This window comes from Ambystoma mexicanum, chromosome 2q (genome assembly GCF_040938575.1).
Source record: "Ambystoma mexicanum isolate Mex_15411 chromosome 2q, UKY_AmexF1_1, whole genome shotgun sequence".
Lineage (NCBI taxonomy): Eukaryota > Metazoa > Chordata > Amphibia > Caudata > Ambystomatidae > Ambystoma > Ambystoma mexicanum.
In genome coordinates this window covers 1217483476-1218636908 of record NC_090924.1, presented here as the reverse complement: position 1 = coordinate 1218636908, position 1153433 = coordinate 1217483476, and positions in this window count along the sequence as shown.

The window sequence follows — 1153433 nt, the reverse complement described above, 5'->3', positions numbered from 1 at the left end:
ATTTGTTATGTTTATTGTACTCTCGGGATAGTTTCCTCATGTTATAGGAATTTATGGGTTGGGCCAAAAATGTTACACATGATTTTGCTAAGTCTTCTGTTCTTAAAGCATATTCTGTGCTTCTTTGTGGCCTGGATCTGGATAACCTGGCTACATCTGCTGTCTCTAAGAGGAACACTCCCGGGAACAGTAGACCCAAATAACATGTGCCTCCCCAGTTTCTGGGTAACCAGGGATACGCTTTTTCTCCACATATAAAATAAACAGGATCACCTACATACACTGGTTCTACTTCTCTTTTGGGAACCGCTGTATTCATACATTTAGTGAATGTTCCTACTGAATAGGAACCCTTCTTTTTAGACAAAAGGGGACAGTTTGTGGGCTATAATTCACTGTATAGGAAGGGGGCATTGCATCTTTATTTTCTTCTGTTCTTACACGGAACGTGATTACTGATGTTTTGGATGGTGGAGACAATCTATCTCGTCGTGCAGGTTTTGGCGTAGAGTTTTGGATTATCATTTGTGCTTTATGGAATATAGAACAACCTACGGGTCTCATAATCATTTCCTCAAATTCATTCATGTTTGTTTTATCTAGTTGACCCGTATCACTCTTATTCCATTTCCCATAAAATAGTGCACTTAGTGATAGTGATGTATTGCATGCAGAACTTAATGGTAATGGCTGCACATACCAACCTATTCCCTTCCCAGCGTGCTGCGGTACATGGGCGCATACCCAGCAATTATTTTTCTTTAAAATTGCATGTTCGTTATGAGCAATAAGGTATTATTCCCATATACTTCTCTGTGCCTCTCTTCCATTGGGGACAAGGTGTAAGTAATTACATGAACCGGGCTTTCAGTAGTGGAGATGTTAATTACTGGCAAGAGCATATTTAATGGGTGCGTTACGTCTACGTACCATAGTATAAATGCTGTTATTATTGGTGCTAACATACTCATGACACACATTACTATCGTTAGGATCAGCATACAGTTTTTTTTGACAATGTGTTTTCTCTAACTTTTCAGTCTTTATACCTAATTTGTTATCAGCAGCGGTGCAGGAGGAGGCTAAAGCTGGTTCTGGCATTCTCTCTCTCACAGTCCTTCTTCTTCCGCAGTGGTCGTCGTGAATATCTCTCCTTGTGGCACTCGTCCGAATGTCAATGAGTTTGATAAATGTCAACAGTTAATTCTGCCAGTTCTTAGAAGCCTGGATTGCTTACTCGTTAGGCAAGATCATTATGCATTTGCATGTTTGCTCAAAAGAACTCCAGAGCAGTTATCAATTGCCTTTGTACCATGTGCACCCCGCTTGTTCGTTCGGGTTCCAGACACATGGATTTTTATGATCGCACCGAGAAGCCGCGAGTCTTGAGTTGCCCGACTTGCACAACTCTCACGCTTCTCTCCTCTAGACCCCAGTTCCTTCTCCTTCCATGACGGGAACCAGAGGCAATGATGGAAAAAACCAATGAAATGCAGCTTCGATTACCCCTTTTTTCGAAGCCGTAGATTGTACCATTTGGCTCCTGGTACAGTATGTTCAATGAATAGTGCCAGTGCACTCCCAGACTCAAACTCGGAGTCCTGTGGCGCAGGGACAGGTGGCTGTGAACGCCGCAGTGGTGATGCAAATTTTGTTTCAGACTGTGGCACAATGGCAGATGCTGGTGGGCGCCAAAGTAGTACACGCTTTGTGTTGGCCCGCAGTGATGCAGATTCAGCTGGCCAACGTTGGGGCACCCTTTCTCCTTTATAGCAATCCTTCCAGGCTTCACTTCAAGCTTCACTTCAGGTTTAGGCAGATCCTGTAGTAAGGGACTGGCAACAGCTTCTTTCGATTCTGGAGCTGCTGTTTCTTTCTGGTTGTCTCGGTCAGGCAAGTCTTTGAGCAGCGGTGGGATCTTTTTGGCGTGCGTGGCATGAATCCACGCCTTCCTCCCATCCCCACGGATCGCTGTTTGTGTTGCCAGCAGTACTTGAAAGGGGCCACGCCATCTGGGTGCTAACGATGATTTTTGTTCGAAGTTTTAAAGTAGCACCCAGTCTCCTGGCTCCAGCCCGTGCCCCGGACCAGTATACCTCACGGGTAAAGCCTCCTGCACCTGCTGATGAATCAAACGCAGTTTTTGTATTAAAAGGCCACAATAAGTACTAAGCAGAAACTTCGCAAAGCCGCTTAGGCTGAGGTGCGCACCAAACATTTGCCGGCCTCCCCATGACAATTTCATACGGGGAGAGCCCAGTCCTTGCCTGTACTGACGTGCGCATACACAATAGCGCTAATGGTAATGCGTCCAACCAACTCAACTTACTTCCTGCACATATCTTACTAATCTTAGATTTTAAGATTCCGTTGTGACACTCAATAAGACATGCCGACAACGGATGTCTGGAACAATGGAATCGCTTATCGATCTGGAGACCTGCGCAAATCTGTAATATCACTGCACCCACAAAGTGTGGAAGGTTATCTGACCATATGACACGGGGCAGGCCAAAATGGGAAAAGTATGTCTTTAACATAACTTTTGCCGTGCTCATTGCAGTGCAGTCTTTTAACGGATATGCTTCCACGCATTTGCTGAATGCACATATTACCAATAGGACATATTTCAAGTTTTGGCATCTCTCCATCTCTATGAAATCAAAATGGATTACCTCAAAAGACATAGAGGGAGGGCCAAAACTGCCTGTTGGAGTGACTGTTCCCTTCCCTACATTGGCCCTCATTACGACCCTGGCGGAAAGCGACTGACCGGAGCGCCACAGCGTAAATAGCGTTTCCGCCATTGCACGAAGGAGCAAAGTGCGGCCCATTCCGACCCATCGGGCACGAGCACCACGGCATGGCGGAAGTGCAAAGTCCGCGATGGCGGAAATGACCCCAAAACGGCCCACACCGCCGCCGTACGGCGCCCCAGGTGCAATACCGCCACCCCTCTTAGCGGTCACCGCAGTGTGCGCCTACCGGAAAGTACGGTGGCCGGAAATATACGGAAACGGAAGTTAAAACATGGGCCCGGAACGGGAAACAACCCGGCGTACACCTATAAATACACTAAAACCACACAACCACTAAAATCACTACCCTGAAACACACCCCAACCCGTCAACCACCCTAGCGAAACCAAGAATAATGGGAAAAGCAGCGAAGAAAGCGTGCGACCGCAAGCGGCAGGTCCACTTCTCCCGTGAGGAACTCACCGTGCTAACAGAGACCCTCCAGGAGAATGCTGCCGTCGTCTTCTGCACGCAAATGACCAGGACGGCACTTGCAAACAAGAAGGCCATATGGGCTCTGGTGGCACAGCGGGTAAGTGCGGTGGGGACCGCACCCCGCACCCCACAGCAATGCCGCAAGCGATGGGACGACCTGCGGATACGCGTCCGCAGCATACTCTCTGCCAACCGCAACATTGCCACAGCCACCGGGGGAGGTCCTGAATCACCCATCAAGTTGACCCCCTGAGAAGAAATCTGTGCCTCCACCATCGGAATGGAGAGCATAGAGGGAGTCGGAGGGATGGAGAAAGGAGTGCAGACATCCGAAGATACAGGTAGGTGGGCCAGGAAAAACAATGCCAAATCCACACAGTCCATCCATGTGAAGTACCATGCGTCCACATAGTGCAACAGAAACACATGTCCAGGAGAACGTCCACACACATCGGCCTGATAGCGCACGTTAAAACCCACAATAAATACATAAATAATTAAAAACCCCTAATACACGCACTACACGTGCAGCAGGCACACCCTAACTGCAGGCTGCCAAACAACTGCACCCTCACTCCACACACAAATCAAAGCACCTCCAAGGGCCCGGCCCAAATCACCCTCAGGTACCACTTCAATGCATGTGATACAATGCCATTCCGATTCCCACAGACCCACCAATAACCCTCGCCCTCCTCTACTCCACCACAGGGTCCGATCCAAACGACGAGCTACAGGACACCCCTACCAGCACACCTGCAAAGAGGGCCAAGACCAACGGCCAGAGACCCTCCACCTCAGCTGCACGCATCAAGACACGGCAGCAGCACAAATCAGGTGGCAGCACAGAGGAGGGAACATCAACAGGCACCCCAGCAGCCAGCATGCCCACAACACCACCACCACAGGTCCCCCCAATGGATGCCACAGAAGGCACTGCCTCCGGTGGCAGCAGCACCATAGGTGACACCCCATTGATGGCAGCATACTCCGACACAGAAAACGGGGATGCCGAAGTCAGATCCATCCATGACCTGTCCCAATCCCCCTGTCTGTCCCATCCCGTACAACATGAGGATACCACGCAGGGGCACCCACAAGACGACGACTGGCCATCCCCCACAAGCCCTGTGGCAATGCAACATGAGGACAACAGCCCCTCTGTGACACCCCCGCAAATGGCCTTGGCCCAGCAGAGGCAACAGTCCCTCGACCAGTTGATCGAACAACAGCAGCAACTGGCCACGCTCCTCAAGGACCATGCTGATGAATGTGGGGGCACTAAGGCTGACATAGAAACATCAACTGAGACACTTAGGGCACAAATCGAGAGTAGCACCGAGAGCCTGAGAGTCCAAATGGAGAGTAGCACCGAGAGCCTGAGAGTCCAAATGGAGAGAAGCACCGAGAGCCTCAGGGGGGAACTGCATGCGACGGCCAAGGACGTATGTGCCGAACTTGCCGCAGTGCGCCGTGTGCTCACTGAGCTCTCGCAAACCCTTAGGGACATGCATGGACGTGAGCAGGCAGACACATCATCCGTTGCAAGCTCCGTCCAGGGCAGCCCCCAACGTAGATCTGGAAGGAACCTGCGCTCCACAGGCAGGGGTGCCCCTGATACCCGCAGAGGGGGCATGCAATAGCGACAGCCCACTGACAATGAGCATCTTTGGACACTGGTGTTCGGGGGGGAGGTAGGAGGGTGGAGGGGGTGTGTTGGGCTCACTTGGGTGGCGGGTCGATAGGGTGTTCAACATGACATCACATATGCCATAAAAAGTGCACGATCAACCAATGAGATGTGTGGACATTGATCTTTGTGTACTAGGCCATCATAGGCGTACAGTCCATGTTGTGCATGTCCCAGACACACGCAGTGCCACGAGTCCCGTGTCCATGTATCAGCCACCAGGCGTGAGTGCTAGAAGCATACATCAATGAGATGCTGACGAATGTCACGGGCCTCCGGTGCCTCGCAGACTCCATGAGGTGCTGCCACATCCCCACCCTCATCATGACCATCTTCAGGTGCTTGCAGTTCTGCGTCAGGGGGCATGGGCACATTTCTACGTACGCACATGTTGTGGAGCATGACACATGCCATCACCATCTTTGCAACCTTCTCATGGCGGTACAGGAGTGCCCCGCCAGACCTGCTGAGGCAGCGGAAACGGCCCTTCAGTAGGCCGAATGCCTGTTCTATGACTACACGGGTACGTGAGTGGGCATGGTTGTAGTCCTCCTCATGCTGGTCCCGTGGGTTCCGGACTGGTGTGAGGAGCCATCTCTTCAGTGGATATCCAGCATCACCTGTATGTGGACGAGAAACGTATGATGTGGAATGCCATTGATGCGTACGCACACCCCCCCCCTTCCTGCCAGGTCATTGCCAATTCACATACCCCACATCATCATGCATGTAATGAGACTCACCGAGTAGCCAGGATCTGTTCCCTGCGTGTCGCTCCATGTAGCGTGGTATTGTAGAGTTCCTCAAGACCATAGAATCATGGGTTGATCCAGGGAATCGGGCGCAACAATGTGTAATGATCCTGTTGGAGTCACACACCATTTGTACATTCAGGGAATGGAATTGTTTTCGGTTGCGGTACTGGGCCTCCATGGCATGTGGGACGACCAATTCCACATGGGTGCAGTCGATGGCACCAATGCAACCCGGTATGCCGGCAAGTGCATGGAATCCCACTTTCGTGTTTGTGATTTGCTGCTCCGAGCGTGGTAGGGAGATGTAGTCGTCTGCGTGCTGCAGGAGGGCATCGAGCACTTGCAATAGTGTCCGTGAGAACAGTGGCTGAGAAATGCCATGCAACTGTCCGACTGTGTGCTGGTAGGTGCCTGTGGCCAGGAAGTGGAGTACAGACACCACCTTCAGTAGGGGTGGGATGGCGGTTGGGCTATCTATCATGCTGACAAGGTCAGCCTGTGTCATGTCCACAATGGCGGCTATGGTGTCCCGGTCCAAACGGTAGAGGGTGTGGATCTGCTCATCAGTGAGGTTGAACGGATGTGCTCGGAGGCGTGGGATTGCGGGCTGCCTGCGTGGTGGTAGTGGCTGTGCTGGTGGGCCTTGCTGGCCCTGCCTTGCCCTCCTCCTCCTCCTGCGTCTCCTCCGTGCGGCCGGTTGTAGTTGGTGTTCGTCTTCCTCTTGGAGTTGGAGCACTTGCAGTGCTATCAGGTCCCCCAGGGCCAACATCGCGAGTCCTGCCGGTAGCATTTCGGTGTGGTTGTGGGAGGAGACTAGCTGTGCAATTCATGTGTTTTCAGGCTGTATGGCCTCCACCTGTGGTGATTCATTCCACCTGTGCAAACTGCCCTCCCCTTTGGCCGAGCACGTCACGCGCACAACGCTGCAAATCGGGAAATGGTATCTTGCTATTGCTATCATGTATTTGTACCCGATGGCCGTGTTGGATTGGTTGTTATGTTCATTCGGCTATGGTCCCATTGTTTCCCATTCTATCTGTGCAGTCGCGAACAGACTTGTGAAGGGTCAGTGGAACGTAGTACTCGAGTAACGGTGGGCCCTCATGCATCACTGTACCGAGTTGCAACGACGGGCGGGGTGTCCCATTCGTGGGTGAAGGCAGTTTCCATTTTCACACACAGCCGCACTCGATGGAATAATTAGTGATTTCAAACGGCCACAGATGCCTTTCCGACGTGGTGTTGCAAATGAGGAATTCGAAGGGCGGCGCTTTCGGTCTTCAGCTGGCGGCGAGGAGATGCCCACAGGTCTGACTGCAAATATAACGTTCTATTGTTCAATGTCCTTGAGACAGGGCCCATGGCGAGGGAGCAATGATTGATATGAATAGTTTGGGATGCGCATTAGCTACGTGGGCGATGAGGCCGGCCGTTCCCAAATACATGTTACTTCACAACACTGGAATTACGGGCTGGGGCACTGTGGATTTTGCAGGCTGCATAACGCACAGACTCAATGGATGTTTCTAATGTCATGTGAGTAATTATTCAGGCGTTTTGATCCCGGGATGAGGGAATGATGAATGGATGCATGGGCAGGTGATTTGATACAGAGTTTGCCATGTACAGGGCTTCTTGGGATCTATCCGCCTCCCCTACGCTATGTGATGCAGGGCTGCCATAGTGGGACCATCGTCTATCTGGCCTTGTTGAGCCCTCCCTGTCTCGAGGCGCCCTCAGACACTTGTGTCCATGCACGTTGACATTCCCATCTGATGGATTCTGTTTTGACAGACGCATGCACAGGTACACTCGTTTGTGATGGTGTTTGCACCTCGATATAGATGGTTATGAGTCGTAAGTGGTTTTGGGGTGGTGATGATCCTTTGGAGTGGGCTAGCATGCATATGGCTGTGGATTTCGTGTGATCATTGAAGTGAGTTGTTCGAATGTAGTTCTGATGGCCATTCTGTTCTTTTTCTTTTCTTTTGGTTGACAGGTATCTCCTCCCCTTTTGCCACTGCCATCTGTATGCCACTCCTGCAGATGGATTTTACTCCCGACACCTGCTGCTTCGTGTTAATCGGTGGAGCAGCATTACGATCTTATGGGACGATCGCCAATGGCCCACATGCCCTTACGCAGTACTGGTGTCTCGGAGCAACATTTCGGCCTTTCAGCTGGACTAGTGCCTCCCCATTGGGACAGCCCTGCGGTTCTGTGCGCTTCCATGTTGCCTTTTCGTACGTGAATGTGGCTCTGTGTACCATGGGGGTACAGGGCGACACACAAGTAGTGGCTGGTCATTTCTTGCGGATGCAGCCCACAATGGTGATTTGTGTTTTGGAGTTCATGGCCTGATGGCTGTATGGGCTTGGTGTCTTTGATGTGCATAAATTGCTATTCTGATTTGGCCCGTGTAGCGTTTTTCTTTGCAAGTGATGTGGCAAATGCCTATTTGGGGGGCGATGTATTGTGAGGTGATCTGCATTGGGTTCCAGCTTCGGGGTTTAGTTGTGTGGTACTGTACTGGGCGCGTTTGCCTACTAAGCCCGTGAGGTCAGGGATGGGGGCTGCCTATATGACAGTTTGAATGTTGTCATGCTCAGGGGCGGGGGATTGGGTTTTGTGTAACAGATGCCGGTCAGCCAGGTGGACTGGTGGAATGATGTGATTTTCGGAATGTTGCTGGGCACAGGTGCCTGTGTTTGCGTGCGTTTCTTGGTGGGGGACTGTGGTCATGTCCATTGGGATGGCTTCTGTATTCGTGCCATCTGTGACCTGCAGCTCCCATTGGCCCCTCTTGTGTTGCTTTTGTTCGTTGGCATGCATGGGTGCTTTGTACATTTCAATGGTTGCATTGTGACTTCATTGCACCTACCGGGAGTTGTACTTTGTGGCCAGGGAGCGGTGTACAGGCACTCAGTGGGGCCGTTTACGGTTGATTCGCGATGCCGTACTTCTCGCCATGGCGGAATGGTACATTCCGCCATGCCTGATGGCGTTAGGTACATGTCCGCTAGGGTCGGAATTGGCGTACCGTTGCACCATGGTGGTGTTTGCGGTTTGGCATGGCGCGCGCGCGCGTGCTTGGTGCAGTTAGCGTTGGCGTTCACTACGGTGTCGCTAATGGCTTCGTACTTTGCGGTGACGGGTCATAGTCGCACCGAGCGCTATTCGATGGCGGTATTGCATTTCCGCCATCGTTTTTCGATTTCCGCCAGGGTCGTAATGAGGGCCATTGAGTTTTAAGCACGTGATGCAGTTCTGGACCAACCTCTCTGCATTCTTTTTTATGTTTACATTCTCCCATACTGTAGCTAGGTGCTGGATCATCTTCTTGGCACAAATGTGGGTAGGGCTGTGGGCCATTGTGACCATTGCAATTACATAGGAATTTGGCAACATCCAGTTTTTAGTTACCTTGTCCACCCAACAACCTTCCAAATCTAATTCAGCAGAGCCCTCAGCCCACCCTTGCATCTCATCAGCAGTAGCTTTGGCCTGCATTTCTTTGACAGTGGCAATCCCATCTTCTATCATGCAAGGCACTTCCTCAGACTGTACTGTCATCATTTTGGTATTTAAATCAGTGGCATTTTGTTTCGCAATCCTGTCTGCAAATGTGTTTCCCTCTCCCACTTTACATGTCACTGTTTTATGCGCCTCGCATTTCACTATTGCCAGGTGCTTTGGAAACGTGAGTGCAGACAGCAATCGTACAATCAAAGGGCCATGTTGAATTCTAGCCCCATGTGATGTCAAGAAACCCCTCTCAGCCCAGAGTTGGCCAAAGTTATGAACCACGCCAAAGGCGTACTGGCTATCAGTATATATGTTCACATTCAAATTCTCAGAAATCTCACAGGCTCTGGTCAAGGCTATTATTTCTGCGGCTTGCGCTGAGTTGTAGGGGACTCTTTTGCTTTCTACAATGCTCTCTAGAGTAGTGATAGCGAAGGCGGCAGTTGATGTGCCATCAGGTAATTTAAAACAAGAGCCGTCACAAAATAAATCTCTATCTGGCTCTTTCTGTGGGGTGTCACTTAAATCAACTCTGCCCTTTGTTTCTTCCTCAGTAACCATTAAACAATCATGGGGAGGTGATTCGTTGTTCTTCCATGGGTAGTGGCATTAATTCTGCAGGATTCAAGGTGCTACACCTCATAATTTGGATATGGGGCACGAATAGGATGATTTCATATCTAGTCAGTCTAGCAGAGGTGAGGTGTTGCGTCTGTGTTCTATTTAATAGAACATCTATGGCATGTGGCACCATCAAAATTAAAATGTGCCCCAGTACCATCCCTTCCGTTTGTTTCACTGACGCAGCAGCCGCTGTAACAGCTCGCAAACATTGTGGCAGTGCGCGCGCTACAGGGTCCAGCGCGGAAGAAAAATAGCCGCCTGGCCTATTTCTTCCACCTTGTTCCTGTATCAAAACAGCCAATGCACATCCTTCACTTTCGCATACAAACAGTCTAAAAATCTTCTCATAATTTGGTGTGCCCAAAACTGGGGCAGAACATAATGCAGTTTTCAAAATGCTCTCTGACATTCTTCATTCCACTGCAAAGGCCTCACAGCATCCTTTTTCATCAATGCCACCATTGGCTTCACAATTAACGCAAAGTTGCCAATCCACTGCCGGCAATAAGAAGCCATGCCTATTATGGCTCTGACTCCTTTCCGTGTTTTTGGAATAGGCATACCAGAAATGCTCTCTATTCGCTCTGGCGTTAGTCTTCTGCCTTCTTTCAAAAATAAGTAACCCAAATAAGCCACTTCCTTTCGACAATACTGAAATCTTTTCAAGCTGGCTTTGTGGCCATGCGCTGCTAAGTGTGTTAATAGTAAAATGGTACTTTCTTTACAAATCTCCTCTGTGTCTGCAGCAACCAACAGATCGTCTATATATTGTAGCAATACACAACCTGTTGGTAGCTCTAGCATATCTAGTTGTTCCTTTAATTCCCTACTGTAAAAATTAGGACTTTCCGTGTATCCTTGTGGAATGCGCGTGAATGTGAATGACCGTCCTCCTTAAGTGAACGCGAACAAGTATCTACTGTCCTTGTTCACTTTAATGCTAAAGAAAGCATTCTTTAAGTCAATCACGCTAAAGTATTCTGCCGATGCAGGTATCATTCTCAAAATCGTAGTGACGTCTGGCACTAAGGGAAATTGAGGGTCAACTACCTTGTTTAACGCGCGCAGATCAATTATGAAACGATAGGGTACCTCATTATCTCCTTTCTTATATACCGGAAGATGTACTACCTGTAATTTCCTCAATTACTCCAAATCTTACCAAATCTGAAACAATACTTTTCAATCCTTTCTCTCCCTCAGCTGAAATTTTATACTGTGTAATACGCGGCACGTTACCCCTTCTTTCAAAATTACTTTTACTGGCTCTATCTTTAAACACCCCACATCATTGTCATTCATTGCCCATATACAGGTTGGTACCTTACTCAACTCTCCAGGCAAGGGTTTAGACAAGAATTCAGATACCGGTGCATTCTGTGGCCAAATTGTCAAATACACACCATCGGGAGTGCAATGAATAACTGCACCTAGTTTTTTCAATAAATTCAATCCCATGAGGTTTTCCCCACAATTTTCTGTTAAGAGAAACGGACAATGCTCAGTGAATGGACCTATCGTTACTGGGACTGGTTGGGACACTGGATAAATTACTGGTGTACCTGCAGAACCTACAGAAATATTCTTTTGCCCTAACAGTGGTATATCTGGAACCAAGTGATGGTCTATTGAACACTTTTGCGCTCCTGTATCTACAAGAAAACGGTGCTCTTTATCCCCGACTCTCATCTCTACATAGGGTCCTTTCTGATTCACGGGAATAGACACTGGTTCCGACCCCTGTCTTGGGCTGTCCTATTTAGGGAATGACACATCGTCCGATGTATAAATCACTGCTATTACTGTAATACGCATTTTGTTGCGTATCAAAAATGTTCCCATTCCTTCCTCTAGCTCCCCCATTCTGGGTACTCCCATGTTGTTGGTTACCCTGGCCCTGATTCTGGTTGGTAGTGTTCTGATGGTAAGCTTGATTCTGACCTCCTTGGTTACTTTGGTGTTGCTGCATATTATTCCTATTCGGTCCATTTGCTCCTGGGTGCCCCCGGTGCTGTCTTCTCTGACCACACCCATTTCTATTTTGCAAATGTGGGCATTGCAATCTCCAGTGTCCTTCCTCTTTGCAATATGCACACTGATTCTGCCCCAACGGCCCTACATGCATATTTGAATTACTCCTTCCTTGTGCGTTCCCTCTCCCTCTATTGTGTCCCGCTACTTGCTGAAGTAGCACTCTTGTCTTCAAATTTACTCTATCTTTTGCCTCTCTTTCTTTCTCTGTATTTACTCTGTTCTCATAATACTGAGCCATATGTAATACTTCACCCAACGTTTTTGCTTGCCACGCACTTTCGGATGTCATTATCAGATTTTGAATTGGAAGTATTAACCCCCTCACATACTTGTCAACAAATAATCTTTTTCCCGCTTCTGAGCTCACATCCTGCCCGCTAAAGTCTGTAAATACTTCCTCAAACCTATTAAAATAATCTGTAGCTAACTCATCCTTGCCCTGCACACAGGCGGTTAACTTGTCCCATTGGATTCTTTTTTCCGGAACAATTTCTTTTAATTTCTGTATTATTCGTGCTGGTAATGCTACCATATTAGTCCTCGGCTTTCCCCCTATCTCCTATCTTTATTCCTATCCTCCACTATTAAATCCTCGTTCTAGTGCCCTCTTATATATTGCCATTATTTTAGGGGGGCTGGCCTTCTCGTCCTTTATATCTTTGTCTATTAAATGTTCAGCCATCGCCTCCAGTGCTTTTCTTTTCATGGGCATGGAAATTCATCGAATATGTCATGTATTTCCATTGCAGGAATACTAGGATCCAACATCCATTTTAGCGCCTCCCATACACATACTTTTAATTTATCGCCAATCTGTATTGATGATGATGAATGTTGCTGCTGTATGTAAAGCTCTGCCGCTTCCTTCCTATTTCTCCTGATATCCCTGCTCCTATACCCAGGTGTGGTGAACATTTCAGCATATTCATTATCAAGTTCATTTTTAAGCGCAAAAAGTCCATATACATGTTCCCTTATTTCTTCATCTCTTTCTCTACAACATGCTAATGCATTTAAATCTAACAATCAATGTGACGGTATTTTCCCAATTAACTGTTTCCATCTTCCCACTAAATATTCACCCATGCATTCCAACACTACCTGTCTTTCATTGCTTCTTTGGAAATCATACATCGAGTCCAATGCTGCCGTCCCATCGTTCCCATCTATATACATCTTTGCTTGTACTTGCAACTCCCTCTTTCTCTCCTTGCTGATCGCACAACGGGTCACTCTTGTGCATCCACTTTGTGCAGTCCCATCTCTCACCTCTGTAGTTTCGAGTTCAATCACGGGTGGGACCGACAGGACTGTGTCCGTTTCTAGGGCGGGAGGTGCAGATGGGATAACAGGAACGGGAAGTGACTGTTGCGATACTGGCTGGCTAATAGGAGGTGCTAAGTGTGCAGTCTGCGGCTGTGCTAGGATTTGAACAATTGGGAGGGGCGCGAGGGTTTGAGCAACAGGAGGGGGCTGAACAGTGGTTCCTGATGCGCTTGTTTTACTTTCTGGTCTTGGTCCCCGCTTTGTATCGCTGAACATTTTTTCTATTAAATCATCTGCTATATGCAATTATCGTTGTGGGTATATTCTTTCTATATTCTTTCTATGTTCAACACGTCTCCCTGTCCTTCTCAGACTCTCAGTCCACTCCTCCTCCTCCATTTCTTCCGCTATTTCAGTTTTTGATGTTTCTTTCTACTTCTCCAACGAAGCATAGCTTCCCTTCTCCAGTCCCTAAGGATATCAAATGCTGCGGGACATGCTTTCTTTCTTATCAATACCTTTTCCAAGTTATCTATTCTCTCAATCTCAAAACTCCCATTGATCAGCCACTGAAAATCTTCTTGGTTTCTGGTTTGCTTATGCCAAATCTCACAGAACATTATCGCACCGACACCATACTTCACATACATCTCATATGCCGGCGTTCCCCCAGGTGGCGCAACTTGGCCAATTTCCAAAGATTGTCTACCACAGCAGAAAAACCCAGCTAGGGTGGACAATACCCCAGGCATGTGTTAACCTTACCCTCGGCTAATCAACCTTACACTGGGCATTTGATTTTGCAAAGTCAACTCTCAACCAATATCAGGGCTATTTCGAATCGGGGTACGACTCACCTGATAAGTCAAATTGTCTTTCAAGACACAATTCGTCCATATACTGACGCAACCAATGACATTGTGTCTGTGTATTTTGGCTCTGCCTCATTTCGGGACCCTCGCATCCTTGTTCTCTGGCTGGGCACGTCGATCAGGGATCAGATGTGTGCAGATCTGAAAAGTCTCTTATCACTTATACAGGGTGCCCTGGACACCTTTTGATCCCGGCTCGATCGTCCCGTCCTCGCCGTTCTCTCCGCCTTTCTTATTTTGCAATGTACACGATGGAACAAGTGGGGGAGGGTCCCTATTCAGGCGCCATCTTGAAGGGGCCCCTAGGTGACCCTCGCATAGTGGAAACAAGGCAAATCACCACACACGAACTGATACTCCAGACACAAGGTTGTATTCCCAAAAGCTAGGGTTTATTGCAAAGCAAATAGTCTCAGTTGGCCAACTCGGTCTCACGCCCCGCAACGTGTGTCTCCAGACCTTGAGGGACGCAAGAGAGCAAATAACGTACATCAGTTGCATATATACAAAATGGACATCCTACAATCAGTCATGACATGTTCATTACGCCCATTGTACAGTTTCTTTGAACTGGGTCTGATGATTGACAATTTTGACGAATATGACATCTTCGAACTTCTATTTTATCAACAATATGCAACATTGCGAGTCGGGAGACATATTTCTTTGTTGAACAGAACACAGCGCTTCTGTTTTCTGTTCTTGCGAGCAAGCTGCTTACGGGGGAAGAGTTGCATTCGAGGCCTTGCTATCTCCTATTTGCTAATCGTGTCCTGGGAGTCAGTACGCTCTGCTGGGCTTAGGAAAGGGGGGTGGTAAGAAAAGCATAATTCAAGCCTGTAGCTGTTCCTTTCTAGCATTTCTATCATATTAACGAGATTAGCTGGCATCAGTGAAATGATTAAATGCTGTAGTACTCTTCTCCAAGGCTATATGCCGGAGGGGATTGGGCATTCCTCTCTGGGGCTGCCTATGTTATGTTTCAACGAATAACTCCCGGCCTCGCAGCCTTGCTCTTTCGCTTTGAACAACAAAGTAACAGTGAAGCAGAATAAGCAGAATACGCTTTCGGCTAAGCAGTTTTGAACAAAAAGCAATGAGCGAATGTTAGAGAACAAAATGGCGATTCTAGTTACATCAAAATGGCCGCGCATTGGTCAAACTTGTATTTCTGACATTCAGTACATGAGACGGTTGGTCTTCGGCCAATATGATACATTGCCATTAATCGTGTGGTATCTATTTTCCTAGACTGACACTGCCCTCCTCGGGAAGGTGAGGAGGGAAGTTTCCTGCATTGGCAGCTGCCTAGTTGGATCCCCCGCTTGGGCTTGAGGAGTCCACACATAGCCCAGGATGGGTCTCTTGCCATTGTAACGGGGGCTGATATAGTCCGGGAAGTTAGGGGTCCAATTTGTGGGGTTACCTCCCTGACTCCCCGTTTGGGATTGGCCCGAGGGCCTTCTGGGTCTTGGGTTAGTAGGATTCAGCACAGGAAGGTTTTTAGGCCCCCACATCTCCAGATCTAAAATGGGAGCAACCTTCACCTCTGCCACTTTAGCAGCAGCAGGGGTGTTGGTTGGTTTTGGGCTTTTGTTAGCACTTTTACTCTCTACTGGTTTCTGTACTTCGTAAATGCGCGTTGCTTGTTCAATGACCCAGTCTAGTGATCTTTTCTCATGAAAGTCCCTCACCAGCTGGGTCATAATGTATTTAGGGAGGGCATGAAAGAAGGTATTGTCAAACTACCTGCTGTCTGTGCACACCCTCCTGGTCGTCTGTGCAAAGGCACGTTTCAGCTATGGGACAAATTCTTGTGGGGCCTGGTCTTCCCCACATTGCAGGTTGTAGGCTGCCTTACGGGCCTCTTGAGGGTTTCTATGGATTGAAAAATGCTTTAAGATGGCCGCCCTATATGTGGACCATTTTATGTGGTTCTGATCCTCCAGCCCCGCAAAGAAGCTGGAGTACTCAGATGAAAATGTCCACTTAACATACTGAATACAGCTTTGGCTGTTCTTCAGGTGGAAAGTCTCCATCATTTGTTCAAACAATTCGAGGTGCTACCAAACTGAATATATGGCATTTTTGAGGTAGGGCGTTATGACGCTCCTAATAGCCTTGATTTGCTTCAGGGGATCTTTCTGTAAGGCCCTCTTAACTTTGATGGCCTTTTTGTTTTGGTCACCCTGGTCCACTCATCCTCTGACTCAGAGGCACTGCTACCTGAGGTGGCTGTCTGATCCACTAGGCTCTCCCTGATTCTGCTAGCTTGGGAATGGCTGGCAGAATGTGGGGGCCTAGTCTTTTGAGACCTGTGGCACTCAGAAGAATCTTCTCACTCTCCCTTGCTTCCAGGATTGGCTAAATACCCTCCCACACTGTTCTAGCCGGGAAGAGGTTTTTAGAATGCTCTTTGTGGGCCTATTTTCATGGAATCGCCCACCAAATTTGACCGACTGATCTTTTGGTAGGTGATCTTTATGAATACCCTGTCTCTGATTCTCCCCTCACTGGAGTCTTCCTGATCAGAGAAGCTGGCCCTAACATTTGGGAACCTGTACATAGATGCCCGCCCATCCATTTCTGGGAAGCGCTGATCTTTCAGTCCCATACTTCCCATTGTGTTGAAGTCTGCCATCCCCGTGGCCTTTGGCCCATGTGAGCCAGTGGACATGAGGGTGGCAGAGTCCATGGAACTGAAGGGATTAAATTCCCTGATGCCAGGGTTCCTGAGGTTATGTTCATGGGTTTCTCTCTCCCATCTTACCTCATCTCTTTCATCCCCTGTATCCTGATCACATGCCAAAATCTGACCTTTGTGCTCTCTATTAACGCCTTACTGGTCTCTATGAGTTGTTCTTGCATGGCTATTTATTTGTGGAGCCTGTCATTCTTCTCACAGAGAGCCTCATTGTCTCTCTGTGCGTCATGCCTGAATTGGGAGAACTGGGCCAATCTCTGCTGCAGGAGATTCGCCTCCTGAGTTCTGGCATCTTTGGCATGATTGCTCTCTCCCAAGGCATCTTCCACCCTCCTGGTATGCTCTACTAGCTTCTCATATTCGTTTTTGACTCCACTAAGCTCCTGGAGGGCCAACTTTCTTTCTTCTAACCTGGTTTTTAACTGGCTCACTTCCTGGCCTAAGGCATCCCTTTCTTGACATAGAGTTCCCCTCTGCTCAGCCAGGTTGTCCCTTTGTTTTCTAATGGCATATAATTTCTAGCGCTCCTCATCAAAATCTGTTTGAGTGTGGAGATCCTTCACTATTAATTTATTATTTTCCTCCTTTAGTTCATCAATCTGACTTTCTAGGGCAATTATCTGCCCTGCGCAGGCTCTATTATAATTTAGTTGTTGTGCCAGCTTGTGTTGATTCTATTGCAGAGTGTCAACACTTTCCTTACACTCCTTTTGCAGTGTCTGTAATTTGGTATCTTGCTCTGCCTTCTCTTGCCGCAGGAGATGCAGATCTTCCTTTAATTTTGTCAGGTACTGTTTGGTTTCTATCTCTGATTCTTGGCTCTTTTGTAGCCTTTGCTCTGCAGAGCCCAGATCAGTTCGGGTTTTCTCTAGGGATTGTACCTGCTTCTTTGCCAGATCTAGGCTTTCGGCATGTTTTTCCTGTATTACTCCAATGTGGAGGTACAGGTAAGCCGCTATTTTGGCAATTTTACATTGCCCTTCTTTTGCTTTTGGGGCCATATATAGTTCACTAAGTGCTGGTGTAATGGACCCTGGTCCTGCCATATATAAGTCTATGGCAGTGATTTGTTGTTTGATTTCCTGCAGCCAGACTTTCTCATCCTGCTCTGACCACTCGCCCCTGACAAACAGTTTGTGCAGGGGGTGTTCCCTAGGAACTGTGATTTCCACTGGGGTTGTCATTTTGGAAATATCAATTTCCCAGATGAATTATTTCAGGGTGAATGTACTTTTTCAAACAGGCCTCATTTCTAGAGTATTTAATTTAGGGGCGCTTATACAGTGTGGCACAGTACTCACACCACACAGAGTCTTATTACTCTGCCGGTTAGACTGCTGTGTTAGACTGTCACGGGTGGCAATCAATCAAACCCCGGACTCGAGCCCCCAGATTTGTTAAGGATTTCAATCAGGCGATACACTCTGCTCTCGGCCTAGGGTACGGCACAATGGAAAAACTTCTTTGATTTATAGATTCAATTATTTGAAAGATGTACCACTCGTATCACACCCCTTACTTAAAAATACCCCGGTTCATGCTGGACCAGGAATCAGGCTGGTTTGTAAAAGGTATTATATATTTATTTAGATCAAAATCACTATATATATATTAATAGATACAATAATCACCAATGGGGGGACAGAACACAAAGTAATCTCTTTAATACACTAGGAATGAGAAATGAGCAAAACAAATGCAGCACAGAAAATAATACTTTTGTGTTGGTTTGAACCAGATTGCACTGTGGTTAGCAATTCCCCCTGCAACACACCTCCACCCATAATAAGCAAATTTAAATAGATGTGAGGAGATAGCAGGTATTCTGAAATTGTCATGATGCCTACCCCCGGGGAACCAGACCAGGTCCAGCAACCCCGGAAGCAGGCATCAAGTTATTTTGAGCAAGCCCAAAAACCCCTGCTAGGGGCTGTTTGGGTGCTGTCCTGGCGCTTATGGCACCAGGCTCATATGGAGAGTCAGTCCTGGCGCCATAGGCACCAGGTTCATAGAGTTGAACTTACCTGAGGCAGACCATGCTGCAAGCTTACCTGATGCAGACCATGCTGCAGAGCTCCAAGCCAAATGAGGCTTGGAAGGGACTATTTTACCTAGGGACTATTTTTTACTCGGGTGGGGCTGGGGAGGAATACTTACCTGGGACTACTTTGGAGGCTATTTAAACCACGCCGGAAGAGCAGCACACGCTCTGCGTTATTCTGCATCCAACAGCGTAACGCTCACCGTCCAGTCTTCTGCCACGCTTGCCTCGAGTCTGCAGCTCCTAGAAAAAGGGAGGAACAGAAGGAGAAGAGGTTAGAATAAGAGCAAAACCTTCGATCCTTACCTGAATTCCAGATCCACTGCGCCTTCGAGCTGGAAGAAAGAAGCATTTTACGTGCGCCGCCTCGCCTGCTGCAGCGCCGCGCTGAACTCACCGGCCTTCGCAGCATTCTCATGATCCACCACATCCTTCTGCACGTTCCCGCCGTACTCTGGCACATAAGGGGAACACAAGAACAGCAAAGGTGAGCCAAGGGAATAAACAGAGGCAATAGTAACTACCCCCATAGAATTACCTGATTACCGTCGGGGGTACTATTCCTCTTCACAGGTCGGCGCAGTCTCCTTTGCATCCTCGCCATACCCCGGCCCCTAAGGGGAACAAAAGGACAATAAGGTGAGACGAAGGTACAAACAAGGGGAACTCTTCTCACCACAATAGACTTACCTAATTTTACCGCCGGAAGCATTATTCCCTGAACATCATATTTTCTCTCCACACCTGAATAAGGGAACAAGCCACAGGTTACATTCTGGCCTTATTTCATTGAACTGTGTAGGATAAGCCAAATCCTTACCTGAACTTCATCAGCTACCACGAGGAACTCTTCGCTGGGGTCAAGCTGCAAACTGCAAGGAATCGGACAAGAGTGAAAGTCAGACATGTGAACTCTTACGAACTACATACTTTTCGGAGTCAATATTGTTCTGGAACTCACCAATTCCTTTGAGCCAGTGAAGCAACTGGTTTTCAACGCGCCCCTGCGCTCAATGCAGGATGGAGAGCTCATCCTTTCAAACCATCAGAAGAATATTCCTATGGGCTGTTAGGCAGAAACCTGTGCAGTTCCCTCTGGGACCACTGCAAAAAGTTTAAGACTACAGGATTTAGCAGTAAACCCAATTGGTAGCAGTCTGCACCACCCAGATTTACCTGGTAGCTGTGGCTGAGCAGTCAGACTTCTCTCAAGACGAGTTAGGCAGTATCTAGAGTATACAAAATAGGGCAATTTACACAGTAGAACAAGCAGACACTGATCAGAGCTTGGGTGTAAAGATATATAATTATTTATTTAAAAACACATCTATGAAAAACACACTGGCACTAATATGGCAAACAACTTCAATCACAGTTACTATAAGTATATATCAATCCCATAACAATATGTCAACAAGTCTAGGTTCAAAGGCACCACTTATTTGCAGACAGAGGTGAGTGCTTTAACCCAGATGGCACTCTAATATTCGTTAGAAAGGGAGAGAAAAAGGCAGGGTTTGAAACCAACTCAGCACCAACACCTTTACGAAGCAAATGCAAGGCAAGCAAGGCAGGGTCTACTGTAGATCACAAAGTTCAGAGGCCAGGCCCACTCGGAGAGAGGCAAGGCGGTATGTCCCAAAAGTACCATAGTGGAAATGCACTTCAAGTCTTTGTAGCAAAATGTCACAGAAAGGTTGGACCAGTTTTAGAACGAAAGTTAAGAAGGTCTGGAGGCGACCCAGTGGAAAGGTAAGGATTTAAGACACCTCACCCTATCCGTTTCAAGGAAAGCCAAGCGGACACAGTACCTTGGGAGTGGAGAGTCAGCTCCGGTGGGGGCAGTTGTTCCTGGTGGTGGATGCAAGTCGGGACTTTTCCAGAAGAAGAGATGATCTCGTCGTAGAGGAAAGTTGAAGATCGTTGCACCACCAGGGAAGAGACTAGCCGCGGAGTGCTCCGTCACAAGGCACCACCTTTTGGTCACAGTACAGTGGTTAGCGGCTATCCGGTTGCCGGGGTGCTCAGCACGGGCAATTCGACCACTAGACGTCCTGGAAGCGAAGAAAAGCAAATGACTGGTTGTTCCCACCAGTCTAAGGGAAGAAGACTCTCCGGCAGGGAGATCTCCTCTGTCGTTGGGAAGTGGGAGTCGGTTCAGCAGGGCTCCACCGGTGGTGTCGTCGTTGCAGGTCGGCTCAGCTTCTCCCTCATCGGATTATTAGGTCTTGTGGCGACTTCTGAAGTTCCAGTCCCCAAAGCCCTGCTTTTATGCAGAAAACCCCCATTCATTCAGCCTAGCTGTCAATCAAACATGCTAAGTGGTGAGCGGGGCGGGGCGGCTCACCACTTGGGCCAATCACACCAGAGTGCGACTTGAGTTGGCAAAGCAACTCAGTCCAGGATGCCTAAACCCCCTCCCACACCCCCTGTGGTACCCAGACAGAATGGCCCCACTCTGGAGGGCTACTGTGCAGAAGCCCGCCAAAAGTGGAACAAAGGGCTCAACCTTTGGTTTGGAGTTACAGAGGCGAACACATATGCCATTTTAAAAAACCGAGTTCTGGCAGAAATTACCAAACCGGTGGATTTATTTAAAACAAATAAACCGGCGGTATGTTAGAGACTAATGTGAAAAAGTATTAGCCTCGAACAATGGGAAAATCCCATAGAGAAATATTCGCGGTTGAATAAAAAAAAGTAGTATCCACTGCCACCAGTCAAAACTCGACGAGGGGGTTGGGACAGTGCCCCCTCGAACAACAGACCCAGGGGTAATCGAATTACCCCTACCAGTACGTCCACAATAGGATGGTTTGTACTGGTTCTGTTAGTAAATTTAGGTCTACTAAAGCCAATGGTGACTTTACATGCCCTGGGAGACAGTAGTCAGTCCCAGGGTATGGAGTCTATGGTGGGGTCACCTAGGACACCCCAGTGTTACGGCACGGAGGGTGCTGTGTAACACACATAGCAAAACACATGAGACCCTATGGAGTAAAAGACCCCATAGCCCATCGAACACATTAACCTTCAAAGAAATACCACAAATCATGTCCAAGAGTGGGAGAAAAAAGAGTCTCACTCTTGGCAGGATGAAAAAAAAACTCCAGAAATCCAGCAAAGCTGCTGGGGGACTCACTAGGTTAGGAAATTCAGCCTAAACAGAGAATTCTCCCTAACATGGGCCAAGCAAACGAAGCTAGTTGTGCCTGTCCAGTCCGTCATCTCGGCCCTACGCGTCACATTGGTGGAGACGGCAGCTGTCCAGTTCCGATCGACGCCTCTGTGGGAGCCAGGTGAGCGTAACAGAAATAGTACAGATCAACAGTGTCTCACTTCCCCCTTCCCCCCTTAAACAGAAAGAGAAAAACGAAGTGGGTTTTTCAACTGTCAGATTGACTTTTAAAGTGGCTGAGCAAGAACTCTAAATGTGTGGAAAAATGCTTAAATTATTATAAATTCCTACGGGAGCCGCTTTGAACAGTTGCACACAATCACAAGAGATGGTTTAATCAGAAGAAAACATTTGAAATCTTAAAGTCCAAGTCAGAAACAATTTCAAGCTATTTCAAATTTCAAAATCGCGGCAAACTTTTCCTTGTGCGATTTTGGTTATAACTGGGGGAATCACAAATGGATTTAAGATTTTGGACCATTGAATCAGATCTATCAGGGACTGACAGCAGGGCACATCGGACTGGACAGGGTCAGCAAGGCTCTCTGGTCACTTGGTTCTGAGGATATTTCAATTCAGCAGGCAAGCATTAACAGCACACCCGGCTGTATTATGGTGCTTCCCCAAGGCTTTTGGGGTTCTTTTCTAGAATTTGAGGCCTATCTGAAAGTGGTTCAGCTATGCATAGGCCCTTGTTTTGCCAAGTTTCTGGAGTCTGGAACAAGGAAGATGTACATTTAAGCAGCAGAGCGCTCCGCCAGCAGTAAGGAGATAGAAAAGTTGCAGAAGTCCCTATGTGTTTTGGTAGCTGTCCCTATATATTAACCCAGATGACATCACAAAATGGGAGTATTGGGCCGGATTAGCTAAGCTGGCCCCTGTGAAAGGTGATTGGGTCAGAATCTACTCTCTGCCTTGATAGGAGGAGAGAAACAGAGTGTCATCTTTATGGTATAATTGTGTGATGCTGAGAATCCACCCCTAGCCACTGGAACACAAAGTCTAATTTTGGCAAAATACACATTTACACATGTGCAACGTCTATAAAAATCACATACACAGATTGCATATTTTATGGAGTATCTGCTCCTCAAAATCCCACAGCTCTGAGACTTAGTTTCGACTTTCTGCAGAATTTCATCAATTTTGTAATGAGAACATGTTCTAATATTTCTGTAAATTTCTGCAAATATGCACGTTTTACCCTGGGAATGTATGTATAAAGTTTCCCAATTATAGCAGAAATACAGTCCCCATAAACCCACATTTATTGCCATTCCTGTTCAGAGTAAGCTACACGGTTGTACCAAGTTTTCAAAGGTAGTGCTAAAAATTAGGTTAATTAATCTGCCATTTTCCAATTTTGCACCCCGTCTGATAATGATAATAAGTTATACACCGTCTAAACATGTCCATTACATATCCTGTTAACACCAAATGGCCAGTATTTGTCACTCCTTGAAGCATGTGGTAGCCCCCTTCTTTGGAATTTTCTTCTGTCAGCCAAGAGTTTCCCGGACTGCAGCAGATTTACGGCCTTTCACACCTTCAATATTCTGGAGGATGTCCATTGTTTAGTCCTGGGCTGGAGACAAGAGTCTGGCCACGCCAGTAATTAGCACAGTTCAGCGAGCATCTGCTGAGAGGAATGCCCTCCCCCTGGCTAGAACCTGTTTGGCAGCCCTTTGGCACAATTACATCCCCGGCCAGGTTTAATTTAATTATTAAATTCTTTTGGCTTTACTTTAGCACAAAAAAACTTGTTTCATCAAATAAAGGATAGAATTTGCATTCACGATTATAAACCTATGGGAACAAAAACAACGACAATATGGATTACTATCAGTAACAGGCCTCTTATATTGCAAACCTTTGACTTTCAGTTTATAACATTTTAGAGTTTAATCAGGAAGGCCCCTGACAGCTGTCATCACAGGTAGCCCTCTGCTGCACAGAAATTTTTGACAGCTCCACAGGCAGGCCACTTTTGCTGTGGAACTCTTGTTTTGCTCTTCGCCTTTCAGGACCTTGTAAGTTCACAGTGATTCCTGAAACTAAGTGAATTGTAGAACCCAGCGAGAATTTTGAATATTTGGAAGGTGTTATGTACCGGCATTCTGAAGTTTCAGCAGCAAAGAAAAGGTAATTTAAAGCAATATTTGGAGTTTCATTTAGCAAAGCACTGCTTTTTCCTTCTGTACTCCATTTTCAATTGTTGTGGTGCCCAGTGGCACATTTCAGTAGTGAGAGCTCTGTTCCACCACTGACAACATGCATGGCGATTGGGCAACCATCTTTTTGCGTGTTGAAAAGCACGATTTTCAGGGGTTTTGGCGCACACAAGGGTTCTGCTGCCATTTTGCTCTTTCTGGCACCACCATAACAGAATGATGCAGCATAGCAGAGCAAAAGTGGGTCAATACATCCCACAGAGTCCATAAGTGCAAGGGTTGCCAGGAGGCAGTGTGGGTGTGTGTCAGGGCGAGCAGGTACCTGGGCCCGAAATCAGAAGGTAAATAGGTGCACAATGCCTAAGCATAACAGATCAGCAGGGGAGAGGAGGAGAGAAGGCAGAAGCAAAGAGGATGGTTTTGAGGTGCTTCTGGAACCAGAGATGGTTCTCCTCAAGTTTCAGAATGACAGGGAGGCTATTCCAGAGGGAGGCCCCAACTAAAGAAAGAGATCTACCCCCAACATGTTTCTTTGAGAAACGGCTGACCCTGAGGGAGTTGGAGGCTGAGGAGCGAAGAGCTCCAGAGGGAAGGTATACGTGGATGGAGAGTTGAAGGTATTTTGGACTAGGCCCCAGAAATACCTGTGGACAAGGCAAAGTGTCTTAAATTTAATTCTTGCAGCCGCTGGGAGCCAATGAAGCGATGTCAGGGCTAGAGAGATATGGTCCCAGGGTGTGAGGCCCAGGACAAGTCCCTCAGTCCTTTTCTGGATGAGTTGCAAACGGCAGAGAGTAGAAGCAGGAAAATTTATAAAGAGGCTGTTGCAGTAATCCAGCCTAGACAGAACCAGGGCTCGAGATACGGTGAGCTTCTGGGGGAAGGAGAGGAAAGGCAGAATACCTCTGAGGAGGTGCAGTTGGAAGTTTAACTTTTTAGAGACATCAGAGATGTGGGCAGAAAAGGAAAGTGTGGAGTCTAAGATGACCCCGAGATTCTTAGGCTCACAGGTGGGGGTAGAAGGAGGGCCAAGGGAGGCAGTCCAAAGGGTGACAGGAAAGGAGGTTGAAGGTGTGCCAATGAGGAGGATCACCATCTTACTAGCATTGAGGCAGAGATCATTGGTGGTACACCACTCTGAATAGCAGACAGGCAATCAGAGATGAGAGAAGGAGAAGAGGTGGCCGAGGGAAGCCTGGAAATGAGTTGAATGTCATCTGCATAGCACTGAAAATTGGAGCAGAAAAAGGCAATGCGATGGGGAAGAGTAGCCAGGTATTGGTTGAAAAGCCAGGGGGAAATGTTAGACCCCTGGAGAACACCACAGGTAGAGATGTAGACAGAGGAAAGGAAGGACCCAAATTGGGCCTGGGAGGGACGATCAGAAAGGAAATAAATCAGCCAGGCCAGAGCCAGATCAGTGATATCCAGGTTGTCACGAAGGTTGAGGCAGGATGGTATGGTTGACCATGTCGAAGGAAGAGGAGAGATCAAGAAGGATGAGGACAGAAGGGATGTTAGAGTCCAGGTTGGAGAGAAGGTCTTCACGGATATTCGGAAGAGTAGTTTCCGTGCTTCTGGCAGCTCTAAAACCAGATTGATGGTCATGGAGACAACCAACAGAATCAAAGTGGAGGTTAAGCTGCGAGATGGCCAGCTTTTCCAACAGTTTGCCCACAAAAGGTGTGATGGAGATTGGGAGATAGTTAGCCAGGCAAGAAGGGTCCGCTGTGGGTTTCTTGAGTAGAAGGTGCATAAGAGAGTGCTTCAGAGGGGAGGGGAAGACTCCTAAGGCAAAGGAGAGGTTGCAGAAATTAGCCAGGGCAGAAGCAAGGGTGTCAATGTGGTCCTTGATGGTTTTGGAGGAACAGCAAAGAACCTGTTTTGACAAGACTTTCATAGATCAGACTTGTTTGGAAACCTCGTCAGGGGAGAAAGGAGGAAAGGAAGAGAAAGAGGGTGGGGAGGTGGCTGCGGGGGGTCAGAGCTCACAGAAGGAGAAGGGAGAAGAGGGCGAGGGTACGAGTGGGTGGACAGGATGTCCTGGGTTTTAGAGATGAAGGGAGAAACAAGGGCCATGCAAAGGGCCTGGGAGGCAACATCAGAGGTAGAGACTGCAGCAGGGTTGGCCAGCTCTGTGCATATTTTGAAGAGTTTGGCCGAGTTGTTAGATGCCGCAGAGACATGGGTTTGGATGTGGGCTCTCTTCTTAGTATGGACAGCGAGTCAGTATTGCCTTTGGAGCAAGCGGCAGGCCAGTTTGTCAGAGGATGAACAAGAAGCCCTTCCATTTAATCTCAGCCCCCCTACACTTACGTTTAAGGGTAGCTAGGTCAGAATCGTACCAAGAATTGCACATGGCTTTGGGCTTCAAATAGATTCTTGAGGAGAACCACCTCCGGTTCCGGAAGCACCTCAAAACCTTCCTCTTTGCCTCCGCTTTCTCTCCCCCTCTCCCCTGCTAATACTACTGAAACTGCACTGAATCTGCAACTGGGCCATTCACCGTTCTCGGCCCAGCCACTCTCCCCTGCACTGCCTCCACGGCAACCCCTGCACTATGGGACTGTGTCTGTATCCATACAGCCCCCCTTCCCAGCACTTGTCTGCACTTACCTCGCACTTGCCACCAGCTGGCCCTTGTTATTTATCCTGTATGCTGTATGCTAATAACCCTGTACTGCACTTTCCCCTCTCCCTTTCCCCCATGCACTTTTCCCTTCCCCTCTACCCTTGCACTTGCGCGATCTGAATGACACCTGGCCTAGTAAGATCGTTGTCTGTCTCCCCTTGTTCCCCCCCCCCTGCCTCGTCGTGCCTTGAAACACTTGTGTATAGGCGTGTTACAAATGCCTTATCATATCATATCATATCATATCATATCATATAATTCTCATGACAGGGGCAAGAGCATTAAGAGTATCAGAGATAGAGGAGTAGATCTTGAAAAGGGCTGCGTCAGGATGAGAGTCAGCCGGAGGAGGAGGGGAGAGAAAGAGGCGGCGAAAGCCTCAACTGACACACGCTTCATGGGATGGATGTCCGAGAAGGTAGGTGGCAGTGTAGGGGTTGGCTTGGCCTGGGGAGTAGAGAGGGTGAGATGGGAAGAGAGGAGGGAGTGATCGCTCCAGGAGAGAGGATTGGTCAGAGGGATGGAGAGGGGGAGGTCAGAGGAGATCAAAGCATCAAGTGTTTGCCCTTCAGAGTGAGTCGGGCCAGAAGGGAGGATAGAAAGGGCGAGGGAAACACAGAGGTCATGAAAGAGTACAGACTAGGAACAGTGAGAATCAAGATGGATGTTAAGGTCATCCAGTAGGAGGAATTGAGTGGCTGAAACCAAGAGGGAGGAGGAGAGGTCCGCCCACTCAGAGAGTGAAGAGGTGATCTGACCAGGAGGCTGATAGATAGTGGCCATGGTAAGATAAGAAAGTGGCCAGGAGAGAGAGAAAGCCTGCAGACAAGGCATTCAAAAGAGGAGTAGGTCTGCGTGGAAATGATAGAGGTAGGAATCCACTCAGGGAAGATCAGGGCTATGCCCCCTCCGGACCGGGTGGATATGGGTGCGGAGAGGATCTTGTAGCCTTCGGGGAGGAGAGTGTCAAAGCTCATGACAGGGCATACCGTGAACCAAGTCTCCTCAGTGAGACCGGGGACATCAAGGTCGAATTCTTCAAGGAGGCGGCAGATGTCAGAGGAGTGTTTGACAGCAGAGCGAGAGTCGAGAGTGGCAAGGTCAAGAAGATTGACAGCCTTAAAGGCCTTCCGGGAGGAGTATAAATCAGAGGAACACCCTGCAAAGGCAAAAGAAACAGAGGGGGGCAGTGAGGGGAAGAGAGGGAAAAGTAGCCAGGGGCACACAGGGGGGAGACAGGGAAGCAGGAGAAGGGAAAGAGGGAAATGCAGGAGATGAAAGAAAATTGATGAGGCGAGGGAAGCGCCTATCAAAGAGTAGGCGATTGGCCTGAGGGTCTTGGACCATGATGGTGCCATTTAGGTAGACATTAATGATGACCTTAGAGGAGTCGAAGGGGGTCATGAGGGCTTCCCAGTGGGTGCCACCATTAGTGGGAGAGGAGGAGAGAGGACAGAGCACAGAGATCATATGAAGAGTCCATAGATCTGGTGAGGGAACGAAAGAGAGCATGTCAGTAAGGGACTGTCAGGAGGAAGTGCTGGAATAGGTGTTGGCGATATGGAAACCGGGGTTGGAGGCCAAGATATCCTTTATGAACATCTTCCTACCAGAATTAGTCACAAGGGAAGGATAGTCAATGGAGAAATCATTGGAGAAGATAGGAGAAACAGAAAGCACCATGGGAGAGGTAGAGAGAAGGGGGTGGTTGGACAGCAGGTAAGAGTAGAACAAGCAGAATGGTCAAGTTCTGGGCCAGTAGATTAAAGTAAAAAGCAAGTAATACAAGCAAATGGCACAGCAAATTGGCAAAACACAGCAATATTTGAAATGTAGCTAAATGCAAAACACAGCTAGATTTGAAATGAAGCCAAATGCAAAAACACAAGCCTAATGCAAAACACAGCTAGATTTGAAATTAAGCTAAATGCAAAAACACAAGCCAAATGCAAAACACAGCTAAATCTGGAATAGCAACTAGATTAGATGGTGGCAGTGGGTGCAAAACACAATGCAATCAAGAGTGTAAGCATGGGAGACAGCAAATATGGTGAGTTAAAGTCAAAGGCGAGTAGGAGTGTGTCCAGAAGGAGGGAAATAACCCATAGGTAAGGCGGTCTGAACGTTATGGTAGTCCGATTTCATTTAAGAGTGTGGAAGCAGCACCATGGAAGTTCAACTGTAGGGGTGCAAGAAAACCCCATGCACCATCCTGGCAGCAGACAGGGAGCAGACAGGGGCCTTAGAAGTGCGACTTTTTTAACACTGGGCTGGCTCCAACCTCCCGGTTCCACCGATTGGCTAATGTAGTGCAGGTAGCCAATGGTGGAGGGTAGGCTCAAGGCAGAACCCGTAGCATCAGAGGGGAGCAGTCATCTTGGAAGAGGGTGAGGGCTGCATTAAACAATGAACAAGGCTCGAATTCAGCAGTTTCAGGCCACACGCAGCACAGAGAAAACAAAAAGACGTGCTTCAACAAAAGTGCTTCTTTAAGTATGTGGCTGCCTTTACAGGCGGTGATCAAGAAAGAAATGCCAACATTTGACTAACATGATTTCCACTGCTCATTAGATGCTAGGGGACTGTGGCATTGGATGGGGTCCACAAGGCTTACCAAAAAAGTGATTGGTGGAGTTTTTGTTTAATACATCTGAACCACTGGCGCTGCCACTGCTCTGGGCAACCTTCCACACCACTGTTTTATAATTCATGAAATGAAAGGGTTTTATACACTGATGCGTCATTTGAAAACACATGACAATATTTTGGTTTGTGAACATACAGTTGAATACATTAAACTCTCTCTTAGAAATGTAACCATTTTTCTGTGTAATGTAAGAACTAGTGCTGGTACATTCACTTTCCCACACTATGCACTATGTGTAGGTACTGGTATGATTATTATTATTCACTAGATGAAATATTTCTTTGCTTTTCACAGACTCCACATTTCTTATTTGTAGAGTTCTATGCAGTACATTATTGCAATGTGGTATGGTAGTATTTTTCAAATGACAATTGAAAGGTTTGTTTTGTGCATTTCCTGCAGTGATTTTATTCTTCCACAGTATCCATTCCATGGGCTATTCCATGGGCTATCATGCTGTGTGTTATTGAAACCTAACTGTATTTAAATAAAATAAAACAAAGATGGCCCTCTGACTGTATACAGAGGAAGTCACCACAATAAAATACATACACATTAATAGTTTGTTTACACAAATACAGTAGGGCTGCCCGTGACAATCTCATTAGGAGGTGGCACAAACATTCAGTCACACCATGTAACAATGAAATATATTTTGAATATTTCTAATCCTAAATACAATGCCACCATCCCTAAGCAGCATGCTCAACTGTACGGCAAACCTGCTGCTTGTTGGTCAGTATATTAACATACCTATACATCACATAATCAAGCCAGGCCAAAGTAAATGTGGGGCTGAGAGTTACTAATATGTCTATGCACTTTGAACGTATCCTTTTATGAGTTGCACCTTATTCTTCAGGTTTGGGTTTGGTAAGCAGTGCTATCAATTTAGAATGCACAGGATATTGGTTGACCCATTCAATAAAGGAAAATAGCTTCATGATATCCCAATACACGGATGAGTAACTGACGCACTTCACTTTGTGAATCGGGTCTTGCAGGGACCTCCCGCTACTGTGTGATGTCATGGATGAGTGAAGATAACATTTAAATTGGTTTAATTTTCCATTCGAATGGAATTAACATAGTGTAAGGGAGCAGAAGAAGGCGGCTGACACAAAGGTGAGATGTTTGGGAATTAAAGTTTTTTATTGAATAGGAAAGAAAAAATGTAAACCTATCTATCCCTATTCCTAAGAAGATGTCTGTCAACTCAAACGTGTCCACGGTCCTGTGTGAAAGAATAAGGCAATATTCTTCTGGTCCCAGTAGAATGACTCCCTTCTCCTGGGTTACGGTTCCTGATTTGTTGAAACAGTTCCCAAATCTTAGAGCAGTCTCATGTCTCATATGTTCTCAGGGGGAATGGCTCCCTTCCCCTGATAGTAAATTCCCAAATAATATTTTCTCACACATTATCAGGGGGAATGGCTCCCTGCCCCTGATGGATAAATTCCAAACAATCCTTTCTTGGTAGGCCAGGAGAATCTCTCCCTTCTCCTGATGTCTGGTCTCAGATACCCTGAGGGAATTACTCTCTTCCCCAGGCCTTTTTAGACATTACTGCCAGTCCGAGTAAAAGTTCCTTACAACCAAGTGGATTTGTGAAAATATATTTAGTTTCAGTGTCTTACAGATATGCATATTGGCCTAAGCACATTCACATCAACATACTGCCACACTAATGGTGGCCACTCTGCCATTTTGTTTTATTTGCCATCTTGGATGCAATGTTCAGTTCAATTCTCTGCTTATCCTGCCCTCCTCACTCTGAACGCGGTGGAATGCCGCGGCATGAACTCTCTGATAATTGCGAGACAGGAATGCACATTCTGCTGAGCTTTTTGTTTTTCTCACACTGTGGAACCTTTTAGTCTCTGTGTAAGCATTGCTAATCTATAAGTTAGGTGCCCACCTGTCTCAACCATGTTTTCTCCACTGAACTATAAATTGTAATAATGTGCAGCTGCTACGTGCTACGCTAGAAGAAAAACCAGGCTTTAGAGCAGACTGACCTTAGGCTCCAGGAGCAATACAGATAAACTGTACAGCAAATGTTACCTTGTACCAGGGAACACGATATGCCCCTGCACTGTTTTACCCTGCTCCCAGACAGTAAACTGTCAATAGGAGGACGGGGAAAAAATCCAAACTTGTTGCTTTAGTAACATTTCCTACGTGGAAAGCTCATGAACCTATGGACCCTATCACATGAGGGGGTTGGTCAAGTTTTTCAAATGTGATTCTGTTTAGTATATATGTATGTGACTTTGGTTGTTCGGGGCTCTCTCCCGCCATGGCGTCTGTACGCATGCATCGTGGGGCGCTGAGACCCCAGCCGGGCTGTAATAAATTAAATTGTAAAACCTTGTGACTGGCTATTTCCACTTCTATGTAGTAAGCCTCATTTTGTGGTCTTTCACAATGACTCCCTTCCCCATGTCTGATTTTAATTAGGCTTCATACCTACAACACCCAATTCTAAGTGTTAGAAGGGTCCATGACCCTGGCCTCTCTTCTTCTTTGATCTGGCTCACTTGGTTCAGTTCCCTGCCAAGTACTGCCACGAGGTGTCATGGTCATGGGACCAAAGTCACAAAAATCACACAGGGGGCCCGGATGGACACAGTCCTGGCACCTTTGGCGCCAGGCTCATGAACATCAATGAACAAGAACACTTCATTTTGGCACAAGAGTGCTTTTATTATTGGACCTTTCCATGTACTTTACTTAGGAGCAGCCCCACGTGTACAATATTGGGTGTGGCTGCTTCTCTGGGTTGCAATGTAAGTGCTGTCTCAGGGAGTGGCAGGGTGTGGCAGGCAAGCCAGGCCTGGTGGGTGTGTCCGACGAGCTCAGCTATATAAGCTGCTCCAATCCTAGAGGCCGGCGCTTCACGTTATTCTGCATGCACTCGCATGTAGCGTAACTCTCACTGCCGCCTGGGTGCAGACTTGCCTCTTGGAATCCAGCTTCCTGCCTTCGCGCTTACCTTTGGGGACCTGCTCTCTCCTGCATGCATCTTCTGCTGAACCTGGCACCATTTTTCCATCTTCATACCTTGCGGAATGCAGAATCTTGACCTTGACACTGCAGCACGGCGCACTCCTCATCTATGAAGACAACTCCTGCAAGGAACACAAAAGACAAGGTTAGACATTTTAAAAAAACATTCAGTTTAAGGTTGCGCTACCATCGGACCACGGGCTCATCCTTAAACCACCACTTACCTGTTGTCAGATCATCGCGGATTCCTTTCTCTTCCATCCGGCTTCATCTCGGGGACCGAAGCTGCCGCTTGACCGCAACTTCTCCTATTTGGAAGAAAGCAGAAGAAAGACATTATTTAAGGAGCAGAAGACAGTTTTGAAAGCCAGATTGGAACGAACAATACAAACACTTTAAGAAACAACAGGCAAGAAGCGACAAGAGAAAGAACAAAGATACTTACCAACACGAAGTGGCATAGTTGCAGTTGGACTGGACTACCACGTGCAAGGAGCCAGTGAAGGAACTTAGTCCCGTAGTACAGGTGCCCCTGCCAGAAGAACCAGGTGAGCTTCTATGGGTCGGCGCATGCTCACAGAAACCACGCTTTGGGAAGAAGGGTTCTAGTGGGGAAGCAGTCACAGCATGGCAAACTCACCTCCTCTCATATTTCTGCGGGAGCAGTGCTTCCACTTACCACAACACACAGAGCACTCGCAGGGGTAGAAGCCGGTCAGGAGAGATCACATTCCAGGGATGGCTGCAACGGTGCCCTAACATCCCCGCAGAGACATGGTGAGCGTAACAGAATGCAAAGCCACTACGAATCTCTGCCTGGGTGTTGTGGAAACTTCAGAGGCAGGCTAGTTGGCCCAATATTGGGAGAGCTACGGGCTGAAGTTCATGCCTCAAGACAGGACACCAATGCCTTAAGAAGGGATCTTATTTTGACTCAAGAGAAAACTGACGACTTGTCAAGACAGATGCTCCAGGCACAAGCTGGCCAGGTTCCATTGCCCAGGTTTACCCATCCTCGCACACCAAAAAATTGTTTGCACGATATACTCAAGCTCTGGACAACAAATTATTGTCACTCAGACAGGGAAATCAGGATCTATTAACCTCCATCACATCCTTCAATCATCTCATAGCCCAGACAAACTGGCCACAAGAAAAGAGGACTACTCTGTTTTATCGAGGGTTGCGTGGAGAACTTAAAGATGTTTTAGCGCAAGTGGTGAATCCCCCTGAGGGATGTGTGGAATACATCAACCTGACAGTGCAGCTCGATCACAGGTTGCAGGATCGCACAATGGACAAAAGAAAATCCGAAGGACGATCGGTCTATGTGCGACCCCATGAAAATCAAACCAAATCACACGAACCGTCTGAAGCAATGCAAATCTGTGGGTTACAGAGCCTTCTCACTAAGGCAGAAAGGGAGAAAAGAGTACAGGAACAACTCTGCTTATACTGTGGTAAAGCAGGTCACTTCCTCCGAGAATGCCCGGTGAAATCCCCCAGGAAATTAGTTGGAGCAACAGACAAAAATGAAGAATAAGAACAGAACTCAGGAAACTCCAACGCCGGCAAGCATAGGGGTCCACTTGTCGAGCGATAAAAAGGAATTTGTGCAGACCTCACATCTAGTCATCCAGGTGCTCTTGGTGAAACAAAAACAACTGTCAAAAATACATGCCTTGGAGGCATACATTGACAGTGGAGATGTGGGAAATTACATCGACCAATATCTGAATAGGCCTTCCTCTCCGGCAAAAGCAGAAATCGGAGAACATCACAGCAGTGGATGGATCTCAGCTATCATCCGGCCCAGTGACGCAGTATACCAAAAAAGTCATGCTTCTGTGTCAAGACGGTCATCAAGTAGACATTACCTTCGATCTCATCGGTCCTCCTCAGTTCCAGATGATATTGGGAATGCATTGGCTAGAGACCCACAACCCTAGGATCGACTGGCAAAAACAAGTTCTGACCTTTCCTCATGACTGTGCTGACACATGTTACAATAAAGACGTCATCAACCTGAAATCCAAGAAAGGAATCCCACTGGATCTCACTGGTTCCTTACCCCCTGAGTATCTGGACTACCGGGATGTCTTTCAAAAAGAGCAGGCCAACGTCCTGCCTCCACACAGGCCTTATAAATGCCAAATTGATCTTGTATCCGGAGCCCAAATACCCTGTAGTCGGATTTACGCTTTAACAGAGCAGTAAAATCAACATCTAAAAATCTACCTGGATCAGTATCTGAAAATGGCTTCATCCGTCCGTCCAAGTCCCCTGCCTCCTCACCCCTCTTTTTTGTGCCTAAAAAAAGAGGTCGATTTAAGAACCTGTATTGACTATAGAGCACTTAACCAGATCACAGTAAAAAACAGATATCCATTACCACTCATTCCTGAACTCTTGGATCAGGTAAAAAAACGCTCAGATTTACACAAAACTGGATTTACAAGGAGCCTACCATCTTGTGAGAGTAAAGAAAGGAGATGAGTGGAAGATAGCCTTCCGCACAAAATATGGCCTCTTTGAATACCAGGTTATGCACTTTGGGTTATGTAATGCCACCACGGTATTCCAATTTTTCATGAATAACGTGTTCTGTGAATTATTGGACGTTTGCGCACTTGTTTACATTGACGACATCCTCATTTACTCAACTTCCAAAAAGGATCATGACGGTCATGTCCTGGCAGTTTTAGAGAAGCTTCGACACCATCAGCTGTATGCCAAGTTGGAAAAATGTTCCTTCCATGTGTCAGAGGTCGAATTTCTTGGCTTTATGCTCACACCACGAGGCGTACACATGGACACACGCAAGGTGGACGCTATCCTCCAATGGCCCTCACCAACATCCACGTAAGGAGTACAAAGTGTGCTCGGATTCGCCAACTTCTGTCATCGATTTATTCCCAGGTTTTCTCAGATCGTACATCCAATTACCTGCCTGTTGAGAAAAAACAAGAAATTCCATTGGTCTATGGAATCAGAGGAAGGCTTCCAGAAGCTTAAACAAGCATTCACTACAGCACCAGTTCTTCGACACCCTCGACCAGATCTACCATACGTTGTCGAAACAGATGCCTCCAATGTAGCAATGGGAGAGGTATTGTCGCAACGAGCCCCTGGAACAGGACACTTACATCCCGTGGCATTCTGGTCCCGTAATTTTCTGCTCCCAAATTGAACTATGCAATCACGGATAAAGAATTGCTGTCGATTAAAGCAGCGTTTAAAGCATGGAGACACTATCTCCTTGGAGCTAGACATCGAGTTATCATCATCACGGATCACCGCAACCTACAAAACTTAAAGACCGCTGAAGCACAATCATCACGCCAACTTCGCTGGGCTCTCTTCTTTGCGGAATCCGACTTTATCATCACCTACAGACCTGGAGTACGCAATGGAAAGGCAGACACCCTATCAAGCATGAGAGAGAGAAAAGAAGCTTTTACCACATCAGATCCCTTGGCCATCATTCCTGAAGAACGAATCCAAAATAAAATTGCTGCAACCACCTGTTTGGACGACTTAAAATCTGACCTGCAATCCCAGATGAACCAATCAGGCAACAGGAATGGCTGTTAAAGGGAGACCAGTATACCATTGAAAATAATCTACCTTACTTTCAAGGGCGACTGTACATCCCGGACAAAACATTGCAAAAACAAATCATAGCAGATTCGTTAGTGGATGAACATCCAACAATAGCCAAAACTCAGGCTAAGATAAAGAAAAACTACTGATGGCCAACTTGGAGAAAGTATATAACCCAGTTTATCGCCACTTGTGGTGTCTGCGCATAACACAAGTCTCAAAAGCAAAACCCTGTGGGTTTACTGCATCCATTGATGGTACCACCAGCGCCTTGGCATACGCTGTCAATGGATTTCATTACAGATCTTCCTCCCTTTAACGGGTACAACACCATCTTGGTTATTGTGGATTTGTTCTCCAAAATGGCCCATTTCATCCCTTTGAAAGGACTCCCAACTGCTTCTGCTCTCGCTACCGTATTTCTGGAACAGATTGTTTGGCTGCACGTGTTTCCATCAACAATAATATCAGATCGTAGAACTCAATTTGTATCTGCCTTTTGGAGACGATGTTGTAAAATTGCCAAAATCGACCTTCGACTGTCCAAAAGCCATCACGCTCAGACCGATGGACAAACCAAACTTTAGAGCAATATTTAAGATGTATGTTGCAGCAATCTGAAGACTCATGGAAAAATATACTTTGGTTAGCCGCGTACAACAACTCCATTCACACCAGTACAGGACAACGTCCCTTCTACACTGTGTACGGACGACATCCATGGACATCCGTTTTCGATCCACTCGATATATTGGAAATGCCAGTGATAAGAACCTTACACAAAACTATCATTCAGGTCTTTAAAGAAGCAACAGAATATATGACCAAAGACAAGGAAAGACAGAAGCAGTTTGCAGATCGACACCGAAAGGAAGCTCCCAATTACCAGATTGGAGACAAGGTTTGGCTAGCCTCCAGAAACATCTCTCTGAAAGGACCATGGGCCTTCCACCCCAGATACTAGGGACCCTACACTATCAAGGCGGTAATCAATCCTGCCGCCATGAAATTGGAGCTGCAAATCCACCCGGTATTTCATTTCTCTCTCCTCAAACCAATGAAACAAGGTACAGGGATCAATACTCCACCAGAGCCCGAGACAATAGAAGGAGTACCGGAATATGAAGTCAAGGCTATACTAGATTCTACAGTAAGTAAAAAAGAAAAGGTCAGGCGCGCACTCTAGTTCCCAGTCTTTTTAATCCCTAAACTAGTAATAACAGGTACCCCAATTTGGAGTAAGATGTGTGTGTTTGGAGGGGAGTTAGTTCCTGGTCTCCTGAACAAAACATTGTGCCATCACTACAAAGACCAGAAATCCTTGAGACTGTAATTAAAAAAGCAATTGGCAACAGCTGAAAAGAAACACAGCCTCCCTGAAGAGAGTTGGAGAATCGAAAGTACTTGGAGGAGCAGAACTACAGTGCATTTGAACTGGCAGTTGGGATTTAACCCTGGTATATTTTTTGAACATTTTGTAGCAGTTGGGATTTAACCCTGGTATATTTTTTGAACATTTTGTGGGATCCAACCCTGTTACCACTTACATTTGGGATTTAACCCTGTCATGTTTTAACATTGCTGGGATCAAACCCTGTTATTACTAGTTTAAGGATTAAAAAGACTGTGAACTAGAGTGCGCGTATGACCTTTTCTTTTTTACTTAATGTTGCAGGAAGCCTGGGTCCTGGAGGCAGCAGCACCGGGGGTTGTGATGCCCTCACTTTGGAGACCCATAATCATGGTTTTTCCCCCTCTCCCAATTTTGGGTAAGATGTGTGTGTTTGGAGGGGAGTTAGTTCCTGGTCCCCTGAATAAAAGATTGTGCCATCACTAAAAAGACCAGAATTCCTTGAGACTGTAATTAAAAAAGCAATTGGCAACAGCTGAAAAGAAACACAGCCTCCCTGAAGAGAGTTGGAGACTCAAAAGTACTTGGAGGAGCAGAACTACTGTGCATTTGAACTAGCAGTTGGGATTTAACCCTGGTATATTTTTTGAACATTTTGTGGCAGTTGGGATTTAACCCTAGTATATTTTTTGAACATTTTGTGGGATCCAACCCTGTTACCACTTACATTTGGGATTTAACCCTGTTATTTTTTAACATTGCTGGGATCAAACCCTGTTATTACTAGTTTAAGGATTAAAAAGACTCGGAATTAGAGTGTGCGCCTGACCTTTTCTTTTTTAGATTCTACAGTAGCTTGGTCCAAATTATATTACCTCGTAGACTGGAAAGGCTATGGATCTCAAGACCGGACATGGGAACCTAGTGAACATGTCCACGCACCACGACTAGTCCGACAGTTCCATCGCAATAACCCCACCAAACCAGGACCAGGAGGAGTACCACCCGTGAAAGGGGCCTTGAGTGGGAGTGCTGTCATGGTCACGGGACCAAAGTCACAAAAACCACACAGGGGGCCTGGATGGACACAGTCCTGGCACCTTTAGCACCAGGCTCATGAACAACAATGAACAAGAACCCTTAATTTTGGCACACGAGTGCTTTTATTATTGGAACTTTCCATGTACTTTACTTAGGATCAGTCCCACGTGTACAATATTGGGTGTGGCTGCTTCTCTGGGTTACCTTGTACATGCTTACTCAGGGAGTGGCAGGGTATGGCAGGCAAGCCAGGCCTGGTGGGCGTGTCCCACGAGCTCAGATATATAAGCTGCTCCAATCTTAGAAGCCAGCGCTTCACGTTATTCTGCACTTGCATGCAGCGTAACGCTCACCGCCGCCTGGGTGCAGAGTTACCTCTTGGAATCCAGCTTCCTGCCTTCTAGCTTACCTTTGGGGACCTGCTCTCTCCCGCACGCATCTTCCGCTGAACCCGGCACCATTATTTCAAACCTTCCGGAACACAAAGTCTTGACCTTGACAACGCAGTATGGCGCACTCCTCATCTATGAAGACAACGAACACGAAAGACAAGGTTAGACGTTTTAAAAAACATTCAGTTTAAGGTTACACTACCATCGGACCACATGCTTATCCTTAAACCACCACTTACCTGTTGTCAGATCATTGCAGATTCATTTCTCATCCATCCGGCTTCATCTCGGGCCCAAAAGCTACCGCTTGACCACAACTTCTCCTATTCGGAAGAAAGCAGAAGAAAGACATTATTTAAGGAGCGGGTGACAGTTTTGAAAGCCAGATTGGAATGAACAATACAAAAACTTTAAGAAACAACAGGCAAGAAGCGACAAGAGAAAGAACAAAGATACTTACCAACACGAAATGGCATAGTCACAGCTGGACTGGACTACCACATGCAAGGGGCCAGCGAAGGAACTTGGTCCCATAGTACAAGCGCCCCTGCCAGAAGAAGCAGGACGGAGAGCTCATCAATACTTACCAGGTAAGCTTCCAAGAGTCGGGGCATGCTCACAGAAACAATGGAAATCAGGATCTATTAACATCCTTCAATCGTCTCATAGACCAGACAAACTGGCCAGAAGAAAAGAGGACTACTCTCTTTTTTTCGAGGGTTGCGTGCAGAACTTAAAGATGTTTTAGTGCAGTCAGTCAGTCAGCTATTACTGAGAGGAACTAATATCCAGTCCTGTTTTGATTTATCATAGCCAATTGGTTGTATCTCGAGTTATTATAATTACCACAGAATTTGAGATCATCCAATTGGTAGAGATTAGGGACAGTTTTCTCTTCTGCTATCCCTCTTAGATAGCCTGTGCACCATCCACTACCTAGGGCCAGGCACTCCTGTCAGGGACAGGGTGTTATTCCAGTAGGGAAAGCTAGGACATTGTTCACACCAAGCCTCTGTCAACTTTGTGACATTTCAAGTCAGTGTCAATGTAGTCTTCATCCCGAAGAACCATCATTGTGTGTTAAAAGACTGTTTGATTAACGGTTAGGGAATGCCATTTTGTAATTATGTTTGTTCTCAACTTCACTCTGAATGACAGAGGTTTCCAAGCAGATGAACAACAGCTGAGCAGAGGGCAGGCGATAGATGCAGGAGCAGTTATCCTGGCCTAGAGTTCGCATTATCCCTGTGGGCTGGAGGTTGTGACTGCATTTGCTGCCAAGCTGACACAGAGAGAGAATCTTCTGTGTGCGAGATGAGCATGTCAGAAAGACGTGAGGGCATGACTAAATGAGTGGATTTTTTACTTAGTCAGCCAGAAGTTTTCAATCCGTAATTGCTCATTGTCACATGCAAATGTATTTCTAAAAGGTACAAGCGTTTGTTATTAAGCATGGCTTCTTCCAAATCCCACGATCCAAGATCGGGCAAACTGCCATTATTATTGAATGGTGTTTATTATTAACTGCTCTTCCCCATTCACACTACCAAATATTATTATGTAATGATTGAGTGGTAAGTTATCTGCCAAGATAAACACGCATCACAAAAATCATTTTGTGTCTGAACATTTTTTTTAAATGACATTTGAATCACTGTAAGGGTAAGTGTGAAGGTTGTTAAGAAAATGATGCATTGTGGGCTGTAGTTAGACAGAGTGTGAGTGTGCAGTATGTCAGCTGTGCATGTTGACAGCTGAACAGATCTGCCACCAATGCAGTAGCCCAGCCTCGTAGATAAGTTGCTGGGGTGACAGTTAGCATTGTCAAATTTACAAGTGTACTAAGCCTGATAATCTGTATTCAGAGTTGACCCTAAATAGAATACAGGTATTAGAGGAGAGTTTTGTCACACCAAGGAGGGCATTACCGTAATAACACCATACCACTTTATCACCATAAGAGAATGCCACGAGATTAGGTATAGGCCTCTGACAAAATCTCGAACATATTTTGGTGGGTTGGCCTGTGGGAAGGAACTTTAAAGCAGTTACTGGGCGTGGCAAGTACATTAGGCACCGCCATGTGGTGCACTTAAAAAGGGAACTCATTCTGTGTGGTGATAGTGTGGATTGCACACAGTATCATTATGTCCCAAATTGAAGCACATTTTTCAGAGCTGGTTAACTACCTGGAGGCAAAGCTATTTGCCCATGGGGTGTGGTCAGTTTTGTCACACCAAGGAGGGCATTACCGTAATAACACCATACCACTTTATCACCATAAGAGAATGCTACGAGATTAGGTATAGGCCTCTGACAAAATCTCGAACATATTTTGGTATGTTGGCCTGTGGGAAGGAACTTTAAAGCAGTTACTGGGCGTGGCAAGTACAAAGCTATTTGCCCATGGGGTGTGGTCATCAGAAAATGCAGTTTTATTGAGGAACCGCATATGTGGAGAGGTGCAGAAGGAGTCATTGCAAGACATCTTTGAAGAAGGCAGTACTGTACAGGTCTGGCTGCTACGAATTTTCAGGCCTTCAGACAAGAATGCAGAAAAAGATAGCATAATAAGATTATGTGCAAAGCTTTGGTTTCTCTTAAATCGGTCTTTAAGACTGCAGGGGCATGATTCTGAAGTAATTAATACATTACGGACCAGCTTGGATGATGCAAGTGAGCAAATAAAGTATCTAAAATCAGAATTAGAACAATCTAGCACAGAGATGCAGTACAAATCTAGCGAAATGGATAAGCAGCTATCTCAGAAAAAAGGCAGTTTGAGGAGAGTGAACAGGAACTGATGCAACTAAAAGGGGTCATATACGCAATAAGACAAGACAAGATTGACACCATTTTGGGGATGCAAACGCTTCAAACGAACAACATAGTGAGAGAAAAAGAATTTCATTCTATAGAACAGGAAATGGTTGAAATGTTAGAGGAGAATGACAAGAAGGACAGAGAGTTTAATCACTGCCAATTGCAAATAAATGACATGCAAGCCGTGATTGATAAGATTAGAGATGAGAACTCTAACATTTGTCAGGAGGCAGACCGACTTCATAAAAGATGCAAAGATTTGGAACAGCAAATATTTAGTTTTAAATCTCAAGAAAAAAAAAGCCACTATATTTAATGGAATTGAGATCAGTCCCAGCTCCACCCGAGGGAACAATGTACCAATGGCTATACCTGTGGCTATGCCTGATTGTAGCCCATTGGGGGGGGTTTGATTCACCCAGCAGTGGTTATCAGCAGTCCTGTCCACCTGAGAAAATAAATGAGCGACCGAATAATATGCCTCATAATGCGCCAAGTAGCCACATCAAAATAATGAAATCCATCAAGACTTTGATTAAATCATTCAAAAAGGGAGGTGACTGTTGCATAGAAGACCATCTAGAAACAGTACACAATATATTTAAGGCACTTCAGATGACTAGGGAACAGTATAGGAAATACTTTCACCTAAAACTTGATTCTGCAACTGCTAGTGTCATTCAGGATCTTAATGAACAAGAAAACCCATCATAATTTCTTACCTTACCAGTTGATGCAAGACGCTAAGAAAGCAGCGTATACCATGAACGCAAAGGCAGATATGTCACCTTGCCAGTTCCTCCAAGAATTAAAAAGAGCATTTTCCCGTTTTGATGTGTCTTTTAGCCCTTATTCTGCAGAATTTAAGACTGCATACTTTTATGGTCTCCAAAAAGATATTATATCAGTTAATTCGCAAATTTGACCGCGAAAAATTGCTAGAATGGATTGTAGAACAAGGGACAAAACTATATGAGGTAATATCGCGCTATAAAACACTTGTGTATTGAGTGCGACATAAATAAAATATCATATCATATCTATTGTTAGGGGGAGAAAGGGTCGAGAAATAGAGAGTTAAAATCAAAATCTAAAGAGTCCACCCCAGCAATAATGGAGGTAAAATCTGCAAAAACGCCACTTCAAGCAGCCCAAACTCAGGCAAGGAACAATATGACATCTGATCAGAGGGGCACGCCACCACAGAGGATGCCACCCCAAAACCCTGTGTTCCTATCAAATGACCCGAATTACACTGCTAGATATTTGGGTGACAGACCTAGGGTAGGATTCCGACCCAAAATGTCAGGCATGAAAAACAATCAAAATCAAATGTACAATAGCCCATACCAAACACTGGGGGGCGCACATCAGATTTGATCCTAACACAATGATATATGGCCACCAAGACAGGCCACGGTATGTGGATAGATTCATTGAAAATGGAACTCAGCATAAGGGACAGTTCCTACCAAATGAAGACAAAAAATGAGTTATGTCCCACGCCATTATAACCAGTCGCCACCACCAGTTAACCACAGTCAAAGAATGTTCACACTGCACTCTCCATCTTCTATAGCCCATGAGTTCCGAAACAACCCAAATAGGAATCAATCTCCTGAGAAGTACCAGAATAGGACCAATCAGGGTGAATTTAAGCAATATTAGCCCAATTCACAGAGAGAGGAATTCAGGAACATGGACAGATTTCAATGTCTTGAGGCCGAAGTTAAAATGTTGTCTGAGCAAATAGGAAAACTCTGTGCAGTCCAAAAACAGCAGCCAAATGAAGTTGCTGAATGCAATAGGAGTGATCTTGTGTGTTCTGACAGCAAGTGACTATATAATAGCCCCTGCAATGATGGAAATACAGAAGCCTTAAACCATTTTTGTGTAACGGTACTGAATTGTTTGCTGATCTAAAAAGAAAAATACAATCCAATGAAAGTGAAACAAAAGATACGCACACACACAAAAAGGAGGTAGGGTTCAACTTAGAGTTGAAACAGACTATTGAAATGTGTTCAGATGAAGAACAAGAAGAGGGGAATTAACAAAAGAAACCTAAAGAACAGAGAGACAGACGTAAAAAGAAAATGTTATGTGAAGATAAAACATCTGATGAAGAGGTAGGGTTGACTGTTAAAATATCCTCCCTTGATGTTTAGAATACTGATGAAGTTCAGACAGGAAAAGTGGTAGCTCAAAAGGAAGGTGCAGGCCAGTCACCTCAGGAGTTTTTTGAGTCACAAATATTTCAAGAGACCGAAAGGACAGGCATTGTGCAAAACTCAGATAGGTGTCATGTGCCAGAGAATGACAGGCAGCCATGTGGCACTTGTGAAAGTGTTCAGTCACAAAGCTGTGGTGAGAAAATGGATAGCCCCAGAAGAGAGGGACAGTTAGTTGCCACAGTTCAAATGGGTACTGAGCACATAAACATAGGCCAAGGAGTCCAAAGTGAAGTGGACAAAATGGAGGGAAAAATATCGTTTCACATGCCCATGTGTTTAGCCAGAAGTGAAAAGGGACTAAAAAATGTGAGTCCTGAAATCAGCAAGAATTCACACTTTTTGTGTGTGCTAGAGGAAGTTGAGGATATGCTCCTATCACTTTGGGAGAACAATGCAATGCATTTGCAATGATTGACACAAGTGAACAGGCCACGATAATGTCCAAAGAGTTGATAAAAAGTATCAATGAAGGGAGATCCCCACAACATTACATAAAAGTGAGAAAAAAATGAAGGCCCGGTGCACAATTTTAATGGTGAGGAAATACCTATCAAAGGTGTCATTGAAGTTGACATAAAGTTCGGGAAACAGAGGATGAGACATCAAGTATTAATTACACCTAATAGGGAAATACTGTTTCTGATGGGGACACCCTAATTGATGGGGTAAATGGGGTTTTATGGTCTTTAGCCAAAATAAACATTGAGGCCTAAGGAGATGATGTCACAAGACAACAGTATAAAAGAATGCCATACAGTGGCTAAATCAGGTGATGCAGTGGAAGTGTATTTTCAGAATGGCTGTGTGCCTAATGTCACAGTCATTCTAAAGTGTCAGGGTGAAATGCGAGGTAAAAAGAGAGACAGTCTAGGGAGATTTGTTTAGACCCCAAGAAAAAATGGCAAACAGAAATAGATGAAAACACATTGGGGCCAAATCATGGAACAAACGTACGCCGAAAATCCACGCGTGCGATTCAAGGAAGGCACTGTGCTACTTTCTCACTGGTTGTGCGCCAAATCCGTGCATGGCGCACGCTGGCGCACACATCTCCAAACAGCGTGCGCTAAGCGCACAGCGAAAGTGCACATAGCGGGGTGCACACAACAAAAGTGGGCGGAACAGTGGGCGTAACACACGGAATGGGGAATAACACGTGAAAAAGAAGGCGTTACTGGGGAATTACTGCAGGGAACTACACGGAATGACCACACGCACGCGAACAACCCGTATTCATGGATTCGAATACGGGAAACCCGCGCACGGCAAAAGACGCACAGAGGCGTCAACGTGTCCGCCACACGAAGGCAGGCGGAAGCGTCCCCGCGCACAGCATAAAAGTGCGCGCAAACAACAAACACGTACATACAGCTACGATGAATGCCCCATTTGTCGCAGCACTGATCGTGGGACAACGCAGGAGGAGGAGAATAGCCAGGGCACACATTTATTCACCACGGACAAGCCTTTTTGGGATGCCTAACAACCAGGTCTATGGCAGGTATAGGTTTCCACCCCATATCATCCTAGACCTGGTCAGGGAGTGGGAAGATGACTTAACATCCCCCACCCTCTGCTCCCAAGCATTGAGCCCCTTGGAGAAGGTGCTAAATGTCCTACATTTTTTGGCCACTTGGTCTTTTCAGCGGACTACTGCCATAGTGGGGAGGGTCTCACAGGCCACGCAGCCACGCTGCCTACACCAGGTATTGGCAATCATGACAGTGCGCCCCTCCATCTGCAGGCACATATACATGCCCAGAACACCCGCAGAAAGGCAGGCTGTTGTCCAGGACCTTTACAGGGTGTCACACTTCCCCAAAGTGCTTGGTGCCATAGGGCACCTAGGGCCACTGAGCACATCTACCGAAACCGCAAGCACTGGCATTCCATTAATGTACAGGTGGTATGCGATGCAAAGGGAATCATCACTTCTGTCTGTGCAAACTACCCTGGCTCCACCCATGACAGTTTCATATACAGAATGTCCGCCCTGAGCCGGGCCCTGGAAGCTGGGCAGCATAGCGACACATGGCTCCTAGGTGAGTACAAATGCCCATGCACATGCATGCATGTCACACACACACACACACACACACACACAAATGCACAAACCCCAATAATCACAACCATTATCACCTCTCCCGGGAACAGTGCCTACCCTCTGAGCAACCACATGATGACGCCAATCCGGAACCCCACCACACCACCCCAGGTAAGATACAATGCGGCCCACATTGCAACCAGGGCCATAGTGGAGCGCACATTCGGAGTGCTCAAGTCACGCTTCCGCTCCCTTGCCCGCTCTGGCGGGCAGCTACTCTATGCACCCCCAGTAGTGTGCAGAATCATTGTGGCAGCATGTGTCCTGCACAATGTTGCAACATGGCAGGGCGTACCGGTGGACATGGTGGTGCCCCCACATCCCCAACCACAGGCACAGGCGCTGCCCATGGAAGGGGATAGGGCACGTGGCGAGGAAGCCCGGACACAGCTTTTGGCCAGATTTTTCACCTAAACTCCCAATCCTGCGGAGTGCACACAGGCCTGGCACATACCAGGTGACAATCGATGATGACAAAGAGACAGTCAACTGTCACAACCTTACCACCCTGAGAATGTTGCCACGGAAGTGCTATATTGTGTGCATCCCTAGCTACTTAAACACAAGCAATCCTGTGTGACAAAAAGGCACACATGCAAGGTGTGAATCACACAGACCTGCAAAACAGGACATGACTATCACTGGTATGTCACTCAAACCCACCCAAACCACAACATGACATGGCAAGCAATAGCCATACACCAACACAGTACCAAAAGGGTACACATTGCCATGTGAAAAATGTAAATGGGCATCAGACAATGATGCCTGACATGGAATCAGATGAAATGACTGACCAACAACCTCCCACCAGAAATAAGTCATACCCAAATGCTTTCCAAAAGTTGTATTTTAAACATAACAATGAATGCCTGTCCACATGCACAATGTGCATTGCAAAATCAGCACTGCAGCTACTGTGTGCCGTGTCCACCCCCTGCAATACACTGCTCAGTGCACAGCACAGTGAACATCCTTGTGTGTGATGCACACCCTGAGAATCACATCTAAGCAACAAACTACATAAAAAACCAAAATAGGCATGTACAGGATCCACAAATGGTCATAGAACATGTGCTGTAGGGACCCAGTGGGCACCAGTAGGCAAACAGAGTGTACACGTGGACATGTAAGGGTGGTTGTACATGTAGTGGATCATAGTGCGAGTGTGTGGGTCAGTAGGGACATGCACTCAACATATGCATGTGAAATCAAGTGACCATCAGTGTCCTCTACACATCACATGTGAACATTCACCATGTGTATACCCCAGCATGTAAAATCACAACTATCCCCTCACACCTGAAAGGTAAACACAACACAAGAACAGGCATTGATCAGCAGAATACATCATGTAAATAGGAAAGCACAATTACAATTTCAGGGTGCCCATCACACTGCAGGGCAATGCAACTATCAACAACAAAACACCCCCCTCCCTCACAAATCACCATGAACCACTGAACAACTGCATCTGGGTTATTCATCCAACATCCTTGAATTCCACCTGGCCACAGGATCACCCTTCCCCTTTGTCACCATCTCCCACCTTGTGTGTAAAAAGCTGCCAGCACCCTCAGAGTCCATCTAGATTTGCTAAAACACAAAATCCAACAGAACTCAAAGCAGGAAAATACAGAAGCCAAGCAAATAGCCTGCAGGCAGTAAAACAAACCAGAACAGCCTCCAGTAGATGACTTGAAGTAGCAGTACGCCACAAAGGTCAAGTACTACCACAATGATGTTAACAACCAAGGTAGCACAGTAAAACAATGTCACAACAGGATCTGAACCATGTGTGGCACATAACATAGAATGATGCACCACAAACGGATGTCTACTGTCACAGCTCCCATGTACAGGTGCAGGGGTGGCACGAAACAACCACCCCCACTGTGGTCTGGGTGCCTGCAAGGTCTAACTCACACAGACCTCTGAGACCCTGGTGGGAAAGGAGGGTCAGGGATATGCAGTCGGGACAGGCATTTGCATACTGGATAACTGGAATGTGGGGCAGAAGAGGGGAGTAGGATTGACACAGGAAAGTAGGGAATGCACCAAAATGTAGTACACACATTAACACATAAACAATTAGATCAAAGTTGTTCACATGCACATAGCACCAAATTACTCAAATGTAAGTCAAAGAGAAACTTATCTCTGGGGTGAGTGCTGGCCTCCTGCCTGTGCACTCTCAGGTCCGGTAACAGGAGCATTTCAATGCTGCAAAGAGAGCCACAGGTAATAATCTGTGCTTGCCCAAAACACACAAACACACCACCAAATATGCCCCAAAGTAACAAAATACACTACAAACAGACAAACTTGTGTGGATGTTTTATACCCATACGTAACATTACCCCTCTGATGGTTCATACACAGTCAATGCAGTAAGTCAAGCACCGGTGGGTGCGTGGCACATGGAACACCAATGTGTCACGATTCACACAACATGCAATGTTCCCTGTGTAAGCAGACATACACATATAGCAAGGTCTGACTTCTGAACAAGTCCTGTACCACCATGACCAAAATAAAGTAGCCAGTGCATGAATCAATTTCTACTTGGAAATGAAATGCACTGCACCCGAGTCTGTCCCTTGCTGTCTGTCCCTGTGAGCTACTTCATTCCATGTCTCGGAACGCTACATGGCTAATACAAGTACCTCAATGGACCATGGTGGACCGGAGGGTATGTGCCACTGCCCCTGCAGGTCCCCCAGACAACTTTCAAATCAACTAGCCGTCAGTCCACTACCACATCTAAGCTGTATTGTGCGCTTCTACAACAATATTTGTCCAAGTTCACCGTCAGTGCTGCTACTAAGCATGCATGTTCAACTGGCCAGGTGGAAGGTTTGCTGTGTTGTGACCCCCCTGTGCTGCTCACCTTGCCTGGAGTCCCTTGAAACACATCATCGATTTTTGGATGTATGATCGCAATCCCTGTGCCTCTGCTTGCGCACACATGCGCATGTCGGCAGCACCAAACGTGTCCTGATTCCAGACGTCCAATGGCCCATGTCTGCTGGCAAAGGTGGTCTTGAGGCTCACCCCCCTGCAGAAAGTGCATGAAACACATGATTAATGCTTAATATTCATCTGTGTGTGTCTCTTCAGGCATTACATGACTGGACCATGTCAGAGACGTACATCAGAAATCACACCATCAGTCCGTCTTTCACAGCAACAGTGTGGAACACACTATCTACGGCATGATTTGCAACAAGCACATGTTCATTAAAGATAAGAAACATACTACACAATTCATAGCAATGAATGTACACAAGAATCATTAAACACCCCATCTAGCAAAAGAAGAACCGTGGACAATTACACCCCAATCATCCCCACTAGGGGTGTTAACACAAGTTCCACAGCAGCAAACATGCCACAGATATGACAGTCCATTGCCCTTGTGTAATAGGCTGTTACACCGAACCATCCTTGCGAGCCCATGGATAAGGGAAGCAGGAGTGGCATATGTGAGTCAAGGACCCCAAGCAGCAAACACATACACAAGACAAGCTTGAAGGGCCCAGCTGGAACAGACAGTGGATGTTTTAAAAAGCCACAAAGCACCAGACCGTCACATGAAAGCACAATAGACTAGCAATTTTAAACTATATTAACTAATTACACTAACTATGAAAAACCTATTTTACCTATTTAAACTAACTATCAAACAGAAACTTAACTAACTAAACTAAAAGAAAAATCAAAAATGGCCACATACGACCCGGGGGGGCACCCAGGAGGGGGGAGGTACAGGGTGCTGCTCAACACCCACATGCGATGATGCTGAGGAAAAAAAAAACCTCCATGGGCTCAACGCCTGCACAGCCCGACCTATGTGGGAGATAGATTATCGTCCGAGTCTGGCTCTTCCTGGAAAGGAGGACGTGGCACAGGAGCATGACCATGCCTAGCCGCAGCTTACCCCTCGCCGGCAGCAGGTCTGCCGGACCGGTGAGCCTGGTTCTGTGTGGTGATGACATGTAGGTCTGCATGCATAACCTCCCGTGATACATGTGCTTCCTATTGCAAGGTAGCACGTGCAACACAGAGTTCCTCCTGTAAGGCCTGGCTTGACAACCGCTGCACCTCCCGGCAAGCATGTAGATCAGGCGAGATGGTACGATCAAGCTGTGCAAACCTCTCCTCTGCCCGCTCCCTCTGGGACATCAGAAGGACACCCGGAGTGGATCTGAGGGAAGCATACTCCTCCCTCAGGGCCTCCATGTGTGCCTCTGCGTGAGTAGCAATTGCTTCACGCAGAGGCAACATTTCAGCTGGCGTGCCCTGTCTGAGGCGGCCATGCCCAGCCTGACCGAGCGGGCCGTGGACCGTGCTGTCTGCTGCTGGAGAAGCACTTGCCTAGCAGGGGGGAGCACAGATTGTGCCACACGCTCCATGCTCTCAGCGATGTTCTCCATTGCTGCCCCCTGGCATTCAGAATTGGCAGTCATGTCTTGCTCCCACTCAGTATACAGCGGTTGTGCGTGTCGACCGTGTTGCTTGGCTTGACCCCTGCGGGACCCAAGGACTGGGTGTCCTCATTGTGTTGGCACCGCCCCCGGCTGCACGACTACATGCCCCCGTCGACGTGATGTCCCAGGCACATCAGTGACTGGTGTGGAGGGTGACCCTGAGTCCCGATCCACCCCGGGCCGAGGTTCCAAGGCTGTCTGACCCCTCAGTGCAGGTGTCGCAGACAGAGGAGTGTCCACATCAGAATCACTCACCCCTGACATATGGACCTGATGCTCATCCAACTCGACATGGTCGTCAGAGTGTTCATCATGGCTGGACTCATAGGCAGCCAGAGACAAGATGGACTGTATCACTTGGTGGTTTTCATGGCCTACCACCACCCCACAACCCCCACTTGTGCTGGGTTGATGTAGTGATAGCAACCCTGTGCCTGGCATGACAACACCATCCTCCGGCTCCATTGCATCATCACCTGAAAAATAGAGAGGACAAAGGTCACTACACATGTTAGAAGCACACTACACACACACACACCGACACCAAACACATCAGGCAGACGTGTGACACACAAAATAGAACCTGGCATGCATGCTGGGTAAACTTGAAATTGCTTCTGTGATTAGACCTGTGGAAAGGTGGCAGTTTGCACTGAAGTGGGTCGATGCAGTGCAGCAAATATGAATGTTACTCACTATCTACATGTACAAGGACTTCATGGTGTGTGTCAGAAAATGTGAAGGCAGTGCAAGGTCAACTTCAGGCATCACGTGCAATGTGCATTCAATGGGTAGCATATCTACAAGCAAACCCCTCCCCCCCCCCCCAAGTGCAAAATCAGGGATGCCTAGCATGGTATCAAAAGGCTGACCATAGACCTATGTATTGACAGACAGTGTTGACCAGCATCAACAGCATCATGTGAGTCAAGTGACAACACAGGAAATGATGATGGGACAGTAAGCAGGACACATGATGAAACCTCTGGAGTACACCCACGTGTGAAGAAGACACTACACCAGTTGGACAGAGTCATTGGCCATTAAACAGGCTGAGGCCTGTGACCCACACAGATTGTCAGACCCTAAATATGTGTGCAACGCAGTACTGAGTCACAGTTGACATGGGAAGGCAGATGAAATGCCATGCAATTTGGGTCATCATGGACTTGTTTAACAGTGATCATCCAGTCATGGACACATATGGGCATGCGTGAAATGCACATGGAGCATGAATGGGCACTCATGTCACTGCGGGGCATCTGACCTCTGCACAGTCCAAGTGAGACACCCTGCATCAAGTACTAAGGATGTACCTCAATGGATATGTCTGGCATATTGGCCACTGGATGTTAGAATGTACACAGGAGGCATGACCAGGGAAGTAACCAAGGGCAATATTGTAGCAGACCAGTGCTAAGATGGAATTGGGGTGCAGAGCAGGGGGTTGAGGGGCAAGGGAGCATGCCTACATTGGCTACCCCCTTGCAGGCAGAGGACACATGCACGTCAGTCATGCTATGCATAGTTCCTGGGCTGAGAGGAAGGTCACCCCACGCTACATGCAGAAGTGCCAGTGAGCTGGAACATGGACCGCAGGGGCATACTGGTAACCAGCATGTGACTAGGGTGCAAAAGTGGTGATGTGGACAGTCCCCGTCTGCTCCACATGTCCACCATCCGGCAGAGTAGACATGCATCAGGGAACCATTGCATTACTTGCACATCATAACCATGTACACGTGACATGTAGTGGCAGTCATGCACAAGACATCACACAAGTAAAACACACACGTGTTCGACAAACACGCATCAAAACTCACTGGACTGGGCATCAAAGTCCGGCATCTCTCCCACTCCTTCGACCAATTCAGATGGTATGAACTCTGCAACGAGTGACTCATGCAGAGTGAGGTCTAACTCGTCCGGTGCAGGGCCACCGCCAGTCACCAGAGTCAAGTTGTAATTTGAGGCTCGCTTAGCCTTAGCGCTGCGTTTGAGGTCATTCCAAACGCTATTTGCACACTTGCGCCGTGCACACCTCATGGCCGAATGCACTCACATGTTCCGCAACTTGCTTCCAGTGGGTATCACGGTGGGCAGCTGTAGTCTGACAATTAACACCCACTAGCATGTCACAGAAGCGTTTCCGCACGTAGCCCACAAGGAAGTCCAGTTCCTATTTGCAGAAAGGCTTCTTCCTCGACATGCAGGAGGTTGTGGCTGTGTGTGGGGTCCCAGCCTGTGCTGCAGGTGCAACCTTCCTCCTCTTGGATTGTGGCGCAGACCCTGGCTGGCTGATGCCGCCCTGATCAGTATGGCCAGTGGGTTTGGTGGATTGAGCCAAGGGAGTGGCAGGTGGAGGGACGACCAAAGGCCTGACTTGTGTCAGTGGAAGCTGGGAGCCCTCTAATGGACCCTGTGCAGCAACATCCGCTGTGACCGCAACTGTCCTGGTTGGCAGACTCACAACCAGGGTGCTGTTGGGTGCATCTGCCCCTGCACTTGCCAACACCCGGTTGTTCGGGGCAGCAGATGACATAACTGCCCCAGGGACACGTGTCTTGGTCAGGGCAGCCCTGTGTGCCCCTATGGTTTCCCTCCTGGCCTGTTGGAAATCTTCCAAGGGCTCTTCAATTGCCAATGCAGCCTGCACTGGCAGACCCTGAGCCTGGGTGGTGGTGTCCACAGCTGCACCTGCAGCTACCACTACCCTTGGGCCCGTGGCAGTCAATGAAACAGACTGCCGGGTCACACGGGCGCCAGTGCCAGATGCAGAAGCTGCATCTCCCGGAACCATAGGGGGTGGTGGCATGACTGCACCAACACATGGCACAACATCGTGCTCAAGTGGCGCACCCCTGCCTCTTCCCCCTCTGTGGCCACCCTGGACACCCTGGAGTCCCCCGACTCCCTGGTCACCCCGGTCACGTCCCTGACCATGCCCGCCATGAGGAGTATGCCCAGCTGAGGTGCCCCTCACCTTTGGTTGCCTCCCAACCATGGCACAGATGGAGTAGTGCCGGCACAGGTGGAGTAGTGCCAATGGGAGGTGTACACCACAATTGACCTGGGAAATTGGGGTGAAGGGGGTGGGATGCAAGATGTTAACAGCCCCCCTGCACCTGCAAGGCTGTATGTGACCCTGGTGATGTAGTGACGGGTCACGCTACGCTCAGGCACCCCGAAAGTGCAGTAAAACCGTGCACGCAACCCTGTAGCCTACGTGCGTGGAATCAACCTCCCACAGTACGCGGTGGCTCCCAGTAACACGAAAAACACATACGCGTGGGACACGCAGGCTAATATGACCTTGAAAACGGGTGCAATACACAGGGGCACCCGCAGTGGGAAAAATAGCGTGCGCAACTCACCTTCTGACTAGCGCAATGCAGAAAAACACGCGTAGCCAATACCCCCGCCAAAAGAAGAGATACGTCCTTGATCGCTGTGAAGATGTGATGGCGCGCGAAACAACACGAAGCAGCTACACGCATCAGTCTCCACGAAAGGCACGTACAGTGAACTGCTGGCCCCGCTCACCTTTAACCCGTGCTGAGGGAAACGCCCGCGGGCGTCACGTCACTTACGCGCATATGCCCTTTCCTCGGATTACACACATTCACACGCGGACATGCACTTTTTAACGTCAGAGAAGGGCTTACGCGCTAAGGGCCTTTGGTCCAATGAAAACACGTACGTGTGCTGAGGCGCTTACGCGCTAAGGAACTTTCCTCCAATTACACGCTGATGTGCAATTTTTTTCACGTACCAAATCACTCCGTATCAAGCTGGCCACGCGAAAACACACGGAAGACCAGCTCCTGCCCAGAAGGCCGAATTACTGCCCCCCAGAGCCCCAAGCATGCTCCCACCTGCAATCTGCTGCTGCCTGACTGCCTGCTGCCCACGTGCCCTGCCATTTGCTGCCTGCCCCTCAGCCAGGGGTGCAGTTGCTGTGACCACCCCTGCTGGAACCGAAGACTCCCGACTGGGATTCCATCGCTCCACAGCCCAGCCCCAGGACCCAGTTGCCCACCCATTCCTGCCTCTGGGGTTGCCATGTCCAGCACAACACCATCTGGCAGCACTGGCAACCCCCAGCCAGAGAGGCAGAGTGCCACCAGCTTCAGTGCCAGGGAAGTTGGTGTCCTGGTGGAGCAAGTCCTGGGGCAGTATGATGCCCTCTTTGGAAGTTTGCTCACCGACAATGAAGGACAGACCAGGATCTGGATGGACATCGTTACTGCCATCAACGCGGAGGGGGTGGCAGTCCGCGACTTACATCATGTAGGGATGTGTATGAACATGGGCGTGAGGCTGCCACATGTGTGTCCTCTCATGTGTGAGACACATTGATGGTGTATGTGTTGGTAAGCATGCTGGACAAATGCAGGTGTGGGAGCACACATTGAATTTCAGTGTATGTACATTGGCATGGTTGTGGCATGGATGGTGGTTCCTATGCATGTATCTGCACTGTGTACATGTGCATGTGTGTGTATTTGACAAGTGTGCAACTGTGATGCAACATGGATGCATGTGACACTGATATGTAGAAGGCTGAATGGCAGATCTGACATGTATGGCGATCTCATCACTGCAACATTTGGAGAAGATGAAGACATGCATGTAAGTGTGGTGGCGTGTGTGCATGTCTATTGCACTCCCAGTGTTTCATGTGATGTCTGGCTCACCTTTGGATGCTCATGCTGTTGTATGTGTATGGATGGTGCTGGCTGTTGTGATATGGCTGTGGAATTGCTCATGTGTGTGAGTGGAAATGACATGTGTGTTGGGGATTTTGATGCCATGTCTGAAGTTTGACACTGCCACTCATGTGCAACTGTCATGTGTGTATCAGTCCATTGTACAGTGCCCTGATGCCTGTGTCCTATCTTTCCCTGTCTGCAGCATCAACTGATGAAGAGGGCGGAGAGGGTGCTGTGGAGCACAGCGGCAGGGATCGCCCCGCCAGCCGGAGACGCAAGGCCCGGCTCCCCTCCCGGGTTGTCATCTCATCAGGGAGTGAGGAGTCCAGTGCCGCGTCCCGGACTGCAGCTGCCAAGGGTAGGTCCAAGAGGCGGAGGTCGGAGTTGGACTCCTCTGCAGCAGAAGGGGCAGTTGAGACCCCACAGGGTCCGACGGAGAAAGATGGCATGGAGTCATCCAGGTTGGTGGGGTGTTTGGTGGAAGAGGAGGCCGTGCAAGGGACAGACACAGGGTCTGGAGGTGGGGATTCCACTGTTGCTAGTGGTACAGTGCAGGGGCAGGGACAGGAGGCAGCACAGGCCACCGCGGAGGTGCCTGTGTGTAATCCTGTCCTCGATCCTGTGACTGCATCATCCTGCACCAGCAGGGATGCCTACGTCCAGACCCGTTTACAACAACTGGCCTTCCTCTCCCTGTGAATGTGGCTATCCGGGACCGGGTTGAGCCTGTCCTGAGTGGGATGGCGTTGCGTCAACGGGGCATGTGAGGTGACCTGCAGTGTTTTCGTGAGGACACTGCACGTCATCTCAAATGCCTCATTGACCGTGTTGACCTACTGGGACGGGTCACCAGGGCCGGATTCCTCCGATTGCTGGACCTTGTTCTGACCCCCTCCTCACCTGAACCCCCTATGTGCCAGTCGTCCTCCATGCCATCTTAACACCCATGTATCACCTGGGTACCCTGTGGAGCTGCCTCTGACCCTGCACTCCAGCCAGAGGAGGATGTGCAGGCACCTCAACAACTGCACCCCAGCCGGAGGAGGATGTGCAGGCAGCAAGAGCCAGGGCACAGGCAGAGGCACAGCAGCAGCAGCAACAAGGTGGGAGCCATGATCGGGGGCCTTCAACATCAGAGTGGCAGGCATCGGCCAGAGGGCAGGAGGACCCAGGACTGGAAGTGTCTTCCGTGTGGCAGCGGTTAGGCCATGCTATAGATGCAGAGCGGCAGCGGGCAGAAGAGGCACGGCTCACAATGGTCAGGGCGGAGAACTCCATGCGTATGGCTCTGGGGCGGCCCGAATGCCTCGAGGCAATTCGCAGGGACCTGGAGGTCCACATGTCATCGTCCCTGCGAACCCTCGGGCCATGGAAGAGGACCGCCTCCGGGACATCGAGCAGGAGTTCGATGATGCCCTGGCCCGGGAAATCAGGAAGTGAGCCTTCAGACTAGCCCACTGCCATTGTAAATAGTTTTTAGAGTTTGGTTTCCCTTTCCTTTTCCTTTTATTTGTGGTTAATGGACAATGCCACACACATTTGTATATAGTTTTATTTTTATGTAGTTTCTTAAGTAGGTTTAATTTGTTTGGTTGGGCTCATGGACCCTGTACATAGTTGGACAATGGATTGATTTGATTTATTTTTTTGATTTTGCACATGGATTCATGGATTTTTCTTTTGGACAATGGATTGTGAATAGTATGATCATGGATTAATTAGAATTTTTTTTTTCATCATGGACATGGAGTAATTAATTTTTTCTTGGAACAATGTATTGTAAATAGTTGGACTATGGAATAATTAGATTTTTTTTTTTTCATTATGAACATGAAGCAATGGATTTTTTTTTTTTACTTTTCCTTTGGATTTGCGTTGGTGGAGGGAGAGTTTGGACTGTTTTTCTTTCAATTTTTTTGGATTGGTTATAATTTTCATTTTCTCATCTTTTGCACATGCTTTTCATTTCATGTTTGCTATTTGTGCATGATTTCATTTCATTTATTTATTTTGTACATAATACATATTCATATTTTATTTCCATGTGTGGGATTCGCTCATTGGGTTGATGCATGTAAAAATGTGTGTTTACAAAATCAATGCCAACCAGTGTATCTGTGTGACGGACATGTGTTGATGTACATAGTTGACTTTTGGTTTGTATCTTGAGATAGGCATGTCAGTGTGGGGTGGATTGGGAAATCATTGCGTCTCAAGAATGGGGTGGCGTGATGTGGTTTTAGTTTAGTTTAGTTTTGGTGTAGAAGTGGCCCATGATTGTGCTTCTTTATTTTGTGTAGGGGGGACATGAGTGGGGGCCTGCTGGCAGGTGCCCCTTACTGCTGGGGGGTGGGGGTGCAGGGGGACATGAGTGGTGGCCTGCTGGCAGGTGCCCCTCACTGCTAGGGGGTGGGGCTGCAGAGGGACATGAGTGGGACATGAGTGGGGGCCTGCTGGCAGGTGCCCCTCACTGCTGGGGGGTGGGGGTGCAGAGGGACATGAGTGGGACATGAGTGGGGGCCTGCTGGCAGGTGCCCCTCACTGCTGGGGGGTGGAGGTGCAGGGGGACATGAGTGGGGGCCTGCTGGCAGGTGCCTGTCACTGCTGGGGGGTGGGGGTACAGGGGGACATGAGTGGGACATGAGTGGGGGCCTGCTGGCAGGTGCCCCTCACTGCTGGGGGGTGGGAGTGCAGGGAGACATGAGAGGGACATGAGTGGGGGCCTGCTGGCAGGTGCCCTTCACTTCTGGGGGGGGGGTGCATGGGGACATGTGTGGGACATGAGTGGGGGCCTGCTGGCAGGTACCCCTCACTGCCGGGGGGTGGGGGTACAGGGGGACATGAGTGGGACATGAGTGGGGGCCTGCTGGCAGGTGCCCCTCACTGCTGGGGGGTGGAAGTGCAGGGAGACATGAGTGGGACATGAGTGGGGGCCTGCTGGCAGGTGCCCTTCACTTCTGGGGGGGTGCAGGGGGACATGTGTGGGACATGAGTGGGGGCCTGCTGGCAGGTGCCCCTCTCTGCTGGGGGGTGGGGGTGCAGGGGGACATGAATGGGGGCCTGCTGGCAGGTGTCTGCCATGCTGGAGGTTGGGGGTGCAGGGGGACATGAGTGGGACATGAGTGGGGGCCTGCTGGCAGGTGCCTGTCACTGCTGGGGGGTGGGGGTTCAGGGGGACATGAGTTGGTGATCACTAGTGGAAGGTGACATGTGTGCTGGCTGGGGGGCATGCCCAGGGGTGCAGGGTAGTCCCCTGTGTTGCGGGTTGCCTGCAGGGGCCATGGATGGGGTGGAGGGCACACCTGGGAGGACCCACACTGCCAATTCATGTGTGGGACTCCCCGTGCACCCCACTAGATACACGTACCCGCTCTGACAGCGAAATCGCGTGTGAAACTTCCCGCGAACCCCAGTAATACACGTACCCCACTCGCACAGGGCCAATCGCGTGTGAAACTTCCAGTGAACCCCAGTAATACACATACCCCACTCACACAGGGCCAATCGCGTTTGAAACTTCCCACGAACCCCAGTAATACACGTACCCCACTCGCACAGGGCCAATCGCGTGTTAAACTTCCCGCGAACCCCGGTAATACACATATCCCACTCGCACAGGCCCTTTCGCGTGTGAAACTTCCCACGAACCACAGTAATACACGTACTCCACTCGCACAGGTCCAATCGTGTGTGAAACTTCTCGCGAACCCCAGTAATACACGTACCCCACTCGCACAAGGTCAATCGCGTGTGAAACCTCCCGCGAACCCCAGTAATACAAATACCCGACTCGCACAGGCCCTTTTGCGTGTGAAACTTCCCGTGAACCCCAGTAATACACGTACCCCACTCGCACAGGGCCAATCGCGTGTGAAACTTCCCGCGAACCTCAGTAATACACGTACCCCACTCGCACAGGGCCAATCATGTGTGAAACTTCCCGCGAACCCCAGTAATACAAGTACCCCACTCGCACAGGCCCTTTCGCATGTGAAACTTCCCGCAAACCCAAGTAATACACATACCCCACTCGCACAGGGCCAATCGCGTGTGAAACTTCCCTCGAACCCTAGTAATACACATACCCCACTCGCACAGGCCCTTTCGCGTGTGAAACTTCCCGCAAACCCCAACAATACACGTACCCCACTCGCACAGGCCCTTTCGTGTGTGAAACTTCCCGTGAGCCCCAGTAATACACGTACCCCACTCACACAGGGCCAATCGCGTGTGAAACTTCCCACGAACCCCAGTAATACACGTACCCCACTCGCACAGGGCCAATCGCATGTGAAACTTCCTGCGAACCCCAGTAACACACGTACCCCACTTGCACAGAGCCAATCGCGTGTGAAACTTCCCACGAACCCCAGTGATACACGTACCCCACTCGCACAGGCCCTTTCGCGTGTGCAACTTCCCACGAACCCCAGTAATACACGTACCCCACTCGCACAGGGCCAATCGCGTGTTAAACTTCCCACGAACCCCAGTGATACACGTAACCCACTCGCACAGGCCCTTTCGCGTGTGCAACTTCCCACGAACCCCAGTAATACACGTACCCCGCTTGCTGTGTGCTGTGTGGCGGCCATGTATACTGGTACAGGGTTAGCGCAGCCCTTTGCGCTGGATTGGGGATTGTGATGGCTTTCTTGGGGGCGTAACTGGCGCTGCTGCAGGGTCGCTGCGCGACTGTGCACCACGGCTGTATTTGGTAGCTAAAATCCATGAATACGCTGTGCGCGGAAATGGATTTTAGTGCACGCGGCTGGCGCAGAGATTCACACACGCACACTGTGCGCCAGCCGCGTGCGCCACTTGTGTGCTAAATTCTATGAATTACCCCCATTGTGTTTTTATTCAAAGGAAGAGAAGTGCAAGCAGAATGTCACTTTGGAGATAAGCAGAGGAAAAGCAGCACTTTCCGAAATACGCATGGAAAATGGACAGCCATGGATCCCTATCCGGGTAAATGGGCATCCTGAAGTGATAGAGACTACATTAGCGCTTGAGCAGAAAAGGAGTTTCATTAATGAGAAAATATTTCAGCAAATAATCGACAGGGAGAAGATCCTAAAGTTCAGAATAAAGAACCAACACATTTTTGGGTTGGATAATCCGGTGTCAGGGAATAGAGTCATAGAATGATGCATGCTAAGAATCAAAATTGGTCCTAAAACTGTTCATCACAATGTGTGGATAGTGAGTGGTGCACAAAATAAATGTTATCTGGGAAATTGCATTATGCACAGAATGTTTATGGTGCTAGACTTCTTTAATCACAGAGTGTGATCCAGGTTAGGGGGACCTGCACCTGAATTTGAAGGCAAGAGACAAGCTTATCATTGTGCACAGATGGTACGATATGCGATTGAACTACAGGTGAGAAAGGACATTACCATCCCTGCATTTACCAGACAAGCTACAATAGCGCTAAAACACAGAAAGGGACAACAGATGAAAGATTCTGATGTATTTGTGCGCTTAAATGAGTTCATGAGTCAGCAAGGGATAGAATGTGAATACACACCCCTGGTAGAGATTGGGGATGGACCCATTAAAATCTTGGTGGACAACAAAGGCTGCCAGGACATTCATCTGGAGGAGAATTCGGTATTAGGAATGGCAATACAAAAATCTCATTATACTGCATATTTCAGTAATGCAGTGATTGGGAATATCCCTGAAAGATATGTGAATGTGCAGGGTGAGTTTGCAGAGTCTTTGGATTCTCAACCTAAAGGAATATTTAAAATTCAGTCTGTGTATCCTTATGAATCAAGTGAGACAGTGTGCTGTCACCAATAAAATTGCATCCTATTTGATATAAATGAAAATGAAACAGAAAAGCAGCAGATTGAGATGGAGGTCAATATTCCAAAATATTTCAATGTGTCAACTCTACAAAGAGATACACCCACACGGTTAGAGGAGAACACAGAAGTTCCTCCATTGGAGGACTTCCCAGAATTTTCTAAAATGGTAGAAGATGCAGATTCAGGCTGCATTTGCATGCACAAATAAAGAAGAAAAGGATCAGTCGAGAAAAATATTCATGGAGTTTAAGGAGGTTTTTGCCAAAGACGCACATGATTGTGACCTAACCAATCTGCATGTTGCCACATTGCCAGAAGGACATAGTAGGGAACCAGTATTTCTGCATCAATATCGCTGTCACTGGCATGTTTGGAATCATTAGCCAAGATAATGAAAAATCTAGAATCCAGAGGAATCATTAGGCCCATTCATAGCACATTAAACACTCCCATTTTGTGTGTGTTAAAACCTAATGGCCAATGGCGTTGGAGTGCAGACCTACGAGAGTTAAAAAAAAGAGTACCTGTTTCCAGGTGGCCACTTCCATTTATTGATCAGGGTTTCACACAGGTCCACGGGTCAAAGGTATTTACCACATTAGATCTTACAGCTGAATACTGGTGTGCACCGCTAGCTGAAAATACACAAAACTTGTTTGCATTTTCTTTTGACAAATCCCAATATGCATGGTCCCGGACACCTTTTGGATAGGACAATAGTGGGAGTGAATTCTGAATATTTTTGAGGAAGGCCCTCCCAGATGCAGGAGAGAGGGGAACAATAGTTTATGTAGATAATGTGCTGATTAAAAATGAGAATCTGAAAAGTAATTTCGATGAGATTAGCCATGTGCTTGGACAGTTACAGAAGGTAGGAGCTAAGGTGTCTTTGCAAAATGGGTTGAATCCACAAAAGAAAAAGGTGGAGGCAATACAGAAGTTGAAATAACCTACTAATTTGAAAGGATTGAAGAGTGTACTAGGGATGACAGGCTATAACAGGATATTTATTGAAAACTATGCAGAGATTACACAACCTTTAACCAGATTATTAAAACAGGGTGTACCCTGGAAGTGGGAAAAGGAGCAGTGTGAATCAGTGTCCAGGCTAAAAGAATTTCTCATGAATATGCCATGTTTGGCATATCCCATAAGGAACCAGGATTTCGTTGTAGAAATAGTGTTCACTGATCAGTGTAGGTCAGCAGTGTTATCTCAAAGGCATGATGTGAACTACAAAACTATTGCATATGCTGCATATGCTAGCAAGGCCTTATCCCAGGTGGAAAATAAGTTCAGTTAATGTGAAAACACACTCCTAACCACTGTTTGGGCATTGCAGCAATTCTGTCCCATCATTCAAGGGGAAAGAGTGATTATTGAAACCAATCACCAACCCCTACAGTTTCTGCAAAGTAAACGACTTAGGTCAGAAAACTTGGCACAGTCGAGAATTACTTCCTGGACATTGGCACTTCAGGGATTCCCTGTGGAAGTAAAATATGGACAAAGGCTAGGGCTAGCGGACATGAATGTGCAGCTGAATGTGCACCCAATGAAGCAGAATTAGAATCCAATTTGGGTGAATTTGAACAATATCCACACAAAGCATTCAATGAGGATGTATCTAGGGATTTTTCAACAGTGTATGTAGATGGGTGTGCACAACATGTGGAAAAATAACACAGAAAAAGAGCTTGTGACAGGAATCAGAAATATCTGTGACAACATCCAAAGGGTAAACTTGAGGATTGGGCCTAGAAGTAGTCAGGTGGCAGAATTGACCGCTATCTACAAAGCAATCGCTAGTGCAGTTGAAAATGAATTCAAAGAGTTAGTCTTAGTGACTGATTCTGATTATGCGCAAAAAGGTTTCATGGATTTTTTGACCTGGTTGGAAGGCAAAAGGTATGCTCACATATAACAAAAAACCTCTTAAACACGGGAAGATGATTCAAGCCATCAATAAACTTGTGTCAGAAAATGATTTAATAATACATTGGAAAAAAATCTGAGGCCATTTAAAGATACCAGGTGAGGACAAGGAGGGGAATGACAAAGCAGATCAATTAGCCAAAATTGGAGCTGTAATGGGAGAGCTATTTCCCATTGAACATCTACTTGATGAAATACGGGTAGGTGCACTAACATTCTCCAAATCTCCAAACCAGGTTGAACAGCCTGTAGTGGAATGGAGTTGGGATACTCCAGATCAGGACCTGATCAAATCGCAAAGAGAAGACCCAATTTTAGGCATATTTTATGATCACTGAGTAGATGCAGAACAAACTCCTCTGAATGGAAATCATTGTAAAGGGAAAGAAGAATTGAGAGTATTGTTGAAAAACAAAACTAAAAATTAGGTTACATGATGGATTACTGAATAGAGAATCTATATCAGGTCAAATCCAATGGGTGGTGCCTTTGTCATTTCGGGGCCTAATGTTACATCATGCACATGATGCAATAACTGTGAGACACAGGGGTTCACAAAAAACTTTGGACATTTTAAAAGAGTATGCCTATTGGCCACATATGTCTCAAGATGGTGAACTATACACAAGAGGGTGTCTAGTATGTGCACAATTTCAACCAGCTTCACCTACGCATAGAGCTCCATTAATGAAAATAGGCTTGACCCTTCCATGGTCTGATTTGCAAATCAACTATGTTGGGCCTGTAAAAAGATCAGCCAGATTAAATAAAGATTTATTAACAGTGGTTTGTCTAATGCCCAAATGAATGGAATGCTTTCCCGCACCGGATTGCAGTGCACAAACAGCAGCCACATTACTGTTGAATCATATTTTTTCAAGATTTGGGTTACCCCAAACAATAGAGTCAGACCAGGGAAGTCATTTCACTAGTGCATTAATTACCAAAATTTGGCAAATATTGGGTGTGGAAAGGAAACTACAGATCTAATATCGGCCTTCTACTTCAGGTGGTGTGGAAAGGAACAATAGGTCAATTGTTGACATATTAAAGACATTTGTAGCGGAGGCAGGTTCTAATTGGCACCTTCAGCTGCCCTTAGTATTGATGGCCATCCGATGGACTCCCGCTAGGTTTACAAATCTCAGCCCTCATGAAATACTGACAGGAAGAAAGATGGTGTTGCCATGAGCAAACACTTATAAATGCCTCCAGAATTCACAAATATGTGGAAGAGTTGAGGAAGCACTTACAACACGCATTTGCATTTGTGAAGTGGAATCTGGAGAAGGCTGCTGATAGTGCAAAAACATATTATAATAGGAAGACATCTGTAAGGGAATACAAGGTGGTATATTAAGTGTATAAGTTCAACTTTGGAAGGGCAAACATAAAAACTCTCAGTTTCTTGCAGCATGGCAAGGGCCCTTTAGAATAATAGACAAGGTCTCCGCCGTGGTGTATCGAATAGTTAAGAAGGAGGGTGAAATGACAGTGGAACAGTTTGTCCATGTAAATCAAAACAAGCCTTTCCACGCGAAACATGAAGTGAGAAGGCTTGAGCAAGTTGAGGCTAGTTGAAAGAGAATAATGAGGATAGAGTGAAAATTGAGTTGATCGGAGAATCAAGGTAGACATTGGAATACATGGAAAATGATAAGGGGTTCTGATATAAAGACCTATGATCTGTATAATGTATGTTTCTGAAAGTGTTTTGGTTGTACAATGTGAGATGTATGTTTTGATTTGTATAATAATAAACTTATTTTCAAGTGTTCCAACATGGCAGAATAATATCCATGGAGTCACCATAATAATAATGACAATCAAATCTTATTTTCAGATATTGCAGCAGAAGAGGGATGAAAAATGTATTGTGCGGGTACTTCATTTGTTTGTTTCTTTTTATCCTAGATAATTAATTGATTGCCCCGGCAGCTCCGGATCCTTGGAGCACCGGACCCCTGGAGGATGCCACGGGATCAGAGGCCCCTGGAAAGCCCCCCGACTGAGAGAAAGGAGTGAAGATAAGGAGCCTGAGATGCCATAAAGATGAGGCCTTTGGAGGAGATCTCATGGAGTGCCCAACTAGAGGAGTTCTGCTGGTGACAGCGTTATGTGCATTTGTAATGCAGAGGTTGATGGACAGGACATTCCAGAAGCGTGGTCCAGTATATTCTGGTTGCCAGGAATAAAAATACATTTTCTTCATTTTGTTTTTATTTTTCATTTGTTGTTTTGCATTTGGTTGTATGTTGTCTGGAAATGGTACTAAGACATTATAAAAAAAAAATATATATATTATGTCATTGGATCACTACATTCAAAGATAGTGATCAGATAAAAAAAAGATAAAGATCTCCAAGAAAAAAAGATGAAGATCTCTTTAAAAGAAAGGTGGTCTTAAAAGAAATATATCATTAAAAAAATGGAGATTGGACCACTGTTAAAAGATGATGAGATCTGATCAAAAAATAAGAAATATTCCTGAAAAATATATGCTATTTATTGGTCTGTTAAAACATAATTAATATATCTATGATTGGAAATGTCACTTTTCGCATGAATTTGGAGTAGGTACATGATTAATGATGCCTGGCGTTAAATGTGCATGGTGTTTATTTCAAATATGGACATTTCAATTGGGAGTACTCACGTTTATTTTTGTTGAAAGATTGTTGTAGTTTCTCTTGCAGTGATATGCCAGGGGATCCCAGCAATAGAAAAAGGAGGGATATGTAGGGATACCGTATCTGGAAGCAGTAAGTGAGCCATGACATTACATTCAGAGGGGCAGGTGTTCAGAGATGAACAGCAGACTGACAGAGGTTTCCAGGCAGATGAACCACAGCTGAGAAGAGGGCAGGCGATAGACGGGGGAGCGGTTATCCTCGCATAGAGTTTGCATTATCCCTGTGGGCTGGAGGCCGTGACTGCATTTGCTGCCAAGCTGACACAGACAGAGAATCTTCTGTGTGCGAGGTGAGCATGTCAGTAAAACGTGAGGGCTTGACTGAATAAGTGGATTTATTACTTAGTCAGACAGAAGTTTTCAATCCGTAATTGCTCATTGTCACATGCAAATGTATTTCTAAAGGGTACAACAGTTTTTTATTAAGTGTGGCTTCTTCCAAGTCACACGATCCAAGGTCAGGGAGACTGCCATTATTATTGAATGGTGTTTATTTTTTAAACTGTTTTTTATTTAATATTGTTATGTAATGATTGATATGTACAAGTGGTAAGTTATCTGCCAAGATAAACACGCATCACAAAAATCATTTTGTGTCTGAAACATTTTTTAATGACATTTGGGTGACTGTATTTAATATGCTTATGAAGGCAAGAGGGTAAGGGTGAAGGATTTTAGGAAAATGATGCATTGTGGGGTGTAGTTAGACAGAGTGTGAGTGTGCAGTATGTCGGCTGGGCATGTTGACAGCTGAACGCATCTGCCACCAAGGCAGTAGCCCAGCCTCATAGAAAAGTTGCTGGGGTGACAGTTAGCACTGTCAATTTTCCAAGTGTACTAAGCCTGATAATCTGTGTTTAGGGTTGACCCTAAATAGAAAACAGGTATTAGAGGAGAGTTTTGTCACACCATAGAGGGCATTACCATAATACTGCCATATGACTTTAACACCATAAGCGAATACCACAAGATTGGGTATAGCCCTCTGACAAAATCAGCTCCAAGGCCCAACACTCCTGTTAAAAACCAAGAATGGCTTTGCTCTTATCATTGTGGTTTTCACCATCGACACAACACTTAGACTTGTGTTGGCTATGTGTTGTACATTTGTATGTGTTCATGGACTGTGGAGCCTCACCTACTCCATAGGCATCATCTTTTTCAGTGCAGTGACACAGGGTTGTCTTTTTCAGTCTTCCCACTTTAAATTCCATTTTCTGGGACTGACTACTGTCTCCCAGAACCTGTAAAGTTGCCATTGACTTTATTAGTCTTTTAAAATTCACAGACCAAGTACAAACTATCTTCCAGAGAGTACTGGAAAGGGTTAATAGTTATCCTTTTGTGTCTCTCTCTCATGGACTATTATTTAATTCCCCTTTCATTAAGATTTGGCTGGTGGCAGTGGTATCTACTCTATTTTTAATAGCCTTGGTACTGTTTTAGGCTAAGTTAGTAGCCTCAAACTTCAATCCGCTGGACCCCATTTACTTTTATTTGGTTCTGGCTGGGTTTATTTGCCATTTCTTTTTGTAAAGGTTTTTCTCGTGTTTTACTCTGCGCACCAAACCAGGTTTGGTTCCTTTGTTCACCGTTCTTTGGCGGGCTTCTGCACAGAAGCCCTCCTTAGGCGCCTGAATGTCTGAGGTTGACAGGATGTGAGGGAGGGTTCTGAGAGTCCCTGCACAGGGTCTCCTTGGAGACCCATGTCGCACTCTGTATGATTGGCTGTGTGGACTGTCCCGCCAGGACAGCCACCCTGCTGAGTGATTGACAGCCAGGCTGTGTGAATGGGGGAAAACTGTATAAAAAGCAGGTCTCTGGGGTTTGGAAGGCAAAGTCGCCACTGGATCGAGAGAACCGAAGAGAAACTGAAAGAAGAGGACCACTACCACAACTGAACCTACCGGTGAAGGCCTGCTCCGGGTCCGAATCACTAAACTTCGACGACAGAGAAAATCTGCAAGGAATATTCTTCCCTTGAGCTGGTGGGACCAACCAGTTTGCCAAACACCAAGCAAGGCCTCCCTCCCCTGGTCGAATTTGCTGTGCACAGCTACAGTGAACCGGATAGCAAGGAGGACAGGACCCTGTTTGGGTTCTAAGGAGCGTACCTTTTATTTGTTGCTTTCCTCTGCAGCTTGTGTCTTCCCTGGGTAGTGCAGGACCCTCCAATCTTCCTACTTCGTGTCAGTCTGACAGTCATTTCAGGAACAGTGAGCCTGCAGGATATGCCAGGAACGTCTGCCTCAGCTACAGCCTTCTTCTTCATTTAAGGTACTGTGCTAACCCGGTCGTTCGTTCCGTATGACCGCAGTGAAAGTGTTTGAAATCTTTCGCCAATCGAGGGCTTGTCCTTCTCTACTCTTTTAAGTAACTTTTCTTCCGACCAACTTCGTTTCGAACTCTTGGCAAACACTTAACCGCAAACTTCTCTGAACTGTGTGATTCTCTGCAAAGACTCTGTACCATTAACATTGGCCCATGACTATTGATTTGAATCCTCATTGTAGCAAGCCTTTTCTAGATTGCCCTGCCTACTTACTTGTCGGTGCTGCTTAATTTTGTATAACCTTGTCTTTCACTCCCTTTTAAATTACTGGAGTGCCATTTTGCTCACACTTCAGTTTGAGCTTAAGTTGTCCAGAATTCATCAGGTGTTGTGTAGTATATTAAGAGTCTGATTTTTCTGCTGCTTCACTTAGTGAATTGCTTTACAAGTGATGCGTTAATAAATGTATATTCTTTTACTCAGAAACCTTGAGTCAGTGTTTGTTTGAACCATAGTAATTGCAGTCCTTTGTGTAACTATTGATATTGCTCACTTTACGCTTGAGATACGTCTAGCTGCTCAGCCATCACTACCACTTTACTGTGTAGTACAGGCTTGTACCAAAGGTGAATTTGTGCTGTCACTTGTAGTGTTTATTTTGTGTGGTGTTCCCAAAGGCTACTGCATATGATTCTGCCTAACAATGTCACACTTACCGGGGACATTCCAAGTGAATAATCTTGCTATACGACAATACTAATGTACGCATTTCCTAAATACGTTCCTCATTTGATTTGACATTGTATCAACATGAAAATAAAATACACGCATACCACAATCACCTTGATAAGTGTAGTACGTAGCAAACAAGTTTCATGACATGGTAGATGTTTAGGAAATTAGTAGTATTTATTGTTTTGTAAATAGACATTACATAAGAGATGCACCATGACTATAATCTGAAAATTAACAAAACAAGGAAAGAAACATTGTTACATGCCGAACAAAAGCCAGTGTTGTGCATGGCGCTTGCCATCATCCCTGCTCCGCCCAGGTCAACTGGCAGGTTGCACCATTTGTGTGGTAGGATCTGTTGGTATGGCCAAGGCAAGCTAATCCATAGATGGTGAGGTGGAATTGCTGCTACTACTGGATCCAGTCATCATGACAGCCACATAACCATGTGAGGGTGTGTGAAAATCATGTGCTCAGCGGCAATGGCTTGCAACAGAATTGTTAAGTACAGATAGCTATGTGCTGTGCACTATATACCATTCGTTAGCTCACTGGGCTCCACCTGGATTACTGTTTCCTCCATTGATAGGCCCAGGAGGCACCCGTTTCTCCAATTGGACTGTGCTCCTGGAAACCATGAAATTTTAATTTGGGTTTGTTATAATTTCTAGTTGCATGGCGTTCCTACCTTAGGATACCCTTTCGAACATGGCTCCATTGATATCTGCTCCTTTATTTGATTATGATTATGATGTGGCATTTATAATGCGCATGACCACAATTGTTTCTAGGCACCACAAAGCAAAGGGGGGGAGGACAGAGTGAAGCCAAGACATACAATCCTACTAGGCCTTGTGTCATTCGGATCATGCAAGTGCCACAACGAGGAGTGCAGGATGGAGGGAGAGGGGGAAAGTGCAAGGGAGAGGGTAGGGGGAAGTGCAATCAGGGCTGCATGGCTCTCTGTAAGTGCAGCCAGGGCAGCGCGGCTCTGGGAAGTGCAAGGAGACAGTGGCTGTAGGGGTTACAGTTACAGCCACTAAGTGTGTGGCAGGTCAGGAGGCTGTGCAAGGAAAATGGTCAAGGAAGAGTACCGAGCAACCAGTCGGCGCAGCCGATAGGTAAGTTAGCAAGGACGCAAGAGAGAGAATGCAGAGGAGAAAAGGAGGGTCTTGATCTGCTTCCGGAACTTCAGGTGGTTCGGATCAAGTCTTAGAGGGACAAGGAGGCGGTTGCAGAGGGAGGCACGTGCTGCAGAGAGAGATCTACCCCCACTCTCTACCTGGAAAAGCATCTGACGCTCAGAGAGTTGGAGGTAGCTGAGCGAACGGCTCTAGAATAAGGTATTTCGGAAGAGAGAGAGTTGGATGTAGTGCAGGCTTGATTAATATCTGTGTTTACCTGTGTGGCTTAGGACACAAACGGGCATACTCTTTTGTGCCCACTATGGATGCCCAGACCACTGCAGATTTCCGATGCACAATACATATCTAGACACACACTTGTAGGTACATTGGATTTTTTATAGTTTCTCATTGGTGCAGATTGTTATATATCACCATCACCTTTTGATTTCCTTTGCATCGCGTCGTTGAAGCATGGACGGCATTGACATCAGCTGTGAGTTAAGCCCATCAGGCATTTCCTGCTGCTGTACTGGCTCTCAGAGGCCCGTAGGATGAGGAAGTGAAGCAGCGAGGGTGATGATGGGAAATATCAAAAGAGAGGAGAAGGGCTGGGGACATCAGTCAGTCTGCTTAGACCATGAGGACGAAACACAACTCACTGCACCCCAACATGCTACCACACCTCGGGAAGCCAAAGCACTGCCCTATCAGCACAAGATCACCTCTTCCTTGATGCTTCTAATAACAACTCCATCAATGGAGTGGTTTTTGTCCACATAAAATATAAAATCAGATAAGTAATGTCCAGAGTGCAACATGTTCCTTCGTAACTATTGACCAATCACTTGAAAATGACTGAATCACTTTTCACCCCTAAAAATTCTCACATGTGATCTGGGTTACAACTAACTTACATGATAAATCTACAGGTAAGTAATGTTCATTTACATCATGGGTGCACAACATACGGCCCGCGGGCCAGTTGCGGCCCGCCATGCTCTTTTGTCCGGCCCGCGAGGCACAAAGACTTTCCTAATGGAGGGCGGCCCGCGTCCGCCCTCCATTAGGAAAGTCTTTGTTGTCTTCCGGGCCGGACAAAACACTGGCCGTCATTGGCTCAGCACACATGCACCACGTTGCTCCTACGAGCCACGTAGTGTGTGTGTGCTGACCCAATGGAGGGCCAGCACTACGGCTGGCGTGGTCCATAAGGCTTGATGCCGGAAGGCATTTCAGCCTTGGACCACGCCAGCCGTAGTACGATTCCAGCGTTCCTGCTTACCTGCCGCTTACCTGCCTTCTAGCACGTCTCCGGTAAGTGGTCTGTTTGCGTTTGTGTGTCGGGTCTGTTTTACTTTATGTTTGTGTGTGTATGTTGCGATGGGGGGGATGGGGGGTGTCGGATGTGTATGAATGTTGGAATTTGAATGCATTTTATGTGTATGTTGAGATGCGGGGGTGGGGTGGGTGTCGGATGTGTATGAATGTTGGAATTTGAATGCATTTTATGTGTATGCTGAGATGCGGGGGTGGGTGTCGGATGTGTATGAATGTTGGAATTTGAATGCATTTTGTGTGTGTGTTGAGATGCGGGGGTGGGGGGGTGTCGGATGTGTATGAATGTTGGAATTTGAATGCATTTTATGTGTATGTTGAGATGCGGGGGTGGGTGTCGGATGTGTATGAATGTTGGAATTTGAATGCATTTTATGTGTTTGTTGAGATGCGGGGGTGGGTGTCGGATGTGTATGAATGTTGGAATTTGAATGCATTTTATGTGTATGTTGAGATGCGGGGGTGGGGGGGTGTCGGATGTGTATGAATGTTGGAATTTGAATGTATTTTGTGTGTGTGTTGAGATGCGGGGGTGAGTGTCGGATGTGTATGAATGTTGGAATTTGAATGCATTTTGTGTGTGTGTTGAGATGCGGGGGTGGGGGGGTGTCGGATGTGTATGAATGTTGGAATTTGAATGCATTTTATGTGTATGTTGAGATGCGGGGGTGGGTGTCGGATGTGTATGAATGTTGGAATTTGAATGTATTTTGTGTGTGTGTTGAGATGCGGGGGTGGGTGTCGGATGTGTATGAATGTTGGAATTTGAATGTATTTTGTGTGTGTGTTGAGATGCGGGGGTGGGTGTCGGATGTGTATGAATGTTGGAATTTGAATGCATTTTATGTGTATGTTGAGATGCGGGGGTGGGGGGTGTGTCTGATGTGTGTGAATGTTTGTATTTGAATGTATTTTGTGTGTATGTTGAGATGCGGGGGTGGGGGTGGGTGTCGGATGTGTATGAATGTTTTGATTTGAATGTTTTTTGTGTGCTGAGTTGGGGGGGTGGGGGTTCGGGTCTGTATGGGTGCATGTTTGTGTGTGTGCTGAGTTGGGGTTGGGGGGGTTCGGGTCTGTGTGTGTGCTGATTTGGGGGGTGGGGGTTCAGGTCTGTATGGGTGCATGTGTGTGTGCTGAGTTGGGGGGTGGGGGGTTCGGTTCTGTATGGGTGCATGTGTGTGTGCTGAGTTGGGGGGTGGGGGTTCGGGTCTGTAAGGGTACATGTGTGTGCGCTGTGTTGGGGGGTGGGGGGTTCGGGTCTGTAAGGGTGCATGTGTGTGTGCTGAGTTGGGGGGTGGGGGGTTCAGGTCTGTATGGGTGCATGTGTGTGTGCTGAGTTGGGGGGTGGGGGGTTCGGGTCTGTATGGGTGCATGTGTGTGTGCTGAGTTGGGGGGTGGGGGGTTCGGGTCTGTATGGGTGCATGTGTGTGTGCTGAGTTGGGGGGTGGGGGTTCGGGTCTGTAAGGGTGCATGTGTGTGTGCTGAGTTGGGGGGTGGGGGGTTCGGGTCTGTAAGGGTGCATGTGTGTGTGCTGAGTTGGGGGGTGGGGGGTTCGGGTCTCTATGGGTGCATGCTTGAGAATGTGTGTGCTGCGTTGGGGGCGGGGGGTTCGGGTCTGTATGGGTTCATGCTTGAGAATGTGTGTGCTGCGTTGGGGGCGGGGGTTCGGGTCTGTATGGGTGCATGCTTGAGAGTGTGTTTGGGGTATAGTGTTTGGTTGGGGGTGAGGGGCCATGGGGCATAGTGTTTGGTTGGGGGTGAGGGACAGGGGGCATAGTGTTTGGTTGGGGGTGGGGGCCATGGGGCATAGTGTTTGGTTGGGGTGGGGGCCATGGGGCATAGTGTTTGGTTGGGGGTGAGGGGCCCATGGGGCATAGTGTTTGGTTTGGGTGAGGGGGCCATGGGGCATAGTGTTTGGTTGGGGGTGAGGCATAGGGGGCATAGTGTTTGGTTGGGGGGTGAGGGACAGGGGGCATAGTGTTTGGTTGGGGGTGAGGGGGCCATGGGGCATAGTGTTTGGTTGGGGGTGAGGGACAGGGGGCATAGTGTTTGGTTGGGGGTGGGGGCCATGGGGCATAGTGTTTGGTTGGGGTGGGGGCCATGGGGCATAGTGTTTGGTTGGGGGTGAGGGGCCCATGGGGCATAGTGTTTGGTTGGGGGTTGGGGGGGTGAGGGGGCCATGGGGCATAGTGTTTGGTTGGGGGTGAGGGATAGGGGGCATAGTGTTTGGTTGGGAGGTGAGGGACAGGGGGCATAGTGTTTGGTTGGGGGTGAGGGACAGGGGGCATAGTGTTTGCTTGGTGGGTGAGGGACAGGGGGCATAGTGTTTGCTTGGTGGGTGAGGGACAGGGGGCATAGTGTTTGCTTGGTGGGTGAGGGACAGGGGGCATAGTGTTAAGTTGGGGGTGGGAGCCATGGGGCATAGTGTTTGGTTGGGGGTGAGGGGGCCATGGGGCATAGTGTTTGGTTGGGGGTGAGGGGGCCATGGGGCATAGTGTTTGGTTGGGGGTGAGGGACAGGGGGCATAGTGTTTGGTTGGGGGTGGGGGCCATGGGGCATAGTGTTTGGTTGGGGGTGAGGGGCCCATGGGGCATAGTGTTTGGTTGGGGATTAGGGGGGTGAGGGGGCCATGGGGCATAGTGTTTGGTTGGGGGTGAGGGACAGGGGGCATAGTGTTTGCTTGGGGGGTGAGGGGCAGGGGGCATAGTGTTTGGTTGGGGGTGGGGGCCATGGGGCATAGTGTTTGGTTGGGGGTGAGGGGCCCATGGGGCATAGTGTTTGGTTGGGGGTGAGGGGGCCCATGGGGCATAGTGTTTGGTTGGGGGTGAGGGGGCCCATGGGGCATAGTGTTTGGTTGGGGGTGAGGGGGCCCATGGGGCATAGTGTTTGGTTGGGGGTGAGGGGGCCATGGGGCATAGTGTTTGGTTGGGGATGGGAGCCATGGGGCATAGTGTTTGGTTGGGGGTGAGGGGACCATGGGGCATAGTGTTTGGTTGGGGATGGGAGCCATGGGGCATAGTGTTGCACTCCAAGAGTGAACTCAATAATAAAGCTAAAACAGGCACAGTTAGGAGATGTACATCCTTTGCTTTTTTGAGGAAACCTGACTCAAGAAGGCCATACTCCTCTTGGGTAACCCAAACAGCAAACTATAGCAGTCCAAAATAACGGAATGTCCAATCAAGGGTCAATAAAATATATATAATTTAATTAAACAGACGATATACAATAACTAAATCGAAATAAATGATAGCAATGGAAAATGTGTAGTACAAAATGTAAGTTTGAAATGCAATAAAAATCGTTACCCCTCAAAAACATCTTTTTCCATGTCTTTAATACAAATTGGGGGTTGAAAAAGCCTCCTGACATGTCCCGCCTACCGCCCCGCCCACTTTTACTTTTCGGCCCACTATAGCCCTCATGTAAGGTACTTTCGGCCCTCTGTCAAAATCAGTTGTGCACCCCTGATTTACATTAATATAATGCATGTTAATTTACAGCGACACAACACAGAAACTGGAATTTGTGAACAATTGTCTGGGTGTCAAAAAGGCTATCATATATTTAGAAATCACTTGAATGAATAGTGGAGCTCATTCCGTGTATGCCGGTATCCTGGCAGTAGAGCCTCCAGGATACCACAATTTGGTACTTAGAATTGAAGCCAGATGACGAGTGCCGGCGGGGCGGTGTAAATCTCCATTCTATAGGACTCCATGAGTGGATTTTCCATCATTACCGCCACTGGTAATGAGGGATTTTGTGGCCGATAGGTTGCCTGGCTTACTGCGAGCATTTAGCTGGAGGTAACCCAGGTGCCCCACTGGCAAACCTGTAGTCGGGTGGTCCGGTAAAGTGCCGGTATCAACGGATACTGCCATATTTTTACCGAGGTTCAACTCGGAATGAGACCAAACTTCTTTTACTGCAATGCACTGCAGTTCACTGTGCAGCACAACCACAGTCCAGTGGTTTAACACTTTACAAACAACTAAATTAACGTGTTTACCAAAGAAAAAAATAATCGACCTAGCGTAAGCTAAGAGCAAAAACAGAGGTGCGTATGACTATGAACGTGACTGTTAGCTGGACCGAGGCAATCAGCATACGGTACAAAGGCCCAATGGAGCAGTTCGATTATTAAGGCTAGAATCTGTTTGCTCAGAAATGCCATAAAGCACGTCTATTTACACACATCCTCTGTGGTGCTCTTTCAGGAAGTTGAAATGAAAATATCAGCTTCAGTTTGCATATCACTGGACATGATCAGTGAGAACCAGCGAGATCTCTTTCTGAGCACAATTAACACAACACTAAAGTTATCCCCTTGGCGCTGTCGAGAAAAGTGAAAGGAACAACTTTGAAAGCAATGTTAAAGCTGAACAAATAAATGCCTCTGTCTTTGTGGACAAGGCGCCAGCCTGAATGCGACTGGAACCGGGTTAGTAAGCTAGAGGTTTGACAGTTACAAAATGCAGAGATGGGATATGAAGTCTGCTTTCCATAAAACATGCATATGTGCTTGTTGTAGGTAAGTGCAAAGTACAGATGTGTTTCAAGCCCTGCGTCATTAAACTGTCTGGCAAAGCAAAACGCGTGGACGTGCCAATGGGAAGCAGGCTTCCAAGAGCGCCGTTCTGAAGTCAACAGGAGAAGTCTACGAACAGCATGACAGTTAGAAATATTAATGTGATACAAATGTGTTGTTTTTTCATTTCAAGAAAGTTCGAATGAAAGGGATGCATATTTATTTTCAAGGAAAGACGGTTTCTTTTTACTGGACTGTGCTTTTATTTTGTGGAACAACACATATTACATGAATTGTATTCGTTTTATAAAACAAAACATATTTGGTTAAATAACAAAAGTTCCCCTCACACCTCTTGCCTCCTTTCAAGGCCTTATATCACGGTGTATGTTTACTCGTCCTAAGCTTGACACCGTTTCTGGACTAACACAGCCAGGCGACCATTCCCAGACTGGCTTTGTACTACTGACGGCCACTCAAGGGCCAGGCAATTGCTACATTGACGCAGAACTTCCTTGTGTCACCAAAACAGGAAGTCCCACAGTTGTGCCCTGTGGAAACCACCAGGTTGCTGCCTAACGCACACGTTGCATCATTTCAAAGCCCACTACTACAGTGTGTGCTTACTCTTCGTGAGCTTGAGACTCGAGTTCGGGCAAATTCAGCAATGCTAACATTTTCCTATTTGACTTTGTATATCTGATGGCCATAGAAGGATGAGGCAAGACTTCAAAGCAATTGTTGTCACTTATGGTCCTTTACTTTAATTGTCTTGTACATTGAATTTTGATCACCTATGACCTTTATCACTTCCCCACGACTACTCCATCCTTGCCTCTACCCTCTCCAGCTACTCTTAGACTTGTGTTCTGGAATGCCCAGTCCCTCTGTAATAAAACTGTCTTCATCAGTGACCATTGGGATGCTAGCCCCACCCCTAAGCAGCCATCGATATCACGGAGATCTGGATTACCCACCTCAAATCTGCTACATCTGCTGCTTTACACACTGATTTTCCTAGCTTTGTTCACACCCCTAAACTTCCAAATGTGATTAGAGTTTCTCCAAGTAGCCACCAAGACTCATTACATTGCCCTTGAATTCCCATTGCATTGTTTTTAATTCATGACCACACAACTCTGTCCACCAACCCCTATAACAATCCCCATTAATGTATTTGCCCACGAGCACTCCTTCTTCTCCAATATTGACATCCTCCTGGAATCCACTAATGCCCATCAAAGCTCCTAGAGCATTCATGTTTGACTTCAACCTCCATAAAATCTCTCCCACCCACCAACAAGAACTTGATTCTCTGCTCTCTGATCATTCAATTACCTCACTTCACAATGTGCCCATTCAATCCCCTAATGGAAATCTCATTGCATTGTTTTCCTCTTTCGCCTTATCTAATAGCACTATTGCACCCTCCCCCTTTGACCGCTCCATTCTATAGTTGACCATCACTGTTCCCTGACTCCTCCCCCTGCCACCTCCACCATCTCTAAATGTATATTCACACCTACATGACTCGTTGTCTTCTACCTAGCTGTAATCAAGTGCTCCCTTACTGTATCTCCAGAGGCCTCCTCAATCACCAACACTATATGACCAACACTATCCCTATTATACATTCACCCCTTTGACCCCTTGATTCCAGCCCTGGATCACTGCTCAGATCTGACTCCTCAAAACTGACATGAAATGCCATCATTGCAAGCAGCATTAGCACATCCCCCGTCTTCTATGTGCCTACAGGAATGCCCTTATCTCTTTCACGCATGCGCCATATTCTGCCAAGTGATCCTACATGAGGTTCTTCACACTAAGCTTGGCTACCATCACCTAAAATGTTCCTATTCACTCCAGCCCATACTTACTCCTTTTAACCCTCATTCCTTCTCCTCTTCGCTATCAGTCAATTACTTGCTCCCCCCAAAATCTATCTCCATTAGCTCATTCCTATCCTCCTTGTTTCTAACTCCTCTTGACGTCGCAGCCCCCATATTAAGGACTGCTAACTCCTCAGGCACCCCACTGACCCATATGAATATCAAACAATGACTTGCTCTCTCCTATCTCGTTCTTTAATATATCTCACTTCCTTGGAATCGTATCATCCTGCTTCTTCCAATGTCCTACCCACCCTAAAGAGGACCTCTGCTCAATCCAACTGTTTTGTAAACTATCTGCTAGACTCACCTTCCCCACTCTTCAAAATCCGTCGCTCCTCCTACATTAACACGTAACAACCTTTGAGACCATCTCTTATTTTGATTTATGAAATGGGATGTGTGACCTCTTCTTGTTATTGTATACTATCCTGTATCCTAATTCCACTGGACCTCTTAGTCATCTCCGCCATCTTTGTTATGATAGACCACTCCTTTCTTCACCTAGCCCTGGCTGCCCTTGGACACAAGGAACTGCTCTTGGTTAGGGTTCCTCCTACCTCTGTCAGTAATCATTCTCTGTACCATTGAACATGGGTACCTTTGATCTAAATGCCCTTCAACCTGGCATACCCCAGTTTTCCAGAATGGGTCCTCTACTATGCACCCAATACATCTCCTCCCTTGGTCAACTGATCTCTTCCTTTGGGCTGTCTGGTTAGCTCTTTGCAGACTACATGCAAACCTCATTCCCCGCATTTACCTCTGACCTCTTGGTTAGCATATCTGCTGGTCTCTCGTAGATCTATCACTGGATGTCAGTACACTGTCTTATGCTAACTCTTTCAAGGCTGAAGTAATCAACATTCCTGATACCAAGGCCCCCCTCTATGTCCCTCACTCATCTAATTTCTGCATGACTTACCCTCACTCTGCTCTAAGCCGCCCAGATTTTGGATGCTTTGCAATAGCAACCTTAACCTTTTCCAATTCCTTAATTCCATCTCTCAAGGCCGGATGTGATTGACTTACCTAAAATCAGGATAATCCACAATCACCTTCAAATCTATCAAAGTGCTCATAATGACATTGGCACTCAGCTACCTTAACTACTGTGCCAGGTATCCCCTCCTACCCTTACCTCTTGCTTGACAAAGTACTCAACTTCAACATCCATACCCCATGCAATTACCCCATCTCACACCTACAATCACTGCCTTTATGCCAGAGGTCTTTCCATGAAAAATTGTTCCTTCTTTAAATTCCCAAACTCCTAGTGTTCAAATCCCTGCAGGAGCTTGCACCCACCTACCTAGCTATCACTATCTCACACTACTCTCCCCATAGCATCACCCATTCAAGGAGTCTTAATAATCTCTCCATACTTCTCCACCCCTTGCCTACTCTTGATCATGTTCCTTCACACTTTTGTTCTGTATGCCTTTGCTTTCTGTATAATGTATTCCCCTTCACCATCTTGTCATTTTCTCATTACTCTTGACCCAATATACGGTGCCTGGCTCAGAATTGACCTGTTTCCTGTTGAGGTTCTTTGATAAAGTGTTTCTTGTCATAACACTGTGGGCATCATTACGAGAATGGCAGTAATTCAAACACTGTGTACATGTGTGTTATAAATGACTTATCATATCATATCAATTATGCACAAAATTCAGCTGAATTACCACCAAACTCAATTACCATTACCACCACTTGGTTCTGTGGTGTTTCCACCGGATTACAAGTGGTGGTAACTCCCAATTTTTTGAGAACATATGATGAAATGGGGACTTTTAGTGGATTTAACACTGGTTGTATTACTATGCAGTATCTCCACTGATTTGTGGTGGCATATTTACCACACAGTAATTCTGCTCTGGTAAATCAGCCAAAAAGTGGTGTGGAAACAATTGTGGTAATTGATGCCACTTTTTTCCTGCGCCGCCAAACTTGTAACTAGGTCCAGTGTACCCTCCCAATAAATACATTAATACAATACAAATAAGTACAAGTGTATTTTTGGCTGCTGAAAATATTTTTTACATTGAAATCCTGCAATAACCTTTTTGGGACTAATCATTGTAGTGTGTGGATGGTCACGGGTTTGCTTGCTTTTTTGGCACACAACTTGTAGAATAGAAGAACAAATGTGTGTATCCCTAACTCTGTAAGGTCTGTTCTGAACCAAAATTACCTTTCGGATTGCAATGCGAAAAACGTTTTGTTGCCATTCAGAAGGGGTGACAGAGTTTTAATTCTTAGGGCACACAACTACAGACAAATCTCTCTGACATCCTCCCTCGCAGAAATTGGAATTACCTATTAAACAAATGATGATTTTAGCTTTCAGAAGTTATGCAAACAGAAATTATTACTTGAAATTCACTGTGGCTGAACCTTTCAGGATAAATAATCACTGTTTGCAAAACATTTGTATTAATAGACACCTTGGGTCTTTGCTCTTAAAATATCCTTTGGGGTGTGTGTGGCCAGTGGCTGGACAAGATGGCCACAAACAGTTGAGATCTGCAGCTGAAACGGCCTGCAATCCTGCTGTTCCATGGCCTCATACCACATCAGCACACCTCACATACCTTGACGTGGAGCATGAGTCATCCGGATGTCAACTGATGATGAGAAACAACAAATTAATGCCCAAAAAATGGACAATACCACTGAGGCCCAACAAAGGAAGTCACAGTGAGCCATCTGCTAGAGATGTAAAAGTGGGTAATGCTGCATAGCACTGGTGCTGTCTCTGGTGTGCCATGATGCAGCACAGCAACCAGGAGACACCACTGTGCCGACCTAATTGACTACTCAGGCAAAAAGGAGAACAGTGCCCACTGGAGCACAGAGATAACGGGTGAGGGTGCCGGCCACAGGGAAGGTGCTGGCAAGGCAATAGATGCACCACTGATGAAGCTGAATAGAGACAGTTCAACCATCGTGAACATAAACAACTTGGTTAATCTGATGCTGTGGGGCTCATAATACCAATTTACTTGATTACAAGTCAAGGGGACTTTTCCATAAATTAAGAAAGACAGAAAGGAGACTAGTGTAGAACAAGACCTATAACACAACAGGTGGCCATCTTAGAGTTGTGCCTCTACAAGATTTTTGGTAACACAAGAACTGTATTCTATCTAATGAAGCACATTTAACATATACACCACTCCACAAAAAAGAGGGAAATTAAGGAATGATACACGTATAACCAACTGCTTGTAGCATAACCCAATGGGGCCCAACAGCAACAATGGCCAATGAACACCAGTCCAGAAAATAGCTCTTCACATAACCAGATTGTAAGACCAAGAACACCCAAATAACACCAGCAACAACCTTGCTTTGCCTGATAGAGGAGTTACATACCCTGAGGATGACCACAATGTCTATTAACAGAAGAACATCGGAAATAAATAAAGACCTGTGGGAATTGAAAAAAGACATTAAACAAATGTGGAGATGTCTCAATGAAGCTGAAGAGCACATAAGACTAGTTAGTGACAGAGTCGAAGGTCTATAGGAATTTACAATACTTGAACTGTTAAACATTAACAACAGACCTGTAGGACTGAAATAGAAGAAACTATTTGCAATGGAATTGTGAAATGGAAGGAAGAAAAGGACCCAGTGAAATTCATGGAAAAGTTCACCCCAGACTTGACTGGCATCAACTTTCAACCAAGAATGGCATTTCAGTGGACACACAGGGTATATAGCCGTAACCCAAATGGCAGGAGTACACCCATTATGTGTGCACTAAGGTATAGCCACATGAACACAATCTTGCATCAGCCCAAAAAGCCAATAATTTCACATTCAAAGGCCAGAAGATATACATAGCACAGGAGTATTTAGGAAACACACTGGAGGAACGTAAACAGTTGTTGGCTCTAAGACTGCATTTAAAAAGATGGGACTTGAGATATGGGCTACTTGACCCAGTGAGAATGCTAATAACTAGAGATGGGAAAATAAGGAAATTTCAAACACGAAAGGATGATACCTACTGGACTCCATGATGAGGCAATGGACACCACAACACCACATTCTAATGTAATTAAAAATATTACCACACACTCAAATCTAGAAAAGACATGGAAAAAATTCAGATATAAACCAAAAAAATGTACGTAAACCTCAGAAGTAAGGCACCCTAACTCACCATCCCAACAGGACAATCCCCTAAGAGATACATGGAGATCACCAAAAAAATACACACAGCCAGGCAGACGCAGTGCAAGAAAGACAAACGCCCCTAAGCCAATGAACACAAGAAAAATACTCTACATGGAAATAACCCAGACATTTATGTTACCACTTGCCCTACCCTAACAAGATGGATTGATGGAGAGGAGTACACCCGGATCTATTCTACAAGCAGCCACAAACAATGAAATACATAAAAGTTAGAAACAAATAATCTATTGTAACAAAACAATGTCAACTCTTTGATTTGTTTTGTTATTAAAAATTCTGTTTATATATTAGCTGTTACTTGTGGTCTGATGTAGTTTCAGCAATGGCAGCAATTCATCAATTTTATGAAGATTATACTCTTTGTGAACTGAGCCATGGGGGATCAAAAATAGGTGAAGAGAGGAAAAACCACACAATGGATAGACAATAAGCACCTAATAAAGATACAAATGTCGACCAAAATACACACACTTTATCCATTATAATGTAGAACGTTAATAGGCTAAACTGTTACATCAAAAGGAAAAATAAATCCTATATTTTATTTATTATTTATTTGTTACAGTTGGTAAACCAACTTTTCAATTATTGAATCTTAAACATTGCAGTGTATCAACAAATAGCAAAAATTAATACAATGTATCCCAAGATGCCCACAATTACAGTACACATTTCAATACTCATCATATTCATAATAAATTAAACTTCATTTTTCATTGTTCTCACTTGCCCTCTTACGTTCACGGTAATATTATTTCTAAAAATTGCACAATGGCAATCTGAACAGTTACTCTTGAAATAGAGAACAGCATATTCCAAATTTGATCATAATCTACATGTTCTGTACAACAAGTTTCTTTCCAAAACATTCGGCCCTTGTAACCTCTAATGCAGTGCACTCGATTACAAGGGGCTGTAATGTTTCCCTCTGCTCCTTAACCAAACAGAATCGGCAATCATGTAGCTCTCTTGGTATTAGTCGCCTTCTAAACAGGATATCTCTTATTTCATGCTGATTCAATCTAAATTTTAGTAGTTTTCGACCATGCGAGTGTGATGGAGATTTTACCAAATAGTCAGCTATCACACCATACCTTTTGAGGCCGAAAGCGCTAGAATTGAAATCCCTCAATTTTGAACACAGTGCCAACTTGCCAACCCAGTCGTATTCATAGATCTTCCTTTTTGCACGATCTGGGTTGGTTAACAGCAGCTCAATTGTTACTGCGGCATCAGCTGCTGCATTTAGGGTATGGTGCCGCCACTTTCTCGATAAACCATCATTAGATGAGAGTATGGTTTGAGCTAAGATATTCAAGAGGGATGGTTTCACCAACCCTTCTAATAGTTTTCGCAACAGGGCACCCTGTTTCCATAATACTTGGGAATGCAGTGAGGCTAAACCTAATTCGAATCGCAGTAACACCAAGGGTGTCCCGGGTGACAAATCCTATAGTATCTCAAAACTAAGTGGACAATACTCTAATCTTTAAAAGACACCTATGGCCCTAAAACATAGCATGGGACTGGGTGGGCAAGGTAAACTACAACTTCTCACCAAATCGGAAAATGCGGGAGTAGCCATAGTACAAAACACAAATCTACATTGCAGAATAATTCAAACCTGGACAGATGAGGAAGGGAGAGTAAAGGGTGAAACGTAAAATGCAGAACTTCACCCTGGTAGAGGGATCTATATATGTTCCCATGGGAGCCAAAAATTGATTCATTGCATACCTTAATAGGATCCTCACAGAAATCAAGTTGCTACCACCCACACTAGGAGGAGACTGGATAGACTGCTACACTCAGATGTCGTACGTACATGGGACTAGGGCGAGGTTAGACTACTTCTTACATCAACTGGACTATTAGACTTGATACACAGCAATGACATGGTATCTCTGGTTTTCTCAGACCATGCACCAGTAATAATACAAACTACCCTGGACAGCAAACACCCAAAGGCATGAATGTAAACTACCCTGGACAGCAAACACCCAAAGGCATGAATGTAAACTACCCTGGACAGCAAACACCCAAAGGCATGAGTGTTAGCCTATTCAGGAACAAAGTTCAAACACCCAACCTACAGAACACAATCAGGGACTATTTAGAATTTAACAAACACTCTGTCTCCAACATGGCTGTCCTGTGGGCCTTAGTAAAGGCATATAGAAGAGGACTTATGATATCAAATCATCACATCATAAAAAGAGGTGTGTAAAGATACAGAGGGAAGTTCAGACAGACATTAAAAACCTAACACAGAAATATTTAGAACAATCTACACCAGATACTGTGCAAGAATGTACAAAAGCAAAATTCAGTTTAAATGAACTATTTGAAAAAAAGGCTGAATTTTACTTCTTCAGACCCAATCAGATACACTTCATGCAGGGGGAAAAGAGGAGCGGCTCCAATCATTCCAACAAATAATAATAAGAAGAAGCAAACGGGACAGAGAATTCCACTTTTAAGAACTAATGAGAACACTAACAGAAAACACTCAAATGCAATAACCCATTGAGAAATTCTATCCAACCCTACATAAATAAGTGGACAACAGTAACTCCCTTCATATACCCACATTAGATCCTGCTAACAGGCTATTTCTAGAAGCATCTACATTGGAAATAGAAATCAGATAAGCAATAGAAGCAATAGAAAATACATCTATGGGTCAAATGCCTGGGGAAGATGGCTTCCCTTTATAATTCTATAAGATTGTCATCAACTACATTGCCCCATTACCTGTGAATGCAATTAGGGAAGTGGAAGCGCATGTTTCTTACCCAGAGGAATGTATCAAATCCCGAACTACCTTAATTCCTGAACATGGAAGGGACCACACGACATGTGCCAACTTCCGCCCTATATCTCTGATCAACCTCGACATTCAAATCTAAGCAACATTTCTTGACAAGCACTTGCCATCGATAATACACCCATCAGAAGTAGGTTTTGTCCCTATTAGCACTGCTAGTGCTAACATGAGAAAACTCTTACATATATTATGGATAGAAAAAACGTCCACAGCCCTTAACATTGCCTTACAGCAGCTTGATGCACTAAAGGTGTTCGATAGGGTGGAGTTAAAATATATTTTTGACACACTGCAGAGGTTTGGACTGGGTCCCTCATGCATCCAGAAAGTTGTTCTCCTGTATCAATATCCATCAGCCAGGATACTTTGTAATGGATAAACTTCAAACTGCTTTCCAATCAGAAGAGGGGCCATAACGGGATGCTCCCTATCCCCCCTTCTGTTCCTACTATCACTTGAATGACTGTGCATAGCAATTCGCCCAAACCACGAAATAGAGGGCATACAAACACAGACTGGTGCCAACAAACTAATGCGATTCATCCTGCTCTCTCTATCCAATGCACAACAATCTCGTATTGCTATTGTGAGCTTGATAAACCACTTCTCCCATCTGCCAGGATAAAAGATCAACTGGTCCAAATGCAAAGCCGTTCCAATCTCCTCATATATGACAGTTGCAGATATACATGGATATGACTTTAAATGTTTAAGCGATTCGTATGGGGTGGCTCCAGGTCAAGATCGAACATGAACAAGGTAATTGAAAGGGCCTTTTCTGGTGGTACAAAATTACCACATGTGGAACAATATTATCTTTTGCATCGCCTGTCAGACATGGTGTATGCTCTCACAGACCAGGACCTAGAACCGGACTGGCTAGACCTCGAAATGAAAACCATGAAAACTGCCGCTAAACTGAAACTCCAATATGGGGATACGGAGCTAGGCAGCAGCACACAAATTGTTGCAGGCAGACCCATACGGACATTTAGAAGAAAACCTTTGGAACAATTGGAAATAAAACATAGACAGACTCATGTTTAGATCGAACAAGAATCAACATTAGGTATCAATGACATAGGTGATGATTGGTGTAAAAACAAAATGCCAACATGAGAATCCCTACAGCAGAAACATGCATCCCTCAACTATCCAAGATGGAAATATAGTCAACTGAACATAGGCATTGAAAAAGCTATGAAATCAAACAAACACACTGGCATCATCTCCCCGATAGCACAATGTTTACGGTCATGGAAAGGAGGCAGGGACATAGGATCCAAGCCCTGCTGCGTAAAGGGTGACGCAACTGTTTGATTTGTTTCAGCTGTGTGGAGGATATTGCCAAGCAGGTTAAGCATAAGACTGTACAATTGAATCCAGAAATGTGAGTACCCACATTGTTTCACTCGTCAATAGAGCCGGGATATCATAAAGCTGTTGTCCACATAGAGATTTAAAAATCCTGAGATATAAGAAGGAAGTGAAACGTGGGGGGAAAGCGTTGGTTTTTGGTGCCTGTGGGGGTGCTGGTGTAATAGTGAACTGACTTGACCGCGAGAAGTTGCTTAAAGGACCTTAATCATGAGAATACAAAACGCTGTCTTATGAGATATGGTGAGTGAAGCTGGAGGCACGCGTACAAAACTTCAGGTGAGACAGCGTTGCCACTCACTCCTGACAGATACATCGTCAGAGCAATCTAATCCATCCAGCCAAGCTGTAACTCCTATGAAAGCCCCCCTAAAACAGCTACCATTGCCATTTGGACCTAATGTTGGGAAAAATGCCATGACTAGCAGCTCAAGTATAAGGGCGAATTCTGATGTAATTAAAGAAAGTGGTTTGATCCCTAAGCCACTAATTGATTGTCAGGAAAATTTAAAGCAGAAAGTAAGGGCGGCAATGGGGGGAACCCTCCCGCTTGTAGATCCTCCCATAATGAATGAATGTGCCTGGGCAGATTCGGCCCAATTGGTATGTGAAGAATCAAGGAAATCAGATACTGAGGAGATAGGGGCCTCTCAAATCTTATTGGGCCCGATGGATTCTGTAATCCCCTTGGAACCTGTTGCAGTGAAGCCTAAAGGAAATAGCCTGGGACAAGTGGAACAGGAAATGGAACAAAAATTGGCTGTTAAAATCGGAGGGTATAATGTTGGTTCCTCCCTTGTTGTCTAAGGGGCTATAAATGAGGTGGATCTTGACGGAGCACACCACCTCAAAAGACAACTGGAAGAAGACAGTGTCGTAGAGGACGGAAATAGGCTTGCATCCCCAACTACGATGGATAAACGGTTGTCTATTCTGAATTTGAATCGACCAATGAGCGGAACATCGGTCTTAGCCAGACCAGACCCAGGACTACAAATATGGGAAGAAATGGAAAACTGGGATGTCTTTGAGGAACCCCCTGATAGGCGTGAAAGTGGGGAAGAGAAGGTCAATAAATCACCATTTCAGGAGGAAAGAAGGGAACAATCTCTAAATAATGAAGATGCAGTGGAGGTAGAAAAAGAAGGAGAAGTGATGGCTATGCCCATAAATCATGAAGGGAAAAATAGGAATCTAGAGGATTCAAATAACTTGTCCTTTGAACAATTGAGCAATTCAAAGCCAGCTGATAAATTGATGAACAATATTTCTGCCCCGACTGGAAAGACAGCCCAAGAAAAATTAAAAAGTATGGCCTTCATTAAAAATAAATTGCAGCCTTGTATACCATTTCATCAAAGGTGATTAACAAAGAAGAAATACCAACTATAAATATGTCTAATTCAGAAAAATTTCAAGATCTCTGGAAAATAATTGATTCAAGTTTGAATGATGCTCTATTCCCTTGATGGGAGGAGGTTTGTAGAAAGGAAAGAATGGACAATGCTTCGCATCTGCAAAATACAGTAATGGCGGCCTTTACAATAACTGTTTCGCCATTCCTAAAATTATACGAAACAATCAATGACTCAGTGCAAGAACTGATAACGGGCTATTTAAAATCAGTGGACCAGATGGCTAACCTGGAGAGGTTTACGAAAACGATGGAAAATAGATTGGAGAGCGAAGCAGAACAAACGAGGATATGGCAAAATCGTTTAGGGGATTTAGCCAGAAGTGAGGCAAATGATAAGACCCTGCTGATGGAAGTCATCCTTGAGGAATGTAAATGGATGAGGAGCCTCTGACAAAGTGATGAAGATCGTTTAAAGAATGCAGAAAAAAGTGTTACTTCAGTAGATGTGCCTAAAACGTGACCGGGAGAGAAGTCTCAAGTGAATAAGAAAAGGTGATCTACGATAAACAATCTCAATTCATCTGAATTTATAAGCAAGAAAGGTCCCCTTCAGCTATCTAAGATTTAAAAAATACAAATATCACAAGTGACTGATGAGATGAAAAAATCAAAAGTGTGGGAAGTGGAAAATGATGAGCAAACTCTTTCTAAATCCAACTTTTCGATCTTCCAGCGAGGATCTGATAAAGCAAAATCACAGTCAAACCAAATGGATTTAAAGGGGGGGAAAATCAAATGTGCAATCGGAAACAAAAAGGCTCAAGAGCCTTTCTAAGGAACTTAATATCTTCCCCTAAATTTGATGACACTCAGTGCACCAAAAGATCGAGGAAAGAATTAGTGTTACAAGATGACAATCCTTAGTCAGAAGATGTGATGGAAGATTCTCTGATGTCAGACATATGCCTAAGTGACCTTATTGAGGTCATGTAAGAACATAGAGAGCAAGAAGTCTGGGATAGCTTTAATTCAGCAGATTAGGAGCAAATTGAAGCTGAGATTCAACCACTGTCGGAAACAAGACAAAGAGATCGACAACCGATATCTATTGTCCCGGAATCAGCTACTAAAGAAAGGAAAAAACCAGAGATTAAAAAGTGCAAAGAGTTGTTGGAGACGAGTGCTGATGAAGATTTCCAGACATTGGAGGACAAAAGGAAAGTCCTCATCAGTGAAATAAGTTCAAAGGAGAAAATTGAAAGCAGTAAAATGCCTCATTACAAAAAGCAGGGAGGCAAAGAGGTTAAAAAGAAGACCTTCCATGATCACAAAGAAGTGAAACAAAATGGAAAAGAATTAATTAAATCGGTCAAAAAGATATATTCTGAATTGAGAGTCTGTTATGGGTATTCTGTGGCAGATTCCGACACTAAGATTTATCTTGTCAAATGATATTATCATAGTGGAATTCCCAAAAGAACAGAGACTAGACTTAGTAATTCTCTGTTTCTGCCAGTTTGCCTTCACCATACTATAGAGACCTACTCCTCTGATGCAGACTAAACATTCTGGCTTCTAAAGAACTGCTCTTGTTCAGGAAAAAGATATCTGCTGAGGAAGCAATATGTCGGTTTTGGAAGACTTGGAACTATTTGGTGACAACCAATTATGGGAGAGAATTCAAACTGCTACAAAGATTTGATTGACTTTGATGCGTTGACATTTTTGGAGGATTTATTGAAAATGGAAATCCCACTATAAAAATTGAATAAGGATGATGCGTTGTATAGTTGTTTTAAGGAATTGATTGAATTAAGTATGGATGCAATATGTTTATATGTTAAAGGTTGAAAGAAAAGCAACCAATAAAAAAAAACACAAAAAATAGGATCCAAAACATACAACAAACTGCTGACATCAATCTAATATGACAAATCACACCAGGGTGCAGACTTAAACCACAATTAGTCAATATACTGAGATCTCACATGACTGGCTTTAGACAAGCTAGAGCAAAGGTTTCATGATTTAAGATGCTCCATGAATGCCATTGGTCACTGAACAAACTATGCAGAGTGGGACTGCATTCAGAAGATGAGTGGTAACGATACAAGATCACAAACGCAAATATAGTACACATCCTATAGGCATGCCCAAATCAGCAGTGCTACTGGTCCCAAATATTGAACCATATCGACAAAGCAAGTGGGATGACATCAGAAAGGGTTGCACGGGTAATACTATTACTCAATTTACATAAACCTCCCATATACATTAGAATAGATAGAGAGTAATAGCACTATCAACGGAAATGACCTGCATCCTCAGAAATTTACCAGTCTTGGCTAGATATGATGACCAAGATAGCATCTTATAAACAAACCATATACAGACTGCAGGACGAAGCTCACACATTCTCAGACATTTGCGGTAATTTCTTGAAAGGTAGGAAACACAATGGAGGCGCATAATGAAAACACCCATCCCACTCATCGCACCATTATTAACTATGCTAAACCAATCTTGCACACAGATATCTCCTTTACCAACCTAGGACCCAGCAACAGTAGTGCCATTCATTTGTGATTTTCTCTTTGTTAAGTTATGTGTTAATGTTTGTTGTAAAATTACATTAGACATGCATATCAAATAATCTGATTCCCACAATGAAGAGAAAATATATGTTTTGACTGGAAACTCTTTAATGATTTTGAGAATGTAAAGCATTGTAATGCCACCGGCTGTTAAACGGCTGATCATATAATGTATGTATTCTTTTATTTATGGTTTGCTTGTTAGGCGCTTATACAATGAGAACATACTGTTTCAAAGCGCCCACAGGGCAGGGAGGGAGCGAGGGTGGAAAATACAAGACATCACAATATTTAAGAGAAGAGGGAGGAAGAGGGAGAGGCACAAACCTACTATGCCTTGTGAGTATTCAGAACGTGCAAGTGCAGGAGGGAAGAGGGCTAAGTGCTGGGCAGTTCGAGTTCGTGGGTGAGCCATAGACGAAGTGCTAGGAATTTTGAGTGCTACCCAGGCTGGGCCGCGGCAGGTGTAAGTGCGAGCCTCCACAGCAGAGGGTGTGCAGATGCAATTGCTGTTGAAAGACAAGAGCTGGGAAGAATTGGTGTGGGAGGTCAAGGCCCCCAGGATGCATACGGGCCAAGGACACCGATTCAGCAACTGTGGGATTAGCAACTGTGGCATTAGCAAAGGATAGAAGTAGGAAAGGGGGAAGAAAAGAAGAAAGGCTTAAGGAGCTTCCAGAATTTGAGAAGATCCTGCTCAAGGCGCAGGGGGAGACTGTTCCAAAGGAGGGAGCCCACAGATGAAAGTGAACTACCCCCTGCCCTCTGTTTAGCAAAACGCTTTACACACAAAGAGTTGGTGCCAGAGGAGTGAAGTGGTCTAGAGGGAGAGTAATTAGTGAGATAAAGTTGAAGATAGTGTGATCCCTGGGACCAGACAGCCTTGTGTATGATGCAGAGGGATTTGAATTTAATCCGTGCAGCAAACGGGAGCCAGTGAAGACTTTTTAGTGCAGGAGAGATGCCGTCCCTGGGCTTAAGGCCAAAGATAAGTCTTGCTGCCCTATTCTGGATAAGCTGGTGGGGTTGCAGAGTGGAAGAAGGAAGATTCAGGAGGAGACTGTTACTGTAGTCAAGTCTAGAGAGAATCCGCCATTGAGTCACATTGAGCTTCTGAGGGAAAGTGAGAAACGGTAAAATTGCTTTGAGAAGGGGGAGCTGATAGTTGCATTTCTTGGCAATGTCCTGAGTGTGAGGGAGGAAGGAGAGAGAGGAGTCAAAGATGAGTCCAAGGTTTCTGGTTTCAGTAGATTGTGCAGGGGGAGAGCCCAAAGAGGAAGGCCAGAGTGAGGGGAAGAAGGAAGGAGCCGGGGACCCAATGGGAAGGATCTCAGTATTTCAGGCGTTAAAGCAGAGATCATTGGAGGCGCACCAGGACTGGATGGCAGATAGGCAGTCAGGGATGATTGAGGGCGCAAGAGGATCGGCAGGGATTCTGAAGAAGAATTGTATGTGATTTGCGTAACACTGAAAGGTGGAGGAGAAAGAGGAGATGAGGCATGAAAGGAGAGCATGGCAAATGTTAAAGAGCCAGGGGTAGAGAATAGAGACCTGGGGGACACCACAGGTGGAGATGGAAGTAGGAGAGTAGAAGGCGCCCAGGATGACCTAGGAATAGGGGATAGTGAGGAAAGAGGACAACCAATCCAGTGCCCATTGCGAGATACCAAGTGTATTGTGGAGCCTTTGTATGAGGATGGAATGGTTAACTGTGTCAAATGCAGACGAGAGATTGAGAAGGATAAGGGCAGCTGGGGAGTTGGAGTCCAGAGATGCGAGCAGTTCTTCACAGGTTTTCAGAGGAGCACTTTCCGTGCCTCTGGATGCTCGGAATCCAGATTGATGGTCATGCAGACCACCAACAAGTTCAGTGGGAGAGTTGAGTTGGGGCAAGGCCAACTTCTCAAGCAGCTTCCCCAAAGCAGGGCAGGTAGCATCAGAGGTGGTTTTTTTTAGACAGACAAGGGAGTGTTTAAAGGGGAGGGGAAGATCCAGTGACAAAAGAGTGATCGCAGAAATCAGCGAGAGCAGGGGAAAGAGAGCCAATGTTATCCTTGATGGTCCTGAATGAGCAAGGAGGAACCTGTTTAGGTGAGACCTTCATGGAGCGGACACCTCTGGTAACTTCCTCAGTTGTGACAGGAGAGAAGGTGGAGAAGAAGGAAGGAGAAGAGGTGGTGGTGGGGGGATGGACTGTGTGGGAATGAAGAGAGGGTGGCACAATTTCCTGAGTTTTGGTGGCAAAGTGTGAGGCCAGTGCATTGCAGAGTGCGTGGGAAGGAGAAGGGGAGGAGGAGACTGCAGAGGGGTTGGATAGTTCTCTGCAGATTTTGAACAGTTCAGCTGAGTTATTGGATGCGCGGGAGACCCGTGCCTGAATGTGGGGTTTTCTTTGCACGGATGGCAAATCTGTATTACCTTTGGAGCAGTCGACAGGCTAGTTAGTCAGAGGATGAGCCTGAGGTCAGCCACTTCCGTTCTGCTGCCTTGCACTTTCGTTTTAGGGCTGCAAGTTCGGTGTTGTACCAAGTGTTATGCTTTGAGGCAGGTTTCAGACGGATCCTCATGACTGGGGCAAGAATGTCAAGGATGTTGGTGATGGAAAGTTGGAGGTTGCTGAGGGCAGAGTCAGAGGTAGAGTTAGAGGTGCAAGGGTTAGGGGGGAGAGGGTGGAGGCGAAGACACCCGCATTCACTCGTTTCATCGGGCGAATGTTAGTGAACAAGGTTGGTGGAACTTTTGGGGTGGGCGTTCAGGGGGCCAATGGGACACAGATGGGAGAAGAGGAGAGAGTGGTCTGACCAGGAGAGAGTGGTGACTAATGGGGGGAGAGAGAGAGGTCAGAGTGTATGAGGGCATCCAGAGTGTGTCCAGCTGTGTGGGTTGGCCCAGAAGGGAGAATGGAGAGGGAAAGCAAGGTGCAGAGGTCAGTGAATAGAGTGGAAGCAGAGGCAGGGGATTTCAGTTGAATGTTGAAATCACCCAGGAGGAGAAGGTTAGTAGTGGATGAAAGTAAAGAAGAGCAGAAGTCAGCCCATTCAGAGAGCAATAGGAGGTGCTGCCTGGGGGCCAGTTGTCACAAGTCTCTTTCCCTTCTCACCTGCTTTTGTTGTTTGCTTGTGACCTTCTGTGATGTCTTCTTTCTCACGGTCCGGGATTTGTACAAACCCGAGCGCTGGTCCTCGGATTCCAGCGTGAGGTTCGCTATCTAGCTTCCGGGAACGCTCTGAAGTCCAGGGTGAATACCAGGAAGGAAAAGAGGTTCGCACTCGAAGGCACAGAACACCGTGACCCGAGCGCGGAAGAAAATCCAGGAAGTTCAGAGGTAAGGTAGAGGAATGGGAGGAAGGAAGAGGGATTCAAGGAACCGATAACCAGGAATCAGAGGAAAGCCCAGAGCGAACTCCGGCAACACACGTCCGACTACAGCAAGCGGTAGTGTTGAGACGCACAGAGCCGCGGGGGGGTGTCTGTTTTGAAGAGCGTACAGCGTGGAGCGTAGAGACTGGCCATCAGCATTCCGTTTCAAGCGCCCATGTTGGAAGGATCACGGTATTCATTTCCCTATGGGTCAGGGACCAGGAAGTCTAGAAGGGGCGCAGATGACGGTTCATGACAGCATGCCTCCTCTGAATCCCAGCTCCTCCAGGCTTGCCCAGAGGGATAAGATGGTATCTTCGAACCAGCCTGGGGGCATTCATATTTGACATGGATTCCCAGGTGCGCTCACTGGGAGGGTATCCTTTCCATTCGACCAAGTACTGTAGTTGGCCACGTCGGTACCTAGAGTCACAGATTCTGGAAACCTCGCATTCGAGTTGGTCATTGAGAATCACTAGGGTAGATTTTGGAGCTGCTCGAGATGACTGAAGATATGGTTTTAACAGTGAGGTATGGAAGACTGGATGGATCCTTTTCCATGATTCTGGTAGTCAGAGTCGAAAGGCCACTGGATTGACGATTTCTTATACAGAAAAGGGCCCGTAATACCTGGGAGCCAATTTATTTGGGCGCAGATGTTGAGGAAGCAGCTTTGAGGATAACCAGACTTTATCGCCTACTCAGTAGGAAGGTCCAGGTCTTCTTTTGGAGTCAGCATAGTGTTTAACATCTCTTCGGGCCTTTTCTAAGTGTTCCTTTGCTTCCTTGTGTACGGTAATAAGGGTTTCAATCCAGGAATTTACCGCAGGAACTGGGTAGGGTGTGGGAGAACGGATGGTAGAACTGAAGGATGAAATCCTTCACTACAGAAGAAAGGACTGGTTTTGATAGCTGAATGATCCGAGTTGTTATAAGCGAATTCGCCCACAGGTATTAAGAGTGACCAATCATCTTGGACCTTGGTGGCGAAGCAACAAAGGTATTGTTCCAGAGTTTGGTTTACATATTCAGTGGCTCCATTGGTCTGTGGATGATAACCTGAAGACAAGGCATGTTGGATTCCCAGTATACATCATAATTGCTTCCAGAACTGAGATATGTACTGGGGTCCTCGGTCTGAAATGATCTTCGAGGGTAGCCCATGAAGCTGGAATATGTGTTCCAGGAAGATTCCGGCAAGTTCAGATGAGGATGGCAGTTTGTATAAAGGTGTAAAATGAGCCATATGAGTAAACAAATCAATAGTAACCATGATAGTTGTGTAGCCCCTGGAAGATGGTAGTTCCATGATAAAATCCATGGCAATGATTTCCCAGGGTCTTGTTGGTATTGCTGGTTGGAGCAGGAGACCTGCCCGACTCTTATTATCATGATTGTTCTGATTGCAGACTGCACATGTCTGGATATGGATCCTGATATCATCCTTCATCTTCGGCCACCAAAACTGTCTTTGTATTAGATGGAGGGTGTGGTGATGCCAAGGTGCCCTGAATGAAAAGTATCATGACATAGGCTTGTGATCTTTTGTCTCAGTCCAGGAGTGGGAATGACCAAGCGATTGTCCTTGAATAGATATCCATCCTTTGTTTTGAGATTCCATCGATTGTTTCTCTTAAACTCCTTCCAGGCTTCAGAGGATTGAGTTTGAATTTGAATATTCTCCATGAGGGTAAGTGCTTGGGCAACAAATATTGTGTGGGGAAACATCTTAGGAAAGGTCCGATATTCAAGGGGTTCGTAATCAGGACGTCTGGATAAGGCATCGGCTATTATGTTGTGTGTTCCAGGGACATGATGGATTTGAAACTGGTATTGAGCAAAAAAGAAGGCCCAACGGGCTTGACGACTGTTTCTACATTCTAGAGATTGTAGGACTTGAAGATTCCGATGGTCTGTGCAAACTTGCACTGGGTGTTTGGCTCCCAGCAGGAGATGATGCCAGTCAGTGAAGGCTTGACGGATGGCTAGTAATTCCTTTTCTAGAAAGGAGTAATGAGTCTCACTGGGAGTCAAGGTGCGAGAAAGATAGGCGATGGGGTGTTCTAACTTGTCACTCAATTCTTGTTTTAGGACTGCCCCAATTGCGTAGTTGGAAGCATCAGTTTCAACAAGAAAGGGTCGATCAATGTCGGGTTGAGCTAGGATGGGGGCTTGTGTGAACTCCGACTTCAACAGTTGGAATGCCGTATCCTGGGCCGAGGTCCACAGGAAGGGGGTGTCCTTCTTTAACAATATAACGATAGGATGTACAATCTCCGAAAAAGTTGCTATAAATTTCCGATAGAAATTAGCAAGCCCCAGGAAGGATTGAATTTGTTTTACAGTAGTTGGAACGGGCCAGGATAAAATGGAGTCTACCTTCGAGGAATCCATTCCAATTCCTTTTGGGCTGAGAACGAATCCGAGGTAGTGAACAGTTGATACATGGAAAAGGCACTTCTCGGGCTTGGCCAGGAGCTTATGTTCACCTAGACGTTGTAAGACTGCCTTCACATGCTCTTCATGTTTTAGATGGTCCTTGGAGTATATCAGTATGTCATCCAGATATACAATGACGAAGATGAACAGCATATCAGAAAACACTTGATCCATAAAATGTTGGAAGACCGCTGGGGCATTAGCAAGTCCAAAGCGCATACCCAGGTATTCAAAATGGCCAAGGGGAGTTCTAAAGGCTGTTTTCCATTCATCACCTTCCTTTATACGAATAAGATGGTAGGCACCCCTTAGGTCTAGTTTTGTGAAGATTACTGCACCTCTGACTGCTTCCAGGATATCCGAGATTAAAGGCAATGGGTAGCGGTCCTTGAGATTGCACTGATTAAGGCCACGGTAATCTAGACATGGTCTGAGCTCCTTGGTGTCTTTCTTGGGAAGGAAAAATAACAAAGCACCCACTGGGGATTTAGATGGTCGTATGGTGCAATTTTCCAGGTTAGTATCCAGGTATTCCCGGAGGGCCCTTTTTTCAGGTTCTGACAAAATAAACATCCTCCCGAAAGGAATCACTGCTGAAGGTTCAGTATCGATGGCGCAATCCTCTAGTCTGTGAAGAGGGAGAGCTTGAACTATAGCGGTCGAAAATATATCAGTGAAAGCCTGGTAGGCCCTGGGAATCCGAATGATGTTAGAGATGGTGACTGGATTTTGCTGATCCTCTTGCGAGTCTTCAGAAGACTTTGGTAAGGAATCTAGGGATAAGCAGTGAGACATACAGTGTTCAGAACCAAGGAACAAGGAGTCTGCTGCCCAATTGATGTAGGGGTTATGCTTTTGTAACCAGGGCATTCCCAGAACCATTGGATAATGGGCTGATTTTTATAATATCAAATGTGATCCTCTCTTGATGGTGGTTTATAGAGAGTAGGATCTCTTTAGTCTGAAGGGATATGGGTCCTGAAGACAGAGGTCTCCCATCAATAGCCTCTACAGGTTGCATAGTTCCTCGGGTTTCATGTGGAATGTTGTGAGTAGTGACCCAATCATGATCTATGAATATGCCCATGGCTCCGCAATCTACTAATGCCAGGAAGGGGTAAGTTTCTTTCTTGGAAGGCGATAAAAAGGCCTATAGAACCACAAGATTATTTTGTCCAGGAGAGTTCAAGGATGGAATGGATGTGAGCAAACATCTCTCTCCCGAAACTGTGCCCCTTCTATGATCGGGAGCTGGCATTTCCCGAACGCCGTGGAGGAGCAATAGGGCATTCTCTCACAAGGTGTTTATCAGAGGCGCAATACATGCACAGACAAAGTGTGAATCCGCCGCATCCTTTCTTGTGGGGTAATGGGTCCACGGAAGGCCCCCAGTTTCATGGGTTCTGGGTCTGTGGTCAGAGAAACTGTGGGCTCAGGTCTAGGCGGGTGTTCTGTGGTGGCCTTTTGGAAAGCCAATTTAGACTTCTTTTTCTCTGCTTTTCTTTCTTGGATTCTGAAGTCTGTTTGCAAGGAAAGGTCCATGAGAGCCTGGAAGGAGCTTGGGCAAGCTACCCTAGCTAGCTCGTCCTTTATTTCTTCATTCAGGCCTCTTTGGAAGAGGGTGAAGCTGGCTTCTTGAGACCAATCTGCTTCCTTCACGAGTTGTTTAAAACGGGTCACATAGGTAAGCATATCCTGGGATCCTTGTTGAAATTCGAGTAGTCTTCTTGAGTACTGTACACCTGTTCTGGGTGATCAAACATGGCCTTTAGAGCTTCCACAAACCCATCATAATCATCCAGGAGGACGTTGCCTGAATTGACTAGGGGGGTTGGCCAGGTCAAGGCATTTCCAGTGAGGTGTGAGATCATAAAGCCCACCTTTGCTCTAGGAGTGGAAAAGTAGTAGGGCTTGAAGGTGAAGTGCACTATCCATGAATCAAGGAAAGCACGGAGAGTCTTTGAAGAACCATCATATTTGTCCACTACTCCTCCCAATAACACGCTTTCCTTAGTTGCAGAGTCACGTGACAAAACTAGCTGTTTTAATGCAGCATTCTCAGCCTTAAGGTTCTGGACCTCCGTGGTTAGTTCCTGCATGCCTCGCATGAGGTCTTGAACAGCGGCTTCCATCTCTGTATCAGTATCGTTTTTTAGGCGTCTCAATCTGTCACAAGTCTCTCCCCTTCTCACCTGCTTTTGTTGTTTGCTTGTGACCTTCTGTGATGTCTTCTTTCTCACGGTCCGGGATTTGTACAAACCCGAGCGCTGGTCCTTGGATTCCAGCATGAGGTTCGCTATCTAGCTTCCGGGAATGTTCTGAAGTCCAGGGTGAATACCAGGAAGGAAAAGAGGTTCGCACTCGGAGGCATGGAACGCCGTGACCCGAGCGCGGAAGAAAATCCAGGAAGTTCGGAGGTGAGGTAGAGGAATGGGAGTTCGCTTGGGGCTTTCCTCTGATTCCTGGTTACCGGTTCCTTGAATCCCTATTCAAGGAACCGGTAACCAGGAATCAGAGGAAAGCCCCAAGCGAACTCCGGCAACACACGTCCGACAACAGCAAGCGGTAGCGTTGAGACGCTCAGAGTGCGGGGCATGTCTGTTTTGAAGAGCGTACAGCGTGGAGCGTAGAGACTGGCCAGCAGCATTCCGTTTCAAGCGGCCATGTTGGAAGGATCACCGTATTCAATAACCTATGGGTCAGGGGCCAGGAAGTCCAGAAGGGGCGCAGATGACGGTTCATGACACCGGTAGATGGTGGCAATGGTTAGGGTGACGCTGGCAGAGGTGAACAACTTCCAGACCAGGCTTTCAAAGGAGAAATAGAGCTGGGTAGGTAAGATGGTAGCAGAAACCCACTCAGGGGAAGATTAAGGCAACCCCCCACCAGTGCAGTGAGGTCGAGGTTTGGAGATGATCTTCAAGCTGTCAGGGAGTCAAAGGAATTGACAAATCTGGCATTGAACCATGTCTTGGTAAGAGCGAGAATGTCAAGGTCAATGTCTTCAAGAAGGAGACCGATGTCAGAGGAGTGTTTGTTGGCTGAGTGGGAGTAAGGGTCGCCAGGTGGAGGTGGTCAGTGCTTTTGATGGTTTTCTGAGGTGGGGTACAGGGGCATGGTACACCATTCAGAGGTGATAGAGTAGATGGGGGAGATGCAGGCGATGGAAGGAAGTTAATGAGAGAAGGCAGGATGCGGTTAAAGAGAAGGAGGTTGGGTTGTGGACCCTGAACGTGAATGGAGCCAGTGTGAAAGACTTTAACAAAGCAATGTGAGGAAGCGTAACCGGCCAAGAGGACTTCCCACTTGGTGTTATCATTTAATAGAGGAGTGTGTGGAAGGAGAGAGAGTGGAGATGAGATGGGGGGTCCAAAGATCAGGAGAGGAGACTGAGAAAAGGATATCAGTGAAAACCTCTCTAGAGGAAGCACTGACATAGGTATCTGCAATGGGAAGTCCAGGGTTTGCACTCAGGATGTCTTTTTTGTTTTTTTTCCTGCCAGACTTGGTGAGAGATGGGGGATAGGTGATAGTGTAGCAGTTTAGAGAAAATAGGAGTGATGGAGAGAGCCATAGGAAGCCAGAGGTTTAGCCAAGGAGTGAGGGAGAAGTAGCAGCACTGCACAGTTCTGGTTAAACTCACTAGGAGGCCTAGAAGATTGAGTAGGAGAGAATTAGTGAAACTCAGAAGGAATAGATTCACATTGGATAAGTGGAACAGAGATTTATAAACTAAATGCACCTAAATCGAGTGTAATGCAGATGGTGCACAGGTAATGCTAAAACACTGAAATTTGATTTTAAAATGGAGGCAACATATAATGCAATGCAGATGGTGCACAGTTAATGAAAAAACACCCAAATTCGATTTTAAAATAGAGGCAACAAACAATACAATGCAGATGGTGCACAGGTAATGAAAAAACACCCACATTCGATTTTAAAATGGAGGCAGCAAACAATGCAATGCAGATGTCGCACAGGTAATGCTAAACAACAATGAGAGTAACAAATGCAGTGAAAGGAATGAAGTTAGCTAAGGCGAGGATGGAGAAGGAGAGAAACATTGAAGACACCTCAGGAGAGTTAGATGAAGAGGCCAGCAAAACTCACTTTCATGACTGCAAGGATTGTGGATGGCCTTTGAAACAGTAGCAGCGAAGCAGTCAAGTAATTAGTCTGGGGGATGGATCATAGTTAGGGCTGTGAATATGTGGCTCTCCAGGCCCTCCTCCACCCGGACCGGCACATGCAGGGCCTTTGAATGTGGGCCTTATAGTCAAGGACTGGCTAAGGCCTTCCGGCTCCAGAATGGCCTTCAAATGCAGGGCCCTGACCAATCAGGATGTGGCTGCAGTCAGGCAGCCCAGCACTGGAGGAGGCAAGAGATCACGGCGGCCATGTTGGAATTTGCAGTTTGCAACGCACCTCGTGGCAGAGGCACAGTCAGCCGGCACAGCAGGCCCTCAGTTGAAACAAGAACAACGAAGATGCTGCAGCACAAAGCCCAACAGGGCAAGGATGAGTTATGGTGCGCACATCGCCACGCTCGTAATTCTTTTTTTTAAATGCGGGCTCAGCGGGGCTTACCTTTTCACACAAGCAGCATGTTTCAGGGCTGTGTAGGAGCCCTTGCAGCCTCGAGTGGGAGCATCACAGTGGTTAAACTGCTCAGAAGAAAGGAAGAGAGGAACTACTCTATAGTTTTCTCCCCCAATGTAACTATGTTACGAGTCAGGTATGCATCATTATATAGCACATTTTGTCATTATTATACACTGGCCCTGATTCATGGAATTTTTTGTGGGTAAAACCACGATTTGCTTGCCATTCTGCCTGCAAATCCCCATTCGTCAAACAGGGATTTGCGGGTTGAATGGCACGCAAATCCCCGTTTTACACGCAAATAATTCCATGAATCAGGATGCCAATAGGCCTTGCAGACTTAGATGTATGCGTAAGATCGTGAGTCTACACATGAACAAAGACGAGAAGCTCTCAGAAAACGATTCAACGTAAAAGAAAGAGCAGAAAATGAAAGACACTCACAACCCTCTACACAAAAAGCTTCCTCAAATTACATTTCACAAAACAAAACCCAAAGAACCTAGCTATTGGAAACCATCAGTGATGACACAAATGTATTAATATCATGGAATACCAGAGGCTTCCGACACTTGTTTCAGAACTTTGAGATCTCCCTGGAAAACAATTTTGCTGTCTATTTACAGGAGACGTGGCTGCGGGAGGTACCATTAAGAGATGGATACTCTATGTTGCTCAATCCCGCAGGGAAAAATCAACTCGGTCGCCCTTTCTCAGGTCTGCTGACCATGATAAACAATACAAATGGTTGGGAGATTTTGCTGTCTTTCTCCCCAAATCTATTTGTTGAAGGAACAATACTGCAAAACAAACTAGGCGTGGGTGTAAAATCAAATCACCTGCTCCTACTTAATACATATTGGAATACAACGATGATCTCTTCTCGTCGATTCATACAGTCAATAACAAAAATCATTGATGACAGCATGGAAAGCTACATCAACTTGAATGTGATCCTATGTGGAGACTTAAATTTCTCCTGGTTCGAAGATGGCAAGATCCTCACAAAGCATGAACACCAAACCAATGTAACTGGTAGAGGCTACCAATTCCAACAAGCACTGATCACCAGAAACTGTATGATGTTGAATGGTCAAACAAGAGGAGACATCCCTCCAAATCACACGTGGCACCGGGACGGGTGCAAAAAAATAATTGATTACATCTGGGCCTCTAAAACGATGTGTCATGATATCAAACATCTGAAGATTTTGGATTCGTCACTCAGCGACCATAATCCGCTACAATTAACTTGGAAAGCGCTACCAAAAACAGCGATGAGTAAATTTACTCAGTCGATGGAAGTAAATCAAAGAGGCAACAGACTCAAAATAAATAGTCGACAAATTGAGAGTCTAACTAAAAACATGTCTTCAACAACTGTTGCTGCGAAGGACAAATTAAATTATATGGCACTGCTGGCACAGTTCCAAACCAAGTACAATCATGGAACCAATTGTAACTATATAAAGAAATATGAATTTAGTACCTTAGTAGCTCAAAAAAAGAGACAATTACATCAAGATCTTCGAAAATTGAAAAAAGGACCAGATTTCAACAAGCTTGCGCTAATGAAACAACGCAAAATGAAATACCGTAATTGGTTGAAATGCTTCGCAATTATGAGAGACCAAGAGCGAGGTGAGAAAATTCTAAGGATGATTATCTGTCACAAAACTAAGGAATTATGGAGCATCATAAACAACAAAGATGTATTTCAGAATGCTAAAATGCATCATAGTATATCAAAAGTAATCTGGCAACAACACTTTGAAAAGGTTTTCACAATCAAGGAAAATACCAAGGTCAATGATATTCCAACAGCTGCTCAATTTTGGGACACAAACTAATCCAAAGAAGACATCATAACAGCTATTAAACACCTAAAAAATTCAAGAGCTGCTGGGCCAGATGGCCTCACAAATGTGATGCTAAAAGCAAAGAACGAGCTTTGGGCAACATTTATCGTACACTTGTTTCGGGTAATAGCCACGACGAAGACCTTGCCTCACTCGTGGAACTCTGCCATCATAGTTCCCATATTCGTCCCATTTCCCTCTTGGACATTGGGTGCAAGATTTTTGCAACCTTTCTACAGCAGAAGCTTTCGAAATGGGCCTCAGCCACTGGTCACTTTGACATACGTCAAACTGGCTTCACCAAGGGTGTTGGCACAGAATTAAATCTGACAATACTAAACGTGCTCAAACTAGAAGCCCTGAAAAATGGTAAAAACCTGTTTATTGCATTTATAGATATGAAACAAGCATTCGACTCATTAAATCGACATAAATTATGGACAAAATTAAAGAAATGGTCCTGTCCACCAGATTTATTGCAACCAATAATGGCTCTTCACAAAGACACTTCTATCAAAGTACGAATAAATGAGGTAGGGGACCTGTCTGAGGAGATAATAACTAACAAGGGAGTTAAGCAGGGATGCCCCTTGGCGGCCCTCCTCTTTAAACTATTTATATCTGATGTCTCTGAAGCTTTTCCATCGGTGCAATGATTTCCACCAAAAATAAACGATCAGAATATCAGTTGGACCATCTACGCTGATGACATTGTTCTAATAGACTCAACCCCCTTTGGCCTTCAAAGACTGTTAGTAGCTCTTAATAGCTACCTAATAGACAACGATCTAGAAATTAATGTAGAGAAGTCTAAGATCGTGTCGATCGGTGACTCATCCAAAAGACTAATCAGAAAATTTAGATGGAAACTCGCAGACGTGCAGATAAAACACGTCCCAGTGGTCCGCTATCTAGGCATCCAATTTAACACCTCAATTAGAGAAGTCGAATGGATGGAAGACCTAAAACAACGCATGATAACTTTTTCACTGCAAGGGGCAAAGTTACATGCCGAATACGGAAAATTTACATTGAACCCTGTATTAACCTTTTACTCCCAAAAAGTGATTCCATCTATCACATTTGGAGCTGAAGCTGCCTGGAATTTAAGTTACAAAATGTGGTCTTCCCTGGAGGGAACGTTTTGGAGACGTATTTTCAAACTGCCAACAAGTGTATCGATGATCTCCATAAGACACGAGCTGGGAATTGATTCCATGCACAATATTGTTGTATGGAAATCTATGGCCATGCTACGGAAGATGTCACTAGAAGATCCGGTTCCCGCGTATCAAATCTTATCCTTAGACCCCTCTAATTCATACCATGGCATTCTGTTAGAATGGATAACCAGATTAAAACGGATACTCGAATACGCAGACATAAAATGGGAAACATTACTAGCAACACCGCAAATTGCCAAAAAAAAACTGAGAGAATGGAACTGGATCCAAAATTTGGAATGAAGAAATGTTCTGAAAACCTCAATTGATCTAGGACTAGCAGTCAACAGCGTAGATGGATTACCAAAATATCTGCGAACATTTCCATCAAGGAAACATCGAAATCAATTCTTGAGAGTTCGATTAAATGCACTTAGAACCAAGGAGATCTTATGGTTTAGACGCGACACACACGTCTCCAATAATTTGTGTAGGTTTTGTGAACTTTCGACAGAATCATTGAAACATCTGATCACGAAATGCCCACATCTCACGCATTCGCGAACTAGGTATCTCGGGAGCTACGCGCCTGTTGATGGTGACACTGAAGGCTGGTGGTACAGGATACTATCGAGTAATAATGTACCACTTACATGTGCAGTATGTGACTTTCTAGAGCACAACCTGAACGATGATTTCCTCATTTCAGCAAATACCAGTGTTGTATGATAACCAACTTCTTGAAATCAATACATTGGATGCTGTGTTACGTTGGAAATAATTATACTGGAAACAACAATACTGTGAATTTATGATTCATGTGAACTATCTTGGTTTTCTTGATTGTAATTGAAGTTTGAAATGCAAACTAATTGTAACAAATAAAATAAAAAATAAAAAAATAAAAAATGTATGCGTAATCCAGTTATTTAATGTGGACGATGGCTTTGACTTCCAATGTGTTTGTTAACACCAAATTTGTAAATTAAAATCAAATAAAGCTACAACTGGGTACACATTCCTTCGAGAGAACATTGGTCAGTGCATACATTCAGGGTAACAATAACATGCAGAAGTGAAGTTAAAACAAATGAAATGTACAATATCTGGCAGTGTGCCAAATGTATTACACCTGCTGGTTTATTTTTTTGTTGCTGTTCTTTATTTGTGTAAAATGATGATAACACAGGACACTTACATGTAACATTCTACCTGGTTCCTGGCTTTCGGGAGCACAGTGGACTTCGATTCTAGCACTGGTAAGGTGCATGGGACCCTCCCACCTGGGACCCGCCATCTCCCAGCCACCTGATATGGGTATAGGCATGTGATTGTTCAATGAGAGTTGAGGGTTTTCTTTTTTTGTGTGATCTGGGACGATGGTGTGCTGTCTAGCTATTCCCTCTTCTCCCTATCCGAGCATTCTAGTAGTGTTCTGCAGAGACAAGTGGAAATGCTTTTTACCCTCCTTCTTTTCCACTGACTCTCCTCCTCCCCCTCCACAATCCTCCCCCCCCCACTGTTGAATGTGAATGTACCTGTTCTCTATAGTCAATAAGGGCTGGAGGGATTCACTCAACTGGGATCAACGAATGTCCCAACATGTTGAAGAAGTTCTTGGCACTCCTTCCTTGGATTAAACAGTGGCTAAATGTCACCCTGCTTTCCTTTTAATAGCAAAGTGCATAATGAAAGTGTTTCTCAATGCTCATGTTGTTTAACAATAACCAATGACTCAGGGTCTAAGGTTCTGTCTCTGTTTCTTTCCTTCCTTTAGGTCGTGTGCGATATCTGTCAGGCCTGAACCCCAAACAAACATGTAAGCACTAACAGTCCCTCAGCTCACTATAGTATAGGTCATGTTAGTAAACACGTGGAGCCAAGGGAGAACAGTACCACAATTCCCAGCACCCCTTGCACTCTCACCTGAATAGTTCGAGCTTGGTGGCCATGGAACTTGCAGGACAATATATATGCCTGCCATGTCCAAAAGCCAGTGTTTAGCAATTCTACTTTATGCACAGACTTACCTTTTGGAATAGCAATGCTCTCCATAGTGGTTTCCATAGTGGTCTCTGGCCATGCCATTGGCTCTCCGCATGCACTCCACCGCATATGAAAAAAAAGAGACGGATACAAGTTAGTGCCGACTTCGAACAGTGCCCCCTCAACTAACGTGCTTTGACGCTGGGCCTAATGCTTAACTCTGATATTTGCAGCAACCTGCACTCTAGTCATACTTTCAAGCTTACCTGAACTCGAAGTCGGTCCATCTGAATAGCCTGTAGCGTCTGCCGGAGCACTCTCTTCTTCCTCTGTGTTACAGCCTCGACCCAGTGCAATGCTTGCCTCAACACCTGGGATCTCTCAGGCAGTCGAGCTCTGTCTCTCCCGCAACACAAGCAGCCTGCCTTCACACAATTCTTGCTTTCCTCTGGAAAGAGGAGTACCTGATTACCACAGAAGAAGGCAATTGACTCTCAGTCACGTCACAACGTCGCAGAAAGACACTAAATAATGTGGATAGATGATTTCAACCAGCGAAGTAACTGGAGGACAGTTTTTATGAACAACAAGTGGCGTCTACTCTTAATCAACCTGTTTCAAATAGCAGAACTATTTTCAGTCTAACCAATGCTGTAACTGGATCAGTAGAAGCAGGAGGGGGTTCTCCCCTGTGCTACAGGTAGGACCCGGGGAAGAATAAGGAGGAGGTAACAAGAGGAGGGAGGAAGAAAGGAGAACACCGAGGTTCAGACTTGGTCCCTTCTTGCAGAATCCTGATGGGTAAAGTATATTCAAGGTGACACACTCAGCAAGCGACACACACCAGGTGACATGATCGTTGGTTCAAGTATAGAAAGGAGTACAAACACAACCCCATTCCCTTCATTGGGCCGCCTGGGCTATGTATCATTACAGTCACAAGAGATCTATTGAAGGAGGTGGTGGGTCTGCTGCACTGGCAAACTAAGGGAAGGTGTGGCGGTGTCCCTGATCCACGAGAGACCTGAATCCTCAACAGTTACGTCTGCTCATGAATGACTATAGGCTTCCAAAGGTGGGCAGCGATTCTGTCATACCCTAGCCTGCTTTCCTTTTCTTTTTCTTTCTCTAGGTGGCTGAGGCACTGGCAGGTCGTGGCTGGTGCATTACGTTTCTCTTCTCACCTCCTTCCTGCTAGCATTTATCGTTCTTCTGTTCCTCTTGTTCTCTGCAGTCTGTTTCCTTCTGTACTGTCTTCTGCTCTTTCTTCTTTCCTTGGCTGTTCTCTTCTTCTTGGGTATTGCTTTAGCGGACCGTGGATGCTTCCAGGCAGGCTACCTGGAGCGTCTCTTGCAGGATTTCATCCCTTGACCTTGACAAATCGTTTGTGTCCCTTGCTTTCAACCCCTGATGCACTCTCAGCACCAATTTTCATTTTATAGGTGCTGGTACAGAGGTGAGCAAAGTGATGCCTGACAAAGCCCCCATGACATTGCAGCACAGAACATAAAATGAGTAAGCCCCAAGAAGCTCACTGAAGTGATGATGTCTACACCGGAGATGCGGGTACAGAACATGAGTTTATTGGTAGCAACGGCCCTCGGCCACCCAGCCGCTCACACAGCTCCAACTGCTAAAGAATGTGGAACCTTGGATAGAAATCCATACACCAAGGTTCCATCAAACACTTCTTCCCCCCATACAGTTGAAAAATGAGGAAAGTGAACCGCGTACAACAAGAAGAGGAATGCATGAAAAACGGGGAAGAAGGGAAGGGGAAGAGGAATTTGTAAAGGAAAATGAAAACGATAAATGTCCAAACAGTAACTGAAATGCAATAAATAAGTTAACACATTCATTAAATCAGTCAACCCTCATGCACACTAGCTTACTTTCTCGCACCCCAAAGCACATAGTCTCTCATTTTAATGGGAGGCAACCTGATCCTTGAAGCGCAACAAAACCAACTTGTTCCTCACCAAAACCCTGTCTTACACTGTTGACCTGTCTTAACCCTGGCAGATGCACCACCTGCAGCCACCTGCTTCTCCGTGGCCCTCTTTCCCGCCCTGGCAGTAGCACCATCTGCAGTCAGCTCCTTCTCCCTGGCCCTCAGGCCCGCCCCATAATCAAACTCCATGGTGTGCTGTCTCAGTTACGTTTTGGCTCGCACCACTGCCTGCCTTCATGTACACCTTCTCCTGCACACATTCCCGCAATTTGACCCTCACTGGGTCCCCAAACACAATCACCCACCAAATTGGTAATACATCCCATGGTTGAACTACTCTCCAACACAAACCTTCTCTTGCTCCACCTCAAACCATCATCAAGAACCACATATCCTGCACCCACCTTCACCACCATGCACGGAGCCATGTACACACTGCCTCCTTTCGGTACAAATCTTGGGTTTCTCACCTGGACACAATCACCAACCAACACTTCAAGTGACTTCCTGTTCACTTGCTGTAACCTCACATTCTCCTGATGAGCATGTACTCTGTCCAAAACCTCAACCATATTCACTTCTGTGCAAACACCGCCACCAAGAGAAGCCATCCTCATATTCAAACCCCCATTCCTATCCCTCATAAGCTCAAATTGGGTGTGACCAGTGATAGAAGATGGCGTACGCCTATAAGCAGCCAAGGCTTCTGACAGGACATCGTTCCAAATCAATCCATTAGCAACAGCCAACTGAATCACACCCTTGACACATCTATTCATCCTCTCCACCAACCCGTTGGCTGATGGGTTGTACAAAGAGGCTGTGTGGTGCCTTACGCCCAACTTCCTCAAGTATTCCTGCAAACAAACGGACACAAATTGAACACCAATGTCCATGACAATTCCGTCCGGTACTCATTCCCTGTCAAATACCTTGTTTGGGAAATTTACAATTTTCTCTGCAGTTACCATCTCCAAAGCAGCGGCTTCCACCCATCGTGATGTGTAATTCACCAAAACTACTACGAATCTCAAATCTCTACCAAGGGCATCCATAGGGCCTACAATGTCCAGAGCCAACTTCGACAATACCTCCTTGGGAAACTCTACTGGATGAACCTTTATTGCACGCCCTCTGCCCGGGTTGTTCCCTTGCAATCCTTGATCACGTGTGCTCCACGCCCCTTCCATACTTGGCTACGCTTGCAAATGCACGTTCTCTGCCCGCATTGTTCCATCGCAATCCCTGAAAGTGAGTGCTCTGCGCCCCTTCCATCTTGGCTACGCTCACACCTGCACATCCTCTGCCCGCATTTGTTTGTTTGTTTGTTTGTTTAGTATTCATTGTGCACGCCAGACCCAAGGGTATCAGGGCGCAAGAAAGTAAGAAGTCGTACAGCTTAGTGCAAAGGTTACAAGGTATCAACAGAGACATGTGATTAACAATCCAACAATCTAACAATTAACAATATGGTAATAACAATTATATACAGGATCAGAATTTATATACAAGCAGGATCAGGTTTGTGCATTCATTTGTCATCCATCTCTATCAGCCATCTGATCAAGTTTTGCCTAAATTTGGTGAAGGATTGTTCCATTCTCAATGTGGTGGGTAGCTCGTTCCACAGTTTGGCTGCTTTGACTGGAAAGCTGGAGCCTCCAATAGTGGAGAATTTGAATCGGGTTACCTGGAGGCGATTGGTGTTTGCTAGTCTCGTCAGTCTGGTGGATGCTGTTCTAGAGACTCTATCTGCTAGATATTGTGGGGCTTTGTTGTTTAGACATTTGTAGGTGAGGGAAGCAGTCTTAAGTCTGATTTTCTCATAAGTAGACAGCCATTTATGCTTCCTTGTTGTCTCAGAGATATGTTCTCTCTTAGAGATGTTCAGTGCGGCTCTAAAAGCATTGTTTTGCTGTATCTGTATTTTGTTGATAGCAGATTTGGTGCATCCAATGTAAAAGGCATTGCAGTAATCTAGTTTGGATATGATCAGAGCTCTGTCTAATGTCATGCAACTATTAGGGGATAGGAATTGTTTGCCCGCTCTAATTAGTTTGCATGTATATGCTGTAGAGGAGGCTAGGGTGTTTACCTGTTTGGTAAATGATAGAGTGGAGTTAAGTAGAGACCTAATGTTTTTACTTCCTTGGCGACTTGAATAAGGTTCTCCTCAATAATGATGGATGAGTAGTTTGCGCCCAGTCTGTTAAAAAGGGGTGTAGTACCGAGGATGAGAAGCCCGGTTTTGTCATCGTTCAGGCAGAGGCCACGGGTGGCCATCCATGCCTGAACGATGCTATAGATTCTGTTCACCATTGCTAGGTCCTTGCTGTAGTCCCCGGTGAGTGGGAGGAGAATCTGGGTATCATCTGCATAATTAGTGTAGGTGATACCCAGATGGTCCAAGTTATGAAACAGAGGCTTGGTGAAGATAATATATAGTGTTGGTGAAACACAGGAGCCCTGGGGCACTCCGCAGGTGAAGGGGATGGGGTCAGCGGCTGCAGATGGTGAGAAGACCCTCATAGTGCAGTCACTAAGGAATAATTGTATCCATGCTATTGCCTCACTGGAGAAGTGGCCATCTGAATCCAAGTGGCTACATAAGACTTTGTGATCCACTAGGTTGAATGCCGCCGATAAGTCTAGTAGGAGAAGTAATGCAGGTCTTCCATTGTCTCTTAATTTATCTATTTGGGTTTTAAGATCAATAAGTGCGGTTTCGGTGCCATGTAAGGGACGGAAGCCGGATTTACGAGAGCCTAATAGCTGGTTAAGTTCTAGGAAATTCTGGATTTGGATATATGCCACCTTGTCTAGAATCTTCGGCAAAAATGGTACGGTTGTAATCGGTCTATAAATAGTAGGTATAGCCAGGTCTAAGGTTTTCTTCTTAAGGAGTGGGAGTACCCAGGATTCCTTAAGGTTACTAGGAATGGTGCCGGTAGTGAAGGAAGCATTGACCAGCCTAGTGATAAATGGTGCTAGATCCCTGGCGGCGTCTTTGATCAGTTGTGCTGGGCATAGATCACCTTTACAGTTAGAAGGTTTGAGTCCAAGAATGACTTTCTCAGCCCCTATTGTGGAAACTTTCGAAAAGTGAAATTTGGGTAAAGGGTTTAGTTTTAGTAGGTGCTGTAGTGTTGGGAAGTGTAGTGGTGGTTAGTAACTCTTTCTTTAATTCTATTTTCTTTTGGAGGTTTAGGACTTTGTTTGTTAGCACTTGCTGGATATCAGAACACCATGTTTTATCTTTAACACAGTTATCTTGAACTGTTATGGGGTTTTCAAGTTCTTTTAGTATGGAGAGCAGCTCTTTCATGCTAGAGTTCGCTTGTGTGATTCTATTGTTGTAAGTCTCTTGTTTGGCCGAAAGGATCTCTGTTATGCTCACCTGGCTCCCACAGGGGCGTCGGTCGGACCCGGACAGCTGCGGTCTCCACCCACTTGATGCGTAGTGCAGCGATGACTGACTGGATCTGCCCTCCTAATCTTGTCTGCTTAACCTTTAGAAATATTCTCCTGCAAGTGGAGAGATGGATTTAGCCACTTGTGGATTCAAGTGATGGCACCCCCACAGTCCTCCCCAACTAATCACCTCTGAAATGCCCTCACAGCAATCTCACCTTATATTCTTGAAAGATGAGCTCTCCATCCTGCGTGGATTTGCAGGGTCGTGTCGATTCCAGTTACTTCACTGGTTTGAAGGCTCAGGAGAGTTCCAGAGAGTATTGACTCTGAGGTTCCTGGTGAGGACCAGTAAGTATTAAGTTCATAGAGTTCAATAGGTCCGATGTTCACTCTTGTTCCCCCCTTCCTTTCTTGTCTTGCAGCTGGCTCATGAAAAGATGCTCTTGTGGCAGCTGGTGGCGCTCAGGTAAGAGTCTGTATTACCCGGCGCTGTCCGGTAAATGTTGCACGTGGAAAATGTGTTGTTTTGTCTCTCTTTACAGATTCGGCACGTGAAAATATAGAGAGTCACAAAAGGATGCCTCCGGTGATAAATCAGGTAAGTCTATGGTGGTAAGAATTATATTTGTTGGTTCCCTCGGCTCACCTTGTGGTTTTCTTTTGTCTCCTAGGTGCCGAAGTTCGGCGAAGAAATGATGGAGGCAGCGCCGACCCGAAGGATGCTGTGAAGACTGGTGAGTATGGCGCGGCGCTGCAGCTGGAGGTGCGGCGCGTGCAGAAATGATGTTCTTTACAGGTCCGGAGATGAGATGGATCCAGAATCAGGTGTGGAATAGAAATAAGTTAGTTTTCTAACCTTGTCCCTTTCTTTCCTCTTTGTTTTAGGAGCTGCAGATTCGAGGCGGGCGTGGCAGAAGACTGGATGCAGGCTGCAGGCACGGTGGCGTTACGCTGCTGGATGCAGAATAACGCGAAGCGTGTGTTGCTGGTCGGGCGTGGTTTAAATAGCCTCAAAAGTAGTCCCAGGTAAGAAGTCCCTAGAACCACACCCGAGTAAAAAATAGTCCCTGTAGAAAAATAGTCCCTTTCAGGCTTCATGTTGGATTGGAGTCATTTGCAGCATGGTCTGCCTGAGGTAAGTAATGACTATATGACTAGGACTGATTTCTACTATGAGCCTGGCACCTAAGGCGCCAGGACTGAACCCAGATAGCCCCTAGCCGGGGCTGCTGAGGTTTTACTACATGTCTAGATGCCTGCTCCCGGGGCTGATGGGCTTGGTCCGGATGCCTGGGGGTAGGCATCATGACAATCTCTTTCTTATTATTGAGATGAGGTGTTGATTAATTTCATTTTGTTTTCTGGAGTAGGGTGAAGTTTCCAAGTATTTTCACATTTTCTTTTTTCTAGTCGGAGTTTTTTTAGATGGGGGGTGAACCAATTGTTCAGATGGCTTTTAGGTTTACTATTTCTAAGTTTTAGTGGGGCAATGCTATCAAGGGTTTTATTCATGACTTTGTTGTATTCTTCAGCTATGAGGCTAGGATCCAAGTTATCAGGTAAGGCGTTGAGGGTAGGCAAGATACCGGGGAGTAGTTTGTCTACTGTCATGTTTTTTTTGCTTCTGGTGAGTATAGGTGGGGCAAAATATTGCTGTGAGGTGGGAATTTTGGTAGCTAATGTAAAGGATATCAGGTAGTGGTCTGTCCAAATTTGGGGTGAAATAATAGGGGTGGAGATATTGCAGTTATGATCGGCGACTCAATCTAAAATTCTCCCTTTGTTGTGAGTGGCTCATTCACTCTTTGGGTGAAGCCTAGTTCTGTCAGAATGTTGGTTGCTGCGGTGGCTTGTAGGTCATTGGTGTCAGTGAAACCTATATTGAAGTCACCAAGCAGTAGTGTTTGGGACGTATCTTTTAGGTTTTCTGAAAGAATTGTGGATAAGTCTTCTATGAAGTTCTTAATAGGACCAGGGGGTCTATATATAAGGTGGATGTTCAGCGTTTGGGAGTTGGCTGTGGGTATTGACATGATTTTGCATGATTCAACATCAGGTGTGGGAGATATTCTCATGGAGAGCTTAGTTTTGGCAATAATGGCTAGGCCTCCGCCTCGGGCTGCACATCTATCCACTCTGAAGATGGTATAGTTGTTCGGAACAGCTAAGGACAGTGCTGGGCCTCATGCCTCGTGGATCCAAGATCATGTGATAGCTAGGAAGTCGTAATCTTCAGTAGAGATGACTTCAGATATTTCTATGGCATGGGCGACTAACAATCTTGAATTTATTAGGGCACCTTTAAGTTTGGGTATAGGCTTAACTGGAAGAGGTGGGGTAGTGCTTATTGGAACTGCTGAACGGCTGAGAGTTCTACTTCTTTTTACCTGTGGGTTATTGTGGCTATTACAGTTATAGTAATTGGATTTAGGTGTAGGTTCGTAAGCAGTTTTGGCTTGGAAGGTATTGGTCTCATATCTGATAAGTGGATCAAATATTCCGGATAGTCTTGCCCATAGTCTAGCATTTCTGAATGCTGTGTTACAAGGTGTAGCTTGGTACGGTGAGTTATGCTGGTGGCTTAGTGGTTTAGGAGGCAGTATATAGTTATTGAAGATGTCTGTTATTCCGCATAATGAAGACATTGTATAGAATAACACTAGAGTGAGTAAGGTGCAAAGGTGTACTAAATTGGCCAATACCGAGTACATGATGTATAGGTGTGACGTGCAGTAGGTAAGTAAGAGGGAGGAGTGTAGGATCTAAGTGTGTTAGGTCAAATAGATGGGCAAACCACAAGGCGTGTTAACAGCAAGTTTAATTAAGCAGTTGCTTGAAGTTAGGCTGTAGGCGCACCTAGATTCGAAATTCAAAAATACAGCAAAATCCACAATTAATGTCCACTCATAGATATCACAGTTGTGTAGCAGAACCCTGAACAATTACCTAAGCTTAGGCTGTAAGCGCACCTAGATTCGAAATTCCAGAAATACCACAAAATTCACAATTAATGTCTAATCATAGTGATCGCCGTTGAGTAGCAGAGCCCCTGTGTTCAATGGTCCATATATACAGGCAAAATCTGAGAGTAAAGTCTATTGTCTGTGAGCTCGGAAGATATAAGGGCCTAGATTGCAATGCCGAGGTCTATGCTCCAGGGTTAACAGATTCAGCAGAGGATATGTGCCATGAGCAAGTTCCATAGGTGGCACATATAATGTGCAGTGTTAGAACCTTAGGCAAAGATATAAATTGATTTGGGCATGATACGGGCATTGGTAAGGATGCATATTTGCGGGTAGGAGATACAGGCTAATGGATTTAGCATTCAAACACAGTCGTTAAGTGGCGCTCCAGGTCTGATATGCTACAAGAATGTGGTACAGTGTGAACAGCGTAAATATTGTGCCGACAATAAATTGTAGGCAATAGTATGCAAAATTAATTTGTTAAAAGACAGCGTATAATTGTAAATGTGTATACATAGAAGCATACAGAAAATGGAGTCATTAGCGCGAAAACATTGGCAATGTGCGAGGTGCCACACGTGAAGGTGAAAGTTAGTCACTGGCTCGTTATGGAGAGGCTGTGATATGTAGAACGTGTTACCTCTAGTGGAGGACTGGCAAGGGGTCTGGCCCTGGGCTCTGGTCCGCTCTGCCAGGCTCGGACAGGTGTTGCGATTGGTGTAGGCCCTTTGAGTAGGAGGCCCGGCTATCGCCTTCCGGTCTCGCCTGTGTACGGAAATGGCATGCAGCAGCCAATCCGCTAGTGCGATTGTTGCTTAGCAACGGTAAATAAAAACAAATGCGTGCAGCGGCGTCATTTTGCTTAACGGGCTCCTCGTGGGTAATGGATATCAGATACACAAGCGTTGCTGGATCAGGTATGGAGTCAAATTTGGGCAGCTCCGGATTTGGAGGGGAGCAGCTGCGGTAGATTAAGGCTTACCCGCATGGATCAGGTGCTCGATGGTGGAAGCCTGCAGCGTGTGCGGATAGCTTGTCCCGTGGTCCTTGGGAGAGCCGGATGGCTGAGAGAGGCTCCTGCCTCTTCATGAGAGAACTGGACACCTTTGCATTCCTTGATCGCGTGTGCTCCGCGCCCCTTCTATCCCTGGCTACACTCATGCCTGAGCATCCTCTGTCTGCGTTGTTCCCTCGCAATCCTTGATCGCGTGTGCTCTGCGCCCCTTCCATCCTTGGTTCGCTTGCAACTACGTGTCACTGTGCATCCCCTGCTCCCCCTGCAGGCCCCTTCCTCTGCCCTTTTCCCCATTCCAGTACCTGTTGCTACTCTTTGCTCTGCTTTTCTACTTCTAGGCCTCTTTTTTGCTTGACTGCACTGTTCTTGGTCTTGGGTCCACTATCTGGACTGCTGTATACAACATGTAGTTGTAAAAACAAGTGTACTGGCTACTTCTGCATGTTTTTCACTCTTCTCTTTAGGTTCCCTTGATTATTGTTCTGTTACTTAGCCCTCGCTCTGCCTGGTTGTTTCCGGTTGTGTTCCTTTTTCTTTCAAATTCCATCATTCTCACTCTGTTAACTGGTTTATTCTTCACATCTACTTGACTGCTCTTCTTTTTTGTCTGATCAAGCCCATCATGTTTTTTTATACATTTCTCTTGTCTCGTTCTTGTCTCGTTTGCTTACACCCCTCCTCTTGTGTCCACCCCTAGTGTCTCCTTCCATCCTTATCTTTGTTCCCCCGCCCTTCACCTCCCCCTCCCCTTCCTTTCTCCCCTCTCCCACGCTCTGCATCCTCTATGGTGCTCTCTGCCTCTCCAATCTTCTCTAACTGCTTCTATATTGACTATCCTGTCCTTCTCACTATGTCTGGTAGGAAGAAGTTCAAAAGGGATATCCTGGTCTCCAACCAAGGCCTCCCTATCGCTGATACCTACACTATTGCCTCCTCCAGACAGACTCGCACCGACATCCTCTTTGGTGCTCCTTCGCCAGACCTATGGACTCCACATATGGTCTCTGTGCTCTCTCCTTTTTCTGCCTCTTCCATTAATGGTGGCACCCAGTGGGAGGTCCTTCTGGCCCCCTTCCACTCCGCTGAGACCATCATTAATGTTTACCTAAGTGGCACCGTCTTGGTCCAAGCCCTCAGGCCAACCTCCTCCTCTTTGATCGACACTTCCCGAGCCTCTTCAACTTCCTTTCTTCTCCTGCTGTCCCTTCTTTGGCTGCTTTGCCTCCACCCTGTGCCACCTCTCTAGCTTCCCCTTCTTCTTCTCCATCTGCCCTGTTGCCTCCCTCCTCTGCCACACCTCTCTGGTGCCTTCATCCTCCTGCTTGGCTCCTCGCCTTTGCCCTCTCCTCCTTCCTCTTCTTCCCACCCTCGGGCTCCTTCTACACTTCCACAGGGCGTACCTCTGACTTGAATCCGTACCCCTCCATGGAGGTCTTTCAAGGGTGGCAACCTTCTCCACATTGCCACTCTCAAATCTCGCTCAGTTGTCAAACACTCCTCCGACATCGGCCATCTCTGGAAGAACTCAACCTTGAAGTTCTCGGTCTTACCGAGACATTGTTCACGGCCAGATCTGGCACAAGTTTGACACTCTACTCCCTGATGGCTCCAAGATCCTCTCGGTGCTCAGATCCAACCATCCCGGTGGGGGCATAGAATTGATCTTCCTGGAGTGGATCCCTGCATCCATTATTCCTATCCAGGTCTACTCCTCCTTTGAATGCCTGGTCTGCAGGGTCTCTTTCTCTCCTGGCCGCTATCTCACTGTGGCTACTGTCCCAAGCCACCTGGTCAGGTAGCCTCCTTCCTCTGTGAGTGGGTGGACCTCTCCTCCTCCCTCCTGGCCTTGACCACTCAACTCCTCCTCAGAGACCTCAACATCCACCTGAATGCTTCCTGTCCCTCCTCTGGACTCTTTCACAACCTCTGCGATTCTCTTTCTCTCTCGTTTCTTCCCTCTGGTCCAACTCACTCTGCAGGGCACACCCTGGATGTTCTGATCTCCTCAGACCTCCCCCTCTCTAACCCTCTCACCACTCCTCTCTCCTGGAGTGACCACTTTCTCCTCTCCTCTCCTCTCATCTCTCTCTCGCTAGCCCTCAGGCACTGCCACCCACTTTCTTGATCATATGACCCATCATTAAGAGTGTGTGAGCTGAGGCTTTCGCTGCCACTTTCTCTCCCCCTCCTGATCCTCTGGCTGACTCACAGCCCTTTCCAACCTCCATTCTTCTATCTCTGACACTCTTCATGTACGTGCCCCTGTCATGAGGATTCATTTGAAGCCCAAAGCCAAGTGCAACTCTTGGTACGACTCAGACCTCGTCACCCTTAAACGCAAGTGTAGGGTGGCTGAGAGGAAATGGCTGGCATCTTGTGCACCCTCTGACAAACTGGCCTGCTGCCTTCTCCAAACGCAGTACCGACTCTCTTTCCACACTAAGAAGAGAGCTCACATCCAAGACTGTCTCTGCAGCATCTAACAACTCAGCCAAATTCTTTAAAATCTGCAAGAAGCGGACCAATCATGCTGCAGTATCTACCTCTCATGTCCCCTCCCAGGTCCTCTGCATGGCCTTGGCTTCACATTTTATCTAAAAATCCCAGGATCTCCTGTCCACCCTCTCTTGCTCTCCTCCTTCTCGCTCTACTTTTTCCTCTACCTATGTCCTTCCTGTGGCTGTCCCTCCTCCTCCCTTTTCCTCCTTTCCTTTGTTCACCCCTGACAAGGTTTCTAGACAAGTCTGATCTTTGAAAGTCTCTCAAAACAGGTTCTTCCCTGTTCATCCAAAACCATCAAGGACCACATTGACACCCTTGCTTCAGCCTTTGCCGACTTTTGCAACCGCTTTTTCGCCACTGGAACCTTCCCTTCCCCTCTCAAGCACTCTCTTGTGAACCTTCTTCTTAAGAAACCATCTGCCGACCCCTCCTGTCTGGCTAACTATCGCCCAATCTCCATTACTCCTTTTCTGGGCAAACTCTTGGAAAAGCTGGCCATCTCCCAGCTTGACCTTCACACAGAATCTGTTGGTTGTCTTCATGACCATCAGTCTGGCTCCAGAGCTGCCAGAAGCATGGAAACTGCTCTCCTGAACATCCCCGAAGACCTGCTCTCAAACCATGATACTAACCACCGTTCTTTACTCATCCAGCTTTTGATACTGTCAACCATGCCATCTTGCTCAACCGGCTCTGTGATAACCTGGGTATCAATGATCAGGCCTTGGCCTGGCTGACCTCCTTTCTCAATGACCGACCCTGTCCGGTTCAACTTGGGTCCTTCCTCTCCTCTATCTCTCTCTCTCTCTACCTGTGGTGTTTCCCAGGGGTCTCACCTTTCTCCCTGGCTCTTCAACCAATACCTGGCACCTCTCACCCACCGCATAGCTGCTCTCTTCTCCAACTTTCACTGCTATGTGGATGACACTGAGCTTGCTTACAGGATGACCTCAGCTGCCTCTTCTGCTTCTCTCATCCCCTAATGCCTGTCCGCAATCCAGGAGTGGTGTGCTGCCAATGATCTCTGCTTTAATGCCAGTAAGACAGAGATCCTCCGCATAGGCTCACCAGCACCTTCCTTCCACTCTCTGGCCACACACTCTGGGCCCTCTTCCTGCTTCCACTTGTGAGGCTAAGAGCCTCGACTCCACACTAACCTTCTCTCCTCACATCTCAGATGTCTCTAAGAAGTCACACTACCAGCTGCACCTCCTCAGAGGTATTCTTACTTTCTTCACGTTTCCCCAGAAGCTCACAGTCTCCAGAGCTCTGGTTCGCTCTAGGCTGGACTACTACAACATCCTCTTTCTAAATCTATCTGCCTCTACTCTCCGTCCTCTACAACTCATCCAGAACAGGACTGCAAGACTTGTCCTTGGCCTCAAGCCCAGGGATCGTATCTCTCCAGCTCTGAAATCTCTACATTGGCTCCCAGTCACAGCAAGGATCAAGTTCAAGACCCTCTGCATTGTCCACAAGGCTTTCTGTGGACTGGGACCCAAATGTCTCCAACTCTCTTTATGGAAATATCTTCCTACTCGAGCTCTTCGCTCCTCCACCTCCAACTCCTTTAGGGACAGTCACTTCTCCAAGCAACAAGCTGGGGTCAGATCTCTTTCTTCAGCTGCCTCCCTCTGGAACAGCCTCCCTGCTTCTCTGAAACTTGAGCAGTTCTATCTCTAGTTCTGGAAGCACCTCAAGACCTCCCTCTTTGCTTCTGCCTCTCTCTTCCTCTCCACTGCTGATCTCCTGCCTGATTCATACACTGGTCACCTGGCTACCCTCTGAATTCGGGCCCAGGTCCCTGCCTGTCCAGCTGCATACCCGCACTGTCTCCTGGCAGCCCCTGCACTTGTGGTCTGTGTCTGTCACACTACAGTCCCCTTTCCTGCACTTATTAGACACCTGTTGTCTGCACTTCTAACACTTGCACTTGCTCTACTTGTTATGTTGATTCCTTGTCCTGCACTTGTCCATCCTCCCTCCCTCCCTGCCCCGGCACTTCCCTCCTCCCCGCTCCCCTGCACTTGCGTGATCTCATTGTCACAAGCCCTAGTAAGATTGCTGTTTCTTGTCCTCCCTCTGTGTCCCCTCCCTTGCCTTGTCGCGCCTTGATACACTTGTGTATAGGTGCGTTATAAATGCCACATCATATCATATCATAACCTGCTGGGGGCACAGTATTTTTCTCTTATCTCTTACAGAACACACTACACACTCCTTCATAATGTGCACCATGTCCTCATCCATCCCTGTCCACCAATATGACTCCTGTAATCGCCTTTTAGTTAGGGATCTACCCAGATGTCCTTTGTGCACCAAATTCACAAGCTTGGACCTTAAACTGAGTGGGGGAAATAACCTGTACCCTCTCACAATACCCCACGGCCCACTCCTCCCACTCACCTTTATCTATGGCAGGAAGTACACACGCAACTTGGGTCCTGAAACTACACTTCTCCTGAACCTCATGAGAATCCCCCAGCAAACGGGACAAACAATCCAGCACCACATTCCTCGACTAAGGAATGTGTTCCACTCTACAATTAAACTCTTGCAAATCTGCCATCCACCTGGCTATCCTTGGCGAGACAGATCCAACCCCCTTGGTTGTCGAGACAAGCATGAGGGGTTTGTGATCCATTCTGATCACATAGTGAATACCCCATCGAAATATCCTAAAGTGCTTACATGCCCAAGTGGCTGCCAATGTTTCTCTTTCAATTACTGCATAACGCCTCTCTGGGTCCCTAAGTACTCTAGATGCAAATGTAATGAATGGGATGGAATTTGCCATTATGCCATTGCTCCAAAACTGCACCCAAACCAACATCACTAGCGGCCAGTGTAAGTGCTGTTTTGCTCCTAGGATTAAACATTCCCAGAGACATTGCACCATCGACATTCTCCTTCAATTTGACAAACTCCTGTTGGCAACACTCAGACCTTTCAACCTGATGTTCTTTTTGTAACAAAGTATGCATGCATACAATTTTTTCTCTGTAAAGTGGGATGAACTTTACGTAATATTCGGTTATACCCAGGAAAGACCTGAGTTGCTCTTTATTTACTGGAGAAGTTGCCTCTCTCATTACCTTCACCAACTCCACCTTTGCGTGCTACTTCACTCATGTATGCCACTACTCCATCCACGCCTCCATCACCATCCACTATTCTCACGGTTTGTTTTCCCTCACCATTGCTTCTGCTCATTCTGGCAAAATGTCCTCTCGCATTACAATTTCTACATTCTGCATTCCAGGCGGGGCACTCCTTGGCACAATCCACATCTTCTGCAAGACTGTATGTTCACAGGACCTGACAGTCCTCGATTGTTCTTGATGGCGTTATTCTCTCCTCTACCAACTCTCCCCCTTGTTTCTCCACTACTCCTCCTTGCTATGATGGCCTGTACTTGTTTGCTTAGACCAGTCTTGTCATTGTTCTCTGTTACGACCTGTACAGTTACTCAAGATTCTTCCATGGCTCTTGCAATTACTATTACCTTGTCCACGGGAGGGGGAGGATCCCTGTCAATCCCTGTCAATCCATAGTCTTTCCCTTACTTTGGCATTACTGGTTTTCATCATCATCTGGTCCTTTATGTACTCCTCTAGTACACCGGTGAACTTGCGTGTTGAAATAAGAGTGTGTAATGCTGTAACATACGAGTCAATTGACTTGCGCACTCAAAAAGAAAAGGTACCTCTTCAGTACCACATTAGGGCTTTGACCAAAACACCCTTCCAGCTTTTTCAACACCATCTCATACATGCTCACTACTGTCTCTCCTTCCCTCCACCGGGATACGCACATCTTCACCAGGCAGATGTCTAAATGCTCTGAGGCCCTCCCAAACAGTTCAAAGTATAGCTTCCTTCTCATCATCAGAATATTTAGTGCCACCAGCTGCCCTTAGCTACACTTTGAAAGCATTGATCCAGATGCCCCATTATGCTGGGGGTTCACCTGGATTTTTTCAGAAATGCGGGTTGGGTCCTGGCATTGCTCTGTTGCATGGTGGTGCCTCATCTAGGCTTCTCTTGAAATGTATGCTAAAATGTTGTGCTCTGCAACACCTCCTGTGTTGCTACCTGTCCCAAGATGAGTGCACCTTGGTGAGCTGCACTCATTAACTTGTTCACTTCCATGCAGGGCAGGGGCTGTGAATGCTCTCCTCCTTGGTTACAATTATTGTTACTTCTTTGATCCGCAAACACGGCCAGCAGTTGGCTTGCTGTGCAACCAGAATTGCTACCACGTAAACGACGTTGTAGGGTCCCTTACTCGAGGTGTGCTGGCTTGACTGTTAGCGCACTGGGGAGGACGCGCTCGTGTCTCTTTTCAACTGGTTCTCCCCGTGCCCTTCCTTAAAGCAAATAAGAGAACTCGTCTGCGGCTTGCCTGTGCCTCTGATCGGGTCCGGAAACGAGAACACAAGCACACCTCAGCGGCAGGGTCATGTGCAGGGGGCTCCCATCGTGTGGCATAGAAGGCTCGAAAAGAGTGTTTCAAGTGCACAAAATGCACACGTTAAGGTCCCGGGAAGGTCCGTTAACTGCAGATCATTGTCACCACTGATTGTCAACACAGGAGATGCAGGTGCAGAACATGAGTTTATTGGTAGGAATGGACCACGGCCACCCAACCTCCTCATTCAGCTCCAACTGCTAAAGAATGTCGAACCCTGGATGGAAATCAATACACCAGGGTTCGATTACGCCACACTCCCAATGGGGATAAGAGCGATGAAGAATGTATATTTGAATTAGTGGCCTGTGCTCCTAGCCAGCGAAATGACAATTCACATATCATGTCACAAGAAAGCACAAAGAAAACAATGCATGAAAAAGGTAACAGTACAAAACTTATTGTAGGAAGTATCAACATACTAACAAAATGCATATCAAATGGTTTAACAAACAGTGCAATGCATCCACATACAACATAGGAACTCCAAGCACTATTATTTTTACAGTGAGTAATTTTCAAGACAGTTTACAAATATAACACAGTGTATAGAACATCCATGAATGGCTACACATTTTTAATGCAGCACACATTACATTCTTCCCACTAAGGAGAATATTCAAGCTACTGTTTTTTTATTAAACAATTTGTTCTGAATGTCATGGGTAATATAGATAAGGCAAGAACTCTAGATCAGGTAAACGTATGACTGGGGCATCAGCAAAGCCGCAGGGTAAAGAGCACGCAAACCTGTGAGCAATCGCCTCTTAGTTCTAGTAGAACCTGGAATTAGCCCACAAATAAATTCAAAAATCCTTCCCAGGTCTTATCAAATTCTGATATTCTGCCCCTCATGCCGAAATGTTCTCGCCAATTATGCCTATCCGGTAAATTCAGGTACCCAACCTTCTGTATTAGCTTTGTATCTCCCTGTCCAGTTCTGACTGTGGGCAACCGCATCTCCAACCAGAGATACCAGTCTTCAGATCCAGTTTGCCATTTTTGAGGGATGGTCAAATATATTCTGTGAAAAATGTTCTGCTGCTCAAAACACAGGTACCTATCAGAACTAATCTCAGATAGGGCAAGACCAGTCTTTCCCAATCCTCCAACGATTGGTCAAAATGTTGATCTCTTTCCTAGCCCAACATTTGCTTTTGTTTTATTTTCTTGATGTGCTCTCTCTCTTCCAGGCTCCTCTAGATGGAGGATGCCTTAAGAATACATCCTTTCCTACTGGTGACACTCTACAGAACATAAGCTAAAGGATGCATGTTCCAGTCATCTTTGGCCATCATGTTAGTAGCCATCTCCTCACATAGTGTGTGTTACATTCCTTGTTCCGCTCCACTAAGCTAGAGTATGAGCACAAGTTATTGGGCCTCATTACGACCCGGGCGGTAAGTACTGGTCATTACCGGCATGGCGCAATTACCATGTCCATGCTGGCAATAGACCGCTAAAAGCGGCCCATTACGAGTTTGTGGGCACGAGCTTTGCGCCATGCCGGTAATGACCTCACCGCCATGCCGTAAAAGTCTGAAAAATCACCCTTTCTGTTACGTTTTCCACGACATGCCCTGTTCCTGCCAGACAACCCACAGGCACACGTGCTGGCCCCATACGTACCAACCCCTCTACACTTCAAAACAAGGGTATCCCACGCACACATTCTGGTTTACGGAGGTTGCGGCCTCTCACCCGTTATGCCAGGACATGGTCTTTTGGATCAGGTGTTTACCGGCCTTCGCATCACTGGCGTCTACAAGGGAAACATCTGCTGGCCCGCAACGCTACACGTTGTCAACGAAGATCTACACGTCACGTGATCGGGCAAAACGTCACGTGACGACAACATCTCACCTGACTGCATCACCTGACGCACGTCATATGATCATTCCAGCATCAGGTGACCTTCCCTATGGGCTTAAAAGGGCGTCCTGAAATCGATAGCGTTGCTTCACAGCTGTTTACCTTCAGGACCTTACGGCGTTTGTTCGCATGCTTGAATCTCGTTACTACAACCTCGGATATTGTCTACTGGATTGCCTTGTCTACCGGACTGCTTTGTCTATTTCTTGCTTCTTACACGTTACCAGACCTCGGACTCTGTTTACTGGATTGTTCTGTCAACCCCTGGCATTTGTAACCCGACCTTTGTTTTTTGGAATTGGACTGTCTTACGGATTTCGTTTTTTGGATTCAGTGACTTTGGCCATTGGCCTTCTGCTAGGCGGTTGCCTGACCTACATTACCACAAGCCACGTGTGTGCCGCCATCCAGGGTTTGGTTCCCACCCACATTCCTCACCGAGAAGCTCACCAAGCCCTTTATCCCGGGTTTCACTGCCTCTTCCATCAGGGTGTCACCTTCCGTATTTCTAGGTAAGAGGTGCTTTATCTCCTTGCTGGGTATACCTTGTAACAATCGCACATTATCTGATAACCACTCATTGCCTTACAGCGCTCAAGGGGTCCTTTTGGCAGTTCCCGGTTCCAGACCTGACGGCTCACAAACAAAACCTGTGGCCTCAAAGACTGCACAGACATTCTATACCAATTGTCTGTGTGGTACTTGGGGACGGAGGCATTATTAATCTGCACGACCATCAAGATCTTAACACTTTCCGGCACCGTCTGTAGTGGAAATAGCTCCTCTGGCATCCAAGCCATCGGCATTAGCGGTGACCACTAATAGCGGTCATCTAATAGCGGTAACCGCTATTAGCGGTGACCGTAAATAGCGGAACCGGAAGTAGCGTCATCGCACAGGAACGGGAAAGAGCAAAGTGGCCATCTTTAAAAACACAATCCATTGCCATCCACCACAACCAGGAGCCATCTGACCCCCAGAACTCTAAAATACCTCCACCACTACCTGTTGCATTTTACTATGCCAAAAGCAGTGAAAAAAACGGGAGATCGCCTGCGCAAGGAGCACTTCTCCAGAGAGGAGCTCACCATGTTAGCAGAGACACTGCAGGAACATGCAGATGTCCCGTCCAGCACTTCAGCGCAAAAAGCAGATTTGGGCAGAGGTCGCCCAGAGAGTCAGTGCCGTTGGTACCACACCCCGCACACCCAAACAATGCCGTAAGCGCTGGGATGACCTACGTCTACGTGTGCGGAGCATACTCTCCGCCAACCGCAACCTTGGGATGGCGACAGGCGGAGGTGCGGAGTCCCCCATCAAATTGCAACCATGGGAGGAGATATGCGCCACCACCATAGGCACCGAGGCAATAGAGGGAGTCGGGGACATGGAGCGAGGAGCCCCGTCATCAGCCGATGCAGGTAGGTGTCTCAAATGAAACAATACTAATACCACCACGATGATGTCCACCTGAACTGTGCAATGATGTAGAGCAGGGTCCACCAGACACATAAGTACAAGACTGCCTACAGGCAGTGCAGAGCATCACCTTGTCCACATGCATAATGCACCCCATATGTGTTGCAACCCAGATGCCTCCATGCATCACCCACCCAAGAGTGCGGCAACTCTTTCACTGTCTCCGGGGGCTGCCTCGTGGCCCCCTGAGCATGTCCGTGCTCCGTGCTCTCTGGAGCCTGCACCCGCTTCCCTTGCAGTGCCTAATGAGGACTCGAAGCGGGGCCGCTTTTCGAAGAGGAGCGCCGACGCACCTTGCCACTCGACCGCAGTCCTCTCTGGCACGGGCAGGTGTCGAACACCCCTCGTCGCCAGTTGTGAGGTTTTGCTCGGCCCCTCTAACCGACGTGACAATAGATCAAGCGGGCGCCGGGGTAACAAACAACTTCTTTATTGAAATACACGGCATCGACTGCCGGCCTCCCCTCAACCCCCTCCCAACCCGACGTCACTTCCCTGGCCCACGGGCAGACGAAGAACCGCAACGGCGGTCCACCCACATAACAAAGTGGGCGGGCAGCATGCCAGGAGAACAACCTGACAAACACGCACTACAACTATGCCTAGGAACAAGACAGAAACTTCACAGAGGCCATTTACAGAAACAGTGGGAAAGACCAAAGCCTCCTTTGGTCAAGAGGCACGAAAGAATAAAGTGCAGATTAGATAATTAGATAACACTTGCTTGCATTTGGCTACATGAGAACTTGAAAACCAACAACAAGTCCTTGTTGTGGAGGGTCTGGATAGGAAATATCGACTTACTCATAGACACAAGTGGTATCTGGCCATTCAATGGGCCTCATTACGACCCGGGTGGTAAGTGAACAACGATGCCGGTAAAGGATTACCGGCATCGCTTACCGCTCTGGCCGATGAGGACACAATTAGCCATAATTAACGGTACCTTTAATAGCGCCAGGAGCACGGGCACGCGACCATCCATACCGCAAATACCGGCATGGCGCAAACAGGGGAACATCACAAGTCAGGCGGACATGCAAACACCGCCCTACTGAAGCCCGAAAAGTACCTTACGGGCATGGAGCTAAGTCCGGCATCGCGGACCATCTGTAAACGGCCATGTGCAGTGTTCCCAACTGCCACAGGTGCACACAATCAGCACTTGTGGAGGCAATACAGACTGGGCCAGCACAAAAGGAGCACATCCCACCCCTTCCCACACTCAGTCACACTCCACAATGATTCCAATACTACTAGCAATGCTGGAGCTGGAGGACATGATTGCTGTGGAACTGCTGCAACAACAACAACAACTGGAAGCACAGAGGAGATGCAGGAGGAGAAGGAGGGCGAGGCAGGGCCAGCATGCCCCACCAGTGCAGCCAGTGCCACCAGCCAGGCAGCCCCCAATCCCTCGCATCAGAGCCAGTCCATTCAACCTAACCCCTGAGCAGATCCACACCCTGTACCGTCTGGACCGGGACACCATAACCACCATTGTGGATATGATACATGACGACATTGTCAGCCTGACTGAATCACGCACCGCCATTACACCCCTACTGAAGGTAGTGCCTGTGCTCCACTTCCTGGCCACAGGCACCTACCAGCACACAGTGGGGCACATGCATGGCATATCACAACCATTATTCTCACGTACGCTGAACCAAGTGCTTGATGCCCTCCTGAAGCACACAGGCGACCACATTTACTTACCACGGTCTGCCCAGGAGATCTCAAACACCAAAGTTGGTTTCCATTCACTGGCCAGCATCCCTGGTTGCATTGATGCCATCGACTGCACCCATGTGGAATTGGTGGTCCCACATGCCATGGAGGTAGCGTACCGCAACCGTAAGCTATACCACTCAATCAACGTGCAAATGGTATGTGACTCAAAGAAGATCATCACACATTGCTGTGCCCGATTCCCCGGATGAACCCATGATTCAATGGTCCCGCGTAACTCCACAATACCACGATACATGGAGCGACATGCAGGGCCGAGATCCTGGCTACTCGGTGAGTCTCAAGTCATGGCCATGGAAATGTGAAGTGGGTAGGTGATTGACGTACCAATGCATACTTCACCTGGTTGACATGGGGGAGGAGAGTTGCATACTTTACCTGGCTGACATGGGGGGGAGGGAAGATGCATACTTCACCTGGCTGACATGGGGGGGGAGATGCATACTTTACCTGGCTGACATGCGGGGGGCGAGATGCATACTTTACCTGGCTGACATGGGGGGGGGGAGATGCATACTTTACCTGGCTGACATGGGGGTGGGGGGAGAGAGATGCATAGTTCTCCTGGCTGCGAGTACCAGAGGTAATGGAGCCAGCTCATACCCTAAAGCAGCCCAGACACCTGACCACATAATGCCAGATGTAAGCAGCCCTACCATGTGAATGAAGATGTGTCCCAACCATGACACAACCATCTGCATGTGCACTGTACCAAATCAGACCGCATCCACCTCAACGAAATGAACCTACATGCAATGACTTCAGCCAATACACGGCACCAAACACCATCAACTGAAATGCCAGTCCCCCATAACTGTGCACAAAGGAGTCACATGACGGACATAAACATCAATACACCACTACACTGACACAGAGGCCCAAATAAATTGAATAACAACATTTGTAGTGCTCAGTGAGGTCATCATGAGGCTGACAGCAATGGTGCCATGATGAGAGCATTGAAATCACATGGACATCGGCCAGATCACCTTAACAACCGCCATGTACTAACACAGTGGATGGGCACTCATAAGGTACTGGACCCCCCTGCATACACTGGTAGATGGCATGCAAAACAGTCCAAAAGAGGAATACACATATAGCGGTCACATCGTGTGACTCCATTCGTGCATGGAAATGGGGTTCAAAGTAAGAGATGAATGCATGCCATGGTGTCACGACATGATTTGAAATCTGATGTCATGACTGACACATACATTGTTGCCCACATACAGGTGATGCAGGCTATCCCTTGAAGAGGTGGCTCCTTACCCCAGTCCAGAACCCACAGAACCCGCACGAAGAGGACTTTAATCGTGCACATACACGAACCCGTGTGGTGATTGAGCAGACATTTGGCCTCTTGATGGCACGGTTTCGCTGCCTCAGCAGGTCTGGTGGGGCAGTCCTGTACCACCATGAGAAGGTGGCAAAGATCGTCATGGCATGTGTAATGCTACACAATAGGTGCATCAGACGGAATTGGCCCCTGCCCCCTGACGCTGAACTACAACCACCTGACGATGAGAATGAGGAGGGTGGGGATGGGGCAGCACCTCAGGGAGGAAGCGATGCACAGGAGGGACATGCCATGCGTCAGACTCTCATTAACCAATGCTTCTAGCACACATGGATGGTGGGTGTTACATGGAGATGGCACTTGGGGCACTGTGTGTGTCTGGGACATGCACACTGTGGACTGTTCACCAATAAAGCACATGTACACAATGAGCAATGTCCACACATGTGATTTGTGCATAACCAAAAAGTGTATTGATTTTGTGATTTGAATGAACACACCCCATCCCCCCTCAACTCTCCAACACACCCCATCCCCCCTCCCCTCTCAACTCCCTAACTCACCCCATCCCCCCGCCCCCCTCAACTCCCCAACACACCCATCCCCCCACCCCCTTCAACTCCCCAACACACCCCATCCCCCCTCCCCCCTCAACTCCCCACAAAAGTGTGTGGATGCCTGTGGTCAAGTGCATCATGTGGAATTGTTCCACTGGGCGGACTCTATTGGCACCCCCTCTCCCTGCACCCGGGGCACCCCTGCCTGTACTCCGCAGGTTCCTGGCCAATCTGCGGACGGGGCTGGATGGGGCAGAACTGGCAGCCGAGGAGGTACTTGGCTGCTCGCAAGGACGCATGTCCCTCAAGGTCTGAACATGGTCCGAGAGCATGCACCGTGGCTAATTCTGCAAAGATATCCTTGGAGGTGGATACTATTGCTGCCTTCACAATTTCTGCACATTGTTGCATTTCCGCCCTTGCACTTCCACATTCGGCCACATGCTGATTCATGAGTGAGGACAGTTGTTGTTGGCGCGTGATGATTTGTTCCATCGACTCCTGGTGTTTCTGGACTAAGGATAATGCCAGTGGCGTGTCGAATGTGCTGCCCCCCTCCTGCAAATCTTCCACTGGGCATGGAGTGGCTGGCCAAGAGTCATCAGGGGATTGCCCCTGTATGCCTTCATCATGCTGGCTGCATGGGGAATGGTAGGGGGAATTAAGGTGTGGGGGGACCCACAACAACATCAGCATCCCCTGCGGTGGCAGCAGTCTTGCCTATTGTGCTGCTTCCGGCAGACCCAGTGCCTTCGGTGGGCACCACTTACTGGCTGTTTGTTGCTGGTGGTAACATGGTGCTTGGCTTGGTGCACATCTGTGCCCTGGCCTGTGTCGTGGTTATAGATTTCGGCTGCAGAGGGATTTTGCTTTTTCCAGCAGAGGTGGAGGTTTGGTGTGTGGGGACATCGGGCCTGGCCTTTTTGGAAGTTGTGGTGGCAGTGTCTTCCTTGTCACTGTCCGAATGAGAGCCTTTGGTGGAGCAAAGGGGGGAAAGGATTATTGATGGGTCTGCGGACATTGAGCAGGCATTGTGATGACTGCATTCATATTGATTGCTAGATGTTGCACATTGGAGTCAGTGACATACAGGTTGTCTCACTTTTAGGTGGTAGAAGCATGGAGGCATGTGGGTGCCTACAGAAAGAGTGTGCATACTGCATGTGTACAAGGTGGAGGTCAGAACTGCCTGTAGGCAGTCTTCTGCTGATGTGTTGTGTTAACCCTGTCAAGCATCATTGCACTTCCCATGAATCTGGACTTCAGTGAGTTTGGCATGGCTGGATTTAAAGCACCTACCTGCGTCACATGATGTCGGGGCTCATCGCTCCATGTCTCCGACCCCCTCTATGCACTCTGTGCCAATGAGTGCAGCACATATCTCCTCCCACGGCTACATTTTTATTGGTGACTGTGCTCCTCCACCAGTTGCCATGGCCAGGTTTCTGTTTGCAGAAAGTATACTCCTTACACGGAGGCGTAGGTCAGCCCACCGTTTCCTGCACTGTCTTGCATTGCGGGGTGTAGTGCCAACTGCACTTACCCTGTGTGCGACCATGGCCCATATGGCCTTCTTACGTGCTATTGCCGGTCTGGTCATCTTGGTCGAGAACACTACGTCGGCATGTTCTTGTAGTGTTTCTGCCAACATGTTAAGCTCCTCCCGAGAGAAGCGCTCCTGCCGCAGTTGATCGCAACTTTTTTTCACAACTTTAGGCATTGTGAGGATTGATGGATGTAGGTGAAGGTTTGTAGTGGTTGTGGGGGTCAGGTGTCCACTGGTTGGGGAGGATGGAAATGGATTGTGTTTTTGAAGATGGCCGCTGTGCTCTTTCCCGTTCCTGTGCGGTGACGCAACTTCCGGATCCGCTTATTTGCGGTCACCGCTAATAGCAGTTTCCGTTATTTGCGGTCACCGCTATTAGCGGTGATCGTTGATATCGATGGCTAGGGTGGCGGACGTGCTATTTGCATGGCATACGATGCCGGTAAGTGGCGTTTTTTGGACGTTACCACCATGGCGGTAATTACATTACGAGCATGGCGAAATGCTCGTGCCCGAGAGGTCGTAATGTGCCGCTTTTAGCGGTATCTGGCCAGCATGGACACGTTACTTGCACCATGCCGGTAATGGCCGCTACTTACCGCCAGGGTCGTAATGAGGGCCATTGTATAAACTCATGGCCCACAAGTACTTCGCCAGACCTGAAGCAATAGAACAAACATTCTCAAACCTGTTCAAAGGACTGGGAAAACTGAAACACAGGAAGGTACAGTTGCACATAAACCCAGACATACCACCAGTCGCCCAACATTATCGCGGGATACCCGTGAATATACAACACCAAGTCGAAGAAGAACTAGACAAGCTCATCAAACTCAACGTCATTGAACCGGTCTCAGGTCCCACCCCATGGGTATCCCCCATCGTTCCCGTCCCCAAAAAGTCACCGGACGGATCAATACGCCTGTGTGTAGACATGAGGAGGGCTAACGTAGCAATAGAAAGGGAGAGACATCAGGCGCCCAGGATCACTGACATTATCCACCTCCTCCATGGAGCACAAGTTTTCTCCAAACTAGACCTCACGAAAGGGTACCACCAGATCAAAATTGCACCCGAGTCCAGGTATATAACGACATTCATCACACACCTGGGTTTATTCCAATACAAGAGGCTCAGCTTTGGGATATCTTCTGCGGCCGACATTTTTCAGGAAGAAATACATAGAGTCATCAGACATGTACCAAACTGTCTAAACTATTCGGACGATGTTCTGGTCTTTGGGAAGACAAAAGAAGCGCATGAAACGGCTCTCCACAGAGTGTGTGAAGCACTGGAAGCGGCCGGATTAACACTGAACAAAGCCAAATGTGAGTTAGGGAAAGGCTTGTTACGATTCTTTGGCCACATATTCTCCAGTAAAGGAATGAGACCGGACCCGGATAAAGTGACCACTCTTAACTCGGCCGCACCCCCAACAACCGCGACGGAGCTCGGGTCGTTCCTAGGACTGGCCAGCTACTGTTCCAGGAAGGACTATGCCACGATTAGTAACCCCTTGCGCCTACTAACACAAAAAGATCAACCCTACACCTGGTCCACAGGCTGTCAGAAGGCATTCAAAGCGATACCTGATGCTATCATGAAAATTGAGGACATGGCCTACTTCGACACTGAGCGACACACGGAAGTAATCGTCGACGCCAGCCCCGTTGGCCTGGGCGCCATACTGACGCGAAGAGATCCGCAGGTACCCACAAATGCATACATAGTGGCATACGCCAGCAGGAGCCTAGCCCCCACGGAACAGGCGTACTCACAAGCGGAAAAGGAAAGTCTGGCGGTGGTATGGGCATGTGAGTACTTTCACCTATTCCTGTATGGTAAGGAGTTCACCATAATAAAGGATCACCAAGCCCTACTCACAATCAGGGGGATCCAAAGTGAGGAATGCCCCCAAGAATAGCCAGATGGGGTCTACGTCTCCAAGACTATATGTTTACCATCAAGCAACGCCCAGGAAAAGAAGATATATATATACTTTTTTTTTTGTTTATTAACTTGTTAGGGGTTTTTTTACAGGAAAAGAAGATATTCCGGCGGACTATCTATCACGCCACCCAACCGGCACCACCAATCCGCAACCATCCATAGCAGACGAATATCTCAACAATGTCGTCCATCACCTGCAACCCTTGCCAGTGGGCCTGGCAGAAATCATCATGCAGTCGGAGCGAGATTCGGCGCTACGAGTCATACGCCACTGCATACTAGAAGAAAGGAGAGCACACATGCGGCAACAAGCGAAACAGGAATCAGAAGAGGTACAAGAAGACGTCAAACACATAGACCAAGTCCGAGATGAACTCTCCATAGTGGATGAATATGTCATCTTAAAAGGATGTAAAGTACTCCTCCCAAAATCACTACGAACCAGGGTGATACAAGTAGCACATGAAAGTCACCGAGGGGTGGTTGCCACCAAAAGACTACTAAGGCAGAAGGTGTGGTTCCCCGGTCTGGACGCAATGGTAGAAGACATAGTTGGCAACTGCCCAACATGTGCACAAATAGCACCACCCCCACACCCAAACCCGCTACACATGTCACCTCTACCAGGACACGTGTGGGAGGAGCTAGCGGTGGACTTCTTTGGACCTCTGAGAGACGGCACGTATGTACTGGTGCTAATAGATGAACATTCAAGATTCCCGGAGGCACAAAAAGTCAACAGCACTGCTGCCGCTAGCGTCATCCCAGCACTAGACCGAATGCTGTCCACATATGGAATACCCCAGATCATAAAGTCTGACAACGGAGCGCCATTCATGGGTCAGGACTTTGAGAACTTCTCAAAATACATGGGATTCCAACACAGGAGGATATCACCTAGATGGCCTCAGGCGAATGGCATGGTCGAAAGATTCATGGCCAACATCAAAAGAACATTACAAATAGCGGCCATACTCAACAAACCTTTTGAGCAAGCATTGTATCAGTTCCTCAGGGACTATAGGCATACACCGCATAGCACGACGGGAGTGTGCCCGGCTGATTTGATGTTCAGAAGACCAATCCAAACAAGACTTCCGGAAGACACTCACTCAGCAGAGGCCACACCGCTAGAACAGGCGGCCAGGGCAAAAGATGATAGAGCAAAGGCCAAGATGAAAGTGACAGCTGACCATAAAAGGAGGGCACAAGAAGCAAACGTCGAGCCAGGGGATCAAGTATGAATGCGACAACCGAAAAAAAGAAAGGAGGACGCCACGTTCGCAAAAGACCCATTGATCATCACCCAGAGAAAAGGAACAATGATCACGGCACAAAGAATGGACCAGTCCTCAGTGACTCGGAACATAATGCACTTCAAACCCCGGACGACACACCAGCAAAACACGCAGGACCGAGCAGAAGACAGCAGCGACGACAGAAGTCGGGATGCCCCCTATCTGGGTGACAGCGAGGTTTCTGAAAGTGATGACAGCACGGTGCAACAGGAAGAGATGGGACGGACACCACAACACTCAGGCATACCTCAGAGAAGCCGCATAAAGCCTCACAGACTCATAGAGGAGATGGAGTGCGAAAGAGGCAAGGACCGTGCAAGTTAAAAAGGGAGGAGATGTCAGGTTGTTCTCCTGGCATGCTGCCTGCCCACATTGTTATGTGGGTGGACTGCCTTTGCTGTCCTTCGTCTGCCCGTTGGCCAGGGAAGTGACGTTGGGGTGGGTGGGGGTTGAGGGGAGGCCGGCAGTCGATGCTGTGTATTTCAATAAAGAAGTTGTTTGTTACCCCGGCTCCCGCGTGATCTATTGTCACGTCGGTTAGAGGGGCTGAGCAAAACATCACAGTGTTCAACCTTTAACCCTTTCAGATCTCAACATCACAGATATTGACCTCAGTCCCTGCACACATAGACACATTGATTAAGGATGAACGCTTCTTTTCAGTCTAGGTGCAGCGCATACCTGATTTTCAGTAGATGGACTCGCAATTGCACTAGTCCCTAAGCCCATTCACCTGCACCTGTTGTATGTAGCAAAAGGGGTGCAATGTAATGCAAACTGCTGCCATGAGTCTTTCCAGGTCACTCTCATCATTGGTCTGCGAGAAACAACATTTTAATATCTACGTTTTCACTGTCCAAACAGAACATGTAAAAAAGTGTATTAGAGGTGGTGGGCCCTCCAAGGTCGGGCATTGAGTATCTGTGCAGGACACGGATATGTTGAATATCAGTGGATAGGTCACGATTTCAGAGAGGATTTGAATTCACCGTGTTATTTCTGCATTGATTTGATCAACCTGTCCAATTTGGAGACATCTCCAACAGACAAAATAGTAGAAAATATATAAAAAGAGAAAGTTTTCATTCACATTTTGACGTTTCACTTTTTTCTTATAGGTTCGAAGTAGTGAGGCAAGCCATGCCTGTACACTTATAACTCCTAGCCCTGGCTCCTCAATAAAAACCTTCTTGTATCTAAAAAGCAAGCACGAATGAAGTGTAGGAACTGATAGCCCACATTGTGATGCTGGAGAGGTATGATTTATCCCAGGTGTGTTTTGATTCTTTTAACTTCTGAACTTAAAACATCAGGTTATTAGACATGAGCTTCTAGGGGGATACACATCTCTAGAAAATGTGTGCCATTACTCTAACACGACAAGTTAATTGATTGTTGCATTAAGAACAATGTTCTGAGCATATACAGTTCAGAAGGAAACATGCCTCCGTATGTCTGCAGGGAAGTGGGTGACTAACACAATCTTTGACCAAATTAAGTCTTAACTTCTTCATGGTTGCAGGCACAGGGTAATGACAGAGACAGAAGGCTTCACCCCGCTGAATACATTAAGTACATACAATCAATTATTTGTGGTCAATTACAGTGGCATGCACAGTAGTTGTAGAAAGAAACGTCAATTCTCACACCAGAAAAAATGCACCCCACTAGGGAAAAAGGCCCAGCACATCTCTTGCATGGAGAACAAGGTTTATTTCCCCAAAAGTAAACATGCGTCAGCAAAGAGCTCTGCTGCCACTTGCATGTGGGTGCCAAAAGGGTGCAGGGCCCCTATTATGTGCATGAAGGACCCATTCTCAGCATCGTTTGGAGGGATGTAGGTACAGCAAGAAAGATAGCTTGAGAAAGATAATTGGTTCTTGGGGTTCTGTCTAACATTTCTTCTTTATTCTTCTCTTGTAGGATACGAAATATAGGGGATGGCAATGTGTTAATTGTGGGGGGTTCTGTTGCTGGTGCTGTTGTAGGTGTACGCAAGTCTCTGGGTCCCACTATTAAATGATCTTTGGGGACAACAAGGAGAACTGAATGCAGCATGGCCAGTGAGCAAGTGCCCCTCCATATTGGCGGGAGGTGCAGGAATGCTTGCTGGCCACATATATAATAGTTGTCCATCACCGCTGCTGTGTCTTTCTTGATATCTTGGATGTTTATCGTCTTGTTGCATTTGCTGTTGGCCTTTACAAAAACCCAGCCTTCATTTTAAATACACAGTCTGTATTCTTCTTGTTTTTGCACTTTCACTGGCTTCTCCATTGCCGCAATCCACACGAGTTTTGCCACATACGCATTCCAGTAATTCACCTTTGGATAACTTTGTCACCAAATCCCACTAGTCCTCCTGCCATGCAACTCATTGTAGTCTCCTGGCACCTGTTTGCCACAAACTTTACACCTTCCAGTTGCATGTATGTCCTTTGTAGACAAAGCACGCTTCTAGCATTCCAACCTGGACCTCTGGCTGTGCAGCTCTTCATTTGATCTTTTGGTGAACAACACCCATGGGGTAGCCGTATGACAACCATCGGTGGAGGTACACCCTTGTACCCGTTTTTATTATTTTTGAGCACCTGTGTGTTGCTCACAGAGCAGGGTATGGGCTGGCGGCAGATACATGTTGACTTGGCAGTGGCTCTTATTGTCCACCATTTATTGGGATACCCAGGCCCTGCCGTAGGAATCAATGGATTCCTGATAGAAGTCAAGATGGCCCCAGTGTCCTCTTGCTTTCTATTGCCTTTTACCTTGTTTACCAAAGTCCTAGAAACCCCTAACTCTACCCTTTAATCCTGAATGGCAGTTGGGTGGAAACACCAAACATGTCTCTGTTGTTCCCTGTCTGGCTGTTGGGTGGAAATACCATATATGGCTCTGGGGATGCCTCCTGTCAGACTTACTGGAGCTTTCCCAGGTATTGTGTGATGTGGGTACACCCTAGGGGTGGGACCTGTGTGAATGGAGTAGGGAGTCAACTCACATTCTCTGTTGTTGGGTGTCTGCTTTCGGTGTGAGACGCTCCTTACTGAAACTGACATGGCTAGGTGCTTTCCCCAATCCACATTCTTTGTAATGGGTGTCTAGGTGGAGTGAATGACCTGAAAACCTATGATCCCGGCTGGCTGTCTGCCTGCCTTCTGTGTGATTGGCTGACTGAGCCTGGCTCAGCCAGATTGAATGGGGAACAGACATGTATATCTGGGGACCTCTTTCTTACCAATTTGTTCGGAAGTTGAAGTTGAAGTTGAAGCTGAAGCAAGAAGAAGCTGTTACTTGAAGCCCAGCTGGAAGAGAAGTCTGCTGCTGCATTTCTTCATTGCAATCCAAAAGCTGTCATGTCTCCCAAGGACTGATCCAGAGATGACCTGCAAAGGAAACCTCTCCCGAGCTACGAGGGCCCATTGTGCAAAATTGCTGCTCTTCATCAAAGTATCCTTTAAGCCAGTGCTGTGTGCCTGCTATCCGGAGAAGGGGTCTTCGAAGTTCAGAAGAGGAGTGCCTGACAACTCGAGCCAGAGAAGTCCATTGGTATCGCTCGAGGTGTATAGGTGTGTTTCGTGACTGCTGGAAGCCATTGCTGTCTACCGCCCAGAAAACCCTGGCATAGTGCTGCTGGACACCCCGAACTGTGAAAGTTCCAAACTACCTAAGAACATTTGAAAGGACATCCTTGCAGTCACCACTGAACACTTTTTCCGGCCAGAGAGAGCCCAGAGTTGTTGGGTGCAGTGGGAGGCCCGTTGGTGTGTTTGCCACCCTTAGAAGCTCACAAAGACATGTCCAGGGTCCAGACTGGTGAGGGTCTGAGGTCCACTCAAGTGGTCGAATCCAGATCACCAGAAGCCATCCAGAGGTCCGTGCTATGGCTGCAGCAATGAAGAACCGAAAGTCGGATAACCGTGTAAATCGTAAACCCGACACCAAAAGTGACCTATGCACCCGTCGCCACCAGAAGTCATTGAGGGCCCCAATGGCTTTATCTTCATCTGCCATGCCTTTAAGGAGACCGCAACAAGTTTCATCTTCACAGGACTTCTTCAGTCAGAGAAATCATCGGCCACAGGAGAGCACTGCAAAGAGCCAAATTGCTGCACTTCCGAAAGACTTGGTTTTTATTCTTGGACTCAACATCCCAGTGGCTCCTTCTTCCAAAGGGGGTCCATCCTTGGAGGGAAGCGTCGAGTGAAACCAAGAAACTCTCACCAAAGGTAATGTGACGAGGAAGAGCCTCTCTAGCCTCAGGAGTCGTCCAGAGGTCCCAGATTCATTTTTGATCCTGTTCTCCTGTGGCCTCTCAGGTACTTTGGGGTAGTAGAACTTTTCCATTAAATGTTGCCCAGGTGGGGGGATCCTCACTCAGAATTACATCTCTACTCCAAAGAAAGCATTCTGCCACTGTTTATAACTAACTTGCCTTTCTATCCTATTCTATGCTGTTACACCTAACTTAGGAATTCACCTGCCATTTAAAACTGTCTGCTGTTAGGGCATTTTCTACTGAATTTAAGTATTGTGTTGTCCACATAGAGTGTATATATTTGCCATTCTTTGAATAAGTATTCAAAGTACAAAGTGTTATATATATATATATATATATATATATATATATATATATATATATATATATATATATATATATATATATATATATATATATATATATTACACAGCCATGCTAGTTTGTGCTGCAAACTCTAATCTCAGAACAGGTTATCATGCCATGTTCTTTCTGGAGAGGAGCGCCTGCTACCTTTTTTGAAATATTTGAAAGGAACTTGGGGTTGGTCACCCTGAGTTACCTGGGGGAAACCAGACGTGGACTCCCTGCTCACTGTGCTCAGAGAGACAAAGCTACACCTCACTGATGAGGCCCAACAAGGCTGAAACACGTGTATGGGGTTGCTTTTGGTACTCTTGTTCAGAGAGGAATTGCCATAGCATTTCGGTGCTGGACTGCCCATGTGGGCGGGACAAAGACTGATATGCAAATAGATATTTCCCATCTGTGAAAGGTACAGTGAGCAAAAAGCGTGTGCTTCAAACTCTCATCTCAGAACAGGTTATCATGCCATGCTCTTTCTGGAGAGGAGCGCCTGCTACCTTTTTTGAAATATTTGAAAGGAACTTGGTGTTGGTCACTCTGAGTTACCTGGGGGCAACCAGATGTGGACTCCCTGCTCACTGTGCTCCGAGAGACAAAGCTTCACCTCACTGATGAGGCCCAACAAGGCTGGAACACGTGTATGGGTTGCTTTTGGTACTCTTGTTCAGAGAGGAATTGCCATAGCATTTCGGTGCTGGACTGCCCATGTGGGCGGGACAAAGACTGATATGCATCTGGGAAAGGTACAGTGAGCAAAAAGCGTGTACTGCAAACTCTCATCTCAGAACAGGTTATCATGCCATGTTCTTTCTGGAGAGGAGCGCCTGCTACCTTTTTTGAAATATTTGAAGTAGTTATGGTTAAGTTGCTGTTTCCATAAGAAGAACACTTTTTGAGCGGCTTATAACTTCGCTCTCCCTGGACGAATCCTCATCAAACTTTGCAAAAAGAGTATATGGTTTTTTTGAGGTTTGGTCCAGGGGGGGCAAAGTTATAGGGGGGGTCCCGAAATTTCTTTTTTTCCCCATAGAGTGAATAGGGAAAAATCATTGCGCACGCCTACAGCCCAAACCGTTGGACAGATTTTCATCAAATTTGCGGCAGGTGCAGCGGCTTGGTCCCGAAAGCGTGCTTTTGTAAATTTGGTGAAAATTCGTCCAGTAGTTTTTTTTTAAATGATCAAAAAGTAGGTCACACAAAATTTGTGATATCTATGTCCTCTCCGCGGGCGCACTTCCCTGTTCGCTCCGTGGAGACGACACCGATTGGCTGATCGGCTCGCATCATGCCCACGGACATGCGCCGTGTTCGCTGATTGGATGGTGAAGAGCGTGAAGTGCGCCAGATTGTTCCGATGCGCCGGCCATCTTTGATCCGCCGACAGCGCGGCAGCGAACAGAGGTGAAATGCAGTTTTGGGGAGTGTTTTGGTGTGCAAGAGTGCTTGGGGAGGTTTGGGGAGTAAGAGATGGGTCAAATACTGTATTTGTTTAGGTGGCAGGTGTGGCAGGTGCTCCTGATGTATTTGTCATGGCCGCGCTGTTCAGGATGTCTGTAATTAGTCAAAATTTGGGGTGTCCTAAGGATAGTATTTCCGTCTGTGCTGTCCGCCGGAAAGTTGAAACTGTTCTAAGGACACGCATGGTGTCCGCGGACAAAGAATTACCCATATGTCACAGTTAAAATGTTTGATTCTATGGGTTATAAGCACCAAAGTTATATGCCACCATGGGTGTGATATGCTGCGGTGGTTGTGGGCAGGGTTTAGAGTCTTGGGTGCATGGCCGAAGGTCATGCACCCAAGACTGAAGTTATAACCACTGAAGTTATATGCCACCTTGGGTGTGATATGCTCCGGTGGTTGTGGGCAGGGTTTAGAGTCTTGGGTGCATGGCCAAAGGTCATGCACCCAAGACCAAAGTTATATGCACCGAAGTTATAAGCTACCATTCGTGGCTTATAACTTCGTTCCCCCACTGATGAATCCACACTAAACTTTGCAAAAGTGTGATATGGGTGGGCCAATATAGACAGTTAAATTGTTTGATTCTATGGGTGTGATCTACGGGTGTGATATGCTGCGGTGGTTGTAGCCAGGGCCTGGAGTCTTGGGTGCATGGCCAAAGGCCATGCACCCAAGACCGAAGTTATAAGCACTGTAGTTATATGCCACCATGGGTGTGATATTTTGCGGTGGTTGTGGCCAGGCCTACAGGCTTGGGTGCATGGCCGAAGGTCATGCACCCAAGACCGAAGTTATAAGCACTGAAGTTATACGCCACCATGGGTGTGATATGCTGAGGTGGTTGTAGCCAGGGCCTAGAGTCTTGGGTGCATGGCCGAAAGCCATGCACCCAAGACCGAAGTTGTAAGCACCGAAGTTATATGCCACCATGGTTGTGATATGCTGCGGTGGTTGTGGCCAGGGCCTCAGGCTTGGGTGCATTGCCTGAAGGTCATGCACCCAAGACCGAAGATATAAGCACCAAACTTATACGCCACCATGGGTGTGATATGCTGCGGTGGTTGTGGCCAGGTGCTAGAGTCTTGGGTGCATGGCCGAAGGCCATAGGCCGTAAGCCATACACCCAAGACACTAGGCCCTGGCCACAACCACTGCAGCATATCACACCCATAGATCACACCCATAGAATTGAATATCTATCAAATATTTGCAAATCTACAGTTTGTGTACAGTTTGATTTCTATAGTTTGTATGCAAAGTTTTGGCTACATCATGTTATGAAGATTCTTGAGTTTGGTAACAAGCACTGCAGTATAACATATCCATGGAAGTAAAGATATTGTATTGCAGTGTATGGTTAGATGTTTGCTTCAATGTTTCTGTTATGCAGCAGTATTTATTCGTTCTATTACAATATACTTACTGTTTGATTTTTTGAGATTGCATATATTTTTTTCATGAGTTGGGTAACTGGAGCACATATTCTTTTTCAATTTCTGTGATAAAAGAAAAGAGCATGTTAGTGTATGTATTTTATAAAGACTTATTACATTGCATAATAGACATTTCAGCTTTTTTTCGACCCTCATATTTAGTAGTTTATAAACCAGTGTACTGTGCAATTTGCTCAGTTTCTGTGTTTGTTTTTCAAATCATTGGGTCTGTGGGAAAAAAATCCATGTCGGATTAAAAAAAACCTTTTTTTGTTATGCTACAGTCTATTTGTTTCAGTGTTTACTTGTTGTTTCTGGCTAATGTTCTATCTGTTGGCTTGTTGCAGATTTTTGGAGCAGTTAGATACCTGTTGGCGTATTCTAACTGTCTATTTTTTGTTATGATTTAGTGGTATTGATTTATCTATTTAGTTGTTGCAAAATCTTGGGGCAGTTAGATACCTGTTGGCGTATTCTAACTGTTTATTTCTTCTTATAATTTAGTGGTATTCATTTATCTGTTTGGTTGTTATAGAATCTTGGGGTGGTTAGATACCTGTTGGCGTATTCTAACAGTTTATTGTTTTTTAATTGAAGTTTTGTTAATGTTTAAGTACAGATTAGTTATTAAATTTTGGTTTTAAGAAGATTAAATAAGCATTTGTAAGATTTGCTGGTAATCTCTGATTTAGATTAATGGTAGTATCATTACATTTGAACCATCCACTTTTTTTTACATATGCAGAGTAGTGACCTGCATTGGTTGTGGCTCCTGCGCGGTAGATTATACCTATTGCTGTGAAGGTTTTCTTACCAAGTGATACATGACCATGTGTGAATCCAGTCAGCTTGCAGTTGTTTTTGGTACATGGTGCATTGTAACGTAAAAGCATTAGTATTACGTATTTACTATGTGTTTCTATTTGTAAGGTGGAACGATTATCTGAATTGCAGGTAGTAAATAATCTGCCATGGTTTGCATTTTGTACAAGTTGCTGATACGGAACGGATTCACAGTTAGGTGTGGATATATACACAAAGTGCTCATAAGGGATTTGTTCCTGTGCCACATTGTTGCAGAGAGTGCCTCTATGTTTTCACATGTATGAAATCTGGAAGATTTCATTTATAGGTATGTTTTTGTTTTCCAGTACTTGTAGTAAGTACATTAGAAATTCTTGTGGATCTTCTTGTGAGTTTATAGTGAATTTCACCATTCCAGCACAGTAGTCCAATTCTTGTCTTATTCCAAGAACACTGTACCTGTTGTCAGGATTGTTTGTTGCGTTTCTATGAAGGACTAACATTTGCAAACACAATTGGTCTGTACTGTGTAGGTAAATGTTGTCAACAATTGGTGGCAATTGAAATAGAATATTCTTTGCTACATTTGCGTACAACTTACACCAGTTATATTTTAAAATTTCTGTGTCCAAGTCATTTTTTCGGAGGGTGTGTTGCTTCTTTGAAGAAGTACCTGAATTACTTTGAGTTATAGGTTCTTCTTCTGTTGAGGTAATTGATGAAGTATTAGCTTCTTTTATTCTGTTTGGAGGTTTTGCAGTGAGATTCTGCTGCATTTCTGTTTGAATTAGTTTTCTTTTGCAACATTTTCCTTTTTGGATATGTTTTTAGATGGGGGGTGTATAGTGAACGTAGTCTATTGTATTCTTAAATGCAAGGAATATCAGCGTTTACTTTACTTGCATCAAGTTGATTAGAAATAGACCGCCAAGTGTAGGTAAGCATGCCTTCTTCCCAATATCTATCAATGCTTTGTCTAGGGTAAGACCTTGTGATTTGTGAATGGTGACTGCGCATGCTAGAGTTAGAGAAAATTGTTCTCTGCGTACATACATGTCTTTGAAGAGTAGGAGTCGAGCTGTTGAGTGCCCTATCCTTTTTACTTCTGAAAGTTTGTCAAAGAGAATATTGACAAACTGAAAATTGTCAATTGTTAAATGCAAATTGACAAACTGAATGCTGTTGTCACGTTGGTGTGTTTGAAAGCCAACAACTGTACCCAGTGCTCCATTAACTGGTCCTTGTTCCACGTCAAGGTTACGTTTGAGCATTACTCTACAGTTTAAGGATAGTTTTAATATTTTCTCCAAACCAGCTGTGTTGGAGATAGAATTTTCTAAGGTATTTAGTTTTGTTGTGGCTTGTTGACACATGGTTAGTGTCATGCCATGTACGTCCAGTTTGTCTGTGGAGAAAATTTCAATTATTGGTTGCATTTCTTTTTTCAACATTGTTTCATTGAATTTGGAACAGCTTGCAAGAGTTGGCATTAAGGACATACATTTTGTGTGCTAATTGTTCCATGACATCAGTAGCACATGAGTTATGGCCATAAAGTGCATGGATGTGCCAGGTTTTTGATATTGTTTATGCTTCTTGAGATAGTACACCAACTGTAATACTTTTTAAAATGTTGGCGCAAGGGAGTTCTGCAGATTGGCGCATGTTTTCTGTTAATTCTCTGTATTGAAAATGTTGCCAAAGGTTGACATTTCCTATGCTGCCAACAGTTTTATGGCAGAGTTTGTGTCCTAAGGTTTTAAAAATAGGTTCACCTTTCACTGGTGTCAATTGAAGAAGATCTCCGAAAATAATAATGTGTTTTCCTCCAAAGAGTTCTTCGTAGTTTGTTTTAAGTACTTCTTGCAATCTGAGGAGAATCAAAGCCAACATTAGGTTGGAGACCATGCTCACTTCATCTATTAGTAGCATTTTCATTTGTTTTAACACTCTGCGTAGTTCCATTGCAGCTTCTGTAGAAAGTTTGTAATATTCTAATTTGTTTTGGTGTTCTACTGGAAGGAGTAGTAATCGGTGTAAAGTGACATTGCCTATGTTGTAGGCAGCTAAACCTGTGGGGCAGTTACAATAGCTGACAGTTTGTTGTTTGTCAATTGTTGAAGGAACTTGCTGATGAGTTTGATAAGAATGTTTTGCCTGAACCAGCTTCACCACTGACGTATAGTAGTATAGGTTTGTAATTTCGGCAGGTACATTCTTTATTTTTATGTTGTATACCATGTGCAATTTCTTTGGTACTTCTTGAAAAATGGTACGCTGGTTTTTGTTCAGTTTTGATTGTCGTACAGTTAAGTCTTCTGTATCTTGTTCATAGTGACACACAGTGTTCTCTACTTCTGTAATAGCTAATTCTACCTCATTTGCTATTAGTGTCCCAGTGGTTCTTGACTTCCTGTTACAGAAGGTTGACTACTGTCAGGAGTGTCCTTATCTAGTTGGGCCTGGAGTTCTTCTTCATGTGGCTTTTCATTGTGCAACATTGTTTTGTACTGCGTAAAGTTTATATCATGATAGTGCTTTCCTTTGCTTTGAAAGCGTCTTCATAGGAGTCATAGTTTTCTAGTATTTATTCTTCTGTTCTCCATGGTGTAAAAAGTTGTAGCAGGGACATGTAATATAGTTCTTTATGTTGAGGAGTTTTTAATGACAATTTGATATGATTAATTAAACTTTGTTTGGTAAGTTTCACTAAGCTTCCTTCACAATCTGTCACTCTACATCTACCTTTTTTTTCATCGGGTTTTATATTATTTTTGTATGTGAGGTTTTGGGCTATGTGGTACAGACACATGGTTTCCAAAGTGGTATTCCTCTTTGGGTAGTATGTGTCTAGTAAATTGTTTTTCAAAATGTCTTGGTTGTTGGGATCATTTTTGGCTATTGTTTCTATGTCTTCGTATGATTTGAGAACTGTTTTTCTAGATTTAGCAGGACCAAGACTTAGCCATACTATATTTTCTGAATATCCATACAAAGCAGTACTGTTTAAACGATCTGCAGCTTCATAGGAGCTATATTCTCGAAGAGAGAGCATTTTTATGCCTAAGCTGTACAATTTCTGAGATGGTGTTTTGTCCGATGATGGGTCATTCAAGAGGTATTGAAGCTCTGTTTTTTCTGATTTTGTTAAGTAGGTTGCAACATATCATGCAACTGCAGTGGAATTTTCTGCAATGTACTGCACATCTATGTTTGCATTCCATAAGAGGGGAATGATTGGATTGTAATCATTGATATATTTTGCTTCTTCTGTTTTTTTTATGTAATACATGTTCTTACGTGATTTACCTTTAACACTATGTCTAACTGAAGACATGAAGTTGTTCAATTCACCTGTTTCTGTAACTGGTCTAGGGAAACCAAAGCGGCATTTGGTGTAGTATTTCCCTTTGTTTTTGTATTTGCGACAACAATATTTGCCACATTTGTGTCTTTGAAATTGTAGAATTTGTGCATGAAGATCACTATTTATTGTTTCTGATGGAATTTCACAAGTGACATATTTTTCGATAAACTGTAAAACAGTGGCATCACTGTCTTGACCAAATTTAGGAGCATCATTAACCATAAAAGCATGTGGATATGTGATACTCCTCTGGCTTGGTATTCTTTTCAGACGGGAGGAACAATTTTATTACAAATAAAGTGTAACATAGCAATGAAACGATGATGGAAATATCTTGAAACATTAACAGGATCTAGAGCGCAAAGCTGTCCAGGTGTTTATATCTATGTTTGGTTTGTTTTTGTTTGATATGCGTAGGAAATTATGTAAATCTTCCCATGCATATTCTGCACAACTTAATGTAACAAACCAAGTGGGTGGGCCAAGGTTTCTGATCATGCAACGTACATCTCAGTGATGTCGGAACAGTACTCTTTCGTACCACGCATGTTTACTAAGAGATTTGTAATGCTTGATTGTAAAACCTCATGTTTTTCTTGCACTTTTTGTATTAATTGCGTAGCTGACATATTTTTGAAAGTGGGTTCCTGATTCCAATGTGTGTGCAACTCCGTAACATAGAGTTGCTAGTTCACTTTCAAAGAGGAGGTGGAATATGTATTTGCCAGTAGGAAAGAGTAGAGGAAAAGCACGTGCTTCTATACTTTTTTCCCATATGTTGATTGGTGAGCCTTTGGTTTGTCACACTTGGTACGTTTCTAGTGCATCATCTACGGTGTCATTAGAGTGTAATGGATGAATTGTATAATGGTCTAAAATATTGGATACTGTAGCAGGATCTAGAAGTTCAAATTGACCAGTTCTGGTGACTCTTGAATTATTTCAGTTGTTTCCCTTATGTTTTCTTCAATATTTATTTCTTTGCAGTATTCATTATTGTCTTTTAGATATTGCAAGGCTTGTCTAACTTTATGTATGTCTATGAGTTGTTGCCAATTTTTTTTGTCTTTTGTAGGTACACCATTTACTAAGACAATTAAAGCTTGCTCTATTAGACGTTGCACTCCCAGAGTGTGCACATTTCCCTTCAGATCTAATGGTAAATAAACTACTTTGCCACGAATGCCTTTCACCAATTCAGAGGGAGGTAATTTTGCTGTTTTTGCTTGAAGGTGTATTATTGCTTGAAATGGCCACACTGTTTGAATTATGATGGTCTCATATAAATTGAGTTGTTACAGAGGTTTTGGTAGTGGGAATAATTTCAAGTTATTTGTGATGGCATGTGAAGAAGTTTGGTTGTTGTCAAATTTTGTAGTGCAGTAACTGCAAAGTATTAAGGTGTTAGTTAAATCGTATTTGTTTTCTGCTATAAGGTAGAGAACTAATTCAAACCATTTGGAATCTTCATTGTCTTCTATTTTGTATGTTACGTCTATAGTTTTTGTGTTACTTTTATAAAAAGTTATGCAGCAACACACACACACATGGTTTGGTACTTCAGCGGATGTACTTTTAAATTTTAGAATTTCTTTTTTGTATGTGTGTAGTAGAAGGTTGCCATGTCAAGAATTGTTGCTAGTCTGTTGTGAATCTATTGCATTTTGTAAGTGGCTTTCACTTCCATAATATTTTCTCTGGATATGGTCGATTTCTTCGAGTAGGTCTTTGGGTGTAGCATGTAGAAGAACATTATTTAAATTGGCTAGTGCTAAAGCAGGACATTTAGCAAAGTACAGTTTATAGACTGGATTTCTTATAGTTGAATGATGTGTTGATATCATTTTGATATGATGGAAGGTGCTTTTGCAAATAGGTCCTGAAATGCAGGCTAATGAATGTCCTTGTAGTCCTGTGTATTGGCGCATTGGGCAGGTATCCATATGATGCAGCACTTTCATTATGATTTTGTCTTTGCCTTTCACATACTGATTGAGGAACTGGCATAAAGATTTGAACGATTTTTTGGGAATGTTACACATTGATGTGCATGGCCATTTGTATACTGGGCGTTCTGGTTCAGTCAAATGGAGAGGTAATTCTGTGTTTTCTGGGGATTTTTTGTGAGCAGTATTTCTTGTTCCATTATGGTGTTATTATTTTTTCATAACCTCGTCCACTGCTATGGATGGCAATTGTTCTTGTTTGGTTTTGTTTGTATGCTTCCGAATTAAAATATGGTTCTGTGCTTGTGGTGTGACTCCATTCACCTCCACAGATAGTAAAGAAGTTATTTTTGTTGACATTCCATTTATTGAGAAGTTTTTTTGTAATTTAGAAGTTCGTTTTTTAGTACTTTCATTCTGTTTAACACTAAAATGAATAAGTTTCTTTTCAGAAGGATTTCACTGTCTATCAAAGCTTCTAAGATTAATTTTCTACGGTAGGTTTAAAGAGTTGTGCATGATTTGTGTCCTGTTTTCATAAGATTCTGAAGGACTTTGTGGCAGAACATTTTTGCTAAAATACTTTTTTTGGTATGGTTACTTGCTAGTATGTCAAGATTTATAGGACCAGTTTTAGCAGTAGTGGTAGCCAAAATTCTTGTTAATCATTTTCTGTTTCGTTTTACATTTTGATAGAGGAGTCAAAGTTTCTGTACTGGAAGCTTGTTTTGTTTCGCTAAATGACTCTATTAGCTGTTTTGTTTGAACATTTTGTACAAACTCTGGTAGAGATGGATGCTTATTTTGGATACTTTTATTTTCATTTGCTCTTTTTCTGCGTTGCTTTCTATGGACTTGCTTTTTGGTAGGCATTCTTTGGGGTCTGTTGGAAAAAAACAAGAAGGTATGGGTTGGGCCGTTCTGCAATGTATGTGTGCTTGTGAGCATGAGTGTCTGAGTACGATGGGAAAGATGTATGTGGTGGTGTGTTGTTGTGCATTGGGCAGCTACAATTAGTTGGGAAGGCTATTCTTATATTTGTGTGTTACTAAACTGCGGTTCAGATGAGAGTAGAAAGTGAGCTAGTGGTGAGGAGAAGCATTAATAGTAAACCTAATTGTATAAAATTAAAACAGTTATTTGTTTTGTAATACTAACATTTTAGGGTTCAGTATGTTATTTGTGTTCCAAAAAAAAACGGGATTTGTGTGCCATTCTGTCTGCTAATCCCTGGTTAATCAATGGGGATTTGTGGGCAGAATGGTTCAGAAATCTCAGTTTTTTTGGTGCGGAAATTACATGAATGAAACACACAGTGTGTTTGAGGAACAGTAAGAATATTACGGTAGTGTTGTACCTACTCTTTTTTGTGTGGAATGAGCAGGTTTCTTCGGATATGTTGTTTGTAGTTCAGATGCTGCTGATTTTCTGGAGAGTGGTCCACACTGCAATTGTAAAAGAAAGAAGTTAGTAATTTTGTGTGTGTATAGCCCTGATGTTAATTTAGACGTTGATTTTTATGTTTTTGTAGTAGTATTCTTGGTTGATATCTGAAAATAGTGTATGCATGAATTTCATTTGACTATGTGGAGCCTTTATATTTTATTTACAATATTTTAGTTCAACATGCTTTGGAAATGAGTAGAATTTTAACTGTATGAAATTCATTTGGTTTTTTAAAGCTGTGTTGTAGATAGCAGACAGATTTCGAAGTGACAGTTGATTACAGTAGATGGGAAATATGTCAATAAGTTCATTTTATAGGCAGACATGCCAACAATCGGGAACATTTCACCACAGCAATCGGGAACATTTATTTTTCCCATAGGATTGCATTGGGATTACTATTAATTTCGGCAGGAGACAGTAAATAATAGTGCAATTTTTCAATGAAAAATCGTGAGTCTCGCAAGTAAATCGGGAGGGTTGGCATGTATGATTAGCTTATGCAGGTTTAGTGGCATTACTCTATTTGTATGGATTCATAAGAGTTGTACATGTAATGTGAATAACATATGCATACCTCTAGTTTGTTTACATGCATGTGGGTATGCATGCAGCTGTAAGTAGAAATCTTGGAGACTTGTAGAGTAGTTTTTGTAGTAGGTGCTTTCCAATGATGTGTGACTTGTACTCAGAGTGATCAACAGTACATTTGAAGTGAGGAACTCTGATGATGAGTTAGATGTAGAGGTCTTGGATGTGAATGGGGATGGTTGTGTGACTGCTTAGCTGTATCAAATGAGGGATTGGCACCGAGAGTGATGTGGACAGGGAAGAAGGGCTGGCTAAGAGTTACGTGCCGCGTGAACACCGCGGCTGTCCGCGGATAGGGCGTGCCACATCTGGGGCTTTCCAGGAAATCCAGCATGGAAAGGGGACTGTACGGATCAGCCAATCAGATATTGACATTGTGGATTTGTGAACAAAGAGACTGTGTGTAGTGAGGATGGCAGCGGTGGAGAAAGTCAGGGTGTTGGTGCTTAGAGATATGTTTGTGCATGGTTTACAGCAGTATGCTCAATGCAGGCATCTGGCAAACAATTTCGATGTTAAAGGAGTGGAGGTGGTGTGGAGCGCTCTTCCTGAATGCAATGTACAGCGAATTTTACAAGTTTGTGAAGATGTGGGCAGGATGAACAATCCCCATCTGGTACTTTTGCACTATGGTGCTTTCCATTTGGGCCACGTCAGTGCCGCTACTTTGTTGGCAGATTTGGAACAGTTGGTTCAAGCAGTAATGAACATCCTCCCAAATGCCAAAGTAATTATTTCTGGATTACTACCTAGGGCAATATGGGACAATAGTTCTGTTTTTTGTCCTCAGCAAAACGTTGGTAGGTGTGCAATCAACCGAGGCATGTGTGCTCTCATGCCTAGAGCTGGTATGTTTTTCTGTAATAATGAGAATATTGATTCCAGGAATGCTCTTTATTTTGAAGAAGATGGCATTTACATATCTTTTTTGGGAAATGTAAGGGTTTCTTTGGAGAAGGTTATGTGAAGATTTTAGTAGTAAAGTAAGAAGAAAAAAAAAAACAAAAATAAAAAATAACAGTTGTCTGTCAAGCATCTGAAAAAAAAACAAAAAAAAACAGCTCTTTTCAGAGCCAACCTCAAAGGGGAAATGGGGCACACTATTTAAATTTACATTCACCACGCTCAGATATGTCCGCGGACATGCAGTAGTCCGCGGACAGCGCGTATTACATGCAGGAATTCTGGGGTGGAGAGGCATGCAAATGAGAATGAGCAAAGCAAGGGATTGGTCAGTAATGTTTAGTGGGTGTGTTGTGTAAGGAGAGCTTTTGTCAGAACGTGTTTTTCCTGAGAGAAGACCAGATAGCTATGGCTGTGTGTTTCCGAAAACAGATTATCTGGATTTAGGGGAACTCATGGATACATTGGTTGGAGGTGCATGCAGAACGCTGTGGAGTAGCTGCAGATCTTGGATTCCCTCATGTGGAAGTGCGCTGGCATGGAGTGCGTGTAATTAAGTGGTGGACTTGGTACCTCTCTGTGCTACTTTAGAGTCAGAGCATCATCCAGACATAATTATAATTCATTGTGGAGGGAACAGTTTAGGACGTGTCTGGAATTTCTTTGCAATTTGCAATGAAAGAAGGATTTGGGAAGGTCATGGACATGTTTCCAAATTCCCAAGTAATTTTGTCTCGTATTGCGCAAAGACAAATGTGGCTGCGTTCTTCTTCATTTGGTCCACAAATGAAGAAAGCGAGGCAAAATGTCAATAAGGTTTTTTGTGCCTTACTAAGAGATGTTGGCAAGTCCTCTTTTCACAATGAAAATATTATGTTTCGTAGCACATACATATTTCGCAGAGATGGAGTCCATCTTACTGATGCTGGCAATCCGATTTTTCTGAGAAATGTACAAAATGCATTGCAACCTTTTTTGGAAATACATTCATCCATTTTGCAGTAGGTGTTAACGATTTCAAGTTTTTCAAACACACAAAAACACCACCAAAAGGCTCTATTCAGAGCCACCACTTCCGCCCAGAGAAAAGTGCATTGGTTTTTCTAGGGTAGCACCCTATAAATGTCTGCGGACTTCAAAAACATGCACAGGGCCCTGCACTGTTCATTTGCCACTTCTATTTTTAAACAGTGAAAGACGGCTCTGTAAAGAGCCTTTTTTTTTTTGGTTTTTGTTGTTTTATATTTTTTGGGGTTTTTTACACACGGCACACTGGGAGAGGAGGAGAAAGGAGGGTAATGAAGGGACACCAACCACAGGGATAAAAAAGGGCAGGTGGAGAGAGGAAGATGTAGGGTCGGCCTTACATAGGTAGGTAGCAGGTCTTCTGGTGCTCTGTGACCGTAGCCTCGAAAGCACTTTGAAGACTCTCCCCCGTGCAGAGTACTGCATCGCAGTACATACACAATATTGTGACTCTCGAAAGGTAAGGGTCAACAGCATCGTGAATGGCCTATGAAGCAGCTGGAGGGATGCGCTCTCCCACAGTAGTGTCTCTTATGGTGAGCGGAGCGGAAACGGAGGATGCTGTAGAGGAACTCAACCTACTACGTTTATCACAAGGTACAACCTTGCGAATGTCCGCATTGTGGAACGACATTATGTGTCTCTTCATGGATGTCGTACCAAAGCTGTACGCACCACGTCTCCCACGACTCAGTACCATTTTGCACTGGTTGCAGGTGACCTTGTTCGCACATGCTTTTGGTACGTTACCATAAATGGTAACCAACCGCCACACCCAAGACTCCCGACAAGTGCTGGTAGTAGGGAGTTCCTCTACCTCATCCTCTTCATCCTCTTCATCCTCGGTCTCTACATCCTCACGCCTGTTCCCCTCTGCAGGCCCTTGGGGAGGTGGTGGTGGTGGAGGTTTTGGGGGTGGTGCTGAGGCAGATGTAGCAACAGCAGCCATGGATGCCATCAGGGTTAAATCGCTAATCTCAGCAAGAGCAGCAAAGGCAGCAAAAGTCAATCTGCAATAGCCAGAAGCACAATGAAGGTTAAAAAAGTTTCAAAAAGTATGTGGAAAGCCAGGGTCATTGTCTGGGACATGTGCAATGGTGAATTTTTACTGTAAAATAATTTGGATTGTTTGAAAAAGTTATTTTAAAATGTCGGGAAACCGGACAGTGTCTGCAAATTAGGACAGACGCTCAGCGTGGGTGCGGTCACATGATGAAGTCGGGAACACGTCTGCGAAGGGACACCAAATGCACGGGAACGGTCGTGCAAATGCGTGCAGATATTCTACGGACAGTGTTCAGGTCCTCAAAAGTGAGACAGACAGTTACGGACAGGCGCGATGTTCGCAGGACTAACGAGTGTAGTGCGCATGTGCGTAGATGTTCGGCAGACTGTACGGACAGGTATAGTGTCCTTAAGGCACCTCCATTTTGTTTGACTACGGACATCACGGACACCGCCCATGTTCTTAGGACAGTTTCAACTTGGCTGCGGATGGTACGGACAGGTATAGTGTCCTTAGGATTCCTCCATTTTGTCCAGTTACGGACATCCCAGACACCGGGTGTGTTCTAAGAACAGTTCACTCATGGTTGCAAACGGCACAGACAGGTATAGTGTCCTTAGGACACCTCCATTTTGTTAATTGACGGACATCCCAGACACCGGGTGTATTCTAAGAACAGTTCCATCTTGGTTGCGAACGACACGGACAGGTAAATGTCATCAATGACATTTGTGATGTCATCTTTGATGTCCTGTGTGTTAGTTTTAGCAGCGCACGGTGGTGGCGCGAGTTATGGTTGCTTAGCTTACCATAACTGGTGAATTTCAGGGGGTTTTCGGTTTTACTTCGAACCATACCATCCCTTTAAGAACGTTTTTTTACTGAATTTCATAGGTTTTTTGTAGCGCAACTTAACCATAACATCCCTTTAAGAAAGTTTTTTTATTGAATATATATATATATATATATGATAGTGGCAGCAAACCTTATTTTATATAAAGAAGCTATGTTTTCACCTAACATAGTACATGGACATTCCTATGTGGGAGCTTTGGGGAAACACTGCACTTAAGAACCTGCCTGCATCACCTGCTGACATCTTAAGCATGGCTTCTCGCCACATTCTACCAAATTGAGAGCCTTGCTGGGGTGTTCTGTGCCTTTACCCTACCATATAGACGGCAGAAGTAAAGATACCTGGCTCCAGTCTTTACAGTAATCTTAAAATCAAAAAATATGGCTCTGTTGGCCGTTTTTGTTAGTTGTGAATTTTTCAAACAGACTGATCAGATGAGAGGGTGAAGTGGGTTATAATCTCTTCTTTTTTAGATCTTAATCAACCTGAGCAGGGGGTGCAATAAGGGGTGCTCTGCGGACATCTGAAAGATGTATCCAATACCGCAGCTCCCAAACTTTCACCTCCAAGGGAGTGGCATAGGTGACCTTAAATGGACCATTATATCTAGGCTCACTCCACCGACAGACAACCATTTTTACATAGTTTAAATCGCCTGGAAATAGCTGTAAAGGAGTTGCTGTTGCAGGTGTATCCGATACAGCGCTGGTCATTTCTGCAGTCCGGGTGGCACTATCTGTTGAGAGATGCATTTCATGGCTATTGTTAAGGCAGGCAGATAACTTACAAACAAATCTCCCAGAACGGACGTAGCCCTGTGAGCATCAGATGATTTTCTTACTGAGGCATGTGCATTCGCTGCCCTGTTACCATCTCATGGGGTGATAAATGTTAATCCTTACAGGGCTGCGTGCGCATCCTGGAAAGTGCAAGAAGCAAGCAGTGCACCCACTTCTTCTTTTAAGTCGTGCAGAACTTGGACAATTAACTTTTTAATGCCAGTTGATCTTCTGTACAATACAACTCTGTTGGCCTGGGGTGGTAAATTGTGCACATTCGATGCTTGATGCCCAGTATTACTGTTACTTCCTTAAACAGCTCATTGAAAAAGGTTGTGCCGTTATCAGGTATTCGAACATCGCACACACCCCATCGAGGGAAAACCTCTCGGACCAAAAACAAGGTTGCACACTACGATCATATAGCGAGATCCACTAGACCAATCCCACATGTCTGTGTAGTCTATGTGTAACTCGCAAAATGGGCAGTCCGGAGAGGCAGTGTGCCTCGAACAGTTCTTAATGTGACACCAGTGTTGTAAGTCTGACATGTGGTGCAGTGAATAACCATTTTAGTTAAAATCTCTTGCAGATTAGGGACAAACCAGTCCTCCTGTATATCCGCAGCAATATGTTGTTTTGATACATGGGATTGGGTGGTGCAGCTGGTCGAAGGCGAGCAGCAGCAAGTCATGTGGCATAACAGATTTCCCTGTTGCCTCCTGCCGCCATAATAAGTCTGTGGGTGACTGTTTACACCCTCTCTTTAACCACAAGTCCTTCTCCTCCTGTCTGAAATGCCCCTGCAATTCAATTAGGTGGGCAATCAGTAGTGAATTATATGACATTTGCAATTGCCCATGACCCTGCGCTACCACTGGATATTCAGAAATGTGTGGTGCAGGGAAATATACAGCTTGCTTTGCAGCCGTGTCTGCAGTGGCGTTCCTGAGTGAAAACTTGTCTGTATCATTGGTATGGGCGGTGCAGTCATGACCACCGTTAGCGAGGTCTCGGATAGCGCCACAATCAATTTGTCCAGCAATGCTGCATGTTGTACTGGGGAACTGGCAGCCCTCCTAAACCCTCTCCTCCTCCACCAGGCAAGTCCTAAGTGCACTGTGGTGGTAACATATGCTCATTTGGAATAAATGGTCACGCTGCACCCGTGAGATGCTTGAAGCACCTCGATAAGCACTATACGTTCTGCTGCTTTGGCCGAATAGTCCATGGGCATCCTTTTTTGCACTAGAAGGTGAACAACTGCCGCACCAGTATGCCTCAAACTGGTCCCCTGGTCAATATTTGCTAACCGTCAACAAAGAGGACCTCCCCCCCTCGAGCGGGCTGTCTTTCACTTTTTGGATATCCTCTTCTTCCCCCTCAAATGTCACAGAGTTGTCTCTTGTTAGGTCCTCATGCATACTCAATTCTGTCAGGAAAGTGGCAGAATGTACTGTTTTGCTTCGTACTATATGAATGTTTGGTCTGGACAGGGTGACCTCATATGCAGATGCCTGCTGTGTTCTTGAAATGGATTTGGATCGCTCAAGTATGGCAAACACGGCATGTTTTACATACAGTGTGACGGAGCATCCCTTGACGATTGTGGAGCTCTTCTCAATTGCAAAGGTAGTAGCAGCAAGTGCCTGTTTGCATGGGAGCTGGCCCTGCATCACTGAGTCTAGCACTCTGCTGTAATAGGCCAATGGCCATGATATGATATGACATTTATGCTATGATATATCAGGTATAACGCGCCTTTACAAAAGGTTTCTAGGCACGATGGCTATTGGCCCATTGCGCTCTTCTGCGTAAGCACCGCAGTCTTCAGTTGACCATTGGGGCGAGAAAAAGATACAACTTTTGTGTGTAGTCAGGGGTTGCTAACACTTCCGAGCATGTCCTTCGTCATCATTATCTTTTTGTCTGCTTTTTGTGTTTCCTTGAGGCCCTGCAGCAAGGGCAGAGTGTAGGCCACATGATCTAGAATCCATGCCCAGCAATAGTTGTAGAGTCCAAGGAACATCTGCATTTCTTTGACAGTGTTGGGCTGGGGGGCATTGTGCACAGATGCAGTGGCATTGCCCAGCGCCCTGTACACTGCACAAGCACAGAACGAGGACCACAGCAGTAATTCAAACATGGCCGTGCCCATGGAATGCCGCGACATTGTTGGCCAGAGCTGGGAAAAGTGCCAGCAGGGGTAGAGATGCCAAAGCCCCACCTGGAGGCCCCTAAAGGTAAGTGAGTCAGGTGGGGGAGTGGTGTAATACTATGCCCCCTCCCAAGAAAGCCAGGAGCCCCAGGCTGCCACAGATGCCAAAGAAATATCTTCTGCACCTCAAACTCTGGGGAACCACGGAACAATACAGGAGCAGGGCGAGGATAGGCTCTCCCAAAAGAATTGGGCACAAAGGGTTTCAGAAGAGAGACATGGAAAATGGGATGCATGTGCCAAGAAGGAGGGAGCTGAAGCCAGTAAGCCACTGAGGACAGCAACCCGATGAGCTTGAAAAGACCCAAAAATGAGGAGTGAGCTTGGTGGGCAGATTTCAGAGAGGTAAATTCTAGGAGGACAACCACGATCTCCGGTTCAGTGGTATGATGCCTGTCAGCTCCAGGATTCCATTGGCAAGTCGATGTTGCGACTGTATCCTGGAGATCAAGCCATCTCCAGAAGGGAAAGGACTTGGTGGGATCGGTCAAAATAGCACCAATTTTGGATGAATCCCATAGTTACAATAGTAAGGGCTACAGCGGAAGGAAGAATGCAAGGAGTTGTTCTAGGCTATCTCCCCCATGTCCAAGTTTGAATACCAATTGTCCTGCAAAGCATTTGCATAACAACACAGATAATGTTCAAGGGTCTGATTAGCCCTCTCTGTCTGGCCGTTGGTTTGCGGATGGTATCCATATCTTAAGGCACAATGTACCCCCAAATGTTTACAGACCTGAGACCAGAAAAAAGAAAGGAATTGAGACCTGCAGTCCAAAATAATCTTCTCGGGAAGGCCATGTAAACGATAAATGTCATGGAGAAATGTCTGTGCCATCTGGACTAGAACACATGAGGGTCTGCCCCTACTCTGTCTGGGACTAGGATTATAAAGGCTAAATACAAAAATATTTTCCCGACAGGGAAAGCATGAGATTCTTGGCAGTGAGCTGAATCACCGTAAGTGTGGATTAATGTGGGCATTAGGTACTGTTACTTTATACGTCTTGCAAGTCCTGAAGCTTGTTCTGTATCTAATTGGAACAATACAAACAGCACTGTGTCTCCAGAATGTGTATCATATTCACATTAATTATGTAAAATTCAAATTAATCTAGCAGAGAGAAACTAGAACCCATTTTTGTAGACATATAATTATGCTAGGTGCATGTGACAAAAAAGAACATTGAAACAAATATTGAACGACAACAAAACTGTAGCGCTGTACATAAGTACATATGATATGATATGATAAGTTATTTATAACATGCTTACTACCCAGCGGTTTCTAAGGACGGACCTGGGAATCGAACCTGTGTTGCTCCATGTCGTCTTGCTTCCAAGGTGAGCACGTTGCCCCTGAGCTTTCCTCCCGAGACAAAAATTATTAACACTGTTACCATTCTCATATGTGACATATACAGAGATACCAATACAGTTTAGTGCAAAGAACACATTCTATTAACAGTCTATCCGGAGCATAGCACTTATATTATAGCATTCACTGCCCTTCTTTGAGTTTATCAGCTAGTTGTAGTATGTGTATTGGGTATTGGTCATTCTGTAGTTCAGGGGTCTGGACAGCTGTTGAAATCTTGGGAAACTAAAGAAAATGTGTCAATTTAGAAAAGCAGTTGATTACAACCATAATACACTTGTGGCCTTCTGAGGGTGGCAGTTCCACAATTAATTTGATGGCCACAGTATGTCAGGGAAAGGGAGGCAGTTTAGTGGGTCGTAACAACCCCAAGGGCTTCCTGCGTGGGGTCTTGGTTTGAGCACAGACATGGCACGTACCCACATAATCCTGAAGTTCACAAGCCAATCCTGGCCACCAAAACTGCTGTGCGACCGGTTCTTTGGTTGCCGTCACACAATGTTGTCTGCCGACTTTGGAATCATGAAGTCCTCGCATTATAGCCACACGAAGGTCAGAAGTGGAAATATATAGCTGTTCCAGGCAAAACAAGCGACTATCCCTCTCACTGATACCATTCCTCCCCAGTAGGCCTGTCCTAGTAGGATTGGACAAGGTCTCACGAAGAAGTGAACCCAAGTGAGGCCGTAATGCCATCAGGAAGTGTTTGACAGCGATGATCGGTATCTCCAAGATGTTGGGTGATTTGTCGTTATCCAGGGAGCGGGACAATTCATCTGCTTTCCGGTTCAGATCACCAAAGGCATAAGTGATGTACATTGTTGCTCTTTGGAGACTCCAATAATGTGCAGGAAATGCAGATCTTGGCTTTGGAACAACACTTCAGGATGCAATGACTAGAGGAGAAGATTAACGTCTGTGTTTCCCAGTTGATATGGGGATTGTGGACTAGCAACCAGGGGAGACCCAAAACCACTGGGAAAGATGGTGTCTTGACGATATCAAATGAGATCTGCTCCAAATGGTCATTCATTCGAAAGCCCAGACATCCAGTGTGTTGCCGGACCGGTCCTGAATCTAATGGTGTCCCGTTGATTACTTCCACTAGAAACACTCTCTCTTTGTACTGTATAGGAATCCGGTTTTCGGCAATGAAAGCTGCATCAATGTAGTTCCTGTAGGTCTGACAATTGAGTAAGGCAATGGTTTCTTCTTGCCTATTCCCCCAGGTGATTTGGACTTTTAGAACAAGGAGGGTCACTGGTTGCATGGGCGCCAATGATAGAAGGACTTAAAGTGTTTCAGGGCTTGTCATTACCTTCTTCTCTAACGCAAGCCTTCTAGTTATCTGAACGCCCGGGAGGGTGTAAAGGACAAGAACCCAAGTAGTGTCTGGCTGCTCCACAGTACAGGCAGAGACGGTTAGTACGCCATTGTTTCTTCTCAGATTCAGATAATGGACCTCAAACAGCTCCCAACTGCATGGGCTCCGGAGCTAGATCCGCAGGATTGGTTGGGACTTCTGGGTTAGTCACAAGTCCTGGATCCATTCGTCGGTCCTCCGTCTTTCACTTTTTCTTTCAGTGAGATGATGATCGATCTTTAATATTTGTTCTATCAATGACAACAGGTTTCCTGGTTCTGCTATGTGTAATAACTCATCCTTGGATTAGTCGCTCAATCCCAGACGAAACAAGGTCTTCTGGGTTATTTCTAGCCACTTTAAATTGGATGTCAATTGTTTGAACCAGCTCATATAGTTAATTATATCACTGCCACCTTGTCGGACCTCGATAAACTGGTTATGGGCAAACAAAGCTAAATTAGGTGACTGAAACACCTCCAAAAAGGTCAGTTCGAATACAGAAAAAGCATCCAAGATGGGGCTATTGGATATTGGAGCCACATACAGTGCTGCCCAGGCCAGATCACTAGCCGTTAGGTTCCCAAGGATGTATCCGATCTTGGCTTTCTCCTGTGTGAAATGGGATGGCCGAAACATAAAGTCGACTTTACAGTGGTTGCAAAATTCAGCCAGACGTCTGGGTTCACTGTCAAACTTCCTGGGAGTCATATGTGCCATGGCACTTTCAGCTTGAGGCATGAATGGAGTGACAACCAATTTTCGGAGGGTGACATTCTCTTATCTAAGGACTGATATTTCATGGCAGAGGGCTTGGAGCTCTTCCTGTATTTCCTGAGTAGAGACCATGTCGGAACCGGTGGATAGGTGTCTTAATCCACAAAGCAGGACATCTTGCTGTCACTGTGTACCTGATTTTCCGGATGCTTGTGCTGACGATGCCAGGCTGTCATATGCAGTGAAGATAATGCGACACGAGAAACCATCCCAAGACCTTCCAGGATGCAACTGGGGGATCCTGAATCAACTTCCCACGCCACGGGACAGAACCGCAACAAGAGGGCAAGGAGAAGGAAACTTTGAATACAGGATGCTGGAGCACAACACTGGCGAAAACCAGCGCGCTAAGATGTGAAGAGGAAAAGATCACCGGCTGTTATATGGAGCCAGACCAACAACAATGCTTGAACAGCAAGCTGACATTGCCCAGAACCCTCTACACCGGGCATGCACGGAACATGGGCCATGCCAGTCTGCACATGCACAGTTATTCCAGCATGGCCACACACACAGAATGCTGTGACTTTGCTGGCCAGGACCGAGGAAAGCACCAGCGGAGGTAGATGCTGAAGCCCAGCCCCAAGGCCCCTCGAGGTAAGTGAAGTCAGGGGGGGAGTGGTATAACAGATATGGGGCAGTGCTGTGGTGGGTGAAGCTGCATAGGTTGTATTGGTTTATCTTGTAGCAGTCCGGGCAGTGAGCGGGTACAGCCGTATTTGGGTAGGGTGACTGTGTTTCCTCAGGTGCAGTCTGGAGCTGGGCTACTAACATCTTGATGCCTACATTCCTCGCTGTCCTCAATGTCCTCAGCCATTTTCCACCGCTCTTATACCTCCTTTCTTTTTTGAAGTTTTTTGGCATTGTATTTGGCTGCTAAAATGTACTCATGTGTTCCAATACCCCTCTATTATTAGTGTACTGCTCAGGCCATGGGTGGGACACCCCCCCTCGTGTCTCTGCCTCACATTGTTTGTGGTACTGCTGTATTTTATCCTTGTACAATGGTAACGCACTATACATATACTCCAGATGAGTCATCACCCCCATATTAACAAGTACAATATTCAAAAAGATATTACTCCATATACCAGCAGCAATTTGTCATAAACAATCCTGCCCATCCGTTGCACCAATTCCCCAGGCTCCACTTACTCACACCCTACCCACACGCACACCTTCTCACTCAAAGCACTCCACACTCACACCTCTTCTTCCACAGGCCCTCCCTTGGCCCCCGTCTTCGACACAATAAAATATAAAACACTAAAACAACAAAGTCAAATAATTAACTAAAATAACGGACACTACTTCATCTCACTCCCCTGCCTGGCATATATTGGGCACAGGAATCCGAGCTGTCTAATTAAACAGAGCCCCAACTTTTTTATTCCATTTTCACAATTCAGAACATTGGACCATCGTCTCTCCTAGCTTGGAAAAGCTCCCAACTTCTCTGTTTCTCTTCTCATATCCTTACAACAATAATAATAATAAAAAATGGCCATCAAGCCTTCACACCCTCCTTCGCCAAAACATACACTACTCCACCATATACTCTCACTCTCCCCTTTTTCACACACGCAACCTAGACACTGGCACCCGTTCTCCCCCTTCCCACTTAGTGAACCCTAGTAGTTGTTGAGGCACGAGGTGTACTTAATCTGCGTGTTCACCCGAGCTCCTCCATCACAGGGCCCTAATAATGGCACGCACCCTCCTAGGAGCCGCGCTCCACTCCAAAGAGCAGACAGGAATTTATGAAAACGGCTCCTGTACAAGACTGAGGGTTGTGCTCTTGGGACTGGTCTCTGCAGGTGCACGCAGCCTCTCCAGAAGTGCTGCCGGGACCTCTGTCTTTGCATGGGTCACTGGGATCACATCAGGGTCAACAAACATTTTAAGGAAGCCCTCAATGCTCACACCAGAAAAAATGCACCCACTAGGGAAAAAGGCCCAGTACACCTCTTGCAAGGAGAACAAGGTTTATTTCCACAAAAAGTAATGATGTACCAACAAAGAGCTCTGCTGCCACGAAACATTCTGGCACAATCAGCACTAGCAGCACATTAAAAGGGTGCACATCATCATGAATGATGTAGGTTACATAGGTTACAAATTCAAATGGCTGGTTGGTGTGACCCTATACATAGGCTACCTGCACCATACAGGATGCAAGGCCATTGGTCCCAGCCCCTCATATCCATCTTTTTCTGCGCGGGCTCCATCTCGTACATCAACAGGCACGAAGCTTCATTTAATTACCAATTAGGAACAGAAAAACAATACATTCTCTGAATCTAACCTAGAGTGCACCTGGTACTGCAGGCATGGGCGCAGTGGATATTATCGAGGTCGCTATAAATTACAAACCCCAGCTCAATTCCAGCCACGTTGGTGCCTTTCCTAATCTCCCCACCCTCGTTTTTAGATTTGTTACTTTTCTCCTTATCACCTTGCAGCACAAATCACATGACCTAATGGTGGGGGAATCCTGCCCTGGCTTTCTGATCTTTTCTGATCGATTGATGTTTAACAGCTTTATGGTCGGTGGTCGGGGGCTGGCTGGGGAAAGTTGGAGGCTTGTGCCACCCTTCTCGTGGGATAACTCTTTGCGGGGAGCTCTCAGCCCCTCACAGCTTTGCAGTGCACATTGCTCCTGGGATATGAATGCTGGCAGTGTGGAACAATAGAAGGTTTAAGTATCTCTGTGGCTCTGGCATTTCTCACTGCTGCCCATGTGGCAACCTATTCTCGTATACACAAGTTTGTCTCCTCGTTCATGGCCTGGGGCTACTGCCCTGGTTGCATCGCAGCGTTAGGCATCGATTTCAATATGGTTGCTTATTTCTAAAATGGCGTTTCAGCACTAATATAATGTATACCCGCACATGCACTACTCACCCATAATACAGCTTCATTTTACTGCCCCCTCACCCCATATCTTCCCCAAGCGTATACAACATACTTTGAGGCCTCTGCTTCACCCTGAACCTCTTAGGAGCCTGAGACGATCGCCCCCACTTCCCAACATACATAGTCAAAGATATAAGATCAGCACTTAACCTTCTAATGCTGATGAGTAAAGAGCATGCTAAACCACCATGCTTTGGATGAAGAGTACTTTGAGGTAGGACAACATTACCAGCAAAAAGTAGATATTGTACAGATAATACAGAAACAATAATATTGCTAGACTCTGGACTATATGTTATTCCTCAATAATAATGAAGACATAAATAAATACATCTTGCTTCATATCTGTTTTGATACTGCACTTTGTGTGCCAGAAAAAAATGTATGTAGACCTGTGACAGAATGCCATCCAGTGCAGGTGTAGAATCCCTCGCTTTTTTATTTTTGTTATTAGAAAATGATGCATGTCATTCTGTTCCTGAAAAAGAAGTTGGCTAAAAAGACCACTTTTTCAGATAAGCCTCCAAGCCAAAATCATAATGCATCCATGTACCTTTGCTGCACGTGTCTCATGACATCTGCAGATCCTGCTCTTCAATGGCACAGGGTAGATTCAACTTTTACAAGTGCATTCTTGAAAGCTGCTGAACTACCAAGTTTCTGCCGACATTGGTAGAATATTAAATGTTGTGCCCCTGATCTAAAATATAGTAACTGTCTGCATATCTATCTGGTGGCAGTGTAATCTCTTATTATAAGCCATTCCTGGTTATGTTATGGTGACTGATGAAAACATGCCATTATCAGGGCCACGGAAATGCAATAGCATGCAAGTGCCACCCCTTTTATCCTTGGACAAGCTATATCAGGGCCATGTGGATTCATGGATATCTTGGATGTATCCACTAGAGCCAGTGAGGCAATAGCAGCATCTGCCTCTATTAATTCCCAATGTGCAACGGTAACACCTCTCCTCCAGGACCAGGACCTCTCATTAAAAGATCTCTTCGGAGTCATGCTGAAAACTGAATAATTACATTAAAAAACTAACCTGACAACAGGGTGATACTCATTCGAGGGACTTTGGGGTAATCTGGTATTGGAAAGGGACAGAGTTAGAGCAGCCAGATATGGAAGGTAGGCCTGAGAAAAGGTCCCATCATTCTAGTTTTCTTTCAGGGCTCTCTTCCTTCCTGCCCCTCCATATCCTGTAGTACAAGGGACTCCACTCCAGGTTTGATGTCAGAAAGCAGTTGTCAAATGGGGCATCAATAGGGATTGGACTCCTTACAGCAGGATTGCTTTTGACTAATTCCCTGTGACATTATGAGGAAGCGGTCTCCCACTCCTTTGTTCAATCTACTTTGGATAGCAGAATTAATATAGTACACCCTTGGACCTCTGCTGTAAGTGCAGTCCATTCCAGAACCCTCCACTGTAGAGGTTATGACAGGAGGTATTCAAGGCAGAGGACATCTCTGCTCTCTAACAATCCCCATGGCACACTGGGGTGTACTGCTGCTGGACAAAGGTCTCAACCACTGATGGCACTGCAACCGGGACACTGTGACTTAAGGTGAAGGAACCTGTGCAGGTGCCAGCCAGGTTTTCTAAATTGGGAGTGCATCAGGAGGACTCACCTTCTCCTGGAGCCCATGGATAGGGTCTGCCAGCATCCAGGAATCCGAAGAGCAGCTGGAATCCACTTTTGCCACTTTAAGTTGTCTTTGAGCTGCTTTGACCCCACTAACACCTTTAAACCACCAGATGACCCATGGTGCTGCTCTTGGCACCCTAAAACAACGTCAAACCACTTGCAATGTCTTGAGCAACATAGATGCTGGCTTGACTCATTTTGAACAACTCAAACAAGCTCGACATTCTATAGAGCCTCTGATATGAGCACCAAGACGGCGTGCTGGAAGACATCAAACTCATTGTCATGAATGCCAACTTGAACCAGCAGAAACCATCATCTTGCTGCTGACTCACCCCCTACCCAAACCATTAGCAAACATTGTTTTGCCATCTTAAATGTTAAATCGACCCCTAGGGAACTCGCACCAAATCACTGCTTTGATACCGATTGTTATTAAGATCGCATTGAACCAAAACATCCCAACATTGGGCCTCATTATGACCCAGGCAGAATGGGTTCAACGGCGTCGGTAAAGGTGCTGGTGCCGGTAAACCCATCCCGCCCTATTACGAGGTTCCCTAGTGGGACCCGCTCTGGACGTCTGGTCAGACCAGGCTCAAGGCTATTGAGCCTGCTAACCACAAGATGAATGTGATGTTAGGAGACCATGGGGGTAATTCCGAATCTGGTGGTAAGGGGTTAACGGCGCCGGTAAAGGTGCCGGAGCCGTCAACCCCTTACCGCCTCATTACGAGTTCTGCTTGTGGGACCCGCTAAGGACGCCTGGTAAAACCAGGCGACCTTAGCAGGTCCTGCGAGCAGACCAGGGTGCTAACAACGGGCCTGTAATTAACGTGCCCATTGTTAGCACCCTCCCCTTTCCCATTGAACCCTATGGGGGCTCGAAAGGGAACGGGGATGTACAAGACCGGGTTCCTTGAATGAGGAATTACCGGGCCCTCCAATGTCAGAATGGCCCGGTAATTCCTCATTCAAGGAACCCAGACCCGGTACCCGGTATGGTGATTGCCATGCCGCTAATAGCGGCATGGTTACCTCCATACTCGGAATGACCCCCCATGTCCACCTGGTCCACTTTCTGGGACCCTTGCAAGCTCCCTCTTCCATCTTGTTCTTCAAGTCTATTATTTATGAACTGTAACAATTGTTGAAATTCCCAGTTCTATTTCAAGGGGTGGGATTTTTCTTCTATTTTTAGTTAGTTGATTGCATATTTATTGAACCTTGATTGGACATTTGTTTATTTTGGATTATTTGTAGCATTGCTGTTTGTACTGCTACTGTTATCAACTAATACCCCTTCACAGAGAATAACCTGCCCACGGCATGTATTACCTCAAAAGGCAAAGCAGGTATACCTGCTGGTCTCTGCCTGTTTTTCCTTTATGATTGGGATCACCAAATTACTTTGCAGTAGTGTGGGACTGAGTCAGTGTTTAAGCCACTGCTCATCCCTGTACATCTACTGAGTAGTAGTTATTTATAAGAAGACATATCCTATCACAAATAGGAAATGCATTACCAGCAATGATGCACCTCTTCTTGAACAAACCACTATTTTATTTTCTAAAACTCCCACTGAATAACAAATATTTCTTTTTTACAAGATGCGTGAGAAAAATAATACCTAAATCTTCATCCTGGACATCGAAAAGAACATCAACTATATTCCATTCTGAAGCATTGATCTTAAAAATAAATTATTTTTAAAGTGCCATGATAATGCAAGTATTGTCCAGAAGTGAATATCTCCTTTAGGTCAGAAAGCCCTGATTGGATTGATCATCTTCTGAATATTGTCATGAGCATACTGCAAATAATTATTAAAACAGTATCTACAAATATTGGTAAATGCAGGGAAAACCTGTCATCTGAGGATAGTATGCAAGACCCCAGAACAAAACCTCAAGAGCTTTAGAAAGATCACCAAAAAGCAGAGTCAAACCATTGAGGCATTTATTCATCACTCCCTGAAATATCCGAATGGTTGCACCACTGGTAACAAAGTTGACACATTTACAGGCATTTTTAATCTGATTGCATCTGAGAGCATACTTAAACAATGTAAAATGGAGTTACACCAGCATCTAGTGGACAAGAATATCACAGACCCTAGGGAGCTTGCAAAGGCAGCTGACCGGTTTGTGGTCACAAACGTCCAGAAAAAGACATTGCCGGTTGCATCCAAGCAAGATGACAAAGGGGTTGAGAAAAGTAAATCTAAAGGGGATAAGGACAAAGGTCCACCCCCTCTTGCTAAGAAAATGACCCGATAACCAAAGGAGAAATTACAGTCGCCGGCATCTTCCTCTCAGAATGCACAGTAGTAAGACTAGACTCACTTACTTTGGTTGAAGCCTTCACAGATTTCTTTGCTTTGGTATTTCCTTTCCTTCCCTGCAGAGTTCTCCTTGTAGAGAACTGGAGTAGTACAACCCAGACACTTAGGCCCCAGGTAGGTAAGTCGTAAATTGGGGAAAAAACGAACGCTTAAAAAACCCCAAAAGAAGTATCGGTCGAGATGGAAGTAGCTGACGAAAGGTATCCGGATCTCAGTAGACTCTGTGATTTGGATGAGAACAAATAAGCAATCCCTCTGGGGGCCAGACACACCATTACAGTCATCACAGACCACCGAAACCTGCAATATCTCAAAACAGCCAAGGCCCAGTCCTCACGACAATTACGGTGGGCCCTTTTCTTCGCCGAATATGATTATGTAATTACATTTCGACCAGGAGTCAGAAACGGAAAGGCGGATGCCTTATCTCGCATGGGCATAGATGAAATAGTATACACAACTCCAGACCCAGTACCTATTATACCTGAAGACAAACTCTTGGGTATCACGACAGCCTTAACAAGCAGAACTACGAAAAGAAATCCAACGGACAATGAATCCTGATGCCTACCTCGCATGGCAAACTCAAGGAGAACAATATACCATCAAGGACCATCTACCCTTTTTTAGGGATCACCTATATGTACCCAAGAAGGAATTACAACAGCATATTATTTCAAACTATCATGATTCACTGATCGAAGGGTATCCTGGGATCGCCAAAACCCTAGCTAAGGTGAAAGAGAACTTTTGCTGGCCTACCTGGTGTAAGGACATCATTCAGTATATTCAGTACTGGGGTGTCTGCACACAAAATAAATCACAGAAACAAAAACCATCTGGTCTCCTACAACCATTGGACATTCCTCCAGTTCCATGGCACACTCTTTCCCTTGATTTCATCACTGATCTACCTCCAAGCCAATGGTTCAACACCATCCTTGTAGTTATGGACTTATTCTCAAAGATGGCCCATTTTATTCCTCTCAAAGGCCTCCCCGACGCAGCCACTTTAGCAAAAGTGTTCCTGGATGGCCTGGTTAAGCTACATTGCTTCCCTTTGGTTCTGGTCTCTGATCGAGGCAGCCAGTTTGTTTCAAACTTCTGAAAAAAATGATGTGCAATGGCGCAGATCGACGTTCGGCTATCTACCAGTCACCATCCCCAAACGGACGGCCAAACCGAGAGAACCAATCAGACACTTGAGCAATATTTTTTTTTTTTTTTTTTTTTTTTTTTTTATTTTGATTTAGCTGATATCAATCAACTTTTCAAAAAAGATTAAAAAGAGGAAAACACAGAAGTTCATAATGATGATAATACATTAAAATGATACATTAAAATTTGTACTGAACTTTGTCAGCATAACATGATATGAGGCAACATTAGGATAATAACAAGACAAAATGATAAAAGACGCAAGAGTTTCAAACTGGTGAACACACTATTTCAGATGGTAACATTTTTTCTAAATATTGTACTACAGCTTTGATGACGGCAAATCTGGGACTATTTATTAGAATACTCCAGATTTCTATTTCATTTTTTTCTGTGTACAAATTCAGTAGATTTGAAAAAAAGATATATCTAGCATCTTTCAAGTTAGGACATGTTACTACTACATGCTGCAAAGTTTCTCTGCACATAAAATTTTCACAATAACGACATTTATTTGTTTTACAAAAAGGATTTTTTCGCCTATATAGTTGGTCTCTAGAGGGCCATAGGTTTAATCTTATACGTAAAAATTGTTGCCTAATTCTTGATGATGGACATTTTACTAGGTAATTTGCAGCTTGACCCAATTTCTTAAAACAGTGAATTCTAGTATCAAAATCATTATATTTTGTACATGCTTCATAATTTTGAATCCAGGCCCATTGATAAAATTTCCTTTTAGCGCTCATTGGGGTATCCAATAACATCTGTAGGGGAATACTAGCCTCTGCAAGAAGTGTGTAAACAAAGCTGCACCAGGAGTTCGGGAAAGTCTGCTTAGCCATGATTAAATAGTGGGCTACTGTGTTCAAAATATTATTATTTGTAAGGCCTAAGATACATTTGCGGAAAAAGGCACACATTTTCCACTTCACTCTGCTTGCCAGAGAATTAAAACCTAGCTCATAACGTAGTATTGGCATTGGTACACAGTTTGGTAAATGTAAAACTCCTTTCCAGAAAATAGCTTCTAACTTGTCCCATGCTAGATCATTCGAATAGAGCTTTGATTCAATACCATATGATAGACTCGGTATCACTTTCTGTTCATAGAACATAAAGATGTGTTTCAAGGTGAATTTACCATATCTATAGACTAAAATTTTTGCTTGTGATAAAAGAGACATTAGTTTAGTCTGTAATATTATCATATGTTTGGAATCTCTAATGGTGTTCTGAATGAACACACCCAAGTACTTGTATTCCGAAACTATATTCAGCGATTCGTGATACAATTTCCAAGTAAGATTACGACTCGAAGCTTTCCCCTTCGGAGTGCATATCATGACTTGTGATTTTTCTAAATTTATCGCTAAGATGTTTTTTGCGGCATAGTGTGCAAGGGCTGATAACATGTTTTGAAGGCCTATCGGAGATTGTGATATTAGAACTAGGTCATCAGCATACAACAACCATGGTACACGCTGATGGCCTAATTCCGGGGCATCAGATAATGTTTGAAGAAACACGCTACCCAAGTCAAAAATAAACAGATTAAACAAGTAGGAGGCCAAAATGCAGCCCTGTTTCAAACCCAAGGTTGTAGCAAAAGATGCAGACAAAGCACCTTCAATCGAAAGTCTGACTCGCATAGTGGTTCCGGAATGTAAAAGAATGATTAAGGAGAGTAAAGTTGAAGGACAACCAAGTGCATATAACTTGTTAAATAATAAATTACGATTAATTGAGTCAAAAGCATGACGAAAATCAATAAATGCAAAATATAAACATTGGTTACGAGCTGCATATTGTGCTTTCAACATATTCAGCGAGATGATGTTTGGCAAAGTGCCCAGACCTGGAACAAAACCTGATTGCAGGGGGTCCATTTTAGCGCAGGTTGAAGACCAAATTTTTAAATCTCGTAATATTAAACGTGAGAAAATTTTTCCTGGAACATCCAAAAGTGAAATGGGCCGATAGCTAGAGGGATTTGCTCGATTTCCCTTTTTGTAAATGGGAATGATGATTGCTTGCTTCCAAGAAGAGGGAATAGTCTGGGAGACATTGATATGCTCAAACAAGAGAAAAAGAATGTCTGTCCAGATTTCCGGATACTGTTTGAGATGCGTGTTTGCAAGACCATCCGGGCCAGGGGCTCTGGAATTACTTGCTTGTTTGATATAATATAATATATCTTCTCTGTCAAAGATCAGATGAAAATTAGGCAAAAATTTTAAATGATCTGATCTTAAGACAGAGGAGGTATCCGTAAAGAGCGTTGAAAAGTGTTTAATCCAGGTGGTTTCTGTTGCATCATTTGCTTGCACAGCCACCTGTTGCCCCGCTGTCACATGATTAATGATGTTCCAGGATTGAGCTACATTTTTATCAGCTAGAGCTTTTAACATTGAGTAGCCATCAAATTGATATAGTTTCGCCCTTGCACCCCTAATCCAATTTCTATACCTGGTTCTAATTTGTTTGAGGATAGTGGTGCGTTCAACCAATGGTAGTTTGTTGGCCGCTTTCCTTTCTGCTCGCATGGCGGCCTTTTTAGCTCTAATTTCAAGATTTGGCAAGTGGAGATGGGGTTTTTGTTTCTGAGTATGAGAAACTGAATTGTGTTGAAACACTTGCATTAAGTCATGATAAGCTAAGTCATCCAGCATGGGTCTTCGTTTTTGTTTTTCCAAATTTGCCTGCAAATGATCTTTGAAGGCTGAGAGGGATTTTTGTGACCATATCATTCTGTTTCTGGCTGAATTTACATTTAGAACACCTATAGGATTTGCAGATTGTGGGTATTTCCTAAGAGTGTGTAAAATCCAAAACATGCTTAAAATGTTATGATCGCTGGCTTTAGTGTTAATTACTTCAAAAGCTGTTATCTTAGTTAGAAAGCATGCATTTACATAGATGAAATCAATTATTCCATTGCTTTGACCACGGTGCCAAGTTGCTTGAGGAGGTATATCTTGTGAAAAAGAACCATTTAGCATGAATAAATTACGAGACTGAATCAAGCTGTTCCATTTTTGCAAACGACAGCTTTCAGAGTTGCGTTGGGGTCCCAAGCAATGCAAATTTAAGTCACCGGCCAATAGAACATAATTGGTCATACCTTCAAGCGAAACTATGTCTAAAGCCTTAGTAACAGAGCAGAGGAAATCATTTTCGGAGATTCCTAAGGGATTCCAATATACATTAATCAAGGCACAGGAGAAATTAGAGGTTGAAACTTTTGACATTTGTAGAAATGTGTTTGGTATAAACCATGGTTCTAGTTGCAGCATTGAAGATTGCTTTACTGCGGTAAGGAGTCCAGATGTGGGGCGCCCTGAACAGTTCTTTTTTGCCGGATTTAATAGGACATCATAATTATTCCAGGAGGGGACTTTTATAAGCCACGTTTCTTGGAGCATTATGACATCACGACCCAATAATTGAGCATTATTATTATTCAGCAGATGTACATGACCTCTTGTATTCCAACTAATAAGAGATAGTGAGGCAGTTGTGACCTTACAAATCTAGCATTGAGTTCTCTGACAGTTACATGTGCATTTTTGAGAAATAGCAGGCTGGATTTTGTTTGCTAATTGTAGACCAGTGGATACTTCAGTCATGTTCGATGACTCAGGCAAGGAGTGTAGTACAAAGCCCAAGTCTGACAATTGATGTTTAACAGCCATTATTAAGTTCACCACAATACGTGAATTTATCCACAGATTTACAGATGAAACATTTTTCTGATCAATGAACTCAACAAGCTCAATATCTGTGGAGGCAATGTCATCTAATTCAGGGATTTCGCTAAAAATCGCCAAAATAGATGCTCGATTTAAAATATACTGTTTGGCTGGAGAAGGCTTGCAGGTGAGCATTAGAGCATGTAACGCCGGACGTTTGACTCGATTTTGTGCTATCTTGGGTTCATCTTTGTGAATATGTAAGCCAGGTTTATCGATTTGCGTTGTAGCACTAGCAGAGTTATTTCTTACAAAATCACCATTTTGATACATTTTATTCAAGGAGCTGTGAACTATTTCTTCAATATGCTTAGTAAGTTCACGCTTGCTCTCATCAATATTTACTACAAGCTGAGTAGACGATGAAGAGCTGCTTTGAATTTGTGAGGCAAAGTTATCTCTTTGGCAGGCCTCTTGTTGGGAATGTATTGGGCCTAACTGAGGTATGATCTGCAAGACAGAGGACTTTTCAGTTGTTTGTGAGGCTAACTGGGGATATTGTAACAAAGGAATGGAAGATTCAGGATGAGAGAAAGGCTGCAAAGGAGGAAAAACTAGTTTTTTGGAAGACGACTTTGCTGACATATAATTATCAATAGCCTGTCTTAAGTCCTTTAAGCGCGTGTCTTTCTCACATTGATGTTGCGAGCTGTCTATTTGAATAAGAGAGGCATCTGCCGTTTGAGATGTAGTGGGATTTTTAGATATACTTGTTGCCATATTGATTAGATTATTTAAAGGGCTGTGTTCTATCGGCTCAGGCCGAGGTTTTTCTTTGCGGTTTAAAGACTGCTTAGAGTATTTTTTTGCAACTTGTTTCGCAGCTGCAATCGTAGTGGCAGCAGGAATAGATAGTCTTTTCACAAAAGCTTTGGCTTGATTGTCATGTTTGGTGACAGTTTTGATGTTTTTAGATTTTTTTGTCATTGGAGCTTTTTTTGGGGCTTTTTTACCTATGTCGCTGAGATGTAATTTAGTATCAAATAAAGGATAAGTTGGTATTGATGTCTGTTTTGGTTGATCCATGAATGACACTTGTGCACCATTCATGGAATCTGTGATTGGATTTAAGAAGCATGGAAGCTGCTGATATTCTTTTGTGTTAATGGGCGCCAAGGTAGAAGTCTGCGAACCCGTCGTTTTCTTATTGCTGACTGGATGACACAAAGAATCAAGCTTTTTTAAACTGGTTGTAAAGATGAGGTGTTCTGCCAAAACCTGATTTAATTGGGTAGAATGTAAGTCAGCTTTTTTACTTAGAACTTCAAACAGTTTGGCTAGGGCCAAAATGGCTGTATTCATGGATGTAAGAGTTATTCCTAATTGAGCTTCTTGAGATGCTCTTTGACCAAAGTCACCCGTGCCAAGAGCCTTTATTTTTCGCGGAGTTGGAGCACTAAAAGATGGATTTGCTACAGAATCAGCAAAGCTATTGTTGGTAAATAAAACGGGGGATTTGGACAGATTATCAGATAAAGTGTGCGAGGAAAAAGCTGTGTCATTTGGATCCAAATCTATTATCGGCATGTCACTAGGGCCAGCAATGTTTAATTGTAAAAGGCTACTTGAAGTCGTATATTTAACTATAGATTCTGAGTCAGAGATGGCAACACCAGTTAAAACATTGTTCAACAAAATGCTATCAGTTAGTGAGACCTGTTCTTCAGCAAAGGAAATAACATCTGAATCCACTGGTTTTGATTTTGGTAAGATGTTGCTTTTTCCATCCAACACAGTGCTTCCATCAGATCGTCTGTTTTGTATTACTTTGCGCGAAGTATCAACAATTGTGTTAGGCTGGCTTGTTTGATGAGTTATATTTCCTGGTTCATTCCCCATCGTTTGAGGCACACTTTGATTTTTGCAGAAAGAGCGAATATCCATTCCCAAAGGCAGATTAAACTTTTTCTTATTGTCCAAGTGTATGCTTGCACCACTTGCTCGAGGTGTCGAGCTCCGTCGAAGTTTTCCCTTTGCGGGGGCTTTTCCATTATTATCATAGACATCTAGAGCAGTTTCAGGCATTCCTGCTCTCAGGGATGAGAAGCCACGTTTCATATTCTGAGGCCTACGTTCAATCACTATTAATAAAACTCAACTGTGACTAAATGACCAATAGTAAATGATTAGTAAAATTAAACAAATAAAAAAAAAAAAAAAAACAAACAAAACCGCCGCTTGCCGCGACAGTAGCGGCGAAGCGGCAAAGCGGGACTTCTACGGGGCTTTCACGGGTGCGCGCGCGCGGTGCGCGCGCGTGCTTGTTTATATAGCCCGCCTCCAAATGAAGTAAGGTCTAAATAAATAAAACAGAAAACGATGAGTATACGAGGTATATATAAAGTATATATATAAAATGACAATTGTCTTAAGCTCGTCTTGTGTCTGCTTCAAATGGTTCTTCACCTGCTGGTTAATGCAGTCCACAGCCACAAATCCAAAGCGAAGTAGCGAAGAACAAAGAGCGTTTCCCGGCAAAGCAAAGCGGGACTTCTACGGGGCTTTCACGGGTGCGCGCGCGCGGTGCGCGCGCGTGCTTGTTTATATAGCCCGCCTCCAAATGAAGTAAGGTCTGCTGGTTAATGCAGTCCACAGCCACAAATCCAAAGCGAAGTAGCGAAGAACAAAGAGCGTTTCCCGGCAAAGCAAAGCGGGACTTCTACGGGGCTTTCACGGGTGAGCAATATTTACGGTGCATGCTGCACCATGAAAGGTATTGGAAAGACCTACTATGGATAGCCAAATATGCATATAACAATTCTTTGCATTCAAGCACGGGACAAACGCCCTTCTATACCCTTTATGGCAGACATCCACGTACCTCTGAACTAGACCTTCCAGACAGCTTGGAAATGCCAGCGGTAAAGACTCTACACACAACCATTACTCAGGCTTTCAAAAGGGCAAAGGAACACATTATTCATGCCAAAGAAAAACAAAGGAGTTTTGCCGACCAACACCGGAAAAAGGCCCCTGATTATCAAGTAGGAGACAAAGTTTGGTTAGTCGCTAAATTCGTACCCATCAAGGGAACCCAGACCTTTCATCCTAGATTCTTAGGACCCTATACCATTAAGGCAATTATCAACCCAGCAGCTGTGAAACTGGATTTACCACCTAATCTACACATCCACTCGGTATTCCATGTCTCCCTCCTGAAACCAATGCACCCGGTACACGGATTGGGACACCACCTAAGCCCATACTTGTTGACGGCGAACCAGAATTCGAAGTCAAAGATATCTTGGACTCTAAATACTCTAGGACCAAGCTATATTATCTCGTCAATTGGAAAGGATTGGAAAGGATTTGGACCAGTGAGAATATCCACGCACTACGTCTAATCATGGAAATTCCATCGGAACTTCCCAACCAAACCTGGGCCGGACAGAAGGAACACCATGGGAGGGGCCTTAGGGGAGAGTGCTGTCATGACCCTCGCCCAAAACCCGCTCTGGCAAACCCATTGGCCAGGTGGAGTTAGGACTTGGGCCTCTAGAGCCTGGCATCCTCTTCAAATGCCCTCATGGGGCCAGTCCTGGCACCTATGGTGCCAGGCTCATACACCATGAAAAACAATGTGCTTGGGAACTACTTTAGTGTATTGTCAGCCAACATGGAGGCATCCATATAGCTTGGTTCCTAAGAACCAAGCTATGCGGTCTAGTGTTTTGGTGTGGTAGTCTAGGGACTACTTTACCTGGACTATTTTGTTGGGGCTATTTAAACCACACCCGAGCAAGACAACAGACTTTGCGTTACTTTGCATCTTGCAACATGACGTTCACCATGTCCAGCTATTCCCTCGAACCTCAGAGAAGCAGAACCTGCAAGGAGAGAAAAGGAACATCATTAGCAGCAGCATCTTATCTGCAGTCTTCATCTTTAAACACTCACAGCTACTGAGAACATCTTCCTCGAATCTGCACGCCTCCCGGACAGAACAACCTGAAAGAGGAAGATAGAGGCAACATTAAAGAAAGCAGAAGAGACATTTACAAATTGCGAACTGCTCAAAAGGCTTACCTGGCTGGTCGCCTCTCAGCTGGCACCACTCCGGACATTCCACTTGCGATGAAGAACACCGCGACTTAAAAGGAAGGAAAACACAGGTTAGCAAAGGCAAGACTTTGCAGCGCTGCACATAGCGCTTACTTACCGCATCATCGCGCTCTTAATGCGCCATCATTTACCAGTGGGGCTCAACCAAGCCAGTTCGCCGTGCTGAAGCTCCGCATACCTACGGGAGAAAAAAGAGACATTTTAAACAAAGAAAGGCATGCAGGATAGCAACAAAACTGAAGAACAGCAATAAGACCTACCTGAACAATATCAAACGGGCCAGCGTCAGTGAAGTAACTGGACCGCACTCGCCCATGAAAGACAACACGCCCCTGCAAAGAAGGCAGGACGGAGAGCACGCCTAATTCTACCACAAGGCAGAACCTTCCCCGCAGACCACAACAGGGCAAAGCTGAGAAGCAATACACCGAGTAACCCGGCTGGGTGGCGTCCCCGTGGATACCAGGTGAGCGTAACAGTAGCCAGGCCTGTGGCCAGTGTCCACCACAGTGGTGCGTTATATGTACCTAGCAGATTTGGTGGTGATTTGTTGTATGTGTTCTCAATCAGGAATTGGCTTCTTCAGTCAATTCTCACGGCTGCAATAAAATGGTCAACTACAGTGGCAGTCTATGCTTCAACTAATTGCAACTAGAGGAGCACACGCTATACTGACAGATCCTTCTTGGAGGATAGCATGATGAATCTACCCAGATATCATACGCTTACTGAACGTCTCAATTGTTACCCATCATATAGTTAATTCATGTGCGATACCCGCCCACCCCTCAAGTCCTTCCAGTGCAAGTTCTTGATTGCCTCCCCAGAGTAATGCACAAGAAACACCCACCTGGCCTTCTGGCATGAGATTGAAAGTCGCTATTAGGCTGAAGGGAGCCAGTGTAGTCAGAGGTGATATATTCGGTGGGCAAAAAAGGGGAAAGGAGCAGACTGGCTGCTGAATGTTGGATTTGTTGGAGTTTCCTGAACTGGCATACTAGGAGATGTTTGTGGCTAGTATTGCAGAGACTTATTGAGGATAGGAGAGATAGGGAATGATTTGCTTTAGGATGAGTAAGTGGAAGGGACATGTTCTGGATACAGAGTGGATGTGTTTGGAGAGAGGCAGGTCTGCGTCCATGGTGCATCCACGATTTTTAATGGAGGTGGAGGCGGCAGGTGGAAAACCCAGGCTTTTTGGCCATGGTAAACGTTGAGGAATCAGAGCAGTTTTGCCACATATTAGGATTTCTGATTTGCCTGGGTTGAGGATTAGGTGGTTGGCCATTATCCATAGGTCGATAGCCAAGAGGCAAGAGGTGAGGTCGAGAAGTGGGGAGGCTGGAGTCTTGGGAATTTTTCGAATGATGTGAGTATCATCAGCGTAATTGTAGTGGGGAAGGTTGTAAGAGGGGATGAGAGCTGGCAGTGGGCTTAAGTAGATGTTAAAGAGGGGGGCTGAAAGGGAGGCTTCTTGTTGCACCCCTTTTGTGATGGGGGAAGGGGCGGGGGAGAAAGATGGGAGGAGAATGATTTGTGAGCAATTCGAAATAAAATATGTGATCCAATTAAGGGCAGAATCTTTGATGCCTAGGGTGAGAAGCCTGTTCCTGAATATTGTTTGGTCGATGGTATCAAAGGCCCTGAATAGATCCAGGAGGATGACTGCAGCACACCCTACGGAATCTGCAGTTCTTTTTAGGAGATCCGAGACAGAGACCAGTGAGGTTTCTGTTCCACAAAGGGGTCGGAACCCCGATTGGGTTGGGTTGAGAAGACTATTGGAATCTCTGAGGAGGCCAAGTTGCTTGCATGCCACGTGGTCAGTTAGTTTCGCAATGAAGTGGGTGTTGGAGATTGGGCCGTAGCTTGATGGGTAGAGTGAGTCGAGGCTGTGCTTTTCGTGTAGAGATTTGACATGAGAGGTTTTGAAGGCCTCTGGGAAGGTGCCAAATGAGAGGGATTTATTGATGATGGAGCGGACTACGTTGCCTGCCCAGATGAAGGTAAGGATCCTTTTTAGGTGGGGGTTGTACAAGGATCTCCAGGTGAGCCTGATGGTTGGCTAAGTGCTAATAGGTTGCAGAAATCGGCCTGGGAACGAGGTGTGAAAGAAGAGAAAATTGGTAGAGAGGGAGGGCAGTATGTAGGGGGATCTGAGCTAGTTTTCTCGTGATGGTCCAATGAGCCTCATTGCGATACTGGCGGTAGCCGTGTTGGTAAAACAGGCATGGCTGCTGCAGTATCATTTTTTTTCCGGCACCCGCGAATGGGCAATTACCGGCCTTGCTGGACCCAGTAATTGCTCATTCGCGGCACCGGAAATAAATGCTCCCGATTCCCACTTGAGCCCCATAGGGCTCAATGGGAATGGAGAGGTCAAATGCACTGGCACCATTTGGTGAATGGTTCCGGTGCATACGACATGAGGTGCTTGCGGGTGCCGGTACGACCGCAGGTCAGGCCTGGCGGGCGGAAAGGCTCCCAGGGACAGAACATGTAGTTTTCTGGTCCGGTAACAATGGTACGGTAGCTTACCGGTACCGTTGTTACCAGACCGGTAAACTTATAATGAGGCCCAATGTCTTTCAAGTGCAACATTGAGAAAGTGGTTGGAAAGTTAATCGCAGAGAGCTTGTGAGTTAGGGGAAGGGGAGTTAGGCAACTAGGTGATTTTCCATAATGGTTTTTTGTGATTTCTTGATTTCTTGTAGATATGCCCTGTTCAGTCTTGCAAAGGCTTTTTTTGTGGGTTAAGGTTTGTCCTCCAAGTTCGCTCTAGGTGATGCTTGAGGGTTTTAAGACCTTTGAGGGAGGGGGTGTACCACTTTTGTGTGTGCTTGATTGTTTGGAAGGCCCCCAGGATGGTGTGAGGGGGGTCATAGCTTTGGATAGCCATGGTTGAGGAGATGTTTGCTGGAAGTGGTGGGGTGGGGGAGTGGTGTTGAAGTCAGAAGGGTATAGCATGGTGATCAGTTCAGATGAGGTTGTGAGGTGGGAGTGTGGAGACTAGGTCTGATGTGCAGAATAGTCTGTTGAGTTTGTGTTCTGCAATGTAGGTCATGTGAGAAATCAGTTGTGTTGGGCCGAGAGGTTCCAGATTGTCACTGAGTGAGCGGGTGATGGGGTTGTCAGGAACATCAAACCGGTCGTTGAAATCTCATATCAAAGTGAGCATGCGGTTATGGATCAGCGTGGTTGAGATGAGACACAGAGAGATTCTTGCTTCTGAAGTTCAAACAGGTGTCAACCGAAGTTCTAGCAAGACTCACCAGCTAAAGACGACGCACAGCACTCAGGCTAAAGGTTCCAGGGCACCGGCGGTCCGCATCCCAGGAAGGAAACAGCTTGTTGCGGGATGGCCCAAAGTGCAGGTCCCCCCAAGACCGACTGGGTTAGACCAGTGCAAGGGCCGGAGTCTTTGTCCTTGGGACTTGTTTGGCGCATGTAAGAAAGGGTCAGCACAGGCAGCGGCCACCCTGCAGGCATCTCTGCCCACCTGAAGAAGCCACATGTGTCCTCTCATCCTCCTTCTCATCAAATTTAGCTCCAGCGGTCGACCGTTCTCAGCTTCCAGATCCAGGCCACTCATCCAGGAACCCAGCCAATCACTGAGATAAATTTCCAATTCACTTCCTTTGCATTCTTGTTTGTTTAATAAACAATGTGCCTTCGTCCTCAGCAAAGCACTCATAAATGGGACTTTTCCATTGTAATAAGCCTTGTGTACAATGCTAATTGTTCTTCCAAAAAGAAATCAATACAGAATAATAGTATTTTGACCTGTATTAGGTATGCTGCATGGGTTAAATAATTCCTTTTAAGGGACCTAAATTGCAGTTCCTTTTGGGCAATACCTTTGCTGTGATCACATATATTACATATTGGTACACATAATGGCAGGCAAATCAGCCTGCAGAGTCTCCTTAGGGGCCCTGACCCACTATTTGAAAGTTGACTCATCTTTTGGCTGGTATTTGAACCTGTTTGGCTCTACAATAAACCAAATTTTCATGAGTTCTGATGAGAACCTGGTCTGCTCATTTCTTTGAAAGGACGTCTTCAATTGAAATATTGATCCGTGCATGATATCTGCTTACCTTTTCCATCTCACATTGTTTTCTTGAATTCTATAGGCAATTCCAAAGGAGAAAAGATGAATGATAACAGAAAGTAGTTTATATATTCCTATTGCCAATATCAAGGGGTTCATTACACATTTCAGAGATTTAACCCTTCTCAAAGGTGGTAAGAAAATAATTCTGTTGTAAAATATTGTAAGCCGTTGAAAATGTCTTACATTCAGCAGAGGTCAAGACCGGCTCTCCTGAGAGCCTTCAATAAGAGGGTGAGGGCTAAGCAATTTGAAAATGACTCCATGAGGGAAGCAACACCTATAACACTTGGTGAAGAACCATCCATTCAAGGAGCTATGTTGAAGTATACTCATTGGATGGATATGGAGTCACCCACAATACTTGCCAATGTAATCATGGAAAGGGCTTCTAGGGTTGGGGTGCATTAAAATTATCTACAAGATTCCTAAACAGTGGGAATAATAAGGCTACACCTGAGACTTTATGCCTGGAACGATCAACAGCAGGGACAAGCACATTGCTGCAAAGCATCAAGGGAATTCCCAATAGTCCACCCTTAGCAAGGTGTAGCTGCAGTGTTGGAGGTCTACCTTTGCCCTGCTGTCACCTTTTAAGAGTGAATTATATCACCAGTGTCCCAAAGTTACTCCATGGACCATTTGAAGGAGGAGACACCTTGACCATGAAGGTCACACACAGCTTTCTGAATGTGATGTTTTGCATCCCCAACATCTGCTTGGACATCATTGTTGTTAAAAGACTGGAATGATATATTTCCGCTTGCATGGCTGGCCCATTCCCTAAAACATGTCTTAATCTTTCAATCAGGATATGCCAACTATTACCTTTCCACATGATGCCCTCCGAGTAGAGTGGATTTACGGCTAAATGCATCTGTCACAATGTGGGATACAGATATCACATATCCTTAAATGCTTATCATTTTACTGCTGCTAATAATTGTCCAGTACAACTAATGAATGTATATAATAAAGCATATGTGAGGCTGCAAGAAAATCATCACATTGACATTTTGGAGACCATTTTGGAGACCTTTCTACCAAAAATGTGGAAATCATTTCCCTTGCCAACCGAAGCATAGGGAATACTTTTTGGCAACTGGAACGTAACATTTGAGCCATGATCATCCATGATAGGGATATCAGAGGAAGAAGAAAGCAATTGTGGGATTCCAGAGCATATCATTAGTCTCCCTTGCGTCCAACATCGCAATGCCATGGACATGGTATCAACTGTCCTTGGCTGGGGTAAGGGTTTGTAACACATGCCTGCAAGGTGCGATACCAAGTGCTACGAGATATAGAAATAGATATTACTCCAGGCACATTGACAATACTTGATAGAGGTAGATTGGTGGGAAACATGAAGTACTGAAGCTCTTCCCTAGTTTGGAAAGTTACCATGGCATGGTTAGGTTAACCTTAAGATTCTAGGATCTGATAACAAAAAAAACATACTGATGCCTCACTATAACTCAGACATTGACCTGACTAATAACCGCTGGGGCATCACATAATGGGTTTGTAGGTTAGGTAACAAAAGCATCCGAATGTATGCATGTTTACTTCCTTTCCTTAAGCCAGTCTTCTTTAAACAAACAGTTAATAGCATCAATTTTCAGACATGATATAAACCATCAGTTGATTTTGTTACATCTTTTTCCACAGCGCCTTGCACATTTATTATGAAAATTGAAATGGCACATAATTTCTGTTTTGATAAGTCATTCCATAATGACAGAGGTGAATAAGTAAGTGCCCTAAGGTCCATATAAGTAGGGTAATGAGGTGAGATCTGTTGATTAAGAGCCAGCTGCAAACCAATGCATAGATTTTAAGAAAGAGAGGCAGAGCAATGGGAGATTCTGTAGGAATTCGCTCAAAAGACCATCGAACAAGTTCTTGCCAGGTTTCATGTGATCCTAATGACTACTGAAATCTTCTCAAAAGTAAGACATACAGCATTTTTGATTGGTTTAAACATTTCAGTGAATTGTACACATCCTTTGGACCTTCTGCCTATTTCAGATATCAAGAAATTAGTTGTGTCAGGTTCAGTTTAGTTTTCAGAATCTAAGATTAAGCCAGCTGTGATGGCTCAAATGGAAAGCAAGTTACCAGGAATCAACACAATTCCAATTGATTATTTTAGAGTGGAGCTGTTGGAGTGGAGCCCCTTTTTAACAACATATGTTAGTGCAAGAGGTACCCTTCCATCTAGTTGGAGAGGGCCATAAATCATGCCTATCCACATATAAAAGTGAGGAAACACTGCCAAAGGGCTTCTGCCCCACTGCTTTAATAGCATGGGAGGTAATGTCTTTGCCAGAGCTTTACTCGAACAGCTAGAAAGTTGAATGCCAGACATCAATGTGATTTCAAATTGTCAAGCAATTTTTAGAAGTGGAATGCGAATGGTAGAACAAGCATTTCACTTGCACCTGATAATTCAAATGAGGTCTTGCAGCATTACGGTGGCGTTGTATAACATATTTTCTGACTTGAAAGAAGCCTTTGATTTTTTGTGGAGAGATGGTATGTGAGGCATTTTGGACTCGCCGGTTACGACAGATCTTCGAGTCTCCAATAAAGGGCCAGTGTAGTCATGGGCATCCAGACCAAAGTTAGCTGTCATCTGATAGAAACGGAGAGGTGCTTTGAAAACAAAGTTTTCATATGAGTGTGTGCATATAATGAAGAGCTTGAAAGAGTGTGTACTCATGGGTGAGTCTAGTTGCAAACGTGTGTGTGTGTGTGTGTGTGTGTGTGTGTGTGTGTGTGTGTGTGTGTGTGTGTGTGTGTGTGTGTGTGTGTGTGTGTGTGTGTGTGTGTGTGTGTGTGTGTGTGTGTGTGTGTGTGTGTGTGTGTGTGTGTGTGTGTGTGTGTGTGTGTGTGTGAGAGTATATGTGCTTTAAAGTAGTAGGCTGGCATGTATTGAAGACACAATTACAAAATAGGTCTACACTGGAAATAATGACACATTTTTGGGCACAGGCACCACTACAATGTATTCTGTAGGGCAATAGTAGAATATATAGATGGCATAGTCAACATAAACCTTAGGTTTATAGAAGCCATACTGAAATACAATGTTGGCATCGGCAGTGGTAGCAAATTCCCTAGGCAGTGGGCACCATCATACTGTAGTAATGCTGGCACATATTTTGGGCACGTGCAGCATGAAAAAAGTGTGCTACAGGACCAGTCTGGAATATATTGTGGACTGAGGCATCATGAACAATTGAGGTATATTTGTGGGATCTATTGTGAGAACAGACATCATGCAAATGTTGTACAATACTCCTGTGTACTGTTGCTCACCATGTATCCGTCTATTGGAATGTGTTGCCCCCTACTCGCCCTCCTTCTGTCATCCCGCATGTGATTGTTACAACAAGTCTGTCATTTCCCCATGCTGTCATTTCTCAAAAATGCTATAATTCATCCCTGTGCTCTCATTCCCCCATTCTCTTGTCCCTCTCCCACACATTTTCAATACTTTCTCATGTCATCCCTCCCCCTGGCTCTCCCCTACTCCCACAATGTCATTCACCCCGACAGAGCTGTAATTGCCCCCTCACTCTCATCCCACCCCGCATTCTGCATACTTTCCCCAGTTTGTATTTTCTTTCTTCATGATTTAGTTGACGTCCTTTTTCCTTTCATGTATTACTTTACACATTCCCACATTACTCCATCACATTAACGCATTCCATGCAAATGTGTGAGAGGATTTGGGTTGGAAGACCGTAGCTGAAATTTTGAGGGAGAAAAGACCCAAAGTAATTTTTCCGAAAATAACTTTCGGTCTTCTCTCACCGGAACATTTCAGACTTTGCCCTTGCCCCCACTGCACTACTTACCTATGGGCGGCAGATCTCCTTGTGTGCCGCCGTCTCCAAAATCTCGTTCCCTTCAATTACGTGATTGGGAACCGGCGTCGCAACCCTTCAATCCGAAAATGCCATACATGGGGAGTGGGGACACCCCCGCAACCCCTGCTCCTCATGGTCGGTATTTTCCCATTCGTACAAATGGTACAGACCTTTTTCGGTCTGTTGCACCATTTGTACGAATGGATACAGTCTGTTTGGACGTTTCCGCGTGAGACTGTTTGCGACCGTGAAAGTGCATGTGTGGGGTAAGAGTTTGCCTTTGGTAGTTTATGCCAAAAATCTCTGAAAGTTAGTATTTGCAGACACATACCATTAGTAAAAGACAGGGTGTACGCAAGCCTTTTTACTTTGTTGAACTACTAATGCTATGTGCCTAAAAACATTAACTTACACACACTTTAGCAGCGTTTAAAGTAAATTCTGTCTATATAGGATCCAGGTTTCCGTTGTATTCATACTAAATCATGTTAGCTTCAATAAACAATGCAAATCTCAAAACCATTTGCTTTTCCAATGCATGCTTTAATTAATGCTTTTTAACCAATCCACTTGCTTGTTTTCCGGTGTTCTTTTATTATAGTGTATGCTATGTTCTGTTGCTATGCATTAATTGGCCACTGTATAAAGCTGGCGCAGCCTTGTTGCAGTGTGGGCTTATCCAGAGGCTATCTCAGGGGGCTGAGTGAAACGATGCAAAGGAGCATATTTTAAATGTGAATCATTTAAGGAAAAGACGATAGGTGCATGACAGGATCATGCTTGGTCATTCCACTCAGATGGAACCTGCAACGTTGCTATAGTGTGAGGCGTGAGGAAGATGTGTGTCGTATGTGAAAGTAGCTGCTGTTGTGCTTGATGAACAGCATTTCACTCTGATTGTAGTATTCTAAGGATGTGGCTACCACCTGTGACTGACAGTAGATGTTCCTGCTTACCAGTAACTGGTTGTCATTAGATAGCACTGCATATGGCCATTTTCTATGCAGGCTGATACATTGGAAGGTATGGCCAATGATTGTATTAATTAGAGCAGATACAATGTGGTGATTAACTATTGTGTACAGTTTTTCATATGTAACTTAAATAATAATAATAATAATAATAATAATAATAATAATAATAATAATAATAATAATAATAATAATAATTATTATTATTATTATTATTATTATTATTATCATTATTATTATTATTATTATTATTATTATTATTATTAGTATTATTATTGTTCTTTTTATTATGGTATTTATTGGCTGCTGGCCTAGTTTTGGGAAACAATGGAGGTCTTTAAAATCCGAGGGGGAAGATCTCAGTGAGGGAAGCATAGAAACAAGGAAACAGGGAGCTTACAACAGGGGAGGGTTAGGGCACGCAATTTGGAATCAAGGTATCTACAAGCAACCAGGTGAGGAAACAGGGGGAAGTCGATCGACCAGTCTCAGTTAGGGTGGGGTGTAACCTTCATTAACAATTTTACCAATATACAATCACTTGAACCCAGTTTCTTTCCCAGTCGCACAAACCACTTACCTGCTTTCTTGTCAGCTGGTCAGAAGTGAGGAGGAGAATACCTGAAAAACCCCTGCCTCTCCAACATCAAAGGTTAGAGAAACAGGAGTCCCTCAGGGAAACCCTCTGGGGGATAAAACCCTGTCGCTGCAGAATGATTGTAGAATCCCTGGATTCCCTCTTAGAGTGGTTTCTGGCACGGGATCTCCTCTGTGATGGTCAACAAGGTGAACAGGCAGGGGACATCTCAAGCAGCAATTTTCAAATCCTCTAATATTTTCAGAAACAAAAGAGAAAAAGAGAAAAAGTCAGAAAGTATAGTTTTAATAGCCAGGGTAAAAGGAAACAAATCCTGTCCTAGAATTACCTTAAATTAGTAACTCAGATCATGGAAGGATCTCGAGTAATCTGGAATGGCTGAGTGGTAAGCTTTCTAAGAAAATGTAGCCACAGAATTAGGGAAAAGAATCAACCTCTTAGAATAACCTAACGTCATAAAAACCTCAGCAGAAAATACCTTGGATGACATAAAATAACTGCAACTGCAGGCAAGCAGGGGAGTGCAGAAAATGATCTCTTGAATGTGGAACTGGGAAAGCAGTTCTGTCTACCTAAGATGTCGGCATAGTAGAATGCACGTGTGTTGCGAGTCGTGTCGCAAGCAGCTGCTACAAAACACCCGGCAACACAAATCAGACCGGCTGCTGGATTCAAAGCTGTTTTCTCTATACAAGAGGACCGGACGAAGCGTTGGCTCGGAGGAGTAGCAACGCAGTGAAGCTTCCTTCTCGCGTCCTGAAAAGCTGCTCCTGGTATCCGGGGCAGGGCTTCCATTGCTACAGTATTCACTGCTGCTAGACTGCCACCTTGAGAAACAGCTGCCATCTTGGAAGGAAAGATGGCTTCCCAAGTTGAATGGATCGTGACATGGGGAGTGGAGGGAGTGTGGACCTAGGCCTTATGGAGGAACATTTCCTTGAGCAGGAAGGTCTTGATCTCCTTCCTGAACAAAATAAACTTAAAAGTAGACTTAACATTTATAATACTACAACCATTAAGGATTTGGAAATTGGTAGTTGTAAGTCTAGGGTGAAACAAAATGAAGGTCAACTGAAAATTATCAATCTTTAAGGATTTATTGTTGTATGTTTCACTTGTACAACCTGAAATAAACTCTCTGTTATTGTTTAAGAGGAAAAGGTTAAATCAGCGTAAAAAGGTGCAGACACCTGCGTTATTTTCTTCTTACAATTTCTTGACAGGTAATTTTACTTCAGGTGTGTCCGAATGTGGTATGTAAGGAAAGTCAGATCATATTGTATATATGATATGTGATGTTGTAGACCTCAGGGAGGAGAGTGTCAAAACTCTTGTGAACCATGTCTCAGTGAGAACGAGGACATCCAGGTCAAGGTCTTCTAGGAGGTGGCAGATGTCTGGTGAATATTTGACAGCACAGCGAGAGTTGAGAGTAGCTACGTAGAGCAGGTTGTCACATTTGAAAGACTTTTGGGGTGGGGTACAGTGGGGTGAGGCACACCCAGCAGAGGTGGTAGAAGGGCTGAGAGTGGGCAGAGGCAGTAGTCAGAGGTGGCATAGGGACTAGAGAGGAGATGGGGGTGGGTGCCAGAGAGGTGGCATAGGAGGAAGGAGGTGGCAGAGGGGCCAGAGAAATGTTTGAAGGAGTGGTAGGAGAAAGGAGGAAATTGATGAGATGCAGGAGACACCTATAAAGAAGAGATAGGGTTGAGAGCCCTGGACCATGGTGGTACTATTTAGATTGACATTGATGATGGTCTTGGAGGAGTGGAAGGGGGCCACAATGACCTCCCACTGGATGCCACCATTAATGGGAGAGGAGAAGAAGGGAGAGATAACAAAGACCATATGGGGGGGTCCATAGGTCTGGAACAGGAACGACAAAGAGCATGTTGGTATACTACCATTCCCAATTGTGATGTCAAGAATGTGATTCATGGAGTTCGATGCCCATCTAGCAAATTCTATGTGGGGATGACTACAAGTAAAGTAGCTGTACTGTACATTTCCGAGAGGACACACAATTACATTTTGTGATAATCGACCAGGTCAAAATACCAAAAAGTTGGGGTCAAGTACAACAGCTGATAGAGTGAAAGGAAATACAATGGATTAGGAGGATGGAGGCATTGACACCTTGGGTATTGAATATGGAGTGGGATCTGTCATGTTTTCTATAAACAATTTAATTCTACATTGTGAAGAGGATAGATTGTAGAGAGTGTTAACATTGCATAATAGTTAAACGTATATGTTGAGTGTGAGATTAAAACATGTAAAAGGGTGATTGTTAGCAACCAATATATTTCATTACCACACAGATATGTGATTGGGGTCTAGATATGCCAAAGGTTGTTGGGGTTGAACACATGGTTTGTATTGAGGGAGAGGGAAGAGAATTGTCTAATATGTGCTATGTTTACAACACATGGAGATACATAATGTGTTATGTCATACACCACGTAACCTCATGGCTGGGAAGTGACGCCATTTTGAATAAAATATAAGGAGGGCATTCAAGAGAGAAGAGGATTGCAAAACTTGAATCTGTGCTATTCTAAAGTAGAATTGGAGGAGGGAGAACCACAAAAGTAAGAGGAGCACTGAAGAGAATGAGATTTACCATTTAGGTATATGAAGAGTAGGGATTTTGGCCTTGTACCCTAATTTGAAATTATTATGTTTGAGAGATAACAGTTTATTGAAGGTGTGGGATTGTAGGAGAGAACCACATCAGACATTAATTGGATAGATGTGGAAATGGAAGAATGCTTTTGGAGTTCGGTAGGTTTAGTATTTACTCGGGATGTGGATACATGACTTACTTGTAACTGTAAGAGAAATAGGCATTTAGATAGATCATTGTTACAGATTTCTGTCCAAGGACGAGAGTTGATTGACTGAGAGGAATCATAAATAAAGGTTAGTGGTCGACTTACATTAAAAGATAAGCATAGTACATAAGGTAAAGAACTATTAGAACTGAATTTTCTGGCATTATTTTTATGGGAAGACAAATTGGATGTTCCTGATGTAGGATTGAACATCGAAAACACGTACAAAAGAGGGCAAAGAACATGACTGCCATCTGCACTTTGTTGACCAATATCTTAGGAATTGTATTTTCACAAAGGTAACACCTTCAAACATGTTTACATTTATGAAAACACTTTTTATGTTGATGAAACAATTGTGAAATTAGAAGGAATTGGAATTGATGCTATTATGAACATCTATGATGAATGTAAATGATATTTTTCAAGTTATGATTTATCATTGTTAAGAATATTTTGAATTGTGATTGACAAACCATATATTTTTAATTGTGATGGACAAAAAAAGAAATACATATACTTTTTTGGATAGAAAATAGTAAGTATTTTTTTAAAGCTTTGAGCTGAAAGGAGTGCATCTCATATCCCTATTACACATATGGGGAAGTTTAGTCTAAAAGGAAATATGCTTTCTCTCCCTCACTGATTACATTGTGCAATTTCCCCTCCACTGTTTAAGAAGCGTTTCTGCAAATGTGTAGGATTCCATGCAGTACTGCACTCTCTCCCACAAAGAGGATGCTGTATCCACGGTAGACTTGCAGTGTGTATTTAAAGAATATAAATGAAATACAACATGCATATCCTTGCTACCTAAGACTGGAGCGGGATGTCTACATTCGCCTTGGGCACTAAAGAGGAGTTTTGCTGATCAGTGTTCTCTGTCAAAGATCACCCAAATATTTGGCAAACATTGCACAATTAAATAAACAGACCACAAGTCTTCTTGTCCTCTAAAATAATGCAAATAAGTTTCAAACTGTTAAAAGGGAATACCAGTAAGGAAAACCACACAGAAAAAGCAAAACAAATAAAACAGGGTTAAAATATTATAAAGCCTGCAGTAAAACATTCAGATTTAAAACATTTTCGTCAATATAGGACCCATAATTATTGTAAAAAAGGAATTGTAAAAATTGACCAGGATATTTCACCAAACTCTATTAGCAATGGGAAATCATTAGTGTGCACCTAACAGCCAATCAGGACGCTCAAAATGCAGTCAATATCTACTGACATGGGCTTAATTCCGAACATTCTGACTTCAGAATCAGATAGGGAAACTCCACTCACATTCATCCCATGTTTTCTATGACAATTCCCCCAGAAGACACCAACGGCGACAGCCAATAATCACTACACCATTGTTTCCTCACCTTGTTTACATTAAATATTCCAAAATAAAATCACATATAATGTACATGTTCTGTCTGTTTACTTTACACAGTATTAAGCTAACATGTTTACTTCACCACCACACATCCAAAACCCATATTGCTATTACTCCAGTATGCCAATAGCCTCATGTACCTTGAAAGAGGAAATGATTGCTTGTGATAATGGGCGTCCTTCAACTCTCTACCCATGAATACTTAGGGGTGGGTCATTATTCCATGATATTCACCCCCTCCCTCGGAATCCAAGAGTTTAGTGTTAACACCTGGAGAATCTGACAGATTTTAGGCAAACATGTAAGTCAGATTCAGTGTGTGACAGCAGAATAGAAGGGGGAGAATTGCCCTGCTACAAAACATTATTTTTCATATCCTGTTATGTAGGAGAGAGAAAGGTGTTTCACAGAAATTCCACTTGGTGTGGGCTTCATGAAAGACGGTATTCGAGTACTGAAACAGAAGCCTCCCGCATATTGAGGAAATGGAAGGTGGTCCCTCTAGAGCAGGTTGGATGTATCTGGAAACCTCTCAAATGTAACAATGTTCCCTACAATGCTTCGGCTGCAGCCACATGGAGTAATCAATTAACCCTAATGGTCCATATTAAAACCTCAAAGAGAATCAATAGCCACATCTCACAAAATACTTCATCCCTGACTTAAGTGTTCATCGGTCTGAGGGACAGGGGCAATACTTGTGTAATCCAATAGCTAAATTAACGTAACAATGGACCACTGCATCGGAGTATACAACTGTAAAATCTGTCTAACCAAGCAAAGATATTTTATGAACATAAGCTTTTCGGTTGCAAATATCTCCATATATGGTTTGTCAGTTCTCAGAAGAAACTCCTGCAGTAGTGCCATAATACACATCAGCTTTCCTTGTGCAGTTCAACTGGTGATACCTTGGATAAGGCATCTTTGTCCTGCTGGTTCTATTGGTGGCTTTCAGTGCTACTATCCAAATGCATCTGCTATGTGTGATATAACAAGCAGGGATTCAGGAACAAAGCAAGTTCTGATTTGTGCTGAACCCTCATGACTTGAGGGGCTGAAAGAGTATAGCTTTCCTGTGACAAAATGGATTTTGCTCCATAGGAGTACAATGATGAGTAGGGGTAAAATGGCTCTCCCAGCTCTGACACTTCCACAAACCAAAACATAACACAATCATAAATGTAAAACAGGGACACTTAAGAGGTATACCTCCTTTGCCTTTTGTGGTAACGTGGGCCGAGGGAAGGCTATGCTCTTAAGAGGGTTGAGAATGTGATCTACTAGTGACCCAAACACCACAGTAACATAGTCCAAAATAAAGTGATTGTCCAATCATAGTTCCTTAAAAATGCATATAATTTAATTAAACACACCATCTGCACTAGAATGGAATAGAAACACTGTACAAAAACCCACGCCTGTGAAAGACAGAGCGGAAGCAACCGGTTGGAAAAAGTAGCCCTCTGTATGCGGGTACACAGGTTATAGGCAATTACCAACCATGAAAGGATATGTTTTAGAAGAAAGAAGATGCTGAGGTGACCTAACCAGTCTCTAGTGTCCCAGTGGACCGAGGGGGCAGTTCTTGTTCAACAATACCTGATTTTGGTTCTTGGGAGGGTAGATGATGTTGGGCCCGGTGTCGAACGTTGATGTGAGTGGATCAAGCTCATTTCAGGTCCATTGGCCTAATGTGAGCACAAGCGGCAAGTGGGCTTTGAGTTGGGGTGAATGCAGTCACTCTGTGCGGCGAAAGGGAGGCTCTTAGAGATGCAGGTCAGGGCTGTCCAAGGATCTCTTTGCAGTTGGGTCAGGCTTTTGCCGCTGGGAGGGGACAATGTGTGGCACTCCAGCTGTTTGTGGCGGCAGAGGATGGGCATTGAAATGGTGACCTCGGGGGTGTCAATGTGCAGGTTGGTGAGGTGGCCATTAGAGGGATAGCCGGGACATGGTTTTAACACCTAGACAGAGTCGGTTTTTGACTCTTCAGCAGTTCAGGCCAGGTCCCTGCATCGAGCAGTTGAATTGGGCCTAGCAAGTGATGGGCTCAGCTAGGGTATGATGCACCGTCAAGCTGGTTGAAAGTGTAAGCAAGAGTTCAGTTTGGTGAAGAAGCATAAAAGCCAGTGCTGGCATCTTCCCTCGCATTCAAGGTGCAGTGAATCCAGAGAGACCGGTTCCGGTGTGACAGAACATGGAGCTTTGGCTGGTCTGGCCCTCCGGCTGCTGTAAGGCCCACTGAGAGGGATGGTTCCGTCCAGGGTCTGCTCTCCCAGGTTAAGGAGATTCTGGTGCAGAGTGACAGATCCTGGTCCACAGCAAAAGTCACCCTCAATGTGCCCTGGGAGTGGGTTGAGGCAGAGATGTACTCTTCCTTTACTACCCCTTCTTCATTTCAGGGGTGTAGGACTTCGGAAAGTACCACACTCCCAAAAAAGGTCCAATGAATCCTTCTCAAGTGTTGTTCCAGGGAGAATCAAAGAAGTGGTTGGAGCCTCCTTCTTTTAAAGGTAGATTTCCACAGGCGATTGTACTAAAACTAGCCTGTCAAAGTAGTTTGAACCCTGTCCTTGAAAAAAGTGAACTTTGCGCCCTTCTGACATCACACCCAAAGTTCTTTGCTGTACAGGAAGTGCTGGCTACAGGAAGGAGAGAAAGAGGCAGAAAGAAACACGATGGTGCAAGTCTTCCTCCACTTTACAGAGCCCTCTTGACTACTCAAACCCTGCCCTCTTCTTTTCTCACTAGGATCAAAGGCATTTATAAATGCAACACCCTGGTGTGAGACTACTCCCTTTGAAAGTGCGTGTTCCTTTGATGCACTCATTGGGCCTCATTCCGAGATTGGAGGTAGTCATGGCGCTATTTGCGCCATGACTGCCTCCAATAATGGTTCCGCCACCGGTGTGGTTCAATGGGGACTTACCGGTGTAGTCCGACCTTTGCAGGACCAGTAAGTCCCCATTGAAAAAGCCATTCCCCGTTCCCATTTGAGCCCCCATAGGGCAAATTGCGGTACAGTTATTAGCTCTGAAGTCCCTTAATGGATCCAGTCCATAACGCCTGGTCAGACCAGGCGTTAAAGTAGGGACCCGCTAAGGGACCTCGTAGTAGGGCAGTAAGGGATTACCAGCACCAGTCTCCTTACCGGTGCCCGGTATCCCTTACCACCCTACTCGGAATGAGGCCCTTTAAGTAATAGAAATACTTCAGTGTTATATTTAAATGTTAGTGATTGTCATTCTGTAGTTGAATCATGACTGTATATAGAGGAAAATGAAGGTAGGTAGGTATGTATCTAATGCAGTTTGTTGCCAGTGTGTTAGTAGCACTAGTGTTAGTTAGGATAGAGAGCACAGATGAGGCATTTACCATGACGATAGCTGAAACACGACATAGATTGATTTTCAGGCTTGAGTTACTGCTGATATTGACCCTGATGCTTGTGTGACTTGCGCTGAAAGCACCAATGAACAGTATGATCAGACATGTTGACTCAAGGAAGATGTTTTGTTGGCCGGTACTGGCTCAATGCCTGTGGGCAGCTCCAAGAAGCATGGCAGCAGCAACGCCATACACATTGCGGTTGTCTCTGCTTTGCAGTGAAACATCTTTTTTTAAAAAAAGAAATAGTGAATTCAAACAACCTCTACACCAAGCACAATGCAGTTCTATACATCCATTGATCACTCCTGGTAGGATGCTGTGCACGACCTAGTCCTCAAAACAAGAGGATCTAGTATCAGAACAAAATATTCATTACAGCCTCAAACAGTTTCAGGAATGTTTCCCCGAGCTGTAGACACGACAATGGGCATTGGTCCCCATTCAGACGCACGGAAGTCTTCAGTTCCACGTGCATACCTAGTGGCAGTGGCAATTAATAGGCTGCACCAGCTCTATGAAGTATAGTTAGGAAGTTAACGCAACAAGTTAACACAGAGAAAGGAAAGCTTTGGAAACGGTGGTGGAATTCTATTCTGACCTGAAGAAGTGCAAAAGGAAGCAAAGGTGCCTGTCCTCTTTGTCCAAACCTCGACAGAAACCTGGCTCAATGATGTTTCAGTCATAAACATTAAACAGATAGAAGTAATTAGCATGCCACTTTAATCTCTATTTGGGTACCATGGCCAAGGGCACACTATGCTCTCAAGTGATGATGAGCATCAACAGAAGCCTGCGAGCAACAACAATGCAGTAAGTACAACATTAAAACGTATGTGCAACCAAGGCTCTTTAAACATGAACGTTTGATATTAAATACACTATTTAGCAAAGACCCTAATCACCCTGTAGCTGACTCGAAAGTGGTTGCCAGACTCACTCGCTATGTGTACTCTACGCTATGCATCGCGTTCCTGTGTGCTGTGAGTGCAGAGTCCCTAGTGCTGTGGCGCCCAGAGGTCTTTGGTGAAACCCAGCTTCTCCAGCGCTCTGTGCGCCCCCATGTGCCTTGATGCCCTCTGGCACTGGTTGTCTGAAAGCCTGAGGTTTATAGTGATTGGCATTTCATGGCCTGTGCTGCTATGTGAGGAATGCAAGTGGATTCCGAATGGACTGCGAAGAGAACACCTGTGAAATTGGGTAACTTTTGTTGTATTGCTGATGGTGGATTTAACCAAGTGCAGAAGAGTGCCAGCTGTCAGCCAGCGCTATACTTATATTACTGCCATGTGGTAGTCATGTTTATGACCGAGTAACAGTAGCAGTAAAAAACACACTTATGGGGTAATTCATGGATTATTTGCGCCAAAAAAAAGGGATTTGCGCGCCATTCTGCACGCAAATCCCTGTTTAACAAATGGGGATTGGCGGGCAGAATGGCGCACAAATCCCATTTTTTTCGGCGCAAATAATTCATGAATTACCCCCTTAATGTGCTTATTTGTGTGTGGGAGACCGGCATACGAACGGTGTGCAGTGAGCGGAGAAAGAAGTGTGCTGCTTATCGTCCTCATTCATTCCTCTGCATGCCCGAGCTCCAGAATAGAATATATTGCTTCTTTCCTCCAACTTGGCTAGTAATGCAAACACTTTCACCTTGTTCAATAATTTTAGAAATAAGTGAGGCGTTTGAATGCAGTTGAAATAGTTATTTCTTAACTATTGTAAAGTGGATTAATCATGTTTCTGAGTGAACTGCATTACCCCCCTTACCTGTGCACTGTATTCAAATTTTTATGAGCTTCAGCATTTTAGAAATAAAGTGATCATTATCTAAGAAGCTACTGCACTTTTGAAGACATAACAGTTGCAATGCAGCTCGATATTTGTTATGTTTGTGGGTGTATAGATAAACCAATCTATTAAAATGATTTAAATGGAGCAGTGTCATATATTAAAGTTATTGGCGTTTGGCTGACATTTTTGTTGATTTGATGGAATTTTGAAATCTGATGTATTCTGCTGTTGATTTTACACCCCGCCTTCCCTGCATATTTTAAGTGCATATTTTTACAATAGCTTTATAAGGATTTTGGCAAGTGGGACGTGTAATGTGATCAATGCTAAATCACTAAACATTGCAACAGATACATTTTTGTACACAATAGTGTATTACAAACCTTTAAAGTGTTGGTAAAAAAATACAATTCATACGATCATGCATATTAAAAATCATTGAAAGTTAAACATTCATAAAAACATTTAATAAATGCAACTACATTCGAGTCCCGCTAAATCTTCAACAATTGATGAATTTCAAGAAGTTGACTACTTCCATCACCAAGGAGGAAGTAGAGCCTTGTAAAGTGTATCTGCAGAAGTTCACTGAGTTCAGTGAGTCTATAGAATAGACACATTTAGAGAATAGCTCTTCTCTTAACGTTTGGAGTGCTCCACAGTCAATCATTAGATGCTTAAGGGTTTCTATCGCTAGTTTTCTGGATTTCACAAATTCACATAATTTTTCCATTTAGGAGGATGTAAAGTTGGAACCTTATAAAAGGTATCTCTATACCAACTATCTGGAGACTGTGCCAACTATTTCTGTAGTGTTCCTTTCTTTTTACATTCAGAATGTATTTCCCTGCCCACAGGTCACAATCCAGTCTTTTTCCATCATTTTCCTTATGACCTGTCCTGGATTTCCACACAATAATAGATTACATTTTAATTGAGAAGAAAAGCCTCAATAATTTTAAACACAATCGCCATAGCAGTCAGATTGTTTCCAAAAGCTGTAGTAAGAGGGTAGGGTAGCCAAACAACAATTAAGAAATCGCATGGAAATTCAGAAGTCATGGGCAGTTTCTTCTTAACTTTTTATGGATGAATTATTATGATGCGATAAAGGTAAAACCTTGCATCAAATAGAAATAAACTGCTTTTACAACCCTGCCAAGGCTAATACCATATATTTTACCTCTAATTGGGATGCCAACTATATTAGAGCAATTGCTCCCCTGAAAAATAAGGAAATGAAAAAAACACCACAGACACATTGTACATTTCGAAGTTTGACTCAAGGCCGGGGAACCCTGAGAAAAGTTAGCTGCTAAATGATCTACAATATTTTGAAGCAATTATTAAAGAGTTTAGTTGAAGATTCAACTGTTTCTGCTAATATATATATAATTAATAAATACAATTAAAAGAACTATACAAAACAATTGTTATAAATAGATTCTTCTTGACACATACGTTCCTCTCTTAAAGATGATTGTTCTCAAAGGGATTTATGGTTTTGTGACAATCTGGAAAATGAGCAAACATTTGGCAATTAATGACCTGCAAGTCAAATGCAGGAATAGAACAGAGAGTAAGCCTCCCTATAACATATAAAATAGATACATTGAAACTTGAATACAACTGAAGCTTTCCTACAGACTGGGAAGGTCATATAAGAAATAACTGTACCACAGATCAGATTCCTAGGATTGTTGAACCAGAAGAACTAAGCAATATGCCCCGAGTGGCAGGGGCATTACCGACTCAGGTAATGCCCCATGGCCCATAGTTATAGGCCTGAGTGAACCGAGGTCCTTAACGAAGTCCCAGGGCATTACCAGAGTCAGTAATGCCCCGCCGCGAGGGGCTTATAGCTACGAGTACCCCGGCCTGCAAGATCTCCGTGACCGGGACACTGAAAGCATTTTTAGTGCCGAAACGCTGCAGCATTTCGTGACAGAAAAAAGGAAGAAAAAAACGACCAAGAAAATGGACGCCTGCAAAGGGAAAATGGAGTCTGTTTTCCCTTTCAATGGCGGCCATCAGGGGCGGACGCGTTAAGAACAGAAGCGTTCCCAGCGTGTCTGCTCCTGAAAAAAAAGAAGAAGGTAAGTGGGTTTGGGAGGGCGGAAGGGAGGTTGGGAAAACAAAAAGAAAAGAAAAAAAACTTATCTGAGTCCCCGGCGGGGGACAATGGAAGCCTCCAGCCGTGTGGAGACTCGGAGCGGGAATGGCCCCGCTCCGAGTCTCCACATGGCTGGAGGCTACCATCGTCCCCCACCAGGGACAAAGCAAGCTGAAGGTAAGTGGGGTGGGAGGGAAGGGAATACAAAAAAAAACATACCTGAGTCCCGACAGGGGGTGAAGGCAGCTTCTCGGGCGTGGGGAGGCTCGGAGCGGGAATGGCCCCGCTTCGAGCCCCTTCATTGGCTGAGGGGCTGTCACATGATGATGTTGATCTGAAAAAAAAGTCACCCTTTTTAAAAATAAAAATAAAAGATGTCCAAAGAGAGACCACTATCAAATAAATGTATTTATACCACAAATGAGGGGAAAAATACAATCAAAATATTCACCTTACAAATTCCTCAATGAAGCTAGTAGATAATCTTCATAAGGAAGTAATGTTATTATAAATAGTGGCCACCTAGGCAGATCAATCCCAAAGAAAGTTCCATTAAAAGGAAAAGAGAACAGCTGGAACGTGGACGTTGATGTCTTAAAAAGGGATCAGCCAGAAAGTATGAGCTTATGCTTCAGATTTGTAACTCACCAAAGGTTTCATTTATTGACAGAAATTATAACAAATGTTTCAGCAAATCATGTGTGTTATCATTTCAAAAAGTCGTGTTACTGTCATCTTTTCGTTGTGAAAATGGAAAATGTGTTTGCACAAGGCTATGCGGAAATTGTTCTCAGGTGAAATAGTTTAATTGATTCTGCAATCTAAAGACACATGTAGAATTATGGGATGGAAGCATCTGACATATTAACAAAGATCCAGGGTTCATCAGCCAAGAATGCATGAGTTGGCCATTCCTGATTGATTTTCTGATATTCGTTGGGGATTGGAATGCATGCATTAATCAAAATATAATCGATGAGGAAGATAACTTATTATATGGTATTCCTCCCTTTGGACTGTGGCTGGTTATTTTCTCATTTATAGAAAAAGCATGTTTTTAAACTGGGTTGCTTATTGGAACGTTTATTATATCATTTGTATACAGCTGATATGAAAACTATGTTCGATATGTTCATGGGTTTAAATAGTCCATTTATAGATAATACAATAATACATTATTTATCAAATGCAGACAACCCATGGTGAGCATATGTAACCAGGGTGAGCATGTGAAGGTGTGGGCAATCTTGAAGGTCTGTATTTAGCACATATTTAAAAGTAGATGTATGTAGATGCATTTACAAGGTGTCGAATGAACTTTTCAGGGGAATAATAATGAACATTGAGAACACTCCAAGCCTTCGATTCCAGGAATTGAAGCACTTATAAGCATTAATAACAAGGTCACTGTTTTTTCCGGGGTTCACCAGAAGCTTTTCAGATTTATGTGCTGTCTATATGCAGGTTTAGGTTTCTGCTTACCGGAGCATTTGTCTGTGGTTCGCCTGTGGTGCAAATATGGTCTTGCATCACCCGCTGCCTGAGCTGTCTGATTGTAAACAGATGGGCCAGGCAAAGAGAAGGGAAACCCCAAGGAAAAACTCCTATAGGAGTTAAAAAAACCTTGGTAAGAGGATAACTCTGTGTAGGTGAAGATCGAGAACAACTGTATCAGAAGGAGCAATGCAGGGTGGTGGAAAATAGAAAGCCCACGAATTACAGGTGTGAACAAGGCTGAGCAGGAGCAGCAATTCTGAAGCAGCAAGCAAGTACTGAGCGAGGAAGATCACAGAAGCAAGGAGAGAGCAAGTCCAAGGTTGGAGAGCAGGTTCAGGGAAGAAGGAGCCAGGAAATACTGGAGAGGAAGGAAAGGAAAGGCCAGGAGTGTTACCGGCAACAAGGAAGTCCCAATGTGAAGCGTTGACTGTGTCCGTAATACATAAAGCCCAGGAACAAGACTCCTCCCCCTTCAGAACAAGAATCTATTTGCGACATGTTGTGGTTGGCGTTTCCAGGACGTACTAGTGGCTGGTGCATGTTGGGGGGCGTCATGTCTCGGTTGGCGTAAACGGTTTCCTGTTGGCGTTGGCAGTACAGCAACCAGGGATGAATGCGGGTGCCCCCTGGAAAGCCAGATCATGCCTGGTTTCCAAGGATGAAGGCGGTGGAAATGGTGACATAAAACAGGTGCTTGGACATAGCAAGCTGGTTCTCATGTTCTTTCTGAAGGCAGATAGACTTTCCATTGGACCAGATATTGTAGAGTCTCACAATGCAAATGGGAGTTGCATATTTGTTCCACTTCAATTTCCGGGTGTTGATTGCGGAGAAGGAGCCACATGAAAAGAGGAAATGTCCGGATGAAGAGGTGTGAGTAAGGATAAATGGAACAAAGGTTGCATGCAATGCCAAGTTTGAAGAAGTTGGAGCTTAAAGGTTAGAAGATTGATTATTTTTGTGATTTTAAAAGGTCCAAAGTATCTGTGGGCAAATTTCCCTTTATATAGATGATCCAGTAGGTACTTACTGGACAGTCAGACTTGATCTCTAATCTGAAATGAGGGATCACGATAATGATGTTGGTCTGCATAGTTTTTAGCATTCCTACGTGCTGGCGCCAGAATGGATAGGGCTTGTCTTTGTATTTCATGCAGTAGGGATATGGTTTCTTCAGCTGCAGGAATGGAGGAACTGTGAGTGGGTAGAGCTGTAATCCATGTAGGGTTGAATCCATAATTGAAGTAGAAAGTTGTCATCTCAATGGAGGTGTGAAGAGAGTTATTGTATGAAAACTCAGCAGTGGGCATGAGATCAACTCAATCGTCTTGGATCACTGGCACAAAGCAATGGAGATATTGCTCCAATGTCTGGTTTGTACGCTCCGTGACCCCATTTGACTGGGGATGATAGTCCAATGGCATGCATGGCTGGATTCCCAAGCTTTTGCATATGAATTTCCAGAAATCTGAAGTGTATTAGGATCCACAATCAGAGATGATTTTTTTTGGTAACCTGTGGATCTTAAAGACTTCTTTGGCAATGAGTTGGCTCATTTCCAGAGTTGAAGGAATCTTAGAGCATGGATTAAAATGTGCCATTTTAGAAAAGGAATCTACGGTTACCATGATGACTGTGCAATTCCTGGAGGAGGGCAGTTTCACAATTAAGTTTGTTGCTATTATCTCCTAAGGGTGGAACGCCAGCAATGGTTGGAGAAGTTTGCCTGGAGGTTTCTGTCGAGGCATTTTGACCTGAGCACATACAAGGCAAGAACGGCAATACTGCTCTACTTGGCTATGCAAGTGCGCCACCAGAAATGCCTTTGGATCAGATGTAAGGTGGACTTGATTCCTCTATGTCCTGCAAGTTTAGAATGATGACACATGTCCAATACCTTTCTCTGTCGGTGTTCTGAAAGTATGTACAGGGCTGAGCCTAATGACCAGAAGCCTTAATTGAGGATCTGTTTTGAAATGGGCTTGATGGATCTTTTGGGGGAAGGTTGTATGAGACGTATAAAGGAGGTGCCAGGGAGCTTCTTCTCTAAGTGTTCTGTTTCCTTTAGAAATTGAGATTCCATGCGGGATAAGGCATCAGCAATGATATTCTCGGATCTGGGAACGAATCTTAATTGGAATTGGGAGAAAAAGTATGCCCCGCGAATTTGGCGGCTATTCCGGCATTCGAAGGACGGTAAAAGGACTATGTTTCTGTGATTGGCTCGTAATTCAATCTGCTGTTCGGCTCCCAACAAGTGATGTCACCACTCTTAACAAGCAAACTTCAAAGCTAACAGTTCTTTTTCAAGAACTGAATAGTTTTTTCTAAGGTTGACAACATTTATGAATAATAGGCCAAGGTCTGTTCCTCATTTGCAGAGGTTCTTTGTTTGAGGACTGCTCCAATTGCTCCATCAGGGGAATATGCCTCTATGATAAATATCAAATGTGGGTTAGGTTAAATCAACACAGGTGCTGAGGTCAACTTCTTTTTAAGTGTTATAAATTCTTTTTCTGCAGTTTGGTTCCATACAAAGGCAGTGTTTTTCTTCAGGAGGGAAGTGTTCGGAAACCCAATTGAGAGAAGGAAGGAATGAACTTCCTGTAGAAGTTCACTAGTCCTAGGAATCTTTGGGCTTCCATGGTCATCACATTGACTTTTCCATCAACATATGACAAAGACTTTATGAGGATCCATAGAAATGCCCTCCGATGATAAGATGTATCCCAAATACTGTACGGTATTGGAATCAAATATGAACTTCTCGGGTTTGACTTGGAGATGGTTGTCCTGCAGTTGGTAAAGGACCTTTTGTACGTGAGTGATGTGTTCAGAGAGCGGCTGTGAATAATAGATGATAACATTACAAAATAGAAAGTCAGAAAAAAGGTGATCCGTATACTGTTGTAAAACTGCAGGTGCGTTGGACAGACCTAGGGGCAGGACTGGTACTGGAAATGACCAAATGGAGTCCTGAATTCCATATTCCATTTGTCTCCTTCTTTTAAACTGATCAAATGGTATGCTTCTCTGAGGTTTATTCATAAAGACCTTGGCTGACTGTGTCGCGTCAATCATGTCCGGGATGAGAGGAAGTGGGTCTTTCACTGTTACTGTGTTAAGGTCTCTATAATCTAGGCATGGTGTTAATTCCATAGAGTTCCATTTGGGTATAAAGAAGAGTGATGCACCAGCAGGTGACACTGATTCTCTGATAAGGCTGTAAACCAGGTTTTGATGAAGTTACTCCCTCAGAGCTTCCTTCTCTGGGGGTGTCAAACAGACATCCTGTTAAATGGCACACAGGTATGAGTTAGCAGTGAGATAGCGCAATACTCTAGCCTGTGTAGGGGTAAGGATTGAACCATATCTTTGCAAAACGCCTTTTTGATGGGCTGATAGTGTTTTGGGACGGTGTTTTTCGCCTTCTGGGTGCTGTTAATAGGCAGCAACATGGGTAAGGCAACAATGGATACTGGTCTTGTTTCTTTAATAAATTGGCTCATACAATGCTCTGAGCCCAAAAAGACTGTGTGGGCTCGCCAGTCAATGTAAGGGTTATGTAACATGAGCCAGGGAATACCCCGAATCAAAGGAATGTGGACAGTTTGTATCATGTCAAATACAATGGTCTCCAATTGATGGTTTAACCAGATAAACGTGGGAGAAGTATTGTGTATGATAGGGCTGGTGACTAGTTCTCTGCATCCACTCCTTCGACAGGGGCAGGTGTAGTTTTGGTGGACAAAGGTATCTTGTTTTGTGATGCCCATGTAGCGTCGATAAACAATCCTACTGCTCACAAATCCAGAAGAACTGGAACCTGGATAGAACAGTCTTCTGGAAGACGCAGAGACACAGAGAGAACCAGTAATTTGTTATGATCCATATTGGCTGATAGTATTAAAAGGAATTCAGGCAGCTTGGGGCCTAATGATATCTCCGGAGTCTGAGTCCCATTCAGGGCAGGGAGATTTAGTTTTTCTTCTTGCGAGGAGGAGCTAATGGACAAGAACGGAGAAGATGGGAAGGTAAGCGACAGTACATACAAAGGCCTTGTGTACGACGTCTGAGTCTTTGCTCAGAACTCAGGCGTCCTCTTGCTGCAACTATCTGCAGGGGTTCAGTTTTATCCCAGTTCAGTTCTGGTGTTGGCTGTGGAGACTGAACAGGTCTATAATTCGAGGTTCTGTTTTTCTTCTGTTTAGCCTTACACTCCTGAATACAAAAGTCTATTTGAATAACCAGCTGGATCAAGGCGTCAAGTGCTTGTGTCCTCGGAACCCTAAAGTCTTTGTCCTTTAGCTCCTCAGAGAGTCCTCTACGATATAAGGTCATACAAGCTTCATTAGACCAATTCGCTTGAGTGGCCAATTGCTTAACCTTCGTGATGTGGGCCAGGATGTCCATATTTCCTTGTTGGAAACCAAGCAAATCCTAATGTATGGTGTATACAAAATTGGGTTGTTCAAACATCCCTTTGAATGCTTGTATGAATACATCACACGGGAATTCAAGACGAGATTGCTGTTTACTACAAGACTAGTAGCCAAGGCCAGGGGCTTCCTGACAGGTGGGTCACAACCAAGCCCATTTAGCCCTGTCTGTTCGAAAGGAAGCATGATGGAGCACAAAGTAGACTGTGTATGCTACAAAAATACTTTTAAGCACTTCGGATCCCCGTAGACCTTGTCCACTGAAATTGTGCTGCCCGTAACAGGAGGAACAATATCCCGTAACTGGAGTGCTTGTTTCAATACCAAGCTCCCATCCTTTAAGGACTGCACTTCCAATGAAAGACTCTGGGTGGCCACCACTAATTCCTGGAGCTGAGACGTGTTTGTGTTGGAAGACGGGTGTTACAAGCTTTTAGGTTTCTGCTTACCAGAGCCCTTGTCTGTGGTTCGCCTGTGGTGCAAATAAGGTCTCTCCTCACTCAATGTCAGGGCTGTCTGATTGTAAACAGACGGGCCATGCAAAGGGAAGGAAAAACCCAAGGAAAAACGCCATTAGGAGTTAAACAACTTTGTCAAGAGGATAACTCTGTGTGGGTGAAGATCGAGAACAACTGTATCAGAAGGACCAACGCAGGCTGGTGGAAGATAGAAAGCCCAGGAATTACAGGTGTGAAGAAATCTGAGCAGGAGCAGCAAATCAGAAGCAGCAAGTGAGTATAGAGTGAGAAATATCACAGAAGCAAGGAGAGAGCGAGACCAAGGTCAGAAACCCGATTCAGGGAAAGAGGAGCAAGGAAATACTGGAGAGGAAGTAAAGCTGTAGAACAGGGCCAGGAGCATTATCGGCAACAAGGAAGTTACAACGCAAAGCGTTCACTATGTCTGTAATACTTAAAGCCCGGGATCAAGACTCCTCGTCCTTCGGAACGCAAATCTTGTGGCGCCATGTTGTAGTTGTCGTTTCCAAGACGTACTAGTGGTTGGCTCATGTTGGGCGGAGCCATGTCTTGGTTGCCGAAAACGGTTTCCTGGTTGGCGGAACGCACGCCTTCTGTCACACAGCGACCAGGGACGAGTGTGGGTGTTGACAGACACCCAATACAGGATTAGCAGCACAACCACATTTTGTAGTATCATTACTTTACTTTACCTTTACTTTATTCATAAACTGAGACAGAGCACACAAGACAGACAAAAACGTGGAACATTCCTGGGGAGAGAGAGGTACACAGTCTAGATACACTGATCCTGGATATTAGGGTCATAGCAGTCATAAAAAAATAACAGGGTTTTAAGCCACTTTCTGAAAACTGCAGTTGAACCCATTTCTCTAAGGCGGTAGGCATTCCATGCCCTGGGTGCGGCTATAGCAAAAGCACAGTTCATAACCTTGCTGGATTTACAGGCTGGCATCTTGAGCTGAATGGTGTTGTTAGACCTGAGGAGCCTTACACTAGGATTCTCAGATAATACCTCACTCAAGTAAACTGGCATAGATCCGGCACAGCATTTGTGAGTGATTAAAAGTAGACGATAATGGATCCTGGCCTCCATTGGGAGCCCGTATTAACCACGTCTGGCGTCCGAGATGTGATATTTCTGTTTTGCGGGTGCCAACTAGCAGACTACTGCAGTAGTTTATCTTTGACCCCACAATAGCCCTTGCTATTATTTCAGAGTTCTTTTGCAAAATGAATGGCCGTAGGTGAGCCAGCAGCTTTGTATAGTAGGCTGATGAAGTAACTAGGCTGCTGACATGAGCTTTCATGTTCACGTTCTGGTCTAGTACGACACCTAGTGTTTTCACTTTCTTCTTTGTCATGATAACACACCCTGCGATGGAAAAACACTCGTAGTCAGGCCCTAACTTCCTCATTTAATTCTCAGTCCCTACTACCATCAGCTCAGTTCTTTCTTTGTTAAGTCCTGGCCCATTCTGTATCATCCAAGTCCGTATAAGGTCATAGACCTTGTTAATGTTACTTTCATCCTCCAGAAATATACCTGTTAGCGGGATGACACATTCATCTGCATAATTTCAAATCCACACCATTTTTCCTGAGAAGGTTAAAAAAAGGAACAGTAAAGACATTGGGTCTCATTACGAGTTTGGAGGTAGCCATGCCGTCATTACCGGCATGTCTACCTGTAAACTCGTGACCGGGTCCGGGTCCCAAAAAAAGGGAATTACCGGGCCATTCCGACTTTTGCGGGCCCGGTAATTCCCATTTTCGGGACCCAGACGCGGTACGTCCCCATTGAGCCCTACAGGGCTCAATGGGAATGGGGAGGATGCTAACAACGGACCCGTTAATGACAGGTCTGTTGTTAGCATTCTGGTATGATCATGGGTGCTGGTATGCACGTCTGGCTAGACCCGACGTGCATACCGCCACCCGCAAGCAAACTCGTAATGTGGTGGCCCGGTATGAACGGTGCCGCTACCTTACCAGCACCATTCATACGGCGGCCGCCAGGGTCGTAATGAGGCCCATTGTATAGAGAGGGTGACAAACAAGCACCCTGTGGTATACCGTATGCTAAAGGCACTGGTATAGCTTCAGTGTGCTTACTGCATACTCTACACCATCTATCACTCAGCAAAGAGGTGATCCAGAGAGCAGCGTTATCTGAGAACGGAGTCACTTCCTTCAACCTAGTGACCAATAAAGCATTCTCCACCAGGTCGAAAGCTTCGGACAGATCCAACAGCATGAGCAAGGTGGTTTGACCTTTATCCATGGCATCTAGTAACCTAGATTTAAGGTCCAGTAACGCTGTTTCCGTTCCATGACCCTGCCTAAAACCTGATTGCCATTCATTTAAATTAATGTGTTCATTCAAATGAGCGGATATCTGGATGTAAGCCACGCAATCTAATTTTTTTTTAAAGAAATGGAGTGTTGGTTATAGGTTGGTAATTGGCTGCCGTATTAGGACACAGTCCAGATTTCTTTAATAATGGGGTGAACCAGGCATTCTTAAGCCCCCGGCACATGATTTTCTGCAAAGGAGGAATTAACAAATTTACACAAGGCACTGATCAGGATAGGGTAGCAGGACTTTATAATTATTGCCATGCAGGGATTCCCTTTACAGCTAGTAGGTTTAAGGTGGTCAATAAATAATTTTTGCCAGTCCAGCTTCCGAGACAGACATGACTTTAAATTGACAATCTAACGGTTGAGTTCCTTGGACTCTGATTGGGACTGAATTATCCTCTTGTTGAACATATCTTTCTTAACTGCTATGACTGCTATTTTATAATCCTTTGCAGCTGTTTAATATGCCCTCTCGTTCGGAATGTCCTAAGATAATCTCCAGGAATAGAAATATTTTTTTTTTAGACGCTTTAATTTTTGTAGTTCTGGGGTAAACCAATCGTTACCTTTACTCTCAACTATCTGTTTGGTTTTGAGAGGTGCCAGAGTATTAGTGGCTTCCTGTAAATAGTGCGTATATAGATTAGAGATGTCTTCTGTCATCTCTAATTTAGTAATCTAATGAACCAAAGGTCAAAGCAATGGTGCCAGGCCTTCTGGTTTTAATTTCTTAAAATTCCTTACTAACACATTATTCTTTTATTTTACTCTGGTCCTTATAGGTTTATCGCCCACTATTGTAAAATGAACAGAAGAGTGATCTGACAAGGGGCAAGGCAGGACCGCTAGGTCTGTTGTTTTAATGTTGTGAGTAGCCACCCAGTCTGAAGTGCTCCCCTTACTATGAGTCGGGTCTCTGACAAGTTGCTCGAAACCCATATTATTCTAAGAGTCTTCCAGCATGGTGGTTGACATATCTGTATTGCAACCCAGCCAGTAGTCAAAGTCACCCAAAACCACAAAATTGGTATTCGGTTTGAGGTTAGGTAGTAAACGATTGCAGAATTGTGTGGGGAAGTCTACCCAGGGATTAGGAGGTCTGTATACCAGTAGCATACTGAGCGTGGTTTCCTGCATCAATAGTTATCTTTTTGTGTTTTAACTCAGTACCAATAATACCAGGAGAATCTACCTCCCATATTTGCAAACTTGATTTAAAGATCAAGGCAATCCCGCCATCTCTCCCTTCTGGTCTGTCCTGATGCAGCATATTGTACCCAGCTGGAATGGCTAGCCCCAAAGTGGAACCCTCAGCTTCGTAGCACCAGGTTTCAGTGAGTGCACAAATGTCAACATCACAATCAGTGATATATATGGCTACTTCTAGTGCATGTTTTAACAGTGACCTGGTATTCAGGAGCACTATCTTGAGAGCTGATATGTGACTCCTTCTCATATCCACAATATTACTGGTAGAGTGGGAGAGACTAAATAAATCCCTCAGTACCACTTTTGGCATTTTATCATTGGTACCATGGTCAGATACATCCTCCTTCTGGTCAGTTAACGTGACCTGTGAAGCCCCTCCATTCTCTCCACCTAGGCCCCTCCCCCATTTCGCATCTTCCTCCCCTGACATTAGAGCTGCAGATCCCTCTATTGTAGGCGTCAGCAGCTCTATTATAGTGGCATCCTTCTGAATGTCCACCTCTTCCCTCACAGATCCCTCAGCAGCTAATACACATCTCACTGGCAACATTGATGAGGCCTCGGTCATATAGCCTTGAGGACTAGTAGCCCTGCATGCTTCCATTGGATTGCTGCAGCTTTAATTGTGCATCACTTAGTCAGAGCAGGTGAACAATCTACCCCAAAACAAAATGTGCACAAATGTTTATTCAGAAATAGGCAACCCCCGGATAATAGCCTCAATAGGCACCAATCCAAACCAGCAAACAGCAAACAATATTAAAAAATAGAATTAGAAAACTCACTGATTATTTGCAATGAACAATGTAGTATGGGAAGTTAACATGAAATACTGTTTGTAAATCCAAAGTCAAACTAAAATAGAAAGAAAAGCAATCATACTGCCTGCTATCTCTCCCATTGTGGTGAACAATGTGAAAATCAAATGGACAGCATGTATTCTAAACACACGTCCACCTTTAAATCAATTCGATGACTATTCAGAATAACTCATTAGTTAATCATTAGTTGCTCATTAGTTAATTATTTCACTTGCCTTATCTGATGATTGGAATAAACCTAAAACTTTTCAAATATATTCACAATCATAACATAGGAAGGTCAACTGAATCTTATAAAATATCACAATTGTAAAGGAACTGTAATTTACCAACTGTTAAGTTGGCTTTATGACTTATGCTTCACTTCATTTTTATGAAGCGTTTAGTCATAAAGCAATTGAATGGTGTCACATTACACCTGTCTGTGCACCCAATTCCATCTGTACTGCGCGTCCCCATTTCTCCCGAGGTTCATATAAGATTTCACCTAAATTAAGGATTTTACAGGGCATCTGGATCATGTAAACCAACTGCTCATCTGTGAAGTCCACCGGCCGATAACGGTTGCATATTCAGTGAGATTTACTTGGCAGTGCAATCCCTTCAGGAATTTGTTTAATAAATGTCAAATCTTTTGCGGTATCTATGATCTGCAGTAGAGAAAATTCTATAAGGAAGTGCATTTTAAACACAGTAATTAGGCAATAAGCCCAGAGCTGGTGGTCCAATACCACGTATGATAGGGCCCCCGGGGCCCATAGTTAACAAAGGCCCCGGGAGCATTACCGAACGTGGTAATGTCCCGCCGGTGAGGGGTTTATTGCCATTAGTACCCCAGCCCGTTAGACAGGGGTACTAATGGTGTTTTTTTTTCGGTTGCGAGGTGCGTTGCATTTCATAGCCAACAAAAAAAAAGAAAAATAATGGCTGCTGCGGATTGGGAAATGTCTGTTTTCCCTTTCTGTGGTGGCCATATTAAACAAGGAAAATGGTCACCATGGAAGGGGAGTAGGGACTACATTTAGTCCCTTCTCCCCTTCCATGGCAGCCATTAAAGTAAATGAAAAAAAGTAAACAAAATAAAAATGGCCACCATGGAACAGGGAGAAGGGCCTATGCATTGTGCCTTCTCCTTTTCCATGCTGGCCTGAAAGAAAACAAAAATCAACTTTTTTTCTTTGTAGTTACCCAGATAGACACACCAGGCCCATGGCTTTTGCAAGAAAATTAGCATGGCTGCATAGACGAAAAAGAAACACATATTTACTAAATGCGTAGTACAAACCTGGCCAGTTTTTTTTTTTTCTGAGAACCACATCAACGCTGACAAATTATAAAAATGATTCAGGATAAAAATTACAATTATGTAAATTAAAAATCAAATTCCATTTTTGGAATTTGACGAGGTCCCCTAACTCAATCTGTGAACATCCATTGGGGTGACGAAGAGGGTGGGTGTTTCCCCCAGGATGATGGGCCTAGGTTTTGATTGGATAGAATTTCCTGGTCACACCCACGTCAGGGCAGGGGACAGTCACATTGCAATAAAAAGCCTGTCTGACCTTTTGTGAGAATTAGGGAAAGCTGGTCCAACAGAAATGGCAGATCTTGCATGCTCAGCTGCTTTTGCATGGTTACAAGAATCCCATAGAAATCTACATAGGGAAAAAATAAGTACCTTAATGAGGACTGGATACTAGAAAGCCAACCATCCAGCCATCAAGCAATTTTCTGCTCTCACACAGTAAAAAGCAGATATGTTAAGGTATCCCAGCGGGCAGCTAGGACTTAGAAATGATAACCAGAGAGAGGACCACCCTAGAGAAGGGACTAGCTACCCCCATGCAATATATCAGAGCTGGAAGCTAGCCAGAGGGGTGGGGCCCACCAACAAATGCCTATTTCAGCTGTCTTAAGAGACACAACTGAGTTAACCTACACAAGAGAGAGTCTGGAATGGAAGGAAAGAGTGTGGCAGGCTGAGAGAAGACTGCCCAAGTTGAGGAAATATCCAATAAAGTCCTACATCAGGGTGGTATGGTATATTTAGTGATGAAGCCCAACTGGCAGTTCCCATTTCAGCTAACACACCTATGTTTCATTTTACCAGAGAGAGACTGGAAGTTGGGGTCAAAGCCATATAAAAGCCCCCAGGTTCAGTCTGGTCATGAAAGTGTTTGAAGTAGTAGCCGGGGACCTGGGAGTATAGGCAGGAGTTGTTTTACATAAGATTAGAGGAGAGAGCAAGAGATCGAGTGAGACACAGAAATTTGGAGAAGAGCTTCAGGAGGCTGGGCAATTCTGGAACCTGGAAGTTGCAGAAAAGATGCAAAACACCAGATCAAGGAATGACGTGTGGTGGAATGGGCAAGGAGTGGGAAAATGGCGGTCAAAGTGTGTATTATTAGTGTGACAGAAGGTAATGCCACAAGGGATAAATAGGTTGCCCAAAGGTATGGAGAAGGTGGGGGAAATATAGTGGCCACTTATCTGTCCTGGCTGTTAGTGTTAGCAGTGCATGGTGGCGCGATTTATGATTGCTTATCTTACCATAACTGCCGAATTTCAGGGGTTTCTCGGTTTTACATTGAACCATAACGTCCCTTTAACAAAGTTTTTTTCACTGAATTTCATAAGTTTTTAGTAGCGCAACTTAACCATAAGGTCCCTTTAACAAAGTTTTTTCACTGAATTTCATAGGTTTTTAGTAGCGCAACTTAACCATAAAGTCCCTTTAACAGTTTTTTCACTGAATTTCATAGGTTTTTCATAGCGCAACTTAACCATGACCTCCCTTTAACAAAGTTTTTGCACTGAATCTCATAGGTTTATAGTAGCACAACTTAACCATAATATCCCTGACTTCATATACATGTAACATAGAACATACTGAACCCCCACGTAGTGATTTTGATGTCCGCGGACTACCGCCATGTCCGCGGACATATCGAGAATCTGAGCGTGGTGAATGTAAATTTAAATAGTGTGCCCCATTTCCCCTTAGAAGTTGGCTCTGAAAAGAGCCGTTTTTTTGTTTTTTTATAGATGCTTGACAGACACCTGTTATTTTGTATTTTTTTTCTTGTTTTTTTTTCTTACTTTACTCCTAAAATCTTCACATAACCTTCTCCAAAGCAACCCTTACATTCCAAAATAGAAAGCCATTTCCCGTAAAAGATAAAGAGATGCCATCTTCTTTAAAATTAACAATATTACTGGCATCAATATTCTCATTATTACAGAAGAACATACCAGCTCTAAGCATGAAGGTACACATGCCTCGGTTGATGACACACCTAGCAATGTTTTGCTGAGGACAAAAAACTGAACTATTGTCCCATATTGCCCTAGGTAGTGATCCAGAAAAAATTACTTTCGCATTTGGAAGGATCTTCATTACGGCTTGAACCAAGCGTTCCAAATCAGCCAACAAAGTAGGGGCACTGACGTTGCCCAAATGGAAAGCACCATAGTGCAAAACTACCACATGCGGACTGTTCATCGTGGCCATATCCTCACAAACTTGTACAATTCCCTGTACATTGCAATCAGGCACAGTGCTCCACACCACCTCCACTCCTTTCACATCAAAGTTCTTTTCAACATGCCTGCATCGAGCGTACTGTTGTAAACCATGCACAAACATATCTCCAAGCACCAACACCCTGACTTTCTCTACTTCTGCCATCTTCACCACACACAGTCTCTTTCAACACAAATCCACAACCTCAACATCAGATTGGCTAATCAGTACAGTCTTCTTTCCATGTTGGAATTGCTGGAAAACCCCGGATGTAGCACGCCCTGTCCACGGACAGCCGTGGTGTCTGCGAACCGAGTAACTCTTCGACACCCCTTCTACCATTTCCACTTTACTCTCTGTGCCATTCCCTCATTGCATACAGCTAAGCTGTCACACAATACGAAGAACGTCCTCAGAACACCCCCATTTTGTTTATTTTCGAACATTTCAGGACAATTATCATTTCATTATTCAACATATTAACATTGCAAATATTATACTTTCATTCCGTATGTATGTATGCTGCACACAATGCTATGTTTCTCCATTAGTAGCTCAGTATACTAGATAGAACCCCATAATACAATGCTAGTTATATCAATGCATCGTTCAAAGCACTAATTACGGTATGATATTTATTGCAATGATCCTTGACACTTTTTTTACAACATTATAATAAAAATCCCTAGTACACAAATTTCATGAAAAGTAAATGCACATGTGATGTCATCAGTGATGTCATCAATGACATTTACGATGTCATCTTTGATGTCCTGGGTGTTAGTCTTAGCAGTGCACGGTGGTGGTGCGAGTTATGGTTGCTTAGCTTACCATAACTGGCGAATTTCGGGGGTTTTCCGGCTTTACTTGGAACCATAACGTCCCTTAAACAAACTTTTTTTATTAGCACGCAAACAATATACAAAGATGTAGTGTAAACAGCAAGTTCTCACAGATGGCTTTACACAGAATGTTGCAAAGTAAGCATTTATGCTCGTTCACAGTGTAGGTCAGCTGCTTCCATTTTTTTCTCGTGGCCCGGAGAGGCCTACGACTCCCAGTATAAGGTTCTATTTTTTTTTTACCTTGACAGACAGAGATTGTGCTGAAAGACTTCTTTTGAAGAAGTGTAGCAAAAACATAAGACACGATAAAGATGAAATTTCTGAAACGAAACAACTTTTGTATATTATATCACTTTGAGAAAGATCGTTGGCACACGCAGAGTCGTATTTTGGGACTGCACTACACTTGGACAATGGAAAACCCAATTATAATGTAAGTAACCCTTTTGATTATTTTATACCGGAATATAATAACAATAGCGTGGCATTAAAGCCCGGTCAAGTTGTACTTGTTCGTTCAATGTGACATATTGTTTTCTACCGCGCACTATCACTGCCGAATTGATCCCCTGTCGTTTAGAGGGCTCTGAAAAAGGCAGACGACACAGGGTGGGTTAATAAAAATAATTTAACCGGTCTGTAGCCGGTCAAGCGCTCTACTCGCTGTGCCACTTCACTGTAGCCGGTCAAGTGGCACAGCGAGTAGAGCGCTCGCTTTGACATCTGTGCACATTTTGCTAACGCAGGATCGAATCCCGGCATGGCCAAACTCAGCCTTTCATCCTTCCGTGGTCGATAAATGAGCACCACACACCGTGGGTAATAATAAGCAGCGATGAGATACCTGACGGTTCTTAGCACTATATAAATGCGAAAATATTATTATTTTATTTTTAACATACTCCGTTGCACTATCTTCGCTAGCAAATAGTTTCACGCCCTAATGAATAAAATGAATATTTTTAATAAAGATCGGCTGGTGAGACTAATTTATGTTTTTTAAAACAGGTATGTTGCCCCATTTTGCCAATGTCACGATTTTCAGACTCCAGCGGATGGATTTTTCAACTGCCAGGTGCAGCTCCATATAAGCAACTTCATGACCCTCACCATTTTATGGGACAATCGCCAAGGACCAATATGCCCTTACGCAGTACTAGAGGCTAGAAGCAACATACCAACCATTATGGTGGTCTAATGCCTCGTTGTTGGAGCAACCTTCCAATTATCAGTGCGACCATTTACTGTTTTTATCATAAACCAACAGCCTATCTACCGCAAAGGAACAGCACGTGGCTCAAAATAAACTTTTGCTGATCGACAGCAGAGACAATTGCGAATCGCTGAATATTCACTAAACATTTCATGTGAAATAAATGTACTTTACCAAATGTACAATCCTGCTGTTTACTTTTAAACCACAGTTTCATATTCCGAATTGTGGCGCACTGTGTTCCAAGCTGATCTAACACTCTGTACCGCAAAGGAACATTGCGTGGCTCAACATGAACTTTTGCGGATCGACAACAAAGACAAATGCAAATCGCTGAATATTCTCTGAACATTTGTTGTCAAATAAATGTACTTTACAAAATTTATAATCTTGCTGTTTGCTTTTAAATCACAGTTTCATATTCCGAATTGTGGCGCGCTGTGTTGTGACATAATGTGTCTTGTCTTCCGGATTCTGTGTAAAGTCGCGTAGGACTGGAGACGACTGGGCGCGTTTGATGACGCACCCTGTAACGTCACGGAGAGAGGCGGAGAATGTGAATGCTTTCATAATGTCAGGCTTCGGGGCGGGAGATATGATTTAGTGTCGCGAAAGCAAGTTGAGCCAGGTCCATAGCGCCAGTCATAGGATTATCACATAATGTCGGCGCACACCAGCCTGATTTATCGTTTCTTTAGTGGACAAAAAGTCGGGTGAGGCCCAGAGGAAATTGTATCAGCGGACAAAATGAGGGTTCGTAGAACACTTTCAACCTGACAATGAACGATACAAACAACGTTCTCAGAACACCCCCAGTTTGTGTAATTGCAACCATTTCGGGACACCGCGAGTGTTCTTAGAACACATTCAACTTGACAGATTACAATACGGACAGTGTCCTCAGGACACCCCCAGTTTGTGTATTTACGAACATTTAAATACACCGCGAGTTTTTTTAGCTCAATTTTACCTTCCTTGCGAACAAAAAGGACACATACTCCGTCCTCTGAACACCCCACCATTTAGTTTATTTACAAAATGTCAGAACAGTCGTGTTCTCCGTGGACAAATCGAACACAACAAAAGTGTATAGCACATAAAAAAAACAAAACATTGAACCTATCTCATACTCCCCCACCCTCCCCAAACACTCTTACACACCAACACACTCCACTAAATGCAATTTTTAATCCAAGTTTCACCGCGCTGTATGCGGTCGACAGCGAATACAAGATGGTGGGCGCCACAGAAAATCTGACGCGCTCCACACCCCACGCCGTCCAATCAGCGAACACGTCGCATGTCTGTGGACATGACGCAAGCCCATGGGCCAATCGGGGTGCTGTCCACGGAGCGAACAGGGAAGTCCGTCCGCGAAGCGAACACAGATATTACTAATTATTTTGTCTTACATTTTGGTTATTTTAAAAAAAACTACTGGACGGATTTACACCAAATTTGCAAAAGCACGCTTTCGGGACCAAGCCGCTGCTCCTGCCACAAATTTGGTGTAAATCCGTCCAGCGGTTCGGGCTGTAGCCGTGCACAAAGTTTTTTCCCATTCAGTCTATAGGAAAACACAAAGGTTTTGGGACCCCCCTATAACTTTGCCTTCCCTGGACCAAACCTCTCCAAACTTTGCGAAAAAATTCAGACTGGGCCATATACTTATTTTGCAAAGTTTGGTGAGGATTCGTCCAGAGGGAGCGAAGTTATAAGCCACCCAAAAAGTGCTCTTCCTATGGAAACACCAACTTAACCATAACTACATGGACGCTACCGCGTCCATGTAGTATATATATATATATATGTATATATATATAGTTGAATTTACGCACACTTAGTACTAATCAGTGTTCTATGCTATATACATATCAGCAACTGAGCTGCCTTTACCGTTAGCAAAATGGAGTTGTAATGTCAAGATGATATTATTGACAAGATGGTGTAAGTATTAAATGTTTTTTTGGGGGGAGAATATATTGCTGTTGTATTTAGTTTTATTGGACATAAACCCAACTGGCGTGAATGGTTCAGGATGTTGAAATGTGTGTATATAATATTACTCACAAAATGTCAGATGGAAATCAGGCATCATTGTTATGCCATTACTTATATGTTCTCTTGTATGTCAGCTTTGTGTAAGGTTTTTCATTTTTTGTGTTTGTGTTATGTCACTCCATCACATTTCTGCAAATTTTACAGGGGATAGGAAGATTGTTCTGATTTGGATATGAAACCACTTAAATTAATATCATGGAATTTGAAGGGTTTAAACTATGCACGTAAAAGGAGGAAAGTAATAGCAATGATTTGGAGAAGTAGAGCAGGTGTAGTTTGACTCGCCTGCTCGAAAGCTCTCAACATTATTTATCAAATTCAAGATATACTCATACACAAAGAAAATCACTATTGGCTCTGTTTATGGTCCATGTTCCCCAAGTATCCCTTTCTTTAATGAGTTATGCATGCTGCTATATGGCGTACAGGGTGACAGCACAGTATTATGCAAAGATTTCAACTGTGTGCTAGATTACAGATTATATAGATCCACACAATGTAGATTCACAGACAAGGGAGCTAGTAGAAAGTTGAATCATTTTCTTCAAAATATAGCCTGGTTGACATTTGAAGGTTGATGCATCCGACTGAGAGGGAATTTATATTCTAGTCACTTCTTTATAGCTCATATTCACATTTAGATTATTTGCTGATCTCTGATAGGTTGATTAACCAGACTACATACTCAGACATAAGCAAAATGGTGTTTTCAGATCACACAATGCTGAAGTTGCAACTGCTCCCATCAGATATAGGGCCTCATTACGACCCAGGCGGTAAGTTACCGCCTGGGCCGTGACTTTACCACCATGGCGTAAACTACGTTTACGCCATGGTGGTTGGCGGACTTACCGCCCCATTCCGAGGTTGGCGGGGGCGGTAAGTCCCCAATCCCCATTTACCCTTCCCCATTCCCATTTTTGCCCCATAGGGCATAATGGGAGTGGGGAAGGCGTTAATTACGCCACCGTAAATTATGGTGGCGTAATTAACTCCATGGTCCCTTAGCGCCATGGATTTTAACACCTGCTAAAAGCAGGTGTTAAAAGCGCCATGGCGCTAAGGGACCTCGTAATTGGCGGTAAGGGGTCGGCGCAGCTAACGCTGGCGTAAACCCCTTACCGCCAGGGTCGTAATGAGGCCCATAGTACCTGCATCAAGGAAATGAATATTACACACAGTAATACTTAATGATTGAACAGTATTACTGGCATGGACACCTTTATTGAAGTTTACATTAGTGAAACTAAGGAGATCGCTAATATAATGATGATCTGGGATTGATTTAAAACAGTAGTGTGAGGTTAATTAATGAGTAGATCTTCTTATACTAAGAAAAGAGGACTGACATATTTTGAATTAATGGAAAATAAACTCAAATGGCTACAACAAAAATATGCTATTTCGAATTTGGAAAGAGAGATAGATTAGACCCAAAAAATTATAAAGGAAGAGTTAGAAAGTCAGGTAGAAACAATGGTAAATTAAAGGATTCTTTTTGCACAATAAACATTCAGGGAGAGTGGCGATAACATTGGCAAATGATTAGCTAATAAACTTAAAGCAATGGCAGAGAGAACTTGTTTTAAGTGTATAGAAACTCAAGATGGGGCAACTTTACTAAAGATTTCAGAGATTTTCAAATGGTTTTGAACTTTCTGTAGCCAGTTATATAGTGCGGTCACCTTTTTTCGAGTGAAGTGGATTTAGAGGATTTCTTTGGAGAAATTGAGCTCCCAGTTCTGTGTGCCTAGGGAAAGGACAAAAAAGCAAACATTAAAATCACTGAAATATTAAATGCCATTAAACTACTTAATACAGCGAAATCTCCTGGGCCTGATTGTCTGACGTCTGCATTTTACAAGTTCTTTGCAACCCAACTATCAGCACTTTATGTGACCTGTTTTACAATTTTTTATTAACAGGTCTACTATGTAAGACAATGAGAGAAGCCTTAGTCATCCTGATCCCCCCAAAACCAAGCAAAGATCACAGACAATGTAGTAATTATCTACCAATATCATTGCTTAATTTAGATCTGAAGATGTTCACTAAAATACTGGCCAGCGGACTGAATAAATATATTGGAGGCTTGATTGATGAGTCACAAGTGGGTTTTCTGTTGGGTAGATTTGGTTATGATAACATCAGGGTCCTTTTAGATGTGTTAGGAATACATGGTAATGAGGTGCCAGACTCAATGCTGGCTTTCCTTGATGCAGAGTAGGCATTTGTTAGAGTGAATGGGAGGTTCCTGGAATGCACACTGCAGAAAATTGTGTTTGGGCCAGTATTTATGAGGGCTGTTAGAGGGTTAAATTGGGATATAACAGCAAGGGTGCACGCTTGTTTACACTATCAAGTTGTACTAGACGAGGGTGCCTGTTATCGCCATACCTTTTAGCTTTAGAACCACTGACAGTTTGTATCAGACAGAACAGAAGAATATGTCGAGTTCAGGTAGGGGACAAGGAGTTAAAGAGTTAAGCATATGTTCATTGGAGTAAAACATAGATCTTTCCACTCTTGATTGTGTGATAGGAACATACTGCCATCATGGAATACTGTTTGGTCACCAAATGGAGTAAAATATTTAGGGATGCATATTATTCATAAATGAAGAAACATGCTTGCATTTAATGTGGATAAAATAGTAGAACATTTTTAAGTGATATTAGAAAATGGGATATACTGATTTTAAATTTATGGGCCACAATCAATGCAATACAAATGGTTCTTTTACCAAAAATATTATATATGATACCATCCCTTCCATTGACATTCTCCAAAGTAGTGTTAAAGAAAATTGATAAAGTTTTCCAAAATGTTTTGTGGGGAAGTGTTAAACGTACCAACATACCAAGAAGCAGCGTACATCAAGCAGGAAGTAATGCAATTTATTTAGGTCCAGAGCACAGCTGGGAACACACGGTTCAAACAGTCATGTGGAATGAACTGCGTGAAGTGAGTCGTGAATGCCGCCCAAAGCAGGCAAAATGTTTATACACAAACAATATTATTTGCATACAAACATTTGAAACATTTTTTTAAACACCTTACAAACGGTGATTGGTGGGACTATGTTAGTGCCCTATATTCAGGCATACATTGAATAATTGTAATTGGGTCATGCCAACCTGGCCCCATTGTCCAACACCACCCCTTGTGACATCACAAAAATGCCCACATCCCGCCACAATTACATTTTTAAAGCATTACGTGATTGTGCAGGCCACTGGAACTTTATATATCTGCTATTGGTCAGCCCCATTGGCAAAAGGGGAGACATTTACATGGCATTTACATGGCATCCGATCAATGAGATGCCCTACACACATCAGCAAGGACACAAAACACTGTTGCACCGTAAGGATTTTATTTGACTGCATTTCATTTCTAATTCCCTACAAATTCCCAGCGAGCATCCAGGTGCCTAGCTTGCCGGCCTCAAAAGTATCTACTGGTCCTATTCCCCTGGCTACATTCTCCTGGGTACTGCCTACTTGCAACATTTTTCCAGTACATTGCTCTAGCTGAGCGCTCGAGAAATTCATGGTTGCCCAGGACATAAGGCCTGTGGCTACAAAAAGACAAATGTTTTACTTACTTGTGGCTTATTCCCTAAAAATGGCTGTTGTGTTGTTCACACTGTGCTGCACTACCTTTTCTACCCACTAGCCCTGCCTCTGAATCCTATTCCTGCATGCCCCTCTCTCCTATGCCCCACTCTGTACCCCCAATCCCACTTTCCCCACAGACCTCTCCGGCTGCACCTGCGCATAGGCTATACCGTGCACTGGTCAATTCTGTCCTCTAGGGAGCGTTGAATTTGCACCTTTACCACAATATGATGACTTCCTGCTGACACCCCACACCACTCGGTACAAAGTACAGAACAACAATAATTTGGGGATTTAGCATATGATAGAAAAACATGTTATTACAGCAGGGTTAACAGGTTAAAAACAAAATAGCTACTCCCGTATGTCTAACTATAGTTCTAAACCTGATGCTATTTCTCAGCTCTGCAGTATCCATGACAATAAAAGCATCCAGAACCGAAAGTGGCAAAAGCAAGAAAAACCATACAACATGAATCATGACCAGCTGATACCAAAAGATCATCAAATGAAGCAATACAATATTCTGCAGATATTTTGCATGCTTCAGTCAAATGGCATTAAAACAACACATTGCAATTTCGCAAAAGTATCACTTTCTGTGCCTTGCTTAACACATTGTGTAATTTCCTCTTCACTGTTTTGGAAGATGCTCTGTGAATGTATATTATTCCCCTACTTCCTTTTATCTCCCACAAAGAGGAAGTGGAAGACTTGCAGTGTGTATTTAAAGAACGCAGATAAATTAAAGCGCAAATCACCTGATTACATGTTAATGGTTGGTCCCGGATTTCACATAAAATTACCTGGGACTCTGGAAGGAGGTTTTGCGTCTCCCTCGGCTGCACCATTGAGAATACTTAATTATTTGTAAAACATACATTTCAATATACAATTAACAGTGACTTGATTTGTCTTTTCCATTTTGGGAAATTCTATTGACAATTTATTAATTTCACATACATTGTTCAACTGTATATAAATGATATCAGTGAACAAAACTTTGTTCAAGGGACGTTATGGTTACAAGCAAAAACAAAAACTCTCGGAAATTCAGCAGTTATTTTAAGCTACCCAACCATAACTCGTACCACCAGGTGCACTGCTAAGAATAACACCCAGGACATAAAAGATGACATCACAAGTGTCATTGATGACATCACTGATGACACCAATTATTATCACATATGCAATTAATTTTTATGAAAAGTTCCTAAAAGAGATTGTGTTTACAATGTTGGTAGCACAATGTCAGGGGTCATATGGGAGACCTCTCATGAACTACTTCATATATTTAAAAATGTACTCATCTAAACAAAACATTATATTAGAGTGCGGTTTTTAATCCAGGAATTTAACAATTCATACGCATGGGCAATGGTTCCAGCATGTACCAAAGAAGTACACTATTTTAACTCGTAATATTGCCAATAAAATAATAAATGCAAACCTATCATAATGTTGACTAACATTAAACTTAAAATTAATAGCTAGCAATACAAGACTCACTACACACTTGTGTTAGTACAAACAATGCATATCCAAAGCCACAATGCATAGAGGAACATACAGGGAAACTCCAGTAGGAGGAATGAAACAAGATCACCAGAAAATGACAATAACATTATAGTTGATTATCATGTACAGAAATGAGTTGTGTGTTTGAGGCCTACTTATTGGACCATGTATGTGCACCATGAGCTGAGATCAAACTCTAAGGAAAGTACTTTAAAAACATATGAGAAAGTTAATGTCTAGATATATGGCACAATTTCAATTATTGAAATTCTCACTGTCAGCGATCAAAAACAACTAGTCTAGATATGTCAGTGAACAAACATAAGTGGGCCAGATATTTGATGTCATCAGTGATGTCATCAATATAATTTGTGATGTCATCTTTGATGTCCTGGGTGTTAGTCCTAGCAGTGCATGGTGGTGGTGCGAGTTATGGTTGCTTAGCTTGTCATAACTAGTGAATTTCTGGGGGTTTTCAATTTTACTTGTAACCATAATGCCCCTTTAACAACGTTTTCCCCCTGAATTTCCTAGGTTTTTACCAGTGCACCCTAATTTGCTACAACTTCCTAATATCATTCTCACCCCCAATATATGAGGATTTTCATTCAAACTAGAAAGTTCCAAACAAAAACTGTGCTACCATTTTTTGTTGCGGACGGTCACAAATGTCTGTTGTCACATGATCTTGTTCATCCCAAACAGCGTCACGTGACCATGCATGTGCACGCACTATGATGACCTATGATGACCTGTCACTATGATGACCTGTCACGTGACCATGCTTCGTGTACGGGTCCGTGCTTCGCAAACAGTTAAAAACTGCATTTTCTGCCAATCTAGGAAGTTTCTATCAGAAAATCTACTCTTGCACAACTCCTAGAGTTATTCTTACAGGTTTTCCATCTGCAATCCATGATAGAGTACATGCTTGGAATAATATTAGCAAAACTGCTAGGTAACTTCAAAAATGGCATCAGTCATAGGCACCCCTCCTCCCCATGGACCACCACCACCAACAACGCCACCACCGCCAGCTGTAGGGCCTGTACAATGGAAAAAGCGCTATCATGCAGAAAACAATCAAAAGGACCAGGAAGATGAGATAGAAGAAATTCCTGCCTCCAGCACCCAGAACGAATCATGAGTGTGGCAGTTCTTTACCACTGTTGGGAGTGTAACAAAGGCTAAGGCCACCAAAGTAAAATGCACTGATTGTAACGTTGTACTCACTCACGGACAACCTGGGCAGTACTCCTATGGGACCACCTCTATGCGCTGCCACAACAAATTCAATCAATGGGATGCTCTGAGAAAGGCTGTTGTTTTCTTAAGCAGCAGTAGGCTGTCTTCCTCTACCTCATTTTCATCAGCCAATACTGCAACCACACAGGCTACAACTGTGGGGCACACATTCCCACCAGCTACCTTGCAGTCCATAAAAGAGGCAGTTGATCCATATATTTCTAAGACAACAGTATTCTGTATATATTGCAACACAGCACTGTGCAGGGGGGAACAGTTTCAAATTGCTTTCAAGGCTGTAATCAAGGAGCATGAGACACATTGCCTCTACTTTACATTTGCAGCACACCCAACATCTTCCCCTGTCCACCTGCCCCTCTATATCTGTGGTTGGTGCTAATTCTCTCATTTCCCTCCTCCACCTTACTTCATGGCCTTTCCTGCAAAAAAAGAAAAAAACATACAAAATCAAAAAACACCAAAAAAGGTTCCTTTAGGAACCATTTTACACAGTAAAAAAATAGAACTAAAAAAATGATCTTAAAGACTTCATCTACTTTACATTGTTCGTAATGTAGTTAGACTCAATAAGATTCTCCAACATTTCCAATAGCATTTTGTACTACGCTAATGAAAATAATGGACAATTGAATACTAGAGAAAAAAATAAAAGGACAGAAACACTTTTCTGTCCCAAATTCTTTTGTCTACATACAATAAGGACCATAATCCATGGAACTTCATGACTATCAGTGTTCTCTGCAGTCGCCCTTTTCAGGACATCATTGAAACACCCGTATGGCACATGAACACCATCGCACAGGACATGCCTTCTATCCTTTTTTCTTTTATGTTTGTAACACTCCCTCATTGCCTGCTTTAGAACCGTCACACATCCATCCACCAATCACTTCCGGAAGCTCTACATATAACTTTATCAACATATTACATTTCCACACACCAACTGCTACTTCACAATATTCTACACATCTTTTGCATCTGCATTTCCCTTACTTATCCCCAAAACATTGTACACAGTGCTGCTACATATGCATTCTGCAGTAACAGAAGTGCATGAAGGAAAGGGGGAGTGAGGATGGGCAAGTGCTGATGGGAGCACAGGACAGAAGTGCCAAGGCATGCCAAGGTGAAAGGCCACTGACTAACTGCTGGGTGGAGGAGTCCCAAGGGTGCAGTGCGCAGCCGACAGACGGTAGACCTGCAAAGGCTGTGCTGAAGTTGGGAGGTACTGGTGTTGAATACATATAGGGCCTGGGACCTATGAGGCTTAGGAGGGACTAGGCCACCAGTCTCAGTGGAAGTGCTATTAGTTAGCAAGGATGGGATAGAGGGTAAGAGGAACAGAAAAGCACACTTGTCAGAAGTTTCTGAAACTTAAGGAATTCCAGCTCAACTCTCAGAGGGGGAAGGAAAGATGTTCCAAAGAGAGGCACCAGCTGAAGAGAGACCCTTGCCTCCCGCTTTCTGTTTGGAGAAGTGTTTGATAAGCAGAGAATTGGAGTTAAAGGAGAGGAGGACTCTAGCAGAGAACTATGTAGGCAGAGAAGGTTGGCGATAGCATTGTCCCAGGCTCCAAAAATCCTTCTTGATGATAAGGAGGATCTTGATCTTTCAGCCACCAGGAACCAATGTAGAGATTTTAGGGCTGCAGAGATACGATCCTTGGGCTTGAGTTGAAGGATAAGTCTTCCAGCCCTATTTTAGATTAGCTGAAGGGGACCTAGAGAACAAAGGGGGAGGTTGATAAAAAAAGGCTGTTGCAGTAGTCAAGCCTCGACTGGACCAGGGTCGAGAGATGTTGAGCTTCTAGAGAAGGTGTCACAAACTTTACCCCTGGCCTGGGAACTCAGGGCCTCTGGCCCTCACCACAGTATTCCTGCAAGGTACCAAGGGCCCAATCATGCCCTCTCGGCTGTCCTGGAGCCAGTCCTGGTGCCTTTGGCGCCAGGCTCATATGGCATGTGGAATTTCTATTGGGGAATGGACCAACATGGCTGCCCCCACAAGTATCGACGTGGAACTGCATCATGAAGTCTAGCTTCCAGGGCATGGTCCGCCCCGGAGGCACTTGGGATACCTGCTGGCTATTTAAGCCACGCCCAAGCTGAGGCACGGGCTTCGCGTTGTTCTGCACTTGCAGCGTGACGTTCACCATGACCTGCTCGTAGCATCCTTGGCCTGCATCGTCTGGGAGAAGAAGAACACCGTTATTCCGCCTTACCTGTTCTGCATCCAGCTCCTCGCTCACACCAGAATCATCTCTAGACCTCGTCTTCCTTCGTTAGCAAAATCCTAGAGAGGAGAGACCAGAAGGAGGTAATTAGTTAGCATCTGTCCTTCGACATCATCATCTTCAGACTTTGCTACTTACCGAAGCTCTCCTGGAAGTTCGACTGCCGCCCGGACATCCTCCATTCTACACTCCACTACCATCTGGCCGCATACCTTCCAGGACTTCGCAGCGACCGGTAAGGAAGGACAGCACAGGTTAGCCTTATTCAAAGACGCTCACAGCGCCACGCTTTGCGCATTCTCTTAAGCACTGCCCTCTTCATCAGCTTGACGTCTCCATCACCCCTTCTGGAACAATGAGAGAAGGAGAAGGTCAACAGGGCAATAACAATTGCGGACACTCATTCTTCAAAAACTCAAGACTTACCTCAAGAGGGGAGTCGCAGCCAGCCTGGACTCCCGGGCCCATGCAAGTAGCTCTGCGAGAGGTGCCCAATCACGACGCACCCCTGCACAGAATGGCAGGACAGAGAGTGCACCTTAACAAAATACAAGGTGAGAGAGGATCCGAGGGGGTCGGAAGGGAAGCAGTTGGGAGGCAGGCCCCAGAGGAGGTGATTGTAGTTAAAACTGAACTCCTGTCTTCCAGGATAAACCCACGGCAGCGCAAGTTCTCTGGGGAGGTGACCCAGCTCCAGAAGCGCTCCGGACCAGTCGGGTGGCGTCCCTGTGGATACAAGTTGAGCGTTACCGAATGCGAAGCCCAAACATAATAATCTACCCTGGCGCCTAGTATGAAGACCTCAGAAACCAACAAGTTGGCCCAGTTGTTGAGGCATTTACGTGTAGAGGTACATTCAGCCCGACAAGAAACCAACGCCCTGCGGAGAGAACTAATTGTGGCCAAAGAACAAACTTGGCCATCTAAGATTGATGATCTTGGCAGACAACTCCTTCAATCGCAGGCTGGACAAGCCCTGTTGCCCAGAATCATCCCATCAATGCACACTCCCACGAGTAATCCGTTCCAGATCAATCTACCTGGGACGTTACCACTAGCTCCACCTGAGTGTTTCTCGGGGATCCCCGAAGATACGCGACCTTCATGAATCAGTGTCAGCTCCACTTTTTGTGCAGGCCTGGGGCATTTCCCAATTACCAATCACGTGTGGCCATTGTCTTATCCTACTTGATTGGTAGTGCAGCAGACTGGTCAGTGCCGTTCATCAGCCGGGATGATCCACTGTTACATGATTTTGGGGGCTTTCAGCAGGAGCTGGAAAAGCCCTTTGCCCGTCGCTCCCATGGGCAGGCTTTGGATAACAAACTTTTGTCCCTTCGACAAGGAAACCAGGATCTGTTGGCATATGGCCACCTTTAGTAGGCTGGTGGTTGAAGCAGAATGGCCGGAGGACAAACGGACCACCTTGTTCCACTGGGGCTTACGAGGGGAGTTAAAAGACATATTGGCCCAAGTAGTGGACCCACCCAAAGACTGTGCTGAATTCATAAATCTTGTGGTGCAACTCAACCACTGGTTGCAAGACCGGAGAATAGACCGAAGCAAACCGGATGCACGCTCCAATTTTCGTGCGCCCTAAGGAGCATGCCCAGCGGGGATCTGAGAGCACCACGGAACCATTGCAACTAGGAGGGGTTAGGCCTCCTTTAACCAAAGCTGAACGGGATAAGAGAAGAGAAGAGCATTTACGCCTGAACTGTGGAAAGGAGGCCATTTCCTTAAGGAGTGTCCAGTTAAACCAACAAGAAGAACTGTAGGGGCTACAGACAAGGAGAAACCAAGTGAGGAGTCGGAAAACTACCAACCCCGGCAATTGTAGGGGTCCGATTGTTGAGCGAAGAAATCCAACTACAGACCTACCATTTTGCTTTGCCCGTGATCCTAATCACCCATCAACAGCCATCAAAAATGCATTCATTAGAAGCGTACATTGATAGCAGAGCAGTGGGGAATTACATAGACCAGGATCTTGCAGCAAAGATCGGGCTTCCACTCTGTTCTAAGCCCACCACCGAGACTGTAACCACTGTAGATGGCACTGAAATCACCTCCGGTCCTGTGTCCGAGTGTACCACAGAACTCACCCTCTTATGTGAAGATGGCCATAGGGAAACTATCACCTTTGACCTCATCAAAGCACTGCAGTTCCGGTTAATCCTAGGAATGCCGTGGCTGGTCGCGCACAATCCACGGATCAACTGGCGTGCCCGAGAATTGGTCTTCCCCCACGACTTCACACACACCTGCTATCCCAAAGGGAGAAAAGGGAAGCATGCCAGTTCACCTGTCCAGGAAGGTACGATAAGTGTCTGAGGCGCGGTTGCTACCTTATCAATTCAATACCAGGACTTTCAATACGTGTTTCAAAAGGAACAAGCAAACACCTTGCCACCCCACAGGCCCTATGATTGCCAGATTGACCTGATACCTGGAGCCCGAATTCTGTGTGGCCGTATCTACGCGCTCACCAAACCTGAGAACCAACATCTGAAAACATATCTGAAGCAATACCTGACCAACGGTTTCATCCGCCCTTCAAAGTCATTGGCAGCGTCTCCCTTATTCTTCGTACCGAAAAAGGAAGGAGAATTGAGGACTTGCATTGACTACCGTGCATTGAACCAAGTCACCGTCAAGAATTGCTACCCCCTACCTCTGATCCCGGAACTGCTAGACCAAGTCAAGGAAGCCCAAATCTACACGAAATTGGACCTTAGGGGGGCCTACCATCATGCACGCATTAAAGAAGGGGAGGAGTGGAAAGCAGCGTTCCAAATTAAATACGGCTTATACGAATACCAAGTGATGCCGTTCGGCCTGTGCAATGCTCCAGCCGCATTTCAATACTTCATGAGCAATGTCCTGAGGGAACTGATTGATGCCTGCGCCTTAGTCTACATCGATGACATCTTGGTGTATTCGGCTTCTGAACAAGATCATGTCAGACATGTACAGGCCGTTCTTACCAAACTCTGCCAATATCATTTCTACGCCAAGCTTGAGAAATTCTCATTCCACGTTACGGAAGTAGAATTCCTGGGTTTTATCCTCACTCCAAAAGGAATCCAAATGGATGTGCACAAGGTGGATGCCGTCCTCAATTGGCCAGCCCCAAGCTCATTCAAGGGAGTCCAGCGCATGCTAGGTTTTGCGAACTTTTACCAAAGTTTCATCCCAGGGTTCTCGGAAATAGTACACCCGAGCACTTCACTATTAAGGAAGTGCAAAAAAACGTTTTGATGGACAGAGGAGGCCGAAAAGGCCTTTCAGGAACTCATGGCAAAATTCACCAGTGGCCCCAATCTTACGACATCCACGCCCAGACCTTCCATATGTGGTGGAGACAGTATGGCAATGGGTGCGGTGTTATGACAAAGGGACCCACACACTGGCCAGCTACATCTGGTGGCATTCTGATCACGAAAATTCTCGCCGCCTAAGCTCAACTATGCCATCACAGATAAGGAGCTGCTGGCCATAAAGGCCACCTTCAAGGCCTGGTGCCACTATCTGTTGGGAGCCAGGCATACAATCACCGTGATAACGAACCACCGAAACCTACAATACCTGAAAGGTGCAAAGGCTCAATCTTCTCGAGAACTACAATGGGCCCTATTCTTCACGGAGTACGACTATGTAATCACGTATCGACCAGGAGTCAAAAATGGCAAGGCTGACGCCCTTTCACGCATGGGCACCGATGAGGTGGTGTATACACCGGACCCCGTGGCCATCATTCCAGGGGAAAGACTCTTGGGCATCACAACTACAATGATGCAAGACGAGTTGCTGTATGAAGTCCGGCAAGTTTTAACTCAGGAGCAGCTACGAGAGTGGGGTTCAAGAGGAGAACACTATACCATTAAGGACCAACTGACTTACTACAGAATTCGGCTATTCGTGCCTGTAAAAGAACTTCAAGAGCAGGTCATCTCAGAATATCACGACTCCCTCATGGAAGGCCACCCAGGAATTGCCAAGACCCTGGCCAAGGTGAAACGAAGTTACTGGTGGCTAACGTGGTGCAAAGATATAATTCAATTCATCACTTCCTTTGGTATCTGTGTTCAGAATAAGTCAACAAAGAAAAGACCCGCTGGACTTCTACAACCATTGGACATTCTGCCCGCTCTGTGGCACACATTATCACTTGATTTCATCACTGACCTACCCTCCTGTCAACTTATAACACTATCCTAGTGATGGTGGACCTGTTCTCCAAGATAGCTAATTTCTTCCCGTTCAAAGGCCTACCAAACGCATCAGGTCTCGCTAGAACCTTCCTGGAAAATGTGGGACAACTGCACGGGTTCCCATCAGTCTTGATTTCCAATCGAGGTATCCAATTCATGTTCAACTTCTGGAGGAAGTGTTGCTCAATGGCCCAAATAGACATCCGATTATCCACTAGCCATCACCCCAAACAGATGGTCAAACGGAGAGGATGAATCAGACGCTCGAGCAAGACTTGCGTTGCATGCTTCGCCAAGCAGAAGGGAGTTGGAAGGATCTATTGTGGATTGCTGAGTATGCCTATAACAACTCCCTACATAGCAGCACCAGGAAAACACTGTTCTTTACTGTATATGGCAGACACCCATGCACGTTCGAACTGGACATCCTGTCAGTCTGAAAAACCCAAACTCCTAACCGTCGTGTTGCCCCCTCCTTTGGGCAAGCACGCTCTCCGGTCTTCAGACAACCTTTAACAATCTGACAACCTCCTATTGGGGGTGTGGATCACTATACCCCCCCTTGACTGCATTCATATCAGGCCCCATGTGCACTGTGGTTACTTACTCCTAGATTACTGCTAATAACATACACCTATCTTACTACCGTGGGCAATAACAAATAACACTAGGACACAAAGAAAACACAAAGAATCAATTCAATTTATAACAATGGGATACATTTATTTATATACACACAGCTAAGCATAATGCATGACAATTCAGGCAGTTCTAATGCTATGTCTAATTTTCACCTTTTATACTTCTGGTGCAAAGCTACCATGCAGTATCTATAAGCCTTTCAGGTTCCTAATGTAAGCCTGTGCTGCAAATGTGTGGTTCTAATGCAATCTAATGCAAGCGCTGGTCATCCATCACCTTCATGGGCAAATCCACACCATCAATCCACACCATCCACGCTCTAGACAATCCCTGTCTAGTTTCCCCTTCACCCAAACCTTTGTCTGTGTGTGTCTGTTCTTATCAATCAATTTAAGCCTAGGCCAAACCCATACTTCCCATTCTCCATGTGCCAGGTCAGTCAGTGTCTGCCTCTCAAGATCTGGTCACTCGAACTCCCAAGCTCTCGATCTCATCAGAGTGTCATCAGGCTGCTGCACCAAGACACCTTCTCCAGCCAACTCTCTCTCTGTGGCTCTCCCGATCTCTCTGGCCAACTCTCGATCTCTCTGGCCAACTCTCGATCTCTCGTGCAGTCCCACAACTCTCGTGCAGACTCCCATAACTCTTCAGAACTCTCTGGCCAACTCCCTCTCTCCATTCTCTCCAGCCCTCCTGGTTATAGTCTCCCATGACGCACCATATTTCTATAATTACTTGCATTCTAAGAATGTCTCTTTTCGGCATATAGCAAAATGCCTGCCTGTCTGTGTTTGCGTGTTCCTTGCACGGCATGTCCTGTCACTTCATGTGCTGTCAGCGTGACCTCATATCTCTCCCTCTTGGCCTTCCGCGTATGTTGCGAAATACATCATCTATTCCATGTTTCTCCATTCTCTCCACTATAGGCATCACACTGCATTACAAAAGGCTCTTAGGCCCCGTCCCTCTCATACAAAAGGCATCTCTCCATCTCTCCATGTCACTCCCTTGGCGCAGCCCACACCCTTGGGTTGTATCCGCGAAGCACACCAGCCAAGCTGATAAGCTTCCTAGGCCATCTCTACTAGGACAAGGGTCCATGTTATCTGTACTCTCTGCCAATGTTTACGAAAAAATTCTCCGCACTGAGCCCAGTGCGTGCAGGCAGCTTCTGCTCTATCAGAATGGATCCAAATGCCAGCCTAATGCTTTCTAGCGTTTACCGCAAATCCAGGCACTAAAGCAACTCATTCTAAGTGACTCAACATACATACATACATACATACATACATACATACATACATGACAGTCTCTAAATGTGTCCCTACAAAGCATACATGTGTGCTATACTAAATGGATTTTCATGGCATTTCAAATATGCCAGTGTGTGCGTGGTGCAAGCAATGAATTTTCTCTCTCAGCCTAAGCGCTCTATCTAATGCAAACATAGATGAACAGCAAATCATGGTGAGTATATGTTGTGTCTCTAAAACGCAACATGGCACTTCAGATATATGGCAGTGCAAGTGTCATTCTATTACAAATGGCAACATGCAAAGTGACAGCATGTTTCTCATGGCAAGCAAAATATGCAAACATATCATTCTATAAGCAAATCTGCAAATGCATACAAAGGTGGCAGTCTAATATTGGATAGTGCCTACTTTAGCAATGTACTAATTAGAACTAAACAGAATGCAATAATGGAATAGGAATAATGGAATGATTCCATAGCAAAGTGTAACAATGTAGGCAATGGTAATTCTAATGATTCTCTAACAGTGAGTCTAATAATGGATAATGGTTTTTTACAGATAGTACCTATTCTTCTAATGGGTGTTATGATTTCTAATAATGATAACAATCCCAGGCTTCTCATTTTATCCAATTCCACAATCCTCCATTTTATCATAAGATAAATCATAACATAACAAAACATAGCATAGCAATCGTGGTATGCTAATACCAAGCAAAGTTACTGAAAGGAAAGAGCCTATATTATGATGCATAAAAAACCTTTCTAAAAATGCAAGCATTTCACTCTATCAGTGGCAAGCTAAAATATCAAATGCAAAGCTGCAAATGTGTCAGAAATCAGAATAACATAGCCAAATGTCAAAGGTCAAAAGTCGAGCAAAAATCAGAAGTCAAAGTGTCTACAAGCCAAAGGTGTGAAAGTGTCTCTACAAGCAGAAAACGAAAATGCAATGCATAGAATCAATACATAAGTACTGTGCATACAGGTGTTTCCAGTTCAATGTGTCAAGCACAAAATATGCCAATCACTTTCACAGGTGTCAAAGGTCAGTACAGATGTCAGTAGCCAAACATTTCATATATCAATGCATACATATCAGTGTATACATGCAGTGTATTCATCATATAGGCCATTTCAGTTATATTCCAGTCCAAGTTATTTCCAAGTTCTCATGAGGTATGTGTGTCCTCACAACCATGCACAGTACAAATTCAGTACAAATCAATTCTGATGCAAAAGGTTTCAGCCAAGGAATGTCAACAAAGATGCAATGTCAACAAAGCGAGTGTTCACAAACGGATCATGTGTTCACAACAAGCATATCAGAGTTCAGCAAAAAGGTCAAAGTTCAGGTTGCAAAGTGTTCCCCACAACAGCAAAGTGTGAACAAATGTGAAGCAGCAAAGTGTTCAAGCCAATAGTGTTCAGGCAATCAATGTTCAGGCAGCAGAAACGTGTACAAGCCAATTCAGGTTGGCCTGCTTGATAAATGGCAGCAAGCTAAATGAGATTTCTCGCACAGGGCTCCATCAAAGAGCAAGCAAGTGTCAGGTACCATATGTGCCCATTTGTCCCCATGGAGTGATCACACATGCCCTTCACTTCAGAGGTAGCACAGGGAAAAACCGTGTGTCAGAACTTTCAATTGATGCCAATCTATGCTTATGCTCCTTTTTTCCCTTCACATCATGAACAAAGGCGACAGGTGCACTCATTCAGAGTGTTTGCAAGACATTGCAGGTGGTTACTCTCCTCTGGACACAGTGTGGCCCTTCTCCATAGGCCCATCTCTAGCAAGTTAAAATTCTCTCCGCTCTTGCCAGGCCATGCTGTTGTCATGCTGTTGCCATGCCATTTCATTTCAGCCAGTCCCATGCTCTTCAAATGAGGGACAGCCAGCGTTAAATGCAAGTGCAAAATGCTTTCAAAGCACCATGCTCTGTCTCCTTCACTCAAGAGAACAAGAGCTTCACTGTGATCAAACGTGGATCAGGCAAGAAATGCTTTCAGAGCGTGTATTCCTGCTCATTGCTGCTCAGGCCAGGCACAAACTTGTCTGGTGCAAAAGGCATTCCAAATGGATTCTCTTCTCACTGCAGATTACAAAAGCTGCTCATGAAGCAATTCAAATTTCTTCTTCTGCTCTCCCTTCTTTCTGCTGCTGCTTCACTGCTGAACAATTTCTCACTGCTATTTCACTTCTGGCACAGATGCTGCAAGGTGTATTTATCTCTGCACAGTCGGTCACAATATTTTCACTCTCCATGGCAATAGGTGTCATGCCACAAAGTCTCTCTAGCAGCCGATTTTCTGGGTACATTCTCAGAGCACAGCCTTTGGACAAGGCTCCACCCTAAGGCCTCAAGTCGGTCGGTCGGCATTCCCCAAAAGTGCTGCTGCAAAGCATCAAATGTCAGATGCTAATGTCTCATAATTGCTGTAAACAAACAGCCATGATGCAAAGTCACATTGCACTGTGACAAAAGCCAGTCTCTTTCTGGTGCTGCTTCAAAACAGCCATGCAAAGTCACAAGGTGTCAGCCATCATGGATCCCAGACAGACGGTCAACAAGGTCTGGTCATTTCGTTCGGTCATCATGCCGGTCATCTGGACATAATGCTCTCAGGTGTCATCTGCTGTCTCATGGTCTGGTCATTTCATTGCAGCGATGCCATCTCGTCTCGTCATTAATGCAATCTCGGTCTGTGCGATCTCGGTCTAGTCAAGGTGTCTCTCCAGATTTCATGCAAAGAAACAAAAGTGCAAGAATCAGGCTTACTCAGTTTCAGGTGTTTCAAAACCAAAATAAAACAGCATTTCTCATTGTGTGTTGAAGTGCACATCTGTTAGTCCTACACTTTCCTATGTCTCTCAATGGCATCCATTCTATCTCCCTGTGTCTCATCAATGTGTCAGTGCATCTGTCTATTGTCTCACTAGGCCTGTCTCTCCCTGCATCATAATGCATGCATGCTTAATGCATGACTCCTGCCATTCCATCCCTATCCTTTTCAAAACAAAACAAAACAGCCAGTTTCACATACTCCAGACATTTCACATTCAAATGCTGCACATTCAAATATGTCACAACTGCATTCAATTTCACTCCTGCATTTCCTTCTGTATCACTTCCATGTCCTCTAGATGTCACAACACTCTCCCCATTTTTCTTCATTAAGAATTCACAAAGCTGAATGTTTACATGCTGAAAAATCACATCAGTTTCATTCAAAAAACCTCTCTTATATACAATGCAATTCACATTCAAACATGCACTGCTATCTCATGCTTCAAATTCACAGTCTGCCAGTCCCACGCGATCTATAATGTCAACAAACATGCTCTCCATGCACACATTCAAACTACGAAAATTCCAGGAATGCAAGCTTTTAAAACATCCAAATTTAGCACAATGCCTTTTATCAATCTTCCCTCTCAATTTTGTGAAAATATCTAGGTCATTGGACAATATTTTGTTTTCACTCGAAAACGTAGACAAAGTGCTGATGTTACCACTGAAAAAACTGTCTCTCTCTCTGTTCAAATCAAAGATCTGCACATAACTACCTTCATGCACATAACTCTGTTCATGCAGGCGTCTCTCTAATGACACAGTTTCACAATGCCTCAAGTTTTCATAGGAACCCCTTTTTTTCCCAGTTACTAATCATATCTCTGAGACGATATATTACTGAGTGCAAGTCAACGATATATGGGCTCCCTTCTCTAGCTACACTTTTCACTTTCAATACAGTTGATCCCTGGGATGCAACCCAGGAAGCAAGTGTATTTTTAAGCCGATTTCTTATTGCCTTCAGGTCACTAAGAAATGAACTCATTCTGCAGTTTCAATTATCCCAAGCGTCTTCAATACAATGTACATTTATTCATATATCATTGCCAGTCATGAAATACTGTTCTGGGTCAATGTTACCACCAATTCTGGCACCCAAAGTCAAACAATTACGCTCCCCTTCCTACGACGAACAAAATTGCAGACAGCATGCTCTAAATAACCAAGAAAGACAAAACATGAAACAAAAAAAACTCTATTCCCACAACGAACAAACAGAAAAACAAAAAACAATTACACAGTTGCACAAGATGTTCAAACTTTGATTCTTACTAAACCGATAAGTATGCCAGCAGACCAGCTGCTAAACATCTATCTCTATCAGTTAGCATTGAGTGAAAAATCTGGGTGTCCCCTCCATTTTGTCAGTCTGAAAAACCCAAACCCCTAACCGTCGTGTGCCCCCCCCCCCCCTTTGGGCCAGCACTCTCTCCAGTCTTCAGACAACCTTTGACAATCTGACAACCTCCTATTGGGGGTGTGGATCTCTATACCCCCCTTGACTGCATTCATATTAGGCCCCATGTGCACTGTGGCTACTTACTCCTAGATTACTGCTAATAACATACACCTATCTTACTACCGTGGGCAATAACAAATAACACTAAGACACACAGAAAACACAAAGAATCGATTCAATTTATAACAATGGGATACATTTATTTATATACACACAGCTAAGCATAATGCATGACAATGTAGGCAGTTCTAATGCTATGTCTAATTTGCACCTTTTATACTTCTGGTGCAAAGCTTCCATGCAGTATCTATAAGCCTTTCAGGTTCCTAATGTAAGCCTGTGTTGCAAATGTGTGGTTCTAATGCAATCTAATGCAAGCACTAGTCATCCATCACCTTCATGGGCAAATCCACACCATCAATCCACACCATCCACGCTCTAGACAATCCCTGTCTAGTTTCCCCTTCACCCAAACCTGTGTCTGTGTGTGTGTGTGTGTGTCTGTTCTTATCAATCAATTTAAGCCTAGGCCAAACCCATGCTTCCCATTCTGCATGTGCCAGGTCAGTCAGTGTCTGCCTCTCAAGATCTGGTCACTCGAACTCCCAAGCTCTCGATCTCATCAGAGCGTCATCAGGCTGCTGCACCAAGACACCTTCTCCAGCCAACTCTCTCTCTGTAGCTCTCCAGATCTCTCTGGCCAACTCTCGATCTCTCTGGCCAACTCTCGATCTCTCGTGCAGTCCCACAACTCTCGTGCAGACTCCCACAACTCTTCATAACTCTCTGGCCAACTCCCTCTCTGCTTTCTCTCCAGCCCTCCTGGTTATAGTCTCCCATGACGCACCATATTTCTATAATTACTTGCATTCTAAGAGTGTCTCTTTTCGGCGTATAGCAAAATGCCTGCCTGTCTGTGTTTGCGTGTTCCTTGCACGGCATGTCCTATCACTTCGTGTGCTGTCAGCGTGACCTCATATCTCTCCCTCTTGGCCTTCTGAGTATGTTGCGAAATACATCATCTATTCCATGTTTCTCCATTCTCTCCACTATAGGCATCACACTGCATTACAAAAGGCTCTTAGGCCCCGTCCCTCTCATACAAAAGGCACCTCTCCTACTCTCCATGTCACTCCCTTGGCGCAACCCATACCCTTGGGTTGTCTCCGTGAAGCACACCAGCCAAGCTGATAAGCTTCCTAGGCCGTCTCTACTAGAACAAGGGTCCATGTTATCGGTACTCTCTGCCAATGTTTACAAAACAATTATCCGCACTGAGCCCAGTGCGTGCAGGCTACTTCTGCTCTATCAGAATGGATCCAAATGCCAGCCTAATGCTTTCTAGTGTTTACCGCAAATCTAGGCACAATAAAGCAACTCATTCTAAGTGACTCAACATACATACATACATACATGACCGTCTCTAAATGTGTCTCTACAAAGCATACATGTGTGCTATACTAAATGGCTTTTCATGGCATTTCAAATATGCCAGTGTGTGTGTGGTGCAAGCAATGCATTTTCTCTCTCAGCCTAAGCGCTATATCTAATGCAAACATAGATGAACAGCAAATCATGATGAGTATATGTTGTGTCTCTAAAACACTACATGGCACTTCGGATATATGGCAGTGCAAGTGTCATTCTATTACAAATGGCAACATGCAAAGTGACAGCATGTTTGTCATGGCAAGCAAAATATGCAAACATATCATTCTATAAGCAAATCTGCAAATGCATACAAAGGTGGCAGTCTAATATTGGATAGTGTCTACTTGAGCAATGTACTAATTAGAACTAAACAGAATGCAATAATGGAATAGCAATAATGGAATGATTCCATAGCAAAGTGTAACAATGTAGGCAATGGTAATTATAATGATTCTCTAACAGTGAGTCTAATAATGGATAATGGTTTTCTACAGATAGTACCGATTCTTCTAATGGGTGTTATGATTTCTAATGATGATAACAATCCCAGGCTTCTCATTTTATCCAATTCCACAATCCCTATGACTCTGGAAATGCCAACCGTCACGAATCTGCACGCAACTATTTCACAGGCCTTAATGAGAGCCAAAGAACATCTGCTGCAAGCCAAAGCCCGCCAAAAGAAGCACGCGAACCAGCATCGCACAAAGGCCGCCAACTACCAAATAGAGGACATGGTATGGTTAGCCTCCAAACAAGTACTTCTAAAGGGAACCCGGACATTCCGCCCACGGTTTTTAGGACCGTTCCCAATCGAATCCATCATAAACCCAGTCGCGGTAAAGCTGATGTTGCCAACCCACATGCGGATACATCCAGTGTTTCACGTATCCCTCCTGAAACCACTTCAGCCTGGAACCCGAGTAACTACCCCGCCAGGGCCTGTGATAATTCCAGGAGAACCAGAATTTGAGGCAAATGACATCCTGGATTCCAAGTATGTTAGAACGAAACTCTACTATCTAGTGGACTGGAAGGGATATGGGCCGCAAGACAGAACATGGGAGCCCAGTGATTACATTCATGCTCCATGCCTAATTCGGCGTTTCCACCAAGAATACCCCACCAAGCCAGGACCAGACAGAAGGACCACCCTGAGAGGGGCTTTGGGTGGGAGTGCTGTCACAAACTTTACCTCTGGCCTGGGAACTCAGAGCCTCTGGCCCTCGCCACAGTATTCCTGCAAGGCCCCAAGGGCCCAATCATGCCCCTCTCAGAGTGCCTGGAGCCATTCCTGGCGCCTTTGGCGCCAGTCTCCTATGGCATGTGGAGTTTCTATTCGGGAATGGACCAACATGGCTGCCCCCACAAGGATTGAAGTGGAACTGCATCATGCAGTCTAGCATCCAGGGCGTGGTCCGCCCTGGAGGCACCTCAGATACCTGCTGACTATTTAAGCCACGCCCAAGCTGAGGCACGCGCATCGCGTTGTTCTGCACTTGCAGCGTGACATTCACCACTACCTGCTCTCAGCATCCTTGGCTTTCATCGTCTGGGAGAAGAAGAATACGTTATTCCGCCTTACCTGTTCTGCATCCAGCTCCTCGCTCACTCCGGAATCATCTGTAGACCTTGTCTTCCTTCGCTGGCAACATCCTAGAGAGGAGAGACCAGAAGGAGATAATTAGTAAGCATTCATCCTTCGACATCATCATCTCCAGACTTCGCTACTTACCGAAACTCTCCTGGAAGTTCGACTGCCACCCGGACCTCCTCCATTCTACGCTCCGCTGCCATCTGGCCGCATACCTTCCAGGACTTCTTGGCGACCTGTAAGGAAGGACAGCACAGGTTAGCCTTATTCAAAGATGCTCACAGCGCTGCGCTTTGCGCATTCTCGTACCTTCTCGACCACTGCCCTCTTCATCAGCTTGACGTCTCCATCACCCCTTCTGCATCAACGAGAGAAGGAGAAGGTCAACAGGGCAATAACAATTGCGGACACTCATTCTTCAAAAACTCAAGACTTACCTCAAGAGGGTAGTCGCAGCTGGCCTGGACTCCCGGGCCCACGCCAGTTAAGTAACTCGGCGAGCGGTGCCCAATCACAACGCGCCCCTGCAAAGAACGGCAGGACGGAGAGCGCACCTTAACGAAATACAAGGTGAGAGAGGCTCTGAGGGGTTCGTAAGGGAAGCACTTGGGAGGCGGGCCCCAGAGGAGGTGATTGTAGTTAAAACTGAACTCCTGTCTTCCAGGATAAACCCACGGCAGAGCAAGTTCTCGGGGGAGGTTAACCAGCTCCAGAAGCGCTCCGGACCAGTCGGGTGGCGTCTCAGTGGATACAAGGTGAGCGTTACAGAAGGTGACGAAAGGTAGAATGTCTGTATGGAGGTGATGCTGAAAGTGGGTCTTCTTGGCAAGGTCCAAACTGTAAGGAGAGAGAGGAATCAAAGATGACCCCAAGGTTTTTGGCCTCACAGAATGGTAACGTTAGAGGTCCCAAGGAGCGCGGCCAGAGGGTAGGAGGGAAATAGGGCACAGGTGTCCCAATAAGAAGGATCTCCATGTTACTGTCATTGAGACAGAGATTGTTAGCTGCACACAATGCCTGGATGGTGGTTAGACAATCAGGGATGAAAGACGCGGGTGAGGAATATAGTAAAGGGAAGTTTCAAGGAAAGCTCTGTGTCATCAGCATAACACTGGAAATGAGAAGAGAAGATCAGGTGAGCCAGAGTGACGAGATACATATACATGATATACATTCTCTTCTCCCTTGCTGGGATCCTGCAGCCTGGGTTTCGGCAGCCCTCTTACTGCCTATATCTTCACGGGAGTGAGTACGATGTTTGGGGGGGAAGCCCTGTATTTATTGCATGTGCATCACGCCTGTCGTGTTTTCGTCATCTCTGCTTCTAAAAGGAACTTCCACTGATGGCGGGCTGCCGATAGCATTTGAAGCATTCTATTTCACTTTTCACTGGCAAACAGAGGCTTTTCAAATGTTCAGCCTTTGTGTTTCATATTTGATCTCACTGTACTTGGCCCTTCCAAGATGGCCGTATCCTTTTGTGATTTGGAAAGGCTCCCTCCTGGCATGCACTCCCGCCCCTCATTGGCTGGCTGGCCCTTGATAGGCCAATCAGCACAACCTGGAGGCAGGAGCTGGCTTACCAACTAAGGGCCTTCTCATTCAATCTCTTTCTTCTCCCTTGCTGGGATCCTGCTGCCTAGGCTTCCGTAGCCCTCCTACTGCTTATATCTTCACTGGGGTGAGCACGCTGTTTGCGAGGGTAAGCCCTGCATTCATGGCATGTGCATCGCGCATGATGTGTTTTCATCATCTGTGCTTCTAAAATTAACTTCCACTGATGGCGGGCTGCCAATAGCTTTTGATGTATTCTATTTCACTTTTCACTGGCAAACAGCGGTTTTTGCATTTTCACCCTTTGTGTTTCATATTTAAACTCACTGTACATGGCACTTCCAAGAGGGCCATATCATTTCGTGATTTGGAAAGGATCCCTCCTGGCCTGCACTCCCTCCCCTCATTGGCTGGCTGGGCCTTGATAGGCCAATCAGCACAACCGGGAGGCAGGAGCTGGCTCACCTATGCTTCCCAACCCACTCTTGTCTCCCGTGTTGTCGCATTGTGTTCCCCATGTGCCCTCTAGTCCCCTGTGTTGTCGCACTGTGTCCCCCACCACCCTCTGGTCCCCCGTGTTTTCTCACTGTGTCCCCCACTCCCATCTGGTCCCCTGTGTTGCCACACTGTGTCCCCCACCCCCTCTGGTCCCCCGTGTTGTTGAACTGTGTGCCCCACCCTCTTCTGGTCATCCGTGATCTCGCACTGCCCCCCCAACGCCCTCTGGTCCCCCATGATGTTGCATAGTGTCCCCCTCCCCCTCTAGTCCCTGTGTTGTCGCACTGTGTCCCCCACCGCCTCTGATCCCCAAGATCTTGCACTGGGTCCCCCAGTCCCCTCTGGTCCCCTGTGATCTCATCCTGTGTCCCCCTCCCCCCATTGGTACCCTGTGATCTCTCACTGTGTCCCCCACCCCCCTCTGGTCTCCCGTGATCTTGCACTGTGTCCCCCACCGCCCTCTTGTCCCCTGTGATCTCACACTGTGTCCCCCTCCCCCTCTAGTCCCCTGTGTTGTCACATTGTGTCCCCCACCCCCCTCTGGTTCCCTGTGTTGTCGCACTGTGTCCCTCACCCTCCTCTGGTCTCCTGTGATCTGGAACTGTGTCCCCCCACACCCCTCTTGTCCCCCGTGATCTTGCACTGTATCCCCCACCCCGCTCTGGTCTCCCGTGTTGTCGCATTGTGTCCCCCAATCTCCACTGGTCCCCCATGTTGTCGCATTGTGTCCCCCACCCCCCTCTAGTCCCCAGTGATCTCGCACTGTATCCCAGACCGCATCTGGTCCCCTGTGTTGTCACATTGTGTCCCCCAACCCTCTCTGGTCCCCCATGATGTCGCACTTGTCCCCCAGCTCCCACTGGTTCCCCTGTGTTATCGCACTGTGTCTCCCACCACACTCTGGCCCCCGTGTTCTTGCAATGGGTCCCCCATCCCGCTTTGGTCCGCCGTGTTGTCACACTTGTCCCTCACCCCCCTCTGGTCCCTTGTGTTGTCGCATTGTGTCCCCCACCCTTTCTGGTTCCCCTGTGTTGTCACACTGTGTCCCCCACCCCCTCTGATCCCCCATGTTGTCGCACTGTGTCCCTCACGCCCCTCTGGTCCCCCGTGATCTTGAATTGTGTCCCCATCCCCCATCTGGTCCCCCGTGATGTTGCACTTGTCCCTCTCCCCCCTCTGGTCCCCTTTGTTGTTGCATTGTATCCCCCTATCCCTCTCTGGACCCCCTGTTGTTGCACTGTGTCCCCCAACCCCTCTGGTCCCCCATGTTGTCGCACTGTGTCCACCCACCCAGCTCTGGTCCCCCGTGTTGTCTTATTGTATCCCCCACACCGCTCTGGCCACCCTGATGTCGCACTTGTCCCCCACCCCCCTCTGGTCCCCAATGTTGTTGCATTGTGTGTCCCCCATGCCCCCTTTTGCCCCCTCCGTGTTGTCCTTCCTCCCCTCTCCCCATCTTCCTGGATCTCTTCTCCTTCCTCCCCCCCTTATCTTTTCTTCCTTCCCCCCCTCCCATTCATTGCAGGAGTTGTCTTGATTCACAAAGGGCTCACCATCAATGACTTTTGCCAAACGCTTGGATTTTGACTTTTGGACACATTGGGCCTCATTATAAATTTGGCAGTTGCCTTGCCGATAAAACCGGCAGGCTGCTGCCATACCTTCAAAAATGTCCACTGCTTGCTAATGGGCAATTACCGGGGCATTCCGGCCCCACCGGACCTGGTATTTGGCCGGAAAAAAAAGCTCCCCATTCCCATTTGAGCCCCACAGGGCACAATGGGAATGGGGAGGTCGGATGAATAGTGCCGGTGTATCCGACATGCTGTGCTCGCGGGTGCCGTTCTGCCCGCCAGTTCAGCATCAATGACTTTTGCCAAGCGCTTGGATTTTGACTTTTGGACACATTGGGCCTCATTACACGGTAGGCGGTAAACCATGGCGCTATTAGCGCCATGGTTCATGCCGGTAATTTACTGGTACCGCCTTGGAGGAAATGGGAATTACCGCCCTATTCCAAGGTTGGGAAGGCAGTAATTCCTCCTTCCTCCATTGCCCTTCACTATTCCCATTTTTGCCCCATAGGGCATAATGGGAATGGGGAAGGCGCTAATTACGGTACCGCAAATTGCAAAAAGCAGGCGTTAAATTCCCCAACCCGCAAAGGGACCTCGTAGTAAGGCGGTAAGGAATTACCGGTACCTGTAAAATACCAGTACAGGTAAACCCTTACTACCGTGTAATGAGGCCCATTGACTCTTGGTGCTTCACCCCCTCAACTCTCATGCTGGACCACACCAGGATTTCGCACTCAGGTTGGCCCTGAATCATCCTGTGCCCATTGTCATTGGGAATACTTGCCTGCCTTTCTGTTCCTTTGCAACATTATGAGGCCGATTCATGGAATAATTAGCGCGGCGCAAGTGGGCAAAAACGTGCGAATCGCAGTGGAATAGCGAAAATCGCAGTGAACGTGCGAAAATCGCACGAAAAGCAGCGCACGTCGATTCATGGAAGGCCGTGCGCGAGAAAACCAGCGGATGTGCGAAAAAAAAGTGCGCGGCGCACGTTGGCGCACGTTGGCGCACAGGCCATCTAACAGCGTGCGCCAGGTCACAGCGAAAATCGCACAGGCCACAGCGAAATTCGCACATAGCGCGGCGCACGCAATAAAAGTAGGCGGAACACGGGCGTAACACTCGGAATGGGGAACAACTTGCCAAAACGTGGGCGTCACGGGGGAAGTACAGGGCACAAGTGCGCGGAACGCCCACACGCTCGCCTACAACACGTATTCATGGAATAGAATAGGGCAAAAAAGCGCACGCTCAAACCAGCGCACAGGCACAAACACGACCGCCACAAGAAAGGAGGCGGTAGCGTCTCTGCGGCTGTAAGAAATGTGCGCCAAAAGGTGCGCCAACAAATAGCACCTATATACTGCCATGATGAATGTCCCATACTGTGGCCCTCCAGGAAAAATGACGTGCAAAGGGGTACCCACAAACACGGACACCCGCTGACAAAAAATACGTGTGCATGTATACCGGGGTGCGCGGGAAGTGTCACACGCGATTTGCAGGGTACGTGCATCACAGGGGTTCGCGTGAAGTTATTCACACGATCGGGCCTGGGGGAGCGGGCTACGTGTATTACAGGGGTTCGCGTGAAGTTCCTCACGCGATCGGGCCTGGGGGAGCGGGCTACGTGTATTACAGGGGTTCGCGTGAAGTTCCTCACGCGATCGGGCCTGGGGGAGCGGGCTACGTGTATTACAGGGGTTCGCGTGAAGTTCCTCACGCGATCGGGCCTGGGGGAGCGGGCTACGTGTATTTCAGGGGTTCGCGTGAAGTTCCACACGCGATCGGGCCTGGGGGAGCGGGCTACGTGTATTACAGGGGTTCGCGTGAAGTTCCACACGCGATCGGGCCTGGGGGAGTGGGCTACGTGTATTACAGGGGTTCGCGTGAAGTTCCTCACGCGATCGGGCCTGGGGGAGCGTGCTACGTGTATTTCAGGGGTTCGCGTGAAGTTTCACACGCGAATAGCCTGGGCGCGTGAATTTGAGGTGTGCGCGGGAAGTTCCACACGCGATCGGGCCTGGGGGAGCGGGCTACGTGTATTACAGGGGTTCGCGTGAAGTTCCTCACGCGATCGGGCCTGGGGGAGCGGGCTACGTGTATTTCAGGGGTTCGCGTGAAGTTTCACACGCGAATAGCCTGGGCGCGTGTATTTCAGGGGTTCGCAGGAAGTTCCACACGCGAATAGCCTGGGCGCGTGTATTTCAGGGGTGCGCGGGAAGTTCCACACGCGAATAGGCTGGGCGCGTGTATTTCAGGGGTTCGCGGGAAGTTCCACACGCGAATAGCCTGGGCGCGTGTATTTCAGGGGTGCGCGGGAAGTTCCACACGCGAATAGGCTGGGCGCGTGTATTTCAGGGGTGCGCGGGAAGTTCCACACGCGAATAGGCTGGGCGCGTGTATTTCAGGGGTGCGCGGGAAGTTTTACACGCGAATAGCCTGGGCGCGTGTATTTCAGGGGTGCGCGGGGAGTTCCACACGCGAATAGGTTGGGCCCGTGTATTTCAGGGGTGCGCGGGAAGTTCCACACGCGATTTCTGCACGGTACGTGTATTTCAGGGGTGCCGGGAAGTCCCACATGTGATTTGACAGTGTGGGTCCTCCCAGGTGTACCCTGTACACCCTCCACGGCCCCTGCAGGCAGCCCACACCACAGGGGACTACCCTGCATCCCTGGTCATGTCCCGCAGGCAGCCCACCCAACATGGGCATGCCCCCCAGCAAAGGCACATGTCTCCTTGAACACCAACACATGTCCCCTTGCACCCCCACCCCCCAGCACTGTGGGGCACCTGCCAGTAGGCCCCCACCCATGTCCAACTCATGTCTCCCACCACCCCCACCCCCCAGCACTGTGGGGCACCTGCCAGCAGGCCCCCACCCATTTCCAACTCATGTCTCCCACCACCCCCACCCCCCAGCCACCAGGGTCACCCTCCACCAGGGCCCCACTCATGTCTCCCACCACCCCCACCCCCCAGCACTGTGGGGCACCTGCCAGTAGGCCCCCACCCATGTCCAACTCATGTCTCCCACCACCCCCACCCCCCAGCACTGTGGGGCACCTGCCAGCAGGCCCCCACCCATGTCCAACTCATGTCTCCCACCACCCCCACACCCCAGCACTGTGGGGCACCTGCCAGCAGGCCCCCACCCATGTCCAACTCATGTCTCCCACCACCCCCACCCCCCAGCCACCAGGGTCACCCTCCACCAGGGCCCCACTCATGTCTCCCACAACCCCCACCCCCCAGCAGTGCAGGGTCACCCTCCACCAGGGCCCCACTCATGTCTCCCACCACCCCCACCCCGCAGCACTGTGGGGCACCTGCCAGCAGGCCCCCACTCATGTCTCCCACCACCCCCACCCCCCAGCAGTGCAGGGGCAGCCTCCACCAGGCCCCCACTCATGTCTCCCACCACCCCCACCCCCCAGCAGTGCAGGGTCACCCTCCACCAGGGCCCCACTCATGTCTCCCACCACCCCCACCCCCCAGCACTGTGGGGCACCTGCCAGCAGGCCCCCACCCATGTCCAACTCATGTCTCCCACCACCCCCACCCCCCAGCACTGTGGGGCACCTGCCAGTAGGCCCCCACCCATGTCCAACTCATGTCTCCCACCACCCCCACCCCCCAGCACTGTGGGGCACCTGCCAGCAGGCCCCCACCCATGTCCAACTCATGTCTCCCACCACCCCCACCCCCCAGCACTGTGGGGCACCTGCCAGCAGTCCCCCACCCATGTCCAACTCATGTCCCCCACCACCCCCACCCCCCAGCACTGTGGGGCACCTGCCAGTAGGCCCCCACCCATGTCCAACTCATGTCTCCCACCACCCCCACCCCCCAGCCACCAGGGTCACCCTCCACCAGGGCCCCACTCATGTCTCCCACCACCCCCACCCCCCAGCACTGTGGGGCACCTGCCAGTAGGCCCCCACCCATGTCCAACTCATGTCTCCCACCACCCCCACCCCCCAGCACTGTGGGGCACCTGCCAGCAGGCCCCCACCCATGTCCAACTCATGTCTCCCACCACCCCCACCCCCCAGCACTGTGGGGCACCTGCCAGCAGTCCCCCACCCATGTCCAACTCATGTCCCCCACCACCCCCACCCCCCAGCACTGTGGGGCACCTGCCAGTAGGCCCCCACCCATGTCCAACTCATGTCTCCCACCACCCCCACCCCCCAGCCACCAGGGTCACCCTCCACCAGGGCCCCACTCATGTCTCCCACCACCCCCACCCCCCAGCACTGTGGGGCACCTGCCAGTAGGCCCCCACCCATGTCCAACTCATGTCTCCCACCACCCCCACCCCCCAGCACTGTGGGGCACCTGCCAGCAGGCCCCCACCCATGTCCAACTCATGTCTCCCACCACCCCCACCCCCAGCCACCAGGGTCACCCTCCACCAGGGCCCCACTCATGTCTCCCACCACCCCCACCCCCCAGCACTGTGGGGCACCTGCCAGCAGGCCCCCACCCATGTCCAACTCATGTCTCCCACCACCCCCACCCCCCAGCACTGTGGGGCACCTGCCAGTAGGCCCCCACCCATGTCCAACTCATGTCTCCCACCACCCCCACCCCCCAGCACTGTGGGGCACCTGCCAGCAGGCCCCCACCCATGTCCAACTCATGTCTCCCACCACCCCCACCCCCCAGCCACCAGGGTCACCCTCCACCAGGGCCCCACTCATGTCTCCCACCACCCCCACCCCCCAGCACTGTGGGGCACCTGCCAGCAGGCCCCCACCCATGTCCAACTCATGACTCCCACCACCCCCACACCCCAGCAGTGCAGGGTCACCCTCCACCAGGCCCCCACTCATGTCTACCACCACCCCCACCCCCCAGCAGTGCAGGCTTAACCTCCACCAGGCCCCCACTCATGTCCCCCTGCACCCCCACCCCCCTGCCACCATGTGCAGCCCCCACCAGGTCCTCACAATCCCCAATCATGTGCGTAATGGTCATCCTCCACAGCCAAAAAGACCTACCAAGTAACCCATTCACCCACATGGAAATGGAAATCACATGTTACACCCCCAATGTACATGAAGCAAATGAACCCATGTCCGTCACACACATATTTTCAAATTGAATGGGAAAACACACAACATGACATGCATGAAACCAATGAGATGAAACCACACAGTGAACAATGGAAAAAAAAATGTATTGAAAAAAATACAAATGCCAAAGAAAGAAAACTAACTACAATGTAAATGTGAAAAAATAAGCTGCATGTCCGCATAAAAACACAAAACTAGAAAATCAAATCCAAAAAATTATGTCCAAAGTGAAATGTAAAAACTCTCCATGCAACAAAGAACTATGTACAAAAATAACAAGGGTCCATCATCACAACTGAACTAAGGAAACCTCCTAAAAAACCTACCTAAATATCTACTATATACAAAAAGTGGAGCAGTGTCCGTCGACTCCAAATAATAATAAGAACGAAAGGAAACCTAAAACTAAAGAACTATATACAAAGGCGGCGGGCAAGTCCAGCGGCTCACTCTGTGGTGTTCCGGGCCAGGGCATCATCGAACTCCTGTTCGATGTCCCGGAGGCGGTCCAGTTCCATGGCCCCGAGGGTCCGCAGGGACGACGCCGTGTCCTCCTCTAACCCCCTGCGGATTGCCTCGAGGCACTCGGCCCGCCTCAGGGCCCTCCGCATGGAGTTCTCCGCCCTGACCATTGTGAGCCGCGCCTCTTCCGCCCGCCGCCGCTCCGCACCTATGGCGTGGCACAACCGCTGCCACACGGAAGACACTCTCTGTCCTGGGTCCTCCTGCCCTCCGGCCGATGCCTGCCCCTCCGATGTCGAAGGCCCCGAGCCTTCATGGCTCCCACCATCTTGCTGCTGCTGCTGCTGCTCTGCCTCTGCCCGTGCACTGCCTCCTGCTGCCTGCACATCCTCCGCCGGCTGGGGTGCACCTGTTGATGTGGCCACCCCTGCTGGACGTCCGACTCCCGACTGTGGCAGGGATGCCTCCTCCACCAGCCTGGCCGCACTGTCAGAGGCAGCTCCACAGGGCACCCAGGTGACTGATGGGTGGGAAGATGGCACAGAGGACGACTGGCGCGTAGGGGGTCCAGTTGAGGAGGGGGTCGGAGCAAGCCCCATCAGACAGCGGAATCCGGCCTGGGTGACCTGTCCCAGCAGGCTGACGTGGTCAACGAGCCATTCGAGATGACGTGCAGTCTCTCCATGAAAAGACTGCAGGTCACCTCGCATGGCCCGTTGACGCAACGCCACGCCAGCCAGGACAGGCTCAACCCGGTCCTGGATGGCCACGTCCGCAGGCAGAGGAAGGCCAGTTGACGTCAGCTCATCCCCTGCCTGAAAACGGGTCTGGACGTAGGCATCCCTGCTGGTGCAAGATGATGCAGGGACAGGATCGGGGACAGGATTGCACACAGGCACCTCCGCGGCCGCCTGTGCTGCCTCCTGTCCCTGGTCCTGGACTGCACCACTAGCACCAGTGGGATCCCCACCTCCAGACCCCGTCTCTGGTGCTTGCGCGGCCCCCTCCTCCACCAAACCCCCCACCAACCTGGATGACTCTGTGCCATCTTCCCCTGTTGGGCCCTGTGGGGTCCCAGCTGCCCCTTCTGCTGCCGAGGAGTCCAACTGCAACCTCCGCCTCTTGGACCTCCCCCCGGCAGCTGCGGCCTGGGACGCGGCACCGGACTCCTCACTCCCCGAGGAGATGACAACACGGGAGGGGAGCCGGGCCTTGCGTCTCCGGCTGGCGGTCGGATCCCCGCCGCTGTGCTCCACAGCACCTTCTCCGCCCTCTTCATCAGTTGACGCTGCAGACAGGGAGAAACAAAACACAGGCATCAGGGCACTGTACAATGGACACATACACGCATGACAGTTGCACATGAGTGGCATTGGCAAACCTCAGACATGTCATCACAATCCCCAACACACATGTCATTGCAACTGGCACACATGAGCCATACCACAGCCATATCGCAACTGCCACCACCATCCCTACACATACAACAGCATCAGCAGCCAAAGGGGAGCCATACATCACATGCAACACAGGAAGTGCACCACACATGTACACACACCACCACACTTGCATGCATGTCTACACCTCTGCCAAGTGTCGCACTGTTCAGACGGGCATCCATGTCACATCTGCCAATCAGGCTTCCACATACCGCTGTCACATGCATCCATGTAGCATCACTGTTGCACCTTTGACAAATACACACACATGCACATGTACACAGTGCTCATACATGCAGCCGAAAACAACATACATGCCTGACATCACGGACATGTCTACTTACATACACATTCATCCAAACATGTGTGCACGCACAACTGCATTTGCCATGCAAGCCCACACACACAAGCACCATCCATGTCTCACACATTACAGCCCTCGCATGTGTCAGCCCCACGGCCCTGTACACCCCCACCCATACTCCACCCCATACAAACAGATGTGCAACCGGCACAATGGGGAATGATCACCACACGCCCTGCTCACAACCAGGATGCATGTACACTCACCGCTCGACTCCAGACGGCTCTGCTTCTCTAGGACCTGGACGTGGAGCGCTGGGGATATGCGTTCCAGGACCCCCATCTGTTCTTCCGACAAGTGGCCCCGGCGCCCCTTGGCATCCGCTGCCTTCAAGAGGCGCCGGGCCTTGTTCAGGGTCCTGGACCTGAAGTCCTCCCAGCGCTTCCTGACATGTTGTAAGTCCCGGACTGCCACCCCCTCCGCGTTGATGGCAGTCACGATGTCTGTCCAGATCCGAGTCCGTCCTTCCTTGTCGGCGCGGGAACTTCCAAAGAGGGCATCATACTGCCCCAGGACTTGCTCCACCAGGACACCAACTTCGGTGGCACTGAAGCTGGTGCCCCTCTGCCTCTCTGGCCGGGGGTTGTCAGTGGTCACAGATGGTGTTAGGCCCGACATGACAACCCCAGAGGCAGGAGTGGGTGGGCAACTGGGTCCTGGGGCTGGGCTGTGGAGCGATGGAATTCCAGTCGGGAGTCTTCTGTTCCAGCAGGGGTGGTCACAGCAACAGCACCCCTGGCTGATGTGCAGGCAGCAAATGGCAGTGCACGTGGGCAGCAGGCAGTCAGGCAGCAGCAGATAGCAGGTGGGAGCGTGCTCGGGGCTCTGGGGGGCAGTAATTCGGGCTTCTGGGCAGGAGCGTGGTCTCCAGTGTGCTCACGCGTGGCCAGCTTGGTACGGAGTGAATGGGCACGTGAAAATCCTGCACGTCAGCGTGAAAACCGAGGAAAGGCCCTTAGCGCGTAAGCGCGTCAGCACGCATACGCGATTCCATTGGACCAAAGGCCCTCAGCGCGTAAGCGCGTCTGTGACGTGACCCGCACGGGTGTTTCCCACACAGCACGTGATGACAGAGCACACGTGGAAAGACTGCACGTCAGAGTCTCATTGCGTGTGATTGGTGGAAATGGCCGTACACCGGGATACAGGTGCGCTGACGTACTTGCGTGTGTAAGTGTCCGCGCACACCTCATATACACGTACATAGGCCAATCGCGTGTACACGCACTTTTGTCCAATTACACGCGATGAGACTCTGACGTGCAGTCTTTCCACGTGTGCTCTGTCATCACGTGCTGTGTGGGAAACACCCGTGCGGGTCACGTCACAGACGCGCTTACGCGCTGAGGGCCTTTGGTCCAATGGAATCGCGTATGCGTGCTGACGCGCTTACGCGCTAAGGGCATTTCCTCGGTTTTCACGCTGACGTGCAGGATTTTCACGTGCCAATTCACTCCGTACCAAGCTGGCCACGCGTGAGCACACGGGAGACCACGCTCCTGTCCAGAAGGCCGAATTACTGCCCCCCAGAGCCCCGAGCACGCTCCCACCTGCTATCTGCTGCTGCCTGACTGCCTGCTGCCCACGTGCACTGCCATTTGCTGCCTGCACATCAGCCAGGGGTGCTGTTGCTGTGACCACCCCTGCTGGAACAGAAGACTCCCGACTGGAATTCCATCGCTCCACAGCCCAGCCCCAGGACCCAGTTGCCCACCCACTCCTGCCTCTGGGGTTGTCATGTCGGGCCTAACACCATCTGTGACCACTGACAACCCCCGGCCAGAGAGGCAGAGGGGCACCAGCTTCAGTGCCACCGAAGTTGGTGTCCTGGTGGAGCAAGTCCTGGGGCAGTATGATGCCCTCTTTGGAAGTTCCCGCGCCGACAAGGAAGGACGGACTCGGATCTGGACAGACATCGTGACTGCCATCAACGCGGAGGGGGTGGCAGTCCGGGACTTACAACATGTCAGGAAGCGCTGGGAGGACTTCAGGTCCAGGACCCTGAACAAGGCCCGGCGCCTCTTGAAGGCAGCGGATGCCAAGGGGCGCCGGGGCCACTTGTCGGAAGAACAGATGGGGGTCCTGGAACGCATATCCCCAGCGCTCCACGTCCAGGTCCTAGAGAAGCAGAGCCGTCTGGAGTCGAGCGGTGAGTGTACATGCATCCTAGTTGTGAGCAGGGCGTGTGGTGATCATTCCCCATTGTGCCGGTTGCACATCTGTTTGTATGGGGTGGAGTATGGGTGGGGGTGTACAGGGCCGTGGGGCTGACACATGCGAGGGCTGTAATGTGTGAGACATGGATGGTGCTTGTGTGTGTGGGCTTGCATGGCAAATGCAGTTGTGCGTGCACACATGTTTGGATGAATGTGTATGTAAGTAGACATGTCCGTGATGTCAGGCATGTATGTTGTTTTCGGCTGCATGTATGAGCACTGTGTACATGTGCATGTGTGTGTATTTGTCAAAGGTGCAACAGTGATGCTACATGGATGCATGTGACAGCGGTATGTGGAAGCCTGATTGGCAGATGTGACATGGATGCCCGTCTGAACAGTGCGACACTTGGCAGAGGTGTAGACATGCATGCAAGTGTGGTGGTGTGTGTACATGTGTGGTGCACTTCCTGTGTTGCATGTGATGTATGGCTCCCCTTTGGCTGCTGATGCTGTTGTATGTGTAGGGATGGTGGTGGCAGTTGCGATATGGCTGTGGTATGGCTCATGTGTGCCAGTTGCAATGACATGTGTGTTGGGGATTGTGATGACATGTCTGAGGTTTGCCAATGCCACTCATGTGCAACTGTCATGCGTGTATGTGTCCATTGTACAGTGCCCTGATGCCTGTGTTTTGTTTCTCCCTGTCTGCAGCGTCAACTGATGAAGAGGGCGGAGAAGGTGCTGTGGAGCACAGCGGCGGGGATCCGACCGCCAGCCGGAGACGCAAGGCCCGGCCCCCCTCCCGTGTTGTCATCTCGTCGGGGAGTGAGGAGTCCGGTGCCGCGTCCCAGGCCGCAGCTGCCGGGGGGAGGTCCAAGAGGCGGAGGTTGCAGTTGGACTCCTCGGCAGCAGAAGGGGCAGCTGGGACCCCACAGGGCCCTACAGGGGAAGATGGCACAGAGTCATCCAGGTTGGTGGGGGGTTTGGTGGAGGAGGGGGCCGCGCAAGCACCAGAGACGGGGTCTGGAGGTGGGGATCCCACTGGTGCTAGTGGTGCAGTCCAGGACCTGGGACAGGAGGCAGCACAGGCGGCCGCGGAGGTGCCTGTGTGCAATCCTGTCCCCGATCCTGTCCCTGCATCATCTTGCACCAGCAGGGATGCCTACGTCCAGACCCGTTTTCAGGCAGGGGATGAGCTGATGTCAACTGGCCTTCCTCTGCCTGCGGACGTGGCTATCCAGGTCCGGGTTGAGCCTGTCCTGGCTGGTGTGGCGTTGCGTCAACGGGCCATGCGAGGTGACCTGCAGTCTTTTCATGGAGAGACTGCACGTCATCTCGAATGGCTCGTTGACCACGTCAGCCTGCTGGGACAGGTCACCCAGACCGGATTCCTCCGTCTGATGGGGCTTGTTCCGACCCCCTCCTCAACTGGACCCCCTACGCGCCAGTCGTCCTCTGTGCCATCTTCCCACCCATCAGTCACCTGGGTGCCCTGTGGAGCTGCCTCTGACAGTGCGGCCAGGCTGGTGGAGGAGGCATCCCTGCCACAGTCGGGAGTCGGACGTCCAGCAGGGGTGGCCACATCAACAGGTGCACCCCAGCCGGCGGAGGATGTGCAGGCAGCAGGAGGCAGTGCACGGGCAGAGGCAGAGCAGCAGCAGCAGCAGCAAGATGGTGGGAGCCATGAAGGCTCGGGGCCTTCGACATCGGAGGGGCAGGCATCGGCCGGAGGGCAGGAGGACCCAGGACAGAGAGTGTCTTCCGTGTGGCAGCGGTTGTGCCACGCCATAGGTGCGGAGCGGCGGCGGGCGGAAGAGGCGCGGCTCACAATGGTCAGGGCGGAGAACTCCATGCGGAGGGCCCTGAGGCGGGCCGAGTGCCTCGAGGCAATCCGCAGGGGGTTGGAGGAGGACACGGCGTCGTCCCTGCGGACCCTCGGGGCCATGGAACTGGACCGCCTCCGGGACATCGAACAGGAGTTCGATGATACCCTGGCCCGGAACACCACAGAGTGAGCCGCTGGACTTGCCCACCGCCTTTGTATATAGTTCTTTAGTTTTAGGTTTCCTTTCGTTCTTATTATTATTTGGAGTCGACGGACACTGCTCCACTTTTTGTATATAGTAGATATTTAGGTAGGATTTTTAGGAGGTTTCCTTAGTTCAGTTGTGATGATGGACCCTTGTTATTTTTGTACATAGTTCTTTGTTGCATGGAGAGTTTTTACATTTCACTTTGGACATAATTTTTTGGATTTGATTTTCTAGTTTTGTGTTTTTATGCGGACATGCAGCTTATTTTTTCACATTTACATTGTAGTTAGTTTTCTTTCTTTGGCATTTGTATTTTTTTCAATACATTTTTTTTTCCATTGTTCACTGTGTGGTTTCATCTCATTGGTTTCATGCATGTCATGTTGTGTGTTTTCCCATTCAATTTGAAAATATGTGTGTGACGGACATGGGTTCATTTGCTTCATGTACATTGGGGGTGTAACATGTGATTTCCATTTCCATGTGGGTGAATGGGTTACTTGGTAGGTCTTTTTGGCTGTGGAGGATGACCATTACGCACATGATTGGGGATTGTGAGGACCTGGTGGGGGCTGCACATGGTGGCAGGGGGGTGGGGGTGCAGGGGGACATGGGTGGGGGCCTGCTGGCAGGTGCCCCACAGTGCTGCGGGGTGGGGGTGGTGGGAGACATGAGTGGGGCCCTGGTGGAGGGTGACCCTGCACTGCTGGGGGGTGGGGGTGGTGGGAGACATGAGTGGGGCCCTGGTGGAGGGTGACCCTGGTGGCTGGGGGGTGGGGGTGGTGGGAGACATGAGTGGGGGCCTGGTGGAGGGTGCCCCTGGTGGCGGGGGGGTGGGGGTGATAGGGGACATGAGTGGGGGCCTGGTGGAGGCTGCCCCTGCACTGCTGGGGGGTGGGGGTGATGGGAGACATGAGTGGGGGCCTGGTGGAGGCTGCCCCTGCACTGCTGGGGGGTGGGGGTGGTGGGAGACATGAGTGGGGGCCTGGTGGAGGGTGCCCCTGGTGGCGGGGGGTGGGGGTGATAGGGGACATGAGTGGGGGCCTGGTGGAGGCTGCCCCTGCACTGCTGGGGGGTGGGGGTGGTGGGAGACATGAGTGGGGGCCTGGTGGAGGGTGCCCCTGGTGGCGGGGGGTGGGGGTGATAGGGGACATGAGTGGGGGCCTGGTGGAGGCTGCCCCTGCACTGCTGGGGGGTGGGGGTGGTGGGAGACATGAGTGGGGGCCTGGTGGAGGCTGCCCCTGCACTGCTGGGGGGTGGGGGTGGTGGGAGACATGAGTGGGGGCCTGGTGGACGGTGCCCCTGGTGGCGGGGGGGTGGGGGTGATAGGGGACATGAGTGGGGGCCTGGTGGAGGGTGACCCTGGTGGCTGGGGGGTGGGGGTGGTGGTAGACATGAGTGGGGGCCTGGTGGAGGGTGACCCTGCACTGCTGGGGTGTGGGGGTGGTGGGAGACATGAGTGGGGGCCTGGTGGAGGCTGCCCCTGCACTGCTGGGGGGTGGGGGTGGTGGGAGACATGAGTGGGGGCCTGGTGGAGGGTGACCCTGGTGGCTGGGGGGTGGGGGTGATAGGGGACATGAGTGGGGGCCTGGTGGAGGGTGACCCTGGTGGCTGGGGGGTGGGGGTGGTGGGAGACATGAGTTGGACATGGGTGGGGGCCTGCTGGCAGGTGCCCCACAGTGCTGGGGGGTGGGGGTGGTGGGAGACATGAGTTGGACATGGGTGGGGGCCTACTGGCAGGTGCCCCACAGTGCTGGGGGGTGGGGGTGGTGGGAGACATGAGTTGGACATGGTGGACATGGGTGGGGGCCTGCTGGCAGGTGCCCCACAGTGCTGGGGGGTGGGGGTGGTGGGAGACATGAGTGGGGCCCTGGTGGAGGGTGACCCTGGTGGCTGGGGGGTGGGGGTGGTGGGAGACATGAGTTGGACATGGGTGTGGGCCTACTGGCAGGTGCCCCACAGTGCTGGGGGGTGGGGGTGGTGGGGGACATGAGTTGGACATGGGTGGGGGACTGCTGGCAGGTGCCCCACAGTGCTGGGGGGTGGGGGTGGTGGGAGACATGAGTTGGACATGGGTGGGGGCCTGCTGGCAGGTGCCCCACAGTGCTGGGGGGTGGGGGTGGTGGGAGACATGAGTGGGGCCCTGGTGGAGGGTGACCCTGGTGGCTGGGGGGTGGGGGTGGTGGGAGACATGAGTTGGACATGAGTGGGGGCCTGGTGGAGGGTGCCCCTGGTGGCGGGGGGGTGGGGGTGATAGGGGACATGAGTGGGGGCCTGGTGGAGGCTGCCCCTGCACTGCTGGGGGGTGGGGGTGGAGGGAGACATGAGTGGGGGCCTGGTGGAGGCTGCCCCTGCACTGCTGGGGGGTGGGGGTGGTGGGAGACATGAGTGGGGGTCTGGTGGAGGCTGCCCCTGCACTGCTGGGGGGTGGGGGTGGTGGGACACATGAGTGGGGGCCTGGTGGAGGGTGACCCTGGTGGCGGGGGGGTGGGGGTGATAGGGGACATGAGTGGGGGCCTGGTGGAGGGTGACCCTGGTGGCTGGGGGGTGGGGGTGGTGGTAGACATGAGTGGGGGCCTGGTGGAGGGTGACCCTGCACTGCTGGGGTGTGGGGGTGGTGGGAGACATGAGTTGGACATGGGTGGGGGCCTGCTGGCAGGTGCCCCACAGTGCTGGGGGGTGGGGGTGGTGGGAGACATGAGTGGGGCCCTGGTGGAGGGTGACCCTGGTGGCTGGGGGGTGGGGGTGGTGGGAGACATGAGTTGGACATGGGTGGGGGCCTGCTGGCAGGTGCCCCACAGTGCTGGGGGGTGGGGGTGGTGGGAGACATGAGTTGGACATGGGTGGGGGCCTACTGGCAGGTGCCCCACAGTGCTGGGGGGTGGGGGTGGTGGGAGACATGAGTTGGACATGGGTGGGGGCCTGCTGGCAGGTGCCCCACAGTGCTGGGGGGTGGGGGTGGTGGGAGACATGAGTGGGGCCCTGGTGGAGGGTGACCCTGGTGGCTGGGGGGTGGGGGTGGTGGGAGACATGAGTTGGACATGGGTGTGGGCCTACTGGCAGGTGCCCCACAGTGCTGGGGGGTGGGGGTGGTGGGGGACATGAGTTGGACATGGGTGGGGGACTGCTGGCAGGTGCCCCACAGTGCTGGGGGGTGGGGGTGGTGGGAGACATGAGTTGGACATGGGTGGGGGCCTGCTGGCAGGTGCCCCACAGTGCTGGGGGGTGGGGGTGGTGGGAGACATGAGTGGGGCCCTGGTGGAGGGTGACCCTGGTGGCTGGGGGGTGGGGGTGATAGGGGACATGAGTGGGGGCCTGGTGGAGGGTGACCCTGGTGGCTGGGGGGTGGGGGTGGTGGTAGACATGAGTGGGGGCCTGGTGGAGGGTGACCCTGCACTGCTGGGGTGTGGGGGTGGTGGGAGACATGAGTTGGACATGGGTGGGGGCCTGCTGGCAGGTGCCCCACAGTGCTGGGGGGTGGGGGTGGTGGGAGACATGAGTGGGGCCCTGGTGGAGGGTGACCCTGGTGGCTGGGGGGTGGGGGTGGTGGGAGACATGAGTGGGGGCCTGGTGGAGGGTGACCCTGGTGGCTGGGGGGTGGGGGTGGTGGGAGACATGAGTGGGGGCCTGGTGGAGGGTGCCCCTGCACTGCTGGGGGGTGGGGATGCAGGGGGACATGAGCAGGTGTGCAGGGTAGTCCCCTGTTTTGTGGGCTGCCTGCAGGGGCTGTGCAGGGTGTACAGGGAACACCTGTGAGGACCCACCCAGCCTAATTGCGTGTGATAATTCCCGCACACCCCTGTAATACACGTACCAAGCCAAATCGCGTGTGATAATTCCCACGCACCCCTGTAATACACGTACCTGGCCAAATCGCATGTGAAACTTCCCGCGTACCCCTGTAATACACGTACCCTGGCCAGTCGCGTGTTGAACTTCCCGCGTACCCCTGTAATACACGTACCCTGGCCAATCGCGTGTTAAACTTCCCGCGTACCCCTGTAATACACGTACCCTGGCTAATCGCGTGTATAACTTCACGCGTACCCCTGTAATACACGTACCCTGGCCAATCGCGTGTTAAACTTCCCGCGTACCCCTGTAATACATGTACCCTGGCCAATCGCGTGTTGAACTTCCCGCGTACCCCTGTAATACACGTACCCTGGCTAATCGCGTGTTAAACTTCCCGCGTACCCCTGTAATACACTTACCCTGGCTAATCGCGTGTTAAACTTCCCGCGTACCCCTGTAATACACGTACCCTGGCTAATCGCGTGTATGACTTCACGTGTACCCCTGTAATACACTTACCCTGGCTAATCGCGTGTATGACTTCACGTGTACCCCTGATATGCACGTTACCCGCTTTGCGTTCCTTGTTTGGCTGCCCTGTAAACTGGTCCAGGGTTAGCGCAGCCCTTTGCGATGATTTAGCGATTTTGCTGGCTTTTCCTTGCGCGAGGGCGTTCTTGGGGGCGTTACTGGCGCTGCTGCAGGGTCGCTGCGATACTCTGCGCCACGGCTGGTTTGGGAGCATGAAATCCATGAATACGGTGTCCGCGGAAATCGGTTTTAGCGCACGTGCCTGGCGCAGTCAATCGCACGCGGACACTCTGCGCCAGCCGCTTGCGACACTTTTCTGCGAAATTCTATGAATTACCCTGTATGTGTTTTACTGACCTCTGCAACTGTTTTCGCTCTCCACTCTGCTTCTCGCACTTTTCACTTTTTCCACTTCACCCTTCTCTCTCTCTCCTTCCCCATCCCTTACGTTCTTCTATGCACTTAATCTATCAGAATTGTCCTTGGACCTAGTATGATAGTAAAAATAGTTTGTCCCCCCCCCTTAATTGTTATCCCCACCCTCTCGCTCCAGCACTATCTGAAATGTCTTCAGGCCTATTATGACAGTCATTTGTTTCATTTCTCTCCCTCCATTCTACACCCCTCTCACTCACCTTGTGTATTCCCCAGCTCTACCAGAAATGTTATCAGACCTAGTACTGTAGTCACCTGTCTGTGGCCCATCTACTTCCTATCTGTGTCTTAGCACTTGCCCTATCTTAAATGTTGCCAGACTGAATACAATAGTTAATGCAACATTCTTGTTATTCATGGCCTGTAAGAATGTTTTTGTATTTTCCCATGTCCCCTCCCTTGTCATGAAGCACTTTGATACAAACTGTGTATAGGCGCTATATAAATAAAACATCATATCATATCATATATTGAAGAGCCACAGCGATAGAATACCACCCTAGAGGATGCTGCAGTTAAACAGTGAGGTGGTGGAGGAGAAACGGCCCAATTGCATCTGGGAAGGGTGGTAAGTGAGGGAAACAATTCTACCAGTCCAGTGCCCAGTCTGTGGTGCAAGGTATCATGTAGCCATTTAATGAGGTTAGAGAGGTTGACTCTGTGTCAAAAGCGGAAAAAGATCGAGGAGCACTATCCTCAATTGCACGATTATAAATACCACATATAATTCAATTATATAATTCCACCATATTACCATATCACAAATACGGTATACTCACCCTACAGTACCTATAATTACTATACACATATTACTATAATGTGTTTTGCCAGCGGCCAGATTCTCTGGGGCTTGGCTTATGGCCATGCACCCAATAAACTGGTTGCTGTTCATAACCACTACAATATAATTAAACCAAATAACAAGTATGTACAATAAACCTTCAAATAAAAAGACTCACCCAGAACCCCCTGCCACCCAAATGATGTCTGCAGACACTAAATTGGCTGCGTACTCGGCGGCACCTGAAAACCCTTTTCCACATACAAAAACAGCTACATATAAACTCCACTCCTCCACCCTTTCCAGGCCCGCTTTCGGCCACCAAATAACCCCAAATGTGTTTTCCAGACTTTTTGCTTACATCGCATTGTGCAGTTGCGACGACTTAACACGGACTCAGCAGCACCTGCAAACCCCATTTTAACCTCTAAGAATAGCTCAATATCAACTTTATTCCACTCCTCCACCCTTTCCAGGCCTTCTTTCTTAAAAACCCCAAATGGGTTTCCCAGACTAATCGGAAGAGCACTTTTTTGGTGGCTTATAACTTGCCCCCCCGGACAAAACCACACCAGACTTCGCAGAATCATTTTGAGGGGGTCATATACTTATTTTGCAAAGTTTGGTGAGGATTTGTCCATGGGGGCAAGTTATAAGCCACCAAAAAACTACTCTTCCTATGAGTTGAGCACCTTAACCATAGCTACAGGACCACTACTACATGCCATGTACTATTAAAACGTGTCTAATCAGTGGTTGGGCCATATTGCAAACAGCACAACAAAGGGCCAAACGTATCACAAATCCTACAGGTAAGAATTCAGATTTAAAGCATAGAGAAACATTCAATAACACAGACTTATGATAATGAAACATGCTGTTCCACCAGTCTCTAGCGGTAACATCAGGAGAAACCAATTGTTGCCAAGATATAAAATGAAGCACTGAGAACCCTTGTGGGACACCAGTGCAGACGCAAATGGAATTTCTTACTGAAAAATGTTATAGCCTTACACACTGAGATATCACTGGATAATAACCCAGCCCAAAGTTATAGCCTGAGGCGCAACCGAGGGCCATACATTGGTGGATGGCCACTATACCAAACAATAATAACACCTGCTGTGATATGTATGGCTATTAGCACATAGTAGTAATGGCACTATAGGTTATGGAGTTGTATCAGTGAAGGAATCATCATTAGTTTAATAGTAATATAGTAAATAGTCATAATTGGGCATATTCTGAAAGAAGTGAATAGTATGTGCTCACTGGAGGAATGTGCAGGTTGCCTTATTCTCAAAGGTGACCTGTGCATTTCAGGGGGCTGAACAGTATTAATTTTCATTGTATTTATAGTTTTTTTAAATATCCGTGTACACAATGCGTTTCAAGGCACAAAGATGCACTAGTGAATACCCCTGAATGCATTTGTTTAGTGAGAACGCTCCAGACACTAATGCATGACCTTTGGGTGCTGGGAGTACTTACACAATGGCAGGCCCTACAAGGGCCTACTACTATGAAACACAATAAAGCATTTGTATCCTAGTTTGAAGGATAGCAAAGCAGAGGGGAGAGAAGTGGTTCGTACTGCTGCTCTCCCACTTCAGATTTGATGCTTGAAAGATTCAGGAATTAACCTCTCATGTATTAAGCCTTACCACTATGGCCAGCAAAGGTCGTTGATTTTAAAATCTGGATGAATAAACCATGGTTGTTTTTGGACCGTTCCCATCCTTTAAGTGTGGCACAAGTAAGGAAAGTTAGCAAGGGGCTAGAGAGACAGCAAATATGAGATTGCATCCTTATTTGAAATTCAATCATATCTCCACCTCCAAACCCCCTGTCTGTCACTGCTAACACATTCGGCACATGTCGCCCCCTATGCCCCTTTTTTAAGGCCACGGTGCGCAAATGTTTTAAGAATTGTTAGGCAGAATCACATGCAGTACCCTTTGGGAACACTACACACAGACTACAAGTGTAAGTACAATTTCACCTTTGGTACAAGCCTGTACTACACAGTTATGTGGTAGCAGTGGCTGAGCAGCCAGACGTATCTCAAGAGGGAAGTGAGCAGTACAAGATGTTGCACAAAGGTCTTGCAATTACAGTGGTTCAAACACACACTTACTCAAGGTTTCTTGGTAAAAGAATATAAATTGATTGACACAGTCAGTTGGAAAACTTTCCACTAGTAAGAAGCAGCTCAATATCACACAATAATACACTACAATACTGAACCAATACGTTTCTGAACAAGTTAGGTTCCCCTGAAGTGGGAGCAAAATGGCGCTTAGGAACTTTCAAAAGGGGCAAAAAGACAAAGGTTATGAATAAACCTCCCTCACATCCTGTCCACCCCAGACACTCAGGCGCCAGAGGAGGGATTCAGCACTGAAGCCTGCCAAAGGGCATTGAACAAAGGGACCCAACCTGGTTTGGTGCCTAGAGACAAACACAAGAAGGACCTTTCCTAAAAGAAACGGCAAAAAAAGTTGACCAGAGTCATAGCTCTTGGGCGCGATATTGGAAAACTTTACTGACACGATTTTTAGCTACTGGTGTTCGCAGTCAGGAAAAATCATGGTAGTTCATTCTAAAACCACTGCCACCAACCATTTCAACAGGAAAGGGTAACATTTGACTGTTACATGAGTGTTTAGACCTAGGTGATGCTAGGCAACCCCTGCAGCAAACTATACGAAGATAGTGTGAGCTGGGCCTGGACATTTAAAAAGACTGGTGAAGTCAATTTAACTTTACATGCTCTGGAGACACTAGTCAGTCCCAGAGAAGGTATTTAAACCTGGGGAGTCTGAAAGTCACCCCTGTGCCACTGCACTGAAGGCGCTGTGTGACACCCAGGAAAAAGATGATGCCTATGGAGTTGTTTATAACTCCATATCGAAAGAACACAAAAGTAAAACATATATCAAAATACATGAAAGAGTGGGAAAAAAGGCTCACACTCTTTCCAGGTAAAAATTAAAATCCTAGAAATCCAGCAACGTTGCTGGGGGTCTCAAAAGGTAAGGGAAATTAGCACATTCTTGAGAATTCTCCTTAACAAGAATCTACACTTCACCTTTCATCGTTTCTGCTCCTCGTTTCATCATGAAAAATCCCCTGGTGAGTTGTAGAATCACTCTGATACTCAACACCTGGTGCTGTATCAAAACCTCTTTGCGTTGTGACTATTGGTGTTGGTTGAGCAGAGTATTTCATTTCATTTTGGACTCTGTGAGAAGAGTTTGGGACTTGTGGGAGACAGCAGGGTAAACCTCTGGGTGAAATGAGCAGGGGTTCACGTCTTTGCCAGACCGATTCCTAGTGAATTGCAGACAAATGCCTTGCCCTGCCCTCGACAGGCAAAAGTCCCAGAAGGCCAGTGAGTACAGCACTTGAACACGTTAGAGTGAGGTTGAGGCATCTATCAACCTGCGAACCAGAATACTATGGATGGTGAAAAGGGTGATTGCGGTCATCAAATTTCAAGATGCCCTTCCACAGAACTTCAAATTCTTCCCTCCCTTAACCCTTAGCATGGTTTGGCCATGACTGAGTTTCCATCATCTGCCAACTCACAGATGCTTATTTTGTTCCTGATGGGGTACAATGTAGCGGGTCAAGGGTTGCAGATTGTTTTGCATTGAGAGGCCTACTTCCACATTTCCCTTACTAACTGACTCCCCCCGAGGATCTCTTAACAACTTATGCTGCACGCACACACCATGCACAGACAGCCATCACAGGCCCAGCCGTTAGCCCATCAACACTAAACGAGCCACAACTAAGCACTCCTCTTTAGCCCTATTGCACTCTCCCACATAAGAGGTTTACCAGACCCAAAACGTTGCAAAGTTTGGCACCTCCAAACGCGCCCCCATCAACAACCCAGTTTTCCTATCTTCCTTTCCCACTATCCCACTGATGAACAACACCCCTTTTTTTCTTTCAGAGCCAAGAGCAACTAGACCGCCAATGGTGGTACAAGGGAACTTATACAAGACCACTTACATTATATTTCGTTACATTTTCGTGCATTTCAAGGTGCATCCCATTTGCACATTTGGGAAGTGCATGGAAATGTGCAAACACGCCCCCTTATTTAAGCAAAAGGAGGGACAAAGAGTATCTGAATCTGTACATTTAACATGCACAGATTCAGATGCACTTCTTGGATTTGGGTCCACCTTTTTTTGGTGCAAGTGATGAGATGTGCTTGCATTGTTTTACGTTTTGAGACGCTGGTACAATGTATTAGTAAATTAAATGTGCTTATATTTTGCAGCATTTAAATACCAAGGTTATCATTGTGGAGGAAGAATTTGAATTTTTAGCTTGGTGGAACTGAAACGGTTTGACCAAGACCATGCAATAGGTGTAATGTAAAAGTAGATGGTTAACTGTGAGGAACTGCTATCTGGCAAGGGTGCAAAGCCCTGGCTTTTTTTTTATTGAAATGATAACATTATTTGAGTAGTTCCATCTCAGAAAGGGTAAGCTGTTGATTAGATTCCCCTTTCACCAATCCCATGCCAAATGCATAGTATGTATCTGTGGCCTGCTGCATCAGTACCCTAGGTCACAGAGCCTGCTTTACACATGGCAAATAGCAGGTCCAGAGGTCACAGATGCCCATGTGGCAGTAGCCCTTATACTGCACAGAGCACCCATCCTTGCCCCTACTTAACCCCTGCTTGCTGTTGGGGCTTCCACAATCCAAAATGCCCGAGCTGAGCTGGATCCACTCGCATCTACGTTCGACACCCAGTCTGACTGCGTCAGCCCAACAAGAACTAAATCCAAGTACTGTTGACTCTGAACTGCCCCCTCTGTACAATGGGACCCTAGAGACTGATTAGTACAGAATTGCTCCCGTTTTCATCGACGATATCCTTTTTCTGGCTAGAAATGTACCCACGACCCCTGGAACTACTCTCAGAGTACTACATCCTCCATTCTGTTGCATCTTCTCTGTTCTTCCTTTGGGGAGGGTGTTTGTACATTATTTTCTATTCATTCAACATGCAGATGGTGTGTCTGATTAAAGTATATATTTGTAAAGCGCCTTGATTTGGCATTCCCTTTATTTTGGGTCGATATACTATATTGTTTGGGTCACTGCTGGTTCACCTTCACACCCCTCTTAAGAGCATAGCCTTATCACAGCCCACGCTACGCCAAAAGGCAAAGGAGGTATATCTCTCAACTGTCCCTGTTTTACCTTTGTTATTGCGTTGTGTGTTGGTTTGTAGTAGTGTGAAGGCTGAATGGGTGATTCTACTCCTTCTCTTCCTTGTAACCCTGTGGAGCAGAATCCAATTAGTCACATTAATTTAAATGAATGTGAAAACATGTTTCTTTGTTTTAGCTTTGCCTTTGGTGTGTTAACTTGGATGACGCCGGTCACTGACAAAAAAATCCAGCCAGAGTGCTGTTGCAAGAAATCTTGCAAGGAAATTGCACTGCTGTTTTGTCGGCTAAGACATGCTTTCTGCTATTCCCTATTTGATTCTGAGGGCAGAATGTTTGAAAATAGGTCAATACCAGTAGATATTGACAACATTCCTAGCATTGCTATTGGCTGAGAGTTGGTCAACAATGGCATCCACACAAACTCGACTTCCTGCTGTGCGGGTTTTGTGAAAGGCATTAATATATTACAAAAACTAAAACTGGCCGGGCTTGGGGGCTATAGAAGTCGTCCAAACCACTGTAGATTGGAACAATCTGGGAACCCTTTTCCTGTAACTCATTGGCATGTGAGAGTTGTATTGCAGCCTCACAGCTGCACTCCATCAAGCTATCAGTTCCTTTCACTAAATGGCCCAATGAAAACCACAAGGCAACACAGTGGCTAGTCTCCCAGAAAGGTTGTATCCCTTAACTGAGAGGCTAAATGTTCTCCAGGCTGCGAGATGCAACAGGCAAACCTCCCCTTTCAATAGTGCACAGGAGTGCACAAGTACAGGATGTGTCTAGCCAAAACAAAATATCTCCCACCCATAATCTTCTCTGCTGCTTATACCTCCACATTGTTCCCTCAAGTTTCAGAGGAAAGTCAGGCACTGATGGGTGGTATCACAGAACTCTGGCTTTAGCTGTATGTTACATGATAATTAATGTTGGTGGATTGTGGAGGACAAGGTGCCTTTGTCCTCTTGCACCGATCAGTGGTTTTTAGTTCTATCATCCTTGGAAATCTTCTGGCTACTTTGAATTGTTCAGACATTCAAGACCAGTCTCTGTCCTGGAACAAATGCTTCCTGATTGGAATAATTATGGTGTTCCCCTTTCAAATTAACCGTTCCGGAGATACCTTACCATGCAGTGTACCGCAGAACTCCAGCTTTTGACCACTTTAGCTTTTTCTTCATAAGAGGCGTCCCACCAACCATATAAGAAGCTGCAGCTTATTGTTATGCATCAACACTGAAGCCACAATGGCCATCATGTATGTAGAATATGGCAAGGAAAGTGCTGCAGACTCACTCGGTCGCTGTATCAGATCTGTGGCAGCGTGGATGGCCAGCAATGGACCTCAACTCAATCCAACAAAATCACAAATTGTAAAATATAGTACACTGTATGCAAGTAAGAGTTCCCCATTCTGGCCCATATCCCTCTCTATACTTGCCCTAGCCCACGGGTGCACGTTAATGATCATGACTCACGATTGACAATACACTGTTCCTACCAAGCTGTTCCTGTCAATAACTGTTAATACATAAATATGACATGGCTTGGATCATGATAATTTGCTGTATGTGGGGTTGCCAAAAAAGAATGACCTCCATCCTTCCCCTCCCCCAATGAATATAAATATGTACAACTCATGGCTTACACAGACACTGATTTTAGGCCAAGAATCTCGTCTGAAGGTTCCCAGGATTTGATTGCCGCTTAGTGAAAGCTATGTGTTCTCACTTCTTTTTTTATAAAAGTTTATTAAATGATTTTGTTTTTGACGCATACGCATCTTTACAAAATTATTTTTCTCTTCTTTACAACATACATCGTTTCACATCCTAACATACAGAATTATTTTTTTTTTTTTGTTATTTGTGCATCATTGCATCATTTAAAAAAGAAAAACAAATATTTACAGGATTATATAATACTTTTTATATTCATCCTAGGATGTTTTTGTGTTTTTCCTCCACTTATGATTAAAAAGGACAAAGCGTATCCAGCATATCAATTGTATATACAAATACAATAAAGGTTCATCTTATAAATTCATAAAAGTTCCTCAAACTGGAAAAACAGTTACCAAATGAACAAGAAACAGCGCGTAACGTGCATAGGACTGCGAATCTATTCAGAAATAACATATTTCTACCATACCGATTAACATGTTTTACTTATAAAATGAAACAAAACATTAAAGAGAAAAAAGAGCAAAACCTCAACGCTTCACACATTCACTAGCTCTCCACCTGCCGAGTGATTGCTTCATCAATGATTTTCACTAATCGGACAGTTGCCAAAATTATCGCATTACAAGATCCCCACATACAACGAGTCCAAATTAATTCTCTTGCATTTAAAGTGTTGGTGGAATTAAATGAAGTAATCATTTTTAGTCTCTCAGCTTCGAAAGTTGGACATATGAGAAAAAGGTGTTTTAAAGTTTCATTGAATTCTGGCATTTTACAGAATCTACAAATGGTATCGTCTGAATTGATGCCCCTGTTAAACCAATGTTTGATTCTCATTTTAGTATGTAGCTAGTCTAAACGAAAATGCATATATAATGCGTGAGTTTCAGCGCTAGGGGAGAGCATAAGGTATTGCAAGCGGGGTACCTGAGCATGTCTATATGTCGCGTATTCCGTAGACAAGTGGCCGCCCAATCGTTCAAAAATAAGCGCCTGTGAGCAATATTGAGTTTGTTTTGTAAATCTTCTGCAGGAATATTGATGTTAGATAGAATAATCCGTATGCGCTGCTGAAAACATGAAATAGACCTAGGATGGGATTCTCTCAACATAGTGAAGAAGTCTTCATATAATGAGTTTTCCACAGGGAAACTCATATTGAGGTAAGTTTTCAGGAGTTGCCAGTTGTGGCGCGAAGCCAAAGAGTTTAAACCTAGTTCATGGCGTAAAATCGCATTAGGAAGATATGCCGGAAGGCATAGAGTTACTTTCCACAACTTGGCTTGTAATTTATTTAAGAACATTGATAGATCTAATAGATTCAAATCAAGTCCATATAAGATGATGGCTTCTACCTTTTTGGAATAGAATTCTAGCAGAGGTACTAGGGAGAATTTACAATATTTGCGGAAAATGATTCTCATTTGATTTTGCAAAGGAAAAACTTTTTCAGCAATGGCTTGTTGCCAAAAGACTGCAGAAGAGTTATTTGCGAGATTATACCCTAGATAGGTTGTCTGAGAGACAATTTGAAGGTATTTGGAATCGAAATGCCAACGAAACTTACGGACCTTTTTTTTTGGAAGAAAGTACAAGAATGTTTGATTTGGAAGAATTTATGGTAAGGTGGTTTCCTCTACAAAATGAATTGAATACTTCTAATTTATTTTGAAGACCCGAGTGAGTGCTGTCAAATAACAGCACATCGTCAGCATATGCAAGCCAAGACAGGTGAAGCTTACCCAGCTTAACTACATTAGATTTAGAGGGATCCCAAATACCTTCAATGTCAGAGAGGTATAAATTAAACAGAACGGCTGCAAGATTGCAGCCCTGTTTAACACCAGTTGCTGTCAGAATAGCTTGTGTCAAGAGGCCTTTGTTGTTAATGCGTACTCTGAAAGACGTGTTGTGATGTAAAAGCACAATCAGCGCCACCAAACCAGGGGAGAAATTGAGTTTTGACATTTTGTCCCAGGGTCTACTACGGATTACACAGTCAAATGCAGAAGATAGGTCCAGTGAGGCAATGAAGATCGGTCCATGTACTGGATTATGGGCTTCGGCAATTAAGTGCGCTAGTATGGTAGCATTCAGTTGCATCCCCATGTTTTTTCTAAAGCCTGTCTGGACTTTGTTCAGAATGTTCATCGCTTTGATATGTTTCTCCACCTCTTTAAGTAAAAGAAGAGCGAAGATATTGACAGCAACATCAATAAGGGCAATTGGCCTAAAATTGTGAGGATCGTTCAGGGGGCCTTTTTTATGAAGAGGAATGATAATCGAACTAACCCAAGAAGGGGGAAGTGATTTAGTTTTGAAAATCGAATGAAAAATCTTCAAAAATACATTAGCCCAAAATACCGGGTCATCTTTTAAAACGCACGGTGGTAGTCCATCAGGGCCTGCACATTTTGAATATTTTAACTTTGCTATTGCGACAAGAATATCTTCTACAACCCAAGGACATGTCTCTGGAATATGTGCCACTAGATCAGAGATGTTCACTTGATTAAATCTCTCCGGAAGTAGGTATTTTTGTTCAAAGAATCTAAACCAGGAGGTACCATCTTTTGCAGATTCCAAAAGAGGCTGAGAAGAATTATTAGACCCCCTCAGAATTTTCCAAATATCCCGAATGTTGCGCGTAGAAATTAAGCGGACCATATTCTGATTGCCAATAAGATGAAACGCTGAACGAGCCGCTTTTAACTTGTTTTTATATTTTCTTTGAATCGCCTTTTTGGCTATCATCCAACTGTTCCAATTCATGATACCAAAGTTCCTCCTCCCCATACGTAATTCAGAATTTTTTTCTTTTTTTAATTTAGCAAGAATAGTTGCTAAGATATTGGACGGTTGATAAGGCTTATGCTGGCTCAGCGAGGAGTCAGCTAAAGCCATAAGATGACGCTGTATCATGTGGATGTTCCAAGAGAGAATGACCTGAGAGTGTTTCACAGCCGTACAGGAATCAGGCCACCAGTCTCGATTGACTAAAAAGTCAGACGTCGACAAGTGTGCATATTCCAACAAATGGAAAGAAACGGTCTGTCAGAGTGGGCCAAGGCTAGCACTTGGACCCTATCGAAGGATTCGGGCTGTATCAGCAGAGTGCCCTCCAAGATGGCATGATCTCCAAATGGAGGAAAACAAGGCTTAATCATAGATAAAAGACCAGAGAGGTATTTTGAGGTAATTATGTAATCAATGGTCGAAAAAGCATTCACCCTATGCCAAGTGAAAGGAGACTGTGAACAAGGTGTTTTGCTTATACATAGATCCCAATTGGAAAATAAATTAATCCATTTTAGGCCATTTGCAGAACCAGTTTTAAAATAGTAGGAGGATTAAGTAGGTAGAGCAGCATTAGGAGATGCATATAAATATGCATTGAAATCACCACCAATCATTAGCTCTGCCGGTGGTTGTGTGTATAAAGTGTCCATTATAGAATTGTTTAATAAGTTCATGGCATCGACAATAGGCAGAGTATGAGAATGCCAATAGAGTGATATCAACACTACTCTCCTTGGCTCAACAATTTTTATGGTGACATCTAACAATAGAAACAGTTGAGTAGAAACACTGTGATTTATTACAAATCTAAGATCATTGTTAAGTAAAATACTAATTCCACCTATTGGGCGACCAACTAAAGGTTGTGAGGCTGCATTGTGAATGGCAGTAAAGCCATCTAATTGAAAGTTATGGACACACATGTTCTCTTGTAAAAAGAAAATCAATGGTAGGCTTGCTATGTCGATATTTGAGAACCATGTTAAAAGATTATTAAAGCCACAACAGTTCCAAGATTGGATGATGAGGTTTTTACATTACGACTTTGTAGGAGGAATAGAGACTGAAGCAGCTGCCTGAACAGGGAAATTTAATTTAGGCAGTACCCCCATTAAACCGTTCAGAGCTGAAGTTAGAGAAGCAAGTTGTGCTAACATTTTTACATTCTCTGATGGATCCGTTAAGGCATCCTTTGTGGTATTATTTTGTTTTATCAACGCAGGGGGTATAAATTCCCAAAATTGCATGGCCTTTTCAATGGAGGGGAAAGCTTGTAATTCCAGTCCCAGAAACAGCAAGTCGGTTTTATGCTCCCAAATAAGTTTTGCAATAATGGGCGATAATACTTTGCAGAGCATCCGATTGTTGTTGATCAAAGGCAACTTTATCCAATCCACATCTTGTGAGATTAAATTACGCAAGGATGGGATTGTGTAAAGAGTGGTCATCAGGAAAGTGCGATTGATGGATGCCATACCATTAATTTGAGGATTGCTGGACCATCCAATTAAGGTTTGAGTTTCCTCAGGGATGTCATTAAAGGAAGCACGACTGCTGTTAATTATTATTGAAGGAGATGCCGAAGAACGAATTGCAGCAGGCTGCACAAAGACATCCTGTCTTTCCCCCTGGGTTACTGTCACCAGCATTGAGCCAGAACTTTAGGGAGTTACTATGGTCCCAGCCTGAGCAAGAGGTACTTCGGGCTCCAGTCTAGGCAAATTAGGCCTTTGTTCAGATAAGTCAGACGTGGAAGCGCGCATTTCGCGGTTCTGCATGGGAGACCCCTGCACATCTAACAGTGCGGCGCCAGGCAAAGATTGATGAATTATTGCTTGAACTAAAGTTGAGTTCGAAGCATCAGTAGCAACAACAACTTTCTTAAGATTACTTTTGCCTGCGTGGCAAGTTGTTTTTTTGTTTGCCATGGGAAGAAAGAACGTATTCAAATTTGCCTGACACATGGCAGCAGGTGGCAGAGTGCCTGCATCACAAAAGGACGCACGCAATGCACCTTGATCTTCAAAAGTATTTTCCAAAATTGGTGAAAAAGGGAGGTACAAGAGCCTTTCTTCTTACCTTTTTGCGTTTTTTTGGAGGATTTCAGTTGCAGTGCAATTTGACTCTTTTCAGTTAATCGACTAGAGTTCAGCTGAAGATCTTCATTTCCAATATGCAAAGTGTTCAAAGAAGCATTTTTTGTTACACAATTTGAGGCCGACTTTTGGAAGGAGGAGGCTGCATTTGTGTTGGTAGCTAAGCAGTTCGTTTTCTGTTTTGCCTTGTTTTTGCGTTTTACATTTACATTTTATGCTTTTTTCATTTTACGACAAGGATGATACATGTGATTAGGCCCCTCAATATCTTGGGAGATCTCGTGTGAGTCAGCCAAGTCCAATAAGTTCGTGAGAACAGACGGACTATCAGGAGCGGAGTCAGCCGTGGTAATCAGCGGAGAAATACTCACAGATTCAAGAATTTCCAAATTAAATAATTTGGAGTTATACATGATTTGTTCGATTTGTAGAATTCTGTCATGTTGTAGTTTGGCTATTTCAGCCAGCTCTATCGGAGGAGAGATAGAGTGTGAGTGTGCCATTACTTCGGGTTTAACAACTGCATTTGCAAATGAAGTAGGCATGCCATTCAGCAATAGAGGGGCATCAATCGTTTGAGTGGTTTGAGATATAGAAGCTTGTATTGAGGTGGACACAGGCAGAGTCCTTCTTACAATTTCGGCCATCCGTCCAGGACAGGTTGCATGAAATTTGTGGCAGGCTTCTTGAGCCAACATAAATCCCTCGATCTTAGCAAGTTGAAGTGAATTGGAAAGCATCAAATCTTTCAGATCTTTTAAAAGTACATGTGTGAATTTGTGACCTTTATCTAATAGGTGGGAAAGAGTGAAGTTCCTGTTCCATGAAATGGGAAGAATTCCCATTAATTGGAATAGGAGAAATTGAAGGTTGCGGATAAAGTGGCACAGTATTAAATTCCTGTGGCAACTGTTTGAATGTAGAGTCATGAATGGAAGGTTCTTCAAATTGTAATTCCCTATGTAATAGGAGCTCACTTGTGGGAGAGCTACCTGAATTGCTAGGTGCACAATGAGTTTGAACATTTATGTGAGAGGTAATTGGATTAGGAAGAGGAATGGTATGAAAATGAACCTGTTCGCACGTACCACATGAGGCTCCAGCTGGGGTGGAAGGCCCCAAAGAGAGACTAACACGTCTTTCTAGGGCAGCAATTATACCAGGAGCAAGCATTGAGGTATCCGAAATGGGAAGCGGAGCTTTACCAATCTCTCCTGAAAAGACCTCTGCATCGAGGTTTTCATCATTAGCTGTTTTCAAAGAAATTAGAGTATTTACTTTTTCAGCCAACGCTAGCTCAGGCAATTGTAAACTATTGGGCAGAGGCTCAAGGATCTGTGAATCAGGGTTCATTATAGAATTTTGAAGGACAGCAACATGTGTGGAACTTGAAGGAGGGGCTTGTTGGCTAACTTCTGAGGGAGGAATAACCACCGTTTTTGGTTTAAATGGCTTCATAATCATAGGTGTTTTTACTGACTCTTTCTGGCATTTTCCATTCCTAAGGGTGGCAGAGGTGGAATCCATCCGGAACTAAGCCTAAATCAAGTGGACTCAGAAAAATAAGGCAACAACCAGAATAAGCAGCAGGCAAAAATACCCTGTAAACCCTCCAATAGCCTTGAATGTCAAGGAATCACACCTCAACCCAAGCTAGACACACATTGTCTACAGAAACGCATGGATATCCAGACACCACGCGCCGCGCACCGCGAACAGCAATCAGTCCTTTGCAGTGCTTCGCGGTGCGCAGCGCGGGTGCGCTGGAGGGCCGCGTCTAAATAGTGGCAGAAATATGGGCGTCGAGAGTCAGGCAAGGAGCGGTGTCACTCGTAAAGATTTCCTCCAGGCACGAAAAGCAGCCCAAGTATAACAGGAGTTGAAAACGGAAAGCTGAACGGCGAAGTCCAGGCGTGTAGACAGCGAGCAGCACAGCAACAGCAAACAGTCCTTTGCAGTGCAGGTGCGCTGGAGGGCCGCGTCTAAATAGGGGCAGAAAAATGGGCATCGCACGGCCAGTGGGCGGAGAGCAGAGTCCACAGGTCACCTGATTCTGCTGAGAGTCAGGCAAGGAGCGGTGTCACTCGTAAAGACTTCCTCCAGGCACGAAAAGCAGCCCAAGGCGTGTAGACAGCGAGCAGCACAGCAACAGCAAACAGTCCTTTGCAATGCTTCGCTTCAGTCTGCTTCTTTATGTATTACTTTGCCCAGCAAAACGTGTAGCATAGAGAACCATTATCAGTTTTAGAGACATTTGAGTTGTTCCAGATCTGAAGAAGAGTTAACCAATTGATATCCAGTTTTGGATGGAAAATATGTAGGCAGTGATATTTGCCACTTTTCTTCCAGTGCTGGAGTCACGATGAAGTTCAAGCTGGGTGTCATCAGCATAAATGGTAAAGCTGATGTGTAAGTGGTTTAATGTCAGGGCTGAAGGGAAAGTGTAAACAGTGAACAACCAGAGCGTGAGTGATGAGCCCTGCAGGATTCCACATATAGGGAAGATGGTATTAGAATTAAATTACCACCTTTAACCCTCACTGACTGGTCTTTGTGGGAGGACTCTCTCGCAACCGCTCCAGGCCCCTCAGCGGTCGTATTTCCTCTTCCTTTCTCCTCCTTCTCCCTGTTCAAAAGAGTGGGATGCTAACCAGACCCTCCTTTCATCAAGCTACATGTCAAAAGCATAGGGTACACCTGTGGCCTGCTGCATCAGTCTCCTGTTTTGCAGTGCCTACTTTTCAGTTTCAAAGAGAAGAGTCAGAGGTCACAGGTTCCCTCTGGTCAGTAGGGGTGACAGCAAAGTCACTTCAGCGCAGAGGCGGCATTTAAAACATTCACCTCTGCTCCAAAATTACATAATCAGAATTAATTACCATTGTGGTGTTAGTTTAATCTTTAAACATTAGCCATACATGCATTCGAGATATGGTAGCTGGTATTCAATATAATTATTAAAGCCACACTTGATATGCATGATACTTGTTTCAAGGCCAGCCTTAGACTGACTGTGTGTATCCCACATAGACTGCCTGTATTTGCCACCCAACACATACATAGTCATTGGGGGCTACCTCTGTGTTGATCCTTTGCAAGGTCAGGTGTTACCACTCTACAGCAAGATAACCCCTCAACAGGAGCATCAAAGGGCACATTGCACACAAAGGGACTAGCCTCACACCAAGGTGTTGCATACCAAAGCCCTGTTGATGCTATGGGCCTGAGTATAGACAGGGTGGGTCAGCACATTTGGGAAGGGTGCCACTATATTGTTTCTGCCTGTACCTCTCATTCCCTCCCGTCTCCTTAAATTACTGTAGCACACAGCACTTTGGGTATGATGCAAGAAGGCAAAGACCACTTTTCACAAGGACAGGGATTGAACCCCTTAAAGGCTTCCTTTTGGATGATACCCTTTGGACATTTGCCTACAAATGAGGGAGTGGAATACTCCCACTCCTTCAATGATTCACTTAAGTACCATCAAGAACTTAAAGAAGAATTCTTTTGGATCTCTTTTGGGAGAGTTGACCTTTGAAAGAGTGCTGCAAGGCAGAGTGGAACTCTGCTCCCTACCCAGTCCCAGGGCACATTGGAGGTGACTCTTGATGAGGATGAGGATAAACCATTCTGTTTGAAAACCTCCCATGACTGGAAGAGCAGAACCTGAAAGGGCTGCCTCTGGCCTAGAGCCCCTGCAAATGGGCTCTCAGCATCATTAGAGCCAGAACAGCCAGGATCTCTGTTTTCTCCATGAGCTACCTTCAAACACGTTTGATGCTGTTGAGCCAACAGGAACCGCCTGTGCAGCCTTTAGCACTAACTCCACTTTGAACCACCCTGTTTACATCGTCAAACCTACTCAAACCTGACTAACTGCAGCAAAGCCTAGACACCAGTCTGACTTGAGCACCAGTGCACTGTGCACTTGAGTTCTACTTGCTGCTTCGAACCAAGCATTGAACCAGCAGGAATTCACATTGCAGGTTGACTGGAACCCCTGGTTCACCGTGTTACTCAACAACCTGAACTCAACATCTCGAAACAGGCTCCATCATCAAACTGCTCCTGGTGAACCATTTGACCTGCATTGCTCAACACCTCCTCGAAGCCACATGGAGCACATGCTTGACACATTTTTAAGCTAACACACCACTTGGATGAATGCAACTTGGCACCTCTAACACTGATTTGACCCACAAAAACAAACTTTTGAAGACCAGTTCAATGCTGTCGAACTGCCCAAGATTAGAATAAGGTATTTTGAGCTACATTGTAGGGCCCTAGGGAATGACCAATTCTCTTTTGAAGTATGTTTCTAAAAGACAATATAATTTTTGAATTCCTTGTTACATCTCTTACCTGTTGTTCTTCCATGCTAAATATGCATTACATTATGCATTTCTCTGTCTTCTTTTACAGAGGGGGGGAGGTTGATAGATTTTTTGACAGTTTAGTGTACAATCGATTTGTGTAATTAAAGTATATATTTGTATAGAACCTTTGTTGAACATTCTTGTATTTTGGAACTGTTATACTTGGCTGTTTGGGTAGCAGCTGGCTCACACTCACACCCCTTCTGAGTATACCATTCCCTCGCCCCATGTAACCACAAAAGGTAAAGGAAGTATATCTCTTGGCTGAGACTCTTATAGAGGAGATCCCTCTTGGTTTGGCTCATCCTTACACTCCAGGAGAACAGAAAACATTTTGTCAGTGAGCTGTTGAAGGGTGAAGTTAAGAAGTGTGAGCAAATATTTGCTGTTTATTTGTCGAGCAGCACTAATTTGTGTTGGGATTCAGGACTAAGCCTGGAAGGGTTTTTGGATATGGGGGTGATACGATAGACTAGATAGCATTCAGTCTGTACAGCAAGCAAGGCGATCTATCGAGCCTATGAACATGTTGGCAAAATGTTTAATGCTAGCTGATTTAGCTTGTAAACTTAACACACCCTTATCATAACACCTCGTGGTGTAATCTGCAGAGATTGTGTCCACCATTGATAATGCAAGGTTTTATGATGGAACATACTGTTTTAAGGAAGTTAAGCCAATTTTTAATATTTATTGAGGGTAAAGAATAACAGGCAAGGGGGTTCATGCTTGCTTCTGGGCACATACATTAGTCTGCAAACACTTTCTTCAGATGCACTTGTATCGTGAGAGATGTAAAACTATTTTGCGATTTTTTAATGCACATCGAATCAGGGAGCATTCTCCTCTGCCAGCTATTGATATTCACTGGTGATCTGGCAGCAGTACTGATCCAGCTAGAAACAGAGGAGACAGGAGGCGGTCAGAAAACACATTAATTGGTTTCAAACTGTGTGATTGAACATAAACGTTGTGCAGTGTGCAATATGGTTTTTCATAATGACCAATTTAGAATGCTTTCTGGCATTGGAAAACATAGAACTTCCAATATGGATGACGTCAAAACAGAGGCGGTACATATTATATGTGCTCATTCATGATTTATTTGTGGATTCAATCATTTCCTAATGTATTTATGTCTATGGATTCTAAGATGTATAAAGAGCAAACCATGCCATAGGTGTCAGACTGCTACACTTGCAAAAAAGTGAGCAACAAGATATAGTGGCAGCATGTTAATCAGCGAACTATTAAAATACATCAATTTCATTTGGAGACTATAGACATGAGGCATGCATTCATCCAGCAGATGTGCAGCACAGGCATGCATGTATTCCAGAAGAAGAAAGAGAGTTATTAGGAAGATTTCCGAAGAGGAAGAGTGGGTACCGAAGAGGCAACGTGGAATGTGGACTGTCTTCAATGTCCCTTGAGAGTGAGGGTAGAAACTACCTGGACGTTCATGTTGAGCTTGGCGTACCGGAAACAAAATGCCCTGCATAAGTGTTTTACGAATTTAACTTGTGGATCAACCCATTTTCATTGATTTGCGTGGCGGAGAGGAGGGAGGGGACATAACTTAGGTTCCTGCCGCTCCGTTCCTCTCTGCCATATAAATATTCCAGCCTTTGAGCTGGCATGGATTTTCATGCCCACGGAAATGCTTTGGGATTCCTATGGAGTCCATCATCTTTTTGCACCAGTAAAAAGAAGGACTCCATAGAAGTCCATTGTAAATGCTGCCTGCCATGAGTACATGGCAGGCAGAGTTTACTCAATTTGCCCCGGCTGAGTACAAAAGGGAGGTCAAAAGGTGGCGTACAAGCATGTATGCCGCATTTTGCCCTCCCTTTTTTCACTCTGCCATGCAAATAATGTATAATTGGCGGCTGGAACACGACATTGAGTTCCATGGGGTGCTTGCGTTTAGGAGCGTGAAAGGGTTTTGGAGTGTAAGTGGGGTTGTGGGTGAGGGGATCTACGAATAAGGAATCAGCACAGCCAAATTTGTTATAGTAAACAGCAAGACAGGCCAGGACATAGGACAGGACACAGGACAGGAGGACATATCCAGAACAAACTTTGGAAACAATAAATTGAATGTTTGCATGGAGGGCAAGCAAGGCTGGAAGTCAGTCAATGTGGGAAAAGTAACCAGGCATACATAGCTATAGAATGTGATACATGGAAAAGCATGCACAAGAAGCATTTCATTGTGGGAGGCAGTGCTTCATATCCGGCAGCACAGGAGTAAGCACACATATGAGGTGAGAGGCCATATCCATGTTATTATAAGGGAATATGGCTACATGCATATGAGGGAGGGCAAGGGATACATGGTGGAAGTACTATCCAAAATGAACCATGCAACCTAAGGGGCGGGGAGCCAGTGAACCCGGCCAGAGTGATAGCTAGTGCTCTGGACTCTGAAAGGGGTCAAGGTTGATCAACTGAACATGTACCGTGAGGGAGAGCAGGAGGCGATAGAGAGAAATGTGATCTCGCTACCACAACGTGGCCTTTCACCATCAGAACTCTGACCCTCCAGAAAAGAAAGCTGCTTTCATGCCTTCTTTTCTTATTGTGAACGTGTAAGTCTACTGCCATTATTTCTCTGAGGTACACGAACCGATTAATATTGCTCCAGTGAACATTAGTGAGGCTGCATCAGATGGACATGTTTTCTAGGGTAATGTTATCCTCTAGCAACCGGCGCACACGTGTCTGCAGGACACATGCGCCCCCCTTCCCTTAGAAAGAAGGTTCTAAGGTTGCAATGAAAACATCTGTGACACATTTGCCTGGGGGCACTTTCATAATGTGGTAGCATTCGATGGCTGTGCCTTTCCTTACGTTTCTTAATCTGCAATGCAGCATTTACAGTTAAGACAACATCCCCAGGGACCAATCGAATAGCAAAGTAATATCGCATAGGTTCAATATTTGTTGAGAACATATTTTCCGTGAATCTATTTTGGACTATCATATTTTAGATAACGCACACTATAAAACGACTGCAGACTTAATTGCTTTAAATAATAAAACGAATACTACTAATACTTCTTCTAATAATAATAACTTTACATGTCAAATCATAAACACTGGCAACTGTACAACATATATAATGCTTTCGGAATAAGCCTTTTTGAAAAGTATTATTTGAATGATATGCATTTTTCTTTCCACAAATCTCCAATGTATTACCATCGCATATGGATTACTTAAATATTTGCCTAGTGAAGAGGACCCAAAATCAATTCTAAAGTAAATGAAGCATTAGATGTTTTGTGTGTATATACATATATATATATATTAAAACAAGAAGAGGAAACAGCGACCGCACTCCCGCGGGCCAAGGCACTAATTCCATATTCCAAAGTCCGGGCAAAACACGAAGGACACAATGTAAAAATTACTAGTGTCTTTAATGTTAGAAAAACAAAAGATGCATAGTACAAGGCAATGCACAACACATAAGCAGCAACAACATAGAAACAAACAAAAGCAGGACGCCGTGGTGTAGCAGCCTGCAGACAACGCGTTTCGCGCTACACTGAGCGCTTGATCACGTGGGGGGAAGAAAGTTTAACAGATACAAATACACATGTAGAAAGCAGTCCTCTGACTATGTCAGTGACATCAACAAACTAAGGCTACATGAGGAAACAAGAGTGGCCATATTGGAAGGGAGTGGGAATGCATAAAAACTCATAGTGCCAATAATAAAAGCACTAAGCCAACCCCTCATGAAAATAACAATATAGGGGAAAGGCTAAAAACTAAGTGCACAGTGCACAGATAGTTTATATGCGTGTTATAGTAGTACGGCCAATTATAGATGGCCAGTAACATGACAAAGTAAAATATGCACTCCCAAACCTGACATTACATTACGCCTTCATTAAAAATAGGTATACATGGTTATTAAATCGGCTAGATCTATCGTCCGATATGACACATAATCAATAAAGGCAGTAAATATGCACATAAAAAGCAGTTCAAACCCCATATTAGCAGATCACTAATATAAAATGCAATCAATCATCCAATATTAAAATCATGAACACCTATGGGGAATGTTACCATAGCCAGAACATACACAGTATACTAATAAACCTCATAATATAAACCAATGAATCATGTTGTGCCCATAGATCAAACAAAAACAAGCCAGCCAAAATATTAGGTAAGATGGTCAGTGAATACGGCTATTCTAACATTATGTGTCCAATAAAGTGCCAGTGCAGGAAACATTATTTTTCTGTGCAAAGAGCAAACTAGCAGCAAGACAACAATGTGTCTATCCAGCCTCAAAAAATGAGGATGTATTAAAGTGCAAATGCATAAGCAGCAAAAACATGCGCAAAGGTAAATACCATAATGGGGATGATAATAGGCACATAATATTAAAAGCCCAAAATCACATGACCAAACATAATTAAATTAACGGCTGAACAGGCAAGATCAATGAAAAAACTTTGTTAAGGGGACGTTATGGTTAAGTTGCACTAATAAAAACCTTTGAAATTCACTGAAAAAACTTTGTTAAAGGATTGTTATGGTTTTGTAGGACTAATAAAAACCTATGAAATTCAAAGAAAAAACTTTGTTAAAGGGACGTTATGGTTTCAAGTAAAATCGAAAACCCCCAGAAATTCACCAGTTATGGTAAGCTAAACAACCATAACTAGCTCCACCACCATGCACTGCTAAGACTAACACCCAGGACATCAAAGATGACATCACAACTTAACCATAACGTCCCTTTAACAACGTTTTTTCATTGAATTTCATAGGTTTTTATTAGTCCAACTTAACCATAACGCCCCTTTAACAAAGTTTTTTCAGTGAATTTCATAGGTTTTTACCAGTGCATGCTATTTTCCTACAATTTACTAATATCATACTTACCCAATATAGAAATGTTTGTGTCCAATTTACAAAGTGTCACCTTAAACCTCTGCCATTTCCCACCTTCTGGAATACATTTTAACACTTCTATACACTTTTTGCAACTATTTCAACTAGTTTTGCATCCGTAGACGTCTACAACCATCTGACTTCATAGCGGACCCTCCAGACAGTGCAACATGATCATACACTGGCGCGCAGCATGATGACGTGTCAGAGAACCCATCCGCACTTCACAATAAGATCTCTGCTTCACAGACAGTTCAGAACTGCAGTTTCTACTGATCTAGGAACTTTCAACTTCAAAATTTCCCTTGCATAGCTTCAACACCTATTCCTATTCATTATTCATTAACAATCTAGTACACAGTACATACTTTTAGCGAACTTCTATTTATCATAAAATGGCATCAGCTAAAGCCATCCCTCCTCCCCAAGAGCCACCACCACTGCTGTAATCAAGGAGCATGAGAAACACTGCCCCCTACCTTAGAAATAACACACGCTCAACATTTTCCCTTGTCCACCTACCCCTCCATATTAGTGTTTGGTTCTTCTTCCCTCATTTCCCTCCCCACCTTTCGTTCTTAGCTCTCCTGGCAAAAAAATACATCCATAAACAACACAAAACATATTCCTTTAGGAACCACCTTTCACAGTTAAAAAATAGAACTAAAAAAAAATATATAGACTCCATCTACTTTATATTTCTCAGTAAAGTACATAGACTCAATAAGATTTTCCAACATTTCCATTTGCATTTTGTGTTATGCTAATGGGAATATTGTGGCGTTCATCCTCCGTTCCAGGGACTGGAATGGTGGATACCGACCCAGCAGCCCAAGTTATCAGCCCAAGCGAAGTGAGGATGGAACACAAGGTCTCTGGACCATTATCCGCCCATTCCAGCCCCTGAAATGGGGGATGAAGGCCATTAGCACCCTAGGTTCCCAAAGCGAGAACCCGCAGTGCTAAAAAAGAGGATTTTTCTTCCTACACCTGCGGCGTCCCGGTGTAGGAAGGAAAATTCTTTTCCAAAATGGCCACCATGAAAAGGGAAGGCGAGGGTTCCATACAGGGCCCCTCTTTGCTTTCCATGGCAGCCTGCAGAAGGCAAAAAGAGAACCCTATGACCATATTACCACAAGCACATTTTTCTTCTCTTTCAGATCTATCCTAATTTTGAATAACTTTACCACAAAGCCAGTCTCAGGTGGACATGGCCACTTTAATCCTATGTTTTGTCCCTTGTGGTCATGGGCAGCAGCCAGATTGTCTGGATCATGACCTTATTCCATGACCCGGACAATCTGGCCACTGCCCATTGCCACAGGCTACCCCTCAGTCACTAAAGGTATACCGCAATTTTTTGTTGCTACATTATGACACTTGTCAAATAATAAAACCCTGGCACATTTGCAAAACCATGCTTGTAGGTCCTTGCCAATGCTCCTTACGCAAGGTGGCTGGAAGTCCAACCATGTTTTATTTTTTCAAAAGTGTCAAATGTATGCACATACAATCATATAACCTAGCCCCCACTTGACAAAATCTATTTAGACTTTACGAAAACATCTATATGTAGATCTATAATCTTTTTGCAAACCTTTGTGTAGATTTTTCAAATGGCACCACATTATAAGCCTTTACAATATTTTGCGACCCCCCTCTAATTTTGCTCCCTCTTGACAGAATCCCACCAAACTTTGCAAAAACATTTATATCTAAATGTATTATCAGTTTCCCAAATTAAGTGTAGATTCGTCAAATGGCACCTCATTTATAAGCCTTTGCATTATTTTGGGACCCCCTCTAATTTTGCCCCGTCTTGACAAAATCCCACCAAACTTAGCAAAAACATTTATATCTAAATGTATTATCAGTTTCCCAAATTAAGTGTAGATTTGTCAAATGGCACCTCATTTATAAGCCTTTACATTATTTTGGGACCCCCCCTCTAATTTTGCCCCCTCATGACAGAATTCCACCAAACTTTGCAAACTCACTCGGAATCAGGTCAGAAATATACATGCAAAATTTCATGCAGTTCCATTGAGTGGCGCCAAAGTTAAAAGCCATCCAAAACTGCATTTCACCAACCCTGTAATGCTGAGGTGTTTGCAAACTTTACAGGACTGTTTGCGGACTTTCATGGCAAAAACACCCCTTTTTTTGCTTCTTGCAGCCATAACCCATCCCATCCTCATCACCCCTCACCTCACCAGAGATTATTTGCTAAGTTTGACAAGTGCAATGTTGTATTTTTTAATATGTCTTTACCGCGATGTCCGCGGACACCGGCCGCTGTCCGCAAATCGAAGATGGTGGGCTTTTCCAAAAATCTGACGCACTTCACACTCTTCACCATCCAATCAGCGGACAGGTCGCATGTCCGCAGACATGACGCAAGCCGATTAACCAATCGGTGTCCTGTCCGCGGACCGAACAGGGAAGTGTGTCCGCGGAGTGGAGATAGATTTCACACATTTTTTGTGACCTACTTTTTGGTCATTTTAAACAAAACTACTTGATGGATGTTTACCAAATTTACAAAAGCACGCTTTCGGGACCAGGCTGCTGCTCCTGCTAAAAGATTTTGGTGAAAATCCGTCTAGCGGTTTGGGCTGTAGGCGTGAGCAAAGTTTTTTCCCCATTCAGTCTGTGGGGAAAAAACTAAATTTTGGGACCCGCCCCTATAACTTTGCCCCCCCTGGACCAAACCTCACCAAACTTTGGAATGAAATTCAGAGTGGGCCATATACTTTTTTTTGTAAAGTTTGGTGAGGATTCGTCCATGGGGAGCGAAGTTATGAGCCGCCCAAAAAGTGCTCTTCCTATGAGATGAGCAACTTAACCATAACTACATGGCCGCTACTGCAGGCCATGTAATATATATATATCAGTGAAAACATTTTGTTAAAATGATGTTATGGCTAAGTTGCGCTACTAAAGACCTATCAAATTCAGAGAAAACAGGTTGTTTAAGGGACGTTATGGTTTAGTTGCCGTACTAAAAAGCTATCAAAATCAGTTCAAAATCTTTTTCCACGGTACATTATACTTACTTTGCACTAATAACAACCTATTCATATTATAGTTACTAGTAAAACCGAAAAACCCCAGATATTCGCCAGTCATGGTAGGCTAAGCAACCATAACTCGTGCCACCACCGTGCACTGCAAGGACTAACACCCATGACATAAAAGATGACATCAATATTCAATATAAAATCCCATTATGACTCAGTGGCGCACAATACTGGTGGAAATTACTGCAATTAAGCAAAAGGGAGGTGTCCCATGCACACCGTACCTGCCCGGCCTATTCGCATTCACAAATGAGGCATCCGTACGACACCACTGCAAACCGCTTGTCTGCATCTTGTGAACCACCTATAATTAGTTGTGGGAGCAGAGGTTTGTCCGTTGCACAAGTACGCACATGCATATCTCTTCCTCTGTCTCCTGGTAACACCGCCCCTGTCCAGCATATGCAAAGAAACTTGTGATGAACTTTAAGTAGTTTGAGGCACCCACTCAAATCCTACAGGTAGCTGGACACATACACATCCCACCTGCTATACTCTACAAACACCCAGCTTGTCCCAAAATGGTTGGCGCACATGTGTCACACTATTAATCAGTCCATAGATCCCAACAGTGTGCATAGTACAGCTATACACATGCACAAAAAGTATTCAACCCAAAACGCATCCTGCGGACAGCCATCCCAATCGAGAACATTTGCGACGTCACCATGACACTGCACTCACGCACGTTGGCCCTTATTTCGCCGACACGATCCGGACCCTTGGACAGCGGAAAAATACAATGTTCTGCAATCTACGGAGTGTTATTGGGAAAGTACACGCTTCCAAACACCCCACAATGTACCATTGCACATGTATGTATTTGGTTGAACGAAGTAGACCTCTTAGCCGGTTGCAAGATCTCCACAGTAGCCCTACAAAAAGCCATATGCCAGAGCTGCTCCGCATTCAGTTTGTAGCTTTTCAGAACAGTGTAGCGTGCCACATAGTTTTGAGCTGTAATTGATTTCGGACAAATTCTGCTATGCTACATTACCTTTGCAAGTACTGGCAACCATGTCAGCGCAGCTCACTATGCCCACTAATGGAGCTATGTAGTTAGGCCCCTTCCTGTGAACCACACCCTCAGTACTGATAAGCCCCATGGGCAGCATGCTGAAAACGGTAGTTTGTGGCATCTGCGCTTCCCCAAGTATGGCGAAAGCCATGCCCCAGTAAAGCAGGAGCCGTCCTTCTTCCCTTTCCACTATCTTCTTTCCAGCACCCCATCATTGGGTACTGTTAAATATTCACTCACGCGTCCACCAATAACATTAAAGAGCTCTCCATGTAACACTATCAGCTCTGTAGAACATTCCTCTGCGTAGGCACCACACCCAGACATGTTATTGCACACGCCCTTAGCCTCCACAGTCCTATTTCCATGCCCCCCATTCTCAAAAGCCCCGGATGTGGTTTTGTGCTTTGTGCGGGCATGGTGGAATACATTGCAACCAGGGTAGTGGATTTCATCTCTAGTGGTGGCCTTTTTTCAGTTTTTATAGGGTTTCGTGTTTTCTTTTCCTCCTCGCAATCTTACAGTAAACTCTTCAATGCATCCTGTAGATGGCAAACAACAGAGCATCACCAATGCTCGACAAATAAATGCCATTTGCATGGAAAATCTCAGCTTTTCCCGAGTTAATTATGTCATTTTTACAGAAGAACATCCCACCAGCGCACAAAAAAACAGACATGCTTTTGTTGATGACACCTTCCAGCCTCTGGGAACAACATACATTAGGATAGTACCATACTCTTCTTGGTGGTATGGCTGAGAAAACCACCTGTGCAGTGGGAAAAAGCCTCTTCACTTCATCAACCTCTTCAGTTGATGGAACAAACGTGAACAAACCATGTAACCCAAATGAATGCCACCATAGTGCACAAAGACAACATGAACAGTAGTGAAACTGGCTACTTCTCTGCAAAGTGCAAGCATAGCACCGATACTGCGGACATCGACAGCGCACCACAATGCCTCCACTCCTTGAAAACTGAAATCGCCATCAAAGTCTCTTTCCTGGGCATACCTGTGCAGATCTACCACAAAGGCATCACCCAAATCAATACAATGCATCTCTCCATGTCAGCCTGCTTCACTACGCAGAGTAATGAAAAACAGTATTACCGGATCCTCAGTACCTGATTGGATAATCCCCAAAGTCCCGTTCCCATTGGCCAGCATGCTGACAAGCACAGAATGTGGCACGTGTGCTTCCCCAAGTACCGCGAGGGCGGTGCCCCAGTAAAGCAGGAGCAGTCCTTCTTCCCTTTCCACTAGCTTCTTTGCAGCACTCCCTCATTGGTTACTATTAAACAGTCACACACGCATCCAACAATCACATTAAAGACCTTTCCATGTAACACTATGACTTCTGTACAAAACTCCATATATGGCCTTACACATTCAGAGTGCAAGTCTCGGGCAATCCCAGCACACAGTTCTGTGAAACTATCCAAGATTTGTGCATCCAGATTCATCCACATCGACACCCAGCAATGGTGTATTGTAAATTCAACTAAGTGTTTAAAGCATGTATTGAAACGGCTCACACCAGTTGTGTTTCCAAACAATAGGGCTGGAATTGGAGTACTGTGCTGCAATAGAAAATGCACCTTAAATAGACAAGTAAATCCCCAGGAAGTCATAATGTACTTACTGCAGATATTGGAGAGCAAAAACATACCCATAAATAGAATCTTTCCGATTTCCTACATGTGGAAACATACATGCACTCTCTGCAAGCATGTCACTCTGGAAGAAGTCCCTAACTAATGATTTCTCTATGTATCCCAATTCCGATAATCATTCCACCTTAGATATACAATACCACAGGCAACACATAACATGAATGCTTTCCACGTACAATGCGGATGTAAAAAAAAGTAAGTGCACCCTTCCTACCTTCACACATGTACACGTGCCATGTGGCAACAAAACGATCATATCAATGGCCGTAATGTACCACACAGGAGACACAACCAGGTCAGGTCAGGTCACTACACTTCGTACATTAGAAAGCACCTACAATCTTTCAAACAGTTCTAAAATAATTTGTTTCCTTTCATGAAGCACAGGCCCAAAAATCTCCTTCCCCAAAGGCACTAAAGTCCTTAAGATGGCCCTGACACCCACGTATGTGCACCCATTGCACGCAGAGTCTGCCAACATACACGGTTGATTCGTAACTCACTACACATATAAATAGTAGATAGGAGCCATAAATGTACATGTATATATTGTGTCAGCTGTACATGCAGTGCACCATGTACAATGTACCAACATGTCTCCATGTACGTAAAGAGACATTGTACGTACGTGGAGTACTTATCATTGGTAATGCACAATCAAATAGTAATATGTTGCCGCCTTAATTTTGTCTTTATAACTGCATGGTAGCCGGAAATGGAAACCTGTCATTCCTCTCTATCAACAGGGGAAAAGCTTGGTGTAAAATAGGCTTTGGTGCTAAGCATGAATTGTGCAAAATAAAATCCAGATACCAGTATCACATTTCTGGCATGCCTAGCTGCATAACGTTGTGGTGGGTTTGGCCAAGGCCTACCGTCTTTGTTGCATGGCCTACGGCCTTTGATCATGCACCCAAGAGCCTAGGCCTTGCGCACACACACCACAACATTATTCAGCCATGCATGCGAACATGTGGCCAGGTACCAGAATCCACAAACGGAATGCAGCCTCCGGCACCTCTCCCCACTTCCACTGACATAGTGTTTTTGTACTGCCAACCAAACCACAAAATCTCCAGACCATTGGCCCTGCGTGCAGCAGTCTATTAAGTACACACACCAAATACAGCAAAGTACCATGCAGTACTCTGTAATCTACACAATAGCCATAACTAAACCAAATAAAACATCACTGGAACCCTACGCACTTTTATAAACACAATATTCCAACACATCACCCAGTGGACACACTGCAGCACTGTGGACTCCAACATTTCCAGCCATGGACGCAAAACTGCAGGAAGGAACAAAAATCACCACACCTGTTCAACCAACAATATGTACAATGATAACACACCACACATACAAGGCAACAATGTGAAACCTACTTGCAACTAGTGCACGAGGAAGGTGTATGTAACTGCCGTACTTTGCAGAAGAAATGCACAATGACATGGTAACATGTTGCCGCCAGACTTTGTTTTTTGTAGCTGCATGGTGGCAGGAAATGCAACCCTGCCATACCTCTATATCAACAGGGGTAAAGCTCATTGTAAAATAGGCTTCAGTGGAATGTATGATTTGTGCCAAATGTAGACCTACTAGGCAATTTGAAGAGAAAATCCATATAGCAGTATCAGACGGTTGCCATGCAGGGCTGCCTAACATTGCAGTGGGTGTGGCCAAGGCCTAGGCTCTTGGGTGCATGGCCTTTGGCCTTTGGCCATGCACCCAAGAGCCTAAGCCTTGGCTACACCCACTGCAACATTATGCAGCCATGCATGTCAACATGTGGCTAGGTACCAGCAACCACAAATGTTACACAACCACAGCACTGCTTCGGCCTACTGCCTTTGGCCATACACCTAAGCGCCTATGCCTTGGCCACACCCATGGCAATGTTATGCAGCCATGCATGAGAACATGTGGCCAGGTACCACAACCCACAAACGTAACACAGCCACCGGCAGTGCTACCCAACCCCTGCACCATAATACTGCCATGCATCGAAACATGTAGGTAGTTAGCAAAATCCACAAACATAACACAGCCGCCAGCACCTCTACCTACTTCCACTCACATAGTATGTTTCTACTGCCACCATAACCACAATATCTTCAGAAAATTGCCCCTGCTCCCAGCAGTCTATTAAGTACACAGAACCAATACATCATAGTACAATGCAGTAATTAGTAATATGTGCAACGGCCACAATATCGGAAATGCACAATTACATGTCCAGCCATACATCGCAGCTGCTAGGTGCTTACCACACACAAGCCTAGTACACCCTCTGTCAAAATGCTCATGTCATGTGCAATCCATGCCTTATCCATGCCTTATCTTCGATGGAGGCAGCCAGCACTCACCACACAAACAGGTTGCATCAGGACATACTGTGACGTAACGAAGGCTGCCTCCCCCTCCCCCTCCCTTTCCATCCCATCTTCCCACCACCATCTGCCAGAATGCTCATTTTCCAGCCCCTTTTACCTGCTTTTAAAAGAAGTAAAGGACTAATTATCACCAAATTCACAAAAGCACGCTTTCTAGACCAAGGCGCCGCTCCTGCTGCAAATTTGATGAAAATCCATCCAGCCTGGACTGTAGGCCTGCGCAAAGTTTTGTACCGTTCAGTGTATAACTTTTGCCCCCCTCCACGAAACATCACCCAACTTAAATAATTCAGAGTGCGCCATATAGTTTTTTTCCAAACCTTTATACAATTTCGTCCAGGGAGAGCGAAGTTATAGGCCCCCCAAAAAGTGGTCTTCCTATTTGATTAGCAAGTTAACCATAAGTACATGGCCACTACCGTGGGCCGTGTAATGTGGAGGAAATCAATAAAAACATATAAAATTCCTCTCACGGGCCCTTGTCCACTTTCAACCCAGAAAGTTGTCCAGCCCTAAATAGCTATCCAGGTTTGAACACTAATGGAACCTCAAAGCGCCCGAAATTTGACAGTTACAGTACCGACACAATGCACTGCTCTGCCAAAGCACATCACCTAGCTGCTTCTGATGTGCAGAACCCCCCGGTAGTTGAGCGTCACATTTGAACTGGGCCATAAAATTGTCTCAGGCACCAATGAAAAAGTGGGCCACAGTTGCAATGACACTTTCATCTTTTTTTGCCAGATTTTTTTCAATATCACGCAAGTGCCAGTTTTTGATAAAATGTGATGCAGCTTGTGCAGTTTGCACAGTATTTACAAAAAAAACTATGGGCAACTACTAGCTACACGGCTACAGAAAAATGGTCCTACTTTTTTGTATTGGTTTGCAAAGGAATTGAAAAAACTGTAAGTTTCCAAACCAATGGCAGAAAGTATCTACATTAGTCGGTAGCCGCTTTTACAGTGCAACTCTAGGGGCCGTGATTTCCCTTAAATGCAGTGAGAACGTCGCCAAGTTTGCAACACTGCCCACCACACCCAGATACCTGACTGACCAATCTGTTAGCCTCCACGGTCCCATTGCCATGCCTACCATCCTGAAAAGCCCCGGATGAGGCATGTGCATTCCTGCAAATACAGTGCAATCCGCAGACATATTGTGCTTTATACGAGCGTGGGGGAACACATTTCAACCAGGGTAGAAGATTTTGTCTGTAGTGGTAGCTCTGAAAAAAACTTTTTTTATGTAGGTACTTGCAAGCAAACACCTTTGTTTTGCTGTTTTTTTGGGGATGTTCCTTTTCTTCTCCTCCTTACATTCACATTCTTACAGGAACCTCTTCAAAGATTCCTGTAGATTGTAAAACAAAATTCAATTTCCAATGGTGGTCAAGCAAATGCCAGTAGCATGGAAAAAGTACTCTATTATAGGATTAAGGATGTCGTTGTCACAGTAGAACATTGCAGCTGCACACAAATATTCAAACATGCTTCTGTTAATTAGATGCCTTCTGACCTCTGGCTGCAGACACATTACATTTGGATAATCCCATAATCTTCTTGGAGGTATACATGAAAAAAGGACTGTTGCAGTGGGGAAAATCTGCTTCACTGCTTTCAGCAACTTCTTGAGTTGATGCAGCAAACGTGCACCAGGCATATAACCCAAATGCAAGCCCCATAGTGCACAACGACAACGTGAACAGTAGCGACAGTGGCCACATTTCTGCAAACTGCAACCACAGTGCCGTAGCTGCACACACGCACACCCCACCACAAAGCCTCCACTCCTTCCATATCGAAATGTTCAGCAATGCCTCTTTCAAGGGCTTACCTGTACAGATCTTACACAAAGGCATCACCCAAGAGCAACACAGTGTGTCTCACATTCTCTGCCATCCTCACTACACAGAGCAATGAAAAAAAGTGTTACCACCCCTTCCAGTGAGGCACACCCTCACCACCTGATTGGATACTCCCCACAGTCCCATTTTCATGCCCAGCATGCTGACAAATGCAGGCTGTGGCACGTGCGCTTCCCCAACTACTGCGAGGACCGTGCCCTAGTGAAGCAGATTTAGTGCTTCTTCCCTTTCCACTACTCTTTTGTCAGAACTTCCTCATAGGGTACTGTTAAATAGTTACACAAGCATCCACCAGTAACATCCAAGACCTCGTCATCTAACAATATAATTTCTATGCAGCACGCCATATGTACCATAAACCACTCACAGTAAAAGTCTAGTGTGATTGTAAAGCACCTGCAGTAGAAACCTCTGTAAAAGTATGTAAAATGTATGCATCCAGATGAATGCACATCGCCACCTACCACCAGAAAGGACAGTTATCAATATATTGTGTACAGTACTTTTGCACATCTGGTGTAAGTGCCTCCAAGCTACTCAGGAAACATACGCTCATTGTTCTCATCACCTTCCATCAAATACCACTTGCAATGGTATGGGCTTTCAAATGTTTCAATTACCCATATCAACCATAGCAATATCCAAATAGTTAATCTCTTCTTTTCATCTGGCAATTGTGCAACTGGTGTCCGCTCTAACATATCTCATATACCATTTGTAAAATGGTTGCAGCAAAAAGCACCTAATGCACCCTACCGATCCAATCCAACTATATACATTGAATGCATGGGAACAGGGTGCCTGCCACTTACCTTGCACACTGCACAGAGTATGACATTACGTATAAAAGCAGAAAAAATTATCTGTGCTTCCACAACACTAGCAATCGTAAATGTGGATAAATGAAACCAACAAGTGAAATCATTGCTCCACTCATGTAGAAAGCATATATACACAGAAAAGGTAATGAAATTTCACACAAAAAAACATTTTCCTTTCTAAGCTGAACACCTTTCCGAAACTTTTTCTCACTCTACTACAAGTACAAGTAACCCATTTGCAAAGTAAATATTCATACAGCAATGCACACACTTGCTAAACTGCACATCGTTCAACACACTCATAAGTGAAGCTATTGCCCCCTCACCAAAAGTACTAATGCTGCCAAGTTCCCATTCATATACAAAGCCATCCCATTACACATACACACTAGCATGGTAATTCATAGAATTTGGCGCACAAGTGGTGCACGCAGCTGGCGCACAGTGTGCACGTGCGGCAGTCTGCACCAGCCGCGTGCACCAAAACCCATTTCAGCGCACAGCGTATTCATGGATTTCAACATCCATAAGCAGCCGTGGCGCAGAGTGGCGCAGCGACCCTGCAGCACCGCCAGTTACGCCCCCAACCCCGCCCCGTGCGCCATGACCAGCACACAAATCCAGTTCATGGCGCAAAGGCCAGTGGACCAGCATACAGCCCCCCAACCACGTAAACGTGTGTAAAACTCCCTGTGCACCCCTCAGAATACACATACCCCTCCCGTGGCAGCGAAAACATGTGTAAAACTCCCTGCACACCACTCTGAATACACGAACCCCGCTCATGGCAGGTAAATAGCATAGAAAAATCACCCCCCTGTGGCGTGGGCTGCCTGTGGGGCATGCCCAGGGTGGATGGGGTGCCTGCGTGTATTTGGGGGGTGCGCGTGAGGTATTACACGTGATAGGCCTTGTGCGAGCGGGGTATGTGTATTCTGAGGGTTGCACGGGGAGTTTCACACGTGTTTTCGCTGCCGCAGTAGAGGTACGTGTATTCTAGGGGTGCGCAATACGTTTTACAAGCGATAGGCCTTGTGCAAGCGGGGTACGTGTATTCTGAGGGGTGCGCGTGGAGTTTTACATGCGTTTTCATTGCCGCGGGAAGGGTATGTGTATTCTGGGGGTGCGCAGGATGTTTTACACGCGATAGTTCTAGTGCGAGCGGGGTATGTGTATTCTGGGGGTGCGCGGGACATTTTACACGTGATAGGCCTAGTGCGAGCAGGGTACGTGTATTCTGAGGGGTGCGCAGGGAGTATTACAGGCGTTTCCGCTGCTGCAGGAGGGGTACATATATTCTGGGCGTGCGCGGTATGTTTTAAATGCGATAGGCCTTGTGCGAGTGGAGTACGTGTATTCTGAGGGGTGCACGTGGAGTTTTACACGCATTTTCGCTGCCACGGGAGGGGTACGTGTATTCTGGGGGTGCGTGGGATGTTTTACATGCGATAGGCCTAGTATGAGTGGGGTACATATATTCTGGGGGTGCGCAGGATGTTTTACACGCGATAGGCCTAGTGCGAGCGGGATACGTGTATTCTGGGGGTGCGTGGGACGTTTTACATGCGATAAGCCTAGTGCGAGCGGGGTACGTGTATTCTGAGGGGTGCGCAGGGAGTATTACATGCATTTCCGCGGCCGCGGGAGGGGTACGTGTATTCTGGGGATGCGTGGTATGTTTTGCACGTGATAGGCCTTGTGCGCGCGGGGTATGTGTATTCTGGGGGTGCGCAGGACGTTTTACACGTGATAGGCCTAGTGCGAGCGGGGTACGTGTATTCTGGGGGTGTGCAGGACGTTTTACACGCGATAGGCCTAGTGCAAGCGGGGTACGTGTATTCTGAGGGGTGCATGGGGAGTATTACATGCGTTTCTGCTGCCGTGGGAGGGGTACGTGTATTCTGGGGGTGCGCGGTATGTTTTACACACGATAGGCCTTGTGCGAGCAGGGTACGTGTATTCTGAGGGGTGCACGTGGAGTTATACATGCGTTTTCACTGCCGCGGGAGGGGTAGGTGTATTCTGGGGGAGCGTGGGATGTTTTACACGCGATAGGCCTAGTGCAAGTGGGGTACGTGTATTCTGGGAGTGCGCAGGACATTTTACACGCAATAGGCTTAGTGCGAGCAGGGTACGTGTATTCTGAGGGGTGCACAGGGAGTATTACACGCGTTTCTGCTGCCGCGGGAGGGGTACATGTATTCTGGGGGTGTGTGGTACGTTTTACACGCGATAGGCCTTGTGCGAACGGGGTACGTGTATTCTGAGGGGTGCGTGTGAAGTTTTACAAGCGTTTTAGCTGCCGCAGGAGGGGTACGTGTATTCTGGGGTGCGCGGGACTTTTTACATGCGATAGGCCTAGTGCGAGTGGGATACATGCATTCTGGGGGTGCACAGGACGTGTTAAACGTGATAGGTCTAGTGCGAGCAGGGTACGTGTATTTCGGGTGTGCGCGTGAAGTATCACATGCGATAGGCATAGTGCAAGCGGGGTACGTGTATTCTGAGGGGTGCGCAGGGAGTTTTACTGGTGCCCCAACGCAAATTGGCAGTGTGTGTCCTCCCAGGTTTGCCCCCTCCCCCACCCCAGGCCCTGCAGGCAGCCCACAACACAAGGGACTACCCTGCACCCCTGGCCATGCCCCTCAGTTAGCCCATCCACCCTGGCCAAGCCCCCCCAGCCAGCCCACATGTCACCATGCACAAGTGAGCACCGACACATGTCCCCCTGCACCCCCACCCACCCAGCAGTGACAGGCACCTGCCAGCAGGCCCCGACTCATGTCCCCCCACCCACCCAGCAGTGACAGGCACCTGCCAGCAGGCCCCGACTCATGTCCCCCCACCCAAACACCCACCCACCCAGCAGTGACAGGCACCTGCCAGCAGGCCCTAACTCATGTCCCCCCATCCACCCACCCACCCAGCAGTGACAGGCACCTGCCAGCAGGCCCTAACACATGTCCCAACCCAGAAGTGACAGGCACCTGCCAGCAGGCCCCGACTCATGTCAGCCCACCCACCCACCCAGCAGTGACAGGCACCTGCCAGCAGGCCCCGACTCATGTCCCCCCAGCCACCCACCCAGCAGTGACCGGCACCTGCTAGCAGGCCCTGTCTCATGTCCCCCCAAAGCAGTGACAGGCACCTGCCAGCAGGCCTCGACTCATGTCCCAACACCCACCCACCCAGCAGTGACAGACACCTGCCAGCAGGCCCCTACTCATGTCCCCCCAATCACCTACCCTCCCAGCAGTGACAGCCACCTGTCAGCAGGCCCGACTCATGTCCCCCCTAAGGCAGTGGTAGGCACCTGCCATCAGACCCCGACTCATGTCCCCCCCAACACGTCATGACGATCCACAATCATGGGCCTCATGGCCACCAAAATTACACCCCACGCCACCTCAGTCCAAACACACAACCAGGTATTACATCCACCCCACATTGAAATCCCCATCACATGATACATCCCAAATGGCAAGTATGCACATCAACACATTTCCGTCACGCACACAATGGGTGCATGTGATAGAGAAAACACACATTGTGACATGCATTAAACCAAAGAGAGAATACCACACATTGAAGTATGAAATAAAAATGTATTAAACACAAAAGCAAGGGAATGAAATGAAACACACAATAATGGAAATAATGAAGAAAAAGCTGCATGTCCAAAATATAAAATCAAAATGTGTGAAAGTAGAATCCAAATCAATCCAAAAGCACATGGGTCCAAAGTGTCTGTCCGTCAAAACAAATCCAAAGTGAAAAAACAAGATAAAACCATTGATCCATGGAACAAAAAAAAAAGAAGTGGAATCCAGTGTAGAACTATATACAAATTACAAATCCAGGGTCCATGAGCCCAACCATTGAAAGGAAACCTACAAAAAAACACTACCTAATGAACAACTATATACAAAAAGGTGGGGCATTGTCCAAGCTCCCCAAAATAAATAAAAACAGAAAGGGAACCTAAAACTAACTAACTATATACAATGGCGGCGGGCAAGTCCTACGGCTCACTCTGTGATGTCCCGGGCCAGAGCATCATCGAACTCCATGTCGATGTCCCAGAGGCAGGCCCCTTCCCTGGCCCGAGGTCTCGCAGGGATGCAGTCATGGCCTGTTCCAACTCCCTGCGAGTTGCCTCGAGGCACTCAGTCTGCCTCAATGCCCTGCGCATGGAGAACTCCGCCCTGACCATGGTGAGCCGTGCCTCTTCTGCCTGCCGCCGCTCCGCATCTATCTGCTGGCCCAACCGCTGCCACACGGAAGACACTCCCATTCCAGGGTCCTCCTGCCCTCCGGCCGATGCCTGCCTCACTGATGTTGATGGCCCCGAGCCATCATCGCTCCCACCTTGAGCCTTCTGCTGCTGTCCATGTGCCCTGCCCGATGATGCCAGCACAGCCTCCATCTGCTGTTCTCCAGTTGGTGGGGTGTCCACCCCTGCTGGACCTCCAACTCCCGACTGTGGCAGGGATGTGATCTCCACCAAGCTGGCTGCATTGGTTGGGCCAGGTCCACAGGGGGCCCTGGTGGAATCTGGGACCGGAAGACGACAGGGAGAACGACTGGCGCATAGTCTCCACAGAGGAGGAGAGTGCCCGACACATGTAGGAACCCTCCAACCATGGCCCCTCCCAACTGTGCCATGTTGGCACGCAGCTCTTCGTGATGGCGTGCGTGGTCCCCCCAGGAAGCATGCACGTCATCACAAATGACACGCGTGCGCAACGCAACACCAATCAGGACGGACCCCATACGGTCATGGGTCTCCTCATCCACAGGTAGTGGAGTGCCAGATGAGGTGGGCCTCCCCCCTACCTGCGGGCGGGCCTGGGACGGGGCATCCCTGCTGGTGCATGGTGGTGCAATCACAGGGTCAGGGACAGCGACATGCACAGGCCCCTCCGCGGCGACCTGTGCTGCCTCCCGCCCCTGGACTGCACCACTTGCACCAGTGGCACCACCCCACCAGTCCCCATGTGCGGCTCAGTAGCGGCCTCCTCCTCCTCTGTGTAGACCACCAACCTGGATGGCTCTGCACCGTCTTCCGCCATCGCAAGCCCCTGTGGGGGCTCACCCGGCCCTTCCGCTGCAGCCGTAGTGGCAGACGCGGCACCAGTCCCTCGCTCCCGGATGATGGTAATTCCTGGGAGGGTGGCTGGGCCTTGTGCATCGCCGGCTGGTGGAGGCACCCCCCCACTTTGCTCCACAGTGCTGTCTACGCCCTCTTCTTCACTCAACACTGTGTAGAGGGAGACATAGAACACAAGCATCAGGGTACTGTACAATAGTCCCCTAGAGTGTCAAACGTCACTTCCATCCTGTCCCTCCACAACACATGGGTCAATGCAGGCAACACACATGCAGAAACAGGCACGGTGCATGCAATCAACATTAGCATCCATGTAAAAGGGCATGAATGTTGTCTTCAAACTCACATGCATCATGGGTCATACTGATCCCACGCACGCACATCAATAGAGGGGCATGCATCGTACACCACAGACACAGTGGATACAAGGATGACTAGACTGCATCAGTGAATCAACACATCATCATGGACATGTGTCATGCATCCATGGTGTTTAAAAGTCACACACACGCTACTCAGACACACAGACATGTACACCATACATGTCCATGACAGCAACACCCATCTCTCACACCCCATCCATGTCCAAGAACAGAGACAGGCATGCATTCATGTGTGCATTCCGCATGCTGCTCCCCATGTTGCATTGGAACACATACACCATCCATGTGTTTCACACATAACTGGTCTCACATGCAACATCATGAAGTCCCTGCACACACACATCCATATATGGCCTATATCACACATACGGGCACGTAGCTGACTACCAGCACACTGCAACATGCCCTGTTTCACACAGCAATGCATGGCCACTTACCGCTCGACTCCAGACGGGTCTGCCTCTGAAGGATCTGGACGTGGAGCGCTGGGCTAATGCGTTCCAGGACCCTCATCTGGATGTTGGTCAGGTTGACCCGGCACCCCTCTGCATCCTCTGCCTTCAAGAGGCGCCGGGCCTTGCTGAGCGTCCTGGACCTGAAGTCCACCCAGCGCTTCCGGACGTGTTTGATGTTGTGGATTGCCACCCCCCTCCGCGTTGATGGCAACCACTACGTCCTCCCAGATCCTCTTCCGTCCTTCCTTGTCCGCGCGAGATGGTGTGAAGAGGGCATCATAATGCCCAAGAACTTGCTCCACCAGGATACCAACTTCCTTATCGCTGAAGCTGGTAGCCCTCTGTCTCTCTGGCTGGGGGTCGCCAGTGGTCTCAGATGGTGTTTGCCCCGACATGCCGACCAGGTGTGGGTGGGCAACTGGGTCCTGGGGCTGGGCTGTGGAGCGATGGTATACCAGTCGGGAGTCTTCTGTTTCAGCAGGGGTGGACACAGCAACTGGACCCCTGCAGATGGCTGTCATGCAGGCACCAAATAGCAGGGCACGTGGGCAGCAGGCAGGCAGGCAGCAGCAGATGGCAGGTGGAAGCGTGCTCGGGCCTCTGGGGGGCAGGAAAATGGCCTTCTGGGCAGGAGTGTGGTCTTCCCTGTGTTGTCACATGGCCAGCTTGATACGCAGTGATTTGGCACATGAAAAAACTACACGTCAGCATGTAATTCAAGGAAAGGCCCTTAGCGCGTGTGTGGGAGCGAGGGGCCAATAGGCCCCTCTCTGCCATCACTTTTCAGTACAAAACTTGGACCAAGTGCCTCTAGTAGTGGGTACGCCCCTCGCCCTTATGCAATGTTAACTTTGGGTTACATACGCGTAGATGGGACCACTGAGCAGGACACAGGGCATCCATTTTTGTACCCCCTTTCGACTCCATCTTGGTGACCAGGCCTCACTGCGAGAGTACAAAACGTCTCTCTCCCTTTCCCCACCGCAGCAGCTTGGAGCACATGGCCCCCACCCTTGTTCCCACTCTGACTGTAAAACTCAGCAGCTCCATTCTCACGCTGAAGCCTGAGAGGCTTGCAACAAATAATAAATGTAACACATCTCTGTTCCTCTGAGATCACTGTCCTGCATGTGAACCAACATGAGCTAAGCACATAGCTCGTTCATCTCCACAAAAGTGTCCTTGCCCTCTTACCCTGGCCAGTTGAAACGCATTGCCATTCTAACCCTGTGTCCCTGCAAGATATTCCTTTCATGTGCCAGACCGCTGAGCATGCAATGAAGCCCACCCAACAGACCCCCAACTAACATTAGACCCCTGCTGCAGTATATTGTGCCTAATAATAACAAATGCCACATACCTTGTGAGACTAACCCCACAGTTCAATGAGAGTATTATGGCGGTCAAGACCCTTAAACCTGTGACCTGTATAACCCAAAGTTATATAGATAGATGATATAGATACCTGTGTGATTTGTATAGTGACATGATAAACTACTGAGGGTCTTTTTTTATCAACCATGATTTAGTGCATGCATTATTTAGAATGTATTCTTTAGCTTAGATAGATAGTGACCACCGTGTTTCACAACGACCTGTCCTTCACCCCTCCGGAGCACAGATGTCTGACGTCAACCCTCCTGCCAACCAAGCAACCAACCCGGAGGAAGAGATGATGCCCACAGCTAAAACACCACTCTGGCTGACCAATCCGGGTCCAACGTAGCATCATATGTTAGATATGTCAATGTGCTTATATAATGTGTTGTAACCTTGATGTGGTCAGAGCGTTCTCAGAGATCTAGATAAACTTTTCCTTGAACTCTTGCAGCCTGCTCTTTTGTGCCTTATTCCCTGTCCAGGGTGTGTCTGTTTTATTCATTTTACACGTGTAAGTCAGGGAGGGCACAAACACGAGAAAGCGCGTCTGCGACGTTACGCGCACGGGCGTTTCCCTCGTGACGGGTGCATAGTGATTCAGCACGTGAAAAAACAGCACGTCTGCATGCTAATGCATGTAATCCGAGGAAAGGGCCTAAGCGCGTAAGTGATGTGACGCGCACGGGCGTTTCCCTCAGCACGGGTTAAAGGTGAGCGGGGCCAGCAGTTCGCTGTACGTGCCTTTCGTGGAGACCGACGTGTGTGTTGCTACTTCGTGTTGTTTCGGCGGATCAAGGACGTATCTCTTCTTTTGGCGGGGGTATTGGCAAAGCGTGTTTTTCACTATCACGCTAGACTGACGGTGAGTCATGTATGCTATTTTTCCCACTGCGGGTGCCCCTGTGTATCGCGTACCCATTTTCGAGGTGATATTAGCCTGCATGTCCCACCCGTACGTGTTTTTTGTGTCCCTGGGTGCGAGAGGTTAATTCCACACACGCGGGCTACCGGGGGTTTCATGCACGGTTTTACTGCAGTTTTGGGGTGCCTGAGCGTTGTGTGACCCGTCACTTCATCACTGGGGTCACATACAGACTTGCAGGTGCAGGGGTGATTATAACATCTTGTATCCCACCACCTTCACCCCAATTGCCCAGGACAATTGTCGTGTACACCTCCCATTAGCACTACTCCATCTGTGCCGGCACTACTACATCTGTGCCATGGTTGGAAGGCCACAAAAGTTGGGCCTCAGCTGGGCGTACTCCTCGTGGCGGGCGTGGTCAGGGACGTGGCCGGGGTGACCAGGGAGTAGGGGGACTCCAGGGTGTCCAGGGTGGCTGCAGAGGGGAAAGAGGCAGGGGTGCGCCAGCTCGGGACGATGTTGTGCCACGTGTTGGTGCAGTCATGCCACCACCCCCTGTGGCTCTGAGAGATGCAGTTCATGCATCTGGCACTGGCACCCATGTGAACTGGCAGTCTGTTTCATCGACTGCCACGGGCCCAAGATAGTGGTAGCAGCAGGTGCAGCTGTGAACACCACCACCCAGGGTCAGGGTCTGCCAGCGCAGGCTGCATTGGCACTTGAAGAGTCCATGGAAGATTTCCAGCAAGTCAGGAGGAACTCCGTAGGACGGCCGGTCCTTGGGTCTTGCAGGTGTCAAGCCCAGCAACGCGGTGGTCGTGCGCCACCGAGGTATACTGAGTGGGAGCAAGACATGACTACCAATTCAGATCGGCAGGGGGCAGCACTTGATAACATCGCTGTGAGCATGGAACGTGTGGCCCAATCCGTGCTCCCCCCTGCTAGACAGGTGCTTCTCCAGCAGCAGGCGGCACGGTCTACCGCCCGCTCGCTCGGGCTGGGCATGGCGGCCTCAGACAGGGCACGCCAGGCTGAAATGGTGTCTTTGTGTCAAGCAATTGCTGCTCACGCAGAGGCACAGATGTAGGCCATGGAGGTTGAGTATGCTTCCCTCAGATCCACTCTGGGTGTGCTCATGATGACCCAGAGGGAGAGGGCAGAGGAGAGGTTTGCGCAGCTTGAGCATACCATCTCAGCTGAGCTACGTGCTTGCCGGGAGGTGCATCAGTTGTCCAGCCAAGCCTTGCAGGAAGAACTCTGTGTTACACGTGTTACCTTGCAAGAGGAAGCACGCGTATCACGGGAGGTTCTGCATGCAGACCTACGTGTCATCGCCGCACAGAACCAGGCTTACCCGTCCGGCAGACTTGCTGCCGATGAGTGGCAAGCTGCAGCTAGGCGTGATCAGGGTCTTGTGCCACGTCCTCCTTTTCAAAATGAGCCAGACTCGGACGACGAGATATCCCCCACATAGGTCGGGCTGTGCAGGCATTGAGCCCATGGAGGTTTTTTTTTGTCTCAACATCATCGCATGTGGATGTTGAGGTGCACCCTGTACCTCCCCCATCCTCGGTGCCCCCCCCCCCAGGGTCGTATGTGGCCATTTTTGATTTTTGATTTTAGTTTAGTTAGTTAATATTCACTATTTGATAGTTATTTTAATTAGGTTATGTAGGTTGTTCATTGTTAGTTTAATTAGTTATTATAGTTTAATATTGTTTGTCTATTGTGCATTCATGTTACGGTGTGTTGCTTTGTGGCTTTTGAAAGCATCCACTGTCTGTTCCAGCTGGGCCCTTCAAGCTTGTCTCGTGTATGTTTTTGCAGCTTGGGGTCCTGACTCATAAAGGCCACTCCTGCTTCCCTTATCCATGGGCTTGCTAGGATGGTTTGGTGTAACAACCATTAACAGAAGGGCTTTGGACTTTCGTCATAACTGTGGCCTGTCTGATGCTGTACTACTTGTGTTAACAACCCTAGTGGAGATGTGTAGCGTTTTATCCACCCCATTTCTGTAATCATTTTGGGTGAGTACGTGATTGATGTCTCCATTAATTGATGTGGATTGTGATGTACGTTATTTTCTTGCCTGTATATGTGCTTGATGCCCTTCATGCTGTAGACAGTAGCCTGCACCCTTGGCCTATCAAAGTCACACTGATGGTGGGAGGAGTTTGGATGTAGGTCTGTAACCGGGCCCAGTGACAACCAGCATGAAGACACACACACACAGGGAACTTGCAAGCCTTATTAATACCTTGTATGCCCTTTCTGCAGGGAAATGAGCCTCCACACTACCTTTGCCAGCAGACACAGGGATGAGTAATCCTGATGACTGGCCACGTTCGAGGTTGCAGACGTGTGCATGTGTGCACAAGCAGAAGCACAGGGCTTGTGCTCAGATGTCTGACAGAAGCAGACGTGTTTCCAGGAGCTCCAGGCAAGGTGAGCAGCACAAGGGCCCACACCGCAGCCAACCTTCCACCAGGCCACTTGCACATGCATGCTAAGTAGCACCAGTGCTGGGGAGCTTTGCCAGGCATTGTTGGAGAAGCACACAGTACAGCTGACATGCGTTGAGGGCCAAATGCAAAGTGGCTTTACAAGTTGTCAGGGGCACACGCAGGGGCCAGAGAACATATCCTTGAGTACCCCCTGCTCCATTGAAGCAGAGTTATTAGGGCAGTAGCGTTCCTAGCCAGAAACTGTTAAAGCGCACAGGGACACCCTGCGAGGCACAGGCTCGTGTACAGTGCATATCATTTGCATGTGCAAATTGTCACCTGCACTACCTATTGAAATCGACGGCTGCCAGAACACAAGTTGTACTGAAGTTGCACCTCACAATACACGTGTGGCAGCTCACCCAGGGACCATTGCATCATGTGTGATTCTTGACGCATTGGTCTTCCATTTCCCATGCGCCCACATGCGCCTGCCTTACTGCATTGACAGTGTATGAACCATGAGGGGGCCAAGCTAACGTATGGGTACAAAGCAGCAGACAGGAGTGTTTGTTTGTGGAGGAGTCACTTACTTTGGGGCATGGATGGTGTTGTGTGTTAACACACATTCAGATTAGTAACTCACGCTCTCTTTGCACCATTGAACTCCTCCTGTTACCAGACCTGAGAGTGTGCAGGCAGTAGGCCAGCACTCACCCCAGAGATAAGTCTCTCTTTGGCTTGCATTTGACTAATTTGGTACAATGTGCATGATGAACATGTTTTCTCAAATTGAGTATGTGTTATTGTGAATTGTAGTTTTTAGTACTTTGACTACTTTCCCTTGCCAATCCAACACCCCTCTCCTGCCCCTCTTTCCGGTTATCCTGCATACCAATGCCTGTCCAAACAACATATGCCTGACCCTCCTTCCCTCCTTCCCCGCCGGGGTCCCAGAGGCCTGTGTAAGTTTGACCTTGCAGGTGCCCAGACCACGGAGGTTGGTTCGTGCCACTCCTGTGCCTGGACACCAGAGCTGTGACACTACCCATCAGTTGTTGCATCCTCATTGTTTGTTATGTACCGAAAATGGTACCCATCCTGTAGGACCATTGTTCAACTGTGCTACCTTGGTTGTTCTATCATTGTGCTTGTACATGTGCTTTGACATTTCCTGCTACTTCAAGTCATCTACTGGAGACTCTTCCTGGATTTTTTGGTGCCTACAGGCTTTTTCCTTGGTTTGTGGGTTTGGCTCCTTGTTGTTCTCTGCGATTTGGTACCAGTCAAGGTGGCCTCTGAGGGGGCTGGACCCTATTTACACGCAAGCTGGAACATGGAGACCAAGGAGTAGGGTGATCCTGTAGCCAGGTAGACTTGAAGGAATAAGTCTACATACCCCAGACACAGTTGTTCAGAAGGTCACTGTGATGTGTAAATGAGGGAGGGCCTTTTGTTGTTGGACAGTTGGCTTGGGCTAGAGTGTTTTGGGCACTCTGACATTGTAATTGTGGGGTACTATGTACATGATGTGTTGTGCTGGTCAATGCCTGTTCCTCTGTTGTCTTTACTTTTCAGATGTCAGGGGATTGGTGTGGTTTGACATGCTGGGGTGTTCACATGGGCAATGTTCACATGTGATGTGTACAGGAGACTGAGGGTCACTTTATTTCACATGCATATATAGCGTGCATGTCCCTAATGACACACACAGTTGCACAATAATCCACCACACGTACAACCACCCTTCCATGGCCACAGGTGCACACAGATTGCATTTTCGGGCCTGCTGTGTCCCTGTAGCACATGATCTATTACCATTTGGGTATCCTGCACATGCGTCATTAGGTTATTGATTTGATTTGTCATTTTCATGTGATGCTCAAGGTGTATCTGCAACACAATGGCTGCTCAATGTGCTGTGTGCTGAGCAGTGTGTTGCAGGAGACAGACACAGCACACGGGTTTGGGAGTAGGGATTTTGCCCTGCCCAATGTGCATGTGAACAGGCATTCAGTGTTGTGTTCATGCTACAACTGGTGGAAAGCATTTGTGTCTGACTTTGTATGTGTGGGGGTTTGATGGTCAATCATTTCATCTCATTCCATGCCAGGCATCATTGTCTTGTGCCAGTTTTCATTTATGACATGTCACTTCTTATCTTACTGGTCAAGTGTTGGCCTTTTTCTATTGCATTCCATGTCATGGTGTGGCAGTCAAGGGCGATGTGGGTTGGGAGGGTTTGGGTGACATACCAGGGATTGTGATGGCCTGTTTTGTGGGGGGGGGGGTGATACACACCTTGCATGTGTTCCTTTCGGTCACACAGGATTGGTTATGTTTTAGTAGCTAGGGATGCACACAATGTAGCACTTCCGTGGCAACATTCTCAGGGTGGTAAGGTTGTGACAGTTGACTGTCTCTTTGTCATCATCGATTGTCACCTGGTGTGTGCCAGGCCTGTGTGCACTCCGCAGTGGTGGGAGTTTAGGTGAAAAATGTGGCCACAAGCTGGGTCTGGGCTGCCTCGCCACGTGCCCTTTCCCCTCCCATGGGCAGCACCTGTGCCTGTGGTTGGGGATGTGGGGGCACCACCATGTCCACCGGTATGTCCTGCCGTGATGCAACATTGTGCAGGACACCTGCTGCCACAATGATCCTGCACACTATGGGGATGCATATAGTAGCTGGCCACCAGAGCGGTCAAGGGAGCGGAAGCGTGACTTGAGCACTCCGAATGTGCACTCCACTATGCCACTGGTTGCAATATGGGCAGTGTTGTATCTTACCTGGGGTGGTGTGGTGGGGTTCCGGATTGGCGTCATCATGTGGTTGCTCAGAGGGTAGGCACTGTCCCCTGGGAAGGTGATATTGGTTGTGATTATTGGGGTTTGTGTATTTGGCTGTGTGTGACATGCATGCATATGCACAGGCATTTATACTCACCTAGGAGCCATGTGTCGCCATGCTGCCCAGCTTCCAGGGCCCGCCTCTAGCAGACATTCTATATATGAAACTGTCATGGGTAGAGCCAGGGTAGTTTGCAAAGACAGAGCTGATGATTCCCTTTGCATCGCATACGACCTGCACATTGATGGAATGCCAGTGCTTGTGGTTTCGATAGATGTTCACAGTGGCCCTAGGTGGACGTAGGGCCACATGGGTGCAATCTATGGCACTGAGCACTTTGGGAAAGTGTGCCACCCTGTAAAAGTCCTGGACCACGTCCTTGCTTTCTGCGGGTGTTCTGGGCATGTATATGTGCCTGCTGACTGAGGGGCACACAGTGATAATTGCCAACACCTGGTATAGGCAGCGTGACTGTGTGGCCTGTGAGACCCCCCCCACTATGGCAGTTGTCTGCTGAAATGACACAGTGACCAAAACATGCAGGACATTGACCACCTTCTTCAAGGGGCTCAACGCTTGGGAGCACAGGGTGGGTGATGTAAGGTCATCTTCCCACTCCCTGACCAGGTCTAGGATGATACGGGGTGGAAACCTATACCTGCCATAGACCTGGTCATCAGACATCCCAAAAAGGCTAGTCCGGGGGAAAAAAATACGGGCCCTGGCTATTCTCCTTCTCCTGCGGTGTCCCCCGATCAGTGCTGCGACAAATGGGGCATTCATCGTAACTGGATATACGTGTTTGTTGTTTGCATGCACCTTTATACTGTGCGCGGGGACGCTTCCACCTGCCTTCGTATGGTGGACGTGTTGACGTCTATGTGCGTCTTTTGGCATGCGCAGGTTTCCCGTATTCGATTCCATGAATACGTGTTGTTCGTGTGTGTGTGAGCGTTCCGTGTATTTCCCTGCAGTACTTCCCCAGTTACGCCTTCTTTTTCATGCGTTGTACCCCATTCCGCCTGTTACGCCCCGTGTCCCGCCACCTTTTTGGTGTGTGCACTAACGTTGTGTGCTTTACCTGTGTGCATCGCGCACGGCGTTCGGGATGTTACAATGACGTGTGCGACCGTGTGCGCCACGCACGGATTTGGCGCACATCCTGGGGAAAACACGCGCAGGCCCTTCCTTGAATCGCAGGCGTGCGCATGCGCCTGCTTTTTCACGCTTACGCCAGCTGTGCCAGCTTGCGCTGAGATTTCCGGCGCACATTTCTTCCATGAATCAGCCCCTAGGTCTTCCTGCCAACACATCCCCCGTCCCTTTTAAGTACTGTAGTCTGCAAATGCACTCAACAGGCCATTTTCGTACTATATTCTTTCACAGTTGCCGTAAGCACCCCTGTTCTGAAAGGCAGTGGCGTTTCACCTTAAAAATGCAACACAGAGTACACATCAATGTGTAACGGGTGGCACACCTCTATCAAGTCATTGCAGCAGTTCCTCGACCACCATATAAAAGGCAACAAGAAAGGACAAATTAATATACTACAAACTTTTAACTCCTGTCCAGTGCAGAAATACACAGGAGTACCAGGACACTTGGTAAGCTGCATTTCTGGACCAGCTTTCAAAAGTACCTTCCACCATATGAAATCATTAGCAACACACCATTGTAGTGTAAAGAAACTCGTTTATAAAGTTTACTAAGGAAACAGTACTCAAACACAAAACGACTTGGTCCATTCAAATTTTGCAATACAAGTGTTGTGCATTACTATGCAAATGTAGCAATCAATTATGTATTAGACATGCCAGCAATGTTTAAAAACAGTTCTGTAAATGGCTCTCACCACGTGTGTTTACAAATAGTACTCCTGCACAGAAGTGCTGCAAACAATCCTACAAACAATTGTAGATTCTCAGGATTAAGACAGGAATTGTACTACTGTGCTAGAATGGTAAGGCCACGTTAAACAGACAAGGGGATGCACAGAAAGTTTGCATGTAGTTAGTACAAATATAGGGAAACAGAAGCATACCCATACATGAAATCTTTGAGACTTCTTTCATGTGGCAACATACATGTACTCACTACAATCATGTCATTCCAGAACAAGTCCTGATCAAACGATTTCTCTATATATCTACGCCTAACTGAGATTCCATGGCATTTTAGAAAGTGGCACAAAATGCAAACCATACCATATTTTTTAGGCCTTGCAATTCCGGTATTCGTTCCACCCTACATATACAATCACATAGGCAATACGTAATACGAATGCTTTCAACATATTCTGTAGATGGAAACAAAAATAACTGCACACTGACAGGTACCACTTGCCAACAAAACCTTCTCACCAATGGCCATTATCTACCACACAGGCAACACAATCAGTTCAGTTCACTTTAAAGCAGACATTGGAAATCAAGCACCATCTGTAAAGGAGTTGTAAAGGAATGTGTTTCCTTTCGTGATGAAGAGGGCATGCAATGTCCTTGCCAAAAGGCAATACAGTGTGTAAGATGGCCATACCACCCAAGTATGCGCAGCCATCGTGCACACACAGTCTGACAACCAACACCATTCAGTAGTAAGACTCATAGAGATAGCAGATAGGGCCCGTAAATGTACATTGATATACTGTAGCAGCTGTACATTCATTGCATCATGTGGAAGGTAGTAGCTTCTCTCCATGTAGGTAAAAATAGTTTTTACGTAACCCCAACTATTTGTGGGTGGCTGTGTACATTTTGCATATTTTAAAAGTGTGATGCAGAGCAACTCCTTTCATGTTGCAATAGTTTACAGTACTGCCTAAACTAAGGGTCTCTTCAGGGGCTAACCACAGCAAACGCAAGTAGCGGCATATTGCTCCCTAATGTGGAACAAGTACTGTAACCTACACTTAACAGCTCACTTATATTGCTCCAGCAAGTCTAAAATGTCCTCCACAAGCATTATATAAAGGTTATCCCCTTCGGAGAGATGCACAGTTGCAACTGTGGACGAAGCAGCAACGTATCGTTATACAAGTTACCCAAAGGAGCGAAGGTGAAAAAAAATGACTCCATAAACATACTTGTGGCATCCATACACCAGTATAATATTGTTGGCATGCATGGCTGCATTAGGTTGAGGTGGGTGTGGCCAAGGCCCACTCTTGTGCGGGCATTGTCTACAGTCAATGGCCTTCAGCCATGCAACCAAGAGCCTAGGCCTTGACCACACCTAACGCTGCGTAATGCAGCTATGCATACCAGCATGTGACCAGGCACCACAACCCAAAAAGCATAACACAGGCACCAGCAGTCCTACCAAACCCGCACAACATAATGCAGCCATGCATGCAAACATGTAACCAGGTACCATAATCCACAAACATAACACAGCCTCTGGCACCCCTACCAACTTCCATGCACATAGCATTTTACTACTTCCAACCTAACCACACAATCTTCATAACATTGCCTCTGGCCCCAACACTCTACTGGCTACAAAGAACCACAACAGCATAATACAGTTCAGTACTGAGTAATCTGCACAATGGCGACAACCCAACCACATACACCATCCACCGAAACCCTATACACTTCTATACACATAGTATTTCAACACTTCACCCAGTGGACAGACTGCAGGACTGTTCACTACACCATCTCCAGCCATGTAGCCAAAACTGGAGATTGTGATAACAATCACCACAGCCATGCAACCATCAATGTGTACAATGCTGACAAACCACACACCATGGCAACAATGTGAAACATACTTGCAACCAATGGACATACTTTTTGATGAAGGGCCTGCAGCCATGCATCCAAGGCCCGTAGCCATGCATCCAAGACCTGCAGCCATGCATCCAAGGCACTATCAGCATACCGCACACAACAAAGCATACTACACCCTATGTAAAAATGCTCATGTCATGTGCTATGCACTCACCACCTGCAATTGAGTCTGCCAGTACCAACCAACAATGTGTACAATGCTGCCAAACCACACACCCAAGGCAACAATGTGAAACCTACTTGCTACCAATGCACATACTTTTTGATGCAAGGCATGTAGCAATGCATCCAAAGGCTGCTGCCATGCATCCAAGGCACTTGGAGCGTACCACACACAACAAAGCATACTACATCCTATGTAACAATGCTCATGTCATGTGCTATGCACTCACCATCTGCACTGGAGCCTGCCAGTAGTAACAACAGAAAGAGGTTGCCTATGCAGCCGTAACCAACCAAAGGCTACCCACATACACTGCACAAGGTACTCGCCTAAGAACATACCCGTGAATTGCCGCAGTATGCACTGATACTGCTGCCACACTACCGTCTTCTCCAACTTAATGAAATATATCAGATGATCCACTTCTCACTCCCCCACCCTTTCCATTCCCTCTTCCCACCACCAGATGCTGCAAAGCATGTATTGATGCCCCTTTCGGCGCCGCACTGTCCTTGGATACAACATGGCAGAATTACTGAAAATTATGACGCACATCACGCTTCCCTCCAGCCAACCACCGGGCCCAATCAGACTTGTGGCCGTGGAGCGAACAGGGAAATAGGACCACGGAGTGGAGCCAGATATCACTAATTTTTGAGAGGTACATTTCACATAATTTTTTTAAAAGTACAGGACTGATTATCACAACATGTACAAAAGCATGCTGTTGGGACCAAGCCGCCACTCCTGCTGCAAATTTCATGAAAATCCATCCAACGGTTTGACCTGTGCGCGTGCGCAAAGTTTTTGTCCATTCAGTCTATGGAAAAAAAAATGTTTTTGGACCCCCTCATATAACTTTGGCCACCCCGAACGAAACCTCGCCAAACTTCCCAAAAGAAATCAGAGCACCCGATATACTTTTTCTGCGAAGTTTGGTGAGAATTTGTCCATGGGGAGCGAAGTAATAAGTCGCACAATGGGCCTCATTACACGGTAGGCGGTAAGGGTTTACCGGTACTGGTATTTTGCCGGTACCGGTAAACCCTTACCGCCTCACTACGAGGTCCCTTTGCGGGTTGGAGACTTTAACGCCTGCTTTTTGCAGGCGTTAAAAACCAACCCGCAAAGGGACCAAGGTGCTAATTACAGTACCGCAATTTGCGGTACCGTTATTAGCGCCTTCCCCATTCCCATAGACCCCTATTGGGCAAAATGGGAATGGGGAGGGGCAATGAAAGAAGGCGGAATTACCGCCTTCACAACCTCGGAATTAGGCGGTAATTCCCCTTTCTTCAAAGGCGGTGCCGGTAATTTACCGGCATGGACCAAGGTGCTAGTAGCACCTTGGTCCACCGCCTAACGTGTAATGAGGCCCAATAAGTGCTCTTCCAATGAGTTGAGCAATTTAACCATAGCTACACTGCTGCTACCGCAGGCCATGTAATAAATATTTATATATATTTATATACATATATATTAAAATATATGTATATATATATTATAGAGCTGCGATAGCCGCCCTATGGTTAAGGTGTGTCCGACTCCCATAAAAACCCCTCAAAATTCTATTGTTAATTACTTTTGATTCGAGGAATGGTTTTGGCCGAAATTTCAAAAGTGTTTAAACACCCAGGGGTCCGTCTGACTGCCAAGTTTCGTAAAGATGGTACATTTTTGGCAATATGCACTGCCCAAACTGCTGGACCAATTTGGGCCAGGTCCAAAACAACTTGGGCACAAAGCATTAACCCATGATGCATGCGTTGTTTGGGGTTATTCCATGCAGTAGTTATTTCAATATTTGATGAAGAAGGGGTGCCCCTTCTCAAAAATAGGGGATTTCCCTGAAACCGTTTTTTTTTAGAAATGAAACAAACGGCATCTTGTTTTTCTCTCGATGCAAGAGATATCCATGCCTATATGCGAGGATGTGGGTAGATGAAATTCAGGAAGAAAGCTATTTGCCGGTAGAAAAACATGCAAATGCCATCAGGCTAGAGGAGGGGATGGCTACAGGGCACAAAGTGGCGTTGGAGGGGGTCTAGAGACTAGGTTTGCAACACAAAGCTATCTGTATCCTCTGCTATTGCTTCGAATAGCCGACATCTCAAAGCAAACTGCGTGACAAAAACGGTGTGTGTTGTGGGGGGAAAGGAGAGAGCAGGGAGGTGAGGAGACCATGGGGGGAGCAGGCGCATATGAAGGGTGCACATGGTGAGGGCCTGGAAAGCATTTTTCTTTTGCCTGTTTTGATGATATTCACAGCTATGTTCAAGGCTATAAAGAACTATGGATAGCCGAGGGTACGTGTAGTTCAGTATGCATGGTTACATTTTTTCTTTACAGATATGTTTACAGCTATAGTGACGTTGGGGGAAAAAAATTACTGGCCATGGACGATTGGCATCTAGGTGTCCCATTCATGCAGTAACCAGAACCAGAACAGACCCTGCTCAGCTTCAAAGTGAGCAAGGGGCCAGCCTCCTCAGGCTATGTTTCCCGATAAATGAGCCAAACTTACAAGATTGCTTAGAGAAACGCACCGGCCCTTTCCCCGCTTTTGAAGTTCAGCCTTTCAGTCCTAGTTACTGCATGAAAGGGCAGCCAAAATATTTTATTTTTAAAACCGTTCTACTGTCAGTCCTTAGGCCTCATTCTGAGTATGGTGGTAGTATGGTAGTTTGCGCCATGACTACCTCCCATATCGGTTCCGACTCCGGTTTGGTGAAAGGGGAACATAGGGCTCAATGGGAATGGGGAATGGGAATGGGGAAGTAGCAAATAATGGTACCGCAAATTGCGGTACCGTTGTTAGCTCTGAAGTCCCTTAACGGGTGCTGTCCACAACGCCTGGTAAGACCAGGCTTTAAGGGAGGGACCCGCTAAGGGACCTCGGAATAGGGCGCAAAGTGTTTACCGGCACCTTTGCGCCTAACTCGGAATGAGGCCCTATGTTTGCTTTTTGCTGAATTGCATTCCGTTATTTGTAGTCTCCGTCAATAATAAAAAACAATATTTTGACAGCAAAGTTGGGTTTCCCATCTCAACCGTAACTGAGCTTCAAAGCAAGGAAGGGCTCAGCCCCCTAAGGCCATGTTGCCTAGTAAATGAGCCCAAATTACAAGACCACATAGAGAAACATGGCCTAACGTGGCTGGACCCTTGCTTGCATTGAAACTAAGCAGGGTCGGTCCTGGTTACTGCATGGATGAGAGGCAGTCAAGTTTTAAATATCTCAACACACACAGCATCCGCATTCATTTTTTTTAAACAATGCTATTCTTATATCTTACAAGTCTAGCACTCAGAAACTATTTTTTTTGCCTTTTGATGAATTGCATTCTGGTAGTTGTAGTCTCACAGTCAAGATGGGGGAAATCATGCCACAATTGTACACTTTCTGCCTAACATAAATCTATAAGGATTTATATATTTGATTAACACTATGGTATGTGTACTTTTCAAGTTCGCTTTATAAAGCAGAGTATTGTTGAAAGCTAGACATGAGCGTGAGGAGAGGAAATGATAAGAAGGCAAGTAAATCATGAGTGCTTGCCCACAATGTGCCAAGAAAATTTGCAATCCTGGACACTGGTGCAGGTCACAGATTTGGCTACCTGGATTTTACTCAGCATGTCATGTTTCCAGTGCAGACACTTACTTACAAGACCACAAGCACTTGTTTCGTATTGGGATTTAGTTTTCCAGGGAATATTTCACGACAGATTGCAGGGTTTAAAAGGTAAGCAACTTTTATACTTTGTCAGCATATTTATTGGAACATTTCCTTTTTCAGGTACATTCTCTGTTGTTCATTACTTTTTTCAAATGTCCAATGCTATTTTGTCTTGTGCACTTTCGTCCAAGGAGTAGGTCTATTGAACTACATTTGCATATTTCACTTTAAGATATATGTTCACTTGCTGTGCATATATTCATGGGTGCCGCTTTTGATTTCTGCTATTGATTGATTGATTGATTGTTTATTTGTTAAGCACTTATGCACAATTGTTTCAAAGCTCAACCATGCATGGCAGTGGGAGATATAAGGAAGACAAGTCAAACAATCTTACTCGGCATAGTACATTCAGATCATGCAGGTGCACAGAACAGGAGTGCGTGGGGGGTATAGGGATCAAGTGCCCCCCGTCCTGTCAGAACATGGTTAAGTGCAGAGACATATCACTCTCATGGGTCGTAACGTAAGTGCAGTAGTGCTGTGATATGATATGATAGTTTATTTATATAGCGCCTATACACAATGTGTTTCAAAGCGCTTCAAGGCAAGGGAGGGAACAAGGGAAAATACAACCACATTCTTACAGGCCATGAACAGTAAGGATGTGAAATTAACTATCGTACTCGACCTGACGACATTTCAGATAGCGCAAGAGCTAAGACATAGATAAGGAAGGGAGGGGGAGTGGGAAGGAAATGGAAACAGACAGGAGACTACCGTACTAGGCCTGACGACATTTCTGGTACAGCCGGAGAAAAACAAAAGGTGAGGGAGATGGGTGCAGAAAGGGAGGGGAGGAACAAAACAAGCGACTATCATACTAGGCCCGATGACATTTCAGATAGTGCTGGAAGGGCTGTGGGGAGGAAAAAAACAGTAATGGGAGGGTGGAGGAAACAGCGAAGTTGCAATCAGATTAGGTCCAGGGACAATTCTGATAGAGTAAGTGCATAGAAGAAAGTAAGGGGAGGAGATAGGAAAAGGGAGAAGGGAAAGGAGGAGAGAAAAGAGAGTAAGCAGTCAAAAAGAGTGGAGAAGCAAGAGTGGAGAGCGAATACAATTGCAGAAGTCAGTAGTAACACATAATGTTGCAAGCCAGGATACAAGATGAAGATGGGAACAGCATGATTCAGGGCCACCATGAGTACAAGATGCAAAGGAAGTCCTGCATGAGAGTTGAGAAAGAGTGACGCACCGTGAATGAATGAAGTCCATAAAAGTCAAATCCAGCATTGGCCACAAGACAGTGATGGTGAAGGAAGGCACCAGGTCGGCGGGGCTTGCTAATTGGTGAAAAATAGCAGTAGGCAGCAAGGTACCAGGTGGGCGGGGCTTAGGCTAGGTGACCTAGATCCACTTGCACCTGCTCCCCATCTGCAAAGGAAAAGAAGCTGGACGGCTCCTTAAGTAGGGAAACAGAGCGGCAAGCAGGAAGGAACCAGGTACCAGGTGGGCGTGGCTTGCTAAGTGGTGAAAAAGAGTGGGAAGCAGGAAGGCACCGGGTGGGCGGGGCTTGCTAAGTGGTGAAAAAGAGCGGCAAGCAGGAAGGCACTAGTTGGGCGGGGCTTCCTAAGTGGTGAAAAAGAGTGGCAGGCAGGAAGGAACCAGGTGGGCGGGGCTTAGGCCAGGTGACCTAGATCCACTTGCACCTACTCCCCATCTGTGGCAAGAGCAAGGCCTGGGGGCAAGTGCAGGATACTGGCGAGGAAGCTTGGGACCTGTGAGACTCTGAAGGTACACCAAGCAGCCAGTCAGTGGAACTAAGAAGAGGTAGAGGAGAGAGAGCGAGAGAGCGGAGCGAGGTGGTTAGCAGGTGAGAGGGGGAGAGAAGGAGGAGGCGAAGAGGAAAGTTTTGAGGAATTTCTGGAACTTAAGCAGATCAGACTTAAGACGAAGAGAGGCAGGGAGGCTGTTCCAGAGGGAAGTACCTGCAGTGGATAAAGATCTCCCCCCAAGTTTCTGCATGGAGAAGTGGCTCATCCACAGAGAGTTGGAGGAAGATGAGCGGAGGGTTCGAGAAGGAGAGTATTTATGAAGAGAGCATTGCATAGGGTTGCCCTGGGGGAAAAGTACCTTGGCATATGTTTTTTTTGCAGCTGGTCAATTTTTCCCGCTTTTACATGATGCTTAAATGCGGTTAGTTGGGGTTGTGCAATGTATGACAACAGTCTCCAAGAGAACAGCCATAAAACATGGGGCTTCTAGCACCCTGCTTAACCAAAGTTTGTGCTCCGCAGAATTTTTTTTTATCGCACAGGGAATGAACTTCAAACATTGGGAGTTCTCAAAGCCTGCAATCCTTTTATACATAACACAGTAAATAGACATTTTTAATGCTACAGTAAATTCGAGGGTGACGAATCACTGGTGACCCGGGTCCCCATCCATGCAATAATCAGGACCGACGCTGCTTAGCTTCAAAGTGAGGAAAAGGCTACCCCCGCAGGCCATTGTGCCTAATAAGTGAGACAAAGTTACAAGAACACTTGGAACAACATGGCCTGAGGCTGCCGGACCCTTACTCACTCTGTGGCAAAACAGTACTGTGCATATATTAATGGATGCTAGCTTTTGATTTTTGCTATGGGTGCAAAAGTACCTGGGCATATGTTATTCTTGCAGCAGGTCATTTATTTCTTGTTTCCGTGCTGCTTAAATGTGGTTAGTTGAGGTTGGCTGATGTATCACAACAGTCAACAAGAGACCAGCCATAAAACAAGGGGCTTAGAGCATGGGACGGGACATTTTGGTGCGGCCACTTAGGCGCACAATGTTATAGCGCAACCCTTTCACCACATATCCCGTTTGGGTGAACCTAGTTAGGCTCAGCCAGTTGGGCACAGGGACCTCGTGTCGCAAGATTGTTTTGGCGCTAGAGGTCCCAATTGGCATGGCATGAACCTGTAGGCACTTTGCATTTTGTACCTCTCGGGACAAGGACTTTTTGATGTGAGGGGTCGCAATTGGTATGAACCTGTAGGTAATTTTCATTTTGTAATATGGATTAAACGTGAAAAACATGTATTTATTGCAACATTACAAAACAGGACGGGACATGTATTATACCATTGTTTGCAGAATTGAAAATCTATTAAACATGAAACACATTTATTTACTGCAACAGTATAAAAAAATAATGGCACATGTATTAGACCATCTCTGTGCAACATTATAAAACACATTTCTGCTGAACGTTGCCTTTGTAACACTTAACCATTATGCTTCAATGATATTATTGTTTGGATTCTCACAAGTTTCATATTTAGCCTTTTACAATTGGACATATTACATTGTAGGCTAACTATGAAATGTATGCACCATGAAGCACTAAGCCATTGTGGCGTAGTGGTTGAATGCTGGTCCTTGAACTCTGGCAGACCTAGGTTCAAGACTTTAAAAAAATAATTTAAAACATTATATTTAGGAAAACACTCTGCATTGTGGGCTATGCAGTCTTAACAGGCATGCCTTTGATCCATGTTGCTACCTTCATGGAAATGTTCACCCAATCACTGCATGATATTAAGAAGGTCTTTTGAGCTGCACTACCAATAGGCTAATGATAGTTGTGCGTCTTCCATTTCACATGAGCCAGCGCAAACAAGACTTTCTTTGCAGCTCAAGGGAGGGGGTTTCCACACAGTCCCATTATTCCCTTAATATATTGGGCTACTTTTAAAACGGTGGAGGCCAGTAAAAACCACTGCTCTCCAGCCCCTTATTCTCACTTTACCCAGCTGAAAAAACATATTGAACATTGTTCCCCCTCCTCTGATTCTACACTACGTACCTCCTCCTTCAACAACTTACAGATCCCCTACTGCCATTCAACCCAAACAAATAGAGGTGCAGGAGAAATCATGAATATAGCCAAGTTACATGTCTTGTATTTATTATTGGTTTATATTGCGACGAAAGCCCACAGGCATCGGGGCGCACTCATGAAGACAAAGGACATACATGTAAAAACAAGACAATGAACTGCCTAATAAGAGAGGCTGACTAGCTGGCTAAGCGGCTTCACTTAAATAAGTGTGTTTTCAATGTTTTTCTAAATGTTGTGTATTTCAATTTGTGTCTTAGCTGTATTGGTAGGCTATTCCATTTTTGGGTGGCTTTCTCAGGAAATGTGATCCGACCCTGTGCTTCTGATTTTAGTGGTAGCCTGGGTACATGCGGTGTGATCCATTCTTTTAGGTACGCCGGTACCCAGCTGCAGAGGCATCTATGCCCTATTGTCATGGTCTTAAAGTTGATCCCATCTTCAACCATTAGCAAGTGGGGAGCCATTCTGTCGGCAGTGATGTGTTCTCTCCTAGTTTTTCTTTTTACTATTCTGACTACATTGTTTTGAATGGCCTTGCACTTGGCTAAACAACCCTTGCTTGCACCTAGCAGCAGTGCGTTGCCATAATATAGCTGAGATATTGTAGCTCTGGCGATAATTGCGCAGCTTTCCTCACTCAGGTAGGGTCGGGTGGATTTCAGGAGACAAAGGTAGTACTAGCAGTTCTTGGTTAAGTACATATCCTGTGATTCAGCGCCCATAGACACTTCTAAAAAGAGTCACTTTCTCACTCACAGGGATAAGGGAGTCTTTGATGGTAAAAGACTTCTACTCTGGGCTTAACTTTGCGCAAGCTTGCAGAGAGCCAAAAATCATCATCTCTGTTTTGCTTCCGTTTAAACACATCCAGGTGCTTTGCATCCAGGCTTCGATGGCGTTGTATATGGCCACTACTCAGGTACTGTCACTGGTGTATTAACAACTTAATTCCACCACTAACTGGGTGTCATCTGCATAGTTCGTGAAATAAGCTGCGATGTTTTCAAGAACTATCCAGAGACACCTCAGTTAGAGATTGCATAAGAGCGGGGATAGACTGACACCCTGCGGAATGCCACAACTAATGGGCGTTTTGCTTGAAAAATGTTCCCCCCAATGGATTTTAAATTTCCTCTCTGACAAGAAAGAGACTACCCAACTAGTGGCTTCTCTGGAGCAGTTGGCCACGTTTTCCAGAACCCACTCGAGCTGTTGCCGTTATCCATGATGCTCAGGTACTTAAAACAGACTGAAGCAGACTTGGGCAAACTAGTACATTTACATTTACCCAGTATCCATTGCCCTGTAAGATACATCTTAGGCGAACATTGATAGCAGGAACCTGTGTAAACTCAGGCAGTACAATCACACCAAATGCAGACTTTCAATTTTTCAGTCTCCTCGAGATGACAAATGCCCTTTTCTCTTTCTACCAGCTTCTATACAGTAACTCCACCACACAGACTTCTCCAACAACATGATTACTTTTTTCCATGGTTCACTCAACTCCTGCAGTTTGCTGAAGTAAAAGATTCTCTGACCCAAGTACGTCAATGGATTGGGCTTTGATTCTGCAACCAAATACATTGTGTGCCCTGAAGTCATGGGGCCTTTGAATGCAATGCATTAAGTAAACACTGTCCCTAAACGTTCATCTGTCTACCCACTGGCACTGTCACTTGCATTTCAAGGGGAGGAGAATACTTCAACAGCACACAGTTGCCTCAGCACAAGTTACAGTTTGTCATCCATATCTATGTTTATTTAATGTTATAAATGTTATGTTAACCAAATTGTGTACTGCACACTTCACCACCATAGTGGTCTTATGGCATCTAAGCCTTGCCTGAAAATTAGCTGCATTGAGACCCCGCCCAGTTGTTGTTAGGCCTTGACATTTCAGAACAGTTGAAATGGAGTTAGAGATGGAGCAGATAGTAATATAATAGGCAAGGACTAGGGAGAATGAGGAGAAAAGAGGGAAGTGATGATAGGAATCATGTACAGAATGGCAGTACACAAAGGGAAGAGGGTGGGTGTACATGGTTGAAGATTTTATGGGTATGTGTGCTATCACTGAAGGTTATTATAGGAGGAACGTGAGAAGGTTATGTATAGTTTTATTTATGGTGATGACATGCTCTAGGTCAGTTAAATCTCGACGCTAAATTGAGTTAGTGATTGGTTGTGTCATAGACTTGAGAGGTGCTTAAGAAGAAACTAGTATTTTGGGGGCTTTCATTAGGTCATTGGGTATTAACCGGCCGAATACAGATAGACCACTGGTTTTGCCAAGCTTAATAAATAAAAAATCACCAAAGGCCTCATTATGAGTTTGGCAGTGTGGCCAAATACGGTGGTAAGGCAGTGGTAATGAAGTTAAAACTGAATTATTGCTGCATTACCAAACAATTCCTCCACCTTACCACCCAAACATGGACTCCAATAAATGGGGACTAACACCATCACCACCGCCATAATCCAGCGGTCCAAGTAGCAGTAACTGCATTGGTATTTCAGTGGATTTACTGCCAAAATACCACCAAATTTGTAATGAAGCCACACGTGTTGGGTGTGTTAGAGATTAATGCGTTTCGAAAACAGAAGGAGAATGGGAGAGTTGAAGAGGTTATAAGATAGAGTTCTGCCATAAGGTTTCCAGTTATCTCTGAGTTAAGGATTTGAAAAGCACTGGTGCATTGCGAATGTGCTTAATCTTAAAGAAAATGTTGGGTATTGGGATCATGAGGGAATAATTGGGAGGTTGGGATGCAGGGAGCCGCATCTCATTCTGCTAATTGTAGCTTTCAGTCTGTGCTGGGAATTAGTATAGGTTATGTGTGTTAGTGCTTGTGATTCAGAGGTGCCAGTCAGTAGAGACGTAGTGTTGTAATTTATGGGTCAAGAAGAGACAATTATCAGAAGAAAAGTACAAGTTGAAAGTAACTATGTTTTTTTGTTTGTTTGTTTATTTATATAGCGCACCTGACCCAGAGGTATCTGGGCGCTTTAGGAGAGGATGTGGTTACATGATACAATTATACAGTGGTTACATGTTACAGTTGTAAAAGGCAGAGTACAGATAATAATACAGAAACATAATACAGAGTGGTGTCAGGTGCAAAATCAGTTAGTTGTTGTTCAGTATCCATACGTGACTTCTGAATTTTTCAAAGGTTTGAATGGTTTTGAAAGAGTATTCCATAACTGGGCGGCTAGAACCTGGGAACTTGTACCGCCTGCTATTTTTCGGTTGTTTATTTATTTTATTTATTTATTTTTGTATAGCACCGGGCGGACCTTGGGCATCATAGTGCTTGTTACAGAGTGCTTAGACGCTTTCATACTTAGATTGCATACAAAGTTGCATGCGTGAGGGCAAGCTTACAAGTTCCTTACAAGGTTACAGTGGAACAGTGGCTTGGTTTGGCAAGAGTAGTGCAGAGTATTAGTTAAACAGTTTAGTTTTGAGTTTTTTTCTGAATACAGTGCATGATTTTTCATTTCTCAGGGAAGTGGGGAGGGCGTTCCAGTTTTTTGGTGCTAAGTGGTGGAAGCTGGTGCCACCAGCTTTGGCACTTTTGAAAGAGGGTATGTAGATCTGGTTGGTGAGGTGAGATCTGGTGGGTCTGGAGGATGTGCAGGGTATAATCCTTTCCGAGAGGTAGGGAGGAGCATTGAGTGAAAGACACTTGTGTGTAATGGCCAGTGTTTTGAAGAGAATGCGCTCTTTAACTGGGAGCCAGTGTGCGTCTTTTCTTGCTTGGGATATGTGTTCCCTTTTGGGGATACTTAGTGCAGCTCTCAGGGCGTTGTTCTGTATCACTTGTAATTTGTGTACGTTTTTTGAAGAGGTGCCCAGGAAGAGGGCGTTGCAGTAATCAAGTTTGGTACCGACAGTGGCTCTAGCAATGGATAGGCAGTTTTGCGTAGATAAGAAAAGTCTGACTGTGTTGATGATTTTTGTGGTGAGTGCTGTGGAGGAGGCTATGGCATTAACCTGTCGGGTCATAGAGAGTGAGGAGTCGAGGTATACCCCTAGTGTTTTTACTGCTGAGGATACTGTAATTGTGGTGTTATCGATATTAAAGGTGTTGTATTGTGGATAGAGTTTGTTTAGTATTTCTTTGGTGCCTACAACAAGGATCTCAGTTTTATCTCCGTTGAGACAAAGTCCGTTTGCTGCCATCCATGTTTCGATTGCAGTGTAGATGTTTGTAAGGGTTGCTGCATCTTGTTTGTAGATGCCAGTGAGAGGGATTAGGACTTGTGTGACGTCAGCATAGTTGGTGTAGGCTATGTTGTGACTATCCAAATCATTAAACAGTAGAAGAGTGAAAATGTTATAAAGAGTGGGGGCCATGCAGGAGCCTTGAGGCACTCCGCAGTGTGTGGTGGTAGGTGGGGCAGAGGCAGAGTCAGAGAACACTGTCATGAGTCTACCATGAAGGAACGAGTCAATCCAGGCTGTGGCTTCTGGTGAGAAGTGGGCAGCGTTTTTTCGTTGCTTGCCTAGAATATCGTGGGCGACGAGGTCTAAGGCAGCGGACAGGTTTAATAGAAGGAGAAGTGCTGGTTTGCCTTTGTCCATGGTATCTCTAAGTTGTATTTTTAAATCTAGTAAAGCGGATTCTGTTCCATGGCCGGGCTGGAATCCAGATTGCCTTTTGCCTAGTATTTTATTTTCTTCTAGGAATTGCTGTATTTGTGTGTAAGCCACCTTATTCAGAATCTTTAGCAGAAACGGTACAGTGGTGATGGGCCTGTAGTTGGTAGCTAATTCAGGATCTAGTGTGGGTTATTTCAGTAGCGGACGTACCCAGGCTTCTTTTAGGCAGTCTGGGACTGTGTTTGAGTTGAAGGAGGCATTGATGAAGGTTTTGAGAAATGTGGCTAGTGTTTCGGAGCATTCTTTGACTAGTTTAGCCGGACAGGCATCGCCTTTGAAGTTGGAAGGTTTGATTCTTTTGACTATTTCTATTAATTTTGGTAAAGTGACTTCCCTGAAGGAAAATTGTTTTATTTTGTTTTTCTGGTTGATCTTGCTTTCCGGGCAGGATGTGAGATTGATGTGTTTGGAGAGGTTTTTAGGATGTTCCATGATCTTACCCTGCAGGAGCTCGATTTTGCGTATTAATGCTGTTTGCACACTGGTGCACCATGCAGCATCTTTGGTGATTTCTAAGGATTTGGTGGCTGTGCTGGAAAGATCTCTATAGATGGCGAAGAGTTATTTGGCTTCAGATGTGGCGTTGGAAATTCTGTTGTTGTAGGAGGAGGATTTGGCGGTTAATATAGCTTTTTTATACCTAGCGGCAATGGCTTTGAAGGATAATAGCGTGGTGTCTTGTGGGGATGCTTGCTAAGTCTTTAGAGCTCTCCGTTTTAAGGTTCGGAGTTCCTTGAGTTCAGTGGTGAACCAGGTGTTGTTGTGTTTTATTTTTTTATCTTTTTTGTTCTGGAGGGATGCAATGGCTTCAATGGCAGATTCCATAATGGAGTTGTATGTAGCTGCGAGTACAGTGGGGTCTGCGGAGGTGGGGCGATGGATGGACGGTATGTCTAGGAAAGGGAGGATGTTCTCTTTAGTTAGGCTTCGGGCACTTCTAGCTAGTGCCTGTGGTATGATTGAAGAATTTTTGGGTGTGTTAGTGCAAATGGGGATGAAGAAATGGATGAGGTGGTGGTCAGACCAGGGGATAGGAGTGTTGGAGCTCAGCTACCCAATCAAGGGTGTGACCTTTGCAGTGTGTAGGTATGATGTTTCTTTGCAGGAACCCAAGCTCAAGGAGAGCTTGGGCTAAGGCTTTGGCTGGTTTGTCCTTGAAATCGTTGAGGCCCAGGTTGAGGTCACCTAGGAGGAGTGTTTTGGAGGATGTTTTGAGGTTGTCACTTAGGAGATGCATGAGGTTGTCATGAAAGTCGGCTACGGGGCCTGTAGGCCGGTAGACTAGGTGGATGGTGATGGTAGTGTTGGCTGAGGTGGCGATCTTTACAGTGAGACAGTCAGTGTTCTCTCCGAGGTGTGATACGGTTTCTCTTATGGATAGGTGGTCTTTAACTATGAGGGCTACGCCTCTACCTTTGGTTAGGGCTCTATCTTGTCTATATATTGAGTGTCCTAGCGGGAGTGCTATAGAAATGGCTGGTCCGGCGGCTTGGTGGAGCCAAGACTCAGTGATGGCCATGATATCTAGGTCGAGATTGGTTATGAGATCATATATTTCGGTGGCGTGAGATGGAAGGGATCTGGCATTGATGAGTGCACATTGTAGGTGGGGGGTTCCACAGGTATAGGAGTTTTATTTGTCGGTGGTGGTTATTGTTAGCAGTAGTAGTGGTGTAGGTAGAGTTTTGATAATAGCAGGTGTGGCTGTGGTCCTAATGGTGGGCTGTGAGTGGTGAGTGGTAGTGTCGGACGATGCAGATGAGGCTGAGAGAAGAGAGATGCCTGTGGGCTTGAGTAAGGTGGTCGGGTGGGCAGAGCGTGAGCCAGGCCCAAGGAGCTTGTTTCTAGTGTTAACAGGTCTGGGACGTGTGGTGGATATGGTGGTGCTGTGGGGGAGGGTTTGTAGGTTGTTTTTGGTCCCCGTGGGTCTGGGGGGTGAGGTAGTGATTATGTCGAGGGCCTTACATTGAGGGTGGGCTGAAGTGAAAAGGGGTGGGAGGAAAGGTGTTGGAGGGATGTATAGGAGATTGGTGGGTGTGGTGGTCTCCATGTTGTGTGGCCTTCTAGTGTGTAGGGGCGATTGTGGAATGTTGTACCTGGGCACTACCAGGCTGGATGTGTTAGTGGATCTTGTGATTCTGGTAGACATTTTCAAGGTGAATTTGGCTGAAAGATATGGTGAGGCATGGTGATTCAAAGCTTTGAAAGTAAGGCAGATGGTTTTTAAGTCCATTTTTTCTTGTATAGAGAGCCATTTGTAGGACTTTCTGGTTGCTGAAATGTGCACTCTTCTATGGATCCCCCAGCTGAGTAATGGATATAGCGTTATGCCCAAGTAGATCAAATCCCAACATTTGTTTAGAAGAGTTGTCATTTTTTATTACAAAATGTGGGTGGCACACATCATGCAAAATAAGGCATTGTTAAAGATGGCAAAAACTGCTGATCCAAACTTGTTGTGGAGTAAGACCATGTAATGATTTATGTTTGTGAGAGTAATTGGAAGGTTAAGGTATTACTATAAACAATTTGTGGTCAGGAATTAACAGTTAAAGATAGTTGTCCTGGAAAGGTTTGTAAAGTGGCATGTTTTAGGCAAGATCCCTGTGTGTCCCCTTAGTAAGCAAAAAGCCAAGTTTGGATTTCTTTTCTTAATCTTTTGTATGTAGATATGGCCCTGATGCTGGGAGGGCTAGAATTCCACAGTTTGTGGGCCAGGGCAGAAAACGATAATCTTCATCATTTCTTTTCGGAGAAACAGTGAATCACAAATGAGAGTTGTTATGATGATCTAAGGTTGTGTCTTGAGTTTTTTTTCTCAGAAATTCAGGTTCCAGTTTTGCCTTGAAGACAATACAAAGAGTTTTGAATTAAATTCTTCTTCCAAGTGGAAGCCAGTGAAGTAAGATACGGACTGGTGATGTGTGGTCTCTGAATCTGATGCGTAGAATCATTTATGTGGCTGCATTTCGGACTCATTGAAGCATGGCTAGGAGGAAACCTGGATCACCCAAATACAGATTGTTAGCATAGTCCAGCCTTGAAATGATGATTTCAAGGATGGCAGTATATTTCTGCAGTATATTTCTGGGAAGAATTTCTCCAAGATGTCTAGATGCCCAAATGCTTGTCTAGCTACTGCAGGTATTTGTTTGCCTAAAGTGAGAGCTGATTCCATTATGATGATTATGCCTATGTTCTTGACATGAGGAGATGGGGAAAGTGTGATGGCTGAATTTAGAAGGTTTGCTCTAAGATTCGAGAATAATGCTGCATTGCCTGAGTGTACGATTTCCATTTAGTAGCTGATTCTGAGCCATCCAGTCATGAATCTTTTTAATTCAATTTACAATGCCAATGGAGGTAGGTGCATTATTTGGGAGTGTTAGGATTACCTGGATGTTGTCTGTGTAGTTGTGAACTAGCAGATTGAGTTTTCTTATGAAGGCCAGAAGAGGAGAAAGATAAAGGTTAAAGACAGGGGATCTGCCAGTGAGGAAGGACATTATCCAGTCAAGGGTGCTGTCCTTCAGCCCAAGGCTGAGTAAGTTCGTTTTCAGGATGTTGTTGTCTACCAGGGTGAATACTGCCAATAGGTCTAGAAGGATCAAGGCCCCTGTACCTTCTTGGTCTGCTATCAATTTGAGCTTGACCCATATTGATAACAGAACGGATTATGTGCTGTTTCCTGGTCTGAGACCCAGCTTGCGCTATTCTAAACGTTTATTGTGAAATGCATGAGCTGGGAATATGCTGCTTTGTCTGCTAGTTTACTGTTTGAGACAGCCCCGAAGTTGTTTGGCATAAGACTGATTTTTACAGACGGGTTTTGCAAAAGGCTTCTTTGAAATCCAGTGGAATCACTCCTGATCTGAATGAAGCATTGATTATGATTCTGAACACCTCAGCAACAATCAGGAGGCCCAAAGCAATTTGAAAAAGGCCAGAGGACAGGGATCGGAGTGTGTGCCTGCTAAATAACCATACTTGATCAATGAATGAAGTTCCTCCTGCGAAAGAGGGGAGAAAGAGAGGAGGAGGTTTTCTGAATCCAAGTGATTTGCCCGTGGCTGAAAGTACCGCGGGCAAAACTTTGCATGAGAAAGGTGCGAACTACCAAAAGTTTGCACCTTTCTCATGCGAACACACATACATTCTCACACCCACACACACAACACACCCATAACACCTCCCCCACCCAAACCCTCAGCACACCCCTACCCACACCCCCAACATAAACAAACCCCACTTACCTTCATCTTCACGCTTGGTTCCTGCAGCGCCAGTTCCCTTTCACTTCTGTGATCGGGAACCGGCACTGCAGGGTCCTTTTCTTTTCTTTTTTTGTTTTAACGGAAGGCTGCAGGGTTGTCCCCCGCAGCCCCCGCTCACTATACCATAAAGTATAGTGAGCGGGGCAATGCGGGGGACACCTCCGCAGCCCTGTTTATTTTTTAATGGAAGGCTGCAGGGGTTTCCCCCGCAGCCCCCGCTCACTATAACATAAAGTATAGAGAGAGGGGTGATGCAGGGAACACCCTGCAGCCCCCGTTTTTTTTTGTTGCAATGCTACCCCCAAAGGTTTGAACTTTTGGTGTTCGAAATTTTGGTGGTAGAATTTTTAGAACTTTTGGTCGTTGCAACAATTTCTTTTTGGGAAAATCGTCCTAAACCAATTTTCTTGGGAGAACTTTTCAGATGTATCAGAAAACTTGCTTGGAACATATGAAGTGCTGTACATAGGGTTAAGGTGGGTTCCTCAAATCATTATTACAGAAAAAGACCTATACAGCAAGAGACCATTATCCAAGATGCAATGTAAAAAAAATATCATTCAATTGTATTGTACATTTCACACACATATAATACTGTCTTAGCACTTGCCTGCCCCCAACCTTGGGGGTGCCCCACTTTGGAACTTCTCTCTCTAACCACTCCCCCTGCACTTACCACCTTGTTCATGCACTTGTATGGCAGGATTGTCACAAGGCCAAAATAACCATTTTTGTTGTTCTACTTTTTTGATTACCCTGCTCCCCCGCCCCTCCATCTTGTCTTGTGGCGCATGGAAACACCTGTGTATAGGTGCCACACAAATGTCCAATAAAAACAAAAATGTAAAAACATTTGCAGGACAGCTATCATTTAAAATTGCCTGCACATGTCCTACACTTAAAACAAATAATAATAATATAAACCGTTGTAAAAAACATTTTCAGACTGGAAATAAAAACTGCTACGTCCTATATCCCTGGAACAAGTTGCCAGATCCGATAAGACTGCACCCTTCAAGATACACTTCAGAACGGTACTGAATACCGTAATCATCAAAGAACATTTCACCTTTCACCATTCACTTCATTGACTGATCACTCCATTCAGCTCTAGTGTACCCACCCCCCCATGAGGAGTGACCAGTTTGCCCGGACAGCCGTACATGTTTCATCTAGCTCTGCTATCCCTGTACCATCCCTGTAACCACTCACATATGTCCTCTATATACAGCACTAATCTCACAACAGCTAACCCCACGGAGGGGGATTCACAGCCTCCGTACCTTGTGGATACTCAACATTAGTTATACAAAAGGAAGGGTATAAGGTGTGTACCTCAAATAATTATTACAGAAAAAAAACATATACAGCAATAGACCATTACGCAAAATTCACTGTAAAAAAAATATGATTCACGAAGGGAGAGCATACGCTCATCCAGGCAGCAGCTGCAAGTGCATGCATTTTTCTTGGACCTTCATTAACGTATTTTCGACCAATCAGGATTTCTGTCACATGTCTGTGTGACTTGCAACACTAGAGCGCGGAGTGATCGCTCTGCTAGACGGAGATGACGCTGCCAATCAGGCCTCCCCCATCGCCCTGCCTCCTCTCTACTGCAGCCATTGCTGCTTTCCTTGCCAACAAGTCAGGGCAAATCAGAAGTGTATTGCCTCAGTGTGTCGTATGTGGAGAGCAGTGTGAGACCCCGGGTTGGCCTATATACAGCGTGAATCTCAGGCTGCCTAGTCTATTATTCATTTTTTTATAACTCTATTTATTGGTTTCTTTACAGTACAGGGTATGCAAACAAGACATTATGTGATCTTGTAGGAAAAACAGGCCAAACATATATACATACAAACAAGACAGGTTGCGATACGAGATTTGTTTTGTTACATCTGTATAGTAGCGGAGAGAGTGAAGTGGTACCGTTGGGAGGACTGAGTGCTGAGGGTTACAGAGTTCCCAGCCCCCGCCACCGTCTGCGCCCTTCCAGCACAGAACTTGGGGTGTAGCCAGTCACATGGGTACCGCCCACTTCCCCCAGACCTTCATAAACTTCCCCGGGCAACCCTTGGCATTATAGATGCACCTCTCGAGGGAGGGCCTAGCCTATTATTCAGAGTGAATTCCAGGTGCGGCGGGTATCTTCCAGCTTAAGTCCCAAGTGTGGCCTATTACGCTTGTGAGTCCCAGGTGCGGCTGCACTACAGAGTGAGACCCAGGTGCGGGTGCAAATCCGAGGGAGCTGCAGGGTTCCATTATCGTTGTGTCCCTGTGCCGCAGTCACTCACTATGAGGTGGGCCGTGATCATGGTGAGGGCAGTGCTCCTGTGCTTGGAGGCTGAATCCTTGTTAGGGAGAATTCTCTGTTTAGGCTGAAATTCCTAACCTAGTGAGTCCCCCAGCAGCTTTGCTGGATTTCTGGAGTTTGTTTTTTCCATCCTGCCAAGAGTGAGACACTTTTTCTCCCACTCTTGGACATGAATGTGTGTAATTCCTTTGAATGTCAATGTGTTCTATGGGCTATGGGGTCTTTTACTCCATAGGGTCTCATATGTTTTTCTATGTGTGTTACACCGCACCCTACGTGCCGTAACACTGGGGAGTCCTAGTGGACCTCCGTCATAGACTCCATACCCGGGGACTGACTACTGTCTCCCCGGGCATGTAAAGTCACCATTGGCTTGGCTAGACCTAAATTTACTAACGGAACTAGTACAAACCACCCTATTGTGGACGTACTAGTAGGGGTAATTCGATTACTCCTGGGTCTGTTATTTGAGGGGGCACTGTCCCGTCCCCCCTCGTCGAGTTTTGGCTGGTGGCAGTGGAAACTACTTGTTATGTTCGACCCTGAATATAACCCTATGGGATTCTTCCCATTGTTGGAGATTGATACTTTTTTCTCGTTAGTCTCTAACATACCACCGTTCTACTTATCTTAAATAAGTCTATCGGATGGTATTTTCAGCCAGAACTCGGTTTTTAAAATGGCGTCTGTGTTCGTCTCTGTGACTCCTAAACCAAAGGTCGAGCCCTTTGTTCCACTTCTGGCGGGCTTCTGTACAGAGACCCTCCAAAGTGGTGCCATTCTGTCTGGGTTACCACAGGGGTGTGGGAGGGGGTTTAGGCACCCTGGACCGAGTTGCCTTGCCAACTCCGGTCGCACTCTGGTGTGATTGGCCCAAGTGGTGAGCCTCCCCGCTCACCACTTAGCGTGTGTTGATTGACAGCTAGGATGAATGAATGGGGGTTTTCTGCATAAAAGCAGGGCTTTTGGGACTGGATCTTCAGAAGTCGCCACAGGACCTAAGAATCCGACGAGGGTAAAGCTGAGCTGACCTGCAACGACGACACCTCCGGTGGAGCCCTGCTGAACCGACTCACCACTTCCCGACGACAGAGGAGATCTTTCTGCCGGAGAGTCTCTTCCCCTGACTGGTGGGAACAACCAGTCCCTTTTGCTTTTTCTTCGCCTCAGGACGCAGTGGTCGAATTGCCCGTGCAGAGCACCTCGGCAACCGGATAGCCACTACCCCTGTACCGCGACCAAAAGGTGGTGCCTTGTGACGGAGCACTCCGCGGCTGGTCTCTTCCCTGGTGGTGCAACGATCTTCAACTTTCCTTCGACGACGAGATCCTCTCTTCTCTTGGCAAAGACCGGACGTGCACCCACCACCAGGAACAACTGCCCCCGCCGGAGCTGTCTCTCCACAATCAAGGTACTGTGTCTGCCTGGCTTCCCTTGTTGCCGGATAGAGTGAGGTGTCTTAATCCTCGCCTCTCCATAGGGTCGCCTCCAAGCTTTCTCTAGCGTGTTGTTCTAAACTGGTCCAATCTGCCGATAACAATTTGCTACAAAGACTCGAATGCATTTTCACTAAGATACTTTTTGGGACATATCGCCTCGCCTCTCTCCGAGTGGGCCTGGCCTCTGAACTTGATGATCTACTGTGGTTTTTGTCTTCTTGCCTTGCATTTGCCCGTTAAGTATTGGAACCGTGTTGATTTCGTAACCTGCTTATTTTTCTCTCCCGTCCTAACGAATACTAGAGTGCCATCTAGGCTGAAGCATACACCTCTGTCTGCAAATAAGTGATGCTGGTAAAACCTAGACTTGTCGAACTATTGTTAGGGGGATTGATCGTTTTTTTTCTTCATAGAGTAATTGTAATTGAAGTGTTTGCCGTAATAGTGCCAGAGTGTTTTCTATAGATGTGTCGTTATAAATAAATACCTTTATATCTTTACACTGAAGCCTTGTTGCGTGTTTGCTTGTCTTACTGTGAAGAATTGCCCTATGTTGTATACTCCACAAACTGTCTAACTCTTCTTGAGGGAAGTCTGACTGCTCAGCCACAGCTACCAAGTGAATCTGTGTGGTACAACTGCTACCAAGTGGGTTTACTGCCAAACACCTGTAGTCCTAAATCTTTTGCAGTGGTCCCAGAGGGAACTGCACAGGTTTCCGCCTAACAATCCTTGGTGGGATTCCTCTTCTCGGACAGCCTCCTCCTCACCGGTTGCCTGGGGAGTCGGGCTTCTGCCCCAGGAACCTTCCTGACAGGTGCCTGGAGCCAAGCTGAAAGCATGGCCTTGCCCACCATGAGCCTGGCGGCTGTGCAGTGCCAGGGGGCTGCCATTGTGGTTACCGTTCAGAGTTACCTCTTTGGGATGGGCAAGCTGGTGCAGGCTACTGACCTGAGGCTGGAGGCGGCTTTCTGCAGCGACACGTCCGCCAATGTGGATAAAACGGTGACCTTCAAGGCCAGAGACGTTTTTAAGGGAGGGCAAAAGGGGCACTTGCCCAGGGCCCCCACCTTGGAGGGGGACCTACACAAGGGAACCTGATCTAAAGTAAGATTCCATTGTTCACCAGACTTAAATAGCACATGTCAGGATATTTTATGGGGTGCTCCTGAGGCGCTAAACCCATTGCCTGTCTGTTTTGATCAATTACTCATGTAAAGCTTTCTGAGTTCACTGTGGAATACATAGTTTGTGTGGCACAACTTTTGTTGCTTTCTTTCTTTCCTGTGGGAATTATGTTGATCATTGCAATAGCCAAAGTTGAAATCCATATTGATAAATTGAGTGTGACAATGGTTTAGAAGTTAGCTCAGTGTGTTAAGCACTCATTGCAGAGCTATGTGTTCATGTGAACGATTAGAAGAGCACATTCCAGCAAGGCTGGCTGAACTTTCCTATGTCTGAAGTTTATAAACCTACCTGCATATGTACTTGGTTTTGCAGCATAAGAGGTGCTATTATCAGCAATGTTCCTGCACCAGATAGGGGATGCTATAAAAACTAACATGTCATTCGAATGGTGAAGGTCTAGAATTTGGTTTGTTCAGATGGGGCGTTCTAAAACCTAGGCAATCCCCTCCAAAGATTAGCATAAACTATTTGTACAAGAGGTGAATAAGTATGAAAATTCAAGCCTGTGGAACCAAAGGTTTTATGCTTGTATCCTAGCTTTGCCAGCAGACGATACAGTGATCCTGGTCAAATCATATAATATCTCTTGCATTACTGTGATGTCTTCTGTGAGGTTTTCCTTCTTGCATGCTTGGTGGCATCAGGTAGCTCATAACTTGATCTTTCTTCTTATGTAGGCCATTTGGGTGGAATGAGTGGTGGACAGGAGAGAGTGGACCAGATGCTGTAGGCCTTGGGCAAACATATTTTAAGGTCTGCTCATTTGACACAAAAAAATGTTGCTTTTTGTATACAAGCCAAAGGTTTTTCTGCATGTTTATGAATGACAATTTCGCAAGCCATTGTTTTGGAAGCATTTAAAGCTTGAAAGTACAAAAGACATACCTAGATTAAATCAAGTCACATCGTTTGGTATGCTGGTACTTATATACTTCCCTTGATGATGGAGAGAATGAAGCTAGAATCATTCCCATTTTGCGTAACACCCTTCTGTAATATTTTGGTTTTAAAAATGGTCAGGTTTTGAAATGTGATTTGTGTACTTTGCAAGTCAGTTTTATAAAATGAGACTGTTTGACAGTACATGGTAAGAGCTGGAAAAGAAAGTGTTCAAATGCAGAAATTGCAGAGTTGGCACAAATCCAAGCATCACCCCTTAAGCAATGTGTGATCATGGGCATCTCATTTAATCTTGTATTGCCTAACCTCTCAGAATTGCCAGTCCCTAATCCTTTCAAAATTGTCAGACCTTCAGAGTGATTTCCTTCTCAGGGTATGATCTTCATAAAAGCCTCACTCATGGTTTCACTGGCTATAGGGTTGCTTCCACTATAATAGTGAGCATTGATATACTGTACACCACAGGCACTTGTTCCCTTGATCTTCAATGGCAACACTATTTGAAAACCATGTCCCACTTCTAATCTCAGTCTGCCTGGATAAAGACAACTTCCTAGTACCTTCTAATATGCATTCACTATCCATGCTATACTATGTGTAGCTTTATCCTCCCTTACAATTGGTCTACTCTATCCATCCCTGAGCACTTCTGCATTCTCTGGGGCAGCTAATGTGAGTTCTCTGCCTATTCTGGGTAAATGCACCTTTTACTTACAGTCATGCGATAATACTACAGGCTGCATACCTTCCTGAATGCTATTGATAAAAAGTGTCCTGTTTCTATACTAGAAGAGAAGTAACCTCTTCGAAGATTGCTAATGTTGTCCTTCAAATGCTACTTGTTTATCATTCTGATTACAGCAAGTATGGAGAGGGTAAGGGGACGAAAAGGGAGTGAACATGCTTAATTTGAATGCTGCGAGGCAGCATATCAACCAATAGGTTATGATCATGGTGGGGGGCACCAGATATTCTTGATCACTTAATTCCTTTGGTTTGGTGGAGCGGGGCCCCAAAGATGTCCATGCCCAGGGCCCCAAAAATGCTTAAGATGGCCCTGTTCAAGGCTGCCCTGCAGGACTGTGGCAACACCTGCAGGAGAGGCCTTCTCCAAGGACTGTTTCTGAGGGCTGCATTCACAAGGTGCTTCAATTTGGCAGAAACGGAGTGGTGGGTCTTTTTGGTGCAGTCTCTTTAACTAAGGTTACCAGGTGATTCCAAGTTATAGGGACACTATCAATTCTGGCATTTCACGGTTTCCCGAATTGCATTCTGGGTAATTTTGTTTTGGGTCAGTTGAATAACTGATGAAGCAAAGCCAAACATTAATATGGCTTGTCGATTATCCGGGCTGGTAATCCACGGGTTACCTTAATCATTGCACCCAGTAGAGCTGCCTTTGCACGTCCTCCTTGCACCCTGGCTCCTATAAATACAAGATGCAAAGAACAGCAGTAAACGCCAAAACCTTTGGCATTGCCAATGCGTGTTTGAATAATGTTGGTCTACCATCAGCCTAAGAGTTTTAATGAATCATAAATCCTTTACGACGTGGCAATAGAAGTGTTATAAATTGCTAATTTTCCAAATATAGACATTGGCCAATGATAAATGGACATTTAGATTAAGTGATAAAGAGAAAAATTGTCTAGCACTTACAGTTTTTCCTGTGCAGCTGCCCTCTGGCAGTGACTTCCTTTGCACAGCATTATCTGCGAGAAAGCACTGAACATCTGTTCGCTGAAACTTCCTGCCTAAATGCGGCCAAAGTCTTGGATAATTAAAAAGGACAGATTGTGCAAGTCTCACCATGACCGTGTCTCGCGCCTTATTTACTGAATATATTTTGCAGGACAGGTTTTGTGATTAATGTTGTTTTTTCGTTAATGCTTGCATCATCTCGTGAACAAATGATGTGCTCAGTGATACGGAGTGATACAGGGAACAAAAGTGCCAGTCCAGATAAGCCAAACACAAATCACTGTGGAGCCACACGAAATGGCGTTATCAGCCATGTTTTTAATCTTCATGATGCTCACACAAAGTGCTCATCAGGGTGGGACCGGCCATGAAATCGAACCGGCACCAATGAAAATGCGGCCCACAATCTCAAATTGAAATGTGTTACTTTGCGGAGCACACAGTTTCAGTTCTACCCAAGGGACAGTGTTTGCTCAAATGTGTTGCAAATAGTTGCTTTGAGAGCATATTTGCTTCATAACGTTGTTTAAAACTAATATAGAAACTCATGAAACTGGTCCACTCTGGTTTAAAAATTACAGTCCCACACTAAAATCATGAGCTTGCATTACACGCATTGGCCTAAAGGCCAATCTGAGCCTCCCATTCATATGGCTGAACATCGCATTGCAGCTGCCTTCTAACCATGTGCATTTGTAATTCCTAATTGTAGTCCAGTCGTTGTCAGTCCTGAGGTTTTAACATTTCAGACAAATAGATAATGGGATTGCCACACATCATGTTGTAGTTAATGTTGTAATCCCCCCCACCCATGTTTTGTCAAATATATTATTGGCTGCATAGAGTGTGTTAAGATGGATTTAAAAAATCCACCCTAGTGGACAGATTTCAGGAGGCCACCATAGTTATAGTGAACAGGGAGACTCCAAGAGTTTAGCCAAAGTCAATAGTGGAGAGCGGTCAAGGCTTAGGGGGCCATTACGTGTTGAGCAGTATTACGGCAGTAAATCAGCTGGAATACTGCCCAATGGAATTACTGTTACCACCACTTACTGCCAAAGTGGCGGTGGCGGTTTAAGTCCCCATTTATTTTCAGTCCATAGGACTCAATGGGGCATTTTCAGTGGAATTATTGCAGCAGTAATCGCTCTGTGGTAATTGTGCCAACAATGGGCATAAAGTCAGCAGATTTATCTCCAGCACACTGCTGGGGGTGAATCCTCCATCTTTCCACCCAACTCATAGTTGGGCTTTGCGGTAATATGACAGTATATGGTAATAGCACTGCATTTAACCTACACCGGCCAATTCGCAGGAGATTGTGAGTGTGGTCAGGGCCCCTCAATGAGTCCTAATATAATAACACACACTAATTCCCCCTTGTCTCCCCTCTCCTTCTGTGAACTCTGGCCCTCCTACAGCTACCCTCCCCACCCGCTTTCTCATCCTTTCCCTCTTTTCTCCTCTGATGAGGTTGCTAAACAAGTCACATCTATGAAAGTCTCACGAGAACAGGATACTCCTTGTTCTTCCAAAACCATCAAGGAACACATTGATACCCTCGCTCCTGCCCTGGCTGATTTCTGCAACCTCTCCTTCACCTCAGGAGCCTTCCCCTACCCTCTGATGCATTCTCTTGTGCACGCTCTTCTCAAGAAACCCACAGTTGACCCTTCTTGATAGATTGATTGATATTTTATTTCTATCGCGCTCGTACACAAGTGTTTCAGAGCGCGACAAGGCAAGGGAGGGGAACAGGGGAGAATAAAACGGCGATCTTACTAGGCCCAGTGACATTGAGAACGTGCAAGTGCATGGGAGAGGGGGAGGGGAAAAGTGCATGGAAGGAGGGAGAAGTGGAAAGTGCAAAGCAGAGGGGAAACAGATAAATAACAATAAATAAATAATAAAGGCAACAAACAGTGGTAAAGCAGCCAGCAATTTGCAAGTGCTAGGTTTAAGGCAGCAGACAGGGTAGGTCTGATAAGTTCAGGAAGAAAAAGGGGGGGCTGGATGGGTACAGATACAGACCCCAGTGCAAGGGGTGGTCAGGAAGCAGCGCGGGAGGGTGGCAGGGTGAGCAGGTACCTGGGCCCGAAGGACAGAGGGTGGCCAGCTGCACAGTGCCAAGAGAGAACAGATCAGCAGGGGAGAGGAGGAGTGAAGGCAGAAGAAAAGAGGAAGGTCTTGAGGTGCTTCCGGAACCACAGATGGTTCTCCTCAAGTTTTAGAGTGGCAGGGAGGCTGTTCCAGAGGGAGGCCCTAGCCGAAGACAGAGATCTACCTCTAGCTCGTTTCTTTGAAAAACGACTGGCCCTGAGGGAGTTGCAGGTAGAGGAACAAAGAGCTCGAGAGGGGAGGTATTTGCGGAAGGATAGCTGAATGTATTTTGGACCCAGGCCCCAGAAAGCCTTGTGGACAATGCAGAGGGTTTTGAATTTAATTCTTGCCTCCACTGGGAGCCAGTGGAGAGATTTCAGAGCTGGAGAGATACAATCCCAGGGCTTGAGGCCAAGGACAAGTCTCGCAGTCCTGTTCTGGATTAGTTGCAGAGGGCGGAGAGTAGAGGCAGGTAGATTTAGAAAAAGGCTGTTACAATAGTCCAAGCTAGAGAGAACCAGAGCTTGGGATACCATGAGCTTCTGGGGCAAGGAGAGGAAAGGCAGAGTACCTCTGAGGAGGTGCAGTCAGAAATTTGACATTTTAGAGACCTCAGAGATGTGGGTGGAGGAGGAAAGGGTGGAGTCAAAGATGACCCCGAGGTTCTTTGCCTCGCAGGTGGGGTTAGGAAGAGGGCCAAGGGAGGCTGGCCAGAGAGTGAGGGGAAAGGATGGTGAAAGTGTGCCCATGAGGAGGATCTCCCTCTTGTTCGCATTCAGACAAAGATCATTGGCGGAACACCAATCTTGAATGGCAGTTAGGCAATCAGAGATGAGAGAGGGGAGGAGGTGGCAGAGGGCAGCCTGAAAATGAGTTGAGTGTCATCAGCGTAGCACTGGACATTTGAGCAGAAAGTGGCAATGCAGTGGGCGAGAGTTGCCAGGTATTGGTTGAAAAGCCACGGCGAGAGGGTAGACCCGTGGGGAACACCATAGGTAGAGAGGAAGATAGATGAAAGGAAGGACCCAAGTTGGACCTGGGAGGGTCGATCTGAGAGGAAAGAGTTAAGCCAGGCCAGAGCCTGGTCAGAGATCCCAGGTTTTCACAGAGACGGTTGAGCAGGATGGCATGGTTAACGGTGTCGAAGGCAGAGGAGAGATCGAGGAGGATGAGCACAGAGGGAATGTTAGAGTCAAGGTTGGAGAGCAGATCTTCATGGATGTTCAGGAGAGCCGTTTCCCTGCTTCTAGCAGCTCTGAAGCCAGACTGGTTGTCATGGAGACAACCAACAGAACTGGAATGAAGGTTAAGCTGAGAGATGGCCAACTTTTCCAGGAGTTTTCAAAGAAAGGGAGTAATGGAAGTTGGGCGATAGTTAGCTGGACAAGAAGGATCAGCTGTGGGTTTCTTGAGAAGAGGATACACAAAGGAGTGGTTCAGAGGGGAGGGGAAGGATCCTGAGGCAAAGAAGTGGTTGCAAAAATCAGCAAGGGCCGGAGCGAGGGTGTCAATGTGGCCCTTGATGGTTTTAGAGGAACAGGGATGAACCTGTTTTGACGAGGCTTTCATAGATCAGACTTGTCTAGCGACCTCGTCATTGGTGAAAAGAGGAAAGGACGAGAAGGATGGTGGAAGGGTGGCTAAAGGAGGGTCAGCAATCACAGATGGAGAGGGGAGTGGAGGGGTGTGGGTGGAGAGGGTGGACAGGATGTCCTGGGTTTTTGAAATGAAGTGAGAGGCAAGGGCATTGCAAAGAGCCTGAGAGGCAACAGGAGGGGTAGAGACTGCAGCAGCGTTGGCCAGCTCCTTGCAGATTTTAAAGAGTTCAGCCGAGTTGTTAAATGCCGCAGAGACATGAGCTTGAATGTGGACTCTCTTCTTGGTGAGGACAGAGAGTCGGTATTGTCTTTGTAGCAGGCGACAGGCCAGTTTGTCAGAGGATGAACAGGAAGTCCTTCATTTCCTCTCAGCTGCCCTACACTTACGTTTAAGTGTAGCTCGGTCAGAGTCATACCAGGAATTGCACTTTGCTTTGGACTTCAAACAGATCCTCATGACAGGGGCAAGAGCATCAAGAGTATCAGAAATTGAAGAGTAGAGCAGAGACAGGGCTGTGTCAGGATGTGAGACAGCCAAAGGTGGAGGGGGAGAGAGAAAGTGCCGGCAAAAGCCTTAACTGATACACGCTTCATGTGCCGGATGTCCGAGAAGGTAAGTGGCAGTGTTAGGGTAGGCTTGGCTTGGGGGAAGAGAGAGAGAGATGAGATTAGAGGAGGGAGCGATCGCTCCAGGAGAGAGGAGTGGTCAGAGGGATGCAGAGGGGGAGGTCAGAGGAGATCAATACATTGAGTGTGTGCCCAGCAGAGTGAGTCGGGCCAGAGGGGAGGATGGACAGGGAGAGGGAGTCGCAGAGGTCACGAAAGAGTACAGAGGAGGAGCAAGGAGAGTCTAAATGTATATTTAGGTCACCGAGGAGGAGGAGTTGAGTGGTAGAGGCCAGGAGGGAGGAGGAGAGGTCTGCCCACTCAGAGAGAAATTAGGTGATTTGACCACGAGGTTGGTAGATGGTAACCACAGTAAGAGAATGGGTAGGCGAGAGAGAAAGCCTACAGACAAGGCATTCAAAAGAGGAGTAGGTCTGAGTGGGAATTATAGATACAGGAATCCACTCAGGAAAGATCAGGGCTACCCCCCCCCCACCGGACCGGGGTGATCTGGGTGCTGAGAGGATCTTGTAGCCATCAGGGAGGAGAGTTTCAGAGCTCGTGACAGAGCTGGCCGTGAACCATGTCTCAGTAAGACTAAGGACATCAAGGTCTAGTTCTTCAAGGAGGTGGCAGATGTCAGAGGAGTGTTTGACGGCAGAGCGAGAGTTGCGAGTGGTAATATGAAGAAGGTTGCCAGCCTTAAAGACCTTTAGGGGAGGGGTACAGATCAGAGGTACGCCCTGCGGAGGAGAAAGAGCCCTAGGAGGGGCAGAGGAGGAGGAGAGAGGGCAAGGTAGCCAAGGGGGAAGAGTAGGGGGCAGCAGGAGATGAGAGGAAATTGATGAGGCAATGGGAGCGCCTATCAAAGAGGAGGAGATTGGCCTGAGGGCCTTGGACCATGACAGTGCCATTAAGGTAGACATTAATGATGACTTTAGAAGAGTCGAAGGAAGCCATTAGAACTTCCCAGCGAGTGCCACCATTAATAGGAGAGGAGGAGATAGGGCAGAGCACAGAGACCATATGAGGAGTCCATAGATCTGGCGAAGGAAGGACAAAGAGGATGTCGGTAAGGGTCTGTCTGGCGGAAGCATTGAAGTAGGTGTCGGCGATAGGAAGAGCAGGTTTAGAGGCCAAGATATCCTTTTTGAACTTCTTTCTACCAGACTTGGTGAGAAGGGAAGGATAGTCAATGGAGAAGCAATTGGTAAAGATAGGAGAAACAGAAAGCGCCATTGGGGTAGAATTGAGGAGAGGATGGAGATACTGGGGGGCTAAGGCAGGTAGGTGTGGGACAAAAGAGAGTGGTGAGGTCACTGGGCTGGCAAGTTACAGAGAAGAAACAGTTTACAAGCAAAATACAGAGAATTTCGCAATGGGCAGCAAGATTTGACTTTAAAGCACAAAGCAAAAACAGCAAGATTTGACTTTTTAGCACAAAGCAAAAACAGCAAGATTTGGCTTTTTAGCACAAAGCAAAAACAGTAAGATTTGACTTTTAAGCATAAAGCAAAAACAGCAAGATTTGACTTTTAAGCATAAAGCAAAAACAGCAAGATTTGACTTTTTCATTTTTGGAATTGGAAGTTAGAAAAGGGTTTTAGGAAGCACCGCACAACAGGATGACAACATGGGAGTAACAAGCAGAAAGAACAGTGATAGTCCATAGTGGAGGGAACTAACCCATAGTTCAGGACATGGCAAAGTCAAGGCAGTCCGGATTTCTTAGAGGAGTGAGGTGGCAGCATCATTGTGGTTAAGGTGTAAGGAGGATCCCAATTAGCGTTCTGGAAGTGGACAGGGAGCAGACAGGGGCCTTAGAAGTGGGCCTTTGATGAGAGGCTGGCTGAAGTCTGCCGGTCCCTGATTGGATGGAAGAAAACACTCAGCAACCAATGGGAGTGCAGCACAGGGAGAGGTGGTTCAGCATAGCCTGCCTACACAACAAAGAAAACCACGGTGGCCATCTTGGAAGGGACAAAAACAGTCAAATAAGCAGCAATAGTAGGGAAAAACCTGTGCTTTCAAAATAGCAAGGCAGCTCCAGGTATTAAAAAGCTCAAAAAAAGGCTGCACGATGAAAATGCCAAATAAAACAGTCCTTTCCAACAATTTTATGCAAATTTCTTCTTTTTTTTTCTTTTTTTTTCTTTTTTTCAAATTTCGATTTTTCAGGTTTAATAATTCCCCTGGAGGTGCAGTAGAAAGTGCACCTACCTAATGGAATGGTCAGCAGCCAGGCACAAACTACACATGTGCAGGAGAACAACAGATGGCCAGGAGGGTGGAAACAGGACTAACCCGGCTAATTATTGCCCAATCTCCATCACTCCTTTTCTGAGCAAACTCCTGGAAAAGATGGCCATCTCACACCTTAACTTTCACTCTGATTCTGTTGTTTGTCTCCACGACAATTAGGCTGGCTTTAGAGCTGCCAGAAGCATGGAAACTGCTCTCCTAAACATCCATGACGATCTGCTCTCCAATCTTGACTCTAACATCCCCTCTGTCCTTATCCTTCTCATCTCTCTTCTGCCTTCGACACGGTCAATCATATCATCCTGCTCAACCGTCTCTGTGACAACCTGGGAATCACCGATCAGGCTCTGGCCTGGCTGACTTCTTTCCTCTCTGATCGAACTTCCCAGGTCCAACTTGGGTCCTTTTTTTCATCTATCTCCCTCTCTACCTGCGGTGTTACCCAGAGGTCTAACCTCTCACACTGGCTTTTCAACCAATACCTGGCAACTCTCTCCCACTTTGGAGCCATTTTCGGCTCCAATTTTCAGTGCTAAACTGATGACACTCAACTCATTTTCAGGCTTCCCTCGGCTATCTCTTCTTCTTCTCTCATCCCTGATCGCCTATCTGCCATTCAGGATAGTTGTGTGCTGCCAACCATCTCTGCCTGAATGCCAGCAAGACGGAGATCCTCCTCATCGGCACACCTTCAACCTCCTTTCCTGTCACTCCCTGGCTGGCCTCCCTTAGCCCTCCTGCTACCCCCACCTGCGAGGCTAAGAACCTCGGGGTCATCTTTGACTCCATGCTTTCCTTCTCTGCCCACATGTCTGATGTCTCTAAAAAGTCAAACTTCCTACTGAAGGTCCTCAGAGGTATTCTGCCTTTCCTCTCCTTCCCCCAGAAGCTCACTGTCTCTCGAACCCTGGTTCTCTCTATGTTGGATTATTGCAACAACCTCTTTCTAAATCTACCTGCTTCTACTCTCCGCCCTTTGCAACTTATCCAGAACAGGACTTCAAAACTTGTCCTTGGCCTCAAGCCCAGGGATCATATCTCTCCAACCCTGAAATCTCTCCACTGGCTGCCATTGGCTACAAGGACTTAATTCAAGACCCTCTGCATTGTCCACATGGCTTTCTGGGACCTGGGTCTAAAATACTTTCAACTGTCCCTCTGTAAATACCTTCCCTTCCGAACTCTTCGCTGCTTCACCTCTAGCTCCCTCAGGGTCAGACATTTTTCAAAGAAACGAGCTGGGGATAGATCTCTGTCTTCGGCTGGGGCCTCCCCCCTCTGGAACAGCCTCCCTGCCACTCTGAAACTTGAGGCGAACCATCTCCGGTTCCGGAAGAACCTCAAGACCTTCCTCTTTGCTTCTGCCTTCTCTCCTTCTCTCCTGCTCTCCCTTGCTGATCTGTTCTGTCTCTGCATCGTGCACCTGGTTACCCTGTGACTTTCAGGCCCAGGTACCTGCTCATGCTGCCACCCACCTTCACTGCCTCCTGGCAATCCCTTGCGCTGGGGTCTGTATCTGTAACCCTACAGTCGCCCCCCCTTTTTATTTCTGCACTTTGTGGGATGCATCAAACCACTCATAAAAGCCCTGCAACAGTACTGTGCATTGCTAGCAGCAGAAAGATCAGAATGGCCACTGGAAAGTATGCTGCTCGCTCAAAACCATCCAAAAATGCGCAGTAAAAATCTGCCATCCACTTTTGCCTATCTTAGTTAGCACAAGAGATCACTGCCTAAAACCACCATTGGGCTATACACACAGTAGCCTGAAAACACTTGGAAATAGCAATACTGATTGCCAAAAGCAACCCAGAGCTGTTTGGGAATTCATTTTCTTGATTGTCAAAATGTGCTAAAATCATGGCTCACAAATCACCAAAAAGATCCAACCTTCTGGTTGGGTGTTTATTCTACTGCAAGAATCCACATCAATACAATGTCAGCAAGAATCATATGCTATCAAGCTAAATCTCCTTTTAAAGATACTGATGTAAAGACAGCTGTCAAAAATGGGTGTAGTACCGTTGCTCACCACTACCAGAAGCCAGCATTTTAAACCATTTCTTTGTAAAAGTTAAACATGGAACCCCAAACTATGCCAAAGAAATACTGGCTATCAGAAGCCTAAGGGGTAGAGACAATTTAAAACTATATTCTGAAATGACTTGAAGGAAGCAATTGTTTAATGTATGTATTAAAAATGTGGGTTATATTGTAAGAAAAAACTAATTGTAGACATTGGTTGCAGAGTTAAGAAGTTTCCCACACTGGGAACCCTTCACACCTTATCTGTCATGATGCCTGCCCCCGGAAGACCAGACCAGGCCCAGCAGCCCCGGAAGCAGGCATCATGCCACTTGGAGCATGCCCAAAAGCCCCAGTTAGGGGCTGTTTGGGTGCAGTCCTGGCGCCTATGGCGCCAGGCTCATAAAGATAAAGTCAGTCCTGGCGCCATGGGCGCCAGGCTCATTATTGATAACTTACCTGAAGCAGACCATGCTGCATACTCACCTGAGGCAGACCATGCTGCATGAAGACTCAAGCCAAATGAGGCTTAGGAGGGACTATTTTACTGAAGGGACTATTTTGTTACTTGGGTGGGGCTGTGGAAGAATACTTACCTGGATCTTCTTCCAAGGCTATTTAAACAACGCCCGGACAGCCACACGTGCTTCGCGTTATTCTGCTTGCTGCAGCGTAACACTCACTGTGTTTTCAGCAGCTCCAGTCTTCAGCCACGCCCGCTTCAGTCCTGGGACTCCTGAAACAAGAAGAAAAGAAGGATAAAGGTTAGAACAGGAGTTTTAACTTTAATCCTTACCTGAATCCTGATCCATTTCGCCACGGAGCTGAAAGACAGAAGTCTTTGAAGCATCGCTTCGCATTCCTACGGCGCTGCGCTGAACTCACCTGCTTGGCGGTACTTCAGCATTCCATCACGCTCTCTCCATCTCGCGGCCGCCCTCCGACACCTAAGGAGACAAAGACAGCAAGGTGAGCAAGGGGACTCTCTAAGGCTATACAAGCTACCCCCAAGGACTTACCTGATTTACCACGGGGGTTACTCACCTCATCTCGGGTCGGCCCAGTAAACTCTGCTTAACCGCCGTACCCCGGCCCCTAAGGGGAAAACCACAATAGACTTACCTGAATCCTACCAATTGCCATTTGGAAATCTTCGAGTGGATTAATCGGCAACCTGCAATGAATCGGACAGAGTGAAGATCAGACATTTGAACTCTTATGAACAATTGGACTTTAGAGTCAATACTGGAACTCACCAATTCCTCTACGCCAATGAAGTAACTGGTCATCAACGCGCCCCTGCGGTCGACGCAGGATGGAGAGCTCATCCTTCCAAACCATCAGGTGAGACTAAGGAGGGGACATTAAGAGAGATCTGTGGGAAGACAACGGGAGTGGGGAAGGTGAGTTGACACTCAATTCCATGGGTGGTTAATTCCTCTTCTCCTTTGCAGAAGAATATTCCTGCGAGCCAGACAAACTAGGCTGAGCGGGCCAGTCCAGTCAGTCATCTCAGCGCTACACGTCACGCTGGTGGAAACAACAGCGGCCCAGTTCGAGTCGACGCCCCCGTGGGAACCAGGTGAGCGTAACATTATCCCTAGACAAAGGAGACATCCCCTGCCCCAAGCCAAGAGATTGACAAGTCGGTGTGAAAAGGAACTGGGGAGTGGCACCCTGGACTGATGCTCTGCTGCCTGGAAACAAGACAATGGATTCTTTCAGCTGAATAGAATATGCTGATTTGGGTTGCCTGGTCAACAGCTGCTCTAGCAGGAAGGCAGGCCATGTGACCATCTGACTCACTAAGCTTCTGGGGGGCGGACCAGACTGGGAGGTGGATTTAACATTGCACCAAATATATGTTTAAGGAAAATGGTTCTAAAATATTGTACCAACCTGACCAAAATGTCAAACTTTGAGATGGTTAATATGAAAAATTCACTCACAATTCAAGACTAAGCTGGATGCTGGGTGATGTTCTGAGACCAAACCCCGGGATTTATTAATATTGTAGATACAGTGTTTATGCTAGAAACATAAGAACGTACAGTAATATGCCCAGAGAGGATCTGCATGCGTCAAATTTGGCGCAGAAACAATATTGTGAAATTCACCAAAAACGAAAATAAGTCATCATTTCCGAACCCAAGCTCGTAGGAACATGGGGCTTGAACAGAGACCTGCCTTAATTCATCGGTGAGGTGTATATGTATTCTCAACAACTTGTGTATCTGGGAAATATGTTTTTGGGAAAAATTGATTTTCTAAGTAAAAGCAAAGGGGAGTTTCTTCACTAGATTGTAAAACACAAGCATCAATCTGACTCATTCTGACACGCTAATCCTTTCTGCAGTCAGGTCACAGGGAATCCTCTAACCTATCAAATCCTTAGGGGGTTGGGCATGTAGAATCAGCCTTCACACCGACTTTGGAAACAAATAAAAAGAGACTGCTTAGGACAGGCAAGGACTCTCACTTTTCCACTTCAACCGATTCTTGGTGCAGCACCCTGCCGGAAGACTCCAGATCCAGATAATATCCAGACAGAGACACCAGATAGATCCAGAGACGAGACTCTAGAACCAAGCTCCAGAATCCAGAATCCAGAACTTTGAAGCAAAGGCCTAATTAACAAGCTGAATCCTTCTCAGCAGGCCTCAGAACTTTAGCAACCTGATTCTCACATTCAACAGCCGGGCTGAGCTGTTCTATTCTAGCCAAGAACGCTGTGCTAGGACCGAGGTCCAGACCCAGAAAGCAGTGCTGTATCCAAAACCCATCATACCCCAACCAGAGGCTGTGCTGTGAGCAGAACCAGTGCTTGAGACCGTCCGGTGGCGAGTGAAGTCCAAACCTGACCAGATCGGTGACGAAGACCATTTCCGTTCCATTCCAAAACTAGGAGTGAGTATATAGTCTAGAACTGTACAGAACCAATCTCTTAGTTTAAAGTAATCCTCTTCCATTCATTTCAACCTATCCAGAACTGAATTATAGAATCTTGTGTCCATCCTGTTGTTGGTAAATCTTTAAGGTCATCTGTCATTCCAAAATCTTGACTTTATTTCTGAAAATCTACCTTCACAAAAACATCCATATCTTTTGAACCGCACGTCCTAGAAGCGAAATATAACAACATTCCAATTCCTTATAATTTTCCGTAATCGTGATTTACGCATGTGGAAAAAGTGCTGCGAATTGCAATTTAGCTCAATTACACCATATGTTAAAATTGCTGCTTCTTGCTTTCGACTGCTTAGATTCGTTTTCAACCTGGTAATCACTCATGAATCATTGCTAGTGTTGACCTGAACTAATCCAAAGTAACTCTCACTTATCCTGAATATCCCTTAGTGAATTAAAAGCATTTTAGTATATTTTCCCATCCTTTGCAATTACATTCAAAAGCATTTTGACCTGTGTATTAAAATCATACCTGTTTTCTCTAAGCTTGCTGGGGGGAACTGGAATTGAACTGCATTACTGATTGTATTCTTGAAACCTGTGTACCCTCCTTCCCATCTCTTCATACTGCATAGTGGGGGGAGTGAGTAGTCACAGGGGAAAAAGTGACCATATTATCTTTTGATTGAAATCATATCAAGTCTATTTCTGTGTTGCATTCTTTCCCATTATTTCATTTCCTTGAACCACATAAGTATTCTATGCTACAGTATCTTCCATATTCATACTTCTAAGTGATTAAAGAGAGTGTCAATTTTGTAATATTACCCATTGTTGATTATCGTCCATATTCATAAGTGTGCTATTCAAATATTATTTTATTCATAAAAGTGTGATATATATATATTGTTTAATTATTCAAATAAACCTTTTAATTTGCAAAACAAACCTACTTCTTGGCTCAGTGAGGTCGGGGAGATCCATAGAGATGGCATTATATAAGGGTTCATCATCCAGATTTAAGAACTTTGACATAAAATATATAAATAAGGGCTTCCATTGGGCATCCCATCCTAAGCATTGACTTAGTTGGATTGCTGGATTGAAGTCACTTACAACTTAGCAGACACACCCTGTCTGTTGCCTTAAACCCAGCACTTGCCACTTGCTAGCTGTACTATCAGTGTTTGTTGTCTATTATTTATTTATTTGTTTATTATTTATTTGTATTCCTTTGCTCTGAACTTTCCACTTCTGCCCACTCCAATGCACGTTCCCCTTTCCCTCTCTCATGCACTTGTGTGTTCTCAATGTCACTGCACCTAGTAAGATGGTTGTTTTGTTCTCCCTTGTTCCCCTCCCTTGCCTTGTCACGCTCTGAAACACTTGTGTACGAGCGCGATACAAATAAAATATCAATAGCAACATCAATATCAATTCAGCTTAAACAGTCAGCTATAAAAATGCCGTTATTTATTTAGGCCTTTGGAACGCACTAAAAAATTAAACTAGTAGAAATTAAACTGGCCTTAATGCCAGTAAGACTGAGATTCTACTCATCGGCACACCCACTCCCTCCTTCCCTGCAGCTCTCTGGCCGGCCTCTCTTGGCCCTCTTCCTGCTCCTACCTGCAAGGCAAAAAACCTCGGGGTCATCTTCGACTCCACACTCTCCTTCTCTCCTCACATTTCTGACGTTTCTAAGAAGTCACACTACCAGCTGCACCTCCTCAGAGGTATCCTTCCTTTCCTCTCCTTCCCCCAGAAGCTCACTGTCTCCAGAGCCCTGGTTCTCTCGAAGCTGGACTACTGTAACAGCCTCTACCTAAATCTGCCTGCCTCTACTCTCCACCCGCTGCAACTCATCCAGAACAGGACTGCGAGACTTGTCATTGGCCTCAAGCCCAGGGACCGTATCTCTCCAGGACTGAAATCGCTACACTGGCACCCTGTGGCTGCGAGGATTAAGTTCAAAACCCTCTGCTTTGTCCCCAAGGCCTTCTGGGGCTTTGGGCCAAAATACCTTCAACTCTCTCTTCCTAAATATCTTCCTTCTCGAGCTCTTCGCTCATCCGCCTCCAACTCCTTCAGTGTCAGCCGCTTCTCCAAGCAACAAGTTGGGGGGAGATCTCTCTCCGCAGCAGGGGCCTCCCTCTGGAACAGCCTTCCTGCCTCCCTGAAACTTGAGGAGAACCATCTCCGGTTCCGGAAGCACCTCAAAACATTCCTCTTTGCTTCTGATTTCTCTCCCCCTCTCCCCTGCTAAATCACTGAAACTGTACTGAATCAGCAACTAGGCCACTCACCAATCTCGGCCCTTGGCCCAGCCACTCCCCTTCACTGCCTCCCTGGCAACCTCTGCACTGCGGGACTGTCTCTATATCCTTACAGTCCCCCTTCCCAGCACTTGTCTGCACTTATCCTGCACTTGCCACCAGCTGGCCCTTATTATTTATCTTGTATTTTACTAATCATTTTGTACTGCACTTTCCCCTCTCCCTTTCCCCCTTGCACTTTTCCCGTCCCCCCTACCCATGCACTTGCGCGATCTGAATGACACCTGGCCTAGTAGGATCGTTTGTCTGTCTCCCCTTGTTCCCCCCTCCCTGCCTTGTCGCGCCTTGAAACACTTGTGTATAGGCGTGTTACAAATGCCATATCATATCATATCATATCATATCATACCATCAGGCAATATCATGTTAAACAAATACGCATATTCACTAGTAGGTTGCCTTTCAATACATCTTTAAATTACTAGCAAAGTAACACAGGTAAATAATGTAGATGTAGACAAAATAAAGAGAACCAGTCACAAGTCCATTCCCTATCCAACGCTAAGATGTATGGGGCAAGGTGCCCAAAAGTCACAGGTTCCAACACAAGTTTTCTCACAGGTAAGGGTTCCCTAATGGGATGTAATGGACTTGTGGTAATTCACAATAGTTTCAAACTATTTAAAAGTTTGGCAACAATTTACCAGAAGACAGGTACGTTCCCCTCACTCTTCCAGATCCAAGGCTTCCAGATCCAAGGCTAACCCAGGGGCAGGATACTTGACCCAGGTCTGATGACCAAAGGTAAGTAAGAGGGAAATAGGAGACAAAGTGCTTTGCACCCAATGTTATCTTTTGGAGGATGGGGGGGCAGGTACAGCTATGCTTACTCAACCTCCTGACTGTGATGTTCCCAGGGATCACAATGGGTCATCTGGGAGTCACTGGGAGCGCTGGCTTCCATCGTTAGTTCAGTGTCCAGGGTTTGCAGGTTCAAGGTTTCTTCCGGTAGGGTGCAACTGCAAGATGCAAGCCCAATTGATGAGGAAATGTAGACTTCGATGATGTAGACCGCTTCAGGACACTTCAGGAGATGGAGGAAGGGGAGGAAGGGCAACAAACACCATTTGCCAGTGACAATAGATGCCCTTCCAGTCACAGTAAAAAAGGCAGCTCCAGGACAGGTTACCTTGATGTTAGAAAGATGAAAATTCAGGCGGACTGGGAGATGTCAGCTACTATCAGATTTACGGGCTTGAACGCAGAACGTTGATGGGTTTGGCGAGATAGTCCATGAAAGGCAGGTTAGTCCAACAGGTAGCCCAGGGACACTACCAAAGGCTCCAATGGCATTCAACATAGAGAAGACGTCAAACCTTGTTGGTCCCACTAGTTCAAGGGCTGAAGCACCAACCAAGGATCTTCGGAGATCAGGCAGAGGTGCAGGGCTTCACTGGGAAAATAGTTGGAGGAGATGCTGGTCCACTGCAGATGTTGTCCTCAAGTCATAAATGGGCTGCTCTTCTTCAAAGGATTCTTGGCTTCAACATAGATCTGAAGATTTTCTGCAGGAGTCCTCCTCTTTTCCAAAACTGGAGCTGAAAACATGTCCAAGCCCACCAATAGAAAGCATCTGCACCATTCAAACAGCCAGTAGTTGTCCAATGAGGGACAACTACTGATTTCAGATTCACCTCAGTAGCATACCTTCTAGCATCAGGAATGTGGTCTGGAACAACACAGTCCCAGCTCCTTTTCTGGGGCACACACATACACAAAGGCTCAATAGCCCACGAAAGCAGCACTTTATCAGACAAGTGCATGACCGTATAAGTAGTTTCCTGAGAAGGCAGTAAGAAGGACAAATTGCAATGTGGCAAAAGAACAATCAAAGTTCTTGTGAAACAGCCATTTTAGGGCACTAGCCACATTTAGTAGCCATTTGCGGTTAACGCAAATGTGGACAAGTACAATAAACCAAAATTGTAACCGCTGCCACCAGCTTATTTTTTAGCACTGTGGTGGGTTGGAGAAGGGAGTCCAACACATTGGACATTTTTTCAGTATTTATTCAAAATAATAAAGAAAATGCTTATATTACCCTATTGCTACAGGGATATTCCCTACCTAACCAAACTAACTAAAGGTGCTTGTCTTTCATCAGGAAGTCCAAATCAAAAATGTCCTCTATCCAAAATGTAATCTACCTAACCCTACCACTAATAGTAATAAATAAAGCTTGCCAAAAGAATGTCTCTCTACTGGCTGCTTCCCTTCGGCCGTCTGTCTCAAGGATTTCCTTCAGCGTTCTCTTAGTTCATATATACATCAGATATGAAAATGTCATCCTCTAGAAATAACTTCATTACACATGGTTCTCAGTGTCTTATTTATGAGCTCCCGTGGTTCCTGCCAACTACTAATAGGTCTGCTCTTCCAGAGTATTCTCAGTAGTTTCCTTAATGGGTTTCTTCAGGTAGTCTCTTACGGCCTTCCTCTGAGTTTGAGTATTTCACTCTCATTCCACCCGACCCTTCTGGGTTTTGCTATATCTTTATCATGGGCGAAGCACCACCTCTCCTGCAGTCTCTCATCTAGGCTCTTTCTCTGAGCCCTTGGCGATCTGTATTCTCAGTATTTTCCTTAACGGTTTTCATAAAATAGTCTTACAGTCTTTTCTCTGAGTTTGAGTATTTCACTCAACCCTTCTGGGGTTTGCTATATTGCAATCATGGTTGAAGCAGCACCACTCCCGGGGTCTCTCTATTTGACTCTTTCTCTGATCCCTTAGCGCAATATGTAATTTTGACTCACAGTGCTTTTCAAAGTGTCTGATTAAGGGATTCCCCCACTCGTCAGCAGTTAACTTTGGTAACTTCTTCCACCCTTCATGGGATACTCTTTCCGGCATTCTCAAAGCCTCATGTGTAATATCTCCGCTCAGTTTCCTTGGTTTCTCGTGATATATACACGTATGCTTTTTCAATGTCCTACCATCCACATCATAGTTTTCACAACATCCTTCACTTAAAGTATGTTCCTGTGGAGGCCTCCCCGTCCTCCATTCCACCAGAGTACCTTTAGTCATTGTGAGTGGGTTTTTGGGGATTGGTGCTTGCATGGGTCAGCTTCTTCAGTTCCTCATTTCCCCCCTCCGGACTTTCGCAAGTTGCTGTGCTCAACGAATGCTTGTTTATGAGAGGTTTCAGGTGACTCACTTCCACTTGTGACCCCAGGCCCACAAGGTTGCCCATCACGTCGGACGATCCTTCAAGCTCTGCCCTGACAGCAGTTTTTCCACTATTTGTCTTGTCGGGCCTCTGGTTTCTTACTCTGGCATTCTCTACTTCTCCAAATACCACAGGCTCAGTGACTCTACTACACCAAAAGTGAAGCTACATCAGAGAGCTTCCCCTGCGTATGTCTCTCTCTACTCTTCTCTGATTTGCTCATCCTTCTTGCATACAAGTCATCTCTCAAAGGGCTATTCCCTTTACCTTCAGACATTGTGGTTGATCCAGCATTGCCAGGACCAAACAAAAGGAGGGCACGTTATTCATTAGTGGAGGCTTTCCCATATATGCAGATAAGGTGGCTTACAAAGGGAATTTATTGTGGGAATAGGTGTCCTTGTCCCATAAATGGGAGACACTCCCAATGATGTCCCATTGGCCCAGACCCCTAGGAGGGTCTTTCAGAGTGGTACCCCTCCCTAACCTCAAAGGGGATGACTCCCACTGGGGTATAGGGGTGAATGCTCTCAATAGGTCATAGCACATATAAAAGTAATCAAAAATCCCAAGTTTAAAATATTAAAGGTGATACAAAGGTACCCCCGTTGCAGTTCAATGTAAGGTGCTGTGGGCAAAGTAAAAATACAAGAATTCAAAAGGTAAACACAATGTCCCAGTACAGATATTCTGAAGGACTAGTAAGTTTCCACTTAGCAAATAGGCAAATAACACACCACCTGTATTAAGGGCTTAGATAGAAATTCCACTTAAACATGGAGCATGCTGAGCTCAAAGAAATTTCACACTGTATGGTCACAATGACAATGTTAATCTATATTTATATATATAAAACAAAGGGCCTCACGAGTGTGCTGTTCTGTTAACAACAGTGCCGTTAAGACTGCCGTTGGGCCGGCACACCCCGAGCCTGCGGACGGCAGTTGCACGCAGACTTTCCGGGATCCACTAGTACCGTTAACGGTGCTAGTGCTTCCCTCATCCCGATTCCCATGGCTTCCTTTGGGACTCATATGGGAATGGGGATTTACATTTTTCCGGCGCCTGACTTCCAGGAACACGTTATATCCTGGTCTTTCCGTGGAGCCAGGTGCCAGAAAAATGCACAAGTCCAGTGGCAGCCTGCCAGTTTTATGGGCACGGCTACCGCCGGACTCGTAATGAGGCCCAAAGTCTTGTTTGTTTGTGGGTTTGTATATGACATTGATCTTGGGGACGTAACTCCTCATGAACTGTGACATCTGGCATCATGAAGTTCACATGGAATATTCTTTATTTCATTTCCAAATTACTGAAGGTATTCCTAGCTCTATAGGTCATCATGTTCCCAAGATAATATATTTTTTGGTTTTTCAGCATTATGTTTTGTGGTATTCCACACGCAGTCTACACGTCATTTGTAGAAAGTGCTCATAAACGCGCTGTCTGTGCTAAATTGGTCTTGCATTTTTTTGGTTTCAATTTTTCAGAGAAAAAAGTTAGTGTGTCTTTTTTTTCATTGATTTGTTTTGCAATAAACTCGCTAAATTCACTAATTAATTGAAAATCACATTTTTATTTATCGCTGATTTAAATTCTCACATGTATATAATTTCTGTATGATTATTTGCAGTGTGTGTTTAGCAGCGAAAATGGCCACCACTGCTAACAACATTTCAAATAGGGTAAGAATACAAATATTATATTCATGTGAGAATTTAAATCAGATATAACAGAAAATTTGGTGTTAAATGAATTAGTCATATTAACATGCATCATGTATCGTGTTTGTGGCAAACAACAATATTTGTTCATCTTTTTTGGTGGATTACGAAACAAAATCTGAAAATGGACATCCCAGGCGAAGCCGAGTACTTAATATAGTCATTTATAAATACTGCACTTAATGTTAGTCCAAACAATTGTTTTCATCCCTTGGTTGCAATCCTAATATATGACTCAGTCAACGTGTATTTTACACTAGATAGGATAATCATATTTTTCCTAGAATGCATACATCTTCAGGACGATACTTATATAAACTACTTTGGATATCACTCAGAATTAACTCCATATTCTGGATGAGACAGTCTGCAAAGGAAAACATTGTAATTTCACTTTATTAGCTGCTAGTGCTACAATGAACACTTGTACTGACTTATCTCCACATAGGCCCCTTATCTTGTTGTTCGCTCTCATCCACTTTACCAATGGTTCCATTTAAAGTGCATTAGTGAGGATAGTGGAAATCCCTGCTGCATAGATGTGGATATTGCTATTGGGGGTGAGAGTGACCCATGTACATTTATTTTCATCACAGAATCAACAACGTTGGCCAAGATGTGAGTGGAGAACTGTGGGCCAAATCCAAACATCCCATCTGTTTTGCAGGGAAAGACCAGTCTACTCGGTCAAATGCCTTGTGTGCATTGACATTTACAAGACCTAGGGTTATTGTTTCCTTTTCCCTTCCTCTATAATATTTAGGACTCTGAGGTGAGGACCTCATTGTGGGCAATACACTCGGGTATTAACCCTGTTTGGTCTAGCCTTACCAGCTTAGTTAATAATTTCACCATTTTCTCCACTGGTACCTTAGAGTATATTTTGGCATTGACTTTAAGAGGGCTATTGATCAGTATGACTGACATTTGGTGGCATCTTTCCTGTGGTTTAGAAGTAAGGTTTTTATGGACTCTGCCATGGTGGGGGGGGCAGCCTTTGAGTCACAGCTAAATAATTATACTGAGTTAGCAGTCCCAAAAGTAGGTGTTTGAAATAATTCTTAATAACAATATTGGTAAAGCCGTCAGGTCCTGTGGCATTGCTGTTGAGATGAGAGGTTATGGATAAAGCTACCTCTCCAGTTATTAAGGGGTTTTCCAAATCCAATAGTTCATGAGCTGTTAGCATGAAAATGGGGGCTCTATTTAAGTACCCCTTTTGGAGGCGAACTGTCTGTCTCTGGCCATTCATTTATTGTAGATATCTTTTATCAGTGCCTTCTTTTTTCTTTCACTGTAATGAGGTGTACCCTCTTCGTCCTCAAGTGCAAGCGATTAGCTCTATACCGTCGAACATATAGTGTAATCTAGTTCTTAATATGGCCTGGGAGGTCACATCTGCTAAGTGAGCTTCTAATTTAAGTCATGTCAGTTTCCTATATGTTTTGCACAAGTCCATTATTTTATGTTCCTTTGCTTGCAGCTCCTCTTCAAGCTGCAGTCAAAGATTCTCTCTATTTTTTAAGTAATTTGTTTTGTTGACAATGATTTTCCCCCATTATTATTGTCACAAAGCTGTCAGATAGGTTGTCCGTGACCAGATTTGGGTCAATGTTTTCTTGGAAACAGAGCAAGATCGCCTGTGCTCGTCTATCTCTAAATAGTGTATCCCGTAGCATTGGGTCGTATAATTTCCATGGTGGGTGTTGAGAGTTCACCGTTCTATCTATTCTAATTAAAGCTATCACTGCTGCATGACCAGATAGAACCCTTGATTCTATGCTAACTTCTGAAGTATACAGGACTGGTTTTGTGGATTGTAACATTCAATCGATTCTGTAGTGTCCCCCATCCACATATGAATAGTGCGTATAACCCTTTTTCCCTGGGTGTAGGAACCTCGAGGAATCAATGCCACCTAAATCTCATAGGACTTTTGCCAGGGCTTGTACATTCTTTTAGACCAAGGGGTGGTGGCAAAGTTTTGTCCAAGGACGGGAATACTACCAGTTTAAAGTCTCCACCCATTTTTAATTCACCTCTCATAAAGGCTGCTTACGTGGGTCTAATGTTTGCAAGAAACACATGCTGCTTCTCATTAGAGGTGAGTATGGAGCACAATGTGATTATGTGTCCAAATAACTCCCCTTGTACTGTTATAAATGTCCCTTTGGGATACTGTAGTTTCCCCCTTGGTTTGAACAGAATATCTTTAGCAATTAGAATGGCCCCTCCCCCAGGCATTTGCCCATTTTTGCAAAATATTGTTGTGGAAATCTTTGATGTTGTAAGTGAAATGCATCCTCTAATGATAGGTCATAAATGAGTTCCACCATAGATTCCACACTTAAAATGTCTATTGTCCCCAGTTGATGTTTCATGGGGTGATACCCGGCCTCCGTAGAGATTGGCGCTTTCATTGTTAATGCTTGCTCTGCGGATCTTTCCAGACAGCCCCTAGGATGTCCCACCGGCATATCACACCCTCCCCGGATCACCATCCTCCTTTGCAAATCCATTTTATATTTAAAAAAATGTCACTGTGTTGTCTATAGGCACATTTTTCATTTATTTTCCTATATCCCAGTCGTATCATCTCATTGTCTGTGTTTCATATAACAGTTATTAACAGTCAGATACCATTGACACTGAAGGAATGCCTAAAGAACGACTCATTGCACACATTTCTTTTGGGTATTCTCAGGTCTTTTTACCAACCTTTAATTCCACCCTGTTCAGCGTGCCAGGGACTCCTTTTTCTTTTGACCTCCCTCCGAACCTGCCTATTCTAGTCCATTTCTGCGTATGTATTTTTGGAGGTTTTCTGGATTGAAGTCACAAATCGACTGTATTCTTAAATTTTCAAATTAAGGGCAATGCACACCTATGGGGGTAATTCATAGAATTCAGCGCACAAGGGGCGCATGCGGCTGGCGCACAATGTGCGCATGCGACAGTCTGTGTCAACCGCGTGCGTCAAAATCCATTTCCGCGCACAGCGTATTCATGGATTTTAACATCTATTACCAACCGTGGTGCAGCGTGGCGCAGCGACCCTGCAGCAGCACCAGTTATGCCCCCAACCCCTCCCCGTGCGCCATGCACAGCGCACACATCCCGTCCATGGCGCGCAGGCCAGTGGACCACCATACAGGCCCCCAACCACGAAAACGCCTGTAAAACTCCCCACGCACCCCTCCGAATACACGTACACCCCTGCGCGGGAAGAATCACACGTGATTGGCCCTGTGCGAGTGGGGTATGTGTATTAATGGGTTTGCGGGGAGAATCACACGCGATTGGCCCTGTGCGAGTGGGGAACGTGTATTACTGGGGTTCGCGTGGAGTTCCACACATGATTGGCCCTGTGCGAGCGGGTTACATGTATTACTGGGGTTCACGGGGAGTTTCACACGCGATTGGCCCTGTGCGAGTGGGATACGTGTATTACTCGTGTTCATGGGGAGTTCCACACGCGATTGGCCCTGTGCGAGCAGGGTACGTGTATTACTGGGGTTCACGTGGAGAATCACACGCGATTGGCCCTGTGCGAGCGGGGTACGTGTATTACTGGGGTTCGCGGGGAGTTCCACACGCAATTGGGCCTGTGCGAGCGGGGTACGTGTATTACTGGGGTTAGTGGGGAGAATCACACGCGATTGGCCCTGTGCGAGCGGGGTATGTGTATTATTGGGGTTTGCGGGGAGTTCCACACGCGATTGGCCCTGTGCGAGCGGGGTACATGTATTACTGGGGTTCGCGGGGAGAATCACACGCGATTGGCCCTGAGCAAGCGGAGTACGTGTATTACAGGTGTTCGCAGGGAGTCCCACTTGCGATTGTCCCTGTGCAAATGGGGTACATGTATTACTGGGGTTCGCATGGAGAATCACATGCGATTGGCCCTGTGTGAGCGGGGTACGTGTATTACTGGGGTTCGTGCGGAGAATCACACGCGATTGGCCCTGTGCGAGCGGGGTACGTGTATTACTGGGGTTCGCGTGGAGTTCCACATGCGATTGGCCCTGAGCGAGCGGAGTATGTGTATTACAGGGGTTCGCAGGGAGTTCCACACGCGATTGGCCCTGTGCGAGCGGGGTACGTGTATTACAGGGGTTCGCGGGGAGTTCCACATGCAATTGGCCCTGAGCGAGCGGAGTATGTGTATTATAGGGGTTCGCAGGGAGTTCCACACGCGATTGGCCCTGTGCGAGTGGGGTATGTGTATTACTGGTGTTCGTGGGGAGTGCCACGCGCGATTGGCCCTGTGCGAGCGGGGTATGTGTATTACAGGGGTTTGTGGGGAGTTCCACACGCGATTGGCCCTGTGCGAGCGGGGTGCGTGTATTACTGGTGTTCGCAGGGAGTTCCACACGCGATTGGCCCTGTGCGAGCTGGTTACGTGTATTACTGGGGTTCGCGGGGAATTTTACACGCAATTTTGCTGTCAGAGCGGGGTTCCTGTATCCAGTGGGGTGCGCGGGGAGTCCCACACGTGAATTGGCAGTGTGGGTCCTCCCAGGTGTGCCCTCTACCCCCTCCACGGCACCTGCAGGCAGCCCACATGACCCCTGGTCATGTCCCGCAGCCAGCCCATCCACCATGGGCATGCCCCCCAGCCAGCCCACATTTCACCGTGCATTAGTGATCACCAACTCATGCCCCCCAGCACCCCCACCCGCCAGCATTGATGGGCACCTGCCAGCAGGCCCCGACTCATGTCCCCCAGCACCCCCACCCACCCAGTAGTGAGGGGCACCTGCCAGCAGGCCCCGACTCATGTCCTCCAGGACCCCCACCCAACCAGCAGTGAGGCTCAGGCCCTGACTCATGTCCCCCAGCACCCCCACCCACACAGCAGTGAGGCTCAGGCCCCAACTCATGTCCCCCAGCACCCCACCCACCCAGCAGTGAGGCTCAGGCCCTGACTCATGTCCCCCAGCACTCCCACCAACCCAGCAGTGATGGGCTCCTGCCAGCAGGCCCTGACTCATGTCCCCCAGCACCCCTACCCACCCAGCAGTGAGGGGCACCTGCCAGCAGGCCCCGACCCATGTCCCCCAGCACCCCCACCCACCCAGCAGTGAGGCTCAGGCCCTGACTCATGTCCCCCAGCATCCCACCCACCCAGCAGTGAGGCTCAGGCCCTGACTCATGTCCCCCACCACCCCCACCCACCCAGCAGTGAGAGGCACCTGCCAGCAGGCCCCGACTCATGTCCCCCAACACGTCATCATGATCCACAATCATGGGCCTCATGGCCTCCCAAATCCCACCGCACGCCACCCCTGTGCAAAGCCCCAACCAAGTATCCCATCCACCCCACATTGAAATGCCCATTACATGATACAACCCAACTGGCAAGAATGTACATCAACACATGTCTGTCACACACACACAATGGGTGCTGGTGATTGTGAAAACCTACACCGCGACCTGCATGAAACCAATGAGAGAATACCACACATCAAAGTAATGAACCAAAATGTATTGAACACAAAAAGAATGTAATAAAATGAAAACATAACAAAAAATGTTTTTAAAAAAGATGAAATGCAGCATTTCGAAAACACAAAAAGAAAAACATGAAGTCTGAATCCAAATAAATCGAAATGAAAATGTGTCCAAAGTCTCCAACCACCAAAGCAAATACAAAGGAAATGGAAACAGCAAAATCCATTGCTCCATGGTGAGAAAAATAAGAATAGATAAATCCACTGTTCAACTATGTACAAAGAAGTAATCCAGGGTCCATGAGCCCAACGAATGAAATAAAACCTAGCAAAAAAACTACCTAATAAAGAACTATATACAAAAAGGTGGGGCATAGTCCAAGTGCCCCAAGTGAATCAAAAAGATAAAGGAAACCTAAAACTACAAACTATATACAATGGTGGCAGGGTAGTCCGACGGCTCACTTTCCGATTTCCCGGGCCAGGGCATCATCGAACTCCTGCTCGATGTCCTGGAGGCGGTCCTCTTCCATGGCCCCGAGGGTTCGCAGGAACGATGCCATGTTGGACTCCAACTCCCTGCGAATGGCCTCGAGGCACTCAGCCCGCCTCAGTGCCCTCCGCATGGAGTTCTCCATCCTGACCATTGTGAGCGGTGCCTCTTCTGCCTGCCGCCGCTCCGCAGCTATACGCCGGCCCAACCGCAGCCACACGGAAGGCACACCCATTCCAGGGTTCTCCTGCCCTCTGGCCGATGCCTGCCTCTCTGATGTCGATGGCCCTGAGCCATCATTGCTCCAACCTAGAGCCTGCTGCTGCTACTGCTGTCCATGTGCCCTGTCCGATGATACCTGCACATCCTCCATCAGCTGGTCTCCAGTTGTTGTGGTGTCCACCCCTGCTGGACCGCCGACTCCCGACGTTGGCAGGGATGGGATCTCCACCAAGCTGGCTGTGTTGGTCAGGCCAGGTCCACAGGGGGCCCTGGTGGAATCTGGGCCAGAAGATGGCAGGGAGAACGACTGGTGCATAGTCTCCACAGAGGAGGGGAGGACCGCCAGAGTGTCGACACACGTAGGAACCAACCGACCAGAGCCCCTCCCAACAGTGCCACGTCGCAACGCTGCTGTTCGTGATGGCATGCCCCCAGGAAGCATGCACGTCATCACGAATGTCACACGTGTGAAATGCGACACCAACCAGGACAGAGCCCATAAGGTCGTGGGACCCCTCGTCCGCAGGTAGTGGAGAGGCAGATGACGTGGCACTCCCCCCTACCTGCGGACAGGCCTGAAACGGGGCATTCCTGCTGGTGCATGGTGGTGCAGTCACAGGGTCAAGGACAGCGACATACATAGGCCCCTCTGTGGTGACCTGTGCTGCCTCCTGACCCTGGCCCTGGATTGCACCACATGCACCAGTGCTACTACCCCCACCAGGCCCCATGTGTGGCTCAGTAGCAGGCTCCTCCTCCTCTGTGGAGACCACCAACTTGGATGTCTCCACACCGTCTTCCGCCATTGCAAGCCCCAGTGGGGGCTCACCTGGCCCTTCCGCTACAGCCGTAGTGGCAGACGCGCCACATGTCCCCTCGCTCCCGGATGATGGCAATTCCTGGGAGGGTGGCTGGGCCTTGCGTCGCCGCCCAGTGGAGGCATCCCCTCCGCTTGGCTCCACAGTGCCGTTTCCTCCCTCTTCTTCACTTGACGCTGCGTAGAGGGAGACATAGAACACAACCATCAGGGTACAGTACAATATTCCCCTAGACAGGAAGCAATAACACAGAGTGGCTCTGTCAAATGTATCTTTCATCCTGCCCCTCCACAATACATGGGTGAATGCACACAAGACACATGCAGAAACAGGCACGGCGCCTGCAATCAACATCAGCATCCATGTGCAAGGGCCTCTTTTAACCAAAATGTTGCCTTCAAACTCACATGCATCATGGCTCACTCTGATCCCATGCACACACATCACCGAGGGTCATGCATTATGGCTTGTACACCACAGACACAGTGGATAAACACAGTGGATACAACGATGACCGCACTGCATGAGTGAATCTACACATCACCACGGACATGTGTCATGCATCCATGGCATTTCAAAGTCACACACACACTTCTCAGACACACACACATGTGCACCATACATGTACATGAGAGCAGCACCCATCCCTCACCCCCCCCCTCCAAGAACAGAGACTGGCATGCATTCATGTGTGCATTCCGCATACAGCTCCCCATGTTGCATTGGAACACATGCACCATCCATGTGGTTCACACATTACTGGTCTCACATGCATGACCATGATGTCCCTGCACACACACATCCATACATGGTATCAGACTACCAGCACACTGCAACATGCCCTGTCTCACACAGCAATGCTTGGCCACTTACCACTCAACTTCAGACAGGTCTGCCTCCGAAGGATCTGGGCATGGAGCACTGGGCCTACGTGTTCCAGGACCCTCATCTGGATGTTTCTCATGCTGACCCGGCACCCCTCTGCATCTTCTGCCTTCACGAGGTGCCGGGCCTTGTAGAGGGTCCTGGACCTTAAGTCCTCCCAGCACTTCCGGACGTGCTTGATGTCGCGGGTTGCCACTCCTCCACGTTGATGGCAACCACTGCGTCCTCCCAGATCCTCTCCCCTCCTTCATTGTTGGCGCGCAATGTTCCGAAGAGGGCATCATAATGCCCCAGAACATGCTCCACCAGGACACCAACTTCCTTCTCACTCAAGCTGGTGGCCCTCTGCCTCTCTGGCTGGGGGTCGCCAGTGGTCTCAGATGGTGTTTGCCCTGACATGGAGACCCCCGAGGCAGGTGTATGTGGGCAACTGGGCCCTGGGGCTGGGCTGTGGAGCGATGGTATGCCAGTCTGGAGTCTTCTTTTCAAGCAGGGGTGGACACAGCAACTGGACCACTGCAGATGGCTGGCGTGCAGGCACCAAATTGCAGGGCACGTGGGCAGTAGGCAGGCAGCAGCAGATGGTTGGTGGGAGCGTGCTCGGAGCTCTTGGGGGCAGGAAAATGGCCTTTTGGGCAGGAGCGTGGTCTTTCGTGTGTTTTTGCGTGGCCAGCTTCATACGGAGTGATTTGGCACGTGAAAAAAGTGCACGTCAGTGTGAAATCCGAGGAAAAGCCCTTAGCGCATATGCGTGTAAGTGACATTACGCGCGCGGGCATTCCCCACAACACGGGTGCATTGTGATTCAGCACATGAGAAAACTGCACATCACCCGTGCTATTGGAGGAAAGGGCCTTAGCCCGTAAGCGCGTAAGTGACTTTGCATGTGTGGGCTGGCTTAAAAGGTACGAGTATCATGCTATTTTCTTGTACGCGCTTTTTGTGGAGAGCGAGCGGGTGTTTCTTGTACTTCTTGTCGGTTCACACGCGATTACTTCACAACATTTCCGGTTCGTACTCCCTGTTTCCTCAGACTGCGTTCTTTTCTTCTTTTGGCGGGGGTGTTGCCAACGCGCACACGCGCGTCTTTTTCATGTTCTTTTTCAAGGCAGACGGTGAGTCATGCACGTATTTTCCAACTGTGGTTGCCCCCGTGTGTCGCGTACCCCAGGCTGCGTGTAACACGCATACGCTTATTTTTGTGTTTCTGGGTGCCACAGGGTAGTGCGGGTTCATTTTTCCACACACGTGGTCTAACAGGGGTTGCGTGCATGTGTACTTTTGTTATTGGGGTGCCTGTGCATTGCGTGACCCGTCATCTTCCCCCAGGGGTCACATACAGCTTTGCTAGAGCACTAGGGTATGAATTTCATCTAGTACCCTACCCCTTTCACCCCAATTGCCCAGTACAATTGTTTACTGCAACTCCCATACGCACAACAACATCAGTGCCATGGTTTCGCGGCGACCAAGCAGTAAGGGAGGCAACGGTGGCCGACCTCCAAATGGTGGGTGTGGTTGTCTTGTGATAGGGGACGTGGCCAGGATTTGCAGGGTGCCTCTAGAGCCCCATGTGTGGATGACCAATCGGGGACACCTATGCCCCCCCCATGTTTGTGGGAAACGTACCTGACAGCATCCCAGCTCAGCCCTTGTTGGACCGGCCCATTTTGTCACCTGAACCGGCACAGGATGACTCCCAGGTCAGCAAGTCTAATCCACGTGTGGCGGTGAAAGTTGCTGTCACCAGGCCACGTGGATCTGGGGCAGCAATGTCATCTGCTGCCCCAAGTAGCCAGGGTGGGGAGGCTGCAGGGGCAGCTGCAGCTCAACCCACCCCAGATCTGAGCCGGGACAGTGTCGGTCCAGGTCCATCACACCGACGTTGGCCCTGCCGACATCACCCTGCAGCCAATGCCTGCACCAAGACCTATGGTCATTGTGCCTTTACAGGCTTCTAGTACCCAGTCCACCTGCGCTTCTGCCCCTACTGACCAGAGCGGCGTAAGCCACTCAGGATCCGCACAACCTTACAAGAAGAATAAGAAGGGTGCTCTTGCACTACAGGCTGTGACCCCAGACACGGCTACACACTCCGGCACATCAAGGAAGCCTAGATTCAATGACACCGAACTTGACGCACTTGTGGCCTATGTGTCGGCACATAGCCGCGAAATGTTGGTGACTGCAGGCTGTAAGACTATGACTGCTCAACGTAGGGCCCACTGGCAGACCATCGTGGACCACATTAGTGCCCTTGGATTTGTGAGGCGCACAGCTGATGATTGCTACAAGCGGTGGAATGACCTGAAACGCAGAGCAAAGAACAAGCTGGCTTCCAATCATACCTCTACTTTGGTGACTGGCGGTGGGTCTCCACCAGAGGACGACCAACTCACTGAACAGTCTGTTGCTGGAACCTTCATCACAGAGGAACAGATCCAAGGCGTGGGAGACCTACCAGATTATGAGGCATTGTCCGGTGAGTGCCCATGCAAGTGTGTGTAATCCATGTGTATGTTTCTTGGGTGATGTGTAATGATTGAATGCCAGTTGAGGGTGTGTACTCCTGAGTGGTATGGGTCACCCATGTGCTTCCTTCAAACCATTCACTGGCCTTGGGTTTGGGTATGACAGTATCCCTCCTGACCACAGTAGCCAATTAGCGCCACATTACTGTAGTTGCCCTTGAACTATCATCTTGCAACAACATTGTTCTGATTTTTCAGTGTTCATTCAGCCTGATTGTTTCAATCCTCCCATTTTTGCAACACATTTTTCTGCCCTAATGCCACATATGTGACATGCTTCTGTCATAGATTACAACCCACATTGGCTCATTATTTATTACCTTGTTATGGGAATGATTTGACCATTCAGGCTGATTGAGTAAGGGCCTGCTCACATGAATTTTTGGGGCCTGTTTCAAATTGGAACATGTTTGTTATTTCCTTTCATGTTGAAGTGACCAACCATTGATGTATCCATCTGCCTGCCATCACTGTATTATTGCACACTGGATGTGTTGCAGTGTGTGGCACATGCATATTTTGTCACACTATTTTACATTTTTCATCTCATCATGTCCATCTCACATGGATGGGTGACAGTACTCATTCACTGACATATGGCTGTACTTGTCAAATGTACATGGCTATGCTACATTCCATCTGTGTGCTGGCATGTTTCATGTATGTGGATTGCCCATGCCACTCACAGGCTAATATGTGATGCCAGTGCTATCCAGCATGCAGCACATGTGTTGATTTTCCATCTTGGAGACCTTAGCGTCTGCTTTTTGCCTCCCCTTCCAAATCATTGACAGTGCATGCATGCCAGGGTTATGGTCGTGTGGGACATGTGTTATTCATGTACTGGATCTCTGCCTTGTCAGGCCTATGTGTGTGCTATGGTGATCATGCCTGTTTCCATTTGTTGTCTTTCATGTTTTTGCAGGTGATGACGCACTTGATGCTGTTGAGGTGGAGGAGATGGTGCAGACCCAGGAGGAATCTCAGCCACAACCGGGCACCAGTGGAGGACGTGGTGTGGTGGTGGGTGAAAACCCTATCCTCCTGCAGACCATACTGTCCACGGGTGTCTCTGGGTGCACCTCCCCCGACCTCTATGATTCAGGTGCTGAATCGGACAGTGGGACTTATGTGCTGCCACAGGTGAGTGTTTCTGGCAGGGATGCTGTTCTGTCTAACCCACCTGCACCGGGGATAGGCCCCTCTATGATGGTAACTCCGCCTTTGGCGGTTACGGATGCAGGGTCACACTCCACAACATCTGATTCTGTTCCTGGGCCAGCAGATCAGAGGGGGAAAGCAGACTTGCAGCCTCAGCCAGTGCCAGCACAGCAAGGTGCAGATCGCCTTGCTCCAAACAGGTGTGGTGCCCGCTGACGCAGTGGCTGTATGCCACCAGGCAATACTGTATGGGAAAGCTCCATGTACAGTATAGCAGCACAACAGGGAGCATCGGTTGAAATGATGGCTCAGGCAATGGGGAGGGTGGCCACTTCCATTCTCCCCACTGAAAGGCAGATGGAGCAACAACAGCAGGCAACTCCATTTGCCAATCACACAGGGAAGACATGTTGGCATCCAACAGGGACCGACAGGCGGCAATGTAGACTCTGCGCGAAGCCATATCTGTAGAGTCACAGGTCCACAGGGAAGCCCTGAGGTTAGAACTCCATTTCCTCAGGGAGACTCTGGGTGAACTTGAGGCTTCACGAAATTTTAGGTCAGAACAGCAGCTGGAGCAGCTCACACGTTCACTCTCAGGTGAGCTGCAGACAACTTGTGAGGAGATCCAGGCATCACGCGAGACCATGCGTGCAGAAATGCAGGCAACCTGTGAGGTGCTGCATGGGGATCTCCATACTATCATCCTCCAGAACGAGACCTTCCACACCTGCATGCTTGCTGCCATGGAGGACCATGCCAGGGCTTTGTGTGGGCTGCCTCCCATAGCACCGCCACCTCCTGATGTAGCAGCAGAGGGTGAAGAGAGCGACAACAGTTCTCCCACATTGGAGTAGCCATGCAGGCCATGAGCCCATGGAGGTATTTTTTTATTCCGTACCATCCACGTAGGTGGGTGTTGGTGTGCACCCTGTCCTTGAACCTCCTGTGTGCCCTTCCCCCCCACCCCCTGGTCCACACATGGCCATATTTGTATTTCTTTTGTTTTTTTTTTACAGTGTGTTGCCTTGTGTGGCTCCCGTGGGCATCCACTGTGTATTCCAGCTGGGCACATGCAGGCTTGTCCTGTCTTTGGGATAGATGCTTGGGTTCCTGACACACACACCCCTCCTGCTTCCCCTTTCCATGGGCTTGCAAAGGGTGTGAACAAGTAGCAGTGACTTACACCAATACATTGGGCTCCCATGATCTGTGTGGGCAGTCTGTAGTCAAAACTGTGTGGACATCCCTAGTAGGGAATGTTGTTGTATTGAACACTGCATGGTGTATTGATATGTGCTTGTGCATCCATGTCTTCATCCTTATTCACAGGTACTTTCTTCATGTCTTCACAAGGCCGTCTACTTTGCAGATGCAGTTCATGTTGTATGCAGTGCACTGACACATTTGCCTGACAGCAACACTCTGCAGTTGGAAGGGGTCGATGTGCTGGCTTATTCAGGTTGTAAGACTTGCACTACTTTGATTTTGTACAGGCATATTTTGCCACTCTTTCATCCTGTGTTGCTGTATTGTGTTGCTGGTAAGTATTTGTTCATGTGTGCTGTTTGTTACCGATTACCGGGAGCATATTGTCTGTGGCCTGTTTCCACTTGGGACAGTGCACTTTGTGACACTTGTGTCATGTGTTATGCATTCATTTGGTTGCTTTCACATTGCATGACATGCCATGGTGTGTTGGGTAGCTGAGATGGGGAGGGGTTTGGTGACATGGCACTATTTTCATGTTGTATTTTGCAAGGGGGTAGTCATTCATGCAGCATAAATGTGTGTCTTTTTGTGACACAGCATTGGTTGTCTTTCAGTAGGTAGGGATGCACACAATGTAACACTTCCAGGTGACCAATCTTAGGCTGGTATGGTTGTGACAGTTGACTGTCCCTTATGTCATCATCATTGATTGTCAGCTGGTATGTGCCAGGACTGTGTGCACTCCACGGGTGTGTGATTTTAGGTGAAGTAATTAGCCACCAGCTGCATACAGGCTGCCTTACCACGTGCTCTTCCCCTCCCATGCGCAGCGGCCGTGCATGTGGTTGGGGATGTGGGTGCACCACCATGTCCACCGGCAGACCCCGGCGAGCTGCAACGTTGTGCAGGACACATGCTTCCACTATGATCCTGCACACTACTGGGGGCGCGTATAGCAGCTGCCCACCAGAGCGGTCAAGGGAGCGAAAGCGTGACTTCAGCACTCCGAATGTGCGCTACACTATGCCCCAGGTTGCAATATGGGCTGTGTTGTATCTTACCTCGGGTGGGGTGGTGGGGATCCGAATTGGCATCATCATGTGGGTGCTCAGAGGGTAGGCACTGTCCGCTGGGGAGGTGATGATGTGTATCATTAGTGGAGTTGTGACATTACTCAGTATCTGACATACATGCATGTGCAGAGGCATTTATACTCACCTAAGCAGCCATGTATCGCCATGCCGCCCAGCTTCCAGGTCCCGGTTTAGGGGTGACATTCTGAAAATGAAACTGTCATGGGTGGACCCGGGATAGTTGGCATATACTGAAGTGATGATTCCCTTGGCATCACATACTACCTGCACGTTGATGGAATGCCAGTGCTTTCGGTTTCTAAAGATGTGCCTAGTTGCCCTGGGAGGACGTAGTGCCACATGGGTGCAATCAATGGCACCTAGCACTTTGGGGAAGTGTGCCACCCTGTAAAAGTCTTGGATGGCAGCCTGCCTTTCTGCCGGTGTTCTGGGCATGTATATGTGCCTGCGGTCTGAAGAGCGTGCAGTCATGATGGCCAATACCTGGTGTAGGCAGCGTGACTGCGTGGCCTGTGACACCCCCCCACCCACTATGGCACTTGTCCACTGAATTGAACCAGTGGCCAAGAAGTGCAGTACATTGAGTACCTTTTCCAAGGGGCTCAGTGCTTGGGAGCACAGGGTAGGTGATGTGAGGTCATCCTCCCACTCACTCACCAGGTCGAGTATTTTGTGTGGTGGGAACCTGTACCTCCCATGCACCTGGTCATCCGGCATCCCAAAAAGGCTGATCCTGGGTGTAAAAATTCTGGGCCTGGCTATCCTCCTCCTCCGGTGGTGTCCCACGACCACTGCTGCGAGGAATGGTATATTCATCATAGCGTCTGAGCTTGTTTGTTGTTTGCGCGCACTTTGCTGTGTGGGGCCGCGTACGCCTGCTTTCTGCTGGCGTACGTGTTTCCGGATTAGCGTGTCTTTTTTGGCGCACGCGTCTCCCCTGTTCGATTCCATGAATACGTGTTGTAGGCACACGTGTGGGCATTCTGCGCATTTACCTCCTGTTCTTCCACTGTAACGCCCACATTTTCACGCGTTGTTCCCCATTCCGCGTGTTACGCCCCATGTTCCGCCCACTTTTGTTGTGTGCGCCACGCTATGTGCGCTTTCACTGTACGCGTAGCGCACGCCGTTTGATGACGTGTACGCCCGCATACGCCATGCAGGATTTTAGCACACATCCCAGGATTTACACGCACACAGACTTCCATGAATCGATGTGCGTGGCTTTCGCATGCTTGCTCTGCGATATTTTCGCGCCTGCGCTGCGATTCGCACGCTTTTGCACACTTGCACAGCGATTTTCGGCGCACATTAATTCCATGAATCGGCCTGTATATGTTTTCTAGTTTCGTCTTGAGCATATAAGAGAAATAATTAACAAGGACCATATTTCCGTTCTAAGTTGGAAAATTTGTAATGCACACGTTTCAAGGTCGGCAGTTGATTTACTTTAAATCGCATTTAGGTGTATTGCACCTTGGGACAAGGACATTTTAGAATATACACCGGGAAATCAGCTCTTTTAGTTTCGAATGAAGCATAGTCCGTATAGGTCTTATATGTGTGATTCATAGCAATGATTAGGATCCCGTCCATTTCGTACAATTTACGCTTAACATTCGGAAGACCTAATATTAAGTCATCAGTGGAGGAGTTTATGAGAGCAAGTACATTCTGCATTTTACTGGCAAATAGGACAAGCAATGGAACCTTTTGAGCAATCAGAAGATCATATAGATCTTGATATAGAGAGTTCCTTGATGGAGTCAGTATTTTTGCATACAAGGATAGTTTACGCCTAGTATGTCTTGCAGACAAAGACAGAAGTCTAAGCTCATGATGAACTATAGAGTTTGAAACAGCAAGGGCTAATCCCAAGATTGTTTTCCAGATCTGACCTTGTATTCCATTCAGAATCTCATTGATATTTAATAAGCATAAATCTAGACCAAACTGTAAAGTTGGTTCAACTTTAAGTGTGTAAAAGTCTAGAACAGGTACTAAGGAAATGTTCCATACTTCTTGTAGATAATTCTCATCTGAGAAAACAGTGGATGCACCTTTTCCTTGAGTCCTGCTGTCCAACATTTTAGAGAATTAGAATCAGCGAGTTGGTAACCCAAGTATCATAGCGATCTAACTTGGAGGATTTTTTGTCCATCCATAGTCCATTGATAGGATTTAGTTCGCTATATGTTTGCAAAGATGATACTATTAGATTTAGTAGAATTGGCTTGAATGTTATGAGCTGTCGCGAAGTTCTGAAAGACATTTAATTTTCGCTGCATCCCTGAAGGCGTTCGATCAAGCAATATAATATCATCTGCAAAGCCAGTGAAGATGTAAAGTGCCTAACCTTGTTGTATACAAAACAGGATCTTTCCATAGCTGATCAATATCGCAGATGTAAATATTAAAAAGAGTAGCTGCAAGGTTACAACCCTGCTTTACACCTGTCATGGTTGGAATGTGTCTCGTGATCACACCCCCCCGATTTATACGAACCTGGAACAAAGTTTATTGTGAATTAGGGCGATCAATTGAACTAATCTTCTTTGAAACACCATCTAGAGCATTTTGGTCCACAATATTTTCCTAACCACAGCATCGAAAGTAGAGGAGAGATCCAATGCTGCTTAATAAATTGGCCCATGGTCAGAGATCTTCAATATTGACAACAGATGGGCTAACAGCACCGCATTAAGAGAAGTGCTCATATTTTTTCTAAAGCCCACTTGAAATTTAGAGTAGATGTTGTTTTCAACAATATGTCTTTCCAGATGCTTAAGTAAGAGAATAGAAAATATTTTTGCAACCAAATGCATCAAGGCGATCAGACAAAAACTAATTTGGGTTGTGAGGATCACTTTTCTTGAGAATAGGGATGATTATAGCATAACACCATGACTGAGGAATTTTGGTGGTTTGGAGAATATGATGACATTTTGTATATTGAACGGCTGCCCAAATTAGCGGATCAGATTTAATAATGCAAGGTGGTACTCCACTTGCAATTCTTCATTTGTCTGATCACCCACAAGATGTCATCAATTGAGAATGACAAATCATTGTTTTAAGCAACATTTTAAATTTCATTATGTTGTGAAATGAATGAAAAATGCAAACTATATTTGGGTAAGATGCAATTTTGCCAAACATCTGCAGAGATCGTACATAGCATATTCATACTGTCAGATTTACAAGTACCTCTTAAAATCGTCCATATATTGCGAACATCTCGTTTACAGAGCAAAATAAGAAGTCATTGGTTGTACGCACCATTAATTTGATGTTTTATCACTTTCAGTTGGCTCTTGTAGGTATGTAAAATAACATGTTTTCTAATAGTATATTCGTCATGAGAAATAAGAGCCCCATTGAGGGCGTTTAGCACCATGTTTTTACAGGTTTTATGTTTTGCTATCTCAGCATTGAAAGGTCTATTATGTCTCAAGGCCACATTTAGGGCTGTCTGAGCGAGAGCGTGAATATGTGATCGAATTATGTTCATGTTCCATTCCTCCCTTTCCTGCGGGGAATGATCAAGTTGTTTTTGGTCATGTACGCACCTCAAATCTCTATGAACTAAATGGGTAAGATGTCGACATAACTTCGGTACCAATAGACAGAACGCATTGTTCGATAAATCTGAATCAGAGCCGTTTCCGTTTTGCATAAAAGGGTAAGCATCTGTTCGTTGATTGTGAGATTAATTGGAGAGTCATCCCCATAAGGAATAAAACCTATCTGAACAGGGTTTACCATAGAAAGCAGGTTAGCTGAAATAAAGAAAAAAATCAATGCATGAGGAGGCAACACCTCTCGTCCAGGTAATAGTTGGGGGAACCAGGGTGAAAGTTGACTAGATGACAATTCCAATTGTCAAACTACTGAACCCATAATTCTCCTCTACGTCTGGGGCTTAGTCACAAACCCGCCCCGACCGGATGAAAGTTAGAGATCCATATAGCATTACATAGGACATTAAAATCGCTACCAAAAATGAAATCAGAGTCAAGATTGTTAAGAAGGGCAGCTTCAAGTACAAGATCTAAGGAATCAAAAAATTCATAAAGGGTCTTTTTTTAGAGAGTTGAAGTAAATACATATAACTAAGAAAATCGAAGCAGAGAAGGTCATATGGTGATATTCGATAGCCAGAATATCATTATGAGAGCAAAACACCTTGGCTTTAGCATGAATAGCATTGTTCAGTAGAATAGCAAGCCCCCTGAGGGTCTCCCAATAGCCCCTGCATTAGCATTATGTGAGAATGTCGTAAATCCATCTACACCAAACAGACGTGTGGACATAGTTTCCTGGATGAGAAGAAGCGCAGGAAGATCTTCCGTCTTGCAAGAATCCAGCCAAGCTTTTAAATTTGTATACCCACAACAATTCCATGAAATAATTTTAAATCTGTCCGGCTACGTTTGCTTGGTTGTTTTTGCGATTTCAGAAATTGTAGCAAGCAACGGTGCTAGCCATGATATGTTGGCTGCATTGGCAACCAGAACAGATAATTGTGGAGTTATATTGTTTGTTGGAATACGGCTTTCTGAATTTACATTACTCGTTGCCATTTGTTGAGTGGCAGTAATCACAGGGGCATCGAGGAAGTAATTTGCCTCTTCTAAAGAATGAAAGGGCAAAGTACTAAACCTCAAGCTTTTAAGTCCTCCCTTTGAGACTAAATTAGATGCAAATATTAGGAGAGTAAGTGCCACAAATCATCATCATGATTGGAAAGACAAATCCACTCTATATCATAAAATATCAGAGTTCTCAATTGAGGGCTATATTTAAATGAGCTAAAGAGGAATGATTAATTTTTCATTTTCTGCCCATTCCCGGCCGGAACACTTGTCCATCCCAATATATTAGGTATAACAGTGGGAAATGTGTTGTCATCACTAAACTCTTCCTCTTGAGCCTTTGACTGGGACGGTGACGAGAGAGGAGCGCTGACACCCTTTGATGGATTATGTGAGGCATTAAGCAAAGGAGGGGCAGCATGTACATTCCCATCAGGCATAAGCATTCTGATATTAGAAACCTTTTTTGAAGTTAGAGTTGGAGAAAGAGAAGAATCTGCAGCAGGTCCTACTATACCACTTTGAGAGGGTGGGTCTACCACTGCAGGTTTTGTGGTTGGAATTTGACTGTGCTGCATTATATTACCAATTCCAGTGTTTTTATGCAAGTAATCGGATATAAATGTGATAATTGGCTTTGAATATGCTTGTCAGTTAAAGTTGATTATCAAGTAGATGTGATACATCCTTAGGAGAAGCAACACTTTTAGAGCTAGTGCTTGAATTAATTGTATATGGAAGAGTTAAAGTGGGTGTTACACTGCAATTATCTGAAGTTGTAGGATTGTATTTCTTTTTTTTTATAGATTTTTTGGTTTTCCATGATTCATCATGAGTGACCATGTTTAGTACAAGTTTGGATTCATTGTTTAGTTGTTCCAAAATCGATGTGTGGATCCTCATTGCAGGGATGTGGTGATGGCTTAGTATTAGAGACTTTATCAAGATGTTTTATATCAGGTAGATTTTTAGATTTTTTTGATTGGGACTTTATTGACATTTTATTTTTGGTCATTGCTGTGTTGTTGTGTTTTAAAACTCTTGCATGGGCTCGCTTGAGCTTGCGAGAATATAATCTTGTGTCAGGTTGAAGTTTAGAAATGGTATTTGCAATATCGTCCGATATGGCCAAAGATGTGTTGGCTTTATCAAGCTCCTCCATGGCTTCCATGAGGAACTGTTTAGGTCGACTTTTGACTCCGGAATAGGAGTTATCACTGATATTTCTGTGCCGCTGGGAATTATTCCTTTCAGTGATAAGGAATCCGAATACGTCGTCCAGCTTTAATGAATTGAGTTTTACCGCTTCCAAGAGTGGCAAAGCGCCCGTCGTTTTGTTTGGGCAATCGTCAGAGGAACCAACATCCTCTGCCTGGAGATAAGTTCTGCAGCTGTATTCAAAATTACCCCATTATCAAAACGTTGAATGGTTTTAATATTGGTATTTGATTTGTGAGGCATTTGAACTTTTGTGATTAATGGGTCTAATGTCACAATTTTTTCGATTTGAAAATTTGCATGTGCCACCATATAACCCTCCAATTTGCTCATTTTTGCAGTTAGGTCGCCAATGAGGTGCTTTATATAATCTATCTCCCTGTGAGTTTTATACATGATATGACTAGATAGTCGGTTAAGTCTTTGTTGGTTATTCTGGCCAAAGTGTGGTTATTTGCACCATTGTCGAAGTTAGTTTGATCATTATGAGGAAGGGGGAGACTGGTTGATGAAACTTTTCATTGGCACTATCTATTTTTGGAAGAGACATATGGTGCTTAAAAGCTGGTTAACTTGTCGAATGATAACAAGGTTTTACCACGCCATCCTCATGCAATAAGGAATGAGGGTCAAGATTGGTTTCCTGGATATTGTGAAGAAAAACGTCTTCCACCTTGAAGGGGAGAACCCATATAGGAGAAGCCAGAGTCAATGAAACACGACAACTCTTCCTCCATTCGGCTTCCAATGCTGGTGAAAGAATAGAAACAACATGAAAGAAACCATGTTGAAAAAGTGGTGTGCCTTTAGGCAGAAAAACAGTAGTATTTAAATCAACTGCACGTGCAATCGGGGTTCTGTAACCAAGTTGCCTGTGTTGGATAGAATCAATGTGACGTATTTGTGGAGATTGTACAGCCAACCCTGGCTTCATACTCTCGTTTGGTTCGACAGCCAAGGATTGAAGGGTGTAGGAAAAAGTTTCTAGGTCCATCACCCGTTCACCATGCGTAGAACATACAGAGAGAGGGAGATTGCATGTATCATCGCCCTCTTTCTCATAGGATGCATGGAATTGAATGGTAGCAGTCATGTTAAGGCATGCACCTTTCATTTAAGCATTTCCCACTATGAAGACTCCCAACCATGGCGCCCAAGTGAATGGTAGTTGATGTGTGTTATCTTACTTATAGACAGCACTGTGTGGGTCAAAAGAGCAGTGTGTGTGTCGCTAATGAGGAATCTTTATTGGAAATAACAATGAAAATAATCAGTAGATGACGCCACAAGTTGGTTAGTTGCTATACATACACGCACGTGGAGCTGTGATAGTATTAGGCTTCACAAATCAGTGTTAATTTGAATGAGGCACAGCAAGCCAGCTTCTATCAATGCCTAAGTTTGTGAACTATGCCAAAGAACTCAGAATATTTGATATAAATCATAAGTCCACACCTATCCGCCACACCGCCGAACAGCCAAACAGCCAGACACTTGCAGGCACTTTCAGATGGTTGTGCAGATGCGCGTGCACTCGAGCTTTATAAAGTTGGTTCGGAAGTAGGGGATGGGGCTAGGGCACGCTGGGCAGGCCTGAGGAGGAAGTGAAAAAAAAAGAAATAAAAATTGCAAGCAACGTGTAATAGAAGTCAGGACCTAAACAGGAGCTAACAGACACAACTCGATCCCCTAGTCTCAGTACAAGACTATCAGTAAATCCATAAACACGAATGGAAGCACGAAAGTCCAAATAGTATAATCACTGGGAATTGGACTCCAAAAGGGTGCTTGATAGTGTTTTGCCGTTAGCGCATCACAAGGTGCTTGATCCTGTGCATGCATCCTCAGCACGGACTGCAAGAGTTCATTCCCAAACGTAGTTCGTCACAGCAGACATTGATCCACCCATTGACCAGTCACTCCAGCAAAACAGCCAGACACTTGCAGGCACTTAAAGATGTGTGTGCAGATGCGCGTGCACCCAAAGTTTAGAAAGTGTGGTGGGAAGTAGGGGCGGGTTAGGGCATGCCATGCAAGCTGGGTATTGGAGTCCAACAGGGTGCTTGATAGAGTTTCGCCATTAACGCAGCACATGGGGCTGACAGATGAAAGACCTGAATAAAGGCATCCAAGCATATACTGATGATACGCCAGTCACAAGGATTCAAAATCAAATATATTTATTCAGTAACAGCATTTGATCAAATGGATCTCAGTGACCCACAATGTGAAAGGCAGGTACCGTGAGGTGGTTTTGGACAGTTTGGGGTCAGCTTGACTTTTGTGACAGCCTTTGCACAGCTACCCCCTATCATGGTGCAAACGGCTGCTAGACACTGCTAGACACTGCATGCAGTAACAACAAATTAGTACGATACTGAGTATTATGGACAGGAATGATAATATCTTCCACCCCCAGGATCTTAGCATGTCCCAGAACCAGCCACCAATGTTCCAATCTCCCGTAGGAACATGAATTCTGTACTTGGTAGATGCAACCTTTTTATCACTTTGAATATTGTGGGGGAGGAGTCAGGTACGAAAACACAGCACGCGGTCCCACTAATTTGCATACAACTCCACGTTCTGCCATGATGACGTCAAGCACCATCTTATTTTGAAGGGCCACCAAGCGGATTGCTTTTTGCTCCAAAGTCATATTATACATTGGGCCTCATTACGACCCTGACACTAAGGGATTACCGGTACCGGTAAGGGTACCCGTACTTGTATTCCCTTAGCGCCTGATTACGAGGTCCCTTTGCGGGTTCCCAACTTAACGGCTGGTTTTACCAGCCGTTAAGGAATGGACCCGCAAAGGGACCTTGGTGCCAATTACGGTACCGCAATTTGCGGTACCGTAATTACCGCCTTCCCCATTCCCATTATGCCCTATGGGGCAAAAATGGGAATGGGGAAGGGCCATGGAGGAAGGGGGAATTACCGCCCCGCCAACTTTGTAATGGGGTGGTAATTGCCCCTTTCTCCATGGCGGAGTCTGTAAATTACCGGCATGGACCATGGTGCTAACAGGTCGTAATGAGGCCCACTATGTCTGTTGTTTCATTAATTGTTTTCTCCAAGACGCTAGCTAATCTTCTAATGTTGTATGAGTTGATTCTCTGTCCCCAGGAGGGTAGAAAAGATTTTGCCACATCCCCAAAAATCTCCCAGGTTGTATCACTATTTTAAGTATTTTCAACCCGGCACTTCACATCAAAGCCTAGCGTGGGATCCACAAGTGAAACCCTTAATTATTTATTTATGTCTATAAGTTCTTTTATTTCTGAATGATGTACCCTTATATCACGCCCCTCTCTTTGAACCCCCACACTCCCCGGTCACACTGAACCAGGAAGCAGGCTGGTTTGCAAAGTTAAAATATTTATTTTAAGTATTTCATAATATATATATCACACTATTCTAATGGTTATACAATGATCACCATTTGGGTGATGTCGCAATATATTTAATCACACGGAGTAATGATAGGAAAAATAATGCAGCATAGAATAATACTTTGTGTGGGTTCAATCAAAATGCAATGTGATTACTCTTTCACCCTGCACTCTACTCAATCCCCCCAATATGCAATATAAAGAGATGGAAGGAGAGAAAACAGGTTTCAGGAATACAGAATTCAACACAGGAGTATCAATCCCAATTTCCCCCAGCAAACAAAGAGAGAGAAACAGGAATGATTGCAAACTGATCAAAAATGGTTTTAAAGTTGGCATTGTATGAATGGTTTAAACACTGAAAATGGATTTAATTCACTAAAATGTTTTCAATACTAGTGGGAGCCACTTTGTATGGTATCAGACAAACACTAGCAATGATTATTGAGTAACTAGCAAGTTGAAAACTTAATTCTCAGACCGGATGCAATGAACAGCAATTTCCCACGTGATAGATTTGAGCCCAACACAAATTCTCAGCAAACTTTGGGTTTGTTGGAAAGCTGAGTATGTTAGCTTTAATTAGACACTTAAATTTCGTTTCTAGCATAAACAGTGAAGAAGTTATGAAGATTTTTGTGGAGGTCGGATTTTCAGAAACAGTCAAAATAGCAAAACAAGAAGGGGTGGGTATGCTGAATTCTACTAGGCACACCCATAGGTATTCTATTGGTTAGGTTAGGGTATTTCCTCTCTCTTGATTTGACAAGAAAACAGAGTGTCATCATGACAATGTATTTTATGATCCAGGGAAAACCTCCCCTTTGTTTCTGCACATACAATCTACTTTTCAGATAATGCATATTTACAATTTTACAAACATGATAACGATAGCATATCTATATCACAGATTTTGTGGAGCAAGTATTCCTCCAAGCCCCGTCTCGGTGGGAGCTTGGGTCTAGATTTGACAATTTTTCACACTTTCGGTCTGGTACCCAATGTCAGAATTGTCCACAATTTTACACATATGTGAGCATGATATCTCGGCATAATCATATGAAGTTTCATGTTTCATGTTTCTGGCATCAATACAATTGCTACAAATTTCTGCAGTCATGTCCCTGAACATAGCACAGAGTTCTGAGTACTTGTAAAACATGACCAAAAATGTCACATTAACAATACTGTAATTTTACAATTTTTACAAATTCGCACAGTCCTTTGTCAGTCCTTTTCAAAAATATACTCTTTTGTGCTTTAAGAATAAACAAACTGTCTGTTCCCGCCCCCAGAGTTCCTGGTGGCTCAAGATCAATCCCCGCCTCTTTCATCTGGCAGGGGCTTCTGTTGACACTTGCATCTGCATATCTTTTCAATAAAGGAAGTCCTTTGTCTCTCCCAGGAGAAGCAGCCCAAATACCCTCCCCTCTTCATCAACACCTGAATGTGAGTTCCTGGGCCAGAGAGCAGACGGGAGGTACCTTTTGTTGGGGCAAGCTGTGGAATTTGCTTTGTAGTTTTGGCTGGCATCAGGCTGACTTTAAAAATCTACTTTGTTAAGTTTTTCTTTGATGAAAATAAACTTACATTTTCAAAACAGGCAAACAGAACTCTAATTCCAGTTTTTTAAAACATAGAGATTACATAGTTGCAACCTATATTACTTTTGATGGCAAGTCACTTAATTCCAACCATTTGATTTTAACTGCACAAGTTTAAGCTTCCAATGCAATTAAATGACAGCTGTCATATAGGCGGCCGGTGGTACTGAGCCCATATTTTGACAGATTTTCCCAGACAAGCACATTTTTTAATGTTGGTATTCTTATGATGGATCCTGCTTTTCCTGACATTGTGTGCTCATGTGGATTCCTTAAATAAGGTGACGGGTAACACCCAGGAAGGATGTTGGATATCTTCTTATGTTTTGAACCATTATTTTGTAATTTAAGCAACCAAGGAAAAAGGGATTTCAGAGCATTTCTGGGTCTCCTCGCAATAAAAACACTGCCTTTCATGTAGTTTCCATTTTCACTCTTGGGGCAGCCCAGTAACAGGTTTCGGCAGTGTGGTCTCCTGTTGATTGATATTTTATTTCTATCGCGCTCTTACACAAGTGTTTCAGAGCGCGACAAGGCAAGGGAGGGGAACAGAGGAGAACAAAACAGCAATCTTACTAGGCCCAGTGACATTGAGAACGCGCAAGTGCATGGGAGAGGGGTGAGGGGAAAAGTGCATGGAAGGGGGGAGAGGTGGAAAGTGCGAAGGAGAAACAGATAAATAACACTAAATAAATAATAAAGGCAACAAACAGTGGTAATGCAGCCAGCAATTTGCAAGTGCTAGGTTTAAGGCAGCAGACAGGGTAGGTCTGATAAGTGCAGGAAGAAAAAGGGGGGGCTGTATGGGTACAGATACAGACCCCAGTGAAAGGGGTGGCACGGATGCAGTGCGGGAGGGTGGCAGGATGAGCAGGTACCTGGGCTCAAAAGAGAGAGGGTGGCCAGGTGCACGGTGCCAAGAGAGAACAGATCAGGAAGGGAGAGGGGGAGTGAAGGCAGAAGAAAAGAGGAAGGTCTTGAGGTGCTTCCGGAACCGGAGATGGTTCTCTTCAAGTTTTAGAGTGGCAGGGAGGCTGTTGCCGAGGGAGGCCCCAGCTGAAGACAGAGATCTACCCCCAGCTCGTTTCTTTGAAAAACAACTGACCCTGAGTGAGTTGGAGGTAGAAGAGCGAAGAGCTGTTCCACCACTGACACAGGCAAAGTAGATTGGCAGCCATCTTTTCCGGTTTCACGGCGCAATTTTCATAGGTTGAGCACGCATTGGGCTTTTTGCGGCCATTTTGCTGGTTCTGGTGCCACCAGCACACATTGATGTCGCAGGGCAAGGCCTAGTGGGTCAGTACATCTCACACCATCTACTTGTCGCATGGGACGTGGTTTGAAAATTTCAGAAGTCGTTGCAATATATACTCCTGGCAAGAGTATCCCCAAGTAGCAGGTACCTCCCCAATCCCTGGGTAACCATGGGTATGCCTCATCCCCACATACAAAATAAATGGGATCCCCTTTGTACAATGGTCTGTCTTCATGCCCTAAGACAGCAGTTTTCGAGCACCTATCAAATTTACCCATTTTTTGCATGCAAAACGGAAGAGATTGTGGACTATTGTTGATTGTGTAGGAAGGTGGTATGGCATCTTTGTTGCCCATGTGAGCCATCTTGAAAGTGATCATAGATTGATAGGGTCTGGAAAGCCTATCAACAGGTCTGGTGGATGCAATGTTTGGTTTGCTTTTATCTGCGAATATCAAACAACCCAATGGTTCCATCTTTCAAAAATATAGCGCTCTGAGAGAGGCATAACAGGCAGTAGTCAGAGGGAGAGGTTGTATGTACCAACCCAGCCCCTTTTCTCCGTGCTGTGGCAGATGTGAACATACCCAGCAGTTTGTTTTGTTCAGGATGGCATTTGTAGTGTTCACTATCAGCAAGAGGGTGTTATTATCATAACCCCCTCTATGTTTAACATCCCGAGGATGAAGAGTATGAGAAAGGACGTGTAGGGTAACCATTGTAGTAGTGCTCATAGTCGGTAACATAGCATTAAGTGGATGTAAGTGCTCTAAATACCATAACAAGATTATCAAACATATTGCAATACATGTGAATATTGAGATCGATACACATTTGGCCTTCAAGGACCATCGTTTCATCTGTATATGTCTAACTTCATCAAACTGGTCATCAGCATTGCCGGTACGAGTGAACCCACACACAGGTAGAGTGTCTCAGCGTCCATTATAAAGCTTTGCTGTTGACCTTTTTCAATTTATCCATAGGCAGCACCTGATTGCACAGCTATTCTTGTCTGTAGGCAGTTTGTCTGCCCTTGCCAACCCCTGCCCTCTTTCGAGCTTCCAGCAGAGGACTAATGGAGCCTGCCTGAACACAAATGTCCTCCAATCCATTTATTCAGAAAGAACATAGAAAAAGCACAGAGGTGTTGGATCAATGACCTTGCTTGTCCCCACAAGAACCAAAGACCGCTCCCTCACAAAAACACCGGGAAAGCATGTATCAGTGCCTCATTTCGGCTTGATACGCTCCCTTTCCCTAACCCCTCCCCCTGACCCTACAAGTGGCAGGGCTGAAAGTAAAGGCTACTGCAGATTTGTAGCACTCCTCTTATCACGTGGTCGCAGATTGTACCTGGTTGCACCAGGCAGTGAGTGGTGAGAAAATAAAATGCTGCTGTCTCCGGGAACAGGTGCAGATGCGGAGACAGTGCTAGCAGGAGACGATGCAGGAAATGGGGAAGGCAGCAAAGATGACGGTGTAAGCTCCCCAGGCCCTTTAGGCTCAGGAAGTAGATTCGATTCAAGGCTTGGCATTATGCGTGTCGATCAGTGCTGATGCATTCTGGGAGATGGAGTCATCGACGTCTTTGTCATCCCACTTGTTGTAGGGCAGAGGAAGTGGGATCCACTTAACGTGTGTGGCATGGATCCAGTGCTTTCAGCCTTCCACACATACTGCAGTCTGCATGGCCAGGGGGACCTGGAATGGGCCCTTCCACTGAGGTTCAAGGCAGTTTCTTCAATCAAAGTTCTTCGTGAGGACCCAGTCCCCTGGCCGCAGATGATGAACTGGCCCTTCGTATTTGGCTGGAAGAGCCTCTTGTACCTGCTGATGAATCAAATGCAGGTTTGGGTCAACTGGTAACAGTAATCGGCTAACAGTGGATATTTTATCTTACCCAATTTCCTAGGTCTAGGTACATTCCACACATTCGTTGGCCTCCCCATGACGATTTCATATGGGGAGAGACCTGTTCTTGACTCTGCGGTTGTCTGCATTGAGAGTAAGGCTAAGGGTAAGGCATCTGGCCATTTCAATTTGCTTTGGGCGCATATTATTTGCTAGTTTATTTTTCAAAATGATGTTGTGATGTTCCACAAGTCCGGCACTCTGAGCATGCCTCGCTAAGTGAAAACGTTTTTCAATTTGCAGGCCTGCACATATTTGCACTTTTACTGCTGCAACAAAATGTGGGCCATTTACTCTTGGCAACCCAAACCTGGGGAAGTACTCTTTCAACATGGATTTGGCTGTAGACATAGCTGTACAATCTTTCAGTGGGTAGGCCTCAACCCATTTACCCATTTACTAAAAGCAAAAATTACCAGGACATAGTTGTAGTTCTGGCAACGCTCCATCTCAATGAAGTCAAAGGGCCTCATTACGACCCTCAAACCAGGCGTGCTTACCGGGTCCCGCGAGGGTAAGAGGGAGCAAACAACGGGCCAACTCGTAATGGGCCATTGCTTGCTCCCTCTCCCATTCCCATTGAGCCCTATGGGGGCAGAATGGGAATACGGAAGGACCGTGTCCGGGTCCTTGGAGGGAGGAATTACCAGGCCTTCTGAACTCGGATTGGCCCGGTAATTCCTCATTCTGAGGACCCGGACCCGGACGGGATTTCGGCCCAAAGTGTATTACTTCAAATGGCATGGAGGGAGGACCAAAATTACCCTTTGGTGTTGGTGTTCCCTTTCCAGTGTTATGTTGCAGGCAGACCATACAGTTTTGGACAAGTCGTTCAGCAACCGTTGGGATGCACTCATTATACCAGACAGGGTCTAAAAGCTGACAGATCTTTTTCGTGCATATATGTGTCGGACCATGTGCCATGGTGACTATGGCGGTAACATATGCATTGGGTAACATCCATCTTTGTTTGGCATGATCAACCCAACAACCCTCATTGTCTAGTCTTGTGGGACCCTCTGACCATTGTTTGATTTCTTCGGGAGTAGCTTCTGGCTGAATTTCCTTTATGCTACCAATCCCTTCCTCCATTATGCAAGTGTCAGTGACCCATTTTGCTGAATCTAGAATGTACATTTTACAGTGCACATCATTTGCAGTTTGCTTGGAAATTCTGTCAGCAAAAACATTTCCTTTTCTCACATCGTCTGTCACCTTTTGATGTGCGGCGCATTTCATTATTGCTAGTTTGGTTTGGAGTGCGAGTGTCGACAACAACTGTACTATCAAAGTGCCATGCTGGATCTTCGTACCATGTGATGTTAAGAAACCCCTCTCAGCCCGCAGACATCCAAGGTTATGAACTACCCCGAATGCGTATTGGCTATCGGTAAATATGTTTATATGTTATATGTTATATGTAAATATGTTTACTCTAAGACCTTTCGATATTTCACAGGCTCTAGTTAAGGTGATTATTTCTGCAGCTTGGGCCGAATTATGTGGGATTCGTTTTACTTTCTACAGCAGTAGTCAAAGTGGTGATAGCATCGGCAGGAGTGGATGTGCCGTCTGGTAATTTGAAACATGAACCATCACAAAATAGCTCTCCATCTGGTTCTCTCAAGGGTGTGTCAATGAGGTTAACCCTTCCCTTAGCATCTTGTTCAGTTACAAAAATATAATCGTGTGATACAATGTCATTTTTCTGTCTCCTGTGGAGAAGGTAGCAATTCAGCCAGATTCAAAGCACAACATCTCTTAATTTGGATATGCGAAGCAAAGAGAATCAGCTCATACCTTGTTAGTCAAGTCGATGTGAGATGTTGTGTCTGCGTTCTATTCAGCAAAACATCTACTGAGTGAGGTACCATGACGGTTAAAGAGTGGCCTAGAGCACCCCTTCACATTGCTTTACTGACTCAGTGGCAGCAGCAGCAACTCTCAGACAACGCGGCAAAGCGCATGCAACAGGATCCAGTGTGGAGGAAAAATAACCACATGGTCTATTCTTCCCCCCATGGTCCTGTGTCAATACAACCATCTCTTTCATGCATGTACAGGACAAAACATTTTTCATAATTCGGTGTGCCCAAAACTGGAGCTGAACACAATGCAGCTTTGAGCAAATTGAATGCTGTCTGGCAGTTCATGTTCCATGGTAAGGGCAAAGGAATATCCTTCTTGGTCAATGCCAACATAGGCTTAATCATGAAAGAAAGGTTTGGGATCCACTGTCTACAAAATGAAGCCATGATAATTAAAGCTCTGACCTCTTTCTGTGTATTTGGGACAGACATATCAGATATGCTCCCAATTTGTTCTGGCGTCAAGCGTCTTCCCTGTTTCGACAGGAGGTAACCCAAATAGGCCACCTCCTGATGAAAATATTGGAATTTCTTAATAGATGTTTTATGGCCATGTTCTGCTAAGTGTGTCAATAACAATAAAGTGCCCTCCTTTCAAGCATCCTCTGAATCTGCTGCTATCAGTAAGTCATCAATGTATTGTAATAGTGTGCAGGAAGAGGATAGTTCTAACATGTCCAATTGTTCTTTAAAGGCCCTGCTGTAGATGCTCAGACTTTCTTTATAGCCTTGTGGTACTCGTGTAAAGGTGAAAGAGCGCCCACCTAATGAGAATGCAAATAGGTATCTGCTATTAGCATGCACTGAAATGCTAAAGAAAGCATTTATCAAATCTACATACACTAAAGTGCGTAGCGGTAGCTGGAATCATAGTCAGAATTGTAGTGACATTGGGGATAATCAGGAATTGGGGTGCAACAATTTTGTTAATCACACGCAAATCAATAATAAAATGGAATGGAATCGCACTTCCCCTTTCTTGTATACCGGAAGAATCGGACTATTACACACACTCCATGCAATCTCTTCAATTATGCCTCTATGTACCAAATCAGAGGCAATGCTTTTCAAGGCCTGTTCACCTTGTACCAAGATTCTATACTGCGGGATACGTGGCAAGGAAATCCCCAGTTTCAAGGTAATGTGGACTGGCTCTACTTGCAAAACACTGACATCATTATCGTTCACGGCCCATAGACATGCTGGGACTGTACTTAATTCAGTTGGCAATAGCATGAATACAAATTGGAAACAGGATTTTGTTGCGGCGAGATCGTCAAATACACTCCATCCGGAGAACAGTATTCAATTTCTTCAACAAATTTAACCCCAACAAATTCTCACCACAATTCTTGGTCAGTAGGAATGCACACAGCTCAGTGAAAGGACCCAATGTAATGGGCACCGGTTTTGAAACTGGGCAGATTACTGGTATACCTGAGAACCCTACGGAAATATTGCTTTGCCCTGACAGTGGTATATCTGGAACCCACTGATGGTCGATTGAGCATTTCTGCACACTGGTGTCAACTAAGAATACATGCTCCCTATTCCCATTTCTCATCTCTACCTAGGGCCCTTTTTGGTCAATGGGAATAGGGTCTGGTTCCAGGCCCTGTTTTCGGCTGTCCTGTGGGAAAAGTACATCATCAGATGTAAAGTGTTCAGTGTAATATGCATTGGAGGGATTATCAAATATGTTCGTGCCACCTGTATTCTGTTGTTTTTCCCTTAGCCTTCTTGGGGTTGTGTCTGTGGCTGTGATTATGAGTTATTTGCATAATTATTCCTTCCAGGGCCCCCTAGACCTGGACGTAACCTTGATCGTCTAGATAGGGTACCATTCGATCTCTGCTGGAGAATTGGGCATTCTGCACGCCAATGGCCTTCCTGTCTACGGTATGCACATTCGTTAATAGATTGGGGACCCAATTGGGTTGGCCCTGTGATGCATAGTGTCCTCTAAACTGTGTGTTACCACCTCTAGCTGCCCTTGCCACTTGCTGAAGCAAAACCCTTGTTTTCAATTCACCTTTCTTTTTCTCCACCGTGTCATTTTCTGCATTCACTCTATTCTCATAATTCTGAGCCATGTGTAGAACCTCAGATTGCAACTTTGCCTACCATGCGCTTTCACATGTCATAATCAGTGCCTGTATTTCGGGCAACAGACCTCGCACAAACTTGTCGACTAACAATCTATTACCTGGTTCCGTACTCAGATCTTGTCCACTAAAATTAGAAAACACTTCCTCAAACCTATTAAAATATTCTGTAGCACCTTCCGACTTGTTTTCCATGCAAGCAATGACTTTGTCCCAAACAATCCTTTTCTCTGGGACAATCGTTTTCAATTTAGTGACAATGTTCATAGGCAATGTTAAGATAATCTGCAGGGGTCGCTCACCAGCCTTCCTATCCCTGTCTGCCAGTGTCATGTTAGCCCATGTGTTGCCTAATCCTGGCCCGTCATCCACAGACCTAATCTGTTTCCATATGTTAGCAGGCAGAATCACAGGAAATAACAAATCAATATCACCCAATGTAAACACAGATGAATGTAGGACAGATTCAATTTCCTTGTAGAATCCAGAAGGATTATTTCTAATATCTGGAATCGATTGTTTAAGCGTATTTACTTCTTGGTGGGAAAATGGGACATGGAGGAACTGGGAAATATAATGTGCTTCAGTCGTGCGTCCAGCATCTCCATCAACGGCTGGGACCTCTACCTTGGGAACAAATGTTGGCGGAACCTCTCTCATAGGTAACTGCACAGTGGGCGGGTCAATCATGGGAAGGTCCAAACGTCTATTCAACAATAGGGCCAAATCAAGAGACAATGCGGTTTCAGGTGAAAAAGCTCTTTTGTAAATCAGCATTAAATCAGCCGGGTACCATGCGTTACGTTTCATACAATCGTACTGCAAATACTCGACCATCACCTGCAACATTTTCCCTTGCATTGCAGCTGTGTATTGACAATACGTATCATGAAATTCAATCGGTGAAATAGTGGCACTGAAATCCACCTAAGGGCATCTCTTACAAAAAAATGCAGCCGGTCAAGTTCTCTCTTAAACACAAATATTCTACTCAGATATTCTTGCATCTTTGCATTATTGCTACAAGTTTGGACAAGGATCACCTGGTCACACAGCTCTTGCGGCGCAACTTCATTCGTTAAATCTCCCCATATCACAACCAAATACGAAGCCATTCTTTCAATCAGTACCTTTTGGTCAGTGAAATCCCCATGATCGGACAAAGCAGACGAAGTGGCACCTTCATCACCCCCTTCAAGATATGTCTTGGCCCACTGGTGCAATTCCATCCTTCTTTCTTTGCTAACTGCCCTTAGGGTTTCTCTGTAATTATTATAGGCTTCCAACAGTGAAGCAGAACCACTCGGGTAAGAGTCAACATGCAAATCCGCCTCGTTAGGTGGCAGGTGAAATGACGCTGGCAGCGTAGATGGGAGAGAGGGAGTAGCAATCGCAGCAGCTGGCACAGGCGCCAATACAGGAGGGGGTGCAAGCGTAGGAGCAGCCAGAAGCGGTACATAGACAAGCGATGCAATGGAATCATCAATTGGGTCAAACCTTCGCTCATTCAATATCTTATTTATCACTTTGTCTGACACTTGCATATCCTGAGAGGGATATATCTTCTGTGTCTCTAACTGGAATGCCCTGTCTAAACTGCTGATTTTATCTTCTTGTCTCTGTTGGTCATGCTCTAATGCTTTCTCAGCGATAGTCTTGTGTTTGCGTGCATGCTTTTCTCTACTTTGTAAGCGCTGTGTCGCTTCCTGCTTCCATTCCCTAATAGTGTCAAATGCAGCGTGCCTAGCCTTCTTGCGTAACAATACAGTTTCTAAGTGTGCTATGCAGGCTAACTTGAAACTGCTGTAATCCGGCCAATGATGTTCGGGTGCATCCCTAGTTTGTCTATGCCAAATCGTATTAAAATCTATTGCTCCTAGTCCATATCATATTTTACATACATTTCATATGCGGGCGACCCTTAGGGTGGTGCCGGTTGGCCATATTCCAAAGATCGACTTCCACAATGTAAAAATCTGGCAAAGCAGGATGTTAGTTTCCCAGGCATAGGAAACTATGGGAAACCCATACTCTCTTACCAGGGTGTTTGCTCTTGCAAGGCAACTCTCAACAACAAATATCATGGATACCTGGTATCGGGGCACGACTTACCTGATTTTTAACAATCATCCTGAAAGATGCAGTCGTCGTGTCTGGCGTGTCCTGGCTCAAACTGCCTCGATTCTGGGACCCTCGCCGCCGTGCTTGCAAGACGCGGTCTGCCACCCAGAGAAAGGCTGTGCACAGATCTGCAGAGGAATCACTTCTCATGCTGCATAATAATGACACGCCAGTCACAAGGATTCTAAATCAAATATATTTATTCAGTAACAGCATTTGAAAAACCTGGTCTCAGTGCCCCATGATGTGAAAGTCAGACACTGTGAGGTGAGATAGCGAGCACTAGTACAACACGCACATATATAGCAAACTTCACAGCATTAGGAGGCATTGCCCGGCCCCCTTTGTTCAGACATCATCAGGCTAGGGTTCAAGGGGTTACTGTGTAATTCATTATGCTAAAACATTCTACACTCTTGCTGCCAGTGCCAAGACAATTTACTATCTGAGAACCTGGTGCATCTGGATGGAGGAAAACATATCATGTTCCCTATAATGAGGTGGCATTCCTTGCCTTACCAGCCAATTTTATCTCTCTGTGCTAAGGTCAGACAGTCCTGAAGCAGAAATGAATAACAACTCCCGCGGGGGAGCACATACAGCCATGTATAATTCTTTCTAGCTGCCTGCTATAATGGCCTAACTAGACAGAACGGTGGGGGGCGTGGCTTGGCGCCGATGGCGAGCGGTAGCTGATCCGCCGAGCTCCGGCCGAGACGCCGTTTCCTGATCCTTTTTCTCCGGCTCGCGTGCGACCCCGACTTCTGAAAAGGAACGAGCGGTTGGGCGAAGCAGCCCTGCACCTGAATAGTTGCTGGGCCCACCAAATTGGACCCCCCTGAGACTCCGGTGGCCCTGAATCGGTTCTCCCCCCCTCCCGTTCTTACTGGATCCAAGATGGCGCCCCGCACAGCATAGCGGTGCCTGCGAGGGGTACCCCCTCCCCCAACGGATTCCAGGGCCCGGCGGGGAGAGGCAGCAGCAAAAGAGAGGCTCCGCTCTTCTAGAGACCACCTCTACGGACCACACCATCACACACGGGGGCAGACCACAGCTCACGGCCCGATATTTGGCCAGGTGAAGGGCCCCACCAGTGATCTCACAAGTGAACTAACTTTTGAGGCCTAAAACACCCGCAACCATCGCCCCAAGATGGCCGCCAAGAACAAGACCAGAGCCGCCACCATGGACTCCTTTGTTTCCACCAGGGCGAAGACCCCCACTCAATCCAAGGCCAGCTCCTCTGAAGTTGCCCAGTCGAGCGAAGAGGTGGCGGCCGATAACCACTCTCAGATACTTGATGCTATAGCCTCGCTAAAGACGCATATAGACTCCAAGATCGACGAATTCAAAGTCGATATTCAACTGATCCGCCAAGACGCTCGCAACTTAACGGAGAGGGTCGCGACCGTTGAACAGTCGGCAGAGGAAGCCTCCACGGCCATCACAGCCATAAAGTCCGAAGTTGTCCTCCTGAAGAGGAAAGTCACCTTTTTGGAGGAAAAGGCGGAGGAGGCCGAAGGTCGGGCCAGACGGAGCAACATCAGGATCCTGGGGGTCCCGGAGGGGAACGAGGGAGTAAATACCACATCCTTCGTCGAAACCCTTCTGCTACAAGAAATAGGGGCCGGCAAATTGACCCAGGGATTCTCTGTCGAAAGGGCCCACAGATCCCTTCAGAGGCGCCCTCCCCCCGGATCGCACCCCAGACCCATAATCGCTAAGATACTGAACTTTCAGGACAGAGAAACTATCTTACGGCGATCCAGGGAGGGGGGCCCCATCGAGCGAGGAGACTCCAAAATCTCCATTTATCCGGACTACACGCAGAAGGTACAAAGAGAGCGGAACTCATTTGTCCCGATAAAAGCCCGGCTCCGACAACTGAACCTAAAATATAGACTACTTTATCCATCGCGCCTAAGGGTTGTCTACAAGGAGAGAGTGGTGTTTCTCGAGAACCCAGATGCGGCCAACATGTGGCTTGAGGATAATAACCTGGCGGATGGCAAGGACAACTCACAGACTGAGACCTAACCCCCCAGCGACCCCCATGTAAGAAACATCGCACGTGAGACCGGAATACAGAAGATAATCCAACTACAGTTTTTTCACTTGGAAACGGCCTCGTTCGGCTCTGCCGCCAGGCCCTTGCCCCACCCCCAGCGTAGTATTTACCCGGTCTGGGCACCCGCCTGACCCAGCTCGCGCCCGACTCCCGGATGGGCTCCGACGGCTCGAGAGCGCCTGAGCACCGCGACAATGTTGTAGTTGCTGGGCGCACCAGTTTAAGTTTTGTTGTTAGTTTTATTAGTTGAACAGTCTTCATGCCTCTTTTGCCAACGCAGACCGAGATGGGTCTGGGACATGACACCGATGAACGAGATGCAGTGGTATCCCCCCTGCAGCCCACCTGAACAAGACTAAAGTGGAGTCGGACCCCAGAGTCCCACACCAAATCTGAAACTCGAACCGGATGGCGGCACAGCTTACTGTAATGACCTGGAATGTGCGGGGCATGGGCTCATACCTCAGGCGCAATCGTATACAGTCCTACCTCAGGAGGAAGAAAATCTCCATTGCACTCCTTCAAGAGACTCACCTCACGACGGAGGCCATGTCTAAAATTGCAGACCGATGGGCTGGGACTGTTAGAGGGTCCCCCTACTCTAAATACGCCAGAGGGGTGCTAATATGGATAAGCCCGGACGTCCCCTTCCAGATGGAGGGAAGTGAACAAGATAAAGAAGGGAGATTCACAGCGATTTGGGGCACATTGGAACAAACCCCAGTCTGCTTCATCAACTCTTACTTCCCTCATCACGGGATATCGGCGTACCTCGCCACATTGATAACGAAGCTGACTCGGTACCGGGACCGCACCTTCATATGGGGAGGGGACTTCAACTGTGTTGCTGACACGAGTGCAGACAGATCGCTGCCCCCCCCACGCCCGAGCAGCCTCACATCCGGTGCCTTGAGGGAAACTCTGGAGCAACTCAACTTAGTGGACATCTGGAGGGAACACCATCCGACCGACAGGTCCTACTCCCACTACTCAGCTCCACACGGAGTTCACACAAGAATTGACTATCTGTTCATCAATAAGGAACTTACCCCACACATAGCAACCACAGAATACCTGGGGCGGACGATCTCCGACCACTCCCCACTGACCATGTTATGGCAAATGAGAGGCCCCAGACCCCCGATCCCCATGTGGAGGATGCCGACCGCGGCACTTGCGGACCTCGAGTTCAGGGAAACCCTTGCCGAAAAATTGGAAGAATACTTGGAGAACAACATCGGTTCGGTCCCCTCCTGGGGCACATTATGGGAAGCAATGAAGGTGGTGACCAGAGGCGAAATCATATCGAGAGCCGGCGGAACTCGCAGGCAGTTGCGGAGAACCCTGGAAGCACAGGAAGCTGAGATCTCCCGACTGGAGTCCACATGCGACAACTCTATGGAGACAGAGACCAAGCTGAAGGAAGCCCGCACAGAATGTCAGCAGGCATGGGAAAGACTGGAAAAATTTGATTTCGCCACGCACACCGCCAGATCGCATAAAGAATCGGACAAACCGGGAAGACTACTAGCATGGCTCTGCAAACGGGAACACCCCAAACATCTCCCAGTGGAGATACGGGACGCTAATGGGTCATCCCACTCGACTCAGCTAGGGATCAATGAAGCCTTTGCTAAATTCTACACAGAACTGTATACCCACAAGACCCAGATTCCTGCTGCAGACATCATAGACACACTCGAGGAGATAGAACTTCCCCACATTTCGCTCGAGCAGAGAGAGGAGCTGGAAACCGAGATCACTCTTGAGGACGTTCAAGGGGCAATCAGGTCCCTCTCCAACAACAAAGCCCCTGGCAGTGACGGCCTCCCACCTGAGTTCTATAAAGCGTATGAGTCCATCCTTGCCCCAGTTCTCCACGAGGTCTACCAGGAGGCACACACGGATGGGATTCTCCCCAACACCATGAAGGAAACCATAATAGTCCCCATGCTCAAGCCACACAAATCGCCCACCGACTGTGAGTCCTATCGCCCTCTGGCTATGCTAAACTACGATGCCAAGATCCTCACATCCATATTGGCCCGCAAGCTAGCCAGGGTGGTGGGTTCCATCGTTCACGAAGATCAGAACGGATTCGTTCCTGGGCGCAACACCACTGCTAACCTCCGGAGGTTGCAGCATGTAATGGCCGAAACATATGACAGGGACGAGGACCTGGCGGTGTTGTCGCTCGACGCCATCAAGGCCTTCGACTCCATATACTGGGAGTGGATCAGGGAGGTCCTGAGAAGATTTGGCTTTGGAGGGGGCTTCATCAGGTGGGTTGAGGTCCTCTACAATTCCCCGACGGCGAGAGTAAGAACGGGAAGAGTGGTTTCAGCGGCTTGGGATATACAAAGGGGAACAAGGCAGGGCTGCCCGTTATCACCCATGCTGTACATACTGGGCCTGGAACCGATTGCATTATACTTCAGGCAGCAGCTTTTCGATGCTGGCATTAAGGTGGGCAATGCACACCACATAATATCCTTGTATGCAGACGACGTCCTTCTTTACCTAAGCTCCCCCGAAGTTAACGCGCCAACCGCGTTGGAGATACTGGACAACTATGCGAAGTACTCAGGGATCCGCTTTAGTAGGAATAAGTCCTCTGCCTTCCCCTTGGCGGGCTTACGCAACATTCCGGAAAACAATCTCCCAGAGATAGGAATAAGCTGGCAACTGGTCCAGTTCCGTTATTTGGGGATCAACATAAGCCACACCCCGCTACTCATGCATGAACACAACACCGAGGCCGCCATCACGAGTCTCCGAAGTTCTATAAAGTTTTGGTCCAAGCTCCCATTGGCCATGGTGGGCAGGGCAGCGATTGTCAAGATGATCGTACTCCCCCGATTCCTGTATTTCTTCGTAAACATTTGCCATTACATTAGACCGTCCTTCTTCAAGAAGCTGGAGGCCATCATCAGGGACTTCCTTTGGGGCCCACACAGGCATAAACTGTCGCTGTCCGTCCTCTCTCTCCCACACAAAGAAGGCGGAATAAAGTTGCCGGATCTCCAGTTGTACTACCTGGCTGCCCAGCTGAGTCACATAACGAGATGGCTCTCGGATGAGCCTTCAGCAGAGACCGAACTGCTGAGGCAACCCTTGGACAATGTGATCCCCAAGGAGATCCTATGGCACCCTACATGGCAACCCCCGGTCCCCTCCATGGTGATTGACCTGGGAAGAAAGATATGGGCCAGGTCCTGCTGCATCAGGCGAATACGACACCCATACTCTCCGGACAATCCCATCCTAGCAGACACCTGTCGAACGGCTGCAGACATCTCTACGGCAAGGAGGTGGGAAGAGGCCGGCATTTACACATGGAGCGACATGTATGAGGAGGGAGAATTCAGGGATTTCGAATCTCTTAAGGCTGCCGATGGAATTCCCCCGGGCCAGTTCCTCTGGTACCATCGCCTCAAACAAACTGCTAAGAAACAATGGACCGGATGGCCGGAGGAGCCCTCCCCTGACCCTCTGCTACAAGAGATGCATGACCTCTCGGACGGCTGGAGACCTGTCTCCAGGCTTTACAGCAGACTATGTGATAAAACCAACCCTAAATGTGAAGATCTGAGGACAAAATGGGAGGCGGACCTTGAGACCCCGATTTCAGATAAAGAATGGGAAAGAGCGCTGATATTTCCCAAAAAAGTATCCAGGAACACCAGGTTTGGCCAGATCCAATTGAACGTTCTCTACAGGACATACATGACCCCACATAGGGTTGCCTCCTTCAATAAGACATCCTCCCCTGCATGCCCCTGGTGCGGGAATGATAAAGCAGATGCGATTCACATGTTCTGGACCTGCACCAAGGCGATGGCACTGTGGTCCAAGGCCAAACAGACCTGCATGGACGCCGGAATGACAAGATACGAATGGACTCCTGGCGAGTGCCTCCTGGGGACCTACCCCAGACCTAGCAAATCCAAGCACGCTGTTAAATTAATGGACATATCATGTATCCTGGCTAAAAGAACAATAGCGATGGCCTGGAAGACGCCGTCGGGCCCCAGGCAAGAGAGATGGCTCAAAGAACTCGAGAGATGGACAACAGCTGAAACCAGGGCCTGGCAGGAAGGAATCACGAACAGTGGCGAAACCGAAGGTGGCACTTTGGAATCATGGAAGGCCCTCCTCAGAGACATACGCTTCAGCGCTGACTACAAACCCCCCTGAAGTCCCACACCACTGCATTGACACTGCTCGGATGCCGGCATTGGTGGAACCACCCCTGTGTTTGACCCCTCTTGCTTCCTGAAACTTTGGGTCATTGCCCCTAACCCACCCGTCCACTGTAAGTTTGCTACAACATGAAGACTGTTGTTGATTTGCTCGTTCCCCCCCCCTTGTTTCCCCCTCACCGTCTCCTCCCCAGTTCAAACCAATGTTGATTTCTTGTTGTATTGCACGTTTTCTTTTTCTTTTTTCTATCAAAACCAATAAAATACGTTTTAAAAAAAAAAAACTAGACAGAACGGTACCTGGGTTTGCAGATTACTCGTGCTTATGTACAGCTTCAATGTTCTCTCATTATAAGACAAACCAATTCATGTGGCGGCCTGGCATTCCTAACTATGTAAGCAACTCAAAGTTCAAGCAGCAGTTGGTTACTGTGCTCAAGCTTATAACCATAATATATATACATATGCGATGAGCAGCGAGCAGAATAAAAACTCAAATTGGCCTCCTTACACGAAATAGCTTCTCAAGTAATGGTTTCAGGTTCACATGTTGCAACATTGTTTTATAATGTGAAAGCGATTCAAGTACGCTTATGCAAATATATAATCAGACAGCATAGTTGTAAATACATTTCAACAGAGCTTCCTCTTGTGCATGCAGCCTCAGCGCGGACTGCAAGAGTTCATTCCCAAACCTAGTTCGTCGCAGCAGAAATTGACCAGTCACTCCAGCCAAACAGCCAGATGCTTGCAGGCACTTACAGATGCACACTTCTTGATTTACTTTGGATTGCATGGTTGCTCGGTTCATTGGGTTGAAGAAGTGATGCAGCTTCCTCTACTGATGTTAGCAACCAACTTTTTCCTTACCAAGTCAAGTTGATTGAAATGTGCAATCCCCATATGTAGTTAACTTGTCACTCTCAGAGCCAGTTAGGTTGTTTGTGCATTCCTTCACTTCTTTGTAATTTGGGCATCTCGAAATTGGATGAATAAGTGTTGTCTGGCCTCTTTAATTATGTATTCCATTATGGTGTAAAAGTGCACTCTTGTGAGTACATCAGGAATCCATTTTTCTTGGGACATATCAGGGCTTTGTAAATGGTGTGTCCACTATATCTCCGTGGCTTCATCCTCCAGGAGGTGCATTATGCTTCTGAACAGGTACTTGACAAACGTATGCCCCAGATTCTAACGTTGTTACATCACAACTCGTTTTCAGAGTGTTTTTGTTTCCTATGTAGGGCAATGCAGTGGTCACCGAGCACTTTAACCCTCTCTGTAAATTCAGCTAATTGATAGTGTTGTTCACAGAGGACATCTTCATTTTCTATGATTCATAGTTCCACATGCAGGACTTGCATGTCTAGATTGGTCACTTTGTAGGTACAGTCTGCTATGCTCCCTTGAATTACTTTCTTAATTTCTGTGAGCAGTTGGTGGAGATCAAGTTAAGTTGCTGGGGTGTCGGTTTCCACTATATTACTGGCCTCGGTATGGATCAGTGCAATTGCCAACATTTCTCCACATTTTACCCACTCTTGGTTCCCCATCACGGTTAAAATATCCACTCCTTTGGAGGGTTTGGTTGTATTGGAGGTCATGTTCCCACTCCCAGCCTCTCACCTCTGGCTTGTTTAGCTGTAAATTTATCTTTTAGAGTTGTGTGCACATCATACTAGAGGTTGAGTCACTGAGGAGGAAGTGACATTTAGATGGTTGTTGCCTATGTTCAAGCTGTGATGTGAGGTTCATGATGTTGGTCAGTTTTCTAATTCTTACAGGGGAATCGATTCATTATTCTCTGCTGGGTCTATTTTAGTGTCTGCAATGATGTTAGAAATCCCTCTTCACCTGGCCAAAAGCTGTTTATGCCCCCTGATGGTTAGTTGGGTGGTATATTATAGGGATATGTGCCATAAGTAAGCTTCGATGTCTGGAGTATTTTCCTTTTACCTCTAATTTGCTTTGGGTTAGCCAAGGGAAATTAGCACCCTCCGCACAAGCTTACACATGGCATACAACACTGACGTCCTTCCTGTATACAGCCTTCTTTCGTGGGTTCCACTGGTCTCTTCAAAATTTCACCGGGAGGGCATTCTCTTGCTCTTCGAACCCTTACTCATGTGGAATCAGCTCAGGCCTCCTGGTGAGGACGGACCATGGCGAGCTTTTGGAAAGAGTAACTACCCCTGGAACTGGTTCCTCGCATCTATGAGGAGTGCTGGGCGTGTTATACGCCAAGTGCCACCGCCTGGCATTTGATAGTGGCCGATCCTATGTTAAATTGGTTTTTGGTAAATGCTGATGGCTGGAATGACATCTACTATAGTAGCCATTTTGATTTTTTTTCTTGTGTATTTATATTTGGTAGCTGTGAATTCACTGGTTACTGAAGAGTAGTGGCAAAATGTGTTTTCGTTTTTTGGTGCTTACATGTATTAGTTACCTGTCTCTGTCTAGACAAGCTCATTCTGTGTTCAGGATACAGCGTTGTTTTGCATTTTCAGCTGTTGTTTGCACATTTGAGATGAGATAACCCTCTACAAATGCAGTCAACTGCTGAAAGTGATACATCAGGGAACAATTCATAACCAGACGAAAGATGGAAAGACATGGAGTCGGGAAAGAGTAGCCAGTTACTCCAAAAAAGGGGGCATAAAAATGTGTTGTTTTATAAGAACATCAGATCATATCAACATCCCTTCCATCAGATCAAGAAAACGACCTGTACAGACTTGCTTTTTTCTTGCAATGTTTCTATTATTGGCATTTAAAATGAAAAAAGATGCACAATAAACAATCCCAAAACATTCCAGTACCATATACCCCTCCCACCGACCCTTCCAGCCCTAACCAGTATATAAATAGCCAATCATGTCACCGCCAATTATTTGTAAATCAATTCAAGTCCTATTAATGTCCTTTACAATTCCCATCAACGTTGGTTCCCCGCTTGTCACCCCTTTAGTGTAAGCTAGTATCATGCCCCTGTTACAGCCTCATTCCAACTATGGGTCAATCTCCTCCCCTCCTCCCTTGCTCATGGATTATCAGTTTCTCTGCTACCACCCACATCTGCAAATCTTGCAACCATTGGCTAAATAAGGGACCTTTCGGGAACTTTCAAGAAATGGCAATTCAACATCTTGCTAATAATAGTAAAAAGTCAGCAATTATCTTTCTGTGGCCTTTTTTCCCCTCTTCAGAGAGCATGCAAACTGTCCCCTGACTAGGTCATTTATCTTAGTCACTTTGTGCCAAAGGTCATGTTTTGTTTGGCACTCGCATACTTTGTGCCAGAACACCACTGAATCCCATCGACGCCTGGGTCATCCGTATTAAGCATGTGTAGTTTCTGGGGAGGTGTCATGTAAACAATGTTGTAGAATATTTAATTGTGTTAAAATCGAGCATTCCTAGATACCTTACAGATCCACGAGTATATTTTAGACCATGCATTTTCCTCAAATGTCTCATCCATATCCCTTTCTCAGTTCTCTTTCACCTTCAGGCGAAGTTGGGTTCCACTATCCAGCAGTGCTGTGTATAATCTTGATAGAGTATGTCTTTCAGTGTCTATGGTCAGTATGGCATGAAGTATTGGAGTGCTTGGGGGTTCCACTGGTATGAAGCCCCATTGCGCCACTAGAACCTTAGCAAAATTCAAGAACTGCCCCTCAGGCCTCTGGGATGTCTTGGCCCACTCTGTGAAGGGCACTAAGTGCCCGGCTTCAAATAGGTCTCCTATGATCAGGTATCATGCATTAGTGTACCTAGCTCCTCCAATTTCCTCAATTATTGCTGCTATCTAAGTGTCCGCCGCAAGGCTAGTCAGGATGGTAGAACGTGCCTATTTGCAATTTAACGCATGTTCTCTTCCATACCCATTGGATCACAAGTGTAATACAGGATGTATCTGGTCCTCTCACTTCTCTATAACACAGTTCCATTCCTGTGTAATGGCTCTGGGGTGTCCCTAGTAGCAGTCTGTCAGTTCCAGCATCCCTGGCGTCCCACCTAGAAGCATGTTACAGTTGGGGTGCTAAGAAGCACAACTCGAAGTTTGGGAGAGCGAGTCTCCCATCTTGATGTTTTCTGCGTAAAGTGCTTAGTGCTACCCAATGTCTTCCCCCGGCCCACATGAATTCTGATAGTTTGCTGACAAGTGCCTTAAAAAAAGGATGACCTGATCATGTATGGGATGTTGGTGAACAGGTAGAGCAACCTGGGCAAGAGCACTATTTTACATACCACTACCCTACCCATTAGAGACAGAGCAAGGATCTTCCAAAACACTAGTCTGTCCTCCAAGCTGGTTAGTGCCCTGCCCACATTGTACTTAAATGAAGCTTGCTGCAGTGTGCTGGGCCTGTATACCTAAGTACCTGAATGAGTCTGTCTCCCACTGCATTCCCATATCCGGTAAATCCCTGACCTGGACAGACTTGACAAAGCCGCAGCAAAAGTGACAGGTTAACTTAATTCTGAAGTTTCTCAACAAGAAGACATCGGTGAAGAACCAGCAGAAGGCAATCTTACCTTGCAGGAGAATACAAGATAAAAATGTAGAGCTAGGTGCTCCCAACTCAGCTCGAAAAACCAAGGAAAAATCAATACACAAAAAGCTGAAGAAGGAGTACACCACATGCAGGGAAATAACACAAAATGTATCAGTACACTGTTGCCAGGAAGATGCACAAAGCAAGCCAACTTCGGCCCACCCCTTGCTGGCCCAACATTTTCAAAACACAAGAACATTAGCATATGTTCATAAAACTGTAACAAAAATATCATCCTGACAAGGCGATTAGCTGATCATTACCAGCCACCTAAACATCTCTATATATTGTTAAAATATTACTGGCGGTTTCGATCTCATCACCAAATTATCATCACCCACCCCACTTAGTCACAAACCTTGAGCAGCCCAAAAAAATCATCAATGCCAATTTAGGAAAACAACTTGGAAAAGGGCTTCAATTCAATTGAACCATATTATTACCTCAGTCAATTAGGACTGGAGTGTCCCACCAAAATGGGCCGATAGACAATGTAGCAACATGGCACACACACCGCCGCTTTTTATTCCCTGTTCCCACCACCTGCTTCTGCTCACCATGAAGCTCCCTATCTTGTTACATGTTGCCATCCCTGATACACTCCCTTTTAGCACTCTTCCTGCGATGAATGGCCCTCTAGAAAAAATGTGACTAGTACACTGCTGATCACCATTCCTAGACAATCATTTCTGCTGATGTCCCCATATTATTCAGTATATTTTGTATTTCAGCTGCTTGAGAACTCTCTCTGCGGACCTTCAGAAACATGATGTATTCTCTCCCAATCTAATAAGCTGGCAATTGTTGCCTGGGACCAGGCTTTCATCCCATGAGAAAAGCTTCCCTTGCACTCAAGAGCTGGCAATTACCTCACACCCCTCCCTAGCTGCCTTGGATTCTCAGTCAGTTTGTATGGTGAGACAACATTCAATCATGTGGTTTCTTCTGACAACTGGGGCCTAATCCACTGCAATGCAACTTATTGCCTCTACTTGAGCCCTGTTAAAAAAAATTACCGAACTTTTGCTCATACCATCTAGCATCCCTACAAACATGAGAGCCTATAATATCTTGTCCTATGCTTCACACTGTGTGTTACAAACGTATAAAAAATGTACAGACTCATTATGTGTAATAAATAAAAACATTGTGAGGTGCATATAGCTAGCAGTAGTGTTATGTAAAAGGGGAAACAATTGTGAATTGTGTAAATACGTGTGTATGTGCTGAGGCAGATAATGCTCCACTATGCAGCTTTGTAGCCTGCTGCCATGCACTGGACTGCAGGCAGGTGTGACACTCAAGGTGCTGTGTGTTCCATATGAAGTGTGATGCATGTAGGTATGTAGTGTAATGCACCAGGTCTTGTCTGCTATCTTGTCATGCAAACAATAGGGTCATGCAGTGAGCTGTGGGCCGTGTTTCAGCATGAAGCAACGTTTTACATAAATATAATGTGCTGCGTCCTCCCTATTGAGTGCAGTTCATGTGAGCAGTGCTATGTTAGGTGTCCCATGGCTTGACAAAAAGCAAAATGTTATCCCTGCCAAAGATATATAAACATATTACAAATATAAGCAAAACCGACACTCCTGAGCCAGTAACACATTGTTTTTACATCACTGCCTGGGGCTCTGATGCCCTGCTAGATGATCTTCCTCAGGCGGAACTTCCTGTCCCATGGGGGGTAGTGCGTCTGCATCTGAACACTCCCCCCTTTTGTCACGTCAGTTTCAAACATCTGCTCCTCCACCACTGATTTTTATTTCTTCTTCTTCACCCACAACTTACTAAGTCGCTTCAAGCTGTAACCCTCTTCTACACACTCCTCCAGAGACCCAGGGAGTATTACATTGTTGTTCCCACCGATGCAACTAGTCCAATATGTTTCATAGTTATCAGGGTCCGGTGGTCCGTCACATACCACATCCTCGCAGTCAATCATGTTGCTTTTTGTTACCAGCTCTTCTTCTCTCTTTCTGTACCTTCTATCTTACTTGGTTGTTCCCATATTAAACATCCACCCTCTTCTTGTCTCACGCTGCCTCTTCAGTCATCTTCCCAACCTCTTCCCTTCCTGTGCCCAACAGCCCAATATTATTTGTATTGCGCAAAGAACGATGAGCACCACTGCAAGGATAGGAACTGATACCAAAAGGAACTTAGCCAATGACATGGGTAGCCAAGAAAAAATTGTATCATGCCAGACTTGCTTTATGGCCCTGCCACTTTTCTCTTACATCTTCATGTGCAGGTTGTGAAAGGCACTTATAGTTGCTGCTGTTTAACTACCATTTTGTTCATCATTAGCAGGTGGTGGGTTGCAGCAGCTTGTGGCAATCGCTGCACAAACGACTCCCTCCATTGTTGTCAACATGTCCAAAATGTATCTGTTCTGCAGGGTCATCAACCCTACTGCTCTAAGCCTTCTCTCAGTGGCACTAGCTAGCTGCAAAGCTCCCTTCTCATGATCTGGAGCCATTTTGCATTGGCAGCAGCATGAAAACCTGATAGTAACAGAGATGGAAAGAAGGTGGCAGGCGAAGAGAAAAATTTCAACTCTGTTGCATCTCATGCAGCGATTCTGATGACTTTCATGATACGTAGTTGTTCTCCCTCTTCCTTCTTTTACTTCCATTCCGTGCTATTGGGACTTCTAATATGCGAGCACCAGTGAATGTATCATTTTGGACATCAGCGAGTGTCCGTGCCTAACTTTTGACAGTCCTTCAATTGTTTACCCAACACACAAGGGTCTGACATCCTTTTCAGAAGACATTTTACTAATTCACAAATGTTTGTTCAATGAATGTTCAAAAAGGAATGCAAGGGGCAACATCTGCATGAGGCACTACCACTGCTGGGGTATGGAGGGCTACGAGGGAGCATTGTGGGTGCAGCTGAAGGTTGGTGTTGGGCTCACAGGCCCACCCACAGATCCATAATGTTCGAGGGGCCGTCCTGCATACCGGATAGCTCTGTCGTTCTGGCGCAGTCCTAATTTTATCCCAGGTTGATAGTGCCCCATGCTCTGAAACACAATGAAGGATTTGTGAGTGGTTCTATTGTGACCGGTGTTTTGCTTGTTGTTATCTAAGTGAGAGCATGCACATTCCCTTTCCATGTATTCAGACAGGATGCCTTTATGGTGGTTGCCATCTCCAACCCAAACCCTACTAGACCCCTTGCCCTACAGTTCATTGTCCCTTCTACCCATTCACGTTTATAGAAAGCTGCCCCTTCAATGTGAATCAATTGTTGAAACCGGAACCAGGGAATTGGATGGCCCTTCTCATTGAGGCACGTGTGTGTGTTGTGAGCTCCCCCTTTTGCAGTCCTTCCCTCTTGAAATTCAATAACACGTCCTTCATGTCAGGGTTTGTCTGACATCTTTCTCATTTTGGTGTAATTGTCATCATGCACTACCTCCCCTTACTCTACCTGCTGTACAGTGATTACCCGACACTGGAAAAGACCTGTAATTTCACACAATGCTATATGAAGTAAGCACTGTGCCTTCTGCTCCTGAACTGCTCTTGGGATACATGTTCGGGATGTTCCCGCTGCTCGCAGTGTTCCATTAACTGCCTCTCTTCCTACTGTTGCTATGTGCTCATACCACCTATTTCCAGAGTCGGTGTCATAATACTTCAGTTTTTGGCCATGCCATTATGTGGACAGTGACTAGGGTGCAGTGGCTGTTACCCTCTTTTCACCCTTCCCCTTGTTATGTACAAAACCCTCAAACAGGTCCCTTGAAAAGAGTGGATACAAAAGAAGGAGAAGAGAAAAAAAGACACAGAGAATGAGGCAATAAATCAGATTTGCTAGCATTTTTCCTCCTTTCTGTTTCCCCTACCACTTGACACTGACCCATTTCTGTATGCTGCAGAAGGAAGACCCCAGAAGACACATATATGACAGTAATTCCACTTTTGTCTCCCTCCCCATCTTGTCCTTCAGGGCGGGGGTGTTGCTTTTGTGCTGTCAGACATCGGCGATGAGGATCCATTTCTTTCTTCCTTCAACCTTATTGGCAGTATGGTTGGTAAGGGTCACTACGTAGAGCCCCAAGAAACGTGGTTCTCTACACTTCTTTTTTGTGAAATTTCACACCAGCACTCTGTCTCCCATGTTTATTTGGAGTGGGAGTGGAAATGTCTTAATCTCCTTTTTCTGGTGAGACCTCAGATTATGTCAGTGTTGGCCGATGTTGTCAGGGCCCAGTCGGTAGGGAGATACATCTGAGAGATTGAGTAAGCTCCCCAAAGTACCCCATAAACTCCTCCCCCAGAATCTCATCCATACTGTGACCAAGCATTCTTTGTAGAAGCTTGAGGAGTTTGCCTGACAGTCACAATCTCATGAGGTGTGAGATGGTGATTAGATCTAGACTGATTGCGCAGTGCAAAGAGAGCAAGTGGTAAGCAGTGGATCAAGCTCTTACAATATGCTTCACACAGCTTTGCAAGGCACTCCTTCCGTAGGCCATTCAGGCAATGTACCAAACCAATAGCTTGAGGGTGTTATGTGGAACAAATGTTTGTTGCCTAATAGGGCACTTATCTCCCTCAATAACTCATTGGAGAAGTGTGTTCCATTGTTGGACGTTAATACTTTGCACACTCCCCACCATGGAAAAACCTTATGAGGCAGTTAGCTGGTTATTTTGCAACACAATAGATACATGGGTCTGTCTCAAGCCAACATGAAAATGGACATGCCACAACAATTAGATAGTGATAGTTTGCACACCTGCCTTGCATATCAATGTACTCATATGAAAATAGTGGAAATGCCCCAAAGGGCAAGCTAATGTTGCTTTGATAGTATATAATGTATGTCATGCAGTAAACCACTGACATGTCAGACATTTAGTAATACATTTAGCTACTTACTCACTCAGGTTAGGGATGAACCACTCTGCTTGGATATCGTCTGCAATGTTTTCATTTGATGTGTGTGCTGGCTCTGTTACTTGTATTATTGGTAGGGTGTTGCAGTGGTCTGCTGATGGCACCGGCTGCAATGTCATACAGGTGAATATGGGTGGCTGATCTGTAACATGTAGCAAATAAACTACTTTTTGGGCCGCCATGTCTTCTGCTTTATTACCACGTGACACGAAGAATATACTCCCCATGTAGGTGGCACAATTGACCACCGCTAGAACTGATGCTAACTGTAAACACTTCTATCAGTCGAGATAGCAAGTGTGCGTGCTGCACTGGTGCCCCGTCACTTTTACTGAAAAGCCTTCTCTTCCACCTAGACAATCCAAAATGTACTGTGGATGTAACATACACTGAGTCACTATAAATGTCTGTGCAGCAGCCCTTAAACATCTCTACTGCTGATATCAATGCCGCTTATTCAGCTGCTTGTGCTGAATAATGTGATGGTAATCTTATTTGTGCTGCCACCTCAAAATAGTGTTCCTTAAAGTGCACCACTGCTGACAGAGCTTGGCGACATCTCTGTTCTGGTCTATCGTCGAACAATCAACTAAATATATCTCTCCCTCTTCAAGTGCCTCTTCTCTGACTGTGGGCTCGCCCTCTAGTCCTTCTTTGTATGTGGTACAATCATGAAATTTATCACCCTTGTGTATTGGCTGGGTTGCGAAAGTTGCAGGGTTGACCACATGCACACTGTTGGGTTTGTAAGTATAACTTTTTAAGTAGATACTCGATGTGTGGTGAGCCTAGATTTGTATTTTTGCTCTACGTAGAGCATCACTGGACAACCCATTGTGATGGCAGCAGACTTTTCAATGGAAAAAAAGATGCTGCTGCAAGGGCCTGCTCACAATGAAAATGCCCCTGCATTACTGTATTCTTAATACCACTATAATATGCCAGTGGTTTGTGTCCTTGGGGCTTTTTCTGAGTGAGGATAGTCGTCATCATTCCCCTATTTGAATGAGACAATAGGAACAAATAGTTGTTGTAATCCGGAGTTGCTATTACTGGTGAATGTGTTAATGCACATTTCAGTTCCTTAATGAAATCTATAGTTTTTGCTGTCCAGGTGTTGGGACCTTCATTTTCTGGGCTGCCTTGAACCCCTGCAGTAATGGGTTTATGTAACTGGAGAAATTGAATATCCAGAACCAGCAGTAATTGCACAGGCACAGGAACTGCTGCATTTCTTTCACTGTGTTCGCCTGGGTTCTAGATCACACTGCTGCAGCCCTTTCAGGTGTTAGTCTCCTCCCTTCCGATGATGATATCAACCCTAGATAAATCACCTCCTTCTGACAATATTGCAGCTTCTCTTTGTCTACCTTGTATCCTTTCTAAGCCAATAGTGTCAACAGTGTTAAAACATTCTCCCTGCATGGCTCCTCAATGGAGGTGCACACCAGGAGATATTCCACAAATTGTATGATTGTGCTCTGTGTCTGTGCATTTCCCAAGTCAGCCTGTAACACTCTGTTAAATATGCCTGGGGACTCACAGTATCCCCCTGGGAGTCTAGTGTGTTAGAATTCTGACTGCGGTAAGCAAACACAGTAATGTACTGACAATCTGGATCTAATGGGATGGAAAAGAATGCATACTTATGGTCAATCACATCAAGGCATGCCGTTTCCATGGGAATACTGAACAAGATAGTGCTGGGTTCGGTACCACAAGAAACTCTATCTCCAGAATGCTGTTCAGTGGGCAGAGATCCAGCACCGTACACAAAACCCCCGATTTTGCTTTATTCAAAGGGTACACATCCATGGTACATGGGGAATCTGAGTACTGCATTATGTGTTGTTGCAAGAGTGCTACAACGGTGTCATATACCCCCTCATCTGCCTGCTTGGACAAGAGGCACTGCATGACCCGGGGCAACACAGCCCCCTCCTTCAGTTTGATGCATACTACGCCTATTCCCTTCAGCAGGCCTATGTCATGAGTCCGCTGGTCCATATCTCTGCGGATACCTTCTGAAAATCTCCCTGAAGGTATGGCTGTATTTCTCTCACAAGGAGAGACAGCTGAGGGACCTCCCTATTCTGTATGCACAGGTGACAGGGTAAGCTAATCTCAAACACAAATTCCCCTATGTCCGTGTCATCATTGATTAGTTGTTCATCAGTCAGGTTAGTCAAGCATTGGGTGGGATAAATCCACAGGACAGTGCACCATTCAATACCATCCTCATATATCCACTGCAGGATCACCTTGTCTGTTTGTGTTATTACTATGTCTAGCTGTACTGTGACAACTGTCCCTGGTGCCGCGCCTTTGTGCAATGCTGGTCTGGACAGGAATTTAGAAGGGAATCACATTTTTTTTTAATCCTAGGTACCCCATAGAGGAACAACTGGGGTTCTATTGGAAACCCTCACTGTGCAGCATTGGGCACACAGCGTTTGAAACACTGCTTGTGCTCTGCTTTGGTACACTCTAGGAGTGGAACACACTGCAACTGTGTCTGTGAATGATATCGTCATGTTTATTTTATTCATGAGTACTCTGCCTAATATGTCAATTAGAGTTTCTTTGGAATACAATAGGGGTGCAATAATGACAAGTGGTTAATATTTGTTGCAAGTAACCGTAACAACAGTCATTTAGAATCCCTGCATGTCCATTTTTATGTCTGATAAAGGTAATCTTCCTTCTCAAATGCAAGATTTGGTAGCCCCTGTGTCGGTCAAAAATGAGAATGTCTTTCCACCTATGCTTACTACCACCTTTGGATCCTCTTCTGCATCTGCAGTTACTGATAGAATTGGGCACGCCTGTCCTATTGTGAGTTTATTTTTACGCTAGGTGGTAGGAAAGAGTTACCCTGCAACACAGCTGCTCCCGTGTAATGTGGTACTGTGCCCTATGGCAACAAATTGGCATCCCACTGCAAGTTGGTTTTCTTTGCTTGTGCTTGAATTTGTGCCTGTGCCTAAAGAGGATTCTGCTGTGGATATTGTTGTGGAACTGCTTGGGTTGCTGGTGCGTGTTGTGGCTGGGGATTCGTTGATATACTCTGGACTGCTTGGGTTGCTGGTGCGTGTTGTGGCTGGGGATTCGTTGATATACTCTGGGTTTTAGGGAAAGCTGGAGGTTGCTGTGCTGTCATATTCTGAATGGTCTGATGAAACAGGTGTTGCAGGGGTGGTGCTTGCTGCTATGGCAAACCCTAAATGTTCTGGGGAAACTTATATTGTATGGACTGTGTCTGTTGCTGAGTGTCTGTGTAATAAGGCATGTTGTGGTGACCGGGGTGCCATCAGAGCTATACTGTGGCTGAATTCTGGTCCTACATTCCCTTGCAAAGTGACCTACTCCTCTACAGGCTGAACACTGTCCTCCATATGGTGGCCTCATTCCCCCATATCCAACACATCTCCCTCTTTGGAACCCCCTTGCATTCTATGGAAATATCCCCCCTGTGGGAAAGAACCCTCCTTGTGGTACACACACTCCCTGTGGTGCAAATTCTCCCTGTGGTGCAAACATTCCCTAGGGCACAAATCCTCCCTGTGGTGGATACCCTTCCTACGGCACAAATCATCCCACTGGTGCAAATACTCCCTGCTGATCGGAGTCTGGTGATGCAAAACCCCATTGTGGCACTGGCCCCGCCTTGTGGATAGGCAGTTGTACGGCTCCTTCCATGCTTATTTTGATCAATTTCTTCCACACAAATTTGGCATCTGCCTTTTGAGAATCATCTATTTTCTTTGTATTCCTTTCCTTTTTGCCTTGCAATGATGAACTATGTTGACCTGTATCTCTGAACAACCCTTATTTTATAGTCCCACTACCTTCCCTAGTTCTGTTTGCGCCTCTGCTGGGAGGCCTCTCATTAGGATGTGGTAAAACATGGGTATGTTAGTGTCCCATGTTTGTTGTGTCTTCAAACACCATGGGGGTCAGTACAAGTTTGGAGGTAACCATGGTGCTATTAGCGCCATGGCTGCCTCCAAACTCGTGTGTGGTCTGGGTTCTTTGAATAGGGACTTACTGGGTCATTCCAACCTTGGAGGACCCGGTAAATCCCCATTCAAAATACACATCCCCATTCCCATTGAGCCCCTATAGGGCTCAATGGGAATGGGGCAGGAGCTAATAACGAGTCCATTAATAACAGGCCCGTTATTAGCTCCCTGGTCCCCTTGCGGGACCCGCAAAGGACGTCTGGTCTGACCAGACGTTCTGAGCGGGTCCCACGAGGGAACCTCGTAATGCGGCGATAAGTAGTTAACGGCACGGGCATCCTTACCGGCGCCATTAACCCTTTACCGCCGTACTCGTAAAGACCCCCATATCTCTTTTCTCTCCTTAATGTAGTGTGCTGGTTCCTCATTTGGTACCATTGTGCGACCAAGGATAGACTGCATGTCGTAGCGTCTGGGTATCTTTCCCTTGGATCCTTTCATACATTTGTCCTGCAATTATTGAATGGCGTACCATCCTGAGCATTGCTATTTATTGTCACCCCCTCACACCACACCTCCTGCCATACGTCATTAGCTTGTTCCCCCTATGGGGTGACTAGCAAAATCTTCAATGTTGCATACTGCTAATGTTATCCCTGCCTACGCCTTTTCTAGGGCATACATCCATTTCCCTGCACCCACAGTAAGGGGTGGCTGGCTATTCACCACATTTTCATTGGCAATATTTAGCCAAGGCACATACTGAGTACCCCTGCTGGCTTTCTGTAATGGAAGGGTCTGTGCCCTTATTTATTTCCTCTTCCCCCGCTCCTAATGGGCATTGCCAATGCTACAGGGGTTGGTCTTCTCCTGAGTCTCTCCACCCAGGGCCTGCTCCTCCCCTTCTCCACACAATCATACCTTCCCAATCTCCTCCTCCCTGGCTTCGCAATCTGAATACTTTTTGAATTGCCCATGGGGGCAAAAGTTTTTCAGCAACTGGCTCACTGTCCAATTTAAACATTATCTTTCCTGATCTAAATTGATCGGGGGAGGCAGTGTTCTCACATTGCCTCAGCCTCTTTTAGCACTTTGTCTATCTGTCTCCACATGCTACCCCCTATTTCTGTAATGCGAGTAGTGCTACCTGAGTCCCTTGATGTACTTCTGCCCTGTGTGGTAGTATTTTTTTACTAGATCTGTTTGTCTGTTGGGAGAGTATCAGGGGTTGGAACACCTTGCATAAGCCATTGGAGGAAAGGACCTGCTACAGGAGAGTATGATGGAGCTGCAGCAACTGCTTTGCTCACTGCGGCAGCATCATGGTCCGGGGTGCTCCCGCCCCTTCACTTCCCACCCGCATCCATGGGCGCCCCCTCTTCATATAACTTCAACATTTCAAGAACACCCTGTTATGATCAGCTTCATCCATTTATATTTCACTGTGAGATAGGCATGCCTATGCCCTATAATATCATGCTCATGGGTGCCAGAGTGCAAGTAGTTGCCCCGCTGTGTCCCTTACCCACTCAGAGTGATAATTCCCTATCTTGTCTCTGTGTTGTTGCAATGTCTCAATCATGAGCTCTGATGAAGTCACCAGGGTGCTGACACGTCTCTTTCTCCCTATCCCTTTGTGAACACTGTGGCAGCAGTGCCCAATACCGCTTCCTTTGTGTGTTGTTAACCCCTCCCCCCTGTCAATATTAATAAACTACAGTTCAACTAAACTTTTTCAAACCCAAAAGCCAATTAAATGTTTCCCAATTTCCCAATACAAATTGTCAACTGGTTTTTCTTCTCAGTGTTTTAACTTACACCGCACCTATCACTTCTGACTTCCTCATACTCATACAACACATTCTATTACACCTTCCTCACATACACACACATCTCATCATCCTCCAATCACATATATTTCATCAATCAGCAAAAACATCAAAAACATAACCAATCCAATCAATCCCAAACAATTCACACAAATCCAACTCAACACAACAAAAAAAGTCTATACTCAAAACTCCTAAACACAACAATACACTATCAAATAAAACACAATGACTACCTACTTATTTTTTCTAAATAAAAAAACAGTGTGGTGATGTGTCCGTCACAGAAATTAATATATACAAATATATCAAAACTACTCTACTCACAACATCATCTTTCCCCTTAAAAGTGGAGCTCGCCTCCCTTAATTTGCATGCAGTATTCTACTACAACACTACACAATTTATGATGTAATTATCAAAACCTACACACACCCTTACGCCATGCTGCCGTCCTTCACCTCAGAAAAAAACCTATTGCATGCATGCACTGCTACACAACTCACCCTTTCCCAACTAGGGGCAGTTGCCTGCACTAATTGCGCTACTCAATAATGAAAAGAGAAAAAGGACACTTTTCCTAAATGATATCCCACACTGCACTTTGTGCTTTCATGGGAGGGTGAACTCACATGTCTGTAGATTCTCCATCTCCTACCACATCGGACCTCTCCTAATTGCCTGCACCACTCGGGACAAACGGCCAAATCCAAGGGATCAGGCAGACATTTCAATAACTCAGCATCTGCTATTTCTCGTGGTTGTGCACACTCTAACTGGTCTCTGCGGTATGGCCGTACAACCCAAGTCGTGTAGTGGAGCGCGCTCCGCTCCTCAGGTTATTGCAGATCATAGATTATGATTTGAACTGAGTGTATATTTTACCATGGCACATTGAGCATATGATGTATATGAAGATAAGAAATTGTCCTAATTTTTCTCTGTCTCATGCAAGACATTTCTTCATAAACGGCAGTAAACACACACACGCTATACTATGTGCATTTCAATGGACACATATTGTTTAACCATCTTTTGTAACCTCTGACACTTTGCAAACTTCACATTTTCACATCCTGCCTAACTTGCTTATATCATGGTCACATCCTAGTAACTGTCGGATTGTTAGTTAGGGCTATGTAGCCCGTCCACATCGTTGTGTGGGCAGACCGCCGTTGCGGTCTTAGTTCCCGGCAAGGGAAGTGACGTTGGGCTAGGGAGGGGGCGGGACAGGAAAAGAGTAGTGTAAGTTGAAAGGGGAATAAAGAAGGACGCATTGTTCCCCGGCTCCTCCCGTGTGACTTATTACGCGGTTCGGGGACCCGCGTAAAACCCCACATTTGGCGACGAGGGGTACGCCGTACCCATTCGCAGCCCAGGGACCCCGTGCATCGGAGCAACGCCGACACTCAGGAGTACCGCGGAGGTCCGCGGTCGAGCGGCATGGCGCGTCGGCGCACCGCCCACATCCTGCCGAGAGGCCGCGAACACGTGCGGCCGCAGCAAGCAGAGCCGCGGGGAGAGGCCACATACACGAGCGGCCACAGCAAGTGGAGCCGTGGGGGGAGAGGTCGCGGGCGCGCCTGCAAGGGAGCACGCGTGCCAGGGGGCAAATTGCCAGGGTCCTGCCCCCCCTCCCCCACTTCAACCAGTGATCGGGAGGCCCTGAGGAGGGCCCCAAGGCCCCAGGCCAAGCACAGGGACACAACGCAAGCCAGAGCCGGAAAAGAGGCCGCACATTGCCACACGGCGCCCCCGTCACAGCAAACATGTCGGGCCCAGCAAGCCCCGTAGCCTCCTCGTCAGATGGATCCGGAGCAGCGAACGATGGCAATCAACAGGCACCAGCTTCAGGTACCGCCGCCCACAACTTGCCACTACCGGGTCCCTTCGATGTGAGAGACACATCTAACCTAGGCCCCAGATGGGTCATATGGCTCAGGGATTTCAAATTCTACACGGGGGCGATAGGTCTGACAGACAACGCGATGCTAAAAAACACCCTCTTCATGACAGTAGGCCCCGCTGTCAGGGACATCGCAGGCGAACTGATGAACGTAGACACGGTCACCTATGCAGAACTACATGGGAAGCTATCAGAATACTTCACTCCCCATACTAACATTGACTATGAGCGCCACGTTTTTCACACTACGCGACAGGAGAAAGGAGAGTCCCTCGACAATTTCGTGATGCGCCTACGCATCAAGCTAAAATACTGTGAGTTCCACAAATACTCCAACGACGAGGCGCTACGATCTCAAGTCATAGCTGACTGCATCTCACAGCCATTCAGGAAACAGCTTCTCCAGAAACAAAGGTCCCTGGAGGAAATTCTTGCACTGGCCAGAATGGAAGCAGCAGTTGAGTCGCAACTCGACAGTCTAGGAAAAGTCACCATTCAACACCCGCCACCGACTGCTGAGACCATCAATAAGCTATACACAGCGCCCTCACCGAGTGGGAAAGGAACGGACGCCACGTGCTACAGATGCGGATTCGAGTATCCGCACGCGGGCGACTGCCCTGCAATTGGACAAAAGTGCGCCGCATGCGGTGGTATGGACCACTACAGAGCCGTATGCAAAAATCCACCGGGACAAGGACCCAGCAGAACGAGACAACAAGAGAGAAGGAGAAGCTCGAGACATAGCCCACCGGCAGGCAGAGGAGATGAAGACCAGCCGGGACCCAGGAGAGAAGAAAAACCACGAAGGAGCGCCTACACCAGAGACGACAGAAGGCCTTCGGAAGGTTCGAGATGTTCGCAAAGAAGAAGGTTCGTTCGATACATTGAGATGAGATCCCCATCAGGCAGTGAATCCCAGTCATCAGAGGATGATCAACGAAAAAAAGGGTATGTGTGGGCTCTCAACAACGCCACAGCCACCCAGCACAGTCCAACACTCCAGCTTCAAGTCAACAACACACCGTTAGAGTTCCTCATAGACACGGGGGCAACTGTTAACATAATAAGCGAACAGGCGTATAACTCACTCCCCAGCCCCCCAAAGATCCGGAAGGCGTCAGTGGACATATACCCCTACGGCGCCACGACCCCGCTGCCATGCAAAGGAACAATATCAGCATGGTGCGTGCATAAATCGCATGCCACAAAAATCACGTTACACATCCTGAAGACGGAAGCCAACAGCGGGTGCATTCTCAGTTTCAAGACTGCCGTCGAGATGGGTTTGGTGCACATCCTGTATCAGCTAATGGCCCATAAATACTTTGCCAGACCGGATGCCATCGAGCAAACATTCCCCAACCTATTCAAAGGACTAGGAAAACTAAAGCACCGCAAGGTACAGCTGCACATAAACCCGAAGATACCACCAGTCGCCCAGCACTATAGGGGCATTCTGATAAATATACAACACCAGGTCGAAGAGGAGCTGGACAAACTAATCAAACTCAACTTTATCGAACCGGTCTCAGGACCCACTCCATGGGTGTCCCCCATCGTTCCCGTCCCCAAAAAGTCACCGGATGGATCCATACGCCTGTGTGTCGATATGAGGAGGGCCAATGTGGCCATCGAAAGGGAAAGACACCAGGCGCCCAGAATCACGGACATGATACATCTGCACCACGGGGCCCAGGTCTTCTCGAAACTGGACCTCACCAAAGGCTATCATCAGATCGAGATTGAGCCCGGATCCAGGTACATCACGACATTCGTTACCCACCTGGGTTTATTTCAATACAAAAGACTTAGCTTTGGGATATCCTCTGCAGCAGAAATTTTCCAAGAGGAAATACACAGAGTCATCAGGCACGTGCCCAACTGCCTAAATTACTCCGACGACGTCCTCGTATTTGGAAAGACCCAAGAAGAGCACGACACTGCTCTTCACAGAGTGTGCGCTGCACTACAAGAGGCAGGACTAACGCTTAACAAAGCCAAATGCGAGTTCGGTAAAGGCTCCCTACGATTCTTTGGCCACATATTCTCAGACAAAGGGATGCGACCAGACCCGGAGAAAGTGGCGGCACTCAACTCAGCCGCACCCCCAACGAACACGACGGAACTTCGTTCCTTCTTAGGACTGGCCAGCTACTGCTCCAGATACCTAAAGGACTACGCAACCATCAGTAACCCGCTGCGCCTCCTAACGCGCAAGGATCAACCTTACACTTGGTCCACGGACTGTCAGAAGGCATTCGAGGCGATACGGGATGCCATTTCCAAGGCAGAGGACATGGCGTACTATGACGCCAAAAGGCACACCGAGGTGATAGTGGACGCCAGCCCCGTGGGTCTGGGCGCCATACTAACGCAAGTTGACCCGCTGGAACCGGCAAACATATATGTGGTCGCATACGCCAGCAGGAGCCTAACCCCGACAGAACAAGCCTACTCACAAGCGGAAAAGGAGAGCCTGGCAGTGGTGTAGGCATGCGAATACTTTCATCTGTTTCTGTATGGCAAGGAATTCACCATCATCACCGACCACCAGGCACTGATCACTATATATGGAGACCGCAAATCACGGATGCCGCCCAGAATAGCCAGATGGGGCCTACGGCTGCAGGACTACAAATTCGTCATCAAGCACCGGCCTGGAAAAGAAGACAATCCAGCGGATTATCTATCACGACACCCGACCGGCCCAGCCACACCACACCCATCCATCGCTGACGAATATTTGAACTACGTAGTCCATCACCTACAACCACTACCCGTCGGTTGGGCAGACATTATTGCACACTCGGAACAAGATCCGGCTCTACGCATCGTGCGACATTGCATACAAGAGGACAGAAGGGCACACATGCGTCAACAGGCACAGCACCAGTCGGAAGAGGTCCGAGCAGACGTCAAACTGATAGACCAGGTCCGGGACGAACTATCCATCGTCGACAATCAAGTAATACTCAAAGGGTGCAAAGTTCTCCTCCCGAAATCGCTACGCACCAGAACGATCCAAGTAGCACACGAAAGTCACCGGGGAGTGGTGGCCACCAAGAGACTACTGAGGGAAAAAGTGTGGTTCCCCAAACTGGACTCGATGGTTGAGGAAATCATAGGGCAATGCACAACGTGCGCACAGGTAGCACCGCCTCCGCACCCAAACCCACTCCACATGTCGCCACTACCGAGAAATGTATGGGAAGAACTGGCGGTGGACTTCTTTGGACCCCTAAGAAATGGCACATATGTGCTAGTGCTAATAGATGAACACTCCCGATTCCCGGACGCACAGATCGTGGATAGCACAGCAGCAACCAGCGTTATTCCGGCACTAGACCGCATGTTTTCCACATATGGAATACCCAGGATCATAAAATCTGATAATGGAGCGCCATTCATGAGCACAGACTTCGAAAACTTCGCGAAGTATATGGGCTTCCAGCATCGGAAGATAACTCCGCGATGGCCTCAGGCCAATGGAATGGTCGAGAGGTTCATGGCCAACATCAAGAGAACCCTGCAAATAGCGACCATCCTCCACAAACCTTTTGAACAAGCACTGTATCAGTTTCTCAGGGACTATCGCCACACTCCCCACAGCACCACGGGCGTCTGCCCCGCTGACCTGATGTTCCGCAGGCCAGTACAGACACGACTGCCAGAAGACGCCCGCGCAGCGGAAGCTACGCCTCTGGAACAAGAGGCCAAAAACAAGGATGACACCGCCAAAGCCAAAATGAAGGACGCGGCGGATCACAAAAGAAAGGCACAGGAGTCGAACGTGGAACTGGGAGACCAAGTGTGGCTGCGGCAACCGAAACAGCGCAAGGAGGATGCCACGTTTGCACCGGAACCGCTGACGGTCACGCAAAAGAAAGGTACGATGATTACGGCCCAGAGGACTGACCAGTCCTCCGTCACAAGAAACGTATCGTATTTCAAACCCAAGAGGGGCTACAGGGAGGATACCTTGTATCAAGAAGCTGACAGCGAAGAGGACATGGCCTTTGACGGCTATTACGCGGAGGAGAGCGAGTCATCAGAAGAGGAGGACCGGTCATCACCCCAGGGCCTGGACGAACACACCCCGGGCAACAGAGGTCGCCCTCAGAGAAGTCGTTTCAAACCCCACAGACTCATAGAAGAAATGGAGTAAGGTAAAAAGAGACATGTGGTTGTTTAAAAAGGGGGGAGATGTCGGATTGTTAGTTAGGGCTATGTAGCCCGTCCACATCGTTGTGTGGGCAGACCGCCGTTGCGGTCTTAGTTCCCGGCAAGGGAAGTGACGTTGGGCTAGGGAGGGGGCGGGACAGGAAAAGAGTAGTGTAAGTTGAAAGGGGAATAAAGAAGGACGCATTGTTCCCCGGCTCCTCCCGTGTGACTTATTACGCGGTTCGGGGACCCGCGTAAAACCCCACAGTAACATAACATAACATTTTGATAAACTTGTTCATCTCCACACCTTGCAGCAGGTAAATCATGATTTGCATACCTGGAAAGCATGGCAGAGTTGGGCAAAACGGTGGAAGAACAGCCCACTGGAGATGATGTGGGGTTTTAAGGGAGGGCCACATGCAGGTAAAGGTAAGCCTTTTTTGTTTTTTGAAAGCACTCTCTTCCCCACACATCGTTTTAATCAAATGCCCATCAATTATTGGCAATTGAGCAGGTGCAAACACCATTTAAGAGACAGACTAAAAATACATCCGAGGCTATTTTTAATACTGAATATAGATTTCCTGACTATGTTAAATACTGTTAAGGTTACATTCACAAGGATATATCCATAACTATGTTAAATACGGATTATGGATCTGCCAGCCTATGTTAGATACTGTTAAGGTACACCCACAAACATATATTCATAGCTATTAAATGTTAAATGTTGTATGCTTACATTCACAGGCACCACCATTGGGGTCGCAAATAAAATATACATATTGTATGGGTCTAGTTTGATGTGTGGCTTCACCATTTTCAGTTGTGGTGGTGTCTTCTGAAAACGGAAACATTTTTTCTTAACTTTATGACACATCAGTTAATATACATTGAGAATTTCCAACAGAAGTGTATTATATTCAAATCCTTAAGATACAGTAAAACATGTGTAATTACTGTCTGCATGCTGTGCGTAAATATCATAATTTCCAAATGGTATGTGTGCACTCATACAATCTATTTAATGAATCATAAGGATGGACTACAAACATAAACCACTGCTAAAATCCGGGAAGACAGTGTGTTTATTGCAGGCAGGTAAACAAGCAGCTGATGCAACTGTTCCAATAAAGACATTTTATTACAGTTGTTAAAGGAGTCTGGCTCCTGGTTTATGAGATCACTCGTGATTCCCAGTAGATATGAATGAAATTAGCCATTATTTAACTTAATATATTACTATTTCTGATACAATAATGTAGTAAATAACTGGGAACGCTATCACTGCATTTGTCTGAAGGCTAATAGTTTGCATTGTGTTTATTTTTACCTCCATTTGTTTTTTCCCCAAAACACTTGTGATTTGCGTTCAGATACATATTTTTCTATACATTGTATTAGTTTTACAAGATTCGAAAAAGGTCTGTATTGAATAATACAACCAGGACATTGGTTACTCGGGTGCTCCAGAGCCTGGGCACAGAAACGCAAACTCTAACAATGTTGAAACCCTTTCAATGCCAATTCCCTACAATATTGGAAGCTGCATCTCCCTGGAAATTCAGAAGTTGCTTCCCCTGTATACAATGGCAATATATTAGTTCAGCAAGGCCTTTCCAAATCTCAATATGAACAATTAGCAACTTGCAAGTAGACACACATCAAACCATGCATCCAAGGGAGAAGAGGCGGACTGCATAATTGAACAGTACAATATGAGACTGACAATGAAGTGGGCTGGTGGTCCATTGCGTCAGACGAGGGCAGAGAAGAAGAAGGACAGAAAGTGAGAACAGGGGATATGCAAGAGAGAGGAGAGGGTGAATGTTGCAAGAGATTTAGCGTGAGGGGGAGAGAGAGATAAGCACAAACAAGAGGCACAGTGAGACAGTGATAGAAAGGGGTTACTGCAGGAGTGTTCTGGTCCATGGAAGGGCGGTACATGTGTTATATAAATGAACTATATATTGGCCAGTTTGAATGTATATTACACAGAGATGTAAAGTATGTTCATAAAAAGGATTTCGTGTTTCAAAGGCCAATGAGATGTCAAGGAGATTAGAGCTGCGTGTCTTCAGAATTTCAGAAGGGGGTTGTCAAACATCGCCATTCATTGTAATTCTCAGGAACCAAGACTATTTTAAAATTTGAGATTTTAGCTCTAATGCACCACATTGATACCAAAAATGTGTGAATAATAGAACAGTTTAGAATAGATAGGTGAGATGCTAATGAAGTATTAGCTAGGAAGGAGAAGAAAATTAGGTTTAGGGACGAACCAGAGATATGGGATAGAGGGGTGTCTATCCCTATCCCAAGGTTGTGTCAAAGAACATAAGTCATAGAAGTGGCAGTTGGGTAGAATAAGGTCAAGAGGGGATAAAGAAAGTAGGAAATGGTCAGGGGAATAGATAGGTGCGATGCAACTGAAATATTAGCTGGGAAGGAGAAGAAAATTAGATTGAGGGATGAACCAGAGAGAAGAGCAGATGTGTACAGTACTAAAACGAAGATTAAAGTTGCTGAAGAGAATAAAAGGAGAGGCCAGAGGCAGAATGGATGATGGAGAAATGCAGAAATAGGGCCAGGAGGATGGTAGAGAATAAGAAAATGGAGTGGAAGAGGATGGGAGAAAGTTAAGAAGTTATATTCAAAACATGGAAAATGGGGCAGAGATGAGATGGAAGGGGCAAGAGTACATCAATAGTGATAGAGTACATTAATAGTGATAGGGGATGCCAATACTGCCACGTTTATTGATAAGATAAGGAGTAAGAAGTATGAGAAAAAGAAGTAGTAGAAGAGGAGAAACTTGCAGGGGTAACAGCGTTTGAAGGAGCAAGACACGTTTGGTAAGATTAGAAAACGAAAGCTGAAACGAAAGAAGAGATCAAGAGTAGAGTAAGATTTATTGCAGACTGATCGGACGTTCCAGAACCCAAACAAAATTGAAGGGGAGCGGATAGATGAGATTAGAATGATCACGTGAATGAGAAGAAGGGGTGGGCAAAGAAATAAATGAGCAGTGAATTGGAAGAGTAAAAGTTATAGTTTTTGGAATTGGAATGAAGAAAATAATAGCAAAAGAGAGGTAAAAGATATATTGTGTAATAAGGGAAAGAAGAAGCATCATTTAATGGGCCTGTTGAATGGGTTATTGAAAAAGAAAACAGGTACTGAAGTTGATTGTGGGTGTGAGCAGCAAGAGCAGGAGCGAACAGGTAATGAAGCTACCCTTTGAGAAATCCACCCCTTGGAGACAGGATACCTAAGGCGAGGGCAAGTGACTGCACTTGACAGGTCATGTGAGGACCAAGGTGGCTGTGGGATGTGTTGTGTCTCTGGGGGGTGTAGCGGAGGGCCAGTGGTGTCAGCTGCGACGTGATGGTGCCTCAGGAAGATCAGTAGCAAAAGTCCTTGAAAGGTGAGTGGCCTCAGTGAGGAGCAAGGCACTGTCTGGCACTGGTGAATTGAAGCGAACATAAGGTAACATTCCTATTTCTTGGGGTGGGCATGAGCATGGAAGCCAATGGGACATTTTCTATATGATTAAATATATGGTAATATGGTTAACATGTATATCTCATTAAACATCTCATTTGAACAAACATTACAATGATGATGAACACATGGCCAATAGAGGTGCTTCAAATTATAAAATAATCAGCGATTATTATTATTATTATTATTATTATTATTATTATTATTATTATTATTATTATTATTATTATTGTATTTATTAAGCATGTACCTAGCTTTGAGAAGCAATGGAGTGCTTTACAGAGGTATACACCAATACAGATACACACCGGAGTGCTTTACAGATGTGTACAACTTTACACATGCATAACGGAGTGCTTTTCATACTTAACAAGAGAACTGTTATACAGTGGGGGCGTAGGATACAGAGTGGCACATAGGAGGGGTTCAGACTGTACCAGCTGGCGGGGAGGAGAGGGATGAGTGGCGTCTAAAGAGTCAGGTGGCGCGAAGGGTGATGTGATGGCCTAGATGTTGAGGAGGAGAGACTCCTTGAAGAGGTGGGTCTTGAGTTCTTTCCTGAATTGGAGGAGTGTGGGGGCGAGTCTAATGCCAACGGGGAGCTGGTTCCTTAGTCTTGGGGTGTAGGCAAAGAAGGCTTGTTTTCTGGTCCTTTCCTTTTTGTAGCATCAGGTTCCAAGTCTGCATGTGTCCTGGCTTCTGGTGGTGCGCTGTCTGTCGGAGATGCTGAGTTTCTTCGCAATGTAGCTGGGTGACTTGAGAGCGACTGCCTTATAGATGATGAAGAAAAACTTGAAGGTGATTTGTGTGTGCAGTGGGAGTCAGAGAAGGTCGAGAGCTTGGGTGATGTGGTCATATCTGCGTGTACTCTTTATGAGCCGTGCAGCCATGTATACGACATACCTTATTACTCCACAAATAAAATGGCAGAATACATTTCATATGAAGAAAGGCAATGCAGATTTCAAACACTGATTTCTTATATCACAAGAAAAGGAAATATAAACATTATTTGAAAAACTAGATTTCAATAATAAAAATCAATTCATAACACTACAGATAAAAAATAACTCCTAGAGACAGTGGCCCTCATTACGACCCTGGCGGAAAGGGGAAAACGATGGCGGAAATGCAATTCCGCCATCGAATAGCGCTCGGTGCGACTATGACCCGTCACCGGAAAGTACGAAGCCATTAGCGACACCATAGTGAACGCCAACGCTAACTGCACCAAGCACGCGCGCGCGCGCCATGCCAAACCGCAAACACCACCATGGCGCAAGGGTACGCCAATTCCGACCCTAGCGGACATGTACCTAACGCCATCAGGCATGGCGTAATGTACCATTCCACCATGGCGAGAAGTACGGCATCGCGAATCAACCGTAAACGGCCCCACTGAGTGCCTGTACACCGCTCCCTGCCCACAAAGTACAACTCCCCGTAGGTGCAATGAAGTCACAATGCAACCATTGAAATGTACAAGTCACCCCTGCATGGCAACGAACAAAAGAAACACAAGAGGGGCCAATGGGAGCTGCAGGGCACAGATGGCACGAATACAGAAGCCATCCCAATGGACATGACCACAGTCCCCCACCAAGAAACGCACGCAAACACAGGCACCTGTGACCAGCAATATTCCGAAAATCACATCATTCCACCAGTCCACCTGGCTGACCGGCATCTGTTACACAAAACCCAATCCCCCGCCCCTGAGCATGACAACATTCAAACAGTCATATTGGCAACCCCCATCCCTGACCTCACTGTGCTTCGTAGGCAAACGCGCCCAGCACAGTACCACGCAACTAAACCCCGAAGCAGGAACCCAATGCAGATCTCCTCACAATACATCGCCCCCCAAATAGGCATATGCCACATCACTTGCAAAGAAAAACGCTACACGGGCCAAATCAGAATAGAAATTTAATGCACATCAAAGTCACCAAGCCCATACAGCCATCAGGCCATGAACTCCAAAACACTAATCGCCATTGTGGGCTGCATCCGCAAGAAATGACCAGCCACTACCTGTGTGTCGCCCTGTTCCCCCATGGTACACAGAGCCACATTCACGTACGAAAAGGCAACATGAAAGCGCACAGAACCGCAGGGCCGACCCAATGGGGAGGCACTAGTCCAGCTGAAAGGCCGAAATGTTGCTCCGAGCCACCAGTACTGCGTAAGGGCATGTGGGCCATTGGCGATCGTCCCATAAGATCGTAATGCTGCTCCACTGATTAACACGAAGCAGCAGGTGTCGGGAGTAAAATCCATCTGCAGGAGTGGCATACAGATGGCAGTGGCAAAAGGGGAGGAGATACCTGTCAACCAAAAGAAAAGAACAAGAACAGAATGGCCATCAGAACTACATTCGATCAACTCACTTCAATGATCACACGAAATCCACAGCCATATGCATGCTAGCCCACTCAAAAGGATCATCACCACCCCAAAACCACTTGCGACTCATGACCATCTATATCGAGGTGCAAACACCATCACAAACGAGTGTACCTGTGCATGCGTCTGTCAAAACAGAATCCATCAGATGGGAATGTTAACGTGCATGGACACAAGTGTCTGAGGGCGCGTCGAGACAGGGAGGGCTCAACAAGGCCAGATAGACGATGGTCCCACTATGGCAGCCCTGCATCACATAGCGTAGGGGAGGCGGATAGATCCAAAGAAGCCCTGTACATGGCAAACTCTGTATCAAATCACCTGCCCATGCATCCATTCATCATTCCCTCATCCCGGGATCAAAACGCATGAATAATTACTCACATAACATTGGAAACATCCATTGAGTCTGTGCGTAATGCAGCCTGCTAAATCCACAGTGCCCCAGCCCGTAATTCCAGTGTTGTGAAGTAACATGTATTTGGGAACGGCCTGCCTCATCGCCCACGTAGCTATTGCGCATCCCAAACTATTCATATCAATCATTGCTCCCTCGCCATGGGCCCTGTCTCAAGGACATAGAACAAGAGAACGTTATATTTGCAGTCAGACCTGTGGGCATCTCCTCGCCGCTAGCTGGAAACCGAAAGCGCCGCCCTTCGAATTCCTCATTTGCAACATCACGTCGAAAAGGCATCTGTGGCCGTTTGAAATCACTAATTATTCCATCGAGTGCGGCTGTGTGTGAAAATGGCAACTGCCTTCACCCACAAATGGGACGCCCCGCCCGTCGTTGCAACTCGGTACAGTGATGCATGAGGGCCCACCGTTACTCGAGTACTACGTTCCACTGACCCTTCACAAGTCTGTTCGCGACTGCACAGATAGTATGGGAAACAATGGGACCACAGCAGAATGAACATATCAACCAATCTTACACGGCCATCGGGTACAAATACATGATTGCAATAGCAAGATACCATTCCCCGATTTGCAGCGTTGTGCGCGGGACGTGCTCGGCCAAAGGGGAGAGCAGTTTGCACAGGTGGAATTAATCACCACAGGTGGAGGCCATACAGCCTGGAAACACATAAATTGCACAGCCAGTCTCCTCCCACAACCACACCGAAATGCTACCGGCAGGACTCGCGATGTTGGCCCTGGGGGACCTGATAGCACTGCAAGTGCTCCGACTCCAAGAAGAAGACGAACACCAACTACAACCAGCCGCACGGAGGAGACGCAGGAGGAGGAGGAGGCCAAGGCAGGGCCAGCAAGGCCCACCAGCACAGCCACTACCACCACGCAGGCAGCCCGCAATACCACGCCTCCGAGCACATCCGTTCAACCTCACTGATGAGCAGATCCACACCCTCTACCGTCTGGACCGGGACACCATAGCCGCCATTGTGGACATGACACAGGCTGTCCTTGTCAGCATGATAGATAGCCCAACCGCCATCCCACCCCTACTGAAGGTGGTGTCTGTACTACACTTCCTGGCCACAGGCACCTACCAGCACACAGTCGGACAGTTGCATGGCATTTCTCAGCCACTGTTCTCACGGACACTATTTCAAGTGCTCGATGCCCTCCTGCAGCACGCAGACGGCTACATCTCTCTACCACGCTCGGAGCAGGAAATTACCAACACAAAAGTGGGATTCCATGCACTTGCCGGCATACCAGGTTGCATTGGTGCCATCGACTGCACCCATGTTGAATTGGTCGTCCCACATGCCATGGAGGCCCAGTACCGCAACCGAAAACAATTTCATTCCCTGAATGTGCAAATGGTGTGTGACTCCAACAGGATCATTACACATTGTTGTGCCCGACTCCCTGGATCAACCCATGATTCCATGGTCTTGAGGAACTCTACAATACCACGCTACATGGAGCGACACGCAGGGAACAGATCCTGGCTACTCGGTGAGTCTCATTACATGCATGATGATGTGGGGTATGTGAATTGGCAATGTACTGGCAGGAAGGGGGGGGGGTGTGCGTACGTATCAATGGCATTCCACATCATACGTTTCTCGTCCACATACAGGTGATGCTGGATATCCACTGAAGAGATGGCTCCTCACACCAGTCCGGAACCCACGGGACCAGCATGAGGAGGACTACAACCATGCCCACTCACGTACCCGTGTAGTCATAGAACAGGCATTCGGCCTACTGAAGACTCGTTTCCGCTGCCTCAGCAGGTCTGGCGGGGCACTCCTGTACCGCCATGAGAAGGTTGCAAAGATGGTCATGGCATGTGTCATGCTCCACAACATGTGCGTACGTAGAAATGTGCCCATGCCCCCTGACGCAGAACTGCAAGCACCTGATGATGGTCATGATGAGGGTGGGGATGTGGCAGCACCTCATGGAGTCTGCGAGGCACCGGAGGCCCGTGACATTCGTCAGCATCTCATTGATGTATGCTTCTAGCACTCACGCCTGGTGGCTGATACATGGACACGGGACTCGTGGCACTGCGTGTGTCTGGGACATGCACAATATGGACTCTACGCCTATGATGGCCTAGTACACAAAGATCAATGTCCACACATCTCATTGGTTTATCGTGCACTTTTTATGGCATATGTGATGTCATGTTGAACACCCTATCGACCCGCCACCCAAGTGAGCCCGACACACCCCCTCCACCCTCCTACCTCCCCCCCGAACACCAGTGTCCAAAGATGCTCATTGTCAGTGGGCTGTCGCTATTGCAAGCCCCCTCTGCGGGTATCAGGGGCACCCCTGCCTGTGGAGCGCAGGTTCCTTCCAGATCTACGTGGGGGGCTGCCCTGGACGGAACTTGCAACGGATGATGTGTCTGCCTGCTCACGTCCATGCATGTCCCTAAGGGTTTGCGAGAGCTCAGTGAGCACACGGCGCACTGCGGCAAGTTCGGCACATACGTCTTTGGACGTCGCATGCAGTTCCCCCCTCAGGCTCTCGGTGCTTCTCTCAATTTGTGCCCTTAGCGTCTCTGTACCTCTCTCCATTTCTGCCCTAAGTGTCTCAGTTGATGTTTCTATGTCTGCCTTAGTGCCCCCACATTCATCGGCATGGTCCTTGAGGAGTGTGGCCAGTTGCTGCTGTTGTTCGATCAACTGGTCGAGGGACTGTTGCCTCTGCTGGGCCATGGCCATTTGCGGGGGTGTCGCAGAGGGGCTGTTGTCCTCATGTTGCCTTGCCACAGGGCTTGTGGGGGATGGCCAGTCGTCGTCTTGTGGGTGCCCCTGCGTGGTATCCTCATGTTGTACGGGATGGGACAGACAGGGGGATTGGGACAGGTCATGGATGGATCTGACTTCGGCATCCCCGTTTTCTGTGTCGGAGCATGCTGCCATCAATGGGGTGTCGCCTATGGTGCTGCTGCCACCTGAGGCAGTGCCTTCTGTGGCATCCATTGGGGGGACCTGTGGTGGTGGTGTTGTGGGCATGCTGGCTGCTGGGGTGCCTGTTGATGTTCCCTCCTCTGTGCTGCCACCTGATTTGTGCTGCTGCCGTGTCTTGATGCGTGCAGCTGAGGTGGAGGGTCTCTGGCCGTTGGTCTTGGCCCTCTTTGCAGGTGTGCTGGTAGGGGTGTCCTGGAGCTCGTCGTTTGGATCGGACCCTGTGGTGGAGTAAAGGAGGGCGAGGGTTATTGATGGGTCTGTGGGAATTGGAATGGCATTGTATCACATGCTTTGGGGTGGTACCTGAGGGTGATTTGGGTCGGGGCCTTGGAGGTGCTTTGATTTGTGTGTGGAGTGAGGGTACAGTTGTTTGGCAGCCTGCAGTTAGGGTGTGCCTGCTGCACGTGTAGTGCGTGTTTTAGGGGTTTTTAATTATTTATGTATTTATTGTGGGTTTTAACGTGCGCTATCAGGCTGATGTGTGTGGACGTTCTCCTGGACATGTGTTTCTGTTGCACTATGTGGACGCATGGTACTTCACATGGATGGACTGTGTGGATTTGGCATTGTTTTATCTGGCCCACCTACCTGAATCTTCGGATGTCTGCACTCCTTTCTCCATCCCTCCGACTCCCTCTATGCTCTCCATTCCGATGGTGGAGGCACAGATTTCTTCCCAGGGGGTCAACTTGATGGGTGATTCAGGACCTCCCCCGGTGGCTGTGGCAATGTTGCGGTTGGCAGAGAGTATGCTGCGGACGCGTATCCGCAGGTCGTCCCATCGCTTGCGGCATTGCTGTGGGGTGCGGGGTGCGGTCCCCACCGCACTTACCCGCTGTGCCACCAGAGCCCATATGGCCTTCTTGTTTGCAAGTGCCGTCCTGGTCATTTGCGTGGAGAAGACGACGGCAGCATTCTCCTGGAGGGTCTCTGTTAGCACGGTGAGTTCCTCACGGGAGAAGTGGACCTGCCGCTTGCGGTCGCACGCTTTCTTCGCTACTTTTCCCATTTTTCTTGGTTTCGCTAGGGTGGTTGACGGGTTGGGGTGTGTTTCAGGGTGGTAATTTTAGTGGTTGTGTGGTTTTAGTGTTTTTATAGGTGTACGCCGGGATGTTTCCCGTTCCGGGCCCATGTTTTAACTTCCGTTTCCGTATATTTCCGGTCACCGTACTTTCCGGTAGGCGCACACTGCGGTGACCGCTGAGAGGGGTGGCGGTATTGCACCTAGGGCGCCGTACGGCGGCGGTGTGGGCCGTTTTGGGGTCATTTCCGCCATCGCGGACTTTGCACTTCCGCCGTGGCGTGGTGCTCGTGCCCGATGGGTCGGAATGGGCCGCACTTTGCTCCTTCGTGCAATGGCGGAAACGCTATTTACGCTGTGGCGCTCCGGTCAGTCGCTTTCCGCCAGGGTCGTAATGAGGGCCAGTATATAAATTGTCCGACCAAATTACACATTTGAAAAACACACATAATAAAACTAGCCAATAAAAATGAATCTAAAGATAAATATAGTTAACAATAATATAAATCTCATTTTTTTTTGTTCTTTCTTGTTTTGATTATTTATATGTGCATATTTTAACCTCATTCACACATACTTTAAAATTGTCTCCACCTTTTGCCATGTTTCGGGAAATAAATCCTAATTATTCAATGCCAATTATTCATCGGAATCAGACAATTTTCACAAGGGCTAAAGGATTATAGTATACATGCTTTTTCTTGTGTATCAAATGTTGGTGTACCCCTGTCTCTGTCTCTCTTTCTATGTCTCTCTGACTCTTGACTCTGTGTCTGTCTCTCTCTTAGTCTATTTCACTCTCTATTTCACTCTCTGCCTCTCTCTCTCTTTTTCTTGTTCTCTCTCTCTCTCTCTCTCTCTCTCTCCCTCTCTCTCTCTCTCTCTCTCTCACCCTCTCTCCCAAGTTCTCTGTCTTTCTGTGGGCGAGAGTCACATCATCCCCACATTTGCTAGAGACAGCCAGCAATTGCTGACAGCAGCATAGACAGAAAAAAACACAGATATTCTGAAGGCGGCAATAGGGTACTGTGTCTTATTATGGTTCAAAGTAAAATGTAAGGAGTACTGACAGAGGCACCCCCGAGGTGGGTCTCTGCCATGTATTTGGAGACATTTCTTGTCATCACATTTGTGTGTCCTGCAAGAACATCGCCATCAAACCAAGTAATCATTTTCCATACCGGCAAATGGGATGTGTATAGGCTCTGCAGAGGTTGCGTAGGTTCTGACAGATGGTGTAAAGGAATAGAAGAGCAGGCTGCAGGGCTTACAATTGCACTTCTTATTGATTTTGCTTGTTAATTATAAGTGCTTCTGAATGCATTAATCAGTGGCCAGAACGCAAATGGATGCATTGCCTGGGTTGTCACAGATCCTTGGTTTTAGTCTGAGCATGACACTTTGCAAGATATGAGGACATCTTGAGAAAGAAAATGTTGTTTATTCTTGGTAAAAGAAGCTATACTATTGGATTTATTTAATTGTTTATTTAACTGTTTAATTGATTAATTCATTGTTTATATAACTGTACTAACAACGTAAACGGTCTCCTTGAATAACCACATAACATATTTTCTGATAGAAGGTTACCCTTCCAAGATGGACAGCTCGGCACACTTATTCTGTACTCTTTTCAATTAATAATGTATGAAAAGGATGTTAGGCGGAAACCTGTGCAGTTCCCTCTGGGACCACTGCAAAAGATTTAGGACTACAGGCGTTTGGCGGTGAACCCACTTGGTAGCAGTCTGTACCACACAGATTCACTTGGTAGCTGTGGCTGAGCAGTCAGACTTCCCTCAAGAAGAGTTGAGCAGTATGTGGAGTATACAAGATAGGACAATTCTTCCCAGTAAGACAAGCAAACACGCAACGAGGCTTAGTGTAAAGATATTAAGGCATTTATTTATAACGAAACATGTAAGGAAAACACTTTGGCAAATTCACGGCAAACAAATCAAACACAATTACTCTACGAAGAAGAAACGATCAAACCCCCTAGCAATATTTTGACAAGTCTAGGTTCTACCGGTACCACTTATTTTCAGACCGAGGTGTATACCTCAACCTAGATGACACTCTAATATTGGTTAGGACGGGAGAGAAAAAGATAGGTAGGTTATGAAATCAACACAGTTCAATTCTACGCGGATAAAATGCAAGGCAGGAAGGCAAGGGTCACAATAGATCGTAAAGTTCAGATGCCAGGCCCACTCGGAGAGAGGCAAGGCGCGATGTCCCAAAAAGTCTCTAGTGGAGATGCATTCAAGTCTTTGTAGCAAATTGTTATCGGCAGATTGAACCAGTTCAGAACAATGAATGAGAAAAGCTTGGAGGCGACCCAACGGAACGGAGAGGATTAAGACACCTCACTCGAACCGATCGAAAGGGAAGCCAGGCGGACACGGTACCTTTTTGTGGAGGGCAGCTCCGGCGGGGGTAGTTGTCTGGTGGTGGATGCACGTCGGGTCTTTGCCAAGAGTAGAGATGATTTCATTGTCCAAGAAAAGTGAAGTCCGGTGCACCACCAGGGAAGAGACCAGCCGCGGAGTGCTCCGTCACAAGGCACCACCTTTTGGTCGCGGTACAGGGGTAGTGGCTATCCGGTTGCCGAGGTGCTCTGCACGGGCAATTCGACCACTGCGTCCTGAGGCGAATAAAAAGCAAAGGGGACTGGTTGTTCCCACCAGTCAGGGGAAGAGACTCTCCGGCAGGGAGATCTCCTCTGTCGTCGGGAAGTGGTGAGTCAGTTCCGCAGGGCTCCACCGGAGGTGTCGTCGTGCAGGTCGGCTCAGCGTTACCCTGGTCGGGTTCTTTAGGTCCTGTGGCGACTTCTGAAGATCCAGTCCCAAAAGCCCTGCTTTTATGCAAAAAACCCCATTCATTCAGCCTAGCTGTCAATCAACACATGCTAAGGTGGTGAGCGGGGAGGCTCACCACTTGGGCCAATCACTCCAGAGTGTGACCGGAGTTGGCAAGGCAACTCGGTCCAGGGTGCCTAAACCCCCTCCCACACCCCTGTGGTAACCCAGACAGAATGGCACCACTTTGGAGGGTCTCTGTACAGAGCCCGCCAAAAGTGGAACAAAGGGCTCGACCTTTGGTTTAGGAATCACAGAGACGAACACAGACGCCATTTTACAAACCGAGTTCTGGCAGAAAATACCATCCGATAAACTTATTTAAGATAAGTAGAGCGGTGGTACGTTAGAGATTAACAAGGAAAAGGATCAATCTCCAACAATGGGACGAATCCCATAGAGTTATGTTCGGGGTCGAACATAACAAGTAGTTTCCACTGCCACCAGCCAAAACTCGACGAGGGGGGACGGGACAGTGCCCCCTCGAGTAACAGATCCAGGAGTAATCGAATTACCCCTACTAGTACGTCCACAATAAGATGGTTTGTACTAGTTCTGTTAGTAAATTTAGGTCTAGTAAAGCCAATGGTGACTTTACATGCCCGGGGAGACAGTAGTCAGTCCCCGGGTATGGAGTCTATGAGGGAGGTCCGCTAGGACGCCCCAGTGTTACGGCACGGAGGGTGCGGTGTAACACACATAACAAAACATGAGACCCTAAGGAGTAAAGGACCCCATAGCCCATATAACACATTGGCATTCAAGGGAATTACACACATTCATGTCCAAGAGTGGGAGAAAAAGAGTCTCACTCTTGGCAGGATGGAAAAAAAGCAAACTCCCGAAATCCAGCAAAGCTGCTGGGGGACTCACAAGGTTAGGAAATTGAGCCTAAAAAGAGAATTCTCCCTAACAAAGGACAAACAGCACTAGTGCCTGAATACATTGAATACAATCAAATACTATTTGGTGAAGATAAGAATGACCACAGATCTTTATACTGGTTGGAAGGCGTAGCCCAACAGATGCTATTTTGTGATTGAAATTCTTTCTCCCTTATGGTAATCTGTGCCTGATGCCTCAGTGCATCTTTGAGGAAACTGTGAATTGGATCTTGCTGTAAATGTACCGTGGTGGTAACATTTAGTTATTGTTTCCAATCAGGTAAAGCGCAATTCAAATGTGTGCAATGCTTGTGGTAATTAAGATGATCGCAAGTCAAAAAAATTGCCTCGTCAACAGGGAATTGGGGTCATCAAGGATTCTTCACTTGAACATTGCCATCTGCATGATGAAAAGTTTACACCAAGTAAGCACTTATCGGTTGTCAACCACACATGGTGTCTCCATCACCTTCACACAGAACTCATCAAGAGACATGGGGAATTATGAGGTCAATCATGTTTTTTTGTTTTGATGGGCCTCAATTATAGAGATTTTGAAAATAATCAGTTGCTGGTCACGGCAGGTCCTGTAAGTATTACATGTCCTGTTACCCCAATCACATGCATGAATGAGGTGCATTTATTGTCTCATCCCAGCATCCAAAGCCGATTTAAGGATGAATTTAAGGGCAGTAGGAAGGCTAAAGGTGGATAATTTGCAGAGTTACATGGAATATTGGTGGACCAGCCATCATGTTGGTAGAGATGGATTGGATGGATTTATTCCTTTCAAATGATTTGATCATATCAATCATGGGTGAGAAAAAGAGTACCTTTCAGGAAACATGAGTGGGGAATGTTTATGCCTTGATGGTAATTTCGTATTATTCGAAGCCTGAAAAGTCACAAAAAAGGGGGCTAATTAACAACATCAGAACATTGTTATATGAACCCACGCATGTAGACCTGTAGTTCTGTATCTTAGTTAGATGTGGGGATATTTGTATTTAGAGATCATTCATTCCTTGTGAAATATATAGGTACATCAAACCCATATGTGTTTGCCAATATAACAGAGCTAGTCCCTACTTAAACTGAGGTCTCTACAGTTTACAGGTGTTCCATGAGTACCCCAAAGGTGATACCTATTGGTTTCAATAGAAACATTTCCGAAAAACCGATTGATAGAGATATGCCAATGGAATGAGCCATGATTCTAGTGAGATGAAAAACAGCCACGCTGTATGCACACATGGATGGAAGCCAAAACAATTTAATACATATATCATACCATACTCTGAGACAGTCCAATGGAAGCATACTTTCAAGCACAATATTCTAAGTCTATTATTTATTACACTTTAAAGGACCGTCTGACATGGAAATTGAGTTTAAAATGTAGCGAAGACAAAAAACGGCCATTAATCCCTAGGGATGAACCACTGGCCCACTCTGTTAAATGTCCAACATGTATGCCTTTGGCACCTTAATAAGATAATGCACAAGGGCACAGGAAATACACCCAAGTTCTTTTTATTCGGTTGAAAGAACCAATCACAGTTGAAAAGCCACATTAATGTATTCAAATATTGGTATTCTTTAATGGTGATCTGTTTAAATGTGGGAAAGGTAAGGCCAACCCATATATTGTTAAGGAAGAAAGACCCAGGAACAGTTAATTAATCTATAATGTATTTCTGGAAAGTGTTCAATATTCATATGACAGCGGAATTCAGCAGGCAGATATACATGGACTGACCCTTGGATATGTATGGATCCAAAGCTAATTACATTCAGCTCCTGAAGAGAAAAACAGAAGAGTTTCTGCTGAATTAATGGGAAAACCTGCTCTTAGGTATTTCCTAACATTATACGAGATTATGGTCATATCTGCTTCAATTGAATTATGCCTCTCTATCTCCATACACCAATAGACAATCATAAATGAGTAGTGAATGTTGACCCTAATGTGGCCGTACAGTACCTCACCAACTCTAATCAAGTGTTCCTGGACAAAGACGGGCTTGTAGCTTTCCTAAAAAGGTATAAAGAGTGCAAAGGCTGAGGCCCAGGATGGCCTCCCTTAGTCTCTATGTCCAGCAGAGTTGGTATACCTTCTGTATAGGTGTGCCACACCCCTCCTCTCTTCAACTGAGAACAGATAAAATGATAGGCAGATTAATGGTTCCAGTGTTGCAGAAATCACACTTTTATTTGAAGATATAGAAGTGTATGTGGCACGGCGCATATTTGGGTTAGAATGACCAAGGAAGTGAAGAGTGCCTCAAAAGTATTACACACATATCATGAATATGTAAACATATATTCTGAAAAAGAGATACAAAATGAAAAATGCTTAAAAGTAAATAATGACTGCCTGTATGGTAGCACAACGGTAGATTGGAATATGTTTCAAAATGGATGCCAAAGCACAAAATGGTGTCTTAAGGGCAGGTGTGGAAGTCCTGACTCATGCTGATGAAAGAATGTTCTTTGGCAGCATTTCACTGTAAGATAAGTATGTCTGGCAGGTTATTTATGGAAAATTGGCAGGAGAAAGCAGACATGATTGATGATGCAGTCAGATAAAGGCAAGAAAGTTACCAATTAGTACAGACCAGCTGCATTGCTTTGCACAAAGTGAATGCACGTATTTGTTTTTCCACGTTATGAGACACTAGGCCTCATTCCGAATTTGGATGTAGCCATGGTGCAATGGACACCATGGCTGCCTCCAAACCCGGGTCCGGTCTGGCTGAATGGGTACTTACCGGGTCATTCTGACCTTGGAGGACCCAGTAAATCCCCATTCATTAAACCATTCCCCATTCCCATTTGAACCCCCATAGGGCTCAATGGGAATGGTGAAGGTGCTAATTACGGGCCCGCAAATAGCGGGCCCATTATTAGTGCCCTGGTCCCTTAGCAGGACTCGCAAAGGACGTGTGGTCAGACCACAGACCTTTGCGGATCCCGCTAAGGGACCTCGGAATAGGACAGTAAGGGTTTAACGGCACCGGCATCCTTACCGGTGACCGTTAACCCTTACTGCCCAACTCGCAATGAGGCCCACTGACTAAAATGTGGCAGGACCTTGAAGAGTAGATAGTGTTCACAAATGATGTGATTATAATTGTTTTTGGAAGGAGTTGAAGGATGTGTAATTGTGTTCGCCTGGGTATAAAATAAGAGTATCAGTCTATGCATCAGACAAGTGTTTGCCAAGTATGAGCTAATGTGGGTCTGGTGAGTTACAGATAAGCCACCCTACCAAAAGATAGGGATGGCTTTTCTCTGGCTAAAAGGACCTGTGAGATATATGCTCTGAATTAGCATCATGGTGTTGCATCATTCAAAAATGCCCATGTAAGAAGGGGAAGGCAGAATTACTGTGTGTGCTTTCCAGAGTGTCTTGTAACCTATAATAAATACAGCTGTGAAACTCACCTGGGCGCCTGTTTCCTTTTTTCCTTTCTGAGCCTCAGAATGAATTCACAGATGCCAGACAGCTTGATGGGAAGAGAAGACTACCTGTCCACTTCATACATTAATTGCCAGTTAAGTCAAGAGAGTGCATATATGTAGTCTTATGCACGTTGAGAAAGGGGTTTATTGTTCCAATCTATACGATGGAAGACAAGGCATAAGCAAGGTGATATCACTCAATAACTGTGTTGAAATTCTATGCAAATGTCTTTGATGAGTTGCTGTTAACCAACCTGAAAGAGTAGACACATTCTAACAAACTAATCCTAAAACCCAAGCCAGGTTGTGAACAGACCAATCCACAATTCACCACAGTGTGCTATTGATGATCGCAGTTGAATAATACGAGGCTGTCAAGAAGGCAAAAGGTGTGTAGCCTCCCTCTTTCTCACACAGGCCTTTGACATCCTCAATTGAAGATATGTGTGGCCCCACAACATAGCTATCTGGAGCCCTTCCAAATTCAGTGCAAGCAAGTGTATGCAGATTACTCACAAGAGATATATTTAGTACAGATATGCCTCCATTAAAAGCTAACAGCCATTTTTGAGTATATTCTTCTATGACATTTGGGGCCCAATTCATGGAATTATTTGCTCTGAAAATAGGGAACTTGCATGCCAAACTGCATGCCAGTCCGCATTTGTCAATTCATGGAATCGAATATGCAGGACTTTTAAAGGACTTGTGTAGAGTTCACGTAAGCTTGACGTGTCTCTGCAAGAGGTTGAACGCCGTGCACGAGACACCACTTAGAGTGTGGGCGCGGCTTGTGCAGAGGACTGTGAAGGAGGGGAAACACAGAAAATGGGGAAGAACATACGAAAAAGTAGGCATTCCAAGGGACAGCACACAGGCTGTCCCTCGCACGCCCACAATTGTGCCAAACGACACATATTTATGACACCACCCGTGCAGCCTCGGTATAGAAATTTCCATGCAAATCCTTTGATCTCTACTCCACCTGAAGGCAGGCGAAAAGACACTTGCACATAGGAATTGCAGCATGGAGGTGGGTTTGCATGTCAGATTTAGGGGAGTGTGTATGCAACCAGGTTTCCAGTCTAACTTAAGGATGATCATGCACTGTGTAGCAGGGTGCAGGAATGGTTTACGGGAGTGCACATGTAGATTTTCTGAGTCTAACACAAATTATGAATTTTCATATGCATGTAGTTGGAGGTGCCTGCAATTTTTAGGGGGGAACCTACGCAGGATTCCCAAGATGCATTCCTGCTTGCGGGGGACCCTGCACACTGTTTGAAGGGTGTGTGTATTTGCACCCAAGAGAGCATGCAAAGGTAGCTGTTCTGGGCTATTTATGCTTTGCATGGGGTCGTGTTGGAGGCATTCTCTTCGCAACTTGCGAATATGGTTACTTTGTGCAGTACCTTCTGCACCATTCTGCACGCAGGCTCATGCAGTGTCAGTCTCTGCGCATGGCAATTGCAGGAGAAATGCAAACTTTTCCATGAATTGGGTCCTTGGTCATTAATATTGAGACAACTAAAAGTGACCAATTTTGCCTCTACAAGATGAACTCTTGCTGGTGTATCGAAGATCACGGATGTGAGTGTGTTGAATCCTGTGTTTGTTTTTTGTGTGATATTTGTCAGTTAGGAAAGGTGGACGCTCCGTATGAATATATCTGCAAACTCTGAAAGTGTATCAATAAGAGGAGTAGAATTATTGTATTTAAAATGCAGGGGACGAGCTATGCCTGATAGTACGCACGTTATTAAATAGAACCTAGGTTTGGTGTGACATGCTTCAGATGGTAGTCTTAAAGGGAGGAAGGTTTACTGTTTGTGGACAATGCTGGGGGTTCCATGGAGCACATTGACATGTCTACTAAGAAGGGAGTTAAATTTAATCTCAGTAAATATTCCAACAGCTTTCTCATCTGTCGAATATGTATGTCAATAGAAAAATCCAGTAATAAATCCAAATAGACATTCTAGCTCGGCTAAATTGCCCATGTTAAGCTCATTTCTCGTGGGATTGTCATTCATTTGTGGTGCTGGAAAAATGGGATACAATTCATGTGATTATGTTGACAGCCGAACTGATGAACAAACAGCCGAACATCTTCGTAAAAGCTATGACCAATGAAAGCAATGTTATGGCGAGGCACGTGCAAATGTGGGAAGAATATGGCAGTAACTGTCCACATTCTCTCAGCTACCTGTACGCTTACAGAGGTGCTTCACATTTATGATGAGAGCCCATACTCCTTTGTCCCTTCCTTCTACTCTTCCCACCTGCAGTCTCTAGAATGACACACACCATCAGTCTCAGGCTGGCCTTTGAAGCAACAGGTCATTACCCCAAGTGTCAGCCCATGATTTTAGTCTGGCCCAGTTTTTTGTCCTTACTGGATACTTTTTTTGCCAAGCAGGGTGTGTTTCATAACGTATTACCTTTGTTTTTAACCACTGTTACTTAGCAAATATGTATTCCAAGTCTTGGGAATATTGGATTCCCCTGTTAGAATAGACAACCCTTTACAATAGATGTTTAACTAAAAACTTTTTCTATTGATGAATTGAATAACAGAGAACCAATGTACTAGCTTACAAAGTGTTGTGTATGTATTTCTTGGGACAAAATTGTATAGCAAATGTTTGAGAATTGGTCCTATAAAAGATGGTAAATGTATTTTATTGATTTATTTTGATAAAAAATTATAATAAATTGATATTTTTGACATAACATTTGAAAGAGTATGTTGGACTTTAATGAATAAACAACATATATGACTGGGCCAGAGGAATAAGGTACTGGAGAAGCAAGGGACCCTTTATACAATATTGTTGTAGTTTTAGTCTTTTGACTTAAAGAGGGTTGTTTTAAAGTGGTCCAGATAAATATTCCCTCTAGTCTCTGTAAGGTTTGTGTAATGCATGATTTGCAACATATTTTACCAAAATCGCCCTCTTGTGCAGTTCTCAAGCAACTTGTTCTGAAAAGTAATGATCTGTAATATTTCATTGTGGGCGACTATTTCATTGGTAAATCCGAAAATATACAAACACAAATCAGATCTATTGCGATTATTTGTAGTAACTTGCTTGGAAATCATGCAACAGGATCTGTCTCTCTTTCCCACACTGTTCCTTTGCCACAATTATACATACATATATATATATATATGACACAGCCTGTTATGTTGCTCATCTCATAGGAAAAGCACTTCTGGGAGGCTAATAACTTCCCTCTCCCTGGACAAATCCTCACCAAACTTTAAAAAAAGTATATAATCCACTCTGAAGTTATAAGGGGGGTCCCAAAAAATATTCTTTTCCATAGACTGAATGGAAAAAAAAACTTTGCTCACACCTACAGGTCAAACCGTTGGACCGATTTTCACCAAATTTGTGGCAGGAGTGGCGGCTTGGTCCTGAAAGTGTGCTTTTGTAAATTTGGTGAAAATCCATTCAGTCTTTTTTTGTAAAAACAGGCAAAATGTAGGTGCCAAAAAATTAGTGACATCTGGCTCCGCTCCACAGACCCATTTTGCGGTTTGCTCCACAGACCGGTCTCTTATTGGCTTGGGTGAATGCGTAATGTCCGTAGACATATGACGTGCCCGCTGATTGGCTGGACGTAATCATGATAAGCGTCATATTTTTCGGAAACTCCTGCCATGTTGTATATGCAGATATTCGTGGATAGTGCAGTGGCAAACAGGGCTGAAAAACATGTTTTGGGGCATCTGGTGTTGGGAACAGGGGCTGAAAAGGGTGCAGGAGTGAAAGATAGGTCATATGATATATGTGTTTAGGTGCAAGAAGAGCGTGGTGTGTTTGCGGTGTCCGCGGACACCACGGCAGTTCGCGGGTAGGTCCACAGGCGAGCAGTTTATGTGGTGACTGCAGGCAGGATTCATTAGAGTAAGGAAGTAAAATGTAGATGATATGAGGATGTTGGTATAGGCTGTATTATGCTGTGGTGTTTGTGGCCAGCTACTAGAGTATTGGGTTCATGGCCAGAGGCCATGCACCAAAGAATCTGCAATATGGTTGAAATATTGTAATAGTATGTGTAGAGAAGTGTACAGGGCTGCAGACAGTTTAGGGTAGGGGAGTGGAATGTGAATGGTTGTAAGTACACTGTGGCAGTTTGTGGGTAGGTCCTCAGTCAAGTAGCTTATGTGGTGACTTCAGGCAGGCTTCATTAAGGTAGGAGAGTGGAGTGTAGATGATATGAGGATGTTTGTATATGCTGTATTATGCTGTGGTGTTTGTGGGCAGCTGGTAGACTCTTGGGTGCAGAGGGCATGCACCCAAGAGTCTACCTACTAGTTGAAGTTCTGTAATAGTATGTGTAGAGAAGTATACAGGGCTATAGGCAGCTGACTTATTGGATCCAAGAGTGTGCTGACTGCCTGTACATACTGGAATACTATGTGTACAGAAGTGTACAGGGCCTCAGGTGGTTGGCTTATTTGTGTGGGTCCGTCAGTGTATAGAATGATGGGTCCATGGCTGTATTATGTTGTGGTGATTGTGACCAGCTACTAGACTCTTGTGTGTATGGATGGAGGCCATGTACCCATGAGTCTGTCCACTGGCTGTAAGTAGTGTAATAGTATGTGTACAAAAGTGTTCAGGGTTTGTGTCAGGTGATTTGGTGGAGTGTCTTGAGATTCTTTGGTGTATGATAGTGTATGCAGTGGGAGGTAATTGTGGCCAGCTACTATAGTTTTCGGTGCATGGCGGGAGGCGATACACTCAAGATTCCAAGAGTGTGCCCACTGGTTGAAGTACTGTAATGGTATGCGTAGAAAAGTGGACAGGGCCTCAGGTGGCTGGGTTATTGGACTGAAGAGTGTGCTGACTGGTTGCATGTACTGGAATTCTATGTGTATAGAAGTGGACAGGGCCTCAGGTAGCTGGTTTATGTGTGTGGGTTGTGGCCAGTGTACAGATTGCTGGGTGCATGGCTGTGTTATGCTGCAGTGATTGTGACCAGCTACTAGAGTCTTGGGTGCATGGCCGTACGTGATGCACTAAAGAGTGCAAGAGTGTGCCCACTGGTTGAAGTACTGTAATGGTATGTGTAAAAAAGTGGACAGGAACTGAGGCGTTTGGCTTACTGGACTCAAGAGTGTGCTGACTGATTGCACGTAATGGAGTACTATGTGTACATTAGTGGACAGAGCCTCAAGTGGATGCCTTATGTGTTTGGGTTGTAGGCACTGAGCAGGTTCTTGGGTAGTTGTATTATGCTTTATTGGTTGTGGGTAGTGAGTAGAGTCTTGGGTGCAGAGGCCATGCATGTCCATTGACTGGAAGTACTGTAATAGTATGTCAACTGAGGTGGATAAGGCCTCAGGCGGCTGTGTTATGTGTGTGGGTTATGGTAAGTGGGTACATGTTTGCATGCGTGGCTGTATTATGCTGTGGTGGATGTGGCCAGGGCCTAGACTCTTCGGTGCATGGCCGGAGACCGCAGGCTCTAGGCCATACACCCAAGGGTCTAGGCCCTGGCCACAACCACTGCAGCATAATACAGCTATGCACTGAACTTTTTGACAGTGGTATATGGATTGCATAAATATGTGTTTAGAATGCAATTTTCAGATTACAAAGAAGTATGACACCAATAATTCTATACTCACTGTATGTACTGTTCAGCCCTGTGCACCTTTTTTGCATGCACTGTAGAATACTGTTGCAGCGGGAATAGCAGATTTCACTAATGTGGTATATGGAAATGCAGGAGAAATTGTCTGTGTTTCATTGTGTGTGAGAAAAGAAAACATCACATGTTAAAGTAGGTACTTTGTAATGTTCTATTTCATTTGCAAAGGAGACATTTGTGTACTTTGTGGACCCTCATAACGAGTACTTCACAAGTATTATGCTTGAAACAAGTTGTTGAGGATATGTTTGTAGAAGTGTGATAGCTGAAGGTTAATTTTGGCAGTTTGACCGCTGGAAGTAATATTTTAGTATTGTGGATGCCGTAAGATACTAGTGGGTGTATTGTAACAGTTTAAAGGTTCCATATGTGATGGTGGATATTGGGCAGTAGCTTAGTGAGTACATTTTGGTTTCAAGAATATTAAGTAGGCATTTGCAAGATGTTCTGGTAATCTGTGCTTCAGAGTAACGGAAGTATCATTGCATTCAAACCATCCACATTTCTTTTTAATGTATGCAGTGTAGTGACTGGCACTGGTTGTGGCGCCTGTGTGCTAGATTATGCCTACTGCTGTGAAAGTTTTCTTGCCAAGTGATACTTGTCAATGTGTGAAGCTAGTAAGCTTGCAGTTGTTTTTGGTACCATCTCATTGCATCGCAAAAGCATTACTATTAGGTATCGGCTATGTTATTGTATCTGTATGGTGGAATGATTGTTGGGATTGCAAGTAGTACATAATATGCATTGGTTTGCATTTTGTGCCAGCTGTTGAAATGGAATGCATTCACAGTTAGGTATAGATGCATACACAAAGCACTCATTAGGGACTTGTTCCTGCACCACATGGTTTCAGAGAGTGTATGCATGTATCCACATGTATGAAATCTGGAAGATTTAATTTATAGGTATGTTTTTGCTTTCCAGTACTTGCAGTAAGTACATTAGACATTATTGTGGATCATCTTGTGTGTTTATAAGGAATCTCACCATTCCTGCACAGCAGTCCAATTCCTGCCTTATTCCTGCGACACTGTAAGTGTTCTCAGGATTGTTTGTTGCATTTCTGTGAAGGAGTAGCATTTGCAAACACAACTAGTCCGCTCCAATAAGTGAATGTTTTCAACAATTCGTGGCAATTGGAATAGAATAATTATTGCTATGTTTGCATAGCAATTTACACCAGTTGTATTGGAAAATTTGAATGGACCAGACAGTTCTGTGTCTGACTCATTTGATGGCAGTCCATGTGGTTTCTTTGAAGAGGTAGTTCTCTTTGTTTGTGCAGTTGGATGTGCATTTGCCTTTTCAGTACATACCTCTGTGGTCATGGTAATTGATGGAGGACCAGCTGTGTGCAATTTCTTTGGTGGTACTGTTGGGAGACCATGTATAAGTTGTGTTTGGTCTAGTTTTATTTTACAAAGTTTGCCTTTTTTAGGAACAGGGAACATTTTGAGATGGGGTGTGTAGAGTGCACATAGTCTGTTTTACTCTACGATGCAAGGAATGTCAGCTTTCACTTTACTTGCATCAAAATTTACTAGAAATAGTCATTTAAGTGTACGTACATGTGACAGTGGTACGTGACTCATGCCTTCTTTGAAGGCTGTATTGCCAATGCCAGTCAGTGCTTGATTTAGGGTTAGACCTTTTGATTTATGAATAGTGACTGTGTGTGCTAGAGACAGACAAAACTGTTCTCTGCGTACATACATGTCTTTGAAAAGAAGGAATCGGGCTGCTGAACGTCCTATCCTTTTAATTTCTGAAAGTTTGACAAAGTGAATATTGACAAACTGAATGGGCATGTCTGGAAGCCAACAACTGTACAAAGTGCTCCATTAACTAAACCCTGTTCCACATCAACGTTACGCTTTAGCATTACTCTGCAGTTAAACAGAATGTTAAAATTGTCTCCAAACCAGCTGTGTTAGAGATGGAGTTCTCTAAGGTATTTAGTCGTGCTGTGGCTTGTTGACACATAGGCACTATCATAACATGCATGTCCAGTTTGTCTGTGGAGTACATTTGCACCAGTGGTGGCATTTTTCGTTTTTCAACATTGTTTCATTAAATTGTGCACAGCTTGCTCGGTTTGGCATTAAGGACATACAGTTTACATTTTTGTGTGCTAATTGTTCCATGACATCAGTAGCACATGGGTTATACCCGTATAGCTTATGGATGTGTCTGCTAAGTAATACAGACTGTGCTTCCTTAGGAGGCACACCAATGCGAATGCTTTTCAAAATGTTGCCATAGGTGAGGTCTGCAGACAGATGCATGTATTCAGTTAGTTCTCTGTATTGGAAATGTTGCCAGAGATTTACATTTCCTATGCTGCCAAGTCTCTTACGGCACAGTGTGTGTCCTAAGGTTTTGAAAATAGGTTCACCTTTCACTGGTGTTAATTGAAAAAGGTCTCCAAAAACAAGGTGTTTTTCTCCAAAGAGTTCTTCGTAGTCTGTTTTAAGGACTTCTGCAATATGAGATGAATAAAAGCCAACATATGGTTGGAGACCATGCTCAACTCATCTATTAGGAGCTTTTCATTTGTTTAAAAACCCTGCATAGCTCCATAGCAGCTTCTGTTGAAGGTTTGTAGTAGTCTAATTTGTTTTGGTATTCTACTGGAAGGAGTAGCAATTGTTGTAAAGTAACACCACCTATATGGTAGCCAGCTAAACCAGTGGAGGCAGTTACAACAGCTGAAAGCTTGTTGTTTGTTAATTGTTGGAGGAACTTGCTGATAGTTTTTTATCAAGAATGTTTTTGCCTGAACCAGCTTGACCACTTACATAAAGGAGTACAGGTCTATAGTTTTGACAGGTATACATTTTAGTTTTGTGCTGCACACTGTGTTCGATTTCTTTGGTTACTTCTAGGAAAAGGCTATAATGCCCATTGTTTATTTGTGCTCTCAGTACAGCAATGCTTTCTTCAAATTGCTCATACTGACACATGGTGTTTCATCCTTCAGTCATGGCTAATTCTGCATCATTTGCTACGTGTAGTTGTCCAAGTGGTTGTTAGCTTCCTGTAAGAGAAGGTTGACTGCTCTCAGGAGTGTCTACATGTATTTGTGCTTGAAGTTCTTCTTCTTGTTGGTGTTCATTGTCCAACATGGTTTTGTACAGTGTAAAGTTTCTATCTTTTATAGTGCTTTCACTTGCATTGAAAGCATCTTCATAGGAGGCATTCCAATAAATCTTCTTTTCTCCATGGTTTAAAAAGTTGCAGTTGGGACATGTAGTACAGTTCTCGATGTTGAGGAGTGTTTAACATTGGCTTCATATGATTAATGAGGCTGTGTTTGGTAAGTTTAACCAGGCTGCCCTCACAACCTTTGACTATCTATTTACCTTTTTTTATTATCTGGTTTAATATTATTTTTGTATGAGAAGTTTTTGGGCTATGTGGTATAGGCTCATGGTTTCCAAAGCAGTACTCCTGTTTGGGTAGTATGTGTCCAATATGTTGTTTTTCAAAATGTCCTGGCTGTTGGGATCATTTTTGGCTATTGCATTGTAAATAATTTTTCTGGATGCAGCAGGACCAAGGTTTAGCCAGACTTTGGGGTCGATTCATGGAATTATTGTGTGCTGAAAATTGTGCCGCAGAGGTGCAAAACGTGCGATTCGCAGTAAAAGTGCGAAAATCGCAGTGCAAGTGTGAAAATCGCAGGGAAACCAGCGCACATCGATTTATGGAAGTCTGTGCGCGAGAAAAACATTGGATGTGCGCTAAAAATGTGCGCCGCACACGCCGGCGCATAGGTCATCCAACAGCGTGCGCCATGGCCACTGCGAAATCGCACATAGCGCGGCGCACATCACAAAAGTAGGCGGAACATGGGGCGTAACACTCGGAATGGGGAACAACACGTGAAAATATGGGCATCACGGGGGAAGTACAGGAGGCAAGTACACGGAACGCCCACACGCTCGCCTACAACCCGTATTCATGGAATCGAATAGGGCAAACCAGCGCACGGTCAAAGACGCGCACAGGGCCAAACAAGTACGTCACAAGAAAGCAGGCGGTAGCGCCCCTGCGCCTGAAAAAAATGGGCGCCAAAATGTGCGCTAACAAAAAGCACCCATATACAGCCATGACGAATGGTCCATACAGTGGCCCTCTAGGACAAATGAGGTGCAAAGCGGTACCGACAAACACGGACACCCGCTGTGTGAAAAATAGCGTGTGCGTGAGTTCCTGGGTGCGCGGGAAGTTCCACACGTGATTAGCCTGGGTACGTGTGTTTCGGGGTGCGCGGGAAGTTCCACATGCAATTGGTCTGGGAACGTGTACTTCGGGGTGCGCGGGAAGTTCCACACGCGATTGGCCTGGGTACGTGTACTTCGGGGTGCGCGGGAAGTTCCACACGTGATTAGCCTGGGTACGTGTACTACGGGGTGCGCTGGAAGTTCCACACGCGATTAGCCTGGGTACATGTGTTTCGGGTGCGCGGGAAGTTCCACACGCGATTGTCCTGGGTACGTGTACTTCGGGGTGCGCGGGAAGTTCCACACGCGATTGGCCTGGGTACGTGTACTTCGGGGTGCACGGGAAGTTCCACACGCAATTGGCCTGGGTACGTGTACTTCGGGGTGCGCGGGAAGTTCCACACATGATTGGCCTGGGTACGTGTACTTCGGGATGCGCGTGAAGTTCCACGTGCGATTGTCCTGGGTACGTTGGCTGAGGTGTACACATGCATGCAAGTGTGGTGGTGTGCGTGCATGTGTAGTGCACTCCCTGTGTTGCATGTGATGTCTGGCTCACCTTTGCCTGCTCATGCTGTTGAATGTGTATGGATGGTGCTGGCAGTTGCGATGTGGCTGTGGTATGGATCATGTGTGCATGTAGAAATGACATGTGTGTTGCCAATTGTGATGCCATGTCTGAGGTTTGCCAATGCCACTCATGTGCAACTGTCATGCGTGTATGTGTCCATTGTACAGTGCCCTGATGCCTGTGTTTTATTTCTCCCTGTCTACAGCGTCAACTGATGAAGAAGACAGAGAAGGTGCTGTGGAGCACAGCGGCGGGGATCGCTCCGCCAGCCGGAGACGCAAGGCCCGGCTCCCCTCCCAGGTTGTGATCTCGTCGGGGAGTGAGGAGTCCGGTGCCGCGTCCCAGGCCGCAGCTGCCGGGGGGAGGTCCAAGAGGCGGAGGTCAGAGTTGGACTCCTCGGCAGCAGAAGGGGCAGCTGGGACCCCACAGGGCCCAATGGGGGAAGATGGCACGGAGTCATCCAGGTTGGTGGGGGGTTTGGTGGAGGAGGAGGCCATGCAAGCAACAGAGACGGGGTCTGGAGGTAGGGATTCCACTGGTGCTAGTGGTGCGGTGCAGGACCAGGGACAGGAGGCAGCACAGGTCGCCGCGGAGGTGCCTGTGTGCAATCCTGTCCCTGATCCTGTCACTGCATCATCTTGCACCAGCAGGGATGCCTACGTCCAGACCCGTTTTCAGGCAGGGGATGAGCTCACGACAACTGGACTTCCTCTGCCTGCGGACGTGGCTATCCGGGTCCGGGTTGAGCCTGTCCTGACTGGTGTGGCGTTGCGTCAACGGGCCATGTGAGGTGACCTGCAGTCTTTTCATGAGGAGACTGCACGTCATCTCGAATGGCTCGTTGACCGCGTCGGCCTACTGGGACAGGTCACCCAGGCCGGATTCCTTCGTTTGATGGGGCTTGCTCAGACCACCTCCTCAACTGAACCCCCTATGCGCCAGTCGTCCTTCTGTGCCATCTTCCCACCCATCAGTCACCTGGGTACCCTGTGGAGCTGCCTCTGACGGTGCGGCCAGGCTGGTGGATGAGGCATCCCTGACACAGTCGGGAGTCGGACGTCCAGCAGGGGTGGCCACATCAATGACTGCACCCCAGCCAGCGGAGGATGTGCAGGCAGCAGGAGGCAGTGCACGGGCAGAGGCGCAGCAGCAGCAGCAACGTGGTGGGAGCCATGAAGGCTCGGGGCCTTCGACATCGGAGGGGCAGGCATCGGCCAGAGGGCAGGAGGACCCAGGACGGGAAGTGTCTTCCGTGTGGCAGCGGTTGGGCCACGCCATAGATGCGGAGCGGCAGCGGGCAGAAGAGGCACGGCTCACGATGGTCAGGGCGGAGAACTCCATGCGGAGGGCCCTGAGGCGGGCCGAGTGCCTCGAGGCAATCCGCAGGGAGTTTGGGGGGAACATGTGGATGGCCCTGCGGACCCTCGGGGCCATGGAGGAGGAGCGCCTCCGGGAAATTGAGCAGGATTTCGATGATGCCCTGGCCCGGAACATCCCGAAGTGAGCCGTCGGACTAGCCCGCTGCCCTTGTAAATAGTTCTGTAGTCAGTGTTAAGTTTCCTTTGGTTTAGCATTTTTTTTGGACCTTTTGGACAATGGGCCACATTTTTGTATATAGTTTTTTTTTTAGGTAGTGTTATTAGATAGGTTTCATTTCTTCGGTTGGGATCATGGACCCTGGATTCTTTATCTGTATATAGTTGACTTTTGGATTTTCATTTTTTTTAATGATTTCACCATGGAGCAATGGTTTTCGTTATTTGCATTATTTCACGTACCTGCTGTTTTTTTTAAAAGAAATTCCATTATTGTTTGTTTATTTTTGATTCAATTTATGTTGCGTTTAATACATATTTTTTCTTCAAACTTCCATGTGTAGTATCATCTCATTGGTTTCATGCATATCATGATATGAGTTTTGACATTCACTGACACCCATTGGGTGTATGTGAGGGACATGTGTTCATTTCCAAACTTGCAATTGGGGTTCTATCATGTTTTTGCCATTTCTAAGTGGGTGGATGCAATACTCAGGTGGGTGTTTGGCATTTGGAGGCTGACCATAAGGGCCAGGGATCTAGATTGTGGTGACATGTTGGCTGGGGGACATGAGTGGGGGCCTGGTGGAGGCTGCCCCTGGATGCTGGGGGTGGGGGTGCAGGGAGACATGAGTGGGGGCCTGGTGGAGGCTGCTCCTGCACTGCTGGGGGGTGGGGGTTATGGTAGACATGAATGGGGGCCTGGTGGAAGCTGCCCCTGCACTGCTGGGGGGTGGGGGTGGTGGGAGACATGGTGGGGGCCTGGTGGAGGCTGCCCCTGCACTGCTGGGGGGTGGGGGTGATGGGAGACATGAGTGGGGGCCTGGTGGAGGCTGCCCCTGCACTGCTGGGGAGTGGGAGTGGTGGTAGACATGAGTGGGGGCCTGGTGGAGGCTGCCCCTGCACTGCTGGGGGGTGGGGGTGATCGGATACATGAGTGGGGGCCTGGTGGAGGCTGCCCCTGCACTGCTGGGGCGTGGGGGTGGTGGGAGACATGAGTGGGGGCCTGGTGGAGGGTGCCCCTGGTGGCTGGGGGTTGGGGGTGGTGGTAGTCATGAGTGGGGGCCTGGTGGAGGGTGCCCCTGCACTGCTGGGGGGTGGGGGTGATGGTAGACATGAGTGGGGGCCTGGTGGACGCTGCCCCTGCACTGCTGGGGGGTGGGGGTGATAGGGGAGATGAGTGGGGGCCTGGTTGAGGGTGCCCCTGGATGCTGGGGGGTGTGGGTAGTGGGCGACATGAGTGGGGGCCTGGTGGAGGGTGCTCCTGGTGGCTGGGGGTGGGGGTGATGGTAGACATGAGTGGGGGCCTGGTGGAGGGTGCCCCTGGTGGCTGGGGGGTGGGGGTGGTGGTAGACATGAGTGGATGTTAGGCGGAAACCTGTGCAGTTCCCTCTGGGACCACTGCAAAAGATTTAGGACTACAGGTGTTTGGCAGTAAACCCACTTGGTAGCAGTCTGTACCACACAGATTCACTTGGTAGCTGTGGCTGAGCAGTCAGACTTCCCTCAAGAAGAGTTAGGCAGTATGTGGAGTATACAAAATAGGGCAATCTACACAGTAGAACAAGCAAACACTGAACAAGGCTTCGGTGTAAAGATATAAAGGTATTCATTTATAACAACACATCTATGGAAAACACTCTGGCACTAATACGGCAAACAACCTCAATCACAATTACTTATACAAAGAAAAAGATCAATCCCCCTAACAATAGTTCGACACGTCTAGGTTCACCGGCATCACTTATTTACAGACAGAGGTGTATGCTTAACCTAGATGGCACTCTAGTATTCGTTAGGAAGGGAGCGAAAAATAATGCAGGTTATGAAATCAACTCAGTACCAATACTTTACGGACAAATGCAAGGCAAGTAAGGCAGGGTCTACTGCAGATCACAAAGTTCAGAGGCCAGGCCCACTCGGAGAGAGGCAAAGCGATATGTCCCAAAAAGTGTCTCAGTGGAAATGCGCTTTGAGTCTTTATCGCAAATTGTTATGGAAAGATTGGACCAGTTCAGAACAGCAAGTTAAAGAAAGCTTGGAGGCGACCCAATGGAAAGGTGAGGATTAAGACACCTCACTCTATCCGGCAGAAAGGGAAGCCAGGCGGACACGGTACCTTGTTTGTGGAGAGACAGCTCCGGCGGGGGCAGTTGTTCCTGGTGGTGGATGCACGTCGGGTCTTTGCCAAGAGAAGAGATGATCTCGTCGTCGAAGAAAAGTGGAAGATCGTTGCACCACCAGGGAAGAGACCAGCCGCGGAGTGCTCCGTCACAAGGCACCACCTTTTGGTCGCGGCACAGGGGTAGTGGCTATCCGGTTGCCGGGGTGCTCTGCACGGGCAATTCGACCACTGCGTCCTGGAGGGAAGAAAAAGCAAAGCGGACTGGTTGTTCCCACCAGTCAGGGGAAGAGACTCTCCGGCAGGGAGATCTCCTCTGTCGTCGGGAAGTGGTGAGTCGGTTCAGCAGGGCTCCACCGGAGGTGCCGTCGTTGCAGGTCGGCTCAGCTTTACCCTCGCCTAAACCCCCTCCCACACCCCTGTGGTAACCCAGACAGAATGGCACCACTTTGGAGGGTCTCTGTACAGAAGCCCGCCAAAAGTGGAACAAAGGGCTCAACCTTTGGTTTAGGCGTCTCAGAGACGAACACAGACGCCATTTTAAAAAACGAGTTCTGTCAGAAAATACCATCCGATAGACTTATTTAAGATAAGCAAACCGGTGGTATGTTAGAGATTAACGAGAAAAAGTATCCAATCTCCAACAATGGGAAGAATCCTATAGGGTTATATTCGGGGTCGAATATAACAAGTAGTTTCCACTGCCACCAGCCAAAACTCGACGAGGGGGGATGGGACAGTGCCCCCTCGAATAACAGACCCAGGAGTAATCGAATTACCCCTATTAGTACGTCCACAATAGGATGGTTTGTATGAGTTCTGTTAGTAAATTTAGGTCTAGTAAAGCCAATGGTGACTTTACATGCCCAGGGAGACAGTAGTCAGTCCACGGGTATGGAGTCTATGATGGAGGTATCGCTAGGACGCCCCAGTGCTACGGCACGGAGGGTGCGTTGTAACACACATAGCAAAACATATGAGACCCTATAGAGTAAAAGACCCCATAGCCCATAGAACACATTGACATTCAAAGGAATTACACACATTCATGTCCAAGAGTTGGAGAAAAAGAGTCTCACTCTTGGCAGGATGGAAAAAAAACAAACTCCAGAAATCCAGCAAAGCTGCTGGGGGACTCACTAGGTTAGGAAATTCAGCCTAACCAGAGAATTCTCCCTAACACTCGCCACCCCCAGACTAAGGGACAGGAGGATTTAATCCACTCCTGGATGAATCTCATACCTCTAGTCGATGACATACATCCTAGAGAGACCATCAGCATTTTGGTGGTGACACCCTGACCTGTGCTCAATGGTGAAATCAAACCCTTGCAGTCAGATCGACCATCTCAATAGTTTCGGGTTTTCCCCTTTCATTTGCATTAACCATCTCAAGGGTTGGTGGTCAGTCTGAATGACAAAAGTAGAACCATACAAGTACGGCCTAAACTTATTCAGAGCCCACACGATAGAAAAGCACTCTCTTTCGATTGTTGCCCACCTTGTTTCAGGATCCTTCAGCTTGCGGCTGATGAAGCAAACAGGGAGCTCCCTACCTTTCCCATCCAGTTGACTGAGTACGGCACCTATTCCTACATTTGAAGCATCTGTCTGCACAATGAAGTGTTGGCGGTAATCAGGACCTCTGAGTACTGGGGCTTGGCAGAGAGCCTTTTTCAGGTTTTCAAAAGCCTGATTGCACTCGTCGTTCCATCTAACCTTTTTAGGAATTTTGGGCGAGGAGATGAGATTCAGTGGAGAAGCTATGGTCCCATAGTTCTCGATGAAATTCCTGTAATACCCAGTGAGGCCTAGGAAGGCTCTCACTTGGGTTTGAGTAGTAGATGTTGTCCAATTTTGCACAGCTTCAATCTTACTGAGCAAAGGCCTTATTTCTCCACCTCCTACCTCATGTCCAAGATAGACTGCCTTACTCTGTCCAATTTGGCATTTACTCGCCTTTATGGTCAGATTGGCTCGTCCAAGAGCCTGCAAAACATCTCTCAGGTGGGTTACATGTTCTTCCCAGGAATTGCTGAACACTGCTATGTCATCCAAGTATGCCATGCAGAATTCCTCCATCCCATTTAGAACCTGGTTTACCATCCATTGAAACGTAGCAGGTGCATTCTACAATCCGAAAGGCATTACCTTAAACTGGTATAAGCCAACGGGGGTAGAAAATGCAGTTTTCTCCTTGGCATGGTCTGTCAGGTCAAATGTGCTGAGGAACTTGGCGGCGCCAAGTTTATCCACCAACTCATCTGTTCTTGGCAAAGGGTGGGCATCAGTCTTGGTGACTGCATTAAGAGCTCTATAATCCACGCAGAATCTAAGCTCTTTAGATCCGGCCTTTGTTACTAACACAACTGGGCTAGACCATGGACTAGTAGAGGGCTCTATTACCCTGAGATCGAGCATCTTGCTGACCTCACCTTTGATGTGGGTTCCTACGTGTTCTGACATTCGGTATCCTCTGCTTTTGACTGGCAGACAGTCACCAATGAGTATGTCATGCTGGCCCCAAGGGGTCAAGCCTGGTGAGAGCGAGAACAGAGAGGCAAACTGATTTAACATAGATTTGCACTCTTCTTGTTGCTTGGGTGTCAGATTTGAAGAGAGATTTACTCCTTCAACTTTTTCGTCCAAAGGTAAGCCTCTGAGGAGATCCGGAAGAGCTTCACTCTCTTCTTCTTCCTCGGATGATGCTAGAAGCAACGCTCCTACATCAGGTCGGGAGACATACGCTTTGAGTCGGTTGGTGTGGAAGACGGACGGAGCCTCCTTGGGATTGCCCAAGTCCACCAGATAGTTGACCTCCCCGAGTTTACCCACAACTCTGAAGGGTCCCATCCATTTGTCTTGCAAGGCCCTCTGCCTTGTTGGGATCATAACGAGAACGAGCTGGTCTTGAGCGAACTCAACCATGTTAGCCTTTTGATCGTGCCAGTGCTTGGCCAATGCTTGTCCAGCTTTCAAGTTATCGCTTGCTTCTGTCATCATGTGTGACATTCTCCTCCGGAGACCTATCATGTAGTCAGTCACTCTGACTGGCTTGGGGGAAGGAGCACTCTCCAACCCCTCCTTAATCAGGGCGAATGGACCTCTGACGGGATGACCATAGAGAAGCTCGAAGGGAGACTAACCTACTCCCTCCTGAGGGACTTCTCTATAAGCAAATAGAAGGCATGGCAGTAGACGGTCCCACTTACGCTTAAGGGGTTCCTCTAAAGCACCTATCATGCTCTTCATGGTTCGGTTGAACCGTTCTACCAACCCATTGGTTTGTGGGTGGTAAGCTGTTGAGAACTTGTAAGTAACTCCACAGGTTTTCTACATGGCCTTAATATTGTGGGACATAAAGTTTGACCCCCTGTCAGAGATTACTTCCTTAGAAAACCCGACCCTGGTAAAAATACCAAGGAGGGCCTTAGCCACAGCCGGAGCTGTAACAGTCCTCATAGGAATTGCCTCAGGATACCTAGTAGCATGGTCTACTACAACAAGTATAAACCTGTTGCCTGAGGAGGTTGGAGGATCAAGGGGACCAACAATGTCAATCCCTACTCTCTCAAATGGGACTCCCACAACTGGGAGAGGCACTAAAGGTGCCACATTCTTGGAGCCAACCTTACCAGAGGTCTGGCAGGTGTGGCAGCTCCTGCAGTGTTTTTCTACTTCGGCGCCTATCTTTGGCCAATAGAAGTAGAGAGAGAGCCTTTCTTTAGTCTTCTTGAAACTCAAATGACCAGCCAAAGGAATCTCGTGGGCTAACTGCAAGAACTGTGGTCTGTTCTCTTGGGGTGCTGTAAGCCGCTTGTAGTCTCCAGGTGCAGACCCGGACGGTTCACTGTAGAAGAGGCCATCTTCCCAGTGCAACCTGTATTTCCCAGGCTCTTGCCCTTCAGCCTGAGCTTCTGCCTGTTGGCGAAGACCTTCCAGAGTTGGACATTCTCTCTGTCCCTTACTGAAGTCTGCCCTGCTGGGTCCACCTTCTGCCAGTAAAGACTGCAGCTCAGGATGGTCAACAGGATCCAGATCTCCAATGAGTTCCTTGCCTTCCATTAGCTCTTCGTCACAGTTTAATTCTACCACACAGGGTTGTACCTCCCTCTCAGCCTCAGCTGGAGGTGGAGTTACGGGTGTAACTTTGGACAACCGCGGGGAAGTCCTTGTTGGCTGCACCGAAATGCTGGCTGCTGGTTTCGGGATAGAAGTCTTAGGTTTCCCTTTTGCTTCTGATTTCTTCGAGATAGGGGCCGACAATCAATAGAAAAATCCAGTAATAAATCCAAATAGACATTCTAGCTCGGCTAAATTGCCCATGTTAAGCTCATTTCTCGTGGGATTGTCATTCATTTGTGGTGCTGGAAAAATGGGATAGAATTCATGTGATTATGTTGACAGCCGAACTGATGAACAAACAGCCAAACATCTTCGTAAAAGCTATGACCAATGAAAGCAATGTTATGGCGAGGCACGTGCAAATGTGGGAAGAATATGGCAGTAACTGTCCACATTCTCTCAGCTACCTGTACGCTTACAGAGGTGCTTCACATTTATGATGAGAGCCCATACTCCTTCGTCCCTTCCTTCTACTCTTCCCACCTGCAGTCTCTAGAATGACACACACCATCAGTCTCAGGCTGGCCTTTGAAGCAACAGGTCATTACCCCAAGTGTCAGCCCATGATTTTAGTCTGGCCCAGTTTTTTGTCCTTACTGGATACTTTTTTTTGCCAAGCAGGGCGTGTTTCATAACGTTTTACCTTTGTTTTTAACCACTGTTACTTAGCAAATATGTATTCCAAGTCTTGGGAATATTGGATTCCCCTGTTAGAATAGACAACCCTTTACAAAAGATGTTTAACAAAAAACTTGTTCTATTGATGAATTGAATAACAGAGAACCAATGTACTAGCTTACAAAGTGTTGTGTATGTATTTCTTGGGACAACATTGTCTAATTGTATAGCAAATGTTTGAGAATTGGTCCTATAAAAGATGGTAAATGTATTTTATTGATTTATTTTGATAAAAAATTATAATAAATTGATATTTTTGACATAACATTTGAAAGAGTATGTTGGACTTTAATGAATAAACAACATATATGACTGGGCCAGAGGAATAAGGTACTGGAGAAGCAAGGGACCCTTTATACAATATTGTTGTAGTTTTAGTCTTTTGACTTAAAGAGGGTTGTTTTAAAGTGGTCCAGATAAATATTCCCTCTAGTCTCTGTAAGGTTTGTGTAATGCATGATTTGCAACATATTTTACCAAAATCGCCCTCTTGTGCAGTTCTCAAGCAACTTGTTCTGAAAAGTAATGATCTGTAATATTTCATTGTGGGCGACTATTTCATTGGTAAATCCGAAAATATACAAACACAAATCAGATCTATTGCGATTATTTGTAGTAACTTGCTTGGAAATCATGCAACAGGATCTGTCTCTCTTTCCCACACTGTTCCTTTGCCACAATTATACATACATATATATATATATATATATGACACAGCCTGTTATGTTGCTCATCTCATAGGAAAAGCACTTCTGGGAGGCTAATAACTTCCCTCTCCCTGGACAAATCCTCACCAAACTTTAAAAAAAGTATATAATCCACTCTGAAGTTATAAGGGGGGTCCCAAAAAATATTCTTTTCCATAGACTGAATGGAAAAAAAAAATTTGCTCACACCTACAGGTCAAACCGTTGGACCGATTTTCACCAAATTTGTGGCAGGAGTGGCGGCTTGGTCCTGAAAGTGTGCTTTTGTAAATTTGGTGAAAATCCATTCAGTCTTTTTTTGTAAAAACAGGCAAAATGTAGGTGCCAAAAAATTAGTGACATCTGGCTCCGCTCCACAGACCCATTTTGCGGTTTGCTCCACAGACCGGTCTCTTATTGGCTTGGGTGAATGCGTAATGTCCGTAGACATATGACGTGCCCGCTGATTGGCTGAACGTAATCATGATAAGCGTCATATTTTTCGGAAACTCCTGCCATGTTGTATATGCAGATATTCGTGGATAGTGCAGTGGCAAACAGGGCTGAAAAACATGTTTTGGGGCATCTGGTGTTGGGAACAAGGGCTGAAAAGGGTGCAGGAGTGAAAGATAGGTCATATGATATATGTGTTTAGGTGCAAGAAGAGCGTGGTGTGTTTGCGGTGTCCGCGGACACCACGGCAGTTCGCGGGTAGGTCCACAGGCGAGCAGTTTATGTGGTGACTGCAGGCAGGATTCATTAGAGTAAGGAAGTAAAATGTAGATGATATGAGGATGTTGGTATAGGCTGTATTATGCTGTGGTGTTTGTGGCCAGCTACTAGAGTATTGGGTTCATGGCCAGAGGCCATGCACCAAAGAATCTGCAATATGGTTGAAATATTGTAATAGTATGTGTAGAGAAGTGTACAGGGCTGCAGACAGTTTAGGGTAGGGGAGTAGAATGTGAATGGTTGTAAGTACACTGTGGCAGTTTGTGGGTAGGTCCTCAGTCAAGTAGCTTATGTGGTGACTTCAGGCAGGCTTCATTAAGGTAGGAGAGTGGAGTGTAGATGATATGAGGATGTTTGTATATGCTGTATTATGCTGTGGTGTTTGTGGGCAGCTGGTAGACTCTTGGGTGCAGAGGGCATGCACCCAAGAGTCTACCTACTGGTTGAAGTTCTGTAATAGTATGTGTAGAGAAGTATACAGGGCTATAGGCAGCTGACTTATTGGATCCAAGAGTGTGCTGACTGCCTGTACATACTGGAATACTATGTGTACAGAAGTGTACAGGGCCTCAGGTGGTTGTCTTATTTGTGTGGGTCCGTCAGTGTATAGAATGATGGGTCCATGGCTGTATTATGTTGTGGTGATTGTGACCAGCTACTAGACTCTTGTGTGTATGGATGGAGGCCATGTACCCATGAGTCTGTCCACTGGCTGTAAGTAGTGTAATAGTATGTGTACAAAAGTGTTCAGGGTTTGTGTCAGGTGATTTGGTGGAGTGTCTTGAGATTCTTTGGTGTATGATAGTGTATGCAGTGGGAGTTAATTGTGGCCAGCTACTATAGTTTTCGGTGCATGGCGGGAGGCGATACACTCAAGATTCCAAGAGTGTGCCCACTGGTTGAAGTACTGTAATGGTATGCGTAGAAAAGTGGACAGGGCCTCAGGTGGCTGGGTTATTGGACTGAAGAGTGTGCTGACTGGTTGCATGTACTGGAATTCTATGTGTATAGAAGTGGACAGGGCCTCAGGTAGCTGGTTTATGTGTGTGGGTTGTGGCCAGTGTACAGATTGCTGGGTGCATGGCTGTGTTATGCTGCAGTGATTGTGACCAGCTACTAGAGTCTTGGGTGCATGGCCGTACGTGATGCACTAAAGAGTGCAAGAGTGTGCCCACTGGTTGAAGTACTGTAATGGTATGTGTAAAAAAGTGGACAGGAACTGAGGCGTTTGGCTTACTGGACTCAAGAGTGTGCTGACTAATTGCACGTAATGGAGTACTATGTGTACATTAGTGGACAGAGCCTCAAGTGGATGCCTTATGTGTTTGGGTTGTAGGCACTGAGCAGGTTCTTGGGTAGTTGTATTATGCTTTATTGGTTGTGGGTAGTGAGTAGATTCTTGGGTGCAGAGGCCATGCATGTCCATTGACTGGAAGTACTGTAATAGTATGTCAACTGAGGTGGATAAGGCCTCAGGCGGCTGTGTTATGTGTGTGGGTTATGGTAAGTGGGTACATGTTTGCATGCGTGGCTGTATTATGCTGTGGTGGATGTGGCCAGGGCCTAGACTCTTCGGTGCATGGCCGGAGACCGCAGGCTCTAGGCCATACACCCAAGGGTCTAGGCCCTGGCCACAACCACTGCAGCATAATACAGCTATGCACTGAACTTTTTGACAGTGGTATATGGATTGCATAAATATGTGTTTAGAATGCAATTTTCAGATTACAAAGAAGTATGACACCAATAATTCTATACTCACTGTATGTACTGTTCAGCCCTGTGCACCTTTTTTGCATGCACTGTAGAATACTGTTGCAGCGGGAATAGCAGATTTCACTAATGTGGTATATGGAAATGCAGGAGAAATTGTCTGTGTTTCATTGTGTGTGAGAAAAGAAAACATCACATGTTAAAGTAGGTACTTTGTAATGTTCTATTTCATTTGCAAAGGAGACATTTGTGTACTTTGTGGACCCTCATAACGAGTACTTCACAAGTATTATGCTTGAAACAAGTTGTTGAGGATATGTTTGTAGAAGTGTGATAGCTGAAGGTTAATTTTGGCAGTTTGACCGCTGGAAGTAATATTTTAGTATTGTGGATGCAGTAAGATACTAGTGGGTGTATTGTAACAGTTTAAAGGTTCCATATGTGATGGTGGATATTGGGCAGTAGCTTAGTGAGTACATTTTGGTTTCAAGAATATTAAGTAGGCATTTGCAAGATGTTCTGGTAATCTGTGCTTCAGAGTAACGGAAGTATCATTGCATTCAAACCATCCACATTTCTTTTTAATGTATGCAGTGTAGTGACTGGCACTGGTTGTGGCGCCTGTGTGCTAGATTATGCCTACTGCTGTGAAAGTTTTCTTGCCAAGTGATACTTGTCAATGTGTGAAGCTAGTAAGCTTGCAGTTGTTTTTGGTACCATCTCATTGCATCGCAAAAGCATTACTATTAGGTATCGGCTATGTTATTGTATCTATATGGTGGAATGATTGTTGGGATTGCAAGTAGTACATAATATGCATTGGTTTGCATTTTGTGCCAGCTGTTGAAATGGAATGCATTCACAGTTAGGTATAGATGCATACACAAAGCACTCATTAGGGACTTGTTCCTGCAACACATGGTTTCAGAGAGTGTATGCATGTATCCACATGTATGAAATCTGGAAGATTTAATTTATAGGTATGTTTTTGCTTTCCAGTACTTGCAGTAAGTACATTAGACATTATTGTGGATTTCTTGTGTGTTTATAAGGAATCTCACCATTCCTGCACAGCAGTCCAATTCCTGCCTTATTCCTGCGACACTGTAAGTGTTCTCAGGATTGTTTGTTGCATTTCTGTGAAGGAGTAGCATTTGCAAACACAACTAGTCCGCTCCAATAAGTGAATGTTTTCAACAATTAGTGGCAATTGGAATAGAATAATGATTGCTATGTTTGCATAGCAATTTACACCAGTTGTATTGGAAAATTTGAATGGACCAGACAGTTCTGTGTCTGACTCATTTGATGGCAGTCCATGTGGTTTCTTTGAAGAGGTAGTTCTCTTTGTTTGTGCAGTTGGATGTGCATTTGCCTTTTCAGTACATACCTATGTGGTCATGGTAATTGATGGAGGACCAGCTGTGTGCAATTTCTTTGGTGGTACTGTTGGGAGACCATGTATAAGTTGTGTTTGGTCTAGTTTTATTTTACAAAGTTTGCCTTTTTTAGGAACAGGGAACATTTTGAGATGGGGTGCGTAGAGTGCACATAGTCTGTTTTACTCTACGATGCAAGGAATGTCAGCTTTCACTTTACTTGCATCAAAATTTACTAGAAATAGTCATTTAAGTGTACGTACATGTGACAGTGGTACGTGACTCATGCCTTCTTTGAAGGCTGTGTTGCCAATGCCAGTCAATGCTTGATTTAGGGTTAGACCTTTTGATTTATGAATAGTGACTGTGTGTGTTAGAGACAGACAAAACTGTTCTCTGCGTACATACATGTCTTTGAAAAGAAGGAATCGGGCTGCTGAACGTCCTATCCTTTTAATTTCTGAAAGTTTGACAAAGTGAATATTGACAAACTGAATGGGCATGTCTGGAAGCCAACAACTGTACAAAGTGCTCCATTAACTAAACCCTGTTCCACATCAACGTTACGCTTTAGCATTACTCTGCAGTTAAACAGAATGTTAAAATTGTCTCCAAACCAGCTGTGTTAGAGATGGAGTTCTCTAAGGTATTTAGTCGTGCTGTGGCTTGTTGACACATAGGCACTATCATAACATGCATGTCCAGTTTGTCTGTGGAGTACATTTGCACCAGTGGTGGCATTTTTCGTTTTTCAACATTGTTTCATTAAATTGTGCACAGCTTGCTCGGTTTGGCATTAAGGACATACAGTTTACATTTTTGTGTGCTAATTGTTCCATGACATCAGTAGCACATGGGTTATACCCGTATAGCTTATGGATGTGTCTGCTAAGTAAGACAGACTGTGCTTCCTTAGGAGGCACACCAATGCGAATGCTTTTCAAAATGTTGCCATAGGTGAGGTCTGCAGACAGAGGCATGTATTCAGTTAGTTCTCTGTATTGGAAATGTTGCCAGAGATTTACATTTCCTATGCTGCCAAGTCTCTTACAGCACAGTGTGTGTCCTAAGGTTTTGAAAATAGGTTCACCTTTCACTGGTGTTAATTGAAAAAGATCTCCAAAAACAAGGTGTTTTTCTCCAAAGAGTTCTTCGTAGTCTGTTTTAAGGACTTCTGCAATATGAGATGAATAAAAGCCAACGTATGGTTGGAGACCATGCTCAACTCATCTATTAGGAGCTTTTCATTTGTTTAAAAACCCTGCATAGCTCCATAGCAGCTTCTGTTGAAGGTTTGTAGTAGTCTAATTTGTTTTGGTATTCTACTGGAAGGAGTAGCAATTGTTGTAAAGTAACACCACCTATATTGTAGCCACCAGTATCCGACGAATGTGTTCAGTTAAAACCAACTGGTCAAGACAATTGTTTTTCAGTATAGGTTCTCTTATGGAATGTTATGTGCATTTTTGTCTCTCCTGTTTTTAATTTTTCTAAGTGTTTTGTATCCATGCATTAAAATATGTATTTCTCTGTGTTTTCTGTCGCAAATAATTGATCGACATGAAAGGTAGCACGTTGTGCAACTAGACACACCTGGCACGTGTGTAGGCGGGTAGCTGTTTTTGTGGTATTCTTGTTGCATTATAGATTCATATTAGTCCTTTGCCACACAGCCCCCTAAAAAAGAGGACTCTGCAGCTCTAACTGCTTTATTTCACCACAGGCAACCCATCCACCATGGCCATGCCCACCAGCCAACCCACATGTCACCTTGCACTACTGATCACCAACACATGTCTCCGAGCACCCCCACCCCCCAGCATTCAGGGGCACCCTCCACCAGGCCCCCACTCATGTCTCCCACCACCCCCACCCCCCAGCAGTGCAGGAGCAGCCTCCAGCAGGCCCCCACTCATGTCCCCTATCACCCCCACCCCCCAGCAGTGCAGGGGCAGCCTCCACCAGGCCCCCACTCATGTCTACCATCACCCCCACCCCCCAGCCACCAGGGGCACCCTCCACCAGGCCCCCACTCATGTCTCCCACCACCCCCACCCCCCAGCAGTGCAGGGGCAGCCTCCACCAGGCCCCCACTCATGTCTCCCACCACCCCCACCCCCCAGCATCCAGGGGCAGCCTCCACCAGGCCCCCACTCATGTCTCCCACCACCCCCACCCCCCAGCCACCAGGGGCATCCTCCACAAGGCCCCCACTCATGTCCAACTCATGTCTCCCTGCACCCCACCCCCCAGCAGGGCAGGGGCAGCCTCCACCAGGCCCCCACTCATGTCTCCCACCACCCCCACCCCCCAGCAGTGCAGGGGCACCCTCCACCAGGCCCCCACTCATGTCCAACTCATGTCTCCCACCACCCCCACCCCCCAGCCACCAGGGGCACCCTCCACCAGTCCCCCACTCATGTCTCCCACCCCCCTCACCCCCCAGCAGTGCAGGGGCACCCCCCACTAGGCCCCCACTCATGTCTCCCATCACCCCCACCCCCAGCATCCAGGGGCACCCTCCACCAGGCCCCCACTCATGTCCAACTCATGTCTCCCTGCACCCCCACCCCCCAGCAGTGCAGGGGCACCCTCCACCAGGCCCCCAAACATGTCTACCACCACCCCCACCCCCCATCAGTGCAGGGCACCCTCCACCAGGCCCCCACACATGTCTACCACCACCCCCACACCCCAGCATCCAGGGGCACCCTCCACCAGGCCCCCACTCATGTCCCCTATCACCCCCACGCCCCAGCAGTGCAGGGGCACCCTCCACCAGGCCCCCAAACATGTATACCACCACCCCCACCCCCCAGCAGTGCAGGGGCAGCCTCCACCAGGCCCCCACTCATGTCTCCCACCACCCCCACCCCCAGCATCCAGGGGCACCCTCCACCAGGCCCCCACTCATGTCCAACTCATGTCTACCATCACCCCCACCCCCCAGCAGTGCAGGCGCACCCTCCACCAGGCCCCCACACATGTCTCCCACCACACCCACGCCCCAGCAGTGCAGGAGCAGCCTCCACCAGGCCCCCACTCATGTCCCCTATCACCCCCACCCCCAGCAGTGCAGGGGCAGCCTCCACCAGGCCCCCACTCATGTCTACCATCACCCCCACCCCCCAGCCACCATGGCCACCCTCCACCAGGCCCCCACTCATGTCTCCCACCACCCCCACCCCCAGCAGTGCAGGGGTAGCCTCCACCAGGCCCCCACTCATGTCTACCACCACCCCCACCCCCCAGCAGTGCAGGGGCACCCTCCACCAGGCCCCCATGCATGTCCCCCACCACCCCCACCCCCCAGCATCCAGGGGCACCCTCGACCAGGCCCCCACTCATGTCTACCACCACCCCCAACCCCCAGCAGTGCAGGGGCACCATCCACCAGGCCCCCACTCATGTCCAACTCATGTCTCCCACCCCCCAGCCACCAGGGGCACCCTCCACCAGGCCCCCACTCATGTCTCCCACCACCCCCACCCCCCAGCAGTGCAGGGGCAGCCTCCACCAGGCCCCCACTCATGTCTACCATCACCCCCACCCCCAGCCACCAGGGGCACCCTCCACCAGGCCCTCACTCATGTCCCCCTGCGATTTGCCTGGGTACGTGTATCCCTGGGGTGCGCGGGTAGTCTCCCATGCTATACCATCAGGGTACGTGTATTATGGGTCCGCGTGAACTTCCACACGCGATACCAGCAGGCTACGTATTTCACGGGGTTCGTGGGAAGTTCCACACGCGATTGCCCTGGGTATGTGTATTTTGGGGTGAGCGTCAACTTCCACACGCGACTGGGCCTGTGAGAGTGGGGTACGTGTATTCCAGGGGTGGGCGGGAATATTCACTCGGGACTGGGCCTGGGAGAGCGTGTTACGTGTATTCCTGGGGTGGGCGGGAAGATTCACACGCTCACCTACGACACGCCGAAATATAAATGGTCCAATCCTGAAACACGTATGCCAGCATGAAGCAGGCGTACGTCGACCCGCGCAGCATAAAAGTGCGTGCATACAACAAACAAGCTCAGACGCCAGGATGAATATACCGTTCCTAGCAGCAGTGGCCGTGGGTTACCAAAGGAGGAGGAGGAGGATAGCGAGGGCCTGAATTTTCACTCCCAGCCCCAGCCTTTTTGGGATGCCTGATGACCAGGTGTATGGGAGGTACAGGTTTCCACCACACATAATACTGGACCTGGTCAGTGAGTGGGAGGATGACCTCACATCACCCACCCTGTGCTCCCAAGCACTCAGCACCCTGGAGAAGGTCCTCAATGTACTGCACTTCTTGGCCACTGGATCATTTCAGCAGAAAAGTGCCATAGTGGGTGGGGTGTCACAGGCCACGCAGTCACGCTGCCTACACCAGGTCTTGAACATCATCACTGCACGCCCATCAGTCCGTAGGCACATGTACCTGCCCAGGACACCTGCAGAAAGGCAGGCTGCCGTCCTCGATTTCTACTGTGTGGCGCAATTCCCCAAAGTGTTTGGTGCCATTGACTGCACCCATGTGGCACTACGTCCGCCCAGGGCATCTGAGCACATCTATAGGAACCACAAGCACTGGCATTCCATCAATGTGCAGGTAGTATGTAATGCCAAGGGAATCATCACCTCAGTGTATGCCAACTATCCAGGGTCCACCCACGACAGCTTCATTTACCGAATGTCTACCCTAAGCCGGGACCTAATAGCTGGGCGGCATGGCGATACATGGCTGCTTGGTGAGTATGAATGCCACTGCACATGCATGCATGTCAGATGCAGAGTTATGTCACTACCCCACTAATGATACCCATCACCTCCTCAGCAGGGGACAGTGCCTACCCTCTGAGCACCCACATGATGACGCCAATTCGAAACCCCATCACGCCTCCCGAGGTAAGATACAACACAGCCCATATTGCAACCCGGGGCATAGTGGAGCGCACATTCGGAGTGCTCAAGTCACACTTTCGCTCCCTTGTCCGTTCTGGCGGGCAGTTGTTATATGCGCCCCCAGTAGTGTGCAGGATCATAGTGGCAGCATGTGTCCTGCACAATGTTGCAACACGCCGGGGCCTGGCTGTGGACATGGTGGTGCCCCCACATCCCCAACCACATGCACGCCCGCTGCGCATGGGAGGGGAGAGGGCACGGGGTGAGGCAACCCGTACGCAGCTGGTGGCTAATTACTTCACATAGAGATCACACCCCTGTGGAGTGCACACAGCCCTGGCACATACCATCTGATAAGCAATGATGACTCGACCTGACAATTATTACCAACAAAGGGACAGTCAACTGTCAGAACCATAGCAGCCTGAGATTGTTCATGTGGAAGTGTCACAATGTGTGCATCCCTACCTACACAAACACCACCAATGCAGTGTCATCAAAAGACACACTTCCATGCTGCAGAAATGAATACCCACTTGCAAAATACTACATGAAAACAGTGCCTTGTCACCCAACCCCTCCCCGGCACGGCCACACAACACACCATGGCATGTCATGCAATGTGAGAGCAAACAAATTAATCCCCACAACATGCCCCAAGTGTCACCAGCTACAGTGTCCCTAATGGAAACATGGCCACACATGAAATGCTCACAGTAATGCAGGACCTACAACCCACATTACCAAATACTTACCAAGAATACCAATCACCTACACAACCTCCAACCTACCTTAAACATGACATTACAGACTTAAAAATTTGCTAGCCTCACTACCTGATGATGCCAGCACTTCGAACACTTCCAAGCATACAGTGTTAACGCCACGCAAGAGTGTAGGTGCACTGCTTACAACATGGACTCCAGTTCCAAGGTGGACCGCCTTGTGAAGACATGAGAAATGGACCTGCAATTCGGAGGATGAATGGATGCAGAGGCACATATCAATACACCATGCAGTGTACAATACAACAACAATATGCACTATGAATGTATACACAGTATTGACTACAGACTGCCCACACATCGAATGGGAGTCCAATGTCACCATGTACGTCAATGTCACTTGGGCACACCCTTTGCAAGCCCATGGAAACGGGAAGCAGGAGGGGTGTGTGTCACAAAAACCCAAGCATCTGAACCAAATTCATGACAAGCCTGCATGTGCCCAGCCACAATGCAGCGTATGCCCACGGGAGCCACACAAGGCAACACACTGTCCGAAAAAAAAAAAAATCAAAAATGGCCATTAATGGGCCCGGGGGTGTGGGGGAGGCCACCCAGGAGGTCCGAGGACAGGGTGCACACCAAAACCCACCTGTGTGGATCTTGCGAAAAAAAAACTACACGGCTACTCTATTGTGGGAGAATCACTGCTGTCGCTCTCCTCACCCTCTGCAGCTGCATCAGGAGGTGGTGGCAGTATGGGAGGCAGCCCACGCAAAGCCCTAGTCTGTTCCTCCATGGCAGCAAGCATGCAGGTGTGGTAGGTCTCGTTCTGGAGTATAATTGTGCAGAGGTCCCCATGCAACAACTCACGGGATGCCCGGACCTCCGCCCTAGTTGCCTGCATCTCAGCTGAGAGCGTACGTGTGAGACGCTCCAGCTGCTGTTCTGTCCTTCTGTTTGTTGAAGCCTCAAGCTCAACAAGAGTCATCCTGAGGTGAAGGAGTTCTACCCTCAGGGCTTCCCTGTGGCCCTGGGACTATATGGAAATGGCTTCCCGCAGAGTCGCCAGTGCCGCCCGCCTGTCCCTGTCGGACGTCAACATGTCCTCCCTGTGTGACTGGCAGATGGAGTCTGTTGCCTGCTGTAGTCGCTCCATCAGCCTTTCGGGGGGGGGGACAGTGGAAGTGGCCACCCTATCCATGGCCTGAGCCATCATCTCTGATGATGCTGCCTGTTGGGTTGCCATACCGTATATGGATTGCTCCCATGCGGTATTGCCAGGTGGCCACCACGTCGGCGGGCACCACACCTGTCTGGGGCAAGGCGAACTGCGCCTTGCTGTGCCGGCACTGCCTGAGGCTGCAGGACTGCATTCCCCCTCTGATCTGCTGGCCCAGGAACAGGATCAGATGTCGCGGTGTGTGACCCTGCATCCGTAACCACCAAAGGCATACCTGCCAACACTGACATCCCCATTGAGGGTTCTAACCCTGGTGCAGGTGGGTCGGGCAGAACAGAATCCCTCCCAGGAGCACTCACCTGCGACGGCACATAGGTCTTATCATCCGAATCGACACCTGAATACAACTCGGGGGAGGTGCAGCCAGAGACACCCCTTGAGAGCACGACCTGCAGCAGTTGTGGGTTCTCACCCACCACCACACCACGTCCCTCACTGGTGGTCGGTCGGCCCACAGACCCCTCCTGGGTCTGCACCATCTCCACAACCCCAGCAGTATCAAGTGCGTCATCCCCTGCAAAGACATAAAAGAAAACAAATGGAAACAGGCATTAGCACTATGGCACACAATTAGGGCTGAGAGGCTACAGAAACAGTACTTGATTGACACATGTCCCACATGACTAAAACCCTCCCATGCATGCACCGTCACTGCGTGTGAAGGGTAGGCAGATGGCACACATTGAGGGCACCAAGATGGAAGAAGAACACATTTGCGGCATGCTGCCTAGCAGTGGCATCACACATTGGCCAGTGATTGGCAGGTCAAATACACATGCCATCACACAGATGGCATGTACCCTAGCCATAAAGTGAAGAGGGAGAGGAGGTCACCAATTGTTCATTCAGTCCAGTTTGCTCATGAAATTGATTTTTTCATTGAAATGGTTCAAATGTTTAACCTGGAGCTGCCAGTACAAAATGGTCCTATAGCACAGGGACATGTCTAAACAAATCATGTCCAGGAAACAAAGCCAGTCCACTGTACCATAGCCATGTCAGACATGTGACAATAGGACTGAGAAATCCCGAGTAAAAGTGGTGGTATGCAAACAATCTGCCTGAATAAACAGAGGTAAATAAACAACAATGTTATGGCAAGATGACACTTCAAGGGCAACTGGCGTGGTGTTGGACTGGATGTCTAATGTTGGCAGAAGGGATGCTGCTATACCCAAATGCTTGTGCGCAGAATGTATAGGATGAGGCACATGGGTGACCCAAACCACTCAGGCACACACACCCTCACCTGGCACCCAAACAGAAGCCCTCCCACACACACCATGCACATGGATGACACATACATGCATGTGCACTCACCGGACAATGCCTCGTAATCTGCCAGTTCTCCCACGCCTTGGATCTGTTCCTCCGTGACATAGGTCCCAGCAACCTGCTCATGTGGAGTGAGTTCTATGTCCTCTGCTGGAGACCCACCTCCAGTCACTAGAGTTGCGGCATGACTTGAGGCCAGCTTATTCTTTGCCCTGCCCTTCAGGTCATTCCAGCGCTTGTATCATTCAGTAGCTGTGCGCCTCACGATTCCAAGGGCACTTATGATGTCCGCAATGGTCTGCCAGTGTGCCTGACGTTGTGCAGGTGTGGTCTTGGATCCTGCAACAATCACCATTTCGCGGTCATGTGCGGACACATACTCTACAAGTGCATTCAGTTCGGCCTCATTGAAGCTGGGCTTCCTTGACGGGCCGGACTGTGTAGCCGTGTCTGGGGCATCAGCCTCTACTGGACGAGCACTCTTCCTCTTCCGCTTGGAAGGTGGTGGGGATCCTGAGTGTCCTACGCCGCTCTGGACACTAGGGGCAGGAGCCCCGGTGTACTCTGTACTAGGAGTGTGGGATTGCACACTCAGCATGGGAGTTGGTGCAGGCATTAGCTCAAGTGTGATGGTGTCAGGGGGAATGTCAGCATGATGGACTTGGACCGACACTGTCCTGGCTGGGTGTGTGAGAGGTGGGGTGGCTGGAGCCGCAGCTGCCCCTGCAGCCTCCCCAGCCTGCCTACGCGGGCAGCAGAAGACCTAGCTTCCCCTGATCCACGTGGCCTGATGACACCAACATTCACCGGCGCACGTGGCCTAGACCTGCTGACCTGGAAGTCAGCCATGGAGTCACCCTGTGCCAGGTCTGGTTCCACAGTGGGCTGGTCCAACAAGGGATGAGCATGGATGGTGTCAGCCACGTTAACCTCAACCAGGGGGGGGCATGGGTGTCCCTGACTGCTCCTCCACACATGGGGGGCTAGGGGCACCCTGCAAGTCACGGCCACGTCCCCTACCGGATCCACCACGGCCACCACTTGGGGCTCGGCTACCTGTGCCACCCTTACGGCTTGTTCGCCTCCCAGCCATGGCACTGATGTTATTGTGCGTATGGGAGTCGATGTGAACTATTGTCCTGGCAATTGGGGGTCAAAAGTGTTGGGTACCAGATGGTAATCGTACCCTAGTGCTCTAGCAAGGCTGTATGTCACCCCTGGGGAAAGATGACGGGTCACGCAACGCACAGGCACCCCAAAAAAGGGAAGTAAGGTGCACGCAACACCTTCTAGACCACGTGCGTGGAAAAATAAACCTGCACTACGCTGTGGTACCCAGAAACACAAGAATGAACGTATGCGTGTCACACGCAGCCTAGAATGACCTCTGAAGGGGTACGCGACACACGGGGCAAGCACAGATGTTAAATACGTGCGCGACTCACTGTCTGCCAGGAACAAAAGCGTGAAAAATATGCGCGTGTGCACGTTGGCAACACACCCGCCAAAAGAAGAATTGTACGCTGTCTGAGGAGACAGGACAACAGTAGAAGGGAACGCTGTTTGAGGAAACAGGCCCAGGAAAAAGAGGAAAAGAGAAAAAGCTGTCAGAGGTAACAGGGAGTACGAACTTGAAACGCTGTGAAGTAAATCACGTGTGAACCGACAAGAAGTACAGATTTCACCCACTCGCTCTCCACGAAAAGCACGTACAAGGAAATGGCGTTCTACACGTACCTTTTATACACACGTCACAGACGCGCATACGCGATGAGGCCATTTCCACCAATTACACGCTTTGACACTCGGACGTGTATCTTTCTTTTTTACACACGCCATTCTCTACGGCCATGCGCGTGATGTCATAGCTGCGCATGGGGGCCTTTGGGCCAATGAAATCGCGTATGCATGCAGACGCGCTTACGCGCTAAGGGCCTTTCCTCGAATTACACGCAGACGTGCAGGACTTTTCACGTGCCAAATCACTCCGTATCAAGCTGGCCATGCGTAAGCTCACGGAAGACCACGCTCCTGCCCAGAAAGCCGATTTACTGCCCCCCAGAGCCCTGAGCACGCTCCCACCTGCCATCTGCTGCTGCCTGACTGCCTGCTGCCCACGTGCCCTGCCATTTGCTGCCTGCACATCAGCCAGGGGTGCTGTTGCTGTGACCACCCCTGCTGGAACCGAAGACTCCCGACTGGAATTCCATCACTCCACAGCCCAGCCCCAGGACCCAGTTGCCCACCCACTCCTGCCTCGGTGGTTGTCATGTCGGGCACTGCAACATCTGGCACCACTGGCAACCCCCGGCCAGAGAAGCAGAGGGGCACCAGCTTCAGTGCCAGGGAAGTTGGTGTCCTGGTGGAGCAAGTCCTGGGGCAGTATGATGCCCTCTACCGAAGGGTGCGTGCCGACAAGGAAGGACGGACTTGGATCTGGGTGGACATCGTGACTGCCATCAACGTGGAGGGGGTGGCAGTCCGCAACTTCCAACATGCCAAGAAGCGCTGGGAGGACTTCAGGTCCAGGATCCTGAACAAGCCCCGGCGCCTCTTGAAGGCATCGGATGCTAAGGGGCGCCGGGGGGCAACTTGTCGGAAGATCAGATGAGGGTCCTGGAACGCATATCCCCAGCGCTCCACCTCCAGGTCCTTGAGAGGCAGACCCGTCTGGAGTCGAGCGGTAAGTGTACATGCATAATGATTGTAAGCTGTGCTTGTGGTGATGTGCCAGTAGTGTGCCGGTTGCACATCTGTTTGTATGGGGCCTAGTATGGGTGGGGGTGTACAGGACCATGAGGCTAACACATGCAAGCGCTGTCATGTGTGAGACATGGATGGTGCTTGTGTGTGTAGGCTTGCATGCCAAATGCAGTTGTGTGGGCACACATGTTTGGAAGAATGTGTATGTAAGTAGGCATGTTCGTGATGTCACGCATGTATGTTGTTTTCATCTGCATGTATCAGCACTGTGTACATGTGCATGTGTGTGTATTTGACAAGGGTGCAACAGTGATGCAACATGGATGCATGTGATGGCAGGATGTGGAAGCCTGATTGCCGGGTGTGACATGGATGCCCATCGGAACACTGCGACAGTTGGCTGAGGTGTACACATGCATGCAAGTGTGGTGGTGTGCGTGCATGTGTAGTGCACTCCCTGTGTTGCATGTGATGTCTGGCTCACCTTTGCCTGCTCATGCTGTTGAATGTGTATGGATGGTGCTGGCAGTTGCGATGTGGCTGTGGTATGGCTCATGTGTGCATGTAGAAATGACATGTGTGTTGCCAATTGTGATGCCATGTCTGAGGTTTGCCAATGCCACTCATGTGCAACTGTCATGCGTGTATGTGTCCATTGTACAGTGCCCTGATGCCTGTGTTTTATTTCTCCCTGTCTGCAGCGTCAACTGATGAAGAAGATAGAGAAGGTGCTGTGGAGCACAGCGGCGGGGATCGCTCCGCCAGCCGGAGACGCAAGGCCCGGCTCCCCTCCCAGGTTGTGATCTCATCGGGGAGTGAGGAGTCCGGTGCCGCGTCCCAGGCCGCAGCTGCTGGTGGGAGGTCCAAGAGGCGGAGGTCAGAGTTGGACTCCTCGGCAGCAGAAGGGGCAGCTGGGACCCCACAGGGCCCAATGGGGGAAGATGGCACGGAGTCATCCAGGTTGGTGGGGGGTTTGGTGGAGGAGGAGGCCATGCAAGCAACAGAGACGGGGTCTGGAGGTGGGGATTCCACTGGTGCTAGTGGTGCGGTGCAGGACCAGGGACAGGAGGCAGCACAGGTCGCCGCGGAGGTGCCTGTGTGCAATCCTGTCCCTGATCCTGTCACTGCATCATCTTGCACCAGCAGGGATGCCTACGTCCAGACCCGTTTTCAGGCAGGGGATGAGCTCACGACAACTGGCCTTCCTCTGCCTGCGGACGTGGCTATCCGGGTCCGGGTTGAGCCTGTCCTGACTGGTGTGGCGTTGCGTCAACGGGCCATGTGAGGTGACCTGCAGTCTTTTCATGAGGAGACTGCACGTCATCTCGAATGGCTCTTGACCGCGTCGGCCTACTGGGACAGGTCACGCAGGCCGGATTCCTTCGTTTGATGGGGCTTGCTCAGACCACCTCCTCAACTGAACCCCCTATGTGCCAGTCGTCCTTCTGTGCCATCTTCCCACCCATCAGTCACCTGGGTACCCTGTGGAGCTGCCTCTGACGGTGCGGCCAGGCTGGTGGATGAGGCATCCCTGCCACAGTCGGGAGTCGGACGTCCAGCAGGGGTGGCCACATCAATGACTGCACCCCAGCCAGCGGAGGATGTGCAGGCAGCAGGAGGCAGTGCACGGGCAGAGGCGCAGCAGCAGCAGCAATGTGGTGGGAGCCATGAAGGCTCGGGGCCTTCGACATCGGAGGGGCAGGCATCGGCCAGAGGGCAGGAGGACCCAGGACGGGAAGTGTCTTCCGTGTGGCAGCGGTTGGGCCACGCCATAGATGCGGAGCGGCAGCGGGCAGAAGAGGCACGGCTCACGATGGTCAGGGCGGAGAACTCCATGCGGAGGGCCCTGAGGCGGGCCGAGTGCCTCGAGGCAATCCGCAGGGAGTTTGGGGGGAACATGTGGACGGCCCTGCGGACCCTCGGGGACATGGAGGAGGAGCGCCTCCGGGAAATTGAGCAGGATTTCGATGATGCCCTGGCCCGGAACATCCCGAAGTGAGCCATCGGACTAGCCCGCTGCCCTTGTAAATAGTTCTGTAGTCAGTGTTAAGTTTCCTTTGGTTTAGCATTTTTTTTGGACCTTTTGGACAATGGGCCACATTTTTGTATATAGTTTTTTTTTTTAGGTAGTGTTATTAGATAGGTTTCATTTCTTCGGTTGGGATCATGGACCCTGGATTCTTTATCTGTATATAGTTGACTTTTGGATTTTCATTTTTTTTAATGATTTCACCATGGAGCAATGGTTTTCGTTATTTGCATTATTTCACGTACCTGCTGTTTTTTTAAAAAGAAATTCCATTATTGTTTGTTTATTTTTGATTCAATTTATGTTGCGTTTAATACATATTTTTTCTTCAAACTTCAATGTGTAGTATCATCTCATTGGTTTCATGCATATCATGATATGAGTTTTGACATTCACTGACACCCATTGGGTGTATGTGAGGGACATGTGTTCATTTCCAAACTTGCAATTGGGGTTCTATCATGTTTTTGCCATTTCTAAGTGGGTGGATGCAATACTCAGGTGGGTGTTTGGCATTTGGAGGCTGACCATAAGGGCCAGGGTTCTAGATTGTGGTGACATGTTGGCTGGGGGACATGAGCGGGGGCCTGGTGGAGGCTGCCCCTGGATGCTGGGGGTGGGGGTGCAGGGAGACATGAGTGGGGGCCTGGTGGAGGCTGATCCTGCACTGCTGGGGGGTGGGGGTTATGGTAGACATGAATGGGGGCCTGGTGGAGGCTGCCCCTGCACTGCTGGGGGGTGGGGGTGGTGGGAGACATGAGTGGGGGCCTGGTGGAGGCTGCCCCTGCACTGCTGGCGGGTGGGGGTGATGGGAGACATGAGTGGGGGCCTGGTGGAGGCTGCCCCTGCACTGCTGGGGGGTGGGGGTGGTGGGAGACATGAGTGGGGGCCTGGTGGAGGGTGCCCCTGGTGGCTGGGGGGTCGGGGTGGTGGGAGACATGAGTGGGGGCCTGGTGGAGGCTGCCCATGTACTGCTGGGGGGCGGGGTGGGGTGGGAGACATGAGTGGGGGCCTGGTGGAGGGTGCCCCTGGATGCTGGGGGGTGGGGGTGGTGGGAGACATGAGTGGGGGCCTGGTGGAGGCTGCCCCTGGATGATGTGGGGTGGGGGTGGTGGGAGACATGAGTGGGGGCCTGGTGGAGGCTGCCCCTGCACTGCTGGGGGGTGGGGGTGGTGGTAGACATGAGTGGGGGCCTGGTGGAGGCTGCCCCTGCACTGCTGGGGGGTGGGGGTGATCGGATACATGAGTGGGGGCCTGGTGGAGGCTGCCCCTGCACTGCTGGGGGGTGGGGGTGGTGGGAGACATGAGTGGGGGCCTGGTGGAGGGTGCCCCTGGTGGCTGGGGGTTGGGGGTGGTGGTAGTCATGAGTGGGGGCCTGGTGGAGGGTGCCCCTGCACTGCTGGGGGGTGGGGGTGATGGTAGACATGAGTGGGGGCCTGGTGGACGCTGCCCCTGCACTGCTGGGGGGTGGGGGTGATAGGGGAGATGAGTGGGGGCCTGGTGGAGGGTGCCCCTGGATGCTGGGGGGTGTGGGTAGTGGGCGACATGAGTGGGGGCCTGGTGGAGGGTGCTCCTGGTGGCTGGGGGGTGGGGGTGATGGTAGACATGAGTGGGGGCCTGGTGGAGGGTGGCCCTGGTGGCTGGGGGGTGGGGGTGGTGGTAGACATGAGTGGATGTTAGGCAGAAACCTACAAAATAGGGCAATCTACACAGTAGAACTCTTAGGGAGAATTCTCTGTTTAGGCTGAATTTCCTAACCTAGTGAGTCCCCCAGCAGCTTTGCTGGATTTCTGGAGTTTGTTTTTTCCATCCTGCCAAGAGTGAGACTCTTTTTCTCCCACTCTTGGACATGATTGCGCAGCATACACCATGCAACTGTGTGACATTGGAACCAGTATTCTGTAGAGATAGCACTGTTTCCAATGTATACATGTATTTGTGTGCTTTCTTCCCAATGGTGCATTTTGTGAATTGTGCAATGCATGTGTTTAGCATGCTTTCCGAATATACATGTAGTTTCCCTTTTTGTGTCCATTGTGGGAATGTAAGATAGGATCTGGCACTTGTATGTGCTGTGGAAAGGTTCCCAATGTGGTTTTCTATTAAAAAAAACACAGGCAGTGGTGCTGAAATTGAAATATGCGGTTTGCAGCTGTTATACTAGTGGGTAGTACAAGAAAACTATGAAAGAAAACAGCATTGTAAGTAACAGTCAGTTTATGTGAGGAGAGGGTACAAATGACAGTATGATTATTTGGTAGGTTATACAGGGTATGTGGCAGGCACACTGTTTAAATGCATGCAATATATGTACTTGCTATGCTTTGGTAGCAGTTTTAATTTTCTATGTGCATTAAATAACATATGCATACCTTTAGTTTCTGTTGCTGGATGTAGATGTATATCAACCTGGAAGTGGAAATCTTGGAGACTTTTACAGTAGTTTTGCATGCAACTGCTTTGGAATCATAGGAGACCTGTTCTCTGAGTGTTCGACAATACATCTGCAGTGTTGTACTGAGTTGATAGCGTTAGATGTAGAGATCTTACATTTGATTGGTGAATGTAAGTGGGACTGCTTATCAGTAGCCAATGAGAGAGTGCTGTAAAGTGGGAAAGGGAGGAAGGGCTGCCCCTGTGTTTCAAGATACGTGGATAACGCGGTAGTCCGCGGATCACACATGCTGCATCCGGGGCTTGCCAGCATGCTTGGCATGGAAATGGGAGTGTACTATGGGGATTATCCAATCAGTTGTTAAGGGTGGGCTTTACAGGAAGGGAGGGTAACACTTTTTTCATTGCTGTGTTGGTTGTATGGCGAAGATGGCAGGATTTTGTATTGTAAAATTAAGAGATGTTTCTACATATTTTGGGTTTCCAGTCATGGAGGTTTTGTGGTGGAGTGACCCTGGATACAATTTGGAGGAACTGGTTTCTCTTTGTAGAAACATGTCTACTTTTTGTTAGGCCATATATTTTGTTGGTGCACTGTGGAGGAGGGTATTTGGGGTATATTAGTGCCCTATGTTTTATTCCTGTGTTGCAGTCCTTTGTGGGGAGACTAATGCACATTTTCTCATGTGCAAAGGTGGTGTTTTCTATAATGTTACCAAGAGTAGCCAACCAAATGTGTTTAATCCCTAGCAAAATATTGGAAGTTGCCATTTCAATAAAGGCATGGGTGTAGTTATGCGGCGTGCAAATATGTTGCTTTTCTCCAATGCTTTTCTCCAATGACAACATTGACATTAATGTGCAGTTTTTTTTAATGCCGATGGAGTTTCATTGTCCATTCTGGGGAATGCTTATTTTTTCTGGGAATTTGAGGGATGCTGTTGATAGGCTGATATAAGGAGAAAAGAAAGATAAAAAAGGGTTTTTATAAGCACCTTAAAAAACATTTTTAAAAGACTCTTTTAAGACCCACCACTAAAGAGGAAATCTCCCCTGGTTGTACTTTCTTTCCCCACCCCTGTGCATTGTGTGATATATCCACGGACACCGCGGTAGTTCGCAGATGGCCCGTGCCACATCTGGGGCTTTTGAGGATGGCAGGCATGGAAATGGGACTGTGGAGGCGAGGGGATTGGTTAATAAGGTTTTCTAGGTATGGTGTGCAAGGAGAGAGTGTGGCAGAAGGTCTGTTTGGTGAGAAGAGTGCAGGTGGCTAAGGCTATGGCTGTGTCTTTCAGGAGGCAGAGTCTATAGATTTTGGGGGACTCCTGGATACATTGGTTGGAGGTGCATGCAGAGCACTGTGGATTGGCTGCAAATCTTGGATTCTCTCATGTGTATGTGCACTAGTATGGAGTGCGTGGAGTGAGGTGGCTGGATTTGCTTCCTCTTTGTGCCAATTTGGTGACGATATGTCATCCAGACATTATTATTGTTCATTGTGGAGGGAACAGTTTACGACATGTTATGAGAATCTCATTGTAGTTTGTGATGAAGGAGGCACTTGGGAAAGTCATGGACATGTTTCCAAACTCCCGAGTCATTTTCACTCGCATTGCCCAGAGACAAATGTGGCCACGCTCTTATTTATTTGGTCCGCAAATGGAGAAAGCGAGGCGCAATATCAACAAGTCTGTTTGTATCTTTTTGAGAGATGTTGGCATGTCTTCCTTCCACGCTGAAAATTTAACATTTCGTAGCAATAACATTTTTCGCAGAGATGGAGTCCATCTTACTGATCCTGGATATCAGGTTTTTTTTAACAAAATATCTAAAATGCATTGCAGCCCTTTTTGCAACTGTAGCAAGCATTTTTGCAGTTGCTGTCATCCACTTGAAACCTTTCATATAGAAAAAAGAAACCCAAAAAAGCTCTTTTCAGAGCCACCACTTTCTCTTGGAAAAGAATGAATGTTTCTGATAGCACCACCGCCTACTTTTTTTCAGAGTTCACAGTCCTTTCGGAATGCCCTCATTGACACTTCTATTTTTAAACTGTGAAAGGTGGGTCTGAAAAAATACTTTTTTTTTTTTTGTATCTATTTGGATTTTTTTAACACTACACAGAAGGGAGGGAATGGTAGGGAGGGTAGGGAAGGGGCAGCAACCACAGAGATAACAAAGGGCAGATGGAGAGAGGAAGATGTTGGGTGTGCCTCATGGAGGAAGGGGGTACTTTCCTTCGTGGTCCCAGACCACAGCCTAAAAACCACTCCAGAAATGCTCACCCTTGCAGAGTACTGCATTGCAGTACATACACAAAGTAGGGACCTTGAAAGGTAAGGATCCACTGTGGTGCAAATGGCCTGTGAGGCTGCTTGAGGAATCCTCTGTCCCACTGGAGTGTCCCTTGTGGTGACAGGAGGGGATGTTGAGTATGCTGCAAAGGAACTCAACCTACTACCCTGTTTGAAGGGGATGCCCCTCCAAACTGCTGCTTTGTGATTGGATCTTAGGTGTCGCACATAGAAGTAGTCCCATAACTGTACAGCCGAGATTTGCCACAACTGAGTACCATGTGGCAGACATTACAGCTAACCTTGGCTGCACTAGTCTTGGGCTTACCATGTACAGTGGTAAAAAGCCTTCACACCCAAGACTCACACATCGAGCTGGTAGTGAGGACTTTCTCTTCCTCATCCTCTTCTTCCTCTTGTTCCTCCTCTGCATCGTCATGCCTGTTCCCCTCTCCAGGCCCTTGGGGAGGTGGTGGTGGTGTTGGTGGGGGTGGGGGTCCTGCTGAGGCAGAGATTGCAGGAGAGATAGCAATGGATGTCATGATCCAAGTAGAAGCAATCTGCCAAACAGCAAGCAGTAACCTGCAGCAGTACTCAGTAGTCCTGGTCACCAAAAAGGAGCCAAAAGCAATTTCTGCAAGGAGCTAAAAGAAATTAAGGAGGGAGAAAAACCAATTCCAGCAAGGAGCCAAAAGTAAAAATCTCAAGTAGTGCTCTGTCCTGGTCAGCCAAAACAGAATGAGGAGAAGCACTGGGGTGCGGCCTTTTATAGGGGTGCTGAGAAACACTCAGCAGACAGCCGCACACTCCACGGACACTTAGAACCCCAAGCTGGGCTCCAAAAGTTGCAGAAAGTGTCCAGATGGTCAGGGGCATGGTCTGGGCCTTCTGCAAGGGTGAACTTTCACAGTTAAGCACCTCGGATTGTTCAAAAACGAACTTTTTTGGCTTCCGGGGGGCCCAGACCCTGTCCGCGAATAAGGGCCGATGCTCAGCGTGGGTCCGGTCACATAGTGACGTCGTAGATGTTCGCGAATGGGACGACTATCTGCAGAACACATATAGCAAGGGATCTGTTGTGTGCATGTGCATAGGTGTCCTACGGGCAGTGTTGGGTTCCCCAAACTAATGAAATGTATGACACATGTGCGGCAGACAGTTCCAAACAGGCACAGTGTTCGTAGGTCTCAAGGGATGAGAAACGCATGCGCCCAGATGTCCACCAGGCAGGGTTGAGTTCCCTGAACTAATTAAAAGTATGTCACAACTTTGCAGACATGCCAGACAGGTTTGTTTTCCCTAAGACACGGGGAATGAGATGCGCATGCACACAGGTGTCCGCCAGACATAGCTGGGGTCCTCAAACTAATTAAAGCAAGTCACTGTTTTGCGGACATGCCTGGCAGGCCACATGTCCGTAGGACTCGGGGGGAGAGAAGTGCATGCCCCTGGCGTCCACCGGACATGGTTGGGTTCCCGAACTAAGCAAAGGTGCGTCACAACTTTGCGGATATGCAGACAGGAGTGGAGTCCAACGGACACCTCCATTTTAAATGCAGATCTTTCGATCCGGCCCAGTGTCTGCAGGACACATCCATTTTGATTAATTGCAGACACTCCGGACAGTAACGCGCTCCGCGGACACATAATGGGGCTTTTGAAAAAAAAAACACACAGATTAATATTACATACAAAGCACTTTATTATACACATATATGCACAAAATTAGTAAAGAGAAGGGTAGCAGAAATGGAAACATATACAGGGGAATTAGGGGTTTCCACAGGTGGGGCTTCAGGGGAGGAGTTGAGTAAGGTCTCATCATAACATATTTGTTTACAGGGAATTTGTGGGGATGGTTGGCTGGGATATGGGTAAGGGATATAGGTGCAGGTGAGGCAGTGTTATTTTTTCCATTATATGTCCCTGTACAAAATCTTTTGTTGACAAAAATGTTCAGCAATTGGTCCATTTTTGCATCCAGGCTGTCTAGTTTGTTTTGTACAATGTGTGTTTCAATTTTTATGTGCTCATACACTTGTGGAGGAGCTGCTGCTTCTCGGGCATTTCCGTCATTTCTTGTATGTATTCTTAAAGAAATAAATATCTTTCAGGTATATGTGAAGCAATTTGTATTAAGAGTCTTACTTTTCAAACTGTGTTGTCAACCAATGGAGTTACTGTCTTCACTCATTTCATCCCGAGGGAAATTATCTTCAAGACATTCCAGGGTGCTTGTCATTTCTGAGTGAAAAAAGAACATTATTTTTCTAGTATTGTACACTGAACAAACTGCGTAGTTATAGGAAAAATTGTAGTATGCTTACCACTAAGTAGTACAGTTGAGCTGTCAGTACTTTGAAGCTGTCCCATTAACACTAGCTTCTGAGTTTGTATGAAAAGTAGCACTGAGGTAATATTGTTGGAAGCATAGCTTATTTATCTTGTTGGTGCATTCCATTATGTTGCATACCCTATGCAATTGCTTTGTTGGTTTCGTAAGTACAGAGTTTGTACACATATTTAATTGTTCCTTCTAATTCACTTATGTGTGGATGCTACCCGAGGTCTCCGAACAGTCGCACAGTCCACATACCCTGTAGTTATCAGCATGGGGCCAGGGGGTTTTGTATGTTGTATGGTACATTTATACAAATTCAAGGCATCCTGGCAAAAACGTATGAAATTCAGTGTAGAAACCTTTGTTATAGGGACATTATGGTTAAATTGTGCTACTAAAAACCTACCAAATTCAGTGAAAAAACATTGTTAAAGGGACTTTATTGTTAAGTTGTGCTACTAAAAATCTATCAAAATCAGTGAAAAAACTTTTTTTAAAGGAACAATATGGTTACTTTGCACTAATAAAAACTTATTCATATTATGGTCACAAGTAAAACTGAAAAACCCCAGAAATTCACCAGTTATGGTAAGCTAAGCAACCATAACTCATCACCACTGTGCACTGCTAAGACTAACACCCAGGACATCAAAGATGACATCACAAATTTCATTGATGACATCATTGATGATGTCACCTATCCAGCCCACTTCTTTTTGTTCACTGACATATTCAGGCCATGTGATTTTATTCACTGATAGAGACAATTTTATAAATTAAAAAGTCTTACATATGTACCCTTTAACCTTCTTGTATGTTGCTAAGGCACATTCCTTAGGATTTGGTCTCCGTTCATGGTACATATACATGGGGAAATAACCAAGCCTCAAACACAGAACTCATTTGTGTACTTCATGATAAAGTGTAATGTTACTTTCATTTTTTGGTGGTGTTTCTTTCCTCCTTACTTAAATGTCCTTGTATGTGTCTTGGAGTTGCATGCATTGTAGATCTTAAAGTGTATTGTTTGTACTAACCCAGGTATTTTGTAAGTCTTCAATGATTAGCTATTAGCTATTTATTCCATCTTTATCATTACTGAAAACTCTGATAAGGTACCATTCATTATTTTACAATCCAAAATTACCAAATTAAACATATTGCATATATTTCTATAGTGCATGTTGCAGCCATTGGGTCCTGTTTTAACAACAACACTCCAATATTATGTTTTGTTGAGATGAGTACATTCTTTGATACATTAAGTAGTTTATGATAGATCTCCCGATTACCCCTCACATTTTGTTGCTAACATTATAACACAACCCCTTTTAGAGACTTTTTATCACAATTAATTTCATGTGTGATGTCATCAATGACGTTTGTAATGTGTTACTCTTAGCAGTGCATGTTGGTGGCGCGAGTTATGGTTGCTGTCACGGTTTTATTACACAGCACACTCCAGCCAGGGTCTCCTTCCCCAGCAATGAATGTGCCGTACAATAAAGTGCTTTTTATTTTTAATAAACCACAGGTTCTTTTATTTGAGTAGACTGCCAAGCTGTCTCGCACCCAACCTCCACAAACACCCCATGTCACAATGGACCAGGAATTAGACCGGTGTGTATCAATAAGATATTTATAAATTCATTATTTAATGGAAAAGGAAAATCAAACAATTTTACAGCCACTACTGTTGTGGTACACAATTGTACTAATCTCTACAAAATAATTCAGAGAGTATATACTGTTACAATTTTCACAATCTTTAATGGCAACACAAAAAAAGAGCAACCTTTAGAATGATTGAGATCTCCCCCCTGCAACACTCACCCCCACACATTAGCTAACTTGATTCCTTTGAAAGGAAGGCAGTGGCAAGAGGTAGGGATAGAGAAACAAAAATTGGATTTTGAGCAAAGCCCAACACCCCAAGATGGGAGGCCTGTTAAGAAAGTGAAAACCCGTTTTGGGAGGAAAACGGCGGAATTGAATTTTGATTATTACTCACACGGCTACTCACAACTGCTATGGACCAGAATAAAAGGACATTTGTGTTGCTACACTGTCGGAATAGAAAGTATATCGTGCCTCCTATTGTAATAAATATATTAATATTGGCCTACGCCAAGCTGCTCGAAAGTCGCTTGCGAAAGAAATCTGTGTTGCAAGGTCCTGACCTTGAATCTATGTAAGCCGTCATTTTAGGGAAAACCGCCATATTAGGATTCGTTGCACAAAAGTCCCCCTGTGAGCTAAAATGGTGGACGATGTCCTTGCAGAATACAACATGGCCGTCTTGACCTCTGTACATAGCTAATGTGTAATTTGCCTGCAGGCCACTTGTTGAGGTCATGAACTGAGACCTCGTCCTTCGTTGACCCATGTGTAAAGGGAATTACTCGTGCAATGAAACTAATCCACGAGCATATGTTGAGACAATATATTTACATACTGAACAAAGAACATCTGTCTTACTACATTGTATTAATGTTTAAGAAGGCCTGCATGGAAAACTTTAGAATACACAGTTAATACATACGCTTGTTGTTACATGTATTAAAGACAAACCAGTTATATGCGGTTATTTGAGACTCGGCACGAACCCTAGAATTGGTGATGTATAAAGTAGAACATTAACCCGAAGTGGGGCTGGACATAGTGCCCACAATGTGTATAAAAAGCGAATGCATTGTAATGTACAGCGTCTCTCACTGAACCACGCTGGAGTTCGTTGTGTTGTACTGAGGGCCGATAGCTATCTGATTAAGCTCTGCTTTTGTAACTGGATTCAGTATAAAATAAAGTACTTTGAATGTTCCTTTGTAACCCGTGTTCGGTGTATTTCCTTTTGGGGTACTCAGCCTCGATATTTTATTTCTGTTTTCACAGTTGGTGCCCGAATAGGGACCGTCAAGATTGATGGCGGATTGTTGAAGGTTGACACACGCTATCGGACCGGGATCGGACGGTGTGACAAAAAGAAAGGGGCCCCTAGATGAGACCTGACACCTCAGCAGCGCTGCACGACCCGATCCCTGGATGATTAGCTTGTGGTCTGTGACGGCATCTTGACGAGGGTCCACTTATCGAGGTGGGCAGATTTGCCAAAATCATCATACACGAGGTAAAATTAGTTAGGTAAGGTTCTTAGAAGTACCAATCGGTCCTCCTTAGGTTTGGTCAGATGAGTCGTGACCCGATTCTTAATTCAACCCTGACAATTTGAATTTTGGCGCATTGTATCTGCAGACACAATTATTGACCAGTTAACACCAAGAATTTGAGATATGCCGGGGAAATTGTCTACCTGCTTTAGGGCATTATTCCGCAGTGATAGACAATCTTTGGAATTTGGCCATCCGGCACCACAGGAGGAGTCGATGGCATGTACTATGTACTGTAAGCATGGCATTGGAAGTATAGTATTTAAAGATATTTGGCACAGAGAAACCAGACATGCCTCCGAACTTCAGTGGCCAATCAATGGTAGTTTTGAGATCCATCGTATTGAATATTTGGAGTCAGTCTTGTTAAAGAAAAAGGCTAGACCTGCAGCATTTGATGTTTTGCAGGATTGGAAAAAAGAAGCGTTACAACAGCTTAAGAGTAGAGAGAAACGTCATAAAACGAATGCCGAAAAAGCATTGTTATATGACCAGGATGAACAGTCTGAGTCGGTTAGAAATATGGATAGGGCTTTCTCACTTGGTATTCCAAAAATCTATCCTTCCAAAGATCTTCATGTTTCTGATGAGTATATTGATAAATTGCTAAATGAACGAAGGCCTGGTGCCTCTGCACCACCTCCATATGTTCCTCTTCCCGCTGCTGTACCTCTTCCTGCTGTTATTCCTGTTCTTCCTGCTCAAAATGTTGCTCCTATTCCTCCAGTATTTGTCCTTCCACCTGCTCCTCTGCCTCTTTTTATCGCACCAGTTATAGTACCTCCATCAAATTTGCCTGCTCCCTCTCTTCCAAGTGGTCCTGAGCCGCTTGTAATTGATCGAGGTGCAGGGTCAAAGGTTGTCACTCGCAGTACTGTACCAACAGAGAAGAAACGTGAGTTGATTGCATGGGCTAAGCATTGTATGGGGAAGGATGATCAAGCTAGTGTTTTTTCCACACTTTTTAATACGGATAATTTTCCTGAGAAAAATGTTTTTATTGAAAGTTTAGGGATTCCGTTATGTATAATGTGGGTAAGATTAAATAATGCGGATGTTCGGCAAGGGTTAAGCGATCTAAATACTCTAGCGCTTTCTAGAGACACTGTGGAGAAGGTAAATGAGCATGTTGACAGGTTATTTGGGTATAGAAAGGAGTTAGAAAAGTTACAGAATGAGGATGATGAAGAGGAAAATATGTATGTACAGAAACGGTTCCTTCCGTGTCGCAAACCGATATCGGAGGAAATACGAATTTGTAAGAAAGATGCGATTAGATGGATTTCAGACGTATCGATAACTCCAGTTGAGGTATATGACATATACAGTCAATATACGTTAGAAATGCAGAGGAAAGTGATACAGGTGATGGTAGAGTACCTGCAGGATGAATGTGTAAAGAGAAAGATTAGTTGTCCCACAGAGTTACTGGGTATTTATAAGAGGGCTTTTTCGCTTGACACTTCTTCGACTGGTTTAGCGCTCGATTTAGCTCTGTTGCTTAGTAAGCGTTCGGAGTTGCCTACTTCTCAGTTGCCTATGAGAGAGGTACCTCAGACATTTGTCCCGAAAGTTGAGGTTCCCGCTAATGTTGCAGCAGGTACACCTGCTGTGGACTTTCCCGCACATTATGTATCACAGTCTGTTCACGTCCCATTTTCACGACAGGAAGTGAACACCATTAGACAGTCTATTCCTGATAGTAGGAAAAATCCGACAGGGTTCTATAAAGAAATAGAGTCCGTCATGCAGTCCTCATTATTCACCCTAGTCGGCATTGATTTATTATTTCCTGTACTCCTGCCTGTAGATTTATGGAAACAAGTTAGAACTATAGATGACGTACCCGGGTTGGGGGATACATGGGCGAATAAAATTAGACTTGATGGGGAAAGGCCATCTGGCGAAAGACCGCCTCAGGTGATATTAACTTTGCCTGATAGAATCATTGCTAAATTAAAAAACATAATTCCACAAGCTTACGGCCTGTGTCCAAGGAAATTCTGAGGGTGCTACTGAGTTCTTTAATCGGTTTGAGCAGGTATTCTCGGATTTCAGTGGACAGGACTTAGGCACAGAGTCTGGGAAAAGATTATTTGTGGCCAAATTTGTGCGTGGATTGCTGCCTGACATCCAGTCACAAAGTATGTCTTCCGAGAGCGCTTGGCGGGCAAAATCGCAATCAGAAGTACTGCATATGGCTCAGTACTACGAGAACTGTGTCAATAATGAAAATGATAGAGTCAAGAAGAGAAAAGGTGATTAAATACTAAAGTATTGTTACAACAAATTGTTAGAGGCCCCAGAAGGGGTAGTTGTCAGGTTAGAGGGCAGTATGTCCCACAGGGGAATGTGCTCTTAGGTCCTGTGAACATTAACCAGTGTGCTTATTGTCGCCAGGAGGGTCATTGGCGTGCACAATGCCCCGCCCTTCGACAGAGGTCGAATAATACATTTGCTAATATGGGTAGGCGATCCAGAGTTCGCCCGGGCGTAGGGGGCCCTGGAAGAAGTCAGTTTACACAGGACCCTCAGCAACCTTTTTCGCAGGACAATCAGACTCTGAGTGTGGACACTAGGAACATATTTGATCATCCTTCCGCTGCATATTTATCTGAGGAGCTTCGTTTTGATGATATTTTGTTTCGTTAGTATTGCCCGAAGCAGGGTTTGGAACCTACACCTATTCCCGTTAATCAGAACGGTCCCTACGTTGAAATGGTAGTGGGAAATAGGAAACATCAGTTTTTAATAGACACTGGAGCACAGAAGTGTTCCATTGATCATTCTAGGGTTCCAAACATTCCACTGTCAGGGCAAACCAATGTTTACGTAGGGTTTTCTGGCACACCAGTTGTATGTCCCTTTTCTTTGCCAGTACCTATCTCTTTGGGTCCCTTTATGGACCACTGTCCATTTCTTTTGACTTCGAATTGTGGAGAGAATTTGTTGGGGTTGAATCTGTTGAAGGAATTAAATGGGGTAATTCATTGTTCTTCTGATGGAGTACGTTTGACGATTTCACCACAGCAATTTTCTGTCTCTCAATTCTTGACTAGACCTTTGCTGCCAGAATTCATTGATGTACCAGAGTGTTTATGGGCAATTGACGACAACGATGTCGGTGTTCTACAGATTGGGCATGTTAAAATACTCTTGAAACATGGAATTAAGCTGCCATGCATTCCACAGTATAAGATCTCAGTTGAGGGCGAGCGAGCTTTGAAATGCATGGTTTCTAATTTTGTGCATCGCGGGGTGATTGAGGAAATTGCAGGTAGTGTGTGCAATAGTCCAATTTTACCTGTCTACAAGAAAGGCGATAATGCAATTCCATTCCGTTTCATAATTGATTTACGTGCCATTAATAAAGTTTTGGCACCACAATTTCCAATTGTGCCTGATGTAACGACAATATTGACTATGATTCCAGCTACGGCTACTTACTTTAGTGTTGTGGACCTGAAGAATACTTTCTTCAGTATTCCTATACACAAGGATAGTAGATATTTGTTCGCGTTCACCAAAGGGGATGCTCGTTCACATTCACCCGTGCACCTCAAGGTTACACCGAGAGTCCCAGCATTTATAGTAGGGATCTGAAAGAACAGCTTAGTACTCTTGAATTACCCTCTACTTGTACGCTGCTTCAGTACGTTGACGACTTGCTTTTAGCTGCAGATTCTGAGAGCTCTTGTAAAGAGGGCACTGTATTGTTGCTTATCCATCTAGCTAAGCATGGTCACAAAGCTTCGCTTAAAAAGTTTCAATATTGTTGCCAGGAGGTCGCCTATTTAGGCTACCTCCTGTCAAAGGTGGGAAGAAGATTGACACCTGAAAGAATAAAACAGATTTCTGGCATGTCTGTCCCAAATACGCAGAAGGAAGTTAGAGCCTTGATAGGTATGGCTTCTTACTGTAGGTTGTGGATCCCACATTTTTCACTAGTGATAAAACCGATGCTGGCCTTGACGAAGAAGGGCATTTCTTCGCCGTTGCCATGGACCTCGGAACACCAGCAATCGTTTGACTTGCTTAAGACTGCATTATGCTCTGCACCGGTTTTGGGCACACCAAACTATGAAAAGGCCTTTGTGTTGTTTGTGCATGAATGTGATGGATGTGCTTTGGCTGTATTAACGCAGGAACATGGAGGGAAGAGTAGGCCGTGCGGTTACTATTCTTCCGCCCTCGATCCTGTAGCATGCGCTTTGCCAAGATGTTTGCACGCTGTCGCTGCTGCGGCTACGTCTGTTAAACAGAGTAAGGGAATGGTCCTAGGCCATGATCTAACCCTGATGGTGCCTCACTCTGTAGATGTTCTTTTGAACCGAACTCAAACGCAACACCTCACTTCCACACGGTTGACGAGATATGAATTGATCTTGTTTGCCCCTCACATTCAAATTAAGAGGTGTTGTGTTCTTAATCCGGCTGAACTCCTACCTTCCCACAAAATACTGTTTGCAGTGACGAAGAGTCACATGACTGTATGCTACCGAACAAGAAACAAAAGGTAGAATTGATCTAAAGGACAGTCCTTTGGTTAATGCACAAGGGGAGCTGTTTTGTGATGGCTCCTGTTTCAAACTTCCAGATGGTACATCCACAGCTGTTTATCACCACATTGAGCACGATTGTGGAAACCAAGAGAATCACGCATAACTCTGCGCAGGCCGCAGAGATTATGGCATTGACCCGAGCTTGTGAACTTTCCAAAGGGCTTACAGTAAATATATATACTGATAGTCAGTATGACTTTGGGGTGGCTCACAACTTTGGGAGACTTTGGTCAGAAAGAGGGTTTTTAACTTCGCATGGCACTAAGATTCAACATGGCTCCCTGATAGTACACCTACTCTCAGCGCTTGCGCTCCCTACTCGGTTAGCAGTTGTAAAATGTGCAGCACATCGAAAGATTGAAGATAAAATTGGAAAAGGGAATGCTTTCGCTGATCAAATAGCTAGACAAACTGCCACTGATTTCTTTACAGAGATATATGTTTCAAAGGAGACTGTAGATGCCTATGTAATGGATGAGGGTGTTGGGTCTGTACGGGATATCCAAGCTGATGCTACATTAGAAGAATCCAAGAGGTGGGCTGAGGGTTTGGGGAAACTCGATGATGATGGGTGTTGGGTGGACACGGTTGATGGAAAATGGCTACTTCCTGATGCTTATGTGATGATGATGGTTATCATGGCACACGGTCCTACGCATTTGTGAGCCCAGCAGATAACGAAAATGTTAGAGAAAGTTTGGGTAAATGACAACATTTCAAAAATTGCTCAGCATTACATCCAGAACTGCATGATTTGCCTACAACATAATGTGGGAAAGGGGACAGCAACTCCAAGGGGAAGTTTTGGGCCACCCTCTCTCCCATTCGAAGTAATCCACTTTGATTTTATTGAAATGGAACGTTGTACCAATCTAAAATATGTCCTTGTGGTCATTTTTGCTTTTAGTAAGTGGGTCGAGGCTTTCCCTGTCAAAGATGCTACGGCCATGACCACTGCAAAGACCATATTAAAGGAATTCTTTCCACGGTTCGTTTTGCCGAGAGTTATCTGGTCGGATAATGGTCCACATTTTATCGCTGCTGTTATCCTACAGATATGTACGGCATTGTAAATTGACAAACGATTCCATTCGGCCAGACATGCTTAGAGCGCCGGACTAGTGGAAAGACACAATGGCATTATCAAGAACAAGCTCGCTAAGACGTGTGCCGGCACCAAACTAAAATGGCCTGACGCCTTACCGATCGTGTTACTAGCCATGCGTATGACCCCTCAAACTAAGACTGGTCTCTCTCCCTTTGAGGTAGTAATGGGGAGACCTGCTAATATCTGGAACCTTCCAAAATGTCAAAGTTTAAAAAACGTTGAAAATGTATTACTTTCAGACTATTGTAGTCAGTTGACTAAAAACCTATATTTGATTTATCACCAGGTACGAGAGGCTTTACCTGTACGCTACAAGGGCCTGGGTCACAGTATACGGCCTGGGGAGTGGGTGCTCGTGAAGTCCTTTGAGCGCTCCACTTGCCTTGCACCTCGGTGGCGGGGCCCATTCCAGGTCCTGCTGGTCACCCAGACAGCGGTGCGTGTCGCAGGCCGGAAGCATTGGATCCACGCGTCGCATGTCAAGAAACTTCCTCACCCAGTGCCACACGTTACAGAAGAAACAGAACCCCTCGCTAACGCTGCAACCAATAATCCCAAAGCAGTGAGTAGCACTGAGAGTGTGTTGGAGAATATCTCTGAGACCGTGAGGCTTGGGGAAGCTGCCATTTTGTCTCTGCACTCTCCAAAAATGTTGCTCCCGGAAATTGCTGTTCCAACTTCACTTACCTCTGATACTTTGCTTCCAAAGGGAAGTGACGACACATTGTTTCCAGATCAATCAGTACCAGGAACAGCCAGGTACCATTTGCGTTCGAGAAAATAGACATACGGCACGGTTCTGCTGTGCATCTGATAGACATACGGCACGGTTCGGCTGTGCATTCAAGGAAGGAAGGGTCATCGAGGGCTTGCTTTTGCCAGAATTTGAGGAGGGGGATTATGTTGGCTAGGGTTGTGGAAGGACTAAAGATATTGAGCGACCGGGGGGTCGCCAGCAACGAACATTGGGGTTTCCATCAGAAGACTACAATGCCTGCTACCGCCACCGCTTGTATTGGACTTGTAAATGATCGGGTGACCATCCAGGACAATGGACAGAAAATCTGGGCCCCGAAAACGTATTGCTGTGTTTTTATGATAATATTTGGTTTTATAATAGTCACTGTTTTAGGGCTTTGGTATTTTGAAGAAACTCATCCTTTAGAGTTTTTGCTACCGACTGAAAATGTACCCACTGTCCCCACACCTTTTGTACATTCGCATACTTTGTCTCCTAGAGATTTCCAGCATAGGAAGAGATATCATAATAATACCTTGCTACTTATCATGAATGCTACACATAACATTTTTAATAAATCCAACTGCTGGGTCTGTTCACATTTACCGCCTGCTATGCTTCTCTTAGAGCACTGTTCTTTGGCCGATGGAATGATAGCGTCTCAGGGAACTTTAATGGCATCAATTTGAATAGTTTTGAGAAACGTGTTTTGACTCCCCTGGGATGCTCGCTTTTTGCAAATAGGAGTAAACCGAATGTAGCTTCTATTAGGCCTTCTGATAAACTGTCTTGTCCTTTCCAATCTTTGATTTCCTTTAATATGGAAATACTCTTTCCTGCCAGTAGGAAAGAGTAGAGGAAAAGCACTTGCTTCTATACTTTTTTCCCATATGCTGATTGGCGATCCTTGTTTGACGCATTTGGTAAGTTTCCAGTACATCTTCTACGGTGTCATTACAGTGCAAAGGATGAATTGTATAATGGTCTAAAGTATTTGATATTGTAGCAGGACCTAGTAGCGCAAATTGACCAGCTTCTTGTGTTTCTTGAATTATTTCAGTTGTATCTTTCAAGTTTTCTTCAATATTAATTTCTTTGTAATATTCATTAGTCTCTTTAAGATATTGGAAGGCTTGTCTAACATTATATAAATCTACCAGCTGTTGCCATTTTTTTTGTCTTTTGTAGGTACTCCATTTACTAAGATAATTAAAGATTGCTGCATTGGACGTTGCACTCCTAGAGTATGCACATTTTCTTTTAGATCTAATGGTAATTAAACTACTTTTCCACAAATGCCTTTCACTAATTCAGAGGGAGGTAATTTTGATGTTTTTGGTTGAAGGCGTATTATTGCTTGAAATGGGTGTACTGTTTGAATTATGATGCTCTCATATAATTTAAGTTGTTGTAGGGGTTTTGGTACTGGGTATAATTCCAAATTATTTGTGATAGCACGTGAAGGAGTTTGGTTGTTGTCAAGTTTTGTAGTGCAGTAACTGCAAAGTATTAAGGGCTCAGTTATTTCATATTTGTTTTCTGCTACAAGGTAGAGAGCTAATTCGAACCATTTAGAATCTTCATTGTCTTCTATTTTGTATGATAGGTCTACAGTTTTTGTGTTACTTTTATAAAAAGTTCTACGGCAACATACACATACATGGTTTGGTACTTCAGCTGATGTACTTTTAAATTTTAGTATTTCTTTTTTGTATGTGTTTAGCAAAATGTTGCTATGTGTAGAATTGTTGCTTAATTGGTTTAAAGCTATTTCATTCTGTAAATGGCTTCACTTCCAAAATATTTTTTCTGGATATAGTCAATTTCTTCAAGTAGGTCTTTTGCTGTACCATGTAGAAGGATGTTATTAAACTTTGCTAGTGCTAAAGCAGGACTTTTAGCATAGTACAGTTTATAGACTAGATTTCTTATAGTTGAATGATGTGTTGATATCCTTTTGATATCATGGAAAGTGGTTTTACAAGTAGGTCCTGTAATGCAGGCCAATGAATGTCCTTGTAGTCCTGTGTACTTGCGCACTGGACAGGTATCCATATTTTGCAGTAATTTAATTTTGATTTTGTCTTTGCTTTTTACATATTTATTGAGAAATTGGCGTAAAGATTTGAAACATTGTTTGGGTATGTTACACATTGACGTGCATGGCCATTTGTACACTAGACGTTCTGATTAAGTTGAATTGAGGGGTAATTCTAAGTTTTCAGGGCATATTTTTGTAAGGAGTACTTCTTGTTACATTATGGTATTATTCACCTTTTCATAACCTCGACCACTGCTATGTATGGCAATTGTATTTGTTTGCTTTTGTTTGTACGCTTCTTCATTAAAATATGGTTCTGTGCTCGTAGTGTGATTCCATTCACCTCCGCAGATACTTAAGAAGTTCTTTCTGTTGATATTTCGCTTATTGAGAAGTCTTTTTTGTAATTTAGTTATTAGTTTTGTTAGTGGTTTCATTTTGTTTAACAGTAAAATAAATAACTTTCTTTTGAGAAGAATTGCACTATCCATCAACGCTTCTAAGATTAATTTCCTACGATAGGTCTTAAGCATTGAACCTGATTTCTCTCCTGTTTTTATAAGATTTTGAAGGACTTTGTGACGGTACATTTTGGCTAAAATACTTTTCTTGGTATGCTTACTTTGCACTATATTAAAATTTGAAGACGTAGTTTTATCTGTAGTGATATCTGATTTTCTGTTAATTGTTTTTTGGTTTGTTTTACATTTTGATAGAGGAGGCAAAGTTTTTGTACTTGAAACTTCTTGTGTTTCACTAAATGACTGTATTAGCTGTTTTGTTTCAACTTTTTTTTACAAATTCTGCTAGAGATGGATGCTTATGTTGGACACCTTTATTTTCATTTGCTCTACTTTTGCATTGCTTTCTAGGGACTTGATGACTTTTGGTAGGCATTCTTTAGGGTCTGTTGAAAAAAATAAAGAAGATATGGGTTGGGGTGTTCTGGAATGTATGTGTGCTGTGTGCATGAGTGTTTGAGTAAGATGATAAAGATGTATGTAATGGTGTGTGATTGTGCATTGGGAACTACAACTAGTAGGGATAGGTATTCTTGAATTTATGAGTTACTAAACTGGGGTTCAGATGACAAAAAAAAGTAAGCTAGTGGTGTGGAAAAGTACAAATAGTAAATCTAATGTATACAATTAAAACAGTTGTTTGTTCTATAATATGAATATTGTAGCGGTTCAGTTGGGTAATTTGTGTGTCCAAAAATAGGAATTTGTGGGCCATTCTGGCTGGATCATTGTTTAAGACATGGAGATTGTTGACAAAATGGTACACAATCTCTATTTTTAGGCACAGAAATAGCTTGTATTAACATTATAGTATGTTTGATTAATAATACAAATATTATGGTGATTTTCTACTTACTTTTTTTCTTAAATTAACAGGTAACTTCTTAGTTCTTCTTTGTTCTTCGAATTCGGCTGCTTCTTTTCAGGAGACTGGTCTTCACTGCAATTGTAAAAGTTTCAAATTAGTAACTTTGTATATAGCGCAGTTTTTAATTTAGATATTGATTTTTTTTAATTGAAATCCTCAGTGCCTTCTTTAAAACCATTAAACTAATTTATTTACTTAAGATACATTGCATCAGTTCAGTACATATGATATGTTCTTAATGAACAAATTGTATTGAATGACTAACTGTAGCAAAAAAAATATCTTTACTATGTCTTGTGACATTTATAATATACCAGTGAATACCACTATTTCTGTAACTAAGCTGTTCTAGGTAATAGCGCCTCAATGTCATGTCTAAATTAAAGTAAGTAAATAAATAAATAAAAACAAAAAAATATGAAATTGTATAAGTATTTTTTTAAAGATTTAAACATAGATTGTGCTTGCATGCAATTTTGTTTGAATATATGGAGTCTATATATTTCATTTAAAAAATGTTAGTTTAACATGATTTGAGTGTGTGTGTATAAAGAAAGTAAATAGTATAAAGGTTTATAAGTGATAGTTGATTTTAGGAAATTGAAAAAAATACAGTAAATTCATTTTACAGATTACACAAGCTAAAAGTCTGTGTTCATCTACTGTACAGAAAATATGCATACCTGAAGTTTGTGTTCATGCATATGGATATGCATGGAGCTGCAAGTAGAAATCTTGGAGACTTGTACAGTATGTCTGGTAGATGGTGCTTGCAAATGATATGACACTTGTACTCAGAGAGATTCACAGTACATTTGCAGTGCTGATCTATGATGATGCAGTTAGATGAAGAGGTCTTTAATGTGATTGGTGCATGGTCATGTGATTTCTTAGCTACATCCAATGAAGGAATGGCAGGGAGAGTGAAGTGGAAATGGCAGAAGGGCTGTTCATGTTACGATATGTCCACGGACATGGCGGTAGTTCGCGGACATCGGGAGTTACATCCAGGGATTTTTGGGTTCAGAAGTCATGCAAATGAGAATGAGTACTAAAAGGGATTGGTCAGGAACGTTTAGTGGGTGTGTTGTGCCAGAAGAGAGTTTCTCATACACTGTTTTTGCTGAGAGAACAACAGATAGCTATGTCTGTGTATTTTAGTGAAAAGATTGTATGGATTTTGGGAGATTCATGGATATATTGGTTGAAGGTGCATGCAGAAAGCTGTGGAGTAGCTGTAGATCTTGGATCCCCACATGTGGAAGTACACTGGCATGGAGTATGTGGAATGAAGTGGTTGGACTTGCTACCTCTCTGTGCTACTTTGGAGACAGAGCAACATCCAGACATAATTGTAATTCATTGTGGAGGGAATAGTTTAGGACATGTGACTGGAATTTTTTTGCAATTTGCTATGAAAGAAGGACTTGGGAAGGTTATGGACATGTTTCCTAATTCTGAAGTGATATTTTCACGGATTGCGCAGAGACAAATGTGGCTTCGTTCTTCTTCATTTGGTCCACAAATGGAAAAAGCAAGGCGCAATGTTAATAAAGCTGTTTGTGCCTTTCTAAAAGATTTTGGCATGTCTTCTTTTCACAATGAAAATATTCTGTTTCGTAGTACAAACATTTTTCACAAAGATGGAGTCCATCTTACTTATGGTGGCAATCAGATTTTTCTGAGAAATGTACAAAATGCATTGCAACCTTTTTTGGAATTACAACATCCATTTTGAAGTAGGTGTTAAGCATTTATAATTTTTGACTTACAAACACCTCCCAAAGGCTCTTTTCAGAGCCACCACTTCCTACCAGAGAAAATTGCAATGTTTGTGATGGGGTAGCAACCCAATTTTTTTTAAATGTTCGCGAACTGTCCGCGGACTTCTAAAAAATACAAAGGGCCCTGCTTCATTTATTTTCACTTCTATTTTTTAACTGTGAAAGGCGGCTATGAAAAGAGCCTTATTTTTTTGGATTTTTGATATTTTGTATTTTTTTGGTTTTTTTATACACGACACACTAGGAGAGGAGGGGAAAGTAAGTTAAAGGAGGGGACACCAACCACAGGGATATGAAAGGGAGAGCTGAGAGAGGAAGATGTAGAGTGGGTTTTATTTGGGTAGTGAGCAGATCTTCTCGTGCTCTGAGACGATAGTCTCAAAAGCACTACGAAGTCGCTCCCCCCTGCAGAGTACTGTGTCACAGTACATACATACAACTGTGACCCTCCAAAGGTAAGGGTCATCAGCATTCTGTATGGCCTGTGAGGCAGCTTGAGGAAGACGCTGTCCCACAGAGGTGGTCCTTGTGGTGACAGGATCAGAAACAGAGGATGAAGTAGAGGAAATCAACCTGCTACGTTCTTCGCAAGGTACAACCCTGCAAATAGTCCCAGAGTGAAATGACCTCAGGTGTCGCTTCATAGTAGTGGTCCCAAAGCTGTACTTAACGTGCTTGCCGTGACTGAGTATCATTTTGCACTCATTGCAGGTAACACGGTTCACACGAGCCTTAGGAACATTCCCATGAATGGTAAAGAACCGCCACACCCAAGACTCTCGCCTTGTGCGGGTAGTAGGGTTTTCCTCTACCTCATTCTCATCATCCTCTTCTTCCTCCTCTGCATCCTCACTCCTGTTCCCTTCTTCAGGCCCTTGGGGAGGTGGTGGTGGAGGGGGTGGAGGTGGTGCTGAAGCAGGTGCAGCACCAGGTGGCAGTTCAGCAGCCAGGGATGCCATCAAAGATGCGATGGAAATCTGCAGTTGGCAGCAAAATTCACTGTGCTCTGTAGAAAAGCCAGAAACACAATAAGAATAAGCTCTAGGGCGTGGTCCTTTATAGGGGTGCTTGTGTGCGGTCCGCGGACATGCGCGCTGTCCGCGGACAGATCGAACACAAAAAAAAGTTTGAAAAGTTTAAAAAGGTATGTAGAAACTCAGGATTACTATGTGGGACTTGTGCCATGGTGAGATTTTAATTAAAAATATTATGGATTAATTGAAAATGTACTTTTGATTTGTTCGGGGACCCGAACAGTGTCTGCATTCAGAACACACGATCAGCATGGGCGCAGTCATATGATCCGTTCGCGAACAAGTCCGCGAAGGAAGCGCAAGTCCGCAGGACACCAAATGCACGGAGATTGGCTAGCGCATGCGCGTTAATGTTCTACGAACACTGTTCGGGTCCTGAACTAATTAAAATTGCGTCACACGTGAAACGAACATTTCAGGACACTGCGTGTGTTCTTAGAACAGTTTAAATTTGCTAGCGAACAGTAAGGACAGATATAGTGTTCTTCAGGACACGTTCAATTTCGTTTATGTACGAACATTTCAGGACACCAATTGTGTTCTTAGAACATTTTCAACTTGCTAGCGAACAGTACAGACAGGTAAAGTGTTCTTTAAGACACCTCCATTTTCGCTTAATTACGAACAATTCAGGACACCGCGTGTGTTCTTAGAACAGTTTGAACTTGCTAGTGAACACTACGAACAGGTATAGTGTTCTTCAGGACACCTCCATTTTCGTTTACGTACGAACATTTCAGGACACCAATTGTGTTCTTAGAAGAGTTTAAACTTGATAGCGAACACTACAGACAGATATAGTGTTCTTTATGACACTTTATTTTATTTTTTTTAAGAACATTTCAGGACACCAATTGTGTTCTTAGAACATTTCCAACTTGCTAGCAAACAGTGGGGACAGGTATAGTGTTCTTTAAGACACCTCCATTTTCGTTTAATTACGAACAATGCAGGACACTGCATTTGTTCTTAGAATATTTTCATCTTGCTAGCGAACAGTACAAACAGGTATAGTGTTCTTCAGGACACCTCCATTTTTGTTTATTTACGAACATTTGAGAACACCTGCACTGTCCGCGGACACCTATATTGTTTTTTTAAAAAAAACGAAACTATTCACAACACAATATAACAATTAAACTTTATTTAACATATATTAATAATTTATGACAGAGAAGGTGAGGCAGAAACAGAAACAAAAACAGGAGAATTAGGGGTTTCATCATGATTGTTATTAGGTGAAGAAGGGATGAAAGTCTCATCAAAACGTTTTGGGTTATGGAGAGGGTTTGGGGATAATTGACTGGGATATGGTGAGGAGGGACAAGTACATATGGGGCAATGGTACGAGGTTTTTGGTTTAAAATGATCTTCCACAAACGTTTTCAAATTATTAAAATTAGTCAACAATAAATCCATTTTTTCTTCTATACTGTGAAAAGTGTTATCCATAACAGGTTTTTCTGAAGTATTTTCTATTTTGGTATGCTCTGTACAAAAAAATATATATATATCTTAAATGTATACAAAATAATAATAATTAAATGCTTTATATTATAAAGTGTTTACCATTAGTTTCACTATCTTGTGACATTTCTTCATGTGGGAAATGTTCCTCTAGCCATTCCAGAGTACTAGACATTTCTGTGAGAGAAAAAAAAATAATATATTTTTTTATCTAATACAGAAGTTTATAAATATATGAATACAATTAAGTACACTTACTATTTCAGGTAACATATGTCCTTTGTACTCAGTGGGTCTGCTCTTGTTCTCAGTTCTGTCATGTTTGTGAGGTAATTATGTTGGAAGCCAATTTATTTTCTTGTGGTATTTTCCATTTTAGAACATAGTGCATTTAAATGAATGGTTAGTGTGTTGTATATATGGGTTACATTTCTTATGTATTAGTACATATAATGTGTTTGTGTGCTTCTTTTTGAATTTGTTAAATGTTCCTATGTTATGATATAACAATCAAACATACCCCGCCCCCAGAGTTTTTAGGTAGTAGTACTGTTCTTCGAACATGTACGCGAACATTAAATGAGTTCGCGGACATCAAGTACAGTAGAAGAGATTCAGTCACTTCCATATGATATGTATATAAAGTGAAAGTCATTATTGTTAAGTTGCACTACTAAAAATCTATGAAATTCAGTGAAAAAACTTTGTTAAAGGGACATTATGGTTAAGTTGCGCTGCTAAAAACCTTTCAAATTCAGTGAAAAAACTTTGTTAAAGGGACGTTATGGTTAAGTTGCGCTGATAAAAACCTATGAAATTCAGTGCAAAAACTTTGTTAAAGGGACGTTATGGTTAAGTTGTGCTACTAAAAACCTATGAAATTCAGTAAAAAAACTTTGTTAAAGGGGCGTTATGGTTAAGTTGCGCTACTAAAAACGTATGAAATTCAGTGCAAAAACTTTGTTAAAGGGACGTTATGGTTAAGTTGCGCTACTAAAAACCCATGAAATTCAGTGCAAAAACTTTGTTAAGGGGACGTTATAGTTAAGTTGCGCTACTAAAAACCTATGAAATTCAGTAAAAAAACTTTGTTAAAGGGACATTATTGTTAAGTTGCGCCACTAAAAACCTATGAAATTCAGTGAATAAACTTTGTTAAAGGGACGTTATGTTTAAGTTGCGCTACTAAAAACCTATGAAATTCAGTAAAAAAACGTTGTTAAAGGGACGTTATGGTTAAGTTGCGCTACTAAAAACCTATGAAATTCAGTGAAAAAACTTTGTTAAAGGGACGTTATGGTTCCAAGTAAAACCGAAAAACCCTTGAAATTCACCAGATATGGTAAGCTAAGCAACCATAACTCGCGCCATCTCCGTGCACTGCTAAGACTAACACCCATGACATCAAAGATGACATTGCAAATGTCATTGATGACATCACTGATGACATCACATGTGTATGTACTTTTCATGAAATATGTGTACAAGGGATTCTTATTATAATGTTGTGAAAAAAGTGTCAAGGATCATAGCAATAAATATCATACCCTAATTAGTGCATTGAACGATGCATTGATATAAATCGCATTCTATTATGGGCTTCTAGCTAGTATACTAAGCTACTCATGCAGAAACATAGCATTGTGTGCAGCGTACAAGATGAAGGTATAATATTCGTAATGTTAATATGTTGAATAATGAAATGATAATTGTTTTCTTAATAGATTTTTGTGTACTGTGAAATATGTAATAAGTAGCTAATAAAACCTATGTATTACATAATTGCATTACTATAGACAAAACACAAAGAGACAAGAACACATACCAATATGGGTATATACAGGGAAAGTGAAGTTAGCAAAAAAGCACAAGTAGTAGCAGAAACAATTCATAACCTAACTGATTATTTTCATGCAAATAAATGATTGCTGTTTCAAAGCTGCTATTTACTCTATGTATATGTATCACTTGATGTGATTGGACCCTAAGGAAAGTAGTGTGAGTACAATGTAAACAAATATGACCATATACAGGGAAAGTACACCCATAAAAAAACAACAGAACTATCAGGAAGTTCTGATAAGTCTATTGATTATCTTTATGCACAAAAAGGATTGCTGTCTTTCAAGCTTGTGTCTTCCCCTATGTATATGTTTCATATGATGTGACTGGACTCTAAGGGAATTACTGTAAGAACCTACTTGAAGGATACGTCTACAAATAAAATACATTTTTTAGTTTCTGACTGTTACTGAAGAAAAGCATGTGGCCTAGATATGTCAGCAAAAGAAAAAAGAATGAGCCAGATATGTGATGTCATCAGTGATGTCATCAATGACATTTGTGATGTCATCTTTGATGTTGTGGTGTTAGTCTTAGCAGTGCACGGTGGTGGCACGAGTTATGGTTGCTTAGCTTATCATAACTGGCGAATTTCAAGGGTTTTTCGGTTTTACTTGGAACCATAACGTCCCTTTAACAAAGTTTTTTTACTGAATATATATATAAATGTTTAAGTACCTATGACCTGACTAAGCAAGCCTTTTGCATTAGAGTATCACAATATAACGTAATAGAGAAGAGATAATAAACACAATATTACTCTATCATCACTCTCAAAAAACATCAACACGTTAAGATGCATTAAATCACATCCTAATCAGCCTAACAACATACATACATTTCGATGTGTTCTCAAGTTACCTTAAAACAAAGACCTACAGATAATGCCAATATGAAAATATTCCCAGAGGTTAAACAGTTAGTTATTTTAGGACCCTTACCCAGATGTTATACCCCACTGCAGTAATTACTAGTGAATCTGTGCTATAAAGAGTAGACCAAATGGGTCAGAACTAAGAGTGTATAAAGCGCACATTTTTTGTCATTAACTTTAACTGCTTACTCCTCATGTGACAGGGAAAGCAAAGCACAGCCGTTTTTGGAGCAGGGTTTTAATGCAGTTTTTCAAATGAAAGAGATTTCTGTTTAGAGCCTTTAAATGCACCGCACATTGCTATAAATGTTTAAGTACCTATGACCTGACTAAGCAAGCCTTTTGCATTAGAGTATCACAATAAAATGTGATAGAGAAGAGATAATAAACACAATATTACTCTATCATCACTCTCAAAAAACATCAACACGTTAAAATGGATTAAATCACATCCTAATCAGCCTAACAACATACATACATTTCGATGTGTTCTCAAGTTACCTTAAAACAAAGACCTACAGATAATGCCAATATGAAAATATTCCCAGAGGTTAAACAGTTAGTTATTTTAGGACCCTTACCCAGATGTTATACCCCACTGCAGTAATTACTAGTGAATCTGTGTTATAAAGAGTAGACCAAATGGGTCAGAACTAAGACTGCATAAAACGCACAATTTGTTTTCATTAACTTTAATATAAAACGCAAACAACTGCAGTCCTCAGTCAATATATATCTGGCAGATTCAATGTTATTCGCGAGAAGCATGTTGGAGGTATCTTTTTTGTCCAGACAGTTTGGATAAAGACTGGGAGCAATCCCATATCAATGTCTTATCTTTTAGACTAGTTAAAAAGGCGGAGACTCCATTCTCAGTAGGTAAGGTCAACCCTATGGCATTATGGTGCTCCTTCCCTGAAGTTGCTAAATTCCAGGCCTGTGGTGGGCATGAACAGCAATAAGGCCCAATAGTGAGTGGGTGGAGTCGGTGGCCTGGATGATTTTTACCAAGAGATTACATCTCGCCATTTTCCAAAGTGAGAGTAGGGACGGTAGTCCAAGTTCCATTCTTGGTGCTTCCACTGGGACCACCACATGAAAGCCCAGCAGAGAACACAGCAACTTTCCTTCTACTTTATCAAGCCACTTATATGGAAGGCAAACAAGGGCTCTAACCCATAGAGAATCCTGGGAATAAAATATTTATATAGACCTCTAACAATCCCTCAATGAAATGACCCCCTACCTTGTACATGAAACTCTTCATGTCCTACCACTTCCTGATGGTGTAGATGGTAGTACTTCCATGTAAAGGTAGTACCTCCATCTAAAAGGCAAGGCACAGGATATTCCTCACAGGCAGCCCCAAATGGGTATGTGTCAACAATCTGTAGAGATTCTCCAAACATGCACCAGGAAAATTGGGTTTTATCCCCCATTCTCTTGTCAATTATCATGATTTTGGTTTTGCTCAGGTTTATTTTCAGCTTCTTAGCCATTTCATGGAGATAGAGGGCTTCCAAGGAGCGCTGAAGGAGTTTGATCAGGCAGTACTGTATCATCGGCATACAGAGCCTTGATATACTCTTGTTGCCGAGCCTAGGTGGAAAATTACAGGCAGCCTGGAGTCCATTATCGAGAACAGCGACATATACATTAAAGAGGAGTGGCACCAACAAGCATCCTTGCTTAAGGCTGATGTTGGTGGCAAATGATTTGGATGTGTGTCACTCCTGTGCCAGCCTGATGGTAGCTAAGGTGTCAGAATAAAGTAATTTGATATAATATAACAAAAAGGGATCTATCCTCCAACGCAACAACTTATCCCAGAGTCTTGGCTGGGACACACTATCAAAGTCTGCCTTATAATCTACAAAACACAGGTAAGGATGACAGTCTGCATGCCAAAGGGCATCCGATACTGAGAATGGCACGGACCATATGCTGTGGAGCATGCCACAACTTTTTTTTTTAAATCCAGTCTGCTGGCGTTGAATTAAATTAACCGACTTCGCCAGCTAGTTCTGCTGATTCAATTATATCGTGGCAAAGAGTGCTACAGTGTAACATAGCCAGAAGAAAAACATTGCTTGGATCAGGGTGCACTCCCTTTTTGTGCAACGGAACAAACACTTTTTTGAGCCACCTCTTAGGAATCTCACCAGTTTCCATAACATGAGCGAAAAGACCACGAAGGAGATGGGCCCATTGGCAGGGTTTTCTTTTAATAACAGCGTGTGCTAAACCGTCCTGTCCAGGCACTCTGGGTGCATCAATCTCACTGATAATTCTGTAAATATCTTCCAAACCACATGCAACGGGTACACCGACCTCAGGCACCAGAGTCTCCACAGGCTCTATTGGGGTCAAAAGCCCATCCCAGTAGGTATTCCCAATGTGGAAGCCCCATGACTTCTCCGATATGCCACAGACCTCTTTAGATGACTCTACAGTCATGAATCTGCGAAAAAGATACCAGCATTCCTGGTGTTATTCGTTTTCAAAAGGTCCTGTGTCATATCCCAGTTGGAACAGTTTGAACTTTTCTTATGCCCTCGTCTCCAGTTCTTATAACGAGTACGAAGAGCAGAGATACGTTTTCTTCTTTCTGGCTCCAGGATAGACTTGTAGCTGTTAAGCTTTCCTATAGCAGAACGCAGGAGTTATTTTTTCCTTCGTGTATCACACAATCAAACAGAGACGGTCACGTATGAGGCTTGGTGGACTGGAAAACAACCAAGTTCCGATGAGAGCTGTGCCGAAGGTTATTCAGCATTGACTAAAATCCCATAGGTTAAAATGTAAAAAATCATTTGGGTGGAACCGACACGTGTGCAACAATTGATTTACATGCGCAATATTTGCCTCAGACCATATTATTCCATTATCATGAGCATGTATAGACATTTTCACTGCAGGTTTGCTTTTTTGCAGACAACATATGAGATTGAATAACCAGAGTGAGCATGGCATGGCCACTCAGGGAGGTCATGGTAGCTGTAAATTCCAATATGCGAGCACGTATGGGCTGATTAACAAACATATAATCAAGGTGAGAGGAAGGCTCAACATTGCTCCAGGTAGCCAATGATTGGACCAGGGCTCCCTTAAAATTAAGGGGTGTCAGATAGAATGTAATTAAGACATTATGCCAAAGTCGACTTTTCTTTAGCAACTTGGATTGGTATACACCCCCACACTCCTCCGTATTGGGTAAAATATCCCAAAAGAGTCGTGCATGTTAGCCTCATCCTTCCATTGCTCACAATGGACATTACAATCATCTGTCACAACAACGCCACCGCAGGGTGATATTTGCCACTATTATCTGCGTGGTCCTCACTTGAGGTTCCGGAATGCACTAGGCTTTTCCATCTTCCCCACACTTTATCTAACAGTATTATGTGCTTGGGCATTCTCACTTTGGCTTCCAGGATGCACTAGGCTTTTCCATCTTCCCCACACTTTATCTAACAGTATTATGTGCTTGGGCATTCTCACTTTGGCTTCCAGGATGCACTAGGCTTTTCCATCTTCCCCACACTTTATCTAACAGTATTATGTGCTTGGGCATTCTCACTTTGGCTTCCAGGATGCACTGGGCTTTTCCATCTTCCCCACACTTTATCTAACAGTATTATGTGCTTGGGCATTCTCACTTTGGCTTCCAGGATGCACTGGGCTTTTCCATCTTCCCCACACTTTATCTAACAGTATTATGTGCTTGGGCATTCTCACTTTGGCTTCCAGGAATGCACTAGGCTTTTCCATCTTCCCCACACTTTATCTAACAGTATTATGTGCTTGGGCATTCTCGCTTTGGCTTCCAGGATGCACTGGGCTTTTCCATCTTCCCCACACTTTATCTAACACTATTATGTGCTTGGGCATTCTCGCTTTGGCTTCCAGGATGCACTGGGCTTTTCCATCTTCCCCACACTTTATCTAACAGTATTATGTGCTTGGGCATTCTCGCTTTGGCTTCCAGGATGCACTGGGCTTTTCCATCTTCCCCACACTTTATCTAACAGTATTATGTGCTTGGGCATTCTCACTTTGGCTTCCAGGAATGCACTAGGCTTTTCCATCTTCCCCACACTTTATCTAACAGTATTATGTGCTTGGGAATTCTCACTTTGGCTTCCAGGATGCACTGGGCTTTTCCATCTTCCCCACATTTTATCTAACAGTATTATGTGCTTGGGCATTCTCACTTTGGCTTCCAGGAATGCACTAGGCTTTTCCATCTTCCCCACACTTTATCTAACAGTATTATGTGCTTGGGCATTCTCACTTTGGCTTCCAGGATGCACTGGGCTTTTCCATCTTCCCCACACTTTATCTAACAGTATTATGTGCTTGGGCATTCTCGCTTTGGCTTCCAGGATGCACTGGGCTTTTCCATCTTCCCCACACTTTATCTAACAGTATTATGTGCTTGGGCATTCTCACTTTGGCTTCCAGGAATGCACTGGGCTTTTCCATCTTCCCCACACTTTATCTAACAGTATTATGTGCTTGGGCATTCTCACTTTGGCTTCCAGGATGCACTGGGCTTTTCCATCTTCCCCACACTGTATCTAACAGTATTATGTGCTTGGGCATTCTCACTTTGGCTTCCAGGATGCACTAGGCTTTTCCATCTTCCCCACACTTTATCTAACAGTATTATGTGCTTGGGCATTCTCACTTTGGCTTCCAGGAATGCACTAGGCTTTTCCATCTTCCCCACACTTTACCTAACAGTATTATGTGCTTGGGCATTCTCACTTTGGCTTCCAGGATGCAGTAGGCTTTTCCATCTTCCACACACGTTATCTAACAGTATTATGTGCTTGGGCATTCTCACTTTGGCTTCCAGGATGCACTGGGCTTTTCCATCTTCCCCACACTTTATCTAACAGTATTATGTGCTTGGGCATTCTCGCTTTGGCTTCCAGGAATGCACTAGGCTTTTCCATCTTCCCCACACTTTATCTAACAGTATTATGTGCTTGGGAATTCTCACTTTGGCTTCCAGGAATGCACTAGGCTTTTCCATCTTCCCCACAATTTATCTAGCAGTATTATGTTCTTGGGCATTCTCACTTTGGCTTCCAGGATGCACTGGGCTTTTCCATCTTCCCCACACTTTATCTAACAGTATTATGTGCTTGGGCATTCTCACTTTGGCTTCCAGGATGCACTGGGCTTTTCCATCTTCCCCACACTTTATCTAACAGTATTATGTACTTGGGCATTCTCACTTTGGCTTCCAGGAATGCACTAGGCTTTTCCATCTTCCCCACACTTTATCTAACAGTATTATGTGCTTGGGCATTCTCACTTTGGCTTCCAGGAATGCACTAGGCTTTTCCATCTTCCCCACACTTTATCTAACAGTATTATGTGCTTGGGCATTCTCACTTTGGCTTCCAGGATGCACTGGGCTTTTCCATCTTCCCCACACTGTATCTAACAGTATTATGTACTTGGGCATTCTCACTTTGGCTTCCAGGATGCACTGGGCTTTTCCATCTTCCCCATACTTTATCTAACAGTATTATGTGCTTGGGCATTCTCACTTTGGCTTCCAGGATGCACTGGGCTTTTCCATCTTCCCCACACTTTATCTAACAGTATTATGTGCTTGGGCATTCTCACTTTGGCTTCCAGGAATGCACTAGGCTTTTCCATCTTCCCCACACTTTATCTAACAGTATTATGTGCTTGGGCATTCTCACTTTGGCTTCCAGGATGCACTGGGCTTTTCCATCTTCCCCACACTTTATCTAACAGTATTATGTGCTTGGGCATTCTCACTTTGGCTTCCAGGATGCAGTAGGCTTTTCCATCTTCCACACACGTTATCTAACAGTATTATGTGCTTGGGCATTCTCACTTTGGCTTCCAGGATGCACTGGGCTTTTCCATCTTCCCCACACTTTATCTAACAGTATTATGTGCTTGGGCATTCTCACTTTGGCTTCCAGGAATGCACTGGGCTTTTCCATCTTCCCCACACTTTATCTAACAGTATTATGTGCTTGGGCATTCTCACTTTGGCTTCCAGGAATGCACTAGGCTTTTCCATCTTCCCCACACTTTATCTAACAGTATTATGTGCTTGGGCATTCTCACTTCGGCTTCCAGGATGCACTGGGCTTTTCCATCTTCCCCACACTTTATCTAGCACTATTATGTGCTTGGGCATTCTCGCTTTGGCTTCCAGGATGCACTGGGCTTTTCCATCTTCCCCACACTTTATCTAACAGTATTATGTGCTTGGGCATTCTCGCTTTGGCTTCCAGGATGCACTGGGCTTTTCCATCTTCCCCACACTTTATCTAACAGTATTATGTGCTTGGGCATTCTCACTTTGGCTTCCAGGAATGCACTAGGCTTTTCCATCTTCCCCACACTTTACCTAACAGTATTATGTGCTTGGGCATTCTCACTTTGGCTTCCAGGATGCACTGGGCTTTTCCATCTTCCCCACACTTTATCTAACAGTATTATGTGCTTGGGCATTCTCACTTTGGCTTCCAGGATGCACTGGGCTTTTCCATCTTCCCCACACTTTATCTAACAGTATTATGTACTTGGGCATTCTCACTTTGGCTTCCAGGAATGCACTAGGCTTTTCCATCTTCCCCACACTTTATCTAACAGTATTATGTGCTTGGGCATTCTCACTTTGGCTTCCAGGAATGCACTAGGCTTTTCCATCTTCCCCACACTTTATCTAACAGTATTATGTGCTTGGGCATTCTCACTTTGGCTTCCAGGATGCACTGGGCTTTTCCATCTTCCCCACACTGTATCTAACAGTATTATGTGCTTGGGCATTCTCACTTTGGCTTCCAGGATGCACTGGGCTTTTCCATCTTCCCCACACTTTATCTAACAGTATTATGTGCTTGGGCATTCTCACTTTGGCTTCCAGGATGCACTGGGCTTTTCCATCTTCCCCACACTTTATCTAACAGTATTATGTGCTTGGGCATTCTCACTTTGGCTTCCAGGAATGCACTAGGCTTTTCCATCTTCCCCACACTTTATCTAACAGTATTATGTGCTTGGGCATTCTCACTTTGGCTTCCAGGATGCACTGGGCTTTTCCATCTTCCCCACACTTTATCTAACAGTATTATGTGCTTGGGCATTCTCACTTTGGCTTCCAGGATGCAGTAGGCTTTTCCATCTTCCACACACGTTATCTAACAGTATTATGTGCTTGGGCATTCTCACTTTGGCTTCCAGGATGCACTGGGCTTTTCCATCTTCCCCACACTTTATCTAACAGTATTATGTGCTTGGGCATTCTCACTTTGGCTTCCAGGAATGCACTGGGCTTTTCCATCTTCCCCACACTTTATCTAACAGTATTATGTGCTTGGGCATTCTCACTTTGGCTTCCAGGAATGCACTAGGCTTTTCCATCTTCCCCACACTTTATCTAACAGTATTATGTGCTTGGGCATTCTCACTTTGGCTTCCAGGATGCACTGGGCTTTTCCATCTTCCCCACACTTTATCTAGCACTATTATGTGCTTGGGCATTCTCGCTTTGGCTTCCAGGATGCACTGGGCTTTTCCATCTTCCCCACACTTTATCTAACAGTATTATGTGCTTGGGCATTCTCGCTTTGGCTTCCAGGATGCACTGGGCTTTTCCATCTTCCCCACACTTTATCTAACAGTATTATGTGCTTGGGCATTCTCACTTTGGCTTCCAGGAATGCACTAGGCTTTTCCATCTTCCCCACACTTTATCTAACAGTATTATGTGCTTGGGCATTCTCACTTTGGCTTCCAGGAATGCACTAGGCTTTTCCATCTTCCCCACACTTTATCTAACAGTATTATGTGCTTGGGCATTCTCACTTTGGCTTCCAGGATGCACTGGGCTTTTCCATCTTCCCCACACTTTATCTAACAGTATTATGTGCTTGGGCATTCTCACTTTGGCTTCCAGGATGCACTGGGCTTTTCCATCTTCCCCACACTTTATCTAACAGTATTATGTGCTTGGGCATTCTCACTTTGGCTTCCAGGAATGCACTAGGCTTTTCCATCTTCCCCACACTTTATCTAACAATATTATGTGCTTGGGCATTCTCACTTTGGCTTCCAGGATGCACTGGGCTTTTCCATCTTCCCCACACTGTATCTAACAATATTATGTGCTTGTGCATTCTCACTTTGGCTTCCAGGATGCACTAGGCTTTTCCATCTTCCCCACACTTTATCTAACAGTATTATGTGCTTGGGCATTCTCACTTTGGCTTCCAGGAATGCACTAGGCTTTTCCATCTTCCCCACACTTTACCTAACAGTATTATGTGCTTGGGCATTCTCACTTTGGCTTCCAGGATGCAGTAGGCTTTTCCATCTTCCACACACTTTATCTAACAGTATTATGTGCGTGGGCATTCTCACTTTGGCTTCCAGGATGCACTGGGCTTTTCCATCTTCCCCACACTTTATCTAACAGTATTATGTGCTTGGGCATTCTCACGTTGGCTTCCAGGATGCACTAGGCTTTCCCATCTTCCCCACACTTTATCTAACAGCATTATGTGCTTGGGCATTCTCACTTTGGCTTCCAGGAATGCACTAGGCTTTTCCATCTTCCCCACACTTTATCTAACAGTATTATGTGCTTGGGCATTCTCACTTTGGCTTCCAGGAATGCACTAGGCTTTTCCATCTTCCCCACACTTTATCTAACAGTATTGTGTGCTTGGGCATTCTCCCTTTGGCTTCCAGGAATGCACTAGGCTTTTCCATCTTCCCCACACTTTATCTAACAGTATTATGTGCATCTTCATTCTCACTTTGGCTTCCAGGAATGCACTAGGCTTTTCCATCTTCCCCACACTTTATCTAACAGTATTATGTGCTTGGGCATTCTCACTTTGGCTTCCAGGAATGCACTAGGCTTTTCCATCTTCCCCACACTTTATCTAACAGTATTATGTGCTTGGGCATTCTCACTTTGGCTTCCAGGAATGCACTAGGCTTTTCCATCTTCCCCACACTTTATCTAACAGTATTATGTGCTTGGGCATTCTCACTTTGGCTTCCAGGATGCACTGGGCTTTTCCATCTTCCCCACACTTTATCTAACAGTATTATGTGCTTGGGCATTCTCACTTTGGCTTCCAGGATGCACTGGGCTTTTCCATCTTCCCCACACTTTATCTAACAGTATTATGTGCTTGGGCATTCTCACTTTGGCTTCCAGGATGCACTGGGCTTTTCCATCTTCCCCACACTTTATCTAACAGTATTATGTGCTTGGGCATTCTCACTTTGGCTTCCAGGATGCACTAGGCTTTTCCATCTTCCCCACACTTTATCTAACAGTATTATGTGCTTGGGCATTCTCACTTTGGCTTCCAGGATGCACTGGGCTTTTCCATCTTCCCCACACTTTATCTAACAGTATTATGTGCTTGGGCATTCTCACTTTGGCTTCCAGGAATGCACTAGGCTTTTCCATCTTCCCCACACTTTATCTAACAGTATTATGTGCTTGGGCATTCTCACTTTGGCTTCCAGGATGCACTGGGCTTTTCCATCTTCCCCACACTTTATCTAACACTATTATGTGCTTGGGCATTCTCGCTCTGGCTTCCAGGATGCACTGGGCTTTTCCATCTTCCCCACACTTTATCTAACAGTATTATGTGCTTGGGCATTCTCGCTTTGGCTTCCAGGATGCACTGGGCTTTTCCATCTTCCCCACACTTTATCTAACAGTATTATGTGCTTGGGCATTCTCACTTTGGCTTCCAGGAATGCACTAGGCTTTTCCATCTTCCCCACACTTTATCTAACAGTATTATGTGCTTGGGAATTCTCACTTTGGCTTCCAGGATGCACTGGGCTTTTCCATCTTCCCCACACTTTATCTAACAGTATTATGTGCTTGGGCATTCTCACTTTGGCTTCCAGGAATGCACTAGGCTTTTCCATCTTCCCCACACTTTATCTAACAGTATTATGTGCTTGGGCATTCTCACTTTGGCTTCCAGGATGCACTGGGCTTTTCCATCTTCCCCACACTTTATCTAGCACTATTATGTGCTTGGGCATTCTCGCTTTGGCTTCCAGGATGCACTAGGCTTTTCCATCTTCCCCACACTTTATCTAACAGTATTATGTGCTTGGGCATTCTCACTTTGGCTTCCAGGATGCACTGGGCTTTTCCATCTTCCCCACACTTTATCTAACAGTATTATGTGCTTGGGCATTCTCACTTTGGCTTCCAGGATGCACTGGGCTTTTCCATCTTCCCCACACTTTATCTAACAGTATTATGTGCTTGGGCATTCTCACTTTGGCTTCCAGGAATGCACTAGGCTTTTCCATCTTCCCCACACTTTATCTAACAGTATTATGTGCTTGGGCATTCTCTCTTTGGCTTCCAGGAATGCACTAGGCTTTTCCATCTTCCCCACACTTTATCTAACAGTATTATGTGCTTGGGCATTCTCACTTTGGCTTCCAGGATGCACTGGGCTTTTCCATCTTCCCCACACTTTATCTAACAGTATTATGTGCTTGGGCATTCTCACTTTGGCTTCCAGGATGCACTGGGCTTTTCCATCTTCCCTACACTTTATCTAACAGTATTATGTGCTTGGGCATTCTCACTTTGGCTTCCAGGAATGCACTAGGCTTTTCCATCTTCCCCACACTTTATCTAACAATATTATGTGCTTGGGCATTCTCACTTTGGCTTCCAGGATGCACTGGGCTTTTCCATCTTCCCCACACTGTATCTAACAGTATTATGTGCTTTGGCATTCTCACTTTGGCTTCCAGGATGCACTAGGCTTTTCCATCTTCCCCACACTTTATCTAACAGTATTATGTGCTTGGGCATTCTCACTTTGGCTTCCAGGAATGCACTAGGCTTTTCCATCTTCCCCACACTTTACCTAACAGTATTATGTGCTTGGGCATTCTCACTTTGGCTTCCAGGATGCAGTAGGCTTTTCCATCTTCCACACACTTTATCTAACAGTATTATGTGCTTGGGCATTCTCACTTTGGCTTCCAGGATGCACTGGGCTTTTCCATCTTCCCCACACTTTATCTAACAGTATTATGTGCTTGGGCATTCTCACTTTGGCTTCCAGGAATGCACTAGGCTTTTCCATCTTCCCCACACTTTATCTAACAGTATTATGTGCTTGGGAATTCTCACTTTGGCTTCCAGGAATGCACTAGGCTTTTCCATCTTCCCCACACTTTATCTAGCAGTATTATGTTCTTGGGCATTCTCACTTTGGCTTCCAGGATGCACTGGGCTTTTCCATCTTCCCCACACTTTATCTAACAGTATTATGTGCTTGGGCATTCTCACTTTGGCTTCCAGGATGCACTGGGCTTTTCCATCTTCCCCACACTTTATCTAACAGTATTATGTGCTTGGGCATTCTCACTTTGGCTTCCAGGAATGCACTAGGCTTTTCCATCTTCCCCACACTTTATCTAACAGTATTATGTGCTTGGGCATTCTCACTTTGGCTTCCAGGATGCACTAGGCTTTTCCATCTTCCCCACACTTTATCTAACAGTATTATGTGCTTGGGCATTCTCACTTTGGCTTCCAGGATGCACTGGGCTTTTCCATCTTCCCCACACTGTATCTAACAGTATTATGTGCTTGGGCATTCTCACTTTGGCTTCCAGGATGCACTAGGCTTTTCCATCTTCCCCACACTTTATCTAACAGTATTATGTGCTTGGGCATTCTCACGATGGCTTCCAGGAATGCACTAGGCTTTTCCATCTTCCCCACACTTTATCTAACAGTATTATGTGCTTGGGCAATCTCACTTTGGCGTCCAGGATGCACTAGGCTTTTCCATCTTCCCCACACTTTATCTAACAGTATTATGTGCTTGGGCATTCTCACTTTGGCTTCCAGGATGCACTGGGCTTTTCCATCTTCCCCACACTTTATCTAACAGTATTATGTGCTTGGGCATTCTCACTTTGGCTTCCAGGATGCACTGGGCTTTTCCATCTTCCCCACACTTTATCTAACAGTATTATGTGCTTGGGCATTCTCACTTTGGCTTCCAGGATGCACTGGGCTTTTCCATCTTCCCCACACTTTATCTAACAGTATTATGTGCTTGGGCATTCTCACTTTGGCTTCCAGGATGCACTGGGCTTTTCCATCTTCCCCACACTTTATCTAACAGTATTATGTGCTTGGGCATTCTCACTTTGGCTTCCAGGAATGCACTAGGCTTTTCCATCTTCCCCACACTTTATCTAACAGTATTATGTGCTTGGGCATTCTCACTTTGGCTTCCAGGAATGCACTAGGCTTTTCCATCTTCCCCACACTTTATCTAACAGTATTATGTGCTTGGGCATTCTCACTTTGGCTTCCAGGAATGCACTAGGCTTTTCCATCTTCCCCACACTTTATCTAACAGTATTATGTGCTTGGGCATTCTCACTTTGGCTTCCAGGAATGCACTAGGCTTTTCCATCTTCCCCACACTTTATCTAACAGTATTATGTGCTTGGGCATTCTCACTTTGGCTTCCAGGATGCACTAGGCTTTTCCATCTTCCCCACACTTTATCTAACAGTATTATGTGCTTGGGCATTCTCACTTTGGCTTCCAGGATGCACTGGGCTTTTCCATCTTCCCCACACTTTATCTAACAGTATTATGTGCTTGGGCATTCTCACTTTGGCTTCCAGGATGCACTGGGCTTTTCCATCTTCCCCACACTTTATCTAACAGTATTATGTGCTTGGGCATTCTCACTTTGGCTTCCAGGATGCACTAGGCTTTTCCATCTTCCCCACACTTTATCTAACAGTATTATGTGCTTGGGCATTCTCACTTTGGCTTCCAGGAATGCACTAGGCTTTTCCATCTTCCCCACACTTTACCTAACAGTATTATGTTCTTGGGCATTCTCACTTTGGCTTCCAGGATGCAGTAGGCTTTTCCATCTTCCACACACTTTATCTAACAGTATTATGTGCTTGGGCATTCTCACTTTGGCTTCCAGGATGCACTGGGCTTTTCCATCTTCCCCACACTTTATCTAACAGTATTATGTGCTTGGGCATTCTCACTTTGGCTTCCAGGAATGCACTAGGCTTTTCCATCTTCCCCACACTTTATCTAACAGTATTGTGTGCTTGGGCATTCTCCCTTTGGCTTCCAGGAATGCACTAGGCTTTTCCATCTTCCCCACACTTTATCTAACAGTATTATGTGCATCTTCATTCTCACTTTGGCTTCCAGGAATGCACTAGGCTTTTCCATCTTCCCCACACTTTATCTAACAGTATTATGTGCTTGGGCATTCTCACTTTGGCTTCCAGGAATGCACTAGGCTTTTCCATCTTCCCCACACTTTATCTAACAGTATTATGTGCTTGGGCATTCTCACTTTGGCTTCCAGGAATGCACTAGGCTTTTCCATCTTCCCCACACTTTATCTAACAGTATTATGTGCTTGGGCATTCTCACTTTGGCTTCCAGGATGCACTGGGCTTTTCCATCTTCCCCACACTTTATCTAACAGTATTATGTGCTTGGGCATTCTCACTTTGGCTTCCAGGATGCACTGGGCTTTTCCATCTTCCCCACACTTTATCTAACAGTATTATGTGCTTGGGCATTCTCACTTTGGCTTCCAGGATGCACTGGGCTTTTCCATCTTCCCCACACTTTATCTAACAGTATTATGTGCTTGGGCATTCTCACTTTGGCTTCCAGGATGCACTAGGCTTTTCCATCTTCCCCACACTTTATCTAACAGTATTATGTGCTTGGGCATTCTCACTTTGGCTTCCAGGATGCACTGGGCTTTTCCATCTTCCCCACACTTTATCTAACAGTATTATGTGCTTGGGCATTCTCACTTTGGCTTCCAGGAATGCACTAGGCTTTTCCATCTTCCCCACACTTTATCTAACAGTATTATGTGCTTGGGCATTCTCACTTTGGCTTCCAGGATGCACTGGGCTTTTCCATCTTCCCCACACTTTATCTAACAGTATTATGTGCTTGGGCATTCTCGCTCTGGCTTCCAGGATGCACTGGGCTTTTCCATCTTCCCCACACTTTATCTAACACTATTATGTGCTTGGGCATTCTCGCTCTGGCTTCCAGGATGCACTGGGCTTTTCCATCTTCCCCACACTTTATCTAACAGTATTATGTGCTTGGGCATTCTCGCTTTGGCTTCCAGGATGCACTGGGCTTTTCCATCTTCCCCACACTTTATCTAACAGTATTATGTGCTTGGGCATTCTCACTTTGGCTTCCAGGAATGCACTAGGCTTTTCCATCTTCCCCACACTTTATCTAACAGTATTATGTGCTTGGGAATTCTCACTTTGGCTTCCAGGATGCACTGGGCTTTTCCATCTTCCCCACACTTTATCTAACAGTATTATGTGCTTGGGCATTCTCACTTTGGCTTCCAGGAATGCACTAGGCTTTTCCATCTTCCCCACACTTTATCTAACAGTATTATGTGCTTGGGCATTCTCACTTTGGCTTCCAGGATGCACTGGGCTTTTCCATCTTCCCCACACTTTATCTAGCACTATTATGTGCTTGGGCATTCTCACTTTGGCTTCCAGGATGCACTAGGCTTTTCCATCTTCCCCACACTTTATCTAACAGTATTATGTGCTTGGGCATTCTCACTTTGGCTTCCAGGATGCACTGGGCTTTTCCATCTTCCCCACACTTTATCTAACAGTATTATGTGCTTGGGCATTCTCACTTTGGCTTCCAGGATGCACTGGGCTTTTCCATCTTCCCCACACTTTATCTAACAGTATTATGTGCTTGGGCATTCTCACTTTGGCTTCCAGGATGCACTGGGCTTTTCCATCTTCCCCACACTTTATCTAACAGTATTATGTGCTTGGGCATTCTCACTTTGGCTTCCAGGAATGCACTAGGCTTTTCCATCTTCCCCACACTTTATCTAACAGTATTATGTGCTTGGGCATTCTCTCTTTGGCTTCCAGGAATGCACTAGGCTTTTCCATCTTCCCCACACTTTATCTAACAGTATTATGTGCTTGGGCATTCTCACTTTGGCTTCCAGGATGCACTGGGCTTTTCCATCTTCCCCACACTTTATCTAACAGTATTATGTGCTTGGGCATTCTCACTTTGGCTTCCAGGATGCACTGGGCTTTTCCATCTTCCCTACACTTTATCTAACAGTATTATGTGCTTGGGCATTCTCACTTTGGCTTCCAGGAATGCACTAGGCTTTTCCATCTTCCCCACACTTTATCTAACAATATTATGTGCTTGGGCATTCTCACTTTGGCTTCCAGGATGCACTGGGCTTTTCCATCTTCCCCACACTGTATCTAACAGTATTATGTGCTTTGGCATTCTCACTTTGGCTTCCAGGATGCACTAGGCTTTTCCATCTTCCCCACACTTTATCTAACAGTATTATGTGCTTGGGCATTCTCACTTTGGCTTCCAGGAATGCACTAGGCTTTTCCATCTTCCCCACACTTTACCTAACAGTATTATGTGCTTGGGCATTCTCACTTTGGCTTCCAGGATGCAGTAGGCTTTTCCATCTTCCACACACTTTATCTAACAGTATTATGTGCTTGGGCATTCTCACTTTGGCTTCCAGGATGCACTGGGCTTTTCCATCTTCCCCACACTTTATCTAACAGTATTATGTGCTTGGGCATTCTCACTTTGGCTTCCAGGAATGCACTAGGCTTTTCCATCTTCCCCACACTTTATCTAACAGTATTATGTGCTTGGGAATTCTCACTTTGGCTTCCAGGAATGCACTAGGCTTTTCCATCTTCCCCACACTTTATCTAGCAGTATTATGTTCTTGGGCATTCTCACTTTGGCTTCCAGGATGCACTGGGCTTTTCCATCTTCCCCACACTTTATCTAACAGTATTATGTGCTTGGGCATTCTCACTTTGGCTTCCAGGATGCACTGGGCTTTTCCATCTTCCCCACACTTTATCTAACAGTATTATGTGCTTGGGCATTCTCACTTTGGCTTCCAGGATGCACTAGGCTTTTCCATCTTCCCCACACTTTATCTAACAGTATTATGTGCTTGGGCATTCTCACTTTGGCTTCCAGGATGCACTGGGCTTTTCCATCTTCCCCACACTGTATCTAACAGTATTATGTGCTTGGGCATTCTCACTTTGGCTTCCAGGATGCACTAGGCTTTTCCATCTTCCCCACACTTTATCTAACAGTATTATGTGCTTGGGCATTCTCACGTTGGCTTCCAGGAATGCACTAGGCTTTTCCATCTTCCCCACACTTTATCTAACAGTATTATGTGCTTGGGCAATCTCACTTTGGCGTCCAGGATGCACTAGGCTTTTCCATCTTCCCCACACTTTATCTAACAGTATTATGTGCTTGGGCATTCTCACTTTGGCTTCCAGGATGCACTGGGCTTTTCCATCTTCCCCACACTTTATCTAACAGTATTATGTGCTTGGGCATTCTCACTTTGGCTTCCAGGATGCACTGGGCTTTTCCATCTTCCCCACACTTTATCTAACAGTATTATGTGCTTGGGCATTCTCACTTTGGCTTCCAGGATGCACTGGGCTTTTCCATCTTCCCCACACTTTATCTAACAGTATTATGTGCTTGGGCATTCTCACTTTGGCTTCCAGGATGCACTGGGCTTTTCCATCTTCCCCACACTTTATCTAACAGTATTATGTGCTTGGGCATTCTCACTTTGGCTTCCAGGAATGCACTAGGCTTTTCCATCTTCCCCACACTTTATCTAACAGTATTATGTGCTTGGGCATTCTCACTTTGGCTTCCAGGAATGCACTAGGCTTTTCCATCTTCCCCACACTTTATCTAACAGTATTATGTGCTTGGGCATTCTCACTTTGGCTTCCAGGAATGCACTAGGCTTTTCCATCTTCCCCACACTTTATCTAACAGTATTATGTGCTTGGGCATTCTCACTTTGGCTTCCAGGAATGCACTAGGCTTTTCCATCTTCCCCACACTTTATCTAACAGTATTATGTGCTTGGGCATTCTCACTTTGGCTTCCAGGATGCACTAGGCTTTTCCATCTTCCCCACACTTTATCTAACAGTATTATGTGCTTGGGCATTCTCACTTTGGCTTCCAGGATGCACTGGGCTTTTCCATCTTCCCCACACTTTATCTAACAGTATTATGTGCTTGGGCATTCTCACTTTGGCTTCCAGGATGCACTGGGCTTTTCCATCTTCCCCACACTTTATCTAACAGTATTATGTGCTTGGGCATTCTCACTTTGGCTTCCAGGATGCACTAGGCTTTTCCATCTTCCCCACACTTTATCTAACAGTATTATGTGCTTGGGCATTCTCACTTTGGCTTCCAGGAATGCACTAGGCTTTTCCATCTTCCCCACACTTTACCTAACAGTATTATGTTCTTGGGCATTCTCACTTTGGCTTCCAGGATGCAGTAGGCTTTTCCATCTTCCACACACTTTATCTAACAGTATTATGTGCTTGGGCATTCTCACTTTGGCTTCCAGGATGCACTGGGCTTTTCCATCTTCCCCACACTTTATCTAACAGTATTATGTGCTTGGGCATTCTCACGTTGGCTTCCAGGATGCACTAGGCTTTTCCATCTTCCCCACACTTTATCTAACAGCATTATGTGCTTGGGCATTCTCACTTTGGCTTCCAGGAATGCACTAGGCTTTTCCATCTTCCCCACACTTTGTCTAACAGTATTATGTGCTTGGGCATTCTCACTTTGGCTTCCAGGAATGCACTAGGCTTTTCCATCTTCCCCACACTTTATCTAACAGTATTGTGTGCTTGGGCATTCCCACTTTGGCTTCCAGGAATGCACTAGGCTTTTCCATCTTCCCCACACTTTATCTAACAGTATTATGTGCATCTTCCCCACACTTTATCTAACAGTATTATGTGCTTGGGCATTCTCACTTTGGCTTCCAGGAATGCACTAGGCTTTTCCATCTTCCCCACACTTTATCTAACAGTATTATGTGCTTGGGCATTCTCACTTTGGCTTCCAGGAATGCACTAGGCTTTTCCATCTTCCCCACACTTTATCTAACAGTATTATGTGCTTGGGCATTCTCACTTTGGCTTCCAGGAATGCACTAGGCTTTTCCATCTTCCCCACACTTTATCTAACAGTATTATGTGCTTGGGCATTCTCACTTTGGCTTCCAGGATGCACTGGGCTTTTCCATCTTCCCCACACTTTATCTAACAGTATTATGTGCTTGGGCATTCTCACTTTGGCTTCCAGGATGCACTGGGCTTTTCCATCTTCCCCACACTTTATCTAACAGTATTATGTGCTTGGGCATTCTCACTTTGGCTTCCAGGATGCACTAGGCTTTTCCATCTTCCCCACACTTTATCTAACAGTAGTATGTGCTTGGGCATTCTGACTTTGGCTTCCAGGAATGCACTAGGCTTTTCCATCTTCCCCACACTTTATCTAACAGTATTATGTGCTTGGGCATTCTCACTTTGGCTTCCAGGAATGCACTAGGCTTTTCCATCTTCCCCACACTTTATCTAACAGTATTGTGTGCTTGGGCATTCTCACTTTGGCTTCCAGGAATGCACTAGGCTTTTCCATCTTCCCCACACTTTATCTAACAGTATTATGTGCTTGGGCATTCTCACTTTGGCTTCCAGGAATGCACTAGGATTTTCCATCTTCCCCACACTTTATCTAACAGTATTATGTGCTTGGGCATTCTCACTTTGGCTTCCAGGATGCACTGGGCTTTTCTCTCCTTTGCGACACCCTTCACTTGCTACTATTGAATCTTCACTTCAGGTGCAGAAAAGAGTAGGGACTGTCTCTCTTTCCCACACTCCTCATTCTTCACTATTATATGCTTGGGTGTTCTCACTTGTGGTTCCAGGGTGCACTGTTTTTTTTCTTTTTCCCACTCTTCATCTGCCACTGTTATGTGCCTGTATCCTGAGTAAGGGGTTCCACTTTGAACTGGGTTTTTCTCTCTTTCCCACACTCTTCATTTGTCACTATTATGTGCTTGGGTGTCCTCACTTGAGGTGCCAGGATGTACTCTGCTTAGGAATAATCACTACAAGGTACAGGATGGAACCAGTGTTTTCGCTTACTCATCTTGTGTGACCTATACCAACTTCACTCTCCCATAGAATGAAGCACACATCCTGATGCCACTAACCCAGGAGGGCAGCACCCATATTTACCATATTCAGGATATTCGCCACATAGACCATAATGAGTGTGTTAGACTCTTAGTAGGTTATCTGTGAGTTGAATTTTCCATTGCTGTCAATGTTGTACCCTGACTAGCTTCCTGGATTACTATCCCGGCTTTGGAAATATATGCTTTATAAAATCTGCATACATAAATACATAAATATCAGGAGTCTTCATTCTCCTTTCGCCCCCACCAGATGCTGGAGGTGGTTCTCGTAGAACAAATATGTCATTTAATGTCAAACAGTGCTTTGGTACCCAAAATATTCAAGTGGTCTTGGGCCGACGTTGCCATCCTCTTCCATCTAAATTATGGTAATAACCATACAACCATTTATGTTTGTTTTTGGATCCTCTACTCGTGACACTCTTTTGAGTTGCTTGGTCTGTTTAAAACATTTGTTTTCTCACTTCATTTTTTCCTTAAAGATTCTTGTGTATTGGCTGTGATTCTTGCAGTTTCCACATACTTTGTTGGCACAGGACAAATCCGAACACACAAAAGGACTGGCAAAGTGATAGCTAGACCCTTTATGCAGTCCCAACAATCTTTGTGTTGCTGAGTTTGAGAAAAGCACCCTCGATGATATCGGGAATCCCCTTTAAAGATAATATCAGCCTTTGGGCAAGAAATATTGATGATGTCCTGATGGACTTCAAAGGCACTGAGGAGCAATTCCAAACCTTTCTCTTGCTCAATGACCAAATTCACTTCCATAACTTTTGTATGACATGCAGCCATCTACAGATCAATTTTCTTGACATTGGGCCTCATTACGACCCTGGCGGAATGGGTTAACGGGTGTCGCAAAAGGATGCAGACCCGTTAAACCCGTTCCGCCACATTACGAGTTCCCCTCGCGGGACACGGTAAGCACGGATGGTAAAACCAGGCGTGCTTACCGGGTCCCGAGAGGGGAAGAGGGAGCAAACAACGGGCCACTCTTAATCGGCCCGTTGTTTGCTCCCTTTCCCATTCCCATTCAGCCTTATGGTGGCTGAAATGGGAATGGGGAAGGTCTGGGTCCGGGTCCTTGACGGGAGGAATTACCGGGCCCTCTGAACTCGAAATGGCCCGGTAATTCCTCATTCTGGGAACCCGGACCCGGATGCGATTTCAGTGGCAGCCATGCCGCCAATAGTGGCATGGCTACAGCCAAGGTCTGTAAGGATATTTGGCGTGTTACAGCACAGAGTACAACACTACTGCACAGGTAGCAATTTTTTTTTGATGCAGCACCAAATGCCTATGGTGCATTGCTATATGTGTTACCAGATTAACAAGAAAAGACAGGCTATTCAGTCAAAAAAACGATTTTAACATATAAGATGCAAATCTATTTTTACAGTTAAAAGCACACGTGCTCATTTAAAAATGCACACTATTTTTCACCTGAAATGCCTATGGTGCGAGAGACACATTTGAAAATAACAACTAACATAACTTATTACTAACCTGACTAATGAAACATAATCCACTAATAAAAATGTGTCTCCACTGCAGAATTAGGCCTATTCTGAAAGTGAACTTTTAAACGCACATCCATTTTTTTTTCTGTTCTCTCTGCTGCCCTGTCCACATAACTACAGGAAGCAAATGGGCTCGAAAGAACAGGAAATCAGTTGGTTACAAAGTATTACTATAAAAATGAGCCATTGTGTAGAGAAGGAGGAGATGGCGTGATTAATTCTGATTGGAGCAGCGTCATAGCAAGTATCATGCTAGAGGGAGTGATCAGGCTTTTGCTGGGGGAAGTTTGAGGAAGAAGAAAGGGAGTCAAGATTTGGCAGAGCTGGAAGAAGGACCTTTCCCCTGGCTGAGGCATTCCTATCTGCAAAAGCTGAGGATTCCAGATAATAACCCCGGTTTGAGAACGAAAAGCGTTCGTTTTCACTGGGGTTAATCTTCAAGGGAGCCACATTCAGAAAGAGGACAACTAAAGAGATAAGGTAATTACAGAAGTGTGGAAGCTGAGTGTGTACGATAATATGCAGTCAGTGTAGGATTCCTGTGCATGCCTTAATCAAATGCTAATGTTGCAATTTGAGTTCTGTTCTCCGCCACTCTCTTTGCAGTGTGTCATAGACAAAGCTGTTACTGTGCTATTGTATTTATTTCTGTAAAGAATGAGATCGTGTTTAAATGCAACTTTTATAATACAGAAAAATACTTGAAAGCAGACAGGTGGTGTGTCTTCTATTTACCAATACAGTGCTGATGATGAGGGGAGATTTTTAAACAATACAATTGTCATTTTAAGACAGATGTGTGCATGACCTATTCAGTATGGAGAGTTGAGAGTGATTGTTTGTAGCATAGCTCGTTGGAGGTACATGAGCCAATGGGAAGAGAGACTCTCTGAACATAGTTCCCTACCGTATATAAGGTAGTGGAAATTACCACAAAATTACCACATATAGCTCTCTGTCGTAAATAAGTCAGTGAGATCGCCCATGGTGGCACACTAACACTAACACTAACACTGAAAATGTGGTATTCCTAAAATGTAAGTCTGAGGTCTCTCTAGTGATTACACGAAAAATCTAAGAAAAGATAAGGGATTCTGGGCATTGGGGCCACAAATAAAACAAGGGAATTATGCTCACCAAAATACCACCAACCACGCATACTAACCACGCATACCAAATATGCATGTCTGGGTGCTGAAATAATGCATGTCCACTGTATTATTGTTGCACATGGCCAAATCTGAATACAAAGAGTGATTATTGCTAAGTTACTTTTCGGCGATAATAAAATACCGTCAGGCCCCAAATCTCCACAAAATACCCTACAGGTCGTAATGAGGCCCCTTGTCTTCTGTGTTAAGGATGGTGTAATTAACACCAGGGTGTATCATAAGCCTACCAATAGGAATTCTCTTGTGAAATTGCAAAGCTATCCATCTATAGAGACTCACAAAGAATCTCCCCTTTGGACAATTTCTTCGATACAGTAGGCAGTGCTTAGCTCTACATAACTATGATGCACAAGCTGCTGATATAACTCACACACAGGGGCCCAAATCAAGTAATACACCATGCCCCAAAATGGGCAAGACATATCCCAAGATATATCATCACTCTAGCCCAGCATGCCACAAGAAAACATACATCTGATACTGTCACACAAATTATTCTCCCTTAACTAACTGCATCAAGAGAGAAAACCTGAAATAATGGTCCATCCTAAATGTTGGCACATATACCATTCCTAGCCCTAGATATGCCATTAAGCACAGACAGAACCTTTGAGACTCCCTTGTCTCCACATACAAGATAAAGACAATGATGATCAAAATACTCAATGGAACAATCCTGGACCTACAGGTCATGCACCATGTGGACATTGTGTAGCGTGCCCCAAAACCCACAAAAACCACACAGTACTTCTGTTGATATGGGCTGGCATTTCCCTTGGACACACCTTTATGAATTGTAATACTAGTGATGTCATCTAATTACTTGTCCATGGGGCCTTAGATACGTGGTAATGACAACCCACCCAGTCAAGATCAGATCGGGTCACATAGATCCTGCATTTAATACAAAAAACTGACTGCACCAATGGTTGAACATTTTGTGACCCACCAAATCACACACTTAGACTTCACACGGATTGTGCTAGAAAAAATCAAGACCCCACAACGTGGAGGGAATATTGGTACCTTTCTGTTCAAAGGAGAACAACTATGGATCTTCCCACCTCAAGACAGACTCAACAGGCCTCAATGGAAATACCAGTTAGCAGGCCCTTACCACTCTCGAACCTCCTGGCTTGCACCGTACAAAAGTGAATTGACCTAATGTATGGGCATAGCAGTATGGTTAATCATCACAAATATAGCTTATGTGCATGCTTATACACACACTGTTATGCAGAAATGTACTTTGAATGTATCTCACGTGTTTGTTTAGCATTTTGTATTAACTCCCTAACTACACAACACTGCCCCTTGTACAGTCTTTGGTACATACGAGAGTTCACATATGGTTTGCAAGCTGACTACCACCCAGACACCCCAGCTCACTAGATGGTCTACATCAACCATAGGACACCTCACATATGAGCTTAACACCCAGGTTCATTATTGAAAAACTTCAGGTGCATGACCACTTGTATGATGCTGTGCAGGGATGCACTGTGATCCAGCATAGGAAATGTTCTGTATTCTTTTTTCTAACCTTTCGCCAATTACTCAATATACATTGTTTTTTAGATTAAAGGGTAAACAGAAGGGGTGGCATTGGTGGCCATTTAGATCTCCCAATTTCCTAGTAGCAACCCTAGACTGTACACACAGGCAAATATGGCTGACACAATGCGAGCGGCCATTGGACTAACCTGGAAGCCCACCAGCCCTGTCTATGCCTTTCATTGCTTTTTCTCCATCTAGGCACTGTGCACATATATCTAACAGTGACAGCGCTAATATGCCTCATGTACAGAAAATCTAATTAATTTTCAATTTTTGGAATTGATAATTACTTAATGAATCGAACATATAATATTGCACATGTAGTAAACTATAAAAACATACTGACAAGACCCTCCTCTGAAACAAGACAGTAACATGAAATACTAAGTGTATTTGGGAGAACTAATGATCCAACTGTAACTTCTACAGAACAGCGCTGTACCACTAAACAATGACGGTTCCAATCCTTTTGCAGACTTGGGCCCTCATTCCGAGTTGGGCGGTAAGGGTTAACGGTCACCGGTAAGGAGACAGGTGCCGTTAAACACTTACCGCCCAATTCTGACGTCCCTTAGCGGGACCCGCAAAGGCCGTGTGGTCTGACCACACGTCCTTTGCGGGTCCCGCTAAGGGACCAGGCTGCTAATAACGGGCCTGCTCATTCCCATTGAGCCCTAATGGGAATGGTTGGTTGAATGGGGACTTACCGTGTCCGCACAGGTCGGAATGTCCCGGTAAATCCCCATTCAACCAGACCGGACACAGACCCGGGTTTGGAGGCAGCCATGGCGCTAATAGCCTCCAAACTCAGAATGAGGCCCTGGGTCTTTCTTGCGCAAAGATGATACGGCCAGGTGAGGCCATCAAGATTGTATATGAATTTGGCATCTGCGGCATTCACATGGAAAACCAGCAACTTGTCATAGCACTAAGGTGTGGTGCAGAGTTATACCCTTATGACAAAGTTCTTAGTGAAACATGGGGTAAGCGCCGCCAGCTGTGTCTTAGAAATGTCATGGGCTGTAGAAGCTTGACTAAGTTAAAAAAATTACTATTTTTTAAGCGGGACTGTACCAATGTACTGGAGAGGTGGAATGAAAGTGGCAGGAAAAGCAGCAGCTGACACTGGTTCATTGGAAGAATGATGGAGAAGGAGACTGGCAGTGCAGGGAGAGGCTTAGTCGGGGGACCCAAGAGATCCAGATGAGGGCATGATCAAACCAGGAGAGAGGTGTAGTAGGAGGGATGAAGATGGGGATGTCTGCTGAGATGAGAGAATCCAAGGTCTTTCCGGCTGAGTGGGTCAGACTGGAGGGTAGAATGATGAGGGAAAGATAGTCACAGAGGCTATGGAAGAGTCCAGTGACCACATCAGGAGAGGCAAGGCAACTATTGAAGTCTCTGAGGAGGAAAAGCTTGGAGGTAGAGGGCAGGAGAGAAGAGGTGAGGTCAGACCACTCCTAAAAGGAAGTGGGAGGCCGGACTAGCGATCTAGTAGATGGTGGCGAGAATCTGCAAGAGGATAGGAGAGACACCAAACCTGGGGATACATTCAGGGATAGATAAGGGCCACTCCCCCTCCAGTATCTGTAAGAACGAGGATGTCAAGATCAAGGTCTTCAAGGGGGTGACAGATGTCAGAGGAGTGTTTAATGGCAGAGCGAGAATTGAGGGTAGCTAAGTGAAGATGGTTGCCACCTTTTTGCCACCTTTTGAAGGTCTTCCAAGGAGGGGTACAGGGATGTGGTACACCCGTCGATGGGGGAGAAGGGGCCAGCGGGTGGCCAAAGGAGCAGTGGCAAAAGAAGGGAGGAAGTTCATGAGGGATTGAAGATGCCTATCATGACAATAATGATGAACCTAGAGGATAGGAAGTGTGCCAAGAGTACTTCCCATCTGGTTCCACCATTAATGGGTGAAGAAGAGAAAGGGGAGAGGACTGAGACCATATGGGGAGTCCATAAGTACAGAGAGGAAGCGACAAAAATATTGTCAGTGATGGTCTGCCTGGAAGAAGAGTTGACATAGGTGTCAGCGAGGTGCGGGCGTGGGTTGGAGAGGGGAGATCTTTCTTGAACTTTTTACATCCAGCATTTGAGAGAGAGGTAGGATAGGTGATAGAGAAGCAGTTAGAGTAAATAGGGGAGATGGAGAGCACCATGGAAGGAGAGGGCAGAGAGACAGAAGTGGGAGAGAAAGAGGAAAAACTGCACATCGCACAATAAACCCACCAGACTGCCTAGCAGCAAGACAGGCACAGACAATCTGGTGCACAACATCAAACAGGTCGCTGAACACGGTATTGCACTACTCCAGCAGGGAATACATCACCCTGGCATTCTAGAAACCCGCTGGCTCCCAAATAAATGCAGCACCCATGCCAGAACACTGTGTGTTGCCCACTATGTCTTCCAAGTCAGGGTCCAAACATCCCCCAAGCACCTGTAAGAACGCTTTGATCCAGCAATGTGGCTAAAGTAACAGTCCTATGATTCATCCAGAAATACTAAGTAGGATCTTTCTTTTCAGTCCTGAGAAGAAAACTATACAACCTCATAGCAAGCCCTCTCTGCACCTTTGAAAACTATAAGTCCTTCGGGAAGTCCCTTAGAATCTGACTTGGATCAGGCCACAAAAAACTAAATGGTTCTTACACGTGTGCATCAATTGACAGTCACAATCAGGTCAATCTCACTCACATGGAACAACAGAACCATCCCTCTAGCTTGGGCTGGGAAAATGGGAATCATAACATCCAGGCACCCTCTGCTTCACACATGAGATTTGAAATTGTCTCTTCTATTGCAGTGTCATTGCTACAACCACACTAGTGCCTGTAACCTAGTGGCTGGTACTTATCTGGTCAGTAGCTCCCTCCACTTCTAACATGGGTCATCAAGGATTGTTCATGAGAATTCACCTAGTCATTGCTAAGGAAATGTGTAATATGCCTGAACTGCCTTAAACATCTACACAAAGAACACAGGTGCCTTTTAGCATACCATTCAATTTTGTTGTGCTTAGTCTAAAATAGTGAGCTTTTCTTTTAAAGGCTATACTACTATTGCCAATATCATGGCTTGAAAGCGGAAAGAGAGGGAACTAATGCGAGAAAATGTTCCATTATGTGAGGTGGCTGTTAGTTGCCTCAAACATGAGTCATGCAATAGCACCAAGGTAATATAAAGGTTTTCCTTTTAAGGAACAGTAGGAAACAACACATATTACTCTTACCTGAGCTAGAAATAAAATATTAGATGACAAAAGAAAGGTTTTACCAAGCAAGACATTCGCCATCATTTCGATTTTGGAGGAGAGAAGGACGAAATTGTGGAATCACAGTTTACGCACATTTCCTGCCAATCCTCATTTACAATAAAAGGGAAAAAGAACGTAATATTGTAATACAAGTGGATAATATCTCTGAAGACAATCTTAAAATATTGGCACATGTGAAAAATGTGGCTGACAGTACAAGAGAGATTTGCTTTTCACATTCTAAATGATAATTGTGTCATTACATTGTACTCTTCCTTTTGTCACTGACATAATTCCTTCATTTAAATTTTCGTATTGAATATTCCTAATGATGCCATTCAAATTAAGTAAATCTATGGCTGTTAAAAAGATAACAGGCAGGCACCATAAGCTTTTCCTTTTTAGACACAGGAGCTATACCCAATTGTAGGTCCTGAAGACGGGGAATGGTATAAAGCACATAATGTAACGTCATTAAATACCAAAATGGTCTTGCACAGCCCATCTCCACCATTACGGTGAGCGCACTTTGTGTGATTTTGTTTGAAAAGAGGGATTGTTGTTGCTGGTAGTGGGATAGAGGGAAAGCCGGGTACTAGTACTGTACTGTTGATGCTTGCAGGCCACAGGTACCGCAATACTGAGTGGTGGTGTAGTCTATGTGAGTAGTTGACAGGAAAATCATCTCATGGTTGTGTTTCAAACAGAGGAGAGAGCCAAAGATTGATTGGTTTATCAATGCTTTGACCTGACAAACTTCTGGTTTGGAGGCTGTCAAAGGTATAGAGAGGTGAGCAGTGGTTTTGCTCCATTAGAGTTGTGTTTCAGTATGCAGCACACTGCAAGATGCAGGGTTTGGTTGTGTGATTAGTGTAAGGTGGAGATAGACAAGTATGCAAATAGATCAGAAGGGGAGAAGTAGTTAGTTGATAGGTAATTGTTGTGTTCTGGATAGTTTGTCCAGTATTAGGCTGTTTCTTTTTTGCAATTGCAAGGATTCTTTCTTCCCTAGTTTCAGAAAAAGAGTTATGGGCGAGATCAACCCATATACGCTCGACCTCATGTGCCCCTTAGCTGAAACTGTCTGAACAAGCACATTGCATGTTCATGAACTGTATTCATTTGATCAGTTTCAAAGGACATGTAGAGACCTATACAGAAAAGGTTCATTCTGTTGGTGTTACTATATGGAAAGGACATAGAAGCCCTGTTATTTATTTTTATTCATTAATAAAACGATTGGAGTAAGTAGAGGATCAGGTGACATCATCTCTAGTGCCCGTCCCCTCACCTCTGGCATACTGAAAGAACAGCAAGACAGCACTGTGTGTGATGTTAAGTATCATCCCAATACAGCACCAAGGATATGAGAGACATTATGCACTCAGACAGCTATATCGAATGTACCCTCGTACTGAAGTGGTGGAATAATGTCGACATACACCATTGGACATAGAAGCGATGTAAGTGCAAACTGACACAGGTAAAGTGGCGCCATAAAGGGAAAACACAAGGACGCACAGAAACAATATGCAGATACTTAGAGAATGAAGGTCCAATTAAAGTAACAAGGTAATCAAGTGTACCGAGATGAAGAAATCATCCAGGTTGAAAAGATTAATGAAATGAAGCTCAACTAATGTACATATGCAGAAACGCAAGGTTGATGAGACGTATAGAAGTATGCTGCAATAAAAACTGTAATGTAAATCAAGCGGCCATGATGAAAAGATGGATGTCGGATTGTGTTGAAACTACCTCAGAGACAAACCAAGACTGCAGAACTGGGAGACCTGCAGAAATAGCTTTATACAAAAAATAAAGAAAATCTGTTTACTAAGACTAAGGATGACACAGCAATGCATAATTGGAAAGTACACATGGAGTTAAACAGGATAAGCTATGAATGAGAGGCACATTTCTCTTGGATTAAGCAGAAGCAAAAACATCTGCAAGTGCTAAGGATTTGACAATGAAGGATGCAAAAAGCATATGTAAGGTGGAACGATTAAGTCTCCAGAGGCCAAGAGAAGTAATAGCACCCAGCACAATTAAATCAAAGGGCAGTAAATGTAAGGAAACATTGGCACATTTGTGGTCTCCTAACAGGTGGTGCAAGAACAGAAGACCCAGTCTATTCATTAAGCCTCAGATGAAGATAGTGGTGTACTCTCACTCCTTTGAAAATCCAAGAGTAGAAAACAGCCAGCAAGGTCAACTATAACTGAGAAGCCATGGCTTGTGGCCTAACTGATGAGAGATGGGAGGCTAAATAACTAAAGTGGGCAGTGGTCTCTGCACCTGGGTTTCATTTTGCTCACGTGCTGCTTGAGGGCCGAATGTCCAAGGTTGGGAGGTTATGCCAAACAAACATGAGTGGCTATGAAACAGCATGCTATACAATGTTGCAAAAGCAAATCCGCTGTTAAGATATTGCTATAATTAGTATCATAGGTATTGTAGAGGTAGTTTGAGGCGTGCCTACTAGATAAAGGGCAGCAAATGATGTCATTAACACTTACACATACTATAAGTATATATGTTGCGCTAACCAATCCCTCCCCTCGCTAGGATTTGTTGTTTGCCACATAGGATGATTGTATACCTGATGTTTATCGAAGTACAAAGTCTTTGTGTAACCAAAAATTAGACGAGAGTGAGTGAGCTGCATTTTGTATGGTCACAAGATGTCCCTACTTTATTTGAGCCGACAATAAAGTAGTACTTCTCAATATTCTTTAAGTCTATCTGGTTATTTGGGTCTGAGATCATTATTGGTAATTCCATTCTGCGCATGAGATACCCATAAAGGTGCTAGCACACAGGTAATTCCATCTCAGCAATGGTGTGCTGCCACCAAAACTCCTTTCATGAAGCTCCATGCTAAGAGCATGGCGACACACGTGCCCTGCTGCCTCAGTCTGATCTGCAGCCCCTGCTATCCAGTGTCACAGAGCAGGTTCAAAGGTCCCAGGTGCACTTTTTACAGTAGCTGTGACAGCCAAGTCACTTCAGCACAGATGCTATAATTGCAATCTGCACCTCTGTCTGAAAAATATATACTAATGATGAGCTACCATCCTGGTGGCATTTTTCTGTAAATATATGCCATAGCTGAGTTTGGGTATGGTGTCTGTTAATTCATACAATTATTGAAGCAACATCCGGTTTGTGCCATACATACGTCCACAATGTGAGCCCAGACCAACTATGGACAAGCGTTGTGTATTCTCCCTAGACTGCTGTCTCTGCTGTGTAAGTGGTTTCAACCCAGCACTCCACCTAAGTCAATGCCTAGCGTGAGATGCCCAGGTGGAACCCTTAATTATATATTTTTATGTCTAAAGTTCTTTTATTTCTGAATGATGTATCCATATATCATTCCCCTCTCTTTGAATCCCCCCCGGTCTCACTGAACCAAGAAGTAGGTTGTTTTGCAAAGTTAAAATATTTATTGTATGAACTGAAAAAAAAAAAAATAAATAAAATATATATATATATATATATCACACTTTTATGAATTTGAACAATATCTAGATAGCACACTATTAATATTTATACAATGATCACCAATGGGTGATATTACAATCAACATTCTCTTTAATCAATAGGAGTATGGATGAGAAGAATAATGTAGCAGAGAATAAACTTTGTGTGGGTTCAATGAAATGCAATGATAGGAAATGAATGCGGCACAGAAATAAAACTTGATATGAATTCAATCAGATGCAATGTAATCACTCTTTCCCCCTGATACTACTCAATCCCCCCTAATATGCAATATAGAGATGGAAGGAGAGAAAGCAGGTTTCAGGAATAAACACTCTACAAATGCAGTTTCAATCCCAATTCCCCCAGCAAGCTTAGAGGGAAACAGAAATGATTTCAAAACAGGTCAATTGCTTTTAAATTTGATTTTAAATGAATGGGAAAAAATGCTAAAAATGGATTTAATTCTCTAAATGGGATTTAAAACTAGTGGGTGCCACTTGGTATAGCTTCCGGTAAACACTAGCAATGATGGTTGGATAATTTAGCAGACTGGAAACTGAATTCTAAGGTTGAATGCAAGAAATAGCTATTTTACATGTGTTGAAATTGAGCCAAATGCAGATTCGCAGCAAACTTTTCAGCGCGCGAGAAACGCGATTACAGAAAAAACTACAAGGAGTTTATGCGGTTTTAGATTCATTTGAAAGCTGAGGATGTTAGATTTGTTTCTAGCATGTACGGTTCAGAAGTTATGAAGGTTTTAGTAGAAGTCAATTTTTTTAGAAAGAGTCAAGGTTTTCAACAAAAATGCGCTTTTGAATATTACAAACAATAATTTTCTTGGCACTAAGGAGGCTATGAAGATGCAAGAAACCCAACGGTACAGCCACCAGAACAGGGCACCTCCGCTCTGACTTTTGCCCGCCAAGACACTTGTCTTTGTTCAGTAATATATTAGCGCAAAGATGATATCATCACTACAATTAACAAAGGACTATATGGATGAGGGAAAGATTCTGAAGAGACAAAAAAGATTCTATAATGCATTTTTGGGTATGCTTAGAATTGGTTGGCTAGGATTACTTAAGGATAAGAGATTGGCTATGGACAATTCTATGCTAAATACTCACAACTATGGTTTTAGAATAGGCCCGTCAAAGATCTGGTCAAGGGTTTTGGACTGGAATTCTGTTAGCCCACCAGACAGGATTCAGGCACCCGGTTCTGAATTCAGCACGGCACTCTGGGCTCTGCACGGCACTCTGCACTGGATCTGACGGGTTGGTTCTGGAGTTTACAGCTATCTGGTTTCGGCTCTGCTCTACTGGTTTCGATCTCTGGGTTCTGGCAAGAGTTATTGGCAAGAAGCAGAAAACAGCACAGCCAGGCTGTTCAATTTTTGATGTGCCCATTGGAGGTCTGGGGTTAAAATCAGGTTGCAAGATTTTAAAGCCAAGTTGAGAAGGGTTCATCTTTGGAATTGGGCCTTCTGCTTTCAGAGTTCTGGAGTTTTGGATCTGGGTTCTCCTGCAGAGCGCTTCGCCAGTAAATCAGTTGATGGGTGAATGTGTGTGTGTTTCTAAGTCCTAAACAGTCCCTATGTTACGCTCACCTGGCTCCCACAGGGGCGTCAGTCGGACCCGGACAGCTGCGGTCTCCACCCACGTGATGCGTACTGCAGCGATGACTGACTGGATCTGCCCTCCTAATCTTGTCTGCTTAACCCGTAGAAATATTCTCCTGCAAGTGGAGAGATGGATTTAGCCACTTGTGGATTCAAGTGATGGCCCCCCACAGTCATCCCCAACTAATCACCCCCGAAATGCCCTCACAGCAATCTCACCTTATATTCTTGAAAGATGAGCTCTCCATCCTGCGTGGATTTGCAGGGGCGTGTCGATTCCAGTTACTTCACTGGTTTGAAGGCTCGGGAGAGTTCCGGAGAGTATTGACTCTGAGGTTCCTGGTGAGGACCAGTAAGTATTAAGTTCATAGAGTTCAATATGTCCGATGTTCACTCTTGTTCCCCCCTTCCTTTCTTGTCTTGCAGCTGGCTCATGAAAAGATGCTCTTTTGGCAGCTGGTGGCGCTCAGGTAAGAGTCTGTATTACCCGGCGCTGTCCGGTAAATGTTGCACGAGGAAAACGTGTTGTTTTGTCTCTCTTTACAGATGCGGCACGTGAAAATATGGAGAGTCACAAAAGTATGCCTCCGGTGGTAAATCAGGTAGGTCTATGGTGGTAAGAAATATATTTGTTGGTTACCTTGGCTCACCTTGTGGTTTTCTTTTGTCTCCTAGGTGCCGAAGTTCGGCGAAGAAATGATGGAGGCAGCGCCGACCCGAAGGATGCTGTGAAGACTAGTGAGTATGGTGCGGCGCTGCAGCTGGAGGAGCGGTGCGTGCAGAAATGATGTTCTTTACAGGTGCGGAAACAAGATGGATCCAGAATCAGGTGTGGAATAGAAATAAGTGTGTTTTCTAACCTTGTCCCTTTCTTTCCTCTTTGTTTTAGGAGCTCTGGATTCGAGGCGGGCGTGGCAGAAGACTGGATGCAGGCTGCAGGCACGGTGAGTGTTACGCTGCTGGATGCAGAATAACGCAAAGCGTGTGTTGCTGGTCGGGCATGGTTTAAATAGACTCAAAAGTAGTCCCAGGTAAGAAGTCCCTAGAACTACACCCGAGTAAAAAATAGTGACTGTAGAAAAATAGTCCCTTTCAGGCTTCATGTTGGAATGGAGTCATTTGCAGCATGGTCTGCCTGAGGTAAGTAATGACTATGAGCCTGGCGCCTTAGACGCCAGGACTGATTCCTACTATGAGCCTGGCGCCTAAGGCGCCAGGACTGAACCCAGATAGCCCCTAGCCGGGGCTGCTGAGGTTTTACTAAATGTCTAGATGCCTGCTCCCGGGGCTGATGGGCTTGGTCCGGATGACTGGGGGTAAACAATATGACAGCACTCCCCCCCAAAGCCCCTCCTAAAGTTGTTCTTCCCCTGGGCCCTGGTTTGTCTGGGAAGTTCCGATGGAATCTTAACACCAACCGAGGTGCATGGACGTGGTCACTAGGTTCCCATGACCTTTCTTGTGGTCCGTAGCCCTTCCAATCGATTAAATAAAAAAGTTTTGATTTAACCATCTTGGAGTCCAGGATATTTTTTACCTCAAATTCAGGTTCTCCATCTATCAAGATCGGGTCGGGTGGTTTGGTTAATCTTGTTCCTGGTTGAACTGGTTTTAAAAGTGAAACATGAAAGACAGGATGAATGTGCATATTAGAGGGTAATTCCAATTTGACGATAACTGGGTTGATAATGGCCTTAATAGTGTAAGGTCCCAAATATCTAGGGTTAAAAGTCTGAGTTCCCTTCAGAGGTATGTGTTTTGTAGCCAGCCAAACTTGATCCCCAATCTGGTATTGTGGAGTTTCACTTCTATGTTGATCAGCATTTTTTTTATATTTCTCTTTTGCTTGTTTCAAATGTTCTGTTGCCTCTTTAAAGGCTTGTGTAATAGTAGAATGCAAATGACTAACTGCAGGCATTTCTAAATGCTGAGGCGAATCTAGTTCTGAGGTTCGAGGGTGATGTCCATTTATGGTATAAAAGGGGCTTTGTCCGGTTCCTGAATGTACAGAGTTATTGTATGCATACTCGGAAATCCATAAAATATCTTTCCAATTACTTTCGGTCTGGTGTAGCATGCAATGTAGGAACTGTTCAAGGGTCTGGTTGGTCCTCTCCGTCTGACCATCGATCTGGGGATGGTGACTGGTTGATAACCTCACGTCGATTTACGCCAGTTGACAACGTTTCTTTCAAAAATGTGAAATTAATTGACTACCTCGGTCAGAGACCAATATGGAAGGAAATCCATGTATTCGAACAATGTTTTCAAGGAACTCCTTGGCCAGAATTGAAGCAGAAGGTAATCCCTTTAGAGGAATAAAGTGGGCCATCTTGGAAAAAACATCCACAATAACTAGAATGGTGTTAAATCCATTACATGGAGGTAGATCTGTAATAAAGTTAACGATAAGGTGTGCCATGGTGTAGGTGGAATATCCAAAGGTTGTAAGAGGCCAGTTGGGTTTTTCTTCTGACTTTTGTTTTGGGCACAAAAGCCACAAGACATTACAAATGACTTTACGTCTTTTCGCCAGGTGGGCCACCAGAATTGTCTCTTAATTTTAGCTTCAGTTTTTGTGATACCTGGGTGTCCGTCCATCAGGGTGTCATGATAATTGGAGATGACTAGTTCTTGTAGTTCCTTGTGCGGTAGAAATAGTCGCCCTTGATAATAAGGTAGGTCATTGATGACTTAGTAGTCCGGGCCTTTCTTCACCCAGTCCTGCAGAGCTGTTGGATCGAAGAGTTGCTGGATCTTTACTTGAATAGCCTCTGGTGTCTGTAGAGTGGTTATGCCAAGAATTCTTTGTTCTGAAATTATAGGCACTGGTTCCGGGTTCGCATATGCTTCTCCCATCCCTATTCGGGATAAGGCATCTGCCTTGCCATTTTTACAACCTGGTCGATAACTGATCACGAAATCGAACTAAGCAAAGAACAATGGCCATCGAAGTTGACGCGACGATTGGGCCTTGGCTGTTTTTAAATAATGCAAGTTCCGGTGATCGGTGATTACCGTAATGGTATGGCTGGCACCGAGAAGATAATGCTGCCAAGCCTTGAAGGTGGATTTGATGGCTAATAATTCTTTATCGGTAACCGCATAGTTTAACTTGGGTGCCGAGAACTTTCTGGACCAAAATGCTACTGGGTGAAGTTGACCGGTTTCAGGATCCTTCTGGGACAGGACAGCTCCAATGGCTGAACTAGATGCATCAATTTCAACTATGTATGGAAGTTCGGGGCGTGGATGCTTTAAGACAGGTGCAGATGTGAATTCCACTTTCAGCTCTTGGAAGGCCTTTTCAGCTTCTTCGGTCCACAAGAGGCGTTTCTTTTTTTTGCAAAAGTGCTGTGATAGGGTGTACAACATGCGAGATATCCAGAATGAATCTGCGGTAGAAATTAGCAAATCCGAGCATGCTTTGTACCCCTTTAACTGAACTGGGTGATGGCCACTTGAGGATTGCGTCCACCTTTCGAGAGGCCATTCTGACTCCTTTTGGAGTCAGGATAAATCCAAGGAATTCAACTTCCGTAGCATGAAAAACGTATTTTTCCAATTTTGCATATAACTTGTGCTGGCGTGGTTTCTCAAGGACTGCACAAACGTGCTTCACATGGTCTGATTCTGAAGAGGAATACACTAGAATATCGTCTATGCATACAACAACACAGACGTCAATGAGTTCACGAAGGACATCGTTCATAAAATACTGGAAGGCTGCTGGTGCATTGCACAACCCGAAGGGCATCACCTGGTATTCGAATAACCCGTACTTAGTGCAAAAAGCAGTCTTCCATTTGTCGCCTTTCTTTACACGTACCAGATGATATGCCCCTCGGAGATCTAATTTAGTGTAGATGCAAGCGTCCTTTACTTGGTCTAGTAATTCGGGGATCAGAGGCAATGGGTGTCGGTTCTTAACTGTGATCTGATTTAATGCGCAGTAGTCTATGCACGTTCTGAGGTCACCTTCCTTTTTAGGCACGAAGAACAAAGCTGAAGATGCAGGGACTTGGATGGACGAATGAAGCCATTAGCAAGGTATTGGTTCAAGTATTGTCGTAGGTGAAGGTTTTCGGGTTCCGTAAGGGCGTAGATCCTACTACATGGAGGTTGTGCACCGGGTATGAGATCGATTTGACAATCGTATGATCTGTGAGGTGGTAGGGTGTTTGCCTGTTCCTTTTGGAAAACATCCTGGAATTCTTGATATTCCTGAGCTAACTGCACGACTGGAGTAGCGACTGTGGCCAGGCCTTGGTTCAAGGTTTTTTTTGGGTAACAAGTATGTGCACAATCCGGGAAGGTTATTCTCTTCTCTCGCCAATCAATACAAGGATTATGTGTTCCAACCAAGGTATCCCCAGTATTATTTGGAACTGCAGGGCTTTGATTAAATCAAACACAATAGTCTCTCGATGCCCATCCTGACCCAATAGTGTCATCTCTGCGGTGGAATGAGTTACAGGCCCAGAGGCAATTTCAGTTCCATCGACTGTGGTGATGACATCCGAAATGGTCTTTTTGCAGAGAGATAGATTCATCCTAGAAGCCAACTCGTGGTCCACATAGTTTCCTATGGCCCCGCTATCAATGTATGCCGTCACTGCGTGCATACGTGATGGCTGCCTTGGATCTATAAGGACCATTGGTATGATGAAGTGCGAGGTCTGAGTATCCTTCTTCAAGCTCGGCAAGCAGACCTCTACGTTTGTCGGGCGTGGTTGTTTACCTAATCAGGCTCTGTTTGATTTTTATCAGCAACTCCGAATACTTTTTTAGATGCTTTTATAGGGCAATCCTGTAGAAAATGTCCTGAGGCCCCACAGTACAGACACAATTGCATCTGCCGCCTTCCTTCTCTTTCCTTTTGAGTTAAGGGTCCCTTGACCCCCCCCGATCTGCATCGGTTCTGATACATCTGTTCCTTTGAGGGTAACATTGGGTTTAACCAATACCCGATTCTGGAACTTAGGTCGATCAGCCTTTCTATTCTGAAGTCGGTGGTCTAACTGGACCACTAAGTCTATATATTCTGCACAATCCTGAGGTGTGTTCACAACTTGGGCCAAAACGTCTTTGAGTTCACCCCAAAGTCCACGATGAAATAATGTAATTTGTTTTACCTCTGGCCCACCTGTTTCCACCACTAACCTATTGAAAGTGGCGATATAGGTTAGTAGATCCTGGTTACCTTGTCATAATGATAAAAGTTCGTTATCCAGGGCCTGTCCCTGTGAATGTCTGGCAAATAGTCTTTCCATGCTCAATTGAAAACCTTGAAAATCCCGAAGAAGAGGGTCATCCTGGTTAACTAATGGAATTGACCAATCCGCTGTGCTGCAACTAAGATATGATAGTACAAAGGCTACTTTGGTTTGGTCGTTCGGGAAAGCTCCAGGTCTGCATAAAAAGTGCAAGCGGCATTGGTTCATAAACACGGCAAACTTTTTTGGGTCCCCAGCAAAACGTTCGGGTGGAGCTAAAGGAATGCTCCCTGGTAGAACCACTTGCACAGGATTGCTCGATGAAACAGGAGTTGGATTCCTCCCGAGTCCAGGTAATGGTGTTTGGCCAGCTTGTTTTTGCAGTAATTGTCTAGCAAGATCATCAGTGCGCTCCTTTGAGACAATCAGTTCTCTCCTGAGGGCATTAGTCTCTGGGCGCGCGGAGTGCACTTCTGCCCTAAATTCCCCTAACAATAGGGCTAGTTGGTCGGTTTCTGAGGTTTCCATAACGCCCAGGTGGGGATTTGTAGATTGGCTTCGCGTTCTGTTATGCTCACCTGGCTCCCACAGGGGCGTCGGTCGGACCCGGACAGCTGCGGTTTCCACCCACATGATGCGTAGTGCAGCGATGACTGACTGGATCTGCCTTCCTAATCTTGTCTGCTTAACCCGTAGAAATATTCTCCTACAAGTGGAGAGATGGATTTAGCCACTTGTGGATTCAAGTGATGGCACTCCCACAGTCCTCCCCAACTAATCACCTCTGAAATGCCCTCACAGCAATCTCACCTTATATTCTTGAAAGATGAGCTCTCCATCCTGCGTGGATTTGCAGGGGCGCGTCGATTCCAGTTACTTCACTGGTTTGAAGGCTCGGGAGAGTTCCGGAGAGTATTGACTCTGAGGTTCCTAGTGAGGACCAGTAAGTATTAAGTTCATAGAGTTCAATATGTCAGATGTTCACTCTTGTTCCCCCCTTCCTTTCTTGTCTTGCAGCTGGCTCGTGAAAAGATGCTCTTGTGGCAGCTGGTGGCGCTCAGGTAAGAGTCTGTAGTACCCGGCGCTGTCCGGTAAATGTCGCACAAGGAAAACGTGTTGTTTTGTCTCTCTTTACAGATGCGGCACGTGAAAATATGGAGAGTCACAAAAGGATGCCTCCGGTGGTAAATCAGGTAAGTCTATCGTGGTAAGAATTATATTTGTTGGTTCCCTCGGCTCACCTTGTGGTTTTCTTTTGTCTCCTAGGTGCCGAAGTTCGGCGAAGAAATGATGGAGGCAGCACCGACCCGAAAAATGCTGTGAAGACTGGTGGGTATGGTGCGGCGCTGCAGCTGGAGGTGCGGCGCGTGCAGAAATTATGTTCTTTACAGGTCCGGAAACAAGATGGATCCAGAATCAGGTGTGGAATAGAAATAAGTTCATTTTCTAACCTTGTCCCTTTCTTTCCTCTTTGTTTTATGAGCTCTGGATTCGAGGCGGGCGTGGCAGAAGACTGGATGCAGGCTGCAGGCACGGTGAGTGTTACGCTTCTGGATGCAGAATAACGCAAAGCGTGTGTTGCTGGTCGGGCGTGGTTTAAATAGCCTCAAAAGTAGTCCCAGGTAAGAAGTCCCTAGAACCACACCAGAATAAAAAATAGTCCCTGTACAAAAATAGTCCCTTTCAGGCTTCATGTTGGATTGGAGTCATTTGCAGCATGGTCTGCCTGAGGTAAGTAATGACTATGAGCCTGGCGCCTTAGGCGCCAGGACTGATTCCTACTATGAGCCTGGCGCCTAAGGTGCCATGACTGAACCCAGATAGCCCCTAGCCGGGGCTGCTGAGGTTTTACTAAATGTCTAGATGCCTGCTCCCGGGGCTGTTGGGCTTGGTCCGGATGCCTGGGGGTAGGCATCATGACACCCTATTGTTCTATTTCCCAAAGGGGTGGATAGGCTGATTATACTAAGCCCAACCTCTAGGGATCCGATTGGTCAGTAGTGTCATAGTGATGATGCAATTTATAATCCAGGGAAAAACCTCCCCTTTGTTTCTACACAGAGAACCTATTTTTCATATAAAGCATATTTACAATATTACTAATTTGCTAATAATACATATTCACATCACATGTTTAATAAAGCACATGTCTGTCCGAGTCCCATCTTTTTCAGATGACAGTTTTTCACGCTTTTGGTTGGTTACCCAGTGTCAGATCTGTACACATTTTTCCACCTACATGCGTAGGACATCTGGGCATAATCCTGTAAACCTTCATATTCCTAGCATGATCACAATTGCTACAATATCAACATTTTAGTAGTCCAGTCTTTGAATATCACACAGGGTTCTGTGAATTAATTTCCGAGGTTTCAAGGGTTTCAAGGGTTTATTATTAGCACATAGCATACCTCTTGTTTTCCAGTTAACCAGGTGCACCAGGTGCTCCGCAAACAGTCCTTGAGGATTGGTCCTAACAGTTAATTGCCTAAATCTATGGAAAAATGTCGGTCATCAACCACCATTCCAATAACCTGCGGCTAGAGTGATACTCTTTAAGTCGCTGCTATCCACCTCTATTGGAATGGTGTCATGTTCTATATTGACTAGTGGTGTTGGGTTTACCACCAACCCTTGCTGTTGGGGAGAAGCATTTCGATGAATATAGGCGTCAGGGCTTTTCAGTTTCTGTCCTCTTTTAACTTTCTCTACCAGGGAGAATTGTCGGGTCCTTTCTGGGATGGTGCCTTCCTCTCCAATCTGAATTTCAACTGCATAAGGCAGTAGTTGACCTGACCTAAATGCTTTCTCTGGGTCATCAAAGCCCATGGGATTATCTCCTAATCGGGACCAAGCTTTGAAGTTTATTAGGTCCAAACTAATGGCAAAGCGATTTAGAATGTCACTGCCTAAGTAAAAGGCGGCAGTGAGGTATTGCCCGACCCAACAATTATGGACTATGCTCTTGTTGCCTATGGAGATTTTGAGCATACACCTGCTTGGCAGGAGATTTTTGGAATTGGGTGTTTCCAGATCCATTTCCCATGTGTCTATCAGTTTAAATGTGGGAATGGCTGGATCTTTTGGGAGTTTGCGGTACATGGCTTCGCTGATGAAGCTCTTACCGTTGTTCACACACACTCGGGCGAGAACAGAGTCCTTCCCTTCATTTAACTGAACATGGATTATCAGCTGCTCTTCAATTTGCTGAATATCAGCCAGGCTTTGAGCTGATTTCTCATCTTTCTGGACTATAGGAGTGGGAATATCTGATTGTGGATTGGTAAAGAATTTCAGAGTGTTTCTTCCAGTGTGAAATGCCACCTTAAACTGGAAGGAAGGTTGATTTTCAGAAATAGAGAGCACCCCCCATCACAAGTTTGTTGTCCTACTGCTCTTACTGTCACGCCTAGGATTTGGTTGTTTTGGAAGTGAAATTCTACTTGGTCAGATTTTTGTTCAACCATGTGGCAGGTGCCGTTTAAACTAACATGGTTGACACTCTGTTTTAATTTTATTGGTCGGTTAGTCTGGGTCCAGAGGACCTTGTTTACACAGTAATTAGGGGTGACAACCTTCGCAGGAGGTCATTCCCTAGTAAACAAAGGGTGCCCTCTGGAGTTACAACTATGACCGGGTGCTTCACCTTGTGTCGCCCAATTTTAATGTCCAAATCCGCATTCCCCTCGACGGGAATTTCCTTCCCGTCAAAGTTCTGAAGTTGTCCAGGAAGAAGGGTGAAAGGATTTTCATGTTGTTGTTTCTGGGGGTGGATGATGGGCGGCGCTAGCTCAGTCCCCACATCTCCCCAGTCTGGATTTCAATCCTTTGGGACCCATTTTTCTTTGGGAGGTTTCCCCCATCTCTGAAGAAGAAGATCCTTTTCCCAGAATCCTCTGAGGACCCCTCTCCTTCAAATTGGAAAATGTGTACCGCCTCCTCAAAATGGGTCTGTTTGGGTTCTTTGTTTCTCCTACCCCCCCTCTGCTCCTTGGGTGGCAGACTTTCAGGCAGAAGATTTTGGTTCCGGTTCCTGGGTTTCCAGGGGCTGTTTACTAGTGTGGAAGGAAACTTCCTCCAAGGCTTTACACCCCCCTTCCCCATGTGCCTTCTCCCTGGGAATCGGTGGGTTGTCGGGGTTCTTCCCCCATCATTGTTCTGGAGCACCAGGTCCGGAGTTTGAGCATTCTGCACCAGCATGCTTATCTGAAGGTTCTGTTGAGCCCTCAGAATGCGACCCAGATCTTGTGCCATGTTTTGGACCTGGCGTTCTAGCTGTGACACCCGCTCAGGCTGATAAGGGTTCTCATTTCTCCCCTGGGCTGATTCCGGGAAGGGTAGCTATCCCTTCTCTGAAAATACCCAGGGTTTGGAAAATGTGGGTACCCCTCCAACCTTGGCCTCCCCTCTCCCGGATTTTTGTTGTCTGGGCTCAGGAAATTGGGAAAAGAATGATGAATGGTTTTGGGGTTGAAAGTTTGGCGGGTACCTGGGGAAAAAGCTCTGTCTAGGATTTGGGGAATTTCTGCCCTCCTGGGGGAAGTGAGGAGGGAAGTTCCCTGGGTTAGCTGGTGCTTGGTTGGATCCCTCCCTTGGGCTGGAGGAGTCCACACATAATCCAGGATGGGTCGGGTCCCCTTGTAGCGGGACATATGTAGTCAGGGGAGTGAGGGATCCCATTTGTGGGACTACCTCCTTGGCTCCCTGTCCGTGACTGGCCCGAGGGCCTTCTGGGCTTGGGATTGCCCTGATTTTGTGCAGGCGGGTTATTAGGCCCCCCCATCTCCAAATCTAAAATGGGGGCAACCTTCACATCTGCCACCTTAGCAGCAGCAGGGGTGTTGGTTGTTTTGGGGCTTTTAACATTATTCTTGATTTCTATGGGCTTTTGCACCTCATATATTCGGGTGGCCTGTTCAATGACCAAGTCTAGTTATCTTTTCTCATGAAAATCTCTCAGTAGCTGGGTCATGATGTACTTTGGTAGAGCGTGGAAAAAAGTATTGACAAATTCTTTGCTGTCCGTGCGCACCCTTCTGGTGGTCTGCGCAAAGGCAAGCTTTAATTCCTGCACAAATTCTTGTGGGGCCTGATCCTCCCCACATTGCAAATTGTAGGCTGCCTTGCGAGCCTCCTGAGGATTTCTATGCACAGAAAGATGTTTCAAGATGGCCGCCCTATAGGTGGACCATCTAGAATGATTTTGGTCCTCCAGCGCCGCAAAGAAGCTGGAGTATTCTGGTGAGAAGGTCCATTGCACATACTGAATACAGCTTTGGCTGTCCTTCAAATGAAAAGTTTCCATCATCTGCTCAAGGAGCTCTAAGTGCTCCCAAACAGAATACTTAGCGTTCTTATGATAGGGTGTGATGACGCTCCTTATCACCTTGATTTGCTTTAAGGGGTCCTTAAGCAAGGCCCTTTTTTCCTTATTGGCCTTCTTGATTTGGGTAACCCTGGTCCATTCCTCCTCTGACTCAGAGGCACTGCTCCCAGAGGTGCCCGTCTGGTCTTCTATGTTTTCCCGGATTCTGCAAGCCTGGGAATGGCTGTCAGAATGTGGGGACCTAGTCTCCTGTGTCCTGGGATGTTTATGTTTTTTTTGGTGAGGAGCATGTATGTGATGTACGCTCTTGAACATCATCAGGACGTTTAGATAAGAATCATAAGTTGGCTGAGACTCTTGTGCCTGTAATTTCTCATTCAAAGCCTGTAACTTGTCTTACGTCCAGCTGAATCTTATTTTGGTGTTATTAATTATCAGATTTGGTGTCATCCATTGTTGTGGATGAGGATTAGTTTCATCTTCCCATGACCAGGTAAGAAGCAAGATGTTGTGATCGCCTGCTGATTGTTTCAGAATTTCGAACTTTGAAGCTTTCATGAACAAGACCTCGGTCAAGAATATGTAATCAATAGTGCTTGTAGAAGTGCCTCTCTGCCAGGTGGGATTAGACGGTATATCTCCTGGTAGAGAACCATTGGCCATATGAAATTTCCAGTCTTTCATGAAACTAAGTCCTCTGCAGGTTTCTTCAAAATCATGCCTGATGTTTGAGGTCATGTTCTTTAAGTTGAAATCCCCCGTTATTATTGTAGCAGTGATTGTCAGTGTTTTAGCTATTATCTCTAGCAAAGAGGATAAATCTCTATAGAAGATGTTGTCTGTAATTGCTGCCGGATTTCTATACAGGTTAATTAGAGCTATGTCCAAATGACCTTTAGATATTTTTACCAGGTGCATGAATTGATTTGGAGTTGTCCATTCTTGTAGGGTGAAGCCTTTACTGATTTTGACTGCCACTACTAATCCCGCCATTGGCCGGCCTTTTGCTGACTGAATAGCTGGTAGAAAAGCTAAAGAGTGGTCATCCCATATTGGCTTAGTTACCACCAAGTTTCTTGTAAGGTAACGATTTCAAAATTATTGAGATCATTGTTTTTATCCATTTGTAGATGGTTATGGCCTCGCGAGTTCCATGATGCGAGCGAGACATTACACTTTGCTGTGGCCAGTAGTAGTTATGTTTTTAGAGGTAACGTGCAGAAGGCGCATGAACACTCTGGTTGGATTTGTTGGCTCCTTTGAGATTGTTCTTGTGTTGCCAGTTGGGCAAATGATGCCTCGGTATTTCTTTCTGGATCTTGTGCAGTAGAAAACCCATCTCGAATAGGGCCATTTTTGCGCTCCACAAGGTATTTAAGACTAAACCAGTACTGATCCACAAACGCACAATGGAAAGATTAGTATCGCACAAGAATTCGACTTGGCAAATATCAGCTGAAGAGATGTCTTCCAACTCATGAAGTTTGTTGAAGATGTTCAAAATGCAAAATCTACACAAATCATATTTTGCATACGGAGCATTTCTACATTTGAATATCAGCGTATTAAATTTCATGAAGTTATTTTTCTTGCTGACTTTCTTGGATTTTATTCCATTATTGTCTTCTGGGAACTGTTCCGATCTAAGCCTTGATCCTGCTTTCTCTTGCTGGATTTCACGATGTTCAGAGACTGAGGACATGATCGAATGGCTCCTACGAATTTCTACTGATCAAAAGTGTCTCTTAACGTGCCAATATTTTTTTCCATTCGAGTAGTTGTATCTGCAGCTGGCAGCTTGGTAGGGTGGACTACTTTACAATTATTAAGCCGCTGCTGTGAGTATTCATCCACTGCTGCTTTGATTTGTTCAGTCCGTTCTTGGAGGTATAGCTGTTCGATTACCTCTTTGGAAGCTGGCGGTAAGGCATGGGTGGTTGAACTTGAGGGTTTGTTTTGTGTCAACCCATCCACTTGGTGATTAATTCAGTTTTTGATGGAATTTTCTGCCAACTCCACTAAGGCATTCAATGGTGAATGAGCGGGCGGGTTAGTTGTTGCTAGAGATTGTTGGTAATCCTTCTGCATTGCCGTGAGCTCGCTTGAGATGGTTACTTGGGGCAGTATATCAACTGCCAGAAGATTGGCAGGTATCAGAGGCTGTAGTGTTTGAACTGTAGGCGGAGTAATTGGTATAGACACAGTCTGTGTCAAATCTACCAAAGAAACCCGAGTCTTCAGTTTCGCTGCAGTTTTTCTTGCCTTGTTATTATTTTGATACGCTTTGAAAGCAGAGGTTTTGTGCAGGTGTTGAGATGCGGTTGCCTACTAAAAACTTCATAAGGTTCTGCGGTAGTGGGTTGACAGATGTTGGTTATAGGGCAGTCCAAACTGATCCATGAAGAGTTCACATCTTCGGTGACTACTCCTTTGCATTCAACCGGCTGTATGATTTGTTTGAACATTGGAATGTTGGTAATGCATCTGCAGTATGTCTCGGAGAAAGTTGGTATACATTTCCATTGTTTTTTCTGGAAAGTATTACTCCATTGGATGTTTGCAGGTCGTTAGTGTTTGATTCTATCCAGGTAATAATTTTATCAATTTTGATTGATTGTTGATTGAGTTTACTTTCAAGTGATCCAAACATTTTATGCAGACTTTTAATTGTTGAATTCACCGCAGTTAGATTAATTTGTAGAAGATTGTCCAACAGTGTTTTTACCGATTTATCTACAGTGGTAAGACGTTGTCGCGGGGTAGGTTGAATGTATGAAGCCGTGGGCGAGATACTGGAATCCATACAGCAAGGAGCCCGATAATCTGGAGAGATGGAGATTGAGGAAGAGTTTTTATTGGTAATACTAGCATGCATGGAAATGTTTGAAAACACTTCATCATCTTCAGCATTTTCTTCATTCTGGGCTAATTGTTCTTTTTGTTGGGATTTGTGACATGGTGATGTCAGAGTCTGCAACAGAGTGGTATCTGAGATAATCTGTATTCCACCTTGTGCATTTGTGGGCTCTGTTCCCGCCTTATCAACACTTTCCCCCTGTGGAGGGAGAGTCACCAATCTTTGTTCATCCTGTTACGGTGGATCACAGAACGCACGTATATCTTGATTTAGCTGAGGCGTTCAGGAGACGGGTGTTAAAGTTATCGATTTGCGGGTCGCAAACCACTTGATTTTTGTAGCTGATCTCCCTGCTTTTAACGTGGGTGTGAGCAGGAGTTCAGGTAAGTCAGGCATATCAGATTTGAGTGTGTAAGAGCGCAAAAAATGACTGGTGTATCTTCAAACAATTACAGTCAGTTACCTGATCAAACCGTAGATTGGGATACGCTGAGTTATATCAAGATTCATCAAGATTCACAATGTTAAGACAAAGACAAGTCTGAACTCAGACCAAAAAAGGACCAGCAAGTCCACAGTACCGCAGCTCCGCTGCTAAGCTGCCAAGCGGCCAAGCGGTACTTGAGGGTACTTGCTGCGGTGCGTGCAGCCTCTCTGTTTTATACACGCCTACCAGTCGGAGTGGCACAGAGCCTAAACAGAGTTAAGAAAATACAATTAGATACTATATAAGATGAAACAATAGTCCTTATGTATTTCTTGGCTGTATACACCTTCTGGTAGTGGAAGTCCACAGCATATAATAGTTCAAAAAGTCCAGGTAAAACGTAGAGATGTTGAGTGTGAGCGGCCAAGCGGTACTTGAGGGTACTTGCTGCGGTGCGCGTGTGGTGCGCGCGGCCTCTCTGTTTTATAAACGCCTACCAGTGGGAGTGGCACAGAGCCTTCTGGTAGTGGAAGTCCACAGCATATAATAGTTCAAAAAGTCCAGATAAAATGTAGAGATGTTGAGAGTGAGCGGCCAAGCGATACTTGAGGGTACTTGCTGCGGTGCGTGCGGCCTCTCTGTTTTATACACACCTACCAGTGGGAGTGGCACAGAGCCTAAACAGAGTTAAGAAAATACAATTAAATACTATCTAAGATGAAACAATAGTCCGTATGTATTTCTTGGCTCTATTCACCTTCTGGTAGTGGAAGTCCACAGCATATAATAGTTAAAAAAGCCCAGACAAAATGTAGAGATGTTGAGTGTGAGCGGCCAAGCGTTACTTGAGGGTACTTGCTGCGGTGCGCGTGCGTGGTGCGCGCGGCCTCTCTGTTTTATAAACGCCTACCAGTTGGAGTGGCACAGAGCCTTCTGGTAGTGGAAGTCCACAGCATATAATAGTTCAAAAAGTCCAGGTAAAACGTAGAGACGTTGAGAGTGAGTGGCCAAGTGGTACTTGAGGGTACTTGCTGCGGTGCGCACGTGCGGTGCGCGCGGCCTCTCTGTTTTATACACGCCTATCAGTGGGAGTGGCACAGAGCCTTCTGGTAGTGGAAGTCCACAGCATATAATAGTTCAAAAAGTCCAGGTAAAATGTAGAGACATTGAGAGTGAGCGGCCAAGCGATACTTGAGGTTACTTGCTGCGGTGTTAGTTTGTTCAGACCATGCCAGAGCAAAGAATTGCTTCATTCACTTTGACATTATACGAAGATACCACAGACCCAGATCTCTCTTGTCGGCATAGGACTTTGTTGAATGAACTTGTTCGGAGTTCCACAAGACCATAAGTGAAATTAAACAAATACTGCTGTAAGTATAAGCATATAACAGACCAGGACACAACTCAAAAACCAAGCATTATTTGAGATCAGAATCATCAGTGCCAATCCCTCTACACCCTTTTAGCTAAACCAGGAAATTAAGAACCCTAACAAAAAGCTAAATAGCCAAACAACATATGACAAACTATCACAAATGATACAGGCTCGGAAGCTTGACAAAACGTCAACCATCAGGCACTCAGGCATGGCAATTGTAATGAAATTACTTCTGCCCCACACGAGTACAAGGATGATTAGTGGCTAAACCGCAGACTCAGCCCTGATGCTACTACAAGACAAAAGTGATTCCAATTATAATGGTGCAACAGGCACAGGTAAATGATTATCTCCTTAGACCTTTGAGGTAATGTGGGGCGAGTGCAGGCTATACTCTTAAGAGAGGTGTGAAGGTGAGGCAGTAACAACCCAAAAAGCAATAGAGCAACAGTCCAAAATAAAGAATGTCCAATCAAGGCTCTATCAAAATAAACATAAATTAACTTAACGCAGATATAGGGAATAAACATTAAACTATGCTAGAAAACACTAACAGAAACCTACCCATGTAAAGTAAGGTATAGACATGCAGAATGTAAAAATGTAAGCACGCTGGCTAATTCAATACATTGTTCAAAAAGGGTAGGTTTCTTGATGAAAAGGGTGCATAAGAGGACTTATCCAGTCCCTACGGTTCCAATATATGGACAAAGGGAGCTGGTGGCTTCCAAATACAACTCATTCAGTTTGTGGCTGTTCGACAGGTCACACCAGGCTTTTTATAGTTGTGTGAGTTGTTTAAATAAGGTCCCGACGTGGTAGGTAGCAGTTTTCCAGAAGAGAAGCAAGCATTGAGGCAGATTTGACCTGTGACTCATGGCGGTTCGATGCAGCATTCACAGGAAGTTGGTCAAAGGTTACATGGGGTGGTTTGGTGTTTGAGCCTGGGTCTGTCACAATGATTCTGGTGGTTTGTGGTGCTGTTTCAAATATCTCAGTTCAAAGAATTACACAACAGCAAGATTCTTGTTCAAACCAGCACAATTGATGAGTTCAGATGGTGCAGTGCAGCGGCAAACTGGTTCAATAATGCAAGCAGAGTGGTGTGAAGTTCAATTCAGTGCCAGAAACAGCACCAGTGGGTCCTTTTGGTTCAAATGCAGTGAGCATGGCTCAAATGTGGTTTGATCAGTTCGAGTAAGTGGAAAAAAGGAATCCAGTGGCTCAAACACAAGATGAGTGCTTCGGCTTGTTCACCGAACCAATCGGAACCTGGCTAACACCTGCCGGGGTCCTTCACATTGAGTGAACTCCTGGGTTCTGATGTATCTGGCAAAGAGACAGGACTTGCTCCCGCAGCAGTTCACCCTAATTTTTCCCAGGGGATGGGTAAGGAGCAGAGCTTTTCTCTGCCTTGAAACACTCAATCTGCATCTCACTGGTGGAAGGCTTTGGATAGGATTGTTCCCCAACAGAAGTCCATATTGATTATTCTGACAGGTCCATGAATCAAATAAGGGTAGGAGATCCACTTCTTTGCATGATAATTGCCCAGTAGGATTGGAGAAAAATAAGCCTGCTTTAAGCCATCCAATCCCAATAAACCATGCTTTAAGCCATCCAATCCCTGCCCATGCAAATAGTGGTCTTTGCCTTCTTGCATCATACCCAAAGTGCTTTTTGTTAAACGATGTGTATGATACAGAAAGGAAGGAGAGGAAAAGAGAAAAGCAAGATGGTTGGATCTTTCCCCAACTGTGAAGAGCTCTCTGGCTGCAGTAACCATGTTGCCTTCTCAGACACACAGTATAAAATACACTTTTAATATACAACTATGTAACACCTAGTGCAAGGCTAGTTCTTTTTTAAGGGTGTGTTCTGTGATTCCAATCTCACAGGATAGTTCCAAAAGTCTCCATGTATAACAAAATGGCCTGGACAATTAAAAATGTAAACTTAGAGAGTGTTTCAAACTATACTTATTTGGGTCTAGCTTTCGATGCTACACCATCCGCAAACACACAATTGAAGATTCTTTCTAACAAGGTGACCCCAGCGATATCACAAACCAAGCTGATTTCATATACATGTGGCAAATTTTCTATTACAGCTGCCATCCTTTATTGGCGCCAGAAAGTGACACCAACCCTGTTATATGGTCTAGAGACAGATATTCCCATCAAAAATCAGTTTTTGGAAAAACTAGAAGCCAAATACTGGTGCCAAATTTCAGGAGTTCCTCAATGTACCGCAGGTTCTTGGTTAAGATATGAGCTGTGTCTCACCTCTTTGTATGCAAAGCATCAGTGGCAACTGTGTGCACTGTATCGCAAATGTTTAGTATACAATCAAACAAACACCTTATTGTCAACAGCAGCAAATTACATGTTTAACTTTTCACACCAATTTGTACAAGAATGGACTCAATGGGCCTCATTACGACCCAGGCGGTAAGTTACCGCCTGGGTCGTACCTTTACCACCATGGCGTAAACTACGTTTACGCCATGGTGGTTGGCGGACTTACCGCCCCATTCCGAGGTGAGTGGGGCGGTAAGTCCCCATTAACCCATTTACCCTTCCCCATTCCAATTTTTTGCCCCATAGGGCATAATGGGAGTGGGGAAGGCGTTAAATACGCCGCCGAAAATTACGGTGGCGTAATTAACAACAAGGTCCCTTAGCGCCATGGATTTTAACACCTGCTAAAAGCAGGTGTTAAAACCTCCATGGCGCTAAGGGACCTCGGAATCAGGCGGTAAGGGTCGGCGCTGTTTACGCCGCCGTAAACCCCTTACCGCCTGGGTCCTAATGAGGCCCAATATGTGATGTTAATTATGGTTAGAGCAGAAATTACTGTGGACAATTTAGTTAGAAATCCTGATCTCGCTAAAAGAAAAATCTTCATGCAGGACTGGATTGTTACACGTAAATCTTGTCTCACTTATAAACATTATAATCCTAATCATTTTGGTGACAAAAAACTTGGTATTCCTGAGTTATACCTTTGCAAAGCACTGAATCCCAGAATACGGTCTGCCATTTTACGTTTACGCCTGAATCTATGGCTAACCCGTGATATCTTGGCTCAACGGAAACAAATAAGCCAAGAAAGTAATCAGTGTAGATTCTGTTGCAAGTTAACTGTTAAAGAGACACTTGAACATCTTGTTATGGAATGCACAGCCTTGTGTCATTTGAGAATCACACACTTTTTCAAACATATACAGGAAATTTCCAATATACTACCGGAACATAGATGGTCTTCAATCCTGAGCACACGAAATATGAGTCTCCACGGTCGGAATTCTTAACGCCCTCGACTGAGCAGTCTGAGAAACCGAGGCCATGAGACATATGCGTACTGCAGCATGCATAATAATATTGTATATTTCAAGTTTTACTACTGACTCCTACCTGACTGTGGTGTCTGATGAACCATGTCTCATGAATTATGAATCCTGAATTAGTAATTATGAATTAGGAATTGTGAATCATGTCATGCAAGGTTTTAAAAATTAGTATGAGAAGAAATCTAAACAAATAATGTTATGTTTCTGTATTTTATATTTTTCTATTTGAATTTTTGAAACTTTTTTGAAACTGTTAAATTTGTATAAATTGAAAAGTTGAGTAATCAGCTAAATCAATAAAAAAAATAAAAAAACACTGAATATTACAGGATTTCACCAAATTAGGTTAACTTAGAATTGAATGCAAGACATTGTGTACTGATGTAACAAAGAGAACTTCAAATTTGTACTGAAATAATTTACAATTATAAAGTGAATTTAAACAAAGAAGACTCTTCCCTTGTATTCATGAGAGTATAACAAACAGAAACACATGTATGGGTTCTTTTTTTTCAATATATAAATCTTAAATTGGAGATCACATGTAAATATGTAAATACAACAAGCAATTCACACCAAGAACAATTCTCATTACATGTGTGCATGTGCATTCTGTGTCCCTTCTGCAGGCATTCTGTGTCACTTCTGCAAGCTGAGCTGTGAGTGACAGCTGTAGGATATCCCTCTTTTAGTTTGGACTATTAGGTGTCGCTTGCAAAACCTATACACCAAAACTATTGTAAATGAAATAAGAGCTTCAGAGATGAGAATGAGGGCTGAGAATGAGGGCTTGTAATGCTTTCAAATGGAGATCACAAATGAGGATGGATACATAGTTTGTAGGTGTTGCTTGGCTATGTGTCCAACCACTCATTTGTAGGTGAAATCTATGTGAATATCCACCCATTCCATGCCCCGTTTGCACTCGCATTTCTATTGCGTAGTGCATTGGCAGCCATTTTTACTTTTAAGAGGAGGATGTTATGTTTATATGCTAATAACATATTTCTCTCCAGTTTTTCATGGTGGTAAAAGTAATTATTGGTTTGTAGATGTTATTTACAATTGATTGATTATTTTATTTTTTAAATTGCAACGTAACTTTGATAGTCAGGATTGCTATGTTGGAATCCATTCTGTTTCAAGTATTTCATTGATAGAAAGTGCATTACAATGGAAATTATTTCAAAATACAAAGGATGCTTTCCTTTACCAATGCCCTTATCATGGATATCTTTCACCCTCTTGTTCTGGCAATGCAATTCTTGCGATAGCAGTTTCCCTGCTCGGATGGTTATCTACTGGTAGCACAGGACAAACAATAAGCAGTTCCAGCAGCTCCAAAGGCCCGGCAATTACTAATATAAAGCCCTTCATTGATAGGAAGTGCGTCCCTATGGAAATCATTTGCTTTCACTTTCTTGTTTACCTGCTGACTTTGACCTGATCCTTTAACTAGGGATACATGCACACAACAGAGGTGACACACGGGGATGCCAATGGTAGGCTGCGTGCACACAGATTAAGGTAAAACAGGAAAACGCAATTAGTTTATCTTCTCGAGGACATGTTTTACTCGTGGTATGGCACACACACACACACACACACACACACACACACACACACACACACACACACACACACACACACACACACACACACACACACACACACACACACACACACACACACACACACACACACACACACACACACACACACACACACACACACACACACACACACACACACACACACACACACACACACACACACACACACACACACACACACACACACACACACACACACACACACACACACACACACACACACACACACACACACACACACACACACACACACACACATTTCGATGTGTATGTCTGTAGACTTCTCGTTTGATTTTTACATGGAACCTTCTCCATAATGTTTGAACACAGCATTTGTTTTCACCAATGTTAGATTTAGAAAAGCCCTTCACTTGCACTTGCTTGTGGTTAAACTGTCTAAATTTGGTTACTGGAATCAAATATCTAGTTGAAAGTGGCGCATGACTGATCAGAAAATTGCCATTTTGTCTGTGTACTTTGATTATCGTTTGTTAAACTGTACTTAAATGTCATTTATAATGCAAGTGCTGCCAAACATTACTGTACATTGCTTATTTTATAGTTGGTCTATTTAATTTCGGACGTAAGATTTAATTGGACATACGCCTCACAACCTCATCACAGTTCCAGGTTTGAAGGCACTCTACGATCTATGGTTGTATCCAACTATTGTGGACCCAGTGCTAATAATAGTTTCTTGGTGATCGAGCACTCAATGCTGAGTCACAGAATGACACACACTGAAAGATGTTCTTAGGCTGCTGAGTTGCCTTCGTCATGCTTAATGATGATTTGTTAATTATATAGCGGTTGCGGATAAGCGTTGCACATAGAACATATTTACAGACATTAATTTACCCAACCGAAGTCGGTACTCATTTATTGACCTCGAAAGGATAAAAGGTTGAATTGACTTTGATGGGATTTGAACCTGTGACCTGCTTATCACCGACAGGTCGCAGCAGCAAGCGCTGAACACGCTGAGCTATTTTACTGGCTAAAAGAGTAAATTAAGGTTTCCTTTAGTCCCCATGGATATTCATTAGCTGTTTGTGAATTGACAAATGTAAAGTGTTTCATTTTGTGGGTTATCACCAGACTGCCTGTTTGCTATTCAATCTTAATTCACCTCCAATGATCTCTGTAGTAATGCCAGTAAGACTGAGATTCTTCCTTTCGGGACACCTGTTCCTCATTTCTCTCCTGCACTTTAGCCACCCTCTATAAACTCACCTCCCTCTCCTTCCACTGAAGCCAGAAACCTTGGTGTCACCTTTGACTGCTCTCTCTCTCTCCTCTACTCCTCACATCTTGGACCTTGTCAAGAAGGCCCACTTTCAACTTCACCTCCTCAGATGCATTCTCCCTTTCCTCACCTTCCCCCAGAAGCTCAATATCTCTAGAGCTCTGGTCATTTCCAGGCTGGATTACTGTAATAGCCTCCGCCTCAGCCTGCCTCTTTCTTCACTCAGTCCTCTTCAACTAATCCAGAATAGGGATGCAAGACTTATCCTTGGACTCAAGCCCAGGGACAATATCTCTCCAGCTCTAAAATCTGTACACTGGCTCCAGGTTGCTGCAAGGATCGAACTCAAGACACTTTGCATCATCCACAAGGCTGTTTGTGGCCTGGGACCGCACTGCCTGCAGCTCTTTCTTACTAAATACTCTCTTTCCAGATCCCTTTGATCTTCTTGCTCCAACTCTCTGCTGATCAAACATTTCTCCAAGCAGAGAGCTGGGGCATATCGCTCTCCCCAGCTGGCTCCCTCCTATGAAACAGTCTGCCTCTCTCTCTCCTTATTGAACTGGACCACTTCAAATTCCGCAAATAACCCAAGACCTTTCTCTTCTGCTCCTCCTTCCCACTCCCCCTGCTGTGCTAACCATCCCCTCTGTCAATGAGATTAGTAGCCTGGTCTCTCAAGAGTCCAATAGGGTCCTGGCCAATCTTCACAAGCACCCCTGTTAGGCAGAATCCTGTGCAGTTCCCTTAGGGAGCACTACAGAAGATTAAGACTACAGGTATGAGCAATAAATCCCCTTTGGTATCAGTCTGTACCAAAAAGATGTAGTTGGTAGCTGTGGCTAAGCAGTCAGACCTATCTCAAGAGGGAGATGAGCAGTATTCAGGGTTCACACAATAGGACTATAATACTATGGTCAAGGAAACACTAACCAAAGCTTTGTATTAAGAAGAATATATACCTTAATCACATTTATTAAAACAAGTTAAAATCAGTCAAGAAAAGTATACACAACTCCCTAGTTTAAATTGTAGACAAGTTTGAGCAAGAGTGAAAACTGAGCAAAACAGCACAGTGAAAACCAAACACAAATGGCACTCTAGTAACTTCTCACAAGGGAGGGAAAACACAAGTTATGCAGGAATACATTCTTAGATACCTTGGCAACACTTCCCATAAGGATGTGAACAAGTTTAGGCAAGGCAGTACTTTAGCATGTATAATACTTAAATGAAAACCGAGCAAAATGGCACTTCACAAGTTTTAAAAGTGGGAAGAAGAAGGAGGTTATAAGAAGTGGGTGCACCAACACAGTTCTAGTTGAGAAGCAATCTAGAGAAGGCAGTTCTAACAAATTCAACCAGAGTCAATAGGCATGTGCCAGAGTCAGTGGTACAGAGCAAAGAGCTCAGGAGCAAAATGTTCTTGTAGCTGCAGTCAAGTCTTTGTTAAACGATTCTAAAAGGTGGATGCAAAAGGTGAAAGACAATGTTAGAGGATAGGGGCGGCCAACCCAACAGGTAGGTAAAGGATTTAAAACACCTTTGGCACTACCACGCGGAAAGGGAGGCCTGGCGGAACAAAGTACCTTGAAATGTAGAAGAGGCTCCTGCGGTGTCGGTTGTTTCTGGCAGTTACTGCAGTTCGGGAGATCCAGCAGAGGAAGAGGGGCTTTCGTCATGGAGGAAGGTTCGAGTTACTGCACTGCCCAGGGATGAAATCAGCCGAGTGCTGCCCAACGAATAAAAGGTACGTTCCTTTAAATCGTGGTCCGGGTGGACGGGTGCCTGGCTATCCGGTCTCTGAGTACAGGGTACTGGTGATTCGACCAAGACAGGTCCAGGAAGGTGATTGGCAAACTGGTTGGCCCCACCAGCTCAAGGGAAGAAGGCTCTTGCAGAGGAAGATCTTCTCTCGTCGTGTTGAGAAAAGTGGTGAGACTCTGCAGCAGGGCTTTACCGGTGGTTAAGTTGTTTCCAGATGTCTTTGGTTTCTCTCCTCTTCGGCTTCTTAGTTCCAGTGGCGACGTCTTGCTCTTCCAGTCCTCATGACCCTGCTTTTATGCAAAACGATCCCATTCATACAGCCTAGCTGTCACTCACACAGTGGAGTGGTCATCCTGGTGGGAGACCCTCAAGCCTATCAGGGCAGAGTGCGACATGGGTTGCTGAGGCAACCCTGTCCAGGGGTCCTACTCCCCCTCCCACACAATGGATCCACCCCAGACTCAGTGGCGCCGAAAGGAGGGCTTCTTGGCAGAAGCCCGCCAAAAGGACGAACAAAGGATCCCCGACCTGGGTTAGGAGTTTAGAGAAAGACACGAGAAAGAATTCATATGAAGGTTCTGGCAAATAAAACCTACCGGAGTAAAGTTAATATAAAAATAAACAGAATGTTAGAGGCTGTCAATAAATGTGGTAGCCTCGAACAATGGTAAAATCCCATACGAAATATTTGCGGTCGAATATTTTTGGTAGTAACCACTGCCACCAGCCAGAAACGTTTGAGAGTGGGACTGTATGGTACTCTCTCAAAAATGAACATAAAGGAAAACCTATTAACCCTTGCCAGTACCTCCATAGTAAGATGGGTTGTACTGGTTTTGTTCATAAAGATTGAATAGTAAAGTCAATGGGGACTTTACATGCCCTGGGAGACATTAGTCAGTCCCAGGGTCTGGAGTCTATGTTTGGGGGTCGCTACGACACCCCTGTTTCACTGCACTGAGGGTGCTGTGTAACACAAAGATGGCTCCTATGGGGGGTGAGATAAAACCCATAGACATTAAACACAAAAAATAGCCTAGAACACACATAGGAAATATGCCTAAGAGTGGGAAAAAGAGTCACACTCTAAGCAGGAGAAGAAAACAAACCCTTAAAATCTAGCAAAGTTGCTGGGGGACTCTATAGGTAAGGGAAATTAGCCATAGAATGAGAATTCTCCCTAACAACTCCCAACTCCCTGCCCTGCCATTTGGGTCCACACCCACCTGTTGGGTGGTTTGCCTCTGCCCTGCACTTGCATGTTGGGCGGTAGACCTCGCTCTTTGCCAGGGGCATATCCGCCCATGCATTTACCTGTTGACTCCTCAACAGGCACCTCTAGCACTTCTTCCCCTTGGGAACCATAACAGCACTTACTGTGGCTTCCCTTTTTTCTTTTTGCTGCACTTGCATTTTCCAAATGTCACAAGGCTTAATAGGACCAATGTTTGTTTCTATTTATTAATTAATTTGTTTATTCAGCCGCATAAGACCCACCTTAAAGAAAACCACATTAGACCTACCTTAAAGAGATAAAACACATTCAAAATGCATATCACAACTGGCTACGGTAGTGGCAACGTATGAATGCAGTTTTATGCAGCAAAGACTATCGCAATATCTGGTCTTTACTGAAGGAGGCTAAGGGGAATAGGAAACAGGGTATGTTAAATCCCATTAATGGACATTCATGTGTTACCTTTTTGTAAAGTCGAAACACTCCAATTATGACTTCTACCCCTTTCGCAGATCAACATTAAACCTCCTAACCAGCCCTTGATGTGGACAATGAGGACATTTATTTAAAGATTAGGACCCGAAAATCAGCCCAGGAATTCTGGGCCGGATGGTTTGGCCAATGTAGTCATGAGGCAAAACAATACATTCTGGTCCGCCTTGTTAAAAATTATTTTCGATAAACTATTAGAGGAAGGAAAGATCCCCACCCACTAGCAAACCGCTATACTCATCCCGGTCCTAAAAAAGGGGTGCTCTAGAGATGTGGGAAATTATTGTCTGTTATTAATGCTGGACTTTACAGGTACATTATTTGCTTCATTCCTCTTGAAAGAACTACAGAAGTGGGAGGAACGTGAGGGTATCTTGGATAGATACCAGAGTGGTTTTCGCCCTGAATGCTCTACCACCCACAACCTGTGGCTCTTGGATTCCTTGGTCGAACTAGCACAAGGCAAAAATTCACCGCCTGTATATGCCCTATTTATAGATTTGAAAGCAGCCTTTGATTCTGTGAGTAGGGATCTCTTATGGCACTAACTTGAACGTCTGGGTCGTCCGCAGGCTCTTCTTTATTACATCAAATTATTTCATAAGGACAATACTATAAGTTTGAGGCTTGATGCCGGGGGGTCTATGACTGAGCCGGTCACCCAGTGTAATGGGTTTTAACAGGGCTGTATCAAGACCCCCTAACTGTATAACCCGTATGTATCAGATCTCCCCTTTTTTCTTGTCCCGAAGTAGAGGTTGTCCACCCAAAATTGATAAGACACATTGTGCGATACTGGCATATGCAGATGATATTTTTCTCTTAGATCACACCTTTACCGGTATGCAACGTATGGCCATGGCACTTTGGTCACTTCGCCCACCTGGTGCCGTCCTGCTTCCCGCTCTTTTTCAGCACTTAGCAAGCCCCGCCCACCTGGTGCCTTCCTGCCTGCCGCTCTTTTTCACCACTTAGCAAGCCCCGCCCACCTGGTGCCTTCTTGCTTGCCGCTCTTTTTCACCACTTAGCAAGCCCCGCCCACCTGGTGCCTTCCTGCTTCCCGCTCTTATTCACCACTTAGCAAGCCACGCCCACCTGGTGCCGTCCTGCTTTCCACTCTGTTTCCCTACTTAAGGAGACGTCCAGCTTCTTTTCCTTTGCAGATGGAGGTGCAGGTGCAAGTGGATCTAGGTCACCTGGCCTAAGCCCCGCCCACCTGGTGCCTTCCTGTCTGCTGCTCTTTTTCACCACTTAGCAAGCCCCGCCCAACTGGTGCCTTCCTTCACCATCACTGTCTTGTGGTCAATGCTGGATTTGACTTTTATGGACTTCGTTCATTCACGGTGCGTCACTCTTTCTCAACTCTCATGCTGGACTTCCTTTGCATCTTGTACTCATGGTGGCCCTGGATCATGCTGTTCCCATCTTCATCTTGTATCCTGGCTTGCAACATTATGTGTTACCACTGACTTCTGCAATTGTATTCGCTCTCTACTCATGCTTCTCCACTCTTTTTTTGACTGCTTACTCTCTTTTCTCTCCTCCTTTCCCTTCTCCCTTTTCCTATCTCCTCCCCTTACTTTCTTCTATGCCCTTACTCTATCAGAATTGTCCCTAGATCTAATATGCTATCAACCTCGTCTGTTTCCTCCACACTCGCATTACTGTTTTTTTCCTCCCCACCACCCCTCCAGCACTATCTGAAATGTCATCAGGCCTACTATGATAGTCGCTTGTTTTGTTCCTCACCTCCCTTTCTGCACCCCTCTCCCTCATCTTTTGTTTTTCTCCGGCTCTACCAGAAATGTCATCAGGCCTAGTACGGTAGTCGCCTGTCTGTTTCCATTTCCTTCCCACTCTCCCCCTCCCTTCCTTATCTATGTCTTAGCTCTTGCACTATCTGAAATGTCGTCAGGCCGAGTATGATAGTTAATTTCACATCCCTACTGTTCATGGCCTGTAAGAATGTGGTTGTATTTTCCCTTGTTCCCTCCCTTGCCTTGAAGTGCTTTGAAACACATTGTGTATAGGCGCTATATAAATAAACGATCATATCATATCACATCATATCATATCATACACTGAACAAAATAGCTTGATCATTAATAGGGACAAGACCCAGATGATGCTATTTACTGCCAAGCGTATAGCCAGACCCAGATTATTTGTCCAGGACATTGAAATGACTTCTACTGCCTTGTATACATATCTGGGGGTAGAATTTGATGCAAGACCAGGCTATAAAACCTGTGTAGAGGTCGGCACTAGGAAGCAAACTCAGCTAATTGCACAATTTGTTAGAAGAAGGGGAGGTGATAGGTTTGCTGGTGCAAGACAATTGTATTTGCAATGTTTGGTGCCGGTGGTTACCTATGGTTTAGAGAGACTGGTTGACCTTGATCTGAAATGGCTCCAGTTAATCGAAGGAAGATTCTGGAGGAAGCTCCTTGGATTGCCTAATTGTGTATCTATGGCAATACTGCATTTAGAATTTGGGATTATGTCCCTTAAATCTATGATCCGTAAAAAGAGAGTAATACTGTATATCACAATACTTAGTGGGCCTACAAATCTTTTGCACCAAAACCTAGGGATTGCTATACATAGTTTTGGAACAAATTCAATCTTGAACAGGAACATGAAAGTCCTATATGAATGTATAGGGTGGACCCCCAATAGAGGGGAGGGGTCGACTTTCATGTCCTTAGGAGCTCATTAGAAAAACGCATCGATCTGTGGGATTGAAATGAACACTTTTTGCATATAACAACTCTAAAAAGTGAGTCATTTGTCTCTGACATGTTATACACGTACAAGAAGGCTCAGTCTTATTTGGACATATGCTCCTCTAGACGTTTACAGAGATTTATGCTCTTACTGCAAATAAATCGCCTTCCAGTATTCAGTGTTATGGGTGCATCATTGTCACTGCCTGAACAGGAAGGGTACAGCTGTATTTGCCTTGTTAAAACAAAGATGGTGACAGCTAAGCACGTCATGACTGAATGCATAAACATGGGCATGGTATATAGGAGTCATCTGGGTAAATATGTGCACTATTTGGACATAATTAAGGATCCTCTATTCTGGAAACAATACATAAACACCAAGAATTTGGGGCTCCAAATGGCTCTGTTTAGAGTCTGTAGCATGGGGGTTAAGCTATTTTCTTATGAACACGTCAGTGAGGACCTTATGAATAAAAAAAAGGTGTCACCCCTGTGAGATCTGGGGCCCCACATTCCATCCTTATGTTATTACGATAAGCCATCCTATCCCATTTACCCAATCGCGGATCTGAATGTTGTTTCGCTGCATCTAGCACAACCGATAATGTTAATGTTAATGGCAATGTTAATGTTAATGATATGAATTTTGATCTTAATTGAACTAAATGAATTTGGTTTGATAGTTATTAACTACTTTTATGATGTAATTTATGATTTAAGTTTTATATGTGTAAAGTTTTATATTTAAACTGTATCACAGTAAAATAACAATAATAATAATAATGTATTCATTGGGCCTCATTCCGAGTATGGCGGTAAGGGATAGCGGCCACCGGTAACGAGACCGGTGGCGGTGATCCCTTACCGCCATTCTCCGAGTTCCCTTTGCGCCCTCACCCTTAACGCCTGCTTTGAGCAGGTGTTAAAGTCGAGGGCGCAAAGGGGCCTCCAAGCCAATAACGGTGACCGTAATGAACGGTCACCGTTATTTGCATCTTCCCCATTCCCATTGAGCCCTATGGGGGCTCATTTGGGAATGGGGAAGAGCCTTGGTGAATGGGGAATTACCGCCCCTCCAACCTTGGAATGGGGCGGTAATTCCGCCATCCACCAAGGCGCTGCCGGTCCGGGTACGGCGTCAACAAAGGCGTTAATAGCGCCATTGGTTAGCGCCGTACTCGGAATGAGGCCCATTGTCATTTTTATTGTTTCATTTGCAGTCTAGTTCCCTTTCCTTTCGCCTTGTGGCGCTTTGAAACACTGGGCTTCATTACAACCCTGGCATTAAGGGGTTAACGGCGCCGTAAAAGGCTGCGGCGCCGTTAAACCCTTAACGCCAGATTCACACTTTAACGCCTGCTTTTTGCAGGCGTTACAGTCCAACCCGCTAAGGAACCTTGGTGCTAATTACGGCACCGTAACTTACGGTGCCGTAATTAGCGCCTTCCCCATTCCCATTGAGCCCTATGGGCCAGAAATGGGAATGGGGAAGGGGCCATGGTGAATGGGGATTTACCGGCCCGCCAACCTTGGAATGGGGCGGTAAATCCGCCATCCACCATGGCGGAATCTGGCATGGACCATGGTGCTAATAGCACCATGGTCCAACGCCAGGGTTGTAATGAGGCCCACTGTCTTCTTGTATAAGCGCCTTACAAATATTGAAAATATAAAATAAATATGCTGCCTTCCGGCTGCTACGGTGCACTTTGTGACTAGACATGCTGCACTGCTGATAAATGAAAAGTTTCAGAGGGCCGCAGTGAGTGCACATCAGTGCATCAGAGGCCTTGTGCTGGTGCTGTGGGCCAGGACCACTGCAGTTCCCGAAGAATTCCTGAGCAACATATCTTCCTGTTAAAAAAGGGCCAGCTATGTCATGATGTACTTTTGGGGGAATTCATTGTGCTTTCAGTATTTTTTCTATCCTTTGTGTTGTAGGCACTTGTGAAAGAGAAATGATACATCATTTTTAATTGACAAGTAAAAACAAACTTTGAAACTGAACACTAACACTTAAACATATTCTGCGAACTATTCTGCTTGCCCATATTTCAGTGGAGAGGGCAGGAGCCCTCACCAGCTGCCCTGCTGACCATCTACTCATTGTGATAACAGCTGCGGACCTACCACTCATCCATGCAACCTCCAGAGGCCTGATGACTGAAGCCAGGTAAACTGCGCTCAACTGGTGAGGCGACCCCCACTTCAGCCCTGCCTGGGCACTTTGCAACCTTTATTTTCACCTGAATCCACTTCACAGTGGTTTAATCTGGCCCAGAACCGCACCGCACTGATTTAACTATCCTCACAAAATGTCGGGCGTGAAGCGGCATGAAAACGGGGCTCAGCTTCGTTTTGGTTGCTAGGCAATGTCTCTAATATCTGCAGCAACATCCGCCAGCAGAAGAGCCGGCCACATACAAGGCCAATATAAGGCCCTGTTTGCCCCTGTTCGCCACAGGGCTCAAAGACGCAACCCACAACCATCTCCAAGTTGCTTCAAATTCCTAGCAAAACGCAGGTATCATTGAACTCATTTTCCATTTTCATTGCTAGCTTTATGCCGGCACGATATGTGTAATATATCTTCCTTCTAATTATGTGACAAGTGACTCTTTTCACCCACTACTCTGCTTGAATATCCTATATATGTACACAACTTCCTCCTCACATTCGTTTGAAAATGTTCTACTCTACCTGGATGTGTACCTACACCAGTGTGCCTTTACGATGTGGGATTGGGAACACGTGTCTGCGAGTTACATAGCCTCAAATATTAGCTGCTTAGCACTCTACTGTATGTGCTAAAGGCATGAGTGCCATCAAATGACTTCCAAACCACATAGCCTGGTATGCTAGTAGCATAGCAGCCCATGGCATCCTGTTTATGCTTCTTGAGTTCTTCCCAATGACTTATGTAACGTACAGCCTGCATGTTAGCAATCCAGTGCGTCATTATCTGTACTCACACTTGCTGATGTTACATATTCACCTATTGTTCTCTTGTATTGTATAATCTATACTAGCAGTACAGCGTCTCGTCAAAGGGTCCTACACATACCGATGCTATTTGAGCATCTTTGTTCTTTTGTATAACATAGTCCTGTACACCAGTTGCCCAGTGCCGTATCAAATATGCCTATATCTGCTAACGTACTGTACGCGACATAATTAGTGTTGTACTTGATATTGGTACTTGTTACTTGTTCAGCCCTGTTCTTCTGCACTGTATAGTCTTGCCTATTTCAGCAATATAGTGCTGCATCAAATGTATCTACACTCATATATATATATATATATATATTTGTTATTTGAGTTATTTGAACACCTTGTTCTCTTGTACAACACAATCTGCATGCCAGCCGCCCAGTGCTGCATTATATGCACCTACATTTGCTAATATATTGCACTTGGTATTGTTTAGTCCTGCATATTACCAGCTACTACCCGAGTACCGGCCAATGCTCCCCTCTTTGGCATAGTCTTTTATCCTTTAACTGTCGGACTAGCCTATTTGTCTAGACTTATTGCTGGACTAGTCTATTCTGCTGCTCATTATAGACTATGCCCACTCCACTGATTGTGCCCACCCTCGCTAACTATCGGACTAGCTTATTCTATGGCCGATACTAGTTTATGCCCTCTCCACTGATTGTGCCTGCCTATACTAATGTACTGGACTAGATTACCCATCTAGGCTAACTGTTGGCCTTGCCTCCATGCCCCCACAGCTACCAGGGCTAACTATGTACACCAGAAAGACTCTGTTGAACTCTCGACTACTGATCCTAGCTTTCATCCTCACAACAATGTCCCAGGCTAGACACTCACCCTGTCCTGTAGCGGAAAGAAACAACAGACTCCGAGCCAGATTACCCTGGCTCTATGAGCCCAGAACCAACAGCAACATGAATCTTAACCCCCACCTCAACTACAACACCACTGCCCCACGACATGAACTAACATCTAGTTCCGACTATGAGCCCCTCCTCAAAACACAGACCCCTCCCCACGACCAGCCTTCGAAATCTCACGCCAGTACCAAACAATCTAGACTGAGCCCCACTAGACTTCAGGAGCCCAAAAATATAACCACAATTGCTGGAGCTCTTATCAATGCAATATCCTTATTTGCACATGCCACTGAAATAGCAGACCTCCTATTCGCTGATAATCTGGACATCGTAGCGGTCACTGAATTATGGCTCCATGACGCAGCAGGCCCTGCCCTTATGCTAGATATACTCAACAATTATTAGCTACTCAGAGTAGACAGACACAATGCTAGAGGGGGTGGGATAGCTATTATTGCAAAAACTAACCTCGCCCTAAGACTTCTGACTCCTCCACCACTTAAGTCCTGTGAAATGCTCATAGCCAAACTACCCATCTCCTGTTGCCACACCCTAACCATCTACCTGCTATATAGACCTCCAGGACCTATCAGCTCCTTTGAGGAGGACCTATCTAGTCTCCTGGCTAATGACACTAAAGACTCATCGCAGATACTAATATTGGGTCACTTCAACCTGGGATTCAATGACCCAGGGGACAAACATGCTCAGTCAATAGTAGCGACCATCCTGGCTGATCATGGACTCACCCAAAAAGTCCTTGCCCCAACTCATGTCAAAGGAAGGACCCTTGACTGGGTTGCAGACCTGAATTGCACGACATCCATCACTAAAATATTACTGCAAACATGGACCGACCACCACCTGATTGACTTCTCTATAACAATTGACAAACAAACACCTAAAGCCTTAGTTATGGCACCACCACTTCCATAACGTCTGATAAATTACTATCTCATCTCCTTCCATCCCTTAACTCCCGACCAAGTAATTCAGACCCCAACCTCCTCGTTGAGGTTTTTAATGACACCATGACTAAGGCCCTAGATATCATTGCACCAGTTAAGGTGCACAAAAGCAAACAAAAGGCCAACCTCAATGCCTGGTTTACACCCACCTTAAAGAACTGAGACTTGAAAAAAGGAAATTTCAATCCATATGGAGATGTACCCCATCAGATGAAAACAAAACACAACTAACCCACTTTGTCAACAACTACAAAAAGGAAATAATTTGCACTAAAAAAGACCTTTCTAATGAAAGAATATCCAAGGCCAGTTCCAATACTAAGGTACTTTTTGTGATCCTCAGGGAATTGGAGTCCCCCATTCCTCCTTTAGATAATGTGCCTAAGGACAAGCAATGGTGCACCAGCATTCAGAATGCCCTGTCCAACAAAATAACGTCACTCCAAATCAAAATTGCTAACAAAAAAGCCTCCTTACTCTCCACCGAGATGCAGCTCACCACTCCTACTGAAGACACTTACACAGTACCATTCAGTTTCACTAAAGTTTCTGTCCAGGAAACGCAGAACATTATCTTATCTCTGAAACCTTCTAACTGTCAGGGTGACAACCGCCCCGCACAAATAATTAAAGATTCCGCTAGAGACCAATTGCCCTTCATCTCATAGCTTATTAATGCCTCCTTTAAGACCAACTCCGTCCCAAGTAACTTAATAGAGTCCTGGGTTCTACCACTGCTTAAGAAACAAAACCTAAACCTCTCCATCCCTACAATATTGACAAGGACACAGCCTTGGTAAATAGAATATACCTCCTCATTTAGGCTGTATGGCCTCCCATGGCCTCTGCCTAAATGACGTTAAAACAGAGATCATAATTCTTAGTTCTGAAGCCAACCTAAAAAAAACTAAACCCCAACTACTCTGCATTCAATATAGACGGCAACACAATCAAAGTAGTTAAAGAGGTAAAAACACTAGCAGGCCGAGTCATGGAATAATTAGCGCGGCGCAAGTGGCCAAAAACGTGCGATTCGCAGTGCAAGTGCGAAAATCGCACGAAAAGCAGCGCGCATCGATTCATGGAAGGCCGTCCGCGAGAAAACCAGCGGATGTGCGATAAAAAAGTGCGCGGCGCAGGTTGGCGCACAGGCCATCTAACAGCGTGCGCCAGGTCACAGCGAAAATCGCACAGGCCACAGCGAAAATCGCACATAGCGCGGCGCACACAACAAAAGTAGGCGGAACACGGGGCGTAACACTCGGAATGGGGAACAACTTGCAAAAATGTGGGCGTCACGGGGGAAGTACAGGGTGCAAGTGCGCGGAACGCCCACACGCTCGCCTACAACACGTATTCATGGAATCGAATAGGGCAAAAAAGCGCAGGGTCAAACCAGCGCACAGGCACAAACACGACCGCCACAAGAAAGCAGGCGGTAGCGTCTCAGCGCCTGTAATAAATGTGCGCCAAAAGGTGCGCCAACAAATAGCACCTATATACAGCCATGATGAATGTCCTATACTGTGGCCCTCCAGGACAAATGACGTGCAAAGGGGTACCCACAAACACGGACACCCGCTGACTGAAAAATAACGTGTGCGTGTATTCCGGGGTGCGCGGGAACTTTCACACGCAATTTGGCTGGGTACGTGGATCTCAGGGGTGCGCTGGAAGTCCCACACGCGATTTGACTGGGTACATGGATCTCAGGGGTGCGCGGGAAGTCCCACACGAGATTTGGCAGGGTACGTGGATTTCAGGGTTGCGCGGGAAGTTCCACACGCGATTTGGCCGGGTACGTGCGCGGGATCTCAGGGGTGCGGGGGAAGTCTCACACGCGATTTGGCAGGGTATGTGGATTTCAGGGGTGCGCGGGAAGTTCCACACGCAATTTGGCCGGGTAGGTGCGCAGGAATTTACACACGCGATTTGGCTGGGTACGTGGATCTCAGGGGTGCGCGGGAAGTCTCACACGTGATTTGGCAGGGTACGTGTATTTCAGGGGTGCGCGGGAAGTTCCACACGCGATTTGGGCAGCCCCCACCAGGCCCCCACTCATGTCTCCCACCACCCCCACCCCCCTAGCCACCATGGGCAGCCCCCACCAGGCCCCCACTCATGTCTCCCACCACCCCACCCCCCAGCCACCATGGGCAGCCCCCACCAGGCCCCCACTCATGTCTCCCACCACCCCACCCCCCAGCCACCATGGGCAGCCCCCACCAGGCCCCCACTCATGTCTCCCACCACCCCCACCCCCCAGCCACCATGGGCAGCCCCCACCAGGCCCCCACTCATGTCTCCCACCCACCCCCACCCCCCAGGCACCATGGGCAGCCCCCACCAGGCCCCCACTCATGTCTCCCACCCACCCCCACCCCCCAGCCACCATGGGCAGCCCCCACCAGGCCCCCACTCATGTCTCCCACCCACCCCCACCCCCCAGCCACCATGGGCAGCACCCACCGGGCCCCCTATCATGTCTCCTAACCACCCCCACCCCCCAGCAGTGCAGGGGCAGCACCACCAGGCCCCCACTCATGTCCAACTCATGTCTCTCACCATCCCCACCCCCCCAGCATCCAGGGGCACCCTCCATCAGGCCCCCACTCATGTCTCCCACCACCCTCACCCCCCAGCCACCATGGGCATCCCCCACCAGGCCCCCACTCATGTCTCCCACCCACCCCCACCCCCCAGCCACCAACATGCAGCCCCCACCAGGCCCCCACTCATGTCTCCCACCACCCCCACCCCCCCAGCAGTGTGGGGCACCCTCCTCCAGGCCCCCACTCATGTCTCCCACCACCCCCATCCCCCAGCATCCAGGGGCACCCTCCAGCAGGCCCCCACTCATGTCTCCCACCACCCCCACCCCCCAGCCACCATGGGCATCCCCCAGCAGGCCACCACCCATGTCTCCCACCACCCCCACCCCCCAGCCACCATGGGCAGCCCCCACCAGGCCACCACTCATGTCTCCCACCACCCCCACCCCCCCAGCCACCATGGGCAGCCCCCACCAGGCCCCCACTCATGTCTCCCACCACCCCCACCCCCCAGCCACCATGGGCATCCCCCACCAGGCCTCCACTCATGTCTCCCACACACCCCCACCCCCCAGCCACCATGAGCAGCCCCCACCAGGCCCCCACTCATGTCTCCCACCACCCCCACCCCCCAGCAGTGCAGGGGCAGCACCACCAGGCCCCCACTCATGTCCAATCATGTCTCCCACCACCTCCACCCCCCCAGCATCCAGGGGCACCCTCCACCGGGCCCCCACTCATGTCTCCCACCACCCCCACCCCCCAGCCACCATGTGCATCCCCCACCAGGCCCCCACTCATGTCTCCCACCCACCCCCACCCCCCAGCCACCATGGGCAGCCCCCACCAGGCCCCCACTCATGTCTCCCACCACCCCCACCCCCCAGCCACCATGGGCAGCCCCCACCAGGCCCCCACTCATGTCTCCCACCCACCCCCACCCCCCAGCCACCATGGGCAGCCCCCACCAGGCCCCCACTCATGTCTCCCACCCACCCCCCAGCCACCATGGGCAGCCCCCACCAGGCCCCCACTCATGTCTCCCACCACCCCCACCCCACCAGCAGTGTGGGGCACCCTCCACCAGGCCCCGACTCATGTCTCCCACCACCCCCACCCCCCCAGCCACCATGGGCAGCCCCCACCAGGCCCCCACTCATGTCTCCCACCACCCCCACCCCCCAGCCACCATGGGCATCCCCCACCAGGCCCCCACTCATGTCTCCCACCACCCCCACCCCCCCAGCCACCATGGGCAGCCCCCACCAGGCCCCCACTCATGTCTCCCACCACCCCCACCCCCCAGCATCCAGGGGCATCCACCACCAGGCCCCCACTCATGTCTCCCACCACCACCACCCCCCAGCCACCATGGGCATCCCCCACCAGGCCCCCACTCATGTCTCCCACCCCCTAGCAGTGCAGGGGCAGCACCACCAGGCCCCCACTTATGGCCCCTATCACCCCCACCCACCAGCCACCATGGGCATCCCCCACCAGGCCCCCACTCATATCTCCCACCACCCCCATCCCCCAGCATCCAGGGGCACCCTCCACCAGGCCCCCACTCATGTCTCCCACCACCCCCACCCCCCAGCCACCATGGGCATCCCCCACCAGGCCACCACCCATGTCTCCCACCACCCCCACCCCCCAGCCACCATGGGCAGCCCCCACCAGGCCACCACTCATGTCTCCCACCACCCCCACCCCCCCAGCCACCATGGGCAGCCCCCACCAGGCCCCCACTCATGTCTCCCACCACCCCCACCCCTCAGCCACCATGGGCATCCCCCACCAGGCCCCCACTCATGTCTCCCACCCACCCCCATCCACCAGCCACCATGGGCAGCCCCCACCAGGCCCCCACTCATGTCTCCCACCACCCCCACCCCCCAGCCTCCATGGGCATCCCCCACCAGGCCACCACCCATGTCTCCCACCACCCCCACCCTCCAGCATCCAGGGGCACCCTCCACCAGGCCCCCACTCATGTCCCCCTGCACCCAGGTCCTCACAATCCCCAATCATGTGCGTTATGGTCAGCCTCCACAGCCAAAAGGCCCTACCAAGTAACCCATTCACCCACATGGAAATGGAAATTACATGTTACACCCCCAATGTTCATAAAGCAAATTAACCCGTGTCCGTCACACACAATGGTTGCAAATGAATGGGAAAACACCCAACATGACATGCATGAAACCAATGAGATGATACCACACAGTGAAGTATGAAAAGAAAATTGTATTAAAAAAAATTGAATGCAAATGAAATGAAACAAACTACAATGGCAATGAAAAAAAGATAAGCTGCATGTCCGTCCAAAAAAATCAAAACTACAAATCCAAATCCAAAAAAATGTTGTTCAAAGTCACATTAAAAATAAAATCAATCCGAGAGAGAAAAATAAATGCAAAGACCTTTGCTCCATGGAGAATAAATCAAAAATACAAAAATAAAACAATCCAATGAAGAACTATGTACAAAACATCCAAGGGTCCATGAGCACAACTGAACAAAGGAAACCTACAAAAACCCCTAACTAAAATCCAACTATATACAAAAAGTGGAGCAGTGTCCGTCGACTCCAAATCATAAGAAGAAACAAAGGAAACCTAAAACTAAAGAACTATATACAAAGGCGGCGGGCAAGTCCAGCGGCTCACTCCGTGGTGTTCCAGGCCAGGGCATCATCAAACTCCTCGTCTATGTCCCGGAGGCGGTCCTGTTCCATGGCCCCGAGGGTCCGCAGGGACAACGCCATCTGCTCCTCCAACCCCCTGCGGATTGCCTCGAGGCACTCGGCCCGCCTCAGGGCCCTCCGCATGGAGTTCTCCGCCCTGACCATCGTGAGCCACGCCTCTTCTGCCCGGCCCAACCGCAGCCACGCGGAAGACACTTCCTGTCCTGGGTCCTCCGGCCGATGCCTGCCCCTCCGATGTTGATGGCCCCGAGCCATGATGCCTCCCACGTTGACTCTGCTGCTGCCTCCGACGCAACTGCCTCTGCCAGCACAACGGCATCCAGGCTGATGGAATCCACCGACGTCATCGTGCACGTGCCCTGGCTGATGATGCCGGCACATTCTCCATCTGCTGGGGTACAGTTACTGTGGTGTCCACCCCTGCTGGACCTCCGACTCCCAACTGTGGCAGGGATGGGATCCCCACCGAGCTGGCTGCATTGGTCAGGGCAGGTCCACAGGGGGCCCTGGTGGCATCTGGGCCGGAAGACGGCAAGGAGAACGACCGGCGTATAGCCTCCACAGAGGAGGAGAGGGCAGCCAGATTGGCCGACACATGCAGGAAACCCCCGAACATGGAAGATCCCAATTGGGCCACGTCGGCACGGTGCTCTTCGTGATGATTTGCGTGCTCCTCCCGGGAAGCACGCACGTCATCACGAATTGCACCCGCGCGCATCGCGACCCCAATCAGGACCTTCTCCATACGGACACGAGTCCCCTCGTCCGCAGGTGCAGGGGAGTCAGGTGACATGGACATGCCCTCTACCTGCGGACGGGCCTGGGATGGGGCATCCCTGCTGGTGCATGGTGGTGCACTCACAGGGTCAGGGACAGCGACATGCACAGGCCCCTCCTCTCCCTTCCTTCCTTGCTGGCGCGGGACGATCCAAAGAGGGCATCATACTGCCCCAGGACATGCTCCACCAGGACACCAACTTCGGTGGCAGTGAAGCTGGTGCCCCTCTGCCCCTCTGGCCTGGGGTTGCCACTGGTGCCAGATGTGGAAGTGCCCGACATGGCAACCCCAGAGGCAGGAGTGGGTGGGCAACTGGGTCCTGGGGGTGGGCTGTGGAGCGATGTTATCCCAGTCGGGAGTCTTCTGTTCCAGCAGGGGTGGACACAGCAACTGGACCCCTGCAGATGGCTGATGTGCAGGCACCAAATGGCAGGGCATGGTGGCAGCAGGCAGGCAGGCAGGCAGGCAGCAGCAGCAGATGGCACGTGGGAGGCTGCTCGGGGCACTGGGGGGCAGTAATTCGGCCTTCTGGGCAGGAGCGTGGTCTTCCGTGTGTTTTCGCGTGGCCAGCTTGATACGGAGTGATTTGGCACGTGAAAATCCTGCACGTCAGCGTGAAATTCGAGGAAAGGCCCTTAGCGCGTAAGCGCGTAAGCACGTCAGCACGCATACGTGATTCTATTGGACCAAAGGCCCTCAGCACGTAAGCGCGTCTGTGACGTGACCTGCACGGGTGTTTCCCTCATAGCACGTGATGACGGCGCACACGTGGAAAGACTACACGTCAGAGTGTCATCGCGTGTAATTGGACAAAAGTGCGCGTACACGCGATTGGCCTATGTACGTGTATTTCAGGGGTGCGCGGGCACTTACACACGCGAGTACATCAGCGCACATGTATACCGAGGTGCACGGGAATTTCCACACGCTATTGGCCTGGGTACTGGATTTCAGGGGTGCACGGGAAGTTTCACACGCGAGTACGTCAGCGCACGTGTATACCGGGGTGCGCGGGAATTTCCACACGCTATTGGCCTGGGTACTGGATTTCAGGGGTGTGCGGGAAGTTTCACATGCTCGCCTACAACACGCGCAAAGAAACACGTACGCCAGTAGGAAGCAGGCATACGTCGACCCGCGACGCATAAATTTGCGCGCAAACAAAATAACAAGCTCAGACGCCAGGATGAATATACCGTTCCTAGCAGCAGTGGCCGTGGGCTACCAAAGGTGGAGAAGGAGGATAGTCAGGGCCAGAATATTCACACCCAGAACCAGCCTTTTCGGGATGCCTGATGACCAGGTGTATGGGAGGTACAGGTTTCCACCACACATAATACTGGACCTGGTGAGTGAGTGGGAGGATGACCTCACATCACCCACCCTGTGCTCCCAAGCACTCAGCCCCCTGGAGAAGGTCCTCAATGTACTGCACTTCTTAGCCACTGGATCATTTGAGCGGACAAGTGCCATAGTGGGTGGGGTGTCACAGGCCACGCAGTCACGCTGCCTACACCAGGTCTTGAACATCATCACTGCACGCCCATCAGTCCGCAGGCACATATACCTGCCCAGAACACCTGCAGAAAGGCATGCTGCCGCCCTGGATTTTTACGGTGTGGCATGATTCCCCAAAGTGCTAGGTGCCATCGACTGCACACATGTGGCTCTACGTCCCCCCAGGGCATCTGAGCACATCTATAGGAACTGCAAGCACTGGCATTCCATCAACGTGCAGGTAGTATGTAATGCCAAGGGAATCATCACCTCAGTATATGCCAACTATCCCGGGTCCACCCACGACAGCTTCATTTACCGAATGTCCACCCTAAGCCGGGACCTAGAAGCTGGCCGGCATGGCGATACATGGCTGCTTGGTGAGTATGAATGCCACTGCACATGCATGCATGTCAGATACTGAGCAAGGTCACAACCCCACCAATGATACCAATCACCACCTCCACAGGGGACAGTGCCTACCCTCTCAGCCCCCACATGATGACGCCAATTCGGAACCCCACCACGCCACCCGAGGTAAGATATAACACAGCCCACATTGCAACCCGGGGCATAGTGGAGCGCACATTCGGAGTGCTTAAGTCACGCTTTCGCTCCCTTGACCGTTCTGGCGGGCAGCTGTTATACGCTCCCCCAGTAGTGTGCAGGATCATAGTGGCAGCATGTGTCCTGCACAACGTTGCAACATGCCGGGGCCTGGCCGTGGACATGGTGGTGCCCCCAAATCCCCAACCACATGCACGCCCGCTGCGCATGGGAGGGGAAAGGGCACGGGGGGAGGCAGCCCGTACAAAGCTAGTGGCTAATTACTTCACATAGAAATCACACCCCTGTGGAGTGCACACTGCCCTGGCACATACCATCTGACAATCAATGATGACTCAACCTGACACTGATCCTGAATGTCTGGAGAATCAACCGTCAAAACCATATCAGCCTGAGATTGTTCACCTGTAAGTGTTACAATGTGTGCATCCCTACCTACACAGACACCACCAATGCAGTTTCGTGAAAAAACACATTCATGCAGCTAAAATGAATACCCACTTGCAAAATGCAACATGAGGACAGTGCCATGTCACCCAACCCATCCCCAGCACCGCCACACGACACACCGTGCCATGTCATGCTATGTGCAGGTAAACAAAGTAATCCCCACAACATGACACAAGTGTCACAATGTACAGTGTCCCTAATTGAAACTCGCAACACCTGAAATGCTCACAGTAATGCAGGACCAACAACACACTTGAGCAGGTATTTAGCAATAACACTTATCAGCCACTGACCCTCAAAACTACCATTAACATGACATTACGAATGTAAGGAATTAGTAGTCTCACCACCTGGAAATGCCTGCACTCCCACCACTTCCAACTGTACAGTGTTGCCGCCATGTAGAGTTGTAGGTGCACTGCTGCCAACATGGACCCCATCTCCAAAGTAGAGAGCCTTGTGTAGACATGAGGAAAGAACCTGCAAATTAGGAGGTAGACACGGATGATGAGTTACACATCAATGCAACATGCAGTGTACAACACAACAGCAATATGCACTAAGAATGTATACACAGTATTGACTAGACTACCCACACATGTAGTGGGAGTCCAATGTCACCATGTACGTCAATGTCACTTGGGCACACCCTTTGCAAGCCCATGGAAACGGGAAGCAGGAGGGGTGTGTGTGACAAAAACCCGAGCATCTGAACCAAATACATGACAAGCCTGCATGTGCCCAGCCACAATGCAGCGTATGCCACAGGAGCCACGGAAGGCAACACATTGTCCCAAAAAAATTAAAAATAAAGAAAAAAAAAATCAAAAATGGCCATTAATGGGCCCGGGGTGGTTGGGGAGGCTACCCAGGAGGTCCGAGGACAGGGTGCACACCAAAACCCACCTGTGTGGATCTTGGGAAAAAAAAAACACCTCCATGGGCTCATGGCCCACACGGCTACCCTATTGTGGGAGTATCACTGCTGTCGCTATTATCACCCTGTGCAGCTGCATCCGGAGGTGGTTGCACTATGGGAGGCAGCCCACACAAGGCCCTAGTCTGTTCCCCCATGGCTGCAAGCATGCGGGTGTGGTAGTTCTCATTCTGGAGGATGAGTGTGCGGAGGTCCCCATGCAACAACTCATGGGATGCCCGGACCTCCACCCTAGTTGCCTGCATCTCAGCTGAGAGCGTACGGGTGAGACGCTCCAGCTGCTGTTCTGTCCTTCGGTTTGTTGAAGCCTCAAGCTCAACAAGAGTCGTCCTGAGGTGAAGTAGCTCCTGCCTCAGGGCTTCCCTGTGGCCCTGGGACTCTATGGAGATGGCTTCCTGCAGAGTCGCCAGTGCCGCCCGCCTGTCCCTGTTGGACGCCAACATGTCCTCCCTGTGTGACTGGCAGATGGAGTCGGTTGCCTGCTGTAGTCGCTCCATCAGCCTTTCGGGGGGGACAATGGAAGTAGCCACCTATCCATGGCCTGAGCCATCATCTCTGATGATGCTGCCTGTTGGGTTGCCATACCGTAAATGGATTGCTCCCATGCGGTATTGCCAGGTGGCGTACGGCCACCACGTCGGCGGGCACCACACCTGTCTGGGGCAAGGCGAACTGCGCCTTGCTGTGCCGGCACTGCCTGAGGCTGCAGGACTGCATTCCCCCTCTGATCTGCTGACCCAGGAACAGGATCAGATGTTGCGGAGTGTGACCCTGCATCCGTAACCACCAAAGGCATAGCTGCCAACACTGACATCCACATTGAGGGTTCTGACCCTGGTGCAGGTGGGTGGGACAGAACAGAATCCCTCCCAGGAACACTCACCTGCGACGGCACGTAGGTCTCATCATCCGAATCAACACCTGAGTACAGCTCGGGGGAGGTGCAGCCAGAGACACCCCTTGAGAGCACGACCTGCAGCAGTTGTGGGTTCTCACCCACCACCACACCACGTCCCTCACTGGTGGTCGGTCGGCCGTCTGACCCCTCCTGGGTCTGCACCATCTCCACAACCCCAGCAGTATCAGCTGCGTCTTCCCCTGCAAAGACATAAAAGAAAACAAATGGAAACAGGCATTAGCACCATGGCACACAATGAGGGCTGAGAAGCAAGAGAACCAGTACTTGATTGACACATGTCCCACATGACTAAAACCCTCTCATGCATGCACCCTCACTGCGTATGAAGGGCAGGCAAATGGCACACACTGATGACACCAAGATGGAAGATGAACACATTTTCTGCATGCTGCCTGGCAGTGGCATCACACATTGGCCTGTGATTGCCAGGTGAAATACACATGCCATCACACAGATGGCATTTACTATTGCTATTGAGTGAAGATGGAGAGGAGGGCAGCACTTATTCATTCAGTCCAGTTCCCGCATGTAATAGCTTTTCTAATTCAAACAGGTCTGATTTTTCACCTGGAGCTGCCAGTCCAAAATGGTCCGATTGCACAGGGACATGTGGGAACAAATGATATCCAGGTAACAAAGTCACTCCACTTTACCATAGCCATGTCAGACATTTGACTACAGGACTGAGAAATGCCTAGTAAAAATGGTGGAATGCAAACAATCTGCCTGAATGAACAGAGAAAAATAAGCAACAATGTTGTGGCAAGGTGACACTTCAAGGGCAACTGGCGTGCTGTTGGGCTAGATGTCTACTGTTGGCAGAAGGGATACTGCTATGGCCAAATGCTGCTGTGCAGAATGTATTGCATGAAGCACATGGGTGACCCAAACGACTCAGGCGCACACACCCTCACCTGGCACACAAACAGAAGCCCTCACACACACACCATGCACATGGATGACACACACATGCATGTGCACTCACCGGACAATGCCTCATAATCAGGCAGATCTCCCACGCCTTGGATCTGTTCCTCCGTGACGTAGGTCCCAGCAACTGACTCATGTGGAGTGAGTTCCATGTCTTCTACTGGAGACCCACCTCCAGTCACTAGAGTTGCGGCATGACTTGAGGCCAGCTTATTCTTTGCCCTGCGCTTTAGGTAATTCCAGCGCTTATAGCAATCATTGGCTGTGCGCCTCACGATTCCAAGGGCACTTACGATGTCCGCAATGGTCTGCCAGTGTGCCTGGCGTTGTGCAGGTGTGGTCTTGGATCCTGCAACAATGACCATCTCGTTATCATGTGCGGACACATACTCGACAAGTGCATTCAGTTCGGCATCCGTGAAGCTGGGCTTCCTCGACGGGCCGGACTGTGTAGCCGTGTCTGGGCATCAGCCTGTGCCGGACGAGCACTCTTCCTCTTCCGCTTGGAAGGTGGTGATGATCCTGAGTGTCCTGCGCCACTCTGGACACTAGGGGCAGGAGCCCTGGTGGACTCTGTATCAGGAGTGTGGGATTGCACACTCAGCATGGGAGTTGGTGCAGGCATTGGCTCAAGTGTAATGGTGTCAGGGGGAATGTCAGCAGGATGGACTAGGACCGACACTGTCCTGGCTGGGTGTGTGAGAGCTGGGGTGGATGGAGCCGCAGCTGCCCCTGCAGCCTCTCCACCCTGCCTACTTGGGGCAGCAGATGACCTTGCTGCCCCTGATCCACGTGGCCTGATGACATCAACGTGCACCAGCGCACGTGTCATAGGCCTGCTGACCTGGAAGTCAGCCATGGAGTCAGCCAGGTCTGGTGCCACAATGGGCTGGTCCAACAAGGGCTGAGCATGGATGGTGTCAGCCACATCACCCTCAACCAGGGGAGGCAGGGGGGGATTATGGGTGGCCTTGACTGGTCCTCCACACATGGGGGGACAGGGTCACCCTGCAAGTAACGACCACGTCCCCTACCGGATCCACCACGGCCACCACTTGTGGCTCGTCCACCTTTGCCACCCTTACGGAATCCTCGCCTCCCAACCATGGCACTGATGTTAATGTGCGTATGGGAGTGGCTGTAAACTATTGTCCTGGGCAATTGGGGGTCAAAGGGATTGGGTACCAGATGGTAATTGTACCCTAGTGCTCTAGCAAGGCTGAATGTGACCCCTGGGGAAAGATGACGGGTCACGCAACGCACAGGAAGCCCAAAAAAGGGAGATGAGGTGCACGCAACCCCTCCTAGACCACGTGTGCGGAAAAAAAAACCTGCACTACGCTGTGGCACCCAGTAACACAAGAATGAACGTATGCGTGTCACACGCAGCCTAGAATGACCTCTGAAGGGGTAGACTACACACGGGGCAAGCACAGATGTTAGATACGTGCGTGACTCACCGTCTGCCAGGAAAAAGAGCGTGAAAAAGAAGCGCGTTTGGTTGGCAACACCCCCGCCAAAAGAAGATTTGTACGCTGTCTGAGGAGACACGACAACAGTAGAAGGGAACACTGTTTGAGGGAACAGGCCCAGGAAAACCAGAAAAAGAGAAAAAAGAGAAAAAGCTGTCAGAGGTAACAGGGAGTACGAACTTGAAACGCCGTGAAGTAAATCGCGTGTGAAACGACAAGAAGTACAGAATTCACCCACTCGCTCTCCACGAAAAGCACATACAAGGAAATGGTGTTCTACACGTGCCTTTTATGCAGGCCCACACGTCCAGCGTCACTTCCGCGTGTACGCGCTAAGGCCATTTCCACCAATTACAGCTTTGTCACTTCCGCGTGTACCCGCTGTATCCACCAATTACACGCTTTGTCACTTCCGCGGGTACGCGCTATTTCCACCAATTACACGCTTTGTCACTTCCGCGTGTACGCGCTTTTTCCACCATTTACACGCTTTGACACTGGGACGTGTCTTTCATTTTTTTAACACGCCACATTTCAAACGTATGCCATATTCAACGTGCACGTGACTTCATAGACCCGCATACGCTGGTGGCCTTTGAGCCAATGAATGTACAGACGTGTGCTGACGCGCTTACGCGCTAAGGGCCTTTCCTCGAATTACACGCAGACGTGAAGGATTTTCACGTGCAAAATCACTCCGTATCAAGCTGGCCACGCGTTCACACACGGAAGACCACGCTCCTGCCCAGAAGGCCGAATTACTGCCCCCCAGAGCCCTGAGCACGCTCCCACCTGCCATCTGCTGCTGCCCGACTGCCTGCTGCCCACGTGCCCTGCCATTTGCTGCCTGCACATCAGCCAGGGGTGCTGTTGCTGTGACCACCCCTGCTGGAACCGAAGACTCCCGACTGCTTTTCCATCGCCCCACAGCCCAGCCCCAGGACCCAGTTGCCCACCCACTCCTGCCTCTGGGGTTGCCATGTCGGGCACTGCAACATCTGGCACCAGTGGCAACCCCCAGCCAAGGAGGCAGAGGGGCACCAGCTTCACTGCCACCGAAGTTGGTGTCCTGGTGGAGCATGTCCTGGGGCAGTATGAAGCCCTCTTCGGAAGGTTGCGCGCCAACAAGGGAGGACGGACTGGGATCTGGATAGACATCGTGACTGCCATCAACACGGAGGAGGTGGCAGTCCGTGACTGCAAACGTGTCAGGAAGCGCTGGGAGGACTTCAGGTCCAGGACCCTCAACAAGGCCCTGTGCCTCCTGAGGGCAGCGGATGCTAAGGGGCACCGGGGCCACTTGTCGGAAGATCAGATGAGGGTCCTGGAACGCATAACCCCAGCGCTCCACGTCCAGGTCCTTGAGAGGCAGACCCGTCTGGAGTCGAGCGGTAAGTGTACATGCATAATGATTGTAAGCTGTGCGTGTGGTGTGCCAGGAGTGTGCAGGTTGAACATGTATTTTTATGTGGGCAAGTAGGGGGGGTGTACAGGGCCGTGAGGGTGACACATGCGAGGGGTCTCATGTGTGACACATGGATGGTGCTTGTGTGTGTGGGATTGCATGGCACAGGATGTGGAGGAATGATTGTCAGGTGTGACATGGATGTCGATCGGAACACTGCGACAGTTGGCGGAGGTGTACACATGCATGCAAGTTTGGTGGTGTGTGTGCATGTGTAGTGTACTCCCTATGTCGCATGTGATGTGTGGATGACCTTTGGCTGCTCATGCTGTTGTATGTGTATGGATGGTGCTGGCTGTTGGAATATGCCTGTGGTATGGCTCATGTGTGCAATTTGAAATGACATGTGTGTTGGGTATTGTGATGCCATGTCTGAGGTTTACCAATGCCACTCATGTATGACTGTCATGTGTGTATGAGTCCATTGGACAGTGCCCTGATGCCTGTGTTTTCTTTCTCCCTGTCTGCAGCGTCAACTGATGAAGAGGGCGGAGAAGGTGCTGTGGAGCACAGCGGCAGGGGTCGCACCACCAGCCGGAGACGCAAGGCCCGGATCCCCTCCCAGGTTCTGATCTCGTCGGGGAGTGAGGAGTCCGGTGCCGTGTCCCAGGCCGCAGCTGCCGAGGGGAGGTTCAAGAGGTGGAGGTTGGAGTTGGACTCCTCGGCAGCAGAAGGGGCAGCTGGGACCCCACAGGGCCCAACGGAGGAAGATGGCACTGGGTCATCCAGGTTGGTGGGGGGTTTGAAGGAGGAGGAGGCCATGCAAGCGACAGAGGAGGGGTCTGGAGGTGGGGATTCCACTGGTGCTAGTGGTGCAGTGCAGGATCTGGGACAGGAGGCAGCACAGGCCACCGTGGAGGTGCCTGTGTGCAATCCTGTCCCTGCTCCTGTCACTGCATCATCTTGCACCAGCGGGGATGCCTACCTCCAGTCCCGTTCTCAGGGAGGGGATTGGCTTACAACACCTGGCCTTCCTCTCCCTGCGGATGTGGCTATCCTGCACCAGGTTGAGCCTGTCCAGGGTGGGGTGGTGTTGCGTCAACGGGCCATGCGAGCTGACCTGCAGTCTTTTCATGATGAGTCTGCACGTCTTCTTGCATGGCTCGTTGACTGCGTTGACCCACTGGGACAGCTCACCAGGGCTGGATTTCTCTGTTTCCTGGACCTTGTTCCGACCCCCTCCTCCACGGAACCCCCTATGCCCCAGTCGTTCTCCATGCCATCTTCCCACCCATGTGTCACCTGGGTGCCCTGTGGAGCTGCCTCCGACCGTGCTGTCATGATGCCTATCCCCGGGGCATCAGGCCAGGCCCAGCACCCCCGGAAGCAGGCATCATGCCCTCTGGTAAAAGCCCAGCGGCCCCTTATAGGGGCTCTTTGGACTCAGTCCTGGCGCCTTTGGCGCCAGGCTCATGTTGGACATCAGTCCTGGCGCCATAGGCGCCAGGCTCATAAAGGGAGGTGTTTTGTGCACTTACCTGATGCAGACCATGCTGCACACTTCAGGCCTCCCTGAGACCTTAAAGGGACTATTTTTTCATAGGGACTATTTTTTCACTCGGGCTTGGCCAGGGAAGGATACATACCTAGTTGGGGAAGGATACATACCTGGGACTTCTTTGGAGGCTATTTAAGCCACGCCCAGACAGCAGCTCATGCTTCGCGTTGTTCTGCTTCCTGCAGCTTAACGCTCACCGTGTCTGCTCCTGCTCTTGGACTACAGCCACGCCCGTCTTGAACCTGGAAGACCTGCAAGGAAGGAAGAGAAGAGAAAGGTGAAAACCAAGGATTATTTCAAGCTTCTTGCCTGCATCCGGAATCTTCTTGCCAGCATCCCTGAAGGAAGACTTCAATTTAAAAGCATTGTGTTGCTCGCTGCAGCGCCACGCTTCACTCACCTGTCCTCTCCTCAAGACATCTCCCGGCTCCATCGCGGCTGTCAGCATCGGACGCCACATCTCTGCACCTAGGGGAGAGAGGAAGAAACAAAAGGTGAGCAGAAGGACACACAGAAGGAAAGCCTGATTAACAGCCATAATACTTACCGGCTTTTCTTCCACATTTCGGGTCGGCGCCGCCCCGTTGGCAGGTACCGTACCCTGGCCCCTATGGGGAAAGGACTATAGACATTTCAGAGGAATGATAAGGACATCTAGAGGGATCGCCCTCATTACTACTCACCTTGGCAGGTTAACCCCTCGACGCATCGCCTTCATTCTGCACCTGAAATAAAGGACAGATCACAGGTGAGAAAGACAGCATAAAGGAGGCCTCACTTGAACTTTGAACTTTTATACTTACGGCGCATCGCTCAGGAAAGTCAAGTGGATTTTGCCAGCGCCATTCTGAAAACCAGTGAAGTAACTGGACGAACGCGTGCCCCTGCACCAGAAGCAGGATGGAGAGTTCAACCTTCCAAACCATAAGGTGAGCTTAATCCGGGTTTGGAGGAATAGAGAGGAACGGAGGGGGGAAGGGGGGAGCTAGCACACCATTCTGCAGACTGTTAATCCCCTTTCTCATCTGCAGAAGGATATTCCTACGGGCCAAGGAAGCACGATTTGGAGGTCCTGTCCAATCGGTGTTCCGGGTCCTGCGCATCACGCTAGAAGAGGCCGCAGTAATCCAGACTAGATCAGTGCCCCCGTGGGAACCAGGTGGGTGTTACAGAACGCGAAGACTCCCTACAAATTCCCACCCAGGTGCTATGGAAACTTCTGAGACTGACCAACTGGCCCAACTACTGGGGGAATTACGGGCCAAGGTACACGCCGCTCGTCAAGAGACTAATGCCCTCAGAAGAGAAGTGATTGTAACAAGGGAAAGGACTGATGACCTGGCTAGACAGCTTTTGCAAGGTCAAGCTGGACAAACTCCTTTACCCGGTTCCGGGGGGAACCCCACTCCTGTGGTTTCCAGTAACCCTGTGCTGATTAATCTACCTGCAAACATGCCGCTGGCCCCACCCGAACGCTTTGCTGGGGACCCCAAACGATTCGCCGTATTCATGAATCAGTGTCGTTTGCACTTCCTATGCAGACCCGGGGCCTTCTCTAATGATCAGGCCAAGGTAGCCTTTGTGTTGTCATATCTCAGCGGCTGTGCTGCCGATTGGTCAGTCCCACTGGTAACTCAAGATGACCCGATTCTTCGTGATTTTCAAGGATTTCAAACAAGCATGGAAAGGTTATTTGCTCGACATTCCCAGGGACAGGCTCTGGATGACGAACTTCTATCTCTGCGACAGGGCAATCAAGACCTTCTATCCTACATTGCAACCTTCAATAGACTAATTGTGGAAACTGGTTGGCCAGAGGATAAAAGAATCACGTTATTCTATCGAGGTCTACGCGGAGAACTTAAAGATGTCCTGGCACAAGTTGTAAATCCGCCCCAAGAATGCACTGAATATATAGATTTAGTGGTCCAGTTGGATCACAGGCTGCAAAACAGAAAAGCAGATCGGTCCAAGTTTGAAACCCGGGTGTGGGCCAAAACCCACGCTAATCCCAAGGGGGCTGATGCCTCAGAGCCTATGCAAATCGGAGGAGTTAAAGGACCCCTAACTCAAAAAGAACGGGAAAGAAGACGACAGATGCAATTATGCCTTTATTGTGGGTCCTCAGGACACTTTCTACGAAATTGCCCGGTTAAGCCGCCCAAGAAGGTGGTAGCAGCCGCTGATAAAATCCATGGAAACTCTGTATCGGGAAACGACCATGCCCGGCAAGCGTAGGGGTCCGCTTGCCGAGCTTGAAAACTAACTCTCAGACCTTGCATTTCATTGTGCCAATGGTCCTCATAGATCCGGAACAGCCAAAACGGTTGCATGCTATAAAGGCATACATCGATAGCGGGGCTATAGGAAACTATGTGGATCGAGAATTGGTCTCTAGGATAAACCTCCCTCTGCGTCCTAAAACCAGCAAAGATGTCATCACCACTGTAGATGGAACCGAAATTGCCTCTGGACCGGTAACACATTCCACAGCTGAGGTGACACTTGTAGGTCCGGATGGCCATCGGGAGGCAGTTGTGTTTGATGTGATCAAGGCTCCACAGTTTCAGCTTATTCTCGGAGTCCCTTGGTTAGAGACACATAATCCTCGAATTGATTGGCGAGCGAAGAGAATAACCTTCCCGCATTGTGCACAAACCTGCTACCCAGAAAATCCAAAGATTAATCTAGCATCAGTAACCTCTGTCCCCGTGCAACTACCTCCAGAGTACCAAGACTTTCAGGACGTCTTCCAAAAGGAACAGGCCAACACGTTACCTCCCCACAGATTGTACGATTGCCAAATCGATCTGGTGCCCGGTGCACAACCCCCTTGTAGCAGGATGTGTTCTGTGTTTCGACTCTGAGGTCGTTAAACAACAGACAAAAATACGAGTGTTCTCTCAGTCATCGCAGACATACATATTTAAACAATACTAAAGGGGCCTAAACAAAATAAATAATGTGTGTGAATAATGATTGTTTTGTTGATTATTCTGGTTAAAATGTTTTGAATACTTCCTTCAGTGAATTGTCAGTCAAAATTTATTTTACATCTGAATTTTGAACTTCATGTTCTCTGGTCATTGAAATCTTTTTTTTTAAACTTTTTTTTATTGTAACATATAGTTTATTACAAACTTTTATTACAACGCATCAGTAAGATAACTCCAATTATTCGCTCAACTATTCTCACTTCAATCCATGATTCTATCTAAAAAGTTTACTACTGAGCAAATTAGATGCACCGAGCTCCCACTCAAAATACGGATCGACAGATTGTCCATTTTCTCAGTTTTAGGTGCAAATTTACTCAGATTTAGTGATCGCAAGTCATTGAGTGCTGGACTTTCCATTAATAAATGTTTTAAGGATTCTATGTTCGCTAAGCAGAATCTACAGACATCGTCCATTGTGTCATCCATGTGTCTCATGAACAGCATTTGTTTTCATTTGTATGCATTTAGGTGTAGGTGAAGAAAACCATCACAATGATGTCCGGAAGGAAATTGTTTCAGATAATTAGGCAATTCCTCCAATTTGTTCATTTTGACTCTAAGATCTAACGCTGAGGGTAGACTTTCGTGCTTGGACATGTTTTGGATCCATGACCAAAGTTTCAGTTTTTTTCTCGGAATTTGCGGATGTGCCAACAAGGTGTCCATCGTAATATTTGCTGCTTGCATAATCGCTTTCATCTTTTGAGACTCGGTCAGGAGTAAACCAGTATACAAACGATTCTCTGATTCTGCAAGTATTTTATATGCTGGTTTGGGGTTGGAGATAGTCATCTTTCGCAGCATTGGCATTGATTTCCATATCACAACTCCATAGAGTCTGTCCAAGGCTAACTCGTGTCTTATTACAGTCATGGATATGTAGGTTGGCAGCATCAGAGCACGCTGCCAAAAGATGCCTTCAAGCTGTGGCCAGATTTTATAGTCGATGTTCCATCGGGCTTCTACCCGAAATGTTATTGCAGGAACTACTTTCTGCAAGTAGAATGTGCGTAGTGGAATCAGGATGAATTTGCCAAATAAAGTCTGAATTCTAGCTCCTTGTAGGACAAATGTTCGCATACGTTGGTATAAGTCTTGAACCCACCTCAATTTCCGTATCGAAGTGTTGATCATTATCCTCAGATATCGGATTTCGGACACTTCGTCAATCACTTCGTTGTAGATTTGCCACTTGAAATTCTTGTTTTTGATTCCTTTCGAGGGGCCAAGATTTTTGTTATTTTCACGTTTATCTTTAAGCCATTTCCATCCATGTAGTTTTGTAATTCATGAAGGAGTCGTCGTAACTCTATCTGTGTTAGGTCAACCAGGACCAAGTCATCTGCATACGTTGCGCAGCTTAGATGATTACCATTGACTTTTGGCAAAAAACACTGCGCTTTTGCTAGGGCATCGGGAACATCAACTATGAACAGCTTGAATAGGGTTGCCACCAGAGGACATCCCTGTTTCACCCCTTTATTTGTGATAATTGGTTCGGAAAAGTCACCTTGATCATTTAACCTGATCCAAAATGAAGTTTTTGAATATCATGCTTTTAATGGGTGCAGCAAGGCTTTCGGGCAGTTCTATTTAGCAAGTTTCTTCCATAACTTCTCAGTATTTATGGTATGGAATGCCTGTTGCAGATCAATAAATGCCAAGAAAAGATTTGACATCCTTTCAATGGCATTCAGTTTCAACAGGTTTACTAGGGCCAGATTTAACTCAGTCCCATCACCCTTGGTAAAACCTGTCTGCCGCTCATCGGATGTATCGGTCTTGATCTTGTTGCAGAAACGAGGTGAATACTTTACCAATCGTGTCCAGAAGGGCAATCGGGCGAGCGTTGGCCGGATCAGCCCGATTGCCCTTTTTAAATATTGGCACGATTATCACCTCTCACCACAAGGGAAGCAAAGATCGTTGATCTGCAATTAGAAAAAACAGTTTCTCAATGAATATGGACCACTCGAAGTTATTTGCTTTCAGCATCACATTCGTGATCAGGCCCTGCGGCTCTTGAATTTTTAGCTTTGCAATGGCATTTCAGATGTCTTCATTGGACTCTCGTGTATCCCAGCAACTCTTGTCAGGCTCAAACTTCTTTGATGTTAACTTTTGTGTCATCGAGAAAATCTTCTGGAAATGTTTTAACCAGTCGCCCTCCTCAACCCCATTTGCCAGCATTGCAGGTTGGTTTTCGAAGCCTCTATTCAAGATATACCAGATCTCTCTTGTATTGTTTGTTTTAATTAAAGACAGCATTTCCTCCCCCACGTTCTTGGTCTCGTTGGTACTTGTAAGCTTTTAGCAAGTTTCGATACTTCTGCTTTCTCTGTTTGATCATTCCACGGGCAGAATCAGCAAGGTGAGCTATTATTTCTCTTATATCCTTCTTAAATAGATACTTTTCCTTTTTTAGGTTCTTGCTCCATGGATGATTATACATTTTTATGTTTTGTGCTTTCTGTTAGGATCCAGGATTTGTGCATGGTAATAATGGACAATAGTTTGTCGGATCACAGGTTTCTTTGTCGACTGTCAGAAGGGCTGTAGTCTATTTCTCCCACAGTTTACTTCCAAGGCTTGAGTCGAGTTGCAGCATCTGTTCTGCGATCTACCAACCACAACATTAAGCAGCACATCATGGTTGCTGTTATCTGTCCGCACAATACTCAGTTTGTTGATTTTGGTCCACATGTTTCGATACGTCCAGATATAATCTAGAGTCTTTTCATGCCCATATTGTGCCAGGTAAAGTTAGCTGGTATATCTCCGTTAACATTTCTGTTTACCATGCAACATTCACTTGCAACAATTTCAGCATCCCATCTCGATCTTCTAGAGTTTAGGGACTGTTTGTCCCTAGTGTGGTCCGATATTGGCTCCCCACACACACAAAGAAATGAAAGTTGCTGCAGTGATCTTCGAGGGTTTCCAATAAACAATCAGAAATAGATGTTGTGTTTTTTGTGACCAGCGGGATGATGAAGGAAGGTTGATTGCACATAGCTGTTAGAGTTGATTTCTTCCATGACATCCCCATTTGTGCCAGTTTTCAACAGTGTTAGTAGGCCGGAAAAAGGACGACCTTGAGAGTTTTTCTCAGCCGGGTTTATCAGAGTTAGATAACCGTCCTTTACGGGCGGAGTGCACATCCAAGTTTCCTGCAAACAAATGGCAAAATTGTTGGTCACATCCACTGGGAAGTCATTATACAATGAGTGAATGCGCAGGTGTTCCAAGATATTAGTGTGGATGACCCCTCATGTCCGGTTTTGACTAGCTAGTGTTTTCTCATTCCGTGTTTGAAGTTTCCAGTTTGCAAACACAGGAATTAGTCAATGGTCAGATGTTTCCTTATCTCTTCACGTCGCTGCACAGTCCATCATTTAGTGCTAAACTTCGCATTTCCCTCGGCTTCGGTTTCACTTGCAGTTGATTCATGTTCGGAAATCTCAACGCCCAAACACAATAGTTCTTCCTTGGTGGCCATCATTGTCTTTCGTACAGCCTGTGATTTTATGTGCAACAGGATGCAATCAGTACAGGCTTCAGACATGTATTCCACTATGCAGATGTCTTGTGACCAAATGGTCCTTAAAGCAGGCACAGAGTGCAACAGCCGAATGACATTGCCTCTGTTTAGGTTAACGTCGTTATCGTCAATGATCACATTTTCAATCCGGATTTTCTGTGTTAAGGGAATCGAAACACCCTGATAGATGTCATAAACAGGGAGTGATTTTTTCATTTGATATGCTGCTGTGTGTTTCGGATTCAATGACAGTAGAGGTTTACACTTCCCATCCAGGTCATTGTTTACTTGCCTGGCCGAGGTTTCTATCCGTACCTCAGCTGTTGCTACATTTCTTGTAGGTGCAACATCTTTCACATTTTTCTTCGGTAGCATTTTAGACAACTACTGGTTCCCATCTGAACTCAGTCTCACGCCCTCCAGGAAACCGACTTGCTCATAGTGGGGCACCACTTGGGACACCAGACTGCAGTCCTCGGCAAGATCATGAGAGTAAGTAGACAAGTTGCATAGATCCACAGATGAAGCCACGGAGAGAGTGGAGTTTGTGTCCGAATCAATTCGCATTCTCTTTCTTAGGTTTCCTGCGCTTGGTTTTGTAGACGCTCCAATAGGTTTTGAAGAGCTTCCCATCTGTTCACAAGGAGAGGAAATTAATGACGGGCCCATTACTCAGTACTCAAACCCCGAGAACTTGTAATACTGGATAGCTGCACCATGTGAGCACAGGGTGCAGGATTCACATACTCAGGCACATTTAAAAAATCAGGACTCAGTAAGTTGGCAAAAAGGAAAGTCTGTTAAATGATACATACATCAGCATATGGAAATCAGCAGCATTGCATACACCTGTCTCGCTCTGACTTCCTCGAACTTTAGTCCAACAGCCGTTTTTATAGGCTACCTCGTCATCATTGATGTTTAATTCTATAAAAAATCATCACGCAATATCATTGGTTGGGAAAGGTAACTTAAGTATAGGTGTTATATCTGTATATGACAATAGAGCATGTGGATTGGTTAACTCTTATCTGGTGGGCGTCTACGCCCATCCTTCTACATCACACGTGATGGGCGTCACTATGAGTACGACATCCTATTGGTTACAGTGTCTATAGGACCCTAGATTACAAGGTCCATTGTGATTGGGCAAGTTACACCCCTAACCATACATCTCCACTTTAATTAGCAGGAAGCAGGCTGGACACCCAGGTGCCTAGTGTCCCAAGATTCACCCTGCCTCCATCCATCAATCAGTGGTTTTAGGGCGATGTGTCAATTAGTTGGCTAAGGAAGGCCTCGCAACTGTAGTCTTTTATCAAGAAAAGTTATGGCACCCCTTGGATCTGGGTGACATCAGACGGTTGTATCTCCTCGCGCCTGGCTGGTCACGTGTTGGTTCACTGTGATCTGCTTCAGTTTCCAGCTTTTCGTGTATTTAATTCTCCATGTAGCTACACCACCTGCCCGGGCCTCCTTATCTTGACCTTCACAGGGCAGGCATGCTCTGAAGTTTCGATTCTCCTTAGCTGACGCTCGCCCCCTCTCTTGGGTTGACCTCGATTTCCGAGGCCTGAGTCGTCCTTTGTTGAGTTTTGATTCTGCTCTTTCCCCTGGCTTGGGCTTGGATATGAGACCCGACCAGTTAGGCCTTGACCGCCTGGGGGTACTTCTGCTTTTACAAAATGGAGTTGCACGTGTATATTGTGCCTTCTTGAGGTAGATATATGGTTGGCGCTTGCCACTCTATCCTCTACTAAGCATTGCAAGCAGTATCGATTTCTTAGCATCTTGCGTTTCAAGCCTATTTACACATGTTTAACAGGTTCGATTCTTTCATCTTGGTTCCTTCGCTATGACGTTTCTTACGTTTTAACATTGTGTTGTCCTTCGTGTCTCTTGCACCTATTTTCATGGATACACGCATTTGCGTGTTGCCTTTTCTCATGTGTTAGTCTGTCCAGGCCCTCTTCTCATCATCGTTTGCCTTCTATCAGGGCTCTTTGTGTCTCCTCATGGACAGTCTGTGTTACGCTCACCTGGCTCCCACAGAGGCGTTGATCTGAACTGAACAGCTGCGGTCTCCACCAAGGTGACGTGTAGGGCCGAGATGACGGACTGAACTGGCCCACCTAGCTTTGTTTGCTTGGCCCGTAGGAATATTCTTCTGTAAATGGAGAAAGGGAATTAACCACCCGTGGGATTGAGCTTAAATCCCCCTACCCCCACTGTTCTCCCCATAGATCATCTTTGATGTCCCCTCTTATAGTCTCACCTGATGGTTTGAAAAGAGGAGCTCTCCATCCTGCTTTGAGCGCAGGGCCGCGTTGATAACCAGTTGCTTCACTGGGTCGAAGGAATTGGTGAGTTCCAGAACAATATTGACTCCGAAAAGTATGTAGTTCGTAAGAGTTCACATGTCTGACTTTCACTCTTGTCCGATTCCTTGCAGTTTGCAGCTTCACCCCAGCGAAGAGTTCCTCGTGGTAGCTGACGAAGTTCAGGTAAGGATTTGGCTTATCCTACACAGTTCAATAAAATAAGGCCAGAATATAACCTGTGGCTTGCTCCCTTATTCAGGTGTGGCGAGAAAATATGAAGTTCAGGGAATAATGCCTCAGGCGGTAAAATTAGGTAAGTCTATTGTGGTGAGAAGAGTTCCCCTTGTTTGTCCCTTCGTCTCACCTTGTTGTCCCCCTTAGGGGCCGGGGTATGGCGAGGATGCAATGGAGACTGCGCCGACCCGTGAAGAGGAATAGTACCCCCGGCGGTAATCAGGTAAGTCTATCGGGATAGTTACTATTGCCTCCGTTTATTCCCTTGGCTCACCCTTGCTGTTCTTGTGTTCCCCTTAGGTGCCAGAGTGTGGTGGGAACGTGCAGAAGGATGCAGTGGATCGTGAGGATGCTGCGAAGGCAGGTGAGTTCAGCGCGGCGCTGCAGCAGGCGAGGCGGCGCACGTAAAATGCTTCTTTTTTCCAGCTCGAAGGCGCGGTGGATCCGGAATTCAGGTAAGGATCGAAGGTTTTGCTCTTATTCTAACCTCTTCTCCTTCTGTTCCTCCCTTTTTCTAGGAGCTGCAGACTCGATGCGGGCATGGCAGAAGACTGGATGCAGGCTTGCAGACACGGTGAGCGTTACGCTACTGGATGCAGAATAACGCGAAGCGTGTGCTGCTCTTCGGGCGTGGTTTAAATAGCCTCCAAAATAGTCCCAGGTAAGTATTCCTCCCCAGCCCCACCCGAGTAAAAAATAGTCCTTAGGTAAAATAGTCTCTTCCAAGCCTCATTTGGCTTGGAGCTCTGCAGCATGGTCTTCATCAGGTAAGTTCTACTCTATGAGCCTGGCGCCTATGGCGCCAGGACTGACTCTCCATATCAGCCTGGTGCCATAGGCACCAGGACCGCACCCAAACAGCCCCTAGCAGAGGTTTTTGGGCTTGCTCAAAATAACTTGATGCCTGCTTCTGGGGTTGCTGGACCTGGTCTGGTTCCCCGCGGTAGGCATCATGACAGCCTGTTTCGTATCAGCGGCTGGTATGGTTGTCTGATTGGGTACCGTGCTGCCCAGGGTTGTCTGCTTATTGGCATTTCAACAGGTACTGATCTTCTAATGTACACAGGGCAGAGGCCCAATGCTGCTCTCTGTTGGTTCAGTTGCTCCTCATACGTCACATACCTTGGCGAGTATTTTACTGGCAACTCACACTGGGGCGCAGGGGTGCAAGCCATATCTGGGACCTCCTCTACATTCCCCCTCTGGTCGGTTCATCAAACACTTCTGCTTCGTCCTTAATATTTAGTTTCTTTGTTTCTTCAATGTCTTGTTCATCGTCTTCCAGGTTTACACAAGATGGCGTGAATGCATGCAATTTTGGTGTCCATATCTTTATCACCCCTTTCAAACTTCCTGCTGTTTTCACATGCTCATCTTTGTTCCAGGTCATCAGCTGGAATTGTCCATTTGGACTGCAATAAATCCATTTTCCTTCAGAGCTTCTTCGTTTCTTGGGATAAGTGAAATTTGTTCCCTCTGGTGCAAATTCACTGGCCTTCACAAAGTCCTTTATCTCTTCATCTGTCAGGTCTCTGGGCTTCCAACCTGGCTCGATATCAACCATAATTTTCATCCCAATGGCCTTCTTTGCAGTTTTCTGGCACGGTGTGATAATTATCTTGATAACACAGAATCCTAGCAGCACCATAGCTAGTAAGGCTCCCAGAAACTTGAATATGTCAGCCATCCATTGCGGGATCCAGCAGAATAAGTTCCCAAACCAGCTGTCATCGTCCACTTCATCTGTTTCCTCGGTCATCTGGTTCTTTAGGCTTGTCAGCATGCGATGGTATAAATGTGCAACATGTTTCGCTGATTTTTGCACAAACACCTCCATCCATCGCTGTAATCATGTCAAACACATATATGTTCTGGAGAGTCATCAGGCGGACTGCTCTTAGTTGTTCTTTAATCGAGTTGAATCCTTTTATGGTGGTATTGATGGCCTGCAGTAATTCCCATCTGGTTATCTGCAACCATTTAGTATTTGCACTAACTTGGATATGCGGCAAGAGTATTGTTGTGAATATGGATGAGGTTAGGCTGAACAGCCTATATTCATAGGGAATGGCATGAAATGCGTCCTCTGATTTGGTGGAGAAGTAGTTTTCTCTCTTCATCCTCGACATTAACTTCACAGACCTCCTTTTCCTCAGGTGAGCATCTGCTTTTGGGAACCTGTCCAAATTCAGTTCATTTTTTTGAATCACCAGTGCCGGAACATGGACGTTCACCTGTGTGCATATGCCTCCCCAGTTCCTTGGTAGCCTTATGTATGCCTTGGATCCACATGCCCAGTAATGGTCCATCAGGACTGCGGCTCCTTGCAACATCCCTGGGGCTTCATATATTCGTCCGCAGTTTTGATTCTCCCCCATTTTCCTCGTGCCATTACTTCTGAAGCACAGTTTTGGTTTTTCCAGTGGTACTATTTGCAGGGTTCCTCCTCTGTCTTCGACCGATGTTAGCAGCTTTACCAATCTTGGCCACAATGGTTTGCATCGTTTTTGTGAATTTTCTATTGCTTCTTGGCAGGCTCCAAGGACCATCCACGCTCGGCAGATCACAACCCCTTCTTCCCATCAGTTTGGAGACACTACTGACCCCCAGATCTGCATTTGGCCTTGGTTCTTGCAGATTTGAGCTTCTTCAGCTGTTTTCCCTTGGACATTCAGTCTCGGATAAAATTGCCATCTTATTCCTGATCCTTTGACGTCAGGGTTCTCATATCTAAGCACATGATTCTTGGTGTGTGCCCTGTTTCTTGTTTTGATGTCCTGAACAAAACCGTCTTCATCAGGGAAATCCTTTTCATTGGCCCATATGAGGGAGGCATCTCTCCCCATAAACTGCCCTGTGGTGTTGCACATTGCTACGTGTGACATGCAGTGTGCAGTGGGGACATCAACTTCTATCGCCTCAAAGATTTTGGACTTTCCCATGCTGTATAGCAGGAGTGCACAGATGAAACATTCCCCTTCTGTTTTCTCCTTCCAACTTCCTTCATGCGTTGGTACCAAATGTTGTTTCCTAGATGGGCTGTGCTGTCCAAGTAATCGTTTAGTTCATTGTCGGTTTCATATGGGCTTCTCTTGTTTCTTAACGTTTTTCTGTAATTGGCTATCACTATGTCTCTGAATACGTCCGTACTGCTCTTCTGTTCGGGTAGGCTCTCGGGTACTATCCTTGGTGGGGCTGGTTTAATTTCCTGCCCTGCAGTAAAAGGGTGATGTTTTGTGTTTCTTTTCCTTCCCTCATGCATTCTTTTGTAGACCTCCTCCCACCACCATTGGCTTGTCATCTCCCCAACGCGTGGCTGCATTGTAGGCCTGATGCTTATTTCTGGTGTTGGAGCAGGCATGCTCGTTATCACAGTTTCTGTGGTATTCTTGCTCAGCTCCTCATGTAGCTTCTTTGCTCTAAGTATGAGCGGGAACACATATTCAACCAATGCATGTGTTTTCTCAGTAGGTTCTTTCGTGGCTTCTTCCGGTTCTTTGAGGGATTCTGTCATGCCCCCTCTGCTTAGGTTCTCACCTGGCTCCTCTTGTTTACTTCCACTATTTTCTGGAGCCGGTCGTTCCTTAAGCAGTTTTTCTTTTGCTGTTGATTTGGTCTGAGGTCCCGTAGCCATTGACACTTGCCCTTGTTCGTGTGCACTCAGTGTGTGGGTGCGTGCCGTGGACAGTGCTATGTTATCATTCATTCCGAGCTGACCCTGTCTCCAGCTTTTCTCATCATTCATAACCTCAACCGTGTAGCTATCACTATTTATTACATTTAGTTTCAGTTCATTTGCTTTACCCACAGCTTTTCTAGGAACAGGGATGACAATATATGGTCTCGGTGCTTTTGTGGGACCCAGATATTCGTTATCTGGTCGATGCACAGACAATGGGACACTCCGTGCACTGATAAAAAATGCAGTTCTGATAGTTAGAGACAAAAACACAATAATAATCACTATGCATATACATATAATGGCTTTAAACGATAGCTTGCAGCATCTCCTTCCAGGAAAGCGGGGGCGCCCCTCCGCGGGTGGCAAAACTAGGTTACTGTTCTGGGCCCCCATGCCGATCAAGTCCATAGTCAATAGTTTATTTCCTTTCTTACTTTGATCTCGTTGCTCAAAAAGGTTCAGCAAATACTAAAGTGACGAGTATTATTCAAATGTCCCCTTTATGGGTGTAACCAGTAATCTCGAGATATGCGGCACAGTACCGTTTAGCTAGACTATGGAGAAAGGTTAGACTACCTTCTTTATCATATCATTTTCATTTTGCATTTCTATTATAAACACAGTCCCAGGGCACCCCTCCAATTCACCATGGCCCTGAGGACATGCAGGAATCTGTTCGCAATGATACCATGAAGAGATGGATTCGCTACAAATCACACAAAAATAAAATGCCGAAAAAATAAAAATAAAAATAAAAGTGAACATATGAGAAGGTAGGAAAAAATAAGAAAGATGTTGAAAATGGAAAACACGATGGTGAAATTCTTGTGTCCGTTCCTTTCAATTGGTCATTTGTTGACACGTTGAAGAGTAGTGTCTCTCTCCTCCATCTGCGCCACGGCAGAAAGATGATGAAAAATAGAGGAAAAATACATAAATAAAAATAAAAATAAAATATGAACACAATGTGGTTATCCTTGTTTCTGCTCTTCTCAATCTGTCCTATGTTAGCAGAATGGAGAACTTTGTCCTTGTTTTCTTACTCTGTCTTTGGTGGATTGATGATGAAGAGTTTTATCATGGATATCCCCCCTAAGGCTCTCCTCAGCAATGGATGTCCGTAATTGCTTCTCAGCTGCAAGATGATAGCTCTCAGGAGCCTGATGAGTTGCGCATTCTTTGCTGGGTCGCTGAGGAAGGTGGGCACGTCGACAGTGATGGGTCTACCCACTAGTTCTGGAAAGTTCTCAATGAGGTGGAAGAAGACTCGGAATGCGTATCTGCTGTCTCCTGGTGTCAACGACATTCGCTCTTACTTTCTGGCCTCTAGATCACAGGCCCTTTTGTGTGCCATGAACAGTCTTTGTACTTCCCTCGATCTGTCCCTCGGTAAACAGTCTCACAGGAATCTCCTTAGGAATTCTCGCTGGAAGTTGGACAGTTCCACTTGGAGCATGATCCCGTGGAGAAGAGTCTTCATGTGTAGGAAATTGACTGGATCTCTGAGGAAAGTGACAACATCAACATCAGCAGGCCTTCCCACCATTTCTGGATAGTTTGTGACTAGGCTAATCAGGACATTGTGGGCTAGCGGCATGTCTGCAGGGGACAGGGACATTTGCTTTGTTTGCCGGGTCCCGATCACAAGTCTTTCTTTTGTCGTGAGCAGTTTTTGCACTTTCCTGCTGCGTGGATTTCTACCACGTGGTTCAGTTTGTACCACACTTGGTTCAAAAAGTCATTGTTTCGGGGATCTCTGATCAAAGTCACTGTATCTGTGGTTCTCCCGACAAGTCCTGGGCACTCCTCTATGATTCGGAAGAATAATGTGTACGTTATTTCATCAATGATCACTTGGGGTGGGAGCATTAGTCTCTTGTTCACTGTGCTCGGGCAACTCGGCGAAGAACTCTGTGATCACAGTCAGTAGTTGCCTGATTACCTTCTTACTTTCTGGATCTTGAATGTATTCTGTGACACTTGTTCCTCTCCCTATGAGTGACGGATATGTTAGGAGCATGAGCTGAAAATAGGTGAGTACATTTCACTCGAGACTTCTGCCGGGATGTACCATAAGGTCTGTGCACAAAGTCTTGGTATTGGATGCTTTAGATTAACATTTTTTGGTTCTCATAAATGTCTTATTTTACTACTTATCAGAGTCTTAGAGTTCATGTTCAATGCTTTGTGTGGGTCAACGTGTTCTAGTTACCAGTTTCACTGCGGTTTCGGAATATATGATTCTCCTTTTTACCCTGCACTTTTGGCTGCACAGAGTGTTCGTTTGATTGGTTTTGTCTCTTTCTGTGCATAAAGGAAAAGTTCAGTGTGGACACAATTTTCACAAACAGGCTCTTTTCCTTTCTTCTCTGCTCACACGTCCTTCTTCCTCACCATAAATCTTGTCTGCACGTGCTGAGGTCCTTCCCTGTTGTCTGTAGATTCCTCAGAGGTGGATGCAGTAGGAGTGCTCTCTCCCATAAACGGTTTGATGTCGTTTAGGAAGATCCAGGCTCTTCTGCCCTCGAGTTTGACAGCGGACGGGGTGCAGTCCTCTACGATGAAAGGGCCATTAAACCTTGGCTCATCCCATTTTTTCCTTGTAAAATTCCGTACAAGGACGCTGTCGCCAGGGAAGACAAGGGGTGCACGAAGGCTGTGAGCTGCGCCTGTATCAGCACTGTCTGTTGTGGTTTGTGCTGTGCTGTTCCCTTTATGCCATTGCTGCAGCTGGCCTGAAATGACAGTGGCGCTGGATGTGAGACAGTCAAGGTAATCCTTCATCTCTGCTCCCAGAACCTCCCTAGTAGGCTGGGCATCACATCTAGCCCTGTCTCAGGGAGTAAGAGGGGTCCTCATCCTTCTACCAGTAACAATTTCATGCGGCGTAAAATGATGGTCGGAGCCTGATTGGTTCCGAAGAGCATACAATGCCAGTGGTAGACAGTGCAACCATCCCTTCTTTAATGTGAGCTTCAATTTGGCTATTCTCTCTTTGAACAGGCCATTGAGCCGCTCACATACCCCATTTCCCTCTGGGTGATACGCCGATGAGAACTTGTGCTTTATACCAAGCAACAAGCTAATCTGCTCAAACACTGTGTTTACAAAATGGGGCCCATTATCTGGTCTCATTACCTCACACACCCCCCAACTAGGGAACACTTCCCTCACCAGAGGTTTTGCGGCACAGGCTGCATCGGGGTGTGTACAGGGACCTGCTTCTATCCATCTTGAGAAAGGACACACCACCACAATTAAATACCTGTACCCATTACACACCTAAATCATATCGACATAATTGATATGTAGGTGCTGGAATGGTCCATTAGGTCTGGGAATGATTCCTCTTACTACTTTTAATGTGTGCCCAGAGGTGAATTGCTGACAAATTATGCAGTTGACCATAAAAAATGCAACATGCTCCGCTAAATTCGGCGTGAACCAGTCTTCTGCGAGTGTTGTAGCAAGATTTTCTTTTGACATGTGTAAGGGGTAGTGGAGCTGTTCTAACGCTACCTTTAGAAGGGTGACAGGCATTACTGGTTTACCAGTGCTGTCTTGCATCCACAATCCGTCAGAGGGGTTTAAAGAAAACCCTCAACGCTTCCATAAATGTTTCTCCTCCTGAGGTGCCTCCCCTTGGAGCTCCATTAACTGAGTCTGCCCCATATTGCTATAGGCTTCTAGTGTGGCTCATGCTACCATCATTCGTTCATGGGTACGTGCCACCTCCACGTCCATGATTGTTTCATTCTTGGATGCCATGCGCTTGGCTTCTGTGTCCGCTTCATGGTTTCCATGTGACACAAAATCTGTCCCCTTGGTGTGAGCGGTGCATTTCACGACCGCTATGCACACTGGGAGCTATAGTGCTATTATCAGCCTATCCAGTAAGGCTGCATGTTACACTGGCGTGCCGTCTGCTCGGAGGTAATCCCTTCTTTTCCATCGTGCTAAACCTGCGTGCACGGTGGAAGTCACATAAGTGGAATCACTGTACACCGTCACTTCCTGATCTGCATGATTTTCGATGACGAATATCAGTGCCACCAGTTCTGCAGTTTGGGCTGAATAGTGAGAGGGTATTCGCGCACTGACGAGTACCCGAAACTCTTCATTTGCAAGGTGTTTCACCACGGCTACGCCTGTATACCTTTGTCCGTCTTTTTTGTCGATTCTAGAGACCCATCAATGAACACGACCTCCCCACTTGGCAGGGCGTTTTCCTTTACCCTTGGGATTTCATCATATAATTCTTCATAGTTTGCACAGTCATGGACTGGTTCACCCTCGGTTACTGGTTCTATTATAAACATTGCATGTTTCACCGTTTTACATCAAACTATTATGATCGATGAATTAGAAATTATCACCTCATAGGCAGATGCTCTATTTGATGTCAATGTGCCTTTTGGCTTCTCCAATATGGCGAACAGTGAGTGCTTGATATACAATGTCATGGAGCACCCCATCACAATCGAAGACGCCTTCTCGATGGCAAATGGGGCAGCGGCCAGATTTTGTTTGCATGGGAAGACTCCCGCTGTAATACGCTAGAGGTTTGTACCCCAGCGATGTTCGTTGAGCAAGTACTGCCGTCATAAAATTGACATTGGTATGTGAGAACAGATAGAATTCTTCTGCATAATTAGGGATCCTGAGAACTGTGGCCTTACAAATTTCCCTTTGAGTTTTGAAAAACCCTTTTCCATTGCCTCACTCCACTCGATTTCTTCCCTTGTCGCTTGGGCCTTCTTCAGGGCCTGAAGCAAGGGCTTGGTGTACGAGCTGTAGTCAAAGACCCATGCTCGGAGATAATTGCACAGGCCTAAAAAGCTTTGCATTTGCTTGATCGTGCGTGGCTTGGCCGTGTTCATGATGGCTTCAGCCCTTTCTGGGGTTATCTTTTTCCCTTCATGAGAGATTAGTTGCCCTATGTACAGCACTTCCCGCTGACAGTATTGCAACTTTTCTTTATCAACTTTGTACCCCTTCTTAGCTAGTATCGTTAGTAGCTGGACAGAGTCACTCCTGCATTGCTCCTCAGTGGTGCTGCATATCAGAATGTCATCTACATACTGCAAAACAACACTGTCTACTGCAATATTGCTTAGGTCCATTTGCAGGACTCTGTTAAAAATGGATGGGGACTCACAATACCCCTGTGGCAGCCTCATGCTTTTCAGGCGCATTTGCCTGAATGTAAACAATGTCAAGTGTTGCGAGTCATGGTGTAACGGAATTGAGAAAAATGCATTTTTCAAATGGATCACTGTGAAATATTTTGCCTCAGTGGGTATGTTGCACAAAATTGCAGACGGGTTAGGGACTAGAGGGAACACGGCTTCAACAATGTTGTTTAATGCCCTTAAATCCTGGATTAAATGCCAAGACCCACCCTTCGATTTCTTGACGCGATGGATCACCGTGTTACAAGGTGATTCTGACATCACTAGGATGCCCTGTTCCATCATGGGGGAAATTGTCTTCGCGATCCCCTCATCCGATTCTCTGGACATGGGATATTGTTGCGCTCTTGGTAGGATCGCTCCTGGCTTTAGTTTGATTTTCACCTCTCCCGCCCCGTTCAGGAGTCCTACATCATAAGGCCCTGTTGTCAATACTGCGATAGGCACCTGGGCCATGTCCTCCTCAAAGTATTCTGGACGTACCATCGCCAGCATCATTCTCTGTGGCACTTCTCGTTTGATCATTTTGACCCAGAATATGAGACTTAATTCCACTCTTGTCTCTTCTAAGTCAGGGTGTTCTTCAAACAGATCGTCTTCTGTGACGTCAGTCACTCGATACCCTTCTTCAATGGCGAAAATAGCGCACCATTGCTTTCCTTCGTCATCATATCCTTCTACCAGGAGCACCTTCCCCTTTACTGCGGCAGATTGTATTTCCAAGGGAAATATTTGTCCCTCTTCCTCATGCATGGGTATTTTTGGTCTAAAGAGAAATTCGTCAGGGGTTCTCATAGGTTTATCTGCGAGGCCTGGCAATCCCACCATAAGCACTCGTATGCCATATGTGAAAACCTCTGGCTCCAGCGGTATAGCTCTCATGGCTGCACGTCCAGAGTATGCTCTGATCATTTCACACACATTAGAATAATGCATTCCTGGCGTGGAGCACACTATACCATCCTCAGTAAACGAGATTGTCATATTCAACTTTATCATCAAATCTCGACCCATGATGTTTACTGGGGACTGACATGAGTACAATAAGGGCACATTCATTTCATGCTCTCCCACTAAGACTGGGAGTGTGTCTTTAAAGGGAACTCTGCTATGAGCTCCACTGAAACTCTGAGTATCTATAGCCTCTCCGGACAAGGAAAACTTGCCTTCTCGTATGCACGAACATGTCACACCCGTGTCAACTAAGAAGGAATATTCTTTGCCCCCTATGGTGACATTTACCCTGGGTTCCCTATTAGGGTCTGGTGTCACCGATAGGATAGAGCACATCAGAGTTTCCCATGAGCTGTCCTATTTTATGTATAGGTTCAGCCCACTGTAAGTTTGTGGAATACCCCCATTCCCGGGGTTGGTTCCTCCTCCATTGTTCATTCCTTGTGGCACCGGCGGTGGTGCCTGTTGGGGCTGCCCCTGTTACAAGTTCCCCATGTTTCAGGGTTGAAACCCTTGTTGTGCACCTTGCTGTAAGCTTGCAGCCTGCTGCTGCACTATGTGGCCCTGTGCACTGCCTTGTTGCGGGGCGGCAGGCTGATTCACCATACCTGCTCCCATTCCTTGGCCATTTTGCCACATGCCTTGGTTTCTGCACAAGCGCCCATGTGTCCTGTCATTCTGCACAGCCAGCATACTGGCGGTGGTCGGACTATCTGCCCATCCGGCATGGCTTGACCGGTCATCTGTTCATTCTGAAATCCACCTTGGTTATTTTGAAAACCTCCCTGATTACCATGGAAACCTCCCTGGCCACCTTGCCATCCTCTTCCTCTAAATCCTCTACCCCTCGGGTAATATCCCGTATTCGCTTGGTAATTTACTTGCTGCGTGCTGGGCTCGGCTGGGCTGGTCAACACGGCTCCCTCGAGAGTATACTTCGAGAGCTTCTTTTGTACCAGCTTCGCTTCTTCCCCCTTACGGGTTGCTTCCTTTTTTCGGTTCTTTTCTTGTAACAATCTGCAGTAGTGTGCAATTGTCAGTTGAATTTCGGGCCACGGTTTAGCTTCGATCCCTACCAATTTCTTGAGCTGTTTTTGCACCGGTTCAGGCAACCCTTGACACAGTATGTGGTAAAAAACAGGGATAGACTTTGACCAAGATTCATGCGTTTCGAGCACCCACGCATCTTGAAAATGTTGGATATAAATCAACGGATCCTCTGACTCTTTCATTTTCCGAGTCATTATAGCTCCCATGTCAGATGTGTCTGGGTATAGCGTTTGCAGCGCTTTCCACACTGCTGCTCTACAATTATTAATGGGTAGTGTTAGTTATCGTTACCCTTGGATATCCAGCCCGTTTCCACACATCGTCAGCCCTTTCACCAAGTATGGTGATCAGGAGGCCCTTGATGTCCCCTATAGCTAAGGTGACTCCCCCGGTTAACTTTTCTAACTCGTGTATCCATTTTCCAGCCCCGATGTCAGCATTGGAAGCTTATTTTTTTTAGTTTTCTCGGTCCATGTGTGGCAATGCCCTTAATCTGCCTGTATAGGTGGATGCTGGCTCCCCCCTCTAATCGCGGGGTGTTCCCTCACGTTTGCCATGTGCCATGGTAGGCTTCGATGTCCTAGGTTCAGATTCACTGGCGTCGGACCATCGTACCCCTTAGCCCAGAGGGAGCGACTTTTCACATCACCTCCCTTCCTCCTGTGCCTCGTCCTCCATATCCCCACCGGGAATATTCCCAGTTTACACAACTTCTTGCATCATCTTCGTTCTGTCCAATTTCTAGTCTATCTAGGGACAGTCCCCTACTCCCACTACTTCGAGTAACATCCTCAGTGTCATATAGCTGAATGCTCTCTAAGTGCTCATCTTCCTTTTCTCCTTGGGAAATTAGTTCCAGCCCCATTTCATCATATATTTCGTCAATCTTTTCCCCAATGCTTCTGGTATCAAGGTTATCGTCAATATTTATCCCGCTTGTACCTGGTACCGCATCGCTTGCAGGAAAGAATTCTTCTATGTCTTCCCATTCTACTATAGGATTGGGTTTAACGACTACCCGCTCCAAATACTCAAGATCTCATGCCCTTTGTCTGCGTTTTCATTCCAATTCCTCATCTATCTCCTTTCGCTTTTTCGCTTCTTCTCTAGCATTATCTACTTCTCTCATTCATTCCTTTCTACGTTCCTTTGCCCTTCTACTCTCCTCGTCTTCCCGCTTTTTCACCTTCCTTTCGTGCACTCTCCTTCCTTCCTCCAACCTTAACATGTTCAGCCTGTATTTTTCATAGGCTGCATACTCTGTGCGACTGAGCGGTATTCCTTGCTCTTCGCTATATAGTTGTTCTCAGCTTAATCTATCCTTCTTTCTCATCCTTTCGTCCCTTGCTTCTTTCTCCTTTCTTTGCTCTTCATCGTGCCTTCCTCTCGTCCGCACATCATCACTTCCCTTTCCATCTAACTTTAATAGTATCTGTCCTCCCATCCATTCATCTTTCGCGAATGCTGTCTCATCACTTCCTTTCCACTTCTTTCCCTCTCTCTCTTTATCGAGAGGTGCACTTGCCTGTGTCCGATCCTTACTACTATAGCTGCGCCTCTCCTTGTCCCTCGGGTCTGTGGAGGCAAAATCAATTTCCTGCTCCTGTTCTTTTGTTTCGTCACTACTACATGTAGGTGACTCATATGCAGGGTTACTGTACTCTGTGGCTGCTTTGAGTTCTCATAACGGGTAAAGACCCTCTGATTTGCTTCCCTCAATGACTCGTTCTGGTGGGGCTGGTGGCGCACCAGTCGTCTCACCCCCCCTCCGTGCATACATTTAATATCCAGTCTGCAGGTAGTTCTTCTTCCTTCGTTTGCTCAAACATCTTCCAAAGCTCGAGAACAGCAAGGCGGTTCTCAAGCTTCTTGCCAGTATATGTTGCATGTAGGAAGGTTGTCATGTGCTGTAAAACAGCCTTAGACAAGGACCCATTCTGGGGCCAAGGCATACACATCTTATTGGCAGTATCCTTAACCCACTCCTGGCTATATTTCTTCAATTGTATTGCATTCTTGGGCAGTTGCTTGCACAAGTGCGCAAGTGAGGTAACCTCTCCATTTTTTTACTTCGACACCAACAATATTTACACAATCCTTTAATCTTCCCACTAGTATGAGCGAGCACCACAACCGCAAGCTCCAATCCACTTCTTCCGGCCAAAATGTATACTATCAATTAACTCAAAAGAAACCATCAATTCACTGGCGATTCACTCTTAGTTACAGAATCGCGTAAGGCCAAAATGCATTTCAATCAATCACCAATACAATTGTTGTGCATTTAACATACAGTAAAACACATATGACGGACACATGACAGACTAGACAGACACCAGCTTGTCATATATGTACCTGCCTTCTAATTAATACCCCATCATGGGATTTAAACGAACCCCGTTAATTCCGTCTTTTAACGTAATCGTAGCCTAAATTGTCCCCCCTCTGTGGGCTCTGGGTTCACGTTCCTTCTGACCACTCTTTAAAGTGCAGGAACAAGGCGAAATCTCGTTTTTCTCTCGTGTGTCCCCTCCGGTATTCTTTTAAGTTTTAGCACAGGTGTCCCCCTGGTATTCTCTTACGTTTTAGCTCAGGTGCCCCCCTGGTATTATCTTACGTTTTGGCTCAGGTGCCCCCTTGGTATTTTTTTACGTTTTGGCTCAGGTGCCCCCATGATATTCTTTTACGTTTTGGCTCAGGTGCCCCCCTGGTATTCCTCTTTATATATGTTTTTCTTTTTATACTCGAGTCATTAACCCTTTAAATATATGCCGTCTACTCTACCTCTAGCTACTTTATTTTTCTCTGCCACCCTTTGTTACCTTTCTCCTACTTACTCTAATGCCTATGAGACATTTGCCAAGGTAAGGAGTTTTGTTGTTTCACTCACCGATCGCTTCTTTTCATCTCTTGAACTTCAGGATCACCGCCCCCCTTCCTCTTCCCACTTTTAACGTTTTTGTCCGATCCGCTGCCCGTGGGAATGAGAAGGGTTATGCTTGGAAAGGCGGGTTCCTTCAGACCCACTGCAGATTTTTTGAAATTCTTTACTCTATCATTGTCCACTGGGAGCTTCTCGGCCTACTCAGCCGGAATGGCGAAAGGACTCATGATGTAACCGAAGGCCCAGAGTTACTTTGTGCCGTTGGTCTAAGGGTGTCTTATAACTATATTAATCGATTATCAATAATCGATGGCCGAAATCATCCTCACGCTACCAAGTGTTCACGAGGAGAGGAAATTACTGACGGGCCCATTGGTCCGTTGGAACATTTTCTCGGGGGAACCCCCGAGAACTTGTAATACAGGATAGCTGCACCATGTGAGGACAGGGTGCAGGATTCACATACTCCAGCACATCTCAAAAATCAGGACTCAGTAAGTTGGCAAAGGGAAGTCCGTTTAATGATACATACATCAGCATATGGAAATCAGCAGCATTGTATACACCTGTCTCGCTCCGACTTCCTTGAACTTTAGTCCAACAGCCGTTTTTACAGGCTAAACTCATCATCATTGACGTCTAATTCTATAAAAAATCATCACGCATTATAATTGGTTGGGAAAGGTAACTTAAATATAGGTGTTATATCTGTATATGACAATAGAGCATGCGGATTGGTTAACTCTTATCTGGTGGGAGTCTACACCCATCCTTCTCCATCACACGTGATGGAGGTCACTATGAGTATGACGTCCTATTGGTTACAGTGTCTATAGGACCCTAGATTACATGGTCCATTGTGATTGGGCAAGTTACACCCCTTACCATAAATCTCCACTTTAATTAGCAGCAAGCAGGCTGGACACCCAGGTACCTAGGGTCCCAAGATTCACCCTGCCTCCCTTCCATCAATCAGTGGTTTTAGGGCGATGTGTCAATTAGTTGGCTAAGGAAAGCCTCGAAACTGTAGTCTCTTATCAGGAAAAGTTATGACACCCCTTGGATCTGGGTGACATCAGACGGTGGTATCTCTTCGCGCCTGGCTGGTCACGTGTTGGTTCACCGCAAATCTGCTTCAGTTTCCAGCTTTTCGTGTATTTAATTCTCCATGTAGCTTCACCACCTGGCCGGGCCTCCTTATCTTGACCTTCACAGTTTCGAATCTCCTTAGCTGAAGCTCGCCCCCTCTCTTGGGTTGACCTCGATTTCCCAGACCTGAGCCGTCCTTTGTTCAGTTTCGATTCCGCTCTTTCCCCTGGCTTGGGCTTGGATACGAAACCCGACCAGTTAGGCCTTAGCCGCCTGGGCGTACTTTTGCTTTTACAAAATGGAGTTGCACGTGTACATTGTGCCTTCTTAAGATATATGGTTGGCGCTTGCCACTCTATCCTCTACTAAGCATTGCAAGCAGTATCAATTTCTTAGCATCTTGCGTTCCAAGCCTATTTACACACGTTTAACAGGTTCGATTCTTTCATCTTGGTCCCTTCTCTATGACGTTTCTTATGTTTTAACTATGTGTTGTCCTTCGTGCCTCACGCACCTGTTTTCGTGGATACACGCATTTGCGTGTTGCCTTTTCTCATGCGTTAGTTTGTCCAGGCCCTCTTCTCATCATCGTTTGCCTTCCATCAGGGCTCTTTGTGTCTCCTCATGGACAGTGTAAATACTCATCGTTTCGTATCAGCGGCTGGTATGGTTGTCTGATTGGGTACCATACTGCCCAGGGCTGTCTAATTATTGGCATTTCAACAGGTACTGATCTTCTAATGTACACAGAGCAGAGACCCAATGCGGCTCTCTGTTGGTTCAGTTGCTCCTCATACGTCACATACCTTGACGAGTATTTTACTGGCAACTCGCACTGGGGGGCAGGTGTGCAGGCCATATCTGGGACCTCCTCTACACATCTGTTTGCCATTCTTAGTTGGGTCAATTCTCTCTCTCTAGAATAGCTTAGGTTTGGAGGGTGTCGTTAAATTCCTTATGAATTTTCTTGAGCTGCTCGTTGGTTTATCTATTTTTTTCTTTTTTTTACATTTTTTTCATTGAGCAGCTCGCCACAGCTTGAGATTTCAAAGAAGTTATTTTAGGGTGTAAGTTCTTTGCAGTACCACTGAATATCCCGTAGGACACTTTAGAGGAAGAGTACTGGGGTAAATCAGACGAATTTTCCACAGAAATTGCAGTCACATGCCCCTTGTTTGATGGTTCGGGTAACACTACAGGGCTTCTTGTTGTGTCCAGCGGTGTCTTGGCAGGCACAGCCAACACCGATCCAGTTGACATTCTATTCACAGTGACATCATTACTCATGGTATTGGGTACGCTTTGCGGGCGAGAGTTTTCTTACTGCAGTGTTACTGCAGTGTTGAGGGAACAATCAAACTGTCCATCATGTCTGCTTCACTGTTACATTGTGTGCTGACGTGAGTTCCAAGTGGCACCATGCTTGATTTTGCCATTGATAATGTCAGATTGTGCTAAAGCATTTGTTTAAAAAAACTAGATACTGACTCCCTGTTTTCTTTCACAGATGAATCAAGCATTCTGTTTAATAAGGCTTCTTGTCGTCAGGTATCTAATTCCTGCCTTGAATGAAGTGCCATACATAAACTTTCCAATTTAATTATTCTTTTGTTTATGTGGCCCAATACTGCTCCATTGTTTTGTGTCGCCTCATTCAGATTTTTTTACAGTTTTAAGAATGGGATTGATGCCAGCGAAGTGGCAGCCAACACGTTATTATGTATTTGAATGGCCGCAGCTACGGACAGGTTTGATTTGATGTCTGATTCTTTCACATTGGAGCTGCAAGGGCTCTCGTTTCTCGTGTTTCTTAGGTCTTGGACCTCACAGACTGGGGAACTGCTTAGCCCCTGAGGCATCTGGGCAGAGACACCCTGCAAACTCTGCGGCATGTGCGTGGAACAGCTGGACGGCCTCTTTCCCCTTTGCCGAGGCTCACCATGTCGTTGACGATGGACTTCGGGAGCCACAGTAGCTGAAACTGGTATGGTGGCGGATAGAGAGTCCTCGTGCCGGTCACTCGACCAGTCATACCCCTTCAGGTCACAAAATGAGGCAGGCGCTTCAGTGTCAGTTGACAAAGTATTTTCATGCACAAGGCCAGTCCGCCATTTCAGGGCTTGTTTTTATTTCAAACGCGTTAACGGCCCATTTTCTGCCATAGATTACTTCTTACCTGCTCTTACCAGTACCAACTGCTGCAGACTGAACTCTGCACACGAATTCCGCACCCGCTCCACGCTTTCTGCAGTTTTTAAGTGATAGTTGGTCTTGTATTGCTTAAAGGTACAGCAGAGTATAAAGCCAAAGTCCACCACACTGTAGCTGCAGCTCCTCTCACCAGTACCTGAGCGCTGCTAATTATTACCCAAGGTGTGTGGTGCTCATTTATGAACCTCGGAAGGATGAAAGTCTGAGTTTGGCCCTGCCAGTATTCAAACTTGCGTCAGCAGGCTTTGCACAGATGTCAAAGTGAACACTCTACTCGCTGTGCTATCGGACCAGCTATTTGTGTTTGTTTTCAGAACCTCTGCAGTAGATGTGATTGATGCTGTCTCCAAACATCTGGAGGTGAAGACATTAAATATCTACAGCTGTTTGTCACTTCATCTGTCTTCTGGGGTCCTTGTATTCAAGGTTTTGTGCTTGGGAATGTGAACTCTATGATGGTCCATATTTGTACTCTCATGGGTCTACGGCATCATGGTGCCTCACATTTTCTCCATGAAGTCTGTTTCTTAGTAAAGGAATAGTGATCTAAATATAAAACAAAAAGAAGTGCAACTATATTCCCGTTGCCCCACTCCTTTTCTTCCCACTCCCCAACTTCCATACTCACCGTCGCTCCACCAAATCAAGCCCCATACTGGGTCCTTACTTTCCTCCACTCTGTTGTGGCAGTGGGCGGCCCCATGAAGTTCTGTGAGCCCCCTCCCTCCACAAACTCACTCAGGACACGTCTGACTAGTTTGGGCTCCCCAGTCACTCTGCCCGGCCGAGAAACACCCCATTTATTTAAAGGCACGCAGTGGAGTGCAACGTCACTCGGTCTTGCGTGCTGTAACCCTTAAAGGGGCAGCACCACACTCCTCCTTTTTCATGAGGACAAACAATAAAGAACAGAACAATGGTAATCTTAAAACACATCACCCACAGCAAATCAGATAAAAAATGGATGCCTTTAATCACAGCCACCCGGGTCCCCTTAACACTATAGCACCCCACTGGGGCCGCTCGCACTCACTGTTCTAACACATAGGGCCTCATTACGAGGTTGGAGGCCACCATGGCGCTATTAGCACCATGGCTGCCTCAAAACTCGTTCCGACTCCGCCCTAGTGCATGGAGCAATTACCGGTCCATTCCAAGGTTGGCTGGACCGGTAATTCCCCACTCACCAGGGCCATTCCCCATTCCCATTTGAGCCGCCATAGGGCTCAATGGGAATAGGGAAGGCGCTAATAACTGTACCGCAAATTGCAGTACCGTTATTAGCTCTAGAGTCCCTTTGCGGGTCCCGTCCTTAACGTGTGAAAATACCAGGCGTTAAGGAAGGAACCGCAAACGGAACTCGTAGTAGGGCGGTCAGGGATTACCGGCACCAGTGCCCTTACTGGTGCTGGTAATCCCTTACCGTCCACCTCGTAATGAGGCTCATAGTCACTGAGGCAAACAGGTTTCCCTCGCCATGTCCTCAGGGGATACACCTGCTCGCCTCCTGGACAGGGGATCCCTTGGTGGCCATCATACTGACCAGAGAGCAGGGAAGAGGGGCCACACCCCGATCCTACCTGTAACCTCCGTTATGTCCTTGTACGGGGACACCTCTGCCCAAGTTTCCCATCATCTTTTAAAGAAGCTTACGTTTCGGGTGACAGATGCCTTGCCATCAGATGCCGTTACCATGGACCCCTTGACGGCCACCACAACCAATGGCTCAGGCTCGTAAATTAGTGATAGATTCCCGTATGGGTGCCTGTTTCTGATAAGCACCTCATCGCCAGGCATAAGTTGCTGAAGTCGGAGACCTCTCCTCTGGTTTTCCTGTTCAGTCCTTAAAGGAATGGTTTGGTCAGAAATATTATTGTCCATATGGTTCGGCCATGTGTTTTTAACCATAAGTCGATCGATTTTTAAAAAGTGCCCTAGGCATCTTACCAGAGTTTTCATCTCTTGAACACAAGCAAAATCAGGCAGCAGGGCATGGCCATCTTGTGATAATCTTATCACTTGCCGCATCGCCCTGGGTGAACTGCCTTTGCGGCACTAAATCATATACCCCGCCCCTGAGCCTGACATCACCAAATCATTGATATTCTCTGCCTCTCTCTGTGACGTTACTGGGCAGCGTAGCCAAACGCGCCCAGTCGTCACCTACACGACTTGACGCAGAACCCGGAAAATAACACACATCGGCCCTCATTACGACCCTTGCGGAAAGTGACTGACCGGAGCGCCACAGCGTAAATAGCGTTTCCGCCATTGCACGAAGGAGCAAAGTGCAGCCCATTCCGACCCATCGGGCACGAGCACCACGCCACGGCGGAAGTGCAAAGTCCGCGATGGCGGAAATGACCCCAAAACGGCCCACACCGCCGCCGTACGGCGCCCTAGGTGCAATACCGCCACCCCTCCTAGCGGTCACCGCAGTGTGCGCCCACCGGAAAGTACGGTGACCGGAAATATACGGAAACGGAAGTTAAAACATGGGCCCGGAACGGGAAACATCCCGGCGTACACCTATAAAAACACTAAAACCACACAACCACTAAAATCACTACCCTGAAACACACCCCAACCCGTCACCCACCCTAGCGAAACCAAGAAAAATGGGAAAAGTAGCGAAGAAAGCGTGCGACCGCAAGCGGCAGGTCCACTTCTCCCGTGAGGAACTCACCGTGCTAACAGAGACCCTCCAGGAGAATGCTGCCGTCGTCTTCTCCACGCAAATGACCAGAACGGCACTTGCAAACAAGAAGACCATATGGGCTCTTGTGGCACAGCGGGTAAGTGCGGTGGGGACTGCACCCCGCACCCCACAGCAATGCCGCAAGCGATGGGACGACCTGCGGATACGCGTCCGCAGCATACTCTCTGCCAACCGCAACATTGCCACAGCCACCGGGGGAGGTCCTGAATCACCCATCAAGTTGACCCCCTGGGAAGAAATCTGTGCCTCCACCATCGGAATGGAGAGCATAGAGGGAGTCGGAGGGATGGAGAAAGGAGTGCAGACATCCGAAGATTCAGGTAGGTGGCCCAGATAAAACAATGCCAAATCCACACAGTCCATCCATGTGAAGTACCATGCGTCCACATAGTGCAACAGAAACACATGTCCAGGAGAACGTCCACACACATCGGCCTGATAGCGCACGTTAAAACCCACAATAAATACATAAATAATTAAAAACCCCTAATACACGCACTACACGTGCAGCAGGCACACCCAAACTGCAGGCTGCCAAACAACTGCACCCTCACTCCACACACAAACGAAAGCACCTCCAAGGCCCCGACCCAAATCACCCTCAGGTACCACCCCAAAGCATGTGATACAATGCCATTCCAATTCCCACAGACCCATCAATAACCCTCGCCCTCCTTTACTCCACCACAGGGTCCGATCCAAACGACGAGCTACAGGACACCTCTACCAGCACACCTGCAAAGAGGGCCAAGACCAACGGCCAGAGACCCTCCACCTCAGCTGCACGCATCAAGACACGGCAGCAGCACAAATCAGGTGGCAGCACAGAGGAGGGAACATCAACAGGCACCCCAGCAGCCAGCATGGCCACAACACCACCACCACAGGTCCCCCCAATGGATGCCACAGAAGGCACTGCCTCTGGTGAAAGCAGCACCATAGGTGACACCCCATTGATGGCAGCATGCTCGGACACAGAAAACGGGGATGTCGAAGTCAGATCCATCCATGACCTGTCCCAATCCCCCTGTCTGTCCCATCCCGTACAACATGAGGATACCACGCAGGTGCAGCCACAAGACTACGACTGGCCATCCCCCACAAGCCCTGTGGCAAGGCAACATGAGGACAACAGCCCCTCTGTGACACCCCCGCAAATGGCCATGGCCCAGCAGAGGCAACAGTCCCTCGACAAGTTAATCGTCCAACAGCAGCAAATGGCCACACTCCTCAAGGACCATGCCGAAGAATGTGGGGGCACTAAGGCAGACATAGAAACATCAACTGAGACACTTAGGGCAGAAATGGAGAGAGGTACAGAGACGCTAAGGGCACAAATGGAGAGTAGCACCGAGAGCCTGAGAGTCCAAATGGAGAGAAGCACCGAGAGCCTGAGGGGGGAACTGCATGCGACGTCCAAAGACGTATGTGCCGAACTTGCCGCAGTGCGCCGTGTGCTCACTGAGCTCTCGCAAACCCTTAGGGACATGCATGGACGTGAGCAGGCAGACACATCATCCGTTGCAAGTTCCGTCCAGGGCAGCCCCCAACGTAGATCTGGAAGGAACCTGCGCTCCACAGGCAGGGGTGCCCCTGATACCCGCAGAGGGGGCTTGCAATAGCGACAGCCCACTGACAATGAGCATCTTTGGACACTGGTGTTCGGGGGGGAGGTAGGAGGGTGGAGGGGGTGTGTTGGGCTCACTTGGGTGGCGGGTCGATAGGGTGTTCAACATGATATCACATATGCCATAAAAAGTGCACGATCAACCAATGAGATGTGTGGACATTGATCTTTGTGTACTAGGCCATCATAGGCGTACAGTCCATATTGTGCATGTCCCAGACACACGCAGTGCCACGAGTCCCGTGTCCATGTATCAGCCACCAGGCGTGAGTGCTAGAAGCATACATCAATGAGATGCTGACGAATGTCACGGGCCTCCGGGGCCTCGCAGACTCCATGAGGTGCTGCCACATCCCCCCCCTCATCATGACCATCATCAGGTGCTTGCAGTTCTGCGTCAGGGGGCATGGGCACATTTCTACGTACGCACATGTTGTGGAGCATGACACATGCCATCACCATCTTTGCAACCTTCTCATGGCGGTACAGGAGTGCCCCGCCAGACCTGCTGAGGCAGCGGAAACGGGTCTTCAGTAGGCCGAATGCCTGTTCTATGACTACACGGGTACGTGAGTGGGCATGGTTGTAGTCCTCCTCATGCTGGTCCCGTGGGTTCCGGACTGGTGTGAGGAGCCATCTCTTCAGTGGGTATCCAGCATCACCTGTATGTGGACGAGAAACGTATGATGTGGAATGCCATTGATACGTACGCACACCCCCCGCCCCTTCCTGCCAGGTCATTGCCAATTCACATACCCCACATCATCATGCATGTAATGAGACTCACCGAGTAGCCAGGATCTGTTCCCTGCGTGTCGCTCCATGTAGCGTGGTATTCTAGAGTTCCTCAAGACCATAGAATCATGGGTTGATCCAGGGAATCGGGCACAACAATGTGTAATGATCCTGTTGGAGTCACACACCATTTGTACATTCAGGGAATGAAATTGTTTCCGGTTGCGGTACTGGGCCTCCATGGTATGTGGGACGACCAATTCCACATGGGTGCAGTCGATGGCACCAATGCAACCCGGTATGCCGGCTAGTGCATGGAATCCCACTTTTGTGTTGGTAATTTCCTGCTCCGAGCGTGGTAGAGAGATGTAGTCGTCTGCGTGCTGCAGGAGGGCATCGAGCACTTGCAATAGTGTCCGTGAGAACAGTGGCTGAGAAATGCCGTGCAACTGTCCGACTGTGTGCTGGTAGGTGCCTGTGGCCAGGAAGTGGAGTACAGACACCACCTTCATTAGGGGTGGGATGGCGGTTGGGCTATCAATCATGCTGACAAGGTCAGCCTGTGTCATGTCCACAATGGCGGCTATGGTGTCCCGGTCCAAACGGTAGAGGGTGTGGATCTGCTCATCAGTGAGGTTGAATGGATGTGCTCGGAGGCGTGGGATTGCGGGCTGCCTGCGTGGTGGTAGTGGCTGTGCTGGCGGCCCTTGCTGGCCCTGCCTTGGCCTCCTCCTCCTCCTGCGTCTCCTCCGTGCGGCTGGTTGTAGATGGTGTTCGTCTTCTTCTTGGAGTCGGAGCACTTGCAGTGCTATCAGGTCCCCCAGGGCCAACATCGCGAGTCCTGCCGGTAGCATTTCGGTGTGGTTGTGGGAGGAGGCTGGCTGTGCAATTTATGTGTTTTCAGGCTGTATGGCCTCCACCTGTGGTGATTAATTCCACCTGTGCAAACTGCTCTCCCCTTTGGCCGAGCACGTCCCGCGCACAACGCTGCAATTCGGGGAATGGTATCTTGCTATTGCAATCATGTATTTGTACCCGATGGCCGTGTAAGATTGGTTGATATGTTCATTCTGCTGTGGTCCCATTGTTTCCCATACTATCTGTGCAGTCGCGAACAGACTTGTGAAGGCTCAGTGGAACGTAGTACTCGAGTAACGGTGGGCCCTCATGCATCACTGTACCGAGTTGCAACGACGGGCGGGGCGTCCCATTTGTGGGTGAAGGCAGTTGCCATTTTCACACACAGCCGCACTCGATTGAATAATTAGTGATTTCAAACGGCCACAGATGCCTTTTCGACGTGATGTTGCAAATGAGGAATTCGAAGGGCGGCGCTTTCGGTTTCCAGCTAGCGGCGAGGAGATGCCCACAGGTCTGACTGCAAATATAACGTTCTATTGTTCAGTGTCCTTGAGACAGGGCCCATGGCGAGGGAGCAATGATTGATATGAATAGTTTGGGATGCGCAATAGCTACGTGGGAGATGAGGCCGGCCGTTCCCAGATACATGTTACTTCACAACACTGGAATTACGGCCTGGGGCACTGTGGATTTAGCAGGCTGCATAACGCACAGACTCAATGGATGTTTCTAATGTCATGTGAGTAAATAATCAGGCGTTTTGGTCCCGGGATGGGGGAATGATGAATGGATGCATGGGCAGGTGATTTGATACAGAGTTTGCCATGTACAGGGCTTCTTGGGATCTTTCCGCCTCCCCTACGCTATGTGATGCAGGGCTGCCTTAGTGGGACCATCGTCTATCTGGCCTTGTTGAGCCCTCCCTGTCTCGAGGCGCACTCAGACACTTGTGTCCATGTACGTTGACATTCCCATCTGATGGAATCTGTTTTGACAGACGCATGCACAGGTACACTCGTTTGTGATGGTGTTTGCACCTCGATATAGATGGTTATGAGTCGCAAGTGGTTTTGGGGTGGTGATGATCCTTTTGAGTGGGCTAGCATGCATATGGCTGTGGATTTCGTGTGATCATTGAAGTGAGTTGTTTGAATGTAGTTCTGATGGCCATTCTGTTCTTTTTCTTTTCTTTTGGTTGACAGGTATCTCCTCCCCTTTTGCCACTGCCATCTGTATGCCACTCCTGCAGATGGGGTTTACTCCCGACACCTGCTGCTTCGTGTTAATCAGTGGAGCAGCATTACGATCTTATGGGACGATCGCCAATGGCCCACATGCCCTTACGCAGTACTGGTGGCTCGGAGCAACATTTCGGCCTTTCAGCTGGACTAGTGCCTCCCCATTGGGACGGCCCTGCGGTTCTGTGCGCTTCCATGTTGCCTTTTCGTACGTGATTGTGGCTCTGTGTACCATGGGGGAACAGGGCGACACACAGGTAGTGGCTGGTCATTTCTTGCGGATGCAGCCCACGATGGTGATTAGTGCTTTGGAGTTCATGGCCTGATGGCTGTATGGGCTTGGTGACTTTGATGTGCATTAAATTTCTATTCTGATTTGGCCCGTGTAGCGTTTTTCTTTGCAAGTGATGTGGCATATGCCGATTTGGGGGGCGATGTGTTGTGAGGAGATCTGCATTGTGTTCCAACTTCGGGGTTTAGTTGCGTGGTACTGTGCTGGGCGCGTTTGCCTACGAAGCCCAGTGAGGTCAGGGATGGGGGCTGCCAATATGACTGTTTGAATGTTGTCATGCTCAGGGGCGGGGGATTGGGTTTTGTGTGACAGATGCCGGTCAGCCAGGTGGACTGGTGGAATGATGTGATTCTCGGAATATTGCTGGTCTCAGGTGCCTGTGTTAGCATGCGTTTCTTGGTAGGGGACTGTGGTCATGTCCATTGGGATGGCTTCTGTATTTGTGCCATCTGTGCCCTGCAGCTCCCATTGGCACCTCTTGTGTTTCTTTTGTTCGTTGCCATGCATGGGTGACTTGTACATTTCAATGGTTGCATTGTGACTTCATTGCACCTACGGGGAGTTGTACTTTGTGGGCAGGGAGCGGTGTACAGGCACTCAGTGGGGCCGTTTACGGTTGATTCGCGATGCCGTACTTCTCGCCATGGCGGAATGGTACATTACGCCATGCCTGATGGCGTTAGGTACATGTCCGCTAGGGTCGGAATTGGCGTACCCTTGCGCCATGGTGGTGTTTGCGGTTTGGCATGGCGCGCGCGCGCGTGCTTGGTGCAGTTAGCGTTGGCGTTCACTACGGTGTCGCTAATGGCTTCGTACTTTGCGGTGACGGGTCATAGTCGCACCGAGCGCTATTCGATGGCGGTATTGCATTTCCGCCATCGTTTTTCGATTTCCGCAAGGGTCGTAATGAGGGCCATCATCTCACAGCACAGCGCATCACAATTAGGAATATGAAACTGTACTTTAAAAGGAAACAGCAAGACTGTAGAATTGGTAAAGTAAATTTATTTCACATTAAATGTTTCAATAACATTCGGCGTCTGACATATTCAATCAAAATTGAACTTTTTTTCTTTGCTCCTGATCCGCAAATCCGCAAATGTTTATTGTGAGTCACGCGCTGTTCCTTTTTGGTACACAGGGTGTTCGTTTTGGGTAAATGAAGCACTTTGGTCGCACTGTGAATTGCATGGCTGGTGCATCAACTTGGCACTAGACCACTGTAAAGGTTGTTATGTTGCTCCTAATCGCTGGTACAGCATAAGGACATATTGGCCCTTGTCGATCGTCCCAAAGTATAGTCAAATAAATCCAGTGATTGACATGTAGCTGCAGCTGGCGATTGAAGAATCCATTGGTTGGGGTCTGGAATAGATATCAATCGCAGAATGGCACAATGTAACTGTTTGCAGAACATAAAAATAGAAATGTGTCTCAGTAGCCGGTCTTTATTACAATTAAACATTTTCTTTATTAGTGCAGCAGTGACACAATGTGAACCAAGAGAATACAACGTGGAATATCAAAGTACTGCGCTATTTGCTTCCGAGGATAGTGCAATGGAGTATGTTGAGCTCTAAACGTAATGCGTAAACTGAGGCAACAATTCGAGGTGCACACACAATGTAATGATTTATTAGCGTAGAACCAGGGGGAAACCAGTGGTGGTCTACATGCGTGTCGATGCTGGACTGCCCATGGTCCCGGTAGAAAGACCAGCACACAAAGGTTGTAGAAGCATTTCATTGCAATATGCCACACAGAACAAACGAGTACAATGTAACCCAGCAATAACCGTCAGCTATTCGTATTTGGACTAGTTCTGGTATAAAATCTTCTAAAGAGAAACTTGCATTATATTCGGCATTTCCATTCTCTTAGCGTAATGCAGAACGTAATGCAGACTCCTCCGTTCGTGTCAACGATTTTTCATAAACTGAACTTACATCTAACTAGGTCCAGTTTCGGAATGGGCAACCTTATCATATCTTACGTTATTACACCCCTCCTTCAATTCAATCCCTTTCGGAATGGTCCCTGTCTCTCAAGGTCAAAAAACAATAGAACCTTATGCTGTGTGCACGACTCGTGGGCCTCCCTAGCTCCCAAGCAAAAATTCAAAGCCGGTGACCTTCACTCACAATGAACATGCATTCTTACTTTGCAACATCCTGTGACAACGCATCCATGAGAACTTGAATTTTGAAGCACGGGCCCTGGAGTAAAAAATTGGGGGCTGTCATTGCTCGCTGTTCGTGGAGCTGCTGAGGGGTAGGGGAAACTTGCCAATGACAGAATGCCCCCTGAATCAAAGTGTGTCTAGTAATAGGCCCACCTCTGCTGATCTCACAGCCTTCTACCCCATGGCATGTTTTCAGAGTCAGTACTTTTTGCGTGCCTAGTATGTTATGTAGCCTAGGTCTAATCCCTTTTGTGTGACAAGCAGATATTCAGCTGTTTGGGGAACTGTATGGCAAGGCAACTGCCAAAACCCAAAGATTCTTACACACTGTTCTCCATCGGGCACTAACACGAAAAATGAAGGTCCCAGATTAGCTCGACTAAACTGTGAAATGTGAAAGCAGTGTTACATTATATGTCAATGGTAATAATTGTACTATTTTTTAAAAAACGGACTAAGAGGATAGATTTCAAAAGAAAAACGGCATACTTTATTTGGACACTTTATAAAACATTTTTGGCAAAAATAAAAACACATGGTAATCGTTTGTACCGGGATTTAAACTGTTCAAAAAGCTCTGCTTTGCGTGGACATGGCACGTTGGCAATGTTTTGTGGCAATGTATGTCTGCTCTGAACAGATTTGCGTGCAATTCCATGAGTATTCATCTCTATGACATTAATAATAAGATCTTTCACAAAATCAAATTCCATTTCCTCATATACTGGTTTGACCACCCATTTTTTGCTTCTTTTCATGAAGGCCATAGTGTAGTGAAGCATCCCTAAGTTTCATGCAGTCCTAGATTGTTCACGGCCTACATTCTCGTTATGCGCTAATACCGCTAGTAATGTCCTATATTCCATGGCTCCAATGCCAAAATGCAATCTCTTTGGCCTGTACTTTAGGCACATATTGTGGAACACCTCCAAATCTCCTGTGTGACAGAATTCTGTGAGTCCCTTCAGATCTCTTGATATAGTTTTATCAAACACAATCTTCTCAAGGACTTTTTGTGGAGGTGAAGATGGAATCAACCCTTCTTCCTCAGTGCCTGCTCTGGGGACAAAGGGCCATGTTCACATTGGTGGAAATGTTGGTTTTCTGTCCAGTGGTGAACGTTGGAGCAGTGGTGCATTAGTAACCGCCATTTTTCCAGTAGAATTTCCACAGACCCATCACATGTTTTGGAGCTCCACCAAAGATGGTTGCTAAAAGACTGGGACCAATGTGAAATACTTTCCAAACCTTTTTTTTAATCTGCAGCCAAGATTTTTTTATTGATTGATTTGGCAACATGCCATACATCAAATTGATGTTTAATATTTGGAAACTGCTCTCTCATTGTCTTGGCTATTGAAACGTGTCTGTCCATGGCTATGAGATCGATTTGCATTCCACTTGATTGCAGATATTCCAGTGATTTTATAAAACCAAGTTTCTCCATGGCCACTGAGGATTTACATTGGTACACCTGCACGACCACCGAACTCACAATTTTCTTACTTTCCATGTCCTGAAAATGGTATGTGCAGTACTTAGCAGAAAATCTGGGGCTTTCACACTGTCCATCGCCAGATAGCCTGAACCGTTTGTCGGAGAATGTACTTTGAATAGACAATTGTTCAATGTTCCAAGCTTCACTAATGGCAGGGAATAGATAATCACATTGGTGTTTGTCGTACTGCGTTTTAGAAATTAAATGGAGTCCCACAAACTGAAAGAAACTGGATAACTTCGTGAAACTAGAGCCACTGAAAAGTAAAGCTGCTGCACACAGTATATTGCCAGCTGGCAGTTTCCCCAGCATTGGTTGAGCGGACCATGAAAATGTTTTATGTAACCTTTCACAGGTGACATGTATTTTGAGGTTACTGCCTTGTGTTAGACGAGTCACATTCACCAATGGCTTCCCACATGCTTCCCCTCTCACTGAATGCACACATTTCAGCACCTTTATAATCTCCATCAAGCTGCTGTCGAATACTATGTATTTGGCCTCTTTTATTAGACTGTCATCTTGCATCACTGTTGTTTCAGACTGAGCCGTTGTGGACACATCAGCCAAACTGGACATACTATAGTTGATATCTTTGTCTAGTTCGTCGATCAATAGTGTTGATGCTTCAGTCTCTGTCATTTCAACATCTGTTACTTGACCATGGATAGGAGAAAACATCAATGTCGACTGTCTTTTGCGGGCATTTTTTTGGCGGGTGTCGATTGTGTCAAGTGCTCTGCGAGTAATGTACGACTATCTTCTATACATCCAGTTTCATCTTCATCTGGCGAGCAGTTGCATTGTAGCAATGGTCCAAAAACACTTTTGCCGGTCACATTTAATTCATTTTCTGGCCATTGGACAAAGGCATCTCGAGTGTGAACACGCCGCGCCTCAATTAATAGTTCCTCCATGGTGAAAACAGTTTGGCAAGCAGCATCTCTCATGTGTGTCGCTGTCTGTGTCTGCATAGTCCGTACTCCATCGGGCAACTACAGGACAGATAGGAAAAGGGATGTTCAGTGTAAATCCAACATACAGTATTGTACAATTTACATTAAAAAAAAGCATACAACGAAGGCCTCAGCACAAAACAATTCCTAAAAATATAAACTGTTTATAACTAATCTTATTTTTCTTTCTTTTCTTTGAAACCTTCTTTACTCTAACATCAACATCAGCAAGCTGTTGCACCGTCCCAGATCCAAGTGCTTCCCGCTCAATATACGAATCTTGTATACATCCCTAGAAAAGAGTATCCATTTAAAATAAGTCATTTGCATTACAGATAAAATTAGACCGACTTTCTTTCATTAGAGGGTACTGTTAATACGCATACCTCTGGCTCCGGATCAACTACAAGGTCTGGCTCCGGAACAACTACAAGGGAAAATGTAATTGTAGAGGACGCTCCAGCATCTCCCTGAAACGAAGTACTTGCATTAGTATGGATTAAAATATTGGAAACTGGACACACACTTTGGAAAGACAACAAAGGTACATATCAATAGCAAAACACAAATGAAACATTGTGTAAAACAATTACACGATATGCAAATATGATCAGATTATCTTGTTCGATGTAACTGTCAGTACCCATACATCTGGATCAACTACAAGGGATGTTGTAATTGTAGAGGACGCTCGAGCATCTCCCTGAAACACAGTACTTGCATTAGTATGGATTAAAATATTGGAAACTGGACACACACTTTGGAAAGACGCCAAAGGTACATATCAATAGCAAACCATGAATGAAACATTGTGTAAAACAATTACACGATATGTAAATATGATCAGATTATCTCGTTTGATGGAATTGTCAAGACCCATACCTCTGGCTCCGGATCTATTATGAGGGATGTTGTAATTGTAGTGGACGCTTTAGCATCTCCCTGAAACACAGTACTTGCATTAATGAGGATGAAAATATTGGAGATTGAACACACACATTGGGACGTGGACAAAGGTACATATCAATAGCAAACCACGAAAAACATTGTGTAAAGTAATGACACAATACGAAAATATAATCCCATTATCTCAAATTCCATGCATAAAACAAGTCTGGAACAGAATAGCTGAGTAAAATTACCTGATACGTGCTCGAAATGGTTGATGACTCCAGGCAAGATATGGATGTTGAATCTTGTTGCTTCATGTTCGGTGGATAGTCATGGAGTTGTAAAGGGAAAGTATTATTTGATTTAGAAATGCTAACATTAAAAAGTGCCATGTACGGAGACTGAATACGAGAAAATGATGCTTATTTAAATGCATAATACAGCATAGTTATCTGTGCCCATAAATCAATTTTCTATGAAGGTTCTAAAAACAAGGAATGATGTTTAGCAAAATGGTCGTTATTTATAAAGCTATTCAATCATTTAAATATCGAAAGTATTATAAGTGACATTTACACCTAAAATACCAATCAATCCATTTGATTACCTGCACACTACCGCAAGGCCTAAAGCTAAATCCGGAAGCATGACTCACCTGTGGTGGCATGTGAACTAATAAAGTCGGAATAGCGTTTGGGAGCAATTTCTGAATTATTCCCAGTTGATTCTTTTTTGTGTACAAGGATGTGTCGTACATATTTGGGGTAAAGTGCAGGCTGCAGATGCGGTATCGATCACCCCTCTTGTCCTCCAAGACTTTTTAGACTCCACTTTCAAGCTCTTCCGGTGGATAGCCACAATATCTGACCCATTCTCTTATTCGATCAACAGTCTTAGGAAATACATGCATTGTAATGCCTTCAGATTTGTCATGGGTCTTCGAAGGGCAACAGAAAATAGAACATGCAGGCATTGTTGTCAATTCTGCAAAATAAAGGTCAACATTATTCGAAATTTATTTTGCATAAAAATGTAAGAAAGAAGGAATTAGACCATACATTGTTCAATGCACGCTTTCTTTTGGGCACCACGGCAAAACCAGAGCAGAGTGGGTGGCTGTATTATAGGATAACTTTCACAAACATTTAATTGATGTGTTGAAAATCAGAACATGTTACTCGTCCCTTGAATGTATTATCGTGCATGAAAAGGAAACATGCTTATATTATAGACACGGTCCGCGAAGGATGCAATTCGATACCAATTGACACTTGTAAAAATTGATATATCGATAACATATCAAATGAAACTCAAGTCAATAACAATGAGACAAATGAACATAGCACTACTGAGTACGTTACTTCAAAATAGATAGAAATTTACAAATGAAGAAGATATGATTAGGATACATGCCCTTACCTTGACCAACAAACAGATTAGATGCTGTTAGATTCAGCAAGCAGAGCAGTTAGTGGCAGGAGATCAGGGAGATGTTCACAGGTAGCACACTGACGAGTTCACTCGAAGTGCTAACAGAAGTTCACAGATAACACAACGAAGAGAAGATTAGCACCGGTCACCAGGCTTCTCAGGTAGCACTTTCACGAGTTGACTTGCAGTGCTCAAAGATGTTCTCATGATAAATATCAAGTGGTTTATAAAGAATTACAAAAAGGGGTGTGTTTGTGAATGAATGATGTGTATATGTCGTGGTATTATGTGGATTGCAGAGGTGCTGCCTGCTACAAGGGGAGCCTGCCTGGAGTCACAGGGTCTGAGGAGGCCTTGTAAATAATGACACTTCCGGAAAGATAGCTTTGAAGTGTACATGGTCTTTCGCACCTTGGCCGTTCGCGCCTCTGACTGGTGCAAACTCCTTTTGATAGTGGAGGGGGGATGGATGGGCCTGGGGCGTGCAGACAAGGCTCTGGAACACTGCTGAATGGAGACACACTAATGTGGATTGCATGGGCGCGGCCTGCTTCAAGGGGAGCATGCCTGGAGACACAGGGTCTGAGGAGGCCTTGTGAACAATGACCCCTGCGCGAAAGATAGTTTTGAAGTGTACATGGTATTTGCCACTTTGGCCGTTCACGCCCCGGAAAGCACCCCTTGACAGCGCACATCCACTGGTGCGAACTGCCTTTAATAATGTAAGGGGGATGGATGGGCCTGGGGCGTGCAGACAAGGCACCGGAATACTGAACGGAGACACACTTGATTCACTTAAAATCTGAAACAGCCATTGATAAAAAAATATGTTGTGTTTTATTTTGCTTCTTATTTTGATGGCACAAAACTACTACACATTGTAAAAGTCTGGTTGCAGCACAGCAAGGGAAAATCCCCTGTATTGACCGCTGTCACTGGGGAAAGTTTCTCACCAATGACACAGGCGGGTATTAGTTGTCGAACGCGGTGTCCAAGCCTCCCATGAAGACACCATCTAAAAGAACGATAGGCCACCAGCCTGTACCACCTGTGAAAGAGAAAGATACAAACTGTTTTTAAATGACCAAGAAAAGTGTATTAAACCTTAGTTGTTGTTAGGCAGAATCCTGTGCAGTTCCCTTAGGGAACACTGCAAAAAGATTAAGACTACAGGAGTAAGCAGTAAACCCAATTGGTAGCAGTCCGCACCACCCAGATTTACCAGGTAGCTGTGGCTGAGCAGTCAGACTTCTCTCCAGAAGAGTAGGGCAGTATATAGAGTATACACAATAGGGCCAAAAGCACAGTAGAGCAAACAAACACTGACCAAAGCTTTGTGTAAAATTATATAATTATTTATTTAAAACAAATTTTAGGCAATATACTAGCACTCTAAATCAAAAGCAAGTTAAAACACAGTCAGGCAAAGTATACACACCTCCCTTAATAACTATTAGAGAAGTCAGAATTAAAACACCACGATTTGTTAAACAGATGTGAGCGCATAACCTGATGGCACACCAATAGTTCAGTTAAAGAGAGAGAAAAGGCAGAGCATAGAAATAAAACAGGTCCCAACACTTGTAGGAGTTCTCAGCAAGGGAATAAACGCAGTATAGACTGTAGAGCCAAAGTTCATAGGCCAGGCCCACTTAAAAGGGAGCAAAGCAAAATGCGCCCAGGATCACATGGTTTAAAAATACACTAAAAGTTGTTGCAGAATGTTTGGGCAAGCCAAGGATTTAAGGTTCACCTTGGGCAAACCGAACAAAGGGAGTTCAGGCAGGACACAGTACCTTAAACAGAGAGGACGCTCCAGCAGTGGCAGTTGTTCCTGGTAGTAGTTGCAGTTCATTGTCTCGACCAGGGGAAGAGAGGATCTCGTCGAGGAGGAAACATGGAGTCGTTGCACTGCACAGGGATGAAACCAGTCGTGGAGTTCGTCAATAAAAGGAGCGTTCCTTTGGAAGGAGTGGTCAATGTGGTGAAGCTTGGCTATCCGGCCGCCGGTTTGCTTGGAACAGGTGATTCGACCAAGAGACGTATTTGAAAGGTGAAAAGGGTGAACTGGTTGGTCCCACCAGCTCAGAGGAAGAAGACTCGTCCAGCGGAAGATCTTCTCTTGTCGTCGGGAAAGTGGTGAGGTAGTTGCAGCAGGGCTTCACCGGTGGTGTCATCGTTGCAGATGGCTCAGCTTCTTCCCACTTAGGTCCTGTGGCGACTTTTGAAGTTCCAGTCCCAAAGGCCCTGCTTTTATGCAGAAAAACCCCCATTCATCAGCCTAGCTGCCAAACACACATGCTAAGTGGCGGCTCACCACTGGGCCAATCAGAGTAGAGTGCGACTTGGGTTGCCGAGGCAACACAGTCCAGGGTGCCAATTCCCCCCTCCAACCCTCCTGTGGAACCCAGACAGAGTGGCACCATTTGGAGGGCTTCTGTGAAGAAGCCTGCCAAAATAGTGGAACAAAGGGCTCGACCTTGGTCAGAGTTACAGAGACGGACACAAATGCCATTTTAGAAAAGAGTTCCTGCAAAAAGACCCAACCAGGGATTTAATATTAAATAAATAAACCGGCAGTATTGTAGGGGAGGAATGGCCGCGAGGCCCTCCTCACCTACAGCTTTCTCCCCAGGTGAGGACCATGACTCGGTGGGCGCCCCCTCATGCCACCCGGGCCCAGGTGGAGGAGGATTCACCCGCCGACGACATTGCCCACACGTATCCTTTCCTTGCATTTACCAAAATTTAGTTAGGCCTAGACGCCATCTTGTCTAGCAAACATGGCGTGAGTTCAGCACACTGTAACGAGGCCCCCACCTTTGGAGGGCCTTTCATGCATCTCTGCCGCCTCAGCAGCCCTGGCAGATCCGCTGCGAGCGCGTTCCCATGAGAAAGTCGGAGATGAGCTAAACCCGAGATGCCAACACGGCAACAGTCTATCAGTCACAATGTAATATTGCACCCCGTATGACCCAGACCGCAAGGCCGGGGTGACGGGGAAAAAGCTGAAGCATCACTATCTGAAGAAGGTAGAAAACGATTCAAGTATTGGTATTAATGAACTACCTCTGTTTAAAATGTGAATAAACTATAAAAATGTAACGTTATATGATATCCCTCCAGGTCTGGACTAGTGCTGCTATAACCACGGAGAAAGATGTTGACCAAACGTGTAACCTCTATCTGTAAAAGTGTTTTTCAATAGTATGTAGAAACTTGAACTCATATATGTTTTCTGAATCACCCAAAACGGCGAGCATCAATCTCTGTAGGCCATAACCTAGATATCCCTCGTATAACGTCCAATGTACATACAATACGCACACAATGTAGTGAATATAATGTTAGGTAATGAAAAGGTACTGGAATGAAATTCAAATATATATGTGTGTCTAAATAACGTCAAAATAAGGCAGAACAGTATAAAACTTCTGCATTCACTGATCAGCAACGCACGAGGAAAATACCTTTGTGGATATATGCAAGGCCATTCCCTCTCCCACCCCACCAAGCCTGCCAGATAGAAAAGCTAAGACTTGTGCCGCGCTCCCTCACCTCCCCCAACCAAGCTGGCGTTACTTCAGAGAGTCAGAGGCCCCGGCGCCGCAACCAAGGCCACAGCCCGCCACCTGTGTTATTTACAGCACGGTAATAAACCCACGGTTGAACCCACTGATCTACCAGCACCCTCTCATAAATCCCACGAACCCCCCAAGAATTCTGACCCCGCGCAAGGACGATCCCCATCATTGGGACAAGACACAGAGACCCATCTATATAATAACTTCTAACGCAGCAGACAGACATGTATCATTCGGCCCAGGCCCCAGAGCCCCGTCCCGTGACCTAAAATACCGGTCAAAAGGACACAGGTAAATCTCACCCCAACCGACAACCACCAGACTTCTCACGAGGTGCATTCCTCATGTGTTGCGTTTATTTTATAAGATAAGCTGCTGAAGCGATTTATTAATGAACTTAAATGTCGTTTTCTGAATAACTGCAGTGTGCATGGCCTAGGGCAAATGAGACAGGAAAGGTATTCGTCATTGTCACAGGCTGCCCCAGCATACCAACACCGCGCGGATGACCTCAAGCCGGCCTGCCAGGCCCAACCCAACCCACGAGGCTGACCAGTGACGCTGTCACGCCAAGACCAACCCCGCTGCAGCAACACCTATAGTTAGTCGACGCCACCCAATCCCAATTAACTTGTGCCCCCTATAGTGTTTAGGTGTTGATGACGTTTTTTGTACTAGAAATACGCCTGTCTTTGCTATTGTCAGACAGAGCGCTCTCGTAGGTTGCAGAGTTCTTTGCATGCCTTATTTTTGGATAAACTCCCACTTACGCTCACCCGCACTCTGTCTTGGCCTTATTCCCACTACGGGAGAGTCCCTTATTGTCTCTCATTGCGGGGAGGATCGTGCTGAATTGGGGGCGCTTCCTTTCAGTGGTGACCCCGATAGCGTGATATCTCCAAACTATTTTTCCTAACTCCCTCTTAACGACCCCCTTGTGGCACGAGAATCTCCGGTCGAGAAGGGATACGCACGGTGAGCCGTCTCCGGGAGGCCGCCCGCCAACGGCGACCGGCACAATAAGAAGTGCGCACTCAATGAGAAAGGGTACGGGATCCCGATTGGAAAAAAATCCCCTTTGAGTGCCGCTCGCCGGAGCCGGGGGCTGACCGTTGAGTTACCGGTGACGCCGCCTGGACGGACCCAGTTTCGGAGAGTATCGGTTCAAGACGGGCACGTGAGTACCGAGTGCGAGTGATCGTCAAGGGGAAAAGAAGGGGAATTGGGAACAAAAGAACGGGAAAAGGTAGAGGAGGAGAATTGCGGAGGTCTACTAAAGACGGGTCTTGAAACTTTCTTTATTCTTTCTTTGCATATGGCCATTAGGAGTAAGAAATAAGTGACGTGGTAGAAGTGACGGAAACCTAGCTCCGAAAGGGGGTGGAAGGCGGCGCCGCATAGTGCTATCTAGACTAGTACTGGGAATATATGAAGAAGTGAGAAATAAGTTATTGGTGTCTAGCAAAAGGAGACACCGGGAATATTTTTTAGTGATTGTGCTCTCTCTCTATTTCTTTTTTCCATTTCCACGGGGTAGGGGGTGAAAATGAGAAGGGTATAAAGTAGTTAGACGTGTAGGGAAGAAAAAAAAAAAAAAAAAAAAAAAAAGAACATCTTAAAAAGTGGGGACTCAGTAGTGGCACGTACAGACGTGAACACAGTAACCTTAGCAGGAAAACAGGGACAGCTGGCTAGGGAGGAAAGGGAGGAAAAAGACAAAAGTGTGAGTGGAAAGCATTGTGAAGGGTGCGCGCACCGTACGAGTGTTGGAGACGAACGGGTGGCCGCGAGGTGGTGCCAGAGAGTGTGGCCATAACCAGTACTTGATCAATTGCAAGTGAGATCACATAAGAGTGCCTGGGAATGGGAAGGAGATGAGATATGGTGAGTGAGAAGGGATTTGCACAGTGAATAACAGTGGGTGATAATTTTGAGAGGTCCGCTCTTGTCTGTGCCATAAAGGTATACATACGCATATCTACACCTAATCAAAAGTAACGAAGGCGAACGCGGTAGCGCTAGCGATTTAGAAGATGGGGGCTGAAACTCCCTTGTCACACATTTGTAAGAGCTTGCCGGGATATGCTGAACGCATAAATAAATATCATGATCAATGGTTAACAGAATTGAAAGGGGAGGGGTTGCCCCAGATTTGGCCAGAAGGAGGGTCTTTTGACAAAAGCGTTCTTGATATGGTATGTACATGTATTCGCCTCAAGTATAAGGGGAAACAATGGCAGAATAGGAAGGAGATATTAGATCTCTGGAGATTGTTTGAGGAAGTACCCCCACCCAAAGCTCCAGCACCAAATATTGATTTACCTTCCACCACAGATAATCCACTAATGATCCCGCGAGAGGAAAAGGAACAGCTAAGTACAGAACAACCTGCGGAGGTGATTATGTTGTACCCAATATTACCTAAACCAGCCCCTGCAGCAGGATATAGCGACCCGATTTATGTGCCTCCCCCTTCGACCAGCACACCACAAAGACCAACTGCACCCCCACCATACGAAAACACCAGAGAGCGCGCCCAGGGAGGCACACAGAGGGTGGATATAGAGAAGTTAACGAGTGACTTAGAGTCGAGGCTTACAGTGGCAAGGGATGAACTCTCAAGAATAAAAGACATATGTGAACGCACAGCATGCGCCCCTACACAATCTGGACGCACGTCTAGAGCGTCGAGCGAAAATAGACAAATTGAGGAGGGATGGAAAAAGGGGGAAATACTGTTCAGAATTGAGGAAGAACCGACAAGAATAATAGAAGTGGGGACAGCAGAAGGAAGCATTGGTGATGTCTCACGAGAGAGAGGGATCAGAGAGGATTTGTTATGTGATGTCAGAGGAGTGGTGGATGAGAGTGATAGATTGAGCATGGCAGTAGGAGGAGAAGGCGAGGAGCTAGATGGTGCAGGTTCACTGGGGACTATAGAAGATGAATGGATGGGACGACTAAGAAATAGGGTGGGGAAGATGGCGTCATTGGAGTCAGCAGTGACTAAGGAAAAGGAAGCTGCAACGGCAAAAGGGAAATTACAACTCCCATTACTCCACAGAGGGGGCGGGAGGCCAAACTATATACCGTGGGCTCAGATGGATAAGGCTAATTTAATGAAATTACTACCTCAGCTGTCAGGAGGGGCAAGCAAGTGGATATATGCATTTGAGAAACATACCGCTGGTATACCGCTGGCAGTAGGCGATGTGAAGAGCCTACTAGTGTCCGCAGTAGGGGATCAGGCAGACAGAGTATGGGCTAAAGCGGGTTTTCCAGCTGTAACTTTAGAGTGTGATCGCCATGATGGGGCTTCTTTTAACACCGTGCGAGCAAGGGTGTGGGACGCACTGCGGGAAACCTTCCCAGATACCCCTGATTTGCAGTCAGTAATGCAATGTACCATGAATGACGGGGAGGACGCTATGGATTACATTCTCCGGGTGCAGGAGATGTGGAGAGCGGAAACGGGTACGCCCTGGCACCAATCCACATCTCTATTTTATTTCATCATTAAGAGAGGGCTCCCAAAGGAAGTGCAAAAGGCACTAGATAAAATAGCAGGCGTTGAGGCAAAAGGCTGGCCAGAGATCCAAAGCATAATAGTACACCATTGTAAACGGATCAAAGAAAGAGAGAGGGAAGTAGCACAGAAAAGGTTGGCGGACGAGGCAAAGCTGGTGCAATCAAAATTGGTGAAGGTCGCAGCAGCGGTAGCGGGACTCCCACTCATGAGGGAGGGAGAGGAAGGAGAGGAGGGGCAAATAGCAATACAAGGAAGAATAGCAGCGAATTGGGCAGGACAAGGGCAACGACAGTGGACAGAGCAGGAGCAGAACGGAGGTCCAACGTGGCAAGAGTGGGCCCCAAGAGGGGGAAGAGGTGGGTACAGGGGTCGAAGGGGAGGACAAGGGTATGGAGGAATGGGAGGAAATGGGTGGCAGGGTCCCAGAGGTCCACAGGGGAGCTGTTGGAATTGTGGGAGATGGGGGCACTACTCAAGAGAATGCAGGAGCAGACAAAACAACGGTTTCCAAGAGACAGAACAGTACGGACACCCCCATCCAGGAAGCCCCTACGGCCTCCCCATGGGACAATACCAGCAACCAGACAATGTAGTACAAAGGAGTAACGCACAACTACACGGACATCAGTACCGAACACAAAACAGCCCACAGAATAGTGACAATGTGCACTACACGCCTGGTAACACTTTCGCCACAGTAGCTAATGGGGCACCCGCCCCCGCACCTTACAGTGGAGTGTCAGTAGTTTCGGGGAACATTTTCGATCAGGGGGGGGCAATGAGACACCCCGCATAGGACAGCCCACAGAGAGCACTTGCGTGTCCAGTACTATCTACGACCCACAATGCATCAGAGGAACCATTGATAGGAGCGCAGATAGGAGACAAGCAATTCATATTCATGGTGGATTCGGGAGCGGAGAAATCATGCATTAGAGAGGGCCGGTTCCCGTTATCTAATAGAACGTTAGAGACGCAGGGGTTCTCTGGGGCTGTAATTGAAGTTCCTTACACAGAGGTATTGGATGTGACAGTAGGGGGTAAAACAGTGAAAGCACCCTTACTGTACTATGAAAACTCTCCCATCAACTTACTGGGGAGAGATCTCCTAAGCAAACTAAATATGACAATATCGTTCACAGGGAGCGGCATCGTATGTTCGACGCCAGGCATATGCCCCCTCCGCATATTAGCAGTAATACACGGCCACACAATCATGAAAGAGATCAGAGGGGTACCAAGAAATGAGGAGATGTTTGTTGAAGGTATGAGAACATTGGCTCTCATAGTACCAGAACTAAAAAGGGTGGAGTGGAGGATCCCAGCAGAATTCCTTTTTCGTCCCATAGCAAGCCCTGACACTGCTCTTGGGTCAGTACTATCGTTGGATTTGCATGCAGTACATGTATCAACAAACAGAATATGTGTGATTGGTATTGACATGGAAGGATGCGAGTGGCGGACAGTATTGTGTACAAATGCAAATATCCCGCTGAGAGAGCTCTCGGACGAGGAGCTATTTTCTGACACTGAGGGAGATGGTGAAATAGTGATGGAACTAGCAATGCCCTGCGACATTGTAGTTACAGCCAGAAAAACTAAAGTTGAATTAATGGCGGTAGTAGGAGCACCGCACACATTTTTTGATGAGGACATGAGTTCAGTACCCACTAACTTATGGACTAATGGCCCCCACGATGTAGGGTTGCTGCATGAAGTTCAGCCTGTGGTGATAAAATTAAAACAGGGAGCAATACTACCCCGGGTGAAACAATATCCACTGTCGCGAGAAGCAGAAGAAGGGATCAGAGAGACAATAGATGCACTGCTAGCACAGGGTATAATAGTGCCCTCAAACTCCCCATGCAACACATGCATTTACCCAATCAAAAAAGCGAAGGGGGGTTCATGGAGGATGATACAAGATTTACGCCCACTGAACGATGTGGTAATGAAGGAGTTCCCTTTAGTCCCGAACCCGGCGACAATACTGTGCAACATTCCAAAAGTAGCATCACACTTCACAGTAATTGACTTAAAAAATGCATTTTTCTCGATTCCCTTAGCAGAAGAGAGCAGGTACTTGACAGCATTTACATTGGGAGGAAGGAGGTTCGAACACTGCAGACTACCACAAGGATATTGCGAGAGCCCAAGCATATTTAACAGGGTACTACATGAAGATCTGGGGAATTTGTCTGTAGAAAGCACAGTGATTCAGTACGTTGATGATTTATTGGTTTGTGCACAGGCTGAGGAAGAGTGCAGAAAGGACTCGATAACACTCCTGACATTATTGGCCAATAAAGGGTACAAGGTGGACAAGGGGAAGTTACAATACTGTCTGACAGAGGTCCTATACTTGGGTCAGCTGATATCAAAGGATGGCAAGCGAATTATACCAGACAGGGCACAGGCGATTAGAACAATTGGGGAGCCCAAAACAGTAAAAGAGATGCAGAAATTTCTGGGTATGTGTAACTATTGCCGAGCATGGATATTGGACTATGCGGCGTACACAAGGCCCTTGTTACAGGCACTGAAAGAAGCACAACAAGAACACAAACACATAGAATGGACAGAGGAGATGAACACAGCATTTAACTCACTAAAAGAGCTGATATCAAGCGCTCCAGTACTAGCAAATCCAGATTATGGGCGCGAATTCTTCTTATTTTCACACTGCAAAGGAACACTGATGACAGCAGTACTGACACAGAAAACATCTTTAGGGCACAAACCACTTGCTTACTATAGCGGCACCCTAGACGCAGTAATGCAAGGTCATTTCGCGTGCGAGCAATCCCTAGCTGCTGCCGCGTTCGCAATTGAAAAAAGTGCCACGATAGTGATGGGCTGCCCGGTGACACTGTTTGTGGAACACTCACTTTTTGCAATATTAGAGCGAACAAAGAGCACATTGACAACACAACGCGCCACAGCATATGAGATAATATTGTCCAGCGCTAACATCCATATAGTAAGATGTAAAACAGTGAACCCAGCCACATTCATCACAGAGGCATGCACCGTAGAGGACATGCAAAACCACAACTGCGCCACGTACACAGGTGACGAAAGTAAGGATCAAGTGATTTTTGAAAATGCCCTGACCGAGGGTGAGGTGTATTTTGTGGACGGGTCAGCATCAATAGACATGGAGACAGGAGAAAAGCATGTGGGTATGGCAGTGGTACGATTAGAGGAAGATGAATATGAGATACTAGTACAACACCGCCTCCCATCACACTATTCAGCGCAAGCAGCAGAACTAATAGCGCTAATAGAAGCATTGCATGCCGCCAAGGGGTGCGCAGTGACCATATATACAGACTCAGCATACATGACAACAACAGTTCACGGTGGGTTGGCCCGGTGGGGGCGGAGAGGGTTTCGGCGAGCAGACGGAACGCCAGTCCAGCATGCAGAATTATTGAAAGAACTGATTGAGGCCCTGCAAGACCCCACGGCAGTGGCCATCGTAAAATGTCAAGCTCATACCACAAATACAGATTTTATATCTTTGGGGAACGCGGCAGCAGACGCCGCTGCCAAAGCAGCTTCATATTTACAAAAAGGTGAAATAGGAGAGTACATGTTGCACCACACAGCAAGCCAAGAGGTCCCCACAGGATACAACATGATGTCCACACAGGAGATAATAGAGCTGCAAGAGGGAGCTAGTGCAGAGGAAAAATTGCTATGGACTAAAAGAGGATGCAGCAAATCACCGACTGATTTATTGTGGCGACAAGAGAGTTCAGGAAAAGTGGTAATGCCAATCACGCTGTTAGAAATAGCATTTCAACAACTACACTTTCCCGCACACAACACAAAGAAACACATAATGGCAGAGATACAAGAAGATTGGTTTGCACCTTGCCTCCAGGAACACGTCACAAGGTTAGCTCTAGAATGCACGACATGTCAAATTTACAACTCAGGTATGACATTGCGCACACTAAGGGGTACGATACCAAAACCAAGTGGCCCATTCAGAGAGCTCCACATTGATTATGTAGACATGGGAGAAAGGTGTAACGGGGCTCGATACATGATTGTGGTTGTATGTGCATTTTCGAGGTGGGTGGAGGCAGGCCCATGTGCCCGCCCTGACGCGAAGGGCGCCGCGAAGTTCCTAGTGCGGGAAGTGTTTCCGCGCTGGGGAATTTGCGACGTTATTCGCTCAGATAACGGGACGCATTTTGTTAATGAACTATTTAAAGAAGTGACTACATTATTGGGAATAAAGCACAAATTATGCTCGATTTATCATCCTCAAAGTAATGGCGTCGTGGAAAAGATAAATGGGCTGTTAAAAAGCAGATTATCAAAACTTTGTTTTTCCCTTAAAAAGACTTGGATGTACTGCCTGCCTTTGGCCTTGTTTGAACTGCGAAACCAGCCAAGTAAGGACCACCATTTGTCCCCGCACGAGATCGTCACGGGAAGAAGAATGCACACAGCGCATTCGCCTCTCCGTGAGCGTTCTGATGCACACAGAAGCGCAGCTATATTGGGGGAGGAGTTCACAGAATACCTGCGAAAACTGACACGGGCAGCGCGCGTAATTGCAAAGCAACTAGCCCCCCCCTCTACAAGAGAGGAGGGGAACGCGACTGAAGCAGACAGGTTGCCTGAAAAACCACTACAGCTAATGCCTGGTGACCTTATATATGTCAGAAGTTTTGTGCGGAGGTGGAATGCACCACGTTTCCATGGCCCCTATGAGGTAGTGTTTTGCACGCCCACAGCAGTAAAGGTGAAGGGCCTGCGATATTGGGTGCATTTGACAGACGTACGTAAAGCGTACAGCGCTGCGGAGAGTGAGGTGCAGGACGAGGCACAGGCAACAGCGGACGATGAAGTTGTGCGGAATGAATGATTGGAATTTTGTGTGCATTATGAGATGAACAGTGAACACAATTGGCGCGCAACAAATATCCTGGACTAAACATGTACATGTGTATATGCAAATTTTCTTTTTTATTACAATTTTTGAAAGTTTTACGTGGGGTTTTTCTCCTGTGCTCTTTAAGATGTTTTTTTTTTATTGTTGTTGTTTTTAAACTGTCATTTTTTCTTATTATTTATATATATATATTAAGTAAGGTACAAATAATGATGATTGAAAGGCTACCTTGTCTGTCAACACACCCCCTCCCTCACCCAATCCTATATTTTATCACCGAAACGTTACAACGTGGAAATGTTTACATGCTTGTACTTAATGAACTCTTGTGTCTCAAACAGGATTTATCATGGCATCGAATGGGCAGCCTGCAACTAATAGATATGTTAGATTTAGAGAAATGTTAGTGGCTAGATTGACATATTCATTTGAATGTGGTTTATCAATGTGTGCTATTGTGTTCTTCATCTCAATGTTTTGTCTAATATTACACTGGGTTATAGCGTTCATCTCTACCGAGATGAACGAGGGGGGAGGGGGGAACAACACCACCCTTGCCCCTGGAACGAAAACAATTCCGACTGTAGGTATCAAAGAAGGTGATTTCTTGATCTGGGATGGATCACACTTTGTGTGGGGATACTATACTACACCACCCACTGCTGTCCTGTCACAATCGAGAACCAAAAATGTAAATAATGATACAATGTCCCAACCTGGAACATACAACAACCGCACGATCCCTCCCGCCCCAATTTCAAACAACGATCTCTTGTTTATTAAGGAGGATGGAAAAGTGATTATGATGACAGAACACAAGTCCCTATATGAAGAATTAGAAAAGGGGGGTGGGAAGGAGGAAGGGGGGCCTGGTTCTTCACCTACTATAATGAAAAAGTACAGAAGAAGGGAGAAAAGTAGGCGGAGAAGAGAGACTGGTGGACAGGGGTATGATGAGTATTATGGGCTAGGGTTAGACAAAATGGAAGACCCACGACACCCTCACCAAGCAAATAAATGGTATGCAGATATGAGCACAACAGCAAAACAGACAACCAATGAGAGCTGCTATGTCTGCTCGCTTATCCCCCATGCATCAGGCACACCTAAAGTGTTGTTGCCACGAGAATTGCCCATTGTGGATGCCCAATGTCTCCTTCATCTCACGCTGTGTAGAATAAAGAACACTTTTCAAGCACACGATGTCTCTTTCAGAATGCTACAGAACAACAAAACGTGCTATTCACAAGCGTCTGGAGTGATCTGTCTTAAAGAACCTTTCTTTGCAATACAAGGGACACTGTTTTCCGAAAACAAATGGAAAGACGAAGAAGTACTGTGTAAGGCAGAAGCACTGAAAGGTGTCCAACCGGACAAGTTGCGGTGGATGGAAAGAACGTGCTTGCCAATATGGAAAGAACACATCCCTAAACTAACATGGGTAACAGCGATGGAGAAACCCTTCAAGCTACAAAGTGAAATACAAAACGAACTATGTTTCAAGGGAGAAGGAAAAATGGCAATGGGAACGAATAAGAACTGTAACAAAACTCTCACCATCCCAGATATGAAAAAAGGAACAGCAGCACTAATGGACACATACTGGGTATGCGGAAACAAGGCGTACTTGCACCTTCCCCAATCATGGAGTGGTAGCTGCTCAATGGCCACTTTGCATTCAACACTAATGGTGATTCCAGAAAGCCACATTGACAGAAGTAACATGATGAAAGGAGGCTTGAACCAGGATGTAGCTTCTCCAACTACACAAGCGCACCTTTATGTCCTGTCCTCCGGAGGGAAAGGAGAAGAGCTCTCACGGAACAAGCGAGCCTCGAACTACATATCGCAAGCATCATCTGATTTATTGGCACAGATCCCAGACAGGTATCGCCTGTTCAGCTCCGTGGAAACATTCTTTGCCTCGTTAGTATCAAGTGTCCAAGCAAGAGCAAATGCAAAATGGCTCCAGATCACACGGTGGGAACTGATCCAGTTGGCCAATGACACTGAAGAAGGGTTCAACATAATAAAGGTGGAACTACGAGCTCTGCGACTAATGACCATGCAGAACAGGTATGTTCTAGACCTGTTAACAGCGATCGATGGAGGTGTTTGCCGAAAAATAGGAAGTGCGTGCTGCACGTTCGTACCTTCCGAAGACGCAGAAAATGGGTCCCTGTCCCACGTTATTGAAGCAGTACATAACCTGGGCGAGAAGATGAAAATGGAAGGTGGAGCTGAGGATAGCTCATGGTTCGACAATATCTTCTCTTGGGTTCCCTCATGGCTTGGAGTGACAATGAAGTTCCTGATACCAATAGTGGTGATCGTCCTTGTGATGTTCTGCCTGTGCCAGGTGGGCCTCCGATGTTGTGCTAACGCAGTTCCTAACGGTGCAATGATGATGGTGACAATGGGCAACTCTGGTGGTACAATTAAGGCAACACAAGAAGTACATGTGCAGACAGGAACAGATAACACCCCCAGGTACCAGTTAGTGCCTATGTGCCGTGATAAGTTCATAGTAGATAAACTATGGCACACCACTATCAAAGAACCGCGAGACGTAGAACTGGAATGGTATGAGGAGGTCTGGGTAGATCTGGAAGAAACTGGCGACTGTATATATTTAACATGTACACCAGACGAGTATGCTAGGAGAGGTGAGAGTTTAAGGGGGGTGTGCAGAGCATGGATGCCTATAAAAGGAACCCCTGCATGGGATGACGCAGTGATAGAGGAACAAGAATGTAGAAGATTGGAAGAGCTAAAGAATTCGTTACTTTAGTAACGAAAGGGGGGAAATGTAGGGGAGGAATGGCCGCGAGGCCCTCCTCACCTACAGCTTTCTCCCCAGGTGAGGACCATGACTCGGTGGGCGCCCCCTCATGCCACCCGGGCCCAGGTGGAGGAGGATTCACCCGCCGACGACATTGCCCACACGTATCCTTTCCTTGCATTTACCAAAATTTAGTTAGGCCTAGACGCCATCTTGTCTAGCAAACATGGCGTGAGTTCAGCACACTGTAACGAGGCCCCCACCTTTGGAGGGCCTTTCATGCATCTCTGCCGCCTCAGCAGCCCTGGCAGATCCGCTGCGAGCGCGTTCCCATGAGAAAGTCGGAGATGAGCTAAACCCGAGATGCCAACACGGCAACAGTCTATCAGTCACAATGTAATATTGCACCCCGTATGACCCAGACCGCAAGGCCGGGGTGACGGGGAAAAAGCTGAAGCATCACTATCTGAAGAAGGTAGAAAACGATTCAAGTATTGGTATTAATGAACTACCTCTGTTTAAAATGTGAATAAACTATAAAAATGTAACGTTATATGATATCCCTCCAGGTCTGGACTAGTGCTGCTATAACCACGGAGAAAGATGTTGACCAAACGTGTAACCTCTATCTGTAAAAGTGTTTTTCAATAGTATGTAGAAACTTGAACTCATATATGTTTTCTGAATCACCCAAAACGGCGAGCATCAATCTCTGTAGGCCATAACCTAGATATCCCTCGTATAACGTCCAATGTACATACAATACGCACACAATGTAGTGAATATAATGTTAGGTAATGAAAAGGTACTGGAATGAAATTCAAATATATATGTGTGTCTAAATAACGTCAAAATAAGGCAGAACAGTATAAAACTTCTGCATTCACTGATCAGCAACGCACGAGGAAAATACCTTTGTGGATATATGCAAGGCCATTCCCTCTCCCACCCCACCAAGCCTGCCAGATAGAAAAGCTAAGACTTGTGCCGCGCTCCCTCACCTCCCCCAACCAAGCTGGCGTTACTTCAGAGAGTCAGAGGCCCCGGCGCCGCAACCAAGGCCACAGCCCGCCACCTGTGTTATTTACAGCACGGTAATAAACCCACGGTTGAACCCACTGATCTACCAGCACCCTCTCATAAATCCCACGAACCCCCCAAGAATTCTGACCCCGCGCAAGGACGATCCCCATCATTGGGACAAGACACAGAGACCCATCTATATAATAACTTCTAACGCAGCAGACAGACATGTATCATTCGGCCCAGGCCCCAGAGCCCCGTCCCGTGACCTAAAATACCGGTCAAAAGGACACAGGTAAATCTCACCCCAACCGACAACCACCAGACTTCTCACGAGGTGCATTCCTCATGTGTTGCGTTTATTTTATAAGATAAGCTGCTGAAGCGATTTATTAATGAACTTAAATGTCGTTTTCTGAATAACTGCAGTGTGCATGGCCTAGGGCAAATGAGACAGGAAAGGTATTCGTCATTGTCACAGGCTGCCCCAGCATACCAACACCGCGCGGATGACCTCAAGCCGGCCTGCCAGGCCCAACCCAACCCACGAGGCTGACCAGTGACGCTGTCACGCCAAGACCAACCCCGCTGCAGCAACACCTATAGTTAGTCGACGCCACCCAATCCCAATTAACTTGTGCCCCCTATAGTGTTTAGGTGTTGATGACGTTTTTTGTACTAGAAATACGCCTGTCTTTGCTATTGTCAGACAGAGCGCTCTCGTAGGTTGCAGAGTTCTTTGCATGCCTTATTTTTGGATAAACTCCCACTTACGCTCACCCGCACTCTGTCTTGGCCTTATTCCCACTACGGGAGAGTCCCTTATTGTCTCTCATTGCGGGGAGGATCGTGCTGAATTGGGGGCGCTTCCTTTCAGTATCTTTAACATTGCACCAAAAAGTGGTGCGTTTAAAATCAATGGGAAAATCCCATAGAGAATATTCCGGTGAAATATTTTGCGTGGTAACCACTGCCACCAGGCAGAAACTCGACAAGGGGGGACTGGGCAGTGCCCCCTTGAAAACAGACCCAGGGGCAATATAATTAACCCCATCCAGTACTTCCACAATTTGATGGTTTGTACTGGTTCTGTTCACAATTTAGGACTAGTAAAGTCAATGGTGACTTTACATGCCCTGGGGGACATTAGTCAGTCCCAGGGTATGGAGTCTATGGTTGGGGGTCACTATGACACCCCTGTGTTACTGCACTGAGGGTGCTTTGTAACACACACATACAAAATAGATGATACCCTATGGAGTAGAAAGAAAACCCCATAGCCCATAAGCACACAAAGGGCCTCATTACGACCCAGGCGTTAAGGGTTAACGCCATCGTTAACCCTTAACGCCTATTCTGATTTTAACGGCTGCTTTTAGCAGCCGTTAAAATCCATGGCGCTAACCTGCCATGATGCTAATTACGCCACCGTAATTTACGGTGGCGTAATTAGCGCCTTCCCCACTCCCATTATGCCCTATGGGGCAAAAATGGGAATGGGGAAGGGAAAATGGGAAATGGGGATTTACCGCCCCACTCACCTTGGAATGGCGGCGGTAAATCCACCATCCACCATGGTGTAAACGTAGTTTACACCATGGTGGTAAAGTTGGCGCAATTAGCGCCTGGGTTGTAATGACCCCCAAAGAGTCAAGGACACTCACATCATGCCTAAGAGTGGGAGGAAAAGAGTCTCACTCTTAGCAGGAGAAAAAAACAAACCCCAAAAATCCAGCAAAGCTGCTGGGGGACTCACTAGGTTTGGGAAATTAGCCTTATAAGAGAATTGTTATCAATGACAATTCTAGGATCCAATGGCATTTTTGCCAGAAGAAATGCTAACTAGACACTGCACAATATTGAACGACTTTTATTTGACTATTACTAAAGAATTGCAAGACTAAATTGATATGACAATGATATGTTGAATTTACGAGAATATAGGAGAAAACCATAAAATAGTAGTGGCCTAACTGACATCACAACCAGAGTATACTTACTCGTTACTTGGATTTACGAGGGCGAACTGTTGCGCGAAGTCCGTGCATAAGCTCAATCAAAATCCTCAACACTGGTGTGTGAGGCAGGCTGCCCTGAAGTCTGACAGCTTGGTAACGCATTGCGGCCATGTGCCGCCTTCCGATATGTAGGCCAAGCATCCAGAGTTTTCTCAGCAGCAGCAGTTCTCCTCCTCGTTGGCATTAGCGCGCACCGATTGCAGGTACACCAGGTGGAGACGCCATCCATGTGACTAGGCCCAGGCTCCTGATCTGTTGAATCGTCCTCCCAACTGTCGTCCGAAGCCCCATCGTTTCCGCATCTTTCTCTTTCAAGTAATTCCTCCTTGGAATGCTCAGGCTCGTACTGCTAGGGCATTATTGTTGCCATTGTGTGGTAAACAAAAATAATTTATAGCGATCGTACTGTTATCTGTTCACACGGGCTACAAGCAACGAAGGTAGATGACCAGAGCACAGAAACGAATCACAAAATACTCAAAGAAATACAGTGAGAGGAATGGAATGGAAAATCTGCTGTTGTGTGTTGTGAAACAGTCTGTTTATACTTATTGGGGAAAGAGGTGTCCTGCCATTTCCATGGCGACACATCATTAGCTGAATCGCAGAGAATGTTGACACGAGACGTGCTTTGGTGTGGCACGCGTCTAGTGTTGTCAGGCTCAGGGGCGGGGGATATGATTTAGTGCCGCAAAGGCAGGTCACCCAGGGCGATGCGGCAAGTGATAAGATTATCACAAGATGGCCGCGCCCTGCTGCCTGATTTCGCTTGTGTTCAAGAGATGAAAACTCTGGTAAGGTGCATAGGAAATGTTTGTCCGATTGATCGACTTATGGTTAAAAACACATGGCCGAACCATAGGGACAATAATATTTCTGACCGAACCATTCCTTTAACCAGCGGTCACGTTCCACCTGTTGATCATCAATGACCACAGGCTCCTTTTCCTCGACCTCGGGTATCAGTCATTTTAGGCATCATTTGAATATGGCTTCTGCAGGGCCACTCCCGTACATGTGTGTGGTGGTTCGGTAAACATGCAGAAACTGGGACAGAGCCCTTTCCAGGCACCGGCCTGGTCCCCGCGTAATGCGGAATACTTTGTTGAGAGTTTGCATCAGTCTCTCCACCTCCCCGTTTGCCCTGGGCCACAGCAGGGTGATCTACCTTCGATGAACACCATAGCCCTCCATCAGGGCCGCAAAACTCTCTCCCTGAAATGGCACCCCAATGTCCGAGCACAGAACCTTGGGAAGTGTATGAGCCGTGAAGATCTTTTCCATGGCCACCACCACATTCTCAAAGGCCACCGACTCAATGAACTCGACCTCAGGGTATCTGGACCATTCGTCTACCACCATCAGGAAGTGGGTGCCCCATGTCGTGGAGCCAAAGTCCGCATGCACCACTTCCCATGGTTGTGTGCCTCGGGTCATGGCTTTGATGGAAGGCTTTCTCTGCGCTGGAGACGCCTCCTGGCACCATTAACACAACACCACAAACTCCTCCACACGTTTCTCCAGCTCAGGAAATCACACCTTTAGGCACAGATGGGCTTTCGTCTTGGCAGCCTTTTGATGACCTTGGTGGGCCACCCCAATGACCTCCTGGACTTTCCCTTGAGGAACTACGATCCAGTCACCCCTGAGTAGGAGGCCAGACCCGGAAAATGACAGTTCGTCCCTCACCTTCCACAATTGTTCAAGCGCGACCTTCCCCTCCTGCGTTCGCATCGCCAGAGAATCCAGCACTGCCTCCAGGATTCCTACTGCATCACAGATTTCAGGATGAGAAAACACTCATCCTTGGCCGCAGCCACCTCAAGACCTCCAAGAGCAAGGAATTGGGAGTTGCCGCCTCCACCACCAGACAAACGTGAGCATCAGCTTCCTCTGCACAGTCATCCGCCCAGCCCAGCGGGTCACCTTTGGGTTGGCGAGACAGATAGTCAGCAGCATTGTTGGTGGCACGCTGATAGACCAGCGAGACACCATACTCGAGTAGAGCCGGCATCCACCGTTCAATCCTCACAGGTGGTTTTGAGGATGAGCCTGCCAGGATGGGCAGCAGAGGCTTATGGTCGGTCACAACCATTACCGGTCGACCCAGAACATACAACCAAAAATGCCGGCAGCCTCATAAAACAGCCAAGGGCTCCCGCTCGATATGGGAGTATCATTGCTCGGTCTCAGACAGAGCCTTGCTGGCATACGCCACTGGCCTGACACTCGAATCAGCACCGACCTGTGTCAACACAGCCCCCAGACCGAAAGGGCTGACGTCCACTATGATCTCCGACTGGAGGGTGGGATCGAAGAACGCCATGGTGTCCTCTGCCGTGAAGGCACTTTTGATGTCTTCAAAAGCTGCTTGTTCTAGTGGCCCCCTTTGCCACATGGTCTCCTTCTTTGTCAGGGCTCGCAGAGGCTCTGATCAAGAGGCCAAGTTCTTTATGAAGCGACCACAGAACGTCACCATGCCCAAGAAACTCCGTACCTCTGACACATTCTCTGGTGGATGAGCATCCTTGATGTCTTTGACCTTACGGGGGTCAGGGGACACACCTCCCTCCTTGAACATGAACTCGAAGAATTCAATGTTGGGCTCCAGGAATTCACATTTTTCACAGTGTAGCGTCAGGCAAGGGACTGAAGCCGTTCAAATGTCTTAGCCAGCTTGTGCAAATGTTCTGGTTCTGATTTTGCAAACACCAGGATATCGTCACTTATGTTTACAACACTGTCAAGGTCTGCCAGGGCAACACAAATAATGTTTTGAAACATCTCCGCTGCAGAGGACACCCCAAATCTCAGTCTCTTGTACCAATAAAGCCCTCTGTGAGGGGTGAAAGTCGTAATGTATCGAGATTCAGGGTGCAACACGACCTGGTGGTACCCGGCCCTGAGGTCCAATTTGGAAAAGCTTGGTGATAATGTCATCAATGGTAGGTGTCAAATACCGCTCTCTCTTGATAGGCTTGTTGGGGAAGCCACATGTCAACACAGATCCTCACCAAGTCCGGTTGCTTTGGCTTTCTTGCAATGACAATGGGGGACACCAACACAGTAGGGCCTTCAACCTTCTCGATGATATCAAGGCTGATGAGATTGTCCAGTTCTTTATCTGCTAACTCCCGCAAGTGGAAAGGCACACAGTGGTGTTTTAGAGCGATGGGTTGCACTTATTCATGAATATGCAGTCTCACCGGATCTCCTGCCATCTGCCCAATCCCTTGGAACAAATGGGAGTATTTTTTCAGCAACGTTTGATTGTCTTCCATGTACACTGAGTACGCAAAACTCATCCCTAGGGCTTCAACCGCCGCACACCTCAACAACGTGTTGCTGCATACAGGTGTCACGTAGAAGCGGGCCCTTATTTTAGAATGACATGCCCGACATCAGCCACAAAAGCACTGTCCAGGGGAATTGGCTGGGATCCCCCAAAGGTGAAGTTGTGGGCCTTGGGAGCAGCCAGTTGCGGGGGGCTCTCCATGGCATTGTAGTGTTTCCTTGCCATAACGTTGACAGAGGCACCAGTGTCCACCAGCACCGGGAGAGATGACTTGTTGACTGTGACAATGCACCGTCGTTGCCTTCTGTTCTTTGATCTGGTGGCCTCAACGCTGGATACAAAGAAAATGCTCTCCTCTTCCTCCTCTTCTGGTCATGCACCTTCATCACCCTGATCGACCTGGGCGACATTAGGTGGGTGTGATTGGCGAAAATAGCTAGACCGAACAGGACCCCTCGGCACTACCACTGGTAGGGAGGCCCTGCACATGCAGATGTAGTGGTCAGCTAGACCACACCGACCACAAGCTTTCCCCGCCGCTGGGCACTCAGCAGGGTGGGGCAGGTTATACCTGCACTTTAAGCACGCCTCCCCAGACTTTACGCCCATGTCACAGCCCCTGCCTCTCCGCGCCCCCCTGATGCTCTTGACTGAGTGTCCTGGGGGTCCGAAGCATTTACTTTGAAAAAAATGTGAGTGTTCAAAGCAGGCCGATCGCCTGAATACTTCAGCTAGGAATAATGGAATAGGACTCCGGTTCTATTTTGTTGGTTTTCAGAACTGGGGCCATGATTAAGAGGGACGGCCAGGGGCATTCGTATTGTCGTAACAAGGTTTCCGTAGGTGAACCTGTGGAAGGATCATTAATGGTGGAGCATCCGGAGAGAGAGCTGGACAGGACAGTAGCCTCTCCAAAAGGAACACTAGGGAAAAACCATTAACCCTTTCTAGTACTTCCATAGTAAGATGGGTTGTACTGGTTTTGTTCATAATTATTGACTAGTAAAGTCAATGAGGACTTTACATGCCCTGGGAGACAGTAGTCAGTCCAGGGTATGGAGTTTATGTTTGAGGGTCACTATGACACCGCTGTGTTACTGCACTGAGGGTGCTGTGTAACTCACAAGTAAAAAGAGGATATCTATGAGGGTGAGAAAAACCCCATAGACCATAAGCACAAAAATAGCCTAAAACACACATCAGCAATATGTCTAAGAGTGGGAAAAAAACCCTCAAATCCAGCAAAGCTGCTAGGGGACTCTATAGGTAAGGGAAATTAGCCTTAGAAGAGAATTCTCCCTAACACCTATTTCCGCAGTATAGCCCTATCCAAGGAGAATGTGATACTTGAAGTGATTCGGAGGGAGATCCGTAAGAGCGAGACAGCACTTTCTACACTTGAGTCCCAATACGCTCTACAGTAGGCCCCTGATATTCTAGCTGCTATAGGCATAGAACTAGATGAGTTCTGCACACATGCAGAGCGGGAGAGAAAATTCATTGACAACCCCCATCTCGCCTGGAGATATGGGGAGAAGGAGCGAGCCGGCTCGGTACTGACTAGACATACACCAAGAGACTTGTTCTCTGAGCATCCCGGCTATAAAGAGGCCTGATGGCTCCTTAGCCACATCACCACAAGACGTTAACACTGAATTTCTCTCCTTCTATGAATCTCTCTATTTGAATGCATATGACGTCACTATTACTGAGTTTAACACATATTTGGGCAACCTCCTCCTCACTATTCTCTCAGCTGAGACGCATTGTTACCTATATATGCCAATTACGACTTAAGTAATTTCAAAGGCCATAGACTCACTGGCGTCTGGCAAGGCCCCTGGTTCTGACGGCCTTCCAGTCGAATTTTACAAGCAATACAAGTCCCGCCTGGACCCTCAATTACAGACATTATGGGAAGAGTCCTGCGAAGAGGGCACATTACCCCCCTCTCTCTGTGAGGCTATAATATCTGTACTACTTAAGTCTGGCAAACCCCCTACCCAATTTGGCTCATAGCGACCCATATCTCTCATTAACTGTGATGTTAAGATTTATCCCCCGACGCTCTACTTCTCTGAATCTGCGCCGTCTCTTTAACATCATTAGTCGAATCAACCCGAACATCCAGGCAGTAGCCGCAACTCTTGATATTAAAAAGGCATTTGATTCAGTGTCGTGGAATTACCTCTGGTGAGTCCTAGAGAAGTGCAACTTTGGACCCCGATTTTGGTCTTGGGTCAAGTTGCTTTATACTGATCCGATGGACAGGGTCTGCACTGAGGACAGATGTTTGCCCCTATTCCATATAGCCAGGGGCACGAGACAGGGCTGCCCTTTTTCCCATTTAATCTTTTCCATAGCATTAGAGCCATTCGCAGATATGATGTGTCAGAGACATGTGCGCAGTGGTCTGAGACTGGGCAAATCAACAAGACATTATCTCCCTGTACGCCGACTATGTCCTAATTTCTATTTGCTGCCCATCTAACAACCTTGCTCCTATCCTGGAGGATGTTGCTCGCTTTGGGCAGATCTCCGGCCTTAAGGTAAACTGCACCAAATCAACCCTTTTCCTACTCACTGAGGTCACACTCCCCCCTTCAGATCTTTTAGGATTCACGTGGTCACAATCCAGGTTGGGCTAGAGGTTGCACGCCGACTCTATGTTCTAGTGGAAGAAAATTACCAGAAGTACTTGACGACACATATTAGGAAGTGTATGGGCTGGGTGAGGCTCCCTATTTCCCTTGCGGGCAAGGTCGGCATCCTGAAGATGATCGTGCTTCCTCAACTGTTATATCGATTTCTCAACCTACCCTTGTGGCCTGGTGATGACTACTTTCAAACACTGAATCACACGATCAGCTCATTCCTGTGGCACTCTAGTGCAGTCCGCCTTAAATTAGGCACATTAACCGCCCCCATGGACGGTGGTGGCTTCGGGGCTGCCGACCTTTAGCAAATATTTAATGTAGGCCCAGGCACAATTTGCGTCATACTGGATTGATATTGCAGATACTCACCACATATTAGGCTTGAGCGCCTTGCAGTCGGGGGACGAGACATTCAATCCCTGTTTTTATCTCCCCTAAGACTGGGAAATGTTTCACTAGATCCTGTGGGTAGCACATCGCTGGTTCTCTCAAAATGTGGACGATAGCCAACGTCTCTCACCCATTCCATGGCAACCTCCCCCTATGGAAGTTTGTTCCAGAAGCTCCACCTATTCCCACGACTGTGGCATGACTGTGGGCAGCAACCTGCTTTGGAACCATCCAAGATATCTTTGACCAGGGGAACTTCCTTGTTGGCCGGACATGCCTGCGACCTTGCATCGGAAGCCATCTGTTTGGCTTCAATATTCGGGCCTTTGCAGATACCTTAAATCACAATACCCTACCTTCCACAGTATACCCCCGATGACCCTATTCTTGCTGAACTTCTTAATACCGATGCCGCCAAGGGAAAGGTCTCTAGGTTATATGCATTGCTCCAAGCCAAATCTATTCCTCTGTTTGATAAACTTAGACGCATGTGTGCCCGTACCCACGCTGTATCTCTCATTTCTCGCTATAAACTAATTCAAATCAAGGTTCTACATAAGTACCACTTTACCCCGATTAGACTGCACCACATGTCGCAGGACCACTCCCCTATGTGTCCTAGTTGTGGATCTGAAACTGCTACATACATGCACATGATCTGGTCTTGCCCACGCCTGGCTCCGTTCTGGCAGGAGATATGCTCCAAAGTGTCCGAAATACTGGAATACACAATTGCACCGTCCCCACTACAATGACTCTTCCACAAATTCCCTGGGCTAGGTCGAGACTCCAAGAAACTGGGGGGACTCTGCATGCTCCTTGCAGTACGCTGTATCCTATTATGTTAGCTCTGTCCCGGAGTGCCCACACATATGCAATGGCTCAGAGAGTGACCTGAGCTTCGGACACAGAGGAGGCCTTGGCGAACCAACAGATACCACAATCCAAACCCAGGAATATCTGGTATCGGTTTCGCCTTTAATCACCTCCACCTCAGCAGATGATGATGACAGATCCTCTACCCCCAGTTCCCCTACCTGAATTGGTGTACTTGACTTGTTGCAACAATTCTTGTATGTAATGTAAAATGTGGGATTTAACTGTTATGTAATACTTAACTACTCACCTAATAGTTGATGCCCTAGTCAATTGTGCTAGATGGTTATGCTACCTCTGAACATTGTGTACTACTCGCACCTCCTGTCGGAATTGAAACAATATTATGCCTCCTATCGCAACACTTGTATGTATGTTGGCCTACGCCAAGTTGTCTAAACATCATATGCGAACAAACTCCACGGCAAGGTCTTGACCTTAGAGAAAGTAATGTAAGTCGCCATCTTGGATTAAGCCACCATTTTAGGTTCTCTTGTTATATGGAAGTCACCCTGAACATCAAAATGGAGGCCGAATGACATTCTGAGTAAGATTCTGGCCGTTGTGACCTCCGTACACATGAATAATTAATATGCCTGCAGGCCACTTGTCGGGGTCGCAAACTGAGACCTAGTCCTACCATTGACCTATATGTAAATGTACAACTATATCAGTGAAACTAATCGAAATGCATATATTACAGGATTGACCTGGCAAGGAACCCATAGGCCCGGCTCATAGAATGGTTAACCCGCGAGAGGGTTGGCCAAGGGCTGGACAAACTGTATAAAAGACCCAGGTATTTCAATGTGCGGTCTCTCTCACTAACACATCGAACCCTCGTTGAAGTTTGTTATGTTACTCTGAGAGCCGAATAGCTATCCGTTTGCCAATTGACTTGGTAACTGTTGTAGCTTTTAAATAAAGCACTTGTATGTTCTTTGTAACCTGTGTTGGTGTGTTTCTTTTTGGGCTTCCCGGCCTCATATTATTTCTCTGTTTCCACAGTTGGCGCCCGAATAGGGACCATCAAGATTGATGCCGGATCATTGAAGGTTGACGCAGACTATCGAACCGGGATCGGACGGTGTGAAACTGCGGGCCGGACCGAACGAGACGCGATACCTCGGCAGCGCTGCACGATCCGATCCTTGGACGATAGTCGTGTGGTCTGACACGGCATCTTGACGAGGGTCCATTTTTGAGGCGGGCAGATTTGTCGAAACCACCAAATACAAGGTAAAATTTGTTAGGTAAGTTCTTTGGTAAACCGTACGGTCCTCCTTAGGTTTGGTCAGGTGCAGTCGTGACCCGACTCTTAATTTAACCCTGACAATTTGAATTTGGCGTATTGTATCTGCAGACACAATTATTGACCAGGTAACACCAATTTTTTGTGAAATGCCTGGGAAATTGTCTAGCTGCTTAAATGCTCTGTTCCGCAGCGATCGACAATCTTTGGAATTTAGCCGCCCGGCACCACAGGAGGGGTCGCCGGCATGTACTATGTACTGTAAGTATGGCATTGGAAGTATAGTATTTAATGATATTTGGCACAGACAAACCAGACATGCCTCCGACTTTCAGTGGCCAATCAATGGAAGTTTCGAGATCCCCCATATTGAATACCTAGAATCGGTCTTGCTAAAAAAGAAGGCCAGACCTGCAGCATTTGATGTTTTGCAGAATTGGAAAAAAGAAGCGTTGCAGCAGCTTAAAAGTAGGGATAAACATGCACGCCGTCATAAAACAAATGCCAAAAAGGCGTTGTTATATGATAAGAAAAAACATTCGGAGTCAGTCAAAAATATGGATAGGGCTTTCTCACTCGGTATCCAGAAAATGTATCCCTCTAAAGATTTCCATGCTTCTGAAGAATTTATTGAAAAATTGTTAAACGAACGCAGGCCTGGTGCCTCTACGCCACCTCTGTATGATCCTCTCCCTGGTGCTCTGCCCATTCCTGTTGTTATTCCTGCTGTTATTCCTGTTGCCCCTGTACAACCTACTGTTCCTATTCCTCCAGTTGTTGTTCCTCCACCTATCCTACCACCCCTTCCTCTTGCGCCGATAGTTGCACCCTTATTGAATTTGCCCACACCTCCGATCCCGAGTGGTTCTGTATTGACTGAAGTTGATCAGGGTGCGGGGTCAAAGATTGTCACTCGAAATACTGTTTCTACAGACAAGAAACGGGAATTATTTGCATGGGCTAAGCACTGTATGGAGAGAGGTGATCAAGCTAACGTTTTTTCCACATTATCAAATATGGGCAATTTTCACGAGAAAAATGTTTTTATCGAAGGTTTGGGGACTCATTTATGTGTAATGTGGGGTAGATTACATAATACGGATCTCCCACAAGGGGTGAGGGATCTAAATACTTTAGCATTTTCGAGGGACACAGAGGAGAAAGTACATGGTCATGTTGAGAGATTGTTTGAGTATAGGAGGGACTTTGAAAAATTACGGGATGAGGATGGTGAAGACGACAGTATGTATGTGCAGAAACGGTTCCTTCCATGTCGTAGATCAGCATCTGAGGAAGTACGTATTTGTACCAAAGATGCGATTCGATGGATCTCGGATTCATCGATACCGCCGGATGAAGTATATGACACTTATAGTCAGTATGCAGTAGAAATGCAGAGGAAGGTGATTCAGGTAATGGTACAGTACCTGCAGGATGAATGTGTAAGCAAGAAGCTTAGTTGTCCTATAGAGTTATTGGGTATTTGTAAAAGGGCTTTTTCGCCCGACACTTCTTCGACTGCCTTAGCGCTCGACCTGGCTCTGTTGCTTGGTAAGCGGTCGGAGTTACCTATATCTCAGATATCTATGAGAGAGGTTCCTCCGACATTTGTCCCAAAGGTTGAGAGTCCCGCTAACACTGGGACTGGTGCACCCGCTGTGGACATCGCTGCACATTATGTATCGCAATTTGTTCACGTCCCGTTTTCGAGACAGGAAGTGAACACTATTAGACAATCAATTCCCGATATTAGGAAAAACCCGACAGGATTCTTCAAAGAGATAGAGTCTGTTTTGCAGTCCTCTGTGTTCACCTTCAGTGATATTGACTTGCTATTCCCTGTACTCCTGCCTGTAGATTTAGGTCCGAACAATAGACGATGAGCCAGGGTTGGGAGATACGTGGGCTAACATGACTAGGTTTGATGGGGAAAGACCAGTTGGTGAGAAACCACCTCAGGTAATACTTACTTTGCCTGATAGAATTGTCGCAAAATTGAAAACCATATATCCTGAGAAAAGAATTATTTGGGACAAGCTTATGGCCTGTCTTCAAGGAAAAACTGAAGGTGCCACTGAGTTCTTTAATAGATTCGAACAGGTATTCTCTGACTTCAGTGGACAGGACTTGGGCGCAGAGTCTGGGAAAAGGTTGTTTGTGGACAAATTTGTACGTGGATTGTTGCCCGACATCCAGTCACAGATTATGTCCTCTGAGAGTGCTTGGCAGGCGAAGTCCCAATCTGAAGTTTTGCACATGGCTCAGTATTATGAGAACCGTGTAAATAATGAAAAAGAGAAAATAGAGAAGAGGAAAGGAGATTTGAAGACTAAGGTATTGTTACAACGAATTGTTAGAAATCCCAGAGGAGGTAATTCACAGACCAGAGGTCAGTATGTTCCAAAGGGGAACGTTCCCTTGGGTCCTGTGAATGTTAATCAATGTGCCTATTGCCGCCAGGAAGGTCATTGGCGTGCACAGTGCCCTGTTCTTCGACAAAGGTCAAACAACGCATTTGGGTAGACGACCTAGAGGTCGCCCCGGAGTGGGGGGCCCTGATAGAGGTCAGTTCTCGCAAGATCCTCAGCAACCTTTTTCACGGGAAAATCAGACTTCGAGTGTGGACACGAGAAACATATTTGACCACCCTTCTGCTGCCTACCTTTCTGAAGAGCTTCCTTCCGATGACATTTTATTTCGTTAGGACTGCCCGAAGCAGGGTTTGGAACCTTCACCTATTCCCGTTAATCAGAAAGGTCCCTACGTTGAATTGTTAGTGGGGAATATGAAACATCAGTTTTTGATAGACACTGGAGCACAGAAGTGCTCCATTGATCTTTCCCGGGTTCCAAACATTCCACTGTCAGGGCAAACAAATGTTTCTGTAGGGTTTTCTGGCATACCAATTGCTTGCCCGGTTTCTTTACCGGTGTCTGTTTCTTTGGGTCCCTTCACGGACCATTGTCCCTTCCTCCTGACTTCAAACTGTGGAGAGAATTTGCTGGGGTTAAATTTGTTGAAGAAACTGAATGCAGTAATTCACTGTTCCTCTGATGGAGTGCGACTGACGGTTTCACCACAGCAACTTCCCAGTTCTCAGTTTTTGACTCGACCATTGCCTCCTGAGCTTAGCGTTGTCCCGGAATGTTTGTGGGCGGTTGACGACAATGATGTTGGGGTACTACAGGTTGAACCTGTTAAAATAGTTTTGAAACATGGAGTTAAACTACCACGCAGTCCGCAAAATAAAATATCAGTTGAGGGCGAGCGTGCTTTGAAGTGCTTTGTCTCCGATTTTGTGCATGAAGGAGTGATTGAAGAGATTGCAGGTAGCCTATGTAACAGCCCGATTTTACCCGTATACAAGAAAGGCGACAATGCAATCCCATATCGTTTCATAATTGATCTACGTGCGATTAACAAAGTTGTCGCCCCACAATTTCCAATTGTGCCTGATGTGACAACGATACTAACGATGATCCCTGCTACAGCTACGCACTTTAGTGTTGTGGATCTAAAGAATGCTTTCTTTAGTATTCCTATAAACAAGGAGAGTAGATATTTGTTCGCGTTCACCTTGGGGGGACGTTCGTTCACATTTACTCGTGCACCTCAAGGGTATACTGAAAGTCCAAGCATTTATAGTAGGGCTTTGAAAGAGCAGCTTGATACCCTTGAATTGCCACCTACTTGTACACTGCTTCAGTATGTCGATGACTTGCTTTTAGCTGCAGATTCTGAAAGTGCTTGTAAAGAAGGCACTGTATTGTTGCTTATTCATCTGGCTGAAAACGGTCATAAAGCTTCTCATAAAAAATTTCAATATTGTTGTCAGGAGGTCGCCTATTTAGGCTACCTCCTGTCAAAGGAGGGGAGAAGATTGACACCTGAAAGAATAAAACACATTTCTGGCATGTCTGTTCCAAATACACAGAAGGAAGTCAGAGCCTTAATAGGTATGGCTTCTTACTGTAGGTTATGGATCCCGAACTTCTCACTAGTGATAAAACCGATGTTGGCTTTGACAAAGAAGGGCATTTCTTTGCCACTGCCATGGAAATCGGAACATCAACGATCATTTGAGCTTCTCAAAACTGCGTTATGCTCTGCACCGGTTCTGGGTACTCCAAATTATGACAAGGCCTTTGTGTTGTTTGTGCATGAATGTGATGGATGTGCTTTCTCTGTGTTAACACAGGAACACAGAGGGAAGAATAGGCCGTGTGGCTACTACTCTTCCGCCCTTGATCCTGTCGCATGCGCTTTGCCAAGATGTTTGCGAGCTGTCGCTGCTGCTGCCGCGTCTGTAAAACAGAGTGAGGGAATGGTCCTAGGCCATGATTTAATTTTGATGGTACCTCACTCTGTAGATGTCCTATTGAATAAAACCCAAACGCAACACCTCACCTCTGCACAGCTGACAAGGTATGAATTAATTCTGTTTGCCCCTCACATTCAAATTAAGAGGTGTTGTGTTCTTAATCCGGCTGAACTCCTACCTCTCCCGCAAAATACTGTTTACGGTGACGAAGAATTACATGACTGCCTGTATACTACTGAACAGGAAACGAAGGGCAGGATAGACCTTATTGATACTCCTTTGGTCAATGCGGAAGGGGAACTGTTTTGTGATGGCTCCTGCTTCAAACTCCCAGATGGTACATCTACAGCTGCCTACGCAGTTACTACATTGAGTACGGTTGTTGAAACTAAGAGAATTCCGCATAACTCCGCGCAGGCCGCAGAGATTATAGCGTTGACCCGAGCTTGTGAACCCTCCGAAGGGCGTACAGTAAACATATATACTGATAGCCAGTACGCCTTTGGGGTGGTTCACAACTTTGGGAGGCTCTGGTCGGAAAGAGGGTTCCTAACCTCACATGGGACCAAGATTCAGCATGGCCCCCTGATAGTGCAACTGCTCTCGGCACTCTCGCTCCCTAGTCAGTTAGCGATCATGAAATGTGCAGCACATCGTAAGGTCATAGATGATGTGGGAAAGGGGAACACTTTTGCTGACCAGATAGCCAGGCAAACGGCCACAGACCTTAGCGCAGACATGTATGCTCAAAGGGAAACAAAAGATGCCTATGTAATGGATGAGGGTATCGGGTCTGTGCAAGATATCCAAACTGATGCCACAATAGAAGATTCTAGAAAGTGGGCCAAAGGGATGGGGAAACTAGATGACGATGGGTGTTGGGTGGATACATCTGAAGGGAAATGGTTGCTCCCTGATTCATATGTACTGGCGATGGTTACGATGGCACACGGTCCTACGCATGTGTGTGCTCAGCAGATCACGAAAATGTTAGAACAAGTCTGGGTGAATGATAATATTTTGAAGATTGCACAGCGACATGTTCAGAATTGTATGATTTGCTTACAGCACAATGTGGGGAAGGGGACAGTAACTCCAAGGGGTAGCTTTGGGCCCCCTTCTGTTCCCTTCGAGGTCATCCACTTTGATTTTATTTAGATGGAAGGGTGCAACTATCTAAAATATGTTCTTGTGATTATTTGTGCCTTTAGTAAATGGGTTGAGGCTTTCCCCGTTAAGGATGCTACTGCCATGACCACTGCAAAGACTATGGTAAAGGAATTCTTTCCACGATTTTGGCTACCGAGGGTAATTTGGTCGGACAACGGTCCCCATTTTGTTGCAGCAGTAATTTCGCAGATATGCACAGCGTTACACATTGAAAAGCGATTTCACTCGGCTAGACATCCTCAAAGTGCTGGGTTGGTAGAGAGACATAACGGTATCCTAAAGAATAAGCTTGCAAAAACATGTGCCGGCACCAAACTGAAATGGCCAGATGCCTTACCTATTGTATTGTTAGCCATGCGTACCACACCTCAAACTAAGACTGGGCTCTCTCCATTTGAGGTAGTGATGGGGAGACCTGCAAACATTTGGGGCCTTCCGAAGCCCAAAACCCTGAGGGAGGTCGAAAATTTATTGCTTGTAGACTTTGAAAAATTACAGGATGAGGATGGTGAATACGACAGTATGTATGTGCAGAAACGGTTCCTTCCATGTCGTAGATCGGCATCTGAGGAAGTACGAATTTGTACCAAAGATGCGATTCGATGGATCTCGGATTCATCGATACCGCCGGATGAAGTATATGACACTTATAGTCAGTATGCAGTAGAAATGCAGAGGAAGGTGATTCAGGTAATGGTAGAGTACCTGCAGGATAAATGTGTAAGGAAGAAGCTTAGTTGTCCTATAGAGTTATTGGGTATTTGTAAAAGGGCTTTTTCGCCCAACACTTCTTCGACTGCCTTAGCGCTCGACCTGGCTCTGTTGCTTGGTAAGCGGTCGGAGTTACCTATATCTCAGTTGCCTATGAGAGAGGTTCCTCCGACATTTGTCCCAAAGGTTGAGATTCCCGCTAACGCTGGGACTGGTGCACCCGCTGTGGACATCGCTGCACATTATGTATCGCAATTTGTTCACGTCCCGTTTTCGAGACAGGAAGTGAACACTATTAGACAATCAATTCCCAATATTAGGAAAAACCCGACAGGATTCTACAAAGAGATAGAGTTTGTTTTGAAGTCCTCTGTGTTCACCTTAAGTGATATTGACTTGCTATTCCCTGTACTCCTGCCCGAAGATTTATGGAAGCAGGTCCGAACACTAGATGATGTGCCAGGGTTGGGAGATACGTGGGCTAACATGACTAGATTTGATGGGGAAAGACCAGTTGGTGAGAAACCACCTCAGGTAATACTTACTGATAGAATTGTCGCAAAATTGAAAACCATAATTCCTGAGAAAATAATTATTTGGGACAAGCTTATGGCCTGTGTTCAAGGAAAAACTGAAGGTGCCACCGAGTTCTTTAATAGATTCGAACAGGTATTCTCTGACTTCAGTGGACAGGACTTGGGCACAGAGTCTGGGAAAAGGTTGTTTGTGGACAAATTTGTACGTGGATTGTTACCCGACATCCAGTCACAGATTATGTCCTCTCAGAGCGCTTGGCAGGCGAAGTCCCAATCTGAAGTTTTGCACATGGCTCAGTATTATGAGAACCGTGTTAATAATGAAAAAGAGAAAATAGAGAAGAGGAAAGGAGATTTGAAGACTAAGGTATTGTTACAACAAATTGTTAGAAATCCCAGAGGAGGTAATTCACAGACCAGAGGTCAGTATGTTCCAAAGGGGAACGTTCCCTTGGGTCCTGTGAATGTTAATCAATGTGCATATTGCCGCCAGGAAGGTCATTGGCGTGCACAGTGCCCCGTTCTTCGACAAAGGTCAAACAACGCATTTGGGGGTATGGGTAGACGACCTAGAGGTCGCCCCTGAGTGGGGGGCCCTGATAGAGGTCAGTTCTCGCAAGATCCTCAGCAACCTTTTTCACGGGAAAATCAGACTTCGAGTGTGGACACGAGAAACATATTTGATCACCCTTCTGCTGCCTACCTTTCCGAAGAGCTTCCTTCCGACGACATTTTATTTCGTTAGGACTACCCGAAGCAGGGTTTGGAACCTTCACCTATTCCCGTTAATCAGAAAGGTCCCTACGCTGAATTGTTAGTGGGGAATAGGAAACATCAGTTTTTGATAGACACTGGAGCACAGAAGTGCTCCATTGATCATTCCCGGGTTCCAAACATTCCACTGTCAGGGCAAACAAATGTTTCTGTAGGGTTTTCTGGCATACCAATTGCTTGCCCGGTTTCTTTTCCGGTGTCTGTTTCTTTGGGTCCCTTCACGGACCATTGTCCCTTCCTCCTGACTTCAAACTGTGGAGAGAATTTGCTGGGGTTAAATTTGTTGAAGAAACTGAATGCAGTAATTCACTGTTCCTCTGATGGAGTGCGACTGACGGTTTCACCACAGCAACTTCCCAGTTCTCAGTTTTTGACTCGACCATTGCCTCCTGAGCTTAGCGTTGTCCCGGAATGTTTGTGGGCGGTTGACGACAATGATGTCGGGGTACTACAGGTTGAACCTGTTAAAATAGTTTTGAAACATGGAGTTAAACTACCACGCATTCCGCAATATAAAATATCAGTTGAGGGCAAGCGTGCTTTGAAGTGCTTTGTCTCCGATTTTGTGCATGAAGGAGTGATTGAAGAGATTGCAGGTAGCCTATGTAACAGCCCGATTTCACCCGTATACAAGAAAGCCGACAATGCAATCCCATATTGTTTCATAATTGATCTACGTGCGATTAACAAAGTTGTCGCCCCACAATTTCCACTTGTGCCTGATGTGACAACGATACTAACGATGATCCCTGCTACATCAACGCACTTTAGTGTTGTGGATTTAAAGAATGCTTTCTTTTGTATTCCTATACACAAGGAGAGTAGATATTTGTTCGCGTTCACCTTGGGGGGACGTTCGTTCACATTTACTCGTGCACCTCAAGGGTATACTGAAAGTCCAAGCATTTATAGTAGCTTGATACCCTTGAATTGCCACCTACTTGTACACTGCTTCAGTATGTCGATGACTTGCTTTTAGCTGCAGATTCTGAAAGTGCTTGTAAAGAAGGCACTGTATTGTTGCTTATTCATCTGGCTGAAAACGGTCATAAAGCTTTGCTTAAAAAATGTCAATATTGTTGTCAGGAGGTCGCCTATTTAGGCTACCTCCTGTCAAAGGAGGGGAGAAGATTGACACCTGAAAGAATAAAACACATTTCTGGCATGTCTGTTCCAAATACTCAGAAGGAAGTCAGAGCCTTAATAGGTATGGCTTCTTACTGTAGGTTGTGGATCCCGAACTTCTCACTAGTGATAAAACCGATGTTGGCTTTGACAAAGAAGGGCATTTCTTTGCCACTGCCATGGAAATCGGAACATCAACGATCATTTGAGCTTCTCAAAACTGCATTATGCTCTGCACCGGTTCTGGGTACTCCAAATTATGACAAGGCCTTTGTGTTGTTTGTGCATGAATGTGAAGGATGTGCTTTGGCTGTGTTAACACAGGAACACGGAGGGAAGAATAGGCCGTGCGGCTACTACTCTTCCGCCCTTGATCCTGTCGCATGCACTTTGCCAAGATGTTTGCGAGCTGTCGCTGCTGCTGCCGCGTCTGTAAAACAGAGTGAGGGAATGGTCCTAGGCCATGATTTAATTTTGATAGTACCTCACTCTGTAGATGTCCTATTGAATAAAACCCAAACGCAACACCTCACCTCTGCACGGCTGACAAGGTATGAATTAATTCTGTTTGCCCCTCACATTCAAATTAAGAGGTATTGTGTTCTTAATCCGGCTGAACTCCTACCTCTCCCGCAAAATACTGTTTGCGGTGACAAAGAATTACATGACTGCCTGTATACTACTGAACAGGAAACAAAGGGCAGGATAGACCTTATAGATACTCCTTTGGGCAATGCAGAAATGGAGCTGTTTTGTGATGGCTCCTGCTTCAAACTCCCAGATGGTACATCTACAGCTGCCTACGCAGTTACTACATTGAGTACGGTTGTTGAAACTAAGAGAATTCCGCATAACTCCACGAAGGCCGCAGAGATTATAGCGTTGACCCGAGCTTGTGAACTCTCCGAAGGGCGTACAGTAAACAAATATACTGACAGCCAGTACGCCTTTGGGGTGGCTCACAACTTTGGGAGGCTCTGGTCGGAAAGAGGGTTCCTAACCTCAAATGGGACCAAGATTCAGCATGGCCCCCTGATAGTGCAACTGCTCTCGGCACTCTCGCTCCCTAGTCAGTTAGCGATCATGAAATGTGCAGCACATCGTAAGGTCATAGATGATGTGGGAAAGGGGAACGCTTTTGCTGACCAGATAGCCAGGCAAACGGCCACAGACCTTAGCGCAGACATGTATGCTCTAAGGGAAACAAAAGATGCCTATGTAATGGATGAGGGTATCGGGTCTGTGTGAGATATCCAAACTGATGCCACAATAGAAGAATCTAGAAAGTGGGCCGAAGGGATGGGGAACCTAGATGACGATGGGTGTTGGGTGGATACATCTGAAGGGAAATGGTTGCTCCCTGATTCATATGTACTGGCGATGGTTACGATGGCACACGGTCCTACGCATGTGTGTGCTCAGCAGATCACGAAAATGTTAGAACAAGTCTGGGTGAATGATAATATTTTGAAGATTGCACAGTGACATGTTCAGAATTGTATGATTTGCTTACAGCACAATGTGGGGAAGGGGACAGTAACTCCAAGGAGTTGCTTTGGGCCCCCTTCTGTTCCCTTCGAGGTTATCCACTTTGATTTTATTGAGATGGAACGGTGCAACTATCTAAAATATGTTCTTGTGATTATTTGTGCCTTTAGTAAATGGGTTGAGGCTTTCCCCGTTAAGGATGCTACTGCCATGACCACTGCAAAGACTATGGTAAAGGAATTCTTTCCACGATTTTGGCTACCTAGGGTAATTTGGTCGGACAACGGTCCCCATTTCGTTGCAGCAGTAAATTCGCGGATATGCACATCGTTACACATTGAAAAGCGATTTCACTCGGCTAGACATCCTCAAAGTGCTGGGTTGGTAGAGAGACATAACGGTATCCTAAAGAATAAGCTTGCAAAAACATGTGCCGGCACCAAACTGAAATGGCCAGATGCCTTACCTATTGTATTGTTAGCCATGCGTACCACACCTCAAACTAAGACTGGGCTCTCTCCATTTGAGGTAGTGATGGGGAGACCTGCTAACATTTGGGGCCTTCCGAAGCCCAAAACCCTGAGGGAGGTCGAAAATGTATTGCTTGTAGACTACTGTAACCATTTGACTAAAAATCTGTATCTCATTTATCATCAGGTCCAATCAGCTTTACCTGTACGGTTTACGAGCCCAGGACACAACATTCAGCCTGGAAGTTGGGTCCTAGTGAAGGCCTACGAAAGGTCTTCCTGTCTCGCGCCTCGCTGGTGGGGACCCTATCAGGTGCTGTTGGTCACCCAGACAGCAGTGCGGGTGGCTGGAAAGAAGCATTGGATCCAAGCGACGCATGTCAAGAAACTTCCTCATCTGGCGCCACACATTACAGAAGAAGCAGAACCCCTCGCTGATTCTACAATCTCTGATCCTGGAGTAGCAAACAGCGCTGTGAGTGTGTCGGCGAATTTCTCTGAGCCGGTGGAGCTTGGGGAACAGTCCATTTCGTCTCTGCACTCTTTGAAAAGGTCGCTTCTGGAAAACACTGTTTCAGGTTCTGCGGCTTCCGTCGCCTCCGATACGTTGCTTCCCTCAGGAAGTGACGTTACCCTATTTCCGGATCAAACAGTATTGGGTACAACCAGGTACGACCTTCGACGAAGAAAATAGAACTACGGCACGGGTTTTGCCTGTGCATCTGGAAAGGAAAAGTTATTGAGAGTTTTTCTCTTTTAAAAAAAAAAAAAAGTAAAAAAGAGATTCTGCTGGCTAGGGTTGGGGAAGGACTAAGAAGTCGCGCGACCGTAGTGTCGCCAGCAACGAACATTGGGGTTGTCGCTTGAGAAACTACGATGCCTGCCACCTCCACCGGTGCTGCTCGCATTGGACTTGTAAATAAGGGGGTGACCAACTCGGACAACCAACAAAGTGCCTGGGCCCCGAAAACGTATTGCTGTGTTGTGTTAATAGTAATTGGAATTTGTATAATTACTGCTGTGGGACTTTGGTACTTCGAAGAAATTTACCCTCTAAAACCTCTACTGCCAATTGAGATTGTACCTACTGCTTTGACTCCCTCTGTACACCTTCATACTTTGTCACCTAGAGACTCCCAGCATAGACGAAAGTACCATAATAACACTTTAATGAAAATAATGAATTCAACGCATGCCATTTTTAATAAGAGTAATTGTTGGATTTGCACCCATTTTCCGCAACATGGGAACAAGGGGCTAGGATGGTATATTCACCCTTTACTTTTAACGACTGCTTGCTATGCCTCTCTTAGAGCACTATTCTTTGGCCGTTGGAATGATAGCATCTCAGGGAACTTTGATGGAACTAATTTAAATGATTTTGAGAAACGTGAATTGACTCCCCTGGGATGCTTGCTTTTTGCAAATAGAAGTAAACCTAATGTTGCTTCTATTAGGCCACCTGATAAACTATCTCTTTGTTAGGCGGAAACAAGTGCAGTTCCCTCTGGGACCACTGCAAACGATTTAGGACTACAGGTGTTTGGCAGTAAACCCACTTGGTAGCAGTCTGTACCACACAGATTCACTTGGTAGCTGTGGCTGACCAGTCAGACTTCCCTCAAGAAGAGTTAGGCAGTATGTGGAGTATACAATCTAGGGCAATTTACACAGTAGAACAAGCAAACACGGAACAAGGCTTCGGTGTAAAGATATAAAGGTATGCATTTATAACAACACATCTATAGAAAACACTCTGGCACTAATACGGCAAACAACTTCAATCACAATTACTATACGAAGAAAAATATCAGTCCCCCTAACAATAGTTCGACAAGTCTAGGTTCACCGGCATCACCTATTTGCAGACAGAGGTGTATGATTTAACCTAGATGGCACTCTAGTATTCGTTAGGTCGGGAGTGAAAAATAAGGCAGGTTATGAAATCAACTCGGTACCAATACTTTACGGACAAATGCAAGGCAAGTAAGGCAGGGTCTACTGCAGATCACAAAGTTCAGAGGCCAGGCCCCCTTGGAGAGAGGCAAGGCGATATGTCCCAAAAAGTGTCTCAGTGGAAATGCGCTTCGAGTCTTTATCGCAAATTGTTATGGAAAGTTTGGACCAGTTCAGAACAGAAAGTTAAAGACCGCTTGGAGGCGACCCAATGGAAAGGCGAGGATTCAGGCACCTCACTCTATCCGGCAGAAAGGGAAGCCAGGCGGACACGGTACCTTGTTTGTGGAGAGACAGCTGTGGCGGGGGCAGCTGTTCCTGGTGGTGGAAGCACGTCGGGTCTTTGCCAAGAGAAGAGTTGATCTCGTCGTCGAAAGAAAGTTGAAGATCGTTGCACCACCAGGGAAGAGACCAGCCGCGGAGTGCTTGTCACAAGGCACCACCTTTTGGCCATGGTACAGGGGTAGTAGCTATCCGGTTGCCGAGGTGCTCTGCACGGGCAATTCGACCACTGCATCCTGGAGCGAAGAAAAAGCAAAGGTGACTGGTTGTTCCCACCAGTCAGGGGAAGAGACTCTCCGGCAGGGAGATCTCCTCTGTCGTCGAGAAGTGGTGAGTCGGTTCAGCAGGGCTCCACCGGGGGTATTGGCGTTGCAGGTAGCTCAGCTTTACCCTCGTCGGATTCTTGGGTCCTGTGGCGACTTCTGAAGATCCAGTCCCAAAAGCCCTGCTTTTATGCAGAAAACCCCCATTCATTCAGCCTAGCTGTCAATCAAAACACGCTAAGTGGTGAGCGGGGAGGCTCACCACTTGGGCCAATTACACCAGAGTGCGACCGGAGTTGGCAAGGCAACTCAGTTCAGGGTGCCTAAACCCCCTCCCACACCCCTGTGGTAACCCAGACAGAATGGCACCACTTTGGAGGGTCTCTGTACAGAAGCCCGCCAAAAGTGGAACAAAGGGCTCAACCTTTGGTTTAGGAGTCACCGAGACGAACACAGATGCCATTTTAAAAACCGAGTTCTGGCAGAAAATACCATCCGATAGACTTATTTAAGATAAGTAAACCGGTGGTATGTTAGAGATTAACGGGAAAAAGGTATTAATCTCCAACAATGGGAAGAATCCCATAGGGTTATATTCGGGGTCAAATATAACAATTAGTTTACACTGCCACCAGCCAAAACTCGATGAGGGGGGACGGGACAGTGCCCCCTCGAATAACAGACCCAGGAGTAATCGAATTACCCCTACTAGCACGTCCACAATAGGATGGTTTCTACTAGTTCTGTTAGTAAATTTAGGTCTAGTAAAGCCAATGGAGACTTTACATGCCCGGGGAGACAGTAGTCAGTCTCCGGGTATGGAGTCTATGATGGAGGTCCGCTAGGATGCCCCAGTGTTACGGCATGTAGGGTGCGGTGTAACACACATAGAAAAACATATGAGACCCTATGGAGTAAAAGACCCCATAGCCCATAGAACACATTGACATTCAAAGGAATTACACACATTCATGTCCAAGAGTGGGAGAAAAAGAGTTTCACTCTTGGCAGGATGGAAAAAACAAACTCCAGAAATCCAACAAAGCTGCTGGGGGACTCACTAGGTTAGGAAATTCAGCCTAAACAGAGAATTCTCCCTAACACTCGCCCCCCCAGGCCAAGGGACAGGAGGATTTAATCCACTCCTGGATGAATCTCATGCCTCTAGTCGATGACATACATCCTAGAGAGACCATCAGCATTTTGGTGGTGACACCCTGACCTGTGCTCAATGGTGAAATCAAACCCTTGCAGGCAGATCGGCCATCTCAATAGTTTTGGGTTTTCCCCTTTCATTTGCATTAACCATCTCAAGGGTTGGTGGTCAGTCTGAATGACAAAAGTAGAACCATACAAGTACGGCCTAAACTTCTTCAGAGCCCACACGATAGCAAAGCACTCTCTTTCGATTGTTGCCCACCTTGTTTCAGGATCCTTCAGTTTGCGGCTGATGAAGCAAACGGGGTGCTCCCTACCTTTCCCATCCAGTTGACTGAGTACGCCACCTATTCCTACATTTGAAGCATCTGTCTGCACAATGAAGTGTTGGCGGTAATCAGGAGCTCTGAGCACTGGGGCTTGGCAAAGAGCCTTTTTCAGGTTTTCAAAAGCCTGATTGCACTCCTCGTTCCATCTAACCTTTTTAGGAATTTGGGCGAGGAGATGACATTCAGTGGAGAAGCTATGGTCCCATAGTTCTCGATGAAATTCCTGTAATACCCAGTGAGGCCTAGGAAGGCTCTCACTTGGGTTTGAGTAGTAGGTGTTGTCCAATTTTGCACAGCTTCAATCTTACTGAGCAAAGGCCTTATTTCTCCACCTCCTACCTCATGTCCAAGATAGACTGCCTTACTCTGTCCAATTTGGCATTTACTCACCTTTATGGTCAGATTGGATCGTCCAAGAGCCTGCAAAACATCTCTCAGGTGGGTTACATGTTCTTCCCAGGAATTGCTGAACACTGCTATGGCATCCAAGTATGCCATGCAGAAGTCCTCCATCCCATTCAGAACCTGGTTTACCATCCGTTGAAACGTAGCAGGTGCATTCTTCAATCCGAAAGGCATTACCTTAAACTGGTTTAAGCCAACGGGGGTAGAAAATGCAGTTTTCTTCTTGGCATGGTCTGTCAGGGCTATTTGACAATAGCCTGACGTCAAGTCAAATGTGCTGAGGAACCTGGCGGCGCCAAGTTTATCCACCAACTCATCTGTTCTTGGCAAAGGGTGGGCATCAGTCTTGGTGACTGCATTAAGAGCTCTATAATCCACGCAGAATCTAAGCTCTTTAGATCCGGCCTTTGGTACTAACACAACTGGGCTAGACCATGGACTAGTAGAGGGCTCTATTACCCCGAGATCAAGCATCTTGCTGACCTCACCTTTGATGTGGGTTCGTACGTTTTCTGACATTCGGTATCGTCTGCTTTTGACTGGCAGACAGTCACCAGTGAGTATGTCATGCTGGCCCCAAGGGGTCAAGCCTGGTGAAAGCGAGAACAGAAAGGCAAACTGATTCAGCATATATTTGCACTCTTCTTGTTGCTCGGGTGTCAGATTGGAGGAGAGATTTACTCCTTCGATTTTTTTGTCTAAAGGTAAGCCTCTGAGGAGATCCGGAAGAGCTTCATTCAATTCTTCCTCCTCGGATGATGCTAGAAGCAACGCTCCTAGATCCGGTCTTGAGACGTACGCTTTGAGTCGGTTGGTATGGAAGACTGTTGGAGCCTCCTTGGGATTGCCCAGATCCACCAGATAGTTGACCTCTCCAAGTTTACCCACCACTCTGAAGGGTCCCATCCATTTGTCTTGCAAGGCCCTCTGCCTTGTTGGGATCATAACGAGAACGAGCTGGTCTTGAGCGAACTCAATCATGTTAGTCTTTTGATCGTGCCAGTGCTTGACCAATGCTTGTCCAGCTTTCAAGTTATCACTTGCTTCCGTCATCATGTGTGACATTCTCCTTCGGAGACCTATCACGTAGTCAGTCACTCTGACTGGCTTGGGGGAAGGAGCACTCTCCAACCTCTCCTTAATCAGGGCCAATGGACCTCTGAGGGGATGACCATAGAGAAGTTCGAAGGGAGAATAACCTACTCCCTCCTGAGGGACTTCTCTATAAGCAAATAGAAGGCATGGCAGTAGAAGGTCCCACTTACGCTTAAGGGGTTCCTCTAAAGCACCTATCATGCTCTTCATGGTTCAGTTGAACCGTTCTACCAACCCATTGGTCTGTGGGTGGTAAGCTGTTGAGAACTTGTAAGTAACTCCACAGGTTTTCCACATGGCTTTCATGTAGTGGGACATAAAGTTTGACCCCCTGTCAGAGATTACTTTCTTAGGAAACCCGACTCTAGTAAAAATACCAAGGAGGGCCTTAGCCACAGCCGAAGCTATAACAGTCCTCATAGGAATTGCCTCAGGATACCTAGTAGCATGGTCTACTACAACAAGTATAAACCTGTTGCCTGAGGAGGTTGGAGGATCAAGGGGACCAACAATGTCAATCAGTACTCTCTCAAACGGAACTCCCACAACTGGGAGAGGCACTAAAGGTGCCACATTCTTGGAGCCAACCTTACCAGAGGTCTGGCAGGTGTGGCAGCTCCTGCAGTGTTTTTCTACTTCGGCCCCCATCTTTGGCCAATAGAAGTAGAGAGAGAGCCTTTCCTTAGTCTTCTTGAAACTCAAGTGACCAGCCAAAGGAATCTCCTGGGCTAACTGCAAGAACTGTGGTCTGTTCTCTTGGGGTACTACAAGCCGCTTGTAGTCTCCAGGTGCAGACTCGGTCGGTTCACTGTAGAAGAGGCCATCTTCCCAGTGCATCAGCCTCTATTTCCCAGGCTCTTGCCCTTCAGCCTGAGCTTCTGCCTGGTGGCGAAGACCTTCCAGAGTTGGACATTCTCTCTGTCCCTTACTGAAGTCTGCCCTGCTGGGTCCACCTTCTGCCAGTAAAGACTGCAGCTCAGGATGGTCAACAGGATCCAGATCTCCAATGAGTTCATGGCCTTCCATTAGCTCTTCCTCAGAGTCTAATTCTACCACACAGGGTTGTGTGCCTCAGCTGGAGGTGGAGTTACGGGTGTAACTTTGGACAACCACGGGGAAGTCCTCGTTGGCTGCACTGAAATGCTGGCTGCTGGTTTCGGGGTAGAAGCCTTAGGTTTCCCTTTCGCTTCTGATTTCTTCGAGACAGCTGCCGACAATTCCAGTGGAGCAGGAGTGATCTCTTTCTTCATCATCTCCTGGAGAGTACCGCGCATAGTCCTCTCTCTTGCAGGTCTGGTTAGCTCCTGTAACCGTTTACTAGGAGGTCTGGGAGTATGCGATACAACTCCGAGAGTTTTCAAATCGTTACCCAACAGTACGCGTCCTGGTACCTCACTCTGTATGCTGACAGGTATCTTCACAGTCATGTCGTTACACTGGATGAGAACTGGTAATTGGGGAAGCATTTGCACAGGCCCTCCAGCTAACTTGGTGAGGCGTTTGGGTGCCTTAGCAACATCCTTAGCCTGAAAAAACGATTTATCCACCACAGTTATGCTGGCCCCAGTGTCCCTAATGGCAGGAGTCTCCTGACCATTCACCTGGACACTGTCCTTATAATACTCTTTAGTATTATCGGGGATAGAATTATAGACATCTAAATTCTGTTGTTCCCACAACCCCAGAGATACTAAAGAAACGCTGGCTGAGACTCCAATGGGTTCATCAGCTAGCAGTAGAAAGTTTCCACTTGCCGTTTGGACTTCCTCCTCTGGAGCAAAGGCTAAGGAAACAAGCTGGACCCCTGAAGGTTTACCCTTACATCTGGGATCTCCTTTCACGTAGTCCGTCGAGCCACAAACAAAGCATTTACCGAATGCTTTCTGGAAGTGTGGCTTGTTCTGGCCTCCTTCCGGTTTGGCACCAGAAGACACACTATTCTGCCGCGGTTTTCCTTGTGGCTTACCCTTCTGGTTTTGTTCGAGGCCCTCTTGGGAATTTGAGATATTAGAATGCTTTTTGAGTCTTTTTTAGGCTGTTTTCCCTCATCCTTTTTCTGAGTTGCCCCAGAATCCTTATGAGTAGCCCTGTTGGCAACCCACAAGTCAGCAGCCCTAGCCGGCTTCCGGGAATCCGATTCCTTCGAATCAGCCAAGTGCTGTCTGAGCTCAGGAGAACAGGCATCATAAATCGACTCCAACATAAAAAGATTCTTCATGCCCTCATAAGTGTTCACTTTGTAACCCTTAATCCATCCCTCTAAGTTTTTCAACCCTTCACTCACCCAGGTAGCCCAAGGGGTACCATCATGCTTTTTGAGGGTTCTAAACCTCCTAAGATACTGGGAAGGGGTCTTCCCAAATCTAGCTATCAAAGCTAGTTTCACACTTTTGTAATCCCTCTTATCCGCCTCCCCCAACTCCATTACCACATCAGTCGCAACAGGGGGAGTCTAGAGAACAACCAGGGAAGTAAATCATTCCCGGTGATGTCCTGGAGCCCATGATTGTACTCAAACAGTTTTAACCAATCCAACACATCCAATCTCGGTTCATACATACCCACTAATTCCTTCGGCATCCGGGGTCTTTTGGGACTGGAGCTCCTAGAGGAACCAGAGGAGAGAGAAGCACTTTCCACAGAGAACTTTTTCATCTCTAACTCGTGATTAAGTTCTATTTCCCTGAGCCTTAACTCAGCTTGCTTCTGCTCAGCCTGGGCATTCATCCGTCTGAACTCGAGTTCTTGGTTTCTTTCAGATTGAGCCAAGAAGCGTTTGTATTCTAATTCGAGCTTCATTTTTTCAAGTTCAAAATAAGCAGGGTTACATGTGGGACCTGGTTTGGGCCCCGTAGGTACAGCTGTTAAGGCAGGTAGAGGAGCAGGGGAGACAGTTTCGTTAGCCTCTCCTTCCTCTTCAGCCTCTTCATCACTATCATCAGAATTACGATTTAGATGAACACCATCACTGTTATCTACATCTGCTGGTGAAGTTGGTTCCTCTGAACCAGTACCCAGACTTTGGTTTTCCAGCAATCTCGCTATCAGTTCTAACTTCTTGCCTCTTACAGAAAGACTCTCTTGCCTACAGACAGCTCGTAAACTCTCAGTATTTTCACCTGACAAGGATTCTTGACTGTAAGCTTCCATAGTAGACATGTTTTTGAAAGTTGCTTTTTAGTGCTAAGCTTTGTGGTTAGTTATCCTAAAGTGTCGAAAAGCACTCTAAACTGTATACTCGATACAAATCCCACCGCTGTACACCAGTGTTAGGCGGAAACCTGTGCAGTTCCCTCTCGGACCACTGCAAAAGATTTAGGACTACAGGTGTTTGGCAGTAAACCCACTTGGTAGCAGTCTGTACCACACAGATTCACTTGGTAGCTGTGGCTGAGCAGTCAGACTTCCCTCAAGAAGAGTTAGGCAGTATGTGGAGTATACAATCTAGGGCAATTTGCACAGTAGAACAAGCAAACACGGAACAAGGCTTTGGTGTAAAGATATAAAGGTATTTATTTATAACAACACATCTATAGAAAACACTCTGGCACTAATACGGCAAACAACTTCAATCACAATTACTATACGAAGAAAAAGTTCAATCCCATTAACAATAGTTCGACAAGTCTAGGTTCACCGGCATCACTTATTTGCAGACAGAGGTGTATGCTTTAACCTAGATGGCACTCTAGTATTCGTTAGGTCGGGAGAGAAAAATAAGGCAGTTTTTGAAATCAACTCGGTACCAATACTTTACGGACAAATGCAAGGCAAGTAAGGCAGGGTCTACTGCAGATCACAATGTTCAGAGTCCAGGCCCCCTTGGAGAGAGGCAAGGCGATATGTCCCAAAAAGTGTCTCAGTGGAAATGCGCTTCGAGTCTTTATCGCAAATTGTTATGGAAAGTTTGGGCCAGTTCAGAACAGAAAGTTAAAGACCGCTTGGAGGCGACCCAATGGAAAGGCGAGGATTCTGACACCTCACTCTATCCGGCAGAAAGGGAAGCCAGGCGCACACGGTACCTTGTTTGTGGAGAGACAGCTGCGGCGGGGGCAGTTGTTCCTGGTGGTGGATGCACGTCGGGTCTTTGCCAAGAGAAGAGATGATCTCGTCGTCGACAGAAAGTTGAAGATCGTTGCACCACCAGGGAAGAGACCAGCCGCGGAGTGCTCCGTCACAAGGCACCACCTTTTGGTCGTGGTACAGCGGTAGTGGCTATCCGGTTGCCGAGGTGCTCTGCACGGGCAATTCGACCACTGCGTCCTGGAGCGAAGAAAAAGCAAAGGTGACTGGTTGTTCCCACCAGTCAGGGGAAGAGACTCTCCGGCAGGGAGATCTCCTCTGTCGTTGGGAAGTGGTGAGTCGGTTCAGCAGGGCTCCACCGGAGGTGTCGTCGTTGCAGGTCGGCTCAGCTTTACCCTCGTCGGATTCTTAGGTCCTGTGGTGACTTCTGAAGATCCAGTCCCAAAAGCCCTGCTTTTATGCAGAAAACCCCCATTCATTCAGCCTAGCTGTCAATCAAAACACGCTAAGTGGTGAGCGGGGAGGCTCACCACTTGGGCCAATCACACCAGAGTGCGACCGGAGTTGGCAAGGCAACTCAGTCCAGGGTGCCTAAACCCCCTCCCACACCCCTGTGGTAACCCAGAGAGAATGGCACCACTTTGGAGGGTCTCTGTACAGAAGCCCGCCAAAAGTGGAACAAAGGGCTCAACCTTTGGTTTAGGAGTCACAGAGACGAACACAGATGCCATTTTAAAAACCGAGTTCTGGCACAAAATACCATCCGATAGACTTATTTAAGATAAGTAAACCAGTGGTATGTTAGGGATTAACGGGAAAAAGGTATTAATCTCGAACAATGTGAAGAATCCCATAGGGTTATATTCGGGGTCGAATATAACAAGTAGTTTCCACTGCCACTAGCCAAAACTCAACGAGGGGGGACGGGACAGTGCCCCCTCGAATAACAGACCCAGGAGTAATCGAATTACCCCTACTAGCACGTCCACAATAGGATGGTTTGTACTAGTTCTGTTAGTAAATTTAGGTCTAGTAAAGCCAATGGTGACTTTACATGCCCGGGGAGACAGTAGTCAGTCCCCAGGTATGGAGTCTATGATGGAGGTCCGCTAGGACTCCCCAGTGTTATGGCACGTAGGGTGCGGTGTAACACACATAGAAAAACATATGAGACCCTATGGAGTAAAAGACCCCATAGCCCATAGAACACATTGACATTCAAAGGAATTACACACATTCATGTCCAAGAGTGGGAGAAAAAGAGCCTCACTCTTGGATGGATGGAAAAAACAAACTCCAGAAATCCGTCAAAGCTACTGGGGGACTCACTAGGTTAGGAAATTCAGCCTAAACAGAGAATTCTCCCTAACACTCTTCCTTTTCAAACTCTAATTTCCTTTAAAATGGCTCCGATAGGCAATAAGTGTAACGCTCACCTGATTCCTGCAGAGGCGCCGGTCTTGACTGGGTGAATGCCGTATCTTCAAAGGTGATGTGTAACACACGGTTGGCTCTTTGGGCTGGACCTCTGTGCACTGTATGTCTGACTCGAAGAGTAAGATGTCTTAGGTAAGTGAACGCCTAGCTCTCCATCTGCCTCGGGGCAGGGTGCCGTAACCAGTTTCTTCACTGGATAAGGGTGCAGGCCTCTTGACCTCAGAGGACTGCTGTCCGTCGTTAACTGCACGAACGGTAAGTTCTGGGCACTTCAAATGTCTTAAAAGTCTTTTGTAATGATATCTCTTGTTTTGCAGGGTTCCGGCGATGGCGGATGGCGGGCTGATGAGAGTTGAGGATCGAACCCGCGTGAGGAATAGAAGCGCCTGGAAGCACGTAAGTAAGCGCTTGTAGCCTGCTGCACGATGCGCACTAACTGTCCCTTTTATCTTGCAGGTACAAGTTCGGAGCTTTAGAGAAGCTGAAGGGTGCTGGAATACCAACTGGATTCGGTGTGGGAAGGAGTAATGGCACGTGAGTAATAAAGTTGCCCAATGTCTTTAAACGCACCTTCTTTTGTCTTTCAGATGCGGGATGCAGCGCCGAAGGCCTCCGGAGCGTGCGAAGAGCTGGTAAGCTTTTGTCTTTCAGATGCCGGAATGCAGTGCGAAGACCTCCGGAGCATGCGAAGAGTAGGTAAGCCTTTGTCTTTCAGATGCCGGAATGCAGCGCGAGGCGTTGGTGACAGCCGATGGACCAGGTAAGAGATGCGCTGCCACTGAAGACCGTAGTGCTAACCTGTTCTTTCTTTTTCTTTACAGGTGCTGCTGAAGACTGGATTCCAGGATGGTAAGCCTTTGTTCCCTTAGGCCCAGGATCAGAAGCAGAAGACACGATGAGCGTTCTGCTGCAGAGAATGCAGAATAACGCAAAGCAAGATTCATCCATCGGGTGTGGTTTAAATAGCCTCCTGTAGTGCTTAGGTGTCTCCTTCCACAGCCACGCCTAGGTAAGAAAAGAGTTCCTGCTTTCCAGAAGAGTTCCAGTGTTCTGAACCTAGGGAGTGGCTCCTGCCCCACCCAACAGGAAAAGTAGTCCCAAACAGAAGAGGATCAGGGGTTCAACTGGCAGGTAAGTAAGCAGCATGGTCTGCTGCAGGTAAGTCCACCCAAGCATTATGAGCCCGGCGCTTCCAGCGCTGGGACTGGGCATCTTTATGAGCCTGGTGCCACTGGCACCAGCACAGGGTCCAAAAGGTCCCAATTGGGACTGGCTGGCACTCGGAACCGGGGTTATGGGTCTGCTTCCAAGGGAGTCGGGCAAGTCCTGATCTTTTGGAAGCAGAGATCATGACAGCACCCCCCCTCAAGGCCCCTCCCAAACCGGGCTTCTCCGGGGGTTTGGGCTTGTTAGGAAATTTTCGATGAAATCTTTTGATTAGACGAGGCGCGTGGACATATTCTGCAGGTTCCCAGGTTCTTTCTTGGGGACCGTAGCCTTTCCAGTCAATCAGGTAAAATAGTTTAGATTTGGAGATCTTGGAATCCAGGATGCTTTTGACTTCAAACTCGAGTTCTCCATCAACTAGAATAGGTTTTGAAGATGTAGTTAGTCGGGTTTGAGGTTGCACGGGTTTTAATAGAGAGACGTGGAAGACCGGATGTATCTTCATGTGAGGGGGCAAGTCCAACTTGACCGCTACTGGATTTACTTTGGTAGTGATGGAATAGGGACCAAGGTATCTTGGGTTGAATGTGCTTGGTCCTTTTAGAGGTAGATATTTGGTGGATAGCCAGACTTGATCTCCTACTTGATATTGGGGGGCTTCCTTCCGATGTTGGTCTGCTCCTTTCTTGTATTGTTCTTTAGCCCTTTGAAGGTGAGAAACGGCTTCCTTAAAGGCTTGGGTGATTGTAGAATGCAGGTGGTCTACTGCTGGTGTTCCAAGATCTTGGAGTGGATCCAACTCCGAGGTTCGAGGGTGACTACCGTATAAAAGAAAAAACGGGGTCTTCCCAGTTCCCGAGTGGACAGAGTTATTGTAGGCATATTCGGCTATCCAAAGGATATCTTTCCAAGTTTTGTCAGTTTGTTGTAGCATGCAGCGCAAATACTGTTCCAGAGTTTGATTGGTCCTCTCGGTTTGTCCGTCGGTTTGAAGGTGGTGGCTGGTCGAAAGTCTCACATCAATTTGAGCTGACCGACAGCAACTTCGCCAAAAATGAGAAATAAATTGACTAGCTCGATCCGAAATTAGAACTGAAGGAAAACCGTGCAGTCGGACGATGTTTTCGAGAAATTCTCGGGCCAGAGTTGCTGCTGTTGGTAAGCCTTTGAGTGGAATGAAATGCGCCATCTTGGAGAATAGGTCCACGATTACTAGGATCGTATTGTATCCGGAGCATGGAGGTAGATCGGTGATGAAGTCCATAGAAAGCGTATGCCAAGGGCGAGGCGGGATGTCAATAGGGCGTAAGAGGCCGGCTGGTTTTTCCTTTTGACTCTTGTTTTGGGCGCATACTCCACAGGACATTATAAAGTCTCTGATATCTTTTTTCCAAGACGGCCACCAGAAGTAGCGCTTGATCTTTTCCGAGGTCTTGGTCATACCGGGATGTCCTTCCATTAAAGAATCGTGATAACAAGAGATTACCTTTTTCTGTAAATCTGTGCTGGGCAGGTATAACCGTTCTTGGAAATATAATAGGTTGTCCTTCACCGTAAAGTCCTTTCCCTGCAGATGCCAATTCTGTATGTCTGCTGGAGTTACCAGTAGCCTGGCTTTATCCTTAACTTCCTCTATGGATTGTGTGGCGATTACACCTAGAATTCTTTGTTCGGGAATGATAGGTACAGGTTTAGGATTGATCAAATGTTCTTCCACTCCCATCCGAGAAAGGGCATCAGCTTTACCGTTTTTTGTACCAGGTCGATAGGTAATTATGAAGTCAAACTCGGCAAAGAATAGTGCCCAACGGAGTTGCCTAGAGGATTGAGCTTTTGCGGTTTTCAAATATTGCAGGTTTCGGTGATCTGTAATCACAGTAACGGTGTGTCGGGCCCCCAGAAGATAATGCCGCCAAGCCTTAAAGGCGGACTTGATAGCTAGAAGTTCCTTATCAGTAATAGTGTAATTGATTTCAGGAGGCGAGAATTTGCGGGACCAAAATGCCACGGGATGCAACTGATTGATTACTGGGTCCTTTTGTGATAGAACTGCCCCCATGGCAAGGCTCGAAGCATCAGTTTCAACGATGTAGGGAATTTCTGGGCGAGGATGTTTTAAGATCGGTGCAGAGATAAATCTAGTCTTCAAATTCTGGAAAGCTTGTTCCGCCTCGGTAGGCCATTCAAAACGTTTGTTTTTCTTTAACAAGGCGGTGATGGGCTGGACTATTCGAGAGAATTCGGGGATAAACCTGCGGTAAAAGATAGCGAAGCCTAACATGCTTTGAACACCTTTTACGGAGGATGGCGATGGCCATTTGAGAATTGCATCGACCTTCTTTGAATCCATACGCACTCCGCTAGGTGATAATATGAATCCCAAGAATTCAACTTCAGTCACGTTGAAAACACATTTTTCCAACTTAGCGAAAAGTTTGTGTTGACGCAATCTCTCAAGGACCATTTTCACGTATTTCCGATGTTCAGTTTCCGATGAAGAATAAACGAGGATGTCGTCAATGTAAACAACAACACACACATCTATGAGCTCTCTGAGGACATCGTTCATAAAATATTGAAAGGCGGCCGGGGCATTGCAAAGTCCGAAGGGCATGACCTGATATTCAAATAGCCCATTGTTGGTGCAGAAGGCCGTCTTCCATTCATCGCCCCCTTTTACTCGTACCAAGTGGTAGGCTCCTCTAAGATCCAGCTTTGTATATATGCATGCTTTTCTGACTTGGTCCAGGAGTTCAGGGATCAAAGGTAACGGATATCTATTCTTAACGGTGATCTGGTTCAGGGCGCGATAATCTATACAAGTTCTAAGGTCCCCTTCTTTTTTTGGAACGAAGAACAAAGCTGAGGAAGCAGGGGACTTGGAAGGACGAATAAACCCATTCGCTAGGTATTGATCCAGGTATTGTCGGAGGTGAAGATTCTCAGGCTCGGTGAGGGCATAAATTCTACTACAAGGAGGAGTAGATCCAGGTATCAGGTCTATCTGGCAGTCATAAGACCTATGAGGAGGTAGAGAGTTAGCCTGATCCTTCCGGAAAACATCTTGGAATTCTAGGTATTCAGGAGGTAACTGGGGAGCCTCCGAGGAAATTGCTGCCAGTGCAACACCAGGTCGAGGGTGACAAGTAGAGACACATTCTGGAAACTGAACCGTTCTTGCTCGCCAATCGATCTGAGGATTGTGCTTCTCTAACCAAGGAATTCCTAGAATAATCTGGAACTGAGGGGCCTTGATCACATCGAACACGATCTTCTCATGGTGTCCATCTTGATTTACTAGCGTCACTTCTTGGGTGGTATGCGTTACTGGTCCGGAGGCTATCTCCGTACCATCCACCGTAGTAATGACGTCCTTTACAGCCTTTGGACAAAGAATCAGATTCATCCTCAAAACCATTTCATGATCCACATAATTGCCGATGGCACCGCTGTCGACGTAAGCTTCAATCGCATGTAATCGATCCGGATGTTCAGGGCTAATGAGGACCATAGGTATCACGAAATGCGAGGTCACGGAACTGGTTTTAACGCTCAGCCTTCCTGTTCTGCAGTCTGTGGTCAATTTGAACGACTAAGTCAATATAGTCCAAACAGTCTTGCGGGGGATTCACTACTTGGGCTAACACATCTTTGAGCTCTCCACGTAGACCTCTATAAAACAGCGTAATCCTTTTGTCCTCAGGCCATCGAGTTTCCACTATCAGTCTGTTGAAAGACGCAATATAAGCCAAAAGGTCTTGATTACCCTGTTTCGTTAGCCTCTCCTTCCTCTTCAGCCTCTTCATCACTATCATCAGAATTACGATTTAGATGAACACCATCACTGTTATCTACATCTGCTGGTGAAGTTGGTTCCTCTGAACCAGTACCCAGACTTTGGTTTTCCAGCAATCTCGCTATCAGTTCTAACTTCTTGCCTCTTACAGAAAGACTCTCTTGCCTACAGATAGCTCGTAAACTCTCAGTATTTTCACCTGACAAGGATTCTTGACTGTAAGCTTCCATAGTAGACATGTTTTTGAAAGTTGCTTTTTAGTGCTAAGCTTTGTGGTTAGTTATCCTAAAGTGTCGAAAAGCACTCTAAACTGTATACTCGATACAAATCCCACCGCTGTACACCAGTGTTAGGCGGAAACCTGTGCAGTTCCCTCTCGGACCACTGCAAAAGATTTAGGACTACAGGTGTTTGGCAGTAAACCCACTTGGTAGCAGTCTGTACCACACAGATTCACTTGGTAGCTGTGGCTGAGCAGTCAGACTTCCCTCAAGAAGAGTTAGGCAGTATGTGGAGTATACAATCTAGGGCAATTTGCACAGTAGAACAAGCAAACACGGAACAAGGCTTTGGTGTAAAGATATAAAGGTATTTATTTATAACAACACATCTATAGAAAACACTCTGGCACTAATACGGCAAACAACTTCAATCACAATTACTATACGAAGAAAAAGTTCAATCCCATTAACAATAGTTCGACAAGTCTAGGTTCACCGGCATCACTTATTTGCAGACAGTGGTGTATGCTTTAACCTAGATGGCACTCTAGTATTCGTTAGGTCGGGAGAGAAAAATAAGGCAGTTTTTGAAATCAACTCGGTACCAATACTTTACGGACAAATGCAAGGCAAGTAAGGCAGGGTCTACTGCAGATCACAATGTTCAGAGTCCAGGCCCCCTTGGAGAGAGGCAAGGCGATATGTCCCAAAAAGTGTCTCAGTGGAAATGCGCTTCGAGTCTTTATCGCAAATTGTTATGGAAAGTTTGGGCCAGTTCAGAACAGAAAGTTAAAGACCGCTTGGAGGCGACCCAATGGAAAGGCGAGGATTCTGACACCTCACTCTATCCGGCAGAAAGGGAAGCCAGGCGCACACGGTACCTTGTTTGTGGAGAGACAGCTGCGGCGGGGGCAGTTGTTCCTGGTGGTGGATGCACGTCGGGTCTTTGCCAAGAGAAGAGATGATCTCGTCGTCGACAGAAAGTTGAAGATCGTTGCACCACCAGGGAAGAGACCAGCCGCGGAGTGCTCCGTCACAAGGCACCACCTTTTGGTCGTGGTACCTCGGTAGTGGCTATCCGGTTGCCGAGGTGCTCTGCACGGGCAATTCGACCACTGCGTCCTGGAGCGAAGAAAAAGCAAAGGTGACTGGTTGTTCCCACCAGTCAGGGGAAGAGACTCTCCGGCAGGGAGATCTCCTCTGTCGTTGGGAAGTGGTGAGTCGGTTCAGCAGGGCTCCACCGGAGGTGTCGTCGTTGCAGGTCGGCTCAGCTTTACCCTCGTCGGATTCTTAGGTCCTGTGGTGACTTCTGAAGATCCAGTCCCAAAAGCCCTGCTTTTATGCAGAAAACCCCCATTCATTCAGCCTAGCTGTCAATCAAAACACGCTAAGTGGTGAGCGGGGAGGCTCACCACTTGGGCCAATCACACCAGAGTGCGACCGGAGTTGGCAAGGCAACTCAGTCCAGGGTGCCTAAACCCCCTCCCACACCCCTGTGGTAACCCAGAGAGAATGGCACCACTTTGGAGGGTCTCTGTACAGAAGCCCGCCAAAAGTGGAACAAAGGGCTCAACCTTTGGTTTAGGAGTCACAGAGACGAACACAGATGCCATTTTAAAAACCGAGTTCTGGCACAAAATACCATCCGATAGACTTATTTAAGATAAGTAAACCAGTGGTATGTTAGGGATTAACGGGAAAAAGGTATTAATCTCCAACAATGTGAAGAATCCCATAGGGTTATATTCGGGGTCGAATATAACAAGTAGTTTCCACTGCCACTAGCCAAAACTCAACGAGGGGGGACGGGACAGTGCCCCCTCGAATAACAGACCCAGGAGTAATCGAATTACCCCTACTAGCACGTCCACAATAGGATGGTTTGTACTAGTTCTGTTAGTAAATTTAGGTCTAGTAAAGCCAATGGTGACTTTACATGCCCGGGGAGACAGTAGTCAGTCCCCAGGTATGGAGTCTATGATGGAGGTCCGCTAGGACTCCCCAGTGTTATGGCACGTAGGGTGCGGTGTAACACACATAGAAAAACATATGAGACCCTATGGAGTAAAAGACCCCATAGCCCATAGAACACATTGACATTCAAAGGAATTACACACATTCATGTCCAAGAGTGGGAGAAAAAGAGCCTCACTCTTGGATGGATGGAAAAAACAAACTCCAGAAATCCGTCAAAGCTACTGGGGGACTCACTAGGTTAGGAAATTCAGCCTAAACAGAGAATTCTCCCTAACACTCTTCCTTTTCAAACTCTAATTTCCTTTAAAATGGCTCCGATAGGCAATAAGTGTAACGCTCACCTGATTCCTGCAGAGGCGCCGGTCTTGACTGGGTGAATGCCGTATCTTCAAAGGTGATGTGTAACACACGGTTGGCTCTTTGGGCTGGACCTCTGTGCACTGTATGTCTGACTCGAAGAGTAAGATGTCTTAGGTAAGTGAACGCCTAGCTCTCCATCTGCCTCGGGGCAGGGTGCCGTAACCAGTTTCTTCACTGGATAAGGGTGCAGGCCTCTTGACCTCAGAGGACTGCTGTCCGTCGTTAACTGCACGAACGGTAAGTTCTGGGCACTTCAAATGTCTTAAAAGTCTTTTGTAATGATATCTCTTGTTTTGCAGGGTTCCGGCGATGGCGGATGGCGGGCTGATGAGAGTTGAGGATCGAACCCGCGTGAGGAATAGAAGCGCCTGGAAGCACGTAAGTAAGCGCTTGTAGCCTGCTGCACGATGCGCACTAACTGTCCCTTTTATCTTGCAGGTACAAGTTCGGAGCTTTAGAGAAGCTGAAGGGTGCTGGAATACCCACTGGATTCGGTGTGGGAAGGAGTAATGGCACGTGAGTAATAAAGTTGCCCAATGTCTTTAAACGCACCTTCTTTTGTCTTTCAGATGCGGGATGCAGCGCCGAAGGCCTCCGGAGCGTGCGAAGAGCTGGTAAGCTTTTGTCTTTCAGATGCCGGAATGCAGTGCGAAGACCTCCGGAGCATGCGAAGAGTAGGTAAGCCTTTGTCTTTCAGATGCCGGAATGCAGCGCGAGGCGTTGGTGACAGCCGATGGACCAGGTAAGAGTTGCGCTGCCACTGAAGACCGTAGTGCTAACCTGTTCTTTCTTTGTCTTTACAGGTGCTGCTGAAGACTGGATTCCAGGATGGTAAGCCTTTGTTCCCTTAGGCCCAGGATCAGAAGCAGAAGACACGATGAGCGTTCTGCTGCAGTGAATGCAGAATAACGCAAAGCAAGATTCATCCATCGGGTGTGGTTTAAATAGCCTCCTGTAGTGCTTAGGTGTCTCCTTCCACAGCCACGCCTAGGTAAGAAAAGAGTTCCTGCTTTCCAGAAGAGTTCCAGTGTTCTGAACCTAGGGAGTGGCTCCTGCCCCACCCAACAGGAAAAGTAGTCCCAAACAGAAGAGGATCAGGGGTTCAACTGGCAGGTAAGTAAGCAGCATGGTCTGCTGCAGGTAAGTCCACCCAAGCATTATGAGCCCGGCGCTTCCAGCGCTGGGACTGGGCATCTTTATGAGCCTGGTGCCACTGGCGCCAGCACAGGGTCCAAAAGGTCCCAATTGGGACTGGCTGGCACTCGGAACCGGGGTTATGGGTCTGCTTCCAAGGGAGTCGGGCAAGTTCTGATCTTTTGGAAGCAGAGATCATGACATTAAGAACGCTGTGCCTCCTTCCTACTCTATGAATCATAGCCCCGATTCAGTCCCCTTTTGTGTACAAAGAAATGGCACTCGGTCAATGGGAAACTTTGAAGGTTGCGTGATCATTGTAAATTTGACCGGGGAGAACAGGCCTCTGTATGTAGGGGGGCCTGTCTATTTCGTTTGCGGTAGTACAGCATTTCCCTTGTTACCCAAGGATTGGCAGGGAACCTGTTATTTGGGAATCCTGTTACCTGGGGTATTTATAGCTAGTACATTGGAAGTTTCTAAGGCTCGCCCACGGCGGGACGAGAACGGATATACCCCTGGGCAAGTATTGGGAGATATAGCAAAATCAGTTGTGCCATTTTGGGGACAGATAGCAAATTCTAAAAATATTAGGAGGCTAGCAAGGGTACTGGAGAGAACCATCAATCGGACCACGGATATACTCTACAATATGACACTAGAACAGAAAGCAATAAGATTGGTAGCACTCCAAAATCGGATGGCATTAGATGTCATCCTGGCAGAACGTGGTGGAGTATGCAAATTAGTGGGGTCCGCTTGCTGTGTTTTCGTACCAGATTCCTCACCGGCAATTTTCAAAGCAATTCAGAACTTGCACATCCTTAGTTCAGAAGTGCATGTTCTTGTGGGAGATTGGAGTATTAGTGCTTGGTTCTGGGATTCTCTACGATCCTGGGGTTGGAAGGTGCTTTCTGTTTTACTGGTTATTTTGGGAATCTTGCTATTCCTTTGTTGCTGTTTCCAATGTCTACCTAGTATATGTGCAATGCTAGGGGGATGTTGTGCTCAGGCAGTGAGCACAATAGGGCACAAAATGTACGCCCCAGATACAGCATCTAAAGAGTTTGTGTTACAAGAGGTTCTGATGAACGACCTAATGGCTATAGATATTACAGATAATGATTCAGGATGTATGAACGACAATGCATGGAGTTATTTACAAAGATATTAGAAATGATATTAGCACTTGGCATATGCCAAAAGGAGGGTTTGTCGGAATTGAAACAATATTATGCCTCCTATCGCAACAATTGTATGTATATTGGCCTACGCCAAGTTGTCTAAACATCATATGCGAACAAACTCCACGGCAAGGTCTTGACCTTAGAGAAAGTAATGTAAGTTGCCATCTTGGATTAAGCCGCCATTTTAGGTTCTCTTGTTATATGGAGGTCACCCTGAACATCAAAATGGAGGCCGAATGACATTCTGAGTAAGATTCTGGCCGTTGTGACCTCCGTACACATGAATAATTAATATGCCTGCAGGCCACTTCTCGGGGTCGCGAACTGAGACCTTGTCCTACCGTTGACCTATATGTAAATGTACAACTATATCAGTGAAACTAATCGAAATGCATATATTACAGGATTGACCTGGCAAGGAACCCATAGGCCCGGCTCATAGAATGGTTAACCCGCGAGAGGGTTGGCCAAGGGCTGGACAAACTGTATAAAAGACCCAGGTATTTCAATGTGCGGTCTCTCTCACTAACACATTGAACCCTTGTTGAAGTTCGTTATGTTACTCTGAGAGCCGAATAGCTAACCGTTTGTCAATTGACTTGGTAACTAGCTTTTAAATAAAGCACTTGTATGTTCTTTGTAACCTATGTTGGTGTGTTTCTTTTTGGGCTTCCCGCCCTCATATTATTTCTCTGTTTCCACACTCCGTTGTATTGTCAAGCTTCATAAATAAAGTTAAAAAAAAAAGATATTGGTCTTTAGTCTAAAATGTTGCTCTGTTCTTCATTTTCCTTGTTTTTACTCTTGGCCATAGAACAATTCTGCCTATGTGGAACTTCTTCTCTTGCTTCACCGTGGGTAGTTGCAGGATGTGTCAGGATTTCATCTTAATATGGCTTGATGACGTACAAATGAAGCCAGGCTCTTTGTCCTTTTAACTTTGTGGGTGTGAGTGCTTCCACCTCGTACGGACCGTAAAAGCAGGGAGTACTCCGAGTACATACAAACTTTCATACCAGCACATTGTCCCCTGTGTATAAAATTCGTTGTTTTAACAAATCCTCTGCTTCAATGGGCTGATCGTCTTTGTTATTTCTCTTTGACCCCTCCCTTCATGCATCTCTTCTCCTAGTGTCTTCACTATGCTATGGGCATCAGTTTTGAACCTAGTTGGAGGAGCAAAGGGGCTTCTCATATGGCGTTTTGTCACCAACTCATGAGGAGTTACAAGGTGATCTGAGCCAGTCTGGTTTCTTAGAGCGTATACGGCTAGAGGTAGGCAATGTAGCCATCGCTTCTTCACTTATCTTTATTTTTGCACTCCTTTACTTTAATAATCCATTTAATCATTGGGAGACACCATTCACCTGTGGGTGATAAGGAGAGTAAAACACATGCTTAATGCCTAATAGAAGAACTATTTGTTCAAACAGCTCATTTACAAATTGTGGTGCATTGTCAGACCGCAAAACCTCATACACACCCCATCTTGGGAACACTTCCCGCACAAGGCACTTGGCAGCAAACATGGCATCAGGGTATGTGACAGGGACGTTACGGTTCCAAGTAAAACCAAAAAACCCCTGAAATTCGCCAGTTATGGTAAGCTAAGCTACCATATAGGTAAGTATAAGTCTACAAATATAGTACTTTTTGAATATTTAGTTCCTGACTATTACTGGCCTAGATATGTCAGTAAAGGAAAAAAAGGGAGCCAGACATGTGATGTCAGTTACCAACGCTTTGCAGCCAGGCCCCCGCAGTTTCGTCTGTGACACAGCAACCAGAATAGACGCTGCACGCAAACCGCTGCAGACAGGCTGCCCTCTCTGCAGCTCATACAGCTGTGCAAGCCTTGGTTTTGTCTCACTGATACCACTCTGGATCAGACGTTCCGACTCAGATACCTCCAGTGAGAGGACTACATAGAGACCAGCCCATGCGGCTAGCGGATCTCTATAACAGTGCCTGTGGAATTTATTAACCCATAGCATAGACGTCATTCTGCACAGAACTCCGTCCTGATGAAGGCCGTGTTAAAGATGAGTCACACCTAGCCCACCTCGAAACGGCTGAAACACCTGGTGTAGACGCACTACTCCCCTAAACCACAGCATATGAATGCTGTTCACACAAGCAAAACAATGTTGTGTTCCTATAATTGTTCTATGTGTTTTTTACAACGTTGACTTGAATATATACACTATTATATGTGAATTTCCTGGCAGACCCTAATAGAGGTCGGGTTTGTTGCACACACACAATTTGGAGATTGTCCCAAACAATGTTTTTGGTACTATGTGTTGTAAATATTTTCTGTCTGTTTTGCTCTGGTTCAGCAAACCATTTTCATGTCTTAGCTTTTGAAATTGTTCGTTTATATCCTGATTCACACAACTTTAATATTTAAAAAATGAGATTTATCTCAACAATATAATACTGAAGAGAAACTCCTTCTTTAGAGATGCAGAGGTTTATAATCATTTGGAGGTTTTGTTATGAGCATAGTGTCCTTGGACCTATTCATTTGTATGCTTTGTTATCAGTGATGTCATCAATGACATTTGTGATGTCATCTTTGATGTCCTGGGTGTTAGACTTAACAGTACATGGTGGGGGCGAGAGTTATGGTAGCTTAGCTTACCATAGCTGGCGAATTTCAGGGGGTTTTCGGTTTTACTTGGAACCATAACTTCCCTGTAACACAGTTTTTTTCACTGAATTTCATAGGTTTTTAGTAGCGCACCTTAACCATAATGTCCTTTTAACAAAGTTTTTTTACTGAATTTCATAGGTTTTTTAATAGTGCAATTTAACCATAACTTCCCTTTACCAAAGTTTTTTTTTTACTGAATTACACAGCCACGGTAGTGGCTGTGTAGTTATGGTTAAGTTGCAAATCCCATAGGAAGAACATGTTTTGGGTGGCTTATAACTTCGCTCTCCCTGGACGAATCATCACCAAACTTAGCAAAAAAAAGTATATGGCCCACTCTGAATTGTTTTGCAAAGGTTGGTTGTGAAGGTTTTCTTATCAAGTGATACTTGTCCATGTGTGAATCCAGTCAGCTTGCAGTTGTTTTTAGTACCATTTGCATTGTAACGTAGAAGCATTAGTATTACATATTTACTATGTGTTTGTATTAGTAAGATGGAGCGATTATCTGAATTACAGGTAGTACATAATCTGCCATGGTTTGTATTTTGTACAAGTTGCTGAAATGGAACAGATTCACAGTTAGGTATGGATAGAAACACAAAACGTTCATTAGGGATTTGTTCATATTGCATATTGTTGCACAGAGTGCATGTATGTTTCCACATGTATGAAATCTGGAAGATTTCATTTATAGGTATGTTTTTGTTTTCCAGTACTTGTAGCAAGTACATTATAATTATTGTGGATCTTCTTGTGAGTTTATAGTGAATTTCACCATTCCAGCACAGTAGTCCAATTCTTGTCTTATTCCATGAACACTATATGTGTTGTCAGGATTGTTTGTTTTGTATCTATGAAAGACTAACATTTGCAAACACAATTGGTCTTTACTGTGTAAGTAAATGTTGTCAACAATTGGAGGCAATTGAAAGAGAATATTGATTGCAACATTTGCGTAGCAACTTACACCAGTTATATTTGAAAATTTGAATGGACCAGATAGTTTTGTGTCCAAGTCATTTTATTGGAGTGTGTGTTGCTTCTTTGAAGAAGTACCTGAGTTACTTTGAGTAATAGGTCCTTCTTTGGTTGTGGTAATTGGTGAAGTATTAGCTTCTTTTATTCTGTTTGGAGGATTTGCAGTAAGATCATGTTGCATTTCTGTTTGAATTAGTTTTCTTTTACAACGTTTTCCTTTTTGTGGAACAGGATATGTTTTTAGATGGGGGGTGTATAGTGAATGTAGTCTATTGTATTCTAAAATGCAAGGAATATCAGCATTTACTTGCATCAAAGTTGATTAGAAATAGACTGTCAAGTGTACGTAAGCGTGATATAGCTACGTAGCTCATGCCTTCTTTAAAGACTGCCGGGCCAATTCATGGAACAAACGTGTGGCGAAAATCCCAGTGCAATCAGGCGCAAGGTGGCGCAAGCGTGAGAAAGCAAGCGCACACGCACGCGCGGTGCACACAACAAAAGTGGGCGGAACAGTGGGCGTAACACGCGGAATGGGGGATAACGCGTGAAAAAGAAGGCGTAACTGGGGAAGTATTGCAGGGAACTACACGGAACACCCACACGCACACGAACAACCCGTATTCATGGATTCGAATACGGGAAACCCACGCACAGCAAAAGACATGCACAGGCGTCAATGTGTCCGTCACACGAAGGCAGGCGGAAGCGTCCCCGCGCACAGTATAAAAGTGTGCGCAAACAACAAACACGTATATACAGCTACGATGAATGCCCCATTTGTCGCAGCACTGATTGTGGGACACCGCAGGAGGAGGAGAATAGCCAGGGCACGCATTTCTTCACCACGGACAAGCCTTTTTGGGATGCCTGATGACCAGGTCTATGGCAGGTATAGGTTTCCACCCCGTATCATCCTAGACCTGGTCAGGGAGTGGGAAGATGACCTTACATCCCCCACCCTCTGCTCCCAAGAACTGAGCCCCTTGGAGAAGGAGCTCAATGTCCTGCATTTTCTGGCCACTGGGACTTTTCAGCGGTCTACTGCCATAGTGGGGGGGTGGTCTCACAGGGCAGGCAGTCACGCTGCCTACACCTGGTACTGGCAATCATGACAGCGCGCCCCTCATTCCGCAGGCACATATACATGCCCAGAACACACACAGAAAGGCAGGCCGTTGTCCAGGACTTTTACAGGGTGGCACACTTCCCCAAAGTGCTCAGTGCCATAGATTGCACCCATGTGGCCCTACGTCCACCTAGGGCCACTGAGCACATCTACCGAAACCGCAAACACTGGCATTCCATCAACGTACAGGTGGTATGCAGGGCAAAGGGAATCATCACCTCTGTCTATGCAAACTACCCTGGCTCCACCCATGACAGTTTCATATACAGAACGTCCGCCCGGAGCCGGGCCCTGGAAGCTGGGCAGCATGGCGACACATGGCTCCTAGGTGAGTACAAATGCCCGTGCACATGCATGCATGTCACACACACACACACAAATACACCCTCTGAGCAACCACATGATAACGCCAATCCGGAACCCCACCACACCACCCCAGGTAAGATACAACGCCGCCCATATTGCAACCAGGGCCATAGTGGCGCACACATTCGGAGTGCTCAAGTCACGCTTCTGCTCCCTTGACCGCTCTGGCGGGCAGCTACTCTATGCACCCCCAGTAGTGTGCAGGGTCATTGTGGCAGCATGTGTCCTGCACAATGTTGCAACACGGCAGGGCATATGGTGGACATGGTGGTGCCCCCACATCCCCAAACACAGGCACAGGCGCTGCACACGGGGGGTTCAGGGCACGTGGCGAGGCAGCCCGGACCCAGCTTGTGGCCATATTTTTCACCTAAACTCCCAACCCTGCGGAGTGCACACAGGCCTGGCACATACCAGGTGACAATCGATGATGACAAAGAGACAGTCAACTGTCACAACCTTACCACCATGAGATTGTTGCCATGGAATTGCCACATTGTGTGCATCCCTAGCTACTTAAACACAAGCAATCCTGTTTGACCAAAAGACACACATGCAAGGTGTGAATCACACAGAACTGCAAAACAGGCCATGACTATCACTGGTATGTCACTCAAACCCTCCCAAACCACAAAATGACATGGCAAGCAATAGCCATACACCAACACAATACCAATAAGGTACACATTGCCATGTGAAAAATGTAAATTGGCATGAAACAATGATGCCTGACATGGAATCAGATGAAATGACTGACCAACAACCTCCCACCCAAAATAAGTCATACCCAAATGCATTCCAAAAGTTGTAGTTGTAAGATAACAATGAATGCCTGTCTACATGCACAATGTGCATTGCAAAATCAACACTGCAGCTTCTGTGTGCCGTGTCCACCTCCTGCAACACACTGCTCAGTGCACAGCACAGTGAACAGCCATTGTGTGTGATGCACACCCTGAGCATCACATCTAAGTGACACACTACATCAAAAAGCAAATTAGGCGTGTACAGGATCCACAATTGTTAATAGAACATGTGCTGCAGGGACACAATGGGCACCAGAAGGCAAACAGAGTGTACATGTGGACATGGAAGGGTGGTTGTACATGTAGTGGATAATAGTGCGAGTATGTGGGTCAGTAGGGACATGCACTCAACATATGCATGTGCAATCAAGTGACCATCAGTGTCCTCTACACATCACATGTGAACATTCACCATGTGTACACCCCAGCATATCAAACCACAACTATCACCTGAAAGGTAAACACAACACATGAACAGGCATTGATCAGCAGAATACATCATGTACATAGGATACCACAATTACAATGTCAGGGTGCCCATCACACTGCTGGGCAAGGCAACTATCAACAACAAAACACCCCCCCCTCACAAATCACCACGTCCCACTGAACAACTGCACCTGGGTTATTCAGCCTCATCCTTTAATTTCATCTGGCCACAGGATCAACCCTTCCCCTTTGTCACCATCTCCCACCTTGTGTGTAAAAAGTTGCCAGCACCCTCAGAGTCCACCTTGATTTGCAAAAGCACCAAATCCAAGAGAACTCAAAGCAGGCCAACACAGAAGCCAAGCAAATAGCCCGCAGGCAGGAAAACAAACCAGAACAGCCTCCAGTAGATGACTTGAAGAAGCAGTATGCCACAAAGGCCAAGCACTACCACAATGATGTTAACAACCAAGGTAGCACAGTAAAACAATGTCACAAAAGGATGTGTACCATGTGTGGTACATAACATAGAATGATGCACCACGAACGGATATGTACTGTCACAGCTCCCGTGTACAGGTGCAGGAGTGGCACGAACCAACCACCCCCACTGTGGTCTGGGTGCCTGCCAGGTCAAACTCACACAGGCCTCTGAGACCCTGGTGGGGAAGGTGGGTCAGGGATATGCAGTCGGGACAGGCATTGGCATACTGGATAACCAGAATGAGGGGCAGGAGAGGGGAGTAGGATTAACACGGGAAAGTAGGGAATGCACAAAAGTGTAGTACTCACATTAACACATACACATTTAGACCAAACTTGTTCATCATGCACATAGCAGCAAATTACTCAAATGGAGGTAAAAGAGAAACTTGTCTCTGGGGTGAGTGCTGGACTCCTGACTGCACACTCTCAGGTCCGCTAACAGGAGCAGTTTAATGCTGCAAAGAGACCCACAGTTACTAATCTGTGCATGCCTATAACACACAAACACACCACAATATATGCCCCCATTTAACAAAATACTCTACGAACAAACAATCTGGTGTGGATGCTTCGTACCCATACGTAACATTACCCCTGTGATGGTTAATACACAGTCAATGCAGTAAGTCAGGCGCCGCTGGGTGCGTGGCAAATGGAACACCAATGTGTCACGATTCACACAACATGCAATGTTCCCTGGGTAGGCAGACAGATGCATATAGCAAAGAATGACTTCAGAACAAGTCGTGTACCACCAAAACCAAAATAAAGTAGGCAGTGCATGTTGCAAATTCCACTCGGAAATGAAATGCACTGCACCCGAGTATGTCCCTTGCTGTCTATCCCAGGGAGCTGCTTCTATCCATGTCTCGGAACGCTGCATGGCTAATACAAGTGCCTCGATGGCCCATGGTGGACCAGAGGGTATGTGCCACTGCCCCTGCAGGTGCCCCAGACAACTTTTGCTATCAACTAGCCATCAGTCCACTAACACATCTGAGCTGTATTGTTTGCTTCAACACCAATATTTGTCCAAGCTCACCATCAGTGCTGCTACTAAGCATGCATGTGCAACTGGCCTGGTGGAAGGTTTGCTGTGTTGTGACCCCCCTGTGCAGCTCACCTTGCCTGGAGTACCTTGAAACACGTCAGCAGTTTTCGAATGTATGATCGCAATCCCTGTGTCTCTGCTTGCGCACACATGCGCATGTCGGCATCACCAAACGTGTCCACATTCCAGACGTCCAATGGCCCATGTCTCCTGGCAAAGGTGGTCTGGAGGCTCATCCCCCTGCAGAAAGGCCATGAAACACATGATTAATGCTTTTGACTCATCTGTGTGTGTCTCTTTCATCACTGGACCATGTCAGAGACGTACATCAGAAATCACACCATCAGTCCGTCTTTCACAGCCAAAGTGTGGAACACACTATCTACGGCATGAATTGCAACAAGCACATGTACAGTGAAGATAAGAAACATACTACACAATGCATAGCAATGAATGTACACATGAATCATGAAACACCCCATCTAGCAAAAGAAGAACAGTGGTCAATTACACCCCAATCATCCCCACTAGGGGTGTCAACACAAGTTCCACAGTAGCAGACATGCCACATATATGACAGTCCAAAGCCCTTGTGTAATAGGCAGTTACACCGAACCATCCTTGCGAGCCCATGGATAAGGGAAGCAGGAGTGGCATATGTGAGTCAAGGACCCCAAGCAGCAAACACATACACAAGACAAGCTTGAAGGGCCCAGCTGGAACAGACAGTGGATGCTTTCAAAAGCCACAAAGCACCACACTGTCACATGAAAGCACAATAGACAAGCAATTTTAAACTATGTTAACTAATTACACTTTGAAAAACCTACATTACTTATTTAAACTAACTATCAAACAGAAACTTAACTAACTAAACTAAAAGAAAAATCAAAAATGGCCACATACGACCCAGGGGAGAGGTACCCAGGAGGGGGGAGGTACAGGGTGCTGCGCAACACCCACATGTGATGATACTGAGGAAAAAAAAACATCCATGGGCTCAACGCCTGCACAGCCCGACCTATGTGGGAGATAGATTGTCGTCCGAGTCTGGCTCTTCCTGGAAAGGGAGGACGTGGCACAGGAGCATGACCACGCCTAGCCCCAGCTTGCCCCTCGTCAGCAGCAAGTCTGCCGGACGGGTGAGCCTGGTTCTGTGTGGCGATGACACGTAGGTCTACATGCAGAACCTCCCGTGATACACGTGCTTCCTCTTGCAAGGTAGCATGTGTAACACGGAGTTCCTCCTGCAAGGCCTGGCTGGACAACCGCTGCACCTCCCGGCATGCATGTAGCTCAGCCGAGATGGTACGCTCAAGCTGTGCAAACCTCTCCTCTGCCCGCTCCCTCTGGGACATCAGAAGGACACCCAGAGTGGATCTGAGGGAAGCATACTCCTCCCTCAGGGCCTCCATGTGTGCCTCTGCGTGAGCAGCAATTGCTTCACGCAGAGACAACATTTCAGCCTGGCGTGCCCTGTCTGAGGCCGCCATGCCCAGCCTGAGTGAGCGGGCCGTGGACCGTGCCGCCTGCTGTTGGAGAAGCACCTGCCTAGCAGGGGGAGCACAGATCGGGCCACACGCTCCATGCTCTCAGCGATGTTCTCCATTGCTGCCCCCTGGCGTTCAGAATTGGCAGTCATGTCTTGCTCCCACTCAGTATACACCATTTGCGCGTGGCGACCGCGTTGCTGGGTTTGACCCCTGCGGGACCCAAGGACTGGGTGTCCTTGTTGTGTTGGCACCGCCCGCGGCAGCACGACTACATGCCCCCGTCGACGTGATGTCCCAGGCACATCAGTGACTGGTGTGGAGGGTGACCCTTTGTCCCGATCCACCATGGGTGGAGCTTCCAAGATTGTCTGACCCCTCAGTGCAGGTGTCGCGGACAGAGGAGTGTCCACATCAGAATCCCTCACACCTGACATATGGACCTGATGCTCATCCAACTCGACATGGTCGTCAGAGTGTTCATCAGGGCTGGACTCATAGGCAGCCAGAGACAAGATGGACTGTAGCACTTGTGGGTTTTCGTGGCCTACCACCCCACGACACCCACTTGTGCTGGGTTTATGTAGTGTTAACAACCCTGTGCATGGCATGACATCACCATCCTCCGGCTCTATTGCGTCATCACCTGAAAAATAGAGAGGAAAAAGGTCACTACACATGTTAGAAGGAAGCACACAACACACACACACCAACACCAAACACATTAGGCAGACATGTGACACACAAAATAGAACCTGGCATGCATGCTGGGTAAACTTGAAATTGCTTCTGTGGAAAGGTGGCAGTTTGCACTGAAGTGGGTCTATGCATTGCAGCAAATATGTATGTTACTCATTATCTACATGTACAGGGACTTCATGGTGTGTGTGAGAAAATGTGAAGGCAGCGCAAGGTCAACTTCAGGCATCACGTGCAATGTGCATTCAATGGGTAGCATGTCTACAAGCAAACCACCCCTCCCCTCAAGTGCAAAAGCAGGGATGCCTAGCATGGTATCAAAAGGCTGACCATAGACCTGTGTATTGACAGACAGTGTTGACTAGCATCAACAGCATCATATGAGTTAAGTGACAACACAGCAAATGATGATGGGACAGTAAGCAGGACACATGATGAAACCTCTGGAGTACACCCACGTGTGAAGAAGACACTACACCAGTTGGACAGAGTCATTGGCCATTAAACAGGCTGAAGCCTGAGACCCACACAGATTGTCAGACCCTAAACATGTGTGCAATGCAGTACTGAGCCACAGTTGACATGGGAAGGTAGATGAAATGCCATGCAAAGCAGGTCATCCAGGACTTGTATTACAGTGATCATCCATTCATGGACACATAGGGGCATGCATGGAATGCACATGGAGCTTGAATGGGCACTCATGTCCCTGCGGGGCATCTGACCTCTGCACAGTCCAAGTGAGACACCCTGCATCAAGTACTAAGGATGTACCACACAGCATATGTCTGGCAGATTGGTTGCTGTATGTTAGCATGTACACAGGAGACACAAACAGGGAAGTACCCAACGGCAATATTGTAGCAGACCAGTGCTAAGGTGGAATTGGGGTGCAGAGCAGGGGGTCGAGGGGCAATGGAGCATGCCTACATTGAGTACCCGCTTGCAGGCAGAGGACACATGCACGTCAGTCATGCTATGCATAGTCCCTGGGCTGAGAGGAAGGATACCCCACGCTACATGCAGAAGTGCCAGAGGGGCATACTGTTAACCAGAATTTGAGTAGGGTGCAATAGTAGTGATGCGGACAGTCCCCGTCTGCTCCAGATGTCCACCATCCAGCAGAGTAGACATGCATCAGGGAAACATTGCATTACTTTCACATCAGAACCATGTACACGTGACATGTAGTGGCAGTCATGCACAACACATCACACAAGTAAAACACACACGTCCTCAACAAACACGCATCAACACTCACTGGACTGGGCATCAAAGTCCGGCATCTCTCCCACTCCTTCGACCGATTCAGATGGTATGAACTCCGCAACGAGTGACTCATGCGGAGTGAGGTCTATCTCCTCTGGTGCAGGCCCACTGCCAGTCACCGGAGTGAAGTTGTAATTTGAGGCATGCTTAGCCTTAGCGCTGCGTTTGAGGTCATTCCAATGCTTTTTGCACTCTTGCACCATGCGCACCTCATGGCCAAATGCACTCACATGTTCCGCAACTTGCTTCCAGTGGGTATCACGGTGGGCAGCCGTAGTCTGACAATTAGCACTCACTAGCATGTCACGGCTGTGGTCCTGCACGTAATCCACGAGAAAGTCCAGTTCATGTTTGCAGAAAGGATTCTTCCTCGACGTGCCAGAGGTCGTGGCTGTGTGTGGGGTCCCAGCCTGTGCTGGAGGTTCAACCTTCCTCCTCTTGGATTGTGGCGCAGACCCTGGCTGGCTAATGCTGCCCTGATCAGTATGGCCAGTGGGTTCAGTGGATTGAGCCAAGGGAGTGGCAGGAGGTGGGACGACCAATGGCCTGACTTGTGTCAGTGGCAGCTGGGTGCCCTCTAATGGACCCTGCGCAGCAACATCCGCTGTGGCAGGGTCATTGACCGCAACTGTCCTGGTTGGCAGACTCACAACCGGGTTGTTGTTGTGTGCATCTGCCCCTACACTTGCCAACACCTGGCTGTTCGGGACAGCAGATGACATAACTGCCCCAGGGACACGTGTCTTGGTCAGGGCAGCCCTGCGTGCCCCTACGGTTTCCTTTCTGGCCTGTTGGAAATCTTCCAAGGGCTCTTCAAGTGCAAAGGCAGCCTGCGTTGGCAGACCCTGAGCCTGGGTGGTGGTGTCCACAGCTGCAGCTACCACTACCCTTGGGCCCGTGGTAGTCGATGAAACGGACTGCCAGCTCACACGGGCGCCAGTGCCAGATGCAGAAGCTGCATCTACAGGAACCACAGGGGGTGGTGGCATGACTGCACCGACACATGGCACAACATCATGCTCAAGCGGCGCATCCCTGCCTCTTCCCCCTCTGCGGCCACACTGGACACCCTGGAGTCCCCCTACTCCCTGGTCAACCCGGCCATGTGCCCGACCACACTCGCCACAAGGAGGGTGCCCAGCTGAGGTGCCCCTCACCTTTGGTGGCCTCCCAACCATGGCACAGATGTAGTAGTGCCGGCACAGATGGAGTAGTGCCAATGGGAGGTGTACACCACAATTGACCTGGGCAATTGGGGTGAAGGGGGTGGGATGCAAGATGTTAACAGCCCCCCTGCACCTGCAAGGTTGTATGTGACCCCGGTGATGTAGTGACGGGTCACGCAACGCTCAGGCACCCCAAAACTGCAGTAAAACCGTGCACGCAACCCTGCAGCCTACGTGCGTCGAATCTACCTCCCGCAGTACGCAGTGGCACCCAGTAACACAAAAAACGCATACACGTGGGACACGCAGGCTACTATGACCTCGAAAACGGGTGCGATACACAGGGGCACCCGCAGTGGGAAAAATAGCATGCGCGACTCACCGTCTGACTAGCGCGATGCAGAAAAACACGCATAGCCAATACCCCCACCAAAAGAAGAGATACGTCCTTGAGAGGTGTGAAGTTGTGATGGCGCGCGAAACAACACGAAGCAGCAACACACGTCGGTCTCCACGAAAGGCACGTACAGCAAACTGCTGGCCCCGCTCACCTTTAACCCGTGCTGAGGGAAACGCCTGTGCGCGTCATATCACTTACACGCATAAGCCCTTTCCTCGGATTACACGCATTCACACGCGGACGTGCATTTTTTTCATGCGTGCTGAACCACTATGCCCACGTCACGAGGGAAACGCCCGCGCGAGTCACGTCACAGAAGCGCTTATGCGCTAATGGCCTTTGGTCCAATTAAACCACGAATGTGTGCTGACGCGCTTACACGCAAAGGGCCTTTCCTCGAATTACACGCTGACGTGCAAGATTTTCACATGCCAAATCACTCTGTATCAAGCTGGCCATGCAACAACACATGGAAGACCACGCTCCTGCCCAGAAGGCCTAATTCCTGCCCCCCAGAGCCCTGAGCACGCTCCCACCTGCCATCTGCTGCTGCCTGACTGCCTGCTGCCCACGTGCCCTGCTGTGACCACCCCTGCTGGAACCGAAGACTCCCGACTGGGATACCATCGCTCCACAGCCCAGACCCAGGACCCAGTTGCCCACCCACTCCTGCCTCTGAGGTTGCCATGTCGGGCACAACACCATCTGCCTCCACTGGCAACCCCCAGCCTGAGAGGCAGAGGGCCACCAGCTTCAGTGCCAGGGAAGTTGGTGTCCTGGTGGAGAAAGTCCTGGGGCATTATGATGCCCTCTTTGGAAGTTTGCATGCCAACAATGAAGGCCGGACCAGGATCTGGATGGACATTGTGACTGCCATCAACGCGGAGGGGGTGGCAGTCCGCGACTTACACCATGTCAAGAAGCGCTGGGAGGACTTCAGGTCCAGGACCCTCAACAAGGCCCGGCGCCTCTTGAAGGCAACGGATGCCAAGGGGCGCCGGGGCCACCTGTCCGACCACCAGATGAGGGTCCTGGAACACATATGCCCAGTGCTCCACATCCAGGTCCTTGAGAGGCAGATCCGTCTGGAGTCAAGCGGTAAGTGTACATGCATACTGATTGGACGCTGTGCGTGTGGTGGTGTGCCAGTAGTGTGCAGGTTGCACATGTGTTTTCGTAGGGCCATGTATGTGCATGTGTGTGTATTTGACAAGTGTGCAACTGTGATGCAACATGGATGCACGTGACACTGATATGTAGAAGGCTGAATGCCAGATGTGGAATGTATGACAATCGCATCACTGCGACAGTTGGAGGAGATGTGGACATGCATGTAAGTGTGGTGGCGTGTGTGCATGTCTAGTGAACTCCCTGTCTTTCATGTGATGTCAGGCTCACCTTCGGCTGTTCACGCTGTTGTATGTGTATGGATGTTGCTGCCTGGTGCAATTTTGCTGTGGAAATGCTCATGTGTGTGAGTTGAAATTGCATGTGTGTCGTGGAGTGTGATGCCATGTCTGAAGTTTGACACTGCCACTCATGTGCAACTGTCATGTGTGTATCAATCCATTGTAGAGTGCCCTGATGTCTGTGTTTTATCTCTTCCTGTCTGCAGCGTCAAGAGGGTGCTGTGGAGCACAGCGGCAGGGATCGCACGACCAGCCGGAGACGCAAGGCCTGGCTACCCTCCCAGATTGTCATCCCATCGGGGAGTGAGGAGTCTGGTGCCGAGTTGTTAGGCAGAATTCTCTGTTTAGGCTGAATTTCCTAACCTAGTGAGTCCCCCAGCAGCTTTGCTGGATTTCTGGAGTTTGTTTTTTTCCATCCTGCCAAGAGTGAGACTCTTTTTCTCCCACCCTTGGACATGAATGTGTGTAATTCCTATGAATGTCAATGTGTTCTATGGGCTATGGGGTCTTTTACTCCATAGGGTCTCATGTTTTGCTATGTGTGTTACACCGCACCCTACGTGCCGTAATACTGGGGCGTCCTAGCGGACCTCCACCATAGACTCCATACCCGGGGACTGATTACTGTCTCCCCGGGCATGTTAAGTCACCATTGGCTTTACTAGACCTAAATTTACTAACAGAACTAGTACAAACCATCCTATTGTGGACATACTAGTAGGGGTAATTAGATTACTCCTAGGTCTGTTATTCGAGGGGGCACTGTCCCGTCCCCCCTCGTCGAGTTTTGGCTGGTGGCAGTGGAAACTACTTCTTATGTTCGACCCCGAACATAACCCTATGGGATTCTTCCCATTGTTGGAGATTGATACTTTTCCTCGTTAATCTTTAACATACCATCAGTTTACTTATCTTAAATAAGTTTACCGGATGGTATTTTCTGCCAGAACTCGGTTTTTAAAATGGCGTCTGTGTTCGTCTCGGTGACTCCTAAACCAAAAGTTGTGCCCTTTGTTCCACTTTTGGCGGACTTCTGTACAGAGACCCTCCAAACTGGTGCCATTCTGTCTGGGTTACCACAGGTGTGTGAGGGGGTTTAGACACCCTGGACTGAGTTGCCTAGCCAACTCCGGTGGCACTCTGGTGTGATTGGCCCAAGTGGTGAGCCTCCCCGCTCACCACTTAGCATGTGTTGATTGATAGCTAGGCTGAATGAATGGGGGTTTTCTGCATAAAAGCAGGGCTTTTGGGACTGGATCTTCAGAAGTCGCCACAGGACCTAAGAATCCGACGAGGGTAACGCTGAGCCGACCTGCACGACGACAGCTCCGGTGGAGCTCTGCGGAACCGACTCAACACTTCCCGACAACAGAGGAGATCTCCCTGCCGGAGAGTCTCTTCCCCTGACTGGTGGGAACAACCAGTCCCCTTTGCTTTTTCTTCGCTCCAGGATGCAGTGGTCGAATTGCCCGTGCAGAACACCTCGCCAACCGGATAGCCACTACCGCTGTACCGCGACCAAAAGGTGGTTCCTTGTGACGGAGCACTCCTCGGCTGGTCTCTTCCCTGGTGGTGCACCGGACTTCACTTTTCTTCGACGACGAGATCATCTCTACTCTTGGCAAAGACCCGACGTGCATCCACCACCAGGAACAACTCTCCCCGCCGGAGCTGCCTCTCCACAAACAAGGTACCGTGTCTGCCTGGCTTCCCTTTCTGCCGGATCGAGTGAGGTGTCTTAATCCTCGCCTTTCTTTTGCGTCGCCGCCAAGCTTTCATTAGCGTGTTGTTCTGAACTGGTCCAAACTTCCGATAACAATTTGCTACAAAGACTCAAACGCATTTCCACTAAGAGACTTTTTGGGATACATCGCCTTGCCTCTCTCTGAGTGGGCCTGGCCTCTGAACTTTATGATCTATCGTGGTTCTTATCTTCTTGCCTTGCATTTTTTCGTGAAGTATTGAACTGTGTTGATTTCGTAACCTGCTTATTTTTTCTCTACCCTCCTAAAAAATACTAGAGTGTCATCTAGGTTGAAGCATACACCTCTGTCTGCAAATAAGTGATGCTGGTAGAACCTAGACTTGTCGAACTATTGTTAGGGGGATTGATCTGTTTCCTTCGTAGAGTAATTGTAATTGAAGTGTTTGCCGGGATAGTGCTAGAGTGTTTTCTATAGGTGTGTCGTTATAAATAAATACCTTTATATCTTTACACCGAAGCCTTGTTGCGTGTTTGCTTGTCTTACTGTGTGGAATTGCCCTATATTGTATACTCCACATACTGCCTAACTCTTCTTGAGGGAAGTCTGACTGCTCAGCCACAGCTACCAAGTGAATCTGTGTGGTACAGACTGCTACCAAGTGGGTTTACTGCCAAACACCTGTAGTCCTAAATCTTTTGCAGTGGTCCCAGAGGGAACTGCACAGGTTTCCGCCTAACACTGGTGTACAGCGGTGGGATTTGTATCGAGTATACAGTTTAGAGTGCTTTTCGACACTTTAGGATAACTAACCACAAAGCTTAGCACTATAAAGCAACTTTCAAAAACATGTCTACTATGGAAGCTTACAGTCAAGAGTCCTTGTCCGGTGAAAATACTGAGAGTTTACGAGCTCTCTGTAGGCAAGAGAATCTTTCTGTAAGAGGCAAGAAGTTAAAACTTATAGCGAGATTGCTGGAAAACCAAAGTCTAGGTACTGGTTCAGAGGAACCAATTTCTCCAGCAAATGTAGATAACAGTGATGGTGTTGATCAAAATCGTAATTGTGATGATAGTGATGAAGAGGCTGAAGGGGAAGGAGAGGCTAACAAAACTGTCTCCCCTGCTCCTCTACCTGCCTTACCAGCTGTGCCTACGGGGCCCATACCAGGTCCCACATGTAACCCTGCTTATTTTGAACTTGAAAAAATGAAGCTCGAATTAGAATACAAACGGTTCTTGGCTCAATCTGAACGAAACCAAGAGCTCGAGTTCAGACGGATGAATGCCCAGGCTGAGCAGAAGCAAGCTGAGTTAAGACTCTGGGAAATAGAACTTAATCACGAGTTAGAGATGAAAAAGTTGTCTGTGGAAAATGCTTCTCTCTCCTCTGGTTCCTCTAGGAGATCCAGTCCCAAAAGACCCCGGATGCCGAAGGAATTAGTGGGTATGTATGAACCGAGATTGGATTATTTGGATTGGTTAAAACTGTTTGAGTACAATCATGGGCTCCAGGACATCACCGGGAACGAGTTACTTCCCTGGTTGTTCTCTAGGCTCCCCCCTGTTGCGACTGATATGGTAATGGAGTTGGGGGAGGCAGATAAGACGGATTATGAAAGTGTGAAACTAGCTTTAATAGCTAGATTCGGGAAGACCCCTTCCCAGTATCTTAAGAGGTTTAGAACCCTCAAAAAGCATGATGGTACCCCTTGGGCTACCTGGGTGAGTGAAGGGTTGAAAAACTTAGAGGGATGGATTAAGGGTTACAAAGTGAACACTTATTAGGGTATGAAGAATCTTTTTATGTTGGAGTCGATTTATGATGCCTGTTCTCCTGAGCTCATACAGCACTTGGCTGATTCGAAGGAATTGGATTCCCGGAAGCTGGCTAAGGTTGCTGACTTATGGGTTGCCAACAGGGCTACTCATAAGGATTCTGGGGCAACTCAGAAGAAGGATGAGGGAAAACAGCCTAAAAAAGACTCAAAAGAGAATTCAAATAACTCAAATTCCAAAGAGGGCCCCAAATGAAACCAGAAGAGTAAGCCACAAGGAAAACCGCAGCAGAATAGTGTGTCTTCTGGTGTCAAACCGGAAGGGGGCCAGAACAAGCCACCATTCCAAAAAGCATTCAGTAAATGCTTTGTTTGTGGCTCGACTGACCACGAGAAAGGAGATCCCAGATGTAAGGGTAAACCTTCAGGGGTCCAGCTTGTCTCCTTAGCCTTCGCTCCAGAGGAGGAAGTCCAAATGGCAAGTGGAAACTTTCTACTGCTAGCTGACAAACCCATTGGAGTCTCAGCCAGCGTTTCTTTAGTATCTCTGGGGTTGTGGGAACAATAGAATTTAGATGTCTATAATTCTATCCCCGATAATACTAAAGAGTATTATAAGGACAGTGCGCAGGTGAATGGTCAGGAGACTCCTGCCATTAGGGACACTGGGGCCAGCATAACTGTGGTGGATACATCGTTTTTTCAGGCTGAGGATGTTGCTAAGGCGCCCAAATGCCTCACCAAGTTAGCTGGAGGGCCTGTGCAGATGCTTCCCCAATTACCAGTTCTCATCCAGTGTAACGACATGACTGTGAAGATACCTGTCAGCATACAGAGTGAGGTACCAGGACGCGTACTGTTGGGTAACGATTTGAAAACTCTCGGAGTTGTATCGCATACTCCCAGACCTCCTAGTAAACGGTTACAGGAGCTAACCAGACCTGCAAGAGAGAGGACCATGCACGGTACTCTCCAGGAGATGATGAAGAAAGAGATCACTCCTGCTCCACTGGAATTGTCGGCAGCTGTCTCGAAGAAATCAGAAGCGAAAGGGAAACCTAAGGCTTCTACTCCGAAACCAGCAGCCAGCATTTCAGTGCAGCCAACAAGGACTTCCCCGCGGTTGTCCAAAGTTACACCCGTAACTCCACCTCCAGCTGAGGCTGAGAGGGAGGTACAACCCTGTGTGGTAGAATTAGACTCTGAGGAAGAGCTAATGGAAGGCCAGGAACTCATTGGAGATCTGGATCCTGTTGACCATCCTGAGCTGCAGTCTTTACTGGCAGAAGGTGGACCCAGCAGGGCAGACTTCAGTAAGGGACAGAGAGAATGTCCAACTCTGGAAGGTCTTCGCCACCAGGCAGAAGCTCAGGCTGAAGGGCAAGAGCCTGGGAAATACAGGTTGCACTGGGAAGATGGCCTCTTCTACAGTGAACCGACCGAGTCTGCACCTGGAGACTACAGGCGACTTGTAGTACCCCAAGAGAACAGACCACAGTTCTTGCAGTTAGCCCACAAGATTCCTTTGGCTGGTCACTTGTGTTTCAAGAAGACTAAGGAAAGGCTCTCCCTCTACTTCTATTGGCCAAAGATGGGGGCCGAAGTAGAAAAACACTGCAGGAGCTGCCACACCTGCCACACCTCTGGTAAGGTTGGCTCCAAGAATGTGGCACCTTTAGTGCCTCTCCCAGTTGTGGGAGTCCCGTTTGAGAGAGTAGGGATTGACATTGTTGGTCCCCTTGATTCTCCCACCTCCTCAGGCAACAGGTTTATACTTGTTGTAGTAGACCATGCTACTAGGTATCCTGAGGCAATTCCTATGAGGACTGTTACAGCTCCGGCTGTGGCTAAGGCCCTCCTTGATATTTTTACTAGGGTCAGGTTTCCTAAGGAAGTAATCTCTGACAGGGGGTCAAACTTTATGTCCCACTACATGAAAGCCATGTGGAAAACCTGTGGAGTTACTTACAAGTTCTCAACGGCTTACCACCCACAAACCAATGGGTTGGTAGAGCGGTTCAACCGAACCATGAAGAGCATGATAGGTGCTTTAGAGGAACCCCTTAAGCGTAAGTGGGACCTTCTACTGCCATGCCTTCTCTTTGCTTATAGAGAAGTCCCTCAGGAAGGAGTAGGTTATTCTCCCTTCGAACTTCTCTATGGTCATCCCGTCAGAGGTCCATTGGCCCTGATTAAGGAGGGGTTGGAGAGTGCTCCTTCCCCCAAGCCAGTCAGAGTGACTGACTACGTGATAGGTCTCCGGAGGAGAATGTCGCACATGATGACAGAAGCAAGCGATAACTTGAAAGCTAGACAAGCATTGATCAAGCACTGGCACGATCAAAAGGCTAACATGGTTGAGTTCGCTCAAGACCAGCTCGTTCTCGTTATGATCCCAACAAGGCAGAGGGCCTTGCAAGACAAATGGATGGGACCCTTCAGAGTTGTGGGTAAACTCGGAGAGGTTAACTATCTGGTGGACTTGTGCAATCCCAAGGAGGCTCCGACAGTCTTCCACCCCAAAAGACTCAAAGCGTATGTCTCACGACCTGATGTAGGAGCGACTCGAGCAAGAAGAAGAGAGTGAAGCTCTTCCGGATCTCCTCAGAGGCTTGCCTTTGGACAAAAAAATTGAAGGAGTAAATCTCTCTTCCAATCTGACACCCGAGCAACAAGAAGAGTGCAAATCCATGTTGAATCAGTTTGCCTCTCTGTTCTCGCTTTCACCAGGCTTGACCCCTTGGAGCCAGCATGACATACTCACTGGTGACTGTCTGCCAGTCAAAAGCAGAGGATACCGAATGTCAGAGCACTTACGAATCCATATCAAAGGTGAGGTCAGCAAGATGCTTGATCTCGGGGTAATAGAGCCCTCTACTAGTCCATGGTCTAGCCCAGTTGTGTTAGTACCAAAGGCCGGATCTAAAGAGCTTAGATTCTGCATGGATTATAGAGCTCTTAATGCAGTCACCAAGACTGATGCCCACCCTTTGCCAAGAACAGATGAGTTGTTGGATAAACTTGGCGCCGCCAAGTTCCTCAGCACATTTGACTTGACGTCAGGCTATTGGCAAATAGCCCTGACAGACCATGCCAAGAAGAAAACTGCATTTTCTACCCCCGTTGGCTTATACCAGTTTAAGGTAGTGCCTTACGGACTGAAGAATGCACCTGCTACGTTTCAATGGATGGTAAACCAGGTTCTAAACGGGATGTAGGACTTCTGCATGGCATACTTGGATGACATCGCAGTGTTCAGCAATTCCTGGGAAGAACATGTAACCCACCTGAGAGATGTTTTGCAGGCTCTCGGACGAGCCAATCTGACCATAAAGGCGAGTAAATGCCAAATTGGACAGAGTAAGGTAGTCTATCTTGGACATGAGGTAGGACGTGGAGAAATAAAGCCTTTGCTCAGTAAAATTGAAGCTGTGCAAAATTGGACAACACCTACTACTCAAACCCAAGTGAGAGCCTTCCTAGGCCTCACTGGGTATTACAGGAATTTCATCGAGAACTATGGGACCATAGCTTCTCCAGTGAATGTCATCTCCTCGCCCAAATTTCCAAAAAAGGTTAGATGGAACGAGGAGTGCAATCAGGCTTTTGAAAACCTGAAAAAGGCTCTTTGCCAAGCCCCAGTACTCAGAGCTCCTGATTACCGCCAACACTTCATTGTGCAGACAGGCGCTTCAAATGTAGGGATAGGTGCCGTACTCAGTCAACTGGATGGGAAAGGTAGGGAGCACCCCGTTTGCTTCATCAGCCGCAAGCTGAAGGATACTGAAATAAGGTGGGCAACAATCGAAAGAGAGTGCTATGCTATCGTGTGGGCTCTGAAGAAGTTTAGGCCGTCCTTGTATGGTTCTACTTTTGTCATTCAGACTGACCACCGACCCTTGAGATGGTTAATGCAAATGAAAGGGGAAAACCCAAAACTATTGAGATGTTCGATCTGCCTGCAAGGGTTTGATTTCACCATTGAGCACAGGTCAGGATGTCACCACCAAAATGCTGATGGTCTCTCTGGGATGTATGTCATCGACTAGAGGTATGAGATTCATCCAGGAGTGGATTAAATCCTCCTGTCCCTTAGTCTGTGGGGGGCAAGTGTTAGGGAGAATTCTCTGTTTAGGCTGAATTTCCTAACCTAGCGAGTCCCCCAGCAGCTTTGCTGGATTTCTGGAGTTTGTTTTTTTCCATCCTGCCAAGAGTGAGACTATTTTTCTCCCACTCTTGGACATGAATGTGTGTAATTCCTTTGAATGTCAATGGCCCTCATTACGACCCTGGCGGAAAGTGACTGACCTGACCGCCATAGCGTAAATAGCGTTTCCGCCATTGCATGACGGAGCAAAGTGCGGCTAATTCCGACCCATCGGGCACGAGCACTACGCCATGGCGGAAGTGCAAAGTCCGCGATGGCGGAAATGTCCCCAAAACGCCCCTCACCGCCGTCGTACGGCGCCCTAGGTGCAATTCCGCCACCCATCTTAGCGGTCACCGTAATGAGCGGCAATCGGAAAGTACGGTGACCGTAAATATACGGAAACGGAAGTAAAAACATGGTCCCGGAACGGGAAACAGCACGCCGTACACCTATAAAATCTGAATACCCACACAACTATAAAAAATACTACCCTGAGACACATCCTAACCCGTCATCCACCCTAGTGAAAGCAATAAAAATGGGAAAAGTAGCGAAAAAAGCGTGCGACCGCAAGCGGCAGGTCCACTTCTCCCGTGAGGAACTCACCGTGCTCACAGAGACCCTCCAGGAGAATGCTGCCATTGTCTTCTCGACGCAAATTACCAGGACGGCACTTGCGAACAAGAAGGCCATATGGGCCCTGGTGGCACAGCGGGTAAGTGCGGTGGGGACCGCACCCCGCAACCCACAGCAATGCAGAAAGCGATGGGACGACTTGCGGATACGCGTACGGAGCATACTATCCGCCAACCGTAACATTGCCACAGCTACCGGGGGAGGATCAGAATCACCCATCAAGTTGACCCCCTGGGAAGAAATCTGTGCCTCCACCATTGGAATGGAGAGTATAGAGGGAGTCGGAGGGATGGAGAAAGGAGTGCAGACATCCGAAGAATCAGGTAGGTGGGACAAATAAAACAATGCTAAATCCACAATGTCCAATCATGTGAAGTACCATGTGTCCACATAGTGCAACAGTAACACATGTCCAGGAGAACGTCCACATACATTGGCCTGATAGCGCACTTAAAAACTCACATTAAATACATAAATAATTAAAAATCCTAAAAACACCCTCTACACGTGCAGCAGGCACACCCTAACTGCAGGCTGCAAAACAACTGCATCCTCAATCCACACAAAAATGAAACCACCTCCAAGGCCCCGACCCAAATCACCCTCAGGTACCACCCCAATGCATGTGATACATTGCCATTCCAATTTCCACAGACCCATCAATAACGCTCGCCCTCCTTTACTCCACCACAGGGTCCGATTCAAACGACGAGCTCCAGGACACCCCCACCAGCACACCTGCAAAGAGGGCCAAGACCAACGGCCAAAGACCCTCCACCTCAGCTGCACGGATCAAGACACGGCAGCAGCACAAATCAAGTGGCAGCACACAGGAGGGAACTTCAACAGGCACCCCAGCAGCCATCATGCCCACAACAGCACCACCACAGGTCCCCCCAATGGATGCCACAGAAGGCACTGCTTCTGGTGGCAGCAGCACCATAGGTGACACTGCATTAATGGCAGCATGCTCCGACACAGAAAACGGGGATGTCGAAGTAAGATCCATCCATGACCTGTCTCAATCCCCCTGTTTGTTTCATCCCGTACACCATGAGGATACCACGCAGGGGCACCCACAAGACGACGACTGGCCATCCCCCACAAGCCCTGTGGCAAGGCAACATGAGGTGATCAGCCCCTCTGTGACACCACCGCAAATGGGCATGGCACAGCAGAGGCAACAGACCCTCGACCAGGTGATCGTGCAACAGCAGCAACTGGCCACGCTCCTCAAGGACCATGCTGATGAATGTGGGGGTACTAAGGCAGCCATAGAAACATGTACAGAGACACTAAGGGCACAAATGGAGAGAAGCACCGAGAGCCTGAAAGTACAAATGGAGAGAAGCACCGAGAGCCTGAGAGTACAAATGGAGAGAAGCACCGAGAGCCTGAGAGGGGAACTGCATGCGACGTCCAAAGAGGTATGTGCTGAACTTGCCGCTGTGCGCCGTGTGCTCACTGAGCTCTCACAAACCCTTAGGGACATGCATGGACGTGAGCAGGCAGAGACATCATCCGTTGCAAGTTCCGTCCAGGGCAGCCCCCAACGTAGATCAGGGAGGAACCTGCGCTCCACAGGCAGGGGTGCCCCTGATACCCGGAGAGGGGGCTTGCAATAGCGTATGCCCACTGACAATGAGCATCTTTGGACACTGGTGTTCGGGGGGGAGGTAGGAGGGTGGAGGGGGTGTGTTGGGCTCACTTGGGTGGCGGGTCGATGGGGTGTGTAACATAATTCCACATATGCTATAAACAATGCACGATCATCCAATGAGATGTGTGGACATTGATCTTGGTGTACGAGGCCCTTATAGGCGTACAGTCCATATTGTGCATGTTCCAGACAAACACAGTGCCACAAGTCCTGTGTCCATGTATCAGCCACCAGGCGTGAGTGCTAGAAGCATGAATCTATGAGAATCTGATGAATGTCACGGCCCTCCTGTGCCTCGCAGACTCCTTGAGGTGCTGCCACATCCCCACCCTCATCATGACCATCTTCAGGTGCTTGCAGTTCTGCGTCAGGGGGCATGGGCACATTTCTACGTACGCACATGTTGTGTAGCATGACACATGCAATGACCATCTTTGCAACCTTCTCATGGCGGTACAGGAGTGCCCCGCCAGACCTGCTGAGGCAGCGGAAACGAGTCTTCAGTAGGCCGAATGCCTGTTCTATGACTACACGGGTATGTGAGTGGGCATGGTTGTAGTCCTCCTCATGCTGGTTCTGTGGGTTCCGGAGTGGTGTGAGGAGCCATCTCTTCAGTGGATACCCGGCATCACCTGTATGTGGACAATAAAGGATGTTTGTGGAATGACATTGCTACGTACGCACCCCCCCCTTCCTGCCAGGTCATTGCCGCATCACATACCCCACATTATCATGCATGAAATGAGACTCACCGAGTAGCCAGGATCTGTTCCCTGCGTGTCGCTCCATGTAGCGTGGTATTGTAGAGTTCCTCAAGACCATAGAATCATGGGTTGATCCAGGAAATCGGGCACAACAATGTGTAATGATCCTGTTGGAGTCACACACCATTTGTACATTGAGAGAATGAAATTGTTTTCGGTTGCGGTACTGGGCCTCCATGGCATGTGGGACGACCAATTCCACATGGGTGCAGTCGATGGCACCAATGCAACCCGGTATGCCGCCAAGTGCATGGAATCCCACTTTTGTGTTCGTAATTTCCTGCTCCGAGCGTGGTAGAGAGATGTAGTCGTCTGCGTGCTTCAGGAGGGCATCGAGCACTTGCAATAGTGTCCGTGAGAACACTGGCTGTGAAATGCCATGCAACTGTCCGACTGTGTGCTGGTAGGTGCCTGTGGCCAGGAAGTGGAGTACAGACACGACCTTTAGTAGGGGTGGGATGGCGGTTGCGCTATCTATCATGCTGACAAGGTCAGCCTGTGTCATGTCCACAATGGCGGTTATGGTGTCCCGGTCCAAACGGTAGAGGGTGTGGATCTGCTCATCCGTGAGGTTGAACGGATGTGCTCGGAGGCGTGGGATTGCGGGCTGCCTGCGTGGTGGTAGTGGCTGTGCTGGCGGGCCTTGCTGGCCCTGCCTTGCCCTCCTCCTCCTCCTGCGTCTCCTCTGTGCGGCCGGTTGTTGTAGTAGTTGGTGTTCGTCTTCTTCTTGAAGTTGGAGTACTTGCAGTGCTATCAGGTCCCCCAGGGCCAACATCGCTCGTCCTGCCGGTAGCATTTTGGAGTGGGTGTGGTTGTGGGAGGGGGTTGGGTGTGAAATTTATGTGTTTTCAGGCTGTATAGCCTCCACCTGTGGTGATTCATTCCACCTGTGCAAGCTGCAATCCCCTTTGGGCGAGCACGTCCCGCACACAACGCTGCAATTCGACGCATGGCATCTTGCTATTACAATCATGTATTTGATCCCGATGGCAGTGAAATATTGGTTCATATGTTCATTCTGCTATGGTCCCATTGTTTCACATGCTATCTTTGCAGTCGCGAACAAACTTGTGAAGGGTCAGTGGAATGTAGTACTCGATTAACGGTGGACCCTCATGCAGCACTGTACCGCGGTTCACCGACGGGCGGGGCGTCCCATTTGTGAGTGAAGCCAGTTGCCATTTTCACACACTGCCGCACTACATGGATGAATTTGTGATTTCAAGCGGTCACAGATGCCTTTTCGACGTGATGTTGCAAATGAGGAATTCGAAGGACGGCGCTTTCGGTTTTCAGCTAGCGGCGAGGAGACGCCCACAGGTCTGACTGCAAATATAACGTTCTATTGTTTAATGTCCTTGGGACAGGGGCCATGGCGAGAATGCAATGATTGATATGAATAGTATGGGATGCGCAATAGCGTAGTGGACGATAAGGCAGGACGTTCCCAAATACATGTTACTTCACAACACTGGAATTCCGGCCTGGAGCACAGTGGATTTTGCAGACTGCATTACGCACAGACTCAATGGAAATTTCACATGTTATGTGAGTATATAATCAGGCGTTTCCATTCCGGGATGAGGGAATGATGTATGGATGCATGGACAGATGATTTAATGGAGAGTTTGCCATGTACAGGGCTTTTTGGAATCTATCCACCTCCCCTGCGCTATGTGATGCAGAGCTGCCATAGTGGGACCATCGTCTATGTGCCCTTGTTGAACCCTCCCTGTCTCGACGCGCCTTCAAACACTTGTGTCTATACACGTTACTAATCCCATCTAATGGATTCTGTTTTGACAGACGCATGCACACAAACACTCGTTTGTAATAGTGTTTTCACCTCGATTTTTATAGTTATGATTCGCAAGTGATTTTTGGGTGGGAATAATCCTTTTGAGTGGGCTAGCATGCATATGGCTGTGGATTTAGTGTGATCATTGATGTGAGTAATTCAAATGAAGTACTGATGCCCATACTATTCTTTTTCATTTCATTTGGGTGACAGGTATCTCCTCCACTTTTGCCGCTGCCATCTGTATGCCACTCCTGCAGATGGCTTTTACTCCCGACACCTGCTGCTTCGTGTTAATCAGTGGAGCACCATTACGATCTTATGGGACGATCGCCAATGGGCCACATGCCCTTACGCAGTACTAGTGGCTAGGAGCAACATATCGACCTTTCAGCTGGACTAGTGCCTACCTAATGGGACGGCCCTGCGGTTCTAGGCGCTTCCATGTTGCCTTTTTGAACGTGAATGTAGCCCCTGTGTACCATGAAGGAACAGGGCGTCACACAAGAAGAAGCTGGTCATTTATTGCGGATGCAGCCCACAATAATGAAATATATTTTGGAGTTCATGACCTAATGGCTGTATGGGCTTGGTGATTTTGTTGTGCATTAAATTTCTATTCTGATATTAAGCGTGTAGCGTTCTTCTTTGCAAGTAATGTAGAATATTCCTATTTGTGGAGCGATGTATTGTGAGAAGATCTGCATTGGGTTCCGGCTTCTGAGTATAGTTGCGTGGTACTGTACTGGCCGCGTTTGCCTACGAAGCCCAGTGTGGTCATGGATAGGGGCTACCATTATGACTGTTTTAATGATGTCATGCTCAGGGGCAGGGGATTAGCTTTTGTGTAACAGATGCCGGTCAGCCAGGTGGATTGGTGGAATGATGTGATTATCAGAATATGGCTGGTCACAGGTGCCTGTGTTTGCGTGCGTTTCTTGGAGGGAGACTGAGGTCATGTCCATTGGAATAGCTTCTGTATTCGTGCCATCTGTGCCCTGCAGCTCCCGTTGGCCCCTCTTGAGATGAGCCTGGCTACTCTGTCACTCTGCCAACTTGTGTGGTACATGCTTATGCTGATGGTTGGTTTGTTTACTGGCAGGAGTACAGGGCTGGTGCAGTCTCACTCAGGATACTGCTTTGAATGTTGCCTTACACTGGTGTCAGTCGATGGGGGGGCCTGTTTTTGTTTGTCTCATATTTCTGTTCAAGTTGCTGGACTTGAACCTTCGCATGCCTGTGCTGCATCAGTGCGGCAATGGTGCCATGGCAAATATGGATGGCCACTCACAAGCCACTTGGAGCCCCTAGATTCATTTGTTCGTTGGCATGCATGGGTGACTTGTACATTTCACTGGTTGAATTGTGTGACTTCATTGCACCTACGAGGAGTTGTGCAATGTGGCCAGGGAGTGGTGTACAGGCACTCAGTAGGGCCGTTTACGGTTGGTTTGCGATGCCGTACTTCTCACCATGGCGGAATGGTACTTTCCGCCATGCTTGATGGCGTTAGGTACATGTCCGCTAGGGTCAGAATTCGCGTACCGTTGCGCCATGGTGGTAATTACGGTTTGGCATGCCGCGCGTGCGCGTACTTGGTGCAGTTAGCGTTGGCGTTCACTACGGTGTCGCTAATGGCATCGTACTTTACGGTGACCGGTCATAATCGCACCGAGCGCTATTCGATGGCGGTATTGCATTTCCGCCATCGTTTTTCGATTTCCGCCAGGGTCGTAATGAGGGCCAATGTGTTCTATGGGCTATGGGGTCTTTTACTCCATAGGGTCTCATATGTTTTGCTATGTGTGTTACACCGCACCCTACGTGCCATAACACTGGGGCATCCTAGCGGACCTCCACCATAGACTCCATACCCGGGGACTGACTACTGTCTCCCCGGGCATGTAAAGTCACCATTGGCTTTACTAGACCTAAATTTACTAACAGAACTAGTACAAACCATCCTATTGTGGACATACTAGTAGGGGTAATTCGATTACTCCTAGGTCTGTTATTCGAGGGGGCACTGTCCCGTCCCCCCTCGTCGAGTTTTGGCTGGTGGCAGTGGAAACTACTTGTTATGTTCGACCCCGAACATAACCCTATGGGATTCTTCCCATTGTTGGAGATTAATACCTTTTTCCCGTTAATCTCTAACATACCATCAGTTTACTTATCTTAAATAAGTTTACCGGATGGTATTTTCTGCCAGAACTCGGTTTTTAAAATGGCGTCTGTGTTCGTCTCTGTGACTCCTAAACCAAAGGTTGAGCCCTTTGTTCCACTTTTGACGGGCTTCTGTACAGAGACCCTCCAAAGTGGTGCCATTCTGTCTGGGTTACCACAGGGGTGTGGGGGGGGGGTTTAGGCACCCTGGACCGAGTTGCCTTGCCAACTCCGGTCGCACTCTGGTGTGATTGGCCCAAGTGGTGAGCCTCCCCGCTCACAACTTAGCATGTTTTGATTGACAGCTAGGCTGAATGAATGGGGGTTTTCTGCATAAAAGCAGGGCTTTTGGGACTGGATCTTCAGAAGTTGCCACAGTACCTAAGAATCCGACGAGGGTAACGCTGAGCCGACCTGCACGACGTCAGCTCCGGTGGAGCCCTGCGGAACCGACTCACCACTTACCGACGACAGAGGAGGTCTCCCTGCCGGAGAGTCTCTTCCCCTGACTGGTGGGAACAACCAGTCCCCTTTGCTTTTTCTTCTCTCCAGGACGCAGTGGTCGAATTGCCCGTGCAGAGCACCTCAGCAACCGGATAGCCACTACCCCTGTACTGCGACCAAAAGGTGGTGCCTTGTGACGGAGCACTCCGCGGCTGGTCTCTTCCCTGGTGGTGCATCGGACTTCACTTTTCTTCGACGACGAGATCATCTCTACTCTTGGCAAAGACCCGACGTGCATCCACCACCAGGAACAACTGCCCCGCCGGAGCTGCCTCTCCACAAACAAGGTACCGTGTCTGCCTGGCTTCCCTTTCTGCCGGATCGAGTGAGGTGTCTTAATCCTCGCCTTTCTTTTGCGTCGCCGCCAAGCTTTCTTTAGCGTGTTGTTCTGAATTGGTCCAAACTTCCGATAACAATTTGCTACAAAGACTCGAACGCATTTCCACTAAGAGACTTTTTGGGACATATCGCCTTGCCTCTCTCCGAGTGGGCCTGGCCTCTGAACTTTATGATCTATCGTGGTTCTTGTCTTCTTGCCTTGCATTTTTCCGTGAAGTATTGAACTGTGTTGATTTCGTAACCTGCTTATTTTTTCTCTATCGTCCTAACAAATACTAGAGTGTCATCTAGGTTGAAGCATACACCTCTGTCTGCAAATAAGTGATGCTGGTAGAACCTAGACTTGTCCAACTATTGTTAGGGGGATTGATCTGTTTCCTTCGTAGAGTAATTGTAATTGAAGTGTTTGCCGGGATAGTGCCAGAGTGTTTTCTATAGATGTGTCGTTATAAATAAATACATTTATATCTTTACACCGAAGCCTTGTTGCGTGTTTGCTTGTCTTACTGTGTGGAATTGCCCTATATTGTATACTCCACATACTGCCTAACTCTTCTTGAGGGAAGTCTGACTGCTCAGCCACAGCTACCAAGTGAATCTGTGTGGTACAGACTGCTACCAAGTGGGTTTACTGCCAAACACCTGTAGTCCTAAATCTTTTGCAGTGGTACCAGAGGGAACTGCACAGGTTTCTGCCTAACCCGAGTCCCAGGCCGCAGCTGCCAAGGGTAGGTCCAAGAGGCAGAGGTCGGAGATGGACTCCTCGGCAGCAGAAGGGGTGGCTGAGACCCCACAGGGTCCAACAGAGGAGGATGGCACGGAGTCATCCAGGTTGGTGGGGGTTTTGGTGGAAGAGGAGGCCGCGGAAGGGACACACACGGGGTCTGGAGGTGGGGATTCCACTGGTGCTAGTGGTGCAGTGCAGGGGCAGGGACAGGAGGCAGCACAGGCAGCCGCAGAGGTGCCTGTGTGTAATCCTGTCCCTGATCCTGTCACTGCATCATCTGTCACCAGCAGGGATGCCTACGTCCAGACCCATTTTCAGGGAGGGGATGAGCGCACAACAACTGGCCTTCCTCTCCCTGCAGACGTGGCTATCCGGGACCGTGTTGAGCCTGTCCTAAGTGGGATAGCGTTGCGTCAACGGGGCATGCGAGGTGACCTGCAGTCTTTCCGTGGAGAGACTGCATGTCGTCTCGCATGCCTCTTTGACCACGTTGACCTACTGGAACGGGCCGCCAGTGCTGGATTCCTCCGTGTGCTGGACCTTCTTGCGACCCCCTCCTCACCTGAAGCACATAAGCGCCAGTCATCCTCCATGCCATCATCCCACCCATGTTTCACCTGGGTACCCTGTGGAGCTGCCCCTGACCCAGCGGCCAGGCTGGTGGAGGACACATCCCTGCAACAGTCGGGAGTCAGACGTCCAGCAGGGGTGGCCACAACGACAATTGCACCCCAGCCGGAGGAGTACATGCAGGCAGCAAGAGCCAGGGCGCAGGCACAGGCATAGCAGCAGCAACATGGTGGAGCAATGATGGCTCGGGGCCATCAACATCGGAGGGGCAGGCATCGGCCATAGGGCAAGAGGACCCCGGATTTCAAGTGTCTTCCGTGTGGCAGCGGTTGGGCCACGCCATAGATGCGGAGTGACAGCGGGCGGAAGAGGCACGGCTCACAATGGTCAGGGTGGAGAACTCCATGCGGAGGGCCCTGAGGTGGGCCGAGTGCCTCGAGGCAATTCGCAGGGAGTTGGAGGTGAAAATGTCGTCATCCCTGCGAACCCTCGGGGCCATGGAAGAGGACCGCCTCGAGGACATTGAGCGGGAGTTCGATGATGCCCTGGCCCGGGACATCAAGAATTGAGCTGTCGGACTTACCCGCTGCCATTGTAAATAGTTAGATAGTGTTAGGTTTTCTTTCTGTTTTTGTTTATTTTGGGCCGCTGGTACAATGCACCACATTTTTGTATATAGTTCATTAGTAGGTAGAGTTTTTTGTAGGTTTCATTTCATTTGTTTGGGCTCATGGACCCTGGATTGGTGATTTGTATATAGTTGAACAGTTGATGTTTCTAATTTTTATTTTAATTTCTCCATGGCGCAATGGATTTCATATATTTTTTTTCCCTTGGATTTGCTTTGTTGGACTGAGACTTTGGACTGATTTCATATTTTTTATTTTTTTCCGGACATGCTGCATTTTATTTATTATTCCCATTATTGATTTTTTAATTTTCATTACATTCATGTTGTGTTCAAAACATTTTTGTTTCATACTTCGATGTGTGGTATTCTCTCATTGGTTTCATGCATGTCATGATATGGGTTTTCACATTCACTTGCACCCATTGTGTGTGTGTGTGACGGACATGTGTTCATGTACATAATTGCCATTCGGGTTGTATCATGTAGGTTCTATCATGTAATGGCCATTTCTCTGTGGGTGGATGCAATACTTGTTTGGGTCATTGGGCTGGGGTGGCGTGGGGTGTGGTGTGGGTGGCCATGAGGCCCATGATTGAGGATCGTCATGACGTGGGTGCAGGGGGACATGAGTGGGGGCCTGCTGGCAGGTGCCCCTGACTGCTGGGGGGTGGTGGTGCTGGGAGACATGAGCGGGGGCCTGCTGGCAGGTGCCCCTGTCTGCTGGGGGATGGGGGGGACATGAGTGGGGGCCTGCTGGCAGGTGCCCCTGAATGCTGGAGGGTGGGGGTGCTGGGGGTCATGAGTGGGGGCCTGCTGGCAGGTGCCCCTGACTGCTGGGGGGTGGGGGTGCTGGGGGACATGAGTTGGTGATCACTAGTGCAAGTTGACATGTGGCTTGGCTGGGGGGCATGCCCATGGTGGATGGTCTGCCTGCGGGACATGACCAGGGGTGCAGGGTAGTCCCCTGTGGTGTGGGCTGCCTGCAGGGGCCTTGGAGGGTGTATACGGAACACCTGGGAGAAGCCACACTGCCAATTCACGTGTAGGACTCCCCGTGCACCCCAGAAATTCACGTACCCTGCTCTGACAGCAAAATCGCATGTGAAACTTCCCACGAAGCCCAGTTATTCATGTACCCCACTCGCACAGGGCCTATCATGTGTGAAATTCCCATGCACCCCAGGAATACACGTACCCCACATGCAGAGGGCATTTCGCATGTGAATCTTCCCGCGCACCCCAGGAATGCAAATGCACGTACCCCACTCGCACAGGGGATTTCGCGTGTGAAACTTCCCACACACCCCCGAAATACACGTTCCCCTCTCCAATCGCATGTGAAATTTCCCGCGCACACCAGGAATACACGTACCCCACTCGCAAACGGGATTTCACATGTGAAACTTCCCACGCACCCCGAAATACACGTTCCCCTCTCCAATCGTGTGTGAAACTTCCTGCACACCGCAGGAATAAACGTACCCCACTCGCACAGGGGATTTCGCGTGTGAAACTTCCCGTGCACCCACGAAATTCACGTTCCCCTCTCCAATCGTGTGTGAAACTTCCCACGCACCCCAGGAATACACGTACCCCACTCGCACAGGGCCTATCGTGTGTGAAACTTCCCGCGCACCCCAGGAATACACGTACCCCACTCGCACAGGGGATTTCGCGTGTGAAACTTCCCGTGCACCTCCAAAATACACATTCCTCTTTCCAATCGCGTGTGAAACTCCCTGCGCACCCCAGGAATGCACGTACCCCACTCGCACAGGGCCTATCACGTGTGAAAGTTCCTGCGCACCCCAGGAATACACGTACCCCACTCGCACAGGGGATTTCACGTGTGAAACTTCCCACGCCCCCCCGAAATACACGTTCCCCTCTCCAATCGCTTCTGAAACTTCCCGCGCACCCCAGGAATACACGTACCCTACTCGCACAGGGCCTATTGTGTGTGAAACTTCCCACGCACCCCAGGAATACACGTACCCCACTCGCACAGGGGATTTCATGTGTGAAACTTCCCGCGCACCCCTGAAATACACGTTCCCCTCTCCAATCGCGTGTGAAACTTCCCGCGCACCCAGGAATACATGTATCCCACTCGCACAGGGCCTATCGCGTGTGAAACTTCCCACGCACCCCAGAAATACACGTACCCCACTCGCACAGGGGATTTAGCGTGTGAAACTTCCCGCGAACCCCTGTTATACACGTACCCAGCTCCAATCGCGTGTGAGACTCCCTGTGCAGTGGGGTACGTGTATTCGGAGGGGTGCGTGGGGAGTGTTACAGGTGTTTTCGTGGTCGGGGGCCTGTGTGCTATGTATGGGATTTTTGCGCTGTGCATGGCGCACAGGGAGCGGGTGGGGGCGTAACTGGCACTGCTGCAGGGTCGCTGCACCACTCTGCGCCACGGCTGGTTTTGGAAGCTAAAATCCATAAATACGCTGTGCGTGGAAATGGATTTTAGCAAATGCGGCTGGCGCAGTAATTCCCACACGCACACTGTGCGCCAGCTGCGTGCGCCACTTGTGCGCTGAATTCTATGAATTACCCCCTGTGTTTCCAATATCTATCAATGCTTTATCTAGGGTAAGACCTTGTGATGTGTGAATGGTGACTGCGTACACTAGAGTTAGAGAAAATTCTTCTCTTCGTACATACATGTCTTTGAAGAGAAGGAATGGAGCTGTTGAGCATCCTATCCTTTTTACTTCTGAAAGTTTGTCAAAGAGAATATTGACAAACTGAATGTTGTTGTCATGTGGGTATGTTTAAAAGCCAACAACTGTACCCAGTACTCCATTAACTAGTCCTTGCTCCACGTCAAGGTTACGTTTAAGCATTACTCTACAGTTTAAAGATAATTTCAATATTTTCTCCAAACCAGCTGTGTTGGAGATAAACTTTTCTAAGGCATTGAAGGCGTAATTCATAGACATCAGTGCAAAAGTGGCACACGCGGCTGGCGCACAGTGTGCACGTGCGGCAGTCAGAGCCAGCTGCGTGCACCAAAATCCATTTCCGCGCATAGCGTATTCATGGATTCTAACATCCAGAACGAGCCGTGACACAGAGTGGCGCAGTGAACCTGCAGCAGCGCCAGTCTCCACCCCGCCCCGTGCACCATGAACAGCACACAAATCCCACACATGGCGCACAGGCCAGTGGACAAGTATACAGCCCCCAACCATGAAAACGTCTGTAAAACACCCCGCGCACCCCTCCGAATACACGAACCCAGGGGTGCACGTGGAGAAACACACGCGACAGACCTTGTGCGAGCGGGGTATGTGTATTTCGGGGGTGCGCATTGAGAATCACACGCGATAGGCCCTGTGCGAGAGGGGTACATGTATTTTGGGGGTGCGTGTGGAGAATCACATGCTACAGGCCTTGTGCGAGCGGGGTATGTGTATTTTAGGTGTTTGCGTGGAGAATAACACACAACAGGCCTTGTGCGAGAGGGGTACGTGTATTTCGGGGGGGTGAATGGAGAATCAAATGCGACAGGCCTTAAGCGAGCGGGGTACGTGTATTTTGGGGGTGCACGTGGAGAATCACATGTGACAGGCCTTGTGCGAGTGGGGTACATGTATTTCGGGGGGGCGCGCGGAGAATCACACGCGATAGGCCCTGTGCGAGCAGGGTACGTGTATTTCGGCGGTGCGCGTGGAGAATCACACGTGACAGGACTTGTGTGAGTGGGGTACGTGTATTTTGGGGGTGCGCATGGAGAATCACACGCGACAGGCCTTGTGCGAGCGGGGACATGTATTTCGGAGCTCCGCGTGGAGAATCACACACGATAGGCCCTGTGCGAGCGGGGTACGTGTATTTCGGAGGTGCATGTGGAGAATCACATGCGACAGGCCCTGTGCGAGCGGGGTACGTGTATTATGAGTGGTGCACAGAGAGTTCCAAACGTGATTTTGCAGTGTGTGTCCTCCCAGGTGTGCCCTGTACCCCCTCCCCAGCCCGTGGAGCCAGCCCACAACACAGGGGACTACCGTGCACCCCTGGTCATGTCCCGTAGGCAGCCCATCCACCCTGGCCATGCCCCCCAGCCAGCCCACATGTCCCCATGCACCAGTGAGCACCGAGTCACAAACCAAAAGTCAACCATGCACATCAACACATGTCCGTCACACACAATGTGTGCCAGTGATTGTGCAAACCCACATTGTGACATGAAGTAAACCAATGAGCGAATACCACAAATGGAATTAAGAAATCTAAATGTATTGTGCACAAAATGAAGCAAATGGAATCAAAGCATGAAAATAACATTAATCAAAAAAAAAGAATGCATGTCCAAAAAATAAAAAAAAATAATGAAGTCACAATCCAGAGTCATCCAAAATAAAGTCAGTGAAAACTCCTTGTCCACCAAAGCAAATCCAAAGGAAACCTACATTTTAAAATCCAGTGATCCATGGTGAAGTAAAATAATATTTTTGCAGAAATCCACAGTCCAACTCTGCACAGAGATAGAAACCAGGGTCCATGAGCCCAACAAATGAAATGAAACCTACCTAATTAAGAACTATATAGAAAAACATGGGGCATTGTCCAAGCGTCCCAAAAGAAAAAAAAAGAGAAAGGAAACCTAACACTAACTAACTATATACAATGGCGGCGGGCAAGTCCTACAGCTCACTCTGTGATGTTGTGGGCCAGGGCATCATCGAACTCCATGTCAATCTCCTGGAGGCGGGCCTCTGCCCTGGCCCCGAGGTCTCGTAGGGATGCATCCGTGGCCTGTTCCAACCCCCGGCGAGTTGCCTCGAGGCATTCAGCCCGCCTCAACGCCCAACGCATGGAGAACTCCGCCCTGAGCATGGTGAGCCATGTCTCTTACGCCCGCCGCCGCTCCGCAACTATACGCTGGCCCAACCACAGCCACACGGAAGACACACCCATTCCAGGGTCCTCCTGCCCTCTGGTCGATGCCTGCCCCTCTGATGTTGATGGCCCTGAGCCATCATCGCTCCGACTAGAGCCTGCTGCTGTCCATGTGCCCTGTCCGATGATGCCTGCACACCCTCCATCTGCTGGTCTCCAATTGTTGAGGTGTCCACCCCTGCTGGGCCGCCGACTCCCGACTGTGGCAGGGATGGGATCTCAACCAAGCAGGCTGTGTTGGTCAGGTCAGGTCCACAGGGGGCTCTGGTGGAATCTGGGCCGGAAGACAGCAGGGAGAACGACTGGCGCATAGTCTCCACAGAGGAGGAGAGGGTCCGCCAGAGTGTGCGACACATGTAGGAACCCACCGACCATGGCCCCTCCCAACTGTGCCACGTTGCCACACAGCTTTTTGTGATGGCGTGCATGGTCCCCCCAGGAAGCACGCACGTCATCACAAATGACACACGTGCGCAACGCAACACCAATCAGGACGGAGCCCATACGGTCATGGGACTCCTCGTCCGCAGGTGGTGGAGAGCCAGATGACGTGGGCCTACCCCCTACCTGCGGACGGGCCTGGGACGGGGCATACCTGCTGGTGCATGGTGGTGCAGTCACAGGGTCAGGGACAGCGACATGCACAGGCCCCTCCGCGGCGACCTGTGCTGCCTCCTGTCCTGGTCCGCACCACTTGCACCAGTGGTACTACCCCCACCAGGCCCCATGTGCAGCTAGGTAGCGGGCTCCTCCTCCTCTGTGGAGACCACCAACCTGGATGTCTCTGCACCGTCCTCCGCCATTGCAAGCCCCTGTCGGGGCTCACCCAACCCTCCCGCTATGCCATAGTGGCAGACGCGACACCAGTCCCCTCGCTCCCGGATGATGGCAATTCCTGGGAGGGTGGCTGGGCCTTGCGTCGCCGCCCGGTGGAGGCATCCCCGCTGCTTAGCTCCACAGCGCTATAACCGCCCCCTTCTTCACTCAACGCTGCGTAGATGGAGACATAGAACACAGGCATCAGGGTACTGTACAATAGTCCCCTAGACAGGAAGCAATAACACATGAGTGGCACTGTCAAATATCACTTCCATCCTGTCCCTCCACAACACATGGGTCAATGCAGGCAACACACATGCAGAAACAGGCACAGCGCATGCAATCAACATCAGCATCCATGTACAAGGGCCTCTATTGACACAAATGTTGCCTTAAAACTCACATGCATCATGGCTCGTACTGATCCCATGCACACACATCACCGGAGGGTCATGCATCATGGCTCGTACACCACATACACAGTGGATACAAGGATGACTAGACTGCATAAGTGAATATACACATCGTCATGGACATGTGTCATGCATCCATGGCATTTCAAAGTCACACACACACTTCTCAGACACACAGACATGTACACCATACATGTACATGAGAGCAGCACCCATCTCTCACCCCCCATCCATGTCCAAAAACAGGGACAGACATGCATTCATGTGTGCATTCCGCATGCTGCTCCCCATGTTGCATTGGAACACATGCACCATCCATGTGGTTCACGTATTACTGGTCTCACATGCATTACCATGATGTCCCTGCTTACACACACATCCATACATGCCCTATGTTACACATACAGGCAAGTAGCTGACTACCAGCACACTGCAACATGTCCTGTTTCACACAGCAATGCATGGCCACTTACCGCTCGACTCCAGACAGGTCTTCCTCCGAAGGATCTGGCCGTGGAGCGCTGGGCTTATGCGTTCCAGGACCCTCAACTGGATGTTGGTCAGGCCTTGTTGAGGGTCCTGGACCTGAAGTCCTCCCAGCGCTTCCGGACGTGCTTGATGTCGTGGGTTGCTACCCCCTCCGCATTGATGGCAACCACTATGTCCTCCCAGATCCTCTCCCGTCCTTCCTTGTCGGCGTGCATAGGTGTGAAGAGGGCATCATAATGCCCCAGAACTTGCTCCACCAGGACACCAACTTCCTTCTCACTGAAGCTGGTGGCCCTCTGCCTCTCTGGCTGGGGGTCGCCAGTGGACTCGGATGGTGTTTGCCCTGACATGGCGACCCCCGAGGCAGGTGTGGGTGGGCAACTGGGTCCTGGGGCTGGGCTGTGGAGCGATGGTATCCCAGTCGGGAGTCTTCTGTTCCAGCAGAGTTGGACACAGCAACTGGACCCCTGCAGATGGTTGACGTGCAGGCACCATATAGCAAGGCACGTGGGCAGCAGGCAGGCAGGCAGCAGCAGATGGCAGGTGGGAGCGTGCTCGGGGCTCTTGGGGGCAGGAAAATGGTCTTTTGGGCAGGAGCGTGGTCTTCCGTGTGTTGTCGCGTGGCCAGCTTGATACGGAGTGATTTGGCACGTGAAAAAAGTACACCTCAGCGTGTAAATCGAGGAAAGGACCTTAGCGCGAAAGCGCGTCTGTGACATTACGCGCGCAAGCGTTCCCCTCGTGACGAGTTAAAGGTGAGCGGCTCCTGGCAGTCCGCTGTACGTGCCTTTCGTGGAGACCGACGTGTATGTTGCTACTTCGTGTTTTACGCGCACCATCACTACTTCACAGAACATCAAGGACGTATCTCTTCTTTTGGCGGGGGTATTGACTATGCGTGTTTTTCATTATCACGCTAGTCTGACGGTGAGTCGTGCACGCTATTTTTCCCACTGTGGGTGCCCCTGTGTATGGCGTGCCCATTTTCGAGGTCATAGTAGCCTGCGTGTCCCACGCATCCGGGTGACTAGCATGTGAGTATGGTGCAAGTGTGGTGATGAGGACAGTCCCTGTCTGCTCAACAACCATCCTGCACAGCAGGCACGCATCAGTGAAGCATTGCATGACTTGCACATGAAAACGGTTCTAGGTCAAATGTTTGAATGAAAACGATCCATGAATGAAAGGACCAAAAAACCAAAGGGTTGATTTTTTTGGCCCAATAGTTTGGGGGTTTCCCCCCCATCCCCAGTTACTGTAACATAAACCACTTTTATTTTTAACTACACGAAAACCATTAAACATATACATTCTGTCTGAGAATTTCAACCTTTTTGTCTTAGGTCCAATTACCTTGACCCTTTCATCATTCAATCCTTTTGGTGTTGAATCTTTGACAGGACACCCATGAGAACCATGTACACATGGCATGTAGTGGCAGTCATGCCCAACACATGACACGAGTAAAACAACCATGGCCTCGACAAACACGCAGAAACACTCACTGGACTGGGCATCAAAGTCCTGCATCCCTCCCACTCCAACCAATTCTAGTGGTATGAACTCCGCAACGAGTGACTCATGCGGAGTGAGGTCTACCTCCTCAGGTGCCGGCCCAATGCCAGTCACCAGAGTCATGTTGTAATTTGAGGCACGCTTTGCCTTAGCACTGTGTTTGAGGTCATTCCAATGCTTTTTGTGCACCTCATGGCCTAATGCACTCACATCTTCTGCAACTTGCTTCCAGTGGGTATCGCGATGATTAGTTGTATTTTGCTTACTTTCCCTTGCAAATCCACATCCACTCTCCTGCACCTCTTTCCGGTTATCCTGAATAACAATGCCTGTCCATTCAACATATCCCTGACCCTTCTTCCCCGCAGGGGTCTCAGAGGCCTGTGTTAGTTTGACCTTGGAGTTGCCCAGACCACAGAGGTGGTGGTTGGTTCGTGCTACTCCTGCGCCTGGACACCGGAGCTGTGACACTACCCACCAGTTGTTGCATCATCATTGTATGTAATGTACCGTAAATGGTACCCATCCTGTTGGACCATTGTTCAATTGTGCAACCTTGGTTGTTCTATCATTGTTCTATCATTGTGCTTGTACATGTGCTTTGACATTTCCTGCTACTTCAAGTCATCTACTGGTGACTCTTCCAGGGTTTTTTGGTGCTTACAGCCTTTTTCACTGGTTTGTGGGTTTGCCTTCTTGGAGTTCTATGTGATTTGGTATTTTTAGCAGTCAAGGTCGACTCTGAGGGGGCTGGACCCTATTTACACGCAAGCTGGAAAATGGAGACCATGGGGTAGGGTGATCCTGTGGCCAGGTAGACTTGGAGGAAGAAGGCTACATGCCCCAGTGACAGTTGTTCAGAAGGTCACGGTGATGTGTAAGGGAGGGCCTTTTGTTGTTGGCCAGTTGGCTTGGCCTACAGTGTTTTGGGCACTCTGACATTGTAAATGTGGGGTACTATGTACATGATGTGTTGTGCTGCTCAATGCCTGTTCCTGTTTTGTCTTTACTTTTCAGGTGTCAGGGGATTGGTGTGGATTGACATGCTGGGGTGTTCACATGGCCAATGTTCACATGTGATGTGTACAGGACACTGAGGGTCGCTTGATTTCACATGCATATATTGAGTGCATGTCCCTAACGACACACACAGTTGCACAATGATCCACCACACGTACATCCACACTTCCATGGCCACAGGTGCACACAGATTGCATTCTCATGCCTGTGATGTCCATGCAGCATATGATCTATTACCATTTAGGTACCCTGTACATGCGTCATTTGGTTCTAGATTTCATTAGTCTTTTTCTTGTGATGCTCAAGGTATATCTGCAACACTATGGCTGCTCAAAGTGCTGTGTGCTGAGCAGTGTGTTGCAGGAGACACACACAGCACACGGGTTCGGGAGTCAGGATTTTGTCATGCCCAATGTGCATGTCAATGGGCATTCAGTGTTGTCTTCATGCTACGACTGTTGGAAAGCATTTGTGTCTGACTTTGTATGTGTGGGAGGTTGTTGGTCAGTCATTTCATCGGATTCCATGTCAGACCTCATTGTCTCATGCCAGTTTTCATTTATACATGTCACTTTGTATATTGTTGGTCATGTGTTGGCCTTTTGCTATTGCATGCCATGTGACGGTGTAGCAGACAAGGGTGATGTGGTTTGGGAGGGTTTGGGTGACATTCCACGGAATGTGATGGTCTGTTTTGCAGGGGTGTGTGATACACATCTTGCATGTGTTCCTTTTGGTCACACAGGATTGGTTATGTTTAAGTAGCTAAGGATTCACACAATGTAGCACTTCCATGGCAACATTCTCAGGGTGTTAAGGTTGTGACAGTTAACTGTCTCTTTGTCATCATCGATTGTCACCTGGTATGTGCCAGGACTGTGTGCACTCCCCAGGGGTGGGGGTTTAGGTGAAGAATGTGGCCACAAGCTGGGTCCGGGCTGCCTTGCCACGTGCCCTGTCCCTTCCCATGGGCAGCGCCTGTGCCTGTGGTTGGGGATGTGGGGGCACCACCATGTCTACCGGCACCTCCCGTCGTGTTGCAACATTGTGCAGGACACATGCTGCCACAATGATCCTGCACACTAAAGGGGGTGCATATAGTAGCTGCCCACCAGAGCGATCAAGGGAGCGGAAGCATGACATGAGCAGTCCGAATGTGCGCTCCACTATGCCCCTGGTTGCAATATGGGCATCGTTGTATCTTACCTGGGGTGGTGTGGTGGGGTTACGGATTGGCGTCATCATGTGGTTGATCAGAGAGTAGGCACTGTCCCCTGGGGAGGTGATAATAGTCGAGATTATTAGGGTTTGGGTATTTGTCTCTGTGTGACTTGCATGCATGTGCACAGGCATTTGTGCTCACCTAGGAGCCATGTATCACCATGCTGCCCAGCTTCGAGGGCCCGGCTCAGGGCAGACATTCTGTATATGAAACTGTCATGGGTGGAGCCAGGGTAGTTTGCATAGACAGAGGTGATGATTCCTTTAGCATCGCATGCAACCTGCACGTTGATGGAATGCCAGTGCTTGCCGTTTCGATATATGTGCTCAGTGGCCCTAGGTGGACGTAGGGCCACATGGGTGCAATCTCTGGCACCAAGCATTTTGGGGAAGTGTGCCACCCTGTAAAAGTCCTGGACCACGGCCTGCTTTTCTGCGGGTGTTCTGGGCATGTATATGTGCCTGCGGACTGAGGGGCGTGCAGTGATGATTGCCAACACCTGGTGTAGGCAGTGTGACTGCTTGGCCTGTGAGACCCCACCCACTATGGCAGTAGTCCGCTGAAATGACTCAGTGGCCAAAAAATGCAGGACATTGAGAACCTTCTCCAAGGGGCTCAGTGCTTGGGAGCACAGGGTGGGGGGATGTAAGGTAATCTTCCCACTCCCTGACGAGGTCTAGGATGATACGAGGTGGAAACCTATACCTCCCATAGACGTGGTCATCAGGCATCCCAAAAAGGCTGGTCTGGGGTAAAAAAATGCAGGCCCAGGCTATTCTCCTCCTCCTGCGGTGTCCCATGATCAGCTCTGCGACAAATGGGGCATTCATCGTAGATGTATATACGTGTTTGTTTTTTGCGCGCACTTTTATACTGTGCGCGAGGATGCTTCCGCCTGCCTTCATGTGGCAGACGCATTGACGCCTATGCGCGTCTTTTGCCGTGCGCGGGATTCCTGCATTCGAATCCATGAATAAAGGTTGTTTGCGTGCGTCTGGGTGTTCCGTGTATTTCCCTGCAGTACTTCCCCAGTTACGCCTTCCTTTTTACGCGTTGTTCCCCATTCCGCGTGTTATGCCCCGTGTCCCTCCCCCTTTTTGGTGTGTGCGCGGATGTTGTGCACTTTCTCTGTGTGCGTCGCGCATGGCGTTCGGGATGTTGCAATGACGTATGCGCCCGTGTGCGCCATGCACGGGTTTGGCGCACATCCCGAGAAAGACACGCGCAGGGACTTCCATGAATCGCACGCTTGTGCGTGCGCTTCCTTTTTCACGCTTGCGCCAGCTTGCGCCACTTTTTTCGGTGCATGTTTGTTCCATGAATTGGCCCCTTAGTCTTGTTGTGGCTTGTTGACACATGGGTAGTGTCATACCATGAACGTCCAGTTTGTCTGTGGAGGAAATTTCAATTATTGGTTGCATTTCTTTTTTCAACATTGTTTCATTGAATTTGGAACAGCTTGCAAGAGTTGGCATCAAGGACATACAATTGACATTTTTGTGTGCTAATTGTTCCATGACATCAATAGCACATGAGCTATGGCCATAAGGTGCATGGATGTGCCGCGTTTTTAATATTGCTTGTGTTTCTTGAGATAGTACACCAACTCTAATACTTTTTAAAATGTTGGCGTAGGTGATGTCTGCAGACTGGCGCATGTTTTCTGTTGATTCTCTGTATTGGAAATGTTGCCAAAGGTTGACATTTCCTATGCTTCCAACAGTTTTATGGCAGAGTTTGGGTCCTAAGGTTTTAAAAATAGGTTCACCTGTCACTGGTGTCAATTGAAGAAGATCTCCGAAAATAATAATGTGTTTCCTCCAAAGAGTTCTTCGTAGTTTGTTTTGAGTACTTCTTGTAATCGGAGGTGAATCAAAGCCAACATTAGGTTGGAGACCATGCTCACTTCATCTATTAGTAGCATTTTCATTTGTTTTAACACTATGCGTAGTTCCATTGCAGCTTCTGTAGAAATTTTGTAATATTCTAATTTATTTTGGTGTTCTACTGGAAGGAGTAATAATCAGTGTAAAGTGACATCACCTATGTTGTAGGCAGCTAAACCTGTGGGGGCAGTTACAACAGCTGACAGGTTGTTGTTTGTCATTTGTTGAAGGAACTTGCTGATGATTTTGACTAAGAATGTTTGCCTGAACCATCTTCATCACTGACATAAAGTAGTATAGGTTTGTAATTTTGGCAGGTACATTCTTTATTTTCATGTTGTACACCATGTGCAATCTCTTTTGTTACTTCTTGAAAAATGCCACGCTGCTCATTGTTCAGTTTTGATTGTAGTACAGTTAAGTCTTCTGTATCTTCATAGTGACACATGGTGTTTTCTACTTCTGTCATAGCTAATTCTGCATCATTTGCTATTAGTGGCTGTCCCAGTGGTTCTTGGCTTCCTGTTACAGAAGGTTGACTACTGTCGGGAGTGTCCTTATCTAGTTGGGCCTGGAGTTCTTCTTTGTGTTGCTGTTCATTGTGCAACATTGTTTTGTACTGTGTAAAGTTTACATCGGTTATAGTGGTTTCATTTGCTTTGAAAGCGTCTTCTTGGAGTCATAGGGCCTCATTACGAGGTGGGCGCAAAGGGATACCGGGCACCGTTAAGGACATCGGTGCCGGTAATCCCTTTGCGCCCTATTCCGAGCTCCCTTAGTGGGTCCCTTCCTTGAAGCATGCTTTTACCAGGCGTTATGGATGGGGCCCGTTAGGGGACTTCAGAGCTTATAATGGTACCGCAATTTGTGGTACCGTTATTAGCGCCTTCCCCCTTCCCATTGAGCCCTATGGGGGCTGAACTGGGAATGGGGAATGACTTTTTCAATGGGGACTTACAGGTCCCGCAAAGGTTGGAATAGACCAGTAAGTCCCCATTGAACGAGGGCGGACTCGGTACCGGTATTGGAAGTAGTCATGGCGCTAGTAGCGCCATGACTACCTCCAACCTCGGAATGAGACTCATAGTTATCTAGTATCTCTTCTTTTTTTCTCCATGGTTAAAAGAGTTGTAGCAGGGACATGTAACATAGTTCTTTATGTTGAGGAGTTTTTAATGACAATTTGATATGATTAATTAAACTTGATTTGGTAAGTTTTACTAATCTGCCTTCACAATTTGTCACTCTGGGATACCGGGCACCGGTAATGACACTGGTGCCGGTAATCCTTTTGTGCCCTATTCCGAGGTCCCTTTGTGGGTCCTTCCTTAATGCTTAATTTGCAGTACTATTATTGCTGCCTTCCCATGGGGGATCAAATGGGAATGGGGAATGGCATTTCAAATGTGGACTTACCAGTCCCGCAAAGGGCAGAATGGACCGGTAAGTCCCCATACCACCATGTCGATGGCGGTACCGGTATTGGTGCTAGTCATGGCGCTATTAGCGGAATGAGGGCCTCTGTATCTACCTTTTTTTTCATCGGGTTTTGTATTATTTTTGTATGTGAGTTTTGGGCTATGTGGTATAGACATATGGGGCCTCATTACGAGGTTTGCGCTGACGGAATGAAGGGGGCCGGTACGGTAGCTGCATTCCTGTTAATCATTTTCTATTTTCTTTATACATTTGGATAGAGGAGGAAAAGTTTCTGTATGTAAGATTGTTTTGTTTTGCTAAATGACTGTATTAGCTTTTGTTTGTTTGTTTATTTTATTTGTATGGCGCTCCAAACCCAGAGGTAGAAGGGCGCTTAAGAATTTGGTTACAGTGTTGAGAAGTATCTTTGTGTTGCATACTTCGTACAAGTTTATAATATATACATATATATACAGTGGTCAATAAACAGAACATATGCAGTACGTACAATATACAATTTTCAGAATAAATACAGTGTCTAAGCCAGTTACCGCACGGGTCTAGAGTTAGTGGTGTTATTCTTTGTTTAGCAGCCAGCTGATGACCTGCTTCCTAAAGATCTGGAAGGATTCGACAGTTTTGATGTTAAGCGGTAGGGAGTTACAGAGTTGGGGGGCAAGCGCTGTGAAGCTTACCCCTCCAGCTCTTTTTAGGTGGAACCTGGGCACTAGTAGGCAAAGAGTGTTGGAGGATCTGGTGAATCTGGTGGCAGGTTTCAGGGTGAGTTTATTAGCTATATAAGGTGGTGCTAGGTGATTGAGGGCTTTGTACGTGAGGCAGATGGTTTTTAGAGACATTTTTTGGCGTATGGATAGCCATTTGCAGGCTTTCCTAGTAGCAGAGATATGCTCTTGTCTGGGAATGTTGAGGGCTGTGCGCAAGCCGTTTTTTTGTATTACCTGCAATTTGTTGAGTACGGATTGATTAGCACCTAGGTACAGGCTGTTACAGTAATCCAGTCTGGATTGTATTAGGGCCCTGGCAAGGGTGAGGCAACTGTTGGATGATAGGAAGGGTCTGCTGGCCCTAATGAGCTTGCTGGTATAGGCAGCGGCTGAGGCGGTCATATTGGTGTGTTTGCTAAGGTTGGTGTTGGCATCTAGATAGAAACCAAGGGTTTTTACGCTTTTGGCTATGGGAATGGAATGACCATCGATGGTGATGTTATTATAGCTAGGGTCAAGTTTAGTTAGAGTGTTGGGGGAGCCGACGATTAGGAGCTCTGTCTTCTCATCATTCAGGCAGAGACCATGGGAGGCCATCCATGCCTGAATGATGGAGAATATTTTGTTGATCCGGGCGGAGTCTTCTTGGTAATTACCAGAGATAGTGAGGAGTATCTGGGTGTCATCTGCGTAGTTTGTGTAGGTGACACCCAGATGGTCCAGTTGGTCAAATAGAGGTTTTGTAAATATGTTGTACAAAGTGGGGGATACACAGGAACCTTGTGGGACCCCGCATGTGATGGGGATGGGGTCTGCTGCAGCTGTAGTGGAAAAGACTTGTATGGTTCTGTTTGCCAGGAAGGATTGTATCCATGTGATGGCAGGGGAAGAGAAGTGGGCTGCGGTGGCAAGGTGATTACAGAGGACTTCATGGCTGACCAGGTCAAAGGCCGCTGAGAGGTCTAGGAGGAGTAGGATTGCGGCATTGCCTTTGTCTTTAATTTCATCAATCTGGCTTTTGAGATCAACAAGGGCGGTTTCAGTTCCGTGTTGAGGTCTGAAGCCAGATTGACGTATTCCTAGCAGTTGGTTGGATTCTAGGTATTCCTGAATTTGGATGTAGGCGACTCTGTGCAGGATTTTCAGTAGGAAGGGGACTGTGGTGATGGGCTTGTAGTTTGTGGGTGTGGCCGGGTCGAGAGATTGTTTTTTCAGGAGAGGGAGACCCATGATTGTTTTAAGTTGCTGGGGATAGAGCTATTGGTGAAGGATAGGTTGATGAGTTTGGTGATGAAGGGGGAGAGCTCTCTGGCTGCATCTTTTATGATCTGAGCCGGCCAGCTGTCTCCTTTACAGTTAGAGGGTTTCAGGGAGGTGATGATTTTTTGAACTTCCGGGATGATGACTTTTTTGAACGAAAAGCCTGCGCTCGCGTTGTTAGATGTGGGTAGGCTAAGGTTGGTGACATTATTGTTGAAGAGTTGTTGCCGTTTGTTTTTCAATTTTAGTTTGGAGTCCTAAAATTTTATTGTTGAGGGCGTTCTGGATGTTGGTGCACCAGGATTTGTCTTTCAGGCAGGTTTCCGGAGATGAGATAGGGTTTTCTAGTTCCTTCAGAATTTTGAATAATTCTTTAGTGGAGGATCCTGCCTGAGTGATCCTGGTGTTGGTCCGGATTATCTTGCTTTTGTAAAGTGAGGATAAGTTAGTGAGGTTGGATTTGTTATCCGCAGTGGGGTTAGTCTTCCAGGTGTGGTGAGCCTTAGCTTTCTCTTTCCTGAGTAGTTTGAGCTCAGGGGTGTACCACGAGTTCAGATGAGCTTTGGGTTTAACTTTGCGTATTTTCAAGGGGGCAACGGTGTCCATTGCTCTGGCCATGGAATCATTGAAGGTGTCGATCAGCAGGTTTAAGTCAGCGTTAGCTGGGAGAGCATTGAGGGTAGGTAAGACCAGTGGTAGTAGGGCTTCAGCAGTGATCTTGCGTTTATTCCTGGTGGGGCATGCTGGTGCCATGGGGTGCTTATTGGGAAGTACTTGATTGGTGTTAACCTCAAGGGGGATCATGTGGTGATCGGTCCATGACAGAGGTTGGGGGTGTTTGCAGGTTGTGTTGCAATTGTGGGTTGCTACCCAGTCAAGGGTTCTGCCTTTTTGGTGGGTGGGGAGTACAATGAGTTGAGTGAGACCATGATCGGTTAGGACATTGGCTAGGGATGCAGCATGTGGATCGTTTCGGTCTTGGTAGCCAAGGTTGAAGTCTCAGAGGATCATGATTTGTGCTGTTGGTTTGGAAATTTCGGTGATGAGGGATGTGATGTCTTCTTCGAAGGTCCCAGGGCGGCCTGGGGGTCTATATATGAGGTGGATGGTGATTGTGGTTGTGGGGGAGGTTTGTAGTTTGGTTGTGAGTGACTTGCAGGATGTGAATGCAACTGTGTCGGTTGGTCTAAGGCCTAGGGCGGATTTGGAAATGATTGCTACACCTCCACCTCTGGCGTTTGGTCTGTCCGCTCTGAGGATAGTGTATTTGTCTGGGATGGCTAGCGATAAATAGGGCCCGGACGCCTCATGAAGCCAAGTTTCTGTTAGGGCTAAGAAGTCAAGGTCATTGGTAAGGATGATGTCTGCAATTTCTGTGGGGTGGGCAGCCAGGGATCTGACGTTGAGTAGGGCGCCTTTTAGTGGGGGAGGAGTGGGCTTGTTTGGTGCAATGTGCTTTGTATTAGTTTTGGTGTAAGGTCTGGAGTTAGGTTTAGTATTTGTGGTGGGGAGCCTGGAGCCTAATCTGTCATTGCGGGCTGTGATGTTGGGAATAAGGGGGGGGGGGTTGGCCCGGGCGGCTTAAAGTGGGTTGGAGGTTTGGTGGTCATTTTGGTTTGGTTAGACTTAGCAATGGGACTGTGGTGGCTGTTGGTAGGTAGGCCATGGATGACGATGGATGTGGATGTGAGAGGGTGGTGGTAAGTGGAGGGGAAAGGAGGTGTGGAGGGTAGGAACGGAGTGGGGCAAGGGATGGGGTGGTGTCTCGGGCACCCTAGTTTAGCCAGGCCGTCCTGGTGGGCTATGTAGCTATTGTTGCTACAAGGTACATTGTCCTGTATTAAGCAGAAAGGGAACATGGTTAGGGCGAGCCAGAAGATCATGGTCTGTGGATAGCGGTGGAGTCTAGTGGCACTGGTGGGGAGCAGGCCAGACTAAGATAGTTGGTGGCTGGTTAGAGTCGGGTGGAGTCGGTCAGGTACAGCCTGTGCACTATAGTATCTAGATTGGATACAACTAGTTGTGAGGTTGGAGCATACAACAGGGGCACCGAGATGTGACAATCCCTGACATTTGACTAAAATGCATACATCAGGGGGGTCCTAGGTGTGACAATTCCTGACATTGACTAAAATGCATACATCGGAGGGCACCTAGGTGTGACAATTCCTGACATTGACTAAAATGCATACATCAGCGGGTCTGTTAGCGACCATAGGGCGCAACTCAGTTCTGGTGGTCTGTTAGCAACCATAGGGTACGACACAATTCTAGTGGACTGTTAGCGACCATAGGGTACGACACAATTCTAGTGGTCTGTGTGTATCTGCATTGCATCACAGTATGGTTTGAGAGAGGTGTGCAGCCGTGAGCAGTGTGTGAGGAGGACTGGTTCTGAGTACAATTGTCATATAATGGTTGGGCAGCTGCAGTGACTAAAGCAGTGACCGTAAGGCACAACACAGTCTAAATGTGGTCTACTAGTGACCATAGGGCACAACACAGTCTGAGTGTGGTCTGCTAGTGACCTTAAGGCGCAGCACAGTCTAAATGTGGCCTGCTATTGGCCATAAGGCACAACACAGTCTAAATGTGGTCTGCTAGTGACCATAAAGCACAACACAGAAAAATGAGGTCAGTTAGCATTCATGAACCAAACAGGTATTAGGCTCTATAGATAGACCAGCACTTGCCACCGGAGTAAACGGGCGAGTGCAGAGCGAGGCAGCAAAAAGGAAAGGGTATAGAAAATTGAGTGATATATTGTGCGTCTTAGCAACCAAGGCCAGGTAGGCTGCAATCTATAGCTAGAACGCCTAAATTCAGAGTCCCCGTGGGACGCTATAGCACTTAAGACAGTGTGGTTGTCAAGACCGTGGTGTACGAACTGGATGACCATCCATCTAATACACAAAAGAAGGACTTGGGAAGGTCATGGACATGTTTCCAAATTCTCAAGTACTTTTTTCCCGTATTGCTCAGGGACAAATGTGGCTGCTTTCTTCTTCATTTGGTCCACAAATGGAGAAAGCGAGGCGGAATGTTATAAGGATGTATGTGCCTTTCTAAGAGATGTTGGCATGTCCTCTTTCCACAATGAAAATATTATGGGGTCAATTCATGGAGCCAACATGCGCCGAAAATCCCAGCGCAAGCAGGCGCAGGTAGCGCAAGCGTGAGAAACGCAGCGCACGCGCACACGTGCGATTCAAGGAAGATGCTGCGTGTGTTTCCCGCTGTCCGTGCGCCCAATCCTGCCATGGCGCACGCAGGCACACACAGTGTGCGCTACGCGCACAGCAAAAGCGCACATAGCGCGGCGCACACAACCAAAGTGGGCGGAACAGTGGGCGTAACACGCGGAATGGGGAATAACGCGTGAAAAAGAAGGCGTAACTGGGGAAGTACTGCAGGGAACTACACGGAACGCCCACACGCACGCCAACAACCCGTATTCATTGATTCGAATACGGGAAACCCGTGCACGGCAAAAGACCCACACAGGCGTCAACGCGTCCGCCACACGAAGGCAGGCGGAAGCGTCCCCGCGCACAGTATAAAAGTGCGCGCAAACAACAAACACGTATATACAGCTACGATGAATGCCCCATTTGTCGCAGCACTGATCGTGGGACACCGCAGGAGGAGGAGAATAGCCAGGGCACGCATTTTCGCACCACGGACAAGCCTTTTTGGGATGCCTGATGACCAGGTCTACGGCAGGTATAGGTTTCCACCCCATATCATCCTAGAACTGGTCAGGGAGTGGGAAGATGACCTTACATCCCCCACCCTTTGCTCCCAAGCATTGAGCCCCTTGGAGAAGGTGCTCAATGTCCTGCATTTTCTGGCCACTGGGTCATTTCAGCGGACTACTGCCAAAGTGGGGGGGTCTCACAGGCCACGCAGTCACGCTGCCTACACCAGGTACTGGCAATCATGACAGCGCGCCCCTCAGTCCGCAGGCACATATACATGCCCAGAACACCTGCAGAAAGGCAGGCCGTTGTCCTGGATTTTTTCAGGGTGGCACACTTCCCCAAAGTGCTCGGTGCCATAGATTGCACCCATGTGGCCCTACGTCCACCTAGAGCCACTGAGCACATCTACCGAAACCGCAAGCACTGGCATTCCATCAATGTACAGGTGGTATGCGATGCAAAGGGAATCATCACCTCTGTCTATGCAAACTACCCTGGCTCCACCCATGACAGTTTCATATAGAGAATGTCAGCCCTGAGCCGGCCCCTGGAAGCTGGGCAGCATGGCGACACCTGGCTCCTAGGTGAGTACAAATGCCCTTGCACATGCATGCATGTCACACACACACACACACACAAATACACAAACCCCAATAATCACAACCATTTACACCTCCCCAGGGGACAGTGCCTACCCTCTGAGCAACCACATGATGACGCCAATCCGGAGGAACCCCACCACACCACCCCAGGTAAGATACAACGCTGCCCATATTGCAACCAGGGCCATAGTGGAGCGCACATTCGGAGTGCTCAAGTCACGTTTCCGCTCCCTTGACCGCTCTGGCGGCAGCTACTCTATGCACCCCCAGTAGTGTGCAGGATCATTGTGGCAGCATGTGTCCTGCACAATGTTGCAACACGGCAGGGCGTACCGGTGGACATGGTGGTGCCCCCACATCCCCAACCAGAGGTACAGGCGCAGCCCATGGTTGGGGATAGGGCACGTGGCGAGGATGCCTGGACCCAGCTTGTGGACACATTTTTCACCTAAACTCCCACCCCTGCGGAGTGCACACAGGCCTGGCACATACCAGGTGACAATCGATGATGACAAAGAGACAGTCAACTGTCACAACCCTACCACCCTGAGATAGTTGCTATGGAAGTGCCACATTGTCTGCATCCCTAGCTACTTAAACACAAGCTATCCTGTGTGACCAAAAGGCACACATATGACATGACATGATATGGCCTATACACAAGTATTTCAAGGTGCGATGAGGCAGGGAGGGGGGAACAAGGGAAGACAGACAACGATACTACTAGGCCAGGTGTCATTTAGATTGTGCAAGTGCAGGGGTAGGGGGAAGGGAAAAGTGCAAGGGGAAGGGGAGGGGGGAGTGCAGTACAGTACAGGGTAAGTAGACTAAAAAACAAATACAAAGGCCAGCTGGTGGCAAATGCAAAGGTAAGTGCAGACAAGTGCTGGGAAGGGGGGCTGTAGGGATAGAGAGACAGTCCCGCAGTGCAGGGGTTGCCAGGGAGGCAGTGCAAGTGGAGAGTGGCTGGGCCAGGGACCGAGGTCGGTGAGAGAGGCCCAGTTGCAGATCCAGTGCAGTTCCAGTGAATAATTTTGCAAGGGAGAGGCAGAGAGAAAGCAGAAGCAAAGAGGAGGGTCTTGAGGTACTTCCCAAACCGTAGATGGTTCTCCTCAAGTTCCAGTGAGGCAGGAAGGCTGTTCCAGAGGGAGGCCCCTGCCGCGGAGAGAGATCTACCCCGAGCTAGTTGCTTTGAGAAGCGGATGACCCTGACATGCAAAGTGTGAATCACACACACCTGAAAAACAGGCCATGGCCATCACTGTTATGTCACTCAAACCCTCCCAAACCACAACATGATATGGCAAGCAATACCCATACACCAACACAGTAACAATAAGGTACACATTGCCATGTCCAAAATGTACAGTGGCATCAGACAATGATGCCTGACATGGAATCAGATGAAATGACTGACCAACAACCTCCCACCCAAAATAAGTAATTTCCAAATGCATTACAAGAGTTGTAGACGTAACATAACAATGAATGCCTGTCTACATGCACATTGTGCATTGGAAAATCAATACTGCAGCTTCTGTGTGCTGTGTCCAACTCCTGCAACACACTGCTCAGCGCACAGCACAGTGAACAGCCATTGTGTGTGATGCACACCCTGAGCATCACATCTAAGCGACAGACCACATCAAAAAGCAAATTAGGCATGTACAGGATCCATAATTGGTCACAGAACATGTGCTGCAGGGACACAGTGGGCACCAGAAGGCAAACAGTGTACACGTGGATATGCAAGGGTGGTTGTACATGTAGTGCATCAGAGTGCAAGTGTGTGGGTCAGTAAGGACATTCACTCAACATATGCATGTGCAATCAAGTGACCATCAGTGTCCTCTATACATCACATGTGAACATTCACCATGTGTACACCCCAGCATGTCAAACCACAACTATCCCCTCGCACCTGAAAGGTAAACACAACACATGAACAGGCATTGATCAGCAGAACACAACATGTACATAGGATACCACCATTACAATGTCAGGGTTTCCATCACACTGCAGGGCAAGGCAACTATCAACAACAACCCCCCCCTCTCTCACAAATGACCATGACCCACTGAACAACTGTACCTGGGTCATGGAGCCTTCAACCCTCAATTCCACCTGGCCACAGGATCACCTTTCCCCTTCGTCACCATCTCCCACCTTGTGTGTAAAAAGGTGCCTGCACCCTCAGAGTCCACACTCATTTGCAAAATCACAAAATCCAAGCCAGAAAAACGAACCAGAACACCCTCCAGTAGATGACTTGACGTAGCAGTACCTCACAAAGGCCAAGTACTACCACAATGATGTAACAACCAAGGTAGCACAGTAAAACAATGTCACAACAGCATGTGAACCATGTGTGGTAAATAACATAGAATGATGCACCATGAATGGATGTGTGCTGTCACAGGTCCTGTGTACAGGCGCGGGAGTGTCACGAAACAACCACCCCCGCCGTGTCCCGGGTGCCTGCAAGGTCAAACTCACACAGGCCTCTGAGACCTTGGTGGGGAAGGAGGGTCAGGGATATGCAGTCGGGACAGGTGTTGGCACACTGGATAACTGGAATGAGTGGCAGGAGAGGGGAGGAGGAATGACACATGAAAGTAGTGAATGCACGAAAATGTACTACCTGCATGAACACATGCACAATCCAAACAAACTTGGACATCATTGTCATGGCCTTCTGTAGTCCAGGCTTAGGAGTGGCACGAACCAACCACCCCCTCTAGGGTTTTGGCGACTGCAAGTTTGGGGCTTACACAGGCATCCACAACCCCAGCGGGGAAAGAGGGTTAGGGAACGTTGCTTGGATAGGTACGGGAAGCAGGAACACCGGGTAGAGGGTACAGGGTTTAAAATTGGATAGGATTCTGGGTGATTAGGGGAAAAAAACATACCAAATTGAATTACACATTCATCCATGCATTAGTGCACCCCCCAGCAAGCCTATGCAGAGCAGTTTGAAAGAAAAACAACAAGACACTTAGCTCTGGTTTTGAGTGCTGGCCTCCTGCCTGCACACTCTCAGGTCCAGTTACAGGAGCACTGCAATGCTGCAAAGAGCCACAGTCAATAACCTGTACGTGCCCATTACACAAAAACACACCACCAAACATGCCCCATAGCAACAAACTACTCTACAAACAGACAATCTGGTGTAGATGCTTCGTACCCATATATAACATTACCCCTGTGATGGGTCATACACAGTCAATGCAGTAAGTCAGCCGCCGGTGGGTGCGTGGCAAATGGAACACCAATGTGTCACAATTCACACAACATGCAATGTTCCCTGGGTAAGCAGACAGACCCATATAGCAAGGCATAACTTCAGAGCAAGTTGTGTTCCACCATGACCGAAACAAAGTTGGCAGTGCATTTATCAAAATGTACATGGAAATGAAATGCACTGCACCCGAGTATGTCCCTTGCTGTATGTCCCTGTGAGCTGCCCCTTTCCATGTCTCCGAAGGCTACATGGTTGATACAAGTGCCTCAATGGACCTTGGTGTACCCGAGGGTATGTGCCACTGCCCCTGCAGCTGTCCCAGACAAACTTACAATCAACAGTCATCAGTCCACCAACACATCTGAGCTGCATTGTGTGCTTCAACACCAATATTCGTCCAAGCTCACCCTCAGTGCTGTGACTAAGCCTTCATGTGCAACTCGCCTGGTGCAAGCTTTGCTGTGTTGTGGCCCCCCTGTGCTGCTCACCTTGCCTGGAGTTCCTTGGAACACGTCAGAAGTTCTAGGATGTAGGTCTGCAATCCCTGTGCCTCTGCTTGTGCACACATGTGCATGTGGGCACCAATAAAAGTGTCCAGAATTCCGACATCCAATGGGCCATGTCTGCTGGCAAAGGTGCTCTCGAGGCTCCTCCCCTTGCAGAAAGGGCATGAAACACATGATTGATGCTTTAAAGTCATCTGTGTGTGTCTCTTCAAGCATCTCTTTACTTGACCATGTCAGAGAGTTACATCAGAAATCACACCATCAGTCCGTCTTTCACATCAAAGTGTGGAACACAATATCTACGGCATGAATTGCAACAAGCACGTGTACAGTAAAGATAAGAAACATACTACACAATGCATAGCAATGAATGTACACATTAATCATGAAACACCCCTTCTAGCAAAAGCTGAACAGTGGACAATAACATCGAAATCATCCCCACTAGGGGTGTCAACACAAGTCACACAGCACCAGACATGCCACAGATATGACAGTCCAAAGCCCTTGTGTAATAGGTTGTCACACCGAACCATCCTTGCGAGCCCATTGATAAGGGAGGCAGGAGTGGCATATGTGAGTCAAGGACTCCAAGCAGCAAACACATACACAAGACAAGCCTGAAGGGCCCAGCTGGAACAGACAGTGGATGCCTTCAAAAGCCACAAAGCACCGCACCGTCACATGAAAACATGAAAGCACAATAGACAAGCAATTTTAAACTATATTAACTAATTACACTAACTATGGAAAACCTACATTACCTAATTAAACTAACTATCAAACAGAAACTTAACTAACTAAACTAAAAGAAAAATCAAAAATGGCCACATACGACCCGGGAGGGAAGGGAAGGCACCCAGGAGGGGGGAGGTACAGGGTGCTGCTCAACACCCACATGCGATGATGCTGAGCCAAAAAAAAAACCTCCATGGGCTCAACGCCTGCACAGCCCGACCTATGTGGGAGATAGATGGTGGTCCAAGTCTGGTTCATCCTGGAAAGGAGGACGTGGCACAGCAGCCTGGCCACGCCTAGCCGCAGCTTGCCCCTCGTCTGCTGGACGGGTGAGCCTGGTTCTGTGTGGCGATGTGACGTAGGTCTGCATGCAGAACCTCACGTGATACATGTGCTTCCTCTTGTAAGGTAGCACGTGTAACACGGAGTTCCTCCTGCAAGGCCTGGCTGGACAACCGCTGCACCTCCTGGCAAGCCTGTAGCTCAGCCGAGATGGTACGCTCAAGCTGTGCAAACCTCTCCTCTGCCCGCTGCTTCTGGGACATCATAAGGACACCCAGAGTGGATTTGAGGGAAGCATACTCCTCCCACAGGGAATCCATGTGCGCCTCTGCGTGAGCAGCAATTGCTTGACGCAGAGACAACATTTCAGCCTGGCGTGCCCTGTCTGAGGCCGCCATGCCCAGCCTGAGCGAGCGGGCCGTGGACCGTGCCGCCTGCTGCTGGAGAAGCACCTGCCTAGCAGGGGGAGCACAGATCGGGCCACACGCTTCATGCTCTCAGCGATGTTCTCCATTGCTGCCCCCTGCCGTTCTGAATTGGCAGTCATGTCTTGCTCCCACTCAGTATACTGCGGTTGCACGCGGTGACCGCGTTGCCGGGCTTGACCCCTGCGGGACCCAAGGACCGGGGGTCCTTGCTGTGTTGGCACCGCCTGCGGCTGCACGACTACATGCCCCCGTCGACGTGATGTCCCAGGCACATCAGTGACTGGTCTGGAGGGTGACCCTGCGTCCCGATCCACCACGGGCGGAGGAACCAAGACTGTCTGATCCCTCAGTGCAGGTGTCGCAGACAGAGGAGGGTCCACATCAGAATCACTCACCCCTGACACATGTACTTGATGCTCATCCAACTCAACATGGACGTCATCAAGGCTGGACTCATAGGCAGCCAGAGACAAGATGTACTGTAGCACTTGGGGGTTTTTGTGGCCTACCACCCCACGACCCCCACTTGTGCCGGGTTGATGTAGTGGTAACAACCCTGTGTCTGGCATGACAACACCATCCTCCACCTCCATTGCGTCATCACCTGAAAAATAGAGAGAAAAAAGGTCACTACACATGTCAGAAGCACACAACACACACACACACCGACAGCAAACGCATCAGGCAGACATGTGACACATAACATTTAACCTGGCATGCATGCTGGGTCAACTTTGAATTGCTTCTGTGATCAGACCTGTTGAAAGGTGGCAGTTTCCATGGAAGTGGGTCTATGCAGTGCAGAAAATGTGTACGCCACTCACTACCTACATGTACAAGGACTCCATGGTGGGTGCCAGGAAATGTGAAGGCAGTGCAAGGTCAAATTCAGGCATCACGTGCATTGTGCATTCAATGTGTACCATATCTAGAAGCCAAGCACCCCTCCACCCCAGTAACAAAGCAGGGATGCCTAGCATGGTATCAAAAGGCTGACCGTACACCTGTGTATTGACAGGCAGTGTTGACTGGCATCAACAGCTTAATGTGATTCAAGTAACAATACTGCAAATGATGATGGGACAGTGAGCAGGACACATAATGAAAACTCTGGAGGCCGCCCACGTGTGAAGAAGACACAACAACAGTTGGACAGAGTCATTGGCCATTGAACATGCTGAGGCCTGTGAGCCACACAGATTGTCAGACCCTAAACATGTGTGCAGCGCAGTACTGAGCCACAGTTGACATGGGAAGGCTGATGAGATGCCATGCAATGTATGTAACCAAGGACTTGTATTACAGTGATCATCCAGTCAAGGACACATAGGGGCATGCGTGCAATGCACATGGAGCATGAATGGGCACTCATGTCCCTGCGGGATGTCTGACCTATGCACAGTACAAGTGAGATACCATGCATCAAGTACTAAGGCTGTACCACACGGCATATTTTGGGCAGATTCTACGCTGGAAGTTAGCATCTACACAGGACGCATGAACAAGAAAGTACACATTGGCAAGATTGAAGCAGACCAGTGCAAAGGTGGGGCTGGGGTGCAGAGTGGCGGAGGAGGGGCAAGGGAGCATGCATACATGGAGTCCCCGCATGCAGGCAGAGGAGACATCCATCACGGAAGAATTGCATTACCTACACATCAGAACCATGTACACGTCACATGTAGTGGCAATCATGCACAACACATCCCACAAGTGAAACACACATGTCTTCAACAAACACGCATCAACACTCACTGGACTGGGCATCAAAGTCCAGCATCTCTCCCACTCCTTCGACCAATTCAGGTGGTATGAACTCCGCAACGAGTGCCTCATGCGGAGTGAGCTCTTCCTCCTCTGGTGCAGGCCCACCGCCAGTCACCAGAGTCAAGTTGTAATTAGAGGCATGCTTAGCCTTAGTGCTGCGTTTGATGTCATTCCAACGCTTTTTGCACTCTTGCGCCGTGCGCACCTCATGGCCGAATGAACTGACATGTTCCGCAACATGCTTCCAGTGGGTGTCACGTTGGGCAGCCGTAGTCTGACTATTGGCACCCACTAGCATGTCACGCTGTGGCCCCGCACGTAGTCCACGAATAAGTCCAGTTCCTGCTTGCAGAAAGGCTACTTCCTCGACGTGCAGGAGGTCGTGGCTGTGTGTGGGGTCCCTGCCTGTGCTGCAGGTGCAACCTTCCTCCTCTTGGACTCTGGCGCAGACCCTGGCTGGCTAATGCCGCCCTGACCAGTATGGCCAGTGGGTTCGGTGGATTGAGCCAAGGGAGTGGCAGGTGGAGGGATGACCAAAGGCCTGACTTGTGTCAGTGGCAGCTGGGTGCCCTCTAATGGACCCTGCGCAGCAACATCAGCTGTGGCAGGGTCATTGACCGCAACGGTCCTGGTTGGCAGACTCACAACCGGGGTGTTGTTTGGTGCATCTGCCCCTGCACTTGCCAACACCCGGCTGTTCGGGGCAGCAGATGACATAACTGCCCCAGGGACATGTGTCTTGGTCTGAGCAGCCCGGCCTGCCCCTATGGTTTCCGTCCTGGCCTGTTGGAGATCTACCAAGGGCTCCTCAAGTGCCAACGCAGCCTGCGCTGGCAGACCCTGAGCCTGGGTGGCGGTGTCCACAGCTACACCTGCAGCTACCACTACCCTTGGGCCCGTGGCAGTCGATGGAACGGACTGCCGGGTCACACGAGCACCAGTGCCAGATGCAGAAGCTGCATCCCCCGGAACCACAGGGGGTGGTGGCATGACTGCACCGACACATGGCACAACATGGTGCTCAAGTGGCACACCCCTGCCTCTTCCCCCTCTGTGGCCGCCCTGGACACCCTGGAGTCCCCCTACTCCCTGGTCACCACGGCCACGTCCCCGACCACGCCCCACCACGAGGAGTACGCCCAGCTGAGGCGCCCCTCGCCTTTGGTGGCCTCCCAACCATGGCACAGATGTAGTAGTGCCGGCAGAGATGGAGTAGTGCCAATGGGAGGTGTACACCACAATTGACCTGGGCAATTGGGGTGAAGGGGGTGGGATGCAAGATGATAACAGCCCCCCTGCACCTGCTAGGCTGTATGTGGCCCCGGTGATGTAGTGACGGGTCACGCAACGCTCAGGCACCCCAAAACTGCAGTAAAACCGTGCACGCAACCCTGCAGCCTACGTGCGTGGATTCAACCTCCCGCAGTACGCGGTGGCACCCAGTAACACGAATAACGCGTACGCGTGGGACACGCAGGCTACTATGACATCGAAAATGGGTGCGATACACAGGGGCACCCGCAGTGGGAAAAAGCGTGTGTGCGACTCACCGTCTGACTAGCGCGATGCAGAAAAACACACGTAGCCAATACCCCCGCCAAAAGAAGAGATACGTCCTTGATAGCTGCGAAGTTGTGATGGCGCGAGAAACAACAGGAAGCAGCAACACACGTCGTCTCCATGAAAGGCACGTACAGCGAACTGCTGGCCCCGCTCACCTTTAAACCGTGCTGGGGGAAACGCCCGCGCGCATCACGTCACTTACGCGCATGGGCCCTTTCCTCGGATTACACGCAGACGTGCCATTTTTCACGCGCGCTGAAACGCCCATGCACGCCTGCGCGCTTCACATCACAGGGGCGCTTGCGCTTGAGGGGCCTTCTGTCCAATGAAATTGCGTATGCGTGCATACGCGCTTACGCGCTAAGGGCCTTTCCTGGAATTACACGCTGACGTGCAGAATTTTCACGTGCAAAATCACTCCATATCAAGCTGGCCACGCGTAAGCACATGGAAGACCACACTCCTGCACAGAAGGCCGAATTACTGCTACCCAGATCCCTGAGCATGCTCCCACTTGCCATCTGCTGCTGCCTGACTGCCTGCTGCCCATGTGCCCTGCCATTTGCTGCCTGCACATCAGCCAGGGGTGCTGTTGCTGTGACCACCCCTGCTGGAACCGAAGACTCCCGACTGGGATTCCATCGCTCCACAGCCCATCCCCAGGACCCAGTTGCCCACCCACTCCTGCCTCTGGGGTTGTCATGTCGGGCACTGCAACATCTGGCACCACTGACAACCCCCGGCCAGAGAGGCAGAGGGGCACCAGCTTCAGTGCCTGGGAAGTTGGTGTCCTGGTGGAGCAAGTCCTGGGGCAGTATGATGCCCTCTTCGGAAGTTCCCGCGCCGACAAGGAAGGACGGACTCAGATCTGGATGGACATCGTAACTGCCATCAACGCGGAGGGGGTGGCAGTCCGCGACTTCCAACATGTCAAGAAGCGCTGGGAGGACTTCAGGTTTAGGACCCTGAACAAGACGTGGTGCCTCTGGAAGGCAGCGGATGCTAAGGGGCCCTGGGAAGATCAGATGAGGGTTCTGGAACGCATATCCCCAGTGCTCCACGTCCAGGTCCTTGAGAGGCAGACCAGTCTGGAGACGAGCAGTAAGTGTACATGCATCCTGATTGTAAGCTGTGCGTGTGGTGATGTTTCAGTAGTGTGCAGGTTGCACATCTGTTTGTATGGGGTCGAGTATGGGTGGGGGTCTACAGGGCCATGAGGCTAACACATGCGTGGGCTGTAATGTGTGAGACATGGATGGTGCTTGTGTGTGTAGGCTTGCATGCCAAATGCAGTTGTGTGGGCACACATGTTTGGATGAATGTGTATGTAAGTAGACATGTTCGTGATGTCACGCATGTATGTTGTTTTCAGCTGCATGTATCAGCACTGTGTACATGTGCATGTGTGTGTATTTGACAAGGGTGCAACAGTGATGCAACATGGATGCATGTGACAGCGGGATGTGGAAGCCTGATTGGCAGATGTGACATGGATGCCCATCTGAACACTGCAACACTTGGCAGAGGTGTACACATGCATGCAAGTGTGGTGGTGTGTGTACATGTGTAGTGCACTCCCTGTGTTGCATGTGATGTCTGGCTCACCATTGCCTGCTCATGCTGTTGTATGTGTATGGATGGTGCTGGCAGTTGCGATATGGCTGTGGTATGGCTCATGTGTGCAAGTTGAAATGACATGTGTGTTGGGGATTGTGATGGCATGTCTGAGGTTTGCCAATGCCACTCATGTACAACTGTCATGTGTGTATGTGTCCATTGTACAGTGCCCTGATGCCTGTGTTTTATTTCTCCCTGTCTACAGCGTCAACTGATGAAGAGGGAGGCGAAGGTGCTGTGGAGCACAGCAGCGGGGATCCCACTACCAGCCGGAGACGCAAGGCCTGGCTCCCCTCCCAGGTTGTGATCTCGTTGGGGAGTGAGGAGTCTGGTGCCGCGTCCCAGGCCGCAGCTGCGGTGGGAGGGCCAAGAGGCGGAGGTTGGAGTTGGACTCCTCGGCAGCAGAAGGGGCAGCTGGGACTCCACAAGTCCCAATGGGGGAAGATGGCACGGAGTCATCCAGGTTGGTGGGGGCTTTGGTGGAGGAGGAGGCCGTGCAAGCAACAGAGACGGGGTCCGGAGGTGGGGATTCCACTGGTGCTGGTGGTGCAGTGCAGGGGCAGGGACAGGAGGCAGCACAGGCTGCCGCGGAGGTGCCTGTGTACAATCCTGTCTCTGATCCTGTCCCTGCATCATCTTGCACCAGCAGGGATGCCTACGTCCAGACCCGTTTTCATGCAGGGGATGAGCTCACGACAACTGGCCTTCCTCTGCCTGCGGATGTGGCTATCCGGGTCCGGGTTGAGCCTGTCCTGACTGGTGTGGCGTTGCGTCACCGGGCCATGCGAGGTGACCTGCAGTCTTTTCATGAGGAGACTGCATGTCATTTCGAATGGCTCGTTGACCGCGTCGGCCTACTGGGACAGGTCACCCAGGCCGGATTCCTCCGTTTGATGGGGCTTGCTACGACCCCCTCCTCAACTGAACCCCCTATGCGCCAGCCATCCTCCGTGCCATCTTCCCACCCATCAGTCACTGGGTGCCCTGTGGAGCTGCCTCTGACGGTACGGCCAGGCTGGTGGAGGAGGCATCCCTGCCACAGTCGGGAGTCGGACGTCCAGCAGGGGTGGCCACATCAACGACTGCACCCCAGCCAGCAGAGGATGTGCAAGCAGCAGGAGGCAGTGCACGGGCAGAGGCACAGCAGCAGCAGCAACGTGGTGGGAGCCATGATGGCTCGGGGCCTTCGACATCGGAGGGGCAGGCATCGGCCGGAGGGCAGGAGGACCCAGGACGGGAAGTGTCTTCCGTGTGGCAGCGGTTGGGCCACGCCATAGATGCGGAGCGGCAGCGGGCGGAAGAGGCACGGCTCACGATGGTCAGGGCAGAGAACTCCATGTGGAGGGCCCTGAGGCGGGCCGAGTGCCTCGAGGCAATCCGCAGGGGGTTGGAGGTGGACACGTCGACAGCCCTGCGGACCCTCGGGCCATGGAGGAGGACCGCCTCCGGGACATTGAGCAGGAGTTCGATGATGCCCTGGCCCGGGACATCCAAAAGTGAGCCGTCGGACTAGCCCGCTGCCCTTGTAAATAGTTCTGTAGTTAGTGTTAGGTTTCCTTTGGTTTTGCATTTTTTTTGGACCTTTTGGACAATGGGCCACATTTTTGTATATAGTTTTATTTTATTAGGTAGTGTTATTAGGTAGGTTTAATTTCTTCTGTTGGGATCATGGACCCTGGCTTGTTTATCTGTATATAGTTTACTGTTGGATTTTCTTTTTTTTTTACAATTTACCCATGGAACAATGGCTTTCAATTATCATTTTCCAATGGATTTACTTTTGTGGACTGTGACTTTGGACATCTTTCCTTTGGATTATGATTTTTGGTTTTGCATTATTTCACGGACATGCTGCTTTTTATTTTTTTTAATTCCCATTTCTGTTTGTTTATTTTTGATTCAATGTATGTTTCTTTTAATACATATTTGTTGTTCAACCTTCAATGTGTAGTATCATCTCATTGGTTTCATGCATATCATGATATGGGTTTTGAGATTCACTGACACCCATTGGGTGTATGTGAGGGACATGTGTTAATTTCCAAACTTGCAAATGGGGTTCTATCATGTTATTGCCATTTCTAAGTGGGTGGATGCAATACTCGGGTGGGTGTTTAGCATTTGGAGGCTGACCATAGGGGCCAGGGATCTAGATTGTGATGACATGTTGGCTGGGGAACATTAGTGGGGGCATACTGGCAGGTGCCCCACAGTGCTGGGGGGTGCGGGTGCAGGAGGACATGAGTTGGACATGAGTTGGGGCCTGGTGGAGGGAGCCCCACAGTGCTGGGGGGTGCGGATGCAGGGGGACATGTGTGGGGGCCTGGTGGAGGGTGCCCCACAGTGCTCGGGGGTGGGGTTGCAGGGGGACATGAGTTGGGGCCTGGTGGAGGGTGCCCCACAGTGCTGGGGGGTGAGGGTGCAGGGGGACATGAGTTAGGGGCCTGGTGGAGGGTGCCCCACATTGCTGGGGGGTGGGGGCGCAGGGGGACATGAGTTGGGGGCCTGGTGGAGGGTGCCCCACAGTGCTGGGGGGTGGGGGTGCTGGGGGACATGAGTGGGGGTGCAGGCTAGTCCCCCATGGTGTGGGCTGCCTGCATGGGCCGTGGAGGTTGTGGAGCGAACACCTGGGAGGACCCACACGGCCAATTCACATGTAGTACTCCACGGAACCCCTGAAATACACGTACCCTGCTGATATCACGTGTTAAACTTCCCACGCACCCCAAGATACACGTACCCAGGACATTTGCGTGTGGACCTTGCAGCGCACCCCGGAAATACAGGTACCCTGCTGAATTCACGTGTGTAAGTTTCCGCGCACCCCGAAATACACGTACCCAGGACATTCGTGTGTGGAACTTCCAGCGCACCCCAGTAATACAGGTACCCTGCTGAATTCACGTGTGTAAGTTTCCGCGCACCCCGAAATACACGTACCCAGGACATTCGCATGTGGAACTTCCAGCGCACCCCAGTAATACAGGTACCGTGCTGAATTCACGTGTGTAAGTTTCCGCGCACCCCGAAATACACGTACCCAGGACATTCGCGTGTGGAACTTCCAGCGCACCCTAGTAATACAGGTACCCTGCTGAATTCACGTGTGTAGGTTTCCGCGCACCCCGAAATACACGTACCCAGGACATTCGTGTGTGGAACTTCCAGCGCACCCCAGTAATACAGGTACCCTGCTGAATTCACGTGTGTAAGTTTCCGCGCACCCCGAAATACACGTACCCAGGACATTCGCATGTGGAACTTCCAGCGCACCCCAGTAATACAGGTACCGTGCTGAATTCACGTGTGTAAGTTTCCGCGCACCCCGAAATACACGTACCCAGGACATTCGCGTGTGGAACTTCCAGTGCCCCCCAGTAATACAGGTACCCTGCTGAATTCATTTGGTAATTTTCCGCGCACCCCGAAATACACGTACCCAGGACATTCGCGTGTGGAACTTCCAGCGCACCCCAGTAATACAGGTACCCTGCTGAATTCACGTGTGTAAGTTTCCGCGCACCCTGAAATACACGTACCCAGGACATTCGCGTGTGGAACTTCCAGCGCACCCCTGATATACACGTACCCTGATGGAATCGCGTGCGAAAATTCCCACGCACCCCTGAAATACACGTACCACACTCGCACAGGGCCAATCGTGTGTGAAACTTCCCGCGCACCCCAGTAACACAGGTACCCTGCTGAATTCACGTGTGTAAGTTTCCGCGCACCCCGAAATACAAGTACCCAGGACATTCGCGTGTGGAACTTCCAGCGCACCCCTGATATACACGTACCCTGATGGAATCGCGTGTGAAACTTCCTGCGCACCCCTGAAATACACGTACCACGCTCGCACAGGGCCAATCGCGTGTGAAACTTCCCGCACACCCCAGTAACACAGGTACCCTGCTGAATTCACGTGTGTAAGTTTCCGCGCACCCCGAAATACACGTACCCAGGAAATTCGCGTGTGGAACTTCCAGCGCACCCCTGATATACACGTACCCTGATGGAATCGCGTGTGAAACTTCCCACGCACCCCTGAAATACAGTACCACGCTCGCACAGGGCCAATCGCGTGTGTAACTTCCCGCGCACCCCAGTAATACAGGTACCCTGCTGAATTCACGTGTGTACGTTTCCGCGCACCTAGAAATACACGTACCCAGGACATTCGCGTGTGGAACTTCCAGCGCAACCCTGATATACACGTACCCTGCTGAATTCACGTGTGAAACTTCCCACGCACCCCTGATGTACACGTACCCTAATGGAATCGTGTGTGGAAATTCCCGCGCACCCCTGAAATACACGTACCCAGCTGAAATAATGTGAGGAACTTCCCGTGCACCCCAGTGATACACGTACCCCGCTTGCCATGCTGGTACAGGGTTAGCGCAGCCCTTTGCGCTGGATTGGGGATTTTGATGGCTTTTCCCTGCGCAAGGGGCATTCTTGGGGGCCTAACTGGCGCTGCTGCAGGGTCGCTGCGCCACTGTGCGCCACAGCTGGTTTTGGTGGCTGGAATCCATGAATACGCTGTGCGCGGAAATGTATTTTGGCGCACGCGGCTGGCGCAGGGATTCACACGCGCACACTGTGCGCCAGCCGCGTGCGCCACTTGTGCGCTGAATTCTATGAATTACCCCCTAAGTTTCGTAGCACATACATTTTTCACAGAGTTGGAGTTCATCTTACTTATGCTGGTAATCAGATTTTTCTGAGAAATGTACAAAATGCATTGCGACCTTTTGTGGAATTACAGCCATCCATTTTGCAGTAGGTGTTGACTATTTACGTTTTTCAAACACAAAAAAACACCACCAAAAGGCTCTTTTCAGAGCCACCACTTCCTCCCACAGAAACATGCAATGGTTTTGATAGGGCAGCACCCCAAAATTTTAGATGTCCGTGAACTGCCCACGGACTTCTAAAAAAATGCACAGGGCCCTGCTCCATTTATTTGTCACTTCTATTTTTAGACTGTAAAAGGTGGCTCTGAAAAGGTTTTTTACACATGACACACTAGGAGAGGAGGGGAAAGGAGGGCAAAGGGGGACACCAACCACATGGATAAGAAAGGGCAGGTGGAGAGAGGAAGATGTAGGGTGGGCCTTACTTAGGTAGTGGGCAGGCCTTCTCGTGCTCCTTGACCGCAGTACATACACAAAACTGTGACCCTCGAAAGGTAAGGTCATCGGCATCATGGATGGCCTGTGAGGCAGCTGGAGGGATGCGCTGTCCCACAGGGGAGTCTCTTGTGGTGACAGGAGTGGAAACGAGGATGTGGTAGAGGAACTCAACCTACTACGTTCCTCACAAGGTACAACCTTGCGAACGGCCCCACCGTGGAACGACCTTAAGTGTCACTTCATTGATGTCGTACCAAAGCTGTATGAACCAGGCCACCCATGGCTCAGCACTATTTTGCACTGGTTGCATGTGACCTTGTTCGCATGTGCTTTTGATACATCACCTTGAATGGTAAATAACCGCCACACCCAAGACTCACGGCGAGTGCTGGTAGTAGGGACTTCCACTACCTCATCCTCGTCATCCTCTTCATCCTCCTCCTCTACATCCTCACGCCTGTTCCCCTCTTCAGGCCCTTGGGGAGGTGGTGTTGGTGGAGGGGGTGGGGATGGTGCTGAGACAGATGTAGTACCAGCTGGAGCAGCAAGTATTGATGCCATCAGGTCTGATGGAAAGCAGCAGCAAGAGCAGCAAAATCTGGAAGATTACCAGCAAAATAGACAATGCTCTGTCAGATAGCCAGAAGCACAATGAGGATGAGCTCTGGGGTGTGGCCTTTTATAGGGGTGTGGGTGCGGGCAGATCGAAATTCCAAAAAAGGCTCAAAAAGTCCCAAAAAGTATGTAGAAAGTCAAGGTCATTGTCTGGGACATGTGCTATGGTGATATTTTATTATAAAATACTTTGGATTGCCTGAAAAAGTACTTTTAAAATGTTCAGGGACCCGGACAGTGACCGCAATTCAGGACACATGCTCAGCGTGGGTGCGGTCACATGATGACATCGCGAACATGTCCGCGAAGGAAGCGGGTGTCCGCAGGCACCAAATGTACAGGAAAGGCTGTGCGCATGCGCGGGTGTTCTACGGACAGTGTTTGGGGCTTGAAACTAATTAAAAGTGCGACACAAGTGATACAGACCATTACGGACAGGCACGATGTGTGGTGTGGTGCGCATGTGCGTAGATGTTCTACAGGTGGTACGGACAGGCATAGTGTCCTTCGGACACCACCATTTTGGTTAATTATGGACAACCCGGACACCGCGCATGTTCTTAAAACAGTTTCAACTTGCATGCGGACATTACGGACAGGTATAGTGTCCTTAGGACACCTCCATTTTGGTTAATTGCGGACATTCAGGACACCGAATGTGTTCTAAGAACAGTTCCATCTTACTTGCGGACAGCACGGACGGGTAAAGTGTCCTTAGGACACCTCCATTTTGGTTAATTATGGACAACCCGGACACTGCGCATTTTCTTAGGACAGTTTCAACTTGCATGCGGACAGTACGGACAGGAGAAGCGTTCTTAGGACACCACCATTTTGGTTAATTACGGACAAGCCGGACACCACACATTTTCTTAGAACAGTTTCAACTTGCATGCGGACAGTACGGACAGGAGTAGCGTTCTTAGGACACCTGCATTTTTGGTTAATTATGGAAAACCCGGACACCACACATCACATGTTGTTAGAACAGTTTCAACTTGCATGCGGACAGTGTGGACAGGAGTAGCGTTCTTAGGACACCTCCATTTTGGTTAATTACGGACATTCAGGACACCGAATGTGTTCTGAGAACAGTTCCATCTTGCTTGCAGGCAGTACAGACGGGTATAGTGTCCTTAGGACACCTCCATTTTGTTTAATTACGGACATCCCGGACACCGCGCATGTTCTTAGAACAGTTTCAACCTGCCTGCGGACATTACGGACAGACATAGTGTCCTTAGGACACCCCCCATTTTGGTTAATTGCGGCAATTCCGGACACTACGCTGTCCGCAGACATCTTAACTGCCTTTAAAAAAAAATAAGACACAAAGGAATGAATTAAAGCACATCTAATATTTGTTTTAATTATATACAGATATAAAATGTATATAAGAGTGGGGAAAGCAGAAACTGACAACAACACAGGGGAATTGGGGGTTTGGAGAGGATGGATGGGAGGAGATGAAGGGATGGAAGTCTCATCATAATGTTTTTCTTGGTGGGGAAGGTTTGGGGATAGTTGACTTGGACATGGAGAGTGGGAACAGGTACATGTGGGACAATGATATTTTCCATTATCATGTCCATTTATTCTTCCATGCGTTGCAGAGTATGTTCTTATGTGTCTTTATGTGTATTATTCTCAATGTTTGTATGGTCTGTTAAAAAAATAAAAAATGTTAAGTACACATAAAGTTATGATTATTAATTTGGTTATATAGAGAAGTGTCTAACATTAGTATCACTATCTTCAGTCATTTCCTCACATGGCAAATTTTCCTCAAGCCATTTCAAAGTACTGGCCATTTCTGTGTAAAAAAATATATATATATTACTTTTAGTGTACCTAATACAGAACGTTTAGAAATATATAAGAACAATGAAGTTTACTTACTATCTTCTGGTAAATTGTGTTCTTATTGTTGTGTAGGTCTGCTGTTGCTCCTAGCTGCGCAGTTTCTGTGAGGTAATGATGTTGGAGGCATATCTTTTTTGTTGTGTTATATTCCATTTTAGTACATATGGTATTTAAATGGATGGTTGATGTTTTACATATATAGGTTCCACTTCTTATTTATTATTACATATAATGTGTTTATATGCTGCTTTTCGAACTTGTGTAGTGTTTATATGACTTGATAGAACAATTTAAGATACCCCCTTAGTTTTTGGGTAGTGTTGATGTTGTTCGCATCCATCTGCAGACATACACAGAGTCCGCGGACATCAAAATCACTAGCTTGGGGTTCAGTATGTTCTATGTTACATGCATATAAATTCAGTGAATTCTAGTAAACATCTATCAAATTCACAATATTAATATGTATATTCAATAAAATAGAAATTGATAAAGGAAGGTTATGGTCCAGTTGCGCTATTAAAAACCTATGCAATTCAGTAAAAACACTTTGTTAAAGGGACGTTATGGTTAAGTTGTGCTACTAAAAACCTATGAAATTCAGTAAAAAAACTTTGTTAAAGGGACATTATGGTTCCAAGTAAAACCGAAAACCCCCTGGAATTCGCCAGTTATGGTAAGCTAAGCAACCATAACTTGCGCCACCACAGTGCATTGCTAAAACTAACACCCAGGACATCAAAGATAACATCACAAATGTCATTGATGACATCACTGATGACATCACATGTGCATTTACTTTTCATGAAAAGTCTGTACAAGGCATTCTTATTATAATGTTGCCAGAAAAGTGTCAAGGATCATTGGAATAAATATCATGAGCTATGTAGTGCATTAAGCAATGCATTGATATAAATAGCATTCTATTATGAAGTTCTTTACAGTATAGTAAGCTACTCATGTATAAACATTAGCGTTGTGTGCAGCATACATGATGGAGGTGCAATATTCATAATCTTCTCATGTTGAATAGTGAAATGATAAATGCTTTCTTGTTAGAGTTGTGCTTTCTGTGCAACATGTAATAAGTAGCTAATAAAACCCACTTAGTATATAATTTCGTTATTACATACAAAACACAAAGACAGAACAACACATACAAATATGAGTATATAAAGGAACAATGAAGTACACAAAAAAAGCAGCAGTAGAACCAGAAAGTGTTCATAACGTAGCTGATTTTCTTTATGCACAGAAATGATTGCTCTGCTTCAAACCTACTACTTCCCTATGTATAACTATCACGTGATGTAACTGCACCCTAAAGAAAGTAATGTGAATACAAATATGAGCACATCCAGAGAAGTAATAAAAAAACAGCAGAACAATAGGAAAGTGTTGATAACCTTACTGATTGTCTTCATACACAGAAAGCATTGCTATCTTTTAAGTAGGCATTTTTCCTATGTATATGTTTCATATGCTGTGAGTGGACCCTAAGTGAATTATTGTAAGAACATATTTGAAGTATAAGTCTACAAATATAGTACTTTTGATTTCTTTGTTCCTAACAATTACTGGTCAATATATATCACTAAAGGAAAACAGCGTGAGTCAGACATGTGATGTCATCAGTGATGTCATCAATGACATTTGTGATGTCATCTTTGATGTCCTGGGTGTTAGTCTTAGCAATGCACGGTGGTGGCGCGAGTTATGATTGCTTAGCTTACCATAACTGGCGAATTTCAGGGGGTTTTCGGTTTTACTTGGAACCATAACATCCCTTTAACAAAGTTTTTTTTACTGAATATAGATAGACATAGTGTGAAATACATATGTGTTTACTATAATTCTCTTACTTTATATACATGTAACATAGAATGTACTGAACCCCCTGCTATTGATTTTGATGTCCGCAGACTATGTGTATGTCCGCGGATGGGCGCAGACTACATCAACACTACCCTAAAACTCAGGGGGTATCTTAGATTGTTGTATCATGCGATATAAACACTGAACAAGTTCAAAAAGCATCACATGAACACATTATATGTAATAATAAATAAAAAGTGGAACCTATATATGTAAGACATGAACCGTCCATTTAAATATCATATGTACTTGAATGGAATATACCAAAACAAAAAAGATAATCCTCCAACATAATTACCTCACAGAAACTGCACAGCAAGTATCAATAGCAGACCTACACAACAGTAACAACAAAACTTACCAGAAACTAGTAAGAAAACTTCATTTTCCTAAGATATTTCTAAACTTTCTGTATTAGGTACACTAAAAGTAATATATTTTTTTTTTACACAGAAATGTCCAGTACTTTGGAATGGCTTGCAGAACATTTCCCACATTATGAAATGAATGAAGACAGTGATACTAATGGTAGACACTTCTCTATATGAGCCAATTAATAACCATTACTTTATGTGTACTTAATTTTTTTCTTTTTTTAAACAGACCATACAAACAGTGAAAATAGCATAACAAAATAGACATTACAAAATGTTCTGCAGCAGATGGAACAAAAATGCATATGGTCATGGAAAATTTCAATCTTTTAAAACATTTTGTGGAGGACCACATAAAAGGGAACATTAAATATCATTGTCCCAGTCAACTATCCCCAAACCCTCACCACCAAGAAAAACGTTATGGTGAGACTTCCATCCCTTCATCCCATCCCATCCATCCTCTCCAAATCCCTAATTCCCCTGTATTTGTGTCAGTGTCTGCTTCCCACACTCTTTCATAAATGTTATATTTGTATATAATAATACAATATTATGTGTGTTGTTACTTCATTCCTTTGTGTTTTTTTTTTAAAAAAAAGGCACTTAGGTGTCCGCGAACAGTGCGGGTGTCCGGAATGTGCGCAATTAACCAAAATGGGGGTGTCCTAAGAACACTATACCTGTCCGTACTGTCCGCAATCAAAATGAAACTGTTCTTAGAATATTGTGCATGTACTGCGACGCAGTACTCTTCAGGGGGGAACATCTTTGGCGTGCTTTCGAGGCTGTGGTCAAGGAGCAAGAGAAGAACTGCCCACTACCTGAATAAGGCCCACCCAACATCATCCTCTCTCCACCTGCCATTTCTTATCCCCGTGGCTGGTGTCCCTTCCTTACCCTCCTTTCCCCTCCTTTCTTTGTGTGTCATGTTTAAAAAAAAAACAAAAAAAAAAAACAACAAAAACAAAAAAAAAGGCTCTTTTCAGAGCCACCTTTCACAGTTTAAAAATAGAAGTGATAAATAAATAGTGCAGGGCCCTGTGCATTTTCTAGAAGTCCGTGGACAGTCCGCAGACATTTATTTTTTTAGGGGTGCTGTCCTATCAGAACCATTGCTCTTTTCTATGGCAAAAAGTGGTGGTTCTGAAAAGAGCCTTTTTTATTTTTTTTAAAAAATCAAATGATTAACACCTACTGCAAAATGTATTAATGTAATTCCAAAAAAGGTTGCAATGCATTTTGTATATTTCACAGAAAAATCTGATTGCCAGCATAAGTAAGATGTATTCCATCTCCGTGAAAAATGTATGTGCTACGAAACGGAATATTTGCGTTGTGAAAAGAGGACGTACCAACCAACATCTCTTAAAAAGGCACAAACAGCCTTATTGACATTGCATCTCACTTTCTCCATTTATGGACCAAATAAAGAAGAACGCAGCCACATTTGTCTCTGCGCAATACGATAACAAATTACTTGGTAATTTGGAAACATGTCCATGACCTTCCCAAGTCCTTCTTTCATTGCAAATTGCAAAGAAATTCCAGACACATGTCCTAAACTGTTCCCTCCACAATGAATAATAATTATGTCTGGATGACGCTGTGTCACCAAAGTAACACAGAGAGGTACCAAATCCAGCCACTTCATTCCGAGCACTCCATGCCAGTGCACTTCCACATGAATGAATCCAAGATGTGGAGCCACTCCACAGCGTGCTGCATGTACCTCCAACCAATGTATCCATGAGTCGCAAAAAATACAGATAATGTGTTTTCTGAAACACACAGCCATAGCCATCTGTTCTTCCCTCAGCAAAAAGACTTTCTGACAGACTCTCTCCTTACACAACACACCCAGTAAACTTTATTGACCAATCCCTTTCTCTGCTCATTCTCAAATGCATGCCTCTCCACCCCAAAATCCCTGTATGTAACACGCGTTGTCCACGGACGACCGCCATGTCCGCGGACATATCAAAAAATATAAGCATGATGAATTTAAATTTAAATAATTAACCCCATTTCCCCTTTGAGGTTGGCTATGAAAATTTCAAATTTCAACCTTTATTTGAGTGATAGAAATGACCTTTATCTGGCTAGGTTGGGTAATCTTAGAATCCATTGGCACGCATTTGCAGAAAATATCATATTTTTTGATTGTACGCCGATTGGCCTGCAGGGCAAATTAGATATTTTTTACAATATGCGCTCAAACAGAATCTTAAGGTCAACAGCTCAAAATCGAAGATTGTCATTTTTACTACCCAAAGGCAGCCTAAGGTCATGAGGTGGACTTTGGGAGGGGAACAAATAGAGCAGGTTCCATCTGTTAAATATCTAGGATACAACCTCTCTAATTCATCCTCTATTTCCACTTGGCAACAGTCATTGAGGGATAAAATCACGCTATTTGTTTCACACATGAAACGGTTTCTACACAAAACATGCAGATTTTGGATTCTGCCTTCACTTCACTGCTATCTTTTGAAAATTGAACTGGTGCTTTTGTATGATTTAGCTCTAACCCTTTTGGATCTGACAGACTATATGAACAAGTTACAGGCCCGCCTCTGCTAAAAGTTGTTGTTATTGGCAATGTCTTTCCCTAACTCGGTTATTCGGCATGAGTTCATCTTAACTTCACTCCAAGCAAGATATCAATGGAGCCAATTGCTTAACTATTCGAAGTTCCTTAGACCAGTGGAGAATTCACTCTATGCTGAGTTGAATAGTCTTATGAAGGGAAAAAATATACCCTCAATTAATAACTATGTGGAAGGATGATAGATCTGCTTATGATTGGGTCTTCTGAGGATGAACTACTTAATTGTCTGGGGGAGCAAAATTAAACTTTTTAGGAATGATTGGCTGTGTACGCTTGATTCTATTCAATCATATTCTTCACACACAGAGTATGCATGATTCTTGAAAAAAAAATTCTCAACATATTTAATTTGTTTTCCTTCTACGAAAATGTACTCTCTTTGCAAGCGTATTAAACTTAATCAATTACCCACCAATGAACGGACCAAACACTGGGGAGCAATGTATGAATTTCCAGATAAATCTTTAAAATGATGTTGCTTTTGTTTGACTGTGATCCCATTGAGACTCTGAAGCATTGGGTACTGCTTCTTGTTTTACAAAGAGTTAGGTACTTTAAACACCTGCAATGCTTTGATTCTGTAGTCTCAAGGGTATTATTATGGTCCAGGTTTATGTCGGGGGAAAATGTATCTCTGATGCTTTCTTTATGTCAATTCCTAATAGATGTTCTCGGTCATTTGGATTGTCGGGATACTGCATGATTTAACATTAGAAACTGTAATTTTTTATTGTTTTCCTGATTAATGTTTTATGAAGATTTGTATATCTTTATATTTGTATATTGTATATTTGTATATTTTTGTAATATGTCTTATCTTTTTAGTGTAAGGTTTAATTTAAATCAATTCACAATAAAAAATAAAAATAAAAAAAAGTCACCACATAGTAGGTCCCTGGTGGCCATGCCCACTTTATCCCCATTGCTGGTCCCTCGTGGTCATAGCCACAGGCTATACCTCAGTCACCAAAAGTATATCACAATTTTTTGTACCTACATTATGACATGTTTCAAAAAATAAAACACAGCACATTTGCAAAACTATGCTTTCCGGTCCCCCTGGCCAATGCTCCTTGCATGAGTTTTCTACAAATCGGCCCATGTTTTATTTGTGTTAAAGTGTTAAAATGGACGTGCATATAAAAGCATATAACTTAGCTCCCAGTTGACAAAATCCATTCAGACTTTGCACAAACATTCAAGGTAATCTTTCTGAAAACGTGTGTCCATATTCGCCAAATGGCAACAAAGTCATAGGCCATCTAAAAATGTTGAGACCCCCTCTCTAATTTTACTCCAACTTGACAAAATCACACCAAACTGTGCAAAAACATTCATATCGAGGTCTAAAATCATTTTGAAAACATTTGTGCAGGTTTGTCAAATGGCACCACATTTATAAGCCTTTAAAATATTGTGGGCCCCACCCCATCTAATTTCGTTCCCTCTTGACAAATCAGCAACACACTTTGCAGAAATATTCATAGTCAGGTCTAGAAAGTAATTCCAAAATTACATGCAGTTTCATTGAGTGGTGCCAAAATTATAAGCCATCCAAAAACTGCTTTTGACCAACCCTGTAATGCAGAAATAGGCATAGATGTCGCTGAATATCTCATATGTTCGTGAACATCACAGGACTGCCCCAGGCACCTCAACATTCCATCCTCCCATCCCATCCCATCCTCAACATTCATCACATCTCCAGAGATTGTTTCATTAGTTTGACAAGTGCTATGTTGTGTTTTTAATATGTTTTCATTGTGGTGTTCGCAGACAATAGTGGCAGTCCGTGAATCCAAAATGGTGGGTGTTTCCAAAAATCTGATGCACCTCACACTTTTCACCGTTTAATCAGTGGGCACGTCTGATGTCCGCAGACATCACATCGCCCTCTGGACCAGTCGGAGGCCTGTCCACGGACCGAACCAGGTATCACTAATTTATTTTGTACCTACTTTTTGGCCATTTAAAAAAACTACTGGACTGATTTACAACAAATTTACAAAAGCACGTTTTTGGGACCAAGCAAATTTGGTGAAAGTCCGACTAGCGGTTTGGGAAGTAGGCGTGAGCAAAAAATCTTTTTCCATTGTGTCTATGGGAAAAACCACAAGTTTTGGGAACCACCTATAACTTTGCTCCCCTGCATGAAACCTCACCAGACTTGTAGAATAAATCTGATGGGGCCATAAATGTTTTTTTGCAAAGTCTCGTGAGGATTTGTCCTGGCGGGGTGAAGTTATAAGCTGCCCAAAAAGTGCTCTTCCTATGGGTTGAGCAATTTAACTATAACTAAGGGCCGCTACCGCAGGCCCTGTAATTTGCAGGCATTATCCGTGCTTTGGCGAAATGGCAGGTTGCAATCATGTGTACAGCCTGTGCATCCTACCTTGCATTACCTTCTCCATTCTCTCTTTTCTTAATACCTAAGTCACAAAGAGAGAGTGCACGGATCCCTACCCCTGAGGTTCTCCCACGTTTCACTATATAGACTCTCCAGGCAAGCTTGTCTGCTGTGGGCATTGTGAGAGTAATGCAGGTACAGGTATAGTATACAAGATACACAGCCTGTTGGCACCAAGCTGTGGTTAGCTAACTCTGTTTCCACAAACATATTGACTGGGGCAGTTGCAAATTAGTGCCCTTAGATCAGCTAAAAAATGTGAGCCACTCCATCTTTTCACTATACTCAAAACTTCATAAACCAATTGCAACTATCCAATAGCTTTTTGCTTCCACCGATGTCCAGGCAAGTCACCTGGAAGGCAGTGCATATTCCGATTCATGATGGTAGTCTGATTGCAAAGAAAGTACACAGAGGAATACAAGATTGTAATTTTTATGGTCTGTACAGGAAAGACAATCAAGGTCATTTCTGTTTTCTCTATACTTCAGTGGGTCTGATTCAAATCTGTATGTGTGCGTGTGTTGATGTGTGTGTGTACTCATTTCACGCCCAGAAATAGGATGTTATATTTCTATCACTCAGCAAATAATCCATGTAGGCCCAATGTTTAGACTGGATACAACTCAAAAAAACCAGTCAGAATCCCAAAACAGTTTATCTGAGGGATGGGAAACCTGAGGTTAAAAGCAACTTCACTGCCCTACTTGTAATTCCCAGAAGAAACATAGCTAAAGTGGAAAAAACTATCTGTCCATGGAGCGCTAAAGAAAACACTCCATGCCCAGGCAGGGATGTAACACAATTTAAACAAAACAGTACACAAGGTTTAGCCTCTTTTTGTCCTTGCTAGTTGTCATAGTTCAGTCCCTACTGACTCTGGTTTCTGCTTTCTCAATTGAGTCACAATAACCTTCTTGCTGCTTTAATAACATTGTTTCCCTCTTGACAGAATCCAGAAGGGGTTCCAGGGTCATGCATGTCCTTAGCAATGCTTCTAAACATCATGGGGGTAATTCATAGAATTCGGCGCACAAGTGGCGCACGCGGCTGGCGCACAGTGTGCGCGTGCGGTAGGCTGCGCCAGCCGCGTGCGCCGAAACACATTCAGGCGCACAGCGTATTCATGGATTCCAACATCCACAACCAGCCGTGGCGCAGAGTGGCGCAGCGACCCTGCAGCAGCGTCAGTTACGCCCCCAAGAACGCCCCTTGCGCAGGAAAAAGCCATCAAAATCCCCAATCCAGCGCAAAGGGCAGCAGCAAACGCAGTGCGGGGAGCGTGTATTTCAGGGGTGTGCGGGTGTCCCCACACGCGATAGGCCTGGGTACGTGTATTACAGGGGTGCGCGAGAAAATCTACACGCGATTGGCCTGGGTACGTGGATTTCAGGGGTGCGCGAGAAATTCTACACGCGATTAGCCTGGGTACGTGTATTACAGGGGTGCGCGAGAAAATCTACACGCGATTGGCCTGGGTACGTGGATTTCAGGGGTGCGCGAGAAAATCTACACGCGATTGGCCTGGGTACGTGGATTTCAGGGGTGCGCGAGAAATTCTACACGCGATTAGCCTGGGTACGTGTATTACAGGGGTGCGCGAGAAAATCTACACGCGATTGGCCTGGGTACGTGGATTTCAGGGGTGCGCGAGAAAATCTACACGCGATTGGCCTGGGTACGTGGATTTCAGGGGTGCGCGAGAAATTCTACACGCGATTAGCCTGGGTACGTGTATTACAGGGGTGCGCGAGAAAATCTACACGCGATTGGCCTGGGTACGTGGATTTCAGGGGTGCGCGAGAAATTCTACACGCGATTGGCCTGGGTACGTGTATTACAGGGGTGCGCGAGAAATTCTACACGCGATTGGCCTGGGTACGTGGATTTCAGGGGTGCGCGAGAAATTCTACACGCGATTGGCCTGGGTACGTGGATTTCAGGGGTGCGCGAGAAATCCTACACGCGATTGGCCTGGGTACGTGGATTTCAGGGGTGCGCGAGAAATTCTACACGCGATTAGCCTGGGTACGTGTATTACAGGGGTGCGCGAGAAAATCTACACGCGATTGGCCTGGGTACGTGGATTACAGGGGTGCGCGAGAAATTCTACACGCGATTGGCCTGGGTACGTGTATTACAGGGGTGCGCGAGAAATTCTACACGCGATTGGCCTGGGTACGTGGATTTCAGGGGTGCGCGAGAAATTCTACACGCGATTGGCCTGGGTACGTGGATTTCAGGGGTGCGCGAGAAATTCTACACGCGATTGTGCTGGGTACGTGGATTTCAGGGGTGCGCGAGAAATTCTACACGCGATTGGCCTGGGTACGTGGATTTCAGGGGTGCGCGAGAAAATCTACACGCGATTGGGCTGGGTACGGGGATTTCAGGGGTGCGCGAGAAAATCTACACGCGATTGGCCTGGGTACGTGGATTTCAGGGGTGCGCGAGAAAATCTACACGCGATTGGGCTGGGTACGTGGATTTCAGGGGTGTGCGAGAAATTCTACACGCGATTGGCCTGGGTACGTGTGTTTCGGGGTGCGCGGGAAGTTCCACACGCGATTGGCCGGGGTACGTGTGTTTCGGGGTCCCGTGAACTTTCACACGCGATTGGTTGGGATCCACGTGTGTACTGTCATCACGTGCAATGAGGGATACTCCCTCGCACGTCACGTCACAGACGCGCTCACGCGCTGAGGGCCTTTGGTCCAATGAAAATGCGTATGCGTGCAGACGCGCTTACGCGCTAAGGGCCTTTCCTCGAATTACACGCTGACGTGCAGAATTTTCACGTGCCTAATCACTCCGTATCAAGCTGGCCACGCGTAAGCACACGGAAGACCACGCTCCTGCCCAGAAGGCCGAACTACTGCCCCCCAGAGCCCCGAGCACGCTCCCACCTGCCATCTGCTGCTGCCTGACTGCCTGCTGCCCACGTGCCCTGCCATTTGCTGCCTGCACATCAGCCAGGGGTGCTGTTGGTGTGACCACCCCTGCTGGAACCAAAGACTCCCGACTGGGATTCCATCGCTCCACAGCCCAGCCCCAGGACCCAGTTGCCCACCCACTCCTGCCTCTGGGGTTGTCATGTCGGGGCCAACTCCATCTGTGACCACTGACAACCCCCGGCCAGAGAGGCAGAGGGGCACCAGCTTCAGTGCCACCGAAGTTGGTGTCCTGGTGGAGCAAGTCCTGGGCCAGTATGATGCCCTCTTCGGAAGTTGCCGCGCCGACAAGGAAGGACGGACTCGGATCTGGACTGACATCGTGACTGCCATCAACGCGGAGGGGGTGGCAGTCCGCGACTTCCAACATGTCAAGAAGCGCTGGGAGGACTTCAGGTCCAGGACCCTGACCAAGGCCCGGCGCCTCTTGAAGGCAGCGGATGCCAAGGGGCGCCGGGGCCACTTGTCGGAAGAACAGATGAGGGTCCTGGAACACATATCCCCAGCGCTCCACGTCCAGGTCCTTGAGAGGCAGACCCGTCTGGAGTCGAGCGGTGAGTGTACATGCATCCTGATTGTGAGCAGTGCGTGTGGTGATTGTTCAGTAGTGTGCAGGTTGCACATCTGTTTGTATGGGGTCGAGTATGGGTGCGGGTGTACAGGGCCGTGGGGCTGACACATGCGAGGGCTGTAATGTGTGAGACATGGATGGTGCTTGTGTGTGTGGGCTTGCATGCCAAATGCAGTTGTGTGGGCACACAAGTCTGTATGAATGTGTATGTGAGTAGACATGTCCGTGATGTCACGCATGTATGTTGTTTTCAGCTGATTGTATCAGCGCTGTGTACATGTGCATGTGTGTGTATTTGACAAGGGTGCAACAGTGATGCAACATGGATGCATGTGACAGCGGTATGTGGAAGCCTGATTGGCAGATGTGACATGGATGCCCGTCTGAACACTGCGACACTTAGCAGAGGTGTACACATGCATGCAAGTGTGGTGGTGTGTGTACATGTGTGGTGCACTTCCTGTGTTGCATGTGATGTCTGGCTCACCTTTGCCTGCTGATGCTGTTGTATGTGTATGGATGGTGTTGGCAGTTGCAACATGGCTGTGGTATGGCTCGTGTGTGCAAGTTGTAATGACATGTGTGTTGGGGATTGTGATGACATGTCAGAGGTTTGCCAATGCCACTCATGTACAACTGTCATGTGTGTATGTGTCCATTGTACAGTGCCCTGATGCCTGTGTTTTGTTTCTCCCTGTCTGCAGCGTCAACTGATGAAGAGGGCGGAGAAGGTGCTGTGGAGCACAGCGGCGGGGATCCCACCGCCAGCCGGAGACGCAAGGCCCGGCTCCCCTCCCAGGTTGTCATCTCGTCGGGGAGTGAGGAGTCCGGTGCCGCGTCCCAGGCCGCAGCTGCCGGGGGGAGGTCCAAGAGGCGGAGGTTGCAGTTGGACTCCTCGGCAGCAGAAGGGGCAGCTGGGACCCCACAGGGCCCAACGGGGGAAGATGGCACAGAGTCATCCAGGTTGGTGGGGGGTTTGGTGGAGGAGGAGGCCGTGCAAGCACCGGAGACGGGGTCTGGGGGTGGGGATCCCACTGGTGCTAGTGGTGCAGTGCAGGACCAGGGACAGGAGGCAGCACAGGCCGCCGCGGAGGTGCCTGTGTGCAATCCTGTCCCTGATCCTGTCCCTGCATCATCTTGCACCAGCAGGGATGCCCATGTCCAGACCAGTTTTCAGGCAGGGGATGAGCTGACGTCAACTGGCCTTCCCCTGCCTGCGGACGTGGCTATCCAGGCCCGGGTTGAGCCTGTCCTGGCTGGAGTGGCGTTGCGTCAACGGGCCATGCGAGGCGACCTGCAGTCTTTTCATGAAGAGACTGCAGGTCATCTCGAATGGCTCGTTGACCACGTCAGCCTGCTGGGACAGGTCACCCAGGCCGGATTCCTCCGTCTGATGGGGCTTGCCACGACCCCCTCCTCAGCTGGACCCCCTACGCGCCAGTCGTCCTCTGTGCCATCTTCCCACCCATCAGTCACCTGGGTGCCCTGTGGAGCTGCCTCTGACGGTGCGGCCAGGCTGGTGGAGGAGGCATCCCTGCCACAGTCGGGAGTCGGACGTCCAGCAGGGGTGGCCACGTCAACGACTGCACCCCAGCCGGCGGAGGATGTGCAGGCAGCAGGAGGCAGTGCAGGGGCAGAGGCACAGCAGCAGCAGCTCCATGGTGGGAGCCATGAAGGCTCGGGGCCTTCGACATCGGAGGGGCAGGCATCGGCCGGAGGGCAGGAGGACCCAGGACAAAAAGTGTCTTCCGTGTGGCAGCGGTTGGGCCACGCCATAGATGCGGAGCGGCAGCGGGCGGAAGAGGCACGGCTCTCAATGGTCAGGGCGGAGAACTCCATGCAGAGGGCCCTGAGGCGGGTCGAGTGCCTCGAGGCAATCCGCAGGGCTTTGGAGGTGGACACGTCGACGGCCCTGCGGACCCTCGGGGCCATGGAGGAGGACCGCCTCCGGGACATAGAGGAGGAGTTCGATGATGCCCTGGCCCGGCACATCCAGAAGTGAGCCGTGGAACTAGCCCGCTGCCCTTGTACATAGTTATGTAGGTAGTGTTAAGTTTCATTTTTGTTTTTATTTCATTTGGACCTTTTGGACATTGGCCACATTTTTGTATATAGTTTTTTTTATTGGTTAGTGTAGTTAGTTAGGTTTCCTTTATTTTGTTGGGATGATGGACCCTGGCTTCTTGCTTTGTACATAGTTGTGGACTTGTACAAACTTTATTTTTTAAAATTATCCATGGATCAATGGCTTATGTTTTTTTTTCACATTGGATTTTGTTTGGTGGACATTGACTTTGTAGTACATTACTTTGGATTTCTATATTCTTTGATTTTTTCTTTTTTTTGGACGGACATGCTTCTTTTCATTTTTTCCATTCACATTTCAGTTTCTTCATTTTTGTTTCTATTCATCTTTCCTTTAATACATTATTTATTTGTTGCACTTCAATGTGTGGTGTCTCATTGTTTTCATGCATTTCATGTTATGTGTTTTGAGATTCACTGACACCCATTGGGTGTATGTGAGGGACATGTGTTTGTTTTGGAACTTGCAATTGGTGTTCTGTGATGTAATTGCAGAATATGAGTGGGTGGATGCAATACTCGGGTGGGTGTTTTGCATTTGGGGGCTGACCATAGAGACCAGGGATCTGGACTGTGATGACATGTTGGGTGGGGAACATGAGTTGGACATGGGTGGGGGCCTGCTGGCAGGTGCCCCACAGTGCTGGGGGGTGGGAGACATGTGTGGGGGCCTGGTGGAGGGTGCCCCTGGATGCTGGGGGTGGGGGTGCTGGGAGACATGTGTGGGGGCCTGGTGGAGGGTGCCCCTGGATGCTGGGGGGTGGGGGTGGTGGGAGACATGAGTGGGGGCCTGGTGGAGGGTGCCCCTGGTGGCTGGGGGGTGGGGGTGGTGGGAGACATGAGTGGGGGCCTGGTGGAGGGTGCCCCTGGATGCTAGGGGGTGGGGGTGCTGGGAGACATGTGTGGGGGCCTGGTGGAGGGTGCCCCTGGATGCTGGGGGGGTGGGGGTGGTGGGAGACATGGGTGGGGGCCTGCTGGCAGGTGCCCCACAGTGCTGGGGGGTGGGAGACATGAGTGGGGGCCTGGTGGAGGGTGCCCCTGGATGCTGGGGGGTGGGGGTGCAGGGGGACATGCGTTGGTGGGCAGTAGTGCTAGTTGATATGTGGGTTGGCTGGTGGGCATGGCCATGGTGGATGGGGTGCCTGCAGGACATGTGCTGGGTAGGCCCCTGTGGTGTGAGCCACCTGCAGGGGCCGTGGAGGGTGTAGAGGGTACACCTGGGAGGACCCACACGTGCAATTCACGTGTGCTGCTCCCCGCGCACCCCCGAAATACACGTACCCCGCTCAATCGCGTGTGGAACTTCCCGCGCACCCCTGAAATCCACGTACCCGGCCAAATCGTGTGTGGAACTTCCCGCGCACCCCCGAAATACACGTACCCCGCTCAATCGCGTGTGGAACTTCCCGCGCACCCCTGAAATCCACGTACCCGGCCAAATCGCGTGTGGAACTTCCCGCGCACCCCTGATATCCACGTACCAGGCCGAATCGCGTGTGTCACTTCCCGCGCACCCCCGAAATACACGTACCCCGCTCAATCGCGTGTGGAACTTCCCGCGCACCCCTGAAATCCACGTACCCGGCCAAATCGCGTGTGGAACTTCCCGCGCACCCCTGATATCCACGTACCAGGCCGATTCGCGTGTGGAACTTCCCGCGCACCCCCGAAATACACGTACCCCGCTCAATCGCGTGTGGAACTTCCCGCGCACCCCTGATATCCACGTAACAGGCCGAATCGCGTGTGGAACTTCCCGCGCACCCCCGAAATACACGTACCCCGCTCAATCGCGTGTGGAACTTCCCGCGCACCCCTGATATCCACGTACCCGGCCAAATCGCGTGTGGAACTTCCCGCGCACCCCCGAAATACACGTACCCCGCTCAATCGCGTGTGTCACTTCCCGCGCACCCCTGATATCCACGTACCAGGCCGATTCGCGTGTGGAACTTCCCGCGCACCCCTGATATCCACGTACCCGGCCAAATCGCGTGTGGAACTTCCCGCGCACCCCCGGAATACACGTACCCGGCCAAATCGCGTGTGGAACTTCCCGCGCACCCCTGATATCCACGTACCAGGCCGAATCGCGTGTGGAACTTCCCGCGCACCCCTGATATCCACGTACCCGGCCAAATCGCGTGTGGAACTTCCCGCGCACCCCCGGAATACACGTACCCGGCCCAATCGCGTGTGGAACTTCCCGCGCACCCCTGATATCCACGTACCAGGCCGAATCGCGTGTGTCACTTCCCGTGCACCCCCGAAATACACGTACCCCGCTCAATCGCGTGTGGAACTTCCCGCGCACCCCTGATATCCACGTACCCGGCCAAATCGCGTGTGGAACTTCCCGCGCACCCCCGGAATACACGTACCCTGCTCATTCGCGTGTGTAACTTCCCGCGCACCCCCGGAATGCACGTACCCCGCTCAATCGCGTGTGTCACTTCCCGCGCACCCCCGGAATACACGTAGCCCGCTCATTCGCGTGTGTAACTTCCCGCGCACCCCCGGAATACAAGTACCCCGCTCAATCGCGTATTTTACTTCCCGCGGCGCCACTTTTTTGATGCGCTGGGACTCTACCGCCTGCCTTCGTGTGGCGGACGTGTTTCAGCTTGTGCGCGGCTTTGGCTGTGCGTGGGTTTGCCCTATTCCATTCCATGGATACGTGTGGTTCGTGTGCGTGTGGGCGTTACCTCTGCTTCCGTGCAGTGCATCCCCAGTTACGCCCTTATTTTCGCGTGTTGTTCCCCATTCCGCGCGTTACGCCCCATGTCCCGCCCACTTTCTGCTGTGTGCGCTGAGGTTGTGCGCTTTCACTGTGCGCGTCGCGCACCGTCGCGCACGCCTTTCGCGATGTTGCAGTGACTTGTGCGCCATGCACGGGTTTGGCGCACATCGCGCGGTGAACACGCGCAGGGACTTCCATGAATCGCACGCGTGCGCGTGCGCCTGTTTTTTTCCGCTTGCGCCTGCTTGCGCCTACTTGCGCGTAGATTTTCGGCGCACGTTTGTTCCATGAATCGGCCCCCAAGTTTGGTCATCCCATTGGTTGAAGTGGGCGGGAGTGGTTGGGAGGGGTGCTCCTCTACTTTTCTTTGTTTTTAAGTTTTACTGTCCCTATACTTTTATTTTAAAATAAAAAAAAAAATAAGTTTAGGAAGAATTTGAAACTTGCACTTCAGTGCACTGCACTGAACATTCCCTTTAATAGCAGTTGTGTTTGCTTGGTGGTTTGGATTCCACATGAGAAGGGTCTTGTTGATGGGGTGTGTAGGGGGAGGCGTGCAGGCCAGCATGGAACATAGTTCTGCTACTTCTTTTCGTAGACTTGGACCACTGGGTCACCCACTGAGAATAGGTTGTGGCCACATACTACGTAGACAGAACATGAGCCCTTGAATTAAGAGAAGGAGCACAGGCAACTCTTGCCCAACACACCTGTTCCTAACCTGATCTGCACATTGTGTTCCTTGAAGTTGTCACCATATTTTTCTCTCTGTCTTTGCGTCTGCTTTGTGCCACTTCTGAGCCACAAACTGCCATACCTGCTTTCTTGCACGGTCTCCTCCTATCTAGCAATTGTTCATGCTTCGAGCCTAGCAATTGCCACCTGCACAGGCCTCCAACAACACCTGGAACACAGGTATGTATAAACCATCTCCTCCCTTCTTATAGAGGGGGTTAAGTACATTAGGCACCATAAGGGAACACAGCTGAAAATGGATTCCAATCTAAATACCATGGATGTTGATGATGTAGAAGGATGTTACATTCATTAAACACATGTACATTAATTACAGTGAACAGTTTATTCAGTTCCAACGTTGGTGGATATACTCAAATAACCCTGCCTTCAAAATGCACTCTAGTAGTTCTTAAACCATGCGCCTGTGAAGATGTTGGCACAAAGTTGGTTAACAAATGCACCATCATTTCAAAAGGGGTCTGTAAAGAGACCTCCCCTCGCTGAACCATCTCCAGTTTTGAATCAACTTGGAATATGGGTCATGGGGATGTGCGTTTGCTAATAGTAGTTGGTTTACTGTTGTGTTTTAGTCTAAATAAATAAAAAAAAGAAAAACCGGACATAATAACACTGTCAAGGACACGCCAGAAATATGCTTGTTTCTCGTAAAAGTTGATTTGGGAGGAATTAGGATAAGAACGAGTCATTGGTTTACAAATATGTTCCATTAAAATGAAGATAAAGTACACACATTTCGATCAAAACGAATTTCCATTTCGCTCTGAGTAAGAGTCATTTCCGAGCCTAATCTCGCCGACGCCTGTGAGTCTGATGATCGCGAGGCTGATGATCGCCAGTGTTATGGGAAGTTAACTCCTAGGAGGTTTGCCAAAGTAGCTTATATTTTCATGCAATCATGTTTTTGCAAAGTCGTATCTTTTAATCTAGTCATTAATCCCAGGACAGGGTACAATAAAAATGTGTAACTGCAGTTAAATGCATAGTTAAAAGTGATCGGGAAAGCGAAGGAAATTAATATTGACATTCACCCCCTCCTCCTTCCCCCCGCTCCTTACTCCCTGCAAAATAAAAGAATAGGGCATTTTGTAAGAGGGTGGGGTACTGTATGTGCATTGAATCAGCAAATCGCTTGGGAGAGCCGTGGTGTAGAATCCCAAATATGTTAGAAGCAGGGTTTTATGACAACATCCGCTGAACTTGCCCTTCCTGACAGAGACTCTAGAACTGCCTTTCATGTCAGTTGTGAATTATTCTTCCCAGCAAGAACTCACTCAGAAGTCTCAGGTCAAGTGATACTGGGACGCGAGCAAATATTTCCAGTGGTTTCAGAAGTCGGATAGGAAAGGGCCAATTACAATATTGGTGAAGTATGTTGTAAAATTGATCCTGGTGTGTTATGAAACATCCCAGAACTAGAGATGGATGAATAGTGGATTGATAAATGGATGGGTGGGCGGATGGATGGATGTTACCTCATGCTTCAGCTTCATGTGTAACCTCATAATTATAAGTGTCATTTATTTATTGTATTTATTTAGTTTATTTGTAAGGCGCTTATACATTTAGTAAATTGTGTTTCAAAGCACCCACAGGGCAAACGGGGAGGGAACATGGGAATGAAAGGCAAATATAACAATGAAAGAGAGAGGTGGTACTACTAGGCCTTGTGAGCATTCAGAACGTGCAAGTGCAGGTAGAGAGAAGGGATGAGGGGGAGGTAAGTGCTAGGAGTTCCACAGAGGGACGTGCTAGAGAGTACGTTGCAAGCAGCTGTTAGGTGCCTGGCAGAGATCACTTGGTAAGAGTGGTCAACTGCCAATAAATGAGTGCAGGCCTGTGATAGCACAGGCCAGTGGGCGCCAAGACAAGTGCTCAGAGTGGGGGGAGGCTGAAGGCGATTGGGGGCGTGAAGCCAAGACCAAGGTGAACACATACTGGCCTGCATGCAAAAGAAGCATACATTTGAATGAACAAGTGCATTGTAACATAACATAGCTGTCATAGATGGAGAAATACCAAAGAATATTATCTCTAAGGCATGGACAATGTGTTTAGATGGGATAAACGGAGTGGGGGTTGGTTCAGTAGTTAGAGTCTGGTTGGTTTACAAAGGTGCATGAAGCTGGTGATTATTTGACTTATGATGAACTAAGTGGAGTAGATGCTTACATGAGTGGATGAACGGTCAGATATGTCAGAGAGCCGGTTGGCTCCACGGACACTGCACTAGCCCCACGATCCCTCGGTCAGCACCAAGAGAAGTAGCGTTCTCCAGACAGCATCTGCCTGTCAGCTGGTCTGCCATTTTACATCTCCCGGCATCAGACTTGTTCCTGCCGCAACTAGAGCATGGAGTGTGCTTCTGGCATCAAGTGATCTTCATTAGTCAGCTCATCTTCTTAGTCACAATATTTTTGTTTTTAGGGCAATGGTAGTCTGTTTCTGATAACTTGTATGCAAAGTCTGAAAAAGGGTTCTCAGTGATCTTAAAAGGCACGTCAGTACTTGAGGACTTGTAGGCAGAGTCTGAAAAGGTGTTTTCAGGGGTCCTGAAAGGCAAGTCAGTTCTTGAGGATTTGTATGCAGATCCTGTGAAGTTTTTCCAGTACCTTTCATAGATGTGTGAGGGTAAATATGCCAATATGCCATTAAGGCATGGGAGTGGCAGGCTTATCCTCAAAAGAAAAGGGGAATACCATGACTCATCCGATGATGTCATGACACCCTCCCGAGGGCTGCCTCAACCATTGTGATGCTCCTTCATAAACCACCCTGAGGGTCAGCATCAGGTAACAGCTGCCATCCACTGGCCACATGGGGAGAGGTCACCACCAGGAGAGAATGATGACATCATCAGGGTCATCATACCTCTCTCCAGGAGTACCTGAATGGGGTTATATTATTGCTTGTAGATTCCTCCCAGGCCTTTCCTCCAGGAGTACTTGATCAGGGTTTTTCTTCGCCCCTTTCTAAACTTCTATTGTTATTAGTTTTCAGTCTTGTACTGTCACATCTGGTTTGAGTATCTCTTCTCTTACTTGTTATACAACAGCTGTGTGGATTCAGCCCCTCTCCTCTAGAATTTTCGACTCTGCTTTGAGTATTTTTTCTCTTATTGGTTATACAACAGCCGTGTGTACGCAGCCCATCTCGTCTAAGCTTTTCACTTCTTCGTTGAATTTGTTGCTTTTCTGATAACTTGTCCTGCATACTGGGATGGGATTTCAGCTTCTTACATTAACTCTCTTCACTCTCTGGATTACTCGGTATTTGCCTCCAACTCCCATCACATAACTTTAGCCCTGCTTTCTCGTTCTTGTGACTGGGATGAGTTTTCTTTGATTGATAACAATATCCCACGGGAGTCCCACTCCTGCCAGTCCCCCAGGTACCTCTCTCTTTGTACGGGCAGGTTGTTGGACTCAGCTCTTGCTCAAGATCGTTTTCTCTTCTCATCTTCACGTTCTCAGGTCTGCAACAGACTCCTACATACTTGTACTGCTGATTGGAAGCAACCCATGCAATTTGTCACAGCTTTCACTTTCTTATAGATCAAACCTAATTTTTTGTACATGACCCCAATACATGTTCATTTTAAAACCTTAATGTATGATGACCACCTTGTGATGTAAATACTACCAAATAGACACATTTATTACACTAACTCAGTCTGTCGATTTACTCTACTGAATATTAAAGTAACATTGTTACTTCACCACCAAAACTCCAAAACATGTATTGCTATAGTACTGTATTACTATCTGCTAATAGCCTTATAAACCTCAAGAGGGGTCATTATTGCTAGGTTCCGGGGTGAGGGGATAATGGTCCCTCCTCCAGGCTATAATGCTATAATGCTATATTATATGATGCATGGAAGGGGGCACTCCCTTACTGACTAATCCGTGTTCATATACAGGTGTTTTGTAACACTCTTGTGAGGAAAAAGCAAAGTCAGAAACACTTTCATTTTTTTTAAAGAAAACTGCAGTCCGTATAGTTGTTTTGCAACTGAGGTGTTTGGGATTAATATTTGAATGGCTCAGGGATGATGTTTCTTAAAACAACAATTCTCTATACACTCAATTGCCTGCACATTATGATGCAAGCACATAACATATACTATTTAAATTCAACTCAAAAGGGCATGTGACAAAGGGATTCCTCAATGATACAGTATAGTAGTAATCACTGTGAGAACTAATTATTGATAAACTATTTCTGGTTGAATCAGGCTCTCTTACCATGGGCAGCAAACAGAATCCAATTCAAGGGTAAGTGGACATTTATTTTCTAGAACAAATAATTATGATATGCACTTTGCAGTATTTTATGATGGTACTACATATTTCTATCACAGATTCTTGTTAAGGATTTCAATCAGGTGACGCACATCTTAGTCTCAGGCCAGTATGCGGCGTGTAATTGAAATGCTTAGGTTAGATTAGATTCAATATTGAGATGATACACCACTCATATCACACACCCTTTTCAAATACCCCGGGTCACAATGGACCATGAACCAGGCTGGTTGATAAAATGTAATATTTATTTATTTATTTTAAAATTCAAAAGAAATCATACAAATTTTAATATAGGGCAGCAATCACCAATGGGGTGATAAGAACAATATGAATGTAAGCAATGCACTTAGTTTAACCTTCTATTGACACAACTACAAAACACCAGGGAATAGGAGCACTTTTTGATTTTAGGTAAGATAGCACTGGAGTTCGAATTTTCCCCTGCAAGGTTTCCTCAACCCACAAATAATCAGTTTTAAGTGGATAAACATAATCAGCAGGTAATCAGGAATGACAGACAAGAAACAGAATTTAAATCCAACCTTCCCTCCCCAAACGTGAGAGAAAAATGGATTTCAAACCCTGGCAATGCAAAACTGACACTCAGAAATGGATGAATAAATTAATGAATGGGTATAACTCTTGAAACAAAAACAATTCTTTACTGGAGCAACACTGGAAAGATACTAGCAATCACAGGCAATGGATCGAGCAAAAGCATACAATTCGAAATTGAATGGAAGATTGAAAACAGTCTATAATCAAAATGACACGTTGTAAAATTAACCCACTTTTGCAAAACCCTCCTGAATTTACCAAAACAGTTTTGAATAAAAACGTGTGAATTATTGTAAATCGTGTTTTGTGTTGTGGTGTAGCTATGGATCATAGTTACAGTATGGAAGTTAAATGAGGTCTCTAGCTGGTAAATTGAGTGAGTTATGCAAGATCTAGTGAGGTGCATTTTTGAGAAAATGAAGGCGCGAACAAGGAAGAGAAATCAGTTTTGTCAAGGACAGTTTTACTCTACACTAGGGCATTCAGGCTAGGCTAACAGATTGAGACACAGTAAGCTCCCGGGTTGACTCGCGAGTTCAACCCTAGCACCTCCGCGCCCGCCCTGGTGGACCCATTCCGATCACTCCAAACAGGATTCATAGTTTAGGATTTTACAGGACAAAATTATTAAAGAAATGGGTGCTAGCACAAGGAATCAAAGCAGAGTAGCAAGAATGATTGTGACAATATTACAGGTTATCAGGGTCAGAATAGGATAGCTCAGAGATTGGAACTAAGGGCAAGGCACAACAATGTATACTATGGCTCTAGGGTTCCTATTGATACTCACAGTCCACTTTTAGTTTGGTTTTTGGACAGTCAGCGGTTCTGTTCACACACGGATCTGGTCTAACACAGTGCAGATGGACAAAATCCGCAGGACAGGATCAGCTGGGCAGTGACTGGATACCAAAGGATAGTTCAGTTCTTCTGGACTGGCAATTCTGGTTACTGGATACTATAGATTAGCTGGATGGCAGGTTTGCAGCAGGCATGCATTTAGTAGCAAGCCAGGTTAGTTCAGGATGCTCCCCAAAACACAGTGTTTCCCTTGGTTTTTGGGATTATTTTAGAATTGAGGCCCAGCTGAAGCAAGATCAACAATGCTTGGCTTGTAGTTGGGATCTGGAGCTTAGATGGATAGATGCAAAATGAAGACAGGAACAGACAGGAACAGGACACAGGTGTAGGAAATCAGGAATCAGTGTGTCCATGTGTGTTGTCAGGGGTTCTTATTTATAATGCCAGGTGACATCATCAGAGTATATGACAGGGGCAGGCTTTACTACACACGCCCCTAACAATCGCATTGATCAAGGGTAGCAATCTCAGCCTTGCTCTCTGCTTGTTGGATGTCTAAGGGAATGATGTCAGGTTTATGAGGTGAGGTTTACAATGTCCAGAAACCCCCAAATTTACTTTACTGAAAATCTGATTTTGCCAAAAACATACCTTTATACAATTGCAATCTCTTGGCAAATTATACCCACAGTTTACATATGATGTGCAGCACAGATTAGTCCAAACCTCCAGTCTGTGCAAACTTGTCTCGCCTTTCTGACACATTTTGGTAATTTTACACATTAAAGATTTGGCCTAAAATTCCACCATTTTATACACAAATATGAATTGTCCCCAGGGATGTATGTACAAAATCTTATGTTTGCCACATTAATACTTTCCTGGGAATCTATCATATTTCATAACTTCTGTTCCCCATGTGGCAATTAGTTCTACCAAGTTCTCAAAGATGGCCCACAAAATTAGATTTAATACTGCAAACTTTGAAAATTCTGCTAATTCTTGTTACAGAAATAAGAGTCTTTAAGGTTTTTTTATAACATAGTCTCTGGTACCAAAAGGCAGTCCCTCTGTTACTTGATCTTGTTTTTTTTGTCCTTCTTTCAACTGCAAGGAGCTCTCATTTCCTTCCAGGCAAGGGGGATTCTGGTCTTAATTGAAGGTTTTATGGTCCCTTCACACTTGACAGGTGAGTGTCCCAGGACTGCTATTGTCCCAGCCTGGAGCACAGATGAATGTCTGATGAGCATGTGAACTTTCATTGTCCTATTCCATTCAAAGTTTTTCAAGCAGGCACTTTGCATTACGTGTCCTGGATTTAGGGTGTATCTCCCTTCCTTGCTGGATTTTCATAGCTGGCAACTGGAATAACAGGTTTTTCTGAGAGCTTGCAACTCCAGCCTATGTGTTTTAAACTGTTTAATTTCTTACTTTGGGTCTTGAATTAAACCAACCTATGACAGAAGATATCCTATGTGTGTATTGTCACCACTAGCATAATTCCTTTACATTGCTAAGTAAGCAAGCTTTTATTAACAATTGAGTTTTAAACAGGACATGTTTTTCTCTTCGTTCAGCAAAGCCCATTTTTCCACGTGTTAAAAACTGCTAGCATTTCTTTCTTTAATTTGGTTTGCAGCATCTAAGATTGTCACTGTCTTCCAGCTGTAGTCATTTTCCTTGCAGCAGGACTCTTATCTAAAATATAGAAACATTTATCCTTGACCTGGCTCAGAGAGTAAAAAGTCTCTTTGAAGTGCTGCACCTGGATACATTTTGGCAAGAAATAAATGTTTCCATTGCGAGTGAAAAATAAAGTTGCTTTTGATTTCTCTGAGAGTTGGTTTGCCTGGTCCTTTTTACTCATAGTGGTTTCAGAATGACAGGTGGAATTGGCACCAAAGCAGCATTTTGAAAGGGTGAAAATGTTTCATTCTGAAGGGGAATTTTTGGCTTTTGCAGCAATGCAGTGCTGCTGGTTCCCTTGATTCCATATATATGTCTCAGAACACACTGGCATACTTTTTCAGTGTGTCCCCTTGTTCCATTTTGCCTGAGGTGTGTGAGACTAGATGGTGCAAACATTTTTCAGTTGCTGCGAAAACGTAGCTTTGAGGTCCTGGTGCGCACAGGAGCCAGCACCGCCAGGTTGCTGTTTCTTGCGCAAATGATGTGGGTCAAATGTGTTGGAAAGCTCAGTGATGTGGGGCAATGCATTGAGTGGGTCAATATATCCCACACATACCCCCAACTTCTCCTGATCTTTCCAAGTCGAGGGGGAGTCCGGCAAGTGGGATTTCTTCATGGGTCACAGCAGGGTCTGGCCGGTATGAGTCCCTCTTCCATCAGAGAATAGTGTGGGATCTGGTATCTCTCCCCCCTTCCTGAATTTAGCTGCTCTTTGACAGCAGAGTTGCTTGGGATCCAGTGTCCACCAGTGCCGAAATTGCACATTGCCCTTGCGCTTGGATGGAGGCGTAGAATCTACCTTCTTTCTCCTCCAATGGGCAAAGGTAATGGGCGCTCTTGGTAAGCTGGATGGTCATTTTACCTATTTCTGACTCTGACACTGGGATAGTTGGGTCAAGATATGGGGTTGCAAGTGGGGAATCTGACAAAGAATTTTGATACACTGCTATTTGGGGAGTTTCGGGCTCCCCTTTTTCTGATTCTGGGCTGCGCCCCCTTTCTGGAGGCAGTCAACAGAAGCGGTTGGTGAGGTTTGGTTTGGTGTTCCTCTTGTGCTGGTTCTGGGCTGCCCCCTACTTCTAGGAGGTGGTCCCCAGAATGGAGTTGGGTAGTTTGGGAATCCGAGCAGGAAATTTCACACTCAGTGATTTGAGGAGTCTCGGCGCCCTTTTTGGAGACAGTCCCCAGAATGAGGGACACCCACTCTGGCTGGTATGGGGGTCTCTGGTCCATCCTAGGTGGATCACGGGAAGTGTAGCTATCCCTTCTTCCAAAATACCCTGGGTTGGGATAGTTTGGGTAACCCTCCACCCTTGGCCTCCCCTCCCCCGGATTGGGCTCTCTGGGCTCAGGGAAGTGGGGAAAGAAAGGAGGGGTTTTTTTGGGTGAAAATTGTGCGGGTACCGGGGAAAGAAGCTCAACCCGGCATTTGGGGGATTACTGCCCTCCTGGGGAAAGTTAGGAGGGAGGTTCCTTGATTGGATGGGCCCTGTGCAGGTATATTTTTAGGGCCCCCCCATCTCCAGTTCTAAAATGGGGGCACCTTCACCTCTGCCACCTTAGCAGCAGCACGGGTGTTGGCAGGTTTGGGGTTTTAATTGGTGTTTTTGTTCTCTACAGGTTTCTGCACTTCATAAATATGGGTCGCATGTTCAATAACCCAGTCCAATGATCTCTTCTCGTGAAGGTCCCTGACCAGCTGGGTCATGATGTATTTGGGGAGTGCATGGAAAAAGGTGTTAATGAACTCCCTACTGTCTGTGCGCACCCTCCTGGTGGTCTGCGCAAAGGCACGTTTAAGTTCTTGCACAAATTCTTGTGTGGTCTGATCTTCCCCACACTGCAGATTGTAGGCCGCCTTGTGGGCCTCTTGGGGATTTCTATGGACAGAAAAGTGTTTAAGATGGCCACCCTGTAGGTGGAGCATCTTGAGTGGTTTGGATCCTCCTGCCTCGCAAAGAAGCTGGAGTACTCAGGGGATAATGTTCATTTTAAATATTGGATGCAACTCTGACTATCTTTCAGATGAAAAGTATCCATCATCTGTTCGTATAACTCAAGGTGTTCCCAGACTCGATATTTGCCATTTTTGTGATAGGGAGTTATAACACTCCTAATGGCCTTGATCTGCTTCAGGGGATCTTTTAGAAGAGCCTTGATTTTGTTGGCCTTTTTGGTCTTAGTCACCCGAGTCCACTCATCCTGTGACTCAGAGGTACTACTACTGGAGGTGGCTATCTGATCCTCTAGGCTCTCTCTGATTCTGCGAGATTGAGAAGAGATTTCAGAATGTGGGGGCCTAGTTTCCCTATACCTGTGGTGCTCAGATAAGTCTTCTGACTCTCCCCTGCTCCCAGGATTGGCGGAGTACCCCTCCTCCCCCACTGCCCTACCTGGGAAGAGGTTTTTAGGATACTCTTTTTGGGCTTGATTTCCTGGAGTTCCCCACGAAATTTTACAAACTGATCCTTTGGTAGGTGGTATTTTTGCGCATCCAATTCCCTAACTCTCCCCTCACAGGAGTCTTCCTGATCAGAGAGGTTAGCCCTAACGTTTGGGGATCTGTACAGAGATGCCCGTCCATCAATTTCCGGGAGGTGCTGATCTGTCAGTCCCATGTTATCAATTCTGCTGAAGTCTAACATCCCCATGGTTCATATGAGCCAGTGGACATGAAGCTGGCAGAGTTAATGGTACTGAAGGGGTTAGAGTCCCTGCTTACAGGGGTCCTGATGTTATGCTCAGGGGTTTCTCTGTCCCTCCCTACCTTTTCTCTTTCAGCCCCTATTCCCTGGTGATATGCCAAAATCTAAATCTTTTGCTCCTCTATCACGGCCTTACTGGTCTCAATAATTTGCTCATGCATTGCTATCTGTTTGTTGAGCACATCATTCTTTTCACAGAGAGACTCATTGTCTCTCTGTGCTTCCTGCCTGGTTTGGAAATACTGGGCCAATTTCTGCTGCAGGAGGCTCACCTCGTGAGTTTTATCATTGTTGGTCTGGGTGTTGTTTTACAGAGCATCCTCCGGCCACCTGGTATGCTCTAGTAGCTTCTCATATTCTGTTTTTGCTTCATGAAGCTCCTGGAGAGCCAGCTTTCTTTCCACTAGCTTGGTTTTTAATTGGCTCACTTCCTGGCCTACGGTGTCCCTCTCCTGACTTAGAGTTCCCCTCTGTTCAGCCAGGTAATCCCTTTGTTTTTTAAATGCACTGGATTTCTGGCGCTCCTCATCAAATTCCTCTTGAGAGTGGATGTCTTAAATAATTAAATGAAATAATTAATTTATTATTTTCCTCTTTCAAGGATTCTACGTGGTTTTGTAAGGTGACTATCTGTTCTGCACATGCTATATAATAATTTAACTGTTGCGCCAGGTTCTGCTGATTCTGTTGTAAAGAGTCCACCCTTTCCTGACACTCCTCTTTCAGTGCCTGTAATTGGGTGTCTAGGTCTTCATTCTCTTGTTGTGGGAGAGCCAAATTTTCTTTTAGTTTTGTGACATACTATCTATCTCTGATTCTTGGCTCTTCTGTAGACTTTGCTCTGCAGAGCCCAGATCAGTCTGGATTCTTTCTAGTGTTTCCACTTGATTCTTTGCCAGAACTATGTTTTCTGCATGCTTTTCCTGCATTACTCCTATTTGGAGGTAGAGATAGGCTGCTATTTTGTCAATTTTATTCTGCTCCTCTTTACTTTTGGGCCATGTACAGTTCACTAAGAGCTTGGTGTAATTTGCCCTTGTCCCGCCATATATCCAGGTCCATGGCAGTGACCTGTTCTTTGATTTCCTGGAGCCAGATCTGCTCATTCTCTTCTGGCCACTCACCCCTGACAAACAGTTTGGGCATGAGGTGTTCCCTAGCCATATTGATTTCTACTGGGATCGCCATTTTGGAAATATCAATTTCCTTTATGACTTATTTTAGGGTGAATGTACTTTTACAAACAGCCTGATTTTGGAATATTTATTTTGAGAGGTGCTTGTACAATGTAGCACAGTACCCCTACCCAGCAAGGTGCCTGTACCCTGCAGGCTAGTATGCTGTGTTAGACTGTCACGGGTGGTAACTCAAACTCTAAATCACGGCACGAGCCCCCAAATCTGTTAAGGATTTCAATCAGGCAATACACCCGGGTCTCGCCTAGCATGCAATGCACAAATGAAATACTTATCTATTGCGTCTATAGGTTCAATATTCTGAGTGATATACCACACATATCATACCCTTCAAAAAAAATACCCGCCAGGTCACAGTGGACCAGGAATCAGGCGGTTTGGTAAAGGTATTATTTATTTATTTAATTCAAATCAAACACATATTAATATATGAGACAGCAATCACCAATGTGGTGATGAAACAATTCAGAATGTAAGTAAGGAAACTGAATTCACTTATAGCAATACAGAAGATAAAACCCAGGGGAAAAGAACAGTTTTGGCTTGTGAAAAGATAGCGCTTAGGTTAAGATTTCCCCTTGCAAAGTTCTTTATTCACAAAAGAGCAATTCTACACAGATTTGAGTAAGCAGCAGGTATTCAGGAATAAAAGACAGAGTAGAGTTTTTGAATATAATCTTCCCTCCCAAACAAGAGAGAAAAACACGTTTGGAAATTTACACTTTTAAATGACAGTGGAAAATGGCTTTGTGAAACAATGAAAAGTTTGCAACAATCCTTAAATTGGTATGAATTCCTATGGGAGCAATAATGAACAGGTTCTAACAAACATAAGCTACAAGATGATCAGCAGAACACACTTTAAATCAGAATGGGAGATTGGAAATACTTTGAATGGGAAAACACATATGTAAAACTTTTACAAAATTGTGAATTCCTGCCTAAATTTCACTCTGCGATTTTTAATACAAACTGGTCAAATACACTGTACGTGATGCGGTTTTTGGTTGTGGATGTAGCTACAGGTCTTACGTTTAACTCAGAGTTGAAATTAAGGGGCCGATTCATGGAACAAACGTGCGCCGAAAATCTTTGCGCAAGCAGGCGCAAGCAGGCGCAAGCGCAAAAAAACAGGCGCACGCGCACGCGTGCGATTCATGGAAGTCCCTGTGCGTGTTTACCTCGGGATGTGCGCCAAACCCGTGCATGGCGCACAAGTCACTGCAACATCCCGAAAGGCATGCGCGATGCGCACAGTGAAAGCGCACAACCTCGGCGCATAAACCAGAAAGTGGGCGGGACACGGGGCGTAACGCGCGGAATGGGGAACAACGCACGAAAATAAGGGCGTAACTGGGGATGTACTGCAGGGAAGCAGACGGAACGCCCACACGCACTCGAACCACACGTATTCATGGAATCGAATAGGGCAAAGCCACGCACAGCCAAAGACACGCACAAGCTGAAACTTCCCAGCGCATCACAAAAGTGGCAACATACAGCAATTGGGCCTCTGCGAGCGGGGCACGTGTATTGTGGGGGTGCGCCGGAAGTAACACACGCGATTGAGCGGGGTACGTGTATTTCGGGGATGCGCGGGAAGTTACACACGCGATTGAGCGGGGTACGTGTACATCGGGGGTGCGCGGGAAGTTGCACACGCGATTGAGCGGGGTACATGTATTTCGGGGGCGCGCAGGAAGTTACACACGCGATTGAGCGGGGTACGTGTATTTCGGGGGTGCGCGGGAAGGTACACACGCGATTGAGTGGGGTACATGTATTTCGGGGGTGCGCGGGAAGTTACACACGCGATTGAGCAGGGTACGTATATTTCGGGGGTGTGCAGGAAGTTACACACGCGCTTGAGCGGGGTACGTGTATTTCGGGGGTGCGCGGGAAGTTACACACGCGATTGAGCGGGATACGTGTATTTCGGGGGTGCGCAGGAAGTTACACACGTGATCACATCAGGGTACGTGTATTTCGGGGGTGCGCGGGAAGTTACACACACAATCTCATCAGGGTACGTGTATTTCGGGGGTTTGCGGGAAGTTACACATGCGATCTCATCAGGGTACGTGTATTTCGGGGTGCGGAGGAAGTATCACATGCAACATCAGCAGGGTACGTGTATTCCAGGGGTGCGCAGGAAGTTCCACACGCAATTCCATCAGGGTACGTGTATTACAGGGGTGCGCGGGAAGTTCCACACGCAATCTCATCAGGGTACGTGTATTACAGAGGTGCGCAGGGAGCACCACACGTGAATTGCAATGTGTGGGTCCTCCCAGGTGTTCCCTCTACACCCTCCACGGCCCCTGCAGGTGGCTCACACCACAGGGGCCTACCATGCACATGTCCTGCAGGCACCCCATCCACCATGGCCATGCCCCCCAGCCAACCCACATGTCAACTTGCACTACTGCCCACCAACGCATGTCTCCCTGCACCCCCAGCCACCAGGGGCACCCTCCACCAGGCCCCCACCCATGCCTCCCAACCCCCCAGCAGTGCAGGGGCTCCCTCCACCAGGCCCCCACCCATGTCTCCCACCACCCCCACCCCCAGCAGTGCAGGGGCACCCTCCACCAGGCCCCCACCCATGTCACCCACCACCCCAACCCCCCAGCACTGTGGGGCACCTGCCAGCAGGCCCCCACCTATGTGCAACTGATGTCTCCCACCACCCCCAAACCCAGCCACCAGGGGCACCCTCCACCAGGCCCCCACCCATGTCTCCCAGCACCCCCAACCCCCAGCACTGTTGGGCACCTGCCAGCAGGCCCCCACCCATGACTCACACCACCCCCACCCCCCAGCAGTGCAGGGGCACCCACCACCAGGCCCCGACCCATGTCTCCCTGCACCCCCACCCCCCAGCCACCAGGGGCAGCCTCCACCAGGCCCCCACCCATGTCTCCCACCACCCCCACCCCCCAGCACTGCAGGAACACCCTCCACCAGGCCCCCACCCATGTCTCCCACCACCCCCACCCCCCAGCACTGTGGGGCACCTGCCAGCAGGCCCCCACCCATGTCCAACTCATGTCTCCCACCACCCCCACCCCACAGCAGTGCGGGTCACCCTCCACCAGGCCCCCACCCATGTCTCCCACTTCCCCCACCCCCCAGCCACCAGGGGCAGCCTCCACCAGGCCCCCACCCATGTCTCCCACCACCCCTACCCCCCAGCACTGTGGGGCACCTGCCAGCAGGCCCCCACCCATGACTCCCACCACCCCCACCCCCCAGCAGTGCAGGGGCACCCACCACCAGGCCCCCACACATGTCTCCCAGCACCCCCACCCCCCAGCCACCAGGGGCAGCCTCCACCAGGCCCCCACCCATGTCTCCCAGCACCCCCACCCCCCAGGCACCAGGGGCAGCCTCCACCAGGCCCCCACCCATGTCTCCCCCCACACTCACCCCCCAGCAGTGCAGGGGCAGCCTCCACCAGGCCCCCACCCATGTCTCCCACCTCCCCCATCCCCCAACAGTGCAGGGGCACCCACCACCAGCCCCCCACCCATGCCTCCCAGCACCCCCACCCCCCAGCACTGTGGGGCACCTGCCAGCAGGCCCCCACCCATGTGCAACTCATGTTCCCCAGCCAACATGTCATCACAATCTAGATCCCTGGTCCCTATGGTCAGCCTCCAAATGCAAAACACCCACCCAAGTATTGCATCCACCCACTCATAATTTGCAATTACATCACAGAACACCAATTGCAAGTTCCGAAACAAACACATTTCCCTCACATACTCCCAATGGGTGTCAGTGAATCTCAAAACCCATATCATGAAATGCATGAAACCAATGAGATACCACACATTGAAGTTCACCAAAAAAAATATGTATTAAAGGAAACATAAATAGAATCAAAAATAAAGAAACAGAAATGAGAATGTACAAAAATTAAAAGAAGCATGTCCGTGAAAAAAAGCAAAACCAAAAATAAAATTCCAAAGTAATGGTGTCCAAAGTCACTGTCCACAAAACATAATCCAATGGGAAATAAAAAAAGAAAGCCATTGCTCCATGGTTAAAATGTGAAAAGAAAATACAATCCAACAGTGAACTATGTACATGGGAACAAGCCAGGGTCCATTATCCCAACAAAAGAAAGGAAACCTATCTAACTACACTAAATAATAAAATAAACTATATACAAAAATGTGGCCAATGTCCGAAAGGTCCAAATAAAATCAAAACAAAAATGAATCCTAACACTACCTACAAAACTATGTACAAGGGCAGCGGGCTAGTTTGACGGCTCACTTGTGGATGTCCCGGGCCAGGGCATCATCAAACTCCTGCTCAATGTCCCGGAGGCGGTCCTCCTCCATGGCCCCAAGGGTCCGCAGGGCCGTCGACGTGTCCACCTCCAAACCCCTGCGGATTGCCTCGAGGCACTCGGCCCGCCTCAGGGCCCTCCGCATGGAGTTCTCCGCCCTGAACATTGTGAGCCGTGCCTCTTCCACCGGCTGCCGCTCCGCATCTATGGTGTGGCACAACTGCTGCCACACGGAAGACACTCTCTGTCCTGGGTCCTCCTGCCCTCCGGCCGATGACTGCCCCTCCGATGTTGAAGGCCCCGAGCCTTCATGGCTCCCACCACGTTGCTGCTGCTGCTGTGCCTCTGCCCGTGCACTGCCTCCTGCTGCCTGCACATCCTCCGCCGGCTGGGGTGCAGTCGTTGATGTGGCCACCCCTGCTGGACGTCCGACTCCCGACTGTGGCAGGAATGCCTCCTCCACCAGCCTGGCCGCACCGTCAGAGGCAGCTCCACAGCGCACCCAGGTGACTGATGGGTGGGAAGATGGCACGGAGGACGACTGGCGCATAGGGGGTCCAGTTGAGGAGGGGGTCGTAGCAAGCCCCATCATACAGAGGAATCCGGCCTGGGTGACCTGTCCCAGCAGACTGACGTGGTCAACGAGCCATTCGAGATGACGTGCAGTCTCCTCATGAAAAGACTGCAGGTCAACTCGCATGGCCCGTTGACGCAACGCCACACCAGTCAGGACAGGCTCAACCCGGACCCGGATAGCCACGTCCGCAGGCAGAGGAAGGCCAGTTGACGTGAGCTCATCCCCTGCCTGAAAACGGGTCTGGACGTAGGCATCCCTGCTGGTGCAAGATGATGCAGGGACAGGATCAGGGACAGGATTGCACACAGGTACCTCCGCGGCGGCCTGTGCTGCCTCCTGTCCCTGGTCCTGCACTGCACCACTAGCACCAGTGGGATCCCCACCTCCAGACCCCGTCTCTGGTGCTTGCACGGCCTCCTCCTCCACCAAACCCCCCACCAACCTGGATGACTCCGTGCCATCCTCCCCTGTTGGGCCCTGTGGGGTCCCAGCTGCCCCTTCTGCTGTCGAGGAGTCCAACTCCAACCTCTGCCTCTTGGACCTCTCCCCGGCAGCTGCGGCCTGGGACGCGGCACCGGACTCCTCACTCCCCGACGAGATCACAACATGGGAGGGGAGCCGGGCCTTGCGTCTCCGGCTGGTGGTGGGATCCCTGCTGCTGTGCTCCACAGCACCTTCTCCGCCCTCTTCATCAGTTGACGCTGCAGACAGGGAGAAACAAAACACAGGCATCAGGGCACTGTACAATGGACACATACACACATGACAGTTGTACATGAGTGGCATTGGCAAACCTCAGACATGTCATCACAATCCCCAACACACATGTCATTTCAACTCGCACACATGAGCCATACCACAGCCATATCGCAACTGTCAGCACCATCCATACACATACAACAGCATGAGCAGGCAAAGGTGAACCAGACATCACATGCAACATAGGAAGTGCACCACACATGTACACACACCACCACACTTGCATGCATGTGTACACCTCTGCCAAGTGTCGCAGTGTTCAGACGGGCATCCATGTCACATCTGCCAATCAGGCTTCCACATACCGCTGTCACATGCATCCATGTTGCATCACTGTTGCACCCTTGTCAAATACACACACATGCACATGTACACAGTACTGATACATGCAGCCGAAAAAAACATACATGCGTGACATCACGGACATGTCTACTTACATACACATTCATCCAAACATGTGTGCCCACACAACTGCATTTGGCATGCAAGCCTACACACACAAGCACCATCCATGTCTCACACATTCCAGCCCTCGCATGTGTTAGCCCCACAGCCCTGTACACCCCCACCCATACTCGACCCCATACAAACAGATGTGCAACCTGCACACTACTGAAAAATCACCACACGCAATGCTCACAATCAGGATGCATGTACACTTACCGCTCGACTCCAGACCGGTCTGCCTCTCAAGGACCTGGACGTGGAGCACTGGGGATATGCGTTCCAGGACCCTCATCTGTTCTTCCGACAAGTGGCCCCGGCACCCCTTGGCATCCGCTGCCTTCAAGAGGCGCCGGGCCTTGTTCAGGGTCCTGGACCTGAAGTCCTCCCAGCGCTTCTTTACATGTTGTAAGTCGCGGACTGCCACCCCCTCCGCGTTGATGGCAGTCACGATGTCAGTCCAGATCGGAGTCCGTCCTTCCTTGTCGGCATGGGAACTTCCGAAGAGGGCATCATACTGCCCCAGGACTTGCTCCACCAGGACACCAACTTCGGTGGCACTGAAGCTGGTGCCCCTCTGCCTCTCTGGCCTGGGGTTGTCAGTGGTCTCAGATGGTGTTTGCCCCGACATGACAACCCCAGAGGCAGGAGTGGGTGGGCAACTGGGTCCTGGGGCTGGGCTGTGGAGCGATGGAATTTCAGTCGGGAGTCTTCGGTTCCAGCAGGGGTGGTCACAGCAACAGCATCCCTGGCTGATGTGCAGGCAGCAAATGGCAGGGCACGTGGGCAGCAGGCAGTCAGGCAGCAGCAGATGGCAGGTGGGCGCGTGCTCGAGGGTCTGGGGGGCAGTAGTTCAGCCTTCTGGGCAGGAGCGTGGTCTTCCGTGTGCTTACGCGTGGCCAGCTTGATACGGAGTGATTTGGCACGTGAAAAATCTGCACGTCAACGTGTAATTCGAGGAAAGGCCCTTAGCGCGTATGCACGGCAGCACGCATATGCGATTTCATTGGACCAAAGGCCCTTAGCGCGTGAGCGCGTCTGTGACGTGACGCGCGCGGGTGTTTCCCTCATTGCACGTGATGACAGAACACACGTGGATTTCCACCAATCGCGTGTGAAAGTTCCCGCGAACCCGGAACACACGTACCCAGGTTAATCGCGTGTGGAACTTCCCGCGCACCCCGAAACACACGTACCCAGGCCAATCACGTGTACGCTCACTCCCCTCCGATCACACGCAATGACACTCGGACGTACAGTCTTACCACGTATCTGAATACGGGAAACCCGCGCACGGCAGGCGTCAACGCGTCCGCCCACACGAAGGCAGGTGGAGGCGTCCCCGCGCACAGCATAAAAGTGTGCGCAAACAACAAACGCGTATATACAGCTACGATGAATGCCCCATTTGTCGCTGCACTGATCGTGGGACACCGCAGGAGGAGGAGAATAGCCAGGGCACGCATTTTCGCACCACGGACAAGCCTTTTTGAGATGCCTGACGACCAGGTCTACGGCAGGTATAGGTTTCCACCCCATATCATCCTAGACCTGGTCAGGGAGTGGGAAGATGACCTTACATCCCCACCCTTTGCTCCCAAGCATTGAGCCCCTTGGAGAAGCTGCTCAATGTCCTGCATTTTTTGGCCACTGGGTCATTTCAGCGGACCACTGCCATAGTGGGGGGGGGGTCTCACAGGCCACGCAGTCACGCTGCCTACACCAGGTACTGGCAATCATGACAGCGCGCCCCTCAGTCCGCAGGCACATATACATGCCCAGAACACCCGCAGAAAGGCAGGCCGTTGTCCTGGATTTTTTCAGGGTGGCACACTTCCCCAAAGTGCTCGGTGCCATAGATTGCACCCATGTGGCCCTACGTCCACCTAGGGCACTGAGCACATCTACCGAAACCGCAAGCACTAGCATTCCATCAATGTACAGGTGGTGTGTGATGCAAAGGGAATCATCAGCTCTGTCTATGCAAACTACCCTGGCTCCACCCATGACAGTTTCATATACAGAATGTCCGCCCTGAGCCGGGCCCTGGAAGCTGGGCAGCATGGTGACACATGGCTCCTAGGTCAGTACAAATGCCCTTGCACATGCATGCAAGTCACACACAGACAAATATCCAAACCCTAATAATCTCAACTATTATCACCTCCCCAAGGGACAGTGCCTACCCTCTGAGCAACCACATGATGACGCCAATCCGGAACCCCACCACACCACCCCAGGTAAGATACAAAGCCGCCCATATTGCAACCAGGGGCATAGTGGAGCGTACATTCGGAGTGCTCAAGTCACGTTTCCGCTCCCTTGACCGCTCTGGTGGGCAACTACTCTATGCACCACCAGTAGTGTGCAGGATCATTGTGGCAGCATGTGTCCTGCACAATGTTGCAACACGGCAGGGCGTCCCGGTGGACATGGTGGTGCCCCCACATCCCCAACCACAGGCAAAGGCGCTGCCCATGGGAGGGGACAGGGCACGTGGCGAGGAAGCCCGGACCCAGCTTGTGGCCACATTTTTCACCTAAACTCCCACCCCTGCGGAGTGCACACAGGCCTGGCACATACCAGGTGACAATCGATGATGACAAAGAGATAGTCAACTATCACAACCCTACCACCCTGAGATAGTTGCCATGGAAGTGCCACATCGTCTGCATCCCTAGCTACTTAAACACAAGCTATCCTGTGTGACCAAAAGGCACACATATGATATATGACATGATATGGCCCATACACAAGTATTTCAAGGCGCAATGAGGCAGGGAGGGGGGAACAAGGGAAGACAGACAACGGTACTACTAAGCCAGGTGTCATTGAGATCGTGCAAGTGCAGGGGTAGGGGGAAGGGAAAAGTGCAAGGGGAAGGGTGGGGGGGAGTCCAGTACAGGGGAAGTAGCCCAAAAAAATAATACATAGGTCGGCTGTTGGCAACTGCAAAGGTAAGTGCAGACAAGTGCTGGGAAGGGAGGGCTGTAGGGATAGAGAGACAGTACTGCAGTGCAGGGGTTGCCAGGGAGGCAGTGCAAGTGGAGAGTGGCTGGGCCAGGGACCGAGGTCGGTGTGAGTGGCCCAGTTGCAGCTCTTGTGCAGTTCCAGTGAAGAATTCTGCAAGGGAGAGGCAGAGAGTAAGCAGAAGCAAAGAGGAAGGTCTTGAGGTGCTTACAGAACTGGAGATGGTTCCCCTCAAGTTCAAGTCAGGCAGGAGGTCTGTTCCAGGGGGAGGGCCCTGTTGCAGAGAGATATCTACCCCCAGCTAGTTGCTCTGAGAAGCGGATGACCCTGACATGCAAGGTGCGCATCACACACAGCTACAAAACAGGCCATGACCATCACTGTCATGTCACTCAAACCCTCCCAAACATCAACATGACATGGCAAGCAATACCCATACACCAACACAGTAACGATAAGGTACACATTGCCATGTCCTAAATGTACAGTGGCATCAGACAATGATGCCTGACCCGGAATCAGATGAAATGACAGACCAACAAAATCTCCCACCCAAAATAAGTCATTTCCAAATGCATTACAACAGTCGTAGACGTAACTTAACAATGAATGCCTGTCTACATGCACATTATGCATTTCAAAATCAACACTGCAGCTCATGTGTGCAGTGTCCTACTCCTGCAACACACTGCTCAGCGCACAGCACAGTGAACAGCCATTGTGTGTGATGCACACCCTGAGCATCACATCTAATTGACAGACCACATCAAACAACAAATTAGGCATGTACTGGATCCATAATCGGTCACAGAACATGTGCTGCAGGGACACAGTGAGCACCAGAAGGCAAACAGTGTACACGTGGATATGCAAGGGTGGGAGTACATGTAGTGCATCAGAGTGCAGGTGTGTGGTTCTGCAAGGACATGCACTCCACATATGCATGTGCACTCAAGTGACCATCAGTGTTCCCTACACATCACATGTGAACATTCACCATGTGTACACCCCAGCATGTCAAACCACAACTATCCCCTCGCACCTGAAAGGAAAACACAACACATGAACAGGCATTGATCAGCAGAACACAACATGTGCATAGGATACCACCATTACAATGTCAGAGTTCCCATCACACTGCAGGGCAAGGCAACTATCAACAACAACCCCCCCTCACAAATGACCATGACCCACTGAACAATTGCACCTGGGTCATGGAGCCTCCAACCCTCAATTCCACCTGGCCACAGGATCACCTTTACCCTTCGTCAAAATCTCCCACCTTGTGTGTAAAAAGATGCCTGAACCCTCAGAATCCACACTCATTTCCAAAATCACAAAATCCAAGGCATGAAAACGAACCCGAACACCCTCCAGTAGATGACTTGACGTAGCAGTACCTCACAAAGGCCAAGTACTACCACAATGATGCAACAACCAAGGTAGCACAGTAAAACAATGTCACAACAGGATGTGAACCATGTGTGGTACATAACATAGGATGATGCATCATGAACGGATGTGTATTGTCACAGGTCCCGTGTACAGGCGCGGGAGTGTCACGAAACAACCACCCCCACCGTGTCCCGGGTGCCTGCAAGGTCAAACTCACACAGGCCCCTGAGACCCTGGTGGGGAAGGAGGTTCAGGGACATGCAGTCGGGACAGGTGTTGGCACACTGGATAACTGGAATGAGTGGCAGGAGAGGGGAGGAGGAATGACACATGAAAGTAGGGAATGAACGAAAATGTACTACCTGCATGAACACATACACAATCCAAACAAACTTGGACATCATTGTTATGGCCTTCTGTAGTCCAGGCTTAGGAGTGGTACGAACCAACCACCCCCTTTAGGGTTTTGGCGCCTGCAAGTTCGGGGCTTACACAGACATCCGCAACCCCAGCGGGGAAGGAGCGTTAGGGAACATTGCTTGGATAGGTACAGGAAGCAGGAACACCGGGTAGAGGGTACAGGGTTCAAAATTGCATAGGATTCCGGGTGATTAGGGGGAAAAAAACATACCAAATTGAATAACACATACATCCATGCATTAGTGCACCCTCCCAGCAAGCCTATGCAGAGCAGTTTGAAAGAAAAACAACAAGACACTTAGCTCTGGTTTTGCATGCTGGCCTCCTGCCTGCACACTCTCAGGTCCGGTTACAGGAGCACTGCAATGCTGCAAAGAGAGCCACAGTCAACAACCTGTACGTGCCAATTACACAAAAACACACCACCAAGCATGCCCCATAGCAACAAACTACTCTACAAACAGACAGTCTGGTGTAGATGCTTCGTACCCATATATATCAGTACCCCTGTGACGGGTCATACACAGTCAATGCAGTAAGTCAGCCGCCGGTGGGTGCGTGGCAAATCGAATACCAATGTGTCACAATTCACACAGCATGCAATGTTCCCTGGGTAAGCAGACAGACCCATATAGCAAGCCATGACTTCAGTGCAAGTTGCGTACCACCATGACCGAAACAAAGTTGGCAGTGCATTTATCATAAAGTACATGGAAATGAAATGCACTGCACCCGAGTATGTCCCTTGCTGTATGTCCCTGTGAGCTGCCCCTTTCCATGTCTCGGAAGGCTACATGGTTGATACAAGTGCCTCAATGGACCTTGGTGTACCGGAGGGTATGTGCCACTGCACCTGCATGTGTCCCAGACAACCCTACTATCAACAGCCATCAGTCCACAAACACATCTGAGCTGCATTGTGTGCTTCAACACCAATATTCGTCTAAGCTCACCCTCAGTGCTGTGACTAAGCCTGCATGTGCAACTCGCCTGGTGCAAGCTTTGCTGTGTCGTGGCCCCCCTGTGATGCTCACCTTGCCTGGAGTTCCTTGGAACATGTCAGCAGTTCTAGGATGTGGGTCTGCAATCACTGTGCCTCTGCTTGTGCACACATGTGCGCACCAACAAACGGGTCCAGATTACCGTCGTCCAATGGGCCATGTCTGCCTGCAAAGGTGCTCTGGGGGCTCATCCCCCAGCAGAAAGGGTATGAAACACATGATTAATGCTTCAAAGCCATCTGTGTGTCTCATCAGGCATCTCATTACTTGACCATGTCAGAGAGTCACATAACAAATCACACCATCAGTCCGTCTTTCACATCCAAAGTGTGGTACACTATCTACAGCATGAATTGCAACAAGCACGTGTACAGGAAAGATTTGAAACATACTACACAATGCATAGCAATCAATGTACACATTATTCATGACACACCCCATCTAGCAAAAGCCGAACAGAGGACAATGACACCAAAATCATCCCCACTAGGGGTGTCAACACAAGTCACACAGCACCAGACATGCCACACATATGACAGTCCACAGCGCTTGTGTAATATTCTGTATTACACAAGCGCTTTTCGAAACATTCTTGCGAGCCCATGGATAAGGGAGGCAGGAGTGGCATATGTGAGTCAAGGACCCCAGCTGGAACAGACAGTGGATGCCTTCAAAAGCCACAAAGCACAGCACCGTCACATGAAAGCACAATAGACTACCAATTTTAAACTAAATCAACTATTAACTAATTGCACTAACAATGGAAAACCTACATTACCTATTTAAACTAACTATCAAACAGAAACTTAACTAACTAAACTAAAAGAAAAATCAAAAATGGCCACATACGACCCGGGGGGGAGGGGACGCACCCAGGAGGGGGGAGGTACAGGGTGCTGCTCAACATCCACATGCGATGATGCTGAGCCAAAAAAAAAACCTCCATGGGCTCAACGCCTGCACAGCCCGACCTATGTGGGAGATAGATGGTCGTCCGAGTCTGGCTAATCCTATAAAGGAGGACGTGGCACAGTAGCCTGGCCATGTCTAGCTGCAGCTTGCCCCTCGTTGGCAGCAAGTCTGCCGGACGGGTGAGCCGGGTTCTGTGTGGCGATGTGACATAGGTCTGCATGCAGAACCTCACGTGATACACGTGCTTCCTCTTGCAAGGTAGCACGTGTAACACGGAGTTCCTCCTGCAAGGCCTGGCTGGACAACCGCTGCACTTCTCGGCAAGCCTGTAGCTCAGCCGAAATGGTACGCTCAAGCTGTGCAAACCTCTCCTCTGCCTGCTGCCTCTGGGACATCATAAGGACACCCAGAGTGGATCTGAGGGATGCATACTCCTCCCTCAGGGCATCCATGTGCGCCTCTGCGTGAGCAGCAATTGCTTGACGCAGAGACGACATTTCAGCCTGGCGTGCCCTGTCTGAGGCCGCCATGCCCAGCCTGAGCGAGCGGGCCGTGGACCGTGCCGCCTGCTGCTGGAGAAGTACCTGCCTAGCAGGGGGGAGCACAGATCGGGCCACACGCTCCATGCTCTCAGTGATGTTCTCCATTGCTGCCCCCTGCCGTTCGGAATTGGCAGTCATGTCTTGCTCCCACTCAGTATACAGCGGTTGCGCGCGGCGACCGCGTTGCCGGGCTTGACCCCTGCGGGACCCAAGGACCGGGGGTCCTCGCTGTGTTGGCACCGCCTGCGGCTGCACAACTACATGCCCCAGTCGACGTGATGTCCCAGGCACATCAGTGACTGGTGTGGAGGGTGACCCTGCGTCCCGATCCACCACGGGCGGAGGAACCAAGACTTTCTGATCCCTCAGTGCAGGTGTCGCAGACAGAGGAGTGGCCACATCAGAATCACTCACCCCTGACACATGGACTTGATGCTCATCCAACTCAACATGGACGTCAGAGTTGTCATCAAGGCTGGACTCATAGGCAGCCAGAGACAAGATGGACTGCCGCAATTGGGGGTTTTTGTGGCCTACCACCCCACGACCCCCACTAGTGCCGGGTTGATGTGGTGTTACCAACCCTGTGTCTGGCATGACAACACCATCCTCCGCCTCCATTGCGTCATCACCTGAAAAATAGAGAGAAAAAAGGTCACTACACATGTCAGAAGCACATGACACACACACACACCGACAGCAAAGGCATCCGGCAGACATGTGACACACAACATATGACCTGGCATGCATGCTGGGTCTACTTTGAATAGCTTCTGTGATTAGACCTGTTGAAAGGTGGCAGTTTCCATGGAAGTGGGTCTATGCAGTGCAGAAAATGTGTACGCCACTCACTACCTACATGTACAAGCACTCCATGGTGTGTGCCAGGAAATGTGAAGGCAGTGCAATGTCAAATTCACACACCACGTGCATTGTGCATTCAATGTGTACCATGTCTAGAAGCCAAGCACCCCTCCACCCCAGTACCAAAGCAGGGATGCCTAGCATGGTATCAAAAGGCAGACCATACACCTGTGTATTGACAGGCAGTGTTGACTGGCATCAACAGCTTAATGTGATTCAAATTACAACACTGCAAATGATGCTGGGACAGTAGGCAGGACACATGATGAAAACTCCGGAGGCCGCCCACGTGTGAAGAAGACACAACAAGAGTTGGACAGAGTCATTGGCCATTGAACTGGCTGAGGCCTGTGAGCCACACAGATTGTCAGAGCCTAAACATGTGTGCAACGCAGGACTGAGCCACAGTTGACATGGGGAGGCCGATGAGATGGCAGGCAATGTATGTAACCAAGGACTCATATTACAGTGATCATCCAGTCAAGGACACATAGGGGCATGCGTGCAATGCACATGGAGCATGAATGGGCACTCATGTCCCTGCGGGACATCTGACCCATGCACAGTATAAGTGAGATACCCTGCATCGAGTACTAAGGCTGTACCACACGGCATATGTCTGGCAGTTTCTACGCTGGAAGTTAGCATCTACACAGGACACATGAACAAGAAACTACACATTGGCAAGATTGAGGCAGACCAGTGCAAAGGTGGAACTGGGGTGAAGAGTGGGGAGGAGGGGCAAGGAAGCATGCCCACATGGAGTCCCGCATGCAGGCAGAGGAGACATGCATGACGGAAGCATTGCATTACTTACACATCAGAACCATGTACATGTCACATGTAGCAGCAATCATGCACAACACATCCCACAAGTGAAACACACACGTCCTCAACAAACACGCATCAACACTCACTGGACTGGGCATCAAAGTCCAGCATCTCTCCCACTCCTTCGACCAATTCAAGTGGTATGAACTCCGCAACGAGAGCCTCATGCGGAGAGAGTTCTTCCTCCTCTGGTGCAGGCCCACCGCCAGTCACCAGAGTCAAGTTGTAATTAGAGGCACGCTTGGCCTTAGTGCTGCGCTTGATGTCATTCCAACGCTTTTTGCACTCCTGCGCCGTGCGCACCTCATGGCCGAATGAACTGACATGTTCTGCAACATGCTTCCAGTGGGTGTCACGTTGGGCAGCCGTAGTCTGACTATTGGCACCCACTAGCATGTCACGGCTGTGGCCCCGCACGTAGTCCACGAGGAAGTCCAGTTCCTGCTTACAGAAAGGCTTCTTCCTCGACGTGCAGGAGGTCGTGGCTGTGTGTGGGGTCCCAGCCTGTGCTGCAGGTGCAACCTTCCTCCTCTTGGACTGTGGCACAGACCCTGGCTGGCTAATGCCGCCCTGACCAGTATGGCCAGTGGGTTCGGTGGATTGAGCCAAGGGAGTGGCAGGTGGAGGGATGACCAAAGGCCTGACTTGTGTCAGTGGCAGCTGGGTGCCCACTAATGGACCCGGTGCAGCAACATCAGCTGTGGCAGGGTCATTGACCGCAACGGTCCTGGTTGGCAGACTCACAACCGGGGTGCTGTTGGGTGCATCTGCCCCTGCACTTGCCAACACCCGGCTGTTCGGGGCAGCAGATGACATGACTACCCCAGGGACACGTGTCTTGGTCTGAGCAGCCCGGCGTGCCCCTGTGGTTTCCCCCCTGGCCTGTTGGAGATCTACCAAGGGCTCTTCAAGTGCCAACGCAGCCTGTGCTGGCAGACCCTGAGCCCGGGTGGCGGTGTCCACAGCTGCACCTGCAGCTACCACTACCCTTGGGCCCGTGGCAATCGATGGAACAGACTGCCGCTTCGTACGGGTGCCAGTGCCAGATGCAGGAGCTGCATCCCCCGGAACCACAGGGGGTGGTGGCATGGCTGCACCGACACATGGCACAACATTGTGCTCAAGTGGCGCACCCCTGCCTCTTCCCCCTCTGTGGCTGCCCTGGACACCCTGGAGTCCCCCTACTCACTGGTCACCACGGCCACGTCCCCGACCACGCCCGCCACGAGGAGGACGCCCAGCTGAGGCGCCCCTCACCTTTGGTGCCCTCCCAACCATGGCACAGATGTAGTAGTGCTGGCACAGATGGAGTGGTGCCAATGGGAGGTGTACACCACAATTGACCTGGGCAATTGGGGTGAATAGGGTGGGAAGCAAGATGTTAACAGCCCCCCTGCACCTGCAAGGCTGTATGTGACCCCGGTGATGTGATGACGGGTCACGCAATGCTCAGGCACCCCAAAACTGCAGTAAAACCATGCACGCAACCCTGCAGCCTACGTGCGTGGATTCAACCTCCCGCAGTACGCGGTGGCACCCAGTAACACGAATAACGCGTACGCGTGGGACACGCAGGCTACTATGACATCGAAAATGGGTGCGATACACAGGGGCACCCACAGTGGGAAAAAGAGCGTGTGCAACTCACCGTCTGACTAGCGCGATGCAGAAAAACACGCGTAGCCAATACCCGCGCCAAAAGAAGAGATACGTCCTTGATAACTCTGAAGTTGTGATGGCGCGTGAAACAACAGGAAGCAGCAACACACGTCGGTCTCCACGAAAGGCACATACAGCGAACTGCTGGGCCCGCTCACCTTTAACCCCTGCTGAGGGATACGCACACGCGCGTCACGTCACTTACGCGCATGGGCCCTTTCCTTGTATTACACGCGGACGTGCAGTTTTCCACACGCTCTTACGTGCATGGGCCCTTTCCTCGTATTGCACGCAGACGTGCAGTTTTTCACGCGCGCTGAAATGACCATGCACGTCTGTACGCGTCACGTCACAGGGGCGCTTGCGCTTGAGGGGCCTTCTGTCCAATGAAAATGCATATGCGTGCAGACGCGCTTACGCGCTAAGGGCCTTTCCTCGAATTACACGCTGACGTGCAGATTTTTCATGTGCCAAATCACTCCGTATCAAGAGGCCACGCGTAAGCACACGGAAGACCACGCTCCTGCCCAGAAGGCCGAACTACTGCCCCCCAGAGCCCCAAGCACGCTCCCATCTGCCATCTGCTGCTGCCTGACTGTCTGCTGCCCACGTGCCCTGGCATTTGCTGGCTGCACATCAGCCACCCCTGCTGGAACCGAAGACTCCCGACTGGGATTCCATCGCTCCACAGCCCAGCCCCAGGACCCAGTTGCCCACCCACTCCTGCCTCTGGGGTTGTCATGTCGGGGCAAACACCATCTGAGACCACTGACAACCCCCGGCCAGAGAGGCAGAGGGGCACCAGCTTCAGTGCCACCGAAGTTGGTGTCCTGGTGGAGCAAGTCCTGGTGCAGTATGATGCCCTCTTCGGAAGTTCCCGCGCCAACAAGGAAGGACGGACTCGGATCTGGACTGACATCGTGACTGCCATCAACGCGGAGGGGGTGGCAGTCCGTGACTTACAACATGTCAAGAAGCGTTGGGAGGACTTCAGGTCCAGGACCCTGAACAAGGCCCGGCGCCTCTTGAAGGCAGCGGATGCCAAGGGGCGCCGGGGCCACTTGTCGGAAGAACAGATGAGGGTCCTGGAACGCATATCCCCAGCGCTCCACGTCCAGGTCCTTGAGAGGCAGACCCGTCTGGAGTCGAGCGGTGAGTGTACATGCATCCTGATTGTGAGCAGTGCGTGGTGATTTTTCAGTAGTGTGCAGGTTGCACATCTGTTTTTATGGGGTCGAGTATGGGTGGGGGTGTACATGGCCGTGGGGCTAACACATGCGAGGGCTGGAATGTGTGAGACATGGATGGTGCTTGTGTGTGTAGGCTTGCATGCCAAATGCAGTTGTGTGGGCACACATGTTTGAATGAATGTGTATGTAAGTAGACATGTCCGTGATGACACGCATGTATGTTGTTTTCGGCTGCATGTATCAGCACTGTGTACATGTGCATGTGTGTGTATTTGACAAGGGTGCAACAGTGATGCAACATGGATGCATGTGACAGCGGTATGTGGAAGCCTGATTGGCAGATGTGACATGGATGCCCGTCTGAACACTGCGACACTTGGCAGAGGTGTACACATGCATGCAAGTGTGGTGGTGTGTGTACATGTGTGGTGAACCTCCTGTGTTGCATGTGATGTCTGGCTCACCTTTGCCTGCTCATGCTGTTATATGTGTATGGATGGTGCTGGCAGTTGCGATATGGCTGTGGTATGGCTCATGTGTGCGAGTTGAAATTACATGTGTGTTGGGGATTGTGATGACATGTCTGAGGTTTGCAAATGCCACTCATGTACAACTGTCATGTGTGTATGTGTCCATTGTACAGTGCCCTGATGCCTGTGTTTTGTTTCTCCCTGTCTGCAGCGTCAACTGATGAAGAGGGCGGAGAAGGTGCTGTGGAGCCGGAGACGCAAGGCCTGGCTCCCCTCCCATGTTGTGATCTCGTCAGGGAGTGAGGAGTCCGGGGCCACGTCCCAGGCCGCAGCTGCCGGGGGGAGGTCCAAGAGGCAGAGGTTGGAGTTGGACTCCTCGCCAGCAGAAGGGGCAGCTGGGACCCCACAGGGCCCAACCGGTGGAAGATGGCACGGAGTCATCCAGGTTGGTGGGGGGTTTGGTGGAGGAGGAAGCCGTGCAAGCACCAGAGACGGGGTCTGGAGGTGGGGATCCCACTGGTGCTAGTGGTGCAGTGCAGGACCAGGGAGACGAGGCAGCACACTCCGCCGCGGAGGTGCCTGTGTGCAATCCTGTCCCTGATCCTGTCCCTGCATCATCTTGCACCAGCAGGGATGCCTACGTCCAGACCCGTTTTCAGGCAGGGGATGAGCTCACGTCCACTGGCCTTCCTCTGCCTGCGGACGTGGCTATCCGGGTCCGGGTTGAGCCTGTCCTGACTGGTGTGGCGTTGCGTCAACGGGCCATGCTAGGTGACCTGCAGTCTTCTTATGAGGAGACTGCACGTCATCTCGAATGGCTCGTTGACCACGTCAGCCTGCTGGGACAGGTCACCCAGGCCGGATTCCTCCGTATGATGGGGCTTGCTACGACCCCCTCCTCAACTGGACCCCCTACGCGCCAGTCGTCCTCCGTGCCATCTACCCACCCATCAGTCACCTGGGTGCCCTGTGGAGCTGCCTCTGACGGTGCGGCCAGGCTGGTGGGGGTTGCAACCCTGCCACAGTCGGGAGTCAGACGTCCAGCAGGGGTGGCCACATCAACGACTGCACCCCTGCCGGCGGAGGATGTGCAGGCAGCAGGAGGCAGTGCACGGGCAGAGGCACAGCAGCAGCAGCAACGTGGTGGGAGCCATGAAGGCTCGGGGCCTTCAACATCGGAGGGGCAGGCATCGGCCGGAGGGCAGGAGGACCCAGGACAGAGAGTGTCTTCCGTGTGGCAGCGGTTGGGCCACGCCATAGATGCGGAGCGGCAGCGGGCGGAAGAGGCACGGCTCACAATGGTCAGGGCGGAGAACTCCATGTGGAGGGCTCTGAGGCGGGCCGAGTGCCTCGAGGCAATCCGCAGGGGTTTGGAGGTGGACATGTCAACGGCCCTGCGGACCCTCGGGGCCATGGAGGAGGACCGCCTCCGGGAAATTGAGCAGGAGTTCGATGATGCCACAAGTGAGCCGTCAAACTAGCCCGCTGCCCTTGTACATAGTTATGTAGGTAGTGTTAGGTTTCATTTTTGTTTTGATTTTATTTGGACCTTTCGGACATTGGCCACATTTTTGTATAAAGTTTATTTTATTAGTTACTGTAGTTAGATAGGTTTCCTTTCTTTTGTTGGGATAATGGACCCTGGCTTGTTCCCATGTACATAGTTCACTGTTGGATTGTATTTTTTTTCACATTTTAACCATGGAGCAATGGCTTTCTTTTTTATTTCCCATTGGATTTTGTTTTGTGGACAGTGACTTTGGACACCATTACTTTGGAATTTTATTTTTGGTTTTGCTTTTTTTCACGGACATGCTTCTTTTAATTTTTCTACATTCACATTTCTGTTTCTTTATTTTTGATTCTATTTATGTTTCCTTTAATACATATTTTTTTTGGTGAACTTCAATGTGCGGTATCTCATTGGTTTCATGCATTTCATGATATGGGTTTTGAGATTCACTGACACCCATTGGGTGTATGTGAGGGAAATGTGTTTGTTTCGGAACTTGCAATTGGTGTTCTGTGATGTAATTGCAAATTATGAGTGGGTGGATGCAATACTCGGGTGGGTTTTTTGCATTTGGAGGCTGACCATAGGGACCAGGGATCTAGATTGTGATGACATGTTGGCTGGGGAACATGAGTTGCACATGGGTGGGAGTCTGCTGGCAGGTGCCCCACAGTGCTTGGCTGGGGGTGGGGGTGGTGGGAGACATGGGTGGGGGCCTGGTGGAGGGTGCCCCTGCACTGCTGGGGGGTGGGGTGGGTGGGAGACATGGGTGGGGGCCTGGTGGAGGGTGCCCCTGCACTGCTGGGGGGTGGGGGCGGTGGGAGACATGGGTGGGGGCCTGGTGGAGGCTGCCCCTGGTGGCTGGGGGGTGGGGGTGGTGGGAGACATGGGTGGGGGCCCGGTGGAGGCTGCCCCTGTACTGCTGGGGGGTGGGGGTGGGGGTGGTGGTAGACATGGGTGGGGGCCCCTGCTGCCCCTGGTGGCTGGGGGTTGGGGGTGCTGGGAGACAAGGGTGGGGGCCTGGTGGTGGGTGCCCCTGCACTGCTGGGGGGTGGGGGTGGTGGGAGTCATGGGTGGGGGCCTGCTGGCAGGTGCCCCACAGTGCTGGGGGGTGGGGGCGGTGGGAGACATGGGTGGAGGCCTGGTGGAGGCTGCCCCTGGTGGCTGGGGGGTGGGGGTGGTGGGAGACATGAGTTGCACATGGGTGGGGGCCTGCTGGCAGGTGCCCTACAGTGCTGGGGGGTGGGGGTGCTGGGAGACATGGGTGGGGGCCTGGTGGTGGGTGCCCCTGCACTGCTGGGGGGTGGGGATGGTGGGAGACATGGGTGGGGGCCTGCTGGCAGGTGCCCCACAGTGCTGGGGGGTGGGGGTGGTGGGGAACATGAGTTGGACATGGGTGTGGGCCTGCTGGCAGGTGCCCCACAGTGCTGGGGGGTGGGGGTGGTGGGAGACATAAGTTGGTGCCCCACAGTGCTGGGGGGTGGGGATGGTGGGAGACATGGGTGGGGGCCTGGTGGTGGGTGCCCCTGCACTGCTGGAGGGTGGGGGTGGTGGGAGACATGGGTGGGGGCCTGGTGGAGGCTGCCCCTGGTGGCTGGGGGGTGGGGGTGCTGGGAGACATGGGTGAGGGCCTGGTGGAGGGTGCCCCTGCACTGCTGGGGAGTGGGGGTGGTGGGATACATGGGTGGGGGCCTGGTGGAGGCTGCCCCTGGTGGTTTGGGGGTGGGGGTGCTAGGAGACATGGGTGGGGGCCTGGTGGAGGGTGCCCCTGCACTGCTGGGGGGTGGGGGTGGTGGGAGACATGGGTGGGGGCCTGGTTGCGGGTAACCCGCACTGCTGGGAGGTGGGGGTGGTGGGAGACATGAGTTGGACATAAGTGGGGGCCTGCTGGCAGGTGCCCCACAGTGCTGGGGGGTGGGGGTGGTGGGAGACATGAGATGGACATGGGTGGGGGCCTGCTGGCAGGTGCCCCACAGTGCTGGGGGTGGGGATGGTGGGAGACATGGGTGGGGTCCTGGTGGTGGGTGCCCCTGCACTGCTGGGGGGTGGGGGTGGTGGGAGACATGGGTGGGGGCCTGGTGGAGGCTGCCCCTGGTGGCTGGGGGGTGGGGGTGCTGGGAGACATGGGTGGGGGCCTGGTGGAGTGTGCCCCTGCACTGCTGGGGGGTGGGGGTGGTGGGAGACATGGGTGGGGGCCTGGTGGAGGCTGCCCCTGGTGGCTGGGGGGTGGGGGTGCTGGGAGACATGGGTAGGGGCCTGGTGGAGGCTGCCCCTGCACTGCTGGGGGGTGGGGGTGGTGGGAGACATGGGTGGGGGCCTGGTGGAGGCTGCCCATGGTGGCTGGGGGGTGGGGGTGCTGGGAGACATGGGTGGGGGCCTGGTGGTGGGTGCCCCTGCACTGCTGGGGGGTGGGGTTGGTGGGAGTCATGGGTGGGGGCCTGCTGGCAGGTGCCCCACAGTGCTGGGGGGTGGGGGTGGTGGGAGACATGGGTGGGGGCCTGGTGGAGGCTGCCCCTGGTGGCTGGGGGTGCTGGGAGACATGGGTGGGGGCCTGGTGGAGGCTGCCCCTGCACTGCTGGGGGGTGGGGGTGGTGGGAGACATGGGTAGGGGCCTGGTGGAGGCTGCCCCTGGTGGCTGGGGGGTGGGGGTGCTGGGAGACATGGGTGGGGGCCTGGTGGAGGCTGCCCCTGCACTGCTGGGGGGTGGGGGTGGTGGGAGACATGGGTGGGGGCCTGGTGGAGGCTGCCCCTGGTGGCTGGGGGGTGGGGTTCCTGGGACACATGGGTGGGGGCCTGGTGGAGGCTGCCCCTGCACTGCTGGGTGGTGGGGCGGTGGGAGACATGGGTGGGGGCCTGGTGGAGGCTGCCCCTGGCGGCTGGGGGGTGGGGTGGTGGTATATATGGGTGGGGGCCTGGTGGAGGCTGCCCCTGGTGGCTGGGGGGTGGGGGTGCTGGGAGACATGGGTGGGGGCCTGGTGGTGGGTCCCCTGCACTGCTGGGGGGTGGGGGTGGTGGGAGTCATGGGTGGGGGCCTGCTGGCAGGTGCCCCACAGTACTGGGGGTGGGGGTGGTGGGAGACATGGGTGGGGGCCTGGTGGAGGCTGCCCCTGGTGGCTGGGGGGTGGGGTTGATGGGAGACATGAGTTGCACAGGGGTGGGGGCCTGCTGGCAGGTGCCCCACAGTGCTGGGGGGTGTGGGTGGTGGGAGACATGGGTGGGGGCCTGGTGGTGGGTGCCCCTGCACTGCTGGGGGGTGGGGGTGGTGGGAGACATGGGTGGGGGCCTTCTGGCAGGTGCCCCACAGTGCTGCGGGGTGGGGGTGGTGGGGAACATGAGTTGGACATGGGTTTGGGCCTGCTGGCAGGTGCCCCACAGTGCTGGGCAGTGGGGCGGTGGGTAACATGAGTTGGACATGGGTGGGGGCCTGCTGGCAGGTGCCCCACAGTGCTGGGGTGTGGGGGTGGTGGGAGACATGGGTGGGGGCCTGGTGGAGGGTGCCCCTGCACTGCTGGGGGGTGGGGGTGGTGGGAGACATGGGTGGGGGCCTGGTGGAGGCTGCCCCTGGTGGCTGGGGGCTGGGGGTGGTGGGAGACATGGGTGGGGGCCTGGTGGAGGCTGCCCCTGCACTGCTGGGGGGTGGGGGTGGTGGGAGACATGGGTGGGGGACTGGTGGAGGCTCCCCCTGGTGGCTGGGGAGGTGCGGGTGCTGGGAGACATGGGTGGGGGCCTGGTGGAGGCTGCCCCTGCACTGCTGGGGGGTGGGGGTGATGGGAGACATGGGTGGGGGCCTGGTGGAGGCTGCCCGTGGTGGCTGGAGGGTGGGGGTGCTGGGAGACATGGGTGGGGGCCTGGTGGAGGGTGCCCCTGCACTGCTGGGGGTGGGGGTGGTGGGATACATGGGTGGGGGCCTGGTGGAGGCTGCCCCTGGTGGTTGGGGGTTGGAGGTGCTGGGAGACATGGGTGGGGGCCTGGTGGAGGCTGCCCCTGCACTGCTGGGGGGTGGGGGTGGTGGGAGACATGGGTGGGGGCCTGGGTGCGGGTGACCCGCACTGCTGGGGGGTGGGGGTGGTGGGAGACATGGGTGGGGGCCTGCTGGCAGGTGCCCCACAGTGCTTGGGGGTGGGGCTGGTGGGGAACATGAGTTGAACATGGGTGTGGGCCTGCTGGCAGGTGCCCCACAGTGCTGGGGGGTGGGGGTGGTGGGGAACATGAGTTGGACATGGGTGGGGGCCTGCTGGCAGGTTCCCCACAGTGCTGGGGGGTGGTGGGGAACATTAGTTGGACATGGGTGGGGGCCTGCAAGCAGGTGCCCCACAGTGCTGGGGGGGTGGGGGTGGTGGGAGACATGGGTGGGGGCCTGGTGGAGGGTGCCCCTGCACTGCTGGGGGGTGGGGGTGGTGGGAGACATGGGTGGGGGCCTGGTGGAGGCTGCCCCTGGTGGCTGGGGGGTGGGGGTGGTGGGAGACATGGGTGGGGGCCTGTTGGAGGGTGACCCGCACTGCTGGAGGGTGGGGGTGGTGGGAGACATGAGTTGGACATGGGTGGGGGCCTGCTGGCAGGTGCCCCACAGTGCTGGGGGGTGGGGGTGGTGGGAGACATGAGTTGGACATGGGTGGGGGCCTGCTGGCAGGTGCCCCACAGTGCTGGGGGGTGGGGATGGTGGGAGACATGGGTGGGGGCCTGGTGGTGGGTGCCCCTGCACTGCTGGGGGGTGGGGGAGACATGGGTGGGGGCCTGGTGGAGGGTGCCCCTGCACTACTGGGGGGTGGGGGTGGTGGGAGACATGGGTGGGGTCCTGGTGGAGGGTGCCCCTGCACTGCTGGGGGTGGTGGGAGACATGGGTGGGGGCCTGCTGGCAGGTGCCCCACAGTGCTGGGGGGTGGGGGTGCTGGGAGACATGGGTGGGGGCCTGGTGGAGGCTCCCCCTGGTGGCTGGGGGGTGGGGTGGGTGGAGACATGGGTGAGGGCCTGGTGGAGGGTGCTCCTGCACTGCTGGGGGGGGTGGGAGACATGGGTGGGGGCCTGGTGGAGGGTGCCCCTGGTGGCTGGGGGTGCAGGGGGACATGCGTTGGTGGGCAGTAGTGCAAGTTGACATGTGGGCTGGCTGGGGGTCATGCCCATGGTGGATGGGGTGCCTGCAGGACATGTGCAGGGTAGGCCCCTGTGGTGTGAGCCACCTGCAGGAGCCGTGGAGGGTGTAGAGGGAACACCTGGGAGGACCCACACGTGCAATTCACATGTGGTGCTCCCCGCGCACCCCTGTAATACACGTACCCTGATGGAATTGCGTGTGGAACTTCCTGCGCACCCCTGAAATGCACGTACCCTGCTCGCACGGGCCCAATCGCGTGTGGAACTTCCCGTGCACCCCTGAAATACAGTACCCTGATGGAATCGCGTGTGGAACTTCCCGCGCACCCCTGGAATACACGTACCCTGCTGATGTCGCGTGTGAAACTTCCCCCGCACCACAAAATACACGTACCCTGATGAAATCGCATGTGGAACTTCCCGCGCACCCCTGAAATACACGTGCCCTGCTGATGTCGCTTGTGAAACTTCCCCCGCACCCTGAAATACACATACCATGATGGAATCGCGTGTGGAAATTCCCGTGCACCCCTAAAATACACGTACCCTGCTGCAATCGCGTGTGGCACTTCCCGCGCACCCCTGAGATAGGCGTACCCTGCTCGCACGGGCCCAATCGCGTGTGGAATTTACCGCGCACCCCTGAAATACACGTACCCTGGTGAAATTGCGTGTGGCACTTCCCGCGCACCCCTGAGATACGCGTACCCTGCTCGCACGGGCCCAATCGCGTGTGGAAATTCCCGCGCACCCCTGAAATACATGTACCCGGCTGATATCGCGTGTGAAACTTGCCCCGCACCCTGAAATACACGTGCCCTGCTGAAATCGCGTGTGGCAATTCCCGCGCACCCCTGAGATACGCGTACCCTGCTCGCACACAGGCCCAATCGCGTGCGGAAATTCCCGCACACCCCTGAAATACACGTGCCCTGCTGAAATCGCGTGTGGCAATTCCCGCGCACCCCTGAGATACGCGTACCCTGCTTGCACACAGGCCCAATCGCGTGCGGAAATTCCCGCACACCCCTGAAATACACGTGCCCTGCTGAAATCGCGTGTGAAACTTGCCCCGCACCCCTGAGATACGCGTACCCTGCGGAAATCGCGTGTGGAACTTCTCGCGCACCCCTGAAATACGCGTACCCTGCTCGCACGGGGCCAATCGCGTGATGTACTTCCCGCGCACCCCAGTGATACACGTAGCCCGCTTGCCGTGCTGGTACAGGGTTAGCGCAGCCCTTTGCGCTGGATTGGGTATATTGATGGCTTTTCCCTGCGTGAGAGGCGTTCTTGGGGGCGCAACTGGCACTGCTGCAGGGTCGCTGCGCCACTGTGCGCCACGGCTGGTTTTGGTGTCTGGAATCCATGAATACGCTGTGTGCGGAAATGGATTTTAGCGCACGTGGTTGGCGCAGGGATTCGCACACGCACACTGTGCGCCAGCCGCGTGCGCCACTTGTGCGCTGAATTCTATGAATTACCCCCTAAGTCTCTAGCTAAACAAATGAAGAAGTTGTGCAAGTTTGAATGAAAACAAAAATGAAAACAGTAATCAGTTTTTACAATGACAATTATGCTCCAAAACTAGGTTATTCAGGCTGGTTACTACTGGTCCGTGGAAACCAACCCCAGCACCTCCTTGTCCTCCTTGGAGGGCTCAGTCGGATTACCCGTGTGATGATTTTAAGGGTTTGGGATTTCACAAGACAAAAGAATTAAAAAAAAATATCACTAGCACAAGAAATCAAAGCAAGGTTTCAAGACTGGTGTGACACTATTACAAGTTCTTAATATAAAGAGAGGATGGATTGAGAGATGGGGTAGGACAAGGCAAATATACTATGGGTTACTATGATTCCTGTACTTACAGTCCACTGTAAATTAAGATTGGACCGTCAGGTTCTGGTCATCACGGATCGGGTCTACAGGCAGCAGGGCACTTCTGGCGGGATGGTCAGCTGGGCGGTTCTGGTCAATTGGACTGCACCTCAGATTGGATTGGATTGGCATTTCTGGTCACTGGACACTGTATATCAGCGGGATGGTGAGTTTCAGCAGGCAAGCATGAATGGTTGCAAGCCAAACTGGATCAGAATTATTTCCCTGAAGTTTTTTGGGATGGTTTCAGGATTTGTGCCTAGCTGAAAAGAGTTCAGCAAATGCTGATTGCCTTGGTTTTGCAAAGTAGTCTGGATCAGGACTAGATGAAAAATCCTGAACAGGGCGTCACGCGGAAATCAGGATGTAGTCAGGAATCAGTCTGTGTTTGTGTGTGGTGAAGTTCCCTTATTTATCCTGCCAAGTGGCATCACTCAGTTTATGGTAGGGGCTTAATTACAATCCACACCCACACGGCTGTGATTGGTCAAAGGCACTTGCCTTTTTCTGGTTGGAAGCCAGAAAGAGCTGTCATAGTTTATGATGTAACTTGGGAACTTCCACAGTTATTTGGACCACAATTTAACTTTCCCACAAATACACATTTCTATAATTATACCCTCAAATAAAATCGGACACATACATTACATATTTTGAGGGTTACCTTTACATCCAATTCCCACGTCAGTGAGAGCTGGCATTGTCTTTCTGTGGAATTTTGTTAATTTTAAAGGTTTGGCCTAACAATTCCTAATTCAGTACATATATGTGCAATCACCCCTATAACATGGGTATACAATATTAGACTTGTAGCATAAATAGTCTTGGCACAAATATTGTTTCTGTATACATTTTGGTCCTTATGTAGTACAGGGCTCAATCACGTCTTCAAAGAAAGAGCATAAAATTAGATTTACAACTACCAACTTTTAGATTTGTCCTCCTTCATGTGGCAAAGATTTTTAAAGTTTAATTACAAATAGGCATTTAACCATCAAAAATCCTTAGCAGATTTTTTTACTTCTCTTTCAACTGGCAACAGCTGTCAAATTTCTTTGATCAGGGTGGTGGTCCTCCTCGTTGAGAGGGAAGTTTCCTGCCCCTCCCCTGTAGGGATGAGTGTTCAAGCCTGCCATTGTCTTTAACTGAGTCCCAGACAAAAGTCTAATGGGTCCTTTGTCAGGAGTATGCAAAAACATCCCACCGGCAATTAGTCCTTTCCTGCTCGTAGTGAGGTGTCAACCATTCCCAGGCTGAGGCTGTCAGCTCAGAACTAAATGTTTAATTAACTCAAGACTGGGTTTTTGACTTTAAGTTACCTGCATCTTTCATTAACACATATAAATTAACACAGTTTATAGGTGGATTCTAACATTTAAAGAATTAGGCCTTTCAAACAAAACATGCTTTTAAACAGGCGATTTTGCACTTCCTTTCTGGAAAAAGCACATTAAACTGTGCCCTTTACATCAGAGATTCCTCTGCAGCACATACATTATATTCAGCACCAGATCGTCCCGTGAGTGCTGGGATTTGTTTGCATTCTGGATGTATGTATCCAGCCTTTGCTTGGAGTTCTCTCTGCACAGCTGAAATTGTTACATGTTGCCTTTTTTAGCTGCATTTTTCCTGTGGAACTGAAAACAAATGTAGCTGTGCTGGTTTTTCATGAGATACATTTCTTAGCTGCTGTCAGTCAAGGAGGCCCGGCTCCTCTGAGCCACCTGGATGATCTGCAACCCTTTTACCCTCAAGGATTCACTGGAAAATGAATGGATCTAGCACCAAAACAGCACTTTGAAGGTTGCAAAGCTGCATTTTAAAAGGCATTTTCGGTTTTTAGCCCAATTCTGTGGCCTTGCTTCATGTTAAATGTAACAGAACCCACTGGCATGCTCCTGCAGTGAGAATTCTGTTTCCACCCCAATGTTGACTGTGTATGGCAGGCGTGTGCAGACTTTTGTGATTGTGACCCATATGTTGTTTTGCAGATCTTTACGTGCACAGTGGTTAGCACATCCATTATTGGCTGTTTCTTTCCCCATTGATAAAGTGGTGCAGTGGGGCATATCAGAATGGGTCAAAATATCCCACAATGGTCCCTTCACACTTGACAGGTGAATGTCCCAGGACTGCTATTGACAGGTGGCCTCTCCACTGGGTACCTAACACGCATTTACTGTTGTTCTCTGAAATGTGGTAAACTAGGGTATTTCTCCCCTCGCAGGATTCTCAAACTTACGTGGGCTCTCCACTGGGTACCTAATACGCATTTACTGTTGTTCTCTGAAAAGTGGTAAACTAGGGTTTTTCTCCCCTCGCAGGATTCTCAAACTTATGTGGCCTATCCACTGGGTACCTAATATGCATTTACTGTTGTTCTCTGAAATGTGGTAAACTAGGGTTTTTCTCCCCTCGCAGGATTCTCAAAAGTAGGCGGCCTCTCCACTGGGTACCTAATACGCATTTACAGTTGTTCTCTGAAATGTGGTGAACTAGGGTTTTTCTCCCCTCGCAGGATTCTCAAACTTAGGTGGCCTCTCCACTGGGTACCTAATACGCATTTACTGTTGTTCTCTGAAATGTGGTAAACTAGGGTTTTTCTCCCCTCGCAGGATTCTCAAACTTAGGTGGCCTCTCCACTGGGTACCTAATAGGCATTTACTGTTGTTCTCTGAAATGTGGTAAACTTGGGCTTGCCGCTCACTTCCGGTCGGCGTGCTCTCATCTCGTCTGTCTTCCCCCCCACTCCCTCCTATTCCATGGTGCTCTCTATCTAGCCTATCTTCTCTAACTGCTTCTCTATTGACTATCCTGCTCTCCTCACTAAATCTGGTAGGAAAAAGTTTAAAAAGGACATCCTGGTCTCCAACCCAGGCCTCCCTATTACTGACACCTACACTAGTGCCTGCTCCAAGGAAACTCTCACTGACATCCTCTTTTTCGTACCTTCGCCTGACCTATGGACCCTTCATATGGTCTCTGTGCTCTCTCCTTTCTCCTCTTCTCCCATTAATGGTGGCACCCGTGGGATGTCCTCTAGGCCCCCTTCCACTCCTCTAAGGCCATCATTAATGTCTACGCTAATGGGACCGTCTTGGTCCAAAGCCCTCAGGCCAACCTTCACCTCTTTGATAGACGCTTCCCATGCCTCATCAACTTCCTTTCCTCTCCTGCTGTACCCCCTCCTCTGTCCTCGGCTACCTTGCCTCTACCCTCCCTCCCTGCCCCCTCTCTTGCTCCTTCTTCACCTCCTTCTTCTTCACCTACGCAGGGCGTACCTCTGATTGTACCCCTCCCCGGAAGTCCTTCAAGGATGGCAACCTTCTCCACATTGCCACTCTTAACTCTCGCTCTGCCACCAAACACTCCTCTGATATCTGTCGCCTTCTTGTGGAACTGGACCTTGATGTCCTCGGTCTCATTTAGACATGGTTCACGGCCCGCTCTGTCACCAGCTTTGACACACTCCTGCCTGACGGTTACAAGATCCTCTCCGTGCCCAGGCCCAACCGTTCAGGGGGGGTGTGGCCCTTATCTTCCCTGAGTGGATTCCTGCCACTGTCACTCCTACGCAGACCTACTCCTCTTTTGAATGTCTTGTCTGCCGACTATCTCTCTCTCCTAGCCATTCCCTTACCGTGACTACTATCTATCGGCCACCTGGTCAAATTTCCTCCTTCCTCTCTGAGTGGGCTGACCTCTCCTCCTCACTCCTGTCCTCAACCCATCAACTCCTCTTTCTTGGTGACTTCAACATCCACCTGGATGCCTCCTGTCCCCCCTCCGGACTCTTTCGTGACCTCTGCAACTCTCTCTCACTCTCTATTCTCCCGTCTGGGCCTACTCATTCTGCAGGGCACACTCTTGATGCTCTGATCTCTTCGGACCTTCCCCTCTCTGTCCATCTCTCCACTCCTCTCTCCTGGAGTGATCACTTTCGCCTATCCTCCCACCTCACCCTCCCTACCCCACAGGCAAAGCCACCCTCATCACTGCCACCCACCTTCTCGGTCATCTGACCCATGAAGCGCGTGTCAGTTGAGGCTTTCGCTGCCACCTTCTCGCCCCCCCTCCTCCTTCGGCTGACTCCCACCCTGAGACAGCCCTCTCCACGCTCCATCCTGCTATATCTGATACTCTTGATATCCTTGCCCCTGTTATGAGAATCCGCTTGAAGCCCAAAGCCAAATGTAACTCGTGGTATGACTCGGATCTCGTCACCCTAAAACGCAAGTGCAGGGTGGCAGAGAGGAAATGGCGTGCTTCATGTTCATCCTCTGACAAACTGGCCTGTCGCCTGCTCCAAAGGCAAAACCGTCTCTCCGTTCTCACCAAGAAAAGAGCCCTTATCCAAGCCCGCATCTCTGCGGCATCTAACAATTCGGCCGAACTCTTTAAAATCTGCAAGGAGCTTGCCAACCCTGCTGCAGTCTCTACCTTTCCTGTCCCCTCCCAGGCCCTCTGCACTGCACTGGCCTCTTACTTCATCTCTAAAACTCAGGACATCCTGTCCTCACTCTCCTCCTATCACCTCCCTCCCTCTCTTCCCGGCTCTTCCTCCGGCCCTTCTGCAGCCACCCCTCCTCCCTCCTTCTCTGCCTTTCCCCTTTTCTCTGCTAATGAGGTTTCCAGACAAGTCCGATCTATGAAAGTCTCGTCTAAATAGGTTCACCCCTGTTCCTCCAAAACTATCAAGGACCACATCGACTCCCTGGCTCCTGCCCTGGCTGACTTTTGCAACCACTCCTTCGCCTCTGGAGTCTTCCCATCCCCCCTTAAGCACTCCTTTGTGCACCCTCTTCTTAAGAAACCCTCTTCGGACCCCTCCTGCCCGACTAACTATCGCCCAATCTCCATCACTCCCTTCCTGGGCAAGCTCCTGGAGAAACTGGCCATCTCCCAGCTTAACCTCCATGCTGAATCTGTTGGTAGTCTTCATGACCATCAATCTGGCTTCAGAGCTGCCAGAAGCACGGAAACTGCTCTCCTGAACATCTGTGAGGACCTGCTCTCGAACCTCGACTCCAACACTCTGTGTGTTCTCATTCTGCTCGATCTCTCTTCTGCCTTTGACACTGTCAACCATGCCATTCTGCTTAACCGTCTCTGTGATAACCTGGGTATCACTGGTCAGGCTCTGGCATGGCTGACCTCTTTCCTTTCCAATCGACCCTCCCCGGTCCAACTGGGGTCCTTCCTCTCTGACATCTTTTTCTCTACCTGTGGTGTCCCCCAGGGATCTTATCTCTCTCCCTGGCTTTTCAACCAGTATCTGGCACTCCTTGCCCACCGCATCGTTGCTCTCTGCCCCAACTTTCAGTGCTATGCGGATGATACCCAGCTCATTTTCAGGCTACCCTCGGCCTCCTCCTCTCCTTCCCTCATCTCTGACTGTCTGTCTGCTATCCAGGAATCGTGTGCCACCAATGACCTCTGCCTTAATGCCAGTAAGACTGAGATTCTACTCATCGGCACACCCACTCCCTCCTTCCCTGCAGCTCTCTGGCCATCCTCTCTTGGCCCTCTTCCTGCTCCTACCTGCAAGGCAAAAAACCTTGGGGTCATCTTCGACTCCACACTCTCCTTCTCTCCTTATACATCTGACGTCTCTAAGAAGTCACACTACCAGCTGCACCTCCTCAGAGGTATTCTTCCCTTCCTCTCCTTCCTCCAGAAGCTCACTGTCTCCTGAGCCCTGGTTCTCTCGAAGCTGGACTACTGTAACAGCCTCTATCTTAATCTGCCTGCCTCCACTTTCTGCCATCTGCAACTCATCCAGAACAGGACTGCGAGACTTGTCCTTGGCCTCAAGCCCAGGGGCCGTATCTCTCCAGGACTGAAATTTCTACACTGGCTCCCAGTGGCTGCGAGGATTAAGTTCAAAACCCTCTGCATTGTCCACAAGGCCTTCTGGGGCCTGGGGCCTAAATACCTTCAACTCTCTCTTCCTAAATATCTTCCTTCCCGAGCCCTTCGCTCATCCGTCTCCAACTCCCTCAGGGTCAGCCGCTTCTCAAAGCAACCAGCTGGGGGTAGATCTCTCTCCGCGGCAGGGTCTCCATCTGGAACAGCCTTCCTGCCTCCCTGAAACTTGAGGAGAACCAGCTCCGGTTCCGGAAGCACTTCAAAACCTTCCTCTTTGCTTCTGCTTTCTCTCTCCCTCTCCCCTGCTAAATTCTTCACTGAAACTGCACTGAATCTGCAACTGGGCCACTCTCTCCGACCTCGGTCCTTGGCCCAGCCACTCTCCACTTGCACTGCCTCCCTGGCAACCCCTGCACTGCGGGACTGTCTCTGTATCCCTACAGCCGCCCCCTCCCCAGCACTTGTCTGCACTTACCTTGCACTTGCCACTAGCTGGCCCTATTATTTATTTTTTATTCTACTTACCCTGTACTGCACTTCCCCCCCTCCCCTTCCCCTTGCACTTTTCCCTCCCCCCTACCCCTGCACTTTCACGATCTAAATGACACCTGGCCTAGTAGGATCGCTGTCTGTCTTCCCCTTGTTCCCCCTCCCTGCCTCGTCGTGCATTGAAACACTTCTGTATTGACGCATTACAAATGCCATATCATATCATATCATATCAGGCTGGAGTACAAACGAATGTCTGATGATCATGTGAACTTTCATTGTCCTATCCCATTCAAAGTTTTTCAAGCTGGCACTTCACACCTACATGTCCTGGATTTAGGGTGTATCTCCCTTCCTTGGAGGAGTTTCATAGCTGGCAACTGGAATACCAGGTTTTTCTGAGTGCTTGCAACTCTAGCCTATGTGTTTACTTTGGTTCTTTAATTAAACCAACCTACGACAGATGATATCCTATGTGTGTATTGTCACCACTAACATGATTCCTTTAAATTGCTAAGTAAGCAGGCTTTCATTAACAATTGAGTTTTAAACTGGTAATTTTTTTCTCTTCATGTCAGCACAGCCCATTTTTCCACACGTGTTAAAAAGTGCTATCATTTCTTTCTTTAATTCGGTTTGCAGCTCCTCAGATTGCCACTGTCTTGCAGCTGTAGTCATTTTCCTTGCAGCAGGACTCCTATCTAAAGTATAGATACATTTATCCTTGACCTGGCTCAGAGAGTAAAAAGTCTTTTTGAACTGCTGCGTCTGGATACATTTTAGCAAGAAATAAATGTGTGTTTCCCGTGCGAGTGAAAAATGAAGTTGCTTTTGATTTCTCTGAGAGTTGGTTTAACTGGGTCTTTTTATTCACAGTGGTTTCAGAATGACAGATGCAATTGGCATCAAAGCAGCATTTTGAAAGGGTGAAAACGGTTTTATTCTGAAGGGGAATGTTTGTCTTTTGCAGCAATGCAGTGCTGCTGGGTCCCTTGATTCCATTTATATATGTCTCAGAACGCACTGGCATACTTTTTCAGTGTGTCCCCTTGTTCCATTTTGCCAGAAGTGTGTGAGGCAAGATGGTGCAGCCATTTCTCTGGCAGGAGCCAGCACCGCCAGATTGCTCTTTCTTGTGCAAATGCAGCTCAGTGATATGGGGCAATGCGTTGAGTGGGTCAATATATCCCACACATCCCCCTCGACTTCTCCTTGGCTTCCAGTCGAGGGGGAGTCGGTCAAGGGGGATTTCTCCATGGGTCACAGCAGTGTCCGGCAGGTATAAGTCCCTCTTCCATCAGAAAATGGTGTGTCCTGCTCCTCTTGTTCTCTCTGGTCGGAACGTGGAATGACACCTCCTCTCTTTCCCTGGGATCTTCTTTTTATAGAGTGGAGAGATACTTCCAGATCTCCTTTGGGTTCTCCATTCCAGGTTGCCGGGGCGGTCCTCCTTGGTAGATAGGCGCAACAAGTATGAATCTATGACAGAGAACACAAACCGGTTACGACACTTTTCCACTAATTGGGTTGACAGCAGTGGTATATACAGGCATTTAATAATAATAATAAAAATTGATAATGGAGAAAATACTCTCCGTTACATAATCAGATCTAGAAATCCTATCAGCTCCCTTCTGGTTCATCTTTTCCTCATTCTCATGTTTCTGATGTCTCCTCTGTTTGATTCTCTCTGGGCTCTTCAATTTATTCCAAAGTGTGCCTAGGGTGGCAGCTCTTTAGTTGATTAATATGGACCCATTTCTCTTCTGTCAAGTCACCTTTGGGGATGCAGATTCTGTAGGCGACAGGTGAGATTTTGTCTACAGTTTCAAAAGGTCCCCGCCAGCGAGGCAAAAATGTGGGCTCTTTGGTCTGGTCCCTTTGGAAATTGTACAAGTAGACCCTGTCTCCTACTTGGTATTCCTTTTTAGTGGTTTTTAGATCATACAGAGTCTTCATGCCCTCTGCAGATCTTTCTAGATTCCGCTGAGCATACACAAAAGCATGTTGAAGGGGTTTTCTTAGGTTCTCAACATACTCATGAGTTGTGGAGGCGTTCATCAGTGTCTGCTCCTGTGTTCTATAGAGCAGATGCTGAGGTAGCACCATCCTTCATCGAGTCATCAGCTCAAATGGAGACATCTTAGTTGCAGAAGAAGTTGTAGATCTGATAGCCATCAGGACAAGCGGTAATCAGATGTCTTAACTTGGCCCAGATTCTGCCACAAACTTTTTCTAAATGCTCACATGTACTTGTTCCCCCTAGAGGAGCGAATCTCGGGCCCGATAAAATCTACTTATAAATCTGACCAAGGCAGTGTCATCCCTCTCTTCTGGAGGGGAGCTCATGTGTGAGTGAAGTTCACTGAAATTGTGCACACACAAGACACCCCTTCAAGTTTTGGTCGATGTCCTGCCCCATGTGTGGCCAGTATGCAACCTCTCGCAAGATTTCTAAACTAGTGTGAAACCCCCGATGACCGGCTGTGGCCGCATCATGGGTGTGACATAGCATCAGGCTTTGGAATGAAGTAGGGACCACCCACTGGTCACAACCAGATATGGACCTCCTTACCACAAAACCGTCATAGATTCGGAACATTTTTGGACATTTCATCAACACCCTGGGGTCCTCTTTCCAAATGTAATTGGTATCCATCACGGGAAAGTTCTCAGGGTCCTCAATGTGTTGATAAAATGTACCAATAATCAGATCCCCTTTTTGTGCCATGATTAAATCAGCATCTGCAGTCTCCTTACTCCATTGGACAGTTGAGGATTCATTGGGAACATTCTTCTGGGACCTAGTGATAGCAGTGACCTGGATTTCCCCCAACAGGGACTCGATCTCGAGGAGCTCCCCTGGATGGCTCTGGTTTTGCCCTGCTGATCAGCTTGGTCGTTTCCAGTTTTATGTGGCCCCTCTATTCTGGAATGACCCTTGATATTCTTTCAATAGATGGTCATCCCACTAGAGGTAACCAGATCATCAATATTTTGGATGAGTTTGCCATGTTTAAGCGGTTTATTATTAGCACATAGCATGCCTCTGGTTTTCCAATTAACTAGGTGCTCCTCAAACCCGTTCCGGACATAATCTGAATCAGTGATTATGACCAGTTCGTGGACTTGGTGTTGGACAGCAGTGAGGATGGCTTGATGAACTGCCAGCAAATCTGCCACCTGACTACTACGGGGTCCGATTTTGTACCCAGCGGAGGGTTGCGGAGCATCATTCACCTAAGCATTTCCAATGCCGGCTACCAGTTCCTTTTCCCCGTTGTTGTAAACATGGTAGGAGCACTCGTCCACATAGACTGTGGGCATTCCCTTGCACTTGTCTTCTTCATAGACTTTGTGAGGGGTATTCAGGTACGCCTCCATGTTGTCCTGGATTTTAAGACTCTCGTCCTCGAAACAGATTTCTCTAGCACTTTCATGCAAATAAGCCAGACCTTGCGCATGGGGACTCTTCTTGTTTTGGCCATATCTGACCTGCACAGGAAAGCCTTGCATTGACAGAATCCAGGATGTTATTCTGGAATTACTCATATTTCCGGCCCGGATTTTGTCACTTTGGAGATATTGCAAAGGCTGGTTTTGAGTCTCCACTATGATGTGTTCCCACTGGATGAACGGGCGGTCATTTTTCAATGACCACACCGTTGCCAGCAGTGTCTTTTCACAATCGTTGAATTTTTCCTAGACTTTATCACAGAGGATAAAGCCTTGCTTGCATAGGAGATGACTTTATTGGCCTTGTCGTGCTTTTGCTTTTGATGTAATACTGTGGTCAAGCATGTATTCGAGAACCCTGTCTCCAAGAAGAACTCCTTGTTTTTGACATGCTAAGCTAGACAAGGCATCATGTGAGAGGCTTTATTTGAGTGCTTTACTGCCTCGCCTTGTTCTGGACCCCACTCCTACTTGACCCCCCCTTCAACAGATGGATCAGGGGCCTTGTGATCTCTGCGTAATCCTCAATGAACTTCCTACTGTAATTAGTCAGTCCAAGGAGGCTTCTTAGCTCATGCAGAGTTGTGGGGTCTTTGAGTTTTAGGAGTGCTTCCACTTTCTTTTCCTGGGGACAGAGACCCTCAGGAGTTATCTCATGCCCCAGGAAATTGACATGGGTCCTGCACCACTGTGCCTTTTGAAAGGAGAGTTTTGCTCTGGCAACCCTCAACTGTGTCGGAACATAACGGATTTCTGCTATGTGTTCCTCCACAGTCAAGCTTTTGATCAGGACATCATCTACATAGGCCAGGTTACCCCTTACACTGAAGTCAGGCATGGCCTTATGCAAGAAGATGTTTAATTAATTGCCAGAGCTGATGTATCCGAAGGGAGTCCAGGTCCATGTGTACTGCTGCCCCTCGAAGGTAAAGGCCAGCTTGTATTGGTCCTCCCTACTGACAGGCATGGTCCACTACCCATTAGTCAGGTCAATGGCAGTATATACCCTTGACGCCTGGATCTGGGCCAGCCCCTGGTCAATGTAGGGGAGAGGCCATCGGGACATGTGTCCCGTTTGTTCTTCTCCCTCAGGACAACACAGAGTCTCCACTGGCTGTTATTTTTTAAAATCCACAACATCGGATTATTAAAGGTGCTGTGGACTGGACGAATTATCCCACGGGACTCAAGGTTTTTTTTATAATTTCCGTCAGGGTCTCGATGGATGCGAGAGTTAAGCGTTATTGCTTCATAGACGCTGGAGTCATTCCTGGTTCCATGGGAATTGTTTTTGTATGGATTTCAGTGTGACCACAGTCATATGAGTTCCCTGCAAAGAGATCTTGAAAATCTAAGAACACCTGCTTCAACTTTTGCCTTTGCTCCAGAGTCTCACATGCATCAGCAAGGTTGACCCGCTTTTCCACCATTTGCCTGAAGCATGGAATGACTTCTGGTTTTGCTATTTCAGCGGCCTCCTCCAGCTGAGTGGAGAGGTCCCTGGTTAAAGTATTGACCTGGACAGATGGTTTCAGGCATGGGAGGCAGTCCTGGTGGACCTGGAAGATCACCTCATCCCTACTGATGTCACAGGTCACTTCTTCCTCACCGTAAGGGCAGGAAGAGTACACAAGGTAATTTCCCCATTGCCGGGTGAAGATTCTTTCTGGTGTTATGTCATTGTACTGTCACTGTCAAAACAGTCATTGGGGATTGGTCCTATCAGTTAATTACCTAGATCTATGGAAAAATGTCGCTCATCAACCGCCATTCCAATAATGTTGCCTGCACCCAGAATGATACTCCTAAGGTTGCTGTTATCCATTAACATTGGAATGAGGTTGTATTCTACATTAACTAATGGGTTGGGTTTAACCCCAGAGCTTGCTGTTGGAGATGAGCGTTGAGGTGAACATAGGGGTCAGCATTTTGCAGTTTCTGTCCTCTTTTAATTTTTAATTCAAGTGGGAATAGTCGTGTCCATCCTGGGACGGTGACCTCCTCCCAAATTTGCACTTCAACTGCATACCGCATTAATTGGGCTGAACAAAATGCTTTTTCTGAATCATTAAGGTCCATCGGATTACCCCCTAGTCGGGACCAGGCTTTGTATTTGATCAGGTCCAAATTAATTTCAAAACGATTGAGAACGTCACTGCCTAAATAGAATGCAGCAGGGACATCTCACACAACCCAATAATTATGCACTATGCTTTTGTTTCCGATAGAGATTTTGAGCATACGCCTGCTAGGCAGGAGATGTTTGGAGTTGGGAGTTTCCAGGCCCATTTCCCTCTTATTGATCAACTTAAATGTGGGAATGGCTGGATCTTTTGGGAGCTGTCGGAACATGGCTTCGCTGATGAAGCTCTTACCGTTGTTCATGCACACTAGGGTTAGAACAGATTCCTTCCTCTCATTTAACTTAATAGGGATGAATAACGGTTCTCTAATTATCTGAATGTCAGCTAAACTTTGAGCTGGTGTCTCATCACTCTTGACTATGGAATTGGGATTTTCAGATTGTGAATTGGTATAGAATATCAAAGTATTTCCTTCCAGTGTGGAATGCCACTTGAAACTGGAAGGAAAGTTGATTGTCAGAAATGGAGAGGAGTTCCCATCACCAGTTTGTTGTCCTACAGCAATTACTGTCACGTCAGGTATTTGGTTGTTATGAAAATGGAACTCAATATGATCAGGTTTTTGTTCAACCATGTGACATGTGCCATTTAAACCAACATGGTTGACACTATGTTTTAATTTTATCGTTAGTCTATGTCCAGAGGACCTTGTTCACGCAGTCTATTAAGGGAGACAACCTTGGCAGGATGTCATTCCCTAGTAGACAGGGTGTGCCCTCTGGAGTTACGACTATGACAGGGTGTTTCACCTTATGTTGCCCAATTTTTATTTCCAAATACACAGTCCTCTCGACAGGAATTTCATTCCCATCGAAGTTCTGAAGTTGTCCAGTAAGAGGGGTTAGAGGGAGTTGGTATCTCTCCCCTCTTCCTGAGTTCAGCTGATCAAAGGCCCTCTTTTGCAGAAGAGTGGCTTGGGATCCAGTGTCCACCAGTGCCGAAAATGTACATTTCCCTTACACTTGGACTGGGTCATAACATCTACCCTCCTTCTCCTCCAATGGGCAAAGGTAATGGGCATTCTGGGCAAGTTTGGTGGTCAATTTCCTTATTTTTGATTCCGACCCAGGGGTAGTTTCGTCGTGATTCGTTTGTTGGAGTTTGGGGATTTGAAAGAAGAATTTGACATTGGTATATGTGGGGAGTTTTGGGCTCCCCTTCTTCTGATTCTGGGCTCCCCCCCTTTTTGGAGGCAGTCCTCAGACTTGGTTTGGACAGTGTGGTTTCCTTGATGCTCATTCTGGGGTTCAATGATGGGTGATTTTGTCTCAGTCCCCACATTCACCCAGTCTTCATTTGGATCTCTTGGGACCCATTTTTCTTTGTGAGGAGTTCCCCTGTCCCTGAAGGAGAAGATTCTTTTCCAAAATCCCCTGAGTATTCCTCTCCTTCAAATTGGAGGACACTAAAATCCTCCACAAAATGGGTCTTTTTGGGTTCTTTATTTCTCCTACCAGCCCTCTGTTCCTTGGGTGGCAGGTTTTTAGGGGCAGGAGATTTTGGTTCCGGTTCCTAGGTGTCCAGGGGATTTTCACAGGTGAGGAAGGGCTCTAGGGCTTTACACCTCCCTTCCCCCATGCATCCTCCTCTGGAACCAGTGAGTTGTCGGGGTGCTCTCGCCGTCATTGTTCTTGAGTACCAGACCCTTGGTTGGTGGGGTTCTGAGCCGCCATGTTCATCTGAGGGTTCTGTTGAGCCCTCAACATGCAACCCAGATCCTGGGATAGGTTCTGGACCTGGCGCGCCAGTGGTGCCACATGTTCTGGCTGGTACGGGGGTCTCTGATCAACCCTAGGTGAGTCACGGGAAGGGTAACTATCCCTTCTCCCACAATACCCTGGGTATTGAGAATGTTGGTAATCCTCCACCATTGGCCTCCCCTCTCCCAGATTGGGCTGTCTGGGCTCCTGATCGCAGGGAAAGAAAGGATGGTTGTCCTGCAGGTTGGGGTTTTGCGGGTACCGGGGAAAGAAACTCAACCTGTCATTTGGAGTATTGCTGCTCTCCTGGGGAAAGTTACGAGGGAAGTTTCCTGGGTCAGCACTTACCTAGTTGGACCCACCCTTTGACTGGGGGTGATGTAATCAGGGGACTTAGGGGTCCCATTTGTGGGATTACCTCCCTGACGACCACCTGTCTGGGATTGGCCCGAGGGCCTCCTGGGTCTTTGATTGGGTTGATTTGGTACAGGTATATTTTTAGCCCCACACATCTCCAGATCTAAAATGGGGGCAACCTTCACCTCCGCCACCTTAGCAGCAGCAGGGGTGTTGGCTGGTTTGGGGTTTTTGTTTGGATTTTTGTTATCTGCCGGTTTTTGGACTTCATAAATGCGGGTCGCCTGATCTATGACCCAGTCCAGCTATTTTTTCTCATGAAAGTCCCTCACCAGCTCGGTCATTACATGAGAGACATGAGAGGCATACAGGGGGGCATCATATTCCTACAGGAGACCCACCTCAATAAAACAGAAGCAGAAAAACTAACACAAGGTTGGGGGGTGCAGCCGCGCACTCACCAAATCAAGGGAAACGGGGGTATCCATCCCCTGATCCACAAGCGGGTTCCCCTACAGATACTGCACATGTGCAGCGACAAAGAGGGTTGTTTCATACTGGTACAGGGCCAGATCCAGCAGAGCCCAATGGTATCCGGTCATTGCATCGAATACAAAGCATCGACAGACCATACCATTGAAAAAAATGCATCAAAAAAACCCATCAGATGCATTTTTTTCAATGGTAAAGGGTTTAGTTTAGTAAGAATGTGTTTTAATGGGTTAAAAAGGGGGGTTGGGAGGAACCCCCCATAATTATTTTTTTTTTAAATGCATTCAATGTTTTTTTTTAGATGCTTTTTTGTCAATGGTTTGGCTGTCGATGTAATCACTAGGAACCGCGCCCAATCACCCTACTAAATATATATGCCCCCACAACGGATCCCCGGGCATACTTTACTCGCACATTCTCAAAATGCGCTCAGTACATGGGTAACCTCACCATAATAGGTGGAGACATGAACACAGCCCTAAACCCGGACCTAGATCGTAAGGGACCAAAGCCTGCCAATCTACCCAATCTAAAGAAGAGACTCACCCTCAAAACCCTAACGATGGACCTGCAACTAGTAGACATCTGGAGACACACCAACCCGAACCGACAGGACTTCACCTTCTACTCCCACCGTCATTACAGCTACTCCCACCTAGACTATTGGTTAATTCCCACCAACACAGCTCATATGGCAACCGACTGGAGGATTGAACCAATTACTATTTCAGATCTTGCACCAGTCGTTCTCAATCTCACACTCCCAGACATGACCCGCAAACTCCCAATGTGGTGCCTGAACCTCTGCACACTACAGTACCCCGACATAGTAGAGCACCTACTAGATGATATGGATGGCTTCTGGGAAGACAATGAGAAACCGGGATACTCCCCTTATAGATGCTGGGACGTCTTCAAGGCATTCCTGAGAGGACAGTGCATATCGCGTTGGGCACACAAACGCAAAGCCTGGTGTGAAAGGGAGGCCCATCTAAAAGGGGAACTTAAGCAACTGGAACAACAGCACAAAGTGAAACAGCTAAGGCCACAAATACAAAAACTGAGGAACGAGATCAAGCAACTCACCTCAGACAGGGTGCAAAAATCATCCACCAGCTGGTCACAAACATACTATTTGGAGTGCAACAGATCCCTACACATGATGGCACTTGCCCTTAAACAACGTCAAACCGCACGTATATTCACAGCCATCAGGGATAATGCAAATAACTTGGCAGTGGGGGATGAACAAATTAGCAAGAGATTCACTGAGTTCTACGGAGAACTGTACTGCCACTGATATATGCACACCCCAAGCCATAGAAACCTTCCTGGATACGGTACCCATCCCCCAAATTCCAGCAGAACAAGCAGAAGACCTAGACTCCCCCATCACCAATACTGAAATCATCAGGGCAACACTGCCTATTCCCGAGGGGAAGGCGGCTGGCCCTGACGGAATCCCAGTAGATATGTATAAGAGTATAGCAGCAGGAATTGCCCCAAAACTAGAGGCACGCTTACCCATAAGCAATTGCCAAAATCCATGCTGGGAGCCAACACTATAGTGTTCCGCAAGAACAGGAGGGATGCAGAAGCCTGTGGCTCCTATAGGCCAATGTCACTAATACATTTCGACACAACATTTTAGCAAACTGCCTAGCTCAGAGAATAGAAAACACCCTACTGCAGCTAGTACACAAAGACCAAACAGGCTTCATAAAAGGTAGACACTCCAGCGATAACGTCCGCAGGCTACTACATATAATAGCAGGAGAAAGAAACCCCCAGGACGCCATCCTAGCGGTAGTTGCGGGAAAGGCCTTCGATAAGGTACAGTGGGAATACATGTGCCATGTTCTACCCAGATACGGGTTCCCCCCACACCTAATAAAATTGATCAAACTCCTGTACACAGGCCTGACAGCCACAGTAGTCACCAACGGAGTGGCCTCCGCGGAATTCGCCCTACAATCAGGTACATGGCAGGGATGCCCACTATCGCCACTATTATACGCTCTATCTGTTCAACCCATGGTGATCAAAATGTGCATGGATCCAAAATGGTTAGGTATAAGTCAAGGAGCAGAAGAACACTTAGTATCACTATATGCGGATGATCTACATATTTATGTTAGCAACAGTCCAACAACCCTCCCATACATTAATTCTCTCCTGCAAGACATAGGCCCAATGGTGGGTTATAAAATAAACTGAAATAAATCTGAAGTAATGCCCCTTTGATGAGACATCCCATGGAATCCAGGTGGAGTGGCAGCGTTCGTCCTCCATCTGCAATCCATAAAAGACAAAGGGATGCATATAAGCGCCTCAATAGCGGAACTGTGTGACCTAATCGACCCCCAGATCCTCAGAACCATCAAAAACGACCAAGAGAGATGGGACATGCTGGCTCTATCCACGACAGGGAGGATCAATGCCCTAAAGATGAACACCTTCCCCAAACTGATCTATATAACAATGATGCTCCCAGTCAGTCTGACACCCCACATGTTAATGTTAATGTTAATGTTAAAGGATATTTGTACTGCACACTATCACCATGGAGTGGTCCCCTGGTGCTCTGGTGGCTCTGAAAAAAAAGGGAGGGGCGGGGAGGGTTTGGTTAGTGGGATGATCTGGAGAAGTGCAAGAGAGCAGTGATGTGCTGTTGGCGGCCTCAGCCTGGAATTCCGTTGGCTGGGCTTGGGGTGTTATGCTGTCGGAAGACGTTGTGTGCTGTTGTGTGGGTCTATGTGTACTTTGTTTTGTTGTTGCAGTGTGGTGAAGTTTGTGCGGATTGTTGTGTTGTAGGTTTGTGGTTGTGTTTGGTTAGAATTTGAGAGGTGTATGCAGAGGGTGAAGTTGTTAGTGGGGTGGTTAATTGGCATTGCTGTCTTGAAGTGAGGCACAAAATGTCCGTATTTCTAATCAGGTGGGGTGTGTGGGTGTCTCCGTGTCTACATCCAGATCAGGGCTGTATGACACTAATGGCCCCTTTCCCATATGGCATCTGTTCACATGGATAACCTTGCCCAAATTGGGCACCCACTGCCTACGTGACCCTGTTTGTATGTGGAGCGGACTGGCGTTTGTGCGTCCCTTGCAGTCCAGCCCATAAAGCATTCCCAATCTAGTAGGAGGGCGGCATTGGTAATCACAGGTTTACTCCCTCCATGTGCTAGGGCTGCTCGACATTCATCATCCTATTCAGTTGCTCATTCATGTTACAGCTCCCAACCCCTTTGGAACTTGGCAATGCTAACGCTTGCAATTATTTCCAGGAGCGGTGTCTGCCTTCATTCACAACTCTCTTCGGTCCATGCCCCTGCCAATATCCACAGCTTAGTTAGTGTGGCCGGTGCTAATGTTCACCCAACTTTATACAGGTATGATCTATAATAGCAACTACAGGCCGATCTCAAACATTCCCTACCCAGCAAAACTCCTGGAAACCGATGTATACAAGTTAACCCAAGAAAAAGGAGAAGAACACCACCTGTTGGACCAAGCACAAGTCGGGTTCAGACCTGCAAGAGGAACAGAAACAGCACTACTATCCATCCGGGACGACATAAAAACAAACGTGGACTCCGACACAACCTCAGCGCTGATTCTGCTTGACCTCTCCGCAGCCTTTGACACAGTCAGCCATGACACCCTAACCAAAAGACTAAAAGACATAGGTATAAAAGGCATGACACTACTCTGGATTCAATATTTCATAGCAGACAGAACAGAAACCGTTTGGTTAAAGCCCTTCAAATCCACTCCACAAGTCAACAACTGCGGAGTACCACAAGGGCCCTCACTATCACCAGAGTACTTTAACATCTACCAAACTGCACTATTCAGAATCTTCAAAAAATACAAAATGACATGCTACAACTACGCAGATGACACTCAAATCATCTACAAAGTCAAAGACACTCAAGCCGATCACTCAACCCTAATCGAGTGCCTAAAAGAAGTCTTTAATTGGATGAATACCAAAAACTTGAAAATCAACCTAGGAAAGACAAAAATCATGATCATGTCCAAAAATCAAGAGACCAACACCTATATGCCATGGCCAACAGAAATGGGAACCACACCAATTCCATCTAAGGTAGTAAATAATATGGGGGTCCTGATGGACAACACCCTAACCTTAGAACCACAAATAAATTCAATAATCAAGAAATGCTTCTTCCTCCTTCACACAGCAAGAAGAATCCTACACTCACAATCGTCGCCCTCATCATGTCAAGAATTGACTATACAAACAGCCTTTATCTCAGGATACCAGAATACCTCCTGAAGAAACTACAACGGATCCAGAATGCAGTAGCCAGACTCCTCCTCTAACTATCCAGAAGAGACCCCATCACTCCAGCCCAAAAAACACTGCACTGGCTCCCAGTCAAACATCGCATCACCTTCAAAACGATGCGCATAACACAGTGAAAAAGCAGACAAGGAGCTGAATTCCTGCAAAAGAAATTAACAATCTACAAGCCAACGAGACTCCTCAGATCAAGCAACGAAATCCGTCTGGAAGAAAAACCATACCTTAAGAAAAAACTTGGGGGCTCCTCCTTCTCCCACTTAGCCGCAAAAACCTGGAACAACATCCTGAAAGAAATAAGAAACACCAAAGACCACCTATAATTCAGAAAAGTACTAGAAACCTGGCTCTTCAACATCACCGAATCAAACTGAAAAACCAAACCACCATACAGGAAACACAATGAAAAGGATGACAAATCTAGGACGACAATGACAACATCTAGAACCGAATAAAGAAACTCTTACTACATCAAGAGAGATGACACTAAGTCTAATAGGACACAAGCGACAGCCATGAGGACAGAATTCGGCATCCCTAGCAAACTCCCAGAGAACAACCTTCACCCACTCGACATACTAAAAGAACTAGACAAAGCCACTAATAAATTCATTTGTCGAGGAAAGAAAGCGCAGATTCGACTCCCCATAGTGCAGGCCGACAAACCAAACGGAGGCCTAGTGACCCCCTCACTTAAGATAATAGCTGGTGAATCATGGAGCTGGCCCTAATGGCCCCATTAACCCCCATAGAGATCATGGCCACACTACCACATAACCTCCCGCAGCAAATCAAAGCACACCCAATATTAGGACCAACCCTACAACAATGGCACAAACTACGAGGGGCACGTATTAAGAAAGCACCGGTCAGGACCAACATATGCTCAGTCCTGGCATATGGGCTGACACAGACAATCTATCAAAATCAAACGGGTGAATGGGCCAAACTGCGGATAATGGACATACTGGAGGAGGGGGCACTGATAGGCTTCCAAAAAACACACAGGCTGCTGGGCCTGGGGGCATGGGACTGGCTTTGTTACCACACTATCCAAGCTACGATTCTCAACCACACAACAATAGAATCCTGCCTACAGCCTCCACACAATGTGAGAAAGAATTGGAACAAAACACAGATACATGTCCGCAAATTCACACATTCTACCTAATGTCAATACCAGACTACAAAAGCAGACTACATACTGACTGAAACCCTAATCAGCGCCCGAGACCTACAGAGATGCTTCTCGGCCATCCCTGCATCCTCCCTTAAACTTAAAAATAGGGAAACTCAGTACAAAACACTTCAACGATTGTACTATACTCCAGTCAAACTACACAAAATGGGGCTCCGACCCACAACCCTATGCTGGACAGGATGCAAAAACATTGCAAAAGTGGGGCACATACTATGGCCTGCCCTGCCATCACTTCCTACTGGTGCACAATACATCAATCAGTATCAGACATAGAGGGGGCGGACATCGCCTTCACACCGAATACAATGATACTAGGCGATGATGGGACGGACTGGCATGACGATGCGTTGGTACACAAACGTATAAACCTTATAACTTTCACAGCCCGAAAACTATTGTTTCTACACTGGAAGTCAGCAACACGCCCACCACCACTGAATGGACTGCTATACTCTCCAAAACATGTCGACTTGAAAGGGCGGCCTTCAAAAGACAAACCTAGTTCAACCCAACGAGAGTGAAACGATAGTGAAAGCTACTAGAACCATATATATCATAGATAGGGGCCCACGTTGAGGAAAAGACACAACGTGCATCACAGCACCTCGACGACATAAGAAGAAAAGGTGGATAAACAGACCCGCCGCGATGGGTATGGGAACATGCCCGAACCAGGAATGAAGTCGGGGAGAGGGTCACAGGGAAAGATCAGAAAGACGGAAACCGGGGAGAGGGGGGAAAGAAAAAGGGGTTTCACTGTAAATGATCACTATCAGTGTTATAATGTCTAAATAAATGTCTAATCATATGAACGTGCTAACAATGTGCTAGAATGTCTTGAAATATATTGTTTTGGTTTTTGTTTTTGTTTGAAAAAATGACTAAACAGAGTTGGAAAAAATATATATATATATATATATTTTTAATAAAAAGATGCAATTACAGGACTCGTTTTGCATATCTTTTCCAAATATCTTGACACTTTCCTTCTTTGATACAGTACATGTGTGGAAAAGGACTTTGACAAGTCAGCTCAGCAATATCCCTATGGATGTGATCCCCCCATTCTCGACCACATTGTTATAATTGGGAAAAGTCAGGAGAGGGCCTATATTTATTTTTATTTTATTTTGCATTTGTAAAGCGCTCACACAGCCCACGGGAATCGAGGCCTGTTACAGGAATTGTTTGTTTTTTCAGTTGCATAATTGTTTTTTTTGTTTGTTGTCTTAGTTGCGTATTTATAATGCTTAAAGACGCAGAGGTTTCTAAGCGCGGACCCGGGGATCGAACCAGTGTTGCTTCCTGTGGTCTTGCTTCCAAGGCGCGCACGTTGCCGTTAAGCTATCCTTCTGGGACAATCCAAGGCCACATGTCCAGGGACACCAACAACACAGCCAACACAAACCCTGAATCGTGAAACTTTGCAAAGTTTGTTTTTGCAGTGCAAAGTCAGTACTAAAAAGTTATGTTTGCATTACAAAATGCCTTTGCACTGACTTTGCAAAGCAAAAATAAATTTTGCACAGTTCAACTAATCAGGGTTTGTGTCGGCAGTGCAAAGTCACTTTGAACCGGGCAAAAAATTCCATGAATCGCGCCCTGTAAGGTTTATCCCTTTGGTCCTAAAGTGTGGACTATCCAGCAACAAACATAGACATAGTGTGCTGGATTGTCTAAGCAGTTTTCGTTTTTCAAAATCTGCAAGGAACTCGACAATCCTATTGCAGTCTCCATTTCCCTTTGCATTCCCTGGCCCGCTGCACCTTTTTCCTGGCCTCTAACTTCATTACTAAAACTCAGGACATCTTGTTCTCAGTCTGCTCTACTCCGCACCCTTCTCCCTCACCTGCGCTCAGGCCTCCTGTGGACACCCTCCCCCTTTTCTCCTACTCTCCTCTTTCTCTCCCTTATCACCTGATGAGGTTTCTAGACAAGTCTGCTCTATGAAAGTCTCATCCAAACAGGTGCTCCCTTGCTCCTCCAGAACTATCAAAGACAACATTGCCTCCCTTGCTCCAGCCTTGGCTGATTTTTGCAATTACTCTGTTGCCACTGTATCCTGCCCGTTACTCCTCAAACTCTCGATTGTGCACCCTCTCCTCAAAAAGCCTTCTGCTGACCCTACCTGTCTGGCTAACTACTGCCCTATCTCCATTACCCCCTTCCTGGGCAAACTCTTGGAGAAGCTGGCCATCTTCCAGCTTATCCAGCACACTGAATCTTTTGGTTGTCTCCACAACAACCAGCCTGGCTTCAGAGCTGCCAGAGGCAGGGAAACTGCACTCTTGAATACCCCTGAAGACTTGCTCTTTAATCTCGATTCCAACTCTCCGTCCATTCTCATCCTTCTTGGCCTTTCCTCTGCCTTTGATATGGTCAATCATGCCACCCTTATAAATCAGCTCCATGATAGCCTTGGCAACATGGACCTGGCTCTGAACTGGCTGGCCTCCTTTCTCTCTGAATGACCTTCCCAGGTTCAATTGGGCCCTTTTCTCTATCCATCTCACTCTCCACATGTTTTGGCCCATAGGGCTCTATCTTCTTGCATTGGCTTTTCAACATCTACCTTGGCCCACTAGCCCATTTGATCTATGATATGATATGATATTTTATTTATATAGCGCGTACACAGATGTTTCAGAGCGCGACTAAGGCGAAGGGATGGGAAAGGCAGAGAAACAAAAACAAAAACTGCCTTCTCTCCTTACTTCCTTACTTGTGGACAAAACACAGCTCTCCTTCAAGCTCCCCTCCTCTGCCTCCTCATCTTCCTCTCTCATTCCCGACTGTCTGTCTTCTATTCAGGCATGGTGCACTGCTAACGATCTCTGCCTTAATGCCAGTAAGACAGAGATCCTTCTCACTGGGACTCCAGCTCCCCTCTTCCCTCTTACACTCTGGCTGCCCTCCATGGGACCCCTCCCCTCATTCTCCTGTGAGGCAAAAAACATTGTTGTCATCTTCGACTCCTCTCTCATTCTCTCCACACATCGCAGACCTTGCCAAGAAGGCCCACTTTCAGCTACACCTCCTCAGAACCATTCTCCCTTTTCTCACCTTCCCCCAGACACTCAATGTCTACAGACCACTGGTCCTCTGCAGGCTGGACTACTGCCACAGCCTATTCCTCAACCTGCCTAACTCCTCCCTTTGCCCCCTTCAATTAATACAGAATAGGACTGCAAGACTTATCCTTGGCCTCAAGCCCAGGGACTGCATCTGTCCAATCCTAAAATCTCTCCACTGGCTCTCGGTTGCTGCGAGGATCAAGTTCAAGAATATCTGCATCATCCACAAGGTTTGCTGGTGCCTTAGACCCCACTACATCCAACTCCCTGTCCCTAAATACCTCCCTGCAAGAGCCCTTCGGTCTTAGCTCCAATGTTCTGCAGATCAGATGCTTTTCCAAGCAGAGAGTTGTGGGTAGATATTTCTCCTCCGCAGGTGCCTCCCTCTGGAATGGCCTACATGCACCTCTGTCTCCCCTGCTAATGTCCACCTTTGACCTTGCCACTTGACTGGCTGCCTGGTTCCTTCAGATGATTCTAATAGGGCACCAGGCCCACCCTTACCAGTCTACCCCTGTACTTGGTGTCCCCTGACCCTCCCCAACCCGCACTTGCCCTTCTGGCTCCCACCTGCACTAGCCAGGCTGGGCCTGCACCCCTTGAGCCAATCCAGCCCCATTATTTGCACTTAGCACATAGACTTTCTTCCCCTGACTCTGTCCACCTGGCCTCCCCTGGAACTCACTTAACCCACCGGCACATCCCCCCTCCACCGCAGTTCTTGCTATTGCACTTGCACGATTGAATGTCACAAGGTCTCTTAGTTACCACTTTGTTTTTTTATCCGTTCCCATCGTCTTGTCTTGTTGCACATTGAAACACATTGGGCCTCATTACGAGTATATGCCATGCTCGCTACCGGCACTGCCTCCCGCTATTGGCCAATAACCGGCCCATTACGAGATGAGTGGACAAGTAATTGCCCATTCGCGGGTGGCGGTAATGCCGCGCTCCCCATCCCCATTCTGCCTCATAGGACAGAATGGGGGTGGGGAGCATGGTTGCACCGGCACCATTGTTAACGGTGCTGATGCAATCACGAGTTCTGCTTGCTGGTGCCGCACAACCCGCCAGGTAAGACCTAGCGGGCTGTCAGGAACCCAGGAGCAGAACTCGTATTGCGGTGGCCTGGTATGAACATACAGAGGCCGCCAGCCTTATAATATGGCCCATTGTGTATAGGCACATTATAAATACCCAATTAATAAAATAAATAAATACATGCTGACTTCTCTGATTCATAATTTTACAAGCAGTCAAAAAAGGGGTTGAGGATTTAGCCGACAGATTTATGTGGAAGTTGATGGTGATGGTGACTAGCCCACCCATTCTGCCTTCTGCTTCTGCGGTGCTATGAAAGCAATATTTCCCAATACCTACTGATGAGTTGCTCAGAAGTGATGGTAGACCTCCTTCATCATGATGACATCACATTAAAGATGACAAATAAATCATCATCAACTGTCCATCTAAGTAATAACTTCAAACTTGCATAGACCCAGATAATAAGCAGACATATGCAAGGGAACTATGGTCCATAGGGCTCTCAGGGGCAAATGCTAGTGATCCCTAAATGATAAATCTATCATGATTTACAAAGGGGTGTTTACCAAAATGCCTGCAACTGACACCCCATGTTGGCTTAGGACTTCAGCGTAGGTACATCTGAAAGTTCATGGTCTCTGTAGCATCCAGGCTTTGTGCTAAAACAAGAGAGGGCACAATTCTGACCTGGTGCGAATGAAGAGGGTGGCACTTTTAGCCTCAAGTTTGTTCCTCGACAGCAGGTTCAAAACTCATGGGATCATTCAAGCACTACTGTGCCAATAATCTGAGGCCATCCGTTCTGCTGTCACCTTACAATTTTGCATTATTCAGTTTGAGAAGCAACAATTAGGTGGCAAAACATGCCGGGTCCTGAAAGCAAAGCTCCGGAACTCTCTATCCCTGTTGAACAAAGAAAAGTTGAGGCAGGGACATCATTTGGGGTTCGCCAGGGGTCGCAACTTTGATTCCTGGGAGACACAGTTGAAACCCCTGGGAGTCTCTTGTGACCCCAACTTTAAAAAAAAAAGAATTGTTTGCCCCCACCCCCAAAAAAATGGGTGCTCCTGGTGAAGGGGGCTCACCACACCAGGTTTGGTGAGTCTGCGGCCCAGTCCTCACCCATCAGGGTGAATGCTGGGCCAGGGAGGCACTCAGGTTGGAGCTGGCCATGACATGTGGCACATGTCACATGCCACGTTCAGCTCCAACCCCTTCTCCTCAACTTCCTTGCAGCTCACATACAGGAACCAGGAAGCTCTCACAGGTAAGAAGGCTTTTTTTTTGTAATTTAATGTTTGTTTTGCATGTGTGAAGTGCGTGCCAAATGTATGTACGTGAAAGGCGGGTGAATGAGAAGTGATGTGATGTGTGTTTTTGAATGGTCTGATGGTGGGTGTGTGCTTGTGTAGAGAATGCAATGAGTGGATGTAAGAGAAGGTGTGAGTGACTGGAGGGTGAATGAGAAGTGATGTGATGTGAGTTTTTGAATGTTCTGGGTGGGTGTGTGCCTGTGTGCAGATCATGTAATGAGTGGATGTAAGAGAATGTGTGAGTGACTGGTGGGTGAATGAGAAGTGATGTGATGTTTTTTTACGTTGTGGGTGGGTGTGTGTCTGTCTAGACAATGTAATGAGTGGATGTAAGAGAAGGTGTGAGTGATTGGTGGGTGGGTGAATGAGATGTGATGTGATGTGTGTTTTTAAATGTTCTGGGTGGGTAGGTGTGTGCCTGTGACGAGAATGCATTATGTGGATGTAAAAGAAGGTGTGAGTGACTGGTGGATGAATGAGCACACATGTGGTAGTGTGTGTTTGAATGTTCTGGGTGAGGTTTGGTGTGTGCATGTGTGGTGAATCCAGTGAATGGGTAAGTGACTGCTGGGTGAAAGGGGATGCATGTGTGTGTAAGACCCTGGGAGACTGGGAATCACTGGAGCATTTTTGCCACATCATTTATTGACTTTGCATGTTTTACTGGTATTTTTGGGCAAATGCAAGTTCATGTGTGCCATTCCTTTTCTAGACTGGCATTTTGGTGCAGTCAATCTCGCCACTGCTTACTGTGGCATGACATTTATTACTCTGCCTCTTTAAAAAAGCAAGCATGATTGTTAGATAAGATTCTATTTACTGAACCTTTCCTTCCATCTTTATGGAACCCCCAAACTTTTTGCTTTTATTTTTGAATTTGACCTGTACTTTTTGCAGTACAGTAATGCCTTGAGCTTTACTGTAGTGGCCTTTGCTTATATGTTATGGGGAAACTGATATGTCCTTTAGGCTATCAGTACTGGGAAACAGTGTTTTCCTTAGTCGTGTTACAATGTTGCAACTTGTGGTTAATTCTTATATCACTTGTGGTAACTTGTTATCATTGCACAAAGCAGTTTACTCTACAGTGCAATGGGGTGCATGTTTGTTTTGCCCTAGACTAACACTCAGAGGATTTTTGGTTACTCTAGATATGCTTAAAAGATGGGCTTGTGTCAGCATGGAAATTTCCCCACTTTTGGAGGCATTTCGTTTTAGCTTTACCACGTTTACCGCATTTGGCTACTGACTGTGCCTACTGGTCAAACATGGCTGTGCCACAAGATTTTTGCCTGCTCTTTTTGCCATTTTGTTATTTAGCCTGCTTCCTGGCAGATCCTGAGAAGGACTTCCAGTGCCCGGGAAAGCAGCAGCTTTTGGCGGGCTATTGGAGGGCTATGTGTGTTTGCAGACAGGATGTGGGCAGGGTCAGTCTGACCCTAATCCACATCCTGGTTCCTGTGTGTCTGAGGGGTATGCTTGAGTGTTCCCGCCAGTGGTCCTGATTGGACCACTGTGGGGTGTGTGTGTGGGTTAGTTCTGCTATTGGCTAGTGGGAGTTTCAGCTCCTACTTAGCTTTTAGGATAGGAAGAGGACCCCTGCATCCATTTTCAGAGATCCTGGAGAAACCTGAAGGAGTCAAGTATCCTTGTTAAACCGTATTCGCATAATACTGCCTTGTTAAGAATATTGACCTAAGCTTATTCGCGTTACACAGAAAACCACATCAGAAATGTGCCGCTTTTCTATCGATGTCACTGCAATTTTAAGGCTCGTCCGCCATTTTGATTTCAACTCTTGTTTCTGTGTTCTAAAATGGTGTACTGTGTTTTCAACTTGCAGCCGAGCCAAATGACCTTTGAGTTCTGTTAATGTTTAGGCTGACCAATAGCAGACTGTTTCACCAATGTAAAGAAACCTTGTGACTCAAATGAACTGCCATTCAAGTGTTGTCTGCGCTCACAAGCCTCATCCACATATAAACAATGAGACAATGGAAAACAAACTCAGATCGTGTGTTCTGGCTGAACTGCATTGTAGCGATTCTTGGAACAAGGCTTACCGTGGATCAGAGAACCAACAGCACCATTGTAACTCCATGGACATGCAAAACTTGTTTAATCCCTTGTAGAATATTGTAATATTTCACATGTGAACTGGGCACAAACTCTAGCATGTGAATTATTAGCTTGGAGGGAGGCTGGGCAATGTTTCAAAAATACTATAAATATGTCCATGTTTAGCTATCTAGCACTCTCACCCCTCACTGTGTCTGCTGGTACACACTGCAAGGTGTTGGGAGCCAGATAGCAATCTGTTTTGTTTTGACTGTACAGTAATAAAAGATACTTTTATCTGTTCAACCCATGATTGGCGTATTTCTTTTGTGGTACTAAGCCTCTATATTTCTTTGGTCTTTCAGATGGCGCCTGAATAGGGACTCTCAAGATTGATGTCACCTTGCTAAAGAGAAGATGCGGCTATTGGACCTGGATCGGAGAGTGAGAAAAAGGGGGCCCCTTTGTATGAGATGCGACACCTCGACAGTACTGCACAATTCTTCCCTGAACGGTGGAGGGGGCATCTTGACGAGGGTCCCCATATCGAGGCAGGCTCTTTGTAGAAATTGCCAACCATGAGGATCCTTTGTAATCCGCTCGGACCTCCTTTGTCCTTTGTAATCAGGTGAGTCATGCCCCGATTCCTAAGTATCCTGATATTTGGATGTAGATTTGCACCCATGGGTTCAAACAACGCCAGGTAACACCAGGGATCTGATATGCCTGGGAAATTATCTGCCTGTTTCAGGGGTCTATTCTGCAAAGACAGACAATCTTTGGAATTTGGCCGACCGGCGCCACCAGAGAGGTTGCCGCATATAATATGTACTGTAAGTACGGTATTGGTGGTATAGTATTCAACGATATTTGGCACTGACAAACTAGACATGCTTCCGAATTTCAGTGGCCAGTTCAAGATAGTTTCCAGATTACCCATATACAGTATTTGTAGTCTATATTGTTAAACAAAAAGGCTAGGCCTGCAGCATTTGATGTAATTCAGAATTGGAAAAAGGAAGCTATGCAGCAACTTAAGAGTAAAGAGAAACATGCATGTTGTCACATGTCTGACTCAGAGAAGGCATTATTGTATGAACAACAGAAACAGTCAGAATCTGTTAGAAACATGGATAGGGCTTTTCAACTTGGTGTACAGAAAATGTATCCGTCTCAGGACTTACATGCCTCAGACAAACTAATCGATAAACTTTTAAATGAGCGTAGGACTGTTGCTACTGCACCTCCTTCCTATGTGACTCTCCCTGTTTCTTTACCTCTTCCCGCTGTTGCACCTCCTCCTGCCTTTATTGTTGTTCCTCCTGTTGTAGCTCCTCATCCAGTTGTTGCTCCTATCCTGTTGTTGCTCCTCCTTCTGCATCTCTGCCCTTACCGCCAGTTGTTGTTCCGTTAACTCCGTCTTTACTGCCAGCGGTAGTGTGTCCACTACCAGCTGTGCAAGATTTGTCTGAACTTTCTTTTCCAAATGGTTCCGATCCATTTGAAACAATTGAAGGGGCGAGTGCCAATTCAAAAGTAGTGACTCGAAGTACAGTTTCAAAAGCTAGAAAAAGAGAATTGTATGCATGGGCTAAGAAATGTATAGAAAAAGGTGAAAAATCAGCTGTCTCAACTACAATTTCTGACCAAGAAAGTATTCCAGAATAGAATATTTTTATAGAGGGGATGGAAATGCACTTGGCTGAATGGTAGAATGATTTGACGGACATGGATGTCCCACAAGGGTTGAGGGATTTTAATTTCTTAGCTTATTCAAGGGACACTGCGGAGAAAGTACATGAGCATTTTGAGAGGGTTCTCGAGTTTAAAAGGGAGTTAGATCGGTTACAGAATGATGATATGGATGGCGATAGAGTGGATGCTTCGTATGTGCAGAAACATTTTCTCCCCTCTTGTAAACCAATGAGTGAAGAAATGCGTATTTGCACAAGGGACGTGCTTAAATGGAATCCGGATGTTTCGATATTTCCCATGGAAGTATATGACACGTTTAGCCAGTATACTCCAGCTATGGTAAGGGAAGTGTTACAGGTAATGGTAGAGTACCTGCAGGATGAGTGTATGAAGAAAAAGGTTTGTTGTCCCGCAGATTTGATGGTCATTTATAAGAGAGCATTTTCACCTGAGACTGCTTCGACTGCTTTGTCTCTTAATTTAGCCATGTTGCTTAATGAACATTCAGAATTGCCTACTTCTCAATTGCCAATGAGGGAGGTTCCCCCGACATTTGTTGCTAAAGTAGAGATTCCAGTGAATGTCACGACAGGTGCAGCAGCCGCTACGATTGAAGCTCATTATGTTTCACAGTTTGTTCATGTCCCATTCTCTAGACAGGAAGTGAATACCACTAAACAGTCAATTGCAGATATTAGGAAAAATCCAACAGAGTTTTACAAAGAAATAGAATCTGTTTTGCATTTGCCAGTTTTCACGCTGGGTGATATAGACTTGTTGTTCCCTGTGATCCTACCTGCTGATTTATGGAAACAGATTAGAACTGTAGATGATCAGGTAGGGATGTGTGACACATGGGTTAACTTGGTACAGATAGATGGAGGAAGGAAAGCTGGTGAGAAATCACCACAGGTTTTATTGGCACTGCCAGACAGAATAGTAACAAAACTGAATAATTTGGTTCCAGAGAGAAGAATAGTTTGGGACAAGCTTACTGCTTGCAACCAAGGGAAATCTGAAGGTGCTACCAAATTTTTTAATCGGTTCGAACAAGTATTTTCAGATTTTAGCGGTCAGGATTTAAGCACTGAGTCAGGAAAAAGGCTGTTCCTGGACAAATTTGTGCGTGGATTGTTGCCTGATATCCAATCACAAATTATGACTTCCGATAGTGCCTGGCAAGCTAAATCGCAGTCTGAAGTATTGCATATGGCTCAATACTGAAAAAGAGAGAATAGAAAAGAAGAAGGGAGACTTCAAAGTATTGTTGCAGCAGATAGTAAAAGGGACTAGAGGTGAGAGTACACAGTTTAGAGGTCAGTTTGCTCCACAAAGTAATGCGCAGATGGGTCCTGTACACATGAACCAATGTGCTTATTGCAGACATGAAGGTCATTGGCGAGCACAATGCCCGATCCTTCAGCAGAGATCCAATAACATGTATTGTACCATGGGTAAAAAACTGGTTCGGGAAGATATCTCGCGCTCACACCTGTACTTTAACAAAATTCCTCAACAATTTTAGTCAAAACAACATCAATTAAAGTCCATCAGTGCAATGATTCCCAACAAAAAATGTTTTTTAATTTGTCAAAGAAAAACAGCCGACACGTGTTTCAACCTTAGGTTGTTCTCAAGGCTATGTGAAATTATACAGTCAAATAATATATAGCAATTGAGAAAATTTATAAATGGAAAACCATACCATATAGTTCCACATGTCAGGTCAGGATGAGAGAGGTTTTTTGCCATAGTCAAATATTTGAAATGATATGAAAGAGAATCACAAAAATCAAAAGCCATAAATTAGTTCATATATTCAAGAAATCGCTAATGTGGAGACATTACCCCCATAAAAACCATGCTTTATAACGACTTCCAAATTTAACTAAATTTTGAAGAAATAATATTTAGTATTTCAAAATGCTTGTTACATGCATAGTTAGTTTTTAAACACAAAATCCTATTTTTTCTATTTTTTCACCTTGTGAGACCACTCTAGCTAGACCAAAATATAAATTTTCGTGAATTTGTAAATTTGACTGTGTTCCCCTGTTAGTACTTGATCAATCATGCAATATTACTGTAACTAAAGGCTTACCCCATATATAAATCACTAGAGTGGTCTCACAAGGTGAAAAAATAGAAAAAATAGAAAAAATAGGATTTTGTGTTTAAAAACTAACTATGCATGTAACAAGCATTTTGAAATACTAAATATTATTTCTTCAAAATTTAGTTAAATTTGGAAGTCGTTATAAAGCATGGTTTTTATGGGGGTAATGTCTCCATACTAGAGATTTCTTGGATATATGAACTAATTTATGGCTTTTGATTTTTGTGATTCTCTTTCATATCATTTCAAATATTTGACTATGGCAAAAAACCTCTCTCATCCTGACCTGACATGTGGAACTATATGGTATGGTTTTCCATTTATAAATTTTCTCAATTGCTATATATTATTTGACTGTATAATTTCACATAGCCTTGAGAACGACCTAAGGTCGAAACAAGTGTCGGCTGTTTTTCTTTGACAAATTAAAAAACATTTTTTGTTGGGAATCATTGCACTGATGGACTTTAATTGATGTTGTTTTGACTAAAATTGTTGAGGAATTTTGTTAAAGTACAGGTGTGAGCGCGAGATATCTTCCCGAACCAGTTTTTTAACTTGTATTTTTGTTACAAACTTTGTGGGAAGTTTGAGGGTAAGATATAACTTGCTGCCGACCCATTTTTTAAGATTTTTGGTGGTAAATAGCGCACATGACCCAATAGCGATCCCACAAGTGTTGGAAATTTGTACCATGGGTAGACGATCCAGGGGCCGTCCTGGGTTAGGTGGTCATGGTAGAAGTCAGTTCGCTCAGAATCCACAGTCATTCTCACAGGATAGTCAGCAGCATAGTGTTGATAATAGGAATATGTTTGATAATTCTTCGACTGCCTATCTTTCAGAGGATCTTGCATTTGATGATATATTGTACCATTAGGACAGCCCGAAGCAGAGTCTGTAACCAGTGCCTATTCCCGTCAATCAGAAAGGGCCCTACATAGAAATGAAGGTGGGGAATAGGAAGCATCTATTTTTGATAGAGACGGGAGCACAGAAGTGTTCCGTTGATCATTCACAGGTTCCAGATATTCCACTCTCAGGGCAGAATAACATTTCTGTAGGGTTTTCTGGTACGCCAGTGGTTAGTCCGGTCTCTCTGCCGGTACAGATTTCACTGGGGCCATTCACCAATTCATGTCCATTTCTTTTGATGATGAATTGTGGCAAACATTTTTTGGGGTTGAATCTGTTAAAAGAATTAAATGCAGTAATTCATTGTTCTCCGGATAGAGCACATTTGACGATTTCACCTCAGCAAACCTCTGCTTCACAATTTCTGACTAGGCCTTTACCGACTGAATTGGATAAAGTTCCGGAATGTTTATGGGCAGTTGATGATAATGATGTTGGTATTTTGCAAATTGAACCTGTTAAAATTGTTTTGAAACCAGATGTTAAGTTGCTATGTATTCCACAGTATAAGATTTCAGTTGATGGTGAGCAAGCTTTAAAGAGTTTAGTTTTCGATTTTTAACATCGGGGAGTGATTGAGGAAATTGCAGGAAGCTTGTGCAATAGTCCGATTCTGCCGGTGTATAAGAAACGGGATAATGCGATTCACTTCCATTTTATTATTGGTCTGCATGCTATCAATAAGATTGTTGCTCCACAATTTCCAGTTGTGCCTGATGTGACCACAACATTAACAATCATTCCAGCCTCTGCTACTCATTTCAGTGTTGTGGATCTTAAGAATGCTTTCTTTAGCATTCCTGTACACATTGACAGTAGATACTTGTTTGTGTCCACCCTAGGAGGACGCTCATTTATATTCACTCGTGTGCCACAAGGGTACACTGAGAGTCCAAGCATTTATAGTAGGGCTTTGAAGGAACAGCTCGAAACACTTGAGTTGCCTTTCACTTGTACATTGTTACAGTATGTTGACGATCTTCTTTCAGCTGCAGACTGGGAAGTTGCTTGCAAGGAGGGCACCGTGTTGCTGCTTATCCACCTAGCAGAGCATGGGCATAAGGCTTCATTGAAAAAGTTTCAATATTGTCAACAGGAGGTTGCCTATTTAGGCTATCTCCTGTCAAAGGAGGGAAGAAGACTGACACCTGAACGGATGAAAAGCATCTCTAGTATGTCTGTCCCAAATACACAGAAATAGGTTAGAGCCTTGATAGTCATGGCTTCGTTCTGTAGACAGTGAATCCCGAATTTCTCATTAATGATAAAATCAATGTTGGCATTGAGAAAGAAGGGCATTTCTTTGCATTAAGGTGGAACTTGGATTGCCAGAAAGCTTTCGATCTGCTCAAGGCTGCGTTGTGTTCAGCACCAGTTTTGGGAACGCCAACTTACGAAAAGGCCTTTGTTTTATATGTGCATGAATGTGATGGATGCGCTTTGGCTGTGTTAACGCAGGACGTGGAGGGAAGAATAGACAGTGCGGTTATTTTTCCTCCACGCTTGACCCTGTTGCATGCGTGTTGCCGAGATGTCTGAGAGCTATTGCTGCTGCCGCTGCATCTGTAAAGCAAAGTGAGGGTATGGTTTTAGGTCACTAATTAAACGTGATGGTACCCCACTCTGTAGACATTCCATTAAACAGAACACAAACGCAACATCTTACATCAGCATGATTAACAAGATACAAGCTGACTATTTGCACCGCATATACAAATTAAGAGATGTTGCGAATTAAATCCGGCCAAACTGTTGCCTCTTCCTCAAGAAACTGCTTGCAGTGGCAAGATGTCTAATGACTGTCTCTATACCACAGAGCAAGAAACCAAAGGCAGAATTGATTTAAATGATACACCACTAAAAGATTCACAAGGGGATCTGTTTTGCAATTGCTCCTGCTTCAAACTTCCAGATGGCACATCCACTGCTGCTTATGCCATCACTACATTAAGCCCTATTGTGGAAACCAGAAGAATTTTGCATAACTGTGCGCAGGCCACAGAGATTATTGCATTGACTTGAGCTTGTGAACTCAAGCTCAAGTCAATTCCAAAGGGCTTAGAGTAAATATTTTTACAGATAGTCAGTATGCCTTTGGGGTGGTTCACAACTTCGGTAGATTATAGGCAGAAAGGGGTTTCTTGACCTCACATGGAACTAACATTGAAAATGGCACGTTGATAGTTTGGCTACTCTCAGCACTTGCACTTCCTACTCAACTGGCAATAATGAAGTATACTGCATACCAGAAAGTAACATATGACGTTGGGAGAGGAAAGGCTTTTGCTGACAGGATAGCCAATCAGACTGCCATCGATTTGTATTCTGAAATGTATGTAACAAAAGAAGTCACCAACACTTATATAATAGATGAAGGAATTGATTGTATAAAAAACATTCAAGCTGATGCCACTCCAGAAGAGCTTAAAGGCGTGGTCTAGTAAAAAATGTTATGGTCCCTACGGGTCGGCCATGTTTTTTGAAGCCTAAGTGGCTCGATTTTAGAAAACTTTCCTATGGACCTTACCCGAGTTTTCGGCACCAAGCACCAGGGAGCCGCCATTTTCTGATAATCCTATCTTTTCCCCGATCGCCCTGGCTGACCTGCTTTTGCGGCACTAAATCAATTCCCCCGCCCCTGAGCCTGACATTATCAAAACATTCATATTCCCCGCCTCTCCCCGTGACGTTACTGTGCTGCGTAGGCAAACGCGCCCAGTCGTCTTCTGCGCGACTCCACACAGAACCCGGAAACCAACACAGATCAACTCACAACACAGCGCGCCGCAATTCGGAATATGAAACTGTACTTTAAAATGAAACAGCAACACGGTACATTTGGTAAAGTACATTTATTTGACATTAAATGTTTAGAGAATATTCAGCAATTGCCATATGAACTCATGGAAGCCATTTATTTTCTTTTATCTGTATCCGCAATAACTGTTTCATCTTGAGTCACGCGCTGTTCCTTTATGGTACACAGGGTGTTCATTTTCGTAAAAAGAATCACTTTGGAAGCACGGTGAACCGCAAGGCTGTTCCATCAACTAGGCACTAGTCCAGCCTAAAGGTTGTTATGTTGCTTCTGGCCACTAGTACAGCGTAAGGGCATGTGGGCCCTTGGCGATCGTCCCATAATATGGTGATAGTGCTCCAGTTGTTGACACAAAGCTGCAAGAGGAATCCATCTGCCGGTGTCTCAAACAGATAGCAGTGGCAGAATGGGATCAAATACCTGTTATGAAAACAAAAAAATGATAATTAGTCTCGCTAGCCAAACTTCATTAATATTACTCATTTTATTTATTACGGCCGATCAGAAACTATTTGCTTGCAAGGATAGTTTAATGGAGTATGTTTGTCTCTAAAATCAATGCGAAAAGTAACGAGATAAATCGAGGCCAACACACAATGATAAACGACAGTTAGTCTACATGTGTGAGGAATGATATGATATATGATATGGCATTTGTAACGCGCCTATACTCATGTGTTTCTAGGCGTGACGAGGCAGGTGGCGAACAAGGGCAGACAGACAACAATCCTACTAGGCCAGGTGTCTTTCTGATCGCGCATTGGGAAGGGCTGTACATGGTTAGTTGAATACAAATTAAATAATAGGGCCAGCTGGTGGCAAGTGCAAGGTAAATGACGGGAGAAGGGGCTGAAGGATACAGAGACAGTCCCGTAGTGCAGGTAGGCAGTGCAGGGAAAAGTGGCTGGGCCAAGGACCGAGATCGGTGAGACCAGTGGACCTGCATGCCCATGTGCCCACTATGAACAGTTTTACTTGCTTTTCCTAGCTCTTCATTCATTCATTTATTCATGCATCCATTCATTAAATCTTCATTCCGGTATAAAAGTGTTACGCTCACCTGATTCCCGTAGAGGCGCCGTTCTTGACTGGGCGTATACCGTATCTTCAAAGGTGATGTGTAACACACGGCTGGCTCTTTGGGCTGGACCTCTGTGCACTGTATGTCTGGCTCGAAGGGTAAGATGTCTGCAGATAGAAAATATGGGATTAAGAACGTGGGTTATTGAATGTCTCTCTCTTCTTCCCTTTCTCTTCTCCTGTAGAACCCCAAAGGTTAACGCTCTCACCTTAGGTAAGTGAACGCCGTGCTCTCCATCTGCCTCGGGGCAGGATGCTGTAACCAGTTTCTTCACTGGATAAGGGGAGCAGGCCTCTTGACTTCAGAGGACTGCTGTCCTTCGTTTACTGCATGAACGGTAAGTTTCGAGTAATTCTAATGTCTTTAAAGTCTTTAGTAATGATGTCTCTTGTTTTGCAGGGTTCCGGCGATGGCGGATGATGGGCTGAAGGAGTTGAAAATGGAGCCCGTGTGATGAATAGAAGCGCCTGGAAGCACGTAAGTAAGCGCTTGTTGCCTGCTTCACGATGCACTCTAACTGTCTTTTTATTTTGCAGGTACAAGTTCGGAGCGGCTGCAGGGTGCCGGAATACCCACTGGGTTAGATGTGGAAAGGAGTAATGGCACGTGAGTATTAAAGTTTCCCAATGTCTTTAAACGCACCTTGTTTTGTCTTTCAGATGCGGGATGCAGCGCCGAAGGCCTCCGGAGCGTGCGAAGAGTTGGTAAGCTTTTGTCTTTCAGATTCCGGAATGCAGTGTGAAGACCTCCGGAGCGCACGAAGAGTAGGTAAGCCTTTGTCTTTCAGATGCCGGAATGCAGCGCGAGGCGTTGGTGACAGCCGATGGACCAGGTAAGTGAAGAGCTGTCACTGAAGACCGTAATGCTAACCTGTTCTTTCTTGTCTTTATAGGTGTTGCTGAAGACTGGATTCAGGATGGTAAGCCTTTTCCCTTAGGCCCAGGATCAGATGCAGAAGACACGATGAGCGTTCTGCTGCAGAGGATGCAGAATAACGCAAAGCAAGATTCATCCATCGGGTGTGGTTTAAATAGCCTCCTGTAGTGCTTAGATGTCTCCTTCCACAGCAACGCCTAGGTAAGAAAAGAGTTCCTGCTTTCCAGAAGAGTTCCAGTGTTCTGAATCTAGGGAGTGGCTCCTGCCCCACCCAACAGGAAAAGTAGTTCCAAACAGAAGAGGATCAGAGGCTCAAACAGAAGAGGATCAGAGGCTCAACTGGCAGGCAAGTAAGCAGCATGGTCTGCTGCAGGTAAGTCCACCCAAGCATTATGAGCCCGGCGCTTCCAGCGCTGGGACTGGGCATATTTATGAGCCTGGTGCCACTGGCGCCAGGACTAGGTCCAAAAGGTCCCAATTGGGACTGGTTGGCACTCGGAACCTGGGTTATGGATCTGCTTCCAAGGGAGTTGGGAAAACCCTGACCTTTTGGAAGCAGAGATCATGACAGTACCCCCCCACAAGGCCCCTCCCAAACCGGGCTTCTCCAGGGGTTTTGGCTTGTCAGGAAACGTTCGGTAAAATCTTTTGATTAGGCGAGGAGCGTGGACATCTTCAGCAGGTTCCCAGGATCTCTCTTGGGGGCCGTAGCCTTTCCAGTCAATTAGGTAAAATAGTTTAGATTTGGAGATCTTGGAGTCCAGAATGCTTTTGACTTCAAACTCGAGTTCTCCATCAACTAGGATAGGTTTTGGAGATTTAGTTAGTCGGGTTTGAGGTTGCACGGGTTTTAATAGAGAGACGTGGAAGACCGGATGTATCTTCATGTGCGGGGGCAAGTCCAACTTGACCGCTACTGGGTTTACTATGGTAGTGATGGAATAGGGACCAAGGTATCTTGGGTTGAATGTGCGTGGCCCTTTTAGAGGTAGATACTTGGTGGATAACCAGACTTGATCCCCTACTTGATATTGAGGGGCTTCCTTCCGATGTTGATCTGCTCCTTTCTTGTATTGTTCTTTAGCCCTTTGAAGGTGAGAAACAGCTTCCTTAAAGGCTTGGGTGATTGTAGAATGCAGGTAGTCTACTGCTGGTGTTTCAAGATCTTGGAGGGGATCCAACTCCGAGGTTCGAGGGTGACTGCCGTACAAAAGAAAAAACGGGGTTTTCCCAGTTCCCGAATGGACAGAGTTATTGTAGGCATATTCGGCTATCCAAAGGATGTCTTTCCAAGTTTTTTCAGTTTGTTGCAGCATGCAGCGTAAATACTGTTCCAGAGTTGATTAGTCCTCTCGGTTTGTCCGTCGGTCTGAGGGTGGTGACTGGTCGATAGTCTCACATCAATTTGAGCTGACCGACAGCAACTTCGCCAAAAATGAGAAATATATTGACTACCTCGATCCGAAATTAGAACCGAAGGAAAACCGTGCAGTCGGACGATGTTTTCGAGAAATTCTCGGGCCAGAGTTGCTGCTGTTGGCAAGCCTTTGAGCGGAATGAAATGCGCCATCTTGGAGAATAAGTCCACGATTACTAGAATCGTATTGTATCCGGAGCATGGAGGTAGATCGGTGATGAAGTCCATAGAAAGCGTATGCCAAGGGCGAGGTGGGATGTCAATAGGGCGTAAGAGGCCTGCTGGTCTTTCCTTTTGACTCTTGTTTTGGGCGCATACTCCACAGGACATTATAAAGTCTCTGATATCTTTTTTCCAAGACGGCCACCAGAAGTAGCGCTTGATCTTTTTTGAGGTCTTGGCCATACCGGGATGTCCTTCCATTAAAGAATCGTGATAACAAGAGATTACTTTTTTCTGTAAATCTGTGCTGGGTAGGTATAATCGTTCTTGGAAATATAATAAGTTGTCCTTTACTGCAAAGTCCTTTCCCTGCAGATGCCAATTCTGTATGTCTGCTGGAGTTACAAGTTGCCTGGCTTTATCCTTAACTTCCTCTATGGATTCTGTGGCGATTACACCCAGAATTCTTTGTTCGGGAATGATTGGTACAGGTTTAGGGTTGATCAAGTGTTCTTCCACTCCCATCCGAGAAAGGGCATCAGCTTTACCGTTCTTTGTACCAGGTCGATAGGTAATTATGAAGTCAAACTCGGCAAAGAATAATGCCCAACGGAGTTGTCTAGAGGATTGGGCTTTTGCGGTTTTCAAATATTGCAGGTTTCGGTGATCCGTAATCACAGTAACGGTGTGTCGGGCCCCCAGCAGATAATGCCGCCAAGCCTTAAAGGCAGACTTGATAGCCAGAAGTTCCTTGTCAGTAATCGTGTAATTGATTTCAGGAGGCGAGAATTTGCAGGACCAAAATGCCACGGGATGCAACTGATTGGTTACCGGGTCCTTTTGTGATAGAACTGCCCCCATGGCAAGGCTTGAAGCATCAGTTTCCACGATGTAGGGGAGTTCGGGGCGAGGGTGTTTTAAGATTGGTGCAGAGATAAATTTAGTCCTCAAATCCTGGAAAGCCTGTTCCGCCTCGGTAGACCATTCAAAACGTTTGTTTTTCTTTAACAAGGCAGTGATGGGCTGGACTATTCGAGAGAATTCGGGGATAAACCTGCGGTAAAAGTTAGCGAAGCCTAGCATGCTTTGCACACCTTTTACGGAGGATGGTGATGGCCATTTGAGAACTGCATCGACCTTCTTTGAATCCATACGCACTCCGCCAGGTGATAATATGAATCCCAAGAATTCAACTTCAGTCACGTTGAAAACACATTTTTCCAATTTAGCGAAAAGTTTGTGTTGACGCAATCTTTCAAGGACCATTTTCACGTGTTTCCGATGTTCAGATTCCGATGAAGAATAAACGAGGATGTCGTCAATGTAAACAACAACACACACATCTATGAGCTCTCTGAGGACATCGTTCATAAAATATTGAAAGGCGGCCGGGGCATTGCAAAGTCCGGAGGGCATGACCTGATATTCAAATAGCCCATACTTGGTGCGGAAGGCCGTCTTCCATTCATCGCCCTCTTTTACTCGTACCAAGTGGTAAGCTCCTCTAAGATCCAGCTTTGTATATATGCATGCTTTTCTGACTTGGTCCAGGAGTTCAGGGATCAAAGGTAACGGATATCTATTCTTAACGGTGATCTGGTTCAGGGAGCGATAATCTATACAAGTTCTAAGGTCTCCTTCCTTTTTTGGAACGAAGAACAAAGCTGAAGAAGCAGGGGACTTGGAAGGACGAATAAACCCATTTGCCAGGTATTGATCCAGGTATTGTCGAAGGTGAAGGTTCTCAGGCTCGGTGAGGGCATAAATTCTACTACAAGGAGGAGTAGATACAGGTATCAGGTCTATCTGGCAGTCATAAGACCTATGAGGAGGTAGAGAGTTAGCCTGATCCTTCCGGAAAACATCTTGGTATTCTAGGTATTCGGGAGGTAACTGGGGAGTCTCTGAAGAAATTGCTGCCAGTGCAACACCAGGTGGAAGGTGACAAGTAGAGACACATTCTGGAAACTGGACCGTTCTTGCTCGCCAATCGATCAGAGGATTGTGTTTCTCTAACCAAGGTATTCCTAGAATAATCTGAAACTGAGGGGCCTTGATCACATCGAACACAATCTTCTCATGGTGTCCATCTTGACTTACTAGCGTCACTTCTTGAATGGTATGCGTTACTGGCCCGGAGGCTATCTCCGTACCATCCACCGTAGTAATGAAGTCCTTTACAGCCTTGGGACAAAGAGTTAGATTCATCCTCAAAACCATTTCATGATCCACATAATTGCTGATGGCACCGCTGTCGACGTAAGCTTCAATTGTACGTAATCGATCCGGATTATCAGGGCTAATGAGGACCATAGGTATCACGAAATGCGAGGTCACGGAACTGGTTTTCACGCTCGGCAAGAGGACCTCTATTCTTGTCGGGCGAGGTCGTTTCCCTGTTCAGAGTTTGTAACTTTGGTAACTGCAGCTCCTACTGCCTTCTTGGCAGGTTTCACCGGACAGTCTCGAAGAAAGTGCCCTGAGTTTCCGCAATAGAGGCATAATTGCAACTGTTTTCTCCTTTCCCGCTCCTTTTGTGTTAGAGGACCTTTCAGACCCCCTATTTGCATGGGTTCCCCGGAGTCTACTCCTTTGGAAGGAGTTGGCGGTTTGGAAAATACTCGAGCATCAAACTTGGAACGATCGGCCTTCCTGTTCTGCAGTCTGTGATCTATTTGAACGACTAAGTCTATATAGTCCGAACAATCTTGTGGGGGATTCACTACTTGGGCTAACACATCTTTGAGCTCTCCACGTAGACCTCTATAAAACAGCGTAATCCTTTTGTCCTCAGGCCATTGAGTTTCCACTATCAGTCTGTTGAAAGATGCAATATAAGCCAAAAGGTCTTGATTACCTTGTCGCAACGAAAGAAGCTCATTGTCCAAGGCCTGCCCCTGTGAATGTCTTGCGAACAGTTTTTCCATACTGAGCTGAAAAGCTTGAAAATCATGGAGGACCGGATCATCTGGATTTACTAGAGGGATCGACCAGTCTGCCGCATTGCCACTAAGGTACGAAAGCACGAAAGCTACTTTAGCTTGATCAGTTGGAAAGGCTGCTGGCCGGCATAAGAAATGCAACCGGTACTGATTGATAAATACTGCAAACCTCTTTGGGTCACCAGAAAATCGTTCGGGCGGAGCCAGAGGTACATTCCCAGGTAGGTTGATCTGCACTGGATTCATAGAGGATGTAGAAGGAAGATTTCCCCCGGATGCGGGTAACGGGGTCTGTCCGGCTTGTGACTGTAGGAATTGTCTAGCGAGATCATCTGTTCGCTCCTTGGAAATAATCAGTTCCCTTCTTAGAGCGTTCGTTTCCTGACGGGCTGCATGCACTTCTGCCCTTAGTTCCCCAAGTAACTGGGCTAGCTGGTCGGTATCCAAGGTTTCCATAGCGCCTGGACGGGAGTTTTGTGGTAGGCTTTGCGTTCTGTTACGCTCACCTGATTCCCGTAGAGGCGCCGGTCTTGACTGGGCATATACCGTATCTTCAAAGGTGATGTGTAACACACGGCTGGCTCTTTGGGCTGGACCTCTGTGCACTGTATGTCTGGCTCGAAGGGTAAGAAGTCTGCAGATAGAAAATATGGGATTAAGGAACTGGGTTATTGAATGTCTCTCTCTTCTTCCCTTTCTCTTCTCCTGTAGAACCCCAAAGGTTAACGCTCTCACCTTAGGTAAGTGAACGCCGTGCTCTCCATCTGCCTCGGGGCAGGTTGCTGTAACCAGTTTCTTCACTGGATAAGGGGAGCAGGCCTCTTGACTTCAGAGGACTGCTGTCCGTCGTTTACTGCACGAACGGTAAGTTTCGAGTAATTCTAATGTCTTTAAAGTCTTTAGTAATGATGTCTCTTGTTTTGCAGGGTTCCGGCGATGGCGGATGACGGGCTGAAGTGAGTTGAAAATGGAGCCCGTGTGATGAATAGAAGCGCCTGGAAGCACGTAAGTAAGCGCTTGTTGCCTGCTTCACGATGCACTCTAACTGTCTTTTTATTTTGCAGGTACAAGTTCGGAGCGGCTGCAGGGTGCCGGAATACCCACTGGGTTAGATGTGGAAAGGAGTAATGGCACGTGAGTATTAAAGTTCCCCAATGTCTTTAAACGCACCTTGTTTTGTCTTTCAGATGCGGGATGCAGCGCCGAAGGCCTCCGGAGCGTGCGAAGAGTTGGTAAGCTTTTGTCTTTCAGATGCCGGAATGCAGTGTGAAGACCTCCGGAGCGCACGAAGAGTAGGTAAGCCTTTGTCTTTCAGATGCCGGAATGCAGCGCGAGGCGTTGGTGACAGCCGATGGACCAGGTAAGTGAAGAGCTGTCACTGAAGACCGTAATGCTAACCTGTTCTTTCTTGTCTTTATAGGTGTTGCTGAAGACTGGATTCAGGATGGTAAGCCTTTTCCCTTAGGCCCAGGATCAGATGCAGAAGACACGATGAGCGTTCTGCTGCAGAGGATGCAGAATAATGCAAAGCAAGATTCATCCATCGGGTGTGGTTTAAATAGCCTCCTGTAGTGCTTAGGTGTCTCCTTCCACAGCCACGCCTAGGTAAGAAAAGAGTTCCTGCTTTCCAGAAGAGTTCCAGTGTTCTGAATCTAGGGAGTGGCTCCTGCCCCACCCAACAGGAAAAGTAGTTCCAAACAGAAGAGGATCAGAGGCTCAACTGGCAGGCAAGTAAGCAGCATGGTCTGCTGCAGGTAAGTCCACCCAAGCATTATGAGTCCGGCGCTTCCTGCGCTGGGACTGGGCATATTTATGAGCCTGGTGCCACTGGCGCCAGGACTAGGTCCAAAAGGTCCCAATTGGGACTGGTTGGCACTCGGAACCTGGGATATGGATCTGCTTCCAAGGGAGTTGGGAAAACCCTGACCTTTTGGAAGCAGAGATCATGACAAAAAGCGTGTAAAGATTTACTTACATTATATTTGAAATTTCCATTGTGTCTCTTCGTAATGCAGTCTGTAAAATGGACCGTGCTCTTGACAACGATTTTTCGTATACTGACCTAAAATGAAACTCGGTCTAGTTTCTGAATTTTCTGCCTTATCGTCTCTTACGTTATAACGCAAAGCAAGATTCATCCATCGGGTGTGGTTTAAATAGCCTCCTGTAGTGCTTAGGTGTCTCCTTCCACAGCCACGCCTAGGTAAGAAAAGAGTTCCTGCTTTCCAGAAGAGTTCCAGTGTTCTGAATCTAGGGAGTGGCTCCTGCCCCACCCAACAGGAAAAGTAGTTCCAAACAGAAGAGGATCAGAGGCTCAACTGGCAGGAAAGTAAGCAGCATGGTCTGCTGCAGGTAAGTCCACCCAAGCATTATGAGCCCGGCGCTTCCAGCGCTGGGACTGGGCATATTTATGAGCCTGGTGCCACTGGCGCCAGGACTGGGTCCAAAAGGTCCCAATTGGGACTGGTTGGCACTCGGAACCTGGGTTATGGATCTGCTTCCAAGGGAGTTGGGAAAACCCTGACCTTTTGGAAGCAGAGATCATGACAAAAAGCGTGTAAAGATTTACTTACATTATATTTGAAATTTCCATTGTGTCTCTTCGTAATGCAGTCTGTAAAATGGACCGTGCTCTTGACAACGATTTTTCGTATACTGACCTAAAATGAAACTCGGTCTAGTTTCTGAATTTTCTGCCTTATCGTCTTTTACGTTATTGCGCACTCCCTTCAAATGTAGTTCTTTCGGCATGGTCCCTGTCTCAAGGTCAAAAAACAATAAACCCTTATACTTCCAGTGCGACTTGTGGGCCTCATCTGGGCGCTGACCTTCGCATTCTTTATTTGCAACATCACGTAGTATAGGCATCTGTGAGAACTTGAAGTTTAGAATCCGTCTATGTAGTGTGCCTCAATGTGCAAATGTGAACTGGCTTCTCTCCCAAATGCCATGGCCCGCTTGGCTGGCGTGTTCCAAGTGCCCCAATTTTGTCCCCGTTGTCTGCGAGCTTTGCAGCCCAAATTGAGACATTTAATTTTTGGCGGAAGGTCAGTGAAAGTATAAAGTACCACAGGAGTTGAGTTCAAAGTGAGATTTATTGTTTGTTTGTTTGTTTGTTTTATTATTTGCAATACGCAAGCCTCCCCTCCGTTAACAGTGCGCAGCATTTACATTTACATGAGATGAGACATGAGAAAAATATATACATACACATATGTGAGGTGAATAGAGAGAATTTAAAGATGACACCCAGCTTGTTCGCCACCCATGAGGGTGAAGGTAGGGGTTAGGTTTACAGGTACACTGTACAATAACATTTATTTACAAAAAGACAATTGTATTGCAATTATTTAAACCGGGATTTGTACTTCACAATCAGCTGTGCTTCGGGTGGGCATGGCACAGTCGCAATGTTCGTTGGCAATGGATCACTGCTCTGCACAGAAACGTCCAAAATTCCATATCTGTGCTTCTCTAACACAGCAACAATAAGGCCTTTCACAAAGTCGAGCTGCATTTCATCATAGACTGGTTTGATCACCCATTGCTTACTTCGTTTTGAAAACACCTTAGTGTAGCGAGGCATCCTTATTTTACCCCTAGTCCTAGATTGTTCACGTCCGACATTGCTGTTATGGGCCAAGACCGCTAGTAGAGTGCAATGTTTCATGCCCCGAAAGCTAAAATGCAAGTGCTTTGGCCTGTACTTTAGGCACATATTGTGGAACACCTCCAAATCTCCTGTGTGACAGAATTCTGTCAGTCCTCTCAAATCTCCTGATAGAGTTTTGTCGAAAACAATCTTCTCAATGGCTTTGTGTGTCGGTGAAGATGGAATCAACCACTTCTTCTTCCGTGCCTCCTCTGGGGACAAAGGGCCATGTTCACATTGGTGGAAATGTTCATTTGCTGTCCAGCGGTGAACGTTGGTACAGTGGTGCATCAGTGACCGCCATTTTTCAAGTAGTATTTCCACTGACCCCTCACAAGTTTTTGAGCTCCACCAAAGATGGTTGGCGATAGAATGTGACCACTGCAAAATACTTTCAAAACCTTTTTTTTTTCCCTGCAGCCGAGATTTTCTTATTGATTGATTTAGCAAGATGCCATACGTCAAATTGTTGTTTAATATGTGGGAACTGCTCTCCCATTGTCTTGGCAATTGAAACCTGTCTATCCGTGGCTATGAGGTCGATGTGCATTCCCCTCGATTGTAGATATTCCACTGATTTTATAAAACCTAGTTTCTCCATGGCCACTGAGGATGTACATTGTGTTACCTGCATGACCACCGAACTCACAATTTTCTTACTATCCATGTCCTGAAAGTGGTAGGTGCAGTACTTGGCAGAAAATCCAGGGCTGTCGCACTGTCCATCGCCGGCTAGCCTGAATCGTTTGCCTTCGAATGTACTTGCTAGAGACAATTGTTCAATTTTCCAAGCATCACTAATGGCCGGAAACAGATAATCACGTTGATATATGTAGTACAGCGCTTTAGAAATGAAATGGAGTCCCACAAACTGAAAGAAAGCCTCTAACTTTCTAAAACTGGAGCCACTAAAAAGTGATGCAGCTGCACACAGTAGATTGCCTGCTGGCAGTTTCCCCAGCATCGGTTGTGCAGACCATGAGAACCTATGATTTAATCTACAGGCTGCATTTATTTTGATGTTACTGCCTTTTATTTGACGAGTCACATTAATCAATGGCTTCCCACATACTTTCCCTCTATTGGAATGCACACATTTCAGCATACTTATAATTTCCATCAAATAACTGTCGAATACAATGTATTTGCTCTCTTTCATTAGACTGTCATCCTGCGTCAACGTTGTTTCGGCCTGTGACGTTGCAGAGATTTCAACACATTGGAAAGTAATATCGCTGATATCAAGTTCTGATGCGTCTATGGATGCTGCGGCTGGTTCATTCTCTGTCATTTCAACATCTATTACTTCAACATTGATGGGAGAACACAACAATGTCGACAGGTTTTTTGGTGGCAAATTCTTGGCGGGTGTAGATTGTGTAAATTGATCTGCAACTACTTCAGAGCTATCTTCAATACATTCAATAACATCTTCTTGTGGTGGTGCGGTCGCACTGTAGCTATGGTCCAATGCAACTTTGCTGTAGTCTCCAAACACAGTTAATTTATGTTCTGGCCATTGGACATGAGCATCTCGAGCCTGAACATGCCTCGCCTCAATTAATAGTTCCTCCATAGTGTACACGGTCTGGCAAGCCACATCTCTCATTCGCTTCACTGTCTGTGTGTATATAGTTCTGACACCCATGGGTAACTGGAGGAGAGATTGGAAAAGGGATGTTCAGTTTAAACACAAGATGGAGTGTAGTAGAATTGACTGGAAAAAAACATAAAATAGTCCCCAGCACAAACATTTTTTTAAAGTTATGAACTGTTTGTAACTAACCTTTTTTTGTTTTTTTTTCTTTGCAACTTTTTTGACTCGACCTTCAAAATCTGCACGCTGTAGCTCCGATTCGTTTCCGCATGTCCTCCCTTCCTCTTGCACTGCAGCGACTATATTTTCTGTATCCGCATAGACAGCACGGAATGAGGCTTCATCGTCTCCCTGACACATAGTACTTTCATTACTATGTATCAAAATATTGTTAGCATAAAACACACATGAGGACGAACACACAGGTACATCTCAATAGCCAAACACAATTTAAACATTGTGTGCAACAATCAAACGACAAGTATTCGACCTGTGATGATCTATATCGATGGAACTGTCAGTATCCATACCTCTGGCTCTGCATGGACTGCCACGAATGGTTGTATTGGATAGGAGGCATCCGCATCTCCCTGAAACACAGTACTTGCATTAGTATGCTTTTCAATATTGGAAACACAACACACACTTGGGGTCGATGGCACAGGTACATACAAAGAGATAACCACAAATGATGCATTGTCCAAAAGAATCAAGGAAAATCCAAATATGATCACATTTCATCGACTTATTTCAACGATTCCTTTACATCTGCATCATCTAAATGAGATGTTGTGGTTGTGGTGGAAGCTCCGTCGTCTCCCTGAAACACAGTACTTGGATTAGTATGGTTTTCAATATTGGAAACATAACACACACTTGGGGTCGAACGCACAGGTACATATAAAGAGATAACCGCAAATGATGCATTGTCCAAAAGAATCAAGGGAAATCTAAATATGATCACATTTCATCGACTTTTTTCAACAAATTATTTACATCTGCATCATCTAAACGAGATGTTGTGATTGTGGTGGAAGCTCCGTCGTCTCCCTGAAACACAGTACTTGGATTAGTATGGTTTTCAATATTGGAAACATAACACACTCTTGGGTCGAACGCACAGGTACATATAAAGAGATAACCGCAAATGATGCATTGTCCAAAAGAATCAAGGAAAATCTAAATATGATCACATTTCATCGACTTTTTTCAATGAATTATTTACATCTGCATCATCTAAATTGGATGTTGTGATTGTAGTGAAAGCTTTGTCGTCTCCCTGAAACACAGCACTTGCGTTAATAGGGAAGAAAGTATAGCAAATGGAATCACGTTATATGATCACACATGATGGAGCTGTCATTATCCATACCTCGTGCTGCTGAAGAATATCTATGGATGTTGCAAATGTAGTGCACACTTCCGAAAGCTGTTGCGCCGATTCGTATACGCATGGTCCCGCTTCCACTTCCCCTGGAATTACTTGAATGTCAGGCTCTGCATCAAGTGCAGGGGTTGACGCTCCATCAACTGCGTGAAACATAGTACTTGCATTAGTGAGGATTACAATAGTGAAAACATAACACACACCTGGGGTCGACAGCACAGGTACATATCAACGGCTAACCACGAATGAAACATTGTGTAGAACAATCAAACGACAAGAATTCCAGCTCTGATGATGACGCTCGATGGAGCTGTCAGTATCCATACCTCCTGCTGTTGAAGAACATCTAGAAATGTTGTAGATGTGGCGGACGCTTCAGCATCTCCCTGAAAGACAGTACTTGCATTAGTATGGATAACACTAATTATAACCGAAAACAAACACCAGTGGAAGATAACTAAGGTGTATATCAATTGGAAAGCACTAACGAAACATTCGTTAAAATGATTACACGATAAAATAAAAATATTACTTGACATGCATAAAACAGGTCTGTAGCCGATTAGCCTAGTAAGATTACCTGATACGCGCTAGAAGTGGTTGATAACTGCGACCACGTAAAGGATGTAGAATGTTTTTGCTTAAGATTCAAGGGAAAGTCAAGAAGTTGTAAAGGTAAATTAATGATTGATAATGAAATGCCAATATTGAAATTAGCCATGTAAGGCGACAGAATACTTGTAAAATGCTCAATACAGCACAGTTCCCTGTTCCCATATATATACATTGCGTTTGTGGGTTATGAAATTGAAAAAGAATATATTGGTAAATGTCATTATTCAAAAAACTATACAATCATATCAATATCGAAATTATTACAAGGGATAGAACGCCTACAATATCAATTAATCCATTCGGATACCTACACACTACCGCAAGGCCTAAAGCTAAATCCGGACACTTGACTCACCGGTGGCGGAATGTGGACGAATAGAGTGGGAATAGCGTTTTCAAGCAATTTCCGTGTCGTTCGCCGTTTATTCTTCTTTGTTACCCAAGATGTTGTGTACATGTCCAAGGAAAAGTGCCGGCTGCAGATGCAGTATCGATCACCCCTCTTGTCCTGTAAGACTTGTTGGACTCTACTTTCCAGCTCATCCAGTGGATATCCGCAATGTCTGACCCATTCTCTTATTCGATCAACAGTTTTCGGGAATATATGCATTGTAGTGCCTTCAGATTTCGCATGGGTCTTCGAAGGGCAATTGCTAATCGAACAGGCAGGCATTGTTGATAAATCTGAAAAGTAAATATCGACATTATTATACAATCTTCAAGAATAAAGATTTGATACAAAAGTAAATGAATCATACAACGATCAATGCAAGGTTTGTTTTGGTCGCAGGAACTATACCAGTTCATTATGTGCGGCTTAGTATTTGCATAAGTTGCAGAAATGTATTAATGATGTGACTAAAAACTGAACATGTGACTCATCCCTTGGATGTTCTGTATTGCACGAGAAGGAAACATGCTTACATCATAGACTGGACCCCCGAAGGATGCAATTCGATGACAATTGACACAGATGAAAATAAATAGATCTATTGTTAGCATAGCAATGGAAATTCAAGTCAATAGCAATGAGGCCAATGAACATAGCACTATTGGGTACTCTACTCGCAAATAGATAGAAATTTAAAAATCTGCGAAATATGACCAGGATACATGGCCTTACCTTGACCAACAAACAGTTGGATTCAGCAAGCAGAGCAGTATGTGTCGGGAGAAAAGGTGGATGGCCACAGGTAGCGCACTGATGGGTATGCTCGAAGCGGTCACAGAAGTTCACGGATAGCACGACGACGAGCAGATTAGCATAGATCTCAGTGGTTCCCAGGTAGCACATTCAGGAGTTGACTTGCAAAGCACAAAGATGTTCTCATGAGACATATCGAGTGGTTTTTAAAGTATTAGAAACTGGGGTGTGTTTGTGAATGAATGACGTATGTATGTCGTGGTATTATGGGGGCAGCCTGCTTGAAGGGGAGGCCTGCCTGGAGACACGGGGTCTGAGGAGACCATGTGAACGATGGCCCCTTGGCGTGGGACACCTTTTGAAGTGTACATGTAGTTTGGCACCTTGGCCTTTCGCGCGCCTGACAGCCCCCCATGCCTGCGCGCATCCACCGGTGCAAACCGCCTTTGATACAGGGGGGTGGGATGGATGTCCCTGGGGTGTGCAGATAAGGCACAGGAAGACTGCTGAATGGAGACACACTTATGTGGATTGCAGGGGGGCGGCCTGCTTCAAGGGGAGGCCTGGCTGGAGATACGGGGTCTGAGGAGGCCATGTGACCGATGGCCCCTTGGCGTGGGACACCTTTTGAAGTGTACATGTAGTTTGGCACCTTGGCCTTTCGCGCGCCTGACAGCCCCCCCATGCCTGTGCGCATCCACCCGCGTGAACTGCCTTTGATACAGGGGGGTGGGATGGATGGGCCTGGGGCATGCAGATAAGGCACAGGAAGACTGCTGAATGGAGACACACTTATGTGGATTGCAGGGGGGCGGCCTGCTTCAAGGGGAGGCATGGCTGGAGACACGGGGTCTGAGGAGGCCATGTGACCGATGGCCCCTTGGCGTGGGACACCTTTTGAAGTGTACATGTAGTTTGGCACCTTGGCCTTTCGCGCCCCTGACCGCCCCTCATGCCAGCGCTCATCCACTGGCGCGAACCGCCTTTATATCAATATATAGTATATCACCTTTATATCAATGATAGTATATCGTTGCTTATCAATAACAAATGCCACATACCGGAGATTCTTGTGAGCACAGACTCACACTTCAACCGGTGTATTGTAGTGGTGAAGACCCTAAGGCCTGTATAATCCAATGGTAATTGTTAGTATAGATATATGTGTGACTTTTATAGAGACATAACCTACTGAAAGACTTTGAACAAGTGTTATTTAGTGCATGCATTATCGAAAATATGTTACGTTAGCTTAGATAGATAGTGACCACCCTGCTTCACAGCGACCAGACCTTCACCCATTCGGAGCACAGATGTCTGACGTCCATCCTTGAATGGAAACACACTTGATTCATTTAAAAAATCGAAACAAATGTTGTTAAAATATATGTGGTGTTTTATTTTGTATCTTATTTTCATGACACAAAAATACAAGACTTTAAAGATTATACAGGTCAGGTTGCAGCACAGCGAGAGAAAATACCCTGTACTGACCGCTGTCACTCGGGAATGTTTCTCTAATGGCACGAACGGCACAGGCGGGTAACACTCTTCGAACGCTGTGTCCAAGCCTCCCGTGGAGCCACCATGTAAAGGAACGACAGGCCACCAGCCTGTACCACCTGTGAAAAGGAATGAAACAAACTGTTTTTAAATGACCAAGATAAGTTTAATAAACGTTTGTTGTCAATGACAATTCTTGTAACTAATGGCATTCTGCACGGACAAATGTTATCTAGACAATGCACACTATTGAACGACTTACATGCGTTACAATGATATGTAGATGTAATTTTGGATATAGTAGAAGACCATGAAATAGGAGTGGCATGACAAGCAGAGTATACTTACTCGTTACTCGGATTACGAGGACGAACAGTTGCGCGAAGTTCGTGCATAAGCACCATCATTATTCTCAACACGGCCCGTGTGAGGCAGGCTGCCCTGAAGTCTGGCAGCTCGGTGATGCATTGCGGTCGTGGCTCGCCTTCCGAAATGTAGGCCAGGCATCCCGAGTTTTCTCGGCAGCAGCAGTTCTCGTCCTCAGTTGGCATTAGCTCGCACCGATTGCATGTGCACCAGGTGGAGACGCCGTCCATTCGACTAGGCCCAGGCTCTTCATCTGTTGATTCGTCCTGCCAACTGCCGTCCGAATCCCCATCGTTTTCGCGTGCTTCCCTTTCCAGTAGTTCCTCCTTGGTGTACTCGGGCTCGTACATGTAGGGCATTATTGTAGCCATTGTGTGTTAAACAAACTAAAATAATTTATAGCGGTGTTACTGGTATCTGTTCACACGGGATACAAGCAGCAAAGGTAGCTGTCCAGAGCACTGAAACGAGTCACAGAATACTCAAAGTAACACAGAGAGAGGAATGGAATCGAAAATCTGCTGCTGTGTGTTGTGAAACGGTCTGTTTATACTTATTGAGGAGGCGTCCTGCCATTTCTATGGCGACACGTCATTAGCTGAAGCGCAGCGAATGTTGACACGAGACGTGCTTTGGCGTTGGGAAATGGGCGGTATGAGTCTGCTGATGACAGGCTCAGGGGCAGGGAAATTGATTTAGTGCCGCAAAAGCAGGTCAGCCAGGGCGATCGGGGAAAAGATAGGATTATCAGAAAATGGCGGCTCCCTGGTGCTTGTTTTCGCGTGCGTTTAATGGACGAAAACTTGGGTAAGGTCCCTAGGAAAGTTTTCTAAAATCAAGCCACTTAGGCTTAAAAAAACATGGCCGACCCATAGGGACAATAAACATTTTGACTAGGGCATGCCTTTAAACAGTGGGCTGAGGGTTTAGCAAGTGACGATGAAGGTTGTTGGATAGATAATGCCAAGAAAAGTTGGATGCTACCCGATGCTTATGTCACCGCTATGGTTACGATGGCTCATGGACAAACCCATATATGTGCTCCGAAAATTTGTAAATTGCTAGAACCTGTCTGGGTAAATATAAACATCTCGAAAACTGCTGAGTGTCTGGTCCAAAATTGCATGGTATGCTTGCAGCATAATGTGGGGAAAGGTACATTGACACCGAGGGGTAGTTTTGGTCCCCCCTCTGTGCCCTTTGAAGTTATACATTTTGACTTCATCGAAATGGAGCGTTGCCAGAATTACAAATATGTTCTGGTAGTTATTTGTGCCTTTAGCAAAGGGGTCAAAGTCTTCCCTGTAAAGGATGCCACAGCAATAATGATGGCAAAAACCATGCTGAAGGAATATTTTCCTAAGTTTGGTTTGCCGAGGGTCATTTGGTCAGACAATGGTCCACATTTTATCGCTGCTGTTATCCTGCAAATATGCACAGGATTACATATCGATAAACGGTTCCATTCGGCCAGACACGTTAAGAGTGCCAGACTTATAGAATGCCATAATGGTATATTAAAGAACAATATGGCGAAGATGTGCGCCAGTGGCAATTTGAAATGGCCAGATGCCTTACTGATAGCTCTACTGTCCATACGGACAACCCAACAAACAAAAACTGGGCTCTCCTCCTATGAAATAGTTATGGGAAGGCCAGCCAATATTTGGAATTTGCCCAAGCCAAAGCGAATTAAGGATGTGGAGCATTTGCTCCTATCTGAGTACTCTGACCAGTTAAATCAAAACTTGTATTTGATTTACCAACAAGTGTGAGAAACCCTCCTAGTAAAATGTGAGGGGCAGGTCATCAACTTCGACCCGGCAACTGGGTGCTCACTAAAGAATTTGAAAGAGCATCCTGTCTCATACCACGCTGGAGAGGACTGTTTCAAGTCCTATTGGCCACACAGACCGATGTATGAGTAGAAGGAAAGAAACACTGGATTCATGCGACACACGTCAAGAAGATACCTTTTCCTCTGCCTCACGATGAAGGAGAAAAGAAAGAAATGGTTCACCTTTTTCCTCATCACAAGCCCATTTTGACTGACACCAAGAGTGTCCCGGAAACCCTTCCTACACCCATAGGACCTGGGGAGACTGCTATTTTGCCTTCAAATTCTTCTTCGGATCTTTCTGCATCATTGAGCAATCATGCTTCTGTTTCACCACTTCCATCAGGAAACGACGACACTCTGTTCGCAGATCACGCTGTATCTGGAGTCTTGAGGTACGATCTGCGTCCAAGGTGCCAGACTTACAGCATGGCATTGGCTGCTCCTACAAGGAACCGCTGTTGAGCTAGTCCCTTGCCACTCTCTCGCTGAAACGTAAATAAGTGGCAGGGACCGGCAAAGCTACCTTCAAGCAAGATAGGCCACTTGATCAGGGGCCACGAAGGATGAACTAAAAGAGCCTGGCGGAGAGGCTTCTAAACGGACTCTGAGAAACAATGTCCTTTTCTAACTCTACTCGTACGAAACAAGCTATTGGTCTTATGGCTGAGAAAGAATTTGTTCATCAGAGATCATGGTTCCTGTATTATCGCTTGGGTTTAGGTATCTAGAAAGGGTGCGTCCACTTGTGAGTTTCTTAGCTACTGAAAGTGTTCCTACTATGTCTTCACCTTTTGTGCATCTACACACTATACCTCCTACGGACTCCCAACATAGACATAGTTATCACAATAACACTCTCCTATTAATCATGAATGCGACCCAGGCGATTCTAAACAAAACCAATTGCTGGGTGTATTCACATTTGCCACAAAACAGAGGAAAGGGGTTGGGCTGGTATGTTCATCCTCTTCCTTTGACTACTGCATGTTATGCTTCACTAAGGGCACTGTTCTTTGGTTGTTGGAACAATAGTATTTCTGGGAACTGTGATGGGACTAATTTGAATGAGTTCGAGAAACGAGTCCTGACACCTTTGGGATGTTTCCTTTTCGCAAATAGGAGAAAAACTCAATGTTGCTTCTATTAGGCCTTCCGATAAACTTTCCAGACCTTTCCAATCATTGATTTCTTTCAAGATGGCTCCCATAGGCAACCGGGATGCCATGCCTCCTTCCTATACTATCAATCATAGCCCCAACTCTGTTTCCTTCTGTATACAAAGGAATGGTTCTCATCCAATGGGTACATTTGAGAGTTGCACCAACATTGCAAACCTAACTAGTGAGGACAGACCTTTGTATAAAGATGATCCTGTTTACTTTGTCTGTGGCAATGGAGCTTCTCCTTGGATACCTAGAGATTGGCAGGGTACTTGTTACTTCAACACAAATTATATTGCAAAGTTACAATTGCAATATCCACAAATCTGTTAAGCAATATGCCAGAAACAGAAAACTTGTGTTTCAACCCTAACCGGGCCGTCTTCAGGGCATATGAGTTTATGACTGATTGAATAATAAAGAGCAACTGAGCATATTCAGTAATTCAAATAGACAACATAAGTCTTTGTCAAATGAAAATTCCCAATTTCTATTCGAAAACGTAGAGGCATGAAGTAAAACAGGGATAGGGGAGGTGCACCAGGAAGCGAAAACAGAAAATATAATTAATGAAATATTAGCAATATTATATAACAGAGCAAAATCACAGTTAAGTCAGTAATGCTTGGTGAGCATATTCACATCCCCAAGGATTATGATATTGGCCAAAAAGTACCTGATAAGTCGAGAACAGGCTGTGTATGTGAAACCGCACAGTGCTTAGTTGTGTTTGCTTCAAATCTCAACAAGGCGTCCATACGGTGTGTGTAATCTAAAAAGCAGACAGAACCTGCTACTATTATAACCATTCACCAAAGTAAAGTCATAGCACATTACGTATCTTAGAAAGGGAAGAGCTGTAAGGTTTACCTAAATTCCCGATTTTATAATGTTTGTTTGTTTGTTTGTTTGTTTTATTCACTTATAATGCGCACCAGACCCGCAGGTAGCCGGGCGCAGCAGTACAGAAAATGCGAAGCTTAAGTTGCAGGGTGGGGTCATGGGATATATACACTGTACAATGTATAATGCAAGATGCGTTGGTAATGAAGTCTTAGTATCTTGAGACAATTTTGCGAAGTAAGGGTTTATTATGAGCTTGACATGAAGTGTACTAGAACATGTAGAAGAAAGAGGAAAGTTGTCTTGTAAAAATAAGCCCGTGCCCATCGAACTTGCACATTTTGGTCACAAACCGAAAATGAAAAATGATAAATTCGGGTCTGTCTGTGCTAAAAAGCATGTTAGTATGACGTTAGGTTCGCTATCCTGATACACAATGGGTTGTACCCAAGAATATATTTAAAAATAGCGAGCTCACCAAATTGCCGCTTCAATGCCTACCTAACTTCCAGTCACTGCCGTGTGGCCAGTCGTAGATCTCCAGAATATGGGTGTTGGCTGTAACAGCCTATAACAACCCAGGGAATAAAATAGACTTGGGTCATGTGACCGGAATGCTCAGAGGTAACCTAGCAACACTAACCAGCTTCAGATGGAGGCGTGCCCATGCTTTGCCGTGAAGTTGTATTGAGTCTAAGTGCCCAATTGGAAAGATAAGTCCCGTCAGTCAATGTCATGTAATTTTGTTAAATTGTCAATCAGTGCGGAAATACAGTTGCATCTAAAGCTATTAGTGAGCTTTGATAAATATATCATATCATAAGTCCCGGCAAACAATGTCATGTAATTTTGTTAAATTGTCAATCAGTGCAAAAATACAGTTGTATCTAAAGCTATTAGGGAGCTTTGATAAATATATCATATCATAAGTCCCGCAATCAATGTCATGTAATTTTTGTTAAGTAGTCAATCAATATGGAAATACAGTTGTATCTAAAGCTATTAGTGAGCTATGATAAATATACCATAAGAAGTACACGAGTGCCCAATATAATGGGCAATCAGTAAATGAGTATATAATGAGAGGTTAGTAGCTCATATTTGAAATGATATGCGTCCAACTTCCAATATGTAATCATTTAAATTGTGACCTTTTATGGGGCACCAGGAAATGAGGGTGCACAGTGTCACTTGTCTGATAAATAGGAAATAGGTAGTAGTGGGTCTATATTGATATGAAAAAAGAGACTCACAGTCTGCGTGTTAGTTCATGCACATGTGGGGATGTGATAGCATCACCAAGTATCATCATTATATAGGCCACTAAAAGGTACATTAATCATAGAAATACATTAAGTTTATGTTCTTGGTTTAGACCAAGCTGCACACATTGTCGTTTACAAATCATGTGTGCCTCTTCTTGACGTAGTTTCAACTGTCTTTTGCCACCTCTTGTATGTTGCTTGATGTGTTTCAGATCAACAAATGTAATGTCCCGTCGGTGTGCCATTTGATGTTCCGTTTGCCAATGTAAAGCAAAAGGCCATTTGGATCTTGACTATTCAAGTTGGCAAGGTGTTCTCTGATCCTTACTCTCAACTCCCTGATGGTACTGCCAACATACACTTTCTTGCACACACATACAATGCCATATATCATATACTTTGAACGACAGTTGATAAAGTCTGTAATGTTAACTTTGAGATCTCCATGACAGGTAAAGACTTTTGTATGTGACTTGTTACTTGGGTATCTTGTTACCAGGGGTATATGTAGCTAGCACCTCTGAAGTCTCTAGAGCTCATCCGAGGCGGGACAAGAATGGTGATACCCCTTCACAAGTCTTGGGTGATGTAGCCAAATCCGTTGTGCCATTTTGGGGACAAATAATGAACTCTGAAGATATCAGGAGACTAGCAAGGGTATTGGAGAAAACCATCAACAGAACCACCAATATACTATACATCATGACGCTGGAACAAAAAGCAATTAGATTAGTGGCCCTTCAAAATAGGATGGTGTTAAACGTCATCCTAGCCAAGTGTGGTGGGGTATGTAAATTGGTGGAATCTGCTTGTTGTATTTTTGTACCTGACTCCTCCCCTACCATATTCAAGGCAATACAAAATCTGCATATCTTGAGTATGGAAGTACATGTCCCCGATGGAAATTGGGATCTTAGCGCTTGGTTCTCGTACCTTCTACGTACCTGGGGTTGGAAGCTCTTTTCAGTCCTAATGATAATTCTTGGTGTTCTATTGGTTTGTTGTTGTTGTGTTGTTGTTGTGTACAATGTCTTCCTGCCATATGTTTGATGTTAGGAGGATGTTGTGCACAAACTATAGGTACATTAGGACCAAAGGTGCATGTGCCCAACGAAACTGCTAAAGTTTTTGTAATGAAAGATATCACTATCAATGATCTTATGGCAATCGATATTTCTGAAGAATGTGATTCAGAATGTAAGGACATTGAGGTGTGGGGTTTTGAGTAAAGCAAATGTTTGAGTAATGCTCTTGGCTTAGGCCAAAAGGAGGGTTTTTTAAACCATATTCGCATAATACCGCCTTGTTATGACTATTGGCCTAAGCCCATTCGTGTTACACAGAAAACCGCATCTGAAATGTTCAGCTTTTCGGTCGATGTCGCCGCCATTTTAAGAATCGTCAGACATTTTTTTTTCAACTTTTGTTTCTGTGTTCTAAAATGGTGAACTGTGTTTTCAACTTGCAGCCGAGCCAAACCACCTTTGCGTACTGTTAATGTTTAGGCTGACCAAGAGCAGACTGACCAATGTAAAGAAACCTTATGACTCGAATGAACTACCATCCAAGTGTTGTCTGCGCTCACAAGCCTCATCCACATATAAACAATGAGGCAATGGAAAACAAACTCAGATCGTGTGTTCTGGATGAACTGCATTATAGCGAATCAGAGAACCAACAGCATCATTGTAACTTCATGGACCTGCAAAACTTGTTTAATCCCTTGTAGAATATTGTAATATTTCACATGTGAACTGGGTACAAACTCTAGCATGTGAATTATTAGCTTGGAGAGAGGCTGGACAATGTTTCAAAAATAGTATAAATATGTCTGTGTTTAGATGTCTAGCACTCTCACCCCTCATTGTGTCTGCTGGTACACACTGGGAGCTGTTGGGAGCCAGATAGCTATCTGTTTTGCTTTGACTGTACAGTAATAAATGATACTTGTATCTTTTCAACCTGTGATTGGCATATTTCATTTGTGGTACTAAGCCTCGATATTTCTTTGGTCTTTCATCCTGTCCAGCTGAGAGATCCGCAAAGAAAAATGAAACCTGACTGAAGGAGGCCTGGCAACCAACTTCTGCTGTAGCCTGGTGGAGCCCGGTTTGTCCCGTGATCTTTAGTAGCCCTGCGAATGTGCTACAACCCTCGGAGCAGAGGGACGATCCAATCCCGACGTCTGCTCAGTGCCCAGCATAAAAACCGCCTTCAAAAGTGCCCTGGAACCATCTGTTGGCTGACTAGCTTAATTTTTGGGCTACCGTGCTAACTTTGTTGCTGTTCCGAGTTTTAGCCTGAAACATGGCACACCCTCAGCTGCCACTGCAATGACAACCTCTGCGGAATTTCGGCATCCCAGCACTATGGGGACCCGAGAAAAACGGAGTCCTGTTGCATCGCTGTGCGCAGTGTGAACCGTCTGAAACCTGATTACCTGACACGGGTCCAGTCCCGAGATAGGTGCTGCATCGTTCGTTTTTGCACTCCTCGACTGAGAGCCCTTGAACCAGCAAAAGATTCCAACTGGAGTGAAGCTCGAACCTGCAACCCCTGAAAATCAAGAACCACATATTTTGCCGGGAAAAGCAACCAAGGACACCCTTCCTTTTTCCTACCAAGACATGGGAAGATTCAGAGTAAGGGGGGTAATTTACAAAGCTTTTAACCTACCCTATACTCCCATTGTAAATCAATGGGATTATAATAATCCCATTTCTAACACTATTGGCTTTGCCAATGCTTGCCTTTGCAAGACTTCTGACAGTTGGGGATCATTTTGGGCATTAGTCTATATTGAACCCTAACTCTAAGATGCCTTCACTGGACCCCAGAAACCCTACCTGCATTTTTTCCTGCATCCTAAGTTCTGCGGAACAGCATCCTGAACAATAGGGCACAAGGCCCCTGGCAATTTAGGGCTGGACAATTTTTGCTAGGGATCTTCTCTGTGGACCTTCTGGAGTATAATACTTACCTATTCATTCGTTTGCAGGAGTATTTGATTTGTATTGTGCATTATAACCTGGTGAATGTATACATGTATTTAGTTTGATAATATTGTTTGAAAAGTGTACCTGCTTGTATTCGTTTTTCTATAGTGTGTTTTGACCATAATTAAATAACTGTATTTTTACACATCCTGTCTAAGTGCAATTTGTGACTCCCATTGTGTGACCTCATTGTGGACCCTTAACAAGCTCACCACCTCTGAAGAACTTAGTCTAGACCGCCAGTCACTGCTACCTAAACTGGTTAGGCTACAGCTTCCCAGAGTTGTCCCTGTCACAATATAGGTTGGCCTTCTATACATCTGTCCACCAGGCTAGAGTACAGAAAATCAGTCCCAACAATGATAAGTAGTGTTACCTTGCTAGACTGATGTTTTGGAATAGCGGGCTGTATATTCTTCACTGTAGCAGGACTTCTTATTAACTGAGCATCTATGATGACTCAAGCAAGATAAGTGTTCTTATTGGTCTACACTGGCTTACATTGGAACCAGTTTGGACACGTTTTCCTATTGTGACATGTCACTTTTAATGGCCAATCCAACAGGGGTATGTACTTACATAAGAGACCTGGCATATAATGGCAGAGGCAGTTTTGTGCCCAGTGCCAGTAATGATAATACCAAATGGAATGGTACACAATGTATGAACCTCAGAAGAGATAAAGGGCTGATTTGAACTTGGAAAGTGCAGACAGTCACATGTCATAGTTGAGCATGTAACTCACTGTGCTATACACTTAGTGCAGATAAAAAGAAACATTTATCATATTTGCCCCTCAGCCTCTCCTCACACCTGTTCTCCCAGTCCTTTTTCAATACACAATTAACAACATTATCACATTTATAAGAAGTGTGTGCCATGCCATAATTGCCCTGCTTCTACGCACTGAAATAAAAAGTGAAATAATAGATGTTATATTAATAAAAAAATGTAATCCCCACAGACAAAGCATTATCAAAGGATGTGGTTATGCACATAGAAGGAGACATTTCTAAATGTAAGCATCAATAATCCCATAGACAGGCCCAGAATGGTGTCATAGTCCAAAATCAGTGTTGTTCTAAACTTCAAACATGCCCCTGCAGAAACCATATTCCAAGCAGTTTGATTGCCATGAGATTTGTACTAATCAAATTAGTTTATGCTATTAGGTGGCACTTGTGTCACCTATAAGCTGAAACGATTGCATTAGAGTACAGATAGGGAGACATTTATATGAGGGACATACAGCTTGTATGTGTTGGTTCATTGTGCCCACCCATTGACAGCACATGGCCAGTCCCACGCAGTTCCTACCCCTTCTGCTTGCTTTCGTCAAGTCTTACTATAAAACTCTTCACTTGAAGTTCAAGCCAGTTTTTTTCCAAAGCTGTCTTCTTAGAGTTAATGACCTAATTGGGGGCTGTAAATGTGCTACTGGCGTAATAAAATTGTCATAACATAGTCTGCCTTCAGCCACTCGATTTATAGGCACTATGCATGTCCTTCACTGAAGTCCTGTTAAAAACAAACACCGGCAAACCCAACAGTTTTGGCTTGTGTATAAGTACTAGGCATATGCTGGGCACTTCCATTAAATGACCGGGTACTTGCACCATCAATGGGCAGTTAATACCACTATTACGTTGCCTGGCGAGTGTATTTCCTATGTTGGTATTGCCAATGCTTGCTTTTTTTTCTTTTCGTTCCTTGGTGGAATGCAACAGGGTGGGCAGCAGGACACTTAACAGTTGCTATATTCTGAATGGCAATACATTGAAAAGCTGTGGTAACTGGGTTGACTACATATCATAAATAACCTGTATATGTATAGTTCCTTCAGTACGGTTCCCTCTGGCTAAATAATACTCTTTTCGTCTACGTTTACATGTTGATTGTCTGATTGGTTTCAGTTAAACTATTTCACACCTATGGGCAGAATCCATGTTAAATGAGTATTTTCTCGGACTCAGAGAGCGCCTATAGTAATTATATTCAGTTATGCAGCTATGAGTGGACGTCTCATTATTTGAAGGTGGTCGCTTCCAAGAGTGACTTCCTCCTATGTTCACATGCTGATCTTCAGGGGTTAAGGGCCTTCTATTAGCAGAGCCCCGGGTTTTCTTTAATCCCCCGCTTGAATTTCTTGGTTCTGTCAGATATCATTTGTTTGCACTAAAACCTATTACGATTTGTTTCCACCTTCCAAGAAAGTTTAACCATTTAATCTATTTTCATGCAACCTGATGGGCTCCTACTAGGGAAACAAATAGAGTTTAAAGTTGCCTGTTGAGCCCGGAAGTGGGGAAGTCGCGGCCATCCGAGAAAATTGTTATCTGTGTGTGTGCCTTTCTGTCTGTCTGTTTGTGGGCAAGTGTGGGGTAGGAGGAAAGTTTGTGGGGGGGGTTCGGAAGGAAGGGGGGAGGGGTGGCTACATATGAGTGTGTTTGCATGCTTGTGTGTCTTTGTCCATCTGTCTGCGGTGGAAGTTGAGGGGACAGGGAAGGGAGGCTTGTGGGAGGTAGGGGGGGCTCCACCCCATACCCCCGATTTCTGAGAAATCCTACCAGCATGGGAGATGGTGGGAGTGGGGGTGGACAGAAGATTGATTACCTGCCCAGAGTGCCTGGGGTTGAATTCCCCCCTCCCCAGAAATTCTTACTATACTTGCCTCTAACATCCTATCACCACTAATTAATATCTCACTTTCAACACCAGAAACGGTCAGCATGTGTCGGCTTACTCAAAGGCAGTACTGTCATCAGGCCTGGCTAATAATTACTAGGGTTGTCTTGGATAAGGGAATCATTATAATCTAGCCTTTAACCATGCAGTCCCTTTCCTACTCTGTCAGGCATGTCTTGTGCATATGCACGTAGGCTTTAATGGATGATGTCATATGTGTCTTGCCATTTGAAGTTCTCTGTTGCCACTGGTTTTGCTCTTAAGCACTGACACGGTCTGGGTGTTCTGTGGCAAAGGGGACCCCGATGCCCCATTCCCGCCACGTAGGTAAGAATACTAGGAATCACAATGACACTTAAGAATTGCAGAGAAAGACTATGGGAGTAGTCGTACTCTAGCTGACCTGCACGATTGTATTTTGTGGATGTGAAAGTAAAAAAGATAAAAACAAAACACATCTGTTGTGGTGCTGCGCCTTTAAGGGATGTAGCACGCGGCGGAGTGACATTGCATTCTACCGCGTGCACGATAAATAAAGGGGCGTTCCCGTCCGCTGTAGTGCGACCGGGGAGCCCGAACACTACAGACATCTGCAGGCAGAGTCTGTGGGGGCTGTTGGGGGCTCACAGGCATCGTGATTGGGGGCACAGAGAGACCCCCAACAGTGGCAACGAGTCCGGTATGTCGCCAGGGCCCGGCGGTGATGAATGGAATAATTTTTGGAACCAGAGCGGATGAGGAAATTCGTTTGTTCTATGCTGCGGGCCAGGCGTATACCATGAGGCAGGCAGCCATTTTGCAAATCAGGCAGTGGATGATCACAGCGCTCCTGAGGGGCCTGTGAATGCCATCTAGGCCCAATTTCTGGATATAATGATAGCGGGCAGCTATCTCTGCCCACACATGCCCACATTTTGAATTTATTTTCATTTATGGGCGAATTACACTGATGAAGGTGAGGTGCTGCAGGAAGACTGTTGATGCCTGCTTTGTCCCTGGACATCCCTGGTTCAATTTTTGAAACAGCCTTGTTGGACTGTGGCCCATCTGCACAGTTCTCCAGCTGGGGATCTTCATCATCATCATCATGACCAGCTGCTGAGCTCAAGTCAGACTTCTGGACTAGTGGACTTTGTGGCTTGCACGGCCTGCTGGAAATCATCATCATCATCATCATCATCATCGACATCATCATCATCATCATCAGGTCTGGCTGCTTGGCTCTGGTTGAGTTGTTTGGACTGCTGTACTTCACGGCCTGGGAGGCCTTTGCTGGCTGGGTGAGTTGCGGCTCCTGCTTCTTCCAGCTGAGGTGCCTGTGCGCTTAACCCATGAGTGCCCTGGGAGACCAAGACGGTGGACAACCTGCGGCAACTACCACAAGTTCAGCCTCCACCTGTGGCCCAACCAATCGTTCAACCAGTGCCTCAAGTCATGGCACAAAAGCGGGCCTCTGCGGCACTCCAGCCAATCCCTGAGTTCGATGTCTTGGGCCCTCCATCCAGTCTGGGGCCCAGAGGGAAGTGGTGGGTCGGACGTATCGACATGCACTTCAGGGCCACCATGGAGACCAAAGAGGACAGTAAGTTGGTGACGCTGCTATATGCTGCAGGGCCTGCTGTGCAAGAAATATTTTAGAACCCTCCAGAATGCTGATGGCTCTTATGATGCAGCCAAGACAGCTCTCTGCAATCACTTCATCCCCTTAGCCAACGCAGGCTATGAGCGCTTTGTAATGTTGTCGGCTCACCAGAAGGAGGATGAGAATCTCGACACATTTTATGGTCATCTCAAATGCCTGTCTCTGGCGTGTGCATGGGGTGACCCCGATGACATGATCAGCACCCTCCTAATCCAGGCGTGCTCGTCAGGGAAGCTGCAACGACATGTGCTGAGGGAACCAGGGACCACCCTCGCTCGCATCCTGGAGCTGGGGCGCTGCCACAAAGTCAGCACTAACATGCTGCTGAACTGCCCGGCGGCAGAGGCCCTGGGCATCGTGAGTTTTGCTTACTCTGTGTACCTGGAGGACATTCATGACCTGCTAGACAAATAGTCTCGCCTGTTCAAAGGGATAGGATAGATGGCTGGTGATCCGGTGAGGCAACACATCGATGAGTCAGTGCAGCCCATCGCTCTGAAACACCGTAGAGTGCCCTTCCACCTAAGAGAACTAGTGGACAAGGAGCTGGACAATTTAGTCAACCTGGACATCATCGAAAAGGTTGAAGGTCCCACACCATGGGTGTCCCCTATCGTGGTTGCCAGGAAACCCAAACAACCAGACTGTGTAAGGATCTGCGTCGACATGAGGCTCCCAACAAGGCCATAAGGAGAGAACGACACCTAACACCGACCATAAATGACATTATTACAGAGCTACAGGGAGTTTGCTTCTTCTCGAAGCTTGACCTCAGGGCCAGATATCACCAGGTCGTTTTGCACCCAGAGTCGAGATACATCATGACCTTCACTACCCACAGAGGTTTATACAGGTACAAGAGACTCAGTTTTGGGGTGTCATCGGCAGCCGAGGTATTTCAAAATATCATCAGAGGTGCCCTGGCTGACCTTGATGGGGTATTGAATATCAGCGACGACATCCTGGTATTTGCAAAGACTGAGGTAGACCATCTACGCAAGCTGGCCAAGACTTTTGAGCACCTGCAGTCACTGGGCCTTACCCTCCATAGGGAAAATGTGAATTCTTACAGCCAACCATCAAATTCTTTGGGTTCATGTTCAAAGAGGGTGGCATCTCACCGGACCCAAGGAAAGTGAAGGACCTTAAAGAGGCCCGGCCCCTGGAGAATGTGTCTGAGGTGAGTAGTTTCCAAGGGATGGTGACCTACTGCAGACGATTCATTAAGAACTTGTCATCCAGTTCGGAGCCCTTGAGGGCCCTCACTAAGAAAGAGATGGTGTGGCAGTGGGGCCCTCTCGAGCAGGCGGCATTTGAAGACATCAAAGGCACCCTCACGTCAGAAGACACAATTGAGTTTTTCGACCCTGCACTCCAGTCAGAGAAAATCGTGGATGCCAACCCGTTTGGCCTGGGGGCCGTATTAACGCAAGGGGCCACGAAGACCAAGGTCCGACTGTGCCTCAAAGTGTGGTTCCCCGAACTGGAACAGCGGGTGGATGAGCATGTGGCCGCATGCATCTGGTGACAGGCGGCTTCCCCTGCACAACGAGAGCCTGCTATCGAGGTTATGCCCAGAGGAACGTGCCTGTGGGATGTGGTACACATAGACTTTGGGTCCACCACGCAGGGCACTCACTTCCTGGTGGTGGTGGACGAGTAATCCTGGTATCCAGAGGTTGAATTTGTCGACTCTGTGGCCTTTGAACATGTTGTGGTGACCCTAGAGAAAGTCTTCACATTTCACGGTTTTCACCATACCCTGTGCTCGGACAATGGGGCGCCCTTCCAGGTTGAGAGGTTCGCAGAATTGATGGACAGGTATGGGGTTCAACAACGGAAGATCACCTCGCTCTGACCAAGAACCAACGGGGAGGTGGAAAGACTCATGCGGACTCTGAACAAGACATTCTGCATAGCTCAAGGCCAAGGCCGGTGTCTGAGAAGAGCGCTTTACCAATTTCTGAGGGTCTACTGGTCTACTCCCCATACATCGATGGGGGTGGCACCGGCGGAAGCCCTGTTCAAGCGGTGCCCAAGGTGACTGCTGCAAGAGGTCGTGGAAAAAGAACCAGGGGTCGTTGACGACCAGCAAGTGGAGCGTGATCACTGGCTGAGAACCGAGCAAGAGAATGCAAGGAGAGGACTCCACACCCAACACCTGGCGCCCAGGGATGAGGCGCTGATTCGAAATAGGCACCTTCACGGGAAGCTGTCCCTACCCTATGAATCTGAGCCGCTGGATGTTGTAGCAGTGAAAGGCTTGCTGGTGACTGAATCCGATGGCAGATCAGTCACTCTGCCGCTTGCACTATAAATAAAGGCGGCGTTCCTGGCCACGGTAGTGCGACTGGGGAGCCCGAACACTACAAACATCTGCAGGGTGAGTCTGTGGGGGGAGTTGGGGGCTCAAGGGCATCGCGATTAGAGGCACAGACAGACCCCCAAGATCTGTCATATATAATCTATAGATGAATATGCAAGTACATTTCTTAACACATCATGGGTTTGGTGTGTATTGCTGCACCAAGGCTGGTATATTTATCACTGGTTCAGCTCATCCGGCTGATGTTTTTATAATAACCACCACATTTTGTATGTTTGCTAGTGGCTGACCCTTTGCGAGTGCCTGGTAAAACCTGTGTAATGATTCATTTATAAAGACGATAGGAAGTACGGGAAGATAATCCAGTTAAAAGTCATATCCAGACAACTGTTTCACCCAACGGCGGCAGTTACACATATGTATTACATATATGTATGTGGTCATCCAGATATTAGTGATTCTAATTGTGTGTTCTGGTCGCCTGAATGTTGTCACTGCACTGAATGTCTCCTGCTGTGCCTTATCACTGTGCTTTCTGTAACTGTGCCACCTTGCAATGAGTCATCGAATGTCAAAGTACATGAACCTATTCTGGTGTGTGTACATCAATGATGGATGGATTGCCTTTTGATGAAAGCAGCATCATGCAGCAATGCCTTCATCCTGGCATGCTTTTGCATTGCTGTTTGAAATCCTAATATGAGGATGCTTAAATCTCTCCACCAGTGTCAAGGCCTTGGTATGAGCTAGAGGTTAAGCATCACTTCTCGGAAATGTGAGCGACTTAGGTTAGAATGTGTGAGATCTTTAATTAGATAATTGTATGTAATCTAGAATTTTGTAGCATTAGACCCAAATTCATAGAAAAAGCACCAAGTCTGCGCAAACCAATTTGCGCCATAAAGAACATTGTGCTTACTTGCGTGTACGAAAAGTTTAGTGCTGTTTGCTGATTTATGGATACCAAAGAGCAAAGTAACCCGCAGAGCAAATAACAAGTAGCCCCCGAAACACCCACAACATATCCCCACGCAAACAAAGACTAGCACCAAAAAACAAACTGTGCGCTTGCCTTTGCACAACCATCCAGCACCCATGGTGAAACAGCATATCGTCACTGTAACTCAAGGCAACAAACCGGGAGAAACTGTAGACCGTTCCCGGTTACTCGATGAAGCACCCAACTTATGTACCGTCACCCCTAAGTTCAAGAAGGATCTAAACTACATACCTTCACCCCTAACTTCAAGTGGCACCCAAACTACATACCGTCACCCCTATGTTCAAGCGGCATACAAACTGCGGGCCTGCACCCTGAAGATCAATCAGCACCCAAACTACTTACCGTCACCCATAAGTTCAAGCAGCACCCATACTATGTACCATAACCCCCAGGTTGAAGCAAAATCCCATCAAAACTGTGGCCCATCACCCCTAAATCATAGCAGCCTCCTCAAGTTCTGACACCTCCCACTATCCCCACTGACCTCTGCCACCAAACCCAGGCAGCTCTCTCAAGTCCTCACACCACCCACTACATCATTCACCTCCACCACCAACCCCAGGCAGCCCCCTCAAGTCCTCACACTTCTCACCACCCAACTCCACTTACGTTGGCCCATTAGCCAATCAACACCCTCAAATCTTGACACCTCCCACTTCCCAAGCTGACCTCCGAAACCAACCCCAAGCAGACCCTAAAAATCCTGATACCTCCCACTATCCCCACTGACCTCTGACACCAACTCCTGGCAGACCCCTCAAGTCCGCCACCTCCCACCACATCCACTGACCTCAGCCTACTACCCAGGATGCCCCTTTGTAAAACTGTAATGCAATCGTGTAGTACGAATTGAATGTTGGCCAGAAGCAAATCGCATCATGTGATAAACATTGCAAACCTTGGGAATCTATTTTGTAATTGTCTGCCATTTCCGTACACTGAACGCTTTTGCAAAAAAAACTGTCCAGGCCGCGCCACCCGAAGGGTCGCCGGAGTATGAAATGTACATTAAGTATGGTATTGGGGCAATTGTGTTTAATGCGATTTGGCATAGGCAGACCAGACGTGTATCAGAACTTCAATGGCCAAACAATGAGAGCTTCGAGCTAGCGCACATAGAACATTTAGAATCAGTACTGCTATGAAAGAAGGCCAGGCCCGCAGCGTTCGACACTGTTAGGGACTGGAGGAAGGAAGCGAATCAGCACTTGAAGAGTAGAGAGAAACACGCAGGTAGACACATGTCAAACAAAGAGAAAGCATTAGTGCACAATCGACAGAAGGAGACAGAAGCCATTAGAAACATGGATAGGGCCTTCTAATTAGACATACAGAAAAATATACCCATCACAAGATTTGCATACATCAGACAAATTGATAATTAAGATACTGAACGAGCGAAGGAATGATCATCCAAGTACTGACCCAGTTGCACCACCTCCCTATGTATCTCCTCCTGCTGCTACTCCCATGCTTGTATCTACACCTGCAGTAACTGTCCCATCTGCACCAAAGACATAATTTCCTCCACCTCTTACAGAGCAAGAGTTATAAGCTTTAGTTTGCAGTTCTGCATCAGTGGGGCCTGAAAGAGGAAGTATTAGACAAACTCATAGTACGATTAGTAAGGAACGGAAAGACAAACTGAAACAGTGGGCTGAGACGTATATTGATGATGGCAATGAAGTGGCCGTGCAAAGTTCCATATCTGATCATAGAGGCTTTGGCGAACCACAGGTATTGTTAGAATATATGGGAGATTATCTTGTTAATGTATGGAGTGACTTAACTGATACAGTAATAACGCAAGTATTGCGCAATTTGATTGTCCTTTACCATTCACGAGATAATGTGGTGAAAATACGAGAACATGTAGGGCAAATATTTGTGTTTAAGCAAGGACTTGACCGATTGTATAAAGATATAATGAGTAAGTGTGAACCGCATATGTCATATGTTCAGAAACGATTTCTTCTGCCATTGAAACCTGTTAGTGGAGAGATGCATATTTGTACGAGAGATGCGCTTAGATGGATTACGGATGTTACCATTTCCCTAATTGAAGTGCATGATACGTTTAGTCACTATACACCAGAAATGCAGAGAAAAATGTTACAGGTTATGGTGGAAAATGTACGGGTTGAGTGCATGAGAAAGAAGGTTTGTTGTCCTGCTGATTTGATGACGATTTATAAAAGAACATTTGCATCTGACACCGGAACTGCTGCTTTTTCCCTTGTTTTGGCTTTGTTGCTTAATAGAGGTTTAGATCCCGAGTCCCCTACTTTGCAATTACCAATGAGGGAGGTGCCTCCAACGTTTGTCCTGAAAGTAGAAATTCATGCCGTAGGGTAAACCCCAGCGCATACGAGAGAAGCCCATTATATTGCACAGTTTGTACATGTCCCCGTTTCTAGGCAAGAACTGAACAATATAAATCAGGAAATTTAATCTGTTTTGAATTAATCTGTTTTTACACTAAGTGAAATTGATTTATTGTTCCCTATGAATCTTCCTGCTAATATGTGGAAACAAATTAAAATCATGGACGATGCATCGATGCTAGGTGATACGTGGGAAACTTTGATTAGAGTTGATAGTGAAAGAAACTCTGCAAGTCATTCTAACTTTGCCCTCACGTATCGTATCGAAATTTAAAACGTTAGTGCCCGAAAAAAAGAATAGTTTGGGACAAATTGACTGCTTGTTTACAAGGTAAATCGGAAGCGGTGACAGAATTTTTAAACCGATTTGAAGACGTTTTTGCAGATTTTAGTGGTCAAGATCTGAGTACAGAACCCGGAAAGCGATTGTTTGTTGATAAATTTGTGCAAGGGTTGTTACCTGAAATTCAGAACTTGATAATGACATCTGAAAGTGCATGGCAAGCAAAGTCACAATCTGAAGTATTACACATGGCCCAATATTATGAAAACCGAGTGAATTCAGAAAAGGACAAGGTAGAAAGGAAGAAAGGAGACCTGAAAACAAGAGGCTTACTACAGCAGGTAGCCAAAGGAAATAGAGGTGGTGGGAACACACCGTCTAGAGTACAATTTGCACTGTCATCCAACATAGAGGCGGGTCCGATAGTATAAATCGGTGTGCCTATTGCAGACAAGAAGGCTATTGACGAGCACAGTGGCCGCTATTACAGAGATTGAATGGTACTATTTTGTGAAGACCGTTTAGAGGTCGTCCCGGGATAGGGGGCCAGAACACAGGTCAGGTTCAGTGGCAATTTCAGGATAATCAAGTTAATCAGAATCAGTAACAGAACACCATGAATGGTGCAAATGTTTTTGATAATACATCCAATGCATATTACTCCGGAGACTTTACATCTGATGATGAACTGTTCCCTAGGACAGCCCGAAGCAGGGTTTGGAACCAGTGCCTATTCCCGTTAATCAGAAAGGGCCCTGCATATAAATGAAAGTTGAGAATAGAGAACATATTTTTCTAGTGGACACGGGTGCACAGACATGTTCGATCGACCACCAGCAGGTTCCAGATATACCACTGTCAGGACACAGCAATGTTTCAGTAGGGTTCTCAGGTACACCAGTAATTAGTCCAGTTTCACAGCCAGTGCCAATCACATTAGGTCCATTCACCGAATCTTGTCCATTCCTTTTGATGACAAATTGTGGCGAGAATTTGTTGGGATTGAATCTGTTGAAGAAATTGAATGCAATTATTTATTGTTCACCTGATGGAGTGTACGTGACGATTTTGCCACAACAAATGTCTATATCGCAATACAAGACTTTGCCATTACCGACTGAATTAAGTAAAGTACCAGCTGGTATATGGGAAGTGAATGATAATGACGTAGGTATTTTTAAAGTGGAATCAGTAAAACTTGTTTTGAAAGTGGGAGTTACACTACCCCGCTTTCCGCAATACAAAATTTCAACTGAGGGTGAGCAAGCACTAAAATGCATTGTATCCGATTTGATATCCAAAAAACTAATTTAGAACATCTCTGGAAGTGTATGTAATAGCCCGATTCTTCCAGTGTACAAGAAAGGAGGTAATGAAATCCCTTACCGTTTTATAACTGATTTACGCGTGATCAACAAAATTGTCGCTCCACAATTCCCGCTAGTCCCCGATGTAACCACAATTTTGACTATGATTCCAGCTTCAGCATCACATTTTAGCATAATAGATTTGGATTTGAAAAATGCGTTTTGTAGTATTCCAGTTCATCCAGATAGAAATCTGTTCGCATTCACGATAGGAGGACACTCATTCACATTCACACGTATTCCGCAAGGTTACACTGAAAGCCCAATCGTTTACAGTAGAGCATTGTTGTCTTATTGTTAAAGCATTTAGCAAATCACGGATACAAAGCATCTTTAAAAAAATTCCAATATTGTCGACAGGAGGTGGCCTATTTGGGCTACCTACTATCGAAGGAGGGAAGAAGATTGACATCAGAACGCATAAGGAGCATCCCTGATATTCCTATTCCAAATATACATAAGGAAGCCAGGCTTTAATTGACATGTCTTCATATTGTACACAGTGGATTCTGAACTTTTCGATTATTGTAAACCCTATAGTGGCACTGACGAAGAAGGGTGTTACCATGCCTTTGCCATGGAACATGGAATGTCAAACTGCTTTTGACCTGCTGAGAGCTGCGTTATGTTCAGCTCCGGTTTTGGGCATGCCAAATTATGAGAAGTGTTTTATGTTGTTTGTACATGAGAATGATGGATGTGCTTTGGCTGTTTTGACTCAGGAACACAGGGGCAAACATAGACCATGCAGTTATTTTTCTTCCACGTTGGATCCTGTTGCATGTGCTTTGCCACGCTGCTTGCGAGCTGTTGCTGTTGCTGCTGCATCAGTAAAACAAACCAAGGGGATGGTATTAGGTCACTCTTTAACCGTGATGGTACCACATTCAGTAGACGTTCTTTTAAATAGAACGCAGACGGAACATCTCACCACCGCCCAACTAACAAGGCATGAACTGACCCTATTTGCACCACATATCCAAATTAAGAGATGTTACTCTTTGAATCCATTCAAATTATTGCCTCCTCCAAGTGAAGCAAAGAGCGAGAAGAAATGATCACATTATTGCTTAATTGTAACTGAGCAAGAGACAAAAGGAAGAATTGATTTAACCGATACACCTCTGAAAGAGCCAGATGGAGAATTGCTTTGTGATGCCTCTTGTTTTAAATCACCAAATGGCATATCAACTGCTGCTTATGCCATTACCACACTGAAAATGATTGTAGAGAGCAAACGAATCCCACATAACTCAGCACAAGCAGTGGAAATAATAGCCTTAACTAGAGCATGTGAAATTTCTGAAAACCTTAGTGTAGACATATATACAGACAGTCAGTATGCATTCGAGGTGGACCACAACTTTGGCCAACTATGGGCTGAAAGAGGTTTTCTGACGTCCCATGGAACCAAGATCCAACATGGCACTTTGATAGTGAAACTGTTGTCAGCACTTGCGCTTCCGAAGCGATTAGCGATAATGAAATGTAACGCCCATAAGAAAGTAACGTGCACCGTAGGAAAAGGAAACACATTTGCAGACAGAATCGCGAAACAAACTGCCACTGATTTACACACCAAAATGTATGTCGAAACAATGGTGAGGGGGCTTTGCATGATAGAGGATGGAATTGGCAATGTAAAAGAGATACAAGCAGAGTCTAATCCTGAGGAAATAAAACAATGGTCCGAGGGTCGAGCAGAACTAGATCCCGAGGGTTGTTGGGTAGACAAAGAAAACAGTAGATGGATGTTGCCAAACGCTTATGTAATGGCAATGGTTACTATGGCCCATGGTCCAACACATATTTGTGCGAAGAAGATTTGTCAGCACCTTGATTCTGTATGGTACAATGACAATATTACCAAAACTGCTGAGAGATTGGTTCAAAATTGCATGACTTGTTTACAACATAACATTGGGAATGGAACAGTGACATTAATAGGGAGTTTTGTTCTTCCCTCAATGCCCTTTGAAGTAATCCATTTCTACTTTATAGAAATGGAGAGATGCCAACATTTTAAGTATGTCCTTGTAGTGGTCTGTGCATTCAGCAAATGGGTAGAGGCATATCCCCTTAAAGACTGTTCAGCCATGTCAACAGCAAAGTCCATGTTAAAGTAATACTTTCCCAGGTTTGGCTGACCCATGTTATATGATCAGACAACGCACCACATTTTATAGCTGCTGTGATACTACAGATCTGAGCAGGCCTCCAGATTGATAAACAATTCCATTCAGCCAGGGATCCAATGAGTGGCAGTCTTGAGGAACGACAAAACAGTATTTTGAAAAATAAGCTGGTGAAAGTAATTTGAAATGGCCTGATGCATTACCGCTAGCCTTGTTGTCAATGCGTGCGTCTGTGCAATCAAAAACTGGTCTCTCCCCCTATGAAATAATAATGGGGAGACCAGCCAATGTATGGAATGTGCCACGTCCAAAAAAACCAAAAGAGTACCCTTTACTTACTGAATATTGTAAACAGTTGACTCAAAACTTGCAGTTGATTCATCAGCAGGTGCAAGAGGCTCTTCCTGTCAGATACACGGGCCCAGGCCATCATTTGCAGCCAGGGGACTGGGTCCTAATAAAGAACTTTGAAAGGAAGTCCTTGCCTGCAACTCGGTAGAAGGGACCATACCAGGTGCTCCTGGCCACGCAGACTGCTGTCCGAGTGAGTAACAGAAGACATTGGATAAATGCCACGCACACAAAGAGAATCCCGTTTCCTTTGCCACATGGAAAATAGACTGATGATTCCGATTCCCAGAGTGAACCAACTTTAATTGATCGCAAAGACATTGCCGAAATTCAGCCAAAACTACTTCCTGAGCCCAAGGAGGGGCCTGGGGAGATTGCAAGAAAATCTGAAACATCATTGTTACTTCAACCTTGTTTCCCTGCTGCCTCATCATCGCCAATTTCAGCATCACCAACTGGCACTGTTTCTGCATCCTCTGCAAACAATGATAGTGCATTGTTTATCGATCACACCGTACCTGGAGCTTTGAGGTACAATCTACGTCCACAAATTCGAAAGTAAAATTGCAACAGCCTTTGTTCCTGGCACACGGATGGGGCTGGAAATGGAGGCCTAGAGAAAGGGAGGGTATGAGCTGTATTGGATGAAGCTCTGACACGCGCTTTCCCGGTGGTATCTTTGAAAGTAAAGGGCATTGCAACCTAGTGTGAACAAGCTAGGGGCAATGCTACCAACACAATGAAATATTGATGCTGATACTTGCTCCTGCATTATGGAGCCACTGAGATAAACACTAAGCTTGCTGTCATCTAAAGAGACCAAATTGAACTTGCTTATATCCTGAACATTTTTCTTACTCGACGCGTGCTGGCGACGAGTTCTGAATTTCAAACTACTGGTTAAAAGCTTAACAGTGAGGCTTTTCTGAACAGACGCTGAAAAACTTTTGAAATCCTTGATAAGGCCATGCCAGTATTTGCTCCGACTGCCTCTTGCGATGATGAAACTATTAGTGAAATTATTGAGTCTGCTCCGAGAAAGACTTGGTCTATGAAGACTAAACTGCTACTGACCATCATACCCATCTGCATTTTATTTACACTAATTCCAGTGTCCTTGTATCTAGAGGTTATGCATCCAATTAATACTCTAGTGTCCACTGTTAATGCTCCCATTGTGACCCCGGCTCATGTGCTTTCTTACACTCTTCCTCCACGAGATGATAAAAAAAAGGTTATGATAATAATACTCTCTTATTGATTATGAATATGACACATACAATATTGAACCGTACCAACTGCTGGGTGTATTCACATTTGCCCCAGCATGGAGAAAGAGGAATGGGTTGGTATATACATCCTTTACCCCTGAGTACTATTAATAGAGCTCTATTATTTGGGAGATGGAATGATAGTACCACTGGTTACTTTGATGGAACTAACATAAATGAATTTGAGAGTTTGGTATTGACACCCTTGGGTTGTTCCGTGTTTTCAAATAGAAGCAAAATGAACACTGCATCGACCAGTCCCATTGATGGACAGTCCAGATCTTACCAATCACTGATCACTTTTAAAATGGCTCCTGTAGGTAATAAGGATGCCATGCCTCCTTCTTACACTATTAACCATAGCCCAGATTCTGTCCCATTCTGTTTGGGGAAAAAGGGTTCTCATCCCATGGGTACATTTACCAGATGTATGAATACTGCTGTACTTGAGCATGAAGAAAAACCATTATATATATTTTTTTTTTTTTTTGATGCTGTAGTTTATTTGAAAACTTTTTCATCATTTGCTTGAGTTGGATTGGCTTTTTTAATTTTGTTTGTTTAGTTCGAGTATAGAAGATAGGAAGAGAGCAATTGTGTAAGTGTACTTGTTGTTGTGGCCGCTGAGGAGAGCGGTCCATCTTTCTTGCGTACACATTTGTGTCAATGAAAGTTGAAAAAAAGCACCGAATTCTTTGCGTTGTGAGGCGAGTTCATTACATTCCATGACGAGGTGGAATATGGTTTCCTCGATTTTTTGGTCTTTGCAGAACCTGCAGTAGTTGTCTTCGTGCTTGATCTGTCTTTTTGTAGATAGGTATGCTTTTGTAGGAAGAATGTTTAGGCAAATTTTTAGAAATGTTGTTCGAATGGTTTGGTCTGGGAAGGTTTGCAGGTAGGCTGGTGGTTCGTGGATTCTCCTATTGTCTTTTGTGCAATGTAGATTCTGTTTGTAGGTATTTTTTTGTTGGATGGTCTTTATCCAGTCGTTGTGCAGCAGTTTTGTTTTTGCGTGTTGTGGACGAAGTATAAGCAGTTCTTCTGTGATATTTTCACTATCCATTTCTTTTCTCATTGTATCTTTCCATTTTTGCAATATTGTCGTATTGAAGGTGTTTTCTTTATGTCGCAGTATTTGAATTGCTGGAGTTTTCCCATCTCTCAGTATTTTGTGAAAAATATCTAGTCTTTTCCATTGTACGACTGATTCAATTGATTGAGTTGCCAATTCATAGCGTATTCTTGGCATTGGAAATGTTTGCGGGAGTCGAAGGACTTTGCGCCAGAAAGCCGCTTCATATTTTGTCCAGTTGACTCTCTGAGCGTTCAACATTGCTTCAGTACCGTAGGTCAGAATCGGAATGTACTTGTGTCTGTAGTAGGGGATAATTGGCTTGAAGGAGAACTTGCCGTATTTTCTGTGAAGGAGGCAGCCTTGTCTTGATAGCGTTTGAGATGTTTGTTCGATTTTGTCTATCCACTGCTCTTCTGATTTTGACTGGTTTATTGTGATCCCTAGGTATTTGAACGAAGTAACATTTTCTATTTCGACATTGTTGATCGTAAAGATACGCTGGTTTGTTCTTTTTTTTGTGGTTTGGTGAGAGTCATTGTCTTTGTTTTTTCCGTATTGATCGTTAGTTCGTTTTTTTTCATGTAATGGCTTAGGTCTGCCAGTGTCGTTTGTAACCCAGTCGGTGTTTTGTCTAGTAACACAATGTCATCGGCATATGCCATGACTGGGACTGGGATCGAGTTGATTTTGGGGGGATTGGTTTTATGTGATTTTAGATGTTCTTCTATATCAGCAGTGAACAAGTTGTAGAGTGTCGCTGCGAGAGGACAGCCTTGTTTGAGTCCATTTTCTGTTGGTATGGCAGATGTTGTAGCTCCTTGTCTCGACAATCTAACTTTTATCGTGGTTTTTTGAATACAGCAGAATAATCGGTTCTAGGATATCAGGTGGACAGTTCCATGTTCTAAGTTTCGACCATAGTTTTTCGTGTGAGATTGCGTCAAAAGCCATTTTTAGGTCAATAAATGCTGCGTAGATTGTCGAGTTGTAGCTTCATGTTTAATTACTTGTAGTAATATCAGGTTGAGGTTTGTTCCAACATTGGCCGTGAATCCTGTTTGTCTGGTCGAGAATGTATTGTTTTTTATGGCCCACGCGGTGAGTTGGTTTAGAAGTACTGCTGCGAATAGTTTTCCTAGCGGATCGAGCAGAGCGATCGGTCGGAAGTTTTGGAGGTCTTCTCTAGGGCCTTGTTTGTGGATTGGTACAATTACTGCTGTTCTCCAGGAGTTTGGTATTCTGTGCAGTTTATTGATCAGTTTTGTGATGTGGCATAGGAGGCTTGCCCAAGCGTTAGGATCTTCTTTGATTATGGCATTGGATAGTCCATCTGGGCCTGGTGCTCTAGAAGTATTGAGTTTGTTAATCAGGAGGATGAAATCTTCAAATTCTGCGTGTACTTTCCATGTTGGGTCTGTTGTGGGCTGTGTATTCTGTTGATCTGTTTCTCGTGGTGCGTAAATGGTAGTAAAGTGCGTTATCCATTTTTCTTGGGTATCATTAGCTGTAAGCTTGTGCTGTTTTTGTTGATTGTCATTGAGTAAGTTCCAAAGTTCTTTTGTATTGTGGGATTTGTGGATTTTCAATATGTTTTCTGCATCTGCTTGCTGAATGAGACTTTTTTGTGATTTAGTCCAGTTTCGATGGTTGTTTTTCAGAATTTTAATCTGGTTTGAGGTATCGAGAGCTGGAGTTTTCTTTAACTGTCTTATTGTTCGGTTTAAGGCTTTTTTCCTTTCGGCAATTTCTTGGTTGTAGGAATGTCGATGGTCTTTCTGCGGGCGATTTTTACTGGTTTGTCGGAACGGAATTAGGATCCATTCGTAGTCGATTTTTAGAGCATTTGTCAGACTTGCCTGTAGGAATTTTTCCGGTAATGAGGCTAAGGATGCTTGTGGGATTCTCAGTCTTGTTGTTGTTCTGTTTAGTTCTAATAGAGGAGATGGTAATGCTGACTATTTTTTCCAGCGTCGCTTCAGAGTGGGCGGTAAGTTGATTTTAGTCGCTCCTGTCTGTTAATATCGTCTGCACGTTTGTGACTGATTGGTGAAGTTTTTCAGATAGAAATATATAATCGATGATTGCATGGGATGAACCTCTGCTCCATGTTGGTGTATAGGATTTCGAAGTGTTCCCTTGACTTAGAAGGAGTAGGTTGCGTATCGTGGTTTCTTTTATCCATCTCTTTGCATTTGCCGATAAATCTGAGTGCTTTAAGAGGCCACCGTTCTCATCATATAACTTGATGTTCAGATCGCCACATATTATTATTTCCGATGACGGGTATTTAGTTGTGGCCTCATCGATTGAGATGAAAACTCTGTCTAGGAACATATCTGTTGATATTGCTGGTGGGTTCCAATAGAGGTTTAGGATTAGGATTGTTGAATTGTTTTTGTCTTCTCGCTTTTGCTGGTTTTTTGTTCATATTATTGTGGTCAGTTGAGTCCAAGGGTTTATGTTCTCAGAGAGTATTGCTTTGCTGTGAGGGTTTATCTTGATCAGGGTGAGTAAGCCTGAAGCAGGTCTTCCTTGTTTTTGTACGATAGCAGGGTTTAGGAATGTGATAAAACCATCGCATGCCGGTGGATCGCTGAGCCAGGTTTCTTGGAGGCATATGAATTGGTATTGCTCTAGTTCAGCGGCTGTGTCCGTGAATAGATGTAGATTTCCTCTGGTGTTCCACGAGCACAATGACCACATAAATCCATAGTTCGTTAATTGTTATGAGTTTGACTTCATTAAGTATTCTGTAGATTCTGTTTCTAAAAAGGTGTTTTCGAAGTCATAGATTCTTCTAATTGCGTGGGCATCTCTGTCTGGTCGTTGGCTTCTTATTGAGTCTTCTATAGATGCAATGTCTGATGAAGGAGTTTCAAAGCTTGTTATGTTGGGTTTGTTATTTCTGTTTGAGTCTGCTTCTTCTGAGGCACGATTTGAGTATCTATCGTCAGTTGCCTGTTTTTGTTTCCTTTGGTCAATGTTTTTTCCTTCATAACTTGCTGTTGCTTTATATTTTGGTTTGCTTGGTATTCTTGTGAATGTTGAGGCCCAGCATGAGAAGCCCAATTTGTGTAATTGTCTTCGTGTTGATATGATGAGTTCTTGGTTATTGGGGTCCGGGAGCTCTATGACGATCTTGTCCAAGTTCCGATCGTCTTTAAAGGTTATCAGAGCTATGTCTTTTGTTGTGAGTTTGTTCAGGCGAGGTATTACGCCAAAAAGGCGTAGTAGGTTTGTTCTATTGAGAATTACCGGTTCCAGGTTTTTATTTGCATTTTCAATGTGGATTTCATATATTTCATTTTGTCGTAGTGGATTGACAAATGTTGGTCGGATCTGGCTGTGTCGACTGGAGTCTTGTGGTGTTGTTGTTATCGAGATCGACGAGATGGGGTCGTAGACTTCATCTCTGGTTGTGGTTGTTGAGATGTTTTCCATTGAGATCATTGAGATTTCTTCTAGGGAGAGTACAGTAGAGTTGTCTTGATTTTGTTTCGATTGTTGGTCAAGGATTGAGGCGTATTCGTCGATTATTATGTAACTCGTCCGGATTATTGGTTGCGAAGACTGTTGATTGTTTTCTGATGGTTGTTCTTCATGGGTGGTCATGTTGAGCAATTCCTCGTCGATCGGCGATTGTGGCGGGATAGGTTGCGCTAATTTGGGTTTTGTCTGGGCTAGCTGAACTTGAATACTGTGTGTGTTGGCAACTGGTAGTTTCTTCTTTGATTGTTGAGCAATTTGGGTGTTCTGGTTTATATTTCTTAGAAACGCTCGCGAGCCCGTTTGTCGTTTTTTGTTATTTTTCTGTTGGGTGCATTTTATTTAATTTGTTGTTTTTTCTTTTTCGAAAATCTGAAAGTTTTCATTTGGATTCTTTGTTATGTTGCTTGGGGTAATGGTTTCTGTTTTTTTGTTAGTAATATTTTGACTCGGTTCTTTTGGTATTTGTTGGGCAAGGTCCGAGGTGGTTTCAGGTAGTTGTTGTGTCTGAGTTGGACATTGTGGCGATTTTAGAAACGGCGGGCTTTGTAGCCATTGGTCGTTTGGTCTGGTTGCTTGCTGATGATGGTGTTCTTTGAGCATCTGTAATAGTTCTCCTGTAAGTTTTGTTTTCTCTTGTCGGTCTCCTCTTGCGATCTCAGCTAGTCTTTGTTGCCACCGGTGTGTCTCGTCTGCTTCTATTGTCAGTCTTGATTCCACTGTCGAGACAAAATGTTCGATGTGTATCTGTTTTGAATGGATTAGCGCTAGAAGGGTCGCTTGATCTTTTATTGAATCTTTCAAATCTTCATGTGGTTTCAAGAAGGGGATCATCGACTGGGAGAGTGTTGCGATGAGCATATTTTGCAAATCTAACATTGTTGTTGGGATTCTTGGGTGTGTATCTTCTTCAGCTTGTTCGTGGTTGTCGTTTTTCTGTTGGGGGTCTTTTGGTTTTTGGTTCTTGATTATTGGGTCTGGGGTATAGTAGGATTCATCCGAGTCATAGTTGAATCGTGATGGGACAGTTTTACGTTCATCCAATTCTGGTTGCCGTTCTTTTTTCATCTTCTTGTTTTGGTTTCCATAGGGGATACATGGTGTTGATGTTGATTGCATTTGATTTGCTTCTGTTAGGTCTCCAAATACTTCTTTTCTTTTTTCTGCAGTAGTCCTGATTGACTCAATTTCGGTAATGTCCAGTGATAGTTTTGCCAGTTTGTTTCTTGTTTTGGATGTTGTTGGTTCCGCTGTGTTGGTGGATTTAACGGAGTTGTGGGTTTTAAGCCATGCAAGTCGTGCTAATCTTGCTTTTTCTTTTTGCTTCTGTTGGTCTGGTGTTGGAGCTGCTGATTTTGTAGTTAAGTCTTGTGTTCGTTCAGTTTGTTGGCAGTTTGAGGTTGGCTTGAAGCCGACAGGGTCAGCTGTGTGTTTTGGTTCTTGATTATTAGCAATTTCCTGAGGATTGCTATCTATTTTGTGTGGTTTCTTCGATTCCATGGATTGCTGATTTCGGATTTGTTTGTCCGGTGTTAATTCCTGTTTTGTGGTTGTCTGCAACTGTTTGGTTGTAAGTTCCATGGGTTCTTTGTTGCTGGTTATAAGATTTGTCAGGGTGTCTTTTATCACGTTGTTTGAAGGATCTTGTTTTGTGGGCTGGTGGTTTGTGTTCAGAACAATTGAAGGATTGATCAGTTGCTGTTCAAGTTCGAGTTGGAGAGCCGGTAATGATGGTACGGGCATGGTGGGTTGTCCAGTTTTTGTAGTTGGATTCTGAGCTTGAGGTTTAATGTCCGGGCTATTTAGCCCAGTTGAGATAAGTTGCTGATTTTCTACTGTACTGTGTGACTCCATTAATAGTCGGGGGGATGTCACAGTGGGATTAACAGTTTCTAGATTTTGGTCTCTGATGTCTTCTGAGTTCTGTTTAGAATGTGAAGTCTGTGTCAGGGACTTTGGGATTTCTTTGTACAACGTCACTTTCTTGAAGGATTGCTCCAGTGTTAGCTGTAGTGAATCTTGTTCCGTGGTGTTAGCGATCGCGGTCTTGGTTGTTTGTCTTGTTTTTGGGTGTTGAGTTGGGTGTTGTTTATTGGTGCAAATTGTTGTCATTGTTTCCCGATGGAAGTTTGCTAAACTTAAGTTTTGGGAGGTTCCTATTTGGTTTCTCAGAGTACTGGCCCCCTGGTTAGGGCTTGCTGCTGTTGTCTTTGTCTAATTCAAACGTTTTGGTATTTGGTGCGGTCAAGTTGTTTTGGGGCCGAGAGTAGGGTTCTATGCAGCTTACTGTACTAGATTGAGCTGGGTTAGATGGTGTGTCGTTTGAGATTCAAGGGTCGTATCCTGTCGGTCTCCCGATCGATGAGGGTGCACAGATGTATGTTCGTTGCGGTCTTCCGCGATTTATTTATTTATTTTTTTTGGAGTTCGCTTTCAGGATCCAAGGGTCGAACCCTTTCGGTCTCCTGATCAGCGAGGCTGCGCAGGTGTATCTTCGTTTCGCTCTTCTGTAGTGGATCAAGTTGCGCTTTCAGGATCCAAGGGCCGAACTCTTTCGGTCTCCTGATCAGCGAGGCTGCGCTGGTGTATCTTCGTTTCTGTCTTCTGTGGAGGATCAAGTTGCGCTTTCAGGATCCAAGGGCGGGAGCCTTTCGGTTTCCTGATCGGCGAATGGTACGAGGTTGTATGATCGTTTTGTTTCTCTGGGGCGGTTAGGGTTGAGGTTTCAGGATCCAAGGGGCGAACCCTTTCGGTCTCCTGATCAGCGAAGGTAGGCAGATGTTTGCTCTTTACGATTTTCTGCGGTAGGTAGAGTTGGAGGTAGTCTATTACAGACTTGAGTTAGTCGGTAGAGATCAGATCAGGATCCAAGGGTCGAACCTTTTCGGTCTCCTGATCGGTAGGCGTAGATAGATGTTTGTTCTTCACGGTTTTCTGCAGTAGGTCGAGTTACAGTTTGTCTGTTGTAGATTTCGATTAGTCAACTGGGGCGTTGACGTATATTCTTTCTGTTCTGTTGGGACTGTTCTTTTGGTGTTGTAATGTTCGGGGTCTAGGGGGTGAGGCGGGGAGATTTCCCCCCCCCCCCACTTTTTATATAGTTAAAAGGAGGGGGTTTTGAATAAAAGCATTTTTAGGGCAGCATTTACTGCGAAATTGGGTAGGAGGACGAGTATCTGCTCTGCCGCGCGTTTGCCTGGTTGCTGGGGCGGGTGCTGCTTTCAGATTGCTCTTTGTGGCCTTCAGCCGAGGTCGGTTCTGCTATTTCTTTCTTCGTCGGAGTCCTGACGAGCTGGTATAGGGTGTTATGGGGCTGCTGTACAGCTGCGGGTGCCGGGAGTCAGCACGTTGAGTGGCAGGGGCGGGGCCGCAAAAGCACGAGCAGCAGAGGACTCTGTTCGGTGTCAGGTGGAGTGGAGGCGCGTGTACGCCAGGCACAAGCAGGCTCCGGCGTCAGAGGGGAGTCGCGCACCTCTAGGCCAGCCGATGCGGGCACACGAGGGGACAGCGCAGCTGTCAGCGGTCGCGACGGGGCTCAAGTGGAGAGTCGATCAGCAAATTCGGCGTCAGTGATGCAGAGCGTGGGTAAGTGGGAGTCGGGGAGCCTGTCACGGCGTTGAATTCCCGCGGGGCAGGCAGCGGTGCTTTGGGTGTATGTGACAATCCGTACCGATGGTTGTTGGAAAGAGGGCGGATTTGTCTTCGCTGGGAAGGTGAGAGGCTCACCAGGATGTTATTAATTGGTCGGGATCAGATGTTTGTGTCTTGTTCAGCAGTGGGTTGCCGCCAAAGACAGCGGGACAATCTGTTCAGCTCGTTCAGCTTGTGATGAGAGGCAGGTCACCTGCAAGGTTTTAAATGTCTTTGAATGATTCAGTAGGTGGATTTTCTGGGGGGGCGCCGCGGAGCCTGCAGAGCCTAAAGACCAAAAGACTCTGCAGCAGACTCCGCGGCCGCTCCGCGGTCTTCTGGGTATTTGAAAGGCACCAGGTGGAAGCAGGTGAAACAAAAATAGGACAAGAAGCAGGTCCTCACAGGGTTCAGGAGCAAAAGCTGTAGAGTCCTCTCGCAACCGCAACCAAAAGACTCTGCAGCAGACTACTTATATATAGGAGGTCCTGGGGATCAAGCCTATTCATGGTTGCCTAGAAACTGGGGAGGTAGCTGTTATCTAGGGATACTTTTACCTGGTGTATTTCTCGCTAGTACCTGACATAGCTAAATCCTTTATACCTTTTTGGGGACAAGCAATACATTCATGGAATATTAGAAGGTTGTCCAGGGTGTTAGAAAAAACTATTAATGAAACCACTGATATACTATATAACATGACACTAGAACAAAAAGCAATCAGACTAGTTGCACTTCAAAATAGAATGTGTCTTACATCTTAAGTGCTCACACCTCACACAACCACCACTCAACTCGGCCCACTACCCCAGGCTGCCCCCTCAAGTCCTCACACCTCTCACCAGCCACCCCCACTCACCTCAGCCCACTAGCCCAGACAACCCAGTTAACCCCATCAAATATTGACACCCCCGCTTCCCCCACTGACCTCTGCCACTGACCCCAAGAAGTCCTTTCAAGTCGTGACATATCACACTAACCCCACCGACCTCAGCCACCAACCTCCGGCAGACCCCTTAAGTCCTGTCACCTCCCACCATACCCAATGACCTCGGCCCGCTACACCAGGCTGCCTCTCAAGTCCTCATACCACCCTCCACCACCACTCACCTTGGCCCACTACCCCCGGAAGCCCCCTCAAGTGCTCACACCTCCCACCACCACTTACTTTGGCCTACTTCCCACAAGCAGCCCCCTCAAGTCCTGACACGTCCCACGACCCATACTGACCTCCACCACCATCCCCAGACAGCCCCTTCAAGTCCTCACAGCACCCACTACCCCCACTCACCTCGGCCCAATACTGTAGGCTGCCCCTCAAGTGTTCACACCTCCGACCACCCCCACTCACCTTTGCCCAGTATCCCAGAATGACCCTTCAAGTGCTCACACCTCCCACCAACCACACTCACCTAGACCCACTATCCAAGGCTTCCCATTCAAGTGCTCATGCATCCCACCACCCCCACTCACCTCTGACCACTACCGCAGGCTGCTGCCTCAAGTCCTCACAACTCCCACTACCCCCACTCACCTCGGCCCAATACCCTAAGCTGCCCCTCAAGTATTCACACCTCCGACCATCCCCCACTCACCTTTGCCCACTACACCAGGATGACCCTTCAAGTGCTCACACCTCCCACCACCCACATTCACCTAGACCCACTATCCAAGGCTTCCCAATGAAGTGCTCATGCATCCCACCACCCCCACTGACCTTGGACCACTACCGCAGGCTGCTCCGTCAAGTCTTCACACCTCCCACCACCCTCACTCACCTCTGCCCACTACCCCAGGGTGCCCCCTCAAGTGCTAACATGCCCCACCACCCCGACCCACCTTGGTCCAATACCCCAGGCTGCCCCCTCAAGTGCTAACCCCCCACCATCAAGACTCACCTTGGCCCAATTCCCCAGGCTGACCTCTCTAGTGCTCAGACCTCAAACCACCCCCACTCACCTAAACCCACTACCGCAGGCTGCCCCCCTCAAATACTCACACCTCCCACCACCCCCACTCACCTAGACCCACTACCCCAGTTTTCGCACCCAAGTGCTCATACATCCTGCCACCCCCACTCACCTCTGACCACTACCCCAGGCTGCCCCTCAAGTGCTCACACGTCCACCCACCCCCCTCACCTCAGTCCACTACTCCAGGCTGCCCCCTCAAGTGCTCACACCTCCCTCCACACCCACTCACCTTGGCTCACAACCCTAGGCTTCCCCCTCAAGTGCTCACACCTCCCACCAACCCCACTCACCTTGGCCCACTACCCTACGATGCCCACACAAGTGCTCACACTTCCCACCACCTGCACTCACCTCAGCCCACTACCCCATGCAACACCCTCAAGTCCTGACACCTCACACTACCCCCACTGACCCCCACCACCAACCCCAGACAGCCACCTCAAGTCCTCACACCACCCACTACCTCACCTAGGCCCACTACCTTAGGCTGCCCCCTCAAGTGTTCATACCTCCACCTGCCCCCATTCACCTCTGTACTCTACCCCAGGCTACTCCCTCAAGTGCTAACACCCCACACCACCCCGACTCACCTTGGCCCAATACCCCAGGCTGCACCACTCAAGTTCTCACACCTCCCACCACCTTCACTCACCTAGACCCACTACCCCAGGCTGCCCAGTCAAGTGCTCGAACATCCCAAAACCATCACTCACCTTGGACCACTACCCCGGGTTGCTTCCTCAAGTCCGCACACCACCTACCACCCCCACTCACCTTGGCCCACTACCCTAGGCTTCCCCCTCAAGTGTTCATACCTCCCACCACCCCCACTCCCCTCTGTCCACTACCCCCGGCTACTCCCTCAAATGCTCACACCTCCACTACCCTCACTCACCTTGGCTCACTACCACAGTCTGCCCCCTCAAGTGCTCACACGTCCCACCACACCCACTCACCTTGGCCCACTAACCCTGGCTGCCCCTGCTAGTTTCAACCCCTACCAGTCCAGTACTGAAAAGCAACTTACCTCAACTCCTCTGGCCTGCCTCCATAATGAGGTACACCTGGCACATATTTTCCAACATGAACTGGGAGCACTGTTATCAAATCTATGTCCATAGCTCCTTCCAGGACTCGCTGGTACATCACACTCAGCTGCACATCCACAGGACAGCATAATGTAGCACCAGCTCGACTTTCACCAATCCATGTACTTGTGAAATTGTAATGCAATGGAATTCAATCTTGCATATTATTGTGACATTGTGCCATTGTAATGGCTTCAAACCGCTGTCAGTGAATACCTTTGGGGGCCCAAGTCCGAATGATCAGAGATTGCTGTGAGTCATTTGGAATGTCTGTGTGCATTGTAGCCTGTAGAAACGAAGGAAATAAGGTAGGCAGGTAGGTAGGCAGGGGTAGCAAAGTCCCTGCTAGTGACACAAGATGAACGGGCTTGTGTTGGGTGATGTGAAGGCTGTCAGAGAGTGCACGAGTCAAGGAGATGGATAATGAGTAAAGTCAGACAGATTAATTAATCATGTGAATATACAGCATTTGAGTGGCAGATATGTAAGTAGTGGGTGATTGCAAATGTGTGTGGGTGGGGGGTCCGTGCTTTGGGAGGGATACAGCTGTTCCACCTCGCTTTTGCCATCACTCTTTCTGGTACCGATGGAGGCGGATCAATGCATTATCCTGCTAGACTCCCAACATGACGCCCGATGTGCCACGCACCATCCTAGTGTTGCATGATGTGATGTGCAGCATCGTCAGCGTCATGCCCACTGCGCCACTCCCACTGCAATGGATGACTGTAGAGGAAGACTGCAAGAATGCAGGAGCCCCGAGACCCGGTGCATCGCTTCTGATCCTTTTGACGCTGCGTGAGTTTGAATATTACGAATCTTACACTCTCTCTAAGGTTACTGATACTATATGCCTTTCTAGCAAGCATCCTCTCACGTTCCTGTTGAATGACGCTTCACAGCCCAGCTCCCGTTCTCCCTAGCAGTGACAGAGTAAACTCCTGCTAATTAAAACTACTATCAGATGGGCTCAAGATTTTACCTCCCCTCGCCCTCTCCTCTTACATAAGTTGTATTTCTATCATCTCCCTAGAGTGCCTCTATAGTACTGCAGTTCCTCCCCTTCCATTGCACCAGACCACAAACATAAGTGCCAAAAGAACCTGCAAGAACCTGCCATATCTAGCTTCTTGAACTCCTCCAAGCATCAGAAACCCAACAAGCAATCAGATTTTGTTTTCCCTGGTACTTTTGTGACCCTGTTGTTGGAGGTGCTTACTGCCTTCAGACTCTGCTGCCTTTGCTCACGTTTAGTCCATTGATCTCTTTTGTACTTTGCTTAAACTTAATTTTGACAACAGCTACCGAATATCGAATGTACAAGTGATGAGCGTAGTCCACACGTCAACAGTCCCCAACCCACGTGACAGTCATAGAAGAAATGCATTTCAATAACATGGAAAAAGTGATTTTGCACATGGACAAAGAGACTGCAAGAAGTGTGGCATAAACTTGTATTAAAAATGAGTACAGTACAATTATAAAATATGAGTAAGGGTACACAGTCTGAGGGATGAAAATAAAATAAAAGCCCAAAATGAAACCTAACATTAAACAACTATATACACTGGCATCGGGCTAATCCTCTCAAATGTCTAGCAATGCTTCCACCAGGGCCGAGCCACTCTCCTCATCATCATCCTGTTGGCAGGCCTCTGTTCTTGCCTGGAGTGCTTGCAGGCCCTCAAAAATTCACCTCTCCTCCTCCTCTGCATCCTTGAAAGCATCATCCAGCAAGGCTGCCAGCTACATTGTCCGCCTCTCTGCCACCTCAGCCCTGGTCCTGGCAATGGTTTCCTTCCTAGCCTGCTGTGTCTCCACTATCAGCTGCCTCTCATGTTGTGATTGGACTCACACCATCTCCCTTAGCCACCTCCGTTCCTCCTGCCAGATGTTCTCCCTTTCTTCGGCTACTTTGCCTCCTCGGTGTGGAATGACCCTGCATTAATAGTCTCCTCACACTCCTCATCTACTGTTGCCTGGCAGAGTGCAAGCTGTGTAGGTACCCCCACTCTGACTGGATGACACTTCTTGGGGGGGGGCACAACAACTGAACTACCCTGAAGTGCCAACTGTACCCCCACTGCCTGTTCCTGTATCGGTGCCTGGCCAGGCACAGTGACCACCTCATGTGGCATTCCTAGGACTTCCACTTCAGGCAGGGATGTAGGCACAACCATTTTAGATGGTGATGATTGGACTGGTGCACAGGGGGCTGTGGTGGTATGTGGCATGGACGGCTCCCCGGAGGACAACTTGGGCACAGAGGAGGAAGTGGAGGAGGGGGCAATTGCATGCACCAATGCACAGAGATGGCCCAGGAGCAGTGCAGTTGCCAGCTGGCCCAGGAAGTGGCTCATAAGATCGTGATATTAAACCATCTCTTCACGAGAAGCTAAAACCGCATCACAAATAGATTCAGTCTGCCTCACAAGACAAGCTAGCAGGGGCTGCACCACATCCTAGATGGACAGCTCAGTCTCAAGCAGGGCCTCGGTCTCGGTGGAGGCATCCCGCTCCACCAAGACTGGTGCTTCAACGCTCCACAGCATGGCTTCCTCCCTCTACGACAGCTGCAGCAACTGTCAGAAAGTGGACAAAGAATATTGACATCAGTCAACAGTGACAATGCATGTGTGGCATACACAACATTAACCGTACTATTAAGTTTGCATGGGTCTACCAGCAACTCCCACACAGACACACACGCCCATGCAATCAGCAGACACAGGTATAGAGACAATGATGACTTACAGTCATGACACACACACATATCAAACCAGCACATTGACGTGTGGCCAAGAACGCATTGCAAGAAACATTACATGGCACAATACCGATGCCAAAGTGACCCAAGTGTAACCCACAGCTAGGGCCAGTTGAAGTGCACCTGGGAACATGTCTCAAAAACACCATTGCATGTCTCGCATAATCACCTTGTCCACTCACATAGAAATGCAGCATGGGAAAGGCTGCAAACAGGACGGCCACGAGGAGTCATACATGGACAGGGAAACTTGACACAATGTGCCAACAGGTTCCATGCCATTGGCCCACTAGAGCAGTACCCTCCAAAGAGGCCTGGGACCGCAACTGCCTCATGTAGCCACACTAGAGCTTCCCTGGGACACCTCCTGGGCATGTGTCATGCCTGGACCTTCAACTGCTGGCCTTGCTCATCCACTCCCACAGCATCCAGGCCTGTAGTTACACACCTGCTCTGGTGCCCTGACACCAGCATGGGGGAGGCCCTCAAACTCCCATGCCACATGCCCATCACACAGCGAGATACCAACCACAGACTACTATGCATGTGCAAAGTGGTGTTCACAGAGCACAGATGCAGACAACTGTGGGACACAGATGGGCCAGCTGCAACTCAGCCCAACTGGAGGGCCTGGCCCCTCCACATGGGCAGTTGAGCCTTACTGAAGGTACTGGCCAAAGGTACCAATGGGCGTGGAGCCATGAGGCAGTGTTAGCCATAATGCCACCATCCTGAGTGTGGCCTTTAGCCACCAACACTGTGCTGGGATCTGATTGTCTGAGGCTAAGGACTGAGTAACTCCTGCACATGTAACGATGATACACTCAAGTAACATGTCCTAATGTAGCAGTCTAACATCTCTAATATGTGTTTGTAGCCAGGTGACAGGAGCATAAGTGCATGGGCTGGGATGAACCGCACACCCTTGTCACTGTCTGTGTGACCTCAGTGTAAGTGGATGGGCCAATGCTGCAGCGTTGTGGGCCCTGTTGGACATACATGGACCAAATACTAAGCTTGAAGGGTGGAAGAAGGGTGCAGAGGCTGCCCATGCACACACCGCTGCTGTGGGGAAGGGTGGGCTGGCACCCGTGGAACTTCCATCATCCTGGACTGCAGACAGAAACCAAGCTTGGGAAAGAAGACCATGGGCAAGTCTCAGGTGGGCACACACCCATTCTGTGTTTGCCAGGCCCTGTGGTCAGCCCACCATCCTCGTACTCTCACATGAGCCCTGGGGAACAGCTGGCCTGCTCTGCCTCTGCATTGCTTGGTCGGGTGAGACAGACTTGTAAGGGGGCACTCCCAGAGGGGGCATGCCCTCGTGTCAACACCGACCATACAGAGGTGGTATGTACATGCCTGTCTCAATGGCCATGGCCATACAAGCAGTTCAACCAGAGATGAACTATGTGTGTAAGATTAACCTGCGGAATTCAAGGGGACAGACGGACAGCATGCCCTGCTGTTGTGGTGCAAAAAATCATTGAGGGTCATTTGATGGCCAAGGACCCTGTTGGGCAGCAAAAGTACTCTCCCCCTCAGAAGAGCACCCCCAGAATGTAAAGCTCTGTGGGAACATTGTGTGACGCATGGCCCTTGTCCATCCTGGGGATGTAAGTAGCCTTGATGTATCAGTGAAGCCCAAGTGGGGGGCAGACAGGACCCTTACTCATTGTCAACAGTGGGCCAGGGGAAAGTGACTATGTACACCCTAGGTGATGACAGAGGAGGAGGACACGCCAAAAGTGTTGTTCCTCCTCATGGACACGAGACAGGAGTACATTAAGATCGTGGCCCATCCAGACTGCTGGATCCGGTCAGCTTTCTTTACCTAAAATGTATTCCCAAGGTACAACATCAGATTACCAAGCAGTCCAAAGGATCACGATAGGCACATGTGGCCCATGGCCCTGGCCTCCTGGTAAAGACCACATACCCATGCTGCATTGACCCAGGAGGTTCACAATAGGGGTAGTGGGGTGAGCAGTGGGGCAAACACTGAATGTTTGGGAGCATGGCTGGTCTGTGTGACCCTCCTGGGCATGCCTAGTGCACTGCAGAGAACACCATAGCTGTCAGCCACCCTGTTCTATTTAGGACCACACAAGCATGACATGATTTCATTAAACACAGCATGGTCATGCGAGAAGTCACCTAACATCTACTTGGGCACCTGCACACCCAATAACATGTAACAACGTGCATTCCCTGATCGTTTGACCTGTAGACATGCAACACGCACAGGCATACATTGTTGAGATGCATGCACCTATGCTGTTCCACCCAGCCTAAACAAATGACATGATAACACGTCATCTATGGCAACACATGTAGTGGGCTGACATATCACACCCCTGTCCCTGAGAGGTCAATGCACAAACATGACATTCTCAGACAACAATACAAATGTGTCAGTTTCAGCTGCTGGGTGTGGATAATGCTATCTTCACTTGCAAATGTGAACCTCATAGAGGAGTCATGCATGTGTTAGGGCGCAACCTCATAAATGTGCTAATTCCCTTCACCTTAGAGACCCCCAGCAACTTTGCTGGATTATGAGGACTTGATTTTTTACCTGGAAAGAGTGTGACCCTTTTTTCCAACTCTTTCATGTATTTTGATGTGTGTTTTTCACTTGTGTTCTTTGATTATGGAGTTTTAGATAACTCCATAGACATCATCTTTTCATGTGTCTTACACAGCAGCCTCAGTGCAGTGACACAGGGATGTCTTTTAGACTTTACATAGGTTTAGAACCTTCTCTGGGATAAACTACTGTATCCCTTGTGTCTAAATACTCATGTAGCAGTCAAATGCTACCCTTTCCTATTATTGAAAAGGCTGGGGGCAGTGGTTTTACAACAAACTACCATGATTTTTCCCGACCGCGAACAACGGTAGCTAAGAATCACAGAAGCCATGTTTTTTTTTTTTTTTTTTTTTTTAATTGGTTTATTATAAACCTTTACAAATGTAGAAAGAATACAAGGCGTCATCAAACAAAACAAGTATGTCTTATTGCATCCTGTTCCATATTAGTTACCACATTCGTCATTAGGTCACTGGTCAGCCTTTCTCCTCTATTGAGTAGCCGAGTTAGTGTGTAAACGGTCTTTAACGGCTTGGAGAAAGGAGACCAGGGCATATAGCACAGATCTGTTCGACCCATCGAGCAGGGCTTTCCACCAGTCCTCCCGGGATGCGAACTGAAATCTCTTTGTGACTGGGCCAAAGATTCTGTTTCTTTCTTGTTCTAGCCCAGAGCATGTCATTGTCAGGTGTTTGAGGGTCTCATTTGTGGTGTTACAAAAACGACATGTTAGATCTAAAAGTTGATTGTGACCAGAAACAGAGACGCTCTTTAGTTGGCAGAACGTTGAGCCTGAATTTCAGGTAAAGAGATCTCGACCACTGGTCCGGAAAACAGGACAGGTAACCCGGAAGATGGCCATAAGCTCGTGCCTCAGTCGGGAAGTCTTGCGCTGTTCTTGATGCCGATCTTAAATTGTAAGTATGGATCCAGTCAAGTCTCCAAAGCTTCAGTTTTGCAGCGTCAGGGTTTTCAGTCAGCATTTGAGTTTTGATGTTATGTTCTTTCAGAACCTCATGACATAACACATTCCATTGATACAGGATTTTTTACCTGGAAAGAGTGTGACCCTTTTTTCCCACTCTTTCATGTATTTTGATGTGTGTTTTTCACTTGTGTTCTTTGATTATGGAGTTTTAGATAACTCAATAGACATCATCTTTTCATGTGTGTTACACAGCAGCCTCAGTGCAGTGACACAGGGATGTCTTTTAGACTTTACACAGGTTTAGAACCTTCTCTGGGATAAACTACTGTATCCCTTGTGTCTAAATACTCATGTAGCAGTCAAATGCTACCCTCTACTATTATTGAAAAGGCTGGGGGCAGTGGTTTTACAACAAACTACCATGATTTTTCCCGACCGCGAACAACGGTAGCTAAGAATCACAGAAGCCATGTTTTTCAAGATAGCGCCTTAAGCCCCTTTGTTTAAACAAGTCCCAGTCTTCTTTTTTCTTTTTGGAAAGGTCCTTCTAGTGTTTGTCTCTGCGCGCCAAACCAGGTTTGGTCCCTTTGTTCGTGTGCCTTTGGCGGGCTTCAGGACTGAAGACCGCCTCTGGCATCTGAGTGTCTGGGGTGGGCAGGAAGCGAGGGGGTGCCCGAAACTCCCTGTGTTTAGTCTTCTAGGAGACCCAAATGCACTCTGGCGTGATTGGCTGGCTGACTGTCTGGCAAGGACAGCCACCCTGCTGGGTGAGTGACAGCTAGGCTGGAATGAAAGGGAGAATACTGTTTAAAAGGATTGTCTCTTGTGCTGGGAAGCAGAGTCCACCAATTGAACTACAGAGCAGAAGACGAGCTGGAAGAGTACGGCTGCTGCAACTCCTGGACCGTTGGTTTGCCCAGTGAAGCCCTGCTGCAGGTACACATTGCCAAACTCCATTCGACAGAGAAGCTCCTTCAAGGACGGCTTCTTCCTTTGAGTTTGTGGGACCAATCAACTCATAAGACACCTGGCTACCATTATCAAGTTTGGTTAGGATTAACCAGAGAGAGGTACACCAGCTTGTGTTCTTGAATCTACAGCAACTGCAACTGAAGTGACTCCATATTGTTTGCTTTCTTCAACAATCCCGTACAGTGCAGGAGTCCCCCGATGTCCTCCCTCTTGTCCCCACAAATGAGGCTCAGGAACAGCGAGATCTGCAGGGACGTCCAGAAACCAACAACGTCAGCAGCATTTGTTTATTCATACTAAGGTACTCTGCCAACCCAATTGAGGGAACGCCACTCTTGTGGTGAACGTTTGTGAAACTTTCCCAACTTACAGGCCTAATCAGCTTGTGACCCAACATATGATTCTTTTTCGCCTAAACTACTGTTTGATACCAGAACTGCTCTTTCCTATCCAGAACACTAGTCAATTAACTTTGGCCTAGGCCTTTTGACTTGAATTGAACTCTTCTGGTGAACTTAAATTATTTGCACTGTCTAACAAGTATATGTGATCTATTCTACTTACCTTGTCCTTTTTGCCCACTTCTAAGTAACTGAACTGCTATTTTGCTCCTACTTCAAGGGAGCTCAAACTGTCTCAAAATCTTGAAATGTTTTCTAAAAAATGGTGTAATAAATTAATTAGTGTTTTACCAAGAAACCTTGAGTATAAATGTTTACTTGAACGACTGTGATTGAAAGTCCTCTGTGTAACTACTTGTACTGCTCACATTCACTCTTGAGATAAGCCTGGCTGCTCAGCTCACTACCAAAAACTGTGTGGTACAGACTTATACCAAAGGTTGGTCTTGCTTACACCTGTATTCCTAATTGTATGTGGTGGTCCCAGAGGGTACTGCATGCAATTCTGCCTAACACTGGTGTACAATGGTGCGTATAAAGTATAGTTATTACATTGAGCGTGCTGCTCTTACTTTTGTTCAAATAACCATCACAAGGCTAAGCAGCACTAGAAAAGCAATTGTTTTATAATGCCAAATATGGATAACTTCAAGCAGGAAGCCCTGATAATTCTTACAGTAGATTAACTGAAAAATATGCTTAAAGTCAGGTCTCTATCTGTTAAAGGCAAGAAAAATGAATTAATTGAGAAATTGTTGAATCATCAAAGTCTGGGAGGTAGAGCTATAACCCCTACTCCTTCAGCAAATGTGTATAATGTTGATGAGGATGATAATGATTCAGAGTCAAGCTCTAATGTTATTGATGGGACAGAGGAGTCAGAGGAGTCTCAGGATGTGAGACCCATTGCACCTTTACTAGCTTTAGGTCCTCAAGCTATAACCACAGGGACCCTGCCAGGTTTAGTACTTAGTCCAGAATGTGTCTCTCTTGAAAAAATGAGACTTGAGTCAGAATTTAAAAGGCTCCAAATGCAAACTGAAAGCAAACATCAAGAACTCAGGCTCAGAGAAATGGAATTGAATAATGAACTTGAAATGAAGAAATTGTCTCTTGAAATTAGTTCTCTCCCAGAGTCTTCTAGGTCTTCCAGTCCTAAGAGGCCTTGCATGCCTAAAAAAGCTGTGAGTATGTATGATGTCAGACTTGATATTTTAGACTGGTTAGCTGCTTTTGAATATAATAACTATGGGATTCACGGTTTCACAGGGAATCAGTTGATTCATTGGCTTTTGTCTAGGCTCCCCCAGGTTGCAACTGATGCTGTAATGGAGGTGGAGGAACTTGAAAGATTGGAGTATGAAAATGTGAGGCTAGCTTTGATAGCTAGATTTGGGAAAACTCCTTCCCAGTACCTTAAGAGGTTTAGGACCTTCAAAAAGCATGTACCCCTTCGGCTACGTGGGTGTGTGGATGTTTGAAAATGGTTGGGTAAAGGGTTACAGAGTTAACACTTTTGAAGGAATGAGAAATCTATTTTTGCTAGAATCTATTTATGATGCCTGCTCTCCTGAGCTGAGACAGCACTTGGCTGTTTCTAAGGAAATTGATCCAAAGAAGTTAGCAAAGGCTTCTGGCTTGTGGGTTGCCAACAGGGCTACTCACAAGGATTCTGTGGCAACTCAGAAGAAGGATGATGGGAAAAAGTACAAAAAAGATGGCAAAGAGAATTCCAATACCTTCAATCCAAAAGAGGGCCCGAAACATAAAAAGGGTAAGCCACCAAGGAAACCGAATCATGTTAGTAAAACCTCTGGTGCCAAACCAGAGGGAGGTGTCATGATGCATGCCCCCAGTCTTATGGGTCAGACCAGACTTTCCCAGTTGCAGGCTCCTATTGGCCCTTTTAAGGCCATAAAACGTTTTCAGAGGGCTTCCTGGAGCCAGTGTTGGCGCCTTTGGGGCCAGGCTCATATTATTTGACCATGTGGAATGGGATTCAGTGAACATAGAGGCACACATAGCCCAGTCCTGTGGAACTGAGCTATGCTGTCTAGTTTCCAGGGAGTGGCAGGGTCTGGGACTACTTTACCTGGGACTACTTGGCCTGGGCTATATAAACCACACCCAAGGAACAGAGCACGCTTCGCTTTATTCTGCACTTCTTCAGCGTAACGCTCACCGTGCCTGCTCAGCTCCTGCTTACCTTGACTTTAACCACGCCCTGATAGCCTCATCGGGAACCACAGACCATCAACACCTGTCGGGAAAAAGGAAGAAAGACAAGAAGAAAAGCAGTGGTTGAGTTCTCACCTGAGAGAAGCAGTCTTCCATCTCCATCTGAACGGCCTTCTCTTCCACCGCTCCTTAGAACCACCCCACCGCACCTGCAGAAACGACACAAGAAGGGGAGAATGAATACTTACCTGGAGGCTTCAGTCATCTCCGGATTCCATCAAGGCGGTCCACGCGGTCGCAGCACCACAGCATCACCGCACCTGCAGAGAAAGGGAAAAGAGACACCAGGTTAGCCGCGCAATAGAAATAACTATTTTAAAATACATCTCGACACTGCACTCTCAGGCTAAGACTAACCTGCATAAATACTGCTCAGCTTCCGTGAGAAGTCCATTCCTTCATCTGGCATCTCCAAAATGACTTCCGCAAAAGAATAAGAACAATAGTGAAAGATTGGCAACAAAGGAACACATTAAGCAAAACAGTTACCAAGAACCAATTGGTACAAAGACTTACTTACGGGATCACAGCTGGTCTGGATTCCTCTACAGGCCACAGGATCAGTGACAGAACTAGATCCAGTGAAAGTGCCTAAGAACATTAAAGTGCCCCTGCATTCAGATGCAGGACGGAGAGCCCATCGCTAAAACACCCAAGGTGAGACATAAGCACAGAGGGGAGCAGTTGGAGGTTTGAGGGAGTTGGGAGTCTTGCCCACCCACGCAGCAAGTTAATGTCTCCGTTCATCATTCTAGGGAAATGCTCAAGCGAGAGAGGGATTGTGAGACAGGAAGAGACGCGAGATGACGTTCATCACGCAGCTTCATACGACGCCCCCGTGGAGACCAGGTGAGCGTAACAGGAGGTCAGCATAGACCCCTATTTGTCAAAACATTTGGAAAATGTTATGCTTGTGGGTCTACTGACCATGTGAAAGGGGATCCTAGATGTAAGGGTACACCTTCATGGGTCCACACTGTCTTCTTAGCCTTCTCCCCAGAGGAAGAAGTACATTTGACAAGTGGTACCTTTCAAGTACTGGCTGAAGACCCCATTGGAGTCTCTACCAGTGTTTCTTTAGTGTCCCTGGGTCTGTGGGAACAGCAGCATTTAGATGTCTATAATATAATCCCAGATAACACAAAAGAATAGTATAAGGGCAGTGTACTTGTAAATGGTCAGGAGACCCCTGCCATTAGAGACACTGGGGCCAGCATTACTGTAGTGGATGAATCTTTTTTCAAGGCTGATGATGTTGCTAAGGCACCCAAAAGCCTCACTAAGCGTGATGGAGGCCCTGTCCAAATGCTTCCTAGATTACCAGTTATCATCCAGTGCAACAACATGACTGTCAAGATACATGTAAGTGTGCAGAGTGAAGTACCTCGGAGAGTCCTGTTGGGGAATGACTTAAAAACTCTTGCAGTTTTATCAAACACCCCCAGGCCTCCCAGCAAAAGGAAACAGGAGCAGACAAGGAGAGCCAGGGAGGGTACCTTAAATGGCTCTCCAGAGGATGTTACAGAAGAATCTATAACACCCAGCCCACAGGAGCTACTAACTGCTATTTCAAAGAAGAATGAGGCAAAGGGGAAACCCAAAGTCTCAAGGAAACAGCCAGAAAGCACTCCTGCGCTACCAAGAAGGGCATCCCTGATAGGACTGTCCACAGTCACACCTGTGACTGCTCCACCAGCTGAGGCTGAGTGTGAGGAACAACCAGGAAAGGTTGAATCAGCTGCTGAAGATTCAGAGCTGGAAGAAGACCTGACCCCTGTTGGAAATCTGGATCCTAAAGACCATCCTGAGCTGCAGTCTTTACTGGCAGAAGGTGGCCCCTGTAGGGCAGACTTCAGCAGAGGCCAGAGAGAGTGTCCTACTCTTGAGGGTCTTCACCAACAGGCAGTTTCCCAGCTGGACGGGCAAGAGCCAGGGAAGCATAGTTTGTATTGGGAAGATGGCCTCTTCTACAGTGAACCAACTGAGTCTATCCCAGGGTCTACAGAAGACTTGTAGTGCCTCTAGAGACAAGGCACCAGTTTCTACAGTTAGCCCATGAGATGCCTTTGGCTGATCACTTGAGCTTCAAGAAGACCAAGGAAAGGCTTTCTCTATATTTCTACTGGCCTAAGTGGGGGTCTGATGTAGATACATTCTGTAGACAGCTGTCACACTTGTCAGATCTCTGGCAAGAGTGGAGCCAAGAATGTGGCACCTTTAGTGCCCCTCCCAGTGGTGGGAGTCCCTTTTGAGAGGGTAGGAATCGACATTGTTGGTCCCTTAGATCCTCCAACCTCTTCAGGCAATCAATTTATATGGTTGTAGTAGACCAAGCTACTAGGAATCCTGAAACCATACCTCTGAGGACTGTTATAGCTCAGGCTGTTGCTAAGGCCCTACTTGGTATTTTTACCAGGGTAGGCTTTTCTAAGGAAGTCATCTCTGACAGGGGATCAAACATTATGTCCCACGACATGCAGGCCATGTGTAAAAACTGTGGAGTAACTTACAAGTTCTCAACTGCCTACCATCCACAGACAAATGGATTGGTGTAGAGGTTTAACTGTATTATGATGAGCATGATAGGTGCTTTAGAGGAACCCCTTAGAAGAAAGTGGGACCTTCTACTGCCATGCCTTCTATTTGCTTATAGAGAAGTCCCTCAGGAGGGAGTTGGATTTAGTCCCTTTGAGCTTCTCTATGGTCATCCAGTTAGAGGTCCATTGACCCTAATTAAGGAGGGGTTGGAAAGTGCTATTTCTCCCAAGCCAGTGAGAGTCACTGACTACATGTTAGGTCTCCGGAGGAGAAAGACACATGATGACAGAAGCATCTGATAACTTAAAAACAGGTCAGGCTCCGGTGAAGCATTGGCATGACCAGAAGGCCAACATGGTTGGGTTTACTCAAGACCAGCAAGTTTTAGTTATCGTTCCTACAAAGCAGATGGTCATACAGGACAAATGGATAGGACCCTTCAAGGTTGTGGGAAAATGTGGAGAGGTCAACTATCTTATGTCACCAGACCAGAAGTGGGAGCTTTGCTTCTAGCTTCAGCTCAAGAGGAGGAAGAGAGTGAACCTCTACCTGATCTCCTCAGGGGACAACCTTTAGATGAGAAAATATAAGGGATTAATCTCTCCTCTAACCTGACACTGGAACAACAGGAGGAGTACAAGTTTCTGTTAAATCAGTTTGCCTCCCTGTTTTCACTATCACCAGGCTTAACCCCTTGGGGCCAGCATGATATTCTCACTGGTGACTGTTTACTTGTTAAAAGCAGAGGTTACAGGATGTCAGATAATGTCAGAACACATAAAGGAAGAGGTTAACAGGATGCTTGATCTCGGGGTAATAGAACCCTCTACCAGTCCACGGTCTAGTCCAGTTTTACTAGTACCAAAGGCAGGATCCAAGGAGTTGAGATTCTGTGTGGTCTATAGAACTCTAAATGCAGTCACTAAGACTGATGCCCATCCTTTACCTAGGACAGATGATCTGGTGGACAAACTCAGCTCAGCCTTGTACCTCAGTACATTTGACGTAACGTCAAGCTATTATCAATAGCCCTGACAGACCATGCCAAGGAGAAAACTGCATTTTCAACCCCAGCCGGCCTCTACCAGTTTAAGGTAATTCCTTTTGGACTAAAGAATGCACCTGCAACATTCCAAAGGATGGTTAATCAAGTTCTGAATCGGATGGAGGACTTCTGCATGGCATACTTGGATGACATAGCAGTGTTCAGCCCTACTTGGATCTGACCATAAAGGCAAGTAAATGTCAAATTGGTCAGAGCAAAGTGGTCTACCTTGGACATGAGGTAGGATGAGGTGAAATAAGGCCATTGCCTAGCAAAGTACAAGCTGTACAAGAATGGGCCATCCCTACTACTCAAACACAAGTAAGAACCTTCTTAGGTCTCACTGGTTATTATAGGAACTTCATTGAGAACTATGGGGCATTAGCTTCTCCCTTGAATGTGGTCTCCTTGCCCACATTTCCTAAAAAGGTCAGATGGAATGAGAAGTGCCACACAGCATTTGAAGGACTTAAGAAAGCCCTTTGTCAAGCTACAGTCTTAAGAGCTCCTGACCACAGCCAAACCTTCATTGTGCAAATAGATGCTTTCAATACAGGTATAGGTGCAGTTCTGAGTCAGCTGGATGAGAAAGGTACGGAGCACCCCATCTGCTTCATCAGCAGAAAGCTGAAGGAACCAGAAACAAGGTGGGCAACCATTGAAAGAGAATATTTTGCTATTGTGTGGTCACTGAAGAAGTTTAGACCATACTTGTATGGACCCACTTTTGTGATTCAGACTGACCACCAACCCTTGAGATGGTTAATCCAGATGAAGGGAGAGAATCCTAAATTGTTAAGATGATCAATCAGCCTGCACGTCCGGGTGTAATTACAAAAATGTCTCTCCAGAATGTTTGACTGACTGGAGTAAGGAGATTCATCCAGGGGTGGATGAAATCCTCCTGTCCCTTAATCTGGGGGGGGGGGGCAAGTGTTAGGGAGAATTCTCATAAATGTGCTAATTCCCTTCACCTTAGAGACCCCCAGCAACTTTGCTGGATTTTATGGACTTGATTTTTTACCTGGAAGTCAGCCTTTTGTTCCACTCTTTCATGTATTTTGATTGTGTTTTTTACTTGTGTTCTTTAATTATGGAGTTTTAGATAACTCCATAGGCCTCAACTTTTCATGTGTGTTACACAGCAAGCACCCTCAGTGCAGTGGCACAGGGATGTCTTTTAGACTTCCCACATGTTTAGATACCTTCTCTGGGATAAACTACTGTTTCCCAGAGAATGTAAAGTGAAATTGACTTTACTAGTCGTTCCAAATTCCTAGACCCAGCACACACCATCTTACAATGGAGTGCTGGAGGGGTTACTTAGTATCCTGTGTGTGTAAATACTCATGTAGAAGTCAAATGCTACCCTTTCCTATTGAAAAGGCTGGTGGCAGTGGTTTTACAACAAACTACCATGATTTTTCCCGACCGCGAAAACCGGTAGCTAAAAATCACAGGAGCCATGTTTTTCAAGATGGCGCCTTAAGCCCCTTTGTTTAAACAGGTCCCGGTCTTTTTTCCCCATTTCTTTTTGGAAAGGTCCTTCTAGTGTTTGTCTCTGCGCGCCAAACCAGGTTTGGTCCCTTTCTTTGTGTGCCTTTGGCGGGCTTCAGGACTGAAGACTGCCTCTGGCGTCTGAGTGTCTGGGGAGGCCAGGAAGTGAGGGAGGTGCCCGAAACTCCCTGTGCTTAGTCTCCCAGCAGACCCAAATGCACTCTGCGGGGATTGGCTGGCTGACTGTCTGGCAAGGACAGGCACCCTGCTAGGTGAGTGACATCTAGGCTGGAATGAAAGGGAGAAAACTGTTTAAAAGGTGAGTCTCTTGGACTGGAAAGCAGAGTCAACCACTGGAAGGAAAGAACCAAAGACGAGCTGGAAGAGGACAGCTCCTGCAACTCCTCGATCGTTGGTTTGCCCGGTGAAGCCCTGCTGCAGGTCTGAATTGCCAAACTCCATTCGACAGAGAAGCTCCTTCAAGGATGGCTTCTTCCTTTGAGTTGGTGGGACCAATCAACTCATAAGACACCTGGATACCATTTTCAATGCTGGTTAGGATTAACCAGGGAGAGGGACACCAGCTTTTGTTCTTGAAGCTACAGCTACTGGAACTGAAGTGGCTCCATCTTGTTTGCTTTGTTCAGCGATCCCGTGCAGTGCAGGAGTTCCACGATGTCCTCCCTCTTGTCCCCACTACTGTGGCTCAGGAACAGCAAGATCTGCAGGAACTGCCAGGAACCAACGTCATCAGCAGAATTTGTTTCTTCATACAAAGGTACTGTACCAACCCGATTAAGAGTACGCCACTCTCGCGGTGAAGGTTTGTGAAACTTTCCCAACTGACAAGCCTAATCAGCTTGTGACCCAACATGTGATTCTTATTCACCTAAACTACTTCTGAGAACTTTCGCAAAGACTTTACCGTTTGATACCAGAACTGCTCTTTCCTATCCAGAACACTAGTTCATTGACTTTGGACCAGGCCTATTGACTTGAATTGAACTCTTCTGATGAACCGAAATTATTTACACTGTCTAACAAGTATATGTGATCTATTCTACTTACCTTGTCCTTTTTGCCAATTTCTAAGTAACTGAACTGCTTTTTATCTCCTACTTCAGGTGAGCTCAAACTGTCTCAAAATCTTAGAGTTTTGTATTGAAGTGTATTGGTTTATATATTAAGTTGCCTCCTTCTAGTGAAATGTTTTCTAAATGATTGTGTAATAAATTAATAAGTGTTTTAACAAGAAACCTTGGTTAAGTATTTACTTGAACCACTGTGATTGAAAGTCCTCTGCGTAACTAATTGTACTGCTCACATTCACTCTTGAGATAAGCCTGGCCACTCACCTTGCTACCAAAAACTGTGTGGTACAGACTTATACCAAAGGTTGGTCTTGCTTACACCTGTAGTCCTAATTGTATGTGGTGGTCCCAGAGGGTACTGCATGCAATTCTGCCTAACAGCATGCAATCCCCAACATAATCTACCATCTGTACCTGTTAGAGCTTTTGTTGCCACCAACTCACATTGCATGCACAGAAGTGCCCCAACTCACCAAGAACTGACAGTGCACATGCCTACATGTGTTCACTTCACAGATGTCTGCCATCACATATGCCCAGCAATGGCAGGAGGCTGCAAGCTGGTGTAGATCAGTGCCAACACACATGCTCTGTACAGAAGGGAGAATCTGCAATCATGCAGTGCACCCCATGGAGGACTCACCAGCACCTTGCAGATGTGCTTGCCAGTGAAGGATCTGGGAGTGGAACACTGGGTAAATCCTCTCGAGGATCTGGAGCTGAAGGGTGATGTATGATGGCAGCCTGCATGGAGCACATCCATGGTGGCTCCAGCCTCGAGGGCTGCCCTCACCTTATTCTTGCTCTGGTGCTTGAAGTTCTATCAGTGCTTCTTCATGTTTTGGTGGAACGGACTGCCACCCCCTCAAAGTTGGTGGCAGCCGTGATGTCATCCCAGATCCTATGGCATCCATCTGATCCAAACTGCATTGCTGGGTTGCAGAGGGAATCATAATTTGCCCAGACCTGATCCAATCTGGATGTCATGATGTAGGTGAAGTTGGCAACCCTCTGCCTCACTGCCATGGGGGTGTCACTGGATGCCTAGGAGGAGGCAGCCCAATGCAGACATGGCAATCCCTGAGGGAGGTGTGGGCGAGTTGGGTCCTGACAATGTTCTGCGGAGCTGTGGAGGTGGTACGGAGAAGTGGAAGTCACAAGTTGCCAGATGGGCTGGTCAAAGGGCTGACACAGGAGAACAGTCAATGACAGAACTGCTGGCCAACATCTGGGGCAGCAGATAACAGATTAAAGGGCCTTAGTGCATCTAACGTGATGCACAAAGCATGCATCCGGCATGCCTATGCGACACAGGGCAGTGACGGGTAGATTGGAGTGGTGCACCATGCATTACCAGTTGTGCACGAGAAGGGGAGATGGCAGATTTGATATCGCTGACACATATTTGGGGATGCTTTGCAAGCCGTTGCCTTCATGGTACGCTTATGTATTTTCTCTTTTGGGGGTGCCCCTACTGCATCGCGTATGCATTTTTCTGGTTTTGGGTGGCTATACAACATCATATACACGATTTATCTTTTGGAGGTACCTCTACTGCATCACATATGCATTTTTTAATTTTTAGTGGCTGCATGGCATCGAGTAGGCAATTTCTCTTTTATTGTGCCTCTACTGCATTGTGTACATATTATTTTGGTTTTGGGTGCCTAATTGACATTGCGTATGCATACTGTTTTTGAGGGGGCCTTGGAGCCTTGTAACCCATCGCGTAGCGTGTATATTATTTGTGGTGTGTTTCTCCATTTGCTGCCACCATGATTGGGAAGGGTCCACAATGGAGAGAACAACGGTGTGATGAGGTCACACATGACCCAGGAGGAGGCTGTGGTGAGGATACACATTTTGTAACCCCAGAACGTGGTGAGCCTCAGTCCACAGGCGACCCATGTGGGGTAAATTTACGAACCCAGCAGAATTCCCCTCCATCACCAAGCTACAATTCAGCAGTACCAGCAGAATGGCTGTGCTGACTCCTTTGAGCACCATTGCCTCGCTTCAAAACTGCATTTTGCAGCTACAAAAATGATGGCTGCACTGTCTTTGGCAAGCACCTATTGGGCGAGATGGAACATGGAACACCCAGAGAAAGGCTGCCAGTGTTTTCCTGAAAAGCAGACTTTCTTTGCTGCTAGCTCAAAATTTCCCATTGAAAAAGAAATTCATTTACATTTAAAGTGACTGCGCCTGATGCTCTTTTTCATCTGTTCAACAGTACACAGTTGGTTCCAGTGAGACCCAGCTATGCCCAGCTATATTCAGGTTGTGCTCAGCAAAAGAAAGCATTTATCACTGAATGACAGGCTGTGTCAGGAAAATCTGCGAAATTACAAAGAAACTTCACTTCAAGCCGCGCAAAATGCTTTACTTTGCAACAAAATATTACAACTAATTTATTTATAAAAAGCCATCTCTCTCTCCTAGCTCATCTCAGTTTCAAGGGATCTTTATTTGGACAGAATCCTGTGCATTGGAAACATGACTGGGGCTTTGGAAAAATTCATAAAGTTAATGTGAGAAGGCCGCATATGAAAGTGACATCCCAGCAGAATTAACCCACGTGTAAAATGTGCTTTTGACAAACAAAGAAAATGCTGTTTAAAAGTGAACTGTTGAGTTAAGGCCCTGTCTTTGCACAAAACGTGAGGGGGGTTTTGTTGGTAAACATATATGGGGAATTTAATTCCAACAAATTTGCTTTCTGGTTCCGAAATAAATAAATAAATAAATAAATAAATAAATAAATAAATAAATGCATTTACTGTGCTGAAGCCACAGAACAGGTTTCCTGGCCTGGCTTCAAATGACATGTGCTTCCTGGGAACAGCATATTGCCTCCCCACAAGAGCACCGTCATCTGGAAACTATGAATGTACCAAGAGGAAGAATGTAACACGCTCATCAGACTCTGTGGCAGTGCTTCAAACTGATACAATAGATTCTGGGACACATAGGTGTGAATTTGTTAGTAACACATCCCCTCAACTTAAACTGGGGAGCCTCAAATGCCACTCCAGAGCAACATTTGGAAATATGTCATTATATGGGAGACAAAACCTAGCCCATTTGGGGCGAAAGACTGTTCTGAATTAATAAACTTTGGACTTTTATTTCTGCAACCTGACAACACAGTAAGGCGGAAGTTTAACAGTTTAAATATGATTTTGGGGGCATTAAAACAAGACATAGTAGCCTTCCCTAGGATGTAGGGGATGCAAACAGCAGAAAAAGATAAATCATGGTAAAAGTATCCATGGTAGAATGATAAAAATGAATGCAAAATGCTCTATTATAATATGCACACATGTATATAGTTATAGAATTTTAGGTGAAATATTTCCCTCCAAAAATGGTGAAAAATTATTAGAAGGACGAAACAATGACGTACAGACCTGGGAGTTATAATGTTATGCTCTGTGTGGAATATGTCATTTGCCCATGTGATTTGCAAAAGTGCCACATCTGTAAAAATGTGTGATTTATGTCCTGACTGATTTTTTGCAAAAATGGCTGTGGGATGGCTCTGTACCGCATAAAAACACAACCCCATAAAACTGAGTCCCCTCCTTCAGTCCCAACTGCTTCTAAGGAGGAGGCGACATAATATAGGCTGAACTATCCGATTCTTAGGGGTAGGTCTAGCTTAGTTCTGCCCAACAATAAATCCTGTGATGTCACCCGCCTTATGAAAGGGGGAAGCTCACAGAGATGAATGACATTCTCTTCTTAATTATCCAGCTCCTCCATATCCAGATATTCCATATTCATCCTGCCAGATTCCAGATTCCACTGCAAGACCAGAGCATAGCAGACCCTATCCAGGCAGGACCACTGATCCAAAAAGAAACCCCACTGAAAATCCTAATAACTCAGGGAGAAAAGGGGAAAGGTGACTGAACCCTTTTTGGGATTATCCAGTGCTGCCTGCTTGCCCTGCTACCTGATCCATCCAGCTGAGGTGCCACTGTGCTGTGACCAGACCTTTGCCCAGCTGTTTCCTTCTAGGAGAGCCCCGCCGCGGAGACCAGTGACCGGATATTGCCTTGGTGTCCACAAACCTTGTTGGCTGTCCCAAATCCCAAACTCAAGTGCTGATGTGAGCATCATCCCATCCCATAGCAACACATAGTATACCTCATCTTGATACCTTGTCTTTGTTCCACCCTCTAAGTAATCCCATCAATACCCTGATGACTTGTTTAAAACTGTCAGAATACTCTGCATCCTGTTCTTGATTTCCTAGTGTCAGCGCTATTCTTCCACTCATTTCCGTCATTTGTAAGTCCTTAGTAATATTTTGATAAAATTAATTAATTCTCCCTAAAAAGAGGCACACTGCATGAAGGGTTACAACTGCAGCATAACTTTTCTATTCACGGGTGGCGTTTCTCTTTTCTAGCCACTAAATCTTGTTTAAGTGAAACTTGTCCTTTCCTTTCCAAACCGATTTTCTCTGTTAACTGTGTTTATTTTTAAAACCGAATTTACTTTCCCAGTGAGAATCTCATCCTGTTATTAAGTTAGAGTCACTCTTTCACTTCACTTGCCTACTATCCCAGTGATGTGCATCTGTCACCCAGCATAAAAATCGCATACCAATTCTGTATAATTCACCCGTTTTTCAAACCGTTTTGACATTTAACCCATGAAAGTAAGAAAATGCAATTCCTATGCGTGTGATTTGGCTGCACTTTGTTGCCACTTTAAAGTTGATCTTTCTATCCACTCAAAATTCGATAAATAGGGGTTTGAGGGAGCATTGCAGGGGGAAATCTTAACTCGGGTGTTATCTACCCGAACAATAAAATTGCTCCCCTTCATTTGTGCTTTGGATATGCTATAGTAAAAGGTCAAACTAAGTGTATTTCATAATTTTACCTTGTAGTTATCACCCCAATGGTGATTGCTGCCCAATATTAAATGTGTATGATTTGCTTTGAATTTTAAATAAATACATATTGCATTACCACCCAACACCCTGGTTCATGGTCCATTGTGACCAGGGGTATTTATAAAAGGGGGTGTGAGACGGGTTGGGTGCCAGCTCAATCCAAATTCTAGGAAATAAAGAAAAAATATTTCAATTGTGCGCTTCATCCTAGGCCTAAGGACAAGAGTCATGGTCTGGTGTGTGACACCCATTTGGAATCCTTAACACCCAGCACCAGGATGAGGAAATGATTGGAGGCCTACAGGTGTGCAAGCCCCACTAAGGGACACTAGGTCCTGGACGGGATACCCTGGGAGCTTGAAATCCTCACAGAGTATGTGCATGAACACCATGTGGACCTTTACCCATCATCTGGCAGCAACTGTACTCTCGCTCAGCGAATGGGGATGTGGCAGGAGTTCACAGACTTCTTTAATGCTTGTGCTGTGGAGAGGCGCAGAGTTAAACAGGTCCGCAAGTGGATGGATGACTTTTTTCGAAGGAATAAGTAGAAGCTTAGTGGCAACCTGTCCTCTGCCCAGGCCACTAGAAGGCGACCACCAGAGGAGGAGCTGACTCCTTTCAAGGTGGTTGCAAGTGGAATCAGCAGCAGTGAGCAGGTGCCTGATGTGTGATGCATGGATGCCTATTTCGACACATCCGGTGAGTACCATTTCTGCGTATCTTGAGCACAGTTAGCTGAAGTTGGCAGCCATCCATGGGCACTGCATGAATGCTGCCTTGCACACAACCATCACCTAACCTGCATTCCGTGAGGTGGTTGCATGGTTTACGTGCATGGTACATGTTGCTGTCACAGTGGTACATGTTGGTGTCACAGTAGACATCACTTTCTGTTGGGCTTCACTGCTGTGCCAGTACTCGTATGTGTGGTAATTGGATGCAACACACATCTGATCGGACACATTCACAGTGTTATGCATGCACATAGGCTATTGTGAATGCTTATCATGACTCACAGAGAATCACAGCAATGTGTGCATGATGTCACAGTCATCCATTCCCTAGCCCTGGCTGCTGGTGGACAGGGTTGGGCAACAGTGTCAGTACATAGACACATGAGGCTGTCTTACAGATGTGACGAGATGTGATGAGATGTGGATGGCCAATAGTTGTTTCAGTGTAGTACATTCCACATTTGGATTGTCAGTAGAGCAGTGCACCTGCAAACATGCCTTGGTCATTTCGATGTTGCAGACCCCACACACCTGGTTGAGATGCATGTGAGCAGGACCAACTACATATCTGGCGGGGGCAATAATGCAATGGTGGTTGGGGATATCATGGCAACACACATGCCTACATGCAAATTTGGGTCAGCAGATGTACATATCAGACTTTGACATGTCGCAATAAGACAAGTTCAGAGTACAGTAAGGACTCACTGATGATGCAGAGACCTCCATCCTCAAACTGATGGGCATCACTGTCAATCATATATGTGTGTATTGTGTAATAGCACCTGGAGAGTTCCAAGTGCTGAATGGAATTACCAAATAAATGATCTCAGGCCCAAATAGCTGGATAGACTTAAATAATGTGGCAACTTACTACTTTATTACAGCTCAATATAGTAGGGAAACCTGGCGAACAACAAATTCTAGCTCACACACTCCCTTTGCATTTCCATTACACAAAAGCCTTTATACCTCGATGTATTTGAGCTATGATGTCATCCTATGTGGCAAACAGAAAAACCTATCTGGTTAAGGGATTGGTTAGGGGAACATATATCCTTTTATTCCGTATAAGTGTTAATAACATCATTAGCTGCCCCTTATCTGGTAGGCACCCCTTGAACACATTTTAACTAGTATAATAGCATAATGCCAGCAATGGATTTGACTCTGCAACAATGTATAGTACACCATAATATAGACCCTCATGATTGGCTTGTACTCTCTTCCAACCTTGGACTTTTGGCTTGTTAGCAGCATGTAAGCAACACAACCCAGGTGCAGGGGAACAACGTCAGACAACTGCCTTCTTAACAAATTTGTGATCGCCCTTCTTGATGCAGTGGCCCACTGGCCCACAAGTTTAATCAACAAGAGCCTATTGACAGAGCCCATAAAACATAATATATGCTTTGTGATCACCACACACCCCTTGAAATAAAACCATGTTGGGTCAAAACATGTGTCGGCTGAGTGTATTAATAAATCACAAACAAATATAAAGCGCCAAGACAACTCCGATTCTGTATACAAGCATACAAAGAGTAATTACTTCAATGTACCAGCGCCTGGGTGATACCAGTTCTTCAACCGAAATACACTCTATCCCTCGCTAAAACAGAAGAGCACTGTCTTGTAAGAACTCCCTCAACAGCAACAGGATCTACTTCCTTTTGTAAGATCAGCGCTGTGATCTGCAAATTCTAGGACTCTACCCACTCTGCTCTGATCATGATTTTGTCCGTTCTGTCCTTTTATTTAGTGATATTTAGTTCAATTGTATTGGGTGATATTACTCCTCTTGGCCTCTGCAAGACTTGGTTGCTCTGTCTTGCATGAATTTTCTGCATTTTTAATTGTTCAATACTTGGCACTCATAATTATTCACTCCTTTACTTAAAGCTCAGAGAAATATGTCTTACGCACATGGCTTATCCTCTTTGACTCCCTTCATTCCTTGCAGTTGAATCTTGCTGTGTAATCCTTGATCCTGAGCCAATCAATACCCTTTGCTCACACAAAACTGTATTCCAGCGCCTGTCAGCCCTGCACCCTTGGTCTCTCTCATCTAGATTTCTTGCTTACTATTATATGACGGCAATGTCCATTTTCCTAACATGCTGCTTTGCTCGTGTTATATTTCCTACTTTAGCAAGCTTCTATGTTGCCTATCTGATTTGCGTTTCTGCGTATATACATCTAGTGCATCTCTTGTCACTTATCTTCTTCATGTATAAGGGTTTGTTCATATTCAAAAATATGTTTACTTTGTTGCTTCAGTTACATCCTTCATTCTTTGGAAATCGATTCATCAGATTCAGTGTGCCTATGTATCTTCTCTCTTTGTATGACGTGACATCTCTTCTATCTGACTTTACTTATAGTTCTTCTATGTCCATGGTGTCTGCAGACTCATGTCTACCATTTCAGTTTGAGGGTACAATCGGTACGGTTGTCTGAATGCATAATGTCTCTCAGAACATTGATGTAGTCTAGGGATGACAGAAGGCATCACGCACAGTGCTCTCTTGATGTTCTTCCAATATAATGAAGGTGAGTGGGTGGGCTCTCTAGATGATGTGTACATCTGCCTCTCTGCATTTCCCCCTCTGATTGAGTCCTCGCCCACATCAATTTTCTTCACCTTTTTTTCATACTGTGGTTTCTTCGGAATCCATATGTTTGTCATCCCCCTCAGGCCACCTGCGTACTTTATGTGTTCATCCACTCTCCAGGTCATTTGGCAACACACCCCAGTCGGTTGACAGAACACCCAACATCCTGCCTGCATAGTTAGGATCCTTGAGATAGTAAAACCTTGTTCCTGGAGGTGCGAGGGTACTTCCTTACAGGTGCTCAAGGCTGGTGTTTTTGGTCTCATCTACTTCCTCCAGCATTTTTTGTATCCAGAGTTTACAGCATAGTTATTCCCTCTGTCAGGGTTCCATTTTCTCTCATCATTGACAGGTATGTAGGATCAACAAGAAGGCACGATCTTGGCGCACATGCCTCCTTCCATTGCTGTAATTAAGTGCAAAACATACCTGTCTGGATGGTCATAAGTCTGATGGCCCTCAATTCTTCTCTAATCGCATTTAATCCTTTTATTGTCATGTTAATTCTTTGTAGTAGTGCCCACCTTATGATTTGTAACCACTTGGCATTCGCTGCCGTTTGAATTCCTGGTATGAATATTGCTGTAAATATCACTGCCTTTCTATTGAACAATTTGTGCTGAACTGGAATGTATATTCCTCCCCAATTTTAGGGCAGCTTCATATAAGCCTTGTATCCACAGGCCCAATAGTGATCCATTAGCAAGGCAGTTCCTCCAGTCATTCCCGGAAAAAAAACATCAATTATTTGCTTGCATCCTTTGTTATATCCAACTTTCGTGCGGCCACTGTTTAAAAAAAACAGTGTGGCATTCTTCATTGGCAGTATGGACACAGGTCCTGCTTCATTTTAAACCCATGTTAATAATTTCAAATACTTGGGCCCTTCCTTGAAGCAATCATCATTCACAATTTGCCCTATTTATACTGGTGCTGTCATCAATAAGTGGGCATTGCATCCCAACATTCCTTCCTCCACGCTGCACTGGTGGCTACTCGTCCATATTCCTATAGCTGAGGTATCTCCCAGCGTCTTGGCAATCCTGGTGTTTCCTGAGTGTCTGCACAATTCAGTCTCTTTTGTTCAACAATCCTGATCTGTTCTCCAGTCATAACACTGAATGAGTACAGGAGCATTCTGCCTTTCCAACTCGGTTCTGTTTCCATTTGCTTCGTTTTTATATAAGCATCTACATATGGGAACGTTCTTTTCAACCTCCATCACAAGGTTGCCCATTTTCCTTCGAATTGTCCTCTTGTCATGCATGCTGCTAGATGACTGAGACTCTTTGGATTATGTGTAGGTATTTCTCTTGCTATAAGTGTTCTGGCTATGCTCAAGGCATAAGGGATGAGAGAACACAAATAGCAGCTCTAATCTGATGATCTTCTTCCCACGACCTTCATGTGCTTATGTAATACTTGCTTAAATATCAAGATTTGCATTTATATCTTCATGGTCTTCTTCTGCGTGCCTCTTAAATTAAATAATTTGCTTGCAAATATCAAGGAAAATATCACTTGCTTTTGTTAGTGACAGAAATAAATGCCTCATTTCTAAAACGTTCCATCTGTATTATAAAACATCATTTGGTGAAATGCTATAATAATAAGGAAATAAAAAAGGAACATTTTACAACACGTAGACACAAGAAAGATGGCAAAAGTATTCATATGTCTCACTGCATGTTGTATATCAACAGATCTTCTTGCTATTCACAAACTGGCAAATTCCCATTCATCTTTATCAATGTGTAATTCCTGTTATGTTTTATAATAATCACACTGTTTTATAAAAGAAACTAATATTATTGCAATAATGATCATTTGAATATTAGGGCTGTGTTAGGATTTCCAAAACAGGTGACAATATCACCATTTCGTCTCACTAGAGATGGATAAGATCGAAGTACATAAGTGAAAACAGCATACAAGAATGTGTGTAACACTACAAGAAACATTAAGTGTTGTGTGTTCTTGTTTTTGTTTTTATTTCAAAGTATTGTCTCTTTAATCTATCAGAAATAGTTTTATGAACATTGCAAAGTTTGTTTGTTTCTTTTTTTGAACTTGAGAACAATACAAATTTGGAATTGTCTTTATTTCATCTGATCTTGTTGGCTCTTGGTAGCCGATCTCGTCAGCATTCATGGAACCTCTTCTCTTGCTTCACTGTCAATGGGTGCCAGAGGGGTAAGGGTCTCTCCTTTGTAAGGCTTTACTTCATTCAGATGCAGCTAGGCTCGCTTTTACTGCTGTGGGGGTGACCTCCTCTACTAGGTACGGTCCTTCAAAGCGGGGTTTATTCCAAGTGCGCATAAACTCTATAGGAGCACTTGGTCCCCTGGGTACAACATAGGGCTGTCTTCTTTAATCATCTCTGACCCCTCCCTCCGATTTCTGATCTGTTGTGAGATAAAAGAAACACTAGAGGTCATATTTGTCAAAAAGTGGGAGGAGCAAGGTGCACTCTCATGTGGTATCCAGTGACCAACTCATGAGATTTTAGATGGTGATCTCAACGAGGCTGATTCTCAATGCATATAGGGCAAAGGGTAGGCAATGTAGCCAATTCTTCTTCAATGTCATCTTAATTTTAGGTATTATACATTCGCAAATAACATTTTCCTGTGGATGATTGGCAAATGAAAACGTATGCTTTATGCCTGATAGAAGAGTGGTCTGCTCAAATATCTCATTTAAAAAATGCAAGCCATTATCAGAACACAAGACTTTGCATACACACCATTTAGGAAACACCTCATGTACGAGAATCATGGCAGCACATGTGGCATTGGGGTGCATGCATGGACCTGCCTCAATCCATCGAGAAAAAGGGCACACTACTACTAACATGTGTCTGTAACCATTGCATGTTTGCAACATATCCGCATAATCTATATGAAGATGCTGAAAAGTACCATTGGGGTGGGGTATTGCTCCTCTCACTGTTCGCATGGTGTGCCCTACTGTGAATTTCTGGCAGACAATGCAGTTCACAATATATTGTGCAACGTGTTCTAATAACTTTGGTGAAAACCATTCTTCTGTGATTGTAGCAGCTAGATTTTCTCTGATTCTATGCGCAAGATAGTGAAGCTGATCCAATGCAACTCTCAATAATACTAGAGGCATAACTAGCGTTCCAGTACTATCTTGTCTCCTTTTAGGCTCTGTGGAGGATAAAGAATACCCTGTCTCTTCCATAAATTCTGTTATTCCTGTGGACCTCGACCTTGCAGCTCAATTAACTGTATAATGGAAAACATATTAAAGTCTTCTTTCTTCATCATGTAGCATTTTGACATTTGCTTAACACTTTCTACTTAAAAAGTGGAAATATTTGGAAAATATGCTGTTCTCTTCACTTCAACGGCTTTGTTACCATGAGAAATTATTTATGCACTCTTAGTATGGGCTGCACACTTCACCACTGCGATAGACAATGGGAGCTTTAGTACCTTAATAAGCTCGTCAAATATACGATGCATGTTGCACTGTAGTGCTCTCTACCTGGGGGAAGCCCCTCCTTTTACAGCGTGACAATCCTGCTTGTACGGTTGACGTCACATAGGAGGAGTTAGAGTACACTGTCACTTCCTCATCCTCATACCTCCGAAATGTGAACAATGTGAAGGCAATCTTGCACGTGTCACTTCAAATTCATCATTATGTTTGAACTTCACTACTGCCAAACCTGTGTGCCTTTCTCCTGTCATTTGGTACATTTTTGAAGAGCCATCAATGAATGGAATTCTCCTCCCTTATCATGATTTCTTTAACGTGGGGAATACCATCATAAAATTATACATTGTACATTGTATACATTGTACAATCATGTACATAGTCATCATTGTTTCTGCTATGAATGTTGCTGGATTTACTACTCTGCATCTAAACATTGTGATTGCTGGGTTCAAAATAATCACCTCATATGCTGATGTTCTTTGTGTAGTCAACATACTTTTAGGTTTCTCCAAAAGGGCAAATAGGGAATGCTAGACAAATAACGTAATTGAACACCCCATTGTAATACTATTTATTTTGTTTTAAACTCTGTTTATTGTTTCCGAGACAAACCATTACAAAAAGAAAAAAACAAGCAGTGGCTCAGCTAGTCTCCCCTACAATTCCATATACAAATATTTGCACCATAACCGTGCGCATCAATATTCTCCCCCCAGAACCCATTCTGATAAACCATATTAATCTTTAAGTTGCCTCCATTTTGTTATCCACTCCTGCCATTCATGCTTGTGAAAGTAAATATTATTATAAGGATCCCAGATTTCTTTAGACTTAGCACATGAGTGAACAATAATTTCGTACTCAGTCTCCAACTCATTACAATAGGGTATATCCTCTTTCCAACGTTCCTTCCTCGGGCATTGAGCTCCCAGCCCCATCATTGTATTTGTAATTGTTTATTTGTAAAGTGCTTATACACAAGTGAAGTGCTTCAAAGTGCTTCAAGGCGGGAAGGGTGCAGAGGAATACAGAGTCATTCTTAGGCCTTGAAAATTATGAATGATCAAACAAAAAATGTCTAGCATACCAACCAGGTGGGATTATTATTAGTGAAGTGCAAGAAAGGAAGGAAGGCGAATGGGAGAGGAGAGGGAAAATACATACCTTTTTTTATCCTTTTCACTTTATATGCACTGGTCATTGCAATTTAGTATCCATCTCATTTTTACAGGCTGTGCCTGAGGCATGTTACAGGGTGTCATATTTTCAATTTCCTTTTTGCACACAGCTGTTTTCTTTTATTTTAATTCTATGTTCGAACATTAATTTGCTTTCTTTGCTGGTTTCCTTGTAACTGCTACTGCGGTGTGAGGCTGCCTGGGCTCACTTGCAGCTTCGGGGCTCGTCCCATTGGTCACCTGTCTTTATTTTCCTAACTGCAAGCACCCAGCGAGTCTGTCCTCTCGCTCTGTTGCTACCTGAAGCTTATTGGCTCTTGCCAATACGTTCAGCATATTATGATCTCTTCATTTCAAGCGTGGAGCAGTCGCGTGCAGACAGAGCGCCTCACCTTCGCCGAAGTCCCACAAAATTCTTGCCCACCTGTGCCCATCCGTGCCTCTGGGCGCCCTCATCAGGTTTTAGCGCTCTTTCTTACTCAAGCGCTGAGTTTCTCTACCTTCCACAAAGCCGTCAGGCGTTTTGATGGGGGTGCGCAGAATCCTGTTGAACACTTTCTCCCTTGTGGCACATGCTACTGCTTGTCTTGAATACCTTCAAGATACTTCACCTGACTTTGCCTTTTCCACTGAGATCTGGCTCAGGCATTCATCCGACACTGTTATTGGCAAGGTATAACCTTCTAACTTTGCCATCCTCAGGCAAGATCATGACTCTGGTCGCCATGGAGGTGGAATTGCTCTGATGTTTAACTCTGCTTTAATATGCTATGTTCTGCCCTTTTCTCTTTTGTTGCTCATGGAATCTTCTTTCCCTTCTCTATTAAGGCCTGTCCCGCTCCGCCTTTTCCTCCGCTTCCTCTTCCCCCTCCCCTTTGGTGCTATAGTGTGTGCTGGTCAGCCATTGTTACTAAGATCTTTGACCACCTGCCAGTCGGCCTCCCATTGGATTGTTCTTCTGTGTTGCCTGCCTTCTTAGTTGCGGCAGATACTGTGGCTCCCCTTCAGCAGTCCAAGCCTCACGGCCATACTTCGCAGCTCTGGATTTTGGCTTCTCTCACAGAGCTTTGACTAGCAAGGCACCAGGCTGAACGCAGATGGAGAATTGATTATTCTGCCTCTGCTCTGCTCACCCTTCGTCGTGCTACAGCCTCCTACCATTTAGCTATTCTTGAGGTCAAGCGTGCCTTTTTTACTGCCTCAATCCAAGAGGCCTCAAATGCCCCTAAAGTCCTTTTCAAGATTGTTCACATTCTGTCTACTCTTCCTTCTGCCAATTCTATTTGCCCTTCTCGCTCCCTTTGCTGTTCTCTATCCTCCTTTTTTCACAAAAACAATTCTCTTATCAGTCAGAAGATCACTGTATAGCAGCACTCGGCTTCTCTGCCCCTCTCTGTCTGTCCCGTTCCCCCTGCTGCTCTTCGGGCTCAGTTTCCTGTTTCTCTGAGGCGGACATCATTGCGACTATGCTGCAGCTCAAATCAGCCTCCCCTGCCAACCCCATTCCTCTTAGGGTTGTCAAGGAGATTATTCCTCAGATTGCATTGCTGATGTCTTCTTCAGTGAATCTCTCCCTACCAACAGGTGTTATACCCTCCTCTCTTAAACATGCTCTGGTCATCCCTCTTCTTAAGAAGCCTAATCTGGACCTTGCTCTCCCTGCCAACTTCCGTCCTATTTCTCTTTTGTCATATCCAAAGAAATTGCTTGAATCGCTCATTACGCCACTTCTCTCTTTTTTCCTGAAAAATTCTGGTTGTCTTGACCCCTTTCAATCTGGCTTGAGGCCCAGTCCAGGTACAGTGTTCATTTTAGTGTCAGCAGTGGACGATTTGGCTCAGATTGCAGACCGGAGGGATGCCCTTCTCCTCCTGGATCTCTCTGCTGCATTCAATACCATAGTCCATATAATCCTGATCCAGAGGCTCTCTCAACTGGGAATCTCTGGCATAGTTCTGCAGTAGTTTATTTATTGGCTCACAGATTGTTCTCAATCCCTGTTTGTTTCCCCTTTCACAACTTCTGCTCTTCTCCTTCTTTGCGGAGTCCCCCAACGGTTGGCACTTTCCCCTCTACTCTTTAATGTCTACATTCGTCCTCTCATTTTGTTGATTCACTCTTTCGGTTTTGGTTGTCATTCCTATGCCGACGAAACCCATATTTTGGATGCGACTGGATCTGGCTTCATCTGACACCACTGAGCGGTGCCGTGCCTGCCTTTCTGCCATCCATACCTGGATGGTATATAATTGGCTGCATCTCAATGGGGACAAAACTGAGGTTCTTTTAGTTGGGCCCCAGACCGACACCTCTCTCTGGTCAGGGTTTTTCTGGCCCCCAGAGCTGGGCCGTCTTCCCACCCCCTCGTCTGTTGTTACAAACTTCAGGGTCAAACTCTCCTCGTCTGTCTCGCTTCTTCCTCAGGTTAGTGCAGTCTGCCAGGCTGTTCACTTTAATCTTTGCGTTCTCTGTAAGGTTCTTACTTTTCTTCCTGTCTCTCTTCACTCAATCATCGTTTCTTCTCTCATCTCTGGCTCTCTTGATTACTGCAACTCTTTATATCTTGCTCAACCTAAATATTTGCTCCATCTACTTCAGGTTCTCCAGAATTTGACTGCCTGCCTTGCCCGGAACCCCTCAGTTCTCCTATGCCTCCACTGCCCTTAAAGCATTGCATTGGCTGCTGATTGTTAGCAGGGTCAATTTCAAGTCCCTGTGTATAGTTCATCGTGCTGTTTATAAAATCGGTCCTGTTTATCTGTAGGTGAAATTTGCCTGGTCTGTTCCCCCCGCTCTTACGTCCTGCCCTTTCTCTTGCGATTCCTATTTCCCGCTTTCAACGTGCCCGCTTTGCTGGTCGTTCTTTCTTTGTCTGTGCCACTTGAATGTGAAATTTACTACCTTTTACATTGTGCCAGATTCACGACCATCTCACTTTCTTCAACTCAAGTCTGTGCTTTTTCCTCATGACTAATGCTGTGTTTTCTGCCTCCTGCTGTCTTGTTTCATTCTCTTTGCCTAGCGCTGTGATGCCCTCCTTGCTGAATGCTGTGCTTTGCGAGTGGCCTGACATACATAACATACAATCCATAGACTACCATACTGGGCCAGCGATGTTTCAGATAGTGCAAGTGCATTACAGAAAAGTGGGTAATAGGGGAGGGGAGGAGGAGAAGAAAATAGAGAAACAACTACTGTACTAGGCCAGGCGAACTAGGCCTAGTTAATTCTAGGTAATGTAAGTGCACAGACAGGAGGTGAAAGGGAGGGGGAGGGTAACAAGTGCACACTGTCAAGCAGTGCCCTGTGTTAAGTGCAGAGAGGGTACCCTTCTCATGGAGCAAATTCAAGAAGTGCAGTAGTGGTGAGCAAGTGCGGAGGCCCGGGGGAAGTGCAAAGACTGGCAGGGGAGCCTTGGACCTATGAGGCTCTGTGGGTGCACCAGCCAACCAGTCAGCATAAACGGAGTTGAGATAGGGAAGAGAAGGAGGAGGGAATGGAGAGAAGGTTAGCTAGGGAGAGGGAGAGACAAAGAGGAAGAGAAGAGGAAGGTCTTGAGCAGTTTCCAGCCACCTTTCTCTTTGCCAAGAGAGCCCAGCCAACCACCGCACGTGTACAGTTAGCTGCTTTGTATACCCTAATAATGCCATCTGTGGTGTGGGTTCCACACGCTCCCCTATGACATCACACAACACTTAAAACACTGCATCCGAAAATGTATACACTTGGGGGCACCAACAGGCCACATGGAGGAGGTCCACTGCACCAGCTGCGCATCGAATACACTGATCTGAGGCTTCAGGAAAAACATGTGTAACGCTGCACAAAAGTGGTTTATATATTTAAAATGTATCAATTTATATCTTCTATTAAGGGCAATTCTCTTAACCTCTGTACACCAATACTGCCACACATCGTTATAATGTCTCCTAATGCCATTTTCCTCCTCTCTTGAGAGGTCTCTGCCCTGCATCCACAGACTTCCACCACCTTGCTATACAGGGTAGACACCAACTTCCTGGTGTTGTCAGCTTTAATCATCCCATCCAGTATGAAGGCTGTTTCAGGTTCCTTCGGGAAGGTCGGGATCAACCTCTTCAGGGAGTCCCTTAACTGATGATATATAAACATCTCCAAATATGTAACATTCCCCTTCCAACATTCTATCGATAGGAACTTCTGCTCCGGGAACTCCCTGAAACCTGGAGAATCCCATTCTCTGTATACACTGCATGTAACCGAGCTCCCCTGTCAAGGGGACACCAGGAATGCGAATAATGGGTAATTCAAGAGACTAAATTACCTCTCCCTTCTTTCCCTTCGATACGTACCCACGCTCTACAAGTTAGCTCCTCCATGTCCTGTGTCTAGACGGTCTACCAGGAGCCGTCAGTATAACTGCTCGAAATAGAGAGGGTTCAGCAAGAACACGCTCCACCTCAACATGGCGCCTATCAACCTCTGTGCTAAACCAATACACCAGAAAACTATCCAGAGCCATTTCATAGTACAGTTCTGAATTAGGAAGTGCTAGCGCCCTTTCTCTAATGGTGCTACAAGTCTTTGCCAAGCCAACCAGGGCTGCTTGCCTGCCCAAATCAACCTAGACAATGCTGACTGCACCTTTTGAAAGTAGGACTTTGGTACCATCAGCGGCACATTAAGAAAAACATACAAAAATCGAGGTAGCAACAGTATGTTCACAAAGGAGATCCTACCATAGAGGTTAAGGGCAGTCCCAGCCACCTCCCAATATCCAACCTAGCCTGTTCCAACACGCTTATGTAATTACACTGATATAGCACCTAAGTGGTGCACACCATATCAATCCTCAGGTAACTTGGATAATCTATGTGCCACTGCAACCCTAAGCCATCATCAAACTTCATGGTTAAGGCAGTGAGAGGAAAGAGGATAGATTTTGCAGTGTTCATTCTCAAACCAGAACATTCCCCAAAGGCCAAAGGATCCGCCATAATCGGTGCAAAGTTGTCTTGCGGATCTTTGACAAAAAGCACCACATCATCTGCATAGAGAGAGACCACCACCCTGTGGCTATGCAACTGTAAACCCCTGTGCATATGTTTCTCTCGCTGAAATGTGGCTAGGGGTTTGATATCCAGGGCAAACAACAAAGACGAGAGTGGGCATCCCTGCCTGGTACCATTTTCCAAGGATATAACAGATGGTAACTGGTCGCTCACCTTGATTCTGGCGTTAGGTAACTTATTGTCTAAGTTAATAAGTGAAATGAGGCTGTAGGAGCAACAATCATCCGCAGCCTTCCCAGGTTTCAACAACACTGTGACCACTGCCTCCCTTATGGACTCTGGCAGTTTCCCATCTCGCAGTGCCTGCTCATACACATTTAGAAGATGTGGAGCCAACTTAGGTGCAAAGTATTTGTAGAACCCGGCCAAGAACCCATCCAGCCCAGGGGCGTTCCAGATGACAATGCCTTAATTGCTGAAAAGATTTCCTGCTCGGTAATGGGACGACACAGCCATTTCCTTTCTCCCACCTCACACCAGTAAAGCGGTACCCTATCTAAAAAGTCATCCACCTCAGATTGTAAAAATCGGGCCTTCAGAGCGTAAACGTGGGTGTAAAAATCACAAAACACCTGTATAATACCCATAACCGCAGGCTGCGTATTCCCCTCTCCTTCCTTGATGGAGGTGATATGCAATCAAATTGTAGTTTAGAGTGCAGGTTCGCCATTTGCTTACCTTAGACATCCTGCTACGCTTCCAACCCAATGCAGGTGGTACGCTTTCAGCCTCGCCGGGTTCAAATAGGTATCAACACCAAACATGCAAACAAGGATCACAGCTCTCTCTGTCACCGCAACAGCAGCTTGACTAATATATCCCCAAATCTGTGATGTCCATTGCACTGAAACACCTTCAAATACCCCCCATCATAGGACAATGTTCAGAGAGGAGAATAGAAAAGTCTACTACACACAGCAGTACCGCCATTTGAACCAAGGACCACTACACACAATTAAGACTACAGGTGGCAATACAAGTTTTACCTTTGGTACAAGCCTGTACTGCTAGGTTATAGTGGTAGCAGTAGCGGAGCAGCCAGGCTTATCTCAAGAGTATATGAGCAGTAGCAGAGATTACACAAAGGGACCACAATTACTGTGACTCAAGCAAACACTGACTCAAGGTTTCAGGTTAAAATATAAGTACATTTATTTTTAAACCATTTGTTACTAACACGACACTTCTATTAATTCAAATACCACACGTAAAATATACTACAACTAACCAATTCACTTTGTACAGTATTTTTTGAGGTAAGTACCCTGTGTTTGAATGGACTGGTGTTATGAAACAGAACACGTTACCGTGAATACAATTGCAATCACTTTTTGACAGTTCGGTCTACTAGATAAACACGTATCGACGTCAAGAAATGCTACCGGGGTAAAAACACTCTTAGCACCCGAAATACCCAGAGAGAGTTGGGGGCAAAATCACAGGCAATATGTTGGTTAGGCAGACAGAATCAAAGAACACACATATGCAGGAGTTCAAGAGTCAAGGGGCCGGAGCCAAAGTCAAGTGACACCGGGTGCCTGTTGTCGAGGATCACACAGTCGGACAGTTCGAGATTCAACGTTGCTAAGAATACTTTGATATTGTCAATGTTCGGAAGCAAAAGTTATAAGAAGGAGGGAAAAGTAAGGACAAGCCTTAAAGTAGAGAAATAGGGATTTCACCCAAAATTCCTCACACAGTACCTTTCTCAAAGAACGAAGCTGGTGCCACGTCAGTTGTTCCTGTTGGTTTCCTGCAGACCCACGCTTTTCTGCAGCTTCAGCACGAAGAAGGACGATGAGGGGGTCCGCACCACACAGGGATGAGGCCGGCAGCAGCGACAATGAATAAAAGGTGCGCTCCTTAAAAAACACGAGAGGTTCTTTTCAGGTGGCTATCCTGACCACTACAGCAGTGTGCAGCCATTTCGACCACAAAGGCGACCTCTGGCTGAAGAAGATGAGCTGGTTAGCCCCACCAGGCTGAAGGGAAGAAGACTCTGGACTGGATCTCCTCTTAGTCGTTGAAGGGTAGATAGCTCAGGACTGCAGCAGGGCTTCACCGGTATGGGGTAGTTGCAGCAGTCAACCTCTCCTCCGCTTCTCGTCGGTTCCTTGTAGTTCCAGTGGTGACTCTCTGACTTCCAGCCCAAGAGACATGACTTTTATGCGCAAAAACCCCCACTCACACAGCCTGGCTGTCAATCACACAGCAGGGGGGTTGTCCAGCCTGGACAACCACCTCAGCCAATCATGAAAAAGTGTGACTTGGGTTTCCTAGGATACCCTGTGCAGGGGGTGACTACAGCCCTCCCTCACATTCAGCCCACCTAGACACCCAGGCGCACTGAGGAGGGCTTCTAGGTAGAAGCCCACCAAAAGACAGTGAACAAAGAAGGCAAATCTGGTTTGCCACGCAAAGTAAAACACAAGAAGGGTTTTAACAAAAAGAAATGGCGAATAAACCGCACCGGAGCCAAAAGAAAAAGTATTTGGTCAAGCGGCTTTAAGTTCGAGGCTAACACAATAGCCTACAATATTACCACGGTTATATAAGATAACTGCGGTAGACCATTAGGGTAGATATCACTGCCACCAGCCATGTCTAAATGTTAAAAAGAGTGAAACAATGCTCTGTGAGGTACATATAAAAAGAGATAAGAGTTAACCCTTCCAGCACTCCACCTAAGATGGTGTGTACTGGATCTGTGGTTAAATTTGACTAAGTAAAGTTATGGTAACTTTACCCTTTTCTGGGGGACAGCAGTCGCCTCAGAAATAGAGTCGGGGGAGTCTGAACGACAACCCTGTGCCACTGCACAGAAGGTGCTGTGTGACACACACAAAGAGGGGGGCTACTGAAGTGGTGTACTCCAGAGCCCACAATCACAAAAACAGGTCAAAACACATAGCAAAATACCAGTAAGAGTGGGGGAAATGGCCACACTCTTACCAAGTGGAACGAAACAACTCCAGAGATCTAGCAAAGCTGCTGAGGGACTCACTAGGTAAGGGAGGAAATTAGCCATGAAATGAGAATTCTCCCTAACAAGGGGCCTCATTACACGGACGGCGGTGACCAAGGAGCTATTAGCACCTTGGTCCATGCCGGTAAAATACTGGCACCTCCTTGGAGGAAAGGGGAATTACCGCCCTATTCCAAGGTTGGTGGGGCGGTAATTCCCCTTCCCCCATAGCCCTTCCCCATTCCCATTTTTGCCCCATAGGGCATAATGGGAATGGGGAAGGTGCTAATTACGGCACCGCTAATTGCGGTACCGTAATTAGCTCCCTGGTCCCTTTGCGGGTTGGTTTTTAACGCCTGCAAAAAGCAGGCGTTAAAGTCTCCAACCCGCAAAGGGACCTCGTAGTAAGGCATGAAGGGTTAACGGTCACCGGTACCATTAACGGTGACTGTTAACCCTTACCGCCGTCCGTGTAATGAAGCCCAAGGACTCTGTTCATCTCCATGCTATTCTTCCAATTGTATCTCCCCAAACTGATTTCTGCCACCATTGGGGGTTCCATAGCACCCAATTCACTGAAGTACAACACAAGCTGCTCAAGCTTGCTCAACTGCACTCCAACTCTCTGCACATGCAGGTTACGCCCACAGACACCTTCCAAGGAAAAGATCAGGGGCTAAGCTAATGTCGGGACTGGCGGGATTCGGGGCTAGCTATAGCCTTTTGGTTGTAGTCCCTGAGCTTCTATACAACACGGGGCTATAGCCCCTTTAGCCCCCCGTAGCAACGCCTCTGCCTGAGAATACTGGTCTCTGGTATAACCGTGAGATATGTGGGGGTGCAAGGGGGAAGGCTGGCGACCAGAATCTGGGAGACACCTAATATATCGTAGCAACCCCTGAATCTGTATCAGACCGGCTGACGCTGACTGACCAAAGGTTGTAGGAACATCTTTCTCAAACAATGGTAGCACAGGTACCAGGCTGCATCCCAACACTTGAAGGGCGAACTGTTACGCTCACCTGGTTCATACAGGGGCGTCGATCGGACCCGGACAGCTGCGGTCTCCACCAACGTGATGCGTAGTGAAGAGATGACAGTCTGGACTGGCCCGCCTAATCTTGTCTGCTGGACTCGTAGAAGTATTCTCCTGCAAGTGGAGAAAGGGAATTAGCCACCCGTGGACTTTAGTGATGGCCGCCCAACAGTTCTCGTTCTCCCCACGAATCACCTCCGATATCCCCTTTTGGTAATCTCACCTTATGTTTTCAAATGATGAGCTCTCCATCCTGCATGGCATGCAGGGGCGCGTAGATACCAGTTACTTCACTGGGTTGAAGGTACTGGAGGAGTTCCGGAGGAATATTAACTCCAGTCTCTATAAAGTACAAAGAGTTCAATATTTCCGATGTTCACTCTTGTTCCATTCCCTCGTTAGGTTGCAGCTGGGTCCAAAAGAATATTGCCTGGAGGCAGCTGATGACGTTCAGGTAAGAGTCTATATTACCAAACACTGTCCGGTAAAAGTTGCATGAGTTTAACTTGCTGTTTTCTCTCCCTTTATAGGTGCGGCATAGGAAGATGTGGCGAATTAAAGAATAATACCTCCGGTGGTAAAGCAGGTAAGCCTATGGTGGCAAAGAGATCGTCTTTGTCGGTTTTCTAGGCTCACCTTGTTATTCCTTTTGTTTTCCCCCCAGGTGCTGGATTTCGACGAAGAAAATGATGGAGGCAGCGCTGAGTCGAAAGATGCAGTGGACTGGTGAGTATAACGCAACGCTGCTGCTGGCAAAGTGACGCGTGCTGAAATAATTTCCTTTCCAGGCTCAGAGATGTGCTGGGTCAGGAATCAGGTAAGGAATCAAATAATGTCCGTGATCTAACCTCTTCTCCTTTCTTTTCCTTTTGTCTAGGAGCTCCGGATTTGAGGCGGGCGTGGCAGAAGACTGGATGCTGACTTGCAGACACGGTGAGCGTCACGCTGCTGGATGCAGAATAACGCGAAGCATGGGCTGCTGTTCGTGCGTGGTTTAAATATCCTGCAAAGTAGTCCCAGGTAAGAAGTTCCCCAGAACCACACCCGAGTGAAAAATAGTCCCTGTAATAAAATAGTCCCATCCAGGCCTCACGTTGGCTTGGACTCATTTGCAGCATGGTCTGCATAAGGTAAGTAAAGTCTATGAGCCTGGCGCCTATGGCGCCAGGACTGTTTTCTATGATGAGAATGTTCTGGACCAAAATGCTACTGGTTGAAGTTGACCGGTTTCTGGATCCTTCTGGGACAGGACAGCCCCCATGGCTAAACTGGATGCATCGGTTTCAACTATGTATGGGAGCTCGGGGCATGCATGCTTTAAGACAGGTGCCGACCTGAATTTCAATTTCAGTTCTTGGAAGGCTTTTTCAGCCTCTTCGGTCCACAAGAGGCGTTTGTTTTTTCGCAACAGTGCTGTGATGGGGTGTACAACATATGAGAAGTCAGGAATAAATCTGTGGTAGAAATTAGCAAACCCAAGCATGCTTTGCACCCCTTTAACTGAACTGGGTGATGGCCACTTGAGAATTGCATCCACCTTTTGAGAGTCCATTCGGACTCCTTTTGGAGTCAGGATAAATCCAAGGAATTCAACTTCTGTAGCATGAAAAACACATTTTTCCAATTTTGCATATAACTTGAACTGGCGTAGTTTCTCAAGGACTGCACAAACGTGCTTAACATGGTCTGATTCTGAGGAGGAGTACACTAGAATATCGTCTATGTATACGACAACACAGACGTCAATGAGTTCACGAAGGACATCGTTCATAAAATACTGGAAGGCTGCTGGTGCATTGCACAACCCGAAGGGCATCACCTGATATTCGAACAATCCGTACTTGGTGCGAAAAGCGGTCTTCCATTTGTCGCCCTTCTTTACACGTACCAGATGATATGCCCCTCGGAGATCTAATTTAGTGTAGATGCAAGCATCCTTTACTTGGTCTAGTAGTTCGGGGATCAGAGGCAATGGATATCGGTTCTTCACCATGATCTGGTTTAATGCGTGGTAGTCTAGGCACGTTCTGATGTCACCTTCCTTTTTGGGCATGAAGAATAAAGCTGAAGATGCAGGGGACTTAGATGGACGAATGAAGCCATTAGCAAGGTATTGGTCCAAGTATTGTCGTAGGTGACGGTTTTCGGGTTCCGTAAGGACGTAGATTCTACTGCATGGAGGTTGTGCACCGGGTATGAGGTCGATTTGACAATTGTATGATCTATGAGGTGGTAAGGTGTTTGCCTGTTCTTTTTGGAAAACATCCTGGAATTCTTGATATTCCTTAGGTAACTGCATGACTGGATTAGCGACTGTGGCCAGGCTTTTGTTCAAGGTTTTTTCTGGGTAACAGGTGTGTGCACACTCCGGGAAGGTTACTCTCTTCTCTCGCCAATCAATACAAGAATTATGTGTTTCCAACCAAGGTATCCCCAGTATTGTTTGGAACTGCGGGGCTTTGATTAAGTCAAACACAATAGTCTCTCGATGCCCATCTTGACCCAACAGTGTCATCTCTGTGGTGGAATGAGTTACAGGCCCAGGGGCAATTTCAGTTCCATCGACTGTGGTGATAACGTCTAAAGTGGTCTTTTTGCAGAGAGGTAGATTCATCCTAGAAGCCAATTCGTGGTCCACATAGTTTCCTATGGCCCCGCTATCAATGTATGCCGTAACTGCGTGCACACATGATGGCTGCCTTGGATCAATAAGGACCATTGGTATGATTAGGTGCAAGGTCTGAGTGTCCTTCTTTAAGCTCGGCAAGCAGACCTCTCCACTTGTCAGGCGTGGTCGTTTCCCGAATCAGGCTCTGTTTGATTTCTATCAGCAACTCCAACTACTTTCTTGGATGGTTTTATAGGGCAATCCCGTAGAAAATGTCCTGAGGCCCCACAGTACAGACACAAATGCATCTGTCGTCTCCTTTCTCTTTCTTTTTGTGTTAAGGGTCCCTTAACCCCCCGATCTGCATTGGTTCTGATGCATCTGTTCCTTTGGGAGTAACATTGGGTTTAACCAATACCCGATTCTCGAATTTAGCTCGATCAGCTTTTCTATTCTGAAGTCGGTGGTCTAGCTGGACCACTAAGTCTATATATTCTGCGCAATCCTGAGGTGGGTTCACAACTTGGGCCAAAACATCTTTGAGTTCACCCCGAAGTCCACGATGAAATAATGTAATTCGCTTTACCTCTGGCCATCCGGTTTCCACCACCAACCTATTGAAGGTTGCGATATAAGTTAGCAGGTCCTGGTTTCCTTGTTGTAGGGATAGAAGTTCGTTATCCAGGGCCTGTCCCTGTGAATGTCTGGCTAATAATCTTTCCATGCTCAATTGAAAACCCTGAAAATCCTGAAGAAGAGGGTCATCCTGGTTGACTAATGGAATTGACCAATCCGCTGCGCTGCAAATAAGGTATGACAGTACAAAGGCTACTTTGGCTTGGTCATTTGGAAAAGCTACTGGTCTGCATAAAAAGTGCCAGCGGCATTGGTTCATGAACACGGCAAACCTTTTCGGTTCCCCAGCAAAGCGTTCGGGTGGAGCTAAAGGAATGCTCCCTGGTAGAACCACTTGCACAGGGCTGCTCGATAAAACGGGGGTTGAATTCCCCGCAAGTCCAGATAGTGGTGTTTGCCTGGCTTGCTTTTGCAGCAGTTGTCTGGCAAGATCATCAGTGCGCTCCTTTGACACAATCAGTTCTCTCCTGAGGGCATTAGTTTCTTGGCGCGCGGAGTGCACTTCTGCCCTAAGTTCTCCTAACAATTGGGCTAGTTGGTCGGTTTCTGAGGTCTCCATTACGCCCGGGTGGGGATTTGTAGATAGGCTTCACGTTCTGTTACGCTCACCTGGTTCCCACAGGGGCGTCGATCGGACCCGGACAGCTGCGGTCTCCACCAACATGATGCGTAGTGAAGAGATGACAGTCTGGATTGGCCTGCCTAATCTAGTCTGCTGGACTCGTAGAAGTATTCTCCTGCAAGTGGAGAAAGGGATTTAGCCACCCGTGGACTTTAGTGATGGCCCCGCAACAGTTCTCATTCTCCCCACCAATCACCTCCGATATCACCTTTTGGTAATCTCATCTTATGTTTTTAAATGATGAGCTCTCCATCCTGCATGGCATGCAGGGGCGTGTAGATACTGGGTTGAAGGTACTGGAGGAGTTCCAGAGGAATATTAACTCCAGTGTCTATTAAGTTCAAAGAGTTCAATATGTCCGATGTTCACTCTTGTTCCATTCCCTCGTTAGGTTGCAGCTGGGTCCAAAAGAATAATGCCTGGAGGCAGCTGATGGCGTTCAGGTAAGAGTCACTGTCCGGTAAAAGTTGCATGAGTTTAAATTGCTGTTTTCTCTCCCTTTATAGGTGTGGCATAGGAAGATGCAGCCAATTAAAGAATAATACATCCGGTGGTAAAGCAGGTAAGCCTATGGTGGCAAAGAGATTGTCTTTGTCGGTTTTCTCAGCTCACCTTGTTATTCCTTTTGTTTTCCCCCCAGGTGATGGATTCCGATGAGGAAAATGATGGAGGCAGCGCCGAGTTGAAAGATGCATTGGACTGGTGAGTATACCGCGGCGCTGCTGCTGGCGAAGCGACGCGTGCTGAAATAATGTCCTTTCCAGGCTCAGAGATGTGCTGGGTCCGGAATCAGGTAAGGAATCAAATAATGTCCGTGATCTAACCTCTTCTCCTTTCTTTTCCTTTTGTCTAGGAGCTTCGGATTCGAGGCGGGCGTGGCAGAAGACTGGATGCTGACTTGCAGACACGGTGAGCGTCACGCTGCTGGATGCAGAATAACGCGAGGCATGGGCTGCTTTTTGGGAGTGGTTTAAATAGCCTGCAAAGTAGTCCCAGGTAAGAAGTTCCCCAGAACCACACCCGAGTGTAAAATAGTCCCTGTAATAAAATAGTCCCATCCAGGCCTCACGTTGGCTTGGACTCATTTGCAGCATGGTAAAGTCTATGAGCCTGGCGCCTATGGCGCCAGGACTGTTTCTATGATGAGCCTGGCGCCTAAGGCGCCAGGACTGAATCCAAACAGCCCCCAGCCGAGGCTGTTGGGGTTTTAATGATTATCTGGATGCCTGCTCCCGGGGCTGATGGACACGATCCGGATGCCCAGGGGTAGGCATCATGACACAAACCTGTGGCCACCCAGGAGGACTTGCATTCAAAATACTATGTGGAAAATGTCAGAGGTGTAGGGCCTGTCATCATTTATCGGTTCCTCCATTAATTTAGAGGGTATAAGGCTTGTCGGTTGTCAGCCAAGTACCATGCACTCCAAAACCTTCTGAATCTTGGAAAGGGACCACCAGGACTTGTCTCCCCTCAGAGAAGAGTGTGGTGATATCTTGAGTCCAGGACCCAGCCTGGAATGGCTCTCCTGGGTAACCAGCATAATCAAGTCCAGGTTTCACCACCAGGGGCCAGTCAGCAGAACACTACTTGAAGGTCCAGCTCCATTTACAGACGACATCTGCAGTCAACGGGTACCCAGATCAGCGACAGCCCGCTCCCTTTCAAATGTTCCTGCAGCAGATCTCTGCCCACCGTCTCGTAGCCAGCGTTGTTGCGTTGTGGCATGCCTGCACCCAGACGCAGGCAAGCCCAGCCAATTTTGCATCCCTGTTCCATGCGCTCCATGCACACGGCCAAAGGCCCTATACCCAGTGGCACGGTGCCACGGAGTAGAGGCCGCCCATGGTCCATCACCAATATCTCCACTCAGGCTCTGGGTAGGGACTGCAGATTCCCCAGAAATGTGGGCTACCCATTCATACAGCAAATATGCCCAAATCAAAGCTCTAGCAGGCCAGGACGTGCAGAATTGTGTCTGGCTTTGAGTGAGGCATTCAGGAGGTCACAGGCCCATGGCCTTTTTGGCTGGGCTCTCTAGCACCCCTCCATCCCATTGTAATACTTGCGGCTTTTTCAGTTGCAAAAGTGGCAACAGCTAATGCTTGTTTAGAAGGGTAGTGCCCTCTCATTACTGGGTCCAGAATCCCACTGTAATAAGTAAATGGTTTATGTACATGTCCTAATTTTGTCTTCTGCATGAGGACTGTTATCATTACAACACCGTTTTAATGTGAGAATAAATAAATCTGGAATTCCTAACACAAGCGCTGTACAAATCACCTTTTGCAACTCTTCAAATCTTTTGGGTCATCTCATCAGTCCATGCTACATCTTTACCTATCTGTGCTTCTTTGAGCCCTCTCAAAAGTGGCCTAATTTATGTGCGGTAGTCAAAACCCCACGCCCTACAGAAATTACATAGGCCTACAAATGGCTGCATTTCCCTCACTTTCTTAGGTATTTGAGTTTTCATGATCGTTTGGGCTCTCTCAGGTGTCACGTTTCTCTCCTCTTGAGAGACGAGATGTCCTATTTACAGGACCTCTTCCTGGCAATACTGTAATTTCTCTTTGTCTACTTTGGGCCTCATTAGGACCCAGGCGGTAAGGGGTTTACGGCAGCGTAAACAGCGCCGACCCTTACCGCCTGATTCCGAGATCCCTTAGCGCCATGGAGGATTTAACACCTGCTTTTAGCAGGTGTTAAAATCCATGGGCCTCATTACAACTCAGGCGTTAAGGGTTAACGCCGTCGTTAACCCTTAACGCCTGATTCCGATTTTAACGGCTGCTTTTAGCATGATGCATGATGCTAATTACGCCACCGTAATTTACGGTGGCGTAATTAGCGTCTTCCCCACTCCCATTATGCCCTATGGGGCAAAAATGGGAATGGGGAAGGGAAAATGGGAAATGGGGATTTACCACCCCACTCACCTTGGAATGGGGCGGTAAATCCGCCATCCACCATGGCGTAATTACCGCCTGGGTCGTAATGACCCCCCATGGCGCTAAGGGACCTTGTTATTAATTACGCCACCGTAATTTACGGTGGCGTAATTAACGCCTTCCCCACTCCCATTATGCCCTATGGGGCAAAAATGGGAATGGGGAAGGGTAAATGGGTTAATGGGGACTTACCGCCCCGCCAACCTCGGAATGGGGCTGTAAGTCCGCCAACCACCATGGCGTAAACGTAGTTTACGCCATGATGGTAAAGGTACGACCCAGGCGGTAACTTACCGCCTGGGTCGTAATGAGGCCCTTTGTATCATTTTTCTGCCAATGGTGTCATTGGCTGAACTGAGTCTTCTCTGCATTTTTCTTCTGTCTCGCTGCACACCAACATGTCATCTACGTACTGAATTATTGTGCTCTCAAGTTGTATGTTAACTAGGTCCATCTGAAGAACCCTACTAAAGATTGATTGGGGCTCACATTACCCCTGTGGTAATCTTGTATGTTTCCATCATGGGTTTCTATACGAAAACAAGTTCACATTTGGGGAGTCCTCATGAAGGGGAATTGAAAAGAAAGCATTCTTTAAATCTATTACTGTAAATTATTTGGCTGTAGCTGGAACGTTACATAATATTGTAGATTGATTCGGAACCAGAGGAAACACTGCTTTGACAATATTGTTTAGGGGCGTAGATCCAGAATAAATCTCCACGACCCCCCGAGGATTTCTTCATGGATTTAGCCATGTTACACATGTACTCTGATGGTACTAGTATTCCCTGCTGTACTAAAGCGGAGATGGTTTCAAATATACCATAATCTGCTTTTATGTATATGGGGTACTGTTTCGCACATTGTAAAATTGCTCCTGGCTTATGCTTAATTTTGACTCCTCCTACTTGACTCAATAGACTCACGCCATATGAAATGTTGGTCCATAAGATGCTTGCCACCTTTTCTAAATCTTGAAAGAATGACAGTTTTTTACCACTGCAATTCTCTGTGATATTTCTCTATTCTCAACTTTAATCCTATAGGTAAGGCTTAAGAAAAACACTAGTTCATCATCTGAATACTGAACTGCAGCTCAGAGCTGGGGGCAAATACGCTGTATAAATTCCCATTTTTGGAGCAATTACTCCATGGTAATTGCGCCGAAAATTCCCCATTGGGTCCAATGATCCATTGGGGAATGGAGACTAACAGTTAGCACCCAACCCATGACCCAGCTGGGACACCGTCCAACTCGTGATCTTGCCCTTTGTCTGTGACATCTGTTGGTCTATAAACTTCATCAAGAGTTATTGCTGTTCTGCCTGCTCTTCCTTCATTGTCTGTCCCGTGAACAACCACCCTTTCTTCTCTTACTACTATTGCTTCTAGTTCCATGTGAATAACCTACCCTTCCTCGTCATCAAATAAGTATTTGTGGTGCAAAAAAACATTTATCAGGTATTCTAAGCAATTTACCAAATTATTCACACTATACAAATATACTTCTGGGTCTAAGGGGACCCTTCGTAATGCTTTTTGGCCTGTAATGCTAATGTAAACTCTCTTACATTCATATAATGTATCCCTTTGTCAGTAAATTATATTGTCATGTTAAGTTTTGTCACCAAGTCAACTCCTAATATGTTAACTGGTGTCTGTCGAGAATACAATAGGGGCATAGGCACATTATGTTCTCCTATTGAAACTGGTAATTCATCAGTAAAAGAATCTGAACTCTTAGCCACAGAGAATCCGTGCGCCTTTATGGCAATGCCGGACATTGGGTACTTTCCCTTCGTACACAACAACGAGCTGCTTCTGTGTCTGCAAGAAATGAAAATGTCTTGCCTCCTATCGTTACCCTGACCTTTGGTTCATCTTGGGCATCCGTTTTCAATGATACTACGGAACACATCAGGTCGCTCTGTGGGCTTTCCTATTGTGGGTATAAATTCATCCCTGAACCCATAAAAGGATTTCTTCCCACCAATGTCACAGTGTTTGTGGGGCTGTATTCGCATTCTATTGTGGCTTTATCACCTTTTGTGTCAGAGTGCACTGTTGGGTCTGTACTTGCTGTGTTTGCATATGCATTTGCTATGGTTGTGTTATAAAGGTTATGGCTAGATACCAATATCAATGGATAAGTAGTTGTAAGGCACAAACCTGATTCAGAAGAGGCAACTTTATGCTCTGAGAAATTCCCCCAATGCCGCTGCGCCTCCCACGCTGGACATCAGTGATGGGAAACACAGACACCTCACTGAAACTCTCTGGGGAAGAAAACCCTGCTGTGATGGTGTCTTTGGCTCTGGAATCTGGAGTGTGTTGTGGAGCAGCTGGAATGGCCGAGTGTAATCACAGTGATGGCCCTCTGAGTAACAGAAATAGAACAGTTAGAACAATGTGGTTCACAGGCACATACAACAAGCAATGTTATTACCGAAGTTACCTTAGGAGATTGGACGAGGAGACTGCTCTCCTAGGAGATGTGAGATGGAGCCCAGTTGGTGTAGTCTTGAAGAGGAAGGAGAGCACTTTGAATCTGTGTGTCAGAAAAGGAATGTGGGTAAAAAGGAGAGCGGAGACAATGCCAAGGAAGAAGCAGGAGCGGAGTCCTACCTTCGTGTTACAAAATTAAGATTTTGCAGAATCAGTCTGTGTGGATTTGTCAATGGTGATGGAGATTGCTCTGATTGTGATTGGGTCTACAGACAAGGGAAAGGTAAGTGATATAGTTGCGAGGCTGCAAGCGTTCTAACGAAAGAAGCGAGGATATGGACGTACCGTTGACAAGCGACATGTTCACTTCTGCGGAAGTGAACATCAGACTTGCTTCAGAAAGCATAGAGGGAGCTTGCCGAGTGAGGGAGCGCTGCGGATGGGAAACAGAATGTTAGATCGAGCATAAAGACAAGACAGGCTTGAAAGTATGGAAAGTCGCAAACTCACGTAGCACTCGCATTGGAGAGTAGCGACGCATCGTCTGTGGGACTGAGTATACTAATAACTGCTTCTCCGGTGTAGAGTGGCCGGAGCCTGAGTTGGAAATACCAAATAGACTGCAAAATTGCCTGCACACAGAGGTGCCATCTTGGGGGAATGACAGGTTGTCACTCCAATCCACCTCCAGTGATCCCAAAGAGACCAGCTTGGCCTCCAAAGGCTAACAGGTTACCCTTGTGGTGACTGTAATTGCAGCGGAATCTGCTGCATTTGCTGTATTTGCGGTGCACAGGTCTCACTTTGCGTGTGATCTTGGGTATAATATTCCATTAATTCGGTACTATACTTCTGAAAATAGCCCATCCACCCTCTTGGAGCTTGCCATTTCTGCTGCATGCCCACTTACCTTTACATGTGTGGGCCATATGCCATTCTCCGACAATTCCAGCATTGTTTTAGTTGTCCTTCATTAAATCCCCTGGCCCTTTGAGGGTTTGGAAATCTCCCTCCTCATCATCTAGGTCCATTCCCTCTACCATGTGGCCGAAACGTGTACCTACCCTGATCTACTGGGTACCCTTCATTAATTGGCTGGGTAGGATGTAACTCATGCGGGACCACTTTTTCACCGCTTCTCAATACTGCTCCTTCTATGGTGAATTTTGACAATTTTTTTCTTAACTAACTTTGCTTCCTCAAGCTTTCTAGTCTCAGATTTTTTCTTATCCTTCTCTTGTAATAATCAACAATGATGTACAATCGGGATACTGCACCCTAAGTGCCCTCCAATTCGTCTGCTCTTCAATTATTAAATGGGGCCCATTGTGTGCCATGTTTTGTACTGTTGTACTCACATATTCCGCTTGTTTCCAAATGTCGTCAGCTCCATCCCCTTAATAGGCCTTTTATGTCCCCCACTGCTAATGTGATTCCCACTGTCATCCTCTCTAGCCCATGAATCCATTTACCTGTTCCTGCAGTCATACTAGGTAATTTGTATTTTAAATTATATTTATAAATCTGCAGCCACTGTAAATATTTTGGTCGTCCTCAACCTTTCCCTAATAACGTGAATTTTGGAAATCCTGTTCTATAATCATATCAGCCTATGCTCCTTTTTTCCAGGTGGGGCCAGTTTTGCCTGCTTATTTTCATCCTGGCAATGACCCCAATCTACTTAAATAAGGCAGGGACATTTCCCCTACACTATGTAACCATCCTTGTGGTCGTTCGGGATATGATATAGGTTCTGGTGTTTTTATTTCTTGTTCTTCTAAATCTGGCCATTTTACCCATTTTCCTATGTCTGGATCTATTGAAGAGCCACACGCACTTTCTTCTTGCACTCTCTCATTTTCTTCCCTTTCTTCATCTGACATCCTTTTACCCGCTACTGGTATGACTGTTATCCCTGTCCTCATCAACAAGATCTAATCTGCTTAGGGACAGTGTTCAATGCCTGTTCATCATTACGTCATCCAATCTATTCCTTGTTTCCCTTGGGGGAGACTCTTCAATACTCCCTCTGGTCTCGTAACCATCTTTTTTCCTCATCTGTCTATATAATTCCCCATTCTTATTCCTTATGCCTTCTGTTTCATGCTCATCAGCCCATGCTAGTGCTCTAGGTATGTCGTGCAGCTACCTATGGGTCTTTTGCGACCCTCTCTCTTCTTCCCATGGTTCTTGTTCTCCAACTGGTATTACACATCTGTTAATGATGTGATCTATTTCGTTTCCACTTTGTCCCCTACTTATTTTCATTTCCTTTTCTTCTTCCTCTTCCCATCATCTCATCACCCTCTTCTCTTCTTCCACTCGCCTTCGTTGAAACCTTTGTTCTTTCAATCTGTGTTTCTATTTCCTCACATTTCTTTTTATCTCCCTCTTCTCTCTCTTTCTCTTGCATCTGCTCTTCATACCTTCTTCGATCTTTCTTTCGCTTCCTCTCTTTTTACTTATCATCATCATATGCTCTCATTCATTTTCCTTTCCCTCCTGTTCTTTTCTTTCTTCACTTTCTTTAATTTGGTTGATACCCTTTCTTTCTAATTTGAGTAATATGTGTCCTCCCATCCACTCATTCTGTACAATTGTCACTTCACTAGCTTTGTCCTCCTCCCCCTTTGGTCTCTTGGTCTCTTCTGTCTCTATCAATCTATCCCTTCTCTCATTTCACTTCTCACTTTTACCACGTCTGGACATGTATTTGCATTCTTTAATCTTACTGTCTTCAATACGGCTACCACTCCAGATTACAAATTCTACCCATCACCTGTGGAGTCCTGAAAGGATCCATCTTCTTTCCTGTGGTCTTCAATCTTTACATGGAACTGGTTGGAACTATCTTGACTTCACACAACATCCAATTCCACCAATATGCAGATTGCATGCAGCTTTACCTCAAGATAGCCTCTAATCAAAGGCATTCACAGGCTGAAGGCCTGCCTCACATTGATCCCCTCCTGGATCGCAAGATCAACCCCACCAAGACCAAATTACTAATGCTGACAAACAATACTGAACACCCTGAGATCCAGACCTGGCTCTCTGCTATGGACCTCGAGGGCTTTACACACAAGCTGGCTAACTGCTGCAAGATGTATGGGGTCGACAGCAACATTCATCTCTCCCTCAAACAGCACATAGCAAGGAAAATACAAGTGGCTTGGTATCAACTTTATCTCCTGTGGTAAATCAAGTCCTTCATCCCAGAAAAAACTTCAAATCTTCTACCCAGGCCTTTGTCTCCTGCCACCTGGATTGTGTCAATTCTCATTAGGAAGGCCTTTCAGCAAATCGCCTGGTAGCCCTGAGATGTGCCCTACATGCTGCGAGCACATCTCATCAAAGGATCACAATTCTGACCACATCACCCAGACCCACATCACATTGCACTGACCTGTGCAGCACACATGTATCATCTTGAAATCATGCTGCATTCTCTACACGGCTGTCACCCTGTATTCACCAACTTCCCACAATGAGAAAATCACCCTCTCATGCAGACATGAACACCACTGGTGTAGGAAGGAAAAAGCAGAAGACAGGCTTTCTCTTTATACATCTCCAGTCTCTGAAATCTCCTCCCAGTCAACACCAGACTCACCCGCTTCTACATTTCAGGAAGGAGCTCAAGACACTTCTCTTCAAGGAATGGCTCCTCCATAACAGGTATGATATGATATGATATGATATTTTATTTATATCATGCTCATACACAGGTGTTTCAGAGCATGATATAGAGGTAGGTTGACACATACTCCACTCCCCACCTAACCTTAGATTGGGTGATCCGCTACCTCCTATTTCCTCCCCAGGTTGCTTGTAGATGCTTTGTTGCCAAATATCCCACCCTCCCCCTCATCCGTTGTTAGAGTCCCACTCCCTTGCATCCCTACTTGCCTCGTCATGTCGTTCCCTCTATGATTTGTAAAGATCTCCATTGGTTCCAAAAGCCAGGTCCATGGTCAACAACATCCTAATAATAATAATAATAATAATAATAATAATAATAATAATAATAATAATAATAATAATAATAAAGCTTACAAGTACAATACATATTTGCTAGGGCACATTCTGCACACATTTCAAGTCGCTCATCATTCCCTGTGTGTAATTTACCTCTTTGCTTACTAGTTGTTTTAGGGCACCCCACCTGCCCCAGACAATTGAGATTAAGTCCTCCAAAATAATCGAAGGAACTAGGAAGAATCTTTGCTTAATAATGTGGTTATTTGGTATCTTGCTTGGGATTAGGATAATTTCACACACAGCGCCATGCAGACAGATAACCTCAATAGTGAGATCACAAATTATTATCAGTCCACCCTTAGGTCATATACACAGACTCTTAAATGCTGATAGATCCCACCATTTCTATGACTTGATACTATTGTTCTGTGCCCCTCTCCTCATGCCTCTTTCATTCAGCCATTCATCCTTCAGGGTTCACAAAGTGCATGGTACCATTCAGGAATTGTATCTTTATCCCTAACGGGTGGAGAGATTCATGAGGGAGCGATCTAAGCCACATCTCTGATTCTTCCATATGAAACACTGATCTTATTTTATGAGGAATTGGCAGCTCCCTGAAGCAGTAATGGACAAGGGAGAAATGACGGAAAAGGGGTGAAGAAATTAGGTGGCACAATACCTGCAGCCCCTGGCATGAAATGCTGGTTATCACCCAAATTACAGTAGTTAAACAGTTTGCTTCCTGGGCACTCCTTTCTCTTGGCCTGAAGAATTTGATTGAAGAAACTAAATGAGGCTTAAGATACTAGATGCTATGTGTTGCTAACTCCTCCTTCTGACCTGGCAGAACAGGAATTTATTTTTTATCTCAGAGAGGCTGCCAATTCACACAAAATGCCCACACATACTTTCATGCTAATATTCGCAAATGGGCAGAAGAATATTGATATATTTTGAAAACCTTATTAATCTTCCAAAAGATCTGCTGGGGAAAAATATGCACATGGTAGGGTTAAAATGGAAAAGGGAACTACAAGGCCTTGCGTGTAAAACACAAGCTAAACAATGGGCCTCATTACGACCCTGGCGGTAAGGGGTTTACGCCAGCATTAGCTGCGCCGACCCCTTACTGCCAATTACGAGGTCCCTTAGCGCCATGGCGCTTTTAACACCTGCTTTTAGCTAAGGGACCATGGAGTTAATTACGCCACCGTAATTTACGGTGGCGTAATTAACGCCTTCCCCACTCCCATTATGCCCTATGGGGCAAAAATGGGAATGGGGAAGGGTAAATGGGGATTGGGGACTTACCGCCCCGCCGACCTCGGAATGGGGCGGTAAGTCCGCCAACCACCATGGCGTAAACGTAGTTTACGCCATGGTGGTAAAGTCACGGCCCAGGCGGTAACTTACCGCCTGGGTCGTAATGAGGCCCAATGTGGCAGTTGTCACAGCAATGATGTGAACAGAGCTACAGATTTAACTTTGCAAATGGGAGTACTCTAATTACACTAAACAAAACGACATCCAAGTCACATGCAAACTGAAGGACGATGTAAAAACCTTTCAGCAATTGTGTGTTTAATTTAATTCCTAACAGCCTCTTATATTTGTGGAAGGTTTTGCTGGTGCAATTAGCATAATTTCCACACTGTGTTACAGTTGTCATTCTGATATTAGCTTCTTCAGATAATATGTTATCCTTTCTGTTCCAGTAGAGCTGATTAATTTGCATCTGTAATCCTATTACCATTATAATTATTAAAACCAAAGAATAAAACAATCATTCAACTACATACCAAGAGTTACACTAAAGTAGCAGGTAAGCCCTACAATGAAACAGGAAGGGCAGAAGCGTATTTCCCTATGATAAAATGTTCTCCCTCGATGGATACTTTTAGCTGTAAACAGAGGGTTCAGAGTGAACAGAAGAATCATGTCAATAAAGCCTAGAGGTCAATCCATTTATAATTGCTATGGGGGAGCGAAACATGCATAAAGGGACTAATTGTGAGGTTTGCAGCGGATAATACTAACAAACTCAATTTATGCTACTGAATGCTGTCACAGTAATTTTAATTTAACAGGTAGACCTAGGGTTGGCCCAGGGTTATTGTTACTCCCCAATCTGAAGTTGCATTGACTTCATTGAGTATCAACGATGATAATGCATGTGGTGAGTCTCCATGCCACAAAACGCACATCCACTGAAGCCTATTAATAAGCAAGAAAAAAGCTAGATTTAAACAATTTGTAATTCATATAGGTTAATGCTTATACTTAATAAGTAATCATTACATGAACACAGAATCTTTGAACACAACATGTTTCTTTCTTTATTGTTAAAAAAGGAAATTATACAAATTGGATAGATTTCTACATTTATATCTAGGATGCGTCATCAAAATCCCAGTATGGGAACCAGGATGTTTTAATTATTATTTTGCCTGAGCTGAATTGAGTCAGCCAAAATCAGTTTTGCTTCTTTTTCACAAGATGTTAACATCAAAGAAATCTATACTTTAACGAGATTATCATCCATTGGACACTGTATATATAGTCATATATTTGGTGTATGCCTACTCCAAGGTGTTAATCTATTTCTCTATCGTTTTTCCTCCTGACATATATGGACAGTGCTCATTGTATTCAATTCCAGCACTTGCTAAAGCCATGTATTTGCAATTTTGCATGCCATGATGTCACTTTTGCATGTAATACCTCCAAAAAAGAAGACAGAATATTTGAATCTGGATTCCAAAACCCATAATTAGCTTTAGCAATAAAATAATCAGTATTTCCAAATATCGTTTTAATATTTTTTTACCACTGCCACCTAACTTTTAATGAGCCCCAAAGTGTACACGTAGTCACAAAGTGAAAGCAAAGGTTGAGAGAGCCTGGCATTCCAAACTAGGATATACGACAATTACTAATCCTAAGAATTAGTGCTTTGAGAAGAAATAGGGCGAGTTGAACTGGTTGCAATACATACACTTACTACATCCTAGATCCTGGTGAAGACCGACCATGATATTATCCCAGAATGGGAAGATTAATCGGGTTTATGAAACTGGCTACCCATGCATGATCATCTTCTGCTTCAGAGGTGGTTTGGTGCACTACTATGCTCAGATTATGCACTGCTGATTATTGAATGTGCTAATCACAATAAGGCTTTGGTGATGTTACTTTAGGATAAGCTGACTAGTTAATGATGCATAGTGGAGTATTGGCAAATCCATTGTTTTGTCTCTTTCTCTCTGTAGCTCTAAATTTAAGTTAATTGTCTTGAATATTTTTACTTTTACGAAAACAAAATGTGTTCTTCAATATGGCATAATTTCCTGACTTTTTTCTTCTTTTTCACCACTTTTAAATTTGATTTCTATTATGTGTCATGTCGAAATACAATTATGTTGGGTACTGAATATTGACGATATCTATAACTTTGCTTTCTGGATTGTGCTTAACTGTTGCGTAAACCTCCTCTTGAAAAATCTGATGGGACCTTTTGTATCAATTGTATATGTGTAACTATTGGTTCATCATTTGATAAAAATGTAAAAACCATGTTGGATTTAAACTTTAGAAGTGTATTTTGCAGTATGTAAGCGCATGTTCTAAGCCTTGAAGATGACCAGTGGTCGAAACACGTGTCAGCTGAGCGCATCTATTAAAAAGTGACATATTACAAATTGGAGACTGTTTACTTGAAGTATATTCTGATATTGTAATAGGACAAGTGCAATACTCTGGGAGGAAAGTATTTCTCACTTTATATGCCCAGGAGTTAGGGGCAACATCTCTGCAACCCAAACTCTGCAGCTATCCTACTATATCTCATATTCTAAATTTTAGACTAGCAGAAACCTAACCACACTTTGAATCCAGGTTAGCCACATACATTGAATTCAGTAAATAGAAAGTGTTAGCATATTGCACATTATACAACTAGGTTTATTTGGAGCATGAGGTAGACAAGTTAAGAAATGTGCTAACTGCTCATGATTCATGCTTCCCTTAGTAGATATTGATATTCCTTTTGATATATTGATATTGAAATTCTATTTGTATCACGCTCATACACACGTGTTTTAGAGCATGACGAGGCAAGGGAGGGGAACAAGGGAGGACAAAACAACGATCTTACTAGGCCCAGTGACAATGAGAATGCACAAATGCAGGGGAGAAGGAAGGGGAATGTGCAAGGGAGAGGGGCAATGTGGAAAGTGCTTATCAAGGTATAAAAACAAACAGTAACTGGTAGTGCAGCCAGCCGGATGGCAAGTGCGAGGTTTAAAGTGCAGACAAGGGGTGTCTGATAAGTTTAGGTAAGGGGACTGTAGGGTTACAGATACAGAACCAAGTGCAAGGGCTGCCAGGAGGCAATGTGGGTGTGTGGCTGGGTGGGCAGGGACATGGGCCTGAAATCAGAGGGTAGCCAGGAGCATGGAGCCTATGTAGACAGATCAGCAGGGTAGACGAAGAGCGAAGGCAGAAGCAAAGAGGAACGTCTTGAGGTGCTACTGTAACCGGAGATGGTTCTCCTCAAGTTTCAGAGTGGCAGGAAGGCATTTCCAGAGGGAGGCCCCGGCAGAGGAAAGAGATCTACCCCTAAATTGTTTCTTGGAGAATCAACTGACCCTGAGGGAGTTGGAGGTGGAGGAGCGAAGAGCTCGAGTGGGAAGCTATTTACGGAGGGAGAGTTGAAGGTATTTTTGGACCCAGGCCCCAGAAAACCTTGTGGGCAATGCAGAGGGTCTTGTATTTAACCCCTGCAGCCACTAGGAGCCAATGAAGAGATTTCAGGTTTGGAGAGATACGATCCCAGGGCTTGAGGCCAAGGACAAGTCTTGCAGTCCTGTTCTGGAAGAGTTGCAGAGGGCAGAGAGTAGAATCAGGCAGATTTTAAAAAAGGCGGTTGCAGTAGTCTAGCCTAGAGAGAACCGGAGCTCTAGATACAGTAAGCTTCTAGGACTGCAACAGGAGAAGCATTACACCAGCCATTAATGTGTGGGTCTTCTATCCAAAGATTGACACCTCACTGGTTGTGAGACTGCTATTGGAAAGATTGTCAATTTAAAAACAGCGATTATTGTAATAACACATCTAAAACTAGCAAAGGCTTCATTTCTGTCCATGTGGAGTCGTTGTGCAAATTACAACGCAGATATAAACTTCATTTTGTGGTCTATTTTGAAGGCTGGTTCTTACTAATAAAAATGTTATTTTAAATGATGAAAGATATTTTAGAGAAAGTATTCCTTATCGAGTTTTATACCATCATTCTTTAACAATTGTTTTTCTTGTAAACATTGGTGGGCTAATGTCTTTGAAAAGCAATTGCCAAGAGTTGACTATTTGACTATCTTTCTATGAATCACCCAAGCACTAGATCCTGGAATTGTTTGTTAGACGTTACCTATGCAAAATAAATAATAATAATATCTAAAAAAAAAAAAACACTTTGCTGAATTCACGATTTCCTACGCATCTGTGTGTTTTAAAGGCAGAATTGTAGAATGGTGCAGACAGCACGTTGCAGGAGCAAAGTGAAAAACGATCACCAGGGATCATCTTGTGCACGCACGGCAACCTGCACATGTGCCCTTTGTTTTACTGACCTCACAGCCACCAGTGATTTGCACACTCGCACAAACTATAGGCCTTTTTGCGGCTTGCATGGTTTGCTGGATGCAGTGTCCTTAATCATGGCCATGCTTCTCATATGTTGAATAATGCTGGTCAAGTGGCACAGCGAGTAGAGCGATCGCAGTTTCGAATCCCGGCGGGGCAAACTCAGCCTTTTATCCTTCCGAGTTCGATAAATGATAATAATAAGCAGCGCTCAGATACCTGAGGGTTCGTAGCGCTATATAAATGCAAAATTATTACATTTGTATTATTAATGTGGTGTTGTTCATTAGCAGATCACTCTAATAGCTAAACGTGTGCCCTTCTTTAATAGCATATCTGCAATATGTCCACATTACAGATATCATCTAGTGCAGCACCAGGTCGTTACTCCTAACAACAGTTCAGCCCAAAGTGCCAATGGCATCATCTATCGGCATGTATTAAATGTGACATCGTCCGGCCTGGGGTAGGACTAGGACGGGTGAAACGTTATAGTGAGTAGATTCGCAGATATATTTGTAGATTGTGTTCCCTGCTGTTGGGAAGCCTTTGCCATGTTCTACAGTGTGCCTTGTCCACTTACATTGTCTACTACTCTGGAAACAAGGACTACATCATGATGAATGGGAAATGAATTGTAAACCACAACCTAAGGTGTTCTTTGAAACGGCACAGCTGAAAATGGGCCTTAAATAACGACGTGTGCTCATTTTGGAGAAGTTATTTCCATGCACTATTTGCTGAATTGTGCCATATCATTTAAAAGAACGTGTGTGTGGACGGCGAAGACTTGAGGCCTGAATTAAAAAAAATGAGAAAACCTCATTGAAAAAGGTGTTGTAAATCAGGCCCTTTGAGCTGGACCCCTTACCCCTTCCGCCCAAGGAACCAAACCACCAGGATTTCAGTGAACTCCACGGAAAATAGGGCTTATATATACATGTCTCCGAGCAAAACGTGTATTACATTTAGTGCATTACAAGCATGCAACAGGCTGTTCTGTTTAACTAGTCGGAGACAAGAGAAAGACATCCATTTGTAAAAAGTGCCCACAATGAACCTGCATAAAACATGAAAAAACGGTGAAAATATCTATATCATGCAGTGGTCGAAGTGTAAAAAAAGAAGTAGAGGAACAATGTTCCCTGCTAGCCTGCCCCGCTCCTCACAAACCTCATTGCCCTGCCCCCTCCACCACACAATACAAACCCCCAAACACATTTGCCTCCTGTTTAAAGGAATGTGCAGTGCAGTGCACTGAAAGTGCAAGTTTCAACGTCTTCCTACACTGTTATTTTAAAACGAAACTGTTCCGGAACCATTTCTTTTTAAAATAAAAGTACAGGAGCTGTAAAAATTAATTTAAAAAAGTAGAGGAGCACCGCTCCCAACCGCTCCATGTGAGTTGTTTAAAACATGCTGCAGCAGGGAGGCGATTTGAACATGCCTGTATACCATGGATATTGCCCTTTTTAAAACATAGTGCTTTGCACAGAAGAACAAGTTACTTACCAACTGGTAACATTCTTTCGATTGGATGTTCTCCAACGTATTCCTCATCTTAGATGTATTCCATCCAGCTTTAGCTGCTTCGGAAACATTTTTCGGCAGAGGGTGCCGTGCGTCGATGTCGTCGAGTCAATGGTCCCTCGAAGGCCTCCGTCGAGGGTGACGTCATCGGGTAAACAAGTAGCACGCGTGGCGCCCGTTGGCCACAGTTCTGTTTTTCCCCCCTCATATTGTTCTGCTGTGTAGATTGTGCCGGTAGTCAGGTATCAGCCTTGCGAGAGTTGGCAATAACTCGGAAAAATCTACAGAGGGGTAGGCTGGGAGGGCGATGAGGAATACGTTGGAGGAACATCCATTCGAAAGAATGTTACCAGTTGGTAAGTAACTTGTTCTTCGAGTGGATTGTGTCCTCCAATGTATTCCTCATTTTAGATAGACTACCAAAGCAGTATGGACAATTCTCTGGAGGAAGGAGTAGATTTTATTTTTGTTGTTTTTTTTTTGATACCCTTAAATGGCTGAATAAGTACTGCTTTACAAAAATTCAGCTCCTTAGAATGGGAAGCATCCAGATTATAGCATTTTGAAAAAGTATGCAGCGAAGACCAAGTTGCTGCTTCACAAATGGATTTTATCGGAACACCTCTTTGAAGGGCTGTCGAAGAGGTGATGCCTCTGGTGGAATGGGCCCTGAAGCCTTCTGGTGGGTCTTTCTCTGCTAATCTGTAGCATTCTGAAATGCAAAGCACAATCCAACTTGATATGGTTTGTTTTGACACCGATTGACCCAATTTCCTTCCGGTGTAACCAATGAAAAGTTGATTATCCACTCTAAGCTTGGAAAGCCTAGAATGTAAAAGCTTAGAGCTCTTCTCGGGTCCAACCTGTGCAATCTTTCCTCCTCCTTACTAGGTTGAGGTGGAGGGTAGAATGCGGGTAGAACAATTTTCTGATTTAAATGAAAATCGGACACAACTTTAGGTAAAAATGATGGTTTAACCCTTAATACCATTCTGACCCTATGGAACACAGTATAGGGTGGCCCAGAAGACAGTGCCTGCAATTCGCTCACTCTTCTTGCAGAAATTAAAGCAACTAGGCAAGCAGTTTTCCATGTCAGTAATCTTAATGGACAAGTGTGCAAGGGTTCAAAAGGGGCACACATTAGGAATTTTAGAACCAGATTAAGATCCCAAATTGGAACTTGGAAAGGATAAGGAGGAAACACATTAGTGAGTCCTTTCAAGAATTGTACTAGGAGCATTCTTCCGACGAGCACTTGAAAATGGAAAGCGCTGCAAGATAACCTTTAATGGTCCCAACATTTAGACCTCTATGTGCTAGGGACAAGAGGAAGGACAGTTCTTCCAGAATAGAACATAGAAAAGGATCAACATTCTTTTCTCTGCGCCAGTTGCAAAACTTTTTCCAATGGCAACGGTACAGAGATTTATTGCTGGTCTTCTTGCCGAAAGCAACACCTCCATGATGTCATCTGGAAGGTCCCAATCCTTGTATCTTAGCCTTTCAGATACCCAGGTGAAGGTTGAGAATCCTGACCTCTGGATGGAGAACCTGACCTTCTATTTGTGAGAGAAGGTCCTCTCTCTGAGGAAGACATACCGGGGGACAGATGGACATGTCTAGAAAGTCTGGGTACCACGTTCTCCTGGACCAATCCGGGGCAATTAGGATCATGCAGTTTCCGAACCGTATCAGTCTCCTGATGACCTGAGGAATGACCGGAATCAGAGGGAACGCGTATAATAGTGGGAAGTTTCACTCCACAACGAACGCATCCCCAAGGGCTCCTCTCGGGGGAAATTCACTTGAGCAATACCTTTCGCACTTCCGGTTGATTCTGGTCGCAAATAGTTCTACTTGAGGGATTCCCCAAAGGGCCAAGATATCTTGAATGACTTCCTGAGCCAGTTCCCACTCATGGGACACCGTGCTCTGCCGTCATATTCTCCTCCCCGGCTAGATGAACTGCCGTTAAGGAGATTCCTTCTTGAATTGCCCAATATCAGAGCTGCATTGCCTCTCTGCACAGAGGTAGTGACCCTACACCTCCTCTTTGTTTAGATAATGCATGGCTACTGTGTTGTCCGTCATTATCAAGACATTTTTTCCCCTGACAGATGGTAGAAAAGCCTTCAGCGCTAGTCTGATTGCTCTCAGTTCTAAAAGGTTGATGTGTAGTTTGGACGCCGATGGAGACCAGTGACCGTTGATTGTCAGATCATTGGCATGAGCTCCCCACTCCATGAGTGAGGCGTCCGTCACTAATGTAATCTCCGGCCATTGGTTGATATTCTCTGTGCAAGACCACCACAGGAGATCCTGCCGAACTTTGTTGAGAATCTGAACAAAATCTGTCATTTGACCTGAGAACTGGGACCGTTGAGTCTTTAGAGCCCATTGAAGGGATCTCATCCTCAGGCGTGCCTCTGGCACTAGGAAGATGCAGGATGCCATGAGGCCAAGTAACCTTAAGAAGTCGTAGGCCTGGAGATTTTGGGCATTTTGGAATTTGGAAACCATCAGAAGAATGTCTTGAGCCCTCGACTTGGGAGGCAAGCTCTTTCCCAAGGATGTGTCTAATACAGCCCCCTATGTACTTGAGCTGTGGGAAGGTGCCATTTGTGACGTCTTAAAATTGAGGGAGAAGCCCAGTCTGTGGAGGAAGTGGCAGGTGACTTTCAGATGATCCAGTGCTTGTTCTGCAGAAAGTGCCCTGATCAACCAATTGTCCAGGTTGGGGTACATGTGAATTCCCCCCTCTCCTGAGGTGCTCTGCCACCACTACCATTAACTTGTTGAAGACCCTCGGGCAGATGTCCATCCGAATGGCAGGACTCGAAACTGAGTCGCCAACTACGAACCTCAGATATTTTCTGTGCTTGAGATGAATTGGCACATGAAAATAAGCGTCCTGGAGGTCCAATGACACCAACCAGTCCTGAAGTTGAAGGGCCTGAAGGATCTGAGAAAGAGTAACCATCTTGAACTTGTCCTTCCTGAGGAGCTTGTTCACGCCTCTCAAGTCCAAGATGGGTCTCAGGCATCTGTCCTTTTTGGGGATCAAAAAATAAGGTGAGTACCATCCCTTGTTTCTCTCCGCTGCAGGTACTGGTTCTATAGCACCTTTCTCCAGCTGGGATAGAACTTCCTGCTGCAGGAGCGGGTCTGAAAACTTCAAAGGGTATCTCCCTGGTGGATTGCTTTGAGGTCGCATTAGAAACGGAAGGCAGTAACCTTGGGCTATTATTTCTAGAGCCCAAACATCTGAAGTAATGGCTCGCCATTCTTGCAGATGCTGTGACAGCCTGCCTCCCACTGGTGTCTTGTGATGCAAGTCTTCAAAGCGGTTTTGTGGCGGTTGCTGCAGCCACTGATGGCAAAGAGGCTGCAGCTGGAGTTGGCTTTGCACGTTTTCCTCGTCCACCGCGAATGGCCTTTTTCTGGCTCCTTTGACTGGCCATTCCTCTCGCCTTTCCATATGAGGAGTAGTAATAATACGATCGTCCCCTCCAAGATTGTCCTACACAAAAAGGGTGAGGTTGCCTAATAGCAGCTCCTAAAGACTTGGCAGCTGCTTTTGAGGTCTGCAACTTCTCAAGGCTCTCGTCAGCCTTGCTGCCAAAAAGGTGAGACCCGTCAAAGGGCATGTTCAGAAGGCGGTTCTGTATCTCTGGTGCGAAACCCGACTTCCGTAACCACGCAAATCCGTGCACTACTGTGCTAGTACCCATGGACCTGCTCACACTATCTGCAGTGTCCAATCCAGATTGAAGGGATTCCTGCATGGCCTCCTTTCCATCTCTAACAATGGCTAGGAATCCTTCCCTTTGGTCCCCCTCTGGTATGTGCTCCGCCGCCATTGCAATGCACTCCCACAGAGTGTATCAAAACTTTGCCAAGGCACATGTGGAGTTGGCTGATTTTAACGCCATACTCCCAGATGAAAATACCTTGCGCGCCCAGCCATCCAGACGCTTGTCATCCCTGTCCGGAAGGGTACGCCATTTTATTTGACGCTGTGGCTGTCTGGACCACCAGACTCTTGGGAGTGGGATGTTAAGACAAATAGCCGGGGGTCGCTGCTGGCAAGGCAGTATTTTGAAGTAAGGGATTTATTCACTGGAGGAATAGAATCCAGAGTCTCCCAATGTTTGGCCACCCTATTTTGCAAGGCTACATGGAAGTGTAGGATTGGATCTTTGGTGGGACCATGGTCCAATATATCGGTCAAATCATCCTGGATGAATTGGGTTGGTGGTCTAGCCCATCCTAAATAATCAACCACTTTTGTCATTAGTTGATGGTATAAGGGACTGGCCTGCACCCACATTCTGGCCTGCCAAAATCTGTTTCAGGAGATGTATCAATGCGACTTGCATTATGTAAGGATTCCACCAGGTCCTTCATCCTGCTTTCTTCAGAAATCAGCATTCTGGAACATTTGGAGTACCATATTCCAGTCCAAAAGGTACATTTTCCTCATCAGATTTCTCCTGTTGCTGAGGGACTTGAAAAATTCCTTCCTAGGAAGAGGTTTAAAAACCTTTTCTGGGAGAGCTGGGAGAGGTGTGTTAGTGGAACCTGAACGCATTACAGGCTTTTCAGCCTTCTCTTTTTCTTTTTCTGGCAAAGTTGGCTGAACTGGAGCCTTTGGAACCTTTAGTGCCGAGGGCTTTGGGGTCGACGTCAACAAAGGCGTTGATGGCGTCAATGAAATAGTGGTCGTCGACGGAGCCGGCTTCAAAGGTGTCGAGGCACTCTTCGAATATTTGCACTTGGAGGTGCGTTGGGTTTCAGACGGCGTCAGTGACCTCGAGTGGTCGATTTGACTCGAGCAGTCTTTTTCGCTCGCCGTCCTGGAAGGTTCTTGATCCTTCCTTCTTCGATCACCCGGGTGCGCGAGTAATGGAGTGATGAAGCTCCCAGCCAGCTTCCGAAGAAGGCGTGGACCGAGGCTTCGCTTTCTCAAACACCTCCATCATTTTAACTCTGAATGCTTCCCACTCTTCGGAGGAAGAATGTTTTGTGGGACATTTCATTCTTTTTGGGGATTCGTCTGAGGACGAGGTGGAGGGGACCTGTGGCGTCTTTTCTTCGATTTTTTCGTCAAAGGCGACGAGCGATGGCAATTGCTTCGGGACCTGGATCGATGCCTTTAGCGTCGAGGAGACTTCTCCTCACGGGACCTCGACTCGATGCTAGAGGCTTTTTCGGTCGGATTTATGACCTACCTGTAAGTTTCCCTTCCTCTCTCGCAAGGCCTTCCCCGTCATCGCCTGACATTTCATACAGGCCTCCATGTTGTGCCCTTCCCCGAGACACCACAGACATTCTCGGTGCGGGTCCATGATAGACATTTTCGAACCACAAGATTTACAGTTTTTGAAACCTGATCGCAGGGTTGTAGTCGATGTCGATGACAAGACCATATCGATATATATCAATATCATTCATTGCGTCACAGAACTCGAGGCGCGCTGAATCTCCGAAGCAACATGCAACGTGGAAAAACGGAACTGAAGCCAACGGGCGCCGCGCGTGCTTCTTGTATACCCGATGATTTCACCCGTGCTGGAGGCCTTCGAGGATGACATCGATGCACAGTGCCCTCTGCCGATTTTTTTTACGAATCAGCTAAAGCTGGATGGAATACATCTAAAATGAGGAATATGGTGGAGGACACAATTCACCCGAAATATATTTTTGAAATGAGGGCACATTTCCATATTTCTGAATCTTTATTTTCTAGTTCTTCATTATTAGTAATGCCATTACTTTTTATGTATTATTCATGTATTTTACATCTTCATGTTTGCTACGGGGTATTTTTCATGGGATACGCATTCTGAGGGCAGGCAAAGGGTGACAATAGCATTAGGTTTGTCAGGAGTGCAAGGCATCTCATCCTGGAGTCACTGTTGCAGTATCTCTCAGATTGCAGGATGAAGTGTGCATGAAAGCAATGCTCAAACAGAAAACAAAGGAGGGGATGATGTAATGTGTATGCATTTTTTTTTTTATTCTTGTAATCTGTTACCTTCTTAGCAGAGTCACGGCCTAACCCCAAGGGTAAAGGTATGAAGAGACAACTGAAGGTCGGAAAACAGCCAAAAATGGGTATTGTTCAAACGGTTTGGTACATGTGCATTCTAGTTATCGGAAAGGGCCGAATTACGTGCATCACACACATTGATTCATTATTATAACCAGGCACAAAGAATGGTTATGGATGGAAGACATTATGGAATTGTTTTCCTTGCTTTTCTAAATCTTAAATAGTTGGTTGGACGGTTGCTTCTTGAGAGATTGATCCACAGTTTAGGAGATTTCACTAGAAGCATTTGTATTCATGTCCTGTTCTGTTGCAAAATAGTTGCACGGGTTTGTTTGACAGGGCAGAGCAGAAGTCCCCCTTAATCTCTGCTCTAATTTCAAGATGGGTATGTGCTAGAAATGCACAGTTTTTAAAGTCAACCCTATGTTACACTAGGAGCAAATGAAGCTTTTGCAGGGGTTCACATTGGTTGCCAAACCTCCCTTAGTAAAGGTGGATTGTAGAAAAATGAAAGCTATCTTTTTTTCATACATTTTTCAATTTTCAACAGAAAAAAAACATATCAACAAGAAAAAAATAATCATGGATTATGGAGTACAGTTAGTGTGGCGCAGACCATAACACATTTTACATTGCATGTTTAACAGGAAGTATGATTGCAGGATAATATATAACTTCCCAGTCATGCAGCGTGTGTTCTACCTGCCTCCCTCCGCCCTGTCATAAAATGACAGCCTTCTGAAAATTGGAGGGTTTATGCATTCTGAATCATCTGTAATTGGGCTGGTAGATATTCAATAAAGACCATATTAATGTTTAAAGGTACAGCCGCTTCTGGAGGGGTCATGGTACTGCAGCCCAGATTTCCGTCTGACCTTGGTTACAGTTAGAGGAGTGGCTTGAAAGGGGTGAATGTTATTTTGTGGTTTGGGGGTTTCTGGGAGGTGTACTTGGGTATCTTTTATTTATGTCCTCCTTCCCCTGGATGTCCTGTGAATGTAAACTTGAGTGCCTGGTTCCCCCTTATGTCCTAGTACCTTCCTTATTAATCTCCACCTCCAATGGATCACACCTTTCTTTCCCCATTGTGGTCTGCACTAGCAAGGGCTTCTGAATGGCCTTGTGACGTACATGGTAGATAAACCTCACACCTCATACTCTTCTCGTTGTGAGGCACTTGAGAATTTCAACACGGCTTTACTGTCTCTCTATTTACCAAAATTCCTTGGGTAATGTCAATAATAACCATATTCTATCTTCTCTTGAAGGTTTTAAATCTGGGCCAAAGAATGGACATTCATGTAGGTTCCCTGTGCAGTTCTGTTGTTACCTTGTGAATTTCAACTGTGTACTTTCTTCCCTTAGAGAAGTATCTATCAGAGCACACCTAATTACTCAAAAACTAAATAACTATTTAGAGAGATTTTATTACAATTCTGGGTGCTGGGGAGGAATACACGCCCTGACACTGGAGCATGTGTTAAACATAAAACAAAAGTGTCTAAACTTAAAGACACTCCCGTCCCCTGCACACCTTACAAGCTGAAATAAATCAGTCAAATTTCATAACATTTGCACTTTTATATATAGAAAGAATTGTCAATTTAGAACATAGGTAACAAAATATCTTCATAAAAGTACAGAAAAAAGCTATCAACTGACTTCCAATATGGCCAGCATGAAAAACAAATCAAACCAGACAAAGAAATAAGCTCCCAATTTTGAACTGCAGCTTCAAGCTCTACGCGTTTCGGGGACTATCCCCTTCTTCAGGAGCAAAAATATCTGCAAGTATAGATATATATACAATTAGAGGACATCTCACATATCATTAAAAGTTTGGACAAACTAAACACATTAAATAAAGAGAATACATTAAATAATTATGTACACATAAATCGAACCACAATTCTACATAGCATACACAAGTGGTTGTATATTCACAGTGGTACAACTGGTATGGCTCCAAATGTAAATCTCAAAATGCATTAAAACCTAAAACACTTATTCGTATGTACCTCACAGTCGGAATGTTGTCAAAGAAAATAGAGTCTCTGTCTGTGCATCTGTCTGTGCACGACGTACACATAACCAGGATCCCTGCGAATACTCCTGCCGTCCTCAACAAGTGAAATGTGATTGCCGAACTCTGGAATACCAAAGTATATCTATCAGCTCCAATTACACGTAATTAAATCACCAAACCTTAATGACTAAACAACTAGTTCAAAAAACACCTATTACTCATTGGCAACTAATCTGTGCAGCTCAACGATCACCAAAATCCACAACCTTGTGCCACCACCTCATCTTTGTGCCAACACATCAACTTAACACAGAAAGTTAAAAAGCCCAAATCCTCAAAGAAAACCCAAAATTTAAAATGTGCAACTCTTCCAACATATATTATTTACCTAAGGCAAATCAATAGCCAATCCAATCCAAATTCAGGACTTCCAGTACTCCAATGTACATCCAATGTAAAGCATCCTGCTGATTATAGATATGTATAATGCAACTAAAAAACAAACACAAAATATACCATTTACAAACTAACACCACCTTTCCAATACAAACATAAATAAATATAAACACATCCACACAGCTTAAACTTACTTCCAGAAGCGCACCTCTTCACCTCAGATTCAACGGCTCCTCTCCAATTTACACGTAACAGATCCCAACCCACAACACACTTCTTGGCTCATTTTATACTGTTTCCTGGTAGTCACATGATAAAGTCACGTGACCCGCCGGCACTGAATACTAAAAGAATGCACAAAACTCCCTGCAACCTGCCAAATACACAGCTAATGCTAACTAAGCACACAGGAACTGAGTGAGTAAATCAAACAAAATAAAAAAGACACCAAAGATAAATGTGTGTGTAGTTAAAAAGGAGATAGACATAGAAGAAAGACTGCATTTTTGAAAAAATAAAAAAATAATAAATAAGTGCCTTAAAACTATTGCTGTCCATCAACCATACTTAACTACGCAGCAAATTCAGAAATAACCAAGTAAACTAGTTATGTACTAAAGATAAATGTGTATGTATTTAAAAAGAAGATAGACATAGAAGAAAGACTACATTTTTGAAAAAATTGAAAAAATAATGAATAAGTGCCTTAAAACAATTACTGTCCATCAACCATACCTAACTACGCAGCAAGTTCAGAAATAACCAAGTAAACTAGTTATGTACTAATTACCCAAACCCAATAACTACTATTCCATACACCTCTAATGGAACAACCAGTATGTAACACCCGGAAAACACAAATCCCTCCATGTGACCTCAAACTCATATCAATTTATGCATTATGAACTACGCGGCAAATTCAGAGATAACCAAGTAACCTAGTTATGTACTCATTACACAAATCCAATAACTACTCTTCCATACACCTCTAATGGAACAACCAGTATGTAACACCCGGAAAACACAAATCACTCCATGTGACCTCAAACACATATGAATTTATGCATTATGAACGACTTAAACCATTCACCAACCATACCTCGACACCTACACAAAACAATTCAAAGAGAACTCTTCATTGAGCCCTCTTGGAGATAAAGTCCCCAAGAGGTCAATCCAAAACATCTCTCTCTGAGCTAATATTCTCAAAAAGTCACCTCCTCTGGGTGGTTTCTTCACCACTTCCAAAACATTAAACCTCAATTGTGCAATAGTATGTCTAGACATATTAAAATGCCTAGCAACTGAAGATTTCTCATTTTTACACCGTATTTGAGATTTATGTTCAGTCCATCTTTCACGTGCGGATCTGGCTGTCTGTCCAATATACATTAATCCACACGGGCACTTAATGCTGTAAATCACCCCTGTGGATCTACATGTGGCAAAATCTCTAAGAGTGATTTTTTTGCCCGTCTGCGGGTGAAGAATGTATTCTCCTTTAGCCACATTGTTACAATGACTACACGACAAACAAGGAAATGTTCCCTTTTTTTTAGTCACCAATGTCATCTGAATTTCCTTCGGGCCTCTTTCGGCTCTCACAACCCTATCTCTCAGGTTCCTACCTCTTCTATACACCATCATTGGTGGAGATGGAAACAATCCCAGAAGTATAGGATCATGATGGAGAATCGACCAGTGTTTATGTATGATTCTTTTAACATGCCAACTTTGTCGAGAGAATTTGGAAATATGCAAAATTGAATCAGACTCCTTCTTCACCTTAGGTGTAAGCAATTGCTCCCTTGTAATCGGGAGCGCTCTGTTCTGGGCCTCATTCAAAAGTTGTACTGGATACCCTCTTTCAGAGAATTTTTTAGAGAGCGACTCACATTCAACTTTAAATTCATCAGTATCCATAACTATTCTCTTAATTCGCAATATCTGACTATATGGCAGACTAGCAATCATTGGCTTTGGATGAAAACTCGCAAAATGCAATAAATTATTAACATCAGTTGGTTTATGAAAGAGTGATGTTTTGACCTGATTATTAACAATTTCTAACTGAACGTCCAAAAAGTGTAACTTGGGGTCACCAATTTCCAAAGTAAATTTTATCCGTGAATGAACAGTATTTAAATACTCAAGAAACACTTTGAGTTCACCTTTGGAGCCACACCACACACCAAAAATGTCATCGATGTACCTTTTCCAAACAATTATCTTACTGGACCATTCAACATTGTCTAGTACAAATTGTTTTTCAAACCAGTACATGTAGATATTAGCATATGCAGGGGCCATCGCTGACCCCATTGATGTTCCAGAAATTTGTGCAAAATATGAGTCTTGGTACCTAAAGTAACTGTTGTGTAAAATAATCGTAATCAACTCAATCACCAACTGTGGATCACATTCTACATTCACAGACTGTAATAGTAACCACTCTACTGCCTCAATTCCCTCCTGGTGGGGAATCGAGGTGTACAGGCTACATACATCCATAGAAAACAAAATACATTCTGAGGATAGACAAACAATTTCATTTATGTTCAATAAAAAATCAGTTGTATCCCTTAAGTAGGTAGGTATCAACTTCACCAAGGGTTGTAAGATCTTATCAACATATTTAGACAGTGGATCTAAAATACTGTCTGTTCCTGCTACTATGGGTCTCAAGGGAGGATGCGTTGTGCTTTTGTGTATCTTTGGAAGACCATATAGTACTGGTATGATTGGATGTTTATTGAGGAGAAAAGACCTTGTTTTAATCGAGATCCACTCATTATCCAAAGCTCTGTTCACACAGGCTTCAATCACTGATTTAATCTGTATAGTAGGATCACGATCCAATCGCAGATACGTGGAATTGTCATTAAGCATCATTTGACATTGGGTGTGATAGAAAGCAGAGTCCATGACTACTACTGCCCCACCCTTATCTGCTGGTTTTATCGTTAGATCTAAATCTTTAGCCAAGGCCTCAATATCTTTAAGTTGAGACTCTTTAAGATTAACTGGAGTTTTTGAATTTAATTTAATTTTCTTCAAATCATTTTCCACCTTGAATTTAAACATATTGATCACTGGATTTTCTATAGGAGGGTCAAACGTACTCTTAGGTTTAATTTCCAAAACATCCTCCATTTCATCAACTGTTCTGTCAAATGTTTGCATAGAGAAAAACAATTTCAGTTTGATTTTCCGCAACAACAGATGTAAATTAATTTTTTCTTCAAACAGACTAGAATTACTTGCTGGAACAAATGACAGTCCCTTATTCAAAATATCCAACTGATTAACGGTGAGAGTTTTACTTGAAATATTCACTACTATGGATTCTCTCACTTGGTTTTCTTTTTGGACCTTGTTCCCACGTCGGGTCTTTTTTCTAAAAAAGGAACCCTCTGCGGAGAACGTAGCAATATCGGTACAGTTAAAGCAGGTTCGCCTGAATCTGCACTGTCAGCCAGAATACGAGTTGGCAAGCTTCTACCTGGTATGGGGTCACCAATACTCCCCTCACTAGTGTTATCTGAGCCTGATGATTTAGATGGTGGTTTAGGAAACCTACTCCTATTTCTTTGAGCATAAAATTCCTGCCACGAGTATACAATATCGTTGTAATAGTCAAAAGTGTCTCTCCTAAATTTACGCAATTTACGCTGTTCAATATCTTGTTTGTATGAAGCGAGCTTCAGATTGATATCCTCCAAAATGCACTTAAGGTCTTGTTCAGTCTTCAACTTTAAAAGTTGATGAGTCAGATCAGTAATTTCTTTCTGAATAGAATCTAAGGAATTAGCGAGTTCCTGTATGGTCAAGAGGATGAGGTCCAATGAACATTTATTCAATATCTGGTCCCATTTAATAATGAACTCCTTGTTCTCCTTACATAGAGTTGGCCTCAGATATACTCTGAGGCCTCTAGGAATTCGTTGAGATTTATGATATTCAACCAAAGTTGAAGCATGAAGCTTCTGAGAAATCTCACGTCTAATGACGCGTTCTAATCTAGAAATCAAACGATCCGGACTGTCCTGTGTGTCTGTAAGTTTTTCAGTTTGACCAATTAGAGCCAAGATCTGCTTGGCTTCCTCGTTAGTAAATGCCAAAGTAGTGGCATGTTTATCAGTAATCTCATTGATTTTCGAAAATGACATAATATAGTGGGTGCTACCAATGATCAGTGTCACACATAAAGGGCAACTACCAAATTACAAAAAGAAGTATCTATCAGAGCACACCTAATTACTCAAAAACTAAATAACTATTTAGAGAGATTTTATTACAATTCTGGGTGCTGGGGAGGAATACACGCCCTGACACTGGAGCATGTGTTAAACATAAAACAAAAAGTGTCTAAACTTAAAGACACTCCCGTCCCCTGCACACCTTACAAGCTGAAATAAATCAGTCAAATTTCATAACATTTGCACTTTTATATATAGAAAGAATTGTCAATTTAGAACATAGGTAACAAAATATCTTCATAAAAGTACAGAAAAAAGCTATCAACTGACTTCCAATATGGCCAGCATGAAAAACAAATCAAACCAGACAAAGAAATAAGCTCCCAATTTTGAACTGCAGCTTCAAGCTCTACGCGTTTCGGGGACTATCCCCTTCTTCAGGAGCAAAAATATCTGCAAGTATAGATATATATACAATTAGAGGACATCTCACATATCATTAAAAGTTTGGACAAACTAAACACATTAAATAAAGAGAATACATTAAATAATTATGTACACATAAATCGAACCACAATTCTACATAGCATACACAAGTGGTTGTATATTCACAGTGGTACAACTGGTATGGCTCCAAATGTAAATCTCAAAATGCATTAAAACCTAAAACACTTATTCGTATGTACCTCACAGTGGGAATGTTGTCAAAGAAAATAGAGTCTCTGTCTGTGCATCTGTCTGTGCACGACGTACACATAACCAGGATCCCTGCGAATACTCCTGCCGTCCTCAACAAGTGAAATGTGATTGCCGAACTCTGGAATACCAAAGTATATCTATCAGCTCCAATTACACGTAATTAAATCACCAAACCTTAATGACTAAACAACTAGTTCAAAAAACACCTATTACTCATTGGCAACTAATCTGTGCAGCTCAACGATCACCAAAATCCACAACCTTGTGCCACCACCTCATCTTTGTGCCAACACATCAACTTAACACAGAAAGTTAAAAAGCCCAAATCCTCAAAGAAAACCCAAAATTTAAAATGTGCAACTCTTCCAACATATATTATTTACCTAAGGCAAATCAATAGCCAATCCAATCCAAATTCAGGACTTCCAGTACTCCGCATCCAATGTAAAGCATCCTGCTGATTATAGATATGTATAATGCAACTAAAAAACAAACACAAAATATACCATTTACAAACTAACACCACCTTTCCAATACAAACATAAATAAATATAAACACATCCACACAGCTTAAACTTACTTCCAGAAGCGCACCTCTTCACCTCAGATTCAACGGCTCCTCTCCAATTTACACGTAACAGATCCCAACCCACAACACACTTCCTGGCTCATTTTATACTGTTTCCTGGTAGTCACATGATAAAGTCACGTGACCCGCCGGCACTGAATACTAAAAGAATGCACAAAACTCCCTGCAACCTGCCAAATACACAGCTAATGCTAACTAAGCACACAGGTACTGAGTGAGTAAATCAAACAAAATAAAAAAGACACCAAAGATAAATGTGTGTGTAGTTAAAAAGGAGATAGACATAGAAGAAAGACTGCATTTTTGAAAAAATAAAAAAATAATAAATAAGTGCCTTAAAACTATTGCTGTCCATCAACCATACTTAACTACGCAGCAAATTCAGAAATAACCAAGTAAACTAGTTATGTACTAAAGATAAATGTGTATGTATTTAAAAAGAAGATAGACATAGAAGAAAGACTACATTTTTGAAAAAATTGAAAAAATAATGAATAAGTGCCTTAAAACAATTGCTGTCCATCAACCATACCTAACTACGCAGCAAGTTCAGAAATAACCAAGTAAACTAGTTATGTACTAATTACCCAAACCCAATAACTACTATTCCATACACCTCTAATGGAACAACCAGTATGTAATACCCGGAAAACACAAATCCCTCCATGTGACCTCAAACTCATATCAATTTATGCATTATGAACTACGCGGCAAATTCAGAGATAACCAAGTAACCTAGTTATGTACTCATTACACAAATCCAATAACTACTCTTCCATACACCTCTATCTGATAGATACTTCTTTTTGTAATTTGGTAGTTGCCCTTTATGTGTGACACTGATCATTGGTAGCACCCACTATATTATGTCATTTTCGAAAATCAATGAGATTACTGATAAACATGCCACTACTTTGGCATTTACTAACGAGGAAGCCAAGCAGATCTTGGCTCTAATTGGTCAAACTGAAAAACTTACAGACACACAGGACAGTCCGGATCGTTTGATTTCTAGATTAGAACGCGTCATTAGACGTGAGATTTCTCAGAAGCTTCATGCTTCAACTTTGGTTGAATATCATAAATCTCAACGAATTCCTAGAGGCCTCAGAGTATATCTGAGGCCAACTCTATGTAAGGAGAACAAGGAGTTCATTATTAAATGGGACCAGATATTGAATAAATGTTCATTGGACCTCATCCTCTTGACCATACAGGAACTCGCTAATTCCTTAGATTCTATTCAGAAAGAAATTACTGATCTGACTCATCAACTTTTAAAGTTGAAGACTGAACAAGACCTTAAGTGCATTTTGGAGGATATCAATCTGAAGCTCGCTTCATACAAACAAGATATTGAACAGCGTAAATTGCGTAAATTTAGGAGAGACACTTTTGACTATTACAACGATATTGTATACTCGTGGCAGGAATTTTATGCTCAAAGAAATAGGAGTAGGTTTCCTAAACCACCATCTAAATCATCAGGCTCAGATAACACTAGTGAGGGGAGTATTGGTGACCCCATACCAGGTAGAAGCTTGCCAACTCGTATTCTGGCTGACAGTGCAGATTCAGGCGAACCTGCTTTAACTGTACTGATATTGCCACGTTCTCCGCAGAGGGTTCCTTTTTTAGAAAAAAGACCCGACGTGGGAACAAGGTCCAAAAAGAAAACCAAGTGAGAGAATCCATAGTAGTGAATATTTCAAGTAAAACTCTCACCGTTAATCAGTTGGATATTTTGAATAAGGGACTGTCATTTGTTCCAGCAAGTAATTCTAGTCTGTTTGAAGAAAAAATTAATTTACATCTGTTGTTGCGGAAAATCAAACTGAAATTGTTTTTCTCTATGCAAACTTTTGACAGAACAGTTGATGAAATGGAGGATGTTTTGGAAATTAAACCTAAGAGTACGTTTGACCCTCCTATAGAAAATCCAGTGATCAATATGTTTAAATTCAAGGTGGAAAATGATTTGAAGAAAATTAAATTCAATTCAAAAACTCCAGTTAATCTTAAAGAGTCTCAACTTAAAGATATTGAGGCCTTGGCTAAAGATTTAGATCTAACGATAAAACCAGCAGATTAGGGTGGGGCAGTAGTAGTCATGGACTCTGCTTTCTATCACACCCAATGTCAAATGATGCTTAATGACAATTCCACGTATCTGCGATTGGATCGTGATCCTACTATACAGATTAAATCAGTGATTGAAGCCTGTGTGAACAGAGCTTTGGATAATGAGTGGATCTCGATTAAAACAAGGTCTTTTCTCCTCAATAAACATCCAATCATACCAGTACTATATGGTCTTCCAAAGATACACAAAAGCACAACGCATCCTCCCTTGAGACCCATAGTAGCAGGAACAGACAGTATTTTAGATCCACTGTCTAAATATGTTGATAAGATCTTACAACCCTTGGTGAAGTTGATACCTACCTACTTAAGGGATACAACTGATTTTTTATTGAACATAAATGAAATTGTTTGTCTATCCTCAGAATGTATTTTGTTTTCTATGGATGTATGTAGCCTGTACACCTCGATTCCACACCAGGAGGGAATTGAGGCAGTAGAGTGGTTACTATTACAGTCTGTGAATGTAGAATGTGATCCACAGTTGGTGATTGAGTTGATTACGATTATTTTACACAACAGTTACTTTAGGTACCAAGACTCATATTTTGCACAAATTTCTGGAACATCAATGGGGTCAGCGATGGCCCCTGCATATGCTAATATCTACATGTACTGGTTTGAAAAACAATTTGTACTAGACAATGTTGAATGGTCCAGTAAGATAATTGTTTGGAAAAGGTACATCGATGACATTTTTGGTGTGTGGTGTGGCTCCAAAGGTGAACTCAAAGTGTTTCTTGAGTATTTAAATACTGTTCATTCACGGATAAAATTTACTTTGGAAATTGGTGACCCCAAGTTACACTTTTTGGACGTTCAGTTAGAAATTGTTAATAATCAGGTCAAAACATCACTCTTTCATAAACCAACTGATGTTAATAATTTATTGCATTTTGCGAGTTTTCATCCAAAGCCAATGATTGCTAGTCTGCCATATAGTCAGATATTGCGAATTAAGAGAATAGTTATGGATACTGATGAATTTAAAGTTGAATGTGAGTCGCTCTCTAAAAAATTCTCTGAAAGAGGGTATCCAGTACAACTTTTGAATGAGGCCCAGAACAGAGCGCTCCCGATTACAAGGGAGCAATTGCTTACACCTAAGGTGAAGAAGGAGTCTGATTCAATTTGCATATTTCCAAATTCTCTCGACAAAGTTGGCATGTTAAAAGAATCATACATAAACACTGGTCGATTCTCCATCATGATCCTATACTTCTGGGATTGTTTCCATCTCCACCAATGATGGTGTATAGAAGAGGTAGGAACCTGAGAGATAGGGTTGTGAGAGCCGAAAGAGGCCCGAAGGAAATTCAGATGACATTGGTGACTAAAAAAAAGGGAACATTTCCTTGTTTGTCGTGTAGTCATTGTAACAATGTGGCTAAAGGAGAATACATTCTTCACCCGCAGACGGGCAAAAAAATCACTCTTAGAGATTTTGCCACATGTAGATCCACAGGGGTGATTTACAGCATTAAGTGCCCGTGTGGATTAATGTATATTGGACAGACAGCCAGATCCGCACGTGAAAGATGGACTGAACATAAATCTCAAATACGGTGTAAAAATGAGAAATCTTCAGTTGCTAGGCATTTTAATATGTCTAGACATACTATTGCACAATTGAGGTTTAATGTTTTGGAAGTGGTGAAGAAACCACCCAGAGGAGGTGACTTTTTGAGAATATTAGCTCAGAGAGAGATGTTTTGGATTGACCTCTTGGGGACTTTATCTCCAAGAGGGCTCAATGAAGAGTTCTCTTTGAATTGTTTTGTGTAGGTGTCGAGGTATGGTTGGTGAATGGTTTAAGTCGTTCATAATGCATAAATTCATATGTGTTTGAGGTCACATGGAGTGATTTGTGTTTTCCGGGTGTTACATACTGGTTGTTCCATTAGAGGTGTATGGAAGAGTAGTTATTGGATTTGTGTAATGAGTACATAACTAGGTTACTTGGTTATCTCTGAATTTGCCGCGTAGTTCATAATGCATAAATTGATATGAGTTTGAGGTCACATGGAGGGATTTGTGTTTTCCGGGTGTTACATACTGGTTGTTCCATTAGAGGTGTATGGAATAGTAGTTATTGGGTTTGGGTAATTAGTACATAACTAGTTTACTTGGTTATTTCTGAACTTGCTGCGTAGTTAGGTATGGTTGATGGACAGCAATTGTTTTAAGGTACTTATTCATTATTTTTTCAATTTTTTCAAAAATGTAGTCTTTCTTCTATGTCTATCTTCTTTTTAAATACATACACATTTATCTTTAGTACATAACTAGTTTACTTGGTTATTTCTGAATTTGCTGCGTAGTTAAGTATGGTTGATGGACAGCAATAGTTTTAAGGCACTTATTTATTATTTTTTTATTTTTTCAAAAATGCAGTCTTTCTTCTATGTCTATCTCCTTTTTAACTACACACACATTTATCTTTGGTGTCTTTTTTATTTTGTTTGATTTACTCACTCAGTACCTGTGTGCTTAGTTAGCATTAGCTGTGTATTTGGCAGGTTGCAGGGAGTTTTGTGCATTCTTTTAGTATTCAGTGCCGGCGGGTCACGTGACTTTATCATGTGACTACCAGGAAACAGTATAAAATGAGCCAGGAAGTGTGTTGTGGGTTGGGATCTGTTACGTGTAAATTGGAGAGGAGCCGTTGAATCTGAGGTGAAGAGGTGCGCTTCTGGAAGTAAGTTTAAGCTGTGTGGATGTGTTTATATTTATTTATGTTTGTATTGGAAAGGTGGTGTTAGTTTGTAAATGGTATATTTTGTGTTTGTTTTTTAGTTGCATTATACATATCTATAATCAGCAGGATGCTTTACATTGGATGCGGAGTACTGGAAGTCCTGAATTTGGATTGGATTGGCTATTGATTTGCCTTAGGTAAATAATATATGTTGGAAGAGTTGCACATTTTAAATTTTGGGTTTTCTTTGAGGATTTGGGCTTTTTAACTTTCTGTGTTAAGTTGATGTGTTGGCACAAAGATGAGGTGGTGGCACAAGGTTGTGGATTTTGGTGATCGTTGAGCTGCACAGATTAGTTGCCAATGAGTAATAGGTGTTTTTTGAACTAGTTGTTTAGTCATTAAGGTTTGGTGATTTAATTACGTGTAATTGGAGCTGATAGATATACTTTGGTATTCCAGAGTTCGGCAATCACATTTCACTTGTTGAGGACGGCAGGAGTATTCGCAGGGATCCTGGTTATGTGTACGTCGTGCACAGACAGATGCACAGACAGAGACTCTATTTTCTTTGACAACATTCCCACTGTGAGGTACATACGAATAAGTGTTTTAGGTTTTAATGCATTTTGAGATTTACATTTGGAGCCATACCAGTTGTACCACTGTGAATATACAACCACTTGTGTATGCTATGTAGAATTGTGGTTCGATTTATGTGTACATAATTATTTAATGTATTCTCTTTATTTAATGTGTTTAGTTTGTCCAAACTTTTAATGATATGTGAGATGTCCTCTAATTGTATATATATCTATACTTGCAGATATTTTTGCTCCTGAAGAAGGGGATAGTCCCCGAAACGCGTAGAGCTTGAAGCTGCAGTTCAAAATTGGGAGCTTATTTCTTTGTCTGGTTTGATTTGTTTTTCATGTTGGCCATATTGGAAGTCAGTTGATAGCTTTTTTCTGTACTTTTATGAAGATATTTTGTTACCTATGTTCTAAATTGACAATTCTTTCTATATATAAAAGTGCAAATGTTATGAAATTTGACTGATTTATTTCAGCTTGTAAGGTGTGCAGGGGACGGGAGTGTCTTTAAGTTTAGACACTTTTTGTTTTATGTTTAACACATGCTCCAGTGTCAGGGCGTGTATTCCTCCCCAGCACCCAGAATTGTAATAAAATCTCTCTAAATAGTTATTTAGTTTTTGAGTAATTAGGTGTGCTCTGATAGATACTTCTTTTTGTAATTTGGTAGTTGCCCTTTATGTGTGACACTGATCATTGGTAGCACCCACTATATTATGTCATTTTCAAAAATCAATGAGATTACTGATAAACATGCCACTACTTTGGCATTTACTAACGAGGAAGCCAAGCAGATCTTGGCTCTAATTGGTCAAACTGAAAAACTTACAGACACACAGGACAGTCCGGATCGTTTGATTTCTAGATTAGAACGCGTCATTAGACGTGAGATTTCTCAGAAGCTTCATGCTTCAACTTTGGTTGAATATCATAAATCTCAACGAATTCCTAGAGGCCTCAGAGTATATCTGAGGCCAACTCTATGTAAGGAGAACAAGGAGTTCATTATTAAATGGGACCAGATATTGAATAAATGTTCATTGGACCTCATCCTCTTGACCATACAGGAACTCGCTAATTCCTTAGATTCTATTCAGAAAGAAATTACTGATCTGACTCATCAACTTTTAAAGTTGAAGACTGAACAAGACCTTAAGTGCATTTTGGAGGATATCAATCTGAAGCTCGCTTCATACAAACAAGATATTGAACAGCGTAAATTGCGTAAATTTAGGAGAGACACTTTTGACTATTACAACGATATTGTATACTCGTGGCAGGAATTTTATGCTCAAAGAAATAGGAGTAGGTTTCCTAAACCACCATCTAAATCATCAGGCTCAGATAACACTAGTGAGGGGAGTATTGGTGACCCCATACCAGGTAGAAGCTTGCCAACTCGTATTCTGGCTGACAGTGCAGATTCAGGCGAACCTGCTTTAACTGTACCGATATTGCCACGTTCTCCACAGAGGGTTCCTTTTTTAGAAAAAAGACCCGACGTGGGAACAAGGTCCAAAAAGAAAACCAAGTGAGAGAATCCATAGTAGTGAATATTTCAAGTAAAACCCTCACCGTTAATCAGTTGGATATTTTGAATAAGGGACTGTCATTTGTTCCAGCAAGTAATTCTAGTCTGTTTGAAGAAAAAATTAATTTACATCTGTTGTTGCGGAAAATCAAACTGAAATTGTTTTTCTCTATGCAAACTTTTGACAGAACAGTTGATGAAATGGAGGATGTTTTGGAAATTAAACCTAAGAGTACGTTTGACCCTCCTATAGAAAATCCAGTGATCAATATGTTTAAATTCAAGGTGGAAAATGATTTGAAGAAAATTAAATTCAATTCAAAAACTCCAGTTAATCTTAAAGAGTCTCAACTTAAAGATATTGAGGCCTTGGCTAAATATTTAGATCTAACGATAAAACCAGCAGATAAGGGTGGGGCAGTAGTAGTCATGGACTCTGCTTTCTATCACACCCAATGTCAAATGATGCTTAATGACAATTCCACGTATCTGCGATTGGATCGTGATCCTACTATACAGATTAAATCAGTGATTGAAGCCTGTGTGAACAGAGCTTTGGATAATGAGTGGATCTCGATTAAAACAAGGTCTTTTCTCCTCAATAAACATCCAATCATACCAGTACTATATGGTCTTCCAAAGATACACAAAAGCACAACGCATCCTCCCTTGAGACCCATAGTAGCAGGAACAGACAGTATTTTAGATCCACTGTCTAAATATGTTGATAAGATCTTACAACCCTTGGTGAAGTTGATACCTACCTACTTAAGGGATACAACTGATTTTTTATTGAACATAAATGAAATTGTTTGTCTATCCTCAGAATGTATTTTGTTTTCTATGGATGTATGTAGCCTGTACACCTCGATTCCCCACCAGGAGGGAATTGAGGCAGTAGAGTGGTTACTATTACAGTCTGTGAATGTAGAATGTGATCCACAGTTGGTGATTGAGTTGATTACGATTATTTTACACAAAAGTTACTTTAGGTACCAAGACTCATATTTTGCACAAATTTCTGGAACATCAATGGGGTCAGCGATGGCCCCTGCATATGCTAATATCTACATGTACTGGTTTGAAAAACAATTTGTACTAGACAATGTTGAATGGTCCAGTAAGATAATTGTTTGGAAAAGGTACATCGATGACATTTTTGGTGTGTGGTGTGGCTCCAAAGGTGAACTCAAAGTGTTTCTTGAGTATTTAAATACTGTTCATTCACGGATAAAATTTACTTTGGAAACTGGTGACCCCAAGTTACACTTTTTGGACGTTCAGTTAGAAATTGTTAATAATCAGGTCAAAACATCACTCTTTCATAAACCAACTGATGTTAATAATTTATTGCATTTTGCGAGTTTTCATCCAAAGCCAATGATTGCTAGTCTGCCATATAGTCAGATATTGCGAATTAAGAGAATAGTTATGGATACTGATGAATTTAAAGTTGAATGTGAGTCGCTCTCTAAAAAATTCTCTGAAAGAGGGTATCCAGTACAACTTTTGAATGAGGCCCAGAACAGAGCGCTCCCGATTACAAGGGAGCAATTACTTACACCTAAGGTGAAGAAGGAGTCTGATTCAATTTTGCATATTTCCAAATTCTCTCGACAAAGTTGGCATGTTAAAAGAATCATACATAAACACTGGTCGATTCTCCATCATGATCCTATACTTCTGGGATTGTTTCCATCTCCACCAATGATGGTGTATAGAAGAGGTAGGAACCTGAGAGATAGGGTTGTGAGAGCCGAAAGAGGCCCGAAGGAAATTCAGATGACATTGGTGACTAAAAAAAAGGGAACATTTCCTTGTTTGTCGTGTAGTCATTGTAACAATGTGGCTAAAGGAGAATACATTCTTCACCCGCAGACGGGCAAAAAAATCACTCTTAGAGATTTTGCCACATGTAGATCCACAGGGGTGATTTACAGCATTAAGTGCCCGTGTGGATTAATGTATATTGGACAGACAGCCAGATCCGCACGTGAAAGATGGACTGAACATAAATCTCAAATACGGTGTAAAAATGAGAAATCTTCAGTTGCTAGGCATTTTAATATGTCTAGACATACTATTGCACAATTGAGGTTTAATGTTTTGGAAGTGGTGAAGAAACCACCCAGAGGAGGTGACTTTTTGAGAATATTAGCTCAGAGAGAGATGTTTTGGATTGACCTCTTGGGGACTTTATCTCCAAGAGGGCTCAATGAAGAGTTCTCTTTGAATTGTTTTGTGTAGGTGTCGAGGTATGGTTGGTGAATGGTTTAAGTCGTTCATAATGCATAAATTCATATGTGTTTGAGGTCACATGGAGTGATTTGTGTTTTCCGGGTGTTACATACTGGTTGTTCCATTAGAGGTGTATGGAAGAGTAGTTATTGGATTTGTGTAATGAGTACATAACTAGGTTACTTGGTTATCTCTGAATTTGCTGCGTAGTTCATAATGCATAAATTGATATGAGTTTGAGGTCACATGGAGGGATTTGTGTTTTCCGGGTGTTACATACTGGTTGTTCCATTAGAGGTGTATGGAATAGTAGTTATTGGGTTTGGGTAATTAGTACATAACTAGTTTACTTGGTTATTTCTGAACTTGCTGCGTAGTTAGGTATGGTTGATGGACAGCAATTGTTTTAAGGCACTTATTCATTATTTTTTCAATTTTTTCAAAAATGTAGTCTTTCTTCTATGTCTATCTTCTTTTTAAATACATACACATTTATCTTTAGTACATAACTAGTTTACTTGGTTATTTCTGAATTTGCTGCGTAGTTAAGTATGGTTGATGGACAGCAATAGTTTTAAGGCACTTATTTATTATTTTTTTATTTTTTCAAAAATGCAGTCTTTCTTCTATGTCTATCTCCTTTTTAACTACACACACATTTATCTTTGGTGTCTTTTTTATTTTGTTTGATTTACTCACTCAGTACCTGTGTGCTTAGTTAGCATTAGCTGTGTATTTGGCAGGTTGCAGGGAGTTTTGTGCATTCTTTTAGTATTCAGTGCCGGCGGGTCACGTGACTTTATCATGTGACTACCAGGAAACAGTATAAAATGAGCCAGGAAGTGTGTTGTGGGTTGGGATCTGTTACGTGTAAATTGGAGAGGAGCCGTTGAATCTGAGGTGAAGAGGTGCGCTTCTGGAAGTAAGTTTAAGCTGTGTGGATGTGTTTATATTTATTTATGTTTGTATTGGAAAGGTGGTGTTAGTTTGTAAATGGTATATTTTGTGTTTGTTTTTTAGTTGCATTATACATATCTATAATCAGCAGGATGCTTTACATTGGATGCGGAGTACTGGAAGTCCTGAATTTGGATTGGATTGGCTATTGATTTGCCTTAGGTAAATAATATATGTTGGAAGAGTTGCACATTTTAAATTTTGGGTTTTCTTTGAGGATTTGGGCTTTTTAACTTTCTGTGTTAAGTTGATGTGTTGGCACAAAGATGAGGTGGTGGCACAAGGTTGTGGATTTTGGTGATCGTTGAGCTGCACAGATTAGTTGCCAATGAGTAATAGGTGTTTTTTGAACTAGTTGTTTAGTCATTAAGGTTTGTGTGATTTAATTACGTGTAATTGGAGCTGATAGATATACTTTGGTATTCCAGAGTTCGGCAATCACATTTCACTTGTTGAGGACGGCAGGAGTATTCGCAGGGATCCTGGTTATGTGTACGTCGTGCACAGACAGATGCACAGACAGAGACTCTATTTTCTTTGACAACATTCCCACTGTGAGGTACATACGAATAAGTGTTTTAGGTTTTAATGCATTTTGAGATTTACATTTGGAGCCATACCAGTTGTACCACTGTGAATATACAACCACTTGTGTATGCTATGTAGAATTGTGGTTCGATTTATGTGTACATAATTATTTAATGTATTCTCTTTATTTAATGTGTTTAGTTTGTCCAAACTTTTAATGATATGTGAGATGTCCTCTAATTGTATATATATCTATACTTGCAGATATTTTTGCTCCTGAAGAAGGGGATAGTCCCCGAAACGCGTAGAGCTTGAAGCTGCAGTTCAAAATTGGGAGCTTATTTCTTTGTCTGGTTTGATTTGTTTTTCATGTTGGCCATATTGGAAGTCAGTTGATAGCTTTTTTCTGTACTTTTATGAAGATATTTTGTTACCTATGTTCTAAATTGACAATTCTTTCTATATATAAAAGTGCAAATGTTATGAAATTTGACTGATTTATTTCAGCTTGTAAGGTGTGCAGGGGACGGGAGTGTCTTTAAGTTTAGACACTTTTTGTTTTATACTTTCTTCCCTTGCAAGCTTCTTCCTTCTTTTCTAGGAGCCAGGCAATGCTGAGCAAGCAGACTAGAGATTCATTTATGTAAGTCCAATTGAACAAATGGCACAAATTAATTTTGGGTGGGGCCTTTTAATTGTCCACACTTTTTGGAGACATTTCGCAGCATTCCCTTAATCTTGCAGGATTTCACTGTCTTCACGTGACACTTGTATGGAATTGTGGGGACTCAATAGCTGTGGATTCTGCAGCTCCACTCCTTTGTTAGTGGTATTAAGGATGGTAATGGTTCTTTTCTTTGGATTTTCATGATTAAAGCGAAACAAACCCTGTTCACTCCAGAAGGCCCATCCACATATTTTGGGAAGCATCCAGCGGGGCTGGGGTGAAAGTCTGGGATGGACAAGTGTAAAGTCAGAAAGAAAACAGCAAAATGTACATTTTTCTAACCATGTGAGAAAACCATTGATAACTTATATTTACACAGTAATGTATTCCCTATTTTAAAATATCACACATACACATCCTTGTATAATCAGCACTGGTTTTAATATGCGTACATAACAATGTCACTAATCTTTTATGCATATATTCTTGCAGGAGCGAACCAAGATTTCACTTGCTGTTGAAAAATGAAAGAGAAAATGGAACATTTCTGACAAACTGGGCCTTTTCATATTTTAGGAATAAAGGTCTGTGATTTATAAGCAGCATAGTAATTAATGATGAGATACCTTGACCTTCATCGACATTTCCTGTTTGTAGATTGGGACTATCAACTATTCAATGAAAAAAGGGCACTGTTTTTCATGACTGCAGAGATTTTAATTTTTAAGTGACCTCAGCATTTCTTGTAAATGTATAATCCTACAGAACAAAGATGTGACTAAATCCATGCCATTTGTTGGGTGCTATCTCTCAAGTGAGCAGGTAACTACTTGCATCTCGTAGGTTCACCCTTTTAGTAATAAGCGAAACACTACATCAGTCTTCATTTGTCTTTAATATTTACTACAGTTCTTATTTTTAAGTTTAATAGAGATAGCCGCAGGGCTGCACCAGGAGTTATGGGTCCTGAAGATGGCCGGAGTGCAGAGATATGGTATGGAATGGTCTGAGTGGTATATAAAGTTATTATGTCCCTTAAAAAAATGAAAGATAAACAGCAATCATGTTGGTGTGGTTGCTGGAACTGGCTAGCTCCCACCAATAACATGCGAGGGGGGAGGGGCAAGCTTGGAAGAAGCTGGGACATGTCTGCCAGTTGCAGCCCAGAGAAGACTGTAGCCAATACGGAGCAGGGGTATTTCACGTGCGCAGTCTGGGCTTGTCACGTGGGTAGGGAAGTGAGGGGCACTGGCAGGGAGCTTCCAGCACCCCACCAGCCTAAGCAGGTAAGAAGCTTGGGAGGGAGTAGGTGTTTTAGGTGCCTGGGCCATGTCTTTCAGGTATGGCCCAGGAAAGGAGGAGAGCAAAGCTATGAGCACAGTGCTACTGTGAAGAGAGGGAGCCACATGGCATTTCTATCAGTGACATGCTCCCACACATCATGGGAGTGCTGCACTGAGATCCATGGTTTCTCTAAGATTGGCATTCAGTGCTGAGAGGGAGCCTGCACTGACAGCCATGTGGCAATGGCTGCATGGCTATCAGCGCGGTGCTCCCTCTCGTGATGGGAGCACTGCACTCAGAGCCAGGCAGCACTTTCCGCATGACTGTCGGCGCAGCGCACCAATGATGTGTGGAGGCATTACACAGACAACCATGCCTCCAGCAAGCCTCGGGGGAGGGCAGGGTTTCCTATTGAATGATTTTCAGGCTATACAGATTTTCAGAGCCATTATATAGCCAGGAAATTGGCCAATGGGGGAATGCCACCTCAATCCCCCTGGACATCATGTGTTTTACTTTATCTGGAATTCATAGTAAACTGATGTTGAGATCCATTCTTGCTGCATCATGCTTTGCATTCTCTTTTTATTCTTAGCGCATCCATTCTACTTATTCTCTATGGCGCAGTATGTGATGCTTGCTGGATGCTGACATCTTGCTTTTGTCTAATGGTGTTGCAATTTCAGAACATGACTCTTGGGGAATAACAGATGTGCTCCATCTAGGTGCTCGTTTTGGAAACAACACAGCACCAAGCAGCACATGCTTGACGCACGGTCCTGCAATTAGAGGCTGAGGTCTGGCATAAAGTGTGTTATTAAAATACATATATATATATTCTTTTTATATATATATATATATATTTATACGTGCATTAGCTGAATCTGGACATTTGTTGTATATTCCCTGATATTGTAGTGATTATGTATTTTTGAATACTAAATATCCTGTGATGATTATAGTGCCAGCTCGCTCATCTATATTTCTTCAGAATTGTATTAATTATAACCATTTTATCCATGGATGCATTAGTGTTGATAAGTAACGAATGACATCACCATTAAGTGCTAATTTGGCTGTTGTGTACATAAGGGACTCATAATATCATAAGGTGTTGGCTTTGTATTCTTTTCCACATGCACAATCCTCCTGGTCAGCTATGGTGGATGCATAAAGATACTTATCAAATATGCTGTTCATTTGAATGCACCGACCCATCTGGGGCAAACACAAAGTGAGCAGCTGGCACTGCATACAATCACATTTTCTGAGCAGTTGAAACTATCTATGTTCTAACTAGAATCTGCTCAACAATACAATTGCAACATTCTATAGCTGGCTCCCAAGAAGTTGAATAGGTGCTGTTATTATTTTAAACTCTCTACGTGGTGCTCCTCTACTTTTTATTTTATTTAAGTTTTACTTTTCCTATACTTTTATTTGAAAAAGAAACCAGAATGGTTTAAGTGTAGGAATAAGTTTAAACTTGCACTTCAGCGAACTGACTGAATATTCCCTTTAACAGCAGGTGTGTTTGTTTGGGGGTTTGGATTCCACGTGGGAAGGGGCGTGGCAATGGAGTTTGTGGGGAACGAGGGCAGGCCATCAGGGAACATCGTTCCACTACTTCTTTTCCTACACTTGACCACTGATTGTAATTTTGCATGAAGTCCCATTATATCCGTTTTGGTAGCGGTTAGATCACTGTCTCTAATTGTTTTTTCACCTTCTCTACAATTGTCCATTGGAATTGTTATCCTTGCTTTTGTTTCATCATACTGTTTTCTATCGGTGGTACAGATGTGAAGAATCATAGTTCAGCTTTCCTTGTTTAATAAGCGGCACCCATTCGCAATAAAGGGCAGGATTACTTTCTGTGAGGATGAATGCGTGAACAGTGCATACATATCTAAAGATGCTCCATGTTTTCTTTGTGATATGGGTAATATAACAAAATGCACCATTCTTGAAAACACTTCACTTTGACTACCTTAAATATGTTTTGATAGTCTAACATGATGCAGCAGTTTCAAATGTCTTTATTTTATTTATGTGAAAGCAACTAAATTGTCATTTAATCCATACCTGAAGTGTTACATCAGTATCATACAGCTGCATGTTCATGTCAATTAATGTGTCTAAACGTGTAAGCATGAAGTGTCTAAAGAGTGGAGCCCTGTGTAAAAAAACAATAATGTTTTACACCATCCCTGTGCAGTAATATTTTTCAGATGTACTTTGACCTTCAAGACAACCAAATCAACATAACCAGAAATGTAAAACATTGGAACATTTCCCTGCTTGAAATGTAATTTCTCAGCAAGGAGAACTGCCACCTCAGTGTTTCAGCATGCGTCTGTTTCATTTCCAATGTATGGCCCTTTCAATAAAGGGCAATGCAGGACTGAATACCTTTCCTACTTTTTCCTGCAGCCAGTAGCGTTGAAAGTGGGAGAATCCCTTTTCTTTTTTTCCATGTAAAATGAATGTTCAGTTCCGTTTGTACCTACTATTGTGTATCGTGGGACCACACCATGATTAAGAGGTCTCTGAGACTTTGAACTACCATCTTAGTATAACAATCTCAGTTTCTCAAAATAAAAGGTATCAAAACGTGGATTGTGCTTGAATTTAAAATTGGACTAACACAGCACCCAAACCGTTTCTTTCACAGTATATTGGATACCAAAATGCACCAATGTCACATCTTCCAAATAAAGAGGAAAGAAGTACAACTGGACTGCACCATTTATTTGACTGCTTGCATGAAATAGAATCAACTACCCAAAGGACTTAGGATCTTGAACCCACTGTACTACACAAAGCATAGCATATGCTGAAAAGACATGCAAGAAAGCATCAGAAAAATAAGGAATGGTCTCATACACCAGCTTTGCTCCAAGAGAATCAGACTATGGAATCAGATAAGCAACCTGAACTGCACCAACATAGCCAGAGCCATCACTGGATCAAGGCTAGACTACCGCAACGTCCTCTTCTTGGGAACCTCCAACAAAAACCTGGACAGACTACAAGTCATCCAGAACAATGCACTCCGCGCAGCTCAAGGCATTGCGAAAAGAGAGCACATTATTGCCGCCAGGAGAGCAGCCCACTGGCTTCCAATAAAAGAGAGAATCTTATTCAAAACCCTAACACTGACAAACAAGTGCATCTACCACTCTGCACCCGATTACCTCTCACAAAGGATTCACCCCTGTTCCTCCACAAGGCCAATTAGGACACCCTACGCCAACATGCTCTGTGTGCCGATGGTAAGAAGAATTAGAGCAGGCGGCTCCAGCTTCCCCTACCTAGCACCATCACATTGGAATGCCCTACCTTCCTCTATACGAGGCGAGGCCTCCCTCATGACATTTTGCAAAGCCATGAAAACAGTGCTCTTCACCTGAAACACGCCATTATCTACAACCATAATCTACCTGCTCACCACATAAATGTGATCCCACATAAATGTTATTCACCTATGTTCATATGTATATTGTATGTATCCTAATGTATACTTGTTCTTTTTTCTCAATGTACAAATGTTTCTCCCCATGTGCCCTCTCCCTGTAACTAGCTCCCCTCGAGTAACAGTGCCTCAATGCCCAAGGGCTGCTGTGCACTTTACAAATGTAATAAATAAAAAAAAAATAAAAAAATAAACCTTGCAACAGCGCTGCGAGAGCAAAAAATGGCCCAGCACGCCAACCTGACTATGAGGCGGAAAGGAATAAAAAAAAACACACAAAGTGCTTTATTCATTTATAAAAACAGGAAATGGAACAATCTATAAGGAATGGTGCAATTACCCTTTTGGGGGTGAGGAGGGTTCAAGGCACTCCCTGAAAGTGTAATCCACACTCCGAAGAGAGCCAACACTGAGAACCCAATGATGAGCCTATCACCAATCAACTACCCATTATCAACCTCTCGGCGGGCACAACCGTACAACTGCTGAAGAATCTGTAGTCTCAAAGGAACAGGCACTCTGCCCCAACCAGGAACTTGACAACATTCAACTTTGTGGGGAAATCGAAGCCTCACGTGCTGCTCCTCCCAAGCCAGGCACTGGTCATTTTTTCCTCAGTGCATGTGTGTGGCTTAGAGTCAATTAAAGAAACATAGGTATCATTATGAGTGTGGCGGTCCAGAAAAAAGGGTGCCGGTAACCTTACTTATGGGTCTATATGGGAATAGAGCTACAAAAACCGGCGCCTAGCTTCCCGCGCCACCGGGTCTTGTAATGTTCCAGTGGCACTGGGAAGTCAGGCGCCGGATTCGTTGTTATGGGGTTGGCAATCCGTCGGTCACACTGGTGGGTTACTGCCAACCTCGTAATGAGCCCCATACTTCCTGAAATCTCTTTCTGCCTTCTACAACCTCTTGTCTCTCAGAATACTGCCAAAGCGTAGAAATGAACTCCAACTATCTGTGCTATTTATAGTTTATTTATAGTTTATGAGGTCTAATTTCTAAAGAGTTGGACGTAGTCAAATCGACGAAATTCAGCTGATGCAAGGTGATACGGGAAAAAAAACATGTTCAGGCCATACTTATCATATAGCAACCACAGAGCTCTAGTCTGGAACAGGCTTGTAGCTAAGCACCCAGACACCACCTTCTGAAATTCTGTATTTCTGTGCTCAGCGTGATCAAGGAAAACGAAATATTAACACTGTTTTACACAGCTCTTCGTGCCAGATTCTTCCAACTTGCGAGGGCTAGAATTATCACTTTTATTGTTACCCAATATAATACTTACGGCCTGATGTGTAAAAAAGTATTACAATGGCCAAATCTCATTGAAAGCTACTTTGTAAATTAGACCCTTAGTGCATTAAGCCCAATAGGGTGAAGCACTCTGTCAATAGGATAAGAGCAGGCTGACCCCATGGTTGGAGGAGAATGCTTAACACGTGTGCTATCTACCCAAATTGTGACAAAACTGTCTTTAATGAAGAGGAGCTCATCTTCATGCATTGCTTGCGTGTAAGGCGCCAATCAGGAGCAATGTCGTTTCATAGCATCCCCGGAGAAGTGAAATGAGAATCCCATCGTTCAGTAAAAACACAAACTGGACCTGTTAAATGACATATTAAAAAGGCATCATACACGTATTTGTATAAAAGCCACAGTGTTTACATAAACACATCCTAATGTTCACAGATGTACGAAAAGCTATCCCAGTAACATAAATGCATCTTACTGATTGAGGAATTGCACTGTAGCCAGTCAGGTAGCAGAACTCGCCCATAACCATTGTGAACATTTCGACCGGAAGATGTTTAATACTTCACCTTAAAGTTGGGAAATTATTGTGAATGGCTTAACTGCCTCCTCTCAAGTAGCGTGTCCCTAGGGGCTCCCTTTATACACAGAGGCTGATTCTGCATGTTCAACATGACCTCCGGCCCTAACTCGTCTCATTCCCATGAACCCAAATGGGAAATGTTCTTCATAATTAAGTGTCTGGGTCAAAAATCAAAGTTGGGGGTCATTCTTCTCATGGGATATTTTCAGTAAATATAAGAAGCTCATTTTGAAATTTGTGATTTCTCTTTTAGATATTGTGCATTCAATAACGTCCTTTTTTCTGTTTTTTTTTCATTGCTATAATAGCATAACGTGATGCTGTCTGTGATGAATTGAATTCTGCTCTGCATGAGTACCATGATGAGTTGGGGTAAAAAGGCCCACTCAGCCCTCACACTTCCAACTCCTTGCTCCTTTCCACTGGAACGGCCTGCCACTTCACATCCGCTCTTCTCCCTCCTACCCTTCCTTTCACTCTTCTCTAAAATGTAACTTCTTTCACTCACCTCCCTAAAACCCCACCTTCCCTACCACCTCCCTTCCCCTTACCGCATACTCCTCCTCTTCCTTACCCTCTCCATCCCTCCGATCCCCTTCTTCCCTTCCCCGCGCTTGATTCTTGTCTCACCTTCTCCGCTCTTCTTCCCTCACATTCCTGCTCTTTCCCCCTGTCCTTACCTCCTCTAACACCTACCACTCCCTTGCTCACCTCCCTCCTCTCCCTCCCACACCCTCCTCACCGCTACAATACTGTAAATTGTTCTTTATGCTGTTATCTGGTTGTGGTTCAATTGTCATCATATGCTTGCTGTATGTTCACTTGTTCTTATGTAAAGCACTTTGGAGTAAAGGGCTATATAAATTCAATAAAATACAAATACAAATACTTCTGCAAATTAAAACCCAATGCAATTATAAAGATAAAACAGGGACAGTTGAGAGATGTACCTCTCTCGCTTTTGTGGTAATATGGTCTAAGGGGAGGATATGCTTCCAAACAACACAGCAACACAGTCCAAAATAAAGGAAATGTCCAATCTAGGTTCTATAAAAATATATATATATATAATTTAATAAAACATACCATCTACAATAGAACTAATAGAAAATGCTGTACAAAAACCCACCCCAAAGGAAGAACAGAAAAGATGTGAAAGACTGAGGGATCAGGCACTCTGAGTGTAGTTCCATAGGTGGTAGGTCAGTTACTAGCCACAAAAAGGATCTGTGGCTGCTGAAAACAGGAACGATCATGACCTAACCATTCTCTGGGGCACAAGCGGAATAAGGGGGCAGCTCAGGGTCAACAGCACCTCGATTCAGTTCTTGGTGGGCTGACAGAGTCTGACCTGGTGTCTAATGATGATGTGAGCGGATCAAGCTCAGTTCGGGCACATTAAATTGTGGAGGCCCAAGCAGCAGGCGGGTGTCGACAAGGGGCGAATGCAGTTGCTCTGTGCGGTAGAAGGGGGGCTCTGAACGATGCAGGTCGGAGCATCCCAGGACGCAGTGTGGCCGGTCCGAGTCTGGCTTTAGCTGCTCGAAGGTGTCGATGAGTCATGGTTGTTACCCCTGCTCAGAGTTGGCATGTGACTCACCAGTGATTCAGATGGAGTCCCGACTTAGAGCAGTCAATTCAGGCCTAGCAGGTGTTGGCTTAGCTAGGGCACAATGCAGCAAGTGCAAGCAAGTTCGAATTGGTGGAGTGGTGCAAACACTAGCTCCAAAGCCGTCCCTCTTGTTCAAGGTGCAGTGAGCATGGAACGACCAGTTCAATGCAGTAGAACAGGGAGCATCTGCTGGTCTGGCCCTCCGGCTGCTCTGAGCTCCCTCAGTTGGACTTGAACACAGGATGATTTCATTCAGGGTCTGCTCTCTTAGCTTTAGGAGATTCTGGTGCAGAGTGGTAAGTGCTGGTCCAGAGCAAAAGGTCACACCTGATACATCCTGGAATTGGGTCATGGACAGAATCTTCCTTCTGCTTTGAACAGCTCATTCTTCACCTCAGCTGAAGGCTTTGGAAAGTACAACTTTCCTGAAGGAAGTCCGTGAATTCTTCGCAGGTGAATTGTCATGTCTTAAGAGGATCGCAGAGGATCTGGGCAAATCTGAGAGAGAATCTGCAGAAGGGGTGGGAGAACGCTATGACTAATTGGATTCTGCCTCGTGAGGGTACAAGGATGAGTAGAGGTAAAATGACACACTCAGCCCTCACACTTCTACAAACCAAAACACATCACAATCATTAAGGTAAACCAGGGACAAACAAGAGATATTCCTCCTTTGTCTTTTGAAGTAACGTGGACCGAGGGAACCTTGCACTCTCAAGAGAGGTGTGAAGGTGAAACAATAGTGACCCAAACAGCACAGTAACACAAACCAAACTAAAGGCAATGTCCAATCAAGGTTTCTATACAAATTTAAACATTTTAGTAAAACACACCATCTGGAAGTAGAATGAAAAAGAGATTACTGTACAAAAACCCACCTCAAATGAAAGAACAGAGAAGATGCAACAGCCTGGAGAAAGTAGCACTCTGAGCGTAGTTCCAGGGGTGGTAGGTGAGGTACTACCAAAACAACAATATTAGTTTGAAAACAGGAGCAATCATGGCCTGGCCGGCCTCTATGAACCCAGTGGACCGTGGGGGAATTCGACTGTCACAGTACATGGATTCATTTTGTGGCGTGCTGATGCATGAGACCCAGGATTAAATGTTGATGTGAGCTGATCAGGCTCAGTTGGGCACATAGGATTGTGAAGGCTGTGGATGCAAGCGGGTATCGAGTAGGATCAAATGCGGGTGTTCTGTGCAGTCGATTGGCGGTGGTTCAGTGATGCAGTTATGGTGGTTCCAAAAACACTCCAAAGTTAGCCAGGCTGAATCATGCTTTGGCCACTGGGAGAGGTCAGCGAGTGATACATTAGTGGTTTGAGTCCGTGGGCAATTGTCTTTGAAGTGGTGATCGAGGGTGCTTCAATGTGGCATCAATGAGGCAGTGGTTCCTGGGCTAGCTGGTCAAATCTGTGGTTGTAACCCCCAGTTAGAGTCAGTGAGTGATCCTCCAGAGATTTGGTTTGGGTTCCGGCATTGAGCAAATGCTTTGGGCCTAGTATGAGACCTGCGCTGCTAGGACTAGATGCAGTGTCGAGCTGGTTTATATGCAGTGCAAAAGTTTGGTTTGTTGGAGGAAAGCAGACATTGGCACTAGCACCTTCCCTATTGTCCAGGCTGCAGAGAACATGGAGCGACCGGTTTGGTGCACGAGAACAGTGAGCTTCAGGTCATCTGGCCCTCCAGTTGCTGTGAGGCCTTCACAAAGGACTCAAGGACAGGATGCTCCAGTTCAGGGTCTGCTCTTCTGGCACAGAAAATACGATGCAGAATGTTTGGTCCTGGTCCTCAGCACTGGTCACCCCCAATGTTCACTGGAAGTAATTAGGGGACAGATCATCCTTCTGTCTTGGAAGGCTCCTTCTTCAACTCTGGTGGAGCACTGGACAGTAGAACTGTACTAAAGCAAGTCCAGGTGAGAATGTTCAGAACGTCTCTTCATCCTTAAAGGACCCTTGAGGAACTGAAGGAATTCTGCCGAAGGGGTGCAAGCCCCCTTTTTATAAGGGCACTTGGCCTCAGGTTATTGGTCTAAAGCTTGCCTGCTTCACGGGACTAATCTAAGATCCTGGCTGGAGTGGACTTTGTTCTGTCGATCTTACACCCAAAGTGCTTTTCTCTAGAGGAAGCGTAGGAGACAGGAAATGGAAAGACAGAAAGTGAGAAACATGATGGTGGAAGGCTTCTTCTGGTGTTCAGAGCACACCTGCCTAACCTACTCCCGCCCCCTTCGATCCAACTGGCAACAGAGATCTTCAGATATGCAGTACCCTGATCTGAGACTCTTTCTCCTGAATGGGTGGGCCCCTTTTTACACCTGGGACCGGGACAGCTGTCTACTCTGCGGCTACCTCTCAGGGCCCGGTGGCACCCACCCCCCAAAGAGAATCAAAGAGAGTCTGGGCCATCTGGGGTTCTGTCCTGCCATGTGGCAGGATTGAACCGTCTGACCCAAATACACATTCCTTCCACATCAGAGCTGACTCACAGGAGCTGAAACGTGCAGTATAAATTGGGATGTGGCGGTCATTATTCAGTTTCACGATGAACTATGCCCAGACTCAGGCATAGCTTATTCTTATAGATTACCCTGCCACCAGCATGGGGTACTCATGATCATCATATTTTGGGTACAGGGGGCATATCTTAAATGTTGCCTCTCTGCTGCAGTGACTTTGCTGTCGATGCAGCAATCGAGTGAGCATATTGTGAACTGTGAGCCTGGTCTGCGCCACAAGTAGAGAGGGTATTGTGAATCAGGCTATTGATGCAGCATGGCACAAGTGCACTATGCTTTTGGCATGCAGTTCCATGAAAGGGGGATCAGATTAGCAAATTATCTCTTTGGTGAAAGAAGCACACTAATCATGGTATGTACTAAAACTAATAAAAAAAAGCCAGGGCAGATCGCAACCTCTCACAACCCCTTATTTTATAGGCAGCAGTCCACAGGTGATTGATCTAAAGCTAGCCTGCCTTAGTGGTGCAATACCTGCTCTAGAACGTAGTGGACTTTGCAGTTCTGATGTCACACTTAAGGTGCGCCAATGGAGGGGCAGGAAAGAGAAAGAGAGGCAGAGAGAAACAAGAAGGTGGAAGTCTCCTTCCATTGATCAGAGCACTCATGCCTTTTCTATTCCCATCCTTTTCCCTTTGTGCTAAGAACAAAGGCCTTAGAGATAAAGCCCTTTGGTGTGAAGCTACTCCTTTTGAATTGGTGTGCTCCTTGTAGGCCTGGGCCCTGGACAGCTGCCTGCTGTGTGGCTGTCTCAGGTCGAGAGTATTACCTGCCCTTACAAAGAGATATTGAAAGTATTTATTTTTGTGCCTTTTCATATAATGTTGGAAATATACTCTTGCTGTAGAGGGGCTACTAAGATCTCACATTTCCCTGCATGTGTCATTTTTCAGATGCTGTGTGCAGGCTGCAACTCACGTTTGTTGAGATTCCTGTCCTGCCATGTGGGTGCCTTTACACAGATGACCAGAATACACATTGCCTTCCACAGCAGAGGGGACTCACAGGAGCTGACACATGTGCAATATCAATTGGGATATGGCAGCTCTTATCATAAGTACTGCCATGCACTATGCCTAACTCAGGCATAGCTTTATTTTACACATTAACCTGTCACCAGCATGGGTTGCTTACGGTCATCATAGTTTTGGTTCAGGGGGCATATCTTAAATGCCACCCCTGAGCTGCAGAGACTTGGCTATCAATGCGGCTATCGACTAGGCATCTCATGACCTTCGAACCTGCCTGCTCCATGACATGAGTAGAGCAGGCACTGCAGTTCATGCTACTGATGGAGTACTACACAAGTACACTATGCTTTTGGCATGGAGTTGACAAAAAGGGGAATATGGTTAGCAGATTACCCTTTTGGAGATGGAATTACCCACAACATTTTATGTATTAATAACAATATCAAAAGCCAGGGCTTTGCACCCATTCCAGATGGCAATACTTCACACTGTCCCTTATATTTGTTGGAGTGATACAATATTTGTGTAGAATTACAATTAGTTTTTAATTGTGAGTCCAATGGGGCATACGCATACAATTGAAAATAAATTTAAATCGGTAGTTTTTTAGTTGACTGGACACTAAAAGTAATGGAGGCATCGCACTAATTAACACTGATTGTTAATTATTTTCTAACATTTTAGCCTGTGAGTTTGTAAGACAAGATCAAAGCAAACCTGGCGTGTCAATGGATGAGTGGCCTTCTCCAACACATTGGTACTATGTGATTACTGAAGTATTAATGCAAGGGGAGCATTGTTGCACCACCATGATATGTAGCTGAGTAAACATAAATCTCTAGTACTTTTAGGCATTTCTAAATGTCATGCTAGCTCTGCTGGTAGTTTTAGAAATGTTAGTAACAGCTTTTTATTATATTTTAGATTCCAAATCTAGCCTATCATGGTGAATAAGTTCATCAAAAAGTCTTGGCTTAAATGGTTTGGTCTAACTTGGCGACATCTTATTGCAATGAAAGAAATTCAAGTAGCTTAATTCAGTGCATTGAGTCGCGTCTCACCAGGTGCAGGGTTTAGCCAAGTAAAAGACCCCTTGAGAATCAATGTGAGGTGTGAATAACCCGGAAAGAGACTGCGCCAGATATTTGCAAATAACGTTTAATACTCAAAAATGCCCTTAAAAAGATGACACGTGTTTCAGTCCTCCAATTACCTTTTTCAAATCAGGGTAATGGTCTGTCGTAGCACCATATAGTCATAAAACATATGAAAACAGAAGAGGATAATCACTTTGATAAACATGTGTAAATATCAAAATTACAGTGACATGAAAAGGTTAATTATGCACCCAAGGTTAAGGTACAAATGCATGAGAGTAGCAAGGGGTAATATTGGAGAGAGGTAGCCTTCACTAATGAAGTGTTTTGTATCTACCTCTCTCCAATATTACCCCTTGCTTTCTCCACTCCCTTTCCCCACCCTATTTTTGTCTGGTTTTTATTTCCATTGTTATTCTATATATTCATCTCATGCATTTGTACTTTAACCTTGGGTGCATAATTAACCTTTTCATGTCACTTTATAATTCTTATGAATTGATGACAACAGAACAAAGAAGTGACTAGATTGCTCTATTTTGCTCCCATATCTGGATTACCAGCAGCACACTGTAAGAGAGGTACACTTGAAGTTTAAGATTCATCCATATCGCATACCGCCTTGTTTCCACCAATACATCCGTCCCTAGAGCCTGCAGCCAGCAGCTGGCATTTAGGGGTGAACTTAGCTTTGATAAAAAGCTTTCCTCTTCTACTTAACTGGTGGCCTTTTAATGACAGAAGTCCCAGCTCTAAGCGCAGACACTGCATCAGTGTAGATGGAGCCACTTTCCAGAAGTAACCTTCCATTTAAAACACTCTTCGACCGAAAACACTGCCTAAATCTGATAGTAGTTTATAGACCACGTTCTACTACTCCAGACTTTAATGAAGAATTTACCCACTAACCTCCTTAAAGGTCCAAACTCTGCCATGCTGGTTGTTGGCGATCTCAACAGATGGTATGGGAATCCGGGCAGACACAGACGCTATTAACTTAGAAATCCTACTGAAAAATATAGATTTCCACATCACCAATAGAGAACCCACAATGGTAAACGGGCATCAACTAGACTGGGTAGTGACCAACAACCTAGATACACATGATTACAGAACCTTGTATCTGGTCTGATCATTTTAGTTTTACCTTCCTGATCACCCCTCCATCAACTAGAGATAAAATTCCAAACCCGCCGATGAAAGTAGCCCAAAGGAATTTTATAAACATAAATAGGGAACACCTTGAATCCTGTCTAAAGGATATCAATGATAACATCAAAGAAGAGGACTCCTCTGACATAATAATGACTAATCTACTTGACCACCTTAAAGAACTGGCAGACCAGAACACCCCCTCCAAACTAAACACTCAGATCCAACATTAAACCTCACACATGGTTTACGAAGGAACTGTTGCAACAAAAAGAGACAAAGAGAAAAACTAGAAAATATATGGAGAAAAAATAAACACTGCAGAGAATGAAGGAAAATGGAAGAATTTAGAGTCAAGATACAAGAAAGAGATTATTGAGGCAAAACAACACTATTACAACAATCAAATCACATCAGCAGATAATGCAACAGACAAATTATTCAACATTCTAAAATCCATCGAGAAACCTAAGGCAATCTCACCCCCCTTCACCCTGTCTCAACAGGAATGTGATAATACACAAAAAGCTTTCTTCCAGAAAATCGAAAAAGCGAGAGATACAATCACAAAATCTCAAATAAATAAATCTAAAAACTCAAACCTGCCCCCAGAAGAGGCCATTGAGAACATCAAAGCCTTCAAATCTTCTAACATCACCTCAGAGGACAAGAAAAAAACACTTGCCTCTATGAAACCAACCTTGTGTGCCGAAAACATTTTACCACATAAAATGATACTAGAACACTCAGATGTCTTTGCACCTATACTAGCAAGAATCGTCAATACCTCCTTTGGGGATCAGTCAGTCCCACGGGACATTTAAAGGGTCACGCTAACGCCCTTGGTTAAGAAACCAGGTTTACACCCAAGAGACCCTGGTAACCTTAGGCCAATTACCAACTGTAATTTCCTATTAAAGATCATGGATAGGATAGCTACCTCACAACTACAGGCGCACGTAGAGGCATCTGAATCCCTCCATCCCCAACGGTCAGGATTTAGACCGGCACATAGTACTGAGACTGCCATGATAGACCTTCAGACGAAAATGCTGAGCATCATGGATAGAGGGAAAGCAGGACTTCTTATCTTACTAGATCTCAGTGTAGCATTCCATTTATTAGATCATAATCTGCTCGAAACTGCACTGGCTAAAACTGCTCACTGCTCATCAGCAGCAAAAGGGTGGATAATGTCATTCTTAAAAACAGGACATCATGGGTTCACTGGGCAGATACATTCTCCATAGAAAGAGACATTTTCTGCAGTGTCCCACAAGGTGCAAGTATGTCCCCCCTACTGTTCAATCTGTATCTTAGATTCCTTTGTCGTCTATTAGATCACACAAATATTTTCTTTACAAATTATGCTGATGATACTCAGCTGGGGATTGAACTCTGGTGGGACTACAAGAAAGATAATGATAACCTACTCATGATCTACTCCATCATAAAACAGTGGATGGACACAAGTTGGATGTGCCTAAACGGCAAGAAGACCGAGTTAATGGCCTACGGATCCCACTAGAAACTCCCTTCCACCAGAATACAGCTCTTTCCAAATAAAAAACACTCAAATTAAGGTTCTGGACAAAGTTAAAACATTAGGCATGATGATGGAAGCATTACTAGGGGCCGAAGCACAGACACTATACATAAATAAAACATGCAATTACTATCTCAGACTTCTCAAAGCCATCAGGCCGTACTTATCGGAGGGCAATTGTGCCACAGTGGCAAGGGCAACAATACTATCCCACCTTGATTACGGCAATGCCCTGATGGTAGGGGAAAACAAAAAAAGCCTCTAAGTCTACAAGATCATACAGAACAATGGGGTCAGGATCATTAAAAACAAATACAAATCAGATCATATCAGCAACTCCAGGAAAGAGCTTCATTGGCTCAAAGTTGAAAATAGAATTCAATTCAAGGCTCTCACTCTAGCCCACAGATGCATACATGGGAAAGCACCGGGGTACTTGAAATCTAAAATTCACACATATGCACCTATCCGTAGGTTAAGATCAGCAGATTAAAACATGATTGCAGTAGCCACACACAAACTCAAGCTAGGACTGGGAACATATTTTCCCATTATCACAGCAGGGCTATGGAACAACCTTCCCATCAACATAAGAAAAGAAGCTAACTACCTACGCTTCCTCATGTTGGTGAAGAGACACATCTTCAACTAACCCCCCCCCCCCAGACTTCTCAGACATACTTCAGTAAGCACTCTGCTTTTGTTTCGTTCAATATTTGTTTGTCCCTTGTGTCCATGTCATTGCGCCCCGAGACTAGCGAGTTACCAGCGTAATAGAAATGAATAAATAAATACATCCAAAATAAAATCCAGGCCTTCTTCTGTGGAAAAGGCAACAAACATGCCCAAAACAGAAAGAAGGCAACCAGACTGTGGAGGGAAGTTGATCCCATCTTGCTGACTGATGCCCACCTGTTCCCAGAGGGGGACAGTTGAACCAGTCCATAAGCGAGGGCTCACCTGCTGGGAGGCAGCCAAAACACATTCTTATGTAAGCATAATGTCAAGGGGAAATATCATTCAGAGGGAACAAAAATCCAAAGCGGACTAGATTCTATCCCAACCCAAGTTATTTGAAAACACTTGGGGGTGGGCGTATATAATTTGACTGTACACATGCTGGGAAATTAGTAATTATTTCAGAGGTGGAATCTTTAGAGTTGATAGAATAGACACAACTGGTGTGTGTATTGGGGGTTCTATGACTACGTCTCGGTTCAATGGCCAAGTGCAGACTAGGAGCACAACGATCCACTCAAGCAAAAGCGGGAAAGTGTTATCAACTGCTACCCAATTCCCATCTTTGAGTTGCTAATTGGAAATGACAAATGTACACTTTTACATTATAATACAATTGAAACACTACTGAAGGAAGTCTAGCAAACATATACTTTCATTTTGCAAGAGATTCACATTCTAAAATGTTAAGTAGCTCGTCTTGCAATTGAATTTCTAAAATGCTATTTGAAATTCTGACATATCCATTGATAGATGAATGGGTATCTATTTTCAATAAAGGGGAAGTAGAGTGGCTTAGAAAGGCCAGTATATTATGATTCAATTTTGTTCTGTTAAATGAAAGCTGTGACTGGAGTACTCATTGAATTTGCAGTTCATACTGCATGAGCACTCAGGGTAAACCAAATGCATAGATAGTGCTGTGTGTGTTTACAAAAGTCTATTAAAGTAAATGAAACACTGCAAAGCGATGCAACCAGTGTATTGATCTTTATTCATTGAGGTTACTATCAAAATTGGAATTGAATTTCATAGATGCATAATTTGTTTATATTTAAACTGATTCAAATGTTTCTATTTGATAATAAACAGACCTTCTGTGCAATGCTGTATATTTCTTGTACTGAAAGGAGAGGCATGATGTAGGTAACCCATATTGTTAAATTTGGGTTCAATTGTGGGTTTATTAAATACATGAAAATGGTGTGCACCTGATTGGGGGTGGGTGGTGTACGATTCACTAGATGCTGCCACTTCTCTCCGAGGGCGAGCCCTCTCTCATGAGGCCTAATAGTCTGCCTGCAGATGGTATACGGTGTGAGGATCTCATGTGGAGGGACTCCCCCTCTAGGGACAAGGATGACCATCTAGGGTACAGCCCTCATGAGAACATCACACACCCATATGCACTAGCCTCTCCTTCCTTTGCTTACCTCTTTGTAGACAGTAGATCTATGTACTGTTATAAGGCTCTGGAAAGTACTGAGATGAAGAAGAACAACAGGAACCTAGGTAATCCCCATAGAGCATTGAAGAAGAAACCTGTGAAAGAGACGAAGGACTTATACAATAAGCGCACACACAGCTGACAACATTCTATAAATAATTGACACTGGATTAAACACTGATTCTGGGACGGACACAATAGACGGCAAGTGTGTTGCACACCGAACATGGGAGTTTCAAACCTGGTTTGCTGATCTGGAGGGAGAGACCTCCAAAGACGCTGGCAGTCCTCTGCCTCTGATGTTCGGGTGGTCTGCCGGAATAGACCGCTGTAGAGCAGTGTTGAGAGGGGGAAGGAACGCAGAAGGCACCTGGGAATTCCCTCACAAACCGCAGGGAAATCAAGATGCTGGAGAAGCTGAACAGACCGTCGGCCATTGCAGGAAGCCCCAGTGACGTGCCCAAACCCCTAACACAGTAAAGGGTATCACAGGAGACCCATAGGGCATGCGGGCATCTTACCAAGTGGGAGCATGCAGTAGTCTCTAGGCCCCTTTGCAACCGTAATACTTGGGTGGCACGGCAGGGGCAGAAAGCCTGAAAACCTTCTCCTCCTCATTCCAATGGTGTAACAAATCCTGTTGTCAATCAGGGAAGGGTTGAGAACCCCAGGTATCATAAAGAGAACTTGAGAGGGAGAGTCCCGCACAACAGTGGCAGGGAGCAACGCATTGACAGCCAAATGAGGGCCAGGGACCCTACACAAGATAGGAGTCATCTTCCTCGTGGCAGTACCTAGAAAGGGAGTGAACCAAGTAGGCAAGTGCGAAGAAGAGAATCCAGGGTCTGGGACCCAAGGCAAGAAGGTAATACATGTAATGTTCCTGTTGGCAGTACTTGGCAGGGAAATGTACCAAGTGGACCAGTTCAAGGAAGAATAGAAGCCAGGGTTGCGGATCTGCCTAACACTTAGAGTTGGGTGTGAAGCCTAATAAAAGGAAGACCAGGGGAAGGGAGTCATTCCCCCTGGTTGTAAGGAACTGATCACAAGATATTAGGAGAAGGGAGTCGTTCTTCTGGCAACGAGGACCATCACTAAGGTCCAAAAGTCCTGGGGAAGGGAGTCATTGCCAAGGCTAGCTGAGAAATGGACATCAGGAAAAGGGAGTCCTTTTCCTGTCCCACCAAGAAAGTATTGTGTGGAACGTTATTATCAGGGGAAGGGAGACATTCCCTAAGACAACATGTGAGACACAAGACTGTTGTAAGATTTGATAACTATTCCCAACAAACCAGGAAACATAACCCAGAAGAAGGGAGTTGTTCTCCTGGGACCAGAACAGTACTGCATTATTCTCTATTTTCTAGTGCAAGAGACATAAGTATGTTTTTCTTGACAAAGGACAGTGGACAATTTTGAGTTGACAAGACATCCTGACAGACACCTAAGGCCTGATGCAGAGAGCATTTTCCTATGGGATTGCACCATAATAAAATGCTTTTGTGAATCAGGCCCCTAATCTTTAGTTGAGGCAGGGAAACCCCTCTTAGGAATAGGGACACATAGGTTTACTCTTGTTTTCTTATTTAAATAAAAGTATTTAGACCCAAACAATCCTTCTTCACCTGTACAGTGGACAATTCCCCCAAACGTGTTGCGCCCGAATAAAACATTGAACAATCCTTTCCCAGCTCCACTCCTCCATAAACTACGAAAAAACTGATAATTAGAATAGCAAGAAGCAGACTTTGTTTTCTTGACATTAATTCAATAGCATGAGCCAATATACACTGCATGGTGCTTTGAATCGAATCAATATCAGTAATACATGGGTAGTGTCAGAAGGGGCTGAAAGGCAACTTTCACTACCCATCTAGATTCTAATTTAAATAAAATATTCCTACAGTTTTGGATGATAGCCTAGGGTAAATCTATATATAAAAGGTGAAATACATGTAATAGAATTGGCACCGCTATCATGTGCCTTATATATAATATCAAATTAATTAGATATCTGCATATTTGTTGAAACTGTTGATTGCAAATTGCCTAGTATTTCTTGTCAATAAAATGTACTTAACATATTAATTGTCGTCAATGCAGACCCAGCTCATGACATTGAAAGTCTCAACTTCATAAACAAAGGTGAATTAGTGTTTGGAGAACTCCAGCATGACAATGTTCATAACTTTCTCATCCACATGTGTATGATCTATAATGCTATCCCAGGGATAACACAATTCTATCGAGGAAGAGCCTAGCTGGCTGAAAATGGCCATTCTCTGTATTGTCTCTGAAAGGGTCCCCTATTCCTGAGATTTCTTGTGGGTCATGACGAGCTCTGATACCATTGAAACCTGATTGTAATGAATTGTGAGTGCTTCACCTACATATAGCCTGCTGCAGAGTGATGCAGCTTTCCGTTGACTGTGTTCCATGATGTGATCTGGTTGAGTCAAGCTCCCATCCATGTGTTGCCATCCATGCCTGGATGATGAGGTAAACCCTGTTCACCAAGGACAAATCCATGTCGTAATCTCTGGAAAGTGCAAGGAGAATCTGGGTATCATCTGCATAGTTAGTGTAGGTGATACCGAGATGGCCCAAATCATCGAAAAAGGGCTTGGTGAACATGCTGTACAGGGTGGGCGAAACAAAGGATCCCTGTAGTACTCTGCCTTTGACACGGTCATCCATGCCATTCTGCTCAATTACCATGTTTTTGACCTGCAAAAGCCTTTTTTTTTTGTTTCATTGTCCGATATCCTCGGATATATCCTGGGGTATAACTGCGGCTATCTCTCACATGTCTATTTCATTTGTAAACATCCACATTTTTCTAAATCTACCCGAGATATAGCTATTTATTTGGGAGAAGGGGCACCCCCTTCTCCATCAAATATTTAAAAACTACAGGATGGAATAACCGCAAACCACAAAAGGATCGCAAGTCAACGTTTCATGCTCAAATTGTTTCTGACCTGATCCAACTCTATCCAGAGGTTTTGGCTGTGCGGTTCAGCACAAATTGACCTTTTTTTGTCTATGGGAAAATGAATGGGGTCTAGGCCTTTTTATTTTTCAAGGAATCGTTCAGAATTGTTCCAGTGTGTGGGGGTCGGAGGGTCGCAATTTGACAATGTCAGCCAAACCCGTTGTAAGAGTTAAAGGTTATCAGCAATTTGGTTTTCTACCTAACTCCATTTTCCCTTAATTATAGAGCGGTGACCAACGTCCTATACTTTTTACATTTTTTACATATTAAGTGTTTACCTGAAGTTTTTTTCTTTAACGGTCAGTGATGGATATGATTATAAAAGCTAATATATTACACCACCCTGAGCGAAGCACCAGAACTCCTTCACGTGTAGTCAGTACCTCCCATAATAAATAAGCAGAAATTAACATAAACCTTTTGATTTATCAACTTTGGTATGGACTTTGTAAATCAAATGGGAAGGATATGTGCATGTATTAAATAAAAAGAGAAGAGTTTCAAAATCTACTGTGAAATAATCGCGTTAGGAGGCAGCTCAATTGGCCAGACCGTGATGGATTTGGGCAGGATCAACCAGAGGACTGAAAAACACTTTAATTTAATTACTTAAATTACATCTCACAGAGAAACGAATCCATAAGGATCATAACAGAATTTGTTCTTACAATTCATCTTCTCTTCATGAAATGTAGATCAAATAATGAGCAAAATCCTATTATATGATTGCATCTGAATTGAATAATTGTCAGCAAATATTCATCAAACCCAGTTAAATACATACTTTGTAGATGAGATGAGTTTGGAGAAATGGAAAATATGAACATAATGATAAATATCATGCATGAGAAACTAGAAAGTGCACTACTGATTGAACAAAGTGCCTCTATAAAATAATCCACACCCGCCTGGACATTATGTGGATATAGGTCCAAGAATATCATAACAGACATATAATGCCATTTGGCATTATTCTTGTTGTCATTCAGTAATAGCATCACAACTATTTGAATATGACATATTTGTCACACTTTACTTGAGACACATTTCCGCTTTTCTAAAACATCAACATTAACCTCACCAACCATCTTTCTCAGTGTTGTCTTTTCATTTCTGTCAAGTACTACATTATCTCTGCTCCTCACATAGGGCCCATCTATCAAGGCCCATCCATTTTCCTAAGCCCATTCCTGACTGATGCCCATCTCTACCCCAAAGTCCATTCCTGCTCTGCTGCGCATCCCTGCGCTGAGGCCACTCCCAAACCAGAGGGCCAACCAGCCCTAAAATACATCCTTAAACCAGGGCCCATCACTGACTTAAGTCCTTAATTTTTCTTATGTTTTTAAATCAGATCAGTTCATGTTGAAACATGAACAGAGTTGAAAATGTAATTTTTTAAAAAAAACTAACACACAATTTATTGAAATAATCGGATGAGACAAATCTGTGCAATTTGTCTCTCCTCTCCAAGGGGGAACAACCCCCTTTGAGGCTAGGGAGATAAGCCAGCTCGGAAAGACCCTACCTAAGGGTCTGGGCAAGTGGGATCTCTTGGAGTGACTCCCCTCTTGGGAACAAGGTCTCCCATTCTTGCAAGGAACACCCTATGTAGAACTCATTATCTGCCTACATGAGAATCATAACGACTGTTGTTAAAACTGTTTTGGATTCACCAAACAGTGACATTTCTTCTATTTATTTGGCTTCAGGTAATGCTGGAACCCCCCTGAACTCTGCAGTCGAAGAGAAATGACATGCCATTTTTATTTGTGACGATGGACAGAAAAAAACAAGGAACTTAGAATGGATGAGAGAGAATCCTACACAGAGGTGAGCTTCTGATGGGGAGATGTCTTGGACGGGCAGAGCCACACTATACTGCAGAGCCAGTGGTAGAGGGAAGAGTGAGTGACTCACTAGCAATACATCACAAGGCCAGAATCCCGACCGACTGAGAAGCCAAGGTCAGGAGAGAGACAGAGACAGGAAAGCAACTGTCTAACCTGGTGGTAGGACCATGTGCAAGCCATCATGGGCCTAGGGCCCCTCAACAGAAGCTGAGCCCATACCGCAGGAAAGAAGTTGGATACCCAATCTCTACATAAGAGGCGCCGTCCCAGCCGAGCTGGGCAGAGGAAGGGAAGTGACCGCTCTCAAAGATGTAATGCCATTGAGAGGGGTGAATTGTAGTATCACAAGCTGGGAAAGCTGTAAGGGTTACGGGAGCCCGGAAAACCCGAATAAGCAGACACCATGCTGAAGAAGTGCAACAACTGTCAAGCTCGGCAGAGTAAGCGAAGCGACTGCTCCCAAAAGGGTGATGCTATTGAGAGGGGCAAACATTAACAATACGAGCTGGAGAAGCCACAAGGGTTAAGGTAGCCAGGAAAACCTAAACGGGCAGATGCACTGCCGATGCCCAGATAAAGCAAGGCAATCAGAGGGCCAGATGATTTGAGGAGTCCTAGAAACATGCAAAACTGGGAGGAAAGAGAACATGAAGGGTTTAATTTTAAAAGCATGACAAGGATACTGCCGAGCACCTAGTGAAAAATGGTTGCGTTATATTAGCCAAACCTTGTTGTTCCTGGAATACAGTTAAAACCTGAAACTTGGCATACAGGACCTGCAGAGCAGCTGAGGACTGTGAAATTAACTATTGATGAACTTTTTAGAAAGAAATCCAAATATGACAAACTTTCAAATCCCTCTTCTTGGAAAAGAGGTCCAAGTGTTTGGGCCAGACCGAAGCCAAGAACTGAAACCATTGCTCAAGCCTCTTTCTTTTTGTTGTTTTTTCCCCAGGTATTAGAGCCAATTAGATATTAGGATTTGGACTAAGGACTATTGCTTTTCAGACTTTGACGAGCACCATTAGTTTTAGTTTTGCTAGGCAGGTAACTTCTTTCATAATGATAGGGTTAGGTAGGCGCTTTTCTAATTATTTGAATACAAACCCCTTAAAATGTCACTGCTTAGTCCAACTTCTTCTTCTGGTTCCCCACACAGACCACAGAGTTTGCAGATAAATGAACACCAATTTAGTTAGATTTTTACTGATGGATCAACAATCTTTTAGCATCCAGTCAGTAAAGACGTGATTTGCACATCTCGATTGATGCATTAAATAATACATTCGGATTATTATAATGACGGTTAAAGGAAAATTCTAACATATTAAATATATATGTAATTTCACAGCAGACTGCTAATGAAATGGACACATCATAACTCTTCTATATAAAAATAATCAATCCAAAAGGAGCAAAAAAGATAGAATAAAATCGAAAAGCAAAACAACAAAGGGAGAGCCTTAAAATGGAATCAATAGAAGCCTGGATTGTGTTAAAACAGGAACACTTATTATCACTATTCCATGAAATTCCCTCTCTCAGACTAATTACATTGAGCGATCTAGACCTGGCAGACTTTAGAATGGATTTAGTGGTTGTGGTAGTTCAATTTAGTAACATTCAAGGTATTTTATTGACCACTGAAGACGACCTCAGGATAAAATGTTTTGATATGGCAATATATTTTAATCTTTCATGTCATCACACCCTGGCTGAGAGCCTTTATTTATCTAGACAGAAATTAACTGTACCCTACCCTTCATCTATAAAAAACAAAAACTATGTGCATACGGTTCCATGTGATGAGGCACACAAGCTAAAGTGTAGCATTGCATGGCCAAAAGACTGACAAAACTCACTCCCCGCAGGATCTCCCTCCCCACAAAATGGCTGTTTGGGCATTCAAATTGAGACTGGCATGTTTTGATACAGGATCACAAATTAATTGCTGTTGAATTCAACAAAATGTGGTATTGCACCTAATCTATCGAGAAAGTACTTCAAACCATTGATTTGCGCTTCTTATTCATTGGTATAGTCGCCTATTTGAAATATCCCTTGATGTGCGCCAAGACCATTTTAATCAGATCTATGTCCATAATATGTGGCTCTCCATGAATCCTGCATTTAGGAATGGTTAGGATTATTTTCCTGTATTATTTTGAATGTACAGTTGTTGTGGAACAGAGCTCCAAAAAAAATGATCTTGTAAGAATGCTGCATGTGTTATCGCTTCAAAGATCCACCGCCAAGTTCCGCCCTCTCTTGTAAAACACCATTCTATTGAACAATTCTAGCAAAATGGATGCCTTATCTATGAAATCCTCACTTGCCTGAATCCACAGTTTTGCTTAAAACACATACGTAGCTTCTCGTCTTCACAGCAATAGTTGCCTCATAGTTTCCACCCCTTTCAAACCCCAGGGCACTCAGTCACTAGGACCATCTACTTTCGCAAGAAACAAACTCTTAATGTATTGTAGACAGATAAACACTTCATAGATAGCACAGAACCAAAGTTAAGTTTCATCCTCATCAGTCCAAGAGGACATCAAAGTCAGGCTCATGCTGCCGCCTGTTGCAGTACATGCTTATTACCAAATATGCTTGCTTTTTTTCACGCTGTGTTTGGGCAGGGATTTTGAGTTTGCCAGCCATCAGTTTGAGCGGGATTGCAAATAAAACTAATGGTAGGGTGTCCTGGTGTGCCTGGCATTTGTTTTGTCTGTGATTTAGAGTGTCGTAGCGTGTGCAGCATGTTAGTGTTGTGTGTAAATATATGCATTGCCTACGTAGTGGATTATCTTGGGTTAACATGTAGAGTGATATAAACACATGGTACGGTTGTGGTAGATTGAATATGGGCGTTTTGGGCAGGTGTTGTGTTGCCCTGGAGAAGACACTTTATGCATTGGGTCTCAGTCGTCTGATTAGTATGTGTACTGAGTGCATGTGCTTTATTACTGTGATAGACATAAGGTTGCAAGTGCACACTTGCAGACATGTGAAGACGGCTGGTTGTTGGAAACGTGGGAGTGTGTTTTGCAAAACTCCAAAACTACTTCAGTGATTTGGAACATATCTATTAGTCTATTTTGCACCCTGTTTTTCTATTACTAATCATTGAGATATGAGACACGGCAAAACGAACATAACAAAATAGTTAGATATGTGTGCTCTTTCAACCTTAACGTGATCACTGTCTGGCCCAATGTTGTCCTGAGTTGAGATGGCTTCGTTGATGCATGTTGCCATTTTTTCCAACATGCAACATAGCAGCACACCACACAACACCTTGCATAGATTGTACTGCAGCTCAGCATTGAGGGTCTATACCCAATCTAATTCTGTAACAAACCCACTTGTGATCACAATGTCAGATATTAATTACCAGTATGTATCTGGGACATTATTTTTGATTTTAGTTTTAATATTGGTGCCTTTTAAATATATGTGGCATTATTATAAACACATTGAGTGCACTTAGTCACATGCTTTGTGATGGCGTTGGAGTGTGTGTGATGTTGGTGCTCCACACCTACATGAGGCATACTCAGTGACTGTAACTCAGGATCACATCATATTGTGTTGTTCAACGAAACTGAGCGGGGCAATGTGCCCTGAATAGATCTGCATCACACACTATTTGTACATTTTGGTGTGATGTAATTTCCTTTTTCTAAACACCTGCTTCCTGTTTTACGGAGAATCACGGTTGTGTGCATGCATTACACAAGGCCAACCATGGTAGAGACACCTTTAACGACACCCAGTATTCACTCGAGATTCACTTTATTACTGTGTAAGAAGTGTGCTTATCCACATGACATGACAATGTGAGCATGACCTATGCTGCAAATTGTGTGGAAATGTGTTTCAATAATCTGTGTGCTGCACCATTGTGTTTTGGAAGGATCTAGTGGAGGGCTGTGAGTAGCTTGAGGTGAAGGGGTTTATCTTTGTTTATTTGGAAGTGTGGGGCCTCCAGGATCTCTACCATTATGTCACTGACCATCTAAGTCTTCAGGAAACTGGTTGATGTGATACTCCAGCAACCTGCATATCATCTGTTGCATTGCTTATATCCTCCAATGTTTTAGATAATTAGCATGGGAATTGATCACAGGGCAGTGAAAAATGATATTTGCTTGCTCGATGTTTCAGGACGCGTGGCACAACAAGGATGAAGGTAATCACCCCGGAGCAGTGCCATCTGGAAACAGAACACCCTGACGTGGAGAACATATTGCCTGCCCTACACGTGGCCTCAACACCATGCCGATAGTGTCCCCTATGGGACAGTCTGACGACCAGGGAGCTTGTGGCCCTGACTACCTGCCACTGATTACACCCTGGCTTCTTGCCACTAACCACTTCCCGCATGGACCAGGCAAACGTGGGCTTGGGGGAGGTACATACCGGCCCCCCTGAGTTCAACATATAGCTGTGATCTGACCAATGAACATGGACGGCCCTGACACCTGCCGCAAGGGTAAAGTAAGGGTTGCAGCTCCTCAGGAGTGCTTGTGCGCCCTCACGTGCCACTGGAGACAGCACGTCGCGGACTGCAGGACCATTGCCAAGGAGGGGAGTGAGGAATGCCCCACCACCCGGACCCAGTAAGCAGGACGTCGAGCAGCCTGAGCGCCCAGCAAGCTGCACCTCGCTGCACTGCCCTAAAGTCAAAGAACTAGGCTGATGTGGCCCCTGGAGCATGCCAGGTGAGGCTTTGCTGGTATTTGAACAGCACCATCAATGGACTGGGATCCTGAGAAGAGATTCCTGCACAGATGGCCCTCAACATCAAGGGACCTGGACTGGGGGGGTTGTGACTCCTGCACGGACTGCCCACACTATCAAGGGCATATGCCGATGTGGCAACTGGCATCACCCGTCAGGTGCTGCTTTGCCAGTTTTAAACTGTACCATCAACGGACCTGGTTTCGGGGAAGTGACTCTGGAATGGACACTGAGAACAGTTGAACTGGTCTCCTGCAGTCCTGCCCTTGCTTAAAGTGGACTCAGTAAACATGTGTCTTGATGCGGGGAATCTGCATAGCATTTACAGGCTTAAAGTGGTCTCAATAAAGGACAGTGATGTGAAGCTGTGCTCCTGCATTTGGTAGGGGTGCTCTATATGGTACCAGTGGCTGGCCGTTTGCGTCATGCAGTGGTGGCCGGTCCGTACCCCAGGTTAATAAAGGGTTGTACTGTGCGGTTCAAATGCCAACCATCCACCGAGGACGTACCCCTGTGACCGTCACCTGAGAGAATGGGTTGGTAGGTGATGTGTATATAAGAATGTGAGACCATATGTGTGTCATGAGCATATACTGTGGGTAGCTCGTCCCATGACTTTGAAGTAGTATTGTTCTGTAACAGGAGAGGGAAAAAATCAGTTACAGTGTTATATAGTTTGTTTGTTTTTTATGGACAAGGAGGGATGTGAGGTGGTGAACCCTCCTCTGTGTATTGCCCCTTTAAGGGGATGTGTCCCTTCCACTTGCATTGCCCTTTTAAGATGGGCCCGTCATGGCCCAAGCTAATAAAAGGGAGCCCTGCAGGCACGTGCGTTAGAACGGCTGCAGACTCGAGAAGAGGAGGTTCTGAGTCTGTGTCTCATTTCATAATGTAGGCTGCAGGCCTACACGTGGAGGTACAGGCCTGCAGGCCCGATGCCATGGGACTCACGTGCCAGGACGGTGGCAGAGGTCCACATGGTCAGGGGCATGGCAGGCTGTGCCCCCACAACCCCCAATGGTTCTGGTGTCCCAAAGCACCATGGGGCCTCCCGGTGCCCAGGGCAGACCCTAACCCCGCACAGGCACTGGGCCTGTTGAGTGTCAGTAACCATGGCACTCAATGAGGGGGGCCACCGGATGTCCATGGTGAGCCCCCAACCACAGTGCAAAACTATGGAATACATGTTTAAATGCAATGTCCATGATTTAATCTGACTAAACGTCCTGTACTAAGGTGTGTAGGCTTTGCTTATCGCTTAAACGCAAAAGGCGTTTGGTTAGTATCTTAAAGAACACAACATCTGAAAAGTGCATTTTTGGAAAACCTGTGCAATGAACATTATGTTAACATTTCGGAGTGTGCGACCCCAAAAAAATGATAAAACCTTTAATTAAAAAAATAAAATAATACAATTGTGATATTCTAACGTCCAAGCTCATAGCTGTAATAACATGTCTTGGTCGTCAGAAAGGAAACAGTCTAGAATGGTTCAGTCCTGCACAAACCGAAGTCGCATACATCACGCACTCAGTATGTATTGCCGTTATTTACTCACTGAAAAACCCGCTTACGGTTTACTCAGCTGCATTCCCACTTACCAACGTCTCCATAAAACAGAAACAAAAAGATAAAAACGCCGGTTTGCTTTTCCCGTGAGTCATGGCCTCGTGTTTATTTTTGGGAGCGACTTCTTCAGGGCAGATCCCGCCTGCTCCCTGCTCCTTGTCTCCCCCAGTTGCTTCATTGGTCATTGCTACATAGCTGGCTCTGTCATGCTTTCAGGAGAAATGTGCGCACACTTCCTTTTGATCCCTGGGCCACGTGCAAGCCCTCTAGCAAGCTTTTGCGTTGCTCCGTGTAGACCCTATGTGAACAGGCTCTATGTGCGGGTAGGATGCTACTTGCTTTTTGGCCCTTAGTCCATTGTGGTATGGTCTATATGTATCCTGCTATGACTACCCAACTTGTGTGAGATATCTGTGAGGGATATGGAGTGTGGTGTCATCTGTGGGATAATGACTATTTCAAATGCGTATGGTCGTGTTTCTGGGTATTGTGTTCAGTGTAGTGTTGAGTACCAAAATGCAGTGTGTCAAAGTAATGCTATGATATATTAGGTTCTTACTACTCAGAGGTTACTAAGCATGGACCCAGGGAATCGAACCTGTGTTGCTCCGTGTCATTTTGCTTCAAAGGAGAGCACGCTGCCGTTGAGCTATCTGTGGGAGAGTGAAACCAGTTGGTAGAATGCAACGCCCATATAACATGATTTGCTGCAGCACTTGCAACATCATTTGTAGGAAGAATGCAGGCAGCTGGAAAACCAGCAACCAGCCACAATATTGCCAAGTACACTAGGGATGTCAATCTCACAAATCATGACATCAATTGGCAGTACATCACTGACACCTGTGGAAAGATTTGTGAGCAGTGTGGGCGCAGCTTGCCTGGAGAGAAATGTTTGGTACACCATCTTCAGTGACTTGGAATTGTGACGACTGAAGGTTCATAGACAGGAACATACGATGGACAATCAACTAGCTAGGTGCTATCTACCAACTAGCTAGGTGCTATCTACCAACTAGCTAGGTGCTATCTACCGGAACCTTCAACTCCTGTAAGAAACGATGACCCATTATATTATTGGTACAGCAAATTCTCTGTTTAGTTAATCGTCAATGGTCCATGCAGAGGATACTGTAGAATCACAACCTCCCAGACAGCGTGCAGTCTGAGAGAGTTTTTAGAGTGGTTGGGACTATTGTAACTCCCCACAAGGGAAATCCTCACAACAACTGATATTTCACAAAATGAACAGTCACTTTATTACTGCAGAATATGTAATGATATCTACCCATAGCCAACACACCAGCTGAGATGTGCACAGCTGAGATGATGATGATTTGTGCATTTCAGTCACATAAAAGAGGTGCAGGGCTGTTTTGTGGTGCACATGGTTGGGAAATGGTCAGCTGTGGAGTTACAGCTGACTGTGACTGAGAGGCCCACGCTAGTTGCTGTCATACACATGTCATTGAATATTGTGCAAGTAATGTTTGTCATCCTTGTATTGCCTCATGATCACGCCAAATGTTCTCAGGTTCTCTGATAGTGCACAGCCATCCACCAAGGGTCTCATGTCTGCCACAGAATGCCACCACACAGCAATGTGTTAGGCCTTTTTACATAGAACACAATATTGTTTCCCTCCTTTTGAGACTATAGCCTCGAACATACTAATGGCATACTGCAAATCTGAACCAAATACTGTCATTCACACATTTCACATCTCCTATTTCCATGGTCCTCATTTTTTGAAAGAATACAACCTTAAAGAGCCTAAACGTCCAATGGACTTCATCTCCCGTAAAGCCTCAAGTACTGAGATGAGGAATGAGTTAATGAGGAATTAAAGAAATATTGATCAAAACGAGCGGACTAGTTGTCATAAGAGAACTCAGCTGCGTGAGACATTTAAGGTTAAACCTGCTGTGGTTGGGGAGAGGAGAAAGCTAGCTGCAGGGTGAACGGAGCAGGAGGCGGTACAGGCAGCAGAAACAGATGTGAAGAGGTGAACTGTTCAGTACATAGCAAACACATAAAAAATAGTTACCAGCCTCTTCTTGGAAGCCCACCTACCCAGAGAGATGTGAGAGTGGGAGAGGTGCTGTAGACGCTGCAGGGGGACTGCCAGGAGTGCAACAGCAATTGCAAAGCAGGTGTAAATGCAGCCTAGTGAAAAACCTACACTTTCACCAACACACGAATGAGAACCAAATGAAGGTCAGCGAAGCCGGGGAAGCCATTCGCTGCAGCATGTCATGGTCCAAAGACACCAATCACACCGGTGAGTGTTCCCAAAAGTGCTGAGGGCCCCGGGGTGTTTGGACAGGCATATGGACAAATAAATTAATCTTTTGAATACAGAGCAAGTAAACTGAAGAGACAGAACTTATACAAATCTTCATGTGAAGGAGAGCCATATGGGGAAAGCTGGAGTAAATATTATCTGCAACAGATGAACATTATGGAGGAAATTGAAAGGAAATGTTTATAAAAGTCCCCTTATGTGAGAGATCAATTCGGGGAAGGATGGTACATTCATTGCCACAAGCTAGTGTGTTAATGTAAACATTTAGGAGGAAGTTAAAGGGCAGAATTTGTACAAGTCTCCTTATATGAGAGGACAGTTTGGAGAAGATTAGAACAAGCATTGCTACAAGTTAAAGAGGTGTAAGCAGTGAAGAGGAATGTGTTATACCAAGAAGAAAGGAGTTGAGAACAATGTGGAAAGTCCCGGGGAAAAGAACCATCAGGCAGACAATCCTTTTGGGAAAAGATACCTGGCAGCAGAGTATACCAGGGGATCTGAAAGTCCCAGAGGGAGAATTCCTGGCAGGAAAGTGTACCAGGATATTCAAAACTTTATTAAAGAAGGAAATACATGTTTTGCCATCCTGATGAAAGACTCATTAAGAAAGAGACATTCCAGCCTGAAGAAAGACTCATAAGGAAGAGACATTTTCATCTATTCTTAAAGGCTCATTGACAGAGAGAGACACTCTAGCTGTGCTCCCTGTATTAATATGGGGGAAGGGAACCAGACCCTAGATGCAGAGACTATTTGTTGAATTTTCATATTTTGATTTGTGCACACTTTGTATTCAATCAAAACATAAACACTCACCACCCACCTTTCAGTGTTAATTTATAGTGTGAGGGACAGATATCTTTTGGAAACAAGGAGGATTAGTATAATTTTGATGACAAGACACAGAATTATTTTTAGTTTTAGTTTCCTAGGTACGGAATCTTTCTTTTGGATAGGGAAAATAAGGCCCTCATTGTTTTAAAAAGATGTTGGATGTTGAAAATGTTACAAATTTGTGTCTGCCTCTCATTTCTGACCCCTCAGAAATAGACACCTAACAAGGTTAATCTCTTTCACTGGGCACACACATAACATAATATTCTGGGGTACTCTTGCAGGACACAGCTTCTCACGAAGGAGCTGGCCAATCCTTCTGCACCTCTCCCGTTCCCTCCCAGGCCGTCTGCACAGCTCTGGCTTCTCACTTCACGATTAAAATTCAGGACATCCTATCCTCGCGATAACTTTTTCTCTCCATCTACCTCTCTCGGCCCCCCTTGTGCTGCCTCTCCTTCGCATTTATCCTCTTCCTCTCTGACAACACCCAACAACGTTTCTAGACAAGTCCAATGTATGAAAGTGTCGTCCAAACCAGTACTTGCCTGCTCCTTCAGAACTATCAAGGACCAGATTGTCACCCTTACACCAGCCTTGGCTGATTTCTGCAATCATTCTTTAGCCACTGGATCTTTCCCCTCTCTCCTGAAGCACTCACTTGTGTACCCCCTCCTTAAAAAGCCTTCAGCCGATCCTACCTGTCCTGCAAACTATCACCTGATCTCTATCACTTCTTTCCTGGGAAAACTCCTGGAAAAGCTGGCCATATCCGACCTTACCCTCCACACTGAATCTGTTGGTTGTCTCCATGACCATTAGTCTGGCTTCAGAGCAGCCATAGGCATAGAAACTGCTCTCCTGAACACCTGACTCTAATCTTGACTCCAGCCTGCCTTCTGTTGTCATCCTCTTTGACCTTTCCTCTGCTTTTGTCAAGGTCAATCATGCCATCCTGATCAATCGACTCTGTAAGAACCTAGGCATCACAGATCAGGTGCTCGATTGGTTGAACTCCTTGCTCCTGCACCGACTCTCCCAAGTCCAAATCAGGTCCTTTCTATCCACCACCTCTCTCTCCACTTGTGGTGTTCCCCAGGGCTCTACCCTCTCACACTGGCTCTTCAATGTCTATGTGGCCCATTTGGCCCACCTGATCTTTACCTACTCCTCTTACTTTCAGTGTTATGCAGATGACACTCAGCCCTCTTTCAGGCTCCCCTCAGTCTCCTCTCTTGCTCATTCCTGACTGTCTATCCGTGATTCAGGATTGGTGCACCTCCAATGATCACTGCCTTAATGCCAGTAAGACAGAGATCCCTCTCTTTGGGACCCCTGCTCCCGCTTTCAATCTCTCACTCTGGCCACCCTCATTGGGCCCTCTTGCCTCACCTTCCTGTAAAGCAAAAAACCTTGGCGGCATCTTCGACTCCACTCTCTCCTTCACTCCTCACATAATGGACCTTGCAAAGAAGGCCCACTACCAGCTGCACCTCCTCAGAGGTATCCTTCCTTTTTTCACTTTCCCCAGAAGCTGACTGTCCCCAGCGCCCTCCAGGCTGGACTACTGCAACAGCTTCTTTCTCAGTCTGCCTTCATCTACTCGCTGCCCTCTGAAAATAATCCAGAACAGGACTGCAAGACTTATCCTTGGCCTCAAGCGCAGGGACCATATCTCTCCAGCACTGAAATCTCTCCACTGGCTCCCGGTTGCTACAAGGATCAAGTTCAAGACCCTCAGCATCGTCCACAAGGATTTCTAGGGCCGGGGCCTGCACTTCATCCAACTCTCTCTACCACAATGCCTGCCTTCTTGAGCCCTTTGCTCAGCTACCTCCAACTCTCTGAGGGTCACACAGTGAGTGAGGAGGGGGTAGATCTCTCTCCTCTGCAGGTGCCCCCGTCTGGAATGGCCTTCGTAGCCCTCTCAAACATGAGCCAGACCACCTGAAGTTCCAGAAGCAGATCAATATCTCTCTTTTTTCCTCTGCATTCTCTTTCTCCCTCCGCTGCTGACCTAACTGACTACTGTGCTGACTGGTTGCTGGCTACCCTCAGAGTCTCACTTGGTATCAGGTTCCTCCTCCTTCTACAGTCTCTGCCTCCTTGCACCCTGTCTGCACATACTCAGAGCAATGCTGCTTTATTGCACTTCCCCATTCCCTCTCCCTTGCACTTCCACCCTCCCTTTCCCCTGAACTTTGTTTTATCAGACTTGCACAATCTGAATGACACAAGGCCTAGTAAGATAATTTGTCTTGTGTTCCCTCTGTCTTCTCTCCTGTGTCTTGTCACGCTTAGAACAGGTGTACAGGCCCGTTATGAATTACTTATCATATCATGTCATATATTCTCAGGCTCTTTAACATGACGTAGCCAGCCACCAAACTTCTCAGGCTCTTTAACAGGGTAAATCCACTCTCTATGGTACTCTGGTTAATTCATAGGGCTCAGCCAGCCCCTCCTAAAGTTCTCAGGCTCTTTTGCAAGGTGTAGCCACTGATCTGGTTTCTCTGGCTCTTAACAGGGCACAGCTTTGAGGCTCATCCTGCACCCATGACTGCATTATGGCTTCCCCCTGCACAACGCCCTGTAGTAGGGAAGAGTGATGGGGCCACCCAGGCCCCCACAGGTCACCGACTTCCAGCCTCCTTTGGTCCCGTTCACACTGCTAATGGACTCTGTGGTAAATACTGGCACAGCTGCATCCAGAGTCATTTTCTTTCTGCCGTCCCACAATGAGGACTTACCGGGGCATTACAGCCCTGGCAGTCTCAGTAATTCCCTATTGTGGGGGCCATAAAAAAATTACTCCCCATTCCCATTCGAGTCCCATTGGACTCAATCTGAATGGGGAGGCTGGATGCACCGGCACCATTCATTAATGGTGCTGGTGCATCTGTCAAGGTCTGCGGTTGTTACCGGACCAGAAAACTTGTAATGAGGCACTATGTCTATTGAAGCCAATAGGTTCCCTCAGGCCTCATTATCTAGTATGGGGGCTACTACCCAAGCAGAATGCTGCAAATATGTTTGGTGCATTACCCCAACTGCCAGTTGCTGGGCACATCTGTCATAACCACAAGCATGGATTTGGGAGGCTGGTGAGGTGCAAGGTTTTTGACATAGCATGCCTGATGTCTGTGCCATGATGCATCATGCTAGAAAACTCTGCCTCCTCGTCAGCACTACTTGAAGGAGACATTGTGGCTTTGTGGTCACTAGTTGCCTCATTGGAGCAGAGGACCTCCACACCTGGTACACCTTCTTGTACCATTGGCACATCTGGCTCCACATGGTCGTCGTACCTAGGGCATGACCCCTTCCCTTCTGCCTCCAATTCACCATCTTCCCACAGAAGTCCACTGTGCCTAAGAACTCAGGCTACTCCCCCTGATGGTCTTCCATGATAGAAGGGCAAACTATATCCATACTCACACGACATTGCATTCTGTGTACGAGGCATTGAGGTTTTTGTTTGCATGGGGCTTTTCCTGAGTGTGGTTTTCTCCCATCACCACACCATGAGTGGATTCTTCCAACACCACCTCCTTCCCTACGTGCTCACCCTCATCCCTCTAATGTATGCCACCACCTGCAGCAGCTCATCCACAGGCGTGTCCTCGCTTTAAGACACTGCCTGATGGCCCTCCCCCTCATCAGTGACAACCATGAAATGCATTGTGGAGACAAATTCCTCTTCTGAGCCTCCCACCCAGACAGGAACCGTCCCAAATATCTTGTCTAGGTTTTCTGCTACAACTGTCCCCTCCTTTCATAAGAGGAACTTGACATCCTCTCTTCACTGGCCTAGCCTTGGAGGGAGCATCCACTAGAGGCTATGCCTTCCTTCTCAAAAGGCCATGTAACCCCTGAATGTGTGCAACTTGTCACCAATGGGGTCTCCTAAAATGGACTTGCCTCCTTCCACCCTTCTGATGCCTTCCTCAATGCTTCAGTACCAAACCACTTACTAGCAGGATTGGCAGTGCTGTATCCCCTGATCCCATGAACCTCCATCCACCATGAGGAAATTGTTCTCCTGTGAGTAAGAACATAGCTCCTACCCCTTCTTTTCCTTCCCATCCAGGTTGCGCAGGCACCTCATGACAAATTCCACAATGGTGATGCTGAGAACCATGTGCACAAACAGAGAACCAGACAGAGTGTATTAAATAGTAGCCCTGAGATGATCAGAAATAACTGGAGTGCAACCTTAAATGAACAAATAATTGCACATTCTTACCACTAGAAGAGCTATTAAACTACTCCACTACAGAAATATGCAAATGCAACACTTTTAAAATACTATAAAAAGTACAATATTATAAACACTGAAACGGGGAACTGGGAAAGTGTAAACCTGATTTCAATTTTCTTTAGGGGAGATTTATTATGGCGTAGGACCTTTGTTTATTTTATAATGGACACAAAAGGAGAAATACATAAGAACAGACAAGAACACAAGTCATAAGGGGAAACTAACACAGCTCACTATCACAAAGCGAACAAGCACTCACACAAAAGGGCACAACTATTGGCTAGAACAGCACACTAAACATAAAAAAGTCAACAGCTAATAGATTAAACTCCTTCAAGTGCCTCAAAACCCTGCTGAAGCTCTATAATCCCTCTGAACAACCGCCATATAGGTGCTTACACAGTGTATGACTATACTCTCAGCCTATCAACACCCAGATAGAAACAGCAATTGCTCTTCACCTTATTCAGCATGGATACATTTTTTTTAATTGTATTTGGTTTGCAATCTACATACAATAGATAAAAAGAAAAACCTTTACAATTTGATGTTCTCCTTTCTGAAATAAAATTTTACAATTCGTTTTCTTTTCTCATGTTACATTAAAATAAAACAATAAGATACATAAGAAAGAAAACAGAAAAACTATTAAAAGGATTAGGAGACAGAAAGGGGAAATGCAGAGGGGAGAACATAACATAAAATGGTGCAAATTAAAAACTTCTGGAGTCCAAACCTTCTTCCTTTCTCTTTCACAGTTCATTAGGGCATTTGTTTGTTTAAGGTTTACAATATTTTCCATACTGAGATATCCATTTCACCCAGTTCTATTTAAATGTCCCTCTCCCCCTCAATATAATGAATGTTTCCAATTCTAGTTCATTTCTTATTGCAAGACCCTATTTTCTGTCTATGCGTTAAATATCCTATGGTACTAATCTCGATTTGTTTTCTTTAGTCCTTCTTTTTGGTTGAACTGTCGCAGTCCATCAAGTGTATTGATTGAAAGAATTTTACCACTGCTGCTGTGAGCTGTGTTTTGTGTCCTGCTATTATTCTATGCCAGGTATTTTCTGACGATAGCCAGTCAGGTCCTTTTACGAATCTTCCTAGTATTTTTACTTTTCGATGCCATGTTCCTTTGCATTCGAGCAGTAGATGTCTCAGGGACTGGTTTTTTGGGATCACACATCCCTCACAATATTGCACTGCCCGATCAGATTGGTTTCGTTTTTCCAATATTTCCCCTGAGGGCAACAGGTTTAGTCTTGCTCTGAGAAAGTTGTTCCTGATTTATTCTTCCGGGAATTTTTCTAGGTACCTGGGAGGGTTCCCATTTTCTTGTCGACCAACAGAAAAGTGTTTTTTGGAATTGATGATCTTGTTTTCACAGTTGTTTCTATCCAGTCCAAGGTTTCCAACTCTTTTTTTTTACTTTAAGAGGATTTTTCGCCAATATTTCCAAATTTTGGCACGCTCTAATTAGAGCTTTAGGGGCCGATTCATGGAACAAATGTGCGCCGAAAATCGTGGCGCAAGCGTGAAAAAGCATGGAAGGGCCTGCGCATGTTTACTCTGTTATGTGCGCCAAATCCGAGCGTGGCACGCACGGTCGCACACGTCACAGCAACATCCCGAAAGCTGTGCGCGATGCGCACAGCGAAAGCGCTCAACATCGGCGCACACACCAAAACGGGGGGGGCACGGGGTGAAACACGCGGAATGGGGAACAACGTGTGAAAAAGAAGGCGTAACTGGGGAAGTACTGCAGAGAAATACACGGAACGCCCACACGCAGACGAACAACATGTATTCATGGGATCGAATATGGGAAACCCGCACACCCCAAAAGACGCGCACAGGTGTGAACACATCCGCCACTCGAAGGCAGGCGGAAGCGTCACCGCGCGCAGTATAAAAGTGCGCGCAAACAACAAACATGTATATACAGCTACGATGAATGCCCCATTTGTCGCAGCACTGATCGTGGGACACCACAGGAGGAGGAGAATAGCCAGGCCCTGCATTTTCTTGCCCAAGACCATCCTTTGTGGGATGCCTGATGACCAGGTCTTTGGCAGGTATAGGTTTCCACCTCGTATCATCCTAGATCTGGTCAGGGAGTGGGAAGATGACCTTACATCACCCACCCTGTGCTCCCAAGCATTGAGCCCCTTGGAGAAGGGGCTCAATGTCCTGCATTTTTTGGCCACTGGGTCATTTCAGCGGACAACTGCCATAGTCGGGGGTGTCTCACAGGCCACGCAGTCACGCTGCCTACACCAGGTGTTGGCAATCATGAATGCGCGCCCCTCAGTCTGCACGCACTTATACATGCCAAGAACACCCACAGAAAGGCAGGCCGTGGTCCAGGACATTTACAGGGTGGCACACTTCCCCAAAGTGCTCGGTGCCATAGATTGCACCCATGTGGCCCTACCTCCACCTAGTTTCACTGAGCACATCTATCGAAACCGCAAGCACTGGCATTCCATCAACATGCAGGTTGTATGCGATGCCAAGGGAATCATCACCTCTGTCTATGCAAACTATTCTTGGTTTACCCATGACAGTTTCATTTACCGAATATCCACCCTGAACCGGGCCCTGGAAGCTGGGAAGCATGGTGACACATGGCTCCTAGGTGAGTACAAATGCCTGTGAACATGCATGCATGTCACACACCGACAAATACACAAACCCAACTAATCACAACCATTATCACCTCCCCAGGGGACAGTGCCTACCCTCTGAGCAACCACATGATGACGCCAATCCGGAACTCCACCACACCACCCCAGGTAAGATACAACGCTGCCTATATTGCAACCTGGGGCATAGTGGAGCGCACATTCGGAGTGATCAAGTCACGCTTCCGCTCCCTTGACCGCTCTGGCGACAAGCTACTATATGCACCACCAGTAGTGTGCAGGATCATTTTGGCAGAAAGTGTCCTGCACAATGTTGCAACACAGCGGGACGTACCGGTGGACATGGTGGTGCCCCCACATCCCCAACCACATCCACAGGCAGTGCCCATGGGAGGGGAAAGGGCAAGTGGCGAGGCAGCCCGGACCCAGCTTGTGCCCTCATTTTTCACCTAAACTCCCACCCTGCGGAGTGCACACAGGCCTGGCACATACCAGTTGACAATCGATGATGACAAAGAGACAGTCAACTGTCACAACCTTACCACCCTGAGAATGTTGCCACAGAAGTGCTACATTGTTTGCATCTATAGCTACTTAAAAATAACCAATCCTGTGTGACCAAAAGGAACATGCCCTGCAAAACAGGCCATGACAATCATTGGTATGTCACCCAAACCCTCCCACCTACATCACCCTTGTCTGCCACACCATGACATTGCATGGAACAGCAAAAGCCCAACACATGACCAATTACATACGAAGTGATATGTGATAAATGGAAAGCGGCCCGCCTGACATGGAATCAGATGAAATGACTGTCCAACAACCTCCCACACATACAAAGTCATACACAAATTCTTGCCACCAGTGGTAGCATCAACAAAAGACTGAATGCTTTTTCTCATGCACATTGGACAAGCCAAATCTGCTAATCCCTAACCCTTGTGCTGTGTGTATCTCCTGCAACACACTGCTCTGCACACAGCAAGTGAGCAGCCATTGTGTTGGGGATACACTGTGAGCATCACATAAAAAGGACAAGCAACAAATATAACCTATTGATACATGTACACGATCCCCAAATGGTAATTGATCATACGCTGCAGGGACATAGCGTGCCAGAGAAGGCAATCTGTGTGCCCGTGTGGGCATGGAAGGGTGGTTGTACGTGTGGTGGATCATTGTGTAAGTGTGTGTGTCAGTAGGGACATGCACTCAATATATGCATGTGAAATCAAGTGACCCTCAGTGCCCTGTACACATCACATGTGAACATTGCCCATGTGTACACCCCAGCATGTCAAACCACAACAATCCCCCGACACCTGAAAAGTAAACACAACACAGGAACAGCCATTGACCAGCCGAACACATCATGTACATAGTACCCCACAATGACAACGTCAGAGAGTGGCCAAACACTGTAGCCCAAGCTTACTGTCCAATAACAAAAGACCCTCCCTCATTTACACATCACCATGATCTTCTGAAGAACTGTGTCTGGGGTCTGTAGCCTTCTTCCTTCTAGTCTACCTGGCTTCAGGATCCCCCTACCCCTTGGTCTCCATGTTCTACCTTGCATGTAATTAGGGTCCAGCCCCCTCAGAGGCCACCTGGACTGGTAAAAATACCAAATCGCAGAGAACTCTAAGGAGCCAAACCCCCAAACCAGGGAAAAAGTCTGTAGCCACCAAATCACCCTGGAAGTAGATGACTTGAAGTCGCAGAAAATGTCCACGCACATGTCCAAGCTGAATGATAGAACAACCAAGGTAGCACAATTCAACAATGGTTCAACAAGATGGGTAGCATTTTCAGTACAAAATATACAATGAGAATGCAACAACTGATGGGTAGTGTCACAGCTCCGGTCTCCAGGTGCAGGAGTGGCACAAACCAACCACCCCTTCCATGGTCTGGGTGCCTGTAAGGTAAAGCTTACACAGGCCTCCGAGACCCCGGTGGGGAAAGAGGGTCAGGGATCTGTTGTTTGGATAGGCATTGGTATTCAGGATAACCAGAAAGAGGGGCAGGAGAGGGGAATTGGATGGGCAAGGGAAAGTAGGCAAAATACAAAATGCAACTATTGACAATAACACATACTCAATCAGAGAAGCCATGTTCTTCATGCACATTGTACAAAATGGGTCAAATGCAAGCCAAAGAGAGACTTATCTCTGGCGTGAGTGCTGGCCTCCTGCCTGCGCACTCTCAGGTCCAGTAACAGGAGTAGTTCAATGCTGCAACGAGAGCGTTAGTTACTATTCTGTGTGTGTTTTCACCAAACACACACAACAACATTCATGCCTCAAACTAAGTGACTTCTCCACAAACAAACACTCTTGTCTGCTACTTTGTTCGTATACTTTTGCTTGCCCCCTTGATGGTTCATACACTGTCAATGCAGTAAGGCAGGCGCACGTGGCCCAGTGGTAAATGGAAGACCAATGTGTTATGAATCAGACATGATAGAATGGTCCTTGGGTGAGCTGCAAGACGCAGTTGACGAGGTGCGACTTCAGTACAAGTCGTGTTATGCCAGCCACGGATTTCAATAGGTAGTGCAAGTGGCAATTTGCATATGCAAATGATATGCACTGCACTCGATTCTGTGCGTCGCTGGGTGCCCCCGTGTGCTATATTAGTTTCTGGCTAAGAACGCTACTGTGCTAATAACTCAGCTTCTATGGAGCAGGGGGGACTTGAGGATATGGGACGACGGCCCCAGCGTGTGCCCCTGACAACTTGTAAAGCTACTTGGCATTTGTTCCTCAAAAGCTTCTTAGCTATACTGTGCGCTTCTTCCCCAATGCCTGGCCAAGCTCCCCAGCACTGGCACTACTTAGCATACATGTGCAAGGGGCCTGGAGGAAGGTCGGCTGGGGTGTGGCCCTGCGTGCTGCTCACCTTGCTTTGAGCTCCTGGAAACACGTCTGCTTCTGTCGGACGTCTGAGCACAAGCCCTGTGCTTCTGCTTGCGCACACATGCGCACGTGTGCACCACCCAACATGGCCAGGTTTCTGTAGTTCTTGGCCCCTGTGCCTGCTGGGAAAGGTAGTCTGGAGGCTAATTTTCCTGCAGAAAGGCATAAAAGCTATAAATAAGTCTGGAAAGTTCCCTGTGTGTGTGTCTTCATGCTGGTTGTCACTGGGCGATGTTTGAGACCTACATCCGATCTCCTCCTACCAGCAGTGTGACTTTGACAGCCAAAGGGTGCAGGCTACTGTCTACAGCATGAAGAGCATCAAGCACATATACAGGCAAGAAAAGAACATACATCACAATCAACATCAATAAATGGACATATCAATAATGTACTCACCAAAATTGATTGCAGACATGCCGTGGAGAAAACCTACTTAATCCCCACTAGGGGTGTTAACACAAATAGTACAGCAGCAGACAGGCCACAGATATGACGAAAGTCCAATGCCCTTGTGTAAATGGTTGTAACACTGAACCATCCTTGCGAGCCCATGGATAGGAGAAGCAGGAGTGGCGTATGTGAGCCAGGACCCGAAGCTGCAAACACATACCCGAGACAAGCTTGAAGGGCCCAGCTGGAACAGACAGTGGATGCTTTCAAAAGCCACAAAGCACCACACCGTCACATGAATGCACAATAAACAAGCAATTTTAAAGTATATTGACTAATTAAACTAACTATAAAATTGAAAAATGGCTACACAAGAGGGGGAAGGTACAGGGTGCACCTCAACACCCATACGCGATGATGTTGAGATAAAAAAAAACCTCCATGGGCTCAGCGCCTGCACAGCCCGACCTGTGCGGGAGATAAGTCGTCGTCCTCCTCACCCTCTGACTCAAAAGGTTGACGTGGCACAGTACCCTGACCACGCCTATGCGCAGCTTGCCCCTCCTTGGCAGCAAGTCTGTGGGATGGGTGAGCCTGGTTCTGTGCGGCGATGACACATAGGTCAGCATGCAGAACCTCGCGTGATACGCGTGCTTCCTCTTGCAAGGTAACACGTGTAACACAGAGTTCTTCCTGCATAGCCTGGTTGGACATCTGGTAAACCTCCCGGCAAGCACGTAGCTCAGCCGAGATGGCATTCTCCAGCTGCTCCAACCTCTCCTCTGCCCGCTTCCTCTGGGTCATCAAGAGCACACCCAGAGTAGCTTGGAGGGAAGCATGGTCTTCCCTCAGGGCCTCCCTGAGTGCCTCTGCGTGAGCAGCAATGGCTTGACGCAGAGACAACATTTCAGCCCGGCGTGCACTGTCTGAGGCCGCCATGCCCAGCTTGAGCGAGCAGGCCATGGACTGTGTTGCCCGCTGCCGGAGATCCACCTGCCTAGCAGGGGGGAGCACGGATTGGGCCACACGATTCATGCTCTGAGCAATATTATCAATTGCTGCCCCCTGTTGGTCAGAATTGGCAACCATGGCTTGCTCCCACTCAGTATACCCCAGTGGCACATGGCCACCATGTTGCTGGGCTTGACACCTTTGGGGCCCAAGGAGCCGGCGTCCTTCTTGGTTTGGCACCGCCCGCGGCTGCAGGACTACATTCCTCCGTTGACGTGATGCCCCAGGCACATCAGCAACTGGTGTGGAGTGTGACCGTGGGTCCAGATACACCACAGGCGGAAGTCCCACCACCGTCTGGCCCCTCAGTGCAGGTGTCACGGACAGAAGAGCATCCACATCAGAATCACTCACCGTTGACGAATGGACCTCACGCACATCCAACTCGACATTGTCGTCAGAGTGATTATCCGGGCTAGACTCATTGCCAGCCCTAGACACAATGGTCTGGAACACAAGTGGGTTCTCGTGGTCTACCACCCCACAACCCCCACTCGTGCCAGGTTTCTGGTGTGATAGCAACTCTGTGCCTGGCATGACAACACCCTCCTCTGGCTCCATTGCGTCAACATCTGAAAAGGGGAAAAAAACAAACATGAGTACACATGTCAGAAGCACATAACCCACACACACATAGACATCACATTGACAGCCAACACATGAAACAGACATGTCACACACAAATGAGAACCTGGCATGCATCCAGTGGCCTTGATATGCAAACACATCCCAAAAGCCAAAATGGATGTATCTAAATGGCAAAACATACAGTACAAACTGTAGTATATCACCTCCATCAGACACCACCTCGGTCAGGCACATGTCACAGGCAGAAAAGACAGATGGTGACAAAGAGATGGCACATACCATAAGCATGTCTGAACTGCAAATTGACCGCTGCTGCAAGTGAATCCAAGCACACAATGACACACGTAATATCACTAAACCATCATCCCCAATATAGCTCCATCCATCTGCAGCTTGGCCCGTACCGGGTGTCATGGGCCATGTAGGTATAGTGAATGTCTCAAGCAAAGCAACGGCTTGCAACCAGGCATGAGAAACCATAACACCCAGTACGGTCCGAGCTGCAGGACATGAAGCCTCCACAACACCCCTCAGGGCCTGATTGAGCACATTGTGCTATGAATGTGCCCTATTCCATCATTCCTTGTGTAAAATCTCCACGGCCAAGCCCCACCATATTAGCTAAGTGGGCCTGGGCGTACACAGACTGCACAACAGTGCACTTTCAGGATTATGCCAGTTGAACATCACGTGCGCAATGCAGAAATCTCGACAGCAATAACATCAATCAACTACATATTAGTCAGTCAACAAAAAAGCTACAGAAGACACATGTGTAAATGAACACTTTCACAAACACATAAGTGAGTAGTCGCAATGTTGCACTACACAACGTTGAAGCTGCTTGTATATGTACATGTGAAAACGTTCAAAAACAACCCTTTCCCCATACACCTGTATTGTGAACATGAACAGCATGCAATACAGCTAAACAAGCAGCTGCAACGCTGCTTGCTTTGATGTATGTGTAAGTGTACACATACACACGTGAAGGCAGTTCCACAGTCATTACAACCCAATTGGCAGGCTACATTCAATCTGCGCCCTATGCCACTTGGTATAGGTGGCAGATTGACCAATCAACTTTGCTCAACAACCACTAGGGAGTTCCAATACTGAGTACATGTGTCACAGGATGCACCTGTGCCTGTGGCATTCATGACAGAGAAGGGATGAAAATCTGACCCTATATGCCAGGTCACTTTGACATTGCAGCAGTGAGTAGCCATGTAGAACGGTGTAACACAGCTCAGAAGTGGGTTGATGCAGTGCAGAACATGTGTACGTTACCCACTATCTACATGAACTAGTACATTATGATGTCTATCAATAAACATGAAGGCAGTGTAAGGGCACGTTCAGGCATCATGTGCAATGTGCATGCAATGGGTTGCATGGCTACAACCAAACATCCCCCTCCTAAGTGAAAATGCAGGGAGGCATTCGATGGCAGCGAAAGGGTGACCAGAGACCTGTGTATTGGCAGAGAGGGTTGACTAGCGTCAATTGAATCATCTGACTCAACTGACAACACAGCAGATGATAATGGGACAGTATGCAGGACACATGGTGAACCCTCAGTAGTACACCCGTGTGTGCAGAAGGCATTACACCAGTTGAACAGAGTCAGGGGGCCTGAAACAGAGGGAGGCCTGTGCCCCACACAGACTGTGACAACCTAAACATGTGCGTGATGCAGGACTGAGCCAGAGTGGGCATGGAATGGATGATGAAATGCCATGAAATGTAGGTCATCCTGGACACGTACTACAATTATCATCCGGGCAAGGACACATGGGGCATGCATGGAATGCACATGGAGAATGAATGGGCGCTCATGTCCCTGCGGAGCATCTGCCATCTGTACAGTCCCACTGAGACACCCTGCATCAAGGACAAAGGATATACCCCACTGTATGTGTCTGGCAGGTTGGCAGGGGGAAGTGTGCATGTACATAGGAGTTTTTGAACAGGCCATTGCTGTACTTCAACATGATACCCACCAGTGCCATGATGAAATTGGGGTGCAGGGTGGTGGATGGGCTTTTTCTTAGCTTTAATGACAATCCATTACTTTCTTTGTTTTGGTTTTTGACACATTGATTTTGTAATTCAAGGTTTAATTTTTCTATCGTAGTTCCTAACTCGACACGTGTTTCCCCACTGTTATTGGCAGTGGTTCTTCAGGAGATGGAACTTTATTTCTAACTAACAAAACTGAAAAAGAAAAAGAAAAGGAAAAATCACATACTCAATGTATTTTCTGGTCTATACAAAAAAGAGAAAAACATATATATTTAACTGGATACATGTTCAGTCAGACTATTTTTTACTTAGTTCAAGTATTAAGAACATTTTTGACTCACCCAGAATGGTGATTTCACTGAATATCCAATTGTTTATTTTTGATGATTAGAGTATCCTGTTCCTCTTATTGAGAGATTGGTGTTTCATATAGAGCATACCTTATGCTACAAGTATCTATAGGGGCAAGGGGAGAGAAGAAGAAAAAAGAAAAAAGGGGTGTTTTTTAAAAAAATGTATATAATTTTTTATAAATATTTTTTATTTTTTAGAAATGTCTTGGGTTCAAGTGGCTTGGAGGAAGGTTTAACGCTTTTTCAGCTTTCAAAATAAGAAATATATAAAATATAAAAAGATTTCTTACCTATTTAGGCCATGATAAGCGTGCACAGGGTTTCCAATGCGAGTGATCCGCTTTGTTAATAAAGCGCTCGCTATTTAAACCGGAAGCGGAACGTGACAACGTCATCGCGCCGCGTCCCACGTGATCTCGCGCTGCGCGATGACATCATCACGCAGCTTAACGTGATTTTCGGCCATTTTTTATTACGAAAAAGCAATGAAAACTTTGCTTCGTGATGGAGATCCAAATTATGGTATATTTTGTCATCATTATCTACTTTGTTGAGTAAAGTTGAAAACAAACATATTCAAAATTAGAGAACGGGTAAATTCCTTTCTTTTTCACTTGGATGATATTATTTTGTAGTTTTCACTGAAATTATTTTCTTTTGTGTCTATCTAAAGTACTAAAAGTTTTTGCAGAAGATTTTTGTAATATTTCTAACTGCAAGTTTTACCACATTCAAAATCCAAATTATTATCTTTTTGGTTCACATTGGATCCTATAAAAGTAAAGACATATATTGTATAAAGGTGCTTCTTAAGTACGTTTGACACAAGTTCCATATTACAACCAATTAAACATCCCTGTATCACTATTAAATCCTGTCACACATGTGTCCATAATACAAATCCATTTACTTTCTTGTTTCCGTAATATTTCTTCTTTATTTCCTCCTCTCGGTGGTGGCACTATTTTCTCCAAGCCAAATATTTTGAGTTTTGTCAGGTCAAAAACCTGATGTTCCATACTGATGGTTGTGAAAATGGGGGATAGAAGATCTTTGTTTCGAATGGCTCGTAAATGTTCAAAAATTCTCACCTTCAACTTTCTGATCGTGCTCCCTATATAGAGTTTTCCACATGTACATTCAATACCATAAATCACAAATGTTGAATTGCAGTTGATCATTTGATTTATGAGCTTTGTTTTGCCATTAGGGAGAGGGATTTCCTTTTTTCTTTGATAAATGAATGGGCATAGTTTACAATGTCCACATTTGAAGGTACCTTTGATGCTGGTCTGAAAAAACATTTTACTTTCATTCTGTATCGGGCTCAAAAAACTTGGGCTAACAAGATTTCTGATGGTTGGTGCTCTCCTGAAACAAATACTTGGGGATTTGTCCAAATGTCGTTGCAGACTTTGGTCTGTAAGAAGTATATTCCAATGGTTTGTTAATATACGTTTACTTTCTTTGGTTTCTGTACTGTACGTTGTAATGAATTGAGTTTTTGGTTTTGAAATACCCGTTTTAGGTTTATCCATGAGTAAAGAGTCTCTTGTCACTTTCACTGCTTTGTTGATAGCGGTTTTTATTATCTTGGATCCATAGCCTCTCTGTAAGTTTGTTTCAAATTTTCCTGAAAAGTGAAGGATGTACCACAATTCCATTAAATTCTGAGGATCTCCCCATATGGAATATTGTTGATAGTGTGTTTGGGATGATGAGATGTGGCAAAAAGGAGACTATTACCCGCCGAAGGTTTGGTGAACAATTTTGTCTGGATTTGAGCATTTTCCACGAATAATTCTAAGTCCAGAAATTCAATGTTAGTTTTGCTTGCTTTTTTGGTGAAGGATAAATTGTAAGAGTTATTGTTTAGATAAGTAAAGTAAATGTCTAAATCAAGGGTGTTGCCTTCCCAGATGATGAAGATGTCGTCTATGAATCGACCCCAAAATTTTATGTTATTATGAAAAAGAGGGTGTTGCCAGGCATGTTTAATTAAAAAAAAAAAACATGAACAGATTAGCATAGGTTGGGGCAAATTTTGACCCCCGCGTGGTACCTTGAAGTTGTTTGAAGATGGTGTTATCAAAAACAAAAATCTTGCGGTGAAGACAGAAGTGTAGCATTTCCATGATCATTTTATTTTGTTCAAGAAAAGAGACAGAAATGGTTTTGAGAAAGAACATGGTGCTTTCCAGACCTTTATCATGTTGTATACTTGTATAAAGCTGAACAACGTCTAGAGTGACAAATTCCCATGTAATAAGATTGATCTGTTGGATAATATGCTTGGAGTCCTTGACAAATGAGGCTAAACTTGCTGCCAATGGTTGTAGATATGAATCAATATATTGAGAAGTTTTTTCAGTTAGAGAGCCAATACCATTTATGATTGGTCGAAGCGGTGGAAGATTCTGATATGTCTTGTGGACCTTGGGTAAAAAATAAATTGTTGCCATGATTGAGTTTTTACAAATCAAACCTTGATATTTCTTATCACTAAGTAGGTCTTGTTCATGCCATGACTTCAGCATTGAGTTCCAAATTTTTTCAAGATCTGGATTAGGATTGTTGGTTAATTTTTCAAAACACCCTGGTGTGTTCAAATGTTTGAAGCCTTCATTCGTATAGTCTATTCTGTTAAATAAAACGATTTTTCCTCCTTTGTCCGCTGCCTTTGTTACCACTGTTTTGTCTTCTCTTAATTCTTTTAATGCCAACTTTTCATCCTTGGTTAGGTTGTAAGAGTGTTTAGAATGCTTGTTACTCAAATAGTTCTTTCTTAGGTTAACACTAACTGCTTTGTGAAAGATGTCTATCACATTTTCTGATGAAAGAATAGGTATATAGGTTGATTTTGGTTTAATACTTGTTTCTTCAGTAAGGTATGTTGAAATCTTTTGCTCCTCCAAGAACATTTCTTTAGTGTAATATTGATCTTCTTCTAAGTTGAGTAGATCCACTATATCTTCGACCATTTTGTCTGAGAGTTGTGATGGAAATAATGTTTCAGAAGGCTCTTTTCTGAATGGAGTTTCCTCCAAGTGCTTTTTTAGTTTCAATTTTCTACAAAATCTGTAAAGATCCAATTGAGTCTGGAAATAGACTCCTTTATTGGTAGGACTGAACGATAGCCCTTTGCTGAGTGCTGATGTTAAAGATGGCGTGACTTTATATTTAGAAAGATTAATGATAAGATTTCTCTTCTATTCCCTTGTCTTTGAGCTCTTGTCTCTACTCCTAGGTTTCCTTCTCCTCGTTTTGCTGCCTCCTTTCTTTCCTCTCTGGCGTTTTGGTGAGAGGTATTTAGAGGCTGTGATTGTTTTGATGGTACCAATGGGTTGATGATTCTTAAACTTGTTCTGTGTCTCAGAACTTCTTCCAAAAAAGGACAAAGTTGTCTTCTAGGAGAAGTTCCATCTCCTGAAGAACCACTGCCAATAACAGTGGGGAAACACGTGTGGAGTTAGGAACTACGATAGAAAAATTAAACATTGAATTACAAAATCAATGTGTCAGAAACCAAAACAAAGAAAGTAATGGATTGTCATCAAAGCTAAGAACCAATAATCAAGATCAAAACCAAACCAAAAGTTAATGAACCAAAACAAAACTATAAGTTAATGTGCCAGAAAATACAGCCAAGGAATGGATAGTTATTTGGTGTGAAAACAACACTGAACCAACTTTTGAAATTTATGACAAGCAAGAAGTGAAAATCATACTCTACCAGCATTGTAATTCAAAGTGAAACCATGATTGAATTGTTAAGGTGTGAAAATAACACTGAACTTGTTTTTTTTATCTGAATAAAAATAACTAACGATTTAGACTCACCTGTGAATATTTGACAGAATAGGTTGGCCCATTCGAGTAAGCTATTCCCATTTCTTTATTTTTCTGGGCAAGGTAACATGCCTACGTGGAGTACCCGCATGCAGGCAGAACACACATGCATGTCAGTCATGCGATGACATAGTCCCAGTGCTGAGAGGAAAGACACCCCAGGCTACATGTAGAAGGGCCAGTGAGCTGGAACATTGACCGGAGGGGCAGCCGGGTGACTAGCATGTGAGTAGGGTGCAAGTGTGGTGATGAGGACAGTCCCGTCTGCTCTACATGTCCAGCATGCTGCACAGCAGGCACGAATCAGCGAAGCATTGCATGACTTGCACATGAGAACCATGTACACATGACATGTAGTGGCAGTCAAGCACAACACATCACACAAGCAATCCACACATGGTCTAGACAAACACGTGACAACACTCACTGGACGGGGCATCAAAGTCCAGCATCTCTCCCCTTCGTTCAATTCTTCCGGTATGAACTCCGCAACAATCGACTCGTGCGGAGTGAGGTCTTCCTCCTGAGATGATGACCCACCACCAGTCAACCCAGTCATGGCGTAATTGGAGGCACGCTTCACCTTAGCACAGCATCAGAGGTCATCCCAACGCCTTTTGCACTCTTGAGCTGTGCGCACCTCATGTCCGAATGCACTCACACCATCCGCAACCTGCTTCCAGTGGGACATATGATGGGCAGCGGTAGTGTGACAATTCTGCCCCACTAGCATATCACAGTTGTGTTCCCGCACGTAGTCCACAAGGAAGTCCAGTTCCTGCACGCAGAAAGGCTTCTTCCTCGACGTGCTGGAGGCCGGAGCTGTGTCTGGGGTCCCAGCCTCTACTACAGGTGCAACCTTCCTCCTCTTGGACAGTGGTCCGGACCCTGACTGGCAAATGCCGCCCTGATCAGTACGGGCAGTGACACTGGTGGATTGAACCAAGGGAGTGGCAGGTGGAACAAGGATGGAAGCCCTGACTTGCATCAGTGGCTGCTGGGTGCCTCTGACTTGACCCTGCGCAGCAACATCTGCTGTGCTAAGGTCACTGACCGGGACTGTCCTGGATGGTAGACTCACAGCCGGGGTGGTGTCGGCTGCATCTGCCCATGCACTTGCCAAAACCTGGCTGCTCGGGGCAGCAGATGACAATACTGCCCCAGGGACACGTGCCTCGGTCAGGGCAGCCCTGCCTGCACTTCCCATGTGCCTCCTAACCTCCTGAAAATCATCCTGGGACTCTTCAGGAGCCAACGCAGCATGCGCTGGCTGACCCTGAGCCTGGGTGGTGGTGTCCACAGCTGTACCTGCAGCTACTACTACCCTTGGGCTCGTGGCAGTCGATGATACAGACTGCTGGGTCACATGGGCACCAGTGCCAGATGCAAGAGCTGCATCTCCCGGAGCCACAGGGGGTGGTGGCATGACTGCACCAACACGTGGCACAACATCGTGCCGAAGTGGCACACCCCTGCCTCTTCCCCATCTGCAGCCACCCTGCACACCCTGGAGTCGGTGTCCAGTCATAATATCGAAAAAAAAATTTCGAATGTCAAAAAAGTCGAATCAAAAATGTCGAAAAAAAAAATGTCGAATTATTTTTTTTTTCGATATTTTTGTTTGGGCTCTAGTTTATATTAAAAAAAAAGGTAAAAAAAAAAAAAAAAAAAACGGGGGTTGGGGGGGGAACCCCCCCATTTCGAAAAAAAACGTCATAAAAAATAAATTCGACATTATTTTTTTCGACATTTTTTTTTCGACTTTTTGACTTTCGAAATTTTTGATTTCGAAATTATGTCTATAAACCCCTGGAGTCTCCCTACTCCCTGGTCACCCTGGCCACATCCCTGACCACGTCTGCCATGAGGAGTACACCCAGCTGAGGCGCCCCTCACCTTTCGTGCCCTCCCAACCATGGCACATGTAGTAGTGCCGGCACAGATGTAGTATTGCCAAAGGGAGGTGTACACGACAATTGTCCTGGGCACTTGGGGTGAAGGGGGTGGGGTACTAGATGTTAACAGCACCCCTGCACCTGCAAGGCTGTGTGTGACCCCGGTGTTAAAGTGACAGGTCATGCAATGCTCAGGCACCCCGAAACTGCAGTAAAACCGTGCACACAACCCCCGGTAGCCCACGTGTGTGGAATTAACCTCCCGCAGTACGCTGTGGCACCCAGGGATACGAAAAAAACATATGCGTGGGACACGCAGGCTACTATGACCTTGAAAATGGGTACGTGATACACAGGGGCACCTGCAGTGTGAAAAATAGCGTGCGTGACTCACCGTGTGACTAGCGTGATAATGAAAAACACGTGTAGCTAATACCCCCGCCAAAAGAAGAGCTACGTCCTTCATCTGCTTTGAAGTTGTGATGGCGCGCGAAACAACCAGAAGTAGCAGCACACGTCGGTCTCCACGAAAGGCACGTACAGCAAACTGATGGCCCCGTTCACCTTTAACCCATGCTGAGTGAAATGCCCACGCGCATCACGTCACATACGCACTTTGGCCCTTTCCTCGAATTACATACATTAACACACGGACGTGCTGTTTTTTCACGTGCTAAATCACTATGCACCCGTGATGAGGGAACGCCCGCGTGTGTTACGTCACATACGTGCTTATGCGCTACGGGCCTTTCCTCCAATTACACGCTGACGTGATGTCTTTTCAGGTGCCAAATCACTCTGTATCAAGCTGGCCATGCAACAAAACACAGAAGACCATGCTCCTGCCCAGAAGGATGAATTACTGCCCTCCAGAGCCCCTAGCCGACTCCCACCAGCCATCTGCTGCTGCCTGCCTGCCTGCTGGCCACGTGTCCTGCTATTTGGTGCCTGCACGTCAGCCATCTGCAGGGGTCCAGTTGCTGTGACCACCCCTGCTGGAACAGAAGACTCCCGACTGAAGTACCATCACTCCACAGCCCAGCACCAGGACCCAGTTGCCCACCCACACCTGCCTCAGGGAAACACCATCGGAAACCACTGGCAACCCCCAGCCAGAGAGGCAGAGGGCTACCAGCTTGCAGAAGTTGGTATCCTGGTGGAGCAAGTCCTGGTGCATTATGATGCCCTCTTCGGAAGACCATGCGCCGACAATGAAGGACGGAAGAGGATCTGGAAGGACATCGTGGCTGCCATCAACGTGAAGGGAGTGGCAGCCCGTGACATGGCACATGTCCAGAAGCACTGGGAGGACTTCAGGTCCAAGACCCTCAGCAAGGCCCGGCGCCTCTTGGAGGCAGCGCATGCAGAGGGGTGCTAGGTCCGCCTTACCAAAAATCAGATGAGGGCCCTGGAACATATACGCCCAGCGCTCCACCTCCATGTCCTTCAGAGGCAGACCCGTCTGGAGTCGAGCGGTAAGTGTACATGGGTACTGATTGGATGCAGTGCATGTTGAGGTGAGTCCAGTCCTGTGTGAGTCACATCAATGGTGTATGTGTTCAAATGCATGATGCACGGATGCATGTGGGGATGCACACATGTTTGCATTTCTGTGTATGTACTATGGCATGGTTGGGGTGTGACACATGGATGCTGGTACCACCTTCATGTATGTGCACGGTGTACATGTGCGTGTGTGTGTATTTGACATGTGTGCGACTGCGATACACCATGGATGCATGTGACACCGACATGTAGGAGGGTGATTGCCAGATGTGACATAGTTGCTGATGATTTCACTGTGACAGGTGGTGGAGATGTACAGATGCATGTATGTCTGGTGACGTGTGTGCATGTGTTCGGCATTCCCTGTGTTGCATGTGACATCAGGCTAACCTTCGGATGATCATGCTGTTGTATGTGTATGGGTGGTGCTGCCTGCTGCAACATTCCTGTTAATTTGCGCATGTGTGTGGGTTCAAATGATATGTGTGTTGGGGAGTGTGTTACCATCTGTGAAGTTTGACACTGCCACTCATGTGCAACTGCAATGTGTGTATCAGACCATTGTACAGTGCCCTGATGCCTGTGTTATGTATCTCCCTGTCTGCAGCGTCACTGTTGAAGAGCGCGGAGACAGTGCTGTGGAACACAGCGGCAGAGAACCCACCGCCAGCCAGAGACGCAAGGCCCAGCTCCCCTCCCAGGTTGTCATCTCTTCAGGGAGTGAGAAGTCTGGTGCCGCGTCCGCAGCTGCCGAGGGTAGGTCCAAGAGGCAAAGGTCGGAGGTGGACTCCTCGGCAGCAGAAGGGGCAGCTGAATCCTCACAGGGGCCTGTGGAGGAAGATGGCACAGAGCCATCCAGGTTTCTGGGGGGTTCGGTTGAGGAGGAGGCCGTGGAAGGCCCACACACGGGGCCTGGCGGGGGGGATTCCACTGGTGCTAGTGGTGCACTCCAGGTGCAGGGAAAGGAGGCAGCACAGGCCACCGCGGAGGTGCCTGTGTGTAATCCTGTCCCCAATCCTGTGACTGCATCATCCGGCACCAGCAGGGATGCCTTCGTCCAGACCCGTTTTCAGGGAGGGGATGCACACACAACAACTGGCCTTCCTCTCCCTGCGGATGTGGCAATCCGGGAATGTGTTGAGCCTGTCCTGTTTGGGGTGGCGTTGCGTCAAATTGGCATTCATGATGATGTGCAGGGTTCTCCTGTGGACAATGCACGTCATTTTGAATGCCTCATTGACCGCGTCGACCTACTAGAACAGGGCAGCAAAACTGGGTTCCTCCGTGTGCTGGAACTTCTAGCAACTCCCTCCTCAAATGACCCCCCTATGCGCCAGTCATCCTCCGTGCCATCTTCCTGCCCATGTATCACCAGGGCACCCTGTGGAACTGCCCCTGACCAAGCGGCCAGGCTGGTGGAGGACACATCCCTGCCACAGTCGGGAGTCGGAGGTCCAGCAGGGGTGGCCACCCCAAAAACTGGACCCCAGCAGGAGGAGGACGTGCGGGCATCGACAGGCAGGGCACATGCACGGCAGCAGTAGGCTCAAGGTGGGAGCAATGATGGCTCGGGGCCATCAACATCACAGGGGCAGGCATCAGCCAGAGGGCAGGGAGACCCTGGATTGGGAGTGTCTTCCGTGTGGCAGCGGTTGGGCTGGCAAATAGATGAGGAGCGGCGGCGGGTGGAAGAGGCAGTGCTCACTGTGGTCAGGGCGGAGAACTCCATGTGCAGGGTGTTGACGCAGGCTGAGTGCCTCGAGGCAACTCGCAGGGAGTTGGAGGAGGCCATGGCTGCATCCCTGTGAGAACTCAGGGCCAGGGAAGAGGCCCGCCTCCAAGACGTTGAAGAGGAGTTCGATGATGCCCTGGCCCAGGACATCAACAAGTGAGCCGTTGGACTTGCCCGCCGCCTAGGTACATATTTCTTTAGGGTTAGGTTTCCTTTTTTTTCTTTATTTTGGAGTTCATGGACTTTGCTCCACTTTATGTACATAGTTATTTTTATAGGTTTTTTGGTAGGTTTACTTTTGTTTGGGCATCATGGACCCTTCGGACTTGCAGTGTATATAGTTCCAGACTTGTACATACTTTAGTTATTTTAACATCCCATGGATCTATGTTTTTTTATTTTTTTCATGTACTTTACTTGGACATTGGACATGGATCACTTACCTTTTTTCCTCTTGTGGATTTTTGTTTAACATTGGACTTTTCTTTTTTTCTGATTTCATTATCTCTTAATTTACAAGTTTGATTTTTCAATATGTTTTTTCATGACGTTTGTTAATACATATCATATATCTTCATTATTGGTGTGGTCTACTCTCATTGGTTTTGTGCATGTCTCTATGAACATTGCCTCAGTCATGTGTTGCCACTGTTTGGCTCTGTTGTACATTTATGCATGGCCATGGTGGTTCTTTTGAGACTCTCATGGCATGGGTAATTTGGGAGAGGGTGCAGTGGATGATTGCATGCTTGTACTGGGGGGCAAGGGGGAATAGGGTTGGCATTAGGGACATGGGTCTGTTTTGTTAGGACATGTTGTTTGATGGGACATGAGTCGGGGCATGCTGGCAGGTGCCCGTCACTGCTGGGTGGGTGGGTGGTTGGGTGGCTGGGGGCCATGAGTTGGGGCCTGCTGGCAGGTGCCTGTCACTGCTGGATGGGTGGGTGGATGGGGGTGCAGGGGTTCATGAGTCTGGGCCTGCATGCAGGTGACCGTCACTGCTGGGTTAGTGGGTGGTTGGGTGGCAGGGGGACATGAGTCTGGGCCTGCATGCAGGTGCCCGTCACTGCTGGGTGGGTGGGGGACATGTGTTGGGCCTCATAAGTGCATGGTGCTATGTGGGATGCCTGTGGGGCATGGTCAGGGGTGTAGGGTAGTCCCCTGTGGTGTGGGATGCCTGCAGGGCTTGGTCAGGGATGTAGGGTAGTCCCCTGTGGTGTGGGCTGCCTGTGGGGCATGGTCAGATGGTGTAGGGTAGTCCCCTGTGGTGTGGGATGCCTGCGGGGCATGGTCAGGGGTGTAGGGTAGTCCCCTTTGGTGTGGGAAGCCTGAGCGGCATGGTCAGGGGTGTGGGGTAGTCCCCTGTGGTGTGGACTGCCTGCAGGGCATGGGAAGGGGGAAAGGGCACACCCGGGAGTGCCCACATTGCCAAATCACATGTTAAACTCCATGCGCACCCCCGAAATACACGTACCCCGCTTGCATCAGGTAAAATGCGTGTAGAAATCCATGCGCACCCCTCAGAATACACGTACCCCGCCCATGCTAGCAAAAATGCATATAAAACTCCCCACGCACCCTCAGAATATGCAGACCCCACCTGTGCTAGCAAAAACGCATGTAAAACTCCACGGGCACCCCTCAGAATATGCGTACCCCACCCGTGCTAGCAAAAACGCATGTAAAACTCCCCGCGCACCCCTCGGAATATGTGCAGGAAGCCCATCCTCCCTCCCATGCCCCACAGGCAGCCCATCCACCCTTCCCATGCCCCACAGTCAGACCAAACCACAGGGGGGACTTTTTCCATGCATTTTACCTAATGCGAGCGTGGTATGAGTATTCTGAGGGGTGCACAGGGAGTTTTACACGTGTTTTCGCTAGCCAGGCGGGGTACGTGTGGACTTTTACATGCATTTTCGATATCGTGAGACGGGTACGTGTATTCCGAGGGGTGCGCGTGGACTTTTACATGCATTTTCACTTGTGCGGGTGGGACACGTGTATTCCGAGCGGTGCGCGAGGAGTTTTTTCAAGCATTTTCGATAGCGCGAGAGGGGTACGTGTATTCCGGGGGTGCACGGGGAGTTTTCAACGCATTTTTGATAGTGCAAGAGGGGTACGTGTATTCCGAGGGGTGCGCATGCACTTTTACACGCGTTTCGGTGCTTGGGGGGGCTGTATGCTGGTCCCCTGGCCTTTGCGCCATGTAGGGGATTTGTGCGATGTTTTTGGCGCACGGGGCAGGATTGGGGGCGTTACTGGCACTGCTGCAGGGTTGCTGAGCCGCTCTGTGCCATGGCTGGTCATGGATGTTGAAATCCGTGAATATGCTGTGCGTTGAAATGGGTTTTGATGCACACGGCTGTCGCAGACTGCCGCACGCGCACTCTGTGCACCAGCCGCGTGCGCCACTTGTGCGCTGAATTCAATTAATTACCCCCTTATTTGTTTTCAATTCCAGCCGCTGCAGAATTCCAGATTTCATCTGATTGTGATGGTTCTTGGTCTACTCATACAGAGAGCCGCCTTTTGGATATGCGATCTCCGTGTAGAAGGACAACAGCTTCCATTCTACTAGGCAGTTCAGGGACTTTAAACCCAGCTCAAATCTCAACTGTCCTCCTGGTGTGCTCGACGGTAGATTTAGAGCTTTCTTCCAAATTCTATCCTCCACTTTAGTAAAGTTTAAGTGCCACAATTGCAGTTTGGCTTCTTGGCCATATAGTAGAATTGGCACTATTTTAACTAGATAATATTTTATCATTGGTACCACTGACAACTTACAATATTTCCCTCTAATTTTAATCAAATGGGGGATTAAGGAGAGTGTTTTGGAGAGTAGATCTCTTTCTACTTTGTGGTTTGCTGGGCTTGCATAGATCTTATAACCTAGATATGTAAGCTCTTCTACTTGTGGGATTTTCTGCCCATCTAGAACCCAATGCTTGAAGTTGATCTTTTTCCTTGGGTGCTTAAATACCAGTATCCTGGACTTCTTGAGGTTTATTATCAAACCGCTTTCCTCCGCATATTTGCTCAAGCTGTTCAACAATCGCTGCAAGCCAATGGCGGTTCTGTCGAGCAGGACGATATCGTCCGCGTAAGCCAGCCAGAATATTTTTTCACCACCAATTTCTGGGCTGGCCAACGGCGATGAAATACGTTTTTCCGGTCTGGGAATTCCACATACTCCATGTCTTCTGTGGAAAAAAGGTAGAGATTTATTTTTTTTTTAATATCGACAGTATCGCCATTCTGCTAAGGGACTTAGATTTTGGTGTTTTTGCGGACAACTTCATCCATAATTTTGGAATTTCAAGGCCGGTGGAGATTGCCTCTTGGCTCACTGAATCATTTTTCTGTCTCTGTAATTCTACACCAGTTTTTGAATCCTGGGGACCTGTTTCCTTTGGGCTGATCTCTTTTATTTCCAGTTTAGGGATGGTCTGGAATTTTCCATTCCCTAGGTTCATGAACACCTGGGTTGGGAGCTCATGCTGTCCCATAGTTTGTGTAGTCCTCTCACTTTTCTTCACTTTTTCGAATATTGGAGCTATTTTTATTTTTGATTTCTCCAATTCCTGAGAGGTTTGCTTTTTTTAGTGAAGATCGGGGCCAGTTTCAGATGTTTACTGCTGTTGGTTTCTCTGTTTCAACAGCCTTAGTTGGCACTTCACTTTACAGGCCAACAGTCACACCAACTAATTTTGATTTATTTGTTCGTTCTTCTTGGTTTACCTTTTTCGCCTCCTTCTGCTTTCGGTTCCGAATCTCTGGGCTTCCTTCCATTAGTACTTGCTCATCTTTAACCTCTTTTTCCCTGATGTTATTTTCGTTCTGCTTTTTTCCTTTTACTGAAGCCCATTGTTTGTCTTTTTCACTTGCGTTTTCCATGTTCTGATTTATTATTATTTTTTTTATTCCTGTTTCTTACTCAGGTGAGTGGTGGCTTATTTTTCATCTTTTCTCCCTTTTTGTGTTTTCTTTGTCTTTCTTCATCTCCTATAGTTTTGATCACTTGCTTCTGACCAACTTACATGTAGGGCATTTATATTCTCTCCAGTTTCTTCCTCTGTTGTGCTTTTATCCTCTTTTTCCAAGGCCCCTTGATCTTCCACTATTTGAGCTGTCTTCAGAAGTTCTTCTATGGTGGATTCTGATAGGGACGTGTCTTCAGGCTCTTTTGATTTATATTCTCCGGTCTGACACTCCACATCTTCTATTAGAGGTTTTCCCGTCCAGTTTCGCAACATCTTCTGAATCTGGTACCTTCCGATCTCCTCTGCTTTTCCCATTCTCCATCAGGAGAGTTTGAAGGCGAACTACTTCTTTTCTGTTTATGGATTCCTTTTTAATTTCGCTATTGATGGAATTGCTATGGTGTTAATCACATTGCTTAGGATGACCATAGAGGTTTTACATTTTGCCACTTCATTTGTTAGTTCCAGAACTATTCCCGCTTGGGATTGGACCTCTCCCTTTAGTAACTCAAAAACTGACACAAGTGAGTTCAAAACATAGTTGAGAGCACTCAACGTTGCGTCACATGTGGTTGGATTATAATCTTTTTTCTTCTTCTTCCCTTCCTCTTGGTTCCCTTTATAAACATCTTCCATTGGGGTATTTCTCCTGGCTCGATGTTAGTTCTTCCCTGGTCTTCCTGTACTTCTATTTCACATTCTGCACTTTCCTGTAGCTGCTGTGCTTCATTCTGGTTGTTTTCCTTCCTTCCATTTTCTTCTAGCGGGTTTGTCCAGTTGTTGTCAACTAGATTGTTCAACTAGTTCATCCAGACTTCTGCTCCTTCTTCTCTCGAAATATTCTTTGATTTTAAAAAAATATATTTTTAGTGGTGACTGTATATTCTAGTCCTCTTTTCCAATGATTTGTTCGATCTGTCTGAGTTTCTTTGCCGTTGTCCATTGCCTCAAGTGTTTGATTTGCACTGTTTACCTGGGCCACAATTGAGAGCTGGTTGTTTAGCATATTCTCTAGTTCTCCTCTCATTGAAGGGGACCCCATTGTGGTGGATTGTGGCACTGGGGCTAAATAGGAGCCGTCCCACTTTGGCACCTTTCTCAGGTCCAGGTGTGCTGTACTCTGGAGTTTCATTTTTTATTTTTTTTATTTTATTTGGGGGGGGGGCTACCCAGTGAATCAGTTAGTACTCTCAAACCCACTTCTCAGTGTTGACTCTCCAATTCACGCTCCCCCAGCCACATTTTCTTGTTTTTTTTTTCTTTTTGTATTTTCTCTTTTTGGCTCTTTAGCTCCTAAGATTGCACTTTAAGTGCTCAGCTGTATATTACAGCACAGGTCAGTATTTGTTTTTAACGTTTGGCTATTTTTCCCCTTTATGTCCCTGCAATTTATGGTTTGAACAATCCACAGGGAGGAGGTGCTTGCAGGACAGTTTTGGGCCACGTGTGCCTAAAGAGAAAAAAAAAGAGACCAACTGTGCATGATCAAAGAGTCTCAGGCTCCGCAGTCTCCCACTAATTTCGGCGCTGCAACACGCTGTTTTTCAAGCATACTTTTCCGCCATTCTTCCAGCCATACTGAGTGCGTATGGAAGTAGGTATGCAAGTAAGTAAGATCGTCAAACTCACTTCACGAAAAGCAGCTATGGGAGATCAGGGGGATCAGGACGGTGGTGCCCGTCTGCCAAAATGCAAAAAAAAAGGCTGTTTGCATTTCCATTAGGTAATTTGTGGCAAGGGTTTTGATTCGCTAGATGGACCTGATGAATACATTTGTTGTTCACCAAGAGATTGATGGCTCCCGATTGGCAGATGAAACATTGAAAGAGACCCGTACACCTGCAGCTAATTCAGCCAGGATTCAACAGTGCCAAAAGCGTGTACCATTCCCGCTACAGTTATGCATCTTCAGTAACTATTCGTCCATCCCCGCTGGTCCATCTTTTAAAGGTCCATCCAGTCTTTCCACAATGAAGCTGCATCATAGTTCTCTGATTGTAAGGCCACCTCCACTGTGAGAGTTAGAACTATGACAAACACACTCTCTTCAAATAGCTCATTCAATAACTCAAAAACTATTTCACATAATGGGCCTGGTTTACAAAAGTGATTATATATGAGAAAATACCATTGCAAAAAGGCTTTGTAAATCACGCCCATTATCTCAAAAAAAAGCTGGGCAAGTAAATGTATTCACCTGCTTTTCAGACTATACACATATTAACTAGTTAATCCTTGGTTATGACATCAGGCTAACCTTCGGATGATCATGCTGTTGTATGTGTATGGGTGGTGCTGCCTGCTGCAACATTCCTGTTAATTTGCGCATGTGTGTGGGTTCAAATGATATGTGTGTTGGGGAGTGTGTTACCATCTGTGAAGTTTGACACTGCCACTCATGTGCAACTGCAATGTGTGTATCAGACCATTGTACAGTGCCCTGATGCCTGTGTTATGTATCTCCCTGTCTGCAGCGTCACTGTTGAAGAGCGCGGAGACAGTGCTGTGGAACACAGCGGCAGAGAACCCACCGCCAGCCAGAGACGCAAGGCCCAGCTCCCCTCCCAGGTTGTCATCTCTTCAGGGAGTGAGAAGTCTGGTGCCGCGTCCGCAGCTGCCGAGGGTAGGTCCAAGAGGCAAAGGTCGGAGGTGGACTCCTCGGCAGCAGAAGGGGCAGCTGAATCCTCACAGGGGCCTGTGGAGGAAGATGGCACAGAGCCATCCAGGTTTCTGGGGGGTTCGGTTGAGGAGGAGGCCGTGGAAGGCCCACACACGGGGCCTGGCGGGGGGGATTCCACTGGTGCTAGTGGTGCACTCCAGGTGCAGGGAAAGGAGGCAGCACAGGCCACCGCGGAGGTGCCTGTGTGTAATCCTGTCCCCAATCCTGTGACTGCATCATCCGGCACCAGCAGGGATGCCTTCGTCCAGACCCGTTTTCAGGGAGGGGATGCGCACACAACAACTGGCCTTCCTCTCCCTGCGGATGTGGCAATCCGGGAATGTGTTGAGCCTGTCCTGTTTGGGGTGGCGTTGCGTCAAATTGGCATTCATGATGATGTGCAGGGTTCTCCTGTGGACAATGCACGTCATTTTGAATGCCTCATTGACCGCGTCGACCTACTAGAACGGGGCAGCAAAGCTGGGTTCCTCCGTGTGCTGGAACTTCTAGCAACTCCCTCCTCAAATGACCCCCCTATGCGCCAGTCATCCTCCGTGCCATCTTCCTGCCCATGTATCACCAGGGCACCCTGTGGAACTGCCCCTGACCCAGCGGCCAGGCTGGTGGAGGACACATCCCTGCCACAGTCGGGAGTCGGAGGTCCAGCAGGGGTGGCCACCCCAAAAACTGGACCCCAGCAGGAGGAGGACGTGCGGGCATCGACAGGCAGGGCACATGCACGGCAGCAGTAGGCTCAAGGTGGGAGCAATGATGGCTCGGGGCCATCAACATCACAGGGGCAGGCATCAGCCAGAGGGCAGGGGGACCCTGGATTGGGAGTGTCTTCCGTGTGGCAGCGGTTGGGCTGGCAAATAGATGAGGAGCGGCGGCGGGTGGAAGAGGCAGTGCTCACTGTGGTCAGGGCGGAGAACTCCATGTGCAGGGTGTTGACGCAGGCTGAGTGCCTCGAGGCAACTCGCAGGGAGTTGGAGGAGGCCATGGCTGCATCCCTGTGAGAACTCAGGGCCAGGGAAGAGGCCCGCCTCCAAGACGTTGAAGAGGAGTTCGATGATGCCCTGGCCCAGGACATCAACAAGTGAGCCGTTGGACTTGCCCGCCGCCTAGGTACATATTTCTTTAGGGTTAGGTTTCCTTTTTTTTCTTTATTTTGGAGTTCATGGACTTTGCTCCACTTTATGTACATAGTTATTTTTATAGGTTTTTTGGTAGGTTTACTTTTGTTTGGGCATCATGGACCCTTCGGACTTGCAGTGTATATAGTTCCAGACTTGTACATACTTTAGTTATTTTAACATCCCATGGATCTATGTTTTTTTATTTTTTTCATGTACTTTACTTGGACATTGGACATGGATCACTTACCTTTTTTCCTCTTGTGGATTTTTGTTTAACATTGGACTTTTCTTTTTTTCTGATTTCATTATCTCTTAATTTACAAGTTTGATTTTTCAATATGTTTTTTCATGACGTTTGTTAATACATATCATATATCTTCATTATTGGTGTGGTCTACTCTCATTGGTTTTGTGCATGTCTCTATGAACATTGCCTCAGTCATGTGTTGCCACTGTTTGGCTCTGTTGTACATTTATGCATGGCCATGGTGGTTCTTTTGAGACTCTCATGGCATGGGTAATTTGGGAGAGGGTGCAGTGGATGATTGCATGCTTGTACTGGGGGGCAAGGGGGAATAGGGTTGGCATTAGGGACATGGGTCTGTTTTGTTAGGACATGTTGTTTGATGGGACATGAGTCGGGGCATGCTGGCAGGTGCCCGTCACTGCTGGGTGGGTGGGTGGTTGGGTGGCTGGGGGCCATGAGTTGGGGCCTGCTGGCAGGTGCCTGTCACTGCTGGATGGGTGGGTGGATGGGGGTGCAGGGGTTCATGAGTCTGGGCCTGCATGCAGGTGACCGTCACTGCTGGGTTAGTGGGTGGTTGGGTGGCAGGGGGACATGAGTCTGGGCCTGCATGCAGGTGCCCGTCACTGCTGGGTGGGTGGGGGACATGTGTTGGGCCTCATAAGTGCATGGTGCTATGTGGGATGCCTGTGGGGCATGGTCAGGGGTGTAGGGTAGTCCCCTGTGGTGTGGGATGCCTGCAGGGCTTGGTCAGGGATGTAGGGTAGTCCCCTGTGGTGTGGGCTGCCTGTGGGGCATGGTCAGATGGTGTAGGGTAGTCCCCTGTGGTGTGGGATGCCTGCGGGGCATGGTCAGGGGTGTAGGGTAGTCCCCTTTGGTGTGGGAAGCCTGAGCGGCATGGTCAGGGGTGTGGGGTAGTCCCCTGTGGTGTGGACTGCCTGCAGGGCATGGGAAGGGGGAAAGGGCACACCCGGGAGTGCCCACATTGCCAAATCACATGTTAAACTCCATGCGCACCCCCGAAATACACGTACCCCGCTTGCATCAGGTAAAATGCGTGTAGAAATCCATGCGCACCCCTCAGAATACACGTACCCCGCCCATGCTAGCAAAAATGCATATAAAACTCCCCACGCACCCTCAGAATATGCAGACCCCACCTGTGCTAGCAAAAACGCATGTAAAACTCCACGGGCACCCCTCAGAATATGCGTACCCCACCCGTGCTAGCAAAAACGCATGTAAAACTCCCCGCGCACCCCTCGGAATATGTGCAGGAAGCCCATCCTCCCTCCCATGCCCCACAGGCAGCCCATCCACCCTTCCCATGCCCCACAGTCAGACCAAACCACAGGGGGGACTTTTTCCATGCATTTTACCTAATGCGAGCGTGGTATGAGTATTCTGAGGGGTGCACAGGGAGTTTTACACGTGTTTTCGCTAGCCAGGCGGGGTACGTGTGGACTTTTACATGCATTTTCGATATCGTGAGACGGGTGCGTGTATTCCGAGGGGTGCGCATGGACTTTTACATGCATTTTCACTTGTGCGGGTGGGACACGTGTATTCCGAGCGGTGCGCGAGGAGTTTTTTCAAGCATTTTCGATAGCGCGAGAGGGGTACGTGTATTCCGGGGGTGCACGGGGAGTTTTCAACGCATTTTTGATAGTGCGAGAGGGGTACGTATATTCCGAGGGGTGCGCATGCACTTTTACACGCGTTTCGGTGCTTGGGGGGGCTGTATGCTGGTCCCCTGGCCTTTGCGCCATGTAGGGGATTTGTGCGATGTTTTTGGCGCACGGGGCAGGATTGGGGGCGTTACTGGCACTGCTGCAGGGTTGCTGAGCCGCTCTGTGCCATGGCTGGTCATGGATGTTGAAATCCATGAATATGCTGTGCGTTGAAATGGGTTTTGATGCACACGGCTGTCGCAGACTGCCGCACGCGCACTCTGTGCACCAGCCGCGTGCGCCACTTGTGCGCTGAATTCAATTAATTACCCCCTTATTTGTTTTCAATTCCAGCCGCTGCAGAATTCCAGATTTCATCTGATTGTGATGGTTCTTGGTCTACTCATACAGAGAGCCGCCTTTTGGATATGCGATCTCCGTGTAGAAGGACAACAGCTTCCATTCTACTAGGCAGTTCAGGGACTTTAAACCCAGCTCAAATCTCAACTGTCCTCCTGGTGTGCTCGACGGTAGATTTAGAGCTTTCTTCCAAATTCTATCCTCCACTTTAGTAAAGTTTAAGTGCCACAATTGCAGTTTGGCTTCTTGGCCATATAGTAGAATTGGCACTATTTTAACTAGATAATATTTTATCATTGGTACCACTGACAACTTACAATATTTCCCTCTAATTTTAATCAAATGGGGGATTAAGGAGAGTGTTTTGGAGAGTAGATCTCTTTCTACTTTGTGGTTTGCTGGGCTTGCATAGATCTTATAACCTAGATATGTAAGCTCTTCTACTTGTGGGATTTTCTGCCCATCTAGAACCCAATGCTTGAAGTTGATCTTTTTCCTTGGGTGCTTAAATACCAGTATCCTGGACTTCTTGAGGTTTATTATCAAACCGCTTTCCTCCGCATATTTGCTCAAGCTGTTCAACAATCGCTGCAAGCCAATGGCGGTTCTGTCGAGCAGGACGATATCGTCCGCGTAAGCCAGCCAGAATATTTTTTCACCACCAATTTCTGGGCTGGCCAACGGCGATGAAATACGTTTTTCCGGTCTGGGAATTCCACATACTCCATGTCTTCTGTGGAAAAAAGGTAGAGATTTTTTTTTTTTTTAATATCGACAGTATCGCCATTCTGCTAAGGGACTTAGATTTTGGTGTTTTTGCGGACAACTTCATCCATAATTTTGGAATTTCAAGGCCGGTGGAGATTGCCTCTTGGCTCACTGAATCATTTTTCTGTCTCTGTAATTCTACACCAGTTTTTGAATCCTGGGGACCTGTTTCCTTTGGGCTGATCTCTTTTATTTCCAGTTTAGGGATGGTCTGGAATTTTCCATTCCCTAGGTTCATGAACACCTGGGTTGGGAGCTCATGCTGTCCCATAGTTTGTGTAGTCCTCTCACTTTTCTTCACTTTTTCGAATATTGGAGCTATTTTTATTTTTGATTTCTCCAATTCCTGAGAGGTTTGCTCTTTTTAGTGAAGATCGGGGCCAGTTTCAGATGTTTACTGCTGTTGGTTTCTCTGTTTCAACAGCCTTAGTTGGCACTTCACTTTACAGGCCAACAGTCACACCAACTAATTTTGATTTATTTGTTCGTTCTTCTTGGTTTACCTTTTTCGCCTCCTTCTGCTTTCGGTTCCGAATCTCTGGGCTTCCTTCCATTAGTACTTGCTCATCTTTAACCTCTTTTTCCCTGATGTTATTTTCGTTCTGCTTTTTTCCTTTTACTGAAGCCCATTGTTTGTCTTTTTCACTTGCGTTTTCCATGTTCTGATTTATTATTATTTTTTTTATTCCTGTTTCTTACTCAGGTGAGTGGTGGCTTATTTTTCATCTTTTCTCCCTTTTTGTGTTTTCTTTGTCTTTCTTCATCTCCTATAGTTTTGATCACTTGCTTCTGACCACCTTACATGTAGGGCATTTATATTCTCTCCAGTTTCTTCCTCTGTTGTGCTTTTATCCTCTTTTTCCAAGGCCCCTTGATCTTCCACTATTTGAGCTGTCTTCAGAAGTTCTTCTATGGTGGATTCTGATAGGGACGTGTCTTCAGGCTCTTTTGATTTATATTCTCCGGTCTGACACTCCACATCTTCTATTAGAGGTTTTCCCGTCCAGTTTCGCAACATCTTCTGAATCTGGTACCTTCCGATCTCCTCTGCTTTTCCCATTCTCCATCAGGAGAGTTTGAAGGAGAACTACTTCTTTTCTGTTTATGGATTCCTTTTTAATTTCGCTATTGATGGAATTGCTATGGTGTTAATCACATTGCTTAGGATGACCATAGAGGTTTTACATTTTGCCACTTCATTTGTTAGTTCCAGAACTATTCCCGCTTGGGATTGGACCTCTCCCTTTAGTAACTCAAAAACTGACACAAGTGAGTTCAAAACATAGTTGAGAGCACTCAACGTTGCGTCACATGTGGTTGGATTATAATCTTTTTTCTTCTTCTTCCCTTCCTCTTGGTTCCCTTTATAAACATCTTCCATTGGGGTATTTCTCCTGGCTCGATGTTAGTTCTTCCCTGGTCTTCCTGTACTTCTATTTCACATTCTGCACTTTCCTGTAGCTGCTGTGCTTCATTCTGGTTGTTTTCCTTCCTTCCATTTTCTTCTAGCGGGTTTGTCCAGTTGTTGTCAACTAGATTGTTCAACTAGTTCATCCAGACTTCTGCTCCTTCTTCTCTCAAAATATTCTTTGATTTTAAAAAAATATATTTTTAGTGGTGACTGTATATTCTAGTCCTCTTTTCCAATGATTTGTTCGATCTGTCTGAGTTTCTTTGCCGTTGTCCATTGCCTCAAGTGTTTGATTTGCACTGTTTACCTGGGCCACAATTGAGAGCTGGTTGTTTAGCATATTCTCTAGTTCTCCTCTCATTGAAGGGGACCCCATTGTGGTGGATTGTGGCACTGGGGCTAAATAGGAGCCGTCCCACTTTGGCACCTTTCTCAGGTCCAGGTGTGCTGTACTCTGGAGTTTCATTTTTTATTTTTTTTATTTTATTTGGGGGGGGGGCTACCCAGTGAATCAGTTAGTACTCTCAAACCCACTTCTCAGTGTTGACTCTCCAATTCACGCTCCCCCAGCCACATTTTCTTGTTTTTTTTTTCTTTTTGTATTTTCTCTTTTTGGCTCTTTAGCTCCTAAGATTGCACTTTAAGTGCTCAGCTGTATATTACAGCACAGGTCAGTATTTGTTTTTAACGTTTGGCTATTTTTCCCCTTTATGTCCCTGCAATTTATGGTTTGAACAATCCACAGGGAGGAGGTGCTTGCAGGACAGTTTTGGGCCACGTGTGCCTAAAGAGAAAAAAAAAGAGACCAACTGTGCATGATCAAAGAGTCTCAGGCTCCGCAGTCTCCCACTAATTTCGGCGCTGCAACACGCTGTTTTTCAAGCATACTTTTCCGCCATTCTTCCAGCCATACTGAGTGCGTATGGAAGTAGGTATGCAAGTAAGTAAGATCGTCAAACTCACTTCACGAAAAGCAGCTATGGGAGATCAGGGGGATCAGGACGGTGGTGCCCGTCTGCCAAAATGCAAAAAAAAAGGCTGTTTGCATTTCCATTAGGTAATTTGTGGCAAGGGTTTTGATTCGCTAGATGGACCTGATGAATACATTTGTTGTTCACCAAGAGATTGATGGCTCCCGATTGGCAGATGAAACATTGAAAGAGACCCGTACACCTGCAGCTAATTCAGCCAGGATTCAACAGTGCCAAAAGCGTGTACCATTCCCGCTACAGTTATGCATCTTCAGTAACTATTCGTCCATCCCCGCTGGTCCATCTTTTAAAGGTCCATCCAGTCTTTCCACAATGAAGCTGCATCATAGTTCTCTGATTGTAAGGCCACCTCCACTGTGAGAGTTAGAACTATGACAAACACACTCTCTTCAAATAGCTCATTCAATAACTCAAAAACTATTTCACATAATGGGCCTGGTTTACAAAAGTGATTATATATGAGAAAATACCATTGCAAAAAGGCTTTGTAAATCACGCCCATTATCTCAAAAAAAAGCTGGGCAAGTAAATGTATTCACCTGCTTTTCAGACTATACACATATTAACTAGTTAATCCTTGGTTATTGTAAAACGTATTACTGACAAACTGAGTCAATATACATTATACATTAATATTGTTGAACAAGGGCATAATTATGTCTGACGAGAAAGTATTTTGCTAAGCTATATTGTGTAAGGCAAGACCTGCAGACAGCCAGACACTCCTGCAGCGAAAAAGGCTTATTGCAGCACTTTACAAAGAAAACAAGATTTATTTTGTATACAAAAGGGAAAAAGGTGTCAGAAGGTCATGTAGAACCAGACTGACACAGAGCTCTTTATTAGTTCAAAGCAAGTATCAGGTTTTTAAGGAAAGAAATCATCAATGATGATGTAAACAATACACAGTGTCATACTCCCACCCTCATTGGTTACCATCTATATACATACTACCAGTACCCTATAGTACCTTGACCGATTGCTCACATCCTAATCTACCTCTACTCTCTAACACATGGTCCTCCTATTCTGGTACCTCTTGGCGAGTTTACCTGTAATGTTACCCGCCCCATCGGCCTAGTTACATGGTGTGCACTTGGTCATTAGTATGAACTCAGTGGCCAACTCTGTGGTCAAATTGACCTTTGAAATAATAGTTTGCTACTCTTGATACCAGACATGCAGGCACCCCAACAACGCCTCCCCGGCTCTGGACTACATTTGTTGGCATCACCTTTTGCTCTTCATATCATAAATCATGGGATGTTCTGCTCCTCGCTCCCCCTTATCAGTTGCCCACCTGCGATGCTCCTTCTTGCTCTGTCGATGACCACATTAATTGGCCCAGTTCTGATGGATTTATGTTTACTGTATTTTCCAACCACCTGGCAGTTTAAATTGGATGACCATTGTCCAGAGGGGTGCTAGTGCCCTAAATCTAAAAAAAACATGTTGGCAGCTCAGGACCTCTAACCTGGCTCCATGGATTTGTCCTTCGGAAAGGGTGCAGCCTTTAACGCTTACCTGGTACACAGCGGAAGCGTCTCAACCTCTCGTTGTGTTGCGTGTTCCACACCGCTCTCTCTCCCAAGCCCATGCATCCTTGTATGATAAAACACTGTTATGTTTATGGCAGGAAGGGCTGGAGGTGCTGCAGTTGATGTAGGAGATTCTCTGGGTGGACTGATATCTGCAGTGACTGCAAAGTCCCCCAGAACCAAAAGGACAATTATTGTTATGCTGACAGCCCCTCTCCACTAATCTCTTGCTCTTATGCAATGTGGAGAAGGCTGGACTCACCTCTTAGTGTAATTGCTGCTATGTTGAGTTCTGCCCTGGTTTGCACCTGTGACCAGTTCCTTCATTGGCTGTTGCTAGTCCAGACCTGCTGCATCATCATCGTTACAGATTATATTTCACTACTGCTGCAAAATATCACCCATGCCCGATGGCTGGGCCTACCTAAGTCTCTATAACTACTTCAGGAATACATTTGTTGCTCCCAACTACGCTCCCCTCCCCTCTGCCACCGAGCAACTTCACTTTTTCATGCACTAATAGATTTTTCTTAGCCTAATCGTTTGGCTGTGTCTTGGAACTGTACGTACATCCCAACGCTTTAAACTCTCCACCATTGGGGGACACAGCTTCCCAGTTAAGGCAGCTCAACTGTGGAACTCCTTGCCTCCTTGCTTAAGAGAACATCAAACCTTTGCCAAATTTAGACAGAATATGACTAACTGGCTAAACGAAAACAACAAGTAAATCAACATGCTATAGCCATACCTAGCTGCATGTAATATGCAGAGGCCAGCCCTAGTATTCTGCAAATTATGTACTTGACTGTGAATACTCCTCCCCACTGTACATTTTTCTGTACATTGATTCACTTACTGTATTTTAGTCCCTATTGGACACTATTCTGTATATTAATTCCTATTACTATGTACTTATTCCCTCATATAAATTACACCGTCCCAATGATTCCTGATGTACTGCATGTACCAAGCTGAAATTATTCTTATGTCTTGCGCCCTGATTCCCCAGGGTCTGGCGCGCACTATAAATAAAACAAACAAACAAGCAATCTTAACAATGAGAGAAATGATCTTACACTTAAAATGATTCGCTCGTCATTTCTCAACGTCCTCTAACATAGAATGGCACGTCTTTCACGGAAGCAATATGACTAAAGAGTCACGGATGTTAGAAACTATTTGAAGTGGACATTAATGATTAAGCTATTAGTTTTTTATTAACAGTGCAGCTGGGCCATAAATAAACTGTTCTGGGAAATCTGTGGCATATCCGGTGCACAATCAGCCAGTCGGAGTTATATCAGTAAAAACCCAATGTTTCATCATACTCCTAAATATTTGCATACAATTCAGCAACGGTGTGCGTTTAACGTTGTTTACTGTGCCGCTATCTAGTTTCGAAATGTAAATAAATTATTTATGAGATTAGGTCTGTATCGTTTATTCTCATGACATGTGTCCCGGGAGGATAGCACAGCGGCAGCGTGCGCGTCTTGGAAGCAAGACGACACAAAGCAACAACAGGTTCGATCCCCGGGTCCGCGCTTAGAAACCTCCGAGTGTTTAAGCGCGTTATAAATACGTAACTAAGACAAAAAGAAAAAATCTAATCTTAATCTGTGTTTCCACTGTAACAGCGCCTCGATGCCTCATGGGCTGCAAGTGCGCTTAACAAATGCAAATAAAATAAAAATAAAATGTGTGTCTATTGCAGTTTTATGGGTATTTTCACACGACATAAACTATTAATGAATTAATAGTTTCAGACCCACTGTATTTTTGTTCTCATCCTTTGCCGGCTAGTGCAACTATCCTCCAGTTTAATTGAATGTATTTTTATTTTGATTTTAGGGGACTATCGATGATACTGATTCTTTCAATGACAACTAAACCTCTATTGCTCTGAAGTCTTAAAGTAAATGAGCATTGCCACCTTCATGCAATTCTTGTTATGTTTTAAATTCATCTGTGTTGTCTTCAAATGATTCTTTGGTACGTTGGGATGGGCAGCTTCTATCGCTCCCGGTTTGCAATGTGTAGTTATTCTATAATTCTGCCTTTTTGTTCTATATCAAGGGCTGCAACATTGATGTGTTGCAGATGCTTTGGACTACAATTCATAAAAACTATAGTATCCATAGTCCATGGCGAGAGAACATAGGAGTCATATTCCTAAACGTGTTGATGGCCACAGATTACAAACCACGCTCTAGATCCATACACTATTTCTAAGACAGTGCATTAACCAATGTCCTAAATGAGATTCTGTAATGTTTGAAAGTGTCATGCCTTTTTAGGGTATTTCTTGAGCGAGGCAGGAGGGGGGTGACATGCAAAAGTGGCTTCTTCTGCTGTGCATCTTTAGCCATTTCACCTCTGCACATGTGTGTTTCATGTTTCTGGTACAGCACGTCCGTGCATTGTGTGTTACATAACCATGCTGGGAGAACAGTGCAGAAGTTGCAGCATTTTCTGACGATGCCTGGAGACCATGGCAATATTTTTCCCCTGGGGGCCTCATTAAACTTAACATAGTCTGATCTACTTGGAACAATTGCATCTCTGTCAGCTTAAAAGTTATATTTAGAAATGAAAGCCATAAAAGCATTACAATAACATCATTACAATCAAACAACAAGTCATTTAATTACATGTCATATCATAATAACTATTCAATATATATCCAACTATTTAATACAAAGTTATTACAAATAATTACAAAACAAATGCGCAGCAGATATTTTAGTGAACAACTTTAACAAGTATTTGCCATCCTGCTCAACCGTCTCTGTAATACCCTGGGTATCACTGATCATGCCCTATCTTGGCTGACCTCCTTCCTCTCTGATCGATCCTCCCAGGTCCAACTTGGGCCCTTCCTCTCTTCTATCTCTGTCGCTACCTGTGGTATTCCCCAGGGGTCTAACCTCTCTGTTCAACCAATACCTGGCACTTCTTGGCCACCGCATTGCCGTGCTCTGCCCCAACATCCAGTGCTATGCCACTGGCACTCAGCTTATTTTCAGGGTATCGTCAGCAACCTCTTCTCCCTCTCTCATATCTGACTGTCTGTCCACCATCCAGGAGTGGCGTGCCACCAATGATCTCTGCCTTAATGCCAGTAAGACCAAGATTCTCCTCATCGGCACACCCGCTGCCTCCTTTCCTGACACTCTCTGTCTGACCTCTCTTGACCCGTTCCTTCTCCCACTTGTGAGGCTAAGAACCTCAGGGTCATATTCGATTCCACACTATCCTTCTCTCCTCACATCTCTGATGTCTCTAAGAAGTCACACTGCCAGCTGCACCTCCTCAGAGGTATGCTTCCTTTCCTCTCCTTCCCCCAGAAGCTCAATGTCTCCAGAGCTCTGGTTCTCTCTTGGCTGGACTACTGCAACAGTCTCTTTTTACATTTGGCTGCTTCTACTCTCCACCCCCTGCAACTCATCCAGAACAGGACTGCTAGACTTGTCCTTGGTCTCAAGGCCAGGGATCGTATCCCTCCAGGACTGAAATCTCTCCATTGGCTCCCAGTGGCTGCGACAATTAACTTCAAAACCCTCTGCATTGTCCGCAAGGACTTCTGGGTCCTGGGCCTCAATACCTTCAACTCTCTCTTCCTAAACATCTTCCTTCTTGAGCTCTTCGCTCATCCACCAACAACTCCCTCAGGGTCAGTCACTTCTCCAAGCAACAAGTTGGTGGTAGATCTCTTTCTTCAGCTGGGGCCTGCCTCTGGAACAGCCTCCCTGAAACTTGAGGAGAATCATCTCCAGTTCCAGAAGCACCTCAAAACCTTTCTCTTTGCTTCTGTCTTTTCTCCTCATCTCCCCTGCTGACTTACTGGCTGAAACTGAAACTGCACTGGTTACCTGGCCACCTTCTGATCTCGGGCCCAGGTCCCTTCCCCCACCAGTAGCACACTTGCACTGCCTCCCTAGCAAACCCCTGCTCTTTGGGACTGTTTCTGTATCCCTACTGTCTCACTACCAGCACTTGACACCTGCACTTACCCTTGCACTTGCCACCTGCTGGCCGTACTTTTACTTATTGTTTATTCATTCTAGTATCCCATGTACTCCCCTCCACCTTCCCCCCTGCACTTTCCCACGTCCCCCTTCCCACGCACTTGCGTGATCTGAATGACACCTGGCCTAGTAGGATCGTTGTCTGTCTTCCCTCTGTTCCCCCTCCCTTGCCTTGTCGCGCCTTGAAACACCTGTGTGTAGGTGTGTTATAAATGCCTTATCATATCATATGATTTGTTGTATAAAAAAGAATCATGTATTAACTGTAAAAAAAACGTTCTGGTGTCTCTAGATATGTATTACTTCTCAAACTCAGACAATCCGCCTGCAACAGGAGCAACAACACCTGTTGACATTGCCTAAATAGAATAGATTTCAATTCCGGTAATAATAAACACGTCCTTGAGATTTTATATTTGGGGCAGAAATAAAAACAAAATGCCACAACCCTAAGAACACTATGACAAAAGGTCAACACTGGATTTGTTTGAGACAAACCAGCAGTAAAGGAAATTAATTATAAGCCGTTTTGGCAAATTCTAGTTATATAAAAATGATATTAAATATAAGGTGACCAGCTAAGGTAAGATTGATGCCCTTGGTTCATTGCAAAGAAGCCACAAACCTATTTCGATGATTTTATGCATTCATACTCTAACATGTCACTCTAATCAATGTCTGTCAGATTGTCTAATGCTTGTGGTTCAAATATTGAAACTAACTCACCAAACTTTGTTATCTCTCCTTTAACATGGGAAAAGCAAACTGTATTAAACGTACCAGTAGAGGCCCAAATATCATTTATATTTTTTTGTATGGATATAAAATTTGCATTGACAAAGATATTTCTGAAATAATTAAATAGTTTCAACATAAAATGCATCCATTAAAAAACGAAGTCCGAACTCACAATAGTAAGCAAACGTTGGGCTTGAAAGCCTGAAAGATTTTCAGACGATCACCATTTTTATTAGTCATATGGGCCTCATATCATGTGTGGCGGTCCAGAAATAAGGGTACCGGCACCCTTTCTAGACCACCACAATACAACTCTGCAGACAGGGGCAGTTGCGACCAGCGGGTCTGACCTTCTGGGCATAACAGCACCCGCCTGTTAGGAACGGCGATGGTGCTTCTGTGTCCTGATTCCCATGTAGTCCTGCTGGAATCCATGGGAATGGGGACTTACACTTTCCACCATCTGATATCCCGGGCCGCCGGGACTTGTAATGTCCCGGTGGCACTGGGATCTCAGCCAGCGTAAACAGTGTTAAGAGTCCTGCCGCAACCCGTTGATAGCACCAGCGGGTTACTGCCGGACTTGTAACGAGTCAGATACAGCTTCATTTCGGCATCATAGCCATACCCGTTTAAAAGCATATCTAACACACTCATATAAAAGAAACATGCACATAATTGCAAACCGCTAAAAGCAATTAAATAATTCTAGTACAATAAACAATGAGTTTCCAAATGCTGATTCCATCTAAAAAAAAAAAAGTCCATTTGATTTACATAACAGCATTTAACTATTTAAATACCATTGGGGCTTGGCACATTTTAGAAAGAGGCAGGAATATGCCACAATCCCAGTACCAGTATACATCAACAATAAAGTGTTTTAATATCGAACACAATATTAAAACTATCCTGATAGGTCCAAATTGGGTAAATTGCATTTTGATCCCGACCCGGTTATCATGACAGCAATGCCAAAAGTACCAGTGCATAGGTATTACATGAAAATATTGCACTAGCGATCCACTCCTTGGAGTAGAACATGTACCCAAATAATCCTAGGGAGAGAGAGACATTCCAGGTTAAAGTGCAAGTGCAAATCAGGGCAGTTATATATCAACATAAAAGAGAACAGGCCAGTAAATTACTCATTAGTTCTTAAAATCAATGTAAGAAATGCCTATGTATGAGCTGGAATTAAAATATAGCACTTGGATTTCAGTATTTACTACAAAGTAAGAGTTGATGCTAAGAAAGCTATAAACAGGATTCTAAGATACTGAATGTACGTGCATTCATCTCCTGCAAGCCCTCTCCCCTTTTTTTATTAGTCTACAATACAGCTGCACCATACAAGCACACACGTTTGGCCTTTTCTTTATTGGTCAAAATAGTGGATGACACTTAAAATCTATTGCAAATTAAAAAAAATACCTGCAATTACTTTGATGATTTGGCAACACTGTTTTTTTTACCATGGTCTTCATTTGATTCTGTGGAAGCGAGCCTGGTGTCTAAATAATCACATTTGGAGACCATAAGAATCTGCCTATTCCCAGGAATGTTACTAAATATCATGGTGGCAGATCTCCTCGCGTTTATCGTTAAATATAGCTATTACCCAAGAGTCACATGACATTTATTTTAAATAAGGAGGTATATGATCAAGTCCGGGACTTTAATTGCAATGCAGTAAGACATCTTTAATAGACGCCTTGAAACCATATTACCCTTATGATCGTTCAGATTACACTTGGGTATCTCATAAAGAGACACAAGGTCAGAAACCCATGATTGAGTAAGTGCATTACTTTCAATACATGAGTTGGTGTCGAGCTGAGGCCCCTCAACAACCAACTCCCGAAAGTGCCTAGTATTGCAATCGGAAGCTGCATTTACTAATTTCTTCCTTGTAATTTGTAACAACTCCTCCTTGCAAATATTTAATGTTCTTCAAATATTCTAATTTTACAGGGGATTTCTGTTCTATGGAATTTTAATTCTTCAAAGCTTCTAGTGGGTCTTTCCTAGCAGATTTACAATAAGTATTTTGATGTTAAAATCTCAAGGAAAGAGAAAGCATTGAATGGTAACTATTCTTTTTTTTATTGTTGAAAGCGCAGACCTAGAGGATGGCTTGTGGATCCTTTTTTTGCGGACGAGTTTTGATTCAATATGGTTGGTCGATTTGCTGAGCAAGGAACTTGTGCCACCAGATATGTGGACCTTAGTCACCAGGTACAGCAGTGTTCTACTAGTGACTTCTTTGTTGATGATACATGCAGTCTCGAATAGTATCCAGGCTTTTTTCCAATGTTATTGTTTAAGCACAGACCTAGCTCAAGAACAGGGGATCGCTGTACAGACAGTGGGTAGCCAGCATTTGGGCTGGTATCTTTCAACAGTAGCGCAGTACAGAGATTTGTGAAATTGGAGAATTGTGGTTGCATTCCGAGTTGACAACAGGACCAAGTTACAGAGGGTGGGTGCGTGACAAGGGATATAAACATACTCTAATTTATAGGATCCACAACTACCAAATTACTGCATATATGTGGAATTAGAGGATATCTAACCTTTATTAATTTGAGGCCAAAATCAACAGAATAGTTAAACAAACATAGGCCATCAGCTTCATTGTGGGGTTCTCTAATGACAGAAAGGGCCACACTCAAACTATAATCCTCCACTATATCAAAGACATTTATCGGTAATTGAGACACCTTTCCAACATTTAAAGTCACCATATAATACCATCACAGGTAATAAAACATTTACTAGATTTAATATTGAGTGACGGTCAATGTTTAATATATTGGGGAACAATTGCTTTTTGCATGTAAGGAATAATAACAATGAATCACCCAGATGAATAATATAGCAAGTAAAGTATTGATGAAAATATTTCTGATAACTTAAAAGAACCTTAAATTAAGTGGAATTTAGATAACAAAATCAAAGTTGCCAAATCACCCCAACTCATAAAATAAGGTGCTATATCCAGCTAAAGAATGGTGGTCTCAGGACCAAGTCTCCCGTATGCACATGACATCATGAATGTTACATTGAGGAACTATTTAAGGTTTTAAAAGTATGGCCAATTTTGGTGATTTTCCATGATAAAATATTAAAATGTGAATAATTATAAAATTAAGAAAATCCTTTTTCAGTCAATCAGCGTTTTCACGGTTAAAAGAAAGGATTGAAGTGGTCTCAGCTGATTGCAGTAATGTCTAGTTTTGCAAATTTCTTTTTCTAATCTTGAGATGAATGTTATTTTACTGGCCCTGTTTGCCAAAACCAAGTTAGATGTAACAATTATTCACAATAGCTGGATTTAGAAATGTAACTACTACCCAGTCACCAAATATTTGCTCAACAATTAAACTAAAGCATTCAATGTGCCTAGCCATCTTTGCAGAGCTATGGTCTATTGGTTGATAAGCAAGATTTGTGAGAAATTATCCTCTTTACTGGCCTACGTGGCATGCCAACACATTTCAAACTACATGTGCACGCTATGAAATAAATGACAATGGTGTTGCAATTAGTAACACTTTTTCGGACCTACGGTTTAGTTTGTCCAATGTCAATCATCATGGAATGAGACAGTTGAGAACAGACTGAGCACATTCTGCATAGTGATTGGCTCTTAAGGGGTATCTGTAGCCAGGGTGTCAATTGGTCGCTTTTCTTGTTTGTTTAACTGTAAGATTATGATATCAAGAGGGGCAAGGAGGGCAATACAACCTCTTCAACCTAGCACACTCGTTGGCCAATTGCTAAATGTGAGGTATAACATCAACAATTTTGGGAAGCAGCTCAAAAGCCCTGTACTGGTCTTCCAATGGGGGCAGAAACAGTGAGCCAGGCAATTACAGGCTTTGGGCATAAACCATCATGCTCACCACACAAGCTAAGGAGATGTTACACATTGACATGATAGTATCTGAAATAAAAGTTGTATTTCAAAAATAGCACTTTATGGCATTAGTCTGTACCAACAAGCACTAAAGTAACAAGGCAAATCATTTCTAAAAATATAAGCACACAAACTTTCATTCTTTGGTGTATGAAAGCCAAGGTCGCACCACCATGGTATATGAACCTTCAACGAGTAGGCCAGCACAGCATACATGGTGAGCACACTATCAACAGTCATCGTCCAGGCTGTAGATGGTGATCTATCCCTGTAATGCTGTTCAATGTGATTTAAGGGAGCAGAGCAAGGTTTGTCATTGGGTGAACAGCGTAATAATCTACCATGGGGAAGCCTATCTGCATTAAACATCTTAAATTATGTAGAATATTCTCTAATACTCACTCCTCTATTGCTGACGGTGCTGTAAATGTCTTGTGCTCTGGACAACGTGATTCTTCCACCTACGTGTCCTAACTAGTTACTCTACTAGTGTTAAGCACTGCTGGACCCCCTCAGTACAATTGCTCACATGTGGAAGTTTGGGTGCCCGGGCAGCTACCATGATTCCAGTCCGTATTATCTCAAAAGGCACCGCATTTGCACTTAAGCTAAAGGATCCACCCACAGTCAAAGAAAAGTATGGTCTGTGAAGTGTTACTGTGTCCACAGCAAATGGTCAGTTTGGCCCACAAAGCAAAGCAGTATGACCTTTCTCAAGAAGACAATTACTTGTCCAGAATAGTATAAAATAAAACAAAGTGAGGACAGAAATGAAGAAGAGTAGGACTCGAAGTAATTAATACTACTGGTGAAGGAATATAAGCATGCATGATGCTCTTACAAAACAATCAACAACAGATTAGCCCAAACGATCTTTAAATTGAAAACTGGAACCACATGATCAGAATTCTGAAATCTCAGTGTGAGCTTCCAATTCAACAGAAAGTATAGTTCAACACGTTATGTATTGCCCATGAACCTGGCACACTTAAAACAACACAATCCATCAAGGAATCTTTGATTTTCTAAATATGCTCTATTACAGTAACAACCTTACAGGAAATAGTGCTACAGAAGAAAGTCAGTTTCCATGTTTCAGTCCAAAACTCAGGTAAAAAATTTCACAAGCCTTCTGCTTAAACAACTTTTTTGTTATGCAATATGATTGTACATAGTTCAAAAGAACTTTCACAATCAACATCACTCAATACGAAAAGATAAATAAAATATACGTTGGTGTGATAGATCTATACAATCTATAAAATCTACTTATTTACAATAAAATACAAATAATGTTTACATTTTTACACATGATTACTTCTTAGACCTGTTCCTGTTCTCATTTCCATACAGCATCTCATTCAAAAATCATACACGTTACATAGAATTATATTGATCAAGAGTACCACGTTTTTCCCTCATATGGTGTCACGCTCACCTGGTCTCCACGGGGGCGTACCACGTGGCTGCATGAATCGTGTCTGCGCTGGCATGGTACTGCGCAGTTGATGATGTTGCTGCGACTTCTCCCTTGTTAGCACCCTCACGAGGCGTTTGTCTGCAAGATCGAAATAAGATATGAGCCACTGAGTGTGGTTGAATTGGACCCACCTCCTCCACCACCTATCTCACCTTAGTATTTTGTAAGGTAGACTCTCCGACCTGCAATCTAGCAGGGGCACGATTAATACAGTCTTTCCCAGGATCAAGTTATTTCACTGATCCGATGAGTGGTTGCCGAGTTTGGCGAGATGGGTAAAACAGGTAAGTCTCTATGCCAATAGCTGCTTGGTATAGGTGTTTAAAGTCTTAATTTTGCCTCAACCCCTTTTGATCTGTGTCCTTGTCTTCAGGCGCGGCCTCCAATGGATTTCGAAGGGAGATTCAAGTAGTTTTAAGATGCAGAGCAGATTTCCTTCAGGTGAGTTGAAGCGCAAGAGTGAGGCGCTGTACGTCTAAATTACTGGTTTCCCTTCTGTGCGAGACTAACCTGTTGTTTCTTCTTCTTTTTGCAGAAGCAGCGCGGCGTTGGAATGAAGAATGGAAGAACCGCTCCGAAGATGCTCCGGAAGAATGCTGAAACGAGTGCGTCTTGCGGCCTGAACAAATACCTTCCCTTCAGCTGATACAGAGGTCCGGGAGTGGCTGAAGAAACAACCGATGGAAGGATGTTGCAGGTAAAACTTTGCTGTTGTACTGACTTTGTTTTCTCTTGCCTTTCTCCTTCTAGGTACCGATGGATGAAATTCTGAACGGACGTGGCTGTAGAAGTTCGAGGACAGGACAGACACGGTGAGCGTTACGCTGCAGGAGTGCAGAATAACGCAAAGCGTGTTCTGCCTGGAGGGCGTGGCTTAAATAGCCTTGCAAGTAGTTCCAGGTAAAGTAGTCTTTTTACCACGCCCTGTTCTTCAAGTAAAATAGTCCCTCAACCACACCCAGAGAAAGCTGAAAGGCACAGCCTCACTAGACTGAGCAAGTAGTTCCACGTGCTTCATCCCATCTTATGAGCCTGGCGCCAACGGCGCCAGGACTGAGTCCAAGAGGCTCTGGGACACTCCCTTGGGGCTTGATAAGTCCTTATGGGAGTCGATGACTGGGGGGGGCATCGGATCCAGGGGGTTCATAGCGCGAACCATGACAAATGGTTAGACCCATAAAGAATACAGCAATCATTTGCTTACCCTGTATCACGTGTACAGAGATAGGTAAAAAAAACCTGCTCCATACCCTATAGAGTGCGAAAAGAACATTCTTTTTATTTAATTTTTATAATCCATTCATGGATTCTGTATTTAAACAGAACACTCAGAGTTATAATCATGGACAAAAGGGCCCAGTGTTACCATATAGAGGGTGCCCATATTCAGGCACTACATGAGGACATATTTGGCTGACTCTTGGTTAGTTTTAATCTTACAGAGTCTACAGGACCTGCTTTCCGCCGGCAATTTCCATCTGGTGCTGCATACTGTAAGTACTGGTAACTGGTTTGAGTGCAACTTTAGACGAAGGTTGCGTACTTCTGGATCAGGACAGAGCAGTAAGTAGCGTCCTGGTTTCATAAAATAGTTGACCACCTGTACCACACTATCATAAAACTTTAGTGTAGAGAGATGATCATAATTACGCTGCCAATCCAATTTCACCAACCGGCGCGCAAACGTCCCCTTTAGCATAACAAAAACAGAACATCAGCCTAAGTCAGGAGACCAGCCCTGACAGCACTGATTGTGCAAACCACTGCACAATTCACTGTAGAACTTGACATGCGGGGACATAGCATTCCCAGTCTGACCCAAGTCATAACTCAGGCCCAGTTTGCACAGGAGTGGGCAGCTGGGAGTTGTCTTTGACTTCAGCATCAAGATAGCCCTATGGGCCAAAAGTTTTCAATGACATAAATCCTAACTCAAGCCGCACATACTCAATCGAGGTAGAGCGTGATAATCTCAGACGGCTGTGCAGAAATGTGCCTCCACCCCATTCAGCTATTTTAGATCTCTCATGGCTAAGGCCTCCAGCCCGTAGAAGATCGTTGGACATAATCACTGCCTATAGAGGGCCAGTACACCTTTTAGAGAGAGACCAGAGTACTCAAGTGCAAATCTCCTTGACATACATGTAATTTGTCTTGCCCTTCTGACCTTAGCTCCTATTATGTCCATGGTATCGCAAACCATCCTAAGTATTTATAAGCATCAGTATACTCAACTATAGTTGTTAACTTGGTTCTGTTTTTTTATAAGAGACTGGGCCTCATTATGACCCTGACGGAATGGGTTTAACGGCGCTGGTAAAGGTGCCGGTGCCGTTAAACCCATTCCGCCCTATTACGAGGTTCCCTCGCGGGACCCGCTCTGGACGTCTGGTCAGACCGCCATTAACAGGCCCGTTGTTAGCATGTTCCCAATTCCCATTGAACCGTACAGGGGCTCAAATGAGAATGGGGATCGCCCGGGTCCGGGTTCACTGAATGGGGAAATACCGGGCCCTCCAAAGTCGGAATGGCCCGGTAATTCCCCATTCAGGGACCACGGACCCGGACCCAAGCTTGGAGGCAGCCATGCCCTTCTCCCTTCTCCCTTCTTCCTTCTCCCATCATCCCTATTGTCTTGGTCTGTGGCACAGTGGACTAATGCATCCACTTTAGAGGCCTGTATTTGATCTCATGGTCACAGGTTCAAATCACGGCAGGTCCACTCAGGCCTCATCCTTCTGAGGTCGATTAATAATGAGTACCATTCAGTTAGGTAACCATAAACATTTTTGTATTGGTCATTTGCTATGCACTTATACAGTTAGAAAAAACGGTTTCATCTGTTATTAGCGGCAAGATGGCCCTTCAAAAGTGAACGTGACCTTTACGAATACACCTGTTATGGTCATCCATGGTGGTGATTTTATTTTGTAATTTTTCCAACATAAAGAAAAACCTTTATCACCCCAGAAGTCATGGAGAGGTGCTCATAGCTATAGCCATTGGTCGGGAGAGGGTGGCATTATCAGCAGGTAATGTTGCTGGGACCTGGGCTTCTAGGGAATTACCTATTGGGTATATACGCCCACCCCGGACATTATCACTGAAATGATCTCCGGAGTTTCCTGAGAAATGCAAAGATTTGTTTTATTGATTTCATATTCATGAATTTGCTACATTAAGGGGGTAATTCATAGAATCCAGCGCACAAGTGGCACAAGCGGCTGGCGCATAGTGTGCGCGTGCGAATCCCTGCGCCAGCCGCGTGCGCTAAAATCCAATTCCGCGCACAGCGTATTCATGGATTCCAGCCACCAAAAACAGCCGTGGCGCACAGTGGCGCAGCGATCCTGCAGCAGCGCCAGTTACGCCCCCAAGAACGCCTCTTGCGCAGGGAAAAGCCATCAATATACCCAATCCAGCACAAAGGGCTGCGCTAACCCTGTACCAGCACAGCAAGCGGGCTATGTGTATCACTGGGGTGCGCGGGAAGTACCTCACGCGATTCCATCAGGGTACGTGTATTTCGGGGTGCGCGTGAAGTTCCACACGCGATATCAGCATGGTACATGTATTTCAGGGTGCATGGGAAGTTACACACGCGATTTCCGCAGGGTACGTGTATTTCAGGGGTGCACGTGAAGTTCCACACGCGATATCAGCAGGGTACGTGTATTTCAGTGCGCAAGGGAAGTTACACACGCGATTACAGCAGGGTACGTGTATTCCAGGGGTGCGCGGGAAGTTCCACACGCGATTCTATCAGGGTACGTGTATTTCAGGGGTGCGCAGGAATTTCCACACGCGATTGGGCCTGTGCGAGCAGGGTACGCGTATCTCAGGGGTGCGCGGGAAGTTCCACACGTGATTCCATCAGGGTACGTGTATTACAGGGTGCGGGGGAAGTCTCACACGCAAAATCAGCAGGGTACGTGTATTCCAGGGGTGCGCGGGAAGTTCCACATGCGATTCCATCAGGGTACGTGTATTTCAGGGGTGCGCGGGAATTTCCACACGCGATTGGGCCCGTGCGAGCAGGGTACGCGTATCTCAGGGGTGCACGGGAAGTTCCACACGCGATTCCATCAGGGTACGTGTATTTCGGGGTGCGCGTGAAGTTCCACACGCGATATCAGCAGGGTACGTGTATTTCAGGGTGCAGGGGAAGTTACACAAGCGATTACAGCAGGGTACGTGTATTTCAGGGTGCGCGGGAAGTTCCACACGCGATTCCATCAGGGTATGTGTATTTCGGGCGGCGCGTGAAGTTCCACACACGATATCAGCAGGGTACGTGTATTTCAGGGTGCAGGGGAAGTTACACACGCGATTACAGCAGGGTACGTGTATTCCAAGGGTGCGCGGGAAGTTCCACAGGCAATTCCATCAGGGTACGTTTATTTCGGGGTGCGCGTGAAGTTCCACACGCGATATCAGAAGGGTACGTGCGCGGGGAGCACCACACGTGAATTGCACGTGTGGGTCCCCCCAGGTGTTCCCTCTACACCCTCCACGGCCCCTGCAGGTGGCTCACACCACAGGGGCCTACCCTGCACATGTCCTGCAGGCACCCCATCCACCATGGCCATGCCCCCCAGCCAACCCACATGTCAACTTGCACTACTGCCCACCAACGCATGTCCCCCTGCACCCCCAGCCACCAGGGGCACCCTCCACAGGCCCCCACCCATGTCTCCCAGCACCCCCACCCCCCAGCACTGTGAGGCACTTGCCAGCAGGCCCCCACCCATGTCCAACTCATGTTCCCCACCCCACCCACCCCCCAGCACTGTGGGGCACCTGCCAGCAGGCCCCCACCCATGTCCAACTTATGTTCCCCACCCCCCCACCCCCCAGCACTGTGGGGCACCTGCCAGCAGGCCCCCACCCATGTCTCCCAGCACCCCCACCCCCCAGCAGTGCAGGGGAACCTGCCAGCAGGCCCCCACCCATGTCCAACTCATGTTACCCACCCCCCCACCCCCCAGCACTGTGGGGCACCTGCCAGCAGGCCCCCAGCCATGTCCAACTCATGTTCCCCACCCCCCCACCCCCCAGCACTGTGGGGCACCTGCCAGCAGGCCCCCACCCATGTCTCCCAGCACCCCCACCCCCAGCACTGTGGGGCACCTGCCAGCAGGCCCCCACCGATGTCCAACTCATGTTCCCCACCCCCCAGCACTGTGGGGCACCTGCCAGCAGGCCCCCACCCATGTCTCCCAGCACCCCCACCCCCCAGCACTGTGTGGCACCTGCCAGCAGGCCCCCACCCATGTCTCCCAGCACCCCCACCCCCCAGCACTGTGGGGCACCTGCCAGCAGGCCCCCACCTATGTCCAACTCATGTTCCCCCCCCCAACCCCCAGCACTGTGGGGCACCTGCCAGCAGGCCCCCACCCATGTCTCCCAGCACCCTCACCCCCCAGCACTGTGGGGCACCTGCCAGCAGGCCCCCACCCATGTCCAACTCATGTTCCCCACCCCCCCACCCCCCAGCAATGTGGGGCACCTGCCAGCAGGCCCCCACCCATGTCTCCCACCACCCCCACCCCCCAGCAGTGCAGGGGCAGCCTCCACCAGGCCCCCACTCATGTCCCCCTGCACCCAGGTCCTCACAATCCCCAATCATGTGCGTCATGGTCAGCCTCCACAGCCAAAAGGCCCTACCAAGTAACCCATTCACCCACATGGAAATGGAAATTACATGTTACACCCCCAATGTTCATAAAGCAAATGAACCCATGTCCGTCACACACAATGGTTGCAAATGAATGGGAAAACACCCAACATGACATGCATGAAACCAATGAAATGATACCACACAGTGAAGTATGAAAACAAAATTGTATTAAAAAAAATTGAATGCAAATGAAATGAAACAAACTACAATGGCAATGAAAAAAAGATAAGCTGCATGTCCGTCCAAAAAAATCAAAACTACAAATCCAAATCCAGAAAAATATTGTTCAAAGTCACATTAAAAATAAAATCAATCCGAGAGATAAAAATAAATGCAAAGACCATTGCTCCATGGAGAATAAATCAAAAATAAAAAAATAAAACAATCCAATGAAGAACTATGTACAAAACATCCAAGGGTCCATGAGCCCAACTGAACAAAGGAAACCTACAAAAAACCCTAACTAAAATGCAACTATATACAAAAGGTGGAGCTGTGTCCGTCGACTCCAAATCATAAGAAGAAACAAATGAAACCTAAAACTAAAGAACTATATACAAAGGCGGCGGGCAAGTCCAGCGGCTCACTCCGTGGTGTTCCGGGCCAGGGCCTCATCAAACCCCTCGTCTATGTCCCGGAGGCGGTCCTGTTCCATGGCCCCCGAGGGTCCGCAGGGACGACGCCATCTACTCCTCCAACCCCCTGCGGATTGCCTCGAGGCACTCGGCCCGCCTCAGGGCCCTCTGCATGGAGTTCTCCGCCCTGACCATCGTGAGCCGCGCCTCTTCCGCCTGCTGCCGCTCCGCACCTATCTGCTGGCCCAACCGCAGCCACACGGAACACACTTCCTGTCCTGGGTCCTCCTGCCCTCCGGCCGATGCCTGCCCCTCCGATGTTGATGGCCCCGAGCCATGATGCCTCCCTCGTTGACTCTGCTGCTGCCTCCGACGCAACTGCCTCTGCCAGCACGACGGCATCCAGGCTGATGGAATCCACCGACGCCGTCGTGCACGTGCCCTGCCTGATGATGCCGGCACATCCTCCATCTGCTGGGGTACAGTTGCTGTGGTGTCCACCCCTGCTGGACCTCCGACTCCCGACTGTGGCAGGGATGGGATCCCCACCGAGCTGGCTGCATTGGTCAGGGCAGGTCCACAGGGGGCCCTGGTGGCATCTGGGCCGGAAGACGGCAAGGAGAACGACTGGCGCATAGACTCCACAGAGGAGGAGAGGACCACCAGATTGGCCGACACATGCAGGAAACCCCCGAACATGGACGATCCCAATTGGGCCACATCAGCACGGTGCTCTTCGTGATGACGTGCATGCTCCTCCTGGGAAGCACGCACGGCATCACGAATCACAGCCGTGCGCATCGCGACCCCAATCTGGACCTTCACCATACGGCCAGGGGTCCCCTCGTCCGCAGGTGGAGGGGAGTCAGATAACATGGACATCCCCTCTACCTGCGGACGGGCCTGGGACGGGGCATCCCTGCTGGTGCATGGTGGTGCACCCACAGGGACAGGGACAGCGACATGCACAGGCCCCTCCACGGTGACCTGTGCTGCCTGCTGCCCCTGCCCCTGGACTGCACCACTTGGACCAGCAGGGATGCCCCCACCAGGCCCCATGTGCGCCTCAGTGGCGGCCTCCTCCTCCTCTGTGGAAACCACCAACCTGGATGGCTCCTCACCGTCTTCCGCCGTAGCAGGCCCCTGTGGGGGCTCACCCACCCCTTCCGCTGCAGCCGTGGGGGCATCCCCGCCGCCTTGCTCCACAGCGCCGTCTCTGCCCTCTTCTTCACTAGCCGCTGCGTAGAGGGAGACATAGAACACAAGCATCAGGGTACTGTACAATGGTCCCCTAACAGGAAGCAATAGCAGATGAGTGCCACTGTCAAAGTACACTTCCATCATGTCCCTCCACAACACATGTGTCAGTCCAGGCAAAACACACACAGTGACAGTCATGGTGCATGCCATGGACATTTCCATACATGTCCAATGGACTCTCGAAATATACAATGTAATGGAACTCACATGCATCATGGGTCATGCCTATCACATGCACACACTTCACCTCAGTCACATCCATCTGGCCCCGTACACCCCAATCACAGTGGATACCAGGATGACTAGGCTGCATCAGTGAATCTGTACATTGTCACAGACATGTGTCATGCATCCATGGCATTCACAAGTCACAGACACGCAGGTCAGGCACACAGACATGCATACCATATATGTACCTGGCATCAGCACCCATCCCTCACCCCCACCCATGTCCAGGAACAGAGACTGCCATGCTCTCATGTGTACAATCTGCATAGGGCTCCCCATGTCGCATTTAAACACATGCAACAACCGTGCGGTTCACACATTACTGGTCGCACATGCATTACCATGATGTCCCTGCACACATACATGCGTACATGGCCTATGTCACACATACAGGCAAGTATCAGACAACCAGCACACTGCAACATGCCCTGTCTCACACAGCAATGCTTTGCCACTTACCGCTCAACTCCAGACGGGTCTCCCTCTCAAGGACCTGGGCGTGGAGCGCTGGGTGTACGCGTTCCAGGACCCTCATCTGGATGGAACTCATGTGGCCCCGGCCCCCCTCCACGAGGCGCCGGGCCTTTATGAGGGTCCTGGACCTCAAGTCCTCCCAGCGCTTCTTGACCTTCTGGATGGTGCGGGTTGCCACCCCTCCGCGTTGATGGCAACCACACAGTCGGCCCAGATCCTCTCCCGTCCTTCCTTGTTGGCGCGGGACGATCCGAAGAGGGCATCATACTGCCCCAGGACTTGCTCCACCAGGACAACAACTTCGGTGGCAGTGAAGCTGGTGCCCCTCTGCCCCTCTGGCGGGGGTTTGCCCCTGGTGCCAGATGTTGATGTGCCCGACATGGCAACCCCAGGGGCAGGAGTGGGTGGGCAACTGGGTCCTGGGGCTGGGCTGTGGAGCTATGTTATCCGAGTCGGGAGTCTTCTGTTCCAGCAGGGTTGGACACAGCAACTGGACCCCTGCAGATGGCTGATGTGCAGGCACCAAATGGCAGGGCACGGTGGCAGCAGGCAGGCAGGCAGCAGCAGATGGCACGTGGGAGGCTGCTCGGGGCACTGGGGGGCAGTAATTCGGCCTTCTGGGCAGGAGAGTGGTCTTACATGTGTTTTCGCGTGGCCAGCTTGATACGGAGTGATTTGGCACGTGAAATTCCTGCACGTTAGCGTGATATTCGAGGAAAGGCCCTTAGCGCGTAAGCGCATCAGCACGCGTACGCAATTTAATTGGACCAAAGGCCCTTACAGCGTAAGCGCGTCTATGACCTTTCGCGCATGGGCATTGCCCTGGCAGGGCTTGGAGATCCCGCGTGCCTTTGAACTGCTCTGTACGTGCTTTTCGTGCGGTGCGTGTGTTTTCCATCCATTGGGGTTCACACGCTATTACTTCACAGCGGGTGTTGGCTATGCATTCTTCTACACGCAAGGCAGACGGTGAGTGGTACCCCCCTGAAATACAGCCCTACACGTAGCCCGCTCCCCCAGGCCCGATCGCGTGAGAAACTTCACGCGAACCCCTGAAATACACGTAGCCCGCTCCCCCAGGCCCGATCGCGTGAGAAACTTCACGCGAACCCCTGAAATACACGTAGCCCGCTCCCCCAGGCCCGATCGCGTGAAAAACTTCACGCGAACCCCTGAAATACACGTAGCCCGCTCCCCCATGCCCGATCGCGTGAGAAACTTCACGCGAACCCCTGAAATACACGTAGCCCGCTCCCCCAGGCCCGATCGCGTGAAAAACTTCACGCGAACCCCTGAAATACACATAGCCCGCTCCCCCAGGCCCGATCGCGTGAGAAACTTCACCAGGCCCAATCGCGTGAAAAACTTCACGCGAACCCCTGAAATACACGTAGCCCGCTCCCCCATGCCCGATCGCGTGAGAAACTTCACGCGAACCCCTGAAATACACGTAGCCCGCTCCCCCAGGCCCGATCGCGTGAAAAACTTCACGCAAACCCCTGAAATACACGTAGCCCGCTCCCCCAGGCCCGATCGCGTGAGAAACTTCAAGCGAACCCCTGAAATACACGTAACACGTAGCCCGCTCCCCCAGGCCCGATCGCGTCAAAAACTTCACGCGAACCCCTGAAATACACGTAGCCCGCTCCCCCAGGCCCGATCGCGTGAGAAACTTCACGCGAACCCCTGAAATACACGTAGCCCGCTCCCCCAGGCCCGATCGCGTGAGAAACTTCACGCGAACCCCTGAAATACACATAGCCCGCTCCCCCAGGCCCGATCGCGTGAGAAACTTCACGCGAACCCCTGAAATACACGTAGCCCGCTCGCACAGGCCCGATCGCGTGAGAAACTTCACGCGAACCCCTGAAATACACGTAGCCCGCTCCCCCAGGCCCGATCGCGTGAAAAACTTCACGCAAACCCCTGAAATACACGTAGCCCGCTCCCCCAGGCCCGATCGCGTGAGAAACTTCACGCGAACCCCTGAAATACACGTAACACGTAGCCCACTCCCCCAGGCCCGATCGCGTGAAAAACTTCACGCGAACCCCTGAAATACACGTAGCCCGCTCCCCCAGGCCCGATCGCGTGAGAAACTTCACGCGAACCCCTGAAATACACGTAGCCCGCTCCCCCAGGCCCGATCGCGTGAGAAACTTCACGCGAACCCCTGAAATACACGTAGCCAGCTCCCCCAGGCCCGATCGCGTGAGAAACTTCACGCGAACCCCTGAAATACACGTAGCCCGCTCCCCCAGGCCCGATCGCGTGAGAAACTTCACGCCAACCCCTGAAATACACGTAGCGCGCTCGCACAGGCCCAATTGCTGTATGTTGCCACTTTTGTAATGCGCAGGGACGCTACCGCCTGCCTTCGTGTGGCGGACGTGTTTCGGCTTGTGCGTGTCTTTGGCTGTGCGTGGCTTTGCCCTATTCGATTCCATGAATACGTGTGGTTCGAGTGCGTGTGGGCGTTCCGTCTGCTTCCCTGCAGTACATCCCCATTTACGCCCTTATTTTCCCGCGTTGTTCCCCATTCCGCGCGCTACGCCCCATGTCCCGCCCACTTTCTGGTGTATGCGCCGAAGTTGTGCGCTTTCACTGTGCGCGTCGCGCACGCCTTTCGGGATGTTGCAGTGACTTGTGCGCCATGCACGGGTTTGGCGCACATCCCGGGGTGTACACGCGAAGGGACTTCCATGAATCGCACGCGTGCGCCTGTTTTTTTCCGCTTGCGCCTGCTTGCGCCTGCTTGCGCCTGCTTGCGCGAAGATTTTCGGCGCACGTTTGTTCCATGAATCAGCCCCTTAATCTCAGTGGATCAAAACCAATTGGTTCAGAGTTACATGCTCATTTTGAGTAGAGATGCTCAATCCTGATTCCCGTCATTAATTGTTGCAGTAAAATATGTGAAAATGTTGTTAGTTTCGGCCTGCCACCCAGTCGGCTCTGGATTACTGTGGCAAATTGATCACTGCTCTTGAGTTTCAAACATATCTTTGTTTCTGACTGTGTTTATGTGTCTCACAGTGGCTTTTGTAACAAAATGAAGGCTTTTCTTTTCATCGTATACCAACCTTCACAAAGACTGCACAAACCTCCCTCAAAGTATTTAGTTTGGCTCATTTAAAAAACTGTACATCACTGCGGAAAGCAGAAAGGAAATATGCTTATTTTATTTTACTCCATTTACATAATGTAATTTGTCTGAACTATAACTGAACCTAAACACACATTTGTAGCCAATACAATTACAGTTTCTTTGTTAAAAACACATTTTTGAAAGCGTGCTTTAGTGATAAGAACAGAGATGTTTTATGAAGCTAGGTTTCTTTTGGCATAGCAGCCCCTATGTCTCAACTAAAGCTCTTATCTCCATGTATGATCTCTTTAAAACATATGTGATCTCGGTATGCATAGCATAAGGCGAAACTCAGTGACCCAATAAAATACTGGCGGGTTCGGTCTCTTATTGAGTGAAACGTTTGTGCAAGGAAATGTCTATTTACATGGATCTCCTCTTTCTGTTGTTATTAACTATTCAAGACCGAACTTACATAACATGTTTCAACTAGTTATTTTCTGCATATCAAGAGTAATCTTTTTCATATATATTTAGTCTGGGCAATGACGCTAGCAGATAGTAAAATAAAATAATAAAATAATGACCTAGTGAAAAACGAAAATATTCTCTTTCCACTTGACATCTAATGAACTAGTTAATGAAGGATGGTTGTCAGGCCGTGTCACTGCGCCAGTTAAGAATCCATTTGGGGTTGTGGTGGAGCAGCAGCCGAATGGCCGGTACCACACAACCAGGTGCTATATGTATCTATAAGAGCAAACAATACTTCACCTCCGACATGCGCTCCAACATCCACTAATGTTGACTTCAATTAAGTATTTTCACAAATGTATTACCATGCTATTTAAGTCCATACATTTTTACCAATTCACACAGGTACAGACAGTTTTTCTCAGTGAAGGTGTTTCTGTAAGTGGGAAAATAAGCTGATACATCGTAAATTACACGTCTTTAATCCATTTGTCTGTCAATGATGGAAGTTATCTGATTTTCATCTTGGTATATCAGCTTATTTTTCTCACTAACACCTTCACTGAGAAAAACCTTCTGTACCTGTGTGAATTGGTACCATTTTAGGGACTTACCTAGCATGGTAACACATTTGTGAAAATAATTAAAGTCAACAGTAATGTCTGTTGGAGGGCATGTCTGAGGTGACTCATTGCTGACATCAAATGAATACTGTAAATTGTACAGAAGCCAGTGTAAAGGGAATGCCCCTCCCTTCATAGATAGTTGTGCTGCTTTCTTATTTCTGCCAGTGTCGCCAATGCAGGAATTATGTTGGTTGGCTCCTACAGTGAGCCTGTATCGGTGCACACCACCATGCCATCTAAACTAGTGTGTACAGTTTGCTGCTTAGTGCCCCCACTGGGTGTTGGCCTCTACGTCTGGATTTGCTTTAGATAAACAGGCCCCCCAGCTCATCATGGCACTTGTAAGGTACTTTTGGCTAAATATGTCACTCTGCTTGAGCCTAACATACAGGCTCGCAATCAGGTATAAAATTAGCATTAATTCAACTTAACATCCACCAGCCATGTGGATACATTACTGATCATATGTATCCATCTGAGTGTTTTCAAATTATTTTATACTTTGGGGCCATTTTCTGCATCTCCCAAACTATAAAGGTATGGTGTAAAACTAAGGTAGAACTGTTGTATGCCTTATTTTGACTCTCCACAGCATTCTTCTCCAATTGGTCTTAACAGTTGTGCTTTACAAGAGAAAAGGGAGGCATACGTTTCAAGTGGCATTGCAGTGCATCGTTATGGATTTAACATGTGCTTAGTGGCTTACATTTGCAGCAGAATCTACAACTTTGCAAAAGGTCTATGGAACTAATACTGGAAGGTTATACCTGTTCCTTAATCCGAGAAAAATAAAGAAATGGGAATAGCTTACTCGAATGCGCCAACCTATTTGGTCAATTATTCACAGGTGAGTCTAAATCGTTAATTATTTTTATTCAGATGAACAAAACAAGTTCAGTGTTATTTTCACACCTTATCAATTCAATCATTGTTTCTCTTAGTATTACAATACTGGTTCAGTATGATTTGCACTTCTTGCTTGTCATAAAATTCCAAAAGATAGTTCAGTGTTGTTTTCACACCAAAATCCACCTTTAATCCCAAAAAGACCACCTACTCAGAGCAGGTGCAATTCACAAGAGTAAACGTGGTATATTAGCACTCGGGGGGCTCATTATAAAGAATAAGCCATTTTAGCACCCTCAACAATTATCACATGGAAGAAATTCTCATTCATGGGGTGGGCACAACTGTGGGATGTCTTAACCCACTTTTGCTCTGCCATGCGGCATCCCTGTGTTCTGATGGTGCCAGAAACATCGGAATGGCTGCGAAACCCTTGTGCGCGCCAAAACCTCTGAAAATCATGCTATGCAAAGCACAAACAGAGGGCTGCACAATCTGCCATACATGTTGTCAGTGGTGGAACAGAGATCTCACTCCTGAAACATGTCGCTGGGCTCCACAACAAGTGGAAATGGAGGACAGAGGCAAAAGCAGTGCTCCGCTAAAGGAAATCCAAAAATCTTGCTTTAATACTTTTTCTTTGTCACTGAAACTGCAGAATATCAGTACAAAACACCCTCAAACATCCAGAATTCTTGCTGGGTGCTACAATTCACTTAGTTCAAGAAATCATTATGAACATACAATGTACTGAAAAGCTGAAAGTATCAAATAAACATCCACAGCAAAAGTTGCCTGCCTGTGGAATCTGTCAAAATCTGGGCGCAGTACCCTCGGCCGCCTGAATGACAGCTGTTAGAAGCCTGCATGATAAACTTTAAAACCTGCATAAACTGAAGTTAAATGTTTGAAATCTAAGTGGCCTGTTCCTGAGAGTAACCTATGTTGTAATTGTTAATCCCATGGTTTAGAATCAGAAATAAGTGTTCTAGCTGCTAGTTTGAAATCACAAGTTTGTTTTTAAGCTAAGGAAAAATGCAACAGAATTAACATTAAATTTAAGCCTGGTTAAAAACCACCCAAACTGGAATAACAGCTCTCCTTCCAGCTCCTCTCCACCAGGAAATCATACCTAAGTGATAATTAAAGGGTGGGGGGGTAGAATTTGGGCTGCAGTGGGGAAGAAGACAATGGACTTCCTCCAGCTAAAGAAAAGGCTAAGTGTGAAGGGTCGTAAAATGTCCTCTGCCAGGAACAACAGAGTGGAGACTGTTCTTGAACTGCAGGTGGACAGAAGGAGGCGGAGACAAACAGCCATCTGTGGCTGAAGATTCACAAAGAACATTTTGTTTACATACATATAACTTACTATGTAAAATTGTGAAAAATGTAGAAATAACAGCATTGTTAATGTATTTCTGGATGCACGGGTGAAAAAGCACCAGAACTCTGTGACATGTTCTGGGAAGAAACAGCGGAAAATGTGATATTAAACAAAATGTATTTCTGATAGAAATATGAAACGTTATACACTTATGCCCATGTTATACGCACACACTTGTACAAATTTCCTGATAAACTGGACATTGTGTTCCTGATAAAAAAAGGGCAAAATTCGGTGGAAAGCAGAAACAAGATCATACAGTGATGAGGTTTTGAGGAGTATCTGCTACTCAAAATATGTGATCTATATATGTGGTTGTTATAGAGGTCGCACATGTGGAAATCTGTATAGTACCAAAAGTAGATTTTGTGTTCAAGAGGGTAGGGGTGGACTCTAGGCCTCATAAACCCACCCCATTAAGGTGACACCCTGTTTTTCTCCTCCTATCAAGGCAGAGAGGAGACCTTGACCAAGCCCTGTCCAAGGGCGAGCTTAGGATAAACCAGAATACACACCCCTTCATCATAAGCATAAATAGAGACAGCTCAACACTCAGAAAGACACACAGATTCACCCACTATACAGATGCTGGTTTAGCACCCTGCAGCAGAATTATCCATCTTACTTGCTCCAGACTACAGAAACTTGGCAAAGCAGAAAGACTCATTCCATTAGCTGAATCATTTTCAGCTAGGCTTTAAATTTCCAGAACCAGAGCCAACCCCAGAAACCTAAGGGGAACATCAAACAAACAGCCGGGCTGTGCTGTACTGCTTGCCTGCTGATATAATTATCATCAGAACCAAAAGATCCAATCCTGTTGTGCCATGCTGTGACCCAAGCCATTTCAGATCTGATCCAGTCCAGTTGTGCCATGCGGTGTCCCAAGCACCTTGACGCTGCCATTTCCGATATGCCCAGCTGTCTGTCCTGACCAGAATCCCTGACCAGGAACCCTGACCAAAATCCCTGACTAGAATCCTGACGGTTCCATTTGAAAAACATCTAGTGAGTATCTGTAGATAGAACTGTGCCACTAGCCTATGTACCTTGCTTAGTTAATTCCTATCTTAAACCCATCCTCTCTTTCTTTCCGAGCCAGTATTGTTAGAACTATCTTTGCGCTGACTCTTCTCCCATATGTGTTCCTAAACCCTAACTTCCTGTTGATTGATTAAAAAAATAATTCCCAAACCAAACAGAAAGTAGAGTATCACACCTGAACTGTTATGATCGGCCGTGAATGACCTTCCTGTGTGGCATTATCATTTTTGGTAGTCTTTAACATAGTGTAAGAAATACTTTTTGTCATTTTAAAGTGCATTCCTGTTTTCCGTCCATAACTTCCTCACTTTTTGTGCTAGAAACAAAATATCAATTTCTGCTTGTAGCTAACATCCATAACTTTAATTCGCATCAAAAGCCATACGGTTCTCCCATAATTGCGATTACTGCGCACTGTAAAGTTTGCCACAAATTTCATTTTAGGGAATTTCTTATACGTGTAAAACAGCTTTTGATTGCTTCCAACCTTAATTTCAAGATTTCACATTGTTTCTTAGTATCAAATCATTGTGAGTGTTTGTGTGTAACTATCCAACGCGGCTCCCATAAGAATTTAAACAATTTCAGCAATTTAAACCTTATTTAGTGCTTTTGCACAAATCCATTCTCAAGATAACTTAAAACCATTCTGACCGCTTGCCAATCAATTCTGTTTTTCTCTTGTGTTGCTGGGGGGAAATTGGGATTGATATTTGGTTAGAATTGGGCCATTCCTGAATACTTGCTCTCTTCTCCTGTCTTTATGTTGCCTGTGGGTGGGTTGAGGGGTGTGCAGGGGGAACTAGTAACCACACTGCTATTTGATCTGAACACACATAAAAGTATTATTTCTGTGTTGAATTGTTTTGCTCACTATTACTCCTGGTGTATTAAAGAGATTATTTAGTGTTACATCACCCCATTGGTGATCATTGTGTACCCATTAAAACATAGCGTGATTGAATTGTAACTACATAAATAAATATTTTATCTTTGCAAACCAGCCTGATTCCTGGTTCAGTTTGACTGGGGGGGTTCCAGGAGAGGGGCGTGATATGAGTGGTACATCGTTCAGAATAAAGAACTTTTAGACACAAATAAATAAGGATTTCAGTTGTGCATTACATGCTAGGCGTTGACTTAGGTGAGTTCTGGATTTAAATCACTTACACAACACGTAAAGCACAGTACAAAAATTATTTTTCCAGCACCAAGTAGAGAGAAACATATTTGTGACTGCAACAGAGCCAGCTATGGAGAATACTCGACCAGGCCCAAAAGCAACAGCCCCACCACAGGCATCTCATCTTTCTACACCCAGGTGCCATGCCAGGCAGCCCATCAAATTTCACCCGGGCCTCCACACCAGGCATGCTGTCAGAGAGGAGGAAAAGGAGGTAGTAGAGGGGAGTTGGAAGGAAAGCTGTGTGTCATCAGCATAACACTGGAAATGAGAGAAGGAGGAGATCAGGTGGGCAAGAGGGGCAAGATAGATATTGAAAAGCCACACCAATAGAATAGAGCCCTAGGGAATGTCACAGGTAGAGTGTGAGATGGTGGAGGAGAAAGGGGTCTGTTGCACCTGGGAAGGATGGTTAGTTAGGCAGGACGTAGGCCAATGCTGTGCCCAGTTCATGATGCTGAAGGTATCGCAAAGCCATTTTATGAGGATAGAATAGCTGACTGTGTCAAAGACTGAGGAGAGATTAAAGAGAATGAGAACAGCAGAACAGTTGGAGTCAAGATTAGCGAGAAGATCTTCACGGGTGTCCAGTAGAGCAGTTTCCATTCCTCCGGATGCCCGAAAGCCAGATTGATGGTCACAGAGACAACCAGCATGTTCAGTATGATGGATCAGTTAAGGACAGACCAACTTTTCCAAGAGTTTTACCAGGAAGGGGTTGGTAGACATGGGGCGATAGTGAGCCAGGCAGCAAGGGTCAGCAGATAGCTTCTTTAGGAGAGGGTGTACAAGGGAGTGCTTGAGCGATAGAAGGAAAGAGCCATTGGCGACAGAGTGCTTACAGAAATCTGCTAGAGCCGGGGTGAGAGTGGAGATATTGTCCTTAATAGTTCTGGAAGTAAAGGGGAGCACCTGTTTGGATGAGACCTTCATATAGCGGACAACTTTAGAGACCTTGTCAGGTGCTATAGGCAAGAAGGAGGAGAGTGCTGGGGCAGAGGGGGGCTAAGGGAGGCAAGGGAGCAGGAAGAGGAGTAGAGCTAGGAGTGGAGGAGAGTGTAGACAGAATGTCCTGTGTTTTAGATGTGAAATGGGAGGATATTGCGGTATAGAGTGTCTTGGAAGGAAGGGGAGAGGTAGAGCCTGCAGTTGGATTGGCAAATTCCTTGCAGATTTTGAAAGGTTCAGCTGTGTTGTTAGTGGCTCCAGAGATGCGGGCGTGAATGTGGGCCCTCTCCTTGTAGTGGATCGAGGAATGATTTTACCTTTGGAGAAGGAAATATTCCGATTTGTCAGTGGATGTAACCAAGGTCTGCCACTTCTGTTCCGCAGCTCTGCAGTTACTTTTCAGAGAAGCAAGATCAGAGTCATACCCACCATTGTGTTTGGAGGGAAGCTTCTGGCAGATCCTCATGACAGGGGCAATGATGTTGAGGACATTAGAGATGGAGAGGTGTACATTTCAACAGAGTCAGTTACTTTTACATCCAACTGCCTGACAAGCACCACATTCTCTCGGGCTATTCCACAGAGTGCCGCCATCTATTACAAATCATGACTTTCTCATCTCCTAAACATTACGGGAACTTTAAAAGACTCATGTGGCCTCTTAATGCTGACAGGATTTCCCATATAGTGATGTCACCCAATCATGTTCAGAGGCCCTTCCAGGGTGCAGAGCTACCCCTTCAAGTTCTCAGGCTCTTCTACAGAAGGCAACTAGCCCTTAAAATTCACAAGCTTTCCGGCCAAGCACCGTCACTCTCACATAGGGGAGTCCAAATGTCAAGGAAAACCACCATGCACAGTGATCTCCATGTGTGAAGGATGGTGCAGCAGTGGGTGCCTCTTCATGGTGGCAGCAGCTGCCATGGAGTCCATCTCCCAACATATGGAGGCAGCAGGCAATGCAAGAAATGGATGTCTGCATGCCTTATCGCCTTGTCCCAGGGTTTATGCCAAAATGCAGGCACTGCCAGTGGTTTGCCACCACCAAGTACTTGGAAAGGCAGTGCTGGCAGCAGTGGCCTGCTTCTAGCTGCAGTATCCGGTGCCACTATCACAAATTGGTCAGGCATGTTGTGCTGTACGGTGGCCCTGCAAGGCATCCTGATCACCACTGTGGGGTGTTAATGGTAGATGTGTCACAAGTGGGCTCAGTGGGGCTGAAGAACTCATTCTTTTGATGAATGTCATTAAGCCACTCGTTAATGTGGCTGTTATTGCCATGATCGCCAGTGAATAGTTTTTTTTTAATTTTTTTATTTTTTTTATTTATAGGTTTATTGGTAACATACCATTAACCCAATTACATAAACATATTAATCAATTAATACAATAATAAAGCTAAATCTAAATCCTATAAAACCATTACATATTATCCATCAATAGGGAATCATTCAAAAATGGACATCATTCAAACCAAACAATTAATACAATTATATTCAGAATAATATTAAAACATAGTATGACATTATTACAATGAACCCTGTGTTTGCTCAATACCTTTAAAATTGTTCTTGAAGATTACCTGACAGATATAATAACTCACATAGTTAAATTATAAGTGTTCACCACAATATAATAAGGCTCAACATTAGCCAGATCGAATATTATTCAGGTTATTTACCATTTTACTTTAACCTTTTTTGTACATCTTGTCAAGCTTAGGGTATAGTGCATGCACCACGGCCCTCCTGGTTAGCTAGCTGTTCTAAACACATTATCATTACAAAGCGTTGTAACCTAGAGCTCTGTATGCTATAAATGTACCTGTACCTGTACAGAACTTTCATAGGAAATCTTTGAGTGAAATATTTATTTACAATAATAGTACTTGGTAGACTGGTATTCAATGTTGTGGATTCTGTCCAACAACTCTGCTTTATTTTTAATATCCATGTTATCAGTACCACTATTTGGAGGGTTACTTTATTCAAAACCAATCTCAATGTGTTAGTTTCCTGAGGCCAATAACCAATGACTACAGTAGGATTTTCAAAACACAGTAAATTACTGAAGTAGGAATATAAGGATAGTCGATCTGTACAATGTTCAAGCATCTACAAATAATACAAACTATGTCAGATTTTACAGAGAGTAAGCATAGAAGTAAGACCTAATTCATTGCATATGCCTTCTATTTGAGTAGTGGGGTAAAGACACAATATTATATGCCATAATTCGCCCTTGAGTATCTTAATTCAAGTTAATTTTTTTGTTAAAAAAAATCCATACCATATAAAGTGTTAAGTACTATACTGGCATTAAACATTTTGATCAAGCGTACCATAGAATAACCACCATTAGCTAATAATGTATAGTTGAGAGATCATAGATAGGAATACACAAATACATATATCTCTTGAAAATGTCAATGGTTGTTCCCTCAAGTTTCCCAGTAAAATACTTATGCCTATTTGTTCTACTATTAATGGTCATGATCTTCGTTTTATTCAAGTTGATATCAAGATCATTTTCTTTAGAATGCTCGATAATGCAGACAAGCTATGCTGTAAACCAATAGGGGTAAGATCAAGAATGATTGTATCATCTGCATAAGATATTGTAGGTTGTTGGCCAATCTTTGATGGGAAATTACAACAATTAAATAAAGTATCAACCAAATCAGCGATATATAAATTGAACAGCACAGGGGCCAACGTACACCCCTGTTTCAATCCAAAATGTGTTAAAATAGAATCTGCCAAGTGACCATCTTGATAATTTCTAATCTGAGTAGAGGTGTTCATGTAAAGTGCCTTAAGAAAGTGCAGTACAATAGGGTCCAAGCTGCATCTCTGGAGATTAATCCAGAGTTGTTTTCCTTGACTGTGTCAAAAGCCTTAGAGGAATCAATATAGCATATATAAAGTGATTCAGCTTTATTTTTAAGTTTAGAATGGATTAAATAGGTCAAGCTCCATGAATTGGCTTGTGTATTTAGACCTGTTCTAAATCCGGTTTGATATTTCTTGAAAATACCATTCCTCTTTATCCAATCATTGATTTTCACCAATAGGAAATTGGAAGAAATCTCGGCCATTGAATCCACAATGGCCAATAGTCAATAATTCGTAGGTGGATTGTGGGTGCCTTTTATATTGACAGGCACTAAAATAGATTTCATCCACCTGTTGGGGATCGTGCCCGTCCTTATGACTTGATTAAATATTTTCTCAATAATGATCGCCCAGCAATGCAGGTCTCTTTTGAGGACACCATTTGCTATTCGATTGGGGCAAGAGGCCCTCGATGATCTAAGCTTAACAATAACTTTCTCAATGTCCTCTACAGTGATATAAAGACCCTCCTCTTTATAAGGGTTGATTTTGCCATAGCTTCACTAAAACATATATTTCTACTATATAGGGAGCGAATGTAAGTCCTCCAACTCAAGTCTGAAATCGGATTTTTCTTAGTCAGTTTTGACATATGGAGTTTATAAATCGACAATGACTTTCATGAATCAGAGTCATGCAAAGCATTATACATTATTTGCCACTGTGCCATGGCAGTCGAATACCTATATTACCTGACACAATTTCTTTAATTTAATTATTGCATTATACATTTCAAGATCAGGACATCCATATTTCTTAATGGCTCAAATATCAGATCAAAATTGTTTCTTCCTTTAATCTATAGCAACATCACATATTCTATTGTGACCAGGCTTATAATGACAATTTCTCCTTCCACATTTACTAATGGTGTCCATGATTCGCTCCCTTTTATCATAATATTTACAAAATTAGATACCTTGTCGTTTTCAAAATCAAAAAACACCCTGGATACCTCAATATTTCTTTATGACCAAACAAGTTGATAAGCAGCCTTAAGGATGGGCTATGTTCCAGGAATTTGTTCGATAATTTATCTATGCAAAGTTCAGACCAGGTTTTGACTGAAATCTGGTCACTAAGAGTATTCTTTATGAGATCAAACCTTTCAATACATTTAAAAAGATAATCTCTTATGAATACATAATATATCCAAGAGTGTTAGCACTTATTAAACTTAGTTGATATTCAGAATCACCAAACAACCCCTCACAATACAATTACAACACCCCAGAGTAAGAGATACAGATTTCCCACATGTTCATACTTAGACATTCCATTCCGTAATCCAAGTGTGTATATATAGCTATTACGTTGAACCTTTTTCTGTCAAGATTAAAACAATTATCCTTACTCAGGTTCTACCGTCTGGATGGATACAGTTGAAAATGTAGATCCTACCCAAAATACAACTACCTAAAGGATCGAGATATGACAATTCACTAAAAATGAATTCCACATAAGATATGATATTACTACTTTCAATATTAGCAGGAGGATCATAGAAGTTAATTATTAATATACCCTGAGATGTATCACTCAATGTTATGATTAAAATCCCTGCCAAAACAAAGAGGTTGGGAGTATTTGGTAGAAATTGTGTCATATCTAGATAATTTCTGGCCCCAATTAATAGGCCACCAGATGGTCGTCCACTGGGCTATTTCAGGCCAACCTGTGCATGACCTGATGGCCATCCCGATAGTATTTGCGAGTAAGCCAAGTTTCCTGTAAAAGAAAAACATCATAACCCAATTATAAAAATAAGCCCTACGAATATGCCTTTAACATAGCATAACAGGATTCATAGTAAACAAATCCAACACCCTATTCAATGAGAGCAGATCCAGTGAATCTATTTCTTCATATCCTGGTCAAGCAGTTCTTTCTAATTCAACTTTCCCACCAATTTGCCTATGATCGTCTCTAGGTAATTTGAGGCAGAACCTATATCACTATTAGAAGTGCCCATATTCTTTGTTACTTCATTCATTATTTGTGTTTCAGCCGCTCAATTTCAAAACTTCCAGTTTGCCATAACATGTTCAGAGATAAAACACTGCACCTATTGGCCCAAGTTAACCAACTATGTCAGCAGATCTCAGTGCAGCGTGACCTAGAGACTAGAAATGCCACAATCAACACCTCACCAGAACGAAGTAGCCCAGAGTTCGTATCAGTATCACCACAACCACCAATAACTCTAGTGGCAAACCATACCGTACAATTGAACTCTCAGCAAAATGAAGCTGCTAGACGTTCAGGCAGTGAAAAAACAACACATTTAGTAATCAATGCAACTTCATTTAAACAAAGAAAGGGAATCATTAGAAAGTGAACCCCCAGCCAAACCTACAATCTCTTCTGAGATTAAAATTACCCTCCTAAACACCAGATTCCTCAACAAACACGCCCAAGATATCCATGATTACATTATTGAGGAAGATATAGACATCCTCTATTTAACAGAAACCTGGTTGCAAGAACCCACCCGGTCCACTATCGATATCGCGGTTCCTCTGGCTTACAATATCTATTTAAAAAATAGGGAGACAGGAAAGGGGGGAGGAGTGGCCATAATTGCAAGACAAGACCTCCAGCTATTTCCATCACCAATTTACTGTACAGGCTGTGAAACACTCCTGCTTAAAATGACACCCACCAAAAACTCCTGCATCAATATTATTGTTATTTACAGACCCCCTCTTTAATCTCAGACTTCAAAGATGAACTAGTCCTCTTGCTGAACAATTTGAAGGGACCCAACACAGACAGTGCTTCTTGGAGACCTGAATAGGTGGAGTGCGAACATTAAAGATAAGGAACCCGTAAATCTTGAAAATGACCTACTTGTCATTGATTTTTCAGTGATAAATAATGAATCAACTTCTAATTCAGGAAATCAATTAGACTGGATAATTTCAAACAATGAGGAAATTACTATATCAAGAACATTTCCCTGTATTTGGTCTGATTACCACAAAGTTGAAGTTAAACTAACCCCAAGGAACAACACTAGGAAACATAGCAATTCCCCGAAGACAGTTCTTGGAAGAACCTTCAAAAAAATCACGTCCCTCATTCTCTCACAAGGTATTGATAACATTATGAATACCACATCAGAGGAGGACTCATGTGATAAAATAGTGATACCTATAATAGCCATTTTCTGAATCTCCAGATCAACACGCACCCATTAAAAATAAACAAGTCAGACCCAATCACCAAAGCAGGTTTAATGCAGAAACCAACAGACTTAAAAAAGACAAAGGGAAATTTGAAAGAAAATGGCAAAAAGACTCCTTGGAGAATAATAAAAAGAACTGGAAAATCTTGGACAATACATAAGAACTAAATTGACGGAAATAAAAAAAAACACGGCAATGACCAGTTACTGCTGCTTCCAGTTCTACTGGTAAATTGTTTCAGATTATAAAATCAATTGAGAAACTAGCAACCCTCTCCCCTCCATTCCAATCTTCCAAACAAGACTGCCAAAAAGTACAGACAGCCTTCCACAATAAAATTCCAAAAGCCAGAGAAACAATAAAAATGTGCAAAATTGACAATCTGCCCCCTCCACCGACAATACTAGAAGGACCAACTCAATTACAGGACCCCAAATTCCATTTCACCCTCATCTCCCTAGAGGATATGAATTAAGCACTTTCCACCATCAAATGTACTTCTTGCACCGAAAATACATTACCACCTAAACTAATCTTGGACAACACAGAGATATTTGCCCCATTCCTACGTAGATTGGTTAATGCCTCATTCAGATATCGCAAAGTACCAGTGGCAATTAAAATTGTCACGTTCAAAGCACTGTTTAAAAAGCCAGGCGTTGACCAACAGAACCTTCCAATCTCTGGCAAATCACCAATTGCAATTTTCTCCTAAAAATCCGGGCCAAAATTGCAATGAGCCAACTCCAGGATTATGTCGATAAATACAGTCTTTTACACCCATAACAATCATCAGGATTCAGAAGGGCACATGGAACAGAATCTTCCTTACTAGATCTTTAGACCAGGATGCTAAGCATCTTGGACGAGGGGAAGACAAGCTTACTGATACGTTTGGACCTCTCTGCAGGTTTTGATCTGCTCGATCATCGGAAGCTCCGAGAGGCCCTGAATAAATCAGGGAATTGCTCCCTAGAAGCCATTGACTGGCTAGCTTCCTTCCTGGAAGACAGGTCCTCCAAGATCATCTGGGGAGAACATTCCTCGTCCAGCAGACCAGTAGACTGTGGCACACCACAGGGGGCTAGTTTTTCACCCCTACTTTTCAACCTCTATCTACGTTGCTTATCTACCCTATTGACAAACATAGGAGTATTCTTTACACATTTTGCAGACGGTATTCAACTAATTATAGAGCTAAGTGGTAATCACACCACAGCCAACAACAGGCTATAATGCCATTGAATCTTGGATGAAAACAAATTGGATTTGCCTCAACGGAAATAAGACCGAGTTAATGACATTTGGTTCCCCACACGCTAGAGCTAAACTAGACCCTCATACTTCAAAATTAAAGAGTCAACAATTGGCGTCTCAGACAAAGTTAAGACATTAGGTGTCTACTTGCAGGCATCACTGGGAGCCGAGGCACAAGTTGCATATTTGAAATGCAATTGTCAATACCATCAAAGACTCCTGAGACGAATGAGACCACTGCTGAATCAACAAAATAGTTCCATCATCGACAGAGCCACCATCCAGTCTAGGCTTGATTATGGAAAATCATTAATATCAGGAGCTAGCAGTAAATGTATCAAGCAGTTCCAGGTTATCCAAAATAACACCGTCAGGACCATTACAGGAAAATCAAAGAGAGAGCACATTATCACTGGCGATCGAAAATCTCTCCATTGGCTAGCCATAGAAGACTGCATCACATTCAAATCATTGACTCTCGTCCATCACTGCCTCAGAGCCAGAGCCCAAGGACTACTAAACATTGGCCGGTCAAAAAGAACCAATGGATTAGGCAGAGCCTTTTCCTCTAAAGCAATTAACAAATGGTTTGAACGGCCAAACCAATTGAGAGTAGAATACAACTATCTATGTTTCAGAAAGAAACTCAGAACCCTGCTTTTTAAAAAATTGAGTCTAGAATATCTATGTTAATGTTCATGTTAAAGTATATTTGTACCACGCACTATCACCACCAAAGTGGTCCCCTGGTGCTCTGGCGGCTTTGAAAGAGGGGAAAAGGGAGGGTGAGTTAGTGGGGGGAAGCTGGAAAAGTGCAAGAGAGCAATGATGTGCCTTTGGCGCCTCAGCCCGGTGGGTCTGTTGGCTGGGCCTGGAGTGTTTGTGGCCTGTAGTCGTTGTGTACTGTTGTGTGAGTCTATGGGCCTCATTACGACTTGGCTACCTGCAAAATCGTGTCCGGGTTCCCTGAATGGGGAAATACCAGGCCATTCTGAGTATGGAGGGCCCAGTATTTCCTCCTTCAGGGAACCCGGGCCGATCCTTCCCCATTCCCATTCGAGCCCTCATCAGGGCTAGCAGTAGGGCTCAATGGGAATAGGAAGGGAGCTAACAACGGGCCATTATAAACGGGCCCGTTGTTAGCTCCCCGGTCCCCTCGCGGGACCCGCTATGGACTTCTGGAAAAAACAGATGTCCAGAGCGAGTCCCGCGAGGGGACCTCGTAATAGTGCGGAGTGGGTTTAACGGCGCAAGCACCATTACCGGCGCCTTTAAACCCATTCCGCACAATTTATAATGAGGTCCAATGTGTGTTTTGTTGTTGCAGTGTAGTGATGTTTGTGCGTTTCGTTGTGCTGTAGGCTTGTGGTTGTGTTTGGTTTAGAGTTTGAGAGGTGTTTGCAGAGGGAGGAAAATGTTAGTGGATTGGTTAATTGGCATTTCTGTCTCGAAGTGAGGTGCTGGGTTTCCGTAATCTCCCCAGATGGGGTGTGGGAGCATTTCTTGCCTCTGTCCTGATCTGGGCTTGTCCGGTACTCACAGTCCCTTTCACACCTGGCCTCCACTTTCATCAACTTTCTTCACAACATTGCCTGCCTTCCTTCGCCACTCATACGGCCAGTGTCCATGCTAATGTCCACAACCTAGTTCGGTTTGGTGAGTGCTAACATTCAAACAACTCTATATCAGTGTGATACCTGGTAGCAGTTATGGGGCAGGTGAGGTTGTTGGCTGGGATCAGCTGGGGATGCTGATTCTGTTCTTATGGGTGTCACTTGTGTTCTATTTGACTTGGTGTTACCTAGCTAGTTGTGGTAAGAGTTTCTCTGGTCAGTTCTGTGTGGTGTCAGTGTCCTCTTAAGTTTAATCATCCTTTTTCCTTTCTGTTGTTTCGATTTTTCAGTTTGAATCTGTGGTGTTGAAGAGCCAGGTTTTTAGTAATGTTCTGAAATGTGGGTGATCTTTGGTGTTTCTTATTTCTTTTGGGATGTTGTTCCAGGTTTTTTCAGCTAAGTGGGAGAAGGAGGTGCCTCCAAGTTATTTTCTTTTGTAGGAATTCTGCTCCTTGTTTGATGATTGCCCTGTGTGTTATGCACATTGTTTTGAAGGTGATGCAATGTTTGACTGGGAGCCAGTGTAGTGTTTTTATGGCAGGAGTGATGTGGTCTCTTCTGGATAGTTTGAGGAGTAGTCTGGCAGCTGTATTTTGGATCCGTTGTAGTTTCTTCAGGAGGTATTCTGGTGTTCCGAGGTAGAGGCTGTTTGCATAGTCGATTCTTGACTGGAATTCCTTGTCTAAATGCCGACATGTATAGTTAGGATACCATGTTTGTCCTGTCACCCTGTGTCATCCTTGTCTAGATGTAAGCGCCCTAATGCCGGCGGGCTGCAGCGCTATATAAATATATAAAATAAAAGAATAACCAGCGATATAAAGTGCACTACTGTCCAGTTTGTGTCTTTGGGTGTAGTTGGCATTTCAACCAAGACAAGGTCCTTTGATGTGACTAAGTGCAATTGAACTAGACAATTAAACAATTGGGGGATTCTATTACGGTTCAAAAGGGCATTAGATTCCATTGCAAATAGCTCATTGATTTTGATTTTGTTACAGTTCTGACTCAAGACATCACTCAGAGGGACACCTGACAGGGACGGAGTTCCATGTTCATTTTGTCCAAGGACACCAAAATTGCTATTAGAGAGAGGAGGTATCACATTGTTCTTATGAGTCTCTTCAGTGTCTGCCACTGTCAATCTCGGGTACCCCGTAAATTGACTATCCTGTAACATGTTGAGTTGGGAATTTTCCCCATTATGAACTATCCACTTATCCAGTGTTCCTGGTTTGGGCTGGGCATCAATTCTCTTGCCAACCCTGGTAGACGGGTCTGTTGGTAATAATTCAAAGCGATATGCAGTTTCCACGCAATTCAAATGTACCTCCTCAGACAGTAGGGCTAAGGATTGGGAACACTGACACATTTAAGGGGTATCCTAGCTTGCCCTAGGTTTTTATTAACAGTTTGCTTTGGACTATCAGCATCAGATATTGGAGAACAATTATTATGAGTATCAATGCAATTCGGTGGAACTTGAAAATGTTCCTCTATGGTATCAGTGCCTTACAATTGAGTAGCTAAATTAGGTTCTAAAGTTTCACTCACAGCTTATCTCAGTGCTAATATCCTCCTCAGTCACATCCACCTGACTATTACTTAAATCATGTTCTTGAGTTTTCATTTTATTTTCACTTGTCAAAAGTAAGCCACAAAAGCAATATCAAGAGGTATATAACATCGAAATCCAACAACTGAGTACAGGCTGCAAAAATATAATTTTTCCTGGGCTGCTTTTAAATTGCTCTCTCATATGTGGAGACGGTCAATAATTTGTCCAACCAGTCATCAATGCTGCTGGCATCCATCCACTTAGGATAATTTGTTTTGCTAGCATACAAGCTCGGAGTAGCCGTACCTTTTTATAAAATGGCATGTTGTCCAAAGTTTTAACGTCTCTGAGAACCAAAATAGATGCTTTCATTACAATCGTGCAGCTTAAAACCAGGCTCAGCTTTTCACAAACCCGTTTCCAAATGTCTCGTTTTGGGGCAGACCCAGAGCAGGTGACTTAAGGTACCCTTCTCAAGCTTGCATTTCCAGCATTTGTCACAGTCAATTAGGTGTCTCTTGAACATACGATCCGAACTCCAATAGGTAATGATGAGGAGCATAGTCTGTGATGCCCTCAAGCCCCAATCCAAGCTCACCAGGCGGAGATTATTGCAGCATTATTGCCAGCAATCCTGATTGATTCTAGTTCATTAACTTGGGCCAGTGTCTGTGTCCCATTTTCCAAACTTCCAGTCGTTGCTTGTGTCACACCTTCGACATGTTAAACCATTTGCAATGAATCAGTAACAGGTGAATGTCAGCGAAGTAAGCGGCTTTAAGAACGCTGTGATTTTACTTTGTTCAAAACAATGTTGAGCCAAAACCCTCTCTCTTCGACTGGATTAACTAAATGTATCAATGTGGCATTAGCTTTCAGTTTACTGTGCACACATCTTTTAAAGTTACAACTGATACCAGTTGCATGTGTGTTACTTGTACTGGTTGTACGGCACAAGTGATGCACTTGCAACACAAGCGCGCTATGCACGTGATGCCCCAGTTAAGTAGTTTCCTGTTTCTGTTCTTATGAAAAAAGGGGGCGGAGCAGCAACTGCCCTCCCTCCTACAGAAGACCTCACCCTCTTCGCACTTCAAAGTCTTGCCCTGCAGCAGTTGAAATTATTGCCGCACCATGACCATGAGGATTGAGTAGAGAGAAAGGTCTTTGCACCATTGGAATGCCCATCTGCAGTACGAGGTGGAGGGCAATGTTCCTAATACACCACTCTCTTGTTTCCCTCCTCTGCTTCCTGTCACTGAGGTTGATTCACAGCCTCCTGCAGCATTACCACAGTCTTCTCCTGAAGGACTTCGGTTCCATGTGTTAGTATCCCCGCAAAAATATCGCCATATAAAAAGATTGCCATATTTTTGCAGCAATATTAAGGCATGTAACCTTCGGGCTACACCCTAGTATTATTTATAAACGAGTGGAGGACACCCCGCGACCCACGCTCCCAAAAACCCCAAAAATGATCCCGCCCAAAAATATTGCCTATGGCCATTCCAGACGACCATATATACAGCAACATTTTTGGTGGGGATAATATGTAGTGATACCAGGACGTCACCCTCCTTGGCACCCTTGCCCTGCTGTGTAGAGACCATTTTCTCATCAGAAATGGCCACAACCCATACACAAACTGTCCGCCATAATCTCCCATCCGGATATTTTCTGCAGCTGCCCACTCCTACCACCTCAACTTGCCCATGTACTCCTGCACCACTAGAATCCCTGTGCCTATTTATGTTTGTCCTCCAGACCTCCTCCAATTGCCCTGCCACCTCTCACACCACGTCTCCTGATGCTACCATCAATGCTTCAATGCATCTGCTGTCTTAGAACAAATGGCAAATATGTCAGGCCATTCCTCATTCACTGCTGCCAACAAACAGCACACGTTCACCTATCTTCCTCAATCATGGGTGAACCCGCCTTCTGCATGGAAGAAAGCAACTTCTCTGGCTCCGCTTCAACCACTGTTCCATACCAGCATCACACGTGCATCTTTCTCCTCCAAAGAAAATAGAACTGGAGCACCAAAAACACTAAGAGAAATGAGAATCACACAGAAAAAAAGATCACAAGAAACAAATGAAGACACATGATACAACACCAAACTAGCAAGAATACATACCAATAGAACAGCAAGTGTAGAGACTAGGCAAGGACAGCAACAAACACAAAGAGGGACACTTTGTTCATTTGTGTGTGCTTTTTGTACGCTAGGATCGGGACAGGAACTTCAATGTTATCAGTGAAAATAAAGCGGGAAAATGCACAAGAGGAAAGGACAAAGCTTTTCTTTTAATTTTTTATATGAGGGAAATCGCAAAAAACTCTAAAAACGCAGAGAAAGGTGCATAAAATGAACAGCGTAAGCAGTTATGAAAACACTACACAAAGTGAAACATCTAACACTGTTACATCTGCTCAAAGTTCTCCAAAAGCAACTCACACTATCCATATGTCATTATACTCTAGATAGCACCTTCCCAAATAGCTTTTCAAAACACGCAAAGGAACAGGAATTAACCTGGTCCTTTTATACAGTCTAAAACTTCCTTTACGATATTCAAGAGCTCTGATTGGCTGAACCAACCTGACAAGTCAGTCTGAGATTTGACCCACTAACTGATTATCCTTATTAGACCATGAACATTCACAAGAGACACACAAACCTGACAGAATTTCAACCTGGTATTCGACTGCACCAAAAGCGTGTAGTACACTCATGGCATAAGATGAACTACACTCAAATGTTTATGGAGCCAGTGGCTTCTATTTAATTAAGTTTATCCAGGCTTAGTAATGACCTCACTTGACAGCAATCAGTTCATGGCGTCCGCAATTTTTAATTACTTCACAATTACGTTCGCCAGGTTTTCGAGGCAATATCATCGGACTCACCCAAGATAAACAACTGTAAAATTCGACCCTTATGTATGCCGACGATTTGTTGCTAATTTCGAAAACCCCATGTGGACTCCAAAAACTTCTTGATGGTTTCAACAACTATATAGTGGCCAACGACTTACGGGTAAATACGGCTAAAACCCAAGTTGTTATCTATAGACCTCGTAATACGTCGAGATCTACCCCATGTTGGTCCATCAACCACATAGATTTGGCTACAGTGTCAAGTTATGTTTATCTGGGTATGGTCTTTGATGGTAGTGCCTCAGTGAATGCCCATTTGGATGTTGTGAAGTGTAAACTTGATTCGGCCGTCTCACAGACAAAATCATAATGCACCGTTATGGTGCTTTCACAATGAAACCGGCAGTTCTCTACTGGAAGCAAAAAGCGATCCCATGTATTTTATATGGGCTTGAGTCGCAATCACCTTGGCAGCCAGGAGTTTTTGACAGGCTAGAAGGCAAATTTTGGAAAACAATTCTCCAGCTTCCACAATGCATCCCGATAGTATCGGTGCGTTATGAATTAGGCCTCAGCTCCCTGAATGCTCAATACCAGCGGAGAACTTGTGCCCTTCTTTGGAAATGTCTGATGCCTCACCGAGAACATAATGTCCTGCATTTTCTGGCGAATTACATTTTTCATACTACACATCATTTTGTCAAGCAGTGGTTACGTGCCATCTATCTCACCCTAGTGGAAGCGGATGCTTCGCTTAATATGCTTTTGACAAATCCAAACAAAGTAAAACAGCTAATCTATTGCAATGATTGGATCAAGACTCGAACCAAATGTCTCCAATACAAATCAATACATTACAAATCTGCAATTGCCCGAAAAATTTACACGGAAGAAGTTGGGATATATAGAACCATATCTCCTAAAGTTCCCCTGTAAAAAAACACGGTCAGGCATTTTGAGAATGCGTTTGAACTTATGGCATACCCGCAAACTTTTTTGGGCAGAATTCCTTAAAACAAATGATGGTATACCACGCTGACAGCCACAACTCAAGTATGCATAATGCAAAGGTGGGATCATAGGAGGATCAAGGAAGTTTGAAACTGTTGTGGGTGACAAAGATTAGTACCTTGGCAAGTGGAATAAATGAGAGAGTGAGTGGAGTAGTAGTCCAGCCTGCTAAATACTATGGTAAAAGTTAAATATTAGCAAAGTGACACAGTAGATGGGACTAGAACTAGAAGTCCATAACCTTCAGCACATGTGGTGATGAAATTTGCAGTTGAACTCTGTTGCGAGGATTTAATTTGTTTACAAATGTATTTTATATCAGAGGCATGCTATCCCACCTTTGTGAGCCATACATTGTGCAAAGGAAGGATGATGCACTGTTGAATCCCAGGGGCTCATTTGAGCACCATGTTGGAATGGGCTGAATTCCACAGGGTGTGGGCTGGACAGGCGGGTGAGATAAGTGTTTATCCTGTGAATAATAGCCCAAGCAGTTGAGGGAGGAGGTGGAGAAGGGCCACCAATGAAGAAAACAGCAGAGCATCAGGGCAGACAATGTTTGGTGTGGCAGACTGACAGAGCACAGGACTAAGGTATGGTAAATGTGGGTGATCATAGAGGTATGTAGGTCTATTGAGGGTGGGGAGAAGGGAGTTGGCGTGGTTCATGACTCTGTATTTGGAAATGGTGAACTGATTGGATTTGGGCAGGGACTATGGATTACTCGAGTAGATAGGGCATAATCAGAATAAGTTGAAGCAGCACATTATGCAAAATTACCATCATGAACAATATGTCTTGAAAACCTGCTGTCAAACTGCGGACAAATAACACAGTTAAACACTGCACTCTCTGAGATTTCTTAATAGTGAAGGCTGACAGGGCCATAGTTGTTTTTGTCGTCAATCATATGTTGCTTTATGGTAGGAATGGCGTTTACCACATTAAAGCACGTGTAAATACTCATGAAAGTCAGAGAGAGTTTGAGCATATAAGAGATGTAAGTGCAAACGAGGAGTGCCAGCTCCTTGGTGGTCTAGGGTGTGAAGGGGTCTGTGGGAGTGAGGGTAAGGTAATGAAGCCAGTCATACCAGTGTGTTGGAAGGATATCCAAGTTGTTTGGGGAGAATGAGGGGGTGGAGCCATCAAGGGAGGAAGGAGGAAAAGGAGGAAAGTCAGGGAGTCACATATTTTAGAAATGTTAGTAAAGAACCCGTTAACAAAGTAATTGGGTGAGAAATACAATCGGATGAAGAGGGACTGAGGGGGTGAGCATTGGCTGGATTATCCCAAATATCTTACAGAAGATAAAACTGTTATTTTTTGTTTTAATCACCAATTTTAATAGCATGACTTGGTAGAGGAAACAGCAGAGGAGAATGGAGCAATTCCATGTAAGAATCAAGGGCAGAGGGAGTGTAGGATGTTCCCTCATTTGCTGGTTGGCTGAAGAATTCCACAGTTGAGGACATGATTCAGAGCATGTGAAAACATAAGAAAGATACTTCTTCTTGAATGGAGGAGGGAGTACTAGGATGACGTCAGAGAAGTATTTTGCAATGGACTCAGCAAGAGATCGAGAGAGGGCCTGCAGGAAAGACCCCACTTGATTAAAATAGTGAGCCTTATATTCCGGTCAGACTTTTGGATTGTCAATTGAGAGAGAGTGATAGGAGCAGAGTGGGGGAGAGACATGGATACCGTGAACTGCAGCATAGAGTGGTCAGAGGGAGAAGGTTCAAAAGATGGAGTGAGGACTGGAGGGATAAGTAGTGACATAGATTTAGTCAAGTCAGTTGCCACAATTACAGATTGACAAATAATAGTTCATCCATGTAATTTCTAACTCATTGATACTAAATTTGAAATTTGAGAGTGTAACCTAAGGGCCTTGCAAAAGTGCAGCTACTTGGCAAGTGGTCACTTTACTCCTCCCTTTTAGAACTGCTTGTTATGGACCTATGAACAAGTCACATTTGTCTACTCCTGCCCAGCATCTCTGGGTACAATGAATTCCTAACTGCTACAAAATATGCAACCAGATGTGGTAAACGGATCATTCTAGTGTCATCGGGGTCCATGTCTTGTAGCATGTTGCAAAGACTGTATTGCGTATAGACTTCAACACAAGCAGTTCACCAAAAAATGAGAGTGAAACCTTTTCCAAAAAATGTGTAAAAAGTGCCCAAATTCAGTGTATCCTCATCCACGCATAGCAAGGACTTCCAAAGACCCAATCAGAGCCCTGTCCCCACAACCCCAATAGCCAGATATAACCCATTCACTTGCTTTCAATGGTGCTTTCTATTCCCTTCCTTTCAATCCTGGTTGTGGGGAAAACAAGGCAAGATATACCTAGCACCAAACAAAGGAACATTAAAATACACCCTAACACTCACTCATGCACTCATGGTTGCCATCTCCAGTCAGTCAGAATAGCATAGTGGAAATATCCCCTAGTCTGAAAAAGAGTTTTGATGTACAAAATACTCATATGCCACTAAATCCCCAAGGGTAACATCTAATGGAATTTCCCACTAGAAGGACAAGCAAGCGGGTCACATTATTCCAAAATGGCTGAACCCTACATCATTTGCACACCTTAGGAACAGGACAATACAGTGTAAAATGGGATTCAATCCAGTCATGGCAGTGGATAAACTCTCCCCTTAGTGAGATCAGGTATAAGTAGCACAGAGAAATCCACTATACAGGTGACCTGGTGACTGGAGGTCTCAGTTTAACGCATTATGTATTTGGGAGCAGCAAACCATCTTTAAGACCAATTGTGCCAATTAGTTGCACTAGGGTCTTGGCATCAATGTTTCCTACTAGTGCAGCAACAACATTGTTGTGGTAGGAGTGACCTCTGAGGACCCCAGGGTGCAGGGTGCATAACATAAGGGGTAACCGGACGCAGTTTCTGAAGCCATTGTATGCACCTTGGAGGGTGTGGTATAATTCCTGATGTCATCATCGTCATCTTCAAATAACAAGGGTACCTGTAATGCCGCCGGTCCTCCTGGTGAGTAACGTGAGACAAAAAACAAATGGACCTCGGCAGGTGAGATTGGAGACTCTCTTGTACAAACAACTACAATATGAAAAATATCACAAAATATATTTATTTAAACTTCAATTAACAATGTTTGTCTTATTTAATGCTCGTTCAACATCTGCACATCTATTCCACCATTCATACCACAAATCATTCATGCACTCATAAATATACATCATAACACTTTGTGGGTTATTAAAGAACCCTCCAGAACTCATATAATACACCAATTCTTAACACCTATATCCACATTCAATAGGTATCCAAAAACAAATCAAATAGCGTTCTGCTTATTTGAAGGCATCAACATATGTTTCGATTGACTAGTTGGTTGCTGATTGAGCCACAATAGTTTGCGACCTTCTTCAGGATGGGGCCTAGCCCCAGTCTGGCATCTGGTGGGGGATGTCATCTAGCATATATCTACAAACAAACACAATATAGCGTCATGTGACAACTCCAATCTCTAATTTCATAGACACAATTTACTAGTGTGTATACGTTCATGAATGCATATATATGCTACCACTCATCACCAATACAAATAATTTCATGGGAGTAGTGTCAGTGTTGGAATATATCCGCAACCCTCCTAGACATCAGTTACAGAGGCCTGAAAAAAAGATGAGGCACTGAATGAGCCTCATTTTCCATAGTATAACACATTGCTAATAGAATGTGGCAGCTGGTTCCCTACCTGATCTCGTATTCAGGAAGGTCACAGCATGTCTAACGATCCCTGCTCGAAATCCAGAGGAGGATGACTGTAAATCGTCGTCCCTTATCTACAAAAAGGGACACAGTGGTGAATTACATACCTTCACCTTTTGTTAGGGAGAATTCACAAAATGTGCTAATTTCCCTTACCTTTTGAGACCCCCAGCAAATTTGCTGGATTTCTAGGATTTGATTTTTCTCCCAGGGAAGAGTGTGAGCCTTTTTTCCCACTATTTCATGTATTTTGATGTGTGTTTTACTTTTGTGTTCTTTGGGTACAGAGTGTTAAAACAACTCCAGTGGCATCAACTTTTTCTGTGTGTCACACAACACCTTCAGTGCAGTGACACAGGGATGTCTTTCAGATTGATTTACAAAGGTTGAAGTACCTTCTCTGGGACTGACTACTGTCTCCCAGAGCATGTAAAGTTAAATTGACTTTATTAGTCTCTTTAAGTGTACTGACCCAGCACACACTATCTTCCTATAGAGTGCTGGAGGGGTTGCCTAGCTTCCCCTCAGTCAAAACACTCATGTAACAGTCAAATGTTACCTTTCCCTACTTTGAATGGCTGGTGGCAGTGGTACAGATCTACTACCGTGATTTTTCCCGACCGCTAACAACGGTAGCTAAAAAACTGGTCAGCCATGTATTTCAATATGGCGCCCTAGACCTGTCTTTAAAAAAAGACTCCCGTCCTCTTTTTTTGCCATTTCTTTTAGGAAAAGTCCGTCTTGTGTTGGTCTCTGCGCGCCAAACCAGGTTTGGTCCCATCGTTCGTTGGCCTTTGGCGGGCTTTAGTGCTGAAGCCCTCCTCTGGTGCCTGAGCGTCTGTGGTGGACAGGACGTGAGGGAGGTGCCTGGAACTCCCTGTGCTTAGTCTCCCTGGAGACCTGAATGCACTCTGGTGTGATTGGCCAGCTGGCTGTCAGGCAAGGACAGCCACTCTGCTGTGTGAGTGACAGCCAGGCTGGAATGAATGGGGGAAAACTGTTTAAAAGCAGGTCCCTGGGACTTGGAAAGCAGAGTCGACCACTGGAACAAAAGAAACGAAGACGAGCTGAAGGAAGAGGACTGCTGCAACTCCTGGACGACTGGTGAAGCCCTGCTGCAGGTCCGAATTGCCTGGAACTCCACCGACAGAGAAGCCCTTCAAGTATAACTTCTTCCCTTGAGTTTGGTGGGAACAACCAACTCGCAAGCCACCTGGACACTGTCCCCATTTGGCCGAATTTTCATCAGAGTGCTGTTGAAAACCGAATAGCCAGAGGGAAGGAAACTAGCTCATGGACTTTAAGGCACTCACACCTTAAACCAACGTCTTGATAAAGCTTTTGGCCTCATCCCTGGGCAGTGCAGGAACTTCCCGACATCCTCCTTTGTGTCCCCATGACTGAAGCTCAGGTACAGCGAGATCTGCTCGAAACTGCCAGGAACAACTGCCTCAGCTACAGCTCTACTTCATTACCAACGTACTGTGCAAACGCGGTCCTGAAATATTTTCGGCCGTCGAGAAATTGTGTGAAACTTTCCTCAACTCTGAAGGCTTGTCCTTCCCTAAACATTGTCAAACTTTTCGCCTAGCCAAATTCTTCTAAAATCTGTGGCAAAGACTTAACCGTTATCTATCAGAACTGTGCTATCCTATACAAAGACTCTGAACCATTGACTTTGGCCCAGGCCAATGAGAAGAATTGCTGGTTGTAGTTAACTGAAACCCTTTGCCCTGCCTATGAATGTATTTGGGCTGTCTATTCTTATAACCTTGTCTTTTTACCCCTTTATTAAGTATCTGAAGTGCCATTTTGCTCCCACTTCAGGGGAGCTAAACTTGTTCATTTACTTACCGGTTGCAATTTTGTGGTTTATTAGTGTGTGATATTGAGCTGCTTATGCTAGTGTAATATTTTCTAACTGATTGAGTAAGTAAATGTATATTATTTTACCAAGAAACCTTGAGTAAGTGTTTGTTTGAATCACTGTATTAGTTGGTCCTTTGTGTAACTTGTTCTACTGCTCACTTAACTCTTGATATAAGTCTGGCTTCTCAGCCATCGCTGCCACTTTACTATGTAGTACAGGCTTGTACCAAAGGTGAAATTGTGCGTACACTTCTAGTCTTAATTGCATGTAGTGTTCCCAAAGGGTAATGCTTGGGATTCTGCCTAACAGCTTTATGCTCTTACATCACACAGGGTGGCATGTTACTCACCAGCTTGCATTTCAGTAAGTAGAATTCCTGATATGAATTAGTTTAGCACTTAATTTGTCACTAGATGTTCAATTCAATCCAAAATAGTCTGGTGTATGCGACCTGAAATAGAATACAAGCCCCTGTGAAGGGGTTTTATTCGGCATGAAAGCCCCTTCAGCATTCAAAATGAGAACTCGAATCTGCTGATATAATATAATTCCCCAATTTATTATACCGTGGTGTATGTCCCTGCTGCGGGCGTACAATGGAAAAAACGGAAGCATTAAACATGCTCGTATGCTTTAGTACCATAAATACTATGCATATCATACATGTTGATTTGCATACTCTTTTTCAGCGGTTCACGCCACTGGAAGTGACAAAATTCAAGGCACACATACTTCAGTGCCACGAGACGCATTTAGAAAATATAATTATATGCAATCAATGGGCGCATCTTCTAATGAAGAGATCAAAGCCTCTTGTATTAACACAGAGAGTCATGAGTTAATTTCTCTATCTATACCGCCGTTCACTGGTGCATGCATATTATATATGGAAAATAATGTGTGCAGTACTTACTCGTCTAAGAGACGTGCAGCATAGGCATCTCTTGTCGTTCCGTCTGTCCTGGTTGGGAAATATACACTAAACTCCCGTAAGAAAATGGGCGTGGCTTCATGCAGCAGGATATACAGAGCCATGAAGGAACGACTGCCCAGGGTGCCTTGTGGGAAACGTAGTACCTTGATTGGATTAGGTGATTCAATACTCGAAGGCGCCGCCCTGAAAATAACACGTCCCACATGCTTGTGACCCAATCAAAGCAGAAATGTAACTCCAAAACATACATGCATTACCGGGATAAGCAAAGAAGAACACACATTTTTGTGTAAAACCCACCCCAGAAAGGGTGCATTCTACATACTCCCCAAAGTGCTCAAAAATGTGGAACACCCCCCAGGGAGACCTATAGTCTGGGCTATCGATTCCTCATTGGAACCATTGTCCATATACATCGAGTTATTTCTGAAACCCTTGGTAAAACGCATGCCTGCATATATTAAAGATACGAAAGACATGATACATACCATCAACAACATCATTATTGAGTCTAGGGACCTCTTGGTGACCATGGACGTGGAATCACTGTATACGTCGATACCCCAGATACAATGCTTGGAGGTACTGAGAACGATACTGGAGAAACGTGAAAGACCTCTGATCCCCCAACAGGGTTCGTATTACAGTGTGCACATTTGGCCATGTGTCAAAACTTTGTCAAAACTTTTTCCTCTTCAAGAAAAAAATGTACCAACAACTCAGAGGTGTAAGCATTGGGGCCATGTTTGCACCGACAGGCTTTGATCTCTTCACAAGAGGATGCGCCCATTGATTGCATATAATTAGATTTTCTAAATGCGTCTCGTGGCACTGAAGTATGTGTGCCTTGAATTTTGTCACCTCCATTAGCGTGAACCGCCGTAAATGAGGATGCACATACCAGCACGTAGAATACGCAGAGCACTTGTGGCTCATGGCACTAAAGCACACGAGCACTGCAATACAGATACAGGAACTAACGCGTGATAGTCTTTGTTAACACAACAGGCTTTGATCTCTAACACAAGGGGACGCGCTCATTGATTGTAAATCATTATATATTTTGCATGTGGCTCGTGGCACTGAAGTATGTGTGCCTTGAATTTTGTCACCTCCATTAGCGTGAACCGCCGTAAATGAGGATGCACATACCAGCACGTAGAATACGCAGAGCACTTGTGGCTCATGGCACTAAAGCACACGAGCACTGCAATACAGATACAGGAACTAACGCGTGATAGTCTTTGTTAACACAACAGCCTTTGATCTCTAACACAAGGGGACGCGCTCATTGATTGTAAATCATTATATTTTTTGCATGTGGCTCGTGGCACTGAAGTATGTGTGCCTTGAATTTTGTCACTTCCAGTGGCGTGAACCGCTGCAAAACAGTATGTAAATCAGCATGTATGATATGCATAGTACTTTTGTTACTAAAGCATACGAGCATGTTTAATGCTTCCGTTCTTTCCATTGTACGCCCGCAGCAGGGAGATACACCACGGTATAATAAATTGGGGAATTATATTATATCAGCACATTCGAGTTCTCATTTTGAATGCCAAAGGGGCTTTCCTGCCGAATAAAACCCATTCACAGGGGCTTGTATTCGATTTCAGGTCGCATACACCAGACTATTTTGGATTGAATTGAACATCTAGTGACAAATTAAGTGCTAAACTAATTCATATCAGGAATTCTACTTACTGACACGCAAGCTGGTGAGTAACACGCCACCTGTGTGATCTAAGAGCCGAAAGGTGAAGGAATGTAATTCACTACTGTGTCCCTTTTTGTAGATAAGGGACGACGATTTACAGTCATCCTCCTCTGGATTTCGAGCAGGGATCGTTAGACATGCTCTGACCTTCCTGAATACGCGATCAGGTAGGGAACCATCTGACACATCTGACATGCTCTCGCCAATGTAGCAACAGGTCTGAGATTCCCTGTGCACATGCATCTCAAGGAACACATCTTCCCACAGGACAAATAGCCTCCGGAACCAGATACAAGCAGTGCCTGAGTAAACTAAAATGGCTTCTCCAGGATACATGGGACACAGGGAAATAAGTGCAATTATTTGTGCAAGGATTATCCCTTTTTAGCAAATTCATGTTTGGAAGAGTTTTGAAAACATACAGAGGAGTGGAGGCAGAGTGACATTGTGACTACTGTAGCAAATGGAGAGGCCTGTAGTCTTTCTACGATTGAAATTATCGGCGTGAGCAGGACGCTCTACAAGAACCCTGCCATTGGCAGAGCCGAGGCGGAGTGTAGGCAGAGTGACAACTACTGTAGCAAATGGAGAGGATGGTAGTCTTTCTATCTTTGTAATTACTGACGTGAGCAGGATGTTCTTCAAGAACCCTGCCATCGGCGGAGCCGAGGCGGAGTGGAGGGAGAGTCACTTTGTGACTACTGTAGCAACTGGAGAGGCTGGTAGTCTTTCTACTATTGTAATTTTGTAATTACCAACGTGAGCAGGACGCTCTACAAGAACCCTGCCGTCGGCAGAGCTGAGGCGGAACGGAGGCAGTGTGACATTGTGACTGTGGGGTGAAGGTCCCTGCCCCACCACGGTCAGTCTCCTTCTCGAAACTGTGCTCTCGCTCTAGCTGTATGGACAAGGTTTGCTGTACACAGAGGCGGTACAACTGCAGCAGTCTAGGGAAAGAAGGTGCAGGACTAAGATCGTCGGACATCAAGACGTATCCCCAGGTACAAGTGGCAGCAGACCTCAAGTGGCCGATGCTCTGAACATGCTCTGAATACTGGAAAAGGGATGGCAGAGGCAGTGACGGACGCAGAGACTCCAATTACTGGAGAGGATAACATCACGAGCGGTCAGATGTCACTGAAGAAGGTAAGCCAAGTCTGTCGGCTAGGGGAGAGTGTCACAGATGGGATTACACCAAACTGCACCATGTACACTCCACTTTGAATGTCGAGGTATCCATTACGGCTAGCACAGCCATGTACATTGATAGTATCCAGGCTGAGGCAGAGCATTTAACTACCAGCACACCCTTACCACCTGCACCTGTATGGCCTCTAAGGACGAGGGAAGGGGCTTACATAGTAGACAGGGATGTTCTGGCAGTCCAGACATCAAGGACTACCCTGGTACCATCGGTAGCAGAGCAGGTGGACACAGCCCAACTGGAAGACCAGGAAGAGCAGCATTTTAAGAGGAAAGAACAGGTTGATTCCAGGGTTAAGCTCAAGCTTCTGGTGGAGCAGACAACAGAAACTGTTGAGACTGAGAGAGACCAAGTTGTACTTGCCAGTGTAAGGGGAACGCCCACCTCGGGGCATCATGCAACTAAACTCAAAATAGCACCCACAGCGAAGATGCGACCACCTGACAGTGTGGAAAGCTTACAGAGGTTCAATCACCAAAGAAGTGCCGATTATAAACATCCAGGCACCCAAGGTGCTAAAACACAAGGCACGAGATCACTAACAACAAACAATATGTGGAAACCTATGTGATTAAAACCACAAGACTATTCAAATCAAAGACACTTTTTGTATCAAGATCCAGATTCGGGAGGCCGGGTGGATTCGGGCCACCAATCCCATACAAAGGCGTTTGGTAGGACAACTGATGTAACAGACAGCGAAGTTTCTGATCAGCTGCTATTGGAAACTTCCCTGGTGGTAGAAATGGTGGGCGAGTGTGATCGGAGCTACGCATTGGGGAATCTGAATGAAAACACACAGAGAATTGAAACACCAGAGTTCCCACCAGAGCCCCAATCCCATTCAAACCAGGGACAGGAGACTACATGGCAGATACTAGCAACCCCTGATCAGTTGCCTTTGAAGTGGATCTATGACCTTAACCAGGCCCCCTGAAAAGAGGGAGATTCGACCCACCAGAAGAGCAACTGGAGACAGGATGACAAAAAAAGCAACCATAGTCTCACTAGGAAATCAAACGGAGGAATTAACCTCCAAAGGTTTACAAAAGGATGATTCTGAGGAGCCAGCTAGAGAGCGAGACTTTCTAGGAATGTCTACCCTGACATCAATACTAGCTTTATTCATGAAACTTTATGAGCAAATGGGCGAGCAATTAAAAGATCAAACAACTGTGATCGCAATGCTGTATTCCAAGATGGTGTATATAGAGGGGTTCGTCACAAGATTTCAACATGACTTGGATACCAGCACAGTGAAACTGTCAACATTACTACACACAATCTTGGATCCCATCATCAAAGAGAAACAAACCAGAAGAATGTCCAGAGCATTTGAGGTGGCTGAGTTGCAAAAATTAGCAACGCCTACCCTAACATCTTTGTCATCTATGGCAAGGCAAACTGAACAAAAGGGACTTGTATTGAGATACACAGGAAGCTTGGAGGACTTGGTTAGTCAAGAGAGTGGGACTTCGGTCCAACAAAAGCCATTACACTTGGAAACAGATAATCGCGATGCTCCAGCTCAACCGACACCTTGTGGGGACTAAAGGAAGGTGCCCACACATATGGGGAAACAGACAATCAGAGAGGATAGAGGAACAATGCTGAATCAAGCAGTAATAACAGACAAGATGCATGAAGTAAATAAAGTGAAAGAAACAACAAAGACAAGCACAAAGGATTCACAGAAAATCTGTGAAATTTTTACTAATCTCAGAAAAAGGCCCATGAAGGAAAAGCACCTCCTCTACCAGCAGGTGCCGCAGGGAAACAGGACGTCCATACTAACATGACAAGTGGGAACAGGAACAAGAGAAATCAACTCAAGATAACTAAGAAACCAGCTCTGTACAAAAGACAAAGGTCGAACGGATGCAAGGCCTTTATCAAAAACATCATTTTACCAAAGCCAATTGTCCCCTTGAGTTCAATAATGGAAATCACACAGAAAGCAAAGGAGACCATTAGCATGCCACACATTGTATCAACAAGAATTGAGATAGACAAATCTCACCAAATCAAAGACAATGAGGATATAACAACAGCCGACTTGATGGATTTATCAACATACAAAATATCAGAGGCCGAGGACGATGATGGAACATGCTCAGGCCGGGAAGAACCTACATATGACCCAGCCACAATGGACAGCGACTTATAGACCCCTGGGGCTCATAAGCAATGTTTGGAAAGCAACCAGTAGGGCCAATAGCCTTAAAACAAGCCCAAAAAGCGCATCTGCTCAGGAATCCCAGTGTGTGCTGGCAGAATGAAGGCTGTGCAGGGAACCCAACCTCTGGATCCAGGGAGGAGTGGACGGGTGATAACATAGAACTGAAAACAATGATAACAAATCGCGATCAACAGAAGGTCCAGATAGAACCCGAGGTCACGGACAAAAGGGTTAATAAACTCAAGGCGATTTAATGACAAGCAAAGAAGAATATTAACCAAACACATATTGGATTCCTGGAATAAGGCTCCAGAATTGAACAACAACAAACTTAGGGGACATATAGAACTGCTCCAGCTGGAACCTGAGAGTAGAACCATTGCAAACAACAAGGATGCATATGTGATATAGCCTCTAAGAATATTTAGACCAAGAAATGGACTGGGAGGCCAAAGAGTGCAAGAGCAGGCCCAATCAGATAACATTCAAGAACAATATGATAAAAGAGAGAAACGAAATCAAGGAAGATCTCATTTAAGAAGCTCTAAATCAAGAAAAAGACCAAGGAAACGCAGAGAGCAAGAGGCGCCCTCACAGGATATCATTCGAGAAAGATTGGATAAAACAGAGAAAGGAGACCAAGGCAAGCCTGCCTTACGGTTAGCATTGGAGTGAATGATTCCCATGAATGATGGTTTATTCATGAATAGGGCAGACGTGATCAGGCTATTCCACCACCTGCCTACCCTCAGATTCTTAACGATGGATGACCTGGTGACAATTGAAATTCCTGAAGAAGATAGAATGGACAGGGTGATACTCCATCCAGCAACATTTGTTAATAGAGGAAGCACAGCGATTGAGGCCTATGGGCTTTGATCTAACAGAGCAGAAAGTGAAGAGTCCACACTCACAGGAACAAGTAAGCCGAAAGTCAGAACTATCTCAAACCAGGAGTCGTGAACCAGTAAACAAGAAACTGCAGTCGAGTATTATAGCTACTGAAATAAGTTCAAGAAAGGGTTGAGAAGCCCAGGTATCATCCTCTAGGGTAATGAGGACTCCAACTAAAGACAAAGAAGGATCAGAAGAGAACTGCAGAAAGTTAGCTGGGTTGCTAGCTATGAAAATGAATACACCATAATGCCAACAACAATTTAGGGAGACCCCAATAACATGGCAAGCTGGAATACACTGGGGTTCTCTCACCTGTTTATCAACGAAGATCTATTAAGATGGAACTATGATGTAATTTGTGTAGAGGAAACTTGGTTGAGAGATCGCCCAATTTTAGAAGGATACACCGTACATTTAGAAGACCATTGTCTGGCCTTTTAATAGCAATAAAGAACAGCTTACACTTCCATACTCTGGAGGAGAGTAACCCCAATGCATTTATTCAATCCCTGGTTGGTACGATACCTGTAGGACCTGATGAGGAGACAAAGACATGTGCCCCACAAATCTATATTGGAACCCAGCAAATACAAAGTTAAAAGATTTCCTAGAACAGGTGGCTAACTGGATTGACAACCAGAGAGAGAAATGGAACAATACAGACTTTATCCTGTGTGGAGATATAAATGCTCACTGCAGAAATAGCGATGGTCAGGAGATCAAAGAAGATCCTGTGAGAACAACGGAAGCCAGGGAAACGGGCCAAGCATGGAGAAACACCATAGCACTGCGAGGCATCCATATTGTAAATGGTAACATCAATGGTGACATGCTGGGAAACATAGCATGGAATGGGAAAAAGATAGGCCAAATAATTGATTACATCTGTGTATCTCAAAACATGGTGACTGCAGATCAGAGTATGAATGTGGAAGAGAGGTCTCATAGCGATCACAACCTCTTAAGCTTGAGCTGGGTTTTTCCTGCACAGGTCACTGAATATATTTACAGCTTGGACCTCGTGGTGACTCCTGGTAGGAATAGACAGAGGATTAGTACTACCCAAATAGTAGATCTAACGGGAGAACTGAAATCTGTAATAGGGTGTAGGACCAACAAAGAAACAACTCAAGTTGTGTACTACATGATGCTTTCGAAGTAAAAAAAGGGAACAGAAATAAACCAGGCTTCACCCACCACCAGACTTTTGACTTGGCCACCTGGGGAAAAAAGAAAACTATAGGAAATCAGATATGTGCACTGAATAAAGAAGCAACAGCACAGACAGCAATTATGGCTGATAAGTTATCGGAACTGGCGGAAGCAGCGTAAAAAGGCGTTGCTGCAACAAGATGCTGAACTTATGTTACACAATATAAAGACCAAAAACACATCATAAATGTGGTCTAATATTAACAACCTGGATGCTCCACAGAGCGCATTGGTGTCTAACCCGATTTCAAAGTTTTTCGACCCAGAGGTGCCTGAATCTATATTTTCTACAAACAAGACTAGTGCATGGGACCAGCTAGATATCAGCATTGGGGAAGTAAAGGACGTGATAGACAAGTTGAACACAACTGAAACAAAATCCAGAGCAATGGTCGTAATTCCTAATGACCATATTTGATCACATTATGGAAAAACAAGCAATACTATCTTCTTGGAAAACAGCAGTGAACATCCCGATCTTTAAGATATGCCTGAGATCGAACCCAAGTAATTATCGATCTATAGCCCTGCTTGATGTGGTTGGCAAGGTTTTTGCCACACTCATTTTGAAGACCTTGAGACAGTGGAGCATAAAAACCAACCACAGGGACGAATGGCAAGCCGGGTTCATTAAGGGCATAGGAACATCTTTCTGATTAACCTTATCAAAGCTCAAGTGGAGAGAAAGAAAGGGAAAAAAATCTACATGGCCTTCATAGACCTCATTGATGCCTTTGATAGGGTAAATTGACGAAGGCTGTGGAATAAACTGCAATTTTGGGGATGCCCGAACAACATACTAGAAGTTATCCAAGACTTCTATTCAAACACCTTGATCAGAGTAAGAATGGATAGATCAGGCTTGCTGTCAAAAGAAATTTCCACCAACAAAGGGCTGAAACAAGTCTGCCCATTGGAGCCAGAACTGTTCAACTTGTTTATATCCGACGTCCAAGATGCGTTCACAAACATCAGATGCTTCCCTACAGAGATTGGAGGAGTTGAAATTGAACGATTGTTGTACGCTGATGACGTGGTCCTGCTGGACCAGACGCCAGTGGGCCTACAGCGGCAACTAGAGGCCTTACAGAACTACGTGGAGATAAATGACCTCAAAATCAACCCAGCCAAATCAAGGATTATGACTTTGGAATCACAAGTGGGGAAAAGCAGCAAAAAAGCTAACAGGTGGCAGCTAAAGGGAAAGGAAATGCTCTAGGTTTCAGCTTTCACATATTTGGGAGTATGCCTAAATACAAGCAGAAAGGACACTCCAAGACTCAATCAACTGAGACTAAAAGCTAGAAATCTAGCAAGTCAAGGAAGACTGTTCATGAGAAAAGTTCTGCAGCTTCTCAGCAAGATCACTGATTGTGTTTTATTGTATGAAAGCAATCCAAATCCTAACGTATGGATCAGAAACTGTATTCACCTTTGAGGCAGACAGCTTGTCCCTGATTGAGGGAATTTTTTGGAACAGGGTACTTCGGATACCCAACAGCACACCAATCCAGGCAATATGAATGGAGTTAGGCCTAATGGCGATGAAGACAATAGTAACTTGGAAATCATTAACTCTTTACAGAAAATGTATGGACAAGTCAATGAAAGGAGGCTTTGCAGTCTTAAGAGAGACCTTAACAAAAAACAGTGAAGTGACAATGTCAGAGTGGAAACTTTTTGCCAAACGATCATTGGTGATTTGGAGGAATCTGACCATACTTTATGGGAAAACTCAGAGAAAGTTAAAAAAAAAAAACTGTACATGAAGTACTATATTGCAACACAAGAGGAAAGATTTCTTGTGAAGCTGTATGGAAAATCATTCCACGAAGCAAGGAAATTGAACACGCTCCCAATGTACCTCAAATTATTCCCAAACTGGTTCTACAGGGATCAATTTATGAAATTATGGTTAAACCTGTAGAGGAGGTCCCAGCCATGGCCTGCACCTCTGCCTCCCATTTTGAGGTACCAGGATAGTACTCGCCAAGGTACGTGACATATGAGGAGCAAATGAATCAACAGAGAGCCGCGCTGGCACTCTGCCCAGTGTACATCAGAAGATCCGTACCTGTTGAAGCACCCATAATCAGACAACTCTGGGCAGCACGGTACCCTATCAGACAGCCGTACCAGCCGCTGATACAAAATGAAGAGTACCTACAGACGGTCCATGAAGAGACCCAAAGAGCCCTAATGGAAGGCTAGTGGAATTGACACAAGGGCCTGAACAGCCCCGTGAATTAACAAAAGCAGCTATCGAAGACAAGCACACCAGTGCGAGTAACTACGAAAATAAATGTAATGGACACAGAGAAGAGACAATGTTAAAACGTAAGGAAACGTTGCTACGAGACAAGATGGAAGCAGCCCATCAGTTAAACGTGTGTAAATAGGCTTGGAACGCATTATGCTAAAGAAACGATACTGCTTGCAATGCTTAGTAGAAGATTAGAGCGGCAAGCACCAACTGTATATCTATCTCAATAAGACACATTATGCAAGTCCGACTCCATTTTGTAAAAGCAGAAATGTACCCAGGCTGCCAGAGGCCTGACAGGCCAAGTTTCGTAACCCAGCCAGAGGCAGGAGAAGGAGCGGAATCGAAACTCAACAAAGAGCGGCTCATGCCTAGGAAATCGAGGTCATCCAGAGGAAGGGAGGAGAGCGTCAGCTAACAAGCCGCAAACTTCAGGGCATACCAGATTGCCCCATGAAGGTCAAAATAAGGGGGACCCATGCAGGTGGCGAGGCCGAAACAGAATTAAATACACTAAAAGCTGGAAACTGAAGCAGATTCATGGTGAATTAACACGTGACCAGCCAGGCGCAAAGAGGTACCACCGCCTGATGTCATCCAGGACCCGAGGATGCCATAACTTTTCCCAATAAGAGGCTACAGTTTCAAGGCCATACCCAGCCAACTAATTGACACATAGCCCTAAAATACTGATTGATGGAAGGGAGGCAGGGTGAAACTTGGGAAACCAGGTACTGTGGTGTCCATTCTGCATGCTACTAATTAAAATGGGGATTTATGTCTAGGGGTGTAACCTGCCCAATCACAATGGACCAAGTTATCTGGGGTCCTATAGATAGTAGAACCAATAAGACGTCGTACTTGTAGTGATGTCAATCACATGTGATGTAGTGGGATGGGCGTAGACGCCCACCCGATAAGAGTTATCTGCATGCTCTATTATGATATTCAGATATAGCACCTATACTTAAGTACCTTTGCTAACCAATTGTATTGCATGACGAGTTTTTGTAGAATTAGACGTCAGTGATGACGAGTTTTGCCTATAACTATTGCTGTTCGACTGAAGTTCGAGGAAGTTGGAGCGGGACAGGTGATCGTAATGCTGGTGATTTCCATTTGTTTCTCTGTTTGATGTACTTGTCATTAAATGGACTTCCCTTTGCTAAATTACTGATTCCTCATTATTCAGTCGTGTTGGAGTAAGTGAATCCTGCACCCCCAGTCCTCACATGGTGCAGCTATCTTGTCTTACAGGTACTAGAGGGCGCGCACTGATCTATGGGCCCATCAGTGAAACCCTGCTCCCATGTACACTTGGTAGCGTGAGGATGGTTTCGGCCATTGATTATTGATTAATATAGTTATAAGACACCTATAGACCGACGGCACAAAGTAACTCTGGACCATCGGCAATATCACGAGTCCTTTCGCCATTCCGGCTGAGTAGACTGAGAAGCTCCCCGTGGACAATGATAGAGTAAGTCCATGAAAAATATGCAGTGGTTCCGAAGCAACCCGCCTTTCCAAGCATGACCCTTCTCATTCCCATGGGCAGCCAATCGGATGAAAAAAAAACATAAAAAGCTGGATGAGGAGGGGGCGGTGATCCCGAAGCGCCAGAGAGGAATAGATTTGAGCGGTGAGTGAAACAATAAACTCGTTACTTTGGCAAATGTCTTGTAGGCATTGGAGCAAGTAAGGGAAAGGTAACAGTGGGTGGCAGAGAACAAATTAAAATAGTCAGAAGTAGAGAAGACTGTATATATAGGGGGTAATGACTCGCGCATAAGAGATAAAGAGTGGATACCGGGGGGACATCCAAGAGAAAAACAAGGGGTATCAGGGGGACACCTGAGATAAAAATGAAGAATTACCAGGGGGGCACCTGAGATAAAAACGTAAGGATTCGCCTTGTTCCTGCACTTTAATATAGCGGTCAGAAGAAATATGAACTCATAGCCCATATAATAAGGGACAATTAGACTACCGTGACGTTTAAAGATGAATTATTTAAACTCCATGAAGGGGTATTGATTAGAAGGCAGGTATATGTATGACCAGCTGGTGCCTGTCTAGTCTGTCAAGTGTCTGTCATATGTGTTCTGTTGTACGTCAAATGTAATAGAACTGCATCGTTGATTGTCAGAAATGAAATTTGGTTTTACGCGATTCTGTAACTGAGAGGAGGGAATCGCCAACGAATTGATGGTTTTCTGAGCAAATTGATTGTATAAATTTTGGCGGGAAAATATTGGATTGGAGCTTGCGTATTTGGTGCTCGCTCATACTATTGGAAGGATAAAAAACTGGATAAATATTGTTTGTGACGAAATCAAGAATGGAGGAAGTTACTCCACTTGCACATTTGTGCATGCAACTACCTAAGCATGCTCCTAAACTAAAAAAGTATAGCACAGAGTGGGTTAAGGGTACTGCCTACAAGATGTTTATGCCTTGGCCACAGAATGGGTCCTTATCTAAAGCCGTCTTACAACATATGATGACTTTTCTACATCCCACATATACAGGCAAGAAGCTAGAGAAACGTCTTGCTGTTTTAGAATTGTGGAAGATGTTTGAAGAGACGAAGGTGGAAGAACCACCCACAGACTGGATACTAAATGTATGTACGCAGGGCGGTGAGACGTCTACCGTGCCACCAGCCCCACCTGAGCCAGTCATTGAAGGGAGTAAGGCATAGGGGCTTTACCCGCTAAGAGAATTTAAGGCAGCCACGGGGTATAGCAACCCCGCATATGAGTCGCCTACATACATTAGTGACGACAATAAGGGAAGGGAACAGGAAAACAATATTGCCTCCACGGTCTCGTGGGACAAGGAGAGACGCAAAGATGAAGGCAAAGATCGGGCACAGAGTTGTGCACCTCCTGATGAGGAGAGAGAGGAAAGTAAACGAAAGGGAAATGAAGGTAGAATTGATGAGATAGCATTCGTGAAAGACGAATGGATGGGAGGTCAGATATTGCTGAAGTTGGATGGAAAAGGAAGTGATGATATAAGGCCAACATAGAGGTCAGATGAGACGCAAAGGAGAGAGAGAGAAAAGGAGATGGAAGTAAGGGATGAAAGGACAAGAAGGAAAGATAAGCTAAAGCGAGAACAACTATATCGCGAAGAGCAAGAGAAACAGCTCGATCGCAACCAGAAGGCAGCCTACAACCAGTACAAACATAATAGGCAAAGGTCGGAAGAAGAGCAAAGAGCACGTGAGAAGAAAGTGAAGAGAAGAGAAGATGAGGAAATCAGAAGAGCAAAGGAACGTAGAAACGAAAGGATGCAGGAAGTGGATAAGGCTAGAGAAGAAGCGATGAAGCGCAAGGAAGTAAATGAGGAAATATAACCTAAGCGCAGACAGAGGGCACGAGATCTAGAATATTTGGAGCGGGAAGTTAAAAAACCCAATCCTGTTGTAGAATGGGAAGACATAGAAGAATTCTTTCCTGCACACAACTCGGTGCAAGGAATAAGTGGATCAAATATTGAAGATGACTTTGACACCAGAAGCATCGGGGAAACGATTGATAAAATATACAATGAGATGGGGCTAGAACAGATATCTGATGGGGAAAGGAAAGATGAGCGCTTAAAGAGCACTCAGCTATATGACACTGAGGATGTCACCCGAAGTAGTGGGAGCAGGGGACTGTCCCTATAACAGGCTGGAGATTGGGCACAACAAAGAGGATGCAAGGAGTTGTGTAAACTGGGAGTATTCAGAATCTGACTCCGGTGGGGAAATGGAGGATGTGGCACCCAAGGAAGGGGGATAGTGCAAATAACGGCTCCCAGGGGACCGAGGGGTGTGATGGTCAGATGCTAGCGGGTCCACAAGTAGGACACCGAAGTCCGCCGCGCAGTCCGGCCGACATAAAGGAACACCCCATGGTCAGAGGGGGGGGGTCAGCACCTACCTATGCAGACAGATTAAGGGCATTGCCAAGAAGACAGCAAGGCAGGAATGCCACCCCTGCGGTAGACAGAGGAGCTATGGGGAAGGGAGAAGGAAGACTGTACATTACAATTCCCATTGCTAGAAAAGGGGGGGACAAGGCCACAATATATTCCATGGCCATACGTGGACCGAGAGAACCTTAAAAAAGGCTTCCAATGCTGACATCGGGAGCTGGAAAGTGGATACATGAGTTAGAGAAAATGACGAGGCTGTCACCTTAGCTATAGGGGACATTAAGGGCCTCATAATCGCCATAATTGGTGAAAGAGCAGACAATGTATGGAAACGGGCAAGCTACCCTCGGGTAACCATAATTTACACCTCCCATGACGAAGCGCCATTTAAAAATTGTAGAGCAGCGGTGTGGAAAGCCCTGCGAATGCTATATCCAGACACTTCAGATATGGGAGATATAATGACTCAGAAAATGAACGAGTCAGAGGATCCGTTGATTTATATCCAGAATTTTCAAGACTCGTGGGTGCTCAAAACACATGAGTCTTGAACGAAATCTATCCCTGTATTCTACCACATATTATGCCAGGGGTTGCCTGAACCGGTGCAGAAGCAGCTAAAAAAATTGGTAGGAGTAGAAGCGAAATGCAGTTGACAATTGCACACTACTGCAGATTGTTGCAAGAAAAGAACTGGAAGAAGGAGGCAACTCGTAAGGGTGAGGAAGCAAAGCTTCTGCAAAAGAAACTCTCAAAATATGCTCTCGAGGGAGCCATGCTGACAAGCCCAGCTGAACCAAGCATGCAATCAGTAGCTAACCCATCCCAGAATAACCAAGGTAGCGCAGGATTTTACCCGAGGGGAAGGGGTTTTGAAGGAAGAGCTTAGCAGAGTAATCAGGGTGGGTTTCAAGGTAACCAGGGAGGCTTTCAGAATAATCATAGTGGCTTTCAGAATGCGCAGATGGGCAGTCCAGCTACGCCATATGGACAGATGGCCCGACCACCGCCAGTGTGTTGGCTGTGTGGAATGACAGGACATGTGGCGCGCATGTGCAGAAGCCAAGGCATGTGGCAAAATAGCCAAGGGATGGGGGCAGGCATGGTGAATCAGCCTGCCGTCCCGCGGCAGGGCAGTGCACAAAATCACACAGTGCAGCAGCAGGTGCCAGGCCTGCAGCAAGGTGCACAGCAAGTGGTTCAACCCCCGCACATGGGGAACGTACCGCAGGGACAATCCCAGCAGGCACCACCGCAAATGTCACAGGGCACTAGCTCCGGAGGGGGAGTCAGCCCTGGGACTGGGGGAAATCAGCAAGTATACAGAGGGCTGAACTTATATACAAAATAGGACAGCTCACGGGGGACTGATGTGTTCTATCCTAACAGTGACACCAGACCCTAATAGGGAACCTAGGGTGAATGTCATCATAGAGGGTAACAAATATTCCTTCTTAGTTGACACGGGTGCGACGCGCTCGTGCATACGAGAAGGCAAGTTTTACTTGTCAGGCGAGGCCATAGATACTCAGAGTTTCACGGGAGCTCACAGTAGAGTTCCCTTTACAGACGTGCTCCCTGTCTCTGTGGGAGAGCGCAAAATTATTGTACCCTCATTATATTCACGTCAGTCCCCAGTAAACATCCTGGATCGGGACTTAATGACTAAGTTGAATATGACAATCACGTTTACCGAGAACGGTATAGTGTGCTCCACTCCAGGAATGCATTATTCGAACGTGTGAAAAATGATCAGAGCATACTCAGGACTCATAGCCATGAGAGCTATACCGTTAGAGCCAGAAGTCTTCGCATATGGGGTGCGGGTGCTCATGGCGGGATTGCCAGGCCTCGCAGATAGAACTATGAGGACACCTGATGAGTTTCTATTCAGACCCAGAATACCTATGCACTAAGAGGAGGGACAAATATGTCTCTTAATGATACAATCTGCTGCAGTGTGAGGGAAAGTGGTATTGGTCGAAGGATATGATGACGAAGGCAGACAATGGTGTGAGATTATCACCATCGAAGAAGGGTATCGAGTGACTAACGTCACTGATGATGATCTGTTCGAAGAACACCCTGACCTAGAAGAGACAAGTCTCATATTTTGTGTCAAAATGATCAAACGGGAGGTGCCACAGAGAATGATGTTTGCGCTGCTACGTCCAGAATACTTTGATGACGACATGGTGACATGGCCGAAGTGCCTGCCGCGGTATGGACTACAGGGCCTTATGACGTAGGCCTCCTGAGGGGGGCAGGTGAAGTGAAAATTAAACTGAAACCAGGAGCAATTTTACCAAGAGCACGACAATATCCTATGTCCAGAGAGGCAGATGAAGGAATCGCGAAGACAATTTCCGCCATGATGGAGCAGGGCATTCTAGTGACATCAGAATCACCTTGCAAAACAGTGATTTACCCTGTCAAGAAATCAAAGGGAGGGTCTTGGCGTTTAATCCAAGATTTAAGAGCATAAAACAATATAGTTGAAGCCGAAATTCCCTGTAGTCCCTAATCCATCCACAATTATATGCAACATACCCACTGAGGCAAAATATTTCACGGTGATTGACTTGAAAAATGCGTTTTTCTCAATCCCGTTGCACCGTGACTCTCAAGACCTGACGTAATTTACTTTCAGACAAATGCGCCTGAAAAGCACGAGGTTGCCACAGGGGTACTGTGAGTCTCCATCCATTTTCAACAGAGTCCTGGAGATGGACCGAAGCAATATTGCAGTAGACAGTGTTGTTTTGCAGTATGTGGATGACATTCTGATCTGCAGCATCACTGAGGAACAATGCTCGCGCGCCTCTGTCCAGCTACTGACTATCCTGGCTGAGAAAGGATATAAAGTTGATAAAGAAAATTTACAATACTGTCAGGGAGAGGTGCTGTACATAGACCAGCTAATCTCACATGAAGGGAAAAAGGTAACCCCAGAAAGGGCTGAAGCTATCATGAACACGGCTAAACCACCCACGATAAAACAAATACAAAGCTTCTTAGGCCTGTGCAATTATGTCAGAGCATGGGTTTTCAACTACAGCTTGTAGAAAGCCCAGGCAACAAAGGGAGAAATTGAATGGACTGAGGCAATGGAGAAGGGGTTTGCAGAGTTTAAGAGGGAAATTTGTGTGGCCCCAGTTCTCGGGATTCCTAATTATGCAGAGGAATTCTACCTGTTCTCACATACCGATGGAAATTTCATGATGGCAGTACTCACTCAGTGAACCTCACTGGGGTACAAGCCCCTAGCGTATTACAGCGGGAGTTTGGACCCAGTCATGAAAGGCCACTTCCCATGCGAACAAAATCTAGCTGCCGCTGCGTTTGCCATTATAAAGGCGTTATCCATTGGATGGGGTGTTCCATGACATTGTACGTCGAGCACTCGTTATTCGCCATATTAGAAAACCAAAGGGCACGCTGACATCTCAGAGGGCATCCACATATGAAGTGATTATCTCTAACCCATCGATCAAAATATTGCGATGAAAAACTGTGAACCCAGCCACATTCATAGCTGAGCCAGTCACAGAGGGGGAACCTACACATGACTGTGCAAATAATGAGGAATTCTATGAGGAAATCCCCAGGGTAAAGGAAAATGCCCTGGCAGGTGGCGAAATCGCGTTTATTGGCGGTTCTTCGAGAATAGATCAAGAAGAAGGACAAAGATATACAGGCATGGCCGTGGTAAAACACCTAGCGAATGGAGAGTTTCAAGTACTTGTCAGTGCGCAAATACCCTCTCACTATTATGCGCAAGCTGCAGAACTATTGCCGCTGATACTCGCCATTGAGAATCGTGCAGACAAGGAAGTAACTGTGTACAGTGACTCCCGCCTATGTGACGTCCACAGTACATGCAGGTCTAGCGCGCTCGAAAAGGAGGGACTACCTCCGAGCAGATGGCAGGCCAGTGCAACACGCTGCCTTATTGGACAGGTTGATAAAAGCACTACAGCTCCCAGTGGGCATAGCGGTCGTGAAATTCGCTGCACACATCAAGGGGACAGATTTCGTGGCACATGGAAACCATGAAGCGGACACGGAAGCCAAGCGCATGGCATCCAAAAATGGAACAATCATGGACGTGGAGGTGGCACGTACCCATGAGAGGATGATGGTAGCACGAGCCACACCTGAGGCCAATAGTAACATGGGGCAGACTCAGCTAATGGAACTCCAAGGGGAGGTACTTCAAGAGGAGAAGAATTTGTGGAAGCGTCGAGGGTGTTCCTTAAACCCCTCTGGCAGGTTGTGGAGACAAGACAGCACTGGTAAACCAGTGATGCCTGTCACCCTGCTAAAGGTAATATTTGAATAACTGCACTACCCCATCCACATGTCAAAAGAAAATCTAGCTGCAACGCTCACAGAAGACTGGTTCATGCCGAATTTAGCAGAGCATGTTGCATTTTTCATGGTGAACTGCATAATCTGCCAGCAATTCACTGCTGGGCACACATTAAAAGTAGTGAGAGGAGTTATCCCCAGGCCAAATGGACCATTTCAGCACTTACACATCGATTATGTCAATATGATTCAAGTGTGCAATGGGTACAGGTATTTAATTGTGGTGGTGTGTCCATTTCCTAGATGGATAGAAGCAGGTCCCTGTACACACCCCGACGCTGCCTGTGCTGCCAAGTTTCTGGTGAGGGAAGTGTTCCCTAGATGAGGGGGTGTGCGAGGTAATGAGATCAGATAATGGGGCCCACTTTGTAAATTCAGTTTTTGAACAGATTAGCTTGTCGCTTGGTATAAAGCACAAGTTCTCGTCGACACATCACCCAGAGGGGAATGGGATATGCGAACGGCTCAACAGTCTGTTAAAGGAGAGGATAGCCAAGTTGAAGCTCACATTAAAAAAGGGATGGTTGCACTGTTTACCACTGGCATTGTATGCACTTCGGAACCGAAAAGGCTCCGACCATCATCTCACGCCGCACGAGATAGTCACAGGCAGAAGGATGAGCACCCCTCTTACACCCCGAGATAGAGCTAGATGTGATGCCCAGCCGACTAGAGAGGTTCTGGGAACAGAGATGCAGGAGTACCTCAACTGTATGACATCCAGTGCCTCTGTCATTTTAGGCCAGCTCCAGCGACGGCGAAAAAGGGACAGCGCAGCACAAAACACATCAGGAAGTGCTGAAGCAGACACAGCGCAAAGTCTACATGCGCCCCTCGTCTTCCCTGGTGAAAATGTGCTTGTAATGAACTTTACTAGGAAGAGGTAGGATGAGCCACAATTCAATGGCCCTTTCATCGTAGAGGACTGCACCCCTTTCCCCATCAAGCTCCAGGGCAGAAGGGCATGGATCTTCATAAATGACATTAAACCTCATATAGGAGAGAGCCCCCAAGCTACATCTAACCACGAAGAAACCACAGACAATGGGGAAGAACCTCAGAAAGTGCAGACAAGATCCATGACGAGGAAGAAGGACGCCTGAGCAGTGAAATAAAGGCAAAAAGAACTCAGTTTTAAAGTGTGGCTTTTAAACAAGACTTTTTCGCAAACCAGTGAAAGATAATAAAGGACAGAAAATGAACACCCTGTGCATCCTACTTGCAGGGTAAAGAGAAGCACATCCAAAGCCACGACAACATTGATAAAATGAACTTTTGAAAGCACGTCAGGCCCAAGTAGTACAAAGAATCAAGACTCTGATAGAATGCAAATAAAATATTTTCTGAGAGTGTAACACAGTATCCTGAAGTAACCACTGTCAAGACGTTGTTCACAGAACTCATGGTATCTCCGAGCAGAAGCCTCAAGTGGGATGTGCGCACGTATTTTCAATTGGTGGTGCTGTCATACCCGTCACTCATAGGGAGAGAGACCAGTCTCACAGACTTTAGTCAAGATCCTGCAAACAAGAAGGTAATTTGGCAACTGCTGACTGTCATCACGGAAGCCTTCGCCGTGCTACCCGAGCACAGCAAAGAGGACACAAATGCTTCCACCACCAATAGACATTGATGAACTCACATTTAATTTGTTCTTTCAAATAATCGAGAAATGCCCAGGACTTGTCGGGAGAACAACTGACACACGCACTTTCATCAGAGACCGAAGAAATCTAGCCCAGTTGAACCAGCTGTGGACTAAACTAAATCACCTCGTGGTAGTCCACGCAGCAGGAAAGTGCAGAGACTGTGCGGATCAAAAGAAAAACTAATGACCAGGACCCAGCCAACACAGGACAAATGTCCCTATCACCCGAAGACACCCGGCTGGTGCACAACGTCCTGCTTAGACTAGTCACAGACTATCCGGAAATGGTGGGGAGGCCTACAGATGTTGATGTCATCGACTTCCTTAGAGATCCGGCCAACACCCCACACATGGGCACTCTCCTCCGCGGCATAATGCTCCAGGTAGAGCTATCCAACTTCCAGCGAGAGTACCTTAGGAGATTCCAGTACTTTCGCTGTGGGACAGATCGAGGATAGAGACACAGTTCTTCAACCACTCAGCCTCAAGTCAGATCAAGGAGAGCAGAGACAAGAACTACACCATCTTATTTTTTTTTTGTACTTTCCCTCAACTTTTCCTCTACTTTTCCTTATTTTTTATTTTTATTTTTATTTTCATTTTTATTTTTATTTTTCATGTTCACTTTTATTTTTATTTTTATTTTTACAACATTTTATTTTTGTGTGATTTTTAGGCAGTTCTGTTTTTTCATTCCTTCGCATTGAACAGGTTCCAGCATGTCCTCAGGACCAAAGCATATTCGAGGAGTGCACTGAGACCTTACCTACTATAGATATGCATTATGAATGTGATGTACCAAGGTTGCTAGCCTAACCCTTTTCCATAGTCTAGCAAAAGGAACTGTACTGCATACCCAGAGATCACCGACAGCATCCACAAGAGGAGGGACATTTGTAAAGCACTCGTCACTTTAATAGTAATGAACTCTTGAACTACTAGATCAGAGCAAGAGAAGGAATAAATAACTGACTATGAACTCATTAGAAAGGGGGGCCCAGAACAGTAACTTGTTTTTTTCCCCCAGCAGAAGGGCGCCCCCACTTCCCTGGAAGAAAATGTTGCAAATTGTCTTTCCGAATGATAATGTATAGTAATTATTATTGTTTTTCTGTCATTAACAATCAATCAGAACTGCTTTCTTTATTGGTGCACCAAGTGTCCCAATTTCAGTGCATCCACCAGATAATGAACGTCTGGGGCCTACGAAAGCACCCAGACCCTATATAGTCATTCCAGTCCCAAGGAAACCTGATGGTAAAATTAACAAACTAAAATTAAATGTAATTAGCCATGATTTAGACACATTTGTGGTAACAAATAAAGAGAAAAGCTGGAGACAGGGTCAGCACGGAATGAATGAAAAAGCGGCACTGACCACTGTACGCACCAACACACAGGATGCACACAGACAAGGACAAGTGTCAATGGCTACAGGGCCTCCAACGAAGGCTGCAGAGAAGGAGAGACAGCCTGCCGAACAAACAGTTCCAGAAAATAGTGGAAGTAACCAAATCCCTCGAAAGAACAGAAATAGCCACAAAGGAAATCACAGAGAAAATGCAAGCACTGATAGATTATTTGTTCCCATTCATAGTCAGAGCTAAGAAAATGCATGAGGAGCTGAAAAATTGAACTACAGAGACTGAAATAACGAGCATGCCAGCTCGAACACTGCTAACAAGCACCAGATCTACGACACAGCCACACGTTGGGGAATTGGTGAGCCAATGGCTGCCAGAGAACCTCAATGAAAATTTACAAAAGGGAAGGAAGAGAAACGAAAAACCTTTTCCTACCACAGCAATGCAGCCAAAGGACCCTGCTCCACCGAGACACCCAGAGTGGAAAAGCAGCACAGACGCGTTCAGAGACATAGTCATAGCAAACTATAGAAAACCACTGAGAATCAATAGAAGTCCTCACGACGATAACAATGAACTTAACGATTACCTGGACAGCACAGCCCATCTCGGAAACAAAATATGGTACCAGCACATGAAGGAAGTAGGACGAAGGGGGTAAGAAGGAGAATGCTTTTGTTAAATGACTTCAATTGAGCAATCCCACTAAGTCAGTGCCTCGTCTGGGACGCCCAAGGGAAGCCCTTATTTATATATTTTTATGACAAGTTATACTCTGGGTGATAAACCCTTATATAACGCCCCTCTCTTTGAATCCCCCTGACTTCACTGAGCCAAGAAGTAGGTTTGCTTTGCAATTTAAAAGATTTATTAGAAAAATTAAACAACATATATATATATATATATTACACTTTTATAATAAATTAATATTTGATATCACACTTAAGAATATGACAATGATCAACACTGGGTGATGTTACACTAGCACACTGATTTAATTACTTAAGAGTTAGTATAGAAAGAACAAGGTAGCTGAGAATACTTTTATGATTTCAATGAATGCAGTGATGGAAAAGAATGCAGCACAGGAATAAACTGATATGGGTTCAACAAAAGCTAATATGTTCACTTTTCCCCTTGTGGCAATTCACTCCCCCCTTTATGCAATATAAGGAGATGGAAGTAAAGCACACAGTTCTCAGGAATACAATCAAATGTAGTTCAGTTCCCCCCTAGCAAGCTTGGATCACAGGGATGATTTTAAAACACGGGCAAAATACTTTAAATGTGGTTTGCAAAGAAGGGAAAAATATGCTAAAAATGATTTTTATTCCCTATAAGAGATTCATGGTGGGTGATAGCTACTTTAAATTAGTTCAGGATCACTTTAGCAATGCTCTATGAATGTTTGTGAGGTTGCAAACGAATTTCAGCAAAGGAAACAAAAGACAAATATTTTTACACGTGGCTGAAATTAAGCAAAATGTCAAATCGCAGCAATTTAGTCGCATGTGTCGAGCGTGATTACGGAAAAAGTATAATTAATAGAAAGTCGGTTCAGAGCTTGTTGGAAAGCTGGGAATCTTAGCTTCCAAATGAAAGTTCCTAGCACAAACGGTTCAAGAGATACGGATGATTTTATGAAGGTAGTTTTTCAGAAATTAAATAATGATTCAAAATGGCAAATGACACTTTTCAAAAAATCAGACACGGGACACACGATTCTATGATGCAGTTCTGGACAGGTTCAAATGTGTTGAATCAGATTATTTTAAGCTAAGAGATTGGTTTTGCACAGTTCTCGCTCTCCTAATTTTGGAAGGAATGGGCCTCGTCACGGATCTGGTCAACAGGATGGATTGGACTTCTGGGCGGTTTCTGGTACTGGTTCTCTGGTTCTGGATCTCTGGTCTGGATCTCTGGTTCTGCTCACAGCGATCTGGTCTGGGTCCGGTCTGCGGTTCTGGATACAGTTCTGCTTTCTGGGTGTTTCTGGCAGAGGGTTCTAGGCCAGAATCTGACAGCTCAGCCCGGCTCTTTGAATAATTTGCAAATGATTTTGAGGCCTGCTGAAAAAGGATTCAGCTTGTGGATTCAGGCCCCTCTGCTACAAGTTCTGGAGTCTGGATTCAAAGTTCTGGTCTCTGGAGATTGATGGATTTGAAGTCTGGAGTCTCCCGGCAAAACGTCCTGCAAGAATGTGGAAAGTGAATGAATCCCTACCTGTCCTGCACAGTCTCCTTTTATGTGTTTTGAAAGTGGGTGGGTCGGCTCATTCTGCATGCCCAACCCTCTCAACTTATCATTGGCCAATTCCTCCTCTCTCCCTTGATTGGGGAACTGAATTGTGTGTCAGAGTGATGAGGTAGGTTTATGGGTCAGAGGGTCCTCTCCTTGTCAAATTGCACACAAATCTATATTTGATCCAAATACACATTTATCTATGTACCATTTTTCTAATATTATATGTCCAGTTAACATATTTTCTGTAGCACCAAACCATCCGATCCCTGTCTTTGTAAGATTTCGTGTCCACTTTTAACAGAATTCTGCCCTTTTCATCCAGATAACGACCTCTAAACTTTTCCAGATTTTACACAAATGTGCACAAGGTGTATGGGTTTCAGATGATAAAGTGTCAGATTTTTAACATGCATACATTTGGAGTAACAACCTTATTTTCCGCTACTACTCCCCAGAACATATCACAGAGTCCTGACACCTCTTAAAATGTGCACAGAAAAATCACTTGAATGATGATATTATTTATATAATTCTTACAAGTCCGCACAATGAATTATCCATCTTTTTAAAATTATGCTCTGGCCCCAAAGGGGTGTGGTTTTCCAAAGCACATGGTGGAATTTCTGGTTTGTCCACTTCCCCCAACTCAGCTTGCTCACAGATGCAGCGCCCCTCCCATTTCCTTCCAAGAGGAAGCCATTTACGACCCCCCTAATTTAACATTTGCCTGGGCCAAGGAAGGCCCATTTTTCAGTTTTCTGCAGTCCCCAGGTGCCACTGCCCTAATTCAATCCGAGAGGTGTCATCTCCTTTTGGCAGGGGCAGCAGAATGCAGCCAGGCCTGGGAACACAGCTGCTGATCAAGTTTCAACTCCTGTCGGGGGTAGTGGTCAGGCAGAATTCAATCTCTTTAAGCCAGGCTTCAGCTAAATGTCACTTTGGTTCCCAGTTTTCTATATTCAAACCAAACTTGCAATTTTTACACATGCAGCTAGAACACTGATTCTAAGTTCAAAACTATGACATTTAAACAATTGCAACCTATGTGACACTCAAAAGTAGGTCACACATTTATTCTAAACATTTCGATTTTAGTGGCTTTAAACCCAAATTCACTTAAGCTGCTGACATCCCCAGCTATTTTCAATACATACATTAGACAATTACTTCCTTCCAGTCATTTCAGAATATAGTTTTACATTGTATCCACCTCTTAGCAAGTCTTTCTTTGGCCTGGTTTGGGTTCATTTGTTCAGTTTTACACAAGTGTCTGGTGTTTTAAAACGCTGGCTTTCTGGTAGTGGTGAGCACCAGAATTGCACCGATTGTTGACATTAATAACAACAGATTTTGAACAGCACCAGATTCCTTAGCACTGATTTCGCTCATGTCGCTTCTGGCCCCTCACGCTCACACTGGTGGGTGGCAGGTCAGGTGACCGTTTTGGTGTGCGCACAAACTGCGCGGTTTTCCTGGTTTTTGGCGCAAATGTGGGTTTTTCCGCCATCTTGGATTTTCTAAGCCCACAGCTCCAAATGTTGTAGCATAATAACTTGAACGTGGGTCAAGACACCCAACACTTTGTCTGTTCTCTCCTGCCTTACATCATGGGCAAATCCAAGATCTTCGTGGTTGTAGAAATGGATGTACCCACAGCACACTGTATGTCACATGTAGCAATGTGCAACACCAGAGGACAATTTATGGGAAGAGAAGCCTCGTTGATATGGGCCAACGAAAAGGACTACCCAGACAAAGATGGCTACGTCCAGGACATTAAGACAAGAAACAGGGCGCACACAAGGAATCACGTGATCAGATACGAAAATCCTGACGTCAAAGGATCAGGAATACGATGGGTAATAAACCCAAGATTGAACGTTAAAGGAAAAACTGCAGAAGAGGCTCAAATCTGGAAGAACAGAGGCCAAATGCAGATTTGGGGAACAGTGGTCTCCCCAGATGGATGGGAAGAAGGAGTAGTAATCTGCCGAGCTTGGATGATCCTTGGAGCATACCGAGAAGCAATAGAGAATTCACAGAGGTTATGCAAACCTCTATGGCCAAAACTGGTAAAGCTGCTAACATGGGTCGAAGACAGAGGAGGACCCTTGCAGATAGTAAACTGGAAAGCCCAGAACTATGCTTCCGAAATAATGGCACGAGGAAGATGGGAGAGAATGTAAACTGCGGACGAATCTTTGAAGCCCCAGGAATGACACAAGGAACCGCAGTTATTATGGACCATTACTGGGCGTGTGGATCCAAGGCATATATAAGGCTGCTTAAAAACTAGGGAGGCATATGCCCACTAGTGAATGTCCACGTTTCCACGCTAGTGATCCCTAAGAATGACCTGAAGTTGGACAGTTTCCCGAAAGCAGATGCTCATCTAAGAAGAAGGAGATCTGTGGAACTGGTATCCAGAATGAAGAGAGAAAATTACTTTTCACCAAATCAGAAGAGGCATTCCATGCAATCCTATACGAACATGAGCTGTACAGCCTCACCTAAACAGTGTTCACCACGATGCTCTTGCCACACATCCAAATTGGAGTGAATGCTAAATAATTGCAGATAACCATATGGGAGTTATTGCAGACCATCAATACCACTATAAAAGGATTTAACACGATCAAAGAAGAGCTGAGAGCAATCAGACTGATGACCCTCCAAAACAGATATGTGCTTGAGATGATCACAGCAATGGATGGAGGTGTTGGTGCAAAATTCGGAGAATCATGTTGCACATTTGTACCATCACACAATGAAGAAAACTGAACCTTAACAGATGACATAAGTATGTTAACAAACTTGAAGAACCAGATGAACAATGAAAGTGATGAAGTGGACGATGACAGCTGGTTTGGAGCCCTGTTCTCATGGGTTCCATAATGGATGGCAGCTATATTCAAGTTTCTGGGAGCTTTACTAGCAATGGTACTGCTAGGATTTTGTGTTATCAAGATAACCATTACACAGTGCCAGAAAACTGCAAAGAAAGCCATAGGGATGAAAATAATGTTTGATGTAAAGCTAGGGTGGAAGCCCAGAGACCTGACTGATGAAGAAATAAGAAACTTTGTGAAAGCCAGCACATTTGCACCAGAAGGAACAAAGTTCACATATCCTAAGAAATGAGGAAGATATGAAGGAAAATGGATCTACTGCAGTCCAAATGGACAATGTCAGCTAATGACATGGAACAAAGACGAACATGTGAAAACAGCAGGGTTTTGAAAGAGGTGATAAAAATATGGACTCCAAAGACTCACACATTCACACCATCATGCACAAACCCTGAAGACGATTAACATGACACCGAAGAATCAAAGGAAATAAATGCAAAAGAGATCACAGAAGTGGTTGATGAACCGACCAGAGGGGGGAGTGTAGAGGAGGTCCCAGACATGGCCTGCACCACTGCCTCCCATTTCGAGGTACTAGGACAGTACTCGCCAAGGTACGTGATGTATGAGGAGCAAATTAATCAACAGAGAGCCACGCTGGGACTCTGCCCAGTGTACATCAGAAGATTCATACCTGTTGAAGTGCTCATAATCAGACAACCCTGGGCAGCATGGTACGCTATCAGACAGCCGTACCAGCCGCTGATACGAAGCGAAGGGTACCTACAGACGGTCCATGAAGAGACCCAAAGAGCCCTAATGGAAGGCCAGTGGAAATGACACAAGGGCCTGAACAGACTCGAGAATGAACAAAATCGGCTATCGAAGACAAGTACGCCAGTGCGAGTAACTTCAAAAATAAATTTAATGGACAGGGAGAAGAGACAATGTTAAAACATAAGGAAACGTTGCTACGAGACAAGATGGAAGCAACCGACCAGTTAAATGTGTGTAAATAGGCTTGAAACGCAAGAGGCTAAAGAAACGATACTGCTTGCAATGCTTAGTAGAAGATTAGAGCGGCAAGCGCCAACTATATATCTACCTCAATAATACACATTATGCAAGTAGAACTCCATTTTGTAAAAGCAGAAATGTACCCAGGCTGCCAGAGGCCTGACAGGCCAAATTTCATAATCCAGCCAGAGGCAGGAGAAGGAGCGGAATCGAAGCTCAACAAAGAGTGGCTCATGTCTAGGAAATCGAGGTCATCCAGAGGAAGGGAGGAGAGCGTCAGCTAACATGATGCAAACTTCAGAGTATACCAGCCTGCCCCATGAAGGTCAAGATAAGGGGGGCCCATGCAGGTGGCGAGGCCAAAACAGAATTAAATACACTAAAAGCTGGAAACTGAAGCAGATTCATGGTGAATTAACACGTGACCAGCCAGGCGCAAAGCGGTATCACCACCTGATGTCAACCAGGACCGAGTATGCCAAAACTTTTCCCAATAAGAGGCTACAGTTTTGAGGCCATACCCAGCCAACTAGTGGACACATAGCCCTAAAATACTGATTGATGGAAGGGAGGCAGGGTGAAACTTGGGACACCAGGCACATGGGTGTCCATTCTGCATGCTTCTAATTAAAATGGGGATTTATGTCTAGGGGTGTAACCTGCCCAATCACAATGGACCAAGTTATCTGGAGTCCTACAGCTAGTAGAACCAATAAGACGTCATACTTGTAGTGATGTCAATCACGTGTGATGTAGTGGGATGGGCGGAGACGCATACCCGATAAAAGTTATCCAATCCGCATGCCCTATCATCATATACAGATATAGCACCTATACTTAAATACCTTTCCTAACCAGTTGTATTGCATGACGAGTTTTTGTAGAATTAGACGTCAGTGATGACGAGTTTTGCCTATAACTATTGCTGTTCGACTGAAGTTCGAGGAAGTTGGAGCGAGACAGGTGATCGCAATGCTGCTGATTTCCATTTGTTTCTCTGTTTGATGTACTTGTCATTAAACAGACTTCCCTTTGCCAAATTACTGAGTCCTCATTATGGAGTCGTGTTGGAGTAAGTGAATCCTGCACACCCAGTCCTCACATGGTGCAGCTATCTTGTCTTACAGGTACTAGAGGGCGTGCACTGATCTATGGGCCCGTCAGTGAAACCCCGCTCCCCTGTACAGACCTATTTTTAACTGGAGAGATATTGAGCCACAGAAGAAAAAGTACAACTAAGGCAACATGCAGATTGTGTCAAAATTAGAACTCTGTGGAAACTTTAAGACACTTGCTTTTTTTTTTAGTCCATCAATAAAGCCTCATTACAGAATTCTCCAAGAAATACAGTTCGGAATCAATTGAAGATTGGTAGCAAGAACTGCTATGGGGAAACTATATCCCCCTTGGCGTTGGTGAAGCTGGTTGATAGAAATCTTCAAGAATAAGAGAGTCAATTTTATAGGAGAAATAAAATAGCTTGGACTTGAAAGCAACAACATAATTTTTTTACGAAATGAAATGGCAAAAGGTTTTTTGTAATTCAGAACCATATAAAGTCAAAAAAAAAAAAAAAAAAAAACGTACAGCCAAACCATGCTAAATAATAGGGAATGTTACTCTTGTACCATCGGTTGGTATGATCAGGAGGGTGGAGAATGCTAATCGAGGTTATTGTTTTGCATGAAATTAGAACAGAAATGATGATCGAAGTAGGTCCTTGCATAATGAATATACAATGTTGATCTTAAATTGAATGTATATGGAGCTAAAACGAAGGGAGGCATTAAGGAAACCTTGTGTGACAATAGATGCACAATTATTTTGGCAAACAGTTAAAAAGGGGCCAGCGCAAGATCATAGCCCCCAGTATGTACAGAGAATTGGCAAAATGTGGGACGCCATCTATCATATCTGTAGAGCATGCCCTTGGTATTTAAAGTAGTGAATGACGAGTTAGCTCTTACCCTGGGGGGAAATACTACCTACTTTGAATATTACTATTAATGAGATTGGGTTAACTATATCAACTCGCAAAGTAATAAGGCAACAGGAATTACTAAAATACTGATAACATATTTTAAATCGGACTTCATTTTTCCATGAGCTATTTAACAATATTGCGTCAAATGGTTTAATCCAGCGCAGCTGGAAAGGCACAGGGTGAGTTCCTATTTATAGGAAAAGCGGAAACAAATGAATTGGAAAATTATCATCCAATTTCTTTATTAGTTTACAGTGACAAAATATATGGAAAAGTCCTTTCGGAACATTTTAGCAGCTGGGAATGAATACCCACTTATCATCTGATTTGCAAGCAGGTTTTAGAGTTGGTGAAGGCACCTTTTCTTTCTGTAACAGAATGTTGCACTACTCTTCAAGCAAGTTCTTAAGCTGGTATTTGCAGATCTACATAGAGTTTTTGACAAAGTACTGCATATAGAATTGTGGCATCAACTATGCACATCTGGCATTCCGTCAAATTTGCTCTCTGAGATCCACAAACTGTATTGTCATGATTATACACAGTTTTGATATGGGCGGGGTGATGAATGCACTAGATCATGCTCAGTTTGTAGAGGTGTCAGAGAAGGTTGCATACTTGCAATCCTGTTATTTGGCTTGCATGTAAAAAACTGCCAGTGCTACTGAAAGTTGTTAATACGGACGTCCCGCTGCTTGGAAGCAGGAAAATAGGGATTCAACCTTTTTGCTGATGTTGCTGTCCTGATTAGTAAGATTCCTAAGGGCCCTCAATATTACCTAGACCTCGTTGATTCCATATGTAATGACATGGTAATAGAGATCAATGTTAGGAAGACAACGTTCCTAATATGGTTTTAAAAATAATTGTGTAGGGCAACCTATTAACCTAATTCTTGAAGTGTACAGAGCACAAACCAAAACTGTCACTAACTGTGGGGCTGCACTGTGGGGCATGGAAAAGTTGACAAAAATTGAAAATGTGGAGAATACTTTTTTCAAAAATCTACTTGGATTACCGCAGTCTTTGCCTAACTATGGTATCCATCTGGAACTGGGGTGCCCGCATATTGCTGATGAATGGATGTTGTCTGCCATTTTGCATTGGCTAGCGTTATGGTCAAATCAGAAAGCTATTCCCTCACATAAGATTGTAAGAGCCTTGGTGAATAGTCCAGCTGTAAAGAAAATCCTGTGTCTTTCTTACATTCAGAAATGTATTGGTCTGCTAAATTGTGTGAGTCTCATATGTCCACTAACAATTTTGACCTCCCGTGAGGAAGTACAAGCAATTGATTAACGCCATTCTTGTGTTGAACAGGGAGTCTCTTGCTCTGGGCATACCTGCAAATAATGGGCATATTGTTTTAATAACTGTAGACAGCATCCAGCCGTACCTGCTTTATAGTGATAAACCTTCAGATCATTGGGCTTTTACGAGAGCTCGATTTAATTCTCTTTGGCTTGGGGCTTGAACAAAAAGCTAGTCACACAATGCACAGCCCATAGCATGCCTCTGCTGTCAGTGGCCTATGGAGGATTTCTAACACTTTGTGTTGTTTGGCCCTGCCTTTATGGACTTCAGAAGGAAAACATTATTGACGTTACTCAGGAATGTAGGCATCAACCAGGCAAGACCTGCTCTGTGTTACTTGCTCTCAGCTGCTATGTTGTCGGTGGCCTGTGGCACGGTGGACTATTTGAGAAAAGCTTGGCACCGGAGAACTAAAATTATTCCCTGCAGCCTGACTGAACATTGATCATTTTTAGATCATTTTCAGAATTTCTCTGGTCTTTATATGAACTGTTTTTAGCCCTGAGAGATTGTTTTTTTAACAACAGAATTGCACTTTGTATTGTTTTATTTATTTGATTCTGTAATTGTTGTTTATGGATAATTTTTCCGAATAAACTCATTGAATTGAGTTCCTAATAAGGTCATGAAAGAAGCAGTAAGGGTGTGGACTAAATCTTGAAGATATTCAGGTGGAGATAGTAAGTTGTGATGATTATCTGGGGTTAGTGTCAGTAGTAAAGGCAGGTGGGTTGAACAGTTCGAGAAAAGTGATTTAACCTTGACTGGTTTACGGTGGTGCTCTAAAGCCGTTTTCAGAATGCGTTGATGGCAGAGCAACTGGCCCTTTTTTAGGAATCTATTATGCACAGACCCACGCTGCTTCATTGTATGGAGTGGACATTTGGGGCTATAAAAATCTGGATTCACTAGAGAAAAAAAAGTTTCAAATCTCTATTTTCATTGAGTTATTACTTCTGGCATTCCCCTCCAACTGGAATTAGCTTTTAGAGATATGGTTTCTGAAGCCAAATTCAAAACATTATGCTATTGGCTCAGGATCTGGAGTAACCAACACCTATAACCTTGTAACAGGGCCTTAAGAGATGTTCTTGAACAACAAGGCCGGCTGCTACCCTGGTTTAAAGGTATCAGGAAATATTATCCCCGTATATATGTTCGCCGTAAATACTATCGCCGGGAAAAGGTTGCAGCGAAATTATATGGGTGACCAAATATATGGGGACAGGGGCAAAAAAAAAAGAAAAAAAAAGTTTGGAGGTTGCGGGGGTGTCCCCCGCATGTTCCATGCAATAATGTCACCGCAAAAAACTGCAATTTTTCGGCGATATTTTTGCATGGCGAGATTTTTGTGGCGACATTATTACATGGAACCGGTTTAAATATGTAAAGAAGATGGGCTTTTTACTTGACATGCCAGACTCATGGCTTCAGACGCCATTTCCCTCTTGGGGGTCGATACCTTAGAAATGTGAAACTATATCAGTGCAGCAAACAAAGCAGAACTGCGAAGTACACTCAAATGGTAACATGTTAAGTTACTTAGAAAAGAAAATCATCCTTACGTCGTAAGACTTATTTGGAAGAAATTGATGATTTTTCTGGGAATGTAGTTTTCATGATTTTTTTTCCAATAGACACTTTTACACATATATGTACATTATGCCCTAATGATTAGTGTATGTCTTCCACCTCCCTACGAGAAGGTATTTGCAATGTCTTCATTGTTTTGCCTTATTATGCTCCACCTGGAAATACATAGCTTCTTCCTTTGTTCACAAAACATAGCATAAGGTCAGTACAAGGGGGCATGTCCTTTGATGTCCGTCTGTTATCAACGTCAAGAAACTGCCTCTTTGTGGGGGATCTATAGGCATATGATGGGGGCATGTACATTAAGGTCAGGGGCAACTGACTGCAGCTGGGACATCTTGAACATATGTGTGGTTAATGCACCTATCAATTGTGTTTTGGGATATAGATCATTTTAAAGCAAAGTGTAGCAAGTTGTAAGGTTTTTGCTTGTATGTGGTGTTTAGTCAACTTTTTGAAAGCAACATTTTATGGAATTGCAGGTTTTATGGGATATTTCTGTGACATTTACGTGTGGATTTCCTGTATTCTGTTTTTTATTGGCTAGTCCCGAAATTAAACTATTAACAAATACATGAACTAATATACACCATGTTGTTGATGTGTGTGGCGTTTGTCAAGGGTTAATGTACCCAGGGCTGGACGGACCTACAGGGAACTGTGGAGATTTCTTGGAAGGCGTCTGCACACTGGGCCTATTTTGTGTGTTAGCCTATTTTATTTCCAAATGTTCTCATAGCAAAAGGGTTGGGCTTGCTGAAAATGTTTAATATGGAGCCAGTTTGAAAATTATTTCCAGGGCCTCTTTAAGTTCCCAGTCCATCCCTGGTTGTACCATCTGTTTATTGTGGTTGAAATGAACAATTGCTCAATGAAAGTCATTGACATGTGCATCACACCTACATAGAGTACTTTGTCAAGGCGTACAGTCTTGGACATATTAGTTTAAAAGTGGCTGCTTATAACGCTACCATTTCACCTTTTTGTGACTTATCTCTTCCAAGGACCGCTGTGCTAATTTGGAGTATTCTCCATGCATGTGCACCATACCAAGCACAATGCGAGTTCTTAAAAACACCGTAGCACAACACGCGTCCTACTACATAATTCCACTAAGCATATGACTAGTGCAAAATTATGAAAATGGACATAGTTAAAAGTAAGAACCCTAATGCACAACCAAGTACATCAGAAATGTTGTAGTTGGTGGGGTCTATTTCATGGCACATCTCTCAAGTTCAGACCTGAGACCAGGGCAGCAGGAACCAATTAACAAAGACGGTGATCATCTAGCAGTTCAGGTTCCAGGTTCCAAGTGCACTACTCTTACGAACATCTCTAGATGCACACGCTGCTGCAAACGTGGTTCCAAGAGGAATGGTGAACATACTCCTCTGTCTCATAGCATCATCAAGGGCAGTGGCCAGCATAGAAGAGTGCAGATGGCAATGCTGGGGCAGCATGGGATCCATCTGTGGCAGTATGCATGTGCGAGAAGACCACAGCAGAATATGGTGGTAATGAGGTATTTCTCCAAAGAAGCTTCAGCCATTGTTTCTCAAGCAATATGGTACCCTGCATCCTCAACAGCAATGAATGCACAAACCTACAGTCTGAGCATCGTATGCCATAGTTTGGCGTAACACCTACCAAGAAACAGTGATAAAAATGATCTTGGGAATGTTTACCATTTCACCACTAAACACGAAGGGCCCGATTCATGGAATTACAGGCATGTGAAATGGGGAACTTGCGCATGAAACTGTCTGCAAAATCCTGTTTGCTGATTCATGGAATCGAATGCAAGGGACCTTTCCTGGATTTGCATGGAGTTTGTGCAGGCTCGGCACATCTCTGCGAGCCATCGAGCGCCTTGCAAGAAACACCATGCAGAGCTTGGACAAGGCTTGCGCAGAGGGCTGGGAAGGGGGTGAAACACAGAAAATGGGGAAGAACATGCAGAAAAGTGGGCGTTACGAGGGACAGTCGGCATGCAGTCCCTTGTGTGCCCACAATTACGTCAAACCACGCATATTCATGGAATCACCTGCGCAGCATCTCGGCATCAAAATGGCCATGCAAATCCCTCAATCAGTACGGCACCCGAAGGCAACCAGGGTTCTGATCTAATTTCTGGATGCTCATACGCAGTGTAGCGCGGTGCAGGGGCGGTGTATGGGGGTTTTCAAGCAGATTTTCTGAGTTTAACCCGAGTTATTAAATATCATACACATGTTTTCGGGGTGCCGGTAACAGTTACGGGGGACCCTGCTCAGGAGATGCAGGCCTGCTTGCAGGGGACCGCACACATTGTCTGAAGGGATTGTGTATATGCGCCCGGGGGAGCATGCAAAGGTAGCTGTTCTGGCTGTTTAGGCTTTGCGCGGGAGCATGTCGGTTGCGGTCCGGGTGCAATTTGTGAATACGGTTACTTTGCACAGTAGATTCCATGAATACGTGGGGTGTGCATTTTTTATTATGTGCGCAGGCTCGTGAGTGTTGTTCTCAGCACGCAGCAATTGCAGGAGAAATGTGCACTTTTCCATGAATAGGGCCCGAAGTGTCTAGATGTGAAAGTTTAACTAAGCTGTACCTCCATCATGCAACCTCAGTTTCAGCCTATCTGGGTGATACCTGTTCAGTGCTAACAGGAGATGGGTTGCAGGGTGCGAGATCAAGTACTAATAGGAATTTTGTTTTAAGGTCTTTATAAAAAAGTTAAGAAAGGTTTCAAATTAATCCTCAGTGAAAAAGAGGGGCAGATTACATCAGGAATATGCTTTCTCTATCACCCTGTCTCACCCTCTCTCTCTCTCTGGGGAGTCATATGGATATCATGCCCAGCTCACTTCTGCAATACTTAGTGTAAGGGATATAGCACCCAGTCCAAGGGATTTAGTGTTGAATTTGCTCCCTGCACCCTGTCCACTCTGTCAGGGGGTTCAGGCCTCCTAGAGATATAGAATCCTGCACTTTCTGCCAGTTACATCAGGTGTCCTGGGGATCTAATGCCCTGTTTGCTATGCCAGGCGATCAGGCCTCTCAAGGCTATAGTGCCCTGTTCCCTGTATCAGGCATATTAGGCCTTCTTGATTTATAAGGCCTTATTCTAAAAGGTTTGCTCTGGAGGAAATCAAAGATACCCATGAGCATCTTTGATTTGTTCATGAAACTTTATAACTGATTCACAAAGACAAAAACTGGAGAACATGTAGAGATGCCTGGAGCATCTCTGAGATGCACTGGATAATATCTTTTTGAATCTTGTTTGCACATTTGTACTAGTTTTAGCCTTATGAATCGGGTGTAATTGAGCACGGGAAAATCAGAAATTCTCAATGGCATCTTTGATTTGCTCCAGAATTTGTCCTGCTCAGTCTTCAGGTCTCCTAGATGTAATGCACCATTCTGGCTCTCTCCTGCGGATATAGAATGCATTGGTTCTGTAAGATGAATTCAGCCTTCTCGGGATATAGCACTCTGATCCATTTGCCCCATTGCCATTCTTCCTAGGTATACAATACCCAGCTTACTCAACTAGGTGGAGATGACCACTTGGAGATAAAGAACTCTACTTATTCTGCCAGGTGTAAACAGTCCCGGTAGGGATATAGTGCCCTGTTCACTCTGCCATCTGGATCATGCTTCCTAGAGATAAGGCACGCAGCTTGCTCTGATAGGTGGTTCAGGCTTCCTTGGCATATACTACCATGATTGTTCTGCCAGGTAGATCAGGACATCAATCCTCCTAGCCATATAAACTGTGCTCATTCTTCCAGATGGATCTGTCTGACTTGGGATATAGAGCCCTGTGGTGGATCAGTCCTCCCAGGGACATAGCACTGTGTTCACTCTGGCAGGAGGATGTGATGTCCGATGGATATAGTGGCCTGTTCACTCTGTAAGGTGTATCTGGCCTCCTAGTGATATAGTGTCCTGCTTGCTCAATCTGGTGGATGAGGCCTACTTGTGTAATAGCACTTTACTCACTCTGCAAGGTGTATTGGGTCTTCATGGGATGTATTGCCGTGTTGGCTCTACCAGGTTTATTAGGCATCATATTTATATTGTGCCCTGGGTGCTTTGATAGTGATATTCACCTTCTTGGAGTTATAATGCCCTGCTTGCTCTTCCAGTTGGTCCAGGCATCGTATGGGTCTAGTGCCCTGCTTGTTCGGACAGGTAGATCAGGCCTCCTAGCAATGTATTATTTAATCACTCTGAGAGATGGGTCAGCCTCTTATGGTCTCAGTGCCCTTTTTCCTCTGCCAGGTGGCCCACACTCTTAAGAATAAAGCACTCTGCTGGCTCTGGCAGCTGTGTCAGTCCTCCTCGAGATACTGTGCTCTGTTCACTCTAGCAGTTGGTCCCATCTTCTTAAGCACATTGTGTTGCTATTGGGGAAATAGCACCACGCCAATGCTGCAAGGTGGTTCGGGCATCCACGGGATATAGCATCAAGCTCAATCTGTCAGGTTTGGTAGGCATTCTAGGGTTACATTGTGCCATTCACTATTTCAGATGAATAGGGCCTCCCGGGTGGGTGCTAAGTTAGACATACGTGTTTTGGATTTATGTGTTGGTCCATTCCGATACAAAATAGCCTACTACAGCAGTTTTTTTCCCGGATCCTCCTCACATAGCGCACATCTTCGCATTTCAATTTACTGGACCAATAACAAAGTCCCAAGAAGGAGTAAATATGTTCTCACACTGTGCAGTGATACTATGCCATAAGTGTAGCCACTAAGGAGAATCGGCTGAGGTATCAGGTCAACCATGGGATCTTCCTTTTAGATTTTGGCAATTTTGAAACTCTGATTGATAGCCCCGGGTGGAACAGTTTGCCTGGTCCAGAGGATGCCTATCTTGGGCTACACACCAATAACTCCCCTACTCTGCTACAAAGGTTAGTAAAAAAATTGGTATTTTACTTGATACTTAACCTGTATGTTTCACTTACAATTTAGATTGCTAACTCATTTCCTTCATGATCACCCTGGAGCTGGGTGTTGTCAGAGGAGGCTCTTAGAGGAGTCCGCAGGACCGGAGTCTGCCAGACCAGAAAAGGGGGGGAAGATGGTGAAACTGGTGAGCATAATGGAGGAATCCAAATGGAGGGGTTGTGAGAAAATTCATGGCATGGACAGATGCCTATATAGCAAACAGGTGCATTTCGCAAAAAATTGCTGGGATCAGTATTTGGCCTTGTGGAAGATATGCGAACGCTGGTCTGAAGGATTTCTCAGCTTCCAGTTTTTCTTGACAAATCTTCCAATTTCTTTAACCATTGCCTATTTTTGATACATGAACATTCATTACAATTCAATCCTACATATGGACATTTATTGCAATTTATTCTTAGGTTTGGACATTTATTACAATGTATTCCTAGGTATATATACTGGTGCAATCTAGCTGTAGGTTTGGACATTTATCACAATTATTTCCAGGTTTGGACTTTTGTTGCAATTAATTTCTGAGTTGTTAAGCTTGGCAAAAAGTGTAACAAAATCAAAATCATATGTGCTAAATAGATATACAAAGCGCATATCTGCAGGTAATGCCTTGAATATTGGTGAACAGTTGTTACTAACTGAAAAAAAATCTATGTTTTTACACATTATCACTGTATGTGTTGAGGATCACATGGGCTGGTGGAGGTATAGCCAGGATTCATGTTTCTGTAGAGGCCCTTATTGATTTAGGACCTTACAGAAACAAAGAGGAGATACATGCAGGTATAATTAGTTCTCGAATTTCATCTGTATACTAATTTCATCAGAACCACTGACCTCAATAGGGAAGGTAGGCACCAATGTAAAAGCAATCCCAGTGTACAGCGTAGGTGTGATCTGGGGCTGATGTGAGACACTGATGAGAACCATAAAATGGGATTTAGCATAGCCTAGCATAGCAATGCACAGTGTAGTGAAGGGAGTAATAATTAACCTGACTAATATTACTCCACTAATCCACTAATCTTAATAAACTAAACTATTATTAATTACAATATGATTCAGGCCATAGCTCTGTTACAGGCTGGGGGTGCATGAATCTGCTGGGCTCTTGCTAAGCATAGTGACAACATTTGAAAATACCTAAGTAGAGGTGATATTTTATTTAATGAAGTGTCATATTAGGCACGGGGAAAACATAAAAGAAAGGAAAGACCTCATGCTCCCTTCATGGAATAGAATATAGAGGTTTGTTTTCTGTGGTGGTTAGTCACTTGCAGGCTTGCGAAAAGTATCAAATATATTTCAAAGTTGCACAGATAATTTCATTTTGCCTGCCAAGTTTCTCTTGTGGGAGGTTTGGTTTTGAAGTAAAGGGGGATTCAGAGTGTGTTTGCATTACTGAGCTATATATGAATATATAGAATGTGAAATGAGTCATGTTCTTCTTGGTGCAAAAGTGACATACAGGTTTGCATTTTACTAATGCCTGTTTTTCTTGAACAAGAGACATTCTATGATGTACGAAGACTTTCCAAGTGCATTTTGATAAGGTGCATTTGGACTTGTCCTATTTTTCACAAATTCAGATAAAAGTCAAAGAGCCTCATTACACGGTAGGCGGTAAACCATGGCGCTATTTGCGCCATGGTTCATGCCGGTAATTTACCGGTACCGCCTTGGAGGAAAGGGGAATTACCGCCCTATTCAAAGGTTGGGAAGGCTGCAATTCCTCCTTCCTCCATTGCCCTTCCCCATTCCCATTTTTACCTCATAGGGCATAATGGGAATGGGGAAGGCGCTAATTACGGTACCGCAAATTGCGGTGCCGTAATTAGCACCCCGGTCCCTTTGCGGTTTCGTTTTTCAACGCCTGCAAAAAGCAGGCGTTAAATTCCCTAACCCGCAAAGGGACCTCGTAGTAAGGCGGTAAGGGTTTACCGGTACCGGTAAAATACCGGTACCGGTAAACCCTTACCGCCTACCGTGTAATGAGGCCCAAAGAGTGCTATTATAAAAACCGCATGTATGTGGCCTATCGTTGTGTGAGGTATTCTTTCACAATAAAAACGTTTGTGTGCACAGCACTGCACTAGGTCTGGAATTGCATCAAAAAGTTCCCAAGTAAATGAACATAACAGCAAGCTCATTCCCCATATGTTCGCAAACACAATTCAGGAAAATACACTATGGCATCTTATTGCAGGCTTCTACAGAAAGTGGAAGTGATCTAGAGATATACATGCCTCCCTGAATTTCCAGCCTTGCTTTCCACCTAACCCTTGCCTGGATTTCCCTTTTCAAATTCTTCCTAGTCTCAAATGTGCCTGAACCTTTCGGCAAGGCTGTGCAGCGTTGTATTCATAGATAATGTGTCCCAGTCTTGAGCAAGCATTGAAGCCCCTTTTGCACTGCAATATAAAAAGGATCCTTACTCTAAGACATATCACAGAAACGCTTCAATATTTCAGCTTTGACTTTACTTTGATTCAGAATTGTTTGTTTTCCCTACAATTTTTCTTAGGTCCCACAATTGGAGCGTTACAAAGATGTGAAATATAAAGAACACTGGTATCCAATCTGAAGGATGCTTTAAATCCCAGTGCAAGGCGTGACCTAATGTCAAGATAGGGAAAAAGTCACACACAGGCTTCTAGAGGTGGCTAAGGTGATTTAACTTTAAATCAGATAGGAGGGTGACAGGCCCAGCAACTTTCAGGTCACTGTGGGCTATCTAAAACAGAAGGGGACAAGAAACATAATGGGGTATCATATACCTTTGCTACACGTCTATCATCCTATCTATCTATTGACCTATCTATCTCGACATGCAGACCCATGCTTTCCAAAGTTGGTCTCTTGATCTACAGGACATGTATACTTATGTTTTCTAAAGGCGGATGTGAATATATAGAGTGAGGTCCTCTTTCCCATCTGTGCATCTAGGGGACCAACTAGTACTACAGATGGTGCTGAGACAACGCGTCACTTGCCATTTGGGGTTTTGCCATCTTCCTAGGGGGGGGTATATTCACGCTTAAATGACCCAAGTGATAGGAGCACACTTTAGGCCTGAAATGAAAAGAAACTGACAAGCACACTGGCTAACTACACATTCCATCAGGCCAAAGAAAGGAAGCATGGATCCATCTTGGGTCGGGCCTCAGTATCACCTGATCAGCCATGCTTGTTCTAAATACATCTTGCCAGAGCATCAGAAACCATTCCATCAATGAGTCATTCCAGGTAACCACTGAACCTTCTGCTAGATACACAGATACATGAAGGAAGATGGTGACTTCATCATCACCTGCAAACTCATTTCTAGGAGGCCCTGCTGGCACATACACGTGCTTCTATCTCCCTTTGCTTCTTAAATTATTATTCTAAAGGCAATCCTGAGCAAAACGACCCCAAGGAGCTTGGAACTTGAAAACCCAGATAATCAGTGTTATCTTACACTAAGAGATGTATTAAAGGCATTAACACCGCCGGCTCAAATAAATGCACCTCTTTTGCCCCTCTGCAAAGATTAATGTGCTACTGTCACAGAATACCATGCCAAACACTGGCAGCATGAATGATGAACAATAAAATGTTATACATCTGTGAATAACTAGAAAACTCTGTAGAAAAAACTATATGATACAATGTGAATTGACAGTGCTGAGGAAGCTCTACTTAGTTTATTGAATATGTTTTTTATACTGTGTTAACTCAAGTGTTGGGCAAAAAAGAAATGTGTGAATTTAAGAGCAAATTCAGATCAATAAGACAACAAGCATCACATATGAAGGATGGCCCTTCATACAAAATAATGTTACCTTGGCTACGGGCTTCAGCAGTTGCCACTGTCCACTTTACACCACTTAGGCTGAAATATGTTGGCCCTGACACATTCCAATTTTTTACCAATTGGGGTAAGAACCTGTGGCCCCTCCTCATGACCTTCATCCATGGGCAGTTGCCAGTTTGCACACATTGGGGTAACAGATGGTGCTGCAATGCTTTGGTCACTTAGAATCGTTTATGGTTAAAGACTATGGCCCACTGCAGAGGGTCTCCCTCTTTTTTCACTTTGCTGGTGAGGGTTCACTGATTTACCTCCAGCCAGGATCTGGCAGTAAATCGGTCCCCCACTGGCAACAAACAGCTGGTATTTCTAGCACCGGTATTACCAGAGTTGAAATACTGGCAATCCGCTCCATAGAGTCCTCTTGGACTCCATGGAATGGGGATTTACCACCCTTTCAGCCACCTGTAATATTCTGGTAATTCTGGGAAATCAGGTGGCAGAAACTGTAGAAATTACCTGTGACATACCAGCAAATTCGTATTGATGGGCATTATCTTACAATTTTTCTTGGGGGGGGGGGCCTTTCCGCATCTCCCCTTCATTGCTATTGGTTGCTCGTACCAATTTGTGGAAGATATCACTACAAATATCCCCTAAATATATTCATATTCCACCACTGACCTAGAATCTTTGAATTGTCTACAATACACACTCAGGAGATGCCCATTCCAATTAATGGCACCAAACATTGCTCCCATCACTGGCCGCACTGGAATGCATATAATCATTTTACTGAAGGTACACAACGGTGGATGGTATTCTTGAGCATCAGGTGTGACCCCTTGTTTCTACGCTACGTAAAAGAAATACAACACTTTCACCCAGTATGGAGCACCTGTGGGAACTTGATCATTATGCACATTGCACAGGAGTGGTGGCCCAGGTGGGCCTCTGCGTCTAGTGGGGCCTCTGCTTATTCAAGGAGATTGGGGAGCTCCATCACTAGGTCTTGCAGGGGGTACCCCATATTTTTTGTTATGCCAATAGAAACAGGAATGAACAATGTCTACAAAAACGCTCTAAACAGCAAGACACTTCACAAATGCCCAACACTAAATAAAGAATAATCCTTCGAACTGCTCAAAACACTTCAACAGCACTAACAACCTTTACATTGTGAGTCAGCCGTATATAACACATTTGTGCACAGCCTAACTAAACACACACAGGCACTTAAAGTGAGCAGGACCTTTTTAAGGGGGGTGGCCTTCTTTTAAAACTGTATTAATTTCTTTACTGAAGACATTTCACCACAGTATTTTTTTTTTGTATGCATTTCTTTATGCGTTTTTGCAGCAAAATGCATGTGGGTTTGTTTGCATGATGCAATATGGGATGGGGTGAGAGGTGGGGAAGTTATGTAGTTTGTCTTCCACCACATTTTGTGGCAAATAAAATGTTTTAAAATGTGTTCAAAAATACTGCTGTGGAATTTCTTCAGTACAGGTATGATGCAGTGGGAAAAGATTGGTGGTAATGGAATTACTGCAGTTTTTCCTGCACCGCCATAATACGAGTATGGCCCTGGAGTGGGGGATTTATCTCCAGCTTAATGCTGGAGGTAAATCCTCCCAATTTCTGCCAAAAGCAGCAACATCGATGGAATTACGATGGCAGTAATTTTGCCAGCGGTAATTCTGCCAAAAATGACCCATAGAGTCCAATGGACTCTAAATAAATGGGATTCATTCAGCCACTGCCACTTGTAATGCAGTGGTAATTCCACCAGACCCAGTGGCGGTAACGGTAATTTCATTGGGCAGTATTCAGGCAGCTTTATCACCACAATACCGCCCAACTCGTAAAGAGGCCAGTACCCTCTGACTTTTAAAACATATCTGATGAACTAGAAGTAGCACTTCAGGGGGCCATTATTGGATAAATGAACCAGAAGAATAAACCCATTATTCTTCATAAGATCTACTGCTCAAGATTGGATAATGAATCATTGCACAAGACCTGGAAGCCCAGCGTGAGTTTGTCAGAGAACTGTAAACATTCATAAAACCTTTATGTTCTCAAAGTGGGACTAATCTTCGATAAATGATTCGTCCACTACTACGTGTATGTTTTTGAGAACCTTGGGCCTCATTATGAGGATAGTGATATTCTGGTGGTAAATCTGCTGAAATACTGCTGAACTCAATTACTGTTACCACCTCTTGGTCCTGTGGAGTTGCCACAGGAATACAAGTGGTGGTAATTCCCCATTTGTGGAGTCCATAGGATTGCATGAGGATTTTTGGAAGAATAACTGCCGGTGAATTACGGCACAGTAAATCCACCCATGTTTGGTGGTAAAGTGGAGGATCTTCCTCCAGCAACCAACTGGAGTTGAATCTGCCACCTTTCCTCTGAAAATCGGCAGATTTACCATCCAGTAATTCTGGCCACATTAAATCAATCAAAAAGTATCATTTGGAGGTGCAGGAAAAGTAGCAGGAACAGAACTGCCATCACTTTTTCCCCACATAACGCCAAACCTATGATGATGCTCCTTGTCCAGGCTACTCCTGACACTAGTTTTGAGTTGTAAACTGTCTTCAGGAAGCAGTTTGAGGATTTTGTTTAACTCAGAGTTCTTCCCACAAGTATCCAGTCATAAAGTCACCTGCGAAAAGGTTTCCAGGGCGACATTTCCCCAAATTTCCATTCCCATGAAAATCATGCACTGCTTCCCAAATATTCTAGGACTGGAGTTAGGATAGTGATTAATACCCATCCTGGAATATGTGGGAGATGGCTTTTAGGGGTGCAGGGGAAAAAAATGGCCTGCCTGGCGACTTACCCAGGGGACATTTTTACATAGAACCCAGCAGCCTTTTTCATACTTTCAGAAATCTATCTGCCTTGTGTCTGCTTCAACCAGAGACTGGACTATTTGGTCATTGAGGCTACTTGCCTCTATTGATGCCTCACATTTTGAGGGCCACTCTGCCCTTGGTATGATGTCTCACTGAATGTTACTGCTGCTGGTAGCTACAGGAACATCATGAAACTTATTGAGGGGGCGTGTACAGGTAGAATTTATGTCAATCAAGCAAACTAAACCAGTGTGTTCAGTGCTCCAAATGTACAGACTTCTCTCTTGTCATGAAATGAGGATTTGCTTTGCCTGTTCAGAAACCCTTCACATGTTGTTATAAAGAAGCAGGTATTCAATTTAAGCTCCCAGTTAAAAACTATTGTAGCATTAAAAAAGCATCCGAACATTTCTATTCTGCATTACAATTGACGGTGCTCTGAAAATTGCTGCCTGTGGGGTGTTGTGACTGATGAAACAAAGAGCTTAACTTCCTGGATGCACTGAGCACATTTCTGGCATTCTCTGGCACCTCATGTGTAACATATTAAAGAGGGGGAGGCATAATAATGAGGGTATCCAGTTTCGATAGGCTTTTCTCTTGTGATTACACTGCTCGTTACTAGGTTTCCATTTTATCCCTACAATTCTAGAATCCTCTTTGGTTCTTTCTACCTGCTTTGGGACAGCACTAAGGGTTTTTTAAGTTTTTTGGAGCTTCCAATGGCAAAACAGTTATTGTACTTTGATGGTTGTTTACTGGACGAATTATGATTCATATAGTACCTTTTTACTGATATATTTTAATAATGGTCCCTATTACTACAATATAACAGCTGGCCATGTGTAGGTGGAAATCTGTATAATGATATTTATTTCGAAATGTAGTTTCCACAAAGATGCGCTTCATTTTAGACCTGTCAATAAAAAAATAAAAAAAAACAGAAATAACAGTAGGTGACACACTCTAGCACTCGCTTCACACTACATTTGTCATCTCTTTCCCAGAATTGGCCTAAGGCTTGTTAAACAAAGCAGCAGATGTTTCTTTGAGAGCCGCGTTTTTTCTCGATGACAGACACAGTTTGAACTGGTATCATGTACACCGGTGGAGCATGCCTTTCAAAATCAGGAAATGCAACTTGTTTCTATGGCGACAACGCCCGCGCACAAAAACCAGCATGAATGGTTGTATAAACTAATTCTCTTTTTACAATTGTTTACGGGCCTGTCAACTGGAGACTACTTTTCAAGTGCTACACGGCATGAATTGATATAATCAGTTCCAAGAAGACACCGGTGGGAATGTTTTGACGAGTTGATTTTTAACAAAACATTTTTAAATAAAGATAAGACATATGATTTTGGTTGCACGGAAGTGTGACTCCAAATTAAATATATTTAATGTTTTTTATAGATTCAATATTGCATAAGTGAAGCGGAAAACAATAATGCAGTTTATATAGCAGGGCAATTCCTCAGCAGACCGGCTGGACGAAAACCCACAGAGAGCCATGTTCAGCGCGTCTGCAGTGCTATTTTACATTTGCCTACCACATTAGACTATAGAACGCACCCAAAATACTCGGTCTTAAAGAGGAATTTTACACCCTTCTCAACAGGGTCTTTTAAGCAAGGGAATTATCTACAAAGTGCAGAGTGGCCAACGCAGAAATAAAATCACAACCCCAGAATATTATGGGTTACAGTGCAAAATAAAATGTGCAGTTCACAATGCACATCCCACAAATTGCTAGCTGTCTTAAAGCGAGATAAGTAATACAGAGCGGCATGCTATGTCTAACCGTAGAAGCTTTTTTAGTATACATATACATGTGTACATTTGATTGCTCTGCCAACAATATAAGACAATATATCACGCTTCTTTGCAGTTAGAGGAATTCATAGAGTGATTTCTGTCTTAACCCAATGCCGACCCCAATAGAGCGAATGAGATGAGCCTGGTGCCTCCTCCGTTTGCAATATTGAGAGAAGTAAAGCGTTTCTTCCTGCGAGTGCAAGTGTGTGGGATGCAGCAGAGTCTCAGAAGGAAATAAAACCAATGTTGCACGGTGGCTGCTCATGCGCTTTCTTCTAGTGAAGGTGTTAGAGGTGTTGCTGATAAAAGATGACAGTGACCCTCTGCAGTGACATAATGGTCCTGGTAAAGATAGGAAAGACAGTTTCAAGAAAGCTCGATTTCCCCTAATGATGACCATGCTGCTGCCAGCCTTTAACATGTGATTGCAATTAGTGTTGCGCCAATATCATAAATATCTTTGCCCAAGGAAATAGATGAACCTACAGCAGGGCAGAGAGTACAGGTGTGACTCGCAGCGGAATACCCAGAACAAACAGCTGACTAACAACAACTATGTCCAGTGAATCTGACAGAACCATCAGCAACAAAAACCTTGGAGTTTTTGTCATTAGCAAGAACAATGATCACAATGCCTTTTTCGCCATCTGTAAAAAACGTTTGGTGTGGGGAGCTGGGCACAAGCAAAGGCATCGGGTCCTGTGGAGTCTCTTGAACAGTAATCATGAAGGTAAATCACATGCTCATGTGGACCAGAGTAAAAGAGGGTAAAGGTGTTCTGCTCACATCTGCAGTAGGATGTGTTCTCACAGCATCTGCACCATCAACATGTCTTCTCGTCCCTGAAGGTGACCATAGGGCAGTAGCTGTCAGAACACATCCTTCTTGAGATATGTGCAGAGCACACACACAGGTCCATGCTGAAACTTTCAGATGTCATAGAGCCTTCATGCCTGAACATTTGTGGTCATAGGTTGATATTGTTCCAGACACCCTCAAACCCTCACTCTGTTACATATATCTCTCTACTTAATCTTTTGACACTCAGGACTCTGTTCAGCATGAGTAATACGTTCCACAGAAATAAAACTTTACGTTACTACAATGGGAAGCTGGCTTGACCCAGATCTAGTCAGATTAACGACCTTATTAGCTGCCTTAAAAGATTTCTGAGCTACTTTACCTTTTCAGAGAAGGTGCAGTTGATTAATGGTTTAGTTGCCAGTAGTTCATTTTTGCAATTACATTTATCTGGGGATGCCTAATAAAATGCTGGCTAAACTCCAGCACATTCAGAAGGCAGCAGCAAGTCTGATTGTTCATACTGGTCTTCAAGTTCACATTTCACTGGCACTACAGATCCCTCTGTTGGCTACATTTAGCCAAATGGGTGGAGTTTAAATCGTTATGTCTGGAACATAAGGCCTACGACTGGGTCTGCACTCATCTATGGCCTCAATAAGTGTGGTGGCCGTTTGTTTGTGGTACAGGCAACACAAATATGGAGTGAGCATTCCACCACCAAATATGTGCCCCCTGTGTACTGCCAACAAGCAACTCATTCCATTTCACACGTCGTCACATGGACACAGGGGACACAACTACCACATGCAATGCAACATGACCCAAACGCATAGCCATGCCAACAATCATGGGGTTGCCACTATACCAATACATACACAAACACCTGACACATCGTCACCTTGCCCAGACATGCACCACTCAGCGCTAATGGCAACAGGAATATGTCTATGGCGGTCATATATAGATGGCTAATAACAGTGGGTTGATGGTACAATGAGAAGGTGCGTGAGGGCCCCATGCAGTCCAATATACAGCAATATGTAGCTACAGTAATGTCACTCATGTGCACACATCCATTCTATGCCAGGGACTGACATGTCTCCTTATCTTTCACCAGTAAGTGCACGGAAGTGTGCTGTTTGCTGCAATTGACTTCATCGTTGTTCCCGGAATTTTACTTTGCAGCAGTTAACCGCAAGGATTCGACCCACGTCTTGAAAGTGACAAGAGGAAGTCTATTTCGGCAACACCCGGACATTGCCTGCCTTTCCCAACCAAGGATTGGCCCGTTCTAGCTAGCCCCTCCCCTCTACTTCCCCTGTACAGAGACATAACCCCAGCATGCAGCGCACCACGCGCGCGCACCAGTAAGTGCACGGAAGTGTGCTGTTTGCTGCAATTGACTTCATCGTTGTTCCCGGAATTTTACTTTGCAGTAGTTAACCGCAAGGATTCGACCCGCGTCTTGAAAGTGACAAGATGAAGTCTATCTCGGCAACACCCGGACATTGCCTGACTTTCCCGTAAATATACACTGGACTGACCACATGTTTCTTACCCCTGTGTCTCTCTAGATTCAGATTTGTTTGGATACGCCCACCCCTCTTTGCAACTGCATAGATATGTGTCCAAGTGGATACGCCCACCTCGTGTGTAAATTACCTGATCCTTCTCAGTGAGATACGCCCTTTGAGTATATCTATGACTCTAATGGTAGTTTTTTTTATCTCCTTTGTATTTTTTAGAACCAAGGATTGGCCTGCTCTAGCTGGCCCCTCCCCTCTACTTCCCCTGCACAGAGACATAACCCCAGCATGCAGCGCACCACGCGCGCGCACCAGTAAGTGCACGGAAGTGTGCTGTTTGCTGTTCACGGCGCGTGGTGCATGGTGCATTGCGTGGGGACTGTGCCGCAGTGCTACAAGGTAAATAATTTGTTAATCTATGTGTGGAAAATCATAATGTTTGTATTATTATTTATAACGCAGTACAGAACATAGTAGAAAAAGCGCCTTCTAGTGAAACATTGATAAAGGTGAATTGAAATAGAATTGTAATTCATCAACTACTTGATCAGTACTTTCTAATTTTCAACTGAAGATAAATCTAAGATCTAACAATAGTATAGATATTGAAGTGAAAAAAATAACAGACATGATTCAACGCCCCAACCGTGCATGTAAAAGAAAGATCATTGGTAAGCAGGGGCTCTTACCTGAAGCCAAGTTAGCTAAAATGACGACTTTCTTTGATGGAATAGATTCATAAAGTCGACTAATACTTACTTGGCAGAGAGGGTTAGATCTGAGATAAGTGCAGAACTAGTAGATGATCTCTCCAACAGATTGCCATGTATCGGCACTAAATTACTCTCTGGGCTGTTAGAAACCCAATATAACAGAGAGGAGATGAGCCCTCATAATAGTACAGGTATTACTGATTCCTGTAATATATGCACTGATATGGCCATTTGGAGCAGTACAGAAACACATCGGTCTAAGATACCCCATCCTAGAGATCTAAAAAACTGGCAAGTATTAGAGTCTATGATGCATTTAATAGCAAACAAAGATATAAACCAGGATACCGCTACTAATGAGGACTGTAGATGCAATACTGGTCACCTGAGTAAATTAGATGAAGAAGTAACAAAAAGAGACATTGTTGATCCCATTTCTGGCTTAATAACATATACTGTCACTTCATCCAAGGTGACAAATATAAAACCGGCTGCCCCCAACCCTAGATTGAATACTAGTAAGATCGCCATAAACAGTAGACAATCAGACGAGAATGAGAGTTTCACTCTTATGAAGAATGAAGTGTTGTGGGAAGCTCTAGAATGGATATTTAATGAGATTGTTGAAAGATGTGATATGATTGAACGCAAGTTAGACAGCCACACTGCCATAATGCATGCAAATTCCTCTAAGGACTGTACGATATTTAGAGAAGTCGGTACTAATACTGAAATTGCCCAAGGGGGATTTGAGTCCGAAGCAAACACAGCTAAGGCATTAAATAACCAATATCCCCTAGTTGCAAGATATTCTATTGACCCTAATAATACGGTCTGCTGGTATAGAAAAAAGTCAAGAAATGGGAAAAAAGCAACGAAGCAAAGAAAATTTAAAAAACCCAGAGACCAGCTTCAGATGATGTGCATGAGAGAGTGATTGCTAATGGATGCATCGTAAGAGACGAAGCTATGCCTAATAAAGTTGAAAAATGCACATCTACTTGTGCTAGTGAGAGTAAATCAGAAGCTAGGAAGCCCAAACCGATTCCTATTACCAAAGAGCCCAACTTCTCTGGTAATCACATAGCAACTATCCATGCTCCAGTAGACATGATCGAAAAGGACAGTTGTAAAAAGCATCAGAGTCCAAGTAAAGTGCGTAAGACCTTAAAACCGATCAAACTAGTAGCACCTACATTAGATGAATGGGTAGTCTCCGCTAAGAAAAAAGAAAAGCAGGGAAAAGAGATGAATAATAATAAAGAAATCTCTACTAAGGTATTAAAAGCAATCAAAACACTCTTTCTAGAAGACAAAATGGAACATGTGCAAAGTCCAGACTCTTGTCTAGAGTTGACATCCCACCAAGATGGTAATGTTGTTGCGAAGCAGGCTGGAAAGGCTGTCCACTTCGATGAAAGTAGTAATGATAAAGTGCATGATCCTACCTATAATAAAGACCCATTAAATTTTGTCAAGGCACTACAGTTTCAGGCAATTGACAAATTTGGACCAATGTTGTTATTAAACAGACAGCGAATAGTTGAACTCTGCTCATTGGTAGTCCCGTTGCGGACGGTAAAATCAAGCGATTTTAAGATTGTTGACCAATTAGTAACACCAAAACTAATAACGACCAATGTGTGGTGTTTAGAAGCTACTACTCATGAATTTATATTAAGTCATCATGAGTATTTTAATAAGTTGGGGTATACCTGCGCAGAAACCTCTATGCGCAGAGTGAAACATCAGAGGACTCCCATTGAAGTAAAAAGAAATGAGAACCTAAGAACTGTAAATAGAAATGAGACATCCACCGATATTAACCCACTTAAATCACTTAAATGTGTTAAAGACCCATAGATACAAATTGAGGTTAGCAAGGATAAACATCCCGAAAAAATCTGTAAGATTAATGATCATGGTGCACCTAACAGTGAGCCAGACACGGTTAGCTACTGGCAATGGCTCCCAATAGAGTTCAAATCTAGATTTGAACAATATTCCTGATGACATCAATATGATGATCTCATGGAACACTAGAGGGAATCTGCACTACGAGAAAAACGATGTGCTCCTTAATAATTTAGATATTTTTTGTTTGGTCACATTGCAAGAGACATGGCTCTGTGACATATGTGATATAGATGGTTGGTGTTCCATTCAAAGTTTGGCTTCTAAAGGTCCTAGAGGCCGCCCTAAAGGTGGCCTCTTAATAGCTATTAAACACCCATGGACTGGCATTAAATCGAGCTGGTCCAATGAGATGGTCCTGAGAGTGTTTGTCAAAACTAATAGCACCCGCTTTCCCAGCTTCTTGCTCATAAACATCTATCATCCACCGAATGGAATTAAGAATAAAGAGAATGTTACGATGTTAACAAACATTTTAATAGAATATAATGCTGTACTTCCAATTATTATCGCAGGAGATTTTAATGCCAAGATAATCCTACCAGAGGATCCCATGGGTGAAGACAAGAGTTCTGGACCCATTCCAACGAGATGCTCTAATAGAAGTGGTGATGCTTGGTGTGAGCTGATACTTAGTCAACAGCTTATCATGCTAAATGGTCACACTAATGGGGATGCTAAACGTGGGATGACACGAGTGGGCTGGGGTAGCTTATCCACAATTGACTACATCTTTGTTAACGAAAAAGGCTAATAACTTTATTATCGATATGGCAATAGGAAGCTGTGACGAAAAGGACAACTTTCCACTTATTGTAATGCTGGAATACCCTAACGAGGCAGCAGAATATCATATGGCTGGGAATATAAAAGTAAATGAGGCTGCTAATCGGATATCTTGGAACCCCACCAAACTAGAAAAAATGAATTGCGTAGCTATTGAAGAACTACTAAAGTGGGCTGACATGATTGAAGATGGCCAAATTGCTATTAATAATGAATTCATTAGCAATTATGAAGAAGTCATAAGTAAGATCAAAGAGGCTGCCTCCAAAAAACGGAAGTATTTCAGCAATGGTGAAAAATGGAATCTTACCCACGGCAAACATAACACCTATGATCCGATAATTAATAAAGCCAAAAATGCTTTGAGGAAATCTATCAAGCAAATTGCTGCAAATGGGAGTATCAATGCCACCATACAGATAAAATGGTTAAAAAAGCAACACAGAACTGGATGCTTTATCATTAAAAAAAAAGGCATGTGATATATGGTTAAATATTGCTGCCAAGCAAGAAGTAATAACCATCAAGGGATGTGGAGAGTCATAAATGATGCAAAAAAACGTAATCTCCCAATAAACAGCGTGGGGGAAAATGAGTGGATTATACACGTAAAACATACCTTAGGCTCTGATGAGACTGCAAAGGACATACTGATACCACATCAGGTAACCTGGGTAGGTAACTTCACTGAATCTTCTTTGGCCAACATGATTATGAAATTGAATACTTCTAGTGCCTCTGGCCCTGATGGGCCATGTAATGCACTCCTTCGTTTAGCACCAGAAGTATGGGCAAAAGTTCTTTATTTACTGTTTAAATGGATTGGTATGAATGGAGTGATTCCAAAAACATGGCACGAGAGTGTAATTCTGCCGATATATAAAAAAGGTGAATGGAAAGTCCCTCGAAACTATCGCATGTTGGCGATGCTAGACATCCCGGCTAAACTATTTGCAAAAGTACTACTTGATGATTTAGATACATGGATAGACAGAAATAAGATACTACCGACCTATCAAGCAGCGATCCGAGCGAAATCTTCCACCACCCACAATATTATTAATTTAGTATCAGCAGTTGAGTACTCTTGGAACATTCGTAAATGACCAGTATATGTGGTGTTTATAGATTTTTCCGCAGCATTCGATACAGTAATAAGAGATACATTTTGGAATGAACTGAAACGGTGGGGGATCACAGAACGGCTTCTGTTCATGATATAGTTACTCTATTCGATACGTCAGTTAGGGTATGTCTAGATGGTGAAGGATGGCTCTCCCAGTCAATCCCCATGGTCTGTGGAGTAAAACAGGGCTGCAGCCTAGCGGCGACATTGTTCAATCTTTACCTGGCTGATTGCATGAATGAGGTAGACAAAAAAATGGTTAATCCAGTGAAGTTGGGCACTATAGAGCTACCATGGCTAGGCTATGCTGATGATTTGGTCTAATTAGACTACACGCCGGCAGGGCTTCAAACAAGACTTAACTGCCTGCTGCTCTTTTCTGAAAAAAATGGGTTAATGATTAACATTGCAAAAACAAAATAATGGCCTTTCTAGGTAACACGAATCAAACCTGGTCCAACAACTTCAAGGGGATGGTACACTCAGAAAGGCTTGAAAAAGTTGAATGTTATCGCTACTTAGGAGTTATAATTGACGCCAAGTTGCAATGGAAACACCATTGGGAAGCAACTAAACTTCTATGCCTAAAAAACGCAGGTGCAATTAGTAAATTTATTGGGAAACAAGGAGGTATCTCAGTAAACACTATTTTTTTATTATATGCTAGTAAGATAGTATCCTGTTTATTATATGGTGCTGAAATATGGGGTGGTAAATTTAAGAATGAAATGTGTAAATTAGAAGGAAACATTTTAAAATCATTGTTTAGGTTACCTAGTGCAACATCATGTGAATACATTTTATTAGAAAGGAATTTTAGATTTGCGAAAGATATATTGGAATACAAATCGGCAATGTTATATGCAAAATTAAGCGTGTTATCTATTTGTACCTTTCTAGTAGATCTGATGACCATTTTTATTAAGGAGGGTCACAAAAAACAGCTCTCATCTCTAAGTAGATTACATATGGTATATGAGAAATGGGCGAATGTTAATGCAAAGAGTTGGCTCCTCCTAAAGCAAGTTAAAATTAAAAAACTACTACAAGGAGTAATATATAGCTATGCAAAAGAGCGCGACATGATCACCCTGTCTACAAAATCTACTAGCAGCCTATTATTAGAACATTGGTCGCTAGCATCTGTAAAGCCTAAATATTTATATGCCTTCCCCACAGCAGCAACGGTGAGACAGTATTTTATACTTAAATGTAACCGCTGCGATACGATGGAAATCTTAGGTGCTAAAGTAGGACTTGAAAGAAATATAAGGTTTTGTAGACTCTGTGATAAGTTGGAAATTGAAACTGCTAAACATTTGCTATGTTATTGTGAGAGTCTTTTATTCCTTTGTGAAAAGTATCTTTTACGTTATATGAATTCATGTCTAATTGAGGATGTTGGAACTACCTGGAAAAGATTAATGGAAGGAAATGATATTAACTTGTTATATCACATGATGAAATTTTATGAACTAGTTTTAATAATTTTAAAGGACCTATCAGAGGATATTTTTGTATGAAAAGTTTTAATAATTGTGGATTGTGTGATTTTGTGTTTTTAACCTGTGTGTATATGTAAAGCCATTTTTTGGCTGTGAACATATTATATATATATATAAATAAATAAATAAATTATCTTTCAACTTTGCAGTTGTGAAGACGGAGAAAAGAGCACCTGCAGAACATTCCGACAACAGTGAGGAGTGAGATCAAGACCTGGCTGTCCAGAGCGAACACACCCAGGAGACCCAGAGAGAGGAAGATTGGTGGGACCACGTCTCCCCCTCACAGTCGGAGCTTTGTGCACAATCACCAGCAACAAACTTGTGCGTGGGTCCCCAAATCGCTCCGCCTGCATAGGATGCAATGCCAAAGGTGCTGTCTGAGGAGAGTATGCCGCTTGCACAGGCATACAAGGAGGACACCAGCAACGAAGACTCCACACAAATCCCTTGCCCACCATCACTCACAAAACAGTAGCTCTGCCGTGCCGCACCCAAGTGCCTAGGTCCTAACCGCCGCTCCCCTTGGAGTGTACCCTCAGGCTGCACCACCACCACTGCAGACTGCGGGACCATCTGGGGTGGAGCAGGTGGACTAGCTGCTGACGATGCACGGTGCACCCATGAGAAGACCCAGGATGGGGGATAAGGTTGTGCAGACCACTGGCACTCTGCCTCATGTGCCACAATCTTCACACATATAAACAACTCACCACTCAGCCTGGAAGCACCCACGCCATTGGGGAGGAGGACTGCTTGGCCTCCCCTGCACCCCAGGCATCCAGGCTAATCTACATGCCAAAAGGAGATTTGCGGCCCCCAACTCCCACCTCAAATTCACCTCATTCGTCCACTCCTCCAGATCACCACCCTCAACCCCAGTCCCTCCTGCCACACGTATCATCAAATCCTGAACACCCCCCCCCAAGCATGGTACCATCACATACACCCCGGCACATCCCTCTGTGGGGTGCATTTAAAGGCCCTAAATGAAGTCCCTTTCACCTGAACAGAAGCATTTAAACACTGCCACCAAAAACAGCCTTGTTTTGCTCTTATTTCACATGAGTGCCAAGAATGTCTACATTGCAACCAAAAACAGCCTTGCTTTACTTTTATTTCACCTGAATGACAAGAAGTTATACACTGCAACCAAAAACGGCCTTGCTGTGCTTTTATTTCATCTGAATGACAAGAAGTTCTACACCGCAACCAAAAACGGCCTTGTTTTACTTTAATTTCACCTGAACGACAAGAAGTTATACACTGCAACCAAAAACGGCGTTGCTTTACTTTTATTTCACATGAGGGGCAAGAATTGCAACACTACAACCAAAAACGGCTTTTGCTTTCCCTTTCATCTGTCCAGAGCCCTTTAAACGCTGCAAACAAAAAAACAGCCTGGCTTTTTCTTTTTGTTCATGGCAAATTAAGGAACCATGTAGAAGGGTGCCTACCCATCATTATCAATGGACAATCAGCAAATGTAAATTCACCCAAGACGGAGAAATCAACGAATCCTGTGACCTGTAAGACAGGATTTTAAACATTAAAAGCAAAAACGGCCTGCACATGTGTGAAAAGAAAAACAGCTTTAAAAAGCCACAGTGGAAAAAGATAGCACTGCTCACACAGAAAATGTCAGGGAAATATGATGTGGGGGGTTGACCAAAGCGAATGCATATTATGTTCCAACCCACAAAACTTCAGTCATCTTTGAAGAGACACTTACTGCAGGAAAAAACAGTTCTGGCATAAAGGCAGGAACCTCATGATGACAAAGCTCCACTTCCTGCTCGATATCACACATATCCTATAACAATCCTGCAATAAAATGTGATGCTGCTGAGGGCGTCATAATTCCCTGCTGTGCAAACATGAAGGCAGGAGCCCAGAGATTTCAAAAACGGCAAAGTGTGGCTAAAGCATGACCAGGAGGTGTGAGCCCTTCCTGCACCCACTTCAAAGAGCAAACTGCCAATTTCAAAGGCACTTATACAAATTTCTGGTCACCAGCTGAGCCCAGAGAAAGACAGATGGCTGTGCGGGATGAATCGGCCCTCCCACATGTGGAACAAGACTCCAAATTGACATCAAAAGACTGATTTCATTTTAGGCATTTTACGCAGCAATCAGAATGAGGATTAATTTCATGTTGTGCCATTTTTTCATGTAATTTCCAGGCAGTTTGAGAGGTATAAATTGCATTTTCCTAGGACTCTGGGGACTGAAATGGACAGTTAAGACTTGTTTCTGGCTGATGTGAACAGGTAAATTGACAAGGGGGGACCTGGGAGTCTCTCTGCCAGACATTAGTCCTGGTTACGAGAGACTTACCCAGAGTCTTTAGCTCACTATCTTTCACAGAGAAGAAATATCCCAAACATATCAGTCTTTGTTCTGTCCTGGGGCAGTCCAGCACCGAAATGCTAGGCAATTCTCCTCTGAACAAGAGTACCAACAGCATCCCCAGACACGTGTTTCAGTCTGGTTGGACCTCATCAGTAGGGAGGAGCTGTGCCTCTCTAAGAATAGTGAGCAAGGGGTCGACGTCTGGATTCCCCTAGTAACTTAGGGTGAGACCCAAAGTTACTTAAATATGCAAATTGACAAGGGCGGTCCTGGGAGTCTCTCTGCCAGACATTAGTCCTGGTTACGAGAGACTTACCCAGAGTCTTTAGCTCACTATCTTTCACAGAGAAGAAATATACCAAAAATATCAGTCTTTGTCGTGCCCTGGGGCAGTCCAGCACCAAAATGCTTGGCAATTCTCCTCTGAACAAGAGTACCAACAGCATCCACAGACATGTGCTTCAGTCTGGTTGGACCTCATCAGTAGGAAGGAGCTTTGCCTCTCTAAGAATAGTGAGCAAGGGGTCCATGTCTGGATTCCCCTAGTAACCTAGGGTGAGACCCAAAGTTACTTAAATATGCAAATTGACAAGGGGGGTCCTGGGAGTCTCTCTGCCAGTCTTTAGCTCACTATCTTTCACAGAGAAGAAATATCCGTGTCTGGGGTTGCTGTTGGTATTCTTGTTCAGAGGAGAATTGCCAAGCATTTCGGTGCTGGACTGTCCCAGGGCAGGACAAAGACTGATATGTTTGGGATATTTCTTCTCTGTGAAAGATAGTGAGCTAAAGACTCTGGGTAAGGCTCTTGTAACCAGGACTCATGTCTGGCAGAGAGCCTTGGTGGATGGCAGAATGACCACCCTACTCCAAGGTGAGCGGGGCGGTAATTCCCCATTCACCAAGACACTTCCCCATTCCCATTTTTGCCCCCATAGGGCATAATGGGAATGGGAAGGCTCTAATTACGGTACCGCAAATTACGGTACCGTAATTAGCACCAAGGTCCCTTTGCGGGAGCCTACTTTAACGGCTGGTAAAACCAGCTGTTAAGGTCGGGTCTCGCAAAGGGAACTCGTAGTAAGACGGCAAGGGTTTACTGGTAGCGGTGCCCTTACCGGTACCGGTAAACCCTTACCGCCTACCGTGTAATGAGGCCCAATGTGTCTAGACCATGATCCAATAAAAACACACTTGAAGAAACCACAGCAAAACGTGTGAGACCCTCTTATTAAAAAAATGGTCAAATTGGTATACTCTAATTGCATAAACCTCTTCATTTTTGTAGTAGAACAATTAATCCAAAACCCCATTGAAAACCCCAAATTGCCAGTGTAATCCAGTCATCTCCCCATAGGAGAATCTCTTATGTGCTTGTGTATGTTAGCATACCACCTTTGAAAAACCTCTCAGTGTCTGTGTAAATCCTTAGTATTTTTATTACTAAGTAAATTAATTAATTGCTCCATTGAAATTCACGGTTCAAGATTGTTGAAATTCAAAATCAACCATCTTGTCCCTGGTATTTGTATTTAATTGTTATAGTCATTAAAGTGTTGCCTCAAAAGAATGTGTCTCATTGTAACCAAAAACCAAATTTGTCCGTGTATTGTGTGCATTACCAAACAAGTGCATCTGTCCTATTAAACCAAAAAACGTTGTTCCCATTGTGAGAAATCCCTTTTGCCTAGAAGTCTACCTGTTATGTGCCTCTTTCCTTGTCATTGAAAACCGATTTTCCTATTGTAAGCTAAATCCCTTCCCTGAGCTGACTGTCATTGTAAACCCCAGTGTAAACGAATTCCCATTTGCCAATGTATTTTTCCTTTGCATTTGCTTTTCTCCCAAAACCGAATTTCCCACTTCATTTCTATTTTTGCCCTTGTGTGCTGATTAGTATTCTCTAAACATTCCCTATCTCCTAAATTGAAAGGAATTCATATTTCCTTTCATTCGGTCCCCTAGCAGTGGTGAGTAAGAATCAAAATCCCATTCTACCATTTTGTTCCAAAAACAGGTTTTCACTTTCTTTGCTGGCTTCCCATTTTGTGGGGGTGGGTTTTACGTAAAAAACGATTTTCTCTCTCTATTCCTACTCCTTGCCACTGCCTTCCATTCAAAGGAATCAAGTTTAGTTGATGTTTGGGGGTGAGTGTTGCAGCGGGGAGTGCAAAACTGTTGGTGCTATCACCTTGTAAAAATTGTTCTTTTTCTTTTTTGCTATTAAAGACCTGTGTGAATTGTAATGGGATATTTTAACCTCATTGTTCAGTAGAGGTCATTGCATTTGTGTTGCCACATCATTGGTGGCTGCAGTATTTTGATTATTTGCCTTTTTCATTAAATAATAAATTAATAAATATCTTATTGATACACACCGGCCTGGTTCCTAGTCCATTGTGACACGGGGTGTTTGTGTAGGTTGGGTGTGAGACGAGTTGGAGGCCTACTCAAAAAGAATCCGTAGTATATTAAAAATAAAAAGCGTTTTATTGTATGCCACATTCATTGTCGGGGAAGGAGTACCTGGCTGGATTGTGCCGTGTAATAAAACCATTACACCTCACTGCCCATTGTATAACACCACACACTTGCACCTAACAAATGTATGTACAGCACAAAATAAAGAAATATTTACCATAAACACTTGTCTGTCGTGACTTGCAAGATGGATAGACATGGCCTGCCTATGTGTAGAAGGAAGTTGTGACTGTGTAAGTGGCGGACTGGGGCGAGACTAATTGTGAAAGTGTTGCCACATACATGCACGTACATTTCACTTATGACATCTTAGGTGTGTCTCACCCTAATATACAGGTGAAGCGGCTACTCCATTCTCCTCCATAAAATACAGCTCACAAAACAATACTCCATATAAGGAGAAATACAGACGGACACAAATGTAAGTTGCCTTGAAAAAGAAGGCCCCTGTCATGTGGCAGCCTCTGCTCTTAAGAGCATGCTCCAGCTGTCATGAGTTACGTAGCAATGTACTTCTCCGGAGGGTCCCACACAAACACAGGATGCCTGAGGTGTGGTGTCCTGGCATTCCAGAGCCCTTTGACCTTAATCAGTAGCAGCCATCTGCCCTTTCTGAATGCCTCACAACAAAGGAGAACACAAAGCCAGATCAGGTAGCACATCCCTGCACCCAAATACACCATACCATGTGCACCCCTGAGTGCCATGCAACAAGTGCAAACAATGATTCACCAGTCTCCCATCTACATCATGTCCACCTATGCACCATCGCAGCTGGACCTGCTCATCTCAGGTCAATGAATTTCAAAACACCACACACAGTGACAACATCCCCACACACAACACCACCACCATATCATGTGCTGCCCTGAGTGCCATGCAGCAAGTGCAAACAATGACTCACCTGCCTCCCATGGTCATCAGGGGCTACAAAATCACCTTGTCAGCTTTCATAGAAATGCAGTGCATGAATCAAAAACAGCTGTGCAGCCACGAGGTGTCCTGCATTGAACAGGTAAGTATGACAGCAATGGTTGACACAGCGACACCCGAGGGTGCGGTTGCAGTCATGGCCATTTTGGGCTCTGCCCTCGATGACTTTGAGCTTTGGCCACCACATTGGGCTGGGACCCCCCAGAGGAACACTGCTGAGTAATGTGGCCGGCACACTGCATCAGAGGCTGGTGCACAATGGCCGGGATAGCACTCATGACCACCTGGGGCTGTGGCTGGCACCATGCTTTCGCCCACCTACTTGACAAAGTAAACTATGTGATGCTAGCATAAAAAAGTGTTTGTACCATACAGTCTTGCACTATAACCATGTATTTTATGTCATGCACTTTTAATTTTCACGAAGCAACATCTTTGTATGCCTGCTAATGCACGTATGTAACCAAGTAAACCTTCTTAACAGCACCACGATGCCCCAGGGCAGTGGGCGCTTTACAAATTCAAATAAATAAAAAGAAAAAATACCTTGAACCAAAGAACCCTTCCCAAACAGTACCACCCTGTCTAAGGGGAAGATATTCCACAAAATCTGCATAGAGAATAACATGTCTCTGCTGAACCAAAGATGAATCAAGTAGCACTAAGGTGCCATCAAACAGGTCAAGATATCTTGAGAAACCTCTAAAAGTAGTTTCAATGTGCATTCTCTCATTCAAGTGCACTCTTATTTCCAAATAAGACCCACAAGCCTGCTCTTAGATAAAGGTGGGTACCCATTTGAGCAGTAAGCTTCCACAGTTGAACCCATTGCCAACCCTCCCAATAGCACCTACTGAAGCAAGCTACCCTCTGTTTTGCCTGAACAAAGTGGAAAACCACCCCCAAAACTCTGGTATAGCCACCCCAATGAACATGTTATGTTATGTTAGGTATATTTGTACAGCGCACGCACGCCCAAAGGCATCTTGGCATTAGGCAGCAGAGGTGAAGCAGTGGAGAAGGAGAGAAACCCTGAGATAGAAGGGTCTTCAAAGAACGACGAAACGCTGGATGATCAGCAGTGGCTCGGAGAGCCCAGGGCAGGATGTTCCAGGCTTTTGCTGCAGCCACAGAAAAAGCACGGCCACCCATCCGCAGCAGACGGACCTTTGGAACGCATAGCAAGAGGGCAGATTGGGACCAAAGTGGTCGAGCAGGAACATATTGGGAAAATGTTCCTGTAAATATTCTGCCCCTATCTTGTAGAAGGCCTGATGCACAATGCACATAGTTTTAAACAGGATCCGCTTCTCAATCGGTAGCCAGTGCAATTGCCTTAGAAGCGGGGAAATGTGTGCTCGAAATGGGGGGCACAAGATAGCTCGGACAGCTGCATTTTGAAGCAGCTGAATCCTCTTAACGAGATACAGCGGCTGGCCAAACTAGAGTGAGTTGCAGTAGTCAGCAGTGCTCAACGGGTTGAAAAACCTGTGTATAGCACGTTATAAATGCCATATCATATCATAACCTCTGCAGTTGCATGGTGCCCCTGACTGACTGGGCCAGACCCAGTAGCACTTCCCTGCGACACCCACATGACCCTGGCTCCCACCTGGGCCTACAGCTGCTGGGCTTGTCAAACCTTTCCCTCTGTGGCCAGGCCTGTTTGTCTCCAGCTGTTCTAGGGACCCAGTCTGAGTGTGGAGTAACCTGTCCATTTGTCCTGACACATGTATGTATGTCCCACAGGGAGACAATTCCCAGCTACTATCATGGAGCCTGGCTGCAGACAAATGCAGGAGACAGGCATGCCAGCTGCAACGTATGCTAACTGGCCTGACTGCTGCTCCCATATGTCAAGTTGGACCCAGCTGAAGGACCAGATGCGCGGGGATGGCCACCCCAACCACAGTCTGGTTGCTGCTTTCTGCAGCAGTACCTGGGTACCTGTGTATTCTGCTCACCCGAAGACTCGCTGTCTGAGCGCAATGCCTGTGTCATCTGCTATAGGCCTGGTTGTGAGGGATTTTGAAGAACGGTCAGCTGCTGCTCCCCTCAGGGTGCAGCCTACTCACTTGCCTGCTCCTCCGGTGCCCTGTTGTGCTTCATCGTTCATGCCGGCCCTGTCCCCTCACAGAGATGCAGACTTTGGCCATGCCCCCTTTTTGGCCCTCGCATCGGCCCACGGACCATATAACAACATTTCCTGGGCAAAGCCCAGGGCGATGTTTAGCTGAGTCCAGTTTCTGCTGTCTGCAGTAGTACCTCTGTGTGCTGGCCTTCCAGGCTCCCCCAGGACTCACTGTCTGAGCGTGCCCCCTGTGTCATCTGCTACAAGTCTGGTTGTGAGTACTTGTGATATAAGCCAAAGGGAGATACTCCAACACCAGTGGGAACTGGAGAGAATATGTAACACAACAGAGTTTTCTCAGTTGGGATTAATTTAATTTATTAGCATACTGAAATACATTGTGGTTCCAAATCCAACCTTTAATCCTAAAACATTTTATATGGTGCAAATATGCTACCAATAACACCACTGAATGATTGTTCAATAGATAAACAAGGACAACAATAATATTGTAAAACAGGTATTTAACTTGATAAAGCCAGCTGAAAAAAGCTGAATCAAATTGCTTGCTAAAATGGTTGAACCTAAGTGATGTATGTTAACCTGAGATTAGTCGAACTATGGGACAATGCGACAGAATTTGAGTTCTCCTTTCGATTGTTTGGATAAGAGGCTCTGATGTAAGTTTGGAATGTGGGTACCCAACCACAGGGTAAAAATTAACCCTATATTTGTCATAGGCTAAATGTGGCTATCATAGCACCCCATGGCATGACCGTATGCAGCCTATACCTAGACTAGCAAATTTCGTTAAACTTAGGCTGTAGGTGCAAAACATCGTAATAATTTGTGAGCTACAGGTGCGCAATCAATGTCTCTTTTTTTTTCTTTTTCTCCTTTCTAATATGAAATGTTGAAGATACTGATTGTTTGTGTTTAATGTCAATTTTTGTTTTAACAATGAATTGTAACAATTTGAATGATTCTTTCTGGTAATGAATTGTAATAATTTTAATGATATAATGTTGATTTTGTATAAATATATTGAAAAGTTGATTTATCAACTATATCAATAAAACATTAAAAAAATGTAATTTATTGATTGATTCTGGTGCCAACTTAATCGGGCAACTCACATTCAAGGTATATTCAAAAGTCTGCTGTTGGAGGGAAAATAATGCACATAAGAATATTTTACATACAAATTGTTTAGCAAGAGAGTACAAATAAATGCACTGAAAAGAATACACATACGGATATATTCAACATGATACATAAAGATGCATTAATTGAATTCATGAATATCCAGGGTCAACGCCAAAAAAAGAAATTCACAGAGGGTTTTCAGCGGTATAAAGTGATGTGGAGCGCCTTCCTCAGGACCAAAACAATTGTGGACCATGTGGATATAAGTACACAAAGTGTATAAAACCTGAACACTGAATCAAAAATACACAATACCATATAAAGTGCGAGCCAAAAATGGTGAAACCCATTGGAGAGGGATCCCCACACCAACTGCACCACTCTACCACTCTACCACAACTCATGCACACCCAGCCAGTGCAGAATACAGAAATTGTTAGCCCACCTTGGGCCCTACTTCGACTGCTAACCAAGGGGGCTACACAGTAATGAATTCATGAATGCCGGGCTCGTGATGCCCTACCCAGCTGAAAAATGCAGGAGCCGTTGTGTATGAGTCACCCAAGCTGTAGTAATAAAGAGAAATGGTAATGAGTCATTGAGACACTGTCCTCCATTTGTTGCAACGTACCCGTGAGGCATAAGGTAAGCGAATAGGCTGGCTTACCGGAGGCTCCACTCCTCGTCTGAGCAGCTCTGACAGATGAATACAGAGGAGGGGACTTTGGGTAACATGCCACACATGAACCCTTCAATACTCGCAATGGAGGTAGATCTTTGTGATTTTAACACTCTTTGTTTGTCTCATCCTGTATTTCTTTTCCTTCTCACTCCTCATGTGCTGCTCTTCCTGCTGATGAAGCAGCGTCTATTCTTTCTTCCTCTCTCTCCTCTTCCATTGATTCTCTTTACCCTACTACTTCATTTTTCCCGTCGTGGAAATGTAAGTGTCTCCAATCAAGCAATGCCACTAAGTCAGTGCCTTGTCTGGGATGCCCAAGGGAAGCCCTTATTCATATATGTTTATGGCAAGTTATAATCTGGATGATGAACCCTTGTATAACACCCCTCTCTTAGAATCCCCCTTGATCCCACTGAGCCAAGAAGTAGGCCTGTTTTGCAAATTTAAAAGGTTTATTTGAAAAATTAAACAATATATATCACACTTGTATAAATAAATTGATAATGGATAGTACACTTGTGAATATGAGCAGTAATCAGCAAGAGGTAATCCTACAGTAGCACAGTTCTTGGTTACTTATGGATAGGAACAGAAGAATGAGGTGGGAAAGAATGCTTTATATGGTTCAAGGAAACGCAATGATGAATGAAATGCAGTACAGAAAATAACTTGATATGGCTTCAACAAAAGACAATGTAATCATTTTTGCTTGACAATTCACTACCCCCCTTTATGCAATATAAGGAGATGGAAAGAAGACACGCAGTTCTCAGGAATGCAATCAAATATAATTCAGTTCCCCCCTAGCAAGTTTAGAGGAAAACAGGTATGAGTTTTAACACAGGCAAGATACTTTGATGTGGTTGCAATTAAGTGAAAAATATGCTAAAAAGGCTTTTAATTCCCTATAGGGGGTTCAGGGTGGGTGATATCTAGTTAATAGTAGTGCAGGCTCACTTTAGCAATGCTCTATGAGTAACTAGCAGGTTAAAACGAATTTAAGCAAAGGAAAGCAAGGAGCTGCTGATTTTTACACGTGGCTGAAATTGTGCAAAATGTCAAATCACGGCAAATTTAATCGCGTGCGTCGAGCGTAATTATGGAGGCCCTATAAGGATAAGGAAGTCGTTTCAGGCTTTTTCGAAAGCTTAGAATCTTAGCTTTACGACAACAGTTAAAACTCGCTCCTAGCACTCACGGTTCCGGAGATACGGACGATTTTGTGAAGGTAGTTTTTCAGATTTGAAATTTAAAAGTTCAAATTGACAGGTGACAGTTTTCAGCTTTAAAAAGGACAGAATGACACACACGATTCCTATGAGGTAGTTCTAAATAGGTTAAACTAGTTTTAATTAGATTATTTTAAACTAAGAGATTAGTCTGGCACAGTCCTAGAGTACTCACACTATCTTTTGGACAGGAATGGCTTTGTCACCGATCGGGTCAGGATTGGCTGGACTTCTGCTAGCGGTTCTTCACAGCGGTCTGGTCTCTGGTTCTGCTCTCAGCACTGCACAGTTCTGGTCTCTCTGGATCTCTGGTCTCGGGAGGCTGATGGATTTGAAGTCTGGAGTCTCCCGGCAAAGCGTCCCGCAAGAAAGTGAAAAGTGAATGTCCCTACCTGTCCTGCACTGTCTGCTTTTATGTGTTTAGAAAGTGGGTGTGTGCGTGGCATAACTGAGCCTGCCCCTCTCTACTTGTCATTGGCCCAATTCTCCCCTCTCCCATGATTGGGGGAAGGAAATGGATTGTCATCATGATGAGGTCTGTTTATGGGTCAGAGGATCCTCCCCTGGTCAATTTGCCCACAAATCTATATTTGATCCAAACACACATTTATCTATGTTCCATTTTTCTAATATTATAGGTCCAGTTAACATATTTTCAGTAGTACCAAACCATCCGATCCCTGTCTTTGTACGATGTCGTGTCCACTTTTGACAGAATTCTGCCCCTTTTCATCCAGATAACGACCTTTAAACGTTTCCAGATTTGACACAACTGTACACCCCCCTTCTACACACATTCCAGTGAATTTTAATTTGTCTAGCTTAAACACAGTGTCTGCAATATCAATAAATAGCGGGGTTCTGCCTCAGAACATGGTACAGAGTCCTAACGCCTTTTAAAATATGCACGGAAAAATCCCAAGAATAATGATATTATTTATATAATTTTGACCAGTCCGCACTATGAATTATCTATCTTTTTAAAATGATGCCCTGGTCAAAAAGGGGTGTGGCTTCCCACATCACATGGTGGAATAACTGGTTTATCCACTTCCCTCAAGCTCAACTGGCTCTCACAGGCACTGCCCCTCCCAGTTTCTCCCAAGAGGAAGCCATTTTACGACCCCCCCAATATAACATTTGCCTGAGCCCAGGACAGGGCTTTGTTCAACTTCCTGCAGTCTGCAGGTACCCGTCCCTTAATTCAATCAGAGAGGTGTGATCTCCTTTTAGTGGGGGCAGCAGGATGCAGCCAGGCCTGGGAAGAGTTGTTGAGCCAGTTCAACTCCTGTTGGGGGTAGTTGTCAGGCAGAATTCAATTTCTTTAAGCCAAGCTTCAGCTAAATGTCCTGTTTGTTCCCAGTTTAAATAAACTTACAATTTTTACACATGCAGCTAGAATGCTGATTCTAAGTTCAAAACCATGACATTTAACAGTTGCAAACTATGTGACACTCAAAAGTAGGTCACTCATTTAATTTAAACATTTCGATTTTAGTGGTTTTAGTCCAATTTCACTTAAGCTGCTGACATCCACAGCTCATCCAGTTTTGTTATAAACATTGTTTTGGGCTCCCAGATTTTGTATGCACACAAGAATACATTCTGCCAAATGTCTGCTGGTGTTCATTGAGATTTTTGAATATCTTGTGATGTTTAAAATAGGCATTTTGAGCTTGCATTCAGGGAAACAAAGGTGATTTTAAAGCGCTTTTAAGCTAACAGGCCTGTTATTTTTCCTTTGACACCACCTTTCACCCCTGGCGCTTCAGGTCCATCATGCTGGCACTGGTGGGGGGCAGGTTAGACAACCATTTTGGTGTGCGCACAACCGCACGGTTTTCCTGGTTCTGGGATGGAATGATGGGCGGCGACAGCTCATCCCCACATCCACCCAGTCGATTGATTTAGTTTTGTTCTGGGATAGAATGATGGGAGGCGACAGCTCATCCCCACATCTACCCCGTCTAATAATTCAACATGGGTCAAAACCCTTGACAGAAACCACCTCAACCGTGGCTTACTCACCACCTTCGCTCTATGTGGCGAGCCCTTAGCTGTCTTGAGTGACGCTGGTGCAGTACACTTTCTGACACTGATCACTTGTCTTTTTTTGTCATCTAATGCATTATATGATGACGTTCTTCTGTCAGCCAAATGCTTATATTATCCTGATCTTTTGCAGGATGAATCTACTCATCCCAGGCATCTGTTTCAATCATTATCACATATTTGTTCTCCCCCCTCTCTGGACTATTCACTTAACTCTACTCTAGAACAGTAAGAAATATATAGAATAAATAAAAGCAATAAGTAAAAATTGTGGCCAGTTGGTGGCAAGGGTAAGTGCAGACATTGGGCCTCATTCCGAGTATGGCGGTAAGGTATAGCGGCCACCGGTAACGAGACCGGTGGCGGTGATCCCTTACCGCCATACTCCGAGTTCCCTTTGCGCCCTCGCCCTTAATGCCTGCTTTGAGCAGGTGTTAAAGTCGAGGGCGCAAAGGGGCCTCCAAGCCAATAACGGTGACCGTAATGAACGGTCACCGTTATTTGCATCTTCCCCATTCCCATTGAGCCCTATGGGGGCTTATTTGGGAATGGGGAAGAGCCTTGGTGAATGGGGAATTACCGCCCCGCCAACCTTGGAATGGGGCGGTAATTCCACCATCCACCAAGGCGCTGCCGGTCCGGGTACGGCGTCAACCAAGGCGTTAATAGCGCCATTGGTTAGCGCCGTACTCGGAATGAGGCCCATTGAGTATCAAGTGCTGATAGGGGACTGTTGGGATACAGAAAACAGTCCCCAAGTGCCGGGGTTGCCAGAGAGGCAGTGCGGGTGTGCAACTGGCGGGGCAGGGGACCTGGGCCCGAGATCAGAGGGTGGCCTGGTAAGCAGTGAAGTTTCGGTTTCAGCCAGGAGTTCAGCAGGGGAGAAGAGGAGAGAAAGCAAAAGCAAAGAGGAACGTTTTGAGATGCAGTGTCTCACAAAGCTACTGCTTGTGGTCCCTTGAGGCTAAATACTCTGCAACCTGTGCAGCTGTGGATGGGATGTAATACTCAATCAGTTGTTCTAGGTCCCTGGACATATACTGCAGGAATGCACCATGTTGTGTGGTTGGTCACATCATCTTCCGTCCGGATGGCACACATCCACCACGTGTGCAGGGCCTGCAAAGCCAGGATGCAGGAGTCCATGCCCGTCTCAGCGCGTGCACCATCATTGGCTAGCGGGCTGCAACCCTCCATTGGACACCAGCCAGTGCTGCTGGTCTCATCATGGCTGAAGGTAATCTTGCAAACACAACTGGTGATGTGGGGCTTCCCACTGCTGGCCCCAGGGTCTCCTGGCTCTAGTCTGACTCAGCGGAGTCAAGGAACTGTTGGAGCTCCATGGCAGCCGGATTGTCAATTGAGGAACCCTCAGTGACCCTTATTATGTCCTCCACATCAGATTCAGCAGCACCATCTGAAGAGTCTTCAGTACTGATGACAATTGACCGCAGCAGGAGGGGATTCCCACCAGGCACCACACCCCAGGCTGCACTGGTGGATGGCTGTGCGTCCTTCTCCTCCCAATCTACTGCGTCATCACTTGCACGAAGACAGTAAACAACATACAAAGATATGAGTACCTGGAACCACATGCATATGAGATTTGCAATGCACACAGGCACACAATGGTCAACCACATGTATGTCACACATTGCCATAGAGCACACTGTGACATGTACGGCAAAGCTGAATGGCATTCCATGACCTGTGAAATCATGTCAGGTCATATTTGGCTGTGCAACATTGTTTGTGGGATCAGGAGAACATACATAAGTACACAGAGACATGATTGAGAGAGTGATTCCCACCAGTAGAGGTCTGTGCATCAATAGCGAGACCCAACTCTACTCTTGTCTTATTGCAACATGTGGAAGTCTGACCTGAACATCTGCTGACCGAAAATGCATGCAGGCAATGTGTTGCCATGATCTCCCTAATTCCCATCACCACATTGCCCTTGGCCACAGATGTGGTCAGGCACGATCATATGCACTCATGTTGCTCATCCATGTACACCGGCAGTGAGAGCCAGGTAATGCATAAGTGAGACATCATCCACACCTTGCTTTTGTTCCGTGTGAGTCATGACTTTGTAAGTGATTTCAATCCAGCACACAGCCAAGTCAAAGCTCAGCATGTAGTGCACAACTGAAATCCTTATTTATTTTTGTCTAAAAGATCAATATTCTGAACGATATACTACTTATATCACATCCTTCTCCTGGAAACCCCCCCCCCCCCCCCGGTCATGCAGAACCAGGAATCAGGCTGTTTTGCAAAGATAAATATTTATTAATGTATTTAAAATGTAATCACAATATGTTTTAATAGATAAACAACAATCACTGATGGGGTGCCAGAACACTGAATAATCTCTTTAATACACGAGGAGTAAGTAATAAGCAAAGCAATTGAAGCACAGAAAATAATACTTTTGTGTTGGTTCAGATCAGATAGCACTGTGGTTAGCAGATCCCCCTGCTTCACCCCTCTACCCCCAATAGGCAATGTAAAGAGATCAGAGGAGAGATCAGTTATTCAGGAATGGCACCAATCAAACAGAATATCAGTCCCACTTTCCCCCAGCAAACACAAGAGAAAAACGGAATTGACTGTCCAGCTGTCAGAATGGCTTTTAAAATTGTCTTCAGAATTGACTGGGCAAAACACCAAACGTGGTCAAAAACACTTAAATTGCTCTAAATTCTTATGGGAGACGCTTTGGATAGTTGCACACAAGCACCAGCAATGATTTGCTCAGCATAAAACAATGGAAATCTTAAGGTCCAAGTCGGAAGCCGTTTAGAGCTATTTTACACGTGTAAACTGAGTTACAGACGTTTTAGTAAAGGTCGTTTTTTCGAGATAGGCGCAAGAATGGAAAAAGGGAATGCCCTTTAATTGACAGATAGGTTTTCTTATGCTATATTAAAGATTACCAAAAAGTAGGAAGGTCATTCACGGCTGCTCATAACAGTTCAGATGTGATACTCTGCTTTTTGTTTGGTTTGGGAATTACTTTCTTAATCAATCAATAGGAAGTTAGTGTTTAGGAACAGATGGAAGAGAAGAGTCCGTGCAAAGATAGTTCTAACAATACTGGTTCTGAATGAAAGATAGGATGGGTTTGAAATAGGGATAAGACTATGCAAAGTACATCT